This window comes from Pseudophryne corroboree, chromosome 2 (assembly GCF_028390025.1).
Source record: "Pseudophryne corroboree isolate aPseCor3 chromosome 2, aPseCor3.hap2, whole genome shotgun sequence".
Classification (NCBI taxonomy): Eukaryota; Metazoa; Chordata; class Amphibia; order Anura; family Myobatrachidae; genus Pseudophryne; species Pseudophryne corroboree.
The window spans coordinates 384,513,527-385,564,690 of NC_086445.1; the positions used below are offsets into that span (position 1 = coordinate 384,513,527).

The following is a 1,051,164-nucleotide window of genomic DNA, read 5'->3' on the forward strand; positions in this document are numbered from 1 at the left end:
ATTTTGAATAAGAAGCTGTAGTTGTGCAAGGGTTAAACAGCATTGGTCAAAATATTTGACACTTGAAACTCATACAGGATGGTCACTTACATATCACCCACTTGCAAATTGCCTTGACCAACAAGCATTTGGGCATGAAAATGGTGGTAAAGCGGGCACAGTCACCAGATTTCATCATTTTTAATAAGAAGCTGTAGCTGTGCAAAGGTTAAACAGCGTTGGTCAAAAGATTTGATACTAAAAACTCACACAGGGTAGTCACTTACATATCACCCACTTGCAAGTTGCCTTGACCAACAAGCATTTGGGCATGAAAATGGTGGTAAAGCGGGGGGGGGGGGGGGTGACCGCCCCCCTTTCTATCTGTCGCCCCCCTTTCTATCTGTGCCTGCTCCAGCTTTTTATTCACTTCTTATTCACTTCTTATTTGGCTTCAGCATCTTATTCAGAAATTATTATATTAAAATAAATTAAATAAGGATAGATCACGAAGTTAACATTGCATAAACTTCAAATAGTGTCCCTTACACCAATTTACATGACATTTTGCATTAAACAAAAATGATTTAGGCATGAAAATGGTGGTAAAGCGGGCACAGGCACCAGATTTCATCATTTTGAATAAGAAGCTGTAGTTGTGCAAAGGTTAAACAGCGTTGGTCAACAGATTTGACACTTGAAAGTCACACAGGATGGTCACTTACATATCACCCACTTGCAATTTGCCTTGACCAACAAGCATTTGGGCATGAAAATGGTGGTAAAGCGGGCACAGTCACCAGATTTCATCATTTTCAATAAGAAGCTGTAGCTATGCAAAGGTTAAACAGCGTTGGTCAAAAGATTTGACACTTGAAACTCACACAGGGTGGTCACTTACATATCACCCAATTGCAATTTGCCTTGACCAACAAGCATTTGGGCATGAAAATGGTGGTAAAGCGGGCACAGACACCAGATTTCATCATTTTGTATAAGAAGCTGTAGCTGTGCAAGGGTTAAACAGCGTTGGTCAAAAGATTTGACACTTGAAATTCACAAAGGGTGGTCACTTACATATCACCCACTTGCTAGTTGCCTTGATCAACAAGCATTTGGGCATGAAAATGGTGGTAAAGCGGGCACAGACACCAGATTTCATCATTTTGAATAAGAAGCTGTAGTTGTGCAAGGGTTAAACAGCATTGGTCAAAATATTTGACACTTGAAACTCATACAGGATGGTCACTTACATATCACCCACTTGCAAATTGCCTTGACCAACAAGCATTTGGGCATGAAAATGGTGGTAAAGCGGGCACAGTCACCAGATTTCATCATTTTGAATAAGAAGCTGTAGCTGTGCAAAGGTTAAACAGCGTTGGTCAAAAGATTTGATACTAAAAACTCACACAGGGTAGTCACTTACATATCACCCACTTGCAAGTTGCCTTGACCAACAAGCATTTGGGCATGAAAATGGTGGTAAAGCGGGCACAGTCACCAGATTTCATCATTTTCAATAAGAAGCTGTAGCTATGCAAAGGTTAAACAGCGTTGGTCAAAAGATTTGACACTTGAAACTCACACAGGGTGGTCACTTACATATCACCCAATTGCAATTTGCCTTGACCAACAAGCATTTGGGCATGAAAATGGTGGTAAAGCGGGCACAGACACCAGATTTCATCATTTTGTATAAGAAGCTGTAGCTGTGCAAGGGTTAAACAGCGTTGGTCAAAAGATTTGACACTTGAAATTCACAAAGGGTGGTCACTTACATATCACCCACTTGCTAGTTGCCTTGATCAACAAGCATTTGGGCATGAAAATGGTGGTAAAGCGGGCACAGACACCAGATTTCATCATTTTGAATAAGAAGCTGTAGTTGTGCAAGGGTTAAACAGCATTGGTCAAAATATTTGACACTTGAAACTCATACAGGATGGTCACTTACATATCACCCACTTGCAAATTGCCTTGACCAACAAGCATTTGGGCATGAAAATGGTGGTAAAGCGGGCACAGTCACCAGATTTCATCATTTTTAATAAGAAGCTGTAGCTGTGCAAAGGTTAAACAGCGTTGGTCAAAAGATTTGATACTAAAAACTCACACAGGGTAGTCACTTACATATCACCCACTTGCAAGTTGCCTTGACCAACAAGCATTTGGGCATGAAAATGGTGGTAAAGCGGGCACAGACACCAGATTTCATCATTTTGAATAAGAAGTTATAGCTGTGCAAAGGTTAAACAGCGTTGGTCAAAAGATTTGACACTTGAAACTCACACAGGGTGGTCACTTACATATCACCCACTTGCAATTTGCCTTGACCAACAAGCATTTGGGCATGAAAATGGTGGTAAAGCGGGCACAGACACCAGATTTCATTATTTTGAATAAGAAGCTGTAGCTGTGCAAAGGATAAACAGCGTTGGTCATAAGATTTGATACTTGAAACTCACACAGGGTGGTCACTTACATATCACCCACTTGAAAGTTGCCTTGACCAACAAGCATTTGGACATGAAAATAGTGGTAAAGCGGGCACAGACACCAGATTTCATCATTTTGAATAAGAAGCTGTAGTTGTGCAAGGGTTAAACAGCGTTGGTCAAAAGATTTGACACTTGAACTTCACAAAGGGTGGTCACTTACATATCACCCACTTGCAAGTTGCCTTGATCAACAAGCATTTGGGCATGAAAATGGTGGTAAAGCGGGCACAGACACCAGATTTCATCATTTTGAATAATAAGTTGTAGCTGTGCAAAGGTTAAACAGCGTTGGTCAAAAGATTTGACACTTGAAACTCACACAGGGTGGTCACTTACATATCACCCACTTGCAATTTGCCTTGACTAACAAGCATTTGGGCATGAAAATGGTGGTAAAGCGGGCACAGACACCAGATTTCATCATTTTCAATAAGAAGCTGTAGCTGTGCAAAGGTTAAACAGCGTTGGTCAACAGATTTGACACTTGAAAGTCACACAGGATGGTCAATTACATATCACCCACTTGCAATTTGCCTTGACCAACAAGCATTTGGGCATGAAAATGGTGGTAAAGCGGGCACAGACACCAGATTTCATCATTTTGAATAAGAAGCTGTAGTTGTGCAAAGGTTAAACAGCGTTGGTCAAAATATTTGTCTCTTGAAACTCATACAGGATGGTCACTTACATATCACCCACTTGCAAATTGCCTTGACCAACAGGCATTTGGGCATGAAAATGGTGGTAAAGCGGGCACAGTCACCAGATTTCATCATTTTCAATAAGAAGCTGTAGCTGTGCAAAGGTTAAACAGCGTTGGTCAAAAGATTTGACACTTGAAACTCACACAGGGTGGTCACTTACATATCACCCACTTGCAATTTGCCTTGACTAACAAGCATTTGGGTATGAAAATAGTGGTAAAGCGGGCACAGATACCAGATTTAATCATTTTGAATAAGAAGCTGTAGTTGTGCAAAGGTTAAACAGCGTTGGTCAAAATATTTGACACTTGAAACTCATACAGGATGGTCACTTACATATCACTCACTTGCAAATTGCCTTGACCAACAAGCATTTGGGCATGAAAATGGTGGTAAAGCGGGCACAGTCACTAGATTTCATCATTTTGAATAAGAAGCTGTAGCTGTGCAAAGGTTAAACAGCGTTGGTCAAAAGATTTGATACTAAAAACTCACACAGGGTAGTCACTTACATATCACCCACTTGCACGTTGCCTTGACCAACAAGCATTTGGGCATGAAAATGGTGGTAAAGCGGGCACAGTCACCAGATTTCATCATTTTCAATAAGAAGCTGTAGCTATGCAAAGGTTAAACAGCGTTGGTCAAAAGATTTGACACTTGAAACTCACACAGGGTGGTCACTTACATATCACCCAATTGCAATTTGCCTTGACCAACAAGCATTTGGGCATGAAAATGGTGGTAAAGCGGGCACAGACACCAGATTTCATCATTTTGTATAAGAAGCTGTAGCTGTGCAAGGGTTAAACAGCGTTGGTCAAAAGATTTGACACTTGAAATTCACAAAGGGTGGTCACTTACATATCACCCACTTGCTAGTTGCCTTGATCAACAAGCATTTGGGCATGAAAATGGTGGTAAAGCGGGCACAGACACCAGATTTCATCATTTTGAATAAGAAGCTGTAGTTGTGCAAGGGTTAAACAGCATTGGTCAAAATATTTGACACTTGAAACTCATACAGGATGGTCACTTACATATCACCCACTTGCAAATTGCCTTGACCAACAAGCATTTGGGCATGAAAATGGTGGTAAAGCGGGCACAGTCACCAGATTTCATCATTTTTAATAAGAAGCTGTAGCTGTGCAAAGGTTAAACAGCGTTGGTCAAAAGATTTGATACTAAAAACTCACACAGGGTAGTCACTTACATATCACCCACTTGCAAGTTGCCTTGACCAACAAGCATTTGGGCATGAAAATGGTGGTAAAGCGGGGGGGGGGGGGGGGGGGTGACCGCCCCCCTTTCTATCTGTCGCCCCCCTTTCTATCTGTGCCTGCTCCAGCTTTTTATTCACTTCTTATTCACTTCTTATTTGGCTTCAGCATCTTATTCAGAAATTATTATATTAAAATAAATTAAATAAGGATAGATCACGAAGTTAACATTGCATAAACTTCAAATAGTGTCCCTTACACCAATTTACATGACATTTTGCATTAAACAAAAATGATTTAGGCATGAAAATGGTGGTAAAGCGGGCACAGGCACCAGATTTCATCATTTTGAATAAGAAGCTGTAGTTGTGCAAAGGTTAAACAGCGTTGGTCAACAGATTTGACACTTGAAAGTCACACAGGATGGTCACTTACATATCACCCACTTGCAATTTGCCTTGACCAACAAGCATTTGGGCATGAAAATGGTGGTAAAGCGGGCACAGTCACCAGATTTCATCATTTTCAATAAGAAGCTGTAGCTATGCAAAGGTTAAACAGCGTTGGTCAAAAGATTTGACACTTGAAACTCACACAGGGTGGTCACTTACATATCACCCAATTGCAATTTGCCTTGACCAACAAGCATTTGGGCATGAAAATGGTGGTAAAGCGGGCACAGACACCAGATTTCATCATTTTGTATAAGAAGCTGTAGCTGTGCAAGGGTTAAACAGCGTTGGTCAAAAGATTTGACACTTGAAATTCACAAAGGGTGGTCACTTACATATCACCCACTTGCTAGTTGCCTTGATCAACAAGCATTTGGGCATGAAAATGGTGGTAAAGCGGGCACAGACACCAGATTTCATCATTTTGAATAAGAAGCTGTAGTTGTGCAAGGGTTAAACAGCATTGGTCAAAATATTTGACACTTGAAACTCATACAGGATGGTCACTTACATATCACCCACTTGCAAATTGCCTTGACCAACAAGCATTTGGGCATGAAAATGGTGGTAAAGCGGGCACAGTCACCAGATTTCATCATTTTGAATAAGAAGCTGTAGCTGTGCAAAGGTTAAACAGCGTTGGTCAAAAGATTTGATACTAAAAACTCACACAGGGTAGTCACTTACATATCACCCACTTGCAAGTTGCCTTGACCAACAAGCATTTGGGCATGAAAATGGTGGTAAAGCGGGCACAGTCACCAGATTTCATCATTTTCAATAAGAAGCTGTAGCTATGCAAAGGTTAAACAGCGTTGGTCAAAAGATTTGACACTTGAAACTCACACAGGGTGGTCACTTACATATCACCCAATTGCAATTTGCCTTGACCAACAAGCATTTGGGCATGAAAATGGTGGTAAAGCGGGCACAGACACCAGATTTCATCATTTTGTATAAGAAGCTGTAGCTGTGCAAGGGTTAAACAGCGTTGGTCAAAAGATTTGACACTTGAAATTCACAAAGGGTGGTCACTTACATATCACCCACTTGCTAGTTGCCTTGATCAACAAGCATTTGGGCATGAAAATGGTGGTAAAGCGGGCACAGACACCAGATTTCATCATTTTGAATAAGAAGCTGTAGTTGTGCAAGGGTTAAACAGCATTGGTCAAAATATTTGACACTTGAAACTCATACAGGATGGTCACTTACATATCACCCACTTGCAAATTGCCTTGACCAACAAGCATTTGGGCATGAAAATGGTGGTAAAGCGGGCACAGTCACCAGATTTCATCATTTTTAATAAGAAGCTGTAGCTGTGCAAAGGTTAAACAGCGTTGGTCAAAAGATTTGATACTAAAAACTCACACAGGGTAGTCACTTACATATCACCCACTTGCAAGTTGCCTTGACCAACAAGCATTTGGGCATGAAAATGGTGGTAAAGCGGGGGGGGGGGGGGGGGGGTGACCGCCCCCCTTTCTATCTGTCGCCCCCCTTTCTATCTGTGCCTGCTCCAGCTTTTTATTCACTTCTTATTCACTTCTTATTTGGCTTCAGCATCTTATTCAGAAATTATTATATTAAAATAAATTAAATAAGGATAGATCACGAAGTTAACATTGCATAAACTTCAAATAGTGTCCCTTACACCAATTTACATGACATTTTGCATTAAACAAAAATGATTTAGGCATGAAAATGGTGGTAAAGCGGGCACAGGCACCAGATTTCATCATTTTGAATAAGAAGCTGTAGTTGTGCAAAGGTTAAACAGCGTTGGTCAACAGATTTGACACTTGAAAGTCACACAGGATGGTCACTTACATATCACCCACTTGCAATTTGCCTTGACCAACAAGCATTTGGGCATGAAAATGGTGGTAAAGCGGGCACAGTCACCAGATTTCATCATTTTCAATAAGAAGCTGTAGCTATGCAAAGGTTAAACAGCGTTGGTCAAAAGATTTGACACTTGAAACTCACACAGGGTGGTCACTTACATATCACCCAATTGCAATTTGCCTTGACCAACAAGCATTTGGGCATGAAAATGGTGGTAAAGCGGGCACAGACACCAGATTTCATCATTTTGTATAAGAAGCTGTAGCTGTGCAAGGGTTAAACAGCGTTGGTCAAAAGATTTGACACTTGAAATTCACAAAGGGTGGTCACTTACATATCACCCACTTGCTAGTTGCCTTGATCAACAAGCATTTGGGCATGAAAATGGTGGTAAAGCGGGCACAGACACCAGATTTCATCATTTTGAATAAGAAGCTGTAGTTGTGCAAGGGTTAAACAGCATTGGTCAAAATATTTGACACTTGAAACTCATAAAGGATGGTCACTTACATATCACCCACTTGCAAATTGCCTTGACCAACAAGCATTTGGGCATGAAAATGGTGGTAAAGCGGGCACAGTCACCAGATTTCATCATTTTGAATAAGAAGCTGTAGCTGTGCAAAGGTTAAACAGCGTTGGTCAAAAGATTTGATACTAAAAACTCACACAGGGTAGTCACTTACATATCACCCACTTGCAAGTTGCCTTGACCAACAAGCATTTGGGCATGAAAATGGTGGTAAAGCGGGCACAGTCACCAGATTTCATCATTTTCAATAAGAAGCTGTAGCTATGCAAAGGTTAAACAGCGTTGGTCAAAAGATTTGACACTTGAAACTCACACAGGGTGGTCACTTACATATCACCCAATTGCAATTTGCCTTGACCAACAAGCATTTGGGCATGAAAATGGTGGTAAAGCGGGCACAGACACCAGATTTCATCATTTTGTATAAGAAGCTGTAGCTGTGCAAGGGTTAAACAGCGTTGGTCAAAAGATTTGACACTTGAAATTCACAAAGGGTGGTCACTTACATATCACCCACTTGCTAGTTGCCTTGATCAACAAGCATTTGGGCATGAAAATGGTGGTAAAGCGGGCACAGACACCAGATTTCATCATTTTGAATAAGAAGCTGTAGCTGTGCAAAGGATAAACAGCGTTGGTCATAAGATTTGATACTTGAAACTCACACAGGGTGGTCACTTACATATCACCCACTTGAAAGTTGCCTTGACCAACAAGCATTTGGACATGAAAATAGTGGTAAAGCGGGCACAGACACCAGATTTCATCATTTTGAATAAGAAGCTGTAGTTGTGCAAGGGTTAAACAGCGTTGGTCAAAAGATTTGACACTTGAACTTCACAAAGGGTGGTCACTTACATATCACCCACTTGCAAGTTGCCTTGATCAACAAGCATTTGGGCATGAAAATGGTGGTAAAGCGGGCACAGACACCAGATTTCATCATTTTGAATAATAAGTTGTAGCTGTGCAAAGGTTAAACAGCGTTGGTCAAAAGATTTGACACTTGAAACTCACACAGGGTGGTCACTTACATATCACCCACTTGCAATTTGCCTTGACTAACAAGCATTTGGGCATGAAAATGGTGGTAAAGCGGGCACAGACACCAGATTTCATCATTTTCAATAAGAAGCTGTAGCTGTGCAAAGGTTAAACAGCGTTGGTCAACAGATTTGACACTTGAAAGTCACACAGGATGGTCAATTACATATCACCCACTTGCAATTTGCCTTGACCAACAAGCATTTGGGCATGAAAATGGTGGTAAAGCGGGCACAGACACCAGATTTCATCATTTTGAATAAGAAGCTGTAGTTGTGCAAAGGTTAAACAGCGTTGGTCAAAATATTTGTCTCTTGAAACTCATACAGGATGGTCACTTACATATCACCCACTTGCAAATTGCCTTGACCAACAGGCATTTGGGCATGAAAATGGTGGTAAAGCGGGCACAGTCACCAGATTTCATCATTTTCAATAAGAAGCTGTAGCTGTGCAAAGGTTAAACAGCGTTGGTCAAAAGATTTGACACTTGAAACTCACACAGGGTGGTCACTTACATATCACCCACTTGCAATTTGCCTTGACTAACAAGCATTTGGGTATGAAAATAGTGGTAAAGCGGGCACAGATACCAGATTTAATCATTTTGAATAAGAAGCTGTAGTTGTGCAAAGGTTAAACAGCGTTGGTCAAAATATTTGACACTTGAAACTCATACAGGATGGTCACTTACATATCACTCACTTGCAAATTGCCTTGACCAACAAGCATTTGGGCATGAAAATGGTGGTAAAGCGGGCACAGTCACTAGATTTCATCATTTTGAATAAGAAGCTGTAGCTGTGCAAAGGTTAAACAGCGTTGGTCAAAAGATTTGATACTAAAAACTCACACAGTGTAGTCACTTACATATCACCCACTTGCAAGTTGCCTTGACCAACAAGCATTTGGGCATGAAAATGGTGGTAAAGCGGGCACAGTCACCAGATTTCATCATTTTCAATAAGAAGCTGTAGCTATGCAAAGGTTAAACAGCGTTGGTCAAAAGATTTGACACTTGAAACTCACACAGGGTGGTCACTTACATATCACCCAATTGCAATTTGCCTTGACCAACAAGCATTTGGGCATGAAAATGGTGGTAAAGCGGGCACAGACACCAGATTTCATCATTTTGTATAAGAAGCTGTAGCTGTGCAAGGGTTAAACAGCGTTGGTCAAAAGATTTGACACTTGAAATTCACAAAGGGTGGTCACTTACATATCACCCACTTGCTAGTTGCCTTGATCAACAAGCATTTGGGCATGAAAATGGTGGTAAAGCGGGCACAGACACCAGATTTCATCATTTTGAATAAGAAGCTGTAGTTGTGCAAGGGTTAAACAGCATTGGTCAAAATATTTGACACTTGAAACTCATACAGGATGGTCACTTACATATCACCCACTTGCAAATTGCCTTGACCAACAAGCATTTGGGCATGAAAATGGTGGTAAAGCGGGCACAGTCACCAGATTTCATCATTTTTAATAAGAAGCTGTAGCTGTGCAAAGGTTAAACAGCGTTGGTCAAAAGATTTGATACTAAAAACTCACACAGGGTAGTCACTTACATATCACCCACTTGCAAGTTGCCTTGACCAACAAGCATTTGGGCATGAAAATGGTGGTAAAGCGGGGGGGGGGGGGGGGGTGACCGCCCCCCTTTCTATCTGTCGCCCCCCTTTCTATCTGTGCCTGCTCCAGCTTTTTATTCACTTCTTATTCACTTCTTATTTGGCTTCAGCATCTTATTCAGAAATTATTATATTAAAATAAATTAAATAAGGATAGATCACGAAGTTAACATTGCATAAACTTCAAATAGTGTCCCTTACACCAATTTACATGACATTTTGCATTAAACAAAAATGATTTAGGCATGAAAATGGTGGTAAAGCGGGCACAGGCACCAGATTTCATCATTTTGAATAAGAAGCTGTAGTTGTGCAAAGGTTAAACAGCGTTGGTCAACAGATTTGACACTTGAAAGTCACACAGGATGGTCACTTACATATCACCCACTTGCAATTTGCCTTGACCAACAAGCATTTGGGCATGAAAATGGTGGTAAAGCGGGCACAGTCACCAGATTTCATCATTTTCAATAAGAAGCTGTAGCTATGCAAAGGTTAAACAGCGTTGGTCAAAAGATTTGACACTTGAAACTCACACAGGGTGGTCACTTACATATCACCCAATTGCAATTTGCCTTGACCAACAAGCATTTGGGCATGAAAATGGTGGTAAAGCGGGCACAGACACCAGATTTCATCATTTTGTATAAGAAGCTGTAGCTGTGCAAGGGTTAAACAGCGTTGGTCAAAAGATTTGACACTTGAAATTCACAAAGGGTGGTCACTTACATATCACCCACTTGCTAGTTGCCTTGATCAACAAGCATTTGGGCATGAAAATGGTGGTAAAGCGGGCACAGACACCAGATTTCATCATTTTGAATAAGAAGCTGTAGTTGTGCAAGGGTTAAACAGCATTGGTCAAAATATTTGACACTTGAAACTCATACAGGATGGTCACTTACATATCACCCACTTGCAAATTGCCTTGACCAACAAGCATTTGGGCATGAAAATGGTGGTAAAGCGGGCACAGTCACCAGATTTCATCATTTTGAATAAGAAGCTGTAGCTGTGCAAAGGTTAAACAGCGTTGGTCAAAAGATTTGATACTAAAAACTCACACAGGGTAGTCACTTACATATCACCCACTTGCAAGTTGCCTTGACCAACAAGCATTTGGGCATGAAAATGGTGGTAAAGCGGGCACAGTCACCAGATTTCATCATTTTCAATAAGAAGCTGTAGCTATGCAAAGGTTAAACAGCGTTGGTCAAAAGATTTGACACTTGAAACTCACACAGGGTGGTCACTTACATATCACCCAATTGCAATTTGCCTTGACCAACAAGCATTTGGGCATGAAAATGGTGGTAAAGCGGGCACAGACACCAGATTTCATCATTTTGTATAAGAAGCTGTAGCTGTGCAAGGGTTAAACAGCGTTGGTCAAAAGATTTGACACTTGAAATTCACAAAGGGTGGTCACTTACATATCACCCACTTGCTAGTTGCCTTGATCAACAAGCATTTGGGCATGAAAATGGTGGTAAAGCGGGCACAGACACCAGATTTCATCATTTTGAATAAGAAGCTGTAGTTGTGCAAGGGTTAAACAGCATTGGTCAAAATATTTGACACTTGAAACTCATACAGGATGGTCACTTACATATCACCCACTTGCAAATTGCCTTGACCAACAAGCATTTGGGCATGAAAATGGTGGTAAAGCGGGCACAGTCACCAGATTTCATCATTTTTAATAAGAAGCTGTAGCTGTGCAAAGGTTAAACAGCGTTGGTCAAAAGATTTGATACTAAAAACTCACACAGGGTAGTCACTTACATATCACCCACTTGCAAGTTGCCTTGACCAACAAGCATTTGGGCATGAAAATGGTGGTAAAGCGGGCACAGACACCAGATTTCATCATTTTGAATAAGAAGTTATAGCTGTGCAAAGGTTAAACAGCGTTGGTCAAAAGATTTGACACTTGAAACTCACACAGGGTGGTCACTTACATATCACCCACTTGCAATTTGCCTTGACCAACAAGCATTTGGGCATGAAAATGGTGGTAAAGCGGGCACAGACACCAGATTTCATTATTTTGAATAAGAAGCTGTAGCTGTGCAAAGGATAAACAGCGTTGGTCATAAGATTTGATACTTGAAACTCACACAGGGTGGTCACTTACATATCACCCACTTGAAAGTTGCCTTGACCAACAAGCATTTGGACATGAAAATAGTGGTAAAGCGGGCACAGACACCAGATTTCATCATTTTGAATAAGAAGCTGTAGTTGTGCAAGGGTTAAACAGCGTTGGTCAAAAGATTTGACACTTGAACTTCACAAAGGGTGGTCACTTACATATCACCCACTTGCAAGTTGCCTTGATCAACAAGCATTTGGGCATGAAAATGGTGGTAAAGCGGGCACAGACACCAGATTTCATCATTTTGAATAATAAGTTGTAGCTGTGCAAAGGTTAAACAGCGTTGGTCAAAAGATTTGACACTTGAAACTCACACAGGGTGGTCACTTACATATCACCCACTTGCAATTTGCCTTGACTAACAAGCATTTGGGCATGAAAATGGTGGTAAAGCGGGCACAGACACCAGATTTCATCATTTTCAATAAGAAGCTGTAGCTGTGCAAAGGTTAAACAGCGTTGGTCAACAGATTTGACACTTGAAAGTCACACAGGATGGTCAATTACATATCACCCACTTGCAATTTGCCTTGACCAACAAGCATTTGGGCATGAAAATGGTGGTAAAGCGGGCACAGACACCAGATTTCATCATTTTGAATAAGAAGCTGTAGTTGTGCAAAGGTTAAACAGCGTTGGTCAAAATATTTGTCTCTTGAAACTCATACAGGATGGTCACTTACATATCACCCACTTGCAAATTGCCTTGACCAACAGGCATTTGGGCATGAAAATGGTGGTAAAGCGGGCACAGTCACCAGATTTCATCATTTTCAATAAGAAGCTGTAGCTGTGCAAAGGTTAAACAGCGTTGGTCAAAAGATTTGACACTTGAAACTCACACAGGGTGGTCACTTACATATCACCCACTTGCAATTTGCCTTGACTAACAAGCATTTGGGTATGAAAATAGTGGTAAAGCGGGCACAGATACCAGATTTAATCATTTTGAATAAGAAGCTGTAGTTGTGCAAAGGTTAAACAGCGTTGGTCAAAATATTTGACACTTGAAACTCATACAGGATGGTCACTTACATATCACTCACTTGCAAATTGCCTTGACCAACAAGCATTTGGGCATGAAAATGGTGGTAAAGCGGGCACAGTCACTAGATTTCATCATTTTGAATAAGAAGCTGTAGCTGTGCAAAGGTTAAACAGCGTTGGTCAAAAGATTTGATACTAAAAACTCACACAGGGTAGTCACTTACATATCACCCACTTGCAAGTTGCCTTGACCAACAAGCATTTGGGCATGAAAATGGTGGTAAAGCGGGCACAGTCACCAGATTTCATCATTTTCAATAAGAAGCTGTAGCTATGCAAAGGTTAAACAGCGTTGGTCAAAAGATTTGACACTTGAAACTCACACAGGGTGGTCACTTACATATCACCCAATTGCAATTTGCCTTGACCAACAAGCATTTGGGCATGAAAATGGTGGTAAAGCGGGCACAGACACCAGATTTCATCATTTTGTATAAGAAGCTGTAGCTGTGCAAGGGTTAAACAGCGTTGGTCAAAAGATTTGACACTTGAAATTCACAAAGGGTGGTCACTTACATATCACCCACTTGCTAGTTGCCTTGATCAACAAGCATTTGGGCATGAAAATGGTGGTAAAGCGGGCACAGACACCAGATTTCATCATTTTGAATAAGAAGCTGTAGTTGTGCAAGGGTTAAACAGCATTGGTCAAAATATTTGACACTTGAAACTCATACAGGATGGTCACTTACATATCACCCACTTGCAAATTGCCTTGACCAACAAGCATTTGGGCATGAAAATGGTGGTAAAGCGGGCACAGTCACCAGATTTCATCATTTTTAATAAGAAGCTGTAGCTGTGCAAAGGTTAAACAGCGTTGGTCAAAAGATTTGATACTAAAAACTCACACAGGGTAGTCACTTACATATCACCCACTTGCAAGTTGCCTTGACCAACAAGCATTTGGGCATGAAAATGGTGGTAAAGCGGGCACAGACACCAGATTTCATCATTTTGAATAAGAAGTTATAGCTGTGCAAAGGTTAAACAGCGTTGGTCAAAAGATTTGACACTTGAAACTCACACAGGGTGGTCACTTACATATCACCCACTTGCAATTTGCCTTGACCAACAAGCATTTGGGCATGAAAATGGTGGTAAAGCGGGCACAGACACCAGATTTCATTATTTTGAATAAGAAGCTGTAGCTGTGCAAAGGATAAACAGCGTTGGTCAAAAGATTTGATACTTGAAACTCACACAGGGTGGTCACTTACATATCACCCACTTGAAAGTTGCCTTGACCAACAAGCATTTGGACATGAAAATAGTGGTAAAGCGGGCACAGACACCAGATTTCATCATTTTGAATAAGAAGCTGTAGTTGTGCAAGGGTTAAACAGCGTTGGTCAAAAGATTTGACACTTGAACTTCACAAAGGGTGGTCACTTACATATCACCCACTTGCAAGTTGCCTTGATCAACAAGCATTTGGGCATGAAAATGGTGGTAAAGCGGGCACAGACACCAGATTTCATCATTTTGAATAAGAAGTTGTAGCTGTGCAAAGGTTAAACAGCGTTGGTCAAAAGATTTGACACTTGAAACTCACACAGGGTGGTCACTTACATATCACCCACTTGCAATTTGCCTTGACTAACAAGCATTTGGGCATGAAAATAGTGGTAAAGCGGGCACAGATACCAGATTTAATCATTTTGAATAAGAAGCTGTAGTTGTGCAAAGGTTAAACAGCGTTGGTCAAAATATTTGACACTTGAAACTCATACAGGATGGTCACTTACATATCACTCACTTGCAAATTGCCTTGACCAACAAGCATTTGGGCATGAAAATGGTGGTAAAGCGGGCACAGTCACTAGATTTCATCATTTTGAATAAGAAGCTGTAGCTGTGCAAAGGTTAAACAGCGTTGGTCAAAAGATTTGATACTTGAAACTCACACAGGATGGTCACTTACCCACTTGCAATTTGCCTTGACCAACAAGCATTTGGGCATGAAAATGGTGGTAAAGCGGGCACAGACACCAGATTTCATTATTTTGAATAAGAAGCTGTAGCTGTGCAAAGGTTAAACAGCGTTGGTCAAAAGATTTGATACTTGAAACTCACACAGGGTGGTCACTTACATATCACCCACTTGAAAGTTGGCTTGACCAACAAGCATTTGGACATGAAAATAGTGGTAAAGCGGGCACAGACACCAGATTTCATCATTTTGAATAAGAAGCTGTAGTTGTGCAAGGGTTAAACAGTGTTGGTCAAAAGATTTGACACTTGAAACTCACACAGGGTGGTCACTTACATATCACCCACTTGCAATTTGCCTTGACCAACAAGAATTTGGGCATGAAAATGGTGGTAAAGCGGGCACAGACACCAGATTTCATCATTTTCAATAAGAAGTTGTAGCTGTGCAAAGGTTAAACAGCGTTGGTCAAAAGATTTGATACTAAAAACTCACACAGGGTAGTCACTTACATATCACCCACTTGCAATTTGCCTTGATCAACAAGCATTTGGGCATGAAAATGGTGGTAAAGCGGGCACAGACACCAGATTTCATCATTTTGAATAAGAAGCTGTAGCTGTGCAAGGGTTAAACAGCGTTGGTCAAAAGATTTGACACTTGAAACTCGCACAGGGTGGTCACTTACATATCACCCACTTGCAATTTGCCTTGACCAACAAGCATTTGGGCATGAAAATGGTGGTAAAGCGGGCACAGACACCAGATTTCATCATTTTGAATAAGAAGCTGTAGCTGTGCAAAGGTTAAACAGCGTTGGTAAAAAGATTTGACACTTGAAACTCACACAGGGTGGTCACTTACATATCACCCACTTGAAAGTTGGCTTGACCAACAAGCATTTGGACATGAAAATAGTGGTAAAGCGGGCACAGACACCAGATTTCATCATTTTGACTAAGAAGCTGTAGTTGTGCAAGGGTTAAACAGCGTTGGTCAAAAGATTTGACACTTGAAATTCACAAAGGGTGGTCACTTACATATCACCCACTTGCAAGTTGCCTTGATCAACAAGCATTTGGGCATGAAAATGGTGGTAAAGCGGGCACAGACACCAGATTTCATCATTTTCAATAAGAAGCTGTAGTTGTGCAAGGGTTAAACAGCGTTGGTCAAAAGATTTGCCACTTGAAACTCACACAGGGTGGTCACTTACATATCACCCACTTGCAATTTGCCTTGACCAACAAGCATTTGGGCATGAAAATGGTGGTAAAGCGGGCACAGACACCAGATTTCATCATTTTCAATAAGAAGCTGTAGTTGTGCAAGGGTTAAACAGCGTTGGTCAAAAGATTTGATACTAAAAACTCACACAGGGTAGTCACTTACATATCACCCACTTGCAAGTTGCCTTGACCAACAAGCATTTGGGCATGAAAATGGTGGTAAAGCGGGCACAGACACCAGATTTCATCATTTTGAATAATAAGTTGTAGCTCTGCAAAGGTTAAACAGCGTTGGTCAAAAGATTTGACACTTGAAACTCACACAGGATGCTCACTTACATATCACCCACTTGCAATTTGCCTTGACCAACAAGCATTTGGGCATGAAAATGGTGGTAAAGCGGGCACAGACACCAGATTTCATTATTTTGAATAAGAATCTGTAGCTGTGCAAAGGTTAAACAGCGTTGGTCAAAAGATTTGATACTTGAAACTCACACAGGGTGGTCACTTACATATCACCCACTTGAAAGTTGGCTTGACCAACAAGCATTTGGACATGAAAATAGTGGTAAAGCGGGCACAGACACCAGATTTCATCATTTTGAATAAGAAGCTGTAGTTGTGCAAGGGTTAAACAGCGTTGGTCAAAAGATTTGACACTTGAAATTCACAAAGGGTGGTCACTTACATATCACCCACTTGCAAGTTGCCTTGATCAACAAGCATTTGGGCATGAAAATGGTGGTAAAGCGGGCACAGACACCAGATTTCATCATTTTCAATAAGAAGCTGTAGTTGTGCAAGGGTTAAACAGCGTTGGTCAAAAGATTTGACACTTGAAACTCACACAGGGTGGTCACTTACATATCACCCACTTGCAATTTGCCTTGACCAACAAGAATTTGGGCATGAAAATGGTGGTAAAGCGGGCACAGACACCAGATTTCATCATTTTCAATAAGAAGTTGTAGCTGTGCAAAGGTTAAACAGCGTTGGTCAAAAGATTTGATACTAAAGACTCACACAGGGTAGTCACTTACATATCACCCACTTGCAATTTGCCTTGATCAACAAGCATTTGGGCATGAAAATGGTGGTAAAGCGGGCACAGACACCAGATTTCATCATTTTGAATAAGAACCTGTAGCTGTGCAAGGGTTAAACAGCGTTGGTCAAAAGATTTGACACTTGAAACTCACACAGGGTGGTCACTTACATATCACCCACTTGCAATTTGCCTTGACCAACAAGCATTTGGGCATGAAAATGGTGGTAAGGCGGGCACAGACACCAGATTTCATCATTTTGAATAAGAAGCTGTAGCTGTGCAAAGGTTAAACAGCGTTGGTAAAAAGATTTGACACTTGAAACTCACACAGGGTGGTCACTTACATATCACCCACTTGCAATTTGCCTTGACCAACAAGCATTTGGGCATGAAAATAGTGGTAAAGCGGGCACAGACACCAGATTTCATCATTTTGAATAAGAAGCTGTAGTTGTGCAAGGGTTAAACAGCGTTGGTCAAAAGATTTGACACTTGAAATTCACAAAGGGTGGTCACTTACATATCACCCACTTGCAAGTTGCCTTGACCAACAAGAATTTGGGCATGAAAATGGTGGTAAAGCGGGCACAGACACCAGATTTCATCATTTTCAATAAGAAGTTGTAGCTGTGCAAAGGTTAAACAGCGTTGGTCAAAAGATTTGATACTAAAAACTCACACAGGGTAGTCACTTACATATCACCCACTTGCAATTTGCCTTGATCAACAAGCATTTGGGCATGAAAATGGTGGTAAAGCGGGCACAGACACCAGATTTCATCATTTTGAATAAGAAGCTGTAGCTGTGCAAGGGTTAAACAGCGTTGGTCAAAAGATTTGACACTTGAAACTCACACAGGGTGGTCACTTACATATCACCCACTTGCAATTTGCCTTGACCAACAAGCATTTGGGCATGAAAATGGTGGTAAAGCGGGCACAGACACCAGATTTCATCATTTTGAATAAGAAGCTGTAGCTGTGCAAAGGTTAAACAGCGTTGGTAAAAAGATTTGACACTTGAAACTCACACAGGGTGGTCACTTACATATCACCCACTTGCAATTTGCCTTGACCAACAAGCATTTGGGCATGAAAATAGTGGTAAAGCGGGCACAGACACCAGATTTCATCATTTTGAATAAGAAGCTGTAGTTGTGCAAGGGTTAAACAGCGTTGGTCAAAAGATTTGACACTTGAAATTCACAAAGGGTGGTCACTTACATATCACCCACTTGCAAGTTGCCTTGATCAACAAGCATTTGGGCATGAAAATGGTGGTAAAGCGGGCACAGACACCAGATTTCATTATTTTGAATAAGAAGCTGTAGCTGTGCAAAGGTTAAACAGCGTTGGTCAAAAGATTTGATACTTGAAACTCACACAGGGTGGTCACTTACATATCACCCACTTGAAAGTTGCCTTGACCAACAAGCATTTGGACATGAAAATAGTGGTAAAGCGGGCACAGACGCCAGATTTCATCATTTTGAATAAGAAGCTGTAGTTGTGCAAGGGTTAAACAGCGTTGGTCAAAAGATTTGACACTTGAAATTCACAAAGGGTGGTCACTTACATATCACCCACTTGCAAGTTGCCTTGACCAACAAGCATTTGGGCATGAAAATGGTGGTAAAGCGGGCACAGACACCAGATTTCATCATTTTCAATAAGAAGCTGTAGTTGTGCAAGGGTTAAACAGCGTTGGTCAAAAGATTTGATACTAAAAACTCACACAGGGTAGTCACTTACATATCACCCACTTGCAAGTTGCCTTGACCAACAAGCATTTGGGCATGAAAATGGTGGTAAAGCGGGCACAGACACCAGATTTCATCATTTTGAATAATAAGTTGTAGCTCTGCAAAGGTTAAACAGCGTTGGTCAAAAGATTTGACACTTGAAACTCACACAGGATGCTCACTTACATATCACCCACTTGCAATTTGCCTTGACCAACAAGCATTTGGGCATGAAAATGGTGGTAAAGCGGGCACAGACACCAGATTTCATTATTTTGAATAAGAATCTGTAGCTGTGCAAAGGTTAAACAGCGTTGGTCAAAAGATTTGATACTTGAAACTCACACAGGGTGGTCACTTACATATCACCCACTTGAAAGTTGGCTTGACCAACAAGCATTTGGACATGAAAATAGTGGTAAAGCGGGCACAGACACCAGATTTCATCATTTTGAATAAGAAGCTGTAGTTGTGCAAGGGTTAAACAGCGTTGGTCAAAAGATTTGACACTTGAAATTCACAAAGGGTGGTCACTTACATATCACCCACTTGCAAGTTGCCTTGATCAACAAGCATTTGGGCATGAAAATGGTGGTAAAGCGGGCACAGACACCAGATTTCATCATTTTCAATAAGAAGCTGTAGTTGTGCAAGGGTTAAACAGCGTTGGTCAAAAGATTTGACACTTGAAACTCACACAGGGTGGTCACTTACATATCACCCACTTGCAATTTGCCTTGACCAACAAGAATTTGGGCATGAAAATGGTGGTAAAGCGGGCACAGACACCAGATTTCATCATTTTCAATAAGAAGTTGTAGCTGTGCAAAGGTTAAACAGCGTTGGTCAAAAGATTTGATACTAAAGACTCACACAGGGTAGTCACTTACATATCACCCACTTGCAATTTGCCTTGATCAACAAGCATTTGGGCATAAAAATGGTGGTAAAGCGGGCACAGACACCAGATTTCATCATTTTGAATAAGAAGCTGTAGCTGTGCAAGGGTTAAACAGCGTTGGTCAAAAGATTTGACACTTGAAACTCACACAGGGTGGTCACTTACATATCACCCACTTGCAATTTGCCTTGACCAACAAGCATTTGGGCATGAAAATGGTGGTAAAGCGGGCACAGACACCAGATTTCATCATTTTGAATAAGAAGCTGTAGCTGTGCAAAGGTTAAACAGCGTTGGTAAAAAGATTTGACACTTGAAACTCACACAGGGTGGTCACTTACATATCACCCACTTGCAATTTGCCTTGACCAACAAGCATTTGGGCATGAAAATAGTGGTAAAGCGGGCACAGACACCAGATTTCATCATTTTGAATAAGAAGCTGTAGTTGTGCAAGGGTTAAACAGCGTTGGTCAAAAGATTTGACACTTGAAATTCACAAAGGGTGGTCACTTACATATCACCCACTTTCAAGTTGCCTTGATCAACAAGCATTTGGGCATGAAAATGGTGGTAAAGCGGGCACAGACACCAGATTTCATAATTTTGAATAAGAAGCTGTAGCTGTGCAAAGGTTAAACAGCGTTGGTCAAAAGATTTGATACTAAAAACTCACACAGGGTAGTCACTTACATATCACCCACTTGCAAGTTGCCTTGACCAACAAGCATTTGGGCATGAAAATTGTGGTAAAGCGGGCACAGACACCAGATTTCATCATTTTGAATAAGAAGCTGTAGCTGTGCAAAGGTTAAACAGCGTTGGTCAAAAGATTTGATACTAAAATCTCACACAGGGTAGTCACTTACATATCACCCACTTGCAAGTTGCCTTGACCAACAAGCATTTGGGCATGAAAATGGTGGTAAAGCGGGCACAGACACCAGATTTCATCATTTTGAATAAGAAGCTGTAGCTGTGCAAAGGTTAAACAGCATTGGTCAAAAGATTTGATACTAAAAACTCACACAGGGTAGTCACTTACATATCACGCACTTGCAAGTTGCCTTGACCAACAAGCATTTGGGCATGAAAATGGTGGTAAAGCGGGCACAGACACCAGATTTCATCATTTTGAATAAGAAGTTATAGCTGTGCAAAGGTTAAACAGCGTTGGTCAAAAGATTTGACACTTGAAACTCACACAGGGTGGTCACTTACATATCACCCACTTGCAATTTGCCTTGACCAACAAGCATTTGGGCATGAAAATGGTGGTAAAGCGGGCACAGACACCAGATTTCATTATTTTGAATAAGAAGCTGTAGCTGTGCAAAGGATAAACAGCGTTGGTCAAAAGATTTGATACTTGAAACTCACACAGGGTGGTCACTTACATATCACCCACTTGAAAGTTGCCTTGACCAACAAGCATTTGGACATGAAAATAGTGGTAAAGCGGGCACAGACACCAGATTTCATCATTTTGAATAAGAAGCTGTAGTTGTGCAAGGGTTAAACAGCGTTGGTCAAAAGATTTGACACTTGAACTTCACAAAGGGTGGTCACTTACATATCACCCACTTGCAAGTTGCCTTGATCAACAAGCATTTGGGCATGAAAATGGTGGTAAAGCGGGCACAGACACCAGATTTCATCATTTTGAATAAGAAGTTGTAGCTGTGCAAAGGTTAAACAGCGTTGGTCATAAGATTTGACACTTGAAACTCACACAGGGTGGTCACTTACATATCACCCACTTGCAATTTGCCTTGACTAACAAGCATTTGGGCATGAAAATGGTGGTAAAGCGGGCACAGACACCAGATTTCATCATTTTCAATAAGAAGCTGTAGCTGTGCAAAGGTTAAACAGCGTTGGTCAACAGATTTGACACTTGAAAGTCACACAGGATGGTCACTTACATATCACCCACTTGCAAATTGCCTTGACCAACAAGCATTTGGTCATGAAAATGGTGGTAAAGCGGGCACAGTCACCAGATTTCATCATTTTCAATAAGAAGCTGTAGCTGTGCAAAGGTTAAACAGCGTTGGTCAAAAGATTTGATACTAAAAACTCACACAGGGTAGTCACTTACATATCACCCACTTGCAAGTTGCCTTGACCAACAAGCATTTGGGCATGAAAATGGTGGTAAAGCGGGCACAGACACCAGATTTCATCATTTTGAATAAGAAGTTATAGCTGTGCAAAGGTTAAACAGCGTTGGTCAAAAGATTTGACACTTGAAACTCACACAGGGTGGTCACTTACATATCACCCACTTGCAATTTGCCTTGACCAACAAGCATTTGGGCATGAAAATAGTGGTAAAGCGGGCACAGACACCAGATTTCATCATTTTGAATAAGAAGCTGTAGTTGTGCAAGGGTTAAACAGCGTTGGTCAAAAGATTTGACACTTGAAATTCACAAAGGGTGGTCACTTACATATCACCCACTTGCAAGTTGCCTTGATCAACAAGCATTTGGGCATGAAAATGGTGGTAAAGCGGGCACAGACACCAGATTTCATCATTTTGAATAAGAAGCTGTAGTTGTGCAAGGGTTAAACAGCGTTGGTCAAAAGATTTGACACTTGAAATTCACAAAGGGTGGTCACTTACATATCACCCACTTGCAAGTTGCCTTGATCAACAAGCATTTGGGCATGAAAATGGTGGTAAAGCGGGCACAGACACCAGATTTCATTATTTTGAATAAGAAGCTGTAGCTGTGCAAAGGTTAAACAGCGTTGGTCAAAAGATTTGATACTTGAAACTCACACAGGGTGGTCACTTACATATCACCCACTTGAAAGTTGCCTTGACCAACAAGCATTTGGACATGAAAATAGTGGTAAAGCGGGCACAGACGCCAGATTTCATCATTTTGAATAAGAAGCTGTAGTTGTGCAAGGGTTAAACAGCGTTGGTCAAAAGATTTGACACTTGAAATTCACAAAGGGTGGTCACTTACATATCACCCACTTGCAAGTTGCCTTGACCAACAAGCATTTGGGCATGAAAATGGTGGTAAAGCGGGCACAGACACCAGATTTCATCATTTTCAATAAGAAGCTGTAGTTGTGCAAGGGTTAAACAGCGTTGGTCAAAAGATTTGATACTAAAAACTCACACAGGGTAGTCACTTACATATCACCCACTTGCAAGTTGCCTTGACCAACAAGCATTTGGGCATGAAAATGGTGGTAAAGCGGGCACAGACACCAGATTTCATCATTTTGAATAATAAGTTGTAGCTCTGCAAAGGTTAAACAGCGTTGGTCAAAAGATTTGACACTTGAAACTCACACAGGATGCTCACTTACATATCACCCACTTGCAATTTGCCTTGACCAACAAGCATTTGGGCATGAAAATGGTGGTAAAGCGGGCACAGACACCAGATTTCATTATTTTGAATAAGAATCTGTAGCTGTGCAAAGGTTAAACAGCGTTGGTCAAAAGATTTGATACTTGAAACTCACACAGGGTGGTCACTTACATATCAACCACTTGAAAGTTGGCTTGACCAACAAGCATTTGGACATGAAAATAGCGGTAAAGCGGGCACAGACACCAGATTTCATCATTTTGAATAAGAAGCTGTAGTTGTGCAAGGGTTAAACAGCGTTGGTCAAAAGATTTGACACTTGAAACTCACACAGGGTGGTCACTTACATATCACCCACTTGCAATTTGCCTTGACCAACAAGAATTTGGGCATGAAAATGGTGGTAAAGCGGGCACAGACACCAGATTTCATAATTTTCAATAAGAAGTTGTAGCTGTGCAAAGGTTAAACAGCGTTGGTCAAAAGATTTGATACTAAAAAACTCACACAGGGTAGTCACTTACATATCACCCACTTGCAATTTGCCTTGATCAACAAGCATTTGGGCATGAAAATGGTGGTAAAGCGGGCACAGACACCAGATTTCATCATTTTGAATAAGAAGCTGTAGCTGTGCAAGGGTTAAACAGCGTTGGTCAAAAGATTTGACACTTGAAACTCACACAGGGTGGTCACTTACATATCACCCACTTGCAATTTGCCTTGACCAACAAGCATTTGGGCATGAAAATGGTGGTAAAGCGGGCACAGACACCAGATTTCATCATTTTGAATAAGAAGCTGTAGCTGTGCAAAGGTTAAACAGCGTTGGTAAAAAGATTTGACACTTGAAACTCACACAGGGTGGTCACTTACATATCACCCACTTGCAATTTGCCTTGACCAACAAGCATTTGGGCATGAAAATAGTGGTAAAGCGGGCACAGACACCAGATTTCATCATTTTGAATAAGAAGCTGTAGCTGTGCAAAGGTTAAACAGCGTTGGTCAAAAGATTTGATACTAAAAACTCACACAGGGTAGTCACTTACATATCACCCACTTGCAAGTTGCCTTGACCAACAAGCATTTGGACATGACAATAGTGGTAAAGCGGGCACAGACACCAGATTTCATCATTTTGAATAAGAAGCTGTAGCTGTGCAAAGGTTAAACAGCGTTGGTCAAAAGATTTGATACTAAAAACTCACACAGGGTGGTCACTTACATATCACCCACTTGCAATTTGCCTTGACCAACAAGCATTTGGGCATGAAAATGGTGGTAAAGCGGGCACAGACACCAGATTTCATCATTTTGAATAAGAAGCTGTAGCTGTGCAAAGGTTAAACAGCGTTGGTCAAAAGATTTGATACTAAAAACTCACACAGGGTAGTCACTTACATATCACCCACTTGCAAGTTGCCTTGACCAACAAGCATTTGGGCATGAAAATGGTGGTAAAGCGGGCACAGACACCAGATTTCATCATTTTGAATAAGAAGCTGTAGCTGTGCAAAGGTTAAACAGCATTGGTCAAAAGATTTGATACTAAAAACTCACACAGGGTAGTCACTTACATATCACCCACTTGCAAGTTGCCTTGACCAACAAGCATTTGGGCATGAAAATGGTGGTAAAGCGGGCACAGACACCAGATTTCATCATTTTGAATAAGAAGTTATAGCTGTGCAAAGGTTAAACAGCGTTGGTCAAAAGATTTGACACTTGAAACTCACACAGGGTGGTCACTTACATATCACCCACTTGCAATTTGCCTTGACCAACAAGCATTTGGGCATGAAAATGGTGGTAAAGCGGGCACAGACACCAGATTTCATTATTTTGAATAAGAAGCTGTAGCTGTGCAAAGGATAAACAGCGTTGGTCAAAAGATTTGATACTTGAAACTCACACAGGGTGGTCACTTACATATCACCCACTTGAAAGTTGCCTTGACCAACAAGCATTTGGACATGAAAATAGTGGTAAAGCGGGCACAGACACCAGATTTCATCATTTTGAATAAGAAGCTGTAGTTGTGCAAGGGTTAAACAGCGTTGGTCAAAAGATTTGACACTTGAACTTCACAAAGGGTGGTCACTTACATATCACCCACTTGCAAGTTGCCTTGATCAACAAGCATTTGGGCATGAAAATGGTGGTAAAGCGGGCACAGACACCAGATTTCATCATTTTGAATAAGAAGTTGTAGCTGTGCAAAGGTTAAACAGCGTTGGTCATAAGATTTGACACTTGAAACTCACACAGGGTGGTCACTTACATATCACCCACTTGCAATTTGCCTTGACTAACAAGCATTTGGGCATGAAAATGGTGGTAAAGCGGGCACAGACACCAGATTTCATCATTTTCAATAAGAAGCTGTAGCTGTGCAAAGGTTAAACAGCGTTGGTCAACAGATTTGACACTTGAAAGTCACACAGGATGGTCAATTACATATCACCCACTTGCAATTTGCCTTGACCAACAAGCATTTGGGCATGAAAATGGTGGTAAAGCGGGCACAGACACCAGATTTCATCATTTTGAATAAGAAGCTGTAGTTGTGCAAAGGTTAAACAGCGTTGGTCAAAATATTTGTCACTTGAAACTCATACAGGATGGTCACTTACATATCACCCACTTGCAAATTGCCTTGACCAACAAGCATTTGGTCATGAAAATGGTGGTAAAGCGGGCACAGTCACCAGATTTCATCATTTTCAATAAGAAGCTGTAGCTGTGCAAAGGTTAAACAGCGTTGGTCAAAAGATTTGATACTAAAAACTCACACAGGGTAGTCACTTACATATCACCCACTTGCAAGTTGCCTTGACCAACAAGCATTTGGGCATGAAAATGGTGGTAAAGCGGGCACAGACACCAGATTTCATCATTTTGAATAAGAAGTTATAGCTGTGCAAAGGTTAAACAGCGTTGGTCAAAAGATTTGACACTTGAAACTCACACAGGGTGGTCACTTACATATCACCCACTTGCAATTTGCCTTGACCAACAAGCATTTGGGCATGAAAATAGTGGTAAAGCGGGCACAGACACCAGATTTCATCATTTTGAATAAGAAGCTGTAGTTGTGCAAGGGTTAAACAGCGTTGGTCAAAAGATTTGACACTTGAAATTCACAAAGGGTGGTCACTTACATATCACCCACTTGCAAGTTGCCTTGATCAACAAGCATTTGGGCATGAAAATGGTGGTAAAGCGGGCACAGACACCAGATTTCATCATTTTGAATAAGAAGCTGTAGTTGTGCAAGGGTTAAACAGCGTTGGTCAAAAGATTTGACACTTGAAATTCACAAAGGGTGGTCACTTACATATCACCCACTTGCAAGTTGCCTTGATCAACAAGCATTTGGGCATGAAAATGGTGGTAAAGCGGGCACAGACACCAGATTTCATTATTTTGTATAAGAAGCTGTAGCTGTGCAAAGGTTAAACAGCGTTGGTCAAAAGATTTGATACTTGAAACTCACACAGGGTGGTCACTTACATATCACCCACTTGAAAGTTGCCTTGACCAACAAGCATTTGGACATGAAAATAGTGGTAAAGCGGGCACAGACGCCAGATTTCATCATTTTGAATAAGAAGCTGTAGTTGTGCAAGGGTTAAACAGCGTTGGTCAAAAGATTTGACACTTGAAATTCACAAAGGGTGGTCACTTACATATCACCCACTTGCAAGTTGCCTTGACCAACAAGCATTTGGGCATGAAAATGGTGGTAAAGCGGGCACAGACACCAGATTTCATCATTTTCAATAAGAAGCTGTAGTTGTGCAAGGGTTAAACAGCGTTGGTCAAAAGATTTGATACTAAAAACTCACACAGGGTAGTCACTTACATATCACCCACTTGCAAGTTGCCTTGACCAACAAGCATTTGGGCATGAAAATGGTGGTAAAGCGGGCACAGACACCAGATTTCATCATTTTGAATAATAAGTTGTAGCTCTGCAAAGGTTAAACAGCGTTGGTCAAAAGATTTGACACTTGAAACTCACACAGGATGCTCACTTACATATCACCCACTTGCAATTTGCCTTGACCAACAAGCATTTGGGCATGAAAATGGTGGTAAAGCGGGCACAGACACCAGATTTCATTATTTTGAATAAGAATCTGTAGCTGTGCAAAGGTTAAACAGCGTTGGTCAAAAGATTTGATACTTGAAACTCACACAGGGTGGTCACTTACATATCAACCACTTGAAAGTTGGCTTGACCAACAAGCATTTGGACATGAAAATAGCGGTAAAGCGGGCACAGACACCAGATTTCATCATTTTGAATAAGAAGCTGTAGTTGTGCAAGGGTTAAACAGCGTTGGTCAAAAGATTTGACACTTGAAACTCACACAGGGTGGTCACTTACATATCACCCACTTGCAATTTGCCTTGACCAACAAGAATTTGGGCATGAAAATGGTGGTAAAGCGGGCACAGACACCAGATTTCATAATTTTCAATAAGAAGTTGTAGCTGTGCAAAGGTTAAACAGCGTTGGTCAAAAGATTTGATACTAAAAAACTCACACAGGGTAGTCACTTACATATCACCCACTTGCAATTTGCCTTGATCAACAAGCATTTGGGCATGAAAATGGTGGTAAAGCGGGCACAGACACCAGATTTCATCATTTTGAATAAGAAGCTGTAGCTGTGCAAGGGTTAAACAGCGTTGGTCAAAAGATTTGACACTTGAAACTCACACAGGGTGGTCACTTACATATCACCCACTTGCAATTTGCCTTGACCAACAAGCATTTGGGCATGAAAATGGTGGTAAAGCGGGCACAGACACCAGATTTCATCATTTTGAATAAGAAGCTGTAGCTGTGCAAAGGTTAAACAGCGTTGGTAAAAAGATTTGACACTTGAAACTCACACAGGGTGGTCACTTACATATCACCCACTTGCAATTTGCCTTGACCAACAAGCATTTGGGCATGAAAATAGTGGTAAAGCGGGCACAGACACCAGATTTCATCATTTTGAATAAGAAGCTGTAGCTGTGCAAAGGTTAAACAGCGTTGGTCAAAAGATTTGATACTAAAAACTCACACAGGGTAGTCACTTACATATCACCCACTTGCAAGTTGCCTTGACCAACAAGCATTTGGACATGACAATAGTGGTAAAGCGGGCACAGACACCAGATTTCATCATTTTGAATAAGAAGCTGTAGCTGTGCAAAGGTTAAACAGCGTTGGTCAAAAGATTTGATACTAAAAACTCACACAGGGTGGTCACTTACATATCACCCACTTGCAATTTGCCTTGACCAACAAGCATTTGGGCATGAAAATGGTGGTAAAGCGGGCACAGACACCAGATTTCATCATTTTGAATAAGAAGCTGTAGCTGTGCAAAGGTTAAACAGCGTTGGTCAAAAGATTTGATACTAAAAACTCACACAGGGTAGTCACTTACATATCACCCACTTGCAAGTTGCCTTGACCAACAAGCATTTGGGCATGAAAATGGTGGTAAAGCGGGCACAGACACCAGATTTCATCATTTTGAATAAGAAGCTGTAGCTGTGCAAAGGTTAAACAGCATTGGTCAAAAGATTTGATACTAAAAACTCACACAGGGTAGTCACTTACATATCACCCACTTGCAAGTTGCCTTGACCAACAAGCATTTGGGCATGAAAATGGTGGTAAAGCGGGCACAGACACCAGATTTCATCATTTTGAATAAGAAGTTATAGCTGTGCAAAGGTTAAACAGCGTTGGTCAAAAGATTTGACACTTGAAACTCACACAGGGTGGTCACTTACATATCACCCACTTGCAATTTGCCTTGACCAACAAGCATTTGGGCATGAAAATGGTGGTAAAGCGGGCACAGACACCAGATTTCATTATTTTGAATAAGAAGCTGTAGCTGTGCAAAGGATAAACAGTGTTGGTCAAAAGATTTGATACTTGAAACTCACACAGGGTGGTCACTTACATATCACCCACTTGAAAGTTGCCTTGACCAACAAGCATTTGGACATGAAAATAGTGGTAAAGCGGGCACAGACACCAGATTTCATCATTTTGAATAAGAAGCTGTAGTTGTGCAAGGGTTAAACAGCGTTGGTCAAAAGATTTGACACTTGAACTTCACAAAGGGTGGTCACTTACATATCACCCACTTGCAAGTTGCCTTGATCAACAAGCATTTGGGCATGAAAATGGTGGTAAAGCGGGCACAGACACCAGATTTCATCATTTTGAATAAGAAGTTGTAGCTGTGCAAAGGTTAAACAGCGTTGGTCATAAGATTTGACACTTGAAACTCACACAGGGTGGTCACTTACATATCACCCACTTGCAATTTGCCTTGACTAACAAGCATTTGGGCATGAAAATGGTGGTAAAGCGGGCACAGACACCAGATTTCATCATTTTCAATAAGAAGCTGTAGCTGTGCAAAGGTTAAACAGCGTTGGTCAACAGATTTGACACTTGAAAGTCACACAGGATGGTCAATTACATATCACCCACTTGCAATTTGCCTTGACCAACAAGCATTTGGGCATGAAAATGGTGGTAAAGCGGGCACAGACACCAGATTTCATCATTTTGAATAAGAAGCTGTAGTTGTGCAAAGGTTAAACAGCGTTGGTCAAAATATTTGTCACTTGAAACTCATACAGGATGGTCACTTACATATCACCCACTTGCAAATTGCCTTGACCAACAAGCATTTGGTCATGAAAATGGTGGTAAAGCGGGCACAGTCACCAGATTTCATCATTTTCAATAAGAAGCTGTAGCTGTGCAAAGGTTAAACAGCGTTGGTCAAAAGATTTGATACTAAAAACTCACACAGGGTAGTCACTTACATATCACCCACTTGCAAGTTGCCTTGACCAACAAGCATTTGGGCATGAAAATGGTGGTAAAGCGGGCACAGACACCAGATTTCATCATTTTGAATAAGAAGTTATAGCTGTGCAAAGGTTAAACAGCGTTGGTCAAAAGATTTGACACTTGAAACTCACACAGGGTGGTCACTTACATATCACCCACTTGCAATTTGCCTTGACCATCAAGCATTTGGGCATGAAAATAGTGGTAAAGCGGGCACAGACACCAGATTTCATCATTTTGAATAAGAAGCTGTAGTTGTGCAAGGGTTAAACAGCGTTGGTCAAAAGATTTGACACTTGAAATTCACAAAGGGTGGTCACTTACATATCACCCACTTGCAAGTTGCCTTGATCAACAAGCATTTGGGCATGAAAATGGTGGTAAAGCGGGCACAGACACCAGATTTCATCATTTTGAATAAGAAGCTGTAGTTGTGCAAGGGTTAAACAGCGTTGGTCAAAAGATTTGACACTTGAAATTCACAAAGGGTGGTCACTTACATATCACCCACTTGCAAGTTGCCTTGATCAACAAGCATTTGGGCATGAAAATGGTGGTAAAGCGGGCACAGACACCAGATTTCATTATTTTGAATAAGAAGCTGTAGCTGTGCAAAGGTTAAACAGCGTTGGTCAAAAGATTTGATACTTGAAACTCACACAGGATGGTCACTTACATATCACCCACTTGAAAGTTGCCTTGACCAACAAGCATTTGGACATGAAAATAGTGGTAAAGCGGGCACAGACGCCAGATTTCATCATTTTGAATAAGAAGCTGTAGTTGTGCAAGGGTTAAACAGCGTTGGTCAAAAGATTTGACACTTGAAATTCACAAAGGGTGGTCACTTACATATCACCCACTTGCAAGTTGCCTTGACCAACAAGCATTTGGGCATGAAAATGGTGGTAAAGCGGGCACAGACACCAGATTTCATCATTTTCAATAAGAAGCTGTAGTTGTGCAAGGGTTAAACAGCGTTGGTCAAAAGATTTGATACTTGAAACTCACACAGGGTGGTCACTTACATATCAACCACTTGAAAGTTGGCTTGACCAACAAGCATTTGGACATGAAAATAGTGGTAAAGCGGGCACAGACACCAGATTTCATCATTTTGAATAAGAAGCTGTAGTTGTGCAAGGGTTAAACAGCGTTGGTCAAGAGATTTGACACTTGAAATTCACAAAGGGTGGTCACTTACATATCACCCACTTGCAAGTTGCCTTGATCAACAAGCATTTGGGCATGAAAATGGTGGTAAAGCGGGCACAGACACCAGATTTCATCATTTTCAATAAGAAGCTGTAGTTGTGCAAGGGTTAAACAGCGTTGGTCAAAAGATTTGACACTTGAAACTCACACAGGGTGGTCACTTACATATCACCCACTTGCAATTTGCCTTGACTAACAAGCATTTGGGCATGAAAATGGTGGTAAAGCGGGCACAGACACCAGATTTCATCATTTTCAATAAGAAGCTGTAGCTGTGCAAAGGTTAAACAGCGTTGGTCAACAGATTTGACACTTGAAAGTCACACAGGATGGTCAATTACATATCACCCACTTGCAATTTGCCTTGACCAACAAGCATTTGGGCATGAAAATGGTGGTAAAGCGGGCACAGACACCAGATTTCATCATTTTGAATAAGAAGCTGTAGTTGTGCAAAGGTTAAACAGCGTTGGTCAAAATATTTGTCACTTGAAACTCATACAGGATGGTCACTTACATATCACCCACTTGCAAATTGCCTTGACCAACAAGCATTTGGTCATGAAAATGGTGGTAAAGCGGGCACAGTCACCAGATTTCATCATTTTCAATAAGAAGCTGTAGCTGTGCAAAGGTTAAACAGCGTTGGTCAAAAGATTTGATACTAAAAACTCACACAGGGTAGTCACTTACATATCACCCACTTGCAAGTTGCCTTGACCAACAAGCATTTGGGCATGAAAATGGTGGTAAAGCGGGCACAGACACCAGATTTCATCATTTTGAATAAGAAGTTATAGCTGTGCAAAGGTTAAACAGCGTTGGTCAAAAGATTTGACACTTGAAACTCACACAGGGTGGTCACTTACATATCACCCACTTGCAATTTGCCTTGACCAACAAGCATTTGGGCATGAAAATAGTGGTAAAGCGGGCACAGACACCAGATTTCATCATTTTGAATAAGAAGCTGTAGTTGTGCAAGGGTTAAACAGCGTTGGTCAAAAGATTTGACACTTGAAATTCACAAAGGGTGGTCACTTACATATCACCCACTTGCAAGTTGCCTTGATCAACAAGCATTTGGGCATGAAAATGGTGGTAAAGCGGGCACAGACACCAGATTTCATCATTTTGAATAAGAAGCTGTAGTTGTGCAAGGGTTAAACAGCGTTGGTCAAAAGATTTGACACTTGAAATTCACAAAGGGTGGTCACTTACATATCACCCACTTGCAAGTTGCCTTGATCAACAAGCATTTGGGCATGAAAATGGTGGTAAAGCGGGCACAGACACCAGATTTCATTATTTTGAATAAGAAGCTGTAGCTGTGCAAAGGTTAAACAGCGTTGGTCAAAAGATTTGATACTTGAAACTCACACAGGATGGTCACTTACATATCACCCACTTGAAAGTTGCCTTGACCAACAAGCATTTGGACATGAAAATAGTGGTAAAGCGGGCACAGACGCCAGATTTCATCATTTTGAATAAGAAGCTGTAGTTGTGCAAGGGTTAAACAGCGTTGGTCAAAAGATTTGACTCTTGAAATTCACAAAGGGTGGTCACTTACATATCACCCACTTGCAAGTTGCCTTGACCAACAAGCATTTGGGCATGAAAATGGTGGTAAAGCGGGCACAGACACCAGATTTCATCATTTTCAATAAGAAGCTGTAGTTGTGCAAGGGTTAAACAGCGTTGGTCAAAAGATTTGATACTTGAAACTCACACAGGGTGGTCACTTACATATCAACCACTTGAAAGTTGGCTTGACCAACAAGCATTTGGACATGAAAATAGTGGTAAAGCGGGCACAGACACCAGATTTCATCATTTTGAATAAGAAGCTGTAGTTGTGCAAGGGTTAAACAGCGTTGGTCAAGAGATTTGACACTTGAAATTCACAAAGGGTGGTCACTTACATATCACCCACTTGCAAGTTGCCTTGATCAACAAGCATTTGGGCATGAAAATGGTGGTAAAGCGGGCACAGACACCAGATTTCATCATTTTCAATAAGAAGCTGTAGTTGTGCAAGGGTTAAACAGCGTTGGTCAAAAGATTTGACACTTGAAACTCACACAGGGTGGTCACTTACATATCACCCACTTGCAATTTGCCTTGACCAACAAGAATTTGGGCATGAAAATGGTGGTAAAGCGGGCACAGACACCAGATTTCATAATTTTCAATAAGAAGTTGTAGCTGTGCAAAGGTTAAACAGCGTTGGTCAAAAGATTTGATACTAAAAACTCACACAGGGTAGTCACTTACATATCACCCACTTGCAATTTGCCTTGATCAACAAGCATTTGGGCATGAAAATGGTGGTAAAGCGGGCACAGACACCAGATTTCATCATTTTGAATAAGAAGCTGTAGCTGTGCAAGGGTTAAACAGCGTTGGTCAAAAGATTTGACACTTGAAACTCACACAGGGTGGTCACTTACATATCACCCACTTGCAATTTGCCTTGACCAACAAGCATTTGGGCATGAAAATGGTGGTAAAGCGGGCACAGACACCAGATTTCATCATTTTGAATAAGAAGCTGTAGCTGTGCAAAGGTTAAACAGCGTTGGTAAAAAGATTTGACACTTGAAACTCACACAGGGTGGTCACTTACATATCACCCACTTGCAATTTGCCTTGACCAACAAGCATTTGGGCATGAAAATAGTGGTAAAGCGGGCACAGACACCAGATTTCATCATTTTGAATAAGAAGCTGTAGCTGTGCAAAGGTTAAACAGCGTTGGTCAAAAGATTTGATACTAAAAACTCACACAGGGTAGTCACTTACATATCACCCACTTGCAAGTTGCCTTGACCAACAAGCATTTGGACATGACAATAGTGGTAAAGCGGGCACAGACACCAGATTTCATCATTTTGAATAAGAAGCTGTAGCTGTGCAAAGGTTAAACAGCGTTGGTCAAAAGATTTGATACTAAAAACTCACACAGGGTGGTCACTTACATATCACCCACTTGCAATTTGCCTTGACCAACAAGCATTTGGGCATGAAAATGGTGGTAAAGCGGGCACAGACACCAGATTACATTATTTTGAATAAGAAGCTGTAGCTGTGCAAAGGTTAAACAGCGTTGGTCAAAAGATTTGATACTTGAAACTCACACAGGGTGGTCACTTACATATCACCCACTTGAAAGTTGCCTTGACCAATAAGCATTTGGGCATGAAAATGGTGGTAAAGCGGGCACAGACACCAGATTTCATCATTTTGAATAAGAAATTGTAGCTGTGCAAAGGTTAAACAGCGTTGGTTAAAAGATTTGACACTTGAAACTCACACAGGGTGGTCACTTACATATCACCCACTTGCAATTTGCCTTGACCAACAAGCATTTGGGCATGAAAATGGTGGTAAAGCGGGCACAGACACCAGATTTCATCATTTTGAATAAGAAGCTGTAGCTGTGCAAGGGTTAAACAGCGTTGGTCAAAACATTTGACACTTGAAACTCACACAGGGTGGTCACTTACATATCACCCACTTGTAAGTTGCCTTGACCAACAAGCATTTGGACATGAAAATAGTGGTAAAGCGGGCACAGACACCAGATTTCATTATTTTGAATAAGAAGCTGTAGTTGTGCAAGGGTTAAACAGCGTTGGTCAAAAGATTTGACACTTGAAACTCACACAGGGTGGTCACTTACATATCACCCACTTGAAAGTTGGCTTGACCAACAAGCATTTGGACATGAAAATAGTGGTAAAGCGGGCACAGACACCAGATTTCATCATTTTGAATAAGAAGCTGTAGTTGTGCAAGGGTTAAACAGCGTTGGTCAAAAGATTTGACACTTGAAATTCACAAAGGGTGGTCACTTACATATCACCCACTTGCAAGTTGCCTTGACCAACAAGCATTTGGGCATGAAAATGGTGGTAAAGCGGGCACAGACACCAGATTTCATCATTTTCAATAAGAAGCTGTAGTTGTGCAAGGGTTAAACAGCGTTGGTCAAAAGATTTGATACTAAAAACTCACACAGGGTAGTCACTTACATATCACCCACTTGCAATTTGCCTTGACCAACAAGCATTTGGGCATGAAAATGGTGTTAAAGCGGGCACAGACACCAGATTTCATTATTTTGAATAAGAAGCTGTAGCTGTGCAAAGGTTAAACAGCGTTGGTCAAAAGATTTGATACTTGAAACTCACACAGGGTGGTCACTTACATATCACCCACTTGAAAGTTGGCTTGACCAACAAGCATTTGGACATGAAAATAGTGGTAAAGCGGGCACAGACACCAGATTTCATCATTTTGAATAAGAAGCTGTAGGTGTGCAAGGGTTACACAGCGTTGGTCAAAAGACTTGACACTTGAAATTCACAAAGGGTGGTCACTTACATATCACCCACTTGCAAGTTGCCTTGATCAACAAGCATTTGGGCATGAAAATGGTGGTAAAGCGGGCACAGACACCAGATTTCATCATTTTCAATAAGAAGCTGTAGCTGTGCAAAGGTTAAACAGCGTTGGTCAAAAGATTTGACACTTGAAACTCACACAGGGTGGTCACTTACATATCACCCACTTGCAATTTGCCTTGACCAACAAGCATTTGGGCATGAAAATGGTGGTAAAGCGGGCACAGACACCAGATTTCATCATTTTGAATAAGAAGCTGTAGCTGTGCAAGGGTTAAACAGCGTTGGTCAAAAGATTTGACACTTGAAACTCACACAGGGTGGTCACTTACATATCACCCACTTGCAATTTGCCTTGACCAACAAGCATTTGGGCATGAAAATGGTGGTAAAGCGGGCACAGACACCAGATTTCATCATTTTGAATAAGAAGCTGTAGTTGTGCAAGGGTTAAACAGCGTTGGTCAAAAGATTTGACACTTTAAATTCACAAAGGGTGGTCACTTACATATCACCCACTTGCAAGTTGCCTTGATCAACAAGCATTTGGGCATGAAAATGGTGGTAAAGCGGGCACAGACACCAGATTTCATCATTTTGAATAAGAAGCTGTAGTTGTGCAAGGGTTAAACAGCATTGGTCAAAAGATTTGACACTTGAAAGTCACACAGGGTGGTCACTTACATATCACCCTACTTGCAATTTGCCTTGACCAACAAGCATTTGGGCATGAAAATGGTGGTAAAGCGGGCACAGACACCAGATTTCATCATTTTGAATAAGAAGCTGTAGCTGTGCAAAGGTTAAACAGCGTTGGTCAAAAGATTTGATACTTGAAACTCATACAGGATAGTCACTTACATATCACCCACTTGCAAGTTGCCTTGACCAACAAGCATTTGGGCATGAAAATGGTGGTAAAGCGGGCACAGACACCAGATTTCATCATTTTGAATAAGAAGCTGTAGTTGTGCAAAGGTTAAACAGCGTTGGTCAAAATATTTGACACTTGAAACTCATACAGGATAGTCACTTACATATCACCCACTTGCAAATTGCCTTGACCAACAAGCATTTGGGCATGAAAATGGTGGTAAAGCGGGCACAGTCACCAGATTTCATCATTTTGAATAAGAAGCTGTAGCTGTGCAAAGGTTAAACAGCGTTGGTCAAAAGATTTGATACTAAAAACTCACACAGGGTAGTCACTTACATATCACCCACTTGCAATTTGCCTTGACTAACAAGCATTTGGGCATGAAAATGGTGGTCAAGCGGGCACAGACACCAGATTTCATCATTTTCAATAAGAAGCTGTAGCTGTGCAAAGGTTAAACAGCGTTGGTCAACAGATTTGACACTTGAAACTCATACAGGATGGTCACTTACATATCACCCACTTGCAATTTGCCTTGACCAACAAGCATTTGGGCATGAAAATGGTGGTAAAGCGGGCACAGTCACCAGATTTCATCATTTTCAATAAGAAGCTGTAGCTGTGCAAAGGTTAAACAGCGTTGGTCAAAAGATTTGACACTTGAAACTCACACAGGGTGGTCACTTACATATCACCCACTTGCAATTTGCCTTGACTAACAAGCATTTGGGTATGAAAATAGTGGTAAAGCGGGCACAGACACCAGATTTCATCATTTTGAATAAGAAGCTGTAGTTGTGCAAAGGTTAAACAGCGATGGTCAAAATATTTGACACTTGAAACTCATACAGGATAGTCACTTACATATCACCCACTTGCAAATTGCCTTGACCAACAAGCATTTGGGCATGAAAATGGTGGTAAAGCGGGCACAGTCACCAGATTTCATCATTTTGAATAAGAAGCTGTAGCTGTGCAAAGGTTAAACAGCGTTGTTCAAAAGATTTGATACTAAAAACTCACACAGGGTAGTCACTTACATATCACCCACTTGCAAGTTGCCTTGACCAACAAGCATTTGGGCATGAAAATGGTGGTAAAGCGGGCACAGACACCAGATTTCATCATTTTGAATAAGAAGTTGTAGCTGTGCAAAGGTTAAACAGCGTTGGTCAAAAGATTTGACACTGGAAACTCACACAGGATGGTCACTTACATATCACCCACTTGCAAGTTGCCTTGACCAACAAGCATTTGGGCATGAAAATGGTGGTAAAGCGGGCACAGACACCAGATTTCATTATTTTGAATAAGAAGCTGTAGCTGTGCAAAGGTTAAACAGCGTTGGTCAAAAGATTTGATACTTGAAACTCACACAGGGTGGTCACTTACATATCACCCACTTGAAAGTTGGCTTGACCAACAAGCATTTGGACATGACAATAGTGGTAAAGCGGGCACAGACACCAGATTTCATCATTTTGAATAAGAAGCTGTAGTTGTGCAAGGGTTAAACAGCGTTGGTCAAAAGATTTGATACTAAAAACTCACACAGGGTAGTCACTTACATATCATCCACTTGCAATTTGCCTTGACTAACAAGCATTTGGGCATGAAAATGGTGGTAAAGCGGGCACAGACACCAGATTTCATCATTTTCAATAAGAAGCTGTAGCTGTGCAAAGGTTAAACAGCGTTGGTCAACAGATTTGACACTTGAAACTCATACAGGATGGTCACTTACATATCACCCACTTGCAATTTGCCTTGACCAACAAGAATTTGGGCATGAAAATGGTGGTAAAGCGGGCACAGACACCAGATTTCATCATTTTCAATAAGAAGTTGTAGCTGTGCAAAGGTTAAACAGCGTTGGTCAAAAGATTTGATACTAAAAACTCACACAGGGTAGTCACTTACATATCACCCACTTGCAATTTGCCTTGATCAACAAGCATTTGGGCATGAAAATGGTGGTAAAGCGGGCACAGACACCAGATTTCATAATTTTGAATAAGAAGCTGTAGCTGTGCAAGGGTTAAACAGCGTTGGTCAAAAGATTTGACACTTGAAACTCACACAGGGTGGTCACTTACATATCACCCACTTGCAATTTGCCTTGACCAACAAGCATTTGGGCATGAAAATGGTGGTAAAGCGGGCACAGACACCAGATTTCATCATTTTGAATAAGAAGCTGTAGCTGTGCAAAGGTTAAACAGCGTTGGTAAAAAGATTTGACACTTGAAACTCACACAGGGTGGTCACTTACATATCACCCACTTGCAATTTGCCTTGACCAACAAGCATTTGGGCATGAAAATAGTGGTAAAGCGGGCACAGACACCAGATTTCATCATTTTGAATAAGAAGCTGTAGTTGTGCAAGGGTTAAACAGCGTTGGTCAAAAGATTTGACACTTGAAATTCACAAAGGGTGGTCACTAACATATCACCCACTTGCAAGTTGCCTTGATCAACAAGCATTTGGGCATGAATGGTGGTAAAGCGGGCACAGACACCAGATTTCATCATTTTGAATAAGAAGCTGTAGCTGTGCAAAGGTTAAACAGCGTTGGTCAAAAGATTTGAAACTAAAAACTCACACAGGGTAGTCACTTACATATCACCCACTTGCAAGTTGCCTTGACCAACAAGCATTTGGGCATGAAAATGGTGGTAAAGCGGGCACAGACACCAGATTTCATCATTTTGAATAAGAAGCTGTAGCTGTGCAAAGGTTAAACAGCGTTGGTCAAAAGATTTGATACTTGAAACTCACACAGGGTGGTCACTTACATATCACCCACTTGAAAGTTGGCTTGACCAACAAGCATTTGGACATGACAATAGTGGTAAAGCGGGCACAAACACCAGATTTCATCATTTTGAATTAGAAGCTGTAGTTGTGCAAGGGTTAAACAGCGTTGGTCAAAAGATTTGACACTTGAAATTCACAAAGGGTGGTCACTTACATATCACCCACTTGCAAGTTGCCTTGATCAACAAGCATTTGGGCATGAAAATGGTGGTAAAGCGGGCACAGACACCAGATTTCATCATTTTCAATAAGAAGCTGTAGCTGTGCAAGGGTTAAACAGCGTTGGTCAAAAGATTTGACACTTGAAACTCACACAGGGTGGTCACTTACATATCACCCACTTGCAATTTGCCTTGACCAACAAGCATTTGGGCATGAAAATGGTGGTAAAGCGGGCACAGACACCAGATTTCATCATTTTGAATAAGAAGCTGTAGCTGTGCAAGGGTTAAACAGCGTTGGTCAAAAGATTTGACACTTGAAACTCACACAGGGTGGTCACTTACATATCACCCACTTGCAATTTGCCTTGACCAACAAGCATTTGGGCATGAAAATGGTGGTAAAGCGGGCACAGACACCAGATTTCATCATTTTGAATAAGAAGCTGTAGCTGTGCAAAGGTTAAACAGCGTTGGTCAAAAGATTTGATACTTGAAACTCACACAGGGTGGTCACTTACATATCACCCACTTGAAAGTTGGCTTGACCAACAAGCATTTGGGCATGAAAATGGTGGTAAAGCGGGCACAGACACCAGATTTCATCATTTTGAATAAGAAGTTGTAGCTGTGCAAAGGTTAAATAGCGTTGGTCAAAAGATTTGAAACTAAAAACTCACACAGGGTAGTCACTTACATATCACCCACTTGCAAGTTGCCTTGACCAACAAGCATTTGGGCATGAAAATGGTGGTAAAGCGGGCACAGACACCAGATTTCATAAATTTGAATAAGACGTTGTAGCTGTGCAAAGGTTAAACAGCGTTGGTCAAAAGATTTGACACTTGAAACTCACACAGGGTGGTCACTTACATATCACCCACTTGCAATTTGCCTTGACCAACAAGCATTTGGGCATGAAAATGGTGGTAAAGCGGGCACAGACACCAGATTTCATCATTTTGAATAAGAAGCTGTAGCTGTGCAAGGGTTAAACAGCGTTGGTCAAAAGATTTGACACTTGAAACTCACACAGGGTGGTCACTTACATATCACCCACTTGCAATTTGCCTTGACCAACAAGCATTTGGGCATGAAAATGGTGGTAAAGCGGGCACAGACACCAGATTTCATCATTTTGAATAAGAAGCTGTAGCTGTGCAAAGGTTAAACAGCGTTGGTCAAAAGATTTGACACTTGAAACTCACACAGGGTGGTCACTTACATATCACCCACTTGCAATTTGCCTTGACTAACAAGCATTTGGGTATGAAAATAGTGGCAAAGCGGGCACAGACACCAGATTTCATCATTTTGAATAAGAAGCTGTAGTTGTGCAAAGGTTAAACAGCGTTGGTCAAAATATTTGACACTTGAAACTCATACAGGATAGTCACTTACATATCACCCACTTGCAAATTGCCTTGACCAACAAGCATTTGGGCATGAAAATGGTGGTAAAGCGGGCACAGTCACCAGATTTCATCATTTTGAATAAGAAGCTGTAGCTGTGCAAAGGTTAAACAGCGTTGGTCAAAAGATTGGATACTAAAAACTCACACAGGGTAGTCACTTACATATCACCCACTTGCAAGTTGCCTTGACCAACAAGCATTTGGGCATGAAAATGGTGGTAAAGCGGGCACAGACACCAGATTTCATCATTTTGAATAAGAAGTTGTAGCTGTGCAAAGGTTAAACAGCGTTGGTCAAAAGATTTGACACTGGAAACTCACACAGGATGGTCACTTACATATCACACACTTGCAAGTTGCCTTGACCAACAAGCATTTGGGCATGAAAATGGTGGTAAAGCGGGCACAGACACCAGATTTCATTATTTTGAATAAGAAGCTGTAGCTGTGCAAAGGTTAAACAGCGTTGGTCAAAAGATTTGATACTTGAAACTCACACAGGGTGGTCACTTACATATCACCCACTTGAAAGTTGGCTTGACCAACAAGCATTTGGACATGACAATAGTGGTAAAGCGGGCACAGACACCAGATTTCATCATTTTGAATAAGAAGCTGTAGTTGTGCAAGGGTTAAACAGCGTTGGTCAAAAGATTTGATACTAAAAACTCACACAGGGTAGTCACTTACATATCATCCACTTGCAATTTGCCTTGACTAACAAGCATTTGGGCATGAAAATGGTGGTAAAGCGGGCACAGACACCAGATTTCATCATTTTGAATAAGAAGCTGTAGCTGTGCAAAGGTTAAACAGCGTTGGTCAACAGATTTGACACTTGAAACTCATACAGGATGGTCACTTACATATCACCCACTTGCAATTTGCCTTGACCAACAAGAATTTGGGCATGAAAATGGTGGTAAAGCGGGCACAGACACCAGATTTCATCATTTTCAATAAGAAGTTGTAGCTGTGCAAAGGTTAAACAGCGTTGGTCAAAAGATTTGATACTAAAAACTCACACAGGGTAGTCACTTACATATCACCCACTTGCAATTTGCCTTGATCAACAAGCATTTGGGCATGAAAATGGTGGTAAAGCGGGCACAGACACCAGATTTCATCATTTTGAATAAGAAGCTGTAGCTGTGCAAAGGTTAAACAGCGTTGGTCAAAAGATTTGATACTTGAAACTCACACAGGGTAGTCACTTACATATCACCCACTTGCAAGTTGCCTTGACCAACAAGCATTTGGGCATGAAAATGGTGGTAAAGCGGGCACAGACACCAGATTTCATCATTTTGAATAAGAAGCTGTAGTTGTGCAAGGATTAAACAGCGTTGGTCAAAAGATTTGACACTTGAAACTCACACAGGGTGGTCACTTACATATCACCCACTTGCAATTTGCCTTGACCAACAAGAATTTGGGCATGAAAATGTGGTAAAGCGGGCACAGACACCAGATTTCATCATTTTATATAAGAAGCTGTAGCTGTGCAAAGGTTAAACAGCGTTGGTCAAAAGATTTGACACTTGAAACTCACACAGGGTGATCACTTACATATCACCCACCTGCAATTTGCCTTGACCAACAAGCATTTGGGCATGAAAATAGTGGTAAAGCGGGCACAGACACCAAATTTCATCATTTTGAATAAGAAGCTGTAGTTGTGCAAGGGTTAAACAGCGTTGGTCAAAAGATTTGACACTTGAAATTCACAAAGGGTGGTCACTTACATATCACCCACTTGCAAGTTGCCTTAATCAACAAGCATTTGGGCATGAAAATGGTGGTAAAGCGGGCACAGACACCAGATTTCATCATTTTGAATAAGAAGCTGTAGCTGTGCAAGGGTTAAACAGCGTTGGTCAAAAGATTTGACACTTGAAACTCACACAGGGTGGTCACTTACATATCACCCACTTGCAATTTGCCTTGACCAACAAGCATTTGGGCATGAAAATGGTGGTAAAGCGGGCACAGACACCAGATTTCATCATTTTGAATAAGAAGCTGTAGCTGTGCAAAGGTTAAACAGCGTTGGTAAAAAGATTTGACACTTGAAACTCACACAGGGTGGTCACTTACATATCACCCACTTGCAATTTGCCTTGACCAACAAGCATTTGGGCATGAAAATAGTGGTAAAGCGGGCACAGACACCAGATTTCATCATTTTGAATAAGAAGCTGTAGTTGTGCAAGGGTTAAACAGCGTTGGTCAAAAGATTTGACACTTGAAATTCACAAGGGGTGGTCACTAACATATCACCCACTTGCAAGTTGCCTTGATCAACAAGCATTTGGGCATGAAAATGGTGGTAGAGCGGGCACAGACACCAGATTTCATCATTTTGAATAAGAAGCTGTAGCTGTGCAAAGGTTAAACAGCGTTGGTCAAAAGATTTGAAACTAAAAACTCACACACGGTAGTCACTTACATATCACCCACTTGCAAGTTGCCTTGACCAACAAGCATTTGGGCATGAAAATGGTGGTAAAGCGGGCGCAGACACCAGATTTCATCATTTTGAATAAGAAGCTGTAGCTGTGCAAAGGTTAAACAGCGTTGGTCAAAAGATTTGATACTTGAAACTCACACAGGGTGGTCACTTACATATCACCCACTTGAAAGTTGGCTTGACCAACAAGCATTTGGACATGACAATAGTGGTAAAGCGGGCACAAACACCAGATTTCATCATTTTGAATTAGAAGCTGTAGTTGTGCAAGGGTTAAACAGCGTTGGTCAAAAGATTTGACACTTGAAATTCACAAAGGGTGGTCACTTACATATCACCCACTTGCAAGTTGCCTTGATCAACAAGCATTTGGGCATGAAAATGGTGGTAAAGCGGGCACAGACACTAGATTTCATCATTTTCAATAAGAAGCTGTAGCTGTGCAAGGGTTAAACAGCGTTGGTCAAAAGATTTGACACTTGAAATTCACACAGGGTGGTCACTTACATATCACCCACTTGCAATTTGCCTTGATCAACAAGCATTTGGGCATGAAAATGGTGGTAAAGCGGGCACAGACACCAGATTTCATCATTTTGAATAAGAAGCTGTAGCTGTGCAAGGGTTAAACAGCGTTGGTCAAAAGATTTGACACTTGAAACTCACACAGGGTGGTCACTTACATATCACCCACTTGCAATTTGCCTTGACCAACAAGCATTTGGGCATGAAAATGGTGGTAAAGCGGGCACAGACACCAGATTTCATCATTTTGAATAAGAAGCTGTAGCTGTGCAAAGGTTAAGCAGCGTTGGTAAAAAGATTTGACACTTGAAACTCACACAGGGTGGTCACTTACATATCACCCACTTGCAATTTGCCTTGACCAACAAGCATTTGGGCATGAAAATAGTGGTAAAGCGGGCACAGACACCAGATTTCATCATTTTGAATAAGAAGCTGTAGTTGTGCAAGGGTTAAACAGCGTTGGTCAAAAGATTTGACACTTGAAATTCACAAGGGGTGGTCACTAACATATCACCCACTTGCAAGTTGCCTTGATCAACAAGCATTTGGGCATGAAAATGGTGGTAGAGCGGGCACAGACACCAGATTTCATCATTTTGAATAAGAAGCTGTAGCTGTGCAAAGGTTAAACAGCGTTGGTCAAAAGATTTGAAACTAAAAACTCACACACGGTAGTCACTTACATATCACCCACTTGCAAGTTGCCTTGACCAACAAGCATTTGGGCATGAAAATGGTGGTAAAGCGGGCGCAGACACCAGATTTCATCATTTTGAATAAGAAGCTGTAGCTGTGCAAAGGTTAAACAGCGTTGGTCAAAAGATTTGATACTTGAAACTCACACAGGGTGGTCACTTACATATCACCCACTTGAAAGTTGGCTTGACCAACAAGCATTTGGACATGACAATAGTGGTAAAGCGGGCACAAACACCAGATTTCATCATTTTGAATTAGAAGCTGTAGTTGTGCAAGGGTTAAACAGCGTTGGTCAAAAGATTTGACACTTGAAATTCACAAAGGGTGGTCACTTACATATCACCCACTTGCAAGTTGCCTTGATCAACAAGCATTTGGGCATGAAAATGGTGGTAAAGCGGGCACAGACACTAGATTTCATCATTTTCAATAAGAAGCTGTAGCTGTGCAAGGGTTAAACAGCGTTGGTCAAAAGATTTGACACTTGAAATTCACACAGGGTGGTCACTTACATATCACCCACTTGCAATTTGCCTTGACCAACAAGAATTTGAGCATGAAAATGGTGGTAAAGCGGGCACAGACACCAGATTTCATCATTTTCAATAAGAAGCTGTAGCTGTGCAAAAGTTAAACAGCGTTGGTCAAAAGATTTGACACTTGAAACTCACACAGGGTGGTCACTTACATATCACCCACTTGCAATTTGCCTTGACCAACAAGCATTTGGGCATGAAAATGGTGGTAAAGCGGGCACAGACACCAGATTTCATCATTTTGAATAAGAAGCTGTAGCTGTGCAAAGGTTAAACAGCGTTGGTCAAAAGATTTGATACTAAAAACTCACACAGGGTAGTCACTTACATATCACCCACTTGCAAGTTGCCTTGACCAACAACCATTTGGGCATGAAAATGGTGGTAAAGCGGGCACAGACACCAGATTTCATCATTTTGAATAAGAAGTTGTAGCTGTGCAAAGGTTAAACAGCGTTGGTCAAAAGATTTGACACTTGAAACTCACACAGGGTGGTCACTTACATATCACCCACTTGCAATTTGCCTTGACCAACAAGCATTTGGGCATGAAAATGGTGGTAAAGCGGGCACAGACACCAGATTTCATCATTTTGAATAAGAAGCTGTAGCTGTGCAAGGGTTAAACAGCGTTGGTCAAAAGATTTGACACTTGAAACTCACACAGGGTGGTCACTTACATATCACCCACTTGCAATTTGCCTTGACCAACAAGCATTTGGGCATGAAAATGGTGGTAAAGCGGGCACAGACACCAGATTTCATCATTTTGAATAAGAAGCTGTAGCTGTGCAAAGGTTAAACAGCGTTGGTCAAAAGATTTGATACTTGAAACTCACACAGGGTAGTCACTTACATATCACCCACTTGCAAGTTGCCTTGACCAACAAGCATTTGGGCATGAAAATGGTGGTAAAGCGGGCACAGACACCAGATTTCATCATTTTGAATAAGAAGCTGTAGTTGTGCAAGGATTAAACAGCGTTGGTCAAAAGATTTGACACTTGAAACTCACACAGGGTGGTCACTTACATATCACCCACTTGCAATTTGCCTTGACCAACAAGAATTTGGGCATGAAAATGTGGTAAAGCGGGCACAGACACCAGATTTAATCATTTTATATAAGAAGCTGTAGCTGTGCAAAGGTTAAACAGCGTTGGTCAAAAGATTTGACACTTGAAACTCACACAGGGTGATCACTTACATATCACCCACCTGCAATTTGCCTTGACCAACAAGCATTTGGGCATGAAAATAGTGGTAAAGCGGGCACAGACACCAAATTTCATCATTTTGAATAAGAAGCTGTAGTTGTGCAAGGGTTAAACAGCGTTGGTCAAAAGATTTGACACTTGAAATTCACAAAGGGTGGTCACTTACATATCACCCACTTGCAAGTTGCCTTAATCAACAAGCATTTGGGCATGAAAATGGTGGTAAAGTGGGCACAGACACCAGGGGGTAAATTTACTAACATTCGTAATTTTCGGAAAAAGGTCAAAGTTCAATCACGAATGACATCGAAAGTGTAAAACTGCAACTTTTTGAATTGATTACGACTAATTTACTAAGCTGTCGTATTCGGGTTTTTCTTTTGTTCCGATGTCGATGTCATTCATTTTTTTTTTTCTATTTTTACGGCAGTGATTAGTAAAACACTGCCGACTTTTTAAAAATGAATCTCGGCCGGATCTGTGTGATCCGTGCTGGGGTTCATTTTTTTTTTTTTTTTAATTAAACAGTGTAAAATTTAAAAAAAAATTGCGTGGGGTCCCCCCTCCTAAGCATAACCAGCCTCGGGCTCTTTGAGCCGATCCTGGTTGCAGAAATATGGGGGGGGAAATGACAGGTGTTCCCCCATATTTAAGCAACCAGCATCGGGCTCTGCGCCTGGTCCTGGTTCCAAAAATACGGGGGACAAAAAGAGTAGGGGTCCCCCGTATTTTTAAAACCAGCACCGGGCTCCACTAGCTGGACAGATAATGCCACAGCCGGGGGTCACTTTTATATAGTGCCCTGCGGCCGTGGCATCAAAAATCCAACTAGTCACCCCTGGCCGGGGTACCCTGGGGGAGTGGGGACCCCTTCAATCAAGGGGTCCCCCCCCCAGCCACCCAAGGGCCAGGGGTGAAGCCCGAGGCTGTCCCCCCCCATCCAATGGGCTGCGGATGGGGGGGCTGATAGCCTTTGTTTTAAATGAAAAGATATTGTTTTTAGTAGCAGTACTACAAGTCCCAGCAAGCCTCCCCCGCATGCTGGTACTTGGAGAACCACAAGTACCAGCATGCGGCGGAAAAACGGGCCCGCTGGTACCTGTAGTACTATTACTAAAAAAATACCCAAATAAACACAAGACACACACACCTTGAAAGTAAAGATTTATTACATACATGCACACAAACATACATACATACTTACCTTATGTTCACACGCAGGTCGGTCCTCTTCTCCAGTAGAATCCAAGGGGTACCTGTTGAATAAATTACACTCACCAGATCCAGGGTCCCAGGCTCCTCGTCGCATCCATGTGTAATCCACGTACTTGAATAAAATAACAAAACGGATACCCGAGCCACGAACTGAAAGGGTCCCCATGTTTTCACATGGGACTCCTTTCCCCGAATGCCAGAAACCCACTCTGACTTTTGTCTAAGTGGGTTTCTTCAGCCAATCAGGGAGCGCTACGTTGTAGCACTCTCCTGATCGGCTGTGTGCTCCTGTACTGAGTGACAGGCGGCACACGGCAGTGTTACAATGTAGCGCCTATGCGCTCCATTGTAACCAATGGTGGGAACTTTCTGCTCAGCGGTGACGTCACTTTAGGTCAACCGCAGGGCAGAAAGTTCCCACCATTGGTTACAATGGAGCGCATAGGCGCTACATTGTAACACTGCCGTGTGCCGCCTGTCACTCAGTACAGGAGCACACAGCCGATCAGGAGAGTGCTACAACGTAGCGCTCCCTGATTGGCTGAAGAAACCCACTTAGACAGAAGTCAGAGTGGGTTTCTGGCATTCGGGGAAAGGAGTCCCATGTGAAAACATGGGGACCCTTTCAGTTCGTGGCTCGGGTATCCGTTTTGTTATTTTATTCAAGTACGTGGATTACACATGGATGCGACGAGGAGCCTGGGACCCTGGATCTGGTGAGTGTAATTTATTCAACAGGTACCCCTTGGATTCTACTGGAGAAGAGGACCGACCTGCGTGTGAACATAAGGTAAGTATGTATGTATGTTTGTGTGCATGTATGTAATAAATCTTTACTTTCAAGGTGTGTGTGTCTTGTGTTTATTTGGGTATTTTTTTAGTAATAGTACTACAGGTACCAGCGGGCCCGTTTTTCCGCCGCATGCTGGTACTTGTGGTTCTCCAAGTACCAGCATGCGGGGGAGGCTTGCTGGGACTTGTAGTACTGCTACTAAAAACAATATCTTTTCATTTACAACAAAGGCTATCAGCCCCCCCATCCGCAGCCCATTGGATGGGGGGGGACAGCCTCGGGCTTCACCCCTGGCCCTTGGGTGGCTGGGGGGGGGACCCCTTGATTGAAGGGGTCCCCACTCCCCCAGGGTACCCCGGCCAGGGGTGACTAGTTGGATTTTTGATGCCACGGCCGCAGGGCACTATATAAAAGTGACCCCCGGCTGTGGCATTATCTGTCCAGCTAGTGGAGCCCGGTGCTGGTTTTAAAAATACGGGGGACCCCTACTCTTTTTGTCCCCCGTATTTTTGGAACCAGGACCAGACGCAGAGCCCGATGCTGGTTGCTTAAATATGGGGGAACCCCTGTCAATTTTTTTCCCATATTTCTGCAACCAGGATCGGCTCAAAGAGCCCGAGGCTGGTTATGCTTAGGAGGGGGGACCCCACGCAATTTTTTTTGAAAAAATCATCACTTTCCCACCCCTTCCCACTGATATACATGCACGGATCTCATGGATCCGTGCATGCCTATCCAATCACGAATAAAAAAAGCAGGTCTGTTTTTTTTAAGCACTTTTTTACGAGTTGTAATTTTTCACGGCAGTGTTTTGTTTTTTTTTGCTTTGCACTTCTTAGTAAATGACCGAGATTCATACTTAAACAGCCGCGTTTTGACCGATGGTGTATTCATTCGTGATTTTTTTCCTAGGACTTCCAAATATTACGAATGCCCTCATCACTGCCGTGATTTGAGTTTAGTAAATTACCGAGATGACACTTTGATGAAAAAACGGCATCTCGGTCAAAATCGGGACCTTAGTAAATTTACCCCCAGATTTCATAATTTTGAATAAGAAGCTGTAGCTGTGCAAAGGTTAAACAGCGTTGGTCAAAAGATTTGATACTAAAAACTCACACAGGGGGGTAAATTTACTAAGCTCCCGATTTTGACCGAGATGCCGTTTTTTCATCAAAGTGTCATCTCGGTAATTTACTAAGCAATAATCACGGCAGTGATGAGGGCATTCGTAATATTTTGAAGTCCTAGGAAAAAAAATCACGAATGAATACACCATCGGTCAAAACGCGGCTGTTTAAGTATGAATCTCGGTCATTTACTAAGAAGTGCAAAGCAAAAAAAAAAACAAACACTGCCGTGAAAAATTACAACTCGTAAAAAAGTGCTAAAAAAAAACAGACCTTTTTTTTTTATTCGTGATTGGATAGGCATGCACGGATCCATGAGATCCGTGCATGTATATCAGTGGGAAGGGGTGGGAAAGTGCTTTTTTTTTCAAAAAAAATTGCGTGGGGTCCCCCCTCCTAAGCATAACCAGCCTCGGGCTCTTTGAGCCGATCCTGGTTGCAGAAATATGGGGGAAAAATTGACAGGGGTTCCCCCATATTTAAGCAACCAGCATCGGGCTCTGCGCCTGGTCCTGGTTCCAAAAATACGGGGGACAAAAAGAGTAGGGGTCCCCCGTATTTTTAAAACCAGCACCGGGCTCCACTAGCTGGACAGATAATGCCACAGCCGGGGGTCACTTTTATATAGTGCCCTGCGGCCGTGGCATCAAAAATCCAACTAGTCACCCCTGGCCGGGGTACCCTGGGGGAGTGGGGACCCCTTCAATCAAGGGGTCCTCCCCCCCCAGCCACCCAAGGGCCAGGGGTGAAGCCCGAGGCTGTCCCCCCCCATCCAATGGGCTGCGGATGGGGGGGCTGATAGCCTTTGTTGTAAAAGAAAAGATATTGTTTTTAGTAGCAGTACTACAAGTCCCAGCAAGCCTCCCCCGCATGCTGGTACTTGGAGAACCACAAGTACCAGCATGCGGCGGAAAAACGGGCCCGCTGGTACCTGTAGTACTACTACTAAAAAAATACCCAAAAAAACACGACACACACACCGTGAAAGTATAATTTTATTACATACATACACACATACATACATATTTACCTTATGTTCCCACGCAGGTCGGTCCTCTTCTCCAGTAGAATCCAAGGGGTACCTGTTAAAGAAATTATACTCACGAGATCCAGGGGTCCAGGGTCCTCGGGGAATCCAGTGTAATCCACGTACTTGAAAAAAATAACAAAACGGACACCCGAGCCACGCACTAAAAGGGGACCCATGTTTGCACATGGATCCCCTTTTCCCGACTGCCAGAAACCCACTCTGACTGATGTCTAAGTGGGTTTCTTCAGCCAATCAGGGAGTGCCACGTTGTAGCACTCTCCTGATCGGCTGTGTGCTCCTGTACTGAGTGACAGGCGGCACACGGCAGTGTTACAATGTAGCGCCTATGCGCTCCATTGTAACCAATGCTGGGAACTTTCTGCTCAGCGGTGACGTCACTTTAGGTCAACCGCAGGGCAGAAAGTTCCCAGCATTGGTTACAATGTAGCGCATAGGCGCTACATTGTAACACTGCCGTGTGCTGCCTGTCAGTTAGGACAGGAGCACACAGCCGATCAGGAGAGTGCTACAACGTGGCGCTCCCTGATTGGCTGAAGAAACCCACTTAGACAGAAGTCAGAGTGGGTTTCTGGCATTCGGGGAAAGGTGACCCATGTGAAAACATGGGTCCCCTTTCAGTTCGTGGCTCGGCTCTGCGTTTTGTTTTTTTATTCAAGTACCTGGATTATAAATGGATGCGACGAGGACCCTGAGCCCCTGGATCTCGTGAGTATAATTTATTCAACAGGTACCCTTGGATTCTACTGGACAAGTGGACCGACCTGCGTGGGAACATAGGTAAGTATGTATGTATGTTTGTGTGTATGTATGTAATAAAATTATACTTTCAAGGTGTGTGTGTCTTGTGTTTTTTGGGGTATTTTTTTAGTGGTAGTACTACAGGTACCAGCGGGCCCGTTTTTCCGCCGCATGCTGGTACTTGTGGTTCTCCAAGTACCAGCATGCGGGGGAGGCTTGCTGGGACTTGTAGTACTGCTACTAAAAACAATATCTTTTCATTTACATCAAAGGCTATCAGCCCCCCCATCCGCAGCCCATTGGATGGGGGGGGACAGCCTCGGGCTTCACCCCTGGCCCTTGGGTGGCTGGGGGGGGGACCCCTTGATTGAAGGGGTCCCCACTCCCCCAGGGTACCCCGGCCAGGGGTGACTGGTTGGATTTTTGATGCCACGGCCGCAGGGCACTATATAAAAGTGACCCCCGGCTGTGGCATTATCTGTCCAGCTAGTGGAGCCCGGTGCTGGTTTTAAAAATACGGGGGACCCCTACTCTTTTTGTCCCCCGTATTTTTGGAACCAGGACCAGGCGCAGAGCCCGATGCTGGTTGCGTAAATATGGGGGAACCCCTGTCATTTTTTCCCCCATATTTTTGCAACCAGGATCGGCTCAAAGAGCCCGAGGCTGGTTATGCTTAGGAGGGGGGACCCCACGCAATTTTTTTTTTAGATTTTACAGTGTTTAATAAAAAAAAAAAAAAAAATGAACCCCAGCACGGATCACACAGATCCGGCCGAGATTAATTGTAAAAAAGTCGGCAGTGTTTTGCTAATCACTGCCGTAAAAAACAAAAAAAAAACACGAATGACATCGACATCGGAAGAAAAGAAAAACCCGAATACGACAGCTTAGTAAATTAGTCGTAATAAATTCAAAAAGTTGCAGTTTTACACTTTCCATGTCATTCGTGATTGAACTTTGACCTTTTTCCGAAAATTACGAATGTTAGTAAATTTACCCCAGGGTAGTCACTTACATATCACCCACTTGCAAGTTGCCTTGACCAACAAGCATTTGGGCATGAAAATGGTGGTAAAGCGGGCACAGACACCAGATTTCATCATTTTGAATAAGAAGTTGTAGCTGTGCAAAGGTTAAACAGCATTGGTCAAAAGATTTGACACTTGAAACTCACACAGGGTGGTCACTTACATATCACCCACTTGCAATTTACCTTGACCAACAAGCATTTGGGCATGAAAATGGTGGTAAAGCGGGCACAGACACCAGATTTCATCATTTTGTATAAGAAGCTGTAGCTGTGCAAGGGTTAAACAGCGTTGGTCAAAAGATTTGACACTTGAAACTCACACAGGGTGGTCACCGACATTATTTATTATTATTTATTTATTACCAGTTATTTATATATAGCGCACACATATTCCGCAGCGCTTTACAGAGAATATTTGGCCGTTCACCTCAGTCCCTGCCCCAGTGGAGCTTACAATCTATATTCCCTACCACATGTACACGCACACATATTCACACTAGGGTTAATTTTGTTGGGAGCCAATTAACCTACCAGTATATTTTTGGATTGTGGGAGGAAACCGGAGTACCCGGAGAAAACCCACGCAAGCACGGGGAGAATATACAAACTCCACACAGTTAGGGCCATGGTGGGAATCGAACCCATGACCTCAGTGCTGTGAGGCAGTAATGCTAACCATTACACCGTCCGTGCTGCCCACAATATCACCCACTTGCAATTTGCCTTGACCAACAAGCATTTGGGCATGAAAATGGTGGTAAAGCGGGCACAGACACCAGATTTCATCATTTTGAATAAGAAGCTGTAGCTGTGCAAAGGTTAAACAGCGTTGGTAAAAAGATTTGACACTTGAAACTCACACAGGGTGGTCACTTACATATCACCCACTTGCAATTTGCCTTGACCAACAAGCATTTGGGCATGAAAATGGTGGTAAAGCGGGCACAGACACCAGATTTCATCATTTTGAATAAGAAGCTGTAGTTGTGCAAGGGTTAAACAGCGTTGGTCAAAAGATTTGACACTTGAAACTCACACAGGGTGGTCACTTACATATCACCCACTTGTAAGTTGTCTTGACCAACAAGCATTTGGGCATGAAAATAGTGGTAAAGCGGGCACAGACACCAGATTTCATCATTTTGAATAAGAAGCTGTAGTTGTGCAAGGGTTAAACAGCGTTGGTCAAAAGATTTGACACTTGAAACTCACACAGGGTGGTCACTTACATATCACCCACTTGCAATTTGCCTTGACCAACAAGCATTTGGGCATGAAAATGGTGGTAAAGCGGGCACAGACACCAGACCTCCCGTCGCGGCCTAGCCCCCGCGGGCCCGCCAGTGCCGGCGACGGCCGGGTATGGGCCTGACGCTCCAGCGCCATCAATTTTCAGGGCTAGTTGATTCGGCAGGTGAGTTGTTACACACTCCTTAGCGGGTTCCGACTTCCATGGCCACCATCCTGCTGTCTATATCAACCAACACCTTTTCTGGGGTCTGATGAGCGTCAGCATCGGGTGCCTTAACCCGCCGTTCGGTTCATCCCGCAGCGCCAGTTCTGCTTACCAAAAGTGGCACACTGGGCGCTCGCATTCCACGCCCAGCTCCAGGCCAGCGAGCTGGGCTTCTTACCCATTTAAAGTTTGAGAATAGGTTGAGATCGTTTCGGCCCCAAGATCTCTGATCATTCGCTTTACCGGATAAAACTGTGTACGGGGGTCGTGCCTGCACGGAGCGCCAGCTATCCTAAGGGAAACTTCGGAGGGAACCAGCTACTAGATGGTTCGATTAGTCTTTCGCCCCTATACCCAGGTTGGACGACCGATTTGCACGTCAGGACCGCTGCGGACCTCCACCAGAGTTTCCTCTGGCTTCGCCCTGCCCAGGCATAGTTCACCATCTTTCGGGTCCTATAGCGCGCGCTCATGCTCCACCTCCCCGACAGAGCGGGCGAGACGGGCTGGTGGTGCGCCCGCCGATGCGGTCGGTGGCAGCGGGATCCCACCTCAGCCGGGGCGCCCCGGCCCTCACCTTCATTGCTCCACGGGGTTTCGCTACGAGCCCTCCGACTCGCGAGCGCGTTAGACTCCTTGGTCCGTGTTTTAAGACGGGTCGGGTGGGCCACCGTCATCGCCGCGGATCCCTGGCGCCCGTGGTCGCGGGCCCTCCCGCCTCGGCAGCGTGGCGCGGTTGGGGACGCACTGAGGACTGTCCACCCCGGTGGACAGCTACGCCAGGAGCGGGGGGCCTTGTCACCCCGCCCCGCTTCCCGCCGTCCCCCGGAGGGGAGGCGGGGGCGGGACGGTTTGACGCGCTTCCTCCGTCCGTGGCCGCCGGCAGCACTGCATCGACCGCATGCAACCGCGTGGCACTTGGTGGGGGAGGCCCACGCGCCTCGGGGGAACGGGGGGAGCGGGAGGTAGGGTCTGGCCTTGGGGGGATGGAGGCGGCCGCGCCCCCCCTTCTCCGCTGGGGAGGTGGGGGGGACGAGCAACCGCCTGCGAGGCCCCAGCCGCGCGCCTCGCCGGAGCGCGGGTGGGCGATCGATGGGGGAGCGACCCTCAGACAGGCGTAGCCCCGCGAGGAACCGGGGGCCGCAAGGTGCGTTTGAAGTGTCGATGATCAATGTGTCCTAATTCACACTAATTCTCGCAGCTAGCTGCGTTCTTCATCGATGCGCGAGCCGAGTGATCCACTGCTGAGAGTCATGGCTCTCTTTTTTTTTTCCGTTCACTCCACGGTCGGCAGGGGCGCTCAGCGTTTCGAAAAAGAAGGGTCGGGGAGAACGCTCCTCTTGGGCCCTGGTGTCCGGGCACCTGGACGGCGCGCCCCCAACGGGTGCCGGGGGACCCGGAAGCGCGGGGACGGGCCGCGAACCCATCCCGCGCCTTTGCCGGGTCCCCGGGGAGCTCCCGTCGGGCGACCGCGCCGTCTCGGGACTTCTCGACCTACCACGCCGCCTCCCCCCTCTTCGGGGCGGGGAGGGCCGCGATCGGTACCTGGATCGGCCTGGAGGGGAGTGTGCGTGTTCCCGCGTCGGGGTGGCGTCGGGGCGGCCGGGCATGGGAGGCCCGGGAGGGCGGACGGGCCCCGCGGCCGCCCGTCCTCCCGGGTTCCTCCGTCCTGGGCTCGTCCCGCCGCCGGCCCTAGGAGTTGCGGGGAGGGGCTGCGGAGGCCCCCCCATCCGTCGGGAGCGTCCGGGGGGGCGCGGGTTCAGGCCTACTCGGGAACGGCCCTCCTGGGTCCCTGTCACCACCGGCCATGGCTGTCCCCTCCGTAGCTACGGAGGCCGCGTCCGGGGCGCCGGGTCCGGCTCGGCGCCACCCCTTCTTTCCGCTCCCATCTCTCTGCCGCCGCCTCATCTTTTTTTTCGTTCTGGCACCGGCCGGGCCCCCCACGCTCTGCGTCTCTCTCGGCTGGACCCCGCGGCCCTTCCGCAGGTTCACCTACAGAAACCTTGTTACGACTTTTACTTCCTCTAGATAGTCAAGTTTGATCGTCTTCTCGGCACTCCGCCAGGGCCGTTTCTGACCCCGGCGGGGCCGATCCGAGGACCTCACTAAGCCATCCAATCGGTAGTAGCGACGGGCGGTGTGTACAAAGGGCAGGGACTTAATCAACGCGAGCTTATGACCCGCACTTACTGGGAATTCCTCGTTCATGGGGAATAATTGCAATCCCGATCCCTATCACGAACGGGGTTCAGCGGGTTATCCGCACCTGTCGGTGAAGGGTAGACACACGCTGATCCGTACAGTGTAGCGCACGTGCAGCCACGGACATCTAAGGGCATCACAGACCTGTTATTGCTCGATCTCGTGTGGCTGAACGCCACTTGTCCCTCTAGGAAGCTGGACGCGGACCGCCGGGGGTCGCGTAGCTAGTTACCATGCGGGAGTCTCGTTCGTTATTGGAATTAACCAGACAAATCGCTCCACCATCTAAGAACGGCCATGCACCACCACCCACAGAATCGAGAAAGAGCTATCGATCTCTCAATCCTCTCCGTGTCCGGGCCGGGTGAGGTTTCCCGTGTTGAGTCAAATTAAGCTGCAGGCTCCACTCCTGGTGGTGCCCTTCCGTCAATTCCTTTAAGTTTCAGCTTTGCAACCATACTCCCCCTGGAACCCAAAGACTTTGGTTTCCCGGAAGCTGCTCGGCGGGTCATGGGAATAACGCCGCCGGATCGCCGGTCGGCATCGTTTATGGTCGGAACTACGACGGTATCTGATCGTCTTCGAACCTCCGACTTTCGTTCTTGATTAATGAAAACATTCTTGGCAAATGCTTTTGCTCTGGTTCGTCTTGCGCCGGTCCAAGAATTTCACCTCTAGCGGCACAATACGGATGCCCCCGGCCATCCCTCTCAATCATGGCCCCAGTTCCGAAAACCAACAAAATAGGAAACCGGAGTCGTATTCCATTAATCCTAGCTGAAGTATCCAGGCGACCGGGCCTGCTTTGAACACTCTAATCTTTTCAAAGTAAACGCTTCGGGCCCCCGAGACACTCAGTCAAGAGCATCGGGGAGGCGCCAAAAGGCAGGGGCTGGGACAGGCGGTAGCTTGCCTTTCGGCAGACCACCAGCTCGATCCCGAGATCCAACTACGAGCTTTTTAACTGCAGCAACTTTAATATACGCTATTGGAGCTGGAAATATTTTATTAAAAAAACTCACAACAAAGTTGTACAAATATATACAAAACAAACTATACAAAAACCAGCCTGTACAAAAAACAAAACAGCCCCATCTTGGGTAAAATAAGTCCATAGACTCACAGTCCATTTAGGGAAAGCCTCCCAAAGTCCTTTCAGTTAGAGGCAAAAATTAAAAGCAAAAAATGGGGCCATCACCAAAACAAACTTTAACAAATTCCATCACAAGTATTTACAACACAAGCTAAGAGGAAGTGAAAAAGCTTCTCAGATATACGTAAACCATATTTCAAAAACCAACAATTAGATCACAAAATCTACGGGGGGTCGTGAAGGACAGAAAAAGCCAAAGTTGGAAAAGACACCGGACTTCAACAACCCACTCAAGGGGGTTTGAGGTGCCGCCACAACCTAGACCACCCCACGGCATCCATCCGGCGCTTCTCCAAATCCCTTATCTTCCACACCTCGTGCAGAATATCACCCGCCACCACTTCACAAGGGAGGACTTTCTGCCTGATAGAGACCTGACACTGTGCATTCCATGTGAAGTACCTAATCACTACACTAACTAGAAACAGAGTGGTTAAATCAAAGTGACCCACTCTCTTGAACACCCCGTAAACCCACTCAGGGTAACTAAGACCCGAAAGGCCCGGGATACCCAAGGCTCTGGACACTCTCCTATAAACCTCCACATTGAAAGGACACCTAAGCAAGAAATGGTCCATTGTCTCCTCCTCCCCCGGACACTCCTCCCGTGGGCAGCCACGATCATCGGCATTTATGTACTTCAAGTTTCCTCTCACGTAGAGCCTTCCGTGAAAGGAGAGCCAGGCAATGTCACGAAACTTCAGTGGGATTCTCTGAGAGTTAACCAGAGCCAGCCCATCTGAAAACAAACTACCCGGGCAGTCTTTCAGTGCCAGCGGTTCCCAGAAGTGAGACCGCAAAATTCTCCTCTTCTCCCTTCTAGAGGAGTTTTTGACCTCCCCCGCTTCCAGGCCCCATCGCCTTGTTACCTTCAAGCTAGGAGCCACGTAGGCCGGGAGGTATCCATGCCTGACCCGCAAACTCTTTACGCTCCCTCCCTCTAGCCAAGCGTTGAGGAAGGGAAACATCCAGGCTCTAAAACCCTCTACCCATCGAGGAGGAGTCTCTAACTGGAGACTTTCCAGATGCAACTTAAGAAAGGTCAACAAAAAGAATAGTACTGGGTTGACCATTCCCAGGCCTCCTTCGCTCCTCGATCTGTAGGTGACAGTCCTCTTAATCAGATTCAACCTGTTTCCCCAGAGCATCTGGAAAAACAGAGCATAAATCTTGGCCCATCTGGACTCTGGCAAGAGGCACACGTAGCTGACATACAAAAAAAACGGAATCAGAAAAGATTTGATCAAGTCAACCCTTTCCCTAAGAGACAGCTTCCATCTCTTCCATTGCTCTACCTTCCGGCCGGCCTCATCCAGTCTAAGATCCCAATTTTGAGTGGCATAATCGCCGGGGCCAAATCTGATGCCTAAAACTTTGATCTCCTGGCTCGCCCGGGGGAGGTCATCCGGAAGGTCAAATTCTTGACCCTCCTCCCCCATCCAGAAAACCTCACTCTTATCCTGGTTGACCAGGGAACCCGAAGCATCCGAGTATTCCTGGAGAGACGACATCACAGCATCCGCCTCAGATGGATCCAACAAGACAACTGTGACATTGTCCGTGTAAGCCACCACTTTCAGTGAAAAATCCTGGCTCAGACGGACCCCTCTCACAATGCCACCCTCCAGCCTTCTGACGAAGGGGTCGATAGCAAAGACATATAGGAGGCGGCTCAGAGGACAGCCCTGCCTGACACCCGAATACACAAAAAAAGTAGGGCCCACCCAACCATTTATCAGAGGGAAGCTCTCGGCTTGCCTATAGATGACACGCAGCCAATCAACCACCCTCACTGGGAGGCCATACCGTTCAAGCAGAGCCCACAGGTACTCTTGGTTAACCCTATCAAACGCCTTTGACTGATCCAATGCCAGCAGGTACTTTCCCCAACTCTCAGCACGGCACTGTTCCACAGCCTCCCGGACGCCAAGGACGGCACTAAAGGTGCTCCGGCCCTTCACAGTACAGTGCTGGGAGGGAGAAAGTAGAGACCCGGAAACTTCCATCAGTCTGTTGAAGAGTACCTTTGCCAGAATCTTATGATCCGTATTGAGAAGGGCGATGGGGCGCCAATTCTCAATACGGGATGGATCCTTCCCCTTAGAAAGCAAGATAAGGGCAGACAATCTCATGGAAGGAGGGAGCAAACCGTCACCCAGGCTCTCATTAAATACTTCCATAAGACGCGGGGCCAGGAGGTCACCAAAGATCTTATAAAACTCGGAGGTTAACCCATCCGGACCTGGGGCCTTCTTCATAGACAGGGAGCCTATGGCCTTCCTGACCTCGTCCACCGCTATCAAGTCTCCCAGGGAATCAAGAGAACTGCCAAAATTCTCGAGACCAGGAGTCTCCCTCAGAAACCGTTCCATCCTCTCTCTGATAAGCAGTTTCTCAGATAAAAGGTCGAAGTAAAAGGTTCGCAAAACTTCCAGAATGCCTTCCTTATCCTCACGAAGGACACCCCGGTCATCACGCAGCCCCCTCACCGCCTTACAGTTAACCGAATTCCTGCAGTTCTGGTAGGGATCAGGCGAGTGGTATTTACCATAATCCCTTTCCAGAACCAAGGACGCATACCGGTCATACTGATACTCTTTCATCTGGGCCTTTACTCGGGAGATCTCCCCACTATCCCCCTGCTCAGAAATTAAGAAATCCAGTTTCTTTCTCAAGGCATGGTAGACATTCCTCTTTAGCAAGTTCCTCTTGGCTACGAGGTTGCGGAAAAAGCTGCGAGCCCTCTTCTTGCATACCTTCCACCACTCAGACCTACTCCAGCCTGCCTCCAAAAGTGACTCCTGAGATTGAAAGAAGTCCCTGAAAGACTGTCTGATCTCATCCTCCTTTAGAAGTTTAGAGTTCAGACGCCACAGGCCCCGTCCCTTCTGAGGAGTTTCCGAGGCGTTCAAGGATGCACACAGGAAAACGTGATCGGAGAATTCTACTAACTTCAGCACCGGAGCCGAAGTTTTCAAACTCTCCTTAACAAAAAAACCTGTCTATCCTACTCCTACACCTACCTCTAAAATAGGTGAAACCCGTGAGGTCTGGGGAATGGCGAATATGCACATCCACCAGGCCTGCCTGTCTAAGCATACTAGCTAAATAAAAGGGAATCATAGCCCAGAGTAGTCTTTGAGCCTCCCCTATCTTTAGGCCTAAGGACGGTGTTAAAATCACCACCAAAGATTATCTGCCGGGCCGAAAAAAGATATGGCTTTATCTCCCTGAAAAGACACTTCCTGTCCCATTTAGTCTGGGGACCATATATGTTAATAAGTCTCAGGTCGTGCCCCCTCAGGTTGACATCCAAAACCATACACCTGCCTACTTGAATCTCAATAACCCGTTGGATGGTTATCATGCTGGTAAAAAGCACCGCCAACCCACCGTACGGCTCGGCCGCAAGAGACCAATAGGAGGGACCGCGCCTCCACTCAGCTTTCGCTTTGTGGAGATCAGCAAGTCGACTTACCCTAGTCTCTTGCAAAAACAAAAAATCGACCTCAACTGTGTCGAAAAAATGAAAGGCCAGGAAACGAGCTCGCTCAGACATGATAGACGCCACATTAATGGTGGCAAATCTAATAGGCTTGGAAGCCATCCTTACAGGGTTATTACAAGTAGGACCTTATCACTTCTTCTTTACTTGTCGGGGGGACACATCTTCCGATGAGCCCCACCGCTTCACACTAACCCCTGGGGGAACTACCTCGTTCTCCCCAAGGACAACCACCTCACCAGTAACAACCTCACAAGATACAGTAGGCAACCCCCCTCCCCCATCAGGAGGTTCCGGGGCAGGACACACTACTGGGTTGGCCAAGGGTATCTGACCAGGACCAGGCCCAGGAACACCACCATCAGTCAAGGGCAATCCCTGCACCAAGGCCTCAGGTTGGTCCACAGATCCAGGAACTTCCACAGGGGCCACCGTACTACCCTCCTCAGGAGCTACCCGTGGAACCAGCTTTTGTGACCGGGAAGACCTCACCACCTTCCTCTCCCCCTTCCCCTTATCGATGGTAAACTGACCTAACATAGGCTCTTCACCTGCCCTCTCACTCTTCCCCCTGAGCCTACCTGAGTACGGGGAAACGCTGGCTACCCTCCTCCTCTGCTTCAATTTCCTCGATCTTAAAACTAAATCACCTGATTCTTCAATCACGATTTCACCCTCCTCCTCCTCGTCGCTAGAAATGGCAAAAAATCTGTTGGTTAGTACCACACTGTCACCACCCTTACTCTTTTTCTTCGCCTTAACTCCCTTGCCCTTCTCCACCAACTTAAAGGGGACCTCCTCAGGTGTCACAACTGCAGCCACTGAGACAACACCCCCCGCCATCACCCCCGATGGACCTGCCACCTCCATAGGGGCCACAGCAGGAGATGCTGCCACAGCCCGCGACGACTCAAAAAACGGACCTAAGACCTCTTCCTCCACTCTCCTCGCAACCTCAACTAGTTCTTTATCTATTGCCAAGTTGTGGATGGCCTCAGGGCATCTGCTGTAAGGGTGACCTTCCCTACCACATAGGTTGCATGAAATAATATCACACTCCCTGGACAGATGGCCTACAGTAACTTGCCACATTTCGAATATTTCTGTTCCGGGCAGTCTCGACTAAAATGCCTAAAATCCCCGCATCTATGGCATGTCCGGGGCTGCCCGGGGTAGAAGCACTGTATTCTGTCCCTTCCGATGTACGCGGCCGAGGGTACATGGCCACCATTTGCCAACTTGACCGTGGCTGACCATGCACCCCCCCCCCCCACACACACACACGCCCATCGCCCCCGGGATCTTCTCATCTTCTCAACAGGGGAGATGATTTTCTCAACGAATCTTCTTAGCCAAAAATTCAAATCAGCTTCACTTAGAGATTCATTACGAACTAAAATAGTAATTTTAGTTCTTTCCTGTCTCGTGATAGCAAACGCCTTAAACTTGACCCAGGGCTCCTGTAACTTGGCCTCGCCCCATTTTGACCAGAAGGCCTGTAAACCATTATAGGAGAAAAAACTTATATCGAATTCAGGTGTCCCCACAGGGTGTATACATGCAAAAAGATCGTTAGCTTGAAAGCCTAACGAAAATAGATTTTTAAGAAAATCAGCTCTGCACGGGGGAGGACCCTCCCCAAGCCATTTCAGCTGTACAGCATTTCGGTGCTTCACTGGCTGTCCACCCATCGGCCCCTGCTGTGGAAATTTCCTAGGACCACTTGCTACGCCGGCGTACGACGCTGTCCCCGGGGCCACCAGGTTTTGTGCCACCTGATTTGCTGGGGCAGCCCCCACTACTCCACCCTCCGCCAGGGTCAGCCTGTGCTGCACAGCCTCCATGGCAGCCAAGGCGGGCCCCACCCGCACAGGAACACCCAAACTATCACTGTAGATGGACTCTACTATCTGATTCTGGACGGAACTCAAACCACCCCTATCCAAACCTGGCAACCCCTGAGCCAACGTAACTGGCTTGACCGCAGGCACACCTTCAGGGGGAACCAAACCACCCGACTTCCCACCACCTTCCAGAACCACACCCCCCGCCTCAACAATAGCGGCATTCTCCACTAACACCACACCACCTGTCGTCACAACTGAAGGCTGAGGAGGATTCACAGGCATCTCTACACCCCCAGTATCAGCCCCAGGGGACACCACTGATCTTTCCCCCTCCAAATTACGAATGGAATTATACTGTACATGGGGTGCTCTACCTCCGGGGGCCCCACAACCTCCAGAGTTTGCCTATTCGGAGGCAGTTCCACTGATGACTCCGCCTCCAAACACGCCTTAGCCTCTGCCGCTTTAATTTTCAACCTCCACTCCTCCAACTCCACCAATTTAGCACCCAGCTCTCTCTCCAATGCAGCTAGCTCGACTGAAAGCACCGGCCTCTCCCTACTATAGGCCCGATTCCTGTTTCTTCTTTTTGTTGCAATTGCCTTTCTGAGCCTAGCAATCTCTTGCTCCAAGGCAGGAAGCGCAGTATCCAAATCAGCAATCACAGCAGCGGATGACTCCGCAATGACTACCTCCACAGATGCAGGCAGTTGCGGCTGTGAAACACTGACTGAACTCTGCACTAGCACATCCCCCCCCCCTCCCCCACTGCTACCGATACATCCATCTGTTGATCTAACAGCTGACCCTCCACATCCGACACCCCAATTTGCTGCAAACTCTGCTTTAAATCAGCAATCAAGATATCCCCATCGGTAACTGCAGTGGGATTAGGCTGCAGACCTGGAGGAGAGTGCTGCACAGAAAAACCCAAACCCTGGACCTGTCCACACTCCCTCCCAGCCACAGATAAATCAGGCTGCAGCTGCACATTTTGATTAATCACCAAACCACTTTGAACCTTCATTACAGCATTTTTAAACTTTAACTACTGATCCACCCCATCCAAGCACCCCCCTGCAGCCACAGACAATGCCTGACAATCCCCTGGCTCCAGCTCACTGGATTTCGGCCCCGGGCTTTGCCCACACCCCCCTGCAGCCACAGACAATGCCTGACAATCTCCTGGAACCGAACGGCTCTCCCAACACAAACACCGGCACTTCTGGGGACAGCATACAATCTTCTGTCTTCACCCACTTCACCGGGTCTCCCGCAGACGGATGAACCGATTCCCGCTGATCCTCCACCGCTGGCTGATTGCAATCACCTCCATACAACATACAGGAGCCGGCTGCTCCCCCTCTGCTTCCTGCTGCACAAGGTACAAATCTTTTGTAGCTATATGAGCAGATTGCTCCATTACTATATTCAAATGTGCTTCCACTGCTCCCAGAGTATGCATAGGAGCTTCACACATAAATAAGGCATTTGCAGGGTCTTTCTCCACCATGTTCACCCCAAGCTGCAATCCAGACGTCTCATCACAGGTTTGCAGCCCTGCAGCAGCTGCTGGGACCTGTAGTTCCACGCTCTCCACATGTTCACCACTTTTTACAGGGCCTTGCTTTACACGGCTCACACCATGCACTTCCATTTTCACACAGGGCTGCAGACCCATATTAGCTGCTGGGATCTGTAGTTCCACATGTTCCATAGGCAGATCACTTTTAGCACAGTCCTGATTCAAACTACTCACGCCATGCATCACCATTTCCCCACATGGCTGCGGACCCATAGCAGCCGCCAGGCCCCGCAGTTCTTCTGGTCTTTTGGACCCCCCGGCTGCTCAGGGGACCAGAACCACACTGGGGTTCAGCCTGCTTGGCGTTATTAACTTGCGTCCGCTAGGCAGAAACAGGCCAATTTCACCCCCTTGGCCAGAGGCACTTTCACCCGAACTTTCTTCATTCACAAAACTCGCCGCTTGGGATGGGCCCACACCATGCAGCTTTGCCTCTTTTTTGGGGGGTACCCCGCTTGGACCACCCCCCGAGGCTCTCCAGCTCGCATCCGTCACCTCCATACTCCCACCCTGCCTGCTATGGCCCCCAGATGGATCAGGGGGAGGACCAGGGCCAGGCCCTGCAGGCAGGGGACTCTCCTGGGAAACAGCCCCAGGAGGCTCCATGATTCTGGGGAAGATCCCCCAGGAAAGGTCCTGGCTTCGGCCTACACACGGTTCTCTGGAGCTCAGCAACTTCACTCCTTACACCGCGGTTGCTGGCACCAGACTTGCCCTCCAATGGGTCCTCGTTAAAGGATTTAAAGTGTACTCATTCCAATTACAGGGCCTTGAAAGAGTCCTGTATTGTTATTTTTCGTCACTACCTCCCCGAGTCGGGAGTGGCTAATTTGCGCGCCTGTTGCCTTCCTTGGATGTGGTAGCCGTTTCTCAGGCTCCCTCTCCAGAATCGAACCCTGATTCTCCGTTACCCGTGGTCACCATGGTAGGCGCAGAAAGTACCATCGAAAGTTGATAGGGCAGACCAGGGCCGGTTCGAGGGCCCTCGGCGCCCCGGGCAGGGAATGGGGGTGTGGCTTAATACAGGGGGCGTGGTCAGTCACGCCCCCTGTACAGTAGAAGCGCCGCTTAAATGCTGAGCGGTGCGCGATGACGTCATCGCGCACCGCACAGCAAAAGGTACTCTCCACGAAGGGAAACTAGACGCGCAGCGTCTAGTTCCCTTCGCGGAGAGGACCTTTGCTGTGCGGTGCGCGATGATGTCATCGCGCACCGCTCAGCAAAGGTCCTCTCCGCGAAGGGAAACTAGACGCTACGCGTCTCGTTCCCTTCACAGGGGACCACTGCCGCAGGAGCCGGGGGACACAGCGTGACAGCGGGCAGCGGAGGGCACAGCAATGGCGGATCTTGCCATGGTGCGGCGCCCTCCGGATGGCGCCAGCGCCCTCCGGAAGGCGGCGCCCCGGGCAAAAGTCCTGCTTGCCCGTGGCAAGATCCGCTACTGGGGCAGACATCCGAATGCGTCGTCGCCGTCACGGGGACAAGCGATTGACCCGAGGTTATCTAGAGTTGTCAGAGAGGCCGGGGGCGGCGGGAGGCAGGGGCCGACCCGCCGGGAACCCCTGGATTGGTCTTGGACTGATAAATGCACGCATCCCTGAGGGTCAGCGCTCGTCGGCATGTATTAGCTCTAGAATTACCACAGTTATCCAAGTAACGGGGTCGAGCGATCAAAGGAACCATAACTGATTTAATGAGCCATTCGCAGTTTCATTGTACCGGCCGTGTGTACTTACACGTGCATGGCTTAATCTTTGAGACAAGCATATGCTACTGGCAGGATCAAGCAGGTAGCTCTCGGTATCGGGAGGCGCGCGCCGTCTCGAAAGTGGCGCTCCGCCCGCCGGCGGGGCGGACCGGGGCGGGTCTCGAGCCGAGCGGGCGCTCGGAAAGGGGGATGGGAGGAGGATGACCGCCGTCCAGGTCGGGCCGATTGGGAAGCTCGGAGTCAGAGTGGACGGCGAGGCCCGGCCGCCCCGCGCCGCCGGGCGGACACCCTGTGGAGGGGGATGTCGCCGCACTCGATTTCAACTGTTTTCGCCTCGCCCGACAACCCATTCGCTAGGAAACCGGTGCAAGCCGTCCTGGGGGGTGTTTTTTTTCGCTGGGAAAGCAGCAGCTGCCCCCAGCCCCACCTCATCCCGATCTACGCCTGACGGGTTTCATCTTGTCCCGGGGGGGTGAAAGGGTGTAAAGAGGTTTCTCGCGGGGCTCCGTCGCCCTTTCCGGGATGCCGCCTGGCGCCCGGGCTTCCGCGGCTTCCGCCGGCTCCCTCCGAAAGCGCCTCCCGCTCTCCCTGCGTCTCATGGACGGTCTCCTGCCAGCCTCGCTCCGAGTCTGCGCTTCTCTCTCGCCCTGCCGCGAGACTCGACTCCTCTCCCGCGTTCTCTCTCTCTCGCTCTGACCTCCGCCCCGTCTGGCCCTCCCGTCCGCAGCCTAGCCCTATCAAATCTTTTGACCAACGCTGTTTAACCTTTGCACAGCTACAGCTTCTTATTCAAAATGATGAAGTCTGGTGTCTGTGCCGGCTTTACCACCATTTTCATGCCCAAATGCTTGTTGGTCAAGGCAAATTGCAAGTGGGTGATATGTAAGTGACCACCCTGTGTGAGTTTCAAGTGTCAAATCTGTTGACCAATGCTGTTTAACCCTTGCACAACTACAGCTTCTAATTCAAAATGCTGAAATCTGGTGTCTGTGCCCGCTTTACCACCATTTTCATGCCCAAATGCTTGTTGGTCAAGGCAAATTGCAAGTGGGTGATATGTAAGTGACCACCCTGTGTGAGTTTCAAGTGTCAAATCTTTTGACCAACGCTGTTTAACCTTTGCACAGCTACAGCTTCTTATTCAAAATGATGAAGTCTGGTGTCTGTGCCCGCTTTACCAACATTTTTATACCCAAATGCTTGTTGGTCAAGGCAAATTGCAAGTGGGTGATATGTAAGTGACCACCCTGTGTGACTTTCAAGTGTCAAATCTGTTGACCAACGCTGTTTAACCCTTGCACAACTACAGCTTCTTATTCAAAATGATGAAATCTGGTGTCTGTGCCCGCTTTACCACCATTTTCATGCCTAAATCATTTTTGTTTAATGCAAAATGTCATGTAAATTGGTGTAAGGGACACTATTTGAAGTTTATGCAATGTTAACTTAGTGATCTATCCTTATTTAATTTACTTTAATATAATAATTTCTGAATAAGAAGCTGGAGCCAAATAAGAAGTGAATAAGAAGCTGGCCGAATAAGAAGCTAACTTCAGCCTCGTATGTTTTTAGTGTTATTCCGAGTCAATGACCATTACTGTAGTCAGGGTAGGCAGAGCCTCCTCACCTGTCTTACTCCAGTATACTCTGTACTTCCTAAGAGGTGCAGCCTGCTATACAATGTTACTGTATATGCAAGCCAGAAATTACCAGAGCCAAACTGTTCTGTTCAGCTGAGTCCTGAGATAAGAACAGTGAGCCCTCTGCTGGAGATATGGAAGAAAGTAGCAGCTGTTATCTACAGTACAAGCAGCAAAACTGAATGCAGACATATAGGGGGGTATTCAAAGTCAGTTGGGTGTCTGTTTTTTCCTATCTAGCAGACAGGAAAAAACAGACACCCAACAGTCTTTTCAAGCAATTGAATTCCCCACTTATAATTGACAAAAATTATCACCATTCCCTTCTGTGGATGAGAAAGGCTAGCCTTTTTGTCAGTTACTTTGTTCCCAACAAAGATGATACTGTAGAGAAGAACAAGAGTACTTTCTCTTACGTCCTAGGGGATACTGGGAATCCATTTAGTTCCATGGGGTATAGATGGGTCCACTAGGAGCCATGGGCACTATAGAAGTTTGATTGTGTGTGCTGGCTCCCCCCTCTATGCCCCTCCTACCAGACTCAGTTTAGAAAATGTGCACAGAGGAGCCAGTCACGTCTCTGTAAGCTCCTGAAGATTTTTCTGCTTTTATTTTCATGAGTTTGTTGTTTTCAGGCGGGACTCGATGGCACCAGCCTGCCTGCTTCGTGGGACTTGGGGGGGGGGGGGGGGGGGGGAACGGCCGAACCCCACTAAGGGTTAATGGTCCCGTTCCCCGCTGACAGGACGTTAGTTCCTGAGGGAACTATTCGCAAGCCCCACCACGGCGAGTGTACATTCCCGCAGCACGCTGCCACCCCTAACAAAGCCAGAAGAATGAAGAGTGGTGAGTACTAAGCCGGCGTCCCGGTTAGTGGGTCACTGGCCATTATGGCGGCATGAGGGTACGGAGACGCATGGCTTCTAAATGGGGCGGACTGAGTCTCCTGACTAAGTACACTATAGTGTAAACAGTACCCAGACTGGCACCACAGCCATATAAGGGGGCTTACTCCATTGTATGCACACAGACACATAAACCAGTATAAAGAAGAGCGGGAAGACCGCGCACCATTGAAGGGGCGAGGATTCACTATGATCGGATCCAGCAGCTCACAAGCGCCATTTTCCCTACTGCAGTTGACACAGACGCTGACTGACAGGGACGCGCCGATCCTCCGGAAAGCCTCCAGTTTACCTCAGCGGTATCAGGGGTTTATAATAATAATAATAATTTTATTTCTCTTACGTCCTAGAGGATGCTGGGGACTCCAAAAGGACCATGGGGTATAGATGGGATCCGCAGGAGACATGGGCACACTAAAAGACTTTGACTGGGTGTGAACTGGCTCCTCCCTCTATGCCCCTCCTCCAGACCTCAGTTAGATTCTGTGCCCATGAGTGACTGGACACACACTAGGGTGTCACGATCCTGACTGTAGTTCTCGTATTTGCTGACTTACCCCTGCCATCTGTCCTGGATCCTGTGCCGTTTTGCTCACTGAGATAAACAGCTTGTCAGCACCATGAGTTTCCTGAGTCCTGAGTTCTCTGCCTGGAAGGTAATAGTTAACGAGCTCAACCTGTGGTGATCTTCTGTGTGAGTCTGAATTCAGCAATCTGAAGTTTAGGCCTAAAAGGTCAGCATCCTGTGTTTGCAGAAGTTCAGGCTTCAGTGTTCTCTCGGCCTGCTAGGCCTCGCTCCACTTCACAGCCTAGTCTAGAGTACTCACATGACAGTGACTGTTTCACCTGACCCAGAGCTGTCCAATCCTGTGCCAGCCTGAGACTCTCTGAATCACCTGACACTGCTCACCAATCCACCAATCAACAACGACCAGGAAGTATAAGTCTGAAGGCTGGAGTTGGAAATGCTGCCAGTTCCTCGTGTCACACACAGCTCTGTGTGAGCGTTGAAGCTGAGCTCCCTAAAGGTAACCCTTGTACTTTAGTTCCTGTAAAAACTCTGTTTCTTTGTTACCCAGTTTGGATTACATTTATGTTGCAATTGATATCCAGTATTTCCACGAGTCTCAACTTAAAGGCACAGTACAGTATTCCACCATCTCTACTTAAAGGCACAGTTGCAGTGTTTCATCTTAAAGGCACAGTACAGTATTCCACATCTCCACTTAAAGGCACAGCTGCAGTGTTCTACCGTCACAGCCGCAGGGTTCTTCAGCCTCGTACTAGAGTTATAGCCACAGTCATCGTTCTACTTTCAGTTGCGTTTCCAGTTATATCCGGTACCAGCACGCATTACAGTTGCATCCCAGTCCATCTTACTATCTTGCCAGTAACCTCGAGTACATAAGCACCTGCTCCTGTGACACTATATCCAGTACAGTCTCACCTATACATTCATCCTGCTATCAAAGTCCCTGGTGATCCAGTGGTCAGGATACAGCTTCCTCTGCCGAGGCCCGGGTTTGATCCCCGGTCAGGGATTGCTCCTTCTCACTGATTCCTACAGACCAGCCTAATATTCACATAGTTCTCCAGTTGCCCGCACAGACTTCACTAACACCGGGTTCACAAAACCACAGTCATGACATAGGGGAGCTCTACTGAGTTTCTCTGGAAAGACTTTTGTTAGGTTTTTTATTTTCAGGGAGACCTGCTGGCTACAGGCTCCCTGCATCGTGGGACTGAGGGAAGAGAAGTCAGACCTACTTCTTCTTAGTTAAAGGCTCTGCTTCTTAGGCTACTGGACACCATTAGCTCCAGAGGGTTCGATCACTTGGTCCGCCTAGCTGCTTGTTCCTGGAGCCGCACCGTCACCCCCCTCACAGGAGCCAGAAGAAAGAAGCCGGGTGAGTATTAGAAGAACAGAAGACTTCAGTGATGGCAGAAGACTTCAGTAACGGCGGTACAGTGCAGCTGTCACGCTGCGCTCCATGCTCCCACACACCAACGGCACTCACAGGGTGCAGGGTGCTGGGGGCGGGAGCGCCCTGGGCAGCAGTTACTGAGGGGCTTTTTTGCACTGGCCAGAGACATATTCTGTGCCCGGGCACCGTATACGATACCCCCGCCACTTTAAATATTTTTACATTCGAGCAGGACTACAGCGCGCCGGGAAGGGGCGGGGCTTAGCCGCACAGCTCACCAGAGCCATTTTCTCTCTTCACAGCCGCTGCAGAGACGCTGGCCCGGACCTCCAAGCTCCTTACAAGTAACAAGGAAGCAAAACTGGGTGGAGGGGGGGGGGGGCACAGGCAATTTGGTGCTTTATTTGTTATATTGTACAGCGCAAACGACATATATTATTTGTATTGTAGTATATGGGCGCTGGGGTGTGAGCTGGCATACTCCCTCTGTGTTCTTTCTGCAGGCTTCCCTGTGGGTCTGTCCCCTTTCTTTGGCCCGTGTGAGTGTAAGTGTGTCGGTACTGCGTGTCGACATGTCTGAGGCTGAGTGTTCCTCCCCGGAGGAGGTTACTGGGGGCGCAGAAAAAGATTTGGGAATGACTCTGCTGATTGGGTGAATATGTTGAGTACACTGAATGCAAATGTGGCATTATTGTCTAAGAGGTTGGATAAATCTGATTCTCAGACTCGGGCATGGAGGAAGTCCATGGAGGACGCTTTGTCTCAGGTACAGACCACTTCAGGGTCACAAAAATGTTCATTTACCCAGATGGCAGATACAGATACCGACACAGACTCTGATTCCGATGTCGATTTCAATGAGGCTACTTTACATCCAAGGGTAGTTAAGAGTATTCAGTACATAATTGTGGCTATTAAAGATGTTTTACATATCTCTGAGGAACCTGCTGTTCCAGACACGAGGGTTTGCTTATTTAAAGGGAAAAAGCCTGAGGTGAAGTTTCCCCCCTCTCATGAACTGAACACTCTTTGTGAAAAGGCTTGGGAGTCGCCTGAAAAAAAGGTGGCAGATTCCCAAGAGAATTTTTATGGCATATCCTTTCCCCTCTGGCGACAGGGAGAAATGGGAGTTGTCTCCAAATGTGGACAAGGCTCTATCCCGATTGTCCAAGAAGGTGGCGCTTCCGTCTCCTGACACGGCTGCTCTCAAGGATCCGGCGGATCGCAAGCTGGAGATGACATTGAAGGCCATTTTCGTTAATACTGGTGCATTGCTCAGACCTGCTGTGGCGTCTGTGTGGGTGAGTAGTGCTATTGCTAAGTGGGCTGATAATTTGGCTTCTGATATGGATACACTTGATAAGGATAACATTCTTTTGACTCTTGGTTATATCAAGGACGCTGCAGATTACCTAAAGGATGCGGTGAGGGATGTCGGCCTCTTGGGATCAAGAGCCAATGCCATGGCGGTCTCGGCCAGGAAGGCGCTGTGGATTCATCAATGGAATGCTGATGCCGACTCCAAGAAAGCTATGGAAGCTCTTCCTTTTAAAGGTAGTGTCTTGTTTGGTGATGGCCTTGCTGACCTGGTGTCTACCGCTACTGCGGATAAGTCGTCTTTTCTTCCTTATGTTCCCACTCAACAGAAAAAGGGGCCCGATTATCAGATGCAGTCCTTTCGGCCTAATAAATACAAGAAAGGAAAGGGCTCGTCCTTTCCTCGCTTCAAAGGGTAGAGGAAGGGGAAAGAGGTCACCTGCCGTGTCTGGCACCCAGGACCAAAAGTCCTCCCCCGCCTCTATCAAGTCCACCGCATGACGCTGGGTCTCCCCTGCGGGAGTCCTTGCCGGTAAGGGGCTGTCTCCGATTCTTCAGTCATGTCTGGTTTCAGTCGGCCCTGGATCCTTGGGTCTTAGACATAGTGTCCCAAGGGTACAAACTAGAGTTTCAGGAGATGCCCCCCCGCCACTTTTTCAAGTCGGCCTTGCCAGTTTCTCTTACAGAAAGGGTAGTAGTAAATGCTGCGATACAAAAGCTGTGTCGTGCCGAAGCCGGACTGCTCGGTCAGACCGATTCTGAACCTAAAATCCCTCAATCCATACTTGAAAAATTTCAAGTTCAAAATGGAATCTCTTCGAGCTGTGATCTCCAGCCTAGAAGGGGGGGATTTTATGGCGTCAGTCGACATAAAGGATGCCTACTTACACGTCCCGATATATCCTCCTCATCAGGCCTTCCTAAGATTTGCTGTGCAGGATTGTCATTACCAATTTCAGACATTGCCGTTTGGGCTTTCCACGGCCCCGAGGGTTTTCACCAAGGTAATGGCGGAAATGATGATACTCCTTCGCAAGCAAGGGGTCACAATTATCCTGTACTTGGACGATCTCCTGATAAAGGCGAGATCAAAGGAACAGTTGCTAAGAAATGTGGAACTCTCCCTGTCGGTTCTGCGACATCACGGTTGGATTCTAAATTTGCCAAAGTCTCAGTTGATCCCGACAACTCGGCTGCCCTTTCTGGGCATGATCCTAGACACGGAGCTACAGAGAGTGTTTCTTCCGGAGGACAAAGCTCTGGAAATACAGACCATGGTCAAGGAGCTTCTGAGACCGATTCATCAATGCACTCGAGTGCTAGGGAAGATGGTTGCGGCTTACGAAGCCATTCCGTTTGGCAGGTTGCATGCCCGGGTGTTTCAGTGGGATCTGCTGAGCAAATGGTCCGGGTCTCACCTGCACATGCACTGGAAAATAAGTCTATCTTCCAGGACCAGGATTTCTCTCCTGTGGTGGCTGCAAGGTTCTCACCTTCTAGAGGGACGCCGATTCGGAATCCAGGACTGGGTCCTGCTAACCACAAATGCAAGTCTCCGAGGCTGGGGCGCAGTCACACAAGGAAGAAGTTTCCAGGAAAAATGGTCAAGCCAGGAATCTTGTCTCCACATAAATGTTCTCGAGTTAAGAACCATTTTCAATGACCTCCTGCAAGCGAAGAACCTTCTTCAGGGTCTCCCTGTCCTGATCCAGTCGGACAACATAACAGCGGTGGCTTACGTAAACCGCCAAGGTGGAACAAGGAGCAGGGCGGCAATGGCGGAAGCCACAAGAATTCTCCGCTGGGCGGAACAGCACAGGAGCGCTCTGTCAGCAGTCTTCCTCCTGGGCGTGGACAACTGGGAAGCAGACTTCCTCAGCAGACATGATCTCCATCCAGGAGAGAGGGCTCTTCATCAAGAGGTATTTGCAGAAGTGACAAGGCGTTGGGGAATTCCTCAAATAGACATGATGGCGTCTCGGCTCAACAAGAAGCTTCCGAAGTATTGTTCCAGGTCGAGGGACCCCCAAGCCAGTGCAGTGGATGCCCTGGTAACTCCGTGGGTGTTTCAGTCGGTGTATGTGTTCCCTCCGCTTCCTCTCATTCCAATGGTGTTGAGGATCATAAGATGAACAAAGGTTCAGCCAATACTCGTCGTTCCAGATAGATGGTATCCGGATCTTCAGGAATTACTCATAGAAGATCCTTGGCCGCTTCCTCTAAGGGAGGACCTGTTACTGCAGGGGCCCTGCGTGTTTCCGGACTTACCACGGCTGCGTTTGACGGCATGGCGGTTGAATGCCAAATCCTAGCTCGGAAAGGTATTCCCGGGGAGGTCATCCCCACTCTCCTTAAGGCTAGGAAGGATGTCACGGCAAAACATTATCACCGTATTTGGAGAAAGTATGTGTCGTGGTGCGAAACCAGAGCAGCTCCTGCGGAGGAGTTTCACTTGGGTCGTTTCCTCCATTTTTTGCAGGCAGGCGTGGATGCAGGCCTGAAATTGGGTTCCATCAAAGTGCAGATTTCTGCTTTATCTATTTTCTTTCAAAAATAATTGGCCATCCTTCCTGAGGTTCAGACTTTCGTAAAGGGAGTGCTGCATATCCATCCTCCATTTGTGCCACCCGTGGCACCGTGGGATCTTGAAGTGGTGTTACAGTTTCTTATGTCTCACTGGTTTGAACCTTTGCGTAAGGTTGAGTTAAAGTTTCTCACTTGGAAAGTGGTCATGCTTTTGGCTTTGGCGTCTGCCAGACGAGTGTCCGAATTGGCGGCTTTGTCTCACAAGAGCCCATATTTGATTTTTCATGTGGATAGAGCGGAATTGAGGACTCGTCAACAATTTCTGCCGAAGGTGGTTTCTTCGTTTCACATCAACCAATTGTGGTACCTGTGGCTACGGATGCTGTGGCAGTCCCAAAATCTCTTGATGTCGTAAGAGCTTTGTAAATTTATGTCACCAGAACGGCTCTTGTTAGGAAAACGGAGGCTCTGTTTGTCCTGTATGCTTCCAACAAGATTGGAAATCCTGCTTCCAAGCAGACTATTGCACGCTGGATTTGTAATACGATTCAGCGCGCTCATTCTTCAGCTGGGCTGCCATTGCCAAAGTCAGTAAAGGCCCATTCTACCAGGAAGGTGGGCTCTTCTTGGGCGGCTGCCCGAGGAGTCTCGGCACTTCAACTTTGCCGAGCAGCTACGTGTTCGGCTTCAAACACTTTTGCTAAGTTCTATAAGTTTGATACCCTGGCTGAGGAGGACCTCGTGTTTGCTCAATCGGTGCTGCAGAGTCGTCCGCACTCTCCCGCCCGGTCTGGAGCTTTGGTATAGACCCCATGGTCCTTTTGGAGTCCCCAGCATCCTCTAGGACGTAAGAGAAAATAGGATTTTAATACCTACTGGTAAATCCTTTTCTCCTAGTCCGTAGAGGATGCTGGGCGCCCATCCCGGTGCGGACTGTTCCTTGCAGTTGTATTGATACTGGTTATTTTCGGTTACACGAGGTTTGTGTATCAGTTATATTCAGCTTGTTGCTGTTCTTAGTTCATACTGTTATCTGGTATTCCTGCTGATCCAGTTGTACGGTGTGTTTGTGGTGTGAGCTGGTATGTCTCTCGCCCTTAGTGTAATAAAAATCCTTTCCTCGAAATGTCTGTCTCCCCTGGGCACAGTTCCTATAACTGAGGTCTGGAGGAGGGGCATAGAGGGAGGAGCCAGTTTACACCCAGTCAAAGTCTTTTAGTTTTCCCATGTCTCCTGCAGATCCCGTCTATTCCCCATGGTCCTTTTGGAGTCCCCAGCATCCTCCTACGGACTAGGAGAAAAAGATTTACCGGTAGGTATTAAAATCCTATTTTATATAGCGCTCTTTCTCCAATAGGACTCAAGGCGCTTAACAGATACATAGCATAATATAGTACAGAAAATAATGAAGTACATGATTCGCCATCTTACAGGCAGCCAGTGAAGGGAGTAGAGGATGGGTGTTATGTGGCTAGAACGGGGCTGGTTGGTTAACAGCCTGGCCGCTGTGTTTTGCACCAGCTGTAAGCATTGCAATTCTTTTGCTGGGAGACCAAGGTAGAGGGCATTATAGTAATCTAATCGAGATGATACAAATGCATGTATGACTTTTGGCAGATCATCTGAGGGAATTAAGTGCTTGATTCTGGCTATGTTCCTCAGGTGAAAGAATGAGGATTTGATTGTGGCTGATATCTGATGTTTAAGTGTCAAGCCACCATCCAGGACAACGCCAAGATTCCACACACGATCAGTGGTCTGTAATTCTAAATCCCCGAGTGTAAATCCAGTTGGTTGGCTATGCTGCAGTCTTGTCCTTTAATGTTGCAGTCATATCATAAGGACCTCTGTTTTCTCTGAACCTCCGGGTTCAGTCGCAGCTAACTGGCGGTCATCCACTCCTGTAGCTCAGCCAGACAGCCATTTAGGGTTGCTATTGGGTTATCAGTGCCAGAGCAAAGGACAAGTACAGTTGTGTATCATCTGCATAGCAGTGGTAGACCAGGCCATGGCGCCTGATTATTTTGCCCAATGGGAGCATGTATACTGCAAAAAGCATGGGGGATAGTGTAGAACCTTGTGGGACACCACATGGCAATGGCACTGGTGGTGATGAGTATAATCCAGACGATACTCTCTGTGACCTGCCTGTGAGAAATGCTTTGAACCAGCTTAGGACTGTGCCATCCAGACCACAGAAATGTATCAGTCGCTCAATCAGAAGCCCATGGTCCACGGTATCAAATGCTGCCGAAAGATCCAGAAGGATTAATATTGAATAGTCACCTCTGTCTCTTGCCATCAGAAGATCATTTAACACACACACCAGGGATGTTTCAGTGCTATGTCTTCTCCTGAATCCTGATTGGAATGTATCATAAATATCATGGGTTGTCAGGCAGGTTTCCAGTTGATTTGCAACCACTTTCTCAATAACCTTTCCTAGGAAAGGAAGGTTTGATACCGGTCTGTAGTTGGTCATGCAGTCGGGATCTAAATTAGGTTTTTTTTAAGAAGCGGTCTAGCAATTGCTTCATTTAGGGGTCCAGGAAAAATGCCTGTCTGCAAAGAGCATTGAACAATTTTTGCAAAGACAGGACCAATTATATCCATACAACCTATTAGAAGCTTGGTTGAGGCCGGGTCCAGATCACAGGTGGTGGGACGCAAAATCAGAGCGATTTCAGCAGTGTCCTTTACATCCACTGGGTCAAAGCTGGTCCATGAAGGCAGGTGGCTTATATTGGCAGGCTTTGTAGTTTGGCACTCCTTTGATGGCACTGTGGAGATTCCAGCCCGGATGGTGGATATTTTATCTGCAAAGAAGTTTTCAAACTCATTGCATCTTGCCTGGGAGAGGGTTTCATCAGTCTGCAGGCATGCTGGCTTGCAAAGTTATAGCAGGAGGAAAGCGATTTCTAGTGTACTAAGTCCCTAATCTAGACCTAGTCTGCGAGCCAGCTAAGCTTGGCATTAGCGATAAGAGCGCCGTGTACTGGTTCCATACTCTCTCTCTGTGTCTCTCTGGAAGGGCATTTTGTGGGTTAATTGTGCTCTTAACCTTTTCCTGTGTGTGTGCTGTCACTGCTGCAGTGTGTCAGGCAAAGAGTGTGTTTCATGTAAGGCACAGTGTTCCTCTTCTCCAGGGGGTTCACTAGTGTGTACTCAGTGTAGTGTCCCTTCCCAGGCTAGTGGGGCAGAGCCAGCATGGCTGGACTCCATTAGGGGAATGAATCCCATAATTTCTACAAAATTATCTCGTAATGAGAAAGAGACACAATACTTCAGGCCGTCTGTGGATGAGTTTATGAAAAAGGACTCAGTACCCAAACCAGCATCTCAGTCCTCAACCATTTGTCCGCAAAAATGTACTGGCCCATATACTACATTCTGACTCTGATGATGAAGGGTCAGAAATGGAGGAAGGTGAGGTGGACAGAGAGGTAGGGGAGGGTACTCTGTCACAGGATGTAGAGGCTCTCATAGATGCTTTGAGAGAATTTCTAAATATCCCTAATAAGGTGACAGAGGAGAGTGCGGAATCTTACTTTAATATTAAGAAAAAATCCTCAGCCACTTTTCCTGTGTCAAAGAAACGAAATACCCTGTTTGAAGAACCGTGGGTTAATCCAGATAAGAAATATCAAATTCCCAGGCGGTTGTTATCATCTTTTCCTTTTCCTCCTGAGAATAGAAAAAAAATGGGAGTCTCCAGGCTCTCACGTAAAATTGTACTACCTGTGCCCGGTGCAGCCTCCCTAAAAGATGCGGCTGATCTCAGGATTGAGACTACACTCAAATCCTTGTATACTGCTGCCGGGGTGGCCCAGAGACTCACTATAGCATGTGGGTGGATTACAAGAGCCATTGCTAAATGGTCGGGTAATTTAATTGAGGGGTTAGCACCTTACCTCAAGAGGAAATAATTTTACTCCTGCAATATATACGACTCTGCGAACTTTATGGTGGAAGCCATAAAAGAAATAGGTCTGCTTAATCCACACACTACAACTATGGCAGTGTCTGCACGCAGGGGTCTATGGCTACGCCAGTGGACTGCAGATGCGGACTCCAGGAAAGGTGTGGAAGGCCTCTCTTTCACAGGCGAGGCCTTATTTGGAGATGAACTAGACAAATGGATCTCCAAAGCTACTGCAGGTAAGTCCACATACCTTCCTTCTGCAGCTCCCCCAGCTAGGAAGGCCTACTCAGGTCCCAATTTACAATCCTTTCGGACTGCCAAGTCTAGGGGCAAACCCAGAGGTTCTTATACCGCCACCAGAGGCGCTAAAGGTAAATCAGGCAAACCAGCAACTGCCAGTTCACAGGAACAGGGCTCAAGCTCTGCTTCCTCGAAACCTTCCACGTGACGGTGGATCACTATGCCTGTTAGACATAAGGGTGGGAGCCCAGCTAAAATTCTTCAGTCACATCTGGACAGGATCGATCCAGGATCCCTGAGTCATAGACCTTATATCCTAGGGCTACAGACTGGAGTTCCAGGAGCTCCCACCTCACAGATTCTTCAAATCAGGCTTATCAGTTTCACAAGAGGCGAGAGTAAATTTACACGATGCCATTCAAAGACTGTTACAGAACCAGGTCATTATTCCAGTTCCACCTCCTGTACACAACAAGGGTTACTATTCCAGCTTGTTTGTAGTGCTGAAACCGGACAGTTCGTTAAGACCGATTCTGGACCTCAAGTCATTGATCCCGTATTTGCGAGTGTTCAAATTCAAGATGGAGTCGTTGAGAGCAGTAATCTCAGGTCTGGAGGAGGGGGAATTCCTAGCGTCTCTGGATGTCAAGGATGCGTACCTTCACATTCCGATCTGGCCACCTCATCAAGCTTATCTACAATTTGCACTGCAGGACTGCCACTACCAGTTTTAGGCCCTGCCATTTGGTCTCTCCACGGCGAGTGTGTTCACCAAAGTGATGGCAGAGATGATGATATTGCTCCGCAGACAGGGAGTGAACATAATTCCGTACTTGAATGCACTTCCGATAAACACACCGTCCAGGGAACAGCTGTTTGAGAACATTGCCCTCTCAACCAGACTACTCCTGAATCATGGGTGGATTCTGAACCTGCCAAAACCTCACCTACAACCAATGCAGAGGCTTCAGTTCCTGGGAATGATACTGGACACAGCATCTCAGAAAGTATTCCTTCCCTTGGTAAAGGCAATGGTAAACCAGTCGATGGTTCGGGCCGTCTTGAAGTCTAACCGAATCTCAGTGCATCTCTGCATACGCCTTCTGGGGAAAATGGTGGCTTCTTACGAAGCAATTCAGTACGAAAGGTTTCATACGAGACCCTTCCAGCTGGATCTGTTGGACAAATGGTCCGGATCGCATCTTCACATGCACCAGAGGATTAGTCTGTCTCCAAAAGCCAGGATCTCCCTCCTGTGGTGGCTACAGACTTCTCACCTAGTCGAGGGTCGGAGGTCCAGGATTCAGAATTGGATTCTGCTAACCACACACGCAAGCCTTAGAGGTTGGGGAGCAGTCACCCAGGGGGTGCAGTTTCAGGGAAGATGGTCAAGTCTGGAAGTCGTCCTTCCAATAAACATCCTGGAACTCAGGACTATCTACAATGCCCTTCTGCAGGCCTCATCTCTTCTTCAGAATCAGGCCATTCAAGTCCAGTCGGACAATGTGACGGCGGTGACGTACATAAACCGACAGGGCAGAACGGAAAGCAGAGCCGCAGAGTCAGAGGTGTCAAGAATTCTCCTCTGGGTGGAAAAACATGCTGTGGAGTTGTCGGCGATCTTCATTCCGGGAGTAGACATCTGGGAAGCAGACTTCCTCAGCAGACACGATCTGCACCCGTGGGAATGGGGCCTCCACCCGGAAGTGTTCCAGTGGTTAACACGTCGGTGGGGGTATCCACAAATCGACGTGATGGCCTCTCGACTCAACCAGAAGCTCAAGCAGTATTGTTCCAGGTCGAGGGACCTACAGAGGAGAGACGCCCTGACACACTGGTCGACACCCTGGTAACTCAGTGGGTTTACCAGCTGGTGGATGCGTTTCTTCCCATTTCTCTTATCCCAAGAATTCTAAAAATAAGAAAAAGGGAAAAGGTTGAAGCAATACTCATTGCTCCGGAACTGTCCTTGAACGGCCTGGTATGCGGATCTTCTCGAGATGCTGATCGAAGCTCCGTGGCCTCTGCCTCTTCGAGAGGATCTTCTGCAGCAGGACCCGTTCGTCTATCAAGACTTAAGGTGCATACACACGGAGCGATATAGCTGAGCGATTTTGACTATATAGTTGTTAGGTTCCTGGTGCTCAGAACAAGGGAGATGTTATGAAGTGAGTCCAGAGCACCAGGACGTAATGCTGGGAAAGGGGAATGGAAAGGGAATAGCCCCTGGCGCCCTATCTCCGTTGTCTCGCCCGTGCTGTCAGTACACTCTTGCGAGACTATGGTTGCTTGAGCCCATGGCAGCCGCTTTTGAAGGGCGGATTACGTCTGCCCAACTTCGATGCCCCCTCAGGTCTTAATGAGAGACAAAGAGTGTACCGAGACAGGGTGATAACAAGGGGCCCTCTTACTGAAACAACCAAAGCCAGGGGCTACTAACTAGCCTAAAACTAAATGTATGTGCGGCTTGCCGCCAAAGGAAAAGAACAACAAAGGAAATGCTGACCACACGCCGACACAATACTTTTGTGTACCGGCGGTGACAGCATAAGCAGAACCCTCTGCAAAACACCAGTGACAGAAATAATAATGGAATACAGCGGCCTAGGCCGACGGACGCGGCAGAGCCGCTACTCACGGAACCGGTACGAATACTGGCAAACGGACAGGAACTCCCAATGCTGCTGACACAGACTCTCAGAACTCGATGACAGGCAGAATCCCAAACGACAGACCGGTGGACACCAAGAAGCCAGAAACTTGACCAGGCACAGGCAAAGCCACTGGACCTCAGGACAGGAACGCCTAACGGCAGGACACGGGATCAGACACAGGAATCGACACAGGGACTGACACAGGAATCGACACAGGGACTGACACTGCTACACAGGAGCTCAGGAACTAGCAGGAACCAAGCTCAGAACTCAAGCAGACTGGAAACCTAGAAATATCACCAGCGTCTGTGAATAGCACTGAGCCAGCATATAACAGAGAGGCCTAATTAATAATCTCATGCAGCTGCCCTGTTGCATGACTCCAAACTGACAAGATGCAATTAGCAGCCAGGTGAGGCTGAACACATGGGAACAAGCTGCAATTACACAGACTCACCAGCGGCAGCAACCAAGAGTACTCTTAAACAGAGCAACGGGAAATCCTGGCCTGCGAAACAACTTATAAACATAAAATACCTAACTGACATGCAAAACAGGAATGAGCCACAGCCGTGGCTCATAACAATAGTCAAAATCACTAAGAAAGTTAGTGCATATCTCTCCATGTATACACAGCCAGCGATAGCGATGCGCGTCTCCGCCAGGTCGCTATCGCTGCTAAAAATAGACTGTGCAGGCAAGTCAATTTTGGCTATGTCGCTGGGGGGAAAAAAGCGTCCCCTTGCTTGAATGAGTTAGCCAAAATCGCTCATAGCCAAAATCGCTGGAAAAGTTAGTCAAAATCTCCTACTGCCAGTTCAAGGGAAATCTCTCAGTCAAAATCTCTCATAGTCAAAATCTCTCCGTGTGTATGCACCTTTACCATGGCTACGTTTAACGGCATGGAAGTTGAACGGTTGATTCTAGCCAGGAGAGGGATTCCTGACAAGGTCATTCTGACTATGATCCAAGCCAGAAAGGGGGTAATGTCTCTTGGTGTGAGATCAGACAATATTCTGCGGTGGAATTTCGCCTCCTACGGCACCTTGGGATCTCAATTTGGTACTGCAGTTCCTTCAATCGGACTAGTTTGAACCATTGCAGGAGGTAGACGTAAAGTACCTTACGTGGAAGACCGTCACACTGTTGGCCTTAACTTCAGCAAGATGTAAGACGTGTGTCGGAGCTGGGGACGTTGTCTCACAAGAGCCCCTACTTAATTTTCCATGAGGACAGAGCTGAACTTAGGACTCGTCAGCAATTTCTACGTAAGGTGGTGTCCGCATTTCACATCAACCAACCTATTGTGGTTCCGGCTGTTACGGACACCTCTGCTACTTCAATGTCTTTGGATGTCGTAAGGGCTTTGAAGGTCTATGTGAAGAGGACAGCTCATCACAGAAAATCGGACTCGCTGTTCGTTCTTTATGATCCCAATAAAATTGGGTGTCCTGCTTCAAAGGAGTCCATTGCACGCTGGATCAGGCTCACTATCCAGCATGCTTATTCCACGGCAGGTTTGCAGATTCCGAAATCTGTTCAAGTCCACTCTACTAGGTCGGTCGGTACCTCTTGGGCGGCTGCCCGGGTTGTCTTGGCTTTACAGCTCTGCCGAGCAGCTACTTGGTCAGGTTCAAACACATTTGCTAAGTTTTACAAGTTCGATACCTTGGCCTCTGAGGACCTTCAGTTTGGTCAATCCGTTCTGCAGGAAACTCGGCACTCTCCCACCTGGTTCGGGAGCTTTGGTACGTCCCCATTTTACTAAATGTATTCCCAGTATCCCCTAGGACGTAAGAGAAAATAGGATTTAAATTACCTACCGGTAAATCCTTTTCTCGTAGTCCATAGGGGATACTGGGCACCCACCTGGTGCTTCGTTCTTCCTGCTCTGTTACTTGGTTCAGTAATGTTGTTTGGTACAGCTGTTGCTGTCCCTGTTTGCACATTTGGTTAGCATGGCTTTCCTCTTGATCTGGTTGTGCTGGTTCGAATTCTTACCACTTTCCTTTTCTATATCCTTCTCTCAAAGTATGTCCATGTCCTCGGGCACAGTTTCCTAGACTGAGTCTGGTAGGAGGAGCATAGAGGGAGGAGCCAGCACACATAATCAAACTTCTATAGTGCACATGGCTCCTAGTGGACCCGTCTATACCCCATGGTACTAAATGGATTCCCAGTATCCCCTACGGAGTACGAGAAAAGGATTTACTGGTGGGTAATTAAAATTCTATATTTTGCAAGTTTCCAAAAATATAGATGTGTCCTCATACACCATTGCTGCACTTTTGCCAGGTCCCATGAGACTTTTTTTTACATCTTGGGGCTGCTTCTTTTTTGTTTTTAGCTTGAGGCTTCTTTGTTTTATTGCCGAAAACGCATCAAGAGACTGCTGATTAATTTGATGAGCGACTGTATATCTGTGTACGACTGACTCTCTGAATCTGTATACAAAGTGCTATGAGACAGCGACTGCAGCTTTTTTCAGTGACAAGTTCTGTTGTGCTCTATATACATACTCAATCGTACACAGATATATAAGTGTTGCATATCAAATTAATCAGCAATCTCCCGATGCGTCCTAGGGGGTAATTCAGATCTGATCGCTGCTGTGCATTTTCGTACAGCGGGCGATCAGGTTATGACAGCACATGCGTATCACCGGTCAGCGATGGGATGGTGCGATTCAATCCCACTGGAGGGGTAAGTCCTCGGCTGCACAGAATTTTAGCAGCTCGGTGTACACATAGCATCGAACACTTGCAAGGCAAAAATACACTCCCACTGTAGGCGGCGACTATCTAAATGCAGGACAGCAAAGAACGCAGCTCAGCGATCAGATCTGAATACCCCCTAGTCCCATCACATTGTGACTAAGATGCATTTTGGGCAAAAAAAGATACTCGACCTAGCAGAGTTGCAAAGGACCTGGTGGCTCACTCGCACCAGGCATCTCACACTGTCTGTGTACTGAGGCTAGATGTATGAGGCCACATCTGGAGGTAATCTCACAGGCCACAAAAGCATAGAGAAGTCAATAGTATATTTTGTTCAACTAATCTGTTTTATATCAAATTAAATCCGGTTGGGGTTGTGTTACCGGCGGCTGCAGAATGCAGGTGTGTGTGTGTGTGTGGGGGGGGGGGGGTTCAGTGCAACGAAGCCCCTTTCGGGCTCGCTTCAGGTGCTATTCCCAGTGTATGAGTGTCGTGAGTGGCAATAGTCCCTGTTAGTTGGCATGCCGACTGTCTGGATTTCGAGTGGGCAGGACGTAGTGGTCCTTATTGTGACTGGTGGTCTCCTGACCACCGGTCACTTACTTACATCCCGTGATATCCTGTCTGCTCACATTGGTAAGGTCAAATAAAGGCATAAATGTATTATATTTAGTGTCACCACAACTTCCAATCAGAAACCAGATACCAAAAAGACAGACTTTGATTAAAAAAAAAATTATGTATTGAACAAATTATACTATGGCTTTCTCTTTATTATCTGTGTTTGGAAACTGAATTAGAAGGAGACTGAATGAAAGCTGAAATAGCACCAACGTCTTTTTTTTGGACTTTAAGCAAGTAACACTCATGGGGCAAATTTACTAAAGCTTCTAAAACAGAAAATTGGTGACGTTGCCCATAGCAACTGATAGTCAATTTTCTACCTTTTAACACAAGCTATTTACTAATACCTTCAAGCCGTAATGGCCGCTAAACCACGAGCACGTGCTATGCACTCCGTACGCTATTGGCGTACAAAGACCTCGCACGTGGTACGCAAGTTACGTACACAAGCTGCGCTGAGTGTACGGAATACACACAGCGAGCGTACACACAGATAATAACCTTTTAAACCTTAAACACAGAGTATGATTATACTGTAAGTCTTAGTATTGAGATACTGTAATGATATACACCTGGTTAACCTGGACATTTAAGCAAGCTGTTTGAGTGATTGAGATACTCAGAAACCCTTTGTACTAGCTAGAGAAACACAGACACCTTGCTGAGGTTCCAACACCTTTACTAACGAGATTTAGCTATGTAAAAAGGTCAAATACAGTTAACAGCTTATACACTACAGCACTAACATAAAACACCTAAACAGAATAACTGGACATAAATATACAATGGCGTCTTAATCCTAAACAATAACAGTGAGAGAGAGAGTATGGCAAATACAGACAGAGAATAAGTTGGTTACAGAGAACTTACACACGTGGGGAATGATCGCTAGCGCAGTCCTGGAAACCAGCTCTCTAGTTAGTCAATGATGAAAACCTTTGTGGAGAGAAGACTGAGCTGGCCCAGGCTGGCTGTTCTTATATACACAAAGTACAGTACACTACAAAGGGCCCTACATTCTTATTGTTCATTGGACACAGGAATCTGTCTTCGCATTATAACCAAAGGTCATAGGTTTGTTTGAACAGGTGGGCTGTGACTATTTCAAACTGCTCAGGTGGGAGGTATCCTCTGGATTCCCCCTGCATGTGTAATTAAACTGCAAATACTGTAAATGTCCATAAACTTCTTTTAAACATAACTATACGCTGGAGCGACCGATCTCTTCCTAACCAACACCGGAATGTTTCTAATAAAATACTCTTCGGTTAGGTACTAAACACCACCGCTCAGACCCTGTCTGACCCTTCGTATCATGCAAAGAGGAATTCCTTTGTCCCTGAACCAGTTACACTAATCATACTTACAGATATTATAAAAGGGAATATTACCTATAAAACACGCTATTTGGGTTAACTATGTGGCGATCGAGTCGCCCGCCGGACGCTCACAAACTCTACCGTAAATGCGCATACCACGCGCCAATGCGCACGGCCGTAGAAGCTCCATTACGCAACTACGAATATGCGCACGCACGGGAGAGCGTGTGCACGCGCAGCGGGCATGTGTATGGGGTTAGTGCAAGGCATTGTGGATCACGATATTTTTCGACTTTGACAGTCCACCCTTTGGCAGTCATCAATAACTGCCACTTCCTAAACAATTCAAACAGAAAAATATATGTCATCATGTAAATACCTTTTTATGATTGGGTAAAGGGAGGAGAGGAGAAGGTGGGAAAGATATGACCTAGTGAGATAGTAGAAGCATGTGTGTATGACTCCATGTCTGAGGGGTCATGTATCATCGTGCCGTACGTGTTTTAAATCAAGCTTCGAGGTATTGCGAAGTATACATTTGAATCCTTCTTATCCCGTATTAAGGGTCTGTGGATGGGCTGTCAAACTCTACCGAGCTCTTTTCGGCTTTTGGTTGCAACAAATGGGGTGCACATTAGTTGATGATACATGAGGGGGGAGAATATGTGGATGCTAATATGTGAGAATCACCTGTCGACTATGTGAGTTACTACCTGGAGGTTGTAGAGATGAAGATAAGAAACAATCGTTATAAATGCAGTCGTAAAACTATGTGAGTTTTAATAGACAGTCGCCGATTGAGGTCTTGTCTGATGCATTGTCTTGATGTACATGTCTGATGTCTCTCGGTGCTTTTGCTGTAAGTGGCGAGCAAAAGCTGTTCCAGTGTCCATAAAATTACAGTCTCTAAAGTTTTGGGTTTTCCGTAGATAGTTAAAGTCACTAAAAGTATTGGGTGTCTGTGACACAGTTCATCAAAGGTCTGCATAAAAGAGGTTGTCAAATTCTTCTTCCAAGCGGATGTCTTTGTACCTTGGAGGAAAACAAAGGAGAAACGGGTGAAAGAAACGGACCGTGGAATCACATTTTCATCACAACATTGCCTCTATCGTTGGGTCATAAATCAAATTAGTTGTTGTTATTACAGTGTCCTCGCTCCTCAGACTCCTCACTCTGGTATTACCTTTACACTTCGTTAAAGTCCGAACGCATCTAAATATCAGACCAACCAATATGACGACTCCCAGAATACACAAGAGAAATTTCCCTACATCCATTATAATGCCTTGGGCCCATTCTCCTAAACCAGAGAACCAATTTCGTGGGTTCAACCATGATATCCAACTGGTCAGCTCATTACCCACAGCAGCGAGAGTGAGATTATGTCTCCTTCGAAACTCCCACTTTAATTGCAAAATGTCATCCATCTTCTGGTCTATGACCTCGGCCGGGTCCTCAGTGCTGTTTTTAATATACGTGCAGCACTTTATACCATACTGAGTTGCTAGGGTAACACAATACCCACCTGTGAGATAATTGAGAATCATCCTATGGTGAACCAGCTCTGTTTTGTAGGCTTGTAACTCTCTCCCAGTATACCTGAACGTGTCGTCATACATTTCAGTGATATTGTCTAACAAGTTTGCTAGCACAGATATATATATGTTACAGAGTAATTTCCTTATAATATTGGCTTCTGTGACCTGAGCCTAATTAACATCTCCACACTGTAGCCTTGGCCTACAGTGTAGTTAGCATTTGAATAACCAAGCTCACATGGCTTCGTCACTGATACAGCTAGCCCACATGCTGTGAAAGACACACCCACAGGTATGATATACTGTACCCACTTGAAATCAGAGCTCTCTCTTTCTCCTGACTCCCACACTGATGCACACAGCTAAAAAGACTCTCTCAGAAGCATGGACCTTGATACACCTGGGAAGCTTGGGAGTTATTCCCCTGGGAAAGCTAAGTATCATACTAAGTATATCTCATAGATAAGGAACATAGAATAGTTAATTATGTGTTTGTGGTAAAGTAGTTGTGAAACGATTGGCATAGACAGAGCCGGCCCTAGCCAATTTGATGCCCTAGGCAAAATTTTGTCTGGTGCCCCCTAGCTCCGCCGCTAGTTCTGCATCTGTACCTGCAATGCTCAGGTAGTGGGTTACCCTGTGGGCCAGTTCAACTCTGCACAATGCCACACAGTAATGACAATAATACATATAATTCCACACAGTAAAGGAACCTTACACATATGCCCCACATTAGTAATGCCACACAGTAATGCACCTTACACATATGCCCCACATTAGTAATACCCATAATACACATATACTGCCACAGATACTGCCACACTTGCTGGTTATACAAAAAGATCAGTATCAAACATGTAGAAACAGTCCATTCTCTTCACTATTCAGTGTGTTTGCTGGTGTCTGTTACTCCCGTTAACTGCATGCACTTTACTTTATACTGTGGGAGCTATATGCTCTGCCCTCCAGTCTGATGTGTCCAAAAGTCACGCTGCACTGATGTTTCATATAGAAATAGCACAACGCAACTTACTGACCACGTTACAGTGCTAGATGGCAGGGGAATTTTACGGTATGGACTGACTAGGAAATAAAGTGTGGGGAGAACACTGCCCATGTTATGTCCCTGCAGACACCTGGGGTTTGCACAGGGATAAGGGACACATACAGGATGGCAGGGTCCCCCTCCACCATGTGCACAAGCAGTATAGGTGATGTCAGGTTTCTGTGAAGCAGTCTTCCAAAATACACATGTGTTATCATAAGAAGCCATCCAGTAATAACCTTATATAGTCAGTAAAAATGTCACAGGTCCAGGAATTGCATTTACTGGGCTTCTGCTGTCTGTCTGAGGTCTCACAAGTCAGGGGCATTCAAGCATGTCAGAGGAAGTTTAAGGCACAGTGTGCATTTTTTTTTGACAAATGTAAACAGCAGTGTATACAAGTACTGATTGAATACATTTGGAAAGTAACAGTTAGTTTGCGGACTGTCCCTCTCAGCATGAGATGCTGCAGGGACATGCTTGGATGCCCCTAGACATGCTTGAATGCCCTAGGCAAATGCCTAGCCTGCCTATAGCTAAGGCCGGCTCTGGGCATAGAATAGTTAATTTGGAAATACATTTGACTTTAAGGTTAACGGTACTTGTGCAGTTATGTGTTGGTGATAATACTCTATGAAATCTGTAATGAATTGGAACAGTAGACAATCTGTAGCATAGCATTCCTGGTATACACTTGTGGATGGGGATTTATAACAGATTGAAGTGGTTTTTATATAGTGTATTTTACTGAAATATAGAAGTTAAGACACATACTTCCTTTTGTTACTGTAGTCATGTTCTTGTAGCAATGGGATGCTGATACTTGTGGTTACCTGGTGATCTGGTCCTGGAAGGCTGGAATTAGTTGGTTTTAGGCCTGAAAAGTTAGCATAATGTGGTACAGACCGGGATTGGCATATAATTACAGGCTACATTATATAGCATAGTCAGCGTACCATATGCTCTGGTTATTGAGATACTGTGTTGGCTTGGAATTGTGAAATGTAATTAGATGGCTTGGAATTGTAATATCAGCACACATGCATTATATTGAAGCTTAGACATTTTGGAATATAGTGGAGTCTTATGGCTTCTGCTATGTGACTATGGTGTAGCAAAGAATGCCATGTGTTTGGACTCGCAAATCTAAAATGGCTGCTGGCATTCCCGTTTGAACCATATGTTACAGACTGTGATTAATCATGGGAGTTTTCCTAAAATGGAGTCTAGCTTCTGTCCCATGCGGTCTGTAGACAATGCAGCCACATGCTGCCCCTCCCCCACCCACACACAAACACACACATACATAAACCAAAACCAATTCCCTAAGGTATTTATTTAAGATATATATTGTCCAATATATATCAATAAATCTAGGATTTAGCCGAGTGCTTTGATAAATATCTCCCCAGTAATAAATCCACACATACAGTACAGTACATACATCCCTCACACTTCTTTCATCCTATTTGTTTTCTTATATAGTTTAAATCCGTGAAACTATTATATGGTGACTTGCATTGTATTTGACCAATACTGTTTAATGATAAAAGTGAATTCTATGAGTAGCAATTGTTTGTTGAAATACATTCTTATGATTTACATTTTATATGACTGGCGTGCATTCTTATATGAACAGAATATTCCTAATGATTTAAAGATATATATGTCTAGATGCAACCTCTGCGGGTTTGCTTATAAAAGGTACACAATTAGTGATGAATTATTATAAATCACTAAAGAGTTAAAATTATACATTTGCTTCAAAGATATGAAATATAGTAATATAATACAAGCAATAGAATCAGACAGAGAAAAGGAGGGGAATAGAGAAGGAAAAAAGTATACCCTTAGATATGACCCCTTATCATTGGCGCCCGGACAGTACTGCTTTCAATTTAAAAGCAGAGAACCCATATTCAATTTTTTTTTCTGTTTTAAATCGCTTGTATACAAAATATACTTTATCTCTCTCCGTGCAAGATTTGTTTTTTTTTAGCACTAAGAAGTTTCCTCAAGACCAAGGATTCACACTGAAGTAACCAAGCAAGTATGGTTTTAATTTATAACTTTTATTTGTTACAGCAAATACAGTTATCAAATGCATTAAAAACTGTAGCACTCTCCCCAAGTTTATAAAGCAGACATTTTGCTGTTCAGATTAATTTGTTCACAGCCAATACAGCCAGGAATTATCACCATTGTTCTAAGTGATGTGCAAACAGTTCCTTTCCTGGCTGGTTTAAGACCTAAAATTTGCATACCAATAGGTTTCCTTGAATACTAAAGTAACTAAAGAATTTGTATGGGACAGAGTAAAAAAAATTTTTTACAGTTGAAACTCAAACTGCTTTAGTTTTGTTCTTAACAGATGCATAATTAATTGCAGCAAACCCATATATGACTTGTAAAAAATGTTGGGATAAATAAAAAAGATTGTTTTATAGTTTTGAAGCAAAAATAAATAGAACTGAAAATTTATTGATAGTGATAGTAATTTTTTTTGTTTAACAGAAATGTATGGAAAGTGTATTCCAATGTACTGTGCTGAAGTAATGACACAAACATTACTTAATTGGCAACTTTTCTAATGTTTGTAAAGGAAATCATACTTCACACAGGAAGTCTTTTAGCACCAATGTGAAGCATGATTTCAGCTTACCACACCTTCTGTTGTTTTGCTTAAAGTTTTAGCAACAACAGAATGGGGGTATTGTTTACAGTGTACAAGACCCAATAAAACAGGGATCTGTATCATACTGTACAGCAGCATTACTGAGCACACACATGCAATGCACTTACAATACAATTAGTTAAAATTAATAAATTGTTAATGACTGAATATAAGAACCTTATTTAGGAAGAAGAAAAGAATATGGATAATTCTACCTATGCTAAACTTGCTAACACTATTTTCTTCTCTTTCCAGATGGACTAAGTGTTGTATTTTTTGTTGTTGATGATCCTCTTCTTAGAATAAGTTCATGTAGATTCCATGGAATTATGGATACTTGACAGGTTTTAGTCAAGGGTGTGATATCTGAGTGTGGTACTCAGTCAAGGTATGAGCCGCGTGGGGCGCTCCCACGGACTCATAGATGTGACGCATTAAGCGTAACATCTGGGGGACTCTGCCCGCAGTGGTACAAGGCATTCGTTGAATATGTCTTTGAAAGTTGTCTAGGTGGGTACGTGATTAACGACACATTAAGAATTTTGAGCTGACCAATGCGCACTGGATACCTGTTTTAAGGCCGTTATTAGCGATTTCGGCTGGGTGACTCCAGGTCTGCAAGATAAATTCACCGATTCTATAGAGAATCGAGGACTTCATTTCCATGCAGCAGGCAACAGGGATATCGCACAAATTAGTAATACAGTCATAGAACACCGAACATTAAAATATCGATTTCCTTAAATAGTTTAAGAAACTCGCAGAAGGGGGGTATACTAGACCCATTTATTCAACTCTGTTACAATTTATAGGTACCCTGGTAAGAAGCTTATAATCAGGTAAGGTATTGATAAGCAGGGTGTAATTACGTGGACCATATAGCGGGTTTTGCAATGAGTCCTGTAATAATCGTTCTATAGATTGGTAAGCAGAAGGTATATGAAAGAAGACTAAATCGCAGGAAGGCGAAGTCTTTAACAATAACGGTAAAGATGGATATTCATTTAATTTAAGATGCCGCAGATGTCAGGATGTCTAAATCTTATTTCCTTAGATAAACGGGTCATATGGTAAGTAAGTATATATATGACTTCAGGAAACATGAATTTTTAGACTGCTATATACATTACATTATAAATATTAAGAATCAATGCAATATATGTAATACTCGGAATGTTGGACATGTAATATGCCCTTAGTACTAGGCATGTTATATGATAAGCAAAGATAAGGAGATATGGGTCTGTCATTTGCATGTACATAAGGAGACGTCTTTTTGTAACATTGTTGACAGATGATAACAGATTCAACCTTTCAGCTTATAACGATGTTTGAGATACATATAATTGTTCTTAAAACTATATATGGTAATATATGGGATACAAATAGACAGGTGGTATTAAAATCCTGCTCATTGTGAAATACCAGGTATATACAGGTATTTATAATGGAATATATGTGTATATATTGGAGAAAAATATCCTCAAACCACCTAGTGGTAGTAAGTATGTATTGTAGCCCTCTGATCAGATTCTTAGGAATTGGAAAATGGGCGGGACAAGGTTCTTTTGGAAGATCTGGAAAAGTTTAATAGCTGATATATCTCTCATAATGTGACACAGTATTGCATAAACATAGTCACAACTGTTGTAAGAGTACATATAGAAAGGTTGTATAAATCCCAAATGCTTGTTAAGAGCTGACACAAATGTGATTTTATTTTTTTTGTGTTCACAAATCTCTGTAAACCCTAGTTAAATTGAGATGTTCAGAATTAAGGAATTAAGAATAACCCTGATGTTTATGGTCATATACACCAGGACAGGGGGATGACCATAGGTTATAAAATATGATCATCCTGTTTAAACTGTGACAGTAATTATTGAAACTGTGGGAAGGTAAGTTATCCTTAAATGCATATAGTGGTAATTTTGATGTTGTTGTTGTTTTTTTTTTTTTTACCTCTGATGACCAGTAGAGACACTCTTGTACTTTAGGAGTTTTGGAAGTCCCAGATATTGATGTTGTTAGATCAAATGGTAGGACAATTTGTGGTTTCTTTTAACCAGAAAATGGAGAAATTTGCTCATGTTAGAAAAGTGGCTTTGCAGAACATGCATTGGATCAGCTGTTTGCAAAGAAAATATAAAATCGTAATCACAAAGTAATCATAAGATATTGAGCTAATGGTTTCCTAATATCTGATATATGATTGGTCTCTTAACTTGAGTTGTTCCATCTCATCATTACCGATCCACAGCAGGTAAAAGAATGGTCTCATATTTAAATAGGTTCTACAGGACAATGTTGTGTTATTGGTAATCTATTTGGGTAAAACTAACAGTTTGTGTGTTTGCAATAGATAGGAAAGAGTTTAATTTTGACAGTAATTGTATTATGTATGCTAATGTTTCTATTTTCTCAGAACATCAAGGAACAGTCCAAAAATTTGTCAAAGAGCCCAAGACTTCCTTGATTCTCCTTCCCAATTAATATACAGATTATTGGACAGGAGAAAGAGGGGGTTGTATATGAGTTGGTTCAGGATAAATATATATGTGAAAATCCTGAATATCGGGACATTTTTGGAGAAATGTTTTATGAAAATGTGAAAAGCAAAGGCATCCTAGGATCTGGATGCCATCTAGTGGATAAAATAATGTGAAGTTCAATCAAATGTGATTTGTAAAAATTTCAGAATGGAGTATACAAAATCATCAAGTCATAGAGGGTGGGGAGGGACAACTAATGCTCTGGAAGAGTTTCTGTTTCTCGCATCTACAGGGAAACAAGTCAACAGAAGGATATCAAAAGACTACAAGTGGATCAGATGGAAGAGAAGACATCATGGGTAGGTAGAAAGAGACATCGAAACTGATACCTCTTTATTTCCTACGTAGATACAGATGAGAAGGACGAGCCCAGCTGTAGACAGATGATATATCCAAAGATGACTGCATGGACCCTTAGATGATCGGCAGGACACAGACCAGAAGTACCGGACACAGATGACCTGAACCAGATGGTCCAAGGGATGATGACACCTTCAGAAGACCCCACCACACTATGAGAAGAAGACTTCACAAAGAAACAACTAGGCCTTTAGTTTCCATTGTTGAGGGATATTAGGAAAGGGCTTGCCCACATAGGCAGATTTTTTTGTCCTTGCATAAGTATGCATAAATATAAAAACAAGGTTTTTTTCCATCTACCTATGGCAGTGCAGGGGAGAAATGCCTCTTCTCAACCCCTTCATTACTTTATACTTTGAACTGTGAAATGACTTTGTTGTAATCTTTTCCAAACTAAATCTTTTCTTTCTTTAGACACCTGTACTAACACAGAACACACACTTACACTAAAATGTTTTTGACTGATTGTCAGTTTAATCTGTCGAATGCCAGATTACTGTCAACAGGGGGATATGTTACAGAGTAATTTCCTTATAATATTGGCTTCTGTGACCTGAGCCTAATTAACATCTCCACACTGTAGCCTTGGCCTACAGTGTAGTTAGCATTTGAATAACCAAGCTCACATGGCTTCGTCACTGATACAGCTAGCCCACATGCTGTGAAAGACACACCCACAGGTATGATATACTGTACCCACTTGAAATCAGAGCTCTCTCTTTCTCCTGACTCCCACACTGATGCACACAGCTAAAAAGACTCTCTCAGAAGCATGGACCTTGATACACCTGGGAAGCTTGGGAGTTATTCCCCTGGGAAAGCTAAGTATCATACTAAGTATATCTCATAGATAAGGAACATAGAATAGTTAATTATGTGTTTGTGGTAAAGTAGTTGTGAAACGATTGGCATAGAATAGTTAATTTGGAAATACATTTGACTTTAAGGTTAACGGTACTTGTGCAGTTATGTGTTGGTGATAATACTCTATGAAATCTGTAATGAATTGGAACAGTAGACAATCTGTAGCATAGCATTCCTGGTATACACTTGTGGATGGGGATTTATAACAGATTGAAGTGGTTTTTATATAGTGTATTTTACTGAAATATAGAAGTTAAGACACATACTTCCTTTTGTTACTGTAGTCATGTTCTTGTAGCAATGGGATGCTGATACTTGTGGTTACCTGGTGATCTGGTCCTGGAAGGCTGGAATTAGTTGGTTTTAGGCCTGAAAAGTTAGCATAATGTGGTACAGACCGGGATTGGCATATAATTACAGGCTACATTATATAGCATAGTCAGCGTACCATATGCTCTGGTTATTGAGATACTGTGTTGGCTTGGAATTGTGAAATGTAATTAGATGGCTTGGAATTGTAATATCAGCACACATGCATTATATTGAAGCTTAGACATTTTGGAATATAGTGGAGTCTTATGGCTTCTGCTATGTGACTATGGTGTAGCAAAGAATGCCATGTGTTTGGACTCGCAAATCTAAAATGGCTGCTGGCATTCCCGTTTGAACCATATGTTACAGACTGTGATTAATCATGGGAGTTTTCCTAAAATGGAGTCTAGCTTCTGTCCCATGCGGCCTGTAGACAATGCAGCCACATGCTGCCCCTCCCCCACCCACACACAAACACACACATACATAAACCAAAACCAATTCCCTAAGGTATTTATTTAAGATATATATTGTCCAATATATATCAATAAATCTAGGATTTAGCCGAGTGCTTTGATAAATATCTCCCCAGTAATAAATCCACACATACAGTACAGTACATACATCCCTCACACTTCTTTCATCCTATTTGTTTTCTTATATAGTTTAAATCCGTGAAACTATTATATGGTGACTTGCATTGTATTTGACCAATACTGTTTAATGATAAAAGTGAATTCTATGAGTAGCAATTGTTTGTTGAAATACATTCTTATGATTTACATTTTATATGACTGGCGTGCATTCTTATATGAACAGAATATTCCTAATGATTTAAAGATATATATGTCTAGATGCAACCTCTGCTGGTTTGCTTATAAAAGGTACACAATTAGTGATGAATTATTATAAATCACTAAAGAGTTAAAATTATACATTTGCTTCAAAGATATGAAATATAGTAATATAATACAAGCAATAGAATCAGACAGAGAAAAGGAGGGGAATAGAGAAGGAAAAAAGTATACCCTTAGATATGACCCCTTATCAATATCTATAATTTATCACTCCTCTGGCGGTACGAGTGATATCTAACGCGAGTAGGAATTGAATTCCGGTGGATTCATGGATCAAATCAGAGGCCGGATGCTCTGTCCTCTCTATCAGGTGCCGTTTAACGACGTGCTCGTAGTGAGTGTGAGTATAAGGAGCTTGGGCACCGCGGTGAATGTCTTTCATTTTGATATGGGATACAGTCATTACTTCAGGCAGTACTTTTCCAATGTAACACAATCCCTCTGAGTTTGGGGCAAGCCACTTATACGCCTTCCTCCCGCATATGAAATATGCATCATCGGGGAGAACATATGGGACGGAGTATGACATAACCATGTTACAAACTTTCCATGTGAAATCTCCTAACCCTAATTCTCCCATCTGTCTAGTACACGTATCTGGTTGTACGATATGTGCACAGTATCCTGGTGATACTTCTCCAACTCGCATGGTCCTACTTCCTAGAGTGTACCTATACCGGAAATATCTTCCACTGTTGGCTATCTGGCGTATAAGTTCTGTGTCTATGGGCATTCTGTTGGCTCTGTGTGAAAAGGTCATGGTTTGATTACTCCATGACACTTCCCAATTTCCCGGCTTCCGGGGATTGGAAATGTTAAAGCATACTAAGGACCTATCCACATGATACTGGTGGAGCTTCAAACTAGGAGGACTAGAGATATTAAACCTTTTGTCCACCAGCCTCCCACCACTTAACTCAAGTACCTCTCCTACTGTTAAAGGGAATGGTACTAGCCCTGATTTGCTATGACCTTGAGGTACTTGAGAGCATACCCAACAGTCTGTCTGGTTTAACACTTTACCCACTAAGGAGTGATAGTCACTCAATGGATGCCGGTCCATGTGGATATTAAAACTGGACTGACATTTCTTGATGCACCCATCGTCAACTATATTGTCACAATGCCTACAGATGCAGTTCTCTTCAGCTAACAATCCTTCACAATTCCTTCTATTGTCAATGCTACCAGATCGTTTTCTGATACTCGCCTTTACTCGGTGATTATGTTGCTCTTGGAAATTTACGCCTCCATCCTGGTCATCAGAACCCATTCCAGATCCTTTCTCGACCTCCATGGTACTCTCACCGAAACAGACTGCTCTGGTCAACATCATGGTCAACAGGAAAATCCGGATCACAGTCTCTTGGGGCAAGTCCATCTTACAGGAGGAGAAGGAGAAATTTGTAATGGGGGTACAAAAAATAATTTGAGGGGAAAGAAAAATGTTACGATGCTTTTGTCCTCTAGTCTTGTTGTTCTTCTTGCTCTGTTGTCATCTTAAAGGTGCTGTCTCTCAATCTTCCAAACGAACATTCCGGTGATACAATATTCCTTCCAAATCTGCGATCTTTCTGTAAGGAGCAAAAATCTTGCATTACCATTTGTCTAACTGATGTGTGACATACCATCTGTAAAGCATGAGAACATGAGAGAGAAGAGAAAAAAAAAAACGAGAGAGAGAACAATTCGTATATATGTCACATAAAACAACAAACAAAAAAACATTGTCAGATCTTCCGTTCACCATCAGGCTGTCACACCATCACATCCATTGGTATCTTTGCGCAGTCTCCCCCACCAGTATTTCCACACTTCACCCTTTTGTGCCTGGCCAGGACACACCGATGTCGGTAGGTCACATTGGGGTTAGGTAGACTTCTGCAAAGACCAAATAGCTATGTGATGTTTGAGTTCTGCCGATGAACGTCAGAGATGGGGAAAAATAAACATTTACAGATAAATTACAAAGTTTACCCGGCCGTTCCTGTGTCTACAAGGAACTGACCTCCCAATATCATTAACTGTAACCTCAGGTTTACTACCAGGCCTAATGATCAACTTTCCTGACTGCATATTACAAGTGCGGCCCAAACTTCTTCCTAGGTGATTCCTGATTACAATTTCGTGTATCATGACTTTGCTTATGTTTTTTTTTTTTCTAGGGGATTTATATGACTTTTGCATATTTCTTAATCTACAATCTCGTGCAAAATGACCTTCCCTCTGGCAATTATAACATCTTATCACCTTTGACTTACCCACAGGGATCTGAGGCTTCTTACCTCCCTGTGCTTCGCTGTGCTTGCTGATGTTTTGCTCATGCCCAACAGCGGACTTTCTTAATGCAGCCACTGAGATATTTCTCCAGTTTGGGTTGGTGGTCTGTACCCTTGTTCTCAATACTACCTTTAAACCATGCATTAATACCTTAACCGCTATATCTCTATGCTGTGCATTTCTCTCAATGTCCGTGATCCCAGTGTTTCTAGCCATTACTTGCAGTGCTCGATTGAAATAATTAGAAGTACTTTCCCCTTCTTTTTGTCTTATGGAGAAGATTTTGTTCCACTCGACAACGGCTGGGAAATATACTCCTAACTGTCGGTTGATCTGCTTAATACATTCCTGATTGTGTTCCTCCGTACGAGGTACTTCTGTGTCTAATTTACAATCAGTAATAAATTTCGCTGGGTCAACACTGGAGGGCAAACATGGCCTCAGCACTGTCCGCCAACCTTTGTTGCTGGGTTCTGTGGAGTTTCCTAGTTCTTTAATAAACCTCTGACATGCAACTAGATCTTTCCTAGGATCAGGGAATTCAGACATAATTGCTCCCAATTCTGTCCGGGACCAGGGACGGTGCATTACACTGTCCCTGGCGGGAATGATTCCCTGAGCGTCAGTCTTCCCATTGGGGACTGTGATCACCCTGACAGGATTAAATTCAACCACATCATCTTGTGTTGGTTCTACAATATGAGGTACATTTGTTTGTGCGTGATATATAACACCGTACGTACCTGTGGACACGACCTCACCTGACTCTCCGTTAGGGGGTTTGACTACTGCCTTTACCGATTTGGTCGCGTCCACCTGGATGTCTTGTATGATGGCTGCTGGATAAGGTGCCGACATCGTGCTGGGCTCACTTTCTTGCTTGTAATCCTGAGGGAAATTTAACATGGGGTGCAACTTGCACGGGTTAACAGTTGTACATTTAACAGTTTTACTTTTATCATTGTTACATTTGTTACAATTATTCTTATCATCAATAATACAGTTGCTAAGTGCACAATTATCATATACCAGTGTGCCATTCTCTGTAACTACTTTCTCTCTTGTTGCCATATTTTTCTTACCAAAGTGAGAGTCAGCTGTGTAAGCTAATCCTCCTTGTATTTCACTTTCCCGTTGCCATAACTGTAAACAATCATAATGTCGGATCCGCCTCTTCGCGGACTTAATTAGACATATCCTTTTCTTTAAATTTTGTAACACCTTGGGACTAAAACTGCCTACCCGTGGGAACTTTTCCCCATCATGCACAGTCATTCTTTCCCATTTATTGAAAACCTTTGTGTGTGATTCATCTCGGACCTCCTGGTCTGTATCACACATTATATACCTTGCCGACCTTATGGGCCGGTTTACTAAATCAATCTGAACCAGGGTAGATCATCCCTTACCTGAACAACTGGTCCCCATCTTTGCAGGTGTTGCTTTCACTACCTCTGACCTTCAAATCAGGGTCTTCAGCGAACCCTTACAAAAACCAAGTTGCCCGGGGTAAGCCGACGGTGAAAGTTCGACCAAGTGCTTTCACCCACTCTTCACCCACGTTGGCCAGTACTTCAATCACTGACTCAGAGCTGCTGTACCCAACCTAGGGCCCCTATAAAACCTTTATTCACTGGGGCGTGTGGGAGTAGGTTACCCGTCCCCAGCAAGTATCGGTTGTTGGAGAATTTCCGAGTGACCAGCAAACCTCCCTTAAAATAAAAATTTTTTTACACAAATCACGTTAGAATGTACAAATAGCGTTTATGACCCCTCTAGCGTACGCAAATGGTACTGGGTCAAGTTACAAACTAATGCACACAATTACATGCGGTACAATCGTACTGCACATAAGCAACTAATCTTATGTGCGGAACGACCAACGGAATCGATAATTGTGGCTGCGAATTCCTTTCAGCCAGAGCTTAATGGCCTATATGGGTACCGCACCAACCCTCCTGGGGTTGTGCTTCTTGACTTTATCTTATAGCGGACTTCCTAGTCTGCTGCACCTAGACCTCCTGGTCTGTCTCTGGACCTCCTGGTCCGTGACCTCCTGGTCTGTGTCTACAGTAGACCTCCTAATCTGCTATACTCTAATGCTCTTATTTCAATATTTAACAAGGGATGCCTCCCAAGCCACCACGCGCTGTCACTTTCACGTATGTACATCACGAGAACTCGACTTCTGGGGGTTCCAACCAAAAATGAGAAACTTATATATATGCACACACTCTTTCACCTCATATACTCTTTACTTTCTTTTCTGTACAGAAAATTCCTTTCATGCAGTATCACAGGCTAGTCCCAGAGGAGTTGCAACTAGAGAAGGATTTAAAATTTTGGACACTGAGATTAACTTGCGCTATTATCGCGTTGCCTCCGTATCGCCTACTGAAACAATACTATCGTGTGATTTGTATCAAGTGGGCGTACCCGTACGCTTCGTTGCGTAATATACGCTACGTGTGTCGACCCTTGCGTCGCGTACGCTTGTCCCGCCCTTTGTTAGGGACACGTGTACACAGGCCAGACACGTCCACAGTAATACAAGTAACACGTTTCTATCAATGCAAATGATATTTAACTGTAATCATTTACAGAGCACCACACAGCCCTCCCTTGTATCTTAGGCAAAGCCGTGTGCGTGTTTTACAAATTACTCCCTTACGTATTCATTTTACTTTTAACTACCAATAACAACAAATTTTTCTCAGCACGTTATCAATGATAAATGGCAAACAGGAAGGCGAGATGTGAAAATACACAGATGAAAATGCAATTCTAAATTAATCTAATAACATACATTGATGTCACACACATATAATATTTACATCTATGTACTAATCACTATTACATCTATGAGACCTTATTCAGTGCTTCTAATTTGCATATGAATGTGCTTTTAACTATCTGTGAAGGCGATTTCTTTCACTGCTGGGAGAAAAAAAAAACCAGTTGAGAAGTATCACTAGTTACACAGGTTAATTTGCATCTCAATGGCCCATCTCACAAGTAGCAGAGTTAAAACAGACTCTTGAAGGGAGAAAGAGAAAAAAACAACAACTTTGTTTTATTTCTGTGTGTCGTTCTTACATCAAATATTAATTTTACTATTAACTTACATTAAACCCTATCTGAACTATTTATGATTGATTATGATATGGATTAAATAAATGCATTGAAAACTCATTAAATGGTGATTTCTTTTGACAATGGATGGCTGATTATTCCCGAGTCAACTGAAAATCAGCCATTCAGAAAAAAATTTTTTGACCTTCCCAAAATGGCCGCTGCTCCTCCCCTTCCACATCCATGAGGGTTACACAAAATGGAGGACAGACCATGCGGCTTCTTTTGTCACAAGGAAAATCATCATTCGAGCCCCTGAAGTTATTTTTTATTTTTAACCCGGACGAGCCCCCAATTGATAGAGTCAATTTTCTACCTTTTAACACAAGCTATTTACTAATACCTTCAAGCCGTAATGGTCGCTAAACCACGTGCACGTGCTACGCACTCCGTACGCTATTGGCGTACAAAGACCTCGCACGTGGTACGCAAGTTACGTACACAAGCTGCGCTGAGTGTACGGAATACACACAGCGAGCGTACACACAGATAATAACCTTTTAACCCTTAAACACAGAGTATGATTATACTGTAAGTCTTAGTATTGAGATACTGTAATGATATACCACGGGTTAACCTGGATATTTAAGCAAGCTGTTTGAGTGATTGAGATACTCAGAAACCCTTTGTACTAGCTAGAGAAACACAGACACCTTGCTGAGGTTCCAACACCTTTACTAACGAGATTTAGCTATGTAAAAAGGGAAAATACAGTTAACAGCTTATACACTACAGCACTAACATAAAACACCTAAACAGAATAACTGGACATAAATATACAATGGCGTCTTAATCCTAAACAATAACAGTGAGAGAGAGAGAGTATGGCAAATACAGACAGAGAATAAGTTGGTTACAGAGAACTTACACACGTGGGGAATGATCGCTAGCGCAGTCCTGGAAACCAGCTCTCTAGTTAGTCAATGATGAAAACCTTTGTGGAGAGAAGACTGAGCTGGCCCAGGCTGGCTGTTCTTATATACACAAAGTACAGTACACTACAAAGGGCCCTACAATCTTATTGTTCATTGGACACAGGAATCTGTCTTCGCATTATAACCAAAGGTCATAGGTTTGTTTGAACAGGTGGGCTGTGACTATTTCAAACTGCTCAGGTGGGAGGTATCCTCTGGATTCCCCCTGCATGTGTAATTAAACTGCAAATACTGTAAATGTCCATGAACTTCTTTTAAACATAACTATACGCTTGAGCGACCGATCTCTTCCTAACCAACACCGGAATGTTTCTAATAAAATACTCTTCGGTTAGGTACTAAACACCACCGCTCAGACCCTGTCTGACCCTTCGTATCATGCAAAGAGGAATTCCTTTGTCCCTGAACCAGTTACACTAATCATACTTACAGATATTATAAAAGGGAATATTACCTATAAAACACGCTATTTGGGTTAACTATGTGGCGATCGAGTCGCCCACCGGACGCTCACAAACTCTACCGTAAATGCGCATACCACGCGCCAATGCGCACGGCCGTAGAAGCTCCATTACGCAACTGCGAATATGCGCACGCACGGGAGAGCGTGTGCACGCGCAGCGGGCATGTGTATGGGGTTAGTGCAAGGCATTGTGGATCACGATATTTTTCGACTTTGACACAACCAATCAGATATCTTCTGATTTTAGATTTTCTAAAAGGCAATAGAGAAATGCTAGATAACATCTGATTGGTTGCTATGGGCAACATCACCAATTCTCTGTTTAGTTAATCCTTCTAAGAAGGCTATAGTGGAACCAGAGACTAAGGGGCTATTTACTAAGCCTTGGATGGAGATAAAGTGGACGGAGATAAAGTACCAGCCAGTCAGCTCCTAACTGCCATGTCACAGGCTGTGTTTGAAAAATGACAGGAGCTAATTGGCTGGTACTAATTGGTTGCTCCATCCAAAGCTTAGTAAATAGACCCCTGAGGGCCTAATTCATGTTTGTAAGCAAAGCCCCCCCCCAAAAAAAAGAAAGTATGTAACTTTGTGTCTAGAACAAACCACGTTGCCATGCAATGGGGGGCAAATACATTTATATTATTTCTGTGAATGGTAAATACTAGAGATGAGCGGGTTCGGTTTCTCTGAATCCGAACCCGCACGAACTTCATGTTTTTTTCACGGGTCCGAGCAGACTCGGATCCTCCCGCCTTGCTCGGTTAACCCGAGCGCGCCCGAACGTCATCATGACGCTGTCGGATTCTCGCGAGACTCGGATTCTATATAAGGAGCCGCGCGTCGCCGCCATTTTCACACGTGCATTGAGATTGATAGGGAGAGGACGTGGCTGGCGTCCTCTCCATTTAGATTAGGGTTGAGAGAGAGAGAGATTGACCTGAGGCTGTGATACTGTAGAAGAGAGTGCAGAGTTTAGTGACTGACGACCACAGTGACCACCAGACAGTGCAGTTGTTTGTTTTATTTAATATATCCGTTCTCTGCCTGAAAAAAACGATACACACAGTGACTCAGTCACATACCATATCTGTGTGCACTGCTCAGCCCAGTGTGCTGCATCAATGTATATATATATCTGACTGTGCTCAGCTCACACAGCTTATAATTGTGGGGGAGACTGGGGAGCACTGCAGTGCCAGTTATAGGTTATAGCAGGAGCCAGGAGTACATAATATTATATTAAAATTAAACAGTGCACACTTTTGCTGCAGGAGTGCCACTGCCAGTGTGACTAGTGACCAGTGACCTGACCACCAGTATATATAATATTAGTAGTATACTATCTCTTTATCAACCAGTCTATATTAGCAGCAGACACAGTACAGTGCGGTAGTTCACGGCTGTGGCTACCTCTGTGTCGGCACTCGGCAGCCCGTCCATAATTGTATATACCACCTAACCGTGGTTTTTTTTTCTTTCTTTATAGTCATACTAGTTACGAGTATACTATCTCTTTATCAACCAGTCTATATTAGCAGCAGACACAGTACAGTGCGGTAGTTCACGGCTGTGGCTACCTCTGTGTCGGCACTCGGCAGCCCGTCCATAATTGTATATACCACCTAACCGTGGTTTTTTTTTCTTTCTTTATACATACATACTAGTTACGAGTATACTATCTCTTTATCAACCAGTCTATATTAGCAGCAGACACAGTACAGTGCGGTAGTTCACGGCTGTGGCTACCTCTGTGTCGGCACTCGGCAGCCCGTCCATAATTGTATATACCACCTAACCGTGGTTTTTTTTTCTTTCTTTATACATACATACTAGTTACGAGTATACTATCTCTTTATCAACCAGTCTATATATTAGCAGCAGACACAGTACAGTGCGGTAGTTCACGGCTGTGGCTACCTCTGTGTCGGCACTCGGCAGCCCGTCCATAATTGTATATACCACCTAACCGTGGTTTTTTTTTCTTTCTTTATACATACATACTAGTTACGAGTATACTATCTCTTTATCAACCAGTCTATATATTAGCAGCAGACACAGTACAGTGCGGTAGTTCACGGCTGTGGCTACCTCTGTGTCGGCACTCGGCAGCCCGTCCATAATTGTATATACCACCTAACCGTGGTTTTTTTTTCTTTCTTTATACATACATACTAGTTACGAGTATACTATCTCTTTATCAACCAGTCTATATTAGCAGCAGACACAGTACAGTGCGGTAGTTCACGGCTGTGGCTACCTCTGTGTCGGCACTCGGCAGCCCGTCCATAATTGTATATACCACCTAACCGTGGTTTTTTTTTCTTTCTTTATACATACATACTAGTTACGAGTATACTATCTATCAACCAGTCTATATATTAGCAGCAGACACAGTACAGTGCGGTAGTTCACGGCTGTGGCTACCTCTGTGTCGGCACTCGGCAGCCCGTCCATAATTGTATATACCACCTAACCGTGGTTTTTTTTCCTTTCTTTATAGTCATACTAGTTACGAGTATACTATCTCTTTATCAACCAGTCTATATTAGCAGCAGACACAGTACAGTGCGGTAGTTCACGGCTGTGGCTACCTCTGTGTCGGCACTCGGCAGCCCGTCCATAATTGTATATACCACCTAACCGTGGTTTTTTTTTCTTTCTTTATACATACATACTAGTTACGAGTATACTATCTCTTTATCAACCAGTCTATATATTAGCAGCAGACACAGTACAGTGCGGTAGTTCACGGCTGTGGCTACCTCTGTGTCGGCACTCGGCAGCCCGTCCATAATTGTATATACCACCTAACCGTGGTTTTTTTTTCTTTCTTTATAGTCATACTAGTTACGAGTATACTATCTCTTTATCAACCAGTCTATATTAGCAGCAGACACAGTACAGTGCGGTAGTTCACGGCTGTGGCTACCTCTGTGTCGGCACTCGGCAGCCCGTCCATAATTGTATATACCACCTAACCGTGTTTTTTTTTTCTTTCTTTATACATACATACTAGTTACGAGTATACTATCTCTTTATCAACCAGTCTATATATTAGCAGCAGACACAGTACAGTGCGGTAGTTCACGGCTGTGGCTACCTCTGTGTCGGCACTCGGCAGCCCGTCCATAATTGTATATACCACCTAACCGTGGTTTTTTTTCTTTCTTTATACATACATACTAGTTACGAGTATACTATCTCTTTATCAACCAGTCTATATATTAGCAGCAGACACAGTACAGTGCGGTAGTTCACGGCTGTGGCTACCTCTGTGTCGGCACTCGGCAGCCCGTCCATAATTGTATATACCACCTAACCGTGGTTTTTTTTTCTTTCTTTATACATACATACTAGTTACGAGTATACTATCTCTTTATCAACCAGTCTATATATTAGCAGCAGACACAGTACAGTGCGGTAGTTCACGGCTGTGGCTACCTCTGTGTCGGCACTCGGCAGCCCGTCCATAATTGTATATACCACCTAACCGTGGTTTTTTTTTCTTTCTTTATACATACATACTAGTTACGAGTATACTATCTCTTTATCAACCAGTCTATATTAGCAGCAGACACAGTACAGTGCGGTAGTTCACGGCTGTGGCTACCTCTGTGTCGGCACTCGGCAGCCCGTCCATAATTGTATATACCACCTAACCGTGGTTTTTTTTTCTTTCTTTATACATACATACTAGTTACGAGTATACTATCTCTTTATCAACCAGTCTATATATTAGCAGCAGACACAGTACAGTGCGGTAGTTCACGGCTGTGGCTACCTCTGTGTCGGCACTCGGCAGCCCGTCCATAATTGTATATACCACCTAACCGTGGTTTTTTTTTCTTTCTTTATAGTCATACTAGTTACGGGTATACTATCTCTTTATCAACCAGTCTATATTAGCAGCAGACACAGTACAGTGCGGTAGTTCACGGCTGTGGCTACCTCTGTGTCGGCACTCGGCAGCCCGTCCATAATTGTATATACCACCTAACCGTGGTTTTTTTTTCTTTCTTTATACATACATACTAGTTACGAGTATACTATCTCTTTATCAACCAGTCTATATATTAGCAGCAGACACAGTACAGTGCGGTAGTTCACGGCTGTGGCTACCTCTGTGTCGGCACTCGGCAGCCCGTCCATAATTGTATATACCACCTAACCGTGGTTTTTTTTTCTTTCTTTATAGTCATACTAATTACGAGTATACTATCTCTTTATCAACCAGTCTATATTAGCAGCAGACACAGTACAGTGCGGTAGTTCACGGCTGTGGCTACCTCTGTGTCGGCACTCGGCAGCCCGTCCATAATTGTATATACCACCTAACCGTGGTTTTTTTTTCTTTCTTTATAGTCATACTAGTTACGAGTATACTATCTCTTTATCAACCAGTCTATATTAGCAGCAGACACAGTACAGTGCGGTAGTTCACGGCTGTGGCTACCTCTGTGTCGGCACTCGGCAGCCCGTCCATAATTGTATATACCACCTAACCGTGGTTTTTTTTTCTTTCTTTATACATACATACTAGTTACGAGTATACTATCTCTTTATCAACCAGTCTATATTAGCAGCAGACACAGTACAGTGCGGTAGTTCATGGCTGTGGCTACCTCTGTGTCGGCACTCGGCAGCCCGTCCATAATTGTATATACCACCTAACCGTGGGTTTTTTTCCTTTCTTTATACATACATACTAGTTACGAGTATACTATCTCTTTATCAACCAGTCTATATATTAGCAGCAGACACAGTACAGTGCGGTAGTTCACGGCTGTGGCTACCTCTGTGTCGGCACTCGGCAGCCCGTCCATAATTGTATATACCACCTAACCGTGGTTTTTTTTTCTTTCTTTATACATACATACTAGTTACGAGTATACTATCTCTTTATCAACCAGTCTATATATTAGCAGCAGACACAGTACAGTGCGGTAGTTCACGGCTGTGGCTACCTCTGTGTCGGCACTCGGCAGCCCGTCCATAATTGTATATACCACCTAACCGTGGTTTTTTTTCTTTCTTTATACATACATACTAGTTACGAGTATACTATCTCTTTATCAACCAGTCTATATATTAGCAGCAGACACAGTACAGTGCGGTAGTTCACGGCTGTGGCTACCTCTGTGTCGGCACTCGGCAGCCCGTCCATAATTGTATATACCACCTAACCGTGGTTTTTTTTTCTTTCTTTATACATACATACTAGTTACGAGTATACTATCTCTTTATCAACCAGTCTATATATTAGCAGCAGACACAGTACAGTGCGGTAGTTCACGGCTGTGGCTACCTCTGTGTCGGCACTCGGCAGCCCGTCCATAATTGTATATACCACCTAACCGTGGTTTTTTTTCTTTCTTTATACATACTAGTTACGAGTATACTATCTCTTTATCAACCAGTCTATATATTAGCAGCAGACACAGTACAGTGCGGTAGTTCACGGCTGTGGCTACCTCTGTGTCGGCACTCGGCAGCCCGTCCATAATTGTATATACCACCTAACCGTGGTTTTTTTTTCTTTCTTTATACATACATACTAGTTACGAGTATACTATCTCTTTATCAACCAGTCTATATATTAGCAGCAGACACAGTACAGTGCGGTAGTTCACGGCTGTGGCTACCTCTGTGTCGGCACTCGGCAGCCCGTCCATAATTGTATATACCACCTAACCGTGGTTTTTTTTTCTTTCTTTATAGTCATACTAGTTACGAGTATACTATCTCTTTATCAACCAGTCTATATTAGCAGCAGACACAGTACAGTGCGGTAGTTCACGGCTGTGGCTACCTCTGTGTCGGCACTCGGCAGCCCGTCCATAATTGTATATACCACCTAACCGTGGTTTTTTTTTCTTTCTTTATACATACATACTAGTTACGAGTATACTATCTCTTTATCAACCAGTCTATATTAGCAGCAGACACAGTACAGTGCGGTAGTTCACGGCTGTGGCTACCTCTGTGTCGGCACTCGGCAGCCCGTCCATAATTGTATATACCACCTAACCGTGGGTTTTTTTTCTTTCTTTATACATACATACTAGTTACGAGTATACTATCTCTTTATCAACCAGTCTATATATTAGCAGCAGACACAGTACAGTGCGGTAGTTCACGGCTGTGGCTACCTCTGTGTCGGCACTCGGCAGCCCGTCCATAATTGTATACTAGTATCCAATCCATCCATCTCCATTGTTTACCTGAGGTGCCTTTTAGTTGTGCCTATTAAAATATGGAGAACAAAAATGTTGAGGTTCCAAAATTAGGGAAAGATCAAGATCCACTTCCACCTCGTGCTGAAGCTGCTGCCACTAGTCATGGCCGAGACGATGAAATGCCAGCAACGTCGTCTGCCAAGGCCGATGCCCAATGTCATAGTACAGAGCATGTCAAATCCAAAACACCAAATATCAGTAAAAAAAGGACTCCAAAACCTAAAATAAAATTGTCGGAGGAGAAGCGTAAACTTGCCAATATGCCATTTACCACATGGAGTGGCAAGGAACGGCTGAGGCCCTGGCCTATGTTCATGGCTAGTGGTTCAGCTTCACATGAGGATGGAAGCACTCAGCCTCTCGCTAGAAAAATGAAAAGACTAAAGCTGGCAAAAGCAGTAGCACCGCAAAGAACTGTGCGTTCTTCGAAATCCCAAATCCACAAGGAGAGTCCGACTCCAATTGTGTCGGTTGCGATGCCTGACCTTCCCAACACTGGACGTGAAGAGCATGCGCCTTCCACCATTTGCACGCCCCCTGCAAGTGATGGAAGGAGCACCCGCAGTCCAGTTCCTGATAGTCAGATTGAAGATGTCAGTGTTGAAGTACACCAGGATGAGGAGGATATGGGTGTTGCTGGCGCTGGGGAGGAAATTGACCAGGAGGATTCTGATGGTGAGGTGGTTTGTTTAAGTCAGGCACCCGGGGAGACACCTGTTGTCCGTGGTAGGAATATGGCCGTTGACATGCCTGGTGAAAATACCAAAAAAATCAGCTCTTCGGTGTGGAAGTATTTCACCAGAAATGCGGACAACAGGTGTCAAGCCGTGTGTTCCCTTTGTCAAGCTGTAATAAGTAGGGGTAAGGACGTTAACCACCTCGGAATATCCTCCCTTATACGTCACCTGCAGCGCATTCATAATAAGTCAGTGACAAGTTCAAAAACTTTGGGTGACAGCGGAAGCAGTCCACTGACCAGTAAATCCCTTCCTCTTGTAACCAAGCTCACGCAAACCACCCCACCAACTCCCTCAGTGTCAATTTCCTCCTTCCCCAGGAATGCCAATAGTCCTGCAGGCAATGTCACTGGCAATTCTGACGAGTCCTCTCCTGCCTGGGATTCCTCCGATGCATCCTTGCGTGTAACGCCTACTGCTGCTGGCGCTGCTGTTGTTGCTGCTGGGAGTCGATGGTCATCCCAGAAGGGAAGTCGTAAGCACACTTTTACTACTTCCACCAAGCAATTGACTGTCCAACAGTCCTTTGCGAGGAAGATGAAATATCACAGCAGTCATCCTGTTGCAAAGCGGATAACTGAGGCCTTGACAACTATGTTGGTGTTAGACGTGCGTCCGGTATCCGCCGTTAGTTCACAGGGAACTAGACAATTTCTTGAGGTAGTGTGCCCCCGTTACCAAATACCATCTAGGTTCCACTTCTCTAGGCAGGCGATACCGAGAATGTACACGGACGTCAGAAAAAGACTCATTAGTGTCCTAAAAAATGCAGTTGTACCCAATGTCCACTTAACCACGGACATGTGGACAAGTGGAGCAGGGCAGGGTCAGGACTATATGACTGTGACAGCCCACTGGGTAGATGTATGGACTCCCGCCGCAAGAACAGCAGCGGCGGCACCAGTAGCAGCATCTCGCAAACGCCAACTCTTTCCTAGGCAGGCTACGCTTTGTATCACCGGTTTCCAGAATACGCACACAGCTGAAAACCTCTTACGGCAACTGAGGAAGATCATCGCGGAATGGCTTACCCCAATTGGACTCTCCTGTGGATTTGTGGCATCGGACAACGCCAGCAATATTGTGTGTGCATTAAATCTGGGCCAATTCCAGCACGTCCCATGTTTTGCACATACCTTGAATTTGGTGGTGCAGAATTTTTTAAAAAACGACAGGGGCGTGCAAGAGATGCTGTCGGTGGCCAGAAGAATTGCGGGACACTTTCGGCGTACAGGCACCACGTACAGAAAACTGGAGCACCACCAAAAACTACTGAACCTGCCCTGCCATCATCTGAAGCAAGAAGTGGTAACGAGGTGGAATTCAACCCTGTATATGCTTCAGAGGTTGGAGGAGCAGCAAAAGGCCATTCAAGCCTATACAATTGAGCACGATATAGGAGGTGGGATGCACCTGTCTCAAGCGCAGTGGAGAATGATTTCAACGTTGTGCAAGGTTCTGATGCCCTTTGAACTTGCCACACGTGAAGTCAGTTCAGACACTGCCAGCCTGAGTCAGGTCATTCCCCTCATCAGGCTTTTGCAGAAGAAGCTGGAGACATTGAAGGAGGAGCTAACACGGAGCGATTCCGCTAGGCATGTGGGACTTGTGGATGGAGCCCTTAATTCGCTTAGCAAGGATTCACGGGTGGTCAATCTGTTGAAATCAGAGCACTACATTTTGGCCACCGTGCTCGATCCTAGATTTAAAGCCTACCTTGGATCTCTCTTTCCGGCAGACACAAGTCTGCTGGGGTTCAAACACCTGCTGGTGAGTAAATTGTCAAGTCAAGCGGAACGCGACCTGTCAACAACATCTCCTCCTTCACATTCTCCCGCAACTGGGGGTGCGAGGAAAAGGCTCAGAATTCCGAGCCCACCCGCTGGCGGTGATGCAGGGCAGTCTGGAGCAACTGCTGATGCTGACATCTGGTCCGGACTGAAGGACCTGACAACGATTACGGACATGTCGTCTACTGTCACTGCATATGATTCTCTCCCCATTGAAAGAATGGTGGAGGATTATATGAGTGACCGCATCCAAGTAGGCACGTCAGACAGTCCGTACTTATACTGGCAGGAAAAAGAGGCAATTTGGAGGCCCTTGCACAAACTGGCTTTATTCTACCTAAGTTGCCCTCCCACAAGTGTGTACTCCGAAAGAGTGTTTAGTGCCGCCGCTCACCTTGTCAGCAATCGGCGTACGAGGTTACATCCAGAAAATGTGGAGAAGATGATGTTCATTAAAATGAATTATAATCAATTCCTCCGTGGAGACATTGACCAGCAGCAATTGCCTCCACAAAGTACACAGGGAGCTGAGATGGTGGATTCCAGTGGGGACGAATTGATAATCTGTGAGGAGGGGGATGTACACGGTGATATATCGGAGGATGATGATGAGGTGGACATCTTGCCTCTGTAGAGCCAGTTTGTGCAAGGAGAGATTAATTGCTTCTTTTTTGGTGGGGGTCCAAACCAACCCGTCATATCAGTCACAGTCGTGTGGCAGACCCTGTCACTGAAATGATGGGTTGGTTAAAGTGTGCATGTCCTGTTTATACAACATAAGGGTGGGTGGGAGGGCCCAAGGACAATTCCATCTTGCACCTCTTTTTTCTTTTCTTTTTCTTTGCGTCATGTGCTGTTTGGGGAGGGTTTTTTGGAAGGGACATCCTGCGTGACACTGCAGTGCCACTCCTAGATGGGCCCGGTGTTTGTGTCGGCCACTAGGGTCGCTTATCTTACTCACACAGCTACCTCATTGCGCCTCTTTTTTTCTTTGCGTCATGTGCTGTTTGGGGAGGGTTTTTTGGAAGGGACATCCTGCGTGACACTGCAGTGACACTCCTAGATGGGCCCGGTGTTTGTGTCGGCCACTAGGGTCGCTTATCTTACTCACACAGCTACCTCATTGCGCCTCTTTTTTTCTTTGCGTCATGTGCTGTTTGGGGAGGGTTTTTTGGAAGGGACATCCTGCGTGACACTGCAGTGCCACTCCTAGATGGGCCCGGTGTTTGTGTCGGCCACTAGGGTCGCTAATCTTACTCACACAGCTACCTCATTGCGCCTCTTTTTTTCTTTGCGTCATGTGCTGTTTGGGGAGGGTTTTTTGGAAGGGCCATCCTGCGTGACACTGCAGTGCCACTCCTAGATGGGCCCGGTGTTTGTGTCGGCCACTAGGGTCGCTTATCTTACTCACACAGCGACCTCGGTGCAAATTTTAGGACTAAAAATAATATTGTGAGGTGTGAGGTATTCAGAATAGACTGAAAATGAGTGGAAATTATGGTTTTTGAGGTTAATAATACTTTGGGATCAAAATGACCGCCAAATTCTATGATTTAAGCTGTTTTTTAGGTTTTTTGGAAAAAAACACCCGAATCCAAAACACACCCGAATCCGACAAAAAAAATTCGGTGAGGTTTTGCCAAAACGCGGTCGAACCCAAAACACGGCCGCGGAACCGAACCCAAAACCAAAACACAAAACCCGAAAAATTTCCGGCGCTCATCTCTAGTAAATACTGGGGTGTAATATGAAATGCGGGTGGATAGGATGCCAGCAATCATAAGACAAACCCTGAAGTTCAGAATCCCTTTCCCGAAGCCTATCCCTAACCCTCCCCTGCAGCCCAATCATAACACACACACCCCCCTCCCCCTTCCGCAGCTAAAATCTTGGAGACCTCGGCATACTTATGTTCAGGATGTCGGCAGTGTGGATTCCAGCATTGGTATTCCAAGTGATGTTGGAGTTTCAGAGCGGGATTTTGCCCGCATATCAAGATTCCGGCACCAGTATTTTGAGAGCCGACATCCTGACTGCATCCCAAATACTGGCTGCTTTTGTGTATAGCTCCTAAATGTTAGACAGCTGTATTTCTACACTGCAATTTAGATTTCAGTTTGAACACACCTCACCCAACTCTAAAGGCCCGTACACACTGGTCGATATATCGGCCGTTCTCTTGAACGGCCGATATATCGCGGGACCGTCGGCCAATGTGTACGGCCGATACGTCTGTGAACTCCGTCGTTCACAGACGTATCGCGTCGGCCGTGCAGCACAGCCGACGGCCAATATATCTACCGATATATTGGCGCGTCGCTGTGTGCGTACGGGGCGGTCGGCCGACCGCCCGTACACATGCTGCGGTGGCCGGCGGTGATTTACAGCTGAACTGGGCGGGCGTGTGTACACGCCCGCCCAGTTCATGACGTCAGTCCCCGACGGATCGGGCAGTGTGTATGCACAGCACACCGTCCGACCCGTCCATAGATATATCTGCAGATCAGTTGATCTGCAGATATATCTATTAGTGTGTACCCACCTAAACTGTCTCTGTACATGTTACATCTCCCCACCTGAACTGCAACATGGTTGTGCCCAGTTGCTTGCTTTTTTGCTTTACTTACAAATACAAAGACAATAATTGACTCCAAGGCAATCTGGGACAAGGAAGCATAGATGGCGGGAGAAATAAGTCTATGTGAAGGCAGCCCAGGAATAAATGGCCTGATTGAGAAATGGACTCAATGTCGGAGCCAAGTCATTGACAGCGAGGCACTGTTTGTGGGCGGTAAATGGAAGGTGACTACTAAACTGCAGCACTTGTCACAATTGTTTTGTAACCTGCTATAACTGCAATCACGTACACCAGTTTCCCAACCACAGTGTCTTAAGGACACTTAAGGACTTTCCAGGATCTCCATGCTTGAGCACAGGTGACTTAATTATTTTTATTATTTTGATTTAACCTTCTGTGGTCAAACATGGATATCACTAAAATATGGACTGTTAGTGTGCCTTGAGGACTGAGGTTGGGAAGCACTGCCATACGCAGTTAATTTAGCTCCAGCGCATACTTGCCTACCTGACCCTCTCCATGAGGGAGAAAATGCTCTGTTCCTGGACTTTCCTGGTAATGTATGATTGCCATCACCTGTGGTGAAACACCTTTCTTATCAATTATCTAGCTCACCACAGGTGCTGGCAATCATACATTACCAGGAAAGTCCAGGAACAGAGCATTTTCTCCCTCATGGAGAGGGTCAGGTAGGCAAGTATGCTCCAGCGTCTTACTTATGACACCCATGCTGCGCGACCAAAGGGTTACTCAATTATCGACTGATGTGCATCTGATGTCTGCATCTGTGTACACAAGCAGCGGATCTAAGACACTTCCAGTGGGCATCGCAATACAAATGTTCTCTCAACCGCTGCATACAGAGGCCCAGATTTATCAAACCTTGGAGAGTGATAAATTGCACAGTGATAAAGTACTAACCAATGAGCTCCTAACTGCCATGTTACAGGTTGTGTTTGAAAAATGACAGTTAAGAGCTGATTGGCTGGTGATTTATCACCCTGGGCCTAAATCACAAGTGCGATGGCATTTGTGTACATCTCCAAAGCGCCCAATATGCAGTAACTCCGGAGGAGGGGGAATCTGTTATGAAGTTTCCAATGCTGAATAGGGGATGTGTTCAGCATCCTGGCTATCAGGATGCCAGCGGTCATGTGACCAACGCTGGAATCCCGATACCACTTAGGAGACCGGCGCCAGATCACAGACAGCCGACACCAAGCTATAGCTGGTCACCGCAGCAGACAGGAGTGTGGTAATCAGAAATAGGTCAAAACCAGTCAGGCACTGCGGTACCAGGAAGTGAGCCAAAATCAAGCGCAGGCGCCATGTTCCCGGAGACCTGTGCCTGCACAGTATAGCTGCCGGAGAGGGGGAGGCCCGCAACGGAAGCTGCACACGGGTCCCCCCCTCTCTTAAAATGCCTCTGCATACAGTACTTGTATCAGATATTTTGCCTTTTTACCCTAGGTTATGTTTCTTTTCCTTAAATTTGCTACTTTTTCCTCAATTTTTGTGCACTTAATACTAAGGTTTAGTGTTTTGGTGTGGCACAAAGTCCAGTACAGTTTGAAGATAGGTTTTTGTGAACACATCTGTACATATACATAAATGCCCTAAAAGTGCAACAAAACGAGAGCTCAGGGCAGTGTCGGACTGGTCCACAAGGGTACTGTCACCAGGAGCGTAGGGAGGGTGGTTCTGGTGGAGCTCGAGCTCCAGGCGCCCAAGACGGTACAGGACGCTGCAGCTCGACTCCGCCAGAACCTCCGGCTGGCCGCAAGCAGCTCGCAGCCGCAGCTGTCAGTCACTGACAGCTGGAAGCCCGAGCTGCATCAAGTCTCTCCCTCCCCTCCGGTCCGTGACTTGCGTGTGACGTCACGCATCACACGCACGGACGGGCGGAGACGCGGCCAACAGCAGTCGGGAAGCAGGAGCGGGCAGGTATTTATTTTTATTGTTTTCATTTTTTTTCGTTTTGTGTTTGCGGCGCTACCAGGGGGCACAGCTACAGGGGGCATAATTACTCTGGGCACAGCTACAGGGGGCACAACTACTCCGGGCACAGCTACAGGGGGCACAATTACTCTGGGCACATCTACAGGGGGCACAACTACCCCAGGCACATCTACTGGGGGCAAATCTACAGGGGGCACAACTACTGGGGGCAAATCTACAGGGGGCACAACTACGCCGGGCACAGCTACAGGGGGCACATCTAATGGGGGCAAATCTACAGGGGGCACAACTACGCTGGGCACAGCTACAGGGGGCACATCTACTGGGGGCAAATCTACAGGGGGCACATCTACTGGGGGCACAACTACTCCGGGCACAGCTACAGGGGGCACATCAACTGGAGGCAAATCTACAGGGGGCACAACTACTGGGGGTAAATCTACAGGGGGCACAACTATGCCGGGCACAGCTACAAGGGGGCACATCTACTTGGGGCACATCTACTGGGGGCAAATCTACAGGGGGCACAGCTACATGGGGCACAGCTACTGGGTCCATAACTACAGGGGGCATAACTGTGGCCATGCCCTTTCCCTATGAAGCCACACTCCTATTTTTTGCCGTGCGCCAAAGGAAACTTTCGCCCTGGATGCCACAAGGTCTAGAACCTGCCCTGGTGGCCATGCCCCCAATTCGGTACAGGGGAGGGGGGCACCGAAACATACCTTGCTCCAGGCACCATGACACCTTGCTACACCTCTGACTGTCACATCAGCCCGCTAGGCTCCATCACCCGACTCGTGATTCTGCTCCTTGGCCTTAGACACTCTAGTGGGTTCCAGCAGACTCTTCTCAGTGCCATCTCTGCTAACCAGCTGTGCGATTTGCGTCCCTGCAGCAAAATCTCCTGCGCCAGTACTTTATGGGTGCACCGCTGCTATCTTCGCCACTGTCATCTGACTGCCAAACCTCCAACCAGAGCAACACCACCACTACTGTGTTCCTGTTGTGCTGTCTCTGTCTCCAGTATTCAGTTCTGTCTCCAGTATTCAGTTATATCTCCAGTACACAGTGCTGTCACCCAGGGACGTGCGGTGAGCTAAATGGCTCAGTAGGCACTGTCTAGCACCAGAGCCAGATTACACGCAATATGGGGGTAAATTCCAAGTTGATCGCAGCAGGAAATTTTTTAGCAGTTAGGCAAAACCATGTGCACTGCAGGGGAGGCAGATATAACATGTGCAGAGAGAGAGAGATTTGGGTGTGGTGAGTTCAATCTGCAATCTAAATTGCAGTGTAAAAATAAAGCAGCCAGTATTTACCCTGCACAGAAACAAAATAACCCACCCAAATCTAACTCTCTCTGCACATGTTATATCTGCCTCCCCTGCAGTGCACATGGTTTTGCCCAACTGCTAAAAAAAAAAATCCTGCTGCGATTAACTTGGAATTACCCCCTATATGAGTCAAATAGTGCATGTGGGCATTATACACAGGTGCAGAGGTACTGTATAAACTCCTTGAAATTTGCTGAGTTTTAATCAGAGATGTGCGGATAAGATTGGCAGGTGAGCCATAGACTTTTTACTCCAGAGTTTTGGTTATAAAAATTATTAGAATAATGCAATGAAGATATTTCTAACATATTGTTTGTATTTTTCGTATGCCTTATAATATAAAAACTCTGGCACAAACGTAAGAATAACAGGAAAGGATCTGCCTCACCCCACCCCACGTCGCTGCTGTCACCAGTATTTAGCTCTGTCTCCTATACTTAGTGCTGTCTTCAGTATATAGGGGTAATTCAGAGAATAGCAAAAGACCAAAAACAAACAGCTTTAACTGTAAAAAAGCGCCTCAATATGATAAATAAACGTATATATCAGAAGCCCTCTGAATTACTGCGCAGCCTGCAACTATATGTGTGATAGTGGGGAGAAATAGACTGAAAAAGAGAACTGGCTGCGCTGAATTTCAGAAGGATTCAAATAACAAAGGAGAGAGCCAATGTATCAATATAAAAAGACAGCAAGTTTATTTAAAACATAATGTGTTAATTACTAAAAATAATAATAATAAACAGACATGTTGCATTAATGATAACACAGTCCGGTGTCTCACAGTGTCAGCAGTATGTTGGACTTTTACAGAGCTGCCTCTGTAGATGTGGTGTGTTAAAGTCCAAAATCCATGCCAGATATTAGGTGCCGTTCATAATGCTCAGTATTGATGCATGAAGAAATGTGATATAACTGATTCCAATAAGGGATCACATAGGGGGGCCAGTGAGTCCGTAAATAATGAACAATTACCTCTCCAGTGGGTTGGTCCGTCTACCGGCCGTCCCCGGACAGGAATCCTGCGTTACCCACACACAACAGCAGTGTCACGGAGAGGAGAGCGAGCACCGCTCAGGAATCAGCTGGCTGTAGCGGTATGAGACGGCAGCGGCAGCGGCTATTTTGAGATCTCAAAGCCGCCCGGAATAAGATCGTCAGAGGTGCTGGGATGGTAGTACATATGAAACACCTGAACAGGTGTTCAAGAGGCGGGTCCTAAGGACGGACCAACCCACTGGAGAGGTAATTGTTCATTATTTACGGACTCACTGGCCCCCCTATGTGATCCCTTATTGGAATCAGTTATATCACATTTCTTCATGCATCAATACTGAGCATTATGAACGGCACCTAATATCTGGCATGGATTTTGGACTTTAACACACCACATCTACAGAGGCAGCTCTGTAAAAGTCCAACATACTGCTGACACTGTGAGACACCGGACTGTGTTATCATTAATGCAACATGTCTGTTTATTATTATTATTTTTATTAATTAACACATTATGTTTTAAATAAACTTGCTGTCTTTTTATATTGATACATTGGCTCTCTCCTTTGTTATTTGAATCCTTCTGAAATTCAGCGCAGCCAGTTCTCTTTTTCAGGGGTAATTCAGAGTTGATCGCAGCAGCAAATTTGTTAGCAGTTGGGCAAAACCATGTACACTGCAGGGGGGGGGGGGTGCAGTTACAACATTTGCAGAGAGTTGGATTTGGGTGGGTTATTTTGTTTCTGTGGAGGGTAGATACCGGCTGCTTTATTTTTACACTGCAATTTAGATTTTAGTTTAAACACACCCCACCCAAATCTAACTCTCTCTGCAAATGTTATATCTGCCCCCCCCCCTCCAGTGCACATGGTTTTGCCCATCTGCTAACAAATTTGCTGCTACGATCAACTCTGAATTACCCCCATAATTCAGTATCAGGTACTCAGCGCTGTCTCCAGTATACAATTCTGTCTGCAGTACTCAGCTCTGTCTCCAGTATACAGCTCTGTCTACAGTATACAGCTGTCTCCGGTACTCAGCACTGTCTCTGGTACTCAGCTCTGTCTCCGGTACTCAGCACTGTCTCCAGTACTCAGCACTGTCTCCAGTACTCAGCACTGTCTCCAATGCATAGCGCTGTCACCAGTATTTAGCTTTGTCTTTAGTACTCATCACTGTCTCCGGTATACATTTCTGTCTCCAGTACACAGCGCTGTCACTAGTATTTAGTGCTGTCTCCAGTACAGAGGTGGATTTAGACCTCATGGGACCCTAAGCAAGACACCAATTTGGGGCCCCCCTTCCTCAAACTAATTGTACGATGCCCATCGACCATAGCATAAAGCCGCAGTAGCACTGTTTTAAAAAAATGTGCAGCTGATACTGATTTTTCACACACCTATGAATCACCCTCACTGTATACAACAAATAGCCTAGTACAAATGTAGCCATGCGTATCTTACTGCGATGCGGCGCCCACACAAGAGCCTTCTTTCTCTCCCTCTGCCAGGGATCGTAAGCAGTCAGTGTGCGATGGCCTGTGATTGTGCCTCTGATTGGCCAGTGATTGTGCTCATGTCTCAGAGGAGTTCCAGTCCCATCCACTCTGCTGCTCTGTTGGGTGCATGGAATGCTGAATGGGTCACTTGCACAATCACATTGCAAGAAGGTAGGAGTCAGTGCCTCTCTTCTTCCTCCTGCCCCTTAGCCTATTTACTCTGAAGCCTCAGGTCCCTTACAGTCTTTGCTGAGAGCGGATCTGCATGCTAACTCCACTCTAAGGACTATGGGGCTAATTCAGATCTGATCGCTGCTGTGTGTTTTCACACAGCAGGCGATCAGATCCAAACTGCGCATGTGTATGCACCGCAATGCACCAGCACGTCGCACAACAGCAACAGGCATTGGCGCCTAGCAACAGGATGGTGCGAAACATCCGAATGCATGGGCGTTCGCAAGGTGATTGAAAGGAAGGGGCCATTTGTGGGTGGCAACTGACTGTTTTCCGGGAGTGTCCGGAAAAACGCAGGCGGGCTCAGGCGTTTTCAGGGAGGATGTCTGACGTCAGCTCCGGCCCCAATCAGCAGGAAACAGTCGCATGGGAAGAGTAAGTTCTGGGCTGTGCAGAGACTGCACAAAATCAGTTTGTGCAGCTCTGCTACACATGCGATCGCACACTCGCACAGCGATTTAAAGCAGCCCAGCGATCAGATCTGACCCTATATTTGTAAACATAATTATCTAATTTTTCCAGCATAAAAGCTGGGAAATGTTATATTTATGTTTCCTCTATATTTAAGTGCAAAGAAAAGTTTGGAGAAATCACTTACAGTATGTCACAAAACTTTTCAGTTTCCTAAACACACTGCCTTTCCCATAGAATCTAATGGAGGCTTTCTCCTGATGATATTTCATATAAACTGGACAAGAGATATTTATCTCTTTTTTTTTTTTTCTTTTAAACAAATTTATCTCCATCTTCAGATGGCGATAAGTAGACTTTTCCCCTAGTACCTTAAGTGTCGCCACTACATTCCCTTACACACATAGGGGAATATTCAATTAGCAGCGATAACAGACTTTTCGCGCGAAAAAACTGACTTTTCCCGCGAAACGCCTATTCAATTTTCCGGGAAAATTTATCGGTGGTAATTTTTTCACAAATTTCACTTCACCTACTCTGAGCAGGTGAAAAGTTGGGAAAAGTCACTATTTTAAGGTAAAAATGTGTGGATATGGTACAGAACTCCTGGGACACCCCTCTTAATGACTAATTAGGCACGTTGAAGTTTTTAATTATTTTTAATTGGTCAATAATGACGTCTTTTGGGGTGAAAAAGTACAAAGTGACGGAAATTGGGGTTCAAGGTATAGGACAGGTATATTGGGGTGCTTTATGAGTGGGACAGGTGTTTTTAGGCTTGCAGGTGGGAGTAATCGGTCTTTTTCCACTTTTTTTTTTAAAGTACCCTAATGACCCAAATATATACTTATACCCATTTTCATGTACCCCAAATTTAATGAGAGCATTTATTTTGCACACAAAAACTTGCTTTCTATCATTTTTTTGCATTTTAAAGAAAATGCATATAACAGCCATTTCACACAATTTAAGTCCCCAAAAACTCTCTAATGTGATCTCTAATACACTTCTCTTCTGTTTTCCTGTGTTAGTTTAGCATTTTTTTGGGTACAGGCTGATTTCCCCATTTTCCCCTACACTTTTCACTGCAACAATTTTCACGTGAAACCCCTTTGGAATTAAATAGGTCGAAAAACGGGAGCACGCATACCCGTGAAAAGCCATTTTCGCTGCAATTTTTGGCCGATTGGCGCGAAAAATTTCCGGCCAAAAAATTGCAGCGAATTTGCGGATAATTGAATACCCTAGATACAGTGCATCCAGAAAGTATTCACAGTGCTTCACCTTTTCCACATTTTGTTATGTTACAGCCTTATTCCAAATTCATTTTTTCCCTCAAAATTCTACACACAGTACCCCATAATGACAACGTGAAAAAAGTTTTTTTTAGATTTTTGCAAATATATTAAAAATAAAAGTATTCACAGCCTTTGCTCAGTACTTTGTTGATGCACCTTTGGCAGCAATTAAAACCTCAAGGCTTTTTGAATATGATGCCACAAGCTTGGCACACCTATCTTTGGGCAGTTTCGCCTATTCCTCTTTGCAGCACCTTTCAAGCTCCATCAGCTTGGACGGGAATCGTCAGTGCACAGCCATTTTCAGATATCTCATTCTCCAGAGATGTTCAATCGGATTCAAGTCTGGGCTCTGGCTGGGCCACTCAAGGACATTCACAGAGTTGTCCTGAAGCCACTCCTTTGATATCTTGGCTGTGTGCTTAGGGTCGTTGTCCTGCTGAAAGATGAACCGTCGCGTCGCCCCAGTCTGATGTCAAGAGCACTCTGGAGCAGGTTTTAATCAATGATGTCTCTCTACATTGCTGCATTCATCTTTCCTTCTATCCTGACTAGTCTCCCAGTTCCTGCCACTGAAAAACATCCCCACAGCATGATGCTGCCACCACCATGCTTCACTTTAGGGATGTATTGGCCTGGTGATGTCACGCCTGAGTGTTGAGGTTGACTTGGGGAAGCCTCAGGCGTAGGGGCTGATGTGTACGTGAACCTGGGTGGCAGTATGGGGTTCCTGGACATGCAGGGTACCCTTAGCACAGGCACCCGAAGGCGTGACCAAAATGACAGAGGAGTAAAAGTTTAAGTTCTTTATTATACACACAGTTCAGAAAATCTCAACGGCAGTTGATGAAAGGCTCAATACACAGCAGGTAGAATTCACAGTGTTAACATAGCAGCACAGTTCCTCAAATACGGTAGTAGCAAGTATGCTATTTAGTATAGTATGACTTCAATGGCAGTCTTAGAAGAAACTGAGAGGGTATAGTCCATAGATGTAAACAGCTACCACTGTACCGAAGAGTTGACCGATACTGACCAGAAGATGACACACTGGAAGTGGGAGTCGATGGCAGAGCACCAAGGTAGGCTGTGAGCTGGAGGACTGCCGAGAATGCTGAGTGCAACTGGCACAGGTGGTGAGACCTCTATGGGAACATACCGATGGCAACAGAGTTCGATGCTGGGACACTGATGGTAGCAGAGGTCGATGTTGTGACACCTATGGTAGCAGAGGTCGTTGTTGAGACACCGATAGTAACTGGAGGCGATGTAGGAACCACGCTGGTAACTGAAGATGATGTGGAAACACAGCTGATAACTGGAGGCGATGTTGGAACACCGCTGATAACCGGAGGCGATGTGGGAACACCGCTGGAGTCAGACGGCACCGCAGGATGAAAACTGGTGCAGGTCTCTTTAAGCTGGAATACCTAACACAGCAAGCAGGACAACCACAGAATGCAGAGACATACAACTCTGGGTTAGACAACCATAGCACTGACAACAGGAAGCCGTGGTTCAGGATGCTTATACCTGCTGGGAAGCAGTGATTAGCTGGGCAATCAGCAAGGACACAATGTGCAGCGGATTGGCTGTGGAAAGTCATGTGATTAACCCAAACATGGCTGCAACCATGATTGGATCTGAAGGGTAAAGTCTGTTTATGAAGCTTATGGTTATGGCGGTGGAGGCCACGGAGAATATGAGACACCATCCGCTAGGACAGGAGGATCATGTTGGGTAGCTGTCATGTCAGCGTTGCCGGGATGGCTGAGATGAGACTGTGGAGATGCCATGCAGCGCGCTGCACGCAGACAGTGCAGATGGAATCCAGGCTTGGAGCGCAGGGACAGTCTGAGGAGGCACATGGATGGTAAGTAAGTGTGCTTAGTTACCTGGATCGTGACAGGTGATGAATTTTGTTTCTCATAGTCTGAGAGTCCTTTAGGTGCATTTTGGCAAACTCCATGTGGGCTGCCATGTGATTTTTACTAAGGAGTGGTTTCCGTCTGGCCACTCTACCATACAGGCCTGATTGATGGATTGCTGCAGAGGTGGTTGTCCTCCTGAAAGGTTCTCCTCTCTCCACAGAGGAATGCTGTAGCTCTGACAGAGTGACCATCAGGTTCTTGGTCACCTCCCTGACTAGGGTCCTTCTCCCCCGATCGCTCAGTTTAGACAGCCAGCCAGCTCTAGGAACAGTCCTGGTGTTTCCGAACTTCTTCCATTTACAGATGATGGAGACCACTGTGCTCACTGGGAAAGCAGTAGATCTTTTTCTGTACTCTTCACCAGATTTGTGCCTTGAGACAATCATGTCTCGGAGGTCTTGACTTCATGCTTGGTTTCTGCTCAGACATGCACTGATAAGTGTGAGACCTTATCTAGACAGGTGCATGACTTTCCAAATCATGTCCAATCAACTGAATTTACCACAGGTGGACTCCAATAAAGCTGTAGGAACATCTCAAGGATGATCAGTGGAAACAGGATGCACCTGCGCTTAATTTTGAGCTTCATGGCAAAGGCTTTGAATACTTATGTACATGTGATTTCTTAGTTTTTTATTTTCAATAAATTAGCAAAAGTCACAACAATTCTTTTTTTCACATTGTCATTATGGGGTATAGAGTGTAGAATTTTGAGGGAAAAATTAATTTATTCCATTTTGGAATAAGGATGTAACATAACAAAATGTGGAAAAAGTGAAGTGCTGTGAATACTTTCCGGATGCACTGTAATGGGCCTGATTCAGAGGTTGATGCAGCCTGATGTCGGATCCAAGCAGCCGATGTTTTCCATCTGCAGATGCGTCTGAGTCACACTGCGCATCCCAATTGTTACCTCTGACGGGCACAGTATGAATTTGGACACAAAGAGAGGCAGTTTGGGAGGCAATCTTGGTAGGTAACAGGCATGTGGCAAGTCAGATGCAGGTGTGTCCCGTCCAGCGACTGCAAAGACACAGTTGCATTGGTATTGGCGGCCATGTTCCGATGGACATTCTGCACCTCCATAGGGCTGCTCTAAGTTTTGATGGTACGTTGGTGTGGGATTTGCAAAAAAACAGATTGTCCAAGTGTCAACACCCAGTGCCGTCCCAATCAATTCACAATATTAAAATAAGTTCAAATATACTTATTGTTCAATGTGTCATCCCCAGTCTTATATGATAAATCTTCTATGGAGACGTCACAGATTACAAAGGATGTCTTGTGATGTCCAATGCATATGAAAATGATTTAAAAAATATATCATGGTATAGTATGTTTGCCTATATTTATCTTGGTCACCGCCAAGTGTTTTCACACCCCTTCATACTGCAATAATAGGTGAGTACCCAACTTACAGAAAAATATAGCGAATGACACCGATAAAGGTATTTTTTTCCTTGGTATACTCAGACCATCACACATGCGAAAACCCTCAATCAATCACTCACTCACTCACTCACTCACTCATCCCTAATTCTCTTACTTCCCGATATGTTAGGAAGCTGAAATTTAACAGGTTGGTTGAGGTTGATATAATGATGTCATTACTGATGCGTTGCTTGCGTTGTGTGAACGATAACGTCCAAACGGACAATCACATCAAAATTTGAATTGCAGTGAGTAAAATGTAATAAAAAATGGTCCTGTCACTTTTTACCGTATCTGCTACGGGTGCTCCTCGGGTAACGCCAAGAACCATGGATTAATATTTACTTACATTAAGATGTCTCAAATTTACATCTGTATGGATTTACCAAATTTTTAACAATCATATTTAGAACCATGAAAATCAGAAACTCCTGTGCAAAGAACGGATAGAACAGCCAGTATTGGTAAGTATATGTATGTGTGTGTATATATATATATATATATATATATATATATATATATGTGTGAAACATTAGAGGATAGCGCCTAAGTACACCCAGTAGGACACTTAAATAGGTAAAATTATCTAAATTACTAATTGTCCTCATATGTGAGTGAGTGGCAGCTCTCAAACAGTATAAAAATAAAGATTAAAAATGAAGTAAATAAGAGCGCCTAATAGTGTCAGTGTGGAAATCTATATATTAAAAGATAACTTAGCTCATAAAACTTTCAGCCTGATGATTCTCAGAAGTAGAACATGTAAAAGAGAGATAAAAGCAACATAGTGTGTACTGTTTTCAGACGTTTTTCAAAGATACAAGCATTAGGAACTTTGCCGGTTCCAATAATTTGATAAAATAAAAACAGTAACAATTTATTAAACAACAATCCTGCCACAAACGCAGGTGGTAGGTATAGACAATCGATAATCTAAAAAACAGCTCGTCTGGTCATAAATGTAGGTAGCGCACGTACAGGATTAAAAATTATAAACAGCTTATCTGTCCGCATACGGAAAAAAACATAGATTAAAAGAATATTCAGGCAGATTCTCTATCTGTAATAGCAGGTATCAAACGTACAGGATTGAAATAAAAAAACAGCTTATCTGTCCGCAAGTGGGAAGTCCAAGGGGGTAAGCATCAAGTCCCTGTCCAACGCGTTTCGTCCTAGCATGAGGACTTCATCAAGGGGAAATATATATATAAAGTTGTAACGCTGTAAGGGAACAAGGTGCCGTTTCCTGGGGTAAATGGCACCTTGCAGCAGCTGAGGAATCATACAAGTCCAGTTTATGGTGCAACTGGCCACGACCAGTTTTATTAAACAGAAAATAAAACAAACACCAAAAGAAAATACCTTGCCTGTCCAGCACTAACTAAACACAAGACGTTCCTAACTGTCTCTAAACAAAAACACAGAGTTTTCCAGTCAATACTGTTTGGCTCACTTGTATAAGGAACCGTATCTCTCTCACAGAGATCCTGCAGTCTTCCCAGGTAGTCTGCACACACTAATCAGGCTAGCAGCCGCATAACACTCTTGCACAGCTGAAACCCTGATTAGCCCTCTGTGAGGCCAAAGACCCGAACTGGGCCCAATGTCTGGAACTTGCCCTATCTCTCTTTCAGGGCCCTTATCCAGCTTTTCCAATAAACGGAAAATGTTCTGACAAAACAAAACATTTTCCTAGAAGTTTTCATTTTTTTAATACCAGTAAGACAAGAACCTGGGACAAACATACCTGCCCCAAAACACTATTCCAGTGTTCTTGTCACAATATATATATATACACATAGACACACACACACACACACACACACACACACACACACACACACACACACACACACAGCAGTGTCTTCCCTGTCCTCCCTCCCCCTCAAAGTGCCAGATGTGCCTCCCAACCAATCAAAGTGCCGGCTGTGCTCTGTCTCCAAACCCTCCACCGCCTTATTGAAGTGCTGGCTTTCTCGCCCCCCCCCCCCACCCCCCTACCCCCCACTCCGATGGAAGTGCTGTCTGTGCTCCCTCTGATCCCTCCCGCCCACTGCTCCCGATGAAAGTGCCGGCTGTGTCCCCCATCCCCATCAAAGTGCCGGCTGTGTCTCTCCCCCCCTTCCGCCCAGTCGTAGTACCAACTGTCTCCACCCTCCCCCATCACAGTGCCAGCAAAACAATGCAAAGAATTTGAAGTGGAGTACAAATATACATTTAATAAACAGCCCTTATTCACTATCATTTCTTCGGCTGTCTGCCCAGTGTCCACAGCCACATGTCAGGTCACTGCAGCCCCGCCGGATGGTAGGGGGTGTGTGGGGGTGCCCGGGGATGGGGCCCGGAGGTACTGCGAGTGGGGGAGGGGTGGGTAATGCCTCTCCTGCTTCTCCTCCTGGAAGCAGCTAAGCTGCTATCCTCCCTTTGGCAGTGACTCTCCCGGAGACTCGTACAGCAGCCAAACAGCAAGTCACTATTGTTAGCGCTGGCGGCCCAACAGGCTGCATTACAGGGAAGAAGATGCACTCAATAAACTACAGCTCCCAGTAGCCCTTAGCGCCAGAATGCGTCGGCGCTAACTGCTGCTGGGAGCTGTAGTTTATTTAGTGCGTCTAGTTCACTATAATGCGGCACGTTGGGACACCGGCGCTAACAATAGTGACTGGCTGGCAGAACTGACACTGGCTGAATGTAAAAGGTCAGAGTGCTATCCAGGTGTCAGTGACACTGCACACCCACTGCACTGCACAGTGCTGTCACCTTTTACATTGATTCACCGTCCAGACATTACCCTCCGCGATATCACCCACTCTATACTTTACATTAGCCATCTTGGAACTTCCAGTCAGGCAGCCCAGGTGCTGTGTTGCGGAGTCAGGGCCTCTGGATATCTTGGCGTGTCTGTGGCGGGGAGGCACTACTGTGACATCACGCGCAGAGGAGGCTCCGGAGCGCAGTGAGGTCTATGAAAGTCTTCCGTTGCGCTGCTTTCATACACATCTATGCCGGTGGCTGCAGCAGCTTTTGTTCCACCTGCGCCACGGCTAGGGAGTGGGGATTGTTGATGCCGGAGGGGGCAGGCGGACTGGCTGCAAGACATAGGACGCTGAAGTAAAATTATTTTTTTTCCCCTATCTACAGCGCAGAGACTTTCTGCAGATGCAGTGGCATACCCTCCAACTGTACCTTTTTGACAGGTACAGTACCAATTTTTTTTTATGGTCTACCGATTTTTGGCTCTCCAAACTTTCCTTGAAAGTATAGGAAAAGTCGTGGCCATGGCCACTTTTCGAATTTGTACCGATTTATATGTGTAAATTGTTGGAGGGTATGTTGCTGCAGATGCAGTAAGCTTATTTTGGTGGGTGGGCCTGGAACTGCAGCTCCATCAGCCCCATTGTTAATCCTGCTCTGGGAACACACAGCAGCCAAAGGGCAGAGCCTCCCATTGGATGTAATCTGTGTGGGAGGGCGTTTCTCACCCAATCAGCTGTGGACTGGTTGTGATAGACCTGCCGCTAACCCAATTAGAGCTTCTTGCCACGCCCAGTGTTATACACACAGTCACAGATCTGGGCTATTATATAGGAGATTCCAGAGTTTTCCAAACTCCGCCATTACAGTCCAGGTTTTAAGATATCCATGCTTTAGGACAGGTCAGTGGCGTCACAAGGGGGGTGCGGGGGGTGCGGCCCGCTCCCGGGTGTCACCCGCCGAGGGGTGACACCAAAATGCCGGCTCCTGCTTAGAGACAGGAGCTGAGTGCTGCACTGTTATATTAAGTGCAGCAGTCGGCTCCTGTCACTGTGTAGGAGCCAGCACTGCAGGCACAGCACTCTCCAGGAGTGAGCCTACACCTCCTAAACCCCCAAGTTGAAAAAACAAAAACGGGTGTCGGGACGCGAAGCCCCGCCCCTTTCGGGAAGCCACGCCCCTTTCAAGCCATTCAAGCTTATAAACAAGGGGTGTCAGTCCGTGAAGCCCCGCCCCTTCCCCCCGAAGCCCCGCCCCCTCTTTTGCCGCCGCACCGGGTGTCTAAGAGGTGAGTGACGCCTCTGGGACAGGTTACTTAATTAGTACCTCAATTTGATGTAACCAGACTCAAGCATGGATATCTTTAACATCTGGGGGTCTATTCATAAAGACAGTGATAAAAGAAGTGTTACTTATCACTATAGATCGCATCAGGACGATGCGAAATATACACTATGTTGAGAAAAGTGATTGGACACTGACAGCAAAAAGCTCAACAAGATTTTATTGACGTCAGTACTTTGTAGGTCCACCATGTGCAGTGATTATTGCAGACACTCTTGGCAAATTGAAAATAAATACTGAAGTATTTTTCAGGCGCTTATATTAGTCTGCTTTGTATAGCAGCTACCATAATTAGGGATAGTTAGTCCCACAAATAGAAAGATATACAAAAAGCAAGCTTGGCAGCGCTAATAAATTAAACAGTACATGGATAGATAAGAAAGTGCAATTTAATCTAAATAATTAAGAATATGCATGCATATAATATTGTTAAAATATCAAATACCTGTTCAATTGAACTACAGTATATGGTCCTGCACAACTGTCCATATGCAAGGAATCCTTAAGTGTTGTTACTGAACTAACTTCCTGGTATAAACTGTCCCTTTAGGTCAGTGGTAGCCAACCCTGGTCTTCAAGAGCTACCAACAGTTCACGTTTTCCAGCTCACCTGGCAGGTGCACATGTGCAGTTATTACTAACTGTCACATTTTAAAAGATCCACAGGTGGATTCTGTGAGGAGACCTGGAAAACGTGCACTGTTGGTAGCTCTCGAGGACCAGGGTTGGCTACCCCTGCTTTAAGTTATAATTACTGATTCACTACTAGAGGGATGTTCTCCAGAGTCCAATGATTGGTAAGATATTAAAGGAGTCCTTATGCGTTGCAGTGAGGGTGCTTAGTCTAGTAATTAGGCAGCCATAGGTTGCATTCTGTAATCAGCTACTCATAAAAAGCAGGGGTTGGTCTGGACTTGTCACAGTTGGTGCAGGGGTTAACAGGTGAGTGATAAAGATGCTTCTGACACATCTCGCTGTATTGAGGTTACAACTTTATCAAAGGTAAAGGGTATGTAGTCCAGATGGGCTTAGATACCCTTACTTAGTAGCAATTCATTGACACCTGTTAGGAAATAGCTATTCAATCACAGTTAAAAAAACATAAATACAACATATAAATGACATGCAGGCAGACCCATTTCTTTAATGTTAAAATACAGTCATACCATTATAATTATAACGTTTTTTCTGCTGCTGGGTACACTGGGCTCCACAAGGATAGCCATTGGGGTGTAGAGTAGGATCTTGATCCGAGGCACCAACAGGCTGAAAAGCTTTGACTGTTCCCAGAATGCATAGCGCCGCCTCCTCTATAACCCCTCCTCCCTGCACAGGAGCTCAGTTTTGTAGCTTGTGCTGCAGTAAGCAGGCACTCAATAGAGGGGCTGCTCAAGGCAGCCATAAGAAGAGCTTTTTTTTAAGAAAAAAGTGAAAAATACAAGGGCAGCAGCGGTGGTAAATGTCAGGAGACATTCACTGCTGCAGCTCCAGCTCTCCCCAGCGGCGCTGTACACTCCCGAGCCCTGGTTGCCAGGTAACCACAGCAGGAGGCTCCGGTTTTCTTCTCAGTCAGGCACACATGACGGGGGCTCTCCGGGATCGCGTGGCCGCGCTTCGGGAGGTGGTAAGTGGGTCCCGCTTGTGGGACCCGGTCTTTATCGTGATCCGGCGCGGTCAGTGGGAGGCGGGCCGCGCGCGCTGGCGGTGGACACTGTGGCAGTACAGGCGATCCCACTAAATCACCAGGGCATGGGTGCAGGTCAGGTTTTCTCTCTAAACCATTTTCAGTAGCCCACAGTACCCGGTGGTTTTGCCAGCAGGGGGATAAGGCCTAGACCTGAAGCCCCTCCCCCAGCCCCAGGGCGCCATTTCCAGCAAATGTTCCCGCCCTGGAGCTGCATATCTGTCTCTCCCTCACTCCCTGTCAGTGTCTGGGCGCCATTATCTCTCAGCTTCACTGTTCCTGGGACTGCTTGGGCAAATCTTCCTGTGTAAAGCCGCCTGGTTGTCAGTGCTGTGACTTTACATGACACTTAAGTATTCTACCTGCCTTTTTAGACAGTGCTAGTTAAGAAAGAGTGCATTTAGTCAGGGTTTTCTAGTACAATTACCCTGTGATATACATCCAGTTCTTACTGTGCAGTGTTATATCTATTGACTACATAGCTATATATATAAGCTAGTCCAGTGCAGTATTATTGTTAGTAATAACCTCTGCATTGTACAAACTGTGACTATCTGTGTGTGCATTAGCTAGTTGAGTGGTGTCCATTTCGTGTCTTTCACTCAACTTGCTATCCCTATATTCTATAACCTGAGGGGGCTTGGTGCGTCAGGTTTTATATTGATATAGGATTTTCACAAAGATATACTTTAATACGTATTTTTCTGTGTGATTTAATCACAATATCTCTCCTTTATCTCTGCTAGTGCTGACTACACTGCGCAGGGGTTTGGGTAAGGGGTATTGTGCTGATGCCAATTGTACTGTGTTACCTGATACTGCAAGTTATATCATGTCTGCTTCTGAGGGTAACGGTTCTGGGGCTGAACACTGCCGGTGTTGCTGAAGCCACAGATCCCTATGAGGAAAATATAGCAGCTGTGGGCTCTGGTTCTGGGGGCTCCTTGCCCCCCAGTGGGACTGTGGCAACGGAGGTACATAATGACCCACCGTGGGCCGCTTTTTCCACGCTGCTACATACGATAGTTAATAAACTAACACCCCCTATGGGACCCCCTATGCCGGTACAACCGTATGTGGTCCCTGCAGCTAACCCGCCGTGGGCGGACGATTTATCTGCTCAATTGAAGAAGTTGAACCAGTCCCTGACTACTAAAAAGTCTGACCATCGCTCGCCTAAGTCCAAGGGGTCCTCTAAGCGAGCTCTGGTCTCCTTACAATCCACTGCTGTCACTGACACCTCGTCTGATGAAGACGGCACTTACACTGACCCCACAGGTTCTGACTCCGATACTGCTGATGGGGAGGGTAGTTCACATGTGGATGTTCCTGATCTTTTGGAGGCTATTAAGTTAATTCTACAGATTACGGATGATCCCGAGCCATCCGTCCCTCCTAAGAAACCAGATAGGTTCAAGCGTCAGAAGGTGATTAAACAAGTTTTACCTCACTCTGACCACCTAGTGGATATACGTAAGGAACCCTGGGAAAACCCGGGTACGAAGTTTGTGCCTCAAAAGAAGATGCTGGCTCGCTATCCCCTCGCACCAGAGCTGTCTAAGAATTGGGAAACGCCTCCTCCAGTAGACTCACATGTGGCTAGGATGGTGGTTTCCACAGCTCTACCAGTCACTACCATCACGTCTCTAAAAGAGCCTTCGGATAAACGTGTGGAGGGTTGTCTGAAAGCGATTTACACCCTCATGGGTGCTGCACAAAGGCCCACTATTGCAGCAACATGGGCTGCAGAGTCTATTGAAGCATGGGCCTTAGCGTTAGAAGCTGAAATCTCTTCTGACCATGCTAGACAATGCTTGTCATATATTGTCTCAGCTTCTTGCTATATTAAAGAGGCGGCTTCTGATGCCGGTATCCTAGCAGCCTAGGCCTCTACTACGTCAGTCCTGGCTCACCGGATATTGTGGCTGAGATCCTGGTCTGTGGATCTGGACTGTAGAAAAACCCTGGAGGTACTCCCTTTCAAGGGAGATATTCTGTTTGGGGAGGACTTAAATAAGATAGTGGCTGACTTGGCTACTGCCAAAACTGCCTGTCAGCCAAGTACCACTCCCTCTGTGTCGAAGGATAAAGGTACTTCCTTTCGCCCCTTTCGTCCTTCAGGTAAAGCAAAAGGTCAGGCGTACAACAAGCAGGCCCGCGCTTCCAAACCTGGTAAGCCAAAGCCCAAAAGAGCCTGGGCGGCCCGTCAGCCAGCTTCCAAGGCCGATAAGCCTGCCGCATGACGGGGCGGGCCTCCCCCTGGGGGATCCCAGGGTGGGGGGCCGGCTTCTAGGGTATACCCAGGAATGGTTGAAGACCACTTCAGATGCCTGGGTACGGGAAGTCGTTACTCGAAGTTACGCCATAGCCTTCAAAAACCGACCCCCTCATCGATTTTGCCAGACAGACGTCCCGTTGGACCAGACAAAGGCAAACACTCTACATTCGGTGGTACAGACCCTCCTGGATACAGGAGTCGTAGTACAGGTGCATCTTGCGCAGAGGGGCCGGGGGTACTATTCTCCACTGTTTCTAGTCCCGAAACCGAATGGGTCCTCCCGGCCCATTCTCAACCTCAAGGCATTGAACAGGTTTGTGAAGGTTTCCAAGTTCCGTATGGAAACCCTTCGCTCAATAGTTCTGGCCTTGGAACCTGGGGACTACATGGTCTCCCTGGACATACAGGATGCTTACCTGCATATTCCTATAGCAGCGTCACATTAGCAATACCTGAGGTTTGCTATTGGCAACCTCCATTACCAGTTTCGGGCGTTACCTTTTGGTTTAACAATGGCTCCGCGAGTCTTCACCAAAGTCATGGCGGTGATGACGGTGGTACTCCGCCGTCAAGGGGTCAGGATACTGCTGTCTCTGGATGACTTGTTAATCCTGGCAAATTCCCCAGAACTTCTCCTACGTCATCTAGATATGACGGTCCAGTTTCTACAAGCCCACGAATGGCTCATCAACTGGAAGAAATCCTCCCTAGTCCCTGCTCAGAGCATGGTGCATCTGGGAGGTGAAAGTCCTGAAGCTTCAGGACCGGATTCGTTGCTTCCTTTCTCGTCCACAAGTGTCGATACATTCGGCGATGCAGGTGCTGGGCCTCGTGGTGTCAGCATTCGACATGGTGGAGTATGCTCAATTCCATTCTCGCACCCTCCAGAGGCTGATTCTAGCCAAGTGGGACGGCCTGCCTCACCGGATCAGGTCTCAAATGATCTCATTGACTCCAGAGGTCCGTCTGTCGCTGCTCTGGTGGCTCCAGGACCAACAACTGTGCAGGGGCCATCCATTCTGGATATCCAACTGGGTCCTGTTGACGACAGATGCCAGTCTAAGAGGTTGGGGTGTGGTACTGGAGCAACACTCCCTTCAGGGTCGGTGGACCAAGGAGGAGTCCCTCCTCTCAATCAACATTCTGGAATTGCGGGCGGTCTTCAATGCATTGAACCTAGCCCAGCATTTAATTCAGAACCGTCCTGTTCAGGTGCAGTCGGACAACGCCACCACAGTGGCTTACATAAATCATGAAGGCGGCACTCGAAGCCGTCTGGCAATGAAGGAAGTCTCACGGATTCTACATTGGGCGGAACGCCATCTACCGTCCATATCGGCAATCTTCATTCCGGGAGTCCTGAATTGGGAAGCGGACTTTCTCAGTCATCAGGACGTACATGCCGGCGAGTGGGGCCTCCATCCAGAAGTGTTTCAACTTCTAGTGGAAAGGTGGGACCTTCCAGACGTAGATCTGATGGCATCTCGACACAATCACAAGGTTCCGGTCTTTGGAGCAAGGACAAGGGATCCTCAAGCAGCATTCGTGGATGCGCTGGCGGTGCCGTGGAGGTTTCGGCTGCCATACGTGTTCCCTCCGGTGTCACTCCTGCCCAGGGTAATTCGTAAGTTCAAGCAAGAAAAAGGAATTCTGCTTCCCATAGCTCCAGCATGGCCCAGATGGCACTGGTTCTCAGACCTGCTAGGCCTATCGTCAGAGCGTCCAATTCTACTTCCACAACGCCCAGACCTTCTCGTTTCAGGGCCCCTGTGTCTACCAGGACCTAGCCCGGCTGTCTTTGACGGCGTGGCTCTTGAAGCTTCCGTCTTGAGGGCTAAAGGGTTTTCTGAGGCGGTCATTCAAACTATGTTGCGGGCCCGGAAACCGGCTTCTGCTCTGATTTACTATAGGGTCTGGCATTCTTACTTTGTTTGGTGCGCATCTAACAATTATGACGCTTCCAAGTTTAGTACGGCCAAGTTGTTGGCTTTTCTTCAGCAGAGCCTGGACTTAGGCCTGCGTCTGGCCTCCCTCAAGGTTCATATTTCTGCCTTGTCGGTGTGGTTTCAGAGAAAAATTGCGACCTTACCTGATGTGCATACCTTTACTCAGGGTGTGGTTGCGTATCCAACCTTCCTATGTCCCGCCTGTGGCTCCTTGGGACTTGTCGGTGGTTTTGGAGGCGTTACAAGAGTCTCCGTTTGAACCTCTTGGTTCAGCTGATCTTAAGTGGCTTTCCCTTAAGGTTGTTAGGCGCCGAGGGTCCGCCCGTCAGTGCGGCCCGGCGCCTAGCAACTAGGGACGCCGCAGGCACACAGCCGCCGGCTCCCTAGCAACGCTAGACGCCGGGCGCACGGAGCCGCTCAGACCATAGCAACGGGGACGCCACTGTCGGACCGCGTTCCCCGTTGCTAGGTCTAGATAATGAGTTCATTTGTATCCTGGCCGTGCAGCATGCAGCTGCACGGCATGATGTTTATTATCCTGTCTGGATCCTGATTGGAGGGTTCCCAAATAAAGGCACTCTCAGGACTTCTTACAGACGCCGGTGATAGCTTCCTGTTTGCTGAGTCTGTTACAGAGAGTTTCCAGTCCTGCTCTATCCGGTTGTTCCTGTCCTCAGTGATCCAGTACTCGGAATTTGTCATCTATTCCTGGAGTCCGACCGAGCACCTTTAACATCCTGTGGTGTTCGTGAGTCGCGGCGTAGCCGTGTGTTGCGGCCTGACCGCTTACTATTTATTATTTAGTTTCTTTGTGTTCCGGAGTTTTTGCGGAGGATTCCGCTCCCACAGATCCACTCTGGTATCCAGCGGTGCTGGATAGGAGTAACGGATCAGGGGATCTTTTGGTTGTCCTTTTCCCTGGCGGTTTGTCCGCACATACTTTTGGTTTAAGTTAGATAGCTTGTAACCCCTGGCCTGGTTGCTTAGTCAGAGGGCCCCTTGTTATCACCCTGTCTCGGATTTCCCTTTGTCTCCCATTAAGACCTGAGGGGGCATCGGGGTTGGGCAGACATAATCCGCCCTTCGAACGCGGCTGCCATGGGCTCAAGCAACCATAGTCTCGCAGGGGATTTCTGACAACACGGGTGAGACAACGGAGTTAGGGCGTCAGGGGTTACTAGGCTTTCCTGCTCCCGTAACCAGCATATCTTTCCAGTACCCAGACCTCTGCCATAAGATCTCCTCTGGTCTGGAGTACGGGAATCATAACAAAGGTGGTGTTTCTGCTGGCTATTGCTTCAGCTAGAAGAGTGTCGGATTTGGGTGCCGTGTCCTGTAGTTCCCCATATCTGATATTTCACCGTGACCGGTCGGTTCTTAGGACTCATCCCGGATATTTACCTAAGGTGGTTTCCTTGTTCCACCTTAACCAGGAGATTGTGGTTCCGGCACTTGTTTCTCCTGATCTGTCTCCCAAAGAGATGTCTTAGGATGTGGTACGGGCTCTCGGTATCTATGTGAAGAGAACTGCTTCTATTACGAAATCTGATTCTCTCTTTGTACTGTTTGGATTTCACAAACGTGGCTGGCCTGCTCACAAGCAAACTTTGGCCAGATGGATTAGAATGGTGATTGCACATGCTTATGTGAAGGCTGGTCTGTCAGCTCCTGCTCACATTACGGCCCATTCTACTCGGTCTGTTGGACCTTCTTGGGCGGCCCGCCGTGGTGCAACCCTTGAACAATTGTGCAAGGTGGCTACATGGTCCTCAGTGAACACGTTCATAAGGTTCTATGCCTTTGATACTGCCGCTTCCCAGGATGCTTCCTTTGGACGCCGGGTTGTTGTGCCCACTACAGTGCATCCCTTCCCATAAGGAACTGCTTTAGGACATCCCATATGTCTATCCTTGTGGAGCCCAGTGTACCCCGCAGCAGAAAACGAGATTTATGGTAGGAAGTTACCTTTGTTAAATCTCTTTCTGCGCGGTACACTGGGCTCCACAAGGCACCCACCCTGACGCACTTAGCTTCTTTGGGTTGGTATGGCATTAGCCGCTGACACTTCTCCTGTCGTGAGAGTGTGGTGTATGTGGCTACTAACTGTTGTTGTCTCTTTTCCTGCTACTGCATTGGGCTGGTTAACTAAAAACTGAGCTCCTGTGCAGGGAGGCGGGGTTATAGAGGAGGCGGCGCTATGCATTCTGGGAACAGTCAAAGCTTTTCAGCCTGTTGGTGCCTCGGATCAAGATCCTACTCAACACCCCAATGTCCATAATTGTGGAGCCCAGTATACCTCGCAGAAAGAGATTTAACAAAGGTAAGTTCCTACCATAAATCTCATTATTTGGACACATTCTATAGTTTAATTTACAACAAGTGTCTTCCGGAAATGCTCCAATGAGCTTCTTTATATATGTATTAGGTATCCTAGCAACCCTTCTTGGTTGCACTTTCACTGGCTCCAACAGTCACATGGCTTGTACACTAACACAGATAACGAGCAGTCATGTGTCAAAGTCACGTGAACGCTCAATATGTAGTGGCCACACCCGCAAGTCTGTGGTATCCAGGCAACCTCTCCAGCACTTCAGCTATAGGTTGCGGCCGTCCCCTGTTTTCCGGTGTTACATAGGTCGCGCGTCACCAGATCAGTGCTATTGTTATGACTGTAGGTCATCGAAGATCTTTTGGGCAGTGACCCTTGTACACCCAAGGTTGAGACTCGTTGAACTCACCAGCAGGTCTTCTTTCCTATAATAGCTGCTTTTCCCATAAGGCGAGTTCTGCGTATTGGTACTGTGATGCCACTGGCAGCAGTACAAGTTCAGCCCGGAGTGACCCGAATCAATGCTGGTAAGGAGAAAGACACAGGACAAGACTGAAGATAAAAACTAAACAAATACAGGACAGGAAAAGACTGCGGAGAGGAGAGATATAAGTGGAGCATATGAAATGATGACAGGTGTGTCAGAGAAAAGTACAAAGGAAAGAAATAACAATGAGAATGAGGATTAACGAGAGCTCAGCAATACAGAACCCCAAAGTCACTGAGAAGACTTGTGGTAATATGAGTATGTAATACACAGGGGAAAGAGTACACAGGAGAGATATGTATAGAAAAGCAAATGGAGAGAAATGCAATAAAAGATTAGAGCACAAATTACACAACTAGTAACGGGGCTGACCCGAGGCTGGACACAAGTATACTGCAAAAGATAGTCTGAACAAAACCAAAGGTTTCCACAGCTAGGATTGTTTCTGAGAGACAAGGGCTCCTGCTGCAACCAGAGAATATGACAAGCATGGAGTGAGAGACAGACAAAACATATAAAGGAGGCAAAAGCCAATGGGAATCGCAGCACAGCCAACCTCCCCTAATTAAAATCTCCCTGCAGCCATGCTGCTGCATGTCCACCAGCCTCCTGTAACCCTAATTTAGGAGGCTTCCGGCTTCCCCACTGCCTGGCAACCCCGACCACCACAAGGGCCCAGCCTCCCAGTTGCCATGGACGCTGCGATCCGCGATGACTGGACGCTGCGAGCCGCGGCTCGTAACAGTTATACAGTGAGTGGCTAGAAGTCTGATCATGTGACTTCATTCACATTCAGGAAGTGTACCCATGGTGCTATAATCATCATAGCTTGGCACACTGGTAACTTAATATGGTAACACAATATGGTAACTCTTGGCAAACTCTCCACAAGTTCCTGGACAGCAGCAGGCGATATGTTTTGCCATTCCGCCTTAAGTACAGTGACCAACTGTGATGCTGAAGAAGGTCGAGTTGACCTAGAACACACCCATCGTTCCAATTCATCCTAGAGGTTCTTAGTGGGGTTAAGATCTGGAAACTGAGCTGGCCAGTCCATCTGGTTCACCATATTTTCTGTATAATAGTCCAGTGATCTCCTGGAAACATAATAGGTGGCATTGTCATCCTGATAAAAAGCATTAATTTCTGTAAAACTGCCACAATGTAGGGAGCTCAGAGTTATCGAGAACATCTCTGTACTTCTCAGAGTTAATGTGACCATGCATTACAACTAGTGGACCCATGCCAAACAAGTTAAAACAGCCCCACAGCATAACGCCATATGGCATCAGACATTCTCCTGGCAATCTCTGAACTCAAACATGTCCATATGATCTGAAAAGTGTAAACCATGATTTGTTACTCCATAACACTGTCTCCATTGTTCCACTGTCCAGTTTTTGTGCTCTTTATACCATCATAAGCAATGAGATCCAGTCTTCTTTGTGATCAATAATTTATATACCAGGAGCGCTGTCTAATTGCAAGGGTATTTATTATCACAATATAAAATATTACATCAATAAAAAAGACAATTCGTTCTTATTAATACACTTTTGAGATTAATTTGTTTTTGCGCTCTTTATACCATCGTAAGCGATGGGCTCTAGTCTTCTTTGTGGTCAGAGATTTATGAGCAGCTGCTCGCCCATAATATCCAAGTGCATGGGCCTCCCTATGAAGTGTTTTCTGTAGAAACTGGTACATTAGTGGCCATTTGGAACTGATGTGCAATGGTATGAATGGCAACCCTTGTTCTTTCCCAGCTCCCAAGTTAGCACTCTCCGGGCCCTGGGTTGCAGTTTCGGGGTCTTCCAGGTCAAACTGCATTCCTGCAATGACCGTTCCTCTTCCATGCATTAATGACAAAAAACACAGTGGATTTAGGAACCTTCCTAACATCCGCAATGCTTCTAACCCTCATACCTCCAATCGAGCAGCCTACTAATATCCCCTATTCAAACCATGGAGCAGATGTATTAAGGCTGGAGAAGGGATAAAGAAGTGACAAAGCAGTGATAAGTGCAAGGTGATAATGCACCAGTCAGCCAGCTGCTTACTGTAATTTTTCAAATCCGTAATGATTGGCTGGTGCGTTATCACCTTGCACTTATCACTGCTTTATCACTTCTTTATCCCTTCTCCAGGTTAATACATCTGCCCCATAGTTAGCTCCCTCTGGCAAGCCCTTTAATTAGCAAATGATCTAATCAGTGCCCCGCTATCCATTTTATACCTTCACAAACATGTGTCGGCTGTAGGAGCACACCATTTTGCTTGCACAGGGGTGTCCAATTACTTTTGTCTACATAGTGTAGCTATGATAAGTAGCAATTTATGTATTACCTTTCCAGCGACCCCATCTTCAGCAGCAAAGCATGGAGTCAGCCTGCGAGTTCCTTTTGCGCATGCGGCGGGAGTCAAGGTAGGCTGCAGGGGCTGCTGGGAATTAAGGGGGTGGAGCAAGCGCCGGGTACCAGACAGAGAGCAGGGAAGCATTGAGCTTCCCTGCCGTTTCGCACTGCAAATGGAGAGGTTGAAAGCAAGACTTTCCATCCTTTCATGAATCGCACTCACCATACTAAAGTGTGGAGAAGCGATTCAGGCACGGAGCAGGGTTGCCGATGGAGAAGTAAGGCACTTCTCCATAGTAACCCACTTCTTGAATAGCGCAAAGCAGAGAAAAGCCTTGTTTTCCACAAAACAGGAGATTTCTCAGCTCTATGAATAGACCCCCTAGACTGTAATGTCAGAGTTTGGGAAACTGTGGACTATGGGGCTGATTCAGAGATGGCCACTGATGCGGCCCCGATCACAGTTTGCCTACATCGCGCCTGCTCCACCTTACACATTGCGGCGCAATGTGATTGACTGTGAACATTCGGGGGGGAGGGGCGGCAACACAGCGGCCAAATAGGATAGGGCCGGAAGCATTTTCGGGGCGGTTGCATGACATCTCGCGCAGCCGCTCCCGTTAGAAAAATTATGCAGACTGCCTGACAGCCAGGGGTCAACCTTAATTTGATGCATCCGCAATTAAATTGTGGACGCATTGGGGGACAGCCCATCACACATGCTGAGCGGCCTTGCCCTGTGTTGGGCGGCCCCCAGCATGTGTGGAAATGGACGCAGATCTGGCTGCATATGCAGCGATCTGCGTTCATCTCTAAATAAGGTCCTATATTTTCTTTCATCAAGGTGTGTATATACATTCCATATCATCTGAAAGCTAATTTGTATTTTGTTTTCTAGTGGTCGGTGCATCTAAATCTGCATTAGCTTAAATATTGATGTCCCTGCCCATGATAATATGACCAGAGTGGAGAAGTGCTATTATAATTATATAATAGTATAGCATGCCGCCCGTGACTCAGCCTTAGTGATAAGAGCAGTCGCCAATTGGGTAGCCTCTACTGCACCATCAGCAGCCATGTGGATAAATAGCTCCAGTCCTTGTCTTTGTCTTAGTTTTTCTTACAATGTTAAAATAGTTAGTACAGAACCACCCACTATATGCAGGAGGAAAATAACCCGTAACTGTAGTGACACTCTAATGCATTCATTATAACCCAAATTATACTGCATCCAGTGTAATTACATTTATCCTCAGATAAAGAACTGTGTTGACATATGTAATGATAGTGCTCACTGCACCCTATAATCAGAAAATAAAAAAAGTGAAAGTCTAGCATTTTACAAGCAGAGTATTCAAAATGATAACATGGTTACTGTATCAAAAGAGGAATCTCCGATTGTGTACATTAACAGTTTGGTGCATCAATTTTCACCTGTGTTCTGTTTCCTCAGCACACTGCAGTCACCGCATGGCTTTGGCTGTGACAGTCACCACATGACTTTTCATGGTCTACTAGAAATTCTATTGCATCTTCTGGAAATGAACATGCACAGGTGTGTAGGAAAGATCAAGCAGAATTTTTGACCTTGAAAAAACAATTTAGCGCGTTTTTGCAGCGGTCTGCAATCAGATAGTTGCCGCCTATAGAGAGTGAAAACCTGCCCCGTGGAAGTGTGCGATTGCATGGGTACGGCGTGCAAAAATTCCGCCAGACAGCTGCAAATCCGTTTGCTACTCACTCACCATCGAATGATTTTTCCAGTCTGTGCGTAGCCTAGGACATACTCCTACAGTGCGATACAAAGAGGCTGTTCGGGTCCTGAGCTGACGCCACACACCCACTCTGAAAATGATTGGGAACGCCTGTGTAGTTCCTGACACTCCCAGAAAATGGCCAGTTACCACCCACAAACATCCACTTCCTGTCAATCACCTTGGGAATAGCTGTGCGATCGAAATTTTAACACCATCCCGTCGCTAGGCGCCGATGCCTGTTGCTTTTGTGCGACGCGCGGGTGCATTGCGGTGCATATGCATGAGCAGTTTGGATCTGATCACCCCCTGTGTGAAACAGCACAGCATCGAACAGATCTGAATTAGGCCCATAGTCCTCAGAGTTGGGTCAGCACGCAGATCCTGTCGCTGTTTGGCGATGCGCCTATGCATTGCGGTGCAAATGCATGCCCAGTCATTCCATCAGGTCTGAACTTATGGGTGAAAATGGTCTTTAAACTCTCATCACCTCAGTAGATTTTGATATGGGGCTTTGCTACTTAATACTTGACTATCTTTTTGTACAGTTGTCTGCTCACTTGGATCTTAAAATTGCAAATAAAGAAGTTTCATCACAGCGTGTTTTGTGAGTTCTATTCATAAATTGCCTGAGACAATTACAAATCAAACACACTATGGGGTATAAACCAACAAATTATATCAGGAGGCTGCTGACAATCACAGTGCAGTGTTTCTCACCCAAGCGCGTAGTTTTTTTCCTATACACTATGGGGTATATTCAATTCAAGTCAGATCCATTCCGACATGAATTTGTCGGAATGGATCTGACAGGACCTATTCAATGACCATCCTAATCCGACTTTAAAAAAAGTCGGATTGAGATGAAGGTGCTGAGAGGGGGAGAGCAGCGGCTACAGCAGCATAGCCGGAGGATGGGGCACCGCCGCCAGACCTTTCAGCAGCTTCCACCTGGCTTCAGCAAGCGGGACCTCACTTGCTGGAGCCAGGAGGACGCTGCCGTGAGCGGCATTGGTGCCCCATCCTCCGGCTATGCTGCACTGCATGCATTTAAACAAACGTGGGAACTCCTGTAAGTTTACCATGGTCTTCCACAAGTGTCACCGAGTCAGACCTCACAGCAGCGTCCACCCGGCTCCAGCAAGTGGCTCCCCATCTTCCGGCTACGCTACTGTAGCCACTGCTCTCTTTTTTTAAAGTCAGATTGAGATGGTCGGAAATGGGGCCAAAACCTTTTGGATTTGGATACGTTTCCGACAGAAGCACACGGATCGGCAGCTATTCCGCCGATCCCCCTGATTTCCGACAAGTCGAATTCCATGACTTGACGGATAAAAAAAAGCAGAGGATTGAATAGGTCGGAACCCCTTCCGATCTGAAAAAGTCTAAAACTGCCGTCTTTCCGACAAGACGGCAGTTTCAACTTCAATTGAATATACCCCTATCTCTGTAATGTGTACTAATTCCTCTTTCAAACTAGACAGAAATGGATAATTTCCATAAAGCAGGGATGTACAGTGATGTAAATGGCTGAGGAGGCACTGGCTAGTATCAGAGCCAGCTTTATTATAATTATTACAATAACACGAAGATATTTATAGTATATTCTTTATATTGTTCATGTTTTTCTAGTCAAAACTCTTTATATAGTCAGTCATTCACACCAGTTCATGCCCCAATGGAGCTTACAATCTTTGGTCCTTATCACATATACACACACTTATATGCTAAGGTTATTTTTTTTGTCAGAGGCCATTTAATCTACCAGTACGTTTTTGGATTGTGGAAGAAAGCCAGAGTACCCAGAAGAAACACACACGAACAGGGGGAGAACACACACACTCCACACAGAGCTTTAGTGGCAATGCCGATATTTATGCAGCTAAGCGATTATCGTCCTACCATGCATGTGTTGCAGTTATACTGTGCTCGCTCCAAGGTACTTTTGTGATGTTGCATTTGCAAATCGATTGACAGTCAGGGACCATTTGGGGCGGTACCGTGGAATGGTGGCAAAACCACAGGTGTGTTGCAACCATTTTCAGGGTGTGTTTCTGCCTATATCTGCAATCCCGTATGCAGAAACATGGTGCCAGCCAGCAGCGGCTCCTACCTTTTTTTAGGCAGGGGGGCTGCCGCTGCCCATGCCAGAGAGGGATAGGAGAGAGGCCGTGTCCCAGCACCTGCACAATGGATCTGGCTAACGCCAGGACCTGCGCATTCACAGAAGCGATGGCTTGAGGGCTGACGATGAGACAAGGAGTTGCTAGTAGCAGCATGGTCTGGCAGTCCTGGATGGAGGAAACAACTTTCAATGGGACTGCTTGTCCTGTAGGTGGCTGGCAGGTAGGACATCAAATAGGAAGTCACTGCCAGTCACACAGGGCTGTTTCTAGACAATTCGGCTTCCAGTGCGATCAGTAAAAAAAATGAAGCAACAGCGTGATTTCACGAAACTCCGCCCTTGAGCAAAGTGCTATCGGAGGGAGGAGGGGGAGCAGGATAGGAGCCAATAAGTGCCGCGGCGGGCTTCCCATGCAGTCGCCCACTGCTAAAAATGGCACTGCAGTCACAGTGAAGCTACTGAGACAGTGAAGTCACACAGATTGCAACTGGCTCAGCTGAGCGCACTGAAGTGGCAGATTTTACTGGGGGGCGGAGCTGCAGTCCTGCAGCCCATAGGTAAAATCCACCACTGGTTCCAGCATCTTAGTTCTTGCACCTATTCTGCTGGACAACTCATATGGTCCATTACCGGAGACTCTACAATCACCACAGCGTGTGTGTGCGCAGATGCGGAGATCTGTGATGCTGCTAGTGGCCGTCTCAGTCCATTACCAGGCGGCGGCGGCATAAGTATATACTTTGCACATCCACTGAGTAAAGGATCGCTGCTGATATTGCATTGGCCAACATCTCTGAGTCGGGCCCTCAGTGCTCTGAAACATCAAGCTAAGTGTGGTGTCACTGTGCTGCCCCTTAAGATGTCCTCATGCTCACTACATTCGAATCCAGAATCTGCTTGAAGGTAGTATGCATGGTCTTATTTGTGTCTTATACCAACAGAGGCAGACTCTCCTTCTTGGATTTAGTGTGTTTGCCCATTTATAAGGTTTATTCCGCTTCCTCTGTATTAGCCACTTGTGTTTTTGACAAACAAATGGAGCATGTCTTAAAAGCTCTGGCCCTCATTCCGAGTTGTTCGCTCGCAAGCTGCTTTTAGCAGCATTGCACACGCTAAGCTGCCGCCTACTGGGAGTTAATCTTAGCTTAGCAAAATTGCGAACGAAAGATTCTCAAAATTGCGAATAGAAATTTCAAAGCAGTTTCTGAGTAGCTCGAGACTTACTCTGCCACTGCGATCAGTTCAGTGCTTGTCGTTCCTGGTTTGACGTCACAAACACACCCAGCGTTCGCCCAGACTCTCCCCCGTTTCTCCAGCCACTCCTGCGTTTTTCCCAGAAACGGCAGCGTTTTTTCACACACTCCCATAAAACGGACCGTTTCCGCCCAGAAACACCCACTTCCTGTCAATCACACTCCGATCACCAGAACGAAGAAAAATCCTTGTAATGCCGTGAGTAAAATACCAAACTTCTTAGCAAATTTACTTGGCGCAGTCGCAGTGCGAACATTGCGCATGCGCAATTAGCGGAAAATCGCTGCGATGCGAAGAAAAATAAGAATTTACTCACCGGTAATTCTATTTCTCATAGTCCGTAGTGGATGCTGGGAACTCCGTAAGGACCATGGGGAATAGCGGGCTCCGAAGGAGGCTGGGCACTCTAGAAAGATTTAGGACTACCTGGTGTGCACTGGCTCCTCCCACTATGACCCTCCTCCAAGCCTCAGTTAGGACACCGTGCCCGGACGAGCAGACATAATAAGGAAGGATTTTGAATCCCGGGTAAGACTCTTACCAGCCACACCAATCACACCGTACAACTCGTGATACTATATCCAGTTTGACAGTATGAAAACAACTGAGCCTCTCAACAGATGGCTCAACAATAACCCTTTAGTTAACAATAACTATTTAGTATTGCAGACAAACCGCACTTGGGATGGGCGCCCAGCATCCACTACGGACTACGAGAAATAGAATTACCGGTGAGTAAATTCTTATTTTCTCTGACGTCCTAGTGGATGCTGGGAACTCCGTAAGGACCATGGGGATTATACCAAAGCTCCCAAACAGGCGGGAGAGTGCGGATGACTCTGCAGCACCGAATGAGAGAACTCCAGGTCCTCCTCAGCCAGGGTATCAAATTTGTAGAATTTTGCAAACGTGTTTGCCCCTGACCAAGTAGCTGCTCGGCAAAGTTGTAAAGCCGAGACCCCTCGGGCAGCCGCCCAAGATGAGCCCACCTTCCTTGTGGAATGGGCATTCACAGATTTTGGCTGTGGCATGCCTGCCACAGAATGTGCAAGCTGAATTGTACTACCAATCCAGCGAGCAATAGCCTGCTTAGAAGCAGGAGCACCCAGCTTGTTGGGTGCATACAGGATAAACAGCGAGTCAGATTTTCTGACTCCAGCCGTCCTGGAAACATATATTTTCAGGGCCCTGACAACGTCTAGCAACTTGGAGTCCTCCAAATCCTTAGTAGCCGCAGGCACCACAATAGGCTGGTTCAGGTGAAACGCTGACACCACCTTAGGGAGAAACTGGGGACGAGTCCTCAATTCTGCCCTATCCATATGGAAAATCAGATAAGGGCTTTTACATGATAAAGCCGCCAATTCTGACACTCGCCTGGCTGAAGCCAAGGCCAATAACATAACCACTTTCCACGTGAGATATTTCAGATCCACGGTTTTTAGTGGCTCAAACCAGTGTGATTTTAAGAAACTCAACATCACGTTGAGATCCCAAGGTGCCACAGGAGGCACAAATGGGGGCTGAATATGCAGCACTCCTTTCACAAATGTCTGAACTTCAGGTACTGAAGCTAGTTCTTTTTGAAAGAAAATCGACAGAGCCGAGATCTGTACTTTAATGGAGCCTAGTTTTAGGCCCATATTCACTCCTGCTTGCAGGAAATGCAGAAATTGACCTAGTTAAAATTCCTCTGTTGGGGCCTTTTTGGCCTCGCACCATGCAACATATTTCCGCCATATGCGGTGATAATGCTTTGTCGTAACATCTTTCCTGGCCTTAATAAGCGTAGGAATGACTTCTTCCGGAATACCCTTTTCCTTTAGGATCCGGTGTTCAACCGCCATGCCGTCAAACGCAGCCGCGGTAAGTCTTGGAACAGACAGGGCCCCTGTTGTAGCAGGTCCTGTCTGAGCGGTAGAGGCCACGGGTCCTCTGAGAGCATCTCTTGAAGTTCCGGGTACCACGCTCGTCTTGGCCAATCCGGAACCACGAGAATGGTGTTTACTCCTCGCTTTCTTATTATTCTCAATACCTTTGGTATGAGAGGCAGAGGAGGGAACACATAAACCGACTGGTACACCCACGGTGTCACTAGAGCGTCCACAGCTATCGCCTGAGGGTCCCTTGACCTGGCGCAATATCTTTTTAACTTTTTGTTGAGGCGGGACGCCATCATGTCCACCTGTGGTTTTTCCCAACAGTTTACCAGCATCTGGAAGACTTCTGGATGAAGTCCCCACTCTCCCGGGTGGAGGTCGTGTCTGCTGAGGAAGTCTGCTTCCCAGTTGTCCACTCCCGGAATGAACACTGCTGACAGTGCTAGTACATGATTCTCCGCCCATCGGAGAATTCTTGTGGCTTCCGCCATCGCCATCCTGCTTCTTGTGCCGCCCTGTCGATTTACATGGGCGACTGCCGTGATGTTGTCTGACTGGATCAGCACCGGCTGGTGTAGGAGCAGGGATTTTGCTTGACTTAGGGCATTGTAGATGGCCCTTAGTTCCAGAATATTTATGTGAAGGGAAGTCTCCTGACTCGACCATAGTCCTTGGAAGTTTCTTCCCTGTGTGACTGCCCCCCAGCCTCGAAGGCTGGCATCCGTGGTCACCAGGACCCAGTCCTGTATGCCGAACCTGCGGCCCTCTAGAAGATGGGCACTCTGCAGCCACCACAGTAGCGACACCCTGGTTCTTGGAGACAGGGTTATCAAGCGATGCATCTGAAGATGCGATCCGGACCACTGGTCCAACAGGTCCCACTGAAAGATTCTGGCATGGAACCTGCCGAAGGGAATTGCTTCGTAAGAAGCCACCATCTTTCCCAGGACCCGCGTGCAGCGATGCACTGATACCTGATTTGGTTTCAGAAGGTCTCTGACTAGAGATGACAACTCCCTGGCTTTTTCCTCCGGGAGAAACACTTTTTTCTGGACTGTATCCAGAATCATACCCAGGAACAGTAGTCGTGTCGTCGGAACCAGCTGTGACTTTGGGATATTCAGAATCCAGCCGTGCTGGTGCAGCACCTCCTGAGATAGTGCTACTCCCACCAACAACCGTTCCTTGGACCTCGCTTTTATTAGGAGATCGTCCAAGTACGGGATAATTAAAACTCCCTTTTTTCGAAGGAGTATCATCATTTCCGCCATCACCTTGGTAAATACCCTCGGTGCCGTGGACAGTCCAAACGGCAGCGTCTGGAATTGGTAATGGCAATCCTGTACCACAAATCTGAGGTACTCCTGGTGAGGATGGTAAATGGGGACATGCAAGTAAGCATCCTTGATGTCCAGGGATACCATGTAATCCCCCTCGTCCAGGCTCGCAATAACCGCCCTGAGCGATTCCATCTTGAACTTGAATTTCTTTATGTATGTGTTCAAGGATTTCAAATTTAAAATGGGTCTCACCGAACCGTCCGGTTTCGGTACCACAAATAGTGTGGAATAGTAACCCCGGCCTTGTTGAAGTAGGGGTACCTTGATTATCACCTGCTGGGAATACAGCTTGTGAATTGCCGCTAGCACCGCCTCCCTGTCTGAGGGAGCAATCGGCAAGGCAGATTTTAGGAACCGGTGGGGTGGAGACGCCTCGAATTCCAGTTTGTACCCCTGAGATACTATTTGAAGGATCCAGGGATCCACCTGTGAGCGAGCCCACTGATCGCTGAAATTCTTGAGGCGGCCCCCCACCGTACCTGGCTCCGCCTGTGGAGCCCCACCGTCATGCGGCGGACTTGGAAGAAGAAGCGGGGGAGGACTTTTGCTCCTGGGAACCTGCTGTTTGTTGCAGTCTTTTTCCCCTACCTCTGCCTCTGGACAGAAAGGACCCGCCTTTTCCACGCCTGTTTTTCTGGGTCCGAAAGGACTGAACCTGATAAAACGGCGCCTTCTTAGGCTGTGAGGGGACATGGGGTAAAAATGCTGACTTCCCAGACGTTGCTGTGGAAACTAGGTCCGAGAGACCATCCCCAAATAATTCCTCACCCTTATATGGTAACACTTCCATGTGCTTTTTTGAATCTGCATCTCCTGTCCACTGGCGAGTCCATAAGCCTCTCCTAGCAGAAATGGACAATGCACTTACTTTAGATGCCAATCGGCAGATTTCCCTTTGTGCATCTCTCATATATAAGACTGAGTCTTTTATATGGTCTATGGTTAACAGGATCGTGTCTCTGTCTAATGTGTCAATATTTTCTGACAGTTTATCTGACCACACAGCGGCAGCACTGCACATCCAAGCTGACGCAATAGCTGGCCTAAGTATAATGCCTGTGTGTGTATATACAGACTTCAGGATCGCCTCCTGCTTTCTATCAGCAGGTTCCTTGAGGGCGGCCGTATCCGGAGACGGTAGTGCCACCTTTTTAGACAAACGTGTGAGCGCTTTATCCACTCTAGGGGGTGTTTCCCAACGTGACCTATCCTCTGGCGGGAAAGGGAACGCCATTAGTACCTTCTTAGGAATTACCAATTTTTTATCAGGGAAAGCCCACGCTTCTTCACACACTTCATTTAATTCCTCTGATGGGGGAAAAACTACGGGTAGTTTTTTCTCTCCAAACATAATACCCTTTTTAGTGGTACCAGTAGTTATATCAGAAATGTTTAACACCTCTTTCATTGCCTCAATCATACAGTGAATGGCCTTAGTGGGCATCAGGTTTGACTCATCGTCGTCGACACTGGTGTCAGTATCCGTGTCGACATCTGGGTCTGCTTGAGGTAGCGGGCGTTTTAGAGCCCCTGACGACCCATGCGACGCCTGGGCAGGCACGAGCTGAGAAGTCGGCTGTCCCACATTTGGCATGTCGTCGATTTTCTTATATAAGGAGTCTATACGTGCACTCATTACTTTCCATAAGCCCATCCACTCAGGTGTCTGCCCCGCAGGGGGTGACATCCCTTCTAAAGGCATCTGCTCCGCCTCCACATCATTATCCTCATCAAACATGTCGACACAGCCGTACCGACACACCGCACACACACAAGGAATGCTCCGAATGAGGACAGGACCCACAAAAGCCCTTTGGGGGGACAGAGTGAGAGTATGCCAGCACACACCAGAGCGCTATATAATGCAGGGACTAACTAAGTTATGTCCCCTATAGCTGCTTTTTATATTATATATGTATTGCGCCCAAATTTAGTGCCCCCCCTCTCTGTTTTTACCCTGTTCTGAAGTGTAAACTGCAGGGGAGAGCCAGGGAGCTTCCTTCCAGCGGATCTGTGAAGGAGAAATGGCGCCAGTGTGTCTGAGGGAGATAGCTCCGCCCCTTTTCCGCGGCCTATTCTCCCGCTTTTTTCTGGATTCTGGCAGGGGAATTTACCACATATATAGCCTCTAGGGCTATATATTGTGGTATTTTTGCCAGCCAAGGTGTTTTTATTGCAGCTCAGGGCGCCCCCCCCCCAAGCGCCCTGCACCCTCAGTGACCGGAGTGTGAAGTGTGCATGAGGAGCAATGGCGCACAGCTGCAGTGCTGTGCGCTATTTTGGTGAAGACTGATGTCTTCTGCCGCCGATTTTCCGGACCTCTTCTTGCTTCTGGCTCTGTAAGGGGGACGGCGGCGCGGCTCCGGGACCGAACACCAAGGACTGGGCCTGCGGTCGATCCCTCTGGAGCTAATGGTGTCCAGTAGCCTAAGAAGCCCAATCCGGCTGCAAGCAGGCGAATTCGCTTCTTCTCCCCTTAGTCCCTCGCTGCAGTGAGTCTGTTGCCAGCAGGTCTCACTGAAAATAAAAAACCTAAAATTATACTTTCTTTCTAAGGGCTCAGGAGAGCCCCTAGTGTGCATCCAACCTCGGCCGGGCACGAAATCTAACTGAGGCTTGGAGGAGGGTCATAGTGGGAGGAGCCAGTGCACACCAGGTAGTCCTAAATCTTTCTAGAGTGCCCAGCCTCCTTCGGAGCCCGCTATTCCCCATGGTCCTTACGGAGTTCCCAGCATCCACTAGGACGTCAGAGAAATTACCGAGCGAACAACTCGGAATGAGGGCCTCTGTAATTAAGCCATAAAGGCTTGAGGAAGCTACTGAGAGCTGGTCCCGGAATCCAGATGAGGAACTCAGAACAGAGGAACAATCCAGGTAAAACAGTACTGAATACCGTAGTGCATAGACAGTAACCCAGTCATGTACTACAGCCCTGGAACCTGGTGAGCGGATTCGGTTTTACTCGGTTTTACTCGGTTCTCAAAACCGAATCTTATTGGCTATCCAAAACACGTGACTTCCGTGAGCCAATAAGATTCGGTTTTGAGAACCGAGTAAAACCGAGTAAAACCGAATCCGCTCATCTCTAGAACCTGCACTCTAAACTGCCAGCCCTAGACAACAGCACACAGTACTGGGAAAACAATATTAGTCAGCTGGAGAATTCCATAATCTTAGTGAACCACAGAGTATAGGTAATACTTGCAAACACAGTCCATGACAGTATCCGGCACAAGGCAGAGCGGAATCCACAAGAATGGTACGCGGTGAGTATAGCAGCAGATGAAATGAACATCAGGTACAATGGCCAGACTGGAGATGGAGTATTGGAAGCAAGTCTGGGGGTAATTCCAAGTTGATCGCAGCAGGATTTTTGTTAGCAATTGGGCAAAACCATGGGGGTAATTCCAAGTTGATCGCAGCAGGATTTTTTTTAGCAATTGGGTAAAACCATGTGCACTGCAGGGGAGGCAGATATAACATGTGCAGAGAGAGTTAGATTTGGGTGTGGTGAGTTCAATCTGCAATCTAAATTGCAGTGTAAAAATAAAGCAGCCAGTATTTACCCTGCACAGAAATAAAATAACCCACCCAAATCTAACTCTTTCTGCACGTTATATCTGCCTCCCCTGCAGTGCACATGGTTTTGCCCAATTGCTATCAAAAATCCTGCTGCGATCAACTTGGAATTACCCCCTCTGTGTACAGCGTGGAAAGCCACAGCACTGTTAGGTGTTGCACAGCTGTAATAAAGTTCACTGAAGGCTGGCAGCGTGGAAGCTGCGGCGCTGATAGATGTCACCACAGCAGCAAGTGGAAGGCAGGTAACGGCAGTGTTGTCAACTCATTAGTCTGGCTGACCAGGTGCGTAACCAGGTGAAAGGTAAGTCAGCAGGGAGGTTTGGATACAGTAATGAATGAATGTTTAACCCTGTAAGGGCGGCTAAGACCACAATTTTCAACAGAAACATTATTTTACAGCATCATACAGTTACTGTAGATTTGTTGGCTGCACATTCACTACATCCAAAGTGCTGTTTTGTATTCTAATCTAAGAGCTGTGAACACCTTTGGAGAATATTGAACTCATTGTGATGTTTGTGCAACCAGCTTGAGATGACATAGCACACTGTCCTGTCTCTATCCATTAGAACTTGAAGATAGCTAAACTGTGGTCATAAATGGTTGCACATGGATAGCAACAATACTCAGGTAGACTGTGGTATTTAAATGATAATTTTTATTAAGGGGCCGAATGTCTGCATGAAAACATTCTCCATACCATTACGCCACTACCAGCCTAAACCATTGACTCAAAGCCAGATAGATTTATAGAGTCATGTAAATTGCACCAAATTTTGACCCTACCATCTGCACGTGGCAGCAAAAATTGAGGTTTGTCAGACCAGGCAATGTTTTCTGTCAGGACTGACTGATTTTGTGAGCCCGTTAACCTTGGGCTAACCGAAGGTGTAGGTGTTGGAGTATGGTGAAAACAGGGAGGACGAAGATAGCTCCATTTCATATATTTAGTAAAAGGCAACAATTCCAATAAGGAGTTAAATGACAATCGTTAGTTACCATATATTAACTGACATATTGCAATGAATGCAGGGGCGTCAGCACGTTTTTTGGTTGGGGGGGCAAGATAAATTCTCTGTTTGGCGCCCCTAGCTTCTGGCCACCATAGATGGGTCGCTTGCACCTGTATGGAACTCTATGGAGCAGCTGGGAGTGAGTGGCCCCTTGTACACATTACACCTGGTAGAGCCGCTTTTACACATTATGGCAGGTAGAGCCCATAACACACATTATGCCAGGTAGAGCCCATTATACACATTGCACCTTGAAGCAGCTTGTACACATTACACCTAGTAGAGCCGTTTGTACACATTACACCTGGTAGAGCCCATTATACATATTACGCCAGCTATAGCCTATTATCATATTACGCCTGGTAGAGCCCATTACACATGTTACACATTATGCCAGATATAGCCCATTATCTGCTAAATAGAGCTCCTCCTTATTTCTCCTTTCCCTACTCCTTCCCCACAGCCAGCAGCTATGCTGCTGCTTACCTCTGCTGTCATGAGCAGCATGTCTCCACAGAGCGTAGACACTTCAGGAAATGAGGTGGGGTTGGCGAAGCACACCGGGAAGGCAGCTTCAGCACCTTCCCGCTGTGTAAAGTAATAGTAGCGGTGCCGGACGCACCACTGCTAGCAGGGCCAGCCCCAGCTTAATTATTTTGGTAAGTGAATATAGATTTTTGGTGCCCCTTGATGGGATAAACTTTGTAAAGGGGCAGCATCCTCCAAAGGGAAAAAGGGGTGTTGTTTCACAAGGAAGGGGCATGGCCACACAATAGTAGCCCCAAGGGTACAGGGAGACAGTGGGTGACTCGGAAGGCAATGTAGCTAGCAGCCAGGTGCAGGACTGACAGTCAAAGGAGTCCCAGTGGGATAGGGCCCTGGGAATTTCCTCCCAGGCCCAGCACTATTATAGTGGTAACCAGTGGCAGAAACAGTCAGTAGGTATCAAACTGGTATCCTTTGCTTCCAATATAATAACTCATTAGATTGTAAGCTTGCGAGCAGGGCCTTCCTACCTCTATGACTGTTATCACCCAGTTTGTTATTGTTATTTCAAATTGTAAAGCGCAACGGAATTTGCTGCGCTATATAAGAAACTGTTAATAAATAAATAAATAAATTAACAGTTCTCTAAAAAAACAAATCCATATAACACATCACACATAGTAATCTCATACCCCACAGGGGGAGATCTAGGGAGAGAGCGGGTGAGAGCAGGTGAGAGGCACACGGGGGGAGAGACAGAGAGAGAGAGCAGGTGAGAGGCGCACGGAGGGAGAGACAGGGAGAGGGCAGGTGAGAGGCGCACGGAGGGAGAGAGCAGGTGAGAGGCACACGGGGAGAGCAGGTGAGAGGCACACGGGGGGAGAGAGCAGGTGAGAGGCGCATGGGGGGAGAGAGGTGAGACGCACGGAGGGAGAGAGCAGAGGAGAGACGCACGGAGGGAGAGAGCAGAGGAGAGGCGCACGGGGGAGAGACAGGGAGAGAGCAGGTGAGAAGCACACAGGGGAGAGAGCAGGTGAGAGGCACATGGGGGAGATAGGGAGAGAGCAGGTGAGTGGCGCACAGGTGGAGAGAGAGCAGGCGAGGGGCACTCGGAGGGAAAGAGCAGGTGAGAGGCGCACGGAAGGAGAGACAGGGAGAGAGCAGGTGAGAGGCGCACGGAGGAAGAGAGCAGTGAGACGCACAGGGGGAGAGCAGGTGAGAGGCGCACGGGGGAGAGAGCAGGTAAGAGACGCACGGGGGAGAGATAGGGAGAGAGCAGGTGAGAGGCGCACGGGGGGAGAGACAGGTAAAGAGCAGGTGAGAGGCGCATGGGGGGAGAGACAGGGAGAGAGCAGGTGAGAGGCGCACAGGGGGAGAGAGCAGGTGAGAGGCGCATGGGGGGAGAGAGGTGAGACGCACGGAGGGAGAGAGCAGAGGAGAGACGCACGGAGGGAGAGAGCAGAGGAGAGGCGCACGGGGGAGAGACAGGGAGAGAGCAGGTGAGAAGCACACAGGGGAGAGAGCAGGTGAGAGGCACATGGGGGAGAGAGGGAGAGAGCAGGTGAGTGGCGCACAGGTGGAGAGAGAGCAGGCGAGGGGCACTCGGAGGGAAAGAGCAGGTGAGAGGCGCACGGAAGGAGAGACAGGGAGAGAGCAGGTGAGAGGCGCACGGAGGAAGAGAGCAGTGAGACGCACGGGGAGAGCAGGTGAGAGGCGCACGGGGGAGAGAGAGGGAGAGAGCAGGTAAGAGACGCACAGGGGAGAGAGAGGGAGAGAGGAGGTGAGAGGCGCACGGAGGAAGAGATAGGGAGAGAGCAGGTGAGAGGCGCACGGGGGGAAAGAGGTAGAGAGCAGGTGAGAGGCGCACGGGGGGAAAGAGGTAGAGAGCAGGTGAGAGGCACACTGGGGAGGGAGAGCAGGTGAGAGGCGCGCAGAGGGAGAGAGCAGGTGAGAGGTGCACAGGGGGAGAGACTGGGAAACCAGGTGAGAGGCGCACAGAGAGAGAGATCAGATGAGAGGCACACTGGGGGAGAGAGCAGGAGAGAGGCGCACAGAGGGAGAGAGCAGGTGAGAGGCGCACGGGGGAGAGACAGTGAGAGAGCAGGTGATAGGCGCACGGGGGAGAGAGCAGGTGAGAGGCGCACGGGGGGAGAGAGCAGGTGAGAGGCGCACTGGGGGAGAGACTGGGAAACCAGGTGAGAGGCGCACAGAGAGAGAGATCAGATGAGAGGCACACGGGGGGAGAGAGCAGGAGAGAGGCGCACAGAGGGAGAGAGCAGGTGAGAGGCGCACAGAGGGAGAGACAGTGAGAGAGCAGGTGATAGGCGCACGGGGGAGAGAGCAGGTGAGAGGCGCACGGGGGAGAGACAGTGAGAGAGCAGGTGATAGGCGCACGGGGGAGAGAGCAGGTGAGAGGCGCACGGGGGAGAGAGCAGGTGAGAGGCGCACTGGGGGAGAGACTGGGAAACCAGGTGAGAGGCGCACAGAGAGAGAGATCAGATGAGAGGCACACGGGGGGAGAGAGCAGGAGAGAGGCGCACAGAGGGAGAGAGCAGGTGAGAGGCGCACAGAGGGAGAGACAGTGAGAGAGCAGGTGATAGGCGCACGGGGGAGAGAGCAGGTGAGAGGCGCACGGGGGAGAGACAGTGAGAGAGCAGGTGATAGGCGCACGGGGGAGAGAGCAGGTGAGAGGCGCACGGGGGAGAGAGCAGGTGAGAGGCGCACGGGGGGGAGAGCAGGTGAGAGGCGCACGGGGGGGAGAGCAGGTGAGAGGCATACGGGGGGGAGAGAGCAGGTGAGAGGCGCACGGGGGAAGAGAGCAGGTGAGAGGCGCACGGGGGAAGAGAGCAGGTGAGAGGCGCACGGGGGAAGAGAGCAGGTGAGAGGGGCACGGGGGAAGAGAGCAGGTGAGAGGCGCACGGGGGAAGAGGGCAGGTGAGAGGCGCATGGGGGGAGAGAGCAGGTGAGAGGCACACTGGGGGAGAGAGCAGGTGAGAGGCGCACGGGGGGAGAGACAGGGAGAGAGCAGGTGAGAGGCGCACGGGGGAAGAGAGCAGGTGAGAGGCGCACGGGGGAAGAGGGCAGGTGAGAGGCGCATGGGGGGAGAGAGCAGGTGAGAGGCACACTGGGGGAGAGAGCAGGTGAGAGGCGCACGGGGGGAGAGACAGGGAGAGAGCAGGTGAGAGGCGCACAGGGGGGAAAGCAGGTGAGAGGTGCACAGGGGGAGAGACAGGGAGAGAGCAGGTGAGAGGTGCACGGGGGGAGAGCAGGTGAGAGGCACACAGGGGCGTTGGAAGCTAGGGGTATCGAACTCATGCTGCAGCAGCCTGCCTTAATAAAATTAGACAGACTAGTGTGGAGCAATGAAGTTTAAGAATTAATGAATTAGAGCAACATGAAAGTAACAATAATGGATTAAATATTTTAATATTGGGTCAGCGCCAGCATCATACCTAAATAAGCCACTAGGATATGATGGCGCCAGCGTGCAGCGCGTTCCAAATGCTAAAACGTGCTTCCTCCACTCGAATGTAGCGGCCCGCCCTGCCCCAGCACAGTTTCCGCATATTGTAATGAGTAGCGTGACATCATGACGCCCCGTCGCTCATTACATATGCACTGAAGTCACTGAACAGGGAAGAGCCGCGTCTCTGTAGCAGCACTGATCACTGTGATCAGTGAGTGCTGTAGTTAGTTAGGGACACAGGCTGCCGGCTCTATCGCGCGGCTAGATGCGGCACCCTACTCAGCTAGTACTAATACAGTGCAGGCAGCGCTGAAGCTGGTGGCGGCGGCTGCAAATTCGTGCGGGTCCGGGTGGATGCGGATGGCGCCTGTCACGAACCTCGGGCAGCGGCGACCGCGCTTGTCCCTGCGGGTGGCCTGGTCTGCCCGGCGCCTCTCTTCCCCTGACGGTCTCCGGCTTCAGCGGCGGGTCGGCGCTGCTCTCCGGCGGCTTCCCGGAAGCAAGGACGCCGCCATCACAAGCGAGGGCAAGGAGGCGGAGCAGGTCTGACGTCACCTGCCTGCTCCGCCAATCAGGCTAGGGCGGGGAATTTAAAATCAGATACCAGGCAGAGATCCGGTGCCTGAGTATCTTCGTTTCTCCTGCGGAAGCTGTGATTCCAGAGCTCCCTCGTCCCTGCAAGCATCCTGTGCTTCCAGGCATCCTGTGCCTCCAAGCATCCTGTGCCTCCAAGCATCCTGAGCCTCCAAGCATCCTGAGCCTCCAATTACCTCCGTGCCTCCAATTATCTCCGTGCCGCCTCCAATTATCTCCGTGCCTCCAATTACCTCCGTGCCTCCAAGCACCTCCGTGCCTCCAAGCACCTCCGTGCCTCCAAGCACCTCCATGCCTCCAAGCACCTCCAAGCACCTCGTGCCTCCAAGCGCCTCATCCCTCCAAACACCTCGGTGTCTCCAAACACCTCCGTGCCTCCAAGCACCTCCGTGCCTCCAAGCACCTCCGTGCCTCCAAGCACCTCCGTGCCTCCAGTTACCTCCAAGCACCTCATCCCTCCAAACACCTCGGTGCCTCCAAACACCTCCGTGCCTCTAAGCACCTCCGTGCCTCCAAGCACCTCCGTGCCTCCAAGCACCTCCGTGTCTCCAAGCACCTCCGTGCCTCCAAGCACCTCCGTGCCTCCAGTTACCTCCAAGCACCTCATCCCTCCAAACACCTCGGTGCCTCCAAACACCTCCGTGCCTCTAAGCACCTCCGTGCCTCCAAGCACCTCCGTGCCTCCAAGCACCTCCGTGTCTCCAAGCACCTCGTGCCTCCAAGCACCTCATCCCTCCAAACTCCTCGGTGTCTCCAAACACCTCCGTGCCCCAAGCACCTTCGTGCCTCCAAGCACCTCCGTGCCTCCAAGGGCCTCCCTGCACTCCCTGTACTCCCAGCACCTCAGTGCCTCCAATACCACAGTGTCTCCAATATCTCAGTACCCCAGCCTTCAGTATTTCTACAAGTCTTGTCTTACAGGAGACCTTCAAGAATTCCTCTGGGCCTCCCGCCTGCCGTCTTAGTCCTGCATGAGGAAGACCTACATCCGGCCATCTCTACTACGACCCAGTGGCGGTTCCTCTTCCCGGTCATCGGAAGAAGCCCCGAGTCCACAACACTCCCAAACCAGGTCAGTGACAGTATACTCAGGCCACATGGACTCGGGGAATCGGAACACGGACTCGAGTGCCATTCAGAACCTGGCTTCTCGAGTGCAAAGTCAGGAAGCAGCGCAAGGCCAGGTGATGCAGTACCTCCAGCAGTTGTCCGGGCGTCTGGATCAGATTCAGGCGTCTCTGGCCTCAGTAATTCCGGCACCTGTTCCAGTAGTCGCACCAGTTGCCGTTGCCAGCAATGTTCAACCATCGGCCGGTGTCACTCCACGCCTTCAGTTGCCTACTCCGTCCCGCTGTAATGGGAATCCCAAAAATTGTCGTGGTTTCTTGAACCAATGCGAGGTACATTTCGAGCTACTTGCACACAACTTTCCTACAGACCGGTCCAAGGTAGCATATATTATTTCTCTGTTGGAAGGTTCTGCTTTGGATTGGGTGTCTCCATTATGGGAACGATCTGATCCCATGGTTTCCAACTACACCAATTTCATCTCGTCCTTTCGAAGGATTTTCGACGAGCCCGGCAGAATGACCACTGCTTCTTCCGATTTGCTCCGTGTTCGGCAGGGCGCCCGTTCCGTGGGCCAGTACGTGGTTCATTTCCAGACCATTGCTTCCGAACTACGCTGGAATAATGACGCCCTGAGAGCTGCCTTCTGGAACGGTCTTTCCGACCGGCTGAAAGATGAGCTGGTTACTAGAGATCTGCCGGATCCATTAGAAGATTTGATTTCCCTTTGCGTCAAGGTGGATCTTCGGATGCAAGAGCGTGGAAGAGAACGTAGCCGTTCGGATCGTTCCAGGTTCCGGAATCCTACTCCTAGGCCGGTGGCCTTACCCAGCTCAGATGAGCCCATGCAAATTAACCGCTCCCGACTGTCTCCGGAAGAACGACAGCGTCGTCGTGAGGGTAAACTCTGCCTTTACTGTGGAGCCGCAGATCATTTTCTTAAATCTTGTAAAGCCCGTCCGGGAAACGGGCAGGCCTAGCTTGTTCCGGAGGAGTCAAGCTGGGAGTTACGACAAAAGCTTCTCCAACTTCGGACTGCTTGCTTCCAGTAACTCTAGTCTCCAATTCAGTCTCCAGGTCTTGTGAAGCCCTATTGGATTCCGGAGCTGCAGGGAACTTCGTTTCTTCTTTCTGTGCCCAAAGTTTGGGTTTAAAGTTACGGCCTATTGAGCGGCCAATTTCACTGACGGCTATCAACGGGACTAGAATTTCCAAAGGTCTTATAATGTGGCGCACGGGGCCAGTTAAGCTGCAGGTCGGGGCTCTACATCAGGAAGATTTGGAACTCTTGGTAATCCCAGAAATGCCTCATGATCTGGTTCTTGGAATGCCTTGGCTGAAAAGTCATAATCCCCACATCGACTGGAAGTCGTCACAAATTCTGTCCTGGAGTCCCTTTTGTCACACTAATTGTCTTACTCCTGTTTGTCCGCTCCGTGTTACCTCCAAAACGGATGAAGAGCACATTCCGGAGGCATATCAAGGGTACAAGGACGTATTTTCGGAACAAGCTGCTGACCTGTTACCACCTCACAGGCCTTGGGACTGCCCTATTGACCTTGTCCCAGGGAAGACGCCACCTCGTGGTCGCACATATCCTCTGTCTCTTCCCGAGACTCAAGCCATGTCGGAGTATATTAAGTCCAATATGCTCAAGGGATTCATTCGCCCCTCTTCCTCCCCTGCCGGTGCAGGCTTCTTTTTCGTGAAGAAAAAGGACGGGGGGTTGAGACCATGCATCGACTACCGCGGCCTAAACGACATTACTATTAAGAATAAATACCCCTTGCCACTAATCACAGAGTTATTTGATAGGGTTCGTGGTGCCCGCATTTTTTCAAAACTCGACTTGAGAGGAGCTTACAATCTTATACGCATCCGAGAGGGGGATGAATGGAAGACTGCCTTTAATACCCGAGATGGGCATTACGAATACTTGGTGATGCCGTTTGGTCTTAGTAATGCTCCCGCGGTTTTCCAGGGGTTCGTCAACGAAATCTTTCGTGATATGCTGTATCAGAGCGTTGTGGTATATCTGGACGACATACTGATTTTTTCCAAGAATCTTGTCGAACACAGGACTCAAGTCAAAGAGGTGCTACACCGTTTACGAGAGAATCATCTCTACGCCAAGCTTTCCAAATGTACCTTTGAAGTAACATCTATTCCGTTCCTCGGTTATGTCATCTCGGGGACGGAGCTTCGCATGGATCCGGAAAAGTTGTCGGCCATTCGTGACTGGACTCAGCCTCTTTCCCTGAAAGCAATACAAAGGTTCCTGGGCTTTGCGAACTACTACAGGAAATTCATTAAGGGTTTCTCCACCATTGTTGCGCCCATTACTGCCCTGACGAGGAAGGGTTCTAATCCTAGTTTGTGGCCTCCGGAAGCCATTGTAGCTTTTTCTCGCTTAAAGTTAGCTTTCATGACGGCTCCAGTTCTCCAACAACCAAATTTCGAGGAACCCTTCTTCTTAGAAGTTGATGCATCTTCAGTCGGGGTTGGGGCTGTTCTCTCCCAGTATTCCTCTGATAAAAAATTACATCCGTGTGGCTTCCATTCTCGTAAATTCTCTCCAGCCGAACGAAATTACACTATTGGAGACCAGGAACTCTTGGCAATCAAATCTGCCTTGGAAGAATGGAGATATCTTCTAGAAGGGGCTAAACATGTGTTTACCATCTACACGGATCACAAGAATTTGCTGTACATCAAATCCGCACAATGCTTGAATCCTCGCCAGGCGAGATGGGCACTTTTCTTTTCCCGATTCTCGTTCATTATCAAGTACCGGGCCGGGACTCTCAATATTAAAGCAGATGCGCTTTCTCGTTCACAAGTTCCCACAGACGAGGATGAACCTCCGGAGCGGGGTTTAATTCTGAATCCAGTTTCTGTCTCTGCTGCTTTAACTACTCCAGCTCCTCCTCCTGGAAGAATGTCCGTGCCAGCTAGATTCCGCCCAGGAATACTACTGTGGGCCCATAACTCCAAGTTTTCCGGTCATCCCGGCGCTCAGAAGATGTACAAGTTTCTGCAAAGGTCTTATTGGTGGAACACCATGAGGAAGGATGTACAAGATTGCGTTAATTCGTGTCCCCAATGTACACAACATAAATCTCCTCGTCTGCCTCCTGCAGGGTTACTTCGTCCTCTGCCTATCCCTGTGAGACCCTGGACTCACATTTCCATGGACTTCATCACTGACTTGCCCTGTTCCAAGGGTTGCAACACCGTTTGGGTTATCGTTGACCGTTTTTCGAAGATGGCACACTTTGTGCCCTTGACTGGTCTCCCGACAGCACCGAAACTGGCTCTATTGTTTATCCGAGAACATTTTCGTTTGCATGGGTTGCCACAAGAGATTGTTTCTGACCGTGGAGTACAGTTCACCGCCAGGTTTTGGAAAGCCCTTTGTTCAACTCTACACATTAAACTTAAGTTTTCGTCTGCTTATCATCCCCAAACTAATGGGCAAACGGAACGAGTCAATCAAGATCTAGAGACTTTTCTTCGTTTGTATCTCTCTCCTTCACAGGACAACTGGGTGGAGTTGTTGCCTTGGGCGGAGTTTGCCCATAACCATTTGTTTCATTCTTCCACTGGGGAATCACCATTTTTCGTCAACTACGGGTTCCATCCCCGTGTTCCGGAATTTCCAAGCCTTCCGATAATAGAGGTTCCTGCTGTAGTGTCCACTCTACGACACTTTGGACAAATTTGGAGAAAGGTTCATGCTAATCTTAAGCAAGTTTCTGTTCGGTACAAGTTCTTCGCAGATAAGAAACGGCAAGCCGCACCTCAATATAAAGTTGGGGACAGGGTATGGCTGTCCACACGGAATCTCCGGTTGAAGGTGCCCACCATGAAATTCGCTCCAAGGTTCATCGGTCCTTACCCTGTGCTACAAGTCTTAAATCCTGTGGTCTGTAAACTGGGTTTGCCTGCCCATCTTCGAATACCTAACGCCTTTCATGTTTCTCTACTCCGTCCCCTCATTCTGAATCGGTTCCACTCAGCACTCCCTAGGCCAACGTCCGTAGTGGCAGAAGCTGGAGCGGAGTTTGAAATCAAAACTATTCTTGACTCTCGTTATCTTCATAAAAAATTACAGTACTTGGTGGACTGGAAGGGTTATGGTCCTGAGGAGAGAAGTTGGATTGGGGCTACTGAAGTAACGGCTCCTCGTCTGATTCGGATCTTCCACTCCAGACATCCGACTAAGCCCGGGAAGTGTCCAGGGGCCACTCCTGGAGGAGGGGGTACTGTCACGAACCTCGGGCAGCGGCGACCGCGCTTGTCCCTGCGGGTGGCCTGGTCTGCCCGGCGCCTCTCTTCCCCTGACGGTCTCCGGCTTCAGCGGCGGGTCGGCGCTGCTCTCCGGCGGCTTCCCGGAAGCAAGGACGCCGCCATCACAAGCGAGGGCAAGGAGGCGGAGCAGGTCTGACGTCACCTGCCTGCTCCGCCAATCAGGCTAGGGCGGGGAATTTAAAATCAGATACCAGGCAGAGATCCGGTGCCTGAGTATCTTCGTTTCTCCTGCGGAAGCTGTGATTCCAGAGCTCCCTCGTCCCTGCAAGCATCCTGTGCTTCCAGGCATCCTGTGCCTCCAAGCATCCTGTGCCTCCAAGCATCCTGAGCCTCCAAGCATCCTGTGCCTCCAATTATCTCCGTGCCTCCAATTATCTCCGTGCCTCCAAGCACCTCCGTGCCTCCAAGCACCTCCGTGCCTCCAGTTACCTCCAAGCACCTCGTGCCTCCAAGCGCCTCATCCCTCCAAACACCTCGGTGTCTCCAAACACCTCCGTGCCTCCAAGCACCTCCGTGCCTCCAAGCACCTCCGTGCCTCCAGTTACCTCCAAGCACCTCGTGCCTCCAAGCACCTCATCCCTCCAAACACCTCGGTGTCTCCAAACACCTCCGTGCCTCTAAGCACCTCCGTGCCTCCAAGCACCTCCGTGCCTCCAGTTACCTCCGTGTCTCCAAGCACCTCGTGCCTCCAAGCACCTCATCCCTCCAAACACCTCGGTGTCTCCAAACACCTCCGTGCCCCAAGCACCTTCGTGCCTCCAAGCACCTCCGTGCCTCCAAGGGCCTCCCTGCACTCCCTGTACTCCCAGCACCTCAGTGCCTCCAATACCACAGTGTCTCCAATATCTCAGTACCCCAGCCTTCAGTATTTCTACAAGTCTTGTCTTACAGGAGACCTTCAAGAATTCCTCTGGGCCTCCCGCCTGCCGTCTTAGTCCTGCATGAGGAAGACCTACATCCGGCCATCTCTACTACGACCCAGTGGCGGTTCCTCTTCCCGGTCATCGGAAGAAGCCCCGAGTCCACAACACTCCCAAACCAGGTCAGTGACAGCGCCTCTCTCATGTTTTGGGGGGAGCGAGCTACCCCCTTGCCCCCCCCCCCCTCCCATTCCGACACCCCTGAATGAATGGCATAAAGATAAGCAGGATCAGTATTAAAGTTGCATTGAAGAAATGTTTATATGAATAAGATAAAACGTGCCTGAAGATTAATGAGGAATTGTCCAAAATAAAGCAATGATTGGTGCCAACCTGTAAAGTAGTGTTAACTGGATATTGTAGACATAGATGAATAACTGTGAAGACTTGTTACTGAAGCTTAAAAGGCTGAACTGAAGAACTGTGAAAAATTGTCTTTGAATAATGTAAAATGTAGATACAATGCTGAAAGGAGTACTTGCAGGCTGTGAAGATTATACTTGAAACACTGTGAAGAGCTGCAGCAGACGACAACTGTGAAGAATGGGTTAAGCTGAGTGATGAGAGAACGAGGACCAGGATTAAGTAGAAATTTCCACAGGCTGTGTGATTATAGCAGGCAGTCACTGTCAGGGCCGAGTGTTTTTGTGAATCCGTTCACCCTGGTCCAATCAAAGGTGTAGGTGCTGGTGTCACGCTCCGGAGTCTTACCTCCGGAGGGTGCTCCCGCGGGTTACCGTCCCGCTGGTTGGCGCGGCTGTAGCGGCAGGTCCTCCTGGATGGATGTGCGGCTGCCAAGGGCCGGAGGCCGAGGGTCTGGAGAGCCGGACACTGTAGTGGGGATCGCTGCGGTAAGGTCCTCTAGTCAGAGACAGAAGCTGGCTAAAGCAGTTTGCTAACAGCTAAGTATGTATCCTGTGCTGGGGGCAGCCATGTTGGAGACCAGAGTATTACCAATGAAGTTCCCAATCTGTGTCCAGCCAATCCTGCGTGTTCTCCCCTTACAAAAGGGGGCTGGCTCAGAGGGAGAGTGCCAGTGCTTCAAGTTACCTCCTTGTGAAAGGTTCTCCAGCACTGTGCTCCCAGGTTACTTCTGGTTCCCTGGTCCTGGTGGCTCTCATCCATCGATTACCTAAACGCTGCTGCAGTCCTGCTGTCTAAGGCTGTTGCCACTCGTGGAAGCGCTCACGTGGTCCCAGGTCATAGAGGAGCTCCAGGTGCTAACGGCGGTTCCCACAGACGTCTTCTTTTCTTCAAAGTCCAACTTCTTCAGCCTCGTCTTTCAAACACAAACCACGGTCTTTATTTCTTCAAAGTCCAAGTTCTTCAGCCTCGTCTTTCAATCACAAACCACAGTCTTCATTTCTTCAAAGTCCAAGTTCTTCAGCCTCATCTTTCAATCACAAACCACGTCTTCATTTCTTCAAAGTCCAAGTACTTCAGCCTCGTCTTTTAATCATAAAACACAGTCTTCAGTTCTTCTTTACCGGAGTTCTTCAGCTTCACTCTTCAAGTCATTTAACATTAGACTCTAATTCTTCCAGTTTCTTCTATTTCCCCAATATTCGTGTACAGCCTGATCAGTCATTAAAACTATAGTTATCTTCCTACGTACGTAGTCGTCCTTTTCTTTACGCCCTCCGGCCAACGTTAACACTTAGTTTGGCTTCCACCCTGTGAGGAGGAATTACATTCAGCCACCTCATTTACTCTCCTCACAGGTAGCTGTCCCTTCAGCCAAAACTTGGTTGTCGGAACCCCAATTTATGCCGAGCATGACAGCTGGTGTATGATGAAAGCAGGGAGAACGAAGAAAGTTCCATTTCATATATTTATTAAAGGCAACAATTCCAGTAAGAGTTATTAGTCACCATATACAGTGGGGCAAAAAAGTATTTGGACAGCCACCGATTGTGCAAGTTGACCCACTTAAAAAGATGAGAGAGGTCTGTAATTTCCATCATAGGTACACTTCAACTGTGAGAGACAGAATCTGAAAATAAAAAACAGGAAATCACATTGTATGATTTTTAAACAATTTACTTGTATATTCTTGTGGAAAATAAATATTTGGACACCTACCAAGCAGCAATATTTCTGGCTCTCACAGACCTGTTACTACTTCTTTAAGAAGCTCTTCTATCCTCCACTCGTTACATGTATTAATGGCACCTGTTTGAACTGGTTATTTGTATAAAAGACACCTGTCCACACCCTCAAACAGTCAGACTGCTATCTCTCCATGGCCAAGACCAGAGAGCTGTCTAAGGACACCAGGGACAAAATTGTAGAGCTGCACAAGGCTGGGATGAGCTACTCGACAATAGGCAAGCAGCTTGGTGAGAAGAGATCAACTGTTGGCGCAATTATTAAAAAATGGAAGAAATACAAGATCACTGACAATCTCCCTCAGCCTGAGGCTCCATGCAAGGACTCACCTCTTTGGGTATCAATGACCTTGAAAATGGTGAGGAATCAGCCCAGAACTACACGGGGGACCTGTCAATTACCTCAAGAGAGCTGGAACCACAGTCACACAAAGGTTACCATTAGTAACACGTCGTCATGGATTGAAATCCTGCAGCGCTCGAAAGGTCCCCCTGCTTAAGCAAGCACATGTCCAGGCCTATCTAAAGTTTGCCAGTGACCATCTGGATGATCCAGAGGAGGTGTCACGGGCTGGTCTGATTGTGTTCCCGGTAATGACCTGGGTGAGCCAGTGGAGGGCGCAGGGAGGCAGAAGTTAGGTGGCTTGAGATATGGACAAGTCATATGCTGTAGCACTCTGGAAGTTTACACAGTGAGCACAGAGAATTGGCGAGACCTGAAGCAGAGGCACGGAGTCTAATTTGCCAGGGGTTTTTGCCAGTGACCCCCGCCAGGGGATATGGTCTTCGCTGCGCCTGACGGGCAGGTCGCGGCCCTCTGCTCAGGTTCCTCTGTGGAGGCTGTGAGACACTTGGGTATACAGGGATGCTTAATACCGGATTATACTGAAGTGCTTAACCATCGATGGTGAGTCCGATGGTGACATGAAAAGGTAAGTATATCAGAGACTGTGAACTCTGGAGTGCTTGGGTAGCTGAGGATATCCGGAGCCAGTGAGGGGAATCCTGGACTGAGCACCGCAGACTGGTAACACACTGAGATGGAGATAATGGAAGTCTCTGGCAGCAAGTAAGTAACCAGGAAAGGCAGGTACAGCAGGACACAGGTAAATGGATCTCTGGAGCAAGCTTGAGGCCTTGAGAGCGACATTGGAGAACTTGCAGGAGAACTGACAAGTTGTTCAAGGCAATGAGGACTCTGGGAAGCCTGCTTATATCCCCCAAGAAGGATGCTGATTGGTTGCTGCCGGCAGCAGCAGCAGCATGCACAGAACCAGGAAGTAATTACCTGGATCATGTGACTCTGGATCATGTGACTCTGCCAGAGTCAGTGGAAATTATGCTAGTAACCACAGAAAGCACCAGCGGCTGATCTGCGGCACAGAATACCCCAGCGTACCGGTAAGTGGCGTGTGCGAGCAGTGCGTGAACTGTGGTTCCTGACAGTACGCCCCCCCCTTTTAGGGTGGGCACCGAACACCCACGAGGCTTGGAAGGATTGTCCCTGTGGAAGGCTGAGATCAGACGAGGAGCGTGAACATCAGAGGCATTAACCCAGCTTCTCTCTTCTGGGCCATAGCCCTTCCAATCGATAAGATACTGGATATGCCCATATCTCTGGTGAGAATCCACAATTTTATTGACCTCGAACTCAACTCCTCGACGGGTGTAGACTCTGGGGGACTCAGGGGAAGATTTTTGGAAGCAGTTAAGAATGAGAGGCCGCAGCAAAGAGATGTGGAAAGAATTAGGTATTCTCAGGTAGGCTGGTAGTTTTAACTTGTATGCCACAGGATTGATCATTTGTTCTACGGAGTATGGGCCTATGAATCGAGGGGCAAACTTCATGGAAGTAACCCTTAAACGTAGATTCCGAGTGGAGAGCCAAACTTTGTCTCCAGGTTTCAGCAGAGGAACAGCTCGCCGTTTGCGATCAGCAAAGATTTTATATCGCTTGGAAGCTTTCTTGAGCAAGACATGGACATTTTTCCAAACTAGAGAGAAGTGCTTGAGTGTAGAAGATGCAGCTGGCACTTCTAAAGCTGGTAGTGCCTCAAAGTTAGGTGGACGCAGATGTTGACCATACACAATATAGAATGGTGAATAACCCGTAGCCGTATGGTACCTGAAATTATGGGCAAAGTTTGCCCAAGGAAGTAGACTAACCCAGTTATCCTGTGAAGAGGAAATGTACAGCCTGAGGAATGCTTCAAGGTCCTGGTTGACCCTCTCCGTTTGCCCATTGGACTGGGGGTGGTACGCTGTGGAGAAATTTAACTTTACTTGTAAGGCAGAACAAAGGGATTTCCAGAAGCGGGCTTCGAATTGTACACCGAGGTCAGAGACAATTTCTGTAGGAAGTCCATGAATCTTGAAAATATGCTGTATGAATATTTGGGCGAGCTTGGGAGCCGAAGGTAGACCGGTGAGTGGTATAAAGTGTGCCATCTTTGAGAATCGATCCACCACTACCCAGATGGTATTACACTCTTGGGACTTTGGGAGCTCTGAGATGAAGTCCATGGATAAGTGTGTCCATGGACGCGTAGGAATGGGCAATGGGAGGAGAGCACCTCCAGGAGCTTGGCGATGTACTTTATGTTGGGCACATGTGGAATAAGAGGCCACAAAATCTTGGACGTCTTTCCTAATTTTGGGCCATAAGTAAGAGCGACGAACAAGTTCAAGTGTCTTGAGAACCCCAGGATGACCAGAAAACGGTGAGGCGTGAGCCCAAGATAGTAACTTCGGCCGAAGTTCAGGCGACTCATATATTTTCCCTGGAGGTGGCACAGGAGACACGTGAGTGGTGGCAAAGGCAGTGGGACTGATGATGGGACGCTGAACATCTTCCTCCATGGACCGTGATAACGCATCTGCCTTTACATTCTGGGAGCCTAGACGATACAAGATCTTGAAATCAAAACGCGAGAAGAATAGTGACCAGCGGGCTTGGCGAGGATTCAGGCACTGGGCCGCTTGGAGGTAGAGCAAGTTCTTGTGGTCTGTAAAAATGGTTACGGTGAATTTGGCATCCTCTAACAAGTACCTACACTCTTCCAGTGCCAACTTGATCGCTAACAACTCTTGATCACCAATCATTCCACTCTAACTCTCCTTGCATTTGGAACATTGTTACCTCCTGCCCAGCCGGGCGTCGCTCAGCAAGCTGGAGGATCTGTATGGTGGTCTGATACAGGCAACTGGTGCTGCACAGAAAGAAATGGCTTTCATCTGAATATACCGCTGACGGATGTCTCACCCATGCACAGGGTGATAACAAGCGGTTCCTTAACCATTTATCCCGTGCAGCAAGAGATCATTACGTCTCTGTGAGTAACATTAATCGGTTGGTTTATTTTGCTCCAAGGAAACATTATTTAAATCCGGATACCTTTATGGTCACAAACGCTTATTACATCATTTTACAGGACTTCCTTTTCATTTAAACTGTCTGATATGGAATTAATGTGAGAGATTAACCCTATCTTACAGAGACGGGTTCTCCTGCATTTCAGTGTCCCTTTCACTTAATAATACACTTTATGTGTGAATTATAAGGTATAATACCTCAGTTATATGCTCTGTGTAGTGTTGTGTTTTTTAATCAGTTTGTCATTGGTTTTATGTTAATAAATTGTGTTTTTATCAACATCATTGGTATTGTGCGCCTACTTGGTGATTTTGTTTTAGTTGTTTTACTTTCAGGAGGCCGGCTACCTCCTTACCAAGTGCCTGCCATTATCAGTGCTATATTTGCACGACCCTGTTCAGCGCCTAAAAAACCTTTTTTTCGCTTGATCACCAATGGAGTAGTTTTTCTCTGCAGGAAGGAATTTTCGTGAGAAAAAACTGCATGGATGTTGCTTCCCATCTTCCACGGTCTGGGATAGCACTGCGCCAATACCAACATTAGAGGCATCAACCTCAAGGGAAAAGGGCTTAGGGTCTGGTTGCTGGAGAATAGGAGCCGAGATGAAGGCTTGTTTTAGCAGATGGAATGAGGACTAGGCTTCTTCAGACCAGGCGGCGGGATTTGCTCCTTTTCTGCTCAGGGCTGTAATTGGAGAGATGAGAGTGGAGAATCCCCTGATAAATTTTCTCTAATAATTGGCAAAGCCAATGAAGCGCTGGACAGCCTTTAGTGTAGTTGGTTGGGACCAACCGTTGATGGCCTCAAGTTTTTCGGGGTCCATCTGTAATTTTGAGCTGGAGATAATGTACCCCAAGAAAGGTATAGAGGATACTTAAAAGGTACACTTGGAGAGTTTACCGTACAATTTATTTACACGTAAATGGGACAGGACTTCTTTCACCTGACTGCAATGGGTTTGGTGATCTTGGGAAAATATCAGGATGTCGTCGAGATATACTACGAGGAACTTGTATAATACAGTACATTTCTGAATATATCATTCACAAACTCTTGAAAAACTGCAGGGGCATTACTTAATCCGAAGGGCATTACAAGGTACTCGTAATGCCCATCTCTGGTGTTGAAAGCTGTTTTCCATTCATCGCCCTCATGGATTCTGATTAAATTATATGCTCTTCTGAGGTCCAGTTTGGTGAAGACCTTTGCTCCCTTGACACGATCGAACAGCTCAGTTATGAGAGGAAGAGGATAACTGTTTTTGACTGTTATGTTGTTTAAGCCTCTGTAATCAATGCAGGGACGCAGGCCTCCATCTTTCTTTTTTACAAAGAAAAAACCCGCTCCGGCGGGAGAGGTGGAACCTTTTTGCAGATTTTCCTGAATGTAATCAGACATTGCTTTAGTCTCGGGTACAGAGAGTGGGTATGTGCGCCCCTTAAGAGGGCACTTTCCGGGAAGAAGGTAAATGGGGCAATCCCATGGAGGTAACACATCAGCAGCCTGTTCACTGAATACATCACAAAATTCTTCATATGCTGTGGGTAGGCTGGGCAAGGGCTTAATCTCAGTGGACCGGATAGGAATTACTTCACTTATGCAATGCTTCTGGCAATAATCACTCCATTCCTCAATCTGAAGTGAGGCCCAATTGATGCGAGGATTGTGGAGTCGTAACCATGGCAAACCTAGCACAATGTCGTAAGAATATTTTGGAATGATGAGAAACTCAATGCGTTCCTGATGAAGAACCCCCACTTGGATGGTAACAGAAGCTGTCTGATGTGTGATATCACTGCCAAGAATTTTATTACCATCGACTGCAGTCAGATAGAGGTGCGGAGACAATGAAGAAACTGAAATATTACATTTTTTGACAAGGTCTGAGGTAATGAAGTTCCCTGCTGCCCCAGAGTCCGCCAGGGCAGAGACGTGATAGGAACCTGCTGGAGTCACAAGGGTAACTGGAAGTACTAAGTCAGGAGAAGGAGGAGACTTTATTAAACGGCCTAATCTGACTCCCCCATTGCAGGTTAGGGCTTGGTGTTTTCCCGGACGCTCAGGACAGAACCCGATAAAGTGACCGGAAGCGGCACAATACAAACACAATTTCTCTTTTTGCCTCCTGGATCGTTCTTCCGGTGAGAGCCTAGATCTACCTGTTTGCTTAGGTTCTTCTGTACTAGCAGTCACTGGACAATGCAGAGGCGGGGAAGAAACTCTGGAGAAAACTTTTCCCTGCCGCTCTAGACCTCTCTCTCTCTGAGACGTAGGTCTATTTTAACACACAGGGAGATTAAATCTTCTAACTGAACTGGAAGATCACGGTTAGCCAACTCGTCCTTAATACGCTCCGAAACTCCTAGCCAGAAAGCAGCAGTTAGTTACTTTAATTCGGAAGCCAAGGTCTGGAATTGGACTACAAATTGTCCCATGGGACGGGAGCCTTGTTTAATATGGAGTATCTCTGCAGAGGCGGACGCTGCTCGACCTGGCTCGCCGAATATGCGTCTGAATGTGGAAACAAATTTGACGTAATCAGTGAGTAAAGGGTCAGACCTTTCCCACAGCGGTGATACCCAACTTAAAGTTGAACCAGTAAGCAGGGAGACAATGTAAGCTATCTTGGTCCTAGCAGAAGGGAAATTCTGTGGTTGTAGTTCAAATTGAATGTCACATTGATTGAGAAATCCTCTACAGAGCTTGGGGTTGCCAGCATATTTATTAGGAGCAGGAAGCTGTAAGTGAGAGACAGACACAGAAGAATGAGCAGCTGGTGGAGTGGACACTACAGGGGCAGGTGACCTGAGTGACTGCTGGAGGACATCCAAGTGAGTGGACACTTCCTGTAAGTAGGTAGTGACTTGCTGCTGTGTGGCTTCCTGTGTCTCTATTCGTGAAATAACATCCTGAAGAGCCGCTGGGCCCACACTGTGGTCATGTGCCGAGTCCATCGGCCTTGAACAATCTGTCACGGGCTGGTCTGATTGTGTTCCCGGTAATGACCTGGGTGAGCCAGTGGAGGGCGCAGGGAGGCAGAAGTTAGGTGGCTTGAGATATGGACAAGTCATATGCTGTAGCACTCTGGAAGTTTACACAGTGAGCACAGAGAATTGGTGAGACCTGAAGCAGAGGCTCGGAGTCTAACTCGCCAGGGGTTTTCGCCAGTGACCCCCGCCAGGGGATATGGTCTTCGCTGCGCCTGACGGGCAGGTCGCGGCCCTCTGCTCAGGTTCCTCTGTTGAGGCTGTGAGACACTCGGGTATACAGGGATGCTTAATACCGGATTATACTGAAGTGCTTAACCATCGATGGTGAGTCCGATGGTGACATGAAAAGGTAAGTATATCGGAGACAGTGAACTCTGGAGTGCTTGGGTAGCTGAGGATATCCGGAGCCTGTGAGGGGAATCCTGGACTGAGCACCGCAGACTGGTAACACACTGAGATGGAGATAGTGGAAGTCTCTGGCAGCAAGTAAGTAACCAGGAAAGGCAGGTACAGCAGGACACAGGTAAATGGATCTCTGGAGCAAGCTTGAAGCCTTGAGAGCGACGCTGGAGAACTTGCAGGAGAACTGACAAGTTGTTCAATGCAATGAGGACTCTGGGAAGCCTGCTTATATCCCCCAAGAAGGATGCTGATTGGTTGCTGCCGGCAGCAGCATGCACAGAACCAGGAAGTAATTACCTGGATCATGTGACTCTGGATCATGTGACTCTGGATCATGTGACTCTGCCAGAATCAGTGGAAATCATGCTAGTAACCACAGAAAGCACCAGCGGCTGATCTGCGGCACAGAATACACAAGCGTACCGGTAAGTGGCGTGTGTGAGCAGTGCGTGAACTGTGGTTCCTGACAGGAGGATTGGGAGAATGTAATGTGGTCAGATGAGAGCAAAATCGAACTTTCTGGTATAAACTCCACTTGCCGTGTATGGAGGGAGAAGAACACCATACCCACTGTGAAGCATAGGGTGGAAACATCATGCTTTGGGGCTGCTTTTCTGCAAAGGGGACAGGACGACTGATCCGTATTAAGGAAAGGATGAATGGGTCCATGTATCGTGAGATTTTGGGCAAAAACCTCCTTCCCTCAGTAAAAGCATTGAAGATGGAACGTGGCTAGGTCTTCCAGCATGACAATGTCCCCAAACACACCACGTGGGCAACTAAGGAGTGGCTCCGTAAGAAGCATTTCAAGGTCCTGGAGTGGCCTACCCAGTCTCCAGACCTCAACACAATAGAAAATCTGTAGAGGGAATTGAAAGTTGCCCGGCGACAGCCCCAAAACATGACAGATCTAGAGAAGATCTGCATGGAAGAGTGAGCCAAAATATCTGCTACAGTGTGTGCAAACCTGGTCAAGAACTACAGGAAACGTTTGACCTCTGTAATTGCCAACCAAGGTTATATTACAAAGTTTTGAGTTAAACTTTTTGATTGTCCAAATATTTATTTTCCACAAGAATATACAAGTAAATTGTTTAAAAATCATACAATGTGATTTCCTTTTTTTTTTTATGATTCTGTCTCTCACACTTGAAGTGTACCTATGATGGAAATTACAGACCTCTCTCATCTTTTTAAGTGGGTCAACTTGCACAATCGGTGGCTGTTCAAATACTTTTTTGACCCACTGTATATACTGACATATTGCAATGAATGGTATAATGATAAGCAGGAACAGTCTTAAAGATGCATTGAAGAAATGTTCATACAACTGAGTTTAAACAGGCTTGTGAAGAATTGTCCAAATGAAGCAATGAGTGGTGCCAAACTGTAAGGAGTGTTAACTGGATATTGTAGACATAAATGAATAACCGTAGAGACTTGTACTGAAGCTTAAAGGTTAAACTGGAAGGCTGTGAAGAATTGTCCTTGATTGCAGCAACAAAGAAGATACAATACTGAATAGAATACTTGCAAATTGTGAAGATAACACTTGAAGCTCTGTGAAACTGCAGCAGACGACAATGGTGAAGAATGAGTTAAACTGAGAGCTGATTAAACGAGCACCTGAGTTTAGTAGAATCTTCCAAAGGCTGTGTGATTGAAGCAGGCAGACAGGGTAACCTCTCACAAGACTCTGGAAATCCACTTGATGCCATCGGGAGAGCGATTGACTGACAGCACAGCAGGGAGCTGGTGGGTTTTTTGCAGTGAAGGCTGCAGGCAGACCTCTGGGAGCAGGGGCGATATCTGGACCACTGGAATCAAGCAGAAAACCACGGAAAGAGAGCACAGAGCTAGGGTACAGAGTAGCTACAACAAAGCACTGGCTCAGAGTAACATAATCCCAGCCTACTTAAAGGCAGCACAAGCACGGGATTGGCTAACACTTACCCACAGGTGTTTCACAAGTGCTCTCATGTGCTCACTTGGTCTCCAACATGGCCGCCTCCTATACTGCATACACACAGCGGTGCCTATGGCCATTTGGTCCCCGCTCTCCGAGAACCTGCATCACCTCTGCCGCTGACCACACCGCGTCCCCACACGGCCACACCGCGAGCAACGGCGCCGGCAACAGACGGACCCCAGAACACGCAGAGGTGAGTGATTGGTTCGTGACAGTCACTGAACGAACAGGGTAACCTCTCATGGGCTTCCGGGAATCCACTTGTTGCCACTTGGAGAGCGATTGACTAACAGCACAGCAGGGAGCTGGTAGATCACTTGCGTTGAAGGCTGCAGGCAGACCTCTGGGAGTGGAGGAAATATCAGAACCACTGGAATCACACAGAAATCCACAGGGAGAGCACAGAGCTAGGGAACAGGAGTAGCTACAACAAAGCACTGGCCAAGAGTGAAATAATCCCAGCCTACTTATAGGCAGCACAAGCACTGGATTGGCTAACACTTACCCACAGATGCTGCATTTGGTCTCCAACATGGCCACCTCCTACACTGCAGACACACAGACGCGCCTCTGGCCATTCGATCTCCACACTCCCAGCTCCTGCATCACCTCTGCCGCAGATCACGCCACATCCCCACACGATCATACAGCACCGCGAGGAACTGCACCGGCAACGGACAGACCCCAGAACCCGCAGCGGGGAGTGATCGGTTCATGACAGTTTTCACAATCATTTGTACAGTTTTGGTCAAGCTATGCCCAATTTAGCATCAGTTTACTGGTCTTATCTGACAGGAGTGGAACCTGGTGTGATATTCTGCAGTTGTAGGATCAAAAAGAGTTCAGATTACCTAAAGGATAAAAAAAAGGGGCAGACTAGATGACCAAGTGGTTCTTATCTGCCATCAACTTCTATGTTTCTGTGTAACTTGCCGTGCATTTAAAGAAGTTAACAAATGAATTATTAGCGCTTGGAAACTGGATAAGAATTTTTCTAATAACAATTTTAATAAATTGATTTAAAAATAATGATATTGTTGCAACAAATAATAAAAACACAATGTATTAGATTTGATTTGGGCAAAACATAGCACTGCAGAATCAGAAAAGTTCCATATACTTATATATGGTTAGTTAGCCGGTACTCAAATAAGCCAATTCATCCTCAAAAACAGTTGCCACAGTCCAGGAACAATTGCAAGCGAATGGAAAACACCAACTGCTGTTGGAATAGACCTTATGTAGCTGGTTCAAGATGTTACTTGGTCCAAGTGATTTGCTCAGGTCAAATATTGCAGATGTCCAATTCGCAGATGATAGTAGTTCCTATAACCGACTTCTAGGCTTTTAGAAAGAATTGAGGGAATAGAGTCCAGCTGTCCCACCGACGCGTTTCGCTGTTTAGCACAGCTTTTTCAAGGTGATGTGTTTGCAGTGACTTATTGCCCTTTATATAGCAGTGCTAATTGCCCATGTGAAACAGGTGTAACGGATAGCAAGGATATAAATAAACTTTCAAATAAAATTCTAGCCAGTTTCCATAGATAGTGACAGACATATAGACCTAAATAGTAATAAACTATTAGATTTTGATTATTATAAAGCTGTTTTACATGTGAAATAATTTAGAAAGACGGGTTCCTGGTCACATGATTGTAGAACCTGCTTCCTGTAAATGGAACGCAACTTCATCCTAATTGGATGGTGTCCGGTCACCTGACCGGAACTGACGCGATCCGCTAACCAGTCCGGCATCCTGTTGCCAGAAAACGGACTGTACGGAGGGACCAGTTCCGGCCACGTGACCGGAAGATTCACAACATAGTACCAATCATAATGAATTTAGTGAGAAACTATTAAATATTTGGCTGATCGGACTAACCAATAATAGACTTGTAGAGTGACCGTTCTATAATAAAAATGTTAATTCATCCTCATTAGCTAATGTCTGGTCATGTGACCGGAACCAGTCCGGACCGCTGGTGACCCCGGCGTCCTGTTGCCAGGAGACGGACCGCACGGAGGGACCTGGTCAGGTCACGAGGCCGGAAATTCTACAGCATATTGTAAATCACATTACAAATTTCTTTGTGGAAAATATTTACATATCAGCTGATCAGGCGGACCAATAGTATACTTGATATCAACCTCAATAATATATACAAATGAACAACAGGTCCACGAATATAGATGCTACAAAACTTTATATATACACAATAAACATGATATATTTATAAGACCATCGTTGTATTGAGATTATATTTTACATCTATGTAATGCTAAATACATTTTTAAGTGGTGACATCTTGTGGTGAAATAATAATATGACACTTAATTGGAACCTGCCTCAATTTTTACATATATAGAACAAGGGTGAATTCCTAGTATTCTTCAACAGAAGAATATCATGTAGTAGGTCAGTAATTACTTACAGCATAACGGATTGTATTAGCTACGATTAATATTATCCATGGATGTATTTATTTTATTAATTGATTGGACTGATATCAGTTTATAGTGTAATAATAATATAACCCTAAATCTACTTATAATAATATCAAATTCATCATTGGTCTATATCCAGAAATGTACACTGAAGATCTTGTTTATAAATACCTATTGATATGTACATATATCTAGGCTCAAAAGAAATTATATATCAAAAAGAACTGAATCTAGATACTCCTTAAAAATATAGAAATAACAGATAAACATAAGATGTTATATATATGTCGATAGGTTTATATATCGAGAAATATAAATGAAAAACTAAAGGACAGCATTTAGCTCAAGGGCTTCATTTAGGCCACTAGGAAAAAGTGTATTTAGCTGAAAGGTCCAAAAAAAATCCTGTCTACATAGTTTTGTAAACCTATCGCCCCCTCTTACTGTTTTGGGGATATGTGTTATGCACACCAGTGCCTGCAGGAAAGTACTGGTGTCAGAACTGTTATGCACTCCAGTGTCTGCAGGAATGTACTGGTGTTTGAACTGTTATGCAAAACAAATGGACTCACAGACAAACTGGGGAATATGACATAACGTACACAGAAGGTAATAGGGTAACAAAATACACACAAAGTGAACAGAGAAGCCCAGAGGCTAAGGAACTGGGTATCTCCCTTGTATTAGAACTGCACAGATGGAAAAAGCAAGATGTAGTGTTTTAATACATAGAGAACCCGAAATGCTGTTGCTAAGGGCAACAGCAAAACCCTAAAGGGTTACCAACGGGTGTGGCAGTAAACTCCTTGGTCAGAGATGGAATGATAGACACAAGGAGAGTCTCCACAATCCTATTTCTCACTTGCAGTGCACAGGTTTTAGCTTACTGCCACTAAACTGACCCCTGACACCTAGCACAGTGAGACAGGATTTAGACAGGCAAGTCTTAGAATACAGCCGCAAACTTGCTAAGTTCACAGAGTAGTAACAGAACCCCAGCAAGCTAAACGACTGACTCCAGTCTTACTGCTAGGTCTGGATTGGCAGAGTGTAATACCAAATCCCCAGGCCTATTTGCAGTAAGCAACAAACAAATACAAAGCTACACAGTACTGGCTAACTTTCATGAACTGACTAACCAACAAAGATTCAGCAGCATCTGCTTACCCTGAAAAGAGGCCTTATAAAGCAGGTGCTGTTCACGCCCCACTCAGACCTCACAGACTGTGAGCACAAAAACCAGCACCGGATCCCCTGCCGTGCACAGAGCCTATAACCACTGCACAGCAAAAGACCCGAACCGGAGTATCAGCTGCGCTCAGGTTACTCCACTAGCACTTGTCTCCCGGTTGCCATGACGACGTGGCAGCACAGGGCAGGAGACCCTAACAGTACCCCCCCTCTGACGAGGGGTCAAAGAACCCCTACCACCGGGTTTATCGGGGAACTGCGAGAAGAAAGAGCGTATCAGTCTGGGGGCATGAAGATCACAACTGCGCACCCACGACCGCTCCTCCGGGCCATACCCCTTCCAGTGCACCAAAAATGACAGCCGACCCCGAACCACCTTGGAGTCAAGAATCCTTTCAACAACAAACTCCCTCTGGCCACGTATCAGAAGAGGGGAAGGTCTTCCACTGGAAGAAGGATTACTAATCGCCCGTTTTAAAAGGGAACAATGAAATGTTTTATTGATACCCAAAGAACGGGGCAGATCTAACTGAAATGCCACCGGATTGATAACCCTGGTGATCTTATAAGGGCCGATGAACCGGGGGCCTAACTTATGAGATGGCTGTCTCAACTTCAAATTCTTGGTAGACAACCAGACGAAGTCTCCTAATTTGAAGCTGCAGGGTCTTTTCCGCTTATCAAAAACCCTTTTGGTCACTAATGACACAGACACAAGGGCTTTCTTCACTTTCCGCCAAATACCTCTAAGGACCGAAACCACAGAGGAACCACCAGGCGTGGAGTCCAGGGGGTCAAAAGAATTGGCCTTAGGATGATGCCCATACACACAAAGGAAGGGAGAGATCCCTGTAGCAGAGTGAGCCGCGTTGTTATAGGCAAACTCCGCCATGGACAGATGAGGAACCCAGTCAGTCTGACACTTGGAGACATAACACCTGAGGAACTGCTCCAAGGACTGGTTCACCCTTTCAGTCTGCCCATTAGACTGCGGATGGTAGCCTGACGACAAGCTGACAGAAATCTGGAGATCGGAACAAAATGCCCTCCAGAATTTGGCCACAAACTGGGATCCGCGGTCAGAGACCACATCAAGTGGCAACCCGTGGAGACGCACAACATGCAGCATAAATAATTCAGACAGGCGTCTGGCTGATGGCAGCCCAACCAGTGGAACGAAGTGCGCCATCTTCGAAAACCTGTCAACGACAACCCAGATGGCTGTCATCCCCGAGGATTTGGGCAAGTCCACCACAAAATCCATTGAAATGTGGGTCCATGGCTTAGATGGGATAGAGAGTGGATGTAATGGGCCAACAGGAACCCCTCTAGGAGTCTTATTTCGGGCACAGATGTCACATGCCCGAACCCACTGATCCACATCCTTAGCCACCGAGGGCCACCACACCGCCCTAGATAGCAACTCCCGAGTTCTGGCAATACCCGGGTGACCTGCCGACTTCTTGGCATGGAATTCCAGGAACACTCGCTGTCTTAACCTAGGAGGCACAAACAAAAGACCTACCGGAAGGTCTGGAGGAGCCTGCTCCTGTGCTCTAAGGACTAATGATAAGAGGTCCTGGGTAATGCCCACTTTAATACATGATGGGGAAACAATGGGCAACGGCTCCTCGGTGGTCTCCTGGATTGGAGCAAAACTCCGCGAGAGCGCATCAGCCTTGATGTTTTTTGACCCAGGGCGATATGTTATCAAAAAATTAAAGCGAGCAAAAAACAAAGCCCATCGTGCCTGCCTGGCATTGAGACGCTTCGCTGACTCTAAATATGCCAGATTCTTATGGTCAGTGAGAATTGAGACCACAAACTTAGCCCCCTCAAGCCAGTGTCTCCACTCCTCGAGTGCATCCTTAATAGCCAACAATTCCCGGTTACCCACGTCATAATTCATCTCGGCAGGCGAAAATTTACGGGAAAAGTAAGCACAGGGATGAAGGCGATTATCAGACACTCCCATCTGAGAAAGCACTGCCCCAATACCCATCTCAGAGGCATCCACCTCCACCACAAAAGGACGCTCTGGATCTGGGTGTCGCAGCACCTTGGCCGAAACAAATGCCCTTTTGAGACGGGCAAAAGCCGCTTTAGCCTCACAAGACCAGTGAGCAACATCCGCCCCTTTCTTAGTGAGTGCCACCAAGGGCGCCACTATAGACGAAAATCCAGCGATAAATCGTCTATAAAAATTCGCAAAGCCCAGGAAACGCTGAAGCGCCTTCAAACTAGTGGGCTGCACCCAATCCAGGACTGCCTGTACCTTGGAACCCTCCATTTGGAAACCTTCTGGGGAGATAATATATCCTAGAAATGCGATTTGCTGAACTTCAAATTCGCACTTCTCCAGCTTCGCCCCAAGCCGGTGGTCTCTGAGTTTCTGGAGGACTAAGCGTACATGCTTCCGATGTTCCTCCAGGGAATGGGAGAAGATTAGGATGTCATCTAAGTATACAACTAAGAATCTATCCAAATATTCCCTGAGCACATCATTCATGAAATCCTGGAAGACTGCCGGGGCATTACAGAGCCCAAAAGGCATCACCAAATATTCATAATGCCCTGAGTGGGTATTAAAGGCAGTCTTCCATTCATCCCCCTCTCTTATTCGGATTAGATTGTACGCACCGCGTAGGTCAATCTTAGAAAAAATGGTGGCAGTACGAAGCTGGTCAAACAAGACCGAAATGAGAGGCAGTGGGTATGAGTTTTTAATCGTGATACGGTTCAATTCCCTGAAGTCGATGCAGGGTCGCAACGAACCATCCTTTTTACCCACGAAGAAGAACCCCGACCCAACTGGAGACTGTGAAGGTCTGATAAATCCCTTAGCCAAGTTCTCCTGAATGTACTCTGCCATAGCCTGAGTCTCAGGACGTGACAGGGAGTACAACCTGCTCTTGGGAAGCTTAGCATTTGGCAACAAATCAATGGCACAGTCATAGGGGCGATGGGGAGGTAGTACCTCTGCAACTTTTTTGGAGAACACGTCCGCAAAATCTGCATAACACCCTGGCAATCCTGGCAAACTTAGCTGCGAGAGCCTGACTGGAAGGCTCAAGCAACTCCTGAAACAATCAGTACCCCAACTAAGAATCTCCCCAGAGACCCAGTCAAATTGAGGATTGTGGGCCCTTAACCAGGGTAACCCCAACACCAATGGGGCAAAAGTACAGACAGTCACATAAAAGGACAATTTTTCAGAGTGTGTGGCTCCAATAAACAAAGAAATCTGGCTAGTGCAAGAGGTAATTTTACCTTGGGATAATGGTTCCCCGTTTAACCCACAAATCTCAATTTCCGATGCCAAGGGTACTAAGGGAACAGAGTGTTTCAGGGCGAATTGGCGGTCCATAAAAACCCCGTCGGCCCCACTGTCCACAAAGGCCTCAGTCTTGACAGTTTGACCGAGGATCTTCAAGGTCACCGGAATGATAAAAGTCTTCTTGGGAAATTCTGACTTCTGGCCTGACAGGATATTTCCCATCACCCTCAGGCCCTGAAGTTTTCCGGCTTTTCTGGGCATGATACTACCACATGACCTTTATTCCCACAGTACAAACACAACCCCTGCTGTCTCCTCCGCGTCTTCTCACGCGAGGAGAGGCGGGTAGCCCCAATCTGCATAGGCTCCTCAGAAAATTCCTCAGAGTCTGAGGTTCCCTTGGGAAGGAAGGAAATCTCAGTCTCCCTTTCAAGCCTACGCTCTCTCAGCCGTCTATCCACCCGGATGGATAACTGCATGAGCTGATCCAAGCTATCAGGCAAGGGATATTGTACCAGTTGGTCCTTTATCTGGTTAGAAAGACCTCTTCGGTACTGGTGTCTCAGGGCTGGGTCATTCCACTGGGTATCATGGGCCAACCTCCGAAACTCCGTACAGTAAACCTCAACTGGCCTTCGCCCTTGCTTAAGGATCGAAATCTGAGCCTCGGCTGAGGCCGTCTTGTCAGGGTCATCATACAACATGCCCAGTGCCGTAAAAAAAGCATCAACACTTTTAAGCGACGGACAGTCAGGCTGCAACCCATATGCCCAGACCTGTGGGTCTCCTTGTAGCAAGGAAATCACTATGCCCACCCGCTGAATCTCCGACCCAGACCCAGAAGACTGAGGCCTAAGCCGGAAGTATAGCTTGCAGCTCTCCTTGAAACAAAAGAACTGCGAGCGATCTCCAGAAAAACGATCCGGGAGATTTACTTTCGGCTCCTTAACCCCTGCAGGTGCTGCTGCTGCGGGAGCTCCACCAGCAGCCTGGGAGGTGTGCATTTTAATGGACAAATCATTAAATTGTCGAGTCAGGACCTGATCGACCACCTGTTGCAACGTATTTTGAGGGGTATGCTCCATATTCCCACAAAATTTCAACAGGAGTATTGGGCTGCTGAATATGTTATGCACACCAGTGCCTGCAGGAAAGTACTGGTGTCAGAACTGTTATGCACTCCAGTGTCTGCAGGAATGTACTGGTGTTTGAACTGTTATGCAAAACAAATGGACTCACAGACAAACTGGGGAATATGACATAACGTACACAGAAGGTAATAGGGTAACAAAATACACACAAAGTGAACAGAGAAGCCCAGAGGCTAAGGAACTGGGTATCTCCCTTGTATTAGAACTGCACAGATGGAAAAAGCAAGATGTAGTGTTTTAATACATAGAGAACCCGAAATGCTGTTGCTAAGGGCAACAGCAAAACCCTAAAGGGTTACCAACGGGTGTGGCAGTAAACTCCTTGGTCAGAGATGGAATGATAGACACAAGGAGAGTCTCCACAATCCTATTTCTCACTTGCAGTGCACAGGTTTTAGCTTACTGCCACTAAACTGACCCCTGACACCTAGCACAGTGAGACAGGATTTAGACAGGCAAGTCTTAGAATACAGCCGCAAACTTGCTAAGTTCACAGAGTAGTAACAGAACCCCAGCAAGCTAAACGACTGACTCCAGTCTTACTGCTAGGTCTGGATTGGCAGAGTGTAATACCAAATCCCCAGGCCTATTTGCAGTAAGCAACAAACAAATACAAAGCTACACAGTACTGGCTAACTTTCATGAACTGACTAACCAACAAAGATTCAGCAGCATCTGCTTACCCTGAAAAGAGGCCTTATAAAGCAGGTGCTGTCCACGCCCCACTCAGACCTCACAGACTGTGAGCACAAAAACCAGCACCGGATCCCCTGCCGTGCACAGAGCCTATAACCACTGCACAGCAAAAGACCCGAACCGGAGTATCAGCTGCGCTCAGGTTACTCCACTAGCACTTGTCTCCCGGTTGCCATGACGACGTGGCAGCACAGGGCAGGAGACCCTAACAATATGTTCTAGTCCTGTATTACTCAAAGTGGATGGATCCTTATTATGGTGAAGGAAAAAATGTCTGAGGACACTATGTTTAGTGACCTCATTGATAACATTTCTCCTATGTTCCATAAACCTGGTCTTTAACATCCTGGTTGTTCTGCCTACGTATTTTAAATTACAATCACATTGTAGAAGGTACACTACCCACGTGGTGTTACAATTGATGAAACTTTTAATTGGAATATTTTTCCCTTCAATGGGAAGGGGGATAGTAATAGTTTTATTGCGTGCATAAGTGCATGTAGTACATCTTATAGCTCCGCACTTATAGAACCCTTTGATTTTGCTTTTTAGCCAGGTGTCATCCTTAGCTTTTATATCCTCTGCTGATCTTAATTGGCTTGGTGCCAGGATGGTTTTTAGAGACTTATTTTTCCTAAAGACAAATTCAGGTTTCAATGGTAAGATGTCACAGAGTACTGGGTCACTCCGCAACATATGAAAATTACGTTTCACCACTGATCTAATTTCATTGGACTTTGAATTGAATTTAGAGATGAATGCCCATTCCTTACTATCCCCTTTCAATTTGTTTTTATTCTTCGGAGCCAATAGAGAATCTCGATCAAGATCCAGTACTTCTTTCATAGCTTGATCTAACAAATATTGTGGATAATTTTTGCATTTAAAGGACTGATGTAATATTTCTGCTTTTTCTGTGAAGGACTGAATAGTAGAGCAATTTCTGCGTAAACGCAGTAATTGCCCTTTGGGTATATTATTTTTCCACGCCACGTGGTGTGAACTCCTATAATTTAAGTACGAACTTCTTCCTACTTCTTTAACAAAATTCGAGGTCTGTATCTGACCGTCCACTATTTCAATAGTCAAATCCAAGAAGGTAAGTTTAGAGGTGCTATAATTAGAAGTGAAAACTAAATTAAAAGTGTTGGTGTTGAGAAAATCAACAAAATGTGTAAAAGTGTTAGAGTCCCCATCCCAAATTATAAATAGATCGTCTATGTAACGGCCATAGAGGACCAGGTCCGCGCCAGGCCCATCCCCCCAGAGGAACTCCTTCTCCAACTCCCCCACATAGAGGTTGGCATAGCTGGGCGCGAACCTAGTCCCCATGGCCGTGCCCATAACTTGACGATAATATACCCAAAGGGCAATTACTGCGTTTATGCAGAAATTGCTCTACTATTCAGTCCTTCACAGAACAAGCAGAAATATTACTTCAGTCCTTTAAATGCAAAAATTATCCACAATATTTGTTAGATCAAGCTATGAAAGAAGTACTGGATCTTGGTCGAGATTCTCTATTGGCTCCGAAGAATAAAAACAAATTGAAAGGGGATAGTAAGGAATGGGCATTCATCTCTAAATTCAATTCAAGGTCCAATGAAATTAGATCAGTGGTGAAACGTAATTTTCATATGCAATAAAACTATTACTATCCCCCTTCCCATAGAAGGGAAAAATATTCCAATTAAAAGTTTCATCAATTGTAACACCACGTGGGTAGTGTACCTTCTACAATGTGATTGTAATTTAAAATACGTAGGCAGAACAACCAGGATGTTAAAGACCAGGTTTATGGAACATAGGAGAAATGTTATCAATGGTGTCACTAAACATAGTGTCTCCAGACATTTTTTCCTTCACCATAATAAGGATCCATCCACTTTGAGTATTACAGGACTAGAACATATCCCCAAAACAGTAAGAGGGGGCGATAGGTTTACAAAACTATGTAGACAGGAAATTTTTTGGACCTTTCAGCTAAATACACTTTTTCCTAGTGGCCTAAATGAAGCCCTTGAGCTAAATGCTGTCCTTTAGTTTTTCATTTATATTTCTCGATATATAAACCTATCGACATATATATAACATCTTATGTTTATCTGTTATTTCTATATTTTTAAGGAGTATCTAGATTCAGTTCTTTTTGATATATAATTTCTTTTGAGCCTAGCTATATGTACATATCAATAGGTATTTATAAACAAGATCCTCAGTATACATTTCTGGATATAGACCAATGATGAATTTGATATTATTATAAGTAGATTTAGGGTTATATTATTATTACACTATAAACTGATATCAGTCCAATCAATTAATAAAATAAATACATCCATGGATAATATTAACCGTAGCTAATACAATCCGTTATGCTGTAAGTAATTACTGACCTACTACATGATATTCTTCTGTTGAAGAATACTAGGAATTCACCCTTGTTCTATATATGTAAAAATTGAGGCAGGTTCCAATTAAGTGTCATATTATTATTTCACCACAAGATGTCACCACTTAAAAATGTATTTAGCATTACATAGATGTAAAATATAATCTCAATACAACGATGGTCTTATAAATATATCATGTTTATTGTGTATATATAAAGTTTTGTAGCATCTATATTCGTGGACCTGTTGTTCATTTGTATATATTATTGAGGTTGATATCAAGTATACTATTGGTCCGCCTGATCAGCTGATATGTAAATATTTTCCACAAAGAAATTTGTAATGTGATTTACAATATGCTGTAGAATTTCCGGCCTCGTGACCTGACCAGGTCCCTCCGTGCGGTCCGTCTCCTGGCAACAGGACGCCGGGGTCACCAGCGGTCCGGACTGGTTCCGGTCACATGACCGGACATTAGCTAATGAGGATGAATTAACATTTTTATTATAGAACGGTAACTCTACAAGTCTATTATTGGTTAGTCCGATCAGCCAAATATTTTATAGTTTCTCACTAAATTCATTATGATTGGTACTATGTTGTGAATCTTCCGGTCACGTGGCCGGAACTGGTCCCTCCGTACAGTCCGTCTTCTGGCAACAGGATGCCGGACTGGTTAGCGGATCGCGTCAGTTCCGGTCAGGTGACCGGACACCATCCAATTAGGATGAAGTTGCGTTCCATTTACAGGAAGCAGGTTCTACAATCATGTGACCAGGAACCCGTCTTTCTAAATTATTTCACATGTAAAACAGCTTTATAATAATCAAAATCTAATAGTTTATTACTATTTAGGTCTATATGTCTGTCACTATCTATGGAAACTGGCTAGAATTTTATTTTAAAGTTTATTTATATCCTTGCTATCCGTTACACCGGTTTCACATGGGCTATTAGCACTGCTATATAAAGGGCAATAAGTCACTGCAAACACATCACCTTGAAAAAGCTGTGCTAAACAGCGAAACGCGTCGGTGGGACAGCTGGACTCTATTCCCTCAATTCTTTCTAAAAGCCTAGAAGTCGGATATAGGAACTACTATCATCTGCGAATTGGACATCTGCAATATTTGACCTGAGCAAATCACTTGGACCAAGTAACATCTTGAACCAGCTACGTAAGGTCTATTCCAACAGCAGTTGGTATTTTCCATTCGCTTGCAATTGTTCCTGGACTGTGGCAACTGTTTTTGAGGATGAATTGGCTTATTTGAGTACCGGCTAACTAACCATATATAAGTATATGGAACTTTTCTGATTCTGCAGTGCTATGTTTTGCCCAAATCAAATCTAATACATTGTGTTTTTATTATTTGTTGCAACAATATCATTATTTTTAAATCAATTTATTAAAATTGTTATTAGAAAAATTCTTATCCAGTTTCCAAGCGCTAATAATTCATTTGTTGTTGTTCTAGTTGTGGGGCTTAACTAACCCCGGTATTTAGCTGCTGTAAGAAAAGCAACCCATTAATAGCGCCAAAGGTATTACTTGATAATCCCTTCTTTCTACATTTAAAGAAGTTATTCTGGTTACTATTTTTATAAGAAATTATTTAGGTGTCAAGGTCCATTGTGTTTTTGTAACTCACTGGTTAGCTGCTTGTATCTTCAGAGCTCTGGCGTTACACTCTGCCATGCTTCAGTAATTCACCAGGGTTCAGAGGACTCTCCTTGTACATCTAGTACTCTGGTCTTCTCCACCTATAGGTGTTGCCATCTTGCAGCTCTTTAGTTATAATCAGCTGATCACTACATTCAATCACAGGCACTGGCTGACTTTTTAAATTCTTCACTCCATCACCATCTTGTCAAATCCTTGTTTCTCTCCTAGGGTGAAGACTCCCCTGACTCCTCGGATGTCTCCTGTAGCCATCAGCTTCTTGTAGTTTGACTCCTGTGTACCAGTTTCTGGCTTGTACTCGGCTTGCTTCTTTGTGTGTGCCTCAATATCTTGTCTTGTGTAACAGTATACAGACCTCTGCTTGTGACCCTGACTGTTGGCTTGATTGATCTCTCTCTGGATTCGGAGTGAGTGGTGTGACACGCAGAGTTTCTGCAGTAAAGTCCTAATCCACCTGTGGGGTTTGCTGGTGAAGGCCAGGACCTCATTAGACTTTCTGCCCTTGAGTGAGTCTTGCCAAACTGAAGTGACTAAAAAGAATCCTAAAATTCCTATCAAACATTAAGGCATTCTGCCTACCTACAAATGCCAGCGACTATTTCCCCGGTGTCTCTCCTGGTTGGCTACATCTATTCCTGGTTTCATGCAGTAGCTTCCTCTCTCTGGCTGCAGTTTTCTTGCACTAAATACTCCTAGGGGTTGGTGCAAAGTACTACAGAAATTTCTAAGTTTGGATCAACTGACTGTTGTCAAGGAAACTCCAAGTGGATCCATCTCTTATTTTTTTTTTTTTTTTTTTAACAACCCTGGCTGCAGCAACATGCTAGAGTATTAGATCATTATCCTGTCTCCAGCACCTGTAACTTTCTCTCTGATTGCTCATATACCAGTAACTGCTTTCAGTGGCAAACGCAGGATTTCTAGAAGGGGGTTTCCAAATGAAGTCTACAATCTCCCACTCTGCGGAACATTAGAGCAAGTGTGGGAGTGTGGGGGAGCGGCATAAAAACCTAGTAACAACCCTGGACATTAATGTAAACATTATTCTTTTTATATACTGGATACTGTATGGAATAAAGTATTAATATCTAACACTATAGGTGGTCTCTAACTATAGATGGTCTCTAGTATAGGCTGTATCAAACATTTAAATAATATAAATAAGTGGTCAGGAAAAGGTTAAACATACCATAATAAATTAATATAAAAACACAATAGAAGCAGTACTGCACTTTCTAAGCACACATTCTCCCACCTCATTGTAAGGCTCCTGTCTCTACTTCCTAGTAGCTACTCTCTGGTCCAGTGCACTGATTGAGGATCTACACACACACACAGAAATCTTGGTAGGAGAAGCTGCTACTTTTGGGCATGTGCGGCAGCTCTGTCCCTTAAACTGCATAATGTGGCTGCAGCTCTTGTAACAGTATTATATACCATTGCTATTGTCATAATTTGAGGCACTTGCCAAGAGAAGGGGGGTTTCCGTGCAACCGGAAATCCCCCCTGCGTTTGCCTATGGCTTTCTCTGCCTCCATATCTTCACCTGACACCCCTATCTTTGGCCTGTATCACAGACTCTGAAACTGGACTTGTGACCCTGACCCATTGCTACACTAGACTACTCTCCTGGATCCAATTTTGTACATTGCCACTGGTAATCTGAGTGACATCACAGCTTAGTTATATGTTTGGGGTACTTAGAGGGCTGCAACCTGCGGCCTTTCGGCAGTGAACCCCACTGTGCCTTGTGGAAGCTGTCGGTGAAGAATAAAGGTCTATTAGACTCCATGCCTCCACACTACCAGCATAAAATCTGACCATAGTGGATTCTTCAGGGAGCCCTGTCATAGAAAAAAAAATCCCAAACCGCACATCGATCTGGATAAACAGGAGGCTATGCTAGATAAAGTTATGGTGTTCCTTCAAGAACTGGCGAACCATTTGGATGCAGCTCAAGCCTCGTAAATAAATCCACCAATTCAGGCTTCTCCTTTATATTCTCCCACATGCTTAGTTTTATGGTCAGTGCTGGAGATAACATTATTATTTTGGCCTTAGTGAACAACCTAAAAATTCTACTACTATCCCTGGAAGTCCCTCTGTTTCTTACAGCTATTCATGGGAGTTACATTTCAGAAGGCTCAATATTTCACTGCCCTGCCTCAATAAAGTGGACATAGACTCAGAACCATAAAGAAAATCTCCCTATTTCTCACTGCAATTATCCTGGGTCTTCCTTGGTTACAGCTGCACTAACCTCAGGGGCGGATCCAGAAGAAAATGAAAGGGGGGGCACCATAATATGGGAACAGTAATAGTTATATTTACATGCACCTAAGGCACGCGTGCTCCCAGATAAGGAGTGTGTGGTTCTCCTTTTGAAAAAAAATAAAAAAAAGAGAAGTGTCAGTGATCGCGCTGAGCCCAAAAAAAAGTGGGTCCCACGGACCCCTCACTTTTAAAAATTGGGGTCCTATCTGTCCTTTTCTGGGTCCCATCGGAATGAAGGTTCATATTAATCTTATTAATTATTCAAATATAAAAACAGACTTGATTTGGGCACTACAAAAGTATAGCGAGGGGGAGGAGGAGGTGACAATGCTGCTGGGCTGTGTAGCCAACAGGACACTCTGCCCCAGAGCTGTAACTAGACATTTCAGTGCCCTTTGGCAGAAAGTAAATTGGTGGTCCCCCTGCCATATTTCAAACCAGGGACAGTGCGCGCCGAAGGCGCGCCCCAAAAATTTAGGGGTGTGGCTTCATGGGGAAAGAGCATGGCCACATAACAGTACCAATTCACATTACACCACACAGGTAGAGCACGTTATATACACAATGCGCCAGGTAGAGCACGTTACACACATTGCACCAGGTAGAGCACGTTACACACACTGCGCCAGGTAGAGCACGTTATACACACTGCGCCAGGTAGAGCACGTTATACACACTGCGCCAGGTAGAGCACGTTACACACACTGCACCAGGTAGAGCACGTTATACACACTGCGCCAGGTAGAGCACGTTATACACACTGCGCCAGGTAGAGCACATTATACACACTGCGCCAGGTAGAGCACGTTATACACACTGCGCCAGGTAGAGCACGTTATACACACTGCGCCAGGTAGAGCACGTTACACACACTGCGCCAGGTAGAGCACATTATACACACTGCGCCAGGTAGAGCACGTTATACAAACAGAGCCAGGTAGAACACGTTATACAGATTGCACCAGTTACAACACGTTATACACACTGCACCAGGTAGAGCACGCTATACAGATTGCGCCAGGTAGAGCACGTTATACACAATGCGCCAGGTAGAGCACGTTACACACACTGCGCCAGGTAGAGCACGTTACACACACTGCGCCAGGTAGAGCACGTTACACACACTGCACCAGGTAGACCACGTTATATAGATTGCGCCAGGTAGAACACGTTATATAGATTGCGCCAGGTAGAACACGTTATATAGATTGCGCCAGGTAGAACACGTTATACACACTGCACCAGGTAGAACACGTTACACACATTGCACCAGTTAGTGTTCTATACACATTGCGCCAGGTAGAGCATGTTAAGCACGTTTTATATGGTACTAGGGAGTAGCGACAGAGGTAGCAGGGAGAAGGGACAGAGAGAGGCACCAGGGAATAGGGACAGAGAGAGCAAGGAGTAGGGACAGAGGCACCGGGGGGTAGGGACAGAGAGAGGCACCAGGGGGTAGGGACAAAGGTAGCAAGGAGTAGGGACAGAGGCACCAGGGGGTAGGGACGGAGCCGGCAACAGGGGGTAGGGACGGAGGCAGCAGGGGGAAGGGACGGAGGCAGCAGGGGGTAGGGACGGAGGTAGCAGGGGGTAGGGACGGAGGCAGCAGGGGGTAGGGACGGAGGCAGCAGGGGGTAGCGACAGAGGCACCAGGGGGTAGGGACAGAGGCACCAGGGGGTAGGGACAGAGGCACCAGGGGGTAGGGACAGAGAGGCAGGAGAGTGTGCAGCCAGAAACCCCACCAAATAACTCCCTCCAGGGACCAGGCCCCCACCGCTTACCATGGACACTGTGAGCAGCAGCGCAGTCAGGCCGGGGGGTATAGTCCGATCCGTATGAGGCCACAATGCCGCCAGCATGGAGTCACAGGATGCGGCCAGGGGGGAGCGGAAAACGCGGAGGGGGCGGCCGCATGGTTGAGGAGGGAGAAGAGGGGAATCAGCGGGGAGTGCGGCGGCATCCAGCCGGGGGACCAGGGACCGAACTGCCCCCACCTCAGGTACAGCAGCGGAGTTCATCGTGGGGGGAGAGCATGCGGAACAGAGGAGGAGGGGAGGGCGGGAGATCACACTCTTCATGGTCTCCGCCTCTTCCAAGTTCCTCCCTCCGTTCCGTCCCTCCCACCAGACTGATTGACAGGACAGCGCTGCGGCTCACAGCGCGTCCTGAGTGAGTCGGGACCCAGCGTTTTTTTATGTTTTGTGTCCCCATGTCAATTCCTGGGTAACGACAGGGGGGGCACGGGCCCGAGTGCCCCCCCCCTGAATCCCCCAATGACTAACCTATTTTGATTTAGATGGCTTTGCAAGTTTTGTGATTGGAATTATCCTGCTTTAGCCTCTGTCTTCACAAGATTTCCCCTCCTACTGTGATCTGGAATTTTCTAAAGTTACTAGAGATGTGCGTGTTTTGGTTTTGGTTCCGGTTCCATCCTCGTGTTTTGGATCTGAATTGGTTTTGCCAAAACCACCCTTTCGTGGTTTTGATTTTGGATCTGGATGATTTTTAAAAAACAACAACATAAAAACAGCTAAAATCACAGAATTTGGGGGTAATTTTGATCCTACGGTATTATTAACCTCAATAACATTCATTTCCACTCATTTCCAGTCTATTCTGAACATCTCGCACCACACAATATTGTTTTTAGGCCTAAAAGTTGCACCGAGGTAGCTGTATGACTAAGCTAAGCGACACAAGTGTGCGGCACAAACACCTGGCCCATCTAGGAGTGGCACTGCAATGGGAAACAGGATAGCAAATTTAAAAACTAGGCCTCAAACAGCACATCATGCAAATAAGAAAAAGAGGTGCAATGAGGTAGCTGTATGACTAAGCTAAGCGACACAAGTGTGCGGCACAAACACCTTTCCCATCTAGGAGTGGCACTGCGGTTGCAGACAGGATGGCACTTAAAAAAAATAGGCCCCAAACAGCATACCATGCAAAGAAGAAAAAGAGGTGCAATGAGGTAGCTGTATGACTAAGCTAAGGGACACAAGTGTGCGGCACAAACAACATGGGACGTGATGGAATGTGCCCAGAGGTAATACACGCACAATATTGGTGGCACAGGAGAGCGTACCCCTAAACCACACACACACACGGCAAAGCCTGTAAAATTAATTTAGATAATAATAACCCTTTTATTTGGAGCTATTATAATAATATGCAGCACAGGCGAGCGTACCCCTACACCACACAGGGCAAACCCTGTAAACATTATTTGGATAATAATATTTAAGTATAAGTAATGTATATAAGCCCTTTATTTGGAGTAAATAATATACAGCACAGGACACCACCGCTGTCACGATCCGGGTATCTGGACGCCATTTCTTACCTATCAGATGCCTCCTAAGGCTGGCTCAGCGCTCCAGGACCGGATCCCATCTGTCATCCTGATGTGCACATTCCCGCATCCTCGCCTGTCTCTCTGGACGCAGTCACAGTAACGCCTTATACATCTGGCATGGCGTCTCCCGCGGCCTCCGCCGCCGTCCCTGAGCTTCTGCATTCAGAGTGGCGATTACGTCAGCTGCGGCCTCCGCTGTGTCCGCGTGGTTGGATGTGCATCTGTCAGCCTGGCGTCTCCTGTCTCCGGTGGCCGGCGCCGCCATAACTGTTTTCCAGACCACATGGATTACAATCCAAACTTCCCTCCAAGTGTCTGCATGGGCGCAGCCATCTTGGATTCTGTCAGCTGATCTTTCCTACCAATCCGTTGTCAGTATTATTAATTTGCATAATTGCCTAGCCAATGCCTTCCTTGCTGCAGGTATAAATAGGTTGTGCCTGAGCAAGGAAGGCGTCAGTGCTTTGGTTGTCAAACCTAGTTCCAGTTTGTCTCTCTTCTGTGAATGTCTTCCAGGTTCCAGCTCCTGTCTCCAGACTTCTGCTATAGAGACCCGCACCAGCATTCCATCTGCGGTGTAGCCGGACTCTCCGATCCATTCTGGACTCACTTGTTTCCAGCTACAACATCACCTGCTTCCAGCTCAGCTTCCAGCAGTGTACAGCTTCTCTTAAAGGGCCGGTGTCCTTTCTGCAGTTTACCACTCTCCACCGGTATTATTATTTCTCCGCTCTCAAATTCTACATTTCATCTATATTGCATCGCTCTCAAGCTTTATTTATTATTTAACTGGTTCCAGCCAGTATCCACTCCGTGCCAACACCTGTCTGGTTCTAACCAGTACCCACAGCAGCATTTTATCTACAGCAGTCCAGCTTTCCCTGGAACACCAGCTGGTACGACCCTGGGCTTTCCTCATTGCTACAGTTGAGCCTGGTAAGGACTTTCCAACTTGCAGATAATAAGAACTGTCTCATACCACCAGAGCTCTGTGGCCCCTGCCACCCTGTAGTACCCAGGAACTGTATTATTATTTCTCTGCTGATTTTTATGTTTCTTTTACTGCTACTGTGATGCATGGAGTTTGTCATAAATAAATATCATTGACTTTTACTCAAGTTGTCGTGGTCACGCCTTCGGGCGGTTTCTCTTCATGTTACTTACATGTCCAGGGGTCTGATACAACCTCCCAGGTTCCGGTACACCTCAGCCCCTACAACTGAGGCTGCCTTCCGTCAGCTCAGGCCCTCAGTTGTGACAGTAAGCACTGACCTAATGAATCCAGCCGGAGACCAGGATCAAGCGGCCAGGCCGATGCAAGAACTGGCAGCCCGACTTGAACATCAGGAGGCTGCACAGGGCCACATCATCCGCTGTCTCCAGGATCTCTCTACTCGGCTGGATGGGATTCAGACAACTCTCCGTGGATCAGGCGCATCTGGGGCGTCAACCACAGTGACTCCAACTATAACCCCACCCACCTTACCCGTTTCTGCTCCACGTCTTCATCTTCCAACGCCAGCAAAATTTGACGGATCTCCAAGATTCTGCAGGGGATTTCTCAACCAGTGTGAGATTCAGTTTGAGCTACAACCTGGCAATTTTCCCAGTGACCGTACAAAAATTGCCTACATCATCTCTCTTCTCAGTGGCTCAGCCCTTGACTGGGCATCACCGTTATGGGAGAGGTCCGACACCCTGCTATCTTCTTACACTGCATTCGTGTCAACATTCAGGCGCATCTTCGACGAGCCAGGCCGGGTAACTTCAGCTTCGTCTGAGATTCTCCGTTTACGTCAGGGATCACGTACTGTAGGACAATATCTTATACAGTTCCAGATCCTGGCATCTGAACTGGCATGGAACGACGAGGCCCTGTATGCTGCATTCTGGCATGGTTTATCCGAGCGTATTAAAGATGAGTTAGCTACCAGAGACTTACCCTCCAAGTTAGATGAGCTAATCTCACTTTGTACGAAAGTTGACTTACGTTTCAGAGAGAGAGCAACTGAGCGTGGAAGATCATCTGCTCCAAAATCTTCTGCTCCTCCTCCTCACCAACTGTCACCAACTAAAGATGAACCCATGCAAATTGGCCGTTCCCGTTTAACTCCTGCTGAGCGCCGAAGACGTCTCTCTGAGTCTCTCTGTCTGTATTGTGCAGCTCCGTCTCACACTATTAATGCCTGTCCCAAACGTCCGGGAAACTCCAAATCCTAGCTCGCCAAGGAGAGGGCCGGCTAGGAGTAATGATCTCCTCTCCATCTCCTCAAGATTGTAATCTCCCAGTCTCGCTTCAAGTTGCTCAACGTTATCAGAACGTCATTGCCCTCCTTGATTCCGGAGCAGCTGGGAACTTTATTACCGAAGCCTATGTTAAACGGTGGTCCCTACCCACCGAGAGACTTCCTTCCTCCTTTTCCTTAACTGCCGTGGATGGCAGTAAAATTTTTGATACAGTTATTGCTCTAAGGACTCTACCAGTTCGTCTGAGAGTGGGAGTTCTTCATTCCGAACTTATTTCACTTTTAGTGATTCCAAGAGCCACACATCCTGTGGTCCTGGGCCTTCCATGGCTCCGTCTTCACAATCCTACAATTGATTGGACGACTACGCAAATCCTGGCATGGGGTCCCTCCTGTGCTGAGACATGTTTGTTTAAAGTGTTGCCTGTCTGTTCTTCCTCCCCCAGGTCGTCTGATGTTCCACCTCCTCCATATCAAGATTTCACGGATGTGTTCAGTAAAGCTTCTGCTGATATCCTTCCTCCTCATAGAGAATGGGACTGCCCGATTGATCTCGTTCCAGGGAAGGTTCCACCTCGAGGCCGAACTTATCCGTTTTCTCTGCCTGAGACGCATTCTATGGAGGAATACATTAAAGAGAACCTAGCAAAGGGGTTCATTCGACCTTCTTCTTCTCCAGCCGGCGCAGGCTTCTTCTTTGTAAAAAAGAAAGATGGTGGTCTGCGGCCGTGCATCGACTACAGAGGTTTGAACGACATTACCATCAAGAACCGCTATCCTTTACCCCTGATTACTGAGCTCTTTGACAGAGTTAGCGGAGCTACCATCTTTACAAAGCTGGACTTGAGAGGTGCATACAATCTCATCCGGATCCGTGAGGGTGACGAGTGGAAGACCGCATTTAACACCCGTGACGGACATTATGAGTACCTCGTCATGCCCTTCGGATTGAGCAATGCTCCAGCTGTCTTCCAGCATTTCGTCAATGAGATCTTCAGAGACATTCTATACCGTCATGTCGTGGTCTATCTAGATGATATCCTCATTTTTGCCAACAATTTAGAGGAACATCGTTTTTGGGTAAAGGAGGTTCTGTCCCGTCTCCGTGTCAATCATCTCTACTGCAAATTAGAGAAATGCGTCTTTGAAGTCAAGTCCATTCCGTTTCTAGGGTACATTGTGTCTGGTTCCGGACTAGAGATGGATCCTGAGAAACTACAAGCAATCCAGAATTGGCCGGTACCCTTAACCCTCAAAGGGGTCCAGAGGTTCTTAGGGTTCGCCAATTATTACCGAAAGTTTATACGAGACTTTTCCACCATTGTGGCGCCTATTACTGCTTTCACCAAGAAGGGTGCTAACCCGTCCAAGTGGTCTGAAGAAGCCATGCAAGCTTTTCATCTTTTGAAACAGAGGTTCATCTCTGCGCCTGTCCTGAAACAGCCTGACATCGACTCTCCTTTCATCTTAGAGGTGGATGCCTCCTCCGTTGGAGTAGGAGCGGTGTTATCCCAGAGGGCTAAAGATGGCCATTTACATCCTTGCAGTTTCTTCTCCCGGAAGTTCTCCCCAGCGGAGCGCAACTATGCCATTGGCGACCAGGAGTTGCTAGCCATCAAGCTCGCTCTAGAGGAGTGGAGATATCTGTTGGAGGGAGCTTCCCATTCAATTACTATACTTACAGACCACAAGAACCTTCTATATCTAAAAGGCGCACAATGTCTCAACCCTCGTCAGGCCAGATGGGCACTTTTCTTTTCCAGATTCGACTTTAAACTCCAGTTCTGTCCGGGCTCTCAGAATCGCAAGGCCGATGCCCTTTCCCGCTCATGGGAGCAAGAAAATGAGTCAGAGTCTTCAGACAAGCATCCTATTATAAATCTGTTGGCATTCTCCACGGTAGGGATGGACTCTACGCCCCCATCAGGGAAAAGTTTTGTGAAGCCGACACTAAGGAAGAAGCTCATGCATTGGGCCCATGCTTCCCGCTTTGCCGGACATACAGGTATCCAAAAAACCCTGGAGTTTATCTCTAGGTCCTATTGGTGGCCAACTCTGAAAAAGGACGTTTTGGAGTTTATTGCATCTTGCCCAAAGTGTGCCCAACATAAAGTATCCCGCCAGTCGCCTGCGGGGCAACTGGTTCCACTATCTGTTCCCCGTCGACCATGGACCCATTTGTCGATGGATTTTATTACAGATTTGCCCATGTGCAACAAGTTCAATACCATCTGGGTGGTAGTTGACCAAGATGGCACACTTCATTCCTCTCACCGGTCTTCCGTCAGCTTCCAAGTTGGCTCAAGTATTTATACAAGAGATCTTCCGACTCCACGGTCTTCCAGAAGAAATTATCTCAGATCGAGGAGTTCAATTCACAGCCAAATTCTGGCGAAGTTTATGTCAAGTCCTCCAAGTCAAGCTAAAGTTTTCCACGGCTTACCATCCTCAGACCAATGGTCAAACTGAGAGGGTGAATCAGGACTTGGAGTCCTTCCTCCGCATCTATGTGTCCTCCTCTCAAGATGACTGGGTTCAATTACTTCCCTGGGCCGAGTTCTGTCATAACAACCAGTATCATTCTTCATCTTCTTCAACACCATTCTTCACCAACTTTGGATTCCACCCTAAAGTCCCTGAGTTCCAACCGCTTCCAGCAACTTCTGTTCCCGCAGTGGATATCACCTTGCATCAGTTTGCCAATATCTGGAAGAGCGTACGATCAGCTCTGCTCAAGGCATCGTTCAGGTACAAGAAGTTTGCGGATAAGAAGCGTCGAGCAGTTCCTGCTCTCAAGGTGGGTGATCGGGTATGGTTATCCACGAAGAATTTGAGGTTGAGAGTTCCCAGTATGAAGTTTGCACCTCGCTTCATCGGTCCTTTTAAAATTGATCAAGTCATCAATCCTGTTGCTTACAGACTCCAGTTACCTCCTTTCTTAAAAATACCCAGGACATTCCATGTTTCCCTGTTGAAACCGCTAATCTTGAATCGGTTTCATTCCTCACTTCCTCCAACTCCGAAAGTCCAAACTCAACGAGGCGTTGAGTATGAAGTGGCCAAGATCCTGGACTCACGTCACCGTTACGGTCAACTTCAGTATCTTATTGACTGGAAGGGTTATGGCCCTGAGGAACGTTCATGGACCAATGCTTCTGATGTCCATGCTCCAGCCTTGGTCCGGAGATTCCATTCCAAGTTTCCTCAAAAGCCAAAGAAGTGTCCTGGGGCCACTCCTAAAGGGGGGGGTGCTGTCACGATCCGGGTATCTGGACGCCATTTCTTACCTATCAGATGCCTCCTAAGGCTGGCTCAGCGCTCCAGGACCGGATCCCATCTGTCATCCTGATGTGCACATTCCCGCATCCTCGCCTGTCTCTCTGGACGCAGTCACAGTAACGCCTTATACATCTGGCATGGCGTCTCCCGCGGCCTCCGCCGCCGTCCCTGAGCTTCTGCATTCAGAGTGGCGATTACGTCAGCCGCGGCCTCCGCTGTGTCCGCGTGGTTGGATGTGCATCTGTCAGCCTGGCGTCTCCTGTCTCCGGTGGCCGGCGCCGCCATTACTGTTTTCCAGACCACATGGATTACAATCCAAACTTCCCTCCAAGTGTCTGCATGGGCGCAGCCATCTTGGATTCTGTCAGCTGATCTTTCCTACCAATCCGTTGTCAGTATTATTAATTTGCATAATTGCCTAGCCAATGCCTTCCTTGCTGCAGGTATAAATAGGTTGTGCCTGAGCAAGGAAGGCGTCAGTGCTTTGGTTGTCAAACCTAGTTCCAGTTTGTCTCTCTTCTGTGAATGTCTTCCAGGTTCCAGCTCCTGTCTCCAGACTTCTGCTATAGAGACCCGCACCAGCATTCCATCTGCGGTGTAGCCTGACTCTCCGATCCATTCTGGACTCACCTGTTTCCAGCTACAACATCACCTGCTTCCAGCTCAGCTTCCAGCAGTGTACAGCTTCTCTTAAAGGGCCGGTGTCCTTTCTGCAGTTTACCACTCTCCACCGGTATTATTATTTCTCCGCTCTCAAATTCTACATTTCATCTATATTGCATCGCTCTCAAGCTTTATTTATTATTTAACTGGTTCCAGACAGTATCCACTCCGTGCCAACACCTGTCTGGTTCTAACTAGAGATGAGCGCCTGAAATTTTTCGGGTTTTGTGTTTTGGTTTTGGGTTCGGTTCCGCGGCCGTGTTTTGGGTTCGAACGCGTTTTGGCAAAACCTCACCGAATTTTTTTTGTCGGATTCGGGTGTGTTTTGGATTCGGGTGTTTTTTTCAAAAAACACTAAAAAACAGCTTAAATCATAGAATTTGGGGGTCATTTTGATCCCAAAGTATTATTAACCTCAAAAACCATAATTTACACTCATTTTCAGTCTATTCTGAATACCTCACACCTCACAATATTATTTTTAGTCCTAAAATTTGCACCGAGGTCGCTGTGTGAGTAAGATAAGCGACCCTAGTGGCCGACACAAACACCGGGCCCATCTAGGAGTGGCACTGCAGTGTCACGCAGGATGTCCCTTCCAAAAAACCCTCCCCAAACAGCACATGACGCAAAGAAAAAAAGAGGCGCAATGAGGTAGCTGTGCGAGTAAGATTAGCGACCCTAGTGGCCGACACAAACACCGGGCCCATCTAGGAGTGGCACTGCAGTGTCACGCAGGATGGCCCTTCCAAAAAACCCTCCCCAAACAGCACATGACGCAAAGAAAAAAAGAGGCGCAATGAGGTAGCTGTGTGAGTAAGATTAGCGACCCTAGTGGCCGACACAAACACCGGGCCCATCTAGGAGTGGCACTGCAGTGTCACGCAGGATGTCCCTTCCAAAAAACCCTCCCCAATCAGCACATGATGCAAAGAAAAAGAAAAAAGAGGTGCAAGATGGAATTGTCCTTGGGCCCTCCCACCCACCCTTATGTTGTATAAACAAAACAGGACATGCACACTTTAACCAACCCATCATTTCAGTGACAGGGTCTGCCACACGACTGTGACTGATATGACGGGTTGGTTTGGACCCCCCCCAAAAAAGAAGCAATTAATCTCTCCTTGCACAAACTGGCTCTACAGAGGCAAGATGTCCACCACATCTTCACCCTCCGATATATCACCGTGTACATCCCCCTCCTCACAGATTATCAATTCGTCCCCACTGGAATCCACCATCTCAGCTCCCTGTGTACTTTGTGGAGGCAATTGCTGCTGGTCAATGTCTCCGCGGAGGAATTGATTATAATTCATTTTAATGAACATCATCTTCTCCACATTTTCTGGATGTAACCTCGTACGCCGATTGCTGACAAGGTGAGCGGCGGCACTAAACACTCTTTCGGAGTACACACTTGTGGGAGGGCAACTTAGGTAGAATAAAGCCAGTTTGTGCAAGGGCCTCCAAATTGCCTCTTTTTCCTGCCAGTATAAGTACGGACTGTGTGACGTGCCTACTTGGATGCGGTCACTCATATAATCCTCCACCATTCTATCAATGTTGAGAGAATCATATGCAGTCATACGACATGTCCGTAATCGTTGTCAGGTCCTTCAGTCCGGACCAGATGTCAGCATCAGCAGTCGCTCCAGACTGCCCTGCATCACCGCCAGCGGGTGGGCTCGGAATTCTGAGCCTTTTCCTCGCACCCCCAGTTGCGGGAGAATGTGAAGGAGGAGATGTTGACAGGTCGCGTTCCGCTTGACTTGACAATTTTGTCACCAGCAGGTCTTTCAACCCCAGCAGACCTGTGTCTGCCGGAAAGAGAGATCCAAGGTAGGCTTTAAATCTAGGATCGAGCACGGTGGCCAAAATGTAGTGCTCTGATTTCAACAGATTGACCACCCGTGAATCCTTGTTAAGCGAATTAAGGGCTGCATCCACAAGTCCCACATGCCTAGCGGAATCGCTCCCTTTTAGCTCCTTCTTCAATGCCTCCAGCTTCTTCTGCAAAAGCCTGATGAGGGGAATGACCTGACTCAGGCTGGCAGTGTCTGAACTGACTTCACGTGTGGCAAGTTCAAAGGGCATCAGAACCTTGCACAACGTTGAAATCATTCTCCACTGCACTTGAGACAGGTGCATTCCACCTACTATATCGTGCTCAATTGTATAGGCTTGAATGGCCTTTTGCTGCTCCTCCAACCTCTGAAGCATATAGAGGGTTGAATTCCACCTCGTTACCACTTCTTGCTTCAGATGATGGCAGGGCAGGTTCAGTAGTTTTTGGTGGTGCTCCAGTTTTCTGTACGTGGTGCCTGTACGCCGAAAGTGTCCCGCAATTCTTCTGGCCACCGACAGCATCTCTTGCACGCCCCTGTCGTTTTTTAAAAAATTCTGCACCACCAAATTCAAGGTATGTGCAAAACATGGGACGTGCTGGAATTGGCCCAGATTTAATGCACACACAATATTGCTGGCGTTGTCCGATGCCACAAATCCACAGGAGAGTCCAATTGGGGTAAGCCATTCCGCGATGATCTTCCTCAGTTGCCGTAAGAGGTTTTCAGCTGTGTGCGTATTCTGGAAAGCGGTGATACAAAGCGTAGCCTGCCTAGGAAAGAGTTGGCGTTTGCGAGATGCTGCTACTGGTGCCGCCGCTGCTGTTCTTGCGGCGGGAGTCCATACATCTACCCAGTGGGCTGTCACAGTCATATAGTCCTGACCCTGCCCTGCTCCACTTGTCCACATGTCCGTGGTTAAGTGGACATTGGGTACAGCTGCATTTTTTAGGACACTGGTGACTCTTTTTCTGAGGTCTGTGTACATTTTCGGTATCGCCTGCCTAGAGAAATGGAACCTAGATGGTATTTGGTACCGGGGACACAGTACCTCCAACAAGTCTCTAGTTGGCTCTGCAGTAATGATGGATACCGGAACCACGTTTCTCACCACCCAGGATGCCAAGGCCTCAGTTATCCGCTTTGCAGTAGGATGACTGCTGTGATATTTCATCTTCCTCGCAAAGGACTGTTGAACAGTCAATTGCTTACTGGAAGTAGTACAAGTGGGCTTACGACTTCCCCTCTGGGATGACCATCGACTCCCAGCGGCAACAACAGCAGCGCCAGCAGCAGTAGGCGTTACACGCAAGGATGCATCGGAGGAATCCCAGGCAGGAGAGGACTCGTCAGAATTGCCAGTGACATGGCCTGCAGGACTATTGGCATTCCTGGGGAAGGAGGAAATTGACACTGAGGGAGTTGGTGGGGTGGTTTGCGTGAGCTTGGTTACAAGAGGAAGGGATTTACTGGTCAGTGGACTGCTTCCGCTGTCACCCAAAGTTTTTGAACTTGTCACTGACTTATTATGAATGCGCTGCAGGTGACGTATAAGGGAGGATGTTCCGAGGTGGTTAACGTCCTTACCCCTACTTATTACAGCTTGACAAAGGGAACACACGGCTTGACACCTGTTGTCCGCATTTCTGGTGAAATACCTCCACACCGAAGAGCTGATTTTTTTGGTATTTTCACCTGGCATGTCAACGGCCATATTCCTCCCACGGACAACAGGTGTCTCCCCGGGTGCCTGACTTAAACAAACCACCTCACCATCAGAATCCTCCTGGTCAATTTCCTCCCCAGCGCCAGCAACACCCATATCCTCCTCATCCTGGTGTACTTCAACACTGACATCTTCAATCTGACTATCAGGAACTGGACTGCGGGTGCTCCTTCCAGCACTTGCAGGGGGTGTGCAAATGGTGGAAGGCGCATGCTCTTCACGTCCAGTGTTGGGAAGGTCAGGCATCGCAACCGACACAATTGGACTCTCCTTGTGGATTTGGGATTTCAAAGAACGCACAGTTCTTTGCGGTGCTTTTGCCAGCTTGAGTCTTTTCAGTTTTCTAGCGAGAGGCTGAGTGCTTCCATCCTCATGTGAAGCTGAACCACTAGCCATGAACATAGGCCAGGGTCTCAGCCGTTCCTTGTCACTCCGTGTGGTAAATGGCATATTGGCAAGTTTACGCTTCTCCTCCGACAATTTTATTTTAGGTTTTGGAGTCCTTTTTTTTCTGATATTTGGTGTTTTGGTTTTGACATGCTCTGTACTATGCCATTGGGCATCGGCCTTGGCAGACGACGTTGCTGGCATTTCATCGTCTCGGCCATGACTAGTGGCAGCAGCTTCAGCACGAGGTGGAAGTGGATCTTGATCTTTCCCTAATTTTGGAACCTCAACATTTTTGTTCTCCATATTTTAATAGGCACAACTAAAAGGCACCTCAGGTAAACAATGGAGATGGATGGATTGGATACTAGTATACAATTATGGACGGGCTGCCGAGTGCCGACACAGAGGTAGCCACAGCCGTGAACTACCGCACTGTACTGTGTCTGCTGCTAATATATAGACTGGTTGATAAAGAGATAGTATACTCGTAACTAGTATGTATGTATAAAGAAAGAAAAAAAACCCACGGTTAGGTGGTATATACAATTATGGACGGGCTGCCGAGTGCCGACACAGAGGTAGCCACAGCCGTGAACTACCGCACTGTACTGTGTCTGCTGCTAATATATAGACTGGTTGATAAAGAGATAGTATACTCGTAACTAGTATGTATGTATAAAGAAAGAAAAAAAAACCACGGTTAGGTGGTATATACAATTATGGACGGGCTGCCGAGTGCCGACACAGAGGTAGCCACAGCCGTGAACTACCGCACTGTACTGTGTCTGCTGCTAATATAGACTGGTTGATAAAGAGATAGTATACTCGTAACTAGTATGTATGTATAAAGAAAGAAAAAAAAACCACGGTTAGGTGGTATATACAATTATGGACGGGCTGCCGAGTGCCAACACAGAGGTAGCCACAGCCGTGAACTACCGCACTGTACTGTGTCTGCTGCTAATATAGACTGGTTGATAAAGAGATAGTATACTACTAATATTATATATACTGGTGGTCAGGTCACTGGTCACTAGTCACACTGGCAGTGGCACTCCTGCAGCAAAAGTGTGCACTGTTTAATTTTAATATAATATTATGTACTCCTGGCTCCTGCTATAACCTATAACTGGCACTGCAGTAGTGCTCCCCAGTCTCCCCCACAATTATAAGCTGTGTGAGCTGAGCAGTCAGACAGATATATAATATATATAGATGATGCAGCACAGTGGCCTGAGCCTGAGCAGTGCACACAGATATGGTATGTGACTGACTGAGTCACTGTGTGTATCGCTTTTTTCAGGCAGAGAACGGATATATTAAATAAACTGCACTGTGTGTCTGGTGGTCACTCACTATATAATATATTATGTACTCCTGGCTCCTGCTATAACCTAATGGCACTGCAGTAGTGCTCCCCAGTCTCCCCCACAATTATAAGCTGTGTGAGCTGAGCAGTCAGACAGATATATATAATATTATATATAGATAATAGATGATGCAGCACACTGGCCTGAGCCTGAGCAGTGCACACAGATATGGTATGTGACTGAGTCACTGTGTGCTGTGTATCGCTTTTTTCAGGCAGAGAACGGATTATAAATAAAACTGGTGGTCACTGGTCACTATCAGCAAAACTCTGCACTGTACACTACTGAGTACTCCTAATGCTCCCCAAAATTAGTAAATCAAGTGTCTCTCTAATCTATTCTAAACGGAGAGGACGCCAGCCACGTCCTCTCCCTATCAATCTCAATGCACGTGTGAAAATGGCGGCGACGCGCGGCTCCTTATATAGAATCCGAGTCTCGCGATAGAATCCGAGCCTCGCGAGAATCCGACAGCGTCATGATGACGTTCGGGCGCGCTCGGGTTAACCGAGCAAGGCGGGAAGATCCGAGTCGCTCGGACCCGTGAAAAAAAACATGAAGTTCTGGCGGGTTCGGATTCAGAGAAACCGAACCCGCTCATCTCTAGTTCTAACCAGTACCCACAGCAGCATTTTATCTACAGCAGTCCAGCTTTCCCTGGAACACCAGCTGGTACGACCCTGGGCTTTCCTCATTGCTACAGTTGAGCCTGGTAAGGACTTTCCAACTTGCAGATAATAAGAACTGTCTCATACCACCAGAGCTCTGTGGCCCCTGCCACCCTGTAGTACCCAGGAACTGTATTATTATTTCTCTGCTGATTTTTATGTTTCTTTTACTGCTACTGTGATGCATGGAGTTTGTCATAAAATAAATATCATTGACTTTTACTCAAGTTGTCGTGGTCACGCCTTCGGGCGGTTTCTCTTCATGTTACTTACATGTCCAGGGGTCTGATACAACCTCCCAGGTTCCGGTACACCTCAGCCCCTACAACTGAGGCTGCCTTCCGTCAGCTCAGGCCCTCAGTTGTGACACACTGGACTTATGGCAGCACAAGACACCACTACTGGACTGATGCAGCACAAGACAGCACCACTGGACTGGACTTATACGACAGTACCCCTGGAGTTATACGGCAGTACCCCTGGAGTTGTATGGCAGTGTCAGACAGGATGGCACTTTAAAAAGCTAGTCCCAAAACAGCACGATGCAAAGAAGAAAAAAAGAGGTGCAAGATGGAATTGTCCTTGGGCCCTCCCACCCACCTTTATGTTGTATAAACAGGACATGCACACTTTAACAAACCAATCATTTCAGCAAAATGACTGGTTTGTTTGGGCCCCCACCAAAAAAGAAGCAATCAATCTCTCCTTGCACAAACTGGCTCTACAGAGGCAAGATGTCGACTTCATCCTACGATTCCTCACCCCTTTCAGTGTGTACATCCTCCTCCTCACAGAGTATTAATTCGTCCCCACTGGAATCCACCATCACAGGTCCCTTTGTACTTTCTGTAGGCAATCGCTAGTTAAGGTCTTCCCAGAGGAATTTATAATTAATTTTGATGAACACCATCTTCTGCACATTTTGTGGAAATAACCTCCTACGCCGATCGCTGACAAGGTTACCGGCTGCACTAAACACTCTTTCGGAGTACACACTGGAGGGGGGGCAATTTAGGTAAAATAAAGCCAGTTTGTGCAAGGGCATCCAAATTGCCTCTTTTTCCTGCCAGTATACGTATGGACTGTCTGACATGCCTTCTTGGATGCTGTCACTCATATACTCCTCCACCATTCTTTCAATGGTGACAGAATCATATGCAGTGACAGTAGACATGTCAGTAATCGTTGGCAGGTCCTTCAGTCCGGACCAGATGTCAGCACTCGCTCCTGACTGCCCGGCATCACCGCCAGCGGGTGGGCTAGGACATCTTATCCTTTTCCTCGCAGTCCCAGTAGCGGGAGAAAATTAAGGAGGAGCTGTTGACGGGTCACGTTCCGCTTGAGTTGACAATTTTCTCACCAGCAGGTCTTTGAACCTCTGCAGACTTGTTTCTGCCGGAAAGAGAGATACAACGTAGGCTTTAAACCTAGGATCGAGCACGATGGCCAAAATGTAGTGCTCTGATTTCAACAGATTGACCACCCTTGAATCCTGGCAAAGTGAACGAAGGGCTCCATCCACAAGTCCCACATACTTTGCTGAATCGCTCCATCTTAGCTCCTCCTTCAATTTCTCCAGCTGCTTATGCAAAAGCCTGATGAGGGGAATGACCTGACTCAAGCTGGCAGTATCTGAACTGACTTCACATGTGACAAGTTCGAAGGGTTGGAGAACCTTGCACAAGACAGAAATCATTCTCCACTGCTCTTGAGTCAGGTGCATTCCCCCTCCTTTGCCTATATCGTAGGTGGATGTATAGGCTTGAATGGCCTTTTGCTGCTCCTCCATCCTCTGAAGCATATAGAGTGTTGAATTCCACCTCGTTACCACCTCTTGCTTCAGGTGATGGCAGGTTCAGGAGTGTTTGATGGCGCTCTAGTCTTCGGCACGCGGTCGCTGAATTCCGAAAGTGGCCCGCAATTTTTCGGGCCACCGACAGCAACTCCTGCACGCCCCTGTCATTTTTCAAAAAATTCTGCACCACCAAATTAATTGTATGTGCAAAACATGGGATGTGCTGGAATTTGCCCAGATGTAATGCACGCGCAATATTGGTTGCGTTGACCGATATCACAAATCCCCAGGAGAGTCTAATTGGGGGTAAGCCTTTGTGCGATGATGTCCCTCAGTTTCCGTAATAGGTTGTCAGCAGTGTGCCTCTTACGGAAAGCAGTGATACATAGCGTAGCCTGCCTAGGGACGGGTTGGGGTTTGTGAGATGCTGCTACTGGTGCCGCTGCTGTAGTTGTTGCTGCGGGAGGCAATACATCTACCCAGTGGGCTGTCACAGTCATATAGTCCTTAGTCTGCCCTGTTCCACTTGTCCACATGTCCGTGGCTAAGTGGACAGTGGGTACAACTGCATTTTTTAGGACACTGAGGGCACTTTTCCTGACGTCTCTGTACATTCTCTTTATTGCCTGCCTAGTAAAGTGGAACTTAGATGGGATTTGGTACCGGACACACACTACCTCCCACTGAACTAATGGCGGATACCGGATGCAAATCTAACACCAACATAGCTGTCAAGGCCTCAGTTATCTGCTTTGCAAAAGGATGACTGCTCTCATATTTCATCTTCCTCACAAAGGACTGTTGGACAGTCAATTGCTTAGTTGAAGTGGTACAAGTGGTCTTCAGACTTCCCAGCAGTAGCAACAAAAGCAGCGGCAGCAACAGCAGTAGTAGTAGTAGGCGTACCACTCAAGGATCCTCCAAAGGAATCCCGGTTAGGAGAGGACTCCTCAGTCTTGCCAGTGACATGGCCCGCAGGACTACTGATGTTCCTGACTGAGGAGGAAGTTGACGTTGTGGGAGTTGGTGGTGTGGCTTGCAGGAGCTTGGGAACAAGAGGAAGAAGGGATTTAGGTGTCAGTGGACTGCTTACGCTCTTACCCAAAGTTTCACAACTTGAAACGGACTTCTGATGAATGCGCTGCAGGTGACGTATAAGGGAGTATGTTCCTAGGTGGTTAGCGACCTTACCCCTACTTATTAAAGAAGTGGGGTTTTTTTGTATTTTGCCCAGGCATCACAATGGGCTTATTCATCCCATGGACAACAGGTGTCTCCCCCAGTGCCTGATTTAAATAAACCACATCACCATCAGAATCCTCATCGTCAACTTCCTCCTCAGCGCCAGCAACAGCCATATCCTCATCCTGGTGTACTTCAACAGTGACATCTTCAATTTGAATATCAGAAACTGGACTGTGGGTGCTCCTTCCAGCACTTGCAGAGAGTGTGCAAATGGTGGAAGGAGCCACCTCTTCCCATCCAGTGTTGGGAAGGTCAGGCATCGCAACCGCACTTGGACTCTTCTTGGAGATTTGTGATACCATCTTAAAACGCACAGTTCTTTGCTGTGCTTTTGCCAGCTTAACTCTTATCATTTTTCTAGCGGGAGGATGAGGGCTTCCATCGTTATGTGAAGCTGAACCACTAGTCATGAAAATAGGCCAGGGCCTTAGCCGTTCCTTGCCACTCTGTGTCGTAAATGGCATATTGGCAAGTTTACATTTCTCCTCAGAACATTTCAATTTATTTTTTTGGGTCTTTTTAATGAACTTTGGCTTTTTGGATTTTACATGCTCTCTACTATCACATTGGGCATCGGCCTTGGCAGACCACTTTGATGGAATTTAATGGTCTATGTCATGACTAGTGGCAGCAGCTTCTGCACTAGGAGGAAGTGGTTCTTGATCAGTCCCTATTTTATCCTCCAAATTTTTGTTCATTATTTTTCTGGAGTTATATAACAATATGCGGTACAGGAGAGCGTACCTCTACATCACACAGGGCAAACCCTGTGAAAATTATTTGGATTAAATATTAATAACCCCTTTATTTGGAGTAAATAATATACAGCACAGGACAGCACCACTGAACTTATATGGCAGCACCACTGGACTGGACTTATAAGGCAGTACCACTGGAATTATACGGCAGTACCACTGGACTGGATTTATATGCCAGTACCACTTGAATTATATGTCAGGATCACTGGAATTATATGGCAGTACCTCTGGACATATACGACAGTATCACTGGAATTATACGGCAGTATCACTGGACTGGACTTATACGGCAGTACCACTGGACATATATGGCAGTATCACTGAACTGGAGTTATATGCCAGTATCACTGGAATTATACAGCAGGATCACTGGAATTATACGGTAGTACCACTGGACATATACGGCAGTATCACTGGACTGGATTTATACGCCAGTACCACTGGAATTATATGGCAGGATCACTGGACTTATACTAGAAAGATATAAATCTGCACAAGATATAGTATAAATAATAATATTTCTCTGTTATGTTATTGTTGTAAGACCAACATCAAGCCTAGTATGCGAAATAGGTTCAGCAATAAATTGGTGGTTCTCCCAGAGGATAGTTAAACTATAGAAAAAGGTGTGGTCAACTTGAGAGGACAATAGTTGCCTTTTGTCTCTTGTCCTCTCAAGAGACCACACCTTTTTCACTGGATTTATACGCCAGTAACCACTGGAATTATATGGCAGTACCACTGGGTTTATACAGCAATACCACTGGACATATATATGGCAGTATCACTGGACTGGACTTATACGCCAGTACCACTGGAATTATACGGCAGAACCACTGGAATTATACGGCAGAACCACTGGAATTATACGGCAGTACCACTGGAATTATACGGCAGTACCACTGGAATTATACAGCAGTACCACTGGACTGGACTTATACGGCAGTACCACTGGACTTATACGGCAGCACCACTGGACTTATACGGCAGCACCACTGGACTTATACGGCAGCACCACTGGACTTATACGGCAGCACCACTGGACTTATACGGCAGCACCACTGGACTGGACTTATACACCAGTACCACTGGAATTATACAGCAGAACCACTGGAATTATACGGCAGTACCACTGGAATTATACAGCAGTACCACTGGACTGGACTTATACGCCAGTACCACTGGAATTATACGGCAGTACCACTGGACTTATACGGCAGCATCACTTGACATACGGCAGTACCACTGGACATATATGGCAGTATCACTGGACTGGACTTATATGCCAGTACCACTGGAATTATACAGCAGGATCATTGGAATTTATACGGCAGTACCACTGAACTTATACGGCAGTACCGCTAGACATATACGGCAGTATTAATGGATATATACATCCGTGTCACTGGACATATACGGCATTACCACTGGACATATACAGCAGCACAGGGACACCACCACTGGACTGATGCAGGACAACACAGCACCACTGCAATGGACTGGACTTATACAGCAGCACTGGACACCACCACTGTGACTGGACTGATGCAGCACAATACACCACCACTGAACTGATGCAGCACAACACAGCACCACTGGACTGGACTTATACAGCAGCACTGGACATATGGCAGCAGAGGACACTACCACTGTGACTGGACTGATGCAGCACAAGACACCACCACTGGACTGATGCTGCACAACACAGCACCACAGGACTGGACTTACCCAGCAGCACTGGACATATGGCAGCAAAGGACACAACCACTGTGACTGGACTGATGCATCACAAGACACTACCACTGAACTGATGCAGGACAATGAGGACGGAGACACGTCCTTTCTCAACACTCTCCAATGCCGGAGTAAATGGCGGTGACACGCGGCTCCTTATATGGGATCCAAAACCAAAGAGAATCGGACAGCGGGATGATGACGTTTTGCCTCGTTCTGGTTTCCGAGTCAGGCGGGAAAACCCAAGCCTGACTTGGATTCGGGCTCAAGTGGTGAAGTTCGGGTGGGTTCTGTTCTCAGGGAACCGAACCCGCTCATCTCTAAAAGTAACCATTCCTCCATTATCAACATTTCTAAGATGTTTTCTACTAACAATAAGCAGAGTCTCTGCCACCTCATTGCCTTTGGGATTGCTCTGTAGACCTAATTCCGGTTAAAATGCCCCTTTGGGAAAGAATGTACCTCCGAACAGTTCCTGAGACACAGGTGATGTCAGATTACAGTACATTAAAAACAACCTTCAGCAAGGATTTATCCATCCTTCAACTTCTCTTGCCAGTAGAGTGTTCTTTTTTGTAAAAAAAAAAAAAAAAAAGAAGGATGCACTTAAACTTTTTTTTTAAACATTCATTTTTATTTTATTTCAAGAAAGTAAATTAAAAATATACAGGGTAATTATACACATTGCCACAGAGTGTATCAACATTGAGTACAAAAGAGTACATACAAATCTCAATTCTCAAATCAATATCTGTGTACATGAAAACTTAAAAACATAGCATCAATGGAAAACATAAAATAATATCAGGAAAAGATAAATAAAAGAGGGGATGAAAGGAAAAGCAGAACACAACATAGACACAGTAGGGAAAAGAGGGTGGACAAAGGGAGAAACATGACGTAACACGTGTCCAGGGAAACAGCAGACAATATAAACTTAAAAGGCAGTCAGTTACGGTAGACGGAGAATTCAAAATAGAGAGGTCGACAGGATCACTATATATTGTAGAGTGTCCCTGGCTTTCCTGATATTCACTCCACTTAAGCCACCTCAAATGGATTGATGTAGCTGATGAGGAGAAATCGCAACCCGCTGTCTCAAATAAAAAATGCTTATGGGTTTTGTTAATGATAGTCTGGATACTAGATATTGAGTGCGATTTCCACAATTGTCCTTTTGCAGCCTGTGGAAATTAATATATGGCCAAGAATATATCTGTCGCAGCTTAGAAAAGGATGCCTAGAATAGTGAAACAATGCAATCATAGGGTCACCGGGGACATTTATACCCAAAACTTCACTCAAAAGCGAGAACACTTCAGTCCACAGCGGCCTCAGGGCTGGACACTCACAAAAAATATGAAAGATGGTACCAACGCAGCCACAATTTCTCCAGCATAATGTGGATGCGGAGAGCCAAATATGATGCTGCCGCTGTGGAGGAAAGTACGCCCTATAGCACAATTTGAAGAATATTTCGGAATGTTGTAAACATTTAGAAATTTTAAAGCATAATGAGATTGAGTCCCACTCCTCTTCCTGAAGGACTACAGACAAGTCTTTTTCCCACTTAACTTGGGGTAATAATTTACCCGATTTGTTCATTAAGACAATATATTGATACCATCTAGATATACGGCTTCAATGACCTGGAGAAGATAATCAAAGGGACAGGGTTGCAGGCAGGGAGGAAGGAATAAATGACTTGTTAGTGCAAGAGTACAACCAATTACGCAATTGTAAATATTTAAATAAATCATATTTTGAGATATTAAATTGTAATTGTAACTAAGAAAAAGACATTAAACCATCCGCATTAAAGACATCCTTCAATGTCACTATTCCCGCAGTAGTCCATGAATCCAATTTAAGATTAGGGATAGAGTAAGCTATAGCTCCAATAGAAAGGTCGATATTACTGAGTGCCAAAAATGTAACGTAGATCTAATCATGGCACCCGGACCTGACTACAAAGGGACAGCGTGCACAGGTAGTGAAAATAAATCTGTGAGGGCATGTAATCCCAGGAAGGACCTTTCCATTAGGACCCAAGGTTTAGGGTCGAGCACAGCGAACCAATCTCGAGCTTGGCTGAGGAGGCAGGCGGAGTGATAGGCAACCAAATCAGGATAAGCTACCCCTCCGAAACATTCAGGTAAAATAAAAATGCGCCTGGCAATATGGGTCTAGAGCCTTTCCAATTAAATTGAGAGAAAATGTTATTAGCTCTTATACTGAGGGATTTAGGGAAATTGCGAGGAATGGCCCAGAACAAATACAGAAGCTTGGGTAACAGCACCATATTGGCAGCAGAGATGCATCCTAACCAAGAGAATTCATGATGAGACCATTCCTCAATCAGCTTCTCAAAAGAGCTCAGAAGTGGTGAAAAGTTGTAGTCAAAAAGGTAATCGTGCTGCGCTAAATGCACACCTAAATATTTTATGGATCTCGTTTGCCATGCATACCTATATTTATCTTTAAGTAGAGCTAAAGGCGTTGCTGGGATATGGAGCGGGAAACCTCAGTTTTAGAGGTATTTCGTTTGTAATAGGAGATTTTTGTATATGTGTCTAATATTATATGAAGCCTAGGTAGGGAGGATTCAGGTTGGAGCAGGCAAAGCAAAATGTCATCCACAAAGAGACTAATCTTGTGATTAAGCCCTCCTATCTCAGGGCCCTCTACGTCTGCAACCACCCTGATAGTCTCAGCCAGGGGTTCTATAGCCTAGTACCATTAGAGATATTGAATCCCCTGGAGAGGCAACCATTCACAAAGACCTTTGCAGAAGGGACAGAATATAAGGCTAAAATAGAATCCAAAAATCTTCCTTGGAAACCAAACTTACACAAAACAGATTTTAAGTACCCCCAGTGCAGCCTGTCACTCGCCTTCTCTGCGTCCAAAGACAGGACCAATAAAGGAGTTTTATGAAAATTACAGAATTCCATAATATTGAGGACTCTCCGAGTATTACAAATATTAAAAATAACACCTACATACTAAATGGGGTAAAATTAGGGGATTCTGTACTGGAAAAGGACTTAGGTGTCCTCATAGATAGCAAACTACCCAGTAGTACCCAAAGTAGGACTGCAGCAAAGAAGGTTAATAAGATATTAGCATGCATAAAACGGGGAATTGATGCTAGGGACGAGAGTATTATACTCCCGTTATATAAATCACTAGTGAGGCCACACCTTGAATACTGTGTACAATTCTGGGCACCATACTACAAAAAGGATATCCTGGAGCTAGAAAAAGTTCAGAGGTGGGCGACCAAACTAATTAAGGGTACGGAGACGCTGGAATACGAGGACAGGCTTGCAAGACTAGGCATGTTTACACTGGAAAAGAGGAGACTAAGAGGGGGCATGATCAACAGCTACAAATATATAAGAGGACAATACATAGATCTTGCGCAGGACCTGTTTTTGGTTAGATCAACACAGAGAACTCGTGGACACTCGCTCAGGTTAGAGGAGAGGAGATTCCGCACAATACGGCGTAAAGGCTTTTTTATAGTAAGGACGATACGTGTTTGGAATTCCCTGCCTGAGGGAGTTGTAATGGCGGACTCGGTCAACACCTTTTAAGAATGGGTTAGATAAATTCCTAATGGATAAGGATATCCAGGGTTATGGTGCATAGTCACGCACTATAGTTATTATAAAAAAGAGGGATAAAACGTAACGGCAGACATCAGCATCAGTCCAATAGCTGCCTCCAGTTCCGAAAGGGACCAAGGGGAGCACAAGGATAGGCATGTCTCGGAGTTCAACCCAGGAAGGGACAGAGTATTCAAGAAGGATTGGATTTCAGTCTCAATAGGTTGGGGAGTATCCGGGTCATTCTACAAGTTATAAAGTTGAGAATAATATTCTGCAAAGGTGTTTGCAATTTCATGTGGATCAGAGACCTTAGAGCCCGTTGTAGTGTAAACATGATGAAGTTGAGCCTTAGCACGACGAGCACGTAGTTTCCGGGCTAAAAGTTGATCTGCTTTATTCCCGAAGACATAAAAGCTCTGATTCAAACTAGCAATATTGCGTTGTACTTCACCAAGGGAAAAAGAGTTAACTCTCTCCCTCGCAGAAAGCAAAAGCTTGAGAATAGACTTATTAAGTGGGTCAGCATTATGTTCACTCTCGAGCCTGGTCACCTCACCGTCAGCTAACATAAGTTTAAATTTTTGAGCCCGCTTCAGTCTAGCTGCAGCCTGAATGGCTGATCCACGTAAAACTGCTTTGAAGGAGCACCAGTGGTTAAAGATCAAAGTGTCTTCAGGCTCATTAGTGTCTGTCACGAATCGATCACTCACCACTGCAGGTTCTGGGGTCCGGCCGTTGCTGGTACAGTTGCTTGTGGTGCTGTACGGCCATGTGGGGACGTGGCGTGGTCAGCGGCAGAGGTAATGCAGGTTCTGGGAGCTGGGACTGCATGGACCAAATGGCCAAAGGCACCGCTGTGTGTCTGCAGTATAGTAGGTGGCCATGTTGGAGACCAAATGAGCACCTGAGAGCACTTGTGAAACACCTGTGGGTAAGTGTTAGCCAATCCCGTGCTTGTGCTGCCTTTAAGTAGGCTGGGATTGTGTTACTCTGAGCCAGTGCTTTGTTGTAGCTACTCTGTACCCTAGCTCTGTGCTCTCTCTGGGGACTTCCGTGTGATTCCAGAGGTCCAGATATCGCCTCCGCTCCCAGAAGTCTGCCTGTAGCCTTCACTGCAAAAGATCCACCAGCTCCCTGCTGTGCTGTCAGTCAATTGCTCCCCCAGTGACAACAAGTGGATTTCCAGAGTCTTGTGAGAGGTTACCCTGTCTGCCTGCTTCAATCACACAGCCTTTGGAAGATTCTACTAAACTCAGGTGCTCGTTTAATCAGCTCTCAGTTTAACTCATTCTTCACCATTGTCATCTGCTGCAGTCTCACAGTGCTTCAAGTGTTATCTTCACAATTTGCAAGTATTCTATTCAGTATTGTATTTTCATTGTTGCTGCAATCAAGAACAAATTCATCATAGCCTTCCAGTTTAACTTTTAAGCTTCAGTACAAGTCTCTACAGTTATTAATTTATGTCTACAATATCCAGTTAATACTCCTTACAGTTCGGCACCAATCATTGCTTCATTTGGACAATTCTTCACAAGCCTGTTTAAACTCAGTTGTATGAACATTTCTTCAATGCATCTTTAAGACTGTTCCTACTTATCATTATACCATTCATTGCAATACGTCAGTATATATATGGTGACTAATAATTGTCATTTAACTCCTTACTGGAATTGTTGTCTTTAATAAATGTATGAAATGGAACTTTCTTCGTCCTCCCTGCTTTCATCATACCCTAGCACCTACACCTTTGGTTGGTCCAGGGTTAACGGATTCACAAAAACACTCAGCCCTGACAGTGTCCAAATATAACTGCAAAGATTTCTGGATAGCCTGAAAAGCGTCCTGATAGGATAATAGGTAGGGATAATAGGTAGTTCCCCAATCTCCATGGACCTGGGGCAACCTTACGGTTGATCCAAGACAACCTTTAGAGGAGAGTGGTCCGACCAGGTCATAGGCAGAATATCAATTTTACTAATGGACTGTACCGTCCACTTATCTGTCAAGACCAGGTCAATTCTGGAGTATGAGGAGTGCACATGGGAATAGAAGGAATAATCCCTAACGGTAGGATGTTTAGTCCGCCAGCATATAAATCAATTTCTCCAAGTAGGTGACAAAAGCCTAAGGCCTTGTCTGGGGGAATCAAAGATCTAGAAGGGGAATTCCTAGAAACTCAGGACCTATCTATAGAAGGATCAACAACGAGGATAAAATCACCCAACATCCTTATAGCACCCTTAGCATGTTTCTGTACCAATTAGCACAACTTCCTGCAAAATGGTAGTTGTTTGGAGTTAGGGGCATAACATGAGACTAAAGGGACGTCAAAATCATCAAGACATCCTATTAAAATCAAGTAGCGACCCTCTGGATCTTCATGTTTAGAATCTAAAATAAAAGGGCAGTTGAGCGACATAAGTATAGCTACCCCCGCTTTTTTGTAGGGCCATTAGCCATATAGCAGGTGGGGTAACGATTATCAAAGAATCGAGGGGGATCAGATTTCCTAAAGTGAGTTTTCTGAATAGCGACTATGGTCGCTTTCCTCCTATGAAACGAGGCCACAGACATTTAGAGATGCTAGGGAGGGGCCTTAGACTGCACACCTATAGCTGCCAGTAATGTGAGGTGCTACCTACTGAGACTTGTAGTTCTACAGAAGAAAAAAAGGGGGGTGTTGTAGGTGCACTGTCTCTAGCATTACTGATATCATATAGCTTAGCATATAATAAATAGTGGAGTTTAGTTATGAATTGATCAATGCATGAAGCTGCAGCCCCGCGGCATGGGACTCCACTCTGCTGCAGTACCTAACACTATAGGGGTTCAAACCTAGGGCACGGGACCCCCCAAAAAACCACAGCCAAGCAACCCCAGGGCATCGCAGGGAATAATTATGTGTAGTGAGAAGGATTAAGGGATAGGTGAGAAAAAAAGGGGTGTTATGGGGTGAATTAATATAAGTGAAAAAAATGTGTAACATGTATAATAAACAAACGGTGAAAGTGCCAAATTAAATGTAATGCTGCGATGCCCTGTTGTCGCCCAGCCACGGCAGTCCAGGAGGCCCCGTACCCCAGGAGCCACCCCATTTCTGACCTATTGTTCTGAATAATTGGACTTACCTAGAATTGTGCCATATTCACAAGTGCAGTCATGCTAGGTACCCTAGTTAAAATAAATGAGGGTCAGGTGCGGGTGGGTGCAAGTCTAAGAATGAAGGTGTCTCACTCCTTCAGGTGTGTCTATACAAAACACTTTTAGTTTGCTAGGGAGGGACCTTAGACTGCACACCTATAGCTGCCAGTAATGTGAGGTGCTACCTACTGAGACTTGTAGTTCTACAGAAGAAAAAAGGGGGGTGTTGTAGGTGCACTGTCTCTAGCATTACTGATATCATATAGCTTAGCATATAATAAATAGTGGAGTTTAGTTATGAATTGATCAATGCATGAAGCTGCAGCCCCGCGGCAAGGGACTCCACTCTGCTGCAGTACCTAACACTATAGGGGTTCAAACCTAGGGCACGGGACCCCCAAAAAAACCACAGCCAAGCAACCCCAGGGCATCGCAGGGAATAATTATGTGTAGTGAGAAGGATTAAGGGATAGGTGAGAAAAAAAGGGGTGTTATGGGGTGAATTAATATAAGTGAAAAAAATGTGTAACATGTATAATAAACAAACGGTGAAAGTGCCAAATTAAATGTAATGCTGCGATGCCCTGTTGTCGCCCAGCCACGGCAGTCCAGGAGGCCCCGTACCCCAGGAGCCACCCCATTTCTGACCTATTGTTCTGAATAATTGGACTTACCTAGAATTGTGCCATATTCACAAGTGCAGTCATGCTAGGTACCCTAGTTAAAATAAATGAGGGTCAGGTGCGGGTGGGTGCAAGTCTAAGAATGAAGGTGTCTCACTCCTTCAGGTGTGTCTATACAAAACACTTTTAGTTTGCTAGGGAGGGACCTTAGACTGCACACCTATAGCTGCCAGTAATGTGAGGTGCTACCTACTGAGACTTGTAGTTCTACAGAAGAAAAAAGGGGGGTGTTGTAGGTGCACTGTCTCTAGCATTACTGATATCATATAGCTTAGCATATAATAAATAGTGGAGTTTAGTTATGAATTGATCAATGCATGAAGCTGCAGCCCCGCGGCAAGGGACTCCACTCTGCTGCAGTACCTAACACTATAGGGGTTCAAACCTAGGGCACGGGACCCCCCAAAAAACCACAGCCAAGCAACCCCAGGGCATCGCAGGGAATAATTATGTGTAGTGAGAAGGATTAAGGGATAGGTGAGAAAAAAAGGGGTGTTATGGGGTGAATTAATATAAGTGAAAAAAATGTGTAACATGTATAATAAACAAACGGTGAAAGTGCCAAATTAAATGTAATGCTGCGATGCTCTGTTGTCGCCCAGCCACGGCAGTCCAGGAGGCCCCGTACCCCAGGAGCCACCCCATTTCTGACCTATTGTTCTGAATAATTGGACTTACCTAGAATTATGCCATATTCACAAGTGCAATCATGCTAGGTACCCTAGTTAAAATAAATGAGGGTCAGGTGCGGGTGGGTGCAAGTCTAAGAATGAAGGTGTCTCACTCCTTCAGGTGTGTCTACACAAAACACTTTTAGTTTGCTAGGGAGGGGCCTTAGACTGCACACCTATAGCTGCCAGTGATGTGAGGTGCTACCTACTGAGACTTGTAGTTCTACAGAAGAAAAAAGGGGGGTGTTGTAGGTGCACTGTCACTAGCATTACTGATATCATATAGCTTAGCATATAATAAATAGTGGAGTTTAGATATGAATTGATCAATGCATGAAGCTGCAGCCCCGCGGCAAGGGACTCCACTCTGCTGCAGTACCTAACACTATAGGGGTTCAAACCTAGGGCACGGGACCCCCCAAAAAAACACACTATTCCCGCAGTAGTCCATGAATCCAATTTAAGATTAGGGATAGAGTAAGCTATAGCTCCAATAGAAAGGTCGATATTACTGAGTGCCAAAAATGTAACGTAGATCTAATCATGGCACCCGGACCTGACTACAAAGGGACAGCGTGCACAGGTAGTGAAAATAAATCTGTGAGGGCATGTAATCCCAGGAAGGACCTTTCCATTAGGACCCAAGGTTTAGGGTCGAGCACAGCGAACCAATCTCGAGCTTGGCTGAGGAGGCAGGCGGAGTGATAGGCAACCAAATCAGGATAAGCTACCCCTCCGAAACATTCAGGTAAAATAAAAATGCGCCTGGCATTATGGGGTCTAGAGCCTTTCCAATTAAATTGGGAGAAAATGTTATTAGCTCTTATACTGAGGGATTTAGGGAAATTGCGAGGAATGGCCCAGAACAAATACAGAAGCTTGGGTAACAGCACCATCTTGGCGGCAGAGATGCGTCCTAACCAAGAGAATTCATGATGAGACCATTCCTCAATCAGCTTCTCAAAAGAGCTCAGAAGTGGTGAAAAGTTGTAGTCAAAAAGGTAATCGTCCTGCGCTAAATGCACACCTAAATATTTAATGGATCTCGTTTGCCATGCATACCTATATCTATCTTTAAGTAGAGCTAAAGGCGTTGCTGGGATATGGAGCAGGAAACCTCAGTTTTAGAGGTATTTCGTTTGTAATAGGAGATTTTTACACAAAACAGATTTTAAGTACCCCCAGTGCAGCCTGTCACTCGCCTTCTCTGCATCCAGAGACAGGACCAATAAAGGAGTTTTATGAAAATTACAGAATTCCATAATATTGAGGACTCTCCGAGTATTACAAATATTAAAAATAACACCTACATACTAAATGGGGTAAAATTAGGGGATTCTGTACTGGAAAAGGACTTAGGTGTCCTCATAGATAGCAAACTACCCAGTAGTACCCAAAGTAGGACTGCAGCAAAGAAGGTTAATAAAATATTAGCATGCATAAAACGGGGAATTGATGCTAGGGACGAGAGTATTATACTCCCGTTATATAAATCACTAGTGAGGCCACACCTTGAATACTGTGTACAATTCTGGGCACCATACTACAAAAAGGATATCCTGGAGCTAGAAAAAGTTCAGAGGTGGGCGACCAAACTAATTAAGGGTACGGAGACGCTGGAATACGAGGAAAGGCTTGCAAGACTAGGCATGTTTACACTGGAAAAGAGGAGACTAAGAGGGGACATGATCAACATCTACAAATATATAAGAGGACAATACATATATCTTGCGCAGGACCTGTTTTTGGTTAGATCAACACAGAGAACTCGTGGACACTCGCTCAGGTTAGAGGAGAGGAGATTCCGCACAATACGGCGTAAAGGCTTTTTTATAGTAAGGACGATACGTGTTTGGAATTCCCTGCCTGAGGGAGTTGTAATGGCGGACTCAGTCAACACCTTTTAAGAATGGGTTAGATAAATTCCTAATGGATAAGGATATCCAGGGTTATGGTGCATAGTCACGCACTATAGTTATTATAAAAAAGAGGGATAAAACGTAACGGCAGACATCAGCATCAGTCCAATAGCTGCCTCCAGTTCCGAAAGGGACCAAGGGGAGCACAAGGATAGGCATGTCTCGGAGTTCAACCCAGGAAGGGACAGAGTATTCAAGAAGGATTGGATTTCAGTCTCAATAGGTTGGGGAGTATCCGGGTCATTCTACAAGTTATAAAGTTGAGAATAATATTCTGCAACGGTGTTTGCAATTTCATGTGGATCAGAGACTTTAGAGCCCGTTGTAGTGTAAACATGATGAAGTTGAGCCTTAGCACGACGAGCACGTAGTTTCCGGGCTAAAAGTTGACCTGCTTTATTCCCGAAGACATAAAAGCTCTGATTCAAACTAGCAATATTGCGTTGTACTTCACCAAGGGAAAAAGAGTTAACTCTCTCCCTCGCAGAAAGCAAAAGCTTGAGAATAGACTTATTAAGTGGGTCAGCATTATGTTCACTCTCGAGCCTGGCCACCTCACCCTCAGCTAACGTAAGTTTAAATTTTTGAGCCCGCTTCAGTCTAGCTGCAGCCTGAATGGCTGATCCACGTAAAACTGCTTTGAAGGAGCACCAGTGGTTAAATATCAAAGTGTCTTCAGGCTCATTAGTGTCTGTCACGAATCGATCACTCACCACTGCAGGTTCTGGGGTCCGGCCGTTGCTGGTACAGTTGCTTGTGGTGCTGTACGGCCATGTGGGGACGTGGCGTGGTCAGCGGCAGAGGTAATGCAGGTTCTGGGAGCTGGGACTGCATGGACCAAATGGCCAAAGGCACCGCTGTGTGTCTGCAGTATAGGAGGTGGCCATGTTGGAGACCAAATGAGCACCTGAGAGCACTTGTGAAACACCTGTGGGTAAGTGTTAGCCAATCCCGTGCTTGTGCTGCCTTTAAGTAGGCTGGGATTATGTTACTCTGAGCCAGTGCTTTGTTGTAGCTACTCTGTACCCTAGCTCTGTGTTCTCTCTGGGGACTTCCGTGTGATTCCAGAGGTCCAGATATCGCCTCCGCTCCCAGAAGTCTGCCTGCAGCCTTCACTGCAAAAGATCCACCAGCTCCCTGCTGTGCTGTCAGTCAATTGCTCCCCCAGTGACAACAAGTGGATTTCCAGAGTCTTGTGAGAGGTTACCCTGTCTGCCTGCTTCAATCACACAGCCTTTGGAAGATTCTACTAAACTCAGGTGCTCGTTTAATCAGCTCTCAGTTTAACTCATTCTTCACCATTGTCATCTGCTGCAGTCTCACAGTGCTTCAAGTGTTATCTTCACAATTTGCAAGTATTCTATTCAGTATTGTATTTTCATTGTTGCTGCAATCAAGGACAAATTCATCATAGCCTTCCAGTTTAACTTTTAAGCTTCAGTACAAGTCTCTACAGTTATTAATTTATGTCTACAATATCCAGTTAACACTCCTTACAGTTCGGCACCAATCATTGCTTCATTTGGACAATTCTTCACAAGCCTGTTTAAACTCAGTTGTATGAACATTTCTTCAATGCATCTTTAAGACTGTTCCTGCTTATCATTATACCATTCATTGCAATACGTCAGTATATATATGGTGACTAATAATTGCCATTTAACTCCTTACTAAAATTGTTGTCTTTAATAAATGTATGAAATGGAACTTTCTTCGTCCTCCCTGCTTTCATCATACCCTAGCACCTACACCTTTGGTTGGTCCAGGGTTAACGGATTCACAAAAACACTCAGCCCTGACAGTGTCCAAATATAACTGCAAAGATTTCTGGATAGCCTGAAAAGCGTCCTGATAGGATAATAGGTAGGGATAATAGGTAGTTCCCCAATCTCCATGGACCTGGGGCAACCTTACGGTTGATCCAAGACAACCTTTAGAGGAGAGTGGTCCGACCAGGTCATAGGCAGAATATCAATTTTACTAATGGACTGTACCGTCCACTTATCTGTCAAGACCAGGTCAATTCTGGAGTATGAGGAGTGCACATGGGAATAGAAGGAATAATCCCTAACGGTAGGATGTTTAGTCCGCCAGCATATAAGTCAATTTCTCCAAGTAGGTGACAAAAGCCTAAGGCCTTGTCTGGGGGAATCAAAGATCTAGAAGGGGAATTCCTAGAAGCTCGGGACCTATCTATAGAAGGATCAACAACGAGGTTAAAATCACCCAACATCCTTATAGCACCCTTAGCATGTTTCTGTACCAATTAGCACAACTTCCTGCAAAATGGTAGTTGTTTGGAGTTAGGGGCATAACATGAGACTAAAGGGACGTCAAAATCATCAAGACATCCTATTAAAATCAAGTAGCGACCCTCTGGATCTTCATGTTTAGAATCTAAAAAAAGGGCAGTTGAGCGACATAAGTATAGCTACCCCCGCTTTTTTGTAGGGCCATTAGCCATATAGCAGGTGGGGTAACCATTATCAAAGAATCGAGGGAGATCAGATTTCCTAAAGTGAGTTTTCTGAATAGCGACTATGGTCGCTTTCCTCCTATGAAACGAGGCCACAGACATTTAGAGATATTATATTTACCATAGATATACAAAAAAGGTAAGCACATTAACTCGGGAGAGCATAACCCTGTTCCCTGGACACAGATGGGGGATGACGACAGAGGAAAAACAACACACAACGGGAAGACAGAACAGGAAAACAAAGAGAATAGTTAAGCAGACTCTGTTCAGAGTCCGAGTCATAGTAAGGTGCCAAAAGAGCAATGCCTCACCCAAAAGAACAGAGGGGGTAGTGACCAATCAACCACCCCGTAACCACATAATACACAATAATGACAATAGCATACAGTATAGTAGGCAAATGGGAACCTGTAAAGCAGTACCTGGGAGGACATGACATAAACACAGATCTCTGAACCCAATGAGGCATAGCACAGTAAATTAATCTGAGAACATACTAAAGTCCAGCGTACCGGTAAAAACTAGAACAGTAACAAATATAAATTCAAAGGCATCGTGTCATAATACCAAAACACATCGAATTAGCCACTGTTATAACAACATTTGAGGTCAACGGAAAATGAGGGAAGAATGCACCAAGACGTAAAAGACATTAATGAAAGAAGAAGGTTACTTTGCAACCGTCAACGAGTCCTGCTGGAGTTGGTGGTCAGATGATGCAGCCCTCTGGCCTCCAGGTACATTCCATTTGTTAAGGAGGCTCATACCATCTTCCACATTAGCCACAATTTTGGTAGACCCCTTACGGGAGATAAGTAAACGTGTGGGGAATCCCCATCTATAAGCAATACCAGCCTTATGAAGGGCGACTGTAACAGGTTGGAAAGAACGTCTCTTGGTGAGGGTAGCCTGTGACAAGTCTCCAAAAAGTTGAAGCGATCCAAGAGAATCTGCAGTATCCGACGAAGGTCTAGCCGCTTTGAGCAAGGCTTCCTTAATGTGGAAAAAGTGGACTCTCATTAGGACATCTCGTGATGCTCGTTCAGGGGCACTGCGGGCTTTCGGAACTCTGTGAATACGATCCAGAATTAAATCAGAAGAGGTAGCAGAAGGTAACATTCTCTTGAATAACTCCATGGTGTCGTCGTGGAGGCTACTATTAGAGACAGATTCAGAAACCCCTCTAAGTTTGGGGTTGTTTCTGCACGAGCGGTCCTCAAAGTCCACTATTTTATCTTGCAGAGCTGCCACTTCTCCCTCTAGAGCATCATGGGAATCGATTAGAGTATTGTGGGAACCCACGACCTCTCCCATTTTCATTTCTAAGTGACCAGTCGTCTCACCCAGATCATTAATAGAGCTTTGGCAGGATTGCAGCATGGTATGAAACTCAGATGCCACTTCATCTTTAAATTGGTGTAACAGGAGTTTTATAGTGCCCACCGTTAAGGCCTCACTGTCCTCCAGTTGTATCGGAGAGGAAGGGCTATGAGATGAAGAAGGGTCCGCCATGTGAGATGTAGGTAGAGGAGGGTGCCCAGAGCCGGCGGTAGGATTCCCAATCCCTTGAGGATTAGCATGCTGGAGGGATGGCTTGAAAAAGGAAACTTGAGCAACAGATTTGGAGACCTTGTATTTAAAGGAGGCATAATTAGAGGGATCCCCATAAAATATCACTAAGAAAAATAGTCCATGAGGAGTCACAAATAGGACAAATATCTTTATGCCATGTAAAAAAAGTAATCCATATGGAGTGGTAGCGGGGTGTTGCGGGAGAGGACCATTATTGGTGACAACTACATCTGGTCAAGGAAGCACCAAACAGCGGGACTGGAGAGATCCAAACACACTGAGCTGAAGTGCAAAAAAAAAATTAAAAAAATAATCCAGGTAAATGTGGCAATAATGTGGAGTACAGCAGATCAAACGGGAGAAAGCAGTTTTCCCTTCCCTTTTAATATGAGAGAATATCCACCACCTGTAGGGGCTCCAGTATAAGCAGGGGAGGGGGGATAGTAGTCAGCCTACCTCCCCAGGGCGAGTAAAGGCGTTTTGCCAATGCCAGATGTTGCAGGGACTCCTATCACGTTCAGGCCAGCTCAGCAGACACTGTACTAGCTGCTTTCATGCAGCCAAGATGGCCGCCGCTGTGTAGAGGATAGTTGGAGGCAGAGGACAGCCAGCAGCGCAGCAGGCAGCCCAACCACCCAATCGGGCAGATCCCGAGGCCCGAGAGGCACAGAGAGCAGTATAGGACTCGAGAGGGAAGGCAGCAGGGGCGGCCGTACGAGAAGCCGCAGTCCTCCGCTTCGCTCCCGACGGAGCTCAAGGGGCGGGCGCTCTTCCTAATTGAGCCCCCGGACTTAACCGAGGGGAATGCCACAACCTGCTGGGAGGGATTTCTCCATCCCCTGGCTCCACAGCGCAGTCCGCCTCAGTAGTGGGGAGTTCCCCACAAGCTGCAGATACGGTGGGTATAAAAAGTTAGGGGAAGAGGGAGAATATAAGGGTCGTGGAGGCGATGAACCAGGGGCTCCAGGGAAACGCTGCCAGTCACCTTCCCGTCCAGGCCACACCCCATCGGACTTAAACTTTTTTTATAAGAGGATTGAATGCAATTATTAATTGGTACCCTCTACCACTCGTTATGGAGTTGTTTGACGATTTAAAACGAGCTACTATTTTCACTAGATGATTTTGATCTTTGGTGGCCTGCATCTTAGCCAAATCCAAAGTACTGATAAATGGAGAACAGCTTTAATAAATTAAATATACACTATGAATCCCTTGTGATTCTGCTTGGCTCCAGTGGTATTCCAAAATGTCATCAATGAGATATTCTGAGATTGACGCTATCAGACGCAGACACACATAAAATATAGGCATGCTGCATATCATTTTAATCAACAGAGTCTGATTGTGCATCCTATTCACCCAGCGATGCAAATAAGACACATTTTCAGTAAAAATAGTTGTCTGACGACACTAGCGGAGTTGCACGGGACCTGTCAGCTCACTCACGCCAGGTATTTCCCGCTATGTGGCGTATTGAAGCAAGATGTATGAGAACACATCTGTATATATTTTGATGACAACTTGATCTCCCAAAATAATTCACATCACCTCCATGGGGTAGATTTACTAAGATGGGAGTTCTATTTGAGATGGGATGTTGCCCACAGCAACCAATCAGATTCCAGGTATTATCTTCTAGAAGGTGCTAAATAAATGAGAAGTAGAATCTGATTGGTTGCTATGGGCAACATCTCATCTTAAATAGAACTTCCATCTTAGTAAATTTACCCCCATGTCTCTGAGGTCCTGTCTCATTTAAGGAAACACCAATTTTATTGTAAATTAGAAACATTTATGTTCAGTCAAACGGAGATCCCACATTTAGACTATACTTTATGCAACTCTGGTCTACAAATGGATCTGGACAGTCTTCAACTGGCATCAACCCACTGATCTAAAGGAAATCAAATTATTTAGGCTTCACTAATTATGGTAGGCAGCTCATTCAGGGGTATTCTTCATTGGTAACCCCAATCACTTCCCTTAACAGGCAAGAATAAAAGCCTACAATCTGGCCTACAGTAGTGGTAGGCACTTTAGAAGTTAAAAGGGACATTCATCTCTGTACTATTTCTCTGTGAACCAGAGTCTTTATGCTCATTGTAAGGAGATCAGGGTAGGGGTGAACACACAGAAGCTAAGAAAACAGCACACCACTCCAGGGTTTTCGTGCAATCTAGCCATGGCTAGTTTTATTGTGTAGTATATAACAAAACATAAAAATAAATCCTAGCCCATCTGGGCACTAACTGAACATAATAGTTTCCTCTCTCAGAATGATAGGACATAATGTACTCACCACAAACAAAGGCATATGCACAGTACTTATAGTCAGTAAATCACAGTGTCTCACAACAAGCTTGCTGCCCGTTTTCCAGGTAGTGAGCTCTGAGCCAAGTTCTGACAGAGCATATATCAGCCTCATACAGGTCAGGTGCAGGCCCTAATTAGCCTGGTGGTTTAAAATGCATAGGCCAGAAACCTGAGACAAACATATCTCCCATTTATCTCTTTACCAGTGTTTCTATCACACATTCACTTGGAGGTTAATGCCTCAACTGAGGGTGTACTGGGAGCTGTGCTTTTGCATAGATCCTCTGTGTGGCTATAGTTCTAGAAAAAAATCCTCTAAGCTAAAACAAATATCTTTTTGGAAAGAGCTGCTTCCATTCACCATACAAATCATAAGAATATTTTCTATCTTCAGATAGTATAGTGTCTTAACCAACAGCGGCTCAACCTTTTTTAGGTAGGAGTGCTGCCGCTACCCATGACAGAGAAGACAGGAGAGAGCCATTCATGACCAGCCAGGTCCTGGCACCTGCGTAATGACAGGCACCGGGACCGGTGCATGCGTACAAGCGGCAGCTTGAGTGCGCATGCGCAAACCCCCGGCTTCTATGGACTGCATTGGCAGCAGCCCATAAAAGTCAGATTGGGCTGTCGATCAGACAGGGAGCTGGCTTATTGCAGCCCTGCCTGGCAGTTCAGGAGAGGGAGGAAACACCTCCCAGAGGGACTGCCTGTCCTGCGGATGACTGGCAGATAGGACATACAATAGGAAGTCACTGCCAGTCACAGTGAGCGAAGCCACTGAGCCAGTGCAGTCACACAGACTGCAACTGGCTCAGCTGGGCTCACTGAAGTAGGGGATTTTGCCGATGATGGGGGGGGGGGGGGGGGTTTGTCCTGAAGTCTATAGGTAAAAATCCGCCACTAGTCTTAACCCTCGGCAGGTTTCCACCTACAAATAACATTCTGGCCAGGTAACAGGAATTGAAAGGCAGATGCTATAGCTTCATTTTTTTCCTCTGAGCAGGAGTCTATGGAGACTTGACCACTTATTGATTCAAAGTTTCTTCTATTAGCTTGTGATGCTCCCACTCTCTCCCCACCTCAAGAAAAATAAGATTTTACTCACCGGTAAATCTATTTCTCGTAGTCCGTAGTGGATGCTGGGACTCCGTAAGGACCATGGGGATTAGCGGCTCCGCAGGAGACTGGGCACAACTAAAGAAAGCTTTAGGACTACCTGGTGTGCACTGGCTCCTCCCACCAAGACCCTCCTCCAGACCTCAGTTAGGATACTGTGCCCGGAAGAGCTGACACAATAAGGAAGGATTTTTGAATCCCGGGTAAGACTCATACCAGCCACACCAATCACACCGTATAACTCGTGATACTATACCCAGTTAACAGTATGAAATATAACTGAGCCTCTCAACAGATGGCTCAACAATAACCCTTTAGTTAAGCAATAACTATAAACAAGTATTGCAGACAATCCGCACTTAGGATGGGCGCCCAGCATCCACTACGGACTACGAGAAATAGATTTACCGGTGAGTAAAATATTATTTTCTCTGACGTCCAAAGTGGATGCTGGGACTCCGTAAGGACCATGGGGATTATACCAAAGCTCCCAAACGGGCGGGAGAGTGCGGATGACTCTGCAGCACCGAATGAGCAACCTCTAGGTCCTCCTCAGCCAGGGTATCAAACTTGTAGACTCTTGCAAAAGTGTTTGAACCCAACCAAGTAACAGCTCGGCAAAAGTTGTAAAGCCGAGACCCCTCGGGCAGCCGCCCAAGAAGAGCCCCTTTCCTCGTGGAATGGGCTTTTACAGATTTAGGGTGCGGCAGTCCAGCCGCAGCATGTGCAAGTTGAATCGTACTACAGATCCAGCGAGCAATAGTCTGCTTAGAAGCAGGAGCACCCAGCTTGTTGGGTGCATACAGGATAAATAGCGAGTCAGTTTTCCTGACTCCAGCCATCCTGGAAACATATACTTTCCAGGGCCCTGACTACGTCCAGTAACTTGGAATCCTCCAAGTCCCAAGTAGCCGCAGGCACCACAACAGGTTGGTTCACATGAAAAACTGATACCACCTTAGGAAGGAATTGGGAACGAGTCCTCAATTCCGCCTTAGCCATATAAAATACAGATAAGGGCTTTTGTATGACAAAACCGCCAATTCTGATACACGCCTGGCCGACGCCAAGGCCCACAGCATGACCACTTTCCACGTGAGGTATTGTAGCTCCACGGATTTAAGTGGCTCAACCCAATGCGACTTCAGGAAATCCAACACCACGTTGAGACCCCACGGTGCCACTTGAGGCACAAACGGGGCTGACTATGCAGCACTCCCTTAACAAAAGTCTGAACTTCAGGCAGTGAAGCCAGTTCTATTTTGGAAGAAAATCGATAGAGCCGAAATCTGGACCTTAATGGAACCCAATTTTAGGCCCATAGTCACCTCTGACTGTAGGAAGTGCAGAAATCGACATAACTGAAATTTCTCCTTTGGGGCCTTCCTGGCCTCACAGCACGCAACATATTTCCGCCATATGCGGTGATAATGGTTTGCGTTCACTTCTGTCCTAGCTTTAAATAGCGTAGGGATAACTTCCTCCGGAATGCCCTTTTTCCTTCAGGATCCGGCGTTCAACCGCCAGGCCGTCAAACGCAGCCGCGGTACGTCTTGTAACAGACAGGCCCCCTGCTGCAGCAGGTCCTGCCTGAGCGGCAGAGGCCATGGGTCCTCTGAGATCATTTCTTGGAGTTCTGGGTACCAAGCTCTTTTTGGTCAACCCGGAACAATGAGTATAGTTCTTACTCCTCTCCTTCTTATTATTCGCATTACCCTGGGTAAGAGAGGCAGAGAAGGGAACACATACACCGACTGGTACACCCACGGTGTTACCAGAGCATCCACAGCTATCGCCTGAGGGTCCCTTGACCTGGCGCAATATCTTTGTAGCTGTTTGTTGAGGCGGAACGCCATTATGTCCACCTGTGGCCTTTCCCAACGGTGTACAATCATTTGGAAGACTTCTGGATGAAGTCCCCACTCTCCCGGGTGGAGGTCGTGTCTTCTGAGAAAGTCTGCTTCTCAGTTGTCCACTCCGGGAATGAACACTGCTGACAGTGCTAACACATGATTTTCCGCCCATCGGAGAATCCTTGTGGCTTCTGCCATCGCCATCCTGCTTCTTGTGCCGCCCTGTCGGTTTACATGAGCGACCTCCGTGATGTTGTCTGACTGGATCAGCACCGGCCGGTGTTGAAGCAGGGGTCTAGCCTGACTTAGGGCATTGTAAATGGCCCTTAGTTCCAGAATATTTATGTGTAGGGAAGTCTCCTGACTTTTCCAAAGCCTTGGAAGTTTCTTCCCTGTGTGACTGCCCCCCAGCCGCGAAGGCTGGCATCCGTGGTCACCAGGACCCAGTCCTGTATGCCGAATCTGCGGCCCCCTAGAAGATGAGCACTCTGCAGCCACCACAACAGCGACACCCTGGCCGTTGGAGACAGGGTTATCCGCCGATGCATCTTAAGATGCGACCCGGACCACTTGTCCCACAGATCCCACTGGAAGATCCTTGCATGGGACCTGGCGAATGGAATTTCTTCGTAAGAAGCTACCATCTTTCCCAGGGCTCGCGTGCATTGATGCACCGACACCTGTATCTGTATTAGGAGGTCTCTGTCTAGAGACGACAACTCCTTGGACTTCTCCTCCCGGAGAAAACCTTTTTATCCTGTTCTGTGTCCAGAACCATACCCAGGAACAGTAGATGCATCGTAGGAACCAGCTGCGACTTTGGAATATTCAGAAACCAGCCATGCTGTTGTAGCACTTCCCGAGATAGTTCTTCTCCGACGAACAACTGCTCCCTGGACCTCGCCTTTATAAGGAGATCGTCCAAGTACGGGATAATTATTTCGGCCATTACCTTGGTAAATACCCTCGGTGCCGGGGACAGACCAACGGCAACGTCTGGAATTGGTAATGACAATCCTGTACCACAATTTTGAGGTACTCCTGGTGAAGAGGGTAAATAGGGACATGCAGGTAAGCATCCTTGATGTCCAGTGATACCATGAAATTCTCCAGGCTTGCAATAATCGACATGAGCGATTCCATTTTGAACTTGAACCTTCGTATATAAGTGTTCAAGGCTTTTAATTTTAGAATGGGTCTCACCGAACCGTCTGGTTTGGGTACCACAACATTTTGGAATAGTAACCCCCGCCTTGTTGAAGGAGGGGTACCTTGATTTCACCTGCTGGAAGTACAGCTTGTGAATTGCCGCCAGTACTACCTTTCTCCGAGGCAGGAGGCAAGGCTGATGTGAGGTAACGGCGAGGGGGAGTCGCCTCGAACTCCAGCCTGTATCCCTGTGATACTATTTGCAGAACCTAGGGATCCACCTGTGGGTAAGCCCACTGGTCCCTGAAGTTCCCGAGACGCGCCCCTACCGCACCTGTCTCCACCTGTGGAGCCCCAGCGTCATGCGGTGGGCTCAGAGGAAGCGGGGGAAGATTTTTGATCCTGGGAACTGGCTGCTGGTGCAGCTTTTTCCTTCTTCCCTTGTCTCTGTGCAGAAAGGAAGCGCCTTTGACCCGCTTGCTTTTCTGAAGCCGAAAGGACTGTACCTGAAAATACGGTGCTTTCTTAGGCTGTGAGGAAACCTGAGGTAAAAAATTTTTCTTCCCAGCTGTTGCTGTGGATACGAGGTCCCAGAGACCATCCCCAAACAATTCCTCACCCTTATAAGGCAGAATCTCCCTGTGCCTTTTACAGGCAGCATCACCTGTCCACTGCCGGGGTTCTAATACCCTCCTGGCAGAATGGACATTACATTAATTCTGGATGCCAGCCGGCAAATATCCCTCTGTGCATCCTTTATATATAAGACGACGTCTTTAATATGCTCTATGTTAGCAAAATATTATCCCTGTCTTAGAGTATTAATATTATCTGACAGGGTATCAGACCACGCTGCAGCAGCACTATTTATGCTGAGGCAATTGCAGGTCTCAGTATATAACCTGAGTGTGTATATACAGACTTCAGGATAGCCTCCTGCTTTTTATCAGCAGGCTCCTTCAAGGTGGCCGTATCCTAAAACCGCAGTGCCACCTTTTTTGACAGACGTGTGAGCGCCTTATCCACCCTAAGGGATATCTCCCAACATGACCTATCCTCTGGCGGGAAAGGGTACGACATCAGTAACTTTTTAGAAATTACCAGTTTCTTATCGGGGGAACCCACGCTTTTTCACACACTTCATTCACTCATCTGATGGGGGAACAAAACACTGGCTGCTTTTTCTCCCCAAAAATAAAACCCCTTTTATGTGGTACTTGGGTTCATGTCAGAAATGCGTAACACATTTTTCATTGCCGAGATCATGTAACGGATGTTCCTAGTGGATTGTGTATATGTCTCAACCTCGTCGACACTGGAGTCAGACTCCGTGTCGACATCTGTGTCTGCCATCTGAGGTAACGGGCGTTTTTCTGAGCCCCTGATGGCCTTTGAGACGCCTGGGCAGGCGCGGGCTGAGAAGCCGGCTGTCCCACAGCTGTTACGTCATCCAGCCCTTTATGTAAGGAGTTGACATTGTCGGTTAATACCATCCACTTATCCATCCACTCTGGTGTCGGCCCCACAGGGGGCGACATCCCATTTATCGGCCTCTGCTCCGCCTCCACATAACCTTCCTCATCCAACATGTCGACACAGCCGTACCGACACATCGCACACACACAGGGAATGCTCTGACTGAGGACAGGACCCCACAAAGTCCTTTGGTGAGACAGAGAGAGAGTATGCCAGCACACACCAGAGCGCTATATAATGCAGGGATTAACACTATAACTGAGTGATTTTTCCCCCAATAGCTGCTTGTATACATATATTGCGCCTAAATTTAGTGCCCCCCCCCCTCTCTCTTTTTAACCCTTTGAGCCTGAAAACTACAGGGGAGAGCCTGGGGAGCTTTCTTCCAGCTGCACTGTGAAGAGAAAATGGCGCCAGTGTGCTGAGGGAGATAGCTCCGCCCCTTTTTCGCGGACTTTTCTCCCGCTTTTTTATGGAATCTGGCAGGGGTATTTATCACATATATAGCCTCTGGGGCTATATATTGTGATATATTTGCCAGCCAAGGTGTTTTTATTGCTGCTCAGGGCGCCCCCCCAGCGCTCTGCACCCTCAGTGACCGGAGTGTGAAGTGTGTATGACTATGAGGAGCAATGGCGCACAGCTGCAGTGCTGTGCGCTACCTTGGTGAAGACTGATGTCTTCTGCCGCCGATTTTCCGGACTCTTCTTGCTTCTGGCTCTGTAAGGGGGCCGGCGGCGCGGCTCCGGGACCGAACATCAATGGCCGGTTCCATGCGGTCGATCCCTCTGGAGCTAATGGTGTCCAGTAGCCTAAGAAGCCCAAGCTACCACCAGTTAGGTAGGTTCGCTTCTTCTCCTCTTAGTCCCTCGTTGCAGTGAGTCTGTTGCCAGCAGATCTCACTGTAAAATAAAAAACTAAATATACTTTCTTTCTAGGAGCTCAGGAGAGCCCCTAGTGTGCATCCAGCTCAGCCGGGCACAGAAATCTAACTGAGGTCTGGAGGAGGGTCTTGGTGGGAGGAGCCAGTGCACACCAGGTAGTCCTAAAGCTTTCTTTAGTTGTGTCCAGTCTCCTGCGGAGGCGCTAATCCCCATGGTCCTTACGGAGTCCCAGCATCCACTTAGGACGTCAGAGAAATCTCCATTAGGCTCATTACTCCTGTTTCTCAGGTCATGCTGGAGACTGTATTACTCTGGAAATAATACACTGAAACTATTGGTGGCTCTCTGTCTGTCAAGATGTCACACATTTTATTGCTGCCTGTCCTAAATGTGCTCAAGTTAAGGGGTCCCACGTTAGGCTCTAGTCGGGCCCCTTTCACCTTTACCATTACCTACTAGACCATGGACCTATCTGGCAACAGATATATCACTGACCTTCCCCCAATAAGAAGTGTATCACTATTTGGGTTATGGTGGACCAGTTTTCTAAGTACACTTGTTCCCCTTGTTGGGCTTCTGAATCTTTCTCAATTCTTTATTAAAGAGATCCTCCACCTACACACATTTCCAAATGTATCCGAGGAGTGCAATTTGTAGAGGGGATTGTGCAAGCTTCTCAATATCTGTCTTAATTTCTCTACCGCTTATCATCCACAATCCAATAGTCAAACTGCTACACAAAGGGGGTAATTCCAAGTTGATCGCAGCAGGATTTTTTTTTTAGCAGTTGGGCAAAACCATGTGCACTGCAGGGGAGGCAGATATAACATGTGCAGAAAGAGTTAGATTTGGGTGGGTTATTTTGTTGCTGTGCAGGGTAAATACTGGCTGCTTTATTTTTACACTGCAAATTAGATTGCAGATTGAACACACCACACCCAAATCTAACTCTTTCTGCACATGTTATATCTGCCTCCCCTGCAGTGCACATGGTTTTGCCCAACTGCTAAAAAAAAATCCTGCTGCGATCAACTTGGAATTACCCCCAAAGTGATGGGAATTCTGCCCTGGGCGGAATTTGCCCCAAAAAATCACTGCCATACTTCTTCTAGAACAACTCCATTCTACACTGTCTCTGGCACACATCCAGGTCTCCCTCACATATCTTCTAACTTGTTTTGAGATTTGTGTTGCAGTTCTGTGGAATTGCCGCAAAATCTGGAACTTGGTCAAACAGAACAGCAAAAAGGCCTCTCGTCATTATAATTTCTTGTAGATAGAAGACTCAGAGCTATACTTAATGTTAATATAGGTTATAAAGTATGGCTTTCTACTAAACACCTCTGGCTATATGCGCCTATTATGAAGCTTGTCCTCATATATATCGTACCTTACAAGTTGACCAGGTGATCAATCTGTCATAAATCGGGTACTTAGATCCTCTTATCCTACCCTATCTTCTTTATCAGAAGATCGTCCAGGTACGGAATTATGTTCACTCCCTGTTTGCTGAGTAGAAATATCATCTCTGCCATCACCTTGGTGAACACCCTCGGTGCCGTGGAGAGACCAAATGGCAGGGCCTGGAACTGGTGGTGGCAGTCCTGCAGTGTAAACTGTAGATAAGCCTGATGAGGCGGCCAGATCGGAATGTGAAGGTACGCATCCTTGATATCTAGAGACACTAGGAATTCCCCCTCCTCCAGACCTGAGATCACCGCTCTCAGACACTCCATCTTGAATTTGAAGACTCGCAAGTACGGGTTCAATGACTTGAGGTTCAAAATCGGTCTTACCGAACCGTCCGGTTTTGGTAATACAAACAGGTTGAAATAATGGGGGTCATTCCGACCTGATCGCAGCTGTGCTAAATTTAGCACAGCTACGATCACTTACACTGACATGCGGGTGGACGCCCAGCACAGGGCTAGTCCGCCCCGCATGTCAGGCTGCCTCCCCACCAGTACAAAAGCATGGCACAGCGGTGATGCTTTTGTACTTGAAGAGTAACTCCCATCCAGCGCAGCTCCTGCGGCTGGCCGAGAGCTACTCATCGCTGCCTAGGTCTCAGCGGCTGCGTGTTACATCACACAGCCACTACAGCCCGCCCCACGCACGGTCCGGCCAATGCACAAAACGGAAGCCAAACACCGCCGTGCCGCCCCCTCCTGCCTCTGCCTGTCAATCAGGCAGAGGCGAACACTAGACAACGACAGTCGTCGGCTGTCAGCCATGCACCGGCGCCGCAGCAGTTCTGACCTGGGTGCTGCGATGAACTGCAGCGAGCGATCAGGTCAGAATGACCCCCAATATCTCTTGTTTTGCAGATGAGGTGGAACTGGAACAATGACCTAAGTCTGCACCAGTTTTTGAATGGTGTTCTGTAAGGTCATACTTGTTTCCTGTGAGACTGGTAAGCCTGATTTGAAGAATCTGCGAGGTGGGAGTTTCTGAAACTCCAGTCTGTAGCCCTGGGAAATAAGATCTATGACCCAGGGATCCTGGCAAGATGTTGTCCAGATGTGACTGAAAAAATAAGATTTTACTTACCGGTAAATCTATTTCTCGTAGTCCGTAGTGGATGCTGGGGACTCCGTAAGGACCCTGGTGAATAGACGGGCTCAGCAGGAGACAGGGCACTTTAAGAAAGAATTTGGATTCTGGTGTGCTCTGGCTTCTCCCTCTATGTCCCTCCTCCAGACCTCAGTTAGAGAAACTGTGCCCGGAAGAGCTGACAGTACAAGGAAAGGATTTTGGAATCCAGGGCAAGACTCATACCAGCCACACCAATCACACCGTATAACTTGTGATAAACTTACCCAGTTAACAGTATGAACAACAACAGAGCATCAGTTCAACCCTGATGCAACTATAACATAACCCTTATTTAAGCAATAACTATTATACAAGCATTGCAGAAGAAGTCCGCACTTGGGACGGGCGCCCAGCATCCACTACGGACTACGAGAAATAGATTTACCGGTAAGTAAAATCTTATTTTCTCTAACGTCCTAGTGGATGCTGGGGACTCCGTAAGGACCATGGGAATTATACCAAAGCTCCCAAACGGGCGGGAGAGTGCGGATGACTCTGCAGCACCGAATGAGCAAACACAAGGTCCTCCTCAGCCAGGGTATCAAACTTGTAGAACTTTGCAAAAGTGTTCGAACCTGACCAAGTAGCTGTTCGGCAAAGCTGTAATGCCGAGACCCCTCGGGCAGCCGCCCAAGAAGAGCCCACCTTCCTTGTGGAGTGGGCTTTTACTGATTTTGGCAGCGGCAATCCAGCCGCAGAATGAGCCTGCTGAATCGTGTTACAGATCGAGCGAGCAATAGTTTGCTTTGAAGCAGGAGCACCCAGCTTGTTGGATGCATACAGGATAAACAGCGACTCAGTTTTCCTGACTCTAGCCGTTCTGGCTACATAAACCTTCAAAGCCCTGACCACATCTAGTAACTCAGAATCCTCCAAGTCACGAGTAGCCACAGGCACCACAATAGGTTGGTTCATATGAAAAGATGACACCACTTTTGGCAGAAATTGTGGACGGGTCCGCAATTCTGCCCTGTCCATATGGAAAACCAGATAGGGGCTTTTATGTGACAAAGCCGCTAATTCTGACACACGCCTAGCCGAAGCCAAGGCTAACAGCATGACCACCTTCCACGTGAGATATTTTAACTCCACGGTTTTTAGTGGCTCAAACCAGTGTGACTTCAGGAAACTCAACACCACGTTAAGATCCCAAGGTGCCACTGGAGGCACAAAAGGGGGCTGAATATGCAGCACTCCCTTTACAAACGTCTGAACTTCAGGCAGAGAAGCCAGTTCTTTTTGAGAGAAAATAGACAGGGCCGAAATCTGGACCTTAATGGAACCCAATTTTAGGCCCAAAGTCACTCCCGACTGTAGGAAGTGAAGGAAACGGCCCAGCTGGAATTCCTCCGTGGGGGCATTCCTGGCCTCACACCAAGCAACATATTTTCGCCATATACGGTGATAATGTTTAGCCGTCACGTCTTTCCTAGCCTTTATCAGCGTAGGAATAACCTCATCCGGAATGCCTTTTTCTGCTAGGATCCGGCGTTCAACCGCCATGCCGTCAAACGCAGCCGCGGTAAGTCTTGGAACAGACAGGGCCCCTGTTGCAACAAGTCCTGTCTTAGAGGCAGAGGCCATGGGTCCTCTGTGAGCATTTCTTGCAGCTCTGGATACCAAGTCCTTCTTGGCCAATCCGGAACAATGAGTATTGTTCTCACTCCTCTTTTTCTTATGATTCTCAGCACCTTGGGTATGAGAGGAAGAGGAGGAAATACATAAACCGACTGGAACACCCACGGTGTCACTAGTGCGTCTACAGCTATCGCCTGAGGGTCTCTTGACCTGGCGCAATACCTCTGTAGCTTTTTGTTGAGGCGGGATGCCATCATGTCCACCTGTGGCAGTTCCCACCGACTTGCAATCTGCGTGAAGACTTCTTGATGAAGTCCCCACTCTCCCGGGTGGAGGTCGTGCCTGCTGAGGAAGTCTGCTTCCCAGTTGTCCACTCCCGGAATGAACACTGCTGACAGTGCGCTTACATGATTCTCCGCCCAGCGAAGAATTCTGGTGGCTTCCGCCATTGCCACCCTGCTCCTTGTGCCGCCTTGGCGGTTTACATGAGCCACTGCGGTGATGTTGTCTGACTGAATCAGAACCGATTGGTCGCGAAGCAGGGTCTCCACTTGACGTAGGGCGTTGTATATGGCCCTTAGTTCCAGGATGTTGATGTGAAGGCAAGTCTCCTGACTTGACCACAGACCTTGGAAATTTCTTCCCTGTGTGACTGCCCCCCACCCTCGGAGGCTTGCATCCGTGGTCACCAGGACCCGGTCCTGGATGCCGAATCTGCGGCCCTCGAGAAGGTGAGCACTCTGCAGCCACCATAGGAGAGACACCCTGGCCCTGGGGGATAGGGTGATCAGCCGATGCATCCGAAGATGTTATCCGGACCACTTGTCCAACAGATCCCATTGAAAGGTCCTCGCATGGAACCTGCCGAAGGGAATGGCCTCGTATGATGCCACCATCTTTCCCAGGGCTCGCGTGCAGTGATGCACCGACACCTGTTTTGGTTTTAATAGGTCTCTGACCAGTGTCATGAGCTCCTGAGAAAAATGGATCACCAAGTAATACCTTTGGCGCTAACAGTGAGCTGTTTCTCTTCAAGCTGCTACTACAACGGGGTTAGTTAGGCCCCACAACTACAATAACATGACAAATAAAGAAATAGCACTAGGAAACTGGATATTGAATCTAACACAAATTTAATATAGTGATTAAAATGATACTGTTGCAACAGATAATTACAATACAGTGTAAAAGTTTGGATTCGGGCATATCATAGCACTGCAGAGATTAAAAAGTTCCATATATTCTATATGGTTAAAACATTGGTAGCTGATACTCAGATAGGCCAATTCATCCCCAAGGATTCTGCCACAGTCCAGGAACAATTTGCAAGCGAATGGAAAGAAACCAACTTGTCACAACTGAGGGCCTGAGCTGACGGGAGGCAGCCTCAGTTGTAGGGGCTGAGATGTATCGGAACCTGGGAGGTTGTATCAGACCCCTGGACATGTAAGTAACATGGATAATAACTGCCCGAAGGCGTGACCACGACAACTTGGATAAAAGTCAATGATGTTTATTATGACAACTCCGCAATACAGCAGCAGTAAAAGAAAACGTAAAAGTCAGCAAAGAATAAATACAGTTCCTGGGTACTACAGGATGGCAGGAGCCACAGGGCACTGGTAGTGTGAGATAGTTCTTATGATCTTCTAGATGGAAAGTCCTTACCAGGCCCGACTGTAGCAATGGAGATAACCCAGGATTGTGCCAGCTGGTGTTCCAGGAAAAGCTGGGTTGCTGAAGATAAAACAGCTGCTGTGGATACTGGCTGGAACCAGACTGTTGTTAGCACGGAGTGGATACTGGCTGGAACCAGTTAAATAATAAATGAACTTGGGAGCGATGAAATATGAACTGAAATGTAGAACTTGAGAGCGGAGAAATAATAATACCGGTGGAGAGTGGTAAAGTGTAGAAAGGACACCGGCCCTTTAAGGAAAGCTGTACTCTGCTGGAAGCTGAGCTGGAAGCAGGTAATGTTGTAGCTGGAAACAGATGAATCCACAATGGATTGGAGAGTCAGGCTACACCGCAGGTGGAATGCTGGTGCGGGTCTCTATGGTGGAAGTCTTGAGACAGGAGCTGGAACCTGGAAGACAATCACAGGAGAGAGACAAACAGGAACTAGGTTTGACAACCAAAGCACTGACGCCTTCCTTGCTCAGGCACAGTGTATTTATACCTGCAGCAAGGAAGGGATTGGCTAGGCAATTATGCAGATTATCAATACTGAGAACAGATTGGTGGAAATGATCAGCTGACAGAATCCAAGATGGCTGCGCCCATGCAGACACTTGGAGGGAAGTTTGGTTTGTAATCCATGTGGTAATGAAAACAGTAATGGCGGCGCCGGCCACCGGAGACAGGAGGCGCCAGGCTGACAGATGCACATCCAACCACGCGGACACAACGGAGGCCGCGGCTGACGTAATCGCCACTCAGACACTCTGCATGCAGAAGTTCAGGGACGGCGGCGGAGGCCGCGGGAGACGCCATGCCAGGTGTAATATGGCGTTTACTGTGACAGCGTCCCAGAGTGACAGGAGAGGATACAGGAATGTACACATCAGGATAACAGATGGGATCCGGTCCTGGAGCGCTGAGCCAGCCTTAGGAGGCATCTGATGGGTAAGAAATGGCGTCCAGATACCCGGATCGTGACAGCACCCCCCCCTTTAGGAGTGGCCCCAGGACACTTCTTTGGCTTTTGAGGAAACTTGGAATGGAATCTCCGGACCAAGGCAGGAGCATGGACATCAGAAGCATTGGTCCATGAACGTTCCTCAGGACCATAACCCTTCCAGTCAATAAGATATTGTAGTTGACCGTAACGGTGACGTGAGTCCAGGATCTTGGCCACTTCATACTCAACGCCTCGTTGAGTTTGGACTTTCGGAGTTGGAGGAAGTGAGGAATGAAACCGATTCAAGATCAGCGGTTTCAACAGGGAAACATGGAATGTCCTGGGTATTTTTAAGAAGGGAGGCAACTGGAGTCTGTAAGCAACAGGATTGATGACTTGTTCAATCTTGAAAGGACCGATATAGCGAGGTGCAAACTTCATACTGGGAACTCTTAACCTCAAATTCTTCGTGGATAACCATACCCGATCACCCACCTTGAGAGCAGGAACTGCTCGACGCTTCTTATCCGCAAACTTCTTGTACCTGAACGATGCCTTGAGCAGAGCTGATCGTACGCTCTTCCAGATATTGGCAAACTGATGCAAGGTGATATCCACTGCGGGAACAGAAGTTGCTGGAAGCGGTTGGAACTCAGGGACTTTAGGGTGGAATCCAAAGTTAGTGAAGAATGGTGTTGAAGCAGATGAAGAATGATACTGGTTGTTATGACAGAACTCGGCCCAGGGAAGTAATTGAACCAAGTCATCTTGAGAGGAGGACACATAGATGCGGAGGAAGGCCTCCAAGTCCTGATTCACCCTCTCGGTTTGACCACTGGTCTGAGGATGGTAAGCCGTGGAAAACTTTAGCTTGACTTGGAGGACTTGACATAAACTTCGCCAGAATTTGGCTGTGAATTGAACTCCTCGATCTGAGATAATTTCTTCAGGAAGACCGTGGAGTCGGAAGATCTCTTGTATGAATACTTGAGCCAACTTGGAAGCTGACGGAAGACCGGTGAGAGGAATGAAGTGCGCCATCTTGGTGAACCGGTCAACTACCACCCAGATGGTATTGAACTTGTTGCACATGGGTAAGTCTGTAATGAAATCCATCGACAAGTGGGTCCATGGTCGACGGGGAACGGATAGTGGAACCAGTTGCCCCGCAGGCGACTGGCGGGATACTTTATGTTGGGCACACTTTGGGCAAGATGCAATAAACTCCAAGACGTCCTTTTTCAGAGTTGGCCACCAATAGGACCTAGAGATAAATTCCAGTGTTTTTTGGATACCTGTATGTCCGGCAAAACGGGAAGCATGGGCCCAATGCATGAGCTTCTTCCTTAGCATCGGCTTCACAAAACTTTTCCCTGATGGGGGCGTAGAGTCCATCCCTACCGTGGAGAATGCCAACGGATTTATAATAGGATGCTTGTCTGAAGACTCTGACTCATTTTCTTGCTCCCATGAGCGGGAAAGGGCATCGGCCTTGCGATTCTGAGAGCCCGGACAGAACTGGAGTTTAAAGTCGAACCTGGAAAAGAAAAGTGCCCATCTGGCCTGACGAGGGTTGAGACATTGTGCGCCCTTCAGGTATAAAAGGTTCTTGTGGTCTGTAAGTATGGTGATTGAATGAGAAGCTCCCTCCAACAGATACCTCCACTCTTCTAGAGCGAGCTTGATGGCTAGCAACTCCTGGTCGCCAATGGCATAGTTGCGCTCAGCTGGGGAGAACTTCCGGGAGAAGAAACTGCAAGGGTGTAAATGGCCATCTTTAGCCCTCTGAGATAACACCGCTCCTACTCCAACGGAGGAGGCATCCACCTCTAAGATGAAAGGAGAGTCGATGTCAGGCTGTTTCAGAACAGGCGCAGAGATGAACCTTTGTTTTAAAAGACGAAATGCTTGCATGGCTTCTTCAGACCACTTGGACGGGTTAGCACCCTTCTTAGTGAAAGCAGTAATAGGCGCCACAATGGTGGAAAAGTCTCGTATAAACTTTCGGTAATAGTTGGCGAACCCTAAGAACCTCTGGACCCCTTTGAGGGTTAAGGGTACCGGCCAATTTTGGATTGCTTGTAGTTTCTCAGGATCCATCTCTAGTCCGGAACCGGACACAATGTACCCTAGAAACGGAATGGACTTGACTTCAAAGACGCATTTTTCTAATTTGCAATAGAGATGATTGACACGGAGACGGGACAGAACCTCTTTAACCCAAAAACGATGTTCCTCTAAATCGTTGGCAAAAATGAGGATATCGTCTAGATAGACCACGACATGACGGTATAGAATGTCTCTGAAGATCTCATTGACAAAATGCTGGAAGACAGCTGGAGCATTGCTCAATCCGAAGGGCATGACGAGGTACTCATAATGTCCGTCACGGGTGTTAAAGGCGGTCTTCCACTCGTCACCCTCACGGATCCGGATGAGATTGTATGCACCTCGCAAGTCCAGCTTTGTAAAGATGGTAGCTCCGCTAACTCTGTCAAAGAGCTCAGTAATCAGGGGTAAAGGATAACGGTTCTTGATGGTAATGTCGTTCAAACCTCTGTAGTCGATGCACGGCCGCAGACCACCATCTTTCTTTTTTACAAAAAAGAAGCCTGCGCCGGCTGGAGAAGAAGAAGGTCGAATGAACCCCTTTGCTAGGTTCTCTTTAATATATTCCTCCATAGAATGCGTCTCAGGCAGAGACAACGGATAAGTTCGGCCTCGAGGTGGAACCTTCCCTGGAACGAGATCAATCGGACAGTCCCATTCTCTATGAGGAGGAAGGATATCAGCAGAAGCTTTACTGAACACATCCGTGAAATCTTGATATGGAGGAGGCGGAACATCAGACGACCTGGGGGAGGAAGAACAGACAGGCAATACTTTAAACAAACATGTCTCAGCACAGGAGGAACCCCATGCCAGGATTTGCGTAGTCGTCCAATCAATTGTAGGATTGTGAAGACGGAGCCATGGAAGGCCCAGGACCACAGGATGTGTGGCTCTTGGAATCACTAAAAAAGAAATAAGTTCGGAATGAAGAACTCCCACTCTCAGACGAACTGGTAGAGTCCTTAAAGAAATAACTGCATCAAAAATTTTGCTGCCATCCACGGCAGTTAAAGAAATGGACGAAGGAAGTCTCTCGGTGGGTAGGGACCACCGTTTAACATAGGCTTCGGTAATAAAGTTCCCAGCTGCTCCGGAATCAAGGAGGGCAATGACGTTCCGATAACGTTGAGCAACTTGAAGCGAGACTGGGAGATTACAATCTTGAGGAGATGGAGAGGAGATCATTACTCCTAGCCGGCCCTCTCCTTGGCGAGCTAGGATTTGGAGTTTCCCGGACGTTTGGGACAGGCATTAATGGTGTGAGACGGAGCTGCACAATAGAGACAGAGAAACTCGGAGAGACGTCTTCGGCGCTCAGCAGGAGTTAAACGGGAACGGCCAAGTTGCATGGGCTCATCTTTAGATGGTGACAGTTGACGAGGAGGAGGAGCAGAAGATTTTGGAGCAGATGATCTTCCACGCTCAGTTGCTCTCTCTCTGAAACGTAAATCAACTTTCGTGCAGAGTGAGATTAGCTCATCTAACTTAGAAGGTAAGTCTCTGGTAGCTAACTCATCTTTAATATGCTCAGATAAGCCATGCCAGAATGCAGCATACAGGGCCTCGTCGTTCCATGCCAGTTCGGATGCCAGGATCTGGAACTGTATCAGATATTGTCCTACAGTACGTGACCCCTGGCGTAAACGGAGAATCTCGGATGAAGCTGAGGTTACCCGGCCTGGCTCGTCGAAGATGCGCCTGAATGTTGACACGAAGGCAGTGTAGGAAGATAGCAGGGTGTCGGACCTCTCCCATAACGGTGATGCCCAATCAAGGGCTGAGCCACTGAGAAGAGAAATAATGTAGGCAATTTTTGTACGGTCACTGGGAAAATTGCCAGGTTGTAGCTCAAACTGAATCTCACACAGGTTGAGAAATCCCCTGCAGAATCTTGGAGATCCGTCAAATTTTGCTGGCGTTGGAAGATGAAGACGTGGAGCAGAAATGGGTAAGGTGGGTGGGGTTATAGCTGGAGTCACTGTGGTTGACGCACCAGACGCGCCTGATCCACGGAGAGTTGTCTGAATCCCATCCAGCCGAGTAGAGAGATCCTGGAGACAGCGGATGATGTGGCCCTGTGCAGCCTCCTGATGTTCTAGTCGGGCTGCCAGTTCTTGCATCGGCCTGGCCGCTTGATCCTGGTCTCCGGCTGGATTCATTAGGTCAGTGCTTACTGTCACAACTGAGGGCCTGAGCTGACGGGAGGCAGCCTCAGTTGTAGGGGCTGAGATGTATCGGAACCTGGGAGGTTGTATCAGACCCCTGGACATGTAAGTAACATGGATAATAACTGCCCGAAGGCGTGACCACGACAACTTGGATAAAAGTCAATGATGTTTATTATGACAACTCCGCAATACAGCAGCAGTAAAAGAAAACGTCAAAGTCAGCAAAGAATAAATACAGTTCCTGGGTACTACAGGATGGCAGGAGCCACAGGGCACTGGTAGTGTGAGATAGTTCTTATGATCTTCTAGATGGAAAGTCCTTACCAGGCCCGACTGTAGCAATGGAGATAACCCAGGATTGTGCCAGCTGGTGTTCCAGGAAAAGCTGGGTTGCTGAAGATAAAACAGCTGCTGTGGATACTGGCTGGAACCAGACTGTTGTTAGCACGGAGTGGATACTGGCTGGAACCAGTTAAATAATAAATGAACTTGGGAGCGATGAAATATGAACTGAAATGTAGAACTTGAGAGCGGAGAAATAATAATACCGGTGGAGAGTGGTAAAGTGTAGAAAGGACACCGGCCCTTTAAGGAAAGCTGTACTCTGCTGGAAGCAGCTAATGTTGTAGCTGGAAACAGATGAATCCACAATGGATTGGAGAGTCAGGCTACACCGCAGGTGGAATGCTGGTGCGGGTCTCTATGGTGGAAGTCTTGAGACAGGAGCTGGAACCTGGAAGACAATCACAGGAGAGAGACAAACAGGAACTAGGTTTGACAACCAAAGCACTGACGCCTTCCTTGCTCAGGCACAGTGTATTTATACCTGCAGCAAGGAAGGGATTGGCTAGGCAATTATGCAGATTATCAATACTGAGAACAGATTGGTGGAAATGATCAGCTGACAGAATCCAAGATGGCTGCGCCCATGCAGACACTTGGAGGGAAGTTTGGTTTGTAATCCATGTGGTAATGAAAACAGTAATGGCGGCGCCGGCCACCGGAGACAGGAGGCGCCAGGCTGACAGATGCACATCCAACCACGCGGACACAGCGGAGGCCGCGGCTGACGTAATCGCCACTCAGACACTCTGCATGCAGAAGTTCAGGGACGGCGGCGGAGGCCGCGGGAGACGCCATGCCAGGTGTAATATGGCGTTTACTGTGACAGCGTCCCAGAGTGACAGGAGAGGATACAGGAATGTACACATCAGGATAACAGATGGGATCCGGTCCTGGAGCGCTGAGCCAGCCTTAGGAGGCATCTGATGGGTAAGAAATGGCGTCCAGATACCCGGATCGTGACACAACTGCTGTTGGAGGTTACCTTACGTGGCTTGGTTCAAGATGCTACTTGATCCGATTAGTTGCTCAGGTCCAATGGTGTAAATGTCCAATTCGCAGAAGATGAAGGTTCCTTTATCTGACTTCTAGGCTCTTAGGGGAGAAGAGGAGACAGAGTCCAGCTGGCCCACAGACGCGTTTCGCTGTTACAAACAGCTTTTTCAAGGAGAAATCTGAGGTACGCCTGATGAGGTGGATAAATGGGGACATGAAGGTATGCATCCTTTATGTCCAGAGACACCATAAAATCCCCCCCTTCCAGGCTTGCGATGACCGCTCTGAGCGATTCCATCTTGAACTTGAACCTTTTCAGGTATATGTTCAGGGATTTTAAATTCAATATGGGTCTGACCGAACCGTCCGGTTTCGGTACCACAAACATGGTCGAATAATAACCCTTCCCTTGTTTAAGGAGAGGAACCTTGACCACCACCTGCTGAAGATACAATTTGTGAATTGCAGCTAACACTATTTCCCTCTCTAAGGGGGAAGCTGGCAGGGCCGATTTGAGGTATCGGTGAGGGGGCATCTCTTCGAATTCCAGCTTGTATCCCTGAGACACAACATCTATAGCCCAGGGATCCAACTGTGAGTGAACCCACTTGTGGCTGAAATTTCGGAGAAGCGCCCCCACCGGGCCTAGCTCCGCCTGTGGAGCCCCAGCGTCACGCGGTGTATTTAGTGGAAGCCGGGGAGGACTTCTGTTCCTGGGAACTAGCTGTGTTGTGCAGCTTCCTTCCTCTGCCCCTGCCTCTGGCAAGAAAGGAGGCACCTCAGACTTTCTTGCCTTTTTGTGATCGAAAGGACTGCATTTGGTAATACGGTGCTTTCTTAGGTTGTGAGGGAACATATGGCAAAAAATTTTACTTTCCAGCAGTAACTGTGGAGACCAGGTCCGAGAGACCCTCCCCAAACAATTCCTCACCCTTGTAAGGTAAAACCTCCATGTGCCTTTTTGAGTCGGCATCACTTGTCCATTGCCGAGTCCACAGGACCCTTCTGGCAGAAATCGACATTGCATTTATTCTAGAGCCCAGTAGGCTAATGTCTCTTTGAGCATCTCTCATATATAGGACAGCGTCTTTTATATGCCCCAGGGTCATTAATATAGTATCCTTGTCTAAGGTATCAAGTTCCTCAGATAAGGTATCCGTCCATGCTGCTACAGCACTACACACCCAGGCCGACGCAATTGCCGGCCTTAGTAAGGTACCTGAATGTGTATAAATGGACTTCAGGGTACCCTCTTGCTTTCTATCCGCAGCATCTTTTACGGTGGCCGTATCCTGTGACGGCAGAGTTACCCTCTTGGATAAGCGTGTTAGAGCTTTGTCCACCCTAGGGGAGGATTCCCAGCATAACCTGTCCGTTGGCGGGAAAGGATACGCCATAAGCATCCGTTTGGAAATCTGCAGTTTTTTATCTGGAGATTCCCAAGCCTTTTCACATAACTCATTTAGCTCATGTGAAGGGGGAAAGGTCACCACCTGCCTTTTTTCCCCATACATATGAACCTTCTTGTCAGGGACTGGGGTTTCCTCTGTGATGTGCAACACATCCTTCATTGCTATAATCATATAACGGATGGCTTTAGCCAATTTAGGCTGTAACTTTGCATCATCGTAATCGACACTGGAGTCAGAATCCATGTCGGTATCTGTGTCAACAATTTGGGATAGTGGGCGCTTCTGAGACCCTGACGGCCTCTGCGACATAGGATCAGGCATGGGCTGATACCCCGACTGTCCTAAGGTTTCAGCTTTATCCAATCTTTTATGCAAGGAATTAACATTATCATTTAAAACCTTCCACATATCCATCCAATCAGGTGTCGGCGCCGTCGGCGGAGACACCACATTCATTTGCTCCTGCTCTGCTTCCACATAGCGTTCCTCGTCAAACATGTCGACACAAGCGTACCGACACACCACACACACAGGGGATGCTCTTTTTCGAAGACAGTTCCCCCACAAGGCCCTTTGGAGAGACAGAGAGAGAGTATGCCAGCACACACCCCAGCGCTATATGTCCCAGGAATCACACAGTAACTTAGTGTTAACCCAGTAGCTGCTGTATATTATGTTTTTGCGCCTAATTTATGTGCCCCCCCTCTCTTTTTACCCTCTTCTACCGTGAATCTGCAGGGGAGAGCCTGGGGAGCTTCCTCTCAGCGGAGCTGTGGAGAGAAAATGGCGCTGGTGAGTGCTGAGGAAGAAGCCCCACCCCCTCAGCGGCGGGCTTCTGTCCCGCGTTTCTGTACAATATTATGGCGGGGGCTCATACATATATACAGTGCCCAACTGTATATATGTCCAACTTTTGCCAAGAGGTCCTAATTGCTGCTCAGGGCGCCCCCCCCTGCGCCCTGCACCCTACAGTGACCGGAGTATGTGGGTGTAGTGTGGGAGCAATGGCGCACAGCTGCAGTGCTGTGCGCTACCTCAGTGAAGACTGGAGTCTTCTGCCGCCGATTTTGAAGTCTTCTTGCTTCTTTCACCCGGCTTCTGTCTTCCGGCTCTGCGAGGGGGACGGCGGCGCGGCTCCGGGATCGGACGATAAAGGGTGAGATCCTGTGTACGATCCCTCTGGAGCTATTGGTGTCCAGTAGCCTAAGAAGCAGGACCTATCTTCAGAGAGTAGGGCTGCTTCTCTCATCTCAGTCCCACGATGCAGGGAGCCTGTTGCCAGCAGAGCTCCCTGAAAATAAAATACCTAACAAAATACTTTCTTATAGCAAGCTCAGGAGAGCTCACTAAACAGCACCCAGCTCGTCCGGGCACAGATTCAAACTGAGGTCTGGAGGAGGGACATAGAGGGAGGAGCCAGAGCACACCAGAATCCAAATTTTTTCTTAAAGTGCCCTGTCTCCTGCGGAGCCCGTCTATTCCCCATGGTCCTTACGGAGTCCCCAGCATCCACTAGGACGTTAGAGAAATTTTAGTCTGGATCTCACCTGCCAGTCTTCCAGGCATCGCAGCCCACCGTCCTGCTGAAGGCTTTGAGGAAGCAGAACTTGAGCTCTGTTCATGTGAACCGGCAGTTACTGGTTTCCGTGGTTTACCTCTAGTGCCTCTGGTGGCTGTAGAAGAACCCCTGGTTTTGCCCTTAAACTTGGCAGTCCGAAAGGACTGTAGATTAGGTCCTGAGTAGGCCTTCCTGGCCAGGGGAGCTGCAGAAGGAAGATACGTGGACTTACCCGCAGTAGCTTTGGAGATCAATTTGTCTAGTATATCTCCAAATAAGGCCTCTCCTGTGAAGGGTAGGCCTTCCACGCCTTTCCTGGAGTCCACGTCAGCAGTCCACCGGCGTAGCCATAAGCCTCTGCGTGCTGACACTGCCATAACAGTGGAGTGTGCATTAAGTAAGCCTATTTCTTTTATGGCTTCCACTATAAAATTTGCAGAGTACTGTATATGTTGCAGGAGTAAAATAATCTCCCCCTGAGGTAAGGTACCTAACCCCTCATTAGGTTACCCGACCATTTGGCGATGGCTTTAGTAATCCACCCATATGCTATAGTGGCTCTGTACCACCCCAGCAGCCATATACATGATTTGCGTGTATTCTCAAATCTTAGGGGGTGATTCCAAGTTGATCGCAGCAGGATATTTTTTAGCAGTTGGGCAAAACCATGTGCACTGCAGGGGGGGGGGGGGGGGCAGATATAACATGTGCAGAGAGTTAGATTTGGGTGTGGTGAGTTCAATCTGCAATCTAAATTGCAGTGTAAAAATAAAGCAGCCAGTATTTACCCTGCACAGAAACAAAATAACCCACCCAAATCTAACTCTCTCTGCACATGTTATATCTGTCCCCCCTGCAGTGCACATGGTTTTGCCCAACTGCTAAAAAATATGCTGCTGCGATCAACTTGGAATTACCCCCTAAGATCAGTCTTTTAGGGAAGCTGCACCCGGGACAGGCAGTACAATTTTCCGTGACAGCCTGGATACTGATGCATCCACTATCTGTGGATTATCCCATTTTTTCCTATCCTCAGGAGGAAAAGGAAAAGATGATATCAACCTTTTAGGGATTTGAAATTTCCTATTAGGATTAACCCACGGTTCTTCAAACAGGGTATTTAGTTCCTCTGACACAGGAAAAGTGGCTGAGGATTTATTTTTTATATTAAAATACGACTCCACGGTTTCCTCTGTTACCTTATCAGGGATATGCAGAACTTCTCTGATAGCTTCTATGAGAGCCTCTATTCCCTGTGACAGAGTAGCCTCCCCCACCTCTGGGTCCACCTCCCCCTCCTCCATGTCTGACCCGTCATCATCAGAGTCAGACTGCAGGATATGAGCCAAAGGACGTTTTTGCGGACAAATGGAAGGGGACTGAGACGCTGATTTGGGTACTGAGTCTCTAGTCATAAACTCAGTCATCGATTGTCTTAAGTATTGCGTCTCTTTCTCATTGTGGGACAATTTAGAAGAGATATTGGATATCATTCCCCTAATGGAATCCAGCCAAGCTGGCTCTGCCCTGCTGGCCTGGGGGGGTACACTGCAGTGAACCCCCTGGAGAAGAGGAACACTGTGCCTTACATGAAACACACTATTTGACAAACTGTGACAGCACACACACACACACACACGGTTAAATGCACAATTAACCCACAAAGTGCCCTTCAAGATAGACACAGAGATAGCCTGGAGCCAGCACACAGATCCCTTACTGCTAATGCCAAGCTTAGCCGGGTCGCAGACTAAGTACCCAGATTGGGGACTTAGTACACTACTAAGCACTACACCCCTTGCTATGACCCCCTGGTACCGCTGAGGTAATTTGTCAGTCAGCGTCTGTGTCACTGCAGAAGGAAAATGGTGCTGGTGAGCTGCTGGATCCACTCATAGAGAAGCCCTGCCCCGTAAATGGCGCATGGTCTTCCCGCTTTTCATACTGGCTGAGGTAATTTTTAGTGCTTAAAATGGAGTGAGTCGCCTTTTAAGTCTGTAATGCCAGTCTGGGTACTCTGTACACCCGTAGTGTACTAAGGGGAGCATGTACTAAGCAGTGATAAAAGTGGAGAAGTGAGCCAGTGGAAAAGTTGCCCATGGCAACCTATCAGTATTGACGTAAGGTTTATAATTTGCATACTTTAAAAGTATACAGAGAAGCTGATTGGTTGCCATGGGCAGCTTCTCCACTGGATCACTTGTCCACTTTTATCACTGTTTAGTACATGTTCCCCTTAGACTCAGTTCGCTCCCTCAGAAGCAGTGCGTTCGCACTGTGTACTAAGTCTGGAGACTCCGCCGCCCCCATAGAAGCCGTGCATCTCTGTACCCTCATGCCGCCATAATGGCCGGCGACCCGCTAACCAGGACGCCGGCTTAGTACTCACCACTCTTCTATCTTATGGCTGTTAGGGGTGGTGGCGTGCTGCGGGAATGTACGCTCTCGCCGTGATGGGCGTGCAAATAGTTCCCTCAGGAGCTAGTGTCCTGTCAGCAGGGAACGGGATCATTAACCTTTCAAGTCCCACGAAGCAGGCAGGCTGGTGCCATCCAGACCTGCCTGAAAATAACAAACATAGACGTTATGGTAAGAACTTACCGTTGATAACGTGATTTCTCTTATGTCCACAGGTATCCACAGGATAACATTGGGATATGGTTGAGCGACAGCGGAAATGGCACCAACACGGTCACAAGCTTTCTGGCCTCCCAGGATGCATCGGGGCCTTCACCATATAGTCCCGCCCACTGACTCAGTCAGATCAGTTCTTTCCACAGCGATTTAGGCAGGAGCATCAGATAGAGACCTGTTTAGGCGATAAGAACACACATGCACACCCTTCCATACAAGAGGGAAGAGGTTTAGTGATTGTCAAGATCCTCAAATCAGGTGCTTCAGGGTTGGATCCCTGTGGATATAAGAGAAATCACGTTATCAATGGTAAGTTCATACCATAACGTCTATTTCTCTGGCTGGGTCCACAGGATTATCCACAGGATAACATTGGGATTCCCAAAGCCAATTTTAGTGGTGGGGACGCTCCTGATTACACAGGAGGATCTTTCGCCCGAAGTCTGCGTCATGAGAGGCAAAAGTATCCAAGGCATAATGTCTGATGTATGTGTTTATGGAAGACCATGTGGCTGCCCTACATATCTGTTCTGCTGAAGCACCCTGTTGTGCTGCCCATGAAGGACCTACCTTACGTGTACAGTGTGCAGAGACATTAGCCGGAGTAGGGAGATCTGCCTGAGAATAAGCTTCTGATATTACCATTCGGAGCCATCTCGCCAGCGTCTGTTTACTAGCAGGCCACCCTCTTGATGGCACTAGTACGATCTATGTAGATTCTTAAAGCTCGGACTACGTCCAGCAACGCTTCTCCCGCCGATAGTCCCAATACCTGAAAAACTGGGACTACAATCTCTTCATTCAGGTGAAACTTTGACACCACCTTTGGAAGATGACCATATCTCGTTCTGAGAACTACTCTGTCTGGAAAAAAACTTAGGAAAGGAGGCTAACATGATAACGCTCCTAAATCTGACACTCTTCTGGCTGACGCCATTGCCAGTAGAAAAAGCACTTTAGCCGTTAACCATTTAAGATCTGCTCTCTTAAGTGGTTCAAACGGAGGACCCTGGAGGAATTTAAGAACTAAATTCAAATTCCAAGGAGCTGCAGGAGGAACAAATGGCGGTTGAATATGTACAACTCTCTGAAAGAAAGTGTCACAACTGAGGGCCTGAGCTGACGGGAGGCAGCCTCAGTTGTAGGGGTTGAGATGTACCGGAACCTGGGAGGTTGTATCAGACCCCTGGACATGTAAGTAACATGAATAATAACTGCCCGAAGGCGTGACCACGACAACTTGGATAAAAGTCAATGATGTTTATTATGACAACTCCGCAACACAGCAGCAGTAAAAGAAAACGTCAAAGTCAGCAAAGAATAAATACAGTTCCTGGGTACTACAGGATGGCAGGAGCCACAGGGCACTGGTAGTGTGAGATAGTTCTTATAATCTTCTAGATGGAAAGTCCTTACCAGGCCCGACTGTAGCAATGGAGATAACCCAGGATTGTGCCAGCTGGTGTTCCAGGAAAAGCTGGGTTGCTGAAGATAAAACGGCTGCTGTGGATACTGGCTGGAACCAGACTGTTGTTAGCACGGAGTGGATACTGGCTGGAACCAGTTAAATAATAAATGAACTTGGGAGCGATGAAATATGAACTGAAATGTAGAACTTGAGAGCGGAGAAATAATAATACCGGTGGAGAGTGGTAAAGTGTAGAAAGGACACCGGCCCTTTAAGAGAAGCTGTACTCTGCTGGAAGCTGAGCTGGAAGCAGGTAATGTTGTAGCTGGAAACAGATGAATCCACAATGGATTGGAGAGTCAGGCTACACCGCAGGTGGAATGCTGGTGCGGGTCTCTATGGTGGAAGTCTTGAGACAGGAGCTGGAACCTGGAAGACAATCACAGGAGAGAGACAAACAGGAACTAGGTTTGACAACCAAAGCACTGACGCCTTCCTTGCTCAGGCACAGTGTATTTATACCTGCAGCAAGGAAGGGATTGGCTAGGCAATTATGCAGATTATCAATACTGAGAACAGATTGGTGGAAATGATCAGCTGACAAAATCCAAGATGGCTGCGCCCATGCAGACACTTGGAGGGAAGTTTGGTTTGTAATCCATGTGGTAATGAAAACAGTAATGGCGGCGCCGGCCACCGGAGACAGGAGGCGCCAGGCTGACAGATGCACATCCAACCACGCGGACACAGCGGAGGCCGCGGCTGACGTAATCGCCACTCAGACACTCTGCATGCAGAAGTTCAGGGACGGCGGCGGAGGCCGCGGGAGACGCCATGCCAGGTGTAATATGGCGTTTACTGCGACAGCGTCCCAGAGTGACAGGAGAGGATACAGGAATGTACACATCAGGATAACAGATGGGATCCGGTCCTGGAGCGCTGAGCCAGCCTTAGGAGGCATCTGATGGGTAAGAAATGGCGTCCAGATACCCGGATCGTGACAGCACCCCCCCCTTTAGGAGTGGCCCCAGGACACTTCTTTGGCTTTTGAGGAAACTTGGAATGGAATCTCCGGACCAAGGCAGGAGCATGGACATCAGAAGCATTGGTCCATGAACGTTCCTCAGGACCATAACCCTTCCAGTCAATAAGATATTGTAGTTGACCGTAACGGTGACGTGAGTCCAGGATCTTGGCCACTTCATACTCAACGCCTCGTTGAGTTTGGACTTTCGGAGTTGGAGGAAGTGAGGAATGAAACCGATTCAAGATCAGCGGTTTCAACAGGGAAACATGGAATGTCCTGGGTATTTTTAGGAAGGGAGGCAACTGGAGTCTGTAAGCAACAGGATTGATGACTTGTTCAATCTTGAAAGGACCGATATAGCGAGGTGCAAACTTCATACTGGGAACTCTTAACCTCAAATTCTTCGTGGATAACCATACCCGATCACCCACCTTGAGAGCAGGAACTGCTCGACGCTTCTTATCCGCAAACTTCTTGTACCTGAACGATGCCTTGAGCAGAGCTGATCGTACGCTCTTCCAGATATTGGCAAACTGATGCAAGGTGATATCCACTGCGGGAACAGAAGTTGCTGGAAGCGGTTGGAACTCAGGGACTTTAGGGTGGAATCCAAAGTTAGTGAAGAATGGTGTTGAAGCAGATGAAGAATGATACTGGTTGTTATGACAGAACTCGGCCCAGGGAAGTAATTGAACCCAGTCATCTTGAGAGGAGGACACATAGATGCGGAGGAAGGCCTCCAAGTCCTGATTCACCCTCTCGGTTTGACCATTGGTCTGAGGATGGTAAGCCGTGGAAAACTTTAGCTTGACTTGGAGGACTTGACATAAACTTCGCCAGAATTTGGCTGTGAATTGAACTCCTCGATCTGAGATAATTTCTTCAGGAAGACCGTGGAGTCGGAAGATCTCTTGTATGAATACTTGAGCCAACTTGGAAGCTGACGGAAGACCGGTGAGAGGAATGAAGTGTGCCATCTTGGTGAACCGGTCAACTACCACCCAGATGGTATTGAACTTGTTGCACATGGGTAAATCTGTAATAAAATCCATCGACAAATGGGTCCAAGGTCGACGGGGAACAGATAGTGGAACCAGTTGCCCCGCAGGCGACTGGCGGGATACCTTATGTTGAGCACACTTTGGGCAAGATGCAATAAACTCCAAGACGTCCTTTTTCAGAGTTGGCCACCAATAGGACCTAGAGATAAACTCCAGGGTTTTTTGGATACCTGTATGTCCGGCAAAGCGGGAAGCATGGGCCCAATGCATGAGCTTCTTCCTTAGCATCGGTTTCACAAAACTTTTCCCTGATGGGGGCGTAGAGTCCATCCCTACCGTGGAGAATGCCAACGGATTTATAATAGGATGCTTGTCTGAAGACTCTGACTCATTTTCTTGCTCCCATGAGCGGGAAAGGGCATCGGCCTTGCGATTCTGAGAGCCCGGACAGAACTGGAGTTTAAAGTCGAACCTGGAAAAGAAAAGTGCCCATCTGGCCTGACGAGGGTTGAGACATTGTGCGCCTTTCAGATATAAAAGGTTCTTGTGGTCTGTAAGTATGGTGATTGAATGAGAAGCTCCCTCCAACAGATACCTCCACTCTTCTAGAGCGAGCTTGATGGCTAGCAACTCCTGGTCGCCAATGGCATAGTTGCGCTCAGCTGGGGAGAACTTCCGGGAGAAGAAACTGCAAGGGTGTAAATGGCCATCTTTAGCCCTCTGAGATAACACCGCTCCTACTCCAACGGAGGAGGCATCCACCTCTAAGATGAAAGGAGAGTCGATGTCAGGCTGTTTCAGAACAGGCGCAGAGATGAACCTTTGTTTTAAAAGATGAAATGCTTGCATGGCTTCTTCAGACCACTTGGACGGGTTAGCACCCTTCTTAGTGAAAGCAGTAATAGGCGCCACAATGGTGGAAAAGTCTCGTATAAACTTTCGGTAATAGTTGGCGAACCCTAAGAACCTCTGGACCCCTTTGAGGGTTAAGGGTACCGGCCAATTTTGGATTGCTTGTAGTTTCTCAGGATCCATCTCTAGTCCGGAACCGGACACAATGTACCCTAGAAACGGAATGGACTTGACTTCAAAGACGCATTTTTCTAATTTGCAATAGAGATGATTGACACGGAGACGGGACAGAACCTCTTTAACCCAAAAACGATGTTCCTCTAAATCGTTGGCAAAAATGAGGATATCGTCTAGATAGACCACGACATGACGGTATAGAATGTCTCTGAAGATCTCATTGACAAAATGCTGGAAGACAGCTGGAGCATTGCTCAATCCGAAGGGCATGACGAGGTACTCATAATGTCCGTCACGGGTGTTAAAGGCGGTCTTCCACTCGTCACCCTCACGGATCCGGATGAGATTGTATGCACCTCTCAAGTCCAGCTTTGTAAAGATGGTAGCTCCGCTAACTCTGTCAAAGAGCTCAGTAATCAGGGGTAAAGGATAACGGTTCTTGATGGTAATGTCGTTCAAACCTCTGTAGTCGATGCACGGCCGCAGACCACCATCTTTCTTTTTTACAAAAAAGAAGCCTGCGCCGGCTGGAGAAGAAGAAGGTCGAATGAACCCCTTTGCTAGGTTCTCTTTAATATATTCCTCCATAGAATGCGTCTCAGGCAGAGACAACGGATAAGTTCGGCCTCGAGGTGGAACCTTCCCTGGAACGAGATCAATCGGGCAGTCCCATTCTCTATGAGGAGGAAGGATATCAGCAGAAGCTTTACTGAACACATCCGTGAAATCTTGATAAGGAGGAGGTGGAACATCAGACGACCTGGGGGAGGAAGAACAGACAGGCAATACTTTAAACAAACATGTCTCAGCACAGGAGGAACCCCATGCCAGGATTTGCGTAGTCGTCCACTCAATTGTAGGATTGTGAAGACGGAGCCATGGAAGGCCCAGGACCACAGGATGTGTGGCTCTTGGAATCACTAAAAAAGAAATAAGTTCGGAATGAAGAACTCCCACTCTCAGACGAACTGGTAGAGTCCTTAAAGAAATAACTGCATCAAAAATTTTGCTGCCATCCACGGCAGTTAAAGAAATGGACGAAGGAAGTCTCTCGGTGGGTAGGGACCACCGTTTAACATAGGCTTCGGTAATAAAGTTCCCAGCTGCTCCGGAATCAAGGAGGGCAATGACGTTCCGATAACGTTGAGCAACTTGAAGCGAGACTGGGAGATTACAATCTTGAGGAGATGGAGAGGAGATCATTACTCCTAGCCGGCCCTCTCCTTGGCGAGCTAGGATTTGGAGTTTCCCGGACGTTTGGGACAGGCATTAATGGTGTGAGACGGAGCTGCACAATAGAGACAGAGAGACTCGGAGAGACGTCTTCGGCGCTCAGCAGGAGTTAAACGGGAACGGCCAAGTTGCATGGGCTCATCTTTAGATGGTGACAGTTGACGAGGAGGAGGAGCAGAAGATTTTGGAGCAGATGATCTTCCACGCTCAGTTGCTCTCTCTCTGAAACGTAAATCAACTTTCGTGCAGAGTGAGATTAGCTCATCTAACTTAGAAGGTAAGTCTCTGGTAGCTAACTCATCTTTAATACGCTCAGATAAGCCATGCCAGAATGCAGCATACAGGGCCTCGTCGTTCCATGCCAGTTCGGATGCCAGGATCTGGAACTGTATCAGATATTGTCCTACAGTACGTGACCCCTGGCGTAAACGGAGAATCTCGGATGAAGCTGAGGTTACCCGGCCTGGCTCGTCGAAGATGCGCCTGAATGTTGACACGAAGGCAGTGTAGGAAGATAGCAGGGTGTCGGACCTCTCCCATAACGGTGATGCCCAATCAAGGGCTGAGCCACTGAGAAGAGAAATAATGTAGGCAATTTTTGTACGGTCACTGGGAAAATTGCCAGGTTGTAGCTCAAACTGAATCTCACACTGGTTGAGAAATCCCCTGCAGAATCTTGGAGATCCGTCAAATTTTGCTGGCGTTGGAAGATGAAGACGTGGAGCAGAAATGGGTAAGGTGGGTGGGGTTATAGCTGGAGTCACTGTGGTTGACGCACCAGACGCGCCTGATCCACGGAGAGTTGTCTGAATCCCATCCAGCCGAGTAGAGAGATCCTGGAGACAGCGGATGATGTGGCCCTGTGCAGCCTCCTGATGTTCTAGTCGGGCTGCCAGTTCTTGCATCGGCCTGGCCGCTTGATCCTGGTCTCCGGCTGGATTCATTAGGTCAGTGCTTACTGTCACAACTGAGGGCCTGAGCTGACGGGAGGCAGCCTCAGTTGTAGGGGTTGAGATGTACCGGAACCTGGGAGGTTGTATCAGACCCCTGGACATGTAAGTAACATGAATAATAACTGCCCGAAGGCGTGACCACGACAACTTGGATAAAAGTCAATGATGTTTATTATGACAACTCCGCAACACAGCAGCAGTAAAAGAAAACGTAAAAGTCAGCAAAGAATAAATACAGTTCCTGGGTACTACAGGATGGCAGGAGCCACAGGGCACTGGTAGTGTGAGATAGTTCTTATAATCTTCTAGATGGAAAGTCCTTACCAGGCCCGACTGTAGCAATGGAGATAACCCAGGATTGTGCCAGCTGGTGTTCCAGGAAAAGCTGGGTTGCTGAAGATAAAACGGCTGCTGTGGATACTGGCTGGAACCAGACTGTTGTTAGCACGGAGTGGATACTGGCTGGAACCAGTTAAATAATAAATGAACTTGGGAGCGATGAAATATGAACTGAAATGTAGAACTTGAGAGCGGAGAAATAATAATACCGGTGGAGAGTGGTAAAGTGTAGAAAGGACACCGGCCCTTTAAGAGAAGCTGTACTCTGCTGGAAGCTGAGCTGGAAGCAGGTAATGTTGTAGCTGGAAACAGATGAATCCACAATGGATTGGAGAGTCAGGCTACACCGCAGGTGGAATGCTGGTGCGGGTCTCTATGGTGGAAGTCTTGAGACAGGAGCTGGAACCTGGAAGACAATCACAGGAGAGAGACAAACAGGAACTAGGTTTGACAACCAAAGCACTGACGCCTTCCTTGCTCAGGCACAGTGTATTTATACCTGCAGCAAGGAAGGGATTGGCTAGGCAATTATGCAGATTATCAATACTGAGAACAGATTGGTGGAAATGATCAGCTGACAGAATCCAAGATGGCTGCGCCCATGCAGACACTTGGAGGGAAGTTTGGTTTGTAATCCATGTGGTAATGAAAACAGTAATGGCGGCGCCGGCCACCGGAGACAGGAGGCGCCAGACTGACAGATGCACATCCAACCACGCGGACACAGCGGAGGCCGCGGCTGACGTAATCGCCACTCAGACACTCTGCATGCAGAAGTTCAGGGACGGCGGCGGAGGCCGCGGGAGACGCCATGCCAGGTGTAATATGGCGTTTACTGTGACAGCGTCCCAGAGTGACAGGAGAGGATACAGGAATGTACACATCAGGATAACAGATGGGATCCGGTCCTGGAGCGCTGAGCCAGCCTTAGGAGGCATCTGATGGGTAAGAAATGGCGTCCAGATACCCGGATCGTGACAGAAAGTACGTACATCCTGTAAATCAGCAATCTTTCGCTGAAACCATACAGTCAATGCTGATACTTGAACTCTCAAGGAAGCTACCTTCAGACCTATATCCAATCTTGCTTGAAGGAAATCCAAAATCCTGGATACTTTAAAAGATCTTGGATTCAAATGTTTTCCAGTACACCAATGAATATAGGCTTGCCATATTCTATGATACACACGAGCTGAAGAAGGCTTTCTTGCTCTGAGCATAGTTTGGATTACTTGTTTCGAAAATCCTCTTGCTTCCAAGATAGAGGTTTCAACAGCCACGCCGTCAAAGACAGGCGATCCAGATGGCTGTGACAACAAGGACCCTGCATTAGCAGATCTGGACGTTGAGGGAGCAGTATCAGTGCTTCCACGGACATTCTTAGCAGATCTGTGTACCAATGCCTTCTTGGCCAAGCTGGAGCTATTAGAATTATAGCTCCCATCGCTTGCTTTATTTTTCTCATTACTCTGGGTAACAGAGATATTGGAGGGAACAGATATGCCAGATGAAATATCCATTCTACTGACAGTGCGTCTACAAGGACCGCTCCTGGGTCCCTTGTTCTCGATCCGTACCTTGGAACTTTGTTGTTTAGACGAGACGCCATGAGGTCTATCTCTGGTAGGCCCCATCTGTTCACTAGTGTCTGAAACACTTCTGGGTGTAATGCCCATTCGGTTTCCTGAATGGTGTGTCGACTGAGAAAATCCGCTTCCCAGTTCAGAACACCTGGGACGAACACTGTTGACAATGCTGGGAGATGGAGCTCTGCCCATCCTAGAATGGGAGTTACTTCCTCCATCAATCTTTTGCTGTGAGTTCCTCCTTGATGATTGAGGTACGCTACTGCTGTCGCATTGTCTGAGCGAATCTGGACCGGTCTTCCTTGCAGACTGTCCTTTGCCTGAACTAGAGCCCTGTAAATGGCCCTTATTTCCAACAGATTTATTGGCAGGAGACTTTCCCTTGCGGTCCATTTTCCCTGGAACCACAGGCTTCCGAGTACCGCACCCCAGCCTTGCAGGCTGGCATCCGTTGTCAGGACTTGCCACTCTTTTATCCAAAAGGGTCTCCCCTTGTTTAAATGGTCTGTCTGTAGCCACCACGCTAGAGACCTCTTTACGTTTACTGGAAACTTTATCATCTGCTTTTTTATCGTCTGATGATTTCCGTTCCATTTGGTCAGAATAAGGTGCTGCAATGGTCTGGAGTGGAATTGCACATATTCCACCATATCGAAGGTTGATACCATCAGACCCAACAGTCGCATTGCTGCATGGACTGACATTGTCTGGGCTTGCAACGCTTCCTGAGCCATGACCTGCACCTTGACTATCTTTTTCTCTGGTAAGAGAACTTTCTGTAGGTCTGAATCCAATATGGCCTCCAAATGAACCATCTGCTGTGACGGATTCAGAGACGACTTTTCCCAATTTATGAGCCACCCGTGTCTGTTGAAGATGGCTCAGAAGTAAATCTTGCGAATGTGCTAAGATTAACAGGTCATCAAGGTATGGGAATATTCTCATCCCTTGTTTGCGCAGACAAGCTGCCATAACCACCATGATCTTGGTAAACACCCTGGGTGCTGTTGCTAGCCCGAAGGGCAAAGCCTGGAACTGAAAATGTTCCTGGAGGATGGTAAACCTGAGGTAACACTGATGAGACAGTGCTATAGGCACATGTAGGTAAGCATCTTGTACATCCAGAGATACCATGTAATCTCCCGGTTCCATAGCCAACATTATGGAGCGTAACGTCTCCATGTGGAACTTCGGGATCCAAATGTATTTCTTCAACATTTTCAGATTGAGAATTGGTCGATATGACCCATTTGGTTTCTGGATCAGAAATAGATTGGAGTAAAACCCCTGTCCCCTTTGTGATGGAGGTACTGGGACAATCACACCTGACTGCAGTAATTTTTGGACTGCTTCTTGCAGGGCATTGGCCTTCGACTCTATATGAGACGGGCTGGTGCAAAAAAATCTTTGAGGAGGCTGCCTCCTGAATGGGAACCCATACCCCTGAAATACCACCTTCTGCACCCAAGCATCTGTTGTTGACTGCTGCCATATGTGTGCAAAATGAAGGAGTCAGCCCCCAACCCTCGAATCCTCCAGGCGGAGGCCCGTCTCTTCAGGCTGATGGTTTCTGTTCAGGCTTGGAAGCTGGCTTTTTGCTAGCCCACTGCTTCCTACCCCTGTTTTTGAATTGGGGTTGCTTAGACTCCTCTTTAGCTTTCGCTTTGCTTTTCCAACGAAAAGAGCGAAATTTTGAACCCTTAGACTTAGGGTTATAAGTAGCCAGAAATCTGACCTTCTTTGATTCAGCCTCTGATTCTAGGATATCAGATAATGGTTTCCCAAACAAAATATTACCCACGAAAGGCAATGCTTCCAATTCCTTCTTGGACTCCGCATCTGCCTTCCAGGTACGTAGCCAAACTGCTCTGCGAGCGGCTACTGTTAAGGCTGAACCTTTAGAAACAACTGTACCCATATCAATTGCTGCTTCTTCCAAGTATTGGGCAGATTGTCTTAAACAGCTTAAATGGTACTCTTGCTCCGTAGTAGGAGAAGAGATGTCATTCTCTAGTTCCTCTATCCATTTGCCCATTGCCTTTGCTACCCAGGCCGAAGCCATAGCAGGTCTTACCACTGCTCCTACTAGAGAAAACACATTTTTTTAAAAAACTACCCTTCTGTCTGTGACATCATTTAGTGAGGTAGATGACAGTGGTAAAGCAGATTTATGCACAAGTCGCAGAACATGTGCATCTACTTTTGGAGGAACTTCTCTTTTCGAACAATCCGCAGCTGGAAATGGATAATAAGAATTCCATCTTTTCGGAATCTTATTTTTCTTACTGGGCGTTGCCCAAGACTCATCCATCATTTCCGTCAGCTCATCTGAATCTGGGAATTCAGTTTTCCCTGATTTTGTTCGTTTAAACACAGGTGCTATAGATTTTAACACTGTCTTGGCTGGCTCTTCCAAAGAGAACAGCCTTCACAGCATTAATAAGTTCAGCTACATCCTCTGAACTAAAACTCTGCGACTGATCATCATACGGAGTATTTGAATATACTGTATCATCATCTGTTGTATCATCTTGTGTAGTCTGCCACATAGACGTATCTGTCTTAGTCTTACCTGTCCCTTGGTTGCTTGTAGAGGCTACTGGAACCAAGCCGTAGGAAGGGAGCTGCATGTACGGGTTAATAGTGTAACCTAACCCATGAGGTGGTGCTACCGGAGCTAACCTGTCCGCTATTGACGATAGAGTCTTTGCGAACATATTCCATGGTGGCTCTGTTGGTGGCTGAACCAACTCCTGTTTTTTACTTTGCTGAAATGCAAAACAGTTCGCACACAACCCCTCATAAGTGACTAATTGGTCCATACCAATTAACCCTGTCTTACAAGATAAGCATGTTAGGGATATAGGAGTGCTGATAAATTCTCGTCACTTTTGCCGCTCACAGACATGGTAATAATCTGTTAATGACTACACAATTTGTGACTGAAAATCACCTATATATGAGTATATAGAAGTGAAATCAATCTGACCACAGTGCACCTGAATTGAGGGTCAGAACAGGACTGACATTACACAGAAAAGTCAGCACTCATACTAGCAGTCAGTCACATGTTAAAGCATTAGACATTGTCATATGAGAATACAACCCCCATTACAACTTATAAATAAGTAGGAAAATTTTACTTCTGTTTTTAACTGGTTCTTTTTCAACATTACATGCAGAAAACGCAGTAATATACAGATCTCATATGCAACAGGTACTAAAAATTAACAATTCATACTAACAAGTAGAGATAATTTTTAGTGCTGTATACCCTTCCTCTGGAGAGCGGGATACAGGGAGACTCACACTTCCATATCCAAGTAAATGCGCTCGTAAGACGCTGAGTGGATTCAGACGCTACTGATGTACACTACCGCTCCTGATAACTGATAACGGACACAGTCGCTCACTGACGGACACGGACGCTCAGCGACTTCCACGTGTATGCAGACGCTAAAGGCCTGCAACTCGGTCTAGGTGGGATCTCTAGTGTACACAACCGCAGCGTCTAAGCTACGACCGTGTACCCTCGTGGTAGCGTCTGAGACGGATGTGAGGTCATTCAGTTCATGGACGGGAGACGCGCGGAAACTGGTTATGAACTCGGAGGAGGGGCGGCCAGGAGAGCGTCTGACTCCCCTTGTTGACTTAAACTCTAAGGATCGCGGCCTCTACCTAGTTCTGGCGCCTATGATCCCTGGAGCGTAGCGCTGTCGCACTCGAGATGTTCGGCGCATCAACACACTGTTTGTAGTCTCCACCAAATCAGTGTAGCTGTGTCCAGATCCCCCTAGTAAGAGGAAATCCATAGACTTACCGTCCCCCCATGCTCCGGCCACAGCCTGGTTACGTCTGCTGGACCTGCTAGAACATCCGACACAGACGCCCGTCGAGACAGCACTATTACCGCGAAGGTAAGCGTTGTTGCGACCCGGTGGGGAGTTGTTGGAGCGACTCCTTCCAGTATGCGTTTAAGACGCTGTTAAGAAAAGTCGCTCAAAAAAAAAAAAAAAGTAAGTCTATAAAAATAAAATAATAAAAGCTTCAGGCTGCTTTATCTACAGCAGCCCTGTGACCATGCGGCTTCCTGCAGCACCAAGCAAAAAACTGATCTGACTGAGTCAGTGGGCGGGACTATATGGTGAAGGCCCCGATGCATCCTGGGAGGCCAGAAAGCTTGTGACCGTGTTGGTGCCATTTCCGCTGTTGCTCAACCATATCCCAATGTTATCCTGTGGACCCAGCCAGAGAAAGATAAAATAAATGCAGAAAACTCTTTATGAGCTTCCATGGCCATCTCCTCCGGGCACATTTTCTAAACTGAGTCCGGTAGGAGGGGCATAGAGGGAGGAGCCAGCGCACACTACCAAATTCTTAAAGTGCCCAAGGATCCTAGTGGACCCGTCTATACCCCATGGTACTACATGGATTCCCAGTATCCTCAAAGACGTTAGAGAAAACATGTTCTATGTTTGTATGTTTAATTATAACACTTTCAAAGATATTAATCAGGAGCGGAGAATGACAGAAACTTTTAGGGGTCCTGCATGCATTGTGTCTGCACTATTTGCAATGTAGCATGTGTACATAATGGGCCCACTCTTAAATAGCTGATCTGGCAACCCCAACAAGCTGACATTACCAGTATTGTTCCTATGAGTACTAGACCACACTGAGGGAACTGTTCACCACCAAGCACAACCTGCCCACACGTTCACACTGCTATCCATCGCACAATAGCAAGTACGTAACGTCACTACTCCGCCCTCTGGCGGGGAATATGCAGGACATACTGTAGACCTAGCTGGGAGTGGAAACCCCCGCTTCAGACAACAGTCGGGGCGGTGCCCACCATGTGTCGGGGCGCTACCTCTTTTGCCCATAGTGGAAGGTGTTAGCGTTGAATGGGAGACGCAGTAAAGCTGTGGAAGGCACAGATATGGCTGTAGATAACATACATCTTTGGCAATTACTCTGCAGGTTTTGGAATAACTATACAGCAATGTCTGGAAGGAATTGATGTCCATAAAGAAAGATGGCCGCGGAGGTCTCAGAGAGCTCAGCTACGCCATCACAACAGTGGAACGTCAGACGGAGGCGTAGTTAGCACTTGACAGCATCGCGGTCCCCCCCCCCCCAACCACGCCCCTTGGGAAAAATATTGACAGAGCGGAGCGCGCACCCGTGAGGTGCAAGCCCATCGGGAACGCGCGTTGTCCGAACGTTCCCCGGGAATTCCGTGCAGGCCAGCGCGCGCCCTCCACTCCCCGTACAGAGAGCAGCGGCGGCTAGTCCCCTCCCACCAGCCCTCTCCACGCAGCCGGCCGGCGGCCCCGGGATGAGTGGCGCAGCAGCTCAGGTGCTATCGGATGTCCAGTTGGGATAACTGTGATTGTGTATGGGAGGGTGCTCTCCCCTCCGCCCCATGCCCGCCCTCCCCCGGCACCGGTAAATGGTTGCGGCGATACACCGTGCTCCTCTCCAGCTGCGATGGCTTCACTTCACCCGGAGACTCGCAAGTTCACCCGGGCGCTCAGCAAGCCAGGCACTGCGGCGGAGCTCCGGCAGAGTGTCTCTGAGGTGGTGCGAGGCTCCGTGCTGCTGGTAAGTGTCAGGTGGGCGGCATGCCCGCGAGTGGGGTCAGTGGGCGTCACGTGGGGTGGTGTTGGGGGGAGACACATGGCCAGACCGATCCTCACTGCACTGTCACTGCAGCCCCCATCTCATATGGAGGAGGAGTACCTGCAGCACTGGATGGCCGGTCTGACCGTGGTCCAGCCCATGTAACAAGTGATAATGCTATTTAGTACAAGCTGACATTTTATTTTTAATTTAGTCATGGATAGGATTAATGGGAATTAATGGGAACCCATAGAATGTGAGTAAGGTTATAGGACTGCGCCTGTGATTAACTGTTAATATCAGATTATATTTATAACATGCACACACTAGTTTTCCCTATCTATAATTGTTGCTGGGCAACTTTTTTTTAATTATTCTTAATAATGTAAGCTCGGCTCCCTCCCCATTTATAGCTTATTACTATGGGGAGATGTACTAAGCCTTGGAGAGAGAGACAGTACCAGCCAATCAGCTCCTATCTGTCATGTTACAGGATGTGTTTGAAAAATGAAAGTTAGGAGCTGGTTGGCTGGTATGTGATTTAGTTCTCTCCCACCTCCTATCTCTCCAAGGCTTAGTACGTATGTCCATATGACTTTATCTGTACAGGCGTGTTTTTTGGGGGTCAGTTTAAGTATTCACTGGCTATAAGCTTGTCATTTGGGGATATAACACATAAGAAGTAATTAAACACTGGGAAAAGATCTTCAGTATAAAGGCGGGTACACACTACCCGATTATGGAATGCCGGTGACAGACGACTATATAGTTGAATGATACAGCATTCAACGATATAGTGCGTACACACCGAACGTTATCGTTCAGTCACTGCCGGCATTCCCGAACATGCAGCTCAGCCTGACATTGACGGGTTGAGCTGCATGTCATCTTAATATTGGTGTGCGGGAGCGTGCATCGTTCACCAATAATACCCCATACACACTGGACGATATAAGCCTTAAAATAAACGTGTATTGTTTAGGCTGAAATCGCCTAGTTACCCTTAAGTTAGCTCTGTGTTTTGCTCATTCTTTTCCTGTGAGCGATGCACAGATTCTCACACATTCCTCAGTTTTACATAGATGTTACACTAATAACTTGTGGGAAACGAGGAAATGTCAGAACTGATGCACTGTATAAACACTGTACTGTGTTGTATGGGAAATCTTGTTACTTTATTTTCACTTGGGCTTGTTAGTTACTGAACTTTACAGTATTAATTCCTTTGACTACAAAGGAACAGTATGAGGGATGTGTGTGTACTTGTTACTGTGCTCTTAGTTACTCAATGAGTTTGTCATACAGGGAGTCTCAGGAACCCTCATTTCCTGCTACATTGTGAATAGTGCCTACAATTGAATAAACTCCCTTTAGGTGTAATTGTGTCACAACCAGCAATGTGTGGGGCTTTTTCCTTCTTTCATTACTTTTGTATGCATTAATTGCTGGATAAAGTCACTGTTTCTTGCCTTTTAGGATTGCAAATAACTCAGATAACAGTACATGTATTGCCACACATTTTTATTAGCGTTGCCCATATAGCATTCTGTATCATGTTGTTCTTTCCATATAAAAGGTACTTCTTTCATTTCTTATACCCCTTTTACACTGCCAGCATATAACACGGGTTATTGCACATGACCCAGTATTCCAACTCGGGACGTTTGCGGGGTTGAACACTTGTTCGACCCGGCTTCCCATTTACAGTCTATGTGCGGGCGGCGCTTGGAGATCTCCAAGCGCCGCCCCTGGCAACGTCACCAACCCGTCAATATGCCGGGCTGGTGACTCCGGTCTGAAAGGGGGCTGACGCGGGTCGCAGCTTGGTAGCACCCGTGTCAGGCTCTCGGCTGCGACCCGCGATACTAGGTCTAAAAGCGATATAAGTAATGTGACCCCTTCCCTATTACTTTGAGCATAAAACTGGCCTAATTCTTGTAAGGGAGGTTTTCTGTATGTTTGCACTGTCCACTGTCTTTCCAAAATAACCTAGGTCAGAGGCGGATTGGCCATAGGGCCCACAGGGAAGATTCCCGGTGGGCCGACGCACCCGTGGGACCTGTTTTGTGACATGTGGTCCTTTTTATAGACATAATGAATAAGATGCAAAATAATTTGCATATATGAAAATTACTTTGCCACTTAGCCTGTGATTGCAGATGATCTAGTGTATGCTCTGTCTGCCTGCTTGGCTGACATAAGATTGAGTGAAGTGATTTGGATACGGTTGGTGTAATAAGCAAGAAAATATATATTTCTAAAGAATGATATAGTATCCTAAATTCTGAAGGTGTATCATATAATGTGCTCATAACATTTCATTTTATTTCTTTTTAACTTCCCCCTTGATGCTGGACATGCCCACTATCTGGAAAGTCTTGGGGGGAGGGAGCTGCTGCCATGGTCCATGGCTAGACCTTACACCTCTGGTGCTGCCAGTGTGGGGCCACTAGTACAAATTTTTCCAGGGCCGCTTTTTGTTTCCAATCCGCCCCTGACCTAGATCAAGGTGCCGTGTGAAAACACCAAAGTGAAATAAACTGGGTTGAGCAACCTGGCATTTCATCCCGGGATTAAAGTAGGGTTATACATGGGTCAGACTCGGGTCATAGTGCAGTATGAAAGGGTCTGACCCGAGTTATCCAACCCAGGACTCACAAAACACTGCTAATTGCATGTTGCTGTGTCTCTCTGATGATGTCAGCAGCCAGCGCCCTGTACAAAACCTGAAAAAGTCAATTTTAAATGACATCCATAGTGTTTACAGGGCAGACCTGGGTTCATTGTGAAAGGGGACAAACTGGGAATAACCCAGGTTGAAGTGCAGCATGAAAGGGTTTTGACCCGTGTTCAAATTCCTGGGTTTGCTATGTGAAAGGGGTGTAAAAGATTGTATCATGTATAGTTTGGAGCAGAGAAGGGAAAGGGGAGGACATGATAGAAACTTGGATAGGCATATGAATATCCTTACAAGGAGTTTAAGTAACCTTAACCCTACTTGATCCTGAAGGATAAGAAAAGTGGCAGATTAGATGGCCCAAGTGTTTCTGATCTGCCACCAAATTCTATGTTTCTTTGTAAGCCACGGGAAACGGTCATTAGGTCGACATGGAAAAAGGTTGAAATTAGTTTTTCAATTTTTTTTTCATTGTTTGAACTTTTTCATACTTTACGATCCACGTGGACAATTGGGAACGGTAACCTTGCCTTCGCTCGCCCATGCACTAATTGGGGTTTCCCGTCACTTTACGAAGAAAATTACACAAAAACAGTATGAAAAAACCTCCTATTGACCACGTCAACCTACTGCATGTCGACCTAATGACCCATACCCGTAAGCCACCTGTTTATTTTTATTGTTGCTGGAGCTTTTTGTATGCCTCCCTGAAATATTAGTGTGCATGCTAGCTTAACCCCCTTAGTTTTTAGCTTTGCAGATTACTACTATTGGTCTCCTGTTCTCAGATGTATAACAGTTTGTCAGATGGGTATTTATTAAAACATGAAGAAAGAAATAAAGCACTAACTAATCAGCCCTAAACTGTAATTTTTCAATCTCAGACAGTAAAAATAAGTTAAAAGCTGATTGGTTCGTGCTTTAAATGTCTCCACTTTATTTCTGTCCATGCTTTGATAAATACCCCCTTAGTATATTATATATGTGTTTATTTTTATATTTTAGTACATTTATTTTGGTTGGCGAAGTATTGTTGGTACTAGAGTTTGTTTTTGAATTGTAACTTAATAGGCTGTGTGTGCTACGCAGCTTAGTTGCATTAGTATAAAATATTTAATGTCTTGCAGTGAAGGTTATTAGAGCCAAACACAACCACCTGTAGACTCAGACCAATGATACATACAGTAGCTATAATTTAGGCTGTAGGATTTGGTAGCTGAATGAATGAAAGAAATCTGATATTCTTGTGTTGAATGTCACACATATTTTGTTAATTTATTGTCGAATGATTATGATTTGTTCTATGTTCACGATCTATGGGCGGAATTCAATTGTTATATTGCGTGGTCTAAAGTGACGGGAGAACAGTGCGATATTCAATTGATCTTTTTTAGTACAGCTATCGCACCCATAGGGGTCGGGTTTAGCTGCATAAAACCACTGACTGGGACCCCAGCGCTACCAGACCCAGTAGGTGAATGCCGGTGTCTGGCACTCTGTGACAAACTGTTGACAATGGCCCTCATTCCGAGTTGTTCGCTCGCAAGGCGATTTTAGCAGAGTTACACACGCTAAGCCTCCGCCTACTGGGAGTGAATCTTAGCTTCTTAAAATTGCGAACGATGTATTCGCAATATTGCGATTACAAACTACTTAGCAGTTTCAGAGTAGCTTCAGACTTACTCGGCATCTGCGATCAGTTCAGTGCTTGTCGTTCCAGGTTTGACGTCACAAACACACCCAGCGTTCGCCCAGACACTCCCCCGTTTCTCCAGCCACTCCCGCGTTTTTTCCGGAAACGGTAGCGTTTTTATCCACACGCCCATAAAACGCAGTGTTTCCGCCCAGTAACACCCATTTCCTGTCAATCACACTACGATCGCCGGAGCGAAGAAAAAGCCGTGAGTAAAAAAACTATCTTCATAGCAAAATTACTTGGCGCAGTCGCAGTGCGAACATTGCGCATGCGTACTAAGCAGAAAAACGCTGCGATGCGAAGAAAATTAACGAGCGAACGACTCGGAATGAGGGCCAATATAAGGAAGCTATACTCATTTTGGAACCGTTTCTAAATGCAGTGTACAATCGAATAATGGTACATTGACAATGAGAAATCTAGTGTAGCTGTCTTGTTAGCCCTTGGTGGGTAGGTACATAATGTTTTTTATATGGAGATAAATTACATTTGCAAGAGCAGTAACATGCTTTGAAAACCCAGGAATGGATAATATATAACAGTAATAAATAATGCAAAAATGAGCACAAACAATTATGGACACGTAGAAGAGAATGTTTTATTTTTAGATGTGTCCCTATACTTTGCACCTTCCTTCAAATGTAGCTCTCCTGAACAGAGTCAGGTCCTCTCTTTCTAGTAACTGCGATGTACGAGTTCACACCATGCATGCTCTATTTAGGTTCTTGGTTAGCCCAACATTGGTTATGTTTTCTCACTGACATGATGGTCAGCCATAGTCTAACATACTGTTTAGGTTGCATGAATACATAAGGTCGGTCCTCTGTTATTGTATTTTATGTATATATTGTGATCCAATGTTCATCCGTAAAGGTAAAGTTTTCCATTTTGGATCATGGGCTGCTTACAATAAATTTACTAACTGGCCTCATATATCTGTAAATATAAATTCTTTTAATTGCACCCGAGGTTGAGTGGATGGTTAAATGCAGTACAACTGAATTAAATAAAACAAAGTAGTATTAGTATAATTTCCCTTTTAATGCTTAAAAAAGACCCAATGAAGATTAGCCATATTTTTTCAGAACTTTAATGACAAAGAAGCTAAGTCAATGCTTTCTAAAATATGGTTTGGAGGAAAGTGATGTTTTACACCAGAGGCCCTCGTTAACAAGCGAACAGTATGAAAGTATTTAAAAATATTGAAGAGATTTGCCTATTTAGGCTAATGCAGGTTAGAGACTAATGAACAGTACGTACGAGGTATAGTGGTACCAGGTATCTCTGAAACACCAAACACTTTTTTGTTGATAGTGCAACCACTCGTAATAGCCGACAGCGTGGTTTCATGGGTTGACTCCTTCAAATTCCTAGGGTCAAAAATTTCCCATGACCTCAAATGGGGAACCAACTTAAGCACTGTCTTAAAGAAGGCCCACCAGCGGTTGTTCTTTCTGAGGCAACTCCGGAAATTCAACATCCCGCAGAAGCTGCTGCTCATCTTCTACACAGTGATCGTAGAATCGGCCCTATGTTCCTCGATCAGTCTGGTATAGAGCTGCCAATGAGAGTGACAGACGGAGGCTGAAAAGATTGTTGGGGCTGACCTCCCTCACGTCCAGGAATTATACCAGTCAAGGGTCAGCAAGCGAGCAGAGAAAATTGTGGCAGATATGCAGCACCCAGGTCACAAACTGTTTGAATCACTTCCATCAGGCAGACGCTACAGGTCCATTCCCGCGAAGTCGACCAGATCCATTAAAAGCTTCTTCCCACTAGCTGTCCACCAGCTGAACAATATATAAAAAGTCTAACATGTATAATATATCGAGTCTATCGTGTAGTTGCTATGTGCAGTATGAACTCGTACGTGTAATGTATGCTACGTTTTCTCCCTTCTTATGCTATGTATTCCCCTTCATGTTGGTGCTTGGCGATGCATTGTACTGCAAAAATTCCTAGTGTACGTGAGTACACCTGGCCAATTTAGCGGATTCTGATTAATTCCTGTTCTTGTGTATGGTCTCACCAAATGATTCCTGTATGAACCATGTTGGGGGAGTTGGTTGAGATCTGCACTATGATCTCACTATTTTTTCTTCATGCAGATACAGAAAAGTTTATAGAGTTAAGGGATAATTCAGACTTGCACAAGTCTGTTTTTTGGGTGGAGTTTGTGATTGTTCGCTCTGTACATGTGCCTGAGCCGAGCAGATGCAGCTATTGGCTATTCAGGGTCAGAGATATCTCCACTTGGGTGTAACTGGGCGGCAGTGGGGTGCTTGTGGGGTACAAATGCGAACAGATGGTGAGGATGGCTACTTCTGCTAGTGGATAGATGGAGGCTGTGAGGCAGCATAGATTACTCTGTATATGGGTGACAATCTGCGTTTTGTTTCTGTACATAGCAGCTGACATGCATACATCTGTGAATCAGCCACCTTAGTATCTGCTTCACAGCGGATGGCACTGTACAAGAAAAATGCTATTCCACCATCTGCTACTTGGTGGCTGTATATGATGTCTGTTGTGCAAATAATAATCCTGGGCGTTTTGGGAAATACTTCTTACATTAAAAGACACAAATGATGGCCCTTCCCTCTTAATAATAAGTTTTGAGCTGTACCTTACTTGTAGTATCTGCAGAGTTGCCTCATGTTCTGGAAAATGTGCCAGCTGTGCTACTTTAGTATCTGCCTATAACACTGGCACCTAGTCCTTCCCTTTTACAGGCCAAGCTAGTAAAATACTGGACTGGGACAACCCTAAATGCCTGTATCATCAGTGAGACACCAGAGGTAATCTTGTCAAATTATGTCTGTATATTATACTGCCAAATATTTATTTCACAGATGAGTTGTCAACAGTGCAGACAAAACAGTAATTAATAATGCAAAGTCAGCACTTTTCAGTTAACAGGGGAATATCTGACTAGATTGCTTAGAAATGAAGCACACCTCTCCGTGTGTATGCCCCATAGCAATAGCGATGCGCGGCCTCGCTGGCACAATCTAGATAGATCGCTGACTTCACCGCTTGGTGAAGTGAGCGCCCCCCTCGCGCAGCACACATTGCGTTGTGTGCTGAGCGGGGGGAGATGTGTGCTGAGCGGTCTGTGCTAGATCGCTCAGCACACATCAGTACGTGTGTACCACCTTTAAGATGTGAACAAACCTTTGAATCCTCCTCCCATAACCATGCTTACCATTATATCTTGAGAACATGCCTCATACTCGGGGCCGTTTCTTGGGGCAGGCGAGCAGTGCAACCGCACTGGGCGCCCGCCGTGGCACTAACTGTGGCTCCCTGCTTCCCCCTCCTATTTCTCCCAGAGTAACCCGCTCGGGGGGCGGAGTTTCACGGAATGACGCGGTTGCGTCATTACGTCACGACGCAACCCCGTCACTCCGCGAACCCCCCCCCCCCCCCGAGCGGAGTACAGAGGGGGATCCAAGTTAGGAAGAGGGAAAGGCCGGCGTGAGGAGCGACTGGTGAGGCGGGCCGAACAGCGGTAATCGCCTCTGTAAGTATAAGTATTCTCTCTCTCTCTCAATGTGTAAAATTGGGACACCTGCCGTAATGTGTGAAATGGGGACTTTTGCCTGCTGTGGTGTGGGGATTTAATGTATCAAGGGCATTGCGGTGTGTGGCATAATATGGTGCAGGGGGCATTACTGTGTGGGGCTTGATATGGTAGAATTTTTTTTTCCTGTGGTGGTCGTGATCTGTTGGAGCAGGGTCAAAAACTGGATTGTGAGGTAGTCTTTTCAGACGAGGCCATGCCCATTTAAATGAGGCCACACCCATAGGTGTGTGTGTGGGGGGGCACATTTTTTATGTCATGGGGGGGTGCATTTTTAAATCTCGCACTGGGAGCCAAATTGGCTAGAAACAGCCCTGCTCATACTGTACATTGTTTCAATTAGTGATTGCTGAAGATCATGTGATTATTCAGAGCCAATATGCTAAAATCTGTCAGATGTCCTGGTGATGTAACAAAGTGTTTTGGACATAACAACCATCTTGCAACAACCAGTACATGGGGTGTTGATACAAATGTAATATGCACCTGTCCAGCAGATAGAGAACTTCATGTAGGCATTTAAATATGTGAATATATCCATTTTATACATAGAAGGCACTACAGTGCACTGCTGTTTTAAAGTCCTTGGGCTGGAAGTAGTGCTGTCCGAGTTGTCCTGGAGATGTGGGTTGCTGGATGAACTTGTAAATGATTGCCGCTTTAACAAAATTTCCTGCACCTTTGGCCAACTTGGACTTCATTACATCCGGCCCCTTATCTCCTATAGAAACTCGTTTGACATCACTAATGTATGGTGTTCTCTTCTTTGGACCTCTACCAAAATTAGAAGGTTTGCCACCTAGTGTCGGCTTTTAATTCCTACAAAAAGGTCAAAGTTGCGGAGAAAAGTTCATCTGCACCGAGCATTAAAGGGATTTCTGTAAAATCTTTTTACTCAGACAACTGTGCAGGTAAAATAAATTCAAAGACACTAAAGTTTAGAGCATAATACTAAATTAATTTTTTTTTCACCGTTAATGTAAAATCATATGTCCACTTCAGATGGATAACACGTGGGATCCAGTATAAGTTCCCCCCCATGCGTTATTGTGAAAAAAACAAGTCTCCTGAGGCACATCAAGCATAATCCTTGATAAATGCCACTTATCGGGGCTAATTGGATATCCTCGGGCCGATCCATTAGCTGGGTTAAATTACCTCAGCTAATTGCATATCTGCCGTTACCTGTTACAATCACACTAAAGCCCCGTACACACGGGGAAAGATGTGTGCTGAGCGCTCGATCACAGACCGCTCAGCGCGCATCTCTCCCCCGCTCAGCACACATCGCGATGTGCTGAGCGAGGGAGGGGCGCTCATTTCACCCAGCGGTGAAATGAGCGACCTGCTAGATTGTGCCTGCATGCAGGCCAATCTAGTACCAGCGATAGCTACCGCTGTGGGGCATATACATGGAGAGATCTGTGCTTAACTTCTAAGCAATCTTGTCAGATTGCTTAGAATTTAAGTACGGATCTCTCCATGTGTACCCTCCTTAAGCTGTTTTAACAGGGCGCCGCACTCTGCCCCTTTAGCGGAGCCCTGCTAAATCATCCTGCCCCTGTGTGAATAGATGCTATGCGCATGGTATCTGTTCGCAATAAATGGAGAGCGTGGGGGGGGAGCCATGCACCTCCGTAGGTGGTGGGCACGCCCCCATCAGTGATGCCACGGCTAGGGCATGCCCCTTTTTCGAGCACGTGCGCTGCCTTGCCCGGCACCCCTGCACCCTGCCCTGCCGTAATCCTGGGGAGAACACTATGTAATTATGTGATAGATACTTGATAACTAGTATAGCCTTCTTTATTTTCAAATATGAAGTAATAACTATTTGGTGCTTGGTACAGTTGATACTGTTGTGCATATCTCAAAGTATATCTTTTAAAACAAAGTTTGCAGTTGTTTATACTGACTGCATTCCATTGGCACAGCAGGGTGGAGAAGCTAGCATGTTGTAAACTGCCTGCCAAGTTCTCTAAATCTTCACCCATCCTGATATTTTACACATGTACCTGTCACACTGCATATATCAATTACCTGCTAGTTACCCAATAAGTGTTACAACCCCATAATTACAATAGTCCATAATAAACCTTTCTTAACTTAATTTTTAAACAACTGTGTTGTATTCAAAGTCTGATGGCAGCCAGATAGCCTTTTCCTGTGTGATATGAACACATTTGTGTTTTTATATCTTTTTACTTGCACATTCTATGGGGTTGATCCTGTTAGTTGTGATTATACCGTGGATGTGAATCATCAGGGCAGCAGCCGCACTTTACGGCGACCCGAATTTGCACAAAAGAGCCTGCTGCCCCGTAAGGCTCCAAGCACTTTGGTGCGAATTCAGCCCAAAATCAGCCGTGGGTGCGAGATCGGGTGCCGGTATTTAAATGCCACTGCAACAGTACATCACACACTTCGCGGGTAATAGGATAAACCCCTGTGGCTGCTAACATCATTATAAGCTATATAGTAGTAGCATGTATTTATTCATAAATGCACATTGTGTTTTTTTTTGTTTTTGTTTGTGTTTAACTGCTTTTAAAGTCTCAACAACAATGTAATTGTAATGAAATTCTCTATACATGTAATATTGTAAGTACTGTTTTAAGCTACTTACACATGGTAATTATTGCTTGGAGCAGACGGAAAAACAATTTATGCCGCCCTGCTCTGTCTTGCTTTTTTCCTATTTTTTTTATTTCTAGCAAAGCTGTGCTCACACATTGGTAACCTGCTGTTCATCTCAAGGGCCAAACTACAGTGTCACTCTCTAATTTGGCCACTGCGTCCGATACACCAATTTTATATGGTTGTTTCAGGGCTATGTGCCATGGTCATATATTCCAAAATCACTAAGTACATTTACAGGAGAAGCACTATTGACGGGTAATGAAAGACCTGTGCTGATACATACAGCTTTTTTGTGTTCTAAAATATGTATTTGGTGTCAATTTTTGTCATTTGTGCATGTTGTAATGTGATCTGTGTTTCAGATCCTGGACACCTAGCACAAGAAAATAAATTAGACCAGCATAAAATTATTTCCTGTTCCACCACTTGTGTCCGAGAAACACAACTCCCTCACTGTCCTTTAACTGTAAAAAAAAAAGAAAAAGAAACATTATACTTGGAATTATTTCACTGCAATCTAATTATAGACTAAATGAAACCCATAATGCAGTACCTGATTATCAAAACTAGTGCCAAGAAGGTCCCCTATTGTGGAAGTTGCCCAAATGCCTTTGAAGTTGTTGCATAACATGGCACTGTTCACAAAGGTTCCGTCACGGTCACCTGGGACAAAGCTGGCAATATAAGCTCTGATCTAACGTTGGGAATGCATCATAGACTCCTTTAGGAAAAAAATCTGATCTCTAAACAAAGTTAAAAAAAATAAAAATAGAAATTTTGAACAGAAATTCAGCCAATTTGCAGCAAACAGAGGGGTTAATTCAAACCTGATCGCTAGGGTGCGTTTTTTGCATCCCTGCGATCAGGTAGTCGTCGCCTACAGGGTGAGGGTATGGAGTGTGTGCAGGTGTGCGATCGCATTTGTAGCAGAACTGCACAAACATCAATTTGTGCAGTTTCTGCTCAGCCCAGGACTTAGTCAGCCACTGCAATGATCGGGGCCGGAGCCGACGTCAGAACACCTCCCTCCAAATGCCTGGTTCCTCCTGCGTTTTCCCTGACACTCCTTGAAAATGGTCATTTGCCTCTGACAAACGCCCTCTTCCTGTCAATCTTCTTGCGATTGCCCGCGCGTTTGAAAATTTCACACCATCCTGTGGCGACTGCCCATGCGCATGCGCAGTTCATATCTGATCGCAGGCTGTGAGAAAAGGCAGCCTAGTGATTTGGTCTGAATTACCCCCTGAATTTGATGGTTTTCGTACAACTGTGGTTGCTGTTGATACTCCTCTGAATCTCTCCTTCCAAGGGTGGGAAAGGGGCAGCTTTCTGGAAATGTTGAATTGTTTCTTTTAATGTGATTTAGAGGGAGGAGTATTTTAATTTGTAAGGAAACATAGTAACTGTTGCTCCTCTTCACACAAACCTGTTTTGGGTTTTACATCTACCGATAACAATCAAAGCAATACTATCTAGACTAAATTCCTGGTTTCACCCCCCCAGGACATAAGCGTAGAGACATTGAACCTATTTCAAGGTTGATTGCAAAGCAAAATCTTCCTATATTGGGCAAAACCATGTGCACTGCAGGTAGGGCAGAAATTAAATTTGCAGAGAGAGTTAGATGTGGGTGGGTTATTTTGTTTCTGTGCAGGGTAAATACTGTCTGCTTTATTTTTACACTGCAGTTTAGATTTCAGTTTGAACACACCCCACCCAAATCTAAAGGTGGCTACGCACTAATAGATATATCTGCAGATCAGTTGATCTGCAGATATATCTATGGACGGATCGGGCAGTGTGTTGAGCATACACACTGCCCGATCCGTCGGGGACTGACGTCATGAACTGGGCGGTCGTGTATGCACGCCCGCCCAGTTCATCTGTCAATCACCACTGGCCGCCGCAGCATGTGTACGGCCGTCGGAGTTCACAGACGTATCGGCCGTACACACTGGCCGACGGTCCCGCGATATATCGGCCGTTGACTCTCTCTGCACATGTTTTATCTGCCTCCCCTCCCCTGCATTGCACATGGTTTTGTCCAACTACCAACAAATGTACTGCTGCGATCAACTCTGAATTACCCCCCTTATTCGCTACGGGCAGATGTGTGGAGAGATGTGTGCTGAGCGAACAGCTCAGCACAGTGCGATGTGTGCTGAGCGTGTGTTGGGGGGGTGGTGAGTACCCCCCTTACCAGGTGAATGATGTGCTGGTTTCCATTAAGTATAATCTTTCAAGCTCTTACTATATTTCTTTTATTCAGTTAGATAATCAGATTGCATCTTTTTCCATGTGTTTGAATTGATATATACAGAGAAGATGTCCGTAGTAACATCTACTAATATTTAAAATCATCCAAAGATAAACTAATATGAGTGCATCTTTATTAATATGTTTATATAAGTCTAAGAAATTTTCATACAATATTTATTTTAACATTGTTCCATATTTATTACACTCATTTTTGTGTAGTAACTTTCTATATAAAAAAACAATATCTTTTTATATAATTATCTTACCTCTGCGAGACTCGTGGATAATATATTTATGTGTGCTAATTTGATTCTGGGAACACTCAGATGACGCTTAGGTCATTAATTGCAACCACCATGTATGAAAATCATAGCATCAAAAACAGCGGCATTTCCTCCGACAAAGTCGTGGGCGGTACCACGGGGAAATGTGTTAGATTGCCGCATACACCTGTATACATACCTCTTTGGCCGGACACTCAATGAATCTGCATTATCAAGCATTCCGGGTACGTGGCATCCATCTACTCTCCTAGTGTTTCTAGTCATCCGCCTTCACTGCCACCTACGAGTTGAAGAATCTGCATGCACTAGTCTCCCCGCTCTATAATCACTGGTCCTAAAATTGCCGCATGTGGGCAGGGCCTGTCCAGGACTTTACATCAGCTGTATCCTACTTGCTTGTGAAAAGGGTGAGTGACCTAAAATGACAATTAGCAGTGGAAACATTTTCATGGTGCCGTTTGCATCTGCTCTTTTCTCTGACGTCCTAGTGGATGCTGGGAACTCCGTAAGGACCATGGGGAATAGCGGCTCCGCAGGAGACTGGGCACAAAAGAAAAGCTTTAGGACTACCTGGTGTGCACTGGCTCCTCCCCTTATGACCCTCCTCCAAGCCTCAGTTAGATTTTTGTGCCCGACCGAGCAGGGTGCAATCTAGGGGGCTCTCCTGAGCTTCTTAGGAAAAGTTAGTTTTAGGTTTTTTATTTTCAGTGAGACCTGCTGGCAACAGGCTCACTGCATCGAGGGACTAAGGGGAGAAGAAGCGAACCTGCCTGCTTGCAGCCAGCTTGGGCTTCTTAGGCTACTGGACACCATTAGCTCCAGAGGGACCGAACACAGGCCCAGCCTCGGAGTCCGGTCCCAGAGCCGCGCCGCCGGCCCCCTTACAGAGCCAGAAGCAAGAAGAGGTCCGGAAAATCGGCGGCAGAAGACATCAGTCTTCAACAAGGTAGCGCACAGCACTGCAGCTGTGCGCCATTGCTCCTCATGCACACCTCACACTGCGGTCACTGATGGGTGCAGGGCGCTGGGGGGGGGGGGCGCCCTGAGCAGCAATAAAAACACCTTGGCTGGCAAAAATACATCACATATAACCCCCAGGGCTATATGGATGTATATTAACCCCTGCCAGATTCCAGAAAAAAGCGGGAGAAAAGTCAGCCGAGAAGGGGGCGGAGCCTATCTCCTCAGCACACTGGCGCCATTTTCCCTCACAGCTCCGCTGGAAGGACGTCTCCCTGACTCTCCCCTGCAGTCCTGCACTACAGAAAAGGGTAAAACAAGAGGGGGGGGGGGGGGGGGGCACTAATTAGGCGCAGTAATAATATAAACAGCAGCTATAAGGGGAAAAACACTCTGTGTAGTGTTATCCCAGTATATATATATATATATATATATATAGCGCTCTGGTGTGTGCTGGCATACGCTCCCTCTGTCTCCCCAAAGGGCTAGTGGGGTCCTGTCCTCTATCAGAGCATTCCCTGTGTGTGTGCTGTGTGTCTGTACGATTGGGTCGACAAGTATGAGGAGGAAAATGATGTGGAGGCGGAGCAATTGCCTGTAATGGAGATGTCACCCCCTAGGGAGTCGACGCCTGAGTGGATGGGCTTATGGAAGGAATTACGTGACCGTGTCAGCTCTTTACAAAAGACGGTTGATGACATGAGACAGCCGGCTACTCAGCTTGTGCCTGTCCAGGCGTCTCAAAGACCATCAGGGGCTCTAAAACGCCCGTTACCTCAGATGGCAGATACAGACGCCGACACGGATACTGACTCCAGTGTCGACGATGAAGAGACGAATGTGACTTCCAGTAGGGCCACACGTTACATGATTGAGGCAATGAAAAATGTTTTACACATTTCTGATAGTACAAGTACCACTAAAAAGGGTATTATGTTTGGTGAGAAAAAACTACCTGTAGTTTTTCCTGCATCTGAAGAATTAAATGAAGTGTGTGATGAAGCGTGGGTTTCCCCCGATAAAAAACTGATAATTCCTAAAAGGTTATTGGCATCATACCCCTTCCAGCCAGAGGATAGGGCACGTTGGGAAACACCCCCTAGGGTGGATAAAGCGCTCACACGCTTGTCTAAACACTAAAGGAACCTGCTGACAGAAAGCAGGAGAATATCCTAAAATGTATATACACTCACACGGGTGTTATACTGCGACCAGCAATCGCCTCAGCCTGGATGTGCAGTGCTGGGGTGGCTTGGTCGGATTCCCTGACTGAAAATATTGATACCCTAGATAGGGACAGTATATTACTGACTATAGAGCATTTAAAAGATGCATTTTTATATATGCGTGATGCACAGAGGGATATTTGCCGACTGGCATCAAGAGTAAGTGCGCTGTCCATTTCTGCCAGAAGAGGGTTATGGACGCGGCAGTGGTCAGGTGATGCGGATTCCAAAAGGCATATGGAAGTATTGCCTTATAAAGGGGAGGAGTTATTTGGGGTAGGTCTATCAGACCTAGTGGCCACGGCAACTGCTGGGAAATCCACATTTTTACCCCAGGTAGCCTCTCAACATAAGAAGACGCCGTATTATCAGGCGCAGTCCTTTCGGCCCCATAAGGGCAAGCGGGCAAAAGGCTCCTCTTTTCTGCCCCGTGGCAGAGGGAGAGGAAAAAGGCTGCAGCAAACAGCCAGTTCCCAGGAACAGAAGCCCTCTCCCGCTTCTGCCAAGTCCTCAGCATGACGCTGGGGCTTTACAAGCGGACTCAGGCACGGTGGGGGCCCGTCTCAAGAATTTCAGCGCGCAGTGGGCTCACTCACAAGTGGACCCCTGGATCCTTCAGGTGGTATCTCAGGGGTACAAATTGGAATTCGAGACGTCTCCCCCTCGCCGTTTCCTAAAGTCTGCTTTACCGACGTCTCCCTCCGACAGGGAGGCGGTACTGGAAGCCATTCACAAGCTGTATTCTCAGCAGGTGATAATCAAGGTACCCCTCCTGCAACAGGGAAAGGGGTATTATTCCACGCTGTTTGTGGTACCGAAGCCGGACGGCTCGGTGAGACCGATTTTAAATCTGAAATCCTTGAACACTTACATACAGAGGTTCAAATTCAAGATGGAGTCACTCAGAGCGGTTATTGCGAACCTGGAAGAAGGGGATTATATGGTGTCTCTGGACATCAAGGATGCTTACCTCCATGTCCCAATTTACCCTTCTCACCAAGGGTACCTCAGGTTTGTGGTACAGAACTGCCACTATCAGTTTCAGACGCTGCCGTTTGGATTGTCCACGGCACCCCGGGTCTTTACCAAAGTAATGGCTGAAATGATGATACTCCTCCGAAGGAAAGGAGTTTTAATTATCCCTTACTTGGACGATCTCCTGATAAGGGCAAGATCCAGGGAACAGTTGGTAGTCGGGGTAGCACTATCTCAAGTAGTGTTGCGGCAGCACGGTTGGATTCTCAATATCCCAAAATCGCAGCTGATCCCGACGACACGTCTTCTATTCCTAGGGATGATCCTGGACACAGTCCAGAAAAAGGTGTTTCTCCCGGAGGAGAAAGCCAGGGAGTTATCCGAGCTAGTCAGAAACCTCCTAAAACCAGGCCAAGTCTCAGTGCATCAATGCTCAAGGGTCCTGGGAAAAATGGTGGCTTCTTACGAAGCAATCCCATTCGGCAGATTCCACGCAAGAACATTCCAGTGGGACCTGCTGGACAAATGGTCCGGATCGCATCTTCAGATGCATCGGCGGATAACCCTGTCACCAAGGACAAGGGTGTCTCTCCTGTGGTGGTTGCAGAGTGCTCATCTTCTAGAGGGCCGCAGATTCGGCATTCAGGACTGGGTCCTGGTGACCACAGATGCCAGCCTGCGAGGCTGGGGAGCAGTCACACAGGGAAAACATTTCCAGGGCTTGTGGTCAAGCCTGGAGACATCACTTCACATAAATATCCTGGATTTAAGGGCCATTTACAATGCTCTAAGCCAAGCAAGACCTCTGCTTCAGGGTCAGCCGGTGCTGATCCAGTCGGACAACATCACGGCAGTCGCCCACGTAAACAGACAGGGCGGCACAAGAAGCAGGAGGGCAATGGCAGAAGCTGCAAGGATTCTTCGCTGGGCGGAAATTCATGTGATAGCACTGTCAGCAGTGTTCATTCCGGGAGTGGACAACTGGGAAGCAGACTTCCTCAGCAGGCACGACCTCCACCCGGGAGAGTGGGGACTTCACCCAGAAGTCTTCCACATGATTGTAAACCGTTGGGAAAAACCAAAGGTGGACATGATGGCGTCCTGCCTCAACAAAAAACTGGACAGGTATTGCGCCAGGTCCAGGGACCCTCAGGCAATAGCTGTGGACGCTCGGGTAACACCGTGGGTGTACCAGTCAGTGTATGTGTTCCCTCCTCTGCCTCTCATACCCAAGGTACTGAGAATTATAAGACGGAGGGGAGTAAGAACTATACTCGTGGCTCCGGATTGGGCAAGAAGGACTTGGTACCCGGAACTTCAAGAGGTGCTCATAGAGGACCCGTGGCCTCTACCTCTAAGAAGGGACCTGCTCCAGCAAGGACCCTGTCTGTTCCAAGACTTACCGCGGCTGCGTTTGATGGCATGGCGGTTGAACGCCGGATCCTGAAGGAAAAAGGCATTCCGGAGGAAGTCATCCCTACCCTGATCAAAGCCAGGAAGGATGTAACCGCAAAGCATTATCACCGCATTTGGCGAAAATATGTTGCGTGGTGCGAGGCCAGGAAGGCCCCAACGGAGGAATTTCAACTGGGTCGATTCCTGCATTTCCTGCAAACAGGAGTGTCTATGGGCCTCAAATTGGGATCCATTAAAGTTCAGATTTCGGCCCTGTCGATTATCTTCCAGAAAGAACTGGCTTCAGTTCCTGAAGTTCAGACATTTGTCAAGGGGGTGCTGCATATACAGCCTCCTTTTGTGCCTCCAGTGGCACCTTGGGATCTCAATGTAGTTTTGGGGTTCCTCAAATCACATTGGTTTGAACCGCTTAAATCTGTGGATTTAAAATATCTCACATGGAAAGTGGTCATGCTGTTAGCCCTGGCTTCGGCCAGGCGCGTGTCAGAATTGGCGGCTTTATCCTGCAAAAGCCCTTATCTGATTTTCCATTCGGACAGGGCGGAATTGAGGACTCGTCCTCAGTTTCTCCCTAAGGTGGTGTCGGCGTTTCACCTGAACCAGCCTATTGTGGTGCCTGCGGCTACTAGGAACTTGGAGGACTCCAAGTTGCTAGACGTTGTCAGGGCCCTGAAAATATATGTTTCCAGGACGGCTGGAGTCAGAAAATCTGACTCGCTGTTTATCCTGTACGCACCCAACAAGCTGGGTGCTCCTGCTTCTAAGCAGACCATTGCGCGCTGGATCTGTAATACAATTCAGCTTGCGCATTCTGTGGCAGGCCTGCCACAGCCAAAATCTGTAAATGCCCACTCCACAAGGAAGGTGGGCTCATCCTGGGTGGCTGCCCGAGGGGTCTCGGCTTTACAACTTTGCCGAGCTGCTACTTGGTCAGGGTCAAATACCTTTGTAAAATTTTACAAATTTGACACTCTGGCTGAGGAGGACCTTGAGTTCTCTCATTCGGTGCTGCAGAGTCATCCGCACTCTCCCGCCCGTTTGGGAGCTTTGGTATAATCCCCATGGTCCTTACGGAGTTCCCAGCAACCACTAGGACGTCAGAGAAAATAAGAATTTACTTACCGATCGATAATTCTATTTCTCGTAGTCCGTAGTGGATGCTGGGCGCCCATCCCAAGTGCGGATTATCTGCAATACTTGTACATAGTTATTGTTAACAATTCGGGTTATTGTTGTTGTGAACCATCTATCCAGAGGCTCCTCTGTTATCATGCTGTTAACTGGGTTCATATCACAAGTTGTACGGTGTGATTGGTGTGGCTGGTATGAGTCTTACCCGGGATTCAAAATCCTTCCTTATTGTGTACGCTCGTCCGGGCACAGTATCCTAACTGAGGCTTGGAGGAGGGTCATAGGGGGAGGAGCCAGTGCACACCAGGTAGTCCTAAAGCTTTTCTTTTGTGCCCAGTCTCCTGCGGAGCCGCTATTCCCCATGGTCATTACGGAGTTCCCAGCATCCACTACGGACTACGAGAAATAGAATTATCGCTAAGTAAATTCTTATTTTACGGGTCGAGCATGCTGAACTTGATTCAGTTTCCCTGCTACACTGACTAGTTCCTATTTGCATTCACACCATTGCTACATTGTCATGATTGGGAGAAACTGCGTTACATGTTTGGAACGTTTCACTTGAATTCAGTGCTGCAAGTATGGTGGTACGGGCCGGTACTGCAAGCCGTTAATAAATTGGATCTGCTGCCGCCAGCCCGACCACCTTGCAGCAGCTGTGTCAGAGGGGAAGAGAGCATAGCGTGCTCCTCTCCTGTCCCTAAGTCCGGTCTCCGGTGACGTGGTGTGTATCTCAAATCACATGCCGGTTCGTTACCTTATCAGAGCTCACGGACCGGGAGCGATGGCTCCTGATTGGTTGCCGGACTGCGAGCTTTGATTTGCTTACGATTCGACACCTGATTTGAGATACCCGCCGCCGGAAACTGGACTGGGGGGCAGGAGAGGCGTGTGCTGCGCTCTCCTCCCCTCACACACAGCAAGCAGTGGCAGCAGATCGCAGTGGTGGTGAGCAGCATTACTGGGGTCATATATATGTATCTGGCACTACTCGGGGCATATGTGTAACTGCCATTACTCTATGCATATGTGTATCTGGCACTGTTGGGGGGCATATGTGTATCTGCACTATTGGGGGGCATATGGGTATCTGGCACTTTTTTGGGCGAATATCTGTATCTGGCACTATTTGGGGCATATGTGTATCTGGCACTATTGGGGGCATATGTGTATCTGGCACTATTGGGGGCTTATGTGCATCTGGCACTATTGGGGGCATATATGTATTTGGCACTATTGGGGGGCATGTGTGTATCTGGCACCGCATTACGGGGGGCATGTGTGTATCTGGCACTATTGGGGGCATACGTGTATCTGGCACTGCACTACTTGTGGCATATGTGTATCGGCACTGTTGGGGGCATATGTGTATCACGCCCCCATTTCTCTGACGTCCTAGTGGATGCTGGGAACTCCGTAAGGACCATGGGGAATAGACGGCTCCGCAGGAGACTGGGCACATCTAAAGAAAGATTTAGGACTATCTGGTGTGCACTGGCTCCTCCCCCTATGACCCTCCTCCAAGCCTCCGTTAGATTTCTGTGCCCGGCCGAGCTGGATGCACACTAGGGGCTCTCCTGAGCTCCTAGAAAGAAAGTATAGTTTAGGTTTTTTATTTTACAGTGAGACCTGCTGGCAACAGGCTCACTGCACCGAGGGACTAAGGGGAGGAGAAGCGAACCTACCTAAGTGGTGGTAGCTTGGGCTTCTTAGGCTACTGGACACCATTAGCTCCAGAGGGATCGCACACAGGACCAGACCTCGTCGTCCGTTCCCGGAGCCGCGCCGCCGTCCCCCTTACAGAGCCAGAAGCAAGAAGGTCCGGAAAATCGGCGGCTGAAGACTTCTGTCTTCTCCAAGGTAGCGCACAGCACTGCAGCTGTGCTCCCTTGCTCCTCATGCACACCACACACTGCGGTCACTGATGGGTGCAGGGCGCTGGGGGGGGGGGCGCCCTGAGCAGCAATAAAAAAGCACCTTGGCTGGCAAACTGACACCATATATAGCCCCAGGGGCTATATAGGTGTATATTAACCCCTGCCAGAATTATTAAAATAGCGGGAGAAAGCCCACCGAAAAAGGGGCGGAGCCATCTCCCTCAGCACACTGGCGCCATTTTCCCTCACAGCTCCGCTGGAAGGATCGCTCCCTGGCTCTCCCCTGCAGTACTGCACTACAGAAAGGGTAAAAAAGAAAGGGGGGCACAAATTTAGGCGCAGTATAATATATATATGCAGCTATAAGGGAAAACACTCTTTATAGGTGATATCCCTGTGGTATATAGCGCTCTGGTGTGTGCTGGCATACTCTCCCTCTGTCTCCCCAAAGGGCTTTGTGGTGTCCTGTCCTCTGTCAGAGCATTCCCTGTGTGTGTGCTGTGTGTCGGTACTGCTGTGTCGACATGTATGATGAGGAAAATGATGTGGAGGCGGAGCAAATGCCTGTGAATGTGATGTCACCCCCTGCGGGGTCGACACCTGGGTGGTTGGACTTATGGAAGGAATTACGTGACAGTGTCGACTCCTTACACAAAAGGTTTGACGACATAGGACAGCCGGCTACTCAGCTTGTGCCTGTTCCAGCGTCTCAAATGTCATCGGGGGCTTTAAAACGCCCGCTACCTCAGGTGACAGACACAGATGTCGACACGGATACCGACTCCAGTGTCGACGACGATGAGACTAGTGTACCCTCCAATAGGTCCACCCGTTACATGATTGAGGCAATGAAAAATGTATTACACATTTCTGATAATACCCCAGGTACCACAAAAAAGGGTATTATGTTTGGTGAGAAAAAACTACCTGTAGTTTTTCCTGCGTCTGAGGAATTAAATGAGGTGTGTGAGGAAGCGTGGACTTCCCCCGATAAGAAATTGATAATTTCTAAACGGTTATTGGCAGCATACCCTTTCCCGCCAGAGGATAGGTCACGTTGGGAAACACCCCCTAGGGTAGATAAGGCGCTGACACGCTTATCAAAAAAGGTGGCACTACCGTCTCCGGATACGGCCGCCTTAAAGGAACCTGCTGATAGAAAGCAGGAAACTACCCTTAAAGCTATATACACACACATGGGCATTATATTGAGACCAGCTATTGCATCAGCATGGATGTGCAGTGCTGCAGCTGCGTGGTCAGATTCCCTGTCGGATAATATTGATACTATGGATAGGGACAATATTTTGCTGACGATAGAGCATATAAAGACGCCGTCTTATACATGCGTGATGCACAGAGGGATATTTGCCGGCTGGCATCAAAAATAAGCGCTATGTCCATTGCCGCCAGAAGGGGGTTATGGACTCGGCAATGGTCAGGCGATGCCGACTCGAAACGGCACATGGAAGTTTTGCCCTATAAGGGGGTGGAACTGTTTGGGGAGGGTCTTTCGGACCTCGTTTCCACAGCTACTGCTGGGAAATCGACCTTTTTGCCACAGGCTACCCCACAACAAAAGAAAGCACCGTATTATCAGGTACAGTCCTTTCGGCCCCAGAAAAGCAAGAGGGCTAGAGGCTCATCCTTTCTGCCGAGAGGCAAAGGTAGAGGAAAAAAGCTGCAGCACACAGCTAGTTCCCAAGAGCAGAAGTCCTCCCCTGCGTCCGGTAAGTCCACAGCATGACGTTGGGGCTGCTCAGGCGGACCCGGGTACGGTGGGGGCCCGTCTCAGAAATTTCAGCGCACAGTGGGCTCTCTCACAGGTGGATCCCTGGGTCCTTCAAGTAGTATCTCAGGGGTACAGGCTGGAATTCGAGACGTCTCCCCCCCGCCGTTTCCTAAAATCTGCCTTACCGGCAACTCCCTATGCCAGGGAGGCAGTGTTGGTGGCTATTCAAAAACTGTATTCACAGCAAGTGATTGTCAAGGTACCCCTCCTTCAGCAAGGAAAGGGGTACTATACTACACCGGATGGTTCGGTGAGACCCATCTTAAATTTAAAATCCTTGAACACTTATATCAAAAGGTTCAAGTTCAAGATGGAATCGCTCAGGGCGGTTATTGCGAGCCTGGACGAGGGGGATTACATGGTCTCTCTGGACATCAAGGATGCGTACCTGCATGTCCCCATTTACCCTCCTCACCAGGAGTACCTCAGATTTGTGGTACAGGACTGTCACTATCAGTTCCAGACGCTGCCATTTAGGTTATCCACGGCACTGAGGGTCTTTACCAAGGTAATGGCCGAAATGATGATACTCCTTCGCAAGAAGGGAGTTTTAATTATCCCGTACTTGGACGATCTCCTGATAAAGGCGAGGTCCAAGGAACAGTTGGTAGTGGGGGTAGCACTTTCTCGGGAAGTGCTACAACAGCACGGCTGGATTCTCAATATTCCAAAGTCACAGCTGGTCCCGACGACACGTCTTCTGTTCCTGGGAATGATTCTGGACACAGACCAGAAAAAAGTGTTTCTTCCAGTGGAAAAAGCCGAGGAGTTGTCATCTCTGGTCAGAGACCTCCTAAAACCGGGACAGGTGTCGGTACATCAATGCACACGAGTCCTGGGAAAAATGGTAGCTTCGTACGAAGCAATTCCATTCGGAAGGTTTCACGCAAGGACTTTCCAGTGGGACCTGTTGGACATATGGTCCGGGTCCCATCTCCAAATGCAACAGCGGATAACCCTGTCGGCAAAGACCAGGGTGTCGCTGCTGTGGTGGCTGCAGAGGGCCGCAGATTCGGAATACAGGACTGGGTCCTGGTGACCACGGATGCCAGCCTTCGGGGCTGGGGTGCAGTCACACAGGGAAAAAATTTCCAAGGACTGTGGTCAAATCAGGAGATTTCGCTTCACATAAATATTCTGGAGCTAAGGGCCATTTACAATGCCCTAAGCCAAGCAAGGCCCCTGCTTCAGAACCAGCCGGTACTGATCCAATCAGACAACATCACGGCGGTCGCCCATGTAGACAGACAGGGCGGCACAAGAAGCAGGAGGACAATGGCAGAAGCCACAAGGATTCTCCGATGGGCGGAAAATCATGTGTTAGCACTGACAGCAGTGTTCATTCCGGGAGTGGACAACTGGGAAGCAGACTTCCTCAGCAGGCACGACCTCCACCCGGGAGAATGGGGACTTCATCCAGAAGTCTTCCAAATGCTGGTACACCGTTGGGAAAGACCACAGGTGGACATGATGGCGTCCCGCCTCAACAAAAAGCTAAAAAGATATTGCGCCAGGTCAAGGGACCCTCAGGCGATCGCTGTGGACGCTCTAGTAACACTGTGGGTGTACCAGTCGGTTTATGTGTTTCCTCCTCTGCCTCTCATTCCCAAGGTACTGAGAATAATACGAAGGCGAGGAGTGAAAACTATACTCGTGGTTCCGGACTGGCCAAGAAGAGCTTGGTACCCGGAACTTCAAGAGATGCTTTCAGAGGACCCTTGGCCTCTGCCGCTCAGACAGGACCTGCTGCAGCAGGGGCCCTGTCTGTTCCAAGACTTACCGCGGCTACGTTTGACGGCATGGCGGTTGAACACCGGATCCTGAAGGAAAAGGGCATTCCGGAGGAAGTCATCCCTACCCTGATCAAAGCCAGGAAGGATGTCACTGCAAAACATTATCACCGCATTTGGCGGAAATATGTTGCTTGGTGTGAGGCCAGGAAGGCCCCAACGGAGGAATTTCAACTGGGTCGATTCCTGCATTTCCTGCAAGCAGTGGTGACGTTGGGCCTCAAATTGGGGTCCATTAAGGTCCAGATTTCGGCCCTGTCGATTTTCTTCCAGAAAGAACTGGCTTCACTGCCTGAAGTTCAGACTTTTGTCAAAGGAGTTCTGCATATTCAGCCTCCTTTTGTGCCCCCAGTGTCACCTTGGGATCTCAATGTGGTTTTGGAGTTCCTGAAATCACATTGGTTTGAACCACTTAAGACTGTGGATTTGAAATATCTCACGTGGAAAGTGGTCATGCTGTTGGCCCTGGCTTCGGCCAGGCGTGTGTCAGAATTGGTGGCTTTGTCCTATAAAAGCCCTTATCTGATTTTCATATGGATAGGGCAGAGTTGAGAACTCGTCCTCAGTTTCTCCCGAAGGTGGTATCAGCGTTTTACTTGAACCAGCCTATTGTGGTGCCTGCGGCTACTAGGGACTTGGAGGATTCCAAGTTACTGGACGTAGTCAGGGCCCTGAAAATTTATGTTTCCAGGACGGCTGGAGTCAGGAAAACTGACTCGCTGTTTATCCTGTATGCACCCAACAAACTGGGTGCTCCTGCTTCTAAGCAGACTATCGCGTGCTGGATTTGTAGCACTATTCAGCTGGCGCATTCTGCGGTGGGACTACCGCAGCCTAAATCTGTAAAAGCCCATTCCACAAGGAAGGTGGGCTCATCTTGGGCGGCTGCCCGAGGGGTCTCGGCTTTACAACTTTGCCGAGCTGCTACTTGGTCAGGGGCAAACACGTTTGCAAAATTCTATAAATTTGATACCCTGGCTGAGGAGGACCTGGAGTTCTCTCATTCGGTGCTGCAGAGTCATCCGCACTCTCCCGCCCGTTTGGGAGCTTTGGTATAATCCCCATGGTCCTTACGAAGTTCCCAGCATCCACTAGGACGTCAGAGAAAATAAGAATTTACTCACCGGTAATTCTATTTCTCGTAGTCCGTAGTGGATGCTGGTTCGTTACCCTATCAGAGCTCACGGACCGGGAGCGATGGCTCCTGATTGGTTGCCGGACTGCGAGCTTTGATTTGCTTACGATTCGACACCTGATTTGAGATACCCGCCGCCGGAAACTGGACTGGGGGGCAGGAGAGGCGTGTGCTGCGCTCTCCTCCCCTCACACACAGCAAGCAGTGGCAGCAGATCGCAGTGGTGGTGAGCAGCATTACTGGGGTCATATATATGTATCTGGCACTACTCGGGGCATATGTGTAACTGCCATTACTCTTTGCATACGTGTATCTGGCACTGTTGGGGGGCATATGTGTATCTGCACTATTGGGGGGCATATGGGTATCTGGCACTTTTTTGGGCGAATATCTGTATCTGGCACTATTGGGGGCATATGTGTATCTGGCACTATTGGGGGCATATGTGTATCTGGCACTATTGGGGGCTTATGTGCATCTGGCACTATTGGGGGCATATATGTATCTGGCACTATTGGGGGGCATGTGTGTATCTTGGCCACGCCCCGTGTGGTATGTGCCTACACCCATTTTTTTTGTCACGCGTGCCAAAGGTGCACGCACACAGTGCCATCAAGATTTTTTTTCTACTTGCACCACTGGTTGGATACAAAGGGGCCAATTAAATTATTTTGTGGGTGCCCACAGGGGCTATTCAGTTGTTGTCCGCGTTGAGCGCACATGCCCCGTATGCGTGCCCATTATTACCGGGTTGCAGCTAAACCAGTCTAAAGTTCAGGTTTGGCTCTCAAATTCCCATCTGGACCTTGTGCCTGGTGCCCTGTCCTGGAAATGGTACATGCTCAAACTTTTTTTTATATATAAACATAATTTTTTATTTTCTTTATTTTAGAATTCAACTTCAGTTCTGAAACTTTTGAGCAGTAAAGAAAGACACACTTGGGAATGAATGTGTTAATTGGGGCAGAAATGTTAGTGTCTGATGTAAGTTGTAGGTTACAAGTAGGTACTTGGGGAAATTATTACCGGTTCAGGGGCAGATTTAGGGTTTAGTGCACCCCTAGGCACTACAGTATTGGCTACCCCTGCCATCCAATTTTATTACATAGAATGTGACAGCAGATAAGAACCACTTGGCCCATCTAGTCTGCCCCTTTTGTTTTTTGTTTTTTCATATTTTTATCTCAAACATTATTTGATCCTTATTTCTTTGTAAGGATATCCTTATGTTTATCCCATGCATGTACTTCATAGTGACAGTATGAATCCACACGTTGACATGCTTTTCAATTATTGTAGATTACCACTAACATGATCAACATTAGATAAATGTGCTGAATCACTGACCTTCATCAGTACCGTTCATGATAGAAACGCCATCGTTTCCAACAAGAAAAGGAGATGATTGAAAAAGGTCTGTTACCGTGTCTAGCAGCTTACTTTCAATGTTTGAATGTAAGCCTTCATTATGGTGATTGGTAGTTTAGTATAATATAACCTAATAATAAAACATGCCATGAGCTATGACATTTCATTTATTTCTCTAACGTCCTAGTGGATGCTGGGGACTCCGTAAGGACCATGGGGATAGACGGGCTCCGCAGGAGACATGGGCACTTTAAGAAAGAATTTAGGTTCTGGTGTGCACTGGCTCCTCCCTCTATGCCCCTCCTCCAGACCTCAGTTTGATACTGTGCCCAGACGAGCTGGGTGCTTTTCAGTGAGCTCTCCTGAGTTTGCTGAGAGAAAGTATTTTGTTAGGTATTTTATTTTCAGGGAGCTCTGCTGGCAACAGACTCCCTGCATCGTGGGACTCTCTGAAGCTAGGTCCTGCTTCTTAGGCTACTGGACACCATTACCTCCAGAGGGATCGTACGCAGGATCTCACCCTCGCCGTCCGATCCCAGAGCCGCGCCGCCGTCCCCCTCGCAGAGCCGGAAGACAGAAGCCGGGTGAGTATGAGAAGCAAAGAAGACTTCACAGGCGGCAGAAGACTCCGTTCTTCACTGAGGTAACGCACAGCACTGCAGCTGTGCGCCATTGCTCCCACACACCTCACATACTCCGGTCACTGTAAGGGTGCAGGGCGCAGGGGGGGGGGGGGGCGCCCTGGGCAGCATTTGGGACCTCTTTTGGCAAAAGTTAAACATATATACAGCTGGGCACTGTATATATGTTTGAGCCCCCGCCAAAAATTGCATATTTAAGCGGGAGAGAAGCCCGCCGCTGAGGGGGCGGAGCTTCTTCCTCAGCACTCACCAGCGCCATTTTTTCTCCACAGCTCCGCTGAGAGGAAGCTCCCCAGGCTCTCCCCTGCAGATACACGGTAGAAGAGGGTAAAAAGAGAGGGGGGGCACATAATTAGGCGCAAAAAACAATATATAAACAGCAGCTACTGGGTTAACATTAAGTTACTGTGTTATTCCTGGGTTTATAGCGCTGGGGTGTGTGCTGACATACTCTCTCTCTGTCTCTCCTAAGGGCCTTGTGGGGGAACTGTCTTCAAAAAGGGCATTCCCTGTGTGTCTGGTGTGTCGGTACGCTTGTGTCGACATGTCTGATGAGGAAGGCTATGTGGAAGCAGAGCGGGAGCAAATGAATGTGGTGTCTCCGCCGACGGCGCCGACACCTGTTTGGATGGATATGTGGAAGGTTTTAAATGATAATGTTAATTCCTTGCATAAAAGGTTATAAAAAGCTGAAGCCTCAGGACAGTCAGGGTCCCAACCCGTGCCTGATCCTATGTCGCAGAGGCCGTCAGGGTCTCAGAAGCGCCCACTATCCCAAATTGTTGACACAGATACCGACATGGATTCTGACTCCAGTGTCTATTACGATGATGCAAAGTTACACCCAAAATTGGCTAAATCCATCCGTTATATGATTATAGCAATTAAGGATGTGTTGCACATCACAGAGGAAATCCCAGTCCCTGACAAGAGGGTACATATGTATGGGGAAAAGAAGCCGGAGGTAACCTTTCCCCCCTCACACTAGCTAAATGAGTTATGTGAAAAGGCTTGGGAATCTCCAGATAAAAAACTGCAGATTTCCAAAAGGATTCTTATGGCGTATCCTTTCCCGCCAACGGACAGGTTACGCTGGGAATCCTCCCCTAAGGTGGACAAAGCTTTAACACGCTTATCCAAGAAGGTAGCCCTGCCGTCACAGGATACGACTACCCTCAAAGATGCTGCGGATCGCAAACAGGAGGTTACCCTGAAGTCCATTTATACACATTCAGGTACCTTACTGAGGCCGGCGATCGCGTCGGCCTGGGTGTGTAGTGCTGTAGCAGCATGGATGGATACAGTGTCTGAGGAAATTGATACCTTAGACAAGGATACTATATTGTTGACCTTGGGGCATATTAAAGACGCTGTCCTATATATGAGAGATGCTCAAAGAGACATTAGTCTACTGGGTTCTAGAGTAAATGCTATGTCAATTTCTGCCAGAAGGGTCCTGTGGCCTCGGCAATGGACAGGTGATGCCGACTCAAAAGGCATATGGAGGTTTTACCTTACAAGGGTGAGGAATTGTTTGGGGAGGGTCTCTCGGACCTGGTCTCCACAGCTACTGCTGGAAAGTCAAATTTTTTGCCATATGTTTCCTCACAGCCTAAGAGAGCACTGTATTATCAAATGCAGTCCTTTCGATCACAGAAAAACAAGAAAGTCCGAGGTGCGTCCTTTCTTGCCAGAGGCAAGGGCAGAGGAAAGAAGCTGCACAACACAGCTAGTTCCCAGGAACAGAAGTGCTCCCCGGCCTCTACAAAATCCACCGCATGACGCTGGGGCTCCACAGGCGGAGCTAGGCCTGGTGGGGACACGTCTTCGAAATTTCAGCCACAAGTGGGTTCACTCCCAGTTGGATCCCTGGGCAATAGATATTGCGTCTCAGGGATACAAGCTGGAATTCGAGGAGATGCCCCCTCACCGATACCTCAGATCGGCCCTGCCAGCTTACCCCCACGAGAGGGAAATAGTGTTAACTGCAATTCACAAATTGTATCTTCAACAGGTGGTGGTCAAGGTTCCCCTCCTTCAACAAGGAAGGGGTTATTATTCGACCATGTTTGTAGTCCCGAAACCGGACGGTTCGGTCAGACCTATATTGAATTTAAAATCCCTGAACATATACCTGAAAAGGTTCAAGTTCAAGATGGAATCGCTGAGAGCGGTCATCGCAAGCCTGGAAGGGGGGGATTTTATGGTGTCTCTGGACATAAAGGATGCATACCTTCATGTCCCCATTTATCCACCTCATCAGGCGTACCTCAGATTTGTGGTACAGGATTGTGATTACCAATTTTAGACGTTGCCGTTTGGTCTCTCCACGGCACCGAGAATATTTACCAAGGTAATGGCGGAAATGATGGTACTCCTGCGGAAGCAAGGAGTCACAATTATCCCATACTTGGACGATCTCCTCATAAAAGCGAGATCAAGAGAGCAGTTGCTGATCAACGTAGCACTTTCTCTGGAAGTGTTAAGGCAACACGGCTGGATTCTAAATATTCCAAAGTCGCAGTTGGTTCCTACGACTCGTCTGCCTTTCCTGGTCATGATTCTAGACACAGACCAGAAAAGGGTTTATCTCCCGATGGAGAAAGCTCAGGAACTCATGACACTGGTCAGGAACCTATTAAAACCAAAACAGGTGTCAGTGCATTACTGCACTCGTGTCCTGGGAAAGATGGTGGCATCATACGAGGCCATTCCCTTCGGCAGGTTCCATGCGAGGACTTTTCAATGGGACTTACTGGACAAGTGGTCCGGATCACATCTTCAGATGCATCGGTTAATCACCCTATCCCCCAGGGCCAGGGTGTCACTCCTGTGATGGCTGCAGAGCGCTCACCTTCTCGAGGGCCGCAGATTCTGCATTCAGGACTGGGTCCTGGTGACCACGGACGCAAGCCTCCGAGGTTGGGGTGCAGTCACACAGGGAAGAAATTTCCAAGGTCTGTGGTAAAGTCAAGAGACTTGCCTTCACATCAACATCCTGGAACTAAGGGCCATATACAAAGCCCTACGTCAAGCGGAGACCCTGCTTCGCGACCAACCGGTTCTGATTCGGTCAGACAACATCACCGCAGTGGCTCATGTAAACCGCCAAGGCGGCACAAGGAGCAGAGTGGCGATGGCGGAAGCCACCAGAATTCTTCGCTGGGCGGAGACTCACGTAAGCGCACTGTCAGCAGTGTTCATCCCGGGAGTGGACAACTGGGAAGCAGACTTCCTCAGCAGACACGACCTCTTCCCGGGAGAGTGGGGACTTCATCAGGAAGTCTTCGCACAGATTACAAGTCGGTGGGAACTGCCACAGGTGGACATGATGGCATCCCGCCTCAACAAAAAACTACAGAGGTATTGCGCCAGGTCAAGAGACCCTCAGGCGATAGCTGTAGACGCCCTGGTGACACCGTGGGTGTTCCAGTCGGTCTATGTATTTCCTCCTCTTCCTCTCATACCCAAGGTGCTGAGGATAATTAGAAAAAGAGGAGTGAGAACAATACTCATTGTTCCAGATTGGCCACGAAGGACTTGGTATCCAGATCTGCAAGAAATGCTCACAGAGGACCCGTGGCCTCTTCCTCTAAGACAGGACTTGTTGCAACAGGGGCCCTGTCTGTTCCAAGACTTACCGCGGCTGCGTTTGACGGTATGGCGGTTGAACGCCGGATCCTAGCAGAGAAAGGCATTCCAGATGAGGTCATTCCTACGCTGATAAAGGCTAGGAAGAACGTGACAGCTCAACATTATCACCGTATATGGCGAAAATATGTTGCTTGGTGTGAGGCCAGGAATGCTCCTACGGAGGAATTCCAGCTGGGCCGTTTCCTTCACTTCCTACAGTCGGGAGTGAATTTGGGCCTAAAATTGGGTTACATTAAGGTCCAGATTTCGGCCCTATCCATTTTCTTTCAAAAGGAGTCGGCTTCTCTACTTGAAGTTCAGACGTTTGTAAAGGGAGTGCTGCATATTCAGCCCCCTTTTGTGCCTCCAGTGGCACCTTGGGATCTTAACGTGGTGTTGAGTTTCCTGAAATCCCACTGGTTTGAACCACTCAAAACGGTGGAGTTGAAATATCTCACGTGGAAGGTGGTCATGCTATTAGCCTTGGCTTCGGCTAGGCGTGTGTCAGAGTTGGCGGCTTTGTCACATAAAAGCCCCTATCTGGTTTTCCATGCGGATAGAGCAGAATTGCGGACCCGTCCACAATTTCTGCCGAAAGTGGTTTCATCCTTTCATATAAACCAACCTATTGTGGTGCCTGTGGCTACTACTGACTTGGAGGATTCCGAGTTACTTGATGTGGTCAGGGCTTTGAAGGTTTATGTAGCCAGAACGGCTAGGGTCAGGAAAACAGAGTCTTTGTTTATCCTGTATGCTTCCAACAAGCTTGGTGCTCCTGCTTCAAAGCAAACTATTGCTCGCTGGATCTGTAACACGATTCAGCAGGCTCATTCTGCGGCTGGATTGCCGCTGCCAAAATCAGTTAAGGCCCATTCCACTAGGAACGTGGGCTCTTCTTGGGCGGCTGCCCGAGGGGTCTCGGCATTACAGCTTTGCCGAGCGGCTACTTGGTCAGGTTCAAACACTCTTGCAAAGTTCTACAAGTTTGATACCCTGGCCAAGGAGGACCTTGTGTTTGCTCAATCGGTGCTGCAGAGTCATCCGCACTCTCCCGCCCGTTTGGGAGCTTTGGTATAATCCCCATGGTCCTTACGGAGTCCCCAGCATCCACTAGGACGTTAGAGAAAATAAGATTTTACTTACCGGTAAATCTATTTCTCGTAGTCCGTAGTAAATGCTGGGCGCCCGTCCCAAGTGCGGACTTCTTCTGCAATACTTGTATATATTTATTGCTTCAATAAGGGTTAAGTTATGGTTGCATCAGGGTTTGACCTGATGCTCTGTTATTTGTCATACTGTTAACTGGTTGTTATCATATGTTATACGGTGTGATTGGTGTGGCTGGTATGAATCTTGCCCTGGATTACCAAAATCCTTTCCTTGTACTGTCAGCTCTTCTGGGCACAGTTTCTCTAACTGAGGTCTGGAGGAGGGGCATAGAGGGAGGAGCCAGTGCACACCAGAACCTAAATTCTTTCCTAAAGTGCCCATGTCTCCTGCGGAGCCCGTCTATCCCCATGGTCCTTACGGAGTCCCCAGCATCCACTACGGACTACGAGAAATAGATTTACCGGTAAGTAAAATCTTATTTTTTTTAATTATGTACACATATTTACTAAGTAGAATAGCTTATGAAGCGATCTGGCCATGTCCTACCTGTTAGAACTCAAAGCAAGATGGGGTACAGTTCATTAGAGTGGAACTAACTATTTTGTAGTTGCTGATAATTTCAGACAGACCGTAATGAAACATAAGCCCAAGTGCCGCCCCTAGGCACTTGCCTCACTTGTCTAATGGGTAATTCGCTACCGTACAGGATGTGAAGACCTTTGGTCCATCTAGTTTGACCTGTTTTAGTATTTGTAGGTTGTTGGGTTTTTTCCCGTTTTTCTTACAAACGATACCCAAAAGATACTTTTTATACAACAATATTTCACAGTATGGGAGCGATTCAATTGTTTGAGATAAATCGCTCCCATCTAAAGTGGCTGGGAGCTACTTCAGTAGTTTTGGACCATTACCAAGGCTACACTTATGGCAGGTTTCGGCCTGCACCCTCCTGAGGTGTGAGCAGAAATCCACGTAAAGAAGGGCTTCGGGAGGGTCGTGAGTGCCTGGTGCGTCTTAACTGCAGCACATCCGGCATTTAGCACATAAGAAGCTGCTGAACATATGAATTAGTGGATAAAAATGTGTGCCTTGCAGCCAGCATGCGGCTTGTCACACACACAATTGAATTGGCTCCCACCTACTTCAAAACGGACCCCTTTTCCACTAGTGATGCGGGTCGCAGCCGGGAGCCTGAGACGGGTGCTACTCGGCTGCGACCCGCATCAGAGCCCTCCTTCCCACTGCACTCACAAACCTGGCATATTGCCGGGTTGGTGACGTTGCTGGTGACGCGGCAGGGGCAGCGCTGGAAGATCACATGATCTCCCAGCACCGCCCTTCCATACACTGTGAATGGGAGCCGTGTTGCATCGACACAGCTTCCGTTTACACTGCACAGCTTACCGGGTTGAACTCGTGTTTAACTCGGTAAGCTACCCGGGTAGGATTCTCAGATCACTTGATCCGGGTTTTTGCAGAGGGAGCCGTTTCCACTAACAAAAAACACAGGTAAATGCGCGCCCCCGTGCATTTACCCATGTTTTTTGAGCTAGTGGAAAAGGGGCTCTCAAACAGTTGAATCTCCTTCTATATGTTAGTCATTAAGTCACATGATGGGAAAGGTATGAAACTATACCATAGCATATTTATTGTAATGATAATTATAACTCAAACAATAACAGAAAATCCCTCTTTAAATTGCAGTTAGGTTTCTGTTTGTTTATTTTGACTGCAGCAAAGGGTAACAATATCACCAAATAATATAGATGTCAAATAAAATCTTACAATGCTATTAGGTAAGAACAGTCAAATCATAGTCTCCTCCTTAAAGAGAGAAAATTAATTTACTATACAAAAAACAGCAGAAACCATTTAGCAGGTAATGGTGTGGTGGAATCCCAGGTTGAATATGCTTTGGAAGGGTCTAATGAGTAGAAGAATCCCCTGACATCCCAAGCTTTGTACTAGAAGCAGAGATGTGTGGCTGTCACTTTTTGTGTTTTGGTTCTAATTCCACTTTCGTGTTTTGGCTTGGTTTTGCCAAAACCACCCTTTCGTGTTTTGGTTTTGGTTTTAGATCTGGATGTTTTTTGAAAAAAACATAAAAACAGCTAAAATCACAGAATTTGGGGGTAATTTTGCTCCTATGGTATTATTAACCTCAATAACAATCATTTCCACTCATTTCCAGTCTATTCTGAACACCTCACAATATTGTTTTTAGGCCAAAAGGTTGCACCGAGGTTGCTGGATGACTAAGCTAAGCGACACAAGTGGACAACACAAACACCTGGCCCATCTAGGATTGGCACTGCAGTGGCAGACAGGAGGGCAAATATATAAAAAAAATAAAAAAAAAAGGCCCCAAACAGCACATGATGCAAAGAAGAGAAAGATTTGCAATGAGGTAGTTGTATGACTAAGCTAAGCGACACACACAATTTGCCCATCTAGGCGTGGCACTGCAGTGGCAGACAGGAGGGCAGATATATAAAAAAAGGCCCCTAACAGCACATGATGCAAAGAAAAAAAAAAGGTGCACCGAGGTTGCTGTATGACTAAGCCAAGCGACACAACCACCTGGCCCATCTAGTAGTGTCACGCAGTGGCTGAATGTCGAGAGTGGGCCGCAATTGTTCGGTCCACTGACAGCATCTCCAGCACACTCCAGTCGCTTTTAAAAAAATCTGCAATTGGTGGACTTATACAGCAGTACCCTTGGACTCATATGGCAGTGTCACACAGGATGGCACTTTTCAAAAACTAGGCCCCAAACAGCACCTCATGCAAAGATGTCGAAGAGGTGCAATGAGGTAGCTGTATGACTAAGCCAAGCGACACAAACAATTCCAACTGGAATTATACGTCCAAATAACTGGAATTAATTGGCAAGATCACTGTAATTAATAATTATAAATCACTGACATTAATTGGCAAAATCACTGTAATTATACATCCAAATCACTGGAATTAAATGGCAAAATCTCGCTATCGCCTGCCTAGTGAAGTGGAATCTAGATGGGATTTGGTACCGGGGACACAATACCTCCATTAATTGTCTAAATCCCACTGCACTAATGGCGGATACCGGGCGCACGTCTAACACCAACATAAGTGTCAAGGCCTCAGTTATGAGGTCTTCCATCGTCATGTGAAGCTGAACTACTAGTCATGAACATAGGCCAGGGCCTCAGCCATTCCTTGCCACTCCGTGTCGTAAATGGCATATTGGTAAGTTTACGTTTCTCCTCAGACCATTTCAATTTATTTTTTTGGGTCTTTTTACTGAACTTTTTGGCTTTTTGGATTTTACATGCCCTCTACTATCACATTGGGCATCGGCCTTGGCAGACGACGTTGATGGCATTTCATCGTCTATGTCATGGCTAGTGGCAGCAGCTTCAGCATTAGGAGGAAGTGGTTCTTGATCTTTCCCTATTTTATCCTCCAAATTTTTGTTCTCCATTATTTTTTGGGAGTTATATAAGACAATATGCGGCACAGGAATGACTGATGGTCAGGACACTACCACTGGTCTGATGCAGCACAACACAGCAACACTGTAAGGGACTTGTTGTTATTATTATACGGCAGCAGTGGACATATAGCAGCAGCGTATACCACTGTGACTGCCTCGTCACTGGAATGACTGATGGACAGGATACTACCACTGGTCTGATGCAGCACAACACAACAACATTGTAAGGGACTTGTGGTTGTTATTATTATACGGCAGCAGTGGACATATAGCAGCACCGTATATCGTCACTGGAATGACTGATGAGACAGGACGCTACCACTGGTCTGATGCAGCACAAACACAGCAACACTGTAAGGGACTTGTTGATGATAATAATAATAATAATATTTCTCTGACGTCCTAGTGGATGCTGGGAACTCCGTAAGGACCATGGGGAATAGCGGCTCCGCAGGAGACTGGGCACAAAAGTAAAGGCTTTAGGACTACCTGGTGTGCACTGGCTCCTCCCCCTATGACCCTCCTCCAAGCCTCAGTTAGATTTTTGTGCCCGGCCGAGAAGGGTGCACACTAGGGGCTCTCCTGAGCTTCTTAGTGAAAAGTTTAGTTTTAGGTTTTTTATTTTCAGTGAGACCTGCTGGCAACAGGCTCACTGCATCGAGGGACTAAGGGGAGAAGAAGCGAACTCACCTGCGTGCAGAGTGGATTGGGCTTCTTAGGCTACTGGACACCATTAGCTCCAGAGGGACCGAACACAGGCCCAGCCTCGGAGCTCGGTCCTGGAGCCGCGCCGCCGGCCCCCTTACAGAACCAGAAGCAAGAAAAGGTCCGGAAAAATCGGCGGCAGAAGACATCAGTCTTCAACAAGGTAGCGCACAGCACTGCAGCTGTGCGCCATTGTTACTCAGGCACACTTCACACTCCGGTCACTGAGGGTGCAGGGCGCTAGGGGGGGGCGCCCTGAGCAGCAATGTAAAACACCTTGGCTGGCATAAATACACCACATATAACCCCCAGGGCTATATGGGTGTATTTTAACCCCTGCCAGATTCCACAGAAAAACGGGAGAAAAGGCCGCCGAGAAGGGGGCGGAGCCTATCTCCTCAGCACACTGGCGCCATTTTCTCTCACAGCTCCGTTGGAGGGAAGCTCCCTGGCTCTCCCCTGCAGTTACTACACTACAGAAAGGGGTTAAAAAAGAGAGGGGGGCACTAATTAGGCGCAGTATAACAATACAGCAGCTATAAGGGGAAAAACACTTATATAAGGTTATCCCTGTATATATATATATATATATATATATATATATATATATATATATATATATATATATATAGCGCTCTGGTGTGTTCTGGCATACTCTCCCTCTGTCTCCCCAAAGGGCTAGTGGGGTCCTGTCCTCTATCAGAGCATTCCCTGTGTGTGTGCTGTGTGTCGGTACGTTGTGTCGACATGTATGAGGAGGAAAATGAGGTGGAGGCGGAGCAATTGCCTGTAACAGAGATGTCACCCCCTAGGGAGTCGACACCTGAGTGGATGAGCTTATGGAAGGAATTATGTGACAGTGTCAGCTCTTTACAAAAGATTGATGACATGAGACGGCCGGCGACTCAGTCTGTGCCTGTCCAGGTGTCTCAAAAGCCATCTGGGGCTCTAAAACGCCCGTTACCGCAGATGGCAGATACAGACGCCGACACGGATACTGACTCCAGTGTCGACGATTAAGAGACGAATGTGACTTCCAGTAGGGCCACACGTTACATGATTGAGGCTATGGAAAATGTTTTTACACATTTCTGATAATACCAGTACCACTAAAAAGGGTATTATGTTGGGTGAGAAAAAACTGCCTGTAGTTTTACCTGCATCTGAGGAATTAAATGAAGTGTGTGATGATGCGTGGGTTTCCCCCGATAAAGAAGTTATTGGCATCATACCCCTTCCCGCCAGAGGATAGGGCACGTTAGGAAACACCCTTTAGGGTGAATAAAGCGCTCACACGCTTGTATAAACAGGTGGCACTACCGTCCCCGGATACGGCCGCCCTTAAGGAACCTACTGACAGAAAGCAGTAAAATATCCTAAAATGTATATACACTCACACGGGTGTGATACTGCGACCAGCAATCGCCTCAGCCTGGATGTGCAGTGCTGGGGTGGCTTGGTAGGATTCCCTGACTGACAATATTGATACCCTAGATAGGGACAGTATATTACTAACTATAGAGCATTTAAAAGATGCATTTCTATATATGCGTGATGCACAGAGGGATATTTGCCGACTGGCATCAATAGTAAGTGCGCTGTCCATTTCTGCCAGAAGAAGGTTATGGACAAGACAGTGGTCAGGTGATGCTGATCCCAAAAGGCATATGGAAGTATCGCCTTATAAAAGGGAAGAGTTATTTGGGGTAGGTCTAACAGACCTGGTGGCCACGGCAACGGCTGGAAAATCCACATTTTTACCCCAGGTAGCTTCTCAACCTAAGAAGACGCTGTATTATCAGGCGCAGTCCTTTCGGCCCCATAAAGCGGGCAAAAGGCGCCTAATTTCTGCCCGTGGCAGAGGGAGAGGAAAAAGGCTACAGCAAACAGCCAATTCCCACAAAAGCCCTCTCCCGCCTCCGCAAAGTCCTCAGCATGACGCTGGGGCTTTACAAGCGGTCTCAGGCACGGTGGGGGCCCGTCTCAAGAAATTCGAGCCGTCTTCCCCTCACCGTTTCATAAAGTCTGCTTTACCGACGTCTCCCTCAGACAGGGAGACAGTATTGCAAGCCATTCACAGGCTGTATTCCCAGCAGGTGATAATCAAGGTACCCCTCCTGCAACAGGGAAAGGGGTACTATTCCACACTATTGGTGGTACCGAAGCCGGACGGCTCGGTGAGACCAATTTTAAATCTAAAATCCTTGAACACTTACATACAAAGGTTCAAATTCAAGATGGAGTCACTCAGAGCAGTGATTGCAAACCTGGAAGAAGGGGACTATATGGTCTCTCTGGACATCAAAGATGCTTACCTACATGTCCCAATTTACCCTTCTCCCAAGGGTACCTCAGGTTTGTGGTACAGAACTGTCACTATCAGTTTCGGACGCTGCCGTTTGGATTGTCCACGGCACCACGGGTCTTTACCAAGGTAATGGCCGAAATGATGATACTCCTTCGAAAGAAGGGAGTTTTTAGTTATCCCTTACTTGGACGATCTCCTGATAAGGGCAAGATCCAGGGAACAGTTGGAAGTCGGGGTAGCACTATCTCAGATAGTGCTGCGGTAGCACGGTTGGATTCTCAATATTCCAAAATCGCAGCTGATCCTGACGACACGCCTTCTATTCCTAGGGATGATCCTGGACACAGTCCAGAAAAAGGTGTTTTCTCCCGGAGGAGAAAGCCAGGGAGTTATCCGAACTAGTCAGAAACCTCCTAAAACCAGGCCAAGTATCAGTGCACAAGGGTCCTGGGAAAAATGGTGGCTTCCTACGAAGCAATTCCATTCGGCAGATTCCACGCAAGAACTTTCCAGTGGGACCTGCTGGACAAATGGTCCCGATCGCATCTTCAGATGCATCAGCGGATAACCCTGTCACCAAAGACAAGGGTGTCTCTCCTGTGGTGGTTGCAGAGTGCTCATCTTCTAGAGGGCCGCAGATTCGGCATTCAGGACTGGGTCCTGGTGACCACGGATGCCAGCCTGCAAGGCTGGAGAGCAGTCACACAGGGAAGAAATTTCCAGGGCTTGTGGTCAAGCCTGGAGACATCACTTCACATAAATATTTGGAGCTAAGGGCCATTTACAATGCCCTAAGCCAAGCAAGACCTCTGCTTCAAGGTCAGCCGGTGCTGATCCAGTCGGACAACATCACGGCAGTCGCCCACGTAAACAGACAGGGCGGCACAAGAAGCAGGAGGGCAATGGCAGAAGCTGCAAGGATTTTTCGCTGGGCGGAAAATCAGGTGATAGCACTGTCAGCAGTGTTCATTCCGGGAGTGGGCAACTGGGAAGCAGACTTCCTCAGCAGGCACGACCTCCACCCGGGAGAGTGGGGACTTCACCCAGAAGTCTTCCACATGATTGTAAACCGTTGGGAAAAACCAAAGGTGGACATGATGGCGTCCCGCCTAAACAAAAAATTGGACAGGTATTGCGCCAGGTCAAGGGACCCTCAGGCAATAGCTGTGGACGCTCTGGTAACACCGTGGGTGTACCAGTCGGTGTATGTGTTCCCTCCTCTTCCTCTCATACCGAAAGTACTGGGAATTATAAGACGGAGGGGAGTAAGAACTATACTCGTGGCTCCGGATTGGCCAAGAAGGACTTGGTACCCGGAACTTCAAGAGATGCTCACGGAGGACCCGTGGCCTCTACCTCTAAGAAGGGACCTGCTCCAGCAAGGACCCTGTCTATTCCAAGACTTACCGCGGCTGCGTTTGACGGCAGGGCGGTTGAACGCCGGATCCTGAAGGAAAAAGGCATTCCGGATGAAGTCATCCCTACCCTGATCAAGCCAGGAAGGATGTAACCGCAAAGCATTATCACCGCATTGGCGAAAATATGTTGCGGGGTGCGAGGCCAGTAAGGCCCCGATGGAGGAATTTTCAACTAGGTCGATTCCTGCAATTCCTGTAAACAGGAGTGTCTATGGGCCTAAAATTGGGGTCCATTAAGGTTCAAATTTCGGCCCTGTCAATTTTCTTCCAGAAAGAACTAGCTTCAGTTCCTGAAGTTCAGACGTTTGTAAAAGGGGTACTGCATATACAGCCTCCTTTTGTGCCTCCAGTGGCACCTTGGGATCTCAATGTAGTTTTGGGGTTCCTAAAGTCACATTGGTTGGAACCACTTGAATCTGTGGAGTTAAAATATCTCACATGGAAAGTGGTCATGTTGTTGGCCCTGGCCTCGGCCAGGCGCGTGTCAGAATTGGCGGGCTTTATCCTGTAAAAGCCCTTATCTGATCTTCCATTCAGACAGGGCGGAATTGAGGACTCGTCCTCAATTTCTCCCTAAGGTGGTTTCAGCGTTTCACTTGAACCAGCCTATTGTGGTACCTGCGGCTACTAGGGACTTGGAGGACTCCAAGTTGCTGGACGTAGTCAGGGCCTTGAAAATATATGTTTCCAGGACGGCTGGAGTCAGAAAATCTGACTCGCTGTTTATCCTGTATGCACCCAACAAGCTGGGTGCTCCTGCTTCTAAGCAGACTATTGCTCGTTGGATTTGTAGTACAATTCAGCTTGCACATTCTGTGGCAGGCCTGCCACAGCCAAAATCTGTAAAAGCCCATTTCACAAGGAAGGTGGGCTCATCTTGGGCGGCTGCCCGAGGGGTCTCGGCTTTACAACTTTGCCGAGCAGCTACTTGGTCAGGGGCAAACACGTTTGCTAAATTCTACAAATTTGATACCCTGGCTGAGGAGGATCTGGAGTTCTCTCATTCGGTGCTGCAGAGTCATCCGCACTCTCCCGCCCGTTTGGGAGCTTTGGTATAATCCCCATGGTCCTTACGGAGTTCCCAGCATCCACTAGGACGTCGGAGAAAATAAGAATTTACTTACCGATAATTCTATTTCTCGTAGTCCGTAGTGGATGCTGGGCGCCCATCCCAAGTGCGGATTGTCTGCAATACTTGTACATAGTTATTGTTACAAAAATCGGGTTGTTATGTTATTGTTGTGAGCCATCTTTTCAGAGGCTCCTCTCTTATCATGCTGTTAACTGGGTTCAGATCACAGGTTGTACGGTGTGATTGGTGTGGCTGGTATGAGTCTTACCCGGGATTCAAAATCCTTCCTTATTGTGTACGCTCGTCCGGGCACAGTATCCTAACTGAGGCTTGGAGGAGGGTCATAGGGGGAGGAGCCAGTGCACACCAGGTAGTCCTAAAGCTTTTACTTTTGTGCCCAGTCTCCTGCGGAGCCGCTATTCCCCATGGTCCTTACGGAGTTCCCAGCATCCACTACGGACTACGAGAAATAGAATTATCGGTAAGTAAATTCTTATTTATTATTATTATTATTATTATTATTTTTATTATTCGGCAGCAGTGGACATATAGCAGCAGCGTATACCACTGTGACTGCCTCGTCACTGGAATGACTGATGAGACAGGACACTACCACTGGTCTGATGCAGCACAACACCACTTTATACAGCTACACTAGATATATGTCAACAGAGGACATCAATACTGTGACTGGCTGGACTGATGCTGCACAATACACTGACTACACTGGACTGGACAGCACAACACAGCACCACTTCATACAGCTATACTGGATATATGGCAGCAGAGGACACCAATACTGTGACTGAGGCAGCACAATACACTGACTACACTGGACTGGACAGCACAACACAGCACCACTTCATACAGCTATACTGGATATATGGCAGCAGAGGACACCAATACTGTGACTGATGCTGCACAATACACTGACTACACTGGACTGGACAGCACAACACAGCACCACTTCATACAGCTATACTGGATATATGGCAGCAGAGGGCACCAACACTGTGACTGGCTGGACTGATGCAGCACAATACACTGACTACACTGTACTGTACAGCACAACACAGCACCACTTTATACAGCTACACTGGATATATGGCAGCAGGGGACACCAACACTGTGACTGATGCAGCACAGTACACTGACTACACTGGACTGGACAGCACAACACAGCACCACTGCATACAGCTATACTGGATATATGGCAGCAGAGGACACCAACAGTGACTGGCTGGACTAATGCAGCACAATACACTGACTACACTGAACAGCACAACACAGCACCACTTTATACAGCTACACTGGATATATGGCAGCAGAGGACACCAACACTGTGAATACACTGGACTGGACTGAGCAGCACACCACAGCACAAGACTCTCCACCCCACTTTCCCGCCCCCACACAGACACTGAACACTGAGGACACGTCCTCTCAATACACTCTCCGAGACTGGAGTGAAAATGGCTGTGATGCTCGGCTCCTTATATGGAATCCAAATCCCGCGAGAATCTTGACAGCGGGATGATGACGTTTTGCCGCGTTCAGGTTTCCGAGTCATGCGGGAAAACCCGAGCCGGGTTCGGAACCGAACTCGGAAGGCAAAGTCCGGTAGGGTTCATTTCTCTGAGAACCGAACCCTCTCATCTCTAACTAGAAGAGATCTACATAAAGTATATACATTTGGTGTTGCGGCTTTTTTTTTTTTTTTTTTTTCTTTAAAGGTTTTATTGATGAAAAAAGAACCTTGCTACAAAGACTTGTTCCAAGTGTTTGCTGTATCTGCCATACACATGCAACATTATGCAACATAATTCAAACATCTGATTATACCGTACTAGAGTATGTAGTACCCCAAATGGTCAACAGGGTCAAAAGGTTGACATGGAAATAACTGGTCGACAATTTTTTTGTGTGTCATTTTGTATGACCATATATGAGTCAAAGTAGTGGAAACGTGTGCCCTCGCAGACTCTTAGCTGCCGCTGTGCTTGGCACAGGTTACTATTCCCAACATAGTCCACGTGATGGAAAAAAAAAAGCAACTGTGTCGACCTTTTGAACCTGTTGACCGTAAACACTGTCTACCTTCTGACCCTGTCGACCTTTTGCATGTCGCCCATTTGGGGGTCGACCTATTGACTGTCTATAGTTTTACTGGAGATCTCTCAACCGGATATCATAATAAGGACAGAGCAAAACAGTTTGTTCACACCACTTGTGGACAGCACGTGACCCTCATGGACAATTTTTCCAGTTTTTACAGAAAGTCTGACACAGAAATACTACTAGTGTATTTCTGTTGTCATCTCGTCTCTCCATGTATCTATAGCAAATTGTAATGTGACATAACTATGGCTGGAGACAGGTTGGTGCGTTTAGGTATTATCTCTTCTCCTAAGTATGGTGTTTCATTTAATGTGTTTTCAGACTGCCTATAGAAATGTTCACATCACATCAGACGCTTTCCCCATTTAACAGGTATCCCCGTATGAAGTCATTTCAGTTCTCTTACAGTAATGCTGCTTTTCAATAATGGAAGAGGACAGGTTACTCAAACTTGGCAGAGAAATGACAAGGCTAAAGAAGTACAATAGGTTTCACTTTCTTGCCAAAGTTGCTAGGATACTGTAACAGATACAGGCAGAGAATGATCCTTTGCCGAACGCTGTTTAACCCACACACTCCTATGTCTCATTTATTATTTCATATGAACATGTTAAGGTTTATTGGCTTGTGAAAATCTCATTAAGCGTTCTTGTCATCATTCTTTGAAAGAAAAAAAAACATTATTGGTCCTCTGAAGGCAAATTGTTTAAGTAACACATGATGAACTTATGTGAGCTATAGTATGGTCGGCAAACGAGAAGTGCTTGTTCTGCGAGCTGAGGATATAATGAATATTTAATGTTGGTACTAGTTCAGTATATGCAAGTGTGTAAATGTGAAGTAATTTTGAAAAAGCTACCATTAGTAGTACAGATCAAATAAATGTCCCTTCATTCACACATAATTTGTGAAAAACCAGCAACCACGACCTGTGCCCTCCTTCTATTCATTGTAACTGCTTTAAATTATGTGTTGGTGATTGCTGTTTTGTGAGCTGAAAGGGCAGTGACGCTAATCATTTTTCTCTATTGTGATGGTCTGATGGACTGTACCTACTGACATACAGTATGTAATAGGGTGCTATTACAGGGTACCAGTTCAGTTACAGCTATAGATTTAAAGTGGCCATAATTTAATTTATTGCTGCTTTAAGTCTATAGCCTTAATAGACATTGTGCCAGTTCACGGAACTCGTACCCTGGGGCAGATGTATTAAGCCTGGAGAAGTATTAAAGAAGTGATAAGTGGAAGGTGATAACGCACCACCAATCATTATGAGATGTAAAAATGAAAGAAGCTGATTGGCTGGTACGTTATCGTCTTCCACTCAACAATTCTCCATCTTAATACATCTGCCCCAGTGTTGCATATACCCCATAGGTGGTTGTCACATGAGCTTCTTCGGAGTGCAGTGAGTTTGTTCCTTTCTGTACACAAGATGTTAGCATTCTCATGAAAGTTTTCCATTTTTATGGGTCCTCTCCATTGTAATTCCTAGGTGGAATAAATCTATGTGGTAATACGGATGAGAGATTTTGGTGGCTGTAAAAAAGAAACAACCCCCCAAAGGCTTCTGTAGTCATTCTGTACTCAATGTATGTGCTTCAATAATGTGTCAGCAATTCAGACTACAGTATATGTTGTCAGTAAATTATTAGCAGTGGCCATAGGGGGTGTCTGTGATAGAGGTCTGGATAAAATTGTTAGGATAGAAGAGTTGTTTCAAACTATTTGCTTTTTGAACAAAGCAGTTTTATACTAATCCATATCATAATACAGTAGTTTGCAAGTGACCGCTATATTATCTCTTAAACAACATATATATTTTTAATAATTGTGTATATACTTTCTACATAATACATGCTGTTAACATGACCTTGGATTCATAGATTAACTTAAATGGAAGTAAAAAGAAATGTGTACATGCAAGTTCAGGTGAGATTGTAGTTTTTTTTTTTTTCCCTTAGTATACTGAATTACACGTTAATGAATGATGTATCTGTCGTTGAAATACAGGGTCCTTGGAGGGAATCCAGTTGTCCTCCTCCTCCCCCATCCCCCGTGGCTGCCACTAGATGGTGCCTGACGAAGAAGCAATTCAATTGTTGCTCTGTTTGGGTGCATATACAGCGCGGGACACGCACACGAACACAAACACACACGCACACATTTCTGCTTGCAGTCTCTTGAGTTGAGGGCTGAAATGTGTGATAAATCAGCAGTAGTTTAGACGCTTTGCACGGTTAAATCCAGTACTAATGGGCGTGCACACATGTTATGCGCACCCAATGGCGGGGGAACAATTGCATTGCACCAGTGGGTGCCCGTTACTTTAGGGCACCCACAAAATGTTTTTATGTTACAGTGTGTAGATCTCTTTTTGCTGAAACTCTATGTTCTTATGAATCTGTTTTTTTTTCTCTAAACTCACCCAATTTGCACCAATTAGTAAATGAATGGCATGTGTCTGTAACAGATTAGGTATATCTTGTCGGCATTAATAATGTCGACACTGATGAAATGTCAACTTAACAATGTTGACAAAATAGTCCAAGACACAACACTCCGCATGTGGGGGCCAATGCTCTCTGTTTTGTGATGTGCTGGGACTATTCTGTGGGGCTATCCAATTAGCTGTGGTTCATTACCATGGCTAATTGTCTCACCAGGGGCTATCCTATTAGCCCCGGTAAGCCAGCGCGAGCCGTGGCTTATTGGGGATTTTGTTCCTCAGGCAGGCGAACCAAATCCCCGGAAACAGTATAAAAACAAGGCTGCGAACCTGTGTGTTTTCGTGAGAAAATTTATTATTTTACTGGCAACCAAATTGACTAGAAAAACAAGGAAGCGCTGCTAAAAGCACCATAATGTTTTTAAGAATTAGCACATTTAATAACACAGAAAATATGCATATACATATTTTATATATTAAGAACAAAAAAGTTAATCAATTACTAGCCTTAATAGGTTTTAATCCGCATTCACTGTATTGCCGACATGATAAATGAGAAAAGTACTTCACAATATTAGTTGCCACTATAGTAAATGATAATCTATCTGGCTCCAGAGCAAGTAATGATGTTATTGTACCGTGGAGACTCTCAATGTTAGTCCCGTCAGTTTTTACACGGTAAGCACACTCACCAATCCCCTACATGCAGATGGGGATTCTCCGGAAGAGGAAATGTTGTGTCAGAGCTCCCATACCGCCATTACCCACTGTAGTTGGGCCAGGTGTTTGCAGTGATCCCGCACAGCTGCGGCGGTATCCAGTCCGATCTGTCCTAGGAATGATGGTGTACCAGCATATAGTGCTTCACAGCAGGTGAATAATGCTCCGGAACTGCAATGTCAGCCCGATAGATGCAGCGGCTTAGGTTTGGCAAATACGTGCACATCAAGATTGTGTGCGTTCATAGTGGCTTCAGGGATATCTGTGTATCTTCAAGGCTATCCAAATTGAGGGGCAGGTTTATTAAGCCTGGTGAAGTGATAAAGTGGAAGGTGATAAAGCACCAGCCAATCAGCTCCTAACTTCCATGTTACAGGCTGGGTTTGAAAAATGACAGTTAGGAGCTGATTGGCTGGTGCTTTATCACCTTCCACTTTATCACTTCACCAGGCTTAATAAATATGCTCCTGAATAGCCTGTAAAAAAATAAAAAATAAAATGTAAATCACGAAAACAGTTTTTTGCACCCAGTGTTTCTTCTCAGGTAATTGGATACCCCTATCTATGTTTATATACTGCATTTTTCCACTGCTTTGGATACCATGGTTCCTCATTTTGTAACATACCTACCCTGCTCAGTAAAATTAGGGGCACCATTTTAACATGCCATTAATCTAGGCAGTGCATGATTTTTATTCTTTTAAACTGTCCATATGAGAAGAAGCCCATTATGCTACAGGAAATAGACAGGAAGTGACCAGCACTGCTCCATTATTTCCACTATGAGTTTAATCTTTTTATTGCTGTCTTAAGACATTTTTCCTGGCTAAGGAGGAAGTGAGGTCTTTAAACAATGGGGATGCTTCTACTCAGACTGTTACCTACTGAACAGTTATAATACATAAAATCAAAAGCCAGCACTGATATGATATGCAGTGATTGGGATATTTGTGTGTGCACTTGTTTCCTGCATTCTTTAAATGGCAGAGATTAGGCTATGTCACTGCAATAAAGCTTTTCTCTGCAGTTTATCACTGCTCCACTGTTAAATGACTTTGAGGGTGGAAAATCCTGCTTGTTGGATAAGTATAAATTTGTCTTTCTAATACAGGTTGAGTATCCCATATCCATATATTCCGAAATACGGAATATTCCGAAATACGGACTTTTTTGAGTGAGAGTGAGATAGTGAAACCTTTGTTTTTTGATGGCTCAATGTACACAAACTTTGTTTAATACACAGTTATTAAAAATATTGTATTAAATGACCTTCAGGCTGTGTGTATAAGGTGTAAATGAAACATTAATGAATTGTGTGAATGTAGACACACTTTGTTTAATGCACAAAGTTATAAAAAATATTGTCTAAAATGACCTTCAGGCTGCGTGTATAAGGTGTATATGTAACATAAATGCATTCTGTGCTTAGATTTAGGTCCCATCACCATGATATCTCATTATGGTATGCAATTATTCCAAAATACAGAAAAATCCCATATCCAAAATACCTCTTGTCCCAAGCATTTCGGATAAGGGATACTCAACCTGTAGAATGGTCCCCATAGTTGGTATGTGGCAAGCAACTGAAATAAAATAACATTGCGTGTGTTGGTACAGGACACACTTCCATCACCTTCAACATTGCAACACACTTGGCTACACTATAATCTCATGCTGAGGCTCTGAAATATATTGATATCAAAGGGAGCAGAATGACATCACCCAGTTCACTCTCTATGCCAAGGTTTACATTAAAGTCAATGGCTACTTCCACAGGTAAATTTAATTTTAAAATAACAGCTAACTAGAAATAATGAATAAAACCTACAGCATTAAGAAAATATATTTTTCACATTTTATAGACATGGATAATTAGCAAGCGTTTACACACATTTGGAGGTAATTGGAATAAATTTGCACACTTTTTTAGGGACACTTAATATTAAATGATACTTGGTAAATATTTAACGTAATCAGAGGCTGCATAGTACAGAAAGTGTGAGAACCCTGACTTTTGCTTTCACTTCCTAAGAATGTTGTAATGAGAGCTCTCTAGCTAAAAATCTATGGGGTTGTAGGGATGAGATCCCACAATTCATATATGGGGGAGCTTTAGACTGTTAGAACACTATGTGACCCCTCCTCAAATATAGAAACTGGAAGTGATGGCCATGGTCACCTACAGTATGTGTGCGCTTAGCTGCATGGCTAAATCTGGCCAGGCTGTAAGGTGCAACTGAATAAGCATAGGTGCCTATCCCATCTGTACATTAGGGGCTTCATTTAAGAGAGTCATAACTCATTTAGCATTCATTTCTGATACTCAAAGGGGTTTTGTCTGCAGTCCTATAAGTAGTAAAAGGTACTGTCCACGTTTTTGGCAGTGGAGACTAATAAAGCCTTTCTAGCTTCAGCAAAGCTTTCCAAGCTTTTCCAAGTTGAAGCACGACTGACCAGCATTCCCATCAGCCAGCAACCCATTGCCAGCAACACAGCAGAGCTTGCCACAGAGGAGGGGGACAGGGCACAGCTAAACCTTGCCAGGCAGATAAGGGATGTTGAATACCGGTGGTATATTCACACTGTAAGTATCACTGTGATACTGTTTGTCAGCATTATATTTTGTTTAGTATCGTTGGTGAGTGAAACCCTAGGTTCTATGGGTCTGATTTGGACTTGTACGCAAACCCTATGGTTTACATACAATTTACAATCCGATTTATTAATGTAGCATTTGTGGGTGGAGCCGGGCGGCAACCGACCCAGTTTTTAGAAATGGGGACTTGTCGGCACATTTTTTAGGCGTGCTTAGCCCAGACTTCCACGACCTTGCTGACCTATTCCGGCGGACAGTCTGAGTAAGCTTTGGCTTACTGTGCCATGAATAAACACTGCACTTATCTACAGGGTCAACACTCTTTCAGCGGTTTGTGGGCCTAGCACTGGATCATTTTGGGTAGTTTTCCAATTTTGAGTGTAGTTTTCAACCTCTGGAAACTGAGCAAAAGGGAATGCAATGTATTTTTGAGCAGCTCCCTGTCTATTGGTTTTCATTTTTGATTCAATGGAAGAATTACTTTGTGAAATGCTGCAGTGATGGTCAGCTGCGAACAATACCGTTTATTATGGTAAGGACTCTTTGCTCATTTTCCTCTTCTGAGCCTTTCAGGCTCCTGGACTATTCCAGAGGCACATCCTGGTGAATTGCCCGAAATTAGATTACTTTCATGTATATAGTGCATGAATCCAATGTACTGGTAAGTACACATGTGAAAAGGGTTGTACTGTGTTCTAAAATGTTTAATGCAACAATAACAATTTTTAATGCAAGGTTGCAAATGAGGTCTAATATCCTTTAATCCGTGATACCTATGATTTACACAGGTTCTTTGGCTAGATAAATTCAGGACTGTATTTCACTTGGTTTTAATCAGCCGCAGAACCTTTGTAAATCCTAGGAAAACCGGAAAGGTCTTTTAGGATCAAAGCTTTCATCATTGAGTTAAGGAGTTTGTATTCTGCCCAAAACAAAGAAATCTTAGGGCAGGTCCAACAAATATGAAATACGATTCACCAGTGACCACATTTCCAATAGGTGGGATGGTGTCCGGATGCCGGCAGTCAGAATACCAATAGCGGCATCCCGACACTCAGGATCCCAACACCTACTAGGCAAGGATGCTACCCCTAATCCCTAACTTTCCTAACCCAAGGTGGTACATAATCCCCCTCCCTGATGGCTAACCTTGCAGCAGTCCCGCAATACTAACGTTCGGGATCCCGACGCCGGTATTGCGATCCATGTCAGGATTATGGCGTCTGTATTCTGAGCAGTGGCAGTATTCTGGCGACTGTATTCTGACTGCCGTAATCCTGACTGGATCCACAATACGTAGGTACTGTAACACTGATAGTACACTTCATGCGCTGTTTCTTTAATAAGCATGGAAATTGAAGTGTGAGATATAAACTCCTGCCAAGCCTGTCTGCTTCCACTCTAGCTCATGTCTGCGGCGGAGATCTGAAACCCATACTTAAAAGCAGTACTATAATCTTTGAATTTATATTCCGACTAAGCATGGAGGTAAGCAAATAAAGTATCTGATTTGACGTTGATGTTAGATGTGTCATTCTAAACACAGCATCTACAAAAACGTTCCTCACATTCAAGGCTATATACCACTCCTGTTGAAAAGGTTATGGACCCTGTTATCAAACACACTTCAGGCAAGATTCAATTGTGGCGTGCTCCAGCAGCCTCTAGATGGTGCCCAGTGAAGTAATTCAATTGTTGCTCTGTTCAGGCGCGATGGCTGCCAGCGCCTGTATTTCAACTCACACCCAACAGGATTGGTGAGCTGAAATGCGCTACCAGTGACCAGTTTGGTCGCCCAAACTGCACTTTTTGTGATCGTGCCCAGCACTTTGGTCTGGTTTAGCTGCTTTACATGGCTAAACCCGACCTCTGAATGCGATCAGTGCAGAAAAAAGACCTGCAATTGAATTGTGCCCTGCAATATCCCGTCACATTAGATAGGAAATCAGGCGCACAAAACAATTGAATACTACACTGCCAGTCAGCCATCTCTGCTCAAGCTTCTAACTCCAAGCACCATTTTAATAGTGACGTTCTAGGGTATTTTGTTCAGTAGAGTGGTCAGTGGTGCAGTATTTTGTACTTAAATAAGGGTCTCCATACATCTTGTTTGGGTTAAAAAAACAAAACAAAATGGTGCTTTAATATTGCTAGCATACAGTAGCAGAAAGTAAGAAACATAGCTCCCATTCAGGGCACTACCTAATTTCTGTCATGGCAGCTAATCTGCACATAACTTCACTCAGATTCAGTCCTGCCTGCTTCTTGTAGGTGCAGCCATAGCCTTCCTGGCCTCCACTGGCCTGGCTGCCACTGCCTCTGGGCTGTATCCTCTAGGTAACCAGTATGTATCACACCCCTTTTTAAACCTCTGTGGATGGATCCCACAATCACTGAATAATTCTGCAGCTCACCAATGCCACCTAGCTTCATTCTACAGAAGTATATTGATATCCGTTTTTACCCCTCTCACACCAAATACAGAAGTTACTGTCCATGTCCAATATCTTTCCTATGTCAAGAACAAGATTGGTAATATCCAACATGAAATGGAATGTTTATCCTAAGCCTGCAATCTGCTCAGTTCCTTCCCTGAACCTTTTGGCACCTTCTCTATGTTTGATTTTACAAATGAAAAGATACTGTAAAGTATCTACCCTCTTGTCTTCCCAATATATTATCTTCCCTCTTAAAACTTGGTAAATTCTTGTCTCCTATGCGCCTCCCAATCTTGATTGAATCTGTAACCTCTAAATTAGTAACTTGCCATCATTCTTGAAGCAATGATTGCTCCTTTTCTGAAAAAAGAAAGTCCATTATGCTTACTCTTAAATCAGGCCTATTGGGAAGACTGATAGAAAGGCTGATTGGGCAAGCAAGTGCCTTCTAGAGGTGAGGGGCACACCGAATGAAATCTTGTACCTCACACACATATATATATATATATATATATATATATATATATATATATATATATATATATATATATATATATATATATATTAATACAGACTACAGATGGCACAAAGCATTACAGTAAATCACAAACTGTATTGTATAATATGTGTCACATTCCATTAATTGTGCGTTAACTCATTGGGGTATATGCAATTGCGGTCGAATTCCGTCTGGAATTCAACAGTTTTTAAATTCGACACAATTCGACAGTCACATACCCTGCCGCCGGGACCCGAATTCGACATATTCAATAAAAAACGGATTAGACAGTCCCGCTGTCGAAAAACGGACCAATTGACGGATGGTGTGCGTCCTGTATTCGACTTTTTGGACGCCACAAAAGTGTTTAAAAAACCAAGAAAAAAATTGCGTGGGGTCCCTCCTCCTAAGCATAACCAGCCTCGGGCTCTTTGAGCCGGTCCTGGTTGTAAAAATACGGGGAAAAAATTGACAGGGGAACCCCCGTATTTTTACAACCAGCACCGGGCTCTGCGTCCGGTCCTGGCGCAAAAAATACGGGGGACAAAGTGTAGGGGGTCCCCCGTATTTTTAACACCAGCACCGGGCTCCACTAGTCAGAGAGATAATGCCACAGCCGGGGGACACTTTTATACCGGTCCCTGCGGCCGTGGCATTAAATCACTAACTAGTCACCCCTGGCCAGGGTACCCTGGAGGAGTGGGGACCCCTTAAATCAAGGGTCCCCCCCCCTCCAGCCACCCAAGGGCCAGGGGTGAAGCCTGAGGCTGTTCCCTCCCCCCCCATCCAAGTCCTGCGGATGGGGGGCTGATAGCCTTGTGTCAAATAAAAGAATATTGTTTTTTGTAGCAGAACTATAAGTCCCAGCAAGCCTCCCCTGCAAGATGGTACTTGGAGAACCACAAGTACCAGAGCATGCGGTGTGGGAAACGGGCCCGCTGGTACCTGTAGTTTTACTGCAAAAAAAATACCCAAATAAAAACAATACCCGCACACTGTGAAAGTAAAACTTTATTACATACGTGCATGCCGACACACACATACTTACCTATGTTCACACGCCGACTCTGTCCACTTCTCCAAGTAGAATCCCTTGGGTGGCTGGAGGGGGGGTACCCACTCCTCCAGGGTACCCCGGCCAGGGGTGACTAGTTGAGGATTTAATGCCACTGCCGCAGGGACCGGTATAAAAGTGTCCCCGGCTGTGGCATTATCTCTCCAGCTAGTGGAGCGCGGTGCTGGTGTTAAAAATACAGGGGACCCCTACGCTTTTTGTCCCACGTATTTTTTGCACCAGGACCGGACGCAGAGCCCGGTGCTGGTTGTAAAAATACGGGGGATCCCCTGTCAAATTTTTCCCCGTATTTTTACAACCAGGACCGGCTCGAAGAGCCCGAGGCTGGTTATGCTTAGGAGGGGGGACCCCACGCATTTTTTCTTTCTTAATTTTTAACCCATTCCCACCCCTTCCCACTGAAAAACATGCTCTGATCTCATATTATTTTAGTCAGTAAAAAATAAATAAATATTATTTTAAAAAATATATAAATAATGCTTGTGGTTCCTAATAGACATACGAAGTAGATACTCCCTTCTAATATAAATAGATATGCTATTAGCAACAAAAAAAACACAAAAAAAAAACATGTTTTTAATTTTTTTTATTAGATTCCGCCACCAAAATGAGGCGGACTGAAATTGACGAAATGACTGTGGAAAAGCACTGTTGTCGGATCGACATTCTTCAATTGAATATACTTTTGTCGAAAAGCCTCATTTTTACTATTGCAGACATGTCGAATTTGACAACTGTGGCATTTCAAAAAGTCGAATCTGAAATGTCCGTTTTTTTGTCGAAAAGTACTGTATTGCATTGTCGATTTTTTTTTTTTTGTGTGTAAAATGCCCCGTTTTTCGAAATTTGCGGCAATTCGACCGCAATTGTATATACCCCATTGTAGCTGATTTCTGCTCACAGCCTATGGATGTGCGAGCAGAAATCCGGTGCAATAACTGGCTAGAAAATGTGCATTGGCAGTTTCCTAATAATTGTCTTCTATGAATGCCATTTCAGTCTTTGGGAACCAATGAAGTGGGTTACATTAGGGTACCAGCACAGTAGGGCACATTTATGAAACCTAATGCAAAGGTTTCAGATTCTGTAATTTCTCTTGTTAAGGTCATAATTGAAGTAAACATTATATTGGTTTCAGGTGGGCAATGCTGCCTTTTTGCCTTTTTTATTTATTTAGCTGCCTTAGGCTGCTTGTTTGTGAAGCCACATGTCCTCTCCGCCACCATCTTATGTCTTCATTCTGCCAAATACCACTTTGTCTCATATGTTTAAAACAAATGTCTATAGTAGAGGTTTGCAATGCCCCCTATTACATCAATTTGCCCCACCCACTGATGCACAATGATTCTCTTCACATTATTGAACATTGGTATGCAGAGGACAGTGCATCATGTGCAGTCATAGGACAAAGGGCGCGTGACAGCACCGCCCCCCCCCCACAATCCCACATAAGACATAGGATACCCAGGGAAGGTGGGATGGTGGCAAGAGTACAGCCGTTTCACACTGACTATCTTGGATTCAAAAAAGGCTGTTGCTTCCTTGGGAGCTGACTGACATCTGTGACTGACGCACTTTATGTTCAGGCTGCCTAAGCATGGCGTGTGCAAAGACTTATGTGTGCAATCCTATCTAAAACCGTGTTCATCGACTGCTTGCCATCCTCTGCTGTGTTATGCCACTCCAAAGATAGTTTTAGTAATCCATAAATATGCATCTCAATTGTATTGTAGCGTAAAATGAAAGTAAGTTTTTATCAAAATAGTACACAATACTCTACTAAAGATATGACTGAAGCTGCTACATACTATTTAAAGGTTGCTAGGCAAAGAACTGCTCTCTGAATTATCCACTAGATGGGGATAGCTGTACAGTTGAGATCCAGAATTATTTTTGTTTGTATTTGAAACAGTATGTGAAATGCTAGGATTATCAATTTAGTTAATGGATGATTAGAGCCGGGAGTGTCAGGTTATGTGTGACTTGTGGGTGCACCTGCCCTATTAAACCCCCCCAAAAAAGAACCACATACAGATGTGTCCTCGAACATCTTGCCTCAATACACCATGCAGTGGGAGTTGCCTAGTGTGAGTGAGCTGACAGGTGCTGTACAACTCCGTTTTGCGTTGGGCGTCTTTTTTTTTTTTTTTGCCAAAAATGTGTCTTATTCAAATCGCTACACTAATAAGACGCACAAGCAGACTTCTAATTAAGATTATATGAATATGCGGCATGCCTATATTCTGTGTGCAACTGCTCCTGTATCTGCTGTTTTCTAGGAAAATACTGTAACATAGTATTCTGTATGCAGATACAGCCGCAGTCGCACACAGAATATAGGCATGCCGCACATCGTTTTAATCGGCAAAAGCGGCTTGTGCATCCTGTTCACATTGTTTTGTGAATACGACACATTTTAATGGAAAAAAGTCACACGAAAAGACTCTTGGAAATACGTTATGGTGTGACTATAAGGGCTGTTTAACATACAGGGAGGCTAGATGTAAGTGAACACATCTGTACATTTTTCACTGACCAAGTCTGGTCTTCACCAACCAGGTTTGTAAATGGGTACCGTGCCTCCATGGATATTTCTGATGATCCTAGAAAACAGTTGCCTAAGTTTTTCAAGCTTTAAAAGGTTATGACCCATTTCTAAAGTTGTTGGTCTTCACCAATCTGCTGACAGAGTGTAGAAATTGAGAAAATTCAACACTATTGGGAACTATCCTTAGGAGTGCATGTACAACAACAATCACTCTAAGAGCAAGACCTATATTATTTGAGAGATCACAAAGGGTAAAGTGCCTAATTCAGACCTGATCGCTCGCTAGCAGTTTTTTGCAGCGCTGCGATCAGATAGTTGCCGCCTACATGGGAGTGTATTTTAGCTGTGCAAGTGTGCGAACGCATGTGCAACCGAGCGGTACAAAAAGATCTTTTGCAGTTTCTGAGTAGCCCAGGACTTATTCAGCCGCTGCGATCACTTCAGCCTGTCCGGGGCCGGCATTGACGTCAGACACCCGCCCTGCAAACGCTTGGACACACCTGCGTTTTTCCAACCACTCCCTGAAAACTGTTAGTTGCCACCCACAAACACCCTCTTCCTGTCAATCTCCTTGCAATCGGCTGTGCGAATGGATTCTTCGTAAAACCCATTGCACAGCAACGATCCGCTTTGTACCCGAGCGACGCGCCTGCGCATTGCAGTGCATACACATGCGCAGTTCTGTCCTGATCGCAGCGCAGCAAAAAAAGCTAGCGTGCGATCAGGTCTGAATCATCCCCAAAGTTCATGGACACACAAATAGTGTGCACTAAAGGACAGCAAAGAGGAAACCTCTTCTATCCAATAATAACATTGCTGCCCTTTTAAGGTTTGTGGAAGACCTCCTGGGTTTGCCAGAAGACTACAGGAAGAATGCTTTCTGGATAGATCAATCTAAAATAGAACTTTGTATTAAATGAGAAACATTTATGTTTGATGCAAACTCAACACTGCATCCTAACAGCCTCATCCCAACCATAAAATAAAGTGGTGACAGTATCATGTATTGGAGCTGTTTAGCTGCCATGGCTTGCCATCATACATTGATAGCACTATGAATTTTGGATTGTTCCAGTAAAAAAAAATCATGGTGTCATCCATTCTGAAGGTGGGTCTTATAGCTAGTTAACAATAACAACCCTAAACACATACTGTAAATAAGTCTACACACACATAAAAAAACAAAACAAAACATTTAAGCAGAAGAAATTTTGCTTTTAGGAATGACAAACTTTAAACAGTAGAAATATTTTGGCAGCCCCCGAAGCAGGGTGTTTGGGTAAGAAAGCCCACCAACATTAATTTGAAGCAGTTCTGTAAGGAAAAATGGTCCAGAATTACTCCAAATTGAAGTGTGAGACTGATAATCGATTACTGTAAACCTTTGAATGAAGTTATTGCTATTCAAGGGCGTCACACAAGTTACTGAATTCTATAGGTTTCCATTATTTTCAGACATTAATAATTGAAAAAATGTCCTTTTAAAATAGTAGTATACAATCTTTCTAGCACCTCTGTATTATACAGTAGAGGCAATATCATTTACAATAATCTGTAAATAAATGATCTCAATGTTGAATACAATACATAACATGCTGATTAATTTATTGTTGATTTGGCGTTTGTGTATTAGGACAATACCATGTGACCATATTTATAATCCGTGCCCATCCCTACTTTATAGCTGGTGACAAATGTCCACCTGCAATGATGTCCCCAACGCTGAAGTGGGTAGATGTACAGTAGATCAACCTATAATCGGATCATTAGAATACCCATGTCTTCGTGGAGTGTTTCAGTTGAATTGTGAGCTGATATTTTGTGAGTCCGTGATCTTTCAGCAGGACAAAGTGAAGGATTGTGGTGTAAAATGTGCCTATGTATAAAAAAAAAAGGGTTGTACCTCCAACTTGCTATGTTTATATTGATCCTATTTGTAAGGGTATGCGGTCAAAATACTGGCAGTCGGGATCCTGGCACTTTCTTGTGGTAAGTAGTTGGGTTGGTTTAGGATGCGGGAGGGATGGGTTAGGAGTAGATTAGCTGTAAAAATACTGGGTTGTGTCTGGATCCGGCTGTCAGTCTTCCTACTGGCGGGATTTCATGCCCTATACGCAGTCATGAAAACACCACCACAATTTGCTGCATGTAAAAATTTACTGTTATGCTTCTGAATATTAGACTTCTATCTGTTTTGTATGGATCACATTTAATACAAAATTATATAGTTTTTCTTAGTTAAGATTGTATAAAGCGATAGCTTTAATTTTGTAATCTTTGAATCCAAATGATTATCACATTAAGGATCAGGCATAGTATGCAAACATGCATACATAATCACTGTCAAGTCATCAGCTAACTCTGCCTATGATATATCTATACCCTCTGGTCTATGCCTAGTTGGTCAAGGGTTCATCCTAACCTCCAATCTTTGGGGGTAATTCAGAGTTGATTGTAGCAGCAAATTTGTTAGCAATTGAACAAAACCATATGCACACTGCAGGGGGTTGGCGGCAGGGGCAGATATAACATTTGCAGAGAGAGTTAGATTTGGGTGGGTTATTGTGTTTCTGTGCAGGGTAAATACTGGCAGCTTTATTTTTACACTGCAATTTAGATTCCAGTTTGAACACACCCCACCCAAATCTAACTCTCTCTGCACATGTTATATCTGCCCCACCTTCAGTGCACATGGTTTTGCCCAACTGCTAACAAATTTGCTGCTGCGATCAACTCTGAATTACCCCGTTTTGGAACTACCATTAACAAAAAGAACAAGACTGTAGACGTCAAATCATGGGAGATAATGCAATTGTTTATACGATCAACCCCGAGGCAGCACTTATCGCAAATTTGTCATCCAGAATTACCCAGAAATATATTACAGCGCTGTCCCAATCTTAATTATAGTTTTTTACAGAATGCACCTCTGTAGATGCTCTTAAATATATAACTGTAACACTGTAAGGGTGCAAGGTGCCGTTTCCTGGGGTATATGGCAGCACGCAGCAGCTGAGGAACAACACAAGTCCAGGTTCTGGTACAACTGGCCCCAGCCAGTTTTATTATACAGAAAATAAAACAAACACCAAAAGAAAATACCTTGCCTGTCCGGCACTAACTAAACACAAGATGTTCCTAACTATCACTAAACAAAAAACCCACAGAGTTCTCCAGTAAGCACTGTATAGCTTACTTGTATCAGGAGCGTGTTTCTCTCACAGAGATCCTGCAGTCTTCCCAGGCAGTCTGCACACCCTAATCAGGCCAGCAGCTCTATAACACTCTTACACAGCTGAAAGCCTGATTAGCCTTCTGTGAGGCCAAAGACCCGAACTGGGCCCAATGTCTGGAACTTGCCCCATCTCTCTTTCAGGGCCCTTACCCAGCTTTTCCAACAAACTGAAAAGGTTCTAACAAAACAAAACATATTCCTAGAAGTTTTCATTTTTCTAATACATGTAAGACAAGAACCTGGGACAAACATACCTGCCCTCAAACACTATCCCAGTGTTCTTGTCACAATAACATAGTTCCTCATTGATGCTTTCACGGAAACTGATGTCCACACAAAAACTTGCATAATCCTTTTCAAGGTAAAAAGTACTTCCACTTAGAATAAAAAGTAAACAGAGGTCAGCAGTATTGGCTTCGGCTGTATGTTGTAATATAAACATGGGAATTATCTCACCGGACCCGTCAGACGCCTGATGTATTGCGGTGTCTCCTCTGGCACTGCAGTTACCTGTGCTATTACTTGTCTTCCCACCGCTAGCTGTCTCACAGTTTCTGGTCCCCCGAGCACCTTCTGATGCCAATTCTCCCGCTCTGTTCAAAGTTAAACCGCTTCCCGTTTATGGTATCGTGACCAGGTCCACCTAAGGCCGACGCGTTTCACCTGTGTGAGCAGAAAGCCGCATAAAATAGGGCTTCTGGGTTGGGCATGAGTCGCAGCTGCACCATAACTCCGGCATGCCTGACACTTAGCAGGAGAGTAGATACTTAACGCGGCTAATCGCATGCATTCTTGTGCGAGAAAGGGGCTGGTCACGCAAACAATTGAATAGCTCCTGTGTAGTTTAGTCGGGAACCACAAACAAATGAAGCGCCCCATGGAATTGCCAACACAGTCTACAATCTTAAACCCATGAAGCTGGTTTTGGATGAAGTGGATTTACAGTAATTGTGAGAACAAATAAACTCTTCCCCAAGCCCGTCTCTCCCACATAGGTGTTCATTTTCCCCAGGTAGTGAGACAGGCACACGCTTTTATTTACACCCTGTGCGTGAATAAGAGGATGCCCGTGGTATAACATTTTATGCTATTGCTTTGAATCATTGATGGGCTGTGAACGTGTAACCGTTGACATAATACAGCAACACAGTTGTGATTTACCAAGGGTATCTCCTCATCTGCACTCTGTTTTTGGAGGTTGGCAGAATGAGATACCGAGTGATTGGAGAACAGAGATGTGGGTGTGAACCAAAGAGACTGTGGTTGCGGCATATTTTTTCCCCCCCTCTATTTATTTTTTGTGATGCTGGAGAAGGTTGTATAGTAGAATTACAGATTCATAGTTGCCAGGTGTTCACTGTTCAAAAGATTCTAGCCATGATATAGATTTGTTTTAATTGTGTACTGCATAGCCATTCAGCCATGTTATGCTTTGCATGACAATACTCTATCAGAAGTGATCTTACAAGCAGATGGAAAGTTCCCAGCCATCCGCTCACAGAAGAGAGGAAATAGGACCAAATGTAAGATAGCTTCTGTCAAATCGCAGCTCCCTAGTGATTTGCTGTCAGAGAACCATTTCCACAGCATTCAAAGCATACATACTCCTGGCCTTTAAGCAAATCATGTTGCCATAGTGACTCTGATGACTGCTTTTTTGTCCCTTCCCATTTCAAACTGATTTTAACATACAGTGAAGTATTAAACATCAAATAGTAAATTTGGGTCAGGAAAAAAACCCACTGTGAGCACGAGGCTCTATGGGCAAGGCTCTATGGGAGGGAAGAGTATTTGTAGCTTCTTCAGATTCTGTCAGCAGCTGCAACTGCATCTTCTTTTTTTTCTTTCTTACTCTTCATCTTAGGCATCGCCCAAGGCGGTCTTTAAAAGAGCAGAGGGAATTGATCCTGTATATTTGGATGCTTTAGTGTATTTTCTCTGAATATATATTTTTTAATATCATTGTGCCTATTAAGGGTTTTTCTTTTCCCTGCTGCCTCCCCCCCTCCTGCTCCATAGTGCTTTGCTCCGTTTAGGCTTCAGAGGTCCTCGCTATGCATCGCCTGAGAAGGGATGCAGATTGAGACTGCTACAGTGATTCAGGGGAAGGCTCTCTGCAAATGGATCCAGGGATGCTGGAAATGCACACGATAAAAGGCTGGGAATGGGTTGCACTACTAGTGTAATCCTTTTCAAAGGCATTTGCACAGTACTGGAGAGAAACTGTGCTTATATCTGCAAACAGCAAGGAGAAAATAATGCTCTCGAGTACACAGCACAGAGCCTGTCTAGAGAGGATTCCGGCTTCACGCATTCATCACTGGTAAATATGGTAGGGTTTATTGCTCTCTGGTGGTACGGGTATGACTTGGCTGCATCTGATTCAATGTACCCTGCTAATTGTCAGAATCTCACTTCTTTTTCTAGATGGATTACATTGGAAGTGTAGTATTGTTTGTTAATCTACATGAATCTATTTTTTGCTTTATGGTTCTATCATTTTATTTAAATATTGCTAAGATTTTATTGTGATTGTATGCAGGACAGGTGAGCTATTGCAGTGCACACTTGATCCTGGCATATATGCAGTGTAAATGGTAGTTTTATACAAGGTGCCTCTGGCACGTCAGTATGCTGCTTCCAGGAATGGATTTCCCTGGGCTGGTGCTTAATACAAGCTGTTTATCAGTGCATGTGTTTAATTAAAAGAATGCATAAAGAGAAATCACTTGAGAAAGAAATATGGCTATTTCTATGCTATTAATAACTAGAAAACTAGTGTGCCTGTAAATTAGACCCTCCCCATTCCCATACAGCTATATCGTTGTTTAGTAGCAGGCATAGTGGGCATTTTTTTGTTCGAGCCTTGTATGACAGGATGCAGTCAATATATGGGCTGTCGGGATCTCTGCATTCAGGAGACCAACACCGAAATCCCTACAGCCTGTGAAATACCGGAGCCCGGAATCCCGACAAACACTCTGCATTCCCACTCGGTTGGTGGGTCCACACCGCCAACCGAGTGTGAGTAGAACCTGTGTCGAGCAAAGCGAGCCATCGGGCCCAATGCGTGGCGAGCGCAATGAGCACGCGAGGGGACTCACTGCCAGAAAGGATATGTGTGTGCCCTGTGAGCTAAGTGTAATCATCACTGCAGTGTAAATCAGAATGCATGTGAGTTTTGTCATTTAATAATCTTACAATCTGTATTTGCTTTTACAAATAGTTCCAGGGAAATAGAGCATGCAGAATACGCACAATATTGTGTTGGCAGACCTGAGTGCACTATTTTCATGTTTACTGAATTTGATAATTGAATGTTACTGTACAGTTAGTTGGTCAATAATGTCGAATAAGGAAATTACCAGTAGCACACTAAACATGGGACTCTCCTTGAAAATTTGGAACAGTTAGCAAATATGATAATCCTCAATTTAAATAATGGCATTGCTCAGATCTTTATTTTTTTACACAAAATTATTGAGCAACATTCATGTTATTTATATTATTTATAGTGATGTTGAAAATGAAGGCATTTCTACATAGACGTTTATCTTCAAATATCTTTTAGATATGCAAATGTTTGTTTGCTCATTAGACAGTGAAGTCTCTCACAATTTTCATCATCGCCTAAAATCAGGTAGGTCAGTAAATGTCTGAGTTATGGCATATTCTCAGCGCAGTTGGAATCCGAGCAACAGCACCCTGGATGAGTCCTGACACGATTTAAAAACAAATTTCTTAGGTAAGGGTGGCAATTGGATCGATTAAGTTAAAGCTTCATAGTTGGTTATTATTTTCTTCAGGGTCCATAGTCTCCACAGGGTTAACCTTGGGGTATGCTGGAGGAAACCAGGACAGGCACCGAACAGTACAGCTTTTCAAGCTCCCAGGATGCACTGGCCCCCTCTTCCTTCATACCCTGCCCACAGCTCAGGCTCTCCTCAGTTTTTGTTTGGTGCCAGCAGGAGCTGGTCACCGGATTACAGTGGGGCTGCATTCTGCAGCCCAAGCGTTTCTATTTTTCTGATTTTTACCATTTTGTTAAAATCTTTTTTTCCTTTGGACGCCAGCGCTGCTGCTCCATCACCCCCACTGGCGCCAGGGCTAGGCAATTTCGGCGGGACCCTACAGCCTAAACTAGCAAGGGTACCCCGGAATGCAACCGGACACTGGGGGACAGGTAAGGCGCTTGTGGGACACGTGATTGTGGCAGTCTATACCTCCGGCTCGGGAGACGGACTGGAGGTTGCTGATGAGGACCCAAAACATTGCGAGCCTTGGGCTTCACTAGATCACATGGGCACATAGCACATATATTACTGGCGCTGAGAGAGTTTTTTTTTCTTTTCTTTCTTCTCTTACATCCTAGAGGATGCTGGGGACTCCGTAAGGACCATGGGGTATAGACGGGCTCCGGAGGAGACAAGGGCACTCTAAGACTTTAGATGGATGTGAACTGGCTCCTCCCTCTATTCCCCTCCTCCAGACCTCAGTTAGATCATGTGCCCAGAGGAGACTGGATGCACTGCAGGGGAGCTCTACTTAGTTTCTCTGAAAAGACTTTTGTTAGGTTTTTTATTTTCAGGGAGCACTGCTGGCAACAGGCTCCCTGCATCGTGGGACTGAGGGGAGAGAAGCAGACCTACTTAAATGATAGGCTCTGCTTCTTAGGCTACTGGACACCATTAGCTCTAGAGGGTCGGAACACAGGTGTCGTCCTCGCTGTTCGTCCCGGAGCCGCGCCGCCGTCCTCCTTACAGAGCCGGAAGATAGAAGCCGGGTGAGTATAAGAAGAAAGAAGACTTCACAGGCGGCAGAAGACTTCAGATCTTCAGAACTTCAGAAGTTCACATTGCTCCCACAGTCACACACACATAAGGCACAGTAAAAGTGTAGGGCGCGGGGGGGGGGGGGGGGGGCGTCCTTGGCAGCAATTATTACCTCAAGGGACACTGGCACGATTAATAGGTACTGCGGAGGCAGTATATTACAAAACCCCCGCCAGTATAAAGAATTTGAGCGGGACCGAAGCCCGCAGTCGAGGGAGCAGAGCTTGATCCTCCAGCACTAACCAGCGCCATTTTCTCGACAGCAAGCTGCAGAGAAGCTGCTCCTGGACTCTCCCCTGCTGAACACAAGTACAGAGGGCAAAAACGAGGGGGGGGCACATTTATTTGGCACAGAAAGTGTATAATATATCTATAAAAGCAGACTGGGACTTGTTTCCAGTGTCCAGTGGCACTGGGTGTGTGCTGGCATACTCTCTCTGTCTCTCCAAAGGGCCTTATTGGGGTGGGGGTGTCAGTACGTGTGTGACGGCATGTCTGAAGCGGAAGGCTCGTCTAGGGAGGAGGCAGAGCAGATGATTGTGGTGTCTCCGTCGGCACCGCCGACACCTGATTGGTTGGATATGTGGAATTTTTTAAATGCAAATGTGAATTTATTACATAAAAGATTGGACAAAGCAGAGTCCAGGGAAAAAGCAGGGAGTCAATCCATGGCTTTGACGGTGTCACAAGGCCCTTCGGGGTCTCCTAAACGTCCCCTTTCCCAGATAGCTGACACGGATACCGACACGGATTCTGACTCCAGTGTCGACTATGATGATGCAAGGTTACACCCAAGGGTGGCCAAGAGTATTCATTATATGATTATTGCAATAAAAGATGTTTTTCATATCACAGAGGACCCCTCTGTACCTGACACGAGGGTATGCATGTTTAAGGAAAAGAAACCTGAGGTATCGTTTCCCCCATCTCATGAGCTGAACGCTTTTTTTGAAAAAGCTTGGGAAACTCCAGACAAGAAACTGCAGATTCCCAAGAGAATTATTATGGCGTATCCTTTCCCCTCACAGGATAGGTTACGGTGGGAATCCTCGCCCACGGTGGACAAGGCTTTGATGCGCTTGTCCAAAAAGGTGGCGCTACCGTCTCCAGACACGGCAGCACTCAAGGATCCTGCTGATCGCAGACCGGAAACTACCTTAAAATCAATTTATACACATACGGGTGCCCTGCTCAGACCGGCAGTAGCGTCGGCATGGGTGGGTAGCGCAATTGCAGCATGGGCAGATAACTTGTCATCTGACATTGACACCCTAGATAAAGATAGCATTTTGTTGACCTTGGGTCACATTAAAGACGCAGCGTTATATATGAGAGAGGCTGCGAGAGACATTGGGCTGTTGGGTTCTACAGCCAATGCCATGGCAGTTTCTGCTAGACGGTCCCTGTGGACCCGCCAATGGACGGGTGATGCCGATTCAAAGAGACATATGGAAACTTTACCTTACAAGGGTGAGGTTTTATTTGGGGAGGGACTCGCGGACCTGGTTTCCACAGCTACAGCGGGTAAGTCTTCCTTTTTGCCTTATGTCCCCCCACAGCAAAAGAACACGCCTCAATATCCGATGCAGTCCTTTCGGTCGCATAAGTTCAGAAAGGGTCGGGGCTCTTCCTTCCTCGCCAGAGGTAAAGGTAGAGGGAAAAGAACGCCTGCTACGGCTAGTTCCCAGGAACAAAAGTCCTCCCTGGCCTCTATAAAATCCACCGCATGACGCTGGGGCTCCGCTGAGGGAGTCCGCACCGGTGGGGGCACGTCTTCGACTATTCAGCCAGGTCTGGGTTCAGTCGGATTTGGATCCTTGGGCGATGGAAATTGTATCCCAAGGCTACAAACTGGAGTTCGAAGAAGTTCCTCCTCGCCGATTTTTAAAATTGGCTTTGCCAGCTTCTCCCCCAGAGAGGAAAATAGTTTCAGCTGCCATACAAAAGCTGTGTCAACAGCAAGTGATTATCAAGGTTCCCCTAATGCAACAGGGAAAGGGGTATTATTCAACCCTATTTGTGGTCCCGAAGCCGGATGGCTCGGTCAGACCCATTCTGAATCTAAAATCCCTGAACCTGTATTTGAAAAGGTTCAAATTCAAGATGGAATCTCTCCGGGCAGTGATCTCCAGCCTGGAAGGGGGGGGGGGGGGGGGGGATTTTATGGTATCGCTAGACATAAAGGATGCATACCTTCATGTCCCCATTTATCCCCCTCATCAGGCGTACCTGAGATTCGCTGTACAGGATTGTCATTACCAGTATCAGACGTTGCCGTTTGGGCTTTCCACGGCCCCGAGGACTTTCACCAAGGTAATGGCGGAAATTATGGTGCTCCTGCGCAGGCAAGGAGTCACAATTATCCCATACTTGGACGATCTCCTGATAAAAGCGAGATCGAGAGATCAGTTACTGAAAAGCGTGTCGCTCTCCCTGAGAGTGCTGCAGCAACACGGCTGGATTCTAAATCTACCAAAGTCGCAGTTGATTCCGACGACTCGGCTATCGTTTTTGGGCATGATTCTGGACACGGAAAAGAAGAGGGTTTTTCTCCCAACGGAAAAAGCCCAGGAACTCCAGAACATGGTCAGGGACCTGCTAAAACCAAAAAGAGTGTCAGTTCATCAATGCATTCGAGTATTGGGAAAAATGGTGGCGTCCTACGAGGCCATCCCCTTCGGCAGGTTCCATGCGAGGATGTTTCAGTGGGAACTTCTGGACAAGTGGTCGGGGTCCCATCTACAAATACATCAGAAAATAAGCCTGTCCCCCAGGGCCAGAGTATCTCTCCTGTGGTGGCTGCAGAGTGCTCACCTTCTAGAGGGTCGCAGGTTCGGCATTCAAGACTGGGTTCTTGTGACCACGGACACGAGCCTCCGAGGATGGGGAGCAGTCACACAAGGAAGAAGTTTTCAGGGACTATGGTCAAGCCAGGAGGCTTGTCTACACATCAACGTGCTGGAATTAAGGGCCACATACAACGGCCTACAACAAGCTGCGAATCTTCTTCGCGACCTACCCGTTCTGATTGTCAGACAATGTCACAGCAGTGGCGCATGTAAACCGCCAAGGCGTGACAAGGAGCAGAGTGGCAATGGCGGAAGCCACCAGGATTCTTCGCTGGGCGGAAAATCACGTAAGCGCTCTGTCAGTAGTCTTCATTCCAGGAGTGGACAACTGGGAAGCAGACTTCCTCAGCAGACATGATCTCCATCCAGGAGAGTGGGGACTTCATCAAGAAGTTTTTGCAGAGGTAACAAGTCATTGGGGACTTCCTCAAATAGACATGATGGCGTCACGCCTCAACAAGAAGCTTCGGACGTATTGTTCCAGGTCGAGGGACCCTCAGGCAGTAGCGGTGGACGCCCTGGTGACACCATGGGTGTTTCAGTCGGTCTATGTGTTCCCTCCACTTCCGCTCATCTCAAAAATATTGAGAATCTTAAGACGAAAAAGAGTGCAGACAATACTCATTGTTCCAGATTGGCCTCGAAGAGCCTGGTATTCAGATCTTCAGAAAATGCTCACAGAAGATCCATCGCCTCTTCCTCCCAGGGAGGACCTGTTGCAACAGGGGCCCTGTGTGTTCCAAGACTTACCGCGGTTACGTTTGACGGCATGGCGGTTGAACACCAAATCCTAGCTAGGAAAGGTATTCCGGGGGAAGTCATCCCTACTCTGATCAAAGCTAGGAAGGAAGTGATGGCGAAGCATTATCACCGTATCTGGAGGAAATATGTATCTTGTTATGAAGCCAAGAATGCTCCTACGGAAGATTTCCACCTGGGCCGTTTTCTCCACTTTCTACACACAGGAGTGGATATGGGCCTAAAGTTAGGCTCCATTAAGGTGCAGATTTCTTTCAGAAGGAATTGGCTTCTCTTCCAGAAGTCCAGACTTTTGTAAAGGGAGTGCTGCACAACCAGCCTCCTTTTGTGCCCCCAGTGGCACCGTGGGACCTTAACGTGGTGTTACAGTTCCTTAAAGCTCACTGGTTTGAACCGCTTCAAACGGTTGAATTAAAAAAAATTCACTTGGAAAGTGGTCATGTTGCTGGCCTTGGCATCTGCAAGGCGGGTGTCCGAATGGGCGGCTTTGTCTCACAAGAGCCCCTATCTGATTTTCAAGGTGGATCGAGCAGAGTTGAGAACTCGTCCTCAATTTCTGCCTAAGGTGGTTTTGTCGTTTCATATGAACCACCCTTTTGTGGTGCCGGTGGCTACAGGGGACTTGGAGGATTCCAAGTCCCTTGATGTAGTTAGGGCCTTAAAAATTTATGTAGCCAGGACGGCTCGAGTTCGTAAAACAGAGGCACTGTTTGTCCTGTATGCGGCCAACAAGGTTGGCGCTCCTGCTTCTAAGCAGACTATTGCTCACTGGATCTGTAACACGATTCAGCAGGCTCATTCTACGGTTGGATTGCCGTTACCTAATTCGGTAAATGCCCATTCCACGAGTAAGGTGGGCTCTTCTTGGGCGGCTGCCAGGGGCCTCTTGGCTTTACAGCTTTGCCGAGCAGCTACTTGGTCGAGTTCAAACACGTTTGCAAAATTCTACAAGTTTGATACCCTGGCTGATGAGGACCTCATGTTTGCTCACTCGGTGCTGCAGGGTCATCCGCACTCTCCCGCCCGGTCTGGAGCTTTGGTATAATCCCCATGGTCCTTACGGAGTCCCCAGCATCCTCTAGGACGTAAGAGAAAATAAGATTTTAAACCTACCGGTAAATCTTTTTCTCCTAGTCCATAGAGGATGCTGGGCGCCCGTCCCAGTGCGGACTAATTTCTGCAAGGCTTGTATATAGTTGTTGCTTACATAAGGGTTATGTTACGGTTTGGATCAGTCTCTGGCTGATGCTGTTTTTGTTCATACTGTTAACTGGTCTTGTATATTCCATGTTGTACGGTGTGGGCTGGTATGTATCTTGCCCTTAGATTAACAAAAATCCTTTTCTCGTACTGTCCGTCTCATCTGTGCACAGTTTTTAACTGAGGTCTGGAGGAGGGGCATAGAGGGAGGAGCCAGTTCACACCCATCTAAAGTCTTAGAGTGCCCATGTCTCCTGCAGAGCCCGTCTATACCCCATGGTCCTTACGGAGTCCCCAGCATCCTCTACGGACTAGGAGAAAAATATTTACCGGTAGGTTTAAAATCTTATTTTTTTTTTATAAGGCCTAGAAATTGGTGGTGGTTGTCACCTAGTGGAGGCATCACTTACTCAGCGCTCCTCCCCCTGCCCAGGGTGCCATTCCATCGATGTCTTCCTGCCCTGGGCTGCTTTTCCTCCACCCTCCTTCCTCACAGAGACGCTGGGCAGCCATTACAGAAACTCTGCAGGTCTCCAGGAAAGCTGGGTTCAGTCTCCCTGCATACGTTTCCTTGGAGTAGTTGAATTTAGTGCCCACTGCAGTTAAATTGTGAGTTCTGCATTATATTTGACTTATGCTAGATCTGCTTTCTGTTTTCTAACTGTGCATTTATATCACTTTCCCTCTTTTCTTTCCTTCTTCAGTAACTTACAATTTATTGTATTTTTGAAGGCTCATTGTGACATACTGTTTTCAGTTACACACTACCATATTGTGTGTGTACTTTCTTTTGAAGTTATGTTTAACAAAGGCAAGGCAGCTAAACAGACTGGGGCCCCTACCCTAGTGTTATGTAGGACCTGTTCAGTGGAAGTATAACCTCAGGATTTGTTGCAAGTCGGTTAGTGCATATCTTGTTTTATACCGCCTGGGCCAGTCAGCTCCCCCCAGTGCCAGCACAAGAGCCTCCTTGGGCCTCATTCTCTCACATGATGGTGAAAATCGCTGGCCATATTACAGCCCCATCTGTAACTCCCCCTATGGGTCTGCCTCAGCAATTACAGCCTGTTTTATCAGCCTATACTGGCCCCCACCTGTCCCTCCTCCCTGGTTGGACTTGTTTTCTAACTCCGTACACAGTCTTGCAGCTTCATCATCTGCATTCCATAATATATTGCAAGGCCAGGTGCCAATACCTACACCTACTGCCACCAAGCATACTGTACCATCCTGACAGTCTATGCTACTCTCAGATTCTGAGGAATCTTCTGCTGCGGCAGATCATGCAGATCACTCTGACTCTGGGGAGGAAGAGGTGCAATCTACATTTAATGTGGCTGCTTAGGTTAGTGCAGTTACATGCTCTCTTCAGCTCAAAGATGCTGAAGTGGCGCCAAAATCAAAAGATCCTTTGTGTAAACGCCAGAAAGTGGTAGTGGCTGAATTTCTGTACTTGGACCACTTCTTAGATGCTATGAGCGAGGCATGGAAAACTCCTAGCATGAAATTTAATGCGTTACTTACTACTGATTGTACAAAATGGAAAAATCCACCTACTGTGGATTCTCATGTCACTTGCTTGATGAAGAGTTCCACTCTCCCTATGTCCTCTCTCAAGGACGTCCCTGATCAGACACCTGCCCCAAGTCCTTTATATTCACTTACAGGTGCCACTGCCAGACCTGCCACGGCTACGCCCTGGGTGGCTAAAGCTATTGAAAACTGGGCTGATGCCTTTGAAAACAGTTTCCCTTCTGAGGCTACCAAGGAACAACTGTCATTAATTGCCAACATCAGTGATGCTGCCTATTACATCAGGGAGGCCGCTCTGGATACAGCCCTACTGTCACCTAAGGCTTTGTCTGCTTCCATGGTAGCCCAACACATTCCTGGAAGGCAGACTCCGACTCTAAGAAGGCCCTGAAAACACTTAACTGTGAAACACGTGTCGGCGAGTCACACTGTGCTGCTGTGTATAATAACCATGTGCTAAATGTATTGTGTTGTTAGGAATTGAGCGAGATCTATACTAAAGCTGAGCTGGCTATTGTGAATCCTCATGACGCTGATGGAGCTCACAAGCTTTCCTGCACTGAGAGGATTATTTAACCACATATGACTCAGCAAGCTGCATGTACTAGCAACATTGTAGCAAGACTAAGATACACTGCTTAATGTAGCAGCTGAGACATCTCTACAGCATTGCTTGTTACTTTACAAGTATAGAACAATTATCTAGCAATGTTTATGTGCTACTCAGGTTAAATGCTGTTTATTTGATATATAGGTTTCCATCACACAGCTGATAATTACAAAACAGCTAGTTAGGATATACTGCTATTAACAGCTGATGGAGTGTTCCAGTGTACGGCATTAGTGCAATACTCAAACAGCTCACTAAACCCTGTGCCTCACAGCTATGATCTATATTCCACTATAATAGTAGTGAATATTGTGGAAAACTGTCAGTTTATATGCATTCTTGGACATTACAGTGTCTCTCATTAACAATATCACTAATGAACATTGTGATTACTCACTTAGTGATATTGACTTTATTAATTATCTGCTGTAAATCGACTGAAATGAACAGCCAATTACATTGAGATCACTAGTGAGGAGAAACACGGATTTATAGCTGTATATGCATATGAATGCATATAAGTGAGGGGTCATAGCGACCAAACAGATTATTCACTTAAAGTGATACTGACCCCAGATATTACCTGCTGTAAATTGATTGAGAACAGCTAATTACATTGAGATCACTAGTGAGGATAAACACTGACTCATAGCTGTACAAGCATATGATTGCACATAAGTGAGGGGTCACAGCGCCCAAACTGAGGGGGAGTTTTCTATTGGAATATTGCACTTTACAGTACCCTCAGTAAGCCTATCTAGTACAACTGATCAGTGACTTCAAAGCGCCATTGGGCACTCAGCCTAACAACACATATAATTTGATTCAAGGGTCATAGTATCTAAAATATATTCTATATGTGTAGCACTACACAGTTAGCACAGTGTGTGTTTTTATTCACACATATCACACTTTGTTTTGTCAATTTATATGTTTTTGGTTTTAATATTTCACAGCTACAGGTCTTTTTAACAAATATACTCTAATAAAAGTTATAATTTATGTATCAATTTAATGTTTAAGTGCGCCACTTCAAGTCCAATCCTTCTCTGTTTCTTTTTGTGCATAACTATATATTGGCAACAATATATTCAGTGGCAGCAGCCCCTATATAATTCAAATATCTGATATAGAATATAACTAGGGGTTTCCTTTGTTCTAATTTGGAATTTTTCTATAATATGCTAGTGCAGTAGTATCCCTTTCCCTGCTAACGTACAACTTACTACAATCAGGCATGATTATTCCTGTCCCAGTGTCTCAACAGGACCAGGATTCTATTCCACACTCTTTTTGATACAGAAACCCAATGGTTTTCATCGACTCATTCCCAATCTAATGTTACTGAAAAAATATCTTGGGGTGCCCAGGTTTCGTATGGAAATTCTCCATTACCTTTTCCTGGCTATGCAACCTGGAGATAATATGGTCTCCCTGGATATACAAGATGCTTACCTACATGTCCCCATAGCACCCTGTCATCCAGTTTCAGGCCCTACCCTTTGGCCTTTCCACAGCCCCCAGGGTGTTCACCAAACTCATATCAGTTATGGCAGCTCACCTTCGGAGTCAAGGAATCCAGATACTTCCTTACCTGGATGACCTCCTTCTTACACATCCTCAGGAGGTCCTCAACAATCATCTCTGGGTGACCATGTCTTTCCTTCAGAATTACGGATAGCTGATCAGTTGGGCTCAGTCCTCACTCATCCTGTCTCAGAGGATGCTCTATCTCTGGGCTCTGCTGGATGCTCAAGTACAACGCATCTTCCTTCCTCCGGACAAGATTACAACACTACAATCGCATGTCCACAACTTATTCTGTAGTCGCAGATTCTTGATACACTCCGCACTGCAGACTCTGGGCTCCATGTTGTCCGCCTTCTACATTTTGGAATATGCCCAATTCCACTCCAGGCCTCTACAACGTCTGATACTCACCAGGTTGAATGGTCAGCCAAGCAGATCAAATCTTAGACAATGGTCCTGCCACTGGATCTCTCTCCTGGTGGCTCCATGTCTCCAACCTAGACAAGGGTCGGCTATTCTGTATTCTGCATTGGGTACTTCTTACCATGGACGCCAGCCTCTGAAGGTGGGGAGCAGTCATGGGCAATCACTCCTTCTAGCGCTATTGGACTCCAACAGAGAGGGACCTTCTAATCAATGTCCTGGAACTTTGGGTAGTTTACAGAGCACTCACACTGGCTCAGGAACTACTTCACGGCTCTTCCCGTCAGAGAATGCCACGGCAGTGGTTTATATCAATCGGCAGGGGGGCAATCGCAGTGCCTCTACAATGATGGAATTAAGTCAGATTCTCACATGAGCAGAGCGCCATCTCTGCTGTTTTCACCCCAGGGGTCCTCAAGTGGGAAGCAGACTTTCTCAGTCGCCAAGATGTGCACGCCGGAGAATGGTCCCTACACCCAGACGTATTTCAGCTACTGGTGGACAAATTGCGTCTTCTGGAAGTCGATCTCATGGCCTCCAGACACAACCACAAGTTGCCCGTGTACAGGTCCAGGATGAGAGATCCAGAGGAAACTTTCGTGGATGCCCTAACAGTCTCGTGGCCCTTTCATCCGGCATATTTTTTTCCTCCTGTATCTCTCCTTCCCAGAGGGCTATGCAAATTCAAGGAAGAAGGCAGACAGAGACGCCATTGGTTCACGTATATCCAGCGTCTCTCCCAAGACGTGAATCTTCCTCTTCCATCAGACCTTTTGCCACTAAGTACCTGTCTACACCTGGACCTAGCTTGTTTGTCTTTAATCACGTGAGTTTTCCATGCTAAGGGTAAAGGTTTCTCCAGTTCAGTTATTCAAACTATGCTTCATGCTCGGAAACCAGCATCAGCTTGCATCTATTCCTGCATATGGCACTCTTACTTTCAGTGGTGTGCCCATCGACACTATGATCCTCTGGTGTTTTGCATTTCTTGACTACTGGCATTTCGACATGGGTCTCTGACTTGCTTCTCTTAAGGTTCAAGTCTCAGCTATGTCTGCCTGTTTCCAGAAAAGATTTGCTTCCTTACCGGATTTATGTACCTTCCTAGTTAACTCTGAATTCAACATCCCTTTGTTCCTCCAGTGGCTCCTTGGGATTTGTCCTTGGTTCTTCGGACCTTTACAACCGCATCCATTTGAACCATTGGATTCTGTTGACCTCAAATGGTTGACTGCGAATCCTCTCTTCCTCATGGCCATCGCCTTATCTCACAGAGTCTCAGACTTGGAGGCACTCTCATGTTGCCCCCCCTTTTTGATTTTTCATCACTACAGGGCTGTCCTCCGGATTAAGTTGGGATACCTCCCCAAGGTGGTGTACAAGTTCTGTATCACCAAGGAAATTGTGGTACTGGCCTTCCATACACCTGTGCTGTTCCCTGAGGAAGCTTCTTTAGATGTGGTCCATGCTCTAAAGATCTAAGTGGACCGTACCAGTTCCATTAGAAAAACAGAATCCTTGTTTATCCTCTATGGATTCCACAAGTGTGTCTGGCCAGCTAATAAACAAACTTTGTCTCGCTAGCTCCACTTCTCCATCTCACAGGCCTACACGCAAGCTGATCTTCCAGTACCGGATACAGTGTCTGCTCACTCTACTCGCTCTGTGGGGCCTTCATGGGCAGCCTGCTGTGGCGCATCTGCTGCACAACTATGCAAGTTCGCTGCATGGTCTTCTGCCCATGTGTTTCTTAAGTTCTTTGCCTCGATACGTTTGCCTCTCAGTATGCAACCTTTGTCCGCAGTGTCCTCCTTTCAGCTTAGGAGCTTTCCCTCCCTATTACAACTACTTTGGGACATCCCCAAGGTTAGCACTGTGAAGCCTATGGACCCTGAAGAAGTAAATAAGAGTTATGGTAAAACTTATCTTTGTTATCTCTTTTTCTTCAAGGTCCATAGGATCCACAGGGCACCCACCCTGACGCACTTGAATAGGTTACTCTTCTCAGTCACCAGTTCCCGTTTTATGACTGTGAGTGTGTGTACCATTCTGATTCTCCTCTCCAGCTCCTGCTTTGGGCTTGTTAACAAAAACTGAGGCGCCTGAGCTGTGGGCTGGGTATGAGGGGAGAGGGGTCCAGTGCATCCTAGGAGCTTGAAAAGCTTTGCTGTTTGGTGCCTGCCCTGGTCTCCACCAGCATACCCCAAGGTTTAATACTGTGGATCCTATGGACCTCGAATAAAAAAAGTTAACAAAGGTAAGTTTTACCATAACTTATTTTTAAAATATTTTTGGAATATTGCTGTAGGGGATTTGCCTCCATTTCGCTAAATAGTACTCCCAAGGTAGAGTACTAATTCTGGCCCTGGTTTGCCGTCACCATTCCTATTTATATCAAAGGTGTTCAGTGGGGCTCAGGGCTCTATGCAGGGCAGATAAGTTCTCCGACACCAAACTGCAAGCCATTATTTGATGGCCGTTGCTTCGTGCTTGTGGGCATGGTCATGCTGATACAGAAACGGCCTTCTCCAATCTGATGTCACAGACTTGCTTAATGATGGAGGCCCAATCCATGAGGCGCTTACCTAATATTTTATACAATGTGATAGTATTTGGTGCTTGGTTACTGAACTGTCAAAATATCAATAACATATGTGATGACGGAACTAATGCAAGCAAATTAGGTTTTTGAATCTTATGATTGCAGTTATTTATCATTATTAATCTTTGGTGTTTTACTTATATGCCTTTCTGATTGCTCAGTAATTAGACATGCATTGCTGATTTTTTTACTGAATCGGTGGAAAAGCCTCATTCATGCTACACAAATAGCCCAATCCATACTACGTATATACAAAGTCAGATCCATACCTAAATTAGGTATGCAGTCAGCGCGTCACCAGTCATAATGCCGGTAGTGGCAATGTTGATACCAGAAGGTCGACATTCATTGTCTCACCATAGTTAAAATGTCGTCATTAGCAGAATGTCTGTATGAAAAATGTCAACAATGTTAAAAATCTCGACCTTTTAATTAGGGTTACCATTAGGGTAGTGTTAGGGTTAGAGAGAGCATTCCACAAAAGAGGCATTGTTGGCATTTCAATTTTGTCGACATGTTAAGGGTCAACATTACAACCATGTGACCTAGTAAATGCAGATATTTTGAGTGTTGACATAGCATACCACACCTCAAAATTAACACAAAAACACTCTGATGCACCCACACATAAACGCGCATGGACCACCACAAAATTCACAGTAAATGTCAGATCCATCTGAAAGTCACGTTTTGGATTCCTGTGGTTTTGTCTGGGTGTGTAACTGAATTTAGAGTAGATAGGCATTTTGTGTGGATCTGGATGTGTTTGTGAGAATTTAGTGTGCGTCTAGTTTTTCCCTACATCATTCTTTGTTTGCTTATTGATGTAAACACCATATTATTTGGCTCATTAGTTTTGTATAATGAGAGTGACATATAACTCGTAACAATAAGGGGCCCTGCAAGCCTGGGTGCCATATGGGATTATCTGATGTATAGCTTATTGATCGGTCTTTTTTTATTAAGGATTGCTGGTGCTTGAAGGGCAGATTTCCCCCAGAAATCATGGGTTTCTTAGTTTGTATTGCTCAGTGGTGCAGTGTGACATGGTAGCTTGTCACTAGATCATCATTAGGATGCTGCTTTGCAGGTTAGTTAGCAAGGCTGCTGGCTACAGTTATAATTGAGTGTTGGCTGATGAAGTGTTTCAAGCTTTCCGCTTCTAAATACAAAAAAGTCCAGGAGATCCTGTAGCACTTATTATCCATAATGTAATGATTGTTTCCATTGTGTTTCCCGAGGAACAGTGTGTCACAGCTTTTGTTTGTAGTCAACTCCATGATGGAAGTGAAAGTTGTTCTAGTGTTTCCAAAAAACTCCTTCAGAATTTGTTAACACATATGCGTCGGAAAAATGGAAACACATGGAAAGTAACACGAGCTTTAGGCGTGTTGTATTTTCTATATGTGTTTAACTTATGAGACTAGGTTGTGCCGCATTCTTCTAGATCTCTTAACATTTTAGAATACAGTGATGAAAACAGGTCATAAGAGACAATTTTTCCTAATTTTTAATAAAATTTTAGGCATTCTTAGCAGAAAATATCATTAACAAAGGAGTGAATGCCGCCACGTCTACAGCGTCTTCGGCTGCTGGATTTAAAGGGCCAATTATATTCCATGCAAATCCAGGTGTGGTGTTGTATTGAATAAAAATGCCCCTTGACAAAACACAGCGGCTTTGAAAAGCATCATCTAGTATATCTAGTCCTTTGTCTTCTTTCCACATTTAGCAGTAATGTTGCAGTATTACTGTGATGCCTCTTCAAAGTGGTAGTGCCTGATCTGTATGTCAAATATATATATATATATATATATATATATATATATATATACACACACATACACAGTGGGGATTGAAAGTTTGGGCACCCCAGGCAAAAATTCATTTTAATGTGCAAAATGAAGCCAAGGAAAGATGGAAAAATCTCCAAAAGGCATCAAATTACAGATTAGACATTCTTATAACATGTCAAAAAAAGTTTGATTTTATTTCCATCATTTACACTTTCAAAAGAACAGAAAACAAAAAATGGCGTCTGCAAAAGTATGGGCACCCTGCAGAGTTAATACCTTGTACTGCCCCCTTTGGCAAGTATCACAGCTTGTAAACGCTTTTTGTAGCCAGCCAAGAGTCTTTCAATTCTTGTTTGAGGTATCTTCGCCCATTCTTCCTTACAAAAGTCTTCCAGTTCTTTGAGATTCCTGGGCTGTCTGTGACGCACTGCTCTTTTAAGGTCTATCCTTTATGTTGAGGTCAGGAGATTGTGAAGGCCATGGCAAAACCTTCAGTTTACGCCTCTTGATGTAATCCACCGTGGAATTTTGAGGTGTGTTTAGGATCATTATCCATTTGTAGAAGCCAGCCTCTCTTTAACTTCTGCTTTTTCACAGATGGCATCAAGTTAGCGTCCAAAATTTGCTGGAATCTTATTGAATCCATTTTTCCTTCTACTCGTGAAATGTTCCCTGTGCCACTGGCTGCAATACAACCCCAAAGCATGATTGATCCACACCCATGCTTAACAGTTGGACAGAGGTTCTTTTCGTTAAATTCTGTGCCCTTCCTTCTCCAAACGTACCTTTGCTCATTCCGGCCAAAAAGTTCTATTTTAACCTTATCGGTCCACAGAACTTTATTCCAAAATGCATCAGGCTTGTCTATATGTTCATTTGCAAAGTTCAAACGCTGATTTTTGTGGTGAGGACGTAGAAGAGGTTTTCTTCTGATGACTCTTCCATGAAGACCATATTTGTACAAGTATCTCTTTATAGTGGAATAGTGTACCACAACTCCAGTGTCTGCCAGATCTTCCTGGAGGGATCGTGCAGTCAAACGTGGATTTTGACTTGCTTTTCTCACAATCCTGCGAGCTGTTCTGTCTGATATTTTTCTTGGTCTTCCAGATCTTGCTTTAACTTCCACTGTTCCTGATGACTGCCATTTCTTAATTACATTCCGAACAGAGGATATGGGCATCTGATAACGCTTTGCTATCTTCTTATAGCCTTCTCCTGCTTTGTGAGCGTCAACTATTCTCAGTTTCAGTGTTCTACACAATTGCTTAGAGCAGTGGTTCTCAAACTCGGTCCTCAGGACCCCACACAGTGCATGTTTTGCAGGTAACCCAGCAAGTGCACAGGTGCATTAATTACTCACTGACACATTTTAAAAGATCCACAGGTGGAGCTAATTATTTCACTTGTGATCTGTGAGGAGACCTGCAAAACATGCACTGTGTGGGGTCCTGAGGACCGAGTTTGAGAACCTGTGGCTTAGAGGAACCCATGGTGCTGATTGTTGGAGCAAGGTCAGATGAGTCTGGGCTTTTAAAACCTTTGAGATTGACATCACCTGGTCTTTCCAGACGATGATTGAGAACAATCCATGACACTGCCAGGTCTCAGCTGTCCAAAGGGGGCAGTACAAGGTATTAACTCTGCAGGGTGCCCAAACTTTTGCAGACGCCATTTTTTGTTTTCTGTTATTTTGATAATGTAAATGATGGAAATAAAATCAAACTTTTTTTTGACATGTTATAAGAATGTCTAATCTGTAATTTGATGCCTTTTGGAGATTTTTCCATCTTTCCTTGGCTTCTTTTTGCACATTAAAATGAATTTTTGCCTGGGGTGCCCACACTTTCAATCCCCACTGTATGTATGTATGTATGTATGTATATGTATATGTGTGTATGTATATATATATATATTGAAAGGAAAGGGTTGGTTAGTGCGCTTATCCAAAATATACAGCAAAATTCCTTACTGATAAAGTATAGTCTGAAGTCACAAATTGACTTTCTTTAGTCTAATGACCAGTCCAGTGTTCATGTATTATTCTACTTATGTTCAGTTAGATTGCAAAATAGTCCACACTGTACCCCGTTTTAACGGGTGGCAGCTCAGTTCTTCAAATAGTGCCACCTGGTATACGTAGCCCAAAGAGAGAATCTGAAAGTAGAGGAAGAAACAGCAGAGCGCCTATAGTGTAGTATCCCTTAGGTTAGTTTTTGTTACACGCAAGAATAATATTGCGTACCGGATTACGGCTTGACTCAATGCCTATCGGTCCCCGTGGTCTTCTAGTCCATACCTCCGTTGGAATCTAGATAGAGTTTAGGAGACAGGGAATCGCTATATAGCGTAGTAATTATTCAACAGTTTGTGTCAGTATTTTACGTCTCACATAAAGTTACATGCGTACCAGATTAAACAATGGTTTTAGGCGTATCAGTGTAAACACTTAAGTCCTTGTCCTCATCAGAGGGTGGCGGTCATCTGGATACCTGTACAGCCGGCCACTGCTCATCTCCCCGGGCCCGGGCAGCACTATGTATACTGCTGTCCCCCCTCCTGGCTGCTCCGCACACCGGTGATTACAGTCCGTATCTAGGGCAGCAGCACTCCACCTCCTGCCGTGGCCACACTGACTGACTTCCTCCCCTGCCACTACCAGCCTCTAAGGGGGAGGCGGCTAATCTGTCCCTCCTCAGCCCGGGGAGGAGCACGGTGGACTGGGCTGCCTGCCCAGGTGCTTTCCCGGCACAGAGCCTGAGCCGCGCTGCTGCAACTCCTTCCTGCTCTAAGTCTTCTTAGTAGTTTGTGCCCGGAGGTATTAGCAAGACAGGCTGAGCCAGTGTGTGCTTATGACATTACTAGCAGGCTACTGCTGCTGCTGGCTAATTACTTTTTCGTTAGAGCAGGAAGGAGTTGCAGCAGCGCGGCTCAGGCTCTGTGCCGGGAAAGCACCTGGGCAGGCAGCCCAGTCCACCGTGCTCCTCCCCGGGCTGAGGAGGGACAGGTTAGCCGCCTCCCCCTTAGAGGCTGGTAGTGGCAGGGGAGGAAGTCAGTCAGTGTGGCCACGGCAGGAGGTGGAGTGCTGCTGCCCTAGATACGGACTGTAATCACCGGTGTGCGGAGCAGCCAGGAGGGGGGACAGCAGTATACATAGTGCTGCCCGGGCCCGAAGAGATGAGCAGTGGCCGGCTGTACAGGTATCCAGATGACCGCCACCCTCTGATGAGGACAAGGACTTAAGTGTTTACACTGATACGCCTAAAACCATTGTTTAATCTGGTACGCATGTAACTTTATGTGAGACGTAAAATACTGACACAAACTGTTGAATAATTACTACGCTATATAGCGATTCCCTGTCTCCTAAACTCTATCTAGATTCCAACGGAGGTATGGACTAGAAGACCACGGGGACCGATAGGCATTGAGTCAAGCCGTAATCCGGTACGCAATATTATTCTTGCGTGTAACAAAAACTAACCTAAGGGATACTACACTATAGGCGCTCTGTTGTTTCTTCCTCTACTTTCAGATATATATATATATATATATATATATTTATTATACAGTGAAGATATTCAGCACTTTGTTATCATATAACATACAGCATGCCCGCTGCCCTCCACAGCTTATGCAGCAATATAGAACCCACAGTGGGCGGCACTCACAGACTTTGAAGCAAAAGAGCAGAGATCACTCCATTCTAAAGCTTTACGTTTCGGTTTATTAAAACCGTCGTCAGGAGCCTTTTTTTTTTTTTTTTACACATATGAGCAGTATATGCGCAAAGAATATGAGCGAAGAATCACAGAGCTCAGCACTCACCAGAATAAATTTACCATAATTAATACATATTTATTATGGATTTATGATGTTCCTAATCCCTTGCTGCTACTTGATCATTGACGCTGGTGTCCCTCTGGCTATGGTGTAATACCGGTAAAGGTCCCAGACTGGGACCGAGACGTTGGTGCTTTTGTGGGTCTGGTATATGCCTTTTATTGAATAAATAACTTTCTCTTGTCTATTGCACACAACAAGTCTGGAGAGTGCAATTCTGGGCTAGACCCTGATTAGGCACCCTAGCCATATTGATTGATTTGGGTGATAGTGACTACGTCCGTGGCACCCTGGGTTGCCTCAGGACAGTAGCAGGGTGCCTTGAATTGGTTGTCCAGGACCAATTCAAATTATTCATGGTTAGTGTAATAGGCAAAACCAGTGCTGGTGACTATAAGTCATAAAATATGTGGGCACGCAGAAGTGAATCCTGTCCCTCAGCACACAATGGTATGTATGTGTATATATATATATATATATATATATATATATATATATATATATATATACGTGTGTGTGTGTATATATATATATGTATGTGTGTGTGTGTATGTGTATATATATATATATATATATATATATCATTATCATTCCCCCCCCCTTCCCCAGTATGCAAAATACTCTTTACTATAAACTAGTTGAAGATGTGCCACCTGTGTGTGATTTTAGCTATCACAGGAGTAGGCCAAATATGCCTGCTAGGCTCTGGCTGCTAGAGTATACTGACGTGTTACACGACACCTTAAAGAGTTACAGGTTCACTTCTTCAATTATGCTGAATAGAAGCCCCACCGCAAACTGATTGAAAGCATACACTTAACTTTTACTTCTTTTGAATAGGTTGTTGTGTAACAAGACTGGTTTCTGTTATGATAACGTTTAGCTTTCTGTCCACAGGAGGTAGAGGAAATTCTGACATGTTGCAGAAGAATTTGTTTGTACTGAGAGTTGGGTGGTATCCAAAAGTACTAATAGTACATACTGCAGCCATCATAATCTGAAAACAATGAATACCATTGTAAAGGGTTTAAATGTGTGGATTTAACAGTGCACGCAAAGGTTTATGGCTAGTAACGTAAAACATTCTACACAGTAGCACAGCATATACATTTGGCCCTGTTGTAGATTATTTCTGACGGTTGGGTAAATAGTGTGATGGCTGTATTGGGAAAATGCCTGGCAAAGGACCAGTTGGTCGAATTTGTTTTTTTTACTTGTACAGTATTCTCCGTGTGTATGTAATCATGTAAGACAAATAGCTTCATGTTTTAGAAAGTTTTTTTATATTGAGCAAAATAAAATATTTGGTAAATACTATATTTTATGGGAGATATTTTCTGTACCTTTAAACTTCTCACGTGTTGCCTAGTGTATCAATAACACATTTCTAGGTTACTGTACTACAGTATACAATCATATTGGCGGTCTATGGAGAGAGTGATATACAGAAGTAAAACTTGTATCTGCACCTTGTTGTGGATAACACATCCTACAGTGTAAATTGGGCTCAGGAAATGATAGAATCACGGTTCCTCTGCTTGCTTTATCATATGTGTTACAGTTCACACATACAGTATGTGGGAACTTTTACTATTCCCTGTCCGGACCATAGCTTGTTATCAATGGCAAGGATATTTTTGATGGGAGATATGCACAGCTGCCACTTGTACTTGTATCCCTACGGGTTATATCTGTACAATAGTCCCATTGTTTAGATGGAGTTTCCTTCATAACCTCAGCTAAGATTTATGATTTGTGCTGAAGCTTCTGTGTCAGATTAGTGTGGGACAAATATTCTGTATTTATTCTGTCTACTCAGTGAGTAGTTTGAGTCTCCGACCAGTTGTTGTTGTTGTTGTTGTTGTTATTATCTTGATAAAACATATGCTTCTTTAAAGTCAACTCAAGTATGCTTTTAATCTCATTGTATCACAAACATTACAATGAGTTGCTTAATATCAGATCCTGTCATTTTGAATACTTACACTTTAGACTTTAACACAAAGGGTGAGAATCAATTGTTTATCTCTCCTGATCTCCCGTCAAAAGTGAAGGGAGATTGGGGGGATATTCAGTTTTTTTTTATTTATTTTTTTATTTATTGTGCCCGGAGAGAGGTAGTTTTTTTAGCAGCGTAAAACTGCTAAACCCGACCAAACTAATTGCACAACGCTAAAAGTCTTATATCGCCTAATGTGTAGGGCCTATAAGCAATTTTTCAAACAATTTGAAAGACGAAAGATATCTTTGGAATTGGCACCTTATTTACATATTTCTCTATCGTCCTAGTGGATGCTGGGGTTCCTGAAAGGACCATGGGGAATAGCGGCTCCGCAGGAGACAGGGCACAAAAGTAAAGCTTTCCGATCAGGTGGTGTGCACTGGCTCCTCCCCCTATGACCCTCCTCCAAGCCAGTTAGATTTTTGTGCCCGGCCGAGAAGGGTGCAATCTAGGTGGCTCTCCTAAAGAGCTGCTTAGAGAAAGTTTAGCTTAGGTTTTTTATTTTACAGTGAATCCTGCTGGCAACAGGATCACTGCAACGAGGGACTTAGGGGAGAAGAAGTGAACTCACCTGCGTGCAGGATGGATTGGCTTCTTGGCTACTGGACATCAGCTCCAGAGGGACGATCACAGGTACAGCCTGGATGGTCACCGGAGCCTCGCCGCCGGCCCCCTTGCAGATGCTGAAACATGAAGAGGTCCAGAATCGGCGGCAGAAGACTCCTCAGTCTTCTAAAGGTAGCGCACAGCACTGCAGCTGTGCGCCATTTTCCTCTCAGCACACTTCACACGGCAGTCACTGAGGGTGCAGGGCGCTGGGAGGGGAGCGCCCTGGGAGGCAAATGAAAACCTATTTGGCTAAAAAATACCTCACATATAGCCTCCGGGGCTATATGGAGATATTTAACCCCTGCCAGAATACACTAAAGAGCGGGAGACGAGCCCGCCGGAAAAGGGGCGGGGCCTATCTCCTCAGCACACAGCGCCATTTTCCTTACACAGCTCCGCTGGTCAGGACGGCTCCCAGGTCTCTCCCCTGCACTGCACTACAGAAACAGGGTAAAACAAGAGAGGGGGGGCAAAATAGTAGCAAAAATTATATTATAAAAGCAGCTATACAGGGAGCACTTATTATAAGGCTATCCCTGTCATATATAGCGCTTTTGGTGTGTGCTGGCAAACTCTCCCTCTGTCTCCCCAAAGGGCTAGTGGGGTCCTGTCTTCGTTAAGAGCATTCCCTGTGTGTCTGCTGTGTGTCGGTACGTGTGTGTCGACATGTATGAGGACGATATTGGTGTGGAGGCGGAGCAATTGCCAAATATGGGGATGTCACCTCCTAGGGGGTCGACACCAGAATGGATGCCTTTATTTATGGAATTACGGGATAGTGTCAACACGCTAAAGCAGTCGTTTGTCGACATGAGACGGCCGGACAATCAGTTAGTGCCTGTCCAGGCGCCTCAAACACCGTCAGGGGCTGTAAAACGCCCTTTGCCTCAGTCGGTCGACACAGACCCAGACACAGGCACTGATTCCAGTGGCGACGGTGACGAATCAACCGTATTTTCCAGTAGGGCCACACGTTATATGATTTTGGCAATGAAGGAGGCGTTACATTTAGCTGATACTACTGGTACCACTAAACAGGGTATTATGTGGGGTGTGAAAAAACTACCTATAGTTTTTCCTGAATCAGAAGAACTAAATGATGTATGTGATGAAGCGTGGGTTGCCCCCGATAAAAAGATGCTAATTTCAAAGAAGTTATTAGCTTTATACCCTTTCCCGTCAGAGGTTAGGGCGCGCTGGGAAACACCTCCTAGGGTGGATAAGGCGCTCACACGCTTATCTAAACAAGTGGCGTTACCCTCTCCTGAGACGGCCGCACTTAAAGATCCAACAGATAGGAGGATGGAAAATATCCAAAAAAGTATATACACACATACAGGTGTTATACTACGACCAGCTATAGCGTCAGCCTGGATGTGCAGTGCTGGAGTAGTTTGGTCAGAGTCCCTGATTGAAAATATTGATACCCTGGATAGGGACAATGTTTTACTGTCTTTAGAGCAAATAAAGGATGCATTTCTTTATATGCGTGATGCACAGAGGGATATCTGCACACTGGCATCACGGGTAAGTGCTATGTCCATTTCGGCCAGAAGAAGTTTATGGACTCGACAGTGGTCAGGCGATGCGGACTCAAAACGGCATATGGAAGTTTTGCCGTATAAAGGGGAGGAGTTATTTGGAGTCGGTCTATCAGATTTGGTGGCCACGGCTACAGCCGGGAAATCCACCTTTTTACCTCAAGCTACTCCCCAACAGAAAAAGACACCGACTTTTCAACCGCAGTTTTTTCGTTCCTTTAAAAACAAGAGAGCAAAGGGATATTCATATCTGCCACGAGGCAGAGGAAGGGGGAAGAGACACCAACAGGCAGCTCCTTCCCAGGAACAGAAGCCCTCCCCCGCTTCTACAAAAGCCTCAGCATGACGCTGGGGCTTCTCAAGCGGACTCGGGGGCGGTGGGCGGTCGTCTCAAGCATTTCAGCGCGCAGTGGGCTCACTCGCAGGTAGATCCCTGGATCCTGTAGATAATATCTCAGGGGTACAGGTTGGAACTAGAGACAGATCCGCCTCGCCGTTTCCTGAAGTCTGCTTTACCAACGTCCCCCTCCGAAAGGGAGACGGTTTTGGAAGCCATTCACAAGCTGTACTCTCAGCAGGTGATAGTCAAGGTACCTCTTCTACAACAGGGAAAGGGGTATTATTCCACTCTATTTGTGGTACCGAAGCCGGACGGCTCGGTAAGACCTATTCTAAATCTGAAGTCCTTGAACCTGTACATAAAGAAGTTCAAGTTCAAAATGGAGTCACTCAGAGCAGTGATAGCGAACCTGGAAGAAGGGGACTTTATGGTGTCCTTGGACATCAAGGATGCGTACCTCCACGTTCCAATTTACCCCTCACACCAGGGGTACCTCAGGTTCGTTGTACAAAACTGTCACTATCCGTTTCAGACGCTGCCGTTCGGATTGTCCACGGCACCTCGGGTCTTTACAAAGGTAATGGCCGAGATGATGATTCTTCTTCGAAGAAAAGGCGTATTAATTATCCCATACTTGGACGATCTCCTAATAAGGGCAAGGTCCAGAGAACAGCTAGAGAGGGGATTAGCACTGTCTCAAGAAGTGCTAAAACAACACGGCTGGATTCTGAATATTCCAAAATCCCAGTTAATGCCGACAACTCGTCTGCTGTTCCTAGGGATGATTCTGGACACGGTTCAGAAAAAAGGTTTTTCTCCCGGAGGAAAAAGCCAAGGAGTTGTCCGAGCTTGTCAGGAACCTCCTAAAACCAGGAAAGGTGTCTGTACATCAATGCACAAGAGTCCTGGGAAAAATGGTGGCTTCTTACGAAGCAATTCCATTCGGCAGATTCCATGCACGAATTTTCCAGAGGGATCTGTTAGACAAATGGTCAGGGTCGCATCTTCAGATGCACCAGCGGATAACCCTGTCTCCAAGGACAAGGGTATCTCTTCTGTGGTGGTTGCAGAGTGCTCATCTATTGGAGGGCCGCAGATTCGGCATACAGGATTGGATCCTGGTGACCACGGACGCCAGCCTGAGAGGCTGGGGAGCAGTCACACAAGGAAGAAACTTCCAGGGAGTGTGGACGAGCCTGGAAACGTCTCTTCACATAAACATTCTGGAACTAAGAGCAATCTACAATGCTCTAAGCCAGGCAGAACCTCTGCTTCAAGGAAAACCGGTGTTGATCCAGTCGGACAACATCACGGCAGTCGCCCATGTGAACAGACAGGGCGGCACAAGAAGCAGGAGTGCAATGGCAGAAGCTGCAAGGATTCTTCGCTGGGCAGAGAATCATGTGATAGCACTGTCAGCAGTGTTCATCCCGGGAGTGGACAACTGGGAAGCAGACTTCCTCAGCAGACACGACCTTCACCCGGGAGAGTGGGGACTTCATCCGGAAGTCTTCCACATGCTGGTAACCCGTTGGGAAAGACCAATGGTGGACATGATGGCGTCTCGCCTCAACAAAAAACTGGACAGGTATTGCGCCAGGTCAAGAGATCCGCAGGCAATAGCTGTGGACGCGCTGGTAACGCCTTGGGTGTACCAGTCGGTGTATGTGTTTCCTCCTCTGCCTCTCATACCAAAAGTATTGAGAATTATACGGCAAAGAGGCGTAAGAACGATACTAGTGGTTCCGGATTGGCCAAGAAGGACTTGGTACCCGGAACTTCAAGAGATGATCACGGAAGATCCGTGGCCTCTACCTCTAAGGAGGGACTTGCTTCAGCAGGGTCCCTGTCTGTTTCAAGACTTACCGCGGCTGCGTTTGACGGCATGGCGGTTGAACGCCGGATCCTAAAGGAAAAAGGCATGCCGGAAGAAGTCATTCCTACTTTGATTAAAGCAAGGAAGGAAGTAACCGTGCAACACTATCACCGCATTTGGCGAAGATATGTTGCGTGGTGCGAGGATCGGAGTGCTCCGACGGAGGAATTTCAACTGGGTCGATTCCTACATTTCCTGCAATCAGGATTGTCTATGGGTCTCAAATTGGGATCTATTAAGGTTCAAATTGCGGCCCTGTCGATTTTCTTTCAAAAAGAATTGGCTTCAGTTCCTGAAGTCCAGACTTTTGTTAAGGGAGTGCTGCATATACAGCCTCCTGTGGTGCCTCCAGTGGCACCGTGGGATCTCAATGTGGTTTTGGAATTTCTAAAATCTCATTGGTTTGAACCACTAAAAAAGGTGGATTTAAAATATCTCACATGGAAAGTGACCATGTTACTAGCCCTGGCTTCGGCCAGGAGAGTGTCAGAACTGGCAGCTTTATCTTACAAAAGCCCATATCTGATTTTCCATTCGGACAGGGCAGAACTGCGGACTCGTCCGCATTTTCTCCCTAAGGTGGTGTCAGCATTTCATCTGAACCAGCCTATTGTAGTGCCTGCGGCTACAAGTGACTTGGAGGACTCCAAGTTACTGGACGTTGTCAGAGCATTAAAAATATATATTGCAAGGACAGCTGGAGTCAGAAAATCTGACTCGTTGTTTATATTGTATGCACCCAACAAGATGGGTGCTCCTGCGTCTAAGCAGACGATTGCTCGTTGGATCTGTAGCACAATCCAACTTGCACATTCTGTGGCAGGCCTGCCACAGCCTAAATCTGTAAAGGCCCACTCCACAAGGAAGGTGGGCTCATCTTGGGCGGCTGCCCGAGGGGTCTCGGCATTACAACTTTGCCGAGCAGCTACGTGGTCAGGGGAGAACACGTTTGTAAAATTTTACAAATTTGATACTCTGGCTAAGGAGGACCTGGAGTTCTCTCATTCGGTGCTGCAGAGTCATCCGCACTCTCCCGCCCGTTTGGGAGCTTTGGTATAATCCCCATGGTCCTTTCAGGAACCCCAGCATCCACTAGGACGATAGAGAAAATAAGAATTTACTTACCGATAATTCTATTTCTCGGAGTCCGTAGTGGATGCTGGGCGCCCATCCCAAGTGCGGATTATCTGCAATAATTGTACATAGTTATTGTTAACTAATTCGGGTTATTGTTAAGAAGCCATCTTTCAGAGGCTCCTCTGTTATCATACTGTTAACTGGTTTTGATCACAAGTTGTACGGTGTGATTGGTGTGGCTGGTATGAGTCTTACCCGGGATTCAAAATTCCTCCCTTATTGTGTGCGCTCGTCCGGGCACAGTACCTAACTGGCTTGGAGGAGGGTCATAGGGGGAGGAGCCAGTGCACACCACCTGATCGGAAAGCTTTACTTTTGTGCCCTGTCTCCTGCGGAGCCGCTATTCCCCATGGTCCTTTCAGGAACCCCAGCATCCACTACGGACTCCGAGAAATAGAATTATCGGTAAGTAAATTCTTATTTTTAATATTGGGGAGGCATTTCTAGGTGTGTGGGCAGGGCTGTAGGCCCGCTAGCAGCAAGTCTTTGGAAGGCACCCATCCGTATTATTTGTGAGCCTGTAAGTGCCGGTAGTATGTATGTGTGTGTGTGTGTGTATATATATATATATATATATATATATATATATATATATAATGTGTGTGTGTATATATGTGTGTGTGTATATATATATATATATATATGTGTGTGTGTGTATAAAATCTCTGTGCCTGCACATCTTATCTTTTTTATCATATTTAATATCATTGGTGGCACAATGTCTCCTTCACTTGCAATGTACATTGGTGGGGCAATGGTTGAAAATACATTAGTGGGGCAGTGAGACGCAGGAGGCCGAGTTGTGCGCCGGCGGCTGCTATGTGCTCATGCTCTGTGTGGCAGGTATGGAGCCAGGGAGCGTCCAGGGAGGAGGATCAATGTCACATTGTGCACATCGCTCATCACTGCTCCGTACACACATCCTGAGATGAGCGATGTCGCAAGTGACATTGTTCACATTGACCTGCCTGCACGGCCGACCCCTGACCTGCTTTTAACAAGTGCGGGTGCTCACTTCGGCCGTCTGTATGGGCATACACACTAGACGACTTGAACGATATATCGTTCAAAGTCGTTGTCATCGTCATTCTGAAAAGTAGTCTAGTGTGTATGCCCCTTATCTCTAGAACATATGAATTTATATTGTCAGTTACCTAGAGAGCTACACATTGCTCTCATGAACAATCCCACTTCGGATATTACACTGTCCGCTTAATTTAAATTACGACATACCACATGTTTTTTTTTTGCTCCTGTTAAAGTAATTATATGATTACTGTTCAGTCTGAAAGTCTTATACCACATTGTTGTGATTTTTATAATTTTTTTATTATATTTTAAGATTGATAATGTTGATTATCTGCCAAAGGAGAGAGACTCAGGAGAATTCTCTACAGTTTGTAACATTTTTCTGACCCCCTAAAGTATGTAAACATCCGCTCCGGCTACAATGACACGGACGTCCTTGCGTTGCAGCAACTGATGTACAGTATTTGTTATACCCAAGAGTTGCTAGCTGTTTAATAGGTAAAAGTCTGGTATTACACTCATTGCCTCATGGTAGCAATTGTGTTAAAGTAGATCTTTCTTATTTTAGCTCCAAAATAGAATGATACTTATTTCAAAAGGCTACCAAAAGAAATAGGCTGTTCCACATAAAAAATATGCATTGACTAAATAATAGAGCAAGTTATTCCTAGTGAAACAGACACAAAACCTAAAAATCAGTCTAGAGGCAAGTCCCCAGTCATTACATAGTTAACTTCTGTCAGTGGGAAGCTTGCGGCGGATCCCAACATGGCTTTCAATACGTTCCTAATAACAGACATTTCATACTATTATGTACAGAACTCCTTGGTGCTATAGAAATGGAATACGCACATTTTCATGTTCTTACTATGGTAAATTGGAGCATGTAATTAGCTGTATTTCATGCTGCCTATAACTTGCTTTCTTAAAGTGCTAACGAAGTGCACAGCAAACGATTTTCATGCAAATTGCTGCTATAGTTTTAAGTGATCTGTGCGGGCTTCCTCTTCTGATTACAAGTGTTAAGCACAAAAATTGGAACAGATACTGCTTTTAAAAACTGTACCACAATGTGTCTGAAATGTCAATCCTAAAGCTGGGTACACACCTATGTAATTGTCGGCCTGATCACCCAATGTTTGTTGGGAAAACCTCCTGATCCCATAGAAGCCTGTACACGCTGAGCTATTTCTAGCACAATGTATACAGGGTTTGTAGGGGGCTCACAGGGTGTAAAGCTGGGGACATACTGCTCTGCTAATCGGAAGCGTAAACCCGATCAGACGATTGATCTTGAAGGTGTGTACCCGACTTAACACTAAAAGCAATTTTGAGTTCAGTTGTATATGAGGGTTTATACGGAGTAGCCATGTATTTTAATACTATTAAAAAAAAGCAGATGAAGATGCATGTCAAGTGCAAATGCATTTTTACTAGCTTTGGGAGGTCACTGCAGACTTCCCCAATGCATGAATCTGTGGTAAACACAGCTAAAGAGGACGCTTAAACACAGCTATTGCATTTACTAGGACACTGGATTTGGAAAAATATAGCATGCATGAATGAAGGTAAAAACAGGAATGTGTATTGGCAATATTGGAAGCCTTAGGTTCTATTTTTACAACTATTCACATCTAAAACATATAAACATATAAATATTACACCGGTTGGTATAAAGTCTAAGGGGTCAATCCTATTGGGTGCGAGTTGCAGTTGTTGAGACGTTTCAACTCCCACCGCTTGCGGAATGATTTCTGCCCAAATTTGCACAAAAATACTAGGAGCCATACAGGCCGTAATGTGCAGCTGCTGCCGCGATGATTAATGGGTGCAAAATAATCGCATATAATTGGATTGACCCCTAAGGTAGTCTCTGCTTCACAAAAACAGTAAGAAAATCTAAATTTGTGGTATACACAAATATTTTGTTGGTAGGTACTGTTTTGGTTTTTTAAAATAATTTTTTAAAGTTCGTAAGATCGCAAAACAACGTATGAGACTAGGAGTAGAAAAGTGCTTGACCTCTGTGTCGTGCTGGTCTCCTGCTTTTGAGGAAGGACTGCAGTAGAAGGCCTTGTCAGAATTAATGGTTTGTGAGCTTGACCCAGACGGCTTGAAGCAGGTGGTGCAGTGAAATTGCCCTGTTTTCAGGATACATGACAGGTGTGAAATCCAGGGAACGGCTGCTCAAAATTGACGTCATTGCTTTAAAGAAATTCTGAAATGTTTAGTGAATGAGAGCAGATGTATGAATGGGTTATTCGGTTTTTGCTTTCTACTAATGTACATACAAGGGGTATGCAATAAGTTTCCAGATGCACAAAAAGTATTTTGTTTACAAAGTAAGTTTTTTCTCAAAGTATTCACCAGAGGAGTCCATGCAAACTTGCATGTGCTGAAACCACTCGGTGAAGCAGCTGGACCAGTCCAAAGTAGGTATGTCTTCTACATTCTGGATGAAGGTCTCCACTGCTGCTTCTGGTGACTCAAAACGAATCCAATGTATTTTGCACTTGATTTGTGGAAACACAAAGAAGTCACATGGGGCCGGGTCTGGATTGTACGGCGGATGACCAAACTACTGGATGCGTTTCTGGGCCAGATAATCCACCATTTTCCTGGACTTGTGGGCAGGTGTATTGTCATGATGGAGACGGACACCATGAGCGCGAGTTCTTGGAAGGTGCCTGGAAATGGCTTTCAACACTTGCGGCAGGCATTGGTTGGCGTATCAGTCCCCAGTGACTGCGCGCTACTTCACAAGTGGTACAGTAGCTGCATGACCAGTCTTGGCAACAAAAACAGCCACCATCTGCTTGGCCACACTGCGCTCACGTCGGAAGTTTTGTGGCAGCACACCTCCAACTGGTGTCCACTGGACCGACTGCTGTTTGGGTCCAATCTCTAGATCCAAGATTCATTGCCACTCTCCCAGACAGAGTTTGAGCAACCGCCATCAAACCTGGCCAGCATGTTGTGGCACCTAGTCACCCAAGCCGCCTTCTGCTCTCAAGTCAGCTGATGGGGAACATAGCGTTCAAAAACCTTGTTTATGCCAAGCTTTTTGTGGCGTATGAAGCAGATGGAAACTTGATGAGATGCCTATCTCCTTCTCTAACTGGGCAAAGGTCACCCTGGTGTCCACCTCAACTATGGTCTGCACGGCAGCAACGTTGTCCTCTGTGATAGCGGACACAGGTCGACCGCAGTGCTCCTCATCTCCCAGGACTGTGTCACTCGCCCCAAATCTACAAACCACTAAAAAAAACACAGTAGTTGTGCTTCCTCTCCAAAAGCAGCTCGCACTCAAAATTCTTCTGCTGTCGCAGACCACTCTTGAAGTCATAGAAGATCATGCTGACTTCTTCAGGTTTGCAGTGCAGATTATATATGGTTCTGTGCCTTTATATTTTACAACCAGTCAGATTGAGTCTACTGTACCTATACACTGCATATAGGGGAACTTATTGCACACCCCTTATATTTCTCTTCACATATCAAAAATATAATTTACTGAACATTAAAATAAATGTTGTAAATATGAATTGATGTGTCTCTGGATATAACTGTTTATCCATGGTGGGTTTTTCTGAATAGGAAAGGGAATATTTTTTTTTTTTTTTTTAATGAAAATAAAAGTGAAAATTCATTTATTGCAGCTCCAATAATAATCTTAAAGAAGATCCATTGCAGCCTTTTTTGGAACTGGGAAATTTTATTTTATAGATCCGAAGGAGAAATAATAATACGACGAACATGTTGCTCAGCAAATTTTTCAGTAGAGCTAGTTATTCATCTGCTTCACGTAACATCACTTCATGGTGTGTATGGTTATCACATATTTTAAACTTAAAATCTCTAAATGTTTGATGTATGAATTTCAAGCTCAAAGTGGGGAAAAAAACTTTTGCACCTACTGTATTTAATGCTCCGTTCATGTACAAGAGTTACGCATATTGTAACATAATGTGACATTTTAAAAATGTAAATTAAATGGTTGTACAACATGGGAAAATTAGTAACACCACTTATAAATAAAGGATGATGATAATAATAATAATAATGTACCCTGTGATTTAAGAGGTTATGTAGATAGGCAGCTCTATTACAAGGGAAGGTAAAGTACAGTTTCAAAAAATGTCCTTAAAAACGAAGTATCTATTACCTGACCTGACCAGATCCACTGTTCAGTGTCCAGCGATGATTGCCGATCCATCGGTATTTTAACCTGTTAAAAATGAAGATTTGCCGATCTCAACTGTTTTTGGTTGAGATTGGAGAATCTCATTTTTTTTCAAATGTTTTAATATTTCCAATCCCCCTTACTAACCTTCAGGGCATCAGCAAAAAGCGGCAATATGTTGCAGATGTATGGAGGCTATAACTACTTTTTTTGTCGTATTTTTTTTAATTAGGGTCTAAATATGAAAAATAGACTGTATTGATCTATTTTACAACCATAAACATTTTCCTATCTCCAACTATTGTCTATATTTGTGTGTATGTGGCTAATACCAAAGCTGATGAACTCTTGATGATCTGCCCTAAACATGGCAACCACTGCCAATACATTTCTCAACAGATCCATATAGCATAGAGGAGAGCTGCACTATTTTGTTTACTTCCCATTGATATAAGCCTTTAGCCTGTTTTTTTATTTTGTCCCAGCACCCTGGTCTGTTTAGTGTAGAAGATGCACAGGTTTTTGTTAATCACTTTCTTGCCAGTTAAGGAAAGCTGAAGCAATAAGGGCAAATGTCTGACCTATAGTGTGATTTTAGTGATCTGTTGAGTGGTTGCAGACAATAAATTCCATCACTAGAACTAATAACATGCCAGTCTAGTATCAGGCTTTACTGCTTGCATAATGGACATTACAATTTAGAAATAATGGAAACAGGGATTCTTTTTCTACACTTGTCACAATTCTTGCTGTATCTGTCTTTCTGTAGTACAGTATATGCCTATTTCAAGCTATGAACAAACAATTATCTGATTGTTGTGTGCTGGGGAGTTTTGCTGGCTCTTTATGTGAAAAAGTGATAAATCCGGCATCACTCTTTTGGAGGGTTCAGTATGACACCCCTGCGTTCGGGATGCCAGCGGTCACGTGACACATGGTACACTAACCTCACCATCCTGGGATGGCGGCTAGGGCTAAAAATAAGGAGGGGGGGTCTACGGCTAACCGCCCCTAGTGTCTAATCCTCCCCTAGTGCCTAACCATAACCCACCCCGATACTTACCTTTGGGATGCTGGCTCTCGGTGTTCTGGCGAGACTTGTTGAGTCTTGATGTAAAAGATATCATTGAAAGTAGTGGTGCTTTGAAGAGTATCAATTAAAAAGATGATATAAAATTATTTTAATAGCTGTTTAATGGACAAAAAAATCTCCAATAAGAAAGAGGTCTGCTATCACTTTACTGTGGAATCTAATATTGTGAATGTGCAGCCATCAGAGTAAATTTGTAAGAACTGCCTGGGAACTGGCATGGAGGCTGTTAGGGATGGATCAGGAGATACCTTACAGCGCTAAACCCTCCATCGGGTTTACAACGGCTCACAAATTTTACGCCAAGCTCTGAAATACTAAGCTTTATGATGTTTGTAAATTAGCCCACACCACATTCCCAATTGAGTATAATGTGAACTGTATGTAGTCTGTAGCATTAGTTTGCATCTTTTGCAATAGGTACATAATGGGGACTGCAGTCTGTAGGATTAGTTCACATCTCCTGGACTACCCTAGGCACATATTAAATAGGCTAGAAACTTAAATCATAGGAGTACAACCTTTCCACATAACTTTAGGCAAATAATAGGTTAATTAGTAATCGCCTTAGTGTCTGATTACCCAGAGAGATCGCTGCTATCTAGCGTGACAAGCGCCCACATATGAATATATGTAGATCACTAAAGAACTGTACCTGACGGAGGTCTCCTTGCAGCATACAGGTAACCTACAGTTCTGACATTGTTCTTGTTGCACACTCTTAGCTGCTGATTAAGAAATAATCTTTAGCGTAAGTAAATAGTTTATAATAAATGGTGTGAGTGTAAAGTTTGTTCCTAGTCACTGATTTCAATTGTTTACAGTGTATAAAGGGAAAGTTAAGCCGGGTACACACTAGGCGATGCTGAAATGCCGGCGATGAACGACTGTATAGCGTTCAGCCATATAGCGCGTACACACTGAACGTTATCGTTCAACGATAACTATCAGCTATGTCATCGCCGGCATTCCCGGACATGCAGCTCAGCCTGACATTGACGGCTTGAGCTGCATGTCAGCTCAATATCTGTGATCGCTGAACGGTGTGCGGAAGCGCGCATCGTTCACCAATAATACCCCCATACACACTGGACGATATAAGCCTAAAAATAAACGATAAAGATATTTATGTTATCATTTATTTTTTAGGTTGGGATCGCCTAGTGCAGTGGTTCCCAAACTTTTTTGAATCACGGCACCCTAGAGTATCAGAATTTTTTTCGCGGCACCCCTAAGCCAATAGTTTCTTATTGAAAATTTTTGAAAGAAATATTAAATTAAGTAAATTGTATTTATAGGTCATCCTTAGGGTAACTGATGTGGTGAGTGACAAGATTTGCTTCTGATTGTCAATATATTTTATGATTGGCAGCCATTAACACTGGCTTTGCTTTTTACATTGACCATGCAGAATTTGAATTGGTTCTGGACCACCAAACCCAAGGCACCCCTGCAAGTGTCCCGGGGCACCCCAGGGTGCCACGGCACACAGTTTGGGAACCACTGGCCTAGTGTGTACCTGGCTTAAGTGTAGTAATTAACATTGTTGCATGGTTTGGTGTAATTTATACTGAGCTGTTACCAAATATACATTTGGACAGTACTAGGTTTTTGTACTGATGGCCTTTTACTTTGTATTTCATTTCCACAAATCAATTGTTTAATAGGATCACAGCGGGGGGAGATTTCTACAGCATATGGCATGTGTTGTGGACAGCTGTGTAATATACATGTTACAGTATATACTGTATAAATAAAAACTTAATAATAATAATTGGATATATTTTATTGTACTGGCAAAGTTAATTTTAAAGGATGTTACTTTTTTCTTATGTAAAGACAAAGAAACACCTTCTCAGTTGACCTGTATTTATATATTTTTTTTTCTTAAAAAGAATGATTAAAAATAAAGCAAAAAGCGTGCTCTAGAGAGATAACACCCTCATGTGACATCAATGATTGGAATACATAACTCTTAATGCAAAACACATTGGTGCTTATGCAGAGTTGCTAGTACTGTACGTGGAGCTCATCTTGTATGAATTTGCGCTGTGCTGCTCTGTGAATTTGCGCACACGTATGTCCAATACACACTAGTGTGCATTTCTATCACATCTTCACTTACAACCAAAGAGGTGAGTCTGGCTTGTAATGGTGCATTCTAACATATGCAGACTTCAGCGAGGTGTTGAGGCAACCTCAGGTTATGTATTGTTGGATGTGAGAGAGAGGTCACCCGTTTGGAGTCCATTCTTTTGTAACTACTGTAGAGTATGAGCAAGTGAGCACTGATGAAGGCTAGTAGCAAACCAGGTGCACATTGAGAAGCTGTCGCATTGCAAGATGTGTACAGCTCTGCAAATAGGGTTCACTACGATATGCCGGCGGTCGGGCTCCCGGCGACCAGCATACCGGCGCCGGGAGCCCGACCGCCGGCTTACCGACAGTGTGGCGAGCGCAAATGAGCCCCTTGCGGGCTCGCTGCGCTCGCCACGCTACGGGCACGGTGGCGCGCTACGTGCGCCACACTATTTTATTCTCCCTCCAGGGGGGTCGTGGACCCCCACGAGGGAGAATAAGTGTCGGTATGCCGGCTGTCGGGCTCCCGGCGCCGGTATTCTGGTCGCCGGGAGCCCGACCGCCAACATACTGAAGACCACCCCTGCAAATAAACGGACATTTCCCCCCCTGGAAAATATATTAAACAAAGCAAATGTGACCAATTTAGTGTGCACATTACAGTTACACAAAGACATCAGTATCTTTATTATATATGTGAAAAGTATATAATATACAGTATATGTGACATTTTAATTTCACACCAAAAGTGAGTGACTGGCTGTCTGGTTGTATGTGATTACTTGGTCTCTTACCTCACTTTCTGATGTGATGGAGAAGACGGGTGTACAAGACAGTGGCCCATTCTTTAAACAGGTGCTCACTGTGTGTGACTTTAAGAGACTTGGTCCTTTGCTGGAAGGTAAACCAGTTTCATTGAATAAGTAAGACAGTCTTGGCATGTCGGTGTTCCCTCCCTTCTGATTACTAACAGATTACAAGGGTGTGCACATTTCACAGAGAAAAGTCTTTTGGTGCTGAGGTATTCCCGCTGTGCATGGGATAACAATGAAAGCCAATATACATTGTTTCTTTTTAAAGTAGGGTTTACTGTAAGGACTCATAAAATAGAAAAATAGGCCTTTTGTATTGTCTGAACTCTCCTGTTCATACCATAAAACTAAAGTCTGCAGCCAGCTGAGTGAAATCCTTACACTATACACGCTGCTGTTGGGACGACATCTGCTGCTTGGAGTCTGAGACACCGTGCACCATGCACAGCACAGCACTTGTGGCTTGTTTTCCTTGTGTCATGAAAACAGATCCTCCTTTTCCAGCCTGGACAGTATTCCAGCCCCCTTCAGAGGCCGGCTCACAACTCCACTGGATTTCTCTCTAGTAAACTGCTCATTTTTCTCCTTTTTTCCTGCTTTGGGACTAGCTAGGCTGGGAGAGGCGCTCCCCACTACCTCTCTTTTTCTGACATGTTGGGTCATTTTAAAAAACTCCAAAGAGTTTTAGAAACCTGTTATTGATACTCTGAGCTCTACTGAAAATGCAAAGTAGGATGAACACTGGTAAAAGTGTCAAGAAAGAACTGGTTATTGAGTCTCCTCAGCAGTACAAGGATGCCGCTGCTGCTGCTGAAGCCGAACTGGAGGCAGAGATTCCAGTACTAGAGCTGGTAAGGGCAAAGTAGCACTTGGTAAACTGACAATCATGGCATGTGTGATATAACAATAGAAGAATGGATTTGCTTAGACAGAGAAGTGCTCATCACTGACCATCAATGGATTTGTTACATCCAGTAACAGAAACATGCAGATTCCAGGGTTTCTCAGAATAAAGCCGCCCCAAAGTGTTTGTTTATGGTATAGATAGAAGTTGATAGTGTGCTGCTTTTTGCCATGATATGATGGTGAATTCAATTTAATTTACTGATGCACTCACAAGCGATGTTCTCATTTTCTGCATTTTGCCTGATGTTTACTTGTATACTAACGATATAATCTATATATCTGAATCTGTCCATTCTTGAAAAGGGGAACTTTGGGAAATACCTAATGCTATTAGAAGTGGTGTGCATTAATTACAGTCTGATTATCATTATGTGTAGTAAATCTTTCTATGCCAGCATTTCTTACATGTCTACTTGTTGGATGTTGTGTTTTCCAACTGTATTTTAAAGGTGCTGAAGAGATTGTTTATGCGCTGTCTGCGCCGGTCTATTGACACCATGAGCTAGCTCGCCTCTTTATTTATAGTTGTCGCTGCCACTTTCATAAAAAATCCAATTCCAGGTGCACACCAAGCACAGTAAGAAATACTCCCTCAGGTCACCGTGTGCACAATGACGTGAAATACTGACTTGTGTAGTCACTTACATAAACTTACACTGAAGTGTTAGAGATGTTCTTGGTACATATGTGCCTTATTTTGTTGTCTTAATATGTTGCAAACTGCATCTGAACAAAATTCCTGTAAAGGAGCATACACACGGTGTGATTCTGCCTATAGGCAGATTTGCACTTTTCGATTTCCTTCGATCACCCCAGAGTCAAAATCCACCGATATTGACTATAAACACGGTGCGATTTTTGCTATGGTCAGTTTGGATTGTACACGTTATAGTCAAAATTGACCTGCCTGCACAGTCTATTTTTATTTGCGATGCTCATCCCGCGGGAGCGTGCATCGGCATCGCAAGCTGTATACACATGGTGCGATATGCGCTATGTTTACTACTGATATGGACTATATAGTCCATATTGGTAGTAAAATCGCACCGCGTGTATGCACCACATAACATGTTGTTTTGGTGATAAAAGATGCTATAAAATGCTATAATAATATCATGGAAATATTAGTCACGTATAGGACAGTTGTCACCTTGCTGTTATGCTGTAATTTACTGTACTTGAGACTTTTTATTGTTCTGTAGACATGTTACATATATATATATATATATATATATATTTCTCTATCGTCCTAGTGGATGCTGGGGTTCCTGAAAGGACCATGGGGAATAGCGGCTCCGCAGGAGACAGGGCACAAAAAGTAAAGCTTTTCCAGATCAGGTGGTGTGCACTGGCTCCTCCCCCTATGACCCTCCTCCAAGCCAGTTAGATTTTTGTGCCCGGCCGAGAAGGGTGCAATCTAGGTGGCTCTCCTAAAGAGCTGCTTAGGAAAGTTTAGCTTAGGTTTTTTATTTTACAGTGAGTCCTGCTGGCAACAGGATCACTGCAACGAGGGACTTAGGGGAGAAGAAGTGAACTCACCTGCGTGCAGGATGGATTGGCTTCTTGGCTACTGGACATCAGCTCCAGAGGGACGATCACAGGTACAGCCTGGATGGTCACCGGAGCCTTGCCGCCGGCCCCCTTGCAGATGCTGAAGTAAGAAGAGGTCCAGAATCGGCGGCAGAAGACTCCTCAGTCTTCTAAAGGTAGCGCACAGCACTGCAGCTGTGCGCCATTTTCCTCTCAGCACACTTCACACGGCAGTCACTGAGGGTGCTGGGAGGGGGGCGCCCTGGGAGGCAAATGAATACCTATTTTGGCTAAAAATACCTCACATATAGCCTCCGGAGGCTATATGGAGATATTTAACCCCTGCCAGAATCCGTTAAGAGCGGGAGACGAGGCCGCCGAAAAAGGGGCGGGGCCTATCTCCTCAGCACACAGCGCCATTTTCCCTCACAGAAAGGCTGGAGGGAAGGCTCCCAGGCTCTCCCCTGCACTGCACTACAGAAACAGGGTTAAAACAGAGAGGGGGGGCACTAATTTGGCGATATGCTTATATATATATTAAGATGCTATAAGGGAAAACACTTATATAAGGTTGTCCCTATATAATTATAGCGTTTTTGGTGTGTGCTGGCAAACTCTCCCTCTGTCTCTCCAAAGGGCTAGTGGGTCCTGTCCTCTATCAGAGCATTCCCTGTGTGTGTGCTGTGTGTCGGTACGTGTGTGTCGACAGGTAGGAGGACGATGTTGGTGAGGAGGCGGAGAAATTGCCTGTAATGGTGATGTCACTCTCTAGGGAGTCGACACCGGAATGGATGGCTTATTTAGGAAATTACGTGATAATGTCAACACGCTGCAAGGTCGGTTGACGACATGAGACGGCCGACAAACAATTAGTACGGTCCAGACGTCTCAAAAACACCGTCAAGGGTTTTAAAACGCCCGTTTACTTTAGTCGGTCGACACAGACACAGACAGGGACACTGAATCCAGTGTCGACGGTGAATAAACAAACGTATTCCTTATTAGGGCCACACGTTAAAGGCAATGAAGGAGGTGTTACGTATTTCTGATACTACAAGTACCACAAAAGAGGGTATTATGTGGGATGTGAAAAAACTACCATAGTTTTTCCTGAATCAGATAAATTAAATAAAGTGTGTGATGATGCGTGGGTTCCCCCCGATAGAAAATTATGGGCGGTATACCCTTTCCCGCCAGAAGTTAGGGCGCGTTGGGAAACACCCTTTAAGGTGGATAAGGCGCTCACACGCTTATCAAAACAAGTGGCGGTACCGTCTATAGATAGGGCCGTCCTCAAGGACCAGCTGACAAGGCTGGAAAATATAATAAAAAGTATATACACACATACTGGTGTTATACTGCGGCCAGCGATCGCCTCAGCCTGGATGTGCAGAGCTAGGGTGGCTTGGTCGGATTCCCTGACTAAAAATATTGATACCCTTGACAGGGACAGTATTTTATTGACTATAGAGCATTTCTATATATGCGAGATGCACAGAGGGATATTTGCACTCTGGCATCATGAATAAACGCGATGTCCATAACTGCCAGAAGATGTTATGGACACGACAGTGGTCAGGTGATGCAGATTCCAAACGGCACAGTATGGCCGTATACAGGAAGAGGACTTGTTTGGGGTCGGTCCATCGGACCTGGTGGTCACGGCAACTGCTGGAAAATCCACCGTTTTTTACCCTAAGTCACATCTCTGCAGAAAAAGACACCGTCTTTTCAGCCTCAGTCCTCTCGTCCCTATAAGATCATATCTGCCCAGGGATAGAGGAAAGGGAAGAAGACTGCAGCAGGCAGCCCATTCCCAGGAACAGAAGCGTTCCACCGCGTCTGACAAGTTCTCAGCATGGCGCTGAGACCGTACAGGACCCCTGGATCCTACAAGTAGTATCCCGGGGGTACAGATGGGAATGTCGAGACGTTTCCCCTTCGCAGGCTCCTGAAGTCTGCTTTACCAAGTCTCCCTCCGACAAGGAGGTAGTATGGGAAAAAATTCACAAGCTGTATTCCCAGCAGGTGATAATTTAATTACCCCTCCTACTACAGAAAAGGGGTATTATTCCACACTATATTGTGGTACTGAAGCCAGAAGGCTAGGTGAGACTTATTCTAAAAATTTGTTTTTGAACACTTACAAAGGTTCAAATTAAGATGAAGTCACTCAGAGCAGTGATAACGAACCAGGAATAAGGGGACTATATAGTGTCCCGGGACATCAGGGATGCTTACCTCTATGTCCCAAATTTGCCCTTCTCACTAAGGGTACCTCAGGTTCGTGGTGCAGAACTGTTACTATCAGTTTCAGACGCTGCCGTTTGGATTGTCCACGGCACCCTGGGGTCTTTACCAAGGTAATGGCCGAATTGATGATTCTTCTTCGAAGAAAAGGCGTCTTAATTATCCCTTACTTGGACGATCTCCTGATAGGGGCATAGTCCAGGGAACAGTTGGAGGTCGGAGTAGCACTATCTCGGATACTGCTACAATCAGCACGGGTGGATTCTAAATATTCCAAAATCGCAGCTGATCCCGACGACACGTCTGCTGTGCCTAGGGATGATTCTGGACACAGTCCAGAAAAAGGTGTTTCTCCCGGAAGAGAAAGCCAGGGAGTTATCCGAGCAAGTCAGGAACCTCCTAAAAACAGTGCATCATTGCACAAGGGTCCTGGTAAAAATGGTGGCTTCCTACGAAGCAATTCCATTCGGCAGATTTCACGTAAGAACTTTTCAGTGGGATCTGCTGGACAAATGGTCCGGATCGCATCTTCAGATGCATCAGCGGATAACCCAATATCCAAGGACAAGGGTGTCTCTCCTGTGGTGGTTATAGAGTGCTCCTCTTCTAGAGGGCAGCAGATTCGGCATTCAGGATTGGATGCTGGTAACCACGGAGCCCAGCCTGAGAGGCTGGGGAGCAGTCACACAAGGAAAAAATTTCCAGGGAGTGTGATCAAGTATGGAGACTTTTCTCCACATAAATATACTGGAGCTAAGGGTAAATTTATAATGCTCTAAGCTTAGCAAGACCTCTGCTTCAAGGTCAGCCGGTATTGATCCAGTGGGAAAAACATCACGGCAGTCGCCCACGTAAACAGACAGGGCGACACAAGAAGCAGGAGGGCAATGGCAGAAACTGCAAGGACTTTTCGCTGGGCGGAAAATCATGTGATAACACTGTCAGCAGTTTTTCATCCCGGGAATGGAAACTGGGAAGCAGACTTCCTCAGCACGACCTCCACCCGGGAGAGTGGAAACTTCATTGAGAAGTTTTTTCCACATGATTGTAAACCGTTGGGAAATACCAAAGGTGGACATGATGGCGTCCCGTCTGAACAAAAAACGGGACAGGTATTGCGCCAGGTCAAGAGACCCTCAGGCAATAGATGTGGACGTTCTGGTAACACCGTGGGTGTACCAGTCGGTGTATGTGTTCCCTCCTCTGCTTCTCATACCTAAGGTGCTGAGAATTATAAGACGTAGAGGAGTAAGAACTATACTCATGGCTCCGCATTGGCCAAGAAGGACTTGGTACCCGGAACTTCAAGAGATGCTTACAGAGGTCTTATGGCCTCTGCCGCTAAGAAGGGACTTGCTTCAGCAAGTACCATGTCTGTTCCAAGACTTACCGCAGCTGCGTTTGTCGGCATGGCGATGGAAAGCCGGATCCTAAGGGAAAAAAGGCATTCCGGAAGAGGTCATTCCTACCCTGGTCAAAGCCAGAAAGGAGGTGACCGCACAACATTATCACCACGTGTGGCGAAAATATGTTGCGTGGTGTGAGGCCAGGAAGGCCCCACAAAGAAATTTCAACTCGGTCGTTTCCTGCATTTCCTGCAAACAGGAGTGTCTATGGGCCTCAAATTGGGGTCCATTAAGGTTCAAATTCGGCCCTGTAAATTTTCTTCCAGAAAGAATTGGCTTCAGTTCCTGAAGTCCAGAAGTTTGTCAAGGGAGTATTGCATATACAAACCCCTTTTTTGTGCCTCCAGTGGCACTGTGGGATCTCACCGTAGTTCTGGGATTCCTCAAATCACATTGGTTTAAAACCAGTCAAATATGTGGATTTGAAGCATCTCACATAAAAAGTGACCATGCTCTTGGCCCTGGCCTGGACCAGGCGAGTGTCAAATTGGTGGTTTTTTCTCAAAAAAGCCCATATCTGTTTGTCCATTCGGACAGGGCAGAGCTGCGGACTCGTCCCCAGTTCTCTCCCTAAGGTGGTGTCAGTGTTTCACCTGAACCAGCTTATTGTGGTGCCTTGCACCTACTAGGGACTTGGAGGACTCCAAGTTGCTAGGAGTTGTCAGGGCCCTGAAAATATGTTCCAGGACAGCTGGAGTCAGAAAATCTGACTCGCTGTTTATACTGTATGCACCCAACAAGTTGGGTGCGCCTGCTTCTAAGCAGGCGATTGCTCGTTGGATTTGTAACACAATTCAACTTGCACATTCTGAGGCAGGCCTGCCACAGTCTAAATCGGTTAAGGCCCATTCCACAAGGAAGGTGGGCTCATCTTGGGCGGCTGCCCGAGAGGTCTCGGCATTACAACTCTGCCGAGCAGCTACGTGGTCAGGGGAGAACACGTTTGTAAAATTCTACAAATTTGATATCCTGGCAAAAGAGGACCTGGAGTTCTCTCATTCGGTGCTGCAGAGTCATCCGCACTCTCCCGCCCGTTTGGGAGCTTTGGTATAATCCCCATGGTCCTTTCAGGAACCCCAGCATCCACTAGGACGATAGAGAAAATAAGAATTTACTTACCGATAATTCTATTTCTCGGAGTCCGTAGTGGATGCTGGGCGCCCATCCCAAGTGCGGATTATCTGCAATACTTGTACATAGTTACAAAAATCGGGTTATTATTGTTGTGAGCCATCTTTTCAGAGGCTCCGCTGTTATCATACTGTTAACTGGGTTTAGATCACAAGTTGTACGGTGTGATTGGTGTGGCTGGTATGAGTCTTACCCGGGATTCATAATTCCTCCCTTATTGTGTACGCTCGTCCGGGCACAGTACCTAACTGGCTTGGAGGAGGGTCATAGGGGGAGGAGCCAGTGCACACCACCTGATCCTAAAGCTTTACTTTTTGTGCCCTGTCTCCTGCGGAGCCGCTATTCCCCATGGTCCTTTCAGGAACCCCAGCATCCACTACGGACTCCGAGAAATAGAATTATCGGTAAGTAAATTCTTATTATATATGAGATCTAGTCTGATTGTACATAATTTTACAATACTCACTGCAGCACTGAAGATTGCTTTCTGTGGTGTAGTCTTCTATGGTGTGGGCTCACATTTCGGACACTTTTGAATATCACAACATTTGGCACGCTGTTTAGTGACAACACTTGTTGAGAAGGGGGGATGAGGAGAGTTCTGGAATGTGAGACTGGGATTTATAGAGAAGGGAAAGAGAAGGAGTTTGTAAGTAAGTAAAAAATGAATTGAGAAAGGTGGCACACAGAGTTTAGCTCACACCTTTTCTAATTCCTTTTATTTTCATGGTGTGTCCCGACATATTCATAGACCATGTTATAGTATGCTTTTTTATATAATCATTCCTACAAAACACAGTAAGTATAAGGTTGAAAGAAGTTGCAAAGTTACACATTGTAGGGCTGAATGAGTAGGGCACAGTTGCAGTGTGTATGGATCTTGCTGATTTCACAATACTGCGCATGCGCCACAGAAAGGAATCCGAGTGTCGTGGCTGTGATGGTCACTTACCGTGCTTGATTGTAGTGTGCGGATAGTGGTGGGGCTCCTGTTTTCAGAGGGCTCTTTTGTACCCGTAATTCCATATTCTAGTAATGACGGCTGTAGGCGCAAAGACGGTGGGTTGGGCTTCAGCATTCTGTTGCCAGAATTTTTGCATACGCAGCAGATTCTCACATTAACAGCTAGTAAGCAGGCTGCCGCTGATGCATCCAACGGAATATAGTTTACATTTAGTATATTCTGACAACTGCAACTTAACGTTGAAATGGGTTTCTTATTTCTAGTTAAAAAAAGCTGCATGTGATCTGTAATGTTTTAACTATTTGTATTATATTTAGTTGTGCGTTTGCACCAATTTTTACACTATAATAAATGTTTTGCAATATTAGCACTAAAATGTCTCTACTGAGCTGAATTTTCAATTATGGTCGATAGAGAGAGCATAAGAGGTATGAATGGATCTCTGTAGGTGACTTTCTATTTTCTACGTTGCAGCTCAAGAAACCGCTTGTGTGAATAAACTTTAAATATTCTCGCTAACTTGTCAGTGACCTCTCAGCATTTTGCTAATTGTGCAATTTATGATTTTAAGTATTTCAAATTCATCACCAATGTAATAAGTGTCCATATAATAATCAAATAAAGGAAACCACCACCTCATAAGACATTATTTATCAAGTGTGGTTTTTTGTTTTTTTTAAATTGCCAATATCGGTCAGTGCTTTATAGTTGCCATTTTATAATCTGCTGGTAGTTTATATTTTGTTTTCTGTTTTTTTATTTAGAAATATTTTGGTTTAGGTGACCCGTGTATCCTTAAACTAATAACTATTTTCTTTGAATTTAAAGTCATGAGTGTAAGGTTATATTGGTAGCACAGAAAATATTACACATAAATCTGCTTTTATAGCTGTCCGAAAGATCCATCTGAAAACAGGCCAGTCTCTCCATAGCCCACGATTACATCTACATGCCTACATTATGTGTATATACCCAGTTACCACCCAATCATACTCCTTCAGACACAAATGGATATACAACTTTGGGGTCTATGTACTACGCCTTGGAGAGAGATAAAGAGGATGGAGATAAAGTACCAGCCAATCAGCTCTTAACTGCCATGTCATAGGCTGTGTTTGAAAAATGACAGGAGCTGGTTGGCTGGTACTTTATATTCGTCCATTTTATTACTCTCCAAGGCTTAGTACAAATACCCCTTAATTGTGTATGATCTGGACTTGGGAAAGCTTTGCTCTAGATCACAGGTTCTCAAACTCGGTCCTCAGGACCCCACATGGTTCATGTTTTGCAGGTCACCTGTAGATTTTTTTAAATGTGACAGTTGGTGATACACAGTGCAGCTGCTGGGTGACATGGAAAACGTGAACCGTGTGGGGTCCTGAGGACCGAGTTTGAGAACCACTGCTCTAGATAATGCACATGTAAACGTGCAAGATCTGCCTTCAAAATTTACTTGCATGCAACTTGACATCCGCCTCACTGTGTTTTAGTGTTACTGAACACTAGTATCAGCTGCACACTTAAAGATAACCATATGTGTGACAGTTTCCAGTGAGGGCTGTTGTTACAAACACTGAGTTCTGCATCTTTCTATACTTCTCTTTTATTATTGTGTTCTTCGTAATTTACTTCTCCCTTTTTCTAATCATGTCAGATAAAATGACTAATTCCAAGCTAAGGACTGGCTAGGCTTCAGTAAAGTGTAATGCTAGTTTTCTTAGTGGATATGGGTGTATGGTTGCTTTGAGAACATGTTTAACATGCGCCTACAGTGCTTGCTGCGGATCACATAGAACCAGCCTGGGCTATTTATTTCCTAAGCTCACGCACCTTGCCACGTTTCCCTCTGCCTCTTCTGGTGAAACTTCAGCGAATTCATCTTCTATTTTCCTGCCACCGATGTTCACATCATCGCTGTGCATACACACTGGACAAAAACATCCGGTGTGTATGCTCCTTTAGTGTGTTCAACCAAGGGTCAGCAGGTCCCTTAGGAACGTGACAAGAACCACTGGTGTTGGGCACTGCTTGGTTTTGCTTGCTCTTCTTTTGAGAGGTTTTTAGATAACTTTTTAGCTGCTCAATTATGAAATTCTGATTTGGCTTTCTCCTGGGAAGATACTGATTCTGAGTGTCCTACCAATAAGAAGGTGAGGGAGTGGAAAAATCAGACATTAAAGAATCTTAATGTTTTGACAAGGATTTTCCAAAATACAGTTAGTGTGGATGATGTCGTGTGTGTGTAGCAGGCACCATACATTTAGACTGCAAGGTTGTCCGTGAAAACTGACCGAATGTTGTTGAAGTGGAAGAAAAAGCAGCTTTTGTTCTCTTCTCTGCAGTTGAACTTCTTGATTAGGTAGGTGAGGGCCAAACCTCCACATAAGATTCAGGTTACTTGCAGATTGCAGACATAAATTACCAAATAGGATATAGATAAAGGGGAATTTCCTCCTACAGTGAAGGTCCCTATTGCACATGATTTTCTAAGGTCATCACTATTCCACTTCCTAATGCTACAGCTTTTAAAGATGTTACGAATTGCAAGTCTAGTTTGGCTGCTGATTTGTCAAAAAGGCTGTGTATGGAGGTGGTAAGAGCGAATCTTGGGCTGCTTGCGTTCATTGTATTAGTGACCTTGGTGGGAATACTGTACATCTGGATTAGTCTGACTGTCTGGAGGATGCAGCTTTGGATGCTGTTCAAATTGGAGCAAGAATGTTTAGTTTAAGCAGTCTCCTCTTGCTGAATTCTCTGCCCCAGACCTTGGGAGAATGACCTAGCCATAAAATACTCTGGAGTCCATTCCGTTTTCATCCCTGAAATGATTATTAGCCCAGCAGTGGGCGAGAACATTTATTTCCTTCCAGTCAATGTGCAAGGTGTTTTCAATTTCACCCTTAGGGGGTATATGCAATTCACGGCGAATCGCGGCAAATTATCGCCGTTTTCTAATTCGACACAATTCGACAGGTGAATTCCGGCAGGTGGCTGCCGGAATTCACCATATTCAATGAAAAACGGATTAGACAGTTCCGCGGGCGAAAAACGGCCGATTTGCCGGATTTTGCCGCGATTTAAAAAAACGGGAAAAAACGGGAAAAACCCGGAAAAAAAATGGCGTGGGGTCCCCCCTCCAAAGCATAACCAGCCTCGGGCTCTTCGAGCTGGTCCTGGTTTTAAAAATCCGGGGTCAAAATTGACAGCGGATCCCCCGTATTTTTAAAACCAGCACCGGGCTCTGCGCCTGATGCTGGTGCAAAAAATACGGGGGACAAAACGAGTAGGGGTCCCCCGTATTTTTTACACCAGCATCGGGCTCCACTAGCTGGACAGATAATGCCACAGCCGGGGGTCACTTTTATACAGTGCCCTGCGGCCGTGGCATTAAATATCCAACTAGTCACCCCTGGCCGGGGTACCCTGGGGGAGTGGGGACCCCTTCAATCAAGGGGTCCCCCCCCAGCCACCCAAGGGCCAGGGGTGAAGCCCGAGGCTGTCGCCCCCCATCCAAGGGCTGCGGATGGGAGGCTGATAGCCTTGAGAAAAATGTCTGAATATTGTTTTTTCCAGTAGTACTACAAGTCCCAGCAAGCCTCCCCCGCAAGCTGGTACTTGGAGAACCACAAGTACCAGCATGCGGGAGAAAAACGGGCCCGCTGGTACCTGTAGTACTACTGGAAAAAAAATACCCAAATAAAAACAGGACACACACACCGTGACAAGTACAACTTTATTACATACTGCCGACACACACATACTTACCTATGTTGACACGAAGCAGTCGGTCCTCTTCTCCAAGTAGAATCCACGGATACCTGAAAATAAAAGATAATTATACTCACCTTCCAGCGTCCAGAGATACATCCACGTCCAGAAAATAATCCAGGTACTTGGCAAAAAAAAAAACGCAATGACCCGATCCTGCGGACTGAAAGGGGTCCCATATTGACACATGAGACCCCTTTCCCCGAATGTGCCGGGACCCCACGTGACTCCTGTCACTGAGGTCCCTTCAGCCAATCAGGAAGCGCTACTACGTGGCGCTCACCTGATTGGCTGTGCGCTGTCTGTGCTGTGACAGCGCATCGCAAAGCCTCTCCATTATATTCAATGGTGGGAACTTTGCGGCTAGCGGTGGGGTCACCCGCCGGTCAGCGGCTGACCGCGGGTAACCCCCCCGCTGACGGCAAAGTTCCCACCATTGCATATAATGGAGAGGCTTTGCGATGCGCTGTCACAGCACAGACAGCGCACAGCCAATCAGGTGAGCGCCACGTAGTAGCGCTTCCTGATTGGCTGAAGGGACCTCAGTGACAGGAGTCACGTGGGGTCCCGGCACATTCGGGGAAAGGGGTCTCATGTGTCAATAGGGGACCCCTTTCAGTCCGCAGGATCGGGTCATTGCGTTTTTTTTTTTTGCCAAGTACCTGGATTATTTTCTGGACGTGGATGTATCTCTGGACGCTGGAAGGTGAGTATAATTATCTTTTATTTTCAGGTATCCGTGGATTCTACTTGGAGAAGAGGACCGACTGCTTCGTGTCAACATAGGTAAGTATGTGTGTGTCGGCAGTATGTAATAAAGTTGTACTTGTCACGGTGTGTGTGTCCTGTTTTTATTTGGGTATTTTTTTCCCAGTAGTACTACAGGTACCAGCGGGCCCGTTTTTCTCCCGCATGCTGGTACTTGTGGTTCTCCAAGTACCAGCTTGCGGGGGAGGCTTGCTGGGACTTGTAGTACTACTGGAAAAAACAATATTCAGACATTTTTCTCAAGGCTATCAGCCTCCCATCCGCAGCCCTTGGATGGGGGGGACAGCCCCCTTGGGTGGCTGGGGGGGACACCCCTTGATTGAAGGGGTCCCCACTCCCCCAGGGTACCCCGGCCAGGGGTGACTAGTTGGATATTTAATGCCACGGCCGCAGGGCACTGTATAAAAGTGACCCCCGGCTGTGGCATTATCTGTCCAGCTAGTGGAGCCCGATGCTGGTGTAAAAAATACGGGGGACCCCTACTCATTTTGTCCACCGTATTTTTTGCACCAGCATCAGGCGCAGAGCCCGGTGCTGGTTTTAAAAATACGGGGGATCCTCTGTCAAATTTCCCCCCGCATTTTTAGAACCAGGACCAGCTCGAAGAGCCCGAGGCTGGTTATGCTTTGGAGGGGGGACCCCACGCCATTTTTTCCCTTGATTTTACCGTTCCAGCTATAAAAAATATATTTTTTTTTTTTTAAATATTTTTAAAAATATATAAAAAATACTTGTGCAACCAAAAAAGACAAACCAAGTACCTAATCCCTTCTAATAAAAATAGATATGCTATTCCCAAAAAAAAAACCACCAAAAAAAACATGTTTTAATTTTTTTTTATTGGTTTCACCCTCCAAAGTGTGGCGGATTGAAAATGACGAATTTACTGTCTAAAAGCACTGTTGTCGAATTTCCAAACTTGAATTGAATACACTTTGGTCGAATTGCAGCACTTGTATCATTGCAGAAAAGTCGAATTTGACAAAAGTCGAATTTCAAAAAGTCGAATTTTGAAAGTCCGTTTTTTTGACGGAAAGCACTGAATTGCATTGACGAATATTTTTTTTTGGCGAAAAAATCCCGAAATTCGACAATTTCGGGAATTCGACCGCAATTGCATATACCCCTATGTCTTATATGTATCCCAACCAAGATGCTCCTTTACCATAGTGGAAAAGCAAAAAGTGCAAACTTTAAAAGAGTATTTAGCTGGGCTCCAGTGTTGCTGTAGTATAGCACCTGTAAATACTGCTTCTTTGTGCGTACTGCCTATGGAGGTGTTATTAGTAGTTTGCTGGGTCAGACCCATTCAGCTGGTTAACACTTTTATAACCCAAATAAACTGTAACTCAGTTCTTAAAACAGTCACCCATGAAAGTGTTCATACATGAAGTTCCTGGTGTTCTACTATAGAAATGGAGCAGTGAGTTTAGTGTAAGATGTACTTATAAAGGGCTTTAGTTGTGGTTTGTTTTAACAGTGTTGAATATGACAGCATTTGTGTGTCTGGTGATGGGTGCAATATTTGTTACATTTTCAGATGCTATTGTTCCTCATGAAGCAAATAATTTATCATGCTACTGTATACACCGTAACTTCCCATTTCTCCTTTTTGTTTTTTTGACAGGTTTAGGAGCGTTAGATTGAATACTGTGTTGTGTTACCTACTTATTACGTACTTCATTATCTCAATGATGTGCTAATTGGAGATGCCAAAAAGAAATAATTCATTAATTTTGATTAACTTTCAAAATTCTTTGTTCACTATGTTTTGGTAGTGTTTGATAGGTATAATAAATATATCCACACACCCTTGATTTCAACTTTTAGCACACAAGCGTCCAAATCCATTCCACATCTGTGTGAAAATAGTTAATTGTCTCTGATCCAGCTTTTTATTTTCCTTTTGCAAGTGGAATGAGTTTGTGGTTTTCCTCTAAAACTGTAAATAGTTATCTCTTTGTGCAATAGTTTGATACTACTCAGACTGCATAATTTATACACATCTGAGAACCGGGCATTTTCTGGACACAATACCACATTTATACACTATCCTGGTTTTGTGACAGAATACGTGAGAGGTGGCTATTCACAGATCACTGATCTTTATGGAATAAATGGCCATGCACATGTGAAAATTCACTAAAGTGGATATGGGAGAGGGGACAGGAAAATAAAGAATATAGGGGCTGATTCAAAGTTGGTCCTATGCCTTTTTGTGTAGCATAGCATACATGAAATTGCAATACACCCAAAAATAAGAGAATGCAAAGCAATCTGCACGTACATTTAAGATCAGATAGGAGGAGGTGGGCATGGATGGACTGCTCATCTATCAGTTAGCGCATATGCCCCTTTTGACCATCTGGAGGCCTGGCTGAGCTTCTCCATCTCAGTCAGCATGTTTAGACAGGGCATGTGCAGCACGTTACATTTTTCCGGTTCTGGCATGGGGGGGGGGGGGGGGGGGGAGTGTGATGGAGCGTTCTCGTATGTGACATGTTAGGTATATGTGCACACTGATTATGACTTGTTGAAGACCATATGCAGCCCATCTCAGAATGCATATAGCTCTGTATATATACAACAATATACTTTTCCAAGCACATTTATTTTCAGTTATGTAGTAATTTTACTTCTTACTCTGTTTCAGAGCCATAATCTGTTAAGAGGCTTTTTCAAGCGGTTTGGTGCATTGTGATTGTGATAATCCTTAGAAACAGTTGAATATGTTAGATGTTCTGGAAACCAGGTTTGGGTTGGTTGCTGCCTAATATATTTAATGCTTTAGTTTGTAAGAGAGAGGTAGTTGAGGCAGGACAGTTTCTGTCTGATCTCAGGTGAGCTTGGCAATCTAATATGATTTAGTCAACGAGTTACAAAGGCTACAAGTATGCAGTACATATACACTGCTCAAAAAAATAAAGGGAACACTTAAACAACACATCCTAGATCTGAATGAATGAAATATTCTTATTAAATACTTTGTTCTTTACATAGTTGAATGTGCTGACAACAAAATCACACAAAAATTATCAATGGAAATCAAATTTATTAACCCACGGAGGTCTGGATTTGGAGTCACACTCAAAATTAAAGTGGAAAAACACACTACAGGCTGATCCAACTTTGATGTAATGTCCTTAAAACAAGTCAAAATGAGGCTCAGTAGTGTGTGTGGCCTCCACGTGCCTGTATGACCTCCCTACAACGCCTGGGCATGCTCCTGATGAGGTGGCGGATGGTCTCCTGAGGGATCTCCTCCCAGACCTGGACTAAAGCATCCGCCATCTCCTGGATAGTCTGTGGTGGATGGAGCGAGACATGATGTCCCAGATGTGCTCAATTGGATTCAGGTCTGGGGAACGGGCGGGCCAGTCCATAGCATCAATGCCTTCGTCTTGCAGGAACTGCTGACACACTCCAGCCACATGAGGTCTAGCATTGTCTTGCATTAGGAGGAACCAAGGGAAAACCGCACCAGCATATGGTCTCACAAGGGGTCTGAGGATCTCATCTCGATACCTAATGGCAGTCAGGCTACCTCTGGCGAGCACATGGAGGGCTGTGCGGCCCCCCAAAGAAATGCCACCCCACACCATTACTGACCCACTGCCAAACCGGTCATGCTGGAGGATGTTGCAGGCAGCAGAACGTTCTCCTTGGCGTCTCCAGACTCTGTCACATCTGTCACATGTGCTCAGTGAGAACCTGCTTTCATCTGTGAAGAGCACAGGGCGCCAGTGGCGAATTTGCCAATCTTGGTGTTCTCTGGCAAATGCCAAACATCCTGCACGATGTTGGGCTGTAAGCACAACCCCCACCTGTGGACGTCGGGCCCTCATGGAGTCTGTTTCTGATCGTTTGAGTAGACACATGCACATTTGTGGCTTGCTGGAGGTCATTTTGCAGGGCTCTGGCAGTGCTCCTCCTGTTCCTCCTTGCACAAAGGCGGAGGTAGCGGTCCTGCTGCTGGGTTGTTGCCCTCCTACGGCCTCCTTCACGTCTCCTGATGTATTGGCCTGTCTCCTGGTAGGGCCTCCATGCTCTGGACACTACGCTGACAGACACAGCAAACCTTCTTGCCACAGCTCACGTTGATGTGCCATCCTGTATGAGCTGCACTACCTGAGCCACTTGTGTGGGTTGTAGACTCCGTCTCATGCTATCACTAGAGTGAAAGCACCGCCAGCTTTCAAAAGTGACCAAAACATCAGCCAGAAAGCATAGGAGCTGAGAAGTGGTCTGTGGTCACCACCTGCAGAACAACTCCTTTATTGGGAGTGTCTTGCTAATTGCCTATAATTTCCACCTGTTGTCTATTCCATTTGCACAACAGCATGTGAAATTGATTGTCAATCAGTGTTGCTTCCTAAGTGGACAGTTTGATTTCACAGAAGTGTGATTGACTTGGAGTTACATTGTGTTGTTTAAGTGGTCCCTTTATTTTTTTGAGCAGTGTATTTGATCTATTTAAGCAGATAATGGACCACACACAGCATCATAACAGTTCTGATACCCAGTTCTTACCAGATATAGCCATATTTCTGAAAGAGTCTGTTTTCCATCCATATTATTATTATTATTATTATTATTATCATCAGTTTTTTATATAGCACAGCAAATTCCGCTGCGCTTTACAACTGGACACAATTACAAGACAAAACTGGGTAAAAACAAACAGTCATAGAGGGAGGAGGTCCCTGCTCGCAAGCTTACAATCTATGGAATAGCCACTGAGTGTGAGTTACACTGTTTTCTGCATTAATGAACATGTGTATTAGCATTTTTGAGTTTTCACTTGATATTTTTAGAGACCAGAAAGGATCAATTTTCCATAGAATGTTTCCTTTTCCCAATTTAATTAAATTTGAAGTCACCAATGACATACAGCAACTTAATTGTATTTGTGTTCTAGAAAATGTGTTTTCTCTAACGTCCTATAGGATGCTGGGGACTCCGTCAGGACCATGGGGATTAGCGGCTCCGCAGGAGACAGGGCACAAAAATAAAGCTTTAGGATCAGGTGGTGTGCACTGGCTCCTCCCCCTATGACCCTCCTCCAAGCCTCAGTTAAGTTTTTGTGCCCGTCCGAGCAGGGTGCAATCTAGGTGGCTCTCCTAAAGAGCTGCTTAGAAAAAGTTTTTTAGGTTTTTTATTTTCAGTGAGTCCTGCTGGCAACAGGCTCACTGCATCGAGGGACTTAGGGGAGAGAAGTGAACTCACCTGCGTGCAGGATGGATTGGCTTCTTAGGCTACTGGACACCATTAGCTCCAGAGGGAGTCGGAACACAGGTCTCACCCTGGGGTTCGTCCCGGAGCCGCGCCGCCGACCCCCCTTGCAGATGCCGAAGATGGAAGAGGTCCAGAAGCAGGCGGCAGAAGACTTTTCAGTCTTCCTGAGGTAGCGCACAGCACTGCAGCTGTGCGCCATTGTTGTCAGCACACTTCACACAGCGGTCACGGAGGGTGCAGGGCGCGGGGGGGGCGCCCTGGGCAGCAATGTATAATACCTTGTTTATGGCTAAAAATACATCACATATAGCCCTTGAGGCTATATTGATGTATTTAACCCCTGCCAGATCTCACAATCTCCGGAGAAGAGCCCGCCGAAATAGGGGGCGGGGCTTATTCTCCTCAGCACACAGCGCCATTTTCCTGCTCAGCTCCGCTGTGAGGAAGGCTCCCAGGACTCTCCCCTGCACTGCACTACAGAAACAGGGTAAAACAGAGAGGGGGGGCACTTTTTTTGGCGATATTACTATATTTAAGCTGCTATAAGGATACAACACTTATATAGAGTTGTTCCCATATATATTATAGCGCTTGGGTGTGTGCTGGCAAACTCTCCCTCTGTCTCCCCAAAGGGCTAGTGGGGTCCTGTCTTCAATAGAGCATTCCCTGTGTGTCTGCTGTGTGTCGGTACATGTGTGTCGACATGTATGAGGACGATGTTGGTGTGGAGGCAGAGCAATTGCCGATAATGGTGATGTCACCCCCTAGGGAGTCGACACCGGAATGGATGGCTTTGTTTATGGAATTACGTGATAATGTCAGCACATTACAAAAATCAGTTGACGACATGAGACGGCCGTCAAACCAGTTAGTACCTGCCCAGGCGTCTCAGACACCGTCAGGGGCTGTAAAACGCCCTTTACCTCAGTCGGTCGATACAGACCCAGACACGGACACTGAATCTAGTGTCGACGGTGAAGAAACAAACGTATTTTCCAGCAGGGCCACACGTTATATGATCACGGCAATGAAGGAGACTTTGCATATCTCTGATACTACAAGTACCACAAAAAGGGGTATTATGTGGGGGGTGAAAAAACTACCTGTAGTTTTTCCTGAATCAGAGGAATTGAATGATGTATGTGATGAAGCGTGGGTTAACCCAGATAGAAAAGGGCTAATTTCAAAAAAGTTATTGGCATTATACCCTTTCCCGCCAGAGGTTAGGGCGCGCTGGGAAACACCCCCTAAGGTGGATAAGGCGCTCACACGCTTATCAAAACAAGTGGCGTTACCGTCTCCTGATACGGCCGCCCTCAAGGATCCAGCTGATAGGAGGCTGGAAACTACCCTAAAAAGTATATACACACATACTGGTGTTATACTGCGACCGGCCATCGCCTCAGCCTGGATGTGCAGTGCTGGGGTGGTCTGGTCGGATTCCCTGACTGAAAATATTGATACCCTGGATAGGGACAGTATTTTACAGACTTTAGAGCAATTAAAGGATGCTTTTCTTTATATGCGAGATGCTCAGAGGGATATTTGCACTCTGGCATCGAGAGTAAGTGCGATGTCCATATCTGCCAGAAGAAGTTTATGGACACGACAGTGGTCAGGTGATGCGGATTCCAAACGGCATATGGAAGTATTGCCGTATAAAGGGGAGGAATTATTTGGCGTCGGTCTATCGGATCTGGTGGCCACGGCAACGGCCGGGAAATCCACCTTTTTTACCTCAGACCCCCTCCCAACAGAAAAAGACACCGTCTTTTCAGCCGCAGTCCTTTCGGTCCTATAAGAACAAGCGGGCAAAAGGACAGTCATATCTGCCCCGAGGCAGAGGAAAGGGTAAGAGAGGGCAGCAAGCAGCTCCTTCCCAGGAACAGAAGCCCTCCGCGGGTTCTGCAAAGCCCTCAGCATGACGCTGGGGCTTTACAAGCGGACTCAGAAACGGTGGGGGGTCGACTCAAGAATTTCAGCGCGCAGTGGGCTTGCTCACAGGTGGACCCCTGGATCCTGCAGATAATATCTCAGGGTTACAGGTTGGAATTTGAGAAGTCTCCCCCTCGCCGGTTCCTAAAGTCTGCTCTGCCAACGTCTCCCTCAGACAGGGCGACGGTATTGGAAGCCATTCACAAGCTGTATTCTCAGCAGGTGATAGTCAAGGTACCCCTCCTACAACAGGGAAAGGGGTATTATTCCACACTATTTGTGGTACCGAAGCCGGACGGCTCGGTAAGACCTATTCTAAATCTGAAATCTTTGAACCTGTACATACAAAGATTCAAGTTCAAGATGGAGTCACTCAGAGCAGTGATAGCGAATCTGGAAGAAGGGGACTTTATGGTGTCCCTGGACATCAAGGATGCTTACCTGCATGTCCCAATTTGCCCTTCACATCAAGGGTACCTCAGGTTCGTGGTGCAAAACTGTCATTATCAGTTTCAGACGCTGCCGTTTGGATTGTCCACGGCACCTCGGGTCTTTACCAAGGTAATGGCCGAAATGATGTTTCTTCTACGAAGAAAAGGCGTATTAATTATCCCTTACTTGGACGATCTCCTGATAAGGGCAAGGTCCAGGGAACAGCTGGGGGACGTAGTAGCACTAACCCAAATAGTGCTGCAACAGCACGGGTGGATTCTGAATTTTCCAAAATCTCAATTGACCCCGACGACACGTCTGCTGTTCCTGGGAATGATTCTGGACACGGTTCAGAAAAAGGTGTTTCTTCCGGAGGAGAAAGCCAAGGAGTTATCCGAACTTGTCAGGAACCTCCTAAAACCAGGGAAAGTGTCTGTGCATCAATGCACAAGAGTCCTGGGAAAGATGGTGGCTTCTTACGAAGCGATTCCATTCGGCAGATTCCACGCACGAACTTTTCAGTGGGATCTGCTGGACAAATGGTCCGGATCGCATCTGCAGATGCATCAGCGGATAACCTTGTCGGCACGGACAAGGGTGTCTCTTCTGTGGTGGTTGCAGAGTGCTCATCTGTTAGAGGGCCGCAGATTCGGCATACAGGACTGGGTCCTGGTGACCACGGATGCCAGTCTGAGAGGCTGGGGAGCGGTCACACAGGGAAGAAACTTCCAGGGAGTATGGTCAAACCTGGAGATGTCTCTTCACATAAATATACTGGAGCTAAGAGCGATTTACAATGCTCTAAGCCTGGCAAAACCCCTGCTTCAGGGTCAGCCGGTGTTGATCCAGTCGGACAACATCACGGCAGTCGCCCACGTAAACAGACAGGGCGGCACAAGAAGCAGGAGAGCAATGGCAGAAGCTGCAAGGATTCTTCGCTGGGCGGAAGATCATGTGATAGCACTGTCAGCAGTGTTCATTCCGGGAGTGGACAACTGGGAAGCAGACTTCCTCAGCAGACACGATCTACACCCGGGAGAGTGGGGACTTCATCCAGAAGTCTTCCACATGATTGTGAACCGTTGGGAAAAACCAAAGGTGGACATGATGGCGTCTCGCCTCAACAAAAAACTGGACAGGTATTGCGCCAGGTCAAGAGACCCTCAGGCAATAGCTGTGGACGCTCTGGTAACGCCGTGGGTGTTCCAGTCAGTGTATGTGTTTCCTCCTCTGCCTCTCATACCAAAAGTACTGAGAATTATACGGCAAAGGGGAGTAAGAACGATACTCGTGGCTCCGGATTGGCCAAGAAGAACTTGGTACCCGGAACTTCAGGAGATGCTCACGGAAGATCCGTGGCCTCTACCTCTAAGACGGGACCTGCTTCAGCAGGGACCGTGTCTATTCCAAGACTTACCGCGGCTGCGTTTGACGGCATGGCGGTTGAACGCCGAATTCTAAGGGAAAAAGGCATTCCGGAAGAGGTCATTCCTACACTGGTAAAAGCCAGGAAGGAGGTGACTGCACAACATTATCACCGCATTTGGAGAAAATATGTTGCGTGGTGTGAGGCCAGGAAGGCCCCCACGGAGGAATTTCAATTGGGTCGATTCCTACATTTCCTGCAAACAGGATTGTCTATGGGCCTCAAGTTGGGGTCCATTAAGGTTCAAATTTCGGCCCTGTCGATTTTCTTCCAGAAAGAATTGGCTTCAGTTCCTGAAGTCCAGACTTTTGTAAAAGGAGTACTACATATACAGCCCCCGGTTGTGCCCCCAGTGGCTCCGTGGGACCTTAATGTAGTTTAGAATTTTCTCAAATCCCATTGGTTTGAGCCACTCAAATCGGCGGATTTGAAATATCTTACATGGAAAGTAACCATGCTACTAGCCCTGGCTTCAGCCAGGAGAGTGTCAGAATTGGCGGCTTTATCGTATAAAAGCCCATATCTGATTTTCCATTCGGACAGGGCAGAACTGTGGACGCGTCCTCATTTTCTGCCTAAGGTGGTGTCAGCGTTTCACCTGAACCAGCCTATTGTGGTGCCTGCGGCTACTAGCGATTTGGAGGATTCCAAGTTGCTGGACGTTGTCAGGGCATTGAAAATATATATTTCAAGGACGGCTGGAGTCAGAAAATCTGACTCGCTGTTTATACTGTATGCACCCAACAAGCTGGGTGCTCCTGCTTCTAAGCAGACGATTGCTCGTTGGATCTGTAGCACAATTCAACTTGCACATTCTGTGGCAGGCCTGCCACAGCCTAAATCTGTCAAGGCCCATTCCACAAGGAAGGTGGGCTCATCCTGGGCGGCTGCCCGAGGGGTCTCGGCATTACAACTCTGCCGAGCAGCTACGTGGTCAGGGGAGAACACGTTTGTAAAATTCTACAAATTTGATACCCTGGCTAAAGAGGACCTGGAGTTCTCTCATTCGGTGCTGCAGAGTCATCCGCACTCTCCCGCCCGTTTGGGAGCTTTGGTATAATCCCCATGGTCCTGACGGAGTCCCCAGCATCCACTAGGACGTTAGAGAAAATAAGATTTTACTTACCGATAAATCTATTTCTCGTAGTCCGTAGTGGATGCTGGGCGCCCATCCCAAGTGCGGATTGTCTGCAATACTTGTACATAGTTATTGTTACAAAAAAATAAAAAAATAAAAATCGGGTTGTTATTGTTGTGAGCCGTCTGTTCAGAGGCTCCTACGTTGTCATACTGTTAACTGGGTTCAGATCACAAGTTGTACGGTGTGATTGGTGTGGCTGGTATGAGTCTTACCCGGGATTCAAAATCCTTCCTTATTGTGTACGCTCGTCCGGGCACAGTATCCTAACTGAGGCTTGGAGGAGGGTCATAGGGGGAGGAGCCAGTGCACACCACCTGATCCTAAAGCTTTATTTTTGTGCCCTGTCTCCTGCGGAGCCGCTAATCCCCATGGTCCTGACGGAGTCCCCAGCATCCACTACGGACTACGAGAAATAGATTTATCGGTAAGTAAAATCTTATTTTCCTAATCCTGTAATATGCAGGGTTTATTGTGTGCCATTTATTGGGCCTGCTTTATCTGTGTATTTTTAACTTTTTACATTTTAGAGAATGAGTTGGAGTTTTCATTAAATATTTATTCTATATAGATGGAAGTAATCTCAACTGTTTATTCTTAATTCATTTGTTTTTTGTTTATTTTTTTCTGCTTAGAGTACTTTATTTGTACCTAGAGAAAAGTCAGTGTGAATGATATTGTGGTTTAGGTGACCTTCATACCCACAAATCCTAATACATTGCACCCTCCACCTTTTGAGGGTTGTTTGCAGTCCTACATGACCATGATTGTAATTGCTTCCCACTGGATTGAGTTGTTTCTTTCATGGGCAATATAAAGTAATGTTTTCCTCATTATAGTTCCACAAATTTGTGAAGCCAGTCTCCGATATATTAGCACATCCACATAGTGCGTTATCACATGTTGTCACTCTTCTGATTAGTAGTTGATGACTGAGTTATGCTGTGTCACATTCAAGCACTGCTGCAAACCTGTAATAGATTATAAAATTTAATGCTATCTCTGCCGCTCATATAGGGGATGGTAATAATGGAGGTGGCCAGTGTATAATCTGTTTTCATTACTGGACATTCTCTGTTAGGCACCGTTAGTTAAAATATGATCTACCTATTGTATATGAAGTGTATGAAGAAGTGAGCCAGTAGAGAAGTTGCCCATGGCAACCAATCAGCATTGAAATAACATTTATAATTTGCATACTATCAAATTATACAGAGCAGCTGATAGGTTGCCATGGGCAACTTCTCCTCTGGCTCACTTCTCCACTCTTATCACTGCTTCATACATTTACCCCTGAGTACCTATTTAATATTTCTGTAACCATGGCCATGAATTTGTTGTCTTGTTTTACTCTGGCACTTTGATATCGGACAAGGAATTAAGAGGTGGATAGTTCACAATTACAGGTAATGTTGTGTTGCATCACTTACGTGACAGGAGTTAGGTAGGAATTCACCATGTGATACCAATCCACCATGCAGATCTGAAAATAGTCAGATGTGTATGTACAAGTAGAGAACGAGGCAATACAGACATAAACCAGGATATCACATTTCCAAATGTGTTTTTTTAAATTTTTTTAATTCTATCCCTTTCCGAGTTTTTATTCTTTTACTGTACTCATTTGACGAATGAAACTAACATTTGTTAGTTTCTTTTGGATATTATTATCCCTTACTCGTAATGGGCCCATACATCAGGCACATATTGGGACAATTCCACATTCTGCTGATGCCTGGGTCGGGGAATTCAGGAAAATCCTCTCATACTGACCAAAAACTGACCGGGATTGGTGACTTTCAGGGATTTTCAATATGCTGTATTTTTGCAGATTTCCTGACTGATCTTCGATGTCCGCAGATCAGATCAGCATAACTGGTAATCAGGTCACAGATGTATGGCCCGCATTACTTGCACCTGCTTGGAAAAAGAGAACGAAAATCTCTGCATACCTGTGGATCGGTCTCTTTCCGTATCAGCATTTTAGTTTATAGAGTCACATGGAATTTGTGGAATGTTAAAGAAAACAGGATCTGTATGTTTCCTCTTTATTGTTCTATCAATTGACTGTTTGTAATGGCAAGATACATCTTTTCCATGGAATTGTTAACATTACTTTACTAGCCAAAGCATAAAAATTCATTAATTTTAAAACACATTTAATAAATGTAAAGATTTGTAATATCAAATTAAAGCAGCAATCCTACTTTTTTTTCCGTTTGAAGAGCAAGTGAGGTACCTGTTCTAAGCAACACCTAATAATCTTATTTCTTAGCCATACTGTACAAATCATAGAAGCTATCTTCTTAAAGACACATGCTCTCAGCTCACAATATATAATGTTTAGACGTGATGCTGTAGCGATACATCACGTCAAATATTTTAAAGGGCAAAATTAAAATATGCCCTCCTCACTGATTAGGTGTAGGGTTCTAGAGTGAACACTAAGTGGGGTTTCCTATAATAGTATAATACCATTGGGCAAAAATCACGTTAAAATCCTGTTTTTGCCATGCAGTAAAAAGGTAATAGCAGGGATGTAACTAGTTGTGTGCAGAGTGCGCTGCGGACAATAGCGCTGCAGGATAGGTGCGCTGTTGGCAGCACTTGTCAATAATGAATTATCTAATTACTTTCACTTGCAGTTTCCCCCCTTTTTGAAGCCCAGCATCTCCTGACCGCCACTGTCTCTTACCCCCACCTCTTTTATCGCTAATACCTATGCAGCATACATGGACTTCACTTTAAAACTCTTTGGTGTTCAGCAGCACTGTCCTTTATTACATTTTGTGAAGCTGTTGTGCCCAGGTTTCGAACCCACTGCCTATAACATTGCAGTCAATTAAATCATTCCTTGGTCAGATAAAAATCTACTCCAGGTCACTCTAGTGTCTCTGGGTCATCTAAGCGGGCTGCTTCCTCCTCACAATCCACAAATCTCTCAGATGTTTCATCTGAAGAGGAGGGGGGAGCATACTGTCCTGTCAGACACTGAATCAGGTGTTTATGACGGGGAATCTCCATTGCATATTGATGTCCCTGCCCTAGTGGTTGCTATTAAGCAGATCCTAAAAATCACTGATGATGAGGATTCCACTACTGTGGCTAAGAAAACTGATATTTTTAAGCTGGAAGGTTGTTAAACATCTATTACCCCATTCTGATCATTTGGTGGACATCAGGCAGGAGCCCTGGTCTAATCCAGGGAAGAAATGCCCTCTGTCTAAATGGGCCTTGGCTCGCTATCCTCTCCCTGCAGAGTTATATAACAAGTGGAAAAATTCACTGCCAGTGGATTCTCATGTCACCCGCCTAGTGGTGTTATCCACTCTGCCTGTCACCACTGTCTTTTCACTGAAGGAACCGACAGATAGGCGTGTGGAGGGATGCCTGAAATCTATTTACTCCCTTACAGGTGCTGTACATAGACCCACTATTGCGGCCTCTTGTGCTGCAAAAGGAATTGAAGCATGGGTTCAGGCCTTAGAGGAAGAGCTGCCTCAGGATATATCTGACACTGCCAGACAGTACCTGTCTCAAATTACCACTGCCGCCTATTACATTCAGGAGGCGTCCTCTGAGGCGGGTGTGTTGGCAACCGAGATGTCGACTACGTCTGTCCTGGCTCGACTTATTTTGTGGATGAGGTCATGGAAGGTGAACCTGGACTCCAAAAAGACCTTGGAGGTACTCCCTTTTAAGGGGGACATTTTGTTTGGGAAAGACCTAAATAAAATTGTGTCTGAATTGTCAGCTACTAAGACTGCCTTACTCCCAAATACTAATCCTTCTGCACAGAGGACTAAAAGTACCACTTTTCGTTCCTTTCGGCCTCAAGTGAAAGCAAATGGTCAGGGATACCCGAGATAATCTTGTGCTCCCAAAACCACTAAGCCCAAGGTAAACCAGTCCTGGGCGGCCCGTCAGCCTGCTTCTAAACAAGACAAGCCTGCCGCATGATGGGGACCCCAGGGTGGGAGGCTGACTTCTGCAGTTCACCCAGGTCTGGTTACTGACCACTTCAGACGCATTGGTGCGAGAAGTTATCTCTCACGGGTAAGCAGTCTCCTTCAAGAGACGTCCCCCTCGCCAGTTTTGCACCATGGTTATCCCTTCGGATCCATTAAAGGTGCAAGCTTCTCAAAAGGTTGTGAGTTTCCTACTGAATACAGGAGTGGTAGTGCTGTTTTCTCTGGCCCAGAGAGGCAAAGGTTACTACTCGACCTTGTTTCTAGTTACGAAACCCAATGGGTCTTTCCGGCCTATACTCAACCTCAAATCACTGAACAAGTTTGTGAGAGTGTAGAAGTTCCGTATGGAAATACTGCGCTCAATTATACTGGCTATGGAACCCGGAGACTATATGGTATGCCTGGATATACAGGATGCGTACCTGCATATACCTATTGTCATGTTGCATCAGCAGTATCTGCTGTTTGCTATTGGCGACCTCCACTATCAGTTCCAGGCTCTGCCATTTGGACTGGCTATGGCTCCTCGAATCTTCACCAAAATCATGACCATAATGATGGCCCATCTCCGTCGCCAGGGAGTCAGTATACTGCCGTATCTGGACGACTTGCTGATTCTGCCAAACTCCCACAATTGCCTCCTCAGTCATCTACAACTGACGGTTAGCTTCCTTCAAGCCCACAAGTGGCTCATCAATTGGAAGAAATCCTCGCTGGTAACAGCTCATAGCATGATGCACCTGGGGGCACTCCTGGACACACACAGTCAATGACTGTTTCTGTCTCCAGAAAAGTCCTGAGAATTCAAGACAGGATAAGATACTTCCTTTGTCGCCCCAAAGTGTGGATACCCCCAGCGATGCAAGTACTTGGCCTGATGGTGTCGACATTCGACATGGTAGAGTACGCTCAATATCATTCTTGAACTCTGCAGAGGTTAATCCTTTCCAAGTGGGATGGCCTACCTCTTCGGATCAGATCTCACGTGATCACTTTGACTCCGGAGGTTCTTCTGTCGCTGACCTGGTGGCTACAGGACCAGCAATTAAGCATGGGCTGTCCCTTCTGGATCCCCGACTGAGTCCTGCTGTCAACAGATGCCAGTCTGAGGGAATGGGGTGCGGTTTTGGAGCAACACTCTTTTCAGGGTCGCTGGACCAAGGAGGAGTCGCTCCTCCCAATAAACTTTCTGGACTTGCGGGCGGTCTTCAATGCATTGACTCTCGCCCCGCCTCTGGTACAGAACAGGCCGATTCAAGTACAGTCAGACAATGACACTATGGTGGCATACATAAACCATCAAGGCGGCACTCAAAGCCGCATGGCTATGATGGAAGTGTCAAAAATCCCTCGTCGGGCGGAACGCCATCTGCCAGCAGTATCGACCGTGTTCATTCTGGACATCCTAAACTGGGAAGCGGACTCCGTCAGTCGCCAGGACGTGCACGCCGGAGAGTGGAGTCTTTATCCAGAAGTCTTTCAACTCCTAGTGGACAAGTGGGGCCTACCAGACGTAGACCTGCTGGCGTCTCGACACAATTACAAGGTTCTGGTCTTTGGTCAAGGACCATTGATCCTCAAACAGCGTTCGTGGATGCACTGGCAATTCCATAGAACTTTCGGCTGCCCTACGTGTTCACTCCTGTGTCACTCCTGCCCAGGGTCCTGCGGAAGTTCAAATAAGGAGGAGGATTTCTAATTCTAGTCGCTCTAGCGTGGCCCAGATGGCATGGTTCTCAGACTTGCAGGGTATATCGTCAGAGCGTCATCTTCTATAACAACAACTACTACTACTACTACTACTACTACTACTACTACTACTACTACTACTTCAGCACCCAGACCTCCTCGTACAGAGCCCTTGTCTTTATCCGTACCTGGCCAGGTTGGGTTTGATGGTGTGGCTCTTGAAGCATCACTCCTGAGAGCCAAAAGATTCTCCGAGGTGGTCATCCAAACTATGTTAAAAGCCCGTAAACCGGCTTCAGCTCGGATATATTACAGGGTTTGTAATTCTTACTTCACCTAGTGTGCTGATAAAAATTATGATGCATACAGAGTCAGAACTTCCAGAATTCTGGCTTTTTTTGCAAAGAGGCCTGGACTTGGGCCTTCGTCTGGCTTCCCTCAAGGTTCACATATCTGCCTTGTCAGTATATTTCAGAGAAAAATTGCATCTATACCTGACGTTCTTATATTCACTTAGGGTGTCTTATGGATTCAACCTCCCTATGCCCCTCCGGTGACTCCATGGGATCTGGCTGAATGCCCTGCAAGAGTCTCCATTTGAACCTCTTGAGACGATGGACCTTAAATGGCTCATGGCCAAGGTCTTGTTTTTACTGGCTATTGCCTCTGCTGGAAGGATGTCGTACTTAGGCGCATTGTCCTGTCGGCCTCCCTTTCTAATATTTCATTGTGACTGGACAGTTCTTAGAACGCGCCCAGGTTATTTACCTAAGGTGGCGTCATCTTTGCACCTGTTCCGGCCTTTATTTCTTCTGATTTGTCCTCCAAAGAGCGGTCTTTGGATGTGGCACGGGCCCTCCGTATATCTGTGGAGAGGACTGCCTCTATCAGGAGGTCAGATGCCCTTTTTGACTTGTTTGGTTTTCACAAACGTGGCTGGCCTGCGAATAAGAAAACCTTGTTCAGACGGATTAGAATGGTGATTGCACAAGCTTATGCACAGGCTGGTCTCCCAGCTCCTGCTGTTATTAATGCCCATTCTACTCGGTCTGTTGGACTTTCTAGGGCAGCTTGCCGGGGCGCGTACGTAGAACAATTGTGCAAGGCGGCTACGTGGTCCTCTGTGGACACGTTCATTATGTTCTATGCCTTTGATACTTCGGCCTCCCAGGATGCTTCCTTTGGACAGCCTAAAGTTTTAGCATGTTGGTGAGTCTGGATCAAGATCCACTCCACCCCGATGTTTCCCTGTGGATCCCAATGTACCTCGCAGAAAGAGTTAACAATGGTAAGTCTACTACAGATTGAGTATCCCATATCCAAATATTCCAAAATACGGAATATTCCGAAATACGGACTTTTTGGAGTGAGAGTGAGATAGTGAAACCTTTGTTTTCTGATGGCTCAATGTACACAAACATTGTTTAATACACAGTTATTCAAAATATTGTATTAAATGACCTTCAGGCTGTGTATATAAGGTGTATATGAAACATAAATGAATTGTGTGAATGTAGACACACTTTGTTTAATGCACAAAGTTATAAAAATGATTGGCTAAAATGACCTTCAGGCTGTGTGTATAAGGTGTATATGTAACATAAATGTATTCTGTGCTTAGACTTGGGTTCCATTACCATGATATCTCATTATGGTATGCACTTATTCCAAAATACGGAAAAATCCGATATCCAAAATTCCTCTGGTCCCAAGCATTTTGGATAAGGGATACTCAACCTGTATAATATAATATATAATACAGGTTGAATATCCCTTATCCAAAATGCTTGGGACCAGAAGTATTTTAGATATCGGATTTTTCCATATTTTGAAATAACTGCATACCATAATGAGATATCATGATGATAGGACCCACGTCTAAGCAGACAATGCACTTATGTTTCATATACACCTTATACACACAGCCTGAAGGTCATTTAATACAATATTTTTAATAACTGTGCATTAAACAAAGTTTGTGTACATTGGGCCATCAGAAAACAAAGATTTCACTACCTCACTCTCACTCAAAAAATTCCATATTTCTGAATATTCCGTATTTCTTGTGTGTGTGTGTGTGTATAATTAATAAATTATCTATATATTTATATATATGTGTATATAGAGATGTGTGTGTGTGTATATATATATATATATATATATATATATTATTAGACGAGAATTCCACGTGGTGGAGGGTGCACTCTCACTATAAAGTCCACACATTTCTTCAATAGAAAATTTTTATTGTAGCCTCAAAGGTTTCGACGTTTCAATCCAAAAACCAGGATCTTTTTCAAGAAGGGCCATACATGAATCATCAAATCCAATCATAATATAATGAAGCCGAATAATTAAGTATATCTAGAAAAAATAGAACATAAACATGACTGAGCCTCCCAAGTCCCAATATATAACAATATTAGCGACAATGCTTGTATCAACATAAACTACTACATAATACCAGATTTAGAAAAAAGGAACTCATATACCAAGAACAGGTGGCAGAGTAGTGAGACTACAAGGAGGAATAAAATAACACCCTGTGTTCACCACTGGTCTTAAAATGCATGCAAGGCCTACCCCTCCTCACCTCTATCAGCACATTCCAATGGGGCTGCATGTCTGAACATGTGCTGAGAGAGTTAGATTTGGGTGGGTTATATTGTTTCTGTCCAGTGTACATACTGGCTGCTTTATTTTTATACTGCAATTTAGATTTCAGTTTGAACACACCCCACCCAAATCTAACTCTCTCTACATATGTTATATGTGCCCCCACCCCCGCAGTACACATGGTTTTGCCCATTAGAGAACAAATTTTCTGCTCTGATCAGGTCTGAATTACGCCCCTAGATTAGTCATAAGGAATTCCAATCCCGAGCTCATTTTGTATTTTTGGTATTACCGTGCTCTGATCTTGGGAACTCTGAATTACTTTCGAGATTAGGATTAAAAGAAAAAGGAGTATAAATAAAATCATTATACTTTCTCTGACGTCCTAGTGGATGCTGGGGACTCCGTCAGGACCATGGGGATTAGCGGCTCCGCAGGAGACAGGGCACAAAATTTAAAAGTTTGACCACTAGGTGGTGTGTACTGGCTCCTCCCCCTATGACCGTCCTCCAAGCCTCAGTTAGGTTTTTGTGCCCGTCCGAGCAGGGTGCAATCTAGGTGGCTCTCATAAAGAGCTGCTTAGAGTAAAAGTTTTGATAGTTTTATTATTTTCAGTGAGTCCTGCTGGCAACAGGCTCACTGCAACGAGGGACCTAGGGGAGAAGAAGTGAACTCACCTGCGTGCAGGATGGATTTGCTTCTTAGGCTACTGGACACTAGCTCCAGAGGGACGATCACAGGTACAGCCTGGATGGGTCACCGGAGCCGCGCCGCCGACCCCCTTGCAGATGCCGAAGTAAGAAGAGGTCCAGAAACCGGCGGCTGAAGGCTTTTCAGTCTTCATGAGGTAGCGCACAGCACTGCAGCTGTGCGCCATTGCACTCAGGCACACTTCACACCGGCGGTCACTGAGGGTGCAGGGCGCTGGGGGGGGGCGCCCTGGGCAGCAATGTTAATACCTTTCTGGCTAAAAAGAATACATCACATATAGTCCATGAGGCTATATGGATGTATTTCACCCCTGCCAGGTCTCAGAAAAACCGGGAGAAGAGCCCGCCGGAATAGGGGGCGGGGCCTATCTCCTCAGCACACAGCGCCATTTTCCTACACAGCTCCGCTGCTAGGAAGGCTCCCAGGCTCTCCCCTGCACTGCACTACAGAAACAGGGTAAAAAACAGAGAGGGGGGGCATTTTTTGGCGATATTATATATATTTAAGCAGCTATAAGGAAACAACACTTATATAAGGTTGTTCCTATATAATTATAGCGCTTTGGTGTGTGCTGGCAAACTCTCCCTCTGTCTCCCCAAAGGGCTAGTGGGGTCCTGTCTTCTATCAGAGCATTCCCTGTGTGTCTGCTGTGTGTCGGTACGTGTGTGTCGACATGTATGAAGACGATGTTGGTGTGGAGGCGGAGCAATTGCCGGTAATGGTGATGTCACCCCCTAGGGAGTCGACACCGGAATGGATGGCTTTGTTTATGGAATTACGTGATAATGTCAGCACGCTGCAAAAGTCGGTTGACGACATGAGACGACCGGCAAACCAGTTAGTACCTGTACAGGCGTCTCAAACACCGTCAGGGGCTGTAAAACGCCCTTTGCCTCAGTCGGTCGACACAGACCCAGACACGGACACCGAATCTAGTGTCGACGGTGAAGAAACTAACGTATTTTCCAGTAGGGCCACACGTTATATGATCACGGCAATGAAGGATGCTTTGCATATCTCAGATACTGCAAGTACCACAAAAAGGGGTATTATGTGGGGTCTGAAAAAACTACCTGTAGTTTTTCCTGAATCAGAGGAATTGAATGACGTGTGTGATGAAGCGTGGGTTACCCCTGATAAAAAACTGCTAATTTCAAAGAAGTTATTGGCGTTATACCCTTTCCCGCCAGAGGTTAGGGCGCGCTGGGAAACACCCCCTAGGGTGGACAAGGCGCTCACACGTTTATCCAAACAAGTGGCGTTACCGTCTCCTGATACGGCCGCCCTCAAGGATCCAGCTGATAGGAGGCTGGAAAATACTCTAAAAAGTATATACACACATACTGGTGTTATACTGCGACCAGCAATCGCCTCAGCCTGGATGTGCAGTGCTGGGGTGGCTTGGTCGGATTCCCTGACTGAAAATATTGATACCCTGGATAGGGACAGTATTTTATTGACTATAGAGCAATTAAAGGATGCATTCCTTTATATGCGAGATGCACAGAGGGATATCTGCACTCTGGCATCAAGAGTAAGTGCGATGTCCATATCTGCCAGAAGAAGTCTATGGACACGACAGTGGTCAGGCGATGCGGATTCCAAACGGCATATGGAAGTATTGCCGTATAAAGGGGAGGAATTATTTGGGGTCGGTCTATCGGATTTGGTAGCCACGGCAACAGCCGGGAAGTCCACCTTTTTACCTCAAGTCCCCTCCCAGCAGAAAAAGACGCAGTCTTTTCAGCCGCAGTCCTTTCGTTCCTATAAGAACAAGCGAGCAAAAGGACATTCATATTTGCCCCGAGGCAAAGGAAAGGGTAAGAGACTGCAGCAAGCAGCCCCTTCCCAGGAGCAGAAGTCCTCCCCGGCTTCTGCAAAGGCCTCAGCATGACGCTGGGACCTTACAAGCGGACTCAGGGGCGGTGGGGGGTCGCCTCAAGAATTTCAGCGCACAGTGGGCTCACTCGCAGGTGGACCCCTGGATCCTGCAGGTAGTATCTCAGGGTTACAGGTTGGAATTCGAGAAGTCTCCCCCTCGCCGGTTCCTAAAATCTGCTTTGCCAACGTCTCCCTCAGACAGGGCGACGGTATTGGAAGCCATTCACAAGCTGTATTCTCAGCAGGTGATAATCAAGGCACCCCTCCTACAACAGGGAAAGGGGTATTACTCCACGCTATTTGTGGTACCGAAGCCGGACGGCTCGGTAAGACCTATTCTAAATCTGAAATCTCTGAACCTGTACATACAAAAATTCAAGTTCAAGATGGAGTCACTCAGAGCAATGATAGCGAATCTGGAAGAAGGGGATTTTATGGTGTCCTTGGACATCAAGGATGCTTACCTTCATGTCCCAATTTGCCCTTCACACCAAGGGTACCTCAGGTTCGTGGTACAAAACTGTCATTATCAGTTTCAGACGCTGCCGTTTGGATTGTCCACGGCACCCAGGGTCTTTACCAAGGTAATGGCCGAAATGATGATCCTTCTTCGAAGAGAAGGTGTATTAATTATCCCTTACTTGGCAAGTAGTGCTCCAACAGCACGGGTGGATTCTGAATTTTCCAAAATCCCAACTGATCCCGACGACACGTCTGCTGTTCCTAGGGATGATTCTGGACACTGTTCAGAAAAAGGTATTTCTTCCGGAGGAGAAAGCCAGGGAGTTATCCGAACTCGTCAGGAACCTCCTAAAACCAGGGACAGTGTCTATGCATCAATGCACAAGAGTCCTGGGAAAAATGGTGGCTTCTTACGAAGCGATTCCATTCGGCAGATTCCATGCACGAATTTTTCAGTGGGATCTGCTAGACAAATGGTCCGGATCGCATCTGCAGATGCATCAGCGGATAAAATTGTCGACAAGGACAAGGGTCTCTCTGCTATGGTGGTTGCAGAGTGCTCATCTGTTAGAGGGCCGCAGATTCGGCATACAGAACTGGGTCCTAGTGACCACGGATGCCAGCCTGAGAGGCTGGGGAGCGGTCACACAAGGAAGAAACATCCAGGGCGTGTGGTCAAGCCTGGAAACGTCTCTTCACATAAATATACTGGAACTAAGAGCAATCTACAATGCTCTAAGCCTGGCAAAACCTCTGCTTCAGGGTCAGCCGGTGTTGATCCAGTCGGACAACATCACGGCAGTCGCCCACGTAAACAGACAGGGCGGCACAAGAAGCAGGAGAGCAATGGCAGAAGCTGCAAGGATTCTTCGCTGGGCGGAAAATCATGTGATAGCACTGTCAGCAGTGTTCATCCCGGGAGTGGACAACTGGGAAGCAGACTTCCTCAGCAGACACGATCTTCACCCGGGAGAGTGGGGACTTCATCCAGAAGTCTTCCACATGATTGTAGTCCATTGGGAAAGACCAATGGTGGACATGATGGCGTCCTGCCTCAACAAAAAACTGGACAGGTATTGCGCCAGGTCAAGAGACCCTCAGGCAATAGCTGTGGACGCTCTGGTAACACCATGGGTGTACCAGTCAGTATATGTGTTCCCTCCTCTGCCTCTCATACCCAAGGTACTGAGAATTATAAGGGACCGTGTCTATTCCAAGACTTACCGCGGCTGCGTTTGACTGCATGGCGGTTGAACGCCGGATCCTAAGGGAAAAAGGCATTCCGGAAGAGGTCATCCCTACCCTGGTCAAAGCCAGGAAGGAGGTGACTGCACAACATTCTCACCGCATTTGGAGAAAATATGTTGCATGGTGTGAGGCCAGGAAGGCCCCGACAGAGGAATTTCAACTGGGTCGATTCCTACATTTCCTGCAAACAGGATTATCTATGGGCCTCAAATTAGGGTCCATTAAGGTTCAAATTTCGGCCCTGTCGATTTTCTTCCAAAAAGAATTGGCTTCAGTTCCTGAAGTCCAGACTTTTGTAAAAGGAGTACTACATATACAGCCCCCGGTTGTGCCCCCAGTGGCACCGTGGGATCTCAATGTAGTTTTGGATTTTCTCAAATCCCATTGGTTTGAGCCACTCAAATCGGTAGATTTGAAATATCTTACATGGAAAGTAACCATGCTACTGGCCCTGGTTTCAGCCAGGAGAGTGTCGGAATTGGCGGCTTTATCGTATAAAAGCCCATATCTGATTTTCCATTCGGACAGGGCAGAATTGAGGACGCGTCCTCATTTTCTGCCTAAGGTGGTATCAGCGTTTCACCTGAACCAGCCTATTGTGGTGCCTGCGGCTACTAGCGATTTGGAGGATTCCAAGTTGCTGGACGTTGTCAGAGCATTGAAAATATATATTTCAAGGACGGCTGGAGTCAGAAAATCTGACTCGCTGTTTATACTGTATGCACCCAACAAGCTGGGTGCTCCTGCTTCTAAGCAGACGATTGCTCGTTGGATTTGTAACACAATTCAACTGGCACATTCTGTGGCAGGCCTGCCACAGCCTAAATCTGTCAATGCCCACTCCACAAGGAAGGTGGGCTCATCTTGGGCGGCTGCCCGAGGGGTCTCGGCATTACAACTCTGCCGAGCAGCTACGTGGTCAGGGGAGAACACGTTTGTAAAATTCTACAAATTTGATACCCTGGCTAAGGAGGACCTGGAGTTCTCTCATTCGGTGCTGCAGAGTCACCCGCACTCTCCCGCCCGTTTGGGAGCTTTGGTATAATCCCCATGGTCCTGACGGAGTCCCCAGCATCCACTAGGACGTCAGAGAAAATAAGAATTTACTCACCGGTAATTCTATTTCTCGTAGTCCGTAGTGGATGCTGGGCGCCCATCCCAAGTGCGGATTGTCTGCAATACTTGTACATAGTTATTGTTACAAAAAAATCGGGTTGTTTATTGTTGTGAGCCATCTTTTCAGAGGCTCCTACGTTATCATACTGTTAACTGGGTTCAGATCACAAGTTGTACGGTGTGATTGGTGTGGCTGGTATGAGTCTTACCCGGGATTCAAAATCCTTCCTTATTGTGTACGCTCGTCCGGGCACAGTATCCTAACTGAGGCTTGGAGGAGGGTCATAGGGGGAGGAGCCAGTACACACCACCTAGTGGTCAAACTTTTAAATTTTGTGCCCTGTCTCCTGCGGAGCCGCTAATCCCCATGGTCCTGACGGAGTCCCCAGCATCCACTACGGACTACGAGAAATAGAATTACCGGTGAGTAAATTCTTATTTTTAAATATTATATTTTTATTTCTTCATAACAAAATAATGCTAGTTTAGTTGTGGGTTTTTTTGTGGGCTTTTTTTAATTTATTTTTATTTGTTATATTATTATTATATATTTTTTTGTCTTCTATACACCTTCCCCCACCCCCTCCTGTCCTTTCTGCTATCCACCCCCCCATCCTCTCTGCCATCTATCTCCCCCCCCCCCCCCCCCCCCCACCATCCTGTCCTCTCTGCCATCTCTCTCCCTCGTTCTTTCCTCTCTGCCATCCGTCTCCCCCTGTCTTTTCCTCTCTGCCATCCATCTCCCCCTGTCCTTTCCTCTCTGCCATCCATCCCTCCCTCGTCCTGTCTTCTCCGCCAACCATCTCCCCCCCACACACTTTTGTCCTTTCTGCTGCCCCCCCCTTCCTCTTTGCCATCCACCCCACCTCTCTCATATCGTTTCTGTTGTTCCTTTCCCCACCCTTGTCCTGTCCCCTCTGCCATCCATTTCCCCCTCCAATCCTGTTCCCTCTGCTATTTATCTCACCCCATCTTGTCCTCTCTGCCATACAGCCCTCCCCTGTCCTGTGCTCTACTCTTTGCCTTCCATCTCATCCTCATTCTGTCCTCTCTGTCATCCATCTCGATCCCCGTCCTGTCCTTCATCTCCCCTTGTCCTGTCCTCTCTGCCGCCATCGATCTCGACCCCGTGACCACACAGCGTGCTCCCAGTGACTGAGAGAAGCTACATCACAGGACTACATCTATTGTTCTGTAGGCAGATTGGGGAGCCTGAGGACTAGACAAGGCATCAGCACCTGAGAACATAAATATTATCTCATTGGCCCAGTCCATGTGTTTGGAATTCTGTTATACCCAGAATTTAATTTATATTCCCGGTATTTTTGAGACACCCAAACTATCCAGGACACCGGGATTGGATTCCCTATACTTCATATAAGCTCCAACACGGTAATGGGCAGCCAACTACATTTTAGGGCTTCAAATGTTGCCCAATCCACCTAAAAAACTACACATTTCATGTCTTTAAATTATGGTTTTAAAAAATAGAAAAAAAAAATTATATATATATATATATATATATATATATATATATATATATATACCCACAGAATGTCCTGCACTCTCATCAGTTCATGGAGACAAGTAGGCGGGTGCTCCCAATGACCTTGTCAGGCCACCAATATACCGCATCTACCACCCGTATGGTGGGGGGTGCACTCTCGCAGAAATCAATCACTTTGAAAAAAATTGGTGTATCATTCAGTTTAATCAGGTTCAGTGACGTTGCCTTTAACAATCGACGTTTCGGTCCTATTAATGGACCTTTATCAAGACCGGCAATTCATAACATCTACACAATCAAGGAAATATATAAAATCAGTCAATGAAAATATCAAATCACACACTCCCCACCACCACCAGTGCCTCCCAGGCCCTTATAGCAGAGAATAGTGGCATATGTCATGTTAATAGGATAGCAAACTGTGTCAAAACAGAGATAGGAGTCGAACTCCCACATATGTACTCCCAAAGGACAGGCATAGTAACAAAGACTGGAAAAGACTAAACGAAATACCTGGGGTAATATTAAGTTACAAAGGGATCAGAGGTAGCTCCTTCAACACAGGGTTACTGAAATAGAAGATTCAGAACCTCTCAAACACTAACCCACAACAATATATATTAGGACACTAAAGTACCGTATGAAAATCATACCTGGTTAATTTAAAAAACAACAACACATGGCAGCTACATGTCAATCAGCAAAAGCCAGATGGATTCAGCGACAGAGTCTGCAACTTTAAACACAAACAAGGTGTGTTGATAATCCAAATCAAATAAATATTCCTACCTCAAGTGTCCACACAAGCCAGTACACTCACCACTCTGCTGCCAGATGACTGATAGTAGCTGCATGCTGCACATCAGCAGCTGCCAGCTATTTAACATCATGGGACAGGAAATGCTACTTAACCACTTAATATAACCAAAATCGTGCTAAACACGAATTACATAAAACGGGTGTATACTGCCTCAATGTCCTAATGTCCAGTATGCTTAAAGCAATACATTTAAAGGCTATAACAAACCAATAATGCTCAAAAATGCGTCAATTACTACGATTGCGGACGCTGAGGACGCGACTTCCGCGTTCCATGGACCGGAAGTGGATGCATTCCACAGACCGGAAGACCCGCGGGCGCCGTTCCGCTAAGCCACTCCGCAAACCTAAAGTTTTAGTGAGCTAACATCTCAGAGACCGACTTGAGGGGACACCACAGCACGGGGATCAAGGGTTCGAAACCCCATAAACCAACCACAATTAATCAATAGTCCAATCAAGACGACCGGAAATGACATCATGCGTTAATGGGAGGGGAATTAGCCTGTCAATCAACCGAGTAGACCTAGATATATACAAAGGACAATTAGAATACTGATTTTATATATGGGAAAAAGTTGCCCAGTATCAGTGTGACACAATTACAAGGAATCCCACATAGTAAATACCTAATACGTCAATTTTTATTTTTATCTTTATTTTCGTTTCAATTAGGCATACTAAAATGCCACCTATCAAAAAGGTAACTCCATCAATTAACTATCACTATGTGAGAAAATATGAAATGGATCACACTGGAATTCTGCCAAGGACCTGGGTGATTCTGGGAAAAACATAAACATGAAAAATAAACATAATCCAATAAAAAATATTAATAGAAAATAAATATAAACAATAATAACAAACAAAAAAAGATATTGAAAATAATAATAATTTTTTTTTAAAACTAAATGAACGTATGCTGGTTTAATATTAACAACCACAATATATGTACATATACAATTAGGATAACACCCTCATAAACCCTGACTAGGGTCCCTAATCAAGAAAACAAATAGATGTTCCTTATAGAAATACATTTAGGGGATAGAAGTTCCCTATAGAAATACATTTAAGGGGTTTGCCTCATTGAGGCCCCTTGGGGCTACCGTGTCAAGTTTATGTATCCAGAAACTTTCTTTCTGTTTAAGAATCCGGGTTCTATCCCCTCCTAATTGAGATGGTGGGACCCAGTCAATGAGTTTACATTTCAGAGTCGCAACTTGATGTCTAGCGGACAAAAAATGTCGCGCTACAGGCTTATCAGTATGGCCAGAGAGTAAGGCCGTGTGGATAGAGGACCGGTGATTGGCCATTCGATCCTGAAAGGGACGAGTAGTCAATCCGACATAACATAGCCCACACGGGCATTTTAAGATGTAAATTACATAGTCCAATCTACAGTGGAGATGATACTTAGGAAATATCTTCTTCCCTGTATGTGGATGATGGAAGTAGGGGCCAGTTATCATGGATCTACATGTAGTACATCCTCCACAAGAAAAACTGCCCGGTCTGGCTTGCATAAGCTGAAATTTGTTTTTTTTTGTTCAGGGAACATAGTGGGCCTCATTAGTAGCTGTTTTAAATTAGCACCCCGCCGGTAGGCCACCATAGGGGCAGGAGCTCCTGCAAAGGGGAGATTTCCATCAGACGCCACAATGGGCCAGTGTTTTCTTAATGCCTTCCTCACACTGTCAGAGGTGCCGTCAAACTGCGTGGGTAAAATCATATGCTTCTCACATACTTTTCTTTTAGAATATTGTCCATGAAAAATACTATTAGCTTTCTTTAAACATCGAGCCAATACTTTTTTGGAGTAACCCCGTTCCAGAAAGCGCATAGTTATTTCAGCACATTGCTGGTCCTTTAGAGCAGGAATCGAATTGATCCTCATTGCTCTAAGGAATTGTGAAATGGGGAGGCCCTCTTTCAGGGCAGGAGGATGATGGCTCGTTGCATGTAAAGTTAAATTACGATCAGTCGCTTTACGGAACATGGTAGTATTTAACTGTTTCCCAGTTTTAGTGACATTAACGTCCAAAAAATTAATGGACGTGGCAGAAACCGAATATGTAAACTTGATGGGACTATCGAGGGAATTGAGTTGGTTCACCATATCAATAAATTCAGGTTCTGTACCACTCCAAAGTAAAAAGATATCGTCAATGAAACGTTTGAAAAATAAAAAATTTTGGCCATAAATTGGTAGTACATTGGTGTTCTCATAACTAGCCATAAACAGGTTCGCGTACGATTTGGTTTATGGGGTTTCGCACCCTTGATCCCTGTGCTGTGGTGTCCCCTCAAGTCGGTCTCTGAGAGCTGTTAGCTCACTAAAACTTTAGGTTTGCGGAGTGGCTCAGCGGAACGGCGTCCGCGGGACTTCCGGTCTGTGGAACGCATCCACTTCCGGTCCGTGGAACGCGGAAGTCGCGTCCTCAGCGGCCACAATCGTAGTAATTGACGCATTTTTGAGCATTATTGGTTTGTTATAGCCTTTAAATGTATTGCTTTAAGCATACTGGACATTAGGACATTGAGGCAGTATACACCCGTTTTATGTAATTCGTGTTTAGCACGATTTTGGTTATATAAAGTGGTTAAGTAGCATTTCCTGTCCCATGATGTTAAATAGCTGGCAGCTGCTGATGTGCAGCATGCAGCTACTATCAATCATCTGGCAGCAGAGTGGTGAGTGTACTGGCTTGTGTGGACACTTGAGGTAGGAATATTTATTTGATTTGGATTATCAACACACCTTGTTTGTGTTTAAAATTGCAGACTCTGTCGCTAAATCCATCTGGCTTTTGCTGATTGACATGTAGCTGCCATGTGTTGTTTTTTTTAAATTAACCAGGTATGATTTTCATACGGTACTTTAGTGTCCTAATATATATTGTTGTGGGTTAGTGTTTGAGAGGATCTGAATCTTCTATTTCAGTAACCCTGTGTTGAAGGAGCTACCTCTGATCCCTTTGTAACTTAATATTACCCCAGGTATTTTGTTTAGTCTTTTCCAGTCTTTGTTACTATGCCTGTCCTTTGGGAGTACATATGTGGGAGTTCGACTCCTATCTCTGTTTTGACACAGTTTGCTATCCTATTAACATGACATATGCCACTATTCTCTGCTATAAGGGCCTGGGAGGCACTGGTGGTGGTGGGGAGTGTGTGATTTGATATTTTCATTGACTGATTTTATATATTTCCTTGATTGTTTAGATGTTATGAATTGCCGGTCTTGATGAAGGTCCATTAATAGGACCGAAACGTCGATTGTTAAAGGCAACGTCACTGAACTTGATTAAACTGAATGATACACCAATTTTTTTCAAAGTGATTGATTTCTGCGAGAGTGCACCCACCACACGGGTTGTAGATGCGGTGTATATATATATATATATATATATATATATATATATATATATATATATACATACATACAGACTTGGGCCCTCATTCCGAGTTGATCGTTCGTTATTTTTCATCGCATCGCAGTGAAATTTCGCTTAGTGCGCATGCGCAATAGTCGCACTGCGACTGCGCCAAGTAACTTTGCTATGAAGATAGGATTTTTACTCACGGCTTTTTCTTCGCTCCGGCGATCGTTGTGTGATTGACAGGAAATGGGTGTTACTGGGCGGAAACACGGCGTTTTAGGGGCGTGTGGATGAAAACGCTACCGTTTCCGGAAAAAACGCAGGAGTGGCCGGAGAAACGGGGGAGTGTCTGAGCGAACGCTGGGTGTGTTTCTGACGTCAATCCAGGAACGACAAGCACTGAACTGATCGCACAGGCAGAGTAAGTGTGGAGCTACTCTAAAACTGCTAAGTAGTTTGTGATCGCAATAATGCGAATACATCGGTCGCAATTTTAGGATGCTAAGATACACTCCCAGTAGGCGTAGGCTTAGCGTGTGTAACTCTGCTAAATTCGCCTTGCGACCGATCAACTCGGAATGAGGGCCTTAGTTCAGTTATTACGAGCCAACATCACATGGATATTCATAAGAGGCAGTAGTGCCATATAACATGTATAGCAGAGATAGCGGTGCCTGGTATTTTTTACAGCAGTAACAGTGGAGCCAAGTAACATACACAGCAATGGCGGGGGTGCCTGGTATTATGTGCAGCATTGACGGTGGTGCCTGGTAATATTATCCGCAGTTATTGTGGTATCTTGTAATAGGCACAGTAGTGACAGTGGTGCATGATCATTTATACAGCAGTTAACAGTAATGCCGGTTAATAAGCCTCTTAGAGTACTAGAAATATGGCAGCAGTTACAGTAATAAGTCTTCTACATTTAATTGTTTGCAAAATCTACAGCACTAATGGTAATAATGATTTAGCATTAATAGTTGTTAAATAAACCCAAAAACAGTTACACTGAGAACACCATTCAACTACTGTACTTGTAATTTCACTCTTGGCGTGAGGAAGCACTGGAAAAGAGTAGAGTTGTGAGAACACCTGTAGAGTGATAATCTGTGCTAGCTGTGATTAATTTGATTTGAATAATATAAATTAATACATAATAGGTTAAAAATATATACTAACTAAATGGGATTTTAAGGGGGGGAAAACATGAATGATTTGTTTATTGAAGTATGGATGGCTAAAGCAGGGTTGCACAACAATCCTAGAATGTTGATATGATGGATGAAGATGTAATTGCATCATTGTTTGACACTATCCAGCTACAGGGATCAGCTGTGACTCAGACCTGACCTTATGGTCACATTCCTTGGCTGGCATATAGAGGAAATACTAGGATAACGCTCACTATTTGTTATAGAAAAGGTGAAAAAGAATCTTGAATGATACTTAACATGGAAAATGTAATTTTATTTGTTGATTAATGTCTTGGCTTCTATACTGTAGTCAAAATACACTGTAATCTTTTACGTTATGATTATCCATATATATGAACCTGCAACCGCATTGCTTTATCACAATATTGAGAGATGGTAGTACACCATAAAGTCTTGAAGGTATTTTAAACTGTACGTAGATGAACTATGAAAGCTGTCATCAGACTCCCTTTCCTGCACAACTTGCTGATAGCTGAAGCATTGGCACAGTGAGTGTGAAGTATTTATTTATTATATATTTATTAACAGTTTCTTATATATGCTTTACAACTGGACACAATGAGAAGACAAAACTGGGTAATAACAAACAGTCATAGAAGTAGGCGTGCCCTGCTCGCAAGCTTACAATCTATGGAGAAATAGACATTGATACACAAGGATAGGTTCTATCTATTGCATAGTTGTCCACCAGATTGCATAGGTTCTTGGTGGGTTGCATGATATCACATTACAGCAGTGATGAACCAGGGACAGGAGGAAGGGAGAGTGAAGATAGAATATATGTGGGGGATATTTGTGGACTGTCCTGTGGTGATATTATTGGATAGGAAAGCTATGAAGGTAATGTGAGCGGTTCTAGAATTTGATAAGCTTGTCTGAATAGGTGAGTTTTCAGGGAAAGCTTGAAGGTTTGAAGACTAGAGGAGAGTCTTAATGTGCGTGGTAGGGCATTCCACAGAATGGATGCAGCCCGAAGAAAGTCCTGTAATCGTGCATGGGAGCAAGTAATTCGTGTGGATGAGAGTCGTAGATCTTGTGAAGAGCGAAGGGACCGGGTAGGGAGATATTTTGAGATAAGCAAAGAGATGTAAGTTTGTGTAGTATGGTTAATAGTCTTGTGTGTAAGTAACAGTATTTTATATTGAATACTGTAGAATACAGGTAACCAATGAAGGGACTGACATAGTGGATCTGCAGACGATGAACATCTAGCGAGGAAAATTTAGCCTCGCAGCTGCATTCAGAATGGATTGCAATGGTGAGAGTTTCTTCTTGGTAAGACCAGTAAGAAGATTATTGCAATAATCAGTGCTGGAGATAATGAGAGCGTGGATTAGAGTTTTAGCAGTGTCTTGTGTAAGGTATAATCGTATTTTGAATATGTTTGTTAGATGCATGCAACATGATTTTGAGACTGATTGAATGTGGGGAGCAAAGGACAGTTCTGAGTCAAGTATGACACCTAGGCAGCAAGCTTGTGGTGTAGGGTTGATTGTCAAGTTCTCAACAGTGATAGAAATATCAGGTTGGTAACTGCTATTGGCCGGTGGAAATATAATTAACACTTTTGGAAATATTAAGTTTGAGGTGGCGAGATGACATCCAAGATGAAATGGCAGAGAGGCATTCAGTGGCCCAATACAGATAGAGACAAATCAGGGGAGGAGAGGTAGATTTGAGTATCATCTGCGTACAGATGATATTGAAATCCAAAAGAGCTGATTAGTTTCCAAAGAGATGAGGTATAGATTGAGAAAAGCAGAGGACGCAAGACTGAGCCCTGCGGTACTCCAACTGAAAGAATTAGCGAAGAGGAGGTGGATTCAGAGAAATGGACACTGAAAGAGCGATTAGATAGGTAGGATAGGAGCCAAGAGAGGGCCGTGTCCTGAAGATCTAGGGATTGCAGTGTTTGAATGAGAAGAGAGTTGTCAACGGTGTCAAAAGCAGCAGAGAGATCTAGAAGACTGAGAAGTGAGTAATGGCCTTTAGACTTTGCAGTGACCAGATCATTCACTACTTTAGTGAGTGCTATCTCTGGAGTGTTGGAAGCGAAAGCCTAACTGAAGTGGGTCCAATAAATTGTATGCGTTAAGATAGTGTGTGTGAGGCAAGTTTCTCAAGTAGCTTGGAGTGACGTGGGAGCTGAGAGATAAGTAGAGACAAGCATATCTTTTGTGGATTCTCTGGACATGCCCAGAAGTGAGTGCAGACAGGGTTGTACACATTTATATCTACACTTACGATTTGAAGAGGAGTAACTGGGTTGAGACAATTACAGTGAGTGCGAGTTCACACATGCGGGCTATGCAGTCCTGGATGTTAGCATAAATATGCCTGTTTGAAGGTATATAATTTGTACCTGGTATAGTGAAAGTGTAAGTGCATTGTGATAATAATGATTAACTTGATTAACTTCCAACATCAGCCCCAGGCACTGTACATGTATATGTTTCTCCTGCATCTCCCATTCGTTATCACTTTGAGAACCAGTAATACAAAAGGGACTTTTCTCTGACGTCCTAGTGGATGCTGGGAACTCCGTAAGGACCATGGGGGAATAGCGGGCTCCGAAGGAGGCTGGGCACTCTAGAAAGATTTCAGACTACCTGGTGTGTACTGGCTCCTCCCACTATGACCCTCCTCCAAGCCTTAGTTAGAATTCGTGCCCGGCCGAGGTTGGATGCACACTAGGGGCTCTCCTGAGCTCTTAGAAAGAAAGTATAGTTTAGGTTTTTTATTTTCAGTGAGACCTGCTGGCAACAGGCTCACTGCAGCGAGGGACTAAGGGGAGAAGAAGCGAACTCGCCTGCTTGCAGCCGGATTGGGCTTCTTAGGCTACTGGACACCATTAGCTCCAGAGGGATCGACCGCAGGCCCAGTCCTTGGTGTTCGGTCCCGGAGCCGCGCCGCCGTCCCCCTTACAGAGCCAGAAGCAAGAAGATGGTCCGGAAAATCGGCGGCATGAAGACTCTGTCTTCACCAAGGTAGCGCACAGCACTGCAGCTGTGCGCCATTGCTCCTCTCACACTTCACACTCCGGTCACTGAGGGTGCAGGGCGCTGGGGGGGGGCGCCCTGAGGCAGCAATAATAACACCTTGGCTGGCTAAAATACCTCAATATATAACCCCAGAGGCTATATATGAGGTAAATACCCCTGCCAGAATTCCATAAAAAGCGGGAGAATAGGCCGCGAAAAAGGGGCGGAGCCTATCTCCTCAGCACACTGGCGCCATTTTTCCCTCACAGCTCGGCTGGAAGGAAGCTCCCTGGCTCTTCCCTGCAATATACAGTAAGAGGGAAAAGAGAGGGGGGGCATTAAATTTGGCAGTATATATACATATATTATATGAAAAGCAGCTATTAGGGACATAACTCAGTTAGTCCCTGTATATATATATATATAGCGCTCTGGTGTGTGCTGGCATACTCTCACTCTGTCCCCCCAAAGGGTTTTTTGTGGGTCCTGTCCTCTGTTGAGCATTCCCTGTGTGTGTGGGGTGTGTCGGTACGGCTGTGTCGACATGTTTGATGAGGATAATGAGGTGGAGGCGGAGCAGATGCATTTTGAAGGGACGTCACCCCCTGCGGGGCAGACACCCGAGTGGATGAACTTATGGAAAGAAATGAGTGCACGTATAGATTCTTTACATAAGAAATTCGACGACATGCCAAATGTGGGACAGCCGGGATCTCAGCTCGTGCCTGTCCAGGTGCCTCAGGGGTCGTCAGGGGCTCTAAAACGCCCGCTACCTCAGTTTGCACAAACCTAATGCCTGTCAGGGCCATTCACTGCATGATTGAGGCAATGAAAGAGGTGTTAAACATTTCTGATTTACATCCAGGTACCACAAAAAAGGGTATTATGTTTGGGGAGAAAAAACTACCCGTAGTTTTTCCCCCATCAGATGAACTAAATGAAGTGTGTGAAGAAGCGTGGCTTTTCCCTGATAAAAAATTTGTAATTCCTAAGAAGGTACTAATGGCGTTCCCTTTCCCGCCAGAGGATAGGTCACGTTGGGAAACACCACCTAGGGTGGATAAAGCGCTCACACGTTTGTCAAAAAAGGTGGCACTACCCTCTCAGGATACGGCCGCCCTTAAGGAGCCTGCTGATAGAAAGCAGGAGGCAATCCTGAAGTCTGTATACACACACTCAGGCATTATACTTAGACCAGCTATTGCGTCAGCTTGGATGTGCAGTGCTGCCGCTGCATGGTCAGAAAAACTGTCAGAAAATATTGACACACTAGACAGAGACACTATTCTGCTAACGATTGACCATATAAAAGATTCAGTCTTATATATGAGAGATGCACAGAGGGAAAGTTGCCGGCTGGCATCTAAAGTAAGTGCATTGTCTATCTCTGCTAGGAGATGCTTATGGACTCGTCAGTGGACGGGAGATGCAGATTCCAAGAGGCACATGGAAGTTTTGCCTTATAAAGGGGAGGAATTATTTGGGGATGGTCTCTCCGACCTAGTTTCCACAGCAACGTCTGGGAAGTCAGCATTTTTACCCCATGTTCCCTCACAGCCTAAGAAGGCGCCATTTTATCAGGTTCAGTCCTTTCGGACCCAGAAAAGCCAGCGTGGAAAAGGAGGGTCTTTTCTGTCTAGAGGCAGAGGTAGGGGAAAAAGGCTGCAACAGACAGCAGGTTCCCAGGAACAAAAGTCCTCCCCCGCTTCCTCTTCCAAGTCCGCCGCATGACGGTGGGGCTCCACAGGTGGAGCCAGGTACGGTGGGGGCCCGCCTCAGAAATTTCAGCGATCAGTGGGCTCGCTCACAGGTGGATCCCTGGATCCTTCAAGTAGTATCTCAGGGATACATGCTGGAATTCGAGGCGGCTCCACCCCACCGGTTCCTAAAATCTGCCTTGCCGATTGCTCCCTCAGACAGGGAGGCGGTGCTAGCGGCAATTCACAAGCTGTATTCCCAGCAGGTGATAATCAAGGTACCCCTACTTCAACAAGGCCGGGGTTACTATTCCACACTATTTGTGGTACCGAAGCCGGACGGTTCGGTGAGACCCATTTTAAATTTGAAATCCTTGAACATGTACATAAAAAAATTCAAGTTCAAGATGGAATCGCTCAGGGCGGTTATTGCAAGCCTGGACGAGGGGGATTACATGGTTTCCCTGGACATCAAGGATGCTTACCTGCATGTCCCCATTTACCATCCTCACCAGGAGTACCTCAGATTTGTGGTACAGGATTGCCATTACCAATTCCAGACGCTGCCGTTTGGACTCTCCACGGCACCAAGGGTATTTACCAAGGTTATGGCGGAAATGATGATACTCCTTCGAAGAAAGGGAGTTTTAATTATCCCGTACTTGGACGATCTCCTAATAAAGGCACGGTCCAAAGAACAGTTGTTGGTGGGAGTAGCACTATCTCAGGAAGTGCTGAACCAGCACGGCTGGATTCTGAATATCCCAAAGTCACAGCTGGTCCCGACGACACGTCTACTGTTCCTGGGGATGATTCTGGACACAGTCCAGAAAAAAGTGTTTCTCCCGGAGGAGAAAGCCAGGGAGTTGTCTTCTCTAGTCAGAGACCTCCTGAAACCAAAACAGGTATCGGTGCATCACTGCACGCGGGTCCTGGGAAAGATGGTAGCTTCTTACGAAGCAATTCCATTCGGCAGGTTCCATGCCAGAATCTTTCAGTGGGACCTGTTGGACAAGTGGTCCGGATCGCATCTTCAGATGCATCGCTTGATAACCCTGTCTGCAAGAACCAGGGTGTCTCTTCTGTGGTGGCTGCAGAGTGCTCATCTTCTGGAGGGTCGCAGATTCGGAATTCAGGACTGGGTCCTGGTGACCACGGACGCCAGCCTGCGAGGCTGGGGGGCAGTCACAAAGGGAAGAAACTTCCAAGGACTATGGACAAGTCAGGAGACTTCCCTTCACATAAATATTCTGGAACTAAGGGCCATCTACAATGCCCTAAGTCAAGCAAAATCCCTGCTCCTACACCAGCCGGTGCTGATCCAGTCAGACAACATCACGGCAGTCGCCCATGTGAATCGACAGGGTGGCACAAGAAGCAGGATGGCAATGACAGAAGCCACAAGAATTCTCCGATGGGCGGAAAATCATGTACTAGCACTGTCAGCAGTGTTAATTCCGGGAGTAGACAACTGGGAAGCAGACTTCCTCAGCAGACACGACCTCCACCCGGGAGAGTGGGGACTTCATCCAGAAGTCTTCCAAATGATTGTACATCAGTGGGGTCGTCCACAGGTGGACATGATGGCGTCCCGCCTAAACAAAAAACTAGAGAGGTATTGCGCTAGGTCAAGAGACCCTCAAGCGATAGCTGTGGACGCTCTGGTGACACCGTGGGTGTACCAGTCAGTTTATGTGTTCCCTCCGCTGCCTCTCATACCAAAGGTATTGAGAATAATAAGAAAGCGAGGAGTAAACACAATTCTCGTGGTTCCGGATTGGCCAAGAAGAACATGGTACCCGGAACTTCAAGAGATGATCTCAGAGGACCCGTGGCCTCTGCCGCTAAGACAAGACCTGCTACAGCAGGGGCCCTGTCTGTTCCAAGACTTACCGCGGCTGCGTTTGACGGCATGGCGGTTGAACGCCGGATCCTGAAAGAAAAGGGCATTCCGGAGGAAGTCATTCCTACGCTTATTAAAGCCAGGAAAGAGGTTACAGCAAATCATTATCACCGCATATGGCGGAAATATGTTGCATGGTGTGAGGCCGAAAAGGCCCCAACTGAGGAATTTCAACTAGGTCGATTTCTGCATTTCCTGCAAGCAGGAGTGAATATGGGCCTAAAACTGGGTTCCATTAAGGTACAGATCTCGGCTCTATCGATTTTCTTTCAGAAAGAACTAGCTTCAGTACCTGAAGTTCAGACATTTGTAAATGGAGTGCTGCATATTCAGCCCCCATATGTGCCTCCTGTGGCACCTTGGGATCTCAACGTGGTGTTGAGTTTCTTAAAATCACATTGGTTTGAACCACTAAAAACCGTGGATCTGAAATATCTCACGTGGAAGGTGGTCATGTTATTGGCCTTGGCTTCTGCCAGGCGAGTATCAGAATTGGCGGCTTTGTCTTATAAAAGCCCTTATCTGATTTTCCATATGGATAGGGCAGAATTGAGGACTCGTCCCCAGTTTCTCCCTAAGGTGGTGTCAGCGTTCCATTTGAACCGGCCTGTTGTGGTGCCTGCGGCCACTGGGGATTTGGAGGACTCCAAGTTGTTGGACGTGGTCAGGGCCCTGAAAATATGTTTCCAGGACGGCTGGAGTCAGAAGATCTGACTCGCTGCTTATCCTATATGCACCCAACAAGCTGGGTGCTCCTGCTTCTAAGCAGACTATTGCTCGTTGGATTTGTAGTACAATTCAACTTGCACATTCTGTGGCAGGCCTGCCACAGCCAAAATCTGTCAATGCCCATTCCACAAGGAAGGTGGGCTCATCTTGGGCGGCTGCCCGAGGGGTCTCGGCTTTACAACTTTGCCGAACTGCTACTTGGTCAGGGGCAAACACGTTTGCAAAATTCTATAAATTTGATACCCTGGCTGAGGAGGACCTGGAGTTCTCTCATTCGGTGTTGCAGAGTCATCCGCACTCTCCCGCCTGTTTGGGAGCTTTGGTATAATCCCCATGGTCCTTACGGAGTTCCCAGCATCCACTAGGACGTCAGAGAAAATAAGAATTTACTCACCGGTAATTCTATTTCTCGTAGTCCGTAGTGGATGCTGGGCGCCCATCCCAAGTGCGGTTTATCTGCAATACTTGTACATAGTTATTGTTAACTAAATCGGGTTATTGTTGAGCCATCTGTTGAGAGGCTCCGTTGTTTCATACTGTTAACTGGGTTTCATATCACGAGTTGTACGGTGTGATTGGTGTGGCTGGTATGAGTCTTACCCGGGATTCAAAATCCTTCCTTATTGTGTACGCTCGTCCGGGCACAGTATCCTAACTGAGGCTTGGAGGAGGGTCATAGTGGGAGGAGCCAGTGCACACCAGGTAGTCTGAAATCTTTCTAGAGTGCCCAGCCTCCTTCGGAGCCCGCTATTCCCCCATGGTCCTTACGGAGTTCCCAGCATCCACTACGGACTACGAGAAATAGAATTACCGGTGAGTAAATTCTTATTTTTTAGTTACTTTTATTTGTTAATTCATTTTTATAAAGAAAATCAACATAAAAGACAAATGACATCAAGACATAATAAACCAACATGAATAAGTTGAGGCAGGAGAATTCTACTGGAACCAAGGGAGACGAGAAACCGTTTGAGTGATGAATCTCGTATGTTAGAGTGCACATTAGAAAGCTGGGCAGTCAAGGCATGCAGGTATATTTCAGAGTGGAAGGAAATATATGTTAATTACAAAGCTTAGTAATGGATTCTAGTATATGATTGTCATAAAAGTTGCCCCATTATAGACACCCCTCAGTCTCCCCACAACACCCTAGACTGAGGAGAGGAGAGTTATTACAATGACATTGCATTCCATTAAGGAGTATCCGGATCAGTACCCGGAAAGTGTAACGCCTTGGTGACTATAGCCCAAATCTTAATTCCCTATGTAATAAAGAAGTGTCTTTATGGACGTTATCTATCACTAAATAAAGCCTGCAGAGGTGTATGTCCGGGGGCTTCCGGAGCGCGTGTAGAGCATCAAGAGTCATCCTGTAACCAAAACTAAGTGTTCCAACTGTATCGCATAATAATAAAATTGGAAATTAGGTAATGCCAAAGCTTTGAGGGACCTAGACCCAGTGATAACATTGAACAGAATAAGAGGACGAGAAGACTATCCAGCTTCCAATATAAAGAAATTTGGAGGAAAACAGGGAGACAGAGAAATTTGGCCTGGATCGCCATTTGACCAAACTAACTCTGCCTGTAAGAGTAAATGGAAGTTTACCCTAAGAACACATTTTATTCCTATGATAAGTAAGTTGCAGTTGTACATTCAAGGTTATATAACCCTGTGGGGAATTAGAAATCCAAATACCCAATTACAGCAGGTAAAATAAGTATTGAACACATCAACATTTGTCTTAGTAAATATATTTGTAATAGGGCTATTGTAATGACATTTTCACCAAATGTCAGCACAAACCCAATGCAATCCACACATGTAAAGAAATCAAACCATAGATGTCCGTAAATGAAGTTGTGTAATAATGTGAAATGACACAGGGAAAAAGTATTGATCACGTTTATTGAAATTTATTTAATACATTGTACAAAAGCCTTTGTTGGTAATGACAGCTTAAAGACACCTCCTGTATGGAGAAACAAGTCATATGTATTTATCAGGTGTGATTTTAACCCATTCTTCCACACAAACTTCAAATTTTGAAGGTTTCCTGTGGGCCAAAGATCTTCAGTTCTTTCCATAGATTTTCAGTTGGATTCAAGACAGGTGATTGGGTGGGCCATTCTAGCAGCTTTATTTTCTTTCTCTGAAACCAATTAAGAGTGTCCTTGGCTGGTTGTTTGGGGTCATTATCTTGCTAAAATGTCCACCCTTGTTTCATTATCAGCATCCTGGTAGATTGCAGCCGATTGTTAGCAAGAATGTCTCTGTACATTTTTCCATTCATCCTTCCTTCAAGCACATGAAGTATGCCAGTACCATATGCTGAAAAACAGCCCCACACCATGATATTCCCACCTCCAAACTACACTGTTGGTATGGTGTTTTTGGGGTGATGTGCAGTGCCATTTCTCCTCCAAACATGATGTGTATTATGGCATCCAAAGAGTTAAATTTTGGTCTCATCTGACCAGACTATATTCTCCCAGGCTTATCCAAATGTTGTGCAGCAAACTTTAAACAAGCTTCAACATGCTTTTTCTGCAGCAATGGAGTCTTGCGTGGTGAGCGTGCATACAAGCCATGGCGGTTGAGTGCATTACTCACTGTTTTCTTTGAAACAGTAGTACCTGTTACTTCCAGGACTTTCTGAAGCTCTCCACAAGTAGTCCTTGGCTCTTGGACAACTCTTCTGATAATTATTTTCACTCCTCTGTCAGAAATCTTGCGAGGAGAACCTGGTTGTGGCCGTTTTATGGTGAAATTATGTTCTTTCCACTTTTGCATTATGGCTCCAACAGTGCTCACTGGAACATTCCTTTTCTTCACGTGTTCAATACTTTTTCCCTGTGTAATTTCACAGTATTACACATACTGTAACTTAATTTATGGATATCTATGGTTTGATTTCTTTGTACGTGTGGATTTCATGGGTTGTTGCTGACATTTGGTAAAATTTTTATTACAATAGCCCCATTACAAATATATTTACTGAGAGAAATGCTGATGTGTTAAATACCTATTTTGCCCACTGTATTTGAAGTTGCTAATCCAGGGATGGAGGTGGTCTTATCTTCTATGTTGTCACTAATAAAATGGCTCTAATCATAATCTCTGTGACTCAGTATATACAGTAAGCAAAAAATTTAAGTTATGGAATCAAAGTATGCTTTATCTGCATGTTTGTAGTCTATATAGAATAACATCATATTTATAATGTACATCTTCTTTTTATTGAACAAATTTAGTTTACACAATTCTCTTGTGTAAATTGTAAATGTTAAGTAACCCTCATTTTGTCCCCACTGCATCCAATGACTGTTCTTAATGATTGGGTAAACACTAAAATGCATCTAGGGAGGGCAATGCAATTTAATTTCAGCTTGTAGCCCCCGGGGGTGGCGAGCTGAAATGTGCGAAAAATTAGGCGTTCGGGTGCCAAAACAACACGTTTCGTATCATGGGCAGAAAGAACTTTAGTCAGGTTTAGCCGAATATCGCCCCCCCGCCCCCCGTTCCCATCTCTTGTCGCTTTAGACTGGAGATCGGGTGCGAAAAAAACAATTAAATCGCTCCCTAGGAGACCATTTTTATATTGCCTCTTTCTCAATAATAACATTTTCTCGGCACTCAAATGAATCTGTGTTAAAATTTCTGTAGAAATGTGCTCTCCGTAGGACTCAAAGGGGGTAATTTAATTGTTTTTTGTATTCCTGGCGTTAACGGAGCAGTTCAGTTATTCTGCCGATCAAGAGCAAGTGCCACATGTAACCTTGAGATTTCTGCTTGCAGCCTCCTGAGATCTAAATGGTAATACACAAAAGGTTGGAGTTTTGATCTCCCAAATGGAGTGCTCTCAGTACTTTAGACAGGTTTAGCTGCTTTACGCGGCTAAACCCTGTATATTTGGGTACGCAGTTAACTACGCCTGTCAGTGCAAACAATTGAATATCACCCTAGATTGGAGATTGTGTGGAAAAAAACTATTAAATTTACCCCAAAGTGATTTTACATTTGCTTACTGAAAAACACATAATACAAAATAAACTGTGGGCAGCACGGATGGTGTAATGGTTAGCATTACCGACTCACAGCACTGCGGTCATGGGTTTCATTTGCACCATGGCCCTAACTGTGTGGAGTTTGTATATTCTCCCTGTGCTTGTGTGGGTTTCCTCCGGGTACTCCAGTTTTTTTCCCGCAATCCAAAAAATACACTGGTAGGTTAATTGGTTCCCTACAAATTAACTTTAGGGTGAATGTGGATGCGTGTTCATGTAGTAAGGAATATAGATTGTAAGCTCCACTGGGACAGGGACTGATGTGAATGGCCAAATATTCTCTGTAAAGCGCTGCGGAGTATATGTGCACTATATAAATAACTGGTAATAAATAAATAAACTTAAGTTAGGTGTTTTGGGTTCTTTTTCCTTTAGTAGAAAAGTCAATCTTGAGTTTTTTAAGGTTTCTAAAGTGGCAGCATCTCAAACTCTATAAGTTGGCAGGTTCCTGAGAGTCAGAGTCACAAAACTAAAGGCTTAACCCCCCAAATGAGGTATGTCAGACTCTAGGTACCGCTAATAGTTCTTCATCTGCGGATCAAAGTAAAAGAGTGGGAGTATCGGGAATCTGAAGCTGCTTCAAGTTCTTTGGACCCTGATTACTTAGGGCTTTGAAAGTCCGCAAGCCAATCTTGAAGTGTTTTTCTTTTTAAGTAACATCAGTTTTAGCAGAAATCACAGCTTCCAAATGTTTCTTGTAGCCAACTAATTCTTTCTTTCCTAGTTTTAGATTTTATTTTCATTCCGTTTAGATGTATTTTAGCTCAGAAATATTCTTAGATCTTCTGGTATGCATTGAATATTTCTGATTTTACTATATATTTCTCTAACGTCCTAAGTGGATGCTGGGACTCCGTAAGGACCATGGGGAATAGCGGCTCCGCAGGAGACAGGGCACAAAATAAAAGCTTGAGATATCAGGTGGTGTGCACTGGCTCCTCCCCCTATGACCCTCCTTCAAGCCAGTTAGATTTTTGTGCCCGGCCGAGAAGGGTGCAAACTAGGTAGCTCTCCAGAGCTGCTTAGAATAAAAGTTTAGTTAGGTTTTTTTTATTTTCAGTGAGTCCTGCTGGCAACAGGCTCACTGCATCGTGGGACTAAGGGGAGAAGAAGCGAACTCACCTGAGTGCAGAGTGGATTGGGCTTCTTAGGCTACTGGACGTTAGCTCCAGAGGGACGATCACAGGTTCAGCCTGGATGGGTCACCGGAGCCGCGCCGCCGTCCCCCTTACAGAGCCAGAAGAGACGAAGGTCCGGTGAAAGCGGCGGCAGAAGACATCCTGTCTTCAAGACTAAGGTAGCGCACAGCACCGCAGCTGTGCGCCATTGCTCTCAGCACACTTCACACTCCGGTCACTGAGGGTGCATGGCGCTGGGGGGGAGCGCCCTGAGACGCAATATAACACACATATACCTTAGCTGGCAAAAGGAATACATCACATATAGCTCCAGGGCTATATGGATGTATTTTTCCCCCTGCCATTTTACACAAAAAAGCGGGAGTTAAGGACGTCGTGAAGGGGCGGGGCCTATCTCCTCAGCACACTGGCGCCATTATTCCCTCACAGCTCCGCTGGAAGGACGGCTCCCTGATTCTCCCCTGCAGTACTGCATCTGATTCAGGGTAAAAAAGAGAAGGGGGGGCATTTTGGCAGCAAATAACTAGATTAACAGCAGCTATAAGGGATTAACACTTATATAAGGTTATCCCTGTATATATATAGCGCTGGGTGTGTGCTGGCAGACTCTCCCTCTGTCTCTCCAAAGGGCTAAGTGGGGTCCTGTCCTCTATCAGAGCATTCCCGGTGTGTGTGCTGTGTGTCGGTACGCGTGTGTCGACATGTATGAGGAGGAAAATGAGGTGGAGGCGGAGCAGTTGCCTGTGTTAGTGATGTCACCCCCTAGGGAGTCGACACCTGACTGGATGATTGTGTTTAAGCAATTAAGTGATAATGTCAGCAATTTACAAAAAAAACTGTTGACGACATGAGAAAGCCGGCAAATCAATTAGTGCCTGTTCAGGCGTCTCAGACACCCTCAGGGGCCCTAAAACGGCCGCTACCTCAGTGGGTCGACACGGATCCAGATACTGAATCTAGTGTCGACGGTGACGAGACAAACGTAATGTCCAGTAGGGCCACACGTTACATGATCACGGCAATGAAAGAGGCATTGAACCTTTCTGACACTACAAATACCTCAAAGGCGGGTATTATGTGGGGTGTGAAAAAACTGCCAATAGTTTTTCCTGAGTCTGAGGAAATAAATGAGGTGTGTGATAAAGCGTGGGTTTCCCCCGATAAAAAAAAACAGCTAATTTCTAATAAGTTATTAGCACTATACCCTTTCCCGCCAGAGGTTAGGGCACGGTGGGAAACACCCCCTAGGGTAGATAAGGCGCTCACACGTTTATCTAAACAAGTAGCGTTACCGTCCCCTGATACGGCCACCCTCAAAGAACCAGCTGATAGGAGGCTGGAAAATATCCTGAAAAGTATATACACACATACTGGTGTTATACTGCGACCAGCAATCGCATCAGCCTGGATGTGCAGTGCTGGAGTCGCATGGGCGGATTCCCTGACTGAGAATATTGATACCCTGGATAGGGACAATATTCTGTTAACTATAGAACATTTAAAGGATGCATTGCTATATATGCGTGATGCGCAGAGGGATATTTGTACCCTGGCATCAAGAGTAAGCGCAATGTCCATCTCTGCCAGAAGAGCATTATGGACCAGACAGTGGTCAGGGGACGCAGATTCCAAACGGCACATGGAAGTATTGCCGTATAAGGGGGAGGAGTTATTTGGGGCTGGTCTAACAGACCTGGTGGCCACGGCAACGGCTGGAAAATCCACCTTTTTACCCCAGGTTACTTCACATCAACAGAAAAAGACACAGTCTTTTCAAACTCAGTCCTTTCGTTCCCATAAGTACAAGCGAGCAAAAGGTCACTCTTTTCTGCCCAAGGGCAGAGGAAGAGGAAAAAGGCAGCACCATGCAGCCGCTTCCCTGGAGCAGAAGCCCTCCCCTGCTTCTGCCAAGTCTTCAGCATGACGCTGGGGCTTTACAAGCAGACTCAGACACGGTGGGGGCCCGTCTCAAGTATTTCAACGCGCAGTGGGCTCACTCGCAAGTGGATCCCTGGATTCTACAGGTAGTATCACAGGGGTACAAACTGGAATTCGAGGCGTTTCCTCCTCATCGGTTCCTGAAGTCTGCTTTACCAAAGTCTCCCTCCGACAGGGAGGCAGTTCTGGAAGCCATTCACAAGCTGTACTCCCAGCAGGTGATAATCAAGGTACCCCTCTTACAACAGGGGAAGGGGTATTATTCCACACTATTTGTGGTACCGAAGCCGGACGGCTCGGTGAGACCAATATTAAATCTAAAATCTTTGAACACTTACATAAAAAGGTTCAAATTCAAGATGGAGTCACTCAGAGCGGTGATAGCGAACCTGGAAGAGGGGGACTATATGGTGTCGCTGGACATCAAGGATGCTTATCTCCACGTCCCAATATATCCTTCTCACCAAGGGTACCTCAGGTTTGTAGTACAAAACTGTCATTATCAGTTTCAGACGCTGCCGTTTGGATTGTCCACGGCGCCTCGGGTCTTTACCAAGGTAATGGCCGAAATGATGATTCTTCTACGAAGAAAAGGCATCTTAATTATCCCTTACTTGGACGATCTCCTGATAAGGGCAAGAACCAAGGAACAGTTAGAAGTCGGAGTGGCACTATCTCAGGTAGTGCTAAGTCAGCACGGATGGATTCTAAATATTCCAAAATCGCAGCTGATTCCAACGACACGTCTACTGTTCTTAGGAATGATTCTGGACACAGTCCAGAAGAAGGTGTTTCTCCCGGAGGAGAAGGCCAGGGAGTTATCCGAGCTAGTCAGGAACCTCCTAAAACCAGGACAGGTCTCAGTGCATCAGTGCACAAGGGTCCTGGGAAAAATGGTGGCTTCTTACGAAGCGATTCCATTCGGAAGATTCCATGCAAGAACTTTTCAGTGGGATCTACTGGGAAAATGGTCCGGATCGCATCTTCAGATGCATCAACGGATAACCCTGTCGCCAAGGACAAGGGTGTCTCTCCTGTGGTGGCTTCAGAGGGCTCATCTACTAGAGGGCCGCAGATTTGGCATTCAGGATTGGATCCTGGTAACCACGGATGCCAGCCTGAGAGGCTGGGGAGCAGTCACACAGGGAAGGAATTTCCAGGGCTTGTGGTCAAGCATGGAAACATCTCTTCATATAAACATTCTAGAACTAAGGGCCATTTACAATGCCTTAATTCAAGCAAAACCTCTGCTTCAGGGTCAGGCGGTGTTGATCCAGTCGGACAACATCACGTCAGTCGCCCACATAAACAGACAGGGCGGCACGAGAAGCAGGAGGGCAATGGCAGAAACTGCAAGGATTCTTCGCTGGGCGGAAAATCATGTGATAGCACTGTCAGCAGTGTTCATTCCGGGAGTGGACAACTGGGAAGCAGACTTCCTCAGCAGACACGACCTTCACCCGGGAGAGTGGGGACTTCACCCAGAAGTCTTCCACCAAATTGTAAACCGTTGGGAAAGACCAAAGGTGGACATGATGGCGTCACGTCTAAACAAAAAACTGGACAGATATTGCGCCAGGTCAAGGGACCCTCAGGCAATAGCAGTGGACGCTCTGGTAACGCCGTGGGTGTACCAGTCAGTGTATGTATTCCCTCCTCTGCCCCTCATACCGAAAGTATTGAGAATCATAAGAAGGAGAGGAGTAAGAACTATACTCGTGGTTCCGGATTGGCCAAGAAGGTCTTGGTACCCGGAACTTCAAGAGATGCTCACGGACGAACCGTGGCCTCTACCTCTAAGACAGGACCTGCTACTGCAGGGGCCTTGTCTGTTCCAAGACTTACCGCGGCTGCGTTTGACGGCATGGCGGTTGAACGCCGGATCCTGAAGGACAAGGGCATTCCAGAAGAAGTCATCCCTACTCTGGTAAAAGCCAGAAAGGAAGTAACCGCAAAACATTATCACCGCATTTGGCGTAAATATGTTGCGTGGTGTGAGGCCAAGAAGGCCCCTACACAGGAATTTCAACTGGGTCGTTTCTTGCATTTCCTGCAAACAGGACTGTCTATGGGCCTAAAATTAGGGTCCATTAAGGTTCAAATTTCGGCCCTGTCGATATTCTTCCAGAAAGAACTGGCTTCAGTACCTGAAGTTCAGACATTTGTGAAAGGGGTGCTGCACATACAGCCTCCTTTTGTGCCTCCAGTGGCACCTTGGGATCTCAATGTTGTGTTGAGATTTCTAAAATCACACTGGTTTGAACCGTTGTCTACGGTAGATTTAAAATATCTCACGTGGAAGGTGTCGATGCTGTTGGCCTTGGCTTCAGCTAGGCGTGTGTCAGAATTGGCGGCTTTATCATGTAAAAGCCCTTACCTAAATTTTCATTCTGACAGGGCGGAATTGAGGACTCGTCCTCAATTTCTACCTAAGGTGGTTTCTGCATTTCACATGAACCAACCTATTGTGGTACCTGCGGCTACTAGGGACTTAGAGGACTCTAAGTTGCTGGACGTTGTCAGGGCCTTGAAAATATATGTTTCCAGGACGGCTGGAGTCAGGAAAACTGACTCGCTGTTTATCCTGTATGCACCCAACAAGCTGGGTGCTCCTGCTTCAAAGCAGACGATTGCTCGTTGGATTTGTAGTACAATTCAGCTTGCACATTCCGTGGCAGGATTGCCACAGCCAAAATCAGTAAAAGCCCATTCCACAAGGAAAGTGGGCTCATCTTGGGCGGCTGCCCGAGGGGTCTCGGCTTTACAACTTTGCCGAGCAGCTACTTGGTCAGGGGCAAACACGTTTGCTAAATTCTACAAATTTGATACCCTGGCTGAGGAGGACCTGGAGTTCTCTCATTCGGTGCTGCAGAGTCATCCGCACTCTCCCGCCCGTTTGGGAGCTTTGGTATAATCCCCATGGTCCTTACGGAGTCCCAGCATCCACTTAGGACGTTAGAGAAAATAAGATTTTACTTACCGATAAATCTATTTCTCGTAGTCCGTAGTGGATGCTGGGCGCCCATCCCTAGTGCGGATTGTCTGCAATACTTGTATATAGTTATTGTTACAAAAAATTCGGGTTATTATTGTTGAGCCATCCTTTCAGAGGCTCCTTTAAATTTATCATACTGTTAACTGGGTTCAGATCACGAGTTGTACGGTGTGATTGGTGTGGCTGGTATGAGTCTTACCCGGGATTCAATATCCTTCCTTATTATGTACGCTCGTCCGGGCACAGTATCCTAACTGGCTTGGAGGAGGGTCATAGGGGGAGGAGCCAGTGCACACCACCTGATATCTCAAGCTTTTATTTTGTGCCCTGTCTCCTGCGGAGCCGCTATTCCCCATGGTCCTTACGGAGTCCCAGCATCCACTACGGACTACGAGAAATAGATTTATCGGTAAGTAAAATCTTATTTTTCAGTAATTTTTAATCCTGAGTATTATGAAGAATATTCTAACAACTTCATCTTTTATTCCTATAAATCCATAATGGGCAACCTGATATACTTCAAGGGCTGCATGTGCAACCCACATTACCCTTAATTTCAAACATGAAATAACAGTCCTAAAGTAATCACATAGCTCATCCTTGCTTTAAAATTCCACCTCCTAAAACTCTGACCTTTCACTTCTTCCAAAATAGCTTTGCATGCCCTAAAACTCCACTGGGCACCAAATATCCCCAGACTTCTTTTAAAATCTTTACCTTCACATCTGGAGTCTGCAGGAGAGGGAGGGACAGCATGTATTGCAGAAAACATTGGCAAGTACTTTTCTTCTCTGATTGGTTTTGATCCATGAGCTTCCAGCTTAGTGCAGTCCTATGATGTGGATGCGGACAAAGAGTACAACTTTAGATCTGGCGGTTGCAGGTGAATGCTCATTGAGTTGCTGTTACCCTGCCAGTTGCCCACTGCTTTAGGTACTTCATGTCTGAATTTGAACTGTGTTTTGTATTGTTGTCTTGTCCGTATAATTTGCTTCTCTTCAGTTCCAGTTTCTTCACTAACTCTGGAACTTTGTTTTCTAGGGCCTGTTTATAATTCATTAAATTCACATCCATTCATCCTTTTGCCTGGATAATATTTTATGTGCCACTGGTTCTCCCCAGAAAATTTAGTCAGCTGGGGGGGAGCCGTTATGCAAAAAGCGGTGTGGCCTCAGGGAAGAGGCGTGACCACACAATAGTACCATCATATTATGCCCACACAGTGTTTCCTCTTATAAACCACCACACAGTAGTGCCCCTTATACCAATTATGCCACACAGTAGTGGCCCCCCTTATCTATCTGATACTAAATGGTCACTGACACAGCCCGGCTTTTTAAGTTAGTGGCAGTGGTGGCTGAATGCAGAGTGACTTTTGAGTGTCAACAAGGAAGCAGAGTCAGAGTACACAGGTATCTGTAGACTATGTACAGCTAACAGCTCAAGCAACAACCTCCCAGGAGGTGGACTGCAGCAGCTCTGGAGTTTCCAGCCCACTTGCAGCTTCACAATGCACACTATGGGAAATTAAGGGGAGTACAGCAGGGAATCCAAGTCCAACCAGAGAAGGCACTGTAGGGTGCTCTTGGTGAAGGGAACAGTACTTAGAGGGTACAATGGCTATAGAGCACAGAGGGAGTCCAGCTGCTTTTGTCAGAAGAGCCGCACTGGAGGAGGAAGCTGGGAGCCCCTGGGAGCTGCAGGAAATGACTATCTGCTGCTCAACCAGGGCCCACAAGCAGAAGCTCCAATCAGAGGGGATGCTGGTAGAGGAAGCAGACCGCCAGGAAGGACTGTTAAACCAGGCTGCGGTCTGAGCAGAGGAGAAGGTCGGACACTGGGAACTGCGTCACAAGGAGGCTCCCGTACAACCGAGTCGCACGGGTGTTAGCATAGCAGGTCCACGATGAAGCGACTGGAAGCGGAGGGAAGTAGGTAAATCCAGCCACACCGCCAAAGTGGGACAGGCCACCGAATGGCTACCAAGACACATAAAGTGCCAGAGAGTAGGGTAATGTTGTCGCGAGAAACTCTTTATGAAGTGCCCGATAAAGAAGGCGCGGGGAGAACATTGCACTGCCAAACTCGAACCACAAGCCGTAAGTGATCCACCTCCTTTTCATAGAAAAAAAATGTGACCGTTGCTAGATGTTCTTACAAACATTGCATTTTGGTATATATGCAGTGTTTTACTGTGGATCACTACCCTACTGTCAACTAAATGTTTCTGCAGATGATTCACAGGGCTATACAGTTAGGTCCATATATATATTTGTACATTGACACAATTTTCCTAATTTTGGCTCTGTACACCACCACAGTGCATTTGAAATGAAACAGAGATGTAATTGAAGTGCAGACTTTCAGCTTTAATGCAAGGGGGTTTAACAAAATTATCGTATTAAACGTTTATACGCAGTTCGGGGTCTCAAATGTAAGTTAACCTATTCCTAAATAAAATGTTAATCTTTAATACTTTGTCGAGAATCCTTTGCAGGCAATGGTTGCCTGAAGTCTGGAACTCATTGATATTGCCAAATGCTGGGTTTCCTCTGTTGTTATGCTTTGTCAGGCCTTTACTGCAGCTGTCTCCAGTTGTGTGTTCATGGGTCTTTAGTTTTGTCTTCGGCAAGTGACATGCATCATTGATCGGGTTGACATCAGGTGATAGACACAGCTATTGCAGAATATTCCACTTCTGTGCCTTCAACTCCTGGGTTGCTTTTACAGTATGTCATTGTCCACCTGTACTGTGAAGTGCTGTCCAATCATCTTTGCGGCTCTTCGTAGACAGTATATCTAGATACGCTTCAGAAGACACAAGTTTGATGCACTGTGTCTCTGGCATTCTGGCGGTTGAGATGTGAACACATCTCATTAATTTGATTCCTGCTTAACCTCAATAAGATTTTTATATATGATGTGGTATGCTTTGGATCATGAGCCATTCGAAGACTGCGCCATACGTTTTTCTTATCATTCTGGTAAAGTTGGATCTTAGTTTCATCTGGTCAAAGAATTCTTTTCCAGAACTAAATGTTGTGGAGGGGTTTTTCTTTACCATGGAAATGATCCTGCAATGTTGTCTTCTGTGGACGTCCTGGCCTTTTTTTGTTGCGGGACTCACCAGTGCAGTCTTTTTTAGATTAAAAAAAAAAAAAAGTTCCAAATTGCTGATTTGGTTCCTCAGAGTTTCCCGCTATCTCTCTGATAGCTCCTTTGATGGCATGTTGTGGGTTCACAGGAACCGCTTTCAAATGCCACACTTGGAATCTACTCCAGAACTTTTACTTGACAGATTGACAGATTAATTAATATAGAAATACTGGGGGAGATTCAAATGTTTGAAAAGTCAGTTGGGAGTCTGTTTTTTCCTATCTAATAGACAGGAAAAAACAGACTCCCAACTGACTTTTCAAACATTTGAATCTCCCCCAATGAATGAATACCCCACAACTGTCCATGATACTTTCTGAGTCAATTGTCCACTTACTTTTGGTCCCTTGAAAAAGAGGGGGCTACATATAATATTAAATATCTGCCATTCTTAAATCCTTCCTCCTATTTGAATGTGAATACTTTCAAACTAGTCTGATAGCCTCACATATTATTTATAGAACTGTAACTTGAATATGTTTCAGTAAACCGCTAAAGTAACAAAAATTGTCAGTGTCCAACTATGACCCCATAATATTTTTAGTTTGTACGCTGTACCAGAACCCAACAGTTGATCCAAATGCTATGTCGTTCACACACTATGTAGCTCAGAAAATACAGTATGTAGGGACCGAAGCCGATGTAAAGTGTATGAAAACATTGTCTGCAAGCTGATTTGGAATCGAAAGAATCATTTAGAATTAAACAATTATTAGGTAGAGTATGCAGTTTTGGTTGGTCTGAATTGGTCTACATTGGGCAAAATCTTATAGTGGGTACTTAGCTTAAAGGGGCCTACACACGGTGTAATATTTTTTCCAATATGGACTGTATACTCCATATCGGAAGAAAATATAGTGCATATCGCACCTTCTGGAAACTTCTTGTGATGCCAATGCAATATTCTGCAGGATCGGCATCGCAAGGAAATATAGACTGCAGGCAGCCCAACATTGAATATATCGGCTCTGGTTACATCGAATAGTTAATGTACGGCGTTTCCTGCATTGTGCCGTGTGTACCCAGCAATAACAGTCAGCCTGTTATATTTATTTTCAAGTGCTCAGTAATTTATTTACAGGAGCCCATTGGTAAACTCAATATCCTCAGAGGGGTTAGAGGAGTCTATAGTCTTCAACTAGTCTGCAATTCTGGAACGGTCTTCCCCTGACTTAAGATGTAACAAGTCAAACCTTCAGCAAAAAATTAAAAAGTTTTTTTTTCTGCTGGAAGTGTGCCCAAACTTTTTGCACATGCCGTACTGTTTTTGTTGTTTTTCTCCATTTTGTGTTGTTTAGGAAATTATAATTGTTTATTGAAATGTGTTCTGCTGAAGTTGTGATTGCATATTTCACTGAACCACTATGTTTCTTCCTCCATGTATCCTGGGCTGTCCATTTCGGCATTATTTTGGCATACATTCTTCCTTTCGCTCTCTACTTGACTTCTTTACTGCTTTTCTTTTTTTATTTCATCTTTCATTGTAATTGAATAAGAAAAAAACAGAATCCTAACTACCTTTTACATATGTTTTATTCATTTACTTTCAGCTAGTTTAAAATTAATTGCAAATGTTCCTGTGCTGTGTGAGTGATTTTTCCTCTCTTCGTTTTTTCCCCGCTGTGTGAAGTGCAAATGATATACTTCCAAATGCTTTTAGATACACCCACCTTCTGCAGAGTTTCTTAATATTGTCGGTGCCAATATTCCTTCTGGCACTGTGATACAGTTTTATGCAACAAACTTTTCTCTAAGCTGTGAGACTATTCTTGTCCTTGCTTACATTTCTGACGCACAAAATGAAGGCTGATTTATATGTGATTCTCAAATCTGTTAATGTTAAGGAAATGCTATATATTACGGCCTGAAGCTACTTATTTTTTAATTCTTTTTATTTTCGCAAAAGAGATCTGTAAAAGTGACTGCTGAAGCTAACTATAGGTTTTTATTATGATTCAGATTATCATGTGCTTGACGATCCAGTCTTTCCATATTAGTTTGTTAGGAGCCTAACATCACTGACTGGTCTTGTATGGTTGTGGGCATTGCTCCTTCTGTTAACTTTCTGCTTGCCTCTTTATATATCTTCTCTCCCACGAATGTATGGAAATTGGACAGCCTGTCCTCTTACCAGCTATGAAAGTCGGAAATAAACAAAACATTAAAGAAAGTACATCTTACCGGCATGAAAGCTCTAACCGGTATGCGTCCCTTAGCTTGGCTTTATATACAGGGGACCATCTGGCACTTTAATCAAAGTCGACCATAGGGTGGAGGTCTCTGCTTTAATGGCCTGCAGATCCAGTAAGGAAACGAAATGGATCCAATATAAACTGATCAGATGGATCCCTTAAAGCAGGCATTCCAAACCTTTGTCCTCATGGCACAATAAAGCTAGGTACACACTGTACAATTATCTGCCAGATTATCTGCCAGATCTAGCTGGTTGGAATGGAAATCTGGTAATGGACGAGAGCAAATGACAATCGACCATTAACCGTCAACTGTTGATTTAATACAAGCTTTTTTCATATATGCTCTAAGTGCCGTTTTCTCTGACGAAGGATATGTATGTGTGTGTGTGTGTGTGTGTGTGTGTGTGTGTGTGTGTGTGTGTATATATATATATATATATATATATATATATATATATGTGTATATATATATACACACATATAGGGGATCCCCCGTATTTTTAAAACCAGCACCGGACTCTGCGCCTGGTGCTGGTGCAAAAAATACGGGGGACAAAAAGTGTAGGGGTCCCCCGTATTTTTTACACCAGCATCGGGCTCCACTAGCTGGACAGATAATGCCACAGCCGGGGGTCACTTTTATACAGCGCCCTGCGGCCGTGGCATTAAATATCCAACTAGTCACCCCTGGCCGGGGTACCCTGGGGGAGTGGGGACCCCTTCAATCAAGGGGTCCCCCCCCCCAGCCACCCAAGGGCCAGGGGTGAAGCCCGAGGCTGTCCCCCCCCCCCCCCCCCCCATCCAAGGGCTGCGGATGGGGGGCTGATAGCCTTGAGAAATTTGAAAGAATATTGTTTTTTCCAGTAGTACTACAAGTCCCAGCAAGCCTCCCCCGCAAGCTGGTACTTGGAGAACCACAAGTACCAGCATGCGGGAGAAAAACGGGCCCGCTGTTACCTGTAGTACTGCTGGAAAAAAATACCCAAATAAAAACAGGAGACACACACCGTGAAAGTACAACTTTATTTCATACATGCCGACACATACATACTTACCTATGTTGACCCGCCGACTGCCACACCCCCCTCGTCACTGAAGAATCTGGGGTACCTGTGAAAAAAATTATACTCACCTCAATCCAGTGTCCGGATCTTTTAAAATAATCCTCGTACTTGGCAAAAAAAAAAAAACCGAACACCCGAACCAAACGGACTGAAAGGGGTCCCATGTTTACACATGGGACCCCTTTCCCCGAATGCAGAGACCCCCCCCTCCTCGACAATTTTTCAAATCGGCCCTACCGGCTTCTCCCCCAGAGAGGGAGATAGTTTTAAATGCAATTCAAAAATTGTGTCTTCAGCAAGTGGTGGTCAAAGTTCCCCTGCTTCAGCAGGGGATGGGGTATTACTCAACCCTGTTTGTAGTCCCGAAACCGGACGGTTTGGTCAGACCCATTTTAAATTTAAATTCCTTAAACCTTTACTTAAAAAGGTTCAAGTTCAAGATGGAATCGCTCAGAGCGGTAATCGCCAGCCTGGAAGGGGGGGATTATATGGTGTCCCTGGACATAAATGATGCATACCTTCATGTCCCCATATATCCGCCTCATCAGACGTTCCTGAGATTTGCTGTACAGGATTGTCATTACCAATTTCAGACGTTGCCGTTTGGGCTTTCCACGGCCCCGAGGATTTTCACCAAGGTAATGATGGTACTCCTGCACAAGCAGGGTGTCACAATTATCCCGTGCTTGGATGATCCCTTAATAAAAGCGAGATCAAGAGAGCAATTGCTGAACAGAGTATCACTTTCCCTGAAGGTGTTGCAACAGCGCGGCTGGATTCTCAATATCCCGAAGTCACAGTTGGTTCCCACGACTCATTTGCCTTTCTTAGGCATGATTCTGGATACAGACCAGAAAAGGGTTTATCTTCCGATGGAAAAGGCCCAAGAACTCATGAATTTGGTCAGGGACCTGTTGATGCTAAAAAGGGTGTTGATGCATCACTGCACTCGAGTTCTGGGGAAGATGGTAGCGTCTTACGAGGCCATTCCATTCGTCAGGTTCCATGCGAGGACTTTCCAATGGGACCTTCTGGACAAGTGGTCCGGGTCACATCTACAGATTCATCAGATGATCACCCTGTCCCCCAGGGCCAGGGTATCTCTCCTTTGGTGGTTGCAGAGTGCTCACCTTCTAGAGGGTCGCAGGTTCGGCTTTCAGGACTGGGTTCTGGTAACCATGGACGCGAGCCTCCGAGGTTGGGGAGCGGTCACACAGGGAAGAAACTTCCAAGGTCTCTGGTCAAGCCAGGAGGCTTGTCTTCACATCAACGTCCTGGAGTTGAGGGCCATATACAACGCCCTTCGCCAAGCGGAGCAGTTGCTTCGCGACCTCCCGGTTCTGATTCAGTCAGACAACATCACCGCAGTGGCTCATGTAAACCGCCAAGGCGGAAACAAAGAGCAGAGCGGCAATGGCAGAAGCCACCAGGATTCTTCGCTGGGCGGAAAATCATGTAAGCGCTCTGACAGTAGTCTTCATTCCGGGAGTGGACAACTGGGAAGCAGACTTCCTCAGCAGACACGATCTACATCCAGGAGAGTGGGGACTTCATCAGGAAGTCTTCACAGAGATTGCAAGTCAGTGGGGACTGCCTCAGATAGACATGATGGCGTCACGCCTCAACAAGAAACTACCGAGATATTGCGCCAGGTCAAGGGACCCTCAGGCGGTGGCGGTAGACGCCCTGGTGACACCGTGGGTGTTCCAGTCGGTCTATGTGTTTCCTCCTCTTCCTCTCATCACCAAGATATTGAGAATCAGAAGACGAAGAGGAGTACGGACAATTCTCATTGTTCCAGATTGGCCGCAAAAGGGCCTGGTATCCGGATCTGCAGGAAATGCTCACAGAAGATCCGTGGCCTCTTCCTCTCAGAGAGGACTTGTTACAACAGGGGCCCTGTCTGTTCCAAGACTTACCGCGGCTGCGTTTGACGGCATGGCGGTTGAACGCCGGATCCTAGCGGAAAAGGGCATTCCGGATGAGGTAATTCCTACTCTGATAAAGGCTAGGAAGGACGTGACAGCAAAACATTATCACTGTATATGGCGGTAGTATGTATCTTGGTGTGAGTCCAGGAGTGCTCCTCCGGAAGAATTCCATCTGGGCCGTTTCCTTCACTACCTACAGACTGGAGTGAATTTGGGCCTAAAATTAGGCTCCATTAAGGTTCAGATTTCGGCCCTATCCATTTTCTTTCAGAAGGAATTGGCTTCTCTACCAGAAGTACAGACTTTTGTGAAGAGAGTGCTGCATATCCAGCCTCCTTTTGTGCCTCCAATGGCACCCTGGGAACTTAACGTGATGTTGCAGTTCCTTAAGTCTCACTGGTTTGAACCACTTAAAACGGTGGAATTAAAGTATCTCACTTGGAAAGTGGTCATGTTGTTGGCATTGGCATCGGCTAGGCGAGTGTTGGAGTTGGCGGCTTTATCTCACAAAAGCCCCTATCTGATTTTCCATGTGGATAGAGCGGAATTGCGGATTCGTCCTCAATTTTTGCCCAAGGTGGTTTCATCTTTTCATATGAACCAACCTATTGTGGTGCCTGTGGCTACGCGGGACTGGGAGGATTCCGAGTCCCTTGATGTGGTCAGGGCGTTGAAAATTTATGTGGCCAGAACGGCTCGGGTTAGGAAAACAGAGGCACTGTTTGTCCTGTATGCGACCGACAAGGTTGGCGCTCCTGCTTCGAAGCAGACTATTGCTCGCTGGATCTGTAACACGATTCAGCAGGCTCATTCTACGGCTGGATTGCCGTTACCAAATTCTGTAAAGGCCCATTCCACTTGGAAGGTGGGCTCTCCTTGTGCGGCTGCCCGAGGTGTCTCTGCATTACAGTTGTACCGAGCAGCTATTTGGTCGGGTTCAAACACCTTTGCTAAGTTCTACAAGTTTGATACCCTGGCTGACGAGGACCTCATGTTTGCTCAATCGGTGCTGCAGAGTCATCCGCACTCTCCCGCCCGTTTGGGAGCTTTGGTATAATCCCCATGGTCCTTACAGAGTCCCCAGCATCCTCTAGGATGTAATAGAAAATAAGATTTTAAACCTACCGGTAAATCTTTTTCTCCTAGTCCGTAGAGGATGCTGGGCGCCCGTCCCAGTGCGGACTATCTTCTGCAAGACTTGTATATAGTTTTTGCTTACATAAGGGTTATGTTACAGTTAGGATCAGTCGTTGGCTGATGCTGTTTTGTTTCATACTGTTAACTGGTTCGTATATTCCAGGTTATACGGTGTGGGCTGGTATGAATCTTGCCCTTAGATTAACAAAAATCCTTTCCTCGTAATGTCCGTCTCCTCTGGTCAAAGTTTCTCTAACTGAGGTCTGGAGGAGGGGCATAGAGGGAGGAGCCGGTGCACACCCATATCTAAAGTTCTTTTTAGTGCCCATGTCTCCTGCGGAGCCAGTCTTCCCCATGGTCCTTACGGAGTCCCCAGCATCCTCTACGAACTAGGAGAAAAAAGATTTACCGGTAGGTTTAAAATCTTATTATTTATAATATTAAGTTTTCCCTTTTAAAGATTATGCAAGGGTCCTTTATGTTTTTTGTATGTCAGCAGGTGTACTGTAGTTCTGCCTTGCAGATCTGTTTATCCTTATATTACTCCCTGGAATATAAAACTTTTCTGTTTGGAGGCAATGAAGCAAACCTTCTTAATAAGTTTATGTATTATCATATGCTGATATCTTGAGATTCTTGATATTCTTCTCCTATGCCCTAAAATGTATTTTCTGAATGTGTGGCATTGCAAAAATTGACTCATGAAAATAGGTGTATATACTGATGTGTTTTGTTGTAAAAAATGTGATTGTCTTGGTGCGTGTATTTTCTCTGTGCAACTCATGTACTGTATGATAGAAGGGGATACAAGAATAACAGCTTCATTGTTAGAGTGTGGCGCTGTCCTTGGAAACTTGTCAATTGAGGTTTTGGTATCACAGAAATCATTATTTTACTCCTGCCATATGTATTTTATCAGATTTCTGTAGTTATTGCGTGCATGGGATTTTCTGGATTGAGTTTGTTATTTTATTTATTGCAATAAAAATATCCTAAAAACCTCTGTGACCTTTTTTAGCATTTTCATGTTTTGGTGAGGCTCTATAAATGTGGAAATGGGTGGTATTTTTCCATTAACATCTGCTCCCTATTTGTCAAGTCCCCAGTGCAAAGATGAGACTGGTTAAAAGAATTCAAGAGGAAGTTTGCTTCTAATTTTGTTCATCTCTTCACTTTCAGGGTGTGACCTCACTATAGTTTATTTTTAATAGTATGCAGCTTTTACAATTAGACCTTAACTGTTGTCTGTGATTAGATCTTTATGGTTAGGATTTCATGCAAGACCCTTATATTTAAAAAAAAAAAAAAAAAAAAATTCAATTGAAATCATATTTCTGTGACATTTTTGTTTAGAGTCACTGTTCCTATAATCAAAGTTACACTGCTGTAGAGTTGATATATAGTATACCTCATTTAGTTTGTCTTACAGAGGAAAATGCTTTATGTGACGCTACCAAGTGTTTTGTTTAGACTACTTACATTGGCTTGGTAATGCATGCTTTTTGAGGACAGAATCACAGTAAAGCTGTTTATTTCTGGTCTATAATGAGTTTATAGGCTTTTATGTTTATTTTGTTTAATCTAATTGCCGTCCCTGTTTTAGGCACAGTCCACATGAATGTACAGCGTAGCACATTAAAGACATCTCTAACCAAGGCAATATTGGTCTGCTTCAAAGCTGTTCCCTTCAACTTATATGCACAGTACAGTATTCATATCTTCAATGGGTTTCCATTATTTATCTGGAGTTACATACTGGGCAAAGATGTGTGCTGTGAATGGTGCCCCAAACATGAAGTGAGGAATTTATGCATTCTTGTAACAGATCTTGTGGGTAGTTCAGACCTGATGAATGACTGCGCATGTGTACAGGTCTTAATGCACACGTGCAAGGCTAAACTGCAAAAGAAGTCGGGGTCTTTTTTGCTTTTCGCTGGGCGAACGCAGGTTGATTGACAGGAAGCGGGCGTTTGGGGCTGGTAACTGGCCGTTTTCTGGGAGTGTCAGGAAAAATGCAGGCGTTCCCATGCGTTTTAGGGAGGATGTGTGTGACGTAAGATCAGCCTGTGTAGGAGTAAGTCCTGGGCTACGCACAGACTGGAAAAAACATTCAATGGTTAGTGACTTGCAAGCGGATTTGCAGCTGACCGGCGTTTGCAAAGCTTTTCGCAGGGCGTATGCAGACTTGCTCAGTGCAGAATTTCACTCTGTATGGGCGGCGACAATGCGATCACAAACCTCTGCAAATTTGCAGAAGAGTGATCAGGTCTGAATTAGGCCCCTGATATAGGCTTGGGATATTTTTGTTGATGTTTAAATAAAAAAAAAAAAAAAAAAAACTGTACCATGCCTGTGTTGTCCAATCCAAAACACTGCGCTTAGTCTTTTTTTAAAAAAAATTAATTTTTTTTTTATATTCATTAGAAAAATTATAGAAAGCATTTTCTGTCCCAGAGTAATGAAAACAGGTTTTAGTACACAAATTACCTTTTAAAATTTAGCAACTGTTTCGCCGAAATCATGCCAGTTTCTGCAAATCTAAACCTTTTATATATCCCTATATTATAGCAGTAGTCATTAAAAGTCATTAGTATTTGTTGTCTTCAGTTTTATATGTGGCCCTTTCATTGTGTTGCGATTGAACTAGTTTGCTCATGATCTTATTGTATCTGTAACATTGGTCATATGTGGCACTGTCCTTATTTGTAAATGCCAAACTTCCAGATCTGTACAAAAAAAAAAAAAAACCTGTAGAAAGAACTGCTTCATCCACTTCAAAAACACACTGGTGTAGTTGGCTGGTTGGTACAGCTGCTCTCAAATGGACCACCTGATGATCTCCAATTTTACTAAACTTCAACTTAATTTTGGCATATTTGTCACACACTATTTTGGGGAAATATTAGTTCACCATATGTGATAGTAGCAAAACTATGGCCCTCAAAGTGGGGGTGGTTGCAGCTGTCATTCAGGCTTGGCAACCTGCGGACAACGGCGGGGACAATCTTCAATATTGGTCCACTTGACGTGGAATGACCCATATGTCACAAATGTGGTCTGCCAGTTGTGGTTAAAAAAAAAATATTAATACAGATCCCAATGAAATGTTCACGTGTGGCCAGCATTTGGGAAAAAAAGCAGTTGAAACATTATTGGGGAGATTAAAATGTTCTGGGCACCCCTTCTGGGCACCCACTGGTGGGCGTATAAATGAATTGGCGTCTATCGGAGCAATTCAGTTGTTACTCCGATCAGACGCCCATTAGCCGTGGCAAACACAATTTTTTTTCTCACAGCCTCCGGAGGTGCGAGAAAAATGTGAGAAAAGTTTGTAGTTTGGACACCCAAAGTGCTCAAACCAGGACTATAGCCGTTTAAACAAGAACTTTAGACGGGCTTAGTCACTTTGCGCTGCTAAACACCGTGCTTTCAGGTGCATTAAATGCTAATAGGCGCCCTAACGGAGAAACAATTGAGTTGCTACGTCTTGCGCACATTCATATACACAATTGAATCTCCCCCTTTAAGTGTGTTTTCTAAATTGAGCCTCTTTGTGCTTTGATTTTGTTTTCCCCCTCAAATCAGGATATGTCCTGCTGCTGGTGACCTGGATCTCTTTTACCCTTCTTGTGAAGTACTAATTATTCTAAACACAAAGCATGTGATAGGTGTTACTGGCGCCGCTTTTTGGCTCTGGGACTACACATTTTGTTGTGTTTTCAATATGCTAGCCAAGAGAAATAAGTCATCAGTTCACAGCAAAGTCTCCAATTAAGTGGTGGTTTGTTTTGTCAATTCAGCACATATTGGTCTCCGTTTATTTTTCATTTTGTACACGGTATAGAGAAGGTAATCATGAATGCTTTGACTTGGTGCTGTGGATTAGTGCGTTTTGCTGACAGCTGAAGGACTGATTAGATATAATAGTGGAATGTAGCCCTGCTATCTCCCAAGACTCACATGCAAGGATTCTTCAGATAAAAGAAAGCCATTAATGTGGGTCTATGGATGTGGAAGTAAATGTGAGACTGTTGTAGAAGCATGTGACATGACTTCTTTCTGCTTGGATAGTTTGCTAGAAATGTACTGTGACTTAATTATGTGGCGTGATTTGATGAAGGGTGCAATTAAGAAAAGGTTTTCTAAGTTTTCCTTTTCCCATGAGACAAGGAAGATTGTATGCTGGAAACACTAAACATTGCTTTCAGCACTGCATTAAATTGCTTTGCAACCAATTACAGTGCAAAGCGCATATTCTATATGCTGAGAAGTTATATTGTTTAATTCCTGTTCTTTTCACCAAGTAGTCCCTCTTTTTTAAGTTATTTTTGTGTGGTGGTACCACATTATTTCTCTAGCATCCATAAGGAATATTGGGGATACTTAGTACGAGTAAGCAACTGATTCAATTAACTGTGAAAACTACCGTGTGATGAAAAGTGCTAGTAGCCCCAGAGCTATATTCCTAGTGCGGTAAATCCGCAGATAATGTATGCATTAGCCCATAGATTCTGGGATAACATGTTTGCATCACCCGCAATAAAGGCACTTGCTGTGGATTTCTGTTTGAACCTCCTTTAGACTCAAACAGAAATTTGCATTAAGTGCAGCCTGCGGGCTGCCATGGCCTTTAATTGAATAGCCAACGGCCACTGTATTAGAATGCAGCTAATTAAATCTGGCCATAAGGGGTGTTTCTGCCCAGTCTCGAGAGTGGTGTATTGTTAAGCTGGCAGTGTATAATTGTAAAATAATAAAAGTCAACATCCATCTAGTGTTCATTCTAGCCCTCTGCACCTAATCATTGAGGAGGGCATATTTAAATTTTGAAGGGCAAAATTTTATATGTGATGTTTCGCTACTGAAATGAACTTTTGTAAGGAATCCTGCCAGTGTTAACAATAACACAGCGCATTTATACAATTTTATTCCGCAAGTGATTGGAACTGTTCATCTCTGCTGCTTGGTATACAGTTGCAAGCAAAAGTATGTGAACCCCTTGGAATTTCCTGGATTTGTGCATAAATTAGTCATAAAATATGTTCTAATCTTCATCAAAGTCACAACAATAGACAAACACAGTCTCCTGAAACTAATACCACACAAACAATTATATGTTCTCATGTTTTTGTTGAACACACCATGTAAACATTCACAGTGCAGGGTGGACAAAGTATGTAAACCCCTAGGCTAATGACTTCTCCAAGAGCTAATTTGAGTCAGGAGTCAGACAACCTGGAGTCCAATCAATGAGACGAGATTGGAGGTGTTGGTTAAAGCTCCCCTGCCCTATAAAAAACACACACCAGTTCTGAGTTTGCAATTCTCAAGAAGTATTGCCTGATGTAAACCATGCCTCGCAGAAAAGAGCTCTCAGAAGACCTACGATTAAGAATTGTTGACTTGCATAAAGCTGGAAAGGATTACAAAAGTATCTCTAAAAGCCTTTATGTTCATCAGTACATGGTAAGACAAATTGTCTATAAATGGAGAAAGTTCAGCACTGTTGCCACTCTCCCTAGGAGTGGGCGTCTTGTAAAGATGGCTGCAAGAGTACAGCACAGGATGCTCAGTGAGGTGAAATAGAATCCTAGAGTGTCAGTTAAAGACTTGCAGAAATCTCTGGCACATGCTAACATCTCTGTTGACGAATCTACCATACATAAAACACTGAACAAGAATGGAGTTCATGGGAGGATACCACGGAGGAAGCCACTGCTGTCCAAAAAAAAACATTGCTGCATGTTTGAAGTTTGCAAAAGAGCAGCTGAATGTTCCACAGCACTACTGGCAAAATATTCTGTGGACAGATGAAACCAAAGTTGAGTTGTTTGGAAAGAACACACAACACTATGTGTGGAGAGAAAAAAAGGCACAGCACACCAACATCAAAACCTTATTCCAACTGTGAAGTATGGTGGAGGGGGCATCATGGTTTGGGGCTGCTTTGCTGCCTCAGGGCCTGGACAGATTGCTATCATCGATCGAAAAATTCATTCCCAAGTTTATCACCATCTGTCCACCAATTGAAGCTCAACAGAAGATGGGTGATGCAACAGGACAACGACCCAAAGCACAGAAGTAGATCAACAACAGCATGGCTTCAACAGAAGATAATACGCCTTCTGGAGTGGCCGTCAGAGTCCTGAACTCAACCTGATTGAGATGCTGTGGCATGACCTCAAGAGAGCGATTCACACCAGACAACCCAAGAATATTGATGAACTGAAACCGTTTTGTAAAGAGGAATGGTCCAAAATTCCCCCTGACCGTTGTGCAGTTCTGATATGCAACTATAGGAAACGTTTGGTTGAGGTTATTGCTGCCAAAGGAGGGTCAACCAGTTATTAAATCCAAGGGTTCACATACTTTGTCCATCCTGCTCTGTGAATGTTTACATGGTGTGTTCAATAAAAACATGAGAACTTATAATTGTTTGTGTGGTATTAGTTTCAGCAGACTGTGTTTGTCTATGGTTGTGACTTAGATGAAGATCAGAACACATTTTATGACCAATTTATGCACAAATCCAGGAAATTCCAAGGGCTTCACATACTTTTTCTTGCAACTGTATGTGAATGATAATGTGGGCTTTATGTACACTTGTGTGGAAGAGCATACATGCCGATGCATTTTATTTTTGTAATGCAGAATAAACAATTTTTCTACAGTGTTGAAACGTATGTATATTGTATATGTAGGCACATTTTTAAGTTATGTATATTTTGGTTTTTACTTAACGGCATGTTTGCTGAGTTTGGATAGACCGTATGGGCTGAAACACACTACCCGGCTTTTGCCGGACGGGAAAAAGCCGGACGGCTTTTTCCCGTGCCGGCATTGTAGTTAACAGTGTGAGGGCTAGGGTCCCTTCACACTGCACGGCCCCGGCCCGGCTGCCGGGTTGCAGCCGGGTCTCACCACTGGAAGGTCCGGCGGCCGGGCGGCCGCCGGGCCGTCTTTGGAGCCAGTAAACCGTGTGTGTGAAGGGGAGCTTTCACACACAACGTTTTTTTCTTAAGCCGTGTCTGATGCTGCGCATGCGCACAGCATCACACACGGCTCAAAGCCGTCCTGTGTGACAGACACTGCCGGTTTCTCCCGGATGGCAAAAAGCCGGACAAAGTTTGTCCGGCTTTTTGCCATCCGGGAAAAACCGGAGTGTGTGTTACAGCCCTAAGGATAGTTTTTCAAAAAGGTCTATAATGTTTTCATAGTGTGCATGACTTGGGGGTAATGCTGCACATCTTTGTTTTCCTACAGCTGCCTGTAGAGGTATGCTGTAAAGATCAAAGGTACAATATCAGAGAGACATAAGACAGCTGTGATTAAATCATTGACCTGTACTAGACTTTGTAAAATTAGGAAAAGGTTTGCACAGCACAAATCTTTTTTCAATGAATGAAAAACGAGGAGCTGGTTCTCTACAGGAAATTTACTGTGTATAACATATTGAATAAAGGCAGGTCTTCTGTTGGATAAAGTGGATAAAAGCAGACCGCTTCGATGCATCTCCCCCACAGTGAGAAAAGGACTTAATAGCAATATCAAGTTATTACTAATTTAGAGATAAGAATTTCATATTCTATCATTTACTTGATATTAAATGTATGTAATCCCTTGTCATTGTGTAGCTGGTATGAGGTGCATGAATAGATAGCTCACCTTTTCACTGATGCATCCAGCTCATATGCAGTTACTACACTCCACAGTGTTTCTCTGAGCTGCTTCTCTTTCTCACTCTGCAGCTATCATCATAGAGCAGTGGTTTCCAAACTTTTTTGAATCACGGCGCCCTAGAATATCAGAATTTTTTTCACGGCACCCCTAGGCCAGACATTTCTTATTGAGAAATTTAGAAAGAAATATTACATTAAGTAGATCGCGTTTATATATCATCCTTAGGGTTTGTTGAGGGACAAATTTGCTTCTGTTTGGCCACATATTTTATGACTGGCAGCCACCAGCACTGGTTTTGCCTATTATATTGACCATGAATAATTTGAATTGGTCCTGGACCACCAACCCAGGGCACCCCTGCAAGTGTCCCGAGGCACCCCAGGGAGCCACGGCACACAGTTTAGGAACCTCTGTCATAGGGCTTTATATAAGCCTTTCTCTTTATTACAGCTCTGCATCTCTTTATAACAGTTTTGGTTCTCTTTGTTATAGCTCTGTATCTCACTCCCCCCATCTTTCTGTCAGGACAAATTACTCTATCCTTCTTTTCAGCAACAGATAACATGAAGATTTAGTATGGCCTGCAACAGTAAGTGATTTACGATGATGGTCGATGGTTTGCCTTGATGGTCAGTGGTTTTGCAGTTGAGGCAGAGATTTGATGGTTCTCTGCCATCGATGGCACAGAATTTGTCCATGTTTTTTGTTTCTCCAGGTAGGGGCGTATTAACTAAGGAGGGGGCCTGTGTGCAGTCTCCACCCGGGCCCACTTATCTCTAGCTGGCAGCTTAATCGAAGCGCTGTGCGCAGCTCTATAGGAAAATGACGCTGTGGCCATTGTCCCAGCAATTTTTCTACTGCGCATGCACACATTGTGATTTTGTACAGCGCTGCCGCCGCAGAACTCTGGTAAGTATTCAAAAACATGGGTGCTGTGTGGGCCCATCTTTAGAGGGCCACTATGGCTGCTGTATGTAGACATACAAGAGGCATTTTATTCAGGTAGAATTTGATATCCAACCCTCTCTATATGACTTGGTAAATAAATGATTAATCCTGAAATATGAGATGTGTTGTTTCTCACCTGTTAGCTGCGTTGGATGCTATGGGGTGTTCATGTTATGCTTTGCAGTAGTGCCCTACGTTTGTTTTTGTTTTCTGATTGTTTGCACATGATGCATAACAGTGCAATTTCTAATAGAAAACTCTGTTCTCTCCCAGGCAAAGCCGAAGCTTATTGAACCCATCGACTATGAGAATGTCATTGTACAGAAGAAAACTCAAATATTGAATGATGCACTACGGGAGATGCTCCTTTTTCCATACGATGATTTTCAGGTAAAGTGCAATTTTAATATCTGTGAACTATGCTTTCCAACCTCTCCTTGTTGATGCTGGGAATACAGAAAAATGGAAAAGCATTGATATTGTCCTGTACAAGAATAGGAATGTAAATTTGTCCTAACTTGAATTTAGCTTTGTCCTCCATATTCTAGAAGACTGCATAGCAGTGTTTCCCAAACTCTATTACAGTCCAGGTTTTCAGGATATCCATGCTTGAGTTCAGATGGTTAAATCAAATTGACTGAAGTAATTAAGTCTCCTGTGCTCAAACATGGATAGTCCTAAAACCTGCACTGTAATGGCAGAGTTTGGGAAACTCTGCTGTATAGCCTTTTTTTTTTTTTTTATCTCCATGTACTTATACAGTATATTGCAGATGTGGTTTAGTTAAACCCTTAATAACACATCACTATCATAGGGCATAATTCAGAGTTATACCTATGCCGATGCTTCAGCGATTATTGGCAGACTGCACATGCACTGCAATCGCACTGCGCATGGGTAAAAGTGGCTTTGCGATTCCGCTCACAGTGAGTATTTCTTTGCAGAGTGTTTGACAGGAAATGACCATGTAGGGGTGGTCACAGGGTGTAGCGACGAAAAGGTAGGCGTGTCGTGGTCATTTTTGGGGCATGTATCTGACGTCAACTGCGATTATGTATGTAGAGAAACATAGTGCCTGCGTCGCTACTGCCGCTGCCAGTCTGCTTAGCCATAGACCTGCTTGAACAGTCAATGCTTCCCATTGCTGCGTATAGGCTATGAATGTGTACGCAGTTGCGAATGGGTTTGCGATCGCTCCGGTGAGCAGCTTTTTCATTTCTGGGAGGCAGCTACACTTTCTAACATTAGCAGTTCCGTAGCCTAGAAACTCGCAATTGCATTAGCGTACAACTCTGAATTAAGCCCAAAGAGTGTATCTTGTATAATTGTATATTATGTCATTTTTATTTAGCCTGAATTTACATTCATTGAAAAAGTAGGAAATTAACGGAAGAAAATAGGGAACAACTGAATAAAAAATACTATTTAATTAGGAAAAAACAGTTTTTCTAAAGACTAAAAATGTAAGTCTGAAGACTGGGCAATTAAACAGCTGTTCTATGAGACATATATAATAATAAGAGGTTGTTAGCATATAATTGGCCAATGATATGGGCTTGCTCACTGCGTCGAGGTCACCTCTATCGACCAAGTCCCTAACACTTTGGGGTTCACACTGGGACGCAGGGCACCCCCAAACCAGCCCAGCCATGAACCCCCCCCCCCCCAAGGCATCACACTTGACAAACAAAAAGTAATATATTTATGTATAACAATTATATTTGTATTCTTGTAAAATTAAAAAAATTCATGGTGAATATAAAGCGTCTTTATGATAAAAAACAAAACACAAAACTGTAACAACTTGTATATTAGAAGAGTTGAGAGAAGTTCTATCTTAATTTTTAACAAGATTTCTGTGATCTCTTCAGTAGACCGAAAGCTAGGCATTCCTAGTATGAGTGTTTGGCTAAGAGTTGTGATAGAGAAAAGATTGTAGCTCTGTTTCCGCCCTTTGTCACAATGCATAAGCAAGTTACATTGTCTGCAAGTGTTCAAGAGGTTGCAGTTCAAACCATGCATCTGACCTTGACCTAAATTGATGATAAATCAGCGTTTGTGAACGATGATACAGTATATATTCTTTTTCACAACAAGGTGCTCTTGGCATAATATCGGTCTCAGTATATACATTTATTTTAGTGTGAATCTCAGACTCCACTAATAACTGTTTTTAGTTTCCTTTATTTTAAACCCATTGAACATAAAATATAGGTTTTGGCTTTATATAAAAGTAGAACATTGTTTATTCTGCAAAGATTTTTCGGCTCCTCTAGAACTTTTTGGCAAAACTCTATAGATTCCACATGTGTCTGCAATTTGTACATTATGAGCTCAAGTCTTCTGTTGCCAAAATTGCCACCTCTTATCTAGAAACCAGGTATAAAGAAAGTGTCCTAAAAACACAAAAGAACAAAAAAAGGGAAAACTATTTCTGTTAATCGGTGATTAGTGTATCTTATGCACAGTGATAACCAAGTACCTCCTTCTACTGATACACAATGTTTTGTATTATAGACAGTGATTTCCATCTTCTTTTCCTACTGCTTCCCACTGTTATTGTTTTATATAGTGTACACAGTGATGGCCAAGCACCTCCTACTACACATAGGGGTAAATTTACTAAGATGGGAGTTCTATTTAAGATGGGATGTTGCCCATAGCAACCAATCACATTCCAGGTATCTTATAAAAAGTGCTAGATAAATGAGAAGTAGAATCTGATTGGTTGCTATGGGCAACATCCCATCTTAAATAGAACTCACATCTTAGTAAATTTACCCCATCATTTTAATGTATCATGCACATTGTGATGGACAAACACCACCTCCTACTGCTGTACAGTGTAAAGAAGGAGGTAATGCTTTTAAATTTCAATATTTTAAGCATGAGAACCTCCCAATAATTCATCCCTTAGTGATAAATCCATCCATGCATCATTCTTTCCTACCTTTTGGACCTCTTCTCTGAGATCTGTGGTCCAAGGGTAACTCACCTGCATCATCATGGGTCCGTCCTCAGCTACGTATTGAAGACCTGAACACATTTACAGAAAATTGCGACATTCACTACTTCTATAGAATCTACTACCCACTACTTCTATAGAATAGGCTCCATTAGGATGACCACCTATCACTGAAGTCTGGCAGAGCTCCTAAAGAGTCTTCTGGATATATAAGATTATGTACTCGCATAAAGAAAATAACCTTTTGGGTTATACAAAAAAAACACAAAATTGGATTGAGAAGTTGTTCTTTCTCCATTTCAGATTTAAGAATCCATATCCCATATATTTAGGATGCTGTCCTAATAGACTTGTATTCAGCTCAAAAATTATAGAATACAGAGCAGTGGTGGTCTGTTATGCTTTCTGGGATTCTGACCTCACTGGCCGTGCGAGGCTGTACAGGACAGTGCTGTTGCATTGGGTATTGCTAGTCATTCTCAAGCTTTGACTTTGTGCTGCTGCAATATAGAGAACTGTTGCCATCCTATGAAGGGCTGCTTTTTCCGAGAGCAAGAAATGACCTCCTGCGTGCCTGATTTAGTGTACAAATCACACATTCTTCATTTCATTGGTGTGGTTTAGCTCACTATAAGCCCAGGCACTTTGTAAAAAAGCAAAGTGAAAGTATGTTAAAGTAATGAATAATACAACATCTGAGGCCGTTACTGACAATCATTTGCTTTGTTTTACTTAAATGTTGCTTTTGCCTGCAACGCTTTTGTAAAATGTAATGGAATTCAATGAGTGTGCTTTTTAACTGCTAACTAGGTGCCCAAAAAGGAGTTAATGTCTATGATCTGTGTGATGACCAGACATTGACCAGGGATATGGAAGATCTCCCCAAATTGACTTCTAAAAATCTAAAAGTGGTTTGTCCATTCTTTCAAATGAATGCCCCTCTCACCCTTCACCTTCTTTATTCTTCTTTCTTTGTCATCTTCTTCGTCTTCTTTTTTCCTATCTACATCATACGCGCGGTGGTAGTATTGTGTGATAGTATAGTTTTCAGGATAGTAGTCCCCTCTTTAACCCTTAATATACCAAGCCTACCTCATCAACTTACTTTACCAAGCTGGGGACTAAATTCTCAACTGTTTGATGCGGTAAATTACTAAAATTATGGTTTTGGGGTTTCTGAAGGGATACGTTCTAGTAAGGATACGACAGCATAAAATATTTTGTTTATTTCAAGAGTAGTTAGCCAATAAAAGTCATACATATCCATATCCAATAGTCTTCATATCCAACAACATCAATCTGCTGGCTATAACAGAAACCTGGCTCACACAATCTGACACAGCCTCCCCTGCAGCACTGGCACATGGGTGGTCTCCACTTTACACACACCTCCAGACCCAGTAACCATAAAGGAGGAGGAGTTGGACTTTTACTTTCCCAATCTTTTGTATACACTGTTCTACCACAGGTTCCATCACTCACATTTACATCATTTGAAGTACATTCCATTAGGGTTTACTCGCCTTTCTCTCTGCGTGTTGCAGCTATCTACCGCCCACCTGGGCATCCAAAACAATTTTTGGAAGATTTTTCTGCCTGGCTCCCTCACTTCCTATCCTCTGACATCTCCACCATTATCATGGGTGATTTCAATATTGCTATTGATTGTCCAAAATCTGCTGCTCATGCCTCCAAACTACTCTCTCTAACTTCCTCTCTTGGCCTCTCCCAATGGACTGACTCCTCTACTCATCAGGAAGGCCACTGCCTTGATCTAGTATTCACCAGACTATGCTCCATCTCTGAACTCACTAACACTCCTTTCCCCCTCTCAGATCACAACCTTATCACCTGCATGCTCTCCTCCGTTAATTCAAACCCTGTGTTGCTGAAGTCCTCCAATCTTCCTCAAACCCGCAGAAATATTAACACAATTAATCTTCAAGAACTTTCCACTTCACTCCAACAACTGCTTTCACCTATTTCTGCATTCACCTCTCCTGAGATGGCTGTATCACACCTTAATGAGACTCTAGAACTAGCCCTTGATGAAGTGGCTCCAGCTACCCATCACACTCCACGTAGGCCTAGATGTCAACCATGGCACTCCAAATTAACAAGACAACTACAAAAACTCACACGAAAACTTGAACGTCAGTGGCGTAAATCTCGTATTTCAAGTGACTTCCTCACATATAAGACTGTCTACCATTCTTATAAAAATACCCTGGACACTGCCAAACAAACATATTTCCAAACTCTTATCTCTGCTCAAGCCTCCAACCCCAAACGACTCTTTAATACATTTAAATCACTTCTGAATCCTCCCTCACCTACCCCACCAGCCACTATCAAGGCACAGGATCTTGCTTCCTACTTCAAGGAGAAGATTGATAAGATCCGAAATGAAATGGTATGCTCTTCGGCAGCCAGTGACCTGCTCCGTTCTTTACCTGAACCCTCTGGCACTCTTTCTTCATTTGATCCCACAAATGAAGATGAAGTATCATCACTCTTCTCATCCTGCTTCTCCACTACCTCTCCTCTTGATCCTTTCCCCTCACAAATAAGTAAAGCTCTGTCTCTGGTGCTCATCCCTACCTTAACTAACATATGTAATCTCTCTCTCTCTCTACTGGTATTTTTCCTTCACTCTTCAAGCATGCAGTGATTACTCCCATTTTAAAGAAACAAAATTCTGACCCTAATGCTCTCTCAAACTACCGCCCTATCTCTCAGCTCCCTTGTCTCTCTAAGCTACTTGAGAGACTTGCCTACACTCGACTCACACACTTTCTTAACTCATACACTTTATTGGACCCACTTCAGTCAGGCTTCCGTTCCCAACACTCCACAGAGACAGCACTGACTAAAGTGGTTAATGATTTGGTCACTACGAAGTCTAAAGGCCATTACTCACTACTTATTCTTCTAGATCTATCTGCTGCATTTGACACTGTAAACCACTCTCTTCTCATACAGACATTACAACCCCTAGGTCTTAAAGACACAGCCCTTTCTTGGTTCCTATCCTACCTATCTAATCGCTCCTTCAGTGTTCGCTTCTCTGAATCTACCCCCTCTTCGCTACCTCTTTCAGTTGGAGTACCGCAAGGCTCAGTCCTCTGCTTTTCTCTATCTATACCTCATCTCTTGGTAAACTAATCAGCTCTTTTGGTTTTCAGTATCATCTGTACGCAGATGATACTCAAATCTACCTATCCTCACCTGACTTGTCCCTATCTGTACTGGACCGTGTCACTGAATGCCGTTCTGCCATTTCATCCTGGATGACATCTCGCCACCTCAAACTGAATATTTCATAGACCGAGTTAATTATATTTCCACCGGCCAATAGTAGGTACCAGCCTGATATCTCTATCACTGTTGAAAACTCGACTATCTACCCTACCCCACAAGCTCGCTGCCTAGGTGTCATCCTTGACTCTGATCTGTCCTTTGTTCCCCACATTCAATCTGTCTCAAGATCATGTTACATGCATCTAAAAACATATCCAAAATACGACCATACCTTACACAAGACACTGCTAAAACTCTAATCCACGCTCTCATTATCTCCCGCATTGATTATTGCAATAGTCTCCTAACTGGTCTTCCCAAAACGAGACTCTCACCACTACAATCCATTCTGAATGCAGCGGCGAGGCTTATCTTCCTTGCTAGACGTTCATCGTCTGCAGATCCACTCTGTCAGTCCCTCCATTGGTTACCTGTACTCTACCGCATTCAATATAAAATACTTTTACTCACACATAAGGCCAATAACCAAACTACACCAATGTACATCACTTCGCTTATCTCAAAATATCTCCCAACACGACCTTTTCGCTCTTCATAAGACCTGCGTCTCTCATCCACACTCATTACTCGCTCCCACTCACGATTGCAGGACTTTCATCGGGCTGCACCCACTCTGTGGAATGCACTACCACACACAATAAGACTCTCCTCTAGTCTCCAAACCTTCAAGCGTTCCCTGAAAACTCACCTCTTCAGGCAAGCATACCAAATTCCAGAACCGCCCACATAACTTTCATAAACCTTCCTATCAAATTGCATCCACTCTGCACAGTCCACACATATCCTCACATGTCTTCTCATTCTATGCAATAGATAGCACCTTTCCTTATGTACACATGCCTATTTCCTATAGATTGTAAGCTTGCGAGCAGGGCCTTCCTACCTCTATGACTGTTTGTTATCACCCATTTTGTTATTGTTATTTCAAATTGTAAAGCGCAACGGAATTTGCTGCGCTATATAAGAAACTGTTAATAAATAAATAATAAATAAATAAATACATTCTTCTTCATTACAGTGTACATCCGATTGGATACTGTATATTCTTGTAAAAAGGTTATATCATATTACTACGGTAACAATACATCACTATTCATGTGTTGCCATTGCTACAGTCCTTAGCACGTCACAGTGGTGGTTGTTTTCCTGTGTTTCTCACATATACAATGTTCTGCATTTGTAACGTAGAATATGTTTTTTATTATTTACGTTTTTTTGAAAGAACATTTTATAAGCCTAATTACACAGTATTTATCTTAATCCAATGCGGGATACACAGAAAAATCAGGAGTAAAATAGTTGTTACAGATACGGCAGGATCACAAAAAATAACATTCTAGTGTCCTCAGAAGACCCCCCTTGGTATACTAAGGGCTAAACAATATGCCCAGTTAGCCAATATTGACTAGTGATCTCCTGTGATTGCCAGACAGTTACCTACTGAACTTATTCAATAGTGGCACATGCTAGGCTTTTCAAATGATACAAACCCTTAGTAAAGATTGTCTGATGATTACCCTGATCAGTGGACAATAAGGGGAGGGGGGTGCTGCCAAACATAGGCATGATGTGAGGCTTCCTGGCCAAGTCCCAGCAAGCACTGCAACTTTATTTGCAATTGTACTGGCCCATGGGTCTTCATTTTCGTTTCCATAGAGTATCCCAGAAATTTGATGTTGCGGCCAATGGGGGTCATTCCGAGTTGTTCGCTCGTTGCCGGTGTCTTCCCGGTCCCTTTCCTTGTGTATTATACTATGTTCCTTGCTAGTGGTATTGTCCAAGAGCATTCTTCTACTTAATGCAGGACTCTGAGTATGATAACATCTAGTTAGTGTAATGTACAGGTGATGGCCAGGATGTAATGAAGCCCGAGTTTGGCGGCTGGCTGGGATTTATTTATTTATTTATTACCGGTTATTTATATAGCGCACACATATTCCGCAGCGCTTTCCAGAGAATATTTGGCCATTCACATCAGTCCCTGCCACAGTGGAGCTTACAATCTATATCACATGTACACGCACACACTTTGACGCTAGGGTTAATTTTTGTTGGGATCCAATTATCCTACCAGTATATTTTTGGATTGTGGGAGGAAACCGGAGTACCCGGAGGAAACCCACGCAATATACAAACTCCACACAGTTGGGCCATGGTGGGAATCGAACCCATGACCTCAGTGCTGTGACTCAGTAATGCTAACCATTACACCATCCGTACTGCCCTGTTGCATTGCCTTGTAAGTGATTGCCCCTTTCAAAAAATGTCCGAGTTCGTCTGGCATCCCACACGGCTGCCGAGCTCGGACTTCATTACATCCCGCACCATATTGGCATTCATTAGTCCAGAAGAGTTGATTTGGGGATGAATCTTCTTGTTCTCTGTAGCTGCTGTTATCTAGCTCTATTCTGATTAACTAGAGGATGTGTGTACCCAGAGACATCAGCAGCGATGGGACTCTGAAGGGGAGCCAGCATCGGCAAGTGCATACACACTTGCCGATTTCGAGAGCAGTAGCGTCTGGCCCTCGCTAGTGATGTCTTCCGTCGGTCCTGCATGCAGGGCTTATGGAGGATGTAGCGGACGATGCACCGGTGCTCATTGTTGGGTGCACACTAAACAATGTGCCCAATATGTCGGTCCGATCCGCCAGATCAGACGACATAATATCTAGTGTGCAGCCTTTATTAATTCACCCACTGCTTTCTCCTTAATCTCTACTTAATTTAATGCATTGCAAGCCTGCTGTTTCCTACTTCTATTCCAATAGCTCTCTTGTGCCTCTATTTGCCCTTTTGTTTTCCTCCTGTTCTCTGTTTACTTCTAGCTTTTTTTTCTCACTTATTAATCGTCTTGAGGATCGGTAAGAGATCCCGCCGGACGGACTACCGACATCGGGATCCCGACCGGCACAATCCCGACGGGGGCGAGCGCAATGCAGCCCCTTGCGGGCTCGCTGCAGGCGCGGTGCCTCGCTACGCTCGGCACACTAATTTATACTCCCTCTATGGGTGTCGTGGACACCCACAGAGGGAGAATGTCGAGATTGTGCCGGTCGGGATCCCGGTGTCGGTATTCCGACCGTCGGGATCCCGGTGTCGGTATTCCGACCGTCGGGATCCCGTCCGGTGGGATCTTGACAGCATCCCTCGTCTTGGTAGTGTATTTTCCCTTGAATTTCCCCTTCTTATTTGGGTCCTTAAGTATCTTTGTCTCTGGACTCTCTTCCCCTCCAGTACTTTCTCCTCACCTATCCTCTAACTGTCCATATATATATATATATATATATATATATATATATATATATAAAAAAGGATTTCTTATTGCCTTTTTCCCTTATTGCCTCCCACTATTACTTAACTTTATCTCCCTTTTTACGCACAGGTGATTTCTCCTTCCATTTTTTTCGGTCCATTTGTCTTTCTAATTGCTTTGTCTTGTAATCCTTAATTCTGTTTCCTGTATTCCACTAGTCACACTTATCATATCCGTGAGCACAATTCCTCTCTCCTCCCGTTTTGTGTTGCTTTTGATCACTAACAATATGACAGACAGCTGCTTTTCAAAAGCCTCCCCTGCAGTCTGCAGTGGCACTAGCTGTCTACCCTAGAGCCTCTTCCTGATTGCTAAAATGCTCAGTGTGTCTGCCTATTAGATATTTGGCACAGCAGCTGTTCCGCTTGTCTCGTGTTAGCAGTTGCTCTCTTCAGGTGCCTATTAACCCCTTCTCTACAACACTGGGGCAAATATTTAATTCACTGACCACCACTATTTGTAATGACCCTGGCCACATCTGTACATATTATATCACTACTTTTCTTGTATGTGGCTATAAAATGTTTGGAGCTTTAGGTTTAAAGAATAAACAATTGTCATTAATATTTTAATTTACTTGTATTTAATGCTTATTTTTTTTCATTTTAATAAGACTCTTTGTCTCTGATTTGTACATAACCAGGCTGATGTATTCTTTGTAGCTGTTGCTTTGTGAAATGTGTTTATGCTGATCACATCACTGAGCGTCCTGTGGGCATACTGTAGAGTTCTCATCTCATTTGTGTGTAATGATGGCTGGTATCTTGGTTACTACCTATAATGTTTTTAATAACATATGATCGACACACAACATACCATACAGATGCATAGGCATATTTTCCTCGCTTATATATGTGTACAAGAAAATAATTATACGGATTTCTAATGAGTCCTTGCAATATATAAGCTTTTTTCTTTCCACGAAGATCTGCTCAATCCATTTCCTTCGTTAAAACTTCCTGCTATTTATTTTTACCCCAAGTATTTGTTTAACTTTATAGCGATAGGAATCTCAAAAAGCTGTGGTCCTGGAAGCAGGAAGCCAAGCCCTTATGAGTACAAAGGTACTGGAAGTCTCTGCATCCGTCCCTTTTTAAAAACAAAATAAAGAGCATGTAGAGAAGCGCAGATGTCCATTTGCAGGGTCCTGGGGGTTTGTTTGAGAAAGACATTAAACCCCTCTTTGTATCCTGCTTATGGTGAGTAATGTAGGGAATATGAAGGAATGTTCCACATTGTGCTCCACATTAAACTTAGAAACATTTGTAGTAGGCAAGCAGCCGAAATATTATTGGTATATATGTATGTTGAAAATAGTGGCTATATGTATCCGGGTTTTATTATAATGTCCTATCCACTTCTACCACCAAATAATAGCAGCCAGTAACTAGTAGTATCAGTGGTAGGAATAAATCTAGGTCCTTCATCATTCTGATTATCCATTGAGTGTATTATGCTCTTCCCATATAACTGAGGACAAATTGTCCTGTTAAGCAGAGTTCCTGCGCACCTATTCAAGTAATAAAAGTGGAATGCAGATCTTGTTTGTGTTTAGTATGGGTAGGCAACATTTGTTTCCTTGGCCACGACTGATGCAACATACAGTATTACATGGTTGCTAACGTTAGCGGCGTCCCTGTCCTTCCCTTTATGAAGCTAATTTTTCTGGTTACATTACTAATTTGTAGTCTGGTGCAGGGCCTTAGCAAGGCATTACAGTGCCCTATGCTAGACCCCACCACTGCCCCTAAAACATGTGACATCATGTTGCCATGGAGCGAAGCATGAGCTGGACACCAGATGCGTACTAATGATTCACTGACAAGTACGTACGCCGGACAGCCTGGCCCAAGTGACTCCAGTGTAAGCTTAGCCCAATAGGATGTGGTTTCATCAGTGGTCTGTGTGGCACTCTGGGGGAAGGAGGACAAGCGAAAGGGGAGGAGTGGAATTGACCCCAGTGATACCACTCCTGGTTATTGTGTGTGCCTCTTGGGCATTCATCCTCACAAAGTAACTTTCATTAATGTGATAATTTAATAATAATTAGAATCCTAGTCCTGAATCACTTCAGTGCTGGTTTCCCTAGTACTGACTTCCTAGGTGGGGCTGAAGCTTCATCCATAATACAGATTTCATAAACTTAAGTAATGTGGCTGCTTAATGTTTTATTCAGTTTATTAACAAACCTGCATGGCTGCTGTTTTGTGGCATCAGGAATAAGAACAGCAGTTCTTTTTATGCTATTATTATATCTTCTAGGAAACCTCTTGATGTTGCGTTGTGTCTAAAAAGCAACTATTAGTGAATGTGTGCTTTCCCTTCCACCCTTGTAGATAGCAACATTAAGGCGCCAGGGTCGATATGTATGTTCAACAGTTCCTGACAATGCAGAGAAGGAAGCTCAGAGTCTCTTTGTCACAGAGGTAAGTTTGTTATTATTTACAATACTTCCACTATGTGTCTTAAGGTACTTCCACCGAGAAAGGTATAAAAATGACAACACATTGTGTGACCGTTAAAGCATACGGAAAATCTACTACACTACTTGGTTTCTCCCTCACAGCAAGTATCTGGTTCAAGATGTCAAGGAACAGTCTTAAAACCAAGGATGACTTCTTTGGTCAGCATGTGTACAGATATATTTATCAGTGTGAAGTTATTTGTTCTGTTACTTTACAGTAAGTTGGTTTTAGTAATATTTATCTTGTGAAAACTTGTTAAAAATTTTTTTTCTAGTATTTAAAGCACACTTTCCTCATTGAAGTCTGTGTGAGAATGGGGTTGGTATTTCAGTCTCTGTATATAAGGGTTGGGCTCTAAAGTTTTGTTTCGTTACAGGATTCTGGTATCCTGGTACCACTCCTGTTTTGCTGCTTGATGAATATACTCAGGCTGCACTTAGTCCTTGTAACTATTTTCCACTATTCCTATAGCAAACTATAAAAGAATATTTTCTTGTGCTTGACTTACAGTACATTTTTATGTCATTCTAAATGATGTAAGCAAGAAGAGGCTTGGTAGTTTGGCTGTGAAACTAAAAGTTCTTGCCTTTCTATATAGAATTTCACATTCATTGTTTAATTTAAAATATGTATGTATATAAAAAAAATCAGAGAAGGATTATCATATTTTAACGGATTGGGCGCAATAATCAATTGAATACCGCCCTATCTCCTATCTAAAGTGATGGGAGATTGCGGGGGCGATATTTAATTGTATATGTGATTCTCACTGATCACTAAAACTGCCATTTGGTGGCCCAAACGGGTCTTCTTTTGCGCATTTCAGCTCATTTCCAGGCTCCGGGGGATGCGAACAAGATATGAAGGTGCCAGAAGCCATCACGTCCGAACAGAGCTACAATTAAATTGCTCAGTTTGGGTTCCATCCAATGGCTGCCATGGAATATAGCGCTGATTGCTATCTAGGGGGGGTCGCCCAGTGTGTACCTGGCTTTAGACAAATAGGCAGATAGATCGGGTGCACAAATCCTTAATGTAGATAATACGGTTGCCTCTCACTGCCCCCCCCCCCCCCCTCCCTCTCTCTCTCCCTATCTCCCTCTCTCTGTCTCGTCAGATCTCAATGCTAAATCAAACCATTATCTTGAGTGTTGGGATCAATGATACTTTTTTCATCATGTCCTTCTCCACTCTCCCCAAGGTCTTCTGTTCTGTTTCTCTCTCCTGTTTTTAGTCTTTTCGTCTTTCAATATTTCTCTACATTCCTAGTGTCACACTTTCAGGCAACTTCCCCTCCTCACATTTCCAATTGTGTTTTATGGCCATCGTTTACCTGTACTGTGTTTGAAGTGGTATTCTATATAATTGTCTCTACTTAATGTAAAACCATTTTTCTCTGACGTCCTAAGTGGATGCTGGGGACTCCGTCAGGACCATGGGGAATAGCGGCTCCGCAGGAGACAGGGCACAAAAGTAAAAGCTTTAGGATCAGGTGGTGTGCACTGGCTCCTCCCCCTATGACTCTCCTCCAAGCCTCAGTTAGGTTTTTGTGCCCGGCCGAGAAGGGTGCAATCTAGGTGGCTCTCCTAAAGAGCTGCTTAGAGTAAAAGTTTTGTTAGGTTTTTTATTTTCAGTGAGTCCTGCTGGCAACAGGCTCACTGCAACGAGGGACTTAGGGGAGAAGAAGTGAACTCACCTGCGTGCAGGATGGATTGGCTTCTTAGGCTACTGGACACTAGCTCCAGAGGGACGATCACAGGTACAGCCTGGATGGGTCACCGGAGCCGCGCCGCCGACCCCCTTGCAGATGCTGAAGAGAGAAGAGGTCCAGAAATCGGCGGCTGAAGACTTCTCAGTCTTCATGAGGTAGCGCACAGCACTGCAGCTGTGCGCCATTGCTCTCAGCACACTTCACACCAACGGTCACTGAGGGTGCAGGGCGCTTGGGGGGGCGCCCTGGGCAGCAATGAAAGTACCTATGCTGGCTAAAAATACATCACATATAGCCCCTGGGGCTATATGGATGTATTTAACCCCTGCCAGGTTGTCAGAAAAACGGGAGAAGAAGCCCGCCGAAAAGGGGGCGGGGCCTATTCTCCTCAGCACACAGCGCCATTTTCCTACACAGCTCCGCTGCTAGGAAGGCTCCCAGGCTCTCCCCTGCACTGCACTATAGAAACAGGGTTAAAACAGAGAGGGGGGGCACTTATTTGGCGATATTATTATATATTAAGATGCTATAAGGGAAAACACTTATATAAGGTTGTCCCTGTATAATATAGCGTTTTGGTGTGTGCTGGCAAACTCTCCCTCTGTCTCCCCAAAGGGCTAGTGGGGTCCTGTCCTCTATCAGAGCATTCCCTGTGTGTGTGCTGTGTGTCGGTACGTGTGTGTCGACATGTATGAGGACGATGTTGGTGAGGAGGCGGAGCAATTGCCTGTAATGGTGATGTCACTCTCTAGGGAGTCGACACCGGAATGGATGGCTTATTTAGGGAATTACGTGATAATGTCAACACGCTGCAAGGTCGGTTGACGACATGAGACGGCCGGCAAACCAATTAGTACCTGTCCAGGCGTCTCAAACACCGTCAGGGGCTTTAAAACGCCCATTTACCTCAGTCGGTCGACACAGACACGGACACTGACTCCAGTGTCGACGGTGAAGAAACAAACGTATTTTCCATTTGGGCCACACGTTACATGTTAAGGGCAATGAAGGAGGTGTTACATATTTCTGATACTACAAGTACCACAAAAGAGGGTATTATGTGGGGTGTGAAAAAACTACCTGTAGTTTTTCCTGAATCAGATAAATGAAATGAAGTGTGTGATGATGCGTGGGTTTCCCCCGATAGAAAATTATTGGCGTTATACCCTTTCCCGCCAGAAGTTAGGGCGCGTTGGGAAACACCCCTTAGGGTGGATAAGGCGCTCACACGCTTATCAAAACAAGTGGCGTTACCGTCTCCAGATACGGCCGCCCTCAAGGAGCCAGCTGATAGGAGGCTGGAAAATATCCTAAAAAGTATATACACACATACTGGTGTTATACTGCGACCAGCGATCGCCTCAGCCTGGATGTGCAGCGCTGGGGTGGCTTGGTCGGATTCCCTGACTGAAAATATTGATACCCTTGACAGGGACAGTATTTTATTGACTATAGAGCATTTAAAGGATGCATTTCTATATATGCGAGATGCACAGAGGGATATTTGCACTCTGGCATCAAGAGTAAGTGCGATGTCCATATCTGCCAGAAGATGTTTATGGACACGACAGTGGTCAGGTGATGCAGATTCCAAACGGCACATGGAAGTATTGCCGTATAAAGGGGAGGAGTTATTTGGGATCGGACCTGGTGGCCACGGCAACAGCTGAAAAATCCACCTTTTTTACCCCAAGTCACATCTCAGCAGAAAAAGACACCGTCTTTTCAGCCTCAGTCCTTTCGTCTCCATAAGGGCAAGCAGGCAAAAGGCCAGTCATATCTGCCCAGGGATAGAGGAAAGGGAAGAAGACTGCAGCAGGCAGCCCATTCCCAGGAACAGAAGCCCTCCACCGCTTTTGCCAAGTCCTCAGCATGACCCTGGGGCCGTACAAGCGGACTCAGGTGCGGTGGGGGGTCGTCTCAAGAGTTTCAGCGCGCAGTGGGCTCACTCGCAAGTGGACCCCTGGATCCTACAAGTAGTATCCCAGGGGTACAGATTGGAAATTCGAGACGTCTCCCCCTCGCAGGTTCCTGAAGTCTGCTTTACCAACGTCTCCCTCCGACAGGGAGGCAGTATTGGAAACAATTCACAAGCTGTATTCCCAGCAGGTGATAATCAAAGTACCCCTCCTACAACAAGGAAAGGGGTATTATTCCACACTATATTGTGGTACTGAAGCCAGACGGCTCGGTGAGACCTATTCTAAATCTGAAATATTTGAACATTTACATACAAAGGTTCAAATCAAGATGGAGTCACTCGGAGCAGTGATAGCGAACCAGGAAGAAGGGGACTATATGGTGTCCCTGGACATCAAGGATGCTTACCTCCATGTCCCAATTTGCCCTTCTCACCAAGGGTACCTCAGGTTCGTGGTACAAAACTGTCACTATCAGTTTCAGACGCTGCCGTTTGGATTGTCCACGGCACCCCGGGTCTTTACCAAGGTAAATGCCGAAATGATGATTCTTCTTCAAAGAAAAGGCGTCTTAATTATCCCTTACTTGGACGATCTCCTGATAAGGGCAAGGTCCAGAGAACAGTTGGAGGTCGGAGTAGCACTATCTCAAGTAGTTCTACGACAGCACGGGTGGATTCTAAATATTCCAAAATCGCAGCTGTCTCCGACGACACGTCTGCTGTTCCTAGGGATGATTCTGGACACAGTCCAGAAAAAGGTGTTTCTCCCGGAGGAGAAAGCCAGGGAGTTATCCGAGCTAGTCAGGAACCTCCTAAAACCAGGAAAAGTGTCAGTGCATCATTGCACAAGGGTCCTGGGAAAAATGGTGGCTTCTTACGAAGCGATTCCATTCGGCAGATTTCACGCAAGAACTTTTCAGTGGGATCTGCTGGAAAAATGGTCCGGATCGCATCTTCAGATGCATCAGCTGATAACCCTGTCTCCAAGGACAAGGGTGTCTCTTCTGTGGTGGCTGCAGAGTGCTCATCTACTAAAGGGCCACAGATTCGGCATTCAGGACTGGGTCCTGGTGACCACGGATGCCAGCCTGAAAGGCTGGGGAGCAGTCACACAAGGAAAAAATTTCCAGGGAGTGTGATCAAGTCTGGAGACTTCTCTCCACATAAATATACTGGAGCTAAGAGCAATTTACAATGCTCTAAGCTTAGCAAGACCTCTGCTTCAAGGTCAGCCGGTATTGATCCAGTGGGACAACATCACGGCAGTCGCCCACGTAAACAGACAGGGCGGCACAAGAAGCAGGAGGGCATTGGCAGAAACTGCAAGGATTCTTCGCTGGGCGAAAAATCATGTGATAGCACTGTCAGCAGTGTTCATTCCGGGAGTGGACAACTGGGAAGCAGACTTCCTAAGCACGACCTCCACCCGGGAGAGTGGGGACTTCATCGGGAAGTCTTCCACATGATTGTGAACCGTTGGGAAAGACCAAAGGTGGACATGATGGCGTCCCGCCTGAACAAAAAACTGGACAGGTATTGCGCCAGGTCAAGAGACCCTCAGGCAATAGCTGTGGACGTTCTGGTAACACCGTGGGTGTACCAGTCGGTGTATGTGTTCCCTCCTCTGCTTCTCATACCTAAGGTACTGAGAATTATAAGACGTAGAGGAGTAAGAACTATACTCGTGGCTCCGGATTGGCCAAGAAGGACTTGGTACCCGGAACTTCAAGAGATGCTCACAGAGGACTCATGGCCTCTGCCGCTAAGAAGGGACTTGCTTCAGCAAGGACCCTGTCTGTTCCAAGACTTACCGCGGCTGCGTTTGACGGCATGGCGGTTGAACGCCGGATCCTAAGGGAAAAAGGCATTCCGGAAGAGGTCATTCCTACCCTGGTCAAAGCCAGGAAGGAGGTGACCGCACAACATTATCACCACATGTGGCGAAAATATGTTGCGTGGTGTGAGGCCAGGAAGTCCCCATGAAGAAATTTCAACTCGGTCGATTCCTGCATTTCCTGCAAACAGGAGTGTCTATGGGCCTCAAATTGGGGTCCATTAAGGTTCAAATTTCGGCCCTGTCGATTTTCTTCCAGAAAGAATTGGCTTCAGTTCCTGAAGTCCAGAAGTTTGTCAAGGGAGTACTGCATATACAACCCCCTTTTGTGCCTCCAGTGGCACTGTGGGATCTCAACGTAGTTCTGGGATTCCTCAAATCACATTGGTTTAAACCGCTCAAATCTGTGGATTTGAAATATCTCACATGGAAAGTGACCATGATGTTGGCCCTGGCCTCGGCCAGGAGAGTGTCAGAATTGGCGGCTTTGTCTCACAAAAGCCCATATCTGATTGTCCATTCGGACAGGGCAGAGCTGCGGACTCGTCCCCAGTTTCTCCCTAAGGTGGTGTCAGCGTTTCACCTGAACCAGCTTATTGTGGTACCTGCGGCTACTAGGGACTTGGAGGACTCCAAGTTGCTAGATGTTGTCAGGGCCCTGAAAATATAGGTTTCCAGGACGGCTGGAGTCAGGAAAACTGACTTGCTGTTATCCTGTATGCACCCAACAAACTGGGTGCTCTTGCTTCTAAGCAGACGATTGCTAGTTGGATGTGTAGTACAATTCAGCTTGCACATTCTGTGGCAGGCCTGCCACAGCCAAAATATGTAAATGCCCATTCCACAAGGAAGGTGGGCTCATCTTGGGCGGCTGCCCGAGGGGTCTCGGCTTTACAACTTTGCCGAGCTGCTACTTGGTCAGGGGCACACCCTGGCTGAGGAGGACCTGGAGTTCTCTCACTCGGTGCTGCAGAGTCATCCGCACTCTCCCGCCCGTTTGGGAGCTTTGGTATAATCCCCATGGTCCTGACGGAGTCCCCAGCATCCACTTAGGACGTCAGAGAAAATAAGAATTTACTTACCGATAATTCTATTTCTCGTAGTCCGTAGTGGATGCTGGGCGCCCATCCCAAGTGCGGATTGTCTGCAATACTTGTACATAGTTATTGTTACAAAAATCGGGTTATTATTGTTGTGAGCCATCTTTTCAGAGGCTCCGCTGTTATCATGCTGTTAACTGGGTTCAGATCACAGGTTGTACAGTGTGATTGGTGTGGCTGGTATGAGTCTTACCCGGGATTCAAAATCCTTCCTTATTGTGTACGCTCGTCCGGGCACAGTATCCTAACTGAGGCTTGGAGGAGGGTCATAGGGGGAGGAGCCAGTGCACACCACCTGATCCTAAAGCTTTTACTTTTGTGCCCTGTCTCCTGCGGAGCCGCTATTCCCCATGGTCCTGACGGAGTTCCCAGCATCCACTACGGACTACGAGAAATAGAATTATCGGTAAGTAAATTCTTATTTTAAGCTTTCAAAATGTATTTTGATGCTTATCATCACTATTATGCCTATCTTGCAGTTGGGTTGGCCTGCACGTTTTTATGATATGTTGCTTTTCTCTTTGAAACAAGCTATTAAAAAAAAAATATATATATATATAATGTGTGTGTGTTTTGTTGCCATACTCTGAAACAACCCCCCTCCCCCCCCCACCACCACCAATTTATGTTGTTCAAAAGAGAGTGTGAAAGTTACAGTGCAACCCTTTTTGTTACAGAGGAGAGGAAGGTGTAGTTCAAATCTGGACTACCCCTTTAATGCACTTATGACTTAACTGAAACAAAATGTATAATGTACTTGACATGCACAATCACTAAAATATTGTATCATTTTGATTTATCTATTAGTGCATAAAAACCTACAACTCCGATTGGCATGTTGTCACGTATAAATATGAAGAGTACTCGGGAGATTTTCGACAACTTTTAAGGTAAGTGTTTTAATATGACAGCTTCTGTTTCCCTTGTAAAGGTGATCTATACAAACAATTGTGGAATTTTGATGTTCTTCAAAGGAGAAGTCTCATTATAAGATTTAAAAGGAGTATTGTACAATAGACCCTTATTTCCTATCCTGGTTGGCAGGTTGTAACTTGACATTTTGTTTTACATTCAAGCAATAAAATACTACAATTTTCTCAGTTGTCAAATGTAGCAAGTGACTTATGTATCCCAGCTAGTGCAATATGAAGCTGTCTGATTGTGAGTCTACTTACATTTGTTACAGTTCTCCCTGTAGTGCCATGTAGGCTTCATCTAAGCAATTGTTGTTTGTTACAGAGAGTATTGTCGTTGCATTTCCGGAAAGTTTTCAGATAACACACATGTACAGAGAACCATTACCAGAAGAAATGGATAGGGAGGATTTGTGGTAGATGACGTCTGTCAGTTTATTAAGATGTATTGTCTTTTGCCTCTTATAAATCAATATTATTACATTCAAACCACTGTAAGTGTTGAATCGAAGGGCCTCCTGCTGCCTCATAAAGTCATTTTTGATAACTGCACTTTTAATCTCAGACAGTCCATATACAGTATTTTTGCTGTATTGTGATGGTGATTGAAAAAGTGTTTACCACCTGTTACTAACTGTGTGTGTTTAAATGATTTGTGCTGTAGTTAAGAATGCATGCTGCTGTTAATATTATCTGTGCTGTAATGACTGAAGACTACACTTCATGTCATCCCTCATCCCTGATGAAATATTTTCATTTGCACAAGTTTTTTTGTTTTGTTACATTATGCTCCAGAATTGCTTCTCGTGCGCCACGCTGTTTAAACCTAGACAGAGCTTTTACATTTTCAGTAACTGGCATGTTTGCTTACCAGGAGTCTGCAGGGAAATTATTTGACCTTACTGTATCTTTTTTTCTGAAAAAGCAGCCTTAAGAATCCGTCAGTTTGTTCTCATGATACAGTGCAAGAACAGAAGCATGCAATTAATGGCTAATCAATGCCAGTCCTCTAGGAGACATATCTTTTCCTCAAGAGACAATTCAAAGCTAAAAATCCTGTTTTGGCTATGAAATGATTGCTTTGTAGCTATAAATATTGATAAAAGCAGACTTGCTATGGATAGTTGGGCTAAGTTTGGAGTATTGCTCGCTGAGACTATTTGCAGTGCTCAATTTAGCATGATTCCCGCTATAGATATGTCATTCAATGAGATGTGGATAAGCAAATTCTCTCCAAAAGCTTGTTCAGGTAGATTGTTGCAGTTCCTGTCCATGTGGTGGAGCGCCTGGCAGTCCCCATGTGTTGCAGGTGAAAACTTTGCACACAATCTTTCTACGTTCTAGCTGCATTTTATTAAAACAAACAGGGAATTTATTAATTTGTGCAATTTATAACTAGTGCAGGTGTTCTCAAACTGTGTGTCATGGCACCCTGAGGGGCATCGGGGAACTTGTAGGGGTTCCTTGGGTTGGTGGTCCAGGACCAATTCAAATTAATTGTGGTCAGTTTAATAGGTAAAACCAGTGCTGGTGGCTGTCAATCATAAAATATGTGGACAAACAGGAGCAAATCTTGTCCCTCACCACATAATTGAACCTAATCATGATCTATAAACACAGTTTACTTAATTTAATTTCTGCAGCGGGGTACACTGGGTTCCACAGGGATAACATCAGGGTGTAGAGTAGGATCTTGATCCGAGGCACCAACAGGCTAAAAGCTTTGACTGTTCCCAAGATGCTCAGCGCTGCCTCCTTTATAACCACGCCTCCGTGCACAGGAGCTCAGTTTGTAAGGTGCCGCAGTGCAGGACACTGACAGGCAGGGCTGCTCCAGCAGCCCTGATAAGAGCTTTTTTAAAGAAGATAGAAGACTTCAAGGGCTGCAGCATAGGCATTCACAGTGCTAGATGTCATTTTGACATCTCATGCTGCTGCTCCATCACCTCCCCCGGCCGCGCTGTATACACCCACGTCCTGGTTGCCGGGTACTTGAAGCGGGGGGCTCCGGTTCTTCTGGTCAGGCACACACACTCACCGCAGCTCTCCGGGATCGCGTAGCCGCATCAAGGGTGGAGGTAAGAGGGTCCCCCAGGCGGGACCCGCTGTAAATCGCGATCCGGCACGGCCTTTAGGAGGCGGGCCGCGCACGCTGGTTTGGACACTGTGTTGGTGCAGGGACCCCACTAGACCACCAAGGGCACAGATCGGATTCTCTCAAAAATCCGTTTGCAAAGGCCCGCAGTACCCAGTGGTGAAGTCCAGCAAGGGGATAAGGCTCTGACCTGTAGCCCTTCCCCCAGCCCCAGGGCTCCATTTAGAGTAAATGTTCCGGCCCTGGAGCGGCATCTCTCTCACTCCCTGTCGGTGTTTGGGCGCCATTACACATGATGACCCGATTCTGGGACTGCATGGGCAAAGTCACCTCTGTAAAGCCGCCTGCATCATCAGCGCTGTGCATTTTACAGGACACTCAAGTATCCTACATGTCTTTTGATAGTGTTAGTTAAGAAACAGTGCATTAGTACAGGGCTATTTAGTACCCTGTGATATACATCCAGTCTTTACTGTGCATTGATATATCTATAAGTCTATATAGCTTTACATAGTACTACTTAGTATTGCTAGTCCAGTGCAGTTTTATTGTTTGTCATAATTTCTGCATTATACATGTGACTGTGTGTGCATATAGCTGCTGTGTGATATGTACTTCGTGTATCTCACTCATATTGCTATCCCTATATTCTGTACCCTGAGGGGAGCTAAGTGCGTCAGGGTTGTTAGTTGATATAGGTATTTTCACAGGATATACTTATTTTGTATTTTTCTCTGTGATTTTCAGTCACACTGCACAGGGGGTTCTTGGTTAGGTATTATATCTGCTGATATTGTACTGTGTAGCCTGTGGTTTACGCTTTCATATCATGTCAGCTACAAGGGGCGATGGTTCTGTGGCTGATCCCGCAATACGCGGTGGTGATACCACAGATGCATTAGAGGAAAATATAGCAGCGGAGGGTTCAGGTTCTTCGTGTTCCTTCTAGAATTAATATTGGGCAGGGCGCTGGACTCCGGGGGCACATTGGCGTGCGCCCGAAATAGGGGCATGGCCATGTAAATTAGGGGGCGTGGTCACGCCAACAGCATTTTGGTGAGCGGTGCGGCCCACAGACGTTGCTATAGGGGGCGTCTGTGGCCGTCGATGTCACTGTTGGGGGCATGCCCAGCACCTCCGTCGGTACTGGGCTTCCCCCAGCTCTAGCGGGCGGCTGTTCTAGCAGGGCGCCGCAAAAGGGGCAGGGCGGATTTTGATTTTTAAAAATCGGGCGGCGCCCTGCTAAAACAGCCTAGCGTGAACACTAGGTTCTGGGAGTCCCTTACCCCCCAGTCAGTCTGTAGCAATGGGGGCACATCACGACCTGCCTTGGGCTCCTTTCTCTAATTTACGGACTACGCTGGTAACTAGACTTACGCCCCCTATGGGACCTCACGTGCCTTTACAGCCACATATCGTCCCTGCGGGTAATCCGCCATGGGCAAATCTCCATTCCACTCAGTTACTGCAATTGAATCAATCATTGACTAAACAAAAGTCTAACCCTCGACCGCCTAAGACCAAGGGGTCCGCTAAGTGGTCCTTTACTTCCTCACAATCCACTCATGTTTCAGATACTTCGTCCGATGAGGATGGCGTGTATACTGACCCCACAGACACTGATCCAGATGCTTCTTATGGGGAGTCTGTTTCACAGGTGGATGTTCTTGACCTATTAGAGGCTATCAGGCTGATTCTTCAAATTGATGATGACCCAGAACCTGTTGTTACCTCTAAGAAACCTGACAGACTCAAACGTCGGAAGGTTACCAAATTAATTTTGCTCATTCTGACCATTTCGTTGATATACGTCAGGAATCCTGGGAGAATGCAGGAAAGAAATTCACACATCACAAGAAGATGCTAGCTCGCTATCCCCTCGCTGCAGAGTTAAGTAAAAATTGGGAAACGCCGCCGCCGGTGGATTCGGAAGTCGCTCGGCTGGTGGTGTCCTCTGCTCTGCCTGTCACTACCGTTACTTCTCTGAAGGAAGCGATGGATAAGCGTGTGGAGGGTTGCTTAAAGTCTATTTGTACCCTTGCGGGAGCTCTGCATCGGCCCACTATTGCGGCTACTTGGGCTGCAGAAGCTATTGAAGCGTGGGCTCAGGAGGTGGAAGCAGAGCTGCCATCCAATTTTTCTAATCACGTTAGACAATGTGGTCGATTCAATTCACCAACAGTTGAATAGCGCCGGGAATTAGCTCCCGGTGCTATTCAATACAGCGCCAAGTGACACTCCATTGTCGGGAACTCTTCTCTCACCCCCGGTGGATGAGAGAAGAAATCCAACAAAAGTGCTGCCGCGCGGCCGGCGCGAGGCTGATTCTGTCGGCCTGGGTACGGGAAGTAGTCACTCACGGATACACCATATCCTTCAAGAAATGTCCCCCTCATCAATTTTTCCTGACAAACATCCCTTCAGATCAGGTAAAGGCAAAAACTCTTCATTTGGTGGTACAGTCCCTCCTGGACACAGGAGTGGTAGTGCCGGTGCCTCCGGATCAGAGAGGCAGGGGGTACTATTCACCGCTGTTCCTAGTCCCGAAACCGAATGGTTCCTTCCGGCCCATTCTCAACCTCAAGTCTTTGAACAAATTTGTGAAGGTCTCCAAGTTTCGTATGGAAACTCTTCGCTCTATTGTTCTGGCTTTGGAGCCCGGGGACTATATGGTATCCCTGGATATACAGGATGCTTACTTCCATATTCTTATTGCCATGTCGCATCAGCAATACCTGCGGTTTGCTATTGGCACCCTCCATTATCAATTCCGGGCCTTACCTTTTGGATTGACCATGGCTCCGCGATTCTTCACCAAGGTCATGGCGGTGATGACGGCACTGCTCTGCCGTCAGGGTATCAGGATCCTACCGTATCTGGACGATTTGTTGATTCTTGCGAATTCCCCAGAAGTTCTCCTCCGTCATTTGGATCTGACGGCCCAGTTTCTGTAAGCCCACGGGTGGCTCATCAACTGGAAGAAATTTTCCATGGTCCTTGCTCAGGGCATGGTGCACCTGGGGGCATTGTTGGACACTCCCAACCAGCGATTGTTCTTGTCACAGGAGAAGGTCCTGAACCTTCAGGACAGGATTCGATGGTTCCTCTCTCGCCCACGAGTGTCGATAAACTCGGCGGTACAAGTACTAGGCCTCATGGTGTCTGCTTTCGACATGGTAGAGTACACTCAATTTTATTCTCGCCCTCTGCAGAAGATGATTCTTGCAAAGTGGGACGGCCTGCCTCACCGGATCAGGTCTCAAATGATCTCCTTGTCTACGGAGGTTCGTCTGTCACTGAGTTGGTGGCTGCAGGATCAACGATTGAGCAGGGGTCGTCCCTTCTGGATCTCCAACTAGGTTCTCCTGACGACAACGGATGCCAGTCTGAGGGTTTGGGGTGCGGTGTTTGAGCAACACTCTCTTCAGGGTTGGTGGACCAGGGAGGAGTCTCTCCTCCCGATAAACATTCTGGAATTGCGGGCCTTGTTCAATGCTCTGAACCTGGTCCAGTATCTGATACAGAACAGGCCTGTTCAAGTACAGTCGGACAACGCCACCACGGTGGCATACATAAATAATCAAGGCGACACTCGAAGCCGCATGGCAATGATGGAAGTGTCCAGGATTCTTCAGTGGGCAGAACGCCATCTGCCAGCCATATCGGCAGTGTTCATTCCGGGGGTCCTCAACTGGGAAGCGGACTTCCTCGGTCGTCAGGACGTTCATGCCAGAGAGTGGAGCCTCCATCCAGAAGTATTTCAACTCCTAGTGGACAAGTGGGGCCTACCAGACGTAGACCTGATGGCCTCTCGACACAATCACAAGGTTCCGGTCTTCGGAGCAAGGACAAGGGATCCTCAAGCAGCGTTCGTGGAGGCACAGGCAATTCCATGGAACTTTCAGCTGACGTACGTGTTCCCTCCGGTGTCACTCCTGCCCAGAATAATACAGAAGTTCAAGCAAGAAGGAGGAATCCTACTTCTGATCGCTCCAGCGTGGCCCAGGCGGCATTGGTTCTCAGACCTACAGGGTCTCTCGTTAGAGCGTTCTCTCATTTCCGCAACGTCCCGACCTCCTCGTTCGGGGCCCTTGTGTATACCAGGATTTGGCCCGGTTGGCTTTGACGGTGTGGCTCTTGAAGCTTCAGTTCTGAGGGCCAAAGGATTTTCTGAGGCGGTCATTCAAATTATGTTGAAGGCCCGTAAACCGGCTTCTGCTCGGATTTATCATAGGGTCTGGAATTCTTACTTTGCTTGGTACGCATCTAACAATCATGACACTTACAAGTTTAGTACGGCCAAGCTGTTGGCTTTCCTGCAACAGGGCCTGGACTTAGTCCTTCGTCTGGCCTCCCTCAAGGTTCATATTTCTGCCTTGTTGGTATGGTTTCAGAGAAAAATTGCGACTCTGCCTGATGTTCATACATTCACTCATGGTGTTTTATGGATTCAACCTCCCTATGTCCAACCTGTGGCTCCTTGGGATTTGTCGGTGGTTCTGGAGGCCTTGCAAGAGTCTCCGTTTGAACCTCTGGACCTTAAGTGGCTTACTCTAAAGATCTTGTTTCCGCTGGCTATTGCCTCTGCTAGATGGGTTTCAGACTTGGGTGCCTTATACTGTCTGTCACTATGTCTGATTTTTCACCGTGACTGGTCGGTTCTTAGGACACGCCCTGGTTATCTACCTAAGGTGGTGTCTTCTTTCCACCTTAACCAAGAGATTGTGGTTCCAGCCTTTATCTCTACTGAGCGGTCTTTGGATGTGGTATGGGCTCTCCGTATCTATGTGAAGAGGACAGCCTCTGTTAGGAAGTCTGATTCTCTCTTTGTACTTTTTGGTTTTCACAAACGTGGCTGGCCTGCGAATAAGCAGACCATGGCCAGATGGATTAGAATAGTGATTGCACAAGCTTATGTACAGGCTGGTCTTCCAGCTCCTGCTACCATTAAAAACCCATTCTACTCTGTCTGTTTGACCTTCTTGGGCGGCCCGCCGTGGTGCGACCCTTGAGCAATTGTGCAAGGAGGCTATGTGGTCCTCAGTGAACACGTTCATAAGGTTCTATGCCTTTGATACTTCCGCCTCCCAGGATGCCTCCTTTGGACGCCGGGTTCTTGTGCCCGCTGCCGTGCGTCCCCTCCCATGAGGAACTGCTTTAGGACATCCCTGATGTTATCCCTGTGGAACCCAGTGTACCCAGCTGCAGAAAAGTAGATTTATGGTAAGAACTTACCTTTGCTAAATCTCTTTCTGTGAGGTACACCGGGTTCCACAGGGCTCCCACCCTGACGCACTTAGCTTCTTTGGGTTTGTATGGCATTAGCCACTGATACCTTCTCCTGTCGTGAGAATGTGGTGTATGTGGCTACTAACGGTTGTCGTCTTTTACCTGCTACTGCGTTGGACTGGTTAACAAAAACTGAGCTCCTGTGCACGGAGGCGGGGTTATAGAGGAGGCGGCGCTGAGCATCTTGGGAACAGTCAAAGCTTTTAGACTGTTGGTGCCTCCGATCAAGATCCTACTCTACTCCCTGCTGTTATCCTTGTGGAACCCAGTGTACCCCGCTGCAGAAAGAGATTTAACAAATGTAAGTTCTTACCATAAATCTCATTATTTCTTTCTAAATTTCTCAATAAGAATTTTTTGGCCTAGGGGTGCCGTGAAAGAAAATCTGATACTCTAGGGCGCCGTGATTCAAAAAAGTATGAGAGCCGCTGAATCAGTGTGTTCTAGTGCTTATTAAATGCATTGTTAAATCTGACAATGGGCACCTGATAGACAAAACATTTACTTACAACTATTGCGACTGTCCTCTGTAATTAATCTATATTTAAGCAAGAAGCAGTGTGGCGATTTATGCTGGTAATCATTTGTTTAAAGTTTATGCCTAAAGAGGAAGTTAAACAGGAATTTGAGTTTCAAACAAAGAATACTGTACACCCCCGATCATACAAACGTGTCCTTGTTCTTTTCTTCTTCTTTTAAAGAAAAAAGAGATCTAAGTACTGTATGTCCGTTGTAGCTGCATATTGTGTGTTGTGGGTGGTACCAGCTTTTTCAAAGTTGCTACCAACAACCTGTCTGTAATCAAATGCAGTTGGTACTGTTAAGTAAACAGCACAGAATTGATCCTGAGCGTAAATTACATGGCTATCTTGTAGCTGTTTGTAATCCATAATTTACAGTAGCTTTTTTTGACGTTAAAAGTCCTGTTTCCATCTTAAACATTTGGTGAGTATGTGATTGTGCTGATGAGGGAGTATAAAGACATTCCAGAGTCCAGATGTGCTCCATAAGAATGCTGCAGACGTATGTGTAGCTGACATCAGACATTATCAAACACAGCCTGCAGATCACAGAATAGTATCTTTAAATATGTTAGGAGGAAAGCAAAGCATTGGATTTAAGATTGCGCAATAATTTGTGCAAATACAGGAAAGCATAAGGTAGAGATTATTGAGAAACAAAGTCTGAGGGTCAGTGTCCTTTAAAGGAAAATGCTGGAACTGAGTGTTCCAAGTAAAGAGAGTCTGTGTATACATCCAATGTCCTGGCCCTCCTAGCATAGCAGGATCCTGGAGTCTATGGAGAGCTAGCATCAGTGGAGGATGGGGAGATTGGCAGTGACTCATTTACAGTTTCCCATCCACCTCACAGAGAAACCTGTGATGTGGACACCCGGGGGGAATTCACAGCAAGTGCACAGAATATGCACCGCATAGCAGAACCTTTTTTTTTTTTTTTTTTTTCAAACTTGGATTTCACAATCACAAAACCACTCCTTTTTAGACAAATATTTCTTTTAGCCCCTGTGTCACTGTTTATTTCTTTAGTTGCAATTTTTCAGTCCCCATCCAAAGCAGTACTAAGCTATTTAGTGTATAAAGCCTCAACATTTACCACAGCAGGTATCAATTTATGCAGTTAGTGCACATCTCTGATTTTCTTTGTGCTATGTATAGAATCTGTCAGCTATGAAGAAAAATACATGTCCTATGTCTTTGCGGCCATATATCTTAGATATGCAGAAGTAGTATCTCTTGGAGAAAATATCCAGTTCAGAGCGACACCTGTATGCAACATTTTGAAAATATTGATGATTTGGTAGTGTGGCTCTCGTGGGCCTACGTGGAATGATGGAATCTACCCATTAATACAATCCGCTATTATCAGGTGTACACAAATTCGTTTATACTACGGAGGTCAGGTTCCATGTTTCCACTAACTACACAAGTAAGCCTGTTGGAGAAACCTCATTATCGCCGTACTAAGGCTATCCATTTAATAGGATTTTTATGTACACAAATGTCCAATCTGAGTCACATACGTTACCAGATTTTACGAATTGTTTTACTTAGACACTTTGATGAATATAATGTTCAATTGTACAGTCTGTAACCCTTACTTGGCTGATTGCAGTGCTGCTTTGTGCAGGTGCACTTAATAGATAATGAGAACTCCCCACCTCATGTTCTTGTGCACGTACTCTCATAAAAGCAACAAGTGCTTAGTACTGAGGCTTGGCTGATGCTCTTGTAAATGCTTCTGGTAGAAACCATAACGTTCCTGGCCCAGCCTTCTCTCCTCTTATGAAACCTGAATGCTCCTTTGCTGATTTAAAGAGTTTCTTTTTCTAATAAATTACTGATCGGTTTAGTTATTTTGTAAATTAAATATAAGATTTTGCAACACAGGGTCATTATTATATATGTTACTTTTTGTGAACTTTTAATTACATTAATAGCTGAGCAATTGAGAGGCACTTTCATGACTTTCATGCAGAGGTGCAGTTGGAAAGTACAATGCAGAAAGTTATGGGGCTGAGACCTACGTATGTAAAACATAATACACTCATGTCCCTTATCTCATTTAAATGATTTTACTCCACTAAATGAAACCTAATTTCTCTAACGTCCTAATGGATGCTGGGGACTCCGTAAGGACCATGGGGAATAGCGGGCTCCGCAGGAGACTGGGCACTCTAAAGAAAGATTTAGTACTATCTGGTGTGCACTGGCTCCTCCCTCTATGCCCCTCCTCCAGTTAGAATCTGTGCCCGGCCGAGCTGGGTGCTCCTAGTGGGCTCTCCTGAGCTTGCTAGAAAAGAAAGTATTTTTTTAGGTTTTTTTGTTTTCAGAGAGCTTCTGCTGGCAACAGACTCTCTGCTACGAGGGACTGAGGGGAGAGAAGCAAATCTACTCACGGCAGCTAGGTAGTGCTTCTTAGGCTACTGGACACCATTAGCTCCAGAGGGATCGAACACAGGTACCTAACCTTGATCGTCCGTTCCCGGAGCCGCGCCGCCGTCCCCCTCGCAGAGCCAGAAGAACAGAAGCAGCAGAAGCATGAAGACATCGAAATCGGCGGCTGAAGACTCCTGTCTTCACTTAAGGTAGCGCACAGCACTGCAGCTGTGCGCCATTGCTCCCACAGCACACCGCACACTCCGGTCACTGTAGGGTGCAGGGCGCAGGGGGGGGGGGGGGCGCCCTGGGCAGCAATTAAGTACCTTTTTTGCAAAAAGAGACATATATACAGTCTGGGACTGTATATATGCCCGAGCCCCCGCCATTTTTTACACATTAAAGCGGGACAGAAGCCCGCCGCTGAGGGGGCGGGGCCTTCTTCCTCAGCACACCAGCGCCATTTTCTCTTCACAGCTCCGCTGGAAGGACGCTCCCCAGGCTCTCCCCTGCAGTATACAGGTGCATTAAAGGGTAAAAAAGAGAGGGGGGGCACATAAATTTAGGCGCAATATATATATTAACAGCAGCTACAGGGTAAACATTAAGGTACAGTGTAATCCCTGGGTTATATAGCGCTGGGGGGTGTGCTGGCATACTCTCTCTCTCCCTAAAAGCCTTTGTGGGGTCCTGTCCTCAGTCAGAGCATTCCCTGTGTGTGTGCTGTGTGTCGGTACGCCTGTGTCGACATGTTTGATGAGGAAGGATACGTGGAGGCAGAACAAGTGCAGCGGAGTGTGGTGTCGCCGCCGACGGTGCCGACACCTGATTGGATGGATATGTGGAAGGTGTTAAATGATAATGTAAACTCCTTGCATAACAGATTGGATAAAACTGTAACCGGGGGACAGTCAGGGTCTCAACCCATGCCTGATCATACAGCGCAGAGGCCGTCGGGGTCTCAAAAGCGCACACTATCCCAGATAGTTGACACAGATGTCGACACGGAATCTGACTCCAGTGTCGATGATGATGAGGCAAAGTTGCAGCCTAAAATGACTAAAGCCATCCGCTACATGATTGTAGCTATGAAGGATGTATTACACATTTCTGAGGAAAATCCTGTCCCTGATAAAGAGGATTTATATGTATGGGGAGAAAAAGCATGAAGTGACTTTTCCCCCTTCACATGAATTAAATGAATTATGTGAAAAAGCGTGGGATTCCCCTGACAGGAAGGTGATAGTTTCCAAGAGATTACTTATGGCGTATCCTTTCCCGCCAACGGACAGGTAACGCTGGGAATCCTCCCCTAGGGTAGACAAGGCGTTGACACGCTTGTCTAAGAAGGTGGCCCTGCCGTCTCCGGATACGGCCGCCCTAAAGGATCCTGCAGATAGAAAGCAGGAAGCTATCCTGAAGTCTGTTTATACACATTCTGGCACACTGCTGAGGCCAGCAATTGCTTCGGCCTGGATGTGTAGTGCGGTAGCTGCATGGACGGATTCTCTGTCTGAGGAGTTAGATACCCTGGACAGGGACACTGTTCTACTGACCCTGGCACATATCAAGGACGCGGTCCTATATATGCGGGATGCCCAGAGGGACATTTGCCTGCTGGGCTCTAGAGTTAACGCAATGTCCATTTCTGCCAGAAGGGTCTTATGGACTCGGCAATGGACAGGGGATACCGACTCTAAAAAACACATGGAGGTTTTACCTTATAAGGGTGAGGAATTGTTTGGGGACGGTCTCTCGGACCTGGTTTCCACAGCTACGGCTGGGAAGTAAAATTTCTTGCCTTATGTCCCTCCACAACCTAAGAAAGCACCGTATTACCAAATGCAGTCCTTTCGTTCTCAGAGGAGCAAGAAGGTCAGAGGTGCGTCCTTTCTTGCTAGAGGCAGGGGTAGAGGAAAAAAGCTGCACCATGCAGCTAGTTCCCAGGAACAAAAGTCTTCCCCGGCTTCCACTAAATCCACCGCATGACGCTGAGCCAGGAGCTGTGGGGGCGCGTCTCCGACATTTCAGCCACCAGTGGGTTCGCTCACAGGTGGATCCTTGGGCTATACAAATTGTCTCAGGGTTACAAGCTGGAGTAACCTAAAATCGGCCTTACCAACTACCCCCATGGAAAGGGAGATAGTGTTGGAGGCAATTCACAAGCTTTTTCTCCAGAAAGTGGTGGTAGAGGTCCCCCCCCTTCAACGGGGAAGGGGCTACTATTCCACTATGTTTTTGGTACCGAAACCGGACGGTTCGGTCAGACCCATTTTAAATTTAAAATCCCTGAACATTTATCTGAAGAAATTCAAGTTCAAAATGGAATCGCTCAGAGCGGTCATTGCAAGCCTGGATGAAGGGGATTTTATGGTGTCTCTGGACATCAAGGATGCTTACTTGCATGTCCCCATTTATCCGCCTCATCAGGAGTACCTCAGGTTTGTGGTACGGGACTGTCATTACCAATTCCAGACGTTGCCGTTTGGCCTGTCCACGGCACCGAGAGATTTTACCAAGGTGATGGCGGAAATGATGGTGCTCCTTCGGAAGCAAGGGGTTACAATTATCCCATACTTGGACGATCTCCTCATAAAGGCGAGGTCCAGGGAGCAGTTGCTGATCAGCGTAGCACACTCTCAGGAAGTGTTGCATCAGCACGGCTGGATTCTGAACATTCCAAAGTCGCAACTGATTCCTGCGACGCGTCTGCCCTTCCTGGGCATGATTCTGGACACAGACCAGAAGAAGGTGTTTCTCCCGGAGGAGAAAGCTCAGGAGCTTGTGATTCTGGTCAGAGACCTCCTAAAGCCAAAACAGGTGTCGGTGCATCGCTGCACGCGAGTCCTGGGAAAGATGGTGGCGTCATACGAAGCCATTCCCTTCGGCAGGTTCCATGCGAGGATCTTTCAGTGGGATCTGCTGGACAAGTGGTCCGGATCGCATCTTCAGATGCATCGGATGATCACCCTGTCCCCCAGGGCCAGGGTATCTCTTCTGTGGTGGCTACAAGGTGCTCAGCTCCTCGAGGGCCGCAGATTCGGCATACAGGACTGGGTCCTGGTGACCACGGATGCAAGCCTCCGAGGGTGGGGGGCAGTCACTCAAGGAAGAAACTTCCAAGGGTTGTGGTCAAGTCAGGAGACTTGTCTGCACATCAATATCCTGGGACTAAGGGCCATATACAACGCCCTGAGTCAAGCGGAGCCTCTGCTTCAAAACAAACCAGTGCTGATTCAGTCAGACAACATCACTGCAGTGGCCCATGTAAACCGCCAGGGCGGCACAAGAAGCAGGGTGGCAATGACAGAAGCCACCAGGATTCTTCGGTGGGCGGAGAATCATGTACTAGCACTGTCAGCAGTGTTCATTCCGGGAGTGGACAACTGGGAAGCAGACTTCCTCAGCAGACACGACCTCCACCCGGGAGAGTGGGGACTTCATCAAGAAGTCTTCACGCAGATTGCAAATCGATGGGAACTACCACAGGTGGACATGATGGCGTCCCGTCTCAACAAAAAGCTAAAAAGATATTGCGCCAGTTCAAGGGACCCTCAGGCGATAGCTGTGGACGCACTAGTAACATCGTGGGTGTTCCAGTCGGTCTATGTGTTTCCTCCTCTTCCTCTCATACCAAAGGTGCTGAGAATTGTAAGAAAAAGAGGAGTGAGAACAATACTCATTGTTCCGGATTGTCCAAGAAGGACTTGGTACCCGGAATTGCAAGAAATGCTCACAGAGGACCCGTGGCCTCTGCCTCTCAGACAGGACCTGTTACAACAAGGGCCCTGTCTGTTCCAAGACTTACCGCGGCTGCGTTTGACGGCATGGCGGTTGAACACCGGATCCTAGCAGAAAAGGGCATTCCGGAAGCAGTTATTCCTACGCTGATAAAGGCTAGGAAGGACGTGACAGCAAAACATTATCACCGTATATGGCGAAAATATGTTGCTTGGTGTGAGGCCAGGAAGGCCCCTACAGAGGAATTCCAACTGGGTCGATTCCTGCACTTCCTACAGTCGGGTGTAACTATGGGCCTGAAATTAGGGTCCATAAAGGTCCAGATTTCGGCCCTATCCATTTTCTTTCAAAAGGAACTGGCTTCACTGCCTGAGGTTCAGACGTTTGTTAAGGGAGTGCTGCATATTCAGCCTCCTTTTGTGCCACCAGTGGCACCTTGAGATCTTAACGTGGTATTGGCTTTCCTGAAATCCCACTGGTTTGAGCCACTTAAGACGGTGGAGCTAAAGTATCTCACGTGGAAAGTGGTCATGCTGTTGGCCCTAGCCTCAGCTAGGCGTGTGTCAGAATTGGCAGCTTTGTCATGTAAAAGCCCCTATCTGGTTTTCCATATGGACAGGGCAGAATTGCGAACTCGTCCGCAGTTTCTGCCAAAGGTGGTGTCATCTTTTCATCTGAACCAACCCATTGTGGTGCCTGCGGCTACTCGTGACTTGGAGGATTCCAAGTTGCTTGATGTAGTCAGGGCTTTGAAGATCTATGTTGCCAGGACGGCTGGAGTCAGGAAGACTGACTCGCTGTTTATCCTGTATGCATCCAACAAGCTGGGTGCTCCTGCTTCAAAGCAAACCATTGCTCGCTGGATCTGTAACACGATTCAGCAGGCTCATTCTGCGGCTGGATTGCCGCATCCAAAATCAGTAAAGGCCCATTCCACAAGGAAGGTGGGCTCTTCTTGGGCGGCTGCCCGAGGGGTCTCGGCATTACAGCTTTGCCGAGCTGCTACTTGGTCGGGTTCAAACACATTTGCAAAGTTCTACAAGTTTGATACCCTGGCTGAGGAGGACCTGGTGTTTGCCCATTCGGTGCTGCAGAGTCATCCGCACTCTCCTGCCCGTTTGGGAGTTTTGGTATAATCCCCATGGTCCTTACGGAGTCCCCAGCATCCACTAGGACGTTAGAGAAAATAAGAATTTACTCCCCGGTAATTCTATTTCTCGTAGTCCGTAGTGGATGCTGGGCGCCCGTCCCAAGTGCGGACTTTCTGCAATACGTGTATATAGTTATTGCTTAATAAAGGGTTATGTTATGTTGGCATCCATTGGTTGATGCTCTGTTGTTTGTTCATACTGTTAACTGGGTAAGTTTATCACAAGTTATACGGTGTGATTGGTGTGGCTGGTATGAGTCTTACCCTGGGTTCCAAAATCCTTTCCTTGTAATGTCAGCTCTTCCGGGCACAGTTTCCTTAACTGGGGTCTGGAGGAGGGGCATAGAGGGAGGAGCCAGTGCACACCAGATAGTACTAAATCTTTCTTTAGATTGCCCAGTCTCCTGCGGAGCCCGCTATTCCCCATGGTCCTTACGGAGTCCCCAGCATCCACTACGGACTACGAGAAATAGAATTACCGGTGAGTAAATTCTTATTTTTAATGTCATCTCCATGCTGGACTTCCAGCAAAGTGCATATCTTCACTTGGTAAGGTGTGTGCTTGTTCCATCCAACTACTCCCATCAGCCAGTAAAATGTTTGTTTTGCCTCCAACAAGCCGTGACCCACACATCCATACACTTGCACGTAAACCTAGGTGTATTTGTCTTGCACATGTAGCTGGCTGGATACTAAGGGGGTTATTTAACAAAGCTTGGAGAGAGATAAAATTGTTAGAGATAAACTACCAACCAATTAGGTCTTAACTGTCATTTTTATCTCTTACAATTTTAACTCTCAGTTTCTCCGAGCTTTAATAAATACTCCCCTAAGAAAAAACTTTTGCCCTTCAGTTTTACATTTGCAGTAAATGATCCATACAGTGGCGGAATTTGTGAGTGGTGGGCCCAGGTGTAAAACTATAATTTTGGGCCCCCCTCCTCCACCCCAACCCAAGTTCACAATATGCCACACAGCAGTGGGTGATGGGGAGATGCAGAGGGTGACAGCGGAAGGCAGATGCTGACAGGGGTAGGCAGTGGGTGACAGGTGGTACAAGCACAATGTCCTGCGCGGTGCGGAGAATTGGGGCATGTACCTTAATTGGGGCAGGAACACAGCGGCCTTTGATCCGTCCCTGCACGGGCCCCCCGCCCCTTGTGCTTTCCTCAGTTTGTCACTCTGTCAGGCAGACTCTGACAGTGCCAGTTACACCGGTTGTGAGTTACCTTTATTTCACAGACAGTAGTGATTCATTATGTACAGCTGTTTGTTAATTAGAGGCAGTACAGGGCTGTGATCATCAGCGCTGATGTGTGTGCCGGACTGATAGAGGAGTCCTGCCACCTAAGGTCAGCCTTGCCTACCTAAGGTAAGGGTCAGGGAGCCACCCTGCTCTTTGCACACGGCATTCATCCAACCTTGCTCCAAATGGTCTGCAGGGGTGCTGGTCTGGGCATTAGAGGGACCCTTAGTTCTCAGGGGACCCCGGTGCAATGCACATGCTGCACCATTGGTAGTTCCACCTCTGGATCCATAGTATGTGCCTTACACTCTGTCATACAAGCAACGACAGAACAGGAAAACATTTATGAAGGATAGAAAGCATATCAAAATTAAATACTTTTGTAATACTGAAATGTTCCGACATTCATAGGGCTCTATTCAATTCTGCACGCTGTTAATAGCGAGGGGTGGGGGGCTCCCGGAGCTATTCAATTCAGTACATTGTTATGCCCGACTACAGGATTACGAGCAGAAATCCGACACAACTAGGTCCACGATGCTGTTTTGTGCACTAGCGTGGCGCAAACAGCATCGTGGTGAGGCACTTTAGTCGGAGAATGCCCGTTCTTGCGACTAAACACTCTGTTTAGTCCGTGAGTACCAGATTTCTACGACTTAACAGTGTGCTGAGTTGAATAGTTTCCGGACCTTCGTCCCGCCGCTATTCAATTTGCATTGAAGTGAATCGACCCCATGGTCTTAATAAGATTCTTACTGCAATAAATATTATAGTTCAGGTTATTTAATAATAGTTTCAATCTGGCACATACGTTTCTATAATGTGATTGGTTGTAAAAGTACTGTATGGAGGCAGTAGTGTCAATACTATTTTCATGTCACCTTTCATTACTACAAATAGCCACGCTCATTGTTGCTGCGATGTGTATGCACGGGCATACACATCGCGGCAAGGCACGTACGTGCCGTACAGTGACTAAGTGCAGCCATCGATCGCACCATTGAAGTCAATGGCGTGCGTATTCCCGCCATAGATGTGGGCACACTAGTCGCACCTTCGCTGCTGCGATGCATACATCTTTACGTATAGTCTATAAGGAAGAACATCAGCATTTGTTTTATCTATTGTAGTGTACTTTTTTTTATTTTTATTGTATCATTATGAAAATTGTTTGTGCTCCTGTTCACAATGTTTCTGTTTCGTTACATAGTAAAGGAACCAAAGCAGAGAAGCTTCCAGTACATGTGTATGAAGTGGATGAAGATGCAGACAAAGATGAGGTGAAGCATGCTAAGTGTCTAGCTCCTCATGCCTTGGTGGTGTGACTACCTCCTTATGCCTCTGTGATGTCAGTAACTCCCCATGCCTCGCTGGTGTCGCTAATTCCCCATGCCTCGCTGGTGTTAGTAGTTCTTCCCCATGCTCAGTTGTGTCAGTAGTTCTTCCCCATGCCTCGGTGGTGTCACTAGTTCCTCATGCCTCGGTGGTGTCACTAGTTCTTCCCCATGCCTCGGTGGTGTCACTAGTTCCTCATTCCTTGGTGGTGTCGCTAGTTCTTCCCCATGCATCGGTGGTGTCATAAGCTCCCCAAGCCTGTATGGTGTTACTGGCGCCTAATGAAGTTCTTTCTTTTGAATATTGCTTTCACCCATAATATAAATGATTCATAAGGAAAAGTTGGGCTGCTCTTATAGATGTCCGTTATTCTTCCTGTCAGTTTCTATATTCCCGAGAATTGTCTCCTGTCAAAATTCTCATTTGATATGGCAATAATACTATAAAATTTAGAGCAACATTCTTTAGCCCTATTGCAGCAAGTGTTTGGATGATATGGTCAGTCGATGATGCCTTCATTAGTTCTATTTTAGACTTCTTCCAATCAATGTAGCACCCCTCTAATTACTAGCCTAGAAATTACTATTCAGTGCTTTTTCTTCTTGCTGTTTCAAGCATAAAATTTTACCCTTCAAAATTAAAAAGGGTAATTCCCAGTTATTTAGTTTGGATGTTTTTTTTTTAAATCTAACTGCTGATTAAAGTGCACAGGTTGTGAATGTGTTGTTCCAACAGTACAGTACCGGTAAAGTCAGGTTATCCATATGCTTGTACAATATTATGTGTTATCGTTATGGAGATAAAAATGTCAATAATAAGAAAATATTTCAAGCACATTCTTTCCTGTATTTTGGTGTTCTCTGAGGTACAGCTGATGGTTTTAACCTTCCTACAGCAAAGCTGGGTAACCTTTTAACATGTAACATATAACTATTCACCAAATATATATAAATGTTTTACAGGATACTGTGTAAATAAGGTGCTTTTATCCACAGCAACCCATCATGTTTCTAATAAATATATATATATATATATATATATATATATATATATACATATACAGGTTGAGTATCCCTTATCCAAAATGCTTGGGACCGGAGGTATTTTGGATATCGGATTTTTCCGTATTTTGGAATAATTGCATGCCATAATGAGATCTTATGATGATGGGACCTAAATCTAAGCACAGAATGCATTTATGTTACATATACACCTTATACACAGCCTGAAGGTAATTTTAGCCAATATTTTTTATAACTTTGTGCATTAAACAAAGTGTGTCTACATTAACACATTTCATTTATGTTTCATATACACCTTATATACACAGCCTGAAGGTCATTTAATACAATATTATTAATAAATTTGTGTATTAAACAAAGTTTGTGTACATTGAGCCATCAAAAAACAAAGGTTTCACTATCTCACTCAAAAAAGTCCGTATTTCGGAATATTCCGTATTTCGGATATTTGGATATGGGATACTCAACCTGTATATAACAAAAATGAAAGCAGACATTTGGTCCTTGTTGTCAACAGTATATTTTTTATGAAGTTACCGGTAGAACAGTAAAATTGTGTTGCACCGTGTTTTAGGTGTTTATTTAATTATTTGCTGGTAACATTGTTCATGATCTTTACTTTTTAATTTTGTGAAGAATATTATTTATCAAGGAGAGTCTTCACACAAAGAATAAATCACATCAGTCTAAAATATAAGAGAATCCTCATATCAAAGAAAATCTAAAATAAACGAATGAATATTAGTCACAAATACAAAGTCTGTAAGAAGTAAAGACATTCTGAAAGTTCAGGGGAATGTGGGTGTCCCTAGTAAATAATATGTACATTATCTGACAGTGGTTGCCATCTGCCAGTGACTTGGTCTACACTGATGACCGTTTCCTAAAAAACTGCCTCATTTATTTATGTAAATAGTTATCTTTAGTAGTTTTTTGATCATATGCTTTCTGACCCGGATGTGACGGTCTTTAGCAATGAAACTTATCAATGACCTTTTTAGCTTATGACTGCACTTGTGTAATTGCTTCCTGTAAGACAGGTCATTAAATATGAATGTGACATGCACAAGGTCATAATGGGCTTGATATGAATTGTGTTTACTGCACACAGTCTAAAAGCTGGGAAATAAATAGTGCTACGCTTTTACTAGGCCACAGCGCTCGTTTAGAGTGCAGGCTGCTGAGTGGTCTCAGACACTTGCTGGATAGTTTAACTAGCTGATAAAATGTATCAGTTGAACTAATTTAACAATGGCAACAAGTAATGACTTCTTCAATACATAAATGCTGCTTACTTCAATGGGAAACAGTGAAGCAGTATTATTACAGCACATGCTAAAATAATATATATTTCTCGGCTCTTAATGTTTTAATTAGTATATCTTTCCTACTCATACTTGTTGATGCAATACAAAATGTGTAAAATACAGGGTAATTGTGACATTTTTAAGTCCTAACACAAGGGTTATTTTGTATATAGGATGCTGCATCGCTTGGCTCTCAGAAAGGGGGAATCACCAAACAGGGCTGGCTGTACAAAGGCAACATGAACAGTGCAATAAGTGTCACCATGAGGGTAAGTGTTGAACCACGCAATGGGCAGCAGAGCAATACACAAGTTTCTTTTCTGTCACACAACATCCTTTGTTGACTATAAGAATAAGATTAATAAAACAGTATAAGAATTTGATTCATTCTAAATGTAAAAACCTAAACCAAAATCTTCTTTGCACAACACATTTCAGGAATACTAGTTTATAATTATAATTTCCAATCGTCATGTCTGCATGTTCTGAATGCCGACGTGGACATTTTGTTGACATATGACATTGTCATTATGTTGACAGTACATAAAGTGATAGATTTAGGGTAGGGTTATGTTAGGGGTTAAATAGTGAAAAACACTATGTTGTAATGCCGATTGTCAACATAATGAGCGTGTCGACATAACACACCACACTTTATTATTAGGAGTAAAGTCTATATGATGGTAAACAGGCAGGATGTATTTTTTCTTTTGACCTACGGATGGGTCCATGTTTATCTTGACCTTTAATAGGATTAACTGAGACTGGGCAGTCGGACTTAATCCCCTGCTGTAATGACTTGATCCCCTGCTGTATTGTTCTCTGTATTGTATAGCACCTGAGAACAATAGATGAATGGTTTATGTAAATAAACCATGTTGTGCCTAGGCGCAGCAAAGAAGTCAAGATAACCGTGGACCCATCTGTATAGAAGGTACTGTTAAATAATCTTGGCATCTATGGTGCGGAATGTATTATGTGATAAGAGGTGCTGTAGTGGGTTCATTGGGTGTGGAGAATGCAATTTAGGTTTTTGTCTTGTAACAAAACGTCTTATAATTGGCACACAAATTTTTTTTCTTAGTCTTTTAAAAGAAGATTTTTCCACCTTATACAACTTGGAGATGGTTCCTATAACTTAAATTTCTACAAAGATGAAAAAATCTCCAAAGAGCCAAAGGGATCGATATTCCTTGATTCTTGCATGGGCGTGGTACAGGTAAATGTCCTTCCACACTGTTTCTCCTTTTTTTCTATTTCATGTTCTGTTGCCAGTATATTGTTAGTTTTGTAGATCATAGCACACTGACTGAATGAAATGTAGAATGCCTTGACAAAAAGCTTAGCAGTCTTTGGTCATCTGACTGTTGCTGAACTACATCTCCTAGCATGTACTGCTAGCCGCAATTCAGCCACATACTGTATGAGGAGTTTCTGGATAACTGCATCTGGAAAAACGATCTACGTTTTGTTTTCATTAAAACCAAGGATAATTATGAAAGGATAATCAGTGTGGGTTAATAAAGGAATAGAAAGACAGGAAGGCGTAGATAGTATGGAGTTACAAATCTGGCAGATATTTTCTTTAGAAGGAAGGTGTTCTCTGGGGGCTGGGAGTGTTACATTTTCTTAGCGGCATAATCCGCTCAGGAAGTGCTGGTTTCCTTCACTTGGCTCTTACCCAGATATTTTACAGTTAAATGTGAACAAGAAAAGGAAAAGAACCATTGCTGTACTAGTGTGCATAGCTGCCCGTGTGGGAGTGGACATTCCTAGCAGCAGATAGATACATTTACTATTAAAATAGTTGTGCTAGGATGTTACAATCAGAGCAGCCCCACCACACTCTGCGAGAATGTTATTAACAAAATGTTGGCTATTTCACGCATGCCGCAGCTGGTTCCTTTGCTGCCCTTGTTCTTACTAATTCAGATAGTATTTTCTAGAGTGTTAACACCTTTTATTTGTGCATGCGCTGGTCCTCTATTGGTTCCCTCTAAGTACAGGTGTATGAGACCTGTATAATTATACAGTAATGGCATTGTTAACCTTTGTCTGTACTAACTCATACTGTGATAATTATGTTTTTATGCTTTGAGACCTACATAATACCTGTATCTCTGAATGTACAATTGTTATAGTTTAATATTTTTTCATTTTTGTTTTAATAAGACCTTTATATGCCTTTCTAAGAATGTTTCAGTACTTTTCATAAGGCAGACACTACACTACATTATACCTGTGCACTCCTCATTGTACCACTCCTGAATCTCTTTCCTCTCATAGAAAGAAAAATTTATAAGCTATAAATCTAAAAATGAGGTCTGCTGAAATAATGTGTTCATGCAATATACTGACAGTATGCATCTTTAATCTGTTATGGACATTTTGAAAAATTGTTGGCATTCTCGCATTTATATAAAATACATATTTCTTTACACCCTACGATTTAAAATGTATCTGTACTATTCAAGCACCCCTTCCTTACAGACTCGACAAGACTTTTTCTTCTCCCCGTATTCATTCAGGTGTTCTCTGTGCCATATTTGTCAAATTGTTTAAATTGGTGTAAGTGTAGTTTATTTGCCATTACTGCTGCTTCGCACTCTTACTGTCTGGTTAGAATCTAAGCTTTGTGATTCTTTTTAGAACAACCGGGTGCGGCGCTTTGCCTTCGAGTTGAAGATGCAAGACAAAAGCAGTTTTCTACTTGCTGCAGATAGCGATGCGGAAATGGAGGATTGGATCAGTACACTCAATAAAATTCTGCAACTAAACTTTGAAGCTGCCATTCAGGAAAAGAGAAACGGAGAGTCCCATGAAGGTCTGATATATTAGTGAAAGCTTTTTCATGTCCCTTCTGTTATTGCGAGGCCTGTTTTAGTAGTAGGCAAAGAAGTTATGTTTTGTGTTAAATTTCACTACACGCACGGCTAATGTTTTTGGTACTGGCTTCTTAATATGTTTTTTTGTCTAGGACTCTGAATTGTAGTTGACAACTGACTTTTTCTTCTCTAATTGGAAAAACAGAACATAATACATGTACAGTATGGCTGATTTTTTTAATCTTTTTTTTATTTTCATTAAAGCAATAAAAAAAAACATCTACTTTAATACAAAAGTAAGATATACACGTAGAAAATGTACACTGTGAACTGGAATACGCATTAATTAACTGCAATTTTTTGTGTGGTTGCAACTACAAATGTTAGTTTGTTTTTAGCATTAATAATGTTTTGACAGTGATCATTGCATCAATAAGCAACATGTCTCATGTTAGTGTCACTCTGACAATTGTTATTATATCCTTTATCACACTACATCAGAGGTTCTAAAACACTGTCCTCAAGGCACCCCAACTGGCCAGGTTTTAAGTTTATCCATGCTTGGCCACAGGTGACTTAATTAGCACCTCAGTCAATTTGATTTAACCATCTGTGCTGAGCCATGGATCTACCTAAATCCTGGACCATTGAGGACCTCTGCACTATATACATGCAAGAACATCAGCCCAAAATCTGTGGTCATTTTGCATAGTATGACAGGGGAGTTTTAACCACTCATACTTTTTCATCTAGAATAATGCAGCAGTGTTCAAAAGTTCGGACTATCTGTTGTGGTATAGTGATGAAAGCATTTAAGTACAGAAAACATTGCATGCAGCAGCCTGAGATCACCGTGGTTTTCTTTAACAGAGGAGGATATAGCCTTCATCACTTTACCATGGGTGCAATTGAACCCTGCTCTTTCACCGTGAATGTTGTTATAATATTTGTTTATACAGGTTATATCGCTGACTGTAGTGGTGAAATGAGACATTGTTCTATATGTAACATAACTTTTTCCAGTATCGTTTTGGTTTTTATCTGTACGTTACTCAATCTGGGCTGCCAACTATTGTTAACTTGTTTAAATGTTATATTTTTTACATATTCTCTTTTTATGGATTACCCTTTATTAACTTAGTTTTTCATTTTTAATCTTTTTCAGATGATGAGCAGAACAAATTTGACAATTCTTCATCTAGCATTGATAGTTACCTCCCAGAAAAGGTTGGTATTGCCTCTTTGGTTTGCATGTAATACAAGTGATCTACTTTTTATTATTTGGCCCCTTTAAAAGTAACAATGTTCATAAATAAATAATTTTGCCAACAGATTTCCTAGTTGAAGGCTGGATAAAAAATATGACCTGATCGGCCTTACAGCCTTCCTTTATCCCACATCCCCCTACCCTTATAGCCATTACACATACACACAAACATCACTACACTTACCTTGTCTGCAGAGATTTACCTGTCTGTCTCCAAAGTCACTGGAATATGCAATCTTATTTCACCACAACCCCGTTTTTGTCTGTTTCCCTCATCTTTTGGCAGTCGTCCTGTGCTTAGTGCCATTTAATGATTCATTGCCTTCCTTTTTTTCCTTGCTATTTGCCTCTTGTGTGTCCCAATTTGTCTCTTATGACTTAGCACTGTCTTTCCTTCTTTATATCCTGTCTGATAACAGATCTCCCATTTCATAAAGGTACTATTCCATACAATATGTCAGCCATCTCCATCACCCATCTCACCCGCCTCCTTGTTCTAAAGTTCAACACGTTCAAAACTGAACAACTCCTCTTCCCTCATCCCAACGATAGTGTCCCCATAGTGTCACAGATGACAACATCCTCTGCTCAGTTCGCTTTAGTGTCAGCCCTCCGTTTTCCTCCACTGATTCAGTTCATTGCAATGTCTTGTTGCCACTTGCTTCAATACATTGCCAAAATATGTCCCTTTCTCAGTGTGGACTTTACCATAACTCTTCTCTCCAGCTATTCCCATCTCACCATATATCTCTGCTGCCTCTGATTGATTTTTGTTTTTCATTGCTTATCTTCCACTGCACCACTCTGTAAATCAGTACACTGGCCTTCTGTTAATGCTATAGGACCTTCCTCTGACCTGTGCCTCACCCACTCTCTGATAACCACCTCTTACTCCTGCCTCTAATGGTGCATACACACTGGCCGATATATTGGCCAATCTATTGAACGGCCGATATAGCTCAGTTCCGTCGGCCAGTGTGCACAAGCGATATATGTCTGTGAACGCCGTTGTTCAGATATATCGTGTCGGCCTTGCAGCACAACCGACCGCCCATACACGTACTGCAGACGCCGGTGGTGATTGACAGCATAACTAGGCTGGCGCATGTAAATGCTCACCCAGTTCGTGACAACAGTCCCGACGGATCAGACAGTGTGTATGTGCAACACACTGCTCAGTCCATCCATAGACATATCTGCAGATCAGTTGATCTGCACATTATATCTACTAGTATGTACCCAGCAATAGCCTTCTACTGACCAGAGTTTCCCTTAACATTCACTCTTGCAAGCACCCTCTCTTTACTGCAACACACAATCATTTGTAAGTAGATGGAATAGCAGACTCGCTATTTAGAATGACCGTAAATAGTAAATGTGTGATACGAAACAATTCATAAGCATAGAAGCTGACTTCTTATAAGTTTTTATACAATGAATGCGCTTTATCGTGTCCCCAGTTAATCACAGCTAAATTCACTTAAGGCCCATACACAATGGGCGATTTTGAGCTCAAAGTAGCTCACTTTTGGCATTTTGAGCTACTTTGAGCTCAAACTCGTCCAGTGTGTATGGGCGGGTGTTGTAAGCGCTGATGCGCTCCCGTATCATCACTGGCCGCCGCCGTCCATCGACTTGTTTTACAAGCAGAGTGAACCACTTTCCACAGTCTCCTACTATGGAAAGTGAAAATCACTCACTGTATATGCACTGAGCGATTTTCCGCCCAGCGATGTTCACATCATCGCTGTGCATACGTGTTGGGCAAAAACGCCCAGTGTGTAAGCACCTTTAGCATTATTAGTGGCTCTGTAAAGCAAGATTAAATACATTGTAGAAATAATAAAAAGGCCAGCTGCTGACTTCGCCATTTCTCTTCCCTCTTCGGATACTGGGTAAGGCTTTGCTTTTGTGTAGCATACTGTAGCTACTATACGTCAGCTTGGAGTAGGTTAGTTGGGCATATCTGTTTGACATCTTGTTCACTGCTGTACGCAGAGGCCAGACACTTGTTCCCCATGTTCACAGAAGTTGTGGCAGCAGATACCACAAAGGGGCCATCGGAGATCTCTAGAGAAGGAACAGAGGCGTTATTCTATTGAGACCGTTATGGCTTCCATTAGAGCAACCTCTCCTGTGTTACATATACATCCTTCTTTTCTGCACCAGAACATGTTACTGGCTACTGCCACCAGTCGTGCAGTTCTAATGCACTCACCACTAAACCTTGTTTTATTTCTTAGTTTAACCACTTTTTAAATGTGTGGTGTTTTTTTTGTTTGTTTTATCAGTTCCACTTTGCTAACATTGAATTTATTTTCTATTGCTGTAGATATCATTATAATCTGGTAGATTTTTTGTGTTCGCAAAATAATAAACTGTAGCTGGTCTGGCTTTCTGTTCTCATCCCTAGTGTAAGCGCAGGGGAAATTGGGTTTGTTGTTAGATATTTTCTGTCCAGGAAGGAGACCAGTTTCTGAGGTAATAGTTTCCAATCTCATTTGCTGTAATACAGATAGATGTGGCTAATCACAAGTCCTCATTGTTTATTGCGGATAAAACATACAAAAATGTGCTGCCTGCCAAGTTCACACAGTCTCCACTGCAACCTTCTTTTTTCTGTTTTTATACTCCTGAGGGTGACTTTCGTTTCCAAATATACACAAGCTGAAATAATTTGTTATGTGAAATCATTTCTTCAGTGTTGTTTTGCAGTATTTATTTTATATAGCTGTAAATTATGCATGGATATAAAGATGTAATAACATAACCATTCCTGCTATCTTTGTGTGTAGTTATGTGAATGACCACTTCTGCAAAAGACCACCCACTCTTCTACACTCAGCAGTGAGGTTAGCCTTATTTCAGATGTATTCCTAACAAAATTCCTTGAAACATTGGCCCCTGCTGAACTGATGGGCTGTATTCACAGAAATAATGGTTTAGGCCAGTGGTTCCTGAATGATCTTCATTCTAGTACCTTTAAACCCTTCACAGCAACTCCAAGCTAATGGGAAGATTCCGATAGCACCTCATGTGCTAGTACAATGTGGGTTATCCGGCAGGAAAGCCTTGCTTGTTTTTGCTCACAACCCGTAGAGGTGTGAGTAGATACGAGCAAGGTTTTCCTACCATAACAACCTGCTATGCACACAGCTGGAACTTTGCACTTAATATTCCCCTAAATGTTCTGTGAAGATACGGGGTTCCAGATCACTCTGGCACAGTGGTAGATCAAAATAAATGGTTGGTATTGAACAGAATGGGTGATAAACAGCACAGCACACTTTAGTAATACATTTCCACATGACCGTTCCCACAATGAATCCTTGGGAGAGTGTCACCTCTTAGCCTAGGGTTAGTGACTCCTTTCCACAGCCCTCAAAATAGCCCTCCTTTATCACCATCCTAATCCCCCCTTGGGAACAATCTCAAAATCCAGCCCGCATTACCTCCCATAAATGTGTTCTCTCAGGTAAAACCCTGCTGGGACTGACTCCTGGCTGTCTGGCGTAGCTCACTGTTGGACAATAGGCAGTCAACAAAGATCGCTTCTGTTGAATAATAGTTTGGTTTACCTGGCCTGATTATCTAATTCTGTGTATGGTTTCCACAGATCTAGTAAACACATAGACATCCCCTTGCCATAAGTAAACAATAGGAAGCTCTAATACTAAAAGGAGTAATCCGCATACAGTGTAACATAACCTAACACAATCTCACAAGTACAGAAAAATAGAATAGAGGGCGCTGTCAATAGCCGCTGGTGCAGGGGGTGGTAATCCCCAATAAGTGGAAACACAAAAAAACAAAAAACACCTGCGCTCTGTTGCTATTAAAGGGGTATATCCCCCTAGTAGATTAAATAAGAAATTAATTAATAATCTCTCTCCTTTGGACACTACCACCTAAAGTGAGATTGGAGACATCCCTACCTGCATGGAAAAGCTTGCACTTTGTGCTTAAAAGGGACCTATTGAACTCTACCACTCACTTGCAATTCTATCCGTCAGTGTGGACTATATTCTGGAGGGAATCCTAGCCTGGGGTATGACATATTTCTCCTAAGGGGTTTGGTGAATGTTCTTTGACCTATGAATTCATTTATTGAGGTGATTTTATGTGAAAGACATCTTGTGTTTTTAGACATTATTCTAATTAAATTGATTATATATTAATTCAACTTAACCTACCGTCCTTTATACTGATTATTAATTAATTTCTTATTTAATCTCCTAGGGGGGATATATCCCTTTAATAGCAACAGAGCGCAGGTGTTTTTTGTTTTTTTGTGCTAACACAATCTCATATTACTAATATTAAGGTGCATTCGAACACAGTATAGGGGTGAGCAGAGACATGACATAAACTGAATATAGTTAGTTATATGGGGGGGGGACATGTAGACATAAGACGTATTCAACTGGGTTTGTTACAGTTTCCTATTGAGATACTCTGCAAAATGAGTTTCAGTTTAGGTTATTTTAATACTAAGTGAACCTAAATTTCACTACTGATCAGCACAAATTTTGCTCATCACATCAAACATAAGGGATGAAAGAGGCACAAAGAGTCTGGAAATGGAACTGATGGAAGAAGGTGTGGTGCAAGTGGGTAATAGGTTGTGGATATACATGGGAGAAAAAGTAGGAGGGACAGAGAAGATGGTGGAAAATGGGATGCAGACATAAATAATTGGAGACAAATACTAAAGGCTGTAACAGAGTCGATTATACAGAGGCTGGGACTAACATGGGGATTATGAAATGGAGTCTGACAGGAATAGAGGGAATGCTGTTTACTTTCAAAAGGCAGCGTGATCCCTTTCCTACAAGAATGCTCATCCACAATACCCCTGCCCACTGCATGCTCAGCATCCCAGTGCACTGCAGCACACTACTTGGGAACCTCTGGTTTAAACTGTGCGATGGTTACTAGGTGGTAGGTATTCTTATATTTGCGATACAAACCTTCCTCCACAAGGCTTATTTGAAGGGCTGTTAAACCTAAAATGGGAATTTGTTACACTAACTAGTTTATAGAGAATAAATGTTAATAGAACTCAAACATCTCAGGTTCTGTTAAATTATATATTTATGAACTTGATTTGCATTTGATGTACCAGTGAGTACTGATTGCTCTGTCATGAGCCATTTTGTCTGATAAGACCAGGCCTGCAGTCCCCTTTTTTTTAGGGTTAGTGGCCTCCTATCAGTACTGGAGTGTGAAATTGCAGTGTTTATGGAATTAAGGGGGTAATTCCAAGTTGATCGCAGCAGGAAATTTTTTAGCAGTTGGTCAAAACCATGTGCACTGCAGGGGAGGCAGATATAACATTTGCAGAGAGAGTTAGATTTGGATGGGTTATTTTGTTTCGGTGCAGGGTAAATACTGTCTGCTTTATTTTTACACTGCAAATTAGATTTCAGTTTTAACACACCCCACCCAAATCTAACTCTCTCTGCACATGTTATATCTGCCACACCTGCAGTGCAAATGGTTTTGCCCAATTGTTAACAAATTTGATGCTGCGATCAACTCAGAATTACCCCCTAAGTACTTTTCCCTTCTTGTCTGGAAATTTCCATTCACGCTTTTTGTGTTGTCTCTGACTGCCGATCACAAAAAAAACCTGATAATATACTTGATGAGTTCCTACATTGTCTGTGGACCTGATGTGTAATATTACATCGAAGCTATACACAAACTCCAGATCCGTATATATTCCTGTTCCTCAAACAAAGAACACAATATACAAAATGTCCATTAGCTTGTAATGATGTTTCCACAAACTTCCAAGGTCACTTTTCTTAGTGACTGACCTGTGCTAGATAAGATGCATTCCCATAAAGGTTTCTTTCATACTTCATATAATCGACAACCCACGGCTTATCTACACCAGGCTTACCTTTAGGATAAGCCCTATATGCGCTGAAAGGTATCTTTTCGTATCGAACAAGGACTGGAAAAGATACCTTTCAGCGCATATAGGGCTTATCCTAAAGGTAAGCCTGGTGTAGATAAGCCGTGGGTTGTCGATTATATGAAGTATGAAAGAAACCTTTATAGGAATGCATCTTATTTAGCACAGGTCAGTCACTAAGAAAAGTGACCTTGGAAGTTTGTGGAAACATCATTACAAGCTAATGGACATTTTGTATATTGTGTTCTTTGTTTGAGGAACAGGAATATATACGGATCTGGAGTTTGTGTATAGCATCGCTGGGAGATCGCCTCTTTCTGTTTCTATTGTATCTATAGAGGAGTGGTGCTCCTTTTTGGGGATCTGCCGAGCTGAAGCTAGGGCGCAAGTTACTTTTCAATCTACTTTTTAAGTCTGTGTAATATTACATGTTTTATTTGTAATGTGTAAGATATTACAAGGTTTGAGTAAGACATTAACAAATATTTGACTAGATCAAACGTCATTGTATTGGAAGATATAATGTAAACGGTCACATGAATGCAAAATATCTAAGGCCGGCTACACACTAAAACCATGTGTAGTCAGCTGATCTGACGGGCAACAGGACCCTGCATCATATAGTGTGTACACACCTGCACGATGCGCGATGTAGGCTGTAGCATGGCAATGACACAATATCTTCTGGTTGGGTGTGCAGCAGGGCTGACCAGAGATATCGCATGTGACCATGGGAGCATGTAATTGGGTGTACACGATTTGGCCTATGCGTCTTTCCGATTTTGCCAGAAACAACATATCAGTGGAGATCTTTCTAGTGCAGGGGTGGGGAACCTCAGACCCGAGGGCCGTATAACGCCCTCAAAGCCACTTGATCCGACCCAGCCAGGCTCACCTTAACAAGCCCAGCGCCCACTGAGATTTTACTACCAGCGGGCGCCCAGCGCCTCAGCTGCAGCCAGAGGCAGGAGCTCACTCCTGAGCTCCAGCTTCTGGCTCAGGTAGTGTACATGTGTGGCGCTATGGGAGAGACGTCATGACATCTCTCCCATAGTTTTGAGGAGAGGGAGGGCAGCCGTCCGGAAGCAGGAGCAGGGCTGGTGAGCATTGTGTTTTTTTTTCTTTCTTTTAATGTGTGTGTGTGTGTGTGTAAGCGGCACTACTAGGGGGCATATTTAATGGGGCATAACTACAGGGGGCATATCTAATGAGGCATAACTACAGGGGGCATATTTAATGGGGCATAACAACTGACGGGGCATATCTAATGGGCCAAAACAACTGACAGTGGGCATATCTAATGGGGCATAGCAACTGACTGGGGGCAAATCTAATCGGGCATAACAAGTGACTGGTGGCATAACTACTGACTGGGGGCAGGCTCATTTTTAAGTTGATAATTTTCGTATGGCCCCCGAAGGATTTTATAAATATGCAAATGGCCCTTGGTAGAAAAAAGGTTCCCCACCCCTGTTCTAGTGTGTACCCACCTTTAGTTGCAGGATCAAAAAATGAATGGACACCTGCCCTTTTTGGGCCATATGGAGCTACATACACGCCCAAAATTTTGGGTCTTCTTAGACTACAAATTATACCAGGCACCACTAAACTGCCAATTGTTTTGATTAGTAATAGATCTTTAATGTGAACAATGCCAGTTTTCATGTGATCAGCTATATGTCTTAAGCTGGGTGCGCACTTACCGATGTGGGTACCCAGCAGACAGCATGGCTCATAGAACGATATATTGGCTGTGCTGTACACATTGAACGATATCATTCACGACTGCATACACCTGTAGCCCATCGTTTGTCGGGTGTGCAGCACGCCTGACGGTACAACCCTTCAAATGACCAGTGGCGTATACACACTAGACAATGTGCCTGATATAATGGTCTGATCCCCTGGATTGGACGACATATTGCCTAGTGTGTACCCAGCTTTAGAGTGCGTGATTTTTACAGCAGCGACTTGTACACAGGCTAGCTGAGTGAAATAAAAATGATAGGCTAGCTCTTCTATGTTCAAGCCTATTGTGTTACTCAGCCCTATTTGCTTGGATCCTCTCACTGCAGTATCTTATATGAAGTGGCTCTTTTAATAAGTAAATGTTATCATTTTCATTTGTTTCTCATTAGAAAGTAAGTAGAATACAGTATGTTGAGCATTGCATAATCCTTTCCTGAAAATACGTTCGCTGCCATGGTAAATGAGTGCTTTGAAAATAAAATGTAGTATGCCTGCATTTCCTAGATAAGCTCCCACTGACAATGCTTAGAAGTTGTGCCAGCATTTTTTTTCTTTATGACTTGCTGGTGGCTTTTTTATCTCCCATACTTCTGAAGCATTTACTGTAGTCACTGCAAAAACATATAATCTATTTGATGTAACAAAGGATCAATATATGTTTGAAAAAATATCTAGATATATATGTACGCCTCATTTTACTTATAACTTCTGTAGATATAAGACCTAGCAAGAAAAATGTACTAAGCTATAAATCATGATAGTCTCGGGTGCGTTTGCTAGCTCCCCTCTTATTTTCTACCTGAGATGAAAGCATAACGTCATCTTACACTGCAGTAATACGCTGTGCTAGGGACTGCTTTAAATGGTTTGACTTCAAATACAAAACATTGAAATGTGTACCTGCATTATACTGTTACCTGAGGCACCTGGACACTCTAACACTGCAACAAGTGTGAACCACCTATGTAGTTATTTCTATCCATTTATTTGAAATAAACACCAAAAAAGTTTCACATTTTTTGGCATAAAACAGAATTTGTATTTAATTTAGTACACTAGAAAATAGTAAAAACATAGTCCCTGACTACTAAAATAATCAGTTATTTGGGGGAGGGTTGGGGGCCATCAGTACCTCCTAATGGTCTCTCTCCTATGACGAAGCCATGAGAACTAGGTATTCGCCAGGGGTGTAGTGTGAGTGGCCGGGATCCCGGGGGCCAGCATACCGGCGCCAGCATACCGACAGCTGGGCGAGCACTAATGAGCCCCTTGCGGGCTTGCTGCGCTCGCCACGCTGCAGGCACGGTGGTGCGCTACGCACGCCACACTATTTATTCTCTCTCCAGGGGGGTCGTGGACCCCCAAGAGGCAGAATATGTGTCAGCATGCCAGCGGTCGGGATTCCGGCGCCGGTATGCTGGTCGGCGGGATCCCAGCCGGCGGCATACTGAAGACCACCCATTTGCCAGGAGCCATTGCATGAAGATGTCTTTCTGGGGATCAGCCAATCATTCTACTATTGCCAGTTAACATAGGGTAACAGTACCTACACTATTCAAAGCTAGCAGGAGACTATCTTCACGTGTAAAGGACTGCATTGCTGACAGGACACCCCACCTGGTAACACTTTATTTCTAACAGTACACTGCATTAATCCACTCTGTCAGCAAGCTTTACCAGTTTCACATTCTGTGGTATGACTGGGCTTATACCAATGGCTGACACATTTTTGTCTGTTTTAATGTTTGTAATCCGTTGGTTTTCCATCATCCTCTGTTATATATGTTGTTTTCATGCCGTATTGTGCTTTTTAATTGAAGCAATATTCACATGCTTATATTAAAACTATAGGTAGTTTTTTCATACCCCACATAATACCCTGTTTAGTGGTACCTGTAGTATCAGCTAAATGTAACGCCTCCTTCATTGCCAAAATCATATAACGTGTGGCCCTACTGGAAAATACGGTTGATTCGTCACCGTCACCACTGGAGTCATCGCCTGTGTCTGGGTCTGTGTCGACCGACTGAGGCAAAGGGCGTTTCACAGCCCCTGACGGTGTTTGAGTCGCCTGGACAGGCACTAATTGATTGTCCGGCCGTCTCATGTCGTCAAACGACTGCTTTAGCGTGTTGACACTATCCCGTAGTTCCATAAATAAAGGCATCCATTCTGGTGTCGACCCCCTAGGAGGTGACATCCCCATATTTGGCAATTGCTCCGCCTCCACACCAATATCGTCCTCATACATGTCGACACACACGTACCGACACACAGCAGACACACAGGGAATGCTCCTAATGAAGACAGGACCCACTAGCCCTTTGGGGAGACAGAGGGAGAGTTTGCCAGCACACACCAAAAGCGCTATATATATATCAGGGATAGCCTTATAATAAGTGCTCCCCTATAGCTGCTTTGTTATATAAAAATATCGCCATAAATTTGCCCCCCCTCTCTGTTTTACCCTGTTTCTGTAGTGCAGTGCAGGGGAGAGACCTGGGAGCCGTCCTGACCAGCGGAGCTGTGAGAGGAAATGGCGCCGTGTGCTGAGGAGATAGGCCCCGCCCCTTTTCCGGCGGGCTCGTCTCCCGCTATTTTGAGAAATCAGGCAGGGGTTAAATATCTCCATATAGCCTCTAGGGCTATATGTGAGGTATTTTTAGCCTTTATAGGTACTCATTTGCCTCCCAGGGCGCCCCCCTCCCAGCGCCCTGCACCCTCAGTGACTGCCGTGTGAAGTGTGCTGAGAGGAAAATGGCGCACAGCTGCAGTGCTGTGCGCTACCTTTAGAAGACTGCAGGAGTCTTCAGCCGCCGATTCTGGACCTCTTCTGTCTTCAGCATCTGCAAGGGGGCCGGCGGCGCGGCTCCGGTGACCATCCAGGCTGTACCTGTGATCGTCCCTCTGGAGCTTGATGTCCAGTAGCCAAGAAGCCAATCCATCCTGCACGCAGGTGAGTTGACTCCTTCTCCCCTCAGTCCCTCGCTGCAGTGATCCTGTTGCCAGCAGGAATCACTGTAACATAAAAAACCTAGCTAAACTTTCTCTAAGCAGCTCTTTAGGAGAGCCACCTAGATTGCACCCTTCTCGGCCGGGCACAGTACCTAACTGGAGTCTGGAGGAGGGTCATAGGGGGAGGAGCCAGTGCACACCACCTGATCGGAAAAGCTTTACTTTTTGTGCCCTGTCTCCTGCGGAGCCGCTATTCCCCATGGTCCTTTCAGGAACCCCAGCATCCACTACGGACTCCGAGAAATAGATTTATCGGTAAGTAAAATCTTATTTTTCATGCCGTATTGTGCTTTTTAATTGAAGCAATATTCACATGCTTATTCAGCAATAAATTGTATGTTTTTTTAATTTATCTGACCTGCAAGACTGATTTCATTGTGAATATATTTAATATATTTACTATGGGTTAGACATATGAAGCAGTGCTACATATATTTGTATAGAATACACTAGATAAATGTAACCTCAAAACAGATTGGTTGCCATGGGCAACTTCTCCACTGGCTCACGTCTCCACTCTTTTCACTGCTTCATACACCACCTCCTATATTTCTTCACTCATCCACACCAAATTCTTAGTGCTGTGTTCTGAACTATTCCTTGTACACCAAAAAAAAAAAACCAGACATGTTTTGGTGATTCAGTTGTAGACTTTGCAGTAATGAATGAAACAGAGCGAGTGAAGCAACATAGTTTCAAATAGAAACAGTCTAGGGCATATATTTAGTGTGGGTTTATAGAAGTGGAGATGTTGCCCATAACAACCAATCAGATTCTAGATTTCTTCTACAAGGTACTATTTAAATGACAATTAGAATCTGATTGGTTGCTATGGGCAACATCACTACTTCTATAAACCTGCCCCCATGGTCTAGTGCACAGGTTCTCAAACTCGGTCCTCAGGACCCCACACGGTTCATGTTTTGCAGGTCACTTGTAGATTTTTAAAATGTGACAGTTGGTGATACACAGTGCAGCTGCTGGGTGACATGGAACACGTGAACTGTGTGGGATCCGAGTTTGAGAACCACTGGTCTAGTAGGAGCTGAATGACTCTTATGATGAAATGTTAAGATGTTTGACTAGGGAAACAATACATTATTTGGATAAAATCTCTGTAAGATGGAGAGACCCTTAGGCACTGGGTAAAGACACATTAATGATTCTGTGGAATTGAAAGCCCTTTTACAATACTTTAATGTTCTGTTCTACAATGAAAACAGTGCTGATCCAATCTCATCAGTTATTCTGTTCATATTTAGATGTGTATGTATTTGTAGCTGATTTACATTTGACAGTTGTGAAGTTTTATGTTACACTGCTTGAGCAATCAGAGTATATATTTCGTTTTAAATGCATCTTTGAACTAAGCTAGAGATTGCAAACAGTGGAAGTTTTGCACTGGGCAATCAGCCAATAATGTGTACATTACATTCTAATGAAGAGGTAGTAACAGGTGATGTGGTCATGTGACCGCTGCTCGGATCCCGAGTGAACAAACGCCCGACAGTCGGCATGCTGACTAACAGGGACTATTCCCAGTCGTGGGTGTCCACGACACCCATAGAGTGGGAATAGAACCTATGGCTAGTGCAGCGAGCTTGCAAAGGGCTGTGTTGCACTCGCCCCCCTCTACCCCCGCCAGCATTCTGCGGTCAGGATCCTGGGGTCGGTATGCTCACCCCCGGGGTCCCCACTGCCGGTCTCAGAGCCCCAACCCAGTAGCAGAAATGTATTTCCTGGATGACAGAGGCCCTGGTCATCTTCTGAAAGTTGGAGAGATGTGGACGGGATAGAGATATATATTTTACAGAAATTACATTTGAATGGACATCTTAGGACATGCTAAAATAGTGGAATGCTCTTTAAGTTATTATAAGCCTTCTAATTTGTAATTATCCCATATTTGTATATGTATATAGCAAGTGAACTAGATCCAAAAACTCATAAAAATTTTGGTGTAGATAGATTAATATAAATAAGTAAAATTACAAAAAAAGTCTCCCTTCAATAATTCAGGGTGGCGGCTGTCATAACATACAGCTGCTGTTAGGTGCTCTATCTGTAAAATAGATCTAGATAAGTGCACTGCAGATAGTGGGTACAAGGTAGCTGTGTGCCTAGTACAAATTAAACATGGGTTTATCTGTATTGCTCTTAATGGACTGCAGAACTTCTCTACTGCAAATGGCAAACCCTGTAGCAGATTCTGATTCCTGAGTCATAAAGCACATGAACAAAAAATAAATATATAGTGAATTTTTTCTATTGAAAAATAAAATAAATAATGGATAAGATGGTGTACAGTCTGGGCCGGATCTAGGCTTTGTGGCGCCCAGGGCGAAAAAATAGAGGTGTGGCTTTGGAAAAGGGGCGTGGTCAGTTATGCCCCCTGTAGCTGTGCCCTCAGCAGTTGTGCCCCCTGTACTGTGCCCCCAGTAGCGGCGATCACCAAAAAAAAGAAAAAAGTAAAATAAATGTAAAAATACTCACCATCCCCGCTCCTGCTTCTCGACCGCTGCTGTCCTCCGTCTCCAGCCGGCGCCGCTTCTTGGCTCTATGGGGGAGACGTCATGATGTCTCTCCCATAGCACAGCATAGACACTAAAGGTCAATTATGACCCCTAGCGTTTAAGTGCCGGTCCCACAATGCCGTGCGGTGCGCGATGCCGTCATCGCGCACAGCACCGAGGGGGGTGCACCACCAGTAGCGGATCTTGCCACGGCGGCGGTGCCCTCCGGAAGGTGGCGCCCCGGGCAAAAATCCTGCGTGCCCGTAGCAAGATCCGCTACTGTGTATAGTACATCAATAAAGTGTGTATAAACAACTTTGCTGGCTGACACAGCAAAGTCAAATGTTACACTGTTCAGAGATAGTGAGAACGACTGTTCCACCAATTTACATAGGTGTGGACCTGCTAATCCAGCCAACACGTGCACTCAAGACTAATCAACATTGCTTTCTGTACAGTAGACTGACACTGACTAAATGCGGAAAAATAATGCAATACATATAAAACATAGATCTATAACGCACATGAATACAGTATGAATGTCCACTTTTTGCTGCATTGTTGGTCATCTGTATAGACAGCAATGTTAATTACTGTAGTCTTCATTCTCTTGCTAATATCTTATTACTTTTATTCAAATATTTGTGGAACTTTAGCAAAATTGAAAATGCTATTTTTGTATTTTTAATATTGCATATAGATAGTTATGTTTTGAGAGAACACCCACATTAGGAACAGCCTATAACATGGTTTGCCACTGTATCCAAAACTGTGGGGCAAAGCAGAAGGGTCTTTTAGCAATGCTTCCATTCCACAGATGCAGATGTGTTCTTACTGTGTACTAAGACTTGGGGGTCTATTTACGAAGCCTTGGATGGAGATAAAGGGGGTAATTCAGATTGGATCGCTGCAGCGGCAGCGATCGCAGTCTGAATCTTTTTGTGGGGTGCGCACGCGCAGCAGCCACACTGCGCGTGCACACCCCAGGATCCCAGTGAGATGCTATCAGCATCTCTGGCGTGCGATCGCCTCTGCCTGATCGTTGGCAGGGCGCGGTCCGGACAACGGAGGCATGTCCGGACCAATGTAGGGGGGGAGGGGGGCGGCGGCGGCTTGGTGACGTCACTTGCAGCCGCTGCGACCCAGGATGTGACGAGAAGCTCCCTGCCAGCATGCAGAAGCTGCGCTGGTAGGGAGCTACTCGGCAGGAACAAAAGCATCGCTGTTGTGCGATTCTTTTATACCTGTGCAGCAGGTCAGAGCCAGACATGCGGGGCGGACTAGCCCTGTGCTCGGCGTCCCCCTGCATGTCTGTGAAAGTGATCGTAGCTGTGTTACATTTAACACATCTACGATCAACTCTCAATTACCCCCAAAGTGCCAGCCAATCAGCTCCATACTGCCATGTTACAGGCTGTATTTGAAAAATGGCAGTATGGAGCTGATTGCCTGGTACTTTCTCTCTTCACTTTCTTTCTTTTTTTAAGGCTTAGTACTAGACCTCTTTAGAATCCAAAAATATACTGGTAGGTTAATTGGCTTCCAACAAAATTAACCCTAGTGTGAATGTGCCTGAGTGTACATGTGATAGGAAATATAGATTGTAAGCTCCACTGGGGCAGGGACTGAAGTGAATGGACAAATATTCTCTGTAAAGCGCTGCGGAATATGTGTGCGCTATATAATATCCCTTTCAGACAAAGAAAAGAACCCGGTAATTTCCCGGCTCCTGAAGGGTCGACCCGGATTTTTTTTCTGTCTGAAAGGGTCGACACTGGACTGAGTTCCCGGGAGATCGACACAGGAATTTACCTGGGTTTTTCCCGGCTCTTACATGGGTTGCCGGCTGTCTGAAAGGGTCCGACCCAGTATTTTAGAAATGGGTCGCGGCTGACGGCGCTTATTGGCTGAGCTGGCAGGGCACTGGCGATTGGCTGAGCAGCAGGGTCTCTCTGATTGGTTGAGCGGGCGTGGCACTGGCGCTGGCGTCTGAGGTCATCATTATGCTGCAGGGGAGACGGAGGGAGACAGCTTGGCGCATTGGAAGGAGGAAGAGATCAGGGAGCTGCTTTCTGTTAGAGTGGAGGAGGAGATCCGGAAGCAGATCACTGGGACAGTGAAGGACGCCACAGTGTACACCAACATTGCCAAGATACTTACCTCAAGGGGCATTCAGGGTCATTCCAAGTTGTTCGCTCGTTGCCGATTTTCGCAACGGAGCGATTAAGGCGAAAATGCGCATGGTATGCAGTGCACATGCGCTAAGTATTGTAGCACAAAACTTAGTAGATTTACTCACGTCCGAACGAAGAATTTCCATCGTTAAAGTGATCGGAGTGTGATTGACAGGAAGTGGGTGTTTCTGGGCGGAAACTGACCATTTTCTGGGAGTGTGCGGAAAAACGCAGGCGTGCCACGATAAAACAGGGGAGTGGCTGGCAGAATGCAGTGCGTGTTTGTGGCGTCAAACCAGGAACGAAACGGGCTGAGCTGATCGCAGTGTAGGAGTAAGTCTGGAGCTACTCAGAAACTGCTAAGAATTTTCTATTCGCAATTCTGCTAATCTTTCATTCGCAATTCTGCTAAGCTAAGATACACTCCCAGAGGGCGGCGGACTAGCGTGTGCAATGCTGCTAAAATCTGCTAGCGAGCGAACAACTCTGAATGACCCCCATTGTGCGGACACAGCAGCAGGTAGTGAATAAATTGAAAGCTCTCAGAAAATATTACAACAAAGTTCACTACCACAACAGGAGGAAAAGTGGTGCTGCTAGAATGGAGTGGCTTTACTATGATCAGTGCAATGAAGTATTTGGCAATTCTGCACTGGTTAATCCCATTGCCATTTCATCGTCCAGTTGTGCGTCCTCACGAAGCGCTACCCCCAGAGAACAGCCAATCTATCCCACTGACGCCACCAATGCTGTATGATGACATCACTTAGATCAGTGACACCGATCCGATGGCTGCCGTGGGGGACCCAGTCACCAATACACATCATGGGCCCAGCATATGAATCACATTAAAACACTAAACTACTTACCAATACTTGTGGTCCACTACAGCCTGCAGGATGATGAAGTGCCAGCCTTTTCGGTTGTAGTAATCGGCTGGGTTGTCTCTAGGGGCAATAATGGGTATGTGGGTCTCATCTACAGTATGGCTCCAGCACACTGGGGATATTTACGTTTCTGGAAACCTTTGATGGTATCATCCAGCTGGGCACCAAGCGGTAAGGAGATGAAGCGGTGGTAAAGGGTATCCAGCAATGCCTGGGTCACTTCCCGCACTAGCACACACGCCGTCGATATGCCAACAAACAGTCGATGGTGCAGTATTCCCCTGGGGTTGCATAGCACCACAACACAATAGCCAGTCTCCTGCACGGCTCGATGGTCTTGCGGTAGTTTATATTTCCCCTGGTGAGTACTGGAGTGAGAAGTTCCAGCAGGTAGTAAAAGGTGTCATGCGACATCCGAAAGTGTGCCATCCACTCCTCTGGCTGATAAGCTTCCACGGTCGCCAAGAAAGCTTGTCCATGCCTGCAGTCCCTGGCCCACAACGAGCGATTACTTGAGCTGGTAAACCTCAGGGCAGACGTAATGCTTCCCAAAATCAGGGCTCTCCTCCTGTGCAAATACCGGCGTCAAGTATTAGCCCTCTCCGACAGAAATTGCTCCCTTCTCCTCTTGGCATAAGACTGTGCCAGGTAGCACAGTGCTAGCAGCTGCATCAGGCTCTCATTTGCTATGTGAAACAGCAAAAAACAGCAATAAGCCAGGAACTCCGGGCTACTCAGCATTAACTCGTCGGCCATGGCTAGTGCAATTCTGTGATCAGTCACCACCCACTTTCATGACCTCATCTCTGTGTGCCATAAAAACAGTCCATTTTTTATGACACACAAGTCTATTGCAGGACTGACATGGGTTCTATCTGAAAGGGGTCGACCCGGGAATTTTCCGGGTTTTTCGTGCTTTGTGAAAGGGGGTAAGGGACTGTAACCCGGGTTTTTCCCGGGAACACAAACCTGTGAAAAATCCAGGTTTTTGAGATTTTTCTGTCTGAAAGTGGTATAAGTAACTGGTAATAATAATAATAATAAAAGTCCCAATAAAATGCAACCGTTTGCAAATACCTGTAGGTTATCCTGGAGTGGTGTAAATAAATGATAAGGAAGCCAGTCATGGCAAGTGAAAAGTGAGGTGTGGTGAATGGTATTCCCTCCCAGACCTCTGGATGCAGTCCCTTTTTATAGTCACCATTAATATTTCTCCTATGCCAGTTAGTATGAAAAGATTCCATTGCAGAGTAACAAATGCAGTACCTAATATGCGGGTGGCCACCCAAGAAGTGCTGAAATAGGTCTGCAAATAACCATCTGAAGTTTTAGTCAAGTGAATGAGGTCCACTTAGTGTCAGCATAATGGTCCTTTTCAAAGCTCAATATTTCTATCCACTTTGTACATTGTATACGCTGATTCTTCCAAGGATCCATATTCATATCCTTATATAACAGTTTTGTCATTTACAGTATATCAGAGAAGTTGTGGTGTGCATTAACATCTGCACAGCTAAGAACCCGTTTAATTTGAATTCCGTACACAGCCACCTGTAGCACTTTTACAGTGCCATTAGCTTGTGCTTAAAATACTATACCATTGGGCAAAACTCCTTGATCTCTGAGAATTTCCTGGTGCTCCTTCACATTAATGCATCGTGCTATGGATGAGATTGTGTAAATTAAAATGGACTTTGCTCTTGTATGTTATCAAGTTTATGCAGTATTTGTCCATATACAGTAGGTCCTTATGATGTTGATTATAACACAGGCACTTCAGCTGACTCACAGTTCTCTACCACTTCCTTACCAAAATCTTAGTTCAAAGGGTTACAGATTCCCAGTGTGGTTATGCTAATGCTGGAACTGTAATGCTGTAGTCATCACCTCTGGTTTGGACATGGCTTGCACATCTGGAAGTAAGCTAACATTTCTGTTGTGGCTAGACCAAGTTTTAATTTTTCTAAATTAAAACCACTATGCTGTGAACTTCTGTACACAAATAAAATATGTTCAATTATGCTTTGGCAAACCTAATCGCTGCATGGAAGCCTAATGAGTAGAAGGTGGAAAATAGCTTCAAGTTAATGTTAGAAATGATCCTAAATTTTATATAAATTTGTTTCTGAAAATGAAACATCGTTTAGTGTATTGTTGCATTGTGCCCATGCTTCTCTCCTCCATAATCTTCTATCTGTTTTTAGGCTCTTCGCTTTCCAACTCAAAGGGTGAGATTCAAATGTTGGTCGCGCTGATGGCCACTAGATGACGCCCGACGGAGCTATTCAATTGTAGCTTAGTTTGGTCGCGATGGCTGTCTGCACTGACATTTCAGCTTGTAGCCCGGGAAGGTGGTGACCTGAAATGTAGGAAAAGTGACCTGTTTGGGCGCCTAAACGTCACTTTTCCCGATCGTGCCCATTGGTTTAGTCGGGTTTTCCTGCTTTACGCAGCTAAACTTGACACTAACTACAGTAAAATATATCACTTGAATATCACCCCTGCGATCTCCCCTCATTTTAGACACAAGATCAGGAGGGCGATAACAATGGAGTCCCCGTCCCCTGTCCCCCCAAAGGGTCAAATGCACAGTTTCAGTGTTCATGCCAGCAGTTACAAGGTGTACTTATGATTAGGGAAGCCAATCCAAGGATTTTGGAAGTTTTGAAACCCAAAAATACCTGAGATGATTATCATTATTATGGGATTTGAAATACACTGGGGATTGGGCCCGGGGTCAGTGGGACAATACTACCTTCTAGGTTGCTGTCGCATTATCCAGTACTCTCAGACCATCTGCCCAGAGGATAGAGCCCCATGATGCAGTTGCTCTCAGTCACTATTAGGCTGGGATGACAGTGACCTTATCACTCCATGATTGGAAGCAGCTGGAGGACTGGACAATGCACCTGCCAACAAGAAAAGCCCCTTCTGACCTCCGCTGTGTGACTAATGCTGGCCATACATCAGCACGATATCTTTCCAACCAGCCAACTAGTTGGCTGGTTGGAAAGATAATCTGGCAGTGTGTGGGAGGAAACGATTATCAGCCGTTTGCTCCCACACGCTGTAAAACGGCCAGAAACGGTCTGTCCAACTATTTGGGAAAATCAGACTTGTTTGATTTTCCCAACTAATCGTTCAGGTGTAGGGGGAACATTCCCCCCAACTGAACGATAAGTAGGCGGACACTGGCCAGCAGTGTCCACCTACTTCTGTAACCATCACTGTCTGCTGGGCAGCACTGTGGAGCAGGAGCCGGGAGGAGGTTCAGGGGCAGCTGCGGCAGTTCATCATTGTTGCCGGGCTGCCCCTGTCACACGGGCACCTCCAGAAGCGGACGCGGCAGAGCGGGAAGAAGTGCAGGGGCAGCTGCGGCAGTCTATCACTGCTGCCGGGCTGCCCCTGTCACCCTGGCAGCAGCAGAAGTGGTGTGGGAGCTGGGAGGAGGTTCAGGGACCGCCGCGGCAGTTCATCATTGTTGCCGGGCTGCCCCTGTCACATGGGCGCCACCGGTAGCGAACGCGGCAGAGCGGGAGTAAGTGCAGGGGCAGCGGCGGCAGTACTTCACTGCTGCCCCTGTTAACCTGGCAGCGGAGGTACTGTGGGGCGGGTAGCTGGTCAGAAGGGTGGGTGGGGGTCTAATAGCAGGCACCCCTCTCAAAGCTGCTGCCGGACTCAAGGATCGCGGCACCCCGTACATCCCCGCCGGCGATCCCGCATACTACCCCTTTAATCACCGCTATCACGGCATCTCCGCACCCCGCCACCTGCGATTGTGGCGCCCCTTTCCCCCCCCCACCCGCGATCGTGGCAACCCCCTATTGCAGCTGCCGGCTGATGCTGATATATATCTATGTATGAGACTGTGTCTGATACTGTATATATGTATACGAGGCTGTAGCTGATATATTCTATATATGAGGCTGTTGCGGATTTATATCAGCCACAGCCTCATATATAATATATATAGAATATATCAGCCACAGCCTCATATATACATATATGTCACCCACAGCTGTATATAGAGATATATCCGCCATTAGCCTCATATATAGAATATATCAGCCACAACCTCATCTATAGATATTTATCTATACGAGGCTGTGGCTGATATATATCTGTGTATGAGGCTGTGGCTGATTTATCTCTATATATGAGGCTGTGGCAGATATATATCCATAAATGAGGCTATGGCTGATATATCTCTATATACAGCTGTGGGTGACATATCTATATATGAGGCTGTTGATATATCCAGAGCTACATATATATAGATAGATATATATATATATATATATATATATATAAATATATATATTTCTCTGACGTCCTAGTGGATGCTGGGAACTCCGTAAGGACCATGGGGAATAGACGGGCTCCGCAGGAGACTGGGCACTCTAAAAGAAAGATTAGGTACTATCTGGTGTGCACTGGCTCCTCCCTCTATGCCCCTCCTCCAGACCTCAGTTAGAATCTGTGCCCGGCCAGAGCTGGGTGCTCCTAGTGGGCTCTCCTGAGCTTGCTAGAAAGAAAGTATTTGTTAGGTTTTTTATTTACAGTGAGATCTGCTGGCAACAGACTCACTGCTACGTGGGACTGAGGGGAGAGATGCAAACCTACCTGCTTGCAGCTAGCTTGTGCTTCTTAGGCTACTGGACACCATTAGCTCCAGAGGGTTCGAACACAGGGCCTGACCTCGATCATCCGTTCCCAGAGCCGCGCCGCCGTCCCCCTTGCAGAGCCAGAAGACAGAAGAACAGTTAAAATCGGCGGCAGAAGACTCCTGTCTTCATTAAGGTAGCGCACAGCACTGCAGCTGTGCGCCATTGCTCCCACTGCACACCACACACTCCGGTCACTGTAGGGTGCAGGGCGCTGGGGGGGGCGCCCTGGGCAGCAATTATAATACCTTTTGGCACAAATTACACACATAATACAGTCTAGCACTGTATATGTGTGCAAACCCCCGCCATTAAGTCACACAAAACGCGGGACAGAAGCCCGCCGCTGAGGGGGCGGGGCCTTCTTCCTTAGCACACCAGCGCCATTTTCCTTCACAGCTCCACGGGAAGCACGCTCCCCAGGCTCTCCCCTGCAGTATCCAGGTACAAGACGGGTTAAAAAGAGAGGGGGGGCACATAAATTTAGGCACAAATCGATACAAACAAGCAGCTATTGGGAAAATCACTTATTAGCAGTGTAAATCCCTGTGTTATATAGCGCTGTGGTGTGTGCTGGCATACTCTCTCTCTGTCTCCCCAAAGGACTTTGTGGGGTCCTGTCCTCAGTCAGAGCATTCCCTGTGTGTGCGGTGTGTCGGTACGGCTGTGTCGACATGTTTGATGAGGAGGGTTACGTGGAGGCGGAGCAGGGGCAGATACATGTGGTGTCGCCCCCGACGGGGCCGACACCTGATTGGATGGATATGTGGAAGGTCTTAACCGACAGTGTCAACTCCTTACATAAAAGGTTTGATGACGCAGCAGCCTTGGGACAGCCGGGGTCTCAGCCCGCGCCTGCCCAGGCGACTCAGAAGCCGTCAGGGGCTCATAAACGCCCGCTAGCTCTGATGGTAGACACAGATGTCGACACGGAGTCTGACTCCAGTGTAGATGAGGATGAGACAAATGTACAGTCTACAAAAGCCATCCGATGCATGATTACTGCAATGAAAGATGTATTGCACATTTCTGATATTAACCCGGTTACCACCAAAAGGGGTATTATGTTTGGGGAGAAAAAGCAGCCAGTGACTTTTCCCCCATCTGATGAATTAAATGATTTGTGTGAAGAAGCGTGGAGTTCCCCTGATAAGAAACTAGTGATTTCTAAGAGGTTACTGATGGCGTACCCTTTCCCGCCAACGGATAGGTTACGTTGGGAAACATCCCCTAGGGTGGACAAGGCGCTAACACGCTTATCTAAAAGGGTGGCACTGCCGTCTCAGGATACGGCCGCCCTAAAGGATCCTGCGGATAGAAAGCAGGAAGCTATCCTGAAGTCTGTGTATACACACTCTGGTACTCTACTGAGACCTGATATTGCTTCAGCCTGGATGTGTAGTGCTGCAGCAGCATGGACTGATACCCTGTCAGACAACATTGATTCCCTCGACAGGGATACTATTTTGCTAACCATAGAACATATAAAAGACGTCGTCTTATATATGCGGGATGCACAGAGGGACATTTGCCTGCTGGCATCTAGAATTAATGCAATGTCCATTTCTGCCAGGAGAGTATTATGGACTCGGCAGTGGACAGGTGATGCTGATTCTAAAAAACACATGGAGGTTTTTCCTTATAAGGGTGAGGAATTGTTTGGGGACGGTCTCTCGGACCTCGTATCCACAGCAACTGCTGGGAAGTCGACTTTTTTTGCCTCAGGTTCCCTCACAGCCTAAGAAAGCACCGTATTATCAAATGCAGTCCTTTCGGCCTCAGAAAGGCAAGCGGGTCAGAGGAGCATCCTTTCTGGCCAGAGGCAAGGGTAGAGGAAAGAAGCTGCACCAGGCAGCCAGTTCCCATGAACAAAAATCCTCCCCTGCTTCCACTAAGTCCACCGCATGACGTTGGGGCTCCACAGGCGGAGCCAGGTGCGGTGGGGGCGCGTCTCCGAAACTTCAGCAACCAGTGGGTTCGCTTGCAAGTGGATCTATGGGCTGTACAAATTGTGTCTCAGGGATACAAGCTGGAGTTCGAGGCGACTCCCCCTCGCCGTTACCTCAAATCAGCCTTGCCAGCTGCTCCCAGGGAAAGGGAGGTAGTACTGGCGGCAATTCACAAGCTGTACCTCCAGCAGGTGATAATCAAGGTTCCCCTCCTTCAACAGGGCAGGGGTTACTATTCCACAATGTTTGTGGTACCGAAACCGGACGGTTCGGTGAGACCCATCCTGAATTTAAAATCCTTGAACACTTATATAAAGAAGTTCAAGTTCAAAATGGAATCGCTCAGGGCGGTTATTGCAAGCCTGGAAGAGGGGGATTTTATGGTGTCGCTGGACATCAAGGATGCTTACTTGCATGTCCCCATTTTCCCACCTCACCAGGAGTACCTCAGGTTTGTGGTACAGAACTGTCATTACCAATTCCAGACGTTGCCGTTTGGTCTCTCCACGGCTCCGAGAATATTTACCAAGGTAATGGCCGAAATGATGATACTCCTTCGAAGAAAGGGAGTTATAATTATCCCGTACTTGGACGATCTCCTCATAAAGGCGAGGTCCAAAGAGCAGTTGTTGGTCAGCGTAGCACTCTCTCAGGAAGTGTTGCAACAGCACGGCTGGATTCTGAATATCCCAAAGTCGCAGCTGATCCCTACGACGCGTCTGCTTTTCCTGGGAATGATTCTGGACACAGAACAGAAGAAGGTGTTTCTCCCAGAGGAGAAGGCCCAGGAATTGTCATCTCTGGTCAGGGACCTCCTGAAACCAAAACAGGTGTCGGTGCATCACTGCACGCGAGTCCTGGGAAAGATGGTGGCTTCTTACGAAGCAATTCCCTTCGGCAGGTTCCATGCAAGGATCTTTCAGTGGGATCTGTTGGACAAATGGTCCGGATCGCATCTTCAGATGCATCGGTTGATCACCCTGTCCCCAAGGGCCAGGGTGTCTCTGCTGTGGTGGCTGCAGAGTTCTCATCTTCTCGAGGGACGCAGGTTCGGCATACAGGACTGGATCTTGGTGACCACGGATGCAAGCCTCCGAGGATGGGGGGCAGTCACTCAGGGAACAAACTTCCAAGGACCGTGATCAAGTCTGGAGACTTCTCTACACATAAATATATTGGAACTAAGGGCCATCTACAACGCCCTGAGTCAAGCAGAGCCCCTGCTTCAAAACCAATCTGTACTGATTCAGTCAGACAACATCACGGCGGTCGCCCATGTATACCGCCAGGGCGGCACAAGAAGCAGGATGGCAATGGCAGAAGCCACAAGGATTCTTCGATGGGCGGAGAATCACGTGCTAGCACTGTCAGCAGTGTTCATTCCGGGAGTGGACAACTGGGAAGCAGACTTCCTCAGCAGGCACGACCTCCACCCGGGAGAGTGGGGACTTCATCAAGAAGTCTTCACACAGATTGTAAACCGTTGGGAACTGCCACAGGTGGACATGATGGCGTCCCGCCTCAACAAAAAGCTAAAAAAATATTGCGCCAGGTCACGGGACCCTCAGGCGATAGCTGTGACGCACTAGTGACACCGTGGGTGTACCAGTCGGTTTGTGTTCCCTCCTCTTCCTCTCATACCCAAGGTACTGAGGATAGTAAGAAAGAGAGGAGTAAGAACTATACTCATCATTCCGGATTGGCCAAGAAGAACTTGGTACCCAGAACTACAAGAAATGATCTCAGAGGACCCATGGCCTCTGCCTCTCAGACAGGACCTGTTACAGCAGGGGCCCTGTCTGTTCCAAGACTTACCGCGGCTGCGTTTGACGGCATGGCGGTTGAACGCCGGATCCTAGCGGAAAAGGGCATTCCGGATGAAGTTATTCCTACGCTGATAAAGGCTAGGAAAGACGTGACAGCAAAACATTATCACCGTATATGGCGAAAATATGTTGCTTGGTGTGAGGCCAGGAAGGCCCCTACAGAGGAATTCCAGCTGGGTCGATTCCTGCACTTCCTACAGTCAGGAGTGACTATGGGCCCAAAATTAGGATCCATAAAGGTCCAGATTTCGGCCCTATCTATTTTCTTTCAAAAAGAACTGGCTTCACTGCCTGAAGTTCAGACGTTTGTTAAGGGAGTGCTGCATATTCAGCCCCCTTTTGTGCCTCCAGTGGCACCTTGGGATCTTAACGTTGTGTTGGATTTCCTGAAATCACACTGGTTTGAGCCACTTAAGACCGTGGAGCTAAAGTATCTCACGTGGAAGGTGGTCATGCTGTTGGCCTTGGCTTCAGCTAGGCGTGTGTCAGAATTGACGGCTTTGTCATGTAAAAGCCCGTATCTGATCTTCCATATGGACAGGGCAGAATTGAGGACTCGTCCCCAATTTCTCCCAAAGGTGGTATCAGCGTTTCATTTGAACCAACCTATTGTGGTGCCTGCGGCTACTCGGGACTTGGAGGCTTCCAAGTTGCTGGACGTAGTCAGGGCTTTGAAAATCTATGTTTCCAGGACGGCTGGAGTCAGGGAAAACTGACTCGCTGTTTATCCTGCATGCACCCAACAAACTGGGTGCTCCGGCTTCAAAGCAAACTATTGCGCGCTGGATCTGTAACACGATTCAGCAAGCTCTTTCTGCGGCAGGGTTACCGCATCCTAAATCGGTAAAAGCCCATTCCACAAGGAAGGTGGGCTCTTCTTGGGCGGCTGCCCGAGGGGTCTCGGCTTTACAGCTTTGCCGAGCTGCTACTTGGTCGGGTTCAAACACATTTGCTAAGTTCTACAAGTTTGATACCCTGGCTGAGGAGGACCTTGCCTTTGCACATTCGGTGCTGCAGAGTCATCCGCACTCTCCCGCCCGTTTGGGAGCTTTGGTATAATCCCCATGGTCCCAGCATCCACTAGGACGTCAGAGAAAATAAGAATTTACTCACCGGTAATTCTATTTCTCGTAGTCCGTAGTGGATGCTGGGCGCCCGTCCCAAGTGCGGACATGTATATAGTTATTGCTTAACTAAAGGGTTATTGTTATGAGCCATCTGTTACTGAGGCTCAGTTGTTGTTCATACTGTTAACTGGGTATGGTTATCACAAGTTGTACGGTGTGATTGGTGTGGCTGGTATGAGTCTTACCCTGGATTCCAAATCCTTTCCTTGTTGTGTCAGCTCTTCCGGGCACAGTTTCCTTAACTGAGGTCTGGAGGAGGGGCATAGAGGGAGGAGCCAGTGCACACCAGATAGTACCTAATCTTTCTTTTAGAGTGCCCAGTCTCCTGCGGAGCCCGTCTATTCCCCATGGTCCTTACGGAGTTCCCAGCATCCACTACGGACTACGAGAAATAGAATTACCGTTGAGTAAATTCTTATTATGTATAATGAGGCTGTGTAAGATGTATCTGTATATCTGTGGCTGATATCTCTGTGTCTGGTACAATAAATTTAAATGTAACATTTAAACACAATAATCACCAGCGTTAATATTTCCAATTTCAGGGCAGCTGAAAGATCTTTTTTTGTATCAGTAGGAGTAGCGTATAAATCCAGCCTCCTTTTTAGGACACCCAGCTGTACAAAACAGGCTAGCAGGATCCTCTCTCGCTCACACGCCGTCCTGCATCAGCCGCCGTCGCATCTTCTCCTATCCCCTTCCCTCGACCGCCTCCAGCGTCTCTGCCTGTCCATTCCTCCCATGCCTCTGCCATTGCCCCCAGCCACCAAAGTATTGTCTGTTGCGGTGAGGTGAGCCTGCCAGCGCCACTATACATGCTGGGGCGCCTGGCTGGAGGGACAACGGGGCCTCCTCCTGACCTCCAGGTAACTGCTCTGCTGGACACCTCTCCTGAAGTATTGTGCTGCTGCTAACTGCTTCTCTATTTTGCTCTCTCCCTCCCTTCCTCCCTCCCATGCCCTCCTCTCTGTGCCCTCTTTCTCTCTCCCCGATGCCACCCCACGCCCCCCCCCCTCTCACTCTCTCCATGCCACCCTGTCTCTCCATGCCCCCCCCCCCTCCCCCCGTCTCCCAATGCCCTCCCCTTCTCTTTCTCCCGGTCCTCATGCCCCCACCTCTCTCTCCCTTTCCATTCCCACCACCCCCTTCATGTCTCTCCCTCTTTCTCTCTGCCTCTTCATGTCTCCCTGGGATATATATGTATATATATATATATATATATATATATATATATCACATCTGGAAACCCCTCCCTTAAAATCCTGCATTTGCCCCTGGGCCTGGGTGTGAGGGAACAAGAGACATGATGAAGAGCGAGATGTAGGAGAATGAGAGAAGTGGGGGTGTGGCAGAGTGAGAGAAGTGGGGGTTGTGGGAGAGCGAGACGTGGGAGAACGAGAGACGTGGGTGTGTGGGAAAGAGACAGAGGTTAGGTGTTCAGCTATTGCCCCTAACACACTTAATATGTGGGCAGTAAGCCCCCACTCAAATGCTCCTACATCCTGGCACCCCAAATCTACAGCACCCGCAAGCCATGCTACAACACAGATGATAAGGCAGGTGCATAGGGGTATGTGTACAGGGGATGGAACATTGGGGTATACAGCATACCAATGTTCACAGAGACACTGTCCGCCTACTTCGGTGACATCACAAGTTGGAGAGAAGTTGGTAGGTTGACTGGTCTGATGAAAAGTTGGTTAGATGTATGGAGCACTGATGAAAAGTTGGTTAGATGTGTGGAGCACTGTTTTAGTTGGACAGACAAGTTGGACGGTTGGAAGTTTGGAGAGCTGGAGAAAAGTTGGTCTGATGTATGGCTAGCATTAAGCTAGCCATACATCAGACCAACTTCAGACCGACTATTCTCCAACCGTCCAACTTGTCTGTCCAACTAAAACAGTGCTCCACACATCTAACCAACTTTTCAGCAGACCAGTCAACTTCTCTACAACTTGTGATGTCACAGAAGTAGGCGGACATTGCCTGCCTACTTCTGTATGTTTTGAATAGTATATTTAAAAATAGAAAATTGCAGTTGTATTTAGCGTTTTCAGGGAGGGTGTCTGACGTCAGCTCCAGCCCCGATCAGCCTGTTCTCATCGCACTGGAGGAGTAAGTCCTGGATTGTGCACAGACTGCACAAAGTGGATTTTTGCAGCTCGGCATACACATGCGATCGCACACTTGCACAGCGAATTTACACTCCCCCTGAAAACGGCGACTATCTGGTCGCAGGACAGCAGAATTAGCAGCCCAGCGATCAGATCTGAATTACCCCCACACACCCCTCATGCTATCTATCCCCTTTTTTAGGATTCTTTTCATCCTTTCATTCTATCCCTTCCTCTCACTCCTGTGTCTCAGGTGCCATATGAGGGTGAAGAATACTGATGAGGACTCCTATTTAGAACAGTGCTGAGACCACCTGCCCCTCCACACCTGCCAAAGGCCACCAATTCCCCACCATTCAATACTGCCCCTCCCCCCCCCCCCCCCCCCCCGCACACACACACTCAATGGGCTGGATCCAGCTCATGGTGGCCAGGGGTGTCGCAGCACACGGGCAAAGCAGGGTGGTACGGGCCGGTCACTGCCCTGTATGTGACATATAGCTGCCCGCTGCGCTCTCACTCACCCCCGCCTCCTCAGTGACAGTCCTCCACTCTCCGTCCCTCCATCCTCACGTCGCTGTTGGCTGGCACGCAGCGGCCAGGCTCTGGGCGTCCTGTGTGCTAGCTCCGCTCCCTGTCACACTGGTTGGGGGTCAGGGAAGGCAACATTAGCTCCGGTCCTCATTAGCTGTCGCCAATTCAGGGTTGACAGGGACAGCCAGGCAGTGATAGGCTGCCGCCGCAACCGGGAATACAGGGGCAGCCAAGCAGCAGTCATAGAGTACCGCAGCTGCCGCTGAACCTCCTCCCAGCTTCTGCTCCAACGCTGCTGCCAGTACGGATCCTACGGTGATAGGGGCAGCAGGAATGGACTGCCGCCTCTGCCCCTGGTTCTCCTCCTGTCGCCGCCGCTGCCTGGATGACAGGGGCACTCCATCACTGCCACCACGATCCCAGGGAGCCCCAGCTGTCAAGGACTGTCGGCGGGGAGCAATCACGGTCCAGGCTGATAGGCACGCCACAACAGGGTAAGTGAAAGCGGTGGGAGAGGGATGCCAGCGGGGAACATGGTAGGAGAAAGCCGGGGATGGGGAGGATACCCTTTGTCCAATTCAACCCCAAGTTTGAGTTCTTATTGAATCCCTAGATTACAAAAATGGGTGGGGATTGGCTTCCCTACTTGTGATGCTCCTATGAGTTTTCTAACGTTTGATTATTTCCAGTTCACCTTACTATGTCTAGTATTGTTTATTACCTAAATATTTGCATTTGTCATCCCTAATTTTCATTTAGCATTCCTTAACTGTCCTTGTACCTTACTTAGCAGTTTGTGAAATAATCCATGCCCTGACCATAATAATATATGTACCTGAGTGCCTATGACGTGATCCATAAATCGTGCATTGAACCAGATAAAGCATTACACGCTGCTCCTTACATGCCCCTTATTACCCTGGTGTTCCACCTTGCTGCCATTATACATCACTTTGAAGGTAACCTTGTGTTTGGTGGCATACTTCTAAGACAATGCGAGAGTGCTGTTCTTCTTTTCTCACTATGATTATTGGATTACAGTTATTAACAGCCTGATATCAGTCTGCTGATTTACATGTGTACTTCCTATCTAATTAATTTTGTCTCAGATCTTAATTGCCTTCTGAAACTAATAAATAAGACATGTATCTTCTGAATGTGGCATAGTACACTGTGCGCAGCGTCTTCAGAACTAGCATACTCTGGTATAACTGGATGAGCATTTCCTCCTCACTTCCATGTGTCACTTTGGGACTGTTCCAGCTCTTATTAGCTGGAAGAGTGCAGTGTATGTGTGTATGCTCCTGTGTATGACTGGCCTTAGAGGAGATTGTCAGCTTCTTGGCAACAGAGAAGGTCTTCAAATCAATATATTGATGAGGAACTTAAAAACCATCTCCTTTTAAATCCTATGTAAATTAAAATAATGTTTTGTTGGATTTTTGGGGGGCCATAGAAATAATACAGAATATATATATATTTTATGTTAATATCATATTGGCTGTAGGTTTATTGTTGTAAAGGAGAATTATTTTAGTGGCTTGCAATAGACTTAAATTGTTTTTGGTTTTTAACTGTATTTGTCTGACAAGCACAATGTTTTTCATTTGTCTGCTTTGTATAAACGGCAACTGATTTGTACATATGTACTTTTGTGCCATACAGTCAGGAACTTGTTTGAGCTATTATCAGTATGGTTTATAAACATGCCATGGGACATTGTATGACCATATTTATCCATATACATTATTCCAGAGTACAAGAGATGCAGAAGCCAAATTGAAAAATGAAAGCAGAGTGAAACTTTTTGCCCTGGATTCGGACACACAGGTAAATGCAGTATATATGTGGCATATGCTTTTATGGCAGTAAAAAACGCAAAATGAACTTGACTGCTTCTTTTACTGGCACCTATTTATAATTAACATTTGTTTATGAATGAGTTGGTTTAGAAAGATATTTATCCAGCCAGCTTGCTAGCTACTTACATCTGTTAATAACTATTAAATTAATTTCCTGCTAAACACTCCAGAAAAGAACATAATTAAATAAATTTAAAAAATAGTTTTCAGTTATACTTTGCCACAATTCATTTGTCACTTAATTGTAATTGTCTCTGTAATTGTCTCTGAGATGCAGCCATACAGTACAATAGGAGACTCGTCCCATTCTTGTTGTATCTTTAAAATTAGATTGTTCATGACTTCATACACTGCAATCTTTCCAATACTTGGTATACTGTTTTGTACTAGTCTAGTTTTAACTATTTGTATTTTTTCTCTGTTTCCAGAAACTTGATATTTCGAGAATTGAACCGGATGTAAAACCCTTTGAAGAGAAATTTGGGAAAAGGATATTGGTGAAGTGTAATGATTTATCTTTTAATCTTCAAAGCTGTGTGGCTGAAAATGAAGAGGGACCAACAACAAATGTGAGAATTTGATTAACTTTAAGTATAAAAGCAAAAGAACATAACATAACACTTTTAACTTTTGTGTTATTGTTTTTACATTTTGCATAGCTGAGTGCTATTTATCCTCCATTCACTGGCTGTATTTGCTTTAGTGTTTATGCACAGATTTATCCATCAGTAGTGTTATCTGTATCAGCTATTATATGTTCTCACATGTTCAACACCGGGACAACAGGTGATGGATGCTGATGGTTTATAGAACACGTATCCCTGTAAGGACACATGTGGCTGGTTTGCCTTGTCCTTAGTAAAATACTGTTTTTGCTGTATTATGATTATTATCATTATCCTTTTATTTATATGGCTCCACAAGGGTTCTACAGCGCCCAACAAAGTACTATACCTAAACAAATGAGCAAAAACGAGAAAACAGAGACTTACAGTACGAGGCAATGTAGGACAAGTACATGTTATATAAACATTCCTGTATCAGCTGTCGTGACAATGGAATAAGCATCAGGGTTTAAGTATTGGGTACCGTTGTAGGGAGTACGGAGTAGAGGATAGTCTAAGTAAGAGAAGGAAAAGCACATGAGAGAAGAGAGTCTTGCTCATGAGAGTTTACATTCTAAAGGGGACAGACAGTTGTGACACAGATGGGGTAGATAATGAGCATGGAACAGAGGGTTAGGATGAGAGATGGCCGGGTTTGATGAAGAAGTGGGTCTTGAGAACCCGTTTGAAGTTTTCTAGAGAGGTGGAGTCTGATATGGAGAGAGTTCCAGAGTTAGGGAGCAGCACATGCAAAATCTTGGAGGTGCAATTGGGAGGAGGTAATCAGTGGGTAGGAAAGGCAGCAAGCATTTGTGGAACGTTGAGGGTGGGTGGGAGTGTAAAGGGAGGTAAGGTCATAGATGTAAATGGGAGATGAATGGGTGAGGGCTTTGTGAGTGTGAGAAGCTTGAATTGTATTTTTATGGGAAAGGTCAGAGATGGAAATGGGAGAGGAATTGTGGGAGGGCTCTGTAAGTGACTGTGAGAAGCTTGAATTGGATGTTGAAGTTGAAGGGGAGCCAGTTTAGGGCTTATAAGAGAGGGGTGCCTGAAAGGAAAATGAACCAGGCCGGAACATTGAGGAGTGGAGTGGAGAGGGGCGGGCATCAGGGAGGCCGGGTAGGAGGAGAATACAGTAGTCCAGTTTAAAAATGGCCAGAGAGTGGATGAGGTCTTGGAGTAGCAACCAGGGTGAGAGAGGTTCTGATCGTGGAAATATTTTGAGATGGAAACGACAGGACTGCGAGAGGTACTGAATGTGTGTTTTGAGAGAGAGGGAGGAGTTAAAGATATCTCCAAGACAGCACACTTGGGGCTAGAGAAGATAGTTGTGCCATCAGTGGATAATGAAATTGTAGGAAGTGAGGTTAGGCGGGAGAGTGGGAAGATGATCAGTTCAGTCTTTGATGTCTTAAACAGCTTAGGCATTGTACGTTGCATGAAAATAAAAATGAAACATTAGGGCCTGCTTCAGAGCTGCATACTATACTGATATTCATGAAAACAGCTGATCTTTTTTGTGGCCATGCATCCCAGTAGCATAGCTTGTTCATCCCAGTTGTTACCACACAAAGATGCAGAACAGATTTGTATACTGTCTTCTGAATAAATGGGTGTTCCTGGGACGTAATGTGGGGTTCGGGGGGTGGGGCAACTAAGCAGACGTGGGCGTGTCACTATTAGCGGCTGCATCCAAAGAATGCTGTACTCAAATGGAGAAATTGCATCCGTCATAGGATTGGTGCAAGTTTCGATGGTGAGCCACACAGAGACGGAAATGCACCATCACAAGTCTCTACAAGTGGGCGTCTCGGTATTAAGAAAATAGAGTAATGAAGAATGGTATTAGCATAAGATGCAGCTGTAGCCACAGATGCAGCCGCGTCTGTGCACGACTCTGCATAAGTGATTATATACACTTGTATATATGCATAATGTTTAATAATTGTTGCAGACTTGAGTGAGAGGAGTGGGAGTAATATTGTGTGTTTCTCATACGTCCAAGAGGATGCTGGGGATGCTTCAAGAACCATGGGGTATAGACTGGATCCGCAGGAGACATGGGCACTTTAAGACTTTAAAAGGGGTGTGAACTGGCTCCTCCCTCTATGCCCCTCCTCCAGACTCCAGTTAGATTCTGTGCCCAGTGAGACTGGATGCACACTGAGGAGCTCTCCTGAGTTTCTCTGTAAAAGACTTTGTTAGGTTTGTTATTTTCAGGGAGACCTGCTGGCAACAGGCTCCCTGCATCGTGGGACTGAGGGGAGAGAAGCAGACCTACTTCTGTGAGTTTCAAGGCTCTGCTTCTTAGGCTACTGGACACCATTAGCTCCAGAGGGTCTGATCACTAGGTACGCCTGGATGCTCGTTCCCGGAGCCGCGCCGTCACCCCCCGTGCAGAGCCAGAAGTCAGAAGACGGGTGAGTAGAAGAAGATCAGAAGACATGAGTGAAGGCTCTGAGGTACCGTGCAGCGGGCGTGCTGTGCGCCATGCTCCCACACACACAGCAGCACTACAGGGTGCAGGGCGCAGGGGTGGCGCCCTGGGCAGCATAAACCTCAATAAATAGACTGGCAAAAGAGGCTTACAGTGCCTGGGCACTAAAACCAGACCCCCGCCAGTATAAAGATTTGAAAAATAGCGGGGCTGAAGCGTGCCATTAAGGGGGCGTGGCTTAGCCCTCACAGCTCTAATCAGCGCCATTTTCTTTTCACAGAGCTGCAGAGACGCTGGTCCTGACCTCCTACACTGCTGTACAAGTAACAGGGTACAAAACGGAGGGGGGGGGGGGCACAGTAATTTGGTGCTGTTTTATAAGTAGAAAAGCGCTAACAGGTCTGAGGCATTATTTTAATCGTTTTCAGTACCGGGATAGGCGCTGGGTTGTGAGCTGGCAAAACTCCCTCTGTGTTTCTCTAACAGGCTTTGCTGTGGGTCTGTCTCCTATAGCCCCAGTGTGTTTGTGGGTGTCGGTACGCGTGTGTCGACATGTCTGAGGCTGAGTGCTCTTCCCAGGAGGAGGCTTGAGTGGGGACAGAAAAGACTGTGGGAGTGACCGTGTTGGCACCGCCGACGGCTGATTGGGTAAATGTTTTGAGTGTTTTGAATGCAAATGTGGCTCTGTTGAATAAGAGATTAGATAAATCTGAGTCTCAGAACCAGACATGGAGAAAATCCATGGAGGATGCATTATCACAAGTTCAGATCCCCTCGGGGTCACAGAAGCGTTCATTTACCCAGATAACGTATACAGATACCGACACGGACTCTGATTCCAGTGTCGACTATAGTGATGCCAGATTGAATCCTAAACTGGCTAAGAGCTTTCAGTACATGATTGTGGCGATAAAAGACGTGTTGCATATCACGGAGGACCCTGCTGTTCCTGATACTAGGGTCTATATGTATAAATGAAAGAAACCTGAGGTAACGTTTCCTCCCTCTCATGAACTGAACGCTCTTTTTGAAAAAGCTTGGGAAAATCCTGACAAGAAGTTACAGGTTCCCAAGAGAATTCCGGTGGCGCATCCATTCCCCTCTGGGGACAGGGAAATGTGGGAGTCAACCCCCACGGTGGACAAAACTCTATCGCGTCTGTCCAAAAAGGTGGCGCTTCCGTCTCCTGACACGGCAGCCCTAAAGGATCCTGCAGATCGTAAGCAGGAAAATACACTAAAATACATTTATGTCACTACAGGTACGCTGCTCAGGCTTGCCGTTGCATCGGCATGGGTGAGTAGCGCTATTGAAAAGTGGGCAGATAACTTGTCATCTGATATAGATACCCTGGACAAGGATAGCGTTCTTTTGACACTGGGTCATATCAGGGATGCTGCAGCCTATCTAAAGGAAGCTGCGAGGGATATTGGCCTTTTGGGATCAAGGGCCAATGCCATGGCAGTCTCAGGTAGGAGAACATTGTGGATTCATCAATGGAATGCTGATGCCGACTCTGAGAAGGCTATGGAGTCTCTGCCGTATAAAGGTGGTGTTTTGTTTGGTGATGGCCTCGCTGATATGGTATCTACGGCTACCGCGGGTAAGTCATCGTTTCTACCTTATGTCCCTGCACAACAAAAGAAAACGCCCCACTATCAGATGCAGTCCTTTCGGCCCAATAAATACAAAAAAGGACGAGGGTCTTCCTTCCTTGCTACGAGAGGAAGGGGAAAAAGGTCACAGGCTGTGGCAAGTTCCCAAGAGCAGAAGCCTTCCCCGGCTTCTACCAAATCCACCGCATGACGCTAGGACTCCTCTGCGGGAGTCCGCACCGGTGGGTGCACGTCTCCAGCTCTTCAGTCAGGTCTGGGTTTGCTCGGCCCTGGATATTAGAAATAGTAGGCCAAGGGTAGAAATTGGAGTTTCAAGACGTGCCCCCTCACCGATTTTTCAAATCGGACTTGCCAGCTTCTCTTCCAGAAAGGGAGGTAGTATGCGCTGCAATACTAAAGCTGTGTCAAAATCAAGTCATTGTCACGGTACCCCCGTCACAACAGGGGGAATGCTTTTATTCGAGCCTGTTCGTGGTCCCGAAGCCGGATGGCTCAGTCAGACCGATTCTGAACCTAAAATCCCTCAATTTCTATCTAAAAAAAATTCAAATTCAAGATGGAATCTCTCCGAGCAGTGATCTCCAGTCTGGAGGAGGGGGATTTTATGGTGTCGGTCGACATAAAGGATGCCTACTTACACGTCCCCATATATCCTCCACATCAGGCTTATCTGAGGTTTGCTGTTCAGGATTGTCATTACCAGTTTCAGACGTTGCCGTTTGGTCTGTCCACGGCTCAGAGGATTTTCACCAAGGTTATGGCGGAAATGATCACAAATCACAATTATCCCGTACTTGGACGATCTCCTGATAAAGGCGAGATCCAAGGAGCAATTACTGAAAAATGTTACGCTCTCCCTGACAATTCTGCAACAACATGGTTGGCTCTTAAGCTTGCCAAAATCACAGTTGGTTCCGACAACACGGCTGTCATTCTTGGGTATGATCCTGGATACAGAATTACAGAGAGTTTTTTTCTTCCGGTGGAAAAGGCTCTGGAAATACAGAACAAGGTAAAACAGATTCTGAAACCGGCAAGAGTGTCGATTCTTCAATGCACTCGGTTGCTGGGGAAGATGGTGGCGGCCTACAAGGCCATTTAGTTTGGAAGGTTCCATGCCAGGGTATTTCAGTGGGACCTGTTGGACAAGTGGTCCGGGTCTCACCTGTACATGCACCGGAAAATAATCCTGTCTTCCAGGACCAGAATCTCTCTCCTGTGGTGGCTGCACAGTTCTCACCTCCTAGAGGGACGCAGGTTCGGGAGTCAGGATTGGATCTTGGTGACCACAGATGCAAGTCTTCGAGGCTGGGGAGCAGTAACACAGGGGAAAAATTTCCAGGGAAAATGGTCAAGCCAGGAAGCTTGTCTGCACATAAATGTTCTGGAATTAAGGGCCATTTTCAATGGCCTTCGGCAAGCGGAACATCATCTTCGCAGTCTGCCTGTCTTGATTCAGCCAGACAACATAACAGCAGTAGCGTGCATAAACCGCCAGGGCGGAATAAAGAGCAGAGCGTCGATGGCGAAGGCCACAAAAGATCTTTGCTGGGTGGAGAAACATGCAAGCGCTCTGTCGGCAGTCTTCATTCCAGGAGTGGACAACTGGGAAGCAGACTTCCTCAGCAGACACGATCTCCATCCAGGAGAGTGGGGTCTTCATCAAGAGGTCTTTGCAGAAGTGACAAGTCGTTAGGGAATTCCTCAAATAGACATGATGGCGTCTCGCCTCAACAAGAAACTTCAGAGATATTGTTCCAGGTCGAGGGACCCTCAAGCAGTAGCGGTGGACGCCCTGGTGACACCGTGGGTGTTTCAGTCGATCTATGTGTTCCCTCCACTTCCACTCATTCCAAAGGTGATAAAGATCATAAGAAGGACAAGGGTTCAGGCGACACTCATTGTTCCAGATTGGCCAAGGAGGGCCTGGTATCCGGATCTTCAAGAATTACTCATAGAAGATCGCTGGCCTCTTCCTCTACAAGAGGACCTGTTACAGCAAGGACCGTGCGTGTATCAAGACTTACCACGGCTGCGTTTGACGGCATGGCGGTTGAACGTCAAATCCTAGCCTGAAAGGGTATTCCCAGTGAAGTCATTCCCACACTTCTTCAGGCTAGAAAAGCAGTAACGGCGATGCATTACCACCGTATTTGGAGAAAATATGTGTCTTGGTTTGAATCCAAGAAGGCTCCTACGGAAGAGTTTCAGCTGGGGCGTTTGCTCCATTTTTTGCAAGCAGGTGTGGATGCGGGCCTAAAGTTCGGCTCCATTAAAGTACAAATTTCGGCCTTATCAATTTTCTTTCAGAAAGTATTGGCCTCCCTTCCAGAAGTTCAGACCTTCGTGAAAGGCGTGCTGCACATCCAACCTCCCTTTGTGCCCCCAGTGGCACCATGGGATCTTAATGTGGTGTTGCAGTTCCTCATTGGTTTGAACCTTTACGTAAGGTTGAGTTGAAATTCCTTACTTGGAAAGTGGTCATGCTGTTGGCGTTGGCATCCGCAAGGCAGGTGTCTGAATTGGCGGCTTTGTCTCACAAAAGCCCCTATTTAATCTTCCATGCAGATAGAGCGGAGTTGAGAACTCGGCAGCAATTTCTGCCAAAAGTGGTTTCATCGTTTCACGTAAACTAGCCTATTGTGGTGCCAGTGGCTACTGATGCCTTGGCGGAATCGAAGTCTCTCGATGTGGTCAGAGCTTTGAAAATCTATGTCGCCAGAACGGCTCAGATTAGGAAAACAGAGGCTCTGTTTGTCCTGTGGGCTCCCAACAAGATTGGGGCTCCTGCTTCCAAGCAGACTATTGCACTCTGGATCTGTAATAAGATTCAGCAGTCTCATTCTACGGCGGGATTGCCGTTACCGAAATCTGAGAAGGCCCATTCTACCAGAAAGATGGGCTCATCCTGGGCGGCTGCCCGAGGGGTCTCGGCATTACAGCTTTGCCGAGCTGCTACTTGGTCGGGATCAAACACCTTTGCGAAGTTTTACAAGTTTGATACCCTGGCTGAGGAGGACCTCTTGTTTGGTCAATCGGTGCTGCAGAGTCATCCGCACTCTCCCGCCCGTTCTAGAGCTTTGGTGTAAACCCCGTGGTTCTTGAAGCACCCCCAGCATCCTCTAGGACGTATATGAGAAAATAGGATTTTAATACCTACCGGTAAATCCTTTTCTCTTAGTCCGTAGAGGATGCTGGGCGCCCGTCCCAGTGCGGGCTGTATCTGCAGTTATTGGTTATGGTTACACACATGTTGCGTTGAGTTCAGTCAGTCTGTGGCTGATGTTATTCATGCCGTTGCATGCGTTGTTGTTGAATGCCATGTTGTACGGCGTGGTTGAGGTGTGAGCTGGTATGTATCTCACCTTAGTTTAAAAATTAAATAAATCCTTTTCCTCGAAATGTCCGTCTCCCTGGGCACAGTTCCTATAACTGGAGTCTGGAGGAGGGGCATAGAGGGAGGAGTCAGTTCACACCCCTTTTAAAGTCTAGGAGTGCCCATGTCTCCTGCGGATCCCGTCTATATCCCATGGTTCTTGAAGCATCCCCAGCATCCTCTACGGACTAAGAGAAAAGGATTTACAGGTAGGTATTAAAATCCTATTTTTTGTGTCTTCTCTCTCGCATAGAAGATATGCAGGGATAGATTTATAATGCAGGATGTTAGGTTCAGTAGATCGGGGACATTAGAATTCACATTTTGTGTACTGTGTTTGTACAGAGATAGAAAGCTGTGCAAATTACGAAAAAGGTTATTGGTTTAAGTGGATGATTCTCTTTAGAGCTGTTATTTATTGAGCTATGGGTAATTTGCTTCATGCTTGGCCTCCTTATGCAGAGGCAGTGTCTGCACTGCACAAATGATTAATTTATATGACATGGCAGAATTAAACTGGTACATTAAATATTTTTAAATAGGCCTAGACTTACCAAGTCTTGGAGAGTGATAAATTGCATAGTGATAAAATACCAACCAACCAGCTCCTAACTACCATGTCACAGGCTGTGTTTGAAAAATGACAGTTTGGAGCTGATTGATTGATAGTTTATCACCGTGAAATTTATGGGGTATATTCAATTGAAGTCAAAAGCTGCCGTCTGTCGCAAAGATCGTGATCGAAATCGTGATTCGACCCATTCAATATAACCCAACATTTTTCGACAAGTCTATGAACTCGACTTGTCGAAAAGCACGTAGATCGGCGGAGTAGCTGCCAATCCACGTGCTTGTGGCGAAAACGGGGCGTTTTGGCCCCCTTTTCGACCATCTCAGTCCGACATAAATAAATGTCGGACTGAGATGTGGGACCCAGAGGAGGAGAGGGGGGAGAGCCGCAGGGAGACGGGGGACAGCTGTGGGCATATAGGGGAGATCAGCGCTGCAGCAGGATGTCACACAGCCACGCCGCTCACGGCAGCTTCCACCCGGCTCCAGCAAGTGAGGTCACGCTTGCTGGAGCCGGGTGGACACTGCCGTGAGGTCGGGCAGTTGTGTGACATCCTCCTGTAGCGCTGATCTCCTCCGTCTGCCCGCAGCTGTCCCCACTGGTCTCCCCGCGGCTCCCCACCCCCTCTCCTTCTCTGGGTCCCTCATCTCAATTCGACTTGAAAAAGTCGAATTGAGATGAGATTGAATAGGGGTTGTGGGATCCATTCCGACAACTGCATGTCGGATTGGATCCAACGCTAATTGAATATACCCCTATGACTCTCCAAGGCTTGATAAATCTGGGCCTTACTTTGAATGTAGTGATGGTCTAAAAATATCACCCTTTGTCTAGTGTAGATGACTTGCACAGAGTTTTATACCATAGAGATACATAATGTAATAATAATGCAACTGATTTGCTTTAGATTTATAGCCACATATTTTTCAATGATTATGTAAAAATATGAGTAGCTGTTAATGAGGAAGTTTAGTTTCTGATGCGGGGGGTGAGTGACTTGAATGGGCATTCATAGAAATATTGGGATTTCTCAGCAATCACCATTGCCTTTTTTGCACATCATATCAAAACATATTTTGAAGTGGTAAGTTCCATTTTAAATATTTAGAAGTAGTTTAGAATACGGACTTATATTTCATGAGGTGTGATTTTTATTTTTACAGTCTTGCAAGGTGTTGTAATAGTTTAGCAAGATTGCAAGGAAATCTGTTGGTGGCTCAGTTGTCAACCTTACAGACAATATCTGTGTAGGGTGGCACTTGATATACCGGCTGTCAGGATCCTGGTGCTTAGCATACCCATGCCGGGATCCCGATCGCCGGTATACCGACAAGTATTCTCCCTCTTGGGGTGTCCACGACACCCCTGAAGGGAGAATAAATAGCGTGATGCGTGTAGCGCGCCACCGTGCCCGCAGCGAGCCTGCAAGGTGCTCTTTTGCGCTAACCCTGCTGCCGGCATTCCGGCGGTCGGAATCCCAGCGCCGGTATGCTGGGCGCCGGGATCCCAAGCGCCGGCATCTCATACCACACCCATCGTTGTAAATAGTCAGAAACCTCTGCAGAATTTTACAGTGGGAGTTTTCATGAAACATCATCTGCTTCGTAACTTCCAATATGTACTTAAATCTATGTAGTAGCAAAACTGCCATCTGAATATTTACATTGTACAATTTGGAAAAGTTGTTTGTTTCCTAAAGCTAGAAAGAGGCAATTTCTCTTTGATATGTTGATAATATATTTACTTTACTAAAAATGATCTTGTACAAATACAGTAAAGTGTCAGTAGCCACTTATGTAGGCCGACATGCTTGAACACGTATGTTTTCTTTTCATACTCAGGTGGAACCCTTCTTTGTCACGCTGTCTCTGTTTGACATTAAAAACAACAGGAAGATTTCTGCAGACTTCCACGTGGATTTGAATCATGCCTCTGTGAGGCAAATGATTCCCCTTCCTTCTCAGCAGCTTTCAAATGGTGGTGGGGACTTCGGGCGCAGGGTTGTCGGTTCTGTACAAGAGTCTATGCTACATCATCCCAAACAGGTACAGATCAGCGGTTTTAGCATGGGCTATATTGTCAAACATTTTATCAAGCTGCAGATGTATTCATGATATGTAAGGAAATGGTGAATGCAGCCGACACTATATCTAAATAATTAAATAGTGTATGCATTTGAAATGCTGTATAAAGCTGAATGGACCATTTTGACAAAGTGCTGTATAGCAATGCATGGGTGGAAAGCTCTGCTGTTTCCTAGGTGGGAAGCGAACTACTCTCACTAAATTCATAATGGTTGCTCTTGTACTGTATTAATATTGCAGTTTGGAGTTGGCTCCAAGTTGTGGAATAGAGTCCAGTCACCGTACTGCAGCACCAGAACAGTGCACTCATTCTCACACACACAACTTTGTAGCCTGAATGACCAACAAACACATAATTACACTTCCACTCATCACTTTTTTTCACTGTATATATTAAACTGCTCATTCGAAGTCCCAATATATATATATATATATCAGAGACGTGAGGTGGGGTAAATGGCTCCAGAGGAACCAGAGTCAGATTTACATGCAGTACATGAGCTGAAAGGTACACGTGGGCTTTATACACAGGTGCAGCAGGATGTACTGCTGAAAATGTTGTGAGTTTTTATCAGAGACTTGCGGAAAGGCAGGTGCCATAGGCTTTTTTTGGAGTTTTGACTATAAAAATGATAAAAATAATACAAAGAAGATATTTTTTCTATGTTCTTTGTATTTTTCATATACTTTATATAGTGAAAACTGTGGCGTATATGTTAGCATGACAGGAAAGGCCCTGCCTCACCTCACCAGACACCACTGTTTACACGCACACACACATGATACAGGTTGATTTAAAGTCGCAGTACACCCTTTTGTTTAAAAAACTGTACAGGAAATGGGAAAACTGAATATTCCATAAGCTATGGGTGAGGTGGGCTATCTTTTAGGGTATGTCTCGAACATGGGCGCTATCTTGAAATCGGCCATCTTGAATCGAAGTCAGTTTTTTAAAAAGGGAACGGGTCGTGTTACATGTCAAACATCAGAATTTGCTGGAAAGTTTATTGCTACAAACATATTTGAAATAGCAGTTATGGTTCAAAAGTTACAACTCTTTTTTGTGTTGCAGGTATATATGCATAATATATGCCACACGTGGGACCAGATTTATCAAGCCTTGGAGATTGGTTGGTACTTAACCACTGTACAATTTACCAATCGGCACCTAACAGCCTGTGATATTGGTTGGTACTTTATCACAGTTCATTTTATAACTCTCCAAGACTTGATAAATCTGGTCCGTGGTATCTTTTTTTGTGTCACTTCACATCATAAGATACTTTTTAACGAGTACATCAGTAGATCATACAGTAGTGTTTCTTCTCAAACATACACTCCAAAATCTTCAGAAGTGCGTTTTATTAGTAATTAAAATGCTTTCCAGGTGTTGTCACAAACTGCCGACTGGATGACACTTTAGGTGCTTAAATGCTTTCCAATATACCTCAACGATTTAAGAAATAATTCCATAGTATTTTAACCAACAATAAATTAATTTTATATTTATTAAATTGCTAGGTATACAAATAAAATTCAAAGGCTTATCTAGGATCTGGTCAAAGAACCTATGGCTACATAGGATTACACGCCAAATTGAGGGTTTTGAGCCATCTCTTGCTGGTTTACTTGTGAGGCTGCAGTCCAGATACACGGATGTCTTATGCTTAATGCTGTCCAGACTCCACTACTGCTGAACATTTTAGGAAAAATCAGTGCTTGTGCTTCTGGTTGCAGGAAGTTGGTGTAATAATTATTTTCTTCTTTGAGGATTAAACTGGTGGCATCTCATGAGAGCTCTTATGTGAGGTAGTTTGGTTGACAAGCACCCATGCATCAGTCCAGCAAGAGCTAACATGCGCATATAAATTGACGGCCATCCGTGGAGCTGATACAGAGGCGGGAAGTGAAAGCCCAGCCTCTCCCCCACCCCATCTGCAGAGTACAGGAGGTGGGCTATGGAAAACGCCTCCAGTGTCTGGCTACAGTACAGCACACTTGTGCACTACTCAGGGAACACTGGTTAAAAACAGCTGCTATGTACAGTATGTGGAGTTCATTGGCCCCCATTCCAGTCGTTGCTCACATATTAACACTGTCAATGTCACATATAGTTCTGTCTGTACTAAAAGAATTACAATACCTGACAGTATCCGTTTTTTGTGCTGCTGTGAACATCCCAATAATTTGATTGTAAACAAATAACTATTTTCACACCCATACAAGAATTTTAACATAATGGTTGTACAAAGATTGAAATGTACATGTTAATCCTTTGGAGTGTCTGAGTGGGGACATAACACTACATTGTGTCCAAAATATGACACTGTATCAAGTACAGCTGATGTGTTCACGGGTATAAAATATAAGGCATATTTATCGTTTATGCCGTTTTGATACTGTGAAAAGTACTCTCCATAATATTCCTATATCTCCATCCTTTAGGGTATTTTCTCTTTAACATGCCCCCATCCTGATATTTTCCTTGTGGCTAGAATAGAAAAGGTCTTGCAAGGAAGCATTGCCCATTGTGCAGAACCTTACATGAAGAGCTCTGATTCAGCAAAGGTAAGTTATATGTCCTGATGTTATGTGTATCATATGGGTTAGAGATCATGACTCCAGTTTATCACTGCAACCATTGTCGATGTGTAAGTGAAACTGGTAATGCCGTTTGACTGCCACTGTTTTCTACTTTTAAATGGAAGAAGAAATGCATACTATCTGTATAAAGGAGGTCATGCATCTTCTTTTAAAATGAGTGCATATAGCATAAATGCATAGCCAGATTAAGGTGGGGGCACGGGGGATACTAACATCACTAGCTCTCCCTCTTGTGCAACAGCAGAACAAGGCAGCCAGAATGTGAGCAGGACAGTATTCAGTGCAGGAACAGGTTGTATCAGGTTTCATGGGCTACCAACAAATCTTCCAGACCAGAGGAGAAATAGATAGTGGGGGGGTCCAAGCTTCTCCTCCTCTCCGCCCTGTGTAACCTATTATCTAATTAAACCTTTCTGGTCTAGAGAGAGAGACCCCGAGAATTCCTCCTGAGTCCTGTCCCAGTGTGTAAATAGTACAGAGGCTGCTGCTATTGCATTTTGCACGATAAATTTAAATATTTTATTTTGCTATGTGTATTTTAAGGTTGTTTAAGTTGTCTAAGTTCCACTACAAGAAGACTTTATAAAATAGTTGTCTCAATTAGGTGGAGCTATAAACCGTATTAAAAAAACCTATTAGCTTAAATCTAATATACATAATCCATACCAAAATGCGCTCTCCCTAGACTTCACTCTTAATTTACGATTGCAATCACCTATGTTGAGATACCTTTCTTATCAATTAAATAGTTCCACACAGGTGATGCCAATCATGTAGTAAGAGGGAAGTCCAGTTAGAGAGAATTTTGTCCCTCCTGGTCATGTTGGAAGGTATGCACAATCTAATATCTCCCCCCTCCCCCCTGTTTTAAGTGCCAAGGTGCTCCCACAAAGGCTTAATCTGGCCTGGCGTGGAATAGATGTGTTTTACAATGACAACTATTCTGCCCTGATGTCAGACTTCCACAGTGTATAAGACAATACCGTGATCTACCTACATTGGTTAACGTCTAACCTGCCTATTTATCACCATTGGTTTTCCCTAAAATTATATAGAAATTGTAGTTTCTCCATAAATGTATGTATTCCTGTTACGTACAAATAGCCTACTGCAGAAGGCAAATTAGCACTGCAGATGGCAGTCCCCATTATTTTTTAAATGGATTACGACCTGATCCTTATGTACTAAACTCTTCAGATGGTGTAAACTGCTTTAAGCCATTTTTTGCTTGGTAGCAGTACAGAGATCTTCTGATCCCCCTCCCACAGTCTCCGTCTACCGTCTGCTTTGATTCCAGAAACTGACACTGTGCCGCATACACAGTTTCCGATTTCCCTGGAGGAGTCTTTCTCTACCGATGTATCTGCACTTAGGCCATCATTCTAAGTTGATCGCTAGCTGCTTTTGTTCGCAGCGCAGCGATCAGGCTAAAAATCGGCACTTCTGCACATGCGTATGGTGCGCACGCGCGACGTACTTTCACAAAAGCCTATGCAGTTTTACACAAGGTCTAGCGACGCTTTTCAGTCGCACTGCTGATCGTTGAGTGATTGACATGAAGTGGGTGTTTCTGGGTGGTAACTGACTGTTTTTGGGGAGTGTGTGTAAAAACGCAGGCGTGCCAGATAAAAACGCAGGAATGGCTGGAGAAACAGGGGAGTGGCTGGGCGAGCGCAGGGCGTGTTTGTGACGTCAAAACAGGAACTAAATAGTCTGAAGTGATCGCAAGGTTAGGAGTAGGTCTGCAGCTACTTCGAAACTGCACAATTTTTTTTTGTAGCAGCGCTGCGATCCTTTTGTTCACACTTCTGCTAAGCTAAGATACACTCCCAGAGGGCGGTGGCTTAGTGTTTGCACTGCTGATAAAAGCAGCTAGCGAGCGATCAACTCGGAATGAGGTCCTTAGTGCATAGTGGGGGGTTTTTCACAAATAGTTTGCGCAGTGATTATTAATACATAATAAGACTAAATTACAGTTTTTGTAACTAGTAACTGGGAAGCTTTCACTCTACCTTCAAATAAAATCAAGTATATGTAATTGTTTATAAAGTTATAACTTTTTAACAAAGTTAGATTGTGTTCTCCAAATAGGCAGTAAAACATAAAATGGGAACAAATGGTCTGGCTTCACCTTTGTTTCTGTGTCCGCCAGAATAAGAAATATGAGATTTTTTTTCATAATAAGAAAAAACTGGACACACAATGAAGCTTCATGATTGTAAATCCACTTAAGAATCATCGGAAACCTCTATATACTGAATGTCTTTAAGTTGATCTGACTGGAAATTGCAGTCTTGGAATTTATTACCAGAGCTCCCAGCATGGTTAGCAGATGTACTTTATCAAACCATTATGTAAATCCCATTCAGGTTTATTGTATACATAAAATGTCCAATAAATTCATACTGTATATCACACACAGATACTGTTCCCATAAATGAGATTGTATACTGTGCAAGTTTTATTGGCACACGAAAGCCATTCTGCAACAACTTTCTTACTCTGCTTAGTGCAAAGTATGCGGCTCATAATCTGGGTAAACCCTTAACTGGAATACCACCTGTTAGCATGTTTTAGTAATCTTCAAAAAGCTTTACATGTATCTTAACGTAAATATTGGGTTAGTACTTATGCCTAGTGTGCAGTTTATATGTATATTCGCTTCTATCATATTCTTGCCATACTCCAAATTCTTTTCTAGATAAAGATAGAGGAAGGGCCACCATCAGGGTCTTTACTGTTGCACAGCTGTCCCGTGCCCGGCCTTTCTGACAGGTGAGTGCCTGGGCCACTCCTGGCACCATCCGTCCCTGTCATTCTGCCACTGTGCTCTATTGAAAATGTCAGTCCCAAAATGGGTGCCACCTCAGCGGAGAGAGTTATTAAAGATACTAGGGGAGACCCTTTAATAACTCTCCTTTAAGGAGGCGGACATTTTGGGAGGGACGTTTTCAATAGTTAGCAGCAGGCAGGCGCGAACGGCAGAACCGCTGCAGCGGCCTGGGTGGAAAGGGGGGGGGGGTGTCCTGACAACCGGCAGAACCCCTGATGTTGAGCAGGTACTGCAATAATTACTGTGTGGGCATAATATGGTGACAAGGGCATTAATGTGGGGACATAATATGGTGTCTATTTTGTCAGTCCTGGACCCCACAATTTCTGATGGCAGCCCTGGATGGAGGAAAGAATAATTGCTGGGCAGTAGACTGGAGAAAGAAGACACCATCGTCCTTTATGGACGTGCTAGCAGTAACATGCGCCCTCTGTCACATGCTTTGTTAATTATTACATGTCTTCCTTTCTTTCCCCTCACACAAGCCTAAGATACCGTTCTTTGGGGGTAATTCCAAGTTGATCGCAGCAGGAATTCTGTTAGCAATTGGGCAAAACCATGTGCACTGCAGGGGGGGCAGATATAACATGTGCAGAGAGAGTTAGATTTGGGTGTGGTGTGTTCAATCTGCAATCTAATTTGCAGTGTAAAAATAAAGCAGCCAGTATTTACCCTGCACAGAAATAAAATAACCCACCCAAATCTAACTCTTTCTGCACATGTTATATCTGCCTCCCCTGCAGTGCACATGGTTTTGCCCAACTGCTAACAAAGTTCCTGCTGCGATCAACTTGGAATTACCCCCTTTGTTGGATCGCAAACTCTGTGTGCTCTAGATCAAGTAATAGCTTTTGTTATACTCTCCAAGGAGATTTTTTTTTAAAGGGCAAATTGTGCTTCGTAAAACCCTGTTTATATATCTGTACGTATTTGCTGATTAATTATTTAATGTGTTCAAATATTTATAGAAATATTTGCTGTAGCTTTAAATGTTTTAATGCCTGTAGCATGTGTACCACTAAATAGTTTATTTTTAGCCTTTTATGAGTATTCTCCAGGTAGTACAGGGGCAGGCTGTCTTATTTTAAAAGTAATAATGCCTGGTATTCTTCCTTCCTGTTTAACAGTCAGGCATTGACTTGTAGCAGTCTTGGTCATATCCGACATTAACAAAGAGAGTTTTAACAAAACCTTGAAATAATTTAACCAGTGACTCCCAAATACCAGTTGGGCAGATGTTAAACAAGGTGATAAACGCACCAGCCAGTCAGCTCCTAACTGTCAATTTGCATATTGGAGCTCATTGGCTGGTGCGTTTATCACCTTGCACTTATCACTGGTTTAACACTTCCTTATGCCTTCTCCAGGTTAATACAACTGCTGGGTGTAGTAGGTATGCCGGCGGCCGGGCTCCCGGCGGCCAGCATACCGGCGCCGGAATCCAGACCGCCGGCATACCGACAGCTGGACGAGTCCAAATGAGCCCCTTACGGGCTCGCTGCTGGCACGTTGGCGCGCTAAGCGCGCCACGCTATCTATTCTACCACCACGGGGGTCGTGGACCCCCAAGAGGGAGAAAAAATTGTGGTATGCCGGCTGTCGGGATTCCGGTGCCGGTATACTGTGCGCCGGGAACCCGACAGCCAGCAAACTGAAGACCACTCCATCTGCCCCACTGTCCTCAAGGAACCACAACAGTCAAGATGTGCACAGATTGTGTAATCAAACTGACTGAGGTACTAATTATGTCACCTTTGCCTAAGCATGGAAATCCTTATAACTTGGACAGCTTTGGTGGCTTGAGGACCATGTTTGAGAACCACTGGTTTAAACAAATACCTATACATTCTCCCTTGACATATGTCTTGGGAATACTCGCTTTTTGTAGATATTTACCTTATTGCAGTGGTTCTCAAACTCTGTGTTCAGGACCCGACAAACAAGTTACATTTCAAAGGTCACCTAGCAGGTGCACAGGTGTACTCATTAGTCACTGACATATTTTAAATGATCTGCAGGTGGCGCTAATTATATCACTTGTGCATGTGTGAGGAGTCCTGGAAAATACAAACTGTTGACAGAGTTTGAGAACCTATGTCTTATTGGAATGTTTTTGTGCTTCCTCTTGATATTTCATGCAGTTGTTACCTTATGTTAGCGGGATTACATAACATAGATTAATTGAAATAACTACTTTTTGTTTTGTGGTAATTTGATTGTGTAAGAGAGATCAGTACATTTCTATGTAGGGGAGACCTGTAAACTTAATGAGAGAAAAAAATGTGTGCAGGTTAAAACTAATGCTTATCAGGAGTTTCATTATCTCCATAGCCTCTAGACCAGTGGTTCCCAAACTTTTTTGAAACACTGCGCCCTAGAGTATCAGAAATTTTTTACTGCACCTCTAGGCCAGAAGTTTCTAATTGAGGAATTTAGAAAGAAATATTCAGTTAAGTAAATTGTGTTTATATGTCATCATTAAGTAGACTGAGTTTATATGTCATCCTTAGGTTCAATTATGTGGTGAGGGACAAGATTTGCTTCTGTTTGTCCACATACTTTATGATTGACAGCCACCAGCACTGGTTTTACCTATTACATTGACCATAAATAATTAGAATTGGTCCTGAACCACCAACCCAGGGCACGTCTGCAAGTGTCCCGAGGCACCCCATGGTGCCACGGCACACAGTTTGAGAACCACGGCTCTAGATTCCAGCTAATATAACTGAATAACATTCTCATGGAGCAGGAAAATAAAAGCAGATCTTTAAAAATTAAATGAAGTGGCAAGTGGATGAAAGTATTAGGTCTAGAAAAAACCAAGATATTTAAGGGGGTACTGTATATATCAAAGCATGGAGACGGATAAAGTGGAGAGAAATCTAGCACTAGCCAATCAGTTCCTGTCATTTTTCAAACACAGCCTGTAAAAAATTTTTTAGATCCTGATTGGTTAGTGCTTCTTATCTTACCACTTTATCTCTCTCAAAGCTTTACTAAATCTCCCCCTTAAGGGCATACTGTATGTATTAATAATTGTGGAACTGAGTGATTTTAAACACTCTGTATCGTGGTGGATATTGTAATTTTTAATGAAAATATCCCTGCTATGTACGTAGAGAAACCCACAGAGATAGTGGTAGTGATAACTGCTGTCTCTACGAGTTACTTTCCCGACATTTTGTAGGAGATTTTCATGTTTGTGAAATACTTTTCCGGGACACTGTTTTTGAGCACAATGTCTGTTTCCGGATGGAAGCTGCGGGAGTGGGATCAAAAGATCTCTCGCCTGTTACTATGGGGTGTATTCAGTTGGTGTCGGATCCTCTACGACTGAGAGGATCCGACACTGCACTATTCAATTTGCGGGCGTTTTCTAAAGGTTTAGCCAATTTTCGACAATGCCGATCCGAATTTTTTTGTCAAGCAGGCCAAAAACCTGTTGAAAATGCCTGCAAATCTGACAAAATACATGGATTCGCGGCTAATCCACAGATGCACGTGTTTTCCGACAAGTCAGAATTCCTGCCTTGTCATAAAAAACGGCACTTGACTTGAATAGGTCGAATCCAGATTCCACCTAAAAAAGTCAGAAGCTGACGTTTTTCAGACAAGTCAGGAATTCCGACAGTAATTGAATAGACGCCTATGCCTCCATAGACTAAAAGGAGTTTATACCAATTTAAGATGGTGTAAACGAACATGACCAAACTCTAAAAAGCTTTGGTTTAGTACATAGGTGTCAGATCTTAGTCCCCATTGATAATAATTGGGACTTCTATCTATAGTGCTAATTGCCATTCTGCAAGAGATTTCTGTGAAATTTCCTGCATTATGCTATTCGTACATAGCCAAAAATCATAAACGGATACAGAAACTTCAGTTTCTACGTAATTTTATGGAATAAAGCTTGATACAAAGGCCCCTTAGAGTTAAGGATAATAATTCGTGACTTAAGAATTGGTGGGATATTTTATCACAGCATGAAAAAAAATAAAGTGGAGAGATCTAAAACTCTAATCAGTCAGCTTCTCTCATTGAAAAGGCTGTGTTTGAAAAATGTCAGGAGCTGATTGGTTAGCGCAGTAAATACTAAATAGACTACCAAAATGCAAAATAACATCGTTTCTATGATCCCTAGGTCATAACACCTTCATCCATGACAAAAACACATTTTTCAGACATTTGAGAAAATTCACCTCTACAAAAGTTACAGTAGATTTCCTGCAGTAATCTTCTCTTCTCTGCACTTCTGAACATGGAAAAAAAAAACATAAATTGTGATACTTGAAGAAAACGAATACTATTTTATTCACTTCTTTCCTAGTTAATGTTACGTAATATAATGCAGATGTTAGTGTGCTTCCAGACCAAAATCCTTTCTGCACAGCAGTCTATTTATTTTTTTATATTATTTTTTGAACTTCCTTCCCCTATTTATAGGGTTGCATTTGTGGTTCATTGTAAGGTCACAAACCGTTTGTTCCCAGGATTAGGTGCAATTCCATCTCTATGGCAACAAGTTGTGTGACTACAGTTAACCTCTTTTGTATGGTTTTATTAAGAAATAGTCTGACTATCTACACCTGATTTAAAAAAAAAAAAAAATGTCTCATGCAATTTTTATACAGTTTCATACTAATTTATTATACAGGTAGCACAGAAAGTTTTGAAGAATGCCAAACAAGCATGCAGTAGGCTTGGGCAGTACAGGATGCCCTTTGCTTGGGCAGCAAGGTAAGCAATGTTTGAAAACTAAATTTGCTTCTAGTATGCTGTGTAGCAGTGGAGTAAGCAACATGCGCACTTCAGAATATTGTGTATGATAATGTTCTGTCACACAAGTTAAACAAATTTCTTGTCCTAACAGTTTTATGTTTACACCTTTGCAGTTTATAATAGTCATTGGGGGTAATTTACTGCGCGTAAAAAACAGTGGTAGCCTCGGGCTTTAACGCCTCGGGCTGTTCAACCAGAACCCCATTTCTCGCCCAGGAAATTACTGTGTTAACCCATAGAATCCTGGATAAGTTCCTGGACGTATGGGTTAACGCGGACATGGCAGCAGAAAAAAGGCAATTTAACGGTGATTTCTGTTTGAGCCCTGTTAATTGCAGACTGCCTTCAGGGATAATAGAATATCCCAACTGCTTCAATTAGCCCGTGGTAAAAATACTGCATCTAATAGAGTCTCTCCCTCCCCCCCCCCCTCCCCCCCGAACGACCTTACTAAATTGAGAAGGAATACCACTTTTATTGGCCTTTTTATGTAAATCACCTTTTTTGCAGTCGTGTCTTTAGTTGCTCTTTCTCATTTTTCAGACCATTGTTTAAAGATTCTTCATGGACACTGGATAAAAGTGGGAGGTTTTCTGCAATTTACAGACAGGACAGCAACAAACTTTCAAATGAAGATATGCTTAAATTGCTTGCTGATTTTAGAAAGTGAGTATTTAATTTTCCTAATCCTGTTGTTCTTGTGATTCTTGTGGTCCGGTTAGTTAATATTGGCTAGATTTAATTCAGGGATTGTTAGCATGCATGTTTTGGCTTCATGTGTGACTATTAGTCACTCAATGGAACTGCACAATACAGCAGAGGAGTAAGAGTTTTAAAGGTACAATTCCACCTTTTTTTCTGTTAAAACTGGAATCCACATAAAATAGCATAAGATAACTGTTTGTGTTACCTATGAAACAGGTTAGTTATGAAGACAACACCACCCTAGGCTAAATGTAACATGGTGAGACTGATTGATAAAAAAAAAAAAAATACAGCTTATCTGAAATGAGTTGTATTTATTATTGAGTTAATTGAGGTCCACATTAAAGTCCACCAGTGAATTAACCACTACTTCAATTTGCTGTTAGGGATTTACTGACTTGAAAAACGTTGTTCTATGGATATTGTACCTTCTAGGGCAGATGGGTGTGGTATTGAAGGTCGACCACAATAAGGTTGGCAGTGTCTAGGTCGACTACTAATAGTCAACAGGGATTCTATGTCGACAAGGTCTCTAGGTCGACATAGTCTAGGTCAAAAGGTCGACATGAGTTTTTTTATCTTTTTTTGTGTCGTTTACCGTACAGTGACCCAGAATCCCAGTTAGTGCACCGCATCCCCTCGCATGGCACGCTTTGCTCGCCATGCTTCGGGCAGGGTGCTTCGCTCCGCTACCACTGCGCTTGGCACAGGATACCATTCTCAATCGTAGTCCACGTGGTTCGTAAAGTATGAAAAAGTTTAAAAAAAAGAAAAGAAATGTGAAAAACTCATGTCGACCTAGAACATGTCGACCTAGTTACTGTCGACCAATAGTGGTTGACCATGAGACCAGATACCTGGGCAGTTTCAAATAGCTGTGGGACTTAACTGAGTGGCTGCAGCTCTGCTGTGAGCTATTTAATTACTGCTGGCTTCCCTGAGAATGCACTTAGCCTCATTAGCTGCAAGGAAAAATCTGTGTTAAGTGCACCCTCTGGGGCTTACCGTGCATGGCGCTTAACCTGGGAGCTATGATTTAATGCCCATTAGCAGTGCTAACTGGGCAATTGCCAAATAATTAAATAGCTTCGGACGTTAAACCCTGGAACTACAGCGGATCAGTAAGTAAAACTACAATTGCTGTGTAGAACAAGTGCTGTACATTTACTTCAACCAACTTTATGTGCATTGGTGCCACTGGATTCCAATGTGACCTTTAGGATTGTGCAGTGGAAAAACCCTGATTTTGTCATTGCTTTAATACATGCATGTAAGACTATCCCATTTATGATTAATGCTACACAAATAGGAAAGATATAAAGGGCAAGTATACAGGCTATAAAAATGCATTGTCATGGCATTGGATCTATTATCCTGAATACCTTTCACATGATGTTTTCTGGAAAAGGCTTTTCAGCACCATGGCTTAAATATAATGAGTAATGCTTAACCATTATACAACATTCCCCACACTGCCTCTGGTATCTCCTCCTGATTAAAATACTTACGTAGTGCTCCTCACAGTGACTGTAGAAGAACACTTGGTGATCACAGCGGAGGGTAGGAAGTTGTTGCCAAACACATCAATTATTTACTTTTTATTTCCTCTATTTCAATAAGAAATCTCATACTTGTCTTCCTCATTAGTGTATCAAATACATAACGCAAGCAAAAGTTGTGTCCATCTGGAGCCCCCCCTAACAGGAACAAACACCGGCAAACCAGATCTGTGACTTCTGCTTTATAATACCAGATCTTCATGGGGTAAAGATCTTTGTAAAGGAAAGAAACAGGGAGCATTAAGTAGTGCAAGTGCAGACATGAGCTTTATTAATGTGGAAATCTATTCCGCATCAGTGTAACAAGACAACAGTGCATCCTGTACTGGTCCCACCACCTAAGTATATGATGTATCGCAGAGACGGTGGGACTGCCAACACTGGGACTCCAGCAGATACCTTCTGATATGTGAAAAAAATAACCGATAAGCAGCATATGTGATATTATAATTTTTTTAGTACATCTGGATGATTATCCGTTGCCATAAAATAGTATGGTGTCTGCGAAATTGTTAGATGTTTGCAGATACTGTAGAGTAAAGTGATTTTTGTCCACTTTATCTGCTTTCATACATACCGAGGGAAGATGTTAGTTTCAAATGGTGCATTTGACACTTGCCACCTCTTCTTACAAACTCCCCCCTCCTGTTCCTACGTCTGCTGATCTTCTCTAAATGGCTTTTATTGGCTTTACATTTTAAGTCTTCTGGATGAAAAATATTATTTAAGAAAAAGAAAACCTCGTACGCTATGGTTTTAGTCAAATATTTCTAGTGTATGATTCATATCTTAAGTATTTTTTGTTTTAGCAATACATTCAATAAAGTGAAGTAAGAAATACAAGTATTTACAGTTCATCAGAGACGTTACAGTTCTAACTTTGTTATCTAAATCTGACAAAAGTTATGCATCCTATGACAGAATTTTTTAAACTTTGCTATAGTTACCTGGCAAAATAAATGTTTGACATAATTGAACTGGTTCCCTGAGAATGTTTTAGCATTTCATTTTGACAGATGGAGAAAGAAAAGCCTTCAAGGTTCTGACTCTCTTAAATGATATTTATTGGGGAGGTACAGAATGTTCCGAGATAAACTAGTTTTAAGATAGGTCAGTGTTTACCCTTAGGTTTTGTCCGCAAAAAACCTTGCGGCCCTCACCCCCAATTTTGGATTACCGGAGGTATGCACGCTCACGATACTCTTGGTATCCAATTCTAAAAAAAACTGCATCCCAGGGTTTCTACTTTGAAAACCCTGCGGTACGTGGGGGGAAAAAGTTGGATACTTACCTCTGTTCCTGCCAGTCCGGTGGTTTCCGCTGCTCCGGTCATCTCCCCTCCATCTTCCCACTGGGGAGGGGGCAGCTGGGAGATGTAGCTCTCCCTGCTACTGCCTCCGGACACACACCGGGTTTCTCACATGCAGTACTTACACACACCGCTTCTGCAAAAGACCTGCCTGTCGGAATCTGGAGGAAGAAGACACCGCTTTGAAAGGTGAGTAATTAAGGACTAATTAAACTAGTTGGAGACTGATGCAGGGGTTCCAGAACAAGTCTCGATTTTTCTTAAAAATTACAATTGTAGGGAAAATCAGACTGGCACTTGAGGTGTGAGAAGAAATCACAGTAGCTCATTTTTTCTCCTTCAGTTGAATAGGAAAAGCCCTGCAGCTGCGGGATAAAACCCCACACTGCAGGGTATATCAAAATTGAGCGCACAATTGAATATGCCCCTTAATCTTAATTTCTCTAACGTCCTACTGGATGCTGGGGACTCCGTAAGGACCATGGGGAATAGACGGGCTCCGCAGGAGACTGGGCACTCTAAAGAAAGATTTAGTACTACCTGGTGTGCACTAGCTCCTCCCTCTATGCCCCTCCTCCAGACCTCAGTTAGAATCTGTGCCCGGCCAGAGCTGGGTGCTTTTAGTGAGCTCTCCTGAGCTTGCTAATAAGAAAGTATTTTAGTTAGGTTTTTTATTTTCAGAGAGCTTCTGCTGGCAACAGACTCTCTGCTATGTGGGACTGAGGGGAGAGAAGCAAACCTACTAATTGCGGCTAGGTTGCGCTTCTTATTCTACTGGACACCATTAGCTCCAGAGGGATCGAACACAGGACCTGACCTTGTCGTCCGTTCCCGGAGCCGCGCCGCCGTCCCCCTCGCAGAGCCAGAAGTCAGAAGCCGGCAGAAGCAAGAAGACATCAAAATCGGCGGCAGAAGACTCCTGTCTTCACATGAGGTAGCGCACAGCACTGCAGCTGTGCGCCATTGTGCCCACACTACCCACACACTCCGGTCACTGTAGGGTGCAGGGCGCAGGGGGGGGGGGGGGCGCCCTGGGCAGCAATTAGGATACCTCTTGGCAAAATGACACATATATACAGCTGGGCACTGTATATATGTACGAGCCCCCGCCATTTTATTACACAGACCCGGGACTGAAGCCCGCCACTGAGGGGGCGGGGCCTTCTTCTTCAGCACTAACCAGCGCCATTTTCTCTTCACAGCTCCGCTGAGAGGAAGCTCCCCAGGCTCTCCCCTGCAGTATCAAGGTAGAAAAAGGGTAAAAAGAGAGGGGGGCACATAAATTTAGGCGCAAAATTATCATACACAGCAGCTACTGGGTAAACACTAAGTTACTGTGTAATCCCTGGGTTATATAGCGCTGGGGTGTGTGCTGGCATACTCTCTCTCTGTCTCCCCAAAAGGCCTTGTGGGGTCCTGTCCTCAATTAGAGCATTCCCTGTGTGTGTGCGGTGTGTCGGTACGTTTGTGTCGACATGTTTGACGAGGACGGTTACGTGGAGGCAGAACAAGTGCAAGTGACTGTGGTGTCGGCGCCGACACCTGATTGGATGGATATGTGGAAGGTGTTAAATGATAATGTAAGCTCCTTGCATAAAAGGTTGGATAATCAGTCAGGGTCTCAACCCGTGTCTGATTCTACAGCTCAGAGGCCGTCAGGGTCTCAAAAGCGCCCACTATCCCAGCTGGTTGACACAGATGTCGACACGGATTCTGAATCCAGTGTCGATGACGATGAGGCAAAGTTGCAGCCTAAAATGACTAAAGCCATCCGATACATGATTACAGCAATGAAGGATGTATTGCACATACCGGAGGAAAACCCTGTCCCTGACAAAAGGGTATATATGTATGGGGAGAAAAAGCAAGAGGTGACTTTTTCCCCTTCACATGAGTTAAATGAATTATGGGAAAAAGCATGGGATTCCCCCGATAAGAAAGTGCTGATTTCCAAAAGGTTGCTTATGGCGTACCCTTTCCCGCCAACGGACAGGATGCGCTGGGAATCCTCCCCTAGGGTAGATAAAGCTCTGACACGCTTATCTAAAAAGGTGGCCCTGCCGTCACAGGGTACGGCCGCCCTAAAGGATCCTGCAGATACAGTAGGAAGCAGGAAAGTATCCTGAAGTCTGTTTATGCACACTCAGGTACTATACTGAGGCCGGCTATTGCGTCGGCCTGGATGTGTAGTGCTGTGGCAGCATGGACAGATAATCTGTCTGAGGAAATGGATATCTTAGACAAGGATACCATTTTACTGACCCTGGGGCATATAAAAGACGCTGTCCTATATATGAGGGATGCCCAGAGGGACATTTGCCTACTGGGCTCTAGAATAAATGCAATGTCAATTTCTGCTAGAATGGTCCTGTGGACTCGGCAATGGACAGGTGAAGCCGACTCCAAAAGGCACATGGAGGTGTTACCTTGCAAGGGTGAGGAATTGTTTGGGGACGGTCTCTCGGACCTAGTTTCCACAGCTACGGCTGGGAAGTCAAACTTTTTGCCATATATTCCCTCACAGCCTAAGAAAGCACCGTATTACCAAATGCAGTCCTTACGATCACAGAGAGGCAAGAAGGCCAGAGGTGCGTCCTTTCTGGCCAGAGGCAGGGGTAGAGGAAAGAAGCTGCACAACACAGCTAGTTCCCAGGAACAGAAGTCCTCCCCGGCTTCCACTAAATCCACCGCATGACGCTGGGGCTCCACAGGAGCCAGGAGCGGTGAGGGCGCGTCTCTGAAATTTCAGCCACCAGTGGGTTCGCTCACAGGTGGATCCCTGGGCTATACAGATTGTGTCTCAGGGATACAAACTGGAATTCGAAATGTGATGTCCCCTCACCGTTACCTCAAATCGGCCCTGCCGGCTTCCCCCATAGAAAGGGAAGTAGTGTTAGCGGCATTTCACAAGTTATATCTCCAGCAGGTGGTGGTAAAGGTTCCCCTCCTTCAACAAGGAAGAGGATACTATTCCACAATGTTTGTGGTACCGAAACCGGACGGTTCGGTCAGACCCATATTGACTTTAAAGTCCCTGAACATTTATCTGAAGAAATTCAAGTTTAAAATGGAATCGCTCAGAGCGGTCATTGCAAGCCTGGAAGAGGGGGATTTTATGGTGTCTCTGGACATCAAGGATGCGTACTTGCATGTCCCCATTTATCCACCTCATCAGGAGTACCTCAGGTTTGTGGTACAGGACTGTCATTACCAATTCCAGACGTTGCCGTTTGGCCTGTCCACGGCACCGAGAATATTTACCAAGGTGATGGCGGAAATGATGGTGCTCCTTCGGAAGCAAGGGGTTACAATTATCCCATACTTGGACGATCTCCTCATAAAGGCGAGGTCCAGGGAGCGGTTGCTGATTAGCGTAGCACTCTCTCAGGAAGTGTTGCAACAGCACGGCTGGATTCTGAATATTCCAAAGTCGCAGCTGATTCCTACGACGCGTCTGCCCTTCCTGGGCATGATTCTGGACACAAACCAGAAAAGGGTGTTTCTCCCGGAGGAGAAGGCTCAGGAGCTCGTGACTCTGGTCAGAGGCCTCCTAAAACCAAAACAGGTATCGGTGCATCACTGCACGCGTGTCCTGTGAAAGATGGTGGCGTCATACGAAGCCATTCCCTTCGGCAGGTTCCATGCGAGGATCTTTCAGTGGGATCTGTTGGACAAGTGGTCCGGATCGCATCTTCAGATGCATCGGCTGATCACCCTGTCCCCCAGGGCCAGGGTGTCTCTTCTGTGGTGGCTGCAAAGTGCTCACCTCCTCGAGGGCCGCAGGTTCGGCATACAGGACTGGGTCCTGGTGACCACGGATGCAAGCCTCCGAGGATGGGGGGCAGTCACTCAAGGCAGAAACTTCCAGGGGCTGTGGTCAAGTCAGGGTACTTGTCTGCACATCAATATCCTGGAACTAAGGGCCGTATACAACGCCCTGAGTCAAGCGGAGCCTCTGCTTCAAGACCAACCAGTGCTGATTCAGTCAGACAACATCACGGCAGTGGCCCATGTAAACCGCCAGGGCGGCACAAGAAGCAGGCTGGCAATGGCAGAAGCCACCAGGATTCTTCGTTGGGCGGAGAATCACGTACTAGCACTGTCAGCAGTGTTCATTCCGGGAGTGGACAACTGGGAAGCAGACTTCCTCAGCAGGCACGACCTCCACCCGGGAGAGTGGGGACTTCATCAAGAAGTCTTCACGCAGATTGCAAATCGATGGGAACTGCCACAGGTGGACATGATGGGGTCCCGTCTCAACAAAAAGCTAAAAAGATATTGCGCCAGGTCAAGGGACCCTCAGGCGATAGCTGTGGACGCACTAGTAATACCGTGGGTGTTCCAGTCGGTCTATGTGTTTCCTCCTCTTCCTCTCATACCAAAGGTGCTGAGAATTGTAAGAAAAAGAGGAGCGAGAACAATACTCATTGTTCCGGATTTGCCAAGAAGGACTTGGTACCCGGAATTGCAAGAAATGCTCACAGAGGACCCGTGGCCTCTGCCTCTCAGACAGGACCTGTTACAACAAGGGCCCTGTCTGTTCCAAGACTTACCGCGGCTGCGTTTGACGGCATGGCGGTTGAACGCCGGATCCTAGCGGAAAAAGGCATTCCGGATGAAGTTATTCCTACGCTGATAAAGGCTAGGAAGGATGTGACTGCAAAGCATTATCACCGTATATGGTGAAAATATGTTGCTTGGTGTGAGGCCAGGAAGGCCCCTACAGAGGATTTCCAGCTGGGTCGATTCCTGCACTTCCTACAGTCAGGAGTGACTATGGACCTGAAATTAGGGTCCATAAAGGTCCAGATTTCAGCCCTATCCATTTACTTCCAAAAAGAACTGGCTTCACTGCCTGAGGTTCAGACGTTTGTTAAGGGAGTGCTGCATATTCAGCCCCCTTTTGTGCCACCAGTGGCACCTTGGGATCTTAACGTGGTGTTGAGTTTCCTGAAATCCCACTGGTGTGAGCCACTTAAGACCGTGGAGCTAAAGTATCTCACGTGGAAAGTGGTCATGCTGTTGGCCTTAGCTTCGGCTAGGCGTGTGTCAGAATTGGCGGCTTTGTCATGTAAAAGCCCCTATCTGGTTTTCCATATGGATAGGGCAGAATTGCGGACTCGTCCGCAATTTCTGCCAAAGGTGGTGTCGTCCTTTCATTTGAACCAACCTATTGTGGTGCCTGCGGCTACTGGTGACTTGGAGGATTCCAAGTTGCTTGACGTAGTCCGGGCTTTGAAGATTTATGTGACCAGAACGGCTGGAGTCAGGAAGACTGACTCGCTGTTTGTCCTGTGTGCATCCAACAAGCTGGGTGCTCCTGCTTCAAAGCAAACTATTGCTCGCTGGATCTGTGGCACGATTCAGCAGGCTCATTCTGCGGCTGGGTTGCCGCATCCAAAATCAGTGAAAGCCCATTGCACGAGAAAGGTGGGCTCTTCTTGGGCGGCTGCCCGAGGGGTCTCGGCATTACAGCTTTGCCGAGCTGCTACTTGGTCGGGTTCAAACACATTTGCAAAGTTCTACAAGTTTGATACCCTGGCTGAGGAGGACCTTGAGTTTGCCCATTCGGTGCTGCAGAGTCATCCGCACTCTCCCGCCCGTTTGGGAGCTTTGGTATAATCCCCATGGTCCTTACGGAGTCCCCAGCATCCACTAGGACGTTAGAGAAAATAAGATTTTACTCACCGTTAAATCTATTTCTCGTAGTCCGTAGTGGATGCTGGGCACCCGTCCCAAGTGCGGACTTGCTGCAATACGTGTATATAGTTATTGCTTACTAAAGGGTTATGTTATGTGGCATCAGTTGAGTGATGCTTGTTTGTTGTTCATACTGTTAACTGGGTAAGTTTATCACGAGTTATACGGTGTGATTGGTGTGGCTGGTATGAGTCTTACCCTGGATTCCAAAATCCTTTCCTTGTAATGTCAGCTCTTCCGGGCACAGTTTCCTTAACTGAGGTCTGGAGGAGGGGCATAGAGGGAGGAGCCAGTGCACACCAGGTAGTACTAAATCTTTCTTTAGAGTGCCCAGTCTCCTGCGGAGCCCGTCTATTCCCCATGGTCCTTACTGAGTCCCCAGCATCCACTACGGACTACGAGAAATAGATTTACCGGTGAGTAAAATCTTATTTTTCCTTTTTTCAGTTTGTTATATTCTGTAATGAATGTACAAAATAACATTATCTTGTAATATTTGTTTTTGCTGGTCTGTATAAGTATACAAAGATCTCCTATTAAGATGTTTAAGCATTTATTTTGCTGCACATGTAAGCGTTGTGCTGACCTATATTTAGAGTATACGCTGGTGAATGCATTATCTAAAAATAGAACAGCAGGCTATGCACTTACTGTAAGAATGCTGTTGTAGCTTAGTCAGTATCCATACCTAAATGTTTCTGGATTTTGTGTTTATTTAGTTTTGGGAAAAACAAAATTGTTTTCAAATCATTCGTCTGCAGGATGGCATTTATGAGAGCCAAACTCTTATTTATGCTTACCATTTTCAGCGATTGAGGCTGCTTTACTGTAGGTTAAAAAAATAGTTCTCTAAGATATTAGCTGATCTTGGCATGCGCAAATAACTCATCTCTATCTGTAGAATGTTTTACATTCAGTAGTTTCACAAGTGGTTTTTCGATGATGGTTTTCAAGCTTGTCATAACTGTGTGTTCATGTTATTTAGATTATCCTTTTCTGGGATGTACAGATGGGTCCACGGTTATCTTGACTAGTTTTCTGCGCCTAGGCACAACATGATTTATTAGCATAAACCCTTTATCTATTGTTCTCAACTGCAATACAATACAGAGAACAATACAGCAGGGGATTAAGTCATTACAGCAGGGGATTAAGTCCGACTGGCCAGTCTTAGTTAATCCTATTAAAGGTCAAGATAAATGTGGACCTATCTGTAGTTATGTGACCGGTGGTCAGGAGACCGACGGTCACATAACCTCCCCCTACATTCCGCCCCCTCACAATCCCGACGGTAGGCATGCCGACCAACAGAGACTGTTCCCACTCGTGGGTGTCCACGACACCGATAGAGTAGGAATAGAACCCGTGGCAACCATAGGTCGCCACCGAGCACGCAGCGTGACGAGCGCAGTGAGCCCACAAGGGGCTTGCTGCACTCGCCACCCCCCGCCGGGATTCCACTTCCGGGATCCCGGCATCTGTATACTGAATGGCGGTCTCCTGACCCCCGATCACGCTTACCAGACCCTCCTTTTCCATGTTTTTTGGGCTTATTGGTAGTGTGGCACTTTTTTAATTTAACAAGAAAATGTAAGAAGGTTTCCTACTTGAGAATTTCAATACTAGATGCAGGTAAAATGTTGCATCTGACTTTTACTTTCTAGTCAGACATCAAGCCACATATGAACTGAGTTACGTGTGACACCAAGGCAGCGGACTTGAAGGTCTTACTTAGGAAATGTGATGTTGTTGACATTGAGTGAGATTGAAGTGAAGGCGGTGACTATGGAAAGATGGAAGATGATAGGCTCATGCTGGGCTTGATCTAGCACTGGGACATCCATGTGGAGACAGCATAGGTAACAGTTGGTTACTCAATATAGTACAGAAAGGGAGAAGGGGGTAAATAGATGCACTGTAGATCTGGCATTGTCAGTGTAGAGTAGGTACAGGAGACCAAATGATGAGATGTACAATAAATAAGGCAGAGAGATGAGAACATAACCTTTGGCCCACAACAAGGATAGACTGTGTAGAAGATGTGCGAGAGATAGAGACACTAAAGGAAGGAGTGATATGTGTCTGAAAGGTGTTCAAGAAAAGCGTGTGGTCAACACCAGCATAGAGTTCCAGGTGGAGGAGTCTGGAGGAGTGAGTACTGTCTCAATGGAATTTTGGGATGATGGCCTGATTTGCAGAGAGTTGAAAATAGAGATAAAGAAGAGAAAGTTCTATACAGTAGGCGGCTATACACAAGTTACTCAAGTACTATTGGAGGCTAAAGATAAATAGTGCTGTAGTTTAAATAGCTAAATTTTATTTTAGGATTGGAGCGATGAGCTCTTGATAAAAGAAGGATGGAAATGTACCATTGGAGACAGTCTGGTTGACGAGGTAGGCATGCAGTGGGGGAGAGAGAGCTGATAAGTAGGGAGGGTAGACAACCTTGTTTGCGAGAAAGCATGAACTAATCATGGAGTATGGAGGAAAGATTAATGGACCTCTTACTATAAATTATTCTGGATCTTTAGAAATCAACTCAGATTCCTGTGACTTGTACCTGCAGATTTATATAGTTATGTACTCATGACTTCTAATATCAACATAATTAATGGAATAAGAACATTATGCGACATAGTATTCCATGTAGAACTACATTACTATGTGTACCTGAAAGCTTATGAAGAAAAGATAATCCATTTATGTAACTACCACCTAATTCTCTTTTAGATATTGCAATATTCTTTTCAGAATTTCCTTTAAATACTTTAGCTTTAATTACATTAAAATACAGATATGACCAAGCAAAGGGTTTTTTTCAGATTTTCTTTTGCTAATGAACTTCCTCTGCCCATAAAACATATTGAGGTTCTCTCTAGCTACAGTCATGCTTGTTATGACCTGCCTTTCCATTTGTTTATAGACCTGAGAAGATGGCTAAGCTTCCAGTTATTTTAGGAAATCTAGACATCCACATTGATGACGTTTCTCCTGATTTTCCAAGTAAGCTCCATATTTTACAGTAAAATCAGAGGTCCAAATGTAACCACCACCGCATGATGATGTGTGTTTTTGTATTGTTCCTACAGATTATGTGAACTCCTCCTACATTCCCATGAAACAATTTGAGAGCAATGCAGAGACCGTGGTAACATTTGAAGTAGAAGAGTTTGTTCCTTGCATTCCAAAACACACACAACCATTCACCATCTATAATAATCACCTCTACGTTTATCCAAAGCACTTGAAATATGATGGCCAAAAGGCATTTACGAAGGTAACCGTAATCTTTTAGCTACATGTGTAATCGTTTTAGAATATAACAGGCCTTTAAATTCTAAACACACTTACAGGACATTAAAAGGTTGAGGTTTTCATTTACCCACATACTGTAGGTGCTGATAAAGATTTGAGAGCAAAGAAAATGGTAACTTTGCACCAGGACAAATCCTGTTGCAATGTGGGGTGTGCAAATACAATAATAATAATATTTGTATTATGTTGTATAAAGGCTACATACTGGCTCCTTTTGCATGTAGCACACAAATACTGGGCAGCTTTATTTTTACACTGCAATTTAGATTTGCGTCAGGACTTGTCCCTCCCAAAAGTAAATGTCTCTGGACATGTTAGATTTGCCCCTCCTGCAGTGCTAAACAGTTGTGCCAAGGTGCAGAATTACAATTTTTCTCTGACGTCCTAAGTGGATGCTGGGGACTCCGTCAGGACCATGGGGAATAGCGGCTCCGCAGGAGACAGGGCACAAAATTAAAAGTTTGACCACTAGGTGGTGTGTACTGGCTCCTCCCCCTATGACCCTCCTCCAAGCCTCAGTTAGGTTTTTGTGCCCGTCCGAGCAGGGTGCAATCTAGGTGGCTCTCCTAAAGAGCTGCTTAGAAAAAGTTTGTTAGGTTTTTTATTTTCAGTGAGTCCTGCTGGCAACAGGCTCACTGCAACGAGGGACTTAGGGGAGAAGAAGTGAACTCACCTGCGTGCAGGATGGATTGGCTTCTTAGGCTACTGGACACTAGCTCCAGAGGGACGATCACAGGTACAGCCTGGATGGGTCACCGGAGCCGCACCGCCGACCCCCTTGCAGATGCCGAAGAGAGAAGAGGTCCAGAAACCGGCGGCTGAAGACTTCTCAGTCTTCATGAGGTAGCGCACAGCACTGCAGCTGTGCGCCATTGCTCTCGGCACACTTCACACCAACGGTCACTGAGGGTGCAGGGCGCTGGGGGGGGCGCCCTGGGCAGCAATGAAAGTACCTATTCTGGCTAAAAATACATCACATATAGCCCCTGGGGCTATATGGATGTATTTAACCCCTGCCAGGTTGTCAGAAAAACGGGAGAAGAAGCCCGCCGAAAAGGGGGCGGGGCCTATTCTCAGCACACAGCGCCATTTTCCTACACAGCTCCGCTGCTAGGAAGGCTCCCAGGCTCTCCCCTGCACTGCACTACAGAAACAGGGTAAAAACAGAGAGGGGGGGCACTTATTTGGCGATATTAATAATATTTAAGCTGCTATAAGGGGAACACACTTATTTAAGGTTGTCCCTATATATTTATAGCGCTTGGGTGTGTGCTGGCAAACTCTCTGTCTCCCCAAAGGGCTAGTGGGGTCCTGTCTTCTATCAGAGCATTCCCTGTGTGTCTGCTGTGTGTCGGTACGTGTGTGTCGACATGTATGAGGAAGATGTTGGCGTGGAGGCGGAGCAATTGCCTGTAATGGTGATGTCACCCCCTAGGGCATGGGTCTTCATCCTGTGGCCCTCCAGCTGCTGTGAAACTACACATCCCAGCATGCCCTGCTACAGTTTTGCTAAAACTGAGGCAGGGCATGCTGGGATGTGTAGTTCCACAGCAGCTGGAGGGTCGCAGGTTGAAGACCCATGCCCTAGGGAGTCGACACCGGAATGGATGGCTTTGTTTATGGAATTACGTGATAGTGTCAGCACGCTGCAAAAGTCGGTTGACGACATGAGACGGCCGGCAAACCAGTTAGTACCTGTCCAGGCGTCTCAAACACCGTCAGGGGCTGTAAAACGCCCTTTACCTCAGTCGGTCGACACAGACACGGACACGGACACCGAATCTAGTGTCGACGGTGAAGAAACAAACGTATTTTCCAGTAGGGCCACACGTTATATGATCACGGCAATGAAGGAGGCTTTGCATATCTCTGATACTGCAAGTACCACAAAAAGGGGTATTATGTGGGGTGTGAAAAAACTACCTGTAGTTTTTCCTGAATCAGAGGAATTGAATGAAGTGTGTGATGAAGCGTGGGTTACCCCCGATAGAAAACTGCTAATTTCAAAGAAGTTATTGGCGTTATACCCTTTCCCGCCAGAGGTTAGGGCGCGCTGGGAAACACCCCCTAGGGTAGATAAGGCGCTCACACGCTTATCAAAACAAGTGGCGTTACCGTCTCCAGAAACGGCCGCCCTCAAGGACCCAGCTGATAGGAGGCTGGAGAATACACTAAAAAGTATATACACACATACTGGTGTTATACTGCGACCAGCAATCGCCTCAGCCTGGATGTGCAGTGCTGGGGTGGCTTGGTCGGAATCACTGACTGAAAATATTGATACCCTGGATAGGGACAATATTTTATTGACTATAGAGCATTTAAAGGATGCATTTCTTTATATGCGTGATGCACAGAGGGATATTTGCACTCTGGCATCAAGAGTAAGTGCGATGTCCATATCTGCCAGAAGAAGTTTATGGACGCGACAGTGGTCAGGTGATGCGGATTCCAAACGGCATATGGAAGTATTGCCGTATAAAGGGGAGGAATTATTTGGGGTCGGTTTATCGGATTTGGTGGCCACGGCAACAGCCGGGAAATCCACCTTTTTACCTCAGGTCACCTCCCAGCAGAAAAAGACGCAGTCTTTTCAGCCGCAGTCCTTTCGTTCCTATAAGAACAAGCGGGCAAAAGGACATTCATATCTGCCCCGAGGCAAAGGAAAGGGTAAGAGACTGCAGCAAGCAGCTCCCTCCCAGGAGCAGAAGCCCTCCCCGGCTTCTGCAAAGGCCTCAGCATGACGCTGGGACCTTACAAGCGGACTCAGGGGCGGTGGGGGGTCGCCTCAAGAATTTCAGCGCACAGTGGGCTCACTCGCAGGTGGACCCCTGGATCCTGCAGGTAGTATCTCAGGGTTACAGGTTGGAATTCGAGACGTCTCCCCCTCGCCGGTTCCTAAAGTCTGCTTTGCCAACGTCTCCCTCCGACAGGGCGACGGTATTGGAAGCCATTCACAAGCTGTATTCTCAGCAGGTGATAGTCAAGGTACCCCTTTTACAACAGGGAAAGGGGTATTACTCCACGCTATTTGTGGTACCGAAGCCGGACGGCTCGGTAAGACCTATTCTAAATCTGAAATCTCTGAACCTGTACATACAAAAATTCAAGTTCAAGATGGAGTCACTCAGAGCAGTGATAGCGAATCTGGAAGAAGGGGACTTTATGGTGTCCTTGGACATCAAGGATGCTTACCTCCATGTCCCAGTTTGCCCTTCACACCAAGGGTACCTCAGGTTCGTGGTACAAAACTGTCATTATCAGTTTCAGACGCTGCCGTTTGGATTGTCCACGGCACCCCAGGTCTTTACCAAGGTAATGGCCGAAATGATGATCCTTCTTCGAAGAAAAGGCGTATTAATTATCCCTTACTTGGACGATCTCCTGATAAGGGCAAGGTCCAGAGAACAGCTGGAGGTCGGAGTAGCACTAACTCAAGTAGTGCTCCAACAGCACGGGTGGATTCTGAATTTTCCAAAATCCCAACTGATCCCGACGACACGTTTGCTGTTCCTAGGGATGATTCTGGACACTGTTCAGAAAAAGGTGTTTCTTCCGGAGGAGAAAGCCAGGGAGTTATCCGAACTCGTCAGGAACCTCCTAAAACCAGGAAAAGTGTCTGTGCATCAATGCACAAGAGTCCTGGGAAAAATGGTGGCTTCTTACGAAGCGATTCCATTCGGCAGATTCCATGCACAAATTTTTCAGTGGGATCTGCTGGACAAGTGGTCCGGATCGCATCTGCAGATGCATCAGCGGATAAACCTGTCGCCAAGGACAAGTGTGTCTCTGCTATGGTGGTTGCAGAGTGCTCATCTGTTAGAGGGCCGCAGATTCGGCATACAGAACTGGGTCCTAGTGACCACGGATGCCAGCCTGAGAGGCTGGGGAGCGGTCACACAGGGAAGAAACTTCCAGGGCGTGTGGTCAAGCCTGGAGACGTCTCTTCACATAAATATACTGGAACTAAGAGCAATCTACAATGCTCTAAGCCTGGCAAAACCTCTGCTTCAGGGTCAGCCGGTGTTGATCCAGTCGGACAACATCACGGCAGTCGCCCACGTAAACAGACAGGGCGGCACAAGAAGCAGGAGGGCAATGGCAGAAGCTGCAAGGATTCTTCGCTGGGCGGAAAATCATGTGATAGCACTGTCAGCAGTGTTCATCCCGGGAGTGGACAACTGGGAAGCAGATTTCCTCAGCAGACACGATCTTCACCCGGGAGAGTGGGGACTTCATCCAGAAGTCTTCCACATGATTGTGGTCCGTTGGGAAAGACCAATGGTGGACATGATGGCGTCCCGCCTCAACAAAAAACTGGACAGGTATTGCGCCAGGTCAAGAGACCCTCAGGCAATAGCTGTGGACGCTCTGGTAACACCATGGGTGTACCAGTCAGTGTATGTGTTCCCTCCTCTGCCTCTCATACCCAAGGTACTGAGAATTATACGGCAAAGGGGAGTAAGAACGATACTCGTGGCTCCGGATTGGCCAAGAAGGACTTGGTACCCGGAACTTCAGGAGATGCTCACGGAAGATCCGTGGCCTCTACCTCTAAGAAGGGACCTGCTTCAGCAGGGACCTTGTCTATTCCAAGACTTACCGCGGCTGCGTTTGACGGCATGGCGGTTGAACGCCGGATTCTAAAGGAAAAAGGCATTCCAGAGGAAGTCATCCCTACCCTGATTAAAGCCAGGAAGGAAGTGACTGCACAACATTATCACCGCATTTGGAGAAAATATGTTGCGTGGTGTGAGGCCAGGAAGGCCCCCACGGAGGAATTTCAACTGGGTCGATTCCTACATTTCCTGCAAACAGGATTGTCTATGGGCCTCAAATTGGGGTCCATTAAGGTTCAAATTTCGGCCCTGTCGATTTTCTTCCAGAAAGAATTGGCTTCAGTTCCTGAAGTCCAAACTTTTGTCAAAGGAGTACTACATATACAGCCCCCGGTTGTGCCTCCAGTGGCACCGTGGGATCTCAATGTAGTTTTGGATTTTCTCAAATCCCATTGGTTTGAGCCACTCAAATCGGTGGATTTGAAATATCTTACATGGAAAGTAACCATGCTACTGGCCCTGGCTTCGGCCAGGAGAGTGTCAGAATTGGCGGCTTTATCGTACAAAAGCCCATATCTGATTTTCCATTCGGACAGGGCAGAACTGCGGACGCGTCCTCAGTTTCTCCCTAAGGTGGTGTCAGCGTTTCACCTGAACCAGCCTATTGTGGTGCCTGCGGCTACTAGCGATTTGGAGGACTCCAAGTTGCTGGATGTTGTCAGAGCATTAAAAATATATATTTCAAGGACGGCTGGAGTCAGGAAGTCTGACTCGCTGTTTATACTGTATGCACCCAACAAGCTGGGTGCTCCTGCGTCTAAGCAGACGATTGCTCGTTGGATTTGTAGTACAATTCAACTTGCGCATTCTGTGGCAGGCCTGCCACAGCCTAAATCTGTCAATGCCCACTCTACAAGGAAGGTGGGCTCCTCTTGGGCGGCTGCCCGAGGGGTCTCGGCATTACAACTCTGCCGAGCAGCTACGTGGTCAGGGGAGAACACGTTTGTAAAATTCTACAAATTTGATACCCTGGCTAAGGAGGACCTGGAGTTCTCTCATTCGGTGCTGCAGAGTCATCCGCACTCTCCCGCCCGTTTGGGAGCTTTGGTATAATCCCCATGGTCCTGACGGAGTCCCCAGCATCCACTTAGGACGTCAGAGAAAATAAGAATTTACTCACCGGTAATTCTATTTCTCGTAGTCCGTAGTGGATGCTGGGCGCCCATCCCAAGTGCGGATTGTCTGCAATAATTGTACATAGTTATTGTTACAAAAATCGGGTTATTATTGTTGGGAGCCATCGTTTCAGAGGCTCTTTTCGGTTATCATACTGTTAACTGGGTTCAGATCACAAGTTGTACGGTGTGATTGGTGTGGCTGGTATGAGTCTTACCCGGGATTCAAAATCCTTCCTTATTGTGTACGCTCGTCCGGGCACAGTATCCTAACTGAGGCTTGGAGGAGGGTCATAGGGGGAGGAGCCAGTACACACCACCTAGTGGTCAAACTTTTAATTTTGTGCCCTGTCTCCTGCGGAGCCGCTATTCCCCATGGTCCTGACGGAGTCCCCAGCATCCACTACGGACTACGAGAAATAGAATTACCGGTGAGTAAATTCTTATTTTTTTTTCTGTTCTTACAACTCTGAAACAGTCCTGTAACATGCAAAACTAGGAGGCTGCTCAGAAGTATTAGACGCCTTTCATTTACCCTAATTTCTCAGAAAACAAGAACAAGCGTAGAAAGGTAACAACAAATGTTTTGGATGGAGGAAAATAGTTAAAAGAACACTTGTACATTCAAGGCCATGTTTGTGTTGCTTTATTGTGTAATGTTACAGTCGACTGTTTTTATAGGTTGATGTTTACAGCTTTAGGGGGAGATGTGCTAAGCAGTAAAAAGAGTGAAGTTGCCCATGGCAACCGATCATCATTGAAATAACATTTATAATTTGCATATTATAAAATTATACAGAGCAGCTGATTGGTTGCCATGGGTAACCTCTCCACTTGCTCACTTCCCCACTCTCTTTACTGCTTAGTACGTCTCCCCCTTAGTCTTTACCAAAGTGTTTTACAGTTCTAGCCACCGAGCCCGCAGGGGTTTATGTCTTTTGGTAGAACAATTGTGTTTCTCCTTAAAGTGATTTGAGAGTGAATGGGTAGTGACCCCCTTTTTTATGCTTAAGTGTTCACTTAGACGTGTTTTAAGTGTCCAGTTGGTTCTACCTATATAAATCAGATGGCAGCTACTGTATATTCGATCAAATAGACCACATTCGTGGTATGACATGCCTTGAAATGGTTCAATCTGTAGGTGCATCCATTCACAGGCTTGGCATGTTGAACATCTGAAGAAGCCTTTGCTTCTTACTGGATGTGTGGTGGTAGTTGTAAAAGCACTTTTGGTTAATTTTTTCTTTTAAATTTGGGGCTTTTCTGTAAAAGAACTTTGGCTGCGAAGGCATGATAGTTTTCAGAACCAGATCTCTAGAGCAGATGCTAGTGTTTCTTCACAATTGACTCAGTCTTCTTGTGTTGCCCTGTATACTGGTTTATGAATGAATACTGGAAGGAATTCTCCAGATCAACACATAATGAGGGAGATTCAAATGTTTGAAAAGTCAGTTGGGAGTCTGTTTTTTCCTATCTAATAGACAGGAAAAAACAGAGACCCAACCGATTTTTCAAACATTTGAATCTCCCCCAATGTCTTTCTTTTCAGGAGTTCTCATCTCTCGTTTTTTTGAGGACGTTCTGCATTTTTTTAATTTGTCTTTTTAGTTGTATGTTTTTATGTTCTAGAAATAAATTGTATGTCTCCGTGCATAGGTACTGATACATTTATGCATATTTTCCTTTATGTTTCACTTCTATGATATTAATTAGATTTTATTTATGTTCATTTCTGTCAAAAAGCTGTGATTTCACTTTCCATGTACAGTATATCTTAACATAAATCTCTTCTTATACAGTAAATCAAACAATATAACTTGTTTTATTTTTGTCTTTTTTTTTTTTTTTTTTTTATTATGATTATTTTAGGCAAGAAATATTGCCCTGTCAATTGAATTTAGAGACTCGGATGATGAGGAGGCACAGCCTTTACGGGTTGGTTGCATATTTAACACTGGATATTTTTGTTTACCTTCAGCTTTGTAAAACAAAATTGTGGAGGCGGTTACATTTGGCATGACTTCCATAGAAGCCTTTCCCAATAAACTACTGCACACTTTTGGGTATTACGGTACAGATAAGTCTGCTTATTTTTTCTGCAAGCAACCAGCAATATTCCTATGGGACCTTCTGCTTAATTGAATTGCATTCCCTGTAGCCAGTTAAGTTTTTTTTTTAGGTCTAGGTATATAATTGTAAATGTTATATTGGTGGCTATTTTTTTTTTTCTGATGTGCTTCTAGATACATTTGTTTTTCAGTATGTAGATAATAAGCAGTTATGGGCATATTTGAACATTTATATTCATCTTGTCAATTTCACTGATAAAATTAAGTAAAAAAATTATTGAGAATCATTCGTAATCTATATCTACAAGCATAGGAGATAAACTGTACCGAGTTACAGAAGATGTGTAGGTTTTCCATTGCCATCTCTAAAGGCATGTGTAGTCCTTACTGTTCCCATCATTGTTGATTTAGAACTGTTTATGGCAACATTTGTACTGCCAATAATCTTAAAATTTTAATTTTAATAGTACAGGTGGAATAATTCCCTTTAATTTACAAACGTTTTAGCTCTGCCGGTTACATAAAACTTTGTAATGAAATGAGAAGTTCTTATTCTGTTATTTCCTTACATGCAATGTGATCATCTAATAAGACAATATTTATACTTGATTCATTTTGTCTTTCTTAAATAAATGTCTCTAGTTCAACTCGCCAAATTGCCATTAGTTCAAATAAACCATACATAACCCTGAATATTAGAATAACCAAAGAGAGTGTTTTTCTTTGTGCAGAGGGATTATTCCTACACCTACTAACATACTGTACGTACAGTAGTTGTTCTTTGTTTAGTGTGTGGGAAGTAAGCACAAGTTACAGGAGAAAATATATCTTCCCCTCCCATGCTACAATTTTTTTTTACGGTCATCAACGTCAACTAATAGTACAGTCTATTTTAGCTATAGTTTTCTCTTTTTGTTAAACTACAGGGTTAATCCGAAATCTGGCGACTTGATAGGTTTATACTTGTCTCATTTTTGCAAATGTAAAAAAAATGTTGTACTGTTGAAATCATACAAGGGGAAAGATTCCAATACAAAAGAAGAATAAAGGAATGGAAGCTGAAGGTAGTGAGGTGTAATTTGTCATGTTAATATAGAGCAGGGAAATCATTGATCTATGATGAGCAACATAACATCAGTTCACTAAACCTATGCATCAATTAATGTTTTCTCTGCCTTAGTGCATATATGGAAGACCTGGCAATCCAGTCTTTGTGAAAAATGCCCTGGCCTCTGTTTTGCACCATCAGCAGAATCCGGAGTTCTATGATGAGGTGGGTTTGCCTGAAAGAGCAGTGATGGTTGGTTGCTAATGTGTGGTACACCGGGTGTTTCTATTGTGAATGAAAATCTATACAAGAAGCATTTAATTGTTACATTGCTTAATCCCATGCTCAATTATGATAAGCCTGTCCTCACGTGCTAATTTTTTTTAAAATACTATATTTTTGTTATAGCAAAATAAAGGGTTATACATGAAATATTTGTTGCTTAAGTTTTAACGGGATGCGGTCATATGACCGGTGCTCAGGATCCTGGCAGTCACCTTACCGACGCCGGGATCCTGAGTGATCAAAATGGAGGCAGACAGAATGCTGACCCGCAGGGATTATTCCTACTCATTCTCAGTGGCCGCCGGACACCGGAGCTCACTCCTGACTTCCGGCTCAGGCAGTATGCGCGTGCAGCACTATGGGAGAGGCGTCATGACGTCTCTCCCATAGATCCGAAGAGCGGGCGACCAGGTGGAGGGCAGCAGCGGTCCGGAAGCAGGGTCAGGGCTGGTGAGTATTGGGGGGGGGAGGTGTTTATATGTGTGTAAGCGGCGCTACTAGGGGACACGTCTGCTGGGGGCACGTCTACTGGGGCACAACTACAGGGGACATAACTACTGACTGGGTGCATATCTACTGGGGGCATAACCACTGGGGGCACTAGTAATGAGGGCATTGCATAGGGGACACTTTATAAGGGGCATCACTCCTGGGGACATAATGGGCACTACTACTGATGGCATTGTATCAGTGACGTGCGGTGGGGTGAGTCAGGTGAGGCAGAGCCTTTCTTTTCATACTTACGTTTGTGCCAGAGTTTTGACTGCATAAAGTATATGAAAAATACAAAGAATATGTTTGAAATATGTTATTTGCATTATTCTAATAATTTTTTATAGCCAAAACTCTGGAGTGAAAAGTCTATGGCAGGTGAGGCAGTGCCTCACCTGTGTATCTTTTCCGTACATCTCTGATCAAAACTCACCAAATTTCCAGGAGTTTATACTGCTGCACCTGTGTATAATGCCCAGATGTACATTTTGGCTCATATATTGCATGTAAATCTGGCTCTGGTGCTAGCTAGTGCCTCCTGAGCCATTTAGCTCACTGCACGTCCCTGCATTGTATAAGGGTCACTATTGCTGTGGACATTATGTGTATTTGGGGTGCTACTACTGTGGGCTTTGTGTATAAGGGGCACTAATGTGTGGTGTAATGTTAATAAGATTGTGCTACTGTGCTTCATAATTTGAATTGGGGATACTATTGGGTGACTACGCATCTTTCTTTTTGAGACCACGCCCCTTTTTTCATGTGTGTGTATGTGTAAGCGGCGCTACTAGGGGACAGCTACTGGGGGCACAACTGCTGAGGGCATATATTGGGTGACTACGTCTCTTTCTTTTTGACCATGTCCCTTTTTTGTGGCATACGCCTGCAGTAGTGCGCAATCCCTTTATTTCACGAGCGTGGTGGAGGGGGGTGAGTTCCACCACCTCTCTAGGACCACTTGAAGCACTGAATCTAACAAAGTAATGAGGAAAGTAAATCAGATGCTTGGTTGCATAGGGAGAGGAATCAGAAGCAGAAAGAAAGACGTAATGCCACTGTTCAATTCTGGAGGCCATATCTTAATACATTGAAACTCTACATCAGGAATGGGGAACCTTCGGCCCTCCAGCTGTTGATGAACTACACATCCCATCATGCCCTGCAACAGTTTTAGCATGGCCAAATAGCTAATCTGTAGCAAGGCATGCTGGTATGTGTAGTTCAACAGCAGCTGGAGGGCCAAATGTTCCCCACTCCTGCTCTACATAGAAGGGCAACTAAAATGGTGCATGGCCTACATCACAAAACTTACCTGGAAAGAATAAAATATATTACCATGTATAGTTTGGAGCAGAGAAGGGAAAGGGTGGTCATGATAGAAACCTTCAAATATATCAATGGTTTTAACAAGGTACAAGAGGGAGACATTTTTCAAAGGAAGAAAAGTATTAGAACACGAGGACATGCGCTGAAACTGAAGGAAGGTAGTTTCAAGGGAAACTTGAGGAAAAAGTACTTCACAGAAAGGGAAGTGGACAAGTGGAATAACCTCCCAGCAGAAGTGGTAGAGGCTAAGTCAGTAGAGCAATTTAAACATGTATAAGATAGACATAAGGATTTTCTTACAAAGAAATAAGAATGAAATAGGGTTTGAGGGTTTAAATATGATTAAAAAAGGGGCAGAATAGATGGGCCAAATGGTTCTTATCTGCTGTCAAAATCGATGTTTCTATGATCAGTGTCCATTAAAAAGACAGTGTTGGAGATTTTATGGCTTTATAATGTACATGTCAAAGTTTTGTCAAACCAGATTTTATTTTTCCATAGAGTTATTTGTTTGGTTAGTGAATGTACAGCCCAGTGTAACCACGAGCAAGCACTCATCTTCATATTTCAAGTAGTGTAGTTTATGTACTCTTTCTACATTTTGTATGTTTTACTCTATTTGGCAGTAAATTATTGTACAGTTTGCTCTGTATGCCTGTGTCCTCTCTCCACCATCTGTAGAGTGTTCTGTAATAATAATAATAACACAGTGAAATGCTATACAGGTTGAGTATCCCTTATCCAAAATGCTTGGGACCAGAGGTATTTTGGATATCGGATTTTTCCGTATTTTGGAATAATTGCATACCATAATGAGATATCATGGTGATGGGACCTAAATCTAAGCACAAAATGCATTTATGTTACATATACACCTTATACACACAGCCAGAAGGTAATTTTAGCCAATATTTTTTATAACTTTGTGCATTAAACAAAGTGTGTCTATATTCACACAATTCATTTATGTTTCATATATACCTTATACACACACAGCCTGAAGGTCATTTAATACAGTATTATTAATAACTTTGTGTATTAAACAAAGTTTGTGTACATTGAGCCATCAAAATACTAAGGTTTCACTATCTCAGTCTCACTCAAAAAAGTCCGTATTTCGGAATATTCCGTATTTCGGAATATTTGGATATGGGATACTCAACCTGTAGTAGGTTCTCCATGGCATGCAGGCAGATGTATCCTAATTCTGCTTCTGTTTCAAAAGAACTAAGAATAAGAATTCTGGTGTCATGTTCAGGATATAAAAAGATACATTTGTTAAACCTGACTGACTGAGAAGGAATAAAAGTGTCACTTAAAACATGTCAATTTTTTTTTTTTTTTGTTACTGGCAGATTAAAATAGAGCTTCCCACACAGCTTCACGAAAAACACCATTTGTTGTTCACATTTTACCATGTCAGCTGTGATACTTCAAGCAAGGGAGGTACAAAGAAGAGGGATGTCATAGAAAGCCAAGGTTTGCCTATATTGTTATGTACAGTACATACTAATTGCTTAAAAGTTTATTATATTTGCAAAGTTGTTACTTTTTCAAGACCTTGTTATGGGACTAAATCTGTAGTGCATAATTCCAGTATGCATCCAGTAATTTTTTAGTGCCACAATTGAATGTTGAAGTTAACAAGTAATCCAAGCCAATGGCAGTTTTTCATATCAAACTATACTTTACAAGTGCATTCTCCAACTTTTATACTAGTTCTGGTATTATCTTGATCACTATAATTAAATTGACGGCTCGGTGTGAGATTTCTCTCTCTCTCTCTCTCTCTCTCTCTCTCTCTCTCTCTCTCTCTCCCTCTCTCTCTCTCTCTATATATATATATATATATATCCAAATATGCACTCTCCTTATGAAAAATCCAATTTGTGGGGTGCATCCTAAAAGGCCTCAGCGTAAGAACTGTGGCTGTCCATAACACAATAAAGAAATGTGGCAATCTCCAATGTTATCAGAAAAAAAGGCATTACATTATTGTCACCACCCAGTGTAAAACATTAGCAGTATCAGCACGTCTCATGTTAAATTGTATGTTGTGGTCTCATGTAAGCAATAGTACATTACTGGAATATATATATACATACATACATACATACATACTGTAAATACATTCACACACACCCATCAGCCATAACATTAAAATCACTGACAGGTGAAGTTAAAAACATTAATTATCTTGTTACAATGGCACCTGTCAAGTGGTAGGCAGCAAGTGAACACTCGGTTCTTGAAGTTGATGTGATGGAAACATGATGAGAAAGTGTGATGGCTAGACAACGGGGTCAGAGCATTTCCAAATTGGCATGTTTTGTAGTGGGGTTTTTTCTGTATGCAGTGGTAAGTACCTACTAAAAGTGGTCCAATTAGTGAACTGGCGACAGGGTCGATGACACCCAAAACTCATTGATGCATATGGGGAGAGTAGGCTAGCTCCTCTGGTCTTTTTCCACATAAAAGCTACTGGAACACCTTTTGCTGATATAATAAATGCTGGTTATTGTATTATAGGGGACAAAATATAAAATGCATTACTACTTACTCAAAATGGGGCAGTGTGGCACCAGACCAGTTAGAGTGCCTAATCTGACCCCTGTCCACCACTGAAAGTGCCTACAATGAGCACTTGAGCATCAGACCTGGTCCGTGGATCAATGGAAGAAGATGCCCCGGTCTGAGGAATCACGGTTTCTTTTACATTGGGAACGACTGGATGTGTGTGTGCTGTTTACCTGGAGAAGAGATGGCATCAGGATGCACTATGGGAAGAATGCAAGCAGTGTGATGCTCTGGGCAGTGGTATGCTGGGAAAAATTTGGTGCTGGCATTCATGTGGATGTTACTTTTGACAGCACCTACCTAAACATTGTTGCAGACCTAATTCATTCCTCCAAGGCAACAGTATTTCCCTGATGGCAGTGGCTTCTTTCAGCAGGATAATGCTCCCTGCCACACAGCAAAAATTGTTCAGGAAAACTTTGAGGTACATGACAGAGTTTAAGGCAGGGGTGGGGAACCTCCGGCCCGCCGTTTGGTCCGGCCCACCAGCTTGTGTCATTGAGACACGCTGCCGCTCAGTCCGGCGGCAGCGTGTCTCAGCTGTCAGAACAGGGAGACGGAGGAGAGCGCGGCTGTCGAGTGGGAGCGGGGGCGTGTAGTACTTCAAACCAGCCGCCGGTCCGTGAGCCAATCAGAGCTCGCGGACCGGCAGCCAATCAGGAGCCGCGGACCGCGAGCTCTGATTGGCTCTCGGACCGGCGGCTGGTTTGAAGTACTACACGCCGCCGCTCCCCCACACGACAGCCGCGCTCTCCTCCGTGTCCCACGGTAAGCAGCACGGAGGGGAGGGGGGAGGGCATCTGTATACCTGGCACTGTGGGGGCATTTGTATACCTGGCACTGTGAGGGGCATTTGTATACCTGGCACTGTGAGGGGCATTTGTATACCTGGCACTGTGAGGGGCATTTGTATACCTGGCACTGTGGGGGCATTTGTATACCTGGCACTGTGGGGGCATTTGTATACCTGGCACTGTGGGGACATTTGTATACCTGGCACTGTGGGGACATTTGTATACCTGGCACTGTGGGGACATTTGTATACCTGGCACTGTGGGGACATTTGTATACCTGGCACTGTGAGGGGCATTTGTATAGCTGGCACTGTGGGGACATTTGTATACCTGGCACTGTGAGGGGCATTTGTATACCTGGCACTGTGAGGGGCATTTGTATACCTGGCACTGTGAGGGGCATTTGTATACCTGGCACTGTGAGGGGCATTTGTATACCTGGCACTGTGAGGGGCATTTGTATACCTGGCACTGTGGGGGCATCTGTATAGCTGGCACTGTGGGGACATTTGTATACCTGGCACTGTGCAGGGCATTTGTATACCTGGCACTGTGAGGGGCATTTGTATGCCTGGCACTGTGGGGGCATCTGTATAGCTGGCACTGTGGGGACATTTGTATAGCTGGCACTGTGGGGACATTTGTATAGCTGGCACTGTGGGGACATTTGTATAGCTGGCACTGTGGAGACATTTGTATACCTGGCACTGTGAGGGGCATTTGTATACCTGGCACTGTGGGGGCATTTGTATACCTGGCACTGTGGGGGCAATTGTGGATCTGGCACCGCACTATTGGGGGCATATGTGTATCACGTCCCATTTTAACTGGCCACACCCATTTTTTTGGCGCGTCAGTACCTCTAAGGGGCAGACCTACTTGGGGGCAGGGTAATTTTTAAGTTGAGAATTTTTGTATGGCCCCCGAAGGATTTTATAAATATCCAAATGGCCCTCGGTAGAAAAAAGGTTCCCCACCCCTGGTTTAAGGTGTTGGCCTCAAAGTTCCCAGAATCTCAATCCGCTCGATCATTGGTGGTTTGTGGCAGAAGTCATGGAGGCCCCACCTTGCAACTTACAGGACTTAAAGGATCTGCTGCTAATGTCTTGGTGCCAGATACCACAGGACACCTGCAAAGTTCTTATGGAGTCTATGCCTTGACAGCTCTGAGTTGTTTTGTTGGCTTAAGGGAACCTACACAATATCAGGCAGGTGTTTTAATGTTGTGACTGATGGGTTGTATATATTATATACTCAGTGGACACAGTTTTAGGTACACCTGCTTGTTACTGAAATTATCCAGTCAGCCCATCGTGTCTGCTACTCAGCATGCAAGAGTACAGTTGATATTTAGACCAAATATTAGATATGGGAAAATATATAATGTAAGTGACCATGACTGTGGACTGATTCTTGGTGCCAGATGGTGTTTCAGTATCTCAGAAACTATTGGATTATCACAGACATCAGTCTCTCAAGTTTACATGGCATGCAATGCAAAGACATCCAGTGGACAGGCATTCAGTGGGTGAAAACGTCTTGGTAGTAAGGGATGACGGGGGAGAATGGCCATACTGAAGCAAGCTGCCAGGAGCTGACAAATAACTACGCCTTACAACAGTAGTATGCAGAAGAACATCCCTGAATATATGCAGCATCTTGAACCTTGAAGTAAAATGACTGCTGCAGCAGAAGACCGCACACACATTTCTGCTACTACATACGGATGATACTTTCAGAATTTGGTATAAACTTGGAGCCATTTTTTCGTGTGTTAATGACTGTGGTGGGGATTTTACAGTTGTGGGGATTTATTTTGCATACATCAGGCCGTGTAATACTAATTTGTTTTAAATGTCACAGTCTACCTATGGTTGTCCCTTTATGGCCATCTTTCAATAGCAACTTTCAGGAGTATAATTCATCAGGTTACAAAGCACACATCATTTTAAGCTACTTCTATGTCATGACAAAGAGTGCAGTGTACTTAATTGGGTTTTGTAGTCACGAAGACACAAAGCACCTTTGGGATGTGGTGGAATGGGTGATTGACAGTATGACTGTGCTGCTGACAAATCTGCTGTTGCTGTGTGATACTATCATGTCAACATGAATGAGGGTCAGTCTCTAAGGAATGTTTCCAACAGCATGTTGAATACTTGCCATGAAAAATTGAGTTTATGCTGAGGGCAAAAGCTGATCCTGCCCTGTACTAGAAAGCAGAACCTAATAAGAGTTCTGTGCTGATCATTTCTTATGTTTTCCCCACGAGATACTGTAACCTCAGCCAGCTCTAAGCAGGCACATGACAGAAATGAGTGGCAGGAGACTTAGCAGACTCTTCCTCAGGGTCATTTGATTTCTATACAATTCTTACTTTGTATGTTGGTGGAGGTCCATTTTCAATAAAGAATATAGGTCATATCTCCAAGGACCAGTATAATGTTATAAATTGATGAATCTCTACAGTGACAAAAATGTTCTGTGTCCTAAATAACACCATGGGACTGAATGCATGCATTTCTATTTCCTTGAAAGTGGGGCAGCTCTAAAACAGCCAATGTTACATAAGATTATATTCCTGTGAGAAATATATTTAATTTGACTACAAGTATCGGATCATCAGCCTGAATAAGATCTGCAAATTACTGCCCTGATTGTTTTTATTCTGTAGTGTGGGTAGAATTCGTTCTGCTGACATTGAGAAGCATGTAAACAGGGATGCTGGGAATGGTATTTGTAAGCAAGGCATGTGAATGTGTTTTTCTTACATACAGTTGGCTATGCCTGGCTGCCCTTACTGAAGGATGGTCGAGTGGTCACCAATGAGCAGAACATTCCAGTGTCTGCAAACCTTCCTGCAGGCTACCTAGGATACCAGGAACTTGGGATGGGCAAGGTATTAAGCATCTCTACTGATACGGAATCCTGTGCCATATGAACAGATAGTGAAGCATTGTGATTTATGTGTTATAGCAAAGATTACATCTTTAGTTCACTAAGGGGTATATTCAATTCCTGTCGGATTTCCCGACAGGTCGAAAAAAATGCACACTTCAACGTTTTTTAGGGCGAATTTCGATTCACCCTATTCAATGTAAATGCCCTTTTATCCGACTTATCGGAAATGCAGACACTGTTGAAAAACAGGTGGATCGTTGAATTTGCCGCTAATCCATCTGTTTTGTCGAATTTGCGAGAGTTTTCGCCCATATTTTGCCTAGTTTTCACCCATGCTAATTCGACTTTAAAAAGAGCCGGATTGGCATGGCGGAAAATGGGACAAAAGTCGGCAAAAACTCCCGCAAATTGAATAATGAATTGTCGGTTCCTCCCCGTCGGAGAGTATCCAACAGGACTTTGAATATACCCCTATGGGGGGTATGCAATTAGTTCCCATCATTTCGGAGCTAATGAATTCGCCCCACATGAGTATTCAATTAGGGCCATTCTCGCCCATTTTGAAGGCATTTTCGCCAACACCTTTTTTTATTAAGTGAAAAGGTGTTGGCGAAAAATGCCTCAAAATCGGCAAAAATGGCCTGCATTTTCGACGGAAAACAAGTGGATTCGCAGATCGACATGTTTTCCGCCCCTGCCACATTTTTCACCTAGGCGAAAATCCGGCCCTGCTATTGCATAGGACGAATCTCCATTCACACTAAAAATAGCGAAAAAGCACAGTTTTTTCACCTAGGCGAAAAAATGGAGCTAATTGCCTACCCCCCTATATCTATTGTGTCTATATTACCATCTAGGTGCTCTGTCACTCAAGGTGCATGTTCCCCCTTTATAGCACTTGCATGAAAAGTCCCCCCCCCCCCCTTCCACATTCATGTTGCTATAGTTTTTTTATATTTATTACTAGTTGTATTTTATTTTCCTACCAGCATTCTGGGCCAGAAATAAAGTGGGTGGATGGAGGCAAGCCACTGTTAAAGATCACTACGCATCTGGTGTCCACTGTTTATGCACAGGTAATTTTATTCATTGCTATGTACTTCTCTGTGGTCATTTTGCAAGGAAAACTATTGTATATGCCAATGATTCATTTGTTATTTTACCTTGTCTAAACAAGCAATTAACTTGCTCTAGTTTTTTTTATTGCTGCATTAATAAATGCAGGTGTGCAGAATACAGTTGCCTGTGTAGAATGACTTACAAAGACATTTTATTGAGTATCTACTGTAGCGATGGTTTTTATATTGAATGCTAGAGAAGAAATGCGATTTATAATGAAATGATGATTAACATCATATCTATTTTTTCCCTATAGGATCAACACTTGCACAACTTCTTTCAGTATTGCCAGAAAACGGAATCTGGCGCACAGGCCTTAGGCAGTGACCTTGTCAAGTATTTAAAGGTAAATATAACCAAGACACCTTGGAATTACATGCTCTGAAGAATAAATCATTGTATCTTTAGGGGGCTGACACACTAACAGAAAGAAAAATCCTTGACTATTCACTATAAATAGATCTATGTAAGATGAAGAGACACGGGTCAAATTATCAAATTTGTCAACCTGTTAAATATAATTTATTTTCTTGGTAATATGAAATTATTTTAGTTTGCAGTTTATTAAATGGGACGATGGTCCAATAAGAGCCCATCCTTGGAAGAGTAAATAGTGGAGTGATCGCTTCTGTGTTGCTGCGTTGTTCGGGACCTGCTTGCCAGTGCTGTAAGCTTTTCAGAGCTTAGTAAATAGGGCATTTTTGCAGTGCCCATAGAAAGCTGCAGTGACTTAATTTCAGAGCAGAAATAGGTTCCCCAATGATAAAAAGCCCTGGAGCTTTAATCACTTTCTCCTAGAAAAACATAAATTTTTGGAGTATTGACTGCAAAATGTATTTCATAAATAGTCCCCACAGTGACGTTACAAATGCACACTACAGCTGAGCAGATATAATCTGTCAATGTAGTAAAAAAACACAGGGGGGTTTTATCAGTCTTTAACTGCTGTGGTGTTTGTGCCCACTGTATTTATCACTTTAATTAGTTGCAGTAGTCTCCACAGTACATGATTTCTTCCACTGGGACTGAACCTGGAGGGCCATGAATGCTTGGCAGAATGCCCACACCAGCATGTCACCTTCTAGAGTGGGGTACAAAATGTTGGCACGTGACTTAACATTTTTCTACTGTTTAAGCCTAACCTGAATCTTAATCGCAGCCTAACCCTAACCATATAATGTCGACAATGTGTCCATGTCAACATTGTGATGTCCACTGTCATATCCTGTCTGGTGACATAATGACTACGTACCTTCTTCTCAACTCCTCTGGGCTTAGCAGGTCCCCTGCCATTTGAAATTGTTGACCAATATTTACAGTTTAGGGACCCCAGTACTGATTGTCAGTGTCTCAGAAGACCAGAGGTACTTTAGTTGTGCTGTTCAAAGTTATTGCTGACTGGATGCTGCACTGGCATGCATTACTTTCCCCCCAAATACGGACAGAAGTTTGTGCTATGTTTTTAGAGAATTACATTTAATAGTGGAGACACCTTCATATCTATTGAGGGGGCTTGGAAGAAGCAGTGTAATTCTCTGTACCCCCTATGAAGGGACCTGACACTATGACAGGGGATCCCTGCAGTCCTATTACAGTATTCAATGAATAAGGACAGACAGAAGCTATGGGTTGTGGGTCTGTATCCCTTCCCTGTATCAGACCAGCAATGATGATGCATTGGTTAGGTAGTGAATCAATGTAGGTAGTAAGAGAGGGATAAAAAACTAGAATGCTAATTATATGCTACTGTTTTGGGGGGGAAGGGGGGGGGGGGGGTTATGGATCAGCGTATTAGAAACGATTATCTTTTGCTTAAGCCTATGAGTGTATATTAACTTACCTTATGAACTGGTGCCACTGGCTGGCTGCTGCTCTCAATGACACTGATTTCAGCTTGGAGACACACCAGCCATCAGCACACTTTACCTCCGGTCAGGTCAGTGGAAAGCTGGCAGCATACCGATACCGATGTGAGATAGGTGCAGGGGAGGTGGGTCCCCAAAGTCTCCAAGCCCCATAGCAACTTCCCCACAAATTCATTGGTCGGTGCCTGATTTGTGATATGGAACAAACTTTGGCAGAAATATGGCAGTCATTACTGAGTAACCTCTTAATGGCTGAATATGCAGGAATGTCATTTGTATTATGCATCATTCAAACTTGTGCACGTTGTGTTGGATTCCCTTTTCCTTACTTTTTATTTAAATGTACTTCATGTGTTCTCACTGACACCGGGATCTCCATGTTTCTTCCCTCAGAGTCTCCATGCGATGGAAGGACATGTGATGATTGCCTTTCTGCCCACCATACTCAACCAAATGTTCAGAGTCCTCACAAGGGCTACGCAGGAGGAAGTGGCTGTCAATGTGACACGGTAGATCCAAGTCCTCCTCATACTGTCCAGTCTGTGTTGTACATAGAAGTTGGGAGTATTGGTGTACCAATGTGCACAGTTTGCTTGGAATTAGAATTCATGTATGTGAAATTGTACAGATAGGTTTATGTGATTACACACCACTGTTTCTGATGTGTGAGCATCTAGAACACAATGTAAATCTGTATGACAATTATAAAAGCAGTTGTTGTTTTTACACATTTACAGTGTAGAAGGAGGTGCCAACCCCCTTGCAGAGAACCAATTCATCTGTATTACAGGGTTTCAATTAATAAGACAGATGGCTTAGTGAGTTACTCACACACTGCCCTAAAAGGTTTTTTTGTTTGTTTTTATGGACATATCATGTTTTTTTCTCTTACTAGTAAATGCCATCCTAAATATAACTTTAATACTGTATGCTGCTAACATCAACAGTGTGTATTAAAGGAGGCTGCTGTTTCTAGTTCAACCAATACACGTTTGTTTGTTGTTAGATGTACAGTACTAGTCTTATACCTGTTGCCTATACCGGTTGCTATAGCGGCGGGGGGCGAAGCCGGAGGCAGCGCTAGGAGATGAGCTCATCTCTGCGCCGCCTCTCCCTATTGTTGTGAACGACTCCCGAGTCGCATCGACCCGGGACCCCGTTCAAGCTGCCACTGACCCAGTATTCAACCCGGGAATAACACTGCTTTACTGGAAATATGCTGGGTCAATACCGGCTTATTTGTGCGGTGTGAAAGGGGTATTACATATATCACTAGTGCTAACCTTGTTTTATATTTTCTAGGGTCATTATCCATGTTGTTTCTCAGTGCCATGAAGAGGGTCTGGAGAGCTTCCTGAGGTCATATGTTAAGGTATGTTAAATACTAGTGGTCTTTGTTTAACAACTATGTATATTCTTCTCTACATCTACTCCAAGCTACATGGTCTACCTTTGTTGCAGCTCTTCTCAGTGATATCCAGACTCTGTAAAGTGCCCCCAACCCTCGCCAGAACCCCAAAGGCTTTTAAATGCAGCTATTTTTTCAAATAAGTCCATCCAATCCGTTAAGCTAACAAATTCTAAATGATGAAAGATGGGTGTAGGTGGAAGGACCAACCACAAGTTTGGGGCTTGTGATTGGTCCACCCACTCACACAACCCAGGTATCAGTCAGGGCTGTAAACCTCTGGAATAACTGCAAGCTGAGGGAAAGGCACTGCAGGAAAAACAAATCCTAGTTTGTAGCACTTCTATTAGGTTATTGAGCTTGAGGACAGGGACATGACCCTGTTTATTATCTACTGTTTATTCCATAGGTCAAAATCATACTGCCAATGTTACGCTTCACACTGACTAACGTCTTAAAAGGGGTGCATGTAAATGTATATATTCCATTGTCCTAATGCAGAGCGTGATGTGTGGCCATGTGTATATTGAATGAATCGGTCAGTCCATATTACTTGCTTGTTTAATGAATCAGGAGTAGTGAGAAAGCTGTTAAAGTTTAACAGCTTCTGCAGATATTTTTGGTTCGTTCTCTGTGGTATGTTGTGTACTGTGCGGTCTCTGGATTTATACTTGATAAAAAATTTCCTGCACACCTGTGATATTCATTGAGGAGTGTTGGTATATGAGGACACGATATGGGCCCTGACACATTGCTTTCAAGATGACACTCTGGTTTGTTATTCTTTCTGTGAATTCATCCCTTACATGGGTCCAAGTTCAATGGTAGCCATAGACTCCAGCTGTCTAATAAGCTTCCGGTTACTTGGACAACTTAGAATACACTGTTTTCTTCTGCTGTAGAACAGTAAAGGTGGAACTGTCTTCATTACCAAGTCTGCATATAACAACTCACTGTATTTCAAATGTGCTTTCATTTATTTGTAAGACTACTTTATAGACACCTATGGCTACATATGGATAATAATTCTTCCCAGCATTGTGTCTATGGAGAATATAGAATTATACCATGTATATGTGCCAATATGGAGGGACAGTTGAAGTTTCCATCTTTGCCTTTGTTGTAAAAACATTGCCTTGATGATTATAGTTTGATATATAGTGTATTTTATTATTCATACATTTTATTATTTGTTAGTATGTCTACAAGGCAGAGCCATACATCACATCAGAATACAAGACTGTACATGAAGAGCTGGGCAAATCCATGACTGCTATCCTCAAACCTTCTGCTGACTTTCTAACTAGTAACAAGCTTCTCAAGGTACATCTAAGCTGCATGTCTTTCATTATTGATTAAAAATTCAAATTCATTATGACACAATTTGCAATGTGTGTATATACATGCATTAATCATTTTGTTTATTCACAGTATTCTTGGTTTTTCTTTGAAGTCTTAATTAAGTCAATGGCCCAGCATCTCGTTGAGAATTCAAAAGTAAAGGTATGTACAGTATTGTCACAAAAGGCTATCAGCGGCCCATCCACCGCCCTTGGATGGGGGGGGGGACAGCCTCGGGCTTCACCCCTGGACCTTGGGTGGCTGGAGGGGGGGGACCCCTTGATTTAAGGGGTCCCTACTCCTCCAGGGTACCCCGGCCAGGGGTGACTAGTTGGGGATTTAATGACACGGCCGCAGGGACCTATATAAAAGTGTCCCCCGGCTGTGGCATTATCTCTCTGACTAGTGGAGCCCGGTGCTGGTGGAAAAAATACGGGGGACCCCTACGTCTTTTGTCCCCCGTATTTTTTGCACCAGGACCAGGCGCAGAGCCCGGTGCTGGTTGTTAAAATATGGGGGAACCCATGTCAATTTTCCCTCCGTATTTTTACAACCAGGACCGGCTCAAAGAGCACGAGGCTGGTTATGCTTAGGAGGGGGGACCCCACGCATTTTTTTTCAGGATTTATTGAACACTTTCAACACCCCTTCCAACTGAAAAACATGCACTGATCTCTCCATATTATTGTAGTTTCGTAAAAAAAAATATATATATATTATTTAAAAAAATCGATTAAATAATACTTGTGGCTCCTAAATATACAAACCAAGTAGATAATCCCTTCAAATATAAATAGATATGCTATTAGCAATCAAAAAAGCACCAAAAAATACATGTTTTTTAAAAAAAAATTATTAGATCACGACAGAAAAATGAGGCGGAATGAAATTGACGAAATGACTGTCGAAAAGCACTGTTGTCGAATCGACATTCTTCAATTGAATATACTTTTGTCGAAAAGCCGCATTTTAACATTGCAGACATGTCGAATTGAAAAAATGTCGAATTGAAAAAAGTCGAAAATGAAACGGCATGTTTTTTGTCGAAAAGTACTGTATTGAATTGTCGAATCAAATTCGACAGGTTTTTTGTGTCGAAAATGACCCGTTTTTCGGCAATTCGACCGCAATTGAATATACCCCTTAGTGTTGTTAACCTCGTGTATGTGTTTAATATAGTCTGGGTTTAAATGATAAGTCCTTGGTCCTTGGGCTGTATATTGAATTAAAAGTGGGTAAGCTATGGCAATATATATTGCAGCATACTCTTAGAACTGCTTAGCAGTTTGCGCTTTTCTTTTTTTCGGAGAGGGCTAATAATAATGCCACACAATTGTTCCTTTGGGATCTGGGTGGTAATTATATATAAAAACTAGGAAGCCACAATTAAGGTGAAAATTAGATGGTTTGTCACCACAAAATACTACCCTGCAAGAAGATATCCGTTTCCAAAAATGAGTCATCCTGTTGTTCAGGTTTGTTTTTATTTCACTCTGGAAGCCTTTCTAGAGAGAACCCCAGAAAGTTCCAAATTGCATAAGATTAGATGCCAGGTGTAATTACATTTTGCTGTTGGTGGTTTTGGTCACATCTTGTCAATTCACAATTAAACCTCGTAAGTAAAACTTTATATAACTTGAAATTCCCCCTTAGTTTACATCAGCTTTAGTTATGTTACTTCCATAAACTCTATTACCTTTGTAGGATTAATAAAGCTACTCCTGTTGTAACTAGGATTATTTTACAGTGACGTAATTATAAGAATGTGTTTAAGCTTGTGTTAATTTATAACAGAAGCTCAGTGACAAAGATGGAAGAGTAGCAAATGGTCAGCAGTACTTTCCCAAATATTGCTCATCTCTCCCCACATAATGAGGCAGAGGTATGGAAATAGCCATGTGTATGCCGTAGAAAGCAAACTGTACAAGATTTGTGGCACGTTGATGTATCGAAATGGATCATTATAAAAAATCAGTCTGTGTTTAGAACATTTGCCTATGTCCTTGAAACAAAACTATTACTGATCCTACCAGAGTTATTCACACATCATTTAATGTTTGCATCTCTAGCTACTTAGAAACCAAAGATTCCCTGCTTCTTTCCACCACGCTGTGGAAACCTTGGTTAACATGCTTATGCCGCATATTACACAGAAATACAAGGACAATCCAGAGGCTTCCAGGAATGCTAATCAAAGCCTTGCCTTCTTCATAAAGGTAACAAGACGTACAATATTGTGGCCTGGATCATTTTGATGATTATTTAACATATTAAAATGTAAAATTGTTATTTTATGAACCTAATCTGTAATAAAATGGCATGTCTCACAGTTTGCTGTACTTAGTCTTATTCCAGTTGCAATTGCATAATAACCAGTGATAATAGCTACCTTGCAATGTACAAATTATAAGCTCACATAAAAATTGTTCATGCTTGGTGGATATGTTTTACAGAGGTGCTTCACTTTCATGGATCGGGGTTTTGTTTTTAAGCAAATTAACAACTACATGAGTTTCTTTGCACCAGGAGATCCAAAGGTAAAAGTGCATTGCTTGCTTAAGAGATATAATAATGTAGTCTGTCTTCTAGTATGTTTTGCTTTTTCACCACGGCTCTGCTCTATGATTTGTTATGTTTGGTTTCTAGACGCTGTTTGAGTTCAAGTTTGAGTTTCTAAGAGTTGTCTGCAATCATGAGCACTACATCCCGTTGAACTTGCCAATGCCTTTTGGAAAAGGCAGGATCCAAAGATATCAAGGTATTTATTATTGTTGAAATCTTGTATGACTGCGGGCAATGCTTTGACCACTGAAAATGTTACACCTTTGCAACCTTTATTGTTAATATTTTTATCCTTTTGTTTGTATGTATGGTGCCACAGTGGTTTAGCAGTGCCTAGCAGAGCACATAAACACATGAGCACACAAGAAAACAATGAATTACATTATAAGACGAAGCAAAGCAAGTTCATGATTTATAAACATAGTTGCATCAGTGGTCATAGCACTTGAATAAGCAGCAAGGTGGCCAGTGGCGGAAGTTCGTCCCAGTTGCCCGGAGGCAAGATAAATATTGGTGCCCCCCCCCCCCCCCTATTTCCTATATTAAGATAAATTAATGTATGCGTGCGTGTGTGTGTGTGTGTGTGGAGTGTTCTGAAAAGAATGTATATACTGTATTTATACATTTAATTGTCTTATTTTCTCTGACGTCCTAAGTGGATGCTGGGACTCCGTAAGGACCATGGGGATTAGCGGCTCCGCAGGAGACTGGGCACAACTAAAGAAAGCTTTAGGACTACCTGGTGTGCACTGGCTCCTCCCACTATGACCCTCCTCCAGACCTCTGTTAGATTCTTGTGCCCGGCTGAGCTGGATGCACACTAGGGGCTCTCCTGAGCTCCTAGAAAGAAAATAAGAATTTACTTACCGATAATTCTATTTCTCATAGTCCGTAGTGGATGCTGGGGACTCCGTAAGGACCATGGGGAATAGCGGCTCCGCAGGAGACTGGGCACATCTAAAGAAAGCTTTAGGACTATCTGGTGTGCACTGGCTCCTCCCCCTATGACCCTCCTCCAAGCCTCAGTTAGGATACTGTGCCCGGACGAGCGTACACAATAAGGAAGGATTTTGAATCCCGGGTAAGACTCATACCAGCCACACCAATCACACCGTATAACCTGTGATCTGAACCCAGTTAACAGCATGATAACAGAGGAGCCTCTGAAAGATGGCTCACAACAATAATAACCCGATTTTTGTAACAATAACTATGTACAAGTATTGCAGACAATCCGCACTTGGGATGGGCGCCCAGCATCCACTACGGACTATGAGAAATAGAATTATCGGTAAGTAAATTCTTATTTTCTCTAACGTCCTAAGTGGATGCTGGGGACTCCGTAAGGACCATGGGGATTATACCAAAGCTCCCAAACGGGCGGGAGAGTGCGGATGACTCTGCAGCACCAAATGAGAGAACTCCAGGTCCTCCTCAGTCAGGATATCAATTTTGTAGAATTTTACCAACGTATTTGCTCCTGACCAAGTAGCTGCTCGGCAAAGTTGTAAAGCCGAGACCCCTCGGGCAGCCGCCCAAGATGAGCCCACCTTCCTTGTGGAGTGGGCATTTACAGATTTTTGGCTGTGGCAGGCCTGCCACAGAATGTGCAAGCTGAATTGTACTACAAATCCAACGAGCAATAGTCTGCTTAGAAGCAGGAGCACCCAGCTTGTTGGGTGCATACAGGATAAACAGCGAGGCAGATTTCCTGACTCCAGCCGTCCTGGAAACATATATTTTCAGGGCACTGACAACGTCTAGCAACTTGGAGGCCTCCAAGTCCCTAGTAGCCGCAGGCACCACAAATAGGTTGGTTCAGGTGAAACGCTGAAAACCACCTTGGGGAGAAACTGAGGACGAGTCCTCAATTCCGCCCTGTCCGAATGGAAAATCAGATAAGGGCTTTTTCAGGATAAAGCCGCCAATTCTGACACGCGCCTGGCCCAGGCCAGGGCCAACAGCATGAACACTTTTCATGTGAGATATTTTAACTCCACAGATTTAAGTGGTTCAAACCAATGTGACTTTTGGAACCCAAAACTACATTGAGATCCCAAAGTGCCACTGGAGGCACAAAAGGAGGCTGTATATGCAGTACCCCTTTTACAAACGTCTGAACTTCAGGGACTGAAGCTAGTTCTTTTTTGGAAGAAAATTGACAGGGCCAAAATTTGAACCTTAATGGACCCCAATTTCAGGCCCATAGACACTCCTGTTTGCAGGAAATGTAGGAATCGACCCAGTTGAATTTCCTCCGTCGGGCCTTACTGGCCTCGCACCACGCAACATATTTTCGCCAATTGCGGTGATAATGTTTTTGCGGTTACATCCTTCCTGGCTTTGATCAGGATAGGGATGACTTCATCCGGAATGCCTTTTTTCCTTCAGGATCCGGCGTTCAACCGCCATGCCGTCAAACGCAGCCGCGGTAAGTCTTGGAACAGACAGGGTCCTTGCTGGAGCAGGTCCCTTCTTAGAGGTAGAGGCCACGGATCCTCCGTGAGCATCTCTTGAAGTTCCGGTTACCAAGTCCTTCTTGGCCAATCCGGAACCACGAATATAGTGTTTACTCCTCTCCATCTTATCAATCTCAGTACCTTGGGTATGAGAGGCAGAGGAGGGAACACATACCCTGACTGGTACACCCACAGTGTTACCAGAGCGTCTACAGCTTATTGCCTGAGGGTCCCTGGACCTGGCGCAATACCTGTCGAGTTTTTAATCATGTGGAAGACTTCTGGGTGAAGTCCCCACTCTCCCGGGTGGAGGTCGTGCTGAGGAAGTCTGCTTCCCAGTTGTCTACTCCCGGGATGAATACTGCTGACAGTGCTATCACATGATTTTCCGCCCAGCGAAGAATCCTTGCAGCTTCTGCCATTGCCCTCCTGCTTCTAGTGCCACCCTGTCTGTTTACGTGGGTGACTGCCGTGATGTTGTCCGACTGGATCAACACCGGCTGACCTTGAAGCAGAGGTCTTGCTAAGCTTAGAGCATTGTAAATGTCCCTTAGCTTCAGGATATTTATGTGAAGTGATGTCTCCAGGCTTGACCATAAGCCCTGGATATTCCTTCCCTGTGTGACTGCTCCCCAGCCTCGCAGGCTGGCATCCGTGGTCACCAGGACCCAGTCCTGAATGCCTAATCTGCGGCCCTCTAGAAGATGAGCACTCTGCAACCACCACAGGAGGGACACCCTTGTCCTTGGTGACAGGGTTATCCGCTGATGCATCTGAAGATGCGACCCGGACCAATTGTCCAGCAGGTCCCACTGGAAAGTTCTTGCGTGGAATCTGCCGAATGGGATTGCTTCGTAGGAAGCCACCATTTTACTCAGAACCCTTGTGCATTGATGCACTGAGACTTGGCTCAGTTTTAGGAGGTTCCTGACTAGCTCGGATAACTCCCTGGCTTTCTCCTCCGGGAGAAACACCTTTTTCTGGACTGTGTCCAGGATTATCCCTAGGAACAGAAGACACGTCGTCGGAACCAGGTGCGATTTTGGAATATTGAGAATCCAATCGTGCTGCCGCAACACTACCTGAGATAGTGCTCCACCGACCTCCAACTGTTCCCTGGATCTTACCCTTATCAGGGAATTGTCCAAGTAAGGGATAACTAAAATTCACTTCCTTCGAAGGAATATCATTATTTCGGCCATTACCTTGGTAAAGACCCGGGGTGCCGTTGACCATCCATACGGCAGCGTCTGAACTGATAGTGACAGTTCTGTACCATAAACCTGAGGTACCCTTGGTGAGAAGGGTAAATTATTGACATGAAGGTAAGCATCCTTGATGTCCCGAGACATCATGTAGTCCCCTTCTTCCAGGTTCGCAATCACTGCTCTGAGTGACTCAATCTTGAATTTGAACCTCTGTATGTAAGTGTTCAAAGATTTTAGATTTAGAATCGGTCTCACCGAGCCGTCTGGCTTCGGTACCACAACAGTGTGGAATAATACCCCATTCCCTGTTGCAGGAGGTATCTTGATTATCACCTGCTGGGAATACAGCTTGTGAATGGCTTCCAAAACTGTCTCCCTGTCAGAAGGAGACATCGGTAAAGCCGACTTTAGGAAACGGCGAGGGGGAGACGTCTCGAATTCTAATTTGTACCCCTGAGATATCACCTGAAGGATCCAGGGGTCTACTTGCGAGTGAGCCCACTGCGCGCTGAAATTCATTGAGACGGGCCCCCCACCGTGCCTGATTCTGCTTGTAAAGCCCCAGCGTATACTGAGGGCTTGGTAGAGGAGGGAGAGGGTTTCTGTTCCTGGGAACTGGCTGATTTCTGCAGTCTTTTTCCTCTCCCTCTGTCACGGGGCAGAAATGAGGAACCTTTTGCCCGCTTGTCCACGAAAAGACTGCGCCTGATAATACGGCGTCTTCTCATGTTGAGAGGCGACCTGGGGTACAAACGTGGAATTCCCTGCTGTTGCCGTGGCCACCAGGTCTGAAAGACCGACCCCAAATAACTCCTCTTAATAAAGCAATACTTCCAAATGCCGTTTGGAATACGCATCACCTGACCACTGACGTGTCCATAACCCTCTAATGGTAGAAATGGACAACGCGTTTAGACTTGATGCCAGTCGGCAATTATTCCGCTGTGCATCACGCATATATAGAAATGCATCTTTTAAATGCTCTATAGGCAAAAATATACTGTCCCTATCTAGGGTATCAATATTTTCAGTCAGGGAATCCGACCACGCCAACCCAGCACTGCACATCCAGGCTGAGGCGATTGCTGGTCGCAGTATAACACCAGTATGTGTGTAAATACCTTTTAGGATACCCTCCTGCTTTCTATCAGCAGGATCCTTAAGGGCGGCCATCTCAGGCGAAGGTAGAGCCCTTACAAGCGTGTGAGCGCTTTATCCACCCTAGGGGGTGTTTCCCAACGCATCCTAACCTCTGGCGGGAAAGGATATAATGCCAATAACATTTAGAAATTATCAGTTGTTATCGGGGGAAACCCACGCATCATCACACACCTCATTTAATTTCTCAGATTGAGGAAAACTACAGGTAGTTTTTCCTCACCGAACATAATACCCCTTTTTTGGTGGTACTCGTATTATCAGAAATGTGTAAAACATTTTTCATTGCCTCAATCATGTAACGTGTGGCCCTACTGGAAGTCACATTCGTCTCTTCACCGTCGACACTGGAGTCAGTATCCGTGTCGGCGTCTATATCTGCCATCTGAGGTAACGGGCGCTTTAGAGCCCCTGACGGCCTATGAGACGTCTGGACAGGCACAAGCTGAGTAGCCGGCTGTCTCATGTCAACCACTGTCTTTTATACAGAGCTGACACTGTCACGTAATTCCTTCCAACAGTTCATCCACACAGGTGTCGACCCCCTAGGGGGTGACATCACTATTACAGGCAATCTGCTCCGTCTCCACATCATTTTTCTCCTCATACATGTCGACACAAAAGTACCGACATACAGCACACACACAGGGAATGCTCTGATAGAGGACAGGACCCCACTAGCCCTTTGGGGAGACAGAGGGAGAGTTTGCCAGCACACACCAGAGCGCTATATATATATACAGGGATAACCTTATATAAGTGTTTTTCCCCTTATAGCTGCTGTATAGTTAATACTGCGCCTAATTAGTGCCCCCCTCTCTTTTTTAACCCTTTCTGTAGTGTAGTGACTGCAGGGGAGAGAAAGGGAGCTTCCCTCCAACGGAGCTGTGAGGGAAAATGGCGCCAGTGTGCTGAGGAGATAGGCTCCGCCCCCTTATCGGCGGCCTTATCCCCCGTTTTTCTATGTATTTTAGCAGGGGTTAAATGCATCCATATAGCCCAGGAGCTATATGTGATGCATTTTTTTGCCATCCAAGGTGTTTTTATTGCGTCTCAGGGCGCCCCCACCCAGCACCCTCAGTGACCGAAGTGTGAAGTGTGCTGAGAGCAATGGCGCACAGCTGCAGTGCTGTGCGCTACCTTGTTGAAGACAGGACGTCTTCTGCCGCCGATTTTCCGGACCTCTTCTGCCTTCTGGCTCTGTAAGGGGGCCGGCGGCGCGGCTCTGGGACCCATCCAAGCTGGGCCTGTGATCGTCCCTCTGGAGCTAATGTCCAGTAGCCTAAGAAGCCCAATCCACTCTGCACGCAGGTGAGTTCGCTTCTTCTCCCCTTAGTCCCTCGATGCAGTGAGCCTGTTGCCAGCAGGTCTCACTGAAAATAAAAAACCTAAACTAAAACTTTCACTAAGAAGCTCAGGAGAGCCCCTAGTGTGCACCCTTCTCGTTCGGGCACAGAGATCTAACTGAGGCTTGGAGGAGGGTCATAGGGGGAGGAGCCAGTGCACACCAGATAGTCCTAAAGCTTTCTTTAGATGTGCCCAGTCTCCTGCGGAGCCGCTATTCCCCATGGTCCTTACGGAGTCCCCAGCATCCACTTAGGACGTTAGAGAAAGTATATTTAGGTTTTTTATTTTACAGTGAGATCTGCTGGCAACAGACTCACTGCAGCGAGGGACTAAGGGGAGAAGAAGCGAACCTACCTAACAGGTGGTAGTTTGGGCTTCTTAGGCTACTGGACACCATTAGCTCCAGAGGGATCGACGGCAGGACCCGACCTTGGTGTTCGTTCCCGGAGCCGCGCCGCCGGCCCCCTTACAGAGCCAGAAGCAAGAAGTGTTCCGGAAAATCGGCGGCAGAAGTCTTCTGTCTTCAACAAGGTAGCGCACAGCACTGCAGCTGTGCGCCATTGCTCCTCATGCACACCTCACACTCCGGTCACTGATGGGTGCAGGGCGCTGGGGGGGGGGGGGCGCCCTGAGGGCAATATAAGACACCTTGGCTGGCAAATCATCACAATATATAGTCCCAGGGCTATATATGTGATAAATTAACCCTGCCAGAATCCATAAAAAAGCGGGAGAAAAGTCAGCCGAAAAAGGGGCGGGGCTATCTCCCTCAGCACACTGGCGCCATTTTTTCTTCACAGTGCAGCTGGAAGACAGCTCCCCAGGCTCTCCCCTGTAGTTTTCAGGCTCAAAGGGTTAAAAAGAGAGGGGGGGGCACTAAATTTAGGCGCAAATATATGTATACAAGCAGCTATTGGGGGAAAAATCACTCAGTTATAGTGTTATTCCCTGCATTATATAGCGCTCTGGTGTGTGCTGGCATACTCTCTCTCTGTCTCCCCAAAGGACTTTGTGGGGTCCTGTCCTCAGTCAGAGCATTCCCTGTGTGTGTGCGGTGTGTCGGTACGGCTGTGTCGACATGTTGGATGAGGAAGGATACGTGGAGGCGGAGCAGAGGCCGATAAATGGGATGTCGCCCCCTGTGGGGCCGACACCAGAGTGGATGGGATAGGTGGAAGGTATTAACCGACAATGTCAACTCCTTACATAAAAGGCTGAATGACGTAACAGCTGTGGGACAGCCGGCTTCTCAGCCCGCGCCTGCCCAGGCGTCTCAAAGGCCATCAGGGGCTCAAAAAAACGCCCGTTACCTCAGATGGCAGACACAGATGTCGACACGGAGTATGACTCCAGTGTCGACGAGGTTGAGATATATACACAATCCACTAGGAACATCCGTTACATGATCTCGCCAATGAAAAATGTGTTACACATTTCTGACATGAACCCAAGTACCACATAAAAGGGGTTTTATTTTTGGGGAGAAAAAGCAGCCAGTGTTTTGTTCCCCCATCAGATGAGTGAATGAAGTGTGTAAAGAAGCGTGGGTTCCCACGATAAGAAACTGGTAATTTCTAAAAAGTTACTGATGGCGTACCCTTTCCCGCCAGAGGATAGGTCACGTTGGGAGATATCCCCTAGGGTGGATAAGGCGCTCACACGTTTGTCAAAAAAGGTGGCACTGCCGTCTTAGGATACGGCCACCTTGAAGGAGCCTGCTGATAATAAGCAGGAGGCTATCCTGAAGTCTGTATATACACACTCAGGTTCTATACTGAGACCTGCAATTGCCTCAGCATAAATAGTGCTGCTGCAGCGTGGTCTGATACCCTGTCAGATAATATTAATACCCTAGACAGGGAAAATATTTTGCTAACATAGAGCATATTAAAGACGTTGTCTTATATATGAAGGCTGGACAGAGGGATATTTGCCGGCTGGCATCCAGAATTAATGCAATGTCCATTCTGCCAGGAGGGTATTAGAAACCCGGCAGTGGACAGGTGATGCTGCCTGTAAAAGGCACATGGAGATTCTGCCTTATAAGGGTGAGGAATTGTTTGGGGATGGTCTCTGGGACCTCGTATCCACAGCAACAGCTGGGAAGAAAATTTTTTACCTCAGGTTTCCTCACAGCCTAAGAAAGCACCGTATTTTCAGGTACAGTCCTTTCGAATTCAGAAAAGCAAGCGGGTCAAAGGCGCTTCCTTTCTGCAAAGAGACAAGGGAAGAAGGAAAAAGCTGCACCAGCAGCCAGTTCCCAGGATCAAAAATCTTCCCCCGCTTCCTCTGAGTCCTCCGCATGACGCGGGGGCTCCACAGGTGGAGACAGGTGCGGTAGGGGCGCGTCTCGGGAACTTCAGGGACCAGTGGGCTTGCCCACAGGTGGATCCCTAGGTTCTGCAAATAGTATCACAGGGATACAGGCTGGAGTTCGAGGCGACTCCCCCTCGCCGTTACCTCACATCATCCTTGCCTGCTGCCCTCGCAGAAAGGTAGTACTGGCGGCAATTCACAAGCTGTACTTCCAGCAGGTGAAATCAAGGTACCCCTCCTTCAACAAGGCCGGGGTTACTATTCCAAAATGTTGTGGTACCGAAACCAGACGGTTCGGTGAGACCCATTCTAAAATTGAAAGCCTTGAACACTTATATACGAAGGTTCAAGTTCAAAATGGAATCGCTCAGGGCGATTATTGCAAGCCTGGAGAATTTCATGATATCACTGGACATCAAGGATGCTTACCTGCATGTCCCTATTTACCCTCTTCACCAGGAGTACCTCAATATTGTGGTACAGGATTGTCATTACCAATTCCAGACGTTGCCGTTGGTCTGTCCCCGGCACCGAGGTATTTACCAAGGTAATGGCCGAAATAATTATCCCGTACTTGGACGATCTCCTTATAAAGGCGAGGTCCAGGGAGCAGTTGTTCGTCGGAGTAGCACTATCTCGGGAAGTGCTACAACAGCACGGCTGGATTCTGAATTCCAAAGTCGCAGCTGGTTCCTACGACGCGTCTACTGTTCCTGGGTATGTTTCTGGTCACAGAACAGGATAAAAAGGGCTTTCTCCCGGAGGAGAAGTCCAAGGAGTTGTCGTCTCTAGACAGAGACCTCCTAATACAAATACAGGTACAAATACAGGTGCACCATCAATGCACGCGAGCCCTGGGAAAGATGGTAGCTTCTTACGAAGAAATTCCATTCGCCAGGTCCTATGCAAGGATTTTCCAGTGGGATCTGTTGGACAAGTGGTCCGGGTCGCATCTTCAGATGCATCGGCGGATAACCCTGTCTCCAAGGGCCAGGGTGTCGCTGTTGTGGTGGCTGCAGAGTGCTCATCTTCTAGGGGGGCGCAGATTCGGCATACAGGACTGGGTCCTGGTGACCACGGATGCCAGCCTTCGAGGCTGGGGGGCAGTCACACAGGGAAGAAACTTCCAAGGCTATGGAAAGTCAGGAGACTTCCCTACACATAAATATTCTGGAACTAAGGGCCATTTACAATGCCCTAAGTCAGGCTAGACCCCTGCTTCAACACCGGCCGGTGCTGATCCAGTCAGACAACATCACGGCGGTCGCTCATGTAAACCGACAGGGCGGCACAAGAAGCAGGATGGCGATGGCAGAAGCCACAAGGATTCTCCGATGGGCGGAAAATCATGTGTTAGCACTGTCAGCAGTGTTCATACCCGGAGTGGACAACTGAGAAGCAGACTTTCTCAGAAGACACGACCTCCACCCGGGAGAGTGGGGACTTCATCCAGAAGTCTTCCAAATGATTGTACACCGTTGGGAAAGGCCACAGGTGGGCATGATGGCGTCCCGCCTCAACAAAAAGATATTGCGCCAGGTCAAGGACCCTCAGGCGATAGCTGTGGACGCTCTGGTAACACCGTGGGTGTACCAGTCAGTGTATGTGTTCCCTTCTCTGCCTCTCTTACCCAGGGTAATGAGAATAATAAGAAGGAGAGGAGTAAGAACTATACTCATTGATCCGGGTTGGCCAAGAAGAGCTTGGTAACCAGAACTCCAAGAAATGATCTCAGAGGACCCATGGCCTCTGCCGCTCAGACAGGACCTGCTGCAGCAGGGGGCCTGTCTGTTCCAAGACGTACCGCGGCTGCGTTTGACGGCATGGCGGTTGAACGCCGGATCCTGAAGGAAAAGGGCATTCCGGAGGAAGTTATACCTACGCTATTTAAAGCTAGGAAAGAAGTGAACGCAAACCATTATCACCGCATATGGCGGAAATATGTTGCGTGCTGTGAGGCCAGGAAGGCCCCAAAGGAGATATTTCAGCTAGGTTGATTTCTGCACTTCCTACAGTCAGAGGTGACTATGGGCCTAAAATTGGGTTCCATTAAGGTCCAGATTTCGGCTCTATCGAATTTCTTCCAAAATAGAACTGGCTTCACTGCCTGAAGTTCAGACTTTTGTTAAGGGAGTGCTGCATAGTCAGCCCCCGTTTGTGCCTCCAGTGGCACCGTGGGATCTCAACGTGGTGTTGGATTTCCTGAAGTCGCATTGGGTTGAGCCACTTAAATCCGTGGAGCTATAATACCTCACGTGGAAAGTGGTCATGCTGTGGGCCTTGGCGTCGGCCAGGCGTGTATCAGAATTGGCAGCTTTGTCATACAAAAGCCCTTATCTGTATTTTATATGGATAAGGCGGAATTGAGGACTCGTTCCCAATTCCTTCCTAAGGTGGTATCAGTTTTTCATGTGAACCAACCTATTGTGGTGCCTGCGGCTACTTGGGACTTGGAGGATTCCAAGTTACTGGACGTAGTCAGGGCCCTGAAAAGTATATGTGTCCAGGACAGCTGGAGTCAGGAAAACTGACTCGCTATTTCTCCTGTATGCACCCAACAAGCTGGGTGCTCCTGCTTCTAAGCAGACTATTGCTCGCTGGATCTGTAGCACGATTCAACTTGCACATTCTGCGGCTGGACTGCCGCACCCTAAATCTGTAAAAGCCCATTCCACGAGGAAAGTGGGCTCTTCTTGGGCGGCTGCCCGAGGGGTCTCGGCTTTACAACTTTGCCGAGCTGTTACTTGGTCGGGTTAAAACATTTTTGTAAGAGTCTACAAGTTTGATACACTGGCTGAGGAGGACCTAGAGTTTGCTCATTCGGTGCTGCAGAGTCATCCGCACTCTCCCGCCCGTTTGGGAGCTTTGGTATAATCCCCATGGTCCTTACGGAGTCCCAGCATCCACTTAGGACGTCAGAGAAAATAATATTTTACTCACCGGTAAATCTATTTCTCGTAGTCCGTAGTGGATGCTGGGCGCCCATCCCAAGTGCGGATTGTCTGCAATACTTGTTTATAGTTATTAACTAAAGGGTTATTGTTGAGCCATCTGTTGAGAGGCTCAGTTATATTTCATACTGTTAACTGGGTATAGTATCACGAGTTATACGGTGTGATTGGTGTGGCTGGTATGAGTCTTACCCGGGATTCAAAATCCTTCCTTATTGTGTCAGCTCTTCCGGGCACAGTATCCTAACTGAGGTCTGGAGGAGGGTCATAGTGGGAGGAGCCAGTGCACACCAGGTAGTCCTAAAGCTTTCTTTAGTTGTGCCCAGTCTCCTGCGGAGCCGCTAATTTCCATGGTCCTTACGGAGTCCCAGCATCCACTACGGACTACGAGAAATAGATTTACCGGTGAGTAAAATCTTATTTTAAATCACACAATTCTTAGCAGTCATTCCCAGGATTAGAACCCATGACCTGTTACACTGACAGCAGACACTTTACTGATGGAGCTATTTGTTCCTGTACAGGAAGCATGAGAATTCTAACTATATGAAGTTACATGTAATTGTCAGACAAGTATCTACATATAGTTAAAATTCTCATATTTCCTGCACAGGAGCAAATAGCTCCACTAGTAAGGTGTCTGCTTCCAGTGTAATAGGTCATGGTTTCTAATCTTGGGTGTAACCCTTGTAAAATGTGTACCTACAGTATAATGAAAAGGATGTGATTTGTAAGGTGCAGGGACCAGTGAAGAAGTTGGCCACTGAAAAGACAGTAACAGATATCAATTAACTTAATTCAGTGGTGTCACAGAATGGGAGGAGAGGTGCCCCCTTCAGAGCAGGAGCCCGGCGGCAGATGACTCCGTTGCCTCCCAGAGTTCTGCCTCTGAAGGTGGCAGATACCAATGGTTAGGTGCCATTGAAGGAAGCATGGAATAGATGATAGTATTAATAGGGAAGCCAAAGCACATGAGGGAAGAGGGCCCTGCTCATGAGAGCTTACATTCTAAAGGGGAGGGGCAGACAGCGGTGACACAGATGAGGTAGACAGTGAGCAAGGCACAGAGGTTTAAACCGAGGGATAGCTGGGTTTGGTGAAGAAGTGGGTCTTGAGAGCCTATTTCAAGTTTTGTTGAGAGGTGGACAGTCTGATAATGGAGTCGGAGAGAATTCCAGAGGTAGGAAGTACCGGAGGCTTGAATGGGAGGAAGTAATCAGTTGGCAGCAGAGACTGCATTCATTTGAGGAGCGAAGAGGGTGGTGGGACTGTGAAGGGGGGATGAGGTTAGACATAGGTGAGGGCTTTGTATGCGAGTGTGAGAACCTTGAATTGAGCTCTGAAGGGGAATGGGAGTTAGTGTAGGGATTGTAGGAGAGGGGAGGCAATACATGCCTGCACAGATAGCAATATTTATTCAATATATTTGTACTTATACAGAAGGACTCTTTGCCATAGGTATGATGGGATATATTTTCTCTTACGTCCTAGAGGATGCTGGGGACTCCGTAAGGACCATGGGGGATAGACGGGCTCCGCAGGAGACATGGGCACTAAGAAAGAACTTTAGGTATGGGTGTGCACTGGCTCCTCCCTCTATGCCCCTCCTCCAGACCTCAGTTTATTACTGTGCCCAGAGGAGACTGGGTGCATTACAGGGAGCTCTCCTGAGTTTCCTTGAAAGAAAGTATTTTGTTAGGTTTTTTATTTTCAGGGAGCCTGCTGGCAACAGACTCCCTGCATCGAGGGACTGAGGGGAGAGAAACAGACCTACTTTAATGTTAGGCTCTGTTTCTTAGGCTACTGGACACCATTAGCTCCAGAGGGAATGGAACGCAGGTCTCACCCTCGCCGTTCGTCCCAGAGCCGCGCCACCGTCCTCCTCGCAGAGCCGGAAGATAGAAGCCGGGGGAGTATTTGAAGAAAGAAGACTTCAGAGGCGGCAGAAGACTTCAGATCTTCATAGAGGTAACGCTGTGCGCCGTTGCTCCCACACAGCACACGCGCAGCAGTCACTGTAAGGGTGCAGGGCGCAGGGGGGGCTCCCTGGGCAGCAATAAGGACCTCCAAATCTGGCAATAAGCATATATACAGGCTGGGCACTGTATATAAAAGAGATCCCCCGCCAGTTTTTGAATTTTTCAGTGGGACCGAAGCCCGCCGCTGAGGGGGCGGAGCTTGTTCCTCAGCACTCACCAGCGCCATTTTCTCCACAGCACACCGCTGAGAGGAAGCTCCCCGGACTCTCCCCTGCTTACTACGGTGAAAGAGGGTTTTAAAAAAGGGGGGGGGGGGGCACATAATTTGGCGCAAATAGATAATTACAGCGCTACCTGGGTGTATGCTGGCGCAACATATGGTGTGTTTTTTCCTGGATCATTAGCGCTGGGTGTGTGCTGGCATACTCTCTCTCTGTCTCTCCAAAGGGCCTTGTGGGGGAACTGTCTTCAGATAAAAGGTTTCCCTGAGTGTGTGGTGTGTCGGTACGCGTGTGTCGGCATGTCTGAGGTAGAAGGCTTTCCTAGCGAGGAGGTGGAGCAAATGAATGTGGTGTCTCCGTCGGCAACACCGACACCTGACTGGATGGATATGTGGAATGTTTTAAGTGCTAATGTGAATTTATTGCACAAAATGTTGGACAAAGCGGAGTCCAGGAATTATGCAGATAGTCAGGCCCTGCCTGCCCCTATGTCGCAGGGACCCTCGGGGTCTCAAAAGCGCCCACTATCCCAAATAGTAGACACTAATACCGACACGGATTCTGACTCCAGTGTCGACTACGATGATGCAAAGTTACAGCCAAAATTGGCTAAAAGTATTCAATATATGATTATTGCAATAAAGGGTACACATGTATAAGGAAAAGAAACCTGAGCTGAACGAGTTATTTGAAAAGGCGTAGGAATCTCCAGACAGGAAACTGCAGATTCCCAAAAGGATTCTTATGGCGTATCCTTTCCCGGCTAAGGACAGGATGCGGTGGGAATCCTCCCCAAGGGTAGACAAAGCGTTGACACGCTTATCCAAGAAGGTAGCACTGCCATTCCAAGATACGGCTACCCTCAGGGATCCTGCTGATCGCAAGCAGGAGGCTACCTTAAAGTCCATTTACACACACTCTGGTACCTTACTCAGACCGGCGATAGCGTCGGCTTGGGTTTGTAGCGCTGTAGCAGCATGGACAGATACCTTATCGGCGGAATTGGATACCCTGGATAAGGATACCATTTTATTGACCCTGGCTCATATTAAAGATGCTGTCTTATATATGAGGGATGCTCAAAGAGACATTGGCCTACTGGGTTCTAGAGTCAACGCTATGTCGATTTCTGCTAGACGAGTCCTATGGACCCGGCAATTGACAGGTGATGCCGACTCAAAGAGGCATATGGAGGTTTTACCTTACAAGGGTGAGGAATTGTTTGGGGAAGGTCTCTCGGACCTGGTCTCCACAGCTACGGCAGGTAAATCAAATTTTCTCTAACGTCCTAGTGGATGCTGGGGACTCCGTCAGGACCATGGGGAATAGCGGCTCCGCAGGAGACAGGGCACAAAAGTAAAAGCTTTAGGATCAGGTGGTGTGCACTGGCTCCTCCCCCTATGACCCTCCTCCAAGCCTCAGTTAGATTTTTGTGCCCTGCCGAGAAGGGTGCAATCTAGGTGGCTCTCCTAAAGAGCTGCTTAGAGTAAAAGTTTTGTTAGGTTTTTTATTTTCAGTGAGTCCTGCTGGCAACAGGCTCACTGCATCGAGGGACTTAGGGGAGAGAAGTGAACTCACCTGCGTGCAGGATGGATTGGCTTCTTAGGCTACTGGACACCATTAGCTCCAGAGGGAGTCGGAACACAGGTCTCACCCTGGGGTTCGTCCCGGAGCCGCGCCGCCGACCCCCTTGCAGATGCCGAAAAGTGAAGAGGTCCAGAAACCGGCGGCAGAAGACTTTTCAGTCTTCATAAGGTAGCGCACAGCACTGCAGCTGTGCGCCATTGTTGTCAGCACACTTCATAACAGCGGTCACTGAGGGTGCAGGGTGCTGGGGGGGGCGCCCTGGGCAGCAATGATAGTACCTTATTCTGGCTAAAAATACATCACATATAGCCCCTGGGGGCTATATGGATGTATTTAACCCCTGCCAGGTCTCAGAAAAACGGGAGAAGAAGCCCGCCGAAAAGGGGGCGGGGCCTATTCTCCTCCGCACACAGCGCCATTTTCCCTCACAGAAATGCTGGTGGGAAGGCTCCCAGGCTCTCCCCTGCACTGCACTACAGAAACAGGGTTAAAACAGAGAGGGGGGGCACTGATTTGGCGTTATGACTACATATATTAAAATGCTATAAGGGAAAAGCACTTATATAAAGGTTGTCCCTGTATAATTATAGCTTTTTGGTGTGTGCTGGCAAACTCTCCCTCTGTCTCCCCAAAGGGCTAGTAGGTCCTGTCCTCTATCAGAGCATTCCCTGTGTGTGTGCTGTGTGTCGGTACGTGTGTGTCGACATGTATGAGGACGATGTTGGGAGGCGGAGCAAATTGCCTGTAATGGTGATGTCACTCTCTAGGGAGTCGACACCGGAATAGATGGCTTATTTAAGGAATTACGTGATAATGTCAACACGCTGCAAGTCGGTTGACGACATGAGACGGCCGGCAAACATATTAGTATCTGTCCAGGCGTCTAAAACACCGTCAGGGACGTTATAATGCCCATTTTACCTCAGTCGGTCGACACAGACACGGACACTGACTCAAGTGTCGACGGTGAAGAAACAAACGTATTTTCCTTTAGGGCCACACGTTACTTGTTAAGGGCAATGAAGGAGGTGTTACATATTTCTGATACTACAAGTACCACAAAAAAGGGTATTATGTGGGGTGTGGAAAAACTACCTATAGTTTCTCTAACGTCCTAGTGGATGCTGGGGACTCCGTCAGGACCATGGGGAATAGCGGCTCCGCAGGAGACAGGGCACAAAAGCAAGCTTTTAGGATCACATGGTGTGTACTGGCTCCTCCCCCTATGACCCTCCTCCAAGCCTCAGTTAGGTTTTTGTGCCCGGCCGAGAAGGGTGCAATCTAGGTGGCTCTCTTAAAGAGTTACTTAGAAAAAGTTTTTAGGTTCTTTATTTTCAGTGAGTCCTGCTGGCAACAGGCTCACTGCATCGAGGGACTTAGGGGAGAGATTTTCAACTCACCTGCGTGCAGGATGGATTGGATTCTTAGGCTACTGGACATAGCTCCAGAGGGAGTCGGAACACAGGGCTCGCCCTGGGGTTCGTCCCGGAGCCGCGCCGCCGACCCCCCTTGCAGACGCTGAAGATGAAGAGGTCCGGAACCAGGCGGCAGAAGACTCTCAGTCTTCATCAGGTAGCGCACAGCACTGCAGCTGTGCGCCATTGTTGTCAGCACACTTCACACAGCGGTCACGGAGGGTGCAGGGCGCTGGGGGGGGGCGCCCTGGGCAGCAATGTATAATACCTGTATGGCGAAAAATACATCACATATAGCCCTTGAGGCTATATGGATGTATTTAACCCCTGCCAGATATCTAAAACTCCGGAGAAGAAGCCCGCCGAAAAGGGGGCGGGGCCTATTCTCCTCAGCACACAGCGCCATTTTCCCTCACAGAAAGGCTGGTGGGAAGGCTCCCATGCTCTCCCCTGCACTGCACTACAGAAACAGGGTTAAAACAGAGAGGGGGGGCACTGATTTGGCGATATGTATATATATTGAAATGCTATAAGGGAGGAACACTTATATAAAGGTTGTCCCTGGATAATTATAGCGTTTTGGTGTGTGCTGGCAAACTCTCCCTCTGTCTCCCCAAAGGGCTAGTGGGTCCTGTCCTCTATCAGAGCATTCCCTATGTGTGTGCTGTATGTCGGTACGTGTGTGTCGACATGTATGAGGAAAATATTGGTGAGGAGGCGGAGCAAATTGCCTGTAATGGTGATGTCACTCTCTAGGGAGTCGACACCGGAATGGATGGCTTATTTATGGAAATTACGTGACAATGTCAACACGCTGCAAGCCGGTTGACGACATGAGCGGGCCGGCGAACAAATTAGTATCTGTCCAGGCGTCTCAAACACCGTCAGGGGCTGTAAAATGCCCATTTACCTCAGTCGGTCGACACAGACCCAGACACGGACACTGATTTCAGTGTCGACGGTGAAGAAACAAACGTATTTTCTTTTAGGGCCACACGTTAAGGGCAATGAAGGAGGTGTTACATATTTCTGATACTCCAAGTACCACAAAAAAGGGTATTATGTGTGAGGTGAAAAAACTACCTGTAGTTTTTCCTGAATCAGATAAATTAAATGAAGTGTGTGATGATGCGTGGGTTTCCCCCGATAGAAAATTATTGGCGGTATACCCTTTCCCGCCAGAAGTTAAGGCGCGGTGGGAAACACCCCTCAGGGTGGATAAGGCGCTCACACGCTTATCAGAACAAGTGGCGGTACCATCTACGGATAGGGCCGTACTTAAGGAGCCAGCTGATAGGAGGCTGAAAAATATCCTAAAAAGTATACACACACATGCTGGTGTTATACTGCGACCAGCGATCGCCTCAGCCTGGATGTGCAGAGCTGAGGTGGCTTGGTCGGATTCCCTGACTAAAAATATTGATACCTTTGACAGGGACAGTATTTTATTGACTATAGAGCACTTAAAGGATGCATTTCTATATATGCGAGATGCGCAGAGGGATATTTGCACTCTGGCATCAAGAGTAAATGCGATGTCCATATCTGCAAGAAGATGTTTATGGACACGACAGTGGTCAGGTGATGCAGATTCCAAACGGCACAAAGATGTATTGCCGTATAAAGGGGAGGAGTTATTTGGGGTCGGTCCATGGGACCTGGTGGCCAGGGCAACTGCTGGAAAATCCACCGTTTTTTACCCTAAGTCACATCTCTGCAGAAAAAGACACCGTCTTTTCAGCCTCAGTCCTTTCGTCCCTATAAGAGTCATATCTGCCCAGGGATAGAGGAAAGGGAAGAAGACTGCAGCAGGCAGCCCATTCCCAGGAACAGAAGCCCTCCACCGCTTCTACCAAGTTCTCAGCATGACGCTGGGACCGTACAGGACCCCTGGATCCTACAAGTAGTATCCAAGGGGTACAGATTGGAATGTCGAGAGGTTTCCCCCCTCGCAGGTTCCTGTAGTCTGCTGTACCAATGTCTCCCTCCGACAGGGAGGCAGTATTGAAAACAATTCACAAGCTGTATTCCCAGCAGGTGATAATAAAATTACCCCTCCGACAACAAGGAAAGGGGTATTACTCCACACTATATGGTGGTACTGAAGGCTAGGTGAGACCTATTCTAAATCTGAAAAAATTGAACACTTACAAGGGTTCAAATCCAGATGGAGTCACTCAGAGCAGTGATAGCAAAGAACAAGGGGACTATATGGTGTCCCGGGACATCAGGAATGCTTACCTCCATGTCCCAAAATTTGCCTTTTCTCACCAAGGGTACCTCAGGTTCGTGGTACAGAACTGTCACTATCAGTTTCAAGACGATGCCGTTGGATTGTCCAAGGCAACCCGGGTCCTTACCAAGGTAATGACCGAAAGGAGGATTCGTCTTCAAAGAAAATGGACGACCTCCTGATAAGAACAAGGTCCAGAGAACAGTTGGAGGTCGGAGTAGCACTATCTCAAGTAGTTCTACGACAGCACGGGTGGATTCTAAATATTCCAAAACCGCAGTTGTTCCGACGACACGTCTGCTGGTCCTAGGGATGATTCTGGACACAGTCCAGGAAAAGGTGTTTCTCCCAGAGGAGAAAGCCAGGGAGTTATCCGAGCTAATCGGGATCCTCCTAAAACCAGGAAAAGTGTCAGTGCATCATTGCACAAGAGTCCTGGTAAAAATGGTGGCTTATTACGAAGCGCTTCCATTCGGCAGATTTCACGCAAGAACTCTTCAGTGGGATCTGCTGGACAAATGGTCCGGATCGCATCTTCAGATGCATCAGCGGATAACCCTATATCCAAGGACAAGGGTGTCTCTCCTGTGGTGATTACAGAGTGCTCATCTTCTAGAGGGCCGCAGATTCGGCATTCAGGATTGGATGCTCGTGACCACGGAGGCCAGCCTGAGAGGCTGGGGAGCAGTCACACAAGGAGTGTGATCAAGTCTGGAGAATTCTCTCCACATAAATATACTGGAGCTAAGAGCAAATTTATAATGCTCTAAGCTTAGCAAGACCTCTGCTTCAAGGTCAGCCGGTATTGATCCAGTGGGATAACATCACGGCAGTCGCCCACGTAAACAGAAAGGGCGGCACAAGAAGCAGGAGGGCAGTGGCAAAACTGCAAGGATTTTTCGCTAGGCGGAAAATCATGTGATAGCACTGTCAGCAGTGTTCATTCCCGGGAGTGGACGACTGGGAAGCAGACTTCCGCAGCAGGCACGACCTCCACCCGGGAGAGTGGGAACTTCATCGGGAAGTTTTCCGCATGATTGTGAACCGTTGGGAAAGACCAAAGGTGGACATGATGGCGTCCCGCCCGAACAAAAAATGGGACAGGTATTGCGCCAGGTCACGAGACCTTCAGGCGATAGCTGTGGACGTCCTGGTAACACCGTGGGTGTAACAGTCGGTGTATGTATTCCCTCCTCTGCTTCTCATAACCAAGGTATTGAGAATTATAAGACATAGAGGAGTAAGAACTATACTCGTGGCTCCGGATTGGCCAAGAGGGACTTGGTAACCGGAACTTCAAGAGATGCTCACAGAGGACTAATGGCCTCGGGAGCTAAGAAGGGATTTGCTTTCAGCAAGTACCATGTCTGTTCCAAGAGGAACCGTGGCATCGGCCTTTAAGAAAGGACCTGCTCCAGCAGGGACCTTGTCTGTTCCAAGACTTACCGCGACTGCGTTTGATGGCATGGCGGTTGAACGCCGGATCCTAAGGAAAAAGGCATTCCGGAAGAGGTCATACCTACCCTGGTCAAAGCCAGGAAGGAAGTGACCGCACAACGTTATCACCACATGTGGTAAAAATATGTTGCGTGGGTGAGGCCAAGAAGGCCCCACGAAAAAATTTCAACTAGGTCGATTTCTGCACTTCCTGCAAACAGGAGTGTCTAGGAGCCTCAATTTGGGGTCCATTAAGGTTCAAGTTTCGGCCCTATAGATTTTCTTCCAGAAAGAATTGGCTTCAGTTCCTGAAGTCCAGACGTTTGTCAAGGGAGTATTGCATATACAGCCCTTGTGTGCCTCCAGTGGCACCGTGGGATCTCAACGTAGTGTTGGGATTCCTCAAATCATATTGGTTTGAACCACTCAAATCTGTGGATTTGAAATATCTCACATGGAAAGTGACCATGCTGTTGGCCCTGGCCTCGGCCAGGCGATTGTCAAAATTGGCGGCTTTGTCTTACAAAAGCCCATATTTGATTTTCCATTCGGACAGGGCAGAACTGCGGACTCGTCCCCAGTTTCTTCCTAAGGTGGTGTCAGCGTTTCACCTGAAACAACCTATTGTGGTGCCTGCGGCTACTAGGGACTTGGAAGACTCCAAGTTGCTAGACGTTGTCAGGGCCCTGAAAATATATATATATATAATTCCAGGACGGCTGGAGTCAAAGTCTGACTTGCTGTTTATATTGTAGGCACCCAAAAAGCTGGGTGCTCCTGCTTCTAAGCAGACTATTGCTCGTTGGATTTGTAGTACAATTCAGCTTGCACATTCTGTGGCAGGCCTGCCACAGCCAAAATCTGTAAATGCCCATTCCACAAGGAAGGTGGGCTCATCTTGGGCGGCTGCCCGAGGGGTCTCGGCTTTACAACTTTGCCGAGCAGCTACTTGGTCAGGGGCAAACACGTTTGCTAAATTCTACAAATTTGATACCCTGGCTGAGGAGGACCTGGAGTTCTCTCATTCGGTGCTGCAGAGTCATCCGCACTCTCCCGCCCGTTTGGGAGCTTTGGTATAATCCCCATGGTCCTGACGGAGTCCCCAGCATCCACTAGGACGTTAGAGAAAATAAGATTTTACTTACCGATAAATCTATTTCTCATAGTCCGTAGTGGATGCTGGGCGCCCATCCCAAGTGCGGATTGTCTGCATTACTTGTACATAGTTATTGTTACAAAAAAATCGGGTTATTATTGTTGTGAGCCATCTTTTTTAGAGGCTACTTCATTGTTATCATACTGTTAACTGGGTTCAAATCACAAGTTGTACGGTGTGATTGGTGTGGCTGGTATGAGTCTTACCCGGGATTCAAGATCCTTCCTTATTGTGTACGCTCGTCCGGGCACAGTACCTAACTGAGGCTTGGAGGAGGGTCATAGGGGGAGGAGCCAGTACACACCATGTGATCCTAAAAGCTTGCTTTTGTGCCCTGTCTCCTGCGGAGCCGCTATTCCCCATGGTCCTGACGGAGTCCCCAGCATCCACTACGGACTATGAGAAATAGATTTATCGGTAAGTAAAATCTTATTTTTTCCTGAATCAGATAAATTAAATGAAGTGTGTGATGAGGCGCGGGGTTCCCCCGATAGAAAATTATTGGCGGTTTACCCTTTCCCGCCAGAAGTTAGGGCGCGTTGGGAAACACCCCTTAGGGTGGATAAGGCGCTCACACGCTTATCAAAACAAGTGGCGGTACCGTCTCCAGATACGGCCGCCCTCAAGGAGCCAGCTGATAGGAGGCTGGAAAATATCCTAAAAAGTATATACACACATACTGGTGTTATACTGCGACCAGCGATCGCCTCAGCCTGGATGTGCAGCGCGGGGGTGGCTTGGTCGGATTCCCTGACTGAAAATATTGATACCCTTGACAGGGACAGTATTTTATTTACTATAGAGCATTTAAAGAATGCATTTCTATATATGCGAGATGCACAGAGGGATATTTGCACTCTGGCATCAAGAGTAAGTGCGATGTCCATATCTGCCAAAAGATGTTTATGGACACGACAGTGGTCAGGTGATGCAGATTCCAAACGGCACAAAGATGTATTGCCGTATAAAGGGGAGGAGTTATTTGGGGGTCAGTCCATCGGACCTGGTGGCCACGGCAACTGCTGGGAAATCCACCGTTTTTACCCTAAGTCACATCTATGCAGAAAAAGACACCGTCTTTTCAGCCTCAGTCCTTTCGTCCCCATAAGCATATCTGCCCAGGGATAGAGGAAAGGGAAGAAGACTGCAGCAGGCAGCCCATTCCCAGGAACAGAAGCCTTCCACCGCTTCTGCCAAGTTCTCAGCATGACGCTTGGGCCGTACAGGACCCCTGGATCCTACAAGTAGTATCCCAGGGGTACAGATTGGAAAGTCGAGACGTTTCCCCTCGCAGGTTCCTGAAGTCTGCTTTACCAACGTCTCCCTCCGACAGGGAGGCAGTATTGGAAACAATTCACAAGCTGTATTCCCAGCAGGTGATAATCAAAGTACCCCTCCTACAACAAGGAAAGGGGTATTATTCCACACTATATTGTGGTACTGAAACCAGAAGGCTCGGTGAGACCTATTCTAAATCTGAAATATTTGAACACTTACAAAGGTTCAAATCAAGATGGAGTCACTCAGAGCAGTGATAGCGAACCAGGAAGAAGGGGACTATATGGTGTCCCGGGACATCAGGAATGCTTACCTCCATGTCCCAATTTGCCCTTCTCACCAAGGGTATCTCAGGTTTGTGGTACAGAACTGTCACTATCAGTTTCAGACGCTGCCGTTTGGATTGTCCACGGCACTCCGGGTCTTTACCAAGGTAATGCCCGAAATGATGATTCTTCTTCGAAGAAAATGGACGACCTCCTGATAAGAGCAAGGTCCAGAGAACAGTTGGAGGTCGGAGTAGCACTATCTCAAGTAGTTCTACGACAGCACGGGTGGATTCTAAATATTCCAAAACCGCAGTTGTTTCCGACGACACGTCTGCTGTTCCTAGGGACTGGACACAGTCCAGAAAAAGGTGTTTCTCCCGGAGGAGAAAGCCAGGGAGTTATCCGAGCTAGTCAGGAACCTCCTAAAACCAGGAAAAGTGTCAGTGCATCATTGCACAAGAGTCCTGGGAAAAATGGTGGCTTATTACGAAGCGATTCCATTCGGCAGATTCCACACAAGAACTTTTCAGTGGGATCTGCTGGACAAATGGTCCGGATCGCATCTTCAGATGCATCAGCGGATAACCCTATCTCCAAGGACAAGGGTGTCTCTCCTGTGGTGGTTACAGAGTGCTCATCTTCTAGAGGGCCGCAGATTCGGCATTCAGGATTGGATGCTGGTGACTACGGAGGCCAGCCTGAGAGGCTGGGGAGCAGTCACACAGGGAAAAAATTTCCAGGGAGTGTGATTAAGTCTGGAGACTTTTCTCCACATAAATATACTGGAGCTAAGGGCAATGTATAATGCTCTAAGCTTAGCAAGACCTCTGCTTCAAGGTCAGCCGGTATTGATCCAGTGGGACAACATCACGGCAGTCGCCCACGTAAACAGACAGGGCGGCACAAGAAGCAGGAGGGCAATGGCAAAAACTGCAAGGATTCTTTGCTGGGCGGAAAATCATGTGATAGCACTGTCAGCAGTGTTCATTCCGGGAGTGGACAACTGGGAAGCAGACTTCCTCAGCAGGCACGACCTCCACCCGGGAGAGTGGGGACTTCATCGGGAAGTTTTCCACATGATTGTGAACCGTTGGGAAAGACCAAAGGTGTACATGATGGCGTCCCGCCTGAACAAAAAACTGGACAGGTATTGCGCCAGGTCAAGAGACTTTCAGGCAATAGCTGTGGACGTTCTGGTAACACCGTGGGCGTACCAGTAGGTGTATGTGTTCCCTCCTCTGCTTCTCATACCCAAGGTATTGAGAATTATAAGACGTAGAGGAGTAAGAACTATACTCGTGGCTCCGGATTGGCCAAGAAGGACTTGGTACCCGGAACTTCAAGAGATACTCACAGAGGACTCATGACCTCTGCCGCTAAGAAGGGACTTGCTTCAGCACGTACCATGTCTGTTCCAAGACTTACCGCGGCTGCGTTTGACGGCATGGTGGTTGAACGCCGGATCCTAAGGGAAAAAGGCATTCCGGAAGAGGTCTTTCCTACCCTGGTCAAAGCCAGGAAGGACGTGACCGCACAACATTATCACCACATGTGGCGAAAATATGTTGCGTGGTGTGAGGCCAGGAAGGCTCCACGAAGAAATTTCAACTCGGTCGATTCCTGCATTTCCTGCAAACAGGAGTGTCTATGGGCCTCAGATTGGGGTCCATTAAGGTTCAAATTTCGGCCCTGTCGATTTTCTTCCAGAAAGAATTGGCTTCAGTTCCTGAAGTCCAGAAGTTTGTCAAGGGAGTACTGCATATACAACCCCCTTTTGTGCCTCCAGTGGCACTGTGGGATCTCAACGTAGTTCTGGGATTCCTCAAATCACATTGGTTTAAACCGCTCAAATCTGTGGATTTGAAATATCTCACATGGAAAGTGACCATGATGTTGGCCCTGGCCTCGGCCAGGCGAGTGTCAAAATTGGCGGCTTTGTCTCACAAAAGCCCATATCTGATTGTCCATTCGGACGGGGCAGAGCTGCGGACTCGTCCCCAGTTTCTCCCTAAGGTGGTGTCAGCGTTTCACCTGAACCAGCTTATTGTGGTACCTGCGGCTACTAGGGACTTGGAGGACTCCAAGTTGCTAGATGTTGTCAGGGCCCTGAAAATATTGGTTTCCAGGACGGCTGGAGTCAGGAAAACTGACTTGCTGTTATCCTGTATGCACCCAACAAACTGGGTGCTCTTGCTTCTAAGCAGACGATTGCTAGTTGGATGTGTAGTACAATTCAGCTTGCACATTCTGTGGCAGGCCTGCCACAGCCAAAATATGTAAATGCCCATTCCACAAGGAAGGTGGGCTCATCCTGGGCGGCTGCCCGAGGGGTCTCGGCATTACAACTCTGCCGAGCAGCTACGTGGTCGGGGGGAGAACACGTTTGTAAAATTCTACAAATTTGATACCCTGGCTAAAGAGGACCTGGAGTTCTCTCATTCGGTGCTGCAGAGTCATCCGCACTCTCCCGCCCGTTTGGGAGCTTTGGTATAATCCCCATGGTCCTGACGGAGTCCCCAGCATCCACTAGGACGTTAGAGAAAATAAGATTTTACTTACCGATAAATCTATTTCTCGTAGTCCGTAGTGGATGCTGGGCGCCCATCCCAAGTGCGGATTGTCTGCAATACTTGTACATAGTTATTGTTACAAAAATCGGGTTATTATTGTTGTGAGCCATCTTTTCAGAGGCTCCGCTGTTATCATGCTGTTAACTGGGTTCAGATCACAGGTTGTACAGTGTGATTGGTGTGGCTGGTATGAGTCTTACCCGGGATTCAAAATCCTTCCTTATTGTGTACGCTCGTCCGGGCACAGTATCCTAACTGAGGCTTGGAGGAGGGTCATAGGGGGAGGAGCCAGTGCACACCACCTGATCCTAAAGCTTTTACTTTTGTGCCCTGTCTCCTGCGGAGCCGCTATTCCCCATGGTCCTGACGGAGTCCCCAGCATCCACTACGGACTACAAGAAATAGATTTATCGGTAAGTAAAATCTTATTTTTTGCCTTATATTCCCTCACAGCCTAAGAAAGCGCCACATTATCAAATGCAGTCCTTTCGGTCAAATAAAAACAAAAAAGTACGAGGATCTTCCTTTCTTGCCAGAGGTAAGGGCAGAGGAAAAAAGCTGCCATCTACAGCTAGTTCCCAGGAGCAGAAGTCCTCCCCGGCCTCTACAAAATCCACCGCATGACGCTGGGGCTCCGCTGAGGGAGTCCGCCCCAGTGGGGGCACGTCTTCGACTTTTCAGCCACATCTGGGTTCACTCAAAGGTGGATCCCTGGGCAATAGAAATTGTTTCCCAGGGTTACAAGCTGGAATTCGAAGAGGTGCCTCCTCGCCGGTTTTTCAAATCGGCCCTACCAGCTTCTCCCCCAGAAAGGGAGATAGTTTTAAATGCAATTCACAAATTGTGTCTTCAACAGGTGGTGGTCAAAGTTCCCCTGCTTCAACAAGGGAGGGGGTATTACTCAACCCTATTTGTAGTTCCGAAACCGGACGGTTCGGTCAGACCCATTTTAAATTTAAAATCCTTGAACCTATACTTGAAAAGGTTCAAGTTCAAGATGGAATCGCTCAGAACGGTCATCGCCAGCCTGGAAGGGGGGGATTTTATGGTATCCCTGGACATAAAGGATGCATACCTTCATGTTCCCATATATCCACCTCATCAGGCGTACCTGAGATTTGCGGTACAGGATTGTCATTACCAATTTCAGACGTTGCCGTTTGGGCTTTCCACGGCCCCGAGGATTTTCACCAAGGTAATGGCGGAAATGATGGTGCTCCTGCGCAAGCAGGGTGTCACAATTATCCCATACTTGGACGATCTCCTCATAAAAGCGAGATCACAAGAGCAGTTGTTGAACAGCGTGTCACTATCACTGAAGGTGTTACAACAACACGGCTGGATTCTCAATATCCCGAAGTCACAGTTAGTCCCTACGAATCGTTTGACCTTCTTAGGCATGATTCTGGATACGGACCAGAAAAGGGTTTATCTTCCGATAGAAAAGGCCCAGGAACTCATTACTCTGGTCAGGGACCTATTGAACCCAAAACAGGTGTCAGTGCATCACTGCACTCGAGTCCTGGGGAAGATGGTGGCATCTTACGAGGCCATTCCCTTCGGCAGGTTCCATGCGAGGACCTTCCAATGGGACCTACTGGACAAGTGGTCCAGGTCACATCTACAGATTCATCAGTTGATCACCCTGTCCCCCAGGGCAAGGGTGTCTCTCCTGTGGTGGCTACAGAGTGCTCACCTTCTAGAGGGTCGCAGGTTCGCCATTCAGGACTGGATTCTGGTAACCACGGACGCGAGCCTCCGAGGTTGGGGAGCAGTCACACAGGGAAGAAACTTCCAAGGTCTTTGGTCAAGCCAGGAGACTTGTCTTCACATCAACGTCCTGGAGCTGAGGGCCATATACAACGCCCTTCATCAAGCGGAGACTTGGCTTCGCGACCTACCGGTTCTCATTCAGTCAGACAACATCACTGCAGTGGCTAATGTAAACCGCCAAGGCGGCACAAGGAGCAGAGTGGCAATGGCGGAAGCCACCAGGATTCTTCGCTGGGCGGAAAATCATGTAAGTGCACTGTCAGCAGTGTTCATTCCGGGAGTGGACAACTGGGAAGCAGACTTCCTCAGCAGACACGATCTACATCCAGGAGAGTGGGGACTTCATCAGGAAGTCTTCGCACAGATTGCAAGTCAGTGGGGACTGCCCCAGATAGACATGATGGCGTCCCGCCTCAACAAAAAACTACAGAGGTATTGCGCCAGATCAAGAGACCCTCGTGACACCGTGGGTATTCCAGTCGGTATATGTGTTTCCTCCTCTTCCTCTCATCCCCAAGGTGTTGAGAATAATAAGAAAAAGAGGAGTACAGACAATTCTCATTGTTCCGGATTGGCCACGAAGGGCCTGGTATCCGGATCTGCAGGAAATGCTCACAGAAGATCCGTGGCCTCTTCCTCTAAGACAGGACCTGTTACAACAGGGGCCCTGTCTGTTCCAAGACTTACCGCGGCGGCGTTTGACGGCATGGCGGTTGAACACCGGATCCTAGCGGAAAAGGGCATTCCGGATGAGGTCATTCCTACTCTGATAAAGGCTAGGAAGGACGTGACAGCAAAACATTATCACCGTATATGGCAGAAGTATGTTTCTTGGTGTGAGGCCAGGAATGCTCCTACGGAAGAATTCCATCTGGGCCGTTTCCTTCACTTCCTACAGACTGGAGTGAATTTGGGCCTAAAATTAGGCTCCATAAAGGTTCAGATTTCGTCCCTATCCATTTTCTTTCAGAAGGAATTGGCTTCTCTCCCAGAAGTACAGACTTTTGTGAAGGGAGTGCTGCCTATTCAGCCTCCTTTTGTACCTCCAGTGGCACCTTGGGACCTGAACATGGTGTTGAGTTTCCTTAAGTCACACTGGTTTGAACCACTTGAAACGGTGGAGTTAAAATATCTCACTTGGAAAGTGGTCATGTTGTTAGCCTTGGCTTCGGCTAGGCGAGTGTCGGAGTTGGCGGCTTTGTCTCATAAAAGCCCCTATTTAGTTTTCCATATGGATAGAGCGGAATTGCGGACCCGTCCTCAATTCTTGCCAAAGGTGGTTTCGTCTTTTCATATGAACCAACCTATTGTGGTGCCTGTGGCTACGCAAGACTTGGAGGATTCCGAGTCCCTTGATGTGGTTAGGGCTTTGAAAATTTACGTCGCCAGAACGGCTAGGGTCAGGAAAACAGAAGCACTGTTTATCCTGTATGCAGCCGACAAGGTTGGCGCTCCTGCTTCTAATCAGACTATTGCTCGCTGGATCTGTAATACGATTCAGCAGGCTCATTCTACGGCTGGATTGCCATTACCAAAATCAATAAAGGCCCATTCCAGCAGGAAAGTGGGCTCTTCTTGGGCGGCTGCCCGAGGGGGTCTCGGCATTACAGCCGTGCTGCTACTTGGTCGGGTTCAAACACTTTTGCAAAATTCTACAAGTTTGATACCCTGGCTGAGGAGGACCTCATGTTTGCTCAATCGGTGCTGCAGAGTCATCCGCACTCTCCCGCCCGTTTGGGAGCTTTGGTATAATCCCTATGGTCCTTACGGAGTCCCCAGCATCCTCTAGGACGTAAGTGAAAATAAGATTTTAAACCTACCGGTAAATCTTTTTCTCCTAGTCCGTAGAGGATGCTGGGCGCCCGTCCCAAGTGCGGACTATTTCTGCAAGACTTGTATATAGTTTTTGCTTACATAAGGGTTATGTTACAGTGTTCCTCAGTCTCGGACTGATGCTGTGTTGTTTCGTACTGTTAACTGGTTGGTATATCCCAAGTTATATGGTGTGGACTGGTATGAATCTTGCCCTTAGATTAACTAAAATCCTTTCCTCGTACTGTCCGTCTCCTCTGGGCACAGTTTCTCTAACTGAGGTCTGGAGGAGGGGCATAGAGGGAGGAGCCAGTGCACACCCATACCTAAAGTTCGTTCTTAGTGCCCATGTCTCCTGCGGAGCCCGTCTATCCCCCATGGTCCTTACGGAGTCCCCAGCATCCTCTACGGACTAGGAGAAAAAGATTTACCGGTAGGTTTAAAATCTTATTTTCCTTTATATGGACATTAACACACACATGAATAAATTATTTGCAGAAAGCACATTTTTTATAGCATTGCATTTGGCTGTGTCTTAGGGTGTGTTGACAGTAGTGAATGAAGTCTGACTGGTTAAAAGAACATGGGTCTATGTACTAAGCCTTGGAGAGCAATAGGGGCAGATGTACTAATCTTCGGAGAGTGATAAAGTGGAGAGAATTAAAGTACCAACCAATCCGCTCCTGTCATTTTTAAAACACAGCCTTTAACATGGCAGTTAGGAAATGATTGGCTGGGATTTTATCTCTGTCTACTTTATCTCTCTCCAAGAATTAATATATAGACCCTCGTATCTCAGGAGAGCTGTATGTAAGAAGCCTGACAAGGAATGAGTTTAATACTGTACGCTGGGCAATACTGGACATGGCGGGACACTACAGCATTTAAATCTGAAATGTCAGCCCGTAAGTGACAGGTGTTCCAACTGCCAATACCTTCCATGGGAGCGGAACTCACAATTTCAAATAACAGCACAGTGCTTTGCCAAGGTTCCAGCGCATTTACAGTACTTAGATATGCACTGTCAACAGGGATTATACCACTGAGTGCTATAATGTAATGTTACTAAATGTTATTCATATACAGTATGTGGGATTTTTGATTTACAGCAGCATGCCCAGAACGTTCTAAGTAAAGCTGTCATTTTGCCAGTATCTCCTTGATTTTCCCATTTGTTTTTTTCTTCCTATCACTTAGCCTTTCTTTCACCAACAGTGGATTCATTAGATTGTCCTGTAGGTAGGTGCAGGGTGTGCAGTGTGTGAGTTAGTGTCTTCCAGTTGCCTCTCATTAAGGTGTGGCTGTACTCTATAACATTGTTTTTATTAGTGTATTGTAATAATAACTTTTTTACCTGCAGAAAAGAAACGCTTAATGGAAGTTACCATTAAGATAAATGGCAAAGGAACTAACTGGTTCCCAGTGGGAGCAGACAAGCAGTATATTGTGTTATTTGTGTGTGATTTGATTTGGATCATGTTCCCTGTATTACTAATGAGTGTGTTACTGTTTAGGTCTGTTCATATCATCAAGCTGCTGTTCTGCCGTTTACAACACTGTCATATAGTGAGTAGTTTAATATATTAGCCTCTAATCTCTGTTTATTACTCCAGACCTACAGCTTGACTACACTCTGACAGATGAATTCTGCAAGAACCATTTCTTGGTGGGCCTCCTCCTCAGGGAGGTGGGGAATGCACTGCAGGAGTTTAGAGACACAAGGCAGATTGCCATCAGTGTGCTGAAGGGTTTGATGATCAAGCATTCATTTGATGACCGATATTCTTCTAGGGTACGTGACACCTCACAAAATCAGTTAAACTGGAACAAACATGTAATTGAAAACTCTTACTAATTTCATGATATAAAAAAGTAAAAATAAAACCAACATCAATGTTTAATATATCTTTCACCGAAAAATGTTGTATGACCTTGCTAAAGTATAAACTTAAACGTGACACACTGAGTGCAATTGCATTTATCAAACTAATCAGCTGCAGCTGTCAGATGTTATCATAGCTTTTATTTGCAACCAGGGACGTGCAGTCAGGGGAGGCAGGGGAGGCAGTGCCTCCCCTGTCATTAATGATTAAGATAATACAAAGAAGATGCATATGACACATATTCTGTGTCATATGTATCTTCTTAATATTATTCTTTACGTAACTCCTCTCTTTATGTGCTTGGGAGGCACCGATCGTGGTGCCTCCCGTTGTCACTGGGGAAAGTATGGGGAGCGGGGGGCGGGCACGGGCGGGGACTAGCCATGGGCTGTAAAAGCCCATTGAAAATATATGGGAAAGCGGCACCATTAGCGGTGCCGCTTTCCTACAGGGACGTGCTTTCAACCTATGAAAGCACGTCCCTGTCAGTGAGGCCACAGTGATTGGCCAGCGGATCCGTCACTGGATCCGCTGTCAATCACTGTGTGGGCGACGCTGGCGGAGGAGGTGCGGGCGGCTGGATGCGGCGATGGTCCGGGCGGCGGGATGCGGCGGTGGTTCGGGCGGCGGTGGAGCAGGCGGCGGGTTGCGGCGGCGGAAAATTACCTTGATCCTGCAGAGTTTGGCAGCGGAGCGGTTTCAGTTTCAAAAATGGCGCCTCAGCGTCATTTTTTAAATTCAAGATGGCCGCCGCGAGCCAATCACGGCTCGCCGCGTCATCGCCCCGCCCCCCGGCTGACTTATATAAGTCAGCGCGAGGCGGAGGAGAGTCAGTCCGACGGCGGAGGAGGAGCAGTGAAGAGCTCCTGAAGAAAGAAGACGGCCGGAAGTCCTGGCTGGGCGGCGGCTATGCAAAAGAGCTTAGCAGCCGCCGCCCACCAGGTGAAGACGCTGGAAGCCCTGGGGGGGTGGCGCCCCCCAGGTGAAGACGCCGGAAGCCCTGGGAAGGCGGCGGCCACGCAAAAGAGCTTAAAGGCCGCCGCCCCCAGGTGAAGACCCAGATTAATAAAGCTTCTTTTCAAGACGTGTGGAGTTTTATTTTAATATTTTCTTTACAGGTGGACTACAGGTGCCAGCGGGCCCTTTATGTCCGGGCATGCTGGCACTTGTGGTTCTCCAAGTGCCAGCATGCTGGGGCAGGCTTGCTGGGACCTGTAGGCTACCTGTAAAGAACAATATTACTATTCTTTGCAGGTGGACTACAGGTGCCAGCAGGCCCTTTATGTCCGGGCATGCTGGCACTTGTGGTTCTCCAAGTGCCAGCATGCTGGGGCAGGCTTGCTGGGACCTGTAGGCCACCTGTAAAGAACAATATTAACACACAATGAACCCCGCACCCACCGCCACCAGGGGTGCGGGGCATAGCACTGGGCTATCAGCCCAGTGCTGGTTATTGCTCGGGAGGGGGGACCCCATTTTTATATTTTGGGGTTCCCACTTTCCGAGGAATTCCAACCCTGGGCTAACTGGCTGGGGGGCAGATTAATGTTATGGCAGGGGGACCCCACACTGAGTGTCTCCCCTGCTATGGCATTACTCCCCCTGGCTGGTTCTGCCTAGTGCTGGTTTTCCTGATGTGTTGGGGGACCACACTTTTTTTTGTTTTTTTCGGGGAGAGGGGGGGGGGGGGGGGGGGCTTGTTAGCTGTCAGTGCCTCCCCAGCCAGTGACCTCACCGCACGTCACTGTTTGCAACTACCTCATCAAGACAGCAGAATAGTTGTGTTAACTGTAGACTTTTACGGAAAGGACAGATATATATTATTTTTAGATTTTTAGATTTTTTTTATATATCCAACTTAAGATACTAATGGCCAAATTTTATATGGTATTTTATTGCTTTAACCTAATATACATTCTGTGTAAGGCAACAGTTGTCTTTAGTGCAGTTATTAATCACTTTTCATTGGGACAGATGTATTAAGCCTGGAGAAGTGATAAAGCAGTGATAAGTGCAAGGTGATAACGCACGAACCAATTAGCTCCAATATGTAAATTGACAGTAAGAGCTGACTGGCTGGTGCGTTATCACCTTGCACTTATCACTGCTTTATTACTACTGCAGGCTCAATACATCTGCCCCATTATTGTGTTTTTTCCTCCACCCCAAATACAATTTGAATCAGCAGTAACAGTAACATGAATACCTGCTTCTACAGTACCTGGACTGCTCTATACAACTACATAATGATAGTTTTGTGTAGCGGACCACCTTCTATTTACACATCTTTGTCAAATAATGGGCGTATTTATTGTTTAAAGTTGTTGCTTCTATGTTCACACAGTTCCCATCAATAATACATTCAGCATCTATCTGTAAGACTTTTGGGAACTGCAGATGAACATTTTTGCTGCAGTTTTTCAGCTTTGAGAAATGCAGCATTTGGTGCCAGAGCACTGTCATAATGCACAGGTGTGAAGGATAAAGCGGTCTTGTCTAACAGAGGAAACATGATATACATAGGGTGTTCTATCCGCCCAAGGCATGTATTTGCAGGTATGAAGTCATATTGTAGACAATCAAGACAGTTAAAACATCTACACCAAACAGTGAAAAGGTTGACATGGTCAAAATGTCAACAGCGAAAAGGTCATCGTGTACGTAAAGTTGACAGGGTCATATTGTAGACCATTAAAATGTTGATTGTCAAAAGGTTGCTACTGACGCAAAAAAGGTTGACAGTCAAGGTAGAAATGTGAACATGTCAGAATGTCGACATTTATAATTAAGACAAAACTTTTTACTCTAAATATAGACGGGTCATAATGTCGACAAGTGTATAATTATTCTGGATATTGTATGCATCAACAGCATGGGCCAGCAATCATCGGTCAGCGAGTAGCAAACAAAGATTTGTGTCTGGTAGACAAGTGTGTAAACATCAATGCATATAGATATATGTGTGTGTATGTATGTATGTATGTGTATATATATATAATAGAGAGTGAAGAGAGTGCGCTCATAGTGCAGATCAATTATTATTTAAAAACGCAAATGAAATAAACACACTGTGGGCAGGTTAGCAGATGGTATACCACATTCCACAATGGCAAAACTGCATACCGCTGACACATGGACTCGGGACCTTACACCGCGCCGGCTGAATATTTTCCAGACCGTACCCATCAGGACACCGCGTCACGAGCTCAGGGAGCCAAAATGTTTTGTAGATTACTTAGTCAGGAGGCTCCTGACGAAGTAATATACGAAACACGTTGATGCTGTGCTTGCCAGACGCTTGATCTTCTCCACTCGCACTGCACAGGCTCCCTGAGTTCGTGACGCGGAGTCCTGACGGGTACGGTCTGGAAAATATTCAGCCGGCGCGGTGTAAGGTCCCGAGTCCATGTGTCAGCGGTATGCAGTTTTGCCATTGTGGAATGTTATACCATCTGCTAACCTGCCCACGGTGTGGGTTGTTCAGGGTACGAGTCCTGTAGAATTATTTGATGTTTTTATTTCATTTGTGTTTTTAAATAGAAATTGATCTGCACTATGAGCACACTCTCTTCACTTTCTATTCTAGCTATTTAATGCTCATAAGATTCCTGAGCCTTCTACGGAGAGTTGCTGCGGTGTTGATGTACACCTGTGCTACAGCCCAGAGTGGATTACCTGTGGACTGAGAACTATTACCTTTTAATTACCAGCGCACCTGTACACACTGCTTTTTGGATAGATAGATAGATAGATAGATAGATAGATAGATAGATAGATAGATGTGTGTGTGTATATATATATATATATATATATATATATATACCCCAATTTAGTCAATTTAGCTAATCAATGGTGATCAATATTAAGAAAAAAATATATCTATTGACTGATGAACATCGATCATTGTGGTAAAGGCATCCCTTATTTCAAGACAAATGTACTTAATATTATTCATTGATGTTTACGCGTTGGTCAAACAAACCTCAAACCCAATGCTGTGAATGCCTACACCAGCCAGCATAATGATATACTTGTCAACATTATGACTTGTCTATATGTATTTATACTCTTAAGCTTTGTCACACCTTTTGAGAAAGTCACGTGGGCGTGACAAAATGCGTTAATGTCTCCTCCCCCTCCTGCTTCACACACGTCTGATACAACCTGCTGCGGGAACTTACACAGCCATCTGTGGAGACCACATAACAGCTGGTCCCCGAGGACGCTCGGATGTGACAGCTGTCTGGTGCTTTGAATACATCACTGATCCATAAAGTGAGTATGCACACTGGAAAATAAGCATTGCCGTTTCCAATTAAACTGTGGTGGACTAATTATATAGTGTGCAAATCCACACACTGGAGCCAACATTGACAAATGTTCTAGTGCTATATGTATGATTGCACACTCACCTGAATAGATAATCATCCAGCCAAAAAACAAGGCTGCTATTACCAGGCGAAGGATTGCTGCTTTATTTATTAATTGTGGCTGTTGGAGGTGCTACAGGTATTAACTTACAGTCGGCACATACTATAACTTTATTATATAAAGACTGTTTGGACATATTAATACTAACAGCAAATTTCAACTTCATCGCAGTTTATATACAGAACATCTCAAATGTGTTAATAATCCAAGGACAGAATACACAGTTGCTTTCAAATTGCAACATTTATGTTTTTATTGTGATTTCTTATTATGATACATTGTAGTTATGTACATGCTTTTAAATGTTATATTAAACACTATAATATATATATATATATATATATATATATATATATATATAAAAAAATTTTTTTTTAACTCTCTATTTCAAGTGTGCAGTTGTTGAATTTATATATTGGTGCTTGTACTTCAATCCTGTACGGAAGGTTTGCTTTTAACTGCACCACCTGAAGCAGATTCAATCAAAACCCCTCTGCACCTTGCACTTTTCTTTATATGCTTACGTTTTGTAATGACTGCATTATTATCAATGTCAACATTTTGACTGTCGACCATTTGACCATGTTGATATTTCAAACTGTGTAAATATTGATAGTCTAACTTTTGACCATGTCACTGTCTACATTTGACTGACGACATATTGATTGTCGATGTTTTGATCATGCCGAGGTTTTGGTGTCGATGTTTATTTACATGTCAGAAATTGCAGTGTTCGAAAATCTGACATCACCTTAATGCCATGACATCATTAGTCTTTGTAAACCTGGAAATTAGCTCTGTAGCTTTACTAGAGCATGCAGTACCTTTAATAGGATTAATTATTTTCTCGTTATCTTTTAACATGTGCTAATATATCTACAGTAGGTGTGTGCTTGGAAAATCTGATTTCATGCTAACCCAGCTACGTAGAGACATCTGGTAATATGTGATTCAGCAGAATAATTTGTATTGTTGGTTGGCTTCCCATTTCCATGAAAAATGATTTGTCCGTTCCAGCCTAGCATGATTATCTAGATGAAGTGTTGCGTCGTGTTTCCATGCTTGTATACATTCTTATTGGGGGATCTGTCAGAGAGCACACAAGGCAGATGGCTGAGTAAGCACTTCTCCACATTGCAGAATCTTAACAATTGCAAAGATTTTATAAAGGCCACACATATTAACAAAGGAAATTAGAGTTTATTGGTTCTTTACTCTTTGGAGAGTAGACTAAATGCAAAGACTTTATCCACTTGTGTTAAGTAACTTTTCCCATCATAAATGGTGTTTTACCTTGATATTGGTCATGAAAATTGCATTGCCCATTTCTGTACAGTACAGGTTGAGTATCCCATATCCAAATATTCCGAAATACGGAATATTCCGAAATACGGAATTTTTTGTGTGAGAGTGAAATAGTGAAACCTTTGTTTTTTGATGGCTCAATGTACACAAACTTTGTTTAATACACAAAATTATTAAAAATATTGTATTAAATGACCTTCAGGCTGTGTGTATAAGGTGTATATGAAACATAAATGAATTGTGTGAATGTAGACACACTTTGTTTAATACACAAAGTTATACAAAAATATTGGCTAAAATGACTTTCAGGCTGTGTGTATAAGGTGTATATGAAACATAAATGCATTCTGTGCTTAGATTTAGGTCCCATCACCATGATATCTCATTATGGTATGCAATTATTCCAAAATACGGAAAAATCCGATATCCAAAATACCTCTGGTCCCAAGCATTTTGGATAAGGGATACTCAACCTGTATATGTGTGTGTAGCATAATCCATTGCATTATTCATACTACAGCTGCTGTTTGCATCCTGGATGGAAGGCCTCTGTAAAGTTATTTGAGTGCCGTGTACATGCATAATTTAGTATTTGCCTTTTTCCAAACAATAGTTATCTTTCACTGGATATGGTGAAGAAACCATTCCTAGTGCCTGGTTTATGATGAGCTCTCTGTTGGATTCCGTAATATCCGGTTCATTGTTCTTTTATTCCAGAGTCAGCAAGCGAGAATAGCCACACTCTACCTGCCGCTATTTGGACTTTTGATTGAAAATGTACAGCGAGTTAATGTGAAGGAAACGTCTCCATTCCCTGTGACTAATAACGTAAGTAATAGAAAGTAGTGCACAAAGATCTAAATCAGTATGTTATCATAACATACCACATTTCTATCATGAGGTGCACAACAGGATTTTTATTTTTCTGTTTGTTTCTTTCAAGAATACAAAAGATGATGTTCTAGTCAATGCTCCTGCTGGAAATCCATTGGTCACGCCTCAGAAGCTGGGCAATACGCTGGACAACAGTCTCCATAAAGATCTTTTTGGTGTTATTTCTGGCACAGGTGAGTTGTCCTGTAATGAGAACAATGGATGAGCCATATGAGAACCTGCTTTGCACTCAGTGTATTATACACCACTGGCCTCGTCCATTACGAGAGCACTGTGAGAAGCTGCCATATGTCAATAAAGCCAGTGCTGGCTGTGAAGGGTTTTCCACCTGGCATTTAACAGGAGAATTGTCCATGTTCAAAGTTTAGGTGAATTATTCACAAATAATTTGTCTGAAATACCTGTATCTAAATCTGTTTGGTCCTTACTCTGTATAAGTCCTTGGTTGTATTATGCATGTTATGATGGTAATGAATTCGTCATAAGCCACTGACAAAGGTTTCTTAAGACAACTTTACATTGCAAAGCTTCTGAGTAGATATCTTCTCAAATATCACATTGTAAGACTACACTGTATATAGCAGTTTACTCATATAGGATTCTCAGTGTTCACCTTTTGGTGTTAATGAATAATAGAAGTGTCTTTTGGATTCCCCTATTTCCCAGCCTTATTATGTGGCATGACAAGAGATCAGAAGGCCGTTGTAGTAATCCCAAATTAGTGGATAGATTTCTTAATCGCCTTTTATTTTTGTTCGGTTACGATAGAGCATCACTGCTATACTGTAACGTACAAAACTTTCACATCAATCATTTTGAAGATTTGCTACAAAACCATTGTTTGTCTAAAGGCCCGTACACACTGGTGGATATATCGGCCGTTCTCTTGAACGGCCGATATATCGCGGGACCGTCGGCCAGTGTGTACTTCGTCGTTCACAGATGTATCGCGTCGGCTGCGCAGCACAGCCGACGGCCAATATATCTACCGATATATTGGCGCGTCGCTGTGTGTGACCGCCCGCCCGTACACATGCTGCGGCGGCCGGCGGTGATTGACAGCTGAACTGGGCGGGCGTGTGTATACGCCCGCCCAGTTCATGACGTCAGTCCCCGACGGATCGGGCAGTGTGTATGCACAGCACACTGCCCGATCCGTTCATAGATATATCTATTAGTGTGTACCCACCTTAAGAACATGAAAATCTCCTCGTGTTAGAGTAAATTCTAAGGCCAGTTATACAACTGTGCGATGGCGATTGTCCTAGTAGTCGGGCTGAATTCCTTTGGCCTGGACCAGCTAGGATCGGCCCTACACATATGAAGGACGGAACGACATATCCTTCATTTGCACTGCATCAGGTCGCTAATGATGTGTCCCGTCGGCCCTGTAGCAGGGCCGACCAGGACGGAACGACATATCCTTCATTTGCACTGCATCAGGTCGCTAATGATGTGTCCCGTCGGCCCTGTAGCAGGGCCGACCAGAAGATGTCTGTAACAACAGCAGGACCGCGCAAATCACGGATCCACACATAGCGATATAGGTGATTTGTCATGCCGACACTGCAATTCATGCCAGCATTGCTGTAGCCATTTTCATGTCAAATTCGCACTGAGAGTTGCATTTGCAATACAATTCAAAACTTGTAATACATTCTCCCTGCAAATATGCCCTTTTTGGGGGTGCACACCTGCCAGGGCAGGTGAAAACTTAGGAAAACTCTTTTTATTTTATTGTAAAAATGTTGGGATTCTGTGTAGAACCTCTGGTAGCCGCCTCTCAATAATATTAATGCCCTTGAATTGGTTTACAAAGCATTATTTGACCAAAACAAACTTGTCATTTTTTTTCTGGTAAATTTATCTAAAAAGCTCACAATGGGTTAAGTCATGTGGGACATGTACGAGGTATGTTGAGGTCTTGTATTGATGGAAATTTGTTTTTTGAGCTTGCAGATGGGAACTTTTTTTCGAAACTTGTATTAAAACACTAGAAAATTGCAAATGTTGTAAAGAATAATTTGATGAAAAAACACTTGCTGGCTATCATTATTTCCATCATTCGAAAATGTTAAAAATCAACCATTTGTCACCTCTTAAGAACCTTACCATACTTTGTTTACAGCTAATACCAGCCTACTATATTGTCCTGTAATCTCAGCTGACACTTTTATGGGGTTCAAAATGATTTTTCCACCTTTTCTTGCCCTGTTCCCATTTTGTAGAAAAGTTGCACAACCTTGACACAAGATCCGTGCATTGGCATCTCCCATGTGCATGTGTTTGCGTAGTGTATGTGAGTTTGATGATGTGAGTTCACTTTGGTAAAGTCACACGTAACTGGATTGACCCATAATTTTGAATCTTCATTATATGCCTAATTTCTGCAGTGGGGTACACTGGTATTCCACATGGAACAAGATTGGGTTGTAGAGTTGGATCTTGATCCGAGGCACCAACAGGCTAAAGCTTTGACTGTTCCCAGGATGCACTGCACCGCCTCCTCTATATCCCCGCCTCCAGGCACTGGAGCTCCGTTTGTAAGTTGGTGCCTGCAGTGCAGGCAGCTAACAGGATGGGCTGCTCTAAGCAGCCCTAAAAAGAGCGTTTCTGAGAAGAAAGGAGAATTCAAGGGCCGCAGCACAGGCACTTGTTGCTTATGTCATGCTGACATATAGTGCTGCTGCTCCCTCACCTCCCCCAGCGGCGCTGTATACTCCCGCGCCCTGGTTGCCGGGTACTTACAGCGGAAGCGCTCTGGTTTCATCAGGCACACACATACCGCCGCTGCTTTCCTGGATTGCGTGGCCGCACATCTAGGGAGGAGGTAAGAGGGTCCCCCAGACGGGACCTGCCGAAATCGCGATCCAGACCTGGTCTCCGGAGATGGTCGCGTGGACACTGTGGCCGTGCAGGGATCCCACTATATCCACCAGGGCAAGGTGCATAACTATATGAATATTTAGTACAAGTATTCTGTGATATACATCCATTGTTTACCGTGCATTGTTATATCTGTATACATACATAGCTCTATTACCAGTGCAGTTTTATTGATGTATGTAATAATTTCTGCATTGTACATGTGACTGTGTGTGCCATGACTGTGGTTTCCATGCAGTGTGTCTCACACATATTGCTATCCCTATATTCTGTACCCTGAGGGGGGCTAAGTGCGTCAGGGTCATACATATACAGAGGTGTATCTCGGGGTCCGGGCGCCCCTGGCAAAGTAAGAGACTGGCGCCCTCATATTGGAAATAGGAAAGGCTCATGTGCAAAAAAGGGGCATGATCTTGTGGGAAAGGGACATTACCACAAAATAGTACTCCCAATTAAAATTACGTTTCACAGTAGTACAGTAGTAATCCTTGTCACACTGTGGAGAAATCAGCAGTGCCGGGTGCGGCCAAGGAGGGGCACCGCATGGCGATGCCACCCGAAGCCAGGGGGTATAATCAAATATTAATGGCAATGAAAAGGTATCTCTGCTCACTACCTAGTAGTGGTGATGTAGTGATATATTAAGGATAGTATTCTAGTAGTTTATTTTGAGTTTCTTCACTGTGGTGCATTGCAGTGCCGAACACCGGTGCCAGCTCCTGGCTGCTGCGTGAACCACCTGACCTGGCACTGCCACTACTAAGTGATTCCACCCCCTGGCCAAGGATGGCAACACCAGAAAGCATCCCCTCCTCGGCCAGTGCACCTGGTGAGTGCCATCCTGGCCAATGGGTACTGTAGATAACCTCCTGTCCCGAGCACATAGCCGTAGTCCCCACATCATTCCAGCATAGAAGTAGTCTCCATCCCCCTTCCAGCACATAGCCGTAGTCTCCATCCCCCTTCCAGCACATAGCCGTAGTCTCCATCCCCCTCCCAGCACATAGCCGTAGTCTCCATCCCCCTCCCTGCACATAGGCATAGTCTCCCTCCTCCCTGCACATAGGCATAGTCTCCCCACCTGCACATACACATAGTCTTCTCCCTCCCTGCACATAGCCTTAGTCTCCCCTCCCTGCACACACTGTAGGCATAGCCTCCCCCTCCCTGCACATAGCCATAGTCTCCCCTCCCTGCACATAGACATAGTCTCCCCTCCCTGCACATAGACATAGTCTCCCCTCCCTGCACATAGGCATAGTCTCCCCCCTCCCTGCACATATCCATAGTTTCCCGCCTCCCTGCACATAGGCATAGTCTACCCTCCCTGCACATAGGCATAGTTTCCCGCCTCCCTGCACATAGGCATAGTCTCCCCTCCCTGCACATAGGCATAGTCTCCCCCCTCCCTGCACATAGGCATAGTCTCCCTCCTCCCTGCACATAGGCATAGTCTCCCCCCTCCCTGCACATAGGCATAGTCTCCCCCCTCCCTGCACATAGGCATAGTCTCCCCTCCCTGCACATAGCCATAGTCTCCACCCTCCCTGCACATAGGCATAGTCTCCCCCCTCCCTGCACATATCCATAGTTTACCGCCTCCCTGCACATAGGCATAGTCTCCCCTCCCTGCACATAGCCATAGTCTCCCCTCCCTGCACATAGCCATAGTCTCCTTCCTCCCTGCACATAGGCATAGTCTCCCTCCTCCCTGCACATAGGCATAGTCTCCCCTCCCTGCACATAGCCATAGTCTCCACCCTCCCTGCACATATCCATAGTCTCCCGCCTCTCTGCACATAGGCATAGTCTCCCCTCCCTGCACATTGGCATAGTCTCCCCCCTCCTTGCACATATCCATAGTCTCCCCCCCTGCACATATCTATAGTCCCCCCCCCCCCCCCCCCCCCGCACATAGGCATAGTCTCCTGCCTCCCTGCGCATAGGCATAATCTCCCCCCTCTCTGCACATAGCCATAGTCTCCCCTCCTGCACACAGGCATAGTCTCCCCCCTCCCTGCACATATCTATAGTTTCCACCCCTGCACATAGGCATAGTCTCCCCCCTCCCTGAACAATGTCTTCCCCATCCCCTGCATATAGTTCTCTCCCCTTAAAGAACACATCCGTAATATGTATATCTAGTGTGATGAGCTGGGCATCACCTGGGCTGAAGGATCGCACAATAGGCAGGAACACCACACTTCCGCACCACACCACACTTTCTGAAGAATGTGAAAGTAAACTACAGCTCCCAGCAACCTTTGCTTGCAGGAGCTCCCGACAGCAAGGGCTGCTGGTAACTGTAGTTTATTTTCACTTTCTTCATTAGTGCATTGCAGTACCGAACACCAACGCTTGTTCCTGAATACTGTGCGATCCTTCAGCACAGGAGATGCCACTACTGATTCCTCCCATTGGCCGAGTGTGGCACTGCCAGGCAGCGCCCCCTCCTTGGCGAGTGCCATCGTGGCCAATGGGTAGATACACCCATGGTGCCAGTTACACATAATGACCCCAGTAGTGCAGTACCAGTTACGCATAATGCCTCAGAGTATAGTGCCAGATACACATATGCCCACAGTGCCAGATACAAATATACCCCCACAATGCAAGATACACATACGCCCCCACCAAGCCAGACACTCGTATGCCCCCACCAAGCCAGACACTCGTATGCCCCTACAGTGCCGGACACTCATATGCCCCCACAGTGCCGGACACTCGTATGCCCCCACAGTGCCGGACACTCGTATGCCCCCACAGTGCCGCACACTCGTATGCCCCCACAGTGCCGGACACTCGTATGCCCCCACAGTGTCAGATACACATATGCCCCATGTTGATTTTACTATTAAAGGCAGCACATTAGGTAGATTCACTTTTAGAGGTGACAGCTATCCCCCCACCCCCATGTAGTTCCTCAACAGCAGGGATGCCCATTAATGATCAAAGAATACAGCAGCAGCAGCCACTGTAATTGGCTCCGGGGTTCAGCACCGCACCAGAATACAGACAAAAAACTCTACATAAACTACACCCTCCATCAGCCGCTGCTGCATACTGTGATCATTACTGGGCATCCCTGCTGGTAAGGAACTACATGGGGTGGGGGTATAGCTGCTGCCTTTAAAAGTGAATCTACCTACTGCCCGCGGGTGGCACCTCTGGACGGCGCCCCTCCTTGGCTGGCGCCCCTGGCGAGTGCCATCCTGGCCAATAGGAAGATACACCCCTGTACATATATATATATATATATATATATATATATATATATATATATATATATTCTCTAACGTCCTAGTGGATGCTGGGGACTCCGTAAGGACCATGGGGAATAGACGGGCTCAGCAGGAGACATGGGCACTTTAAGAAAGAATTTAGATTCTGATGTGCTCTGGCTCCTCCCTCTATGTCCCTCCTCCAGACCTCAGTTTGAATCTGTGCCTGGACGAGCTGGGTGCTGTTTAGTGAGCTCTCCTGAGCTTGCTGTAAGAAAGTATTTTGTTAGGTTTTTTATTTTCAGGGAGCTCTGCTGGCAACAGACTCCCTGCATCGTGGGACTGAGGGGAGAGAAGCAGCCCTACTCACTGAAGATAGGTCCTGCTTCTTAGGCTACTGGACACCATTAGCTCCAGAGGGATCGTACACAGGATCTCACCCTTTGTCGTCCGATCCCGGAGCCGCGCCGCCGTCCCCCTCGCAGAGCCGGAAGACAGAAGCCGGATGAAAGAAGCAAGAAGACTTCGAAATCGGCGGCAGAAGACTCCAGTCTTCACTGAGGTAGCGCACAGCACTACAGCTGTGCGCCATTGCTCCCACACTACACCCACATACTCCGGTCACTGTAAGGGTGCAGGGCGCCCTGGGCAGCAATTAGAGACCTCTTTGGCAAAAGTATGCATATATACAGTTGGGCACTGTATATATGTATGAGCCCCCGCCAAATATTGTACATGAAAGCGGGACAGAAGCCCGCCGTTAAGGGGGCGGGTCTTCTTCCTCAGCACTCACCAGCGCCATGTTTTTTCTCCACAGCACCGCTGAGAGGAAGCTCCCCAGCCTCTCCCCTGCAGTTACACGGTAGAAGAGGGTAAAAAGAGAGGGGGGGGCACATAATTAGGCGCAAAAATCAATATATAAACAGCAGCTACTGGGTTAACATTAAGTTACTGTGTTATTCCTGGGTTAATAGTGCTGGGGTGTGTGCTGGCATACTCTCTCTCTGTCTCTCCAAAGGGCCTTATGGGGGAATTGTCTTCAGATGAGCATTCCCTGAGTGTGTGGTGTGTCGGTACGTGTGTGTCGACATGTCTGAGGTAAAAGGCTCCCCTAAGGAGGAGATGGAGCAAATATGTGTGTGTGAGAGGGTGTCTCCGTCGACAACGCCGACACCTGTTTGGATATGTGTAATTAAGTGCTAAGGTGAATTTATTGCACAAAAGATTAGAGAACAGTCAGGAAATCTACCCATGTCTGTCCCTATGTCGCAGAGACCTTCAGAGTCTCTCAATGCTCACTATCCAAAATAATAGACACTGCTATCGACACGGAGTCTGACTCCAGTGTCGACTAAGATAATGCAAAGTTACAGCCAAAATGGCAGAAAAGTATTCAATATATGATTATTGTAATAAAAGATGATTTGCATATCACTGATGACTCATCTGTCCCTGACACAAGGGTACACATGTTTAAGGGGAAGAAAGCTGAGGTAAATTTCCCTCCTCTCATGATGAAAAAGGGTGGGAATCTCCAGACAAGTGACTGCAGTTTCCCACAAAGAATTCTCAGGAGTATCCTTTCCCCACTAGGGCTCGGATACGATGGGAATCTTCCCCTAGGGTGTCACGTTTGCCCAAAAGGTAGCCCTGACGTAACAGCTATTCTCAGGGATCCTGCAGATAGCGTGCACATTCTGGTACACTACTCAGACCGGCGATTGTGTCGGCATGGGTTTATAGCGCTGTGGCAGCGTGGACAGGTACCTTATCAGCAGAGATTGAGACCCTAGTATGTATGTATGTATATATATATATATATATATATGTATATATAGAGATATATATATTAAAGATGCTGTCTTAAGAGATATATATATAAAACATGCCCAAAGAGACATGAGTCTACTGGGTCCTAGAGTCAAAGCTATGTCGATTTCTGCTTGACGTGTCCTGTAGAATATGCAATGGACAGATGATGCCGACTTAAGAGGCATATGGAAGGCTGAGGATTGTGTGGAGAAGGGTTCTCGGACCTGGTCTCCACAGCTATAGCTGGTAATTCGGATATTTTGCCTTATATTCCTGAACAGCCTAGGAAAGCATGACATTATCAAATGCAGCCTTTCGAACAAAGAAACAAGAAAGTCCGAGGTGTGTCCTTTCTTGCCAGAGGCGGGGGCAGAGGAAAGAAGCTGCACAACACAGCTAGTTCCCAGGAACAGAAGTCCTCCCCGGCCTCTACAAAATCCACCGCATGTCGCTGGGGCTCCACAGGTGGAGCTAGGCCCGGTGGGGGCACGCCTTCGTAAGTTCAGCCACAAGTGGGTTCACTCCCTGTTAGATCCCTGGGCAATAGATATTGTATCTCAGGGATACAAGCTGGACTTTGAGGAGATGCCCCCTCACCGACGGCCCTGCCGGCTTCCCCCCACGAGAGGGAAACAGTGTTAACTGCAATTCACAAATTGTATCTTCAACAGGTGGTGGTCAAGGTTCCCGTCCTTCAACAAGGAGGGGGTTATTATTCGACCATGTTGTAGTCCCGAAACCAGACGGTTCGGTCGGTCAGACCCATATTGAATTTAAAATCCCTGAACATATACCTGAAAAGGTTCAAGTTCAAGATGGAATCGCTAAGAGCGGTCATTACAAGCCTGAAAGGGGGAGATTTTATGGTGACTCTGGACATAAAGGATGCATACCTTCATGTCCCCATTTATCCACCTCATCAGGCGTACCTCAGAATTGCGGTACGGGATTGTCATTACCAATTTCAGACGTTGCCGTTTGGGCTCTCCACGGCCCCGAGAATATTCACCAAGGTAATGGCGGAAATGATGGGGCTCCTGCGGAAGCAAGGTGTCACTATTATCACGTACTTGGACGATCTCCTCATAAAATCGAGATCAAGAGAGCAGTTGCTGAACAGCGTATCACTTTCTCTGGAAGTGTAACGGCAACACGGCTGGATTCTTTATATTCCAAAGTCGCAGTTGGTTCCTACAGCTCATCTGCCTCTCCTAGGCATGATCCTAGACACAGACCAGAAAAGGGTTTATCTCCCGATATAGAGAGCTCAGGAGCTAATTACACTGGTCAGGAATCTATTAAAACCAAAACAGGTGTCAGTGCATCACTGCACTCGAGTCCTGGGAAGAATGGTGGCTTCATACGAGGCCATTCCCTTCGGCAGGTTCCATGCGTGGACCTTCCAATGGGACTTACTGGACAAGTGGTCCGGATCACATCTTCAGATGCATCGGTTAATCACCCTATCCCCCAGGGCCAGGGTGTCTCTCCTGTGGTGGCTGCAGAGTGCTCACCTTCTCGAAGGTCGCAGATTCGGCATTCAGGACTGGGTCCTGGTGACCACGGATGCAAGCCTCCGAGGGTGGGGGGCAGTCACACAGGGAAGAAATTTCCAACAACATCCTGGAACTAAGGGCCATATACAACGCCCTACGTCAAGCGGAGTCCCTGCTTCGCGACCAACCGGTTCTGATTCAGTCAGACAACATCACTGCAGTGGCTCATGTAAACCGCCAAGGCGGCACAAGGAGCAGGGTGGCGATGGTAGAAGCCACCAGAATTCTTCGCTGGGCGGAGAATCACATAAGCGCACTGTCAGCAGTGTTCATTCCGGGAGTGGACATCTGGGAAGCAGACTTCCTCAGCAGGTACGACCTCCACCCGGGAGAGTGGGGACTTCATCAAGAAGTCTTCACGCAGAATGCAAGTCGGTGGGAACTGCCACAGGTGGACATGATGGCATCCCGCCTCAACAAAAAGCTGCAGAGATATTGCGCCAGGTCAAGAGACCCTCAGGCGATAGCTGTGGACGCACTGGTGACACCGTGGGTGTTCCAGTCGGTCTATGTATTTCTTCCTCTCATACCCAAGGTGCTGAGAATCATAAGAAAAAGAGGAGTGAGAACAATACTCATTGTTCCGGATTGGCCAAGAAGGACTTGGTATCCAGATCTGCAAGAAATGCTCACAGAGGACCCATGGCCTCTGCCTCTAGGACAGGACTTGTGCAACAGGGGCCCTGTCTGTTCCAAGACTTACCGTGGCTGCGTTTGACGGCATGGCGGTTGAACGCCGGATCCTAGCAGAAAAAGGCATTCCGGATGAGGTCATTCCTACGCTGATAGAGGCTAGGAAGGATGTGACGGCTCAACATTATCACCGTATATGGCGAAAATATGTGGCTTGTTGTGAGGCCAGGAATGCCCCTACGGAGGAATTCCAGCTGGGCCGTTTCCTTCACTTCCTACAGTCGGGAGTGACTTTGGGCCTTAAATTGGGTTCCATTAAGGTTCAGATTTCGGCCTTATCCATTTTCTTTCAAAAAGAACTGGCTTCTCTGCCTGAAGTTCAGACGTTTGTAAAGGGAGTGCTGCAGATTCAGCCCCCTTTTGTGCCTCCAGTGGCACCTTGGGATCTTAACGTGGTGTTGAGTTTCCTGAAATCACACTGGTTTGAACAACTCAAAACGGTGGAAGTAAAATATCTCACGTGGAAGGTGGTCATGCTATTAGCCTTGGCTTCGGCTAGGCGTGTGTCTGAATTGGCGACTTTTACACATAAAAGCCCTTATCTGGTTTTCCATGCGGATAGAGCAGAATTGCGGACCCGCCCACAATTTCTGCCGAAAGTGGTTTCATCCTTTCATATAAACCAACCTATTGTGGTGCCTGTGGCTACTACTGACTTGGAGGATTCCGAGTCACTGGATGTGGTCGGGGCTTTGAAGGTTTATGTAGCCAGAACGGCTAAGGTCAGGAAAACAGAATCTTTGTTTATCCTGTATGCTTCCAACGAACTTGGGGCGCCTGCTTCAAAGCAAACTATTGCTCGCTGGATCTGTAACACGATTCAGCAGGCTCATTCTGCGGCTGGGTTGCCGCTGCCTAAATCAGTTAAGGCCCATTCCACAAGGAAGGTGGGCTCTTCTTGGGCGGCTGCCCGAGGTGTCTCGGCATTACAGCTTTGCCGAGCGGCTACTTGGTCAGGTTCAAACACCTTTGCAAAGTCTACAAGTTTGATACCCTGGCTGAGGAGGACCTTGTGTTTGCTCATTCGGTGCTGCAGAGTCATCCGCACTCTCCCGCTCGTTTGGGAGCTTTGGTATAATCCCCATGGTCCTTACGGAGTCCCCAGCATCCACTAGGACGTTAGAGAAAATAAGATTTTACTTACCGGTAAATCTATTTCTCGTAGTCTGTAGTGGATGCTGGGCGCCCGTCCCAAGTGCGGACTTCTTCTGCAATGCTTGTATATAGTTATTGCTTGAATAAGGGTTATGTTATAGTTGCATCAGAGTTTATCTGATGCTCTGTGATTGTTCATACTGTTAACTGGGTAAAGTTATCACAAGTTATACGGTGTGATTGGTGTGGCTGGTATGAGTCTTACCCTGGATTCCCAAAATCCTTTCCTTGTACTGTCAGCTCTTCGGGGCACAGTTTCTCTAACTGAGGTTTGGAGGAGGGACATAGAGGGAGGAGCCAGAGCACACCAGAATCGAAATTCTTTCTTAAAGTGCCCATGTCTCCTGCGGAGCCCGTCTATTCCCCATGGTCCTTACGGAGTCCCCAGCATCCACTACGGACTACGAGAAATAGATTTAACGGTAAGTAAAATCTTATATATATATATTATACATGTATGTATGTATGTATATATATATATATATATATATATATATATATATATATATATATATATATAGTGTGTTTCACAGGATATACTATTTGGTATTTCTCTCTGTGTATTTTCAGTCACCCTATACCGCTTAAATCCTCTGTTTGTGTTCTGCGTTTGCAGTCACCTTACACAGGGGTTTTTTGTCCGGTACTGTGTTTGTCTGGCTATATTGTACTACTATGCCCTAAGGCTACGTTTCCAAGTAATGTCTGCTACACAGGGCGGGAATTCTGTGGACGCTCCTGCCTCATGCAGTGCTGACGCCACGGTTTTACCTGAGGAAAATTTTTCAGCTGATGGTCCAGGTACTGGGTGTTCTGCACCCTGCAGCACCGGTGGCACACCAAAACCCACCTTGGGCTGCTTTCTCTTATATGCTGACTACGCTGGTAACAAGACTTGCGCCCCCTGTGGGACCTCCTGTGCCATTACAGCCGCATATTGTCCCTGTAGTTAATCCACCATGGGCAGATAATCTGTCAACTCTGTTACAGCAATTAAATCAGTCCTTGGTTAAACACCTAACCCTCGCCCTCCTAGGACCAAAGGGTCATCTAAGCGGGCAATTTCTTCCTCACAATCCACTCATGGTTCGGATACTTCATCTGATGAAGATGGGGAATATACTGATCCAGTAGACACTGATGCAGCTGCTTCTGATGAGGAATCTATAATACAGGTTTATGTACCTGACCTAGTGGAGGCTACCACAGTGATTCTTCAGATTGATGACCCTCCAGATACGTCTAAGAAACCTGATAAGTTCAAATGTTAGAAGGTTACTAAATTAGTTTTACTAATTCTGAACATTTAGTTGACATACGTCAGGAATCCTGGGAATCTTCAGGAAAGAAATTCTCCCTGTCTAAACAAGATGCTAGCTCGGTATCCCCTCGCTGCAGAGTTAAGTAAAAATTGGGAAACACCACCTCCGGTGGACTCGCATGTCGCACGTGTTGTGGTGTCTTCTACTCTGCCTGTCACTACCGTCACGACGTGTGGAGGGTTGTTTGAAGTCTATTTACACTCTTGCAGGTGTTGTACATAGACCTACTATAGCAGCTTCTTGGGCTGAAAAAGCTATTGAAGCCTGGGTTCAAGAGGCTGAGGTGGAGCTACATCTGTATTTTTCTGATAATGCCAGACAGTGTCTTTCATATATTACCACAGCCTCTCATTACATTCATGAGGCGGCTTCTGATGCCGGCGTGCTGGTGGCCAAATCATCTACTACGTCCATTCTGGCTCGTCGGATTCTGTGGTTGCGGTCCTGGACTGTGGATCTAGACTCCAAAAAGCTAGACCTAGACCTTGGAGGTGATCCCTTTTAAGGGAAACATCCTTTTTGGGGAAGATCTGAACAAGATTGTTGCTGACTTAGCGTCTGCTAAAACTGCATGTCTGCCAAGTACTAATCCTTTGGCTCCGAAGTCTAAGAGTACCACCTTTCGTTCCTTTCGACCTCCAAGTAAAGCAAAGGGTCATGTGTACCCGAAACAGGCTCACACTTCCAAAACGTCTAAGCCTAAACCTAAACGTTCCTGGGCTGTCCGTCAGCCTGCTTCCAAACCAGACAAGCCTGCTGCATTACGGGGCTGGCCTCCCCCTGGGGGAACCCAGGGTGGGAGGCAGACTTCTGCAGCTCGCCCAGGTATAGTTACAGACCACTTCAGACGCCTGGGTGAGGTAAGTCGTCGCTCACGAATACGCCATCTCTTTCAAGAAATGTCCCCCTTGCCAGTTTTGCTCGACAAATATCTCTTCGGATCCATTGAAAGCAAAAACTCTACATTTGGTGGTACAACCCCTCCTGGACACGGGAGTGATAGTGTCGGTGCCTCTGGCTCAGTGAGGCAGGGGGTTACTATTCAACGCGGTTCCGAATCCGAATGGATCCTCCCGGACCATTCTCAACCTCAAGTCTTTGAACAAATTTGTGAAGGTATCTAAATTCCGTATGGAAACTCTTCGCTCTATTGTTCTGGCCTTGGAACCCAAGGACTATGTGGTATCCCTGGACATACAGGATGCTTACCTACATATACCTATTGCCATGTCGCATCAGCAATATCTGCGGTTTGCTATTGGAAACCTACATTATCAATTCCAGGCCTTGCCTTTCGGACTGACCACAGCTCCGCAAATCTTCACCATGGTTATGGCGGTCATGACGGCCCTTCGCCGTCAGGGTATGAGGATCCTGCCGTATCTGGACGACTTGTTGATCCTGGCGAACTCTCCAGAGGTTCTCCTCCGTCATCTGGAACGGACGGTCCAATTCCTGCAAGCCCACGGGTGGCTCATCAACTGGAAGAAGTTCTCACTGGTCCCTGCTCAGAGCATGGTGCACCTGGGGGTATTACTGGACACACACAACCAACGGTTGTTCTTGTCTCCAGAGAAGGTCCTGAAACTTCAGGACAAGATAAGATGCTTCCTATCTCGCCCCACGTTTGTTGATATACTCGACGATGCAAGTACTAAGCCTCATGGTGTCGGCTTTTGACATGGTAGAGTACGCTCAATTTCATTCTCGCCCTCTGCAGCGGTAAATCCTTTACAAGTGGGACAGCCTGCCTCACGAGATCAGGTCTCACATGATATCCTTGACTCCGGAAGTTTATCTGTCTCTGAGCTGTTGGCTCCAGGACCAGCGATTGAGCCGGGGTCATCCCTTCTGGATCTCCAACTGGTTCCTCCTAACGACAGATGCCAGTCTGCGGGGTTGGGGCGCGGTGTTGGAGCAACACTCTCTTCAGGGTCAGTGGACCACGGAGGAATCTCTCCTTCCGATAAACATTCTGGAGTTGCGGGCAGTGTTCAGTGCTCTGAAACTGGCCCTGCCTCTGATACAGAACAGGCCTGTTCAAATAGAGTTAGACAATCATCAAGGGGGCACTCGAAGCCGCATGGCAATGATGGAAGTGTCAAAGATTCTTCTATGGGCGAAACGCCATCTGCCAGCCATATCGGCAGTGTTCATTCCGGGGATCCTCAACTGGGAAGCGGACTTTCTCAGTCGTCAGGACGTACACGCCGTAGAGTGGAGCCTTCATCCGAAAGTCTTTAAACTACTAGTGGACAAGTGGGGCCTACCAGATGTAGACCTGATGGAGTCTCGACACAAGATGTCGGTCTTCGGAGCAAGGATAAGGGATCCTCAAGCAGCATTAGTGGATGCGCTGGCAATTCCATGGAATTTTCGGCTGCTGTATGTGTTCCCTCCGGTGTCACTCCTGCCCAGGGTAATAAGGAAGTTCAAGCAAGAAGGTGGATTACTACTTCTAATCGCTCCAGCGTGGCTAAGACGGCATGGTTCTCAGACCTTCAGGGTCTCTCGATAGAGCGTCCTCTTCTACTTCCGCAACGCCCAGACCTCCTTGTTCAGGGTCCTTGGGTTTACCAGGATCTGGCCCGACTGGCTTTGACGACATGGCTCTTGAAGCTTCAGTTCTGTGGGCCAAGCGATTTTCTGAGGCGGTCATTCAAACTATGTTGAAAGCACGTAAACCGGCTTCGAACCGGATTTATTATATGGTCTGGAATTCTTACTTCACCTGGTGTGCGGCTAAGAATTATGATGCATACAAGTTTAGTACTGCCAGACTGTTGGCTTTTCTAGAACGGGACCTGGACTTAAGCCTTCGGCTGGCCTCCCTCAAGGTTCATATTTCAGCTTTGTCAGTTTGGTTTCAGAGAAAAATGTAAACTCTGCCAGACGTTCATACTTTCAATCAGGGTGTTTTACAGATTTAGCCTCTTTATGTCGCTCCTGTGGCTCCTTGAGATTTGTCGGTTGTTCTGGATGCCCTACAAGAGTCTCCGTTTGAACCTCTTGAGTCTGTGGACCTTAAGTGGCTTACACTTAAGAACTTATTTTTGCTGGCTATTGCCTCTGCTAGATGGGTTTCGGACTTGGGTGTCTTATCCTGTCGGTCACCCTTTCTGATTTTTCACTGTGACCGTGCAGTTCTTAGAACTCGCCCTGGTTATCTGCCTAAGGTGGTGTCGTCTTTCCACCTTAACCAAGAGATTGTGGTTCCGGCCTTTATCTCTCTTGGTTTGTCCTCCAAAGAACGGTCTTTGGATGTGGTAAGGGCCCTCCGTATATATGTGAAGAGAACCGCCTCTCAGGAGATCTAATCTCTCTTTGTCCTTTTTGGCTTTCACAAACGTGGCTGGCCTGCTAATAAGCATACCTTGGCCAGATGGATTAGAATGGTGATTGCACAAGCTTATGTACAGGCTGGACTTCCAGCTCCTGCTACTATCAAGGTCCATTCTACTCGGTCTGTTGGACCCTCTTGGGCGGCCCGCCGTGGCGCGTCCCTAGACCAATTGTGTAAAGCGGCTACTTGGTCCTCAGTGAACACGTTTATCAGGTTCTATGCCTATGATACTTCCGCCTCCCAGGATGCTTCCTTTGGATGTCGGGTTCTTGTGCCCGCTACAGTGCGTCCCCTCCCATGAGAAACTGCTTTAGGACATCCCCGGTGTTATTCCCTGTGGAATACCAGTGTTACCCTGCTGCAGAAAAGGAGATTTATGGTAAGACTTACCGTTGTTAAATCTTTCTGCAAGGTACAATGGATTCCACAGGGCGCCCACCCTGAAGCACTTAGCTTCTTTAGGTTTGTATGGCATTAGCTGCTGGTACCTTCTCCTGTTTTGAGAATGTGGTTAGCTGTGGCTACTAACTACTGTCGACTCTTTTACCTGCTACTGCATTGGACTGGTTAACAAAATTGAGCTCCAGTGCCTGGAGGCGGGGATATAGCAGAGGCAGTGCAGTGCGTCCTGGGAACAGTCAAAGCTTCAGCCTGTTGGTGCCTCAGATCAAGGTCCAACTCTACATCCCGATGTTATTCCCCGTGGAATCCAGTGTACATTGCAGAAAGAGATTTAACTATGGTAAGTCTTACCATAAATCTCCTTATTATCCTCATCAAGAATCGGTCATAATCATAAACCTAGCTCAAGTCTTAAAATACCCCTTGCCTTAAAAAAAATCTAGCTGCTCATATTTTTAGACATGTATTTAGAGGTTTTTTTTTCTGCCTAGCCCTGCTATCTAGAGAAGTCTTAATACCATTTGTTTTTGGAATATGGTTACCTTTGCGCTTAGCAAAAAAGTTAAAAGGCGATCTAATGTGATATTTTATCTAATGTGCCGCTGAGGGCTATACAGTAGCAGAGTGGTTAGCATTGCTGCCTCACAGCGCTGGGGCCTGACTAAGGCCCTCTGGACAGGAAGTTTGTATGTGCTTCCCGGGGTTTCCTCCAGGTTCTCTGATTTCCTCCAACACTCCAAAAACACATCGGTAGGTAAATTGGGTCCTGGCACAGTCACCTAGCTTCCCCTTTTTGTTGTTCTCTGAAATAAAAAGTTGGAAGTGTCTTCATATAATCCATTCTGTTTTATGCACCCTGTTAGTAAGCACATGCATGAGCGGTGTGTAAATGGAGTTAGTTGAAATGTTTGTTTCTCTAACGTCCTAGTGGATGCTGGGAACTCCGTAAGGACCATGGGGAATAGCGGGCTCCGAAGGAGGCTGGGCACTCTAGAAAGATTTATGATTACCTGGTGTGCACTGGCTCCTCCCACTATAACCCTCCTCCAAGCCTCAGTTAGATCTTGTGCCCGGCCGAGGTTGGATGCACACTAGGGGCTCTCCTGAGCCCTTAGAAAGAAAGTATAGATTTAGGTTTTTTATTTTCAGTGAGACCTGCTGGCAACAGGCTCACTGCAGCGAGGGACTAAGGGGAGAAGAAGCGAACTCGCCTGCTTGCAGCCGGATTGGGCTTCTTAGGCTACTGGACACCATTAGCTCCAGAGGGATCGACCGCAGGCCCAGTCCTTGGTGTTCGGTCCCGGAGCCGCGCCGCCGTCCCCCTTACAGAGCCAGAAGCAAGAAGAGGTCCGGAAAAACGGTGGCAGAAGACATCAGTCTTCACCAAGGTAGCGCACAGCACTGCAGCTGTGCGCCATTGCTCCTCATGCACACCACACACTCCGGTCACTGAGGGTGCAGGGCGCTGGGGGGGGGGGCGCCCTGAGCAGCAATATAAACACCTTGGCTGGCAAAAATACATCACATATAACCCCCAGGGCTATATGGATGTATATTAACCCCTGCCAGATTCCATAAAAATGCGGGAGAAAAGGCCTCGAAAAAGGGGCGGAGCCTATCTCCTCAGCACACTGGCGCCATTTTTCCCCTCACAGCTCCGTTGGAGGGAAGCTCCCTGGCTCTCCCCTGCAGTCTACACTACAGAACAGGGTTAAAACAGAGAGGGGGGGCACTAAATTTAGGCGCAGTATAAATTATATAAAAGCAGCTATAGGGGACATAACTCAGTTAGTCCCTGCATTATATGGCGCTCTGGTGTGTGCTGGCATACTCTCACTCTGTCCCCCCAAAGGGCTTTTGTGGGTCCTGTCCTCATTGGAGCATTCCTTGTGTGTGTGCGGTGTGTCGGTACGGCTGTGTCGACAGGTTTGATGAGGAGACTTATGTGGAGGCGGAGCAGATGCCGATAAATGAGATGTCGCCCCTGTGGGCCGACACCAGAGTGGATGGATAGGTGGAAGGTATTAACCGACAGTGTCAACTCCTTACATAAAAGGCTGGATGACGTAACAGCTATGGGACAGCCGGCTTCTCAGCCCGCGCCTGCCCAGACGTCTCAAAGGCCATCAACGCTCCCTCAGATGGCAGACACAGATGTCGACACGGAGTCTGACTCCAGTGTCGACGAGGTTGAGACATATACACAATCCACTAGGAACATCCGTTACATGATCCCGGCAATATAAAATGTGTTACACATTTCTGACATTAACCCAAGTACCACTAAATACAAAGGGTTTTATGTGTGGGGAGAAAAAGCAGGCAGTGTTTTGTTCCCCCATCAAATGAGTGAATGAAGTGTGAAAAAGCGTGGGTTTCCCCGATAAGAAACTGGTAATTTCTAACAAGTTACTGATGGCGTACCCTTTCCCGCCAGAGGATAAGTTACGCTGGGAGATATCCCCTAGGGTGGATAAGGCGCTCACACGTTTGTCAAGGTGGCACTGCCGTCTTAGGATACGGCCACTTTGAAGGTACCTGCTGATAAATAGCAGGAGGCTATCCTGAAGTCTGTAATTACACACTCAGGTACTAGACTGAGACCTGCAGACTGCTGCAGCGTGGTCTGTACCCCTTTCAAACAGGGATACTATTTTGCGAACATAAGACGTCGTCTTATATATGAGGGATGCACAGAGGAATATTTTGCCGGCTGGCATCCTGAATTATTGCAATGTCCATTCTGTCAGGAGGGTATTGGAGACCCGACACTGGACAGGTGATGCTGACTTTAAAAGGCACATAGAGCCTTATAAGGGTGAGGAATTGGTTGGGGATGGTCTCTGGGACCTCGTATCCACAGCAACAGCTGGGATGAAAATATTTTACCTCAGGTTTCCTCACAGCCTAAGAAACGCACTGTATTATCAGGTACAGTCCTTTCGGCTTCAAAAAAGCAGGCGGGTCAAACGAGGGAAGAGGGAAAAAGCTGCACCAGCAGCCAGTCCCCCGAATCAAAATTCTTCCCCTGCTTCCTCCGAGTCCACCGCATGACGCGGGGGCTCCACAGGCGTAGCCAGGTACGGTGGGGGGCCGCCTCAAAAATGTCAGCGATCAGTGGGCTCGCTCACAGGTGGATCCCTGGATCCTTCAAGTAGTATCTCAGGGGTACAAGCTGGAAGTCGAGGCGTCTCCCCCCCGCCGTTTACTCAAATCTGCCTTGCCGACAACTCCCTCAGGCAGGGAGGCTGTGCTAGAGGCAATTCACAAGCTGTATTCCCAGCAGGTGATAGTCAAGGTGCCCCTACTTCAACAAGGACGGGGTTACTATTCCACACTGTTTGTGGTACCGAAACCAGCCGGTTCGGTGAGACCCATTTTAAAATGGAAATCCTTGAACACTTACATAACAAAGTTCAAGATGGAATCGCTCAGGGCGGTTATTGCAAGCCTGGACGAGGGGGATTACATGGTATCCCTGGACATCAAGGATGCTTACCTGCATGTCCCTATTTACCTTCCTCACCAGGAGTACCTCAGATTGTGGTACAGGATTGCCATTACCAATTCCAGACACTACCGTTTGGACTGTCCACGGCACCGAGGGTGCTTACCAAGGTAATGGCAGAAATGATGATACTCCTTCAAAAAAAAAAAAAAAAAGGGAGTTTTTATTTATCCCATACTTGGACGATCTCCTTATAAAGGCAAGGTCCAGGGAGCAGTTACTGGTCGGAGTAGCACTATCTCAGGAGGTGCTACAACAGCATGGCTGGATTCTGAACATTCCAAAGTCACAGCTGGTTCCTTCCACTCGCTTACTGTTCCTGGGGATGATTTTGGACACAGAACAGAAAAAAGTGTTTCTCCCGCAGGAGAAAGCCAAGGAGCTGTCATCTCTAGTCAGAGACCTCCTAAAACCAAAAAGGGTATCGGTGCATCGTTGCACACGAGTCCTGGGAAAAATGGTGGCTTCATACGAAGCAATTCCATTCGGCAGGTTCCATGCGAGGACCTTCCAGTGAGACCTCTTAGATAAGTGGTCGGGATCGCATCTTCAAATGCATCAAATGATAACCCTGTCTCCAAGGACCAGGGTGTCTCTACTGTGGTGGATGCAGGGTGCTCATCTTCTAGAGGGCCGCAGTTTCGGCATACAGGACTGGGTCCTGGTAACCACGGATGCCAGCCTTCAAGGCTGGGGAGCAGTCACACAGGGAAGAAACTTCCAGGGCCTATGGTCAAGTCAGGAGACTTCCCTACATATAAATTCTGGAACTGAGGGCCATTTACAATGCCCTAAGTCAGGCAAGACCCCTGCTTCAAAACCAGCCGGTACTGATACAGTCAGACAACATCACGGCAGTCGCCCATGTGACCCGACAGGGCGGCACAAGAAGCAGGATGGCAATGGCAGAAGCCACAAGGATTCTCCGATGGGCGGAAAATCACGTACTAGCACTGTCAGCAGTGTTCATTCCGGGAGTGGACAACTGGGAAGCAGACTTCCTTAGCAGACACGACCTACACCCGGGAGAGTGGGGACTTCATCCAGAAGTCTTCCTGCTGTTGGTAAACCGTTGGGAAAGGCCACAGGTGGACATGATGGCGTCCCGCCTCAACAAAAAGCTAAAGAGATATTGCGCCAGGTCAAGGGACCCTCAGGCGATAGCTGTGGACGCTCTAGTGACACCGTGGGTGTACCAGTCGGTTTATGTGTTCCCTACTCTGCCTCTCATACCAAAGGTACTGAGAATAATAAGATGGCGAGGAGTAAGAACGATACTCGTGGTTCCGGATTGGCCAAGAAGGGCTTGATACCCGGAACTTCAGGAAATGTTATCAGAGGACCCATGGCCTCTGCCGCTCAGACAGGACCTGCTTCAGCAGGGGCCCTGTCTGTTCCAAGACTTACCGCGGCTGCGTTTGACGGCATGGCGATTGAGCGCCGGATCCTGAAGGAAAAGGGTATTCCGGAAGAAGTCATTCCTGCGCTTATTAAAGCCAGGAAAGATGTTACGGCAAAGCATTATCACCGCATGTGGCGGAAATATGTTGCATGGTGCGAGGCCAAAAAGGCCCCCAACAGAAGAATTTCCACTAGGTCGATTTCTACATTTCCTGCAAGCAGGAGTGAATATGGGCCTAAGTCTAGGCTCCATTAAAGTACAGATCTCGGCTCTGTCGATTTTCTTTCAAAAAGAATTAGCTTCAGTACCTGAAGTTCAGGCATTGTGAAAGGAGTGCTGCATATTCAGCCCCCGTTTGTGCCCCCTGTGGCACCTTGGGATCTCAACGTGGTGTTGAGTTTTCTTAAAATCACATTGGTTTGAGCCACTAAAAACCGTGGATCTAAAATATCTCACGTGGAAAGTGGTCATGTTATTGGCCTTGGCTTCAGCCAGGCGAGTGTCAGAATTGGCGGCTTTATCATGTAAAAGCCCTTATCTGATTTTCCATATGGATAGGGCAGAATTGAGGACTCGTCCCCAATTTCTTCCTAAGGTGGTGTCAGCGTTTCACCTGAACCAGCCTATTGTGGTGCCGGCGGCTACTAGTGAATTGGAGGACTCCAAGTTGCTAGACGTTGTCAGGGCCCTGAAAATATATGTTTCCAGGACGGCTGGAGTCAGAAACTCTGACTCGCTGTTTATCCTGTATGCACCCAACAAGCTGGGTGCTCCTGCTTCTAAGCAGTCTATTGCTCGCTGGATTTGTAGTACAATTCAGCTTGCACATTCTGTGGCAGGCATACCACAGCCAAAATCTGTAAATGCCCATTCCACAAGGAAGGTGGGCTCATCTTGGGCGGCTGCCCGAGGGGTTTCGGCTTTACAACTTTGCCGAGCAGCTACTTGGTCAGGGGCAAACACGTTTGCAAAATTCTACAAATTTGATACCCTGGCTGAGGAGGACCTGGACCTCACAGAGTCATCCGCACTCTCCCGCCCGTTTGGGAGCTTTGGTATAATCCCCATGGTCCTTACGGAGTTCCCAGCATCCACTAGGACGTTAGAGAAAATAAGAATTTACTCACCGGTAATTCTATTTCTCGTAGTCCGTAGTGGATGCTGGGCGCCCATCCCAAGTGCGGATTGTCTGCAATACTTGTAAATAGTTATTGTTAACTAAAGGGTTATTGTTGAGCCATCTGTTGAGAGGCTCAGTTGTTTTCATACTGTCAAACTGGATATAGTATCACGAGTTGTACGGTGTGATTGGTGTGGCTGGTAAGAGTCTTACCCGGGATTCTAAATCCTTCCTTATTATGTCTGCTCGTCCGGGCACAGTGTCCTAACTGAGGCTTGGAGGAGGGTCATAGTGGGAGGAGCCAGTGCACACCAGGTAGTCATAAATCTTTCTAGAGTGCCCAGCCTCCTTCGGAGCCCGCTATTCCCCATGGTCCTTACGGAGTTCCCAGCATCCACTACGGACTACGAGAAATAGAATTACCGGTGAGTAAATTCTTATTTTTCCCCAGCGTCCCCACATACCTCATCTACTCCCAACATAAACAGTGTGCGAAATGCAGACTCCAGGGGATCTCTCATCAGCACCGATTCAGGGAGCAGTCTTCCAGAGAGGAACAGTGACAAAAGCAGTTCTTTAGACAAGGTATGGCTTTATGTGTTAGGTATTTGCCTTCCTCCTAATAGTCAACCGTCTATCATTGTCACTAATGCATATACTCATTCATTTTTTACATTAATTCTCCTCTTAATGCATTTGTTTTTATATGCGGATTTACCTTCTATTTATCCTGATAACTTCATCATGTGACAGCCAGCCATTTTGGATGTATATATGGCAGGTTCTCTGTTAATGGAGGCTATGGGCTGTATTCAATAAGAGTCGGAAACTGCCGTCTTGTCGGAAAGACTGCAGTTTCCGACTGGAATAGGTCGGAAGGGGTTCCAACCTTTTCAATATGGGCACATTTTTTCCGACTTGTCGGAATGCTATCGGAAAGCAGGTGGATCGGCGGAATACCAGCCGATCCGCCTGCTGCTGTCTGAAACGGGGCCAAATCTGACAGGTTTTGGCCACCTTTCCGTCAAACTCAATCCGACTTGAAAACAAGTCGGATTGAGGTGAGGAGACAGGGAGCGCTGCGGCGGGCTACGGGGATCGGGGATGAGAGGTACCTTGACGGCCGTCCCCCGGCCAAGCACCTGTCTCCCTGCAGCGCCTCCCCAAGCCGCCACAGACATCACCCCCGCTGCCAGCTCCGGCCGCCGATCTCTGCTCCCCCGCTTGCCGCCACACTGTTCCCCCCGTTGGCTGCCACTCACTGTTTCCCCCCGCCGCTGCTGTCAGTGGACCCGGCAGCCGCTGGCAGCAGCAGCAGGACAAGACACCGGGAACGGCCAAATCTGACAGTCGGGTTTGACCGCTCTTTTAGAATAGGGGTAGTCTGGTCCATTCCGACAACTGCATGTCACAATGGACCCGACTCTTATTGAATATACCCCTTTGTGTTGTACTGTCATCCATTCTAAAAGCACTATGACAGATTTCTCTAGGGAACTGTAATGGAGTGTGCTATTCACAGTCATGTATTGTAATCTTGTTCTCTAAAATTACATTGTTAATTTATAAATATAGTGCAACGTTCATGAAGATTTTTATAAACTATTCAGTAGCCCAGGATTATAACATTTCCTCCTTGACTTTGACATGCCTTCATGGTGCAGAAGGACAGACTTATCCGGAGACATTCCGCACACGCCATGCGCTATAGTGGGGAGGAAGAAGACAGCATACAGGCTGCTAAGAGAAACCGTTATACTATGGATTTCTCTCTGCTGACAGTGCCTGTACTGTCAGAGAGTGTTGTGCATGCTGAAATCACTGCTCAGATCCCAGAAGTATTATTTTATTACCTGTTGCTTCCTCTTCTAAACCCAGCATTTTACTATGCTATGTTTAGGTTTTTCAAAAAATCTGCATCAGATCAAGCTCTGATTTAAATCCCTAACCACTCCCCACCCTAACTTCACTTGTCATCCTCCTATTAGCTCCAGGCCTCTTTTGTCTTCTTCTCTACTCTGCCATTATAGAGCTCTAGAGTCTGCACCTTCGCTTTGTTATGTTATACCAGTACGCCGAGAGAGAATTAGTTTACTGCTTCCATACCCCCACCCCAAAGTAAAGATGCATACAAAATAAGAATGCCTAAATAAAGACATTGAATTATAAATCAGTGGAAGGAACTTAGGGGGTGATTCAGACCTGATCACTGCTATGTGTTTTGCACAGCAGGCGATCAGTAATAGACTGCGTATGCACCGCAATGCGCACTCGCGTCGGCAAACAACAGGCATCGCCGGTCAGCGACATGCTGGTGCGAAAATTCTGATCGCACAGCCATTCACGTGCTGATTGACAGAAAGAGGCCGTTTGTGAGTGGTAAGTGACCGTTTTCTGGCAGTGTCAGGGCAAATGCAGGCGTTCCCAAACGTTTTCAGGGAGGGTGTGTGACGTCGGCTCCAAACCCAATCGGCCTGTACTCCTCACACTATTGGTGTAAGTACTGGGCAGCGCACAGACTGCATACAGTACAAAAATCATTCAATTGTGAGTGAGGTGCAAACGGATTTGCAGCTGTCCACTGACAGGGATTTTTTGCAGCTCGGCGTACACATGTGATCGCACACTTGCACGGCGAATATACACTCCCCTTGGACGGCGACTATCTGATCGCAGGACAACAATTTTAGTAGCCCAGTGATCAGGTCTGAATCACCCCTCTAGCTTCCTGCTCCTGCAATTCTTCCATCCTAAGCCTAGGTCTAAATGGCTTGTCCTCATTTCTGGGGCAGCATCAGATGTATCTTATCATTTGTGTAAATTGCACATTGCTAAATATAAGAGATGGAGTGTGATCTGATGTTCCGTTTTAGCTTGTTTTGCAGTGTATGCAGTGCTTGATGAAACTTCAATGATATCTGTTAATACAACTTGGAATATCTAAATTAATATACAGTACCTGAAAGCTTTTACAGTGCACACATATGTTCTGGAGACTCGGGTTTCTTAAGTTTAACTCTCACCATCCTCAGCAAATTGACCTCCTCAGTGGAATAATCAGATATGATGAGGAACTCTGCCTAACACACCATAGTATTGCTTGCTTTCTCTACACATAAATGATTTAGTGCCTTTCAGCTATGTCTTTCCAATCTGTGTATGTTTGCAGTGCTGTCTTTTTGTGGAGAGTTGTGCTGTTCACACAAATACTGCTTCTGTCTCCATAGATAACATAGGCCTACTTATATTGTTGTACTTTTTTTTATTACTCCAGAATCAGCATGGTGGCTCTTTAGGAAACCCTTTAGTACGCTGCGACAAACTGGATCAAGCCGAAATTAAAAGTTTACTCATATGCTTCCTTCATATTTTGAAAAGCATGTCAGATGGTAAGTATAACCATATCTGTTACAAGCTTTCACTTTCTCCTAATATACTGTTATCACATGAAGTAAATGCTTCCATTATTGTTACAAAACTGAGCTTTTGCCATAAAGAAGGCTTGAAATGATTATCCTCTGTGACAGTTGCATGGCATTTCCCTATAAAGCTGTTAAAATATTGCTTTCTTTGGGCATGGAGTCTTACAAGTCCAAAAGCAGACGCATCTAGCTAATATTAGCAAGCACCATATGCACCTTCACCGAGGCTCCGTGCACTGCCGGTTCTCTCTGTCTGTGAAATAGCCATTTCTCTGGGTCTCAAATGGGTGGCTACCTTGCTAAGGCTCGCAAGACATCCATTTAGTAGGATTGTTGTGGGGGTGTAGCCAGGCTTCTGTGCAATTAGGACGAAAGAATGCCTGTTTATGATGGATCTTTGTACGTAGAATGGGGTAGGTGTAAGTGCTCATATTAATGTCGGCTGTTACGGCTTGCGGAGAGAGAATCAGTGGACGGTGCGACTACACATGAAGCCATGCATACACTCACATTAGCGTAAGGTAGCAAGTCTTTTCTTTTTTTGTACTTTGCACTGGCCACAAGTCCTGATGAAAAGGCTTTAGGCCTTGAAACTTTGGCAAATGGCATGTTTTAATCAACCTGCTGTGCACAAGTTTATAGAGAGACGCCCCATTATTTTGTGATATATATATATATATATATATATATATATATATATATATACACACACACACAAACAAATAAAAAACCACAGCACTCGCCACCCAAGAAGCGGGGTGCAATGTCTGCACTCACCACTCATAGGGTGTGGTGCATGTAGCCCATGGCCACCTACTTAAATATATACAAACAGGGCATATTTGCAGTTATATTATGTGTGTTATAGTTGCCAGGTTTTAATTTTTAAGACTCTGTGATAGTGTAGGACCTGCAAGAAGGTGCGGTTCCTTGGCGAGCGGTATGCAGGCTTCCGTGCATTGGCCAATTCACTAACTAAACCCCCATCATTTATTTTTCTCTGACGTCCTAGTGGATGCTGGGAACTCCGTAAGGACCATGGGGAATAGCGGCTCCGCAGGAGACTGGGCACAACTAAGAAAGATTTAGGACTACCTGGTGTGCACTGGCTCCTCCCTCTATGCCCCCCCTCCAGACCTCAGTTAGAATTTTGTGCCCGGCCGAGCTGGATGCACACTAGGGGCTCTCCTGAGCTCCTAGAAAAGAAAGTATATTTTAGGTTTTTTATTTTCAGTGAGATCTGCTGGCAACAGACTCACTGCTACGTGGGACTAAGGGGAGAGAAGCGAACCTACCTGCTTGCAGCTAGCTTGGGCTTCTAGGCTACTGGACACCATTAGCTCCAGAGGGATCGAACACAGGCCTAGCCTCGGTCGTCCGGTCCCGGAGCCGTGCCGCCGTCCCCCTTACAGAGCCAGAAGCAAGAAGACGTTCCTGGAAATCGGCGGCAGAAGACTTCGGTCTTCATCAAGGTAGCGCACAGCACTGCAGCTGTGCGCCATTGCTCCCCATGCACACCACACACTCCGGTCACTGATGGGTGCAGGGCGCTGGGGAGGGGCGCCCTGGGCTGCAATAAGAGTACCTTGCTGGCAAATACCACATAATATAGTCATAAAGACTATATATGTGTAAAATACCCCTGCCAAATATACATTTAGAAAGCGGGAGAAGTCCGCCGGAAAAGGGGCGGGGCTATCTCCCTCAGCACACTGGTGCCATTTTCCCTCACAGCTCCGCTGGAAGGACGCTCCCAAGGCTCTCCCCTGCAGTTTCCAGACTACATAGAGTAAAAAAGAGAGGGGGGGCACTAAATTTAGGCGCATATAATATATATATAGCTGCTATAGGGAAAAATCACTTGTGTAGTGTGTATCCCTGCATTATATAGCGCTCTGGTGTGTGCTGGCATACTCTCTCTCTGTCTCCCCAAAGGACTTTGTGGGGTCCTGTCCTCGTTCAGAGCATTCCCTGTGTGTGTGCGGTGTGTCGGTACAGCTGTGTCAACATGTTTGATGAGGAGGCTTATGTGGAGGCGGAGCTGGGGCCGATAAATGTGATGTCACCCCCTGCGGGGTCGACACCTGAATGGATGGACATGTGGAAGGAATTACGTGACCGTCTCAACTCCTTACATAAAAGGTTTGACGACATAGCAGATGTGGGACAGCCGGCTTCTCAGCTCGTGCCTGCCCAGGCGTCTCAAAAGCCATCAGGGGCTCTAAAACGCCCGCTATCTCAGATGGCTGACACAGATGTCGACACGGATACTGACTCCAGTGTTGACGATGATGAGACTAGTGTACATTCCAATAGAGCCACCCGTTACATGATTGCGGCAATGAAAAATGTGTTGCACATTTCTGATATTACCCCAGGTACCACAAAAAAGGGTGTTATGTTTGGGGAGAAAAAACTACCAGTGGTTTTTCCCCCTTCTGATGAATTAAATGAAGTATGTGAAGAAGCGTGGGCTTCCCCCGATAAGAAACTGGTAATTTCTAAAAAGTTACTAATGGCGTACCTTTTCCCGCCAGAGGATAGGTCACGTTGGGAGACATCCCCTAGGGTGGATAAAGCGCTCACACGCCTGTCAAAGAAGGTGGCACTACTGTCTCCGGACACGGCCGCCCTAAAGGAACCTGCTGATAGGAAGCAGGAGGCTAGCCTGAAGTCTGTATATACACACTCAGGAATTATACTGAGACCGGCTATTGCTTCAGCATGGATGTGCAGTGCTGCAGCTGCGTGGTCAGATTCCCTGTCGGAAAACATTTATACCCTAGACAGGGACACTATATTGCTAACCATAGAGCATATTAAAGACGCACAGAGGGATATTTGCCGGCTGGCATCTAAAATAAACGCAATGTCCATTTCTGCCAGGAGAGGATTGTGGACTCGGCAGTGGACAGGAGATGCGGATTCTAAAAGGCACATGGAAGTTTTGCCTTACAAGGGTGAGGAGTTGTTTGGGGATGGTCTCTCGGACCTCGTTTCCACAGCGACAGCTGGGAAGTCAGCATTTTTACCCCATGTTCCCTCACAGCCAAAGAAAGCACCGTATTATCAGGTACAGTCCTTTCGGCCCCAGAAAGGCAAGCGGGTTAGAGGCGCCTCCTTTCTGCGCAGAGGTAGAGGGAAAAAGCTGCAACATACAGCCAGTTCCCAGGAACAAAAGTCCTCCCCCGCTTCCTCTAAGTCCACCGCATGACGCTGGGGCTCCACAGGCGGAGCCAGGTACGGTGGGGGCCCGTCTCAAGAACTTCAGCAACCAGTGGGCTCGTTCATGGGTGGATCCCTGGATTCTACAGGTAGTATCTCAGGGGTACAAGCTGGAATTCGAGACGTCTCCCCCTCGCCGTTTCCTCAAATCTGCCTTGCCGACAGCTCCCCCGGACAGGGAGGCAGTGCTGGAGGCGATTCACAAGCTGTATTCTCAGCAGGTGATAATCAAGGTACCCCTCCTTCAACAAGGACGGGGTTACTATTCCACAATGTTTGTGGTACCGAAACCGGACGGTTCGGTGAGACCCATTTTAAATTTAAAATCTTTGAACACTTACATAAGAAGGTTCAAGTTCAGATGGAATCGCTCAGAGCGATGATTGCAAGCCTGGACAAGGGGGATTACATGGTGTCACTGGACATCAAGGATGCTTACCTGCATGTCCCCATTTACCCTCCTCACCAGGAGTACCTCAGATTTGTGGTACAGGACTGTCATTACCAATTCCAGACGTTGCCGTTTGGTCTGTCCACGGCACCGAGGGCATTTACCAAGGTAATGGCCGAAATGATGATACTCCTTCGGAAAAAGGGAGTTTTAATTATCCTGTACTTGGACGATCTCCTTATAAAGGCGAGGTCCAGGGAACAGTTGTTGATCGGAGTAGCACTAGCTCGGGAAGTGCTACAACAGCACGGCTGGATCCTGAATATTCCAAAGTCACAGCTGGTTCCTACAACGCGTCTACTGTTCCTGGGGATGGTTCTGGACACAGAACAGAAAAAAGTGTTTCTCCCGGAGGAGAACGCCAAGGAGTTATCGTCTCTAGTCAGAGACCTCCTAAAACCAAAACAGGTGTCGGTGCACCACGGCTCGCATCTTCAGATGCATCGGCTGATAACCCTGTCTCCAGGGGCCAGGGTGTCGCTACTGTGGTGGCTGCAGAGTGCTCATCTTCTAGAGGGCTGCAGATTCGGCATACAGGACTGGATCCTGGTGACCACGGATGCCAGCCTTCGAGGTTGGGGGGCAGTCACACAGGGAAGAAACTTCCAAGGACTATGGACAAGTCAGGAGACTTCCCTACACATAAATATTCTGGAACTAAGGGCCATTTACAATGCCATAAGTCAGGCAAGACCCCTGCTTCAACACCAGCCGGTGCTGATACAGTCAGACAACATCACGGCGGTCGCCCATGTAAATCGTCAGGGCGGCACAAGAAGCAGGATGGCGATGGCAGAAGCCACAAGGATTCTCCGATGGGCGGAAAATCATGTGTTAGCACTGTCAGCAGTGTTCATTCCGGGAGTGGACAACTGGGAAGCAGACTTCCTCAGCAGGCACGACCTCCACCCGGGAGAGTGGGGACTTCATCCAGAAGTCTTCCAAATGATTGTACACCGTTGGGAAAGGCCACAGGTGGACATGATGGCGTCCTGCCTCAACAAAAAGCTAAAAAGATATTGCGCCAGGTCAAGGGACCCTCAGGCGATAGCTGTGGACGCTCTAGTGACACCGTGGGTGTACCAGTCGGTTTATGTGTTCCCTCCTCTGCCTCTCATACCCAAGGTACTGAGAATAATAAGAAGGAGAGGAGTAAGAACTATACTTGTGGTTCCGGATTGGCCAAGAAGAGCTTGGTACCCAGAACTTCAAGAAATGATCTCAGAGGACCCATGGCCTCTGCCGCTCAGACAGGACCTGCTGCAGCAGGGACCCTGTCTGTTCCAAGACTTACCGTGACTGCGTTTGACGGCATGGCGGTTGAACGCCGGATCCTGAAGGAAAAGGGCATTCCAGAGGAAGTCATCCCTACGCTGATTAAAGCTAGGAAGGAGGTGACCGCAAACCATTATCACCGCATATGGCGAAAATATGTTGCGTGGTGTGAGGCCAGAAGGGCCCCAACGGAGGAATTTCAGCACTTCCTACAGTCAGGGGTGACTATGGGCCTCAAATTAGGTTCCATTAAGGTCCAGATTTCGGCTCTGTCGATTTTCTTCCAAAAAGAACTGGCTTCACTGCCTGAAGTTCAGACGTTTGTTAAAGGAGTGCTGCATATTCAGCCCCCTTTTGTGCCTCCAGTGGCACCTTGGGATCTCAACGTGGTGTTGGATTTCCTTAAGTCACATTGGTTAGAGCCACTTAAAACCGTGGAACTAAAATATCTCACGTGGAAAGTGGTCATGCTGTTGGCCTTGGCTTCGGCCAGGCGTGTGTCAGAATTGGCGGCTTTGTCATGTAAAAGCCCTTATCTTATTTTCCATATGGATAGGGCAGAATTGAGGACTCGTCCCCAATTTCTTCCTAAGGTGGTATCTGCTTCTCATTTGAACCAACCTATTGTGGTGCCTGCGGCTACTAAGGACTTGGAGGATTCCAAGTTGCTGGACGTAGTCAGGGCCCTGAAAATTTATGTTTCCAGGACGGCTGGAGTCAGGAAAACTGACTCGCTATTTATCCTGTATGCGCCCAACAAGCTGGGTGCTCCTGCTTCAAAGCAGTCTATTGCTCGCTGGATCTGTAGTACGATTCAACTTGCACATTCTGCGGCTGGACTGCCGCATCCTAAATCTGTAAAAGCCCATTCCACGAGGAAAGTGGGCTCTTCTTGGGCGGCTGCTTTACAACTTTGCCGAGCTGCTACTTGGTCGGGTTCAAACACGTTTGCTAAGTTCTACAAGTTTGATACCCTGGCTGAGGAGGACCTTGCTTTTGCTCATTCGGTGCTGCAGAGTCATCCGCACTCTCCCGCCCGTTTGGGAGCTTTGGTATAATCCCCATGGTCCTTACGGAGTTCCCAGCATCCACTAGGACGTCAGAGAAAATAAGAATTTACTCACCGGTAATTCTATTTCTCGTAGTCCGTAGTGGATGCTGGGCGCCCATCCCAAGTGCGGATTGTCTGCAATACTTGTATATAGATATTGCCTAACTAAAGGGTTATTGTTTAGAGCCATCTGTTGAGAGGCTCAGTTATTTTTCATACTGTTAACTGGGTATAGTATCACGAGTTATACGGTGTGATTGGTGTGGCTGGTATGAGTCTTACCCGGGATTCCAAAATCCTTTCCTTATTGTGTCAGCTCTTCCGGGCACAGTATCCTAACTGAGGTCTGGAGGAGGGGCATAGAGGGAGGAGCCAGTGCACACCAGGTAGTCCTAAATCTTTCTTAGTTGTGCCCAGTCTCCTGCGGAGCCGCTATTCCCCATGGTCCTTACGGAGTTCCCAGCATCCACTACGGACTACGAGAAATAGAATTACCGGTGAGTAAATTCTTATTATTGATGTTGTGAGGATAAATGAACTTGCTATGGTGAGTGCTGAATTTTCTGTTTGTGTGTGTATATATACACACAACAATAGTGAAATTGGCGCCCTAGGGAAGGTATACTCTTGATCCCTCTTATGTTAGTATCTCTTTCAATATATCTTACAGAGAGCATGAAATACACAGTGATAATAGAATACCCCTTATTCTATTATGCTTTGATGTAACCTCCAACCTGTATCATTGGAAGGAGGATCTCATAAAAGAAGCAATCTGTTCATCTATGCAAAATCAAACATCCATGTTATGTGAGGAGGCTGTCATCTATTAATGCATCTAAGGATATAAGGACATAATTGATATTTTAGCAATGTTTTTTAATAAAAAATCTGTATACTGGAACTCACTGTGTATTTCATGTTCTCTGTAAGATATATTGAAAGAGACACTAACATAAGAGGGGTCAGGAGTATACCTCCCATAGGGCACCAATTTCACTATTGTTGTGTTTGTTGTGTGTTTTAGTTCTGACTAGCAGAGAACCTAGTGTAATAAGGCAGCCCACAAATCCTTATTCACATATTTTTTAATATAGCGCAATAACTGAGATTGTGTTTTATATATATATATATATATATATATATATATATACAGGTTGAGTATCCCATATCCAAATATTCCGAAATACGGAATATTCCGAAATACGGACTATTTTGAGTGAGAGTGAGATAGTGTAACCATTGTTTTTTGATGGCTCAATGTACACAAACTTTGTTTAAAACACAAAGTTATTAAAAATATTGTATTAAATGAACTTCAGGCTGTGTGTATAAGGTGTATATGGAACATAAATGAATTGCATGAATGTACACACACTTTGTTTAATGCACAAAGTATATTATAACATTAGCTAAAATTATGTTTAGGCTGTGTGTATAAAATGTATTCGAAACATAAATGCATTCTTTGCTTAGACTTAGGTCCCATCACCATGATATCTCATTATGGTATGCAATTATTCCAAAATACGGAAAAATCCGATATCCAAAATACTTCTCGTCCCAAGCATTTTGGATAAGGGATACTCAACCTGTATATATATATATATCATACAGTATATATGTATATACACATACCCTCCAACAATTTACACATAAAAATCGGTACAAATTTGAAAAGGGGGCGTGGCCACGGGTACTTTACTTATATTTTCAATGAAAGTTTGGAGAGCCAAAAATCTGTACAGACCATAAAAAAAGGTACTGTACCTGCCAAAAAGGTACTGTGTGTGTGTGTGTGTGTGTGTGTGTGTGTGTATATAGATATATATATATATATATATATATACATACACACACACTCTGTATATATACATAGATAGATAGAGATTTATATAAGCTATATATATATATGCAGTATATACACTGTGTGTATGTATGTATGTGTGTGTGTGTGTATATATATATATATATATATATATATATATATATATGTTCTCTTACATCCTAGAGGACACTGGGGTCCGTTTAGTACCATGGGGAATAGATGGGTCCACTAGGAGCAATGGGCAATTTAAGAATTTGATAGTGTGGGCTGGCTGCTCCCTCTATGCCCCTCCTACCAGACTCAGTTTAGAAAATGTGCCCGGAGGAGCTGGTTATGCTGAAGGAAGCTCCTGAAGAGTTTTCTACATTTATTTTCTATGTTTGTTGTTTTCAGGCAGGGCTGGTTGGCACCAGCCTGCCTGCTTCGTGAAACTTAGGGGGGGAAACAGCCCAACCTCTTGAAGGGTTAATGGTCCCATTCCCCGCTGACTGGACACTGAGCTCCTGAGGGAACTTTTTGCAAGCCCCACCATGGCGAGCGTACATTCCCGCAACACGCTGCCACCCCTAACAGAGCCAGAAGAATGAAGAGTGGTGAGTACTGAGCCTGCGTCCCGGTTAGCGGGACACCGTCCATTATGGTGGCACGAGGATACAGAGACGCACGGCTTCTAAACGGGGTGTCTCAGTATACTGTACACAGTACCCAGACTGGCAACACAGCCTTAAAACGGTTTCTCTCCATTTTAAGCACCAGATTCCTCAGCCAGTATAAAAAAAGCGGGAAGACCGTGCGCCATTGAAGGGGCGGGCCTTCACTATGAGAGGATCCAGCAACTCACCAGCGCCATTTTCCCTCTGCACTGGACACAGAAGCTGACAGGACAGGGACACACAGCTCCTCCGGTATAACTCCAGATTACCTCAGCGGTACAAGATTCCTCAAAGACTTCAGCATGACAGTGGACTGCAATGCCTGGAAGGCTGTCAGGTGGGAGCCCGACTACTGTTCTTCAGTCCGATCTGGTCAGATTCGTGCCAGGATCCCTGGGTCATAGATCTTATTTCCTAGGGCTACAGACTGGAGTTCCAAGAGCTCCTACCTCACAGATTCTTTAAATCAGGCTTGCCAGTTTCACAAGAGGCATGTATAACTTCACAGCATGCCATCCAAAAACTGGTACAGACTCAGGTCATTGTTGCAGTTCCATCTCATCTACTAAACAATGGGTACTATTCCAACTTGTTCATAGTACCGAAGCCGGAAGGTTCGGTAAGACCGATTCTGAACCTCACGTCTTTGAACCCGTACTTACGAGTGTTCAAATTCAAGATGGAGTCTCTGAGAGCGGTAATCTCAGGTCTGGAGGAGGGGGAATTCCTAGTGTCTCTGGATATCAAGGATGCGTACCTTCATATTCCGATCGGGCCTCCTCATCATGGCTTACTTACAGTTTGCACTGCAGGACTGTCAATACCAGTTCCAGGCCCTGCCATTTGGCCTCTCTTCTCAACAAGAAGCTCAGGTGCTATTGTTCCAGGTCGAGAGACCCACAGGCGGCGATAGACACCCTGACGACTCCATGGGTCTGTCAGATGGTGTACGTGTTTCCTCCACTTCCTCTGATCCCAAGAATTCTAAAACAAATAAAAAGGGAAAAGGTTCAAGCAATACTCATTGCTCTGGACTGGCCAAGAAGGGCATGGTACGTGGACCTTCTGGAGATGCTCCTCAAAGATCCGTGGCCTCTACCTCTTCGCGAGGATCTTCTGCAGCAGGGACCGCTCGTCTATCAGGACTTACCGCGGCTATGTTTGACGGCATGGAAGTTGAACGGCTGATTCTAGCCAGGAGAGGGATCCTGACTATAATCCAAGCCAGAAAGGGGTTAACGTCTAAGCATTACCATCGTATTTGGAAGAAATACGTCTCTTGGTGTGAGAGGAGAAGTTATTCTGCGGTGGAATTTCATCTGGGACGTTTCCTGCTTTTTCTGCAGGCAGGCGTGAATGTGGGCCTGCGTCTGGGCTCCATAAATGTCCAGATTTCGGCCTTGTCCATTTTCTTTCAGAAACAATTGGCTTCTCTCCCTGAGGTCCAGGCATTCTTGAAAGGTGTTCTGCACATCCAACCTCCCTTTGTGCCTCCCACGGCACCTTGGGATCTCAATGTGGTGTTGCAGTTCCTCCAATCGGACTGGTTTGAACTGTTACAGGAGGTGGACGTAAAATATCTTACGTGAAAGACCGTCACACTGTTGGCCTTGGCTTCAGCAAGACGTGTGTCGGAGCTGGGGGCTTTGCCTCAAAAAATTCCCTATTTTATTTTCCATGAGGACAGAGCTGAACTCAGAACTAGTCAGCAATTTCTTTCTAAAGTGGTGTCCGCATTTCACATCAACCAACCTATTGTGGTTCCGTTTGTCACCGACACCTCTGCTACTTCAAAGTCTTTGGATGCTGTGAGGGCTTTGAAGGTGTATGTGAAAAGAACAGCTCGTCACAGAAAGACGGACTCGCTGTTTGTTTTTTATGATCCCAATAAGATTGAGTGTCCTGCTTCAAAGCATACGATTGCACGCTGGATCAGACATACTATCCAGCATGCTTATTCCATGGCAAGTTTGCCATGTCCAAAATCTCTACAGGCCCACTCTACTAGGACGGTGGGTTCTTCCTGAGCGGCTGCCCGGGGTGTCTCGGCTTTACAGCTCTGCCGAGCAGCTACTTGGTCAGGTTCGAACATGTTTGCTACTGTAACTTCTACAAGTTTGATACTTAGGCTTCTGAGGACCTTCAGTTTGGTCAATCAGTTTGGGAGCTTTGGTGTATCCCCATGGTACTAAATGGAACCCCAGTATCCTCTAGGACGTAAGAAAAAATAGAATTTTAATTACCTACCGATAATTCCTTTTCTCGTAGTCTGTAGAGGATACTGGGCGCCCACTCAGTGCTTCGTTCTTCCTGCGCTACTTGGATAAGTAATGTTGGTTCAGCCGTTGCTGTTCCTGTTTCAAGTTTGGTTAGCTTGGCTTTCCTCTTGTTGTGTGTGCTGGTTTGCAATCTCACCACTATCCTTGTCTAACCTTCTCTCAAAGTATGTCCGTCTCCTCGGGCACAGTTTCTAGGACTGAGTCTGGTAGGAGGGGCATAGAGGGAGGAGCCAGCCCACACTATTAAATTCTTAAATTGCCCATGGCTCCTAGTGTACCCATCTATACCCCATGGTACTAAATGGACCCCAGTATCCTCTACAGCAGTGGTAGCCAACCCTGGTCCTCGAGAGCTACCAATAGTTCACGTTTTCCAGCTCACCTAGCAGGTGCACATGTGCAATTATTATAACTCACATTTTAAAAGAGGAGACCTGGAAAACGTGCACTGTTGGTAGCTCTTGAGGACCAGGGTTGGCTACCTCTGCTCTACGGACTACGAGAAAAGGATTTACATGTAGGTAATTTAAAATCCTATTTTTTTTATTTTTATTTATTTATTTCATTTTAATTTGTTTATTCACAGATTTAGATTTTTATCTGACTTTTGAATGCATTTTGTGTGCCCTGCTATGCAGTTATACCGAATGTAATGTTTATTTTTCAGATGCGCTGTTTACTTATTGGAACAAAGCTACAACAGTAGAGCTGATGGATTTTTTCACAATCACAGAGTATGTAATCTTAATTTCATTTTTCTGCAATTTCATCTAGCATAAAATCCTACTGACAATTTTATAAACTTTCCTATTCATTTTGTTTGAGTATTTTTCTCTTAAATGAAACAATTACTGTACATCGTATTATTGCCACCATAAATATGAAGAAAGTTTTCAATTTGCGTAGAAAAATACTTGGAGATTAGAAGATGTATTTAGTGGATAGCATTAATCCCAGTCAACCTATCTATTCCCAGTAATGCAGTCAGTACATTTTGTTCATAGATTATATGCACCTCCCAATAACAAGAAGAAGAATAACGGTCCACAATATGTAAAAAAAAAATTGTAGGCTCCACATTCATATTTCATGTTGCAGTTGATGTGTAATTATAATTACTGTAATAATTAGTTCCATTGCATACATTTTAATATTGCTTCTGCTAACTGGTCATGGTATCATATACAGTACATAGAAGATTTTACACTTTAATAACAGTGCACACTTTCATTATCCATTAATGAAACGGGCACATATTATTGCTAAATAGCTAGACATTATAGTGATGGATTAATGAAGAGTACAACCACTGGGTCCAGCTTATAGTAAATCACAATGACCTTCCATTATAATACTAAAGCATCTTAGCAGTATGAAAGGTCAGCTACATCAGTTTCCACACTGTGTATGGGTGTGTATATAGAGTGTATAGAGTTGGTCTTCTGTGTCTGGTCTTTGGGTATTTTTCTGTTTCCCATTGTGACACTAACGTGCATTTAGTGACCTGTGTGTGTGACTTTTCTTTCAATTTCTGCAGAGTGTGCCTGCATCAGTTCCAGTATATGGGCAAACGATACATAGCCAGGTATAGTGTGACATTAAGCTGTGTACGCTTTCATGTGTTTTTATTTTATTTATTTATTTATTTATTTTTTATAAGTTTGTGGAAAATAAAAGCACCTCCTTTGCCACCAACCTCAAACTATTTAGTGTCTGGACATATTACCGTGTCCAATTCAGTGGTCTTGTTATTATCCCCAAGCATTTTAAACACCATTAAGACCAGAGGTAAAGAAATTGTGGCTTTGGAATTGTGATCTTTTTATGAGAATTGATATGCTGTAAAATAAAATGCTGCAACCTTCCATGCAGAGAAATGTGTTATATATACTCTGCATGTGACTGAATATATGTAATGACCATCATGTTGCTAAAACAATACACCTTACTATCCTTGACCACAACCTTGACACAGAGCTCCTTTTTCTTTTATCAGTACCTGTTGTGTTTATGCCTGTGCCATGAAATCTGGGATGCACTGCAGCGTGCTCAATGTGTAATGGAGCCCATACATTAGGGAAGTTTTGGGGCAAATCTCTATTCTCCCATTACCTAGGTTGGAGGATCAGGGATTGTATAAGTAGGGACAATGGGCATGATTCAGTGATGTGCGCAAACACGGTCTATCGCAGTTGAGCGTGAGCGGTGATCAGTAATTTGCGCATGTGTCTAAGTTGCATTGCACAAGTTCCGCAATGATCTTGTGAATGTAGTTGCAGAAAGTGTTCATTGATTAAGTGATTGGGAGGGGTCTTTGTACGAAGACTTTGAGGGTAATTTAATTGTTTTCTTGCGCCTGTTCTCCCATCTAAAGTGACCGGGGGTAGCAAGCTGAAATGACGTTCTCGCACCCGTCTGCAGAAACATTTGAATAGCCGCCGGCGCACACGCGTGGTGACCCATGATAACAATTGAATTCCACCCTTGGAGAGAGAGAAACCAATTTACCATCTCCTGTCATTTTTCAAACACAGTCTATAACATGGCAGTTATGGCAATTAGTAGCTGATTGGTTGGTACTTTATTGCTCTCCACTTTATCTCTCGCCAAGGCTTACTTTTAGACTCCATAGTCAGAGATCATTTGGGGGAGATGACGGGGAGTGGTGGAAAAATGTAGGTATGTCACATCCATTTTGGGTGTGTTTGAGACTGTGAATGCACGCAGCTGCAATGTCTCCAGCATCTTACTTCCTGCTGCCATGGTTGGTGATCATAAGGCTATTTAGAACCTCAGTAAGACTGATCGGTGACGGATGTTATGTCTTTGTACACAGCCACTGGGATTTCTAAAGCCACCGGTAGGTATCTCAATACAAATCCGCGCGACTGAGATATTTGTATATTTTGGCACAGACGATTCGTACACATTCACAGCAGTGAAGGCATTTGCGTACATCTCTGAATCAGGCCCAACATGTACTGTCATTTGTTTTTGTTGTATCATCTAGACTTTGCAGATACTTATTGGGTGTAAGAGCTAATTTAAAATGGCCATTACTTAGATAAAGTAATACATCCATGGTAATTAATTGAACAGTCCTTGCGTGCATAGTACTTTAAAAATGTGCTCAACAACCTCTTGAACATTCATGTATAGCGCAGAGACATGACACCTATCACGTCTTTGTGGGCATATAATATTTTCTCAAAAAAAGTTTTGTATTACAACAGCATACATACTGGTAGTGCACATGTTTATTCCACTTGTGAGGGCCTCATTTTGTTAGATATGTTAATGATTTTCGTTATGTGTATGTTACAGTATGATCACTGTAGTTTAGTGTCACTAGATTCTCCCTATATTACTGGAATTAACCATTCTATCTGCACCTAAGGGCACGGGATAGTACAGATTGTATACTTACACTGACAACCCCATGTGGTTTACACTCATAGTCTGTATTTTTGTTAACAGAATATTAAGCATGGTAAATGGTGTTCAGTGCATGTCCTGGGTATCTCACATGATAACATAAATAATCAGATTCACAGACACGTGTATGTATGTCTTGCACTGGTCCACACGTTTCAGCCCTGGTGGTGGTACACCTTAGGAAGCCAGCCTAAACTGATTGCTAACACAGCTCACTCTTTCTGTTTTCTTCACTTGATTGCTGGCAAGTATAACAAAGTATATGGCTCTTCTCCCTTCCTGCCTGGGTAAGACCATCACGCTGCCTTGCTGCCCTCCCTCACTTGCATGTTTGTTTGTATGGCATTGCTAATTAACCCTTAATCAACAGATTGACTAATTACATAAAGAAAGAAAAAACACTTTTTTTCCAGCAATTAACTGGAATGTAGATTGATGTAGGAGCTTCCTAGCTATAGTAACGTTGTATTCAGTAAACATTACCCAACTCTTTGCCTTTTAATGCAGTATTTGTAGCATGTCGCTAAGACATTTTTGCAGTGTTAGAACAACCCTGTTTTGTATTACAAGTTATGTTTATGCCTTTTCTGCTTTACTAACTTCCCCACGTCTCTGCAGTGGGGACACATCTAACTGGTGCCTCTGTCCCATTTCCACTCATCTTGCAGGAACCAGGAGGGGTTGGGACCCATAGTTCATGACCGAAAGTCTCAGACATTACCTGTTTCCCGTAACAGAACAGGGATGATGCATGCCAGATTGCAACAGCTCAGCAGCCTGGATAACTCTCTCACTTTTAACCACAGTAAGTTCTGTGATGTTCCTAGCAGTCAGTTGTCTCTTCCTGTACCACCTCCGCTCTGGCCGGTATCACAGCCTCTCCGCACTACACCTGGAACATAGAAGAGTTTTCACAGTCTGGGGTTTAATTCATGTTTTTCCTTCCCTGAACAGGATTGCTTTGAAATACCAGATTATAATGTGTGACGCAGGATTGCTGTCAGCATTGTGCATCAACAGCAGTTTATAAAAAGAATTCTCTGCTTTGAACATTTTAAATTGCAACATAGGTAACATCATTTCAAATACATAAGTACCCAATACATTATCAGGCCGTGTTTAGGCCACTGTGCAGCAACTACCTGGATAAGTGACCGCACAGCCCTGACACTGCATATTCTGCACACATTATCTTCCTGGTACTACGACGTAGCGAACCTGATCGTTGGTGAGAGTATACTGTCCACAATTCACTGTGTATGAAAAAGCATTCAATAATGAATTGACTTTTTCTGTGTTTTCAGTGTGAGAAAGATATCAAGTATACTTGGAATAGCTGTAGACAATGGTAAGATTCAATCAGGTTGAAATTGGCCTAGAAATCTGCACTACATTCAGCCAAAGTAACTTTATTTGTCCTGCTTTGCTTCCTTTGTTTCTTTAGCCTTACTGACCATTGTACATAACCCGGGGCACAGCATACTGTTAATATTTCAATAAACTCCTGATTGCTTAGTTAGTAGACAAATGTTGCTCGTGCTTGCTGCTAACACAATGTAACAAAATATTGAACGGCCAGAAACATTTGAATAATTTATTTAAAAGGTACTAAAGTCTTGCAGTCGTATGCAGTTCAATCCATGAAACCTAATAATGTAAGCATTTTCTTATTTGTAATGCGTATTTGGGATTGTTCAGCAGTACATGGGGCAGAAATAGGATTATTCAGCAGAGCATGAGGCAAAAATAGGATTATTCAGCAGAGCCAGGGGCAAAAATTGGATTGTATAGCAGAACATGGAGAAAACATGGCTTTGCTCAGCAGTACATAGGGCAGATATGGTATTGTTCAGCAGTAAGTGGGGCAGAAATAGGATTGTTCAGCAGAACATGGGGTGGACATGGCATTGCTTATCAGTACATGGGGCAGACTTGGGATTGTACAGCAGTATGTATTGCAGATGTGGGATAGCTCAGCAGAATGTGGGTTTGATGTGGGATTGTTCAACAGTCTGCTAAGCAGATATAGGATTGTTAATCAGTACATGGCGCAGATGTGGTATTGTGGAGCAGTACGTGGGCAGATAAGGAAAGTTGAGCAGAGCATAGGGCAGATGTATTGTTGAGTACATAGGGCAGATGTGAGATGGTTGAGTAGCACGTGGGGCAGATGTGCTATGTTGAGCAACATGTGGGACAGATTTGGGATGTTGAGCTACGCGGGGGGCAAATGCGGGATGGTTGAGTAGCACATGGGCCAGATGTGGGATGGTTGAGCAGCACATGGGCCAGATGTCGGATGCTTGAGCAGCACATGGGCCAGATGTGGGATGGTTGAGCTGCACATGGGCCAGATGTGGGATGGTTGAGCTGCACATGGGCCAGATGTGGGATGGTTGAGCAGCACATGGGCCAGATGTGGGATGGTTGAGCAGCACATGGGCCAGATGTGGGATGGTTGAGCAGCACGTGGGATGGTTGAGCAGCACATGGGCCAGATGTGGGATGGTTGAGCAGCACATGGGACAGATGTGGGATGGTTGAGCAGCACATGGGATAGATGTGGGCTGTTTGAGTGGTAAGTGGGGCAGATGTGGGATGCTCAGCAGGATGTGGGGTAGCTCTGCAGTACGTTGGGTTGAAGTGGGTTTGTTCAACAGTCTGCAAAGCAAATATGTGGTATTCATGAGCAGTACATGGGGCAATGTGGTATGTTGAGCAGTATGTTGGGCAGATATGTGATGGCTGAACGGTATGTGGGACAGATGTGGGATTGCTCAGCAGTGTATGGGGCAGATGTGGGAATGCTCAGCAGTACGTAGGGCAGATGCGGCATTGATCAGCTGTACGTGGGGCAGATGCAGGGTTGTGCAGCAGTACGTGGGGCAGATGTGGGATTATTTAGCAGTATACACGGCAGATTAAATTTGCAATGTATGGCTGCTGCTAACAATATAGAAAAAATTGTAACTTTAGGGGTTTATGTACAAAGCGTCTGGTTGTGAAAGGCGGAGCTTCTGATCGTGTTTATGCAACAAAATTTAAAAGGGCAATGTTTTTGTATAAAATTGCAATTTTAAATATTGGGCATAAACATCAGAGGCATCGGGTTTTACAAGTCAACGCTTCATTAATAAACTCCTTAGTGAGGGCTACCCTTCTAACTTGTTCAGCATGTTAAAATAGGCAGGTAAACCGCCTTCAGATCTGGCTAATATTTCTGATTTTTGAACAGCCAGATGTGTGACCAATTTTGAGACAAACATAACTGGCCAGATTAGCTAGAAACTTCTGGTGGAAAGGCCGTATCACATTAATGAGTCTAGGCCAGAGGTTCTCAAACTCGGTCCTCAGGACCCCACACAGTGCATGTTTTGCAGGTAACCCAGCAGGTGCACAGGTGTATTAATTACTCACTGACACATTTTAAAAGGTCCACAGGTGGAGCTAATTTTCTCTAACGTCCTAGTGGATGCTGGGGACTCCGTAAGGACCATGGGGAATAGACGGGCTCCGCAGGAGACTGGGCACTCTAAAGAAAGATTAGGTACTATCTGGTGTGCACTGGCTCCTCCCTCTATGCCCCTCCTCCAGACCTCAGTTAGTTAGAATCTGTGCCCGGCCAGAGCTGGGTGCTCCTAGTGGGCTCTCCTGAGCCTGCTAGTAAAAGAAAGTATTTGTTAGGTTTTTTATTTTCAGTGAGCTTCTGCTGGCAACAGACTCACTGCTACGAGGGACTGAGGGGAGAGAAGCAAACCTACCTGTCTACAGCTAGGTTGCGCTTCTTAGGCTACTGGACACCATTAGCTCCAGAGGGTTCGAACACAGGCATCTGTCCTCGATCGTCCGTTCCCGGAGCCGCGCCGCCGTCCCCCTTGCAGAGCCAGAAGAACAGAAGCTTGAAGACGGCGAAAACGGCGGCTGAAGACTCCTGTCTTCATTTAAGGTAGCGCACAGCACCGCAGCTGTGCGCCATTGCTCCCAGCACACTTTCACACTCCGGTCACTGTAGGGTGCAGGGCGCTGGGGGGGCGCCCTGGGCAGCAATTGAAGTACATTTTTGGCATAACATACATATATACAGTCTGTATATATGTAAAAAACCCCGCCATTTTTTCACACAGAAAGCGGGACAGAAGCCCACCGCTGAGGGTGCGGGGCCTTCTTCCTCAGCACACCAGAGCCATTTTCTATTCACAGCTCCGCTGGAAAGAAGCTCCCCAGGCTCTCCCCTGCAGTATCCAGATACACAAAGGGTGAAAAGAGGGGGGGGGGGGCACATAAATTTAGGCGCAAATTTGTATATACAGCAGCTACTGGGTAAACACTGAGTTGTAGTGTAATCCCTGGGTTATATAGCGCTGGGGTGTGTGCTGGCATACTCTCTCTCTGTCTCTCCAAAGGGCCTTATGGGGGAAACTGTCTTCAAATAGAGCATCCCCTGTGTGTGTGGTGTGTCGGTACACGTGTGTCGACATGTCTGAGGTAAAAGGCTCCCCTAAGGAGGAGATAGAGAAAATATGTGTGTGAGAGGGTGTCTCCGTCGACAACGCCGACACCTGTTTGGATATGTGTAAGTGCTAAGGTGAATTTATTGCACTAAAGATTAGAGAACAGACAGGAAATCTACCTATGTCTGTCCCTATGTCACAGAGACCTTCAGAGTCTCACAATGCTCACTATCCAAAATAATAAACACTGATATCGACACGGAGTTTGACTTCAGTGTCGACTACGATAATGCAAAGTTACAGCCAAAATGGCTGAAAGGTATTCAATACATGATTTGCATATCACTGATGACTCATTGTCCCTGACACAAGGGTACACATGTTAAGGGGAAGAAAGTTGAGGTAAATTTCTCTCCTCTCATGAGGAAAAAGGGCGTGAATCTCCAGACAAGAAACTGCAGCTTCCCACAAGGAATTCTCAGGCAGTATCCTTTCCCCACTAGGGCCAGGTTGTGATGGGAATCTTCCCCTAGGGTGTCACGTTTGCCCAGACGGTAGCACTAGCTGTTCTCAGGGATCCTGCAGATAGCGTGCACATTCTAGTACACTACTCAGACCGGCGATTGTGTCGGCATGGGTTTATAGCGCTGTGGCAGCGTGGACAGGTGCCTTATCAGCAGAGGTTGAGACCCTAGTAAGCATATAGATATAGATATATATATATATATATATATATATATATAGATATATATACATATTGAAGATGCTGTCTTAAGAGAGAGAGATATATATATATATATATATATATATATATATATATATAAACATGCCCAAAGAGACATGAGTATACTGGGTCCTGGAGTCAAAGCTATGTCGATTTCTGCTTGACGTGTCCTGTAGAATATGCAATGGACAGATGATGCCGACTTAAGAGGCATATGGAAGGCTGAGGATTGTGTGGAGAAGAGTTCTCGTACCTGGTCTCCGCAGCTTTAGCTGGTAAATTCTAATATTTTGCCTTATATTCCTGCACAGCCTAGGAAAGCACGACATTATCAAATGCAGCCTTTCGAATAAAGAAACAAGAAAGTCCGAGGTGCGTCCTTTCTTGCCAGAGGCAGCGGCAGAGGAAAGAAGCTGCACAACACAGCTAGTTCCCAGGAACAGAAGTCCTCCCCAGCCTCTACAAAAATCCACCGCATGTCGCTGGGGCTCCACAGGCGAAGCTAGGCCCGGTGGGGGCACGCCTTCGTAAGTTCAGCCACAAGTGGGTTCACTCCCTGTTAGATCCCTGGGCGATCGATATTGTGTCTCAGGGATATAAGCTGGACTTTGAGAAGATGCCCCCTCACCGACGGCCCTGCCGGCTTCCCCCCACGAGAGGGAAACAGTGTTAACTGCAATTCACAAATTGTTTCTTCAACAGGCAGTGGTCAAGGTTCCCCTCCTTCAACAAGGAGGGGGTTATTATTCGACCATGTTGTAGTCCCGTAACCTGACGGTTCGGTCGGACCCATATTGAATTTAAAATCCCTGAACATATACCTGCAAAGGTACAAGTTCAAGTTGGAATCGCTAAGAGCTGTTATTGCAAGCCTGAAAGGTGACTCGGGACATAAAGGATGCATACCTTCAGGTCCCCATTTATCCACCTCATCAGGCGTACCTCAGAATTACGGTACGGGATTGTCATTACCAATTTCAGAGGTTGCCGTTTGGTCTCTCCACGGCCTTGAGAATGTTCACCAAGGTAATGGCGGAAATGATGGTGCTCCTGCGGAAGCAAGGTGTCATTATTATCACGCACTTGGACGATCTCCTCATAAAAGCGGGATCAAGAGAGCAGTTGCTGAACAACGTATCACTTTCTCTGGAAGTGTAACGGCAACACGGCTGGATTCTATATATTCCAAAGTCGCAGTGGGTTCTTACAGCTCATCTGCTTCTCCTAGGCATGATCCTAGACACAGACCAGAAAAGGGTTATCTCCAGATAGAGAGAGCTCAGGAGCTCGTGACACTGGTCAGGAATCTATTAAAACCAAAACAGGGGTCAGTGCATCACTGCACTCGAGTCCTGGGAAGGAGGGTGGCCTCATACGAGGCCATTCCCTTCGGCAGGTTCCATACGAGTTCCTTCCAATGGAACTTACTGGACAAATGGTCCGGATCACATCTTCAGATGCATCGGTTAATCACCCTATCCCCCAGGGCCAGGGTGTCTCTCCTGTGGTGGAAGGTCGCAGATTCGGCATTCAGGACTGGGTCCTGGTGACCACGGATGCAAGCCTCCGAGGGTGGGGGGCAGTCACACAGGGAAAAAATTTCCAGGGGCTGTGGTCAAGTCAGGTGACTTGCCTTCACATCAACTAAGGGCCATATACAACTCCCTAAGTCAAGCGGAGATCCTGCTTCGCGACCAACCGGTTCTGATCCAGTCAGACCGCAGTGGCTCATGTAAACCGCAAGGCGGCACAAGGAGCAGGGTGGCGATGGTAGAAGCCACCAGAATTCTTCGCTGGGCGGAGAATCACGTAAGCGCACTGTCAGCAGTGTTCATTCCGGGAGTGGACAACTGGGAAGCGGACTTCCTCAGCAGGCACGACCTCCACTCGGGAGAGTGAAGACTTCATCAGGAAGTCTTCACGCAGATTGCAAATTGGTGGGAACTGCCACAGGTGGACATGATGGCGTCCCGCCTCAACAAAAAGCTAAAAAGGTATTACGCCAGGTCAAGGGACCCTCAGGCGATAGCTGTGGACGCACTAGTAACACCGTGGGTGTTCCAGTCGGTCTGTGTTTTTCCTCCTCTTCCCCTCATGCCAAAGGTGCTGAGATTTGTAAGAAAAAGAGGAGTGAGAACAATATTCATTGCTCCGGATTGGCCAAGAAGGACTTGGTACCCGGAACTGCAAGGAATGCTCACAGAGGACCCATGGCATCTGCCTCTCAGACAGGACCTGTTACAACAGGGGCCCTGTCTGTTCCAAGACTTACCGCGGCTGTGTTTAACGGCATGGCGGTTGAACGCCGGATCCTAGCGGAAAAAGGCATTCCGGATGCAGTTATTCCTACGCTGATAAAGGCTAGGAAGGGCATGACAGCTAAGCATTATCACCGTATATGGCGAAAATATGTTGATTGCTGTGAGGCCAGGAAGGCCCCTACAGAGGAATTCCAGCTGGGTCGATTCCTACACTTCCTACAGTCAGGAGTGACCATGGGCCTAATATTAGGGTCCATAAAGGTCCAGATTTCGGCCCTATCCATTTTCTTTCAAAAAGAACTGGCTTCACTGCCTGAGGTTCAGACGTTTGTTAAGGGAGTGCTGCATATTCAGCACCCTTTTGTGCCACCAGTGGCGCCTTAGGAGCTTAACGTGGTGGTGAGTTTCCTGAAATCCCACGGTTTTGAGCCACTGAAGACCGTGGAGCTGAAGTATCTCACGTGGAAAGTGGTCATGCTGTTGGCCTTAGCCTCGGCTAGGCGTGTGTCAGAATTGGCGGCTTTGTCAGGTAAAAGCCCCTACCTGGTTTTCCATATAGACAGGGCAGAATTGCGGACTCGTCCGAAATTCCTGCAAAAGGTGGTATCATCTTTTCATTTGAACCAACCTATTGTGGTGCCTGCGGCTACTCGTGACTTGGAGGACTCCAAGTGGCTGGACGTAGTCCGGGCTTTGAAGATTTATGTATCCAGAACGGCTGGAGTCAGGAAAACTGACTCGCTGTTTATCCTGTGTGCATCCAACAAGCTGGGTGCTCCGGCTTCAAAGCAAACTATTGCTAGCTGGATCTGTAACACGATTCAGCAGGATCATTGTGCGGCTGGGTTGCCGCATCCAAAATCAGTAAAAGCCCATTCCACAAGGAAGGTGGGTTCTTCTTGGGCGGCTGCCCGAGGGGTCTCGGCATTGCAGCTTTGCCGAGCTGCTACTTGGTCGGGTTCAAACACTTTTGCAAAGTTCTACAAGTTTGATATCCTGGCTGAGGAGGACCTTGTGTTTGCTCATTCGGTGCTGCAGAGTCATCCGCACTCTCCCGCCCGTTTGGGAGCTTTGGTATAATCCCCATGGTCCTTACGGAGTCCCCAGCATCCACTAGGACGTTAGAGAAAATAAGAATTTACTCACCGGTAATTCTATTTCTCGTAGTCCGTAGTGGATGCTGGGCGCCCGTCCCAAGTGCGGACTTTCTGCAATACGTGTATATAGTTATTGCTCAATAAAGGGTTATTGTTATGAGCCATCCGTTGAGTGATGCTCAGTTGTTGTTCATACTGTTAACTGGGTAAGGTTATCACAAGTTGTACGGTGTGATTGGTGTGGCTGGTATGAGTCTTACCCTGGATTCCAAAATCCTTTCCTTGTAATGTCAGCTCTTCCGGGCACAGTTTCCCTAACTGAGGTCTGGAGGAGGGGCATAGAGGGAGGAGCCAGTGCACACCAGATAGTACCTAATCTTTCTTTAGAGTGCCCAGTCTCCTGCGGAGCCTGTCTATTCCCCATGGTCCTTACGGAGTCCCCAGCATCCACTACGGACTACGAGAAATAGAATTACCGGTGAGTAAATTCTTATTATTTCACTTGTGATTTTGTGAGGAGACCTGCAAAACATGCACTGTGTGGGGTCCTGAGGACCGAGTTTGAGAACCTGTGGTCTAGGCAATGCATATACCATATACCAAAGGTGCAAAGACTTGAATGCACTTTTATCCTGATCAGATTAAAATCTTCACATTTACTGATACTTGGCAGATCCCAACACTTAAGGCCAGTACTCACTGGCCGATGTCAGAGAGATGTGTGCTGAGCGAACCACTCAGCACACATCTCTCCCGGCGCTCAGCACAGCGCGATCTGTGCTGAGCGTGCGGGGGGAGACGGGGGGGCCGCTCACTTCACCCAGCGGGTGAAGTGAGCGACCCGCTAGATTGGCCTGCATGCAGGCCAATCTAGCAGCAGCGATAGCGATGCGCGGGGCTGCGCATCGCTATCGCTGAGGGGGCTACACACGGAGCGATCGTGCTTAAAATCTAAGCAATCTAGTCAGATTGCTTAGATTTTAAGCAGCGATCGCTCCGTGAGTACCCCCCTTTACTGTGTTTTCAAGACAGTTTGGTTTATAATGACCAAACTCACCCGCATCTTCATGGTAGGGAATCACCCCTAACACAGAGGTTCTAAAACACTGTCCTTAAGGCACCCCAATGGTCCATGTTTTAAGTTTATCCATGCTTGGCAGCAGGTGACTTAATTAGTACCTCAGTCATTTAACCATCTGTTCTGAGCCATAGATATACTTAAAACCTGGACCGTGTTTGAGAATATATGACCGTGTTTGAGAACCTAACTCCATATAGCATTAATAAAGTATTATGAATAAAACTTAAAAGGAACCTTGTGCCTATAAACAGCAGAAGCAATGTAGCAGGGACCAGTAACTCATGAATGTTAGTGAGGTATTGCTGTATTGTTAATGGTTCCTAGCAAATTGACTGTATACTGATGCAGGCCATTAAATGGATGCTTGCGCTGTGTGTAGATGACAAGTCCACATTTATTTATTGAAAGCCTTACTAATTTGTTCCTTTAAACAGAAATAAAAGATTTTATTGCACAATTGCAGCACATTTTTCTGGTGCTAAAACTAGGCTCACAAAGCATTCATGCTGTAACCATCTGTTGTTCCTGTACCTGAAGTACTTGAGGCAACACTGTGGAGGGAGTTGAGTATTTTTGTGACTTGGACATGCCTCCATATTGAGAGATTCTACTGAACTCAATAAAATCCATCTCATTCTCTTGAGTTTGATAAAAAAAAAATTACAAATCACAGAGCCCAGAATGGCTTGGTCTTCTGAAGCAGGATATAAGCTCCAGTCTCAATGAATTAGAAACATCACAATTGCATATAAATTCCTTAATTACGCTATAATGAGTTTGTTTGTTTGTTTGTTTGTTTGTTTGTTTTTAATATGTGTAATACACACTGCCTTATTTGGATTAAAAAAATTTAAATGCTGAGAGCAAATAAAATTATATGACTGCGCAAGTGATTTTCTCTGATAGTTTGCGTTATAACATTTGATATGTTAAAAGGTAAATGAGTTAACAAATCAGAGGCATCTAGGATTCTTTTTTTGCTATTTTTTTGTATAGCCTATGAAAAAAGGAATTTTATATTAATATTTGTAGAGGTTCAAAATACTATAATAGACCCATTAATAGATTCATACATCTTTACCGCTGCTTAAAAAACACAGATAGTTGCTGTGTCTTACCCGGGACGCTGCTCAGTGGAAACTGCTTTCTTCTAGGGTATTGAGCAGGGTTTTTAGCAGGTAAAACCCAGTAACACTGCAGTGGAAACAGCTCTTACCCGGGTTATTTGACCCAGGTAATTACAAAAGCAGCTGATTGGCCCTTCCAGTGTGCTGGCTGCTGATATAATCACCCAGAGACCAGTAAGATGCGTCCACGCTGTGAGAGACTGTTGAGAGAGAGCCTAGAAGGAGGGCTGGGCGCTGGGCATAGACTGGGCCTAGAAGAAGAGATGGGCTCACACAGTCCTGGAGTACTTGGAGAGCTGGGCACACATTCCCTTCCTTTGACCTAATCTTTGTGATCCTGAATAAAGGCCATTTTTAATGACAGCCACAGTGTTTGCTGTGCCTACCTGGGTTCAGTGGAAACGGAGGCGACCCAGGAAAAACCCGGGATGTGGGTACAATCGAAACGGGGTCTAGGCCGGGTATGACTCTGCAAAATGGCGGTTAAAAAATTCTGGGACAGACCCGGGATTTTGGTAGAAAATGGGTATTACCATGCCATCCCTTTAAACTGGGATACTTATGGATTACACATGTTCTGTGGCAGGTTAAAACCAGTTGAAATGTAGGCTTGAAGTCAGTCAGTCAGTCACACAACCTGTGTAATTCACTAGTGTACCTGTTTAAAGGGATAATATGGTAAGCCTACTCATTGATAAAATGAATTGCCCTTTACTTCTATATTGTAAACTCTTATTCCAAGCAGTCTCCCTCTATCCTTTGTCTCATATTTACACTTTCAAAATCAGTCTTGTGTGTTCCTGGCTTCCTACCTAAACAGAGTGGCAGGATTGGGTGACTTCCTTCAACTGAATTAAAAAGTTAATGTACAGTAACAAAAAGAAGCAACAGTGATTGATGCTGCTCAATTTCTACAGGACACGTTATCTTTGGTTTCATCATTTTGAGTCATGTGTGATGACAGGTGGACGTCAGAGCCGTATTTAGACCTCATGGGGCTCTAGGCAAGAAAACGTTTTGGGGCCGCCACCCCAACTTTTTTTTTTTTTTTATAAACTACTGGATTTCCTTTTGTGGTAGTTGCTGAGTTGACAGGACTGCTTTAGATTAAAGAATCATATGGCCATACATTGGCCTCCATAGGAAAAGGATAAAACTCAATGGCCCCCGACAGGTACACATTGGCCCCCACAGGAATAAATTAAACATATTGGCCACGACAGGAAATTAAACACCACAATGACCCCCAACAGAAAAAAACCCACTAGTCCCAACAGGTAAAAGGTAGGCAATTATATATAAGGGTTCATTTACCTGACGACATCCATCTGCATTATCTCATTGCGGAGTGCACTGCACTCGGATGCTGGCCCAGCGGGAAATTCCCTACATTCTCGGCGGGCGGATATACCCATGGTGCTGACAGTGCCGGGACTGGTGGCGGGTGCTCCAATGCACTGCAGACAGTGGAAGTGCGGGGTGGGTCCGTGTCATATGGTCGTTCAGTGGGAACGTTTGGCAGAGGCACAGTAACAGACTCCGTGCCAGTATTAGTGATAGTAATACTGGTCGGAGCCCCGTTAAGGAGCCTGTGAAAAACATTTAACTAGATGCCAGCCTTTGTGATAGTTCATGGATGGACCGGATTTCGTGGGGCCCAGCTATGGGACACGCCTGGCCTTGTGGTAAATTCGGGCCTGGTGGACATGCTCATCTTTAATAAGTTTTAGCTTAGAAGGAAACAGCATGCTGTAGGGTAAATGTATGCACAGTGTGTATATGGACATAAGAGTTTTCATGTCTTAAGGGGCCCTTTCCACATGTCAGGGACAATCTTCAAAGTAAAATTTCTTGACAGAGCACCAAGTGGAAGTGATCTAAGGGGGAGACTTAATATGCACACTCCATCACAAAGATAATGGAGAAACTCAGAGCTTAGTCCCTCTTTAACACTCCTGCTCGCTCTGGCATGTTTGCCAAATCAATTTTGCTTTTCTGCAACATGTACAGGACATTAGAGTGTCTGTAGTTTGGGAAAGCTATTGTAGTAACTAGCATGTATTAGACAAATGTTGAGCCACATTTGCTGGTGCCCTGTTGCTTGTGCATGCAGGCCAACATGGATGATCTCGTCCATATTTGCCTGCACTGCTATGGAGCCCCGTCACTATCCCCCCCCCCCCCCCCCCTCCCCGCCGCCGGGTCGCCCGTATCTGCCATCGGGCAGCTTGACGGGGGATCGCGCTGTGTGTAGGGCCCATTAGACATCTGAAAAAATACAACTTTTTGCCATAAGAGACTGTTTTGTTTAATTTACTAAAACGTCTCCAGTTAGTTTGGTTGATTAGCTTAGGAAATGCTTTTAATGATAAATATACCAAACTGCTTGACTTCATCATTATTATTTTATTGTTCCCACACTCTTGCTTGTTACTGGAAAGGCTTTTATGAAATCTGCATGGGGAGATGGACTGATAACTTATTCAGTAGACTGTGCAATAAAACTATTTGGGACAGTTAAAGAAGTTAATTTGTCAGCATTTAGCATGGCTTTGCAAGGCTTTCATAATTTATCTTTATGTATTTTCAAATGACCATAGCTACTACCTGTGTGTAAACAACATGCTAAGATGTTCATGACAGCATTTAAACATGTTATCGGCATTGTACATTAGCAGCGAATACTTTCTCCAGATATCTTTCCAAGTCCCCTTTTTTGAAACTATTTAAAGTAATTTTAATTATCAGCTCTTGACAAATTTCCTTTGAGATGTATTGTATGCCAGCGGAATACTGCAACAAATTGACATAATGCAGGTTATTCAGGTTTGTTAGCAAACCAAAAAAATTAGCAATTGGGCAAAACCATGTTGCACTGCATGTGGGGCAGATGTAACGTGCAGAGAGAGTTAGATTTGGGTGGGTTGTTGCCCCACCTGCAGTGCAACATAGTTTTACCCAATTGCTAACAAACCTGAATAACCCCCAATGTCTGCATCTCCATTACTACCAGACTTGCCTGCTGTGCTCCTGCCTTATGGGAGTGAGTGCTAGTAGCACTATACTTTATGTTCCCTAGTTCTCTGTCTCTTTAAAGTTCAGTAGTAATGTGTTTGCCTAGACATTGAATAGATTTGTTTTCTGTGCTTTAAAGATGGTATTAGTTAAGCAATACTTGCAAAGAAAGGTCTTAAAAATCACTGAAACTGATTAGGCTGTTAATCCCTAATCTCTATAATGACCTTCCTATTTAATAAAAGTAAAAATAAAGTGTACTGTAGTTGTTGTTTTCTCTGACGTCCTAGTGGATGCTGGGAACTCCGTAAGGACCATGGGGAATAGCGGCTCCGCAGGAGACTGGGCACAAAAGTAAAGCTTTAGGACTACCTGGTGTGCACTGGCTCCTCCCCCTATGACCCTCCTCCAAGCCTCAGTTAGATTTTTGTGCCCGGCCGAGAAGGGTGCACACTAGGGGCTCTCCTGAGCTTCTTAGTGAAAGTTTAGTTTTAGGTTTTTTATTTTCAGTGAGACCTGCTGGCAACAGGCTCACTGCATCGAGGGACTAAGGGGAGAAGAAGCGAACCTGCCTGCTTGCAGCCAGCTTGGGCTTCTTAGGCTACTGGACACCATTAGCTCCAGAGGGACCGAACACAGGCCCAGCCTCGGAGTCCGGTACCAGAGCCGCGCCGCCGGCCCCCTTACAGAGCCAGAAGCAAGAAGAGGTCCGGAAAAATCGGCGGCAGAAGACATCAGTCTTCAACAAGGTAGCGCACAGCACTGCAGCTGTGCGCCATTGCTCCTCAGGCACACTTCACACTCCGGTCACTGAGGGTGCAGGGCGCTAGGGGGGGGGCGCCCTGAGCAGCAATGTAAAACACCTTGGCTGGCGAAAATACACCACATATAACCCCCAGGGCTATATGGATGTATTTTAACCCCTGCCAGAATTCACCAAAAAGCGAGAGAAAAGGCAGCCGAGAAGGGGGCGGAGCCTATCTCCTCAGCACACGGGCGCCATTTTCCATCACAGCTCCGCTGGAAGGACGTCTCCCTGACTCTCCCCTGCAGTCCTGCACTACAGAAAAGGGTAAAAAAAAGAGGGGGGGCACTAATTTGGCGCTGTTTTGATAATAACAGCAGCTATAAAGGGAAAAGCACGTTATATAGTGGTATTCCTGTCTATATATAGCGCTCTGGTGTGTGCTGGCATACTCTCCCTCTGTCTCCCCAAAGGGCTAGTGGGGTCCTGTCCTCTATCAGAGCATTCCCTGTGTGTGTGCGGTGTGTCGGTACGATTGTGTCGACATGTTTGAGGAGGAAAATGAGATGGAGGCGGAGCAATTGCCTATAATAGAGTTGTCACCCCTTAGGGAGTCGACACCTGAGTGGATGAGCTTATGGAAGGAATTGCGTGACAATGTCAGCTCTTTACGAAAGACAGTTGACGATATGAGACAGCCGGCTACTCAGCTTGTGCCTGTCCAGGGGTCTCAAACGCCATCAGGGGCTCTAAAACGCCCGTTACCTCAGATGGCAGAGACAGACACGGATACTGACTCCAGTGTCGACGATGATGAGACAAATGTAACTTCCAGTAGGGCCACACGTTACATGATTGAGGCAATGAAAAATGTTTTGCATATTTCTGATAATACAAGTACCACTAAAAAGGGTATTATGTTTGGTGAGAAAAAACTGCCTGTAGTTTTTCCTGTATCCGAGGAATTAAATGAAGTGTGTGATGAGGCGTGGGTTTCCCCCGATAAAAAACTGATAATTCCTAAAAGGTTATTGGCATCATACCCTTTCCCGCCAGAGGATAGGGCACGTTGGGAAACACCCCCTAGGGTGGATAAAGCGCTCACACGCTTGTCTAAACAGGTGGCACTACCCTCTCCTGATACGGCCGCCCTAAAGGAACCTGCCGACAGAAAGCAGGAGAATATCCTAAAATGTATATACACTCACACGGGTGTTATACTGCGACCGGCAATCGCCTCAGCCTGGATGTGCAGTGCTGGGGTGGCGTGGTCGGATTCCCTGACTGAAAATATTGATACCCTAGATAGGGACAGTATATTACTGACTATAGAGCATTTAAAAGATGCATTTTTATATATGCGTGATGCGCAGAGGTATATTTGCCGACTGGCATCAAGAGTTAGCGCGCTGTCCATTTCTGCAAGAAGAGGGTTATGGACGCAGCAGTGGTCAGGTGATGCGGATTCCAAAAGGCACATGGAAAAAGGCTCCTCATTTCTGCCCCGTGGCAGAGGGAGAGGAAAAAGGCTGCAGCACACAGCCAGTTCCCAGGAACAGAAGCCCTCTCCCGCCTCCGCAAAGTCCTCAGCATGACGCTGGGGCTTTACAAGCGGACTCAGGCACGGTGGGGGCCCGTCTCAAGAAGTTCAGCACGCAGTGGGCCCACTCGCAAGTGGACCCCTGGATCCTTCAGGTGGTATCTCAGGGGTACAAATTGGAATTCGAGACGTCTCCCCCTCGCCGTTTCCTAAAGTCTGCTTTACCGACGTCTCCCTCAGACAGGGAGGCAGTATTGCAAGCCATTCACAAGCTGTATTCCCAGCAGGTGATAATCAAGGTACCCCTCCTGCAACAGGGAAAGGGGTATTATTCCACACTGTTTGTGGTACCGAAGCCGGACGGCTCGGTGAGACCAATTTTAAATCTAAAATCCTTGAACACTTACATACAGAGGTTCAAATTCAAGATGGAGTCACTCAGAGCAGTGATTGCAAACCTGGAAGAAGGGGATTATATGGTGTCTTTGGACATCAAAGATGCTTACCTACATGTCCCAATTTACCCTTCTCACCAAGGGTACCTCAGGTTTGTGGTACAGAATTGTCACTATCAGTTTCAGACGCTGCCGTTTGGCTTGTCCACGGCACCCCGGGTCTTTACCAAGGTAATGGCCGAAATGATGATACTCCTTCGAAGGAAGGGAGTTTTAGTTATCCCTTACTTGGACGATCTCCTGATAAGGGCAAGATCCAGGGAACAGTTGGAAGTCGGGGTAGCACTATCTCAGATAGTGTTGCGGCAGCACGGTTGGATTCTCAATATTCCAAAATCGCAGCTGATCCCGACGACACGCCTTCTATTCCTAGGGATGATCCTGGACACAGTCCAGAAAAAGGTTTTTCTCCCGGAGGAGAAAGCCAGGGAGTTATCCGAGCTAGTCAGAAATCTCCTAAAACCAGGCCAAGTCTCAGTGCATCAATGCACAAGGGTCCTGGGAAAAATGGTGGCTTCCTACGAAGCAATCCCATTCGGCAGATTCCACGCAAGAACCTTCCAGTGGGATCTGCTAGACAAATGGTCCGGGTCGCATCTGCAGGCACGACCTCCACCCGGGAGAGTGGGGACTTCATCCAGAAGTCTTCCACATGATTGTGAACCGTTGGGAAAAACCAAAGGTGGACATGATGGCGTCCCGCCTCAACAAAAAACTAGACAGGTATTGCGCCATGTCAAGGGACCCTCAGGCAATAGCTGTGGACGCTCTGGTAACACCATGGGTGTACCAGTCAGTGTATGTGTTCCCTCCTCTGCCTCTCATACCCAAGGTACTGAGAATTATAAGATACCGCGACTGCGTTTGACTGCATGGCGGTTGAACGCCGGATCCTGAAGGAAAAAGGCATTCCGGATGAAGTCATCCCTACCCTGATCAAAGCCAGGAAGGATGTAACCGCACAACATTATCACCGTATTTGGCGTAAATATGTTGCGTGGTGCGAGGCCAGGAAGGCCCCTACAGAGGAATTTCAACTGGGTCGTTTCCTGCATTTCCTGCAAACAGGACTGTCTATGGGCCTAAAATTAGGGTCCATTAAGGTTCAAATTTCGGCCCTGCCGATTTTCTTCCAGAAAGAACTGGCTTCAGTTCCTGAAGTTCAGACGTTTGTCAAGGGGGTACTGCATATACAGCCTCCTTTTGTGCCTCCAGTGGCACCTTGGGATCTCAATGTAGTTTTGGGGTTCCTAAAATCACATTGGTTTGAACCACTCACCACTGTGGACTTAAAATATCTCACATGGAAAGTGGTAATGCTGTTGGCCCTGGCTTCGGCCAGGCGTGTGTCAGAATTGGCGGCTTTATCCTATAAAAGCCCTTACCTAATTTTTCATACGGACAGGGCAGAATTGAGGACTCGTCCTCAATTTCTCCCTAAGGTTGTTTCAGCGTTTCACCTGAACCAGCCTATTGTGGTACCTGCGGCTGCTAGGGACTTGGAGGACTCCAAGTTGCTGGATGTTGTCAGGGCCCTGAAAATATATGTTTCCAGGACGGCTGTAGTCAGAAAATCTGACTCGCTGTTTATCCTGTATGCACCCAACAAGCTGGGTGCTCCTGCTTCTAAGCAGACTATTGCTCGTTGGATTTGTAGTACAATTCAGCTTGCACATTCTGTGGCAGGCCTGCCACAGCCTAAATCTGTAAAAGCCCATTCCACAAGGAAGGTGGGCTCATCTTGGGCGGCTGCCCGAGGGGTCTCGGCTTTACAACTTTGCCGAGCAGCTACTTGGTCAGGGGCAAACACGTTTGCTAAATTCTACAAATTTGATACCCTGGCTGAGGAGGACCTGGAGTTCTCTCATTCGGTGCTGCAGAGTCAACCGCACTCTCCCGCCCGTTTGGGAGCTTTGGTATAATCCCCATGGTCCTTACGGAGTTCCCAGCATCCACTAGGACGTCAGAGAAAATAAGAATTTACTTACCGATAATTCTATTTCTCGTAGTCCGTAGTGGATGCTGGGCGCCCATCCCAAGTGCGGATTGTCTGCAATACTTGTACATAGTTGCTGTTACAAAAATCGGGTTTTTGTTGTTGTGAGCCATCTTTTCAGAGGCTCCGCTGTTATCATGCTGTTAACTGGGTTCAGACCACAGGTTGTACGGTGTGATTGGTGTGGCTGGTATGAGTCTTACCCGGGATTCAAAATCCTTCCTTATTGTGTACGCTCGTCCGGGCACAGTATCCTAACTGAGGCTTGGAGGAGGGTCATAGGGGGAGGAGCCAGTGCACACCAGGTAGTCCTAAAGCTTTACTTTTGTGCCCAGTCTCCTGCGGAGCCGCTATTCCCCATGGTCCTTACGGAGTTCCCAGCATCCACTACGGACTACGAGAAATAGAATTATCGGTAAGTAAAGTCTTATTTTCTGTTTTTGTTTTGTTTAAAAATAAATTACATCTCTGAGTCGGTACTCAGACACATGGGTAACAGAAATATATGTGCTTACATTCATCATGTATCCTCATTCTGACAAAACCACATGCCACTAATGTATGAATCCATGTCACAGGGACATAGGGCCTAATTCAGAGTTGATCGCAGCAGCAAATTTGTTAGCAGTTGGAAAAAAACGTGTACTGCGGGGGGTGGGGGCAGATATAGTTAGATTTGGGTGGGGTGTGTTCAAACTGAAATCTTAATTGCAGTGGAACAATAAAGCAGCCAGTATTTACCCTGCACAGAAACAATATAACCCACCCAAATCTAACTCTCTCTGCACATGTTATATCTGCCACAACTGCAGTTCACATGGTTTTGCCCAACTGCTAACAAATTTGCTGCTGCGATCAACTCAGAATTACCCCCATACAGTATGTATAAATCCCCTCCATGCAACAAATAGCAACACAGTAAGGGGTTTGCCAGACAACTGTTTTCATACATGTACAAAGGATGTGACACGGCTCCTGCTCTAGAGACTGTCAATTACACTTTCTACAACTTTCTTCTTCTAATTGGGTGTAGTGTAAACAATTCATAGTAAGTCATTTATTTTTAATAGTACTAACCATACAGTTATATCTATTTTATCCTGCATGTGTTAATACTTAAATATTCTAATTAAGCATCATTTCTCGTGTTTATATATGAGGCAACACTGACCACCAGATCTCATAGAAAAACAAAACTGCATTGGTTTTACTTGAAATTTGATTTACTGTAGGGCCATTTTAAGTCATTTGAAATTACACAAGCCTCCCTCTCTCCATTCAAGCTTGCAATATTTTTAAACAACCCCCTATTTTCTCTCTTTATAAGCATGTTTTGCTGTGTTTCCAAGCTCTTATACTGAAAACATAATTAAAACATGAAACCTTAAGTGTAAAAATAGTTCCGTCATTGATCTTTTAATATCGCCTGCAAATATTGATGTCTTTCTTCGGCAGGGTCAATAGGTTATCCACAGGATAACCTGGGATATGATGGAGCGACAGCGGATTGGCACCTAACGATCACAAGCTTTCAGGCCTCCCAGGATGCAACGGTCTCGTCCATATATCCCCGCCAACTGGCTCAGACAAATCAGGTTTTTGTTTGGTGCGGCATGATCACAGGGCTGCTGTGTTTGGCAGCCCTAAGCTTTTTTATTTTATTTTTATAGTCTTACTACATTGTTTTTGAGTGATCTTTCCTAACAGCGTCTTACATGCATATTGGAAAGAGTTGCTCCAACAACTCTTCGACGTGACACAACAACGCTTACCCACGGTATAAGTGCTGTCTCAACGGGCGTCTGTGTCGGATATACTAGCAGGTCCAGCAGATGTTACCAGGCTGTGTCTGGAGCACGGGGAGAAGGTAAGCCATCGGATCCACTTAGAAGGGGAATACGGACACAGCCGCACTGTTTTGGGAGGTATCTACCAAACAGTAGCTGGCGCGCCGCCACCACGGGTGCTCCAGCGCTAGGCCTTAGGGATCATAAGGCACCAGGATTAGTTTGAGGCTGCGATCCCTAGGGTTGATGTCAGCGATGGGGAGTCAGACGCTCTCCTGGTCGCCCCTCCCCCCAGTTCATGACCAGTTTCCGCCCGTTTCCCGCCATGAACTGATTGCCTCACTTCCGTCTCAGACGCTACCACAAGGGGTCTCAGTCGCAGCATAGGCCGCTGCGTCTGTGTACACTAAGGTTACCGCTAGGAGTCCGGGTCGCAGTTGGGTGCGTCTGCATGCACTAGCGTTCACTGAGTGTCTGTGTCCACTAAAAAGTTCCCGGAGCAGCAGTGTACACTAGTAGCGTCTGGACCCACTCAGCAGTCGCTAACGTATTGATCGATCCTGGAGGTGGGGTGATTCTCCCTGTATCCCACTCTATGGAGTACTTTTGTTAGTATGAATTGTTAATTTTAGTGCCTATTGCATATGAGTCTGTGTACATAACTGTAGTTTCTCTGACGTCCTAGTGGATGCTGGGGACTCCGTAAGGACCATGGGGAATAGTGGCTCCGCAGGAGATTGGGCACAGCTAAGAAAGATTTAGGACTACCTGGTGTGCACTGGCTCCTCCCACTATGACCCTCCTCCAGACCTCAGTTAGAATCCTGTGCCCGGCTGAGCTGGATGCACACTAGGGGCTCTCCTGAGCTCCTAGAGAGAAAGTATATTTTAGGTTTTTTATTTTACAGTGAGATCTGCTGGCAACAGACTCACTGCAGCGAGGGACTAAGGGGAGAAGAAGCGAACCTACCTAACTGGTGGTAGCTTGGGCTTCTTATGCTACTGGACACCATTAGCTCCAAAGGGATCGACCGCATGGAACCGGCCATTGATGTTCGGTCCCAGAGCCGCGCCGCCGGCCCCCTTACAGAGCCAGAAGCAAGAAGAGTCCGGAAAATCGGCGGCAGAAGACATCAGTCTTCACCAAGGTAGCGCACAGTACTGCAGCTGTGCGCCATTGCTCCTCATACACACTTCACACTCCGGTCACTAAGGGTGCAGGGCGCTGGAAGGGGGGGGGGGGGGCGCCCTGAGCAGCAATAAAAACTCCTTGGCTGGCAAATATATCACAATATATAGCCCCAGAGGCTATATATGTGATAAATACCCCTGCCAGAATCCATAAAAAAAGCGGGAGAAAAGTCAGCTAAAAAGGGGCGGAGCTATCTCCCTCAGCACACTGGCGCCATTTTCTCTTCACAGTGCAGCTGGAAGACAGCTCCCCAGGCTCTCCCCTGTAGTTTTCAGGCTCAAAGGGTTAAAAAGAGAGGGGGGGCACTAAATTTAGGCGCAATATTGTTTATACAAGCAGCTATTGGGGGAAAAATCACTCAGTTATAGTGTCAATCCCTGCATTATATAGCGCTCTGGTGTGTGCTGGCATACTCTCTCTCTGTCGCCCCAAAGGACTTTGTGGGGTCCTGTCCTCAGTCAGAGCATTCCCTGTGTGTGTGCTGTGTGTCGGTACGGCTGTGTCGACATGTGGGATGAGGAAGGTTACGTGGAGGTGGAGCAGAGGCCGATAAATGGGATGTCGTCCTCTGTGGGGCCGACACCAGAGTGGATGGATAGGTGGAAGGTATTAACCGACAATGTCAACTCCTTACAAGGCTGGATGACGTAAAACAGCTGTGGGACAGCCGGCTTCTCAGCCCGCGCCTGCCCAGGCGTCTCAAAGGCCATCAGGGGCTCAAAAAAGCGCCCGTTACCTCAGATGGCAGACACAGATGTCGACACGGAGTCTGACTCCAGTGTCGACGAGGTTGAGACATATACACAATCCACTAGGAACATCCGTTACATGATCTCGGCAATGAAAAATGTGTTACACATTTCTGACATGAACCCAAGTACCACATAAAAGGGGTTTTATTTTTGGGGAGAAAAAGCAGCCAGTGTTTTGTTCCCCCATCAGATGAATGAATGAAGTGTGTAAAGTAGCGTGGGTTCCCCCAATAAGAAACTGGTAATTTCTAAAAAGTTACTGATGGCGTACCCTTTCCCGCCAGAGGATAGGTCACGTTGGGAGATATCCCTTAGGGTGGATAAGGCGCTCACACGTTTGTCAAAAAAGGTGGCACTGCCGTCTTAGGATACGGCCACCTTGAAGGAGCCTGCTGATAAAAAACAGGAGGCTATCCTGAAGTCTGTATATACACACTCAGGTTATATACTGAGACCTGCAATTGCCTCAGCATAAATAGTGCTGCTGCAGCGTGGTCTGATACCCTGTCAGATAATATTAATACTCTAAGACAGGGATAATAGTTTGCTAACATAGAGCATATTAAAGACGTCGTCTTATATATAAAGGATGCACAGAGGGATATTTGACGGCTGGCATCCAGAATAAATGCAATGTCCATTCTGCCAGGAGGGTATTAGAAACCCGGCAGTGGACAGGTGATGCTGCCTATAAAAGGTACATGGAGATTCTGCCTTATAAGGATGAGGAATTGTTTGGGGATGGTCTCTGGGACCTCATATCCACAGCAACAGCTGGGAAGAAAAAATTTTTTACCTCAGGTTTCCTCACAGCCTAAGAAAGCACCGTATTTTCAGGTACAGTCCTTTCGGCTTCAGAAAAGCAAGCGGGTCAAAGGCGCTTCCTTTCTGCACAGAGACAAGGGAAGAAGGAAAAAGCTGCACCAGCAGCCAGTTCCCAGGATCAAAAATCTTCCCCCGCTTCCTCTGAGTCCACCGCTTGACGTTGGGGCTCCACAGGTGGAGACAGGTGCGGTAGGGGCGCGTCTCGGGAACTTCAGGGACCAGTGGGTTTGCCCACAGGTGGATCCCTAGGTTCTGCAAATAGTATCACAGGGATACAGGCTGGAGTTCGAGGCGACTCCCCCTCGCCGTTACCTCACCTCAGCCTTGCCTGCTGCCCTCGGAGAAAGGTAGTACTGGCGGCAATTCACAAGCTGCACCTCCAGCAGGTGAAATCAAGGTACCCCTCCTTCAACAAGGCCGGGGTTACTATTCCAAAATGTTGTGGTACCGAAACCAGACGGTTCGGTGAGACCCATTCTAAAATTGAAAGCCTTGAACACTTATATACGAAGGTTCAAGTTCGAAATGGAATCGCTCAGGGCGATTATTGCAAGCCTGGAGAATTTCATGGTATCACTGGACATCAAGGATGCTTACCTGCATGTCCCTATTTACCCTCTTCACCAGGAGTACCTCAAAATTGTGGTACAGGATTGTCATTACCAATTCCAGACGTTGCCGTTGGTCTGTCCCCGGCACCGAGGTATTTACCAAGGTAATGGCCGAAATAATTATCCCGTACTTGGACGATCTCCTTATAAAGGCGAGGTCCAGGGAGCAGTTGTTCGGCGGAGTAGCACTATCTCGGGAAGTGCTACAACAGCACGGCTGGATTCTGAATATCCAAAGTCGCAGCTGGTTCCTACGATGCGTCTACTGTTCCTGAGTATGGTTCTGGACACAGAACAGGATAAAAAGGGTTTCTCCCGGAGGAGAAGTCCAAGGAGTTGTCGTCTCTAGACAGAGACCTCCTAATACGTATACAGGTGTCGGTGCATCAATGCACGCGAGCCCTGGGAAGGATGGTAGCTTCTTACGAAGAAATTCCATTCGCCAGGTCCCATACAAGGATTTTCCAGTGGGATCTGTTGGACATGTGGTCCGGGTCGCATCTTCAGATGCATCGGCGGATAACCCTGTCTCCAAGGGCCAGGGTGTCGCTGTTGTGGTGGCTGCAGAGTGCTCATCTTCTAGGGGGCCGCAGATTCGGCATACAGGGCTGGGGGGCAGTCACACAGGGAAGAAACTTCCAAGGCTATGGAAAAGTCAGGAGACTTCCCTACACATAAATATTCTGGAACTAAGGGCCATTTACAGTGCCCTAAGTCAGGCTAGGCCCATTGCTTCAACACCGGCCGGTGCTGATCCAGTCAGACAACATCACGGCGGTCGCTCATGTAAACGACAGGGCGGCACAAGAAGCAGGATGGCGATGGCAGAAGCCACAAGGATTCTCCGATGGGCGGAAAATCATGTGTTAGCACTGTCAGCAGTGTTCATTCCCGGAGTGGACAACTGAGATGCAGACTTTCTCAGAAGACACGACCTCCACCCGGGAGAGTGGGGACTTCATCCAGAAGTCTTCCAAATGATTGTACACCGTTGGGAAAGGCCACAGGTGGACATGATGGCGTCCCGCCTCAACTAAAAGTTACAAAGATATTGCGCCAGGTCAAGGACCCTCAGGCGATAGCTGTGGACGCTCTGGTAACACCGTATGTGTTCCCTTCTCTGCCTCTCTTACCCAGGGTAATGAGAATAATAAGAAGGAGAGGAGTAAGAACTATACTCATTGTTCCGGGTGGGCCAAGAAGAGCTTGGTAACCAGAACTCCAAGAAATGATCTCAGAGGACCCATGGCCTCTGCCGCTCAGACAGGACCTGCTTCAGCAGGGGGCCTGTCTGTTCCAAGACGTACCGCGGCTGCGTTGGACGGCATGGCGGTTGAACGCCGGATCCTGAAGGAAAAGGGAATTCCGGAGGAAGTTATCCCTACGCTATTTAAAGCTAGGAAAGAAGTGAACGCTAACCATTATCACCGCATATGGCGGAAATATGTTACGTACTGTGAGGCCAGGAAGGCCCCAAAGGAGAAATTTCAGCTAGGTCGATTTCTGCACTTCCTACAGTCAGAGGTGACTATGGGCCTACAATTGGGTTCCATTAAGGTCCAGATTTCGGCTCTGTCGATTTTCTTCCAAAATGGAACTGGCTTCACTGCCTTAAGTTCAGACTTTTGTTAAGGGAGGGCTGCATAGTCAGCCCCCGTTTGTGCCTCCAGTGGCACCGTGGGATCTCAACGTGGTGTTGGATTTCCTGAAGTCGCATTGGGTTGAGCCACTTAAATCCGTGGAGCTATAATACCTCACGTGGAAAGTGGTCATTCTGTGGGCCTTGGCGTCGGCCAGGCGTGTATCAGAATTGACAAAAGCCCTTATCTGTATTTTATATGGGAAAGGCGAAATTGAGGACTCGTTCCCAATTCCTTCCTAAGGTGGTATCAGTTTTTCATGTGAACCAACCTATTGTGGTGCCTGCGGCTACTTGGGACTTGGAGGATTCCAAGTTACTGGACGTAGTCAGGGCCCTGAAAAGTATATGTTTCCAGGACAGCTGGAGTCAGGAAGACTGACTCGCTATTTATCCTGTATGCACCCAACAAGCTGGGTGCTCCTGCTTCTAAGCAGACGATTGCTCGCTGGATCTGTAGCACGATTCAACTTGCACATTCTGCGGCTGGACTGCCGCACCCTAAATCTGTAAAAGCCCATTCCACGAGGAAAGTGGACTCTTCTTGGGCGGCTGCCCGAGGGGTCTCGGCTTTACAACTTTGCCGAGCTGCTACTTGGTCAGGGGCAAACACGTTTGCAAAATTCTACAAATTTGATACCCTGGCTGAGGAGGACCTTGAGTTCTCTCATTCGGTGCTGCAGAGTCATCCGCACTCTCCCGCCCGTTTGGGAGCTTTGGTATAATCCCCATGGTCCTTACGGAGTCCCCAGCATCCACTAGGACGTCAGAGAAAATAAGATTTTACTCACCGGTAAATCTATTTCTCGTAGTCCGTAGTGGATGCTGGGCGCCCGTCCCAAGTGCGGACTGTCTGCAATACTTGTATATAGTTATCATTAACTAAAAGGGTTATTGTTGAGCCATCTGTTGAGAGGCTCTGTTATGTTCATACTGTTAACTGGGTATCATATCACGAGTTATACGGTGTGATTGGTGTGGCTGGTATGAGTCTTACCCGGGATTCAAAATCCTTCCTTATTGTGTCAGCTCTTCCGGGCACAGTATCCTAACTGAGGTCTGGAGGAGGGTCATAGTGGGAGGAGCCAGTGCACACCAGGTAGTCCTAAATCTTTCTTAGCTGTGCCCAGTCTCCTGCGGAGCCGCTATTCCCCATGGTCCTTACGGAGTCCCCAGCATCCACTACGGACTACGAGAAATAGATTTACCGGTGAGTAAAATCTTATTTTTCTTTGCAATGCGTCTGAATACGTTAAATAACTGTATCGAACAGAATTCAGTAAATGTACTCCTACATACTTGAAATGTGTTCGTAGTTGATAATATGCTCATATGACTAATATATAACATGTGACTGACTGCTAGTGTGATTGCTGACTTTATATATGTTTGTCAGTGTTTCTTCTGAGCCTCAATGCTGGTGCTTGGCCCAGAAGGCATTGGTACATAGATCTGCAGAGGATGTCGTTGGCTGCTCCAATTCTGCTCCATCAACGTCCAGATCTACTGATGCAGGATCCTTGTTATCACAGGCATCTGGCTCGGCTGTGTCTTTGACGATGTGGCTGTTGAATCCTCTATCCTGAAGTCAAGAGGTTTTTCACAACAGGTAATTCAAACTATGCTCAGATCAAGGAAACCCTCCTCCGCTTGCATTTATCACCGAATATGGCAAGCCTATATTCGTTTGTACAGTGAAAGTAGTATGGATCCAAAATCTTTCAGAGTATCCAGAATCTTAGATTTCCTTCAGGCAGGAATGGATAAGAGTTTGAAGGTGGCTTCCTTGAAAGTTTAAGTATCAGCTTTGACGGTATGGTTCCAAAAGAAAATTGCCACAGGATGTGCGTACTTTTTCCCAGGGAATGCTGCGCATTCAACCACCCTTTGTTCCTCCTGCAGTACCTTGGGATTTAAGTCTGGTCCTCAAAGCCCTTCTGGGTGCTCCGTTTGAACCACTTAATAAAGTAGATCTTAATTGGTTGACAGCTAAAGTACTCTTTCTACTGACTGTGACATCAGCTAGAAGAGTATCAGATTTAGGAGCGCTGTCATGTAAGTCTCCTTTTCTGATTTTTTTTATCCAGATAAAGCAGTTCTCAGAACTAGGTCTGGTTATCTTCCTAAGGTGGTCTCTAAGTTTCACCTTAACGAAGAAATTGTAGTCCCGGCTTTTCAGGTGTCAGGACTTTCTGCGGGAGAAGCGTCGCTAGATGTAGTCCGTGTATTAAGAATCTACATGGATCGTACCAGTGCCATCAGAAAGACGGATTCTCTCTTCATTCTGTACGGATTTCACAAGAGGGGATGGCCTGCTACTAAACAGACGCTAGCAAGATGTCTACGAATGACCATTTCAGAAGCATATTCTCGAGCTGATCTCCCTGTTCCGGCTAATGTCTCTGCTCACTCTACACGTAAGGTAGATCCTTCATGGGCAGCACAACATGGTGCTTCAGCAGAACAGATATGTAATGCAGCCACATGGTCTTCCATTAACACATTCATTAGACATTATGCCTTGGATACTTTTGCCTCTCATGACGCTGAATTCGGGCGTAAGGTTCTCCTGTCGAATCACTAAAAATTGCTTTGGTAAGTCCCATTGTTATCTTGTGGATAACCTGTGGACCCTGCCGTAGAAATATACGTTATGGTAAGAACTTACCATTGATAACGGTATTTCTCCTATGTCCACAGGTTTCCACAGGGATCCCACCCTGACGCACCTGATTTGAGACTCTTTATACTCACTAACCTCTTCCCTCTTGCATGGAAGAGTGTGCATGTGTGTTGTTCTCGCCTGAATAGGGTTCTACATAATGCTCCTGCCTAAATGCTTTGGAATACAACTGATTTGCCTGAGCCAGTGGGCGGGGATATAGGGACGAGCCGTTGCATCCTGGGAGGCCTGTAAGCTTGTGATCGTTTGGTGCCAATCCGCTGTCGCTCCATCATATCCCATTGTTATCCTGTGGAAACCTGTGGACATAGGAGAAATACTGTTATCAACGGTAAGTTCTTACCATAATGTATATTTTTTCTTGTAACTAATATTGGTTTTTAAATTACACATAATTAGTACAAGGGTTGTACTACATTTTCAGTATAATGTATAATTTCTTATCCCTTAGTAACAAGGTCTGATGCTTAAAGGGAAAACATTCATTTTGGTCCAGAAGAAACTTTTTTTCTGTTTTCTTAATGACTACCGAGTGGTACTTGATTGATTATTTAATTAATTTAATTACATTGAGTATGACTCAAATTTAAGCCATATTCAACATATCAATAGTGACTTGTTAGCAATGGGGTATGAAGACGTGGCTGGAGAGCACAGAACTTGCAGGAAGACATGTTATACCAGTAAGTTAGTGGTCCAAAGCCTTATTGGGAACACAGCAGCTATGCTATATCATTATATTTTAGATTTGTATGTTTGTACCATGCTCTTCAAGAATTTATTTTACTGGAATAATGTATATGTATTTGATCTGTAGGTAATAATATAATACAGTTTAAGTATTTATGGGTACTTCAAATTTGCACCTGTTACCATAAATAGAAACCAACAGCCTCCATTACTTTAGACATTAGTTAGAGAAATTTAATTAATCTAAGTTTTCCCATTGATTACCATGCAAATTAAAGGGAAAACAGATTTAGGCCGGTATCCAATTAGTCGTGGTAAATTACCGTGGATTATTACCTCTCCACTTAGCACCGATGCCGGTACAAAAACCACAATAAGCAGAGTCTTTTCCACGATCGTGGCCGTGAAAACACATACTGTAGGTCCGCGATTTTTTGTGCATCCTATGTGTTTTCGTGCGAAAAATGTAAATTTTTCTTACGGAACAAATGTGTACCCCCAAAAAATATTTGTTGATAAAAAAAAATTATGAAAACCCCCTTGTTTTTGCACCCCAAAACCGTTTGCGGCTAATTTGATTACCCCCCCAGCTTTTAGGAAATGTGAAAAGATAGTACCATCCACTGTGCTTTGAAGAGATAATAAAAACTCTCCCTTGCTCCGCTAGACTAATAAACGTTTCATACTTTGAAAACAACACTGTCTTTATGTGATCTTAAAACAGGACAGTGTTGCAGTTTTAGATGTCTACAGAACAAAAATCCTGTTCTATCTATCGGACAGTCAGGATGAATTCTGACAGAAAACTAAATAAAGAATTAAAGACATTCTGGGGTCTTATATATTTTATTTAGAAATCATCCTGGCACTTTCATTTTACATGTCTTCATTGTACATTAAAACGCATTTATAGAGACTTCTAAAATAGACAGAAATGATTTTGTTTCCCTTTACAACAGTTCTTGTTTTTACCAACTGGCTTGTAAACAGTATGGCGCTTTGTGTTCTGATTTGCTAGCCAAGCTTTGTATACCACATCTCTCTTTTCGCTTGTGGCTGTGACATGTGCGCACAAGAAATGCCGTGATGTGTCTACTGGGTATAGACTTTTCTAAGGACTTTTGCTTTGAGCATTGATAACAGGAGATTGCCTGCTTTTAGCCTCCCCTGTTACAGCCAACATGGCTGTTCAGTCATATACCAAATATTCTTCACTGTCCTTTTTATTACAGTTACATAAACATGAGACATCTGTTCTTTAAAAGTGTATAACTTTAAAAAAAACTATTGTTATCTTTGCAGGCTTGTTCAAAGACTTGCTGTTTAACTTCTTGCAATAATTTTACCAGTTACTACTCCTTCTCTTTAGGCTACGGTCATTCAGATGCTGATATCCTTCACCAGTCGTTACTTGAAGCCAACATAGCCACTGAAGTATGCCTTACCATCCTGGACACATTATCATTGTTCACCATGGCTTTTAAGGTTTGTGGGTAGTTTCATTTATGTAGTGCGTGAACAGGCTTCTAGAGCTATATGAAATGTATTAATCCATTTATTCAACATAGAACCAGAATGTGTGTTACATTATTTATTCTACATAATTGTTACTCAGGCTCACAACTATCTATCCAGTGGGCTAGAACTTGTGTCTCATATCTCGGCGGTGCTGCCAGGGTCTCAGAGCAAGTCCCAAATTAATGATTTTAGGAAAAATCAGATGTGCTCTGGAGATGCAAGAGAAATCAGCGCGTCCAATTTTCTGAGTTTTAATCGAATACCAAATCCCGTGCCGTAGGTTTTTTGAAAAATAATGCCTGCAATTGGATTCCCCCCTAATTGTTAAAACTTTATATGTAACAGTTTTTCTAACTGCATCTGTTCAGTCAAGATATTGTAATTTTGACAAATGGATCTTATCTGCTATTGTTACAAATCACACAATGGACATCGAATACTGTTGTAACATACTCTGATGATGCCTCAATCTGTGATGCCTCGATAAAAACAAAATCTTTAAAAAAAAATGTTACTCAGGCTCAAAGTGCTGTAAAGCAAATTATAATAAATTTGAAAACACAAAAGAATGCATAATTGTGTTCATATGACACACAAATTACGTCCTACTATAATAAAATTGTAGAAATCACTCTTGGATCAATGACTTTTATTGAATTATCTCAAGAAGAATTATAATCAACTACATTGGCAATAGTAAATTGCATGTAAAGTTTACCATTTATGCCAGTAGGAATATACTGTATAAATGACAGTTATTCACGTTTGATGGAATGCTCACAAATTTGAGACATGATAGTGTCTGGATGTGATCAGGCCTTTCTCAAGCTCTCCTTTTCCTCCTCCTCTCTTCCTCTTGTCTAGACCTTATTGAAGAGACTAATAGGTATATGCAATTAGCGGCGAATCGCGGCAAATTATCGCCCGTTTTTTAATTCGACACAATTCGACCGTCCAATTTCGGCAAGTGGGTGCCGAAATTGACCATATTCAATCAAAAACGGATTCGACAGTCCCGCGGCCGAAAAACGCCCGATTTGACGGATTTTGATCCGGTTTTTTAAAAACGGGAAAAAAACGAAAAAAAATGGCGTGGGGTCCCCCCTCGAAAGCATAACCAGCCTCGGGCTCTTCGAGCTGGTCCTGGTTCTAAAAATCCGGGGGGGGGGAAATTGACAGGGATCCCCCGTATTTTTAAAACCAGCACCGGGCTCTGGTGCTTGTGCAAAAAATACGGGGGACAAAAAGAGTAGGGGTCCCCCGTATTTTATACACCAGCATCGGGCTCCACTAGCTGGACAGATAATGCCACAGCCGGGGGTCACTTTTATACAGTGCCCTGCGGCCGTGGCATTAAATAACCAACTAGTCACCCCTGGCCGGGGTACCCTGGGGGAGTGGGGACCCCTTCAATCAAGGGGTCCCCCCCCCAGCCACCCAAGGGCCAGGGGTGAAGCCCGAGGCTGTCCCCCCCCATCCAAGGGCTGCGGATGGGAGGCTGATAGCCTTGAGAAATGTGAAAGAATATTGTTTTTTCCAGTAGTACTACAAGTCCCAGCAAGCCTCCCCCGCAAGCTGGTACTTGGAGAACCACAAGTACCAGCATGCAGGAGAAAAACGGGCCCGCTGGTACCTGTAGTTCTACTGGGAAAAAAATATCCAAATAAAAACAGGAGACACACAGCTTGATAGTAAAACTTTATTACACAACTGCCAACACACACATACTTACCTTCGTTGACCCGCCGACTGCCACAGTCTCCGACGATCCGGGGTACCTGTGAAAAAAATTAGACTCACCTGATCCAGTGTCCGGAAGATAATCCACGTACTTGGTAAAAAAAGAAAACGCATACCCGACCATGCCGGACTGAAAGGGGTCCCATGTTGACACATGGGACCCCTTTCCCCGAATGTGCCGGGACCCCACGTGACTCCTGTCACTGAGGTCCCTTCAGCCACACAGGAAGCGCTACTTCCGTGGCGCTCACCTGATTGGCTGTGCACGTCTGAGGTCAGACAGCGCATCGCACAGCTGCCTCCATTACTTTCAATGGTGGGAATTTTGCCGTCAGCGGTGGGGTTACCCGCGGTCAGCCGCTGACCGCGGGTGACCTCGCCACTAACCGCAAAGTTCCCACCATTGAATATAATGGAGAGGCTTTGCGATGCGCTGTCTGACAGCTCAGAAGCGCAGCCAATCAGCAGAGTGCAAGGACGTTGCGCTCGCTGATTGGCTTAAGAGACCTTTCAGTGACAGCAGTCACGAAGGGGTCTCTCTGCATTCGGGGAAAGGGGTCCCATGTGTCAACATGGGACCCGTTTCAGTCCGCTGGCACGGGTTTGTCGTTTTATTTTTTTGCCAAGTACGTGGATTATACTCTGGACCCTGGATCAGGTGAGTCTAATTTTTTTCACAGGTACCCCGGATCGACGGAGACTGTGGCAGTCGGCGGGTCAACATAGGTAAGTATGTGTGTGTCGGCAGTTGTGTAATAAAGTTTTACTATCAAGGTGTGTGTCTCCTGTTTTTATTTGGATATTTTTTTTCCAGTAGAACTAAAGGTACCAGCGGGCCCGTTTTTCTCCCGCATGCTGGTACTTGTGGTTCTCCAAGTACCAGCTTGCGGGGGAGGCTTGCTGGGACTTGTAGTACTACTGGAAAAAAACAATATTCTTTCACATTTCTCAAGGCTATCAGCCTCCCATCCGCAGCCCTTGGATGGGGGGGACAGCCTCGGGCTTCACCCCTGGCCCTTGGGTGGCTGGGGGGGGGACCCCTTGATTGAAGGGGTCCCCACTCCCCCAGGGTACCCCGGCCAGGGGTGACTAGTTGGATATTTAATGCCACGGCCGCAGGGCACTGTATAAAAGTGACCCCCGGCTGTGGCATTATCTGTCCAGCTAGTGGAGCCCGATGCTGGTGTATAAAATACGGGGGACCCCTACTCTTTTTGTCCCCCCGTATTTTTTGCACCAGCACCAGGTGCAGAGCCCGGTGCTGGTTTTAACAATACGGGGGACCCCCTGTCATTTTTCCCCCCGGATTTTTAGAACCAGGACCGGCTCGAAGAGCCCGAGGCTGGTTATGCTTTGGAGGGGGGACCCCATGCCATTTTTTCCCGGGATTTTACAATTCCATCTAAAAAATAAATACAAAAAATATTATTTTTAAAAATATATAAAAAATACTTGTGCCTCCAAAAAAGACAAACCAAGTACCTAATCCCTTCTAATATAAATAGATATGCTATTACCAATAAAAAAAAAAACCTGTTTTAAATTTTTTTTATTAGTTTCTCCCACCAAAGTGTGGCGGATTGAAAATGACGAATTTACGGTCTAAAAGCACTGTTGTCGAATTTGCAAACTTCAATTGAATATACTTTGGTCGAATTGCAGCACTTGTATCATTGCAGAAAAGTCGAATTTGACAAAAGTCGAATTTCAAAAAGTCGAATTTTGAAAGTCCGTTTTTTTGACGGAAAGTACTGAATTGCATTGACGATTTTTTTGGGGGGGCGAAAAAGTCCAGTTTTTCGCCAATTTCGGGAATTCGACCGCAATTGCATATACCCCTTAATGCGGCTTGTAGCACTTGCTGCACCTGCATGTTAAAGGCACATAGGGGTATATGCAATTAGCGGCGAATCGCGGCAAATTATCGCCGTTTTTTAATTCGACACAATTCGACAGGTGAATTCCGGCTGGTGGCTTCCGGAATTCACCATATTCAATGAAAAACAGATTCGACAGTCCCGCGGGCGAAAAACGGACGATTTGCCGGATTTTGCCGCGATTTAAAAAAACGGGAAAAACCCGGAAAAAAATGGCGTGGGGTCCCCCCTCCAAAGCATAACCAGCCTCGGGCTCTTCGAGCTGGTCCTGGTTCTAAAAATGCGGGGGGGAAATTGACAGGGGATCCCCCGTATTTTTAAAACCAGCACCGGGCTCTGCGCCTGGTGCAAAAAATACGGGGGACAAAAAGAGTAGGGGTCCCCCGTATTTTTTACACCAGCATCGGGCTCCACTAGCTGGACAGATAATGCCACAGCCGGGGGTCACTTTTATACAGCGCCCTACGGCCGTGGCATTAAATATCCAACCAGTCACCCCTGGCCGGGGTACCCTGGGAGAGTGGGGACCCCTTCAATCAAGGGGTCCCCCCCCCAGCCACCCAAGGGCCAGGGGTGAAGCCCGAGGCTGTCCCCCCCCATCCAAGGGCTGCGGATGGGAGGCTGATAGCCTTGAGTAAAATGACAGAATATTGTTTTTTCCAATAGTACTACAAGTCCCAGCAAGCCTCCCCCGCAAGCTGGTACTTGGAGAACCACAAGTACCAGCATGCGGGAGAAAAACGGGCCCACTGGTACCTGTAGTACTACTGGGAAAAAAATACCCAAATAAAAACAGGAGACACACACCGTGACAAGTACAACTTTATTACACACTGCCGACACACACATACTTACCTATGTTGACACGCCGACTGCCACAGTCTCCGACGATCCGAGGGTACCTGTGAAAAAAATTATACTCACCTGCCAGTGTCCAGAGATAAATCCACGTCCAGAGATAATCCTCGTACTTGGCAAAAAAAAAAACACGAACACGCGTACCACCGGACTGAAAGGGGTCCCATGTTGACACATGGGACCCCTTTCCCCGAATGCCGGGACATCACGTGACTCCTGTCACTGAGGTCCCTTCAGCCAATCAGGAAGCGCTACTTCCGTGGCGCTCACCTGATTGGCTGTGCGCGTGTAACCTCAGACAGCGCATAGCAAAGCCTCTCCATTACTTTCAATGGTGGGAACTTTACGGGTAGCGGTGGGGTTACCCGCGGTCAGCCGCTGACCGCGGGTGACCTCACAGCTGACGCAAAGTTCCCACCATTGAATATAATGGAGAGGCTTTGCGATGCGCTGTCTGAGCTCAGACGCACACAGAGCCAATCAGCAGAGTGCAAGGACGTTGCACTCGCTGATTGGCTGAAGAGACACTTCTGTGACAGCTGTCACGGGGGTGTCTGCATTCGTGGAAAGGGGTCTCATGTTTCAACATGGGACCCCTTTCAGTCCGGCATGGTACGGGTGTTCGTGTTTTTTTTTTGGCCAAGTACGAGGATTTTATCTCTGGACGTGGATTTATCTCTGGACACTGGCAGGTGAGTATAATTTTTTTCACAGGTACCCTCGGATCGTCGGAGACTGTGGCAGTCGGCGTGTCAACATAGGTAAGTATGTGTGTGTCGGCAGTGTGTAATAAAGTTGTACTTGTCACGGTGTGTGTCTCCAGTTTTTATTTGGGTATTTTTCTTTCCAGTAGTACTACAGGTACCAGCGGGCCCGTTTTTCTCCCGCATGCTGGTACTTGTGGTTCTCCAAGTACCAGCTTGCGGGGAGGCTTGCTGGGACTTGTAGTACTACTGGAAAAAACAATATTCTTTCAATTTTGACAAGGCTATCAGCCTCCCATCCGCAGCCCTTGGATGGGGGGGACAGCCTCGGGCTTCACCCCTGGCCCTTGGGTGGCTGGGGGGGGGACCCCTTGATTGAAGGGGTCCCCACTCCCCCAGGGTACCCCGGCCATGGGTGACTAGTTGGATATTTAATGCCACGGCCGCAAGGCACTGTATAAAAGTGACCCCCGGCTGTGGCATTATCTGTCCAGCTAGTGGAGCCCGATGCTGGTGTAAAAAATACGGGGGACCCCTACTCTTTTTGTCCCCCGTATTTTTTGCACCAGCACCAGGTGCAGAGCCCGGTGCTGGTTTTAAAAATACGGGGGATCCCCTGTCCATTTTTTCCCCGCATTTTTAGAACCAGGACCAGCTCGAAGAGCCCGAGGCTGGTTAGGCTTTGGAGGGGGGACCCCACGCCATTTTTTTTCTGAATTTTACCATTCCATCTAAAAAAAAATATTATTTTAAAAAATATATAAATAATACTTGTGCCTCCAAAAAAGACAAACCAAGTACCTAATCCCTTCTAATATAAATAGATATGCTATTATCAATAAAAAAAAACACAAAAAAAACATGTTTTAAATTTTTTTTATTAGTTTCACCCACCAAAGTGTGGCGGATTGAAAAAGTCGAATTTACTCTCTAAAAGCACTGTTGTCGAATTTCCAAACTTCAATTGAATATACTTTGGTCGAATTGCAGCACTTGTATCATTGCAGAAAAGTCGAATTTGACAAAAGTCGAATTTCAAAAAGTCGAATTTTGAAAGTCTGTTTTTTGGACGGAAAGTACTGAATTGCATTGGCGATTTTTTTTTTTTTTTGGTCGAAAAAGTCCAGAAATTCGACAATTTCGGGAATTCGACCGGAATTGCATATACCCCATAGGCAGTGTGACTGCTTTTTTCCCGGCACGGTACTGCTGCGGAGGTCTGTGAATGCAGGCTTGTTATGTTACCAGTACTACTCAGGTGACATTAGGCTTTCACACTGACTAATATATACAGACAAATAGAGCAGCATGTGAATGCTGTTTTAATATGCAGATGCTTACTGTGTTAAAGTGGCAAAAACCTTTGGTATATGTCCTGATGCATACCTTTTATGAATGGGCTATATTAAGACTGGTAATACAATATTCTTACTTACAGGACACTTTGTTTAGATTTAGGTAGCAGATTCCTGACCTACATTTTCTCTATTAAAAAAAATAAAAATAAATCTCTTTACATCTTCCTACTTTTCTGTCTTTCAGATTGAAATGGAGTAAAATACATATTTTATGATGATTTTGTTTATTTTTCTAGAACCAACTCATTGCTGATCACGGTCACAATCCATTAATGAAGAAGGTGTTTGATGTGTATCTGTGCTTTCTTCAAAAAAACCAATCTGAGACTGCACTAAAAAGTGTTTTCACTGCTCTAAGGTCTTTAATTTATAAGGTCTGTATCCCACAGTGCTGTGTTCAGTTAAGCTGTTATGCAAGTCATTATACTTTCAATTTATCCATGATTAAATGCACCAATCACTGCTGATTTAGGCTCATTAAATTAGTCAACCTATTATTATTAGTAGTAGTAGTAGTAGTAATAATATTAGTATAATATATAGTATAATATAATAGTGATAAATGGCTGGTAATTAGTCACTACAGCTTGGGCTATAGTACAAACCAAGTGTGAAGTCCTTATAAATGCATATTTACAATGTTCCGTGCTTGCCCTGATCAGTATTCTAAATCATTTTGTGAATACCTAAGGTTTGCTTGCATAGCTTTTTGTTCTATGACGAGGGAGACTAAAAGTAGACCTCCATTCTAACTAAGTGTGATTTTGTTTCTCTTAGTTCCCCTCAACGTTTTATGAAGGAAGAGCAGATATGTGCGCTGCCTTGTGTTATGAAATTCTTAAGTGCTGTAATTCCAAGCTGAGCTCCATCCGAACGGACTCCTCCCAGCTTCTGTACTTCTTAATGAGGAATAATTTTGATTACACTGGAAAGAAATCTTTTGTCAGGACTCATTTACAGGTGACTGCAGTGTGAATGGTTTGTGACCTGTTGTTGCATAGTGTTTGAGTGTGATGGGACGTGAATGCTCATGGATTGTGTGTAGCTCTCAGTATTGGGAAACACAAAAGAGGAAAAAAGAGATTTAAAAAAATGAGTCCATTAAGCATTTTTACCATATAAGATCTCTAAAACTGGGGTCTGCTTGCCAGATCCCTCATCTTTTTCCTTATGCAGCAAAAGAGGACAGATAACCGCACAAGTGCATAAGGCAGACACCTGATAAAGTGCATGCAGTCTTTGGGTGTGCAGCAATATTTATTATACCTGACCCATTTACACCTGAGCATTGAACAAGACTGGAATATGATTAGCTTCCAGTTGTGAGTTGAGAAAAGTGAGAGCTGTGGAATTAAACATACTAAAATAATAAGACTGAATATTGCAGTCCTTTTGAGTTAGCATTTTTGGCGCCGACTGCTGAGCCAGGCCCAGGTATTCCGGGTGATGGGGGTGTCAGTCATGCAGGGAGATGTGGCAAGCCTCCCTCCTCAGGGAATATTTTAAAAACTTTCTCTGCAGCTGCAGGTAAAATCACTTATTTAGTGGGGAATTAAATTAGCGGTGGTAATTTACTGCAGGCTAATTGATCCCCTGGGGCTATTCAATTAGCCCCAAAGTGAGGCCGCCGGCAGCACTTATCAGGGATTTTTTTTTTTTTTTTTGCATGCCTGTACAGACATTAAAAAAAAAAATCCCTAATAACTAGAGTGCTACGACCCAGTTAACACACAAATATGTGAACTTTTTATATATTCTGTGGGTTAACAGGTGTTAAAAAGGGATTCGGGTGAAAAAGAGGATGGTCTGCTGACTTTTCCATAACCTCACTTTGCACGAACAAGAACACTGATAGCAGGATAGCACAAATGACTTAAATAAATCAATGAAAATTATTTTTATGGCGTAAGAAAAGTTGAAGTACAGTATCACTAAATAAAACTTGCTTATCAAATTGTATAGAAAACCCCACAAAAGAAGCAAGAATGCGAGAGTCTAAATGCATAAGACTGTCACCTTCAAAAACAATAATTTCTCTACCAAATATTTTTAAATAGAGGACGTAAGGGGTCATTCAGAGTTGATCGCAGCAGCAAATTTGTCAGCAGTTGGGCAAAACCATGTGCACTGCAGGGGGGGGCAGATATAACGTGCAGAGAGAGTAAGGGTGTGTACACACGGTGAGATCCCTGCTATGTTCGATTTTGACTATGCGATTTCCCTTGAACTCGCCCAGATAGCACAGATAGTACAGATTTTGTCTATGTACGATTTTGACTATACTTTATACTAGATAGTCAAGATTGACTTGCCTGCACAGTCTATCTAGCCTTACGATACCGACCCCACGGGAGCGCGCATCGGGATCGAATCTGTATCGCAAGCTGCCTAGCACCATGAGATATGCACTAACTTTCCATAAGATTTTGACTATATAGTCAAAATCTTACAGATTTATCTCACCGTGTGTACACACCCTTAGATTTGGATGGGTTATATTGTTTCTGTGCAGGGTAAATACTGGCTGCTTTATTTTTACACTGCAATTTAGATTTCAGTTTGAACACACCACACCCAAATCTAACTCTCTCTGCACATGTTATATCTGTCCCCCTTGCAGTGCACATGGTTTTGCCAAACTGCTAACAAATTTTCTACTGCAATCAACTCTGAATTACCCCCATAGACTCTTAGATAACACATGAGAAAGCCTTAGCACATTGCAAAACAATTTTACAGTCTAATGCCACTGTTCCACTGCCATTAAAACCTGGGTTATTACCGTGATAACAGGGACGAGACTCAGTGGAAAATGATCCCAAAGAAAAATCTTGGGTCCAATGGTCCTACTTACGTCATGGGGATTGGGTAAAAAAAAGGAACGTTATCTGTGACAGCTGTCGCCGGGGAGGGATAGATTCATCCTCCCCGTATGGTCCAGACTGTTCCGTTTTGTACCCCATCCTCGCTTCATACAAGGTGGCTGTATTCTCTCTTGCCCTTCTCCTCAGTGACAAACACCCTCCTGGATGGGACACCTTGCAGGTTGCTGGTACAGACTATTTTGGTTTTGACCCAATCCCAGGGAGAGCTGGATTTCCTGACTCTTGGAGATGATCTAATCTCCAAGCGCTGGCAGTAGAGAGACTGCACCCTTGTGCAGTGTGAACTGCGCTGACCCAGGAAATAGGGGTGTATTCAATACTGACGGAAAGGATCAGACAGGTCAGTATTCAATGCTGGGCCAAACCCGACAAGTTTGTCGCATTCCCAACAATGGCAATCCGACTTTTTTTAAAGTCAGATTGACATTGTCGGAAACAGGGCTAAAACCTGCCGGGTTTGGCCGCACTTCTGAAAGCAAACATGGATTCTGACTGTCCACATGGTTTCCGACCAGTCGGGAATTCCCGACTTATCTTTAAAAAATAGTCACCATTGAATAGGTCAGAACCCCTTCCGACCTAAACCTGTCGGAAACTGCCGTCTTTCCGACAAGACGGAAGTTTCTGACAATAATTGAATACACCCCTTAACCTGGGTCAGTCGCATTGTGAAAGGGGTCTAACCCAGATTCGAACTGTTATGTTGGAGGACCCCTTGTATTGGTGGAAAAGGGATATTGAGGGTTTTAAGAAAGTGCTTAGGGCATTAGCAAGTTATATGTCGAATGTTTAAAGTTCGTTTACTGGTTCTCTAATCTTATCCTCACACACAATGAACCTGTCTCTTTGTTTTTTAGTTATTCTCTTGTTCATGTTTTGCAGGTTATAATATCCGTAAGCCAGCTAATTGCAGATGTGGTTGGAATAGGGGGCACAAGATTCCAGCAGTCACTCTCAATTATCAATAACTGTGCAAACAACGACCGGCTCATTAAGGTTGGTTAACAGTCAAAAAGTTTTGTGCATACTGTATATGAGGTAATACAGGAGTGGTGAGCATATACAGTAAACTATAGAATGATGGTGCAGAGGTATAAGAGCCTCCAAGACTTTTCCAATTGTCCAAGAGCCTTACAGTTATGTTACTCTCTATCTTGTCACGGCTTCTCTCTGTCTCTAATCTTTCTGTGTCCCCTCAAAACCCACCTCTTCGCTATAGCTTATCCCCTCTACGTGCTCTTTCTCTTTTGTCTTGTACCAATAGCTCTTACTGTCTGCACTGTGTCTCTTGTCCTCTGACAAGCAGTAACTTCTCTCATCTGTGTCTCATGTCCGCTTCTCCTTTATCTTCTCATATATCTAATTATGTATGTTATGTATTTGTTATGTACATGATTTGCAATAATCTCCTTTGCCTATCTCATATGTGGTTTTTATGTTTTTTGTTTATCTGTTTTTAATGTAACTTGTAATCCTGAGTGGTGCGTTATTGCTTGTGGCACCTCCAAAAATAAATTATGACAATGATTATCTATGTTTATACTATATAGGAGTGTGTCTGTATATCTGTATAGTAACTAACAACGTGTAAAACACATGAGATTGTACTGCCATTAAAACATGTCTAAGGTGCAAATCTTCACAGTGCATATTAGTGTACATTCTGTAAAGATAAGATTGTACAGCGGTATACTTTAGCTAGACTTTGTGATTGGGCATGCTGTTTTGCTTTGCCATTTTGCATTATATGTACAGTACAAAGTCATGTTTTGCAGTCTATTTCATTCTGCTGTCCGGTTACAGGTTGAGGTAAATAATTCTATAGACTCATCTCTCATCCTACTATTACTGTCTTTCTCTTCCGTCCTAGAGGATGCTGGGGTCCACATTAGTACCATGGGGTATAGAAGGGTCCACCAGGAGCCATTGGCACTTTAAGAATTTGAAAGTGTGGGCTGGCTCCTCCCTCTATGCCCCCCCTACCAGACTCAGTTTAGAAAATGTGCCCGGAGGAGCCGGTCACAGCTAGGGGAGCTCTCCAGAGTTTTTCTCTAGTAAAGTTTATTTTTAGAGTTTATTATTTTACAGGGAGGCTGCTGGACTATGGGGGGGGGGGGGGGGTGCAGTGTTCGCCCTGCGGGGTCTGAGCCACTATCTCCGCTGACAGGACACTGAGCTCCTGAGGGGATAGATTGTTCCCCGCCACAGGGGATCGCTCACTCCAGCAGCATGCCGCCACCCCCTTACAGAGCCAGAAGATTGGTGGAGAGTGAGTCACCAACCCCCCTTGTAAGCGGGTGGCCGGTGTGAAGATGGCAGCAACAGGGTACTCCGGAGCTCAGAGGCACACTGTGTGGCGCTGTGAGGAGGCGCCCTGAGTCGGCGCCTAAACCCTGCACTGGTCAGAAAGTCTGTCGGGGTCCGTGGATCTCAGCCAGCATTATCCTCGGGCCAGTATAACCATTGTGAAGAGTGAGAAGACAGCGCCATTTTGGGGGCAGAGCTTCTCCTCAGAGCGGACCCAGCAGTGTTCAGCACCATTTTCCTGCCTGCACAGCACTGTCCAGGAAGAGCAAGTCCCTCCACAGCAACTCCAACTATCTCTCACGGTACCAAGGGGTTGTAGAAGGGGGGGGGGGGGGGGCTAAATACAGACTGTGTAACCTATTAAGGTGCACAGTCAGCGCTGGTAGGGGATCACCTTTTACCTAAAGGGCGCTGTGTGGGAGTTGGCTCCAATCTCTGTGTCTCTCTTGCTATCCTTGGGGGTGAAACTCTGTCTGCCCTCCCCTGTGTGTGTGTGTAGAGTGTCTGTGGCCTCCTTACAGCTATGTCCAGGGACTCTGTGTCATATGCTGCAGAGGATATGTCCTCTCAGAATGATCCCATTCCATGTAATCAGGATTGCACTGGTTTAGCACAGATGCCAGCAAGGAAGCCTGAGTGTTTATCCTATATCAATTCTATGATTTCTCAGATTTCAAATAGGGTTGCACTAAATGAATCTGCAACTCAGGCTTTACAGAACTCTATGGCAGTCTGGTCCAGTTCTGGTACCTCAGGGCTCCCCGCTGTATATTCCCAAAAACATGCTCTTGCACAGATCATGCAGGATGACACGGAAACCGATTCTGACACTACAGTCGGTGGTGGGGATGTGTTGCGGGGGGCCGCATCTCTTGCTAAAGGGGTACAGTTGATGATAGAGGCTATTAGAGATGTGTTGAATATTGCTGATAAAACACCGGAGCAGGTTGAGGAGGCTTACTTCACTGAGAATAAGAAAGCCTTGCTAACCTTCCCTGCATCAAAGGAATTAAATGCTATTTTTTAAAAAGCTTGGGAAAACCCGGCATTTCCTTTCCCGGTAGAGGATATAAAAAAATGGGAAAACCCGCCCATTGTTGACGCGTCGGTATCCAGACTCTCAAGGTGGTTTTACCTGTTCCAGGATCTACCGCCTTGAAAGAGCCGCCTGATCGCAAAATTGATAATACGCTCAAATCCATGAACACGGCTTCTGGGGCAATACTACGTCCCACTATTGCCAGTGCTTGGATTGCCAAAGCTATAGTAAAGTGGTCAAGCACGTTACTTGAAGATTTTGACACTATGGAGAAATGTGATGTTGAACTGTTTTTACGTAACATTCAGGATTCAGCAGGATTTCTGGCAGAGTCCATGAAAGACCTGGGTTCCATGGCTACTGGAATTTCTTCCATGTCTGTCTCCGCTCGTGGAGGACTGTGTCTGCCAGTGGTCTGCTGACGCGGAATCCAGGAGAAGTGTGGAGACCCTACCCTACACAGGTCAGGCTCTCTTTGGGGAAGCGTTAGATGCGTGGATCTCCACGGCTACGGCAGGCAAGTCACCCTTTCTTCCCTCAGCTGCACCTGCTCCGAAGAAACCCTTTTCTTCAACTGCACCATAGCCCTTTCGGCCTGCCAAGCCCAGAAAGGCCAAGCCATCCAACACCTTTTTTCGGGGAGGTCGGCCCAAGTCCCAAGATACCTGCGGCTGCAGTTTCCCATGAACAGAAACCTGCTTCAGAGACACCAAAGTCCTCCGCATGACGGTGGGCGGCACGTCCCGGAGGTAGGGCCGGTGGGAGCGAGACTCAGGCATTTCAGTCACGTCTGGGTGTGGTCCGGCCTGGATCCCTGGGTGCTAGATATTGTGTCCCAGGGGTACAGGCTGGAATTTCAAGATCTCCCTCCTCACCGATTCTTCAAATCAGGCTTGCCAGCTTTGCTGGCAGACAGGATGGTCCTGCAGGCAGCCGTCCAGAAATTGGTGGAGGCACAGGTTATTGTACCGGTCCCTCCTCATATGCAAAACAAAGGTTACTATTCGAACCTTTTCGTGGTACCGAAACCGGATTGTTCGGTCAGGCCCATTCTGAATCTAAAATCGCTGAACCCCTTCCTGAGGGAGTTCAAGTTCAAAATGGAGTCTCTAAGGGCGGTGATATCAGGTCTGGAAGAGAGGGAATTCCTGGTATCCCTGGATATCAAGGATGCGTACCTTCACATTCCGATTTGGCCGCCGCATCAAGCTTATCTCCGATTCGCATTATTGGACTGTCATTTCCAATTCCAGGCCCTGCCATTCGGCCTCTCCACAGCACCGAGGGTAATCACCAAGGTGATGGCAGAGATGATGGTTCTCCTCCGCAGACAGGGGGTGAACATAATTCCATATCCGGACGATCTGCTGATAAAGGCATCGTCCAAGGAGAAGCCGTTACAGTCCATTGTTTTCACGACCCATCTGCTCAGAGAACACGGTTGGATCCTGAATCTTCCAAAATCACATTTGGAACCAACCAGGAGGTTGTCCTTTCTGGGAATGATCCTTGACACGGAAGTGCAGAGGGTGTTTCTTCCAGAGGAAAAAGCATTAGTGATACAAACAAAAGTCCGGGATGTCCTGAAACCAGCCCGGGTGTCGGTTCATCAGTGCATTCGCCTTCTGGGGAAGATGGTGGCCTCTTACAAGGCTCTACAGTATGGGAGGTTTCATGCTCGGTCTTTCCAACTGGATCTCTTGGACAAGTGGTCGGGATCCCATCTACATACTCTATGCACCAGAGAATACGTCTGTCGCCAAAGGCCAGGATTTCACTCCTCTGGTGGTTGCAACTACCTCACCTTCTGGAGGGCCGCAGGTTCGGGATTTAGGACAGGATCCTTCTAACCATGGATGCAAGTCTCCGAGGCTGGGACGCAGTCACTCAAGGGGTGACCTTCCAGGGAAGGTGGTCAAGTCTGGAAGCCGGCCTGCCGATAAACATTCTGGAACTAAGAGCCGTCTACAACGGTCTTCTCCAAGCAGCCCATCTTCTGAGAAATCGGGCCATTCAAGTGCAGTTGAACAATGTAACGACAGTGGCTTACATCAACCGACAGGGCAGAACGAAGAGCAGAGCTGCAATGTCAGAGGTAACAAGAATCATCCTCTGGGCAGAAAAACGCGTTGGAGCTGTGAGCAATCTTCATTCCGGGAGTAGACAACTGGGAAGCGGACTTCCTCAGCAGAAACGATCTCCATCCAGGAGAGTGGGGACTTCATCCGGAGGTGTTCACGGAGGTGACAGATCTTTGGGGTGTACCTCAAATAGACATGATGGCCTCTCGTCTCAACAAGAAGCTTCGGCGATATTGTTCCAGGTCGAGGGACCCGCAAGCAGTGGCGGTGGACGCCCTGGTGACTCCGTGGGTCTTCCAGTCGGTGTACATGTTTCCACCACTCCCACTCATTCCAAGAGTGCTAAAAGCTCATCAGGAGAACAAGGGTTCAAGCGATCCTTGTTGCTGGCCAAGAAGGTGTTGGTACGCAGGTCTTCTGGATCTACTGCTAGAAGAGCCGAGGCCTCTTCCTCTTCGGGAGGATCTGCTGCAGCAGGGGCCGTTTTCCTATCAAGACTTACCACGGCTGCGTTTGACAGCATGGAGGTTAAATGCCAGACTCTAGCTCGGTAGGGCATTCCGAACAAGGTTATCGCTACCCTGATACAGGCTAGGAAAGGAGTAACGTCTAAACATACCATTGTATTTGAAAAAAATATGTATCTTGGTGTGAGTCAAAAAAGTTTCCTACGGTGGAGTTTCAACTGGGACGTTTTCTCCTCTTCCTGCAAGCAGGTGTGGATATGGGCCTGAGGTTGGGATCCATAAAGGTCCAAATTTCGGCCCTATCCATTTTCTTCCAGAAACAGTTGGCTGCCCTCCCTGAGGGTTCAGACTTTTTTGAAGGGAGTTCTGCACATCCAACCTCCCTTTGTGCCGCCTACGGCGCCCTCGGATCTTAACGTGGTGTTGCAGTTCCTTTGGTCGGACTGGTTTGAGCCTCTACAGGAGGTTGAGATCAAGTTTCTCACGTGGAAGGCTGTCACTTTGTTGGCCTTAGCTTCTGCTAGACGTGTGTCGGAGTTGAGGGCTTTGTCCTGTAAAAGCCCATACTTAATCTTCCATGAAGAAAAGGCTCGGCTTCGGACACGTCCGCAGTTTCTTCAGAAGGTTGTGTCGGCATTTCATATCAACCAACCTATTGTGGTGCCAGATACTACTGACTCCTCAATTTCATCATAGTCCTTGGATGTTGTAAGGGCTCTGAAAATCTATGTGAAGAGGACTGCTCGTCACAGGAAATCGGACTCTCTGTTTGTCTTGTATGATCCCAAGACACTTGGGTGTCCTGCTTCTAAGCAGACAATCTCTCGCTGGATCAGGTTCACTATCCAGCATGCGTATTCTACAGCAGGATTGCCGTGTCCTACGTCTGTTAAGGCCCCCCTCTAATCGTAAGGTGGGTTCTTCCTGCGCGGCTGACCGGGGTGTCTCGGCTTTACAGCTTTGCCGAGTGGCTACTTGGTCTGGGTCGAACGCGTTTGCAAAGTTCTACAAGTTCGATACTTTGGCCGCTGAGTTCCTGAAGTTTGGTCAATCAGTTCAGCAGGAGCCTCCGCGCTCTCCCTCCCGTTCTGGGAGCTTTGGTGCATCCCCATGGTACTAATGTGGACCCCAGCATCCTCTAGGACGTAAGAGAAAATAGGATTTTGGTTACCTACCGGCAAATCCTTTTCTCGTAGTCCATAGAGGATGCTTGGCGCCCGCCCAGCGCTTCGTTTTCCTGCTATCATTGTTTGGTTCAGTACAACTTCGTTTTAGTTGAGTACTGCATTGTTACTTGGTAAGTAATGTTTCTCTTACGTCCTAGAGGATGCTGGGGACTCCGTAAGGACCATGGGGGGTATAGATGGGCTCCGCAGGAGACATGAGCACTTTAAGACTTTAAATGGGCGTGAACTGGCTCCTCCCTCTATGCCCCTCCTCCAGACCCCAGTTAGATCCTGTGCCCAGAGGAGACTGGTCACACACTACTCTACTGAGTTTCTCTAGAAAATAGGCTTTGTTAGGGTTTTTATTTTCAGGGAGCACTGCTGGCAACAGGCTTCGTGGGACTGAGGGGAGAGAAGCAGACCCACTTTCCTAGACTGATGGGCTCTGCTTCTTAGGCTACTGGACACCATTAGCTCCAGAGGGTCTGAACACTGGTGTCGTCTAGCTGTTCGTTCCCGGAGCCGCGCCGCCGTCCTCCTCACAGAGCCGGAAGATAGAAGCCGGGTGAGTATAGAAAGCAAGAAGACTTCAGAGGCGGCAGAAGACGTCAGATCTTCGTGAGGTACCGCGCAGCGGTCGCGCTGCGCGCCATTGCTCCCACACAAGGCACTACAAGAGTGCAGGGGGGGCGCCCTGGGCAGCAAAATTTACCTTAGATACTAGACTGGCATAGTATATACACTGCATAGGCAGGGTATACAAACCCCCGCCAGTATAAATAATAGCGGGGCCGAAGCCCGCCATCAAGGGGGCGGGGCTTCTTCCCTCAGCTCTAACCAGCGCCATTTTCTCCACAGCTTGCTGCAGAGACGCTGCTCCCGGACCCTGCCCTGCTATACACAAGTAACAGGGTGCAAAACGAGGGGGAAGGGGGAACAATAATTTGGTGCTGATTTGATATATATTTATATATATAAAAGTGCTTACAGGTCTGAGGTATTGTTAATATTTCAGACTGTGGCGGCGCTGGGTGTGAGCTGGCAAATTCCCTCTCTGTCTCTCCAAAGGACCTCATTGTGGGTCTGTCCCCTATAATTCAGTGTGTTTGGGGGTGTCAGTACGTGTGTGTCGACATGTCTGAGGCGGAAGGCTCGTCGAGGGAGGAAGCGGAGCAGAATGTGGTAATGACTCCGTCGGCACCGCCGACTGCTGATTGGGTAGACATGTGGAATGTTTTGAATGCAAGTGTGGCTTTATTACATAAAAGGTTGGACAAATCTGAGTCTCAGAACCAAGCATACAGTCAATCCATGGATATTACTGTGTCACAGAACCCATCAGGGTCCCAGAAACGTCCCTTTACCCAGATAGCAGACACTGATACCTATACGGATTCCGACTCCAGTGTCGACTATGATGATGCGAGGTTACACCCAAGGGTGCCAAGAGTATTCAGTACATGATTATAGCAATAAAAGATGTATTACATATCACAGAGGACCCCTCTGTCCCTGACACAAGGGTCTGTATGTTTAAGGAGAAGAAACATGAGGTAACGTTTCCCCCATCTCATGAACTGAACACTCTATTTGAAAAGGCTTGGGAAACTCCAGATAAGAGGCTGCAGATTCCCAAGAGAATTAATATGGCGTATCCTTTCCCCTCACAGGACAGGTTACGGTGGGAATCATCACCCATGGTGGATAAAGCCTTGACGCGGTTATCCAAAAAAGTGGCCCTACCGTCCCCGGACACGGCGACCCTAAAGGATCCTGCGGACCGCAAGCAGGAAACCACTTTAAAATCAATTGATGCGACTACGGGAGCCCTGCTCAGACCAGCGGTTGCGTCGGCATGGGTGAGTAGCGCAATTGCAGGTTGGGCAGATAACTTGTCATCTGACATGGACACCCTCGACAGGGATACTGTTATGTTAACTTTGGGTCACATCAAGGATGCAGCGTTATACCTAAGGGAGGCTGCGAGAGATATTGGCTTCTTGGGATCAAGGGCCAATGCCATGGCAATTTCAGCTAGGAGATCGCTGTGGACCCGTCAATGGACTGGTGATGCTGACTCCAAGAGACTTATGGAGGCTTTGCCTTACAAAGGTGAAGTTTTGTTTGGGGATGGCCTCGCAGACCTGGTTTCCACAGCTACCGCGGGTAAGTCTTCTTTTTTGCCTTTTGTTCCCCCACAGCAAAAGAAAATGCCTCAATACCAGATGCAGGCCTTTCGGTCTCATAAATTCAGAAAGGGGCGTGGATCATCTTTCCTCGCCAGAGGTAGAGGAAGAGGGAAAAGAACACCAGCTACAGCTAGTTCCCAGGAGCAATAGTCCTCTCCGGCTTCTGCCAAATCCACCGCATGACGCTGGGGCTCCCCTGCGGGAGTCCGCACCGGTAGGGGCACGTCTTCAGCTCTCCAGCCAGGTCTGGGTTCAGTCGGACCTGGATCCTTGGGTGCTAGGAATTGTGACAGCAAGTGATTATCAGGGTTCCCCTGTTACAACAGGGAAAGGGTTTTCTCTGATGTCTTAGTGGATGCTGGGAACTCCGAAAGGACCATGGGGAATAGCGGCTCCGCAGGAGACTGGGCACAACTAAAGAAAGCTTTTAGGTCACCTGGTGTGCACTGGCTCCTCCCACTATGACCCTCCATCAAGCCTCAGTTAGATTTTGTGCCCGGCCGAGGTTGGATGCACACTAGGGGCTCTCCTGAGCTTCTAAAAAGAAAGTATATAATTAGGTTTTTTATTTTACAGTGAGACCTGCTGGCAACAGGCTCACTGCAGCGAGGGACTAAGGGGAGAAGAAGCGAACCTACCTGCTTGCAGCTAGCTTGGGCTTCTTAGGCTACTGGACACCATTAGCTCCAGAGGGATCGACCGCATGGAACTGGCCTTGGTGTTCGGTCCCGGAGCCGCGCCGCCGTCCCCCTTACAGAGCCAGAAGCAAGAAGAGGTCCGGAAAATCGGCGGCAGAAGACATCAGTCTTCACCAAGGTAGCGCACAGCACTGCAGCTGTGCGCCATTGCTCCTCATACACACTTCACACTCCGGTCACTGAGGGTGCAGGGCGCTAGGGGGGGACGCCCTGAGCAGCAATAAAAACACCTTGGCTGGCAAAAATACCACAATATATAGCCCCAGAGGCTATATATGTGATAATTACCCCTGCCAGAATCCATAAAAAAGCGGGAGAATAGTCCGCGAAAAAGGGGCGGAGCTATCTCCTTCAGCACACTGGCGCCATTTCTCCCTCACAGCTCCGCTGGAAGGAAGCTCCCTGGCTCTCCCCTGCAGTCTACACTACAGAAAAGGGTAAAAAAAGAGAGGGGGGGCACTAAATTTAGGCGCAGTATATATAACAGCAGCTATAGGGGACATAATTCAGTTAGTCCCTGCATTATATAGCGCTCTGGTGTGTGCTGGCATACTCTCACTCTGTCTCCCCAAAGGGCTTTTGTGGGTCCTGTCCTCTGTTAGAGCATTCCCTGTGTGTGTGCGGTGTGTCGGTACGGCTGTGTCGACATGTTTGATGAGGATAATGATAAGGAGGCGGAGCAGATGCCTATAGAAGGGATGTCACCCCCTGCGGGGCAGACACCTGAGTGGATGGACTTATGGAAGGAATTGCATGCACGTGTCGACTCCTTACACAAAAAATTTGACGACATGCCAAATGCGGGACAGCCGGCTTCTCAGCTCGTACCTGTCCAGGCGTCTCAAAGGCCATCGGGGGCTCTAAAACGCCCGCTACCTCAGATGGCAGACGCGGATGTCGACACGGATACTGACACCAGTGTCGACGACGATGAGTCTAGTCTAATGTCCACTAAGGCCATTCGTTGCATGATTGAAGCAATGAAAGATGTGTTACACATTTCTGATATAAACCCAGGTACAAAAGAAAAAACTATGCGCTCTGGTGAATAGCACTGCACTTTGATTGTCAGCAGCCTCTTGTAAAAGGGAATTGCCAGTCCCTTAAAACAAAACTTTAACAAACAAATAACAAGTGGCGCTTGACGATCAAGAAAATTTTAAAGACATTTATTTGCATAAAATTATATAAAAATTTACAACAACCTCCCGGGAGTAGATAGCAATATTAGAACATACCAATCATATAAATATGCACTATATTATAGCTTCATATTCAATTAGTGAAAAAGCAGCATCAAATGAACAATGATCTTATTTGTGTATAATTAATTGTAGACGCCTGGAAGGTCATATACCAAATTATGTTAGGTGTATGCACAGATAATAAAGATGCTCGATCTGAGCTAAAATCACTCACGACTTGACATTAAGAAGATTGTTACTGTCATGGATTTCACGGCAGAGAGCAGTTGATGCCAAAAAACAAATAAGTATGTGCAATGACCACTGGGCAGGAGCTTCTTCAATCCCTGCTCCCTGGTGTTGTCTCGCTATCTAGACTGAGACACACACCAGAGCCTCAGTGGAAGTAGATGAATGATGTGCCGCGCCGTGCAGGGTGTCCCGTATAGCCGTCTTAACCTGATCCACACTACCTCCGGTACCTCCGTGTTTCCAAACGGAGGCTATGGGCTGGTATTTCGGTGATCGGTAAGGGTGTATTCAACTGACAATCGGCTTGTCTTCCATACAGCAGTAGCCAGTTGTCAGCTCCGTCCTCCGGTCTGCGCCGGGTAAAGAGGAGCCGGCCTCTGTAGATTCTACCGTCCCGACCTGAAGGATACAGGCTCTGCTTCACCCAGACTGACACAGCTGTCTACCTCAATTATTTGGTACCGTACAGGGGCGCCCGGCTCTAACGATTGCCGCTAGGAAAATCTACACCGCTGTCTTCATCTCTCCAGCTACAGCCGTCCACTTCAGGTCGGGACGGTAGAATCTACAGAGGCCGGCTCCTCTTTACCCGGCACAGACCGGAGGACGGAGCTGACAACTGGCTACTGCTGTATGGAAGACAAGCCGATTGTCAGTTGAATACACCCTTACCGATCACCGAAATACTCCGGAATACCAGCCCATAGCCTCCGTTTGGAAACACGGAGGTACCGGAGGTAGTGTGGATCAGGTTAAGACGGCTATACGGGACACCCTGCACGGCGCGGCACATCATTCATCTACTTCCACTGAGGCTCTGGTGTGTGTCTCAGTCTAGATAGCGGGACAACACCAGGGAGCAGGGATTGAAGAAGCTCCTGCCCAGTGGTCATTGCACATACTTATTTGTTTTTTGGCATCAACTGCTCTCTGCCGTGAAATCCATGACAGTCACAATCTTCTTAATGTCAAGTCGTGAGTGATTTTAGCTCAGATCGAGCATCTTTATTATCTGTGCATACACCTAACATAATTTGGTATATGACCTTCCAGGTGTCTACAATTAATTATACACAAATAAGATCATTGTTCATTTGATGCTGCTTTTTCACTAATTGAATATGAAGCTATAATATAGTGCATATTTATATGATTGGTATGTTCTAATATTGCTATCTACTCCCGGGAGGTTGTTGTAAATTTTTATATAATTTTATGCAAATAAATGTCTTTAAAATTTTCTTGATCGTCAAGCGCCACTTGTTATTTGTTTGATAAACCCAGGTACCACTAAAAAGGGTATTATGTTTGGGGAGAAAAAACTACCCGTAGTTTTTCCCCCTTCAGAAGAATTAAATGAAGTGTGTGAAGAAGCGTGGACTTTCCCTGATAAAAGATTGGTAATATCTAAGAAGTTACTAATGGTGTTCCCTTTCCCGCCAGAGGATAGGTCACGTTGGGAGACACCCCATAGGGTGGATAAAGCGCTCACACGTTTGTCTAAAAAGGTGGCACTACCGTCTCCGGATACGGCCGCCCTCAAGGAACCTGCTGATAGAAAGCAGGAGGCGATCCTGAAGTCTGTATATACACACTCAGGCATTATACTTAGACCAGCTATTGCGTCAGCATGGATGTGCAGTGCTGCCGCTGCGTGGTCAGATTCCCTGTCAGAAAATATTGACACCCTAGACAGGGACACTATTCTGCTAACCATAGAGCATATAAAAGACTCAGTCTTATACATGAGAGATGCACAGAGGGAGATCTGCCGGCTGGCATCTAAAATAAGTGCATTGTCCATTTCTGCTAGGAGAGGCTTATGGACTCGCCAGTGGACAGGCGATGCAGATTCAAAAAGGCACATGGAAGTTTTGCCTTATAAGGGTGAGGAGTTATTTGGGGATGGTCTCTCGGACCTAGTTTCCACAGCAACTGCTGGGAAGTCAGCATTTTTACCCCATGTTCCCTCACAGCCTAAAAAGGCGCCGTTTTATCAGGTACAGTCCTTTCGGACTCAGAAAAATAGGCGTGGAAAAAGCGGGTCCTTTCTGTCCAGAGGCAGAGGTAGGGGAAAAAGGCTGCAACAAACAGCAGGTTCCCAGGAGCAAAAGTCCTCCCCCGCTTCTTCCAAGTCCGCCGCATGACGGTGGGGCTCCACAGGCGGAGCCAGGTACGGTGGGGGGCCGCCTCAAAAATTTCAGCGATCAGTGGGCTCGCTCACAGGTGGATCCTTGGATCCTGCAAATAGTATCTCAAGGGTACAAACTGGAATTCGAGGCGTCTCCACCCCACCGGTTCCTAAAATCTGCCTTGCCGATTACTCCTTCAGACAGGGAGGCTGTGCTAGCGGCAATTCACAAGCTGTATTCCCAGCAGGTGATAATCAAGGTGCCCCTACTTCAACAAGGACGGGGTTACTATTCCACACTGTTTGTGGTACCGAAACGGACGGTTCGGTGAGACCCATTTTAAATTTGAAATCCTTAAACACATACATAAAAAAATTCAAGTTCAAGATGGAATCGCTCAGGGCGGTTATTGCAAGCCTGGACGAGGGGGATTACATGGTATCCCTGGACATCAAGGATGCTTACCTGCATGTCCCCATTTACTATCCTCACCAGGAGTACCTCAGATTTGTGGTACAGGATTGCTATTACCAATTCCAGACGCTGCCGTTTGGACTCTCCACGGCACCGAGGGTGTTTACCAAGGTAATGGCGGAAATGATGATACTCCTTCGAAGAAAGGGAGTTTTAATTATCCCGTACTTGGACGATCTCCTAATAAAGGCGAGGTCCAAGGAGCAGTTGTTGGTGGGAGTAGCACTATCTCAGGAGGTGCTACACCAGCACGGTTGGATTCTGAATATTCCAAAATCACAGCTGGTTCCGACGACACGTCTACTGTTCCTGGGTATGATTCTGGATACAGTCCAGAAAAAAGTGTTTCTCCCGGAGGAGAAAGCCAAGGAGCTGTCATCTCTAGTCAGAGACCTCCTGAAACCAAAACAGGTATCGGTGCATCACTGCACGCGGGTCCTGGGAAAGATGGTGGCTTCTTACGAAGCAATTCCTTTCGGCAGGTTCCATGCCAGAATCTTTCAGTGGGACCTGTTGGACCAATGGTCCGGATCGCATCTTCAGATGCATCGCCTAATAACCCTGTCTCCAAGAACCAGGGTGTCTCTGCTGTGGTGGCTGCAGAGTGCTCATCTTCTAGAGGGCCGCAGATTCGGCATACAGGACTGGGTCCTGGTGACCACGGATGCCAGCCTTCGAGGCTGGGGGGCAGTCACACAGGGAAGAAACTTCCAAGGACTATGGTCGAGTCAGGAGACTTCCCTACACATAAATATTCTGGAACTAAGGGCCATTTACAATGCCCTAAGTCAGGCAAAATCCCTGCTTCTACACCAGCCGGTACTGATCCAGTCAGACAACATCACGGCAGTCGCCCATGTAAATCGACAGGGCGGCACAAGAAGCAGGACGGCAATGGCAGAAGCCACAAGGATTCTCCGATGGGCGGAAAATCACGTACTAGCACTGTCAGCAGTGTTCATTCCGGGAGTGGACAACTGGGAAGCAGACTTTCTCAGCAGGCACGACCTCCACCCGGGAGAGTGGGGACTTCATCCAGAAGTCTTCACGCTGATTGTAAATCGATGGGAACGGCCACAGGTGGACATGATGGCGTCCCGCCTAAACAAAAAACTAGAGAGATATTGCGCCAGGTCAAGGGACCCTCAGGCGATAGCTGTGGACGCTCTAGTGACACCGTGGGTGTACCAGTCAGTTTATGTGTTCCCTCCTCTGCCTCTCATACCAAGGGTACTGAGAATAATAAGAAAACGAGGAGTAAGAACAATACTCGTGGTTCCGGATTGGCCAAGACGAGCGTGGTACCCGGAACTTCAAGAGATGATCTCAGAGGACCCATGGCCTCTGCCGCTCAGACAGGACCTGCTGCAGCAGGGGCCCTGTCTGTTCCAAGACTTACCGCGGCTGCGTTTGACGGCATGGCGGTTGAACGCCGGATCCTGAAGGAAAAGGGCATTCCGGAGGAAGTCATTCCTACGCTGATTAAAGCCAGGAAAGATGTAACTGCAAAGCATTATCACCGCATATGGTGGAAATATGTTGCTTGGTGTGAGGCCAAAAAGGCCCCAACAGAGGAATTTCAACTAGGTCGATTTCTGCATTTCCTACAAGCAGGAGTGACTATGGGCCTGAAATTAGGCTCCATTAAGGTACAGATCTCTGCTCTGTCGATTTTCTTCCAGAAAGAACTAGCTTCACTACCTGAAGTTCAGACGTTTGTGAAAGGAGTGCTGCATATTCAGCCCCCGTTTGTGCCTCCAGTGGCACCTTGAGATCTCAACGTGGTGTTGAGTTTCTTAAAATCACATTGGTTTGAGCCACTTGAAACCGTGGATCTAAAATATCTCACGTGGAAAGTGGTCATGTTATTGGCCTTGGCTTCAGCCAGGCGTGTGTCAGAATTGGCAGCTTTGTCATGTAAAAGCCCTTATCTGATTTTCCATATGGATAGGGCGGAATTGAGGACTCGTCCCCAGTTTCTCCCTAAGGTGGTATCAGCTTTTCACTTGAACCAACCTATTGTGGTGCCTGCGGCTACTAGGGACTTGGAGGATTCCAAGTTACTGGACGTAGTCAGGGCATTGAAAATTTATGTTTCCAGGACGGCTAGAGTCAGGAAAACTGACTCGCTATTTATCCTGTATGCACCCAACAAACTGGGTGCTCCTGCTTCTAAGCAGACTATTGCTCGCTGGATTTGTAGCACAATTCAGCTGGCGCATTCTGCGGTTGGACTGCCGCATCCTAAATCAGTAAAAGCCCATTCCACAAGGAAGGTGGGCTCATCTTGGGCGGCTGCCCGAGGGGTCTCTGCTTTACAACTTTGCCGAGCTGCTACTTGGTCAGGGGCAAACACGTTTGCAAAATTCTACAAATTTGATACCCTGGCTGAGGAAGACCTTGAGTTCTCTCATTCGGTGCTGCAGAGTCATCCGCACTCTCCCGCCCGTTTGGGAGCTTTGGTATGATCCCCATGGTCCTTTCGGAGTTCCCAGCATCCACTAGGACGTCAGAGAAAATAAGATTTTACTCACCGGTAAATCTATTTCTCGTAGTCCGTAGTGGATGCTGGGCGCCCATCCCAAGTGCGGATTGTCTGCAATACTTGTACATAGTTATTGTTAACTAAAGGGTTATTGTTGAGCCATCTGTTGAGAGGCTCAGTTGTTTTCATACTGTTAAACTGGGTATAGTATCACGAGTTATACGGTGTGATTGGTGTGGCTGGTAGGAGTCTTACCCGGGATTCAAAATCCTTCCTTATTATGTCAGCTCGTCCGGGCACAGTGTCCTAACTGAGGCTTGGAGGAGGGTCATAGTGGGAGGAGCCAGTGCACACCAGGTGACCTAAAAGCTTTCTTTAGTTGTGCCCAGTCTCCTGCGGAGCCGCTATTCCCCATGGTCCTTTCGGAGTTCCCAGCATCCACTACGGACTACGAGAAATAGATTTACCGGTGAGTAAAATCTTATTTTTATTCAACTCTATTCGTGGTTCCGAAGCCAGACTGCTCGGTCAGACCGATTCTGAACCTAAAATCCCTAAACCTGTATTTGAAGAGATTCAAATTCAAGATGGAATCTCTCCGAGCAGTGATCTCAAGTCTGGACGGGGGGGATTTTATGGTGTCACTAGACATAAAAGATGCATACCTTCATGTCCCCATGTACCCTCCTCATCAGGCGTTCAAGAGATTCGCTGTGCAGGATTGTCATTACCAATTTCAGACATTGCCGTTTGGGCTTTCCACCGCCCCGAGGATTTTCACCAAGGTAATGGCAGAAATGATGGTGCTCCTGCGCAAGCAGAGTGTCACAATTATCCCGTACTTGGACGATCTCCTGATAAAAGCGAGATCAAGAGAACAATTACTGAGAAGCGTGGAACTCTCTCTGAGGGTGCTACAACAACATGGCTGGCCTCTAAATTTGCCAAAGTCGCAGTTGGTTCCGACTACTCGGCTGTCGTTTTTGGGCATGATTCTGGATACGGAAAGACAGAGGGTTTTTCTTCCAGTGGAAAAAGCTCAGGAAATCCAGAACATGGTCAAGGATCTGCTGAAACCAAAAAGAGTGTTGATTCATCAATGCACTCGAGTGTTGGGAAAGATAGTGGCGGCCTACGAGGCCATTCCGTTTGGCAGGTTCCATGCAAGAACTTTTCAGTGGGACCTACTGAACAAGTGGTCAGGGTCCCATCTCCAAATACATCAGATGATAAGCCTGTCCCCCAGGGCCAGGATCTCTCTCCTGTGGTGGCTCCAGAGGGTCGCAGGTTCGGAATTCAGGATTGGGTTCTCGTGACCACGGACGCGAGCCTCCGAGGATGGGGAGCGGTCACACAGGGAAAAAACTTTCAGGGAATATGGTCAAGCCAAGGGGCTTGTCTGCACATAAATGTGCTGGAATTAAGGGCCATATACAACGGCCTGAGACAGCCGGAGCATCTTCTTTGCAACCTACCCGTTCTGATCCAGTCAGACAACATCACAGCCGTGGTGCATGTAAACCGACAGGGCGGAACAAGGATCAAAGCAGCCATGGCGGAAGCCACTAGGATTCTTCGCTGGGCGGAAAATCATGTGGGCGCTCTGTCAGCAGTATTCATTCCAGGAGTGGTCAACTGGGAAGCAGACTTCCTCAGCAGGCACGATCTCCATCCAGGAGAGTGGGGACTTCATCAAGAAGTCTTTGCAGAAGTGACAAGTTGCTGGGGACTCCCTCAAATAGACATGATGGCGTCATGCCTTAACAAGAAGCTTCGGACATATTGTTTCAGGTCAAGGGACTCTCAGGCGATAGCAGTGGACGCGCTAGTAACACCATGGGTGTATCAGGCGGTCTGTGTTCCCTCCGCTTCCACTCATCTCAAAAATATTGAGAATCATAAGAAGAACAAAGGTTCAGACGATACTCATTGTTCCAGATTGGCCTCGAAGGGCCTGGTATCCATATCTTCAGGAAATGCTCACGGAAGATCTGTGGCCTCTTCCTCTCAGAGAGGACCTGTTACAACAGGGCCTGTGTGTGTTCCAGGACTTACCGCAATTACGTTTGACGGCATGGCGGTTGAACACCAGATCCTAGCTAGGAAAGGTATTCCAGGGGAAGTCATCCCTACTCTACTTAAAGCTAGGAAGGAGGTAACGGTGAAGCACTATCACCGTATCTGGAGGAAGTATGTGTCTTGGTGTGAATCCAAGAATGCTCCTATGGAGGATTTCCAGCTGGGTCGTTTTCTCCATTTTCTACAGACAGGAGTGGATATGGGCCTAAAGTTAGGCTCCATTAAGGTGCAGATTTCGGTCTTATCAATATTCTTTCAGAAGGAATTGGCCTCTCTTCCAGAAGTGCAGACTTTTGTGAAGGGAGTACTGCACATCCAACCTCCTTTTGTGCCCCCAGTGGCACCGTGGGATCATAACGTGGTGTTACAGTTCCTTAAATCACATTGGTTTGAACCTCTTCAAACTGTTGACTTGAAATTTCTGGTCATGTTATTGGCCTTGGCATCTGCAAGGCGGGTGTCCGAATTGGCGGCCTTGTCTCACAAGAGCCCCTATCTGATTTTCCATGAAGATAGAGCGGAATTGAGAACTCGTCCTCAATTTCTACCCAAGGTGATTTCGTCGTTTCACATGAACCAACCTATTGTGGTGCCTGTGGCTACAGAGGTCTTGGAGGATTCAAAGTCCCTTGATGTGGTCAGGGCTTTAAAGATCTATATAGCCAGAACGGCTCGTATTAGGAAAACAGAGGCACTGTTTGTCCTATATGCGGCCAACAAGATTGGCGAGCCTGCTTCCAAGCAGACTATTGCACGCTGGATCTGTAACCCGATTCAGCAGGCTCATTCTACGGCTGGATTGCCGTTACCAAAATCGTTAAAGGCCCATTCCACTAGGAAGGTGGGTCCTTCTTGGGCGGCTGCCTGAGGTGTCTCGGCGTTACAGCTTTGCCGAGCAGCTACTTGGGTTCAAACACTTTTGCAAAATTCTATAAGTTTCATACCCTAGCTGAGGACCTCATGTTTGCTCAATCGGTGCTGCAGAGTCATCCGCACTCTCCCGCCCGGTCTGGAGCTTTGGTATAAACCCCATGGTCCTTACGGAGTCCCCAGCATCCTCTAGGACGTAAGAAAAAATAAGATTTTAAACCTACCAGTAAATCTTTTTCTCCTAGTCCGTAGAGGATGCTGGGCGCCCGTCCCAGTGCGGACTGAAATCTGCAATAATTGTACATAGTTATTGGTAAGGTTACACAAGGGTTGTGTTACAGTGGAGATCAGGCTGTTGCTGATTTTTGTTGTTCATACTGTTAACTGGTTTACTTATATACCATGTTGTACGGTGTGTTTGTGGTGTGAGCTGGTATGTGTCTCACCCTTAATTAACAAAATCCTTTTCCTCGTAATGTCAGTCTCCTCTGGGCACAGTTCCTATAACTGGGGTCTGGAGGAGGGGCATAGAGGGAGGAGCCAGTTCACACCCATTTAAAGTCTTAAAGTGCCCATGTCTCCTGCGGAGCCCGTCTATACCCCCATGGTCCTTACGGAGTCCCCAGCATCCTCTACGGACTAGGAGAAAAAGATTTACCGGTAGGTTTAAAATCTTATTTTTGGCGTTTGCTGCGTTTCAAGCTAGTTAGTTTGATGTGCCTTGTATGTGTGAGCTGGTGTGAATCTCACCACTATCTGTGTAAAATCCTTCTCTCGAAGATGTCCGTCTCCTCGGGCACATTTTCTAGACTGAGTCTGGTAGGAGGGGCATAGAGGGAGGAGCTAGCCCACACTCTCAAACTCTTAAAGTGCCAATGGCTCCTGGTGGACCCGTCTATACCCCATGGTACTAATGTGGACCCCAGCATCCTCTACGGACTACGAGAAAAGGATTTACCAGTAGGTAACCAAAATCCTATTATCACTTGACTTTCCACAGCTGCTCTTATCAATGACATAGGTGGTTTCTGCTTCTGCTACTGGGGTACCCAGCTGCAGGGTTGGTGGAGTATCTGATGCCAGTGCAGTGGTCTACCCGACACTGCAACGATACTCATCCATAGAAACATAGAATTTGATGTTAGATAAGAACCACTTGGCCCATCTAGTCTGCCTGAATTTTTTATCCTTTAGGTAATCTCAACCCTTTTTGAACCTAAATTCTTTGTAAGGATATTCATATGCCTATCCCAAGCATGTTTAAATTGCTCTACAGTCTTAGCCTCTACCACCTCTGATGGGAGGCTATTCCACTTATCCACTACACTTTCTGGGAAGTACTTTTTCCTTCAATTTCACCTGAACCTGCCTCCTTCCAGTTTCAGTGTATATCCTCGAGTTCTAATACTTCTCTTCCTTCCTGAACTTTAAGACCTTTGGTATATTTGAAAGTTTCTATCATGTCCCCCCTTTCCGTTCTCTCCTCCAAACTATACATGTTAAGATCTTTTAGCCTTTCCGGGTACGTTTTATGATGTAGGCCATGCACCATTTTAGTTGCCCTTCTTTGTACACACTCTAATGTTTTTATATCCTTCTGGAGATATGGGTGGTTATTCCGAGTTGATCGCTAGCTGCATTTGTTCGCAGCGCAGCGATCAGGCAAAAAAAAGGCAGTTCTGCGCATGCGGCGCAATGCGCACGCGCGACGTACGGACACAACGAAAGATGCAGTTTTGCACAGGGTCTAGCGATGCATTTCAGTCGCACTGGTTGCCGCAGAGTGATTGACATGAAGTGGGCGTTTCTGGGTAGCAACTGTCCGTTTTCAGGGAGTGTTCGGAAAAACGCAGGCGTGCCAGGGAAAATGCAGGCGTGGCTGGGCGAACGCTGGGCGGGTGTGTGACGTCAAATCCGGAACTGAATAGTCTGAAGTGATTGCAAGCGCTGAGTAGGTTTTGAGATGCTCTGAAACTACACTAAAAAATGTTGGCAGGCTCTCTGCGATAAAAACGTTCACACTTCTGCTAAGCTAAAATACACTCCCAGTGGGCGGCGGCATAGCGTTTGCACGGCTGCTAAAAACTGCTAGCGAGCGTTCAACTCGGAATGACGTCCCATGGTCTCCAGAACTGGACACAGTATTACTTCTTTTTTCCTGCTACTGATTCCTCTCCCTATGCAACCAAGCATCTGACTTGCCTTTCTCATTGCTTTGTTGCATTTCTTTCCTGCCTTTAAGTCACTTGAAATCGTGACTCCTAAATCCCTTTCCTCCCCAGTAGTTTCCATTATAGTACCCTTGATACTATATTTAGCCTTTTGGGTTTTTGAGACCCAAGTGCATGATTTTGCATTTTTTAGCATTAAACTGTAGTTGCCACGTTCTTGACCATTTCTCAAGCCTGCCTAGGTTATCAATCATTTGTTTTACCACTCCCGGTGTGTCTACCCTGTTGTGTATCTTTGTATCATCTGCAAAAAGGCATACTTTCCCTTCAATACCATTTGCAATGTCACCAACAAAGATATTAAAGAGAACTGGTCCAAGTACAGATCCCGGGGTACTCCACTGGTGACATTTCCCTCCATTGATTGCACCCCATTTACTACAACTGTCTGTTTCCTATCCTGCAACCAGGTTCTTATCCATCATCTTGGATACGCAGCTTACTGGTGCAGTGTGTGGAGGTGTCGTGGATCTTCCTCTGGACTTCTACTGTGAGTTTGCCGATAGGGGTTGCAAGACTCATAGGGACCTGAGTCCAATGTGGTTGGAGCTGCAACAGTACTTCATGCAGCTTGCATTATTGAGCCAATCTTTATCCTAGAATGCAGCATCGGATCATCTGCGATCCCATTGGCCGGCTGCATAATCCATGTGGTTGCAGAAGTCAGCTGCCGCAGATGCTATAAAGAGGCCAGGAAATCTCTGGCGTAGTCCCTCCTCCACAAAGGCTGTAACACACCTCCGTTTTGGTGTCACCACCCTGTCCCCAAATGTCATTTAACTGTATATCACTGACAGTCTGATGCTGTGCTGCATCACAGACCTGTACTGCATATGCAAAGTATGTGTCTGGTACATGCGCAAAGTACCAAACATCAGTACATTGCAGTATGCACCCAAACCTGTATCAGTCCCAGGAAGCATAATAGTGCACGTGTATGCGGATAATATGCTTTATTTCTCTTGCTATAAATTCTGGAATAAATTATTATTTTTTCTGCTAATATTGTAATGCCCCGCCCTCACCTTCCACTACTGTGGACTCTCCATTTCAAATATATCGGGATCTGGACTTCATCTGTTGTTACAGAGTATGTCCAGTTAACTAATGTTTAGCCTCAGATTGATTTACTTCCCTTGACGTCTCACAAGTTGAATTGATCTGATTTTCCATCCTAAATTCTTGTTTGTGTTTCACCTAACCTTGATCTTTCTTTCATAATATGGGCCAACTCCTCTATATGGGAGGAGAAGCAGGCTAGAATCAATCTGTGTGTTGTGAAGACCTAGGGATAAAGGTGGTCTTTCGATTAATATTCTTAGGCTGTATTACTGTACTGCGCCGCTCAGTCATTTTCTTCTTCCGTCCACTAGGGGGGCATAGGGGACGCTGGGTATATTCTGGAGAGGAGAGTCTGGGCACCAAACGGTTACAACTTTATCAGCAGCCTCAGGTTCCCACTCCACTAGACGCAAGCCACAGGAAGCCAGTTTCAAATTTGGCACCACTTTGTGGGGGGCTGCTATTAAGTGGTCCCCTGGTTACTTTATTTTTTCTTTTACTTTCTTTAATACCTTAACCTGTTCTGAGAAGTCTGATAAGCCATCTTATAGGACGCCCTCACAGCTGCTCCAACACCCAGTGGTGTCAGCACCAGCATCTGGGCCGGTGACTTCCACCACCGGACTCCAAGAGGGGACACTACAGGGGAGGCAGGCACACCGTTCATTGCTCCTGGTACAGTGTCGACCCAGTGCTCTGCTCCACACACTCGACCAACAGGACACTGCAGTAGCGTTGAGGCAATAGTCAGCTAGCGGGGAGACAGACACATCCTGTTTGCCTTCCCCCATTCCCACTCCTGCCTCAGGCACTCCCCTATTCTGTCTACCTCCTAAAATGCTTGACAGCCATTTTAAGCACATTGCTGGTCTGTGCATATACCCAGTGCTTGGATATCTATACTTCATAATAAAGATATATATATATATATATAATATTAGTGGTGGGCAACGATTAAAATTTCTAATCGCGATTAATCGCATGATTTTCTCAGATTAATCGCGATTAATCGCATTGTTATGCGCAAGTTTCAATAATGAATTCAAAAGTAGTGTATTGCGCTCCTGATTGGCTGCCAGTCCTCGAGTTCCGATTGGCTCGCTGGCGGCCAGCAGTACACTTGAAATGGCATCGGCGCTGTCACGGTCTCCATGGCTGCCCGCAGCTAACTACTGTATGCACCAACAGCTGGGAGGACGAAGAGAGCTGATTACAACTGCACAGTGCTAGGGGGCGTGATCGCCACAATCACCCTCCGCCAGGGCTGCCATCAGAAATGAATGGGCCCGGGACTGACAAATGAGGCAGGGCCCCCCTCCCCACACAAACGCTGCCCCATTCCTCCCCCCTGCATTCTACAAAACTTATATTTTGAGGGGACTTGGGAGGCAGCAGCAAAGATCGGGACAGGGCCAGCTGCCTGCGAACCGCCAGGCAGCCACTGCATGGAGGAACAGAGCCACAACGCTATTATTAGTACAGAGCCTGCCGTGAGCCAATCGGAGGTCACGGGCCGGCAGCCAACCAGGAGCTGCCAAATGGCAGCTCCTGATTGACTGCCGGTCCGTGACCTCCGATTGGCTCACGGACGGCATTGTAGTTAGAATAGCGCCGCGGCTTAGCCTCTGTCCTTCCAAGGCAGCTGCCGGTGCGCAGCGTTAAAATAATTGTCACCGTTAATTAGTTAATGCGTTAACGCGATATTAACGCGTCAACTTGCCCAGCCCTAATATATATATATATATATATATATATATATATATTGTAGTATTATTAGTATTATTATTATTATTATTATTATTATTATTTTTTTTTAAATCAGAGCCATGTATTTTCTCTGGGTAGTGATGGACTCTTTTTGCATTCCCCACTGCATCAACTAGGTGTGTCGTGACAAACTTGGTTTGTATTACTATGTCTTCCAAGAACATAGCTCCCATAGAGGTAGGTGCCTCAGTGCCATGCACTAATTGAGTCTATGCTAATACTCTCTCTCCCTAAGATCTAGACAATGACCTTTGTGTCCATGGCTTCATGGCTACACTGCATGAGGACCCTTCCGGTTCCTGAGAGGCCCCATCCTCGCATGAACCGGCTTGGGCTTCGACGTTGACACAGGTAATGTCTCAATTAGTAGAACAGCTTGAAGCTCTTGTGTCAGCGCTGCAGTTAGTGATTCACCAGCACAGCTTGCTCTGCTGTCCGCAGTGGAGCCACCGTGGATGCAGTCATTGGCACATGCGCAGGGATTGGCACAAGAATTGGTTTCTGTCCTGCAGCTGTTGTAAAGGGATAGGTGGTCCAAGTGCATGCCGTCTAGGCGGGAGAGCTTGACACCCCTTGAGAATGATTTTTCCTAGTGTTTCTGTCACCTCGGATGTTGAGACATCCTCTGTACCTGGCAATTTTTTTGTTACAGGCGGGTGTAGAGGCGCTAGTCAAGACAATCAAATGTATTCTCCTAGTGGAGGATTCAGAACAGACTCCTCTGGTCGTGGGCCTGGTTATTCAAACGTCAGAAAAAACAATGGAGTTACCTGCTTCTGCACATCTGGAGGACCTCCTGGAGGAGGCTTGTGCTCAACTTACTAGGCGATTTCAGTTATCCAAATGCATGGCTTTCTTTTTTCCACTTCCTGCTAAGTATTGGGCCAAGTGGGAGACCCTTCCTCCTCTAGATGCCCATGTTGAGCGCCTAGTTAGGTCCTCTATCCTTCCTATTCTGGAAACATCTTCCCTTAAGTATTCTATAAATCGGAAGTTAGAGAACTTTCTTAAAACTGCTTATTTCAATGCAGGTGGCATTTATACGCCCAGCTCTTGCATCACCTTAGGTAACTAAGGTAGTCTGCTGCTGGATGGAGGAATTAGAGGAGGACCTCACCTTTGGTACCAACAGAAAGAACGTGTTAACTTTAGTAGCACACATCAGGACAGATAGCTTTTACCCAGGGGAGGCTGCTGTGGACACTGGGGTCTTGACGTCGAAGGTATAAGTCTTGGCGGTGGTGGCCAGGTGGTTTCTCTGGCTACGCTTCTGGCAGCTTACACAAACTCAAAAAATAAAAAGCTTAAGAATTGATTCCATGCTTCGGGGATATACTCTTTGAAAAGGAATTGGACAGGATAGTCTCCACTTTAGCAGCGTCCAAGATGTCCTTCCTCCCTTTGTCTTTGCCTTCCTAAGCTAGGACTAATTTTAATTACTTTCATCAACCGGGGTAAGCAGAGGTCTGGCGTCTTCTATGTTCCAGGGTACTTCCTCAAATGGATCTAAGCCCCTAGTTAAGCAACCCTGGGCTATCAGGAAACTTGCTTCCAAGCCAGCCGACAAGTCTGTGAAGTCGGAGAATGACCTCTGTCATTTGCTGAGGTTTGGGCAGATACAAACAAACAATGGTATCTGCTCAATCATTCCTGGAGATAATTATATATCAGGTGCTAGAAAAGGGGAGGGGTCACAAGCAAACAGCAGGCAGAGGGGGTGGGTGCTCTTTTCCCCCCTGGTATCCTCCCAGCACACTAAAAATTATCTGTAACCAAACCTAAACCCATCTGGTAATAGAATTTCAAAGAAATTGCTCGCATGCGTTTGCAGACATGTTTAGCTGCTGAGCCGCGTCAAGGCTTCTCCAATATCGGCAGTCCTAACACTACATAGTGCCCACATAGGGCCATGTGATTTGTCTACAGTAAGGCCTCATGATAAAGGCTCATACTAAAACTCATCCAGACAGAGGGCAAGCTGTACTTTGCAAACGCATGCGACCAATTTCTCTGAAATTCTATTACCAGATAGGTTCAGTTATGGTTACAGATAATTTTTAGTGTGCTGGGGGGATACCAGGGGGGAGAGGGGAAAGAGCACCCCCCTCTCTGTCTGCTGTTTGGGCAGATACCACAACGTGTGTGTGGGTCAGGGACTTAGTCTGTCTGGGGTACACACTGACTTCCCAAAAATCCAGGCAAACCAGAGGCTCTCAGGGAGTCAGTTCGCTCCCTAGCCTCCAGAGTCATCATCCCGCGTCTCTCCATCTCAAAGAGGTATGGGTTTCTACACTAACCTCCTTTCTCTACCAAAAGGCGGATGGCTTGTTCCGACCTATTCTCAATCTCGAGGCACTGAACCAGTACCGTCGGGTCCCAGATTTTGCTTGGAGTCTTTGTTCCATTATCCTGGCCATGGAGCTAGGGGATTATACGTGCCTATTTACACATCCCCATCAGGGCTTCCTCAAGTTTGCTATGCACGCCGATCACTACCAGCTTCAGGCATTACCGTTTGGCCGTTCACGTCGCCTCACATCTTCACGAAGATCATGGAGGCACAGCTGTGTCACCAGGGTGTCAGGATTCTACCCTATATCAACAATCTGCTCCTCCTGGCCTAATCTCTGGAGATATTGTCTCTCCACATTCACTTGATGGTGGATCTTATCCAGTCTCACGGTTGCATTATCAGTTGGTGCAAGTGCTCCTTGACACCTCATGAAATGTTGCACTTGAGGGCACTTCTGGATTCTCATCTTCAATGGGTCTTTCTCCCCCGAGACAAAATCCGAGCCCTGCAGTCCAAAATTCACAAGTTCCTTGGTCATCACTGGGTATCCATCCAGGTGCTGGCTGGCAAAATTTTAGCCTGGGGGGTGTTATCAAAGCACTGGCCCGTAAATGGTAATCTATTCTTAAAGTAACTCCGTTGACAGCATCTGTTGTTCAACAATCAAGGTTCTGCACCATCCCCAAAATGTGTTACCAGAATAGAAATCGAAAGCCTGGGCCAGTTTAAGTTTTCTAGGTGTCCTAGGAAAAGTTACTTGACACTGACCCTGCTCCCCCCTTCATTGGTAAAGGGGTCCCAGGGGCACTGCACCATACCTCACAACTGTCCCGAATTTGGCAGGACAGTCCTGTTTTTTAGACACTGTCTCGCTGCTCTGCTTAGCAGAGAAGCGATGAATAGATGCCGTACGCATGGCATCTATTCACAGGAAAGAGATACTGTGGGCATGTCACGCAGTTCCCGAAGCGCTGGGCACACTCCCACAGTGACTGAAAGCAGGGAAGTGGTTTGCGATCACAGCATTTCCTGTGTGTTGCCATGCCTTCTAACCACGAGGTCACGCCCTTATATATAGAGCCTAGCAAGACATGAGGAGAGAGATAGAAATGGAGAGACATGGGGTGAGAGAGACATGGGAGGAGAGACACACACACACACAGACATGGGGAGAGGGAGAGACATAGAGAAAGATGTCGAGAAAGTGACATGGAGAGAGAGAGAGAGACATGTGGGTAAATTTAATGAAGTGGGAGTTCTTTTTAGAACTGGTGATTGTTGCTCATAGCAACCAATCAGATTCTACTTAGCATTTTTCTAGCTCCTTCTAGAAAGATAAAATCTGATTAGTTACTATGGGCAACATCAACAGTTCTAAAAAAAAACTCCCACCTTAGTAAATTGACCCCATGTAGAGGTGTGAAAGAGAGAGCGAAAGACATGGAGAGAGTGAGAGGTATACCATCAGCAGCAGAATGTAAGGTGCCCAGGAGAACAGTTACCTGGAGATCTCCGGGAAGAGGCCACGTCATCTCTACCACCAGGCAAGTGCTCTGTTGGTGCTTTGGCGGTCTCCCGAGCCGCCATCCACATGTAAACAGTGGTCCAGCAAGACTAAGGCGACCGTGGGGGGTTAGGCAGTGACAAGGTGGCCGATGCATGACAGTGTGAGGAAGAAGAGGAGCCCACTTGCCTGATGGTATTTTTCTTGAGAAGAGCTGCTCGCTGCTGTGACTTGTTGCTGGACTTCTTAGTCTTCTAGAGGTTGAGATTGCTCATTGAAACCTCTTCCTATATGCGTTACCCTGATCGCATATTACAGATGCAGAAATTATGTACATTATTTAATGATAAATGTGTATATGTTCATTTGCTTCTTATGAGGTTATCTTTGTTCTCCTCTATTGTCTGGAAATTATCCTAATTGTATGTTTTGGAGACTTCTTTTATCTGTGGCAGATACTGAGGTGTCTTCATACACCTTTCCTTTTTGTTTCATATTACACGACCCACTAGTAACGATCTCCGTGATGTGTACTTTTTCTTTTGCTGCTTTCTACTTAATTTTCCATTTAGTGTATATAGTGTACCAGATTAAGTAAGGTTTATTTTTTTGTCACAAAATAATTAGTATAAAGTCGCAGATAAAGCAGAACGACATAAAGCAGAGTACATCAGTCCAGTCTTTTGCCTTTTTATCCTAATTTATTATTAGTGTAATCCATGGCTCACTAAATAAGCTATTTGGTGCAATCTGATGGATAGTTGCATGTGAAGACATCATTGGTTATACAGTATGTTTGTAAGATTGTAAATCTCAATACATAATATAGAAAAGTAAGTAATTCTGTAACTGAAAGAAAGCAAGCCATTTTGTTTTGTTTTGCCTTTTTTTACCTAATTTTAGAACATTCGTATTATTAATTTTACAGCATACTACTTTTTCATCTGATGTGAAAGATCTGACTAAAAGAATCCGCACTGTACTTATGGCCACAGCTCAAATGAAGGAGCATGAGAATGACCCTGAGATGCTGGTCGACCTGCAGTACAGCCTGGCCAAATCATATGCCAGCACCCCAGAGCTTCGAAAAACCTGGTTGGATAGCATGGCCAGAATTCATGTGAAACATGGGGATTTGTCAGAGGTAGGAAGCATTTGCCTCTTTGCTGTATTTTATTAGGGAATGTTTATCTTTATTCACTGTGTAGGCTTTTTCTGTAAATCATATCTTTGGACTGTTAATGGCTATGCAAGTTCTAAATATCTCTTTGAAGGTATTTAATTTGTCCATAGACCACTGCATATAGATTAAGGGGTATATGCAATCGCGGTCGAATTGCCGCAAATGTCGAAAAACGGGTTATTTTCGACACAAAAAATATATTCGACAATGCAATACAGTACTTTTCGACAAAAAAACTGACTTTTCAGATTCTAATTTTTGAAATTCGACAGGTGACAAATTCGACATGTCTGCAATGGTAAAAATACGGCTTTTCGACAAAAGTATATTCAATTGAAAAATGTCGATTCGACAACAGTGCTTTTCGACAGTAAATTCGTCAATTTCATTCTGCCTCACTTTGCTGGCGGAATCTAATAAAAAAAAATGAAAACATTTTTTTTGTGTGTTTTTTTTATTGCTAATAGCATATCTATTTATATTAGAAGGGATTAGGTACTTGGTTTGTCTATTAGGGGAGACAGCTATTATTAATATATTTTTTAAAATAATATTTTTTTTAACGGAATAAAAATTGAGAGAGCATGGTTTTCAGTGGGAATGGGTTAAAATTCTGAAAAAAGAATGCGTGGGGTCCCCCCTCCTAAGCATAACCAGCCTTGGGCTCTTTGGGCCGGTCCTGGTTGTAAAAACACCATTGAAGATAATGGAGGGGCTGTGCGATGCGCTGTCTGCCAGCTCAGACGCGCATAGGCAATCAGGAGAGTGCCACGACATGGCGCTCCCTGATTGCCTGAAGGGACCCTCTGTGACAGGAGTCACAGGGGGTCTCAGCATTCGGGGAAAGGGGTCCCATGTGTAAACATGGGACCCCTTTCAGACCGTGGTCCGGGTATGCGGTTTGTTTTTTTTGCCAAGTTCGTGGATTACAAATAATAACAGGACACTGGATTTAGGTGAGTATAATTTTATTTTCAGGTACCCCAGATTCTTGGAGACGTCGACAGATGGAGACGTGGACACAGTCGGCGTGTGAACATAGGTAAGTATGTGTGTGTCGGCATGTATGTAATAAAGTTTTACTTTAAAGGTGTGCGTGTCCTGTTTTTATTTGGGTATTTTTTTTTCAGAAGAACTACAGGTACCAGCGGGCCCGTTTTACCCCCGCATGCTGGTACTTGTGGTTCTCCTAGTACCAGCTTGCGGGGGAGGCTTGCTGGGACTTGTAGTTCTTCTGCAAAAAAACAATATTCTTTGATTTTACACAAGGCTATCAGCCCCCCATCCGCAGTCCATGGATGGGGGGGACAGCCTCGGACTTAACCCCTGGCCCTTGGGTGGCTGGAGGGGGGGGACCCCTTGAATTAAGGGGTCCCCACTCCTCCAGGGTACCCTGGCCAGGGGTGACTAGTTGGAGATTTAAAGCCACGGCCGCAGGGACCGGTATAAAAGTGTACCCCGGCATTATCTCTCCAGCTAGTGGAGCCCGGTTTTGGTTCAAAAAATACGGGGGACCCCTACGCTTTTTGTCCCCCGTATTTTTTGCACCAGGACCGGACGCAGAGCCCGGTGCTGGTTCTAAAAATACGGGGGATCCCCTGTCCATTTTTTCCCCGTATTTTTACAACCTGGACCGGCTCAAAGAGCCCGAGGCTGGTTATGCTTAGGAGGGGGGACCCCATGCAATTTTTTTCTGTGTTTCTTAACCATTTTTGCACAGTCGGAAAAGTCGAATCCAGGACGCACTTATCCGTCAATTGGTCCGTTTTTCGACAGCGGGACTGTCGAATCCGTTTTTTATTGAATATGTCGAATTCCGGCACCCGCGGCCGTAATTCGACGGTCGAATTGTGTCGAATTTAAAAACGGGCGAAAAAAAGCCGCAATTCGCCCGGAATTGCATATACCCCTAAATGCTGCTTATAAACACTGCAATAGACAGGAAAAAAACAGACACCCAACCGACTTTTCAAACATTTGAATCTCCCCCTTTTTTTTATTACGATTCCTCAATAGATGATCGATGTTTGCCTATCATTAATGTCCACCCGATCACATTGGCAGAATGGGGAATTGGGCCGTAGTTGTATGACCCGCATAAGTGTATTTTCCCAGGGTCCAGTCACACCTTAAGCATCATAAAGATAGTTTATACATTACATCTAAAACCATTAATCATCCTAATAGGCTAATTGGAATGGTATCAGGATCCCAGTGCTTGGGATGCAGGCAGTCAGAATACCGACAGCAGCATCCCAAAACCTTCTAGGTAAGTATGCTTACACTAACCTCTCTATCCTTCTACATCAGGGGTGGGGAACCTTCGGTCCTCCAGCTGTTGTTGAACTACACGTACCAGCATGCCTTGCTACAATTTTGCTATTTGGCCATGCTAATACTGTTGCAGGGCATGCTGGGATGTGTAGTTTAACAACAGCTGGAGGGCCGAAGGTTCCCCATCCCTGCTCTACATGCTGCCTGACCCTAACCGTCCCCAGTGGTGCCTAACTCTAAGCCCCCTGCATCCAACCCTTCCCTGCAAGCCTACACCTAACCTCGCTGCCCCATCCCCAAATCCCTTGCCTCGTTCCTCTCAGCAGTCCCGGCATACTTACATTCAGCATCCCGATCCCTGCTTCGCTGTCCCAAGCAGTATCAGGAATCCGGTGCCAGTATTCCGACTGCCAGCCAATTCAGCCAAAAACTGAAAATGAAAGTGGAATATTCTAGGCTATATTTGCTCCCATCGGCCATCTTATTTCAGATGCCTGCTCCTGCTGGCTTTGTATTTTTAGTGGACAGCACACTGCCTCTCTTAAATGAGGCCAGGTCAGATGGACAATTTATTGGTGTCTGCCATATGCTTCTTGCACCTGCTAACTCTTTTGTCAGTCTAGAAGAAAGTTGTACACCGAGAACACCGGTAGCAGATGTAGAGCACACACAGAAGGCAATAGGAGACCAGCAACCATTCAGGTTGGGTTTGAATGATCCTCAGTCTAAGCACATCCACAGTGATATTTCAGAAACACATTTTTGCAAATGAATCCCATTATTTCTCTTACCAGTGTGTAATGTTTTATCGCTTCCACTGTCTTGCAGGCAGCAATGTGCTATGTACACGTGGCTGCTCTGGTAGCAGAGTACCTCATGAGGAAAGGTGAGTGCAGTATCAACAATATGTTCCATTACGTTATCACACTGGAGTTTAGATAGCAGATGCTCTCATCTACAGTACTTAACGAATAGCAATAAATCTGCAAAGTTAAAATTGTAGAGTAAATTACCCCTTTGCAATTGGACAGTGCTCCATCTATTTGTATTTTGACTATTGGTAATACAGTTCAGAAGGTTGCACTTAGTTTTCCGCTTTGCTCCTCATTAGGTCCCACTTTATAAGCCATTTTACAGACCTTTGTAGATGTATTTTCTTATCACTGTTTCACTCCTGCTTGCAGAGAGTTGCACAACTATTTTGACTGCACCTTTATCCTATTTAAGTAAAGTAATTTATTAAAACTCAGTCTGTCTGTCTGTCTGTGTCAGATCAGTGAAAGGACGGTACTTTCTTATAATCTGCAAACATTATGATGGTTAGCCAGTGGTAAAACTAAAGGGGGCTACACTCGGAGAGATCCGTGCTTAAAATATAAGCAATCTGACTAGATTGCTTGAAACATACAGTAGGTCTGCAAACTTGGTTCTCATTACCCCCACACAGTGCTGGTTTTGCAGGTCTCCTCACAGAATCACAAGTTAAATAATTCCTGCGGACCTTTTAAAATGTGTCTGTGAGTAATTAATACACCTGTGCACCTGCTGGGTTACCTGCAAAACATTCACTGTGTGGGGTAATGAGGACCGAGTTTGCAGACCTATGGCTTAGAAGTTGAGCACGGATCTCTCGTGTGTATGCTCCCAGCGCCGCGCATCATTATCGCCGGTGCTAGATTGAGCATGCATGCAGGCTCAATCTAGCAGGTCGCTCACGTCAGCGCTGTGTGAAGTGAGCGCCCCCCTCGCTCAGCACACATCGCACTGTGTGCTGAGCGGGGTGAGAGATTTGTGCTGAGCGGTCTGTGTCAGATCGCTCAGAGCACATCTCTAGGTGTGTACCCATCTTAAGTGTTGGACACACCACTATGTACATATAACTGCGTATAAAAACAAATGGTTTAAACAGGCAATAATGTATTGGTTTTGTTTTTTAAAGAGCTGAAATTGTTTTCAATATTGAAATGCTTAAATATCCATATAAAAATAAAAAACAAATCGCCAGTGCACTGCAGTGAATTCCATATATAAATGAATTAAAAAAAAAATTATTTTCAGGATGCTTTTGTATGTTTACACACAAAAATGCAAAAGTAAGAACTGGTTCAAACAATCGTTAGAATCCTCAATAAAAATTCCTTAATGACTAGCACATTTTTAATCTCTTAGAAGAAAAATTCCCTATCTTGCATTCACTTTACACAATCAGTTTATTCAAATCTTTTATCCCCATTTAACGTGTCGCAAGAGACTATTTATGTGCTGTCCTATTTGCATTGTGATTTCCCAGGGATGTTCAGACAGGGCTGCTCAACCTTCAGAGTCATCACTCCAAATATTGATGAGGAGGCTTCTATGATGGAAGATGTTGGAATGCAGGATGTTCATTTTAACGAGGTACGTTTATGTATCTTCCAGGTGATAAATCATCACTGTTGCCTTACCTGAGATCTCCTGATAAGTTGGCTGTGTAGTTCTTTAAGACACCTTTAACCCCTTCACTGTGGTTGATGAATGTGAGTGGTGGTCAACATATACACATAAACTGCAGATTACTAGATGCGGGGATCTCCTCTTTCAGATTATGTAACCCCCTTAACAGCTATTGTCTGGTGAACACTTCTGATCACTAGACAATATTGTCCAGTGCTATAGAAAAAAAATAGTTTTCCACTGGTGGGGGTAGAGCACAGGTTGGTTAGCAAACCAAGAAAGCACACAAATGGGCAAAACCATGTTGCACTGCAGGTTGGGCAGATGTAACATGGTCAGAGAGAATTAGATTTGGGTGGGTTATATTGTTTGTGTGCAGGGTAAATACTGTCTGCTTTATTTTTACACTACAATTTAGATTTCAGTTTGAACACACCCCACCCAAATCTAACTATCTCGTCACGTGTTACATCTGCCCCACCTGCAGTGCAACATGGTTTGGCCATTTGTGGTTTTTTTGGTTTGCTTATAAACCTGAATAAGGCCCTTTGTGCCCTGTCCCCCCATGCTGGTGCATAAACACTTGGGGGCACTCTGTTTTTAAAGAGAGGGGAGACTCCTCTTTTTAATTAGTACTAACTGTCTGGTAATCACCAAACAATAACTGAAACAGTACATGAAACATACAAATTTTCCACAGATTGGGAGGAGCTAAAACCCATTCCCCCAGGGCCAGATTAAGCCTTAGGGGTGCCCTGGGCGCTTAAAACAGGGGGGCCCCGGTGAAAATGTGGTGGGGGTGGGTATATTAGATTGTGCATACCCCCTAACATGAGCTATTCCAGAAGAGTCCAAATGCTCTCTACCTGGAATTCCCTCTTAATATATGATTGGTGTCACCTGTGTTTAATTTATTTGATAAAAAGGTGTTTCAGCACAGGAAATCCAGGTAGAGAGCATTTTTTACCTACTGGAATGGGTAATGTTGGGAGGTGTGAATTGTGTATATAAAATTTAAACTAATGATGTATGTTAGATTTAAACTGATAGTTTTATGTAATGCCTGGGTTTTGTAATGGCTCCACCTAATTGAAAGACAACTGTTTTATACAGTTTTCTTGTAGTAGAACAAAGACAACTTAACCACTTAACTGACAATTTATTTCGCAAAAACCGCTCCGAAATTGTCAGGTTTTTTTATGAGTGAATTAGGTGAAGAACATGAATTTAACCCTATCCAAAATGATTTTAGTAAAAAAAAAAAAAAGAAAACTTTTTTTCCTTTTAAACAGCGAAACATAGATAGGGAACATTGCGACCATCGGAAACATTGCGACTTTCATTTTGAAAGCCGGGACAGCCTCCAGGTATACAGGGGGTGGCTTGGGGGGTTCATTTACTCTCCCCAGCGGCTGCCATTGTCTGCAGCCGCTGGAGGGGGCGGGGGGGGGGATCCTGCTGTGCTGACCGATCAGCAGTGATCGGCAGCACGGCAATCAGTAGGGGAGAGTGCAGGGAGACAGAGGGGCAGCGGAGGGAATTTTCCCTGCCGCTGCTAACACAGTTTATCTGACTGGTCGCATCCTGCGACCAGGTCAGATAGAGCACTTGCAGGCATGGTCGCATCTGATGGTGTGGTTAAACAACCTTAAAATACACTTAAAAAATATAAAATCTATCATTTTATCTTGTCGCCTGCAAGAATAGTAGCAGCTTCTGTACTACTTACACACTGGGACAGGACTCAGGAGGACTCTGTGTGTGTTTCTCTCTGTCTAGACCCTCATTAGATAACAGGTTACACAGGACCGAGACACCCAGGCGGGAAGGGGGAGAAGCTGGGATCCCGGTGTAACTCACAGCTCTCTTCACCCTCCTTTCTCTTCTCTGGTTGGGAAGCTCCGTAGGTAGCTCGTGAAACCTGATACCCCTGTGTCTCTGCCTGCACTGAATACTGGGAGTAATTCCAAGTTGATCGCAGCAGGAAATTTTTTAGCAGTTGGGCAAAACCATGTGCACTGCAGGTGTGGCAGATATAACATTTGCAGAGAGAGTTAGATTTGGGTGGGTTATTTTGCAGGGTAAATACTGGCTGCTTTATTTTTACACTGCAAATTAGATTGCAGATTGTACACACCACACCCAAATCTAACTCTCTCTGCACATGTTATATCTGCCTCCCCTGCAGTGCACATGGTTTTGCCCAATTGCTAACAGAATTCCTGCTGCGATCAACTTGGAATTACCCCCACTGTCCTGCTCACATTCTGGCTGCCTGATTCTGCTGCTGCATAAGAGGGAAAGCTGATGATGTCAGTGTCCTCCAGCCAGGGGGCCCCTGAAAGAGGGGGGACCAGGGTACAGTATGCTCTGCGCCAACCCCAGCCATTAGGATTTGTGTAAATAAATAAGAAGCAATACAGATTATGTCCATATACACCTAACTTCAAATCATGCCACGGCCATGCCCTGCTTTTTCTTAAACTATGCGTCTTAATGCGCTATACTAATCCTTATTCCACTATTAAAGAATTAAGATGCATAATTCAGGAACAGTATAGGACCTGTTTTTGCCTTTTTACCCAAATTACATTCTTTTTCTTGCATTTTACTGCTTAATTGTCTAACACTGTACTAAGAGGCTAATAGTGTAGTAAGTATTGTGTTTAGGATTAGTATTTTTATTGCACAGGAATTGGTGTAACATAGCAGATTAAGCATAATGATGTGTGGTACAAGTCACTCGTTTACAGTATGAACGTTGTTAGGTTTAGGATATTCAATTAGCTGCAGTAATTTACCTGGGGCTATCCAATTATCCCCGCAGCCGACACTTATCGGGGACCAAATCCCTAATAACCATGCAGTTTTTTCACGGCTGCGAAAACACATACTGTAGGTCCATGACTTCCCATGGGCTAATTGAAAAGCCCCCCCCCAAAAAAAAAAAACAACGCTAAAAACAAACCCGCAGAGAAAAAAAAAAAAAAAAAACATTTCTCTATCGTCCTAGTGGATGCTGGGGTTCCTGAAAGGACCATGGGGAATAGCGGCTCCGCAGGAGACAGGGCACAAAAAGTAAAGCTTTAGGATCAGGTGGTGTGCACTGGCTCCTCCCCCTATGACCCTCCTCCAAGCCTCAGTTAGATTTTTGTGCCCGGCCGAGAAGGGTGCAATCTAGGTGGCTCTCCTAAAGAGCTGCTTAGAAAAGTTTAGCTTAGGTTTTTTATTTTACAGTGAGTCCTGCTGGCAACAGGATCACTGCAACGAGGGACTTAGGGGAGAAGAAGTGAACTCACCTGCGTGCAGGATGGATTGGCTTCTTGGCTACTGGACATTAGCTCCAGAGGGACGATCACAGGTACAGCCTGGATGGTCACCGGAGCCTCGCCGCCGGCCCCCTTGCAGATGCTGAAACGAGAAGAGGTCCAGAATCGGCGGCAGAAGACTCCTCAGTCTTCTTAAGGTAGCGCACAGCACTGCAGCTGTGCGCCATTTTCCTCTCAGCACACTTCACACGGCAGTCACTGAGGGTGCAGGGCGCTGGGAGGGGGGCGCCCTGGGAGGCAAATGAAAACCTTTTTTGGCTAAAAATACCTCACATATAGCCTCCGGGGGCTATATGGAGATATTTAACCCCTGCCAGAATCCGTTAAGAGCGGGAGACGAGGCCGCCGAAAAAGGGGCGGGGCCTATCTCCTCAGCACACAGCGCCATTTTCCCTCACAGAAAGGCTGGAGGGAAGGCTCCCAGGCTCTCCCCTGCACTGCACTACAGAAACAGGGTTAAAACAGAGAGGGGGGGCACTAATTTGGCGTTAGAAATATATAAAAAAGATGCTATAAGGGAAAACACTTATATAAGGTTGTCCCTATATAATTATAGCGTTTTTGGTGTGTGCTGGCAAACTCTCCCTCTGTCTCTCCAAAGGGCTAGTAGGTCCTGTCCTCTGTCAGAGCATTCCCTGTGTGTGTGCTGTGTGTCGGTACGTGTGTGTCGACATGTATGAGGACGATGTTGGTGAGGAGGCGGAGCAATTGCCTGTAATGGTGATGTCACTCTCTAGGGAGTCGACACCGGAATGGATGGCTTATTTAGGGAATTACGTGATAATGTCAACACGCGCCAAGGTCGGTTGACGACATGAGACGGCCGACAAACAATTAGTACCGGTCCAGACGTCTCAAAAACACCGTCAGGGGTTTTAAAACGCCCGTTTACTTTAGTCGGTCGACACAGACAGGGACACTGAATCCAGTGTCGACGGTGAATAAACAAACGTATTCCTTATTAGGGCCACACGTTAAGGGCAATGAAGGAGGTGTTACATATTTCTGATACTACAAGTACCACAAAAGAGGGTATTATGTGGGATGTGAAAAAACTACCGTAGTTTTTCCTGAATCAGATAAATTAAATGAAGTGTGTGATGATGCGTGGGTTCCCCCCGATAGAAAATATGGGCGGTATACCCTTTCCCGCCAGAAGTTAGGGCGCGTTGGGAAACACCCCTTAGGGTGGATAAGGCGCTCACACGCTTATCAGAACAAGTGGCGGTACCGTCTATAGATAGGGCCGTCCTCAAGGAGCCAGCTGACAGGAGGCTGGAAAAATATCATAAATAGTATATACACACATACTGGTGTTATACTGCGACCAGCGATCGCCTCAGCCTGGATGTGCAGAGCTGGGGTGGCTTGGTCGGATTCCCTGACTAAAAATATTGATACCCTTGACAGGGACAGTATTTTATTGACTATAGAGCATTTAAAGGATGTATTTCTATATATGCGAGATGCACAGAGGGATATTTGCACTCTGGCATCAAGAGTAAGTGCGATGTCCATATCTGCCAGAAGATGTTTATGGACACGACAGTGGTCAGGTGATGCAGATTCCAAACGGCACAAAGGTGTATTGCCGTATAAAGGAAGAGGAGTTATTTGGGGTCGGTCCATCGGACCTGGTGGCCACGGCAACTGCTGGAAAATCCACCGTTTTTACCCTAAGTCACATCTCTGCAGAAAAAGACACCGTCTTTTCAGCTTCAGTCCTTTCGTCCCTATAAGAGTCATATCTGCCCAGGGATAGAGGAAAGGGAAGAAGACTGCAGCAGGCAGCCCATTCCCAGGAACAGAAGCGTTCCAACCCTTCTGACAAGCTCTCAGCATGACGCTGAGACCGTACAGGACCCCTGGATCCTACAAGTAGTATCCCAGGGGTACAGTTTGGAATGTCGAGACGTTTCCCCTGCGCAGGCTCCTGAAGGCTGCTTTACCAAGGTCTCCCTCCGACAAGGAGGCAGTATGGGAAAAAATTCACGAGCTGTATTCCCAGCAGGTGATAATTAAATTACCCCTCCTACAACAAGAAAAGGGGTATTATTCCACACTATATTGTGGTACTGAAGCCAGAAGGCTAGGTGAGACCTATTCTAAATCTAAAAAAAAAAAAAAAAAAAATTTGAACACTTACAAAGGTTCAAATCAAGATGGAGTCACTCAGAGCAGTGATAACGAACCGGGAAGAAGGGGACTATCTGGTGTCCCGAGACATCAGGGATGCTTACCTCCATGTCCCAAATTTGCCCTTATCACTAAGGGTACCTCAGGTTCGTGGTACAGAACTGTCACTATCAGTTTCAGACGCTGCCGTTTGGATTGTCTACGGCACCCCGGGTCTTTACCAAGGTAATGGCCGAAATGATGGTTCTTCTTCGAAGAAAAGGCGTCTTAATTATCCCTTACTTGGACGATCTCCTGATAAGGGCAAAGTCCAGGGAACAGTTGGAGGTCGGAGTAGCACTATCTCGGATACTGTTACAACAGCAGGGGTGGATTCTAAAGATTCCAAAATCGCAGCTGATCCCGACAACAAGTCTCCTGTGCTTAGGGATGATTCTGGACACAGTCCAGAAAAAGGTGTTTCTCCCGGAAGAGAAAGCCAGGGAGTTATCCGAGCTAGTCAGGAACCTCCTAAAATCAGTGCATCATTGCACAAGGGCCATGGTAAAAAAATGGTGACTTCCTTCGAAGCAATTCCAGTCGGCAGATTTCATGCAAGAACTTTTCAGTGGGATCTGCTGGACAAATGGTCCGGATCGCATCTTCAGATGCATCAGCGGATAACCCTATATCCAAGGACAAGGGTGTCTCTCCTGTGGTGGTTACAGAGTGCTCATCTTCTAGAGGGCCGCAGATTCGGCATTCAGTTTTGGATGTTGGTGACCACGGAGGCCAGCCCGAGAGGCTGGGGAGCAGTCACACAAGGAAAAAATTTCCAGGGAGTGTGATCAAGTCTGGAGATTTTTCTCCACATAAATATAGCTAAGGGTAAATTTATAATGCTCTAAGCTTAGCAAGACCTCTGCTTCAAGGTCAGCCGGTATTGATCCAGTGGGATAAAACATCACGGCAGTCGCCCACATAAATAGACAGGGCGGCACAAGAAGCAGGAGGGCAGTGGCAAAAACTGCAAGGACTTTTCGCTGGGCGGAAAATCATGTGATAGCACTGTCAGCAGTGTTTCATTCCGGGAATGGAAACTGGGAAGCAGACTTCCTCAGTAGGCACGACCTCCACCCGGCAGAGTGGGAACTTCATGGGGAAGTTTTCCACATAATTGTAAACCGTTGGGAATTACCAAAGGTGGACATGATGGCGTCCCGTCTGAACAAAAAACGGGACAGGTATTGCGCCAGGTTAAGAGACCCTCAGGCAATAGCTGTGGACGTTCTGGTAACACCGTGGGTGTACCAGTCGGTGTATGTGTTCCATCCTCTGCTTTTCATACCTAAGGTACTGAGAATTATAAGACGTAGAGGAGTAAGAACTATACTCATGGCTCCGGATTGGCCAAGAAGGACTTGGTACCCGGAACTTCAAGAGATGCTCACAGAGGACTTATGGCCTCTGCCGCTAAGAAGGGACTTGTTTCAGCAAGTACCATGTCTGTTCCAAGACTTACCGCAGCTGCGTTTGACGGCATGGCGGTGGAACGCCGGATCCGCACAACATTATCACCACATGTGGCGAAAATATGTTGCGTGGTGTGAGGCCAGGAAGGCCCCACGAAGAAATTTCAACTCGGTCGATTCCTGCATTTCTTGCAAACAGGAGTGTCTATGGGCCTCAAATTGGGGTCCATTAAGGTTCAAATTTCGGCCCTGTCGATTTTTCTTCCAGAAAGAAGTGGCTTCAGTTCCTGAAGTCCAGAAGTTTGTCAAGGGAGTATTGCATATACAACCCCCTTTTGTGCCTCCAGTGGCACTGTGGGATTTCAACGTAGTTCTGGGATTCCTCAAAACACATTGGTTTAAAACCAGTCAAATCTGTGGATTTGAAGCATCTCACATGAAAAGTGAACATGCTCTTGGACCTGGCCTGGACCAGGCGAGTGTCAAATTGGTGGGGGGTTTTTTCTCAAAAAAGCCCATATCTGTTTGTCCATTCGGACAGGGCAGAGCTGCGGACTCGTCCCCAGTTCTCTCCCTAAGGTGGTGTCAGTGTTTCACCTGAACCAGCTTATTGTGGTGTCTTGCGCCTACTAGGGACTTGGAGGACTCCAAGTTGCTAGATGTGGTCAGGGCCCTGAAAATATAGGTTCCAGGACGGCTGGAGTCAGGAAAACTGACTTGCTGTTATCCTGTATGCACCCAACAAACTGGGTGCTCTTGCTTTTAAGCAGACTTTTGCTAGTTGGATGTGTAATACAATTCAGCTTGCACATTCTGTGGCAGGCCTGCCACAGCCAAAATATGTAAATGCCCATTCCACAAGGAAGGTGGGCTCATCTTGGGCGGCTGCCCGAGGGGTCTCGGCTTTACAACTTTGCCGAGCGGCTATTTAGTCAGGGGCAAACACGTTTGTAAAATCCTACAAATTTGATACCCTGGCTAAGGAGGACCTGGAGTTCTCTCATTCGGTGCTGCAGAGTCATCCGCACTCTCCCGCCCATTTGGGAGCTTTGGTATAATCCCCATGGTCCTTTCAGGAACCCCAGCATCCACTAGGACGATAGAGAAAATAAGAATTTACTTACCGATAATTCTATTTCTCGGAGTCCGTAGTGGATGCTGGGCGCCCATCCCAAATGCGGATTATCTGCATTACTTGTACATAGTTACAAAAATCGGGTTATTATTGTTGTGAGCCATCTTTTCAGAGGCTCCGCTGTTATCATACTGTTAACTGGGTTCAGATCACAGGTTGTACAGTGTGATTGGTGTGGCTGGTATGAGTCTTACCCGGGATTCATAAATCCTTCCTTATTGTGTACGCTCGTCCGGGCACAGTACCTAACTGAGGCTTGGAGGAGGGTCATAGGGGGAGGAGCCAGTGCACACCACCTGATCCTAAAGCTTTACTTTTTGTGCCCTGTCTCCTGCGGAGCCGCTATTCCCCATGGTCCTTTCAGGAACCCCAGCATCCACTACGGACTCCGAGAAATAGAATTATCGGTAAGTAAATTCTTATTTTTTCATGCCTGAATTTCCCCATTAATTTGCTCCTTTATACAATTATTTTCCTACAGAAAATACTTATCCTAGATATAGTATATATGATATATTTACCTCAGTGGTTCCCAAACATTTTTTAATCACGCCGTCATAGATTAGTAAAAAAAAAATTCATGGCACACCTAGGCGAAAAGTTTTTTACTAAGAAATTTAGAAAGAAATATTAAATAAAGTATATTGTGCTTATAGGTCATCCTTAGGTTCAGTTGCATGGTAAGGGATGAGATTTGCTGCTTTTTGTCCACATTTTTCTATGGTTGACAGAAACCAGCACTAAATTTTTCTTATCACATTGACCATAAGCAATTTGAACTGGTTCTGGACCACCAATCCAAGGCACCCCTGCAAGTGCTCTGAGGCACCCCAGGGTGCCTAGGCACAGTTTTGGAACCTCTTATTTAGCTACTTAATACAGTATTATTACATTACTAGTTACCAGCCCATCAAAATGAAGGAACAACATAACAGTAATGTCAGCGCCGGCGACTGTGTGCGCTCGAATGGAGCAACAATTGAATTGCTCGGTTGGGTGCCATCTAGTGACTGCCAGCGCACAGATTACTTGAATTTTCCCCATAGAGGTGAGGAGCAGCGTTGGAGGGGTATTCAATTGGCTCTGGTAATCTCAGAGCTGTTGAATTCGCCCCCCTTCCTATTTAATTGCGGGCCGTTTTCAAGGCATTTTCACCAGTACTTTTCACCTTTTTTAAAAAAAAAAAAGGCATTGGCGAAAAATGCCTCAAAATCAGACAAAACTACCTGCGTTTTTGCCGGCGCAGGTGAGAAAACGTTGATTCGCCGATCCACGTGTTTTTCGCTCCTGCTGAATTTTTCGCCTAGGCGAAAAAAACGGCCCTGCTATTAAATAGGGCGAATACCAATTCACCCTAAAAATAGCAAAAAAAAAGTCAATTTTTTTTCGCCTAGGCGTAAAAACTGACCTAACTGAATACCCACCTTAGCATTTTATTATATAGGATTATATGGGAATTAAGTTGCAAAATTTGGGAATGAGTACTCAAGCACAGAAATCACTACCTGTGGTCCAAGTGTCTAAAGGCCCATACATACTACAAGATATTTTCCATAGATATGAGCGATAGCGACGGTTGTGAACGTTCAGATCGTTCTAGTATGTACACAGAAAGCGATGAACGATGCGCGCACCTGTGGTCGTTGGAAGTAGGTTGTCAGTCGTCCATCAATATCGTTTGTCATGGAGTTCAAGGGAAATTGCTCATCTTCCACATTGTTCATCTTTCAATTCTTCTAGTGTGTACGGGCCTTAAGTCACTCCAGGCATCTTGCGCAAGATTGAGAAAAATGCTGAGGTGTATGAGGATATATTTTTCACAATATTTGGCACTGATCTGTATATAAGCATATGCAATACTACTGAATACTGTACATGAAATAACTGTAAATATAAACACTGCTAGTCTATCCAGTATGCCATCGCCAAGATTATCTAATCTTACAAGATGTGTATTGCACACATTTCTGACATAATGGGAACTGCGAGGGCTGGACTTTCTCAGATAGTCAGGCGGAGAAAAATATTTAATTGTGGGATATAGGATGCATGCTCCTCCCCCTCTATAATACACTGCTGTCTGGGAGCTCAGTGTACTTATTTTTGCAGCTATTGTTACTAGCCATTTTCTTTTTCTTTTTTTCTTTTTTTACTTTTTCATTTTTAATGGGTAGCCTCTGGTGGAGGGCCCAACCACTCCCAACACAGAACCTTTAGCCATTAGGCCTGGACCATGCTCTCCTCTGGCTCTGTAAATCACAGTCAGTCTTCTTGGTCTGCACAGGAAGTGCGGGCGGAATGTCACCCAGTATTCAGGTGGGGTGCAGTGGGGAAGAGATTAACTAGGTACCTCGATTTAAGGTTGCCCCACATTAGGCAGGTTATGGTTTTGGGGGTTTGTCATGCCGCTGCTAGGTTCTGGTGAGAGAGTCCCCATATCCAGCACCTATTCCCTCGCGTTGGGAAATTTGCCAAAAGTGTTCCATCGGCGCTTCCTCTGTATGACAAGTTTGGTTTTTCCGTCCATAACCACTCTGGCTTAAGTACTGCAGCAAGCACTAAATGCAATATCTGTTTTGCTGTTCGGGGCCATTCTGGCTTATGTTGCAGCTGGTGATAAATGCAAGTTAATTTTTTGCCATTCATAGCTACTCTGGATTATATATATGGCATCTGATGATAAATGTGAATTCTGTTTTGCAGTTCGTAGGCACACTGGCTTATGCACTACAGCTGGTTCTGACTGGGATTTGCTTTGCAGACCTTAGCCACTCTATTTTATAGGGTATAGCTTGACTAATGCACAGGGCATGGGCAATACTGTATGTATCTGCTTGTAGTACTCTAGCACTTTGTACTCTATCTCCTCTCATCATTCCTTAGAGTACGATTAGAGTTGTTTGTCCAGGGATTGGACTGATTTGGGACAAGGTAATATATAAAGTGTATCCAGATGCCACTCTAATGTATCTAGTAGCCATCCAAGTGCTGCAGTTTTTGGTGTGGCATGTAGAAGTTTGGCTACTTCCCTTCCTAGCAGTGGTACTGCCATCAGGATAAAGCCTGTATGTCCGTCCTGAAGGAGTTTGTCCGGGGGCCGTGTAGTATAATCATGCTTCCCTCCTCCTATGGGGAAATCCAGGGAACCAAGATTTCTCTGTTACAGCACAGCGACCGGTATTTTCAGCCTTGTTGCTGCATTACAAGATGGGCCAACTTGACCAACTTGCCCTGGTTTTGTTGGGACATTTTCCATGGAATATTTCCTCAACTCTGCAGGAGAGGATTTTAATAACAGTGCCTGTCTCCTGCTGTACTTGGTCTTGATCTTGGGCTAATATTTTATTTATGGAACTCTCTCTCAAGTGGTCATGACAGGTTCCTATCTTAATGTGGGTTGCCTTCTGGCGAGTAGAGACCAGTCCTGATAGACTGTTCCAGAACATACGTATCCAGCATATCCTTTATCTGCTTTCCTTCTAGGATATGGAAATTGATGTCTACATAGATGGTCGGTGATCCCATCGAATATATATGTTAATCCACTTATTTTCCTCATCCAAATATGGAGGCCTGATTCATGTCTCCCTTTTGGCCCATGTTTTTCTTGTCGAGAGCCTTCATTAGTCCCAGATAGCTCTGGGTTGTGTCAAAAGGGCTGTAATGAGGTTGTTTTAACCTAGAAGGCTTTTGCTGAATTTAGAATGGCTTTGCAGGACCCTTTAGACTAGAAAACTGTATTCTGCCCCTTTCATTCCTACAGGATGGCAAGAGCTGAGACTTCCATGGGAGAGATAAGCAAGACCATGCTTTGTGTGGAGATATCTGTTCTGGATGTTGAATGCAGTGTTATTTCCTTGAGTGGACATCTAGGCAGCATATGTCCTCCGTAGATAATAACTTCACCCCAGGAAGTGGTCCATCTGTTTGTAAATCTTACCACACCTGGTGAACAGAGGTCTACAGAGAGATCTACAGAACTGAGACATCTATGGGAGAGATGAGGAGGATCATGCTTTGTGTGGCCCAAACCATTCCGGATGTTGAATGCAGTGTTCAATTTCGTTGGGAAATCTAGGCTGCAGTTGTCCTCAGCAGATAATCACGTCACCCCAGGGAGTGGTCTCTCTGTTTGTAATTGTTACCACAGCTGGTGATCAGAGATCTACAGAGACATCTGCAGGTGCTTCTGGATATGCCCTTTTGGTTCCTTGGTGCTTCCATATGCTCTCTCTGTTCCTCAGGTATCAAAGCTAGCACAAGTACTAAAAAGGTGTAAAGAGAGGGGTTTCTGGAGTTTCAGTACAGAGGGCCCAGGGTGGCATCTGCCTCTACAACCTCTCTCTTAAGTCGTGGCCCCCTCTTGTCTCCAGAGTTTTCCTTGGCTGGTTGTCCAAGCCGTGTTTCTTAAGGCAACAAGTTGGACAAACAATGCAGGTTAGGCCTCACAAGCCTTTTTTGCCAAAAGCTTAACAACTGTTTTTGGAAGATTCACATCACTTGAGCCAGGGTGAACAGATGGTGCTCCTAGCATTTCTTTTGGATCAGTTGTTGCTGTTCTGCAGGGTAGTCTCGAAGGTGGTTTAGAACTCAGTATTTTGAAGATCAGGTCTCAGTCCCTTTCACTTTTCTTTTAAAGTTAAACATTTCTCTTATCTTAAGTGCAGACCTTCATATGAGAATGATGCATATTTAGCCTCCCTTCATTTGTTCCTTGGGATCTCAGTCTGGTGCTGTTGGTTCTGCAGGATACTCATTTTGAGCTGTTGGTCTAGATGGTATTAATCTTCCTGTCCTGGTATGTCTCCTTTCTGTTTGCGATCAGCTAAAAGAATTCAGAGCTGGTACTCTACTTTCTGTCTACTTTCCTCATCTTCCATGCCATCTGATCTATTTTGGTAAGTACTGTAAATTTTTCCTTTATCTGACAATGGTCGCTAGATTAAATTTGTTTTATTAGATTGTAATGCTGTTTTTAGACTGTAGATAGGTTTCTGGAAGAAGAGTTCTATTGATGTTGTCAGACCTTTGCTGTTCTAGGTCCATGGGACACAGGATTTGTGTCAACGCATTTTCTGTTACACAATGAAATTTTAGGAAACTCTCCCTTAATGTGTGTACACACTGTGAGATAAATCTGTAAGATTTTGACTATATAGTAAAAATCTTTTGAAAAGTTAGTGCATATCTCAAGGTGTTATGGTGTGTACACACGGTGAGATATTTTCTTACGATTTTTCCTATATAGTCAAAATTGTAACAAAAGTTAGTGCAGATCGCAAGGTAAAAGTCACCTTGCGATCCCGATTCGATGCCGATGTACGGTCCCGCGCGGTCGGCATCTAGATAGTGTATAGGCAAGTAAATTTTGACTATCTCTGTAGAAGAGATAGTCAAAATTGACACTTAGCTAAAATCGCACATAAGTCAGTATCGCAAGCACAGTCATTATGTGCATGCGATGCCGACCTAGCCCCTGTCGTATAGTCAGAATCGGGCATAGCCCGAATCTCACCGTGTGTATGGGCCTTTAGGCAGCTTGCGATACAGATTCGACCCCGACGCGCGCTCCCGTGGGGTCGGTATCGTAAGGCTAGATAGACTGTGCAGTCAAGTCAATCTTGACTATCTAGTGTACTATCGAGTACAAAGTATAGTCAAAATTGGCACTTAGTCAAAATCGTACATAGACAAAATCTCAAGCACAGATAGTCAAAATCTGTACAATATGTGCTATCTGGGCTCTGGGGGAGTTCAAGAGAAATTGTATAGACAAAATCGGACATAGCAAGGATCTCACCGTGTGTACGCACCTTTGTGTGTCAAATTTGGGACATCTCCATGGTTTTGTCTAGTGTCCCCCAATGGATGTGAAGAATTAGATGTAAAATCCCTTTCTCTTCGTCTGGATGACACTGGACTTTCTCCCTTCGTATTTTATTCTTATTCAGGTTTTATTTTTTCTCCAGTTCTAATGTTGGGATTGTTCTTTTCATTTGAGAACATTGCTTTTCTATTTTCCATATTGTTCTGTACTTCTGGTATGTTATTTTGTGCTTTCTTAGCCAATACTGGAGTCCTAGGCAACATCGGGTTATAAAGGCAAAGGAACATTTTCCGATATATTCACATCTCGATTATTCCTCCAGTGTTTTTCAGTTGTTTTAAGAAAAAAAGGATTTAATGGATGTACAAATAGGATACCCTCTGCTCTTCATTACAGTAAGCAAAATACTTGTCAAGGCAAGTATATTGTTGTGCTTTGCAAGGTCTATTCAGTTTATTACAGTAAAGCAGTTTTTCCTCCTTTGTTAGGCACTTCCTAAAAAGGCATGAAGACATGTATATTCAGATATACTGGGCAGAGGATTTTCTGCACACAATAAGTTTGTTTCCATACTACTGTATCCTATATAATAATTGGCTAACTGCTCCTCACCTTCTGTTATGTGCGACTGTTGCCACTAGAGGTCGCCACACGGACCAAATGAAAATGAAAGGGATCATGCAGGAAGATGTTACAGCCTGCTGATAATCACAGAAGAACACTGATCTGACTGTTTCACACTTGCTGAATATGGAGAGAGGGTGCTGGGGGAGAGAGAGAGGGGGGTAGGGGGTAGGTTTTTGGTGTGGCAGTTGCCATTTACAACAACCCGTTATATTCAAAATTGACTGGATTTTCCATCCTTTTGTTTGATTTACACTTACGGTTACATTAATCTAATAGCAGCCACTGGAGGGACAAGAACACACACCCTATGTACACTGCACCCCTCCATATAGTGCCCCCTATTTCATACCTCCCAACATGACCCTCTTTAGGATGGATAGAATGTTCTGATCCTGGACTTTTCTCTTAATTTATGATTGCCAGCACCTGTTTTAAACAGGTTAATAGAGAAGAGAGGTGATTCACCACAGGTGATGGCAATCAGAAATTAAGAGGGAAGTCCAGGAGCAGAGCATTATGTCCCTCCTGGAGAGGGTTAAGTTGGGAGGTATGCTATATACAGGGCACCTCTCTCCTTCATACACCGTTTCCACCATATACTGCATACTCTGCACCCCCTCCTCCATATGCTATGCTGCAACCCCCAGGTTATTTGCCATCCCGAGACTCTGCAACAAGTAGCAGTAGTAACCAGGAAACAGATGTAGGAACCACCACACGGTCTTGCAGCACTCAGAGTGGAGGCACTGGGGACACGTGTGGCAACTTACCAGCGAGGAGAGAAGGTGAATCAGTCAAGCAGGAAGGGGTGAGACCATCTGTGGGGTGAGCAGTTTGGTAACCGGGAGGAGGAGGGGTCGGTGCTGAGGCTGCAGATGATGCGGGTGAGGAGGCAGATAATCAGCTTAACTGCCTTAAATATACTGCATGCGGTAGAGGGCCGGGGTCCTGTGCTTGCCCTTCCTACACCAATGCACAGACCCCTCTGGACAACTGCTGGTGGCTACTGGTGTCCTTTACCCCAAGACTGGGCAAGAGCTGTGCAGGGACTGGTGAGCTTACACATGCCAGTACTGGTGTATATAGTGCAACATCATTATAGCCTGCCCATTACAGATCTACAGCATCTATATTTAGAAAAGGCTAACGCTATACCCTCAGCATGACAGAGCCCCAGCTCCCAGCAGCAGGACTTCCAGAAACCTGGCAGCTCCTGTGTGAGTAGCGACCTTCCCATCCCATAGTCCGGCCCTGGTGTCCGTAATTTTTATGGTCTTTTAACTAGTTCTAAAATAAGTAGTAACAGTTTTCCGTAATTGTATGACTTTGTAGAGACTTTTTTTAATTGAAGGGTTATTCATTAATGGAATATGTGATTTGGATGGAAATACTGCATGTACTTTATTTTGTTTCCTAGTACTAAATGTTTCCTATAATCTAATTCAGTGTGATAAAGAAATAAATATTGCATTACATGGGTATTTTTTATCAGCATATTGTACAGAAGAAAACTATTTTGCAGTGTGTGCACTTAACCTTTAATCTGAAAAACATAAATTAGTAAATCTTTAACGCAATTCATAGGTCATGCAGCTATTACACATTTGCCTGGATAGATGATGTGTTAAAATAAGTATGGCTTATTCACTGATCAACTAAATCATTGGGTACAAACCAGTCTCAAAGGGAATGCGTTGTGAAATCTTACAAATAGATTAGGTCACAGATATTTGGTGTTACACTTAATATGGTACTCCACTGTAATTCAATCAATCCAAGTCCTGAATAAACTAACTTGCTGTTTAGGGATCTTTGGGTTCTTAAGTAAAAATAGACCAGACGCCAGTATACTTGGGGCAGTATTTAGCCAACTAGGCACCTGCCTACAGCAGCATAGAAAGGGGGTAAAGTATATTTTAGTATAAAAAATAAGTAGCAAAGTACAAATTTACAATATATATATAATATATATAAATACTTTACTGCCCTCTGATTTTCTAATTTGAAGGGTTCCCTGGTAACTTTGACAAAATTGTCAGTCTGCCTGCTGAAATAATTGTTAAACTTATAGGTAAATTGTAATTTTTTAGTTTTGCCCTAACTTCTGCTCCAACCTTGTTAAAGTTTATTTAAAGCTTCACCTAAAGTAGTGGACGTTTTCATTTACAAACCTAAAATGCTTGCAGGAGAAGGATGTGAGGGGGAAGACTACTCAGAAGCCACAGTGTCTGGGATTATCCATCACAGCACTGTAAAAATAAGGGTGATTGATTCTACAACCACAAGTATAAAACACCTAGACGGCCAGAGTAGATCGTAGATGTGCTAAATTTAGTACATCCACGAACAGGTACTCTAACAGGTACTCTAACATGCGGGGGGATGCCCAGCACAGGGCTAGTCCACGCCGCGTGTCAGTCCCTGCCTCCCAATCCCCCTTCCCCCCCACCACCACCCCCGCCCAGGTACAAAAGCATCTCACGGTGGCAATTCTTTTGTACCTGATAAGTAGCTCCCTGCCAGCTAAGCTCCTGCACGCTGGAAGGGAGCTACTGGCCGCGCCCCGAGTCGCTTCGGCTGCGTGTGGCACACCCCCTCCTGCGCCACAATCGCCTCTGTATGTCAATCAGGCAGAGGCGATCACAGCACAGAGATGCTCATAGCATCTCACTGAGCTCCCGGGGTGCGCATGCGCAGTACGGCTGCTGCGCTTGCGCACTCCACAAAAAAAATCCAGACTGCAATCGCTGCCGCTGCAGCGATCCAGTCTGAATTAGTACCATTGGTTGGACAAATACATTGTATGGCCAGCTTTGTTCTTGCACTTACTTATGCTGGCTACCTTGTTGTCGGTGGAAACACTGAAGTTTTTATGTACAGTTACAAGCTAATTCAGATGAAGGGTGCATATTTGCACTGGGACAAACCATGTTACAATGAAAATTACGATATCCGGACGATAATAATGGCCGGATATCGTGATGTGTGACCGGTGGTCATTATCGCAGTATCCAATTGAGGCTGTTTTGATCTGCTGAAATTGGACCCGCAATCGCACAAAAACACACGGTCCCATGTGTTATTGCAGCTTCGGTGGCTCATTATTGCGGATTATGCTTCGGGTGTCTATAGCATAATTCCTGATAAGTGACAGCATCGGGAGAAAATCATGCCGGCATTGGGGCTAATAGGACTTTCCCCGTAAATTACCGCTGCTAATATGATACAGTCATACGTCTTTGTTTTGCATGCAGGAAAAATACCGTCTGCTTTTGCATGTACAGATGGAACCAGCGTGTCTAGGCGCGCCTCCGCCTGACCTCACCAGCCAGCGTAAAGAGACGCCCCATTCACTTACAACGCACGCGCATCCCATTCGTTCCCAGAAGTGCACCTCGCGGGGCGCACTGAGTTACAGATGGAGCCACGATTAGCGTGGCTCCATCTGTAGCACAAAAATGCTGGGCGGCATTATTTTTACAATTTTTACACTGCAGTTTAGAGTTGAGCTAGGATATGCACTTCTCACAACTTTAAGGGGAGTATCCAATTAGAGGTGAAACAACATTGGGTGCGAAAAACAGCAGTTTTTCCACACTTGTTTACAATGTTTCACCAATTTTTTTTTTACCTGCTATCCATTTTGGTCGCATGTAGAAAAAGAAAGAAAAAACTTCCAGAAAACACAAAGGTTCAGTGAAACCTGTGTGTTTTCGGTTGAAACAGACCCATTTTTGTATGAAAACGGGGCTGTTTCCAGGGATTTGGTTTTGCCTGACTCAGGCAGGAGAAAAAAAATCCATGATAACAGCGGTGACCTGCGTTGTCCCATGCCCACCGCAGCAGACTGGGACTGCAGGGAGTGCGACGTGGCCCGGGAGCCGGCACTTGGCACTGTGACCCCCGCGGGGAAGCCAGGGCAGGGCCACATCCTCCATCTTCCCCCGCCTCTGGCAGTAATCACATGACTGGGGAGCGGTCATGTGACCGGGGGAGCTGGAGATGCAGCGGGAGCTGTCAGGAGCCGGCACCCGGTGCAGTAACAGGTAACCCCGAACAAGCCGACTCTCATGCCGGCTTATCAGGGTAATAGGATCTCCCTGGGCGATATCATTACCCGCTGTAATGTACCGGGGAAGGGGAGGTTTGTTTAGGGTTAGGCACCAGAGGGGGAGGGGGTTAGCCGTCCCCTTGGTGTCCTTAACCCTAGCCGCTACCCCAGGGTTAGGAGAGGGGAGGGGTAATTTATTTATTACCCTGTCGGCACTCTAAAAGTCGGGATGACGTGGTCGGTCTTATGACTGCCAGCATCCCGACTCTGTCACGCATACCATACCCGGAGTAAAGCCATGACTACAGTTAAAATTTACTTCTGAAAATGATCAGGTGGTAGCTTAAGTGGAAGAAAGCATCGTGGACAAATCTCAGTGCATACCCCTAGATCAATCCATTTTGTAAAAGTATCATTAACTGTTGCGTACTATTTATATGACTTGAATTGCTTAATGCACAAAATTATTTGAGAAAGGAATATGATTATGAAAGGCATTGTGTTGTCTTTTATAGTTGATTAATATAACTTTTAGTAGGGTGAGGGATGGACTGGGGCTCTAGATCAGTCCTGGCATATTACTGTGCACTGCGCCACACTCACATGACAAAGGCGCATGGTCATGGCTCACTAGGGTGTGCCATGAGTCACAGGGGCCTGGCCTCGAGGCATGCCCCCGTGTGTCTGTATGCCTGGTGTCCGAGCAGAGCCCTGGGTGGTGGTGCTGTTTGAACAGCCGCTGTCTCTGTGTGCCGAGCAGAGTGCAGGGAGGCTGCGCTGCTCTACCAGCCCTGTTCTTTCTGAGTGGCCGGACCGGCCCCTCAGGCCATCTGCCTTTCTGGCATTTGCCAGAAGTGCTAAATGGCCAGTCTTGCCCTAAGTAAAGCTATAGAGCAATAAGTGTATGATCATATAAGTAACTAAATCAAGTGATTCTTTCTGAGAGGCTGCATGTAGACACAGTGTAACACTGATGAGTAATATTGCCACATGTCTGTAATACAGGATGTTCTGATGGAGCTACTGGAGCAGTGTGCAGATGGACTGTGGAAAGCAGAACGTTATGAGCTGATTGCGGACATCTACAAACTCATCATTCCCATCTATGAAAAGCGCAGGGATTTTGAGGTATTGCTTGTTTTTCATGCTTATTTGTGTAAGGGGTGAGAGGCTGCCTAATGCGTGGCTTGGCATATAGCATTGCTGATTCCTTTGGTCCACTCATTCTTGTGTTGTGCGTACCAGAAAATTGATGAAAGAACCAGATGTATTTTGAACATAAAGCTTGTTTTTCTATACATATTCCTTGTTGCTTAATAATGGCAAGAAAAAAAGTATTAGTGTGCTTTTGACATAGATTAAATGTCAGCATTATTAGAATGTCAACAAAACGTCCCTGGTGGGTCCAACACCTCCAGCTGTGACTTCCGGTCCGGCGGTGACATGATGACGGCTTCCAGCGTCTTCTGTAGCGAGTATCATGAAGTATAATCCCTAACCCTCCCCCTTGTGTCTAACCCTATTCTCCCCTCCCATAGCCTAACTCACCCCACCCCCTTTCCAGTCCGTGTAGAATGTCAACATATCACATGTCAACAAGTTATTTGAATTATGAATGTTGACATTAAGACTATGTCCCGTATTCAGATATGTCTTTACACATGGGCCCCCTTAGTAGGGTTACCACCTTTCTGGAGAGGTGGCCTACCATGGGCTGTGGACATGTTGCCACCTTTTTTGACAGAGTTCAGGCTTTTTCTTTGCACTGTACCAATGAAACAGTAGTGGATTGCAACTGGCATTGCCATTGTTTCCTGCAAGCGTGCAGCTAGCATTCCCCAGGATAAAAGGGGGACTCTAGCTGTAGGACTGATTGTAAAAGTGGTTTAATAAATAGACCATATTGATATCTCCCTACAGTGATGTTGGACAGTATAAGAGGATCTCTATATTAAAGGTATAGTGATATGTACAGTCAGGTCCATAAATATTGGGACATTGACACAATTCTCATATTTTGGGCTCTATACACCACCACAATGGATTTGAAATGATACAAACAAGATATGCTTTAAATGCAGACTTTCCGCTTTAATTTGAGGGTATTTACATCCAAATCAGGTGAACGGTATAGGAATTACAACGGTTTCTATATGTGCCTCCCACTTTTTAAGGGACCAAAAGTAATGGGACAATCGACTCAAAAGCTATTTCATGGACAGGAGTGGGCTATTCCCTCGTTATTTCATCACCAATTAAGCAGGTAAAAGGTCTGGAGTAGATTCTAGGTGGGACATTTGCATTTGGAATTTGCTGCTGTCAACACTCAATATGAGACCCAAAGAGCTGCCACTATCAGTGAAGCAAGCCATCATTAGGCTGAAAAATCAAAACAAACCCATCAGATAGATAGCAAAAACATTAGGTGTGGCCAAATCAACTGTTTGGAACATTCTTAATAAGAAAGAACGCACCGGAGAGCTCGGCAACACCAAAATACCCGGAGACCACGGAAAATAACTGTAGTGGATGACAGAAGAATTATTTCCCTGGTGAAGAAAAACCCCTTCACAACAGTTGCACAGTCCAAGAACACTCTCCAGGAGGTAGGTGTATATGTGTCAAAGTCAATAATCAAGAGAAGACTTCACAATAGTGAATATAGAGGGTTCACCACAAGATGTAAATCATTGGTGAGCCACAAAAACAGGAAGACCAGATTAGAGTTTGCCAAACAACATCTAAAAAAAGCCTTTACAATTCTGGAACAACATCCTATGGACAGATGAGACGAAGATCAACTTGTACCAGAGTGATGGGAAAAGAAGAGCATGGAGAAGTAAAGGAACTGCTCATGATCCAAAACATCAGTGAAGCATGGTGGTTGTAGTGTTATGGCGTGGGCATGTATGGCTGCCAATGGAACTGGTTCCCTTGTATTTATTGATAATGTGACTGCTGACAAAAGCAGCAGGATGAATTCTGAAGTGTTTCGGGCAATATTATCTGCTCATATTCAGTCAAATGCTTCAGAACTCATTGGACGGCGCTTAACAGTGCAGATGGACAATGACACGAAGCATACTGCGAAAGCTACCAAAGAGGTTTTTTTAAGGCAAATAAGTGGAATGTTATGCAATGGCCAAGTCAGTCACCTGACCTGAATCCAATTGAGCAAGCATTTCACTTGATGTAGACAAAACTGAAGGGAAAATGCCCCAAGAGCAAGCAGGAACTGAAGACATTTGCAGTAGAGGCCTGGCAGAGCATTACCAGGGATGAAACCCAGTGTCTGGTGATGTATATGCGTTCCAGACTTCAGGCTGTAATTGACTGCAAAGGATTTGCAACAAAGTATTAAAAAGTGAAAGTTTGATTTAGGATTGTTTAGTTTGTCCCATTACTTTTGGTCCCTTAAAAAGTGGGAGGCACATATAGAAACCGTTGTAATTCCTACACCGTTCACCTGATTTGGATGTAAATACCCTCAAATTAAAGCGGAAAGTCTGCAGTTAAAGCTTCATTCAAATCCATCGTGGTGGTGTATAGAGCCCAAAATATGAGAATTGTGTCGATGTCCCAATATTTATGGACCTGACTTGTATATAAGGTCTGTGTATAAATGGTGTTCTTTCCGGGGAGCAATGGAGGACAGACTAGTACAGTAGTGCTATATAAAGCAATCAGAAAAAATATTAGCATTTTGCTTAGAAGACAGGATTGTCTTGTCGTTTTGTTTATGTTGGAATTTAGCTGGACCTGTGTATGAATCATTCTGTGTTTTATTAAGGCATTATCTAAATGATGGCTAAATAATTAGCTTCCTTCATTACACAACACCACTGTGTAGAAAGTGTAAATTACATCTGTTTAATCTCAATGTGCAATTGTATAAGAGTTCATGAATGTGAGATTGTTGATGGCTCATTGGGCTGTTTCCTAACTTGGTACAGCTTAGAACTGAGCTACAGTGATAATATAGTGATAAAAGTCTGGTGCTTACCCCTATGTTGGAGGCTTTCTGTCCTTCAAAGCAACATTGTAATAACAAGTGGCTTTTATTATGCTTGTAAACAAAAACAATATTGTGTAAACTGTATGTCAATGGAAAACAAAATTATTTTAACATCTTTATTTTTTTTTATTATTTTTTTTTGCAGAGACTTGCACATTTGTATGATACGCTGCATCGAGCTTACAGCAAAGTTACAGAAGTGATGCACACGGGCAAGAGGCTTCTGGGTACATACTTTAGAGTGGCCTTCTTCGGACAAGTAAGATTTCTTTTACTGCACTTGTTTATGGCAATTACTTTTCAAAAGAAATCTCCACTCAAAACTTCTTCCAGGCGCTTTTGGCTAGATTGTACAATGAAACGCATTGGAAAGCAGCCATTGCTTGCCCATCTGCTTCACTCAATACTATGAGTGACTCCGGGCTGTTTTGCTTTAATAGTATGTAAGGTGAAGGTTGAGGAAGTCGGGGTGGGGGGTCAGTGTGTATCATACGTTGGGAGATGGAACAGCTCAGCCAAATATAATTGAGTTCTTCATTGACCTTATTACTATACAATAACTACTACAATGTGTCTAGTCTTCCTCTTGTAAATCTCTGCTTCTTTTTTTTTTTTTTTTACTTTTATTTTGTTACTGTCTGAAGGCAGCGGTAAGTTATGTCAGCCTTGGTTGACATGTTTTCAGCAGGTCTAATCTGTGCTTCTGTGTGGTTTGCTGGAATGAGATTGGGTTTCATTTTCATATCATGCCACAAAATAGATTAAGTACTTTACACTTCCTGTCTGCAGATTTTGCTGTATGTGTTTAATGCATGCACTGTGAAAACGAATGGCTGTAGTTTGGTGTGCCATTTGTTTCACATGGACCCCTTCACAGCAAGTCTGTAGACTGCTCACTGCTTCATTCAGTGGAGGCTTCTCATCCAGACTGTTTGTGAAAGCGTTTGGTTTGCCTTTGGTAAAAGTGTGTGCAGCTCCACTGCAGCAAGCAATATAACTGTCATTTTATTCTGTTTTATCCCTCTCTTATAATCCCGTAGCAATACCAGTTTACAGACAGTGAAACAGATGTGGAGGTAATTCCGGTAGAATGGCTGCCATGTAGGCAATGTAGTGACAATGTCCTGTATCGAAGATTTTGCCGCTTCCATTGCATCCTGTTCTGTTCACCACCTTCCATTTCACTGGGAGATGTGTGTTCTCATTGTTGGGTTCAGTTAATCCTTTACATCAGTTTATACAGCTGTCATTGAAAGGCGCTCTCGCATGACTTTTATATTGTCTCTGAGAGCAGTAATAAGATCACTCTTCTAAAGTTTCTCTTACTGATTACAAAGCAAACGCCACAATACAGATGAATTTTGTCTGGGCTCGAACTGTCTTCCTCTTACTGTCTAATTGCACGTACACATAAAATGTAGTATAGAGAGAAGCATCTCTGTTGCATTTACAAATCCACACACAAAGCCCCCATTCATGGACAGAACATAAGATATGATTTTTATTTTATTTCTTTTTCTTATGCCGAATAGTCGCAACACGTTCTGAATGAAAGGGGCTTCCCTACAAAAACTTGCATGTAGTCTGAGATATCTGAATGTGAATATATATTGTGTGTGTGGAAGGGATGGGTCTGGGGCTAGTGCTGATTGGGTTTTGTTCTTGTTTTGCAGGTTTGTATATCAAAATTGCTTTCTTATAATGTAGTGAGTTTAGTTATGTTAGGGTTAATTTTACTGTGCTCTGTGCCAGTAAATGCTGCTTGGGTGGAGGGGGTGTTTAGGGGTAGAATACCGAATATTAGAAATTGAGTACGAGATGAAATCAGACAAGCTGGCAATATGGACGCCTCCTATCTGTCCGTTTTAAATAACTACTTGTTTCAGTCTTTAGGTGACTTAAGTCAACCGGTTAGTATGAAAGTGGTGCAGCTCCGTCAACTTACTCTATTTTTGAATAGAAAGTGAATTGAAACTCTATATGATTAGATCTTTGTTTCGGTCTCGGTTAAAGAGCTTACGTATTATATTCTGCAGATCTTACAGTCAGCACTTGTTTGGAAACCGATTCCATGGTAAACATAGTAAAGATAAAATATGTAATCAAATAATATAATAAGATCTCTTAATTGCATACGTTTGCACATATATATGTTTAAGGCAATGCTGTACAAATCCTTGTCTCAAAGTTTTCCTTGGAAAAGTGAATAGTGCACTCTAACAAACGGAACAGGGAAGCCTTCTGTGCCAAGCATTGACCGGAAGCCATTAGCACTGCTCCCTGGTGTATGCAGTGGACAAGTACAGATTTTAATACTGCTGTGACCTTACTACACCAGGGCCACTCTTGTACACCCTACTGAGACCTTGGTGACCCCTCAACTGGGATTTCTGTGTAAGCAGACGGCTCTTGATGCTGTTTACATTGTTATAAAATGCAAATACGTTTTTTATGATGATTCCCAGCCATTTTATGGCATTTTATATGGAGGTTGGGGGCACGTGTTTGTACTTTGTTGGTGGGTTTTTTGAAGAGGTACAGTCTTACTGTGTGTGAAGCATGAGAAAGCCGATATTTGGTTTGCTTGAAGGGAGTGCATGTTGTTGATTGGATTTGTGTATATAGTTATTTTGGTTTTTATAATAATTTATTAATAACATTGAATTTAAGAGGGAAGAATCATTGTTCAGCAGAAAGATAAAAAGCTTAAGAGGTTCAAGTAGATACTTAAACAATATTAGATGTGGACCAAAACAATAAGCCACTCTGGTATTTTTACCTTGGTTACCAGGTGAGATCTGTAATGTATCATTCTCAAACTAACTGGTTGATAAAGAGTGACATTATTTAAATAGAATTTGTGTGTGTATAAATACGTGTTTATTTTATTGTAAACTGATTTCTATGTTAGCCTGTAGCATGCAGTACATAATATTGTACTGAACTTTTCTATATTTAATGTTTTTTTTTCTGGTGTGACAGCTGAAACATTTTGTTTAATTGGAAGAATAATGTTGCAAGGGATTAACTGCTAAATCAACTGTAATTATAACATGGCATCTCTAGCTAAGTTTTTTACCATTGTCATGTGTTCATAAGTGCATTTCATCTGGTTCTGTTCTGTGATGACTGTTTACACTCTTTATTTTGTCCACCGCAAAGTTTATCATCTTTTATTTTGAGCACGGTTTCCCTTTAAAGTTTAATGATTTACTTAATAACCATTTGAACAAATTCATGTCTCAGGGATTCTTTGAGGAAGAAGATGGGAAAGAATACATCTACAAGGAGCCCAAACTGACCCTGCTATCAGAGATCTCCCAACGACTCCTCAAGCTTTACTCTGACAAATTTGGTGCTGAGAATGTCAAAATGATACAAAATTCTGGGAAGGTATGACTAAAAAAGAGCCATCTGGGCCTATGATGACTGACTAAAGTTTGATAATTATTGTCTTATTTAATCGTAACGTTTAGGTTCTGTAATCTGAAGTCACATACATCCAAGTGATGTTATTAATATAGGTAAACCATTTATAGCCATGATGAAGCAGGAACTACTGCTAATGGCAAATTATGGTTGTCAGAACCTGATTCTATTCTCCTCACCCCTCCCAAAGGTAAATCCAAAAGACTTGGACTCCAAATATGCCTACATCCAGGTCACCCACGTCACGCCTTACTTTGAAGACAAGGAACTGCAGGAAAGAAAAACAGAGTTTGAAAAGAGCCACAATATACGGCGTTTTGTCTTTGAGATGCCATTTACCCTCTCTGGGAAGAGGCAGGGAGATGTAGAGGAGCAGTGGAAGCGGCGCACTATACTTACCGGTAAAACAACATGATATATCTGTATTTGTAAAGCAACTTTAATTCTCTCCTGAAACATATTGTACAAAAAGGTTACAAACAAAGAGAAGTGGTTATACTGCATCCATAATGAGGTGGTATATATATGTTTTCTCTGACGTCCTAGTGGATGCTGGGACTCCGTCAGGACCATGGGGAATAGCGGCTCCGCAGGAGACAGGGCACAAAATTTAAAAGTTTGACCACTAGGTGGTGTGTACTGGCTCCTCCCCCGATGACCCTCCTCCAAGCCTCAGTTAGGTTTTTGTGCCCGTCCGAGCAGGGTGCAATCTAGGTGGCTCTCCTAAAGAGCTGCTTAGAAAAAGTTTGTTAGGTTTTTTATTTTCAGTGAGTCCTGCTGGCAACAGGCTCACTGCAACGAGGGACTTAGGGGAGAAGAAGTGAACTCACCTGCGTGCAGGATGGATTTGCTTCTTAGGCTACTGGACACTAGCTCCAGAGGGACGATCACAGGTACAGCCTGGATGGGTCACCGGAGCCGCGCCGCCGACCCCCTTGCAGATGCCGAATAGAGAAGAGGTCCAGAAACCGGCGGCAGAAGACGTCTCAGTCTTCATGAGGTAGCGCACAGCACTGCAGCTGTGCGCCATTGCTCTCCGCACACTTCACACCAGCGGTCACTGAGGGTGCAGGGCGCTGGGGGGGGGCGCCCTGGGCAGCAATGTAATATACCTATTCTGGCTAAAATATATCACATATAGCCCCTGGGGCTATATGGATGTATTTAACCCCTGCCAGGTTCCAAAAAAACCGGGAGAAGAAGCCCGCCGAAAAGGGGGCGGGGCCTATTCTCCTCAGCACACAGCGCCATTTTCCTGCCCAGCTCCGCTGCGAGGAAGGCTCCCAGGACTCTCCCCTGCACTGCACTACAGAAACAGGGTAAAAACAGAGAGGGGGGGCACTTATTGGCGATATTTATAATATTTGAGCTGCTATAAAGGGAACACACTTATTAAGGTTGTCCCTATATATATTTATAGCGCTTGGGTGTGTGCTGGCAAACTCTCCCTCTGTCTCCCCAAAGGGCTAGTGGGGTCCTGTCTTCTATCAGAGCATTCCCTGTGTGTCTGCTGTGTGTCGGTACGTGTGTGTCGACATGTATGAGGACGATGTTGGCGTGGAGGCGGAGCAATTGCCTGTAATGGTGATGTCACCCCCTAGGGAGTCGACACCAGAATGGATGGCTTTGTTTATGGAATTACGGGATAGTGTCAGCACGCTACAAAAGTCGGTTGACGACATGAGACAGCCGGCAAACCAGTTAGTACCTGTCCAGGCGTCTCAGACACCGTCAGGGGCTGTAAAACGCCCTTTACCTCAGTCGGTCGACACAGACCCAGACACTGACACTGAATCCAGTGTCGACGGTGAAGAAACAAACGTATTTTCCAGTAGGGCCACACGTTATATGATCACGGCAATGAAGGAGGCTTTGCATATCTCTGATACTGCAAGTACCACAAAAAGGGGTATTATGTGGGGTGTGAAAAAACTACCGATAGTTTTTCCTGAATCAGAGGAACTGAATGAAGTGTGTGATGAAGCGTGGGTTACCCCAGATAGAAAACTGCTAATTTCAAAGAAGTTATTGGCATTATACCCTTTCCCGCCAGAGGTTAGGGCGCGCTGGGAAACACCTCCTAGGGTGGATTAGGCGCTCACACGCTTATCAAAGCAAGTGGCGTACCCGTCTCCTGATACGGCCGCCCTCAAGGATCCAGCTGATAGGAGGCTGGAGAATACATTAAAAAGTATATACACACATACGGGTGTTATACTGAGACCAGCAATCGCCTCAGCCTGGATGTGCAGTGCTGGCATAGCTTGGTCGGAGTCACTGTCTGAAAATATTGATACCCTGGATAGGGACAGTATTTTACTGACTATAGAGCAGTTAAAGGATGCATTTCTTTATATGCGAGATGCACAGAGAGATATTTGCACTCTGGCAACAAGAGTAAGTGCGATGTCCATATCTGCCAGAAGAAGTTTATGGACGCGCCAGTGGTCAGGTGATGCGGATTCCAAACGTCATATGGAAGTATTGCCGTATAAGGGGGAGGAATTATTTGGGGTCGGTCTATCGGATCTGGTGGCCACGGCAACGGCCGGAAAATCCACCTTTTTACCCCAGGTCACCTCCCAGCAGAAAAAGCCGCAGGCTTTTCAGCCGCAGTCCTTTCGTTCCTATAAGAACAAACGAGCAAAAGGACATTCCTATTTGCCCCGAGGCAAAGGAAAGGGTAAGAGACTGCAACAAGCAGCTCCTTCCCAGGAGCAGAAGCCCTCCCCGGCTTCTACAAAGGCGTCAGCATGACGCTGGGACCTTACAAGCAGACTCAGGGGCGGTGGGGGGCCGCCTCAAACATTTCAGCGCACAGTGGGCTCACTCGCAGGTGGACCCCTGGATCCTGCAGGTAGTATCTCAGGGTTACAGGTTGGAATTCGAGAAGTCCCCTCTTCGCCGTTTCCTAAAGTCTGCTTTGCCAACGTCTCCCTCCGACAGGGCGACTGTATTGGAGGCCATTCACAAGCTGTATTCTCAGCAGGTGATAGTCAAGGTACCCCTCCTACAACAGGGACAGGGGTATTACTCCACGCTATTTGTGGTACCGAAGCCGGACGGCTCGGTAAGACCGATTCTAAATCTAAAATCTCTGAACCTGTACATACAAAAATTCAAGTTCAAGATGGAGTCACTCAGAGCAGTGATAGCGAATCTGGAAGAAGGGGATTTTATGGTGTCCTTGGACATCAAGGATGCTTACCTTCATGTTCCAATGTGTCCTTCACACCAAGGGTACCTCAGGTTCGTGGTCCAAAACTGTCATTATCAGTTTCAGACGCTGCCGTTTGGATTGTCCACGGCACCCCGGGTCTTTACCAAGGTAATGGCCGAAATGATGATCCTTCTTCGAAGAGAAGGCGTCTTAATTATCCCTTACTTGGACGATCTCCTGATAAGGGCAAGATCCAGAGAACAGCTGGAGGTCGGAGTAGCACTAACCCAAGTAGTGCTCCAACAACACGGGTGGATTCTGAATTTTCCAAAATCCCAACTGATCCCGACGACACGTCTGTTGTTCCTAGGGATGATTCTGGACACTGTTCAGAAAAAGGTATTTCTTCCGGAGGAGAAAGCCAGGGAGTTATCCGATCTAGTCAGGAACCTCCTAAAACCAGGAAAAGTATCTGTGCATCAATGCACAAGAGTCCTGGGAAAAATGGTAGCTTCTTACGAAGCGATTCCATTCGGCAGATTCCATGCACGAGTCAAGCCTGGAGACGTCTCTTCACATAAATATACTGGAGCTAAGAGCAATCTACAATGCTCTAAGCCTGGCAAAACCTCTGCTTCAGGGTCAGCCGGTGTTGATTCAGTCGGACAACATCACGGCAGTCGCCCACGTAAACAGACAGGGCGGCACAAGAAGCAGGAGGGCAATGGCAGAAGCTGCAAGGATTCTCCGCTGGGCAGAAAATCATGTGTTAGCACTGTCAGCTGTGTTCATCCCGGGAGTGGACAACTGGGAAGCAGACTTCCTCAGCACGATCTGCACCCGGGAGAGTGGGGACTTCATCCAGAAGTCTTCCACATGATTGTGGTCCATTGGGAAAGACCAATGGTGGACATGATGGCGTCCCGCCTCAACAAAAAACTGGACAGGTATTGCGCCAGGTCAAGAGACCCTCAGGCAATAGCTGTAGACGCTCTGGTAACACCATGGGTGTACCAGTCAGTGTATGTGTTTCCTCCTCTGCCTCTAATACCAAAAGTACTGAGAATTATACGGCAAAGGGGAGTAAGAACGATACTCGTGGCTCCGGATTGGCCAAGAAGAACTTGGTACCCGGAACTTCAGGAGATGCTCACGGAAGATCCGTGGCCTCTACCTCTAAGACGGGACCTGCTTCAGCAGGGACCGTGTCTATTCCAAGACTAACCGCGGCTGCGTTTGACGGCATGGCGGTTGAACGCCGAATCCTAAGGGAAAAAGGCATTCCGGAAGAGGTCATCCCTACCCTGGTAAAAGCCAGGAAGGAGGTGACTGCACAACATTATCACCGCATTTGGAGAAAATATGTTGCGTGGTGTGAGGCCAGGAAGGCCCCGACGGAGGAATTTCAACTGGGTCGATTCCTACATTTCCTGCAAACAGGATTGTCTATGGGCCTCAAATTAGGGTCCATTAAGGTTCAAATTTCGGCCCTGTCGATTTTCTTCCAGAAAGAATTGGCTTCAGTTCCTGAAGTCCAGACTTTTGTAAAAGGAGTACTACATATACAGCCCCCGGTTGTGCCCCCAGTGGCACCGTGGGATCTTAATGTAGTTTTGGATTTTCTCAAATCCCATTGGTTTGAGCCACTCAAATCGGTGGATTTGAAATATCTTACATGGAAAGTAACCATGCTACTGGCCCTGGCTTCAGCCAGGAGAGTGTCAGAATTGGCGGCTTTATCGTATAAAAGCCCATATCTGATTTTCCATTCGGACAGGGCAGAACTGCAGACGCGTCCTCACTTTCTGCCTAAGATGGTTTCAGCGTTTCACCTGAACCAGCCTATTGTGGTGCCTGCGGCTACTAGCGATTTGGAGGATTCCAAGTTGCTGGACGTTGTCAGAGCATTGAAAATATATATTTCAAGGACGGCTGGAGTCAGAAAATCTGACTCGCTGTTTATACTGTATGCACCCAACAAGCTGGGTGCTCCTGCTTCTAAGCAGACGATTGCTCGTTGGATTTGTAGCACAATTCAACTTGCACATTCTGTGGCAGGCCTGCCACAGCCTAAATCTGTCAAGGCCCATTCCACAAGGAAGGTGGGCTCATCTTGGGCGGCTGCCCGAGGGGTCTCGGCATTACAACTCTGCCGAGCAGCTACGTGGTCAGGGGAGAACACGTTTGTAAAATTCTACAAATTTGATACCCTGGCTAAGGAGGACCTGGAGTTCTCTCATTCGGTGCTGCAGAGTCATCCGCACTCTCCCGCCCGTTTGGGAGCTTTGGTATAATCCCCATGGTCCTGACGGAGTCCCAGCATCCACTAGGACGTCGGAGAAAATAAGATTTTACTTACCGATAAATCTATTTCTCGTAGTCCGTAGTGGATGCTGGGCGCCCATCCCAAGTGCGGATTGTCTGCAATACTTGTACATAGTTATTGTTACAAAAAAATCGGGTTGTTATTGTTGTGAGCCGTCTGTTCAGAGGCTCCTACGTTTGTCATACTGTTAACTGGGTTCAGATCACAAGTTGTACGGTGTGATTGGTGTGGCTGGTATGAGTCTTACCCGGGATTCAAAATCCTTCCTTATTGTTACGCTCGTCCGGGCACAGTATCCTAACTGAGGCTTGGAGGAGGGTCATAGGGGGAGGAGCCAGTACACACCACCTAGTGGTCAAACTTTTAAATTTTGTGCCCTGTCTCCTGCGGAGCCGCTATTCCCCATGGTCCTGACGGAGTCCCAGCATCCACTACGGACTACGAGAAATAGATTTATCGGTAAGTAAAATCTTATTATTAAGTGTACTTGTGTATGTATAACGCTCTCCTGTAGTGGTCCAGCAAATAGGACATTTCTAGAAAATGATCTCATGCATGTCCTTGTCATCTCCAAGTTAGACTATTGCAACCGCTTTCTCTCCTGAGTCTCCCCTCTTATATTTATTCTCAATGCTGCGGCTCATCTTCTATTCCGCTCTCATTCATCCTCTCCTTAACTCTTTCATTGGTTCCTCTTTCCCTTCAAATTCCATTTTAAGCTACTCACCCTAACATTCAAATAACTTCTTAATCTTTCCTTTATCTCTGACCTTCTCTCAATCCACACTCCTCCCCTCACACTTTCTGCTCTTCCTCTGACTACCACCTTGCCTCTACAGGGATTACTTTCTCACACTCCTGCACCAGTACTTCTCCTTTGCAGCTCCCTTCTTCTGGATCTCACTCCCTGCTCTATCATACAGTCTACCACCATAAACTGTCCAAAACATGCCCTGACACGCACCTATTCATCAATGTGTATTAGATCTCCTCACAGTTTTAACATTCAGCTCTCTGCCATTTCACTTCACATTTATAGCACCAAATCCCCTAGACTGTTGCAGGCCCCTTGTTTTTCCCAAGCACTTTCTCCAGTGCACTCCCACTAAGGTAGTATGTGTTAACTTTCTTTTTTGCTCTTCCGACTGCACTGGATCATTTAGTGATACTGTATTTTTTTTCCTTGTACAGTCTGCTTTACTGTGTGTGTGTGTGTGTGTGTGTGTGTGTGTGTGTATGTATGTGTATATATATATATATATATATATATATATATATATATATATATATATATATATATATATATATATAAATATTGAATTGTTTGGGGGCGCGGCCTGGACGGGCATGGAGTAGCACTTGCACTGTGCAGCTCTCCAGCCACTATATCCTGATTCACCATCCTGATCCCCCCCTGGGTCTAATACTGGGGCCATAGCTTTCTAAGCGTTTACTGCCCCCCCTGGTGTGGGTTTGGCCCGGCTGCTGCTGTCTCCCGTGTTCTTGGAGCCCTGTCTGTGTGTGCCCTGATCTGCGCTGGGCCAGCGTGTGAAGCCGCGGACTCGCGCTCTCCTCCAACCGGAAGTCCGGCTCCCGCTGCCTGCCGCCGCCCGCTACAGCCAGCCATGCCGCTGGTGAGTGGGAGTGGAGAGCTATCATCTGCCGCCCCGTCTGCCTGCAGGAGCGCCCACTGTGCGGCTGCCCGGATCATCCTGCACTACCGCGGACTCGCGCTGCCCGGGAAACCGGAAGTTCGGCTCCCGCTATCTACCGCCGCCCGCTGCAGCCAGCCGAGACACTGGCGAGCGGGAGTGAGGAACCTGCATCAGCTGTGAGTGAGCCTGGAGGGAATACAGTGCGGCCACCCTGATCACCCTCTGCTGTCTGCCACTGCGGCCATTCTCTGGATCCCCTGCTGTGCTGCATGCCTATATCCTGACTGGGACCCAGGTACACGGGGCACGGGTCTGTTGCTGCGGGGAGGACTGATGTTTGGTGCTTCCATTGAGCTGGCTGGGTGACCCTTGTGCTGCATATACCCTTTCCCCCCTCCTCCTGCTTTACTCCTCCGGCTCACTGACCTTGCCCTCATCCTGTATGGTGCGGGCTCCCCGCTGAGCCTGGAAGATAGTGCTGGGGGACTGATCCTCTGTGCCTCACAGCTCTGTTTGGGGGTGATACTGCCTATTCCCCTGCTCCATTAGGCGGACACTTTACATTATAACCGGAGAATGTGGTCCTGTTATCTATCTATACATATCTATATACTCTCTCGCACCCGCTGGCCTCTCCGTAGGGTGTTGATGCGGGCGCCCCCCTCTTTTCTGCATTTGCTTTGATATATCCTGTTGGCTGGGTGGAGCGACACCGTGTTGTCCAAAATGGTGAGATGCCGCCAACATAGTGCGGCGGCGGGCGCGATGGAGAAGTTTATTTGTAACCCTGGCCCTCAGCAGCAGAGAGGAGAGACTGTACGGTTTGAGGCATCACCCCCATCTCCTGCGTATAGTTCAGCCTCCTCTGACCCACCGGATGCTGCATTGCAGAGAGTATTGGATGCGGTGACTGCCAGTGAGGCGCGTCTGGCTGATAAAATCGGGCAAGTGCAGTCTGATCTCTCCATTATCCATCAGGACCTCCAGCGGGTGAGAGAGAGAGTGGGAGAGGCTGAGACCCGTATATCCGCTGGGTCGCCGTACTGATGCTTTGGAATCTCAGATGACTGATGTGCGCAAAAAGCTGCCGGATATGGAAGGACGTCTACGGCGCAATAATGTCCGCTTCATTGGCCTACCTGAGAAGGAGGAAGGCTCATCTCCTGAAGAGTTTCTCGAAATATGGCTCCGGGATGCCTTTGGGTCTGAGGAATTTTCGCCTTACTTCACCGTTGAACGGGCTCATAGAGTTCCCAGGGGCTCCACCCGCACCTTTATTGCTAGATTCCTCCACTTCCGTGACCGGGACATAGTTCTGAAGCTGGCTCGTACAAAAGGCCCTTTAAAATGGAATGGGTCGCCCATATCAGTTTTCCCGGATTTTGCGGTCGATGTACCAAAAGATAGGGCTCAATTTTTGCCTGTTAAGAGGAGACTCCGTGAACTTGACCTGCCATTTGCCATGCTCTTTCCATCAAGACTGCGGGTGGTGGCTGATGGAGAAACAAAAATTTTTGCAACTCCTCGTGAGGCCATGGTATGGCTGGACAGACGATTTCCGGCGAGGCGTGCCCTTGCGGATCCTTGATTTTCCCATGTAGTTCTGGAAGCAGGATTTCTTTTCCTTATTATTTATTATGTTAGCTGTGATTATATATGTTATTTACTGCGGGGTGACAGGATGCAGGAGTGTCTGATAGCTTTTGGTTTCTATCTCATCCTCCGCTGTTCTGCCTCCACGGTTTAGACATGTTATTTGGTTATTCGCTTAACTGACCTGATGTCTCTTTTATGTTTTTGTTTTTTTGGGGGTGGGTGGGGGCTATATATATGGTTTGATATATATGGTTCTATAATATTCGTGTATGTTTCATTTTGTGTATTAGACAGACCTAGGGGGTGGATCTCTCTGATTTTCCCTCAATTTTTTCGGGGGGGAGGGGGGTTGTGGTTGGTGGCTGGAAGCTACCTCTTTTTTTCACGAGAGTCATTATATTCTTGGCCCCGATTAATGTGTGTTTGCACTAGTTAATGGTGCAACGAAGTTTTTTCTCTAACGTCCTAGTGGATGCTGGGAACTCCGAAAGGACCATGGGGAATAGCGGCTCCGCAGGAGACTGGGCACAACTAAAAGAAAGCTTTTAGACTACCTGGTGTGCACTGGCTCCTCCCACTATGACCCTCCTCCAAGCCTCAGTTAGATTTCTGTGCCCGGCCGAGCTGGATGCACACTAGGGGCTCTCCTGAGCTCCTAGAAAGAAAGTTTATTTTAGGTTTTTTATTTTACAGTGAGACCTGCTGGCAACAGGCTCACTGCATCGAGGGACTAAGGGGAGAAGAAGCGACCCTATGATAAATACCCCTGCCAGAATCCATAAAAAAAGCGGGAGAAAAGTCCGCGAAAAAGGGGCGGAGCTATCTCCCTCAGCACACTGGCGCCATTTTCTCTTCACAGTGCAGCTGGAAGACAGCTCCCCAGGCTCTCCCCTGTAGTTTGCAGGCTCAAAGGGTTAAAAAGAGAGGGGGGGGCACTAAATTTAGGCGCAATATTGTATATACAAGCAGCTATTGGGAAAAATTCACTCAATATAGTGTTAATCCCTAAATTATATAGCGCTCTGGTGTGTGCTGGCATACTCTCTCTCTGTCTCCCCAAAGGGCTGTGTGGGGTCCTGTCCTCAGTCAGAGCATTCCCTGTGTGTGTGTGTCGGTACGGCTGTGTCGACACGTTTGATGAGGAGGCTTATGTGATGGCAGAGCAGATGCCGATAAATGTGATGTCGCCCCCTGTGGGGCCGACACCAGAGTGGATGGATAGGTGGAAGGTATAAACCGACAGTGTCAACTCCTTACATAAAAGGCTGGATGACGTAACCGCTATGGGACAGCCGGCTTCTCAGCCCGCGCCTACCCAGGCGTCTCAAAGGCCATCAGGGGCTCAAAAACGCCCGCTCCCTCAGATGGCAGACACAGATGTCGACACGGAGTCTGACTCCAGTGTCGACGAGGTTGAGACATATACACAATCCACTAGGAACATCCGTTACATGATCCCGGCAATAAAAAATGTGTTACACATTTCTGACATTAACCCAAGTACCACTAAAAAAGGGTTTTATGTTTGGGGAGAAAAGGCAGGCAGTGTTTTGTTCCCCCATCAAATGAGTGAATGAAGTGTGAAAAAGCGTGGGTTCCCCCGATAAGAAACTGGTAATTTCTAAAAAATTACTGATGGCGTACCCTTTCCCGCCAGAGGATAAGTTACGCTGGGAGATATCCCCTAGGGTGGATAAGGCGCTCACACGTTTGTCAAAAAAGGTGGCACTGCCGTCTTAGGATACGGCCACTTTGAAGGTACCTGCTGATAAAAAGCAGGAGGCTATCCTGAAGTCTGTATTTACACACTCAGGTACTAGACTGAGACCTGCAGATAGTGCTGCTGCAGCGTGGTCTGTAACCCTGTCAAACAGGGATACTATTTTGCGAACATAAGACGTCGTCTTATATATGAGGGATGCACAGAGGGATATTTTGCCGGCTGGCATCCAGAATTAATGCAATGTCCATTCTGTCAGGAGGGTATTAGAGACCCGACACTGGACAGGTGATGCTGACTTTAAAAGGCACATAGAGCCTTATAAGGGTGAGGAATTGTTTGGGGATGGTCTCTGGGACCTCGTATCCACAGCAACAGCTGGGAAGAAAAAATTTTTACCTCAGGTTTCCTCACAGCCTAAGAAAGCACTGTATTATCAGGTACAGTCCTTTCAGCTTCAGAAAAGCAAGCGGGTAAAAGGCGCTTTCTTTCTGCACAGAGACGAGGGAAGAGGGAAAAAGCTGCACCAGTCAGCCAGTTCCCAGAATCAAAATTCTTCCCCCGCTTCCTCTGAGTCCACCGCATGACGCGGGGGCTCCACAGGCGTAGCCAGGTACGGTGGGGGGCCGCCTCAAAAATGTCAGCGATCAGTGGGCTCGCTCACAGGTGGATCCTTGGATCCTTCAAGTAGTATCTCAGGGGTACAAGCTGGAATTCGAGGCGTCTCCCCCCCCCCGCCGTTTCCTCAAATCTGCCTTGCCGACAACTCCCTCAGGCAGGGAGGCTGTGCTAGAGGCAATTCACAAGCTGTATTCCCAGCAGGTGATAGTCAAGGTGCCCCTACTTCAACAAGGACGGGGTTACTATTCCACACTGTTTGTGGTACCGAAACGGACGGTTCGGTGAGACCCATTTTAAATTTGAAATCCTTGAACACATACATAAAAAAATTCAAGTTCAAGATGGAATCGCTCAGGGCGGTTATTGCAAGCCTGGAGGAGGGGGATTACATGGTATCCCTGGACATCAAGGATGCTTACCTACATGTCCCCATTTACCATCCTCACCAGGAGTACCTCAGATTTGTGGTACAGGATTGCCATTACCAATTCCAAACACTGCCGTTTGGACTGTCCACGGCACCGAGGGTCTTTACCAAGGTAATGGCAGAAATGATGATACTCCTTCGAAAAAAGGGAGTTTTAATTATCCCGTACTTGGACGATCTCCTTATAAAGGCGAGGTCCAAGGAGCAGTTGTTGGTCGGAGTAGCACTATCTCGGGAAGTGCTACAACAGCACGGATGGATTCTATACATTCCAAAGTCACAGCTGGTTCCTACCACACGCCTACTGTTCCTGGGGATGGTTCTGGACACAGAACAGAAAAAAGTGTTTCTCCCGCAGGAGAAAGCCAAGGAGCTGTCATCTCTAGTCAGAGACCTCCTGAAACCAAAACAGGTATCGGTGCATCACTGCACACGAGTCCTGGGAAAAATGTTAGCTTCTTATGAAGCAAAATTCCATTCGGCAGGTTCCATGCAAGAACCTTTCAGTGGGACCTCTTGGACAAGTGGTCGGGATCGCATCTTCAGATGCATCGGCTGATAACCCTGTCTCCAAGGACCAGGGTATCTCTACTGTGGTGGCTGCAGAGTGCACATCTTCAAGAGGGCAGCAGATTCGGCATACAGGACTGGGTCCTGGTAACCACGGATGCCAGCCTTCGAGGCTGGGGGGCAGTCACACAGGGAAGAAATTTCCAAGGACTTTGGTCAAGTCAGGAGACGTCCCTACACATAAATATTCTGGAACTGAGGGCCATTTACAATGCCCTAAGTCTGGCAAGGCCTCTGCTTCAAAACCAGCCGGTACTGATCCAATCAGACAACATCACGGCAGTCGCCCATGTAAACCGACAGGAGGGCACAAGAAGCAGGATGGCGATGGCAGAAGCCACAAGGATTCTCCGATGGGCGGAAAATCACGTCTTAGCACTGTCAGCAGTGTTCATTCCGGGAGTGGACAACTGGGAAGCAGACTTCCTCAGCAGACACGACCTACACCCGGGAGAGTGGGGACTTCATCCAGAAGTCTGCCAACTGTTGGTAAACCGTTGGGAAAGGCCACAGGTGGACATGATGGCGTCCCGCCTAAACAAAAAACTAGATATTGCGCCAGGTCAAGGGACCCTCAGGCAATAGCTGTGGACGCTCTAGTGACACCGTGGGTGTACCAGTCGTTTTACGTATTCCCTCCTCTGCCTCTCATACCAAAGGTACTGAGAATAATAAGAAAACGAGGAGTAAGAACGATACTCGTGGTTCCGGATGGGCCAAGAAGAGCTTGGTACCCAGAACTTTAAGAAATTATATCAGAGGACCCATGGCCTCTACCGCTCAGACAGGATCTGCTACAGCAGGGGCCCGGTCTGTTCCAAGACTTACCGCGGCTGCGTTTGATGGCATGGTGGTTGAATTCCGGATCCTAAAGGAAAAGGGCATTCCGGAGGATGTCATTCCTACGCTGATAAAAGCCAGGAAAGAAGTAACCGCAAACCATTATCACCGTATTTGGCGAAAATATGTTGCGTGGTGTGAGGCCAGGAAGGCCCCAACAGAGGAATTTCAGCTGGGTCGTTTTCTGCACTTCCTACAGTCAGGAGTGACTATGGGCCTAAACTTGGGTTCCATTAAGGTCCAGATTTCGGCTCTGTCGATTTTCTTCCAGAAAGAACTGGCTTCACTGCCTGGAGTTCAGACATTTGTAAAGGGAGTGCTACATATTCAGCCCCCTTTTGTGCCTCCTGTGGCACCTTGGGATCTCAACGTGGTGTTGAGTTTCCTAAAATCACTTTGGTTTGAGCCACTTAAAACTGTGGATTTGAAATATCTCACGTGGAAAGTGGTCATGTTATTGGCCTTGGCTTCGGCCAGGCGTGTGTCAGAATGGGCGGCTTTGTCAGGTAAAAGCCCTTATCTGATTTTCCATATGGATAGGGCAGAATTGAGGACTCGTCCCCAGTTTCTCCCTAAGGTGGTATCAGCTTTTCACTTGAACCAACCTATTGTAGTGCCTGCGGCTACTAGGGACTTGGAAGATTCCAAGTTACTGGACGTAGTCAGGGCCTTAAAAAATTATATTTCCAGGACGACTGGAGTCAGGAAAACTGACTCGCTTTTTATCCTGTGGGCACCCAACAAAATAGGTGCTCCTGCTTCTAAGCAGACTATTGCTCGCTGAATTTGTAGCACAATTCAGCTGGAGCATTCTGCGGCTAGATTGCCGCATCCTAAATCAGTAAAAGCCCATTCCACGAGGAAAGTGGGCTCATCTTGGGCGGCTGCCCGAGGGGTCTCGGCTTTACAACTTTGCCGAGCTGCAACTTGGTCAGGGGCAAACACGTTTCCTAAATTCTACAAATTTGATACCCTGGCTGAGGAGGACCTTGAGTTCTCTCATTCGGTGCTGCAGAGTCATCCGCACTCTCCCGCCCGTTTGGGAGCTTTGGTATAATCCCCATGGTCCTTTCGGAGTTCCCAGCATCCACTAGGACGTTAGAGAAAATAAGATTTTACTCACCGGTAAATCTATTTCTCGTAGTCCGTAGTGGATGCTGGGCGCCCATCCCAAGTGCGGATTGTCTGCAATACTTGTATATAGTTATTGTTAACTAAAGGGTTATTGTTATGAGCCATCTGTTGAGAGGCTCAGTTATGTTTCATACTGTTAACTGGATATGGTATTACGAGTTATACGGTGTGATTGGTGTGGCTGGTATGAGTCTTACCCGGGATTCAAAATCCTTCCTTATTGTGTCAGCTCTTCCGGGCACAGTATCCTAACTGAGGCTTGGAGGAGGGTCATAGTGGGAGGAGCCAGTGCACACCAGGTAGTCTAAAAGCTTTCTTTTAGTTGTGCCCAGTCTCCTGCGGAGCCGCTATTCCCCATGGTCCTTTCGGAGTTCCCAGCATCCACTACGGACTACGAGAAATAGATTTACCGGTGAGTAAAATCTTATTTTTTTTTTATTTTTTTTTAGGTTTTGGGATCCAAGTATGCTGCATGTTGGGGGTGGTATACAGGGTGGGGGGCGACGGGAGGTTCTGGGCTGTAATTGTTTTTTGTGTGGAAGTTTGTTTTGATTGTATGTGGTTTGCTGCTGTACTATTTAGGCACTGGTGTCCGGTAACTGCATTTATGCATGGCGGACTTGGCTGGCTGCGGGGTGTTGTGCTTATTATGCTTCTGACGTCCTATGGCTGGGCTTAAAGTGCTGTCGTGGAATGTGAGAGGGCTCAATGATAAAGTTAAGAGGTCCCTGGTACTCCGACAGATTAGACATTATGCCGCTGATATTGTCTGTCTTATGGAAACTCACTTGGTGTGTGGTAAGATTCTTTCTTTGAAGAGACCCTGGGTGGGATGGGCGTACCATTCCATGCACACTTCTGCCTCTCGTGGAGTTTCGGTTCTTATTAGAAGGACCGTCCCCTTTGTGCTGGAGTCTATGCAAGCGGATCCCTGGGGGAGATATGTGTTTTTGAAATGTAGATTATTTTATGTTCCTGTTCTCCTTCTAGCTGTTTATGTTTAGTTGTTTCATTGGATGCTGCTAAGGCTTTTGATTTTGTGGAGTGGGATTATTTGTGGGAAGTTATGCGTAGATTCGGTATAGGCCCAAACTTTATTAAATATGTTCGATTGATGTATTCTTCTCTTTCGGCTAGGGTGGCGGTAAATGGTTTCGTATCTCACTCCTTTCCCCTATCTAGGGGTACGCGACAGGGATGCCCATTGTCCCCTACTCTGTTTGCTATGGCCATTGAACCCCTTGTATGACTCCTGAGGGCAGACGTGGGGATCTCTGGCTTTAAGGTGGGTGCCCGAGAGGATAGGGTGGCCTTATATGCCGATGACGTTCTGTGGATCGCTATGCTGAGTCTATGCCTAGGATCTTGGAAATTATTAACGAGTTCGGGCGATACTCTGGGCTCCTGATTAATTGGGAGAAATCCTTTATTATCCCACTCCGGGGCGAAGTTCCTGCCTCCCCATTAATAGCTCTCCCGTTGCGGTGGGTGGACTCTTTCAAATATCTGGGCATTTGGGTGTCTAATGATCCTCAAAAATTTTCCTCCCTGAATATCACTCCACAAATAACGTACCTTCGTAGTAGGGTGAAGGCCTGGGGGAAGCTACCTTTAACGGTCACAGGGAGAGTTAACATGGTAAAAATGGTTTTCCAGCCCAAACTTCTATATATTTTACAGCACTCTCCTGTTTATATTCCTCAGAAGATTTTTAAACAAATAAATGGGTTGCTTTCCTCCCTGGTGTGGGCTAGTAAGCGGGCACGTCTGAGACTGGATACCCTGACCAGGTCACGGGAACTGGGGGGTTTGGCTCTTCCCAACTTCCGTTTTTATTACTATGCGGCGCAACTGACACATGTTTGGGAGTGGGTTAACGATCTCGATGCCCTGGCTTTGCATTCACTGATGATGCACCATGACTATCCTGGTGGCTCCCCACTACAGCTACTCCTCTGCGGCAGCGTCAAAATGTCCACACTGCCACTAATTAAACAATCCATTTTGATATGGAAATTGGTGCACTCTGTGATGCATGGGCACGGTATTGATCCTGATACCCCACTGGATAATGTTTATGGGTTGCCGGAACTGTGTCAACTTCAAGTCCGGGAGGTCTGGGGAAACTGGGGAGTGTACTCTTTGGGCCATTTATATAGTGGTGGGACCCTTAACTCATTTCAGCAACTTCAACAAGCGCACAATGTCCCCTCAGGGTTTTTCTTTCGGTTCCTACAACTGAGACACGCTTTGGCTGCCCAATTTCCGAATGGCCCTCCAATCCTCGTTGATTCCCCGGTCAAATTAATGCTGCAGACGTTGGAATCAGGACACCTGGTTTCTAAGATATATGGTCGCATTCTCCAGATGCAGCATACCGACCCTCTAGCTTCTCTTCGGGGTAGGTGGGAGTCGGCTGTGGGTCTGTTATCCGATGATGCATGGAAGACTGCTTTGGGATCCCATCGGATCTCCACTTCCTCCGTTAGATACCAGCAGATACAATTATACATACTGCATAGGGTGTATATGACCCCGGTGAGGTTAGCGCACATTGGGGGGTCTCATAGCTCACGGTGCTCTAAGTGTGGAAGCCTGGGTGCCGACTTTTGGCATCTGCTTTGGTTGTGCCCTAGCATATCTTTGTTCTGGAAGGCAGTTATACGTATCATAATTGATACAGGTATTCCCTCTCCCATATTTACGCCTGTACTGTGTGTATTGCTGGTTATAGACGAGGAGGCGTTAGATCCGCCCAGCAGGCGATATGTCATTAATTTATGTGCCCTGGCTAGGGTCTGCATAGCCTGGCTGTGGTTGGCTGGAGAGGCCCCGGTACCTAAGGCTTGGATATCTCTGGTCAACGAAACTATTTCACACAAAAAATTTGTGTTCCTGGCTAGGAAAGTGGAAAGAAAATTGTTTAAAATATGGGGCAGGTGGATGGGCTCTAGATATTTTAAGGATAAATAAAGCTCAGATTTGTATTCATTTCCTTATTCTCTTTTGGGATGTTTTGGAGGTGGATAGCCCGCGGCCGGCCTTGCTATGTTGTATTTCGATATATTGTGCTTACTCTGCTATGCTTGTGCTTATATTGGAAGTGGTCTGTTTGGGTTGTTTTACTCCCGGACACCGGTGCTCTGCAAATGTATAGTTTTATGTGACCTTTCATCCGTTTGTTGTACTATGGGTCTTATATGTGTACAGCTGTTTGTATGTTTTTTGTGTATTTTTGTATTGTTAATTTTAGTTGTTGTGTAAGTTGTTAATGCAAAATCTAAAATTCAAATAAAAACTATTGAATTTAAAAAAAATAAATAAATATTGAATTGTTTGTGATCATCTGTCATTTTTCCCGTTACGCACTACAGACATTCACATCAGTCCCTAACCCAGTGGGGCTTACAATCTATATTCCCTACCACATGTACACGTACACACATTCACACTAGGGTTACTTTTGTTGGGAGCCAATTAACCTACCAGTATATTTTTGGATTGTGGGAGGAAATCAGAGTACCCGTAAACCAACACAAGCATGGGGAGAATATACAAACTCCACCCAGTTTTGACCATGGTAGGAAATGAACCCATGACCTCAGTGCTGTGAGGCAGTAATGCTAACCATTACACTGTCCGGGGTCCCCACACAGTCTGTGCTGCTCATATATATAAATTATGGTAATGTTTAATATGTAGTCTCATGTAGCGTTGTACTTCTCTCCATGCAGCTATACACTGCTTCCCGTATGTGAAGAAGCGGATTCCTGTGATGTATCAGCACCACACAGATCTGAATCCCATAGAAGTTGCCATTGATGAAATGAGTAGGAAGGTATCTGAGCTACGGCAGCTTTGCTCCTCTACGGAAGTGGACATGATCAAATTACAGCTAACGCTGCAGGGCAGTGTCAGTGTACAGGTGAGTTTCACCACATTTTATCTTAAGTAAATTAGTGATTTTCAGGCCAGTCCCATCATTAAAATATGTATGTAAAGGTGTGTACACACGGTGAGATCCTTGCTATGCCCGATTTTCACTTTGCGATTTCCCCTGAACTCCCCGGAGCCCAGCACCACCGATTTTGACTAACTTTTCTTGAGATATGGACTTTGTGTGCTTACGATTTTGGCTTAGGTACGATTTTGGCTTATGTGAGATGTAATTGACATGCGAGATGAACTAGATAGTACACCGATCTAGCAAGGATTGACTTGCCTGCACAGTCTATCTTTTCTTGCGATGCCGACCTCGCGGGAGTGCGCATCGTGATCGAATCGGGATCGCAAGCGGCATAACACCTTGCGATTTGCACTAATTTTTCTTACGATTTTGACTATATAGTCAAAATCAAAAGAAAATATCTCACCTTGTGTACCACATCTATGTGGTCAGCTTAACAGTTTTCTGGATAATGGTCATTGTTTATCTTTTATTATGCAAAGTATGCTTATAACGAGGAGATCAAACAGCCGCTTTTATGTAGACATCGATCATACAGCCAATTGTCATGTAGACAATGACCAACAAGAAAGTGTAGTTATTTGAACTCTATGTTGAATCGTGTATTGGAGTACAGAACTTGAGTAATTTAAATGTTTGTGTATTGGGGTTGCCTTGCAAGATGGGCACACCTGTAGCAAACAGGAAGCACAAATAATCTTAATATTATTTCATGTTTAATTACTATATATTAGTTTTGGGTTTTATTTTTTATAGTAAATATTTTATGATTAATTGAACTAATTTTATATTTCATCTTTCATAGTAAATATTTCCAAAGCTAGAAATGGTTTTAGAGATAATTATTTTTAACTGCTTATGCTTTATCTGCAGAGTATATTTAGTGTTGTGTTTCCTCTACAGTATGTACTTCTTATATATTGTTTTCTCCTCCAGGTCAATGCAGGACCCTTAGCTTATGCAAGAGTTTTCTTAGATGATACAAGCACTAAAAAATATGCAGACAACAAAATAAAACAACTGAAAGAGTTTTACAGGTAACACTATTATCTGTATTAAAATGCCCTCGAAAGGAAGGTCGGATTAACTTGTAATTAACATTATTGTTGTTAAATCACACTGAATCATTAGGATTCTTTATGCAGCTTAATTTATTGTATTGACGCTGTACAAGTAAAATGACACAAGACAATCTTCGTTTGGCTAACAACTATCTATTAAGATTGCATCTGATTGGCCCTTGTGTCTGCGCGCGCTCTCTCTCTCTCTCTATATATATATGTGTGTGTGTGTGTGTGTGTGTGTGTGTGTGTAGATAGATAACTTGTGCGCCCGGCACTTATGTATTAAAAATACAAACAGCTTGCTCAGGTGCTCCTCCACTATCAATAATAATACAGCCTATAAATCAGGATGGCACTCATGGGGCGGTATTCAATTCTTTTCACCCCCTTCCACACCCATTCTGTTTCTGTTGGCGGATGTGGAATAATCATTTCAGATCGCTACCCCCTTTATGCAGCTAAACCTGATTAGTATGGGCGCGATATGTGCAATAACAAGGATCACTTTAAAAAGCAGATTGTGCGTGATATATCATTTGAATACCGCCCATGGAGTCTGATCTATACATAAAAAGACACTGGTCCTTTTGATGCAATCAACGTTTCGGAGAGTTCCTCCTTTATTAAGATCCTGATAAATCTGTATAAATCAAACTCCATGAGTGCCATCCTGATTTATGGGCTGTAGATACACACACACCTTTAGTAATGGATTGTGACTGTGACCAGTTGGTTCAAAGGATAATAGCTGTTTTATGTGCGGGTGGGTTCCTTTGGGATGAGAAATGATTCCAGCTACAATCAAGTCTGCTGACCCATAGTTAGCACCTTAATAAAGCACTGATTTAACATGTCAGGGAATAATGAATGATCATCTAGTTCTAAAGTTAATGCAATCGCACATGACTCATAATATATAACCGGTTTTGCTTTGTCATTATTCAACAAAAATAATGTCAACATGAGGAGGTACTTAGGGCTAGGTGCTGCTATTCGCTTGCACTTCATGATTTAGTCATCAGTCATTTCAAGCACCTCTGCATAAATGCAGATCTGTTAGCTGTTCAGTCATGTGAATATTCAGATATGCGTGAAATGAATAGGAGAACCAATTGTTTCTGTTCATTAGTCTGGAAAGGGGTATACGACTGTTTCCAAACATTGGGGCAGATGTATTAAGGAAGTGGTAAACCAGTTTTAAGTGCAAGGTGATAAACACACCAGCCAATCAGCTCCTAACTGTTAATTTACATATTGGAGCTAATTGGCTGGTGCGTTTATCACCTTGCGCTTATCACTGGTTTATCACTTCCTTATGCCTTCTCCAGGTTAATACATCTGCCTCTATGCGAGGACCGTAACTCTACAGTGAGAGAGGCTATTTATAAATGGCAGATGCTTTATCTGTTCAGGAGGGGTGTCCCAAAAGACCCAACACCCAAGAATCTGTGAGTCTCTGACAACACAGTATATATTGATGTCATTACACTACCATGTCCAGCTTTCCTGGAGCGGCATCATGAAAACAGATGAGACCGACAGCACCTAGATCATGCTCAGATCAACTGAGACTGCCCCATGTTTCAGTGTGTGAGGAAGCCATGGCTTAAAAGTGTAGTGCTCCTCACTTTCCAGAATAAAAGTTATATCAAGCGTTTAGGGTTGTTTTATAGTCACGTTACCATTATCTGTGATCAAGTTTTCCGGAAGGAAATGGTTAGTCATATTTGTTATGTATCTGATTAGATTTCTCTAGGCACATAATGTTTGCAAAATGGTAATCACCGTGCACACACTTGTTAATTTGCTCATTAATGAAAATATCTAACCAGCCAATCATTTAACAGCAACTCAGTGCACAGAAGCATGCAGAAATGTCCAGAGTTAAACATTTGTTCAGAAAACCCCTCAAAAGACGTGTTCTTAGATACTTTTGTCATAGATTGACAGTTGGTGCCAAACGGTTTGGTGCCCAACATTCTCTAGAGCAGTCGTTCCCAACCTTTGTCCACAGATGCTTTAATCAAAATAACTGATGTACTCATCAGGTCACGCACTAAAGCATGGCTAACCCTAAAACCTGGACTGTTAGTGTGCATTGAGCACCAAGGTTGGGAACCCCTGCTCCAGAGTTAAAAGAGAATTGTGTGCAAAACAAAGAAAGTCCAGTGAGATGTAGTTGGCACAACTGCCTTGTTAATGAGAGAGAGAGCAGAAAGGAGTGGTGCAAGCAGGTGGGAAGGGTGTCAATACATCACATAGCCATGGGGTTACAGCAGCATCTCTGAACACACAGCAAGTCGAACCTTGGAGTTAGAGAGTAATCAGTGGATATGCCTTGTGCCAGTTCTTCAGGGCGATGGTGTAATGGTGTGGAGAATGTTTTCTTGGCACACATTAGGCCTTTTCATACCAGTTGAGTATCATTTAACTGCCACATTTTCCCCTGAGTATTGTTGCTGACCATATGTCTCCCTCTATGACTGCAGTCTACCCATCTCCTAATGGCTACTTCCAGCAGGATTATCCACCATGTTGCATACATCATCTCAAGTCAATGAGTTCTGTGTACTCCACTGGCCTCCACAGTCTCCACATCTCAATCCGACAGAGCACTTTTGGGATGTGGTGGAACTGGAGTTTGGCAGCATGAGTGTACAGCTGACAACTGTGCAGTACTATAACTGCATGATACTATCATTGTCACCACATATGTGGCTTATCTCACTAAACATTTGGGAAGTCTTGCAAATGTCTGTTGGAGAGTAGGTGAAATGGTGCGGTGCAGTCATTTCATCCTGATTATAAACTCTACTACAGTATCTAGGTGATCGTTTCAGCATTTTCTGTTGTATCTGTTATTGTGTGTCATTACAGCACATTTTTCATTTAGATGTAAAAAGTGGATGTAGAAATATTGTAATGAATGACATGCAGGAACTCCGCTTAGAATAAAATCCCCAAACTACAATTGTCAGTGTTAGATATCTACTTCCATACACAGAACCTTTAGGTTATATCCCTATTTGCCTTAGTGTTAGCAAATTGTGCACAGTAACTTATATAGGGATGTTACTGCGTTTTTAATTCATGTTAATTGAGTATATAATTGTTTCTAGGCAATTTGTTGAAGCATGTGGCCAGGCCTTATGTGTGAATGAACGACTTATAAAAGAAAATCAGTTTGAGTATCAAGAAGAACTGAAAGCCAACTACAGGGAGATGGTGAAAGAGCTTTCTGAAATAATGCATGAGCAGGTATGTACTGACGGAATTCTTCAGGTTATTGGGAGTCATTTATGAATGTGCAGTGGAAGTTTATTACCTTTAGCGAGCACTCAAATATTTGCTTTCATTTTCTAAATTACATGAGAAATAGAACACCGCAGTTTTTGTTTGCACAAGTTTTCTTAAATGTTGTTCTCATTAATGGCGGTTATTTAGCAATTACCTAAAACCTATGTCTTATGGACAGATTAATACCCTACTGCCATACATATATTGGAGCCTCTAGGCACAGAATCTTTGATACCCGTAAACGCATTGCCAATAATGCAATGTTTTGAATCTACCCAATCCTTCTGTTGCATTTTCTATGTCTCTAAAACAGCATGTGCTCAGCAGGTGGGGTTACCCCATTCATCTCATGCACGATTCCACCAGTACACACTGGTAATTAAAAGGACACCAATGGGGTGTGAGGCCCTATAAGCATTAACCTAGTTTTCAAAATAATGCAAAGTTATAGCTACTTGAATATCTAACATTGTTGTGTTTTTCCTACTGTTGCTTTGGAAGCCGTAGCTCACACTTTTGTGTTGTCTGGGGGGTAGGAGTCAGGAAATCTATGTGCCTCAGCCCACATAAGAGAGAGAGTGTGCAAAAGTCTGTTTCTGGTTTAAATATTAAGAGTCATTGTGTATCAAAATGTATTTACTGTAATGTCCACAAAATGTCACATTCTCAGTTGAATAACAGGTTTTTGTTTTTCTTTGTGCGCACATGAAAAGATGGGATGGTAATACAAGCTTGCTCTGTTTTGCCTTATACTCTGCATGTTTCCTGGTCCTTGTTTTAATGTAAAAGCTGCTGTACATCTCAGGGCTTATTCTCACCAATGTATTTTGAGTATAAGTGCACTCGACAAACACACCTCAGCCTAGATGTGTGGAGCATGACCCCATTCATTGTTCTGAATAAGGGATGCCGTCAACTTACCTACAATCAAAATCCCGACGGTCAAAATCCAGACAACCATTGACCGACGGTCAAACTACCAACATTTTAAAAACACGACAAGGTCAAAATACCGAAATTTAAATTGTCGATAGGTCAGAAAATCAACATGAGTTTTTCATGAGTTTTTTTTATTGAAACCGACTTGTTCTTACTTTACCATCCCAGTGGACCTGGAGGGGGATTATAATAGTGTGCCGAGCGCAGCGAGGCACCGCGCCCGAAGAATGGCGAGCGCACGTGGTACACTTATACGGTGTCCATGTCAGCCTATGTCGACACACACACAAAAAACAATTAAAAACTCAGGTTGACTTTCTGACCTGTCTACATTTTAAATGTCTCTATTTTGACCTTGTCGGTATTTTATATGTTTGTATTCTGACCTTGTCAGTATTTTGGCCTTGTCAGGATTTTGACAGTCGGTTAGTTGTTGTTGAGATTTTGAATGTAGGTATCTCATACTGATCCCATTACATGTCCATAATAAAGAGAAACTAACATACTATATACAGCCTTTGAAAAGCTCAAAAACACATGAGATGCATAGCTATAATCCTGTAATTAAATATTTCTGGAAATATTTCATACATTACAGTGCAGCCATTACTAGTCTATTTGGCTGTTATACATATATTGCAGTTGAGAACACAAAGTGGTCACATCGCCCAGACCAATCTCCCTGCACTCTTTACTGGAAAAGTCTGTGCAATGTAGACACATATTGGGGAATAAACTATACTAATTGTTCTTACTTATGCTAAACTACTTATTTTAAATGTTAAGAGCTCAGTGTCCCCATCTGCCTGCTAGAAATCCCCTCACATAGTGTCACAACCACATACGTGAAGCAGTACAAATTCTGTATTGTGCTTAAAGTGTAATTGTGTGACACTGGTGCTGTTTTCCTTCAGAACTGTTCTTGTTTTTAGAATCCCTGTAAAACTTTTTCCATTTGTTTCTTTCACTGTCCTGAAGATTTGGTGCGGAGAAGAGAAGATCAGTGTTATGCCGAATTCACTCCACATCTTTAATGCCATAAGTGGAACTCCTACAAGCACAACTGTACAGGGAATGACTAACTCTTCATCCATTGCATGAACGTCCGCCTTCATTTCACATCAATGCCTCTCATATGGCTAACTCAGGATGCTTTCCAGAGACCATGATCCACTATCGATGTACGACCTCTTCAAGTTCCCATCACCGCTACTTTACAAGAAGGGGTTTAGCCAGCCAAAGTGATTGTTGTGATAGTAGGAGCTGTTACGTCACATCTATTTTCTTTTTATTATACTTCAACCATTTGGCAATACCAAGTATTTTTCAATATCTTAAAAAGAAAAAAGTTTATTAAATATTTTTATGCTAGTAAAATGAACTGCTTCAGAGCAAAGCAGTGTCACAAGGAATAGCACAGTAGGTCTAGGGAAGTAGATGTCAAGGAATATATAATGTATAATATAAAATATTACACTAAAGTTTACATATTAGCTTTGTGACCAAGCACAGTTTGCAAGTCTTAACATAATCAGCGCGCTTTTTTGTTTTATGCTCAATTTTAAACCGTCTTTTAAAGACCAACTTTATTTCCGTTTTGTTTGTTCATTTTTATTTTTTTTTGTTGTGTAACTGGAATTACGGTTATTCTCCACATGTACGTGAACACTAATTTTATGAGTACCGAATGTTTGCGATGGATCAGATTTCCATGTTTGTATTATGGATTGTCTATTTTAGTCTGTGATCTTCCAAAAGCAATTTATACAAACCACACATGAAATTGGAAACCTTCACCTCTGCACAAATTCACACCGTTTTCCGCAGGTCCGTCCAGAAGAGAAATTAGTGTATATATTGTTCTCATTCTTTCTGTACATAAACATGTTACATTTCTATGCATTTTTTTTTTTTTAATGTTCATCGCTGAAAACTTTTATTGTGACATATGTGCTTCTTCATTTTACCTGGTATATATTTTTGTCTTTACAATTTATTCTTGTACATAAATGAGTGCAATACAAAGACATATACCGTCTTTGCTATTTTGGGTTTATACACTGTTTAAAAACAACCTTTTTTGCCAAAGCAAAGATTATGTATTGGTGGTCATGATTACTGTGGTAACTAGTGGTGTTATTTAATGCTTTGATCATATTGTTCTTTCAAATTATTAATTTAGTAATTTTATATTTGGGAGGGGTGAATAAAAGTTTTTAATTTTATTTAACTGGAAACACTGTCCTGCTGTAATTAACATTCTGTAATACATATGTATTAAAGTAAATAGCTATTTTTTTGTTTCTGTCATTACTGCTTTTTTCAGTGCAAGTTGTTTATAAATATGTCAGTCACATTTACCTTGCATAGAAGTATCATCTCATTGGCAGTGTAGGTATGGGTCGGTATCTATATACCAGCGCCCGTCATCCCAGTGGTCAGAATCTCGACTGCAGGATGCCGGGCGCATGTACACCTTAAGAGGGGGAATAGGTGTCTGTATCCCGGCGGTCGGGATCCCGATGCTGGTATGCTGAGCACCGGGATATTGAATGCATCCCGGTTGGTATCGATATCCTGACGCACAGGATCCTGACTGTCAGAATGCCGACAGCGAGCGGCATCCCGACATTCAAAATCTTGATTGATTTTGTTAAGCATTTTAACCCTAAAGGGGGGTACACACGGAGAGATCCGTGTTTAAAATCTAAGCAATCTGACTAGATTGCTTAAATTTTAAGCACGGATCTGCCGTGTGTATGCCCCCCAGCGATAGCGATGCGCGGCCCCACGCATCGCTATCGCCGGTGCTAGATTGAGCCTGCATGCAGGCTCAATCGAGCGGCCGCCCGTCCCCTCGCTCAGCACATCGCGCTGTGCTGAGCGGGGGGAGAGATGTGTGCTGAGCAGGGCCGGATTAACAATGGGGCGGATGGAGCTGCAGCTCCAGGCCCCCCATTGAAAATAGGCCCACAGGATCTCCTGCAATGCAGCCAGTGTTAACAGTAAAAAAAAAACACTGGCTGCATAGCGTTGTCCCCACAGAGGCCTGCACTTACCCCTCCACTGGTCCGGCTGCCGTGATCGGAGCTCAACCCCGATCAGGCAGCGTATGGTAACAGCACCCCGTGCAACCAGTATCCCTGATGCTGCAGCCTGTGCTGGTGCTCGGTGGCTGGGCTCAGTGGGCTGTGCAGCACTTCCTGATACTGCAAGCTCCGCCCACTGCATGACACCATGCAGGGGGCGGGGCCAGGACTCGACACTGCTGCCAGCCACCCATGTCACACACTACTATACTGAGCAGAGGCAGGAAAAGGTAAGATAGAGAGAAGTAATATGGGAGGGAAAGTGAAAGGTGGAATGTAAGGAAGGAGTGCAGCTGAGGAACAGTAATGCACCTGAGATAGACAGGTAGGTGATTAAGTTATTTTAGAAAAGTAAAGAAAGATACTCTGAGAGATTAGAAAAGAAGACAAGCATGTGATATCAGAGATTCAGAGAGAGGCAGTTTTTGACCCTGTTTTTAAAAATGAGTAGGCCCTGCAGGACGTGCTGTGCAGTCAGTCTCTCACCGCTGGCAGCGATCTTATCCAATCGCTGCCTGAGACCAACGTCCTCCCCTCTCTGCCCACCAACGCACAGCATAACGCTCTACAATTTACATCAGGTGTGAATATGTGTGCGTCGGGGGAGAGCTTGCTTCCCTTTGTCCCACACAGCATCTGTATCCGACCCGCACTGTATCCTACCCGCACTGTATTCATCCCACATTGTATCCCACCCGTACTGTATCCCTCCCGCACTGTATCCGTCCCACACTGTATCCCACCCGCATTGTATCCGTCTTACACTGTATCCCTCCCGCACTGTATCCCTCCCGCACTGTATCCGTCCCACACTGTATCCCTCCCGCACTGTATCCGTCCCACACTGTATCCCACCCGCACTGTATCGGTCCCACACTGTATCCCTCCCGCACGGTATTAGTAATGTGCATTTAAGCTCCGCCTCCCGGTGATGTCATCTGTCAGTCCGCTTACCTCTGCCCTCCCGGTGACTATGACAAGGGGGCGTGGCCTAGCGGCACATGCTGTCCGCGGCTGCAGCCCATGATGTCGGGACCTATTCAGGTACCCGGCGTCCAAGGGTAAGGATGCTGCTTTTATTTCTGTAGCTGGGACGGGAGGAGGAATGTCCCGAGGTACACTTGGTCTGGAAGTGAGGGTGCGGGGGAGGAGGTGCGTGGCATTGCCATGAGAGCACTAGCAGATTAAAGGGGAAAAGCCCTGTAAGTCCAGGGTTCCCCTACAAGTTGCCCCAATGTATATACAAGAGGGGTGTCCCCCCACCCATCGCATCACACTGTAAAGAAGCCCCTGTTTGTATACAAGAGGGCAAGTTGTTGGACCCTCTCACAGCAAAATGTCCATGCTGTCAACCCATTTATGAAGATGGGTCCTGGCACAGTCACAAAAAGATGGAGTGGGCAGTGGGGTGAGTTGTACCCACTGCCAGGAAACAGATCCCAGAGGTAATCGCGGATGGCAGATGATGCAGGAAGAGCTGCTCAAGAAGATGTTGTGAATGCGCAGGTGCAGCAGGTCAGTGTACCCATCCAGTGTCTGCCCTTTCTCCAGCTCAGTGTCCCCACCACTACTGATCCCCATCCCAGTGTCGCCCTGCCTTCCCTCCCCAAACAGCCCACTGCACCCATCCCAGTGCCCTCCCACCTAGAACCAGTCCAGTGGCGGGCTGACCAGGGGGGCAGAGTGCCAGGTGCCCCCTGGGCTGTGCTATCGCCACGGGACGCAGCCTACTCCATTGCAAAAGGGCACAGGTGGTCCAGTGTGCGCGGCGGCAGCCATGTGGGCTCTCTTACTGTGTGTCCAGAAGCCCTGTAGGATACAATTAAAAGATACGCAATCTGTGATACGGCTGTGTGCTGCTGTTTATAGGCGGCCATATCACACGAGGGGACTGTTTGCTATGACTCTGTGTACTGAACAGCAAGTGGCGGGGGGCGGTGGCAGCAAGAGTGAGGTACTGAGTGTGCTCAGTATATTAGTGACACAGCCACCATCCTGCTAGCGGCCTTGTCACCCTGACCCACCCTTCACAGATTACATAGGTGACCATGCCCCCATTGCTCATTAATACGCCCCCAGCAGGGTTAGGGGTAGTGTGTGTGGGGAGCAGGTGCAGGGTAGGTAGTGGTGTAGTGTGTACGGGGCGCGGGTGCAGGGTTAGGGGTAGTGTAGTGTGTACGGGGAGCGGGTGCAGAGTTAGGGGTAGTGTGTACGGGGAGCTGGTGCAGGATTAGGGGTAGTGTAGTGTGTACGGGGAGCGGGAGCAGGATTATGGGTAGTGTAGTGTGTACGGGGAGCGGATGCAGAGTTAGGGGTAGTGTAATGTGTACGGGGAGCGGGTGCAGGGTTAGCGGTAGTATAGTGTGTGTGGGGAGCAGGTGTAGGGTTAGTGTAGTATGTACGGGGAGCGGGTGTAGGGTTAGCGGTAGTATATTGTGTGCGGGGAGCGGGTGCAGGATTAGGGGTAGTGTAGTGTGTGCGGGGAGCGGATTAGGGGTAGTGTATTGTGTGCGGGGAGCGGGTGCAGGGTTAGCGGTAGTATAGTGTGAGCGGGTGCAGGGTTAGCGGTAGTATAGTGTGTTCGGGGAGCGGGTGCAGGAATAGGGGTAGTGTGTGCGGGGAGCGGATTAGGGGTAGTGTATTGTGTGCGGGGAGCGGGTGCAGGGTTAGCGGTAGTAGTGTGTGTGCGAGGAGCGGGTGCAGGGTTAGCGGTAGTATAGTGTGTGCGGGGAGCGGGTGCAGGGTTAGCGGTAGTATAGTGTGTTCGGGGAGCGGGTGCAGGAATAGGGGTAGTGTAGTGTGTGCGGGGAGCGGATTAGGGGTAGTGTATTGTGTGCGGGGAGCGGGTGCAGGGTTAGGGGTAGTATAGTGTGTACGGGGAGTGGGTGCAGGGTTAGCGGTAGTATATTGTGTGCGGGGAGCGGATTAAGGGTAGTGTATTGTGTGCGGGGAGCGGGTGCAGGGTTAGGGGTAGTATAGTGTGTACGTGGAGCGGGTGCAGGGTTAGCGGTAGTATAGTGTGTGCGGGGAGCGGGTGCAGGGTTAGCGGTAGTATAGTGTGTTCGGGGAGCGGGTGCAGGAATAGGGGTAGTGTAGTGTGTGCGGGGAGCGGATTAGGGGTAGTGTATTGTGTGCGGGGAGCGGGTGCAGGGTTAGGGGTAGTATAGTGTGTACGGGGAGTGGGTGCAGGGTTAGCGGTAGTATATTGTGTGCGGGGAGCGGATTAAGGGTAGTGTATTGTGTGCGGGGAGCGGGTGCAGGGTTAGGGGTAGTATAGTGTGTACGTGGAGCGGGTGCAGGGTTAGCGGTAGTATAGTGTGTGCGGGGAGCGGGTGCAGGAATAGGGGTAGTGTAGTGTGTGCGGGGAGCGGATTAGGGGTAGTGTATTGTGTGCAGGGAGCGGGTGCAGGGTTAGGGGTAGTAGTGTGTACGGGGAGCGGGTGCAGGGTTAGCGGTAGTATAGTGTGTGCGGGGAGCGGGTGTAGGGTTAGGGGTAGTGTAGTGTGTACGGGGAGCGGGTGTAGGATTAGGGGTAGTGTAGTGGGTGCAGGATTAGGGGTAGTGTAGTGTGTACGGGGAGCGGGTGCAGGTTTAGCGGTAGTGTAGTGTGTACGGGGAGTGGGTGCAGGTGTAGGGGTAATGTAGTGTGTACGGGGAGCGGGTGCAGGGTTAGGGGTACTGTGTGCGGTGAGCGGGTGCAGGGTTAGCGGTAGTTTAATGTAGTGTGTACGAGGAACGGGTGCTGGGTTAGCGGTAGTGTAGTGTGTATGGGGAGTGGGTGCTGGGTTAGCGGTAGTATAATGTGCGCGGGGTGCAGGTGTAGGGTTAGCGGTAGTGTGTACGGGGAGCAGGTGCAGGGTTAGAGGTAGTGTAGTGTGTGTGGGGAGTGGGTGCAGGGTTATGGGTAGTGTAGTGTGTACGGGGAGCGGGTGCTGGGTTAGCGGTAGTATAGTGTGCGCGGGGTGCAGGGGTAGGGTTAGCGGTAGTGTAGTGTGTATGGGGAGCGGGTGCAGGATTAGGGGTAGTGTAGTGTGTACGGGGAGCGGGTGCAGGGTTAGGGGTTGTGTACTGTGTACGGGGAGCGGGTGCATGGTTAGAGGTAATGTGTGTACGGGGAGCGGGTGCAGGATTAGGGGTAGTGTAATGTGTACAGGGAGCGGGTGCAGGGTTAGGGGTAGTATAGTGTGTACGGGGAGCGGGTGCAGGGTTAGGGGTAGTGTAGTGTGTACGGGGAGCGGATGCAGGGTTAGGGGTAGTATAGTGTGTACGGGGAGCGGGTGCAGGATTGGGGGTGGGGTAGTGTGTACGGGGAGCGGATGCAGGGTTAGGGGTAGTATAGTGTGTACGGGGAGCGGGTGCAGGATTAGGGGTAGTGTGTACGGGGAGCGGGTGCAGGGTTAGGGGTAGTATAGTGTTTACGGGGAGCGGGTGCAGGATTAGGGGTAGTGTGTAGTGTGTACGGGGAGCGGGTGCAGGGTTAAGGGTAGTATAGTGTGTACGGGGAGCGGGTGCAGGGTTAAGGGTAGTATAGTGTGTACGGGGAGCGGGTGCAGGGTTAAGGGTAGTATAGTGTGTACGGGGAGCGGGTGCAGGATTAGGGGTAGTGTGTACGGGGAGCAGGTGCAGGGTTAGGGGTAGTGTACGGGGAGCGGGTGCAGGGTTAGGGGTAGTGTGTACGGGGAGTGGATGCAGGGTTAGGGGTAGTATAGTGTGTACGGGGAGCGGGTGCAGGGTTAGGGGTAGTATAGTGTGTATGGGGAGCGGGTGCAGGATTAGAGGTAGTATAGTGTGTACGGGGAGCGGGTGCAGGGTTAGGGGTAGTGTACTGTGTACGGGGAGCGGGTGCAGGGTTAGAGGTAATGTAGTGTATGGGGAGCGGGTGCAGGATTAGGGGTAGTGTAGTGTGTACGGGGAGCGGGTACAGGGTTAGGGGTAGTGTAGTGTGTACGGGGAGCGGGTGCAGGGTTAGGGGTAGTGTGTACGGGGAGTGGATGCAGGGTTAGGGGTAGTATAGTGTGTACGGGGAGCGGGTGCAGGGTTAGGGGTAGTATAGTGTGTATGGGGAGCGGGTGCAGGATTAGAGGTAGTATAGTGTGTACGGGGAGCGGGTGCAGGGTTAGGGGTAGTGTACTGTGTACGGGGAGCGGGTGCAGGGTTAGAGGTAATGTAGTGTATGGGGAGCGGGTGCAGGATTAGGGGTAGAGTAGTGTGTACGGGGAGCGGGTACAGGGTTAGGGGTAGTGTAGTGTGTACGGGGAGCGGGTGCAGGATTAGGGGTAGTGTAGTGTGTACGGGGAGCGGGTACAGGGTTAGGGGTAATGTAGTGTGTATGGGGAGCGGATGCAGGGTTAGGGGTAGTATAGTGTGTACGGGGAGCGGGTGCAGGGTTAGGGGTAGTATAGTGTGTACGGGGAGCGGGTGCAGGATTAGGGGTAGTGTAGTGTGTACGGGGAGCGGGTGCAGGATTAGGGGTAGTGTAGTGTAGTGTGTACGGGGAGCGGATGCAGGGTTAGGGGTAGTGTGTGCGGGGAGCGGGTGTGACTAATGAAGCTAATTGGAAACTTCTAATTATTCTGTCTGTTTTTGTTTTGTTTTTTGTATCCAGGTTTTTACCATATTTGTTAATGCATATTTATTTTTTTTACATTGTAGTGGCATGTTAAAAGAAACTGAAAATGCATATTAGAAAAAAACATAGCAGTACATGCTCATTAATGAGTTTAGTCATAGGATAGTATTTTGTGAATGTTCTGGGGGAAAAATGTCCATGTGGATTGGACTGCCACCACTAACAGGTCTACGGATGGTGTGATGGTCAGCTTTACTGCCTTACAGCACTCAAGTCATGGGTTTGATTCCCACCATGTCCCTAACTGCGTGGAGTTTGTATATTCTCCCCATACTGGCGTGGGTTTCCTCCCACAATCCAGATACCGTATATATACCGGTACGTTAGCTCGCAGCATAAAAATAAACCATAGTTAGGTAGGTGGGTAGCTATGCCCTCCATGGTGCTAGCCACACCACGCCCCCATATCGGTAGTCGCACCCCCACCATGCTGGTCACACCCCCTGCAGCGGCGCACAATAGGCCCTTCAGAAATTACAGCTCCAGGCCCATGAGGACCTTAATCTGGCACTGGTGCTGAGCGGTCTGTGTTAAGATCGCTCAGCACACATCTCTCCCGTCAGTACCCCCCTTAAGCCACTCCTCCCGCAGTCTAACCTTAACAGCCCTGCTTATCACAGCCTAACCCTGACTCAGTACTTACTGTCGGGATACGGCTGCCAGCATTCTGACTGTCTGCATCGTGAGTGCAGGGATGTTAACTACATTCCAAACTAACATTGCCCTAATGACCAATTCATTTGGAAGTGTTCAAATAACTTATTGGGCCAATAATTACATGTCATTATTGGAGTAAAAAAAAAAAATGGGCTCACATTACCCCAAAAATCACCTTTTTCCTACTTTTTTTTGTTGTATTTTTAGTTTAATACGTTTGTAATTATACAAAGTTAATTTGCTTTGTATCCATTTGACACCTTTTAAGAGAGTCCAGTACTTTTCTGATGCCAGCTAACAGCCTTCATATGATTCTGCTAATTAAGTTGTCCATTTTGGGGGGTCCAGGAAGGTCTCCCCACTTTTTCACACACTTCTCCCGTGTCGCATTTTGTAAAAAATGTTCATCCCCTCACAGCAAGTACTGCGAGTAGGCATTTCTGATGGGTATGGGTCGACAGGGTCATTGGGTCGACATGGCCTTTAGGTTGATATGTGCTATGTCAAAAGGTTGACATGAGTAATTTTATTTTCTCATACGTCCTAGAGGATGGTGGGGACTCCAAAAGGACCATGGGGTATAGACGGATTCGCAGGAGCCTGGGCACACTATAAAGACTTAAACTGGGTCTGAACTGGCTCCTCCCTCTATGCCCCTCCTCCAGACCTCAGTTAGACTTTGTGCCCAGGAGTGACTGGATGCACACTAGGGGAGCTCTCCTGAGTTTCTCTGAAAGACTTTGTTAGGTTTTTTATTTTCAGGGAGACCTGCTGGCTACAGGCTTCCTGCAGCGTGGGAGTGAGGGGAGAGAAGCAGACTTACTTCTGTGAGTTTCAAGGCTCTGCTTCTCGGCTACTGGACACCATTAGCTCCAGAGGGTTCGATCACTTGGTGCGCCTTGCTGCTTGTTCCCGGAGCCACGTCGTCAATCCCCTCACTAAAGACAGAAGTCGGGTGAGTATTGGAAGAACAGAAGACTTTAGTAACGGAGGTACAGTGGTAGTGCTGCGCTCCATGCTCCCACACACCAACGGCACTCACAGGGTGCAGGGCGCTGGGGGGGAGCGCCCTGGGCAGCAAGTTACTAGTCTTCTTAATGTGATCTGGCATATAAGAGCGTTTAGGTGCCTAGGCACCGTGGTTCATCCCCCGCCAGCATAGTTTATGATATCTCCGCCACTACTTATACGGGTGCAGGGCACGGGGGGGGGGAGCGCCCTGGGCAGCGAGCTAGTTTAGTTTCAGTTTACTGCTCACGCTGCCGGGGCTCCGTATACAGACCCCCCGCAAGCGTGGTTTAGCGCACTATGCGCTATTCTTCCCCGTCGGCCTCCAGGGGTGCAGGGCGCCGGGGGGGGGTGGCGCCCTGGGCAGCATAGATATGTTGTGTTTGGGGCTCCCGGGCGCCGCGTACGATTACCCGCCATTAGAGCTGCGGGTGCGCAGCGCGCCGGGGCTCCCACATGTCGTCGATTGCCTGGGGTGCAGGGCGCGCGAGGGTGGGCGCCCTGAGCAGCATTGGTGTCTGTGGGAATATAGTGTTTTAAACTATATCTGGTGCTCGACCTGATTGTTTTTTTTTTTAGAAATACAGAGGGGCTATAGCGCGCCGAGTGGGACGGAGCTTAGCCTCACACATGGAGTCAGCGCCATTTTCCCTGCTGTCCCCACCAAGAGCTTTGTAAAGCACAAACAAAGGGGGGGACATACTGTTGGGGTGTTATGTTGCCCCTTTCGGATGTAAAAACTCCCTGTGTATAGGGTCCCCCGGCCCAATATAGGGTTATATATATATTTATATTGAGCGGGCTTAAGCGTGCCGTGAAGGGGCGGAGTTTAGCCTCACAGAGAGGTCAGCGCCATTTTCCTAAGTCCCCCACCGGGTCTTGCTGTGTAGTAAGAAGAAAGGGGGGCACAGTGTTTTAATGCTGTATGAGTGTCATATAGCATTGGGATTGATAATGGACGCATAATCCTTGTTGTAATACATAAATGCACTGTTTCCCTGCTTGTTTACCCCCTATCGGTTAGTCGACATGTCGACAGGTGTGAAGGCTTTGTCACAAGCTGCTGTGGGGGTAACTGTCGGTTTCGCCGGCGCATGGCGGTACTTGATTTGGGAAATTAAGTGTTAGTAAATTGGCGTTTGTGTGCTTAAAACAGTAAACACGCTAGGGGAGACACAGTTGTTGGTGGATGCCCGGTCGGCATCAACGGTAACCTCCGGGGTAAAAACGTTAACAGGCTGTTATTGCCTTGTACCTGTATATGTATATATTTCTAGGTATATGTGGGGGGAGTGTTATCGAAATTGTATTTGTTTGCTTCCCTCAGACCCTTCGGGTTTCCAAGGTTACTATTATTTTTTACCCGATTACTGTGCCTGGCTGTCGACATTTACTTAGTTTCTGTCGACCATAACATTCCTGGTAGTCCACTTCGGGGCCATGTCAGTACATGGTCATACACATTCACAACACATTACTGTCTATAGGGACCTGATAGGTCTGGACAATCCACTTGCGTATACGTTATATCTATATGTATATATATGTAGATATAGGTTTATATATGCTGGGTTAGGATATATGTGTTTTATTGTGTATTATATGATGTATATCCAGGAATGCTGAAATACTAATATTCTTCTCATGTGCTGGTCGCTCTGTTGATTAAGCTCTAGATTGGCCGTGAAGAGTTGGGTTGGATCCTCTCAAGGAGTCCGAATATTATTCTCTTCGCAACGTGGAGAGAAAATTATGACTGTCAACTCCTGGTCGACGCAGAGCCCGGCCGCAAAGGATCATACACAGGCAGCTAAGTGAAATTTTATTTCTATATCTGACCTTATTTGCACTGTATGCATTTGAGAAAGTGTGGTATTCGGGTAGGCACCCGACAGTATTACCCTACCCAGAGTGGGTAGGCTTGCCTAGGTTTGTTCTACCTTATAACATTACAGCAGGCTGCCACTTGACAGCAGGAGGTGTGACCGGAAAAATGCGGAGGATGTCTCCGGGAGATGCTGGAGGGAGGTGTACAGAGGTGGGTGTGGCCTCTGTTCAGTCAATCTTGGCGGATTCCTCTGGTAAGTATAATTTCGTGAGTTAGCCTCCTTCACAACGGTTGGTGATGCATTCTTTTGTGGGGTGCAGTAATTTTTAACCGGTTCGATACCGTTCTTTTTTCCTTTTCTGCGCAAACAGTGAAAGGTGAAAAGGTAAGTTTCTGCAGCCTTGTTAGGTTTGCAGAAGGGGATGTCGTTTCTGTTTCCACTACATTCACCACTTGTCGCTGAGTCTATTTGGCGGGTTTCCACTCCGGTGACCACTTGTCTGCTAAATTCCAGTTAGTCCAGGTATGGACTAGGACCTGTGAGTTATTCATAGAATCTAAAGGGAGACATTCTGAGTTCCGGTTGTTTTCCTTTACTGTTTTTCTAATAGTTCCCTTCTGGAAGAGGAGGTAGTACGAGACGCCATACAGAGGTGCGTCAGGTTCAGGACAGTCTCGGGCTGTCCCTGTATTAAGGTGCAAATCGTTGTGTCTCTCTGACTGTTTTGGACACAAGGATTGGCGGCTGTTCCCAACGACGCAGTTGTCGAAAGTGGGTTTCAGAGTAGATGCTGGCCAGTTATGGTTCGGTGTTTTTCCTGTGGAAAGAGGTCTGAGGATCCAGAGTTGGATCGCTTTTGAGGTGACACCTCATCAATATGTTCCGTTTATAGAACAGATGGCTGCGGCCTGAGAGACCTTTTTTCGGTGAGCAGGTCTATTACCAGAGTGGTTTTCATGGGACCAGTTGGGAATGTGGTCTGGGTCTCACTTGCGCATGTACCTGAATATAATTCAAACGCCCAGGACATCGCTCCTGTGATGTCTGCTCGATCCTCTCCTTCTAGAGCAGGGCTGGCCAAACCAGTCCTCGAGATCTACCAACAGTTCACATTTTCCAGACCACCTAGCTGGTGCACAGGTGTAGTCATTACTAATTAAGATGTGCTGCATTCATTCCTAACTGATAATTCTACAGATCTCCAGGAGGCCTAGAAAACATGAACTGTTGGTAGATCTCGAGGACTGGTTTGGCCAGCCCTGTTCTAGAGGAATGAAGGTTCGGGATCCAGGTTTAGATCCTAGTGTCTGTGCGAACAGATCTCCGATGCTGGGGAGCAGTCCTTTGCAAGGGGCATATTTCCAGAGGATATTGTCAAGTTAAGAAACTTGTCTGCTGTAAGCTTTCTGGAATTAAGAGTTTATTTCGACGAACGTATTCTTCGTGTTCTGCCCGTGTTAGTTCTGGCGGACGACTTGTCAGCAGTGGCGTAGGTAGGCCGTGATGGCGGAACATGGAGGAAGCGGCAATGGCAGAAGTTGCGCAGTTTGCAGTTGCGGGGGAGGTCTGGAAAACGCTATATTAGCAGTCTTTGTTCCAGAGGTAAAAGACGGGGAGATAGATTTCCTCTGCTGACGCGTTATCCAGCCAGAAAAAATTCGGTCATCATCGAGAAGATTTCCCAGACGTGACAAGTCTTTGAGGAGTGTCACAATTGGACATGATGGCGTCTCGCCTCAACGAGAGGCCTCAAGGAGATTGTTCCAGGTCAGGGGACGCTCAAGTTACAGTAGGGGACATCCTCGTGACACCGTGGGTGTTTTTAGTCGGTCTATGTGGCCTCTCCGCTTTCACTTTTCTGGCGGTGGTGAGCGGAAGATATTAGAAGATTCCGGTGGTCCTCTTGAATCCGGTCTAGCAAGCGAGGATTGCCTGTCCAGTTTTCATGGTTACTCATGGAAGATTTCGTCCCTCTTCCTCTACGTGAGGTAATGTTACAACAGGATCAGGGCGTGTAGCATGACTTACCACGGCTGCGTCTGACGGCGAGGCGGTTGATTGCCATATCTTAAGCCAAACGGGTGTTCCCGGTGAAGTCGTTTCCTCATTTCTTCAGGCTAGGAAAGATCTAACGACAGAGTGTTACCACCGTAGTTGGGGTACTTATGTGTCTCGGTGTATATCCACGAAGACTCCTATGGAAGTCTTTCAGCTTGGTCGTGCTTATCCAGACTTTACAAGCCGGTGTGGAGGCAAGCCTAATAAATTTAATTACAAAATTTCTCTCTCGAAAGGTGGTCATGCTATTGGCTTTAACATCCACAAGGCGGGTGTCGGAAGTGGTGTGCTTGTCTCACAAGAGCCGTATTTGATCTTTCAGGTGGATAGAGAGAAATTGGATACTCGGTTGGTAGTTCTACCAAAAGTGGTTCTGGGTTTAGCAGAAATCGGCCTATTTTGTTGCGGGTAGTTCTTGAGGCATTAGCTGATTCAAATTCCCTCGATCTAGCCGGGGATTTGAGTATGTAGGTCGCCAATTTGGCTCAGTGTGGAGTAGCAGAAGTTCTGTTTGTCTGGCAGGTTCCCAGCATGGTTTGGGAGACTGCGTTCTGCAGTCTGTTACACGCTGAATCTGTGATGCGGTTTGGCATGTTCATTATACGGCTGAATTGCCGTCACCGAAGTAGGTGGAGATCCATTCTTCTGGGAAGATGGGCTTGTCTTGGGCGGATGCCCGGGGAGTCTCGGCGGGTCAACTTTGCCGAGCGGATTCTTGGTCGGGATCAAACGCTTTTGCTATGCTTTACAAGTTTGATATCCTGATTGTTGGGGGCCTTTTTTTGTTTGCTCATTCGGTGCTGCAGAGTTGTCCGCACTCTCCCGCCCGTTTTGGAGCTTTGGTATAAACCCCATGGTCCTTTTGGAGTCCCCAGCATCCTCTAGGACGTATGAGAAAATAGGATTTTGGTACTTACCGGTAAATCCTTTTCTCCTAGTCCGTAGAGGATGCTGGGCGCCCGTCCCAGTGCGTACAGTGTCTGCAGTTATTGCTTTTGGTTACACCCTGGTGGTGTGTTTTCTTTGTCAGGCTGTTGCTACCGTTCTTCATGCCATGGCATGTGGGGTCTTAGTTTAACTTATGTGGACACACTGTTTGTGTTACATATTTTCTCAGCATGTGGCTGTGTTTTGTGCATGCCGTTGGCTGGTATTCTACTGAATGCCACGTTCTACGGTGTGTGGGAGGTGTGAGCTGGTATGACACTCACTGTTATAGCGATAAATTCTTTCCTCGAAATGTCCATCCCTCCTGGGCACAGTTTTCTGACTGAGGTCTGGAGGAGGGGCATAGAGGGAGGAGCCAGTTCACACCCAGTTTAAGTCTTTATAGTGTGCCCAGGCTCCTGCGGATCCATCTATACCCCATGGTCCTTTTGGAGTCCCCAGCATCCTCTACGGACTAGGAGAAAAGGATTTACCGGTAAGTACCAAAATCCTATTTTTAGTTTTGGGGTGTTTTTTTCATATTGTGACTAGGAACCCCAATTAGTGCACCACGTCCCCTCGCATGGCTTGCTCCGCTCGCCATGCTTCAGGCAAGGTGCCTCGCGCAGGTTACCATTCCCAATTGTAGTCCACGTGGATCGTAAAGTATAAAAAATTCAAACATTTAAGAAAAAAAAGTGAAAAACTCATGTCGACATTTTGAACTGTCGGCCTAATGCATGTCGACCAATAGCGGTCGACCTAATGACTGTCGACCTAAGTGGTGTTGACCTAATGACCGTATCCCTTTCTAATTAGATTTTGCATTTTTCGGTTGCACACATTTGTGAGAACTCACATTTACAGACTCGCACCTGGTTGGATAGAGCCCAAAGTATGAAGGTTTTGCTTTGGAAGTTAGTGAAAGCATACATCAAAAAGTATCTAAAAGCTCTGGAGCTACCTTAATCCAGTGCAGATAAGGGGCTTCTACAGTGACCATTTAGGGGAAAATTCAGTTGGGCGCGAGGTGTAGCTTAAAACAAAGACATTGTGCCCAAGTTTGGATAATCATAGGCCCGCTCCCAATACCCTTGCTATCCAATAAAAAAAAATGCATGCAGGGTTTTCAGCTCTTTCAGCGGTGTTCTCCCCTACATCTTTGCACCAGCAAGGGGGCTGATGGGAGGGGAGGTGGCTGGTGGGAGATGTAGTTCTTCCAGCTGTTGCCTCTGGGGGGAGGAGTGTTTCACACACATACATTACACTGCCAGAGCAAGTCCCAATGATTTTTCGTAATAAAACAATTTTGGGAAAATTCTGACTTTATCTGGAGGTGTGTAAAAAAAGACGCAATTACTAGTTTTCTCTAATTGAATAGGAAAACCCAGCAGCTGCAGGAAAAACACCACAAGGCAGGGGTTTTGGGTTTTCTTTATTTCACTTTTACTTGAATTCCCCACTTAGTGTGTCTGACCATTTTAAATATAGTCTCCTTATATTCATTGTAGGGTATTCTGAAACTTGTTGGAAAAAAAAAAAGACATTTTTAGAGGATATTTTTTTTAAGCAGAGTCCATACTGACCGGTATACAAGACAGACTCTTCTATCTAATGACTGTTATTCAGTACTGAATCCCATTACCTGGTTAATATTTGAAAGAGCACTACAGAGCTTATTGCCTGGTTGCTAGGATATACACTGCTCAAAAAAATAAAGGGAACACTAAAATAACACATCCCAGATCTGAATGAATGAAATGTTCTTATTAAATACTTTGTTCTTTACATAGTTGAATGTGCTGAAACAAAATCACTCAAAAATTATCAATGGAAATAAAATGTATTAACCCATGGAGGTCTGGATTTGGAGTCACCCTCAAAATTAAAGTGGAAAAACACACTACAGGCTGATCCAACTTTGATGTAATGTCCTTAAAACAAGTCAAAATGAGGCTCAGTAGTGTGTGTGGCCTCCACATGCCTGTATGACCTCCCTACAACCCACACAAGTGGCTCAGGTAGTGCAGCTCATCCAGGATGGCACATTAATGCGAGCTGTGGCAAGAAGGTTTGCGGTGTCTGTCAGCGTAGTGTCCAGAGCATGGAGACACTACCAGGAGACAGGCCAGTACATCAGGAGATGTGGAGGAGGCCGTAGGAGGGCAACAACCCAGCAGCAGGACCGCTACCTCCGCCTTTGTGCAAGGAGGAACAGGAGGAGCACTGCCAGAGCCCTGCAAAATGACCTCCAGCAAGCCACAAATGTGCATGTGTCTACACAAACGATCAGAAACAGACTCCATGAGGGTGGTATGAGGGCCCGACGTCCACAGGTGGGGGTTGTGCTTACAGCCCAACACCGTGCAGGACGTTTGACATTTGCCAGAGAACACCAAGATTGGCAAATTCGCCACTGGCGCCCTGTGCTCTTCACAGATGAAAGCAGGTTCTCACTGAGCACATGTGACAGAGTCTGGAGACGCCAAGGAGAACGTTCTGCTGTCTGCAACATCCTCCAGCATGACCGGTTTGGCAGTGGTCAGTAATGGTGTGGGGTGGCATTTCTTTGGGGGGCCGCACAGCCCTCCATGTGCTCGCCAGAGGTAGCCTGACTGCCATTAGGTACCGAGATGAGATCCTGAGACCCCTTGTGAGACCATATGCTGGTGCGGTTGGCCCTGGGTTCCTCCTAATGCAAGACAATGCTAGACCTCATGTGGCTGGAGTGTGTCAGCAGTTCCTGCAAGACGAAGGCATTGATGCTATGGACTGGCCCGCCCGTTCCTGAGACCTGAATCCAATTGAGCACATCTGGGACATCATGTCTCGCTCCATCCACCAACGTTACGTTGCACCACAGACTGTCAAGGAGTTGGCGGATGCTTTAGTCCAGGTCGGGGAGGAGATCCCTCAGGAGACCATCCGCCGCCTCATCAGGAGCATGCCCAGGCATTCTAGGGAGGTCATACAGGCACGTGGAGGCCACACACACTACTGAGCCTCATTTTGACTTGTTTTAAGGACATTACATAAAAGTTGGATCAGCATGTAGTGTGTTTTTCCACTTTAATTTTGAGGGTACTCCAAATCCAGACCTCCATGGGTTAATAAATTTGATTTCCATTGATAATTTTTGTGTGATTTTGTTGTCAGCACATTCAACTATGTAAAGAACAAAGTATTTAATAAGAATATTTCATTCATTCAAATCTAGAATGTGTTATTTTAGTGTTCCCTTTATTTTTTTGAGCAGTGTATATATAAGCTGGTCCAGTGCAGTATTATTGTTAGTAATAACCTCTGCATTGTATAACTGTGACTATATGTGTGTGCATTAGCTTGCTGAGTGGTTTCCATTTCGTGTCTCTCACTCAACTTGCTATCCCTATATTCTATAACCTGAGGGGGCTTGGTGCGTCAGGTTTTATAATTATATAGGATTTTCACAAGATATACTTTAATACGTATTTTTCTCTGTGATTTTAGTCACCATATCTCTCCTGTATCCCTGCTTGTGCTGACTACACTGCGCAGGGGTTTGGGCAAGAGGCATTGGGGGTCATTCCAAGTTGTTCGCTCGTTGCCGATTTTTGCTATATTGCGATTAGTCGCTTACTGCGCATGCGCAAGGTTCGCAGAGCGCATGCGCTTAGTTATTTTACACAAAAGTTAGGTATTTTACTCACGGCATAACAAGGATTTTTCATCGTTCTGGTGATCGTACTGTGATTGACAGGAAGTGGGTGTTTCTGGGAGGAAAATGGCCGTTTTCTGGGCGTGTGCAAAAAAACGCTGGCGTTTCTGGGAAAAACGCGGGAGTGTATGAAGAAACGGGGGAGTGTCTGGGCGAACGCTGGGTGTGTTTGTGACGTCAAACCAGGAACGAAACTGACTGAACTGATCGCTATGGCTGAGTAAGTCTGGAGATACTCAGAAACTGCTAAGAAATTTCTATTCGCAATTCTGCTAATCTTTCGTTCGCAATTCTGCTAAGCTAAGATACACTCCCAGAGGGCGACGGCTTAGCGTGTGCAATGCTGCTTAAAGCAGCTAGCGAGCGAACAACTCGGAATGAGGGCCATTGTTCTGCTGCCAATTGTACTGTGTTACCTGATACTGCAAATTATATCATGGCTGCTTCTGAAGGTAACGGTTCTGGGGATGAACACACTGCAGGTGTTGCTGAAGCCACAGATCCCTATGAGGAGACCATAGCAGCTGTGGGCTCTGGTTCTGGGGGCTCCTTGCCCCCCAGTGGGACTGTGGCAACGGGGGTGCATAATGACCCACCGTGGGCTACTTTCTCCACGCTTCTACATACGATAGTTACTAAACTAACACCCCCTATGGGACCTCATATGCCGGTGCAACTGTATGTGGTCCCTGCAGCTAACCCGCCGTGGGCGGATAATTTGTCTGCTCAATTGAAGATGTTGAACCAGTCCTTGACTACTAAAAAGTCTGACCCTCGCTCGCCTAAGACCAAGGGGTCCTCTAAGCGAGCTCTTATCTCCTCACAATCCACTGCTGTCACTGACACCTCGTCTGATGAAGATGGTGCTTACACTGACCCCACAGATTCTGACACAGATACTGCTGAGAGGGAGGGTAGTTCACATGGGGATGTTCCTGATTTTTTGGAGGCTATTAAGTTGAGTTTACAGATTACGGATGATCCCGAGCCATCCGCCCCTCCTAAGAAACCAGATAGGTTCAAGCGTCAGAAGGTGGTTAAACAAGTTTTACCTCACTCTGACCACTTAGTGGATACACGTCAGGAACCCTGGGGAAACCCGGGAAAGAAGTTTGTGCATCAAAAGAAGATGCTGGCTTGCTATCCTCTCGCGCCAGAGCTGTCTAAAAATTGGGAAACGCCTCCTCCAGTAGACTCACATGTGGCTAGGATGGTGGTTTCCTCAGCTCTACCTGTCACTACCGTCACGTCTCTAAAAGAGCCTATGGATAAACGTGTTGAGGGTTGTCTAAAAGCGATTTACACCCTCACGGGCGCTGCACAAAGGCCCACTATTGCAGCAACATGGGCTGCACAGGCTATTGAAGCATGGGCCCTAGAGTTAGAAGCTGAAATCTCTTCTGACCATGCTAGACAATGCTTGTCATATATTGTCACAGCTTCTCACTATATTAAAGAGGCGGCTTCTAATGCCGGTATCCTAGCAGCCAAGGCCTCTACTACATCAGTCCTGGCTCGCCGGATATTGTGGCTGAGATCCTGGTTTGTGGATCTGGATTCTAGAAAAACCCTGGAGGTACTCCCTTTCAAGAGAGATATTCTGTTTGGGGAGGACTTAAATAAGATAGTGGCTGACTTGGCTACTGCCAAAACTGCCTGTCTGCTAAGTACCGCTCCTTCTGTGTAAAGGTACGTCCTTTAGTCCTTCAGGTAAAGCAAAAGGTCAGGCGTACAACAAGCAGGCCCGCACTTCCAAACCTGGTAAGCCGAAGCCCAAAAGAGCCTGGACTGCCCGTCAGCCAGCTTCCAAGACCGATAAGCCTGCCGCATGACGGGGCGGGCCTCCCCTGGGGGATCCCAGGGTGGGGGGCCGGCTTCTAGGGTATACCCAGGAATGGTTGAAGACCACTTCAGATGCCTGGGTACGGGAAGTCGTCACTCGAGGTTACGCCATAGCCTTCAAAAACCGACCCCCTCATCGATTTTGCTGGACAGACGTCCCGTTGGACCAGACTAAGGCAAACACTCTACATTCGGTGGTACAGATGCTCCTGGATACAGGAGTCGTAGTACAGGTGCCTCTTGCTCAGAGGGGCCGGGGGTACTATTCTCCGCTGTTTCTGGTCCCGAAACCGAATGGGTCCTCCAGGCCCATTCTCAACCTCAGGGCATTGAACAGGTTTGTGAAAGTTTCCAAGTTCCGTATGGAAACCCTTCGCTCTATAGTTCTGGCCTTGGAACCTGGGGACTACATGGTCTCCCTGGACATACAGGATGCTTACCTGCATATTCCTATAGCAGTGTCACATCAGCAATACCTGAGGTTTGCGATTGGCAACCTCCATTACCAGTTTCGGGCGTTACCTTTTGGTATAACTACGGCACCGCGAGTCTTCACCAAAGTTATGGCGGTGATGATGGTGGTACTCCGCCGTCAAGGGATCAGGGTACTGCCGTATCTGGACGACTTGTTAATCCTGGCAAATTCCCCAGAACTTCTCCTACGTCATCTGGATATGACTGTCCGGTTTCTACAAGCCCACGGGTGGCTCATCAACTGGAAGAAATCCTCCCTGGTCCCTGCTCAGAGCATGGTGCACCTGGGAGCGCTATTGGACACTCACAACCAGCGGTTGTTCTTGTCTCAGGAGAAAGTCCTGAAGCTTCAGGACAGGATTCGTTGCTTCCTTTCTCGTCCGCAAGTGTCGATACATTCGGCGATGCAGGTGTTGGGCCTCATGGTATCAGCATTCGACATGGTGGAGTATGCTCATTTCCATTCTCGCCCCCTCCAGAGGCTGATTCTAGCCAAGTGGGACGTCCTACCTCACCGGATCAGGTCTCACGTGATCTCATTGACTCCGGAGGTCCGTCTGTCGCTGTACTGGTGGCTCCAGGACCAACGATTGTGCAGGGGCCGTCCCTTCTGGATATCCGACAGGGTCCTGTTGACGACAGATGCCAGTCTCAGAGATTGGGGAGCGGTGATGTAGCAACACTCCCTTCAGGGTCGGTGGACCAAGGAGGAATCTCTCCTCTCGATCAACATTCTGTAATTGCGGGCAGTCTTCAATGCGTTGACCCTGGCCCAGCAGTTAATTCAGAACCGTCCTGTTCAAGTACAGTCGGACAACGCCACCACAGTGGCTTACATAAACCATCAGGGCGGCACTCGAAGCCGTTTGGCAATGAAGGAAGTCTCACGGATTCTACATTGGGCGGAACGCCATCTACCGGCCATATCGACAATATTCATTCTGGAAGTCCTGAATTGGGAAGCGAACTTTCTCAGTCATCAGGACGTACATGCCAGAGAGTGGGGCCTCCATCCAGAAGTGTTTCAACTCCTAGTGGAAAAGTGGGGCCTTCCAGACGTGGATCTGATGGCGTCTCAACACAATCACAAGGTTCCGGTCTTCGGAGCAAGGACACGGGGTCCTTAAGCAGCATTCATGGATGCGCTGGCGGTGCCGTGGAGGTTTCGGCTGCCGTACGTGTTCCCTCCGGTGTCACTCCTGCCCAGGGTAATTCGGAAGTTCAAGCAAGAAAGAGGAATTCTGCTTCTCATAGCTCCAGCATGGCCCAGGGGGCACTGGTTCTCAGACCTGCAGGGCCTATCGTCAGAGCGTCCAATTCTACTTCAGGACCTAGCCCGGCTGTCTTTGACGGCGTGGCTTTTGAAGCTTCCGTCTTAAGGGCTAAAGGGTTTTCTGAGGCGGTCATTCAAACTATGTTGCGGGCCCGGAAACCGGCTTCTGCTCGGATTTACTATAGGGTCTGGCATTCTTACTTTGGTGCGCATCTAACAATTATGACGCTTCCAAGTTTAGTATAGCCAAGTTGTTGGCCTTTCTTCAGCAGGGCCTGGATTTAGGCCTGCGTCTGCCCTCCCTCAATGTTAAAATATCTGCCTTGTCGGTGTTTGTTTCAGAGAAAGATTGCGACCTTACCTGATGTGCATACCTTTACTCAGGGTGTGTTGTGTATCCAACCTCCCTATGTCCCGCTTGTGGCTCCTTGGGACTTGTCGTGGTTTTGGAGGTGTTACAAGAGTCTCCGTTTGAACCTCTTGGTTCAGCTGATCTTAAGTGGCTTTCCCTTAAGGTGGTGTTTCTGCTGGCTATTGCTTCAGCTAGAAGAGTGTCGGATTTGGGTGCCTTGTCTTGTAGTTCCTCATATCTGATATTTCACCGTGGCCGGGCGGTTCTTAGGACTCGTCCCGGATACTTACCTAAGGCATACTTATCTACATTGTAAGTCTCCTCTCCGGGAGAAGCCCGGAGAGGAGACGCTGCAGGTGTCTTCGGGGGGCGGGGGCGGACTGTGACATCACTAAGCCCCGCCCCGCCTTGGGAAATGCCGCGATTTGCGGGTCCGCGGGAAGGGTGCGGAGCTAAAATGACGCGATTTGCGTCATTTTAACCCCTTCTCCACCCGACGGACCCGCGAATGCGGGAGGTTATCTCTCCATCCTGCTCGCATCACTAGGGTGCGAGCAGGATGCGGGAGACCTGCCCACTCTTCCGGGGGTGCGGGGGGCTACCCCAAAAAATGGGAGCCTCCCGCAGCTTCCGGGAGAGTAGGTAAGTATGACCTAAGGTGGTTTCTTCGTTCCACCTTAACCAGGAGATTGTGGTTCCGGCACTTGTTTCTCCTGATCTGTCTCCCAAAGAGCGGTCTTTGGATGTGGTACGGGCTCTCCGTATCTATGTGAAGAGAACTGCTTCTATTAGGATGCTTCCTTTGGACGCCGGGTTCTTGTGCCCGCTACAGTGCGTCCCCTCCCATAAGGAACTGCTTTAGGACATCCCCTATGTCTTTCCTTGTGGAGCCCAGTGTACCCCGCAGCAGAAAATTAGTTTTATGGTACGAACTTACCTTTGTTAAAACTCTTTCTGCGAGGTACACTGTGCTCCACAAGGCGCCCACCCTGACGCACTTAGCTTCTTTGGGTTGGTATGGCATTAGCCGCTGACACTTCTCCTGTCGTGAGAGTGTGGTGTATGTGGCTACTAACCGTTGTCGTCTCTTTTCCTGCTACTGCATTGGGCTGGTAACTAAAAACTGAGCTCCTGTGCAGGGAGGCGGGGTTATAGAGGAGGCGGCGCTATGCAATCTGGGAACAGTCCAAGCTTTTGAGCCTGTTGGTGACTCGGATCAAGATCCTACTCTACACCCCCCTATGTCTATCCTTATGGAGCCCAGTGTACCTCACAGAAAGAGTTTTAACAAAGGTAAGTTCTTACCTTAAAACTCGTTTTTGTCCTCTGATTTGTGTAGCCCACAGTATGTACAGGGTGTATTTAACCCATGTAACTCACCTATACAACTGGATGCATTTAATAATTAGCTAATACATGGGACATTTTATGTTCTCAGTATAAGACCTCTAGACCAGGGGTTCTCAAACTAGTCCTCAAGTACCACCAGCAGTTAATTTTTTGTGGATTTCTTTAATCAATTAACAGGTGAGTTAATCTTGCTAGATTAATATTTATCGTATTTGCTTCCACAGAGAGAAATCCTCAAACATGACCTGTTGGGGGTACTTGAGGGTGAAGTTGAGAAGCACTGTCCTACACCATGTCTCTGGGCAGAATCATATATTTGATGTCCATAAGATATGTGTAGCAATTCTCTTTTTGAACACATGAACCTAACATTTTAATATATTCATACAGAAGGTGGCTTTGATAAGCATCTTATAAGATTTGAATTTTGTACTTTCAACTCTGCTGCAGCTGACATGACAAACTTGGTTATTTTTTTTTATTTTAGCTTTATTACCTGTATATATCTGGTTGTTTTAGCACGTGTGATACAGTAGCTAGTTATCACTTAGCTCAGACAAGAAAGGCCAAAAGTACAAAAATACATTTATTGCTTCAACTGTAAGTAAAAGGATAATTACCCACGATAACAGAAACAGAGATGCTGTTTATTTAAAGCAGACGACTAGGTTGTAGTTTATCAAGAACCCCAAAAGAGTTGTCAAACTGTGTCATTTACTGTACTTCCAAATACCAATACTAATACATACTTTCATGTATTCAATACTTGAATCTGCTAAACCTATATGTCATCTCCAGTTCATCTTAGACTCTGCAGGTTGCTGTAATTGTCAGCATTACTGCCCAACAGCACTGAGGTCTTAGGTTCAATTCCCACCAAGGTATGGTGTGGAGTTTGTATGTTCTCGCCGTGTTTGCATGGGGGTGCTTCGGTTCCACCCACAATTCAAAAACATACTAATTGGATTCTGTTGAAAAAATTAACTTAGTGTGTGTACATGTAGTAGGGAATATAGATTGTAAGCTCCACTGATGGATGGAATTGTACAAACACAAGGGAAAGCCTGCACAATTAATCATTCATACATTGTGGGTACTGATAGTGAGCAGACCATTAGGATTCAGGAGGTGGTTGTTAGATAGGCAGTTAAAATGTTGACCAGCAATAGATCGACAGGTTCGTTTTAGGGTTTTTCTTCATGTTTTTACAACTTTTGCTGCATTTACTATGTCACAAACTATTACCTTTAGCAACCTTGTAATGAGCGGAGCGAGCCACCGAGCCCAGAGTGTGGAGAGCGATGCTAAACCCTCGAGGGGAGCGCATTTCACAAATGTTCTGTAGCACACCCTGGGATTTCCCTGCCAGTATTGTGACCATCAGTATATCGTACTCAACATCATTTAACCCTATTTAGCAGGTTAAGCTGTATGACGTCTTAATAATGATATTGGTAACACATTTGTAGATATAGTCAATTATAAATAATAATGGGCGTCTGTTCTTCTGAGTACCATATTATTATTTTATTGCAACATGATTGTTGCTTGTGTAAGTGTGATGAAGATGCATATCTGAGCACAGACTTTGGTATGTTGTGTCATTATAGGCAGCACAGGTGGTGTAATAAACCCTAGCATTACTGGATTATGGGGGTAATTCCAAGTTGATCGCAGCAGGAAATTTTTTAGCAGTTGGGCAAAACCATGTGCACTGCAGGGGAGGCAGATATAACATGTGCAGAGAGAGTTAGATTTGGGTGTGGTATGTTCAATCTGCAATCTAATTTGCAGTGTAATAATAAAGCAGCCAGTATTTACCCTGCACAGAAACAAAATAACCCACCCAAATCTAACTCTCTCTGCAAATGTTATATCTGCCCCCCCCCTGCAGTGCACATGGTTTTGCCCAACTGCTAAAAAATTTCCTGCTGCGATCAACTTGGAATTACCCCATATATCACTAAGGTCATGGGTTTGATCACAACTATGGCCCTACGCAGGCTTGGACTGGTCCACAGGGGTACAGGGGAAACCACCGGTGGGCCCCACTGCCTGGGGGCCCACCTCCTGCTCTAAGGATCAGGTTCTAGACTGTGCACTTGAATTATACATCATACATATGTTACCTTATATTGGACTATGGTGTATTTTCTACAGTTCATTGCTGTTATTAATCTGGTACATTATCATGCATGCAGCAGCTGAATTTACTTTATATATTTATGAAGGGACCCAAAAGTTGCACTCTCTAATGGTTAGTCAAACCAATGAGGTGGCAGGGCACACACCCCTCTGCAGACTGGCCACACCCCTTAACATGGGCCCCTACCACTGCATTCCCCCGGTGGGCCCTACAAGCCCCAGTCCGACACTGGCCCTACGTGTGTGGAGTTTGTATATTCTCATTGTGCTTGTGTGAGTTTGCTCTGGATACTCCAGTGTCCTCCCACAATCCAAAAATAGGTTGGTAGGATAAATGCTCCTGGCAAAAATTAACCCTAGTGTGTATATGGGTGTACATCTGGTAGTAAATATACTGGAGAGTGTAAGCTCCACCGGGGTAGGGACGGATGGGAATGATCACATATCTGTAAAGCACTGCAGAAAATGTGTGCGCTCTATAAATAACTGGGGTTGGGGGAAATTCCCGGCAATTCTGTCCAGCTACATCAGCTGTTTTTTTTCCCCCGGAGTCGCACCCTAGACTGCTGTGCAACCAGCATTCTGGAGCGCATGCGCCAGGGATCAAAGTGCAAGGAGGGGAACTTAGGGGGCAGCATCTATAGTGCGCACGCAACCCTGAAGGATGTGACTGCAAGGTGATTGACAGCGGTATCCGTTCACAGGGTCGACCATGTTATGGTCGACAGTCATTAGGTCGACCACTATTGGTCGACATTGACATGGTCGACATTGACGCATGGTCGACACGTGAAAAGGTCGACATGATTTTTTTTACTTTTTTTCTTTTGGGGAACTTTTCCATACTTTACGATCCACATGGACTACGATTGGAACGGTAATCTGTGCCGAGCGAAGCAGTAGCGGAGCGAAGGCACCATGCCCGAAGCATGGCGAGCGAAGCAGTGCACTAATTTGGGTTTCCAGTCACTTTACGCAAAAAACGACACCAAAAAAAGTTAAAAAACTCATGTCGACCTTTTCATGTGTCGACCTTTTCATGTGTCGACCATTTTCATGTGTCGACCATGTGTCCATGTCGACCATGTCAATGTCGACCAATAGTGGTCGACCTAATGACGGTCGACCATAACATGGTCGACCATTCATACCGCAACCATTGACAGCGCAGGAGTCATCTTATCAATGCGTTTGCAATTAAATTGCGAACGCATCATGTGGCGGCGTCACACACATGCTGGGCGGCCTTGCCCTGTGCTGGGCGGCCCCCAGTATGTGAGTAGATCTTGCTGCAGATGCGAGATCTGTTTCCATCACTGAATATCCCCCTTAATCAGCCCCCCTGCAGAGACCAGCTGTAGCAGGGGGGACTGATCATCACTCCCCCCCCCTGACATGTGCTCTGCCTGTAGGAAAGGGAGTGTGTATGCTCATGGGGGTGGGGGTTAAATAATAAAAAAAAAGAAAAAACTTTACTGGTCACAGGGTAAGCAGAGGAGGGTCTTTTTCACATGGGGTGGTTTATAAAATATGGCTATTTTAACTACTAAGGAGAGGTGTGTGTGTGTGTGTGTGTGTGTGTGTGTGTGTGTGTGTGTGTGTGTGTGTGTTAATATTTATGACCACTGGGGGGTCCACTGCCAATGGGGGGGAGGGAAGTTTTTTTTTATAATGGGGGCCTATGAACTGGGGTTGTGCAAAATACCCCCAAGATAATATATATATATATTTTTTTTTTCTATCATTTTTTCAATTTATTATTCAAAATACCTTTTAAGCTTTATTAAATAAAATAAAAAAAGAAGTACAACTTCTGAGCAGTTTTATGAAGAAAATTAAAGACAGGTGGTTATACCAAGCCTGGACATCCTGTGACTCTTCAGGTGATGTGAAACTACAAGTTCCAGAATACCCTGGCAGCTATCATTTGTCTGACAAAGCATGCTGTGGTTTGTACTGTAGATTGACAGCATCTGTAGAGCTGCAAGTTCTTAACTACAGTATGAATTAAACTATTGTTATACAAAATATTTCTACATGTTTTATACCTCTTGAGAACTAGTTCTTCTTTCTATGTCCAGTTTGTATATACTCAAATCAATATTTATATGCAATATTTACTACAGGAAGCATTAAAGCACATCACTTTACCTGTGTCTCCAGACATTTCTCAGCTACTACACACATGTAGCTTTCCATCTCTGCGCAATGTGCCACTCTGTGCAGCGGAACCGCCTGCAGCCCACCGGAGAGCCCTCTCTCCAATAGGACAGCCCCTTTGTAGTAAATAGGCCAACACCATCTGAAGATGGCATTTGTCCAATAAAAAAACTATAAGGTGGCTGGGGCTGGCGCACGGAAAGTAGGAGGTACATCTAAGAAGTGATAGTTAATTCTGTCCTTAATCATATGGAAACAGCAGTTTTGCATATTTTAAGGGAAGAATTTATTAATAAGTGTGAACATCAAAAAGCTATACAGTAAGAAGACACATATCAGGCACTGAAATCTGGCCACAATAAGACATAAAACAAAAGAGATTAATGTAATTCAGTGAGGAATTTTAGTGCAATGTTAATGCAGCATTTTTTTTTTTAAATGTGATCAAAAAAGGTTCTGAGACATGGGCTAAATGTAATAGCCTGCGAGAAGCAGGAAGTGCAGGATTTTGTGCGACTGTGGACAGATTTTTTTAAGTGCCAATCATTTGCACGGCAAAACCAACCTTGTTATGCCATGTAAATGATTGCCACTTTAAAAATCTGTCCAGATTCACACAAAGTCTGCACTTCCTGCTTCTCGCAGGCTGTTACATTTAGCCCATGGTAGTGAGAGCAAGTGATCTTTGTATTCAGTTGTGTATATGTTTTTCGGGGTATCCGGACTCCAGGTCGACAGCAAAAAGGTCGACACACCTTAGGTCGACGCCAATTGGTCGACATGGGCAAAGGGTCGACAGGAACAAGGACGACATGGAGAAAGGTCGACATTAGTTTTTCAGGATTTTTTTCTTTTTTGGAACCTTTTCATACTTAACGATCCACGTGGACTACGATTGGAACGGTAATCTGTGCCGAGCGAAGCGGTAGTGGAGCGAAGGCACCATGCCCGAAGCATGGCGAGCGAAGCGGTGCACTAATTGGGGTTCCCGGTCACTCTACGAAGAAAACGACACAAAAACCCCCACAAAAAACTCATGTTGACCTTTTGTCCATGTCGACCTTGTTCCTGTCGACCTTTTGTCCATGTCGACCTTTTGTCCATGTCGACCTAAGGTGTGTCGACCAATTGGCGTCGACCTTTTTGCTGTCGACCCTCAGTCCCAGACCCGTTTTTCGGTGGGATTTAAATCCACAGGTGGCCGTTAAATAGGGTTGTGGTGCAGAGAGGAAGGTTAGTTGGGATGTGCTGGAACAGAGTGATTTTTGGACATGTCCACCATATGTGATAAAAGTGCCAATCTGACCACATGTGTTCCAACATATGATGGAGATGGAGGTTTTGGACTCATTCAGTTACAAAGTGTCATCTAATGAGTACTTTAAAGGATTTTATTTGATAGCCACGCTGATGGAACACTTAAAAAGATCGACTTACCTAGACAAATCATGTGTTTATTTGTGTGGAGACTCAGGAAATACAGCTTTTATTATGGGGTGTTAGATGCAGTATCTCTCTAAGAGCGAGTGATGTCTGGGTGGAATGGACGGGAGGAGCAAACAAATTAATCTGTGTCAAACTTTTGGTTCTAAGATCTTCTTACCACAGCGTGCTCCACGGGGAGCACCTGTTTAACTCAGTCCTTTAATCAAATTGGTGATTAAATCCTTTAGGTTCTTGGCGTGTGTGTTCTGACACAAAGGCCAATGGGCTGGAAAAAATATATATATGTAATGATTAAATCTGGCTGTGTTGCTTTAAAAGTCAAATATAGATTTTCCAGTGGAAATGTCTCTAGTCCTGACCGGACTGTGTGGGCTTTAAAAATCTGTCTTTAGTAATTAGATTCATATAGTTGCAGAGGACGGCGTCCCATACCTCACGCGAACACGACCAACCCAGCGAGCGGCGCAGGCACACGGGGAGATCCCTAACAGGACGAACCGGAGAGCGGGTGCGCGAGCTGAGGGACGAGTCTGTCCGGAGCCGCCAGGAGGTTCCCGCTGCCCCCCGCACCTGTACATCTTACAAGTACGGCCGCAACGATAGTGCACGAATACCTGACTTCCACACGCAGAGGTACGGGACGCCGTCCTCTGCAACTATATGAATCTAATTACTAAAGACAGATTTTTAAAGCCCACACAGTCCGGTCAGGACTAGACATTTCCACTGGAAAATCTATATTTGACTTTTAAAGCAACACAGCCAGATTTAATCATTACATATATATATTTTTTCCAGCCCATTGGCCTTTGTGTCAGAACACACACGCCAAGAACCTAAAGGGTTTAATCACCAATTTGAGTGATTAAAGGACTGAGTTAAACAGGTGCTCCCCGTGGAGCACACATTGTGATTACCACCTTTTTCATGGTCCACAATATTATCTGCACTGTTTCATTATATTGAGTGTCATATTTGATACATGTGAAAGTAAAACACACCTTTATATTAGTATCCATTTGCATCATTTCACGAGTACTCAAACTGTAGGGGATGAGCGCAGTCAGGTGAAAACCAGATATCCATATTGAACCAAAGGGCAAGGACACCCTTTTGACTAGCACAGGCCTGGCCAACCTGTGGCTCTCCAGATGTAGTGAAACTACACATCCCAGCATGCCCTGCCACAGTTTTAGCATTCCCTAATAGCAAAACTGTGACAAGGCATGATGGGACTTGTAGTTTTACAACAGCTGGAGAGCCACAGGTTGGCCAGGCCTGGACTAGCAGCACATCCCATACAGTAAAACCACCCCAGTGCGCAGATTACCTCCCTTTTTGTTAAACTTCTTACCACAGCCACCGCTGCTGATTTACTGACTAGCGTGTCTCTGCTGGGCAGTCATCTTAGGATGTTCCTGTTTGTTACAACTTCAAAGTAGTGTTCCTACGATTCAGGCTGCATTGGTGCCATCGTAATGCCTGAGGTCAACTGACTCTATTGCAACCAGTCACAGAGACTTCTCACATGACTCCAGTAGCCAATACCAGTGCAGTGAGCCCTCTATAACCATTCCCCGGCAGCAACTCATTGCCAGTTCAGAGTGATTCTCTGATTTACTACTTACTTTGTTCCAGTTCATCTTTAGTTATCTACAGAGTGCTCCTAGTCACTATTTGCATCTAGGGGCCTAATTCAGACCTGATTGCAGCAGCAAAATTGTTAGGTAATGCGCAAAACCATGTGCACTGTATGGGGGGGGGGCGCAGATATAACATGTGCAGAGAGAGTTAGATTTGGGTGGCGTGTGTTCAAATGGAATTATAAATTGCAGTGTAAAAATAAAGCAGCCAGTATTTACCCTGCACAGAAACAATATAAGCCACCCAAATATAACTGTCTCTGCACATGTTATATCTGCCCCCCCCCCCCTCCCCCTGCAGTGCACATGGTTTTGCCCATTAGCTAACAAATTTGCTGCTGCGATCAGGTCTGAATTAGGCCCTAAGTCCTGTGTTCAACCTTCTCTAGTCCCCCCTGCTGTAATTCACTCTCATCTCTTACAACAGGATGCTATCTGCAATACAACCAGAACTAACAGCTACAGTCTGCTATTCACCATAGCCCCCTGCATTCAGTCTGGTGCTCAGTCTCTCATTACACTAGTGTGCTTCTCTGTTTCAGCCTGCATACTTTCCTGCAATACCTCAGGCTGCATATTCCTGCATGCATTCTCGTCAATTCCATAATACTGCTTACTGATTCAACTTCTACTTTACTATGTGCAGTCTCAATCTCTGCATGTATTATTCATTACAGCCTAGCTATCCGTATTGCTTTAACTACAACTTGTTCATCTTCGTGCAGTTCCTGTCTCAGCTAGGAGGGTTCTGTATTCAAGATCTATATAAAGTGTAGAGGGCACATATGGCTGGTGTGTAATAATATTTGAACTTCTACATCGTGTTCGTGAGACCATAACATAGAGCACTAGATACAGTGTGTGTGTGTGTGTGTGTGTGTGTGTGTGTGTGTGTGTGTGTGTGTGTGTGTGTGTGTGTGTGTGTGTGTGTGTGTGATATTCTAAGTCAGTAGTGTTACCATTCTTGAGTAACACCATACTTGCCTACCTGACCCTCTCCATGAGGGAGAAAATGCTCTGTTCCTGGACTTTCCTGGTAATGTATGATTGCCATCACCTGTGGTGAAACGCCTTTCTTATCAATTAACTAGCTCACCACAGGTGATGGCAATCATACATTACCAGGAAAGTCCAGGAACAGAGCATTTTCTCCCTCATGGAGAGGGTCAGGTAGGCAAGTATGAGTAACACACCAATGCCTTCCCTAGTATTATTGTGTCCTACTCATCTTAGCTGTCCTGAAGGTAGACCTGATGAAGGAGTGATGTCATTGATTTAACTAGTTTAATTTACTCTATTTTCAACCAGTCATACCAGTGGTCCCAGTTCTGTGCCTGCAAGTACAGTAATACAGAATCTGACAATTTGGAGGTACCGATAATACATGTGACTTGAGTTCCTGGGTATTTGCAATATAACCATCCTTTTTCCCTATAACTCATAGTCCACAGACTATCTACTCCATGGTAGCTGATCCTACCCTCATCCTGTCTCCCACACACCCTCTTTCCACCTTTTTCACTCCTTTTTTATTGTTTCTATTCAGTTATTGTTTTGTTTTTTCCTGCAAAGTTCAGAAAATAATATCATCACTAATTAATGAAGGTGCTGATGTATATTTGAGATGCTTGGCGGTTGAGCCCTGCGTGTTCGCCTACTAATATGCATGACTAATGTGGTCCTGAATCAGATGATTCTTTCTCACTTTGCTTCTGTTTTTTGTTTTTCTTATTGGTTAGTTTAAGGGCGAAAATATAAAAGTTAATGGGGATTTATGTATTTGGTTACGGATCTTGCAGACCCAAATGGTCCGAGCAATAGGAAATCTTGTATATTCCCTCATGGACATGGCCTGTTATTCCACTGCTGTAAACTTCTCTCAAAAATGAGGTTCTGATTCGAGTTAATTGATTTACTTTTTGTGATATGACGATGCTCTGCAATGTCTGTACCTTATTCTCCAGACTACTGAATAAAAATTACTTTATTAAAAAAAAAATGAATGAAGGTGCACAATCATATAGGTAAGATGGAACACAATTATTTGCTCTCAATCAAGGCACATATCAGGGTGCTAGTTTGATTATACACCAATATGTATTGTGTTTAAAAAATCGTTATTAAAATTAATTCAATAAAAAAAATGTATTACATATAAACATAAGCAACAAGTGAGAATTTAATAGCACTATATGTCTCCACAGAAATTAAGTACCAATTAGTAATTAACTGATTGCTGCTTTAGTTCAGGCAGGTGTTCGTTTAGCATGCACATGCAGTCTATTAGTAAGCTTGGTAAAATTAGAAACAGGCACTTGGTATGTTTATACTTCACCCACTCAATATGTATGCCTCCTGTTATGGATGGTATGCCAAACCTTCTCTTAAATATTAATAAATAATTACATTTATAAACAGTTGTTATAATCATCTTTTAATCTAGCGCCCACTTTTCTATATATTTTACTACATATTTGCTAAAATAATATCAGCCTGGGAGACGCACACAAACAAGTGCCTCCCTCCCCCCTGCTTTTTCTGCCAGCTCATGCAATGTATAATGGGCATCACAATGTTGGAGGAGTGGTTTGCTTAATGAGAGCATTGAGTGACGGAGGGGGGGGGGGGGGGTAAGTATGTTGGTACCATGTCACCAGAAGAAAAACAACGAAATCAATCCATAAAAACAACGATAACTACTCTAAAGGACTGAAGCGGTAAGTTCACTCTATAACATAGATCTAAAATCGATATAGACCGTTGCTAGGCAACCTAAAACAGTGCTAAAACAGCAGTCACTAGTACCACCTATGGTAACTATAATTATAACACATACAGTATATATTAGCAAATATCACTATATAGCCCAGCCCATAACAAAAGATGAAAAATAAAAATGAAATTTGTATGCAAAAATCCCCCAAAAACAAATGAATAAAAAAAACACTCAGGGCAGGATGCATCAAGGGTCACATTTTGCATGTGATGCATCCCGCCTTTCATCTCAAGCCTTGCAATGTTTAGTAATGCCATATGCTTGAAAAAAAAAAACATAATAGACGGCTTGCAACAAAAGCTGTCCTTCGCTATATTTATTTATGATCCGGGAGTCCTGTGCATGCCTTAGACAACACACACACACTTGCTAGGAGACACTGGAAAGGATCTGATTGTATCCCTTTTAGTGCATGTGACAAAAAAAGCCCATAGGCTTCTATTAGGCAACACCATCTTTTACATACATTCCGAAGCTTGGTGTATGTGAGAAATTCGGCCAAACCTAAAAAAAAAAAATGCATTTTCGGAAGTTTGACCACATTACCTTTGATGCCTCCCACTTAGAGTTGCCACCTCATCCCTTTAATTCTGGACACATATTAATTACACAGGTTCTGTGGCTGATTAAAAACCAGGTGACATGGAGTCTTGAAGTCAGACAGCCACAGAACCTGTGTAATTAATGTGTCTAGAATTAAAGGGATGAGGCGGCAACCCTAGTCCCACCCCCAGTCAGTATACAGAACCTAACTGAGAAAAATGTATATTACAAAATAAATGAAAAGATATTCAAGATCACATGATACTATTATAGTAACAACCTGAAGCAATAATGGAGTCCTATTCATAAGCCCAAATATTATGCTAACACACCAAAAAAATAAAAAATAAATTTATATATGTGTGTGTGTGTGTGTGTGTGTGTGTGTGTGTGTGTGTGTGTGTGTGTGTGTGTGCGCGCGCGTGTGTATAGTTAGAAAAATAGGAGGAGCACAATGAAAAAAATCAAATATATGTGCACGTGGGCGCCGTTATAAACAAAGATGCAGTGATACAGTGTACAAATATAAAATTTCTTTTTAATCACACTGATAAAAATATACACATAAAAACTTATATTTACAGCAGAAGAATTGCACTGATCCCAGATTTAATAAGAGTTCTCACCCTCCAAAGATGCTGCGGTGGGCAACTGCTTAGTAAGCAAAAGAAGTCCCGGGTTTAGCAACACGGCACCACTGCAGTAGGCTTTTTCTTTGAAGGAGAGTAGGGTTTTCAGCATCAAATTCCTTAAGAAAAAACGTCCATGTCGTCCAATCTGGGATCAGTGCAATTCTTCTGCTCTAAATATATGTTTTTATGTGTATATTTTTATCAGTGTGATTAAAAAAAAAAATTGTATTTGTACACTGTATCACTGCATCTTTGTTTATAAGGGCGCCCATGTGCACATATATTACATTTTTTTCTATATTTACAATATCACAAAAAGCGTATTAGACAGACAGCATGTGGTATCTCACGCTGGGACCGTTCAGCTCAGTCTCCGTTCGCAATGCTCTCCATGCTGTCAGCCCTGTCTCCCAGACTCCAGATGCTCCCGCACCACGTCAGCATCCTCCGCAGTAACCAAGCCCAGACACGTTTCATCCTATTGGACACCAGGGTGCAGGCCGCACGCCCCTTGTGATGCCACTGTTTTTACCACCTCATGTTATTACGCCTGCCTCTTCTTGCTCGCAGCTGTTCTCTGGTCTCTATGTTCTGGTGCACAGACTGAGTGCTCAGATCCACACACATAGCAGATTTGACAGTAAAAGCTGCTGCCTCTCTGGTCTCTATGTTCTGGTGCACAGACTGAGTGCTCAGATCCACACACATAGCAGATTTGACAGTAAAAGCTGCTGCCTCTGGGCATGCACAGCAACTCCCCCTTATTATATTGCATATAGTAAATCTCATTATGTAATACTGCTGAAGTGGCCATGATAGGAGACTATGACCAGAAGAAGGAGGTTCTGGGCAACTGCATCCCCTCCCCCCCCCTTCTTTATTTTTTTGTAACCTATGAAGTGGCTGCTCGCTGGGTTTGGCTCAGCACACCAAGTGTATCCTACTTGCTGGGTTTAGCCCGGCTCTCTACTCTCTAGCATCCCAAGTGTATCCTGTTCACTGAGCTTCAGCCCAACTCACCAGTTATTCAAGTGCATCTTGCTCACAGGGTCCAGCCTAGTTCACAGCATTCAGTCCAGTTACCATAGACTGTTCCTGTTTTATCTCAGCTAGCATCCAGAGACTTTTTCCTTACCTGTCACGTTCTAACCAGATCCCTAGTACCTTATGCACAGGACATACAATAAGCCCAAGCTTTCTGCATCTAGTGGCGGCAGAGTCCAACCCGCATCCACAAGAACCCTCAACCATGACACTCTAAAGTTGACTGATAATTCATTCACCAATACTTAAACAGAAAAATGTGATGGAATAATTTCTGCTGAGCAGGAGAACAGCAATTATAATGCAAGTGGTCCCCCAAAACGGCAATTCAAAAAGCCCAGGAGGTTCTTTGATGAAAAAGTTTACAGTAAATCTTCATTAAGGTAACTTTTCATCAAGTTTCAGTTTATTAATAAGGAAATTCATGTTTCACCAATATACAAGCAACAGAGTGCATAAAAGCAAAATGTTCATAAGCATATCATCTCACAGCACATGCGATAAAGGGACCTTTGTGATTGTGCTTGCAGTGAGGACTTTGTCACAGATTGGTTGACAGATATGGACCGTGTAGTGACAAAAATGCAGAAATGTCATGGTCATTAGTGGGGGTGTGTATCTACATTCAGCTAAAATCATATATGCAGAAAAATATAGCTCAAGCGTCGCTTCAGCCATGGCCAGTCTTACGTATAGGTGTCACAGCTAGCGACGGTTCTCCTTTCAAGGAGCGTGGAGCTCACGGAGGTCTTCTGGGCAGTTATCCTTGCACACTCTGGGTTGAGACTCATAGAACCTACCAGCAGGTCTTCAAGCCTTTAACAGCCGCTTTTCCCATAAGACGGAATGTGCCTACTGGTACTGGGATGCTGCCAGGTCTTACGCCACTGGCGGTAGTATGAGCTCAATCCCTGAGTGACCTGAATCAATGTTGATGGAGCAGAAGACCAAAAGAGGATAGGAGCTGCTCTAAGACAAGAGACTGGAGAACAAGCAATACACACTAAACACAGAACTCAGAGGACAGGAGCTGCTCTAAGACAATAGACTGGAGAACAAACAATTGATACTTAAACACAGAACTCTCCCAAACTCTGGACAGCTTTCAGGCAAGGAGAGAACATAAAGTATGTAGACAGACAATACATTACAGAAAGGAGGTAAACAAAAGAAGAGACAGAGCCACTGGCATAGGGAGTACTGAGGGTATGCATGTGTGATAGATAACTGAAGAAACACAAGACTATATAGCAAGAAGATGAGGAGTACTATACACAGAAATAAAAGAAATTAAGACAGATAATGCAACTGACACGGTGTAGGATGCTGATGATTATGTACTGACACGGGGCTGAACACAGGAACACTGAGTTGGATGCTGATAATTTCATAACGGACGCAGAGCTAGACACAGGTATAACTGAGTTGGATGCTGAAAACTATACAACCGAGACAGAACTGAACACAGGAATAATGCAGTGGGCAGTAGCAAAATAACCAAAGATTTCCATGACTAGTACTAGAACATAGAGCCAAGGGCTCCCGCTGCAACCAGGAACTATGATCAACAAGGAGCGAGAGACAGATAACACATATATAGGGGACAAGAGCCAATGAGAGTCACAGCACAACCAGCCTCCCCTAATTACCAACTCTCTGCAGCTGTGCTGCTGCACATCCACCAGGGTCATGACTTTCACAAGAAACAACAGGATGGAGTCAGGTAACAAAGCATTCCCAAACAGGTGTGCTGCTACACACAGTAGCCGACTTCCAGGTTGCTAAGAGACAGCCAGAAACACAAACAGAAATGAGCCACAGCAGCGACTCTTAACAGTAGCCATTTTTTAAGAAGGTTTATTATATATTTCAGTGACTGCTAGGGTGGTAGTTTTTGATAAAGTTGTGTAAATTATACTAGAACGGTTGATCCATCTGTTGTTCCTGTTATGTGAAAGAAGCTGAAGGTTTACAAAATGTGTATTTATGAAGAAATTTACGGATTTAACCCCCCACCCCCCATTTTATGGCTTCAAATATCTCATGGGGTTCTCGAATTGTGTGCAGCTAGTATATGTTATTGAAATTACTTTGTAATAATCTGTAATGTGATTTAAAGCTCTGTATCTAAATGGGTTGGGGCTGCGTTATCGGTGGATGGGATCCCAACGGTCAGCATCCCGACGTTGAGATACCAGCCGCAGAAAGCTGGTGGGGGGGAGAGTGAGCAGAGCGAAGCCCCTTGCAGGCTGTGGTGAGCTGCGGTCACTACAGGTTCTATTCCCACTCTATGGGTGTCATGGACATCCACGAGTGGGAATAGTCTCTTATAGTCGGCATGCTGACTGTTGGTATTTTGAGGCTTTGGGTTGCAGGGGGAGTTATTGTGACCGTCGGTATCCTGACTGTCGGTCACATAACTACATCCCATCTAAACCAATATGTGGAGTGATCTATTCACATGTTTCAAAGTACTGCCCTTCAGAAATTTGTGTATACTCTTGTCATGTACTGTACTACGCTTGATTTAATGTTTCTTTCAAACCCTCACATTTACAAGTTACTATTTTATGTAAACACTTAAAATTTAAAGAACGATTCAAGTTTTGGAACTTTCAAACAAAAGCTTATTTTTGAAGATAGATCTTTGCAGTGATGAAAAAAAGATTTTTCAGTAAGATGTTTTAATATTTTTCATGTTTTTCAAAATAAATTTTAACTTTCAGTATGAGAAAATTTAATTTTGTAAAAAAAATATTTCACAAAGTTTCTGAAAGCAGAAAGTGTTTTTGCATTTTTTATTTTGTCTGTTTAAAAAAATATGAGTACTAATATGTATTTTGTAAAAAAGTTAAAAAAAATACTTGTAAATTTAAAATTATTAAATAGAACAAGTTAAAAAATATAAAATTATGTAAAATATTTTGAACTTTTAGTCCTTAAAAAAAGCGTTGGAAGTATTTTTTAATAGTGAATAATATATCAACCCTATTATTTAAGAACCATATTATAAGTGGTGGATTTCCCACTAGGCACATGCCTACAGGAGATTCTTGCTGGGGGTCAGGGGGTGGCACAGCATGCTCACTTGCATGAGAGTCCTGCTAGGACAATGGCCAGATGAGGACAGGTGGTTCTTTTTTTTGTTGTCATTATGACATATTTTTTTTAAACTGGTGAGGGAGGAGGGGGCAATGGTCAGTAAATTATGGTGGTGGAGGGGTGAAATTGGTGCTGCTTTGGTAGTTGGAAGGCCCCAACAAAAAGGGGGCATGGCATAATGGGAGATGACTGATAATGTGGTGGCCTGACCCCTAAATTCATGCATATTACTATAAACACAATAATGAAAAAAATATTTTTTTTTCATATTTAAAAAAAAATCAAATGTCTAATTATTTATCAATAAAATCCCATACATCTTTCTGAAAATAATATATAATTTATAAATAAAAAAATATTTAAAAATTGGACATACTGTTATGTTTAAAGCAATTTAATTGCTGAGTAAACTTTCAAACATTTACAAATGAAAAAGTTAAACATCAAATATTGTGTTTATTTACAAATGAAAAAGTTAAATATCAAATATTCTGTGTTTTTTTTTAAGTTAAAAGGAGTATTCAAAAGACTATAAGTCTTTAGAAATAGATCTGTTAGTAAGCTTGACTAAAATGATTGAATTTTTTTAGCAAAAATATTTTGGAAATATTTTTATTAAAAACATACTAAGAATGCCTCTGCCTCTTTATTTATTTTAGTAAAACTGTTAGCTAACTGTTCTAACTTTATTTCCCTTTCAGGTTCTAAAATCTTTACTTACATGAAAATGTTAGCAATTTTCATCATGAAAAGGAATGATGTCTTCAAAATCAATATTGTAATTAATGTATATATTATGTAATATACTGTAGCACAGATGACAAAAATCTAACATATATTTTTTTCTGCTGAATATTGTAAGGCCCCACCTGATTTGGACAGACACCTGTTTTTCAGCAAAACCTAATGACCTATCAATAACGCCTCTAGTTGCAATATGTGCTTTGTTGTATCTTTCCTCAGCAGATCCCTTGGGTTTGCTAATTGGTGTTAACAACCAGGGTCTACACCCATATCCAGAATCCCCCAAAAATAGTAGTATACAATTAACAGTAAACATTCACATTTATTTAAAATTATAATAAATGTAAATAATAGCCAAAGATAAAGACACATACATTATTACACACTAAAGAACTGCATTTTTTAGAAGAAAATGTAAAAGAAAAATTTATAAAATTGTGCTTTTAAAAAAAAAAAATGTTTAAATTAGGTGCAAATCTTGGTACAAACTTAAGTTGTAAAAAAAATTTTATATATAATTTCAAATATCTAATAATTTAAAAATGTGTGGTTTGAAATGTGTGATTTTTGTTGCAATGTTTTAGGACTTTAATAGTATAATAGTTTGCAGAGACATACGGGAATACTTTAACATCATCTGTTCCTGTGCTTCTGCTTTGACTCCTGTCATCTGATCAATACAGTAAAAAAAATTGAAAATAAATAATTAAAATCTAAATTTAATAATAGATGTGTTTTTTTTCCAATTAAAATAAATGATCTAAAACCAGGATTGTGGAACATCCTGATTTTCAAACTTTTAAAAAATGTTAGAATATCTTAAAATAAAAGCATTATGAGTATACCCAGGAAGTGATGCAAAAAATATAACAAAATAAATAAATTTTGAATTGAATATGGTTTGGATATTCATTGAATGAAAAGTTTTTTCAATTTATGCATACAGATGTAGCCATGCTCATCGTGGATACATCTAAGTACGAATGCGTCTCGTTAATCCGTGCATCGTAGATGTGCCACACATACAAAGTATATGGGGTGGCAAAAGACGCATCTCCGCGCGGCACGGCGGGACTGCACATAGCACTCATATTTAGCAACAATTAACGTGGCTTCATCTGTATTTCGTCTAGATCCTATGACAGTGTAAAAGCCACATGAGTGCAATATACAGTACCTAGAGGGTAATTCAGAGTTGATCGTATTAGCAAATTTGTTAGCAGATGGGCAACACCATGTGCACTGCAGGGGGGGGGGGCAGATATGACACGTGAAGAGAGAGTTAGATTTGGGTGGGTTATAGAATTTCTGTGCAGAGTAAATACTGGCTGCTTTATTTTGACACTGCAATTTAGATTTTAACACACCACACCCAAATCTAACTCTCTGCCTCCCCTGCAGTGCACATGGTTTTGCCCATCTGCTAACAAATTTGCTGCTACGATCAGGTCTGAATTAGGCCCCTATAACGGTAAGAAATTTGCACATTTCTAAAATCCTTTATTCAACTCAGTCCATCCTTTGGTTGATGTAGGGAAAAAATTCAATGTAGAAGGCATGGTCCGGACAACGCAGGCGCGTCCAGACTGTTTGCAGGGCGGGTCGCAGTGGCTGTGTAATGTCACACACAGGCCCTGTGACCCAAAAGCTGGATGCTTTCCGACTGCCTTAGCAGCTGGGCTGCGTAGGCAGGGGGCAACCGTAATCATGCGAGCGCATCGCTGTATCAAATGTTAGCAGGACAGCCTTGCCATGTGCTGGGGGGCCCCCTGTATGCTTGCGAAAATAGTTGTAGTTTTGCTACTTTTAACAAAACTACAACTCATGCTGAATCGGGCCCTATGTTTTCTTTATGCTTTATTTTATATACCTTAAATCATTTGGTGGTCAGATGGCCGAGGACATCCTGATTAGGTTAAATATATACACGGTCGAGTCACATTATTATGACCACCAGCTAATAGCCAGAGTAACCGCCGTGTGCAGCACAGACAGCAGCTAGATGAGCTCGGAGTGACTCAATAAGGTACATTTTGACGGTGAGCTGTTCCACTGTTGTGTGTCAGTCGGCCCTCATTTACCTTCGTTGCCGACGTTCACCTCTCACATCAATGGCATGTGGTGCTCCATAGTTTCCACGTTGGTTGTTCGCAATGGTGCCATTTGTCCAGTCACGATACAGCTTCACCACAGCAGCACGCGAACAGTTCACAAACTGCACTGTTACAGAAATACTGCCACCCTTGTCCCAAAAGCCAATAATAAATCACCCCTTTAATGCATGACAGCAATGAGTGATGTGTGTGCAGATGGCCTATCGCACACCTTATATACCCACCAAGCCAGCGCACGACACGTGACGTATTTCAGGGGCTATGCGCTGCCGACGTCAAATGTAGGAGGTGGTCATAATAATGTGACTCAACATCATATTCGTATTCAGTGTGACTCTTGTGTATCATTGCATAAGCTGTGAGTGCCGGACCTCTGGTTCCTTTTTTCTGTATTTTGAGGGCACCGGCTGAATGTAACTACTATTTCTAATTGGGAGTGCCAAACCACGGATCACTTTTTATATATATATATATATATATATATATATACACACACATACTCACCTGGGTGTAATCGCAATGGCAGCATGTTTGCAACCTGCCTGAGCTCCTCAGGTTACGACAGTCCATTTTATGTCATACACAAACATGGGACGGCTTCAGCCAAAATCATGAATAATAAACAGACTAAAGTAGTTCTTTAATGGTAACCTTTCCAGTTAGCATCATTCTCAACTACTATATTCATGTATAATGAAATATATATATATATTTTTATATATATATATATATATATATATATATTTATTTATTTTTTAAATCTAAAGTATATATATATATATATATATATATATATGTATGTATGTACGCACACAATTATATACATATATACTAAAAATCCTTAGGCAGTTTTCCGTTAAGATGCAGTTTCTGTTTGTCTACTGATAAATAACTACAATCTTAAACACAATTGATATCTAATTCTGTTTTGCAGAAGCCAAATTTGAGAGTGATGGGCCCAGATGCAAAAATATGCTTTGGGCCCCCACTTCGCCAAACCCCAAATAATACCTTCTTTGACTAATCCACCAGCAGTGTTCAAATAGATTTACAGGCCACTGAACTACATATTATTAAACACTATATATGCGAGTTATGACTGAGGACAAAAAATGAAGTATTATAATGAATCCGAAGTAAGAAAAATACATTATGGACGTTTTTGTGATAAAAAACTATATTTATATTTTTAAACTAGTGAGGAGTTGCCTGGGAGTGGCAAAGTGTGACAAGAGAGTGGGTGACGGAGAGAGGCAGAGGGTGGTGCCTGGGAGAGGCAAAGCATGACAAGAGAGAAGGTGACAGATAGAGGCAGAAGGTGTCAGCAGGGGCATTTTAAGAGAGATGGGGACCCGTGTGCAGCCTCTGTTGCTGGCTCCTACCTCTTCAGCAGCAGTAGATGCTGGCATAATGCAAGAGTTTACTGTGCATGCGCAGTTCTCAGGGAACATGGCGCCTGCACCTTATTCCCGGGAACACCTCCAGTGCGCATGTTCAAATCACTCGGAAATGGTCTCTGCGCCATTTTCTGAGTGATTTGTGCCCGCACAGCAGTGGTAAGGAAAATATATGGGTGAAGTGTGTTCGGTGTGGGCACCGCACACCTTGTACCCATTATAGAAACGCCTATGGGTGTCAGGGAAAGATAGTGGAAGACAGAGAGGAAGTGGGTGACAAGGAGAAGCAGAAGGTGACTGAGAGAGGCAGTGTGTCCAGGAAGTGAAAATGGGAGGTGGAGAGGCAGAGAGTAACAGGAGGCAGTGATGGGGAGAGGTAGTGGGTGATGCCATGGAGGCATTACAAGTGTAAGAATATACAGGCACCAGTAGGCATGAACTGTCACAGGCTGACTATTGCAATGTAACAAGCACTTCCACTAAATGTTTACACAATTTCCCTCCACCAACCTGGTGAGGCCCATGTGAAACTCTGCATTGGTCCAAATATTTTAATGCCCATCATTCACAGCCCTTGGAGGAGCGGACCTGATGCTGAGTAGACATTAGAAAAACACATTGGATATGGTAAAACCAGATGTCTTTCCTACCTGACGTGAATATCGGGACTGCTGCTGTGCATAGAAACAGCTAACAGTCTGCTCCTCCTCTCCTTGTTACCGGGGATAGTCACAATATTGTGACATCAGACAGCTGCTCATCGACAGAGCGGAAACAGGGACCTGAGGAGAGCAGCCCCTCCTCCCCTCCAGCTGGCTCAGACCACAGAAATAAGTCCGGCATCTGGGGCACTGGCGGCGGGTGAGACAGAGGATGGTGGCGTAATAAAATAAGTCAATGTGATTTATTGCAATTTCACCAGCTGCGGGCCCCTTTAATATGGTGAGTCCTGGTTCTATGCACCAGAGGCACCGCTATTAGTTCCACCTCAACAGGCATGTACTTATCCATCATGCAATACCATTAGGGAGACATCTGATTGGCTCCGCTGACGACCATACATACAGCCAATGTCATTAAGAACTATCTTCAGCAAAAAGAAGAACGAGAAGTCCTGGAAGTGATGATATGGTCCCCACAGAGCCCTGATCTCAACATCATCAAGTCTGTCTGGGATTACATGAGGAGACAGAAGGATTTGAGCAAGCCTACATCCCCAGAAGATATGTGGTTATTTCTCCAAGATGTTTGGAACAACCTCCCTGTCGAGTACCTTCAAAAACTACGCAAGTGTACCACAACTGCCTAAAACTTTTGCACAGTACTGTATGTACTTACAAATGCGATTAGACAGCTGCCCCGATAAGAGCTGTCATTTCCAATCACTGGACTTCTGGTTTTAGTACCCAGGAGTCCCTCTACACATGCGCAGAGTGACGTGGCGGCTGCAGGGGATACTGGGTGGATCTGATTGGATCCCTCTCAGGGGGAATTGCGAAGAGAAGCCCATAGGCTTCTACTAAGTAATGCCTACAAATGGTGTTACCCACCGGCTTTAAGCCATTCCAGAGCTTGGTACATATAATGTGGTAAAAACTGGATTTTCAGGGTTTTTATTGCATTTTAGGCTTAAGGGGTAATTCAGACCTGATCGTAGATGTGCAAAAAACGCACATCTACAGTTTCTCTGATATGCGGGGGACGCCCAGCACAGGGCAAGTCCGTCCTACATGCTGAGTCCTGACCCCCGTAGACATGCGAAAGCATTGCATGCCGGCGATGCTTTTGCAAGGTTCGAGTAGCCCTCTACCTACACAGCCTGGCTACCCGCCATGTTTTGGGTCACAGCGGCTGCGTGTGACCCAAAACGTGCAGCCACTGACTTCCGGGCATGGTGTCTCGATTTGATCGCCACAAGGTTACTAAAGGATATGATTTGTGACTTGTCCAAAAACATGAATAAAAAACGTGTCAACCATAGCCATGTGCCTGTCGACCTTTTCCAGTGTCAACATTTCATATGTTGACATTTTGTCTATGTCGACCTAATGCATGTCGACCATATGGTGTCGACCTATTGACTATCGTCCTAGACACTGTAGATCTATAGTCCGGATCACACGTTTGCAGACCTTGACACACTTTTCTTAGGCACGACAATGTTATCTGCATAAAGTATATAAAGGACAACTTTGAATAAGTAACCAGATACAACTTACATATAGTCAAAACTGTAACAAGCCTCTTAACAGTAAAACAAATACGTATCAGGGATCCAGATGATAGGTAAACAGTAATACGGTCAACAGTCAATAGGTCGACCACTTATGGTCGACATGCATTAGGTCGATATGGTCAAAAGGACTACATGGACAAAAGGTTCATATGGCAATGGTCAACGCAGCATATGGTCGACATGAGTTTTTTACAGGTTTTTTTCATTTTTCAACTTTTTCATTCTTTACCATTCACATGGACTACGATTGGTAATAATAACCTGTGCCAAGCACAGCGATAGCGTAGCGAGGCACTTTGCCCGCAGCATGGCGAGCGAAGTGAGCCACATAAGGGGACGCAGTGCACTAATTGGGGTACCCGGTCATTTTACGGTGTGAACGGCACCATTTTTTTTTTCAACTCATGCTGATCTTTTCCTGTCGACCTTTTCCCATGTAAACTTTTTGCTCATGTTGATCTTTTTCCATGTCGACCTAGAGCATGTTGACCTATTGTGGTCCACAAAGACACTGTTGACCTTTTTAAGGTTGACCCAATGATCCACACCTGTGTAACAAGCACAGTTAATTTAATGCTGTAATTCGGGGTTCCGGTATGAATGGTCGACCATGTTATGGTCGACAGTCATTAGGTCGACCACTATTTGTCGACATTGACATGGTCGACATGGACACATGGTCGACACATGAAAATGGTCGACACATGAAAAGGTCGACATGCGGGTTTTTTTTAAACTTTTTTTGGTGTCGTTTTTTGCGTAAAGTGACTGGGAACCCCAATTAGTGCACCGCGTCCCCTCGCATGGCTCGCTTCGCTCGCCATGCTTCGGGCATGGTGCCTGCGCTTCGCTCGGCACACTTTACCGTTCCAATCGTAGTCCATGTGGATCGTAAAGTATGGAAAAGTTCCCCAAAAGAGAAAAAAGTTAAAAAACTCATGTCGACCTTTTCATGTGTCGACATTTCATGTGTCAACCATTTTCATGTGTCGACCATGTGTCCATGTCGACCATGTCAATGTCGACCAATAGTGGTCGACCTAATGACTGTCGACCATAACATGGTCGACCATGTGAACGGATACCGTAATTGGGTATGGGGGAGATTAATCCATTTATACCAAAATAGGGGGTAATTCAGACCTGATCACTGGGCTGCTAACTTTGCTGTCCTGCATTCAGATAGTCGCCGCCCAAGGGGGAGTGTAAATTCGCCATGCAAGTGTGCGATCGCTTGTGTACGCCAAACTGCAAAAATCCAGTGTGTGCAGTCTGTGCACAGCCCAGGACTTACTCCTACAGTGCGATGCGAACAGGCTGATCGGGGCTGGAGCTGACGTCAGGCACCCTCCCTGAAAACGCTTAAGAACGCATGCGTTTTTCCGGACACTCCCAGGAAACGGTCAGTTACCACCCACAAATAGCCACCATAGGCGTCGGAACGGTGGGGGGGCAAGGGGGCAGCTTGATTCCCCAAACATGATCCAGGCGCCGGTGCGGGGGAGCGCTTCCTTCCGCATCCCCGTAAGCGGCTACAACTTTAGAAGCAATGTGCTGGCGCAGGCAGGGTGCGGGGCCCCTTCTATACTGCCCGGCAGTCTCTTCACTGGTGATGTATTACTGGGAGGAGGCGTGGCTGTGGTCCCGGAATGCGACGCCTCCTCCCAGTAATGCATCACCAAAGAAGAGACAGCCGGCCAGTACAGAATGGGCACTGCACCCTGCCTGCGACAGCACACTACTTTAAAAGCCGCCCACGGGGATACAGGGGTAAGCGCTCCCCCGCACTGATGAGGGGGGGTTTGAAGGAGAGGAGACCGGCACCACGGGAGGGGGAGGAGGGGGGCGGAGGTTGAAGGAGAGGCGCAAAAATGAAATTCAAACTTGCCCCCCCTGCGTGAAATCATTCTGGCGCCCCTGATAGCCACTTCCTGTCAATCACCTTGCGAACACCCATGCAAATAAAATTTTCGCACCGTACTGTCGCTGACCGGCAATGCCCGTTGTTGTTGGCCGATGCGCATATGCATTGCGGTGCAAACACACACGCAGTCTATTGCTGATTGCCCACTGTGCAAAAACACACTGCAGCGATCAGATCTGAATCACCCCAATCGTTTAAATTGTGTGGTTCCCTTAGCTTATAAAGATATGGCACACAACATATACATTCAGCGTAAAGGTGTACCTTCGTGCTAAAGCTGTACTGAGTAGTATGACAGGAGCATATTAAACACTGTTATTATGACCAGTTCATGCTACAATAGCAATTACTTTTAAGACCACACCAAAGAATAGCAAGTTTCTAAAACATGTTCCAGGAAACAAAATGTAACAGTGCAGATGTCCTGCTCACTTATACATACCTCCCAACATCAAGGACACCTAATGCGGTACTCCCTTACATGGGCATGGCTACATAAAAGGGATGTGGCTTTATGAGAAAGCCCCGCTTGCAAGCCATGCCCCCATTCTCATCACTGTAGGGGGAAGGCCCAGAATTCTGTGAGCTGCTGGCATGCCCCCAGTCCCTCTGTCTCCCGCAAATAGACGCTGTCCGCCTGCCAACTGCCCCCCCCCACCACCACCACCACCACCACCACTGGACATGAGGTCTATGGGTGGGACAGCAGGACAGTGCCAAAAAAACGGGACTGTCCCACGTAGTTTGGAACGGTTGGTGGGTATCAGGGGCGTAGTCAGAACTTTGTGGGCCCCATAGCAACATTTTGAGGGGGCCCCTGTCCTCCTGTGATTAGAGAGAGACCACTGGAGTTGTTAATATTATGCCCCATAATAGTGACCTTGTTCATTTTCTGAACCATAGTAGTGTCTTTGTTAATGTTATGCCTCATAGTAGTGCCCTAGTTCACATTATGTCACATTGTAGTAGGGCTGCCAGTGCACATCATGCAACACAGTATCACCAATTCACATTATCACATACAGTTAATATTATGTAATATTGTAATGCCCTCAGTCCAGTTTATTTTATACCAGATTACAATGAGTAGGTCCAGGGGCATAACTAGATATATTGTAGGTCTCAAGGCAAACCGTTTTACCACCCAATGGTGATAAATGTATAACACATGTAACTCTGAGAGGGAAGGTGGGCCCCTCTCAGCTCCGGGCCACATAGCAGCTGCACTCCCTGCACCTATGGTAGCTACGCCCATGGTGGGTATGCTTATAGCTGGGTACATGTGGGTGTACATGTAGGTAACTTGCACGTAGCACAGATCAGTACACTGCATCCATGCGTCAGTAGAGTACTGGCTATAGCTGTAAATGCATATGCCAACATACAGTGCATACAGTACACCTACTCTGTACTGCAAAGAATTGTTGAACACTATGATTACAGCAAAACACACAGTATCTATACATACACATAGGGGAAATCAGAGTTCACATGGATTCTGATTTATTGGGCCTAATTCAGACCTGATCGCAAGGCTGCGTTTTTGTACAGCCTGCGATGAGGTCTGAACTGCGCATGAGTATGCACCGCAATGCGCATGCGCGTTGGTCGGCAGTGACGGGGATCGGCGGGGCACCGCGAAAAGCGATCGCAAGGTGACAGACAGGAAGAGGACGTTTGTGGGTGGCAACTGACTGTTTTTAAGGAGTGTCCAGAGAAACACAGGAGGGACCAGGCGTTTGAAGGGAGGGTTTCTGACGTCAGCTCCGGCCCGATCATCGCACTGAAAGAGTAAGTCCTGGTCTGTGCAGAGACTGCACAAACTTCTGTTTGTGCAGCTCTCCTGCACATGCGATGGGTTCACTACGATATGCCGGCGGTCAGGCTCCCGGCGACCAGCATACCGGCGCCGGGAGCCCGACCGCCGGCTTATCGACAGTGTGGCGAGCGCAAATGAGCCCCTTGCGGGCTCGCCACGCTACGGGCACGGTGGCGCGCTACGCGCGCCACACTATTTTATTCTCCCTCCAGGGGGGTCGTGGACCCCCACGAGGGAGAATAAGTGTCGGTTTGCCGGCTGTCGGGCTCCCGGCGCCGGTATGCTGGTCGCCGGGAGCCCGACCGCCGGCATACTGAAGACCACCCCATGCGATCGCACCCCTGCACAGCAAATTCCCCCTCCCCATGTACGCGGCGACTACCTGATCGCAGGGATGCAAAAAACGCACCCTAGCGATCAGGTCTGAATTAGGCCCATTGTTACCTGTATATACATTTAAGTAAAAAATACTTTAAGCTGAATAAGATAAATTAATAAAATGAATAAAATAAAAATTAAAAACCTTTGAGTAATAATAAATAATACATATTATGATTACCTTAAACAAAAAAATGTTTAATTAATAGAGAACAGGCTCAAGGACCATGAATTCACGAGGCAATGGTGGCGTTACGAAGCATGCGTGCTGCAACAGGGCAGACAGACAGGTGAGCATCATTAACGCTATTATACATATGTTAAATACCAGTATCTGAGCATTTCTGCTGTGACTCTCCCCTGATGATGGTTGGAGTCAGAAACAGCTGTTGGGACGAGCTGATTGTGCTGTATAGGAAGTTATACCTCAGCACTGATGTGTGATCAAATGGCATGTAAATTATTATATGCTGGAACCGTATCACGATTTGAGCTATTAAAATATTGGCATTGAAAAAGTGTGCTGGTCTTGTCTGTGCCTGAGCCCCTCGTGGTGCCTAATGGAACGGATGGATATACAAGTTGAGTATCCCTTATCCAAAATGCTTGGGACCAGAAGTATTTTGGATATCGGATTTTTCCGTATTTTGGAATAATTGCATCCCATAATGAGATATCATGGCGATGGGACCAGAGCCGGATTAAGTCGCTGGGGGACCCAGGGTACTTAAAACAGTGGGGCCCCTATGCAAGAGAGGAGGGGGAGGAGGGGGGGCGCGCGCGGTCACTCACATACCATCCAGTGAACGAACCGCGCTCCCGTTCCCGCCAACCGCACAGACAGCAGAGCGACGGCTCAGCTCTCCAATCATGTATGAATGAAGCAGCCTGCCGCTCAGTCATTGGGGCAGCCTACTTCACTCATACGTTATTGGACAGCTGAGCCGTCGCTCAGCTGTCCTGTTTGTACGGCCGCCGCTGCAGTGCGGACGGGAGCACAACACCACAGATCGGATCGGAAGAGAGATCCGATCTGTGGTGTGGCAGGGGGCCCTTTTGGGAAGGGGGGCCCCGGGGTACGTATCCCCGGGACACCCCCCCCCCCCCTTAATCCGGCTCTGGATGGGACCTAAGTGTAAGCACAGAATACATTTATGTTTCATATACACCTTATACACACAGCCTGAAGGTCATTTTAGCCAATATTTTTAATAACGTTGTGCATTAAACAAAGTGTGTGTACATTCACACAATTCATTTATGTTTCATATACACCTTATACACACAGCCTGAAGGTAATTTTAGCCAATATTTTTAATAACGTTGTGCATTAAACAAAGTGGGTGGAATTTAAATGTTTGAAAAGTCAGTTGGGTGTCTGTTTTTTCCTGTCTATTAGATAGGAAAAAAACATACTCCCAACCGACTTTTCAAACATTTGAATCTGCCCCAGTGTGTGTACATTCACACAATTAATTTATGTTTCATATACACCTTATACACACAGCCTGAAGGTCATTTAATATAATATTTGTAATAACTTTGTGCATTAAACAAAGTTTGTGTACACTGAGCCATCAGAAAACAAATGTTTCACTATCTCACTCAAAATATTCCGTATTTCGGAATATTCTGTATTTCGGAATATTTGGATATGGGATATTCAACCTGTATATGATTAGCTGACCCTGCCCCAACAAAAGAATTTTGGGTGTTAGGCAACCTTTTTATGTGATAGATAGATAGATAGATAGATAGATAGATAGATAGATAGATAGATAGATAGATAGATAGATAGATAGATAGATAGATAGATAGATAGATGTTAAAATAAATCTTTAAGATGAATAAGATAAATTCATAAAATGAATAAAATGTAAATAAAAAAAACTTTGAGTAATAATAAAAAAAACAATACACGTTATGATTACCTTAAACAAAAAAATGTTTTATTAATAGATAGCGGGCTCAAGGACGATACATTTGCGAGCCAATGGTGGCGTTACGAAGCATGCACGGCTACTGTAACACTGAAAAAACTGTGCTAAAGATTAGTAAATAAGCCTACAGTGGGAATTCAATATCCGTCAATGGGGAGGGCTAACGGCGTGGACCTCCCGCGGCAAGACAGAAATGCATAAGGAAAGGAGGTTTTGGGAGTTTTTTGTTTTACAAATCTTTATTAGTAAATACCCCAAAACAGCAAAGAACGCAGAAATGGAGATATAACAAGATGGGAAGCAATAGTACATCCCACCCACAATCAATTGTACGGAGCAGCTGACTGGTTGATGGGGCAACTTCTCCACTGGCTCACTTCTCTGCTCTTATCAGTGCTTAGTATAGGTCCCCCTTAAGGTCCAAATTTATTAAGCCTTAACAACTGACAAAGTGGAGACATTTACTAAGCATTGATAAGAGCAGAGAAGTGAGCCAGTGGAGAAGTTGCCCATGGCAACCAATCAGCACTGAAGTAACATCTATAATTTGCATACTATAGAATGATACAGAGCTGTTGATTGGTTGATGGGGCCACTTCTCCACTGGCTCACTTTTCCGATTTTATCACTGCTTAGTAAATGTCACCCAAAGAGTGATAAATGACCAACCAATCAGCTTCCTAACTGTCATGTCACAGGCTGTGTTTGAAAAATTACAGTAAGGAGCTGATTGGTTGGTGCTTTATCACTCATTATCACTTGCTAAGGCTTAATACATTTGGCCCTTAATCTCTCTTCACTTTATCACTCTACAAGTCTTAGTACATCTGCCCAATAAGGAGAAGCGTCCAAATCAGAAATAGCCCCACAATCAAAATCTAAATAAGGTTTTTTTGTTTTTTTCAGAAGAGGTCACCTACTGAGTGGTTCAGGACAAATACCTCTCTGCAAAGAGCACTGAAAAAAATATATGTCAATCACACATACTCCTTATTTCCCCTTATTTTATGTTACACTGGCTTATACTGGTGCACTCATTTACAGTATTCCCACATCCCAGCTTTAACCTTCCCTCTCGCCTTTGTAATTTAACCTTAAAGTAAATTCAAAATGAAGAAAAAACATTTTGACAAACTACATTTTGAATGATATACAGACATACAGTATCTGCCTCTGCTACAGAACTCATTGCTAAAGCTGGCCATACACCTTAAGGCTTGGTACACACCTGGGTGACAAAGTTCCCGTCCGACCATCCCACTGTCATGGCGGACGATTAGGTTAGGTAAGCACAGGGTTTCCTAAACTCGGTCATCAAGACACCCTAACAGTCCGGGTATTAAGGATATCCATGCTTGTGTACAGATGGTATTATCAAACTGACTGAGCACTGGCGTATCTATAATGGGTGCAGTGTGTGCGGTACACACGGGCCCCTAAGTCCAGAGGGGGCCCACACCGCACACACTGCACCCATTTCTTCTATACTTATCTTTCTGGCATCCATCGCTGACCGTGTGTGGGCCCCTTCCTCTCCTGTAGTCGTCACCGCCGCTGCTGGTGCACTGAGCACTAGAGACTCTGGCACAGTGCCAGAGTCTACAGCGCATGCACAGGACTCTGGAAAAATGGCGCAGCGGCCATTTTTCGGAGTCCTGCGCATGCGCTGTAGACTCTGGCACTGTGCCAGAGTCTCAGCACTGACAGCAGCGGTGACGGCTACAGGAGATGAGAGGGCCCACACACGGAGCATGCACACGGGTCCCCTCCTCTCTAGAGATGCCCCTGTGACTGAGGTACTAATTAAGTCACCTGTACTTTAGCGTGGATATTTTTAAAACCTGGACTATTTGGATTCCTTGAGGAACCACTGGGCAAGCATACAGACCTCCTAATTGGGCACTCAATATGCTTCGCAAAACATGACAACTGGGCAGGCATTTACATTTGCAATCCCAGCTGTGATGCCAGTCCCTGAAGCCAGTGTATGGGTGTTCGGCAGGTCGGTCATACAAACAGCCAGATATGCCGATACACAGATGGGTCCCTTGCTATCTTACCCGCGGCAATGGGTTTTCGTGGCACATGTGCCGCGATTAGTGTAAGCACTCGTGATATCATAGGATCTCATGGTGTGCACACTTCTGCGAATTGCCGCAGCCAGGCGCGGCAAATTGCACACACTTGCCGACCCATTGCCAATATATTGTTTGTTGCTTGAACGAATGATATATCATTCTAATGTGTACCCAACCTTAGATTTTCTGTCCAACCGAGCAAGCAACCAATTCACTGTCTGGAACAAAAATCTGGTAATGTATGGTAGTAAATGACAAGCAACCATTTGCTGGACAAAGACGGGCAGACAAATTGGTTAAGTCTGTTTGATTTGTTTAATCTAACCAATTTGTCTGAATGACCTTTTTGTCGCTTTTCATTTGCTCACATACATTACCATTTTCGTTTCAACCAGCTAATTGGGTGGTTGGTCGGTTGCATATATTTCAGTTTCTATATAGACTTTGGTGGTCATTCCGAGTTGTTCGCTAGCTGCATTCGTTCGCTGTGCAGCGATGATGCAAAAAAACGGCACTTCTGCGCATGCGTATGCTGCGCAATGCGCACGCGCGGCGTACTTTAACAACGAACTATGTAGTTTTACACAGGGTCTAGCGATGCTTTTCAGTCGCACAGGCAGCCGCAGAGTGATTGACAGGAAGAAGGCGTTTCTAGGAAAAATGCAGGCGTGCCAGGAAAAAACGCAGGCGTGGCTGGGCGAACGCAGGGCGTGTTTGTGACGTCAAATCAGGAACTGAATGGTCTGAAGTGATTGCAAGCGCTGAGTAGGTATGAAGCTACTCTGAAACTGCACAACAATATTTTGTATCCGCTCTGCGATCCCTTCGTTCGCACTTCTGCTAAGCTAAAATACACTCCCAGTGAGCGACGGCATAGCGTTTGCACGGCTGCTAAAAACTGCTAGCGAGCGATCAACTCAGAATGACCACCTTTGTGGGCTTGAGATCAGTAGTACTGATAAATGAGCTACAGTACCTTCTGTTTTGTTTTCCTAATGCCCTGTAATTTTGTATGTCCTAAATGTGTTTTACTCTTCATTTACTTCCTGACCACAGCTTATCCCTTGCAAACTGCTCATATTTAAGTCAGGAAATCAGGGGCCCATTTATCATTGTATATTTGTGACTTAGGGGGACATGTACTAAACAGTGATAAAAGTGGAGAAGTGAGCCAGTGGAGAAGTTGCCCATGGCAACCAATCAGCATTGACGTAACATTTCTAATTTGCATACTATACAATTGTATGGGGCAGCTGATTGGTTGCCATGGGAAATTTCTCCACTGGCTCACTTCTCCACTTTTATCACTGCTTAGTACATGTCCCCCTTAATCCCTACAAACACCAGTTTTTGGGGGTTATCCACAAATAAATATCTATTGGCTACACATCTCAGATGTGGTTCCGGAGGGTTCTCCTGAGACCCTCCCCCGGAAATAGGCACTGTACCAAACTGAGCTGATTCCACCAAAAACTCACCACTTCTGGTAAGTTTTTGTTTTAACACAAAAAGTTTATCATCCCACAAAATAATACAAATATTAACAAACAATGACAAAGACCACAAGTAGAGATATTAAAATTCCTGCAAAATGAAAACTGTAGGTGTTGTCCTTGTAGGCCAATCAAATTCTATAGTAGCTATCATTTCTCTTGTGCATTTTAGAAAAAGTTAACTAGAATCTGGTTGGTTGTTATGGGCAACATCATAGGCAAATCTGTGGGGTGCACCGGACCACCCATTAGCAAAAATAAAATTTTCTTAATTTATTATTTTTAATAATGTGTCCTCGCGGTCAGGAATACATTTGCTGACCGGGAGGACATTCACACGCCGCAGCAGCTCCCTAGCTCCGCCCCCCGTTTGTGATCCACCAATAACGTTTGAATGCGATGTTGCTGCATGCAACACTCACCAGCCCCGCCGCGCACCAGTCTGTCTGAGAGGAGCGCCGGAGCACAGTTTAGCACTGTGCACTGCCACTGTAGTAACGGGCGCCCGCCCGCCCTTCCAGTTTCGAGTTTGGCTGCCTGGCCGCTCGGTTGCCCGCTGAGCCGCCCACCCGCGCAGAGCCGGCCCTAACCAATATGATGCCCATTGGCAAGATTTTGGTTGGTGCCCCCTAGCACCACCGCTGGTTCTGCCTCTGACCTTGCACCTCTTTCCCAGCACCATCACCCCTCACCCATAGCAGTCCTTGTACCCCCTATATTTTGAATAGGAACAGTTCACACATTTGACGCACAGCCCAAAAAGGGGCATCTTCTTGCTGGGAAGGGGCATGGCCACACAATAGTAACCCCAATTACGCCACACAGTGCTGCAACTTTATTCACATTTTATCTTGCGATAGTGTCCATAATTTATATTACATCCCACAGTAGTATCACTTTACCTTATAAACGTTACTCCTCACAGTAGAGCCCCTTATTCACATTACATCACACTGAATTGCTCCTTATTCACATTACACCACACCTTATTGCTCTTTATTCACATTAGACGACACAGTAGTGCCCTCTCTATATGCAACGCCACATAGTAGAGGACCTTATACACATAATGCCACACATTAGTAATGCATTTATACAGAATTCCACACAGTAATGCCCCTTACACATATGAGACACATTAATGTCCTTATAAACATAATGCACCTTACACCTTACACATTATGACAACCTTTATTAATGCCCTTTTACACATAATGTCCCTTACACATATGCCCCACATTATTAATGCCCTTATACACATAATGACACACATAGTGCCCCCTACACATTTTGGTGCACATTATTAGTGCCCCTATAGACATAATGACACACATACAGTAGTACCCTGTTACACATATGCCGCACATTATTAATGCCCTTATACACATAATGACACACATAGTGACCCTTACACATATGTTGCACATTATTAATGCATTTTTACATGACACACATAATGCTCCTTACACATATTCTGAACACTACTGCACAATCAACCCACTCACATGCACACAGCACTCACACTTCCACTAACACTGTGACCTCTGCCTCTGCTTGGATACAGATGTGTCCTCACAAATCTTGCATCAATGCTAACGTCGGGCACCTTTTTTTTATTTTATGAAAATGCATCTTATTTGCATTGGTATGTGGCTAGGATGCACAAGCAGCATCTGCTGATTAAACTGATATGCAGCATGCCAATATACTGTGTGAGACTGTGGCTGTATCTGCATATGAAATGCTACATACAGAATATAGGCATGCCGCATATCATTTTAATCAGCAGAAGGTGATGATGCCTCTAGGCATATCAAATGCCCTAGGCAATTTCCTAGTTTGCCTATGCCTATGGCCGGCTCTGCACCAGCGTGGTAACACAGTCAGTCACTCAGTGAGTGATCTGACTTACTTCCAATCCAGACCAGTTTCCTGTGTCATCAATTACATATTTTAGACAGACTAGTACAGTACAACAAGTTTAAATGCAGTCACAGCTGTGCACAGTCCTTTGTATAAAAAATAGTGTACTCATTTAAAACATACAGTATGTATATTAATCCAAACAATAAAATATATAACTAATTAAAATGAGTGAAATACTACATTAACTTCTGCAGCAGAAGTTAATGTAGTATTTTACTCATTTTAATTAGTTATATATTTTATTGTTTGGATTATACTGTATTTGGTGGGATAACACAATTTCAAACATTGTGCTAAAACTGGGACCACCCATTACCAGATCTCTAGTTTCGCCTATGGGCAACATTTCTACTTTTCAATTTTAGACGTTTTAATAAATGTACATGTCATGTACAAATGTATTTTAAAATTGTATATAATGTATTATGACCTTATTTATTATACTGTTTCATATACAGCACATCTTACAAATTAAAAAACATTTGATACCTTTAGTACCTGGGGATCAGTACGAAATCCCGCTGGATGGGATCCCGGCGGTCGAAATACCGACACCGGAATTCCGACCAGCACAATCCCGACAGGGGTGGCGAGCAGAACGCAGCCCCTTGCGGGCTTGCTGAGCTCGCCACACTGCGGGCACGGTGCCGTCACTACGCTCGACACACTATTTTATTCTCCCTCTATGGGTGTCGTGGACACCCACGGAGGGAGAATATGTCGGGATTGTGCCGGTCGGGATTCCGGTGTCGGTATTTCGACCGCCGGGATTCCGTGTGGCGGGATCTTGACCGCATCCCAGTACCTGATCTTATATTCTGTTTATTAAGGTGTGAAGTGTCTTATATGTCCTGGATGCATAGCTACAACATCATATCTTTTCTCTTCCTCTCTATACATAAATTCTTATTTTTAACATGAATATTTTTTCTTGAGAAGTGCTCAAAAGTAAACATAAGTGGAATTACAGAAAGGAGATATAAAAGAGGGGTGGGGGTGGGTGGAAAAGAAATGAATTATCTTGTTATCTATGCTGACTGTATTCACAGGTGTAGTATATATTATTGTGGGTGGGTATTGTCTGTATTATACAGTATAGATACATTAGCCATAGACATCGTGCCTCAGCTCTTGTTTCTAAACTCTTGCTTAAACAAGCTGAAGGAAAGGGGTGTATCCTAACACTGTGGGAAGAGAGCAGGCCAATAGTAACTAGGCCTAAACGCTAACCACACACCAGGGCTTGGATTATACCTGGGGACAACCTCTGACATGGGAAACAGACACACTAGATTGCTTTTTACCTCCAGCTAAAGTCCTCCTAGAAGATTGTTGTTTCTCAAATGTACTGTGTATTACATTCACTGACACACCCTGCTTTACATTATCATTATCCATCCCATTATAGAACACTGCTTTATTTTTACCTTGCATCGTAATCAGCTTATTTCATAAAAATCTCAGGCACAACAATGATTGTTTGTAAAAGACAACCAGGTGCGTAACTGTGTGCTGTGGAGACCACTAAGCATTTTACTGGTGGTCTCTGAGACTTATTCCAGACTGACACCAGTAGAACACAATCCTTCTCGCAGAAAGGCATACTGTAATGTCCCGATGCACAGTGTTAGTTGGCAAGGAAAATGCAGAAAAACATACTGTACATTGCAATTGATACGTTGTGCATTTTGGCACACACTTTACAGAGGTGACATATGATTAAACAGGTGCCCTTACTGTTACCTCCCTCTACAGAATATTTGAAGTCTTATGCATATATAATGTGCACAGCTGATGTTGTACAGTACTGCCAGCAAGCATGGTAAACATGTGTCTGTTGTATCTGTGACATTTTGCTGTAACACACAGATCTCATTGCAGTGTCCTCCTGCCCCTGTCTCTTCAGACAGAAAAGAATCCACCCCTGGACTGTGTCATGCAGCCAGTGCCGGGCAGGGGAGGAGCTCTTCATGACACTCATCAATTTTAACCAAAACAGAGGAGGAGAAACAATGCTGTGTCTTTTTAATGAGTACCTAATGTTGGTTCCCAGCCAAATGCAGGGAGATTAAAAGAAAGGAATATACTATCAAACCCTTCCCTGTCTCCTAAGAATACATCTCCACTCAGTCACCCTGTAAACTGCTCACAATGGGTATGTAGCTACTTACCTTAAGGCTCATTATGTCTACCTATAGTCTTATTGACATAACATTAATAATGTATGAGTGATTATTTTGTTAGTTTTTGCTTGATTATTGAGTTTGTAGAGTGTACAATGTTTATCTGTGACTCTACTACTTATTCCGCTGTCTTCCATAATTGTTACGCAGATAATTAATCATTTTGTGTAACTAATAACATCGCTCATTTACCCCTTACTCAGTCTGAACTACAGATTGTGTTCTATAAAGAGTAAACCTATAGCTTGCACCTAGCTATACAAATATACAAAAATATATTATACTCTTTATAATACAATAACAACATATTACAATAATACATTTGCTTTAAATGTTTAATTTCTGGTCTTGCATGTTTTTGTCTCCCATTAAATGTCCTGTATGCAATGAGTACACAGTGAAATGGTATGGCGCCCATGATGCCCCAAATAGTCTATTCAGACCCTGGTGCCTATTGGCACTAATGCACCTGTCTTCTCTCTGCACCATGATATATAATAATGTCAGTATGAAATTCTGGGTAAAGCTAATAATGTGAATGATATAAACTGAACAGTGTCTGGCACAGCGTTCACATTGTTCCGCAACCCACAAATATTGTTCCAATAAATGAATCTATGCTGAGCTGCATTATAACTGTTTTGTTGTACTGGTCAGACATTATTGTGGTGTTGGAGGGGAGTGGCTTATGCTGCCCATACATCAGAACAACCCACACCTGATGCAAGTCGTATCACGATTTCCCTTCAACTTCCCCGGCAGCTCCCTGGCAGTCCCGGACACGAGTGACATGCGATGTGCTAACGACACATCGTTAAACGAACGATTGTGCGCCTCAAAAAAAAAACAGTCCAGGGAAATGCAACTCAAAATCGTACAACGCATCGTATGTGCATAAAACACGGGGGGTCATTCCAAGATGATCGTAACTGTGCTAAATTTAGCACAGCTACGATGATTCACACTGACATGCGGGGGGACGCCCAGCACAGGACTATCCCGCCCCGCATGTCAGTGCCGCTGCCCCCCCCCTGCAGAAGTGCAAAGGCATCGTACAGTGGCGATGCCTTTGCACTTCAAGAGTAGCTCCCGACCAGCGCAGCTTTAGTGTGCTGGCCGGGAGCTACTCATCGCTCCCTGGGCCGCAGCGGCTGCGTGTGAAGTCATGCAGCCGCTGCAGCCCGCCCCCCACCCCCGTTGGCCGTACTGCGCCCGCGAAACGGTGGCCAAACGCTGGCGTTCCGCCCCGCCCCCCCGTCCAGCGACCGCGTCTGCCTGTCAATCAGGCAGAGGCGATCGTAGCGGCCCGACGGCCTTCGGCCGTCTGGCATGCGTCGGTGCACTGTGGTGCATGCACAGTTCTGACCTGATCGCACCGATGCGATAAACTGCAGCGTGCGATCGGGTCAGAATGATCCCCATGGTACGATGTACACCCGATTACGACACATAATATGGGCTGCTCGTATGATCAGAGGATGCGAAATTCGACCCGTTGGACCGTGCATCACATCGTAATCGTACCCAATATATGCACGATGCGCACACAATGCATCGTTTAAGTCGTCGAAATCTTGTATTCGTACACAATATCGACCTAGTGTATGGCCAGCTTAAGGCATTTTGGGCCGTGTGTACAGGGAAGGGAAGCCTTTCTCTGACGTATCTTTTGCACCTAGCATGGGAATAGTGCAAGTACAGATACTAATGATCGCAGTAGCAGCGGCTGCTGTAAAATTAATCTGCGGAACAGGTTTTCTGATTGCAGATGTACAAACCCCCGCATTAGTCCTGTGGATACTCACCAGGGACATGCGGTGACATAAGGTAGTTAATCAGGCTTCTGCAGCTCCCCACAACTACAGCCACTTTGCCTGCCACCCAGAATCAGCACCAAAATGTTGACACGTACAACGTGTCAACATTGTGCATGTCAACATTAAGACTGTTAACAATGCTAACTCTATACTCAGTCTAACTCAAACCTTAACCCTAACCACAGCCTAACCCTAATACTCATTTGTTTATACATGCCGACATTTTGTCAATGACATGTTGAATATCAACGCGTTGCATGTCGACATTCCGACCAAACATGTTGACATTCTGAATGTCATCATGGTAGCTGCTTACAGTTTGGGAAAAATAATATTTTATGGAGGAACACATGTTATATGTAAATGCAGAATAGCCCACCAGGGTAGACTGCATATCTTACTGTACCAGATACGTATTGCTATATACAAACAAACATTGCCGATTGTCACCTGGAACATAACACAACAATGTCAGTTTAATATGGGCTGAAAGCAGACAGATGAGCTGATAGGGTGTTAGGTGTTTACAATGGACTAATCAAGAGACAGTATTAGGAAGTATTTGCAGGGTAAAGGCGGGCTACAATAAGAAGTGTATATACAATATATAAAGGCTTCAAATGATTCCACAATTTGAAATCTCACTTTTGATATAATGGACTCAGATGTATCTCTTTCATTTCTTGTCTCTTGTCTGTTTCCCAGTTTCCAAAGTGTGATAATCACTGACCATGGGCGGGATGTACTAAACGGAAAATGCAGTAAACACTTGTTTACCGCATTTTCCTAGTGTACTAATCCCCGGCGGGCAGGTCAGTGCCGCAACGGGGTTCGCCAGCTTTTGCTGGCAATACCCCATAGGTGGGCTTCTCTCCGCAGCGCTGTGTGAGGGATCGTCCCAGCATGCCTCGCGCCAGCTGTGCATGGCGGAGGACAGCTCTTATCGGAAGAGCTGTTCTCAGCAATGCTAACCGCATGTGTAAGTACATATACGATTAGCATTGTGGCGCTGGACGGCGATGTGCATTAGTACATCCCGCCCCATGTGTAATGTGCGTTTTAGTCATGATCAGTATGCACACTTGTCTTTGTGTACAGTTGTAGCTAGAGCAAATGTGCGTCTATGAGGTATCCACTCTTCGGTCATGTGAGACAATGGAAGCTATTCTGTATATTGTGGGCAATGTGTAATGGTGGAAAGATTACCCATTACTTGCGAAACCAGCTTTTTGCATAAACCATCATTTTAACAAGACATTAACTGATCTAACCATGATTATTCTAGGTTATATAAAAGAAACAACAACTTTCCATCGGGTTGGTATCGCATCCCCTTTCCATCAACTATACAACTTATGCTGCTAAATTATATTTTTACTATTTGCAAATTTTAGCGTTGCATTTTATTGCTATTAGTTATAGAGCAAAGATTACAGATATGATCAGTAATTACGCTCATAAACAAATTTACAGAATGCATTAAATGTGATTACTGTGCATACTTTAAACTCAAAGTGCATTTGATTGCTTCAATAAAAGATAACACTGTGATGATAGCTATTGGGTAGAACAGGGCAATTCAGCACTAAGTGCTTTTATCTGTATTTGGTGAAATTGACTGGTGATGAAGTCTACAAATACAGTTACAGAGTCTTATGGAAGTTTTTTTTAACCATCCAGATGATGTGTAGTATTTTGTGCATGATTTATCACCAGCCCCATTTTGTTTAGTGGGTTTTTATTAGAGATGAGCGGGTTCGGTTCCTCGGGATCCGAACCCCCCCGAACTTCACCCATTTTACACGGTTCCGAGGCAGCCTCGGATCTTCCCGCCTTGCTCGGTTAACCCGAGCGTGCCGGAACGTCATCATGTGTCGGATTCTCGCGAGATTCGTATTCTATATAAGGAGCCGCGCGTCGCCGCCATTTTTACTCGTGCTTTGGAGAGGATAGCGAGAGGACGTGGCTGCGTTCTCTCAGTTTCTGTGTTCAGTGTGCTGCAAATATCTGCTCAGTGTGCTGCAAATATCTGTGCTCAGTGTGCTGCAAATATCTGTGCTCAGTGTGCTGAAAATATCTACGTTCTCTGCCTGAAAAACGCTCCATATCTGTACTGCATTGTAGTATATAGTAGGAGGACAGTGCAGAATTTTGCTGACCACCAGTATATATATAGCAGTACGGTACAGTAGTGCACTGCTCTACCTCTGTGTCGTCAAGTATACTATCCATCCATACCTGTGCTGCATTTTAGTTGTGAACAGTATATAGGGGGTCATTCCGAGTTGTTCGCTCTGTAAATTTCTTCGCATCGCAGCGATTTTCCGCTTAGTGCGCATGCGCAATGTTCGCACTGCGACTGCGCCAAGTAAATTTGCTATACAGTTAGGTATTTTACTCACGGCTTTTTCTTCGTTGAGGCGATCGGAGTGTGATTGACAGGAAGTGGGTGTTTCTGGGCGGAAACAGGCCGTTTTATGGGCGTGAGGGAAAAAACGCTACAGTTTCTGGGAAAAACGCGGGAGTGGCTGGAGAAACGGAGGAGTGTCTGAGCGAACGCTGGGTGTGTTTGTGACGTCAAACCAGGAACGACAAGCACTGAACTGATCGCAGATGCCGAGTAAGGTTGAAGCTACTCAGAAACTGCTAAGAGGTGTGTAATCGCAATTTTGAGAATTCTTTCGTTCGCATTTTTACTATGCTAAGATTCACTCCCATAGGCGGCGGCTTAGCGTGTGTAAAGCTGCTAAAAGCAGCTTGCGAGCGAACAACTCGGAATGAGGGCCATAGTAGGAGGACAGTGCAGAATTTTGCTGACCACCAGTATATATATAGCAGTACGGTACAGTAGTCCACTGCTCTACCTCTGTGTTGTCAAGTATACTATCCATATCTGTGCTGCATTGTAGTTGCGTGCAGTATATAGTAGGAGGACAGTGCAGAATTTTGCTGACCACCAGTATATATGTAGCAGTACGGTACAGTAGTCCACTGCTCTACCTCTGTGTCGTCAAGTATACTATCCATCCATACCTGTGCTGCATTTTAGTTGTGCGCAGTATATAGTAGGAGGACAGTGCAGAATTTTGCTGACCACCAGTATATATATAGCAGTACAGTACAGTAGGCCATTGCTATTGATATATTACTGGCATATAATTCCACACATTAAAAAATGGAGAACAAAAATGTGGATGGTAAAATAGGGAAAGATCAAGTTCCACTTCCACCTCGTGCTGAAGCTGCTGCCACTAGTCATGGCCGAGATGATAAAATGCCATCAACGTCGTCTGCCGAGGCCGATGCCCAATGTCATAGTAGAGAGCATGTAAAATCCAAAAAACAAAAGTTCAGTAAAATTACCCAAAAATCAAAATTAAAAGCGTCTGATGAGAAGCGTAAACTTGCCAATATGCCATTTAGGACACGGAGTGGCAAGGAACGGCTGAGGCCCTCTCCTATGTTCCTCATGACTAGTGGGTCAGCTTCACATGAGGATGGAAGCACTCATCCTCCCGCTAGAAAAATGAAAAGACTTAAGCTGGCAAAAGCACAGCAAAGAACTGTACATTCTTCTAAATCACAAATCCCCAAGGAGAGTCCAATTGTGTCGGTTGCGATGCCTGACCTTCCCAACACTGGACAGGAAGAGGTGGCGCCTCCACCATTTGCACGCCCCCTGCAAGTGCTGGAAGGAGCACCCACAGTCCAGTTCCTGATAGTCAAATTGAAGATGTCACTGTTGAAGTACACCAGGATGAGGATATGGGTGTTGCTGGCGCTGAGGAGGAAATTGACAAGGTGGATTCTGATGGTGAGGTGATTTGTTTGTCAGGCACCTGGGGAGACACCTGTTGTCCGTGGGACGAATATGGCCATTGACATGCCTGGTCAAATTACAAAAAAAAATCACATCTTCGGTGTGGAATTATTTTAACAGAAATGCGGACAACAGGTGTCAAGCCATGTGTTGCCTTTGTCAAGCTGTAATAAGTAGGGGTAAGGACGTTAACCACCTCGGAACATCCTCCCTTATACGCCACCCGGAGAACATTCATCAGAAGTCATTGACAAGTTCAAAAACTTTGGGTGACAGCTAAAGCAGTCCACTGACAACTAAATCCCTTCCTCTTGAAACCAAGCTCCTGCAAACCACATCACCAACTCCCTCAGTGTCAATTTCCTCCTTAGACAGGAAAGCCAATAGTCCTGCATGCCATGTCACTGGCAAGTCTGACGAGTCCTCTCCTGCCTGGGATTCCTCCGATGCATCCTTGAGTGTAACGCCTACTGCTGCTGGCGCTGCTGTTGTTGCTGCTGGGAGTCGATCGTCATCCCAGAGGGGAAGTCGGAAGACCACTTGTACTACTTCTAGTAAGCAATTGACTGTCCAACAGTCCTTTGCGAGGAAGATGAAATATCACAGCAGTCATCCTGCTGCAAAGCAGATAACTCAGGCCTTGGCAGCCTGGGTGGTGTTAAACGTGTGTCCGGTATCCACCGTTAATTCACAGGGAATTAGACAATTTATTGAGTTAGTGTGTCCCCGGTACCAAATACCATCTAGGTTCCACTTCTCTAGGCAGGCGATAACGAGAATGTACACAGACCTCAGAAAAAGAGTCACCAGTGTCCTAAAAAATGCAGTTGTACCCAATGTCCACTAAACCACGGACATGTGGACAAGTGGAGCACGGCAGACTCAGGACTATATGACTGTGACAGCCCACTGGATAGATGTATTGCCTCCCGCAGCAAGAACAGCAGCGGCGGCACCAGTAGCAGCATCTCGCAAACGCCAACTCGTTCCTAGGCAGGCTACGCTTTGTATCACCGCTTTCCATAAGAGGCACACAGCTGACAACCTCTTACGGAAACTGAGGAACATCATCGCAGAATGGCTTACCCCATTGGACTCTCCTGGGGATTTGTGACATAGGACAACGCCACCAATATTGTGCGTGCATTACATGTGGGCAAATTCCAGCACGTCCCATGTTTTGCACATACATTGAATTTGGTGGTGCAGAATTTTTTTAAAAACGACAGGGGCCCGAAGAATTGCGGGCCACTTTCGGCATTCAGCCACTGCGTGCCGAAGACTGGAGCACCAGCAAACACTCCTGAACCTGCCCCGCCATCATCTGAAGCAAGAGGTGGTAACGAGGTGGAATTCAACCCTCTATATGCTTCAGAGGATGGAGGAGCAGCAAAAGGACATTCAAGCCTATACATCTGCCTACGATATAGGCAAAGGAGGGGGAATGCACCTGACTCAAGCGCAGTGGAGAATGATTTCAACGTTGTGCAAGGTTCTGCAACCCTTTGAACTTGCCACACGTGAAGTCAGTTCAGACACTGCCAGCCTGAGTCAGGTCATTCTCCTCATCAGGCTTTTGCAGAAGAAGCTGGAGAGATTGAAGGAGGAGCTAAAACGGAGCGATTCCGCTAGGCATGTGGGACTTGTGGATGGAGCCCTTCATTCGCTTAACCAGGATTCACGGGTGGTCAATGTGTTGAAATCAGAGCACTACATTTTGGCCACCGTGCTCGATCCTAGGTTTAAAGCCTACGTTGTATCTCTCTTTCCGGCAGACACAAGTCTGCAGAGGTGCAAAGACCTGCTGTTGAGACACTTGTCAAGTCAAGCGGAACGTGACCCGTCAACAGCTTCTCCTTCACATTCTCCCGCAACTGGGGCTGCGAGGAAAAGGCTAAGAATTCCGAGCCCACCCGCTGGCCGTCATACAGGGTAGTCTGGAGCGAGTGCTGACATCTGGTCCGGACTGAAGGACCTGCCAACGATTACTGACATGTCGTTTACTGTCACTGCATATGATTCTGTCTCCATTGAAAGAATGGTGGAGGATTATATGAGTGACCGCATCTAAGTAGGCACGTCAGACAGTCCGTACGTATACTGGCAGGAAAAAGAGGCAATTTGGAGTCCCTTGCACAAACTGGCTTTATTTTACCTAAGTTGCCCCCCCTCCAGTGTGTACTCCGAAAGAGTGTTTAGTGCAGCCGCTCACCTTGTCAGCAATCGGCGTACGAGGTTACTTCCAGAAAATGTGGAGAAGATGATGTTCATCAAAATGAATTATAATCAATTCCTCCGTGGAGACATTCACCAGCAGTTGCCTCCAGAAAGTACACAGGGACCTGAAATGGTGGATTCCAGTGGGGACGAATTAATAATCTGTGAGGAGGGGGATGTACACAGTGAAAGGGGTGAGGAATCGGAGGATGATGATGAGGTGGACATCTTGCCTCTGTAGAGCCAGTTTGTGCAAGGAGAGATTGATTGCTTCTTTTTTTGGTGGGGGCCCAAACCAACCAGTCATTTCAGTCACAGTCGTGTGGCAGACCCTGTCGCTGAAATGATGGGTTCGTTAAAGTGTGCATGTCCTGTTTATACAACATAAGGGTGGGTGGGAGGGCCCAAGGACAATTCCATCTGGCACCTCTTTTTTCTTTCATTTTTCTTTGCATCATGTGCTGTTTGGGGACAATTTTTTTGAAGTGCCATCCTGCCTGACACTGCAGTGCCACTCCTAGATGGGCCAGGTCTTTGTGTCGGCCACTTGTGTCGCTTAGCTTAGTCACACAGCGACCTTGGTGCGCCTCTTTTTTTCTTTGCATCATGTGCTGTTTGGGGACAATTTTTTGGAAGTGCCATCCTGCCTGACACTGCAGTGCCACTCCTAGATGGGCCAGGTGTTTGTGTCGGCCACTTGTGTCGCTTAGCTTAGTCACACAGCGACCTTGGTGCACCTCTTTTTTTCTTTGCATCATGTGCTGTTTGGGGACTATTTTTTTGAAGTGCCATCATGCCTGACACTGCAGTGCCACTCCTAGATGGGCCAGGTGTTTGTGTCGGCCACTTGTGTCGCTTAGCTTAGCCATCCAGCGACCTCTGTGCAAATTTTAGGACTAAAAATAATATTGTGAGGTGTTCAGAATAGACTGGAAATGAGTGGAAATTATGGTTATTGATGTTAATAATACTATGGGATCAAAATGACCCCCAAATTCTATGATTTAAGCTGTTTTTGAGGGATTTTTGTAAAAAAACACCCGAATCCAAAACACACCCGAATCCGACAAAAAAATTTCAGGGAGGTTTTGCCAAAACGCGTCCGAATCCAAAACACAGCCGCGGAACCAAATCCAAAACCAAAACACAAAACCCGAAAAATTTCCGGTGCACATCACTAGTTTTTATACATGTTCTCATACTCTACAGGTAGGATGTCACCTATACTAGCTCCGGCATCTAAGAAAGTGGTATGTTCTTGGCCTTGGAACTCATGGGAAGCCTTTATTATAGTTTAGTATTTGTTCTGGCCAAATGTATGTGCAGTATCTACACACAACATGGCTACACCTCAGTCCAGCCACAGACCAGTCACTAGAGTTACCAGAACATCCTGCATGCTGCAAGCCTAGCTGGGCCTCTACAGCACTTCTGGTACAAGGACACTGATTCCATTGTAGATGATTTTGCTTGAATTGTATCATATGTGCCAGGTAAATAAAATATATTGTTTTTAACTCTAAACTATACTCTGGTAAATATACTTACTAGTGGATGCTGTATGCCCCAACAAGGTACGGCTTGCTGCCAAACTTAGCCTACTGTACTTAACCCCAACAAGCATGGCCGTAGAGAGCCTGGGTGGGCCACAGTACTGTTTTTGATGTGTGTCCATACTTCCTTACAAAAAAATGTGCTTTAAAAAATTTTTTTCGGCGTGTGCCTGTCTGCCAGGGACAGTTTGGGAGTGGGGTTAAACAATTCAACATCAGTCTCTCTGTATCCATCACAGGGGGACACGCTGCTGTACTGCCGCTGACAGGCAATGTGGAGTTATCAGAATTAGTACCCAGTCCCCCCATCTTTTGGTGCCCCATTGCTCTGTGCCCTCTCATTCTCTGCCTGCTGTCCTTGTGTGCCTCCTCTCAGCTTCCCTGCACTGCTGAGCAGCGAGTGTAGCTGGGCAGGCACGGTGACATCACTGGGAGTCCAGACTGCTGGGGCAGGAGAGGGAGGACTGGCTGCATGCTGTTGCTGCAGCAGCCATATGCTGCCAAATGTGTACACCACTGCTGCTTGTTACGGGGGTGTTGTGGCCCTGGGTCCCTCCGACAAGCCCAGACCTGGGTATAGACTACCTGCTCCCCCCCACCCCCCTCGGTGCCATTGTAGACAGGTACATTGGTGCGCACAGCCAGGTCCTAATGCAGAGGTTTACAGGGCCCAGGGGCTCCAATACTAAACACTAAATGATTATTCTTGGTGGAATCCTCTCAGAGATGCAAAGCACCTACAGTATTTTCAGAACCATACCAGTAACCCGTGAAATTAGTCCTATAATTATTTATTGCTAGTGGATCAAGAATGTCAGGTCTGATCTCCTATAACCTTTAAAGCTTCCTCCTTCAACGCCCTCATGTTCCCTGGAAGAAGTATTTATAACAAACATTGGCCTTGTGCCAATATCACCTGCTTATTATTATCATTGTTATTTTATGCTGCTGGGTAAACTATATGAACTTGCGGCCAAGCAAAACTTAGATTACAATGAAGAAGACAAAGCACAGCAGTTTTAGTGTGAGGGGCATTACTGATTTGATCATAAAATGTTATTAACATAGAGACAACAAATCACACAGGTTACTTGGGGTTAAATTCTGCAAAATCGTAATAAGCACTGATGTGAGTTGTATGCTGCAGGGTAACTTCACTCAACTGAATAGTTCCCACAACTTCCTCTCTAGGCTAAACTCTGCCATGATGCTGCTGAATCGCTCTAACTACATTTCGGAGGAGGAATTACAATGGCTTTTACATCCCAACACCACATCTGATCCCCCCCACCAGGCCGTCTTTTTCATATGGGCTCAATGGGCAGTTGCCCAAAAGCCCCAGGAGTATAAGGGACCTAGGTTGATAGTTGAATGTCCCCTTCTTCTGGGGATATAACATTTTTGAAAATTATCCCTGGGGAACCGGAGATATTCGACTTCTAAGAGGTGGTCCCCATCTGAGCCTGTTAATTGCTCTTTCCGGTCAGATATCTCAGGTTCTGTCTGACATAGAGTTTTTCAGGGGGTATACTCCAAAAGCTGTGAATCTCCCCTTTCAGTGGACACTGGCAGCTTTTCTCTACTATACCCAGAACCAGAGATATCAGCCTTCCAGCAGCTCATCCCTGCTCCAGCTCCACACGCCTGGTATACAGTTTATATTTTCATTGGGGAATTGCTCTGGCTCCTGAACTCTGATCCCCAAGTCCCCAGTACCTCCTGGAAGTTGGGGCTCTCTATTTTTTATTCCATTGAATGCTAAGAAATCTATTTCCAGGAATTTGAGAAATCTGTTGTCAAGCAATCTGCCATCCCACCGGAAAATGATGAATATTAAGCCCACTTCACTATCCACCCCTCTCCTGCATATTTAGTCATTTACCAGGGCCCCTTTATTCAGCCCAATTCCCCCTTCTACAGTTTTGTGTTTTCTCTCCCACCATCTGTGCAGTAAAGGAGTAATTAGCAGCAATTGCTCCTCAAGGTCCTACATGCGGAGCGGAAGATAGAACACCCCCTACCACCCACGGGACATCAAAGCTGCCACTGATAACACCCCCCACCCCTACCGATGGAGGATAAGTAGGGGCCCTAGTGTTTTGCTTTGTCCAGGGGCCTACACTGCTGTTGAGGTGGCGTTGCCCCCCCCCCCCTCCCCGATGCCATTTAGGCTGGACAGGCCCCCCATGCTTTATTAGAAGTTGTCTGGCTTTCCCAGCTGTTTAACACTGTCCTATGTGGGTCAAAGTTTAACTGGACTACAGTAGACCCAAGAGTATTGTTATTCCAAACCAGATAAAGATCATACTGTTTGCTCTAATAACAGGCTAATTTCTGTCTTTAATTAAGAGAGAGTGTCTTGCGCTGTCTCTGCCTGGGAGCACTAAGACCCCGTCTGACCTTGTACGTTACTGCGCATGTGTGACCATCCAGCGTGTCTTCAGCTCCATCCTCTATTGTGATTGGACCTGTCCCTGAGAGTCTCCATAGCAGAGAAAAGACAGAGGTCAATTGAACAATCTTCTTTGGTATTTTTAATATTTTTTATTCATTTATAGTTTGTGTTTTTATAAATATATATACCGTATTATTTCAGTATGGCTACAGCAACATCATTTTTTCATAAATATTAAAAAAAAAAAAAAAACATTATTATTACGTATGAACGCAGCACTATTCTCTTTTTCTCTTTATAACATTTTCTCCCATATACCATTCAAAGATTGATCATGGTCATACACAGGAGCTGATTCCGAGTCACACACAAAGTGGCTGGAGTTGCCAGCAGCCATCGTAGCCTGATTACTTACCTTATGCTAATGCACGATTCTGTAGGGCTAATGCAGGATTTGTGTATCTGCAAGCAGAAAGCCGTGCGGGCCATTGATATTACCTAGCCACCCCAACTCATCTTTGGTATTGGCACTTGCACCAACCCATCCATCAGAAACAGGCTTCCCTTCCCAGTACTCACAACTCAGAATTGCTCAGAGATTTACATACATGCAGGACTGGGATGGAAAACCAGCCCGGGGGAATATCTGGAAGCAGCCCTAATGGAGGCGGGATCTGTTGAGGGGCTAGGGTCTGTCGAGGTGGATGGGATACACCCTCCTCATAGAACCTGATGCAGCCTTCCTTGCGTATTTTGCTGCAGTTGGGTCTGCGACTTTATGCTACTGCCACTACACAGCCCTTCCCTGGTGTACATCTGAGACACCCACTTTCAGTGTCTACAGACGCTGCAATACATCGTGGTGCATTTTTAGATGCAATATCCAAATGGTTTAATGTAATAATAGTAATAGTACCTTTTAACCAGGCAAAGGTTTTCTGGGCGGAACATTTTACCCCTTTTCACCCGCTTAGAAGTCGAAATTTGAAAAATCCCTGCTTGATGGGTGGCTACAAATAACTGTCACAGTTTCCAGACCACCCAGCAGTCACATGTTCTAGGTCAACCAGCAGGTGTACAGGGAGAGTTCACCTACTGTCACATTTTCCAGAGCACAATAGTGATGCACTGTAAACAACTGGCAGACATTATTCCATATAATTCCAAAAAGAAGCAACCAATTACAATGTCAATATTTTTCTGCAAATCTATGGACCAAGGGCCTAATTCAGTAAGGATTGCAGTTACAAAGCTGCTTGCAGCAGCTTTGCAAATGCAATTCTTAGCAATGCAAATGCAGGAGGAGGTGCGTAGCACTTCCTTCCTGCATTTGCGATGCGATCACATATGAGATGAACACAGCGACCATCAGTCGTGATATTCATCTGCAACCGAAGGCTGAGTAAGTCTGAGCTTACTCAGGCTTGCCGTCACAGGGTGGCTTGCGAGGCCAAGAAACCTGCATCACGCGACGCAGTCCTTGGCCTTGCCACTCCCGGAAAACCGCCCCCATCCCTCCCCGCAAATGCCTCTGCCTGTCAATCAGGCAGAGGCATTTGCATCCCTGTGATGCGACTGCAGGACCCATTCTGCACATGCACAGAACAGGTCCTGCACGTGCGCACTTCCCGACCATCGGGAAAATGCAATGAGGATTGTTTATGTGATCCTTACTGAATTAGGCCCCAAGGGGTGTAGTACGGTATGCCGGCGCTCGGGCTCCCGGCGACCAGCATACCGGCTCCGGGAGCCCGACCACCGGCATACCGACAGCATGGCGAGCGCTAAGGAGCCCCTTGCGGGCTCGCTGCGCTCGCCACGCTCTGGGCACGGTGGCGCGCTACACGCGCCACACTATTTTATTCTCCCTCCAGGGGGTCGTGGACCCCCGCGAGGGAGAATAGCTGTCGGTATGCCGGGTGTCGGGATTCCGGCGCCGGTATAATGTGCGCCGGGATTCCGACATTCGGCATACTGAAGACCACCTGGTCCCAAGACCTTCATTTTGGTATATGATGTGCACTGCTCAGAAAATGGCATCATACAAATACGGCACTCATAAAAGTCATCCTTCTGCTACTAATATATACAGTAGATAGATAATATATAGAACTCACTAACATGATTGGACACTATAGATCACATGACCGTGTATTATTTCCCTACAACCACACACCTTACAGCGTAAATACACACTTGAACTGCTACCAACTGGCACATGACCCTCTGTAAACACATCCAACTGTAAACACCAGCATCAATCACATGTTACTGACAGCAGAACATCCTTGCCTCACTCCTGCCAAACTGACAGCAGCACATCCCTGCCACACTGACAGACTGGCATTGCTGTACTGGAGTGCTCTCTCTTGGAATATATATATATATATATATATATATATATATATATATATATATATATTATATACAAACAAAATTCAGCACTCACCATAGCAAGCTCACTTATGCTCACCACATCAATAAATAAATGATGGGGGTTTAGTTAGTGAATTGGCCAATGCACAGAAGCCTGCAAACCGATCCCCAAGGTACCCCACCTTCTTGCAGGTCCTACACTATCACAGAGTCTTAAAACCTGGCAACTGTTTCATACATAATACATAAAGTGCAGTCATGTACCCCGCACTGAGTGGTAAATGCAGTCATGTACCCCACACTGAGTGGTAAGTGCAGTCATGTACCCTGCTTCTGGGGTGGCGAGTGCTGTGATTTTATATTTGTTTGGATAGATAGAAGCTTCAAATATTAAGTGCTTATAATTTTTTATTTATTCAGTGTAGAGCTGTTTCTTTTTATTATAATACATATTTATTGGGTCACACATAACGTACACACGTACACGCCCTCTATATTACACCACGCGCAGGTAACTATCCCTCTGGGATGCGGACAAGATCCCGCCGGACGGAATCCCGGCGGTCGAAATACCGACACCGAGATCCAGACCGCCACAATCCCGACATATTCTCTCTCTGTGGGTGTCCACGACACCCATAGAGAGAGAATAAATTAGCGTGCCGAGCGTAGCGAGGCACCGCGCCCACAGCGATCCCGCAAGGGGCTGCGCTGCGCTCACCCCCCATGTCGGGATTGTGCCAGTCGGGATCCCGGTGTCGGTATTCCGACCGACGGGATTTTGTACTGATCCCATCCCTCTATATTACACTGCTCACAGGTCCCTTTCCCTCTAAATGATACTACACACACAGGTCTCTATCCCTCTCTATTACACCGCAGGCAGCCCCTATCCCTCTATATTACACCACACGCAGGTCCCTATCCCTCTATATTACACCACACGCAGGTTCCTATCCCTCTATATTACACTGCATGCAGATCCCTATCACTCTATATTATACTACGCACACACAGGACACTATCCCTCTATATTACACCACACACAGGTAACTATCCCTCTATATTACACTGCTCGCAGGTCCCTTTCCCTCTAAATGATACTACACACAGGTCTTTATCCCTCTCTATTGCACCGCAGGCAGTCCCTATCCCTCTATATTACACCACACGCAGGTCCCTATCCCTCTATATTACACCACACGCAGGTTCCTATCCCTCTATATTACACTGCATGCAGATCCCTATCACTCTATATTATACTACGCACACACAGGACACTATCCCTCTATATTACACCACACACAGGTAACTATCCCTCTATATTACACTGCTCGCAGGTCCCTTTCCCTCTAAATGATACTACACACACAGGTCTTTATCCCTCTCTATTGCACCGCAGGCAGTCCCTATCCCTCTATATTACACCACACGCAGGTCCCTATCCCTCTATATTACACCACACGCAGGTTCCTATCCCTCTATATTACACTGCATGCAGATCCCTATCACTCTATATTATACTACGCACACACAGGACACTATCCCTCTATATTACACCACACACAGGTAACTATCCCTCTATATTACACTGCTCGCAGGTCCCTTTCCCTCTAAATGATACTACACACACAGGTCTCTATCCCTCTCTATTACACCGCAGGCAGTCCCTATCCCTCTATATTACACCACACGCAGGTCCCTATCCCTCTATATTACACCACACGCAGGTTCCTATCCCTCTATATTACACTGCATGCAGATCCCTATCACTCTATATTATACTACGCACACACAGGACACTATCCCTCTATATTACACCACACACAGGTAACTATCCCTCTATATTACACTGCTCGCAGGTCCCTTTCCCTCTAAATGATACTACACACACAGGTCTTTATCCCTCTCTATTGCACCGCAGGCAGTCCCTATCCCTCTATATTACACCACACGCAGGTCCCTATCCCTCTATATTACACCACACGCAGGTTCCTATCCCTCTATATTACACTGCATGCAGATCCCTATCACTCTATATTATACTACGCACACACAGGACACTATCCCTCTATATTACACCACACACAGGTAACTATCCCTCTATATTACACTGCTCGCAGGTCCCTTTCCCTCTAAATGATACTACACACACAGGTCTCTATCCCTCTCTATTACACCGCAGGCAGTCCCTATCCCTCTATATTACACCACACGCAGGTCCCTATCCCTCTATATTACACCACACGCAGGTTCCTATCCCTCTATATTACACTGCATGCAGATCCCTATCACTCTATATTATACTACGCACACACAGGACACTATCCCTCTATATTACACCACACACAGGTAACTATCCCTCTATATTACACTGCTCGCAGGTCCCTTTCCCTCTAAATGATACTACACACACAGATCTTTATCCCTCTCTATTACACCGCAGGCAGTCCCATCCCTCTAAATTACACCACACGCAGGTTCCTAAACCTCTATATTACACAGCAGGCAGTCGCTATCCCTTTATATTACATTGCACGCAGGTCCCTATCCCTCTATATTACACCACACACAGGTCCCTATCCCTCTATATTACACCACATGCAGGTCCCCATCCCTCTATATTACACCGGGATCCGGTCTGAAGATCGACAGTGTCTAGGTCGACAATGTTTAGGTCGACCACTATAGGTCGACAGTCACTAGGTCGACATGGATGGAAGGTCGACAGGGTTTCTAGGTCGACATGTGCTAGGCGACAGGTCTAAAGGTCGACATGAGTTTTTCACATTTTTTTCAATTTATTTTATTTTTTCATACTTAACGATCCACGTGGACTACGATTGGAACGGTAAAGTGTGCCGAGCGAAGCGGTAGCGGAGCGAAGGCACCATGCCCGAAGCATGGCGAGCGAAGCGGTGCACTAATTTGGGATCCCGGTCACTTTACGAAGAAAACGACACCAAAAAAAAAAAAAAAAAAAAATCCTCATGTCGACCTTTAGACCTGTCGACCTAGCACATGTCGACCTGGAAACCCTGTCGACCTTCCATCCATGTCGACCTAGTGACTGTCGACCTATAGTGGTCGACCTAAACATTGTCGACCTAGATACTGTCGATAAAACGAACCACACCCATTACACCGCAGGCCGTCTCTATCCCTCTATATTACACTGCACACAGGTCCCTATCCCTCTATATTACACTGCACGCAGGTCCCTATCCCTCTATATTACACCACATGCTGGTTCCTATCCCTCTATATTACACTGCAGGCAGATCCCTATCCCTCTATATTACACCACACACTGGTCTTTAAGCCTCTCTATTACACCGCAGGCAGTCCCATCCCTCTAAATTACACCACACGCAGGTTCCTAACCCTCTATATTACACAGCAGGCAGTCTCTATCCCTCTAGATTACACTGCACACAGGTCCCTATCCCTCTATATTACACTGCACGCAGGTTCCTATCCCTTTATATTACTCCACACGCAGGTCCCCATCCCTCTATATTACACCGCAGGCAGTCTTTATCCCTCTATATTACACTGCACACAGGTCCCTATCCCTCTATATTACACTGCACGCAGGTCCCTATCCCTCTATATTACACCACATGCAGGTTCCTATCCCTCTATATTACACTGCAGGCAGATCCCTAACCCTCTATATTACAGTGCACACAGAGATCCCTACCTCTCTTAATTATATTACACACAGGTCTCTATCCCTCTATATTACACCACAGGCATTCCCTATCCCTCTATACGCAGGTTTCTATCCCTCTATATTACACCACACGCAGGTTCCTATCCCTATATATTACACTACACTCAGGTTCCTATCCCTCTATATTACTCCACATGCAGGTCCATATCCCTTTATATTACACTACACATAGGTCCCTATACCTCTATATTACACCACACACAGGTCCCTATTCCCCCCTTCTCTTTACTCTGTATGCTCTTTAAAGCCTTACTTTCCCTTTAATATTTATACTTTATTCTAATTTCTTTAGTCTCCCTTTCTTTTCTCTATCATATCTCACTGACTCATTTTCCTTTCTTATTTCTCTCATAAAACACTGTCCTTTCTCATCTCTCACAGGGCATACTTGCATTCCTTTCTAATCTCCAGAATAGAGCATCTTACTTGCCTTCTTTTCTCTCTCTCAGGGGGACATTTACTAAGCAGTGATAAGTGAGCCAGTGGAGAAGTGCCCATGGCAACCAATCAGCATTGAAGTAACATCTATAATTGCATACTATAAAATTATACAGAGCTGCTGATTGGTTGATGGGGCAACTTCTCCACTGGCTCACTTCTCCACTCTTATCAATGCTTAGTAAATGTCCCCCTCAGTCACCTACAGTACTTTGCTGTCTCAGGAGCCTTACTCTTTACTTTCACTCCACTTTCATTCCTCACCCACTTTCATTTCTTTACTTTCCCTCATACGTTACTCACTTGCAATGTTTTAGTCTGCTTTCTTCTCTCTATAATCTCTTCCTGCCTCTGTAGTAGGGATTGCAATCGACCATTGATGATTCGTAATCATCGATGGTTTATGGCCGATGTAGAATACTTTTGCCATCAATGGGGGAGAACCAGATGGTTTCCCTCCATCGATGGCATGGCATAACCAAATGTTTTTGTTTTCGACCCCAGTGTTCTGATTGGCCCACAGGCCAGTCAGCGAAAGGAGTTGGATGACCATCGGTGTTGGAAACCATCAATGTTCATTCATTATATAGTTAGCAGCCATCAATGGTCACGTACCATATCACCATCGATGGTTACCACACAGATGGCCAACCTACTCTATAGTCTGTTATCACATGGCAGCAGTGCCAAGTGCTGGTCCCACCCTCTGCATGACATCATGCAGAGGGCAGGACTTGTCATATGAGTAAGTGCTGCATTGCCCACCAAGCAACTGCACAGTCTGCAGCATCATTGATATTGGCTGTGCAGGGTGCCATTTCCAAACGCTACCCAATCTGACCTATGCCCCAATTATGGAAGCCAGCCTGGTAGAGGGATGAGTCAGACCACTGAGGGAACAATGGGACCGTCCCAGCAGGAACTGTCCCGGCACCCCGGTGGGCCAATCCACTGCTGCATATATGCCCACAACACTTCCATGACAATCTCACAAGACAGGGCGGTACCATGTGCTTATATTGCTGCCACCCAAAAATGACTAATTTCATGGAAAATCAGATCCATCTGAATTCTGGCCAGCTCATGACAAAGATATGCAAAAACGCGTAAGTTAGCATCTGTGCACGTGCTGTATGCTAAAGTTCATCTGTGCACAGAGATCCATATGATCAGCATCAGCCCCATATAGTGAAAGAAATGTAGTATGGTCCTCGGAGATAATCCCATCTTCAGATGGCATCAGCCACTGTAGCCTATGGTCTACATTTCTCAAAACTTACAGGGAGAGGGTTCTCAGAAGCCCTCCTCATCAATAGCTGATGCACATGAGTGGTCAGTAGACTGCGCATACATAGAAACCTAAAGGGGAAGTGAAATGAACATCCCTCTCTATCAGTCCCTGGCTTACCTCAGTAATAATAGATTGTGTAAGACATTGGATGTCGCAATCCTTTTAAGATGCCATTTCCCCTTCTCTAACATTGAAACTCATGTCGTAACTGAGGGTAGAGGATTGCTGATAAAGTGCATGATTCACAATCAAATCTTCACATTTGTTAACATTTATGCCCCGAATGTGGGTCAACCTACATTTTTAGAACATTTAGTGTTCTAATAATGTACACTCTGATGCTGGGTATAGTGTTAAAAGGGGGTGATTTTATCTGAATCCTACAACTCTTAGACTCATCTTCTGCAGCCTCCAATAACCCTGAGAAATGGCATCGCAAGGTATGTCATCTGATTCATGAGCACCAATTGGTGGATACCTGGAAATTACGGAATCCTGTAGACCATGATTATACCATTTTCTCCAACCTTGATAATGTATGCTCTAGGATTGATTATCTGTTTTAGAGCATAAACACCTTCATATGTATGTCAATACAGATTGAACAACTCACATGAGCGGACCATGCACCCACATCCCTTATGGTTAGTATATTCCACCCCCGCCTGCTATCCATTTGTGGAGACGCAATGCACTTCTCCTTCAGGATTTCTATTGTAGGGATCAACTGAAGCAGTATATCGATGATTATGTTTTTCTTAATACGAGTCCTGATACTGTATGTCAGCTATTACGTTGTGGGAAGTCCACAAATGTGTTTTGAGAGATAAGCTTATTCAGCTTGGTTCATATATGAAGAAGCAGAAGGAGGGGCAAAGGTTGATGTTCTTACCGAAGATTCAGGTGCTAGAGACATTCCATAAGGCTGTGCCTGGGGATATCCTTGCAGAGTTTGCTAAGGATAGACAATCTGTGAACAAACTTATGTTGGATAAAGTTAAATTAGATTTTCGTAAGTGCAGGAGTTTTGCGTGCATAGCAAGCTTCCATGCATCTACAGTCAGCAGTGGACAATAATGGCCGAGAGTGCTACTTGACCTCAGAAATTGCTGAGGAATTTCATTCCTACTATTCTAAGATTTAGAACTTGGTGGAGGGCTCTCCAACGTCAGCTAGTCAGGTGAGTACCGAGGTGGTTTTGGTATATCTCAAGGGTCTTGACTTTCCTACACTGACTGAGGAAGAGGCTCAAGATTTGAACAGGACTTTTACCCAGGATGAATTAGTTGAGGCAATTAAGGCTTCTCCATCTGGAAAAAAGCCCTGGGATGGATGGATGGATTTCCTATCTCTTATCTCATCAATTGACCTAGGGGGAAAACCCTTGCGGTTACATCAATTAATCGTCACACAGCCTAGTAATGAATGGTGCACAGTGTCTCCATTCATTAAACTATTGTACCCCAGCAACATAGAGCCAATTAGAAAGCTGTTGCTGTGGCAGCGGCTCCTGATTGGCCTACGGGACCCTCTATTGATATTACTATTGGTAGAGGTCCCCATTCGCATAGTAGAAGTGTATGTTTGCACATACACTTCTACGTGTTCATTGGTTCCGGTGAATGAGTTTTCTTTATTTTAACTCGTGGGATGTCTACATGGATCGAAGAGGACAGATCTACACAGGATTTTTTGTATTTTTTTTTTAAACAGATACCCTAATGGATTTTACTTGGACAAGTGGTCGTAAATGGCGGCGTGGGATGTAGGTACAGTAAGTATGTGTGAGTGTGTAAGTGTGTGCTAATAAACTCCTACTATCATGGTGTGTGTGTGTGTTTTGTCTTTTGTGGGGTATTTGTTTTGTTGTGGAACTACAGGTACCAGCGGGCACTTTAATTCCCTGCATGCTGGTACTTGTGGTTTTCCAAGTACCAGCATGCGGGGAGGCTTGCTGGGACTTGTAGTTCCACAGCACAAGACAATATTCATTTTAACACTTTCACGGCTATTAGCCCTCCATCCACAGCCCACGGATGGAGGGGACAGTCCAATGCTTCATCCCTGGCCCTTGTGTGCCTGAAGGGGGGAACCCCTTTATTTAAGGGGTCCCCACTCCCCAGGGAACCCCGGCCGGGGTTGACTAGTTGGGAGGAGTGATGCTGCAGTCGCAGGGACCTGCACAAAAGTGTCCCATGGGGCTGCGGCATCACCTCCCTGGCTAGTGGAGCCCGGTGCTGGTTTCAAAAATACGGGGGACCCCTACTTCTTTTGTCCCCCGCATTTTTGGAACCAGGACCGGTCCAGGAGCCCGGTGGTGGTTGTTAAAATACAGGGAACCCCAGTCAATTCCCCCCTTCCCCTGTATTTTTGCAACCAGGACCGTCTCAAAGAGCCCAAGGCTGGTTATGCTTTTGGGGTGGGGGGTGGGGGGGGAGCCTGCACGTCATTTTTTTTTTATTGTTAACACTTTCTTTACTGTTCCAGACATCTCACTGATGTTTCCTTTACTAAAAATCGCCAATAATCATATGTGAAGTCCGTTGTAACCTTAAAATTCGCACCCTATTACATTTGCAATTTTTTTGTAAAAAATCGCACGTTACAAATGTTCGATTTGGTGCGATTCTTTAGACGCCTAAAAAAATCGCACCCTATTACATCTAGCCCCTAGTACAGGCATTCCCAGCCACGGTCCTCAAGGCACACCAACAGTGCAGGTTTTAGTGATATCCAGGCTGCAGCACAGATGGTTAAATCAAAATAACTGAGCTACTAATTAAGTCACTTGTGCTGAAGCTTGGATATCACTAAAACCTGCACTGTTGGTGTTCCTCGAGGACCGTGGTTGGGAATGCCTGCCCTAGTATCACTGCCAATACTATCCGCTTATAAAGTTCAGAATGCAACAAATGCATAAAATGACATCCACCTTCTTCAGAGCTTCTTCTTCTGAAATGGGTGGCAGATCCAGCTGCTGCTTTTTGTCGAGAGCATAATGTGTCATATGTCACAAATTTGCCAATAACTGGGCATCACTTAGAGATGTGTGGTGAGCAGTCTAGCACGCATGCAGGCACAATCTAGAACCGGCGATAGCGCCGCATGGGGTCGCGCATTGCTATCGCTATGGGCATATACACAAAGAGATCCGTGTTGTCAGATTGCTTAGAAATGAAACACTGAAAATGGCACATCTTGCAGTAATGAACACAGACAATCACTGCACAGCAGCCAGGTTACAAAATCATCGACAATCAACTGTTCGAAGAACTTCACCAGCATAAAGTGGATCATCTATCCAGCAGCCACATAAAGGTGATCCAATAGTTCTTGTACCCGCACCCAGAGCAAAAACTAAACACATCTACCAAATATGAACACTACCGGGGTTTATTGTGTGGTTGATTTATAAAGGGCACAGAACACGGGCAAAATCTAGAATAAGATCTCTGTATCTCTGTACTACAGCAATTGCTGCACAAGCTCATCAGTATGGAAATGAAAAGGAACTGCACATCACATACAGGCAATCTTCATTTTCTGCTTAATTTTTTTCCATAAACCCTCAGCGAAAAATGGGCCTAAATGATTATTTGAAATATATTTATCTTTGTGTGTGTGTATGTATGTATGTATGTATATATATATATATATATATATATATATATGTGACCAAATGCGCTTCGCTGCCCATGTCAAGCGAACACAGATTTGGATTGGGTCCCACGGGCTTAGGCCAAGAGAAGAATCCCTCTTACCATCAGCAACCGCCTGTTACTGACTCCCCCCCCCCCCCCCCCCACCCACTGCACAGTGGGCAGGTATTTTGCTGCCACCACCAGCTCCTACCACGACCCTGGGACCACTGATTTCCACTCAGGCTCCGGTTACCAGAACCTGCTGATACCGCTTGCTGCTGTGTATGTGTAGACACGCTGCTGACACGCCTCCTAATTGGTACCAGCTGAATCCCACTGGTCCTGGAGTTTGGAGATGCTAGACTTAACCCAGGGGGAATGGGATTGCATTTGTCTCATTTCCGTTGGTCACAAGATTAAAGGCAGTCATCCTGAAGGCAAGATGTTTATTGCTCAAGTAGTCTTAAAAAATATTCTTTCCCTTGCAAGGATTGCTTGGGGGGATACAGCATACAGATGTTCACAGCAGTATACAACACTTCTTGATGTCACAGAAGGTATATATTATCTCTCTACCCAGGGATCAGATGCCCAGTTTTTCTTCTGTTCTTTCACACAATCCCATAGTGGGGTAGTTCCACCCTGTGGTCTCTTAAACCAATCATGCTATCAATGTGTATACAACAATATACCTAAAACATTTCTCATATGTGCTTCATCCATGCATTTTGAGCATTCATTTCTACAACCATGAATAGAGTACTACATATAACATATTAAAAGACATTATAAAATATACATTTACAATATATGGTGCCTAGCGCTGATTCAAAGGCATGTATCAGTGTGATATGGATGTTTGATGCAACGTTACCTTCATGTCCCGTGTCTGCTGCCAGGAGACATAGTACCACACTGTCAGGCTATCTCAATGAAGAAGAAAAAAACCATAGTAGTCAAAAGTCAAGTAATAAAACTGCGACTACTACACTTCAGAAAGGACAATCACACGAAAACTAAACTGGAGAATTTGCCCAAAGCAACCAATCAGATTCTAATGGAAATCAAATGTTTGAAAAGTCGGTTGGGTGTCTGTTTTTTCCTGTCTATTAGATAGTAAAAAAAAGACTCCCAACTGACTTTTCAATCATTTGAATCTCCCCCTAACTGTCAATTTTCTAGCACAGTTTTTGAAATGACAGAAACTATCTGGTTGATTGGGCAACTACTTCACTTTATTACTTTATTTATCTACAAGGCTGCATACCTCCCCCCCACCGCACCCCAGTCTTTGAGTCTTACGGTCATTAGATGTGTGTGTGTTTGTGTGTGTGTGTGTGTGTGTGTGTGTGTGTGTGTAATATAAATGTCCTTTTGGGTTATTCATATAATTTAGTTCTGTGTTTTAATCTGTTGTTTATTGGCAAAGTGTGAGAAGCGGATGGTTATAAATAATAAATATTATCTCTGAATTACTTCATTTCATCTTCATTTCTTGGCATTGCCTATCCTGCCCAGTGTAATCCTATGTAATACACCTAAAATGGCTGCCTCACCTGGGTCATTCATGTGCAGGATGAATATTCCCTAAAACTGAGGACCAAAAATGGTTGCCACACCTTTTGTATTACTCCATGGTCTAGCTAGTACTCTTTACATAAACATGCGCAGACACTGACACGGGCATGCCGCTCTGGGATTTCCACCCTTCACCGCATTATGGTCTACCCCCCCATCCATGACATAGACTGCTTAGCTGGTGGCCCAGGTGAGCAGTCTTATGTCCTAGAGCAAGGGGTGGAGAAGGTAGTCTGTTACCCGGTGGAGGAGGGAAGTCCTGAGCGGCACTCCCTGTGTCAGCATCTGCGCACGCCTGTGACTCTTTACTATGCTCATAATTTTTTTTTCCCTTTCTATTCATTCTGTTTGTTAAGCACCTTGTGTCTTATCAGAGAGAAAGCATTATATAAATAAAATGATTATTATTATTATTATTATTATTATTATTATTAATAATATTATTATTATTATTATAACAACTCAGAATAGGATGCAGTTCTAACTACATGTTTACAAAATTCTCATGAGACAGTTCTCTTCCATGTGTAAAGTGAATTGACACCTGTTTCACGTATGGATATAAACGGCCAAGATCTGCAAAAAATTACCATGCACAAAAATGCATATGGTCACTAGTGCGCATGTGCCATTTTCTAACATTGCTGTTGCATTCGGAGCTGTTTGTGACTCAGACCCTTATTTGCATGCAGAGACAGTGTAATTTAAGCAGTGACATTACTAAACATTTGTGGGCCACCCTGCAACATTTAGTAAAGTGTCTTATGTACCATCCAAGCATCAACACATAAACAAATGGGGCGTTTGACAGGGAATGTGAGCCCCTTGCAGCTGAGGATCAGTAGTACCTGCACGTTTGCTACAATTGCAGTTATACCTTTGGCTACAGGTTTTATTTGACATAAAGTACAGTATTATTAGAGCGGCACACATGAAAATCAGTATCCCCATCTTTACGTTCTGCTATTTATTTTACAATTTGAATACACTCTGCAATATCCATTTTTTTCACTGCAACTGAACAAATCATCTCTCAGGCATTCATAGCAAATAATGTTATTTACAGAGGCATTTCTGAATTAAGATTGCTATTTGATTTTCACAGCTACAGTATAGCACAGCACAGATAACAGTGTATTTCTGTCATTTATTAACCTTGAAAAATACAGTACTTATTCCATTCAGTGACTTCCAGCCATAAATACTGTAAGATCAGTTGCTTCACATTATTTTTGTAAACGCTCATTTAACACGATTGTTTGTTGTCTAAATATTACTCACTTCTTTTTGTATTTCCTAAACAGGGAGGGGCGAAAAATCAACTGTAAGTTCTTTTTATGCAAATTATGTTTGTGTCATTGTTAGCAATACATATTGTTATACTGTATGTACATACATTACCATACTTAAGGGGGGTACTCACGGAGCGATCACTGCTTAAAATCTAAGCAATCTGACTAGATTGCTTAGCTTTTAAGCATGATCGCTCCATGTGTACCCCCCACAGCGATAGCGATGCGCAGCCCCGCGCATCGCTATCGCTAGATTGGCCTGCCATGCAGGCCAATCTAGCATGTCGCTCATTTCACCCGCTGGGTGAAATGAGCGGCCCCCTCCGTCTCCCCACGCACCCTCAGCACACATTGAGCAGCGGGAGAGATGTGTGCTGAGTGGTTCGCTCAGCACACATCTCTCCCACGTCGGCCAGTGAGTACTGGTCTTTACTCTCATAAGAAGTTTAGGATATTGGGCCTAATTGGGAGGTGGCTGCAGTGCCGATGCTGGACATAGTGAAGCAATTATTTGCTACGGTGCATGCTTCTAAGTCGTATTGCGCTTGTGTCCCAATTGTGCCATACAGTTCACAGCTGCAATTTCAGACAAGCGCATGGACAAAATGTAGTGGCGTTCCTGGGCGGTGACAAGGAGGTGTCTTAAAGCACATATGGAGATGGTCTGTTTTATGGCGGGATTATGGGAGTGTGGCATGACCAAGAGCTGCCTGCACGGCCCGGCCACGGTGTGACGTCATATCGCTCAGTGTGTATGCACTGCCGCCGACCGCCTGGCCCGGGAGGGTGAAACACTAGGCGACGTCGCTCATAGAGCACATTGCCTAATGTGTACCCACCTTAAGGCTGTAACACAGCAATGTGATTATTTAACAAAGGGTCTGTAACAGAGACTGGATGCTGGAAGAGAGGGGAAGAATCCAGCTTCTTTTTTTATCATAAGTTTTTATTGAAGACACACAAAAATAAAACAAAAGCATATCAAAGTGATGGATAGTATATAACAAAGAAGAAAAATATACAGACATATTAAAGATATTAAGCAATAGTGCATAATTAATATGCAAACAATCTAAATGGTTGGCATAAAGAAGGGAACATAAATAAAACAAGGTATCATTAATAAATAAAATAAAAAGCAGATTATTTTTTTTTTTAAATATTAATAAATTACTAATAACATTCCTATCTCCTTTAGAGCTGCTTTACACACCCGACTTCCACATTGAGGTTTTGCATCCTTCTTGTTTACTTTTACTGATATTCCTACTTTGATTGTTAACACTATAATAGGCTCTTTCTGATATTCTATTATACTTGTGACTTAAAAAAGTAATTTCCATTCTCTTGTATTTCCAATTAGCCGGGCTGCTTCGGCTATCCTCTGAGCATCTTCTTCATCGTCATCAATGAGTTCTGTGAAAGGTTTTCTTACTATGGAATGCGAGGTAAAGGATTATATCCCATTTAATTTAGCGTCCTTCTATCAATCAAATTCTAAGCCATTAACAGTGATTTCTAAGAGAAGTAAAGATCTAACATTTTAGGAAAAATCTTTTATTTGAAATTAAAATTTGTTCAACATGTAACTAGTGCCAGGGAACTTATGTGGAATCTAGTCACTGAGACACATAGAAAATGCTCCAAGAGACATAGAAAATGCTCCAAGTCTTTTTCATTATTCAGTATGCAACGTGTATTTATCATTAAGGTTCAAAAAATAAAGACTTTCTATCTTCACTTCTAGGGGTGATAGACAATAATTTGCCAGCCGATATAGCAATAAAAAATATCCGGAAAGCTAAGAAATGCTTTGTGTTAAAAGAAGAAATAGACTGAAAAAACAACAGTATTTTAATAGTATTACCAAGAAAAAAAATATTTTAGCAATAAAGCACTTTTGTGGATTGCGTTTGCTATCACCATCTCAAGATGTCATAGGAGGGCCTCCTACAGTACTTGTACTGCTGAGGTACATCTTGCATATATGTTTGGGGAAATTAACACAGGAGAGCTCCGGCAATAGTTACAATACCTCCGGCGATCACCATTGATCGCCATCACTGGCTGCAGGGCTTTATAATTTGAGAAAAGCTCTATATCTGTCACTAATATCAGTTCTCAACATAATTAGGGCTCTTCTCCATTGAAATATATATATATATATATATATATATATACAGGCAGTGTTTCATTGATTAGGTAAATTAATCTGAGAGCTGTCTGGTCACATGATTTATATCTTCCTTATAGCGGTGTTGGTTTTGTACTTTAAATACTTTCTACAATGGGATGACAACCTTGCCACGGTGGTTTATCACACTTTTGTTGCTGTGTGTTACCTGACTCCAATCCTAGGAGCGATCATTGCTGACTCCTGGCTGGGGAAATTCAAGTAAGATAATCTTAAAATTTTATTCACTTCTAGAGACTTTATATTACTGTATATTTTTACTTATTTGAGTCTTTTTTTTGTCTTAATAATCTAATTAATGTATCTGCTTTACATACAGGACCATTGTCTATCTGTCTATTGTTTATGCAGTTGGTCAGGTCATTATGTCTGTAAGTTCCATTCATGATCTTACTGATGCAGACAGGAATGGAACCCCGGATACTCTTGGTCTCCACATGTAAGTATTTGTAATGTTAAGGGACAAGTCTAATCAAAATTCTGCATATTTTATATCTGGACTTTATGGAAGGTGCTGTATAGTCATTGTTGCATTAAATGTAGCTAAAGTCACAATTTCTATGTTTTCATTGTTGGTATTAATGGTACTCAGGGGTGGATTGGGTTGGAAAACCAGCCCGTGAAATTTCTAGAAGCAGCCCTAATGGGGGTGGGGTCTGTAGAGGGGGTGGGGTCTAATGATGGGCTGAGCATACATTTAGGGGATTAAATTTGATGGTCAGGTAGGAGATAAATGAAACTTCCAATCAGAGATGAAGATTTTGATATCAGAAAGGCTAAAAACTTAATAACTGACAGACCTACTACACTACAGGCATGCTCAGATGTCACACAGGAAAAGCCATTCAAAAATTATGTAAAATAATAAACATTTGTATTATTCACATATTGCATTGAATTAAAAAGGCATGTTACCCAGGTTCTGTAAATATAAGAGCGTGCACTCTCACTTCCTATTCTTTCATTAATGCCCCTTTCACGCTGCCAAAAATAACCCAGTATGACCCGGGTTGAAGGGCAGTGTGAACGGGTTGGCAGGTCGATGCGACTCGCTTACCCGTTCACTGTATGGGAACAGGCGGCACTTGGAGCAGGCGGCACTTGGAGATCATCTGATCTCCAAGCACCGCCTTCACTCATGACGCAGTGACGTCCTCTACACGGCAATATGTCGTGTCAAAGCCGCCAGTCTGAAAGGGGTCTCAAGCAGAATGCACCCGGGAAGAACCTGTGAAATCCCGCTAAAAGCAATGCGAAAGTGGCATTAGTGACACAGTTTCAACTTCACAAAAAGCAAAAAATTTGTTAATATTGTTGGCAGAATGTACTGGGCTATCTGGTGCATTGACATCAGTCCACACACGTAGTGACTTACACTGTAATGCAGGTTTATTTAGTGTACACAGGTGACTCAGATGTAACACTGATATCAGTAATCAGGAGCCCATATATCACACAAGGTAACAGTATTAGGTAGCATTACTTATCAGTAGATGTCTGTGGTGGTGAGGAATGGAGGATTGCACAGCCATGCAGTCTGACTCCCACTGTAGAATGATGATGCGGTGCCCGGCTCAGTGTCAGCTCTGGAGCTGGGATGCTTGCATTTTAACACTGTGAGTCTCTGTAGCTGAGATATGCCCCCAGTCTCAACTCTGCACACCTGTACACCAGGACACTGTCTTTCAGGCTCTGTGTGTGTCACACTCTCCTCACTCTCTCTGAGATGGAGGAACAGGAACTACATCATATGACTCTGCCTCTGAGTGACTCCTGGCACTAGAGGTCTAACACTAGGGGATGCACCCATAGACTGGTACACAGAAGGAGACAGGTACAGAGTGCACCATATTCTAACACTCCCCCTCGCTCAAGACTGTCTCCAGTCACAAGTTTAAAGAACATGACATTTTATCAAACTAATCAATAAAGTCACTCCTGTAACTGAAAACATAACGTGAAGCAAAAACAGTAAGAATAAATCAACATTAACCATATTTTAGTCCACATTCAATCAGGAATGCAAGTAGCAAGTGTGATGACCGTCTTTTTGTCAACATGTCGGCAATATTTTCTTCACTTGTAACCTATTCCACATTTACAGACTTGTTTTCCACCAAATCACGAATGAAATGATGTCTTATAGCAATATGCTTAGTTCGTCCATGATGCTTTATGCTACAAGAAAGATCAATTGCTCCCTTGTTATCACACTTTATGTTGATGATCTCACTGTGGTAAAGAAGACCTAATTCGCAAAATGTCTCGCTTATCCATAGCGCTTCTTTTGAAGTTTTTGTAAGTGCCATGTACTTGTTAGGGTCTCCTGCTCTGTGCTGCCATGTCGTCATGGCAACCGGGAGACAAGTGCTAGCGGAGTAACCTGAGCGTAGCTGATACTCCGGTTCGGGTCTTTTGCTGTGCAGTGGTTACAGGTTCTGTGCACGGCAGGGGATCCGGTGCTGGTTTTTGTGCTCACAGTCTGTGAGGTCTGAGTGGGGCGTGGACAGCACCTGCTATATAAACCCTCTTCTCAGGTTAGGCAGATGCTGCTGAATCTTTGTTGGTTAGTCAGTTCCTGAAAGCTAGCTAGTACTGTGTAAACTTTGTATTTGTTTGTTGCTTACTGCAAATAGGCCTTGGGATTTGGTATTACACTCTGCCAATCCAGACCTAGCAGTAAGACTGGAGTCAGTCGTTTAACATGCTGGGGTTCTTTTGCTACTCTGTGAACCTAGCAAGTTTGCGGCTGTATTCTCAGACTTGCATGCCAAAATCCTTTCTCACTGTGCAAGGTGTTCAGGTGTCAGTTTAGTGGCAGTAAGCTGAACCAGTGCACTGCAAGTGAGGACTAGGATTGTGGAGACTCTCCTTGTGTCTATTATTCCATCTCTGACCAAGGAGTTTACTGCCACACCCATTGGTAACCCTTAAGGGTTTTGCTGTTGCCCTTAGCAACAGCATTTCGGGTTCTCTACGTATTTGATCACCACATCTCGCTTCTTTCCATCTGAGCATTCCTAATACTAGGGAGACACCCAGTTTCTTAGCCTTTGGGCTTCTCTGTTCACTTTGTGTTTATTTTGTTACCCTATCACCTTCTGTGTATGTAATGTCATATTCCCCAGTCTGTCTGTGAGTTCATTTGTTTCGCATCCCTCACCGTTCAGACACCAGTACATTCCTGCTGGCACTGGTGTGCATAACTTATTCAGAAGCCTAATACTCCTGTTGAAATTTTGTGGGAATATGGAGCATACCCCTCAAAATACTTTGCAACAGGTGGTCGATCAGGTGCAGGTCCTGACTCGACAATTTAATGATTTGTCCATTAAAATGCACACCTCGCAGGCCGCTGGCGGAGCTCCCGCAGCAGCAGTACCTTCAGGGGTTAAGGAGCCAAAAGTAAATCTCCCGGATCGTTTTTCTGGAGATCGCTCGCAGTTCTTTTGTTTCAAGGAGAGCTGCAAGCTATATTTCCAGCTTAGGCCTCAGTCTTCTGGGTCGGAGATTCAGCGGGTGGGCATAGTGATTTCCTTGCTACAAGGAGACCCACAGGTCTGGGCATATGGGTTGCAGCCTGACTGTCCGTCGCTTAAAAGTGTTGATGCTTTTTTTACGGCACTGGGCATGTTGTATGATGACCCTGACAAGACGGCCTCAGCCGAGGCTCAGATTTCGTTCCTTAAGCAAGGGCGAAGGCCAGTTGAGGTTTATTGTACGGAGTTTTGGAGGTTGGCCCATGATACCCAGTGGAATGACCCAGCCCTGAGACACCAGTACCGAAGAGGTCTTTCTAACCAGTTAAAAGACGAACTGGTACAATATCCCTTGCCTGATAGCTTGGATCAGCTCATGCAGTTATCCATTCGGGTGGATAGACGGCTGAGAGAGCGCAGGCTTGAAAGGGAGACCGAGGTTTCCTTCTTTCCCAAGGGAACCTCAGACTCTGAGGAATTTTCCGAGGAGCCTATGCAGATTGGGTGAGAAGACGCGGAGGAGACAGCAGGGGTTATGTTTGTACTGTGGGAATAAAGGTCATGTGGTAGTATCATGCCCAGAAAAGCCGGAAAACTTCAGGGCCTGAGGGTGATGGGAAATATCCTGTCAGGCCAGAAGTCAGAATTTCCCAAGAAGACTTTTATCATTCCGGTGACCTTGAAGATCCTCGGTCAAACTGTCAAGACTGAGGCCTTTGTGGACAGTGGGGCCGACGGGGTTTTTATGGACCGCCAATTCGCCCTGAAACACTCTGTTCCCTTAGTACCCTTGGCATCGGAAATTGAGATTTGTGGGTTAAACGGGGAACCATTATCCCAGGGTAAAATTACCTCTTGCACTAGCCAGATTTCTTTGTTTATTGGAGCCACACACTCTGAAAAATTGTCCTTTTATGTGACTGTCTGTACTTTTGCTCCATTGGTGTTGGGGTTACCCTGGTTAAGGGCCCACAATCCTCAATTTGACTGGGTCTCTGGGGAGATTCTTAGTTGGGGTACTGATTGTTTCAGGAGTTGCTTGAGCCTTCCAGCAGGCTTTCGCAGCTAAGTTTGCCAGGATTGCCAGGATGTTATGCAGATTTTGCGGACGTGTTCTCCAAAAGAGTTGCAGAGGTACTACCTCCCCATCGCCCCTATGACTGTGCCATTGATTTGTTGCCGAATGCTAAGCTTCCCAAGAGCAGGTTGTACTCCCTGTCACGTCCTGAGACTCAGGCTATGGCAGAGTACATTCAGGAGAACTTGGCTAAGGGATTTATCAGACCTTCACAGTCTCCAGTTGGGTCGGGGTTCTTCTTCGTGGGTAAAAAGGACGGTTCGTTGCGACCCTGCATCGACTTCAGGGAATTGAACCGTATCACGATTAAAAACTCATACCCACTGCCTCTCATTTCGGTCTTGTTTGACCAGCTTCGTACTGCCACCATTTTTTCTAAGATTGACCTACGCGGTGCGTACAATCTAATCCGAATAAGAGAGGGGGATGAATGGAAGACTGCTTTTAATACCCACTCAGGGCATTATGAATATTTGGTGATGCCTTTTGGGCTCTGTAATGCCCCGGCAGTCTTCCAGGACTTCATGAACGATGTGCTCAGGGAATATTTGGATAGATTCTTAGTTGTATACTTAGATGACATCCTAATCTTCTCCCATTCCCTGGAGGAACATCGGAAGCATGTACGCTTAGTCCTCCAGTAACTCAGAGACCACCGGCTTGGGGCGAAGCTGGAGAAGTGCGAATTTGAAGTTCAGCAAATCGCATTTCTAGGATATATTATCTCTCCAGAAGGTTTCCAAATGGAGGGTTCCAAGGTACAGGCAGTCCTGGATTGGGTGCAGCCCACTAGTTTGAAGGCGCTTCAGCGTTTTCTGGGCTTTGCAAATTTTTATAGACGATTTATCGCTGGATTTTCGTCTATAGTGGCGCCCTTGGTGGCACTCACTAAGAAAGGGGCGGATGTTGCTCACTGGTCTTGTGAGGCCAAAGCGGCTTTTGCCCGTCTCAAAAGGGCATTTGTCTCGGCCAAGGTGCTGCGACACCCAGATCCAGAGCGTCCTTTTGTGGTGGAGGTGGATGCCTCTGAGATGGGTATTGGGGCAGTGCTCTCTCAGATGGGGGTGTCTGATAATCGCCTTCATCCCTGTGCTTACTTTTCCCGTAAATTTTCGCCTGCCGAGATGAATTATGACGTGGGTAACCGGGAATTGTTGGCTATTAAGGATGCACTCGAGGAGTGGAAACACTGGCTTGAGAGGGCTAAGTTTGTGGTCTCAATTCTCACCGACCATAAGAATTTGGCATATTTAGAGTCAGCGAAGCGCCTCAATGCCAGGCAGGCACGATGGGCTTTGTTTTTTGCTCTCTTTAATTTTTTGATAACATATCGCCCTGGGTCAAAAAACATCAAGGCTGATGCGCTCTCGCGGAGTTTTGCTCCAATCCAGGAGACCACCGAGGAGCCATTGCCCATTGTGTCCCCATCATGTATTAAAGTGGGCATTACCCAGGACCTCTTGTCATTAGTCCTTAGAGCACAGGAGTAGGCTCCTCCAGACCTTCCGGTAGGTCTTTTGTTTGTGCCTCCTAGGTTAAGACAGCGAGTGTTCCTGGAATTCCATGCCAAGAAGTCGGCAGGTCACCCGGGTATTGCCAGAACTCGGGAGTTGCTATCTAGGGCGGTGTGGTGGCCCTCGGTGGCTAGGGATGTGGATCAGTGGGTTCGGGCATGTGACATCTGTGCCCGAAATAAGACTCCTAGAGGGGTTCCTGTTGGCCCATTACATCCACTCTCTATTCCATCTAAGCCATGGACCCACATTTCAATGGATTTTGTGGTGGACTTGCCCAAATCCTCGGGGATGACAGCCATCTGGGTTGTCGTTGACAGGTTTTCGAAGATGGCGCACTTCGTTCCATTGGTTGGGCTGCCATCGGCCAGATGCCTGTCTGAATTATTTATGCTGCATGTTGTGCGCCTCCACGGGTTGCCACTTGAGGTGGTCTCTGACCGCGGATCCCAGTTTGTGGCCAAATTCCGGAGGGCATTTTGTTCCGATCTCCAGATTTTGGCAGCTTGTCGTCAGGCTACCATCCGCAGTCTAATGGGCAGACTGAAAGGGTGAACCAGTCCTTGGAGCAGTTCCTCAGGTGTTATGTCTCCAAGTGTCAGACTGACTGGGTTGCTCATCTGTCCATGGCGGAGTTTGCCTATAACAACGCGGCTCACTCTGCTACAGGGATCTCTCCCTTCCTTTGTGTGTATGGGCATCATCCTAAGGTCAATTCTTTTGACCCCCTGGACTCCACGCCTGGTGGTTCCTCTGTGGTTTCGGTCCTTAGAGGTATTTGGAGGAAAGTGAAGAAAGCCCTTGTGTCTGTGTCATTAGTGACCAAAAGGGTTTTTGATAAGCGGAAAAGACCCTGCAGCTTCAAATTAGGAGACTTCGTCTGGTTGTCTACCAAGAATTTGAAGTTGAGACAGCCATCTCATAAGTTAGGCCCCTGGTTCATCGGTCCTTATAAGATCACTAGGGTTATCAATCCGGTGGCATTTCAGTTAGATCTACCCCGTTCTTTGGGTATCAATAAAACATTTCATTGTTCCCTTTTAAAACAGGCGATTAGTGATCCTTCTTCCAGTGGAAGACCTTCCCCTCTTCTAATACGTGGCCAGAGGGAGTTTGTTGTTGAAAGGATTCTTGACTCCAAGATGGTTCGGGGTCGGCTGTCATTTTTGGTGCACTGGAAGGGGTATGGCCCGGAGGAGCGGTCGTCGGTGCGCAGTTGTGATCTTCATGCCCCCAGACTGTTACGCTCTTTCTTCTCGCAGTTCCCCGATAAACCCGGTGGTAGGGGTTCTTTGACCCCTCGTCAGAGGGGGGGTACTGTTAGGGTCTCCTGCTCTGTGCTGCCACGTCGTCATGGCAACCGGGAGACAAGTGCTAGCGGAGTAACCTGAGCGTAGCTGATACTCCGGTTCGGGTCTTTTGCTGTGCAGTGGTTACAGGCTCTGTGCACGGCAGGGGATCCGGTGCTGGTTTTTGTGCTCACAGTCTGAGAGGTCTGAGTGGGGCGTGGACAGCACCTGCTATATAAACCCTCTTCTCAGGTTAGGCAGATGCTGCTGAATCTTTGTTGGTTAGTCAGTTCCTGAAAGCTAGCTAGTACTGTGTAAACTTTGTATTTGTTTGTTGCTTACTGCAAATAGGCCTTGGGATTTGGTATTACACTCTGCCAATCCAGACCTAGCAGTAAGACTGGAGTCAGTTGTTTAACCTGCTGGGGTTCTTTTGCTACTCTGTGAACCTAGCAAATTTGCGGCTGTATTCTCAGACTTGCATGCCAAAATCCTTTCTCACTGTGCAAGGTGTTCAGGTGTCAGTTTAGTGGCAGTTGTCAGGTCCGGGTGTTTTTGTGAATCCGTTAACCCGGAACCAACCACAGGTGTAGGTGCTGGGCTATGAAGAAAGCAGGGAGGACGAAGAAAGTTCCGATTCATATATTTATTCAAAATAATAATTCAGTAAAGGGTTAACTGACAAGTTGTTAATCATCATATTATACTGAAGTATTGCAGGAATAATATGCAAGAGAAAACTCGAAAATAAATAAAAGAAATGTTCATGGAAACATATGCAAAACAAGCTGATGAATAAATGTTGGATTGTCCAAATATAAACAAGCTTTGATGCAGAGCTGCAGAATGTGATTAACTGGATAATGCAGACATGAAGAGATAACTGTAAGGATTTGCAATGGAGTTTTGAGAGTTAACTGAGAGACTGTGAAGAATTATCCTTGTTATGACAACATAGCAAATATAAACAAACTTTGATGCTGAACTGTAGAATGTTATTAACTGGATAATGCAGACATGAAGAGATAACTGTAAGGATTTGCAATGGAGTTTTGAGAGTTAACTGAGAGACTGTGAAGAATTATCCTTGTTATGACAACATAGCAAATATAAACAAACTTTGATGCTGAACTGTAGAATGTTATTAACTGGATAATGCAGACATGAAGAGATAACTGTAAGAATTAGCAATGGAGCTTTGAGAGTTAACTGAGAGACTGTGATGAATTATCCTTGTAAAGACAACATAGCAAAAAGTACTGAATTGGGTTACTTGCGGGTTCCGGAGATCACTGTGAAACTGTAGTAGAAGACAAGGTGATGAATGGGTTAAATGCAGAGTTGAACAAACGAACAGCTGAGAGAAATGAGATCCTGCAGACTTTGTAGGATAGGCAGACTGACAAGGTAACCTCATGCAGGACACTGGGAATCCAAGTATTTCCAATAGGTGTGCAATTGACTGATAGCACAATGGAGAGCCGGTAGATCTTTGGCAGTGAAGGCTGCAAACGGACCTCTGGGAACGGAGGCGATATCTGGACCACGGGAATCACACAGGAATGCACGGAGAGAGTTCAGAGCTAGAGCACAGCTTTGATACAACAAAGCACTGGCCCAGAGTAACATAATCCCAGCCTACTTAAAGGCAGCACAAGCACGGGATTGGCTTACACCTGCCCACAGGTGTTTTCACAAGTGCTCTGTATTAGCTATTTGGTCTCCAACATGGCCACCTCCTATACAGCAGACACACTGCAGTGCCTTAGGCCATTTGGTCCCCGCACTCACAGTTCCCAGACTCTGCATTACCTGTGCCATTGATCATGCCGTGTCCCCACACGGGCGCACAGCACCGCAAGCAACCGCACTGGCAATGGATGAACCCCAGAACCCGCAGAGGTGAGAGACCGGTTCGTGACAGTACCCCCTCTTCTACGGGTGGTCTCCGAACACCTTTGAACCTTGTCAGGATTTTTGGAGAAGTATTTCTGTACCAGTCTTGGAGCATGAACATCTTCAGAGAAAACCCAGGATCTCTCCTCCGGACCGTAACCCTTCCAGTCGACCAGAAACTGTAAACGTCCATATCGGGAACGTGAGTCCACAATCTCTTTAACTTCAAATTCCTCATTCTGCAAAGAGTGAACTTTAGGAGATTTGGACTGGGTAGTACGGAACTTATTGAGAATCAAAGGCTTCAGTAAAGATGTATGAAAGGCGTTAGGAATTCTCAAAGACGGTGGCAACTTGACTTTGTATGACTCAGGGTTGAGTACCTTTACAATGGGAAATGGACCAATAAACCTGAGAGCAAATTTCTTAGAAGGAACTTTGAACTTGAGATTGCGCGTAGAAATCCAAACTTGGTCTCCCACTTAGTAATTCGGTACAGCTTTACGTTTTCTATCTGCAAAAGATTTATAACGAGTGGAAGTTTTGACCAAGGACTTACGTACGCAACTCCAGATGCTAGATAGACGTTGAAGCTCTTGATCTGCTGCTGAAACCTCTAGGGCTGGCAATGGATGAAACTCTGGTGGAGAACTTCTTGGACTCTTATGTTGGGCACATTTAGGACATGCTGCTATAAACTCTTGGACATCGGCTTTGAGACGTGGCCACCAATAAGACTGTTGAATAAATTCGAGAGTCTTTAGAACCCCATGATGACCCATGAAGGAAGAGGAGTGAGCCCAGGTAAGCAGCTGTTTTCGGAGACTTGTGGCAACAAAGGTCTTGCCAGGCGGAGGAACTGGAGAGGTTCGAGTCATTAAAAAGGACGTAGGATTCACAATGGCTTGATTCGTGGTAGCATCATTTAATTCAGAAGAAGCAAAGGACCGGGAAAGGGCATCTGCCTTTTTGTTCTGAGACCCTGGACGATAGGTGAGTTTGAAATCAAATCGTGAGAAGAAAAGCGCCCATCGAGTTTGTCGTGAATTCAAACACTGAGCTGACTGCAGATACAGAAGATTCTTATGATCAGTATAAACTGTAATGCGATGATGAGCTCCTTCTAGAAGGTATCTCCACTCCTCAAATGCCAACTTGATGGCAAGTAACTCTTGCTCACCGATTGCATAATTACGTTCTGCCGGGAGGAACTTACGGGAGAAATATCCGCAGGGATGGACCTTTTTATCTTCAAAGACTTGTGACAACACAGCTCCTACTGCTTCTGTAGATGCATGCACCTCTAGTAGAAAGGGACGATTCAAATCAGGCTGACGAAGAATGGGGGCTGACACAAAGGCTTGCTTTAAATCAGAGAAGGCTTTGATTGCTTCAGAAGACCAGTTCGTAGGATTTGCTCCCTTGCGAGTTAGGGCTGTGATAGGAGCAGCTAACGTAGAATAATTCTTAATGAATCTCCTATAGAAATTAGCAAAGCCAAGAAATCGCTGAATCCCCTTGAGAGTTGTAGGAGTGGACCAATCCCGGATAGCTCGCGTCTCTGGGATGGATAGCGGATGAATTTGTCCCCTAGGAGGGGTCTTGCCCGGAACCAGGACGACTGGGCAGTCCCATTCACGATGAGGAGGTAGAGAGTTTGCTGCTTGCTTACTGGAAACATCCGCAAGGGATTGATACACCGGAGGTAGATCGGAAAGGCTAATTGACCGAAGAGGTACAATTGCAGCTACACAGTCCTTGGTACAAGATTTACCCCATGAAAGGACTTCCATGGTTTGCCAATTGAGTTGAGGATTATGTTTCTGCAGCCAAGGTAAACCAAGTATCACATCTTGAGAGGCTTTGGGAATCACGTAGAAGGAGAGGTATTCGGAATGGAGCTCACCAACTTTCATCTTGAGACATACGGTTCGATGAGTAATTATACCATCTGGAATTCGACTTCCATCCACTGCTGTAACGGCAACTGCTGCTTCCAGAGGCATGGTTTGAACTTTAGACCGCATGACAAAGGCTGAGGAGATGAAGTTCTCGGCTGCCCCGGAATCTAGGAGAGCTGAAACTTTCACTGTAGAACTTGGAACTTCTAATTGAATAGACAAGGTCGGCTCTTTCCCAGAACGTGATTCTAGAGTAACTCCTAGCTTAACCTCTCTTGAATAAGCTAGGAGGCGAGAGTTTCCCGGTCGGAGTTTGCAGAATTTAACTAAATGTTCGGAGGACCCACAGTACATGCAGAGGTTACCCTGTCGACGACGAAGTCGTTCCTCCTCTGTGAGGCGAGAGCGCCCAATCTGCATAGGTTCTTCAGTCATTACTGGAGACTGTGATGAAGAATCTTGTCGAGGTCTAGGATGATCACGTGGACTGGATCGCTCTGCCCTGGATTTCTCTAAACATCGCTCCCTGTGACGTAGGTCAAATTTGTTACAGAGAGAAATCAATTCATCCAGTTTAATTGGCACATCCCGGATAGTTAAATCATCCTTGATTCTCTCTGAAAGTCCATTCCAAAACACGGCGATCAGGGCCTCCTCATTCCAGTTTAACTCCGAAGACAACGTGCGAAACTGAATAATATATTGACTGACAGGACGTAAACCTTGACGTAGACGGAGAATCTCCAAGGATGCTGAGGTGGTCCTGCCTGGTTCGTCAAAGATTCTCCGGAAGGAAGATACGAACTCTTTGTAATTAGAGAGGATAGGATCACCTCTCTCCCATAATGGTGATGCCCACTCCAGAGCCTGACCGGAGAGGAGGGCAATAATATATGCAACTTTAGAACGAGCTGATGGGAAACTGGAGGACAACAGTTCGAACTGGATCTCGCATTGATTCAGGAATCCTCTGCAAAGTTTTGGGGTTCCGTCAAACTTACTCGGAGAGGGTAACTGCAAGCGGGACGTAGGTAGCGTCACAGGAGAAGCTGTAGTGGTAACTGGGACATCCAGGGTTGGAATCTGGACTTGGAACGTTTTAATAGCCGTATGAAGAGTCTCTAAACGGTCTGCCATAGTTTGCATAAACTGCACTATTTGTGTCTGTATAGACTCCTGGTTTTCCAGACGGGAAAGGATATCTGACGTAGCACCGCCTCCTGCGAATTGGTCACTTGACGGATCCATGTGGCCAGTGCTTACTGTCAGGTCCGGGTGTTTTTGTGAATCCGTTAACCCGGAACCAACCACAGGTGTAGGTGCTGGGCTATGAAGAAAGCAGGGAGGACGAAGAAAGTTCCGATTCATATATTTATTCAAAATAATAATTCAGTAAAGGGTTAACTGACAAGTTGTTAATCATCATATTATACTGAAGTATTGCAGGAATAATATGCAAGAGAAAACTCGAAAATAAATAAAAGAAATGTTCATGGAAACATATGCAAAACAAGCTGATGAATAAATGTTGGATTGTCCAAATATAAACAAGCTTTGATGCAGAGCTGCAGAATGTGATTAACTGGATAATGCAGACATGAAGAGATAACTGTAAGGATTTGCAATGGAGTTTTGAGAGTTAACTGAGAGACTGTGAAGAATTATCCTTGTTATGACAACATAGCAAATATAAACAAACTTTGATGCTGAACTGTAGAATGTTATTAACTGGATAATGCAGACATGAAGAGATAACTGTAAGGATTTGCAATGGAGTTTTGAGAGTTAACTGAGAGACTGTGAAGAATTATCCTTGTTATGACAACATAGCAAATATAAACAAACTTTGATGCTGAACTGTAGAATGTTATTAACTGGATAATGCAGACATGAAGAGATAACTGTAAGAATTAGCAATGGAGCTTTGAGAGTTAACTGAGAGACTGTGATGAATTATCCTTGTAAAGACAACATAGCAAAAAGTACTGAATTGGGTTACTTGCGGGTTCCGGAGATCACTGTGAAACTGTAGTAGAAGACAAGGTGATGAATGGGTTAAATGCAGAGTTGAACAAACGAACAGCTGAGAGAAATGAGATCCTGCAGACTTTGTAGGATAGGCAGACTGACAAGGTAACCTCATGCAGGACACTGGGAATCCAAGTATTTCCAATAGGTGTGCAATTGACTGATAGCACAATGGAGAGCCGGTAGATCTTTGGCAGTGAAGGCTGCAAACGGACCTCTGGGAACGGAGGCGATATCTGGACCACGGGAATCACACAGGAATGCACGGAGAGAGTTCAGAGCTAGAGCACAGCTTTGATACAACAAAGCACTGGCCCAGAGTAACATAATCCCAGCCTACTTAAAGGCAGCACAAGCACGGGATTGGCTTACACCTGCCCACAGGTGTTTTCACAAGTGCTCTGTATTAGCTATTTGGTCTCCAACATGGCCACCTCCTATACAGCAGACACACTGCAGTGCCTTAGGCCATTTGGTCCCCGCACTCACAGTTCCCAGACTCTGCATTACCTGTGCCATTGATCATGCCGTGTCCCCACACGGGCGCACAGCACCGCAAGCAACCGCACTGGCAATGGATGAACCCCAGAACCCGCAGAGGTGAGAGACCGGTTCGTGACAGCAGTAAGCTGAACCAGTGCACTGCAAGTGAGGACTAGGATTGTGGAGACTCTCCTTGTGTCTATTATTCCATCTCTGACCAAGGAGTTTACTGCCACACCCGTTGGTAACCCTTTAGGGTTTTGCTGTTGCCCTTAGCAACAGCATTTCGGGTTCTCTACGTATTTAATCACCACATCTCGCTTCTTTCCATATGAGCATTCCTAATACTAGGGAGACACCCAGTTTCTTAGCCTTTGGGCTTCTCTGTTCACTTTGTGTTTATTTTGTTACCCTATCACCTTCTGTGTATGTAATGTCATATTCCCCAGTCTGTCTGTGAGTTCATTTGTTTCGCATCCCTCACCGTTCAGACACCAGTACATTCCTGCTGGCACTGGTGTGCATAACAGTACTCTGCATCTGTTGTAGAAAGAGCAACTGTGGGTTGTTTCCTACTTGCCCAGCTTACGGCTGCACTTGCTAGTGCAAACAGGTATCCGGTATAGGAATGTCTATCATCCTAATCTGATCCCCATTCGGTGTCATAGAGTACTTTTAAGCTGGTATCTGATGATGTTGTAAATTTCAGCTTTAGTGAACTTGTACCTTTGAGGTACTTTAGTATTCTCTTTACTGCAATCCAGTGTCGTCTCCCAGGATTGTTTGCAAACTGGCATGCCCAGCTCACTGCATGTGTGATATCAGGTCGTGTCCCAATACTTGCATACATCAAACTTCCAATAGCATTTTTGCCAAGGGATTTCTTGCATTTTCTCTATCTCCCCCTTGCTACTTGGTGACATGGCCTTAACTATCTTTGTACTTTTATCAATGGGAGTACTTACTGGTTTTGCATCTGTCATTCCGTATCTGGAAATTATTGCCTCAATGTATGTTTGTTGGTCAATTGTGACAGTTCCCTCTTGCAGGTTTTGTACAATTTTCATACCTAATAGATGATTTGCACGGCCTAGATCTTTCAACTTAAATATTTGTTTAAGCTGGTGCTTGACGTCAGTGATGTGATCTTCTTGACCTGCCAAAAGTAAATCATCCATATAGACAGCTCTGATGAACAACTTTTCTTTGATGGTTTTGTGGTACAGGCAGTGATCAGTCTCTGACCTAACAAAGTAAATTTCTAGTAACGCTGCATCCAACTTTACATACCAGCAAAGACCACTTTGCTTGAGGCCGTATAGCGACTTCTTTAAGAGACAAACTTTCCCAGTTTGGAATATGTCCATATCATAATGTTCAGGTGGATCCTCATAAATTTCCTCAATCAATTCTCCATTTAGGAATGCGGAATCAAAGTCTAGTTGATCTAACAGTAGATTATGTAGTGTTGACAGTTCTGTATCAATTGCTGACTTCTACTCTGCTTGACTTTGCTTCCTGTATGTTTTGAGGTTCACAGTAAGCTAATTTGCATACTTCTCACTGTATTTCTTGGCTGGAACACCTTTGTTACTCCTCATGGAACTTCTGTTCCCTGACTTGTTGTCTGCTTTGACACTCTCAGTTTCAGACACGCTTTCTGCTGCCTTTACATCCAATAATACATTTAGTTGTTGCTCCACTGCTCCAGTTAGTGGTGCTGTCTCGTAGAATACCACATCTCTGGATTTAAGAAGACGTTTACATATGTAGATGTTCTGATTGCAGCAGCTGTGCATGGGGGGGGGGGGAACGGCCAATGAGGGGAGCAGGGAACGCGCCTGGCCAGGATCTGATCCAGGGTCCTGGCATCCCAATCCGCCCCTGATGGTACTCATAGCCGGATTAAGCCTCTGGAGGGCCCGGGGCACTTAAAACAGGGGAGGGCCCATCCCCACTCATCTGGCCCCCCCTCTTGTCATCCCAGGCCAGAATGATCTCCTCCTACTACCGCACGGGTGGGGGGTGATGAAAAAAATGTTACAGGGAGACACTTCAGGACTCAGACACCCCTAGGTGTTTTTGTATGCTAAAATAGTTAAATAAGTTTTAAAATAGACATTCTTGATGATAATAATAATAATAATAATAATCAACAATTTCTGATTACGTTTTTGTGAAAGCAATTCATCAGCTAAGAAGGGATGTAGTTATGTGACGGACTATACTGATGCCGGGATCCTGGCCGATTCAGAGCCCGTCAGTTGGCATGCCAACTAACAGGGACTATTCCCACTCATGGGTGTCCCCCCGCCGGCAATCTAAACATCAGGATCCTGGTGTCAGTATGGTGACCGGCGGGATTCCAAATGCCAGTCACCCGAACCCAACCCGCTAAGAGGGTTATTTCTAGAGATGTGCACTTGAAATTTTTCGGGTTTTGTGTTTTGGTTTTGGGTTCGGTTCCGCGGCCGTGTTTTGGGTTCGACCGCGTTTTGGCAAAACCTCACCGAATTTTTTTTGTCGGATTCGGGTGTGTTTTGGATTCGGGTGTTTTTTTTTAAAAACACTTAAAAACAGCTTAAATCATAGAATTTGGGGGTCATTTTGATCCCAAAGTATTATTAACCTCAAAAAACATAATTTCCACTCATTTTCAGTCTATTCTGAATACCTCACACGTCACAATATTATTTTTAGTCCTAAAATTTGCACCTAGGTCGCTGGATGACTAAGCTAAGCGACCCTAGTGGCCGACACAAACACCGTGCCCATCTAGGAGTGGCACTGCAGTGTCACGCAGGATGGCCCTTCCAAAAAACCCTCCCCAAACAGCACATGACGCAAAGAAAAAAAGAGGCGCAATGAGGTAGCTGTGTGAGTAAGATAAGCGACCCTAGTGGCCGACACAAACACCGTGCCCATCTAGGAGTGGCACTGCAGTGTCACGCAGGATGGCCCTTCCAAAAAACCCTCCCCAAACAGCACATGACGCAAAGAAAAAAAGAGGCGCAATGAGGTAGCTGTGTGAGTAAGATAAGCGACCCTAGTGGCCGACACAAACACCGGGCCCATCTAGGAGTGGCACTGCAGTGTCACGCAGGATGGCCCTTCCAAAAAACCCTCCCCAAACAGCACATGACGCAAAGAAAAAAAGAGGCGCAATGAGGTAGCTGTGTGAGTAAGATAAGCGACCCTAGTGGCCGACACAAACACCGGGCCCATCTAGGAGTGGCACTGCAGTGTCACGCAGGATGGCCCTTCCAAAAAACCCTCCCCAAACAGCACATGACGCAAAGAAAAAAAGAGGCGCAATGAGGTAGCTGTGTGAGTAAGATAAGCGACCCTAGTGGCCGACACAAACACCGGGCCCATCTAGGAGTGGCACTGCAGTGTCACGCAGGATGGCCCTTCCAAAAAACCCTCCCCAAACAGCACATGACGCAAAGAAAAAAAGAGGCGCAATGAGGTAGCTGTGTGAGTAAGATAAGCGACCCTAGTGGCCGACACAAACACCGTGCCCATCTAGGAGTGGCACTGCAGTGTCACGCAGGATGGCCCTTCCAAAAAACCCTCCCCAAACAGCACATGACGCAAAGAAAAAAAGAGGCGCAATGAGGTAGCTGTGTGAGTAAGATAAGCGACCCTAGTGGCCGACACAAACACCGGGCCCATCTAGGAGTGGCACTGCAGTGTCACGCAGGATGGCCCTTCCAAAAAACATTCCACAAACAGCACATGACGCAAAGAAAAATGAAAGAAAAAAGAGGTGCAAGATGGAATTGTCCTTGGGCCCTCCCACCCACCCTTATGTTGTATAAACAGGACATGCACACTTTAACCAACCCATCATTTCAGTGACAGGGTCTGCCACACGACTGTGACTGAAATGACGGGTTGGTTTGGACCCCCACCAAAAAAGAAGCAATTAATCTCTCCTTGCACAAACTGGCTCTACAGAGGCAAGATGTCCACCTCATCATCATCCTCCGATATATCACCGTGTACATCCCCCTCCTCACAGATTATCAATTCGTCCCCACTGGAATCCACCATCTCAGCTCCCTGTGTACTTTGTGGAGGCAATTGCTGCTGGTCAATGTCTCCACGGAGGAATTGATTATAATTCATTTTAATGAACATCATCTTCTCCACATTTTCTGGATGTAACCTCGTACGCCGATTGCTGACAAGGTGAGCGGCGGCACTAAACACTCTTTCGGAGTACACACTTGTGGGAGGGCAACTTAGGTAGAATAAAGCCAGTTTGTGCAAGGGCCTCCAAATTGCCTCTTTTTCCTGCCAGTATAAGTACGGACTGTGTGACGTGCCTACTTGGATGCGGTCACTCATATAATCCTCCACCATTCTTTCAATGGTGAGAGAATCATATGCAGTGACAGTAGACGACATGTCCGTAATCGTTGTCAGGTCCTTCAGTCCGGACCAGATGTCAGCATCAGCAGTCGCTCCAGACTGCCCTGCATCACCGCCAGCGGGTGGGCTCGGAATTCTGAGCCTTTTCCTCGCACCCCCAGTTGCGGGAGAATGTGAAGGAGGAGATGTTGACAGGTCGCGTTCCGCTTGACTTGACAATTTTGTCATCAGCAGGTCTTTGAACCCCAGCAGACTTGTGTCTGCCGGAAAGAGAGATCCAAGGTAGGCTTTAAATCTAGGATCGAGCACGGTGGCCAAAATGTAGTGCTCTGATTTCAACAGATTGACCACCCGTGAATCCTTGTTAAGCGAATTAAGGGCTCCATCCACAAGTCCCACATGCCTAGCGGAATCGCTCCGTGTTAGCTCCTCCTTCAATGTCTCCAGCTTCTTCTGCAAAAGCCTGATGAGGGGAATGACCTGACTCAGGCTGGCAGTGTCTGAACTGACTTCACGTGTGGCAAGTTCAAAGGGCATCAGAACCTTGCACAACGTTGAAATCATTCTCCACTGCGCTTGAGACAGGTGCATTCCACCTCCTATATCGTGCTCAATTGTATAGGCTTGAATGGCCTTTTGCTGCTCCTCCAACCTCTGAAGCATATAGAGGGTTGAATTCCACCTCGTTACCACTTCTTGCTTCAGATGATGGCAGGGCAGGTTCAGTAGTTTTTGGTGGTGCTCCAGTCTTCTGTACGTGGTGCCTGTACGCCGAAAGTGTCCCGCAATTCTTCTGGCCACCGACAGCATCTCTTGCACGCCCCTGTCGTTTTTTTAAAAATTATGCACCACCAAATTCAAGGTATGTGCAAAACATGGGACGTGCTGGAATTTGCCCATATTTAATGCACACACAATATTGCTGGCGTTGTCCGATGCCACAAATCCACAGGAGAGTCCAATTGGGGTAAGCCATTCCGCGATGATCTTCCTCAGTTGCCGTAAGAGGTTTTCAGCTGTGTGCGTATTCTGGAAACCGGTGATACAAAGTGTAGCCTGCCTAGGAAAGAGTTGGCGTTTGCGAGATGCTGCTACTGGTGCCGCCGCTGCTGTTCTTGCGGCGGGAGTCCATACATCAACCCAGTGGGCTGTCACAGTCATATAGTCCTGACCCTGCCCTGCTCCACTTGTCCACATGTCCGTGGTTAAGTGGACATTGGGTACAACTGCATTTTTTAGGACACTGGTGAGTCTTTTTCTGACGTCCGTGTACATTCTCGGTATCGCCTGCCTAGGGAAGTGGAACCTAGATGGTATTTGGTAACGGGGGCACACTGCCTCAATAAATTGTCTAGTTCCCTGTGAACTAACGGCGGACACCGGACGCACATCTAACACCAACATAGTTGTCAAGGCCTCAGTTATCCGCTTTGCAGCAGGATGACTGCTGTGATATTTCATCTTCCTCGCAAAGGACTGTTGGACAGTCAATTGCTTACTGGAAGTAGTACAAGTGGGCTTACGACTTCCCCTCTGGGATGACGATCGACTCCCAGCAGCAACAACAGCAGCGCCAGCAGCAGTAGGCATTACACTCAAGGATGCATCGGAGGAATCCCAGGCAGGAGAGGACTCGTCAGAATTGCCAGTGACATGGCCTGCAGGACTATTGGCATTCCTGGGTAAGGAGGAAATTGACACTGAGGGAGTTGGTGGGGTGGTTTGCGTGAGCTTGGTTACAAGAGGAAGGGATTTACTGGTCAGTGGACTGCTTCCGCTGTCACCCAAAGTTTTTGAACTTGTCACTGACTTATTATGAATGCGCTGCAGGTGACGTATAAGGGAGGATGTTCCGAGGTGGTTAACGTCCTTACCCCTACTTATTACAGCTTGACAAAGGCAACACACGGCTTGACAAATGTTGTCCGCATTTCTGGTGAAATACTTCCACACCGAAGAGCTGATTTTTTTTGTATTTTGACCAGGCATGTCAATGGCCCTATTCCTCCCACGGACAACAGGTGTCTCCCCGGGTGCCTGACTTAAACAAACCACCTCACCATCAGAATCCTCCTGGTCAATTTCCTCCCCAGCGCCAGCAACACCCATATCCTCCTCATCCTGGTGTACTTCAACACTGACATCTTCAATCTGACTATCAGGAACTGGACTGCGGGTGCTCCTTCCAGCACTTGCAGGGGGCGTGCAAATGGTGGAAGGCGCATGCTCTTCACGTCCAGTGTTGGGAAGGTCAGGCATCGCAACCGACACAATTGGACTCTCCTTGTGGATTTGGGATTTCGAAGAACGCACAGTTCTTTGCGGTGCTTTTGCCAGCTTGAGTCTTTTCAGTTTTCTAGTGAGAGGCTGAGTGCTTCCATCCTCATGTGAAGCTGAACCACTAGCCATGAACATAGGCCAGGGCCTCAGCCGTTCCTTGCCACTCCGTGTGGTAAATGGCATATTGGCAAGTTTACGCTTCTCCTCCGACAATTTTATTTTAGGTTTTGGAGTCCTTTTTTTACTGATATTTGGTGTTTTGGATTTGACATGCTCTGTACTATGACATTGGGCATCGGCCTTGGCAGACGACGTTGCTGGCATTTCATCGTCTCGGCCATGACTAGTGGCAGCAGCTTCAGCACGAGGTGGAAGTGGATCTTGATCTTTCCCTAATTTTGGAACCTCAACATTTTTGTTCTCCATATTTTAATAGGCACAACTAAAAGGCACCTCAGGTAAACAATGGAGATGGATGGATACTAGTATACTTATGAATGGACTGCCGAGTGCCGACACAGAGGTAGCTACAGCCGTGGACTACCGTACTGTGTCTGCTGCTAATATAGCCTGGATGATAATGAGATGAAATCAATATATATATATGTATGTATATATAATATCACTAGTACTGCAGCCGGACAGGTAGATAATATATTTATTAGGTAATGATGACTGATGACGGACCTGCTGGACACTGTCAGCTCAGCAGCACCGCAGACTGCTACAGTAAGCTACTATACTATAGTAGTATGTACAAAGAAGAAAGAAAAAAAAAAAACACGGGTAGGTGGTATACAATTATGGATGGACTGCCGAGTGCCGACACAGAGGTAGCTACAGCCGTGGACTACCGTACTGTGTCTGCTGCTAATATAGACTGGATGATAATGAGATGAAATCAATATATATATATGTATGTATATATAATATCACTAGTACTGCAGCCGGACAGGTAGATAATATATTTATTAGGTAATGATGACTGATGACGGACCTGCTGGACACTGTCAGCTCAGCAGCACCGCAGACTGCTACAGTAAGCTACTATACTATAGTAGTATGTACAAAGAAGAAAGAAAAAAAAAACCACGGGTAGGTGGTATACAATTATGGATGGACTGCCGAGTGCCGACACAGAGGTAGCTACAGCCGTGGACTAACGTACTGTGTCTGCTGCTAATATAGACTGGATGATTGATAATGAGATGAAATCAATATATACATGTATGTATATATAATATCACTAGTACTGCAGCCGGACAGGTAGATAATATATTTATTAGGTAATGATGACTGATGACGGACCTGCTGGACACTGTCAGCTCAGCAGCACCGCAGACTGCTACAGTAAGCTACTATACTATAGTAGTATGTACAAAGAAGAAAGAAAAAAAAAACCACGGGTAGGTGGTATACAATTATGGATGGACTGCCGAGTGCCGACACAGAGGTAGCTACAGCCGTGGACTACCGTACTGTGTCTGCTGCTGATATAGACTGGATGATAATGAGATGAAATCAATATATATATATGTATGTATATATAATATCACTAGTACTGCAGCCGGACAGGTAGATAATATATTTATTAGGTAATGATGACTGATGACGGACCTGCTGGACACTGTCAGCTCAGCAGCACCGCAGACTGCTACAGTAAGCTACTATACTATAGTAGTATGTACAAAGAAGAAAGAAAAAAAAAACCACGGGTAGGTGGTATACAATTATGGATGGACTGCCGAGTGCCGACACAGAGGTAGCTACAGCCGTGGACTAACGTACTGTGTCTGCTGCTAATATAGACTGGATGATTGATAATGAGATGAAATCAATATATATATATATGTATGTATATATAATATCACTAGTACTGCAGCCGGACAGGTAGATAATATATTTATTAGGTAATGATGACTGATGACGGACCTGCTGGACACTGTCAGCTCAGCAGCACCGCAGACTGCTACAGTAAGCTACTATACTATAGTAGTATGTACAAAGAAGAAAGAAAAAAAAAAAACCACGGGTAGGTGGTATACCATTATGGATGGACTGCTGAGTGCCGACACAGAGGTAGCTACAGCCGTGGACTAACGTACTGTGTCTGCTGCTAATATAGACTGGATGATTGATAATGAGATGAAATCAATATATATATGTATGTATATATAATATCACTAGTACTGCAGCCGGACAGGTAGATAATATATTTATTAGGTAATGATGACTGATGACGGACCTGCTGGACACTGTCAGCTCAGCAGCACCGCAGACTGCTACAGTAAGCTACTATACTCTATAGTAGTATGTACAAAGATGAAAGAAAAAAAAAAAAACACGGGTAGGTGGTATACAATTATGGATGGACTGCCGAGTGCCAACACAGAGGTAGCTACAGCCGTGGACTAACGTACCGTGTCTGCTGCTAATATAGAGTCTAGACTGGATGATAAATTATTGATAATGAGATGAAATCAATATAATATCACTAGTACTGCAGCCGGACAGGTACTATATATATTTATTATGTAATGACTTATGACGGACCTGCTGGACACTGTCAGGTCAGCACAGCACCGCAGACTGCTACAGTAAGCTACTATAGTAGTATGTATAAAGAAGAATAAAAAAAAAAAAACCACGGGTAGGTGGTATACAATATTATATATATATATATATATATATATTATATACAATTATATATATATATATATATATATATATATATTAAACTGGTGGTGATTGATTATTAAACTGGTGGTCACTTCAGGTCACGTTGCAACTTGCAACTAGTACTCCGAGGCCTAAGCAGACAATCACAAAATATATTATTATACTGGTGGTCAGTGTGGTCACAACAATGGCAGTGTGGCACTGACTCTGGCAGCAAAAGTGTGCACTGTACGTTATATGTACTCCTGAGTCCTGCTCTCAGACTCTAACTGCTCCCCACTGTCAGTGTCTCCCCCACAAGTCAGATAATACACTTACAGTCACACTATCTATTATCTAATCTATAAATATCACTTCAGCAAGTAGTATAGTAGTATACAGTATAGTAGTACTCCTCCTAATAATGCTCCCCAAAATACTGTGTCTCTCTCTTCTCTAAACGGAGAGGACGCCAGCCACGTCCTCTCCCTATGACTCTCAATGCACGTGTGAAAATGGCGGCGACGCGCGGCTCCTTATATAGAATCCGAGTCTCGCGATAGAATCCGAGCCTCGCGAGAATCCGACAGCGTGATGATGACGTTCGGGCGCGCTCGGGTTAGCCGAGCAAGGCGGGAAGATCCGAGTCTGCTCGGACCCGTGTAAAAAACCTGAAGTTCGGGCGGGTTCGGATTCAGAGGAACCGAACCCGCTCATCTCTAGTTATTTCACATAATTTTAGTGCACATCAATAAAGATAACCCTTGGTCTTCAAAATCTATGTTACTATGTGTAGGTTACTAGTGGTTACAACCCCTTCTTGTTTTTCACTGCTACAATGAAATAATTTACACATGTAAAGAACCTGGAATGTTTAACGATAGAGTAACATCTAGTACAGCCACAGTGTGTTCTGATATGACTGTATCTGACAGATACCTACACAGGACATTAATCTATGTATGAGCACACACTACACACAGACCCAAACTGGGCAACCACTTCATGCACTGTAGCCTTCCACACACCTTGGCAACAGACTACATGCAATGATTATCCCTTCTGCAGGTACATAGAGGAAAATATACGGTGTGCATTACAGGACAGTAAGTGCGGAAGATGTACAGCACCCAGTGCCTGTGCTGACAGCTGGGCGACTAACCCATTTCATACCAGGCTGTGCAGAGAAGCAGGTCTGCTGCTCAGACACTAAGGGGCCCATTTATCATGGATCGCATCTTGAATGCAGTCTGGGCGGGATCTTACTTCCCAGGATCGCATTGCTATATTGGTATATGTATTATCCAGCAAATGCAGGGACAGGGGCTCCGAAAGGAGCCTGTCCCTGCAATGTCCTGTGACGGCTGTAGTGGGATCTGAGCATGTGCGGTCAGCTAAGACTGCACTGCGGACACTTCTGGAGAGGGCTGCGGATGACTCTCTGCCGGCTACAAGTGCATCGCATTCCAGATATTGGTAAATGTGGCAGCATTGCTCCCCCATAGAAACCTATAGGAGCTGCGGCTGCGGGCGGCAATTGAGGTATTGCAGCAAGTATCGAAGATACCTTCTGCTGTCCCTCATTCTTACATTCAGGTCTTACTTAATATTTGCGGCTAACCCCTCAAAACGGGTGTTTTCGGGGATATAGCTGCCAGGGTCTGCAAGAGAAATCTTGGGACACGGTACACTCATATTTTTGGGGCCCCCTATCCCTCCAAGGCAGGTACAGGCTAGTCAACCATTGGCTTATTCACCCCCACCATCTCTCTCCAGCCTCACTCCTCGCTTGCATTGCTCCAGTCCTCCAGCCTCATCCTCACCTCCTCCAGCACCATCCTTCCCACCCCCTGTGTCTCTCGGCCTCTTTCATTCCCCTGTGTCTCTCAGCCTCTGTCTCTTAGCCTCCCCATTCCCATGTCTCCTATACCGACAAATATTCACCCTCTTGGGGTGTCCACGACACCCCTGGAGGAGGAATGAATAGTGCGATGCACGTAGCGTGTCACCGAGCCCGCAAGGGGCTCTTTTGCGCTCGCCCTGCTGCCGGCATTCCGGCGGTCTGGATCCCGGTGCCCGGTTTATCGTAGTAGACCCACTATCACAATAGTTTGGCATATTTATAACTGCAGCAAAACAGAACATAATGGCATTATTAGTAATTATACAGTATTATCTGTTATTTAAGTAACTAAACCAGGTGCATTGAATAAATAAAAGCAGGGCCCTTCTAATAGCACAAATGCCCTTTTTTATAGTGGGCTATCAATGCTTGGCCTGATCCTGATTGCTTTTGGAACGGGAGGAATTAAACCCTGTGTAGCAGCCTTTGGTGGAGATCAGTTTGATGAAAGCCAGGTACAGTATATGCCAATTAGTGATAATGCATCACATGTAGACGTTTATGTACTGGTGCTAAAATATTTAATTCATTTCTTAGTTGTGTTTCTATTTGTATTATTGGACAGGATAAACAGAGGAGTACGTTCTTCTCCATATTCTATCTTTCAATCAACGCTGGAAGCCTTCTGTCCACTATTATAACTCCTATTCTCAGAGGCAAGTATAAAATGTCTCTACAAAAGCCATACCATGAAGAATACTCATTGTCCTTCCCGTGACAAATTTCATAATAGAAAGGAAAGTAGATCATCTAAACAATGTTTTTGTTTTTCTTGTATTTTAATACAGTATATTGACAGATTGATATATATATATATATATATACACATACACACACACTGTATATATAGTAAAGTACATATGCGGGTACAATATTATTGATCCCAGGAATTTAAGAAGGAGGGGTATCTACCGCAGTCCCTCCATTTCTGACTGCAAAGCAGCCCCTGTAGCCTATAGTAGCCTGTAGACTACTATAAAGCAGATACTTTCCAACAGCCACACATAAACAGTACGCACATCAGAAAAAAACAACAAAAAACAATTCAATCAATATAAAAAAGGTAAGCAAACAGTCAATGAAATCTGATAATAAATTCCTGCAGAAAACTGTATCAGATCAGTACATTTAGTGCTGATATTACACATGTCTTGCATCTTCTTTACTATGTAAAATTAATTGTGTTACTTACAATCATTAGTATTACAGAGTTAGAACTGGTGCTGGCTTTTTTCTCCTTTCCAATATTGTATACAAATATTCCATTAAAACTTTACAAAGAGAGATTAAGTTACTGCAGTGTATTCATTCTTATACAACTACATGGGGGCAGGAAGCATTATACCTACACGTTAAGTGTGGGTATAATATATCTACCCCATAGATCCCTAAATTCCTCTTATGTCCACACTCCTCTCATACCATCACAGAAGACTTGGGTCACTCTATACTCCTTCTGTACACGACCATGACGTTTTGTGCCTACTTTCATTCTCACAAAGTAGAAGCCATTGACCTTTAGTATACTGTATGTCTTGCAATAGCAGAATCGAATAATAATAATAATAATAATAATAATAATAATCTATAACCCCTTCCAAGTAATTACATATACTAGTAGTTGGCCCTCACTCTCTTCTATGCATGTAAATAGGCAAAGACAATATGACATGACGTTGTACATTTTTTCAAATTGAAATGCATTACAGTGTAATGATTACACCATGCAATATTTCCCAGATAAGCTTGTTCACATTTGTATTTTACTCTCAAAGTAGGGTATTGTAGCTGATTTCAGCCCAAAGGTTAATTGTACAGACACAAAGTATAACTGCACATGAATACTGTTTGGTAAAAGTTATAGTTTACCATTATGGCTAAAAATAATATTTCAAATGCAAATGCCTATTGTTCTAATCACTCCAGAACACTATTTTTTATGGAAAAGTGATCTAGAGTGCCTTTTTATTCATCAGACATTCCCTTTCTTTTCAGGAATAGAATGTGGCATCTACAAACAACAGAAGTGCTATCCCCTGGCGTTTGGTGTGCCTGCTGCGCTGATGGTAGTTGCTCTAGGTAAATTATGAACATTAACACGTGTTGCAGTGTGACTGTTCCATTCAATGTCTTTACTACAGTTACCTCCAATTACCTTAAAACTCTAGTACAAAACTCTGGTAATGAATGGATAGGAAATGTGTGCAATTAATATATGCTTTCTCTCACATCTTGTAATGCAAAAGTAACCACAACGCTCAGAGCTGTCTTAACAGCAGTGTAGGCCCCTGGGCACAGCAATACACTGGGGCCCCTACCCACCCATCAGCGGTAGGGATGAGGGGTGCTATCAGCGGCAGGTTTGAAGTCCCGCGGGGGGTGTTCTATCTTTCGCTCAGCATGTAGGACCTGGAGAAATCATTTCTGCTAATTACTTCTTTACTGCACAAGTGGGGCGGGAAGGAGAACACTAAACTGTAGAAGGGGACATTGTGCTGAATGAAGGGGCCGTGGTATATGACTTCCAGTGTGGTATTATTATTATTATCCTTTATTTATATGGCGCCACAAGGGTTCCACAGCGCCCAATTACAGAGTACATAAATAATCAAACAGGAAAACAGCAACTTACAGTTGAGGACAGTATAGGACAAGTACAGGGTAAATATACATAGTTACATCAGCAGATGACACTGGAATAAGTATCAGGTGGCAGAAGACTGCTGGATTTGGTGCAGTTGAAGATTATTAAAGTAAGAAAGGATAAGCACATGAGGGAAGAGGGCCCTGCTCGTGAGAGCTGGTAGGGGGTGTTTAATACACAGGGGAGGGGTGGATAGTGGAGTGGGCTTAATATTCATCATTTTCCAGGGGTCAGGGCAGCTTGCTTTACTGAAGATATCGCCAGTTCCTGGAAATAGATTTCTTAGCTTTAACGGGATAAAAAAACAACCTAGAGAGTTCCACCTTTCAGGAGGTACTGGGGACTTGGGGATCAGACTTCAGGAGCCAGAGCAATCCACCAACAAAAATATAAAACTGCATATTAGGCGTGTGGAGCTAGATCAGGGACCAGCTGCTTGAAGTCTAATATTTCTGGTTCTGGGCATAGTAGAGACAAGCTGCCAGTGTCCACTGAAAGGGGAGAGTCCCAGCTTTTGGACTATACCCTCAGAAAAACTCTAAGTCAGACAGAACCCGAGATATCTGGCTGGGAAGAACAATTAACAGGCTTGGATGGGGACCACTGCTTTGAAGTTGGATATCTCCGGTTCCCCAGGGCCGATTTTCAAAAATCTGGTACCCTTGGAAAGAGGGGACCCTCAGCTATCAGCCTAGGGCCCTTTTGCTTCTGGGGCCCTTGGGCAAGAGCCCAATGAGCCCATACGAAAAGACGGCCCTGACAACGCTTAAGGCTTTCATTCCTGCATTGTGATCTGGTTCACACACTGCTAACAATGTGATGGTTGATTGTGTGAGGACAAAATAGGACAATACAGAGATTACAACCAGAAATCATGTGTACAGTACACCATGTGCTCTTGTTACAATCAGTAAGTGTACAGCTTGGAAATATACTCAGCCTACTACATACCTACTACAAAATACATAGTTATACTATTTACAGGACACACTTCTGTCTGAGACTGGCTATATTACTTTATCTTGTCCACTTGACATTTAATTTCTGTTATTTTTCTTTGTTTCTTCTTACAGTTATATTTATCATTGGAAGTGGAATGTACAAAAAAGTGTCTCCGCAGGGTAACATAATAGTTAAAGTTTGCAGATGCATTGGGGTTAGTAAAGAAATGATCATATTATAAACATTAAAATATTCTTTTTCTGCCTATATATTAGTTTGTTATATGCTTTAATTTAACATTTCCTTTGTCATGGGAGCAGGGTTGGACTGGCACACAGAGGCAAAGGGGGAACCCCCGGTGGGACCCACTGTCTGAAGGGGGGGAAGGGGCACCTCCTCCTCTAGGGATCAGGTTCCAGACTATGTTCTTGAATTATACATGTTACCTAATACTGCACAGGACTATGGTTTATTGTCTACTGTTATTAATCTGCTACATTATCATGTATGCACTAAAGGGGCCTACACACAGTGTGATACTAACTACCGATATGAACTATATAACAGTAGTTACCATATATATATTTATCAAAGGGCCCAGCTAATGCATTCTTTAATGGTTAGAAAAAATAATTTAACAAAAATGTGGCGACACCCCCTCTGGAGACTGGCCACATCCCTAAATATGGGCCCCTACCACTGTGTCCCCCGGAGGGGCCCTTCATGCCGCAGTCCGACCCTGCATAGGAGCTCAAATTACTGGTAGTTATTTTGTTTGTGCTGTTGCTGTAAATGCCTTTTTTTTTTGTGTGTGACTGATAATCTTTTTCATTCAACTGCAGTACACCTTTGATTTTATAATATAATCAATTTCATTACAGCAGATTTTCTATGCTTAAAATTATTTGCAATTCTTTTTAGAGGCCATGGGGAAAATGCTGTTTCCAATGAATTTGTGCCCCAAGTTGCAGATGTAAATTGTGTTCACTAAAAAAGCTGTAATTGTTGTTGGATGCAAAGTTGGAACTATCACAAATTGCATGCACCGGGATTACTGCACATACACAACACCCAAGTTTTCATTTTTGTTTTGCTTGTGAAATACCAATTCACTATTATAGTTCAATGAAAGTAAAAAAAAATCAACAAAAAACTCTAATACAAGGGGGATAGTCAATTACCCACGGTACATTACTGCGGATAATTAACAGAGGTAGCCTTAGGCTTTAACACTGGAGGCTATTCAGTTAGCCTTCTGACTTCTCCAGACAGGCTTGTTAACGCCGTTAACTTCATGTGTTAATGGGCGTTAACAGGGGTTGTCGTGCATAAACGCACAGAATCTGTGAAAAGTTCACGGATTCCTGCATAACAGGTGCGTGGGTCCCGATAACTCCTGAGGTATTGGGGATTTTTCTTTACCTGCTGGAGGCTGGTGAAAAAAAAATCCTGATGACTGCTGGCTTTGGAGCTAAATTGTATAGCCCCGGGGGATCAACTAGCCTGCAGTAATCTACTGCGGCTAATTGAAGATCCCCTTAAGCATGAAAAAAAGACAATATATACAAGAGTAAACAGAATAATCACCTATCAGCATCAAAGTTCCATTCACAACGAGCCAATTATAAACTATTGATTACCATCATCAATGTCATGTATATACGTCTGTGTGCCGTTCTGCATCTGTTAAGGGGGGGTACTCACGGAGCGATCGCTGCTTAAAATCGAAGCATTCTGACTAGATTGCTTAGATTTTAAGCAGTGATCACTCTGTGTGTACCCCTCACAGCGATAGCGATGCGCAGCCCTGCGCATCACTATCGCTGGTGCTAGATTGGCCTGCATGGCCAATCTAGCAGGTCACGCATTTCACCCGCTGGGTGAAATGAGCCCCCCCGCACGCTCAGCACACATCGCGCTGTGCTGAGCAGGAGGAGAGATGTGACGCATCTCTCCCCAAATCGTCCCGTGAATACGGCCCTTTAGATGAACAGGGATGTAGAGAGCTGTGGCAGGGCCAAGGTACATTTTTGGTGGGATGGCCTAATTGTAGGATGCGTGACCAAGCCCCCTTATACAAATTAATGTAAAAGAAAGTATTTACAGTCCAGCCAGCACACAGCAGCATGTGCTGGCTGAAGAGTGAACCTGCTGCTGCGGATAGGTACTGTAGGTGGGCAGGGGGACGGCAGCGGACCCAGGCCCCTTCATCACACCTGGGTAATTAGTACCTGCCCCTCTTGGTGCAAGTGTTGGTGAACACTGTACTTGACCCGCGTTAGAACCCACTGTTCCCTTCCCTATCTGCCTCTCCAGTTACAAGTGGTTGTGTTAAATGAAAACATGTCAATGACGGATCTGAGCAATATACAGTATAAAAACTGCTGGCACTACAGAACAACCAAATGAATCAAAATCTTGGTGCTTTTTATTATGTACAGTTTAGGAAGTTTGATGCACATGTCTCCTTAGCCATATATACAGTAGATATCCGGATGGTAGGTCAACAGTCACAAGGTCGACCACTATTTATGTGAGTTTTTTACAATTTTGTTAATTTTTAACTAACTTTACCATCCATGTGACCTACGATTGGGAATAGTAACCTGTGTCGAGCGCAGAAAAGGACCTTGCCCACAGCATGCCGAGCGAAGCTCGCCATGCAAGGGGACACGGTGCACTAATTGGGGTCCCTGGTCATGTTACGGAGAAAACGACACCAAAAACATAAAAGAACTCATGTCAACCATTTCACTGTGTCGACCTTTTTCCCCCATGTCATTCAAGTTCATGTTGACCTATTGACTGTTGACCTTATCCAGGTTGTTATTATTATTACTATAATTATCCTTTATTTATATGGTGCCCCAAGGGATCCACAGCGCCCATCACACAGTGCATAATCAAATGAGCAAACAAGAATACAGCACTTACAGCACAAGACAATATAGGACAGGTATAGAAAATCTGGGGTTAGGTGCCATCAAAGGGAGTATGGAGTATAAGATAGTGTAAGAAAGAAAAGGAAAGGCACATGAGGAAAGAAGTCCCTGCTCTTGTGAGTTTACAATCTAAAAGTTGACTCACTGATCCATAACCATACAGTATGTATATATATACTTCAGTCCCTGCATATCTTATTCCTTTGCATATACACGTTTATCAACAATAGTAGTTACTAATCTCTCTTACACAGTTACATTTCATCCATAAACATTAAACTATAGCAGTGTCATCCATTTTTCAGATTGTGTTAAATGTTTGTTACCAACAAGCCAGAGCCGGCCCTAGGCATAGGCAAACTAGGCAATTGCCTAGGGCATCTGGTATGCCTAGGGGCACAAGTAGCTTCTGCTGATTAAAATGATATGCGGCATGCCTATATTCTGTGTGTAGCAATTCATATGCAGATACAGGCACAGTCGCACACAGTATATAGGCATGCCACATATCATTTTAATCAGCAGAAGCTGCTTGTGCATCCTAGCCACATAGCAATGCAAATAAGATTTACTTTCATAAAAAATAGTCACCCGACATTAGCAGAGCTGCCAGTTGACTCACTCCAGGAACTATATGTGTCATTATGTGTATAAGGTCATTAATAATGTGTAACATATGTGTAAGGGGCACTATGTGTGTCATTATGTGTATAAGGGTACTAATAATGTGCAGCATATGTGTAAGGGACATTATGTGTATCATTATGTGTATAAGGGCATTAACAATGTGCGGCATATGTGTAAGGGAAATTATGTGTATAAGGGCATTAATAAGGGTTGGCATAATGTGTAAGGCGCATTATGTTTATAAGGACATTAATAATGTGTGTCATATGTGTAAGGGGCATTACTGTGTGGTATTATGTGTATAAATGCATTACCAATGTGTGGTATTATGTGTATAAGGTGCTCTACTGTGTGGCGTAACGTATAGAAAGGGCACTACTGTGTGGCGTATCGTATAGAAAGGGCACTACTGTGTGTTCTAATGTGAATAAAGAGCAATATGGTGTGGTGTAATGTGAATAAGGAGCAATATGGTGTGGTGTAATGAGAATAAAGAGCAATATGGTGTGGTGTAATGTGAATAAGGAGCAATTCAGTATGATGTTATGTGAATGAGGGGCACTACTGTGAGGAGTAACGTATATAGGTGGTCATTCCGAGTTGATCACAGCAGCAATTTTGTTAGCAGTTGGGCAAAACCATGTGCACTGCAGGGGGGGCAGATATAACATGTGCAGAGAGAGTTAGATTTGGGTGGAGTGTGTTCAAACTGGAATCTAGATTGCAGTGTAAGAATAAAGCAGCCAGTATTTACCCTGCACAGAAACAAAATAACCCACCCAAATCTAACTCTCTCTGCAAATGTTATATCTGCCCCCCCTGCAGTGCACATGGTTTTGCCCAATTGCTAACAAACTTGCTGCTGCGATCAACTCAGAATTACCCCCATGGTTTTGCCCAATTGCTAACAAACTTGCTGCTGCGATCAACTCAGAATTACCCCCATAAGGTAAAGTAGTACTACTGTGTGATGTAATGTGAATAAGGGACACTATCGCATGATAAATTGTGAATAAAGTTGCACTACTGTGAGGCATAATTTGAATTGGGGGTACTATTGTTTGGCCACGCCCCTTGCCAGCAAAAACACATACCTTTTTGGGCTGTGCGCCGAATGTGCTCACTGTTATTATTTAAATTACAGGGGGTAGGAAAACAAAAAAAAGGACTGCTATGGGTGGGGGGTGATGGTGCTGGGAAAGGGGTGCAGGGACAGAGGCGGAACTAGCGGTGGTGCTAGGGGGCACCAGCCAAAATCTTGCCTAGGGCATCATATTGGTTAGGGCCGGCTCTGCAACAAGCAGTAACTTTTTAACCAAACATCCTCATGTTGTATTAAGTAAATTGAGCAAGGGGAACATTATTTCCTAATGTCATTATCATATATCTTGTTAACACTGGCTGTACATAAACCAGTTGGGAGTTTTTATTATACTACTGTGTGATAATTCCTGAATACTACATTACATTTTGTATTTGCTGAGGTATTTGATATAATGAAAGTAGCTGAAGAAATATACTTTGCATCATGTTGATTATTCTCCATATTTTTCTGTATTCTCTGGACAGAGTGCCATCAGAAATAGATATAGAAATCGCAGCAAATCCATCCCCAAGAAAGAGCACTGGATGGACTGGGCACAAGACAATTATGATGTAAGCAAAATCGATTTTTACTACAGGTTCATTGATTAGCAGGTCATTGATAGTGTATAATTCATTATATATTTCAATTGTTTTGGTTTAGTTATCCTCATAAAAGCATTTATGTACAGTATATACCTTTATGTGTCATGCAGGGCTCTATTAACCCATGGCCGGGCCCCTAGGCTTTCAGGTATTTTGAGCCCAGTATTAACACGGACACCAACACCCAGTTGAAATAAAATCTGCTGACCTCTTTTCTCCAAGCATAATCTTTCTTCCTTTTCTTTTTTCTTTTGAAATAGCGCAAGTGCACTATTGGTCTACTGCTCCCCCCCTCCGCCATCATGTCTCAAAACAAATATCAGCTGACTACAAATGTGCCTTGCTACGGTGCAGAGTGCAAAGTGCCTTTAACCATTGGAACCTCAGGGCGCAGATAACAGTGCCTCAGCAATAGAATAAAAAAATAAATAAATAAACAGTGCCCCTAGGCTTCGGCCTAGTCAGCCTTATGGATAATACAACCCTGGTGTTATGCCTTTTATTCTTTACCCCTCATTCGATATAGCGACTGATTATGAGTTGGACTTTATGCTAATGTTGCTACAAAACCCTTCCCTGGTGTGCAACCATGCTTCTGGCTATGTGAGGGCTGAGACACCCTCTCACAGACTCTATAGACGCAGTATTACCGGTCCCACCATCAAAGCTTCCTTCCATGTCAGGTGCAGTTTCGCCATCCGAATATGGTCTCCTACATAAGCGGCTGAGCATTTTTGTATGCAACTGCTTTCAACGGCATGTCCAACGCACTCACAGACATAACATCTCTGAGCATTTTCTTAGCCTCCCTGTTACCTCCCAACCACCGTCAAGGAACGCCCCTTATATTTCTGCTGCCATGAATCTACATTTCTGCATGACTCTGTACAAACAAAAGCAGGACGCATGCACAGATGAAAAACACCGCTCCACTTCTTCCCACACTGCGTCCAACTCAGGCACTTAATGTGTATGGGTGTGTATTAAAGTATACAAATCAGGTTTTGTAATGTAAGCTTAGTTCTCTTATGCTTTCTGTTTTCAGGAACTTCTTGTCGAGCAAATAAAGATGGTCCTTAAGGTCCTATTTCTTTATATTCCACTGCCAATGTTCTGGGCACTTTTTGATCAGCAGGTAGGTTATAGATGTGATAAAAATGCAACATGTAATACTGCAATACAGCATAATTCTTTATCAGCAAGGTAGTTGGGTGCATTATCTAAAATGTGTATTTGTCTATATAGTTCTAGCTTTGAGAAATTTTACTTTTGTTATTAAAATGTGATTACATATTAGAATGACTTAGAACAGTGTCTCATTGTCTGGAGCAGGGGTGGACTAGATATTGACCTTAATAGGAATTTCCCTGGTAGTCCAGTGGCTTACTGGGGCTGCCTGGAGCAGGAGTGTTTTAGGAGAGGAGGCCCGTGTGCAGCCTCCATCCAGGCCTCCAGCCTGCAGCGCTATATAGAGTCTGAGCACAATGAGCTCAGATTCAAAAGGGCATCTGCAGATGAAGGGGAGTAAGTTGATCTTTTGGTGGTGACTGCATTTTTTTCTCTCCTGTCAACACTGGATGCTCTACAGCAGATCCTGTGGGCCTATTTTCCTTGGAGGGCCTGGAGCTGCAGCTCCACCCGCCCATTGTTTTTTTTTTTAATTCAACAATTTTTATTAGATTTTTTATAGAAATACAAGAACAGGGAAGACCTTCATGATACAGACATACCAAAAACCGGAGAGAAACCGGTATAGTTACAATAATCCATCGTAAAGTGCTTTTAAGCCACATCAGTGAAATCACAGATACATAGTCGGTAATTGTAGGCTTGAGTAAGAGGTAAAGGATAAACAATCTTAACCTACATGAGGTCTAGGAAATGATGAAGACATTACCGACGTGCGTCTCAGCATAGGAAATCACCATATACCTAAGGCTAAGCATACAATTCTACCTGAGGATTCACAGGACATCAGTATACCCGAGAGGTCAGTAAAGAAGACAGACAGGAGGGGGGGGGGGGAGAAACAAATGGGGAAAACAATACAAGTATAATCATATCATGAATGAGTAGCGGCCAAAGAAGTCTTAAGTAAAAATATTAAAGAAGTAATTCAGGCATGGTTAGCCAATTTTAACCAAAGAGAAGGTTCAGTACCCATATGGCATCAGTCTAAACATACAGCATGGGGTATTAAAATTAATATAATTGCATTTCCTAAGAAAACAGCAGGAGGTCCCAAAGGAACAGTACATGGGCCTAGGTTGTCAAGAGGCCCTATCGATTTGTCTATATAGATACCACGTTGTGGTCTCAAAAAGTTTATAGATGAACGACTGTACATCCGGGTCTAGAGTATCAATATACTTCTCCCACTTCTTGGCAAACCGCCTGACCCCCAATCCAATATCAGGAAGAGTAGCACGCCTCTCAAAATAAATAATCCGGAGGGTCATGTGTTTCACAGTGTTAGGGTCTCCTGCCCTGTGCTGCCACGTCGTCATGGCAACCGGGAGACAAGTGCTAGCGGAGTAACCTGAGCGCAGCTGATACTCCGGTTCGGGTCTTTTGCTGTGCAGTGGTTACAGGCTCTGTGCACGGCAGGGGATCCGGTGCTGGTTTTTGTGCTCACAGTCTGTGAGGTCTGAGTGGGGCGTGGACAGCACCTGCTTTATAAGGCCTCTTCTCAGGTTAAGCAGATGCTGCTGAATCTTTGTTGGTTAGTCAGTTCCTGAAAGTTAGCCAGTACTGTGTAGCATTGTATTTGTTGTTGCTTACTGCAAATAGGCCTGGGGATTTGGTACTACACTCTGCCAATCCAGACCTAGCAGTAAGACTGGAGTCAGTCGTTTAACTTGCTGGGGTTCTTTTACTACTCTGTGAACTTAGCAAGTTTGCGGCTGTATTCTAAGACTTGCCTGCCTAAATCCTGTCTCACTGTGCAAGGTGTCAGGTGTCAGGTTAGTGGCAGTAAGCTGAACCTGTGCACTGCAAGTGAGAATTAGGATTGTGGAGACTCTCCTTGTGTCTATCATTCCATCTCTGACCAAGGAGTTTACTGCCACACCCGTTGGTAACCCTTTAGGGTTTTGCTGTTGCCCTTAGCAACAGCATTTCGGGTTCTCTACGTATTAAAACACAACATCTTGCTTTTCCCATCTGAGCATTACTAATACTAGGGAGACACCCAGTTCCTTAGCCTCTGGGCTTCTATGTTCACTTTGTGTGTATTTTGTTACCCTATCACCTTCTGTGTACGTAATGTCATATTCCCCAGTCTGTCTGTGAGTTCATTTGTTTTGCATACCTATCCGTTCAGACACCAGTACATTCCTGCAGGCACTGGTGTGCATAACAGTTCAAACACCAGTACATTCCTGCAGGCACTGGAGTGCATAACAGTTCTGACACCAGTACTTTCCTGCAGGCACTGGTGTGCATAACACACAGCCATCAAAGAAGGGGTAGACGGTTTGATCCAATTATTAAGAATTTGTTTCTTGGCAATTGTCAAGATAACAGAGAGTACCGGAACAATATCTCTATCTTCAGGCCCAAGAGACCACTCCCTAAAATCAAGTAGCAAACAAGCCTTCGGGCGTTTTATTAACCGTAAGTTAAATACTGTGTTGAGATAAGCGACCACCTTGTACCAAAACTTAGATATTTTCCGGCAAGACCACATATTGTGGTACAAGGTGGCACTCTGCGCAGTACATTTGATGCAACAGCCAGTGTCGTCTGGGACCATGTGTGCCCTCTGATTAGGTGCTATATATGCCCTTTGGAGCGTCTTCAAGTGAACTTCTTGCAAAGAGGCAGAGTATAAAAACCTAAAAGTGGGTATAATGTTATCTAACAATTCAGTGCACGATCCCATATTGGGGATATCTCTGGACCATGAAGACAACGCGGAATCCCAGAGCCGGTCTCTATATGAGACCCTAAAGGTGTTTCTGAAGTAACTAAGATGGTAAGGACAATCTTTAGTAAGCACCATTAAGGTGCGCAGCGGGTCTGTGGTAGCCTCAGAAATCATTGGGTGAGACTGGGATTGAGCAAAGTGTCTAGCCTGCAAGTACATAAAAAATTCCCGGAGGGAAATACCGAAATGTATCTGGATATCAGAGAAAGAAAGTACTGCGTTGCCTCCTGGGTCGTATATGTCTCTAATAGCTGCGATCCCCTTTTCTCTCCAACTCAAAAAATGTGCGTTATCAAGGCCAGGAAGGAAACATGGGTTACCCCAAAACGTAGTGTGAAGAGAGGTGTCAGGTTTTCTCTGGGCTTTAGTGTGAGTGGCCTGCCATGCTCGATATGTATGCCAAAATAAAATATTATGTTTTATCTCAGATGGGAGACGGGAGTTTGGGGTGTGTAAGAGTGCAGCAGGGGAGAAAGGATGGAATACGGCCAGTTCAAGTGGCAAGTTCGTAAATACTGATCTGCTCCAAAGCCAGTCTGTGATATACCGGTACATCGCTGCTCTACTAAATAGGACAGGATCCGGGATTCCCATACCTCCCTCTTCACGTAATAGCTGCAACCTAGCGTAGGGGACTCTTGGTCGTTTACCTGCCCATAGAAATCTAGTGAAACACTGTTTAAGAAAAAGGACATCTTTCTCAACAAGGGCAATAGGGAGCATAAGAAGAAAATAAGCAATCTTGGGAAAAACAACAGATTTAATAACTTCTGCGCGACCCATAAGAGACAAGGGCAGAGACGCCCAGTCTGTGAGGATTTTAGATACCTTGGACAAAATAGGACCAAAATTAACCGCATATAGATCCGGGAGGGAAGTAGGGATCTGAACCCCTAAATATCTAAGACTATCTCGAGCCACTGGAAATCGGGACAGGACCGGGTGTAATGGAAAGAGGGAAGAGTCTCCTGAAAGGAGGAGAAGCTCGGATTTAGATATATTAATTTTGTATCCCGCAAAGGAACCAAATTGTTCAATCAGGGAGACAATCGCAGGGATGGACGTATCAGGTTGAGAAATAAATAGAAGCATGTCGTCAGCATACAGTGATAATTTTACCGTGGTGTCTATTATTTTTATGCCTGTAAATCTGGGAGAATTTCTCAGGGAAACAGCTAGGGGTTCTAAAGCTAAGGCAAATAATAAAGGTGACAAGGGGCAGCCCTGACGTGTGCCACTCTGGATAGGAAAAGGGGATGAGAGGATACCATTCCCCAAAACTTGAGTGGAGGGAGATTCATATAATCGGGAAATAAGAGAGACAAAGCCCTCAGGTGCACCAAAGCGGTGGAGTGTTTCATACAGATGGTCCCAGGTGACCAGGTCGAACGCCTTTTCGGCATCAAGTGACAATAATACATTAGTGTCAGTGGGTTTGGAAAGCTGAAAGGCCTGCATAACAGTCAAGACCTTTCGGATATTGCTCACTGATTGCCGACCCCAGACAAATCCAGTCTGGTCTGTATGAACTATATCAGGGACTATGAATTTGAGTCTATTAGAGAGGATTTTAGTGAACAATTTATAATCCGTGTTTAGAAGGGAGATCGGACGATAAGAACTGGGAGACTCAGGATCCCGGCCAGGCTTCGGGATAACCTTTATGACTGCGGAATTAAAATATTGGGGCAAGGAAGCACCCTGCATAAAAGAATTAAATAAGACAGAAAGAGGTTCACACAGTCTAGTAGATAGAATTTTATAGTAGTCATTGGCGAAACTGTCAGGGCCCGGAGTCTTCCCAGTCTTCAGTCCAGCTACTGCTAAAGAAACTTCCTCAGTGGTGATAGGAGCAAGAAGAGAGGTACAGTGCGACTCTGACATTTGAGGCAGATCAGTAGAAGACCAAAAGCTAGACTTGTGGGTCTGGTTAATAACAGGACATACATAAAGAGTGGTATAAAGAGACTGTAGCACCTCAGCAATCTCGGCCGAGGTCTGTACTCTATCCCCACCTTGGGTGAGCAGAGAGTGAATGACCACTTTAGGGTGTCTGCCTTTTAACAAACGGGATAACAGTTTGCCAGACTTGTTGCCATATCTGTAAATGCCACAGTCTCTTGAAAATGAATATTTAGCTTCCATTTGAGAAAGGAGGGTATCAAACAGTGTTTTTTGCGTAAGGTACCGTTCCCTAGTAGAAGGAGAGGGGGAGGATTTAAATTACTGAAAAGAGTAAGAGCCGCCTGGGCTTCCAAATATTGTGAGTTTAAATCTAAATCCCTTTTTTTACTATAGGACATAATGTGCCCCCGAATAACTGATTTTGACGCCTGCCAGAAAAGAGCAGGATCATCGCTCAGAGTTTCTCCATTGTGCGTATGATAATCCAGCCACGCTGCATCTAATGAGGAGCGGAATTTCAGAGAGCCACTTAAATGAGAGGGGAAGTGCCAGGAGCGAAAAGGGGATTTTTATGAGAGGAGCATCAATTTCATCCAGCATAAAGCATGGTCCGAAATACAGATATCCTCAATTTTAGAGTCAGCCACTTTTGAGAAAAAGGAGTCAGATAACAGCAGATAATCAATCCTCGAGAACGTGTGGTGCGCAGCTGAGAGGCATGTAAATTCCCTTTCTAATGGGTAGCATGCGCGCCACACATCCACTAAGGACAACTGCGAGCAAATATAGGGGATACCAATACGTGGTAACGAGGGGGGAGCGCGAGGGGGGGGGGGATTTATCTTAGGTTGGAGAAGAATATAAATTAAAATCTCCACCCAGGATTATGGGAATTTCAGAGTAGCTTAGTAGCTTAGTGACCATGTTCGTATAAAATAGCTTAGAGTACTGATTGGGAGCATAAATATTACAAAGTAGGAACCTGGATGCATACAATGTGACATCTGCCAGTACATACCGACCCTGAGTGTCATCTAAAATCGCATGGACAGAGATAGGGACCGTGTGCCGTGCTAAAATAATCACTCCCCTAGCCTTAGAAGAGAAGGAGGAAGAGGCTACCGCAGACCAACCCATAGTGTTCAGTTTTACCACCTCATTTGGCATAAGGTGAGATTCCTGAATGAAAACAACATCCATCCCCACCTTCCGAAGATAGAGCAAAATTTTTCTGCGTTTAGCTGGGGAGTTGATCCCTCCCACATTCCACGTGCCGACACTCAAACTAGCCATTCATCAAATGAACTGGGAAAACCTGAAAACCTGCGCAGTAACCATAATATCTACAGCCGCCGAAAAACGGATACAAAACATACCGGGGTGGACACATAAGGAGAAGAAGGGGAGGGGGAGAAGAAAAGAGGGACAGAAACATAGAAAACACACAAAATATAACATTAACATTGTGAAAGAAAGTCCTGCTAAGGACAATCATAACTTCAGAAAACGAGAACAACCGGTTCAAGCAAGCACAGAGGCCATCATAGACCGCCAATGAGCCAGCTAGAATTTGAAAACCTGAGGAAAAAATGAGGGAGGGGGCGCCCTTACCCACCCTCGGCAACATAATATATGAAAATATACATAGGAAAAATAACAAGAAAGTATCAGAGCACATAGAGCATGTTACAGAAAAAGAAAAACGCAGCCTGTCACATAAGAAGAAGGGGGAGATATCTCCGCTAAGAATATATAAGCATTGTAGAAAGATTACATAGCCACAAAAAGACAACAGATGAATAAGAAAAATCTAAAACATAAAACAAGGCAAAAAGGTTCAGCCCGCTGTATAAGACCAAAGTCTCTTTTGGGGGAAAAAACACCTGCAGCAGATTCTACAGCAATAATTAAATTGGCAGACATAACCGGAAACAGAGAAGTCCAGGAGCAATACTCAGCCTTCTCGATCCAGGGTGTCATCCGCCTGAGAGGAGTCGTCATCTGCCTTGGATGCCTCGGAAACATAAGCCTCTGCATCTGCAAGATTTGTAAAGTCCCGGAAAGAATTTCCATCAAACAGGCGTAGTCTTGTAGGGAAGAGCAGAGCAAATTTTTTATTCGCCTTTACCAAACGGGAGCAAAGGGGGGTAAATTCCCGACGTGCCCGGGAAACCTCCGCGGAGTAGTCCTGGAAAATGGCCAAACGAGCTCCCTCCCATTGTAAATTCCTATGCCTCCTGGATGCCGTCCATATTGCCTCCTTATGGAGAAAGTTCAGACATTTAAATATAACCACACATGGGTGGTTATTCTGAGTTGATCGCAGCAGCAAATTTGTTAGCAGTTGGGCAAAACCATGTGCACTGCAGGTGGGGCAGAAATAACATGTGCAGAGAGAGTTAGATTTGGGTGGGGTGTGTTCAAACTGAAATCTAAATTGCAGTGTAAAAATAAAGTAGCCAGTATTTACCCTGCACAGAAACAATATAACCCACCCAAATCTAACGCTCTCTGCACATGTTATATCTGCCCCCCCCTGCAGTGCATATGGTTTTGCCCAATTGCTAACAAACTTGCTGCTGCGATCAACTCAGAATTACCCCCATGGTCTGCTATTAGGTGAAGAACGTGGGGGACCCAGTCTGTGGGCTCTCTCGATAACTAAGCCAGTGCATTCATCTTGGATATGCAGTAAATCAAGGAGGGACGTTTGTAAAAAAAGAGTCAAATCAGGACCTTTCAGTGACTTAGGGAGCCCCAGCCCCCGGAGATTCGTTCTCCTCGATCTATTTTCAAGATCGTCAACCTTGTTCAGCAGCTGGAAGTGAGATTTCTGGAGCTCATTATATCTGTGCTTAAGATCCCCAACATCCTGAAAAGTCTCCCCCAGCCTTTGTTCATTTGTAAGAACAGTCTTAGATAACTGCTTGATTTGGGATTTTAGATCTTTTACTGCCTGCTGCATTTTAGCAGCATGTGCATCCATGATAGGCTCCATGGCATCCCTAACAGCTCTCACTACATCAGCATAAGTCACTGGAGAGGCAGGGGAACAGTCAGGCTCACCTGAGGGAGAAATGTGTTTTGCAGAAGCCTGTTTATTGCTGCCAGCAGCCTGCAGACTCGTTTGTGAGTTAGGTGCGGCGGCCATCTTGGATTCCCCCGGCCGTTTTTCAGACCTCAATCTCTGGGATTTAGGGGACATGGGGGAGGACAGAAACTTTTCCATCCAATCCCCAGCACCTTCCCACAGGTAGTGTGCGCAAGGAGCGGAGAAAAGCCGCGAGCTGGAGGCGCTGTGTGCTCCGGTTACCGAGGATGCAGGAGAGCTGCAGCAATCAGCTTCTCCTCACATGGGCGCCGGAACCGGAAGTCCCCCACCCGCCCCATTGTTAATCTGATTCTGTGCTGGGTGTTCTTTGGTGTAACTTTCTGGATGGGTGATGTTTCCAATTCGTATGTGGTTGTTTATGGATTCTCCTTCGTGGAGATGTCCGTCCCAAAACACTTGTCCTAATATGTCTCGGTTCCCTCACCTCATGTCACACATCCTTTGGGTCATCTCAGACACCAAGGATGTATATCATCAGAGATCGGTAGTAATATGTAGTGTGTAAATACAGTTACTCACCAGATTTTCACAGTGGGTCAGGATTGTCGGGTCCTCTGATGTGGTGCGCTTGATGCTTCAGGTGCGTGCGGGTAGGTGATAATTCGGTAAGGTATAAATAAGGCTATTTGCTCATAAGTAAACTCACAATGTGTACTGAGCATAGAAACAAAAAATGCACAAGCTTTCAATTATACATTACATGTACATGAATTCAACAAAAATACATTTTGAAATGTGCCAAACACGTTTCATCCCTGCATGGGGACTTCTTCAATGGCATTAAGGTGAACCCATGGATGGCCACGTATACCCACTGGGGGATGATGTTTGGACATAGATCACCAATTGGAGACATTACCTATTTGGAAACTTACAGTATACTAAAGAGCACCCAGTCTGCAGTTTGGTGGCTCATTGGACATCATGAGACAGACAGTTGGGGACATTGTGTGAGTGCTGACATTGGGGCAGATGTATTAACCTGTGGAAGGCATAAGGAAGTGATAAACCAGTGATATGTGCAAGGTGATAAAGGCACCAGCCAATCAGCTCCAATATGTAAATTAACAGTTAGGATCTGATTGGCTGCTGCCTTTATCACCTTGCACATATCACTGGTTTATCACTTCCTTATGCCTTCTCCAGGTTAATACATCTGCCCCATTGTGCCTTGGACCTCGCCCATCTAGACAGTATTGAGTATTGTATTAGGGATTTCAGATATCCTGTTTTGGGAGCTACTAAGGGAAATTATCTTGGAGCACTGCATATATTATTATATTCTATAAGCTTATATATAACACCTACGATTTGCGGCCATTGAGAATCGGCAATATTGTAAATAATAATAAACAACCTCTTAGCTTAGTCAAATTTAGGCAGGGACACCTTCTGACATTTAGGCCTTCTAAATTGGGACAAAACCGCCTTGTATGCCCTGACACGCCCACTTTCAGGTGAGCCCCGTCCCTTATGAAATCCATGAAAAACACTAATTGTGCAAAGAATAAAGTACAAATAAAAACACAATTACCTTATTACAGAACAAAGACTGTGTATAGGGGTAAGCAGGGACAGAATAGCATATCTCTCACCTGCCCCAATTTACACACCCTAAAAGGGGCATTATTTTAACCAAAATGAGTGGCGCTTTGCAGATTGGGGCAAGTTTATTTTCTCCCTATGTCTGAATGCTGTGAAGTGGATCAGGCATTACAAAGCACCATAATAAAATTGGAATAGGGGCCTGGCGATGCTGCTTCAGCTTCCCAGGGCACCCTCTGTGCCCTCAGAGGGGCAGAGCGGGTACCTCTTCTTATCATGTGTGACATTAATTAAGACATAAAAGCGACACCTGACCCCATTCCAAAACTAAATCTAATCCCCTTACCCCCTAACCCAAACTGCCAAAACAACACTGATACCTTATCTCTAATACCAGAACTCCATCTTAACCCAATCCCTAACTCTAATACACTAACAGGCAGACTGGATGGGCCATATGGTTCTTATCTGCCATCAAATACTATGTTTCTATTTGGGTTACTTAACTTGGGTCAAATGGATGTTACTGTATATGCATTTTGGGCTTTTTTAAAGTGAAAAAAATGATAGAGAGCAAGTGTTTTGTGCAAGATAAATGCTCAAATTAAATTGGGGGTTTAAAAATTAGTATAAATATATATTTGGGTCATTTTGAGCCACTTTAAAAATGTAAACAAGAAAAAGATTACTCCCACTCATAAAGCACCCCAATATACTGGCCAATATACTGGCCACATACATTGTACCCCAATTTCCATCATTTTGCACCTTTTCACCCCAGTAATAACATGTAATTATTGGCTAATTAATTTTTTTTTTAAACTTCTAAGTGCCTAATTAGTCATTCAGGGTAATTTTTCCCAACTTTTCTCCTGCTCAGGAGGTGGTGAAAAGAAATTTGCAGTAAACCTATAGATAATTTTTTGCGAACAACTGAATAGCAGGTTTTTGTGGTTTGCGATAAAAACCCTGTTTTTATCCCAAAAAATTGATTTTGCCGCTACTTGAATTCCCTTGATAATCCTAGCAAGCATCCAGTAGTAATATTTATATCTTATATATATATATATATATATATATATATATATATATATCTATATCGATTGGTACTGCTCTGTTGATAAAAGTTTTAAGGATATAAAAGCAATAATATAATAAAGTTGATTTTCAAAATTCATTAGTGGCAATGGTAAATGGTAAAAAGTCATAGAAAACATATATTGCAAATGCTGTGATATAACTGTAAAACAGACCCCTTTGTAATGTAAGTATTCATGCAACAATTTTGCTATGTCATTTAGATAACATAAGTAACAGTAGGCACATATTCTCAATGATAAGTAATTAGGGTATATAGAAAGTAAGAAAATAGTTACTGTTAGGGTGATGGATTTCTACTGATTGTTGAGGCATTAAATAAATGACAGAACTGTGAATTTAGCAGCAGGAGTAGAGTAGAGATTGTAGAGAAATTTTGCAATAAAAATGGTCATTAGGAGCAAATTCACCATGTATAGTAAAGTGTAGAAGAGACTCAGAGCAATTGTGCATAACATCTGCTTTTCATCCTTGTGTCAGTGGCAGTGAAGGATTGAATGAGAGTATCATATACTGTAGCCCAATGCACTGAGCATCACAGATAGGTCAGTATCTGCTTTTGTCTTGTACATAGGGACAGTGTGGCCCAGCAGATGAGAGTACACTAAACAAAAAGACTGCGTAGGTCATGAATGTGGCCGAAAGCAGCATAAACTCGCCGTATGGGCTTGCGGCACGCCTCTTCATGCAACACGCTGGCACGGAAGGGGTTACAGTTTTTTGTGGGAGGAACTTAAGGAAAACTGCCTGGATTGTGATTGGCTGGATTCTGTATAGGGGCTGGTCTGGCATACATATAGTCTTCAGACTTAGGACATTCTGCCTCTTCCAGTATTTTCCATGAGACTGATAGACTGATAAGTATACTGATTCCTATTACTTGTTTCATTTCCTCCTCCTATCATCTCCCTAGCTCTTTTCTCTCTTGTCTGTCCCTAATCTTCCTTCTATCTCCCCCTGTGTCTCTTCTCTTGGTGTGCATTTCTAATTTTTATAGTAATAGCATTTGTCTCGGATTCACATATTGCACTTGCTATGCGGGGGCCCGTCGGCATATCAACCCCGGCGCAGCTCAGCCCTCCCGCCCGGCTCATGGTATCCAACGTGTGCCTGGACAGGCCAGGGTAGGCCTTATGCGCTGCAGTGCAGGAGCCCTAGTGCGTGCGCGGCCGGGCTCGGCCGCCCGCCGTGCACGCGTACATCCTCTCCCCACCGCTTGAGGTAGCCGGGGTAGGTCGGGCGCGCCGCGTGCAGGGGACCTGGCGCGTGCGCGGCCGCCCGCCCGTGCACGCTCTTCCACCCTTCTCTTTTCCGTCTCCGTCCCCGCCGCTAGCTGCGGCCGGGGACGGAGCGCCGGGGGCGGCTGCGGTGACTCGCCAGGGACAGAGTCTTTCCGTCCCTGACCCACCGCTTCAGGCAGCTGACGGCCGCACGAGTCACGTGGGCCGGGTCAGCGCTCAGCCCCCCCCCCCCCAGATATATATATATATATATATATATATGTGCTAATGGTTAGGCACTTTGTGTATTTTAACAGGGGTTTTATCCCTTACATGGAAATAAAAATAAGTAGAAATAAAATAAACATAAGTAAAAAGTCAGCCCATGCTAAAACTCCCCAGCGGAGGGGTTGCGCGGCTGCCGGACACGACGGGTCGGTGCGGCGCACGCGTGCTGTCACCCCTTTTGTCACCAAGGGGGCCCATATTAGGCCTGCCCACGATGGAAAAGATTATTAAAATGCAGGACGGCGGCCGCCCGTACCCGGACGGCACGACGCGCCCTCCCTTCTGCTGCGCATGGCCTGTCAACGCCGTCAGACCTGGCAGGGCCCGTCGGCAGGGGTCGCGCCACGCCCGCCCATGGGTCGTTCGCGCGGCGCTTAGTTCTATAGCCAGCCGTGGGCATGCGGACCCTGCCGGTCACGGGCAGGGGCCCCGGGCTGCCGGTCACTCACCCCAGCCCCAACCCTCCATCGACCTTTGCGCTGCCCCCCTTTCTAGCAGTGACCAGGCTCCAGTATCTCGTTCTTAGGCCAAGGGTCGAGATCGGAGGAGTGCGAAGCGCAGGTGGGTATGGCAGGATTTATTACAGCGGGACGGCTACGCCGTGATGCCCGACAGTGCTGGATCTTCGGGATCCTTGCTCCCGACGGGTGGTTTGCGAACCTCCCGTGGGGCGCGCGACTCGCGGGTTGGGTCTGATCTTCGGCCGCCTTCACCCACGGCTGCCCCCCTTGGTGGACGCCACCGTTTTGTCCGCCATTCGCGCCGCTGTTGTGTCGGAAGTGGCTCCCTTGTTGTCCTCCGAGCCCGGTGGACTGGGTCTGCCCACTGTTTCTTTGTCGGATGACATTGTGCGATCTCTTACGCCACTCCTGTCCTCTGGGGCCACGCCCCCCCCGCCAGCCCCGCTCACAGCGCTGCGAGACCCATGGGGGAGCATGAAACAATGTCTCGCTTTTGTCTCACCAGCCGTGGACGTCGGGACAAACCTGGAGTCAGCCGATGCATCCACCAGTTGTCCGGCGGTTGCAGGGACCGATGGAGGACCCTCTTGCGCAGGTTAGTCTTCATCTGACCCTGACTGGTTCCGGGGGAGCGCCGCTACTCCCCCGACGCGGATTTAGATCTAGTGCTCAGTCCCGGTCCTCTAGCCGGGGCACAGTACGCGTAGGGTTTCCAGCGAGCGCTGTATACACAGGCATAGGCATTGGGGCACAGACTCTTCCCTTGCCTTCACATCCTTAGAGTGTGTGTCCTCCTCCTACGGCTTTGCACTGGTCAAGCGTCGCAAACGGTGCGAGCGCCGGTATTCCACCTCTTCCGCCTCTCATGGGTCAGTTGCGTCAGACACCGTTCACTGCGCCAACACGGCAGTGCACCGTGCTCTCCGGCCCTGGGTCCGGGAGCGGATCCGTAAGGGCCAATATGGCAATATTTTGTTTTTACTAGCTATTCTCGTATAGCCTTGCTTTCGGCTAAGCAAAGGGCAGGGGCAGCAAGGATGCTTTGCGCTCCTGCCCGACTTTAGTTAGGTACATGTTGATCTTTGCGGCGCGTTACTTACAGACGCGCCCGGATGAACACTTTAACATTTTGCGCCATCAGTTCCTTATACACGTGCTGCACCATAAGTACGAAGGGTCGGCTTGGCGACGTTACTGTGAGGACTTCCGCCGTAAAATCTGCACGGGCGGCAGATCTACTGTATAACTGTTATGCACACCAGTGCCTGCAGGAAAGTACTGGTGTCAGAACTGTTATGCACTCCAGTGTCTGCAGGAATGTACTGGTGTTTGAACTGTTATGCAAAACAAATGGACTCACAGACAAACTGGGGAATATGACATAACGTACACAGAAGGTGATAGGGTAACAAAATACACACAAAGTGAACAGAGAAGCCCAGAGGCTAAGGAACTGGGTATCTCCCTTGTATTAGAACTGCTCAGATGTAAAAAGCAAGATGTTGTGTTTTAATACGTAGAGAACCCGAAATGCTGTTGCTAAGGGCAACAGCAAAACCCTAAAGGGTTACCAACGGGTGTGGCAGTAAACTCCTTGGTCAGAGATGGAATGATAGACACAAGGAGAGTCTCCACAATCCTGATTCTCACTTGCAGTGCACAGGTTTAAGCTTACTGCCACTAAACTGACCCTGACACCTAGCACAGTGAGACAGGATTAGACAGGCAAGTGTTAGAATACAGCCGCAAACTTGCTAAGTTCACAGAGTAATAACAGAACCCCAGCAAGCTAAACGACTGACTCCAGTCTTACTGCTAGGTCTGGATTGGCAGAGTGTAATACCAAATCCCCAGGCCTATTTGCAGTAAGCAACAAACAAATACAAAGCTACACAGTACTGGCTAACTTTCATGAACTGACTAACCAACAAAGATTCAGCAGCATCTGCTTACCCTGAAAAGAGGCCTTATAAAGCAGGTGCTGTCCACGCCCCACTCAGAACTCACAGACTGTGAGCACAAAAACCAGCACCGGATCCCCTGCCGTGCACAGAGCCTATAACCACTGCACAGCAAAAGACCCGAACCGGAGTATCAGCTGCGCTCAGGTTACTCCACTAGCACTTGTCTCCCGGTTGCCATGACGACGTGGCAGCACAGGGCAGGAGACCCTAACAATAACTTCGGTAAAAAGGCGGTGGAATTGTTCTCGGAGCGGCCAAAGGGTTTGGCCGGCGCTTAGGACTGTAGTACATCGGGACGTTTGGGCTCAACGACCTGCCCTCGTTCTGCCGGCTTTCGAGGGGGTACATCGAGCGCGGGGCATAGTTAATGCTTCGCTTTCAATACTGCCCAATACGGCTTGGGGTGGCGGCAGCTTTTTGTCACCCCTACATCAGCTGTGGCGGAGGCCACGGGATCAAGGACTGCCCCACTCCATGGCCCGGGGGTAATTCTGGGCTCCATACCCGCGGCCCCAGGCGCTGGCCTCAGCCCCCACCCTAATTAGACTACGGGCGCTCATACCCTGGCTGCGACGGTACCCCCGGCCGGTGGACGCCCTATTCTTACACTCTGGTTTTGCATCTAGTACGAACTTGCGTTCGGCTCGGGAGTTTCCGGCCGTGCGCCGGCAGAAGGTTGCTGCTGCAGTGTCGTCGGGTTGGATGAGGGCCTTTTCATGGAACCCCTACACCCCCCCCCCCTTACCAGATTGGTCATTGTCCCCCGTAGGCATAGTGCCCAGGAAGTCCGTTGGCGGATCTTGACTCAACCGTCTTTCCTGTCCTCTCGCATCATTGATTAATTAGGTCGTCTGGTCCGGGGCCGGTGACGTGTGCATTGGACATCGAGTTAGCGTTTCGCTCCTCCCGTGCACCCCTTTCGCCTTTCGAGTTAGGGGTTTTTTCAACTGGATAATGGCTACTACATTTATCGCGGCCTCCCTGTGGGGTTTTTTCTCTCTCTGGCGCATACTTCGAAAGGTGCAGTTCGGCCCACCTGGCTCTGTTCGCTGCGCTGTCTTGCTGCAGAGGGCATTGGCAGGGTCCCCTGAGCCTCCTTGTTTACCTCGGGATTCAGATGATATGGTCGGTGGTCTCTGTAGGCTCCTTGGGGACAAGGCGCTGCGTCTTCACGACGATATCATCTATGGGCTCACCGTGGGCAAGCTTACTCTACACCAGGCTCACTACTTCTTGGGCCTGTTTCCTTTTGCTTGTAACGTTACCCCCATGGGTAAGGATTTTCGGTAGGAACCTGGAACGAGCGACAGTTGGGATTAGACACCCGCATCATTTCTTGGTTTAGCACTCAAAGGATTTATGATTTGGGACAAATTTATAGTTCGTTTCACCACCTCCCTGGAAGCTTTTCGCGTCCGCCTCTGGTGCTGGCGTTTCTGGCTGTTGCGGGATATTTTTTCCAATATGGGGCGCAGTGGAGCTCTGGCGCTATGCCCTGCGTAGTAAGCGGGTGGTCTGCTGGTGCGACAATTTGGCCGTGGGTTTGGCCATAATTAGGCAGGAGTCCACACCCTTGCCGGACTGCGGGTCTTCGCACAGATAGTCTTGCTATGCGGGGTTGAACGACATTACGTTGCGAGCCACGCATGTCCCGGTCGAGCGCGACTAAATTGATGATACCCTTTCTCGCGGCAACTAGCAGTGGATTAGGCAGTTGGCTCCTGCAACTCTAATCCAAGGGGACTTCTGTCCTGCTTCTGTGTGCGGATTGGAGGATTTAGCCCACAGGTCTTTGGCTCCTGCAACTTGCGCGGATTATCTGCCCGCTTGGGAGCGGTGGATTCGTTACCTTCTCGAGAGGGGCCATAGCGGTAATACCCCTTACAAGGCAGATGGCCCATATTTGCATGGGATTCGGGATGTCTGGGATGGTGGCAGAAGGCCGATCCCTGAACATCCGGGCAGCAGGCCCTCAGGGATGGTGGCAGAAGGCCAATCCCGGAATATCGGGGGCAGAAGGCCCTCCAACATTTAGTTTATTATTTCAATTACACTTTTGAGATATTTTATTTTCATTTGCTCTCCGCTTTCTGCTATGGGTGATTAATAGGTCAACCGTCCTTTCGTTAGAGAGGGGCTTTTTTCATCCCAGTTTAGATTTAATTGACATTCCTTTCAGTTCATAAAAGTCAGCGACGTACGTCCCGACGGTTTGAGGTGTAAGATTCAGCGCTCACGATACTAGGATACGTGGATACCATACGGGGATACATGGTTCGCCTCTTCGCGGCTGCCTTTACGATGGCCTTCCACGGTGCGTTCAGGATGGATGAGCTGGTGTCCGTCTCCCGGACTTTTGCCTCGCCCATGCTGGCGGCGCACATCGTCGTATGCCCCGACGGTTCGTGGTGTCGGATTCAGCGCTCCAAGACTGATGCAGCCAGCTGGGGGGCTGTGGGTTCGAATGGGTCAGGATCGTGCGCGGGGCATTTTGTCCGGTCGCCGCAGCCCAGGCTTATTCGTCCGTACGGCCTCCAACGCCCACCGGGTGTTTCGTCCATTGTGACGGTTCCCCGTTTACCAGATATCAATTCCAGTCAGTTTTGGGACGTTGTCTTTGATACCTGGGTCTATCTCCGGCCGACTATGGGACTCACTCTTTCCGCATCGGCGCTGCGTTAGCAGCCGCTGCGGCGGGTTGGTCCGAAGTCGACGTTCGGGCACTGGGTAGGTGGAGGTCTGGTGCAGTCAGACGCTATATCAGGCCTTTTCCTCCCAGTGCGCCCCTTTGAGGACTAGCCGCTCGTCGCAGTTGCACTTTGCGATTGCGGGGGCCTTGAGGAATTTTTGTTTTATCGTTGGTTTTAATTACGGCTTTTGTCGGCTGACGAAGTTTTGCGTTTTTGCCTCAAGTCAAGTTGGGCGACCCCCCCCCCCCTTCTTCACCCCCCCTCTGTTAGGGATGCAGGTTAGGTTACCCATTTTCTCCATAACATATTTCATTTACTACCCTCAGTCATACCCTTCTTTTGCAGGAAGGCGTACGCTTTATATGGCTTGTCGGCCGTAGCTTTGTGTTCTGTTCTATTTAGTTTGGGTTGAGTTTAGGTTAGGCTACCCAATTTCTCTATACCATTTTCATTTATTACCCTCAGTCATACCCTTCTTTTGCAGGAAGCCGGCTAGACCCACGCTTTATATGGCTTGTCGGCCGTAGCTTTGTGTTCTGTTTTATTTAGTTTGGGTTGAGTTTAGTTTTCTTCGTGTTATGCTTTGATTAGTGAGTGGGTTTTTTCGGTTCAGGTGGCGGTGGCAGGTTGGTAACCTGGCAGTTGGCCGGTTTCTGAACGGTTATTTTAGTTTAACTTAAGGACTTTATTGTTAGTAACTTCGGGTGAACTTTTAGGTATTATTATAGTCTTAGTATTAATTTATGGGCACCACCGTACCTGGTGGCCCATATGATAGACCATAAACATGTGTGGATATCGGGGCCGGAGGCCCAAATTTTTACCCCATAGGGGCGGAGCGTACCTCCGTCCCTACAACTGTTGGTGGGCAGGGGTAGTGGCAGAAGGTCGACCCCTAGCCTTGGATTTTGGAATTCCGAGGTCTGGGATGGAGGCAGGAGGCCGATCCCGGAACATCTGGGGCAGAAGGCCCCCTCACACATATATTTTTATTGCTCGGGATGGAGGCAGCAGGCCGATCCCGGAACATCTGGGGCAGAAGGCCCCCTCACACACATGTTTATTGCTCTATTTTGTCATATAATTTTAGATCACCCTTATTAAGTTGTTTATCATGCTTAACCGTTCTTCTCCCCGCCACCTTAGTTAGAGAGGGAAGTCTGCATTTTTAGTTTTAGAATTAATAGGCCTTCCTCTCAGTCAAAATAAAAAGCTGACCCCTTTCACGCCAATTACCGTTGTTGTGTCTTTATTTATTAGGATAAGTGTGCTTGAGTGGCGTGCGGATGCATCTGACGTGCGAAGTTTAAGGTTCCTTAATAGGAGAGTTTTGCCAGTGTGTGGTCTGTGCATAGAGGGTTTCCACTGTGGGCTCAGAGGGGTACCCGGTGTCTAATATATGTTTTGCCCATTTCCTGGCTTGATCAAAGCCACTGATAAAACATAACAATTCATTCACATTGTTCGGATCACTTCTGCTTTTCCTTTGAAATATTCCGAAGCAAGGAATTATGGTGCAACTGATATAGTTTAAATATTTTACTAACAGTTTGATAATATTTGTATCCACTCAGTCATTATTCTGTTTTCTACTTGATAGCACTAACTAATGAAAATATTTATTAATATATTTTACACACTATTTCAAAGAAATACACAATATCGAAACATTATTATATTATACATGTTATAAGATCATATAACATCACATAAAGTACATATGTACTGTAATTAAGTGTGCTGTATGACTACCACTTCATTAACTAGGATATATCTCACTTGTGGGGTGGGTAAAGTTTGGGAAGTATACCAGATTTTACTGCTGCTAGTTTACATATTACTTTATTGTTTCTTTGCTCACTGTGATGGTTTGTTATTTCAAGGGCTCAAGATGGACTCTTCAAGCCACCACTATGGATGGGAACTTTGTAAGTATCCCTGTCACAAAATTAGACTTACATTTTTTGCATATTAGCAGTATTGCAATATCTGAACATGATGATTAGTGACATGTTAAAGAATCTGCTCATGCTAGATACAGGATATATGACAGACTGACGCAAGGAGTAAATTATGAATGCGCTTCAGTGTAATCCCTAAATGTAATCTCCTGTAATACTGAACACTTGCATGCTTACTGATGCACTAAAAGAGGTGAGCACTTTGCAGTCCTCAGAGCACAGAGTGGAAAAGTAGTCTGAGCAGTTGGACAGATTAGAGGGTGTGCCATATACTACTACTACTACTACTACTACTACTACTACTACTACTACTACTACTACTGCTGCTGCTACAATTATTATTATTATTGTTATTATTATTATTATTATTATTATCATCATCATAATTTATTTAGAAAACAAAACTGTGGGTGTCTCTTTGATTGCCACCGATAGCCAGAAAAGTGCAAGGGCTTTGCTCAGGATCCCCCTGACCCAATATAGCCACTGTGGTACATTTAAAATTGTCATGTCAGTATAATAAATAAAGTATTTTTGCAAGTTACTGTACATACATTATGGTTGCAGTAATAATTTATTTTGTTGTCGCTTATTTTTTTTTTTTTTTTTTTTGTAGGGAGCTATCCAAATTCAGCCGGATCAGATGCAGGTAATATTTCATTCATGCCATAAAATAAAAATGGACACAATACATTTTCAAAACCTCTAATATTCATCTTTTTTTCCCATAGACTGTGAATCCAATATTGATTATTGTCCTTGTGCCATTTGTTGATATTGTACTATATCCTCTTATTTCAAAATGCAATTTGAGTTTCACGTAAGTACAGTATAACAGTTAGCAACATATATACAGTAGATGTCTAATGTTATTTATACTGAGACGTGATATAAACACTTTTTTCAGTGTCCTGCACTTTCTATTTACAGATGACTTCTATTGATTTGCTGGTTGTGTATTACGGGGGTTGTGTATTAGAGAGTCCTGGGATAGACCACAACAGCTCCCATAGCTCTGGTTGAGGAGATGTGGGGGTGGGGGTGGCTTGGACAAATGAGTAAAATATTTTTATAGGGGGTAGTGTCATTTTATGATTTACTACAATTACTTAACATTAGGTGCAGAGCCGGTCCTAGGCGTAGGCAAACTGGGCAAATGCCTAGGGGCACAAGCAGCTTCTGCTGATTAAAATGATATGCGGCATGCCTATATTCTGTGTGTGACTGCGACTGTATCTACATACAAAATGCTACATTACAGTGTATTCCTGGAAATCACTGTAACGTAGCATTTCGTATGCAGATACAGCCACAGTCGCACAGAGAATAAAGGCATGCTGCATATCATTTAATCAGAAGAAGCTGCTTGTGCATCCTAGCCACATAGTAATGCAAATAAGATGCATTTTCGTCAAAAAAGATGCCCCAACATTACCAGAGCTGCCAGCTGACTCACGCTAGGACAGATCTGTATACAAGCAGAGCCAGCGGTCACAGTGTTAGTGGCCATGTGAGTGCTGTGTGCGGGTGGGTTTGTTGTGCAGTAATGTTCGGCATATGTGTAAGGGGCATTATGTGTATCATGTGTATAAATGAATTAATAATGTGTGGCATATGTGTAAGGGGCACTGTGTGGGTCATTATATGTATAAGTGCACTAATAATGTGTGGCATATGTGAAAAGGGAGATTATGTGTGTCATTATGTGTATAAGGGCATTAATAATGTGCAGCTTATTTGTAAGGGACATTATGTGTATAAGGGTATTAATAAAGGTTGTCATAATGTGCAAGGCACATTATGTTTCTAAGGACATATATAATGTGTGTCATATGTGTAAGGGGCATTACTCAATGGTATTATGTGTATAAATGCATTACTAATGTATGGTATTATGTGTATAAGGTGCTCTACTGTGTGGCGTAACGTATAGAAAGGGCACACTGTGTAGTCTAATGTGAATAAAGAGCAATATGGTATGGTGTAATGTGAATAAGGAGCAATTCAGTGTGATGTAATGTGACTAAGGGGCACTACTGTGAGAAATAACGTATATAAGGTAAAGTGGTACTACTGTGTGATGAACGTGAATAAGGGACACTATTGCATGTTAAGCTGTGAATAAAGTTGCACTACTGTGTGGCGTAATTTGAATTGGGGGTACTATTGTGTGGCCATGTCCCTTCCCAGCAAGAACACACCCCTTTTTGAGCTGTGCGCCAAATGTGTGCACTGTTCCTATTTAAAATATAGGGGGTAGGAGCACCAAAATGAGTACTGCTATGGGTGAGGGGTGATGTTTCTGGGAAAGGGGTGCAGGATCAGAGGCAGAACCAGCGGTGGTGCTAGGGGGCACCAGCAAAAATCTTGCCCAGGGCATCATTTTGGTTAGGGCTGACTCTGAATAGGCGTTCTAATTTCAAAGGTGATAAAAACCCTATAATATAGGTAACAGTGAGAGAAAAAACAGGGAGCAGCAGCAAAAACAAGAGACTGTAACATAATAATAAACAATGCATAATAATATAAAAGAAAAAGTGTTTTATAATTGGTCTGGCCACCTTTAGATTACCTTCACCCATTAGTTTGTACATGGTCTCCTGAAGCATTGCCTATACAGATTGTGTTATAGTATATCTGGTTCCTGTCTGTGTTTTTAATAGAGATGTGCAGTTCTGCTATGCTGAAATACGAACACACTGGAACTTAGGAGGAATCGAGTACCAATTTTTAATAATTTTGCATCCTGGCTTGGGTCTGTTGTCAGTTCGGAACTCGTATTTGAAAATTTAACTCGGGTTTTAAATTGCATATAAACAGATCCAAATTACATGATTTTAGCAGGTTTTATCGATTTTTCATCCCAAAATATTAAAGGATTCCAAAGCAGAACCAAAAACCAAATCCCAACCAAAACTCTTGAGGGTGGTTTTGCCAAAACACAATGATAACTTAGGACCAAAACATAAACCAAAACACGGGGGGGTCCTGCCACTTCTCTAGTTTTTAATGACCAAGGACTCCAGAGTGAATTTTTGATGCCATTGGTTTCTACACACCATACAGTTGAATTAACAGAGACGGTCTTGTGTAATGTTCAAGTAAATGACAATAAACAGTGCAACCTGAGCAATATAAAGCAATAAAATAAAGTAGCAGGGTCCCCCATTCATGTTAAAAATCACAAATTCTTAATATGATAGCTAAGATTTACCACTGCAGACCGGAATAAACTATATTTTGGGGCATATAATTTAAAAAGGAGATTTATGGTAGACTTACCATAGTTAAATCTCTTTCTGCGAGGCACACTGGTTTCCACAGGGAATAACATCGAGGTGTAGAGTTGGATCTTGATCTGAAGCACCAACAGGCTAAAGCTTTGACTGTTCCAAGGATGCACTGCACCACTTCCTCTATTGCCCCGCCTCCAGGCACTGGAGCTCAGTTTTGTTAACCAGTCCAATGCAGTAGCAGGTAAGAGAGACGGTAGATGTTAGTACCATAGAACCACATTCTCACGACAGGAGAAGGGACTAGAAGCTAATGCCATACAAACCCAAGAAGCTAAGTGCGTCAGGGTGGACGCCCTGTGGAAACCAGTGAGATTTAACTATGGTAAGTCTACCATAAATCTCCTTTTCTGCAGCGAGGTACACTGGTATTCCACAGGGAATAACATCAGAGATGTCCTAAAGCAGTTCCTCATGGGAGGGGACGCACTGTAGCAGGTACAAGAACCCGGCGTCCAAAGGAAGCATCCTGGGAGGCGGAGGTATCAAAGGCATAGAACCTGATGAACGTGTTCACTGAGGACCATGTAGCCGCCTTGCACAATTGTTCAGCAGACGCGCCATGGCGAGGCGCCCAAGAAGGTCCAACAGACCGAGTAGAATGGGCCTTGATAGCAGCACTAGCTGGTAAACCAGTCTGCGCATAAGCTTCTGCAATCACCATTCTAATCCATCTGGCCAAGGTTTGCTTTATCGCAGGCCAGTCACGTTTGTGAAAACCAAAAAGTAAAAAAGGGTATCTGACCTCCTGATGGAGGCAATCCTCTCTATGTAAATACGGAGAGCCCGTACCACATCCAAGGACCGCTCTTTGGAGGACAAACCAGAAGAGATGAAGGCCGGAACCACAATCTCCTGGTTAAGGTGAAAAAATTATATCACCTTAGGCAAATAACCTGGGCGAGTTCTAAGAACAGCTCGGTCATGGTGAAAAATCAGAAAGGGTGGACGACAGAACAAAGCGCCTTAGTCCGACACCCTCCTAGCAGAGGCAATAGCCAACAGAAACTCGACCTTAAGGAATTTAAGGTCCACAGACTCAAGAGGTTGAAATGGAGACTATTGCAGGGCATTCAGAACAACAGACAGATCCCATGGAGCCACAGGAGGGACATGGAGGCTGAATCCGTAAAACGCTGAGTGAAAGTGTGAACATCAGGAAGGCATGCAATTTTTCTCTGAAACCACACCAACAAGGCAGATATATGGACCTTGAGGGAGGCCAGACAAAGGCCCAAGTCTAGGCCCTGTTGTAGAAAAGCCAAAAGTCTGGAAGTTTTGAAAGTATATGCATCATAATTCTTAGCCGCACACCAGGTGAAGTAAGAATTCCAGACCTTGTAATCAATCCGAGCCAAAGCTGGTTTACGGGCTTTCAACATAGTTTGAATGACCGCCTCAGAGAACCCTTCTGCTTTCAGGAGAGATGCTTCAAGAGCCACACTGTCAAAGCAGTCTGGACAGGTCCGGGTAGACACAAGGGCCCTGAACAAGGAGGTCTGGGCGTTGAGGAAGTAGAAGAGGACACTCTATTGAGAGACCCTGCTGGTCTGAGAACCAATGCCTTCTGGGCCACGCTGGAGCGACTACAAGTAGTATTCCTCCTTCTTGCTTTAACTTCCGTATTACCTTGGGCAGGAGTGACACTGGAGGGAACACGTACGGCAGCCGAAAGTTCCATGGAATTGACAGTGCATCACCGAACGCTGCTTGAGGATCCCTTGTCCTTGTTTCGAAGACCGGAACCTTGTGATTGTGTCGGTATGCCATCAGGTCTACATTTGGTAATCCCCACTTGTCCACTAGGAGTTGAAAGACTTCTGGATGAAGACTCCACTCTCCGGCGTGCACGTCCTGACGACTGAGGAAGTCCGTTTCCCAGTTGAGGACTCCCGGAATGAACACTGCCGATAAGGCTGGTAGATGGCATTCCGTCCATTGGAGGATTTTTTGACACATCCATCATTGCCATGCGGCTTCGAGTGCCGCCTTGATGATTTATGTATGCCACCATGGTGACGTTGTCTGATTGTACTTAAATAGGCCTGTTCTGTACCAGAGGCAGGGCCAGTGTCAACGCATTGAGTACTGCCCACAATTCCAGAATGTTTATCGGGAGGAGAGATTCTTCCTTGGTCCACCGACCCTGGAGAGAGTGTTACTCCAACACCACACCCCAACCCCACAGACTGGCGTCTGTAGTCAGTAGAACCCAGTTGGGGATCCAGAAGGGATGGCCCCTGCTCAACTGTTGGTCCTGTAGCCACCAGCTCAGTGACAGACGAACCTCCGGAGTCAAGGAGATCATTTGAGAACTGATCCGATGAGGCAGGCCGTCCCACTTGGAAAGGATTAACCTCTGCAGAGGGTGGGAATGAAATTGAGCGTACTCCACCATGTTGAAAGCCGACACCATGAGGCCTAGTACTTGCATCGCCGAGTGTATCGACACTCTTGAGCGATAGGGAAAGTATCTGATCCTGTCCTGAAGTTTCGGGACTTTCTCCGAAGACAAGAACAGTCTTTGACTGTGTGTGTCCAGCAGTGCCCCCAGGTGCACCATGCTCCGAGCAGGGACCAGCGAGGACTTCTTCCAGTTGATGAGCCACCCGTGGGCTTGTAGGAAGTTTACCGTCAGTCATAGATGACTGAGTAGGACCTCGTGGGAGTTTGCCAGGATCAGCAAGTCGTCCAGATATGGCAGGATCCTTACTTCCTGGCGACGAAGATGAGCCGTCATCACGGCCATAATCTTGGTGCAGATCTGAGAAGCCTTGGCCAGTGCAAACGGCAGAGCCTGAAACTGGTAGTGAAGGTTGCCAACAGCAAACTGCAAATAGTGCTGATGCAATATTGCAATAGGTATATGCAGGTAAGCATCTTGTATAACCAGGGATACCATATAATCTCTGGGTTCAATGGGCAGTACAATTGAGCGCAGTGTTTACAGATGGAACTTGGATAACTCTCACAGCTTTTCAGTGATTTGAAGTTGAGTATAAGCCGGAAAGATCCATTGGATTTCGGTACTAGAAACAGGATCGAAAAGTATGCTCTGCCTCTTTGGGATAGAGGTACCGGCACCAACACTCCTGTATCCAGGAGGGAACTCACAACCAATGTTAGAGCTTGCGCCGTTAACGGATCCGAAGGGGTAACCATTGTGCAAAACTGGCGATGGGGACGCCTCTTGAAAGAGACTGTGTACCCGTGAGAGACAACTTGTCGTACCCATGCGTCTGAAGTGGTCATTAACCAGACATGGGTGAATCGCAGAAGTAGGCCTCCCACCCTGGGGACCCCCAGGGGGAGACCTGTCCCGTCATGCAGCAGGCTTGTCATGTTTAGAAGCAGGCTGACGGACTGCCCAGTATTATTAGGCCGTGGGCTTAGTGGTTTTTGGGAGCACGAGATATGACCTTTGCTTCCCCATGAGGCCGAAAGCAGGTAAAGGTGGTGCAGAAGGATTAGCATTTGAGAAAAAAGCAGTAATTGCAGCCGTCGAGCCAGACCCAATTTTTAATAAGGTCTTCCCCAAAGAGGATGTTTCCAGTACAGGGGAATACCTCCAAGGACTTTTGGAGTCCAGTTCCACCTTCCATGACCTCAACCACAAAATATGGCGAGCCAGGACAGATGTATTTGACGCCTTGGCAGCCGACACACCCGCCTCAGGGGACGGCTCCTGGTGTAAAGAACAGGTGGCGGTAGCACTGTGAGACAGGGAATGTCTGGGATTGAAAAATATATCGTCGGGCAGCACATCCTCTAATGCCTGAACCAATCATCAGTATATATTGCAGCCCCAAGAGGATGCAATCATGATCTATGTACAAAACCTGTAAGGGAGTCATAGACTTCAGGCATCCCTCCACACGCTTATCTATCGGTTCCTACAGTGAGGGGACAGTGAGTCGACAACACCCGATGGGTGACACATTAGTTCACTAGCAGTGAATTATCTATTTGTTATATAACTCTTGTCACGATCCGGGTATACGGACGCCATTTCTTATCCATCAGATGCCTCCTAAGGCTGGCTCAGCGCTCCAGGACCGGATCCCATCTGTTATCCTAATGTTCACATTCCTGCATCCTCTCCTGTCTCTCTGAGACGCTGTCACAGTAACGCCATATTACATCTGGCATGGCGTCTCCCGCGGCCTCCGCCGCCGTCCCTGAGCTTCTGCATGCAGAGTGTCAGAGTGGCGATTACGTCAGCCGCGGCCTCCGCTGTGTCCGCGTGGTTGGATGTGCACTTGTCAGCCTGGCGTCTCCTGTCTCCTGTGGCTGGCGCCGCCATTACTGTTTTCATTACCGCATGGATTACAAACCAAACTTCCCTCCAAGTGTCTGCATGGGCGCAGCCATCTTGGATTCTGTCAGCTGATCATTTCCTCCAATCTGTTATCAGTATTGTTAATCTGCATAATTGCCTAGCCAATCCCTTCCTTGCTGCAGGTATAAATACACTGTGCCTGAGCAAGGAAGGCGTCAGTGCTTTGGTTGTCAAACCTAGTTCCAGTTTGTCTCTCTCCTGTGGTTGTTTTCCAGGTTCCAGCTCCTGTCTCCACACTTCCACTAAAGAGACCCGCACCAGCATTCCACCTGCGGTGTAGCCTGACTCTCCTATCCATTTGGATTCATCTGCTTCCAGCTACAGATCCACCTGCTTTCAGCATCCAGCTTCCAGCAGAGGTCAGCTCTTCTTAAAGTGCCGGTACCCTTTTCTGCAGATTATCATTTATCACCGGCATTATAATTTCACCGCTCTCAAACTCCAAACATCACTTCATATTCCATCGCTCTCAAACTACATTTATTATTTAACTGGTTCCAGCCAGTATCCACTCCGTGCCAACATCAGCCTGGTTCCAGCCAGTACCCACAGCAGCCGTTTTATCCACAGCAGCCCAGCTTTCCCTGGAACACCAGCTGGTACGATCCTGGGCTATCTCCATTGCTACAGTCGGGCCTGGTAAGGACTTTCCATCTAGAAGATTATAAGAACTATCTCACACTACCAGAGCCCTGTGGCCCTTGCCACCCTGTAGTACCCAGGAACTGTATTTATCCTCTGCTGATTTTTATGTTTTCTTTTACTGCTGCTGTGTTACGGAGTTTGTCATAAATAAACATCATTGACTTTTACCCTGGTTGTCGTGGTCACGCCTTCGGGCAGTTCTTCTACATGTTACTTACATGTCTAGGGGTCTGATACAACCTCCCAGGTTCCGTTACATCTCAACCCCTACAACTGAGGCTGCCTCCCGTCAGCTCAGGCCCTCAGTTGTGACAGTAAGCACTGACCTTATGAATCCAGCCGGAGACCAGGATCAAGCGGCCAGGCCGATGCAAGAATTGGCAGCCCGACTTGAACATCAGGAGGCTGCACAGGGCCACATCATCCGCTGTCTCCAGGATCTCTCTACTCGGCTGGATGGGATTCAGACAACCCTCCGTGGATCAGACGCGTCCGGTGTGTCAACACAGTGACTCCAGCTATAACCCCACCCACCTTACCATTTTCTGCTCCACGTCTTCATCTTCCAACGCCAGCAAAATTTGACGGATCTCCAAGATTCTGCAGGGGATTTCTCAACCAGTGTGAGATTCAGTTTGAGCTACAACCTGGCAATTTTCCCAGTGACCGTACAAAAATTGCCTACATTATCTCTCTTCTCAGTGGCTCAGCCCTTGATTGGGCATCACCGTTATGGGAGAGGTCCGACACCCTGCTATCCTCCTACACTGCATTCGTGTCAACATTCAGGCGTATCTTTGACGAGCCAGGCCCGGTAACTTCAGCTTCATCTGAGATTCTCCGTTTACGCCAGGGATCACGTACTGTAGGACAATATCTTATACAGTTCCAGATCCTGGCATCCGAACTGGCATGGAACGACGAGGCCCTGTATGCTGCATTCTGGCATGGCTTATCTGAGCGTATTAAAGATGAGTTAGCTACCAGAGACTTACCTTCCAAGTTAGATGAGCTAATCTCACTCTGCACGAAAGTTGATTTACGTTTCAGAGAGAGAGCAACTGAGCGTGGAAGATCATCTGCTCCAAAATCTTCTGCTCCTCCTCCTCGCCAACTGTCACCATCTAAAGACGAGCCCATGCAAATTGGCCGTTCCCGTTTAACTCCTGCTGAGCGCCGAAGACGTCTCTCTGAGTCTCTTTGTCTTTACTGTGCAGCTCCGTCTCACACCATCAATGCCTGTCCCGAACGTCCGGGAAAACTCCAAACCCTAGCTCGCCCAGGAGAGGGCCGGCTAGGAGTAATGATCTCCTCTCCATCTCCTCATGATTGTAATCTCCCAGTCTCGCTTCAAGTTGCTCAACGTTATCGGAACGTCATTGCCCTCCTTGATTCCGGAGCAGCTGGGAACTTTATTACTGAAGCCTATGTTAAACGGTGGTCCCTACCCACCGAGAGACTTCCTTCGTCTATTTCCTTAACTGCCGTGGATGGCAGCAAGATTTTTGATGCAGTTATTTCTCTAAGGACTCTACCAGTTCGTCTGAGAGTGGGAGTTCTTCATTCCGAACTTATTTCTTTTTTAGTGATTCCAAGAGCCACACATCCTGTGGTCCTGGGCCTTCCATGGCTCCGTCTTCACAATCCTACAATTGATTGGACGACTACGCAAATTCTGGCATGGGGTTCCTCCTGTGCTGAGACATGTTTGTTTAAAGTATTGCCTGTCTGTTCTTCCTCCCCCAGGTCGTCTGATGTGCCACCTCCTCCATATCAAGATTTCACGGATGTGTTCAGTAAAGCCTCTGCTGATATCCTTCCTCCTCATAGAGAATGGGACTGCCCGATTGATCTCGTTCCAGGGAAGGTTCCACCTCGAGGTCGAACTTATCCGTTGTCTCTGCCTGAGACGCATTCCATGGAGGAATACATTAAAGAGAACCTAGCAAAGGGGTTCATTCGACCTTCTTCTTCCCCAGCCGGCGCTGGCTTCTTTTTTGTAAAGAAGAAAGACGGTGGTCTGCGGCCGTGCATCGACTACAGAGGTTTGAACGACATTACCATCAAGAACCGCTATCCTTTACCCCTGATTACTGAGCTCTTTGATAGAGTTAGCGGAGCTACCATCTTCACAAAGCTGGACTTGAGAGGTGCATACAATCTCATCCGGATCCGTGAGGGTGACGAGTGGAAGACCGCCTTTAACACCCGTGACGGACATTATGAGTACCTCGTCATGCCCTTCGGATTGAGCAATGCTCCAGCTGTCTTCCAGCATTTTGTCAATGAGATCTTCAGAGACATTTTATATCGTCATGTCGTGGTCTATCTAGATGATATCCTCATTTTCGCCAACGATTTGGAGGAACATCGTTTTTGGGTAAAGGAGGTTCTGTCCCGTCTCCGTGTCAATCATCTCTATTGCAAGTTAGAGAAATGCGTCTTTGAAGTCAAGTCCATTCCGTTTCTAGGGTACATTGTGTCCGGTTCCGGACTAGAGATGGATCCTGAGAAACTACAAGCAATCCGGAATTGGCCGGTACCCTTAACCCTCAAAGGGGTCCAGAGGTTCTTAGGGTTCGCCAATTATTACAGAAAGTTTATACGAGACTTTTCCACCATTGTGGCGCCTATTACTGCTTTAACTAAGAAGGGTGCTAACCCGTCCAAGTGGTCTGAGGAAGCTATGCAAGCCTTTCATCTGTTAAAACAAAGGTTCATCTCTGCACCAGTTCTGAAACAGCCCGACATCGACTCTCCTTTCATCTTAGAGGTGGATGCCTCCTCCGTTGGAGTAGGAGCGGTGTTATCTCAGAGGGCTAAAGATGGCCATGTACATCCTTGCAGTTTCTTCTCCCGGAAGTTCTCCCCAGCGGAGCGCAACTATGCCATTGGCGACCAGGAGTTGCTAGCCATCAAGCTCGCTCTGGAGGAGTGGAGATATCTGTTGGAGGGAGCTTCTCATTCAATCACCATACTTACAGACCACAAGAACCTTTTATACCTGAAGGGCGCACAATGTCTCAACCCTCGTCAGGCCAGATGGGCACTTTTCTTTTCCAGGTTCGACTTTAAACTCCAGTTCTGTCCGGGCTCTCAGAATCGCAAGGCCGATGCCCTTTCCCGCTCATGGGAGCAAGAAAATGAGTCAGAGTCTTCAGACAAGCATCCTATTATAAATCCGTTGGCATTCTCCACGGTAGGGATGGACTCTACGCCCCCATCAGGGAAAAGTTTTGTGAAGCCGATGCTAAGGAAGAAGCTCATGCATTGGGCTCATGCTTCCCGTTTTGCCGGACATACAGGTATCCAAAAAACCCTGGAGTTTATCTCTAGGTCCTATTGGTGGCCAACTCTGAAAAAGGACGTCTTGGAGTTTATTGCATCTTGCCCAAAGTGTGCCCAACATAAGGTATCCCGCCAGTCGCCTGCGGGGCAACTGGTTCCACTATCCGTTCCCCGTCGACCATGGACCCATTTGTCGATGGATTTCATTACAGACTTACCCATGTGCAACAAGTTCAATACCATCTGGGTGGTAGTTGACCGGTTCACCAAGATGGCACACTTCATTCCTCTCACCGGTCTTCCGTCAGCTTCCAAGTTGGCTCAAGTATTCATACAAGAGATCTTCCGACTCCACGGTCTTCCTGAAGAAATTATCTCTGATCGAGGAGTTCAATTCACAGCCAAATTCTGGCGAAGTTTATGTCAAGTCCTCCAAGTCAAGCTAAAGTTTTCCACGGCTTACCATCCTCAGACCAATGGTCAAACTGAGAGGGTGAATCAGGACTTGGAGGCCTTCCTCCGCATCTATGTGTCCTCCTCTCAAGATGACTGGGTTCAATTACTTCCCTGGGCCGAGTTCTGTCATAACAACCAGTATCATTCCTCATCTTCTTCTACACCATTCTTCACTAACTTTGGATTCCACCCTAAAGTCCCTGAGTTCCAACCGCTTCCAGCAACTTCTGTTCCAGCAGTGGATATCACCTTGCATCAGTTTGCCAATATCTGGAAGAGCGTACGATCAGCTCTGCTCAAGGCATCATTCAGGTACAAGAAGTTTGCGGATAAGAAGCGTCGAGCAGTTCCTGCTCTCAAGGTGGGTGATCGGGTATGGTTATCCACGAAGAATTTGAGGTTAAGAGTTCCCAGTATGAAGTTTGCACCTCGCTACATTGGTCCTTTTAAAATTGAACAAGTCATCAATCCTGTTGCTTACAGACTCCAGTTGCCTCCCTTCTTAAAGATACCCAGGACATTCCATGTTTCCCTGTTGAAACCGCTGATCTTGAATCGGTTTCATTCCTCACTTCCTCCAACTCCGAAAGTCCAAACTCAACGAGGCGTTGAGTATGAAGTGGCCAAGATCCTGGACTCTCGTCACCGTTACGGTCAACTACAGTATCTTATTGACTGGAAGGGTTACGGCCCTGAGGAACGTTCATGGACCAATGCTTCTGATGTCCATGCTCCTGCCTTGGTCCGGAGATTCCATTCCAAGTTTCCTCAAAAGCCAAAGAAGTGTCCTGGGGCCACTCCTAAAGGGGGGGGGGGTGCTGTCACGATCCGGGTATCTGGACGCCATTTCTTACCCATCAGATGCCTCCTAAGGCTGGCTCAGCGCTCCAGGACCGGATCCCATCTGTTATCCTAATGTTCACATTCCTGCATCCTCTCCTGTCTCTCTGAGACGCTGTCACAGTAACGCCATATTACATCTGGCATGGCGTCTCCCGCGGCCTCCGCCGCCGTCCCTGAGCTTCTGCATGCAGAGTGTCAGAGTGGCGATTACGTCAGCCGCGGCCTCCGCTGTGTCCGCGTGGTTGGATGTGCACTTGTCAGCCTGGCGTCTCCTGTCTCCTGTGGCCGGCGCCGCCATTACTGTTTTCATTACCACATGGATTACAAACCAAACTTCCCTCCAAGTGTCTGCATGGGCGCAGCCATCTTGGATTCTGTCAGCTGATCATTTCCTCCAATCTGTTATCAGTATTGTTAATCTGCCTAATTGCCTAGCCAATCCCTTCCTTGCTGCAGGTATAAATACACTGTGCCTGAGCAAGGAAGGCGTCAGTGCTTTGGTTGTCAAACCTAGTTCCAGTTTGTCTCTCTCCTGTGGTTGTTTTCCAGGTTCCAGCTCCTGTCTCCACACTTCCACTAAAGAGACCCGCACCAGCATTCCACCTGCGGTGTAGCCTGACTCTCCTATCCATTTGGATTCATCTGCTTCCAGCTACAGATCCACCTGCTTTCAGCATCCAGCTTCCAGCAGAGGTCAGCTCTTCTTAAAGTGCCGGTACCCTTTTCTGCAGATTATCATTTATCACCGGCATTATAATTTCACCGCTCTCAAACTCCAAACATCACTTCATATTCCATCGCTCTCAAACTACATTTATTATTTAACTGGTTCCAGCCAGTATCCACTCCGTGCCAACATCAGCCTGGTTCCAGCCAGTACCCACAGCAGCCGTTTTATCCACAGCAGCCCAGCTTTCCCTGGAACACCAGCTGGTACGATCCTGGGCTATCTCCATTGCTACAGTCGGGCCTGGTAAGGACTTTCCATCTAGAAGATTATAAGAACTATCTCACACTACCAGAGCCCTGTGGCCCTTGCCACCCTGTAGTACCCAGGAACTGTATTTATCCTCTGCTGATTTTTATGTTTTCTTTTACTGCTGCTGTGTTACGGAGTTTGTCATAAATAAACATCATTGACCTTTACCCTGGTTGTCGTGGTCACGCCTTCGGGCAGTTCTTCTACATGTTACTTACATGTCTAGGGGTCTGATACAACCTCCCAGGTTCCGTTACATCTCAACCCCTACAACTGAGGCTGCCTCCCGTCAGCTCAGGCCCTCAGTTGTGACAACTCTGCAGGGGGAAGATATTGAAGTAATGCCCGTTGTAGACAGGAGGAATGTCTTACCTGGGTTAGACCAGGGGTCTTGTCTGATGTACACTAAATGGTCAGAATGTGGTAACAGAATGTTATTTACCCTCTGACGTTTGAACATATCAATTTACTTAACCACATTAGGGGAATCCTCTTATCATCATTATTTGTAGGATTTGCTTCCCAGTAACCACAAGGGCAGTGGTATCATTTAGCAATGGAAAATCCTTGTCAGAAACACCTAATATAGATACTGACAGGACAGCATGATCCCCCTCTCTTCAGATAAAATATCAGAGACATTATTGGATAGGTAGGAGGAAGCAGCCTGCTTAGATGCCTGAGCAATGTATGAGTTATATGCTACAATCTGTGAGGTCAAATTTTCCCACCCAAAGCGGAGTAACCATGGGGACATCAGTGACTGTAATGTTACAGGTGGTCCTATAAGGGGCATAAAGCGTTCAGAAAAAAAGAACCCAGTAGGATTGAGAACACAGCCCAGGTTGGCTTCTGATTGATTACAGGAGCTGCGGACTGACTGGGAGATTTATGAGATATAGGGGGACATTTACTAAACAGTGAAAAAAGTGGAGAAGTGAGCCAGTGGAGAAGTTGCCCCATCAACCAATCAGCAGCTCTGTATAATTTTATAGTATGCAAATTATAGATGTTACTTCAGTGCTGATTGGTTGCCATGGGCACTTCTTCACTGGCTCACTTCTCCGCTCTTATCACTGCTTAGTAAATGTCCCCCATAGTACACAGACCATCACACAAAACTTCCCCCTCAGTTAAATCCGTTGCGCATGCTCTGCAGGGTTGCAGAAGCATCCCCAGATTTACTACCCTACATGTTAAACATTATACACAAATGCAACAGAGAGTGGCTTAGTACAATTAAGCCAGACAGAGTACAATACCTGCGAATAAATCCGCTGGCATGTGACCGAGTACCCAGTCACAACACCTGCGAATAAATCCGGTATTATGTGACTGAGTACACAGTAGAATACACGCAATAGGTAAATACTGTGATGCACTATATATTGACCCAGTGAATTACATAGCAGATACAGGCACACACAGACACGTTTGCAATGGAGATAATTATTTTCATGACAATAAAATTGCATTGGATTATTATATGAACACATGTAAATATATATATATATATATATATATATATAAAGATGCGCGGTCTGAGACCGGATGTATATATCAGAATACTCGTATAATATATTCTGGCACAGGTACACTTGTTCTTAACTAATGCTGTCTTAATAGTGACATGTAGAATACTTAAGTGTTTGTAAAACCCCGGCGCTGATGTACAGGCGGGTTTACAAAGGAGACCTTGCCCTACAGTCTCGGAGACCAGTCGCATCTATTTTAGAAAATGGCTCCCAGCTTCTCAGTCAGGGAGTGAGGGAGAGTGTGAGGCAGCTCCAGAGCGGGAACACCAGCAGTAGATGGCACCTGGAGCTGGGGGTGGGGATATAGGTCAAGCGCCTTACCCCCTATGCTGGTCCCCACCACCTGGTACTATGGAGCCTTATTAAAATGGATATTTAAGTATCCGACCTGTGATCCCATGCCCTGGTGGATATAGTGGGGTCCCTGCACGGCCACAGTGTCCACGCCAGCATCGCGGTCGTCTCCTTAGACCGCGACCGGACTGCGATTTACCGGCGGATCCCACCTGGGGGACCCTCTTACCTCCTCCCTGATGTGCAGCCATGCGATCCAGGAGAGCGGCAGCGGCGGTGTGCCTAAAAACTGGTGCGTCTCCGCTGCAAGTACCCGGGAACCAGGCCGTGGGAGTATGCAGTGCCGCTGAGGGAGGTGATGGAGCAGCAGCACAGCATGTCAAGATGACATAGAAAGTGCTGCGGCCCCAAAGTCTTCTGAAAAAGCTCTTTTCTGGGCTGCTTAATGTTAGTTGACCTGCACTGCAGGCACTAACTTACAAACTGAGCTCCAGTGCCTGGAGGCGGGGCTATAGAGGAAGCAGTGCAGTGCACCTTGAGAACAGTCAAAGCTTTAGCCTGTTGGTGCCTCGGATCAAGATCCAACTCTACACCCCAATGTTATTCCCTGTGGAATACCAGTGCACCCAGCTGCAGAAATATATTTAATAGAACTGAAATTGTCACTATAATAAATGTAGCTTTGATGTATACTGCTTCTCAAAAATCAGTGAAATTGGGGCTTATAATATGTTTATATTGTATCTGCAGACCCCTGAAGAAGATGACAGTTGGAATGTTTCTTGCTGCTATGGCATTTGTGGTTGCTGCCATTATACAGCTACAGATTGATGTAAGTGATCATTGTTTCAGGTCTGTAAGGAATGGGAAAGAGGGGCTTGCAGTACTGTAAGTGGGTGTGGTATGGCTGACCGGCGTTTAGGAGACTGCCGGTCAGCATGCCGACGCCGAAGTGTCATATGTATTTATATGGGACTATGAAGGATAATCTCAATAGTAAAGGGCAGTGAAAAACATTTTAAGTACTTTAAGTCAAGAAATAATGAAATGCAGAAATAAATAGTATAAAATACCTCTACAATTTGGAAATCTAACATTTACTAATATATATTGCATGCTTATACAATTTCTTCTATAAAACAGTCGAATAATACATGATATTTATTTAGCTCTTTAGATATAAATTTTCTTTTAAAATGTAATTTTAGTATCATCCTTAAAGTGAAGCAGGTACTGTATCTATTTCATTGTTTTGTTTTGTCATATTTCATACATTTCATAGTTTTGATTTGTTTCATTTAAACAAAATATGCAAATACATTATGCCTACAATTAGTATAATACGTGTATTCTTTTCCACTATGTTTTCATGGTTTCAGCAATGTATAATTACATATCTACCACAGAGCCTGACTAATGACAGGGTGGTTGGTGCAGTCATCCAGGGGTCCCAACATGCGGCCCTGATCTACCAATGGTTTTGCCATCTCTAAAAGGCATAGATAACCATAAAAGAGTGTGTCATAAATAATAGCATTCAGATGAACTAGGGTGTGGCCTAATTTGTCAGGTTTTGCCACTGAGAATATTAGGAGGTATGCCAGTAGATATACACAGATGCTGCATATTACAGTTAAGCTTTCTAGTGTAGTATATTGTCTCTGTGGTGGCTGCCTGTGAGTGTGACATACCCTGGCTCAACCCCACATACTGTATTTAGCATAGTAATCAGGCACTGAAGTCTTGGGGAATATCGTCAAGAAAGGGGATTCCAAGTATACTGTAGTAATCTCTGGAATTGTGGGAACCGTGGGGAGAGGACTACATGGATCTGCTATTTGGAGGGATGGCATTTTACCCAAAACAAATCAGGAGACTGGGGTTCTCATTTAAGGAAACATAACAATAAGCCTATATTAAAGAAGTCTTTATGTTAAGGGTTAACATTAGCATTCAGAATGTATGTAAATATGTAAAAATCTATTTAAGATAACATTATGCTTTGTCTGTTTTTGTTTTTTTTTGCAATATATATTGAGATTTGATACTTCTTTAAGCTATTTCAAAATTAAAATTTGCAGTCGCAAAGTGCGATTAATGCGATGGCGGGGCAGCTATGTTTCCACAACACTGTATAACGGATTAGAACACAGAACAACAGTTTTAGTGCAGATGTGTTATGTGGAGTAATGTGTAGTTGTGGGTTTGTAGTCCTATGAAAATACATTTATGCTTTTGATAAATGTCTACTTTCTCTAACGTCCTAGTGGATGCTGGGGACTCCGAAAGGACCATGGGGAACAGCGGCTCCGCAGGAGACTGGGCACAAAGTAAAAGCTTTAGGACTAGCTGGTGTGCACTGGCTCCTCCCCCTATGACCCTCCTCCAAGCCTCAGTTAAGATTTTGTGCCCGAACGAGAAGGGTGCAGTCTAGGTGGCTCTCCTGAGCTGCTTAGAGTAAAAGTTTAAATAGGTTTTTTATTTTCAGTGAGACCTGCTGGCAACAGGCTCACTGCATCGAGGGACTTAGGGGAGAGAAACGAACTCACCTGCGTGCAGAGTGGATTGGGTTTCTTAGGCTACTGGACATTAGCTCCAGAGGGACGATCACAGGCCCAGCCATGGATGGGTCCCGGAGCCGCGCCGCCGGCCCCCTTACAGATGCTGAAGCAAGAAGAGGTCCATAAATCGGCGGCAGAAGACTTTCCTGTCTTCATAAGGTAGCGCACAGCACTGCAGCTGTGCGCCATTGCTCTCAGCACACTTCACACTCCGGTCACTGAGGGTGCAGGACGCTGGGGGGGGGCGTCCTGGGAAGCAATGAATTTACCTTAGTTGGCGAAAAATACATCACATATAGCTCCTGGGCTATATGGATGTATTTAACCCCTGCCAGTTTTCCAGAAAAAAAGCGGGAGAAGAGCCCGCCGTGAAGGGGGCGGGGCCTATCTCCTCAGCACACAGCGCCATTTTTCCCACACAGCTCCGCTGGTAGGAAGGCTCCCAGAATCTCCCCTGCATCCTGCAACTACAGAAACAGGGTAAAAAAGAGAGGGGGGCACTTATTTGGCAAAATAACAGATATAAGCAGCTATAAGGGATAGACACTTATTGTAAGGTTGTCCCTATACATATATAGCGCTCTGGTGTGTGCTGGCAAACTCTCCCTCTGTCTCCCCAAAGGGCTAAGTGGGTCCTGTCCTCTATCAGAGCATTCCCTGTGTGTGTGCTGGGTATCGGTACGTGTGTGTCGACATGTATGAGGAGGAAAATGATGTGGAGGCGGAGCAGAGTGTCTGTAACAGTGATGTCACCCCCTAGGGGGTCGACACCTGAGTGGATGTACTGTTGAAAATTACGTGACAGTGTCAGCTCTATATAAAAAAACAGTGGTTGACATGAGACAGCCGGCTACTCAGCTTGTGCCTGTCCAGACGTCTCATAGGCCGTCAGGCAGATGGCAGATACAGACGCCGACACGGATACTGACTCCTGTGTCGACGGTGAAGAGACAACCGTGATTTCCAGTAGGGCCACACGTTACATGATTGAGACAATGGAAAATGTTTTATACATTTCTGATAATACGAGTACCACCAAAAAAGGGGTATTATGTTCGGTGAGGGAAAAACTACCTGTAGTTTTCCTGAATCTGAGAAATAAAATGTGTGATGATGCGTGGGTTTCCCCCCGATAACAATTAATAATTTCTTAAAAAGTATTGGCTGCATACCCTTTCCCGCCAGAGGTTAGAATGCATTGGGAAACACCCCCTAGGGGGGATAAGGCGCTCACACGCTTGTAAGAACAAGGGCTCTACCCTCTCATGAGATGGCCGCCCTTAAGGATCCTGCTGATAGAAAGCAGGAGGGTATCCAAAAAAAGGTATTTACACACATACTGGTGTTATACTGCGACCAGCTATCGCCTCAGCCTGGAGGTGCAGTGCTGGGTTGGCATGGTCGGATTCCCTGACTGGAAATATTGATATCCTAGATAAGGATAGTATATTATTGCCTATAGAGCATTTAAAAGATGCATCTCTATATATGCATGATGCACAGCGGAATAATTGCCGACTGGCATCAAGTATAAGTGCGTTGTCCAATTCTACCAGTAAAATGGTCAGGTGATGCGGATTCCAAACGTCATTTGGAAGTATTGCCTTTGAAAGGGGACATTTGGGGTCGGTCTTTTAGACCTGGTGGCCACGGCAACAGGTGGGAAATCCACGTTTGTACCCCAGGTCGCCTCTCAAAATAAGACGCCGTATTATCAGGCGCAGTCCTTTGTTGGCAAGCGGACAAAAGGTTCCTCTTTTCTGCTCGTGACAGAGGGAGAGGAAAAAGGCTGCAGAGATCAGCCAGTTCCCAGGAACAGAAACCCTTTCCAGCCTCTGCCAAGCCCTCAGTATGACGCTAGGGCTTTACAAGCTCAGGCACGGTGGGGGCCCGTTCTCAATGAATTTCAGTGCGCAGTGGGCTCACTCGCAAGTAGACCCCTGGATCCTTCAGGTAATATCTCAGGGGTACATATTGGAATTCGAGACGTCTCCCCCTCGCCGTTTCCAAAAGTCGACTTTACCGACGTCTCCCTCTGACAGGGAGGCAGTTTTGGAAGCCATTCACAAGCTGTATTCCCAGCAGGTGATAATCAAGGTACCCCTCCTGCAACAGGGAACGGGGTATTATTCCACACTATTGTGGTACCGAAGCCAGACGGCTCGGTGAGACCGATTCTAAAATCTAAAATCTTTGAACACTTACATACAGAGGTTCAAATTCAAGATTGAGTCACTCAGAGCAGTGATTGCGAACCTGGAAGAAGGGGACTACATGATGTCTCGGGACATCAAGGATGCTTACCTTCATGTCAAAATTTACCCTTCTCACCAAGGGTACCTCAGGTTTATGGTACAGAACTGTCACTATCAGTTCAGACGCTGCCGTAGGGATGGTCCACGGCACCCCGGGTCTTTACCAAGGTAATGGCCGAAATGATGATGTTCCTTCGAAGGAAGGGAATTTTAGTTATCCCTTACTTGGACGATTCCCTGATAAGGGTAAGATCCAGGGAACAGTTGGAGGTCGGTGTAGCACTATCTCAGATAGTGTTGCGGCAGCACGATTGGATTCTCAATATTCCAAAATCGCAGCTCGTTCCGTCGACGTGTCTTCTGTTCCTAGGGATGATCCTGGACACAGTCCAGAAAAAGGTGTTTCTCCCGGAGGAGAAAGCCAGGGAGTTATCCGAGCTAGTCAGGAACCTCCTCAAACCGAGCCAAGTCTCAGTGCATCAATGCACAAGGGTTCTGGGTAAAATGGGGGCTTCCTACGAAGCAATCCCATTTGGCAGATTCCACGCAAGAACTTTCCAGTGGGACCTGCTGGACAAATGGTCCGGGTCGCATCTTCAGATGCATCAGCGGATAACCCTGTCACCAAGGACAAGGGTGTCCCTCCTGTGGTGGTTGCAGAGTGCTCATCTTCTAGAGGGCCGCAGATTCGGCATTCAGGACTGGGTCCTGGTAACCACGGATGCCAGCCTGCGAGGCTGGGGAGCAGTCACACAGGGAAGGAATATCCAGGACTTATGGTCAAGCCTGGAGACATCACTTCACATAAATATCCTGAAGCTAAGGGACATTTACAATGCTCTAAGCTTAGCAAGACCTTTGCTTCAAGGACAGCCGGTGTTGATCCAGTCGGACAACATCACGGCAGTCACCCACGTAAACAGACAGGGTGGCACAAGAAGCAGAAGGGCAATGACAGAAGCTGCAAGGATTCTTCGCTGGACGGAAAATCATGGGATAGCACTGTCAGCAGTATTCATTCCGGGAGTGGACAACTGGGAAGCAGACTTCTTCAGCACGACCTCCACCTGGGGAGAGTGGGGACTTCACCCAGAAGTCTTCCACAGGATTATAAACCGTTGGGAAAAACTCGACAGGTATTGCGCCAGGTCCAGGGACCCTCAGGCAATAGCTGTAGACGCTCTGGTAACACCGTGGGTGTACCAGTCAGGGTATGTGTTTCCTCCTCTGCCTCTCATACCCAAGGTACTGAGATTGATAAGATGGTGAGGAGTAAGCACTATATTCGTGGCTCCAGATTGGCCAAGAAGGACTTGGTAACCGGAACTTCAAGAGATGCTCACGGAGGATCCGTGGCCTCTACCTCTAAGAAGGGACCTGCTCCAGCAAGGACCCTGTCTGTTCCAAGACTTACCGCGGCTGCGTTTGACGGCATGGCGGTTGAACGCCGGATCCTGAAGGAAAAAGGGCATTCCGGATGAAGTCATCCCTATCCTGATCAAAGCCAGGAAGGATGTAACCGCAAAAACATTATCACCGCAATTGGCGAAAATATGTTGCGTGGTGCGAGGCCAGTAAGGCCCGACGGTGGAAATTCGACTGGGTCGATTCCTACATTTCCTGCAAACAGGAGTGTCTATGGGCCTGAAATTGGGGTCCATTAAGGTTCAAATTTCGGCCCTGTCAATTTTCTTCCAAAAAGAACTAGCTTCAGTCCCTGAAGTTCAGACGTTTGTAAAAGGGGTACTGCATATACAGCCTCCTTTTGTGCCTCCAGTGGCACTTGGGATCTCAATGTAGTTTTTTTTTTTTTGGATTCCAAAAGTCACATTGGTTTGAACCACTTAAATTTGTGGAGTTAAAATATCTCACATGGAAAGTGGTCATGCTGTTGGCCCTGGCCTGGGCCAGGCGCGTGTCAGAATTGGCGGCTTTATCCTGTAAAAGCCCTTATCTGATTTTCCATTCGGACAGGGCGGAATTGAGGACTCGTCCTCAATTTCTCCCTAAGGTGTTTTCAGCATTTCACTTAAACCAACCTATTGTGGTGCCTGCGGCTACTAGGGACTTGGAGGATTCCAAGTTGCTGGACGTAGTCAGGGCCCTGGAAATATATGTTTCCAGGATGGCTGGAGTCAGAAAATCTGACTCGCTGTTTATCCTGTATGCACCCAACAAGCTGGGTGCTCCTGCTTCTAAGCAGACGATTGCTCGTTGGATTTGCAGTACAATTCAGCTTGCACATTCTGTGGCAGGCCTGCCACAGCCAAAATCTGTAAAAGCCCATTCCACACGGAAAGTGGGCTCATCTGGGGCGGCTGCCCGAGGGGTCTCGGCTTTACAACTTTGCCGAGCAGCTACTTGGTCAGGGGCAAACACGTTTGCTAAATTCTACAAATTTGATACCCTGGCTGAGGAGGACCTGGAGTTCTCTCATTCGGTGCTGCAGAGTCATCCGCACTCTCCCGCCCGTTTGGGAGCTTTGGTATAATCCCCATGGTCCTTTCGGAGTCCCCAGCATCCACTAGGACGTTAGAGAAAATAAGAATTTACTTACCGATAATTCTATTTCTCATAGTCCGTAGTGGATGCTGGGCGCCCATCCCAAGTGCGGATTGTCTGCATTACTTGTACATAGTTATTGTTACAAAAATCGGGTTATTGTTGTTGTGAGCCATCTTTTCAGAGGCTCCTTCTGTTATCATGCTGTTAACTGGGTTCAGATCACAAGTTGTACGGTGTGATTGGTGTGGCTGGTAATGAGTCTTACCCGGGATTCAAAATCCTTCCTTATTGTGTACGCTCGTCCGGGCACAGTATCCTAACTGAGGCTTGGAGGAGGGTCATAGGGGGAGGAGCCAGTGCACACCAGCTAGTCCTAAAGCTTTTACTTTGTGCCCAGTCTCCTGCGGAGCCGCTGTTCCCCATGGTCCTTTCGGAGTCCCCAGCATCCACTACGGACTATGAGAAATAGAATTATCGGTAAGTAAATTCTTATTTTTAGGTTATTATTTTATTAAGCATATTCTAGGAGCTATGGAAATATTTGTTACAGGGTGAAATGCCTTATTGCTGCTGAAAATAGGGGCTCTAAGCCACAATAGGGCTTCTCCCAATATACCCAAGGTATATGCTGGCAATACCACTGGAACCTCAATACAGTTATGCCCTCATATTTAACAAAATTGTCCCCTACACCTCTAACACCTTTCACTTCATCCCTCCCTATAACACACTTATTATCCTCTACCCTTCCGCATACAATATCTTTAAGATTAAGATTGATGTGGTCACTGTGGGGGAGCAAGCAAATCACATTTTTTTGGCCACGTGCCTGGGACACAGTGCCACAATCTGTGACATCATGGCAGGGAGCTATGATGATTTTCAGGGAATTACACCATCATGCCCCCGTCATGTCCATTTTACTAAGAAGTGGGTGGGATGGGATTTGTGTTGGCAGGGGTGCCCTTACCTCAGGCTCGGACTGGCCCATAGGGGTACAGGGGAAACCACCGGTAGGCCCCAATGCCTGGGGGCCCACCCTCTCAATTATACATTATGAATATGTTACATTATACTGCACAGGACTATGGTGTATTTTCTACAGTGCATTGCTGTTATTAATCTGGTACATTATCATGCATGCACTAGCAGTATTTACTATATATATAATTTATCAAGGGGCCCAGACCATTCACTAATGGTTTTCAAGCCTCTAAGAATGGGCCCCTACCACTGTATTTCCCCGGTGGGCCCTTCATGCCCCAGTCCAACACTGCTTATCTGTAACACATTTCTTACCTCCACCCATTCCCCTTTAACACATTTATCCTTCCCTGGCTTCTAACACATTATTTCCCCCCAGGCCTTACCTGTAGCGCATATCTGCCCTCAGTCATCACCTGAAGCACATTCTCTACCCACCTGTCCTATACAGTAGTGTGGATCAGGAGACAGACAGCATTAGTGAAACATAAGTTACATAGTATCTGAGGTTGAAAAAAGACAATTGTCCATCGAGTTCAACCTATTTGTGGTCTCCTATGCATGATGATTTGACTAAAATTTCTGACTGATGCTGCTGTCAGCCGTTACATTTTATCCCTATTTATAGTAACTATAATGCATGACTATGCACCATACCCCTGGATATCCTTATCCATTAGGAATTTATCTAACCCATTCTTAAAGGTGTTGACAGATTCCGCCATTACAACTCCCTCGGGCAGGGAATTCCAAACACGTATTGTCCTTACCGTGAAAAAGCCTTTACGCCGTATTGTGCGGAATCTCCTCTCCTCTAACCTGAGCGAGTGTCCACGAGTCCTCTGTGTTGATCTAACCAAAAACAGGTCCCGCGCAAGCTCTGTGTATTGTCCCGTTATATATTTGTAGATGTTGATCATATCCCCTCTTAGTCTCCGCTTTTCCAATGTAAACATGCCTAGTCTTTCAAGCCTTTCCTTGTATTCCATCGTCTCCATGCCCTTAATTAGTTTGGTCACCCTCCTCTGTACCTTTTCAAGCTCCAGGATATCCTTTTTGTAGTACGGTGCCCAGAATTGTACACAGTATTCAAGGTGAGGCCTCACTAGTGATTTATATAACGGGAGTATAATACTCTCGTCCCTAGCATCAATACCCCGTTTTATGCATGCTAATATCTTATTAGCCTTCTTTGCTGCAGTCCTACTTTGGGTACTACTGCTTAGCTTGCTATCTATGAGGACACCTAAGTCCTTTTCCAGTACAGAATCCCCTAATTTTACCCCATTTAGTAGGTAGGTGTAATTTATGTTCTTGTTACCACAGTGCATTACCTTACACTTGTCTGTGTTGAAGCGCATTCTCCATTTGGCTGCTCATGCTTCTAATTTAACTAAGTCGTTCTGAAGAGACTCGGCATTCTCCTCTGTATTTATAGCCTTACACAATTTGGTATCATCTGCAAAAATTGACACCATGCTCTCTAGACCTTCTGTTAGGTCGTTAATGAAAATATTGAACAATAGCGGTCCTAATACTGAGCCTTGCGGCACACCACTTAGCACTTCAGTCCAAGTTGAAAAAGATCCATTAACCACAACGCGCTGCTTCCTATTATCTAACCAGTTTTTGACCCAAGTGCATATTGTGCTTCCTAGCCCTGATTCTTGTAGCTTGTAGAATAGTCTCATGTGTGGTACAGTATCAAACGCTTTGACAAAGTCTAAAAAGATTACATCCACGTCTTTACCCTGATCTAGGTTTGCGCTTACTGTTTCATAAAAGCCAAGTAAGTTGGTTTGACAGGATCTGTCCTTCATAAACCCATGTTGATTCCTTTTAATGACCTTATTGGTTTCAAGGAACTTCTGAATACTATCTCTTAGAATACCTTCCAATACTTTCCCCACTATAGATGTAAGACTAACTGGTGTATAATTACCTGGTTCAGCTTTCCTTCCCTTTTTGAATATAGGCACTACTTCCACTATACGCCAGTCTTTGGGAACCATACCTGATATAACTGAATCCTTAAAGATCAAAGATAGCGGTTTTGCCAGTTCAGAGTGAAGCTCCATTAGAACCCTTGGATGAATACCATCGGGCCCTGGTGATTTGTTAATCTTTAAATGTTTTAATCGGTCACAGACTACTTCCTCGCTTAAATAAGTACCTATCAGTGTGATATTCTCATTATTGAGATTGTGCGTTAGTCCCTGAATTGGGTCCTCACGAGTGAATACTGTTGAAAAAAACTCATTTAGTGTGTCCGCTATGTCATTATCATTTTTGCTTAAGACTCCCAACTTGTCTTTTAAAGGGCCTATACTCTCCTTCTTTAATCTCTTGCTATTAATGTATTTAAAGAATTTTTTGGGATTCGCTTTGCTTCCCTTTGCTACTAGTTTTTCAGTTTCTACTTTAGCCGCAATTATTTCCTTTTTGCAAATTTTGTTACATTCCTTATAGTGCTGAAATGACTCTGCTTCCCCGTCAGATTTGTATTTTTTAAATGCTCGCCTTTTCTTCCCCATAAGTTCCTTAATCTTTTTGTTAAGCCACATCGGTTTATGATTTTTATTCCTTTTTTTGCTACTCATAGGAATACATTTGAGTGTATTTTTAGCTAGCAGGAATTTTAGTACCTCCCATTTCTCCGTAGTATTTTTTCCTAAAAACAAACCTTCCCATTCAATATCCCTGAAAAATACCCTCATCTTTTCAAAATTTGCTTTGCTAAAGTTTAAAGTCCTAGTTGAGCCAGTATAGGGCTGTTTATAGAAACTGATATTGAATCTGACCATATTGTGGTCGCTGTTTCCTATGGGTTCCCCTACTATAATACCAGATACCAAATCCCAATTGTTTGTTAATACCAGGTCTAAGATTGCATTGTACCTAGTTGGTTCCTCAATTAGTTGGACTAAGTAGTTATCATTAAGTGTGTTTAAAAACATATTGCCCCTAGCAGTATCTAACAGCTTGGGCAGTTGTTTGACTGCCCTGCTCAAACTCTGTCTATTGGAAAAGTCTGGCTCATGGAAGTAGAGTAGGATTCTTTAAGCAGCTTTGCTTAAGGGGCATAAGATAAAGTTAGCGGAAGAGCTTATGGCTCAGTCTGCTTGACCTGCTGGAATAAATGCAGGATTTCCAGTGTGGTCTCCAAATGCTTGAATTTAGAACAAAAAATAAAAATGTAAAAAAAGCATACAGTTAGTGTTACTCTCCCATTGCTTCACATCACTCAACAGCCAAGAAACACATTAGTAACTTTCTGCATTTTCTTTTTTTTCCCAAAGCCACAAAAAACACTATGTCCAAGCCACAGTTCACAGTTCAAACAGATCCTCCACAAAACTGGGTAATAGGGTGCAGAAAGTGCAATACACACAATACCTGGGAGCTTCCTAGAAGCTGTCTTCTCATTTTTATACTACAGAACTGTTGTGACTTTAGAGTATGAGGGTTGTTGGTCCTCAGGACAGCCCTGTCTGGGATATAAAGAGTAAGCTATGTACAGCTTGGCCTGGTGGAAGGTTGCCTATGGTAACCTGGAGAAAGAGCCTTTTATCTGGGGCTGTCAAATGAACAAAGGAACACTGGGAAATATGGCTTCATTGTACAGCTCCTGGGGCTCTGGAGAGAGGAGCTCATCATGTGTTATAGTTACAAACATGTTTCTAAAACAGGTTTTAGAAATCAACATAATATCTATCTAAATGTAATTCTATTTGTATTTTAGGAATATTGTATTGAGTTTGCATAGCTTATTTATACCACTTTCAGACTGACAAGAGCCTGGTCACACCTGGGAATGTGTACACGGGTGCTATCCAGGTGCGACCTGTTTCTTTCCGACTGTGTCATGACTACTTGAAACTCTCCCACTAAAACGCTACAGCCGTTTTCACTTCTGTAAATAAAAATACTATTCACCATAGTAACCAGACTGTAATATTAAAACTAACATTGTATTCTCTCTCCAGAAAACTCTGCCAAAATTTCCATCCAGTAGTGAAATAGACATCAAAGTCATAAATATAGGAACTGAAAATGTTAGTATTTCTTATGGAGAATATATGCAACCTCCTGCCAATGTTTCCCTATCATTGGAACATTTACAGGTAAAGTATTTTCATTATGTTTTAGAGATATGACATTAGCAATCAATTGGATAATGTTAAGGTGGGTACACACTAGGTGATACACTCCATGAGTGATATTGCCTAGTGTTTCTCTTCCCCTTCCGGGCTGCCGACATAATGCATACACACTATGCAATATCGCACAGTGAGGTCATACTGTGGCTGGCCTGAACATGCAGCTCCTGACGATATAGTCACATTGAGCTGCATGTACAGCCAACAACAGGGGTCGTTAAGGTCGTTAATGACCCATGGAGCGCGTATCGGGCATCTCTAGCAGTATACACCTTGGGTGATATTGTAAACAATATCGCCCAGGAGGATAAAAATGAGCGATAGTGTTGACAATATTGCCCAGTGTGTATGCACCTTAAGACCAATGTCATAACCATTCAAGAAGATAAAATAAAGGTTTGGTGGCTCCGGCTTCCAGGCTCTGTCTGTACTGAATAAGATTTTAGATTATGTCCAGTGGGGATGGAAGAAATTAATTCTATACAGGGAAGCTATTCACAAAACCTTTGGTGATACAGATAGATCATCTACTCTAAGTGCAAAAGCATATGCTGGTGCTATATAAGTACATGTCAATAAATGTTATGATTGAGCAAGAGGATATGGCTTCTCTCAAAAGCCTTTGTAAATAATCACATAGCACACCTCAGCCTTCTGCTTTTATACTGTACATTACTAAACAGCTGTGGCCAAACCGTGTTTGTAGTGTAGACTGTAGAACTGGAATATTGCAGAAAACATTGGATCTGGTAGGCAGAGGTAGCATCTGCCTTGATTGTAATTATGGTTGTGAGAGCACTGACTATCATTTTTCATCATGATGTTTAAAACAAACCATCCCCAGGACATAGATTTCCTTATTTTTCCATGAATTATTCAATATGCTTAGGACCATTAGGAAACCCACAAGGATATCGTATAAGGTCTACAGTTCAGTATTTTGCCGTGAGATTCAGGACACTCTGTTCTGCCACTGACTCAGATCACCTTGTCCTCCCACTAACTCTTACCACCCTGTCCTGCCACTGATTTAGAATATATTGCCCTGCCACTGACTCTTACCAACCTGTCCTGCCACTGACTCGGCTCACCCTGTTCTGCCACTGACTCAGATCACCCTGTCCTGCCACTGACTCTTATCACCCTGTCCTGCCACTGATTTAGAATATATTGTCCTTCCACTGACTCTTACAACCCTGTCCTGCCACTGACTCGACTCACCCTGTTCTGCCACTGACTCAGATAACCCTGTCATGCTACTGACTCTTACCACCTTGTCCTGCCACTGATTTAGAATATCTTGTCCTGCCACTGACTCTTACCACCCTGTCCTGCCACTGATTTAAAATTTCTTGTACTGCCACTGACACTTAACACCCTGTCCTGCCACTGATTTAGAATATATTGTCCTTCCACTGACTCTTACCACCCTGTCCTGCCACTGACTCGACTCACCCTGTTCTGCCACTGACTCAGATCACCCTGTCCTGCTACTGACTCTTACCACCTTGTCCTGCCACTGATTTAGAATATCTTGTCCTGCCACTGACTCTTACCACCCTGTCCTGCCACTGATTTAAAATATCTTGTACTGCCACTGACTGGGATCATCCTGGCCTGCCACTGACTTGGCTCACCCTGTCCTGCCACTGATATAGAATATCTTGTCCTGCCACTGACTGGGACCACGCTGTTCTGCCACTGACTCGGACCACTCTGTTCTGCCACTTACTCCTACCACCCTGTCCTGCTACTGACTCAGAATACCTTGTCCTGCCCCTAATTATATGATGTCACAAGTCTTATTAAAATAACATTACACAATATATATAGTAAAACATATCAAGCATGACTATATAGGTTTTTAAAAAAAATCTATTTAATTGTTGTTTAGGCAAGTGACTATGAGAAGCTTCCGACTAACAGTTCCATCCATTTTACCTATGGAAATGTGACAAAAGAACTTCTTAATGATTTTCCTGGCAAGACTCGATACACATATATTGTAACAAATCAAGACAACTTGAGGACAGAATGGGTAAGTACTTCTTAGAATATTGTAGACTAGAATTAAGGGCACAATACTGTGCTTCAGTATATATGAATATTCTCCTTACTGTTACACTTGGTAAGTACAGGTTATTTGATGCAGAAAACCTGGAATAATCAAACTGGAAATAATTTTTGAAGAACAGGGTCCATACAGTAAATATGTATTGAGCATATTTTTTGTGGTGCATAGGACTCTATGTAAATTCATAGTCCACGTGCGAATCCAGTATGCCCACTTCTCCTCAGTGACAGGGAGCTGGGTGCTGCACTATAACATTCCGTGCAGCACTCGGTTCCTGTCATAGAGTGAGAGTCGGCAGTATACACTAGAGATGAGCGCCTGAAATTTTTCGGGTTTTGTGTTTTGGTTTTGGGTTCGGTTCCGCGGCCGTGTTTTGGGTTCGAACGCGTTTTGGCAAAACCTCACCGAATTTTTTTTGTCGGATTCGGGTGTGTTTTGGATTCGGGTGTTTTTTTCAAAAAACACTAAAAAACTGCTTAAATCATAGAATTTGGGGGTCATTTTGATCCCAAAGTATTATTAACCTCAAAAACCATAATTTACACTCATTTTCAGTCTATTCTGAATACCTCACACCTCACAATATTATTTTTAGTCCTAAAATTTGCACCGAGGTCGCTGTGTGAGTAAGATAAGCGACCCTAGTGGCCGACACAAACACCGGGCCCATCTAGGAGTGGCACTGCAGTGTCACGCAGGATGTCCCTTCCAAAAAACCCTCCCCAAACAGCACATGACGCAAAGAAAAAAAGAGGCGCAATGAGGTAGCTGTGTGAGTAAGATTAGCGACCCTAGTGGCCGACACAAACACCGGGCCCATCTAGGAGTGGCACTGCAGTGTCACGCAGGATGGCCCTTCCAAAAAACCCTCCCCAAACAGCACATGACGCAAAGAAAAAAAGAGGCGCAATGAGGTAGCTGTGTGAGTAAGATTAGCGACCCTAGTGGCCGACACAAACACCGGGCCCATCTAGGAGTGGCACTGCAGTGTCACGCAGGATGTCCCTTCCAAAAAACCCTCCCCAAACAGCACATGACGCAAAGAAAAAAAGAGGCGCAATGAGGTAGCTGTGTGAGTAAGATTAGCGACCCTAGTGGCCGACACAAACACCGGGCCCATCTAGGAGTGGCACTGCAGTGTCACGCAGGATGTCCCTTCCAAAAAACCCTCCCCAAACAGCACATGACGCAAAGAAAAAAAGAGGCGCAATGAGGTAGCTGACTGTGTGAGTAAGATTAGCGACCCTAGTGGCCGACACAAACACCGGGCCCATCTAGGAGTGGCACTGCAGTGTCACGCAGGATGTCCCTTCCAAAAAACCCTCCCCAATCAGCACATGATGCAAAGAAAAAGAAAAGAAAAAAGAGGTGCAAGATGGAATTGTCCTTGGGCCCTCCCACCCACCCTTATGTTGTATAAACAAAACAGGACATGCACACTTTAACCAACCCATCATTTCAGTGACAGGGTCTGCCACACGACTGTGACTGATATGACGGGTTGGTTTGGACCCCCCCCAAAAAAGAAGCAATTAATCTCTCCTTGCACAAACTGGCTCTACAGAGGCAAGATGTCCACCTCATCTTCACCCTCCGATATATCACCGTGTACATCCCCCTCCTCACAGATTATCAATTCGTCCCCACTGGAATCCACCATCTCAGCTCCCTGTGTACTTTGTGGAGGCAATTGCTGCTGGTCAATGTCTCCGCGGAGGAATTGATTATAATTCATTTTAATGAACATCATCTTCTCCACATTTTCTGGATGTAACCTCGTACGCCGATTGCTGACAAGGTGAGCGGCGGCACTAAACACTCTTTCGGAGTACACACTTGTGGGAGGGCAACTTAGGTAGAATAAAGCCAGTTTGTGCAAGGGCCTCCAAATTGCCTCTTTTTCCTGCCAGTATAAGTACGGACTGTGTGACGTGCCTACTTGGATGCGGTCACTCATATAATCCTCCACCATTCTATCAATGTTGAGAGAATCATATGCAGTGACAGTAGACGACATGTCCGTAATCGTTGTCAGGTCCTTCAGTCCGGACCAGATGTCAGCATCAGCAGTCGCTCCAGACTGCCCTGCATCACCGCCAGCGGGTGGGCTCGGAATTCTGAGCCTTTTCCTCGCACCCCCAGTTGCGGGAGAATGTGAAGGAGGAGATGTTGACAGGTCGCGTTCCGCTTGACTTGACAATTTTGTCACCAGCAGGTCTTTCAACCCCAGCAGACTTGTGTCTGCCGGAAAGAGAGATCCAAGGTAGGCTTTAAATCTAGGATCGAGCACGGTGGCCAAAATGTAGTGCTCTGATTTCAACAGATTGACCACCCGTGAATCCTTGTTAAGCGAATTAAGGGCTGCATCCACAAGTCCCACATGCCTAGCGGAATCGCTCCCTTTTAGCTCCTTCTTCAATGCCTCCAGATTCTTCTGCAAAAGCCTGATGAGGGGAATGACCTGACTCAGGCTGGCAGTGTCTGAACTGACTTCACGTGTGGCAAGTTCAAAGGGCATCAGAACCTTGCACAACGTTGAAATCATTCTCCACTGCACTTGAGACAGGTGCATTCCACCTCCTATATCGTGCTCAATTGTATAGGCTTGAATGGCCTTTTGCTGCTCCTCCAACCTCTGAAGCATATAGAGGGTTGAATTCCACCTCGTTACCACTTCTTGCTTCAGATGATGTCAGGGCAGGTTCAGTAGTTTTTGGTGGTGCTCCAGTCTTCTGTACGTGGTGCCTGTACGCCGAAAGTGTCCCGCAATTCTTCTGGCCACTGACAGCATCTCTTGCACGCCCCTGTCGTTTTTTAAAAAATTCTGCACCACCAAATTCAAGGTATGTGCAAAACATGGGACGTGCTGGAATTTGCCCATATTTAATGCACACACAATATTGCTGGCGTTGTCCGATGCCACAAATCCACAGGAGAGTCCAATTGGGGTAAGCCATTCCGCGATGATCTTCCTCAGTTGCCGTAAGAGGTTTTCAGCTGTGTGCGTATTCTGGAAAGCGGTGATACAAAGCGTAGCCTGCCTAGGAAAGAGTTGGCGTTTGCGAGATGCTGCTACTGGTGCCGCCGCTGCTGTTCTTGCGGCGGGAGTCCATACATCTACCCAGTGGGCTGTCACAGTCATATAGTCCTGACCCTGCCCTGCTCCACTTGTCCACATGTCCGTGGTTAAGTGGACATTGGGTACAACTGCATTTTTTAGGACACTGGTGAGTCTTTTTCTGACGTCCGTGTACATTCTCGGTATCGCCTGCCTAGAGAAGTGGAACCTAGATGGTATTTGGTAACGGGGGCACACTGCCTCAATAAATTGTCTAGTTCCCTGTGAACTAACGGCGGATACCGGACGCACGTCTAACACCAACATAGTTGTCAAGGCCTCAGTTATCCGCTTTGCAGTAGGATGACTGCTGTGATATTTCATCTTCCTCGCAAAGGACTGTTGAACAGTCAATTGCTTACTGGAAGTAGTACAAGTGGGCTTACGACTTCCCCTCTGGGATGACCATCGACTCCCAGCGGCAACAACAGCAGCGCCAGCAGCAGTAGGCGTTACACGCAAGGATGCATCGGAGGAATCCCAGGCAGGAGAGGACTCATCAGAATTGCCAGTGACATGGCCTGCAGGACTATTGGCATTCCTGGGGAAGGAGGAAATTGACACTGAGGGAGTTGGTGGGGTGGTTTGCGTGAGCTTGGTTACAAGAGGAAGGGATTTACTGGTCAGTGGACTGCTTCCGCTGTCACCCAAAGTTTTTGAACTTGTCACTGACTTATTATGAATGCGCTGCAGGTGACGTATAAGGGAGGATGTTCCGAGGTGGTTAACGTCCTTACCCCTACTTATTACAGCTTGACAAAGGGAACACACGGCTTGACACCTGTTGTCCGCATTTCTGGTGAAATACCTCCACACCTAGAGCTGATTTTTTTGGTATTTTCACCTGGCATGTCAACGGCCATATTCCTCCCACGGACAACAGGTGTCTCCCCGGGTGCCTGACTTAAACAAACCACCTCACCATCAGAATCCTCCTGGTCAATTTCCTCCCCAGCGCCAGCAACACCCATATCCTCCTCATCCTGGTGTACTTCAACACTGACATCTTCAATCTGACTATCAGGAACTGGACTGCGGGTGCTCCTTCCAGCACTTGCAGGGGGCGTGCAAATGGTGGAAGGCGCATGCTCTTCACGTCCAGTGTTGGGAAGGTCAGGCATCGCAACCGACACAATTGGACTCTCCTTGTGGATTTGGGATTTCGAAGAATGCACAGTTCTTTGCTGTGCTGCTTTTGCCAGCTTGAGTCTTTTCATTTTTCTAGCGAGAGGCTGAGTGCTTCCATCCTCATGTGAAGCTGAACCACTAGCCATGAACATAGGCCAGGGCCTCAGCCGTTCCTTGCCACTCCGTGTGGTAAATGGCATATTGGCAAGTTTACGCTTCTCCTCCGACAATTTTATTTTAGGTTTTGGAGTCCTTTTTTTTCTGATATTTGGTGTTTTGGATTTGACATGCTCTGTACTATGACATTGGGCATCGGCCTTGGCAGACGACGTTGCTGGCATTTCATCGTCTCGGCCATGACTAGTGGCAGCAGCTTCAGCACGAGGTGGAAGTGGATCTTGATCTTTCCCTAATTTTGGAACCTCAACATTTTTGTTCTCCATATTTTAATAGGCACAACTAAAAGGCACCTCAGGTAAACAATGGAGATGGATACTAGTATACAATTATGGACTGCCTGCCGACTGCAGACACAGAGGTAGCCACAGCCGTGAACTACCGTACTGTACTGTGTCTGCAGCTAATATAGACTGGTTGATAAAGAGAAGATGTCTATGTAACTATGTATGTATAAAGAAGACTGAAAAAAATCCACGGTTAGGTGGTATACAATTATGGACGGACTGCCTGCCGAGTGCAGACACAGAGGTAGCCACAGCCGTGAACTACCGTACTGTACTGTGTCTGCAGCTAATATAGACTGGTTGATAAAGAGAAGATGTCTATGTAACTATGTATGTATAAAGAAGAATGAAAAAAAACCACGGTTAGGTGGTATACAATTATGGACGGACTGCCTGCCGAGTGCAGACACAGAGGTAGCCACAGCCGTGAACTACCGTACTGTACTGTGTCTGCAGCTAATATAGACTGGTTGATAAAGAGAAGATGTCTATGTAACTATGTATGTATAAAGAAGAATGAAAAAAATCCACGGTTAGGTGGTATTACAATTATGGACGGACTGCCTGCCGAGTGCAGAGACACAGAGGTAGCCACAGCCGTGAACTACCGTACTGTGTCTGCTGCGACTGGATGATAAATGATATAAAAAATATATATATATCACTACTGCAGCCGGACAGGTATATATTATATATTATATAATGACGGACCTGCTGGACACTGTCTGTCAGCAGAATGAGTTTTATTTTTATAGAATAAAAAAAAAAAAAACACACAAGTGAAGTCACACGACGAGTGTTTAACTTTTTCAGGCAATCACAATATAAGTATACTACTAACTATACTGGTGGTCAGTGTGGTCAGGTCACTGGTCAGTCACACTGGCAGTGGCACTCCTGCAGCAAAAGTGTGCACTGTTTAATTTTAATATAATATGTACTCCTGGCTCCTGCTATAACCTATAACTGGCACTGCAGTAGTGCTCCCCAGTCTCCCCCACAATTATAAGCTGTGTGAGCTGAGCAGTCAGACAGATATATAATATATATAGATGATGCAGCACACTGGCCTGAGCCTGAGCAGTGCACACAGATATGGTATGTGACTGACTGAGTCACTGTGTGTATCGCTTTTTTCAGGCAGAGAACGGATATATTAAATAAACTGCACTGTGTGTCTGGTGGTCACTCACTATATAATATATTATGTACTCCTGGCTCCTGCTATAACCTATAACTGGCACTGCAGTAGTGCTCCCCAGTCTCCCCCACAATTATAAGCTGTGTGAGCTGAGCAGTCAGACAGATATATATAATATTATATATAGATAATAGATGATGCAGCACACTGGCCTGAGCCTGAGCAGTGCACACAGATATGGTATGTGACTGACTGAGTCACTGTGTGTATCGCTTTTTTCAGGCAGAGAACGGATATATTAAATAAACTGCACTGTGTGTCTGGTGGTCACTCACTATATAATATATTATGTACTCCTGGCTCCTGCTATAACCTATAACTGGCACTGCAGTAGTGCTCCCCAGTCTCCCCCACAATTATAAGCTGTGTGAGCTGAGCAGTCAGACAGATATATATAATATTATATATAGATAATAGATGATGCAGCACACTGGCCTGAGCCTGAGCAGTGCACACAGATATGGTATGTGACTGACTGAGTCACTGTGTGTATCGCTTTTTTCAGGCAGAGAACGGATATATTAAATAAACTGCACTGTGTGTCTGGTGGTCACTCACTATATAATATATTATGTACTCCTGGCTCCTGCTATAACCTATAACTGGCACTGCAGTAGTGCTCCCCAGTCTCCCCCACAATTATAAGCTGTGTGAGCTGAGCAGTCAGACAGATATATATAATATTATATATAGATAATAGATGATGCAGCACACTGGCCTGAGCCTGAGCAGTGCACACAGATATGGTATGTGACTGACTGAGTCACTGTGTGTATCGCTTTTTTCAGGCAGAGAACGGATATATTAAATAAACTGCACTGTGTGTCTGGTGGTCACTCACTATATAATATATTATGTACTCCTGGCTCCTGCTATAACCTATAACTGGCACTGCAGTAGTGCTCCCCAGTCTCCCCCACAATTATAAGCTGTGTGAGCTGAGCAGTCAGACAGATATATATAATATTATATATAGATAATAGATGATGCAGCACACTGGCCTGAGCCTGAGCAGTGCACACAGATATGGTATGTGACTGACTGAGTCACTGTGTGTATCGCTTTTTTCAGGCAGAGAACGGATATATTAAATAAACTGCACTGTGTGTCTGGTGGTCACTCACTATATAATATATTATGTACTCCTGGCTCCTGCTATAACCTATAACTGGCACTGCAGTAGTGCTCCCCAGTCTCCCCCACAATTATAAGCTGTGTGAGCTGAGCAGTCAGACAGATATATATAATATTATATATAGATAATAGATGATGCAGCACACTGGCCTGAGCCTGAGCAGTGCACACAGATATGGTATGTGACTGAGTCACTGTGTGCTGTGTATCGCTTTTTTCAGGCAGAGAACGGATTATAAAGTAAACTGCACTGTCCTCACTAGTAAACTCTCTCCACTCAGTCTCTACACTTCTACAGTAACAGTACTCCTCCTAGTCAGCTCCAGTAAATCTCTCTCAGTCTCTTATAATCTAAATGGAGAGGACGCCAGCCACGTCCTCTCCCTATCAATCTCAATGCACGTGTGAAAATGGCGGCGACGCGCGGCTCCTTATATAGAATCCGAGTCTCGCGATAGAATCCGAGCCTCGCGAGAATCCGACAGCGTCATGATGACGTTCGGGCGCGCTCAGGTTAACCGAGCAAGGCGGGAAGATCCGAGTCGCTCGGACCCGTGAAAAAAAACATGAAGTTCTGGCGGGTTCGGATTCAGAGAAACCGAACCCGCTCATCTCTAGTATACACTGTGCAGGCAGACTAGTCTACAGAGGCGGCCCGCATCTCCAGGAATGCTGGGCAGGCCCCCTTAGTGATGAATCCACGGTCGGCCCCCGAGGCCACATCCCCTTTCCAGGGATGTGCGCCAGGTCACCGCACCAAGTGTTAGGAACCTCAGTGATGCCCCAGTACAGAGGTGTGCCTTACGTTTCACAAATATTCTATGTTCATTGTTTATTATTTGCATAAAGATAGACCATTACACATAGTTTAAACTGATTGGAAAAATCAGGCATTTCTTCCACCAGTGTCGTAGAGTGTACAGTATTTCTGTTGTTTAAATGCCTAGAACCGTCCTACAAAATTGGGAAAGGTAAACATTTATACATGCACACTTCTTTCTCATTATTTAGGCATCATAATATGTATGTCATTTTGTCAGACCATAAGTCATTATCATACCATCATTGCTCTTGAAAATATATGTATTCTGCAAATACCGAAGGCGTGCATGTGCTTGAAAAGAGGTTAGAGCAGCGGTAACAGTGCTCCATCCAACTCGTCCTTCCCTGAGCGACACGTGACCTGCGAGTGGTACAGAAGGATAGTCACAAAGAAAGTCTATCTCACAGTATTGAAGAATGTGTCCCACTATCTTTCTGCACGTGGACCATCCAACATCTTGTATAAAATGTGCTATTTTGCAGATAAAATCTGTGAAGAAGCTTTGTAAAAATGGGGCCCATTGCAGAAATGCATAGTAGTACCTCCTTACACTGTTTCTCCAGCTCACAAATGAAACCAACAGTCATTTCTTTCTGAATACAGGTTAGGTCTACTACATCCAAAATCCAATATATGCAATATTCGGAAATATGGCATTTTTGGACAACATAGTGAAACCTTTGATTTGTGATGTACACAAACTTTGTTTAATACACACAATTATTGGAAAAAAAACCATTGTATACAGGTATTAATCCCTTCAGGCTGTGTGTATAAGGCATACAATATTATTAATTAAAATTAATTTTGTGTATGTATACAAATTTTGCTGCATGCACAAAATGATTACAAATATTGTATAAAATGACCCTCAGGCTATGCGTATAAGGTGCATATGAAACATAAATGCATTCTGTGCTTAGACTTGGGTCCCATTCCCAAAGATATCGCATTATGGTATGCAAAAATTCCCAAAAATCCGATTTCCAAAATACTTCTGGTCCTAAGCATTTTGGATAAGGAAGACTCAACCTGTACATTGTCAGTGGCAAACGCAGGATTTCTAAAGGGGGGTTTCCAAATGGAATCCACAATCTCCCACTTGGCGGAACATGGAATACAGTATTAATATTTAACACAATATATGGCCTATAGTGTAGGCTGCATCAAACATATTTAAATAATATAAATAAGATAAGTAATCAGGAAGAGGTTACTTATAGTCAAGCAAGCTGCCATCCCCCCAGAAAATGATGAATATGAAGCCGACTCCACTATCCACCCCTCCCCTGCGTATTAAACACCCCATACCACCCTGAAAGTCATGTACCGGGACCCCTTCCTTAAGCCCAATGCCCCCTTTTATAGTTTAGTGTTCTCCCTCCCGCCCCATCTCCCATCATCTGTGCGGTAAGGGCAGGGACGGCCCGACGCATACGTGGGCTACGCAGCCGCGTTGAGCACCAGGCAGTAGAGGGCGCTGCTGCAGACAGTAAGTCACAGTGACTCACTCTCTACAGCAGCGGTGGCCAGCAAGCGGCACGCACTGACGTCTCCAGCGGCAGTGACTATCTTAAATTCGGTGCTAGCCGTGAGCCAATCAGAGCTCGCGGACCGGCAGCTGAGGCTCCTGATTGGCTGCTGGACCACGAGCTCTGATTGGCTCACGGGCCGGCGGCAAATTGAAGATAGGCACCGCCGCTGGAGACGGAGGGGTAGGAGAGGCGCACGCTGCGCTCTACTCCCCTCACAGCAGCAGGTGAGAAGCAGTGAGCATCACTTTTTGTTGTCGGCACTGTGGGGACATGTGTATCAGCACTGGGGGCATATCTGGCACTGTGGGAGGCACTTTGGGGGCATGTGTATCAGCACTGGGGGCATATCTGGCACTGTGGGAGGCACTTTGGGGGCATGTGTATCAGCACTGGGGGCATTTCTGGCACTGTGGGGCATGTGTATCTGCACTGGGGGCATATCTGGCACTGTGGGGATATATGTATCTGCACTGGGGGCATATCTGGCACTGTGGGGATATATGTATCTGCACTGGGGGCATATCTGGCACTGTGGAGGCATGTGTATCTGCACTGGGGGCATATCTGGCACTGTGGAGGCATGTGTATCTGCACTGGAGGCATATCTGGCACTGTGGAGGCATGTGTATCTGCACTGGGGGCATATCTGGCACTGTGGGGATATATGTATCTGCACTGGGGGCATATCTGGCACTGTGGGGATATATGTATCTGCACTGGGGGCATATCTGGCACTGTTCACTGTGGGGGCATGTGTATCTTCTCTGGGGGCATATCTGGCACTGTTCACTGTGGGGGCATGTGTATCTGCACTGGGGGCATATCTGGCACTGTGGAGGCATATGTATCTGCACTGGGGGCATATCTGGCACTGTGTAGGCATGTGTATCTGCACTGGAGGCATATCTGGCACTGTGGAGGCATATGTATCTGCACTGGAGGCATATCTGGCACTGTGGAGGCATATGTATCTGCACTGGGGGCATATCTGGCACTGTGGAGGCATGTGTATTTGCACTGGGGGCATATCTGGCACTGTGGAGGCATGTGTATCTGCACTGGGGGCATATCTGGCACTGTGTAGGCATGTGTATCTGCACTGGAGGCATATCTGGCACTGTGGAGGCATATGTATCTGCACTGGGGGCATATCTGGCACTGTGGAGGCATGTGTATCTGCACTGGGGGCATATCTGGCACTGTGGGGATATATGTATCTGCACTGGGGGCATATCTGGCACTGTGGGGATATATGTATCTGCACTGGGGGCATATCTGGCACTGTGGGGATATATGTATCTGCACTGGGGGCATATCTGGCACTGTGGGGATATATGTATCTGCACTGGGGGCATATCTGGCACTGTGAGGATATGTGTATCTGCACTGGGGGTATATCGGGCACTGTGCACTGTGGAGGCATGTGTATCTGCACTGGGGGCATATCTGGCACTGTGGAGGCATGTGTATCTGCACTGGGGGCATATCTGGCACTGTGGGGATATATGTATCTGCACTGGGGGCATATCTGGCACTGTGGGGATATATGTATCTGCACTGGGGGCATATCTGGCACTGTGGGGATATATGTATCTGCACTGGGGGCATATCTGGCACTGTGAGGATATGTGTATCTGCACTGGGGGTATATCGGGCACTGTGCACTGTGGAGGCATGTGTATCTGCACTGGGGGCATATCTGGCACTGTGGAGGCATGTGTATCTGCACTGGGGGCATATCTGGCACTGTGGGGATATATGTCTCTGCACTGGGTCTTCTTCCTGGTAGCTACTCTCCTGTTAGCTACTCTCTGGTCCAGTGCACTGATTGAGGGCTCAGATCAACACACAGCAAACTTGGTAGAAGAAGCTGCTATCACTGGGCATGTGCAGCAGCTCTGCTCTGTTCCTTAAACTGCATGATGTGGCAGCAGCTCTAGTAACCGTATTATATACTGTTGCTGTTGTTGTTATAATTTGAGCCACTTGTCAAGAGGAGGGGGTTTCTGGGCAACCAGAAACCCCCCCTGCGTTTGCCTATGATTGTGTAGGGTTAAAATGTTTATTAATGATACACTAATTAGTATAATACTGTATATATGTGTGTGATTACAACATGAGTAATTGTTATTAACAACTGCATTGTATTCTCCCAGGCTACAGATATTACCAAGAAACCAGAGCAAGGAAACAATGCGATCAGGTAGAGTACAATGTTGGGTTAGCGGATTTTCCTAGCTCATCGGCACTACACTGTAAATCTCAGAGTAACAATACAGTTGTCTAGTATTTGGGTTCTACATGCAAAAGCAGACAGTAATTTGCCTGCATGCAAAAAAAAATAATAATAATATATATATATATATATATATATATGAAAAAGATAAAGTCGCGCATTTAGAACAATATAGTCTCTCAGATATATCCGTCCAAATGTATTATTGCTGCAATCCTCCTTCAGGAGTAAACCTGTACTCCTCAGCACATGTGAAAAAAGAGAAAACAATGGAGGGCGCAATGGTGAGTGTAATCATCAAAAGTGCTTTACTGGCAAAGTATTCACTCACATACATTGAAAGTAAAAGGTAACCAGCGCAGTGTAGACAGCTCGTGTAGCCTCCGGATGGCGTACACTGATGTGTAACGTTGCTCAAGGATTACCAATAGCCGCTCTGGACATCCAGCCGCACGGACAACAAACGGACTTCACACGCCGCTCATCTGGGCACTGGGTACGCGTCACAAGTCCTGCTGGTCACGCACAACGCGTTTCGTCACGGGACGATGTATTTGCACCCCTTGCACTGTCCTCTTGATCTACTACTCTTATGTTCAAAAGTTGCATGTGTAATCTGGGCTGCTTTATCATTCAGGCCATTCTGGCACCAGGGCTGTCTTAACAGCAGTGTAGAACCCCGGTGGGAGGGCAGCCTTGCTTGACTGCAGATATCTCCAGTTCCTAAAAAAAAGATTTCTTAGCTTTCAATTGGATAAATAATTAGAGGGTCCCATCTTTTATGAGGTACTGGGGACTTGGAGATCAGAGGAGCCAGAACAATCCACCAATCAAAATACAGATGGAGCCTCGCTCATCTAGCCTTCTCTGGTGCACCTAGCTGCACCAAGGTTTATTATCATAAGCCTTTCATCTATTGTTCTCAGCTGCAATACAATACAGAGAGAACAATACAGCAGGGTCTTAAATCATTACAGCAGGGGATTAGGTTCCGACAGCACTGGCTCAGTTAATCCTATTAAAGGGATAGATGAGCAGGGCTGTATAAACTGTATACCAGGCGTGTGGAGCTGGAACAGGGACCAACTGCTGGAAGGCTGATATCTCTGGATTTGCGCATAGTGGAAGCAAGCTGCCAGTGTCCACCAAAAGCAGAGAGTCCCAGCTTCTGGAGTATACCAGAAAAACTCTAAATCAGACATAACCCGAGATATCAGGCTGGGAAGAACAATTAACAGGCTTGGATTGTGACCAATGCTTTGAATTCGGATATCTCACATTTTTGGCTCATATGTGCACTGCAGAGGTTAGTACCTACAAAACATTTTGGGGGTCATTCTGACCTGTTTGCTGGCTGCTTTTTATCGCAACCCGAGCGAACGGGTACCCACTGCACATGTGCCGGTGCCGTAGTGCGCCGGCACATGCCAGATGGCCTGCAAGCTGGGCTGCAATCGCCTCTGACTGATTGACAGGCAGAGGTGGTCTCTGGGCGGGAGGGGGCGGAACGGCAGCGTTTGGCCGCTGTTTTGTGGGCGCGGTCCGGCCAACGCAGGCATGGCCGGACCGAGCGGGGAGTGGCCCGCAGCCGCTGCGTGATGTCATACGCAGCCGCTGCGGGCCAGGGATCGACGAGTTGCTACCGGCCAGCACGCTAAGGCTGCGCTGGTCGGGAGCTACTCTTGAAATGCAAAGGCATCGCCGCTGTGCGATGCCTTTGCACTTCTGCAGGGGGGGGGGGGGGGCGGCACTGACATGCGGGGCGGACTAGCCCTGTGCTGGGCGTCCCCCCGCATGTCAGTGTGAATGATCATAGCTGTGCTAAGTTTTCCTTTTACAGTCTGTAGTGTTTGAAGAAGAAAACTTTATTCAGACTCCGTAGCAGTTTGCAAAAACCACAAAAACTGCTACTGATAAAATCGCATGCTGGGGGCTGCCCAGCACAGGTGGTAAATAGAGGTTTATCAGAAAGTGGTAAATAGATGTTGACCCCTGTATACGCAGTCAGGCTGCATGTACAGGTGCACCGCCGCCATGTTTCCCGTTGCAGGAACACAGGCAACGTCATCCGGCCACCTCAGAAACGGCCATGACACACCTGCATTTTCTGCACCACTCCCCCCAACGCTACGTTGCCGCCCCTGACCGCCTGATGCATGTCAATCTCTATGCAATCGCATGTTTCCAGGATGCGATCACATAAAGTCTGTGCATGTGCTATGCGAGCGCTGCACATGCGCAGATGGCCAAAACATGGCCATTTGCAATTATTGCAAAATTGCTATCAACTCTGAATAGTGCCCAAAACGCGTTACAGTACTTCTGCAAAAATGTGTCAAACATGTAACTTTCTCTAGTTTTATCATAATAACATTATACACTCAATGTGGTTCCTTTAGAAACTAGGATGGTAATTCAGACCAGTTTGCTGCTGTGAGTTTTTGCATAGCGGGCGATCAGGTCCAAACTGCGCATGCATATGCACCGCAATGCGCAGGCGCATTGCACGGGCACAAAGCAGATCGGCGCTCAGCGATGAGTTTGTGCGACGGATCCGTTCGCACGGGCGATTGCAAGGAGATTGACAGGAAGAAGGCGTTTGTGGGTGTCAACTGACCAATTTCAGGGATTGTCTGGAAAAACACAGGCGTGTCCATGCGTTAGCAGAAGGGTTCCTGACGTCAATTCCGGTCCCAGACAGGCTGATGTGATTGCAGCGGCTGAGTAAGTCCTGGGATAGGCAGAGACTGCACAAAATCAGTTTGTGCAGCTCTGCTACACATGCATTCGCACACTTGCACAGCAAAAATACATTCCCCCTGTAAGCGGTGACTCTCTGATCGCAGCAGTGCAAAAATCGTTTGCTAGCGATCAGGTCTGAATTAGGCCCTAGAGACGAAAAGAAAGGACAATTTTTTAAATTGTATATTTTAACTTTAAAGCAACATTATAAAGCATAATATTTTGTCACAGAAGCAAATAAATTGGTGGCCACTGCTGCCAATCACATAGCGATTGAATGGTCGTGCACGCACGATGCGAATGCTGTGCATGCGCAGACGCGACAAAATCATCCATTCTACTTATTCGCAGCAGCAGCGACTGGTGCTGAAGAGGACCAAAAATCATGAAACTGTTGAATTCTCAGTAGTAAAGTAAAATAGCAATAATAGTATGTTTCAGCAAAAACATAAATACATTTACTTTTCTTTATTTTTTTGTGGTTGTGGGGTGGCGAAAGAAAGTCAGGTGGGGTTGTGTGGGAAGAGAACCTCATGGATATTAAAGCAATATCTTACAGAAATCTAGGGATCCATATACTAAATAAATGTTGATGTATAATCCACGGGCCCAATTCAGACCTGATCACTGGTGTGCGTTTTGGCACAGCGGACGATTATCGAATGATTGCGCATGTGTATGCAGCGCAATGCACATGCGCAATGGGCAGCAGCAGCAACAGGATGGTGCGAAAATTTCGATTGCACGGGCGTTCGCAAGGTGATTGACAGGAAGAGGCCGTTTGTGGGTGGTAACTGACCATTTCTCTGACGTCCTAAGTGGATGCTGGGGACTCCGTCAGGACCATGGGGAATAGCGGCTCCGCAGGAGACAGGGCACAAAAGTAAAAGCTTTAGGATCAGGTGGTGTGCACTGGCTCCTCCCCCTATGACCCTCCTCCAAGCCTCAGTTAGGTTTTTGTGCCCGGCCGAGAAGGGTGCAATCTAGGTGGCTCTCCTAAAGAGCTGCTTAGAGTAAAAGTTTTATTAGGTTTTTTATTTTCAGTGAGTCCTGCTGGCAACAGGCTCACTGCAACGAGGGACTTAGGGGAGAAGAAGTGAACTCACCTGCGTGCAGGATGGATTGGCTTCTTAGGCTACTGGACACTAGCTCCAGAGGGACGATCACAGGTACAGCCTGGATGGGTCACCGGAGCCGCGCCGCCGACCCCCTTGCAGATGCTGAAGAGAGAAGAGGTCCAGAAATCGGCGGCTGAAGACTTCTCAGTCTTCATGAGGTAGCGCACAGCACTGCAGCTGTGCGCCATTGCTCTCAGCACACTTCACACCAACGGTCACTGAGGGTGCAGGGCGCTGGGGGGGGCGCCCTGGGCAGCAATGAAAATACCTATACTGGCTAAAAATACATCACATATAGCCTCTGGGGCTATATGGATGTATTTAACCCCTGCCAGGTTGTCAGAAAAACGGGAGAAGAAGCCCGCCGAAAAGGGGGCGGGGCCTATTCTCCTCAGCACACAGCGCCATTTTCCCTCACAGAACTGCTGGTGGGAAGGCTCCCAGGCTCTCCCCTGCACTGCACTACAGAAACAGGGTTAAAACAGAGAGGGGGGGCACTTATTTGGCGATATGATTATATATTAAGATGCTATAAGGGGAAAACACTTATATAAAGGTTGTCCCTGTATAATTATAGCGTTTTGGTGTGTGCTGGCAAACTCTCCCTCTGTCTCCCCAAAGGGCTAGTGGGGTCCTGTCCTCTATCAGAGCATTCCCTGTGTGTGTGCTGGGTGTCGGTACGTGTGTGTCGACATGTATGAGGACGATGTTGGTGAGGAGGCGGAGCAATTGCCTGTAATGGTGATGTCATCTCTAGGGAGTCGACACCGGAATGGATGGCGTATTTAGGGAATTACGTGATAATGTCAACACGCTGCAAGGTCGGTTGACGACATGAGACGGCCGGCAAACAAATTAGTACCTGTCCAGGCATCTCAAACACCGTCAGGGGCTTTAAAACGCCCATTTACCTCAGTCGGTCGACACAGACACAGACAGGGACACTGACTCCAGTGTCGACGGTGAAGAAACAAACGTATTTTCCTTTAGGGCCACACGTTACATGTTAAGGGCAATGAAGGAGGTGTTACATATTTCTGATACTACAAGTACCACAAAAAAAGGTATTATGTGGGGTGTGAAAAAACTACCTGTAGTTTTTCCTGAATCAGATAAATTAAATGAAGTGTGTGATGATGCGTGGGTTTCCCCCGATAGAAAATTATTGGCGGTATACCCTTTCCCGCCAGAAGTTATGGCGCGTTGGGAAACATCCCTTAGGGTGGATAAGGCGCTCACACGCTTATCAAAACAAGTGGCGTTACCGTCTCCAGATACGGCCGCCCTCAAAGAGCCAACTGATAGGAGGCTGGAAAATATCCTAAACAGTATATACACACATACTGGTGTTATACTGCGACCAGCGATCACCTCAGCCTGGATGGGCAGCGCTGGGGTGGCTTGGTCGGATTCCCTGACTGAAAATATTGATACCCTTGACAGGGACAGTATTTTATTGACTATAGAGCATTTAAAGGATGCATTTCTATATATGCGAGATGCACAGAGGGATATTTGCACTCTGGCATCAAGAGTAAGTGCGATGTCCATATCTGCCAGAAGATGTTTATGGACACGACAGTGGTCAGGTGATGCAGATTCCAAACGGCACATGGAAGTATTGCCGTATAAAGGGGAGGAGTTATTTGGGGTCGGTCCATCGGACCTGGTGGCCAAGGCAACAGCTGGAAAATCCACCTTTTTTACCCCAAGTCACATCTCAGCAGAAAAAGACATCGTCTTTTCAGCCTCAGTCCTTTCGTCCCCATAAGGGCAAGCGGGCAAAAGGCCAGTCATATCTGCCCAGGGATAGAGGAAAGGGAAGAAGACTGCAGCAGGCAGCCCATTCCCAGGAACAGAAGCCCTCCACCGCTTCTGCCAAGTCCTCAGCATGACGCTGGGGCCGTACAAACAGGTGCGGTGGGGGGTCGTCTCAAGAGTTTCAGCACGCAGTGGGCTCACTCGCAAGTGGACCCCTGGATCCTACAAGTAGTATCCCAGGGGTACAGATTGGAAATTCGAGACGTCTCCCCCTCGCAGGTTCCTGAAGTTTGCTTTACCAACGTCTCCCTCCGACAGGGAGGCAGTATTGGAAACAATTCACAAGCTGTATTCCCAGCAGGTGATAATCAAAGTACCCCTCCTACAACAAGGAAAGGGGTATTATTCCACACTATATTGTGGTACTGAAGCCAGATGGCTCGGTGAGACCAATTCTAAATCTGAAATATTTGAACACTTACATACAAAGGTTCAAATCAAGATGGAGTCACTCAGAGCAGTGATAGCGAACCAGGAAGAAGGGGACTATATGGTGTCCCTGGACATCAGGGATGCTTACCTCCATGTCCCAATTTGCCCTTCTCACCAAGGGTACCTCAGGTTCGTGGTACAGAACTGTCACTATCAGTTTCAGACGCTGCCGTTTGGATTGTCCACGGCACCCCGGGTCTTTACCAAGGTAATGGCCGAAATGATGATTCTTCTTCAAAGAAAATGGACGATCGCCTGATAAGGGCAAGGTCCAGAGAACAGTTGGAGGTCGGAGTAGCACTATCTCAAGTAGTTCTACGACAGCACGGGTGGATTCTAAATATTCCAAAATCGCAGCTGTTTCCGACGACACGTCTACTGTTCCTAGGGATGATTCTGGACACAGTCCAGAAAAGGGTGTTTCTCCCGGAGAAGAAAGCCAGGGAGTTATCCGATCTAGTCAGGAACCTCCTAAAACCAGGAAAAGTGTCAGTGCATCATTGCACAAGGGTCCTGGGAAAAATGGTGGCTTCTTACGAAGCGATTCCATTCGGCAGATTTCACGCAAGAACTTTTCAGTGGGATCTGCTGGAAAAATGGTCCGGATCGCATCTTCAGATGCATCAGCGGATAACCCTGTCTCCAAGGACAAGGGTGTTTCTTCTGCGGTGGCTGCAGAGTGCTCATCTACTAAAGGACCGCAGATTCGGCATTCAGGACTGGGTCCTGGTAACCACGGATGCCAGCCTGAGAGGCTGGGGAGCAGTCACACAGGGAAAAAATTTCCAGGGAGTGTGATCAAGTCTGGAGACTTCTCTCCACATAAATATACTGGAGCTAAGGACAATTTACAATGCTCTAAGCTTAGCAAGACCTCTGCTTCAAGGTCAGCCGGTATTGATCCAGTGGGACAACATCACGGCAGTCGCCCACGTAAACAGACAGGGCGGCACAAGAAGCAGGAGGGCAATGGTAGAAACTGCAAGGATTCTTCGCTGGGCGGAAAATCATGTGATAGCACTGTCAGCAGTGTTCATTCCGGGAGTGGAAAACTGGGAAGCAAACTTCCTCAGCAGGCACGACCTCCACCCGGGAAAGTGGGGACTTCATCGGGAAGTCTTCCACATGATTGTGAACCGTTGGGAAAGACCAAAGGTGGACATGATGGCGTCCCGCCTGAACAAAAAACTGGACAGGTATTGCGCCAGGTCAAGAGACCCTCAGGCAATAGCTGTGGACGTTCTGGTAACACCGTGGGTGTACCAGTCGGTGTATGTGTTCCCTCCTCTGCTTCTCATACCCAAGGTACTGAGAATTATAAGACGTAGAGGAGTAAGAACTATACTCGTGGCTCCGGATTGGCCAAGAAGGACTTGGTACCCGGAACTTCAAGAAATGCTCACAGAGGACTCATGGCCTCTGCCGCTAAGAAGGGACTTGCTTCAGCAAGTACCATGTCTGGTGCCTCCAGTGGCACTGTGGGATCTCAACGTAGTTCTGGGATTCCTCAAATCACATTGGTTTAAACCGCTCAAATCTGTGGATTTGAAATATCTCACATGGAAAGTGACCATGCTGTTGGCCCTGGCCTTGGCCAGGCGAGTGTCAGAATTAGCGGCTTTGTCTCACAAAAGCCCATATCTGATTGTCCATTCGGACAGGGTAGAGCTGCGGACTCGTCCCCAGTTTCTCCCTAAGGTGGTGTCAGCGTTTCACCTGAACCAGCTTATTGTGGTACCTGCGGCTACTAGGGACTTGGAGGACTCCAAGTTGCTAGATATTGTCAGGGCCCTGAAAATATAGGTTTCCAGGACGGCTGGAGTCAGGAAAACTGACTTGCTGTTATCCTGTATGCACCCAACAAACTGGGTGCTCTTGCTTCTAAGCAGACGATTGCTAGTTGGATGTGTAGTACTATTCAGCTTGCACATTCTGTGGCAGGCCTGCCACAGCCAAAATATGTAAATGCCAATTCCACAAGGAAGGTGGGCTCATCTTGGGCGGCTGCCCGAGGGGTCTCGGCTTTACAACTTTGCCGAGCTGCTACTTGGTCAGGGGCAAACACGTTGAAAAATTCTACAAATTTGATACCCTGGCTGAGGAGGACCTGGAGTTCTCTCATTCGGTGCTGCAGAGTCATCCGCACTCTCCCGCCCGTTTGGGAGCTTTGGTATAATCCCCATGGTCCTGACGGAGTCCCCAGCATCCACTTAGGACGTCAGAGAAAATAAGAATTTACTTACCGATAATTCTATTTCTCGTAGTCCGTAGTGGATGCTGGGCGCCCATCCCAAGTGCGGATTGTCTGCAATACTTGTACATAGTTATTGTTACAAAAATCGGGTTATTATTGTTGTGAGCCATCTTTTCAGAGGCTCCGCTGTTATCATGCTGTTAACTGGGTTCAGATCACAGGTTGTACGGTGTGATTGGTGTGGCTGGTATGAGTCTTACCCGGGATTCATAATCCTTCCTTATTGTGTACGCTCGTCCGGGAACAGTGTCCTAACTGAGGCTTGGAGGAGGGTCATAGGGGGAGGAGCCAGTGCACACCACCTGATCCTAAAGCTTTTACTTTTGTGCCCTGTCTCCTGCGGAGCCGCTATTCCCCATGGTCCTGACGGAGTCCCCAGCATCCACTACGGACTACGAGAAATAGAATTATCGGTAAGTAAATTCTTATTTTTCTGGTTTTGTCCAGAAAAACGCAGGCATTCCCAAGCGTTTTCTGGGAGGGTGTGTGACGTTAGCTCCGACCCTGATCAGCCTGATTTCTTCGCACTGAAGGAGTAAGTCCTGGGATACGCACAGACTGTACGGGCTTAAAAGACCGGAAAAAAAACATTCGATGGTGAGTGAGGTGCGAACGGATTTGCAGCTGTCCGCTGTGTGCCGTAGTTTTCGCACGGCGTACGCATGCATTCACACACTTGCACGGGGCGGATTTTCACTCCCCCTGGACGGTGACTATCTGATCGCAGACCTCTGCATATTTGCAGCACAGCGATCCAGTCTTAGTTAGGCCCTATATTTGAACAGTGGAGGTAATTCAGAGTTGATCGCAAAAGCAAATCTGTTAGCAGGTGGGCAAAACCATGGAAGTCATTCCTAGTTGATCGTAGCTGTGCTAAATTTAGCACAGCTACGATCAGGCACTCAGACATGCGGAGGGACGCCCAGTACAGGGCTAGTCCGCCCCGCATGTCAGTGCCGCCCCCTCCCCCCCCCCCCCACTGCAGAAGTGCAAAAGCATCGCACAGCGGCGATGCTTTTGCATTTCAGGAGTACCTCCCGGCCAGCGCAGCTTCTGCAGCTGGTCGGGAGAACCTCTTTGTTGCCCGGGTTGCATCGGCTGCATGACGTCATGCAGCCGCCGTGGCCCCCCCCCCCACACACACACCAATGGTCCAGCCATGCCTGCATTGGCCGGACAGCGCCCCCTAAACGGCAGCTTAACGCAGCTGTCCAGCCCCCTCCCGCCCAGCAACCGCCTCTGCCTGTCAATCAGGCAGAGGCAATCGCTAGGCAACGACGGCCTGGCATGCACCAGCGCACTGCAGCACCAGCGCATGCGCAGTTTTGACCCCCCCATGTGCACTGCAGGTGTGGCAGATATAACATTTGAAGAGAGAGTTAAGGCCCATACACACTTGCCGATAAAATGAGCGATGTCGCTCATTTTCCCCCTTCCTGAGTGACGTTGCTCATTTTATCGATAAGTGTGTAGGCTGCCAGCGACGACCGATGCGCAGCCCTGCCGGTCGGCAACGATTGTTGCTGTCGCCAGTGCATGCATGCAGGATCTGGACTGTCATCCACGACCTGAATGCAGGGCTGGCGGAGGCGTAACGTCGCTGAGCGATATGAGCGGTCATATAGCTCAGTGTGTACAGTCGGTTGCCGACCGGCCGGCCCGGGAGGGGAAACATTAGACGACGTCACTCACAGAGCGACATCGTCTAATGTGTACGGACCTTAAGATTTGGGTGGGATATTTTGTTTCTGTGCAGGGTAAATACGGGCTGCTTTATTTTTACAATGCAATTCAGATCTCAATTTGAACACACCCCACCCAAACCTAACTCTCTCTGCACATGTTATATCTGCCCCACTTGCAGTGCACATGGGGGGTAATTCCAAGTTGATCGCAGCAGGAATTTTGTTAGCAGTTGGGCGAAACCATGTGCACTGCAGGGGAGGCAGATATAACATGTGCAGAAAGAGTTAGATTTGGGTGGGTTATTTTGTTTCTGTGCAGGGTAAATACTGGCTGCTTTATTTTTACACTGCAAATTAGATTGCAGATTGAACACACCACACCCAAATCTAACTCTCTCTGCACATGTTAAATCTGCCTCCCCTGCAGTGCATATGGTTTTGCCCAACTGCTAATAAAATTCCTGCTGCGATCAACTTGGAATTACCCCCATGGTTTTGCACAACTGCTAACAAATTTGCTGCTGCGATCAACTTTGAATTACCCCAGTGTTAGAACAATGGGGGTAATTCCAAGTTGATTGCAGCAGGATTTTTGATAGCAATTGGGCAAAACCATGTGCACTGCAGGTGGGGCAGATATAACATGTGCAGAAAGAGTTAGATTTGGGTGGGTTATTTTATTTCTGTGCAGGGTAAATACTGGCTGCTTTATTTTTACACTGCAAATTAGATTGCAGATTTAACACACCCCACCCAAATCTAAAGCGCCCTACACATTAGGCGATGTGCCGCCGAGGTGCCCGACGGGCGATACGGCCGACGGGCGACCCGGCAGCGGGGGGGCAGTGACGGGGGGAGTGAAGTTTCTTCACTCCCCCCATCACCCGGCTCCATAGACGTGCAGGCAAATATGGACGATCTCGTCCATATTGGCCTGCATGCACAGCCGACATGTCACCAGCGATGAACGAGCGCGGGGCCGCGCATCGTTCATCGCTGGTGACTCCACACTGCACGATATGAACGTTATCTCGTTCATTAATGAACGAGATCGTTCATATCGTGCAGTGATATCGGCATGTGTGTAGGGCCTATTGCTCTCTCTGCACATGTTATATCTGCCTCCCCTGCAGTGCACATGGTTTTGCCCAATTGTAACAAAAATCCTGCTGCGATCAACTTGGAATTATCCCCAATAGGTCCTTGAATGGAGGACCTTTAGGAGACCGGCATATTGAAGGAAGACCATAGACACAACATGTACAATTTGTAGGATTCATTTTTGAGGCATGAGGTATTTTTTCCACTACAGTCAAGTGCCAGAGTTTGCTAATGACCAATTGCAAGAATGGAGAAAATAAAAATTTTACATCCTCACTAAACACTATATAATATATGTCACATTTTATAATCAACAACATACTGTATATAAGACATTGTGAGGCACATTTCACTTTTACAGAATAATGCCCCACGTAAGATTATACCTAGAATTGTCTAAGAATTGTAACAATTATTTGTTTCTTCTTTCTAGGTTTGTTAATAATCTCCAAGAAATGTTAAACGTGACGGTGGCTGGTCAAAATATTGGAGAAGTTCTACCATTCAGCATTTCCAATTATACTATGTTAACTTTAGGAATGTAAGTACTGTAGATTATAAGTAACAATAAACTGTAATGACTTTGTGTTGTATACAGGTATATTTCACACATATATTACATTTTGTTTCTATTTTACTGTATACAGTGTAATAATGTCTTCCGGTGCTAATGTGAGAATCTCAGTGGTGGCTGCTGCCCCTGGGCTGCAGCTCCAACCACACATTACAGGGGTTCAGCACATATAAACATACATGTGATGTTGTATGTAATATATGTTCTGGCTTGCCTATCCCAGGGATCAGCAGCTACCGTTGTGTCTGTCACTGACCTGCCAGCTGCCAAAGCACGGGAGACACCACTCAGCTTGTCATCTATAAGCCCCACCCCTACTTCTGTGAGACCTTCGTCACAGACTCTGATACTTACCAATCCGTACGTTGTCAGGATTCCGTGCAGATTGCCAGGGAGTTTGCCGTTTGGTGCGTTCAGTCACTGTGTCTCCTGCTGCTGAGTCTGCTGGGGTCTTCCACCCAGGGCCGGCTCCAGACCTACTAGCACCCTGAGCGAAAAATGTAAAAAGCGCCCCCTACCCCTCTAATGCGCGCGCCGAAGGCGCGTGCGCTCCTGGGAAAGTGGGCGTGGCTTCGAAACTTTATATTATTAAACTCTATATATTTATTTTCACGCACCCCTCTACACACACACACACACACACACACACACTTAGTCTTAGCAGCCTTACACATATTGCCCACAGTAGTGTTCCTTACCTTATAATGTCCCCAGTATAGTGTCAGATACACAAAACATTCCAGTAACATGCTACACTTACACCCCCAACAGTGCAGTGCCAGATGAACATGACCCCAGCAGTGCAATGCCAGATACACATTATATGCCCCCAGCAGTGCCATATCAGATACACATTATATGCCCCCACAATGCTGCCAGATGCACATTAAATGCCCCCACAATGCTGCCAGATGCACATTAAATGCCCCCACATTGCTGCCAGATGCACATTAAATGCCCCCACAGTGCTGCGCTGCCAGATGCACATTAAATGCCCCCACAGTGCTGCGCTGCCAGATGCACATTAAATGTCCCCACAGTGCTGCGCTGCCAGATACACCAATGCCCCCACAGTGCTGCCAGATACACCAATGCCCCCACAGTGCTGCCAGATACACCAATGCCCCCACAGTGCTGCCAGATACACCAATGCCCCCACTGTGCTGCCAGATACACAAATGCCCCCACAGTGCGGCGCTGCCAGATACACAAATGCCCCCACAGTGCTGCGCTGCCAGATACACCAATGCCCCCACAGTGCGGCGCTGCCAGATACACAAATGCCCCCACAGTGCGGCGCTGCCAGATACACAAATGCCCCACAGTGCGGCGCTGCCAGATACACAAATGCCCCCACAGTGCTGCGCTACCAGATACACAAATGCCCCCACAGTGCTGCGCTACCAGATACACAAAGGCCCCCACAGTGCTGCGCTGCCAGATACACAAATGCCCCCACAGTGCTGCGCTACCAGATACACAAATGCCCCCATAGTGCTGCGCTGCCAGATACACAAATGCCCCCATAGTGCTGCCAGATACACAATAAATGCCCCCACAGTGCTGCGCTGCCAGATACACATTAAATGCCCCCATAGTGCTGCCAGATACACAATAAATGCCCCCACAATGCTGCCAGATACACATTAAATGCCCCCACAGTGCTCCCAGATACACATTAAATGCCCCCACAGTGCTGCCAGATGCACCAATGCCCCCACAGTGCTGCCAGATGCACCAATGCCCCCACAGTGCTGCCAGATGCACCAATGCCCCCACAGTGCTGCCAGATGCACCAATGCCCCCACAGTGCTGCCAGATGCACCAATGCCCCCACAGTGCTGCCAGATACACCAATGCCCCCACAGTGCTGCCAGATACACCAATGCCCCCACAGTGCGGCGCTGCCAGATACACAAATGCCCCCACAGTGCTGCGCTGCCATATACACAAATGCCCCCACTGCCAGATAACCGGATCCCAGTGCAGCGGGGATGGGCAGTGCGCAGTGTGCCGAGGTCTGGGAGCTTAGCTCCCGGCACCTCAGCTACATGCAGGCAGAGAGCTACGGCAGCAGGGACAAGCATCCCGAGCTGCCGTACACCCGTCCCACCCACAACCCCGGGCTCACTCACCGCGATCTTGATGTTTGTCCGCGACGCGGCGTGGCTCTCCCCTCCATTCCCAGCCACCAGTCGTCTCAAATATGGCGCCGGTCCGTGAGCCAATCAAAGCTCGCGGCCGGCAGCCAATCAGGGGCCGTTGCTGCCAGTCCGCGAGCTGTGATTGGCTGGTGGCTGGCACCATATTAGAAATGGGCAGCCGCCCTTAAATAGCCGGCGCCCTGTTCGGCCGCTCCAGACGAACGTGTCTGGAGCCGGCCCTGCTTCCACCTATGTCACTGTGGAGAGGAGTCGGGTAACTCCGACATCCTCACTTCCAAATCTGCCGTCCGGTCGATCTGCTACCCAGTCAGCTGACAGTGGTACTACCAATAGGAGCTCAACTCCAGGTGCATCAGTGGTCTCAACCAATCAGCAACAAGTAAAACCTATAAAAGGACTTCTTGTTTTGTTGACAGATTACCAGTGCAACGTTGTTCACAGTTCTTACTGTGTGCAGAGACTCTGTGCTGCACAGTATGTAAATCCTGTGTCTGCCTTAGGGAGACCTTGTATTCAACTCGAGACCCTCTAGCTATTCCAGTTCCAGCCTGTATTGTAGCAATTCTGGTTCCAGCCCGCATTCAAGCAATTCCGGTTCCAGGTACACAGATTTCAACATCAAACGTGACAAGGAGTTCCCAGCAGCTTGTAGACCAAGTGAAAGTCTCCTTAACAACGTGCCTGAAGTGGTCACCAAGCTAGGCTTTCCCTTACACAGTTTTCTGGAGAACACTGTAACGTGGCATTTTGGATGCAGATCAATCTGCAATTACACACAGAATATATTCATCCTGCATATCAATTTAATCAGCAGAAGCTGCACATGTGTCCTATTTCATTACTTTGTGTCTAATCCACATTTCCATGGGAAAAATGTAAAAAAAAGACGCTTGGCGCTACCAAGTACCGCCACATCATGGCATGACTTGAAGGGCTGTTTAGCGTGACTGCAGCAAGGATGTAAGAGGACATAACTCTATGTAAACTTTATTCAGTATAATTTTATTAACAAATCTGCATAGTTGTTTAAAATTTACAGAATTAGGTTTTTAAATAGCTATTATTTTACATAATTTGATAATACATTCTTTTTACCATTTTGGCAACATTTTTGGACACATTGCCCAGTTAAGTGGTTAAGAAGACATATTTTCAGTAACATATTCCATTTATTTTTAATATTCAACTTATCTACTGCATGTGTGATGTATTTGTAGTATTAAGGACATGACTGCACTATGCAAAACACTCCAGGGGTTATTCAGATGTGGTTGGAGGTGCGCTATGCATTGCAAAGTACCTATTATCGGTACTTTGCGCATGCACAGGACCCTTTCTGCATGAGCGTTGATGGGTCCTGCGATATTACAGGCAGTCCGGCGTCAGACTGTCAGTGAATGACAGTCTGATGCCATTGCGGGGTGGAGGTGGCGACGGCCTCCATTTCACAAAACCGAGGCGTGTCGCCACCATTTAGGGGGAGGGAAGAATCCAGGGAGCTCTGTGGTTGCACACAGACTTCCTGGCCTCTGCTATGGGCGGCTTGTGAGTGGATGCCGAAAGCCGCACGATAGTGAGTCAGTGATACAATGCCTGTATCGTAGGATGAAAGTTGGATCACTACTGCAGCAGGAGCAGTCTGCTTGTAATAGACACCTTCTGCTGCATTACCATACAGAGCTATCACTGCTGCTTCCAAGGAAGTGATAGCAACTCCAATGGGTGGTATTTATGTGACCGCCGGTCAGCTGACCGACAGTCACATGACCTCCTCCACCAGCCCGACGAGTCACTATCCCGATGGTCGGCATGCCGACCAACAGGGACTATTTCCACTCGTGGGTGTCCACGATACCCATAGAGTGGGAATAGAACCCGTGGCGACCGCAGGTCGCCACCGAGCCCGCAAGGGGCTTGCTGCACTCGCCCCTCCCCGCCGGGATCCCGGCGTAGTACTGACCGCCGATCAGCAGTACTACACCCACTCCAACAACATCTGAATCAGGCCCTCTATGCAGTTTAAATAATCATCTGTTTATTTGTATCAATTATTTTATTTTATATAGAAAAGAAATAAAAGGTGTTACTGAAAGTGGGAATAACTGTTCTGTGCAGTCATTAAAATTTGGTTTTGGAAGCTCTTACACGATAATCATTAACGAGGTTAGTAGCTTATACAGTATCTCTAAATAAATGCACCCCAGACTGACTAATAACATGTATCAATTTATTTATTTGCTTATATAATATAGTGTTTCAGTAGTCTCACTTGTTCCTAGTGAATTGATAGGCTGCATTCTCATAAATATTGGTTTAATTAACAAAATAGCTGCTTCCATTTTATGCAAGTGGCAGGTACACTTTGAAGAGCAAATACAGCTACCATTTTTATATATTAATGGCTATGTATTACTAAGCAGCATGATATACAAGAATTAATAAAACTGTTTTATATAACTCACATTATTGTGTAGATCAAGATCTCTTTTACCCGTCTGCTGCAAGTTAAAAGAGAATGTACAATATACCCAAATGATACTTTACAGTATAGGGTTAGCAGATGCGTTTTAACGGGGGCTCCTGTGCAGACCAGGGCTGTCTTTTCATATGGGCTCCATGGGCTCTTGACCAAGGGTCCCAGGAGTATAAGAGCCCTAGACTGATAGCTGAGGGTCCCCTCTTTCCAGGGGTACCAGATATTTGAAAATCGGTCCTGGGGAACTGGAGATATCCGACTTCAAAGCAGTGGTCCCCATCCAAGCTTGTTAATTGCTCTACCCAGCCAGATATCTCAGGTTCTATCTGACTTAGAATTCTCATGAGGTACACTCCAAAAGCTGGGACTCTGCCCTTTTGGTGGACACTGGTAGCTTGTCTCATGCCCAAAACCAGAGATATCAGCCATCAAGCAGCTGGTCCCTGCTCCAGCTCCACACACCTGGTATGCAGATTTATATTTCAGCTGGTGGATTGCCCTGGCTCCTAAACTCTGATCCCCAAGTCCCCAGTATCTCCTGAAAGATGGGACGCTCTAGTTTTTTTTTTATCCCATTCAAAGCTAAGAAATCTATTTTCAGGAACTTGAGATATCTGCAGTCAAGCAAGCTGCCCTCCCAGCAGAAAATGATGAATATTAAGTCCACTCCACTATCCACCTCTCCCCTACATATTTCACACCCCCTACCACCCTGGAAGTCATTTACCAGGGCCCCTTCATTTATCCCAATGCCCCTTTCTACAGTTCAGTGTTCTCCCTCCTGCCCTATCTGTGCAGTAAAGGAGTAATTAGCAGAAATTACTGCTCCAAGTCCCACATGCTGAGCGGAAGATAGAACACCCCCTACCGCCCTTGGAACATCAAAGCTGCCGCTGATAGCACCCCTGCCGCTGGAAGATGGGTAGGGGCCCCAGTGCATGGCTGTACCCAGGGGCCTACTGAGAGTTTCTATACAAAACTCTATCTCAATACCACACAACTTATGCGCTTCAATTAAATGAATAACACGTTTGTACTTTGTGTTAGTCCTCATGAGCAGTGGCGTCAGAATGGGGGGGGGTAAGGGGCAGCTTGCCCCCCCAAATATGACAGAGGCGCAGGGGGGTGCTTACCTCTGGATCCTTGCAGGCGGCATCTCCTTTAAAAACAACCTGCTACCGCAGGGTGCTGTGTCCTCCTATCTTCGTTCGTTGTGTCCTAGTCGCCGCTGGCTGTCTCTCCTTCACAGTTGCATTACTGGGAGGAGGCGTGGCTATTGTCTCGGGATGTCCTAGCCTGGCCATGCCTCCTCCCACTAATGCAACTGTGAAGGAGAGACAGCCGTGGCAGCTAGAACACAACAAAGATAGGAGGACACAGCACCCTGCGGTAGCATGCTGTTTTTAAAGGAGATGCCGCCTGCAAGGATCCAGAGGTAAGCTCACCCCTGTGCCTCTGTCATATTTGGGGGGGCAAGCTGCCCCTCGCTCCCCCCCCCCCCCTTCTGATGCCACTGCTCATGAAGACTAACACAAAGTACAAACGTGTTATTCATTTAACTGAAGTACATAAGTTTTGTGGTATTGAGACAGAGTTTTGTATAGAAACTCTCAGTAGGCCCCTGGGCACGGCAATGCACTGGGGCCCCTACCCATCTTGGATCTGCAGGTAAGTGCTTATCTGCACAGTGGAGGGGGGCTAAAAAGGTAGAGGAGGCCGGCACCATGGGGGCGCCAAAATAAATTTTTTCTACTCCCCCCCCAAACCTAAGAACATTCCGGCGCCCCTGCTCATGAGTGACTTTTTTAAAAAATGTATATGTCTTGATGATGTTATTTTTCAAGTTTTAAATATATGTGAGTAAAGTTTTACATAAGATCCGTGCCTTTATTTCTGCCAACTTAAGTACTGTATGTCACAGTAGTAGTCATTCACTCTGTATCAGTACTGCAGTTGTAAATCAAATACAGTTTGCACTCAGCTTTTTTTGGTCCAAAATATACACCATAACACCAATATTGTAATAATATGAAAACAGTTAAATAGTATACATAGGTGGTATCAATACAAATATTGTAAATCACAAGTTAAAATAAAGGGGTAATTTTTTGAAGTTGGTTTCATACAGATAGCCAAGAGGAGAATAATGAACATTTTTGAAAAAGAAAAAAAAAATCATTTCATTTCACGTATAAATAAAACATGGGCAGTATGAAAATACATAATATTAAGCGACCCTTCAAATTAGAAGCTTTAAATAAAATTGGAGATATAAACCTCTATAAAAGTAATGGTGAAAGTAAAAACTAGCAGTCAATGTACTAATATCCAAACTGGCAGTCTACAGTATACAGTATATTCATGCTCAAACTGGCGTATGCCCTGCAATTTTTTTTTTTTTAAAAAGAAACCCTCAGTGAGCAACTTATACATTATTTTCTGTTTTGATACAGTTAAATATATCCTGTTCAAAACATCTCAAAATTCAGGTTTACCTGTATTCAGAACTATTCAGAGACATGGAGGTTTAAAAATGTATTACATTATACCAGTGGTTCTCAAACTGTGTGCCGTGGCACCCTGGGATGCCTCAAGACACTTGCAGGGGTACTTGGGATTGGGGGTCAAGGACCAATTAAAATTATTTATGGTCAATGTAATGGGCAGCTAGTGCTGGTGGCTGTCAATTATAAAATATGTGGGCAATCAGAAGCAAATCTTGTCCCTCATCACACAATTGAACCTAAGGATGACATATAAACACAATTGACTTGAGTTTAATCTTTCTTTCCAAATTTCTCAATAAGAAACTTTTTACCTAGAGGTGCAGTTAAAAGAATTCTGATGCCTTAGGGCGCTGTGATTCAAAAAAGTTTGGGAACCACTGTCTTACACCATAATTGTGGCCCTAAATGTGTGGAGTTTGCATATTCTCCCTGTGCTTGTGTGGGTTTCCTCTGGGTGCTCTAGTTTCCTCCCACAATCCAAAAATATATTGGTAGGTTAATTAGCTCCTGACAAAACATGAACACTAGTGTGTATGCATGCAGTAGCGGATCTTGCCACGGGCAAGCAGGACTTTTGCCCGGGGCGCCGCCTCCCGGAGGGCGCAGGGCGCCATCCGGAGGGCGCCGCACCAGGGCAAGATCCGCTGCTGCTCAGCTGTGCCCCCCGCTGCCCGCTGCCCCCCGCTGCTGCTGGCCGCTGTGAAGGGAAACTAGGCGCGTACGCGTCTAGTTTCCCTTCGTGGACAGGTCCTGTACTGTGCGGTGTGCGATGACGTCATCGCGCACCGCACATCATTTCAGTCTGTACAGGGGGCGTAAATGACCACGCCCCCTGCACGAAGCCACGCCCCCTATTGCCACCCAGGGCGCACAGAGCCCCAGAACCGGCCCTGTATGCTTGTACATGTGTTTAGGGCAGACTAGATGGGCCAGGTGGTTCTTATTTGCCATCAAATTCTATGTTTCTATACAAATAACCTTTTTCTTCTTTTCACCTAGTGCGCAACTAACATGTCTATTGAATATGTTGAGGATATTAAAGCCAACACCGTTCATATGGCTCTTCAGATTCCTCAGTATTTCCTTATGACTGCCGGGGAAGTTGTCTTCTCAGTTACAGGGCTGGAATTCTCATACTCTCAGGTGTGTAGAAATAGACATTTTTAGGGGTACAAAGAAGAAGAAGAAAAAAAAGGGGGGGGCAAGGCAAAGGGAAAACATGGGGAATCCATCAATACAATATAGTCAAATAGTACAATAGACCAACATTTGAAAAAGGTCATAAAACAATACAGAGTAGTACACATTTAAAATACACACAGACTATGGAGAATTGCTTCCATTTAAACTGAATGGGTGTGGATAAGATAAGTGACGTTAATGAACTAACAAGGCACTGCCAATTACATATTCATGCCAAGGAAATCACATAGGGTTCTATTCATGAAGCAGTATAAAGTGTGGAGAAGTGAGCCAGTGGAGAAGTTATCCATTGCAACTAACTGGCGTTGAAGTAACCCTTATAATTTGCATACTATAAAATTATACAGAGCAGCTGATTGGTTGCCATGGGCAACTTCTCCACTGGCTCACTTCTCCACTTTTTTCACTGCTTCATTAATAGACCCCATAATGAAATGGGAAGCTGAGGCTAAGTAAGGTACAGATTCGATTTCCATAACCAAATGGTATTGACCCTTATAAAAACTTTAAGTAGGGGAGGATTCTGCCTATCATTTTAGAGAATGTACTTCATAAATGTTACCTCAAAGCTGATTGATTACTATGGGCAACTTCTCCATTGGTCCACTTCTCCTTTCTTTTCACTACTTGATACATCAACCCTATTGTTTTTATGTGCCAAAAGTACAAAGATTCCAACCAAAAAAACTACTGCAACAATAGCTATTACAACAATACTGCCTGTTTAAGGGAAACTTATGATTTGAAAATAGTTTTAATGACTTTATTTTGGGTGCACATTACAATTTTCTATTACCAATTCATAGCTCCTAACAATTGAAGATACCTTTTAAAGGGTATCTGTATTTATTGTTTGATTATTCTAATAGGTGTGGTGTAGTATTCCCTATTTGCATGCACATACTGTTCTATGTTTTTAATTCTTGTAGCATTGCTTGGGAGCAGCTGCTGGAATTGCAATGCTGAAATATCATGGCAACCTGACAAGTATGACACACTAAATGTGATGGCACTGGGACATACTGTCAGTACTTCCTGCGGCACCCTAGGGATTAAACTTCCCTAGTAGCCTCTCTATTACCCTTAGGTCCATAGACAGCTCATAATACTGCAGGACTAAACTGATTGAAATAGGATATATTTGCAGGAGCCCTTGGTTGCACATCCAATTGTTGAATATTGTATTTGCTTTGAGCTGGTGTAGATCAGGCATTGTTCTATGGTGCATCTTCATTTTGCATCTTCAAGTTTTTAGGCACATCTTCCTGAAACAAAGAAATCTGCCAAGTTTACTAAACAATGGGCCTGATTCAGACCTGATAGCAGCAGCAAATTTGTTAGCTAATGGGCAAAACTATGTGCACTGCAGGGGGGGGGGGGGGGGGGAGGGGGCAGATATAGCATGTGCAGAGAGAGTTTGATTTGGGTGGGTTATATTGTTTCTGTGCAGGGTAAATACTGGCTGCTTTATTTTTACACTGCAAATTAAATTTCAGTTTGAACACACCCCACCCAAATCTAACTCTCTCTCTGCACATGTTATATCTGCCCCCCCCCCCCCCCTGCACACGGTTTTGGCCATTAGCTAACAAATTTGCTGCTGCGATCAGGTCTGAATTAGGCCAATGTCTCAAGGTCCCCAAACTCACATGATTCTTTTTAGCCCTACATACTGTATAACATATCCCTTATCTTGCTCTCCTGCATCTTCCCAGTGGAGCAGACCAATTGTGACTATATACTGTATAACAATATTGACCATTTGGCTTTCTGACAGGCACCATCCAACATGAAATCCGTACTTCAGGCCGGATGGCTGCTAACAGTGGCTGTAGGTAATATCATTGTCCTTATTGTGGCTGGAGCTGCTGGTCTTAGTGAACAGGTAAGAAATATTTATTTATGACTGACAAGCATGAACAATGAATACAGCCAACTGCTTCATGCAGTATACAGAGTAAATATATATATATATATATATTTTTTTATTTTATTATGTAGGCAAATATTTGGCATGGATTGCGAGGGAGGGGGGGGGGGGGGAATCAGGGGGACTTGGACTGAACACCCTAATTCTAAACATATCAAGAGGTGCTACTATGCTGAGACTTGTATTTCCACATAGAAAATAAAAAGAGAAAATGCAGAGAAACACTGCTAATCAGAATAATTAGTACTAAACACTAATCAACATAATAATAATAATAATAATAATAATAATAATATACTTACAATAATTATAATAAACCCACCTTGTCATGGTTGGTGGGCCCATATTTTTGCCAAAATTGTGCTAAGCATCTCAATTTTACTCTGTGTTATATTGCAGAGTATATTGTAAATATTCTGATTAGGAGTGTTTAGTACTTAGAGTGTACACCTGCATGTTCTCCTTTTTTTCTATTATAGTAATACTTGCTATTTTATTTTCCATACCAAATACAAAAGACTTTTCATTATTGCTATCAATCCAGATTCATTCAAAGTGTGAATTTTTAATAATATCAAAAGCTAACAGAAAAAAAAAACGTCTTGGAGATTCTAAGCCTATTGAAAACAATCAGGATTGTCCTAAACAAATAATTATGTTGGTGGCAAAAAACATGGGATCCGGATTGAAAGTCGACAGTAACTAGGTCGACAATGTCTAGGTCGACCACTATTGGTCGACAGTAACTAGGTCGACATGGTGTCTAGGTCGACAGGGTCTTTAGGTCGACATGTTCTAGGTCGACAGGTCAAAAGGTCGACATGAGTTTTTCACAATTTTTTCTTTTTTTTAACCTTTTCATACATAACAATCCACGTGGACTACGATTGGAACGGTATTCTGTGCCGAGCGAAGCGGTAGCGGAGCGAAGGCACCATGCCCGAAGCATGGTGTGCTAAGCGAGCCATGCGAGGGGACGCAGTGCACTAATTGGGGTTCCCGGTCACTCTACGAAGAAAATGACACCAAAATAACATTAAAAACTCATGTCGACCTTTTGACCTGTCGACCTAGAACATGTCGACCTAAAGACCCTGTCGACCTAGACACCCTGTCGACTTTGTTACTGTCGACCAATAGTGGTCGACCTAGACATTGTCGGCCTAGTTACTGTCGACTTTCAATACCACACCCAAAAAACATATGGCACACTGCTAGTCTGATTTACCAATACTGGAACATCAGTGTCCAAATGGTGTTTTGCTACAACAGGGCATTTGATCTAAAATATATACAGTATGTATATTATCTTTTTGTGCATATTGTACGTCTTATAGTTATTTATTTAAATAAACAGTACTTAATTGCATTAACAAAGCTTCAATGACAATACAGGATACATCCGCATTTGTTGTCATTACTAGAACTGGTAATCTATGAGGACTGTACATGTAATAATTACATAATGTATTTATCCTGAATGTTTTCACAGTGGGCGGAGTACGTACTCTTTGCTGCTCTCCTAGTGGCTGTATGCATTATCTTTGCAATCATGGCCTATTTTTACACCTACAACGATCCTGCCGTTATTGAGGCCCAGTTTGATTCTGACGGAAAGAAAAAGAAAGAGAAAGAGAAGGAAATAGAGGCTATGGGCGTTGAACTTGAAATTAATGATGGATCTTACTCACAAACCAAAATGTAACATGACTGCCCTTGTCAGACTATGTAAATATTGCAACAAGTCCTTCAGGAGAGAACCACACCAGCTGCAGCACAAGCTTTGTTTACAGAACAGATGACTAGAAGTCGGTTGACTTATCAAACAAGTAAAGGAAAACAATCCATCTTTGGAGATTTCAAATTGTTTTCATTAACTGCATAAAATAACATTATGTTGATCGTTTTAGATTACTATGTGCAGGAGACAAATAAAAATATATGTTGTATTTTTATCTTTGGATTTTTCACTTCCATTTTAATACATTTTATGAATTGCAATCATCTTTACACCATTTGTTATAAACAATTTAAATGAAAAAAAACGTTACCAGGATTATGCCAGATTTTGTATAATGCCCAAAATTACATACAATACTTTAGAACTGCGGCCCGAAATACACAGATGCATTTACCTTGTTATGACACCATAGACCTTTCTCTCTGAAAATTCATGATAGCACATAATAAAGGCACTGTACTAAGTTGGTGATATTTGAAAATAATTTGCTAATGAGCAGACAATTGTCGCATCTTGGTACAGTACAATTACCATTAGATATAACTCAGTGACGTGCGGTGAAGTCATTGGCTGGGGAGGCACTGGCTTCTTCTATATATACCCTTTCACTGCCCACCCAGCAAAGGAATCAGCAGCGCTTATACTAGTATATTTACCTTGATTTAGTGATTGGTTTGACTATGCGTACATATAAAAGGATTATAACAATTTATTACATATATAAAAACATTTTCAAATTTGCTTCAAGAAATGGCTTATTTAGGACAATTAGTCAGTTAGGTTGTGTCCATTCCTATGTATACCCCATAGCATTATGTGCAAACTCCTATGGTATTATCACCGCTAGAGGATAGATTTTCCAACAAGCAAGTCCTGTATTCATGTGTGGGTCCTCAGAGAATGCGGCAAGGATATTCAGGTAAGAGTTATGCTTGTTGCTTTAGGAACATAAGGTAACCAAGGAGATGTGGAGATTCCGGAGTCGGTTCAGACACACTTGTATGCGATGTCCTCTTAGCCTGATGGGTGAGCCGATATGGAGTCCTGACACATTTCACTGTGTCCTAACTGCAGCTTTGTCAAAGCGGAATTCTTACCTGAATATCCACGCCACATTCTCTGAGGACCCACACCTGAATACAAGACTTACTCCTTTGAAAATTTATCCTCTAGCACAATTGGTAAATATGCCACTTTGTTGGATAATATACAATGTCTGAGAAATAATACCATAGGAGTTTGGACTTAATGCTATAAGGGTATGCACAGGAACGGACACCACCTAACTGACTAATTGTCCTAAATAAGCCATTTCTTGAAGCAAATTTTTGGTGAAAATGTTTTTAGATTTGGCACATGTTGTGAATGTGTTTTTAATTTATATATGTAATAGTTATAATCCTTTTATATGAAGGCATAGTCAATCCAATCACTGAATAAAGGTAAAATATACTAGTATAAGCACTGCTAATTCTTTTGCTATCTGTGTTAACACTGGGAGTGACTATTCCCATTTCCATAAGCAGCTGTCGTGCAGCAAAACACATCATGCGCCCTCTATACCTTTTTCCAACCCAACCCAGCATCCCCCCTTTCTCACCTGGGTGGTCTGGGCAGACGTGCCCTGTGCAGGACCCCCGGTCCAGGAGAATGCAGGCGCCGGTAATGCTGCCGCTGCTGCTGGCAGGGAGGGAGGAAGAGAGCCGGCCACCACACGCACTCCAGGACCTGGTCTTCCTGCTGCCTCCAGGGACACCTGCTGCTGTCAGGCTCCCACGACCACCGCACCACCACTGATGTCAGGTGCAGTGTCAGGTGCCCACGACCACCTGTCAGGCTTCCACAACCACCGCACCACCACGGAGGAATCCAGCGGACAGCATGACTCGCCTGGTGGTCCACCAGGCGAGTCATGCTGTCTGCTGAATTCCACCGCTGCTTCCCCCGCTGTATGTGTGATTGGACAGCGGATCCAGCACTGGATCCGCTGTCCAATCACATCAGCCTCGCTGACAGGGGAGTGCTTTGATGTTAGCTGAAAGCACCTCCCTGTCAACGAGGCACTTATACTAGTGCCGCTTTTTCCACTTTATTTAATGGGCTTTTACTGCCCAGAGCTTAGTCCCGCCCCCTCTTTATCCCTATTTTCATTGTCAACAGGAGGCACTGCTATCAGTGCCTCCCAATGTAATTTTGATGTATGATATGATTAGAATAATATGAAGAAGTTACTCCTGACACAAAATATGTGTCATAAGTATCTTCTTTGTATTATTTAAATCATTAATGACGGTGGAGGCACTGCCTCCCCTGCCTCCCTTGACTGCACGTCCCTGATATAACTGAATTCCACATAGGGGAAAAAACACCCACACCTCTTAATCTGTTCACAGGAATCACCATCAAGAAACAAATTAACGCTGCAGACATCAGTCCCCATTATTATCAATAGGAACTACAGTCTGACCCCTATGTACCAATCTCCAAAAAACAAAGCTCTTTAGTTTGGCCCATTTGGTGGAACTCACAAGGCAGGGGTTCTTGCTACCGCTGTATCTGTGAGTTAATTTTATTACATAGAAGGGATACTTTTGTCAAAAATTTAAAAAGTCTGTTGCGCTACATAATAATATAATCGCTATGCTGCTGCCCCATATGCACCATAATCTGCATGTTTCTTCCAAATTTCCATCTGTTACATTTACTCTAACTGCAGATACATATATTAAAGGCACATTTAGGGGCTTGGCCATGACGAGCATGGAGTAGCACACGAGTTGTGTAGCTCTCCAGCATATATATCCTGTGGACAGATACTGCTTCTCATCCTGGGGCTGTAAAGTGGACCACACCTGTGTGAGCAGTGGGTGCCCTGCTTGGACCCACTTTGTACTGCAAAGGAACCGGGACCGCTGCGCTGGGAGCCGCTATCGTGGGTGAACTGAGGCGGGCCCATGACACGTGGGATGCTGCTCTCCTCTTCTCCGGCTGCCCGCGTCTCTGGCACTCACTTCTCCTGCCTTTGAGAAGAGTCTCCGGGATGTACCTCGGAGGGTGAGGAGACCGGACTGCCGCTGCAGGATGCCACTGTTCTGGGAGGACTGAGCCGGACCTGCATGGTGTGGGGTGCCGCTGCCGGCCTGCTCCTCTACTACATCTGCATAGCCCTTCCAGGCCAGACTGCTGCCGCGGGGTGCCACGATTGTGGGAGACTTGAGGCGGGCCTGCGCCATGTGTGGCCGCTCTTCTGATCCCCTGCTATCCACAAGCCTGGTACACAGATTCCCTATCTACCTGTTGCAGCACCTTCTGAGGAATTTATACATTTGCTGCAGAAGTCAGAGTGAGGTAAGGGGGACAGCATTCATATATTAAGCAGAGGGACGGCGGCCATTTTGAGAGGAGTGTTCCTTTAGCACTGTTTTGGTCTAGTGTGCACTGGTAGTTGTTGCTCTTAGCGCTGATCCTGAAATAACCAATGAGGCACAAGGATTTGACATTCTCTGTATGCATCTCCTTTACTTTTTGTGCACCTACTGTCGTGATTTTTAATATACCCGCACTCCCCGGGATACTGGAATGCACAACTTGCCTTCTACTTGAATCATTTCATACTTAATATCCAGTGCCAAGGCAAGTTATTTGCCAAAATGGTGAATGGTCACCAACACACTTCTGTGGCGGACAAGTTGGAGAGGTTTTCCAGGAACCCTCCTCCTCAATAACAGCAGGTGGGGGATCTGCAACCTGACACATCCCCTCCATACCCCTCAGACAGCTCTGCACTCCTGTAATGCCAGACACTGCTATTCAAAAAGTCTTGGATGCAGTAAATGCCAGCGAAGCCAGATTAGCTGATGAGATTGGACAAGTGCAAGCTGATCTTTCTATTATTCATCAAGACCTTCAGCGTGTGAGAGAAAGGGTCGGGGAGGTTGAAACTCATGTCTCCACACTCGAGGATACTGTCCCTCCGCTAGGAAGATGAACCAATGCCTTGGAATCCCAGATGAGCGAGGTGCGTAAAAAGCTAACAGATTTGGAGGGGCGTTTACGACGCAACAATATTCGCTTTATTGGCTTACCCTAAAATGAGGAAGGCTCATCTCCTGAGAGATTTCTTGAAAGGTGGCTCAAGGAGGCGTTCGGGACTGAGGAATTTTCACCTTACTTCACGGTGGAACGAGCCCATAGGGTACCGGTGCGCCCGTTGCCTCCAGGTGCCCCACCAAGCACTTTTATTGCCAAATTCCTTCATTTCCGTGACCGGGACACTGTTCTTAAGTTGACCCGCACCAAAGGTCCTCTCAAGTGGAATGGGTTGCCAATATCTCTTTTTCCGGATTTTGCAGTGGACGTACAGAAAGACAGAGCTCAATTTATACCAATTAAAAGGAGGCTCTGTGAGCTTAATATACCCTATGCCATGCTGTTCCCTTCAAAGTTACGGGTGATAGCAGATGGAGAAACTAAATTCTTCTCAACTCCTCGTGAGGCATCAGTGTGGCTTGATGGACGCTTTTCAGCGAGGCGTGCTCTTGCTGATGCATGAATAATCCTTGAGGTTTAGATTTGTCTTACTGCTGTGTGGTTATGTCTGGTATATGCTTATAGTTACGGATAAACAATTTCCAGTAACAGGTTTTTTGGTTTTACCCTAAGATTGTATTTCAGGTGATATGTGGATGCACCGCTATTCTTGGTGATCTAGTGTTCGACTCTGCTATATTAGGTCTTAGTCTATGCTTTGATTTATAGCGAATTCTTATAATATGGTACTCAATATTTGGAATAATTAATATTTTATTGTGTTTTGGCCCTAGGGGTTATAATTTTCTTTAATGGTTTAATTGCTGAGAGCTCCCACACTCTCTTCCCCTTTTTTTTTTTTTACTATAGATTTTGTGTTTTTTTTGTTTGTTTTTTTACTATTGTTGGTGTAACAATTTTCTCTTTTTAAGGGATAGGTTAATTGTTTAGGGAACCAAGTATGCTGCGGGTTGGGAGTAGTATACAGGGAGGGGGGTGGTTTCATTTTCAAGAATACCCTATGTTCAAGTGTGGATATTTATGTTTTGCTTGTATGTGGATTGCTGTTATATGTATTGAGCAACAAAACTTTGATACTGTTATGCTGGGTGACAGATTTGGCTGACTGTGGGCTCTAGGTTCCATTACAGGTGAGATCCCCTATGGCTGGAATTAGAGTTCTGTCATGGAATGTGAGGGGGCTTAATGACAAAATCAAGAGATCCCTGGTACAGTATGCATCTGATATAATATGCCTTATGGAGACTCATCTGGTGGGCAGTAAGATTTTTTTTCTCTTAAGAGAACCTGGGAAGGATGGGCATTCTACTCAATGCACACGTCCGCTTCACGAGGAGTCTCTATTCTTATAAAGAAAACCGTTCCCTTTTCTCTAGTGTCAGTACAAATGGACCAATGGGGGAGATACGTATTTTTGAACTGTAAAATTAACTTTATTCCTTTACTTTTAATCGCAGTGTATGTGCCTCCTCCTTACTCTCCTGATATACCTAAAAAAGTAGCTGGGTTTATGGCCTCCTCACCTGGGATATCCACAATTTGTCTGGGGCACTTTAACAATGTTTTGAATCCAGAGCTTGACAGGCTTTCTGCGATGCCCTCTAATCTACTGTATATTCTGGGAGATCTGGCTTTGCTGATACTGTATCGGGGTTGGGTCTTGTCGATCCTTGGAGATTAAGACCTCCAAATTTTAAACAATATTCCTGTTTCTCACATTCTCATTCCTCTTTCTCTAGGATCGACTTGGCCTTCCTTTCGAGTGCTTTAGTTCCAAGGGTTCAAACTATTAGGTATGAGACTAGAGGCATCTCGGACCACTCCCCCCTAACACTCACTTTTGATCTCAACCGTCACCGACAGGCAGTGTGGAAATTTCTTTGTCCCCCGGTTACTTAAGTTATTTAACTCAATTTTTTAACAGAACACACTTCCTTTATCCATGGCAGAGGCATTAATTGTGGTTATCCCTAAACCTGATAAAGATCATAGAAAGGTTGAATCTTATCGTCCTGTTTCTCTTTTACGTCCTAGAGGATACTGGGGTCCATTTAGGACTATGGGGTATAGGCGGGTCCACTAGAAGCCATGGGCACTTTAAGAATTGATAGTATGGGCTGGCTCCTCCCTCTATGTCCCTCCTACCAGACCAGTTTCGAAAATGTGCCCGAAGGAGATGGTCACGCTGAAGGAAGCTCCTGAAGAGTTTTCTGCATTTATTTTCTATGGTTGTTATTTTCAGGCACCAGCCTGCCTGCTTCGTGGACTTAGGGGGGGGAAGATGGCCCAACCTCTTGAAGGGTTAATAGTCCCGTTCCCCGCTGACAGGACACTGAGCTCCTGAGGGACCTATTCGCAAGCCCCACCACGACAAGCGTACAGTCCTGCAGCATGCCGCCACCCCTAACAGAGCAAGAAGAATGAAGAGTGGTGAGTACGGAGCCGGTGCCATGAGGGTACGGAGACGCATGGCTTCTACACGGGCGGAATGTGTCTCCAGACACAGTACACAACTGCGTCCCCGTACACTGTGCACAGTACCCATACTGGCACAACAACCTTAAAACGGTTGTCTCCATTTTAAGCCCCAGATTCCTCAGCCAGTATAAAAAAAGCGGGAAGACCGCACGCCATTGAAGGGGCAGGGCTTCACTATGAGGGGATCCAGCAGCTCACCAGCGCTATTTTCCCTTTGCAGTGGACACAGACACTGACAGGACAGGGACGCGTAGCTCCTCCAGTGTGACTCCAGATTACCTCAGCGGTATGAGGGAATCATAACAGGGGGGAGCGACTATTAGTGTACTAAGTCCCCTATCAGGCGATAAGGGCGCGGTGGGGGCTGGCTCCAAACAACTCTGTGACTCCCTGAAGGGCTCTTTGTGGGTTAATTGTGCTAAACCTTTCGTGTGCGTGTGTGTGCTGTCACATTACAGTGTTCCTCTTCACCAGGGGGCTCACTACTGGGTACTCAGGGTTCACAGACTAGCGGGGCTGAACCGGAATGGGTTCTCTTAAGGGAATTATCTCAACTCTTTCTACAAAATTGTACCCCAATGAGAAAGAGACGCAATACTTAAGACAGACTGTGGATGAGTTTCTGAACATAGATTCAGTCCCCAAAACAGCGTCTCGGTCCCTTAGCACCTGTCCGCAAAAGCGATTTCTGGCCCATATCCTGCATTCTGACTCAGACGCTGAAGGGTCAGACTTGGAGGAGGGGGAAGTGGACTTGGAGGTGGGGGATGCAGCTCTGTCACAGGGGATAAAGGCTCTTATAGAGGACATCAGAAATGTGTTGCTTATTCCTGATAAGGTGTCAGAGGAATGTGAGGAATCTTAGTTTAATGTGACAAAGAAGTCCTCAGTCACTTTTCTTGTGTCAAAGGAATTGAATACCCTGTTTGAAGAACCGTGGGTTAATTCTGATAAGAAATTTCAGATCCCTAAAAGGTTGTTTGCATCTTTTCCTTTTCATCTGGAGGATAGGAAAAAATGGGAAACTCCACCGATAGTGGACGCATCAGTCACTAGGCTGTCACGAAAAATTGTATTGCCTGTTCCTGGTGCAGCCTCCCTAAAAGATACGGCTGATCATAAGATTGAGACTACACTCAAATCATTGTACACAGCTGCTGGGGTGGCCCAAAGACCCACTATTGCATGTGCGTGGATCACAAAAGCCATTGCAAAATGGTCAGGTAACCTAATTGAGGGGTTAGATTCCTTGCCTAGGGGGATGTTGTATTACTCCTGCAGCATATACAGGACTCTGCGAACTTTATGGTGGAAGCCATAAAAGTAATAGATATGCTTAACGCACGCACCACCGCTATGGCAGTGTCGGCGCGCAGAGGCTTGTGGCTACGCCAGTGGACTGCTGACGCGGAATCCAGGAAAGGCGTGGAAGGCCTACCATTCACAGGAGAGGTCTTGTTTGGAGATGAACCAGATAAATGGATCTCCACAGCTACTGCGGGTAAGTCTGCTTATCTTCCTTCCGCAGCCCCCCCAGCCAAGAAGGCTTATTCAGCTTTGAAGTTACAGTCCTTGGGTGTCCTGCTTCAAAGCAGTCTATGGCACTATGGATCAAGCTTACTATCCAGCATGCTTATTCTACGGCAGGTTTGCCATGTCCAAAATATGTATAGGCCCATTCTACTAGGTTGGTGGGTTCTTCCTGGGGGGCTGCCCGGGGTGTCTCGGCTTTACAGTTCTGCCGAGCAGCTACTTGGTCAGGTTTGAACACGTTTGCAAAGTTCTACAAGTTCGATACTTTGGCCTCTGAGGACCTTCAGTTTGGTCAATCAGTTCTGCAGGAACCTTAGCACTCTCCCATCCAGTTTGGGAGCTTTGGTACATCCCCATGGTACTAAATGGACCCCAGTATCCTCTAGGACGTAAGAGAAAATAGGATTTGAATTACCTACCGGTAACTCCATTTCTCGTAGTCCGTAGAGGATACTGGGCGCCCGCCCAGTGCTTTGTTCTTCCTGCACTGTTACTTGGTTAAGTAATGTTGGTTCAGCCGTTGCTGTTCCTGTTTCAAGTTTGGTTAGCTTGGCTTTCCCCTTGTTGTGTGTGTTGGTTCATAGAGGGAGGAGCCAGCCCACACTATCAAATTCTTAAAGTGTCCATGGCTACTAGTGGACTCCAGTATCCTCTACGGACTACAAGAAAAGGATTTACCGGTAGGTAATTAAAATCCTATTTTTTCTTTTGCCCACTGATATTAAAATTTTAGCCAAATCCTAGTGGGTAGACTAAACCAGGTTATTACACAAATTAAATACCCTGATCAAACGGGGTTTATGCCCAGCAAATCAACTTCCATTAATCTTTGAAGGTTGTTTACCCATTTACAAGCTCCCAGTGAGAGGGCTCCCTCCTCCATTATAGTTTCATTGGACACTGCCAAGGCCTTTGATTCATTGGAGCGGGCTTACTTATTGGAGACAATGGCCAAAATTTACTAATATTCGTGTTTGTATCGGTTTGTGTAGTGTTTAAACTCGTCTTGTATCGGGTGCATTTTCATGCAACTTTTTGAAACTATATACGCCAAGTTACATACTTACTAAGCATTCGAGTTTTTTGTTTTCGTGTTTTCCGATGTCGATGCCAGTCGGTTTTTTTTGGCACATTTACGGCCGTCATTGTCGTTTGCGTACGTGTTTGTATTGTTTTTGCTGGGTTTCTTCTAAGTTAAACGCGGCAGGGTTTTTTTTTTCCCGCAGCCGCATTTTCACTTTTAGTTTCGGTTTTCATCCCCGTTCGTGATTGGTTGTGTTTCAGATGGTAGGAGTGTCTGTGCGCAACCATATAAATACGCCCCAAACCGTCCGCACCTCGTGGGTTTAGTTAATGGTGAGGAGAGAGGTTGTGCAGTGGAGTTTGGTGAGTAGTGTTTGTTTGGAGTATTTTTTGCGAGTTCTGAGTGTTGTGTTGTGTTTGAAAGTAGTTTTGTCATTCTTGTTGTGTTGTATTTTTTGGTTTTGTCTCAATTTTTGTCCAAGTTTTTTTTATTTATAGTCCCTTGTTAGTGTGTGTGTGTGTGTGTGTGTGTGTGTGTGTGATTAGTGTAGTGGTAGCGGAGGAGTGTTTTGTTTTGTCTTTTTTTTTCTGTGTTAATTGTTTAGTCACACAATTATGTGTGACTCAGAGGTGGCTGAGGTGAGTGAGGTGGAGGGTGGTAGTGAGGGGGAGGAGGTCGGTCAGGTGGAGGAGGTGAGTGTTAGTGAGGTTAGTGAAGTGGAGGAGGTTGGTGAGGTTGCTGCAGCAGCCTCAAGTGACAGTGATAGTGACAGTCAGACAGCTCCGCAGCCACGCACCACTACTAAGACTGGGCGGAATGTCAAGTTTAGTTATGCAGAAAATGTGGCATTGGTGCGGGAGCTGATGAAGTATCAGCGGCAGCTATTTGGGCCTGAGTCCGCCAAGGTGCCAACACGGAAGAAGACGGTGTTGTGGGCGAAAGTAGTTGCTGCTGTAAATAGTGAGGGGGTGGTGAAGCGGACGGAGGACACGTGCCGCAAACGGTACTATGACATAAAGCGACGTGTCAAGTCCAAAATGGCCAAGGAGGCGAAGTTGGCTCGCAAAACCGGTGGTGGTCCGCCCTTTATTGCCACATATCTGGACTATGAGGAGCCCATGCGGACTATAATCCCTCCAGAAGTAGTGTCTGCAACCCGATCGCCCCAGGAAGGATGGTGAGCATGTGTATTTGCCTTAACATTCTATGACATTACTTCTGGCTTACTGTATGTTTTAAATGTGTGTCATGTAACGTTGCATTTTACTCCCATCTTCAAGTGTGCGTCATCAAATACATTGTTTTGGGTCATGTTTCATACAAAAGTCAATGTAACGTCTTACTTGCTTGTATGTCATGTGGTTTTTGGACAGTACATTTTCCATGTGTAGTTTGGACTTGGTGTGTCATTGAATTGTCCAGCAATAATGTTTTACTTTTGCACATTGTACATTTTGAAAGTTGGACTATGTTTTTTAATTCAGTTATCCATGTGCAATGTTTCCAAATCAGTGGTTGATATGTTAGAGGCTGGAGAAATGCAAAGTGTCTTTGAAGGCAGTTACATGTATAATTTCATTAGTACTCAATGTAATATTGTTTAAGTCAAGGCCACTATTTGCTGGTTCATTTTGAGTCTGTATTTGTACACTGACACAACAACTGCAGACTTAGTTACCTTACTTTTTTATTTTTTTTTATTTTGTTGGCCTCATATTGTGTTAATGTGTTTTTGGAGTGCCACATCACAGACCTATTTCTATATCGCATCTGTATTTTTTTCCCTTTTATTTGAAAATGAAGCTGTGTGTGTTTTGGCTTATTAGTGTATGTTTTTGGAATTGTGTCCTATGTCTGTGTCCTGTATATGATTCCCTGTGTTGCACTTTCCATAGTGCATATGGCTATTGGACAATGTTTTGCATTTGTTGTTGTGCTTTTTTTTTTATTTTTAGATTCATAATAAAACATCCATTTTTTTTAAGATGTAATGTTTATAAGCATAATGGGTGGATGTATTACCAATAGCATGAATAAATGTTTTTTTTTTTTTTGGATTTACAGTGTTGAAAAAAAGCAGTACTGGTCGTCCTACAGTCACTCCCATCACATCTGATGATGATGACGCTGCGGAAGCAGGTAAATTGTCCATGGTAGTATAGGTTAGGTTTGTAAATGAATGACCATAACAAAATGTCACTTTCAATACTAGGTCCATCCAAAGAAGTCTTAAGCAGCAGAAGGTGCACTTCTGGAACACACCACAAAAAACATCTGCCAGCAAAGAAAGCAAGGTCTAATGTCCAGGGCCAACCACAGCAGGCTACCCCACCACGAAGATTATCTACTGTTTGTTCGGTGCCCCCACTCCAAATTTTGGACACACCTCCAAGACGACAACCACACTCCCCTCATCTTGATTGTGAGTAACAAACTGTGATAACAATTAAAAATGTCAGATCTTTAAAAAACCATTTACTTAAACTCATTAAGTCAATACCCATCAAAATCTGCTATACTTACCCTAGTCAGTAAAACATGAAATGGAAACCAAACAAAATGGCCTACACAACATCCAGTAAAAATATGTATGTCAACTTCAGCCATACAGTAGCACATTGTGTGGAAGTTGCTGCAACAGAAACTCATGTGTAAGCTTTGCAAATAGTAAGGTTGTTAGAATCATTTACACATGTGTGTTTGTCCTAACATTGCCAACTGCATACAAAAACATTACTATGTTTTGGTTGGAGACACTATAAGGCAACACATTATGGATTACAATGTGTTTTTAGGCAGGAGTATGTCTGATGTACCATACAACTCATGTGTTTGCTTTCAGAATGAAGTACCCAGACACATTTGCCACAAACAGGCATATGTATGTATTTAAGTAATGAGTGATGATGTTGCTAGGCCGGATATCTGAAAGCACCACTCCATTACATGTGTTCCATGTTTAGTGCTTTGTTCCAATGTATTAAACATATGGATAAGTAATGGATAAATGTTTTTAATTTCAGCTTCTAGTCCTGGTACCAGCATCCCTCCGCAACAACAGCAACACAGTGACCATGGATGACACAATCATGTTAGAAATGCATCCAGTAAGCGAAGGAATCAGCCCCCCAGCACCTGTGAGTACTCCCCCACAGCAAAGCACACCACCACCCCAACATAGCCCAACAACACCAGTAACACAAGGCCCTGATCAAGTGTTCTGGACCATTTGGGCTAGACAGCAGGCCACTAATGAATTATCTAAATCATCACTACCACACATAGTGTTTACGGATGCGCAGTCTTCCAGGATAACTTTATATTCACGATTAATAATATTTGTGAATTCACACAAACAAAAATTGTGGGGCGCTTCTTAACAGGGAGTTGTTGCTTTTTTCACTAATGAAGATTGCCTGCGTAGGCAGACCCAAATGTTTGCAAGCCTACCATCTCACCTCAGACGAATCAGCAGAAATCTGAGTAGACAAAATTAAACAAACACAAGAATTGCAAATACCATGGAAATCATACGTGCAGACATTACACATGTCATGGGCAACTTACAGCGCATAATGGAAGAACAGCACAGACAACAGCAAAGCTATATAAACATTTTAGAAAGCAATCAAATGATCAATGAATCCATGTCCAGAATTGTAGACAATCAAAATGCTGCAACACGTGAACTCAATGCCACCCTCACTAACCTCAATGAAACACTCAGATCCCTGTAGCAACAGCAAACAAGCAGCAGTTCTGGTATGACTACTCCAAATGTAACGCCAGTGTCATCACCACCAAGGCGCTCCACCAGAGCACGCCAACACGACAGTGGTAAAGGCAAAGGCCAGGACAAGCAACCACCCAAATAAACATAAAAAAACCCACACCCATTTCTTTAAAGAGAAGAGAGAAAAACACTTACCAAGTGTATGATTAACAGAATATATATAACACTTAGCTCCTTGACAATTTGTACAACATCATTATTTATAACTGGTACAAACAACAAAAGGAGTTTTGTACGCACATTTCTTTATCATCTTTGTATTTTTTGTTAGCAGGAAACTGTTGTTTGAGCTGCACATAGATGTTAGCATGCAGAAAGCAGACCACTTGATTTTTTTCTAATAATTACTCTTTCTAGATTCTAATCATTCTTTGAGCCAGAAGACAGACTAATTGGCAGCCAGGCAGATTGTCTTAAGCAGGCAGAAAGCAGACCACTTGATTTTTTTTCAAATCATTACTCTTTCTAGATTTTAATCATTCTTTGAGTCAGCAGACAGACTAATTGGCAGCCAGGCAGATTGTCTTAAGCAGGCAGAAAGCAGACCACTTGATTTTTTTCTCATCATTACTCTTTCTAGATTCTAATCATTCTTTGAGCCAGCAGACAGACTAATTGGCAGCCAGGCAGATTCATCCATGACCAATACAATTTACAATGTGAATTGTAACTGTTTAACATTTCTTCTATAGACGAATTGACAAGAAAAACACAATTGAGTTGGCTAAAAGTGTCCTAATATGTTGGGGGTAATATTTAGATAATTCAGTCCGAAAATGACTGACATTATTGTTGTGCCATGTTTGTGTGTGTTAAAAATAAGTAATCAGATTTAAAAACATGATGCAGAAAAAACAACATTTGAAATATTTGAAAGTTGAACACAAATGTGTGTAATAATGGATATATGTTGTTAAATGTGTATTGCCTTACAAATCTACAAGTTTTGGCCAGCAAACATAAGGAAATAAATTATTTTGCATGAGAGAAGTTTGTGTCCCTTTTATAGGCATCCTAATTCAGGTTAGAATGATTTGTAAGTGTCAACACATGTAAACACAGCTGAAAAAAAGCAGGTCTATTTTTTTGCTGCGTTTTTTAACGAATTGAAAACAAATCCGACCGCAATTGAGCACTCAGAAACTAACACCCAAATACGAATGAATAGTGAATTCCCGTATTGTATGAAATAACAGGCGCGTTTGACCGATGGCCTATTCATTCGTATTTGTGTTCTTTGCCGTTCAAACCATTACGAATGTCCCAAACACTGCCGAGATTTGTGCTTAGTGAATTCCCGTGTTGGGACTTAGTAAAAAAAACACAAATCGGCCAAACTCGGATTTTTAGTAAATACTGGCCAATGTGTAGGTTCGGGATAGGCCCCAATTTTATTAAATATGTTAGATTGATGTATTCCTCTCCCCTGGCCAGAGTAGCGGTGAATGGCTTTGTGTCACAATCCTTCCCCTTATCCAGGGGCACACGGCAGGGATGCCCATTGTCCCCTACCCTATTTGCTATTGCTATAGAACCACTTGCATGCCTTATATAGGCAAATAATGAGATCTTAGGTCTTAAGGTAGGCACCAGAGAGGACAGAATAGCTCTATACGCAGATTACATTTTATTATTTGTGGATAACTATGCTGAGTCTATGCCCAAAATTTTAGATATTATCAACGCGTTTGGGCGTGACTCTGGGCTTCTAATCAACTGGGACAAATCCTCTATCATTCCGCTTAAGGGAGAGATCCCTACTACTCCTTTGGTTTCTCTCCCACTAAAGTGGGTGGATTTCTTCAAATACTTGGAAATTTGGGTGACCAATGACCCTCATAAATTTAATTCCCTTAATATCACGCCACAAATAGTTTATCTTCGTAATACAGTACGGCTCTGGGGGAAACTGCCCTTGACTATTATGGGAAGGGTTAACATGACAAAAATGGTCTTTCAACCCAAACTCCCATATGTTCTGCAGCAGTCCCCTGTATATCTCTCTCAGAAAACCTTTAAACAAATTGACGGCTTTCTTTCTCTCTTAATATGGGCCAGCAAAAGGGTGCACTTAAAACTTGACACTCTGACTAGGACAAAAGTACTGGGAGGACTTGCTCTCCCCAATTTTAAATTTTATTACTATGCGGCACAATTAGCACACCTTTGGGAATGGGTTAATGATTTTGATAACTTAGCCCTACACTCACAACTGATACTACAAGAGTATCCAGGTGGTACACCATTACAACTGCTTTTTTGTGGGAGTACTAAAATGTCCAAAGTGCTACCTATAAAGCAAGCTATCACTGTTTGGAAGCTGGTACATTCTATATTGCATGGCCATGGCAATGATCCAGATACCCGACTGGACAATAAGTACGGTCTACCCGAATTGTCTCAGCTTCAAGTACAAGAAGTGTGGGGGAAGTGGGGTGTATTTTCTCTGGGACACTTATATACCGGCGACGTATTTAAATCCTTTCAACAGCTTCAGCAGGACTATAATGTCCCATCATAATTTTTTTATCTTTTCCTTCAATTAAGGCATGCCATCAATGCACAATTCTTTAATGACTCTCCAACAATTGCTGATTTTCTGGTTAAATTACTGTTACAAAATTTAGGAAATAGACAGATTACAGATCGATCCACGGTTGTCTTGGCTTCTTTGCTGCGCCTAGCCAGACCATGGTTTATTTACATAAACCCTTCATCTATTGTTCTCAGCTGCAATATAATACAGAGAACAATACAGCAGGGTATTTAGTCCGACTGCCCAGTCTCAGTTAATCCTATTAAAGGCCAAGATAAACATGGACCCATATGTCTATAGTCATATACTGTACTCTAGGCACATCATCTGGACCCACTAACATCTCTTAAGAACAAGTGGGAATCAGATTTTGGCCCAATAACAGATCATTTATGGGAAGATGCTATGAGATCCCCTCGGTTATCCACTACCACTATAAGATATCAGCAAATACAATTGTTTATATTACATAGAATACACATGACTCCGCTGAGACTGTCATATGTTGGAGGATCCCACAGCTCAAAATGCCCTAAGTGTGGCACTCTAGGGGCCAACTTCTGACATATGATTTGGCTATGTCCAATGGTCGCGGTATTCTGGAAGGGGGTTATACAAGCTGTGGTTAGGACAGGTATTCCCTCTCATGTTTTCACGCCCATGGTGTGTGTACTGTCAGCTATAGAAGAGGAAGCTTTGGATACACCCAACAGACGCTATGTTATAAAGTGGTGTGGCTAGCCAAGGTGTGCATAGCCAGACTTTGGCTGGCTAGTGAATCCCCGGTTTTAAAGTCTTGGATAGCTCTAGTTAAAGAAACAGCTGCGCATGAGAAATTTATATATCTGGCCAGGAATGCGGAGAAAAAGTATGTTAATATCTGGGGGAAATGATTGAACTCTCCCTATTCAACGAACCGTCAGTGTTAAGCGCTTGTGTTGATTTGAAGCATATTGTTTGAGGTGAATGTGTAATTTATGTGATGAGTAGCCCATGGCCAGCTTGTCAAATCGTATTATATGTTATATCTTATCATGTCTTGTTATGTGCTAAAATGCATGGTGCATTATATTCTTCTCATAGGACATGCATTATTGATGTATGTATACTATAGATGAACGCATGTTTACGTCACTGTTCCAGTGCCCCTGTAATATGTTAACACTTCTTTTGTTGCTCACAAGTTCTTTTAAAGATGTGTTACAGTGATATGTTGATCATGTGCTATTATTATTCAAATAGCACTGTGAGGATTCTGGATTCAAGAATGAGTCTACACACACATGACTAGATACATATTTATTTGTATCTGTGGAAGGTTGTTTTGGTTTTTTTTAAATTGTTAATTTTTTGTAAAATGTTATAGAACTCAATAAAAAATTACTGAATTTAAAGGCACATTTAAATTGTGCATCCACTTTTACCAAACATGTTATGGGCTTTTTTTATTGTTGTTAATCATCAAATCTGACTTAACTCTGACCACTAGATGGCAGCAAACATCTTAGTACAAGGAAGCATGGGCCCATTTGTCTATTTGCAAAGTTTAGTTACAGTAAACTGGCATTTAAAATACAAATTACATGAAAAGCTTATAACCAAATTTACAAATACGTATGAGAATTTCAGGGGTATTATTTGCAGAATACCTTCCAAATTTTTAAAGATTTAGAGTTGGGTGGGCTGTGTTCAAACTGAAATTTAAATTGCAGTGTAAAAATAAAGCAGCCAGTATTTACCCAGCACAGAAACAAAATAACCCACACAAATCTAACACTCTCTGCACATGTTATATCTGCCCTACCTGCAGTGCACATGGTTGGTCATTAGAGAACAATTTTGCTGCTGCGATCAGGCCTGAATTAGGCCCAATATTAGGCAGAATGTATAGCATGATGGTTCTTATTTAATGCAAACCTTGGAACCTTCATATTTGTAATTGGAACACTGATTCAGAGGTGGATATAGCAGCGCCTACATCTGCGTCTATTGAAGGTTGCCAGTCCGTGACTTTATGCAAATGCTGCTTCCTTCTCTTGTGTATCTCTGTGTGCCCAAATGTGCAAGGACTGAGATGCCCACTTTCATTGTCTGTACAAGCAGTAATAGCAATTACTGCATCCTTTGGCGCCACAATCGGTTGTACTATGGAAACTTGCACCAACTCTATGGCAGGTGTAGTTTCTCCATCCATGTTTCACCGCCTGTCTAACATTTGTGTATGCAACCACTTTCACAGACATGCCCTCAACACTCTCATAACAAGTCTATGGGGGTATTCAATTGAAGTCGGAAACTGCTGTCTTGTCAGAAACGGTAGTTTCCAATTGTTTTAGGTCGGAAGGGGTTCCGACCTATTCAATGGTGTCCCCTTTTTCCCGACAAGTCGGAAACCTGTTAGAAAGCACGCGGATCGGCGGCTTAAGCGCCGTTCCATGTGTATTGTCGAAAGCATGGCCAAACCCGACAGGTTTTAGCCCCGTTTCCGACACTGTCAATCTGACTTTAAAAAAGTCGGATTGCCATTGTCGGGAACAGGCCAAACCTGTCGGGATTGAATACTCACATTTCGGATCCTTTCTGTCGGAAAGGATCCGACATGAATTGAATATACCTGTATATGACGGAACACCTCTGTGTGAGTGCTAAAACACCTCCCTGTCACCACCCAAAAACGCAGACAAAATAGGGATGCATGTGCAGTCAATACCCCCCCCCCCCCTCCCCCCCCAAGTTGTGCAGCATTGGGGAATGTCAAGCCCTTATTTCTTCCCTAAAACACTACTTCAATGCTGTGTGTGCCTGCTGCTAGCATGCAGCCCATTGAAGGGGCACCAGCCAGTTAGCCGGACACATATAACAGATGTCTTTAATCAAAGGAAGGAGGTCCAGCCTCGCTTATTCAGAGCAATTGGGCAATTGGGATAAATGCCTAATGCAGGTGTACGCAATCCTTGGCACCATGGGTTTTGAGTGGCTCATGTGGGGTCAGTCCCTCTACCACTATGCACACTGCAATGCTCCTCTGCTCAATATCCATCAGACCTTTTTGTTGCGCTAAAACCTTTCCACTCTGCCCGGGATTCGCTGGTCATAGGACATCCTGATGTCCTGGGAACTTTGCATATGGGCCGATGGCCTGATGGGGCTGCCTGTCAGTGGCATGTGCCTTTTTCCATCACTTTTTTTTAAGCTGCACAGGGGTATGAAGTGGGGAGTTGGTGACAGGGGGTGTGGTATAGAAGATCTACAGTAATAAGATAGACAGTCATTTGGTCAACCCCATATGGTCGACATGCATTAGGTCAACAGAGTCAAAAAGTTGACAGGTACAAAAGGTATAAACAAAATAATTGACTAGGTGCAATGTTACTGTATTTAAACTCAATCTTGGCATACAGTATGTTCATAATTAGTTGAGCCTCCAAAAGTTATTACTGACTTATCAACAATGTAACTAACTACAAAGGAGAGGTATACAGTATAATAATTCACCAATAGGAGCACAAATTCATTCTAAAAACAAATATCAGCCATCATATGTATAAAAGGTCATAATTCAAATTTATTCACAAATACTGTTTATTAAAATCAGAAATATGCACCGAACCCTGTGTTTTGGTTTTGGATCTGTATTAAGTTTGTGCTTTGGTTTTGGCAAAACTGCCCTCACGTGTTTTAGTTTTGGAAATGTATGTATATATATATATATATATATATACACACATACAGTAAGGAAATGGTTTCTTTTGGGGCGCCTAATTGTATAGGTCTCTGCAGGTTATTACCTTTCAAATTTGTCAAACATATAGAAAAATAAAAAATTGGTTCAGAATACTGCGACAGATTAATCGTTGAGTATAACCAATTGTCATTTTTACAAGATGTGAGTATATTTATTAAAATAATTCCTTAAACGTTCATATAAAATATTGTAAATGGCAAAACAATAATTATATATATAAGTACAGTCGAATTCTTAGCATGTATTTGAAAGACAGTTCTTTTCTTTCATTTTAGATCTGAATAATAAACCAATAGATCACCCAATGCGTTTTGAATCAAACAACAGCTGTCTCTGCCGCCATGTTGCTGATGCGACGGACCTCCATGGTTGGCGGTTCGCGTGACTTCCGGTAAACGAGTGACATGGCCGAAACCAGAAACGTGGCGGCAGAGACAGCTGTTGTTTGATTCAACTAACAGGTATACTGCAGGATAAGTTGTAATTTCTGGGATGGCCGTTATTGGTGGATCTCATTTGGGATAAGTATTTAGTTTTTGAATTATGAGAGAATGATCCAGGCCATTTTCTTATACAGCCAGTGGGAACTCCATTTATGGCATTTCTGTTTTTGCATTACCTAATGGTTAACAGTTGTTATGTGTTTTTTCTATGTATTGGTATGGTATATATATGTCCTATATTGGCAATATGCACTAAGCAGTCCTGGATGAAGGTGTTCATTGCACCGAAACGGTTCCGTCGACTGACTACAAGGCGATGATGATTTGAAAAACATTTTGAATATGGATTGGTGACTATAATATACCCCGATTACTGACTGCAGTTTGTTAAAAACATTTTTTTAAATATGTAAAATTGTTTGATTATACCAAAGTTTTTTAATACTTTTGGTTGAATTAAAGTGGTATTCTTTGCTACAAATGGTGTGCTGTCCCGTATACTTTAACCATGTGGTTGAGTTGTTGTGATTATATATATATATATATATATATATATATTGTGCCTTGACAAAGAGTCTGTAACGGCCTCGAAACGTTGGAGTATTTCTATATGTGTTAATACACTTGTTTCTTTATAAAAACACCACCAGCGGGCTGCTGTTTTTTTGCATATCAGTTTTTCCCGTGGCTGCGGCATTTATCTGCTGGTGTGCCAGACTATTTATTTATATATATATATATATATCTCCATACATACTGTATATATATATATATATATATATATATATATATGTATATAGATATGTGTGTGTGTGTATATATATATATATATATATATACATATATATATATTTATATATCCTAGGACTGCCCCGGCACTCCTCCAAATAAACTGGCTGTGGTGCCCTTCCTTGTGGACATGCCAGTCCACCAACATGCACCAAACGAAATCAGGTGGCACTCACAGACTTGTAGCTGGATGGAAACAAACTTCACCCCGTGAAGATTTTTAATGAAAAACAGGTAACGTTTCGGGGACGTGTCCCCTTCCTCAGACAATTCAATAGTGCAAAAAAAGTGTATAAATAACATACATTGACCCCACTTACCCCCGCAATCACGACTCCCAGCTGCGCGGACCACGGCGTGTCTCGGCGTCCCCCGTCCCGCACTTCCGGTCTCGACGTCACAGCCCGACCGGAAGTGACACGTTCAGGCTTCACCGGTCACCATGGCAACGCGCTGGGAGCACTGTGCATGTAAACAAAGACAAAACAGCACTTATCAAACATCAAAAGTAGCAATGTGTCATAAAAACGACACACATCTCAAAAGCGCTCACACAGAGCTAGAGTGTGTCAATAAAAACAAGCAAATATGTGATAATACAAGCCTGATAAAAATATAAGACATCAACATACATTTACATAAAACTTACAACACACTATATCTGACGCAAATGGAGATTTTCAGTTTCCAACTCTCTAGTGCAGCTAAATCTAGAGCTCAATCAACATTAGCTAGAGGTGGAAAGGCAAGGATGGCTCTACTCATAGGAAAACAATCTCACTTTTGTCAAAGCTGTCCCTGGTGAAAACCAACAGCACTAATGCTCACTGCACTACTCATTGTAGTGTAGCTATTTTGTGTGTGATTTAACTACGCTAATTGCCAAGAATCTAAGAGCTGTGCCTTTAGCAAGGGCATAGATGACAGGGTTCTAATATAAGTTTAAAGAAAGTTAATTAATCCCAAGGACTCGTTTAACCCTCTAGGGGCCAAGCTGTCCAGGCGGAAAATCCATCTGGATTCAAGCTGTAATAGTTTTTTCCCCCTGTCGCCCCCTCGTATGGACGCTGGTACATGGTCAATGGCCCTGTACCTCAGGCTTGCCAACGTGTGATGCTGTGTGGCAAAATGCCTGGCCACTGGTTGATCGCTGGTCCCGGCCTGCAGGGCTGCCCGAATGGCAGACCTGTGCTGGGTTAATCGAACCTTCAATTGGCATTCAGTTTTGCCCACGTAATAGAGCCCACAGGGGCACACTATTACGTAGACAACGAATCGGGACGTGCAGGTGAGTGGCCACCTAATTTTCAAGCGTTGGCCCGTATGTGGGTGTGGAAAGGTCTCACCGACTAGCAAAAAGGAACAGGTCGTGCACCCTAGGCATTTGAAGCAACCATTTTTCTTGCTTAAAAAATGCCTGGGAGTACTCTTGGCATCAAAACCCGTAATGTCGGTCTTGACCACCAAATCTTTCAAATTCCTGCCCCTGGCGTAACTCGCCATGAGTTTGCTGTTATGAAAGCATTTTAGGTCAGGGTCCGAAGTGACCATTTGCCACATGCCCTTGACTTGCTTTACCAGAGCAGGACTATTGGAGTTGTATTCTGTTACCCATGGAATAATATCCCTGGTCAGTGTTTTGTGACGCTGCCTAGTTTGTTTCTGAAAATTGCACAAAGCTCTTTCTCGTGCTTTTTTCAGTTCTGGTAGTGCATAGTACCCTCTCTCACTAAATTTCCGTATCATCTCATCAAGTTGCACCTCCCGTGTGTTTGACTCAGTATTGTTCCTGCAAACCCTAAGAAGCTGGGAGTAGGGCAAACTGCGAATCATCGCTTTAGGGTGGGAGCTCTCTGCCCGGAGCAGGGTGTTCCTGTCCGTGGGCTTTTTATACAGAGCTGTCACAACCTGCCCCTCTCTTAGCTGAATACATACATCTAGGTAACAGATATCTGATTTACTATAGTCCCAGGTCAATTTTATGGGACTGTTGGAATTATTTTGTTTCATGATGATCCCAATCAATTTCTGTATAACATCATTCCACAAAATCAGGAGGTCGTCGATGTAACGGAAATACAATAAAATTGTGCTGGAGATGCTTGCATCTACAAAAAACAGATCCCTCTCCACCTCCCACATGTAACAGTTGGCAAATGACGGGGCCACCGGGGATTCCATAGAACAACCCGTGAGTTGTTTATAAAACTTCCCGTTGAACAAAAAGAAATTATGTGTTAATGTGAAGTATAGTAACTCAATAAACAAATCAACATCTGGACCTGTGTATAGACTATTGCCCGTGATGAGCCGTCTGACCGCCTCCAACCCCACCTCATGGGGAATACATGTATAGAGGCTGGTCACGTCCAACGTAACCATGATTGTTTCACTAGGTACTGGACCCAACCCAGATAATCTCTCCAACAACATGTTGGTATCCTTTAGATAAGAAAAGGTGGCTTGGATACATGGCTGCAAAAACGTGTCAAGAAACACAGCCACTGGCTCGCACAGAGACCCCCGGGCAGAGATAATAGGTCTCCCCGGTGGTCTCTGTGCGTCCTTGTGGATCTTTGGAAGAGTGTAAAATAATGGGACCACAGGCCATTTTGTGGACAATTTATCACTAATTACCTGTGATATCAACCCCTCACCTACTGCTCGTTTCAATAGCGCATCAAGCTCCTGCTTGAAGACAGGGGTGGGATCATGGTCGAGCCGGCAATATGTCTTACTGTCACTAAGTAACCTGTCACACTCTGCAACATATGAGGACGTGTCCTGAATAACAACAGAGCCGCCTTTATCAGCGGCTCTAATGATGATATCAGTCCTTTGTTGTAAGTTCCTTAGTGCTTGCCGTTCATCACTGGACAAGTTATGCTTCACCGCTGGAGCTCTGACTCCGGTGGCGCTGTCCATTAATCTATGAAAGGTTTTGAGAGTAGCGTTGTTTGACTGTGGGTCAAATCTGGAACGATTTCCCAGTTTGGAAATACGGCTGGGTAGTGATGGTTCAGTGTTCACCATAGGATGCTTGGAGAAATGTTCTTTAATCTTTAGTGAACGTGCCAATTTAAACAACTCCACCTTCCATTTAAATGGATCCACAAAATTAGTGGGGATGAAAGTTAATCCCTTACTCAGCAATCGTTGTTCAGGGTCTTGAAGCGTATATGAAGACAGATTGAAAATTAGGTGGCTCTGTGCTTGGGTGGCCTTCCCAATGTTCTGCCTCCTCGTTTGGCCTCCCCGTCTCGTTTTGGTCTTCCCCGGGTGGAGGCCACCGTCCGGGTATTTGCCACTAAAGGGGTCACGGTATGTCTAGCTTCTACCTTGACCCCTTTAGTGGCAAATACCCGGGCGGTGGCCTCCACCCGGGGAAGACCAAAACGAGACGGGGAGGCCAAACGAGGAGGCAGAACAGTGGGAAGGCCACCCAAGCACAGAGCCACCTAATTTTCAATCTGTCTTCATATACGCTTCAAGACCCTGAACAACGATTGCTGAGTAAGGGATTAACTTTCATCCCCGCTAATTTTGTGGATCCATTTAAATGGAAGGTGGAGTCGTTTAAATTGGCACGTTCACTAAAGAGTAAAGAACATTTCTCCAAGCATCCTATGGTGAACACTGAACCATCACTACCCAGCCGTATTTCCAAACTGGGAAATCGTTCCAGATTTGACCCACAGTCAAACAACGCTACTCTCAAAACCTTTCATAGATTAATGGACAGCGCTACCGGAGTCAGAGCTCCAGCGGTGAAGCATAACTTGTCCAGTGATGAACGGCACGCACTAAGGAACTTACAACAAAGGACTGATATCATCATTAGAGCCGCTGATAAAGGCGGCTCTGTTGTTATTCAGGACACGTCCTCATATGTTGCAGAGTGTGACAGGTTACTTAGTGACAGTAAGACATATTGCCGGCTCGACCATGATCCCACCCCTGTCTTCAAGCAGGAGCTTGATGCGCTATTAAAACGAGCAGTAGGTGAGGGGTTGATATCACAGGTAATTAGTGATAAATTGTCCACAAAATGGCCTGTGGTCCCATTATTTTACACTCTTCCAAAGATCCACAAGGACGCACAGAGACCACCGGGGAGACCTATTATCTCTGCCCGGGGGTCTCTGTGCGAGCCAGTGGCTGTGTTTCTTGACACGTTTTTGCAGCCATGTATCCAAGCCACCTTTTCTTATCTAAAGGATACCAACATGTTGTTGGAGAGATTATCTGGGTTGGGTCCAGTACCTAGTGAAACAATCATGGTTACGTTGGACGTGACCAGCCTCTATACATGTATTCCCCATGAGGTGGGGTTGGAGGCGGTCAGACGGCTCATCTCGGGCAATAGTCTATACAAAGGTCCAGATGTTGATTTGTTTATTGAGTTACTATCCTTCACATTAACACATAATTTCTTTTTGTTCAATGGGAAGTTTTATAAACAACTCACGGGTTGTTCTATGGAATCCCCGGTGGCCCCGTCATTTGCCAACTGTTACATGTGGGAGGTGGAGAGGGATCTGTTTTTTGTAGATGCAAGCATCTCCAGCACAATTTTATTGTATTTCCGTTACATCGACGACCTCCTGATTTTGTGGAATGATGTTATACAGAAATTGATTGGGATCATCATGAAACAAAATAATTCCAACAGTCCCATAAAATTGACCTGGGACTATAGTAAATCAGATATCTGTTACCTAGATGTATGTATTCAGCTAAGAGAGGGGCAGGTTGTGACAGCTCTGTATAAAAAGCCCACGGACAGGTACACCCTGCTCCGGGCAGAGAGCTCCCACCCTAAAGCGATGATTCGCAGTTTGCCCTACTCCCAGCTTCTTAGGGTTTGCAGGAACAATACTGAGTCAAACACACGGGAGCTGCAACTTGATGAGATGATACGGAAATTTAGTGAGAGAGGGTATGCACTACCAGAACTGAAAAAAGCACGAGAAAGAGCTTTGTGCAATTTTCAGAAACAAACTAGGCAGCGTCACAAAACACTGCCCAGGGATATTATTCCATGGGTAACAGAATACAACTCCAATAGTCCTGCTCTGGTAAAGCAAGTCAAGGGCATGTGGCAAATGGTCACTTCGGACCCTGACCTAAAATGCTTTCATAACAGCAAACTCATGGCGAGTTACGCCAGGGGCAGGAATTTGAAAGATTTGGTGGTCAAGACCGACATTACGGGTTTTGATGCCAAGAGTACTCCCAGGCATTTTTTAAGCAAGAAAAATGGTTGCTTCAAATGCCTAGGGTGCACGACCTGTTCCTTTTTGCTAGTCGGTGAGACCTTTCCACACCCACATACGGGCCAACGCTTGAAAATTAGGTGGCCACTCACCTGCACGTCCCGATTCGTTGTCTACGTAATAGTGTGCCCCTGTGGGCTCTATTACGTGGGCAAAACTGAATGCCAATTGAAGGTTCGATTAACCCAGCACAGGTCTGCCTTTTGGGCAGCCCTGCAGGCCGGGACCAGCGATCAACCAGTGGCCAGGCATTTTGCCACACAGCATCACACGTTGGCAAGCCTGAGGTACAGGGCCATTGACCATGTACCAGCGTCCATACGAGGGGGCGACAGGGGGAAAAAACTATTACAGCTTGAATCCAGGTGGATTTTCCGCCTGGACAGCTTGGCCCCTAGAGGGTTAAACGAGTCCTTGGGATTAATTAACTTTCTTTAAACTTATATTAGAACCCTGTCATCTATGCCCTTGCTAAAGGCACAGCTCTTAGATTCTTGGCAATTAGCGTAGTTAAATCACACACAAAATAGCTACACTACAATGAGTAGTGCAGTGAGCATTAGTGCTGTTGGTTTTCACCAGGGACAGCTTTGACAAAAGTGAGATTGTTTTCCTATGAGTAGAGCCATCCTTGCCTTTCCACCTCTAGCTAATGTTGATTGAGCTCTAGATTTAGCTGCACTAGAGAGTTGGAAACTGAAAATCTCCATTTGCGTCAGATATAGTGTGTTGTAAGTTTTATGTAAATGTATGTTGATGTCTTATATTTTTATCAGGCTTGTATTATCACATATTTGCTTGTTTTTATTGACACACTCTAGCTCTGTGTGAGCGCTTTTGAGATGTGTGTCATTTTTATGACACATTGCTACTTTTGATGTTTGATAAGTGCTGTTTTGTCTTTGTTTACATGCACAGTGCTCCCAGCGCGTTGCCATGGTGACCGGTGAAGCCTGAACGTGTCACTTCCGGTCGGGCTGTGACGTCGAGACCGGAAGTGGGGGACGCCAAGACACGCCGTGGTCCGCGCAGCTGGGAGTCGTGATTGCGGGGGTAAGTGGGGTCAATGTATGTTATTTATACACTTTTTTTGCACTATTGAATTGTCTGAGGAAGGGGACACGTCCCCGAAACGTTACCTGTTTTTCATTAGAAATCTTCACGGGGTGAAGTTTGTTTCCATCCAGCTACAAGTCTGTGAGTGCCACCTGATTTCGTTTGGTGTATATATATTTTTATATATATATATATATATATATATATAAAATTTTAAATTGATTAAAACAGCTAATATCACCTAATTTAGGCCTTGTTTTGTTTTGTTTGTTCCTACAGTATTATTAACCTCAGTAACATTAATTGTCAGTCATTCCCAGTCAATTTTGGCCACCTCACAGCTCACAGTATTGTTCACCAACAAGCTAAACTAAGCAGCACAGCAGTTATTTGTTTAAAAATATTTAGCAAATTAAATTATTTAGCAATAAACAACTCGCAAGTACTTTCAATAGAAAACAATACAACACAGAAATTTATTAAGAATTGTGTGTGGAATATCATTGCTCAAAAGTAGTAGTAGTTAACAATCAGCAAAGAAAAAAAATAGGATTTTAATTACCTACCTAAATCGTTTTCTCGTAGTCCATAGAGGATACTTGGGTCCATTTAGTACCATGGGGTATTGACGAGTCCACTAGGAGCCATGGGCACTTTAAGAATTTCATAGTGTGGGCTGGCTCCTCCCTCTATGCCCCTCCTACCAGACTCAGTCTAGGAAACTGTGCCCGAGGAGATGGACATACTTCGAGAGAAGGATATATAAGGAGAGTGGTGAGATTCTGAACCAGCACACACAACAAGGGGAAAGCCAAGCTAACCAAACTTGAAACTGGAACAGCAACGGCTGAACTAACATTACTTAACCAAGTAACAGTGCAGGAAGAATGAAGCACTGGGCGGGCTCCCAGTATCCTCTACGAACTATGAGAAAAGGATTTACCGGTAGGTAATTAAAATCCTATTTTCTCTTATGTCCTAGAGGATACTGGGGTCCATTTAGTACCATGGGGATGTACCAAAGCTCCCAAACCAGGTGGAAGAGTGCTAAGGGTCCTGCAGAACTGATTGACCAAACTGAAGGTCCTCAGAGGCCAAAGTATCGAACTTGTAGAACTTAGCAAACATGTTCGAACCTGACCAAGTAGCTGCTCGGCAGAGCTGTAAAGCCGAGACACCCCGGGCAGCCGCCCAGGAAGAACCCACCGACCTAGTAGAGTAGGGATCTACAGATTTTGGACACAGCAAACTTGCTGTGGAATAAGCATGCTGGATAGTAAGTCTGATCCAGGCTGGAGCAGTTCTTGATGCGGGCAAGCAGTGCCTGCGGCCTGGGGCGCTGCGGCCTGGGGGCGCGGCCGCAGTCACCCCGCAGGCACCGGCGCCTACCCACACCCCGCTCCCCAGCTGTAGCGGACGCCGTGGGCTGTGTGGGCATCCGCTGCAGCTGGCTCCAGTGACAGACACTAGAGGTCAGTATTGACCTCTTGTGATTGTGCGGCGCTGCTATGGGAAAGACGTCATGAAGTCTCTCCCATAGAGAGGAGCCGCGGGTGGCCAGAGACAGAGCATCAGCATCATCATCAGCAGCAGCAGTGATCGCGAACCAGGAGCGGGGCAGTAGTAAGTATTGTTTTTTTGTGTGTGTGTGACAGCGACAGGGGGCACAACAGCAGAGGGCACAACTACAGGGGACACAACTACTGGGGGCAAAGCAACAGGGGGCACAACTAATGGGGCAAATCTACTGGGGGCATAGCAACAGGGGTTACAGCAACAGAGGGCACAATTACTGGGGGCAAAGCAACAGGGGGCACAAATACTGGGGCAAATCTACTGGGGACAAAGCAACAGGTGGCACAGCAACAGAGGGCACAACTACTGGGGGCAAAGCAACAAGCGACGGGGCACAACTAATGGGGGCATAGCTACAGGGGGCACAGCAACTGGGGGCACAGCTACAGGGGGAAAATCCACTGGGGGCAAATCAAGTGGGGGGCACAACTACTTGGGGCAAATCTGGGGGCATAACTGTGGCCACGCCCCTATTTTTCGGCGCACTAACTGTTTTGCCGCGGGGGGGGGGGCGCGCCAGTGTAAAGTTTCGCACTGGGCGCCACAAGGTGTACAACCGGCCCCGATCAAGCATGCAATTGTCTGCTTTGAAGCAGGACACCCAATCTTATTGGGATCATAAAAAACAAACAGCGAGTCAGTCTTTCTGTGACGAACTGTTCTGTTCACATACCCCTTTAAAGCCCTCACAAAATCCAAAGACTTTGAAGTCGTAGAGGTGTTGGTGACAACCGGAACCACAATAGGTTGGTTGATGTGAAATGCGGACACCACTTTAGGAAGAAATTGCTGACAAGTTCAGCTTTGTCCTCATGGAAAATTAAATAGGGACTTTTGTGAGACAACGCCCCCAGCTCCGACACACATCTTGCTGAAGCCAAGGCCAACAGTGTGAAGGTCTTCCACTTAAGATATTTTACGTCCACCTCCTGTAAAGGCTCAAACCAGTCTGATTGGAGGAACTGCAGCACCACATTGAGATACCAAGGTGCCGAAGGAGGCACAAAGGGAGGTTGGTTTTGCAGAACACCTTTCAAGAATGTCTGGACCTCGGGGAGAGAAGCCAATTGTTTCTGAAAGAAAATGGACAAGGCCGAAATCTGGACTTTTACGGAGACCAGACGCAGGCCCACATCCATACCTGCCTGCAGAAAAAGCAGGAAACGTCCCAGATGAAATTCCACCGCAGAATAATTTCTGCTCTCACACCAAGAGACGTATTTCTTCCAAATACGATGGTATTGCTTAGACGTTACCCCCTTCCTGGCTTGGATCATAGTCGGGATAACCTTGTTAGGGATCCCTCTCCTGGCTAGAATCAGCCGTTCAACTTCCATGCCGTCCAACATAGCCGCGGTAAGTCCTGATAGACGAACGGTCCCTGTTGCAGAAGATCCTCGCAAAGAGGTAGAGGCCACGGATCTTCGAGGAGCATCTCCAGAAAGTACGCGTACAAGACCCTTCTTAGCTAGTCCGGAGCAATGAGTATTGCTTGAACCTTTTCCCTTTTTATTAGTTTTACAATTCTTGGGATCAGAGGAAGTGGAGGAAACACGTACACCATTCGATAGACCCATGGAGTTGTCAGGGCGTCTATCGCCACCGCCTGTGGGTCTCTCGACCTGGAACAATACCGCCTGAGCTTCTTGTTGAGACAAGAGGCCATCATGTCGATCTGTAGGTATCCCCATCGTATCCCCCGGGTGCAGGTTGTGTCTGCTGAGGAAGTCTACTTCCCAGTTGTCTACTCCCAGAATGAAGACCGCTGACAACGCCACAGCGTTTCTTTCTGCCCAGAGGTGCAGCTGTGTACAATGATTTGTGTACAAATCATTTGTGTACAATGCAGCTGTGTACAATGATTTGAGTGTAGTCTCAATTTTATGATCAGCCATGTCTTTTAGGGGGGCTGCACCAGGAACAGGCAATACAATTTTATGTGACAGCCTACAGACTGATGCGTCCACTATCGGTGGAGTTTCCCATTTTTTCCTATCCTCCAGAGGAAAAGGAAAAGATGAGAGTAACCTTTTAGGGATCTGAAACTTCTTATCAGGATTAACCCATGGTCCTTCAAACAGGGTATTCAATTCCTTTGACACAGGAAAAGTAACTGAGGACTTCTTTTTTACATTAAAATAAGATTCCTCACACTCCTCTGACACCTTATCAGGAATATGCAGAACATCTCTGATAGCCTCTATTCCCTGTGACAGAGTTGTATCCCCCCCCCCCCCCCACTGAGTCCACCTCCCTCTCCTCCATGTCTGACCTGTCAGCGTCAGAGTCAGACTGCAGGATATAGGACAGAGATCGCTTTTGCGGACAAATGGGAGGGGATTGATACGCTGTTTTGGGGATTGAGTTTCTGTTCATAAACTCATCCACAGTCTGTTTTAAGTATTGTGTCTCTTTCTCATTGCAATTTTGTAGAAAGAGTTGAGCTCATTCCCTTAAGAGAATTAACCCATTCCGGTTCAGCCCGCTAGTCTGTGAACCCTGAGTACCCAGTAGTAAGCCCCCAGGTGAAGAGGAACACTCTGCGGTATAAGAGACACTCTTTGCCTGACATAATGTAAATGTGACAGCACACACACACACACACACACACACACACACACACACACACACACACACACACACACACACGGTTAAGCACAAATAACCCACAAAGAGCCCTTCAGGGAGACACAGAGATGTTTGGAGCTAGGCCCCACCGCACCCATATTGCTAATGCCAAGCTTAGCTGGGTTGCAGACTAAGGTGTTCATTCCGAGTTGTTCACTCGCTAGCAGTTTTTTGCAGCCGTGCTAACGCTATGCCGCCTCCCACTGGGAGTGTATTTTAGCTTAACAGAAGTGCGAACGAAAGGATCGCAGAGCGGCGGAATTTTTTTGTGTGCAGTTTCAGAGTAGCTCAATACCTACTCAGCGCTTGCGATCACTTCAGACTATTCAGTTCCTGTTTTGACGAACACGCCCTGCGTTCACCCAGCCACGCCTGCATTTTTCCTGGCACGCCTGCGTTTTTTCGAACACTCCCTGAAAACGGTCAGTTGACACCCAGAAACGCCCTCTTCCTGATAATCACTCTGCTGCCAGCAGTGCGACTGAAAAGCTTCGCTAGACCTTGTGTGAAACTACATAGTTCGTTGCAATAGTACGAAGTTCGTGCGCATTGAGCCGCATACGCATGCCCAGAAGTGCCTTTTTTTTGCCTGATCATTGCGCAGCGAACGAATGCAGCTAGCGATCAACTCGGAATGACCCCGTAAGTACCCTGATAGGGGACTTAGTACACTAATAGTCGTTTTACCCCTGCTATGACCCCCTGGTACCGCTGAGGTAATCTGGAGTCACACTGGAGGAGCTGTGCATCCCTGTCCTGTCAGCGTCTGTGTCCACTGTAGAGGGAAAATGGCGCTGGTGAGCTGCTGGACCCTCTCATAGTGAAGCCCCGTTCCTTCAATGGCGCGTGGTCTTCACTCTTTTTTTATACTGGTGCTTAAAATGGAGAAAACCGTTTTAAGGCTGTTGTGCCAGTATGGGTACTGTGTACAGTGTACGGGGACGCAGTTGTGTACTGTGTCCGGAGACGCATTCCGCCCCATGTAGAAGCCGTGCGTCTCCATACCCTCATGCTGCCATAATGGCTGGCGCCCTGCTAGCTGGGATGCCGGCTCAGTACTCACCACTCTTCATTCTTCTGGCTCTGTTAGGGGTGGCGGCGTGCTGTGGGAATGTATGTTCGCTGTGGTGGGGCTTGCGAATAGTACCCTCAGGAGCTCAGTGTCCTGTCAGTGGGGAACGGGACCATTAACCCTTCAAGTGGTTGGGCCAACCCCCCCCCCCACCCCCCCCCCCCCCCACCGTCCCCCCCAAGTCCCTCAAAGCAGGCAGGCTGGGGCCAACCAGCCCTGCCTGAAAATAACAAACATAGAAAGTAAATGCAGAAAACTCTTCAGGAGCTTCCTTCAGCGTGACCGGCTACTCTCCCATCCAGTTTGGGAGCTTTGGTACATCCCCATGGTACTAAATGGACCCCAGTATCCTCTAGGACGTAAGAAAAAATAGGGTTTTAATTACCTACCGGTAACTCCATTTCTCGTAGTCCGTAGAGGATACTGGGAGCCCACCCAGTGCTTTGTTCTTCCTGCACTGTTACTTGGATAAGTAATGTTGGTTCAGCTGTTGCTGTTCCTGTTTCAAGTTTGGTTAGCTTGGCTTTCCTCTTGTTGTGTGTGCTGGTTCAGAATCTCACCACTATCCTTATATATCCTTCTCTCGAAGTATGTCCATCTCCTCGGGCACAGTTTCCTAGACTGAGTCTGGTAGGAGGGGCATAGAGGGAGGAGCCAGCCCACACTATCAAATTCTTAAAGTGCCCATGGCTCCTAGGGGACCCATCTATACCCCATGATACTAAATGGACCCCAGTATCCTCTAGGACGTAAGAGAAAACAAACCATGTGTAAAATTTAACGACAGACATGGATGCCCCCTACGCAAGTACACATGCCTATTCTCAGTGCCAAATCTGTACCTCCCTCCTGTGGTCCTGGGCCACTGATATTTGGCAATCTGTAATGTAAAGAATCGATCAATCAATCAGCCTTTTTCCTTAACCATAAAAACAGTGCTGGATACAGTGTGGAATACTTTGGGACACACAGTTAAATATTGAGTGGGTTACACAATATTGCTGGACAAAGTGCAATTTGGATACAGTGCAGGTTGGTTACAGTGAGGGTTACGGTGTGGGGGGGACACTGCGGGTTGGATACAGTGCAGGTCACAGTTGTAGGTTGGTTACAGTGCAGGTTGGCTACAGTGCAGGCTATACTGTAGAACACACACTACAGGTTGGATGCAGTGCTGGTTGGACAAAGTGCGGGACACACACTACGGGTTGGATACAGTGCAGGTCGAATACAGTACAGGTCATATACAATGTATCCGACCAGCAGTGTGTGTCCCGCCTAGAAGTAATGGTACACTTACTGTGACAGCAGGCAGGATGGTAAATGCCCTAGTGGCAGTGCCATATTAAGTTGCTCATGGGCCTGGAGCAGAAATTTATGATGGGCCTATTGTGTGCCGCCACAGGGGATGTGACCAGCATAGGGGGGGTGTGGTGTGTGCCTAGCACCATGAATTGCACAGCTACCCACCTACCTTCAACCACCTCAATATCCCTCCCCTCGGCACTACAGAGCTTTTATATATATATATATATATATATATATACACAGTGTTCGAAGTGTGAATTTAGAGGTGGGGGTATGGAAATTGGAATATAATGGTGGGGTGCTTAGGTATTGTAAAAATACAAGATTAATTGTAGATGTTTTTTAGCACTATGTAGTATAGATATAAAACATGTTATATGATGTAAGGCTACTCACTATGGGGGTAATTCCAAGTTGATCGCAGCAGGATTTTTTTTAGCAATTGGGCAAAACCATGTGCACTGCAGGGGAGGCAGATATAACATGTGCAGAGAGAGTTAGATTTGGGTGTGGTGTGTTCAATCTGCAATCTAATTTGCAGTGTAAAAATAAAGCAGCCAGTATTTACCCTTCACAGAAACAAAATAACTCACCCAAATCTAACTCTCTCTGCACATGTTATATCTGCCTCCCCTGCAGTGCACATGGTTTTGCCCAATTGCTAAAAAAAATCCTGCTGCGATCAACTTGGAATTACCCCCTATGTTTTCATCTTTCCTCAATATCTCAAATGCTCCTCAGTAAAACTCTAATATCTATGCTTTGTATGTTCACCTCTCTGTTTTCCATGTGTCTCTTCTTTCCCTTAACAATTTATTTTGTCTGTCACTCTCTTATGTGCCAATACCTTCATCCTAGGCAACTCTCTCTATCACTCCCCACATGCTCTCCTTTGTGTCAATGCACCTCTCACTTCTTCAATCCTTCACTCACCCCGTTTCCCTCACTCAGTCCCTGTACCTCTCGCGCTCTCCATCCCTTGCTCAACCCCTGGTCCTCTCACTCCCTGCTTCCCTCTCACCCCCTTCTTCCATCATACAGCCTCACCACCTCTCACTCTCTCTATCCCTTGCTCAACCCCATGTCCCTTATTTACCTGCATTGCTCTCATGGCCTGCTTACCTTCCACCCCCTGCATTTCTCATTCTCTGCTTCCATCACACACAACCTCTGCCCCTCTCACGCTCTACATTCCTTGTTCAATGTTCAACCCCTGATCCTCTCACTCCCTGCTACCCTTTCACCCCCTGAACATCTAATTCCATGGTACCCTCACTCAGCTTCTGCACCTCTCATGCTCACCATCCCTTGCTCAACCCCTTCTCCTCTCATGCTCTGCTACCCTCTCAGGGCCTGCTTACCTGTGATCCCCTGCATCACTACCTGCTACCCTTTCAGGGCCTCCATACCTCTCACCCCTGCATTTCTCACTCCTTGCTTCCATCACTCAGCCCCTGTACCTCTCTCTCATCCCTCTCATCCCCTGCTACCCTCTTAGGGCCTACCTCTCACCAACTGCATTTCTCACTCCCTGCTTCCATCACACAGCCCTTGTAACCAGCCCTTGCAACCATCTCTCTCTATCCCCTGCTCAACCCCTGATCCCCTCATTCCCTGCTACCCTCTCATGGTCTGCTCACCTCTCACCTCCCAAATTTTTAATTCTCTGCTTCCCTCACTCAGAATCTGTACCCCTCATGCTCTCCATCCAATCCTTAACCCCTGGTCCTCTCACTCCCTACTACCCTCTCAGGGCCTGCATCCCTCTCATCCCATGCATATCTAATGCCCTGAATCACTCACTGAGCGCCTGCACCTCTCACGCTCTCCCTCCCTTGCTCAAACCCCGGTTCTCTGAACCCATGCTACCCTCTCAACCCCAGCATTACTTACTCCCTGCTTCCCCCACTCAGTCCCTGTACCTCTCCCTCTTTCCATCCCTTGCTCAACCCAGTCCTCCCACTTCCTGCTACCCTCTCAGGGCCTACTTATCTCTCACCTCTTGCCTACTCACCCCATTCCCTTCACTCAGGATGGGATGTACTAAAGTAGAAATGCGTAAAAAACACAATTTTGTTTTGTTTTTTACTGCATTTCCAAATAAACTAAAGCCTCTGCACCTCTCTCCATCCCATGCATAACCATGGTCCTCTCACTCCCTGCTACCATCTCAGGGCCTGCTTACCAGTGTGCCTGTATTATTCACTCTGTTTCCCTCATTCAGCCCCTGCACCTCTCTCTCTCTCCATCCCTCTTTCACCTCCTGCATTACTCACTCCCTGATTCCTCTCTCAACCCCTGGTCTGGAGCCACACACTTTTCCCCCATCTGGTTGTTGTCCTTGGATGCAGCACTGCCTTTTTCCTTTCATTCCATATGCTGACCGTCCCCCCTGCAGGGCCCCGCATCCTGTCTGGCGCTGCATTTTACGGCTGGAAAGGTAGCGGCCATCAGTCCTCTGGTGCCCTGCTATGTATTCCTCTGCTCTCACAAACGGAGCACCACAGCTTTCCCACAGTATATCACCGGCCTCAGGACCCTGCCCAATTGTGATAGCCCCAAGCCGCACAGCAGGCTCCATAGAGTCAGATATCTTGTGCGGAGCAGTGGAGCAGATGATGAGGGAAGAGTGGGAGCCTGGGAAGCACACTCTTGTTGGTATCCTCCCCTTCCTCTGCATTGGTGCATGATTGATAGGAGAGCGCTGCTGATTGGTCAGAGTGCATCCAGAGAGCCACAATACATATTTTTTTTAATTCCCATATTAAAGTGGCGGTATGGCATACTGTCACAAACCACCCCACTTTGACACACACATATAGACACACCGCCCCACTTCGACAAACATATATACACATACACACACACACAGGTGTGTGTGTGTATATATATATATATATATATATATATATATATAGGGTATATATTAGGGCTGGGCAAGTTAACGCGTTAATATCGCGTTAACGCATTAACTAATTAACGCCGACAATTATTTTAACGCCGACAATCATCCTCTCACAGCACGTCCACCTGAGCCACTTGCCTTGGCTCTCCTGTATCACAGAGCCGCTTGCACCGGCTTCATAAGATGGTTTACGCAAATTAGGATCACTTACTCATCAGGAGGCTGTTACAGCACCTCCTTCTGAGCCGCCTGCACTGGTTCTCCTGCTACACGGAGACCGCGGCTACATTAACAACTACTAGTAATGATTTTGGATACAACTTTACTATTCCATTATGAGCCGCTTATCCTGATTTTCGTCTAATGGAGTTAGCAGTATAGGGGACGTTTGTGCTAATCCTTGTTCTACCACACGGAGGACAGACACAGCTGCACTATAGGTATCTATGCGGCACCATTTAAAGCACTGTGAGCCTATGTGTCATCTCCCCATTAAGGGAGTCTATATTGCTGGGCAGCATTTGTGAACATTATATTTATTTTTTACCAGGAACAGTATATATCAATTATATTTGTTTAGAGTATTTGCATCATTGGGCTTTTCAGGGCTGAGATACTATCTTACTTAAATGTTACAATACCATTCAAAGACACTGTAACAATTTTTTTGTAAAGCTACTTTGCTGATCCAGTTTTGCACATAACAATGCGAATAATCACGAGTAATCTGAGAAAATCATGCGATTAATCGCGATTAGAAATTTTAATCGTTGCCCACCACTAATATCTATCTATCTATCTATCTATCTATCTATCTATCTATCTATCTATCTATCTATCTATCTATCTATCCACACAGTATATATATGTATATAGAGGTTCTGTAGGTGTGGCACTCCTGGCGACTCGTAAAATAAACTTCAGAACAGCATAGTGAAGTACGATGTTTTAGTGCCTTTATTCTGGCATTTTCATTAGGTCAATACAAGCAATAACAGATTCTTACTTTAAATACCTCCATCACCATAGTGCTCACCAGCGTCTGGAAGACGGATCACCCGCCCACTTCTGGTAGCGTGTATCCATGATGTCACCGCTAGATTCAATAGTGTCCCCTCACCATAGCAAACTGATAACAATACACTAAGATCAAAACATCAGAACAGAACATTACAGGGTACACAATATACTGTATGGTCGGAATGGCTACTCCGCATCCCTCCACATAAAGTCAATACATAATATAGCCACATATAAAGGCAAAGCTATGTACCAATATTTTTTTTAAAGTTTCTTTATTGAGTCATCACGTATTAGGAGAACAGTAACATGTCATTAACAGCAGTCATTCATTGTAAACAATCTTGTTGTTACATTGTATAATATATGTTATCACAAATAAAATAAAAGCAATGTTTATACATTGTGCGATACCTGTGTTATTTTGTTTCGTCAATGGAATATCTAAACCGTAAAGTTAATATATTAGCCCTGAAGGGAGCCACCAACCAACCTCCGGCATCAATACAGGCAACAGGCGGATCCTGTGCTGCCAACCTTGTTAAATACCCTGTGTTGTTTTTTAGACTATGATCTATTTGTTGCCGCGTGATAAGAGGGAGAGTAGAAATATACGATTCCCATAGTGTAAAGAAACGATCCACCTGTTTGCCCTTGTCCACTATCGCTTCCACCCAATCCATCCGAAATAGATACATTTTAGTTAAAAATAAAGGTATCTGCGGAGGTGTAGTGTCTATCCACCCCTGAAGAATTGTCTTTTTCCCTGCTGCGCTAAGGGCTACAAGCAATTTTTTGCATTCTAGGGGCATTCTAAGATTCGGATCTATAATGCCCAGAATTGCCCATTCTGGTGTGAATGGTACGTAGGTTATTAATTTGGCTTCAGCATAGCGCCTAACGAGATGCCAAAAGTATTGGATAATTTGGCAAGCCCATAAACAATGATATGTGTCAGCTGCAGACTGATGGCATTTCGGGCAAGAATGGTTTTCAGAGGTTCCCATGTGGAAACGATGCAGAGGGGACAAATATGTATTGGGATACACATTCAAAAATAATTCTGTATACATGCTGGCTGGTAAAACTTTGCATGAGAACATTAAAGCTTTTTCCAGTATAGGCATTGTTAATCTAGGGAAGTGACTTAACCACTTAGACATGCCTCTCGTAATTTTGGCATGATCTAAGATTTTCCTTAAAGTGTAATGAGAAGAGATAGCTTTGTGTTATGGAACCAGGTATGCTAAAAGGCTAGAGAGTTATTCCAATCCGCTATTGTAAAGTGCTTAAGAACATGATTTATGTAAAATCGCACTTGTATAAATGCTAAGGGGAATGGGCTGACCATAGCAAATGTCGAGGATACCTCGGAAAAAGTCAACATTCTTTGATCCACCGCGGAAACCAAAGATCGAACAGTATGTATCCCAGCCAATCTCCACATGCTGAAGGGGTGAGCAGCCTTGCCGCCTAGAAATTCGGGGTTTTGGAGTAAGGGTAGATGTAAGGAATTATATTGATTCAGTTTAGCATTATGGCGCAGAATGTGCCACAATTTCCTGGTAGTCCACAGGAGTGGGTTGGATTTTATATAATCTGGAATTTCCTGGTCATCCTGGTGTAGGAAGCATGTCAGATCTATGCCTTGCAAGAAATTTTGTTCTAATAATGTGTTGGTATAAACCGAACTTTTGTGTATCCAGTGTTTCAGGTGTCTTAAGAGAGCAGCATGATTGTATATTTCAATGTCTGGGAAGTTAATTCATCCATTCAATTTAGGTTGAATCAACTTTTGCAATGCTATCCTGGCTCTGCCTCCCTTCCACATAAACTTCCTAATGAGTGTGTTAATGGATTGAGCAGAGCCGGCCCTAACCAATATGATGCCCTAGGCAAGATTTTGACTGGTGACCCTTAGCACCACCACTAGTCCCGCCTCTGACCCTGTACCCCTTTCCCAGCACCATTATTATTATTACATTTTATTTATAGGACGCCACAAGTGTTTTGCAGCGCCGTACAAAGGACAGTACAGGGAGACAAAACTTAACATTACAGTAAATAAATAAAATAAGAATTTACTTACCGATAATTCTATTTCTCGTAGTCCGTAGTGGATGCTGGGGACTCCGTAAGGACCATGGGGAATAGCGGCTCCGCAGGAGACTGGGCACAAAAGTAAAGCTTTAGAACCACCTGGTGTGCACTGGCTCCTCCCCCTATGACCCTCCTCCAAGCCTCAGTTAGGATACTGTGCCCGGACGAGCGTACACAATAAGGAAGGATTTTGAATCCCGGGTAAGACTCATACCAGCCACACCAATCACACCATATAACTTGTGATCTAAACCCAGTTAACAGCATGATAACAGAGGAGCCTCTAGAAAAGATGGCTCACTACAGCAATAACCCGATTTTTTGGTAACAATAACTATGTACCAGTATTTCAGATAATCCGCACTTGGGATGGGCGCCCAGCATCCACTACGGACTACGAGAAATAGAATTATCGGTAAGTAAATTCTTATTTTCTCTAACGTCCTAAGTGGATGCTGGGGACTCCGTAAGGACCATGGGGATTATACCAAAGCTCCCAAACGGGCGGGAGAGTGCGGATGACTCTGCAGCACCAAATGAGAGAACTCCAGGTCCTCCTCAGCCAGGGTATCAATTTTGTAGAATTTTACAAACGTATTTGCTCCTGACCAAGTAGCTGCTCGGCAAAGTTGTAAAGCCGAGACCCCTCGGGCAGCCGCCCAAGATGAGCCCATCTTCCTTGTGGAGTGGGCATTTACAGATTTTTGGCTGTGGCAGGCCTGCCACAGAATGTGCAAGCTGAATTGTACTACAAATCCAACGAGCAATAGTCTGCTTAGAAGCAGGAGCACCCAGCTTGTTGGGTGCATACAGGATAAACAGCGAGTCAGATTTTCTGACTCCAGCCGTCCTGGAAACATATATTTTCAGGGCCCTGATAACGTCTAGCAACTTGGAGTCCTCCAAGTCCCTAGTAGCCACAGGCACCACAATAGGTTGGTTCAGGTGAAACGCTGAAACCACCTTAGGGAGAAACTGAGGACAAGTCCTCAATTCCGCCCTGTCCGAATGGAAAATCAGATAAGGGCTTTTACAGGATAAAGCCGCCAATTCTGACACGCGCCTGGCCCAGGCCAGGGCCAACAGCATGACCACTTTCCATGTGAGATATTTTAACTCCACAGATTTAAGTGGTTCAAACCAATGTGACTTTTGGAACCCAAAAACTACATTGAGATCTCAAGGTGCCACTGGAGGCACAAAAGGAGGCTGTATATGCAGTACCCCTTTTACAACGTCTGAACTTCAGGGACTGAAGCTAGTTCTTTTTGGAAGAAAATTGACAGGGCCGAAATTTGAACCTTAATGGACCCCAATTTCAGGCCCATAGTCACTCCTGTTTGCAGGAAATGTAGGAATCGACCCAGTTGAATTTCCTCCGTCGGGCCTTACTGGCCTCGCACCACGCAACATATTTTCGCCAAATGCGGTGATAATGTTTTGGGGTTACATCCTTCCTGGCTTTGATCAGGATAGGGATGACTTCATCCGGAATGCCTTTTTTCCTTCAGGATCCGGCGTTCAACCGCCCTGCCGTCAAACGCAGCCGCGGTAAGTCTTCCCTTCTTAGAGGTAGAGGCCACGGATCCTCCGTGAGCATCTCTTGAAGTTCCGGTTACCAAGTCCTTCTTGGCCAATCCGGAGCCACGAATATAGTGCTTACTCCTCTCCATTTTATCAATCTCAGTACCTTGGGTATGAGAGGCAGATGAGGGAACACATACACTGACTGGTACACCCACGGTGTTACCAGAGCGTCTACAGCTATTGCCTGAGGGTCCCTTGACCTGGCGCAATACCTGTCGAGTTTTTCCCAACGGTTTATAATCATGTGGAAGACTTCTGGGTGAAGTCCCCACTCTCCCGGGTGGAGGTCGTTGTCCACTCCCGGAATTGCTGACAGTGCTATCACATGATTTTCCGCCCAGCGAAGAATCCTTGCAGCTTCTGCCATTGCCCTCCTGCTTCTTGTGCCACCCTGTCTGTTTACGTGGGTGACTGCCGTGATGTTGTCCGACTGGATCAACACCGGCTGACCTTGAAGCAGAGGTCTTGCTAAGCTTAGAGCATTGTAAATGGCCCTTAGCTTCAGGATATTTATGTGAAGTGATGTCTCCAGGCTTGACCATAAGCCCTGGAAATTCCTTCCCTGTGTGACTGCTCCCCAGCCTCGCAGGCTGGCATCAGTGGTCACCAGGACCCAGTCCTGAATGCCGAATCTGCGGCCCTCTAGAAGATGAGCACTCTGCAACCAACACAGGAGGGACACCCTTGTTCTTGGTGACAGGGTTATCCGCTGATGCATCTGAAGATGCGACCCGGACCATTTGTCCAGAAGGTCCCACTGGAAAGTTCTTGCGTGGAATCTGCCAAATGGGATTGCTTCGTAGGAAGCCACCATTTTACCCAGAACCCTTGTGCATTGATGCACTGAGACTTGGCTCGGTTTTAGGAGGTTCCTGACTAGCTCGGATAACTCCCTGGCTTTCTTCTCCGGGAGAAACACCTTTTTCTGGACTGTGTCCAGGATCATCCCTAGGAACAGAAGACGAGTCGTCGGAACCAGCTGCGATTTTGGAATATTGAGAATCCAATCGTGCTGCCGCAACACTACCTGAGATAGTGCTACACCGACCTCCAACTGTTCCCTGGATCTTACCCTTATCAGGGAATCGTCCAAGTAAGGGATAACTAAAATTCCCTTCCTTCGAAGGAATATCATCATTTCGGCCATTACCTTGGTAAAGACCCGGGGTGCCGTGGACCATCCATACGGCAGCGTCTGAACTGATAGTGACAGTTCTGTACCATAAACCTGAGGTACCCTTGGTGAGAAGGGTAAATTTGGACATGAAGGTAAGCATCCTCGATGTCCCGAGACATCATGTAGTCCCCTTCTTCCAGGTTCGCAATCACTGCTCTGAGTGACTCAATCTTGAATTTGAACCTCTGTATGTAAGTGTTCAAAGATTTTAGATTTAGAATCGGTCTCACCGAGCCGTCCGGCTTCGGTACCACAACAGTGTGGAATAATACCCCGTTCCCTGTTGCAGGAGGGGTACCTTGATTATCACCTGCTGGGAATACAGCTTGTGAATGGCTTCCAAAACTGTCTCCCTGTCAGAAGGAGACATCGGTAAAGCCGACTTTAGGAAACGGCGACGGGGAGACGTCTCGAATTCCAATTTGTACCCCTGAGATATCACCTGAAGGATCCAGGGGTCTACTTGTGAGTGAGCCCACTGCGCGCTGAAATTCATTGAGACGGGCCCCCCACCATGCCTGATTCTGCTTGTAAAGCCCCAGCGTCATACTGAGGGCTTGGCAGAGGCGGGAGAGGGTTTCTGTTCCTGGGAACTGGCTGATTTCTGCAGCCTTTTTCCTCTCCCTCTGTCACGGGGCAGAAATGAGGAACCCTTTGCCCGCTTGTCCACGAAAAGACTGCGCCTGATAATACGGCGTCTTCTCATGTTGAGAGGCGACCTGGGGTACAAACGTGGATTTCCCAGCTGTTGCCGTGGCCACCAGGTCTGAAAGACCGACCCCAAATAACTCCTCCCTTTAATAAGGCAATACTTCCAAATGCCGTTTGGAATACGCATCACCTGACCACTGACGTGTCCATAACCTTCTACTGGTAGAAATGGACAACGCACTTAGACTTGATGCCAGTCGGCAAATATTCCGCTGTGCATCACGCATATATAGAAATGCATCTTTTAAATGCTCTATAGGCAAAAATATACTGTCCCTATCTAGGGTATCAATATTTTTAGTCAGGGAATCCGACCACGCCAACCCAGCACTGCCCATCCAGGCTGAGGCGATTGCTGGTCGCAGTATAACACCAGTATGTGTGTAAATACATTTTAGGATACCCTCCTGCTTTCTATCAGCAGGATCCTTAAGGGCGGCCATCTCAGGAGAGGGTAGAGCCCTTACAAGCGTGTGAGCGCTTTATCCACCCTAGGGGGTGTTTCCCAACGCACCCTAACCTCTGGCGGGAAAGGATATAATGCCAATAACATTTTAGAAATTATCAGTTGTTATCGGGGGAAAACCACGCATCATCACACACCTCATTTAATTTCTCAGATTCAGGAAAACTACAGGTAGTTTTTCCTCACCAAACATAATACCCCTTTTTGGTGGTACTCGTATTATCAGAAATGTGTAAAACATTTTTCATTGCCTCAATCATGTAACGTGTGGCCCTACTGGAAGTCACATTTGTCTCTTCACCGTCGACACTGGAGTTAGTATCCGTGTCGGCGTCTATATCTGCCATCTGAGGTAACGGGCGCTTTAGAGCCCCTGACGGCCTATGAGACGTCTGGACAGGCCCAAGCTGAGTAGCCGGCTGTCTCATGTCAACCACTGTCTTTTATACAGAGCTGACACTGTCACGTAATTCCTTCCAACAGTTCATCCACTCAGGTGTCGACCCCCTAGGGGGTGACATCACTATTACAGGCAATCTGCTCCGTCTCCACATCATTTTTCTCCTCATACATGTCGACACAAACGTACCGACATACAGCACACACACAGGGAATGCTCTGATAGAGAACAGGACCCCACTAGCCCTTTGGGGAGACAGAGGGAGAGTTTGCCAGCACACACCAGAGCGCTATATATATATATATACACAGGGATAACCTTATATAAGTGTTTTTCCCCTTATAGCTGCTGTATCTTTAATACTGCGCGTAATTAGTGCCCCCCCTCTCTTTTTTAACCCTTTCTGTAGTGTAGTGACTGCAGGGGAGAGACAGGGAGCTTCCCTCCAAAGGAGCTGTGAGGGAAAATGGCGCCAGTGTGCTGAGGAGATAGGCTCCGCCCCCTTATCGGCGGCCTTATCTCCCGTTTTTCTATGTATTCTGGCAGGGGTTAAATGCATCCATATGGCCCAGGAGCTATATGTGATGCATTTTTTGCCATCCAAGGTGTTTTTTATTGCGTCTCAGGGCGCCCCCCCCCCCAGCGCCCTGCACCCTCAGTGACCGGAGTGTGAAGTGTGCTGAGAGCAATGGCGCACAGCTGCAGTGCTGTGCGCTACCTTGTTGAAGACAGGACGTCTTCTGCCGCCAATTTTCCGGACCTCTTCTGCCTTCTGGCTCTGTAAGGGGGCCAGCGGCGCGGCTCTGGGACCCATCCAGGCTGGGCCTGTGATCGTCCCACTGGAGCTAATGTCCAGTAGCCTAAGAAGCCCAATCCACTCTGCACGCAGGTGAGTTCGCTTCTTCTCCCCTTAGTCCCTCGATGCAGTGAGCCTGTTGCCAGCAGGTCTCACTGAAAATAAAAAACCTAAAACTAAACTTTTCACTAAGCAGCTCAGGAGAGCCACCTAGTGTGCACCCTTCTCGTTCGGGCACAAAATCTTAACTGAGGCTTGGAGGAGGGTCATAGGGGGAGGAGCCAGTGCACACCAGGTGGTTCTAAAGCTTTACTTTTGTGCCCAGTCTCCTGCGGAGCCGCTATTCCCCATGGTCCTTACGGAGTCCCCAGCATCCACTTAGGACGTTAGAGAAATAAGGAAAATAGAGTACAGGTAACATAGAGCACCACACATTGTCAACACATAATACAGCTAAGATGTAAGTAGCGAGGGAGTAATCATTGTACTACTAGGGGCTGGTGGCCATAGATATGAGCCTTTACCAGCAGGAGAAAAAGTGGGTAAAGATGGTCACTGAGTAGGAGAGAGCTGTGAGCGAAATGTGTCGAGAAGAGAGCTTAGATAACAAGAGGAAAGAGGGCCCTGCTCTGAAGAGCTAAAAATCTAGTGGGAAGGGGTGACAGACAGATGACATGAGGTGCAAGCAAGCGGGAGGTAGCCTGATGGCAGGATGTAAGCAAAAGCGGAGCTGTTTTCACCTCACCCATAGCCATCCTTATTTTGGTTTTCCTACCCCCTGTAATTTAAATAAGAACAGCGCGCACATTCGGCGCACAGCCCAAAAAGGTATGTGTTTTTGCTGGCAAGGGGCATGACCACAAAATAGTATCCCCAATTCAAATTATGCCACACAAGTAGTGCAACTTTATTCACACTTTATTATGCGATAGTGTCCCTTATTCACATTACATCACACAGTAGTACCACTTTACCTTATATACGTTACTCCTCACCATAGTGCCCCTCATTCACATTACACCACACCATATTGCTCTTTATTCTCATTACACTACACCATATTGCTCCTTATTCACATTACACCACACCATATTGCTCTTTATTCACATTAGTTCACACAGTAGTTCCCTTTCTATACATTACGCCACACAGTAGAACACCTTATACACATAATGCCACACATTAGTAATGCATTTACACACATAATACCACACAATAATGCCCCTTACACATATGACACACATTATTAATTTCCTTATAAACATAATGCGCCTTACACATTATGCCAACCTTTATTAATGTCCTTATACACATAATGTCCCTTACACATATGCCGCACATTATTAATGCCCTTATACACATAATGACACATATAATGTCCCTTACACATATGCCGCACATTATTAGTGTTCTTACACACATAATGACACACATAGTGCCCCTTACACATATGTCACACATTATTAATGCCCTTATATACATTATGACACATACTGTATAGTGCCCTTTACACATTTGCTGTACATTATTAATGCATTTATACACATGAAACGCATAATGCCCCTTACACATATGCCGAACACTATTGCACAACCAACCCACACACACACACACACACAGCACTCACACAGCCGCTAACACTGTGACCTCTGCCTCTGCTTGGATACAGATGTGTACTCATAAATCTTGCAGCCATGCGCCATGCAGCAGGAGATGCCTGGCGTGAGTCAACTGGCAACAACGGGTGCCTATTTTTTTATGAAAATGCGTCTTATTTGCATTGCTATGTGACTAGGATGCACAAGCAGCTTCTGCTGATTAAAATTATATGCAGCATGCCTATATACTGTGTGCGACTGAGGCTGTATCTGCATACGAAATGCTACACACAGAATATATGCATGCCACATATTATTTTAATCAGCAGAAGATGCTTGTGCCCCTAGGCATACCAGATGCCCTAGGCAGTTGCCTAGTTTGCCTATGCCTAGGGCCGGCTCTGGGATTGAGTGTCCGTTTTTGTGAGCAAGACTGCAAGTGTTTGTAACGGATAGAGTAAGCGGGGGATGGCTACCATTTTAAGTAAGTTGGCCCTGCCCAGGTAAGATAATGGAAGATGATCCCATCCCTTTATATCAGCTGATAGGGTATTTATAGCTTTACTGACATTTATTCTGTATAAATCGTCCATATTTCGTGGTATCATTATTCCCAAGTAAGGGATATGTGTATTGATCCATTGTAAAGGATACTGAGCAATCCATTGCGTGTTAGTGGTAGTCCCACAGAGCAGCATTGCCCTGGAATTGTCCATGTTTATGCTAAAACCCGAAATGGATCCAAATAACCGGATCTTGTCGAGTATCTGTGCAAGAATCTGTTCAGGATTGCTGATATAAAGAAGTATATCATCAGCGAATGCAGAAAGTTTAATTTCCTGTGTGCCTATTTTGATTCCCTGGAATGCTGTCCATTCTTGGAGTATACGCAATAAAGGATCTAGTGCCAGATTAAACAATAAAGAGGATACAGGACAACCCTGGCGGGTTCCCCTTTCTAAATAAAATCTCGGCCCCCTAACTCCATTTATTAAGAGAGAGGCAGAAGGTCTATTGTAAATATACCGAATATAGTCAAGAAATTTTTTCAAAGCCCCTGCCTTCAAAGACTGTGTATAAATGTGGCCACAATACCATATCGAACACTTTGTTAGCGTCGAGACTTAAGAGCATTTTTTAATCAGCACGGGAATTTTGGGATGTTACCACTGCAGCCAAGGCTTTACGAATAGCCCTGACTGCATGTCGACCATGCACAAACCCCATCTGAGTAACAGTGAGAATATCGAGAAGAATAGCCTGGAGCCATGTCGCCATAATTTTTGCCAGAATCTTATATCAATGTTCAGGAGACTAATAGGTCTATATGAAGAAAGTAAAGTTGCATACCTGTCTAGCTTTGGTAGAGGGGTTATATGTGTTTCATTAAAAAAAGGGAGATGGACAGTTTTTTTCGTGTATAGCTTGGAATAGTTCCAATAACGATGGGGCAATATGCGGTTGAAGTATATGATAGTAGTCGCCTGAAAGGCCATCCGGGCCTGGGGATTTACCATGCGGTAAGTGTGAGATGGTGTTAATGATTTCCTCCATCATAATTTCGCCCGCCAGAGCTTCCCGTTGATCAGACGTTAAAGGAGGTAATACGGTATGTGTAAGTAGGCGTTTCTGAATATCAGTATCTACCTGTGAGGAACTGAATAACGTTGTAAAGTAGTCTTCAAATTGAGAGGCATTTTCCTGGGATTTAGTGATAATGTTGCCAGTTGTAGGGTATTTCAGTGCAGTTATTGTATGACGTTTTCTAGGGGGTCGAGACATAACTGCAAGCAACCTACCCGCCTTATTCCCCCATCTATAGAATTTGTTTTTTGTGTAATCAAGGGAGTATTTTGTTTGTGTTGCTAGATAAGTTTCCAACAGTTGTCGTGTTTGTCTGTATGTAGTTAGCGTGTTTTCCGATTTAGTAGAAACGCATGCCTGAAATGTTTCTGACATTACCGTCCTCAATGCAATATATTCTGACTTAGTCTCCTTTTTTTTTTTTTTTGGCAACATAGCTTATTATATATCCCCTCATCACTGCCTTAGAGGCATTCCAAAAGATGTCAGGCCTGTCCCAGTAGTCTAGATTCTCGTCGACGAAATTCGTCCAGTGATAAGTGAGATATAATTTAAAGTCTTCTGAATTAGCCAAATATTGTGGGAATCGCCATAGACGATCTGTTGGGTGCATAGAAGAATGGGTAAGAGCCAGAGAGATAGGGGTGTGATCCGATATTAATATATAATGTATATCTACCCGACAAATATTGGACATTAGCTCATCAGCTATAAGGATTTTATCTATTTGGGATAACGAGTTGTGGGCCAATGATAAGTGTGTGTGCATTCTATCACCGGGATTCAGTAATCTCCATGGATCTGACAGGACCAAGGAGTGTCTGAAGGAAAATAGAAATTTGGTGTGAAAATCAGTGTTCCTGGGCATGACAGGTGATCTATCGACTGTGGGGTCTTTCACCATATTGTAATCTCCCCCTACTATTAGAGGGTAGTTTGTCCTACCTTGAAGTATATGGTTGAGGTCCTGAATGAACAAGTGTGTGTTAATATTAGTGGCATAGAGATTAACTAGGGTATATTTGTTGTGGAAGATTTCAATATCTAGAATTATAAACCATCCATCAGGATCAGTTATTTCTTCCAAAATATTTATCGGGAGGTCTTTACGAAATAGGACGGCTACTCCCCTATTCTTCCTATGAAAAGGAGCAGATACACACGAACCAATCCAGGTAGCCTTCAGTGTGTTTTCTTCACTTGATATCCAGCGTGTTTCCTGTAGAAACACCACATCTGGATTTAAATGCTTAAGATGTGTTATGACTCGCTGTCTCTTGACAGGCGTGTTTAAACCACCAACATTCCAGGAAACTATCTGAAGAGGTTTTGGGGGTTAAATATCAGGGGGATTAGTTATAGAAGACGGCATAGCTACTCACCCCCCCAGAGGCAGATGTGCTGCATGATAGTCGGACAAATAACATGGTTTGTTTTGGCAGCTCCCTCCCAGTTCCAAGGCTGTACATTGATACAAAACGTACACATTGTTAACATAAAATTACACAAAACATGAAACAGATTCGAATGTCCGGAATGACTCATAACTCAATTTTCAAACATTTTCCAATCAACCATAACTATGGTGGGCACCATCTAGGCCTAGTGGTGCGCACACTAAACACTACTAATTTCAGCAATAAAACTCTGTTATGCAGGGATGCCATTCCAATGAGGGACAAAATGAACAAAAAAAAAAAAAAACACAACTAAAATTTTTTTTTTTTTATAGAGACAAAAAAAAAAAACCGGCACCACCCGAGACGATTACTTCTTGATTATTCAGAATTCAGATGACGCTAAGATAACATTTTATCTACGCGGTGAGTGCTGTGGCAGCCTATCCAACAAATAATGTGACTTCGCTACATCTGGGTCACTGAAAAAATAGGATTTTAATACCTACCGGTAAATCCTTTTCTCCTAGTCCGTAGAGGATGCTGGGGACTCCAAAAGAACCATGGGGTATAGATGGATCCGCAGGAGACATGGGCACACTAAAAAGACTTTTACTGGGTGTGAACTGGCTCCTCCCTCTATGCCCCTTCCCCAGACCTCAGTTATAGGAACTGTGCCCAGGAGAGACGGGCATTTCGAGGAAAGGATTTTTGTTAACTAAGGGTGAGAAACATACCAGCCCACACCACAAACATACCGTACAACTGGATCAACAGGAAACCAGATAACAGTATGACTAACAACAGCAACAAGCTGAATACAACTGATACACAACCTTGTGTAACCGAAAAATAACCAGTATCAAAACAACTGCAAGGAACAGTCCGCACTGGGATGGGCACCCAGCATCCTCTACGGACTAGGAGAAAAGGATTTACCGGTAGGTATTAAAATCCTATTTTCTCTTACGTCCTAGTGGATGCTGGGGACTCCAAAAGGACCATGGGGTCTATACCAAAGCTTCAGACCGGGCTGGAGAGTGCGGACGACTCTGCAGCACCGATTGAGCAAACATAAGGTCCTCATCAGCCAGGGTATCAAACTTGTAGAATCTAGCAAAAGTGTTTGAACCCGACCATGTAGCTGCTCGGCAAAGTTGAAGCGCCGAGCACCCTCGGGCAGCCGCCCAAGATGAGCCCACCTTCCTGGTAGAATGGGCCTTTATTGACTTCGGCAACGGCAGCCCAGCCGAAGAATGAGCGTGCTGAATCGTATTACAAATCCAGCGTGCAATAGTCTGCTTGGAAGCAGGATTTCCAATCTTGTTGGAAGCATACAGAACAAACAGAGCCTCTGTTTTTCTAGTAAGAGCCGTTCTGGCGACATAAATCTTCAAAGCTCTTACAACATCAAGAGATTTTGGGACTGCCACAGCATCCGTAGCCACAGGTACCACAATAGGTTGATTTATGTGAAACGAAGAAACCACCTTCGGCAGAAATTATTGACGAGTCCTCAATTCCGCTCTATCCACATGAAAAATCAAATATGGGCTCTTGTGAGACAAAGCCGCCAACTCGGACACTCGTCTGGCAGACGCCAAAGCCAAAAGCATGCCCACTTTCCAAGTGAGAAACTTCAACTCAACCTTAGGCAAAGGTTCAAACCAGTGAGACATAAGAAACTGCAGCACCACTTCAAGATCCCACGGTGCCACGGGTGGCACAAATGGAGGATGGATATGCAGCACTCCCTTCACGAAAGTCTGAACCTCAGGAAGGACGGCCAATTGTTTATGAAAGAAGATAAAGCCGAAATATGCACTTTGATGGAACCCAATTTCAGGCCTGCATCCACGCCTGCCTGTAAAAAAATAAGAATTTACTTACCGATAATTCTATTTCTCGTAGTCCGTAGTGGATGCTGGGGACTCCGTAAGGACCATGGGGAATAGTGGCTCTGCAGGAGACAGGGCACAAAAGTAAAAGCTTTAGGATCAGGTGGTGTGCACTGGCTCCTCCCCCTATGACCCTCCTCCAAGCCTCAGTTAGGATACTGTGCCCGGACGAGCGTACACAATAAGGAAGGATTTTGAATCCCGGGTAAGACTCATACCAGCCACACCAATCACACCGTACAACCTGTGATCTGAACCCAGTTAACAGCATGATAACAGCGGAGCCTCTGAAAAGATGGCTCACAACAATAATAACCCGTTTTAGTTAACAATAACTATGTACAAGTATTGCAGACAATCCGCACTTGGGATGGGCGCCCAGCATCCACTACGGACTACGAGAAATAGAATTATCGGTAAGTAAATTCTTATTTTCTCTGACGTCCTAAGTGGATGCTGGGGACTCCGTAAGGACCATGGGGATTATACCAAAGCTCCCAAACGGGCGGGAGAGTGCGGATGACTCTGCAGCACCGAATGAGAGAACTCCAGGTCCTCCTCAGCCAGGGTATCAAATTTGTAGAATTTTGCAAACGTGTTTGCCCCTGACCAAGTAGCAGCTCGGCAAAGTTGTAAAGCCGAGACCCCTCGGGCAGCCGCCCAAGATGAGCCCACCTTCCTTGTGGAATGGGCATTTACATATTTTGGCTGTGGCAGGCCTGCCACAGAATGTGCAAGCTGAATTGTATTACACATCCAACTAACAATCGTCTGCTTAGAAGCAAGAGCACCCAGTTTGTTGGGTGCATACAGGATAACAGCAAGTCAGTTTTCCTGACTCCAGCCGTCCTGGAAACATATATTTTCAGGGCCCTGACAACATCTAGCAACTTGGAGTCCTCCAAGTCCCTAGTAGCCGCAGGTACCACAATAAGCTGGTTCAGGTGAAACGCTGACACCACCTTAGGGAGAAACTGGGGACGAGTCCGCAGCTCTGCCCTGTCCGAATGGACAATCAGATATGGGCTTTTGTGAGACAAAGCCGCCAATTCTGACACTCGCCTGGCCGAGGCCAGGGCCAACAGCATGGTCACTTTCCATGTGAGATATTTCAAATCCACAGATTTGAGCGGTTTAAACCAATGTGATTTGAGGAATCCCAGAACTACGTTGAGATCCCACAGTGCCACTGGAGGCACAAAAGGGGGTTGTATATGCAGTACTCCCCTGACAAACTTCTGGACTTCAGGAACTGAAGCCAATTCTTTCTGGAAGAAAATCGACAGGGCCAAAATTTGAACCTTAATGGACCCCAATTTGAGGCCCATAGACACTCCTGTTTTCAGGAAATGCAGGAATCGACCGAGTTGAAATTCCTCCGTGGGGCCTTCCTGGCCTCACACCATGCAACATATTTTCGCCAAATGTGGTGATAATGTTGTGCGGTCACCTCCTTCCTGGCTCTGACCAGGGTAGGGATGACCTCTTCCGGAATGCCTTTTTCCCTTAGGATCCGGCGTTCAACCGCCATGCCGTCAAATGCAGCCGCGGTAAGACTTGGAACAGACATGATCCTTGCTGAAGCAAGTCCCTTCTTAGTATCTCTTGAAGTTCCGGGTACCAAGTCCTTCTTGGCCAATCCGGAGCCACGAGTATAGTTCTTACTCCTCTCCGTCTTATAATTCTCAGTACCTTGGGTATGAGAGGCAGAGGAGGGAACACATACACCGACTGGTACACCCACGGTGTTACCAGAGCGTCCTTGCTATTGCCTGAGGGTCTCTTGACCTGGCGCAATACCTGTCCAGTTTTTTGTTCAGACGGGACGCCATCATGTCCACCTTTGGTCTTTCCCAACGGTTCACAATCATGTGGAAGACTTCCAGATGAAGTCCCCACTCTCCCGGGTGGAGGTCGTGCCTGCTGAGGAAGTCTGCTTCCCAGTTGTCCACTCCCGGAATGAACACCGCTGACAGTGTTATCACATGATTTTTCGCCCAGCGAAGAATCCTTGCTGCCATTGCCCTCCTGCTTCTTGTGCCGCCCTGTCTGTTTACGTGGGCGACTGCCGTGATGTTGTCTGACTGGATCAGCACCGGTTAACTTTGAAGCAGAGGTCTTCCTAGGCTCAGAGCATTATAAATTGCCCTTAGCTCCAGTATATTTATGTGGAGAGAAGTCTCCAGACTTGACCACACTCCTTGGAAATTTCTTCCCTGTGTGACTGCTCCCCAGCCTCTCAGGCTGGCATCCGTGGTCACCAGGACCCAGTCCTGAATGCCGAATCTGCTGCCCTCTAGTAGATGAGCACTCTGCAGCCACCACAGAAGAGACACCCTTGTCCGCTGATGCATCTGAAGATGCGATCCGGACCATTCGTCCAGCAGATCCCACTGAAAAATTCTTGCGTGAAATCTGCCGAATGGAATCGCTTCGTAAGAAGCCACCATTTTTCCCAGGACTCTTGTGCATTGATGCACTGACACTTGGCCTGGTTCTAGGAGGTTCCTAACTAGCTCGGATAACTCCCTGGCTTTCTCCTCCGGGAGAAACACCTTTTTCTGGACTGTGTCCAGAATCATCCCTAGGAACAGCAGACGTGTCGTCGGAATCAGCTGCGATTTTGGAATATTTAGAATCCACCCGTGCTGTCGTAGAACTACTTGAGATAGTGCTACTCCGACCTCCAACTGTTCTCTGGACCTTGCCCTTATCAGGAGATCGTCCAAGTAAGGGATAATTAAGACGCCTTTTCTTTGAAGAAGAATCATCATTTCGGCCATTACCTTGGTAAAGACCCGGGGTGCCGTGGACAATCCAAACGGCAGCGTCTGAAACTGATAGTGACAGTTCTGTACCACGAACCTGAGGTACCCTTTGTGAGAAGGGCAAATTGGGACATGGAGGTAAGCATCCTTGATGTCCAGGGACACCATATAGTCCCCTTCTTCCTGGTTCGCTATCACTGCTCTGAGTGACTCCATCTTGATTTGAACCTTTGTATGTAAGTGTTCAAAGATTTCAGATTTAGAATAGGTCTCACCGAGCCGTCTGGCTTCAGTACCACAAATAGTGTGGAATAATACCCCTTTCCTTGTTGTAGGAGGGGTACTTTGATTATCACCTGCTGGGAATACAGCTTGTGAATTGTTTCCAATACTGCCTCCCTGTCGGAGGGAGACGTTGGTAAAGCAGACTTCAGGAACCTGCGAGGGGGAGACGTCTCGAACCTCCAATCTGTACCCCTGGGATACTACTTGTAGGATCCAGGGGTCCACTTGCGAGTGAGCCCACTGCGCGCTGAAACTCTTGAGACGACCCCCCCACCGCACCTGAGTCCGCTTGTACAGCCCCAGCGTCATGCTGAGGACTTGGCAGAAGCGGTGGAGGGCTTCTGTTCCTGGGAAGGAGCTGCCTGCTGCAGTCTTCTTCCCTTTCCTCTACCCCTGGGCAGATATGACTGGCCTTTTGCCCGCTTGCCCTTATGGGGACGAAAGGACTGAGGCTGAAAAGACGGTGTCTTTTTCTGCTGAGATGTGACTTGGGGTAAAAAAGGTGGATTTTCCAGCTGTTGCCGTGGCCACCAGGTCCGATGGACCGACCCCAAATAACTCCTCCCCTTTATACGGCAATACTTCCATGTGCCGTTTGGAATCTGCATCACCTGACCACTGTCGTGTCCATAAACATCTTCTGGCAGACATGGACATCGCACTTACTCTTGATGCCAGAGTGCAAATATCCCTCTGTGCATCTCGCATATATAGAAATGCATCTTTTAAATGCTCTATAGTCAATAAAATACTGTCCCTGTCAAGGGTATCAATATTTTCAGTCAGGGAATCCGACCAAGCCACCCCAGCGCTGCACATCCAGGCTGAGGCGATCGCTGGTCGTAGTATAACACCAGTATGTGTGTATATACTTTTTAGGATATTTTCCAGCCTCCTATCAGCTGGCTCCTTGAGGGCGGCCGTATCTGGAGACGGTAACGCCACTTGTTTTGATAAGCGTGTGAGCGCCTTATCCACCCTAGGGGGTGTTTCCCAACGCGCCCTAACTTCTGGCGGGAAAGGGTATAACGCCAATAATTTTCTATCGGGGGAAACCCACGCATCATCACACACTTCATTTAATTTATCTGATTCAGGAAAAACTACAGGTAGTTTTTTCACACCCCACATAATACCCTTTTTTGTGGTCTTGTAGTATCAGAAATATGTAACACCTCCTTCATTGCCCTTAACATGTAACGTGTGGCCCTAATGGAAAATACGTTTGTTTCTTCACTGTCGACACTGGTGTCAGTGTCCGTGTCTGTGTCTGTGTCGACCGACTGAGGTAATGGGCGTTTTAAAGCCCCTGACGGTGTTTGAGACGCCTGGACAGGTACTAATTGGTTTGCCGGCCGTCTCATGTCGTCAACCGACCTTGCAGCGTGTTGACATTATCACGTAATTCCCTAAATAAGCCATCCATTCCGGTGTCGACTCCCTAGAGAGTGACATCACCATTACAGGCAATTGCTCCGCCTCCTCACCAACATCGTCCTCATACATGTCGACACACACGTACCGACACACAGCACACACACAGGGAATGCTCTGATAGAGGACAGGACCCCACTAGCCCTTTGGGGAGACAGAGGGAGAGTTTGCCAGCACACACCAAAACGCTATAATTATACAGGGACAACCTTATATAAGTGTTTTCCCTTATAGCATCTTAATATATTATAATATTGCCACACAAAATGCCCCCCCTCTCTGTTTTAACCCTGTTTCTGTAGTGCAGTGCAGGGGAGAGCCTGGGAGCCTTCCTAGCAGCGGAGCTGTGTAGGAAAATGGCGCTGTGTGCTGAGGAGAATAGGCCCCGCCCCCTTTTCGGCTGGCTTCTTCTCCCGTTTTTCTGACAACCTGGCAGGGGTTAAATACATCCATATAGCCCCAGAGGCTATATGTGATGTATTTTTAGCCAGCATAGGTACTTTCATTGCTGCCCAGGGCGCCCCCCCCAGCGCCCTGCACCCTCAGTGACCGTTGGTGTGAAGTGTGCTGAGAGCAATGGCGCACAGCTGCCGTGCTGTGCGCTACCTTAAGAAGACTGGGAAGTCTTCAGCCGCCGATTTCTGGACCTCTTCTCTCTTCAGCATCTGCAAGGGGGTCGGCGGCGCGGCTCCGGTGACCCATCCAGGCTGTACCTGTGATCGTCCCTCTGGAGCTAGTGTCCAGTAGCCTAAGAAGCCAATCCATCCTGCACGCAGGTGAGTTCACTTCTTCTCCCCTAAGTCCCTCGTTGCAGTGAGCCTGTTGCCAGCAGGACTCACCGAAAATAAAAAACCTAACAAAACTTTTACTCTAAGCAGCTCTTTAGGAGAGCCACCTAGATTGCACCCTTCTCGGCCGGGCACAAAAACTTAACTGAGGCTTGGAGGAGGGTCATAGGGGGAGGAGCTAGTGCACACCACCTGATCCTAAAGCTTTTACTTTTGTGCCCTGTCTCCTGCGGAGCCGCTATTCCCCATGGTCCTTACGGAGTCCCCAGCATCCACTTAGGACGTCATAGAAATGGAGGAAACGACCCAAGTGAAACTCCTCCGCAGGAGCTGCTTTAGTTTGACACCACGACACATACCTTCTCCAAATACGGTTATAATGTTTCGCCGTGACCTCCTTCCTAGCCATAAGGAGTATAGGGATGACCTCCCCGGGAATACCCTTCCGGGCTAGGATCTGGCGTTCAACTTCCACGCCGTCAAACGCAGCCGCGGTAAGTCCAGGAACACGCAGGGTCCCTGCAGTAACAGGTCCTCTCTTAGAGGAAGCGGCCAGGGATCTTCCACTAGTAATTCCTGAAGATCCGGATACCAGGCCCTCTGAGGCCAATCTGGAGCGACGAGTATAGCCTGAACCCTTGTTCGTCTTATGATCCTCAACACCTTTGGAATGAGAGGAAGTGGAGGGAACACATACACCGACTGAAAAACCCACGGAGTTACCAGGGCATCCACCGCACAGGCTTGGTGGTCCCTTGACCTGGAACAATACTTCGGAAGCTTCTTGTTGAGGCGAGACGCCATCATGTCTATCAGAGGAATTCCCCAACGGCTTGTCACTTCTGCAAATACCTCTTGATGAAGAGCCCACTCTCCTGGATGGAGATCGTGTCTGCTGAGGAAGTCTGCTTCCCAGTTGCCCACGCCCGGGAGGAAGACTGCTGACAGAGTGCTCACGTGCTGATCCGCCCAGCGGAGAATTCTTGTGGCTTCCGCCATTGCCGCTCTGCTCCTTGTTCCGCCTTGGCGGTTTACGTACGCCACCACTGTTATGTTGTCCGACTGGATCAGGACAGGGAAACCCTGAAGAAGGGTCTTCGCTTGCAGGAGGCCGTTGTAAATGGCTCTTAACTCGAGAACATTTATGTGGAGACAAGATTCCTGGCTTGACCATTTTCCCTGGAAACGGCTTCCTTGCATGACTGCGCCCCAGCCTCGGAGACTTGCTTCTGTGGTTAGCAGGACCCAGTCCTAGATTCCGAATCGGCTTCCCTCTAGAAGGTGAGAGCCTTGAAGCCACCACAGGAGAGAAATCCTGGCTCTGGAAGATAGACTTATTTTCCGGTGCATGTGCAGGTGAGACCCAGACCATTTGTTCAGCAAATCCCATGGAAACACCCGAGCATGAAACCTGCCAAACGGAATGGCTTCGTAAGCCGCAACCATCTTCCCTAGCACTCGAGTGCATTGATGAATCGATACTCTTACAGGTCTCAGAAGATCCTTGACCATGGTCTGTATTTCCAGAGCTTTTTCCTCCGGAAGAAACACTCTCTGTAGCTCCGTGTCTAGGATCATGCCCAGGAAGGGCAGCCGAGTTGTCGGGATCAACTGAGACTTTGGCAAATTTAGAATCCAACCGTGATGTCGCAGCACCGACAGGGAGAGTTCCACATTTCTTAGCAACTGTTCTCTTGATCTCGCCTTTATCAGGAGATCGTCCAAGTACGGGATAATTGTGACCCCTTGCTTGCAAAGAAGTATCATCATTTCCGCCATAACCTTGTTGAAAACCCTCGGGGCCGTGGAAAGCCCAAACGGCAATGTCTGAAACTGGTAATGACAATCCTGTACCACAAATTTCAGGAAGGCCTGATGAGGAGGATATATCGGGACGTGTAAGTAGGCGTCCTTTATGTCGACTGACGCCATAAAATCCCCCCTTCTAAGCTGGAGATCACAGCTCGAAGAGATTCCATCTTGAACTTGAAAGTTTTCAAGTACGGATTGTGGGATTTTAGGTTCAGAATCGGTCTGAACGAGCCGTCCGGCTTCGGCACGACAAAGAGGCTCGAATAGAACCCTTCCCCCCGTTGGGTCGGGGAAACCGGCACCACGATCCTCTGTTGACACAGCTTTTGCATCGCAGCATTTGCTACAGCTCTTTCCGGAAGAGAAACTGGAAGGGCCGACTTGAAAAAGCAGCGGGAGGGGGGGGGGGGGGCATCTCCTGAAACTCCAGTTTGTACCCTTGGGACACTATGTCTAAAACCCAAGGATCCAGGGCCGATTGAAACCAAACCTGACTGAAGACTCGGAGACGGCCCCCCACCGGCACGGACTCCCGCAGGGAGTCCCAGCGTCATGCGGTGGGCTTGGTAGAGGCGGGGGAGGACTTTTGGTCCTGGGCACCTGACACTGCAGGCAACCTCTTCCCCCTTTCTCTACCCTTTGAAGCGAGGAAGGACGAACCCCTATCTCTTTTTTATTTATTAGGCCAAAAGGACTGCATCTGCTGATGGGGCACCTTTTTCTGTTGTGTGGGAACATAAGTAAGAAAAGATGACTTACCCGCAGTAGCGGTAGACACCAGGTCAGCAAGGCTGTCACCAAACAAGACACTACATTTAAAGGGGAGAGCTTCCATATTTTTCTTGGAGTCGGCACCAGCATTCCATTGATGAGTCCACAGCGCCCTCCTGGCCGAGACCGCCATGGCATTGGCTCTTGATCCCAAGAGGCCAACATCCCTCGCCGCATCCTTTAGGTAATCAGCAGCGTCCTTGATATAACCAAGAGTCAAAAGAATGTTATCCTTATCAAGGGTATCCATATCAGAAGCGAAATTGTCAGCCCATTTAGCAATAGCACTACTCACCCATACTGACGCCACAGCAGGTCTGAGCAATGCACCAGTATTAACGAAAATGGCCTTCAATGTCGTTTCCAGCTTGCGATCTGCCGGATCCTTGAGAGCAGCCATGTCAGGAGACGGCAGCGCCACCTTCTTGGACAATCGGGATAGAGCCTTGTCGACATTGGGAGATGACTCACATTTCTCCCTATCATCAGAGGGAAAAGGATATGCCATAAATATTCTCTTGGGAATCTGCCACCTCTTGTCCGGCGACTCCCAAGCCTTTTCACAAAGAGCATTCATTTCATGAGAGGGGGGAAACTTCACCTCAGGCTTTTTCCCTTTAAATAAGCAAACCCTAGTGTCTGGAACAGCAGGTTCCTCAGAGATATGTAAAACATCTTTAATAGCCACAATCATGTACTGAATACTCCTAACTACCCTTGGGTGTAAAGTAGCCTCATTGAAATCGACATCGGAATCAGAGTCCGTGTCGGCATCTGTATCTACCATCTGGGTAAATTAACGTTTCTGTGACCCCGAGGGGGTCTGTACCTGAGACAAAGCGTCCTCTATTGATTTGCTCCATGTTTGTGTCTGAGAATCCGATTTATCCAGCCTCTTAGACAATAAAGCCACATTTGCATTCAGAGTACTTAACATATTCACCCAATCAGCAGTCGGCTGTGCCGACAGAGTCATTCCCAAATCCTTTTCTGCGCCCCCAGTAACTTCCTCCGGGGAGGAACACTCAACCTCAGACATGTCGACACGTAGTAAAACACACCCACACTTCCAAACAAGGGGACAGACCCACAGCAAAGCCTACAGAGAGAAACACAGAGAGAGTATGCCAGCTCACACCGCAGCGCCCATATACTACAAAACAATAATATATGTGGTTAGCGATGTCATTAACAGTAAAAAAAGCAACAAATTGTATGTAACCCCCCCGTTTTGCTCCCTTGTTACTTTGAAGGAGCTTGGAGGACCGGGCCAGCGTCTCTGCAGCGGCTGTGAAGAGAGAAAATGGCACTGGTGAGCTGTGCGGCTAAGCCCCGCCCCTTCCCGGTGCGCTGTAGTCCCTCTAAAATTTTAAATATTTATACTGGTGGGGGTACGGTATACGGTGCCCGGGCGCCGAATATGCTTTTTGCCAGTCAGATTGACCCCAGTAACTGCTGCCCAGGGTGCTCCCCCCCAGCGCGCTGCACCCTGTAAGTGCCATTGGTGATATGTGTGGGAGCATGGAGCGCAGCGCTACCGCTGCGCTGTACCTCTGTTACTGAAGTCTTCTGCCATCTGATGTCTTCTGTTCTTCTAATACTCACCCGGTTTCTTTCTTCTGGCTTCTGTGAGGGGGGTGATGGCGCGGCTCCGGGAACAAGCAGCTAGGCGAACCAAGTGATCGAACCCTCTGGAGCTAATGGTGTCTAGTAGCCTAAGAAGCAGAGCCTTTAACTAAGAAGAAGTAGGTCTGACTTCTCTCCCCTCAGTCCCACGATGCAGGTAGCCTGTAGCCAGCAGGTCTCCCTGAAAATAAAAAGCCTAACATAAGTCTTTTCCAGAGAAACTCAGTAGAGCTCCCCTAATGTGTGTCCAGTCACTCCTGGGCACAGAATCTAACTGAGGTCTGGGGGAGGGGCATGGAGGGAGGAGCCCCTCACACCCAGTAAAAGTCTTTTTAGTGTGTCCATGTCTCCTGCGGATCCGTCTATACCCCATGGTCCTTTTGGAGTCCCCAGCATCCTCTAGGACGTAAGAGAAAAGTTTGTTTGCCATTTTCCATTACCCACAGCTTCGCAGGGTATAGCAAGGCAAATGTGATAGTCTTGCTATGTAAGAAAGAACAAACCTCAGAGAATTATTTTCTCTTTTGGGCAACCGCAGCAGAGAAATATTGAAACACCAAAATTTTATGCCCTCCGACCACCAAGTCTTTTGCTTTACGATAAGCAAACAATATTTGTTCTTTAGCTCTATAATCGAGATAACGGGCAATGACTGGGCAAGATCGCCGTTGCGCCCCCTCTCTCAAGGCTCCCAGTCTATGAGCTCTCTCAATATGGGGTATCTCAATACTGTTTAGAATCCCCAATGATGTGGGTAGATCCGTGTCAAGAAATGATGTGAGGGCCGGCCCAGTAATGGTTTTAGGTATAACCCCAAACCAAGGTTGTTCCTGTGGAACCTATTTTCTAAGTCCTCCAGTTTTTCCTGCAGCTGTTGTGTGAGTCTTTGTTGGGTGGATACCTCATCCTGAGATGAATGAATATAGGCCCTCATTCCGAGTCGTTCGCTCGGTATTTTTCATCGCATCGCAGTGAAATTCCGCATAGTGCGCATGCGCAATATTCGCACTGCGACTGCGCCAAGTATCTTTGCTATGAAGATAGTATTTTTACTCACGGCTTTATCATCGCTCCGGCGATCGTAATGTGATTGACAGGAAATGGGTGTTACTGGGCAGAAACACGGCGTTTTATGGGCGTGTGGCTGAAAACGCTACCGTTTCCGGAAAAAACGCAGGAGTGGCCGGAGAAACGGGGGAGTGGTTGGGCGAACGCTGGGTGTGTTTGTGACGTCAAACCAGGAACGACAAGCACTGAACTGATCGCACAGGCAGAGTAAGTGTGGAGCTACTCTAAAACTGCTAAGTAGTTTGTGATCGCAATATTGCGAATACATCGGTCGCAATTTTAAGATGCTAAGATACACTCCCAGTAGGCGGCGGCTTAGCGTGTGTAACTCTGCTAAATTCGCCTTGCGACCGATCAACTCGGAATGAGGGCCATTATCTTCTATATCGCTTACTCTAGTGCTGTGATGCGAGCTGCGTGTGAATCTATGCGGGCCAACCCGGCATCCAAGCAGGTTTGAAGGTCATTAAATCTTTTATCCATTAGGGGCATCATAAAATCGGCAATTTCTTTTGCCGTTAAGGAAGAGTGTTTGTCCCCATGTGTTTCTGAAGTTTCTACCTCAGAGCTAACAGGAGAGAAGGGGCCTATTTTTTTGGGTCACCTCTTTCCCTTTTCCTGCTCTATTTGTAGGATTTGATTGTTTTGGAGGCATATTTTTATCGAGATATTTATCCATACCCCAGGAGATTCGGAGAGGAGTAGACAATGCTATAGGCCCAAAAGTATGATAATCACCGAAGAGATTGCAGTTAAAGTTAGTAAGTCTCGGGTGGTATCATTCTTTTACGCTATTGTACCAAAAGCATGATCCTCATGGCTAGCATCCCAACAAGAAGGATGGGACAAAACATTTTGTAGTCACATATTCAAATCACATTATAATCCCCTCAAATAATGGCAAGCAGACGAGGGAGCAGAGAGGCTGTTAAACACTTGTAAATAAGCAGTGTGGGAGAATGGGCACTAATCAGTGTCACATCATAATGAATACATGACCCAGAGGCGTCAAAAATAAACTCTCACTAGCACGAAATAATGACAAATTCTACAAGGTGGCAGTATGTCACCAGAGAGCAATATGACAATAATAATAGAAATTAGTAAGCAAGGTCAAAATACAGTAGGGGGTAGAAGACGCGGGGGATGGAAGGAATAATGACCACTGTAATAAGGTAAACAGATCCTAAACAAAAAAGAAATCCAAAATATTACACCTGCTTTAAAGCGTAAGGCCATGCAAAGTCACCGTGGAGCTAGTTACAAATACTGAATTAACGAATTGAGTCTAAATACGAAATAAGAAACATAAGAAAAAGAAAACACAATAGTTCCATTTACAAACAGAATACAATAGCAGTGAATTGCCTAGTGTACAGAAAGTATCCTCAGGTTGTTAATACTTTTTCAAACACGGCATCAGCAGTAACAATCAGGACCACTAGGTGTCATCATTACAGTATATACGGCTATGACAGTGTTCTACATGGATTCTAATTATAGCCCTTTGGCATATAGATCTGATAAATGTAGAACAGATGAGGAAGGATCACTATATGAGTATCCATCTATACATTAAATTAATAGAAAATAAAATGCATGAACACTGAGGGTAGTCCCTCAATAGGGAAAGCTGTGGAGCTCAGTATATAATCATAAATTAAATAAAACAGGATAAAGTAACAGTCACAAACTCAGGATCTGTAGCAGTTCGGTCCTGTCTTGATGAAAGGGTCTCAGTAAACCCGTTACGGCTGCAGAATGAGATGTGGGCAATCAGCCTGTACAAGGCTCCCAGCCAGATACAGTTAGTGCAGCCACCAGAAGTGCAGGAAAGGTGGGACAGGAAAAAAGAGGGGAATGGGTAGAAAGGTTCAGGAGGGGAGGGTAAAACACGAGGTAGGGAGGTAAAAGGGTATTAGTAGAGTAGAGAAAGACCACCTTTCTGTCAAAGTGACAGTTGCTCCACCCCTTTCTCCAGTGGCACGCCCCCTTTAATATTAAATGATAGTGTTTGATATCGCTTTTATTTAAAATGTAATATAAAATTTATAGAGCTCGATATTAAACTGTATTAAAAGATAATGGCTTTGAAAAGAGTGTCACGTAACACCAGTCGCAGAATGTTACGCAACACAGCGCGTCAAATCAAGCGGATGAAAGATGCATATTACACAGTGTTAAAACTACCTGGTTTTAACACTCTGTAATATGCATCTTTCATCCGCTTGATATACAGTGTTATAGTTCACACATTCCAGCAATTGAAACTTCATGCATGGCACATATGGTACTATTTAAAAATCACACTATGTCACACATGGTACAGGTTTAAAAAGCATAATGACTAATGACCGTGTCCATTTTCTAAGATGCACGGAAGCATCACACATGGCACTGATGTAAAAAGCATATTGATTTTAATGACCATGCATGATTAATGATGACAGCACAATTTCAAAAACCTTAGATCTACGGACTACCCATGACAGCACAATCTCAAAAGCCTTAGATCTACGGACTACCATGTGTGTAATAAAAGCATCTGTTTATTATTAATGTACACAATGTGTTAATCTCTGCAAAAGAACATTAGCCCCACCTACAGGTCTATGTATTGACTTAAAATGACATCTTAATTTTAAGCAGTGCTTTTAAATAAAAAAGATATATATATATATAAGTATTTGGTATATTTTTGATGTGCTGAGTACAACGTTTAAGAACCTGCTAACAGATTATATTTTCATTGTAACTGAAAAGAATTATCACAATTACTAAATTATACACCCAAAGTTTATATGTTTAAAAAATCCTAGCCATGCTTGTAACAAAAGCATCTGGTTATTAATGTACACAACGTGTTAATATCTGCAAAAGAACTTTAGCAACACCTACAGGTCTATGTATTGACTCAAAATGACATCTTAATTTTAAGCAGTGCTTTTAAATTAAAAAATAATAATATATATATATATATATATAGATATACACATATATATAAGTATTTGGTATATTTTTGATGTGCTGAGTACAACGTTTAAGAACCCGCTAACAGATTATATTTTCATTGTAACTGAAAAGAATTATCACAATTACTAAATTATACACCCAAAGTTTATATGTTTAAAAACCCCGCCCCAGCATCTTGGAAATGTGGGACGGCATACCACAGGTTGGTGGGGGCCATTTGGCTCACATCCATGACTATAAGAATGGGACACAGCTCTGAAGTGGGACACAGCTCCGAGAAGGAATTTCAACTGAAGTTACATCGCTATACACACGCAAAGGCATCATGGTAAGTGTTATTATTATTATTATTATTATTATTATTATTATTATCATTATGTATCTAATACTTGGTCTGTGAGGAGGTAAAATTATTATTATCATTATGGCTCTAATTTGGGCTGTGAGGGGTTAAAATTATTATTATTATTATTATTATTATTATCATTATGGCTCTAATGATTGTGTTGCAGGGATGCAGATTAAATATGTGGTAATAGTGCCATCTAGCGGCGCATTTTGGAAATACATTTAAATATATATATATATATATATATATATATATACAATCAAAGATGCGGCACTCACGAACACTTTGTAAGAATCACAGACACCGGTAGAGGTAAATTTAACGTTTCAATCCTTTAAGGATTTTCGTCAGGAGCAAGCATAACACAAGTACAATAAAACTCACCTTATATCCCCACAAACATAAGTGACCCACAAATGGAAAGCTGCTCACTCCGGAGCGGGAATCCGCCCCACGAGTGCTGGCGCAGAATGGTGACGTCACCGCGCATCAGCGCGACGCACGTCGGGTGTTGTCATAGCAACCCGGCAGCTGTAGATAGTACAGAGAGAGGGATAACCATTAACACACTGACAGAGTAAAACTCAGCGCATGATCTACTGATGCTAAACATAATATCAAACTCACAATACACAAATGAGCATAATGTATTATGTAGCAAAAAGAAACAATAAGACACGAAGTTGCGACGCACATCAAATGCTGCCATGGCAACCCGGCGGACAACCTAAACAATAATTGCTGTGAAAGCAGCATATAAACAATAAAGTAAAATCAGGTGCAGCAAATACCAGTGCCATAGCAGCATTCAATAGTGCTGTCGCAAAAGCACTATTAGCCAAAAGAATACATCCATATAATTACAAAAAAACAAAATAAACCAGAAACCAGCATAATGCATTAAGCAAATGTAGAGAAAATAATAGCATCATTCAGACCCCTTGGACTAATTACATCGAGGCGGAAAATCCATTCAGCCTCTCTTTTTAACAACAGAGCATTACGATCACCTCCCCTACGCAACGGGGGGATGTGGTCAATCATTCTGGACCTCTGACTGTTTAAGGGGTGCTTAGCTAATAAAAAATGTCGCGCCACTGGCTGCTCGCTAGAGCCATTATTAATGGCAAGACGTATAGCAGAGCGGTGTGCCCCCATCCTTTCTTTAAACTTTCTCTGTGTTTTCCCTATATATGAGAGCCCACAGGGACAGAGTAATTGGTAAACAACGTAGGTACTTTCACAAGTCAAGTGAAAACTAATCTTATATCTGGTCCCCAAATGTGGGTGACAAAAGGTATCCCCCGGAATGAGGAAACTACAAGTAGTGCAGGGGAACTTGAAACACCCATTCTGTCTCTTAGCTAGAAAATTCCTGCTATCACTAATTCTGTCCTCTGAAATATCTGTTTTGACCAACAGGTCTCTCAAATTTTTAGGACGTGAGTAACATGTCATTAATGAAATATTGGCCAACCCCAAATCTACATCAGAAGTAATAATTGGCCATAGTTTTTTTGATACTTGATTAATTTTAGGTGAGCGGGTGTTGAATTTGTTAACCCAATGTAATCTATTAGAATTTTGTTTAGAAGTCTGTTTCAATAGTAACTTATGTCTATCCAAGGACATCGCTTTCTTTTTAGCCATCAATAAGGAATTAAGATGGTACCCCCTATTAAGGAATTTATCAATTAACCAATCAATCTGGTCAGATGCTGTTGCTAAATCACTATTAATTCTTATGATTCGGACCATTTGAGAAAAAGGTAACCCCATTTTTAGATTAACTGGATGAC

At 45.6% G+C, this 1,051,164-nt stretch overlaps 2 protein-coding genes and 1 non-coding gene across 16 annotated transcripts; 2 read left to right on the top strand and 1 right to left on the bottom strand.

Moving 5' to 3' along the window:
• Window positions 1-55,072: 55,072 nt before the first annotated feature.
• Window positions 55,073-55,224, bottom strand: LOC135052795 (5.8S ribosomal RNA). Its single transcript, XR_010242269.1, has one exon. It is a non-coding gene; the product is annotated as a 5.8S ribosomal RNA (ribosomal RNA).
• Window positions 55,225-265,835: 210,611 nt separating this feature from the next.
• On the top strand, window positions 265,836-779,099 carry DOCK9 (dedicator of cytokinesis 9). Of its 14 annotated transcripts, XM_063953272.1 has the most exons (55): window positions 265,836-266,287; window positions 443,172-443,288; window positions 454,836-454,925; window positions 462,338-462,420; window positions 480,073-480,142; window positions 482,700-482,795; window positions 483,611-483,745; window positions 485,176-485,350; window positions 486,517-486,578; window positions 516,849-516,923; window positions 517,384-517,524; window positions 527,402-527,605; window positions 530,090-530,212; window positions 537,739-537,821; window positions 538,407-538,529; window positions 550,060-550,139; window positions 550,226-550,413; window positions 558,055-558,120; window positions 559,435-559,527; window positions 562,761-562,884; window positions 567,554-567,675; window positions 568,667-568,753; window positions 569,053-569,142; window positions 571,055-571,170; window positions 571,964-572,033; window positions 573,267-573,392; window positions 573,501-573,572; window positions 575,480-575,626; window positions 575,864-575,947; window positions 576,057-576,168; window positions 606,755-606,933; window positions 613,478-613,588; window positions 613,704-613,827; window positions 636,526-636,659; window positions 639,349-639,463; window positions 650,926-650,992; window positions 651,796-651,843; window positions 654,431-654,498; window positions 683,733-683,848; window positions 690,655-690,792; window positions 691,196-691,378; window positions 694,186-694,299; window positions 722,512-722,727; window positions 725,869-725,926; window positions 727,331-727,437; window positions 747,035-747,157; window positions 750,190-750,303; window positions 750,689-750,694; window positions 751,085-751,120; window positions 753,291-753,437; window positions 753,664-753,874; window positions 771,257-771,447; window positions 772,426-772,526; window positions 775,673-775,811; window positions 777,768-779,099. In XM_063953272.1, exons 1-55 carry the CDS (start codon window positions 266,174-266,176, stop codon window positions 777,888-777,890), a joined length of 6,237 nt encoding a protein of 2,078 aa, XP_063809342.1. In that variant the 5' UTR covers window positions 265,836-266,173; the 3' UTR covers window positions 777,891-779,099. The 14 variants fall into 14 exon arrangements, with proteins under 14 accessions (XP_063809342.1, XP_063809332.1, XP_063809335.1 ...); XM_063953262.1 differs by lacking the exons at window positions 750,689-750,694; window positions 751,085-751,120 and adding an exon at window positions 606,339-606,380 and having other exon boundaries at window positions 654,362-654,498; XM_063953259.1 differs by lacking the exons at window positions 265,836-266,287; window positions 750,689-750,694; window positions 751,085-751,120 and adding exons at window positions 326,976-327,480; window positions 606,339-606,380 and having other exon boundaries at window positions 654,362-654,498.
• Window positions 779,100-856,767: 77,668 nt separating this feature from the next.
• SLC15A1 (solute carrier family 15 member 1) lies at window positions 856,768-984,728 on the top strand. Its single transcript, XM_063950765.1, has 24 exons — window positions 856,768-856,780; window positions 857,128-857,352; window positions 862,864-862,883; window positions 864,215-864,299; window positions 865,105-865,246; window positions 865,365-865,484; window positions 890,287-890,386; window positions 890,497-890,587; window positions 891,927-892,010; window positions 893,649-893,731; window positions 898,656-898,742; window positions 899,821-899,910; window positions 918,870-918,914; window positions 919,564-919,596; window positions 919,679-919,767; window positions 935,370-935,451; window positions 946,911-947,048; window positions 948,979-949,122; window positions 960,718-960,764; window positions 972,384-972,491; window positions 976,756-976,852; window positions 980,672-980,815; window positions 982,653-982,760; window positions 984,298-984,728. The coding sequence occupies exons 1-24, from the start codon at window positions 856,768-856,770 to the stop codon at window positions 984,508-984,510; spliced, it is 2,388 nt and encodes a 795-aa protein (XP_063806835.1). The 3' UTR covers window positions 984,511-984,728.
• The last annotated feature ends 66,436 nt before the right edge of the window (window positions 984,729-1,051,164 follow it).

What these genes read in the sequence shown, in the direction of transcription:
- DOCK9 (XM_063953259.1), top strand. Translation starts at nt 327,322, where the DNA reads ATGGGTTGCACTACTAGTGTAATCCTTTTCAAAGGCATTTGCACAGTA. An exon ending in AGGAACTTGGGATGGGCAAG is followed by an intron (nt 567,676 to 568,666) that starts GTATTAAGCATC and finishes TTTTCCTACCAG; the next exon opens with CATTCTGGGCCAGAAATAAA. An exon ending in TTCATTAGATTGTCCTGTAG is followed by an intron (nt 606,381 to 606,754) that starts GTAGGTGCAGGG and finishes TTATTACTCCAG; the next exon opens with ACCTACAGCTTGACTACACT.
- SLC15A1 (XM_063950765.1), top strand. An exon ending in AAGTTTGCAGATGCATTGGG is followed by an intron (nt 893,732 to 898,655) that starts GTTAGTAAAGAA and finishes TTCTCTGGACAG; the next exon opens with AGTGCCATCAGAAATAGATA. An exon ending in TTCAGCCGGATCAGATGCAG is followed by an intron (nt 919,597 to 919,678) that starts GTAATATTTCAT and finishes TTTTTCCCATAG; the next exon opens with ACTGTGAATCCAATATTGAT.